This window comes from Cnephaeus nilssonii (assembly GCF_951640355.1).
Source record: "Cnephaeus nilssonii genome assembly, chromosome: 16".
NCBI lineage: Eukaryota > Metazoa > Chordata > Mammalia > Chiroptera > Vespertilionidae > Cnephaeus > Cnephaeus nilssonii.
This window is the reverse complement of record NC_137087.1, coordinates 42485725-43639157: the sequence shown is the minus strand read 5'-3', so window position 1 is coordinate 43639157 and position 1153433 is coordinate 42485725. Positions and strand designations below refer to the sequence as shown.

Genomic DNA, 1153433 nt, shown 5'->3' with positions numbered 1-1153433 from the left:
GTGTGAAGTATTGGACCAACAGTGAACAAAATAGGGAATAAGACAGATACCATCTCTGCTCCAAGAGTGAACAGTAATGTCAGCTATGGACTTAGCTGTGGGTTCATGGGTTGTAACAAATAACCACTCTGGTGCAGGATTTTGATGGTGGGGGTTGGGATATATGGGAACTCTATCTTCCACTCAGTTTTGCTGTGAATCTAAAACTATTCTAAAAACATAAGGTGTTAATAATAAAAGAAACAGTTTATTTTTTAATAAGTCCTTTCAAGATTTTTAAGCAAGGGAATGATATGTCTACGTTGTTTTAAATCTGCCCTTTCCCAACGTGTTTCCAGCATCTCACTGTATTTCTTCACCTGCTTTCGACATCCAAAGCGACATTAAAGTCCTAACTGTGTAAGCATTTCCAAGTCAATAATTTACCTCACTGTGAAATGTCTGCAGATGAATATCTGGAAACAACTTAGCAAAAGTATCAGTGGACAGGTTCCACAGAAGGTGCTGGAAGGAATACAGAAACGTTTCAGAGGCCCTTAAACTAATGACCTTTGCCTGAGTTCTTCCTGTTTAAACGCATCAGGGGCTGTGCTCCATACCAGCTCACAGCCCCAAAGCTAATGGATCCACTAATGCAGGCTAATAAGCAATTTTGTTCAACAGGAATAGTCTGTTATGAGAAATACAGAGATGGCTCTGAAATAAGTGGAACACAATAAAGTTTAAAAAACCATTTAATGAATTTTTGTGCTTAGTACATATTTAATGTTTGTAATAATAAGTAATAGAAAACCACAGTAGACTTCTTAGATTTTAGAAAAAGGTTTATTATAGTAAAAATTCCCCATAAAATAATGTATAAACATTATTGTTAATAGTAAGATTTACCTCAAAGAATAAATCAATAAGAGGATTAATGATCTTAAATGTAAATACAAATGAGATAACATTTTTCAAAAACCACCTTAGTGAATGTTTTTTTTTCTTTATTGTGATAAAATATACATGAAATTTACAATTTTAACAGTTTTAAGATGTACATGTCAGTGGTATTAAGAGCATTCACAATTTTTAACATATATTTTTATTGATTTCAGAGAGGAAGGAAGAGGGAGAGAGAGATAGAAACATCAATGATGAGAGAGAATAATTGATTGGCTGCCTCCTGCATGCCACACTGGGGATCAAGCCCGAAATCCAGGCATGTGCCCTTGACCAGAATCAAACCCGGGACCCTTCAGCCCAAAGGCTGATGCTCTATCCACTGAGCCAAACCTGCTAGGGCCATTCACAATTTTTTTTTAACCTTTATTATTTTTTTAAAATGTATTGATTTTAGAGAGGAAGGGAGAGAGAGAGAGAGAGAGAGAGAGAGAGAGAGAGAGAGAGAGAGAGAGAGAGAGAAAGAGAGAGATAGAAACATCAATAATGAGAGAGAATCATTGATTGGCTGCCTCCTGCACGTCCCCTACTGGGGATCAAGCTTGCAACCTAGGCATGTGCCCTTGGCCGGAATTGAACCTGGGACCCCTCAGTCCGCAGGCTGATGCTCTATCCATTGAGCCAAACCAGCTAGGGCCATTCACAATTTTTTATGAGAGCATCGTTGATCAGCTGCCTCCTGCGTGCCTCCTACTGGGGATTGAGCCCACAACCCAGGTATGTGAACTGGTTCATAGGTCAACGCTCAACCTTTGAGACACACTGGCCAGGCTCCAAAACTTTTTTAATCATTCCAAACAAACTCTGTACCCATTAAACACTGACACCCCATTTATTCCTCTCCTAGGCCCTAGCAACTTCTAGTCTACTTTCCATGTCCATGAACTTAATTTCTCTAAGTACTCCATATAAGTGTAATCATAAAATACTTGTACTTTGTGTCTGGCTTATTTCACTTAGTATCATGTCTTCAAGGTTCATTCATGCTGTAGCAAATATTAGAATTTCATCCCTTTTTATTTTTTTAAAATATATTTTTATTGATTTCAGAGAGGAAGGGAGAAGGGGAGAGAGAGAAACGTCAATGATGAGAGAGAATCATTGATCAGCTGTCTCCTATACACCCCCTACTGGGGATTGAGCCCACAACCCAGGCATGTGCCCCTGACTGGAATTGAACCTGGGACCCTTCAGTCCACAGGCCGAAGCTCTATCCACTGAGCCAAACCGGCTATGGGTCTTCATCCCTTTTTAAAAGTGACTAATATTTTATCGTATGTATATGTACTACCTTCTTTTTATTCATTCATCTGTTGATGGACGTAGTAGACTCTTAACTGATGAGAAACCTGATAAAAAAAGATGTTTGAGGAAGACGACTCTGACAGCTCTGTTTTTCCAAATCGGATCTCAGGATACATGATCTTTTTTTTTTTTCTTTTCAAATTTATCAATTTAATTATTTGAACAGTTTCAGAAAATTATAAAAAAATAAATGCAACTTTATAGTTAATAAACCATTCGTGCTGTAAGAAGAAACGTACATGCAATGAAGATGCTTAGAAAATCCAAAGTTGCAGATTTTGTTAATGAGAGGGAGAGGTCATGAGTCTTTCTTGATCTCAAGCTTCAGCAAAGTATATAAAGCCAAAATCAATTTCCAGGGGTTTTTTTGTTTGTTTGTTTGCTTGGTGTATTTTTTTCCAAATCCAAGAACTGCCAAGTCACACCCCTGCACAAGACTTTGCTTCCTAACAAGCATCGAACAGTTCCTCACGTCGAGTAGCTGAGATGGAGCTGCTGGGAATCACTACTCCTGTTTTTATTATTTTTGTCATTTGCCTGGTTTTCCTTTGGGTGTGGAAAGAAGGTCGCAAATGGGGACGGCTACCACCGGGCCCAACTCCCCTTCCCATCATTGGGAATCTGATGCAGCTAAACCTGAAGGACATCCCTGCATCTCTCTGCAAGGTAAGGGGGTTTCATTCTGGGGCGGCCATCTTCAGGAAAGGGGGTCATCTTCATCTTCCAGCTCTGCCCCTGAGACCACTGCAGGCAGGCTGGCTCTCCCACCTCAGTCTTTCTTAGTTTGACTCACCACCGAGGCACTTTGGGGGGTCTGCTTCGTATCACAAGACATACATCCTCTTTCTTTCTGGACTGGACACTTTCAAGCAGGGAGTGAGGTATGTTGACCAGAAATATAGGTTGGATTTTAGTGTATAAGAAAATTCTGCAATCAGAACTTACTTTAATTGAAAGGCTTCCAATCCCTTCAACATATAACACCGAAAGGCAAGCCCAGCAAATGTAAAAATGTGTCAAATGTCCTATATGATTATTATTGTTGCGTCTATTTTACACTAAATGATCTATAGGAGGTGTCGTGATCCTCACTCCCCTCCCCAAAATCTCGCTCTGATACAGCCCAGCTCTGCTACCCTGACTGACATTCATTCCTTGGCAAATATGAGAAAAGATTTTATCACCAGCAGTTCATTGTGCAAGAATATATTCTCCTGAACGGCCTAAATGTCTATTAATGGATAAATAAAGAAAATGTGGGGTATCTGTCATCTATCTTCTATCACCTATTCTGTCTCACACACATGGAATATTATTTAGCCTTAAAAGAAGGAAATTCTGCTATTTACAACATGGATGAACCTAGAAGACATTATCCTAAGTAATATATAAGACACAGAAAGACAAATACAGCATGATCTCACGCATGGGATCTAAAATAGTCAAACTTAGGGAAGTAGAGAGCAGAATGGTGTTTGAAAACCATACTCCCAATTTTTGTCTGGTTGTTTTTTGTTTTTTTAATTGTTTAAAGTATTACAAATAGTATTACATATGTCTCCTCCCGGCCTCTCCCACCCTCCGACTCATTCCCCTCCTCCCCCCGCCCCCCAGTGTCTGTGTCCATTGGTTATGCTCATTTGCATGCATACAAGTCCTTTGGTTGATCTCTTACCCCCCTTCCCCCTCCCATCCGCCAACCCTCCCCTGCCTTCCTACTGAAGTTTGATACTCTCTTTTTCTTCTTGGAAGGGGGGTAAGCAAGGGTAACCTAATGCTATCGTAAATATATAGGTTTCTTCCTTTTTCATACCTGCTTAGTGAGCTCCCCACAACTTCGTGTCCTGGCTGCTTCCTTCTCATCTTTAGTTGAACCTTAAATCTTACCTCCTCATAGATTCCTAACCTCTCTGTTTTATTAAGTTTTCCCATTATCATCCAACATAGTACACTCTATCACTTGCACAGAATTATGCTCAGTTTGTATTGCAAATATCGTTTGACAGTTTGCTGCCTGTCACTTTCACTAGACTCGAAATTCAGTGGGGACTCCTGGGCTGTACACAGTGTCTGACACAGCACAGGTGCTTAGTAAATATTTGCTTAATGGTTGCATATTATAAATGAAGGGAAGGGTGAATCCATGACTATACCCTGGGTTAAATTTCTAAAATGCAGTGGATGGGGCAAAGTCTAAGCTACATATAAATTATTACTTAATTTCTACCCAAGTCTCCTGTGGAGAGCTTTTGCAATAGTGTTTACACAACTGCTTGAATCTTTTTCCAGCTAGCCAAAGAGTACGGCCCTGTTTACACGTTGTATGTTGGATCCACGCCCACTGTGGTCTTACATGGATATGAGGCGGTGAAGGAAGCTCTCATCGATCAGGGTGATGAATTCCTTGGCAGAGGACCTATTCCAATTATTTCAGATTTCCAAAAAGGACATGGTATGTTTCAAATCCAAATGTGGGTTCATTTTCTTTAGCAAAAAATGACTAACAATAAGTGTCTGAACTACACCAAGCAACTGATTAGATACTACAATACTGCAGTGTAATTTTGAGTTAGTGCAAACTCCATAGGTTAAGGGCGTTATCCCCAAAAACACCAAGCTCACTTCAGCTGCTAGCCCCAAGTTCAGGGGTTCCCAGGTCATCCATACTTCTGACCAACTGGTGAAAAATTCAGGGGTTCCCATGACCACCTCCAGTTTGATAATCCTACCTAATAATAGACAAATATGCAAATTGACCACACCTTCGCTACGCCCACCAGCCAAGGCACGCCCACCAACCAATCATGACGAGTATGCAAATTACCCCAACAAAGATGGTGGCTAATTTGCATATCAAGACCGTGTAGAAAGAAGCCAAGAGCTGCAGAAGGGAGCAAAGCTGCGGAGAAGCAAGCAAGTCGGCGGGGGGGGGGGGGGGGGGGAGAAAAAGGGAGGAGCGGAGGCGGGGCCGGGGGAGAAGGGAAAAGCAGGAGTGCTGGCGGAGAAGGCGGGGCGGGGGACAAGGGAGGAGAGCAGGCAGGGCGGGGTAGAGTGCAGCAGGAAACCCTATTGCAGGATTTTTCCTGCAACGGGAACACTAGTTGGTAAAATAATTCACAGAACTCAGGAAGGTGCTAACTTGTAATTACAGTTTTATCATATGAAGGATGCACATGAAGAGACACAGAGGGCAAGGTCTGAGAGGGTCCCAAATGCAGAGCTTCTGTTTCTGTGTCCTCTCCCTAGAAATCAGAATGTTACCCATTGATGTGTTCACCAACCAGGAAGCTCACCTGAGCTTTGGTGTCCAGAGTTATTACATGGCCATGATGGATTGAGTCATTGATTACATGAGTGAACTCAATCTCTAGTTCTACTCCCTGAAAGTTGAGAGATCAGTTGATATCCTTTGGTTCAAAACCCCAACCTTCTAAATCCATCGTTGGTATTTCTGGCATAGCCAGCTTCATCTTTGTTTTTATTTTTATTGTGTAATACTTGATATATGTAAAGAAATATAGGTAATATATACCTCAAAACCACTTAAAATTATAAAATTGCAAGTCCCAGAGAAATGTAAACTTAATTCCATTAAAGAACAAAATTCAACTGAGTAAAGTTGAAGCTCTAATTGGTTTTATGAAGCTATTCATGTATTGGACAACATCCCATATATCAATGAGGAAGACCTCTGAGAGGTTGTACAAAATGGAAGGTTTTAATAGATGAGTGTAGGAGGGGAGTTAATAGCAAAAGGAAAGAAATAACTCTTTTTAGGACAGGTCGCCTATTTTTTTGGAGAAAGGGAATGGCAGGAGTTTTATCATGCAGATTACCTTACTGGAATAGATCAGGAAATTCTGTGCTGATTGGTTTAAAATTCCTCTCCTGGGAGAGGCTGAAACTGCAATCAGGTTATTAAGTTTTGGTTTAGTGACTGGCTTAGCAAAAGTGACTCCATTTCGGCCTGTATTTCTTTTATTAACAGTTCCCCCCTTTTGATCAAACTTCAGTCTGAGAGATACAGTCAAATTGTCAGTCATTAAGTGCCACTCTCCACTCCTGCTCTGTGGTTATGCGAGCTTTTATTGATCCTCTGTGTGATATTCACAGGTCATGAAGTTTTTGTTTAACCCGTGTGATACTCATAGGTCACATCTTCGGATTCATAATCCTTAAATAGGTGTTGGTGTGTGTTTTGATGTTCCAGTCTTAGTAGATCATTTGCTTAGATCAGTTAGCAGCAGCAAACGTGCATTGACTTTTGAGAGGACACAACATGCCGATGAAACTGATGGCACATTAGGAGAAATATGAAATTCAGACTAAGTAACAGGTTTTGAACAGAGGAAGAAATTAAAAAGCATTGGTATGGGACATACTGGGTTCCTTTGCTCCTTTCTTTCTTCTTATTCAGATGAGGCTAACATTCACTGTAGTAAATTCACTGAAGAATATGATCTTAAATCCCATATTGCTTTGCTTTGCTTATCCTCTCATAGAGAAAATCACAGCTAGAACTAAACCACAAGTTGGAGGAATATGAAGTATAAAAACAGACACTCAGGAAAGGAGTTTGTGAGAACACATGCCACTTTTGACCATTTTTAAGAAAACCAGACAGAGGGCTCTCCCACATTTGGGAATGTTTTCCACTGGCCAATGAGTCCCCTGCCCCATTCCATCATCTCTGCCCCCTGTTGACCAGAGCATGGGTTCTCTTTTCTTTGTGACCAATATTTCACCCAAACCCCGAATAGGTTGTGCTTTTCAACTGCCATTTGCTGAATCCCTGCTAAGGGCACTGGAAAGAGATCAGCTTTAAGGAAAATCCCACTCTGTGACACCCACGTTCCTGCCCCTTGCTTTTCCTAGGAATCCTTTTCAGTAATGGAGAGACGTGGAAGCAAATGCGACGCTTCTCCCTCATGACCCTGAGGAACTTCGGGATGGGGAAGAGGAGCATCGAGGAGAGGGTCCAGGAGGAAGCCCAGTACCTGGTGGAGGAGCTCAGAAAAACAGAGGGTGAATTCCACTGATCAACCCTTCGGGGGCAAGAGGACTTCCTGCACACACTGCCCCCAGGCAGAGCTCCTCCTTTGGGAATCACTCCGTGGTCCACAGCCTGCTCTATTTAATAGGGAGCTGGCTAGGAAAAAGGGGTGGGAAGAAGGTGATACAGAGCTTTTAGTTAGGACTCTCACGACCTTTAGTTTGGACTCATTTCCCAACTTCAGCACTTACTGGATATGTAAATTTGGACAAGTTTCTTAACTTTTCTAAGATGCACTTTCCACATCTGAAAAATGGAGCTAAAAAAGTCAAACCTCCAAATGAGACTTAAATAATGTAGTTTGCAGGACAATTACACAGTATCCAGCATGTAAATGCTCCATAATATCACTTGTTGCTCTTATGATTATTAAAGTACTGTATTTATCTACCTAATAAAAAAGTAACATGCTAATTGACCGTACCTTTGTGATGCCCACCAGCCAATCAGGAGTGAGTATGCAAATTAACCCAACAAAGATGGCAGGTTAATTTGCATACACAGGCACCAAGCAGCTGGGGGCGGGATGCTTGCATCGTTGCCATGGTGACAACACAGGCATTCTGCACCACCCCAGCTGCTCTGGGCCTCTAGGCAGCATGGGAATGCGGAAAGGCAGCTCCGGACCAGAGCAGAAAGGCGGCTCCGGCCAGAGTGAAAGCTGTGCCAGCAGCCAAGGGAAGGAAGGCCCATTCTTACACAAATCTTCGTGCATCGGGCCTCTAGTATAATAATATAATCGATAGTATTAGTAGCCTAGTGTAATACTATCTAGTATCAGCATTATTAGAAGGTGTTTACATCCTAATTTGGGGAAGTTTAGAGGAAATACATCCTGTGTATAAATCTGAGCAGGAAGAAGGTACTGTTCTTGATGAAAATCCTAACGTTAAGAGTTGTTTGTTTCTTATGTCAGCTCAGCCCTTTGACCCTACTTTCATCCTTTCACTTGCTCCCTGCAATGTCATCTGCTCCACCCTCTTCAACGAGCGTTTCCAGTATGACGATGAGAAGTTACTTTACCTGATGAGTTTGTTAAATGAAAATTCTAAGAAATTAAGCTCTCCATGGATCCAGGTAAGGCTGAGGCTGCATCTGTACTTGTGGTTGACCTCATTGGTCCAGGCTATGAGCTCACCTATTCCAGGAACAAGTGTTGATGTCAGCATTCATTGTCACCTTCCCTCCACGTATGTCAAGTGAATGAGTGCGATGGCAGTTAACCCAGCACCATTGGACGTTTGCCCTCTGCTTGCCTCTATGGCTTTACCCACACAAAAGGGGACAGATAAAACATCCTCAGTTGCCTGTGTTTCTTTTAAGGGCCTTGTGCCCATTTTCTCCTGTATGAGTCAGGGGTTGGCCAAAGCTGGGATGAGCAAGGAGATGGGCAGGGGCCGCTCTCCTGTATGTAGTGATTGTCCTCCCTTCTCTTCTGCTTGGAAGTTGGAGGAAGGGATTCCGTCTGGCCAGACCACAGAGAGGGTTAGGCAGTCCATTCAGGAGCTCTGCTTCCTCTTAACAAACTGAATTTCCAGTGTATTTCCCCCTTCCCCCATTTTCAGATGTACAATCTGTGGCCAAAACTCATAAAGCATCTCCCTGGAGAGCACAGATCATTTTCCAAAAGGATGACAAATGTTAAAAATTTCATTCTGAAAAAAGTGAAGGAGCATCAGGAGTCCCTGGATCAGAATAACCCTCGAGACTACATCGATTGTTTCCTCAGCAAGATGGAGCAGGTACTGTATGCGCTGTCTCTCTCCAACACCGTATCTTACCCTCCCATGGGAGTGCATGAGAACACGGTCACACCATGGAGGTAATTCTTGATTTTTATGGCAATGTGGCACACTATTATCAGTACTAATAGAACTTCTTCTCCACGTCTATTTTCCTGTAAGATAACTATCAATAGAAGTTTTTTTGAAGTGTTTCTGCTTTCCTATAAGTTTTGTTTCATTCTGTTTTAAATTAAGTTAATATTAAATTTCTATAATCTTATTGCATAATAGATTTGGCTTATGCTAAGAATTAAATAAAACAGTGGAATTCATCCTAGTTAGTGAAATTATAGTTAGAACATAAATAAAATGTATGTTAACATTTCCATTTTCTCCCTAACTCTCTTCATCAGCAAAGACTTTTAAAAACCAATTGAACTGTCCTGGCTGGTATTGCTCAGTTGATTGAACAGTGTCCCATGCACTGAAGGGTTGCTGGTTGGATTCCTGGCGCATGCCCAGGTTTCAGGCTCGATCCCTGGTCAGGCTCAATGTTTTGCTCTCATGTCAATGTTTTCCTCTCTCTCCCCCTTCCTCTCTCTCTAAAAATCATTAAAAATGTTTAAAACAACAATAACAACAAAAATGAACTGAACTTTCTCTTGTGAGGGACTTTTACATACTCAATATTCTTGATTCCAGGTAAAGACACCAAGGACTATAGGTAGGAAACGACAATGTACCTAAAATTTTAGATTTCCACATGCAGAAATAATTCCATTTTGAAATGAATAGAAGGGATGTAGTATAAAGAAACTGAGTGAAGAAAAACTTGACTCAGAGTTTTAAAAATAAAGCGAATTTAAAAACAAGTACTCTAGTACTTTCCTCAAATTTAAAAACCAATGGTATTAAAATCATCAGCAATGAAAATAATTTAAATATATAGGAATACAGAAATTTTATTAACTAGTGTAACAGCATTAAACATTCAAATGTTCAGTGCCCGTTTTTATGCCAGGTGTGCGGGATACATCCACGAAGACTTAATCCCTATTATTTTTACTAGAATCATTTTAAAATAGGAAGCTCACTCACTATTTTTAAGTTCTGGATCAATTTATTGTCTATACACTTTGTAGACCCCATGTAAAAAATTACAAGTAAAAATGTCTTACAAGTACAGTCTTCATATTAGAAATGCCATTATAATGATGAATGACATATGGGAGAAGGTGGAGCTGAGAGCATCTAAGTCAGTGTAAGTGAAGGAAACAGACCAGTTATAAATCAGTGCTTTCTCTACATTGTGTTTGCATAGAGTGTATCATCTGGTCTTTTTCATTAAATATAATAAAAGAAGATACCGTTCACTGAGTATTTGTATATATGAGGCTTCCACCCATTAATTAACTCTTTTCATCTTTATAATAAGCCTATGGAGCATGTTCTATTTTATTTTTTAATCTCTATTTCACAGATGATGAAACTGCGTAGAGAGTAAAGTAACTTGCCCAAGGCGCACATCTGTTCATTGACTAAGCTGGGATTGAACCTTGGAGTTTTGATCCACAACTGACTTTTTTCTTTTTCTATCCACTACATGACAGTGCACAAAGTGAAGCCTATTACTAGTAAAGGGGTGTGATTATGGAGCTCTGATAAGTCATTGCCTTCTTTTTAACTCCTATAACCATTAACTCTACCATCTACAGGAGAAACACAACCCCATGTCTGAATTTGACTTGGAGAACTTGGCAATCTGTGGATCCAACTTGTTTGTGGCAGGAACAGAGACCACCAGTTCCACCATGAGATACGGGCTCCTGCTCCTCATGAAACATCCAGAGGTGGAAGGTACAGCCAACATTTCAGGGATCAGGGCACTGGGCGGGGGTGGGAAGATACTGCTGACAGCGACTGCTTCACTTTCTCTGGGCTGCCTTTAGAGCACCATGCAAATGGCCATGTATGTGGTTTTGCTTTTGTAGATTAGAACTCTGCTGATAAGAAAGAAGCACCTTTAAGAACTGAAAGGCTGTTGTTTAAATTGGAAGCAGAGGAACTTCTGAATCCTGAGTCTTATATATGAGGTGCAATGCCGAAGAGTAAGCCCTGTTTAGATGAGGGACCAATGCCGATGCTCTTCCTAGGCCTGTCAATACCTGGCTGTGTGACCTCAAACAAGTCATTTAATCTTTCAGGCCCCTGTCTTCCAACTTGAAAATGGACCCTATTTCAAAAGGGTTTTTTTTAGCTGTGCTATAACAACATTCAAAAATGAGATTTTGGTAGGTTCGTTTTCTCAAGCGCATTTCAGAGCACAGGCCTTATGAGCCAGTGTTTATACTGCTCAACAAAATGGTATTTACCACCCCCCAGAACTTGAAGGAGACTGGATGAAGGTGGCAAAGGAGAAGCTCCCACTAGAGTGAGGATCAAACATTTCCCCCTACAGCTGCTTTGCCAGGAAACATGGGCTAAGCCATAATCCCTGCTACAAAGGTCCTTGCCTCACCTGTACATAAGAGCAAACCAATGAAGCCAGGAGGCTGAGGACCTAGTGAATCCGGCCTTTATGTTTCCTTCAGCAAGTCTCTGGCATTTACAGCAAAATAGAAAAGAGAAATTCCACCAGGAGCAGAGCAATGGGCTGTGTAACAACAAGTCTTTGACATTGGGAACCTTTTCTAGGCCATGTTCTGTTGCACATGGCAAGCATTTCGGGTAATTTCCAGGTACCCAGGGAACACATCGCTTGAGTGGCATTCATGATTCATGTCTCTGCAGCCAAAGTTCATGAAGAAATTGACAGTGTGATTGGACGAAACCAGAAGCCCTCCTTGAAGGACAAGATGAAGATGCCTTACACAGAGGCTGTGTTGAATGAGATACAAAGATACATCTCCCTCCTTCCTTCTAATTTACCACATGCCGTGACTAAGGACACGAAATTCAGACAATATGTCATCCCCAAGGTTAGATGTGTCTGGGAGAACGGACCGGGACAGAAGGGGTGGTCCGGTCCCTCAGTGGGCCTGTGAGAGGCTCTCAGTTCCATTGCAGGAAGAGAGGCAGTCGTGTGTAATGGAAAACACACAAGTCCGAGTCAGATGGCCTTGGTTTGAAACCTGTCACTGCCACGCAGTACGCCCTCAGGTCCGTCTGCAGCTCGGTGCCCTGTCTCTGCCTCCTAGGACGGGGGAGGCTGACCTGGGCTTCCACGGCCCCCCCCTCCTGCTCTCATATAGAATGCATTCTGGGAGCAGTGATTTCCATTAGCGAGAATCTTACGGGAACTGAAACCTGATTTTTCAGGGTAGATTATAAACAGGGGGAAGTGGAAAATGTGTCTGTAGCTCTAAGGTAATTAAGCCAGTGTCCATCTTCTTTCACCCAAATGTTCTCTTCCCAGAACTTTATGTATAGGACATTGGAGATATTGCTGCTCTTGACGGTTAACATTTGTAGAACACTTAGCACTTACCAAAACGTACATGCTCACTAGGGATGTAGTCAGTCTCCTGTAAGTGATTAGGGGCTTAGGTTTTACATTTAAATAGTTCCAGAGCATAGAAGAGGAAGAAAAGGTGCCAACCTGATCAAGATATTGCAAAACAGAATAAAAATACTACAAAACAGCCACCAATCTTACTTAAAAGTATCAATGCAAAAGTATATTAGTACATTAAGTCTAGCATCACGTTACAAACCCCACATCACCAACAAATTGAGATCCTTAAGCACACAGGAATGGTCTAACACCAGGAAATCTAGTTTAATAAAATTCACCATATAAATAAAATTTAGGTGAAAAATCATACGATAATCTCATTTGTACAGAAAATGCTTTTGGTAATATTCAATGGCCATTTTAATTAAAAATTATTTTCAAATTACAATTGACAATATTATATTAGTTTCAGTCATTAGTGTAGTGGTTAGACATTTGTATAACTTACAGAGTGGCCCCTCTGATAAGTCTAGTACCCACCTGGGACCATACATAGTTATTACAATTTTATTGACTATATCCCCTATGCTATACTTTACATCCCTGTGACTATTTTATAACTGCCTATTTGTACTTCATTTTTGTTTTTTAACCCTTAATAAAGTAGGAATAGATGAACATCTCTTTAGCCAGAAAAAAACCTATTTCCCAATCATGCTTATTGATGAAAGATGAAAAGCATTCCTAAGTAGGAATAAAGCAAGGCTATTTACCATTACTAATATTATGCAAGTAGAATTAGAAAAAAATAGTGAGATAAAACATTTAAAAGAAAGAAGCAACTTAGTAAATGATATAATTATACCTGGAAATAAAAAAAAATTAGCCAAAGCACAATTGCAAAAACAGAATTATTCAGTGGTTAGGTACAAATTTATTATTTAAAAAATCAATTTCCACCTATATAAGATAAAAGTGATTTTAAAAATATAATGAAGATAAGTTTTCATTAATAAAAACAATGATAAAATATTTAGGAATAAACTGAACAAAAAAATTCAAGATCTATAAAAATAAAACTGAAATGTTAATGAGAGATATAAAATGTTTGAATAAATTACAAGATTTATTCTGTATTTGGGTAAAAAAATAGCAGTTATCCCTAAATAAAAAAATCTATACATTTATGAGATCTCAATGAAAATATCAACCAGATTTTCTTGGAACTAAGCTAGCAGATCCTAAATTTGATATGGAAGATAAAAAAATAAAACATAATCAGGGATAGGTCCTACCAAATGTTAGAATGTAATACAATGTCACAGTTATTAAAGCAGTGTAATATACCTTCTTGAAAAGACAGATCAAATGAATACTAGTAAAGTCTAGAAATAAACTTAAGTATACATGAAAACTTTGTACTTGATAAAGGTGTCTTCCCCTTAGAGAGAAAATATGGAATATTCAACAGAGGTTGGAAAACTCTTGGGGGAGTTGGAAAATAATAATAACAGATCCCTGCCTCATATCTTACATGAAACTTTATTCTTGGTGGCTCAAATATACACACTTAGAATATTAAACTGTAGAAGTACTAGGAATAAAAGCAATGACTTTTTTTTGAGAATTTCAGAGTTCTGAAAGACTTCAAACATTGACTCCCAACACCCAAAAGGAGAGGAATAAGAGGGCCCTGTATTTAAAAATCGGTAAATTTGGCTATATGCAAATAAGAAAAATCTGCCTGGAAAAATAAACTAAGTTAAAGGGTAAATGACAAACTGAGAGGAAATTTTGCATGGTTCATAAGAGGAAAGGACTAATTACTGGAAAATAAAATGAATTCCTACAGTCAGTTTGAACAAACCCAAAAACCAACAGATGCAGAACAAGAAAAACAAAATTAAAATTTGAGTAAAAATAGTTACAAATGATTTTTAAATGTGTAAAAATATGCTCACACAATGAAATATAATAAAAATAATAATTCTAAAGAAAATTCTTTTAACTTATCATAATATGTTGGCAGGGTGTAAAAGAGCATATAGTTTTGCTAGTGGTATAAATTGGTATAACCTCTATGGAAGACAATGTGGTAATATCTATTAAAATTCAAAACATACATACAACTTGAAGAGTAGTTCCACTTCTAGGAAATTATCCTTTGTGTATTTTCTATAAAATAAGAATATTTACTACAGCAATATTTGTGATATTTGAAGATTGGAAAACCCCCAAATGTTCATTTACAAAGGACTTTAAAACTTCCTTTATTTCTATAAAGTACTAAGCAAGCTGCAGCACACTATAGGATACTACTATTTGTGTGAAAATAGTGGAGGATATATGTATATGAGTGTCCTTTTTTTTTTAAATCCATAAGATATCTCCCAAAGGATATATCATAAAATGGTAACAGTAATTACACCAAGAAGAAAACCAGGGGACTTGAGTATAAGAAGAGAGACTTATTTTTACTTTATACCCTTTTGTACATATTTTGGGGGTATTCTATTCCATGTGCATGTACTAGTATTGCCTCTCCAATAACCCTAAAATTATGTTTAAGGATATAGAAAATAAAGTGAAAATGGAAAAAAGGCAGCGTTCACTTAAACAGGTGCTTATGATCAGATAGAACTTGGACAAATTCTAAGTATGCCACTTGCTAAAAGTGTAACCTTAAGGAAGTTATTTTTCCTCTCTGAATCTCGATTTCCTCACTTATACACTGGGAACAAGAGGAGAGCCTGCTGGATACAGTTGCAGTGAGAATTAAATACACTTTATAAACAGCTAGCTAAGCACAGTGGTAGCTTTTAATATTATTTTGTCATGTAAGCCTCACAGAAATCTGTAGACGAGGAGGGAAGCCTGTGTTTTCGTTACCTCACCCCATTTTTCAAATGAGGGACGTGGAGTCTGACTCAGTAGATTCAAGTTTTCATATCCCACTTTCTTCCATTCACACCTGAGTTCAGAAAGGAACAAATTGTAGAAAAGTAGACTCTTGGGATTTGAGGCAGCAATTCCAGTAAATGTCATGTCTAGACAATGTGGGTGTCAAACCCCCATTTACCAACAATAACGGGTTATCTCACATTGATCACAGCATCACGCTTCCCAAAGAGAATTATCTTATTACTCAATAAGTATTGTATGATAACAGCATGTATAAAATAACAATAACTCAAGACAGTCACTCACCAGGCAAGCTTAAGAGTGCTCAGTCCTATTCAATCCACTAATTAAGAGTGTTAGCCTTTCTGATGAATCAAGGATAGGCACGATAAAGTACAACTCCTCTCTCTTTTCTTGGTTCCAGGGCACCACGGTATTGCCATTATTGTCTTCCGTCTTGTTGGACTGCAAGGAGTTCCCCAATCCAGAGAAGTTTGACCCAGGCCATTTTTTGGATAAAAATGGCAGGCTCAGGAAAACAGATTACTTCATACCCTTTTCCCTTGGTAAATACAAATAAATCCATCCAAACCATACACATGCACATTTTGGACAACTTTTTAGCTTCACTGAGATTTGGGCATAACTAAGTAATCCCTGGATGATAGCAAGATTGATCATGTGAAACCGTTACAGTTTCTGATGTAACTGTATGGAGCCACTTTAGTCTGTACACCGGGAGGATTAGGGAAGTCACCCAGGGACTGTTTTGTTGTTGGGTGACTGAGTATAATGCCAGTTTTTAAAGAAACCAAAGTCAGTCGAGCCAATTCAAATGTCACATGTTACCAGGTGACAAAGGGACCTGCTTTTGCAGACTCTTATCTGTTGGTTTCCCCTTTGTAATATTGACTTTTCCAAAACAAATGTACAAGTTTTTTTCTTCTTTTAAAATTATTAATGATTATTAACTTTCTGATTCTTAGAGCCAGAGGCCATCAAAGAGACTTGGCGACTTCATATTTTTTCTTCCCCTCTGAAACCTGAGCCCCACATTACCCTTGCCTCTTTTCAAGAGCTGGTTGGCTCCCAGTTACTATTTCCCATAAGGTTATAAAGACAATTCAGGATTGGTCAGCACATATTTTTTTTCCTTATCTTATTCAATCATTTGCTAAGTATTTAAAAGATAACAGTGAAGATGTTTTGTTTCTAATTACAGTGATAAAAAGTGTTCAACATAAAAGATGGAAAATGCAGAAAAGCAAAAAAAGATAAGGAAATAAAAATTATTTGCCATTTCACTCTACAGAGATAACCACTGTTGTCTAAATATACATAATAGATGTATATTTAAAAAATAAAATTTGGTTCATTCTGTACAATCTTTGATCATTTATTTTCACTTAGTTTGTTGTGATAAAAGACAGACTGTGGTGTTAAATAATCTTCCACATCAACATACTTAGGTCTCATTGTGTGAAATGCAGAAGGATTTATTCCATTAGTTCGTATAGGTGGATATACAGTTTTCATCTGACTCATCTATATCATAAATACCAATGCAAGTGACATCCTAATAGATGCATCTCTCATTCCTATGGCTAAATACCCAGAAGGAGGACCACCCAACTAAAGAGGGAACATTTCTTGAGAGAATTTTGATATATACTGACAAAGAATTGGCTTTCAGCAGTTGATAAAGTTCCCTTTTCTGACCAGTGTTTTCCATGGCTCTTAGGGGCATGTTGTATTTGAATATGCGCTATTGGATTTGAATCTGGGTGAACTAATGGGAATGTTTCCTCCTTCCAGGAAAACGGGCCTGTGTTGGCGAGGGCCTGGCCCGCGTGGAGCTGTTCCTCTTCCTCACCACCATTCTGCAAAACTTTTCCCTGAAGCCCCTGGTGGAGCCCAGGGAACTAGAGACCAAACCCCTGGTTACTGGGCTTCTCAACGTTCCCCCACCTTTCAAGCTGCGCCTTCTTCCTAGATGAACGAACTTCTCTCTCTTAACAATTTGACTCAAAGTAATTGCTTTTCCTCTCACTCCCCAATAGTCTTTCTCTTCGTTTTAAATTCTGTGTAGGACAGAAACACTACTCACTAAAATCCTGATGGACATTTGTTTAAATCTACAAATCCCTTGACAAAAAGGAGCTGGGTCCTAAAAACTCCAAGGGCACAAACGCGGTGTTCATACCCTGTACAGTTCTTGGCAAACCACGCTTCAGCAGAACCAAGACCAGGCCCACACAAGGCCTTCGTCGGGGATAATTAGCAATATAGTAGAGCCTTCACTCTTTCTGTGGCTTTGGACATATGCTGATTTTCTGTTGTTTTTCAAAACAGGGACATTAATATAATAGCCTATGTGTGTGATTTCTATTTCCAATTGAAAGCATGTGTAGGATTTGTACCACATTCACAAAATAAATCCTTACTTCCACAATATATTTTCTCTGTATGTTTGGCTTTATTTCAAGTCTCAAAAATTTCTTTCCGTGAGTGATGGCTCTCCACAGTTAGGATAAGATAAATAGATGAAATTAAACGATAACCTATCACAAATCTCTCCCTGCCCCACCCTCATCTATTTGATGGGACTCAAAGAGTCTTCTTTCATTTTTTTAGAAATATTTTTATTGATTTCAGAGAGGAAGGGAGAGGGATAGAAACATCAATGATGAGAGAGAATCATTGATCGGCTGCCTCCTGCACGCCCCCTACTGGGGATTGAGCCTTCAACCCAGACATGTGCCCTGACTAGCAATCAAACTGTGATTTCTTGGTTCAGAGGTTGATGCTTAACCACTGAGCCACACTGGCCAGGATCAAAGAGCCTTCTTGCATAAGAAGTCAAATTATGCATAGCCATCCTATTCAGAAAGGGGTGAGAGGTGGATTTGGGGGTTGAAGAGCAAGAGGAGCTGCAAGGAAAGACTGAGCATTCCCAAGAGAGCAGTGACCCAGAAAACAGCTGCACCTACCCCAGCAGCTGCCACAAAAGGATGGTTCAAAAACCAGCAGGCAGCCCCACCTCTGGGGGCCCTGGGAGGGAAAGGAGCTTTAAAAGTAGAGCTGAGCTTCTGGGTAAATACCCCAAAGGACTGAAAGCAGGGACTTGACCTGACATTTGTACACCCATGTTCCTACGAGCATAATTCACAAGAGCCAAAAGGTAGAAACAACCCAAATATCCATTGACAGGTGAATGGATAAGCAAAATGTGACTATACATCTATGTACAATGGAATACTATTCAGCCTCAACAAGGAAGGATATATATTCTGATACATGCTACAACATGAATGAACCTTGAAAACATTATAAACAGTGAAAGAAGCCAGATATAAAAGACCACATATCATATGATTCCTTTATATGAAATATCAGAATAGGGAAATCCACAGAGACAGAAAGTGGATTAGTGGTTGCTTAGGGCTAGAAAGTGACTACAAATGAGCACAGGATTTTCTTGGGGGGTGATGAAAGTATTCTAAAATTAGGCTGTAGAGCCTGCAGACTGAGGGGTTCCAGGTTTGATTCTGGTCAAGGGCACGTGCCTGGGTTGCGGGCTCGATCCCCAGTAGGGGGCGTGTAGGAGGCAGCTGATCAATGATTCTTTTATCATTGATGTTTCTATCTCTCTCTCCCACTCCCTTCCTCTCTGAAATAAGGCTGTAGTGATGATTGCACAACTTCGTATATTCTAAAAACTACTGAACTGTATCCTTAAACAGGTGAATTTTATAGGATGTAAATTATATCTCAATAAAGTTGTCTTTTCAAAAAGTACATATGCACAAGCACAAAATCATTAATAATTAGCACAATTGTCCTGATAAGTAGAAGCTTAATAACTAGTAAGTACTCTATGGCTAATGGGTATCTTTTAAACCCTGCCTCAGGGCACACAGCAGTCAAAATTTAGGTTCAAGACAGCATCATCCCAGCTCAAGGCAATCGGGAACATCAGTATGGAATTGGAACAGGCCAGTAAGGGAAAGGGGAAGATCCCAGCACCAGGCATGACCATAACTAGAGGGAAATGGCCCACTTATGGGAAGTGAACAATTCAATCTAGAGTTTCCTAGGGGGGTGGGGAAACTCAGGCTAGATTGAGGCTGACGTTGAGATGGAAGAGAAAGACAAGTGAGATGAATTGAAAGTTATGCATAGGTCCTATCTGGTAAATAGTAAGTATTTCTACAAATTTGCAATCACAGCAAGACAGGTTTAGAACAAAATACCTTTGATTTTAGTGATGTCAAATATTAAGTCTCAAAGACCTTACTTAACATAACCCAGTACAAAAAGTTATAGTATATTCAGAGTGGTCAGTTCTAGCTCTGAATTTTCGGTGAACTTGCATTCAACTTCATATTTATGGTCATTTAGGATGAAAACCCTCCGTAAATTTCCAGTTCTCAGGGCTCTCATAGACCAAATCCAAGAAGCTTGCTTAGGCTCCTCTTTCCTAAGTATCTTCTCTGTTAGCTTCTAACACGTAAGAATATGTCTGATCTTCAACGATGACCCAGTTGCTCAAACTGAAAAAAAAAAAATGGTCTTAGCTAATTATTTTTATCTTCAGGTCAGTCAGTGCTTGCTTCAGGAGGGACATAGAACAGAATAAAGCTAATAGGTTTTGAAAGCTGATTGTGCCTGACATTTTCTAGCTGTGTGGCCTTAGGCAGCTCCAAACTTTCTCTGATCTTCATCTAAAAAAAATGAAATTAGCAACACCTACCTTATAGGTTAGGGAGTTGAGGATGTATGTATTTTCCCTGGCAATTAGCAGGGGCTCATAAATGATGGCTTTTTTGTTATCAAGTCATTGAAAATTCTACCATAGTCAGTGCAAATTCAAATTTTAACTTTTAAGCCAGCCCTGCTTTTTTTCCGGTCTGTTTCAGGGTTTAATGTGAAAATTCCAGGCTTAGTCACTATTCAATCAATTCATATTTGTCATATTTCTCTGATATAATATTGACATGTTGGATTCTTTTATCCTTCTTATTATAATATTGAATTTCTCTAAATCTAAGATGCCATCTGTTTTAAAATATATCCCAGTTTCAGAGACTATAACATGTGAAATAAACAGCACCTTAGAATTAATGAAATGTAGTTGCCACCTAGTATGTTTGGACTTATAATCCATCACTGGTCTGCTTAATGGCTGTTCAAAGTCTAAATTATGTTAGTCCTTTCTTTTCAGTGACCAGATTACTTTGAGCCAGACTCTTCCAGTTAACCTCTGCCAGATACCCTGATACCCAATATGATGTCATATCAGAACACACATTGCATTCATTTTTCAAACTCAGAAAGAACCTCGTTACTTCCAGGAAGGAAGATTATACAGGTACAGGCTATTTACAAATTAGGCAACACTGGTACACAGAATGGATTCAGAGTCCATGCCACTCATGCTTTCCATTGGCTACAGGGCAGTCTGAACCAACATGTCACTGAACCAATGATGGCCCTGTTGGAAGCAGGGTTAGTGGGGGCATGTGGAGGAGCCGGGGTTACTGAAATCCCATTTAATCATTTCCTGCCCTGTTCTAAAGTCAACAAAATGTCAATGCAGAGGAGGTAGTTCATTATTTGTTACAGCTTTTCAACATGTATTTAATACATGTTATATATCAAGTATAGGGGGAACTTGGAGTCTGGAAAGAAATACAATATTGTCTCTGGTCTTAAGGGCCTTATATTTTAATCAAGGAAGATAACACACACCCCAAAAAGTAGAGGAAGCCCCAGACAGATTTCCCTTCTTGGAAACCCCTGGAGGGCTGCATTTAGAGAAAGCATATTCAAGAATATTTGTTCTGGTTGAAGACAGTGGGAGTGGAACATTGTGAATTGACTTCCAACTTTTGAAACCAACTGAAAGCAAAATAAAAGGTCAAAAAAGAAAAAAGGAACTTCCACCTCCAATAAATAAGGAAGAAGTTATAAACACAAAACTATGAAGAATGACTGACAACTGAAGAGAATTCTGACCTTAATCTGTGAGAACACAGAGCCAACACATCCCTGCACAGACTGGGAAAGAGATCAATTTAACTAAAAGCAGGTGTCAGATTACTGAGCATGGATTGAAAAATTACCATTGAAAAGTGAAATCTGTGGTTGAAAACCATAGGAGCACACAATCACCACCCCGTAATGAATTTTGTGCTGTTTTACTAGGGCCATTATTTGGGTTTCCAAGAAGGTAAACCCTTCTGTGGTTTCCTCTACTTTTTGAATCCAGCTCACCCTCTCCTGTTGGATTTCCAATGCTCTCCATGAACAGGCTGCTCCTCCTGTCCAGATAAACGCCCCTGGGGCCCCATCCCCCTCATTGTCTTCTTCTTCTTCCTTTTTTTTAAAAAAAATATTTTATTGATTTTTTACAGAGAGGAAGGGAAAGAGATAGAGAGTCAGAAACATCGATCAGCTGCCTCCTGCACACCTCTCACTGGGGATGTGCCCGCAACCAAGGTACATGCCCTTGGCCGGAATCGAACCTGGGACCTTTCAGTCTGCAGGCCAACACTCTATCCACTGAGCCAAGCCGGTTAGGCCCCCCTCATTGTCTTCACTAAGCATGCCTCACTTTTCAGTAACAGTTTTGGATACGCTGTACAGTGCTATGTATATAGTAGTCATACTTATTGTTTTCTTACTGCCTTGACTAGGATGCTTTCCCCTCTGTCTATTCCTCAGGGACCTCAAATGCAATCTGTTTGAATCTAAATGCAGCATCTCTTCCCCCAGCAGCTCTTCTTGGGAAATGGCACCACCTGTTGCCCAAGTCAAGAACATGGGAGCCATTCTAAATTCTTCCTTGTCACTCATTTCCCAAATGCACTTGACCTCTAAGCCTCCAAGCCCGCTCAGTTTCCACTCTTGCGGATCCTCATAACTAACTGCCCCTTGTTCTTCACCTCCACTGCCAGAGCCTCAGTCCTGCTCTCATTCATCCTTACCTGGATCTGACTTCCTGCCTGGGTTCAACCCCCTCCCTCTGCACAGGTCACACTGTAGCCAGCGTGGTCTTCCTTCAACACCAGCCACAGCCAATCACATCATGTCAACTTGCCCCTTGCTTCCACTCTTCAGATTCTTTATTGGTTCTCCATTCTCCTTAGTTAAGTCCAAACTTCTCTCCCTCACCCAGGCCCTCATGACCTACGTTTATGATCTTTCCAACATCAGGTCGCCTCTCTTCCCCAACAGCCTCCTTTCTCCCCACCACACCAAACCATTTGCTATCTTTCTAAAGCCTCTGTAAATGTTTTTGCCAATTCAAAAAAAAGTATGGTAAAGTACACCAACAGAGAAGAGGTTTTGATCATATATATCCTCTCCCTCCATTTGGCTAACTCTTATTTGTGTTTCCAAACGAAGTCCAGGCATCATTTTCTCTAAACTTTTCCTATCACTTACCCCTGACCTGATTTCAGTGTCACTACCTTGTGTTTCAAAAAAACTCTGTGCATACTTCTCTTCAAACATGGCATCCTATATAATAAAGAGCTAATATGCTAATTAGAACGAACAGCAGAATGACCCTCCGGACGACCTTCCTGACGAAGCTGGGGCTGCGAGAGCCGAGCCCCTTGCACGAATTTCGTGCATCGGGCCTCTAGTTATGCTATAACTGTGTTGTTGTTGTTGTTGTTGTTGTTGTATGTGAGTGTGTGTGTTTTAACTTCCTTGATTAAAATATAAGGTCCTTCAGGCCAGAGAAAATATCTTATTTCTTTCTGGACTCCCAGTCCCTCCTACACCTGATATATAACATGTATTAAATACATGTTGAAAAGCTGTAACAAATAATGAACTATCTTTGTTCTCTTGGATAAGGTACTCAGGAGTGAAATTGTTGGGTTGTACAATAAATTTGTAGTTAACTTTTAGGGGCTGTACTTAATTATTTAAAGCTCTTTTGAGATGTAATTTGTATACCATAAAATTCACCTGCTCTAAATATACAATTCAATGAATCTTTATATATTGAAGAGTTGTACAATCACCATGACCTAATTTAAAAACACATCTCTCATCCTGAGAAGAAACCTTGTGCTCATTTATAGTTGCTCTACATTTCTACTCCCAGCCCCAGGCAACCTTTAAGTTACTTTCCGTCTCTATATTCTAAGCATTTCATATAAATTGGGTCATGTAATATGTGGTCTTTTGTGTGTGACTTCTTTCACTGAGCATAATATTTTTAAGATTCATTCATATTGCACAATATATCAGTACTTCACTCCTTTTCATGTCAATGATATTCCATTGTCTGGCTAGGCCATACTTTGTTTACCCATTCACCAATCAATGATTATTTGGATTGTTTCCACTGTTTTCCACTGTTGTTCATAATACTGCTATGAACATGCATGAGCACGTTTTTGTGTAGACATATGTTCATTTCTTTCAGGTAGATACCTAGAAGTGAAATTGCTGAGTTATATAGTAAGGGCATATTCAATATTTCAAGAAACTGCAAAACCGTTTTTCCAAAGTAGCGGCACCATTTACATTCCCATTGGCAATATACAGGGCAGGCAAAGGTAGGTGTGCAGTTGTAACACATACAAATAATAAAATAATTAACAAATAAAAGTACAAGAATGAACTCTGTTTTGTGTACTCACGACTACATGTGGATTCTAGTGTCTTCCTATTCTCACCAACACTTGTTAGTGTGTCTTTTTTTACTATAGCCGTTCTAGTGGATATGAAGTGGTTTTAACTTGCATTTTCTTTTTCTTTTTTAATATATTTTATTCATTTTTTACAGAGAGGAAGGGAGAGGGATAGAGAGTTAGAAACATCGATGAGAGAGAAACATCAATCAGCTGCCTCCTGCACACTCCCCACTGGGGATGTGCCCGCAACCAAGGTACATGCCCTTGGCTGGAATCGAACCCGGGACCCTTCAGTCCACAGGCCGACGCTCTATCCACGGGCAACTTGCATTTTTCTTAATGATCAGTGATGTTGAACATCTTTAAATGTGCTTATTAGCCATTCATATCTCTACTTTAATAAAATGTCTATTCAAATCTTGTACTCGTTTTTAACTTGGGTTGTTTGTTCTAGTATTGTGTTGCAAGAGTTCTTGATGTAAAAAAAAAAAAAAGAGTTCTTGATGTATTCTGAATATATTACCAGATACCTGGTTTAGAATTGTTTACTTCCACCCTGTGGCTTATCTCTTCATTTTTTCAGTGGTATCTGTTAAAAGATTTTGGGGGAGGAAAGGGACAAGGCAGAGCCGGGCTTCAGAAAGGTGGCCTGGCAGCCGTGTGTGCGGCGGATGGACAGGGACAGAGCCTCTCTTTGATTGCTCTTCTTTAAATTACAGCACAGGTGGCAGTTGAGCGGCAACCTATGAACCAGGAGGTCACCGTTGGCTTCCCAGTCAGGGCACATGCCCAGACTGCAGGCTCCGTCTCCCCGGAGGGGCGTGCAGGAGGCAGCTCATCAGTGATGTGTCTCTCGCCATGGATGTTTCTCTCTCTCTCTCCCTCTCCCTCTCCCTTCCTCTCTGAAATCAATTTTAAAAAATACATTACATTATAACATAGGGAACAAGCCTCGCCCAAGATTTTCAAAACTCTCTGGGAATCAAAGGGTTATAAGCAGCTATTTATTGAAGCCCGTTTCCAGTGCAGTTAATCAGTAAACTACCGAATCTGGGGACGTGCAAAACCCTTCAAAGGGTTCTCCTGCTCGGAGAGGCAGAGACATGGGGGAGGAGAGGGGATGATTCCAGAGCCACAGGAATAATTCCCAGCTGCGGCCCGCGCGGCCCCACACCTCCTCCCAGGTGCGGGCACCCTGCGCTCACTGCCGGGAGAGCTGGTGCCCGGCCCTGGGATTCTGACGGAAGAAGGCAGGTTTGGGGGTTCCCTCGGAAGAAGCCCGGCGAGATGTCAGGCCTGCTCTCAGTCTCCCTCCACCTCGTCCTTCTCTTCCCGTGGGCCGCCCCGGTGACCTTCCGCCACCGCCGCTATGATGACCTGGTGCGGACGCTGTACAAGGTGCACAACGAATGCCCCTACATCACGCGTGTCTACAGCGTGGGGCGCAGCGTGAAGGGGAGACACCTCTACGTGCTGGAATTCAGCGACTACCCTGGGATCCACGAGCCCTGTAAGCCCCCAGCAGTCCTTGGAGGGTCGAGGGCAGGACCCTTCCTTACAAATCCAGTCATGGGGGTGGTTGGGGGGGGGGGGGGGGTCCTGGACCCCTCCCTCTGTCAAACAGCACCTCCCCCTCAGCCTGTGCTGAGTACTTCCCTGCTTCAGCCCTCAGATGGCCTCCGCCCCTGGGGAGCTGCTATCTCAGTTCAGGCTCCAGGTGGTTCCTCTTTTTTAGGTTCTAGTTGCTCAGGACCTTCTTCCCTGCTCCCATCCCCCCTCCTGCCCATCTCCTTTCCTCCCATTGCCCCTCCCTCCCCCCTTATTACTCTGTCATCCTCTATCTAATGCCTCAGGAGACAGAAGCAGGAACAATTAGCCCTTCTAATTCTGCCAGGAAACTGAGGAGGGTTGAGGGATATTTCTTTGGGGAAGGATGGTGAGAGAGAGCATGGTATCCTGGGGTCTGGGGTATTAGTTTTATTCATTGCATTATGTGTTGTTGTTGTTTAGTTTGTTTCTATTATAAAAGCAAGTGATGTTTGGATTAACATTAGAAATTAGAGAAGGGGAAAAAACTCAGTCATAACCCCACCACTCACAGATAACATTGCTAACATACTGAAGTATCTCCTTCCAGACTTTTTCTGTGCATAGTTAAAACCCCCTCACACGGTTTGTTTTATAAAATTGGACTCATACTGCAACTGCCTTTCTCATTGCACAGCCTTTTATGAATGGCATCCATGTCTGTAAATGTAGATCTACACCATCACGTTTGGCTGTATAACCTTCCATTGCATGGTTGTATCTAACTGTTCATTTATTGATGGGCGTTTGAGTGTTTTTCTAATTTCTCACTGCTTTACTTCTAACAACTGTGACATCCAAGTTATGTCGGTTCCTCCTTCAGACTGCCCCCCTCAAACCTCTCTTCTGCTTCCCTTCCACACCCTCCACCCTAGCCCAAACTTCATCCCAACTTGCCTAAGCCAGTGGTCGGCAAACCGCGGCTCACGAGCCACATGCAGCTCTTTGGCCCCTTGAGTTTTTAGCAAAGGCCAGCTTAGGAGTACCCTAATTAAGTTAATAACAATGTACCTACCTATATAGTTTAAGTTTAAAAAATTTGGCTCTCAAAAGAAATTTCAATCGTTGTACTGTTGATATTTGGCTCTGTTGACTAATGAGTTTGCCGACCACTGGCCTAAGCAATTATACTAGGCTCCTTACGGACCCCCTAACTCCTAACGGCCACCACTCTCTGAGCCTTCCGTTTAGCACCGAGATGCCAGAATAATTTCCCTAAATGCTGATACAATCATCTCACCCCCCTGCTTAAAGACCTTCAATGACAGCCGCATACCTGGTGGATTCTGTCCGTGAATGGGTAGGGGGGAGGAGTGGGGAGGTGGCTAAAGGAAGACCAGAGTGAATGATTAAGTGCGGATAAGGGCCTTGCTTTGAAGCCTCGCTTACATAGCAAGCACCTGCTTTTACTCGTGTTGTGTGTTCATTGTGGAAGCCTGTGGGTGCTAAGGGACATTGCAGAGTTAGCCCCTCCTTACTCCATGCCCTCTTCTGGATGCCCCCTCTACTTTCTAGCCTTCAGGCCTTCCTTCAGGCTTTTTCATTTCGGTCCTTCTTTTCTCTGAGACCTGTAACTTAGCTTTTCATCCACCTGTTCCTTTCATTTATTTGTTCTTCATTCTGCAAATATTACTGATTACTATTATATGCAAGCACGTTTGTAAATTCTGAATATACAACAGAGAATAAAACGAAGACACTGCCCTCAGGGCCTTAATTCTAGCTGGGTAAGACTGGCAATAGATGGGTAACTACATATATATATATATATATATTGTATTGGATAAAAATAAGTGCTGTAGAAAAAAAATAAACCAGGAAAGAGAGATAGAGAATGTTATTCAGTACTACGGATAGAGTAGGGGAGAGGTCAGTGCTATGTAGAACAAGCTTCGTTGTCAAGGTGATATTTCAGTCGAACTGAATGACTTGATATGTCCTCAAACTGATATTGGGAAGGAAAACACTGCAGGCAGAGGAGAGAGCAGGAGCTTGGCACGTGTGAAGAACAGCGAGGAGGCCCCGCAGCTGCAGCAGAGTGAACGTTGGGAGAGCAAGAGACAGGTCGGAGCAGGAAGGTCAGGGAAGCGGAACAGGAGGAGCCTGGGGAGGGCCTTACCGGCTTTTGTAAAGATGTTGGCTTTTCCTTTTCCTTTGAGCGAAGCCAGAAGCCACTGGGGGGTTTTAAGCAGAAGAGTGACATGGTCTGACTTAAAAAACGTAAAGATCACTCAGAGCAGTTGCCTGTTTGGGTAAATAAAGTTTCTTTGAAACACGGCCTCGCCTGTTTGTTTTTGTATTGTCTAGGACTGCAAGAGTTGAGTAGCTGTGACGTAGACTATATAGCTCACAAATCCAAAGTATTTACTATCTGGCTCTTTATAATAAAAGTTTGCAGAGCTTTGACTCAGGAGAATGCACTTTAATGGGGCTGGGCAGAGGCAAGGAGTCCAGGTAGGAGATTTCGTGTAATAATCCAGGTGTGAGAGTGTAGGGGCTTAAACCAAAATGACAGCAGTGGTTGTTGTAAGTGGTCGGATTCCGCATACGGGATTGAAAGTAGAGACAAAAGAATTTGACAGTGAGCACCTACTAAGTGCAAAGCACTCTGCTAGTTTCTATAGGGCAGTAGTTGCCCACTTTTAGATTTCAAAGAAGTTAAAAATATTTTTAAATAAATAAGAGAGATTAGAGGAGACTAAAATATATTTTCCAAATTTTATTTTACTGAACAAGGATGTTGAAGATACTACCTGCCATCGGCTATCACCATCCTTTCTTAAAAGAAGGGATATTTTAACACTAAGAAAAGTAAGAAAGACATAATCTAAGATGAAAGAAATGCACTAAGGTTCAAGACTACACATTATGGAAAATTTACTACATGATCCTTGGGGGTTATAGACATTTTGGGGGGAAAGACTGCTGTAGGTACACAAGATAAATGCCCTAAAATATTTGTTTAAATGTATATATTGGAAAGGCCAGGTCCAGTAAAAATAAAAATAGGACCTACGCAAAATTAGGTAAAACTCAAGAGTAGTAAGTGGTAAGTACCATAAAAGGGAACTTCAGCAGTGAGCTCGCTCACAGCAGAGAGAGCCCAAGATGACTTCCCAGAGCCTACAAGGATGTTGAGGGGGATTTGGAAATATAGAGATGAAGAGGTCCAGAATCAGAAAAATCACAGAGACAGGAAGATGGGTGGGAGGGAAATCGTAGAGGGAGGAAGATAAATCACTTGGCCAGAGCTTTTCTCCTTCCTTTAAAACGGGGCAAGAGTTACTTTCTTTAAGTGGTTCTAGAGCAGTGGTTCTCAACCTTTCTAATGCCACGACCCTTTAACCTTTTGCACTCGGATGTCGAGTGTGACTCGACACGGTTAGCATTAGAATAAAGGAATCGAGAAAAAAGCAAGCGAGTGCAAAGGGTTAATACAGTTCCTCATGTTGTGGTGACCCCCAACCATAAAATTATTTTCGTTGCTACTTCATAACTGTAATTTTGCTACTATTATTGAATCGTAATGTAAATATCTGTGTTTTCCGATGGTCTTAGGCTCTACAGCAGCGGTTCTCAACCTGTGGGTCACCACCCACAGGTTGAGAACCACTAGCAGGGTCCTAGAGCATTTTACGTGAGCAGGTCTTGGGAAAACAGACTTCTCCTAAAAGACTTTATCCTAAAAGACTTGTCTCTGAGAAGCAGCGAGCTGCTGTAAGTGGTCCCTGGGCTTTGGCCTCTATCAGACTAACTAGCTAGGTGACTTCAGACAAGTGACTTAACCTCACGCCTCCCCAGGGCCCTCATCCTGAGGCTAACCATGACCCCTCTACAAGGTTTCTGTGAAGATGAGTAGTGGTGAGCACAAAGGCCTAGTACACAGTAGGGAGTCAATACATGGTAGTCATTATTATCCCTGGCGTGGGTTCCTGTAGCGCTTGGGATTGCCATTTGTTGGAAAGGGGCTTGGGGATTCCTGGGAAAGAGCCAACCGAAGCATGAGCTTTTCTCTGATTCGCTGATGAAAGAGAGGGAAGAGGTCCCTTGGCAAAGTTAGGCATCCACGGCACTTGCAAACGTCCCCCATCTTTGATCGTCCCGCGTGTCTTTCTCGCGCTTGCAGTGGAACCTGAAGTCAAGTACGTGGGGAACATGCACGGCAACGAGGTGCTGGGCCGCGAGCTGCTGCTGCAGCTGTCGGAGTTCCTGTGCGAGGAGTTCCGGAACGCCAACCCGCGCATCCTGCGGCTGGTCCAGGACACGCGCATCCACATCATGCCGTCCATGAACCCTGATGGCTACGAGGTGGCGGCCGCCCAGGTACCGCGCTGTGCAGAGAATAAAGCCATCGTAAGGGATAGAGTAAAAGCCAGCAACAATGTGTCCTCTCGGTGCGACAGTCAGTGTCACTAGGTAACAGAGAGAGGAAAGAAATATAAGAAAGTATGAAGATTTGGGTTCAGGGCTTATAAAACCCTATGCAATGATGTGGGCTCTCTGAATTTCAGTTCCCTCAACACCTTTCCAGTTGACCTCCTGTGTTTTTTCTTTTATATTTTTATATTTTAAGAGGGAGAGAGAGATAAACATCAACGATGAGAGAGAATCATTGATTGGCTGCCTCCTGCACGCCCCACATTGGGGATTGAGCCTGCAACCCGGGCATGTGCCCTGACCGTGACCTCTTGGTTCATAGATCGATGCTCAACCACTGAGCCACGCAGACCAAGCTGACCTCCTGGTTTTATGGGGAAGGTCAATGAGGCAATATTTGTGAGGACACTTTGTAAACTGGACAATACTCTGCAGGCATGAAGGGATATTGCAAAATAGACCTCCTTCCCTGAACTTCTAGCTTCGAACCCTAAATGCTCTGCTTCCTCCTTCAAGACACATTTGCATTGGGATTGGGGGAGGGAGGGGGGAGGGAGGGGGGAGGATAGCAGAGATCAAGCTTTTCCCAGAACTGTGAAGTGAGGAGTTAATTTTAGATTCTTCATACTTTATTTCTGTAGGTTTTTTCCCCTCTACTACTGTAGTATTCAGTTTTTTAATTCTTTATTTTAGAGTTTCATTTGCAGGGGAGAGAGAAGAAAAAAAATGTCTATGGGTTTTTACTTTATGAACATAAATTCAAAATGTCAGTGTGCCTAACTTTAAAGCAGCAATTCTTTTGTGGCTATACATTACAGTCATAAGTGAATATTTTGAAATACAGAGTCCACCCACTTCCCGCAACTGAATTGGAATATTCAAGGGTGAAGCCAGACACCTGCCTTACACAATGAATACGTTCCTTTAAAAGCTATGTTTAAACCTGCTTTGTTTTTGGGAGGGGAGGGGCGGTGAAGGTGTAAAGTTTTTTTTTAAATTAAAAAATATGTTTATTTGGCCGAAACCGGTTTGGTTCAGTGGATAGAGCGTCGGCCTGTGGACTCAAGGGTCCCAGGTTCGATTCCGGTCAAGGGCATGTACCTTGGTTTCGGGCACATCCCTGGTGGGGGGTGTGCAGGAGGCGGCTGATCGATGTTTCTCTCTCATCGATGTTTCTAACTCTCTATCCCTCTCTCTTCCTCTCTGTAAAAAATCAATAAAATATACAAAAAAATAGAGTTTAAAAAAATATGTTTATTTGGGGCAGGCTTGAATTATTTTAAAAACTAGAATTCACTGCTTTATTAAATTTTTTATTTTATTTTAGTGTGGTAAAAACACTCAAGATGAGATCTACCCTTTTAACAAAAGTTTAGGTGTACAAGACAGTACTGTTAACTACAGGAACAATGCTGTACAGCAGACCCCCAGCACTTCTCCCTCCGCTCAACCCAAATATAATGTCCGTTGTTGAGCAGTGCCCACTTCCCCTCCCCACAGCCCCTGGCAGCCACCTTCCACTCTGACTCCATGAACCTGACCACGCTGAGCCATACAAGTAGAACCCCACGGTACCTGTCCTTTCATGAGCAAGAATATTTTAAGCAGGGTAGGGCTGGAGGGTGAGCAGAGACAGGATGGGGAATGGAGCCAAGATAGCGAACTCAACACACATTTGACCTTTGCAATCTCACAGCTTCCTGCTGGTGTGATATAACAAATGAAGAAGCAAAACTTTTTCCCTCCCCTGGCAATCAGAGCGGTGCCTCGAGACTTGAGTTCCCAAAAGAGCAGAAAAATTTGAAAGAGTTGGGGAGGGGTGGCACCCCAGGCCTGCCTGCTCTCCTTCTCTTGACCTTTCATTGCCCACATCTTTTGTGAGATGAAGTGGGGGTGGGAGGAAGTGGGGAAAACCCCCGCCAGCTCTCTAAATCCTATGGGTATCATTAAGGAACCAATCTCTTTTGCTTGCCTGCTGTGCACTTGTTCAGAAGGAGCAGAGCTTGAACCTGAATCCCAAGAGGACCCATTAGGTTATCTAACTCTCAGAGTTACCTCCATACCCAGAAGAAACCTGTCTGCATGGGAGACCAGCCTGGCCACCAAACGTTAAAGCTAGCTTTGGCCCTAGCCGATTTGGCTCAGTGGATAGAGCATCGGCCTGCGGACTGAAGGGTCCTGGGTTCAATTCCAGTCCAGGGCACATGCCTGGGTTTCAGGCTCGATCCCCAGTAGGGGGCATGCAGGAAGCAGCCAATCAATGGTTCTCTCTCATCATTGATGTTTCTATCTCTCTCTCCCTCTCCCTTCCTCTCTAAAATCAATAAAATATATTTTAAATAATAATAATAAAAATAAAAGCCAGCTTTGAGTAAGGCAGAATAATGCCCCCCCCCCCCACACTCCCTCAAAGATGCCCAAGTCCTAATCCCAGGAACCTGTGAATATGGTATGTTACATGGCAAGGGGGGATAAAGTTGCAGATGGAATAAAGGTTGCTAAACAAGTGACCTTCATATCCTGGGTCATTTGGGTGGGCCCCGTGTCATCAACCACAAGTCCTTTGGGTGTGGAAGAAGGAGGCAGAAGGTCAGAGTCAGAGATTGAAGATGTCATGCTGCTGCCTTTGAAGGTGAAAGGAGGGATCAGGAGCCCAGGAATGTGGGTGGCCTCGGGATGCTGGGACAGATGCCCCTAGCGCCTGCGGAGGAAACAGCCCTGGTTTTAGTCCTGTAAGACCCATTTCAGTCTTCTCTCCAAAACTCCAAATGTAATGAACTTGTGCTATTGGAAGCCACTGAATCGGTGACAAGTTGTTACAGCAATAACAGGAAACTAATATACCTCCAGCCCTGCTTATGGGAACCTTCAGTTAAGGGGATTCCTTACCTGCCTGCTTAGCCAATGGCCCCGTGTGAGCAGTAATACTGAGAGGTACATTAACATAGCTGTTAATAGGAACAGGTAAGAGCTAGTTGATACTAATAGAAAAGTAGTGAGAAACCCCTAGAGCAGTGGTCGGCAAACCACGGCTCGCGAGCCACATGCGGCTCTTTGGCCCCTTGAGTGTGGCTCTTTCACAAAATAACCAAGTGGCGTTAGAAGAAGTTTAAGTTTAAAAAATTTGGCTCTCAAAAGAAATTTCAATTGTTGTACTGTTGATATTTGGCTCTGTTGACTAATGAGTTTGCCGACCACTGCCCTAGAAGCATAAGAAAAAAATCATTATTTCATGAAGTGAAAAATCAAACTCCAAACTGAAAAAATCAGATAAGAGTTTTTCACTGGATAAAATTGATGTAGGAAATGTAAGAGAACTTCAAAAAACATTATGTTCTCAATGATATCTAAGAATAAAATATAAGCAGGATGCCATGAAAATGAAGAAATCTGTGAAAAAAAGATTTCTTGGAAAGATAGGAGACTGGTAGTACCTTTGTGTGTTTTTAGCTGCCCAGCACTGAACCATTCACCTTACTTCTAGGAATAGTCACCACATGGGGCTCTACTCTCTCAGTCAGCAGGGCTCAGTGGACACTATTCCCCTTCTCCAAGGCCACCCAAAACATTACATGGAATTTATTTTAGTTATTTGTATAAACATCTGACTCCCCACATATACTGTGAATTCTTAGAATGGTAAAATAATGTCTCATTATCTTTCCCCAGTGTCTATCAGAGATGGACTTAAGTAAGTGTTGGTTAACTAGATGGATGGATGAATGAATGAATGAATACACGACCAAATAAGTGATAAAATCTGAAGTGTAAGCATGAGGTTGATATTACTCAGAAGAAAGATAAGCAAGTATACTAACTTTTAAAAGTGATGGTGGGGTTTTCATGGCACAGCCAGTTTAAAAAACAGTTTAGCTATTTCTGCAAAGTTAAATATAGACTTACCTTATGACCCAGCAGTTCCACTAGTATCTGCCCAAGATAAATGAAAACATAGATCCACACAAAGAATTGTACATGAGTGTTCATACCAGCATTATTCATGATAGCTCCAAAGTGGAAACAATCCACATGTCCATGTACTGGCTGAAAAAGTATCCCCCCAAATTCATGTCTACCTGGAACCTGTAAACATGATCTTATTTGAAAACTAGAGGCCCGGTGCATGAAATTTGTGCATGGGTGGGGTCCCTAGGCCTGGCCGGCGATCAGGGCCTATCGGGGCCATCTCGCCCAGTCCCGATTGAGGCTGGGCTGGCTGCCGGATGGGGCCTGCTGGATGGGGAGAGGGACCGTGGGAGGTTTGCTGGCCAGGGGAGGAACCGGGGGAAGTTGGCTGGCCGTGGGAGATTGGCTGTGGGAGCACACTAACCATCAGGGGGCAGCTCCTGCATTAAGCGTCTGCTCCCTGGTGGTCAGTGCATGTCATAGCGACTGGCTGACCGGTCATTCAGTCGTAACAGTTGCTTAGGCTTTTATATAAATAGATAAGGATTTTGCATATGTAATCATGTTAACATAAAGTCATACTGGATTAGGGTGGACCCTAAATCAAATATGCCCGTTGTTCTTATAAGAAGAAAGAAATTTACCTGGCTGGTGTTGCTCAGTGGTTGAGCATTGATACATGCACCCCATGCTCCAAGAGGTCACCTGGATTCCAGGTCAGAGCACATGCCCTGTTTCGGGCTCGATCCCCAGTAGGGGAGGTACAGGAGGCGGCCAATCCATGTTTTTCTCTCTCATCAATGTTTCTATCTCTCTCTCCCTTCTCTCTCTCCACTCCTCTCTCTTTCTCTCTCTAAAAAAAAAAAAAAAAAAAATCAATAAAAACATTAAAAAAAAAAAGAAGAAATTTATACAGAGACACAAACAGATGGGGGAGAAAGCTATATGAAGATGGAAGCAGGAATTGGAGTGATTCATCTACAAGCTAGGGAACAGCAAGGGTTGCTAGCAGCCACCAGAAGCTAGAAGAGACAAAGAAGGATCGTCCACTGAACCTTTAGCAAGCATGGCTAGATTTCAAATTTCTAGCCTCCAGAATTGTGGGAGAACAAATTTCTGTTGTTATAAGTCACCTAATTTGTGGTAATTTGTTATGGCAGCCCCAGACAACTAATACAGTCTATTAGTTGGTGAATGGGTAAACAAAATGTGTTAAATATAATGGAGCTATCCTATATAATAAAATCATAGTATGCAAATTGTCCCCTCAACTGGGAGTTTGTCTGGGAGTTCGACCAGGGGGCGGGGCTGTCCGGGGGAAGGAAGGGAGGCCCCGGCCGGCAGCCAGCAGCCACTAGGGACCCTACCAGTGCAGAATTTCATGCACCGGACCTCTAGTTCACCAATAAAAAGGAGTGAAGTACTAATACATGCTACAACATGAAGGAACCTGAAAAACATTGTCTAGTGAAAAAAGCCAAACACATATGTATGATCTCACATATGTGAAAATGTCCAGAAAAGGCAAATCTACAAGGGTTGGAGTAAACATGCAGAGTGACTGTAAAAGGGCATGAGGTGTTTTTTTTAGGGTAATAAGAATGTTCTCAAATTAGATTGCAGTGATGGTTGTACACTCTGTCAACATCCTAAAATTAATTGAATTGTATATTTCAAATGGGTGACTTTTATGGTACATAAGTTTTATCTCAGTAAAGCTGATTTTTTGTTTTGTTTTGTTTTGTTTTTAAGTAGGGGTTCTTCAAATATAGGATTCAGTCTGAAACCTTCACTTTCCCTCTCTCCATTTTCCCTCTAGGGCCCGGAGGCTTCTGGATATCTGCTTGGCAGAAACAATGCAAATGGAGTGGACCTGAACCGAAACTTCCCCGACCTCAATACCTACATCTATTACAATGAGAAGTACGGAGGCCCCAACCACCACTTGCCCCTTCCAGACAACTGGAAAAGCCAGGTATGGGAAGAAATTTACATACAGAAGCAGGTAAATCAACATCTGGAATTTCTTCTGGAAATCTTCACGTCAACTAAAGAGGCAAGAATTAGGCATCAACTCAACTCCATGTTAGTATGCCCAGAGTAGTAATAACTGCCTCTTTGTATTTATTCCCTCCCCCAGCATAGGGACCTCCAAGGGGCACCTGCTCACAAAGTGTTTGATGGTAGTGGCCATGGTAGTGAGGGAAGTGAAAGCACTATCACACAGTTGCACAGTATTTTATAAAATTATTTCAGTTGATCATTGCAACACTGTGTGGCGAGTGCTTCCATCCGTGTTATCCATCTCTGTTTTATAGATGTTATGCTTATAGAAAAAAATAATTTAAATTCACGCAGCTATAATTGATGGAATCAGGTTTAAAACCCAGGTCTCCCCACTCCTCATCCAACATTCTTTCTACTGCACGGTACTGTTGACACAGAACTCTAGCTTCCTATAGAGAAATCTCTCTTACATGTGGACTGTATGCTCACCAACACTGAGCTATAGAAAGAAATTCAGAGGCTTGCCCTTATGCATAGTTTTCCTCTTTCCTTTCTATATGAGCATTGACTACTTTACCGCACTCTCATTTCCCTGCTCTTCAGTCAGAGGATCCCATTCAGTCAGATGGTCCCAACCTTTCTCCCCAGGAGGCCTGTCACGTCACCCCTGGTAATGTGAATGGTTTCATCCTGCTGGCGGGCCTGCTCCTGAGACACATTAACACCACATAACCCTAAGCACATCAACCCTGAGAGGAGGAAAAACAGTGCAGATGGAAATGATTTACTTGTACTACAAGTCCAGTGGCTTTCCTTGGAATACCATCCCTCATTAGCATTACAATATGCAATCAGTAGGGTGGGATTTTACTTCTTAGCCAAGCCTGGCCCATATTACACTATTCTAATCCAGAAATTGGGGTATGACCATGTCAACATCACAGTAGATGTGTTAGGCAAAGGAGGAGGTTGGAAACCATTACTGTAAACCAGCGTTTTCCACATTTATTTACCAGAGCCCTAAATTTCTACAAAGGTGCCTCAGAAGCCACTGAAGCAGTGGGTAAATTGGAGGACACTTCCCTAGGGGGCAGAGAGAGGTCAAGCTTGATGCATTTATTACAAGTGATGAGCCTACTTTGACTCATCGTTATTACACAAAGTCCATAATTTACATTAGTGTTCACTCTTCATGTGCTACATTCTATGGGTTTGGCCACACGTATCCTGACATGTATCATACAGAATGATTTCACTGCCCTAAATGCTCTCTTTTTATCTGTTTTATATATTAGGATTCCATATAAGATTTCATTTTCAAAAAGGTTTCCATCAATTAATTTTTTAAGATAATCTTCTTTTAATTATTGTTATTTAGAGAGGGGTGAGAGAGAGAGAAACATTGATTTGTTGTCCACTTACTTATACATTTATTGGTTGCTTCTTATGTGTGCCCTGATCAGAGATTGAACCTGCAATCTTGGTGTATGAGACAACGCTTTAACCAACTGATTTACCTGACTAGGGCCATCCACTTAATTTTTTAAAACCATCATGCAAAAGATCAAAATTTCCCCACCTATACTTCTCACACCTGGTAGGACCTGTCTTATTTGGACATGCTATCTCCTCAGGCCGCTTACTGACAAACTTATTCAAATGTCTCTCTTCTCTCCTCAGGTGGAACCTGAGACTCGGGCTGTAATCCAGTGGATACGCTCCCTCAACTTTGTCCTTTCAGCCAATCTCCATGGAGGGGCAGTGGTGGCCAATTACCCGTATGACAAGTCCCTGGAGCATCGGTTCCGGGGTTACCGCCGCACTGCCAATACCCCCACGCCTGATGACAAGCTTTTCCAGAAGGTATGCAGAACGGTGGCTTGTCCAGCTGGGAACTTGGGACTCAGGAGAGTAACCCAGGTCAAGTCAGTAACACAGGACCCTGTTAGGTACAGACCACAGAAAATAACTGACAGCACTGCTTGCTCATTAGGAACCTACAGTCTAGAAAACTGCATTTTGTTTTGAGTGATAAGCCAAAGTGTCATGAAAAAAATAAGTATATAGGAAAGCTTTATAGTACAATTACCACAGTGTAAAAAAAGTACTTAAGCTAATGACAAGCGAGAAATATGCCCAAAGACTAATAGTGCTGGTGGTAAGCGAGTGGCATTAAGTGTGAATTTTGGAGGCTCTAATTTGCAATTTCATGATAGTAGGGCTATATTAATGAGAAATAGACTATGCACATAGTTAAAAAATAGCAGTAGAATAAAATTAAGATTATTTTATAGTTAATATATTATTAATAACAATTTATATAACTCAGTAATATTTATCATTACAATTATAACATTAATTATTAATTCATCAATTAATGAAATACATAGAGAATAATACCAGTTTTTGCTTTGCAAAGCAAGTATATCTCATTTTTTTCACTGATAGAATATAGTAATGAAAGGGAATTAATAGAGATTCTAAATATATTCCTTTCTTAACATACAATTCACCTTCAAAACAGTTTTTTTCTGACGAAGTCCTATCTTACTTGCTTCTTTCTTTTACAAAACTCAGCTAGAAAATGGAACACCTAGAAATAAATTAAGGAGTACAAACTGTCAGTTATAAAAATAGTCACAGGGATTTAAAGTACAGCATAGGGAATATAGTCAGTAATCCTATATAATAAAAGCCTAACATGCAAATCGATCAAACGGTGGAATGACCAGTCGCTATGATGCGCACTGACCACCAGGGGGCAGACACTCAACACAGGAGTTGCCCCAGCCCGCAGGCCCCAACCAGTGGCAACGGCCAGCCAAGGTGGGTGCCAATGGGGGCCCCCTGATCGCCCTGCCGGTCACCCCAAAATTGGCCCTGATCACCAGCCGTGCCTAGGGACCCTACCCATGCATGAATTCCGTGCACCAGGCCTCTAGTATTGTAATAACTATGTATGTGTCAGATGGGTACTAGACTTCCCAGGGTGATCACTTCAGAAGGTATAGAAATGCCTAATCATTATGTTGTACATCTGAAATATAATATTGTATGTCAACTGTAATTGAAAAATAAATTTTAAGATATAAAAATAAATAATTAAAAAAAAGAAATTGTACACCTAGAAGTGAACTTATATATCATCTAGTGCCACCCCTCACTTTACACTTGGAGAAATTTAGTCCCAAGATAGTGGGAAAATCAGATTTCAGGTTGCTTAACTATAATCCACTGCACACACATACCATCTCTATCTTGGCTGGTATTTTCTTTCACTAAAGCAAATAATCAGTAGTTTATACCTAGTGGGGTTTCTTGGCTTTACGCAACTTCTAAGTATGAACATCGCAATGTGAGTGGGGAACACTCAAGGTCCTTTCTGCCCACTTTCCCTACAGCTGGCCAAGGTCTACTCCTACGCACATGGATGGATGCACCATGGTTGGAACTGTGGGGATTACTTCCCAGACGGCATCACCAATGGGGCTTCCTGGTATTCTCTCAGCAAGGGTAAGGGGAGGCCTGGTTACAGCAGTGCTTCAAGCTGAGGTAGGGTGGGGCTCATTTCTCCTTCTGAATTACCTTTTTTATAAAATCCTCACCTGAGGATATTTTTTCCATTGATCTTTAGGGAGAGTGGAGGGGAGAGGGAGAGGGAAAGGGGGGGGGGGGGGGAGAGAGAGAGAGAGAGAGAGAGAGAGAGAGAGAGAGAGAGAGAGAGAGAAACATCGATGTGTGAGAGACACATCAACTGGTTGCCTCCTGCATGCACCCCAACTGGGGCCTGGGATCAAACCTGCAGTGGAGGTATGTGCCCTTGACTGGGAATCGAACCTGAGACCCTTGATCCTTAGGCCGACGCTCTAACCACTGAGAAAACTGGCCAGGGCTATCTTTTTTTTCCCTCAGAGAAGTGACAGCAATACTATAGAATTTTGCATTGGGGGTACAGATCTAAAAATGGCAACGTCGTAAGTTAGCATTTAATGGCATTTTGTGGTTTATTAAAATGAAGGCAGGGGCACCTTGTGGCCTTTTAAAAACTGGTGGTTTACACAGAATATTGGGGCATAGGAGGGAAATAACATAGTCAAGTGGTTAAAGTGTGGGCTTCAACAGCACATTGGGTTGAAGCCCAGCTTGCCCATTTACCAGTTATGTGGCTTCAGGCTAATTACTTAACCTCTCTGAGCTTTGGCTTCCTTATCTGTACATTAAAAATAACAATATTTGCCCCATAATTTTGATATGAGTATTAGATAAAGTAATGCACATAAAGCATTTGGAAATAGCTGGCTTACAAATGTTGGGCTTTTTCTAACTCGCATAGAGTTATGCCTCACATAGCAACAGGTGAGGAGAGGAGCTGGCCTGGACACAAACTTTTCCTCTGGTATATGCTCGGTACCCTCCCTGCCCATCTCCCAGGATCAGGAGTTTGCCTGGACATTGGTCATTGATAATGCAGCAGACACTTCCAGCAAGCGGCTTCCGTCTCTACACCCTGGGCCTTCTCCATCACAGGGAGCTGAGACAGAACCTCTGTTGATGAACCTTCGGTAGATAAGGGACCTAAGGATCGGGAAGAGGCTGAAGCAAGGACCTTTTAGGAATCACGTGTCAGCAGTTGTCTTTCCCTGTCCTCTCAAATCTGGCCTGGTTGGAGCCTAGGTAGCAGAATGCTCACTAGTGAGGACTAAGCTGATAGTTGGTCCTGTAGAGAGTGGGGAGGAGGAAGGTTAGGGAGTCACCATGTACTGGGAAAGTGGCTGAAAACTCACTTGAATACAAAGCAAGAAGATTTTGTTGAACTTTACTTTCTTTAGTTTGCATTAGGAAAGCAATAGATTATTTCCCCCAAAAAAATAAAATATCAAGTATAAATTTACAAATTATACTCGTTCTTCCCTTCCTATCCTTTGGGAAAGCATTGAGAATCATGGCCCCAAAGTAAGCTGGCACCACTTCAAGATGATCAATTTCATTAAAACAATTGTTCCAACAGTGTGGTTTCTGGACCAGCCTCATCAGCATCCCTTGGTACTTGTTAGAAATGCAAATTTGGGGGCCCCACCCCATACCTACTGAATCAGAAACTCTGGGCTAAGGCCCAGCAATCCGTATTCGGCTGGAAGCCTTCTTATTCTAATTCTGAGAGAGAAGTGATGGAACAGGCTATAGTTGTTCTCCAGCTTCCTATAGCGCTGCTTGCACACATTAGCTCAGAGAGTAGGTGAAAGTTACTATCATTTTATTAGGGAGAATAAATATACACTGAAAACAATTACAGAACAAATAAAGTACAAGATAATGTCAAATACTATGAATATGTGGTGAGTCACTAAATAATCAGAGTTTTCTGTATAGGCTTCTATCAGTTACCAGAATTTTAAAACTAAAATTTAGGATTTCCATCTTAAATTGGCAAATGAGATGTAGGAGTTTTCTTATGTCCCCACACAGTAGGGGGCCTGTTTTCCAGCAGAGTATAAATGGGTAATTTTTAACTCAAAGAAATTTGTGGTATAAACACCATTCTAATCATCAGAAACCTATTTTAAAATAATCCGATTGAATAATATTGAAGGTAGGAACAAGCCAGCTTTGATGGAGGAAAAATACAGCTGCTTCTGCTTTTTCAGGGTTGTTTTCCTTGGTAACTATTTTCCAGGTTCAGGCTGTGATCTTAGGTAGGAAGAGGAATGTGAAAGCAAGGTATTTGTCTCATTTCTAACCTCCCAGGTTTGGAGGACATCGTAGTCCAAAGAGGAAACCTGTCACCAGAAAGCTATATATGTGCCTAGTCTAATGTTAAGGCACAGCCAATAAGCAGACTTTGGACATGCTAAGAGGGGCAAGAAATGAATTTAAGTCATTAAATGCAAAAGTAGTTGAGGGTAGAGATGGCAAATGGGCACTTATGAAGAGAGAAAACTGGAACAAGAGAAAGGCATGTGAACTGGGAAACTGGGGAAAGGTTTTACGGAGGAGGAAGTGAATAGCAAGAGGTAGAATAGAAAGTAACAAGGTGTGTGGAGAGATTGGGATTAAAGAGAGTTGGAATTGCCCGTCCGGTGGGAAACTGGTTGTTTAAATCTGCCCCTGCTCTTTCCCCTAGGAATGCAAGACTTTAACTATCTCCATACCAACTGTTTCGAGATCACGCTGGAACTGAGTTGTGACAAATTTCCCCGCCAAGAGGAATTGCAGCGCGAGTGGCTGGGTAATCGGGAAGCCCTAATCCAATTCTTGGAGCAGGTAACATTGAATTCTTTAACGTTTATGGTTATGGGAGAAGAAGGTTTTTCCAATGGCAGGCAAGGTTTTCTGTGTGGCTCAAGTCTCACTTTTGCTCTGACTCATCAATATATCTGGGCTTCTTCTACCAATGAAATGTATCCATTCAACATTACTGAGCAAAACTGTCTGTCAGAAACTGTACTCTGTGCTGGGGATTGTGCATATAAAGCAACAAATACCCCTGTCCATATGGAGTTTGTATTCTAGTGAGAAGAGATAGACAGACAATAAACAAAGGAATCAGATAAATCTTATAGCATGCCGAATGCTATGAAGAGGCCTTACCGAGGAGGTGGCCTTTAAACAGACTTAAAGGGGGTGAGGGAGAGAGCCATGCCCATGTCTGGAGAAAAGGGGGCCCCTCAGTGAGGACACAAAAGTAACTGCAAGGCCAACAACAAGCACCGAACGATGTGCAGCATCACCAGTCACTAGGGAAATGCACATCAAACCCTCAGTGAGATACCACCTCACACCCATTAGGACGGCTGCTTTAGAAAACAAACCAACGATGACAGAAAATAGCAAATGGCGGCAAGGATGTGGAGAAATTGGAACCCTTGTACATGGTTGGTGGGGATGTAAAATGGTGCAGCCGCTATGCAAAACAGTACTACAGTTCCTCAAAACAATTAAAAATAGAACTATCATATGAGCCAACAATCTGCTTCGGGGTAGATACCAAAAAACAAACAAACAAACAAACAAAAAAACACAAAACAAAACAAAAAACTGGAAGCAGGATCTTAAAGAGATATTTGTTCATAGCAGCAGTCTTCGTGAGAGCCAAGAGGTGGAAACAATCCAAGTGTTCAATGAGAGATAAATGGATAAACAAAATATGGTATATGCATAAAATGGAATATTATCCTGCCTTAAAAAGAAGGAAATTCTGGCTGTAGCCAAGTTTGGCTCAGTGAAGGGTCCTGGGTTGGATTCCTGTCAAGGGCACATACCTTGGTTGCAGGCTCCATCCTGGCCCTGGTTGGGCTGCATGCAGGAGGCAACCAATCGATGTGTCTCTCTCACATTGATGTTTCTCTCTCTCTGTCTCTCCCTCTCCCTTCGACTCTCTCTAAAACTCAATGGAAAAATATTGTCAGGTGAGGATTAACCAAAAAAAAAAAAAAAAGAAAAGAAGGGAATTCTGCCACATGCTACAACATAAATAAACCCTGTGGACATTACCCCAAGTGAAATAAGCCAATCACAAAAAGAGAAATACCTTATAATTTCACTTATATGACATATCAAGAGTAGTCAGCCCTAGCTGGTTTGGCTCAGTGGGTAGAGAATCGGCCTGAGCGCTGAAGGGTCCTGGGTTCGATTCTGCTCAAGGGCACATGCCTGGGTTGCAACCCGATCCCCATAGAGGGTATGCAGGAGGCAGCTGATCAATGATTCTCTCTCATCATTGATGTTTCTTTCTCTCTCTCCCTCTCCCTTCCACTCTGAAATTAATAAAAATATATGTTTTTTAAAAAAAGAGTAGTCAAATTCATAGACAGAAAGTAGAATGGTAGTTGCCTAGGTCTGGAGAGAGGAGATGGGATTTGTTTAGTGGGTATAGAGTTTCAGTTTTACAGGATGAAAAAGTTCTGGAGATTGCTTGCACAACAATGTGAATACATTTAACACTACTGAACTCTATACTTAAAATAGTTAAAATAAGAAATTGTATGTTGCGTGCATTTTATCACAATCTAAATTTCTATTAATTTAAAAAAATACGAAGCCAGAACACTATTGTGGTTGGAATAATCACAGTAGGGGAGAAGGTAGCAGGATATGGAGAAATTGGAGATCAGTCAGCTAACTGAGGCTGTGGCTTAGAGACCATCGTAAGAACTTTAGCTGTTGCTCTGAGTTGGGTTTGAGTATGACACAATTTGACTTACATTTTAATGGAATCCTTCTGAATGCTCTATTTAAAAGACATTATTTGGTATAAGGAGAGGGGACAGAGAGCCCAGTTAAGGGGTTATTAGGCTAATCTTTGTGAGGTTAAATGCAAAAGTATATGAGACAGGGCTGTGGAGACTTTAAAACACCGTACAATGTTTTATGATCATAGTTATACCGTAAGTTGTTGTTTTTTTGACAGGTACACCAAGGCATCAAGGGAATGGTGCTTGATGAGAATAACAATTATCTCCCTAAGGCTGTCATTTCTGTCAGTGGGATTAACCATGATGTCACCTCAGGTAGGTAGCCACTCCCTAGTAGGGTGAGAAGGAAGCTTTCACTCCCTCTTCTTCAGCATAATCAGGAGGCCACACTGTAAGCCAGTGAGACTCACAGGGACATCAAAGCCATTGGGGGTGGGGGACTGGAGGAGGCAAAGGTAATAGACATGGGAACAGTGAATTAAGAGGCAAGGACCAGGAAAATGCAAATGTCACATCTCTCTCAGCATCAGGAGCCACTTTCTCATATCACTTTGTTAGGGGTGTTTTCTGGGTTTGCAGCTATTAATAGCTCTCATACTGGTGTGAAAGGGGTAGAAAAAGAAAGGACTGTAAACCGGCTGCTTAGTCTTGTCCCTGACCCAAGCAGGTCACTACACCTCCATTCAGGACAAAGCTAGCAAGATGCATCCTATAAACCTGTTGCAGGGCAAGATTGACAGAACCTCCTACATGGTACAGAACATCTCATGCACGATGGTGTTGCAAACTGCACCAGCCCCATTGGATCATGCACAGCTTGTAGGGTTTATTATTATTATTATTATTATTGTTGTTGTTGTTTTGTTTTGTTTTTAAAGCAACACAGTGGCTACCAATGGTTAAGGGCAAGTGAGACCTGCCTGCCTCTCACAGCCTCGATACCAGCAAGGCTCAGCCACATTCTACCACACCAAGCAGACACCTTACAGCTCAGACAGTCTGTTGAAACTGGATGAAATCTCAGCTTTAAGGAGATCACTCATGTTCTCTAAGATGATCCCAACACACCTTACCTGAAAGGCTCATTCAAGACAAAGGCAGTGTGATACTCCAAAGGCGAGATTCTGTAGCCTCATAGGGAAGCGTCAGACTGGGACCAGGGCTGTTTAGAGATCAAACCTCAGGCATCCCTAAGAGCTTCAGGGCTTGCTAGACTCATACCTTACTCACGCCAAGGGTGGGGAATGCCTCTGAAACATTCTAGCCAATGGACAGATATTGAATACCTCTGATTTCACCAGTAAGGTCCCATTTCCAGGACACATTAGGCTGAACTAATACCTTGCTCATTTTACCTCTGGGGAAAATAACAACTCATTGCTAGCATTCATTATCCTACCTAGCAAAGCATCTAGTGTTGAGTAGAGATAAAGAGAGCTGAAGCCCTCATAATAGCTGCATCTGGAATTGGGCCTTTCTTTTTTCCCCTTTTTTCTTTTTAAGTAAAATGAGGAAGGATTTCTTGACCGATGTTGTGGTAGTGCGTAGCAGGGAAAGAGCAGGATAGCTGGATCAACTGGAAAGGAAGAAAACAAGGTTGATTTTGGTGCTCCCAGCAGTAGGGCCCGTGGACTTACTTTTGGACGAAGTCTATCAAATTATCTGTGGTGGAGGATATCTTTATCTGTGGGTTTTTAATTCAGTATTCTTTTTAATTTTTTTAAATAATCATGTTGGTTCTGCGTGTCTGACTGTTTATATGCAAACACCGTTTAATTTTTATTGGAATTGGGCCTTTCTGATACAGTCCTAGCCACCACACCTGGATGTGAGCCCTTGGTTAAGAAAATGATAGCCCTGGGGTATGACTTAAACTGTCTAACGTAAAAGCATAATAAGATACTGCTTTTACTAAAGCATTGTAAAGTAAATTACAGACATTTAACAGGGGGCAGAAAAGAGACTTTCTCACTGTTTATGGACTGTCTCATTCGTAATTGCCTTTATTTCAGTTATTCATTGCTGTACACTTAAAAAAGAAATCTAAAGGCATGCTCACAATTGGTTCAAAAGAGATGTGAGGTCATTAGCCAAATTGCTACATCCCTGCCATAGAAAGACAGGCCTTCTTTTTGAATTTTATTTTTCTCTCTTAGAGGTGATGGAAGATAGATTGAAAATAGGATTCTCAAAGTCAGACCTTCAGTGGCCATTCAGTCCAGCCCTCCCACTCCATGTAAGATTGTACATGTACAACACCACGGAGGCAGCTGGTTGTCCAACCCAGGCCACCACGCCCCTTAGGGCAGGTTGTGCACCGCACAGCTGTGGTGCTTCTCCCGCGCCCTCCTCCGCGTCTGCCTCAGTCCTCACAACTTCACAACGCAGCTCATTTCCTTTGTGGAAGCTCTGTGTGTCCCAGGAGTCTTTGCAAAATCTTCCTCCCAGCAACTTAACCCCAAAGTTCCCATGCTTATTTCTTCAGGCACACATTTCTTCACGGTGGCTTTTCAGATAGTGAAACAGAGGTCTCGTGCATGCTCTTTACCAAGCAAAAACATTTACAGATATTCCACCTTTCTCCCAGTGACCCTTTCCTGGACGTGAGTTTTTAAAAACACAGGGTCTAGAGTTAAACACCGTATTCACAGGGCGGAGCACTGGGAAACTCCCATTTCTAGAAGCTGAGGCCCATCCTCCTATGAGGTAAGCCAGCCTATGATTGTAGATCTTAACCAGCTTCGTTAACGCTATTAAGAAAAATCAAGCTTATGGTCGGCTAAAACCCTCAGATGGTTTTTTCATTTAAAGACTATCTACCTGGGGCAGTTTCTAATCAGCAGACTGAGTTCTATCCTTGTAACTTTTAGGTGATCACGGCGATTACTTCCGGCTGCTGCTCCCAGGCACCTACACTGTCACCGCCACAGCACCTGGGTTCGACCCACAGACTGTGACCGTGACCGTGGGTCCCGGGGAACCAAAACTGGTGAGTTAGGCTGACTTTTACAGAGCGGGTAAAGGTCACTTATCCAGAGTCACACACAACCAGTTGCATAGTTCTACTCTTTGCCAACCTTTCCTCTTTCCCCATAAAAAAAAAATCTCATTGCTCTCATATGCTAATTTTTCTTCCATCACTTTGCTATAATATCCTTCCCCGCTTCCTTTTGACTTTTCCTTTCCCTCTGTGTAACATCGCACACTGGTGGAAAGCACTGTCTGCTTCTAAATCCAGCTCATTTGTCCACAGACTGTAGAGAGATCAGCCAATCGCTCTCACCCTCAGCTTCTTCGTCCGTAAACTGGTGACAATAGCACCGCCTTCACAAGAGATTGAAATGAGAACCCGCATGTAAAGCATGCAGTACAGTGACTGACACAGAGAAAGCGCCCGGCAAATGTTAGTTCGCAAGGTCCCGGAGACCTCGCCCAGATACACGGGTTCCCAGGGGTTGCATTCTTCTGTGCCATCAGCAAGGACTACCACCAGATGGCACTCTGCCCCCTTGTGGTGCCCCGTGTGCCCAGACCCCCTTCCTTCCCACGCGCCTCAGCAAGAAAAGAAACAGCTGGCATTCAACTTTCCATGGCATGTTTTACATGAGAAGCAAAGAATTTTCATCTGTAAGCCTAAATCTTTTGAGCTCTAGTCATATTAGATTAGGATCTTAAAGATAAAGAGGCTCAGTGATCACTCCCATCTCCTGCATATTGTAAATGACTTCCATGCAGAGGCAGGAAACAGAGTACCTCTTCCATTGTAGCCTGTTCCCCGTCCCAATTTCCCTTTTTTTCTTATACCCTCTGCTCCTCATCTACCCTAAAATCAAATGACAGTTAGGCAGCTGTACGCATGTGTCTTGCATTAAAGCAAGTCTATTAGTTATGTTTATATGCATGCATTCAAGTCCTTTGGTTGATCTCTTAACTGCCCCCCTCCCACTGCAACCCTCCCCGCTGCAACCCTTCCCTAACCAGTGGACACAAGACACTGAGGGACGGGGAGGGGCATGTGCGGGGATGGGGGGAGGGGAGGCCGCAGGGAGGTCAATGGGGGGAAAAAGGAGACATATATATTACTATTTGTAATACTTTAAACAATAAAATAAAATTTTTAAAAAATAATAAAAAAATAAAGCAAGTCTATTCAGGGCCAAATACAACCAAGTAAAAATCTTGAGTGCCATGCTCTGCTTCAAAATATTTCAACTCCGGTGCCACATAGCCTTTAAATAAATTAACATAACCCATTAATATATTGTCTTTTGAATACAATTCCCAGATACCGTAACAACTAAGAGTCCATTTATTGATCACAGTAGAGTCTTCCCATTCTAAAGCGGAGAACCACTTGGCTGGGGGGAAAGAAAAAGATCCGTAACTGGATGGTTTTCATGTTACCATTAAGGCCCGCTCAGGTACCTCCCAGCGTCCAGGGTTCTCCCCTCTGCTTTCCCACGGCCTTCTAGATGTCATGTTGCTTTCATTTCCCTCTTCCTTTCCTCATTTCGTTGTTTGTTGTTTCTTTTCTAAATTCCTGTATTACCGTAGTGCCCTTGGTTCTGGCTTCCCTGACTTTGGGGAAGTAGCAGAAAAGCTGACTGTAGATTTTTGTGGAAGGGGCGAGAAATGATCCCCTGGAGAGCCCTCTTAGTCACAAGTGTTTCAACTGCCTGCTGGCTTCAGCAGCTCCAACTGTTCCCCGGAAGCTGAGGATGCCTCGGGGAAGGGTGGTGAGAACCCTGAGCCACTCCCTCTCCCTGTGCTTCCTGGGATGGTTCTGCAGCTCCTGCACAGCCAGGATATCCCAGCTTGTTGGTCAATACCATCGTGATATTTGTGTACACAGCCAGATGCAAGTTTCCAGGTATTACTGGAAATGATGCATTAATGCGCATGGCAATTTGGAGTTTAAGAATCCATACTAACAATCTATCTCATTTCTCCTCTCTGTGTTTGTCAACGATGACGGCGGAAAGTTTAGTTCTAAGGATCTGAAGCAAGTGCGTGCCTGAGCACGCCGCCTGTGACTCACACAGTCCACGGGAAGGGGGTTATGATGACACCATCAATCTTAGTCCTTGTCCTAGGCGACAGTATTGGCAAAATCGTGGTTTGAGTTGCAGGTGTGGTTTTTTTCAAATACATATAAAGTGAATGAATATTGAGTTCATCCAGATACACCTGATGTGTCACCTTAGGAGGCACTTTGGGGGGAATATTAGCCAAGCCTATGTGACGCCACCAGTGCTGCTTTGGGTCGTGGCTGTGATAATTCTCCTGAGTCCCCTGCACTCAGAACCTGCACCTGCGGTGAAACCGGGTCCAGACAGGTCTCCCCCCAATTTCCATTTCAGGAAGTCGAAAACCGCCTCCTCACCTCTCTTGGCGTCCTCTTCTTTTCTTCCAGGTTGACTTCCAACTCACGAGAAGCATCCCTCCAGCAACCGAGTCCCCCGCACAGCACCTGGAGGCAGACTCGTCCCAAAGCAAGTCCAGCCCCGGGTAGCCCAGTGGAAAGAGACAGAGGTGGCGGCGGCCGCGTCCCTGCCGGAAATCTGCAGCCATTCACAGCGGCCCAGGGAACACTTCACAAAGGCTTGGGTCCTGCTCTCTGATCGCATGAAGCATTCTTTCTATTTTATTATCGGAGACATATTTAAATACAAACATATTCAGAACAATTTAGAATGATCTCCGTCTATGCCAGGTGTAAGCCCTCTCTGATGCAGTCCTACATAGATTCAGCGGTGTTCAGCACGATTTTCCGATTGTGAGTGAATGGGGTAGGTCCCGAAGGCTCCGTGCCAGTCCATACTGCATCCAGACACTGTTTCCGGCTGGCTGGCCCTTCTGTCAGCATAGTCTCTCAACGTCATAGGTACTCAAGGAAGATTTCTGAATGAAATGCTGAGATGAACGAACCATCATTGATATTGTTCCCATAGCAAGACCAGGGGAGCAGATCTGAAATCCCAGAGTACCCTTTCAGCAATAGCCAGTAGTTTCTTTATTTCTTTTTTTTTAAAAATATATTTTATTGATTTTTTACAGAGAGGAAGGGAGAGAGATAGAGATTTAGAAACATCAATGTGAGAGAAACATCGATCAGCTGCCTCCTGCACACTTCCTACTGGGGATATGCCCGCAACCCAGGTACATGCCCTTGACTGGAATCGAACCTGGGACCTTTCAGTCCACAGGCCGACGCTCCATTCACTGAGCCAAATCAGTTAGGGCTAGCCAGTAGTTTCTTGATAAGAAAAGGATTTCACATACAAACACAGCGTCCCACTGCTACCCATTTTTGTACATGGACATGTTAAACAATGTGCATTTTTTAAAAATCCTCACCAGAGGATATTTTTTCCCCATTGATTTCTAGAGGGAGTAGAAGGGAAGGGGAGGGGGGGAGAAAAACACAAATGAGAGAGAGACACAATGATTGGTTGCCTCCCACATGCATCCCTACTGAGTCTGGGGAACCTGCAACCAAGGTACGTGCCCTTGACTGGGAATCGAACCCTCCACCCTTCGATCCACTGGCCCATACTCTAACCACTGAGGAGAACTGTGCACCTTTTACTCATTTTCTGGGTACGCAACTGGAATGCAGATGTTCCTGTGCAATGGCTCTGCCCTGCCCGTGTCAGCAATACAGAGCACTCTTGCTCATTTCCCAGAATGGACTCATGTGTTCTAAAAGTGCTACTGAGCACAGCAGATGTTACTCAAGATTGTGAAGGGATGTGTACTCTTTCATCACACACCATACAGCACACAAGTTCATAACCCCCCACTGGGCATGATGGGGTTCCAACCCCTTGGCCCCAGAGCTTGGTAGGATTTTTTTTTTTTTGCCATGCACCCCATTTCAGGGCTCAGCCTCAGTTCGATAGGGCAGGTTCCAGTTTCTCCTACTTGCTTCACCACCCCCACCTCTCAGCCTCCCCACTCCCCAGCCCTAGCCTCTAACTAACCCAGCCCTTGCTTAACATTGAGCAAGTTAGCGCCTCTCAACTAGTAGCCCTGCCCATCAGAAAACAGAGGTGCTCTGGCTGAGACCGCCCGCCCCCTGCCGGAGGCCATTCAAGATGAGGATTAACACATGACTTACTTTTCTGTTACTCAAGCAGTCTCTCCATCTCTGGTGAAAAGGGAAGCAGATGAAGATGTATCTTTCCCCATGAAGATGTATCTTTCCCCATTTGGAAACCGTATTCTCTCCTCAGGCCATTAACCCTTTCTCTACATTTTTTTTCTTCCTTCCTTGTGGACATGCACCACAGGCACAAATACTAAAACAAGAGAAGGTGTAAAGCATATCCAGAGACGAGGGCTCTTTTCTCTTTTCCAAAGGATCAAAATCAATAAACAAGAACACCCACCCTCTTCTATCCACCTTCAGGACACTGGGAAGGAAAAGCAGGAGCAGAAACCCTCGTACATAAGCAAACATCGTCTCCCACAGGTTGAAATGTGATTTATTGTACAACAATGAGACCCCAGTACAGCACTGTCAGGTTTTTATCCGTTAAAGACCCAGGGTATGAATTCACAGGGATACGGGGATTTGGGGCTGGAACCCACGCAGCGTTCCCCTGGGCAGGATGGTTTTTCCTGGGCTCTTTGTCCCTCGGAGTCGAAGAATGAAACCACAGACAGAAGATGGTATAGAAAAGGTGGAAATTTATTGACCAGCAAGTACAGACTCCCATGTGGGAAGGGGGAAGGCAGCCGAGTCCTTTTTCCTGCAGTTTATAAAGGCTGCAGATCTTTGTGCCTTGACATCCCCTCTGATTGGTCACTATCCCTTCTGATTTGGTCACTATAGCAAGCCCTGAGCTCAAAGGTCGAACCTCACGTGGGACATGTGAGGCTTTCCTCTCCTCCTTCCTTATTGTTTCCCGATTCCCTCTGGGCTTTCTTCTTCTCTCTTTGAATGAGGGGCTTCCTTCCCTTTATTCTGTAAATGCACACCCTTCTGCAGCTCCCAGCCCCTTTATTCTATGGAAATGTGCCTTCTGCAGCTCTGTAGCCCTGTACTTTTTCCAGGGACCCCTTAGTTCCTAAAATTTCCTAAACCTGCTTATTTCACCCCTAAAAACTTCTATTTTACCTCTAAAAACTTTCAACAGCAGCTCCTGGACTGATTCATTCATTTGACAAACAGTTGAGTCCTATTTCTGAATCACACACTGTGTTAAGAGCAGGGGAGAGCCCTAACCGGTTTGGCTCAGTGGATAGAGCATCAGCCTGCAGACTCAAGGGTCCCAGGTTCAATTCCGGTCAAGGGCATGTACTTGGTTGTGGGCCCATCCCCAGTAGGGAGTGTACAGGAGGCAGCTGATGGATGTTTCTCTGTCATCGATGTTTGTAACTCTCTATCCCTCTCCCTTCCTCTCTGTAAAAAATCAATAAAATATATATATTTTTAAAAAGCAGGGGAGATAGCAGTAAACCAGAGAAACATGGTCTCTTCCTCTTTGGAAGGGGAGAGATATGGAGGGAGAGACAAAAATAAAACAAGTTAATCAACAAATACATAACACTAATTAGTATCTGAGAAGTGGTGTTGAGAGAGGAAATATCAGGGAATCTATTTGAGATAGGATGGTTAAGAAAGATCTCTCTGAAGAGGTGATATTCTGACTGAGATGTAAAGGATAAGAAAAAGGAAGACTGGCAAAGAATAGGAATAAAAGTTCCAGGCATTCCTGGCCAGGCAGCCGAGAGCAAAGGAGGCCAAGAAGGCTGAGAATCCAGGGAGTGGGTTCCGGGACCCCCAAGCTCACCCAGCAGATTTCCTGGGCCTGGGCTGCATCGCCCTCCCACAGTTCCCAGACCAGGCGGGCTCTTTCCTGCCTCCCTGCCTTCGCACATGCAGTTCCCTCCATCTGGAATGCCCTTCCTCAGCCTTCAAATCCCAGATCGGCTTTAACTCCACTGGAGAATCTTCCCCGAGTCCCTTGGGGCTCGCCCTGCATCCTGCGGCCACCGCGGTCACAGCTGTTTTCTGGATGATGCTCTCACGGGGCGGTGAGGTCTTGGGGATGCTGGCTGTGCCTTTGTACCCCAGCGCCTGGCTCAGACAGGTGCTCAGTAAAGCCAGAAGGAAGGGAAGGAGGGAGGGAGGGAAGAAACACCTCTCCTAGGATTGGAGAGGATCTGGACCGGGAGCACCTGGCACAGGCCTGGGCACGGAGCAAAGCCCGCTCCCTTCCTGCCGCCTCCACCTGAGCCTGGGCTCCAGCACCTGCTGCCTCATCTGATTTGGAGCGGGCTCAGGGATGTCTCATCTCCATACCCGCAGGCTTGTCTGCTGCCCATTTGGATGCAATGTAATCACACCAGGATGAAGACTTGCACTTGACTTCATAAGGAGCTAGTGTTTTGGGGAGAAAGGCCTCCATTCTCGGAAATCCAGGACTGTGCAAACCTGCCAGGGCCTGAGGGCTGACCTTGAGCAGGGGTTTTCAATTGGTTGCCACACTGAATACTTTAGGCAGACAAAGCCTTACCTGATGGCCCTGACATAAAACAGGTAAAAACTAAGCTGCTTGGGGCAAAGTGGTGCATGCTGAAGGCACCTGGGAGACAGGACCAGAGTCCCCTTTCCCCTGTAGCTCTGGGTCCTGGGGAGATGGGGTTGGGGTTGGGGTTGGGGTTGGCCCTGGCGGTGGGATGGGGCAGCCAGGAGAGAGGGAGAGCCCTGGGGAGAGTCCAGCGGCTGGTATCTACTAACTGGTACAGAAGGCTTCAATCTTTTCAGAACAGCGTGTTCATGCCGGTGTGGCTGGGCCAACGAACTCATCTTTCACAGCAAGAAGTCAGTCTATACAAACAAAAATGAAAATATGTCCTTGGAAAAAATCATAATGACTTCAACCTTTAATGTTCTCACAGTTTCTTTTTTTTCTTTTTCTTTTTTCCCTTTATCTTGAAGCGATATTTTAAGGGAAGTATCTCTTGTCTAGAGAAAATATTTATGTGAGGTCAGCAATTCCATCAACTTCTCTTTCTTTTGTGAAACTCAAGTAAAATTAAAATTGTATCTGAAATATGATTGTTATGGTTTTATAAAAGTATCTCTACCCATCTGTTCATTACCCATGCTTCTCTTTTTGTATTTGCATATTAAGTTGTCCAGAATGATGTTCACCTAATGTGATTGGTTATGCTGGTGAGATCTGGGTTGTTTTTTTACTTCCATCATTGAGATTTCAGCATGTTTTACTGAATTTTATATAATGAACAAATGCAAGTTTTTATTTTAGTGTGATTTTTTTTTCTTAAAAAGAAATACAGGAAGAAAACATAGCAATGACATAGTCATTCAACAAATATTGAACAACTTGATGCCAGGTTGCCATGTTTACTGATAACTTTAGATTTTTGGTTACTACACCTTATAAATCTTTTCTCCTAGGTTTCCCTGCAATTGTTGTAGGCTGCCACTAGATGGCAGTAGGCACAGCAGTATTTTAGGAGGTGCCTTCCCTCCCCCCCCCCCTCCCCCCCCCCCCAGGTCTCAGATAAGACTTTGGATTCCAGATTTGTAAGTTCTCAGTGACAACTTTTGTTGTGGTTGTTAATTATGTCTATTGTATATATGTTTTAAATCCCACAAGATATTATTTAAAACAGTCAATATTTATTTAGTCTTATCTACCTTTTACTCTGGCACCCTTTATTCTTACTATATTTACTCCCTTCCATCTGGGATAGTTTTCCCTCTGCCTAGTGAACTTATAATGTTTATTTTGCGTGTGGGTGAGCAGGTTAGATATCCTCACACCTGTTAGTGATCCAAAAACATCTTTATTTCGTGTTCCCTTCTGAAGGGTCTGCTAGCCCAGTGCAGAACTGCAGCGCTTCGGATATCGTCTCGGGCTCCCATCATTTTTTGAGAAGTCATCTTTAATTTAGTCCCGCCTTGCTACATTTAACATAATTGTGTGTTTTCTCCAGGCTACTTTTAAAATTTTCTCGTTAACTTCACTTTTCCACAGTTTGGTAGTGAGCGATCAGGGGGTTCTTAGAGCTTCTTGAATCTGTGGCCCCATGTCTTTTGGAAACACTCAGCCATTATTTCTTCAAGTATCACTTCTGCTTCATCCTATCATTTCCTCCAAAGACCGTAATCTCACATATGTTACACCTTTACACAGTGCCTCACATTTCTCTAATGTTCTTTCTCTGAAGCATGTCCTTTCCGTGTTTCAGTCTGTGTATTGCCTACAAAGCTAAATTCTAGCTCATGAAGACTTTCCAGCTCAGACAGGTAGCAGCTTATTTCTGAGAGGGGCGCCTGGCAGGGTGTCCCTGCAGCGCGTGGGGGACAGAGCAGAGGACTCCGATCCTAGAGGCTGCGTACAGGTCCCGGCCACCAGGTCCCGGCCACCAGGTCCCAGCTTGTGCCCCGCAGGGATCTCTGGTAAACAATGACAGTTACAGATGCACAGAGGGCCCTGGAGCCTCCAGGTTCCTGAAAATGGGGACCACACACATCCGCGGCAGAGACCGTCCCGATTCCCAATGCAGCTCTGCTCCGTCCCAGCTGAGGGAATCGCCCAGGCCTGGTTCTGACCTGGGACATGGGGATGATGTGTCTGTAGGGCTGGCTCCCAGTGGGCAGGGGCTGGGTGGCGGGGTGCCTCCTACTCTCCGCAGTAACAGGAACTGGCCAGCAGAGGGCGACAGCCCCTGCCGCCTCCCAAGGCAGGCAGCTGGGCTGGGCGGAAAGCACAGCTGGTTCCCCTTCAGGAGGGCTCAGGGGGAGGCTGAAGGATGGCTTTGGAGCCAGCTGGGCGTCCAGCTGCCCCGGGAGGCCTGTTCTGCCTAACCACCCCGCAGACGGGTCCCCTCTGGTGGCAGCAGTGCTCAGGCTGAGCCCTCCAGGAGCTGGGTCAGCCTCCCCCCCAGCCCCACCCCCAGTCTGGTCTGAGGACCCTGGGGCTGCAGGCAGGACCTGGGGAACTGGTGCCCGGCTGAGGCCCGGGCCCAGCAGGCCCCTGGAGCCACAGGGGAGCGCTGAGGGTGCCGTGTGCTGACTGGGGCCCAGGGGATGCGAGATGCTGCCACGGAGGTGGGGTGGCATCGGGGACTTGGACCAGGAGGCGCCGGGGCAGAGCCACGTCTCACTGAGCGAATGCGGGAAGTCTGCTGGTTTGCGGACCCCGAATCCAGTTCATTTCGAGGTAAAACGAAATCTGCCAGGAGAGGCGGGCGGCGAAAGCCAGGCGGGGTGGGGGGAAAGAACGGCACTTGGTAGTCGAGGCCACAGGCGGCGAGGGGAGGCGGGACGCCCTCCACGCAAGGCCCCCCTCGCCCCCATGCAGCGGGACTCCGCCGAAGTTCCCAGCTGGGAGGGACCATGGGGCGAGAGAGAGCAGCCGCCGCCCGGAGGCACTGGTGCCATGACAGGACCCCTGTCTGCTGCGGTGGAGGAGGGGGGTGAGGGGAAGGGTGAAGCCCATCCGAGCAAATGGCCACTGGGTGAAGGGGCGCTTCCCCAGAGGTCACAGGTCAAGGGGACAGAGGCTCTGGGCAGCCGAGGCTTCCATTTTCCTCTCTGTCCTTTTACTGCTGTGTACCCCTCGCCCTCTCGGTGCTGCCATAGCTTCACCTGTGGGCAGGTGCACAGGGGGAGCGGGGCCACGTGATTGGCCGGAGGTGTGCACGTGATTGGGGGCGGGGCCACGTGGACAGTTGGATGTGTGCACGTGATCAGGGGTGGGGCCACGTGATTGGCCAGGAGGTGTGCACGTGACCAGGGGCGGGGCCACATAGACAGCCATATGTGTCACGTGATCAGGGAGCGGGGCCACGTGATTGACCCGAGGTGCGCACTGATCAGGGGGCAGGTCCACTTGATTGGCTGGAGGTGCATTCGGGGAACACAGTGTGGCTTCTGTGAGGACCCAGGAGGGGGCGCCTGGAGTTGGAGGCGGAGTCAGGTGAGGATGGCGGGAGAGGCCAAGCGAAGAGGAGGGGATGTTGAAGGGAAGGGGCCAGGAGCAAAGGAGCCCCAGGAGCCCCTAGAACAGTGATGGCGAACCTATGACACGCGTGTCAGCACTGACACACGCAGCCATTTCTGATGACACGCGGCTGCATGCCGAGGATGAAACATTTGCTGCTCCTGAGGATGAAACATTTGCAACTAGAGTCTTGGAGTTAGTTTTTTCCTTAAGGTGACACACTACCCGAGTTATGCTCAGTTTTTTGGCGAAGTTTGACACACCAAGCTCAAAAGGTTGCCCATCACTGCCCTAGAAGCTGACAGGCAGGAAGGACCCTGCGCTGGAGCCCTCCGAGGGAGCACAGCCCCAGACGCCCTGATTGCAGATTCTGGCCCCAGATGGGGAGAGCGCTTGTTCCTGTGGGTTTAGGCTGGTCTGCAGCCATCGGAGCAGCAGCCTCAGGAAATAGTCCCTCCTTTTGGGGCTTTGACCCTGTTCTGGGACAGCTGAGCCCTGTGCTCCCTGGCTGGGTAGCCTCCCCACCCCCGTCCCTGCCCCCTGCCCTGTAGACCTCTCACTGCATGTGGTGTGTGTGGAGGGCGCCTGGGAGAGGGCACCTGAGTCTCCTATTCCCTGTGGCTCTGGGTCCCCGGGAGATGTGTTTGGGGTTTGGGTTGGTCCTGTAGGTGTGATGGGGCAGCCAGAATGAGGGAGAGCCTTGGGGAGAGTTCAGTGTCTTAGATTTACTAACTGGTACAGAAGGGCTTCAATATTTTCAGAACTGTGTGTTCATTCCAGTGTGGCTGGGCCAGTGAACTCATCTCTCACAACAAGAAGTCAGTCTACTAGCATACAAGCAAAAATGAAAATATGTCCTTGGAAAAAATCATAATGACTTCAACCTTTAATGTTCTCACTGTTGTTGTCTTGTTTTTGTTTTTTATCTTAAAGGGATATTTTAGGGGAAATATTTCTTGTTTAGTGGAAATCATTATATGAATTCAGGAATTTCATCAACTTCTCTTTCTTTTTCTTTTGTGAAATCCAAGTAAAGTTAAATTTAAAATTGTATCCAAAATATGACTATTTTGGCTTTATAAAAGTGTGTCTACCCTACTGTTCATTAATAAATAAATTAGTTTCTGGCCGAAGGAATAGCAAGCTCACGTATCCTATGGCAGGAAAGATCCCAGCTGGTGCTAGCCACAGCATATCTTGGGTTTAAGTGTGTGTGTGTGTGTGTGTGTGTGTGTTCAGCTACCTGATAGGTCTAAGAAACAGGATAACATCCAAACTCATTACGTCTAGTTATACGTGAGCCAAAGAGATTCACTTTTTCCAGGCCCATAGAAAATGCCTCTAATCTGATTAGCCATTTCAAATACAAGTATTGAGAAAGTGGGACAGTCTGGCCTGGGACAACTCTGCCATCAGAATGGGAGAGTTCAAACTCAGGTGTCTGGAGTATCCTCTTCGCTTATGTTGTACTGTGATTTGCCTAATACACACCCTCCCAACTCATCCTGCACTGACAGTCCATCATGCCCACCTCCTGCCTGAAATATTTCCTCGTTAATACTAACTCCGTTCTTGTTCAACCAGGAGTAAACATTCCCCCTGCACAAGTGCCTAAATAAGTATCAATCGTCTTCCTCCTCCAAAAAGTTAGTTTCCACTATTTATAAAGGCTTTTTTCCGCTCTTACTTTCCCCAATTCCTTCCCTCACCATTTAATGTTCCTCCCTACACTCCCTCCCCTCAGGACCTTTCCTTCTCTTACTTTCTTTCCAATTTCCACATGCTCCCCGTGCCCCTTACCCTCCCCGCACGAAGGCCCTGCACCTGTGGGATGAAGCGTCACCCAGGAGCAGGGAGCTTGGTTCATCACTGGGTAGATGGCCAGCGCTGGGGGAGAGCCTCTCGGGGCTGGTGCTTATTTCTGGAGACCCACTGCTTCCTATTGCGCAGTCCCAGGGAGGAGGCAAGTACAGTGATCACTTGGATCCATGTCTGCTCCCCAGGAGGAGGGAGGAAAGGCCTCCTTGACCTCCTTTTAGATCGTCCCATGTGAGGCCTCTGGAATGAAGAGCGCATCCTGGGCTTCAGCTCAAAGGAGTCGAGTGAGTTTCTTTAAATCCCTTCTGGAATCAGATGAGGTATAAGTAAACTAAGAAATAAAAAGATCACCATTTTATCATTTTTGTTTGTATATCCAACTAAAGTCTTTTTCACACACACACTGTACATTATAGAAAACTCATTTCAGACTGGTAACAAAGTTTTAATAGAGGATGCTATGGACTGAATATTTTTGTGCCCCCAAAGTTTATATGCTGAAGTCCTGCTGCGATGATATGTGGAGGTGGAGACTCTGGGAGGTAATTAGGTAAGGGCAGTGGAGGAGCCCCCACGATGGCATTTATGTCCTTCTAAGACGAGGAAGACCCCTTTCCCCCTGCCATGTGAGGCTACAACAAGAAGAAGGCCACCCACAGGCCAGGAAGCAGGTCCTCACCAGAATCCGCCCATGCTGGCATCCTGATCCCCGGTTACAGTCTCCGGTGCTATGAACAATCCGTGTTCACTATTTAAACTACCTTACGGCGATTTGTTATAGCAGCTGCAGCAGACAGAGGGTTAGATACAGGGTTCACTAACTTTCTATTTTGGACTTTCTAATTTTCTATTAAGGACAATTAGAAAAATACAATTACTATCTTACTATCACCATCAACTCATAAGCACTCTATTGGTAAAAATTAGGAAAGATGTAATCTAAAAGAAGTTCTCATTTTGCTGGAACAGTCAATATTTCCACCTCAGACTGGCATTTGTGAATGAGTAGTTTAAAAATGGGGACTTTAGTGGCTCAAATAAATACAAATGGATACGAGGGGTTTCCGACACAGTTGGATCTACTCTAGGTGCCCTAGTTATGTAGTCTAGAATCTCCATTTCTGGATTTCATTGTCTTTGGTGGTGACGTCAGCCTCACTCTGGCTCTCCCCATGCGGGGACTAGTTGAGCAATAGCAGCATCTACCTTGTATTCTACCAGCCTAGCAACAAACTATTGATTCTTAGACCTGACTCAATAGCACAAGTTGGGTAATATGCCTGTCCCTGAAACTATCATATTGACTATGATTGACCAGTCGGGGGTTATAGGCCCCCTCCTGGGAGGCAGGTGTGAGTATGGGAGACTTATTGTACAGGAGAGTTGGTTCCCATTTAAAGAAAAACAAACAAAAAATAAAACAAAATGAAACAAAACACGAACTAAATAAAGGAGAATGGGTGGTTATGGACAAAAACAACAAAAGGGCATTGCCATTTTATTAAATTTAAATACCATTTCAATGTTACTGTGACTCTTAACTCAAGCAAACTCAATCATTCAACATTTATTAGGCCCACCTATGTGCCAGGCTCTTTGCTAGGCAATAGGGACACAAAGATAAATTCACTCGTCCCTGAGAGGTAGACAACTTTCTACAATAGTGTGTGAAGCAATTGAGATCAGCCTGGTCACAGGCCCAAGAATCCTAATCCATATTATCATTCAGTTCCCTTCTTTGTCTGGCTAATGTAGACTTGACTTAGTATGTGAATTCCCCATGCTCATGTATTAAAAATTTGATTTTATCCTGTTGTGCTTTTTTTTTTTTTTTTTTTTTTTTTTTTTTTTTTTTTAGCAAAGGAGGAAAACAGCAATTCCTCAAAAAATGAAATATAGAATTACCATGTGGTCTGGCCATTCCATTTCTGGGTACATACACTGTGGGCAAAAGGGGCCACGTGCTAACCTGACAAGCTCAGGGGAGGCCTGCATGGCGGTCTTGCACACTCAAAGACCTAAAGTTACCACCAAGGATGGTCTGAAATGAAACTTTAACTAAAAGCAGTTATGGTGGGTAGTTACATCCTAGGCTGGTATCTTCACTGACAAGGTCAACCTTTACCTTAAGTGAGCCTATCTGTCTTTTTGCATCTATAATAACATACCCTTTGAAATGTCTGGGTAACATGTAACTTCCCTTTTTCTGGACCCCTTGGGGCACAACCTAATGTGCTGGGCGCCAGGACAGATACCACAGATTCCTTCATTATCACGTTAATTGTTCCTGATGTGCCTATCATTTTACTTTTTGTCCAGTCCCAGGGGTTTCCCTGCTTTGCTTTCTCCCGCCTCTCTAGTCTATCACCAATGGATTTCATGTAACCCACCTACGTCCCTTTCCTTTGATTGCAATGTATAAATACAGATGCAACCCGCCATTCTCCGGAGCATTATCTCAATTCCTTGAGGTTCTGCTTCCCTGCGTATGTCGACAGTTTGGCTCAAATAAACTCACAAAAATTCTTTACAGGTTTCAATGGTTTTTTACGATAACAACACAAAACAACTGAAAGCAGAGATTCAAACATATCAGTAGCACCCACGCACATAGCAGCATTATTCATAATAGCTAAAAGGTGAAAGCAGATGTGGGATAAACAAGATGTGGAATATTATTCCAACTTAAAAAGAAAGGATATTCTGACACATGTTACAACATGGATGAAACTTGAGGACATTATGCCAAGGGAAATAAGCCAGTCACAAAAGGACAAATACTGTATGATTTCACTTATATGAGGGATCTGACAGTAAGTAGCATGATGGTGTCAGGAACTGGGGGAGGGAGGAATGAGGAGTTAGTGTTTAATGAGGAGTCAGTTTAGGAAGATGAAAAAGTTCTGGAGATGGATGGTGGTAATGGTTGTACAACAATGTGAACATACATGATGCCACAGAACCATACGCCTAAAATGATAACGTTTATGGTATATATATTTTATCACAATTAGCCAAGTAAAGTAGGGCACTGAATGATCATGTGGATTATGAATCTTTGGCCTGTGACAGGGTTGATCTCAATTGTAAAAAGTTGTCTATCTCTCAGGGACAAGTGAATTTATCTTTGTGTCCCTACTGCCTAACAAGGGAAAGGAGAGATGATAAGCCGGTGAGATTTTTGAAAAAAGAGGTTTATCTCTGTTATGCATGCACAGTAATAGACTTCTTGCATGCCTAAGAATCTCCTGTGTAGATAGCAGAAACTTAAGGCACAGGCATTCAAGCAAGCGTGCCTTCGTGGCCATTGAATACACAGAGGAATTCACCCGTTCTCGCATTCTGTTCTTCCCTGCTTTTAGGTTCTCAGCGACGTCCTGGGAGACTTCCCTCAGGGGATAATGGAACAGACAGAAGCGAACGCCACGTGTGGGGTCGGTGATAAAGGAAGCTGCCCCGGGGCATCACAGCGGATGGCGCCGCCGACGAGGATGGAATTGGCCTTCTCCCGACAGAACTGTGACTTTTTTAGGTCGGAGGTGGGTGTGGGGTGCAGGAACTAACTGCACGGGGGAGGACCTTGCCATTAACCGGAGCTGCGCGCAGGACCGCCGGCCCGCGAGCAGAGGGCGCCCGGGTCGCACTGGCCGGGTCAGCCGCCCGGGTGGAGGTCCCCGGAGCGCCGCCCCCTGACGTCACCGGTGGGCGGGGCCTGGAGGTGGGCCCGGGCGAAGTGTGTTGCCTCGGGCCCCACGAGGCGGAAGCCTGGGCGGGGGGCGGGGGCGGAGGCGGGGCGGCCGCTCTGAGTCACATTGGATGACCCGCCCGCCGCTTCCAGGGGCGGAGGTGACAGCGGCCCGGGACGGGCGGCCGCAATAGCCGGCGGCACCGAGGGATCGCCGACCGGCGGAGAGCAGGTCAGGGGCCGGGCGGGGCTGGGCGGGAAGCCCTGGTCCTTGTCTGGGGGGCCGCGGGCACCGGGCACCCGCGCCCCGAGGGACCGCCGCGCCGCGCGGCCCGGCCTGCGCCGCCCCTTCCCCGCGGCGGCCGCTGCCGGGGCCAGCGCGCCCTTGGGCGGTGGGGCTCCGGGCCCTCCTGGGCGCCCTCAGGTCCACGATCGGCCCGGGTCCCGTGAGGTCCCGGGGAGCTGGAGGGGCTGGGTGGCCTGCAGCGAGGAGGATGCGGACGTGGGCTTTCTAAATGGTGTCTAGCCAGCCCAGCGCTCCTTTCCCTGCACCGCCCTGCCTCTCCGGCGATGAGGCGGAATTTGAAAGCTGGAAAAGAATCCAGCCTTCGCCCAGCCTCCTGACTTTACAGACGGAGACATGCTTCTGGCATGCCCGGAGTCACATCCAGTCCGCATAGGAGTTAATGCATCTGGGTCAGGGAGGCTGGGAGGGGTGATTTCTAAAGCAAGAGGAAGACCTGTTGGGCTAGAGATGCTAGTTCGATCGTGGGAGGGTTTGCAGTTACCAGCAGACACCTGCGTGCCTGCCACAGGCACTGATGTCCACCAGGCATCAGTTTCTCAGAGCACATGACCCTGAAAAGGGTGACGATGCTGGCAGCTGAATGAAAGAATATTGGGGTTGCGAACAGGGTAGATCTACTGCAAATTAGGCGCTGTGGAGAGCACTTGGGGTATAGAGTTAAATTTTAAATGCAAGGGAGACCCACTCCACTTTAAAAGCAATCTCATGATCTTTGGTATGCAATAATGTAGGATACATTAATCTGTAATGCTGGTCACTTGTCTTTCGGTGTGTTTTACAGTAAGAAGGGCATTGTGTATTGAAACTTTTCTTTTCGTGATTGTATATGGCAAGCCATGGGCAGCACTAATATTTAGAGTTGGAGCATACTTTAGCTGTAACTGTTAGCGTAGCTGAGTTACAGGGGGAGAGTAGGACTGATTAATCCATAACTGTATTTTGCAAGGCTGAAGTACCTGTCAGCACACAGGCATGATTTCTCTGAGTTAGTGCTGTGTTTATTACTGTCAACATTAATAGACTCCATGTGGTGGGCAAGTTAATCTCCTAGTACCCATTTTTCTCTAAATTTTTGAATTAAAGCATCTCTAAGCCCCCCCTTCCATCTCTAACGCTCCCTGATTTTACGTGTTAATTTGAAACGTGTCCCTCATTGTGACAACAAAAAGTTTCAAGAAAACAGGTTTATTATTTTTCTCAACCCTCCCAGTTACTTTATCAGTGTTGGGCTGACATAAGCGAAAAGTGATTTTTCCAATTACAGATCCTGCAGTGTTAAATTGACTTAAACTCGGAGCGAGAACGGAGTGCTTGTGTCTGGTAGAGAACAGCTGAAGTCTGACCTGAGCGTGGGGCCTGTGCGTGCGCAGGTATCTTCTGCAGTAGGATGAGAACGTTCTGCCTCAGAAAGTGTGATAAGATGCCTTTTCCACAGTGTTCACATTATGTGTGTTTTCCGCTGAGATGTAACAATAATCTTTGTAGACAGTCTGTCCAAATATGTACACGTTACTGACTTTGTCTTGCAGCTCCAAAGCCCAGCCTTCCCTGCCTGCTGTTTCTTCTTTTCTGAATCCTTTCTTCTGAGTCCCCCTCTCACCTGCAGAGACCCTTGTCCCTTTCCTTTCACCCGCATGGCAGTACTCACAGCCCCCTTCAAGCACTGATTGAGTTACATTACGTTTTCTCCACTCAAAGGATGGAAGTCGTCGTTCTTGAGTCACCACTTAAGATGCCCTAAAAGCGAGTGGTGGTTGTTCATTTTTAGAACAGAGTGCAGGGCACCAGGAGGCTCTGGCTCAGGTAGGCAGTGTTTAGATTTTTATCTTCCCTCTGCCAGGAACAGTTATTTATTTCTGCCTCCGAGGGAAATCCTTTCTGCAGAATGCGCAGTGAATCTTCAAAGCCCTTATTACTCTCAACCTTCCCAGGCACTTCATCTGTTTTGGGCTAAAATAATCGAAAAGTGATTTTTTAAAAAAGTACAGATACTTCCATGTTAAATTTTTTATGGAAACTTTAAAAAAATGATAAACACAATTAAAACAGAATGCAAATGAAGGCTTGCATACCTATTGTCAAGTATAAGGCTTGATTTTTTAGGTTTATTATTCTGTCATTTCCTGAAGTCATTTAATTACTGACAACACAGCATTATTACAAGATTATCTGCTCTGAAATTTTCAAGTGTGCTTGGTCTTCAGCTAAAGCATCCTTAAAATTCATTCAGAATACTTTCAAAAAGTTTCACATCAATTAATATTAAATATTTTTATTATTATTCTTAGCTCAGGAAGACATTTGAATAGACTCATTTTCAAGATTGGATAACTTAGTCTTGTTGATCAGCAGTTAATTATGAGATAATTAACTCTCTCCCCTGGAAAGGTAAAAAGGTCTAAAATTGCAGCCATAAAATCAGATTGTACAACAGCTCTATAATGAAAGAGCCAGTAAATAAACCAAGGTCTTAACTTTTGGTTGTATGCTTTATCCTCGCTGCTATAAAAGTCAGCCATAGGAGGAGGTAAAATAGACAGAGGGTAATGAAAGTGTATTATTTCACTTTTAGATTTGTAGGGTTTTCTAACATGAAGGATATGACCAAGAACCCAGGCAGCACAGTGGGGCATACAGGGCACGTGCCAGGAAGTTCGAAGGCATGGGTTTTGCTCCTGATTTGTTCATTCATTCACCGAATAGTCACCGAGCACCTGTATGTGCCAGGCAGTGTTCTAGGTGCGAGGGATACAGCTGTGAATGAAACAGACAAAGCCCTGCCCTCATGCAATAGACATTCTAGTGGAGTGGAGGCAGACTGTAAACAACTATGTGGGCAGATAGAAGGTCACATAATTACAAGTGTAATAGAGAACTTTAAAGAGGTCTAAGTGCGAAAGGGTGTGTGTGTGTGGGGGGGGGGGCAGGGTTACTTTTTATACAAAGAGGTTAGAGAAGGCCTCTACTAAGATCATTTTTGATCTATGACTTGAAGGTAAACCAGGGAGAGAGCAGGGGGCAGAGGGATGAGCAAGTTCCACGCTCCGGATGCAGGCGCCTGTTTGGCACGTGTGAGACACTGTGAGGTTATGGAGGCCAGGCAGTGTCCGTGTGGGTGAGGGGTGAGTGGCAGCAGAGGAGAGGCGGTGGGAGTGGAAGGGGCACGTCATTGTAGGCCATTGAAGGACTTTGGCTTTTCCTCTGAGTGAGGGGGAAGCAAGCCATTCGAGGGATCTGAACAAAGGCGCTCAGGATGACTTCAGTTTTAACAGGATCACTCCAGCTGCTGGGCAAGAATAGACAGAAGGGGGTCAAGGGACTACCCTTTCATACTAGCTGTGTGACCCTGAACCAGACTCCATTTTTATGGTTCTTAGTAGTACGGAACATTTCCACGGGGAGCCAGAGGATTGTATGCGAAGAGGTTCTAAAGTTAAAGAGCTTCAGGTGACCTGACAACGTGACGCTGCTGACACACCTGCAGCTGAATCACTGCAAACCGAGAGGTAATCAGGTCTTCCCAGTCAGGTTGTCAGGCCAGGAGAACAAAAAGCACTCTTTCGTGAATATTCTCTGCTGATCCCGTTAGCACCCTGCTGATCCCTGAATTTTCCCTTCCTGCTTGAAAAAGGATGAAAAGCTGTTACTCATCAACAGAGCTGGCAACCAGAGTAGCTTTTGTTGTTGGGAAAGTTGGAAACTTTGGGGAAGGAAACAATTCAAATTTTCTGTTTATCATCGGTCCTTTGAATTGTTTTTTAACATGCAAGGAGTCCAAAAGATTTCTTTTGTTTTTAATTCATCTTAACCTCTTCCCATGCACCTTGTGCTTCATAGATACTTATGCTAATGAATTTAATGTGATGTTTTTTTGTCTGTATAGGATCCTGCAAAGTGGGGATATTTGTTTTCTAAATGTGTATCTTACTTTCTAATGCTCTGTTTTATTTTGCTTTTTTTTTCTTTCTAAGACTGTTTATAAGATCCATCCATGTTTCTATGGGTACATCTAATGCTTTGTTTCTGATGCTCCCTGCTGTGAGCACACAATAACTGTACTTATCTGCTCTCTTGGTGATAGATACTCAGATTGCCCCTGCTCTCCAACATCAAAAATGTTGCTGCAGTGAGCATCCTCATAACGCTGTATAATTTATCTGTGGGATGTACACTTAGGAGGGAGTTGCTGGATTATAGGTTGGCATGTACAGAATTTGAGTAAATAGTGCCAGATTCCTCTCCACAAGTGTTGCACCAGTTTTTCTCCCACTAGAAGAGTTCGAGGGCTCCTTATCGTCATGTCCCACCAACACTCAGCTCTATCCAGCTCTTTACCTTGTCTAATCTCATAGGTGCAAAGTGCTATCTTGTCCTTTTGAGTTGTATTTTTTCATTACTAATGATTTTAAGGATCTCTTATGCATTTAGATATAGCTGCTTCTTGTATCTTCGCTCATTTTCTATTGGAGTTGCTATCTGTGTTGTTGCCTTGACTTGTAGAAGTAATTTTATAGTATAGATCAGTGGTCGGCAAACTCATTAGTCAACAGAGCCAAATATTAACAGTAAACGATTGAAATTTCTTTTGAGAGTCAAATTTTTTAAACTTAAACTTCTTCTAACGCCACTTCTTCAAAATAGACTCGCCCAGGCCATGGTATTTTGTGGAAGAGCCACACTCAAGGGGCCAAAGAGCTGCATGTGGCTCGCGAGCCACAGTTTGCTGACCACGGGTATAGATAATCACTCTGTCACATATAGACTTTGCAGATACCTTCTCATTGGTCACCTATTAATTTTGCCTTTGTTATGCTTTGATCAAGAAAAATTTCTTAATTTTGATATCATATAAATAAATTCTTTGACTGTTTTATGCTTGTCGACTTTTGTTTAAGAAGCTCCTCCCAACCCCTAGGTGACAGCTATATCTTTAATTCATCTAGAGCCCACCTTGCATGTGGTGTTAGATAGTGATCCAGCCTCTATTTAATGAACCTTTCCTCCCCGCCCCCAATAACATCTCCAAAAAGTCCACGCTTTCCTGCATTGAATTGTGGTACCCTCTTTCTCATATGGTGTCCATGGATATACTGGCCTGTCTCTAGGGCTCTGTTCTGTTCCATGAATCTGTCAGGTTTTGCTCCATATTTTTTATTGTTCTGTTTTTATTACAGTGATTTAGTAATATGTCCTCATGACTAGCACAGCAAGTGCCCTGTTTCATATTTAAGTTTACTTAGCTCTCCTGGAATAAGTGATTTGTTTCATATAATTATTTTCCCGTATAACACTTGGAATAAGTTTATCAGGTTCTTCCAAAATTATATTTTTAAGGATTTTTTTATTGGGATTACATTGAATTTATAAATTATTTAAGAGAGGCTTGACATCTTTCTGATATTAACATATTTCCTCCAAGAGCATGTAATGTGTGTCTCTCTTTTTTTCAGGTCAACTTTTAAAAATAATTTTTGTTTTATTTGGAAAAGACTTAAAACTAACAGCAGAGTTCTAAGATTAGTACAAAGAGCTTCTGTATATTCCTCATCTAGACTCGCCCATGCTAGCGTTTTGCCATATTTGCTTTATTACTCCCTTTCCACATTTCTATGCTTTTTTTTTTCTTGACCCATTTGAGCTAGTTGCAGACATGGTCCTTTATCCCTAAATACTTCATCAGCTCATTTTTAAGTTCTTTATTAGAACTTTAAGGTTTTCACTCTAAAGGTCTAGAAGGATATTCTTGGTTAAGTTAATTTCTAAACAATTCTTAATTTTGTTGCCATTTTGAATCATGTCTCAGAGGGTGCATGCCAAAATCCTAAGCCTATGCGAAGGTTAAGTTTCAAGCAAGAGACAATTAATAAGTCTTCAGTATTTCTGAACCTTATATATAAGTTTATGGTAAACATCTCATGATTCCAGTATAAGTTTATTTCACCACTAAATCAGCTTTTCTTCCTGCTGTTAAGAGTCAAAATTTAAATAGCTGGTGTGAAGAATGAGAGAGAGCGAGCCATATTCAGCATCATAACTATAGTCGTCATCATGATTTAAATATAAGATATGTAAGATTATAGTTTTCTTCCTCTGTGCATCAGTCTCTACTCTGGGTATAAATCTAACCTAACTATATTTCACAAAATATTGAATAGTTCAACAGGTAGTTCTTCAGCAACCATAACTGTTAGGGTGTTGAGCAATTGATTCTCATGGCCATCTTTCGGTCATCTCTCAAGTATCTCTATATGGTTGGGTTGTTTTTTCCTAATTGTGAAAATTATACATTTTCATTATAGAAATTTGCAAAATATAGAGAAGCAAATCTTTACTCTTGCCTTTTAGCACCAATCCCCATTTAAACATTGTTTTTTTCTCTCTCTCTGGTTCCTTTGTGTGTGTGTGTGTGTGTATGTGTGTGTGTGCTGGGAGGGAATGTTTGTGGAAGGGGAGAATGCACTTAAAATTGGGCTACATAATTTGTATCACCCCTCCTTTTTCAGGGTTAGGCCATCAACTCTTGTTTGTCTTGCTTTGAGTGATCCTCTGGAAAAACATACACAAAACAATAAGAAAGATAGCATTAGTTTATAGGAGTTGGGTAATAGCTTGCTAATTACTTGGCAGTTCCCAACAGGCTATGCCTGAGGGAGCCACTGTGCATAAAGGCTCCAGGCTCATCGTGACAGCATGGACCAGTCATGACATAAATGCCAACAAACCACAGACTATGGTAGGGGAGGAGATGGGGAGGAGAAATCTATTTGGTATCACTTTGCTTCAGTTCAGTTAGTGCCTTCCTTCTTTAGACCACATTTGCTTTCATTTTTCAGAAAAAGAGTATGGAGAAAAGAGTTGAATTTATTTATTTATTTATTTTACTCTGAAATAAACCCAATAATTGTCTTGTTTCCCTGATCACCTTTGCTAGTGTGATGAGTGGTGAGGGAGAGTGGTGATAGAGGACAGTGGCAGAATTCCAAAGTTAATAATTCCATCAGCTGGTAGATTCAATATCAACCTGCCCTCCCCTCTGTACTCTCCACCCTTCACCTCGTTAGGTTTCATTCATTTTGCAGGAACACCTGTCAATTTCCAAAACGCACTTGTCTGCCTGCCCCTCCGCTCAAGAGAAAAATTCTTCAGGGGCAGGAATCTTTATTTTATTCCCTGATGGCTCTTAAGCACCATGAGCTGTGCCTGGCACATAATGTGCCCTCCACAAATGGATCCATAAAACAGATCAACCATTACAGAGGCAGCACTATGATACAGAGAAGGGAAATCTAAGGGAGGGGTTGGAAAGAAAGTTCTCGTAGCCGCCTTGAAATACATGGGTTCAATAAGCTAAGTAGAATCCTCATTTCCACATTGACCTTGTAAGCATAACTGTCAACCCAGCCACAGGCCTCATTTCTCTACATCTGTTTTAGCCGCTCAGTCTATGGTTTCTGAAAGTGGTGTGCGAGTGTATGTTGCTGACAAGCACGTGGTGGGAGTAGGGCCCAGGAGAATAATCGGTGCTGACGTTTTGGCCATGGGTTCTAGGCCCAGCACACACTGCATTGCTCTGACGAGGTGATTCTCTTAGGATAAATGATGTGCCCCATCAGCAGAAAAAGTCGCAATGGATGTGCCGAGTTGTGCTGAACTCCCTAGCCTCACGCCCCATGTCCTCCCCCTTTCTGGTTTATTCTTTCCTCCCATTCCCAGCAGTGCAGAAACCTTTTGACTTTTCTATCATTTCTGGATCTGGTTCAGGATTGTCATGATGAACAGTCATGCCATGTGTACCTGGTCACTTGATTACAAAGCAAGGCCTCAGGTCATCCATTGCACTGTATAGGGCGCTAAAAAAAATAAGGCTGCCACAAATACACCATAATGCTATCCCATGTAGACTATTATTGGATTGCTTTAATTTCTTACTCTTTGGCTGGACACTTGTTACCCAACAGCTCCCCCAACAAATCTTAAACTCTGCTGCCTGGCCCTTAACTCTGATCCAAATCTACCATATATTCAAATTTACTTCCCTGTCTCCACTTTTTACTCTAATGAGGTGGATCTCTTTTTCTTTCCTACAACAATAATGATAGCAATAAGTATATTATGAATTATAATTACGAGTATTTCTTTTTTCCATTTTACTGGGTTTCATTCAAAAATTGATCAAAAATAATAAGACAAATATCCATGTACCCAACACTCAACTTAAGATCTGTAAAACTGAGTTGGTTTCTGTAATCTACTCCCATTCCCCTTTTGTAGACTCTGGTTCTAATGACTTAAAAAAAAAAAAAAGATTCCCTTTTATTTACATACGACAACAAAACCATGATTGTCACCAAAATAAGGGAGCAATCATTAATGTAATCAAGAATCTAGTTAATGTTCAAAATTTCCCCATTCATCTCAATTTTTTAAAAACAATTTAATTGTTTGAATTGGGATCCAAGAAACGTGCACACCTTGCATTTAGTTCATGTGTTTCTTCAGTAGCTTTTAATTGATAAGTTCCCTTTCCTTCCTTTTTAATTTGAATGTTTTGATTACAAAACATTTGTTGAAGAAACTGGGCTTGTGTTCCCACATTCTGGAATTTTTACATCGGCTTTTGACAAAGCTTTATTGACCTATGGTGAGTTAACTGTCGATCATTATAGGAGGTTCCAAGTTATTCAGCTTCCATAAATAGAAAGGATGTGCTGACCCACATAGCTTGGTCTGGCTCAGAGGTCATTGCTGAGGAGTCTTCCAGAATGTCCTAGGTGTTAGGCATGAGATCAACGGCAGACCATCTCTATTTACAAACATTTTGCCTCTGGAGAAATTTTATAACTTTTATTTGGCAAGGCATTCTTTATTCCCTGGTGTTAGGGCAGAGAGTTGAGGAGTGAGTGGGTAGTCTGGTTTTCTTCTGTTAGACAGCGTTTGTTGCTTTAAGGATTGCAGGGCTCAGGGCCAGAACCTCCTTGGGATATTATTGTCTTACAGTTAGATCTGCTTATCAGGAAACAGAATCCCTGGAGGGTCAGGTAAGAGGAGAATGAGTTTACATTAAAACCAGACTTTTGTTAGTGCTTGTTGGGGTCCTGTATAATTCAGCAGCTAGCTGGACTGTGGAGCATAATACTAATACATATGTTCTTTAAACCCATAATTTGTATTAACTGTTCTTTTTGCTGCCTCTATGTATATGTTGTTCAGTCATTATAATATTTGGACCACTGTAGACATGAAGAGAATCAGTTTTCTTTTCTTTTTTTTCTTTTTTAAAAAAATATATTTTATTGATTTTTACAGAGAGGAAAGGAGAGGGATAGAGAGTTAGAAACATCGATGAAAGAGAAACATCGATCGAAACAGCCGCCTCCTGCACACCCCCTACTGGGGATGTGCCCACAACCAAGGTACATGCCCTTGACCGGAATCGAACCTGGGACCCTTCAGTCCACAGGCCGACGCTCTATGCACTGAGCCAAACCCGTTAGGGCTTTTTTTTTTTTCTTCTTAGTCTTGTTGCCTTGACCTGTTAGTCAAATATGATAGTTCTGCAGGGTAGTGACTCAATATTAAAGTAAAAAGAAAAAAAAATTGTTGAAGTGTGAACCTATGCTTGGATTTACTTATTTAGTGATTTACAAATTAAAATATTATTCTTATTCACAATAAAAGTATTAACCAGAGGTGATTTGCTGGTATATTATTCTTCCTTGCAGTGATCCGTTAATAATAAAAATAGGCACTTCTTATTCATACCCAATCACAGGTAGCAACAACACACACACGAGATAATATGTTTGAAAAGCAATCTGTAGATATAATTGTGTTGTATTATAAAGCTGTGCCCGCAGAGAACGCCCAGGGTTTGGGGGAGGCTAGAGCTTCAGGTGTGTGGTAGGTGGAGAGTGTTCAGGAATGAGGCAGGGACCAGGTCATGATGAGCTTTGCATGGTCTGCGAAGGTTATGAGACTTTGTATGTAAAAAGGGATCCTAGTTGCAGCGTGGAGCAGAGGGAGATGAGACTGGTAGGTAACTTGCCATTTAGGAAGCTATCACAGTAGTCCCAAAGAAAAGATGGCTAGAGTCTCAAGTAGAACACTGCCAATCTCAAATTTGTAATTTTCAAGCCCCAAAGAACAATTTTTAAAAGACCAGTGCACTGAAGGGATATGACAGTAGTGCCACTAGTTTTCCCAGAAGTACGGGATAATTTTTTTTAGAAGAGTACATCAGTTAATTTCGTATCCCTCTTCTATCCCTGGAAGGCATTTGGCAAAGGTTTTCTTGGACCCAAATGCCGGGATCCCATTTGTAAACTGCTGCCAAATCCTTGTGGACACGCAGCTCATTCAGGGCTTTGAGTAGAGGGGGATGTCAATTGCTTTGTCCTTGTGTCCAGTAACCACAGAATTACTTTACTCCCCCTTCTTCTCAAGAAGACAATGCCAGTTTTGAGCAGTTTGCCCCACCCAGAAGTTGCTGCCTCATCTGTACTATTTTATGTTATAATCAGTCTGGGTGATGATGACAGTCTTCCTCCTCCTCCTCCTCCTCTTACATTGTCATCAGACCTTTCTCGTAACCAACCTTTACTGAGTGCTTACTGTTTGCCAGGAACTGTATTAAATGTTTCACTGACATTATCTAATTTAACCCTCATAACTGCCCATGAAGTAAATTACTATCATTTTCTTCCGTTTACAGATGAAGAAAAGAAGGTTCAGAGGGTTTAAGTAACTTGCCCAAGGTCACTTAGCTTGAGAAAAGGCAGACAGCAACTGTACCTAATTCTCTCTGACTTTAGAGTCTGAGCTCTTAACTCTTATGAATATAGTTATTACTTAGTATAACTTAATAGCAAATATGATTTCTCTTTTTAAGTTTGCCCTTTATGTATTCCTGCTCAGTGAAAGTCCATGTAATCAAACACTGTGCTATCTTCCCCCTATGCCCAGCTTATAGCCAGTACAAAACACAAGTGTAGAACATTTTTAAAAACATGAAGTATAGAAAAACTTCATGGGGGGCAGGGGGGGGGAATAGAATAGATAAGCTATTTAGATTTCTAGTTTTTTTCCCCAAGGCAATATATTTATGTATACCTTCACTGTTTTGCTTGAAGTATAGCAATTTCTGAAACAGATAGTCATTTAAAAATTTTGATATAATTCCAATAACATAAAAGTTACCCTTTTAAAGTATATGATTGAGGGGTTTTTTAATATATTCACAAAGTTATGCAACCATCACCACTGATTCTAGAACATTTGCATTCCCCTGAAAGGAAACCCATACTCATTAGCAGTCATTTCCCCTTTCCCCATCCTGAGATGTTCATTTTCAAACCTATTATATACCAAAACCCATCCCAAAGCTATGAAAAATATTTTGAGACTATCTATCCACAATCCCCCTCTCTTTAATACAACACCTGTGAATAGTTTAGTATGGGTAAGGTACTGTTCTTTTTTTTCTTTTTCTTTTTTAATTCCAAACCAGGGATATTTTTTCATTGATTTCTTTCAGAGAGAGTGGAAAGGAGGGAGGAAGGCGGAGAGAGAGATTGGTTGCCTCACACATGAGTCCCGACCTTGCAACCTAGGTATGTGCCCTTGACAGGGATTCTAACCTGAGACCACTTGGTGAGTAAGCCGACGCTCTAACCACACTAGTCAGGGTGGTGTAAGGTACTATTCTAAGTGCTTTACATGTATTTACTCACTTAAATTTTACTATGACCGTATGAGGCAGGTTCTGTTATTAAACCTATTTCACAAGTGAGGAAATGAAGGTGTAGAGAAGTAAAATAAGTTGCCTCAAATCATTTAACTCTAATAAGGGATGGAGCCAGCATATAAATCGGAGCAGTCTGGCTTTGTAATGTGTGCTCTGAATGATTACATACTAGAGGCCCAGTGCACAAAATTCCTGCACAGGGGCAGTCCCTAGGCCTGGCTGGTGATCGAAACGTGAGCATCTGGTGTGGAAGGGCAGGTCCCAGCTGACCTCTGGGCCCTGGGTAGCACCTGGGCTCTCGGGCCCCCACACGCCCCTCTCCACCTGCGTCCTTGGGTCCCTGTCCGGCTCCCTCAGCACCTGGAAGCCAGGAGGCGGCCCCGCTTCCTGCCGCCACCGCTGGTCACTGTCTGTGGGGGCGATCGGGCCCCGCTTGCACCTGCCTTGGCCTGGTGCTGCCTGCTTACCTGCTCCACCAACCCTCTGCAGTCCTGCTCTCATCAGGGCCCACTGGGGCCAGCAGCACCTCCAGCGCCCGTGTCCCTAATGCCCGCCATGTTCCGCGCCACCCCCTGGTCATAGCGAGCGGTCGAACTCTGTCGAACTCCTGGTTGAGGGGACAATTTCCATATTAGGCTTTTATTATATAGGATGTTTTAAGCTGATCATATTCATATTTCAAAATGGTATGAGGGCCTTCAAAACATGCCAAATGAAAGTAGCCAGTCACAAAAGACCCACATAGTGTACGATTTCATTTATATGAAATGTCCTGAAATGGCAGATGTATAGAGACAGAAAGTAGATTACTGGTTGCCTAGGCCTGGAGGTGGGTGGGGGACTACTGCAGGAAATAGGAGCCGCCTGCTAATGGAAATGGAGTTTATTTGCAAGATGATCAACATGTTCTAAAATGGACAGTGCTGGCCCTAGCTGATTTGGCTCAGTAGATGGAGCATTGGCCTGTGACTGAACGGTCCCAGGTTCAATTCTGGTCAAGGGCATGTGCCCAGGTTGTGGGCTTGATCCCCAGGTGGGGGTGTGCAGAAGGCAGCCTATCAATGATTCTCTCTCATCATTGATGTCTCTATCTCTCTCTCCTCCTTCCTCTCTGAAATCAATAAGAATATATTTTAAAAAATAGAATAAAATTGATAGTGCTGAAGGTTGTGAATATACTAAAACCCTATGATTTGTACACTTTAAATGAATTGTACAATATGTGAATTATAACTCAAGAAACCTGTTTTTAAAATATGAAGAGAAGCTATCAGAATGATATTTTTCAGACTACCTTTATCTTCACCTGAAAAAAAAAATTAGATGTGTATATATCCATCTAAACACACTTTTTTTTTTCCTCCTTTTTATTTAGGGGGCTCAGTCACTTGCAAGCAGTTCTGCTTCTAACCATTATACTTTCCTACTCAAACATTTTGGGTGCTTCCACATGCCTAAAAACCAAAGCCCAACATTCCTCACCTGGAAGTTAGGCCTATGAGACCCTAAACAGCTCTGTGGGAAAGAGTAGCATGATCACTGGGAATGTGAATACATATTTTTATATATAACTTAAAGTAGTTCAGTGTGTTAAATCATTCGTTCTGCAAATGTTTATAGAGGACCTTCTATGTACCCGGCAGTGCGTTAGGTCCTTGATATACATCAGTGAATAAACTAGGCAAAACAAATCCCTGCCCTGTAGGGCATACAGGGGATAAGGACTAACCTTACAGGCTTCATAGAGGAAGTGTCATTTGAATTGGATCTTAACAGATAATAGAAGTTTATCCAGATGATGACTTATGTGTATATTTTAAAGGGTTATACACATGTTTTTTTTTAATTGATTTTTAGAAAGAGAGAAAGGGAGAAAGAGAAAGAGAGAAACATTGATGTGAGAGGGGGACATGGATCGGCTGCCTCCTGTAGGAGACAGAGTCTGCAACCTGGGCATGTGCCCTGACCAGAATTAAACCAGCAACCATTGGGTGCACAGGGTGATGCCCAACCAACTGAGCCACACTAGCCAGGGAGACTTACTAGTATGTGTATTTGATGGAAGAGTGAGGTGTTCAGCTATTCCAGTCAAAACATCCAACATCTATATTGCTCTCTCTCTCTCTCTTTTTCTCTTTTTGGTTGTAAACAAATAACTACAAAATCTCAATGGCTTATCACAACAGTCATTTTCGTTCATTTTTATAGGTCTGAAGAACAGCTGTAGTTTGGTTGCTCTAGTCTGGGCCAGGCAGAACTTCATAGTCTTTCCCCCTTGCCTTCAGACTGGGGGCGCAGACTGAAGGGGCAGTGGCTTCCAAGGCATGCCCTTCTTATGATAGGTTATAGGAACACAAGGGGACAGGCTAAACCATAAAATGTGGTTTAAAGCTCCTGCTCATGTCATCTCCACTGACACTTCATTTCTCAAGTCACATGGCCAAGTCCAACCAAAGTGTTCCAGGGAAGTTCACTCTGCCCACAGTGGAAGGCACTACACAATTATACAGCAAAGGGTATAGATACATAATTATATTACAAGAAGATGAAGATTTTGAATAGCAATTTGATCTACAGAGTGTATATTATAAGCACAAGAAGTAGCTGAACCTCACAGGAACACGGATGTGAATGGACATGGGTATAGGAATGATTAAAAATTGTCAGGGGATGTCAAAGATGTTAGACGACTGGGGAAAATTTGTGAATTATGGTGATTTACTGATTCTTGGCTTATTTTAATTCAAAATTGAAGTCCCCCTAGCAAGACTAAGAAAAAAGGAGAGAAAATACAAATTTCCATATCTATTATTCTAGATCATACAGATACTAAAGGGTTAATAAAGGATTATTGTGAACAACTTTATGTGAGCAAGTTTAAGCTGGGGTTAAATGGACAAGTTCCTTGAAAAATACAACTTATCAAAACTGAGACAAGAAGAAATGGAAAAGTTGACTAGCCCCATTACCTGATATCCACATAGATTTATTGTCTTTACATCATACTGTTGCCCCTTCTCTTCTGTCAGAGATTTTCTTTTTATATCAGTGAACCACTGTTGTTGAATTTAGGTTTGGACATCCTGATTTAGGACTTAAATTCTTCTCATGACACTATCCAAGGAATCTGCCATTCAGTGGGTTTGCTGTGTCTTCACATAACTCTCTGGTTCATTTGAATAGTAACTGGAAGATTCTGTATATACATTTTCCTTCCACGTTCCTTTTCTAGTTTCTATAAATGACAAGTTTTAGTTTTTGCCATTTGTTTGTATAAAGTAACTGGTCCCTGTTTTCCATAGTGCTTGGATGTTGGTGCTCCTTAAAATGATCTATATCACCCACCCTTTTTCTCAGTTTTGTTGTTGTTGTTCCCTAGTTTTCTGAATTGCTTTCTTGACTCTTCTAAAATACCCAGAATACTTTAATACTGTAAGATAGGCCAAAGTTTAGGGAAACTCGTGTCTTTTTTAATCTTTTTCTTTAGCAGAAAAACTAGTTTGTACTTCAAACAGATAAGGAAAAGAAACAAGATGCCTATCTCGCAGATCTCTGTAACATTTATCCTCATAGCGTGGAACACTGGGTTAGTAAGTGTGCTTGGCCTTTTCTGGAAGCTGTCCTAAACACTGCCTGTTTTCACATGTTTGCTGAGCTCCTTGCTATAGGCAGCCTCACCCTAAAGTTTCATTTTAATTTCACCTTAATCTGCACTTCTGCAACTGCTATCGTCTGTATTATCTGGGCATTTATTACATACACAGCATCGGGGAGCTGTTCATTTTAATGTGCCACTAAGTTACTTAGCTCAGACATGTCCAATGTATTTACTTAGGACTCAGTGATTCTTAAATTTCCTCCCATATTTGAGATTCAAGAAATCTCATTCAAATGTAGGAAATGTGAATCTGAGAGGATACTTAAGTAATTCTTAGGTTGGTCCATTTGAAAATGTTTTTGTTTTTTTTAATGTAAATTTCCTCAAATTTGGTAGGTCTTGGGACCTTCCTCCACTAGTGCAGTTTTGCCAAGAAACCCACAAAATTGATGTAGAGATTTATAAGCAAAATTTTAAAAAGTAGCTTAAAAACGTCAGCTTACTGTGGGGGTGGGAGGTGAAGGTGGGATCCTGAAGTTGGTTAAAACAGCTATCCCATAAGAGCTGATCCTGAAACTTCCTTAATTTACATGTATATGTATTGGGTGTTTTAGGTAAGAGTTGTCCAGCTTAAATCCTGAAAAGGACTGAAGGACTCTTCCATGATTGACAGAAACTCTGATGTATATCTTGTTCTATCTGCTGACGTTATTGCCTTCCAACTTGGGATGTTTGAAAGAAGCATAATATAATATAAATTGTAAGAGAGTTTCTGAGAGCAGATTCCTTTCTTTTCCTTCCCATGTTTCGCTAACCATCCCACCTAAGTCAGAACAGGCTTTCCATTTTTCTTCCAGTCCTACATTCCAAAGCCTGTTTAGCCAAAGCCCATGTGAGTCAGCGCTGCTGTCATCGGGAGAGTGAATGAGGAGGCAGAGGAGCCTGAAGGAGGACATGTGGGCCCAGGCCACACTCAGCCTCATGGGGGGAGGAAGGGCACGATCAAGATGGCTTCCACGTTTCCTCTTCACCCGGTGCTAGTTCTCTGAGTGATCACCTGTCAGTGACTGCTGACCTTCTGTCCAAAATGAACTCCAGCAACATAAACCAGAGAAGGAAATGCTGTTTTTCTAGCCTTTCCCATTTCCTTCCTGAAACAGATTTAGACTTCATTTTCTGACACCTCTTATCCTTTCACACAAAAGAAAGAGACTGTTCTTTTTTAGCCTTGTATTGCCAACAATAAGAAAACTATGCTGTTGCTTTTGAGTTTAAATAGTCTTATTGCTAAGATTTATAATTTAAAAACTGAATTCCACCCAGCTGGTGTGCTCAGTGGTTGAGCATCGACCTGTGAACCAGGAAGTCATGGTTGATTCCCGGTCAGGGCACATGCTTGGGTTGCGGGCTCCATCTCCAGTGGGAGGCATGTAAGAGGCAGCCAATCAATGATTATCTCTCATCACTGACGTTTCTATCTCTCTCTCCTGCTCCCTTCTTCTCAGAAATCAATTTAAAATAATTTTTTTAAATGGATTCCCATTCCCAAAAGATAATGTTTTCTGGAGATTTTAATTACAAGACATAGAAATTTCCAGTTGCCCATGAACGCATATTCCTCTGAAGGAACCAATACTGGGGTCCCCACAAGGAGCACCTTCTCCCCCTGCCCTTCTCAGGTAGGCAGAGATGCGCTGTGCTTCTCCAGCACCCTCTGTAGGAGCAAACGAGGAGAAACCACAGTCTATCGTCTTTCAGTTAGGACAGTGGTCGGCAAACTCATTAGTCAACAGAGCCAAATATCAACAGTACAACGATTGAAATTTCTTTTGAGAGCCAAATTTTTTAAACTTAAACTTCTTCTAACGTCACTTCTTCAAAATAGACTCGCCCAGGCCGTGGTATTTTGTGGAAGAGCCACACTCAAGGGGCTCAAGAGCTGCATGTGGCTCGCAAGCCGCAGTTTGCCGACCACGGAGTTAGGGAAACCCCTTCAGATATTTTCTTCTGGAAGTCTAGAATTTAGACTTATGCTATGGATTGGGCAGCATTAGAATGTTTGATAGAATATAGTAAATTTTCAAAACTCTCACACTTTTGTGCCATACTTTTCTACTAGAAAAATAGATTGCTCAGAATTTCAAAATAAGAATTTAAGTCTGGGTCCTATTCACCCAATTCATCAAAAGTGGGGCTAATTTGGGGGTTGGTGGGGATAGAGGCATCAATATCTTTCTAAATATTTTTAAAGCCTTCAAAATTTATATCTCTAGCTCTTACCGCTCACCTGGATTTAGAATGATAGAGTTAGGGAACTAATTTTGTAGTTTTCTATGTTCTCCCCATGTTTTTCATGCATAGGTCTCATGAATCCTAAAAACCCTTTTAGGCATGTATCCCTCAGGGGCCCAGCAGAATGTAGAAGGCACACCAAAATTGGGTAATTTGAGGAGCTCTTACTTACAATGGAATGGGCAGGTTTAGGAAAAATAACAGAGAACCATACTGTACCCCATGGTTAGCAAGAGAGTCACCCCAGGCCTGAGGGGCAGGGAGCTAACTCAACAGAAGGAGCTATTTTGTGGGGTCCTTCTGATGTAGCTGTGGCCTTTAGTAGCCAATTTACAGCCCTGCAGGGAGGGAGCCAGGGGAATACATAGCCCAAACTCACTGTCCTCTACCTTCAGATCTCCTGCTGGTGTTACCCATTGGCTGAACCCAACTGGAAGCCAGAGGCAAGGGCGCCTGGATGCAGTTCTTTTAGGTCAGCCTCATGGAGCACAGAGCAGGGTGAAGGGTGGAGGACAGACCTGGGAGGGGATGTGCAAGACAGCACATGCTTATCATCCAGTCCTCAGTGGTCCCAGGTTCAGATCTTTTCTCAAAAGGCTGAACTGGAAATTCCTTATGTTGTTTGATATCAGTATCAATCAAAGTAAATATTTATAGTTTGTGATCTCAGAAGATTTTTTTAGTAAAGCATTTCCAGACTTGTAGATATGCTGCTTATTAAAATTACTGAAGTTTCCCAGGCCTCCTTTCACACTCTCTCACATTTTATGACATGCATTTTTAAAAATCTTTTTATTGTGGTAAATGTATATAGCATAGAATTTACCATTTTCTCATTTTAAGGGTACATTTCTGTGGCATTAAGTACACTCACATTGTTGTGCAGCTATCACCACCATCCATCTTTTTTTTTTTTTTTTTTAATATATCTTTATTGATTTCAGAGAGGAAGGGAGAAGGGAGAGAGAGAGAATCATGATTGGCTGCCTCCTGCATGTCACCCCCTGGGGATCAAGCCCGCAACCCGGGCATGTGCCCTGACCAGAATCAAACCCAGGACCCTTCCGTCCGCAGGTTGACGCTCTATCCACTGAGCCAAACCAGCTAGGCACCACCATCCATCTTAAGAACTTTTTCATCTTCTCAAACTGAAACCTATTTTCCCCTCCCACGTCCCCTGGTAACCACCATTCTACTTTTTGTTTCTATGAGCTTGACTCCTCTTGATATCTCATGTTAGTGAAGATATACAGTATTTGTCTTTTTGTGACTTAGCATAATGTCCTCAGAGTTCATTCATATCGTAGCATGAATCAGATTGTCCTTCCTTTTAAAGGCTGAATAATATTCCATTGTATGCACACACCACATCTTGTGTATAATATTCCATTGTATGTATGCACCACATCTTGTTTATCCATTAATCTGTCAAAGGTTGCATGATACACGTTTTTAAATGTTATTTTATTTATGCATATGAATGCATTCACTCTCATGGTATTACCTTTTACATGTCCAGCCCGATGTTTCACAAATCTACAGGATGATGTAAGAAAGAGCACGGCTGTAGGAGCTGACACATGAAAGGTGAGGTGGGCTAGAGCAGGCGAGGTGGGCATCATTCGGAGGAAGTAAAGAGTGGGGAGTATTTAAATGTGTGGAAAGACAGGAGAACCCACCATGGATAAAAGAAACAGCATAAAAACAAAGGAACACTTTCTGGACAGAAAGAGCTTTATGGGAGTAGAGAGTATTTTGCTTGGATAGGCCTGAACTGAGAAGACTACTTATGAATAAGTGGGGTGAGATAGTTACATATTTTTGAAGTTTTACCTAAAAAAAGTACACTGTGCTAGACAAGTTTAGAAAAGCTGGATTAAAAAGGGTTCTTGGCACGATTGTCTCAGTCTTTCATATACTGGCATGTTTTATGTCCCTCCAAGGCAGACTCTGCTTGATAGCCTTCCTCAAGTCAGTCTCTCTCTCTGTCTCTCTAAATTAAGCCTGAGAATCTCTTTTTAAGATTAGAGGTCAATGGTCAGGTTATCTGCAGGGTTTTATTTTTTCTTGTAGATTTGGGGTTGATACTTTGGGATAGGACTCCAGTTGCTTAGGACAAAAGAGAAGTGCCTAAATGCTCTTGTCAGCCACCAACAGGATTAGAGAATAAACATTTAAAGAATTCCGGGTTAAATGTCATCAGATGATTAGCTCATCCAGTAGAACCAAATTTTTAGCCTGCATGGGAATTTGACTCCATTAGCTTGATAAACATTTGTTGACTGTGTGAAAATAGGAAGACCTTGTAAATTCCTAAGCAACTGAGTAAAAATCGACAGTTTAAAAGATTAACTGGTTCACTGACAGATTAATGGGGAGAAAAGAATTATGTCTTTGGCCAAGAAGAGAGGAAAATGGTACTTCCAAAAAAACCTCTATAAACAAATAATAAGCTCCAGTTAAGATAAATATGCTGACATACTGGGGGAAATATCTGTGGTTTATTTTTAAATGCATCAAAAATAAAATAAAAAGCATTTTAAATGCATCAAAAATAAAATGGATTGATAAATGGATAAAGTGATAGATGATAAGTGATCAAGCGACCACAGTAAGATATTGGTAGAATCTAGGAGGTGGATGTAAAAATTTTTTTAACTTCATTATTTGAAACTTCTATATACAGTATATAAAGAGCCAGGGTCTGTAACGACCAAGGCTTGACCAAACACCGGAAGTCAGTGCTGGGTTGCTGTGGTGACCCAGCACTGACTGGAGCCGGTGCTGGTGTAGCGACCCAGCGCTGACCACGAGGGGCCTGTAGATCAGGCCCAGAGAGAGGCCTGCAGAGAGGCAGGATCTGATCCCCAGCCTCCGTAGCAGCTGTTGATCAGCGGTTGCCTCTCTCTTTCTCTCCTGGCTTTGCCAGCAGCCGAGCCTTCCGGGCCTCCTTGGGGACTGCTGATCAGCCCCGCCTCTTTGATCAGGCCCAGAGATAGGTCTGGAGACGATGACTGGCATAGAAACCGACCAATCAGAACCAAATCTGGCTGAAGTGCCAGGAGCCAATAGCTGCCTAGGAGGCAGAGCTTTTGATGCTGACTGGCATAGAAACCGACCAATCAGAACCTAATCTGGGTGAAGTGCTAGGAGTCAATGGCTGCCTAGGAGGCAGAGCTTTTTTATTTTTATTTTTTTTATTTTTATTGATATTTTACAGAGAGGAAGGAAGAGGGAGAGAGAGTTAGAAACATCGATGAGAGAGAAACAGATCAGCTGTCTCCTGCACACCTCCTACTGAGGATATGCCCACAACCAAGGTACATGCCCTTGACCGGAATCGAACCTGGGACCTTTCAGTCCACAGGCTGATGCTCTATCCACTGAGCTAAACCAGTTAGGCGGAGGTGGAGCTTTTGACACTGACTGGCATAGAAATCGACCAATCAGAACCAAATCTGCGTGAAGTGCGAGTTGCCTAGGAGGTGGAGCTTTTGATGCTGACTGGCATAGAAACCGACCAATCAGAACCTAATCTGGATGAAGTGTGAGGAGCCAATGGCTGCCTAGGTGGCAGAGCTTTTACGCTGACTGGCATAGAAACTGACCAATCAGAACCTAATTTCGGTGAACTGCGAAGGCAGAACCTAAGGTGGGGGCTAAGGAGGGGTTTTAAGGGCAACAGCTATTTGGTGTAAGGTGTAAGAAAGCAGTTCAATTTTTTCATGACCGGTTTGATAGTATAGTGCATATGGCTGGCTATCAGTCCAGATATAGGAATTATGTGTTTTTGTTTGCCAAGAGCATCTCCTCCTGCTGAAAAAGGCTTTTCCCCCCATTTAAGCAATCCTATCCTGTATAATCTATCTATACTACTAAAAGGGTAATATGCTAATTAGACCGGGTCGACCGGCCATCTTCCGGACGTCTGACTTCCTTCCAGACAAAGCCATGGTGGTGGGGGACGAGGCAGAGGCAATTAGGGGCGATCAGGCTGGCAGGGGAGGGCAGTTGGGGGTGAGATCAGGCCAGCAGGGGAGTGCAGTTAGGGGCAATGAGGCAGGCAGAGGACAGTTAGGGGTGATGAGGCAGGCAGAGGGATTGGGCCTAAACCAATGGTCGGACATCCCTCAAGGGGTCCCCGATTGGAGCGGGTGCAGGCTGGGCTGAGGGGAAAGCCCCCCCACCCCCCACCCTTGTACGAATTTCGTGCACCGGGCCCCTCTTTTCATAATAAAATGTCAGAGAACCAAAGAGGAAAATGGAAGTCTAAAAGATTTTGAAGGAAGAATCATTGAGATTTAAGAGAAGCAATGTTTATAGTAAAAAGAACATGGGCATTGGAGTCAAGCAGGCCTGAGGTCTGGTTCTGGCTTAGCTATTCTCTAGAGAGTTAAGTATATTGCTTAGTGGTGGCACTGGTATTTGAACCCATGCACCCTGGCTCTAGTGCTTTGGTCTCTTTCTATTTGCAGTGCTGCAAGCTCCTTGTCAGTGTCTGGCACGTGATAGAGTCTCAAATGATAGCTGTTGCCATTCATTAGTGTACTGTCTGTGGGCTGCAGAGGATGAAGTGAAGTCTAAGATTTGAATGTTTGATCTGGAAGATTTATATGCAAACCGGAAGGTAAAACTATTTGTGAAGAAGAGATGGTTTAGTGTTAGATAAGTGGAAGTAGAGATTTTTATATGAACAGTCTCACGTATTTTCCGAAAGTTCAGTAAGTCATTTGCTCATCAAATATTTGAGAGTGTTGTTTGTGCCGAGTACTGCTCTAGACCGGTGAACAAAACCGACAAAAATCTCTTTCCTTATAGAGTCTTACCATGCAACAAGGGTCTGAAGAATTAAGGAATTTTATATCTCCAATGCGGAATGAGTGCAGAAGTGGAACTGCAGGCATTCTCCAGCAGGAGAAGGTGTTGTTTTCCCAGCAGACTTCAGATGCCCCTGACACCACGCCACGAAGGCAGTCATTTCCTCTGCTTTCTCTCAAGCCCATCTGTGTCCTGATGTCCTCTGCAGCTCTTTTGCCTTCCATCTGGAATCGGTGGAACCACTTATATAAGCTTTTTGTGATTGTTTTAAAACTATACGTTCAGGCTTCTAAAATGGGCCAGATAGGAACAATGACGGTTGCTTTTCATAGCGTCTTCCATGGGCAGAGAAGACTGAGAGGAAATTCATGAAACTCCACATAAAACAGAGGACACCGAGGTCTCCTTTCCTGTCTCATGCATGAATCCTGTAATTTAGCCAGGCTCTGACTTCAGCGCCCTTCCAGGGTGTGTATCCCTCGGCGATTGCGCACTCATTCCAATAGGGTAGGAGGTCAGTCAGTAAAAGTATTTATTGAGCCAGACCCTCCTCCTCTGCGTCTGAGTCATTTTCGGGTAGAGCAAAGACGTTCTCAGGGAGAAGCTTTAACTCTTTCAGATGACAAAGGTCACTCCGTGTGATGGGTAGCTCTCTAAGTCATCCTCGGGGCTTATACTTATTCTTTACTTGGTATTTTAGATAATGAGGTATGTATTTAGTCAGATAGTGAGATGGAATTTGTAGTGAGAAAATGTAGTAGAAGGAAAGTAATATCCACCTTGTCCCAATCTTGGGGAGTGGTTTTAATAATGTATAGATGGCTAAGAGGCTTGCAAAATACTATGTTCATTTTAGAAAAAAACATATTTATGACACACCCTTCTGTGGAAATCTGACATCTGGCAACTTTAGCTCCTTGGAAGACGGCCAGAAACTAAGAACAGGGCCTCAGAGCACATAAAAAATAACTGTTGAAAAACTCTAGCAGTAACACATGTATTTTACCACCACAGGAGAGTTTGTTAGCCTCTCATTTGGAGCTTGTTTACTTTTTATTTATCTGGGAACTTTGAACAATGTTGGCGGTGTATGTGTGGTCCCCCTTCCCCAGGAGATTATAAACAACCATCTAGGAAGAGGTTGGGAAAGTTGACAGAGGAGATAAACTGATAGCAGAGGGAAGGCTGACATCAAAAGACAAAGACTTAGAAGCTATACAGTACTGGTATGATGTGTTACAACACAGTATAGCAATGTATGGTCTTCATAATGCACTTGTATCCATCAGCCAAAGAATTAAGTCATGTGCAGTGTCTTTTGAAGAAGGCAGAGAGATACATAGTGTGTCCTTTTAAACATGGTCCAAGTTTTGACATGTTGAAATGGTAAATTCTGTAGTGTTTATAAACTTGAAACAGCACACTGTCTAGAGATGCCATATCAGTGACACAGATTTGAGCTTGTAGCTGATTATGGAAAAGATGTGTAGTAATAATTGCTAACATTTACACAGCACCTACTGTGCCAGCCCTGTCCTAGATTTTGGAGACAGGCAGATCTGGGTTCCCGATTCCACCTCTAACTTATTGTGTGACTTTGGACCAATGACATCACCTCTTTGAGCCTGTGTCCTCGCATGTGAAATTGGGAACCAATAATATATGACACCATATCCATGCAAGGATACTACACAAGGTTGGCACATAGGTGTCTTTGAACCGAAAATACATTCTGGAGCTGGTGTAGTGTACAAAGTTTTGTCTGGAGGTGCCATCTACATAGCCCGTCTTTGTTCTTTTTAATGAATTTTTACTTTTTTATATGTTTAAAACCTCAGCCACTTGTCTGCTGCTGTTATTTACTCCACGTTACTTTTTTTTTTGCAGACACAGTTTCAGTAGGTAGGAGTCGAATGCCTTCAGTCTGAATTCTGGCCCTGCTGCTATGAACTAGTTTCCTAACTTGCCGAGCCTCAGTATCCTAATTTTTAAGATGGTTATGGGAAGTAAATGAAATGCCACATGTGAAATCCCTATGTAAATAACATATTTTTTAAAAATACTCTGTAGCCTTGTACTTGAAAAATGTTAATTTCCTTATTGCCCTCTGCAGGCATATTGAAAAGTCTGTGTTTCCCAACTTGTATCTTTTCTATCACAGGTATAGGTCACATTTTTTTTTTTTCGGTTCCAGAATGACTTTGAGAATCAAATGAAAAATGTCTAAGGAAAATGTATGAGGAAATTATTATTTTATAAGAAATAAATGAGACTACTTTGATAAATTTACGTATAAACTTTTTATTTGCTTAGCTTTGACTTTATTATAAGTATCATTATATCTTAACCTATGTCATTCTCAAGATACCTATCTATATTACAGTGTCTTAAGTATTTATGCTTACCCATTTCTTTTGACCTTTCTGTCCAGGTTATAAAACATGGAGGCTGGATCAGTGGTTCGAGCCATCTTTGACTTCTGCCCTAGTGTATCAGAAGAACTGCCACTCTTCGTGGGGGATGTGATTGAGGTGTTGGCAGTGGTGGATGAATTTTGGCTTCTAGGAAAGAAAGAGGATGTTACAGGTAAGAGGCACCTACCTCCTGTTTTCCATGCATCTGGTTTCCTTTCTTTTGTTTTTTACAACATAAGTTACCACTAATTTCTTTCATTAATTAGCTTAGGGAAGGATGGCAGTTTGCCCCCCACACTATGCCCCTATGTTAAATCCCATCCTAACTTACATGTGTTTATGCAAATCTGGTTTGGAATATGTTATACAGTCCTTAGAACAGACCCTGTTGACACTTAGCCCACATTTGTTAGATAATCGGTTATCTCCCAGTAGAAATGATATCTCAACTGAGACGAAATGATGAGTAGGAGTTAGCAAGGCAAAGGGGATAGGCAGAGAGAATTGCTTATTCAAAGGCCCTGGAATGAGAGAGAACACGGAGGGACTGAGAAAAGTTCAGTATGGCATGAAGTGTGAATGGTGGAGGAGGGGGATAGTGCTTGGGAGTTGAGATCATGAGAAGTTAGATCATGGAGGACAGACTATGCCTTGGTAAGGAGTCACAGAAATGAGAAACCATTACTGCGCTTTAAGATATTTATCAGAATTTTAGGAAGCTCTCGGCTGCCAATTGGAAGATGGTAGGAAGGGGCAAAACCAGAGGCAGGGAGGCGGGATGGGAGGTTGGTGCAGTAATCTAGGTGAGAGATGCTGATGGCTTGGACCAGCGTGGGGGCTCTGGAGGTAAGTGGACAGGTACCAGAGACAGTTAGAAGGTGGAATCAATTAAACCTTCTGATGCTTTCCAATTGACAGGCTCTGTCTCTCGTCTACCTCTACCTATTAAAACCTACCCATCTTTAGACTCAAATGCTATCTTTTTCATATTCTTCCTGACCCATTCTCTCCCTTCTCTGAAATCCCATAGTAATTTGTGTACCTGTATTGTGACACTGGATTTTAGAATTGAATTTTATTTATGTCTGAACTAGATTTTGTCTGAATTAGATTTTCAGATCTTTGATGGCCAAGACTGTCTTATTCCTTTCCCCCTCTGCAATGCACCTTGCATAAGTGACACCCAATAAATATTCATTGGCTGGAATTGCATTTTCTCACTGAGTTTTTAACTGGGCCCTATTAATGGGCTCAGAAAAACAATTTTTGTCCTGGTACATAGGCATAAATATATTTTTCAAAATATTTGCTTTTATTTTCAGGACAGTTCCCCAGTAGTTTTGTGGAAATTGTGACCATTCCCAGCCTAAAAGAAGGAGAGAGGCTGTTTGTGTGTATCTGTGAATTTACATCCCAGGAACTGAACAGCCTTTCCCTCTATCGAGGTAAGTTGATCAAGAGTAGACTGTTTAAAATTAGATCAGGGGAGCCCTAGCTGGTTTGGCTTAGTGGATAGAACATCGGCCTGCAGACTGAGGGGTCCCAGGTTCAATTCCGGCCAAGGGCACATGCCCGGGTTGCAGGCTCGATCCCCAGTGGGGGGTGTGCAGGAGGCAGCTGATCAGTGGTTCTCTCTCATCATTGATGTTTCTGTCTCTCTCTCCCTCTCCCTTCCTCTCTGAAATCAGTAAAGAAATATATTTTTAAAAATAATTAGATCAGTAAAGTTGGTCCATTTTGACAAATAGATCTTTTTTGGACTTTTTATAAGTGGCTAACTTCTGGAAGGTCTCCAGCAATACTAAGACAGTGCTGACAATGCCAATGCCTTCTGTTTTAGCAGCATTTTATAATTTCCACAGTATTTTCTCACAACTTCATTCTCATTTGATCCTCAACACAGACCTGGGAGGTAGCAAAGTGGGTATTATGAACTGCATTTAATAAATGATGAAAATGAGATTCAAACAATGTTACCTGCAGATGAGAAGTTTTAGCTTCAGAATGTGAAGTCCTTTCAGTGGATTACAAGTCCAGCATTGTTTTTCCATTGCCCCATGCTATGGCCACACTTGACTACATATATCTTTTTTTTCTCATAAAAACCGATATGGTTTTACTAACCTCATTACTATTTATTAATGCATAATAGTAGGGCAGCAGTCGTGGTATGGAAATTAAGAGGCAGATGTAAAATAGGCCTATTTTGCTACTCTACATTTGGAATGTTATTAAAGTTCTCATCAGAACCAGTTTGAAAGGAAGCAGTTTAAAATGGATAGTCATAGCCAGGTCTCAAATGATATTCCAAGTATTTCCCACTTTTGTACTCTAATACAGCGGTCGCCAACCTTTCGGACCTCACGGACCACGAGTGGTCCACGGACCACCGGTTGGCGATCACTGCTCTAATAGACATGTGACCTTCTAAAGATGGACTGTTAACCATTTCAACAAGTATACTTGATGTAGCCCGTGCATTTCTGCATAAGCATAGACACATATCAATGCAATTTTGTGATGATTCAGAAAATGGTCTCAAAATGGTAGAATTTACTGATATGTTATTAATATTGTTACTTGCTCTTTTGAGTATGGCTTAATTTTTTAAGCCCTGCATATGAGACAGAGAGCGAGAGCGAGAGTGAGAGAGAGAGAGAGAGAGAGAGAGAGAGAGAAGGTGGGGAGAGGGAGAAACCTCACAAACCTCCTTAATCCTTGGTCAATAAAAAGAAAGGAATATTGCATTTTGATCTTAATCTCAAAACCAAATTTGAAAGTTTCTTTACACTTCACTTTACACTGAGACTCTGCTTGCGTTCTGTGTACTTCCTTGCTAATGAGTGTGGGGAGGCAGGCAGAAATAGGTCAAGATGTTATGGCAGGGAACCATCTGTCCCTACTCACCTCCCACTGGAGGGCTGTGACCCAAGGCAGGCCAGTCAGAGGGTGTGGAGAAAGGGCTTCCTCCATGCTCCCTGACTGGGCATGGGGACAAACACCCAACCCAGGTACGTGCCCTTGACCGAGAATCAAAACCAAGACTCTGGTGCAGAGTCCAATGCTCTAATCACTGAGAAACACCAGGGCAAAGATGAGCTATTTTTATTATTCTTTTTTAAAAAAATATTTTTATCAGTTTCATAGAGGAACAGAGAGATAGAAACATCAATGATGAGAGAGAATCATTGATCAGGTGCCTTCTCCACACCTCCTACTGGGGATCGAGCCCTACACCCACAGGCATGTGCCATGACAGGGAATCGAACCGTGACTTCCTGGTTCATAGGTTGATGCTCAACCACTGAGCCACAATGGCCGGGCTATGTTTATTATTCTTAACCTGGGATTCCTAGAGTTCACAGAGGTGCTTTGGGGGACCTTGTTTCCCAATAATTAGGTGAAGTTTTGTGTGCATGTACATTTTTCCGGGGAGATTCTAACTAGAACCCCAGAGATTCTTCCAGCAGATGTCACCCTTTCTCCTTTTCCCAAAGCTGTCTTATTGTTTTGGACTGTTCCCTGTATGTGGAGTTATATTTAAACTCAGCAACAAGTCTATCCATTAGAAGGATCAGTGCAGCCAGGGCCACTGACTATACCAAAAAATAAAGAGAGGGAGGAAAAAAAGAGAGCCCCCCCCCCCGCCCCCGACACACACACACACAAATGAGAGTATTACAAAGAAAAGAGAAAAAAAAATAGTGGGAGGTGAATATCACTAATCATTGCCCTACCTAACACAATGCTTATCCCTTGCCAATAACTTTATGTTTCTAGACCACTTCCTCATCCCCCCAAAAGGACCAATAAAAAATAAACTGAACAACTTATTTACAAATATTTATCAGTCAAATCTGTGATGTGAGATATCAGGATTAAGGTTCTGATATAGCTCATATGTAAACGTAAGTAAAATATATGGTTGTTCTGCATAAAGCACACAGTGCCCTGGGCATTAGGATTCAATGAGGTATCTAATACTCAGAGTCAGGTTACTTGTATTCAGATTCTAAGAGGACTTGCATTCATTCTTATTTATTCCTAATGCAGTTCTTGTTTAAATAAAACAACCTAACCAGAAGAAACAAGCAGTGTGGCCTCTGGGATTAATTGTGCATGAGTGAAAGGCTCAGGCTAAGAGTCACCACACTTCTTATTTTTCAGTTCTCGAAATCTGGCCACGGTACTCCAGGAGTTCCTCACATTGGTGTCTCAGAAGTCTAGAAATGACCACTCGGTAGCCTCCATTCCTAAGGGATCACCTAGGGTGCCAGGGGAATAGCTGCATGGCTCTTTCAGATGAAAATGAGAGACTCATGCAAAAAATTCAGCAAACAGGATTATAAAATAAGGGTGTTGAACAATGAGCTCTAAAGTGCTTTTCAGGATGCTAAATGGTGATTTTAAAAAAATCATCTTTATTATATAGAAATAACCAACAGAATGACAGTCTATCTATATCTATAAAGCCTAAGCGATGTTAGGACTGGTCAACCGAATGACCAGTTGACTGGTCACTATGATGCACACTGACCACCAGGGGGCGGATGCTCAATGCAGGAGCTGCCCCTGGTGGTCAGTGCACTCCCACAGCCAACCTCCCACGGCCCCTTCCCCCACGGCCAGCCAGCCAACCTCCTGAGGTCCCTTCCCCCGGCCAGCTGGCCCTGATCAGCCCTGATTGCTGGCCAGGCTGAGGGACCTCACCTATGCACGAATTCGTGCACCGGGCCTCTAGTCAGGTAATAAAGCTTAGTAAGATCATCACCCAGCTGAAAATAGGAAAACAAGGCTTCTTATAAGAGTTTCATGGAGATCTGGCAAAACAAGGAAAATATTATAATTCTACAGCTTTAAGAAGTCCAGTTTATTTCAAAGCCAGTAGAGTAGGAGGTATGGCATGCTTTTATTCTCCTTATTCACCAACAGGCCTATTCACCAAAAGGCCTATTGTGTGTGAACAGTAGCCGTCTCCAGTGAGCTCCCTTGTGGTCCTGATGGAATGGCCTTAGAGCTGGTGAGGGGAAATCACTTGTAGTTATCTGGACCACAAGCTCTGTCCAATGGGTATTGAATCATAAATTAAAGGAATATAGAAATATAGGACCAAGACCTTATTTCTCAGGAATACAGTATCAAATCAGTGAAAATGTATTGGGTGCCTACCACTAAGTGCAAAATTTTACATTAGGGGCTGTGTAGTATATACAAATACAAGTGTCAAAATTGGTAATATGGATCACTTACTATGATCATTTACGTAAGATGAATGTGGGCTTCTAGTTTCTTTAAAGTGGCAAGCTAAGGCTTCAGATGAAGAGGCTTGTATAGGAGACAATGAGAGTCCCTTCGTGTGAAATAGGGTCTTATAGGTGACATATATTGGATAGCTGGGGGTGGGAGCAGGGGATATTATGACTGGATATGAATGCCAAGTTACATGGAGGTGAAAACATGTAGCTTAGTAACTAAACCTTTTTGGAGAGTATCCAGAGCAAACTTATTTTTTATATATTTCAGGTAGTAAGAATAGGATTATTAGAGAAGAAGCCTTTGACAGAAGGAAGAAGCCTTCATGCTTCGGGGTAAATGTTTGAGCAGGGGAAGGATATGATAAAATTGATATAGTTATAATCTTAGGCATGAATCACTTGGTAGACTGGAAGAGACAGTGTCTAAGGTCAAGGTTTATAAGAGTGAGATAATGTGAGTTGGACTAAGATGGAAGCAAAGCGCAAGTAATGAATGGAATAAATATTCTGAAAGAAGAAATTAGAGGAAAAAAGGAAGTTGGCAGCATGGAGCTCGTTTTGGAGGGAAGGTATAATTCGTTTATTTGATAGTTAGAATTGAAGAATCACTAGCAAATGGACAACAAGAGCTTTGCTTATGTGAGTCTATTGATATTTTACCATATTAGCTATAAAAACTGATAAATTTTTAAAGTGTTTATTCATTTTTTAAAAGCCATGACATACTAACATAAGTAGTATATTTTTAGCAAAAATAACTAGTTTTCTAAGCAATGAACATTTGATTCTTACAACATTGTTTTATATATTTGCAGATCTCTTTAATATTTAATTTAATAAAAGAAAGCTGGATTCTCAAATTTGTATCTGTTTTCATTCTTCAATATGTTGTTTTGAGTGAAGTATATGAAGGCAATATGATAGTTTTGACCTTCTCAGACCCTCTGAAAGGAACTTGGGAACCCCTTGCCCCAGATCCCATGGACTACACTTTGAAAATCACTGCTTTACAGGAGTTTTCAGTATATTGTCATTAAATTGTCAAAATTCACTAAGTTGTCAAAAGTGTTCATTGCTTAAAACTCTTGGTGTATATTTCCTTGAATTCAGTAAATGTTTAAAATGATGGTTTATAGAATTAGTTATAGTAATGCTAGAGGCCCGGTGCACAACATTTGTGCACTGGTGGGGAGAGGGTTCCCTCAGCCCAGTCTGTGCCCTCTCACAGTCTGGGACCCCTCGGGGATGTCTGCCTACTGGCTTAGGCCAGATCCCCCCTGGCAGTCAGACATCCCTCTCGAAGTCTGGGGCTCTCGCAGTCCAGGACTCCTCTCTCCTTACTGCCCGCCTGCAGCGGAGGTGGGAGAGGCTCCCACCACCAACTCTGCGCTCGCCAGCCGTGAGCCCTGCTTCTGGCTGATCGGCGCTCCCCCTGTAGGAGCACACTGACCACCAGGGGGCAGCTCCTTAGGTGAACATCTGCCCCCTAGTGGTCAGTGTGCGTCATAGCGACTGGTCGTTCCACCATTCGGTCGATTTGCATATTAGGGTTTTATTATATAGGATTCTCTGGGGTGATGACTGGGACCATTATCTTTGCTTCTCTTTTTTAGGTGACCTCGTGATTCTCGATGGCGCTCCCACTGCCGGCTGGCTGCAAGGCCGAAGCTGCTGGGGTGCCCGGGGCTTCTTCCCGTCCTCGTGTGTTCGGGAGCTCTGCCTGTCCTCGCGAAGCCGGCAGTGGCACTCGCAGAGCGCCCTGCTGCAGATTCCCGACTACTCAATGGGACAAGCCCGGGCGCTGATGGGGCTCTCTGCCCAGCTGGATGAGGAGCTGGACTTCAGAGAAGGGGATGTGATTACCATTATCGGAGTTCCTGAGCCAGGCTGGTTTGAAGGGGAACTAGAGGGTCGAAGAGGCATTTTCCCCGAAGGTTTTGTAGAACTTTTGGGGCCCCTGAGGACTGTGGATGAGTCGGTGAGGTCTGGAAATCACGATGACTGCATGGAAAATGGTGAAGTAGATACCCCTGCAGAAGAGGAGAGAGGGCCGGAAGAGGAGGACGAGCAGCCAGGGACCTACGGAATCGCCCTGTACAGGTTCCAAGCCCTGGAGCCGAATGAGTTGGATTTTGAGGTAGGCGATAAGATCCGAATTCTGGGGACCCTGGAAGATGGCTGGCTGGAAGGATCACTGAAGGGCAGGACAGGCATCTTTCCTTACCGGTTTGTAAATTTATGTCCTAAAACAAAGGTGGAGGAAACCGTGGTCCTGCCACAGGAAAGCAGCCTTCCCAGGGTCCCTGAAACGTCTTTGGGTTGCTCAGAGAACTTAGTACTGGGAGAAAAAGGACATGAATCTCATGAGTATGAAGAAGAGAAGTCCAACTGTATTATTTCTGAAACATCTGCTTCTCCCCCAGGTCATCTGACCTCTGAATATGAACTAAACAAAATCTCTCATTGGGATGAGGGCACCTCGAGGGGGCCGCCGAGAAGCCCAGGCCCAGGGCATGAACAGCCTCTTGCCAGAGACTCCGCCACAAAGGATTCTTCAGACGTAGTCAATGGTGTCTCCTCCCAACCTCATGTACCTTTTCACCCCCAACTGCAGAAAAACCAGTATTATTCTAGAGCAGGAGGGAGCCATCCAAGCTCAGGGCAGTTCTCTGACCCTTTTCCTCTAGAAGCAAGGACTAGAGACTATTCCAGCCTCCCTTCCAGAAAAACATCCTCCCAGGCGAAGAAGCTAGCGTCTCCTTTTCATGAAGGCTCCTCTCTTTCAGCCTCCAGGGTGGTCAGGCCTCGCCAGTTGAGCCCTCAACTCCAGGGCAAGGCCGGGTGTCCCCAAAAGGACCACACACCCGAAGGAAAAAACGCTGCCCGCTTTTGTTCCGAGATGAAGCCTGGTCTGCGAGCCGTGGCGCCCGCTGTGGAAGCATTGGCCCTTCCCCAGGGAGACGGCCACGTTGACCTGGACTCGAAGCTGACACAACAGCTGATAGAGTTTGAGCAGAGCCTGTCGGGGTCTGGCTCTGAACCAGATAAAATTTTGCGCCACTTTTCAATCATGGACTTTAGCTCCGAGAAGGATATTGTCCGAGGTTCCTCAAAGCGAATCCCCCAGCAGGAGCTGCCTGGGCGGAGAAAGGCCCTGAGGCCACCGCCACCCCGTCCGGCATCCACTCCTCCCCATGTGCTGCTGGACCAGAGCCTGAAACCCGAGCCGCCCTTGGCCGTGCGGCCCTCTCGCCCAGCTCCCCTGCCCCCCTCAGCACAGCAGAAAATGAATGCCGTACCCCCCAAACTCCTCACCGGTAACCGTCCTACCTGTGGGACCCTAGGAAAGGAGGCCCCTGAGAATATGGAAAAGACTTTGGACCAAACTTCCCAGTGTCCGTTAGTACTGGTGAGAATGCAGGAAATGGAACAGGACTTGGATATGTATAGCAGGGCTCACGAAGAGCTCAACTTAATGCTGGAGAAGCAAGAGGAATCCTTAAGGGCAGAGACCCTGGAGAATCTTGCATTCTACGAGAGCAACATTGAAAATTTGAATATGGAACTCCAGCAACTTAGAGGTAAGTGATGAAGAAATAATATATACTTATTTCTTGACACCCATAAGTCCAAGTAGTAGCCTACCCATATTTTTTAAGGATATGTTACCATCTTGGATTGACAAAGAATGACTTGCTTTTTCATTACCTAATTTCTTCTCGCACCACAATTAGACTGCTCTGTGTTGATGTATCCTATGACCATTGTGGCCTCCTGGCTTTATTTGCAGCTCAGTGACATTTATACCTCCTATACTGCTGTGACATCCATAGCAGTCATGTAGATGGGAAGTCCCCAAATATAGCTTTCTTTAACCTGGCCCTACTAAAGGACTGAAGATGTCTAGGCTACGACTCATGAGAAAACTGCATCTTGTATCTTTGTGGCCTATAGACTAAGATTTCAACAATAATAATAATAACTAACATTTATTAGCTTGTTAATAAGCATTTGTTACCATTTACTTACACAGAGAATCTTCACAGCCACCCTGAAGGTACCGGGGATAATCCTTATGGCTACTTTATAGATGGTGAAACTACAAGTTGTAGAGATTAAGTCACTAGCCCAGGGAGCAAGGATTTGAGCCCATGATTTTAACTACTCCAGTTTACTGCTTCCCACCTTGCACATTCAGAAGTTTACATGCTGTTCCTTAATTTGGGGGTGACCAACCCCTGGAGATTTCATTCATGTTCACCAGGCTACCAGGAGAAATAATTTGCAAAGTAGGAAGAGTAAGAGAATGAGACACCGGCAGTTGTTCTAAGACCCAAGGAGAACCTGACCTCAGGGCACTTTGGCATGTGCCCGAGGGCTCTGCACCTGCACGTCTTCAGCAAAGTGAATAATAAAAGTATTCTGTGGGTCTAGACATTGCAGGATACTAATAAGAGATAGAAGCAGGAGAATGGTGACCCAGGGAGACTGGGCCAAGATGGCAGACCAAGTACACATACCTACTCCCTTGTCCTTCAGATTTCTAAAAGTGAATGAAAAAACATAATTAAAAATCCCAAGAAGAGTATTATCACAAGGCTGGAAATCGAGTGATTTTCTGAAAGGATTCTTGGGTAAGAATTAAAAAAAAGAAAAAAGAAAGAGAACACTTCTACATGTCATTGAAATATATAATCTTGTCACAATATTTTGGTTCATAATAATAATAAACTGCATTTATTTTATATATATTTCTCATCTATATACAGATATAAAAATCTCTAAAACTTTAGTACAATCCTAAACTAACACAGGAAAATTATTGTTGATTATTAAGGTCACTACTATTATCATTTAAGAACATGTGAATAAAGAGTTTTTAAAAATACAGGATAATTTATCATTTTAGGAATTACCAGGAATTCCAGTTTTTGTTCCTGAACCCCAAAGATTACTATCCTTGCGGAATTTATTTTATTTTTTAAAATATATTTTTATTGATTTTAGAGAGCAAGGGAGAGGGAGAGAGAGATGGAAACATCAGTGATGACAGAGAATCATTGATCGGCTGCCTCCTGCACGTCCCCTCCTGGGGATCGAGCCTGCAACCCAGGCATGTGCCCTTGACTGGAATAAAACTCGTGACCCTTCAGTCTGCAGGTTGACGCTCTGTCCACTGAGCCATACTGGCTAGGGCTATCCTTGCAGAATTTAGAAACTGCTGACCAACAACTGAAAGAAACAAGTGCCAATTCTCTCTCTGGAATGAGGTGCCTTCCTCTCAGGTCTTAAAGTTTTCCAAACACTTGGACTAGCACACAGTAAAAGACAGACACACAGGGCGTGTAGACCACACTAATGAGAACCAGGTGGCATCACAAACAGTCCCACTAAGACTTAATATCATACACAGACTACATATTACCTTATGTAAAGAAAAGAAAAAACTGTCCTAGCTGGTTTGGGTCAGTGGCTAGAGCGTCGGACTATGGACTGAAAGGTCCCGGGTTCGATTCTGGTCAAGGGCACACGCCTGGGTTGCGGGCTCGTTCCCCAGTAGGGGGCATGCAGGAGGCAGCCAGTCAATGATTCTCTCTCATCATTGATGTTTCCATCTCTCTCTTTCCCTCTCCCTTCCTCCCTGAAATAAATAAAAATATATATATTAAAAGAAAAGGAAAGAAAAAAAACAAGCTGAAAGGTATTTGCAGCAAACAGGAAACTATAAAAAGTAACATATCAGATTTGAAAATATAAAATAAAACTTCTAGGAAATGAATCCTCATGACTTCATATTTATTCCATAGTCTTTAGAAGGAGCAATATGAACAAAGGTGTAAGTGCTATATAGATTTAGGTGTGAACTATTACGAAAATCTGTATATCACGCCATACTTAAATTAATTCATTCAATGTATTTATTTCCTGTTGATCTAACTAGATTCATACTTATACTTAAGTCTTTAAATTAGAAGTGCTTCTTAATAATATTTTCTTCTAATTCTCAAACTCCTATTTAATGCCTACCATGTGATAAGCATAGTAAGGCATTTGCCCATACATTTTCTTATTTGAAGGAGGAGGAGGAGAAGCAGAAATAGCTACAATAAAGAACTTCATTTTGGGTCTGGCACAGAACTGGACTATTTTGCTACCCAGTAACTTTGTCTCACTGACGTTTCTGCTCCGACAGTCTCCAGCCCCCTGGTAGTCCAAGTTCAAAGTTAACAATAAAGGTAGGAAATCTTTTAAAGCTCTGGAGGTAGAACAAGCAACTTCAATTCAATTTCATCCAGTTAAACTAAATTCAACTCATCAAGTATTTAATGAGTCTACTGCCTGCAGAACCCTATGCCGAGTGTGTGGGAAATGACACACTGCCTAATACACAGTATCTGTCTTCTCAGTAGGCTTAACATTTTCATTGAGAGGCACAGAAACACTAAAAATAATACCAACCAGAATTAAGTAAATATTGTACCAAAAATTCTTTAAATCTTAGGCCTTAAATGTCACGATTAGAGATTGTACGAGACTGGATTCAGAGAATAAAGCCTGGTGTTTAAACTGATTAATTTCCTCCTCTTTCAAGGGACTAATTTTATTGTTGGATAGGTTTTTTTTATGAAAATAGAAAAAGATGACCTTAAGAGGCTCTGTCAGTGATTGCAAGAAATAAGTAATTTAATCATATTAGCAATTGATATAAAAAAGAAAATCAAGTCAACATTAATACACTGAATGCAGTATTTAGTGGATTCAAATAAAGAAAAGTCTTTCTGATTAAGACTCTACCCATCTACTGTAGATCTTTTACAGTATTAAACTTTTAGAATTAAAAAACACATAGTAAGAACACTGACCGAATATTCAATTAGTCCTGAAAAGATCAGTTGAATAAAGAAGAATACCAATTTCATCACTTAGTACCAGTCCATTAATCCACATATCCATTGAACACTGCATGGTATTTTTAAGGCTAGAAGACATAACATTTCTGTGAAACACTATTAATTCTCAAAAGTATCGTTATTGAGAAATTCTTGCTGGCTGGAATGTGGGAGACTTTTGTTCTGCCACCTGTATGTTTCACGCAGGAATAGTTTAGAAGTATATCTCAAAACTTGTAGTTATGGAAGACAATGGAGAATCCTAGGGCTTGCCATGGCTTTGGGGATGTAGTGATGTGTCAGAACTGCCAATGTAAGGCCTTATTTTGCTTCTAAAACTTGACATTCTTTGACCATTGCTTATAAGATTTGTGCAAAATATACTCTGCACATAACCTTGTTAATATTTACCTTATTTGCAAGAATGACTCACTGTTAGCACACACATGTAACGTAGCAACAGCTACAAGCAAAACAATCTGGTTAGATTTTGATTATTTTCTCTCCTCAGTACTCTTGTCCCGGTGAACCTTAATCTTTTACTCTGTATTGGTATTTTCTGCTCTTTCTTTCAACTTAACATCTGTGGATTCCTTCAAACCAGAAACATCTCTACACTAATTGTTAAGCTTTATTCTCACAGGAGTAATAGCATATTTTCTCTGGGTTTCCAGATTTCTCAGCTGATTCTTCTTAGGATTCAAAAAGACACATTTCCCGAGAAGGAATTCCCACATGGAAACACTAGTCACTCTCAGTCCAGTTCCACCTTAAACTGACTTCAAGACTTAAAGCACCTTGGATGACCAGGGACCCAGCTGTAATTTTGCAAGAGGGCTGGTCAATTCTGATTTACTCTCAGGAATCCCTTGGAATCTTAGCTTATTACATTAAAGGTCTCCTTCTAGACTCCTCCCCTTGCAACTCTGGCATTGAGTTTTGGGCCCCTTCTTCCCAGAGAGCCATTGAACCAAAAGTTCCATTTTCTGGGACTGGCAAGCACCCTGGGGCAATGCAGTTTCTGTGGTTTTGGCCTGTGCAGTACCATCTTGTCGATGTGTTGATAGTTTTAGGTTTGTTTGTTTTTATATTTCCTCTAATTTTTTAAGCTGTTTTTTCTGTGAGAGGGTGGGTTCAAGTAACCTAAACTTCCTTTATTGGCAATAGAAAGCCCAGTATTAGTAGTTTCAGATGAGCCAGTGCTTGGCTCTGAGAATTATGAGTTTTAAATTTGGAATCATAATGTAGAGTCAGCGTAGACTATTAGGAGGCATTTCTGATTGTGTGTTGGGGAATGAACTGTCATATTGTTGGCTTCAGGATGGTACTGAATTCAACCTCGTATTCATCCAGCAACTGTTCATTGAGTTTTTACCATGTGCCAGGCACTCTGCAGGGTATATACCACAGTAAGAAACATGGATGAGCTCTCTGCTCTCAAGGAGCTTCAGATCAAATGAATTGCTGATTAATTAATTAAGGCACATATCTAAAACATAATACCCTCAAATCTGATAAACAGGTTGCTTTCTGGAGCAGTGGAAACATTCCGGGTTAGTACACATACTCCGATTTCCCAGCACAAGTTACTTTGGGAAGCTCTGACTAGGACTACACACTGCACTGAGGATCTCATGGTAGCATATCACAGTTCTTTCTGTCTGTACGAGAGGTTCATCTGCCTGAATCTGATAAACAGAGTTGTGCATTCATTTCTTTACTCAGCAAACGTTTCTTGAGTACATACTATGAGCCAGCCACTAGTTGTGCATTTATTAATAAAAAAGGCACAGTCATAGTATCATTCATATTTGTATATCTTTGAAACGCTAGTGATCTTACTGATATTCTCCTCTACACGTACTCGCTATCTGTCTTGCTGCCTTTGAATCATGGTAGTTACTTTTGGTGTGGGCCAGACCCCGTGGTTCCAAACGGTGGATGGTAAACTGTAGAGTGAGTCAGCCTCTTTGGCATCAGGAACCTGGCCCCTAAACTTGTCTCTTCCCTTTAAGGTAATGCCAAGAGGAAGGATGACCAGAGACTCTTGGGGTCATTTTTAATTTTAATTAAAATTAAATGTTGCAAAGCAAATCAGAATATGTTTTTCAGGAAATTAGCATTTTCAGCAAGATATTGGGTGGAACCTAAGGCCCATTAAAGAGAGCCATTAGATTAACAAGTTGGAGAATTACTGATATGGAACAATGACATCTTTACATTAAAGTGATACATAATATTCCAAACACATCTTTAAACTTCGAAAGTATGGTTTTTCTACGTACAGAAGCAAGTTGTTATTCTGAAGACTCCTTGGGATGCTTCGGGTATAAAAATCCTTTCTTGAATTAGTAAAAGATAATAGATTTAAATAGCCAAATAATTTTCTGATCTTTCAAAATAAAAGCTTATGTAAAAGGAATAACAACCTTTCTTTCTAGTTTGTCAATACATAAGAAAAAGCAAGCAAGTATCCTCGACTGTATAACATCTGGTTTGGGGTGTTGCCTCGGTAAAACTTAGCTCAGTTACTTCCAATGGACTTTATCTTGGTATAAAACAGCAATCATAGTCAGAAGCCTGACGGTTAGTAGACTGTTACTTCAGGACAGAAACTAGTTATGTGTTTTTTTAGGACAGATGTTTTAATGTATGCCAAGAGTGTAGCTTAGAATAGTTAGCTTAGTTATGATTAACCTGTGAATCACTATTCTTTGTAGTTTGTAGCGTGGCTTCAGAGCATTTTCTTACCCTCAGCTCCAGGCCCAGAGGTGGAGACCCTGGAAAAGATCCAGGGACTTCAGTATCGGTTTCAGATTTCACTGGGGTTTTGCAGTGCCTAGGGCAAGGACCCCTCAGCCACAAGCATTCATGCCACCAGGCCCATGTCTGAGCGTGCTGCCTCCTTCTACCAGATGTAGCGAGACCCAAAGACTAAAAACTCTGGGGCAGTCATTTAGTCAACAAATATTGTTATGCTCCTGCTATATTCCAGACAGTGTTCTGAAGTTACAGCAGCGATCTTTGCCCTCATGGGGAGAGAGAAACAAGAAGTAAAAATGTGTATGTATAGTATTAGAAGGCAAAATAATCTATGTAACCAGGGGAGACCTCACTGAGAAGTGACATTTTAGGGAAGATCTGAATGACTAGGGGAGCCAGCCAAGCCATTTTTTTTGGGCGGGCGGTATGTGTGTTTGTGTGTGTGTGGCGGGGGGGGGGGGGGGGACGGGGGGGGGAGCGGGGAAGGGATTGTTCCAGGCAGATGGGACAGGATAAGTACAAGAGCGTGTCTGGTGTTGGAGGAATAGCAAGGAGGCCAATTCAGCTAGAGCAAGGGCATGGGCTTTGTAGCACACCATTCAGGTAAAACAAGAATCCTTGGGAAGGCTTGGAGCAGTGGAGTGATACAATCTGACTTACAACTTTACAGAGTTACTCTGGCTGCAGTGTTGCTAATAGACAGAGAGACCAGTTAGACAGAGAGAGACCAGGCTACTGCAGTGATCCAGGCAAGAGATGATGGCAGAGGAGAGATGATGAGAAGTGCTCAGCTCTAGGTCTATTTTAAGTTAGTCAGTAGGGCTTGCTGGTGGATTAGACATGAGGTATCAGAGGGAAAAAAGAGTCAAGAATGACCCTGAGGGCTGGTTGTCATGGCTTAGTGGTTGAGCGTCGACTTATGAACCAGGAGGTCGAGCTTCGATTCCCGGGCGTATGCCCAGGTTGCAGGCTCGATCCCAGTGTGGAGCTTGTGGAAGGCAGCCGATCAATGATTCTCTCTCACTGATGTTTCTGTCTCTCTCTCCTTCTCCCCTCCTCTCTGAAATCAATTTTATATATATACTGGAAGCCTGGTGCACGAAATTTGTGTACTGGGGGCGGGGGTCCCTCAGCCCGGCCTGTGCCCTCTCGGAGTCCGGGACCCCTCGCTCCTTACCGTTCGGCTCGCTGCTCCTTAGCTCTGCCACGGAGGCAGGAGAGGCTCCCACCACTGCCGCTGCGCTCGCCAGCCATGAGCCCGGCTTCTGGCTGAGTGGCGCTCCCCCTGTGGGAGCACACTGACCACCAGGGGGCAGCTCCTGTGTTGAACGTCTGCCCCCTGGTGGTCGGTGCGCAGCATAGTGACTGGTCATTATGGTCGTTCTGCCTTAACAGTTGCTTAGACTTTTATTATATACTAGAGGCCCGATGCATGAAGATTCGTGCAAAAAAAGGCCTTCCTTCCCCTGGCTGCCGGCACCGGCTTCCCTCTGGCACCCGGGACCTGGGCCTTCGCTCTGGCTGCCGCCTTCTGCCTTTGCTCTGGCCCTGCAGCTCTCCTGTAGCTCCTGCCGCCCCCCTCATAGCAGGCATCCCACCCCGCCCCAGCTGCTCCGTGCCTGCACGCACATGTGCTGCCCAGAGGCCCGGAGCGGCCGGGGCGGGGTGGAATGCCTGTGTCCCAGCCCGGCTGCCACCATCTTTGTCATGGAGTGACGGTCAATTTGCATATTCTGTCTTTATTAGATAGGACTGGGGCCCAGTGCAGAGGAGATTACTGGGGCCGTGTGAGCGGGGCCGTTGCCAGCAGTGGGTGCAAGAGGCGACTGCTGGCCCTGATCTCCCCTCAGGAGCAGGGGGAGGTGGAGAAGCCCTGAGGGGCGATTGGGGCTGGCAGCCACCACTCGCACCTCCTGACAGTGCTGAGCGCTGGCAGTGGGTACAAGCAGTGGCTCTGGCGCCGGCAGTGGGTGCAGGCGGGGCCGGTGCCGGCAGCAGGTGCAAGCACCAGGTGGGACTGTATGCACGGGAGCAAAGAATTTTCAGTAACTACCAGAGGCTCACCCCGATGACAGCGACCGGTGCCCCGCCTTTGTCTGGCACCTCTGCTCACCTGCTCCACCATCCCACGGTGGCCAACGCCCGCCATATTCCGCACACACCCCCTGGTGGGCAGCGCACGTCATAGCAACCGGTTGTTCGGTTGTTTGGTTGTTCCGGTTGTTCCGCCGTTCGGGCTATTTGCATAGCCTTTTATTATATATCCTATTTGCATAGCCTTTTATTATATATGAATGACCCTGAGGATCATTGGAGTTTCCAATAATTTCTCAATTAATATCAAGAAATGTAGGAGATATTGGTTGGTGGGGGAGGTGGAACAGCTCAGTTTTGATTATATTGAGTTGCCCATAAGACAGCCAGGTAGCCAAAACCGGTTTGGCTCAGTGGATAGAGCGTCGGCCTGCGGACTCAAGGGTCCCGGGTTCGATTCCGGTCAAGGGCATGTACCTTGGTGGCGGGCACATCCCCACTGGGGGGTGTGCAGGAGGCAGCTGATTGATGTTTCTCTCTCATCGATGTTTCTAACTCTCTATCCCTCTCTCTTCCTCTCTGTAAAAAATCAATAAAATATATTAAAAAAAAAAAAAAAAGACAGCCAGGTAGAAGTATTGATTAGACAGTTTTATATATAGGCCCAGAATTCAGGGGAAAGGTTAGGGCTGGAGACATAAATTTGGGACAAATAAATTTTGACAGCACATAGACATTATTTAAAACCGTGACTTTTAGTAAGATTACTAAAAAAAAGTATAGAGGCTGGCCGGTGTGGCTCAGTGGTTGAGCATCAACCCATGTACCAAGAGGTCACTGGTTCAATTTCTGATCAGAGTACATGCCCTGGGTGCATACCAGTGAGTACACAGAGAGGTGGAGGCGAGAGAGAAAGTTGGCCTAGGGGTCTGCTTTTATTGGGTTGGGGAGGCAGCGGGGGCGGGGAGGGGGTGGTCTTAGGGCTCTGCAGGATCACTCTCTATTGGTGAGAATTTAAAGTGCAGGAAGAGAAAACAAGTGGTATTAGTTATCAAATCAACCAAGATCTGTAAAACAAAGGGGTCTCGGTGGGAGAGGCGGCCTGGGTCTTGATCTCCTCTGTGGCTGGCGCAGTGTTTAGAAGGTGAGGAGATGGATCATCAGATTGGAGGAAGGTCATGGGCCTGTGAGGGAGGAGAAACTGCCCTCAAGGTTCTTTCCTCTGGCCTAATGATCAAATACGTAGATATGTGACAGATTGGCAAGAGAAAGTAACCAAATGTAATGCTCACAACTGTAAACCTACTTTCACCCCACCCGGTATGTGTGGGAACCCCACATCCATGAGACAGTCAGAGACCCCATTTGCAGGAGAGGTTCAGAGACAGAAAGGGAACATGGGTACATTGTGAGCTAGGGGTGGGGTGAGGTGCCTTGAGGGCCCCAAAGGGTCACTGCAGAATGATAAGAACAATTGTTAAGTGAATAGGAGTGTGTCCTTCTCTAGGGTCAAAAGAGGTTGCCTCTGATGCGGAAGTTTTTCCTGAGCCCTCAGCTACAGTTGCCTTTAGTTCAAAACAATCCGCACCCCACAGAAGCGCATCTTGGGGTGACTAACTTTAAACCCCCACAGGCAGTTACAGAGACATTAACAAGAATTTAGGGAATTACCTGTCCTTGATGGTTGACTACCTTCTCCCTTTTCTTCCTTTAACCTTTCCTCTCCCTTCTCCCTCTTTTCTCTCTCCCTCTAAATCCTGCTGCTTCTAGCACTATTTACAGCAGGGTTTCTGTCCACTCTGGGCGTCTCATAGATAGTCATTACCCACACCTACCCTCCAGTAACAAGCAGCAAACATCAGGGTGGAGTGCTGCTTTGGGGCTTTTGAAAAGGGGGCGGGGGGAGGGGGTGTCGGGAAAGCTGAAGGTCTACAAGGTTGAATGTCATCAGTAGTCCTGGGATTGAGAAAAGTAGGAAAGTTATTCTCTCCCTTCTCTCAGGCCACATTGCTTTGCACACAGATTTATCACATGAAAATATCAATCCATTCACAGCTTTTGATTAGTTCTGGGTTTTAGTAATGTGGTGGTAAAGCAGAGGCACTTTACATCTTTATGCAACTCTGGCAACAGGATTTAGAAAGGAAAGGGGGCGGGGGCGGTATTCCGTATTGTAACCAGCTATTCACTCCCCACTTAACCAAAGATCATTTCTTTTAGCTTCATGTAATTTCTTCTACTTGGTCATTTTATAACTACCATCCTTCCTTACCTACAATTTGTCCTCTCTTTTTATCTCTTCTCATTGTTGATTTACTAGGTGTGTTTCTTATCATGTTAGCTTTATCAAAGATACTAAATTGCTAAAGGGAACTTTGTTTTCCATAACAGGGAAGAATTAATCTTTACTTGTACTCTTTATCCAGAAATAAGTAAGACCATAGAATTTTAGATTTAAAATGGCAGAGAAACTGTTAGCTTTCTCATTTCACGTGTAAGAAAACTGATAGCCAGAGAAGTGAAACGTAGCCACAAGTTGATTATTGGCAGAAATTGAGCTTGTACTGTTACTTTGTATAACTCATGGCAAAAGCTGCGCTCTCAAATGATGTTGCCATCCTATTGGTTTGGTGAACCAAATAAAAATCCTTATTGGGTTTAGGCAATAGGTTTTAGATGATGAGTCTTTCTGTTACTGTGTAGGTCCAGGTGCTCCTTGTGGTTGGCTGATGAGGAATCAAGAGAGGCAGGGGTGTGGCAAACTTGCCTCAGAAATAATGGTCCATTATAGAGTTTATTTGTTTACTTGGCTTGAGGGAAATTAAAGTTTTACTATATTTCGAGATAGTCTAGGGCAAGCATGTCAAACTTGTGGCCCACAGGCCACATGCCTCGTTTATTTGGCCCGTGTTAGCCTTTGAGTTTGAATATTCGGCCTAGGACCATGAAGTCAAAACAGATCTGGGTTCAAATTGTGGCCTACCTCGTGTTAGATTTTATGATCTTGGGCAGGTTTTTCAAACTCCCAAAGATTCTTTGTCTGAGGTAAAATAAGGATAATATGAGACCCTTTGTGCAGGGTAGTGAATATCAAAGAAAATTCATGTCAACTTCCAAGTTCTATCCCTGGCCTTAGCACATAATATGCACTCACAGCATGGAAGCTGTTGCTGCTACTGCTGTTGGTTTGAAAGGTGTAAGGGAACAGAACAAATGAACAAAAAGACTTTGAAAGAAAATCAGAAGATTTGACAATCTACAGGTTCATTCAGTAACTGTTAGTAGAGAATCCAAAAAGTGTGACGAATAGCACAGTAGGTATTTGAGGAAAGTACAAGGAAGTTGTGAGGAACATGAACCATAGATTTTTAAAACTGAAGGAATGAGGAGCATCATTGATGCCACTGCTCATTTTACAGATGGGTGATTGAGTCCCAGAGAGAATGAATGGTTTACCCAAGGGTAAACATCTAATTATTGACAGAGCATATAACCCTGGTCTCCTCAGCATTCTTTATATTATTTTACAAATAGGGATTAGATAAAAGTTCAAGGAATCATTCCTAGACATGACCAGATAGCTAAAAGAATAATCTTATTAACGACGACTGTCTCTTAGCATGTTACTCTCCTACTCAGAAACCTTCCATGACTCTTCATTATCCATGGAATGAAACAAACGGCATTCAGGTCCCTTGGGATCGATCGTAGCCTCCCCCTCCGTCCTTATCTCCTACTACTTCTTCCACATACGGCCTTCAAACTGTTTCCCATTTCCTAGTTCTCCGTTTGTAGAAAGTCTGTGGAAATCATGCTTTGATAGAAGGCACTGTTCAAAGGCCACCACTTCCACGAACCCTCCAGCTGGCCCATCAGGGACTTTGCTTTGTTGCCTTTGCCGCTGGTGTTTCTTATAGCACTTACCACATTCAGTCTTACTTTATAGTGTGTTGCTCCTGCATTGTAAGAGGCAAGGACTAACTAGGTCATCTTTTTCTCTTCCGCACTGCCTCACACATATTAGGTATCTCTCTAATGTTGATTAAAGTCAAATAGGTATTTTTGTACCCCACTTTCTGACTTCTCGTCTCATTCTTCATCCGGGCCGTAAATATGTTGTATGAATTAGTTAGAAAAGAGATTTGGGAAATGTGTGCTTTATGATGCTTCTCTAGCATGACAAGTATCAAGGAAAGTGTGAGCATACATAACTGTATTCTTCTGGCAAAGAGTTTCACACTATAAAATTGCCCAAACCACAGATCAGAGTAAAAGGGAGTGCTTGTTCTTCCTTCAGTGGGATGGCCAGTGTGTTGGCAGGCAGGAGCTTCAACAGCTTGTGATTTGCGTGTAAACTAACTGGTTGGTAACTTGAATCCCATAAAGCAGAGCTCTCAAAGGAGGAAGGGTTCTGCCCCTAGTTAAAGGGAAGGGAGTCCCAGAGTTTCAGATGTCCCAGGATTAGAAAGCTGAACTGGGAGGACAGAGGTTGAGGTCCAGTTTGAGCTGCACATGAAAGCATGTATTCATACCCCTGGTTGATTACTAAAGGATTAAAGAGGCAGATGAGACTGATATATGACCTTACCTGGGGCTCTTAAAGGGGGCTGTTTCTCTTTCCCACTGCTTTTTCTGCAAAACCTTTAGAGCAGGAGAATGCTTCCAGTTCATAAAGCAGCCAGGCCAGTTTGACCAGCTTGAGGGAAACACCAAACAAGGCTGCCAACTCCAATCACATGAACACTAGTTACTAATTATCCCCTGGTCTCCGCGGGGAAAGATACAGCCGCTCACTGATTGGATCCCGAGGTTGAAATAACTCCACATGTCTCCGTGCTCCAACTGGAGCAGCAAGAAGAGTGACTCTTAAAGCTTTGGGAGACATTTTGAGAAGGACAGATACAGCCTTAGGCTACACACCTGTCCACATTTCAGCCCAACCCAGGCCCATGGAAGAGAGAAGTGAAACTTGTGTCTTTAAGCACACTGAACATGTGTGAAACCCATGAGATTAGGAAAGAAAGAGAAACTGAGAAGAAAGGGCCCTGGGGCTCCAGCTGGGAGTACGAAGATTGCAGGAGTCTACAGAAAAGGGACCTTACAGTGCTGGATGGGCGTCACAGAGAAGATGACTTGGATTCCAGGGACCAGACCACCAGGCGGAATCGGCCCTACAGAAAAAGGCATTGTGGGTACTGGGATTTTGAGCAGAGTGAAGCAAGCTATATGGACTACGAGGAAGCAAAAGAAAATGGAAAGAACTATATGCACCACACAAGTGGAACTCAAGGTTGTGATGGTTACTGGAAATCAGAAAATGTAGGTTATGGAAACCCGAGCCCTGGAACTGGAAGCCCAGAGGTAACCTGGAAAGCTGGGGGACATGGGGAGACAAACGGCTACGTACATTGTAAGAATCTGGATTGTAATCCCAAGGACTCTAAAGAAACTGAACCATGGACTGGCCACAGGGGTTTGGATGGCTCTTTGGGGAATTTTGGTCAATCTCCAAACTGGTATAAGGACCACAGGAATTTTAATTATAATCTTGAGGATTGTAAAGAAACTAATATTTATTACAGAGACCTCAACGGTTTATATCATGTTCCTGGGAATTATACGAATGCTCAGTCTGTGGATTTGAATGGTGTCAATGAAGGTAAGGGATTTGTCAAATATTCTGAAGGGGACAGGAATGTTTATCAAAATGATAAAATCTATCCCAAAGCAAAGACTCATGCCCTGGATCAGAGTAATTTTGAGACAGAAAATAAAGTCTATGATCCTTTATTTGAAAACTGTGAGCATGAACTTCGGAATTACAGGGGAGCAGATCCTCTCCATCAGATGAAGAATTTGGAGTATAATGGCATTGACGCACCAGGAATGGTGGCATTTGGGAGCAGAAGGATCACCCCGGATATCCTGTGGAATCAACGGACTAAGGGAAGCCAAGGAGAACATCACTGGGGCATTCCTCAGGGCTCCCCATTAGAGAATAATACCCAGCACTTAGAGGAAGAGAGAAAATTAAATGGCCCAGAAACTTGGAAAAGGAATAGTTGCTTCCGTCGCACAGCACCCAGCACTCTGAGACGCTCAGAATTTGTGCAAAACAGGAAGAGAACCCAAGGTAAGAACGCAGTCTTCTTAGAAGTATACAAAGCATGGAAATAGAGAAAAAGGAGTGGTTCTAGCAAGGACACTTGTGTGCTTAAGGAACCTGGGCTCCGAGGGTTCTTATTAAGTGTATCTTGAGTGGGAGCAACCTTCGAGATTTAATTCCTTTGGGAGGCACTTTTATTTATTTTTCTCTCTTTATTGATTAAGGTATTATATATGTGTCCTTATCCCCCCCTATTGCCCCCTCACCGCTCCCCCTCCCCCTACTCATGCCCTCACCTCCCTGGTGTCTGTGTCCATTGGTTAGGTTTATATGCATGCATACAAGTCCTTTGGTTGATCTCTTCCCCTTACCCCGACCCTCCCCTCTAGAGCAAGAATTCATGTAATGCTATAGACACGTAACATGGCTTTAAATCAGACAGTGCTCTCATAGGAGCTTTCCTTTACGCTACTTGGTGTTGTCAGTTCACCTCTAACCCCAAATATCTTTCCATTCTTACTTTACGATTTTTGTCTCATGGGGATGGCAAATGCATTAACAGGCACCAAGCAAAACTTTACTCTTCTGGCATGTTCTTTCTCTGAATCTCTATACTTCTTTAGACATTGGTGGAAAAGACTTAACTTTGTTTTATAGATTATTCGTTCCTTGACATTCAGGAATCTTAAGTGAATGATGAGCACTAAAACTCCTGTGGAATTCAGACGATTATTTATATTCTTCTTTGCTTTGTACAAGTTAGGTATTCAAATTATTTCATCTCACTGAGCCTTAAACTTACAGATACTTAAGGTATCTGTAAAATGGGGGCATTAAGAGTCTTAGTATGTAGAGGTTATTTCTTTCTTGCCAGTTGGTCTTCTTTCTTCCAGTTCTCTGAAATGAACTATGTTAATTTTTATTTATTTATTTTTGCTGTTGTTGGTTTTGCAATTACTGGACTCCCTCATAAACCTTCTTTGATGATGTATGTTACCCTCATGCTAAGCAGACTTTCTGGCCAATTTGGGGTAGTCCTGGTAATGACCAGGGGATAAGGGTTAGAGTCAGAAAATGTGAACCATCTGAAAAATCCATCTCATACCTTTCTCCTCAGTGGAGAGTTTCTCTTCTAAGTTTCCTGCAAAATAGGCTCACTGGTTAGACTAGTGGTAGGGGCCATCGAAGACTGAAAAGCTAGGCCCCTGGTGTGATCCTGGAACTGCCAGTGGTTTATCCCATGGTCTTCTAACACAGGCTTGACTTCACTTGAATTTCCAGGGCACCATTGTGGACAAAGCAGGCTCTCTGTCTTTATTTATACAGATAAAAGTGAAACCAAACCAGGCCTTAGTTGGGAGGGCAGGTATTTAGCCATTTTTTTCTAGGTGCATTTTTGCTCTGAAATGATAGGGATTGGAAGACTTCCAAATTACTTCCAGCTCAAAAGAAAGTCTGATTGTATGATTCCTGGTGTTGGTTTCTGTGTCTTTCCCATTCCCTTCCCCCACAGCTGTTTCTTAGATGAACTTTGTTTCCCATCTTTAGTTCCTTATTGTATTAAGCCTCCTAACTGTAATCAAAGTGTATTTATTGTTTAACTTAGGAGTCAAGCCCTCCTCTCGAGTGTTGCAAAGTGGCCTATGATCTCTCCGAAACCAGTTCAGTTCCACCTCTATCATTTCTGTTTTTGAAATGGTCTCTCTTTATATTTGAGGACTTAACTTTTGATAGTATGTTCATATTTAGCTCAATTGACACCCATATATGTATTTATTGATTTCAGAGAGGAAGGGAGAGGGAGAAATAGAAACATCAATGATGAGAGAGAATCATTGATCGACTGCCTCCTGCACACCCCCTACTGGGCATTGAGCCTGCAACCCAGGCATTTGCCCTTGACCAGAATCAAACCTGGGACCCTTCATTCCGCAGGCCGACACTCTATCCACTGAGTCAAACCAGCTAGGGCGACACCCCTTTTTATACCTCTATCTTCTTTAACCTACAACAGATTCTTGTTTTTTTGCCAGAATCTGTGTGCTCTCTATCATTCTCTGCTAGTTGTCTTACAGCACATGCGCCACTGCCCTGCCTGACCTTACACAGTCACAACACGTAATTACGGAGAGGAAGCCAGTGTTGGAGTCGGTTGTCTACCTGGTGTTCAAATCCTAGCTCTGCCATTTGCTAATAGTGTAAGGTTAGATGGGAACTACTGAACCTCCCTGAGCTTTGGATTCTTTATTTGTAAAATAAGGAAATAGTACAGTCTCATGATGAGATCATCTGAAAAAACTCTTAATCATATGTCTGGAACATAGCAGGTACTCACAAATTATGACTTCGTTGTCTTTCATGACCCTCCTTCCTTTCCACTTAAAGTTGCCCCATTGGACTGTCCTTGCATGGTCCCCTCCCAAGTTCCTCATTGAGCCCCCAATGGGCACCTACCTGCCCTCCAACCCTGTTTGCAGGTTTAATTATCCCAGTGGAATGCCCTGTCCCTTCCTCCTCTCTCTCTTCCCCTTACTCCATCTGAGAAACCAAGAGCTGTTTTGTGGCTGACCCCAGCCTGCCTCCAGGCTAGAAACCAGGTCTGTTCTACCAGGGTTTGTCTTTTCCTTCACCTGTCCTATCAGTTCAGTTCATTCTTCCCTAGAGGCCTCCATTTTGACAGTTAGCGCATGTCTGTTAGGGTTTTGTCCTTAGTCCTAGGGTGTGACCCCTGGCCCTGGGCAGTGATACTTACTCACAGGTGCACCTCTTCTGTGGTCTTGGTGGAAAATTGGAAGTATTTATTGAACCTCCTAACTTGGGGATCTCGAATTTCAAACTCTGTCTTCCCAGCCCCAGACAGTTGTGAACACCTGCCAGGCTTCTCTGGCCTCCAGCTGTGACTGCTTTCTGCTGAGTTCCCCTTCCCCGCAGTCTCATATTTTCCACTCCCATTTCACTCCCATTACACATAACCATCATTGTCCCAATACTCTGTTGGGGCATTCTTGCAGTTTCTGCTTCTCTTCCTGTCTGATCTGCCTGATAGTTCCTAATTCAAATTCCCAGGAGAGCAAGTGTAATGGACTCAGCTTGAATTTCTTAGTTAGGCCTTGCCATAATAATTAACCATTCATTGATTAGGTACATATCCCTGGTCCAACGGCAGTCGTGAAGTCCGGGATGGGGTCATCTAGTTTAAAACATAGCTACAGGGACTACTGATGGTTCCAGTTGGTATGTAGTAGGCTCGTGTGTGTGTGTGTGTGTGTGTGTGTGTGTGTGTGTGTGTGTGTTGGGGGTGGGGGGGGGGACGGAACCAGACATTCTGACATTTGTCTAGCCCAGACCAGCCCTGGCATTTTGAAGTGGGTGAAGGTATCTTTTGGTTTTCATAATGGCAGGGTGCAGGGGACTACTTGTGTTTAGAAGGATAAGACCTGGGACACTAAATGTCTTAGGTGTTTAGGACCATCCTACACCTGTTTAAATTATTTCATCTTTCTGTGCTGCAGTTTCCTCATCAATAAAACCAGATAATATACCTCCATGATAGTATTATGAAGCTTAAGTGAGTTTATAGAAAAACAAGTAATTGGAATAGTGCAATAGGGTCTTGCACATAGTAAATGCTAAATAAACATGAACTGCTATCATCATCATCATCATCATCATCATCATCATCATCATCAGATCTGCACATAGATCCCACATCCCCTCTGAATTCAGTTCAATAGGCATTCATTAACTTATTATTGTACTTAGCACTGTACCAAGCACTGGGGGTATCCTAAAAAGGATACCTAACCCCCTCCCCCCTCCACACATACACATACACATACACATACACATACACATACACATACACATACACATATACATACACATAGGCATTTACAGATTATTAAAGAGACAAAAGGTAAAAATATGAATAATTAAATAAAGTACACAAGTATATAACATAGATAGTAACTGCCATGGGCAATCATAAGTGGGGGGTGGGGGGGGGGCGGGGGGAGCTCAGTTTTACCTGAGTTATTGGAAAAGACTTTAGGAAGATGTTTGAACTTGAGCTAAAGCTTAAAGGAGTAATGGGGGTTGAAATAGGCAGAGAGAAACAAGGAGACCATTCCTGGTTAGGGAAACTATTTAAGCAAAGATACAGAGTTGTGATGACAAAGAACACAGTTGGGTGAAGAACTAAAGTATTGAAATGTTAGAAACCAGGAGGGAGCCTGCGGAATAAGTCAGAGCTGGGCCTGCACATGGTGAGTCATCCTCTTAGATGTAGTCACTGAAACTGAACAGATGACTTCTCCGAGGAGAGGAACAACTAGGGAGAGAGCGTGGGTCTAAGAACTGAGCCTAGGAGTTACCTACTGCTTGGGGGCAGGTGGAGGAGGGAGGCCAGTAAGAGAGCAAGATTATTTGAGGGTGTCAGGAGAAAAACAGAACTGAAAGTAAGAGAATGGCCAACACTTTCAAATGCCAAAGATAACACCATTGGATTTGTTGAGGAGATTATTAATTGACTAAAAAGACAATATTACTGAAATAGTGATGATACAGAATTAATCGCAAAGGATGGGGGATGAGGTCATAGAGGGAGGGCATGAAGACCAATCTTTTAAGACCTTTTCACAAAAAGAATCAAAGAGATTTAACTATAGCTGAGGGTGAGACAGAATTGAACAAAGTTTTCATGTGTTTACTCTTTTGTAATTAAAATTTTTTGTTGTTTTTCAATTATAGTTGACATTCAATATTGTACTAGTTTCAGCTGTATAGCATAGTGGTTAGACATTTATATAACTTACAAAGTGATTCCCCCAGTAAGTCTTGTACCCACACAACACCATATATACCATATTTTCCGGCGTATAAGACGACTGGGCCTATAGAAGATTTTCCTGGGTTAAAAAGTCGTCTTATACGCCGGAAAATACGGTAGTTATTACAATATTATCGACTGTATTTCCTAGGCTGTATTTTATAGCCTCATAACTATTTTGTAACTGCCAGTTTGTACTTTTTAATCCCTTTACCTTTTTCATAGCCCCCCAATCTCCTACCATCTGGCAACCATCAAAATGTTCTTCGCATCTATGAATCTGTTTCTGGCTTGTTTGCTCATTTATATTGTTCTTTAGATTCCATATGTAAGTGAAATCATATGGTATTTGTCTTTCTCTGACTAACTTATTTCACTTAGCATAGTACCCTCTAGGTCCATACATGTTGTTACAAATGGTAAGACTTCATTCTTTTTTATGGCCGAGTAATATTCCATTATATATATGTCCATTTGTCTTGACTGGAGCATTTGATCCATTTAAATTTAAAGTAATTATTGATAGGTATGTAGTTATTGCCATTTTATTAATTTTTTTCTGATTATTTTTATAGTTCTCTATTCCTTTCTTATTTTCTTTCTCTCTTCTCTTGTATGTTGTTGATTCTCTGTTGTGTTGTGTTGTGTTGTGTTTGGATTCCTTTCATTTTATTTCTTGTATATGTCTTATATATTTTTGGTTTGTGGTTACCATGGGCTTCATATATACCAAGCTATGTTTATAACTGTCTGTTTTAAGTTGATGGTCGCTTAACTCTCCCTCTCCATCTTTATGTTTTTGTCATTGTTTCTTTACTTCTTTTGTGTGTTTGTGTGGATCCCTTAATTTGCTGTTATATTTACACATGATGATCCTACTTTTGCCTTTTACCCTTTGTACTAAATTTAGTGTTGGTTGATCCACTGCTTTTATTATGTATTTGTCTTTGTCAATAAGAATTTTTTTCTTTGGATATTTTAATATTCATATTTTTATCTCTCCTTTATTTTTCTCTTTCTCCTCCTCCTCCTTTTCTTTCTCTTCCTCCTCCTTTTTTTTCCTTGCTTTTCTGCTTGAGGTACCTGTATGATGCAAATGTTGTCCCTGAGGTCCCTTAAACTATCCTCAGTTTTTAAAATTCTTTTTTCTTTTTGCTGTTCCATTTGGGTGTTTTTCTCTATCTTGTCTTCCAAATCACTGATGTGAGCCTCTGCTTCCTATAGTCTGCTATTGATTCCATCTTATGTATTGTTCATTTCCATTATTGTATTCTTCATTTCTGACATTTTAAAATGTTTTCTATCTCCTTTTTTAAAATATATTTTTATTGATTTCAGAGAGGAAGGGAGAGGGAGAGAGAGATAGAAACATCAATGAGAGAGAATCATTGATTGGCTGCCTCCTACATGCCCCACACTGGAGATTGAGCCTGCAACCCAGGCATATGCCCTGACCGGGAATCTAACTGTGCTCCCCTGGTTCATAGGCTGACACCGGCTGGGCTCTATCTTCTTTTTAATGTTTTCTGTCTTTATTGAAGTTCTCATGTAGACAGTCTATTTTCCCCTAACTTAATTGAGCATCCTTATAACCAACTTTTTGAACTCTGCATCTGATAGACTGCTTTCCTCCATTTTATATGCTTCTTTTGGAGTTTTGTTCTGTTCTTTCACTTGGGGTGTTTCTTTGTTTCCTCATTTTGGCCGCCTCTCTATTTGTTTTTCTGTATTAGGGTCCCTTTTGTGGGTTGTGTGTGTCCTCCTGCTGTCGTTGAGCCTTTATATGCTGTTGGCATGTCAGTGGTGGGCTTGGCCCTCAGGCTGCCTGATTGTGAGGACTGGCTGTGACTTTAGCAGACAAACTGTTCTGTAAGGGTAACCCCACAGGACACTATTTGTTTTAGCAGGTCTCGGGTGCTTGCTGAGTTCACCCTTTGGGTGTGTCATTTGTAGCACTAATCAGGTGGTGTTCTGGTGTGGTCTGAAGCTGGCCACTGGGTGTGTTCGTTCTGGGACCTCTTCACTAGAGGTTTCTGGTGCAGGCCAAGGTCAGCCACTGCCTGTGTCTGGCAGGGCATTAATTATGGTAGGAGCTACAAAGTGATCTTTGGTGTTGGTAGCTGCCTGTGCTGGGCTTGGAGGCATCTAGGAGTGGTTATGCTGTGAACTGAGGCTGGCCTCCACTAGTGCTGGACTCGGGGCCACTTAGTATGAGTTACAGCCAGTTGCTGCTTGTTTTGGCTTTGTGAACCTTTGAGAGATTTTAAGAAAGTTCAAAGCACTGGCCCAGGCTGTCTTCTTGTGTAGGTTAGCCTCTGAAAGAGCTTCCACATGAATTGGGTGGGGCAGGGAGTCACCAGGGTGGGGTGAGAGTGGTGTTATCAGGTTAACAGAGACTCAGACTGGGTGCCTGCCTGTGCCTGCAATCTGTGCTGTCCCTTCACTGCAGCTTAGGGCAAGTGTTTGTGAGTGAGTGAGTCTGTGCTCAGGACCTTTAGGAGGATGGGTCTACAGCAGCCCTTCGTCTCACCAGGACTAAGTCCCTGCTGATTTTCACAGCCAGCTCTTGTGGGGACTTCTCGGCACTGATGCTCTGGGGGCTGGGACCCCTTTCTTTCTTTCTTTCTTTCTTTCTTTCTTTCTTTCTTTCTTTCTTTCTTTCTTTCTTTCTTTCTTTCTTTCTTTTTTGTATAGCAAAGATGGAGATTTATTGAAGAACAAGTACAGACTCCCACGTAGGGAGGGGGGAGAGTCCCACAGAATGGACTCCCAAGTAGGGAGGGGGAGAAGGGGGAGACCCATTTCTTTAGTGGGGACCTGCACAGCGAAGATTTCCCTCCCAATTCTCAACAGCCACTTGTGGGTGTAGGGCCAGTTCATTTGTGTCTCTACCCCTCCTACCAGTCTCGATGTGGCTTCTTTATCTCCTTAGTTATAGGCGTTCTGTTTGGCTAGTCTTTATATGGCTTTTAAGGGTGGTTGTTCCATAATCTGGTTGTAATTTGGATGTAGTCATAGGGGGAGGTAAGCACAATGTTTATGTACTTCGCCATCTTGGCCGGAAGCCTCATGTGCTTACTTTTTAAAATCAGGGTGTCAGTCCTTATTTGAAGATAGATGGGTGGGTAGGAGGCAAAGGAGAGGGAAAGAGTAAATATGTGGAAGCAAAAGGAAATATGTTGTAGGGCCATATTTCTTCAAGAATTGGGAAATAATTGAAGCTTTAGAGAAAATAAGGCACTCCTTTTCTGAGGTTAGAATGATCCAATCTGGCAGGCTCCATCCAACTCGAAGACTTTGCCTATTGGGGTCACGAGTTGTAGTCTCAAGAAGCTAGGTTGCCTGTTTTCTCTACAAGCCATTACCTAAATTACTTTTATGTTATGTTTCATCAATAACAAAGGAATATTGGCCTGGGAGGAACCCAGGTCTCACTAAAAGCAAGAGATATTCAAGACAGGGAAGAAATGGAGGTAGGATAGGAAGAGGCAATCTTCTAGGGCAGTGGTCGGCAAACGGCGGCTCTGTTGACTAATCAGTTTGCCGACTGTTCTAGGGCATCTTCTTTCATGTGGACCTGAGGATGTTAACAGGTGTAGAGGAGGAGGGGTGAGTCAAAGCAGCGAACTTGCAGTGCCAAGGCAGGCTTAGTCTTCAATGGACGTCAGGGTGGCAGCTCAGGAACTTGACACACCCACCCCGAAGCCACGACGTGTATCATATTGACATTTCCTGAGAAACCAGAAGTGCCCGCACTGTGCATAAACATCAGGCTGTCAAGTCACAAGGGTGTGACAGTGCTGATACAGTCATTTCTAATGGCAAGGTACTCATTTGTGTCCATGGCTGCACAGCTGACCTTATTCCACGGTATCAAGAAACCCCTTTCTTCTAATCATAAATGGGGAGGGGACAGACAGATGAAATCTATTGCATTTCATTAAATCTAAAGCACTACCCATTGCAAGACATTGAATGATTTTATATATCATTAAAAAGAAAGAGGACTTCTAATTAAGCTAGAATACTTTTATTAAATTGCTATTTGGAAAACACATCTTGCTCTCAGATATGTTAGAATGTGGAAAAAATGTGCATCTGAGCATCTATTGAAATACGGAGATACTTCCACTCACTGCTGACCTCACGGCAGTACTTAGAAGAAGAAAAAGTGTACCGTAGAATTCCTCTAGTTCCCTCCCCAGTGATTTGAAGGTCGGGAATTCCGTTTCCTCCGCTCTCCAGCTCTCCCCTTCCCCCCATTCCCTGTTCCCCTGAGAGGAAGACTGAAACCTGATTTACTCCAGTGCTGTAGGTTCTAAATCCTGACCGGTTGTGGCAGCTATGTAGCTAAGGCAAACAAAAGTTAGGGTATTTAATGACTTACAAAAATCTTTGGGTGGTGTTTTTCATCACAACCACGCTCGGGGCACTCTAAGTCTTAATAACAGCTGTCACTTAAGTGCCAGTTGCTGCGCTAAGTACTGTAGATTAGATGCACATCAGGTGTGCAGAAAAGTCCATAGACTAAGCTCCAGACCCTTACATGGTACTTGGCATGTAGTAGGCGCTCAATGAATATTTGTCGTCAAGTGAAATATTTTGTTTTGGGGCAGAGACCATGTACATCAAAAGATAAATAGTAATATCATTTTGCATTGTTCCTTGAGAACTGAAGGTTAGAGAACAGAGTCATCCAGGGATTTCGTCTAGTGGGCATGTCATGTCCAAGAAATAGTAAGGAAACAGTATTTAAAGTGCATTGTGCTAGCTTCCATAACAGCAGCAAGTGCCCAGTCCTCTGGGCTCACTGAAAGGAAGTGACTAACTGCCTAGATGAGTCCAAAGAGGCCTCACATGCTAGTGACACTCCTGTGGAACCAGTTAGAGGCTAGTGTGGTGATACCAAACTGAGAGGAGTATGTGACGTAACAGAGTGGGAAGTCACGTAAGATTTCAGAGCCTGGACGTGAACAAAGAGGCACACACACATGGAAACAAGGGCCCAGAAAGGTTGTGAACCACACAGATAGGAGCGGAAGCTGGGCTAGATCCCAGTTCTAGATCCCTGATGCCCTCTCAAGATCTAGAAGCAGCTCCACGTACCGTGTATCCTGAGAAATGGGAGCCAGGGAGACGTAGGGGAGTAGAGTGACTGTTAGGATGCTAGAGCGCATTTAAACCTATACAGCATGTATGACTGACTTCCTGGGGAAAACCCAACTTACGTTTTCTTGTACTGAGATTTTATTTTTTTCCATGTTTCATCTAGAAAATAAGATAGTACTGACCTATATCCTAGGTTTTATAAGATTTTACCATAAAAATATTCGATTACACTTGGAAATAATCCTTATATTGAGAGACCGGGTTTACCCGTTTAAGTAAATATATGCAAAACACTTAATGCTTAAAGATCATTCCATTTTATATTTTTTCTTTTTTATTGAAGTTATTGGGGTTACATTGGTTAATAAAAAGTTAAGTCTCCTTCCTTTACCATTTATCCCCCTATACTCTTTTCTATCTCCCCTTACCCTTTTCTCTCTGGTAATTACCATACTGTTGTTGTGTATTATTCTTTTGTTTTATGAATTTATGTCTTGCTTGTTCACATAGATTTATTAAGCCAAATGGAAATAACTTTAAAGCCATCTAGTTTAATGCCACTCACTTTGCTGTTCTTGAACTCCGAACGGATAGCATGACTTGCCTGAGACTAAAGAAAGCTTGGCAGGCATTTCCACATTGTAGATCTCTGCCCCATCTGTTGGTAGCTCTCTCTTCATTATTTATACATTTTTGTAATTAAAACTTGGAACAGGATTATAATTCAGATCAAACTAATTATTTTGGTGCACAGTTATAAAAGATACATTAAATATTATGAGGGCAAATGGAAGTAATAAAAGTAAACCACCTAATAGAAGCTGAAGAAAGTCCAGTTTTATAGAGTAGGCTAGAAAAATAGCCAGAGGGCCATATAGACAAGCACATTTCGAGAATCACTGTAGTATTATTAAATATGAAAATTTAATACTGGGAATGGTCATGCAAACATGGAGAAGACATATAACCTAGAATAGGACTTGGCATTTAATGGAAAGCACTGGCTGGTTTTTAATATGCAGCGTTATTAGCTGAGTAGTCTCAGGCAAGTCATTTCATTGTTTTATGCCCGTTTCCTCATTTGTAAAATGAGAATAATAATAATAATAGCTTTCCTCAAGAGACTTGTTCAATATAGTTTCAGGTGTGTGTGTGTATAGAAAATAAAGCATTTTATTGGTTGATTATAATCAAATTTGGCTTTTTTAAGCAGTGATAATTTATTTTTAATTATTTTATAAAAAGTGTCTTTGCCTTCTTGATAACTTCACTTCTGCTGTCTAAAGATGAAATAAACCTAGCCGGTGTGGCTCAGTGGTTGAGTGTGGGCCTTATGAACCAGGCGTTCACTGTTCAATTCCCAGTCAGGGCACATGCCCAGGAGGGGATTTGTAGGAGACAACCGATCAAGATCAGATTCTCTCTCATCATTGATGTTTCTATCTCTCTCCCTCTCCCTTTCTCTTTCTGAAAAAGAAAACATTGAAAAAATACCTATACTGTAGTTCACTTAAAAAAAAAAAAGATGAAATAATAATAACCTCACAGTTTTAAGCTCACAAACAGCACACCTCTCTGGGATTTATGTGTATTTGGTGAGTATTCAAAATGGTGTTTCAGTGGATCCTGGTTTTAAACTCGCTATCCTGGCAGCATTAGAAATTGCACTCTTGTTTGCTCTCTGGCTAGCGCCTGGAAGAGGAAGAGGGAAACGAGGCTTTGAGGTAGGTTTCCCGAGGTGGACACCCTCCCAGCAGGGATTATACTGCAGGCCACTTGCCAAAAGAGGCAGGGCGGATACTGAACAGAAACCACAGGGAAAGTTTTGTCAGTTGTTGCTGAGATTCAGGACCTGAAGTTTGGTGATCCTGGGAAAGTGGTTTGTGAGCCAGGCAGGAGCACCAGGGACCACAGTGCAGGAAGTTTTACCTTGAGCAAACTTTCTCCAGTGGAAGCTGTGTGGGTGCTAAAGGAGAAGAGGTGGTGGGGGCAGGGTGGGCTGGCCGGAGTGATGTGGTAATATGGAAAACCAGGATTTATGAGTCCTGCAGGTGGGTTCGGGGAGAAGAGGAGCAGATTTACAGATTGCTTCCTCTCAGGGTTTGCTAGACAGATTGTTAAGCAGGCAAGTTGTGTTTGGCTTTCCTCATAAGACTAGCAAATTGTCATTTCAACAGCATTTTATTACTCATTCTCTTCAGCATTGTAAAGGGATTAGCTCAGGAAAGAAACCTCAGATTATTAAAAAGTGAAGACAGAATTTGAAATGAATTAACAGGGTAATTGTGAGCTGTTAGTATTACAACATTCTCATTTACAGCAAATGTTCTGTTTTTACTTTATTATTCTTTGTTTTGTCAATATTACATATTTACTATAGAAAGACTAGAAAATGTAGTAAGTGAAAAGAAAGAAAAAAATATCAGAATTTCTATCACCTTTAAGACTTTTTCATTTTCAGATATTTGCATTTTCCCCTTTTTAACAAAATTGCATTTCTTTCATAAACTACGTTGTAATCTGCTTTTTAAATAAATCTTCATTGTTGAAAGTATTACATACGCCCCTTCCCCTCCCTCCATTGCCCTCTCCCACTCCCCTCCCCCCAAAGCCTTCCCTATTGTCTGTGGGTAATCTGCTTTTTAATTAATAACACACAGTGTTCCATATTAATAAATAAAAACCTGTATCTCAATGGTTATTATCATATTCCATTACACAGATATGCCATAATTTATTTAACCAGGACCTTTTGGGGAGAAACTTTGGCTGTTTCTGTTTAGGTTGTTTCTACATTTTTTAATACAATGAAGAACATTCCCATATGTACATCTTTGTACTCGTACCCAATTACTTACATAGAATCAATTCCTAAAAGTAGACTCCTCAGTTAAAAAGCTTACCTTTTCTTTTTAAAGAAGTCAAGCCGGTTCTAAAGGTTTTTACTTCCTGCCCTATCCTTTTGGGCGCCAGGTTCCTCATGGTTCCCAAGGAGGAGCTGAGGCTTCCTGAAGGGGGCTCTCCTGTCCCTGAGGAACATGCTCAGTGTGGCAGTAAGAAAGACCTATCAAAGGACATGATACAAAAAAGGCCTTTCCCTTCATTTCACATAATTTCTGCCATAAATTATCTGGGATACTATTCAATATTTACAGTGATGGCACTTACACAGATTCAATTATGCTAAGGGCTTATTTACATTACACTGAGTGGGGTTTTATAGCTACAGTCATATGAACATATGCACAGATGTTTAAATACATAGTTGTTCACAGTCTTAATGGTGGGAGAACTGTAGCTCTATGGAGGTGAAGTTGTGCTTTGAAATCGTCCTGTTTTATCATTGGCTACCAGGTGGCCACCCACACCCACAAACAAGTAGAAGTCCAGGTCACAACGCCCATGATTTGCCTGGAGGCAGAACAGCTATTGGTCGGGAGCCCAGCATGAGCTCGAATCCCAGTCTTCCTCTTCCTGGTCCAGTTACTGAATTTCTCTTCATCCCTCATCAGTAAAATGGGTTTGTTTGTAGGGTCGTTGTGAGAATTAAATAAACTAATATTTGTAAAGTGCTTAGAACAGTACTTGGTACATGGTAGGTGCCATGTAAATACTTACTTTTTTAAACTAAAATTTAAAGCTAGAAGGATGGAAGGAAGCAACAACACAGGGGCTCGCCACTCAGGAAAGCCCTCTCTCGGATTGCTTAGAATTCCACCAACAGAAATGGATCTTTGCCCTGGCTGGCTTGGCTCCGTGGATAGAGCGTCAGCCTGCGGACTGAGGGGTCCCCGGTTGATTCCCGCCAAGGGCACATGCCTGGGTTGCGGGCTCGATCCCCAGTGGGGGGTGTGCAGGAGGCAGCCGGTCAATGATTCTCTCTCATGATTGATGTTTCTATTTCTCTCTCCTTCTTCCTTCCTCTCTGAAATCAATAAAGAAATATATATATTTTAAAAAAGAAACAGAAATGGATCTTAATTAGGGGCAGTTTGTTTTAAATCACTGGCAATGCAGTAGTAAATTCTTGTGAGGTTAAAAAGTACTGATTCAGCTCAAGTCCCCATTGATCCTTCAACCCCAAATCCCAGTCCCCTCCCTGAGGCACACTGATGAGTTTGGAGTGTTCTCCCTCCAGACCTTTTTCTGTACACTTACACATCATAGCCTATGTACGGGGTAGGCAAACGTAGGTTTACAGTTGTGAAGATGTGAAACAGAGTTTATTACTTTTATTAATTATTGTATTATCTATTTGTATTACAACTGTAAACCTACCTTTGCCCACCCCTATATATATAGAAATATGTAGGGGGTTTATGCAGGTTTTCTTTTTTTCTTTCTTTTCCGTTCTCTTTCTCTCTCTTTCTGTTTCTGTCTCCAAAAATGGCATATTCTTCTGCAACATTTTCCCGCGGTTTCTTTTAAAATCGAAGTGTGAGCTGTGAGCAGGGCTTCCAGTCCCTGTGAATTCCTCTGTGCTCTTCCTGCTGCCCTGGGACCAGCCAGATGAGAGATCTGCATTCTGATGGCTTTAGGATAAGGTTCCTAACGTAGGGGGTCCGGTTCCCTTGGCAGAGTGAGGCTGAGCCTGGCCTGGGAGAGGGACTGCAGGGAGGTCCTGGTGCCGACGGAGGAGACAACCGCTGCCCGCTTTCCACCTTTGCCTCCTGTGTATCAGGAGAGAGAGATGGGCCTTCCGCAGTCTTCCCAAGAGAGAGCACCCCGCACAGCCTCGCTTAGCCGGGAAAGGAAAAGGAAGGGAATACTCTTGGATTAACAGCCCCTGAAGGGGAGTAGTGACTATTCAGCACGTGGAAAGGAGAGCCAGAAGGAAAAGGTGTTTGTTGAGCCTGAGCAAAGGCAAGGCCCCTCTTCTGCTTCTCAGTCCAGTTAGCGGAGGATTCCAGCTCCATCCTTTAGAACTGGCCCTGCTCTGATAGCCTGGGGGACTGGGGCAATTCATATGTAAATATGGGAAAGCCTTGGGGGATTTAGGGGCTCTAGGAGCATTCCACAGCTCTGGGAAGATTCTGCTTGGCCTGCCTGCTAACATGTTGATGCACCCGTACCCCCACCGCGTCACCGAGTCAGACCTTTGGGCGCTGCAGGTACCTCCCGGGGTTGCTGGAGTCCACACAAAAGAAGGTAGAATAGTCAGCCTCCTTCTCGCTCAAGTGCAGGTTGCGAGCAGGCTGGAAATTCCAAGATTTTCTTTATCAAAGACAGAGCCAACTTTCAGAGCAGGGGAAGAAGTGAGTAGCTTTTCTCTTTAACTCTAGTGTGGTTGGGAGAGCTGTGGGAAGCTGTGGGGTAACCAAATCCCTTCCTAACACACTGAGGAATGAGCCTGGTGACAAAGGACTAACCTGAGAAGGTGGGGTATCTTAAGGAGTGGAGTTGGGACTGGGAGGGAGTGCACAGGGGGCTGGAAAGGGGAACAAAAGACAAAAACCATCACAAATTGTTCTGTCGCCGCAAGTAAATTTGTGCCGTCCGCCCCAGCCCTTAACAAGGGCCAGGCCACCCCAGGAGGAAAGTGGCTCTGGGCTGCACGTTCTATTGATTGGCTGCTGCTGGGCCACAGCTTCCTCCTGTGCTTCCTCAACCCCAGGTTTCATTGTTCTTAAAGAAAAGTGGAATTTATGGTTCCGAACAGGGCTTTTCCACTTGGTGCATTTTACCTTAACCTGCTGCTGTCGGTGTTCTCTGTCCCATCGTGGGAAAAGGGCTAATTTGGTGTTGAGTTATTACCTTGTTCGGTGCCCTCAACAATTCTACAAAGCAGGTGCTATCATCCTCCCTTTACCGAGGAGGAAACTATGGCCCCGAGGTAAAAACGGGCTTCCCCAGGGCCTCCCCGGCTGAAGAGTGAGGAAGTGCAAGGTTCAAAGCCTCCCGTCTCCACCGCAGCTGGCTGAGGGTGTGCTGCCCTCTCGCACTTGGTTGTCCTGGATACTAAAATTGTACGTTAAGCTTTTTTCTTAGGATATAGTTGGAATAATGGGAAAACAGTCTTAAATTTGGAGTCTTTTCAAGCCAGGTATTTCTAGTTTGACTTAATCTTTAAGTATTAATTAGCCTGTGTGGAGCCTTCAGGTCATCTGCGTCTTCAGAAACATCTAGGATTTTGTTAAAATTGCGGATGCCCGGGTCCCACCCAGATTTGCTGAATCAGAATCTCAGGAGTGGTGCCCGGGAAACTGCAATTGAACAAAAAACATCCCACAGGGGGTTTTAATCACGCTAAAGTGTGTCTGGTTTTGTTTTTTTAAAAGCTGTACAAGCGTTTATAAATTCACCTGCAAATAAAGACATGCGGGTAGTTTAAAAGAAGTGTTAACATTTTTTTTTCTTTCTTTTGATACAAATAAAAATCTGGTTGAGTCTCTATGTAAGTTGTTGACTTCTGACTGATGAGTACTTGCTGGTGTTTCATGCTTTCAACTACTCTAATTTATAGAACTTTGATTTCTGGGAGATAATAGTTCCCAGGGAATTTTTTTTTTCAATTTTTTTATTAAGGTATTATATGTGTACATATCTTACCATTGCCCCCCCCCCCACACCCCACTCCCATATATGCCCCCACCCCCCAGAGTTTTGCATCCATTGGTTATGCTTATATGCTCCCAGGGAATTTTTAAGATTTGAAGCAAATAAGTTCCTGGCCTTTTCTAGTTGAGGTACCAGGCTAGGGAGGCAAAATGGTGCAGAATTAAGTATGTAGCATTTTGATTTAAATATATTTAGATTCAAATTCCAGACTGCTTACTCACTACATAACCTGGGACAAGTTGGTCAGCTTCTCAAAGCCGAGCTTTTCTTATCTATTAAATGGGAGTAGTAATACTACTTCAGAGTATTGGTGTGAATATTAAATGAGTTCAGGAACATAATATGTAAAGCGCATGGCACTTGGTAGGAATTCAAAAAGTGTTCTTCCTTTCCAATCCTGTATAAATAGGAGTTTCTTTTACAAATACCGAATCATTATGTTTTACACCTGAAATGAACACAATGTTTTATGTCATTATACCTCAGAAAAATTATATAAACAAAAATAATTTTCTCAACTTGTCACTTAAGAAACTACTAGAGGCCCGGTGCATGAAATTCTTGCACGGGTAGGGTTCCTAGGCCTGCCCCGCAATCAGGGCCAATCGGGGCCTTCCAGCTGCTGGCCAGGGGCTTCCTTTGCAGCCCGGATCTTCCTTCATTCCGCGTTGCCCCCTGGTGGTCAGCGGCACATCATAGCGAGTGATCAAACTCCCTGGTCTCTCAGTCGAACTCCCGAGGGGACACTTTGCATATTAGCCTTTTATATATATAGATATTTGGGACTGAGATTCTATTGCTTTGAAATTGCACAAAAAAAATTTAAAACGAGCCTATTGAAAATAAATTTTTAGAAATATATTTTTTTTATTGATTTCAGAGAGGAACGGAGAGAGAAAGATAGAAACATCAATGATGAGAGAGAATCATTGATCACATGCCTCCTGCATGCCCCCTCCACTGGGGATTGAGCACACAACCCTGGCATGTGCCCTGGCTGGAATCTAACTGTGACCTTCTGGTTCATAGATCAGTGTTCAACCACTGAGCAACACCTGCTGGGCTGAAAATAAGTTTTATATACACTACAATTAATTTAGAACTATAGTTTAGCACTCTGATGAAATAAGATATGTTTTAAATTTTGTCATTCATTCTACCAAATATAAGTTCAAGAAAAATATTTTATCTTTCTAAACTTTATTTTGAATAATATTAAATTTACAGAAAATTACAACAGTACAAAGAACCTGTATATTCTTTATTCAAATATATATATTCTTTATTCAAATCTACCAGTGTTTAACATTTTGCCATGTTTTTGTTTTTATTTTCTATCCAAGTGTGGACACACACACACACACACACACACACAGGTTTTTTTCACTGAACTATTTGAGAGTAGGTTGCATATATCATGTTCCTTACTAATAGCTTCAGTGTTTATTTTGTGTGAACATGGATAGTCTCATATGTGACCACATAGATTTGCCATTTAAGGACATTTTGAATTGATTTAATAATTACTATAATCTATAGTTTGTATTACAATTTCAGTTGACCTATAATGTCCTTTGTAGCAATCCCCCTTCCCCCCCCCCAGGGCAGGATCCAGTTCAGAATCACATTACATCTGTTTGTCTTTAGTTGTCTTGATTGTGAACGGTCCCTCAGGCCTTCTTTGTCTTTCCTGATGTGACATTTAGAAGAATACAAATCATCAATTTGGGTTTGTCTGATGTTTCCTCAAAGTTCCTTTCAGATTGCATTTTTAATTGGGATGCTTCATCAGAGATATACTAGTAGTGTTGTTTCCAGATATGACATATGCAAATATATGATGTTTATTTGTCCCTTATTAGTGATTTGAATTTTGATTATATTATTCATTTCTCTACCATATAGTCACTATTTTTCATTTTTGTAATTACTAAGTAATTTTTAATAACTTATTCAAAACTATGCAAATACCCTGATCATCTTCAAACCCTACCATTTTTTTCTACCATAGAGCTTTCTCATTGAGCTTCTCTCTCATTTATGTACTTACATATTGTCAATATGAACTCATAGATTCTTATTTCATTCAATGGATTATAATCCAGTGCTGTGTTTATTTGTTTTGATTCTCAAATTGTACCAGTTTGGCCAGCAGGAGCCCCTTTGGACACGAACCCCTTATTTTCCTGAGCAGTTCCTTACTTTCTGCCATAAGATGTTTCAGGCTCATCTATACTTTCCCTGCCCCAACCCTGGACTTAGCCATTTCTCCATAGAACTCTGGTTCCTTTGAATGGGGAATGGTTTTTAGAAATCCGAATCTGGCTTGCACTTTTTCACCATAGAAGTTCCTAAATTCTTAGAGAAGAGGCAGTGAGGGAGAATTTTGGAGACTGAAATCTGCTGTGAAAGCCGAGTTTTCATAAGTCGTTTGAATACTTGTATTTTGTATCTTAAGCCTGGGAAAAAAATTTGTAATTACACTGAAACTTACTAATACTTACCACATCCGTAGTTGTTTTAAGTTGATCTAAAGGAATTTGAAATACACAGCAGAGATTGCTTCACTGTTGAAATTTTTTTAATTGTTTATTTTAGTATTTAATGTTCATTTTAATGAACAAATGTCCTCTCATATAAATAATTCTCATCTTGTGTATCCAAGTAACAGGTAAATGAAAAAGCTACAAGATCATATTTGTTTTCATTTTTAGATCATGCAGTGTGGGTCTATAAAGATTCATTTAATTAAAAATACCATTAAAGAACTTCATGTTTACAGTACATTTGTATCTTCTAGGACACTTGAAGTAACAAAACCTGCTTGTGATACTTCATTAATATTTTGATAAGGAGAATCTAAATAATTTTTGCATATTTCACCATATATTAATGTTTGTTTTTTAAAATATATTTTATTGATTTTTTACAGATAGGAAGGGAGAGGGATAGAGAGCTAGAAACATCGATGAGAGAGAAACATTGATCAGCTGCCTCCTGCACGCCCCCCACTGGGGATGTACCCACAACCAAGGTATATGCCCTTGACTGGAATCGAACCTGGGACCCTTGAGTCCGCAGGCTGACGCTCTATCCACTGAGCCAAACCGGTTAGGGCCATATATTAATGTTAATCCATCATCACAAGACTGGAAGATAGTGGATCCTGCAGTCACCCTGATCTCCGACGAATCATTTCTGCCTAATTCTTGTCTTGCCCTTATTTGGCATTATTATGTTCCCCATAATATTGTTTTTAATGTGCATATCAATGTTTTTAACCTCCAGCTGGGTACTTCTGCTGAGATCATGGGATGGATTTTATACCTAATTAAATGAAAGCAGTCCTTCATGTGAACAGCAGCTCTTTCGACCTCTTTGCCAAGGAAGTTGTGGACACTGATTTGTCCTCATAAAATGCGCCAGCTACTCTTTAAGGGCAGATTCTAAAAATGGTATCACACAGAGGGGAGACGTTCTCTCTGCAGGAATGGCCTCCTAAGCTCTTCATCTGTTCATGATCAGAACTGGCGTGTGGGGTCAGATGTCCTGATTGTTGACAATTGTGCGGCCTTTGATTCTCAAGGACTGTGCTCATTTCTAATTAAGTTGTTGAAGAGTCCTGCTTTAGCACACAGAGAGATGCTGACCAGTTCTCTTTTCCCTCCTAGAAATGACGCTCCTCTCCTCCCAGTCTTCATCTTCGGTGGCCGCTTCTGGGTCTGTGTCCACTGAAAACCCAGAGCAGAGGATGCTGGAGAAGAGAGCCAAGGTGGTAGAAGAACTTCATCAGACGGAACGAGACTACGTTCGGGATCTGGAAATGTGTATTGAGCGGATCATGCTACCCCTGCAGCAGGCACAGGTGGGAACTGTGGGAGCAAGTTAGCTTTACCTTGAATATGATTCTCCAAGCCTAAAGTATCAGGATAGGGGAGCTTTCACCACAGAGATTTATTGGGTTGGGGGTAAAGTCTGTGGCTGCTTAATTCAAGGGTCCCAACATACATGGGTCAACTTAAGCCATCAGTATCCTGTCACTTATCAAGTCCACTGTTAACTAATCGGACTTACTGCAGTAACACCCAGCGCCTTTCTGTTTATTTGGCTCCTGGAAACAGTACCAGGGAGTCTGGATTGTCACTTTCCTGGAAAGGTTGTATAATAACATAATGAAGTCTGGAAATGATTGGGTTCCTGGCTCTAGCAACTGATTTGATTGCACAAGATTTGTTCAGGAAACTCGTTAACTGTCATGTGCATATTATGTTAGGTACTTTTCTGGATGCTGGAGATAGAAAAAGAGGTTCACAGTTTCTGGGGATTTGTAGTCCTTATTGCTTGTTACTTGACCACCTGGACGGGGTTTGGGTTTGTCTTCCTGGAGCAGTCACTTCCAAGAACTTCTACAGGAAGTAGGCAGTGCCATCAGGCTTTGGGTACCGGGTGGGAATGTGAATCCCAGTATAATTATAGACCAAATTGATTCCACAGTCATTTTACTAAGGTAGTGGGGGAGGAGGATGGGGAGAATAGTTGAATCAGGGACTAAGGGTAACACTAAAGCTAATGCTGGATGTTTCTGTTCTGGAAACTTTGTGAGAGTGAGAGAAAATGACCTTCAATGGTTTTTTAAAAATATGTTTTTATTGAGAGAGAGAGGAAGGGAGAGGGAGAGAGAGAGGGAGAGAAACTTCAATGAGAGAGAAACATTGATAGAAAGAGATAGAAACATCAATGAGAAAGAAACATTGATCGGCTGCCTCCTGCACGACCCCCCTCCTTCCCTGCACCTCCCCCCCCCCCCCCCCCCCCACTGGGATAGAGCTCAAAACCCTGACATGTGCCCTGACTGGGAATCAAACCAGTGACCTTTTGGTTCATAGGTTGACGCTCAACCACTGAGCCACACTGGCCAAGCTGACCTTGAACAATTTTTGTATCATACTTGAAGAGGTGTTTCTAATGTGAATGATATGCTATTAATTTCATTTTTGTGAATCTTTATGTTTGTTTCCCTTTCTCAGATACCAAACATTGATTTTGAGGGACTTTTTGGAAATATGCAGATGGTGATAAAGGTCTCAAAACAATTATTGGCCGATCTGGAAATCAGCGATGCTGTAGGTATGAGCTCCAGAAGCAACTTATTTTTTTTTTTTAACTTCATGGGTAGAAGGCAGGAGGAGAAGGGCCTTGCTAAGAAACGAAGTTTTAGTTACTTAGTTCAGAGGTTGTTTGGCCCTCAGCTTCTCCTTTTATCTGCAGCCTACTTTGAGGTGATATAGGATCTTAGCAATAGAATAAATTTTAGTTATTACTGAGTAGGATGTTTTTTAGACTGATGGTTGCAACCTGATAGTGGATCATGAGGACAATTTAGTGGGTTGCACTAATAAAATAGAAAATATCAGAATGTATTTTTCTCCTAATTTATTTTACTACCTGTATATTATGACAACAATGAAACAGGAAATTAAAACAAAATATCCATAATCTCACCCCTATAAGATATCAACTGTGTTTATTTTTCCTTCTTCCCTTCCACTTCTTTCCCCAAGACAAGCAGGAATTGGGTAGCAGAGTGTGATGCGCTGTAGGTACACAGAGGATAGTGGAGGAGAGGGCCTCGGAACGCAATGGTTCAAGACCTTGGCAGGAGTTTTAGCTTTACAAGTGAGGGACAACCTGCAGTGGCCATGTGCATGAGGTGGAGCGAGACTACATGAGAGCACCATGCTGAGGGGCTTCAGTCTTGGTCAACCAGAAGGCCAGGCAGTGCCTTCACTGGGGAATTAATAAAGGATTAGATTTGGAACATCTGACGAGGGACTGTTCTGAGAAGTCAGCGAAAGGGAAATTAAGTCTTTGTTGAGCCACTAGCAAATGGCAGATTGACATGAATTGCATAAGCAAATTTTTATTGTGCTTAAATTTGATTTATTTTAACATTTTAAATTTAACTTATTTTAATTACATTCACATCGCACACAGTCGGAAAGGTACAAAGAACTAATGAAAAGTATCCTACCTGTCCCCAGTACCCAGCTCTTTTCAAACTGAAGCAACGAGTGTCACTAGTTATCTTATATCTCCTTCCAGAGATAGTTTATCATATATCAGCAATTACATATATATTTTTCTACCTTGGTTCACCATCCCTGTTTTTTAAAATTATACCAGTGGCAGCATACAATGCAAACTGCCTTACACTAAGTCTTTTTCCCTCTCAACACTGTACCTTCCAAGCAGTCTAAATGACTAGGAAAGAGGGGTAGCTCAGCAAAAATCAAGGTGATCTAGGGTGCTGGAGAAAGCAGCACCAAATTAATTTGCTAATCCTGATTGGAGAAGGATTCCAGTACAACCAGGACAGCATCTAGCGGAAAAGGAAAGAATGATAGGTGTTCAGAGCTTGGATGAGTTAGAAGATGAGGAGGTTGAGAAAAGAAGGAAGTACCAGGAGACTGTGTATGTATTAATATGTAAAGGGACTGGCTTTTAAAGTATTTTTAACATGTCCCACAGAAAGAAATATTTTACATAAGGCCCCAGGATACGTGTACTAGTATGTGTGTGTATGCCTGTGCTTACTTTTACTATGTCCAATGTTATCTGATTTTTTTTTCTGTTCTATTTTCCCAAATGAGTGCTGATCATTACCTGTGAAGTCAATTTCATGACCCACTTATGGGTTGTGACCCACAGTTTGAACGACTCTGGAAAGTACTTGCAAACCCCTTACTCTGCCTCATTGAAAGGGGCTGGAGACTGTCTCAGGGACCAGCTGTGTGTGTGTGTGTGTGTGTGTGTGTGTGTGTGTGTGTGTGTGTGCTGAAAAGTAAATACACGGGTAACATGTCTCTTAAATTTTGCTTTAAATAAGAGTATTTTAAGCTATTACATGGAAATTTCTTATTAATTTTATGGGTAGCCTTACCATCATTTCTTGTGGTAGGGTTTAACTGACAAAGTTTTCCTATACACCTTACATTTAGGAGACTGAGAAGAAATTTACTAAAAACACTGTATGTGTATATTTTAAAGGACCCGTGTTTCTTGATCACCGGGATGAGCTTGAGGGAACATACAAGGTTTACTGCCAGAATCACGACGAGGCCACCTCACTGCTGGAAATCTATGAGAAGGATGAGAGGATCCAGAAGCATCTTCAGGACGCCGTGGCAGAGCTTAAGTAGGAATTTTGACCATTTCACTTCCATCATAGCTCTTTAGTTCTGCCTTTTGAACATCACTCCCATGTATATGTCTATACTGCTTATGATATCCATCGTCCATCTTGTTTTAAACATAAATGATATATTATTATAGGACCTATTAGGTAACTTGCCTTTTTCCATCATATATCATGAAAATCATAAGTGGCATCCTGCTTGTACGTTTACCCATTTCAGGCACTTCTATCGATACATACAAAGTATTAAGTTGGCATTTTGAGGTAAGAAGTAGCCAGGAAGGTAGTTTGGTCCAAATAGACAAGAGTGTAGATAAGAAGAGCATATTCAATTACTCCCCCCTGCCACCCCTACCCTCCCTGCCACTGATCTTTAGAGAGAGTGGAATGGAGAGAGGAGGGGGAGAGAGAGAGAAACATGGATGTGAGAGAGACACATTGATCAGTTGCCTCCTGCACATGCCCCAACCCAGGCTGGATTGGGCCTACAACCCAGGTACCTGCCCTTGACTGGGAATCACACCCAGACCCTTTGGTCCTTGGGCCGACACTAACCACTGGACCAAACTGGCCAGGGCAAATTCAGTTAATCTTGATATCGGGAGATTCTCCTGGTCCTAGGGAGGCATGTTAATGTATTTATCTAAGTAGATCAAAGTGAAATTAGGGGCTTACTAACTTTTTAAAATATATTAGGTATGCTACCATAGACATTCATAATTTCTCTTTTATCCCATGTGATTTTTGTTCGCTCAACTAATAGGTATTAACGTTGAATTGATATGTTCTGAGAAAAATATGAAAATCAGCATTATCTCTAATCAGCTGTCTCTTTTCTTTTCATGCTCACTGCCCTATAGGAGCCTGTACAACGAATGGTAAGTTCCCTCGCCACTTGCACAAACTCATTTTTAAATTTTCTTCCTTTATAGACAGAAAACTAGAAGTAGATTTACCTTGTTATATTTTTCTCCATAGCACTTACCACCCAATGACACTTTATATGATATTTGTTTGTTTATTGCCAGTCTCATTCCATCAGGGCAGGGACTTTTTATGGTCATTGCTAAATCCCCGGCACCTGGAACAGTACCTACCTGGTATTTATTAGGTGTCCAGTAAACATGAATGGATGAAAGTAGAAAGTAGGAAGAAAGAACAGAGCTCTACTTAGGAATAAAGGATACTACCTGTGAGTCCTGTATTATTTATTGACAGTGGACTAAAGGCTCTGTTTTTCCTTCTCTTATAGGGGATGCACAAATTACATTAACCTGGGCTCCTTCCTCATCAAACCAGTACAGAGAGTAATGCGTTACCCACTGCTGCTAATGGAGTTGCTGAATTCCACCCCAGAATCCCACCCAGATAAAATGCCTTTAACCAACGCAGTCCTTGCAGTCAAGGAAATCAACGTTAACATTAATGAATATAAACGTCGAAAGGATCTGGGTAAGAACGGCATAGTTGCTACAAAGGAGCTATGCCTTTGAGAATGTTCTTCTTCTCAAAAGAATTATTTCATCAGAAGTGGACAAGGCAGATGGTAGGTTATAGGGTTGTGATGAAGGAACAGTAGTAGAATTTGGGGGAAATGTGATCTGAAGAAAGAGCAGTAATGATGAAAGCACAACCATGGCATATTGGAAGTACACATCTCTGATAAAGCTTATAGCAGCAAGAGTCTTTCCCAAGAGGCATGAAGACTGATTAGAAAATGGCTGCTCCAGAGTTCCTCCAAGCATGAGTGATTGCCTTCTCAACTCATTGACAGCAATCCTTTTCGATCCGTGCTTGCATTTGTTTGCTCTGCACGTCTGGTTAGGTGTTTCACTGTCTCCATTTAAGTTAGGACTTGCAGTCTTCTTCCAGAAAAGCCCCATGTGCCCCCATCTCTGGGTCCCATCAGTCTGCCTATGCTCAGAAACCTGCCTCTCCCGTCCTTCCTCCCCCGCACCTCCCCGCAACACTGCAGTCAGTTACCAAACCACCCACTCACTCTTCCTTTATAGTGTAGAATGAATTAAACCATTTCTTTTCCCTTCTTCCCCCTCCTCCTCCTCTCCTCCTCCTCCTCCTCCTCCTCCTCCTCCTCCTCTTCTTCTTCTTTCTTCTTTCTTCTTTCTTCTTTCTTCTTTCTTCTTTCTTCTTTCTTCTTTCTTCTTCTTCTTCTTCTTCATCAAATGTCTTGTTAAGGCTCTAATTTGAACATTCGAGTAGTATGGTGACCATGCTGAACTGATACATTATTGATATCCTCAAAGAATCTATAATGCAGTGCAATCCCTTTTCCTGTTCTCCACTCTTCTCCTCACTTTACCTAAACCATTTCCTCTGCCTCCTACTTCAACCATTCACCCACATTCATATGTCATGTTGCTCATGGCTGAAAAGCTTTCTGGCCACCTAGCCATCATGGTTCATATCTCCTGATGTAATGTCCTCTTCATCTTCCATAGTGATAAGTGTGTCTTTTTGCTGCCCCCCATCCTTCCCTTTATGACGCTGCTACTGTGAGCTCCAGTCTTTTCTGCAGATTGTGCCTAATGTTTGACACAGTGATTAAAAATAAATAACTCCTGTATAGCATTTTACTGTGAGATAATTGGATATAAATATCTCATTTGCATGTGTATGAGACCATTTAAGATGGTCTTATAAGGCAAATACTGTTACTTTCTACATCTTATTGGAGAGGAATGAGTCTCAGAGAAGTTAAGTGACTTGTTTAAGGCCAGACTTTGATGAAATGACAGATCCTGACATTGAACTCTGATGTTTCCATGAGTTCAAATCTTTAGGCTCTTTTCCTTAGACCTGCTACCTCTCCCCCTTGTCGCTAACCTTCTCCAGTCCTTGCAGTGTCTCTCTGCTCTTGAGTATTCTCTCTGTCCATAAATGGTGATTTCGATTAATAATTTGTCTACACTCATTCTAAGCTCATTGAAATCGAGCACTAGCTCTACTTTGGGTTGTTAATCTTGCTTTGTAGCTTATTTTATAGTCTATCTATGCTCAGGAAAGAGCTTTCTAACTCACCAATTTGACTCACTCCCTAGTCCTCAAGTACCGGAAGGGCGATGAAGATAGCCTCATGGAGAAAATTTCTAAACTGAACATCCACTCCATCATCAAGAAATCCAACCGAGTGAGCAGCCACCTGAAGCACCTCACTGGCTTTGCTCCCCAGGTGAGGGTCCTGCACGTCAAGGTTCAGCATGTCTTTGGCAGCTTTTCCAGGCTCCGGGGGGCAGGCTGTGTGGTGTCAGCTGGCATGACTCCCCTCTTGGTACCTCCCCTGGTGTTTGCTGGCTGGTGGATACAGGACCCAGCAGCTACTGGTGATGTCAGTCCGTCCACCCACCCAGCCCTCTGTCCATGCTGTGGTGAGCTGCCTGGGTGTACAAAGGCAAAGCAGAAGGCCAATAATTGTGGCTTTAGACACTCATAAAAGCCTTATAATTTATTTAGGGAGATAAAATTAAAATTGCAGACCAATTAAGCTAGAAGGGATTTAAAAGCTCATCTAAATTCAACACCATATGCTGCACAGAAGGAAACGTAAAGTCTGAGGGATTGAATGATGGACAGTGCTGAGGGAAGATCCGAAGTCTCCCGTCTTCATTCACTATAAATACACGGTACCAGTAAGGGAAAATACAAGTGAAAAAAAAGTCAGTTGCTAAGCTTTGCAGTTTGTTCTCTAAATGCTGTAGTACTCAAGAAAACAGGAGCTCCATGAGCGTGAGCTTCATGTTGGCCAGAGATTTTATCTGAGCCTTAAAGGGGGAGGGAGGGCAGGTGGGTATAGGCAGAGAGGAGAGGGCACACCAGGCAAAGCAACAACACAGGGTTAAAGGCAGAGAGTCAACCGATGTGGCAGGTGCCAGGGAAAATGGTGGACAGAGCAGCCTCACCAGACCACAGGGTCTTTATCAGGCCGGAGGAGGTAAGGTGTGACCGTAGGGGGCCCTCTCTCAAAGCCATGCAGAGGGGTTTAAATTCAGTTTAGTATGATTCAGGGAAACATCAAAGGTTTAAAATGTAAACAAAAGGTGTTTTTAAGAAAGATACTTTTGCCAATAAGGTAGATTGAGGGAGAGTTCACATCAGCTAACAGCACTTGTTTATTTTGAACAGATAAGAGATGAAGCATTTGAAGAAACAGAAAAGAACTTCCGAATGCAGGAAAGACTGATCAAATCTTTTATACGAGACCTGTCTCTCTACCTCCAGCACATCCGGGTGAGTGAGGACATTGCTCTGGTTAGGATCCCATAGGCACCATTCTGTCCACTTTCCCCTTCATCCAGCATGTTGTTGAATGTTGAACAGTCTGGATTCAAATGACCATTATGCCATGACATGCTTTTTATCGGGATTCCTAAGGCTTATTTAAAAGTTAAGTAACCTTTAGAAGATCAGCATTGTTGTATTAATTTTAAAGTGTCCAGCCCTTCCTCCCTCTCAATCTTCCCACCACCTTTTTACTGTCTCCTGTTCCCAGTTATGTAAGAAGCACTTATCACAGTTCATTTTGTCTAAACAATTTTAAAGATAGAAGAGTTCCTGTAGAGGTCTTTCTAATAATAATATTCATTTCCAACTTACTTAGTTGCCCTTCAGAAGGCCTCTAAAGCTGTTCAAACCAAGCCCGGAGCAGCTAGATCAGGCCCAGGGCATCCTCGCCTCGTCCCAGGACAGCGTCTCCTTCACGAAGTCACACCAGGACTAGAATCCTTTCTATTCATATTTCTAATCTGTCTATGGATTTTATAGAACGTGTTTATATATATGACACACGCTTGTCCCTCGCACATGAAAATCTCATCCTATGAAACAATTTTCTTAAAAAGAAGTCCTTTGCTTTAAAAAAAAAAAAATTTTTTTAAACTAAGTAAAATGGTATGAAATTCAAAAGGTACCAAAGGGTTAAGTAAAAAATAAAAATAATGATTCCCCCTGTCCCTGTCTCCTAGTCATCTTCTATAGAGACAGGCGCCATTTATTAGACTCTTCTCGCCTGGTGTGTGTGTGTGTGTGTGTGTGTGTGTGTATGTGACACATTGTTCAGCATCTTAGGTTTACACTTAATAGCATCATTTTGGAAGTCAGTCCATACCTGTACACACACAGAGCTTCTTGCTCTTTTTCTTTTTTTACAACTGCATAACGTTTAATTGTATAGACATGCCATAATATATTTAACGAATCTCTTGTTGATAGTTATTTAAATTGTAGTTGCAGAAGATTAGAAACATTGGCACAGGAATATCCTTGTAGATACATAATTTTCAGATCTATGAGTATATTTAAAAACCAACAGTACTAGATTTTCTGAGCCAAATCAAATCATGACAGTGTAAATTTTGCTAGATGTTGTTAATGTGTGGAAAATATATATTAATGTATGAAACGATTTCCCCATCCCTTGCTAACACACAGTGTTAACAAAATTAAAATGTCTTTAAAAGATAGATAAAAACGTTTAAATTTTGATTTCTTTGAATGATGTTGAGGATATTTTTATGTTTAAGTCATCATTTTTTCAGTGATTTGTTTATATTGGGGGGGGGGCACTTATTTATTAACTTATTAGTCTTTTTCTTACTGATTTGTAGACATTCGAGAAAATAGCCCTATGTCTGAGATAATGGTGTAGAAATATTTCCCCCCAGTTTGTTGACTTTTGAGTTTGCTTAAAGTGCTTTCTTTGTGTAGAAGTTTTTTTTTGTAGTTTAAGTAGATGTTTCTTTCATGGTTTCTTAGTTCTATGTCACCCTTCAAAAGACCTTTACTATTCTGAGATAATAAAAAACAAATATCTCCCCTGTACCAGTACATTTATAATTTCATTTTTTTAAAAAAATATATTTTATTGATTTTTTTTACAGAGAGGAAAGGAGAGGGACAGAGAGCTAGAAACATCGATGAGAGAGAAACATCGACCAGCTGCCTCTTGCACACCCCCTACCGGGGATGTGCCCGCAACCAATGTACATGCCCTTGACCGGAATCGAACCTGGGACCTTTCAGTCCGCAGGCCGACGCTCTATCCACTGAGCCAAACCGGTTTCGGCTATAATTTCATTTTTCAATGTTAAAGTTACTGACTGAGCTGGAATTTACCTTAGTATATAAAAGTTTGAGGTAGGGATTCAACTTTATTTTTCTTTTACAACTGGTTATCCAGTTGTGATCCTCATTTATTATTTATTTATTTGTTTGTTTGTTTGTTTATTTATTTTGATCTTTATTGTTCAGATTATTACAGTTGTTCCTCTTTTTTTCTCCCCATAGCTCCCCTCCGGTTCCCACCCCACCCCACCCCATGCCCTTACCCCCCCTCCCCCCACTGTCCTCATCCATAGGTGTATGATTTTTGTCCAGTCTCTTCCCGCACCCCGCACACCCCTTTCCCCCCGAGGATTGTCAGTCCACTCCCTTTCTATGCCCCTGATTCTATTATATTCACCAGATTATTCTGTTCATTAGATTTTTTATTCACTTGATTTTTATTTATTTATTTATTTTATTATTTTTTTAAAAATATATTTTATTGATTTTTCACAGAGAGGAAGAGAGAGGGATAGAGAGTTAGAAACATCGATGATAGAGAAACATCGATCAGCTGCCTCTTGCACAACCCCCACTGGGGATGTGCCCCGCAACCAAGGTGCATACCCTTGACCAGAATTGAACCTGGGACCTTTCAGTCCGAAGGCCGACGCTCTATCCACTGAGCCAAACCGGTTTCGGCTATTCACTTGATTTTTAGATTCACTTGTTGATAGATATGTATTTGTTGTTCATAATTTTTATCTTTACCTTTTTCTTCTTCTTCCTCTTCTTAAAGAATACCTTTCAGCATTTCATATAATACTGGTTTGGTGGTGATGAACTCCTTTATCTTTTTCTTATCTGTGAAGCTCTTTATCTGACCTTCAATTCTAAATGATAGCTTTACTGGGTAGAGTAATCTTGGTTGTAGGTTCTTGCTATTCATCACTTTGAATATTTCTTGCCACTCCCATCTGGCCTGCATAGTTTCTGTTGAGAAATCAGCTGACAATTGTATGGGTGCTCCCTTGTAGGTAAGTTACTGTTTTTCTCTTGCTGCTTTTAATATTCTCTCTTTGTCTTTTGCCCTTGGCATTTTAATTATGATGTGTCTTGGTGTGGTCCTCTTTGGATTCTTTTTGTTTGGGGTTCTTTGTGCTTCCTGGACTTGTAAGTCTATTTCTTTCACCAGGTTGGGGAAGTTTTTGGTCATTATTTCTTCAAATAGGTTTTCAGCATCTTGCTCTCTCTCTTCTTCTGGCACTCCCATAATTCGAATGTTGGTATGCTTGAAGTTGTCCCAGAGGCTCCTTACACTATCTTCATATTTTTTGATTCTTTTGCTTTTTGCCTTTCTGGTTGGGTGTTTTTTGTTTCTTTGTATTTCAAATCTTTGACTTGATTCTTGCGATCCTCTAGTCTGCAGTTGGATCTCTGTATATTATTTTTTATTTCAGTCAGTGTATGCTTAACCCTTTGCACTTGCTTGCTTTTTTCTCGATTCCTTTATTCTAATGCTAACTGTGTCGAGTCACACTCGACATCCGAGTGCAAAAGGTTAATTTCTAGTTGGTCCTTTTTCATATCCTCGAGGGTCTCACTAAATTTATTGGCCTTTTCTAGAAAATTCTTGAAAAACCTTATAATTGTGGTTTTGAACTCTGTATCCAGTAGTTTGCTTTCCTCCATTTCTTTCATTTGTGATCTGTTTCTTTGTCTCCACATTTTGGCTGCTTCCCTGAATTGATAGAGTGGCTTTGTGTGCTAGGTGTCCTATAGGGCCCAGTGGCTCTGCCTCCCCAGTTACCTGAGGTGGACACTCTTGGTGCACTCCTTTGTGGGCTGTGTGCACAGTCTTGTTGTAGTTAAGCCATGGTTGTTGTTGGTATCACTGGGAGGAATTGACCTCCAGGTCAATTGGCTGTGAGAATCAGCTGTGTTTACGATGGGGGAACTTCTGTGCTGGAGACACCCTTATGAGGCAAGACTTGCTTCAGTGGGGCTTTGGTGCTCACTGAGTCTTCCCCCTGAGTGTGTCCTTTATAGATCTGAGGAGTTGTAATCTGGATGGTCCTACTCTGACCCCTGGGTACACTGGCTCTTGGATCTCCAAGGAGGTGCTAATTTAGCCTCTGCCTGAGGCTACCCAGCAGGAGCTATGGAGAGATCTGCAGATTCCTCTTCTTTGTTTGGGTTTTGGAGGTGCCCAGATGAGGCCCAGCTGTGAAGTAATGCAAGCTGCTGTGGGGCCTTGGGCCTTCTTTTGGATGTTCTGGGTCTCTCTGACTCAGCTGCAGTTTGATAGGTAAGTTTAGAATTGAAGGGACCAGGCCATTCATATGCAAAATCCTCTGTGCACAGCTGGGGTGGGGTGGAGTCTCAGGGTGGAGCAAATAGCAATGGCTTCCCATCATCCCTGCCCTAAGAGACCCTGGGTCTCAGTGTCCCTTGGTAATCGCTGCAAGCACCTCTGAGAGAAAGCCGCCCTCAAGTTCCACCCGCTGCCAGACAGTCTAGTTTCTCCCCGTATGAGTCTGGGTCCCCAGAGTCTCGCCCGGAACTGGAGTTCAGAGCAATCGGGAGCTTGTGTCTCCCTGTGGATTGAAAAAGCCAGCCGCGTACTCAGTTGCCAGCCCTCTCCGTACCTCTGCCTTTACTTCCGCAGCTCCTCTGAGTCTCAGTGTGCTTTTCTCTTCCCTTCTAGTTGTAGAATTTCCACTCAGCCAGTCTTCCGGTGGTTCTGGATGATGTCCGTTTTGTCTTTTAGTTGTAGTTTTGAAGTTGTTGTGCAAGGCGGCAATGCAAGCTGCTGTGGAGCCTTGGGCCTTCTGTTGGATGTTCTGGGTCTCTCTGAACAATGCAAGCTGCTGTGGGGCCTTGGGCCTTCTTTTGGATGTTCAGGTGTTTACCTATGCCACCATCTTGGTTTCGTGTCATCCTCATTTATTGAGTAGTCCCCACTGATTTGAAATGCCCCCTACATTTCCTTTAAATATCAAACTCTCCCTCTTCATATTTTAAAAATGTAATTAGATAAAACTTTTAAGGAGTGCATTGGCTTCAAATGAGAGATTTGACCAAAATATATTGGGACAACTACTAAGTATATATTCCCTTGTCTGAGGACTTTACCCTACAGTTCCTCTATTTGCTACCCCAGTTTGGCTGTTCTCTCTTCATGTTTTCTAAATGTATAGCAAGTATACTAGAGCCCCCAACTCTTAAAAGACTTATCTCCATAGCAACGGGTGGAAGCATTTTGGGGTGGGACACATGTAACATTGACAGCCATTTGATGGGCAGATGGCTGCTAATAGAGGAAATTAAGGGAGAAAATGTTGAAGTTGTGTCGCTGACATAAAACGGAAAAGCCCTGCTAGCAGTAACGTTAGCTAATAGATTGGCGGTTAGAGAGGGCCAGCAAGAACGTAAGCTGAGGGACGTTGACTGTATAATTTGGTCTCCACATTGGCATATGGACTGATATTTTGCAACTTGACAACATCACTTTAAAAGAATAGAAGAGGACATCATATGTCACATTAGTTCCCCCACTCGGGTGGAATTAGAAAGATTCCCCACTTTATCTTTCCAACTAAACCCTGGCTTTATTTATATGTACAGATAAAGGACGTAAAAACAAGAGGTCAAAAATGTAGTAAAATAAAACATCAAATCAATGTATGAGGCACTGAATAGTTTTGGCTTAGGGACTTCATTTACCCTTGAAATATATAAATGGGGTTTTAGATTTTATTTAATTAACATTAAAATAATATGCTTTCCTCAAACTTAAATAAAGAAGGCAAATGCCCATCATTTGTTTTAAATAGCCAAAGAAAACCAACTTGGTATTTAAAAATGGTCGGGATCAGTCAGGAGGCGTTTACTCTGCATTCATTTATTTTTTCATATTTTTGGCATTATTACAGATGGATGCTGCCTTCACATTAATAAGTTACATTGTGTGTAAGGGGGTATTTTTGTAAGGAAAAATCAGCAAGAACCATCAGGAGTGCCAAGTTTGGGTGAAGGAAGCAAGGTTGCATTACCCAGAGGGCATTGGGCAGTTGTTTTTGAGAAGGTGACATCATGAGCCAAGATGCGAAGAGGAGAGATGATTGTTCATTATCACAGTCTTGCAGGAATCATCTTGACTTCAATGTAATTGACTTTTTGATGCATTAAGAAACCCTTAAATTAGGGACATAAGGAAATACAAAAGAGATGATAAAAGCCCTCACCAATTTTCCCATAATTAAAAGTCTTAGGCTTTTCCCTGTGCCCATAAGTCATAGTTTATGAAAATATGCTTGTTTCAAAGCTAAAATGCTACACCACAGAGAAAAAATTTAATTTCGGAACCCTTTTTCCCCCCGACTGCTACCAAGCAATGAATGATGAAGGCTAGCCAGTTCTGTTTGACCTTACTTGCCTTTGTTCCTCACTGGCTCCAGGAATCGGCCTGTGTGAAAGTGGTGGCTGCGGCGAGCATGTGGGATGTGTGCATGGAGAAGGGACACAAGGACTTGGAACAGTTCGAGAAGGTGCATCGCTACATCAGCGACCAGCTCTTCACCAACTTTGTAAGTGACGTCTTCAACACACTACTCACGGCTGGCCCCCTTCCTGGGGCTCTCTCTACCTCCAGCTGACGGAAAGTTACCCACAGAGACACGCTCTGTGCTTTAGGAGTCCTGGCCATCCTCTGGGATATTGGCAGCAGGATTTTATATCCCAAGGATATAAGTTAAAGGCCAGGTAGGACCTATACGTATTCACACAAATGTTTTCGGAGCTTGTGATCAGCCTGTTTCAGCAGACAAAGGAAAACTAGGAAATGTAATCATGGGTCACAATTGATAACGCTGATCAAAAGAAAACAACGATTGGAATGGTAACTTAAAAAGGAATATTTAGGAATTGTTAAGAGGTTAACAAATAGATCTTTGAGATTGTACAAACTACAAAGAAAGTACTAAAGTCCACGTTGCTTCTGAATTCTAAATAGATATCCAGTTTAACCCTAGAACAAAACTGGTTTGAACTGCATGGGTCCACTTATACACAGACTTTTTTCAATGTATACTCTAAACATATTTTCTTTTTCTTATGATTTTATATATATATATATATATATATATATATATATATATATATATAATTGATTTTTTTACAGAGAGAAAGGGAGAGAGATAGAATTAGAAACATCGATGAGAGAGAAACATCGATCAGTTGCCTCCTGCACAACCCCCACTGGGGATGTGCCCGCAACCAAGATACATGCCCTTGACCGGAATCGAACCCCGGGACCGTTCAGTCCGCAGGCCGACGCTCTATCCACTGAGCCAAACCGGCTTCGGCATGATTTTCTTTCTTTTTTAAAATACTTTTTATTTCTTTTTATTGATTTCAGAGAGGAAGGGAGAGGGAGAGAGAGATAGAAACATCAATGATGAGAGAAAATCATTGATCGGCTGCCTCCTTCACGCCCCCTACTGGGGATCAAGCCCACAACCAGGGCATGTGCCCTTGACCAGAATCGAACACAGGACCCTTCAGTCCTTAGGCCTACGCTCTATTCATGAGCCAAACTAGCTAGGGCTCTTATGATTTTCTTAACAGTTTCTTTTCTCTAGCTTACTTTATTGTAAGAATACAGATTATAATTCATATAATATATAAAATATGTGTTAATCGACTATTTGTAAGGCTTCCGGTCAATATTAGGCTTTTGGTAGTATAGTTTTTGAGGAATCCAAAGTTATATGTGGATTTTCAATTGTGCAGAAAGCCGGTACCCCTAACTCCTGCATTGTCCAAGAATCAACTGTATGTGGTATTTGTTTGGTCCAAAGTAGAAAGAAATTGGTAGGGGTTGATAGTGTCTTGGAGATGTCCAGATGGCATGGAGCTGAGGAAAATGTGCACACTCAGAGAACCTACAGGTGTTCTAACATTAGCATTTAAAAAAGTAACGTAGTAAGTACCTATTTTTGTTTTTTATGTGTCAATGCTTTGCGTTCAATGTCTGTCCCGCTGGAATGAATTAAAGAGAAAAGTCCTTTGAAAAATGAGGACATATATTACCAACTAGTTATGATGGAAAAGGGTATTATGGGTGTGAGAAAGTTTTTCTATCCCAGATTTATGTAACAACTAAATCTTAAGTTAAATTCAAGCTACATAGGCATCTGCACATAAGAATTGGTACCAGACAGACTGTCATATCTGGGTTGTAATGCAACCATCATATTAACGTATGTAGTTTAGCATTTGTTATCAACTGAGGAGCTAAGGAGGGATCAGCATATTTTGCACTCTTTGGTGTGTGCACGCTGTTGGGTGCAGAGTTATAAATTAAGAAGTTTTAAAAATATATTTTTTATTGATTTTAGAGAAGAAGGTAGAGGGAGAGAAAGAGAAACATCAGTGATAAGAGAGAATCATCAATCAGCTGCCTCCTACACATCCCCTACTGGGGATCGAACCTGCAATCCGGGCAAGTGCCCTGACTGGGAATCGAACCCTTGACCTCCTGGTTCATAGGTCGATACTTAACCACGCCTGCTAGGCATAAATTGAGAAGTTTTGTGGCGTATGTATATTCATCTGGGATTGGGTAAGCAGGACACTTTGATCTGCATGGGGGTAGCTTGTGCACTAGGAATACAGCAGATGGTCTAGGACATAACAAATACTGAGCAACGTGCCTTTCTTGTCCCTACAGAAGGAGAGGACAGAGCGGCTGGTCATCTCCCCCCTCAATCAGTTACTAAGCATGTTCACAGGGCCCCACAAACTGGTGCAGAAGCGCTTTGACAAGCTGCTGGACTTCTACAACTGCACGGAGCGGGCGGAGAAGCTGAAGGACAAGAAGACTCTGGAGGAGCTGCAGTCGGCCCGGAACAACTACGAGGCCCTGAATGCGCAGCTGCTGGATGAGCTGCCCAAGTTCCACCAGTTCGCCCAGGGCCTCTTCACCAACTGCATCCACGGCTACGCCGAGGCCCACTGCGACTTCGTGCGCCAGGCCCTGGAGCAGTTGAAGCCCCTGCTTTCAGTGAGTCCCTCATTCCTCCACCCCCACCCCCACCCTTACCCCCAGTCCTCCATCCCCACCCCCACCATGGAGAGTTCATCTCTGAAGTTCTCCTGGTGATTTTCTGGACGTGCACAGTAGGGTTGTTTGAGATATTCTGCAAAATAGATAGATTAAATATGTTATTAGGTCAAGCCCATTAGGAATTGGAATTCTTTAACCCTTGATGGTGCCTGTGAAGCCCATGGCTTTTTTAAAAATTATGTTTTTATTGATTTTAGAGAAAGGAAGGGTGAGGGAGAGAGAGAAACATTGATGAGAGAGAAACTGCAATTGGCTTCCTCTGCACGCCCCCTACTGGGGATCAAACCTGCAACTGGGGCATGTGCCCTGACGGGGAATCAAACTCATGACCTCTTGGTTCATGGGTCAACACTCAACCACTGAGGCACACTGGCCAGGCCCGTAGCTTTTAATTTTTATTTTTTGTTGATTCTCAGATGATTTTTTGTTTTGTTTTGTTTTCCTCATTACTTTTTAGAGAAAGAGAGAGTGGAAAGCAGGAAGGGAATGGGGAGGGGGTAAAGAGAGAGAGACATCGATGTGAGAGACACATAAATTGGTTGCCTCCCACATGCACCCAGACCAGGGCCGGGGATTAAACCTGCAACCCAGATACTTTCCCTTAACTGGGAATTGAACCTGAGATGTTTGGGTGCGTGGGCCAAAACTAACCACCGAGCAACACCAGCCGGGCTAAACCCTTGGCTTTTAAATGGTTCTCTTCCCACCCTGCACAGTCCCCAGCAGAGCCAGCCAACGTGCCCGCTGGCAGCCCAGTCCCTGGCGTCGGCTGCCGTGTCAGTAGCTTACACAGAGTGAACTGCCGCTGAACTGCAGCTTCCAGTTGGTTTTACCGAGACTGTCAGCCCGGCATCTTTCATCCGTGTTCTCTCCTTTCCTCTATCTCGCTCTCCCCACCGTCTCCAGTTACTTAAAGCCGCCGGCAGAGAGGGAAACCTTATTGCCGTCTTCCACGAGGAGCACAGCAGGGTTCTGCAGCAGCTCCAGGTTTTCACCTTCTTCCCAGAGGCTCTCCCAGCTACCAAGAGGCCGTTTGAGAGGAAGACCGTGGACCGCCAGTCCGCTCGAAAGCCACTGCTGGGCCTGGTGAGTCGGGAATGAGAGGCGGATGCCCAGCCTAGCTGATAGGAATGCGAACTCTGGAGCTCGACCCCCTGGGTTCAGATCCCGGTACCGACACTTAACTCACTGTACGTCCTTGAGCAAGTACCTTAACCCCTGTGCCTTGGTTTCTTCTTCCCTAAAATGCAGATAATAATTACACTGCATCTTAGAGTTATTATGAGGTTTACGTGAGTTAATATATGTAAAGCACTCAGAAACTTTCTGGCAGTTAGTAAGCACTATATAAGTAAGCTGTTATTGTTATGTTTAGCATCGATGGACTCAGCTCTGTCTCTACAGATTAGCAATTTAATAGGCGTTTAAATACTTTATAATAAATTAAAAAAAGGTTATCGAGTTCTTACCTATGATGTAAGAACTCATTCATTCATGTACTCACTTTTATCGAGCATCACCAGGTGCCTGACAGTAAGCACCTGTAGTTTTCTTATACTTGGTATGAACTTCCAAATGCCCTCTGAAAAGCATACTTGGATTTTTGTCTATACAGTGAAAGGAGTTAGTAGTCTTAGTACTTTGATCAGTTAATGAAGGGGACTGATTTAAGGGTATGTTCATTCTGCCAGGCCTCCCTATTTTTTATCATATATTAGAAGAGGTAATTATTTGATTTACTGCCAAACAGTTCATGGCTAACTGCTTTATTACCTGGAGATATCCTATATAATAAAACCCTAATATGTAAATCGACCAAACAGTGGAACGACCGGTCACTATGACGTGCACTGACCATCAGGGAGCAGACGCTCAACGCCGGAGCTGCCCCTAGTAGTCAGTGCGCTCCCACAGGGGGTGCTGCTCAGCCAGAAGCTGGGCTCACTGCAGCGCTAAAGAGTAGCGAGCCTGGCTAAGGAGCAGAAGCTGGGCTCACGGCTGGCATGAGCAGCGCTAAGGACCCCTCTGGGGATATCTGACTGCTGGCTTAGGTCCACGCGCTCCTCTCCCCCCCCTCCCCCCCCCCCCCCCCCCCGCCGCCGCCAAACCCCCGGGGAGTTGGCAGTCAGACATCCCCCAAGGGGTTCTGGACTGCGAGAGGGTGCAGGCCGGGCTGAGGGGACAACACCCCCCCCATCCTCCCAGTGCACGAATGTCGTGCACCGGTCCTCTAGTGTGTGTGTGTGTGTGTATATATATATATATATGTATGTATATATATTTAAATATATTTTTATTGATTTCAGAGAGGGAGAGAGAGAGATAGAAACATCAATGATGAGAGAGAATCATTGATCAGCTGCCTCCTGCACACCCCACCCTGAGGATTGAGCCCACAACCCAGGCATGTGCCCTGACCAGGAATTGAACTATTCAACCACTGAGCGATGCCCAGCTGGGCAATATATATATATATATATATATATATATATATATATATATATATATATATAATTATATTTATTTGGGTGACATTGGCAGTTATATTTTTTTAAAACTCAATTCTTCCATATTTTGAAAACTTTGGTAAGCTATGCCAGATTACATCAGGTCATGATCTAAAAGACTGAAGACATCTATGTTTAAAGTATTTTTGCCCATACAATCTCATAGACATTAATTTAGATTAGCTTAAAAGGGGGAATCAAATTTATTATTATTTTATCTTATTTTTAAAATTTTATCTTTATTGTTGAAAGTATTACTTATGTCCGCATTTTCCCCCTGATTGACCCCCGAGTTATGCATATATGCATAGAAGTTCTTATGAATATTATTTGTTTATATCGATGGGGAAGTCAGCATGAGGAAAGTCTCGGTTGTTTAGCTTCATACAAAGACGCAGTAATATTAAGTAATATTAGGTATTTTGAGTCTTTGGGTGGCACTTTAGTCTTTTTTTTTTGTCTCAAGATAATAGTAAAACTGTGAGTTAAATTTTCTTAATAGCTGCAAAGGCACCAAGCAAGGCCTAAGGGATCAAGACTTTTACCCGCCCCGTGGACGGACTCCGGCACAGGGGCACAGGCACGCTGACAGGCGCAGGAGCAGCTGGCTGTTGTCGTCCCCGCTCTGAGACTGACAGTGTCGGGATGAAACCCAGCTGCTGGGATAATGGCCGGGAGGCCTTCTGCTGATGGTGTTTCTCATGCTGCCTTTCAGCCAACTTACATGCTGCAGTCGGAAGAACTCCGGGCCTCTCTTCTGGCGAGGTACCCCCCAGAAAAACTCTTCCAAGCAGATCGGAACTTCAATGCTGCTCAAGACCTGGACGTCTCCCTTCTGGAAGGTGACCTGGTGGGCGTGATCAAGAAAAAGGACCCCATGGGCAGTCAGAACCGCTGGCTGATTGACAATGGAGGTGAGAATGTTGGACACCAGATTACTGTAACTCTCAGTGAGGAAGGGCTTTGGGCTGTAGCTGAACCCTGTCTGGGCCGGGAAAAAATACGAGTCTTTGATTAAAAGGGAAAATAACCTTGAAAGTTCTGTCCACCTCTGGAGAGTATAATGCCCAAGTGATTACTGGAACAAACCCCGTCTTCAGTTTTGGTTTTGGTTTTTACAAATTCCAGAGGAGATTCCATTCCTTCCCTTGCAAGGTCTGGCCCTGCTTCACAGCCCCGAGGGCAGTGGGCGCTGCCGGATGGGGCCTGTGCCCTCGCAGCCAGTTCCGAGCAAACCACAACATGAGCGGCCTTCTTCCGAGCTCTGGGAATGTGCCTTAGGAGTGTGTGCGTTTAAAACCTGTGAGACGGAGGTTTTCGTTTGCTTTTTGAGGTTTTCCTCCCATAACAATCTTACCTCATGCCTATTCATGGATGACTTTAAAAATAGCCCATAGCTTTTTTTGTGATGGGGGGCATGGGAAAGGGGTACAGAATTTAAAGAAAAGCACAAAAATTAATACTGATCCATGATTCTTTCCCCCAATATCAAAATCTGAAAAGCTGTGAAAAAGCAAAGGTTTGTTTTTTCCCCTCCCAGAATTCATTTGCCAAAACCTGCCTAATCTGAACTCATTTGGTGGCAAAACCTGATCAAAGTGATGTGAGGCTGTTTATAATCATTACCTGTCCCTTTTGGTGTGAAGAGCCATATATTTTGCTACAGAAACATTAGTGGATTTGAATATGGGATATTAACCCAGACCCTGCTGGGGATATTATGAAATATACTAGAGGCCCAGTGCATGGATTCGTGCACCAGTAGGGTCCCTCGGAGTGGCCTGCGGGGATTGGGCTGAAACCGGTAGTCCAACCTGTAGCCGCCTGCCGCTCCTGCCTGCCACTCCTGCTTATCCTGGCCCCGCTGTGCCTACCGCTGCTGCCGCTCTGCTGCGGTCTCCAGGCTGTGGCGGCCAGCTGTGAGCCCTGCGTCTGGCACCCATCAGTCAGCTGAGTGGCGCTCCGCTGTAGGAGTGCACTGATCACCAGGGGGCAGCTCCTGCGTTGAGCATCTTCCCCCTGGTGGTCAGTGCGTGTCATAGCAACCAGTCGACCGGTCACTTAGGCTTTTATATACATAGATTGTATATGTGCTGTATTACCTTCCCCAAATTAAAAAATCTAAATTCTAAAGCACATCTGGTTCTGAGCACTTCAGATATGGATTGTGGGCATATATAATAAGTATCTATGTTCACATTGCCAGAAGTGAAAATGTTAACATTTCTCAGTTTCTTTACTTTCCCCTCCCCCTACTCCTCCTTAACCAAAGAATAGAGATTGAAATGGGAAAGAAAGGACAGAGGCTGGGGCCTTCCAGGGGGTGAGCAGGTGAGTGCTCCTGCTGGATCCATGGACAGATGAACTCCTTGTAAAGATCCAAGCTGTTCACAAGGCTCCCTCGTCCTTGGGGTTGTATGGACTCAATCCTGAGAAGTAAAGTGGTAACAAGAAGCCCACAGTATCCGGATCAGCCTTTACCCTCTACCCCTCCCCATCTGCCCAGGGGGCCCCTCCCCATCACTCAGCAGATAAAACAAATGTGTGCCAGCATTGCTTTAGCTCCAGGAAACACGCGGAAGATGGAGACAGAGGGGGTTCCCACGGGGGTCCCTGCCTGGACAGATAGTTGTTTCTTAATATCATAAAGCATTTTCCTGTCGATTCAGGATTTCAATTCCCAATTTATACTTCACAGTTTTAGCTGAAGGCCCTCTTTGTCATCATCTTAGGCAACTTGTTAACGTGAACATGTGCTGTGCATGTGTTGTTTGTGTGTTCTAACCAATAGAAACAGCTTCCCACTTGGACTATGCTCACTATTCCCACCACATTCCTGAACCAGAGACGGGGATTCAAGTGGATGGAAAGAGGGCAAGGAGGCATCTCTGAAGGGCTCTGCCCATGAGGATGGTTATTCAGATCCCTCTTACCACACGCTGTATTTGAACACATCCCTTAAGTCGTCCCTTAGACCTTTCCTCCATGATCTAGGTATCCTGTGGAACTGTCTTCATGTGCTCCTTCTCCAGCTTGTCCTTTTCATTACTGCCCCCTCGACTCTCCACGAGGCCTCCTTATGGCTCGTCTGTTCTGAGGTTGTAACAAGAATGAACTGGCAGGCAGTCACCGCGATTCATCTCTACCCACCCGCATTGTACCCTGGGATTGAATGTCTAATCTGTTTTCTCACTGGGCATCTTACTTTGTGTCTCTCACTATGGAAACTTGTGAACCATAGTTTCTTCTCTGCTGATGACCCCTCCGTCCCTCCTCCCTCCTCCTCCTGCTAAAAGCTTTTCATGTCTATTTTCCTCCCCATAGTCACCAAAGGCTTTGTGTACAGCTCCTTCCTGAAGCCCTACAACGCCCGCCGCAGCCACTCCGATGTCTCTGTGGGCAGCCACTCCTCCACCGAGTCCGAGCACAGCAGCTCTTCCCCCAGGTTCCCTCGGCAGAACAGTAACAGCACCTTGACCTTCAACCCCAGCAGCATGGCTATGGCCTTCACGTCGGGGCCTTGCCAGAAACAGCCTCAAGATGCATCTTCATTGAAGGAACTTGACCAAGCCACTCTCAATGCTTCCTTCAACGTGGGCAGTTCAGAGAGCAGTCCTTCCAGCTGCCCTTCAGACCCGCACTCCGCCTCCCAGCCCAGGCCCTGGGACGCCGCCGAGGTGGCCCACGTCGTGGACCAGCCTGCACCTACCCTGAGGAGCTACCGAAACTCCCGGCATCCGGAGATGGCTGGCTGCTCCGTCCCAGGGCGAAACGGGCAGGATAAAGACCTCATGAAAGGATGTGTAGGGACAGCCCAGAATGTGGAAGATAAAAACGAAGAGCCGGAGAGCAGTGAGGCGTTAGGCAACCAGGTGAGTGCTCCCTGCTCACCTTGCGGGACAGGTGGCAGGTGCGTTGTGGGTGCAGATAATGCTTTTCTAGGGCGGGGCGAGGCAGAGGCTTGCCAGGGCCTGGGGTGTGATCTGGAGATGAGCTCATAGACAAATACGCATGCTGTTGAGTGAGCAACTCACCACCACCCAGGCCCTTTCTGTGGCCGGCTCTTCACAGCTGTTTCTGAGCCCCTTTTCTGTCATTGGGCATTTACAAGGTGTTACGATGAAAACCTTTCCCACTCTTCTGATTTACTAATTCCTTAGTTGTATAAAGCCTGTTGTTTAACCCATTAGTGAGTTTTTTATTCAAATACTATATTTCTAGTTCTAGAATTTAGAAATAAAATTCTGGCTCTGTTTCGTTTTTTCCTGTTCCTTTTGAAATGGCCTGTTGTCTTGGGGACCTGAATGTAGCCTTTGTATCTTGAACATTTAAACCTGCACATTTTAAAGCCACGTCTAGATTCACAGCCCTCTGCTTATTGCCTTTGCTCCGTCTCGCAGCAGTGAGTGGCCGTGTCTGTTTTACAACGTTTGTCTGTGAGCTCATCTCCGTGGGGTTGCCTTTGCTGAGAGTCTCGGTCGTGCCCTGGGTTGTGGAAGTGTTTGTCTTTGCCAAGCCCTGGATTCCGAAACACCAGGTTTCCCACTCGTTTCTCAGCTCAGTCCGTCAGATGAGCACAGTGCATGCCTGTTTCTCTCTGGCCCAGAATGGACATCCCAGTTCTGGACCCACTAGTGGGCAGTTTCTCTAGACATGTTGAAGGAGACATGTTTTTCTAAATATATCGACCCTGATATGAATTTTGGTTTTCTTTGACTTTGTCTTGTCCATTGTGGCAGCCACCAGCTCTATGCAGCTTAAAATTATATAGTTAGTTAAAATGAAGTAAAATTTTAAAAATGAAGTTCCTGTGTCTTTCTGGCCGTGTTTCAAGTGCCCAAGAGCCACTTGTGGCTACGGGCTGCCTTATTGCCGGTGCAGATACAGACCCTCCGCATCACTGCAGGAGGTTCCGATGGACAGCCAACGCTCCTCCGGGTAGTTTCCCATGGCCTAACCCAGTTTTCCCCCCCCACACACAGGTCTATTTTGCTGTCTATACCTTCAAGGCACGGAACCCAAATGAGCTGAGTGTGTCAGCCAATCAGAGACTCAAGATCCTGGACTTTAAAGATGTTACCGGAAATACAGAATGGTGGTTGGCCGAAGTTAATGGGAAGAAGGGCTATGTTCCATCCAATTATATTCGCAAAGCTGAGTACACCTGAACCTGTTCTGCTTCCCACTCGCCTTGCTACCCTCGCTTCCTTCTGCTGGAGGTTCTGGTGGTCCCCTGAGAGGGCACCGCTCGGGAGGCACAGGCCCTGTCCCCCATGCTCAACCGTGCCACAGGGGGCGCAAGATACGACTTGTTCTCCTCCATTGGGTTTGCAACCTTGATGCTCACTAGAATTTCTAGAATTTGCAATGAACCCTGGAGCTTGAAAACAATTCCATGACCACAAGAAGAGCGGCAAGTGCTGGGTCAGCCTATGGAACTGAGGAATTTCCAAGCAGAAGACAGATCTTGTGTCTGCTGGGAGCTATGCAATCGCATTAGAAGATGTTGGCATTGGTTGTACTATGCTCCACCGTCACCTGACAGAGATCGACTTGGATGAAAAGAATTCTCTGGAAGCTCTTTTAGGCTGTGCCTCTGCCTATGGCAAGGGGTTTGCTGAGATTGTATCAATTCTGGTGTTTCAAAGCTTCAGTGTCTAGCACATGTTCACACCTCTGTGCCCACCCCAATTTCTAAAAGTCCTTAAAACACTAGCATGTGTAATCTTTTTCTTAGTTCACTGATTGGTTATGCAACATTCGACGGCTTTCTTTCTCCTTTTGAAGAGCGTTTAGCGTCTTTATTTTCCTTCGACCTCTTTCTGAAGGTTCTCATTTCTTATAGGTGCAGTCATCTACACCGTTCTGAGAGGTATACTTTATACAATCAGTGTGTGATAATCTCCCCAGGCTCTCACTTCTGCAACCCATAACTGATAGATTTTTCCAAGGAGAATAGGATCAGAGTTCCAGCCATTTCGTTAAAAGGATTCACTCTGCAATGAGCCAAAACCAGCCCAGCCTGGTGAAGACGGGATACCTTTCTTCTTCATCCTTCAAGGCAGTGCTATCCACAGATGCAGAAAACTAACATGTGTCTTCTTTTTTAAAATATGTTTTTATTGATTTCAGGGGGGAAGGAAGAGGGAAAGAGAGAGAGAAACATCAATGATGAGAAAGAATCATTGATTGGCTGCCTCCTGCACACCCCCTACTCGGGATCCAACTCACAACCTGGACATGTATCCCAATGGGAATAGAACCGTGACCTGATTCATGGGTGGACACTCAACCCCTGAGCAACACCTCCTGGTCTAACACGTGCCTTATTTGAATTAGGATACTCAGTCCTGAAAGTAGCTTATCAGAGACTTGGAAATAGCATTTTCTGTTTTACTCTAACCTCCATGTTTCAGAGATCACAGTCTAAGCCAAAAAGACTCTAAAGTGCCTGATTGTCCCTTTCTCCGGCCTCAGGAAGATGTTCGCTAATCCTCACCTGAAGACTCTCCCCTGAACGTTCTATTTGAGCAGGGCTCTTATTTAAGGTCTGCCCCCATGTGAAGCCTACCTTGGAACAGAAAACTATGAATTTGTCTTAAGAAGGGAATGAAGAACAGTCTTACAGCCCCTGCTCCACTAAGTGCACCTTCGGCCGAACCATCCTGATGAATTGGGAGACACTGGGCTCCTGAGCCCGGGTGCATGCGGGTCGGTCAGAAGGCAGCAGCGTGAGCCTCTTGTGAATAGTTTATATTTAGAGATGTTTCTATTGGAGTAGTTATTTTATAAATAAAAGCGTTTCTAAGGACCAAGAGTATGTTTTCTTGATTTCCCTCCACTTTTAGCCTGAACTTTCCTCTTGGATTTCTGACAATTAAGTGATGCCCAAATTCCAGGAGATGGGCAGGACTAACAAGAAATTCAAATCAAAATGTATTTGTCAAATGCAATATCAACAGAATTACTGTATACTCAAGAGATGTCCATGCTGCAGGTGATTGTTTCTTTATTTTAAGGCATTTTATTATAAAACTAGAGGCCCGGTGCAAGGATTTGTGCACCGGTGGGGTCCCTTGGCTTCGCCTGCAGGGATCGGGCTGAAACCAGCTCTCCAACATCCCCCAAGGGGTCCCAGATTTGCAAGAGGATGCAGGCCAGGCTGAGGGACCCCACCGGTGCACGACTGGGGCCGGGGAGGGACCACGGGAGGGCTCCAGGGTGTGTCCGGCCAGTCTTGCTCAGTCCTGATGAGCCGGACCCCAGTAGCAAGCTAACTTACAGGTCGGAGTGTCTGCCCCCTGGTGGTCAGTGCACGTCATAGCGACTGGTCGAACGGTCGGACACTTGGCATATTAGGTTTTTATTATATAGGATCCTGGCAGAACAGAGGAGCTGAATTCTCTAAGCTGGAATTCCTAAGAGGTTAGTATTTTTCTGATATTATGGATGTGGAAACTAATGCATTCGAGCTTACCCAGGCCATACCGCAGTAGGTTGGGCAAGATTGGGGGTGGGGGGGCAGACGCAGCAGGGGCACCGGCAGAGGCGGGATTGAGGACGTGTGGGTGACTGAAGCAATCGCATGATATTGTTAAGGACAGAAATCATAGTTGAGTAGGGAGTCTCCGTGGGAGAGAAACGTATAGGTCAACACTTTTTTTAAAAAAAAAAATATTTTATTGATTTTTTTACAGAGAGGAAGGGAGAGGGATAGAGAGTTAGAAACATCGATGAGAGAGAAACATCGATCAGCTGCCTCCTGCACACCCACTACTGGGGATGTGCCGCAACCAAGGTACATGCCCTTGACTGGAATCGAACCTGGGACCTTTCAGTCCGCAGGCTGACGCTCTATCCACTGAGCCAAAGCAGTTTCAGCAATAGGTCAATACTTTCATTTTATGGATTAGGAAAATGGGGTCCGTCGATATTGTGACATGCTCACAAGTTTCCGATGGATCCTGAATTTAAAGTTGGGCCTCAGGCTCTCAAGCTGAGTCTTTACACCTTATTCTGGAGCCAGACTGTCTGACTTCAGACACTCAAGAGCTTTGTGACCTTGGCAACTTTCTAACCCCTGCTTCAGTTTCCTCATCTAAAGTAACGGTAGTAGCCCAACTCAGTGGAATGAGTGTTGTTCCATGCACCAAGAGGTTGCTGGTTCGATTCCCGGTCAGGGCACATGCCAGGGTTGCGGGCTTGATCCCCAGTAGGAGGCATGCAGGAGGCAACCAATCGATGTTTCTCTATCATCAATGTTCTCTCCCTCTCCCTTCCTCTCTCTCTAAAAAAATCCATAAAAATATTTTAAAATATAAAAACTAAAGTAATGATAGTAATACTATCCATCTCACGAAGTTGTTGGAAAGATGGAATGAATTAGTGCATGGAAAATGTTAGAACATCACCTGACAGGTAGTAAACAAATTGGAGAGCCTTGAGGTCCGAGTCCAGGAATTTAGATTTGATGAGTGGTAATACACTCCTGTTGCTTCTTCGGTGGCTTGACTGTTTTAGGAAAGCTAAATGGCAGCAGGATGATTTGGAGGGTGGAAGATCAAAGGCAAGAAAATCTAATAATCTATGTAGATAACTGATTTGAGCAGAAAATGGCTTGAGAATGGAAAAAAGCAACCTCCTTTAAAGAAAATGAAATTGAAGAAATGATGGACTCACTGGCAAAAGGGAGGTCATTGGGATGGAAGCAAGTGTATGAGGAAATGAGTTTTGTTTTAAAGCAGCATCACAGTGAGCTGGGGGCTTTCAGGAATGTAGGCCCCACCTACTGAGCGAGGTCCCAGGTGGTTTGTGTGTATTAAAGTTTGAGAAGCATCTATTCAGGCAATGTTTTTAAAAATGGAACTTTCTATCAGAAAAGTAGGAGTTAGCGAAAACCAAGGAAGGAAAGGGGTGTCAGATGTTTCAGATACAACAGAAGGAAATGTTATTGAAGCAGATTTCCAAATCCGGTTTGCCTGCTTACTTCCTCTCATGAATTTTCACCCTTTCCTGTCTGGGAGTAGCTCTTCAGATGTGTTTTCATTCAAGAGTCCTAGGGGAACAGGGTGGGGGCAGGGGAAACCTATGGTCATCTGTAAAGTGTAGATTTCTGGCCTCTCGAGATTATTGCAAGACTGAAACAAGATGATGTCTGCACATTTTTGTGCACCGTGAGCTCTAGAATGCATGGTTTCAATAAGGATTGAGTTTTGTGTCACCCTGTTTCAATTAATTGCGAAGCCGAGACTGTTTATATGGGTTTTGTTTCAGGGTTGGGAATATACACAAGCCCCGGAAGAGCAGCACTGTGCTCCAAATTCTGTTTCACTTGCAGAACTTTAGGTTTGAGGATCCAGAAACTTTGAGATCTACATATAACATTCTAACTCCTCTAGTCACCAAACACTACTCAGGCTTTTAATTCTCTCATCTATTAGTATGTAGTATTGATGGTTTTTAAATATATATATATTTTTATTTATTTTAGGGAGAGAGAGAGAGAGAGAGAGAGAGAGAGAGAGAGAGAGAGAGAGAGAGAGAAACGTCAATGATGAGAGAGAATCATTGATCTGTTGCCTCCTGCACTCCCCACACTGGGGATTGAGCCTGTAACCCAGCATGTGCCCTGACCGGGAATCGAACCATGACCTCCTGGTTCATAGGATAATCTCTAATCTGTGCCTTGGTTTATTTCACTGAGCCCCTGGATATTTCTTGCAATTGTTAATGAAGATCAATATTAGTGATCTGCATGCATCAAGAAGGGAGTTTTCTACAACAAACTGCAGACTTTGCAAGCTACATTGGGCTGTCCATTTCTTACCACCACTCAGAGGTGAGCCTCAGGAGAAAGGGAGGACTTAGTGCTTCCCCAGAGGTAAGTTCTGCTGGTGTGGTGGTGGGAGGTGGGGAGCACTCTGATGAGGGCAGCAGCAGGGTGTTCATTCAGGAAAAAGTCATCGGAAGCAGCAGGCACACTGCGACCTGCAGCTGCCTCAGCAGGACCACCCACGAAGCACAGCCTGTGCGCCACCAGGCATCCCAGGACACCAAGGAAGCTGAGAGAGACTCCTGGCCTGTCACAGCCTCCTCCAGTCATAGGTATCACCATGACTCATTTAACCGGGGGCCTTCCTACAGCCTCTCAGATGAGACTAAAAAACGATCACCTGCAAATCTGACCACGCTGAGTAAGACCTTTGCAATGTGACAGAGGCGACAGAAGTCAGCACTGAAACTCACTTTAGCTGGGCTTAAAAGATGGTGTAACCCTCTCCAGAGTCACACGACAGTGGGATTCAGTGAAGATCAGTCAATTGTCATACTGACTTCAGTAGGAGAATATTAGCAATTTTACCAGAGCTATTTGGGCTTATGGTATTGTATTAGTTTCCTATTGCTGCTGTAACAAGTTACCACAAAGTTGTGGCCTAAAACAACACAAGTGTATTATCTTACAGTTCTGGAGGTCAGAAGTTCAAAGTCTGTTTCACTGGGCAAAGGTCAAGGTGTCAGCAGGGCTGGCTCCTTCTGCCGCCTCCAGGGGAGAATGGCTCCTTTTCCAGCTTCTAGAAGCTGCCTGCATGCCTCGGCTTATGGCCTCTCCCTCCATCTTCAAAACCAGCAGCATAGCACCTTCAAATCTCTTCCGCATCACATTGTCTGCATCCTAACTCTGACCCCCTGACTCGTAAGGATCCTGGTGACCACGTGGGGCCCCGCTGGATAATCTCCCCATCACAATACCCTCCATCACATCTGCAAAGCGCCTTTGCCAGGGTTTTGAGGATTATGACGTGGACATCTTTGGGGGCCATTTTCTTTACCACAGGAATGAAGTCATGACATTTTTTTAAGGCCCCTTGTCTTTTTGAGAATGGAAACAACCCACTCTGTACTATACCCGTTTTCTGTAAGAGGCCAGATGATACGGTACATATTTTAGGCTTTGCAGGCCATTCAGTCTGTCACCACTCCTCAGCGCTGCCATTGTAACAATAAAGCAGGCATAGATAATACAGAAACAAGTGAGCATGACTGTGTTCCAAAAAACTTTATTGACCAAAACAGTAGATTTGGCCCTTGAGCCGTATCCTTACTCCAGGTCCAGCTAAAACGTAAGGATTCTGGTCAACCATTAACACTAAGGTCAAATATGCAGAAAGATTAAACCTTTTGACGAAGGAAAATGAAAAGCCTGCCAAGGTATAATTGGTTTAAGATAAATGTAAATAAAAATAAATGTATAATTGGTTAACTAATATATGTATCAGGCAAATACTTATAGGACTAGGAGGTATCTTTACGATGCAAACCCTGGCAAACCAGATCACAAGTTAGCAGCACGTGGGGGCTAACTAACAAAGGAGCCAGCAGGCGAGGGTGTTAGCACCACGTCCAGGGAGAGACGTCTGGGTCCAGAGGTACAACCAGTGCATTTGACAATCTCTACAGAGGGATACCAACAGGGTTGTTGCCCAGAGAGAACAAGTAGCTATGGGCGTAAGCAGCAGGTAAATGTCCCAAAGGCTGCTGCTGCCACAGAGCCTGTCCTTCCCAGTGGGCGCTCAGGAGCAGAATGGCCAGCGGCAAGGACCAAGGTGACTGTCCAATCAATATGGCGACCAAAGGCCTTGATTGTTAGAGTTGAGAAAGGGGCTCTGTATTAGTCCATTTTTAAAATTCAGTAAACTAGTCTTACATCCTTTTTCTTTTCTTCCTGCAACTCTTACATTTATGCTTATTTTACCTACAGGAAACACTGCCTTACATGTACTCACTTAAATTTTTTTTCTATTTTTCTAATTAGTTGCTTTTCACACTGTAACAGTTAAATTCTACAGCATAACCAATTACTTGCATATAAAGTTAAAAAGGAATCCTATGAAAATGGAGTGCTTCTAGTGCTTTTATGCATTTTTACAATCGTTTACTTGTACCTTCAAACAGTATGAAGCCTGTTACAAAGCAGTTTAGTGCCTAATCTATGTAGAAGACTAAATTCATGCTTATAGTTGAATGTGGTCTTGGCTAACTAAATCTTAATTGCAGAAGCTTAGAGATTTAAATGCCGATGTTTGTACAATGTTGTTTGCTAATTTTTAATAAAGACATCAGTGTGCGTTTGTGATTAAATGTATTCTCCTATTGCCCACAAGAAGCAAATTTCTTCAGAGGGTATTTCGAAAGGCACTTATAGGAAACTAACCTGCAAAAACATTGAGGTCTGATTGGCACATTTATTCTCTCTGTTCGTACCAACGTGGCACTGTGGAGCTACTTTATTTTGTTCAACTCTATTGCTGCATTCTTGGCATACATTTTCCCCATTGAATTTTAAAAAGGCTTTTTGGAACATTCAAAAATATGTGTGTACTTGCTATATTCGAGCCACTGAAGATAGAAAAAATGAGTAAGAAAATATTCCTACTGTCAAGAGGCTCACAGCTGAGTGAGGGAGACCCAAACAGAGAATTATCAGACAAAGTAATAAGTACAGTAACAGCAAGTTAGCTGGGGAACGTGAGCAGAAAGGACGTTTTCAAATGAGAGCAGGCAGCTCACTGATTCCGGGAGAGTAACAGCCAGCTGTGATGCCCAGCATCACACTACCGTATCACTGGGCCCTGCTGCTGGGACCACCACCTGCTAGCCCTGGGCAGTAGCTCTGCCGGTCACAACTGCCATCACCTTTCCCAGAACACATTTCCCTGCCTCCGTGTCACCAGCATCTGAACCAAAACTGGCTCTGGCATATCTGACTGATGGAACCTCGTCACATGGCTGCACCCTGGTCTCCCACCAAGAATCTTTAGTTGGGGAAGTTCCCAAGCATAGAACTGAGGTTCAGATGCTGAGCTGCCCCAAAGATTGAAAATCTACTACAGCACTGACGCTGGCTTGGAGGTGTAAGAGGAGAGAGTGAGGGAAGGCTCTTTGGAGAAGATGACCTCTTCGTTGAGTCTTAAGTAAAGGTAACCAGGGTATTCCAAGCAGAAGGGGTAGATAAACAAAAAGCTAGACTCAAAAGGTGAGTGTGTGGCCCAGCCAGCGTGGCTCCGTGGTTGAGCATCAGCCTATGGACCAGAGATCATGGTTTGATTCCCAGCCAGGGAATCGAACCCCAGTGTGGGTCGTGCAGGTGGCAGCCAGTCAATGATTCTCTCTCATCGTTGATGTTTCTATCTCTCTCTCCCTCTCCCTTCCTCTCTGAAATAAGTTTTGTTAAAGGTGTGTGTGTGTGTGTATCTAAAACCATTTTAATGTTGCTAGAGCTTAACGTGAGGTATGAGAGTTAGAAGAAATGAGATTGGATCAGATGTTAGGGAGCTTCATTATAGCATAATAAGGAATTTTAATTTTACTCTGGATTGCCATTGAATGTAGGGATCAGCTTTGCATGTTTGATCACTGGTAGCCATGGGTGGATATGTTTGAGAAAAACAATACAGGAAGTAGGGATACCTATGCCATCAGTCCAGGTTAGATGTGAAGAGAACCTGAATGAGGGTGAAAGTGATGGGGATAGAGAAATAAAACTGGGAAGGCCTGTGTCTGATGTGATTGGAAAAGGAAAAATTAAGAGTGATGGGACTAAACCCCACCATGAAGGTCAAAGGGAGGAGTTGCCCTTGGAAATTTGTAAACCACAACTGGCTCTTGTACAGGATGGTGGTCTGAAGTCACACTAACGAGGCTCCTTAGGGGAGAATTTAATTCAAAGAAGTTCTGGGAAATGCCCCCAGGTGACAGCTCAGACCTCAAAGGATGTCCACAGATAAAATGCTAGAGAGTGAGCAGCTCATTGTAAAAATTCACAAGGCAGACAAGGAAATAAAGCACCTCGGATGAGAACCAGCAGAGACCTCACATTGAAACCTCAGTACTAACCAGGGAAATATAAATTAAAACCTCACCGAGGTACCAATTCATTCTCATCAGGTTGACAAAATGTCTTAAATCGGCATTGCCAGTTTGGCATTACCTAATATATGCATGTAAGCATGTGTATACCCCCCATTCCTACATTATACCCTAAAAAGTCTTGCACCTGTATGTCAGGAATTATATATCAGAATGTTCATAATAGTAGCATTTATCACAGGAAAAACACACACACACAACCACCCTAGAAATAACCCTACTGCTGACGAACATTAAAATGGATAAACTGTGGTAGTGAGAATGAACTAACCCCACGTGGGCACCAACGTGGCTAAATCTCAAAAGTAATATTGAAGAAAAGTCATAGAAGAATGCATGCGGTATGAGTCAGGCCATTTGCATACGTTTCTTAAAAGGCATATACACATTGTTTAAAGATACATACAAAGTGATAAAACTAAAATGGAAAACGAGGGGATAATTATGAGACTCAGGATAGTGGTACCGCTGGGGGTGGGTAGCAGGCTAGCAGGGCGGATTCTGATGAGGCTGGTGATACTCACTTCCTTCACCTGGGGAGTGAGTCCACGGTGTGCCCTTCTGATCCTTCTTTAAAACGTACGTTTTACACACACTCCTCAATGTGTGATACAGTTCCCCAAAATAAAATTAAATAAGGAATGTTCCCTCTAGTCCTTCTCCAAGCCACGGGACCTGCTGTCAGAGGGCGGTGCTGTTCGCATTCTCAATGCCAGCTTCTTTGGCCATGAAATAAAAGGGGCCAGGTTTTGCCAGCAGCTCTTCGGGGCTTCCAAACTCGACAATCTTCCCGTTGTCTAGGACCATTACCCTGAAACAAAGAAGAAGGAAATGCAAGCCTCAGCAAGCAGCATCTCAAATCTTGGCGTTGGTAAGAAGAACCAGCACTAAGTCTCGGTAAAATCATTCAGACCAGGCTACAGAGCAGAGGGGATGAAGGGACCCCAGCACCTGCAGCAACACGGATGAATTCCATACGTAGTGCTGAACTAGAAGAATATGCTTAGTCTGAGTCCACTTCCATCCGCTTTTTTTTTTTTTTTTTAAAAGACACACATTGTTTAAGGGAGCCTGTCCTCCCACGGTCTAAAAGGACTGACATTATCCCCGTTTTGAATGTAATCCGTCAGAGGAACAAAAAGCCGTTTGCAGGGGTAGCCCTCGAGACCTTCAGTTGGAAGGTCTGTGGTCAGTGTCAGCCACTCATGGCTTGAGCCTCCACCTCCCTATACTCGCTCATGGTTGTACACAGTTTTCCATTTCTCCTCAAGGCACTTTCCTTAACCCTGTCGGCTTTTTCATTAGCTTGATGTATAATTTTGGGCAAATTGCTTGAAATCTCTCAGCCTCTGTTTCTTCATCAGTAAAATGATGGTAGTTAATCCTTCTGCTATAAGAAATCTCACAGCTGATGCTATTACTTTTAAAAATATATATATATACTAGAGGCCTGGTGCACAAAATTCATGTATGGGGGAGATGGGGGTCCCTCAGCCCGGCCTGCACCCTCTCCAATCCGGGACCCCTCGGGGTATGTCTGACTGCTGGTTTAGGCAGTCGGACATCCCTCTTGTAATCAGGGATCGCTGGCTCCTAGCCGCTCACCTGCCTGACTGCCTGAACACCCCAAACCATTCTGCCTGCCTGCCTAATATCCCCTAACCCCTCTGCCTGCCTGCCTGATAGCCCCTAACCCCTCTGCCTGCCTGCCTGATTGCCCCTAACTGTCTCTGCCTGCCAGCCTGATCACCCCTAACTGCTCTCCCCTGCCGGCCTGATTGCCCCTAATCACTCTCCCCTGCCGGCCTGTTTGCCCCTAACCACCTCTACCTCGGCCCCTGCCACCATGGCTTTGTCCGGAAGATATCCGGTCTATCCAGTCTAATTAGCATATTACTCTTTTATTAGTATAGATGTGTTTTTATTGATTTTAGAGAGGAAGGGAGACAGAGATAGAAACATCAATGATGATAGAGTATCATTGATCGGCTACCTCCCACAGGACCCACACGGGATTGAGCCAGCAACCTGAGTATGTGCCCTGATGGGGAATCAAAGCATGACCTCCTGGTTCCTAGGTCAGTGCTCAACCACTGAGCCACGCCAGCTGGGCTGATGCTATTACTGTTGACAAAGGGTTAAGTCGGGTCTATCAAACTCTGCCCCCCTGCCCCTCCTCCACACACACTCACTTGTCGCTGTCCATGATGGTGTGCAGCCTGTGGGCGATGGTGATCGCCGTGCAATGGGAGAACTCCTTTCGGATGGTTATCTGGATGAGCTGATCTGTCTCTAGATCTACTGCAGCGGTGGCCTCATCCATGATCAGAATCTTGGATTTCCGAAGCAGAGCCCGAGCCAGGCACAGTAGCTGCTTCTGCCCAGTGCTGCAGCCAATGGTAGAAATCAAGCATTAGCCCAAGGACCAAGGAATAACCTGGGAAGGGATGTGGGGGCCAATCAGACTTTACATACCCACACTCCTAAATGCCCCCAGCATGCCTCAGCCAAACTTCCCCAATTAATTAGAAGGCCCACCACACATACTTAATTAAAATGTCACGTTTGTGGGCCCCACACCTCTCAATCAGAACGGGGAGGAGCCAGGGAACGTGTATTTTTAATAAGCACCCCAGGTGATGTCCATGTTTGACAAGTTTGGGAAATACTAGCCCAGGAATAGTGCTTTGCCTTTGGCTACAGGGATGTCCCAGTACACCAACAACAATTCCAAAAAAGAGATGGGTGCCCCAAGTTCATTTCAGCAGTATGTGACCTGACGCCATTTAGATAAGGTGACATCTCGCCAGAATGCCCCAGTGGCATTTCTCAGTGGCCTTAGCAAATCCATTCGTTATTTTAATGTGTAATTCTAGTCTCAAAGCTAATTATTTGTTCAAGGCCTTCTGCCTTGATTAGAGACGTAGCTATCTAATGAACATGATGTCTTGGTGTGAGATGCAATGTATGTGGAACTCGAATATGCTTGTAAAATGCAAATCGCTTTAATTTGCGAAGAGCCGGTAATGAAGACTGGACCTCTTAGTCGCATAAAGAAGCTTTGGGAAATGATGTGAAGGAAATATTCAGTAGTTCGCTAATTGCTCTTTCCTGCTGTGGCCATTAGGGAGCATATTAAGCAGAGGGTGGCTAGACTAAAAGCTCTGTAATTCTCTGTGAGGAAATTTCCTGCAGGAGATGAGAAGTCACCCAAGATGAACTTTCAGTTTTTTTCTGTAAAAACAGAGGCAACTGCAATTTCCTTAACTTGTACCAAACCCCCGCCTGGTACAGCTGGGCTTCACATCACGGGCCCAGGCACCACTCCGGCTCCAAGCTGATGGATCTCCGATCTCTGATCACTCATCAAAGGAATTTAAGTTTCAATACCTCCAAAGCAAGTCTGAAATCAAGGCACTGGTACCGAAAGTATGAAGCTCCCCCCTCCCCATCCTGCCAGAGGGTCCCACATGGCCCCAGGTGTCTGCAGCATTCACTGTCTGGCCTTTACGCGAACAGGTCTGTCTTCTCCATGACGCTGTAAGCACTAGGAGGCCAGGGCTTGTGTCTGTGTCATCTCCCTCTGTGTCTGCCGTGCCTGTCTGTCCTAGATGCTCAATGTATATTTGTTGACTGAATGTTTGAATGGTCTATTTCACAGGCATAAAGGCCCACTTAAGTCCTGCTAGTTCCCAGCTCTGTTGCTGAGGACACGCTAACATGATGCCTTCTACATCAAAGCTTACAGGTGTCACCTGGGCCCCTGATTCAGCTGGTCTGGGCTGAAATCTAGGCATTGAGATTTTTAAAAAATATATATTTTTTATTGATTTTTACAGAGAGGAAGGGAGAGGGATAGAGAGTTAAAACAATCGATGAGAGAGAAACATCGATCAGCTGCTATCTGCATGCTCCCTACTGGGGATCAAGCCTGCAACCAAGGTACATGCCCTAGACCGGAATCAAACCCGGGACTCTTCAGTCCAAGGGCTGACGCTCTATCCACTGAGTCAAACCAGTTAGGGCTTTAAAAAAAAAATTATTAAGTGATTCTATTATGCAGCATGGTTAAGAATCAATGCTGTTGCCCTGGTTTGGCTCCGTGGATAGACCATCAGCCTGTGGACTGAAGAGTCCTGGGTTTGATTCTGGCCAAGGACGTGTGTCTTGGTTGCAGGCTCGATCCTCAGCCCCAGTCCGGGCACAGGAGGGAGGCAACCATCGATGTGTCTCTCTCACATCGATGTTCTCTCTGTCTCTCCTCCTCCCTTCCTCTCTCTCTCTCTCTCTCTCTCTCTCTCTCTCTCACACACACACACAAAAAAAAAAAAAAAGAAAAAAAAAGAAAAAAGAAAAAGAAAAAGAAAGAAAATCAATGGAAAAATATCCTCAGGTGAGGATTATCAACAACAACAAAAAGAATTAATGCCCTTGCCCTGGCCAGTGTGGCTCGACTGCTTGGGCATCATCCAGTGCACCAAAAGGTTACTGGTTGAATTTCCAGTCAGGGCACATGCCCAGGTTCCAGGCTCTATTCCCAGTAGTGGGTGTGCAGGAGGCAGCCGATTGATGCTTCTCACATCGATGTTTCTCCCTCTCCCTCTCCCATCTTCTCTTTCTAATATTCAATAAAATGTTTTAAAAATCAATGCTCTAGCCCGTGGTCAGCAAACTGTGGCTCTGTTGACTAATGAGTTTGCCGACCACTGACCTGGACTTTCGATTCCAATAATTACAGGCTGTTGTTGTTCCTTGTGATTAAGCCCCTCTAGGCATTGTTTCTCAAACTGTAATATACACACAAATCACCTGGGGATCTTACTAAACTGCAGACTCGGGTCAACAGCCTGCTTTTCTAACAAGTTCACAGGCGAAGCCAGAGCTGCTGATCCACTAATTGAGTTACTGAGCATCCCTTCTCTTATGAGCTACACCTGCTCATGGTCCATGCCCAACCCAGCATTCTGAAGGCGCCTGGGACTGCAGCAAGGCGTGCCCCTGAGCAGCAGGCTGTGGCTGGGGGCTGAACTTCAGTGTGTGTGGGGGGGAAACCCAACTTTCATAGGGAAAATGCCAGGACAGCTTCTTAAAGACATAGTGAAGGCCAGAAGTATGAAGTGTCAACATATACAGACGAGAGGTGACGAGAACTGGGAAGCTGAGAGTCTCTATGCTGGTTTAAGGTGTTTCAGGTGTCCCCCCAAACTCTGCAGACACCAGTCCCTGTCATCGCATGCCCTTTCAACCAGTGCTGCTCAAACTGGGATGCTCACAGCAACCCCCAGGGATCCTTTGGAACTACCACGTCCAGTTTACACCTCGTACCAATGAAATCAGACTTCCTGGGTTGGACCAGGCGTCAGGACTGTTTTCATCCTGATTTCAGTGAGCAGCTGAGAGGAAACCCTCCCCGTAGGCTCACTTTGTGAACTGTCTCGTGAGGGCACACATTCCAACCAAGGTTTTCAAGAGTTTCAGTGCACATCCACACCTATTCTCTCACGTCATTTTCACAACCGGTTCGCTTTACACATTCGGGATTAGACCTGGAGAGCGCCCGTCCAGGATGCCAGGCACCCTCTGGCTCCAGGAACAACAGAGTCGTTCCCCACGGCTCCTCTCAATGCCTGTGGACGTGGGTAGGAAACGTTACCTAAGGTTGTCACCAGCCTCTGCCAGCTCGTGGTACAGGCCACGCTGCAGGCTGGCCACAAAGGATTTGAGGTGAACCAGCTCCAGGGCCTTCCAAACCTCCTCATCTGAGTAGTTGTTGAAAGGGTCCAGATTCACCCTCAGGCTTCCAGAGAACAGGATGGGATCCTGCAAGTGAAGGGATGAAGGGGCTGTTGGGGCTGATGACAGGGAAGGACTAGCCGTCCTCTGTGGCCAGGAGAGCGGATAGGACGGACTGGGAGGGAAAGCTGGTTAGTGGCCAGGCTTTTGTAAGGGTCCCCCTGAAGGTTTAGAGCGGCTGCCAGCGGGGGCTAAGCGCAGGAGTAAGAGGAGTCCTTCGTTTGTTATTTGTTGTTTTGCTTTTCATTCTGAGATTCATTTATGAATTTCCCAAATTGCCTCAGCACCTCTTTAAAAAGTAAAAGGAACATCTCACACTCCCAAATACAAACTCATGGTGTGGAGGCGGAGGGATCGAGCGCGGTGCAGTCCCGGGGGAAGAATTGATGATTCCTTTGGAGAGGCTGGAGGAGAGAGTGCGTGAAACTGAGCAAACACCGGACACACCAAACCCACCCGCAGAGGCCTGGCTGCAGTGAGCAGAGGACCGGCTCTAACAAGGACCGCCCCCCCCCCCCCCCCCGCCCCCGAGAGGCCTCCGGGGCAGTCGTTTTTGGTGGGGTCCAGAGAGGAAGCCCAGGGGAGGGAAGCCTTTCTTGCTGATGCACCGAGTGTCGGCTTGCGGACAGAGATCTGCAGCAAACGCCCTACCCTATCTGCTAACCATATCAAATGGGGAATATAAAGCTTAATGGCTTCAAGCTTCAGTGGCAAAACTGCTAATGCTGATTGCAAAGGGTCTTGCAAACCGTGATGGGCTATAGAAAAGCGAAATAATCATCTGCTTTCTTTGACTCCTGTTGTATTGCTGCCACCTACTGACTGGATACTGGCAGTCACACAAGCACATGAGCAAAAACACGCAGAACTTATTTTTGTAAGTTCTGGAAAGAGTGTGTGTTAGGGAACTAGCTCAGATGCCCTGGGTACACTGCAGAAATGGCACTGCTGATTGAATCTACATCAAGAAGAAGATGCACAGCCCGGCCGGTGTGGCTCAGTGGTTGACCGTCGACCTATGCACCAGAAGGTCACGGTTCAATTCCAGATCAGGGCACATGCCTGGGTTGTGGGCTGGATCTCCAGTAGGGGGCGTGCAGGAGGTAGCCAATCAATTACTATCTCTCATCATTGATGTTTCTCTCTCTCTCTCTCCCTCTCCCTCCCTCTCTGAAGCACGTTTTCTGCACCCCCCGCCCCAAGTGGGGCAGAGTAAGTTCTAGAGCTCACCTGGGGGATGATGGTCAGTTTCTCTCGGAGGTCGTGGAGCCCAATGGAAGCGATATCTACCCCATCAATGATGATCTGGCCACCGGAAGCCTCTAGGATTCTGAAGAGGCTGTTGGTCAGGGACGACTTCCCAGCTCCTGTCCTGCCCACCACACCAATCTGTAAAGAGTTCCTTGGCAGGTTAGTTCACCGTGTCATTCATGGTGGACAAGCATTTAGCCCGGGGCAGGTGGAGAGAGGAGGGAAAGATGGCTGTTCCATCCCACCTCCTACGCGTGTTTGCTGAGAACTACGGTGATCGTTGGAAATGGACACATCAGCAGCTGTTACTACAATTATTATTGGAAGGACTGGGCCTGCCATCAGCTGAGAACCAGACCCTGACCTGGACCTCAGCATTCGTCCCCGGATATTTTTTGGCCCTACATCAGACCCCAGGTCCTCAGAGAACAAGGACACCAAACGAGGGTGCAGGACTTCGCAAACCAGGAGAACTAGGCCGTTCTCTCTACAGGGAGAACCTCCACAGGTTGTTCTTCCCAGTTCTTCCCGCAAGCCACGTGCTTCCTGACCTCCTCTGCATGCCCAGCCCTTTCAGGAAATGAGCCCTCCTCAGCTACTGGAGAAGCAATGCTGGCAAGGGGGCAGGGAGGGGCTGAGCAGAAAGCCCTTACAGCCCCGTAAGCCTATTTGATCCCATGTGGCTATCCTGACCTCTGGTGGTGGCACTGTGTCCTTCCATTTCCCCAGGAGAAAGGGCCCCCATCCTGTCACTCCACCAAAGGATGACAGCCCAGAGTCCGGCTGCTCACCACCTCTGTGTCCAACAGTCCTCTCATCACAAGGACTCACATCCGGGCCTTTCTTCAGCTCCACCTACCTTCTCCTGGCTCCTGATGTCACAAGTGATCCCTTTCAGTACCAGATCCAGCTCAGGCCGGTACCGTACTTGGTAGTTGTTAAACTGAATCTCCCCTTTGCTGGGCCAACCGGCTGGGGGCCTCTTCTCAGTCACCCAGGGTGCCTGGCAGGGAGACAGGAGGAGAAGTGCTTTACATGGAGTCAGCTCGCTGAACCGTGCGCATGGGACTCAAGTCGCAGAGCAGTAGAAAGGTAGCAGAGTCCCAGCCACGGGGGCATCTGCATTCAATAGACTGAACTAGACTGGGACTTCCAGAGGTTCCTACCTTACTCAATCAAAGAAACCCACAGGTTTGCTCTGTGGACCTCCAGAGGAAAGCCACCATTTAACTTGGTGTGTTCCAAGACCTGACTTCCCCCAAACCATTTCCTATTCTAAGTTTCAGGAAATTGGGCCATTTGAGTTAGAGCAAGGGAAACTTTTAGGAGGACCTTTGTAGACACACATATAATCTCTAGGCTGGGAGAAGATGCTCTCTCGAGGGATCCACACCTTTTTCTTTGCTTTGTACTTGGGTTCCCCTAATGCCATCTTACCTCATTTTCCACATTTATGTACTCATTTATTCGCTCAACAGCCACAATGTTGGTCTCGATTTCTGACGTCATCCTCACTAGCCAGTTTAAGGTTTGTGTGATCTACAGAAAAACCAGATCACTTCAGGCTCAGAAACCAACAGAACTCGTCAAACCACAAGGTCAATCCAGTACCTACTTTGCACCCAGCTCTATGAGAGAGCAAGCATCATGTAAATAGCAATGTTCACCTCTTTGGGGAGGAATGGAGACCAGTGTATCAAATGACTGGAGGACAACTGTGTGGTGCTCACATGAAAGGGTGTCTGAGCTTGGGCTGACTTTGGGCTGCAACTGGGGCTAGAGAAGCTGGCAGTTGGTGGAGTGGGACCAACACTTGGCTCTCTTGTCTGTAAGCCTGCTGTTCTTTGTGGAAAGGGTGGTGGGGCTTCTATAAACGGGGAAGCAGAAGAAAAGAAACAAGGGCCCGATCAGCGTCGCTCAGTGGTTGAGAGTTGACTTATGAATCAGAAGGTCATGGTTCAATTCCTAGTCAGGGCACATGTTCAGGTTGCAGGCTTGAACCCCAGTGTGGGGTGTTCAGGAGGCAGCCAATTGATAATTCTCTCTCATCATTGATATTTCTATCTCTCCCTTCCTCTCTGAAATCAATAAAAATATGTGTGTTTTTTTTAAAAGACAAAGGTAGGAAAAGGCCTTCCAAAAAGCTGCTGCTCTCAGTTAACAACAGCTCCATTGAGAACCCATCCTTCAAGGTGGGACATCCACATGGGTCCTCATCCTCCTTTACCAGAGTGAACTCCAGGTGCCTTCCTGCCATTACGAAAACTCATCTAACCACCAATAAGAGGGTTGTCATGACCCAGGCCAGGCTAGAGGCTGGGGAATCAGTAGATTCCTCATATGCAGGCTTCTTTCAGGCAAAGACTCAAACCAGGGAGTTTCTGTTGAGTGAATGGTGGTTAGAGAGGGGGAGAGCACGGGGTCGTGGGGACTGAGAGTAACGACTTTGTGTAGGCTGAACCACATGAAGCTATTGGTATTGAATGCTTATGCTTTGGTTCAGAAAAAATTCTCTAATTCTTTGCCCCATCTCTCCTGGGTTATTAAGCCTAGAAATGGGTGGAGGAAGAAGCACAACCCGAGTGGCATTCTGGTGAACTTTCGGGTGCCCGCCGTGACTGCCTTGGACCTCATTGCCTTCTACTGAAGACAGAACCATGTAGAGTGTGCTGGTAGCTATGCAAACCTCCGGTATATTAGTTCAAAAAGATACCATGAAAGATGGCCAAATGACTCATTAAATGGGTATCACTTATTGAACATTTAATATAGTGCCAACCACTGTCTTAGGTGCTAGGAAATAATATCTTAACATTTATCCCCTAGCCACACTGGGCATGCAATATATAGTTTTATTGGACTCTCTGTTCTTTATTAGAATTACCTCCAATTATTCTGTGATCTAAGAAAAACAAACATAGAAGTTATTTGTTCAAAAGACTTTCTGGTTACTGCTATATTATGTAAAAGAAACTAAGTTACTCTCTCTTTTGACTAGAATCAAGCAAAGAGGCAAAGAGACAAGGAACTATTCGATTGAATCATATGAAATTGCTTTCTTAACTCCCAAGGGCAACAACATTTATGTCCAGATGACACTGAAACCTATTTAGGAAGCGTGAAGAGCATGTCCATGGGTGACACAGTAAGAGATGGAGCCAGGGTTTAAACCTCAGTCTCCCCAAGTGCCTCTGGATCTAGAAAAGAATCAGAGCATGGACCTCATGGCATACTCTAGACACAACTTAAGAATAAGTGCACTAATTTAACCAAACCCCCAACCTTCAGACTCACATTGAGTGCATTGGACAGAACAAAGCCCACAATGTCCCCACTTAGGTTCATTTTGTAAATAACTATCATCAAGGATGAAAAGAAGACAATCATGTTCCCAACCAGCTCCAGACGAACTGCAAGCCACCTGTGGGACAATAGAACCAGAGAGGTGTTACTGAGAGGTATCCACTTTCTTACCTTAACCAGCAGCATAGGTGTTTCTAGAACATTCTCAGGGGGCTCAAGTTGGTAGAATGGTATTCTTAGCAGGTACTTCGACTTGACTATACCAGGTGTTCCCAAAGTCTTTCAAGTTGGATTTTAGAAAATAAATTGCATTTTAAAGATACTAGAGGAGTTTCCTAAACTAAGGGAATCCTATGGTTTTCAGTGTCTCCCAAATTTGCCAAATCCTAAGAATCATCTAGGGCAATTGTGAAAAATATACAAAACCACGCAAAAAAAATGTTTGGACTCTTCCCCAGGAGATTCTGACTCAAGGGGCATAGAATGGGGGTCAGGAACCTGCATTTTAAACAAATGTTTCAAGTGCTTTCTTCTGATTAGGCAAGGGAAATAATGCCATAGATAATCCACATGTAGCATCACAGCAGGGCTCAGTGTATCCTGTCTGATTTCATGATTTAAAAAGGTAGAGAAGAAGATGGGGGTCGGGTGGGGAGAGGTTAGGTGCAACTTGATCATAGGGTGATCAACTGCAGAGAACCGAATAGGACAGAGATAGACATAATTTATAAAAATTGACTTTCCTGCCCAGCCGGCATGGCTCAGTAGTTGAGCATTGACCTGTGAACCAGGAGGTCACGTTTTGATTCCCGGTCAAGGTGCATGCCTGGGTTGCGGGCCCAATCCCCAGCGGGGGCGTGCAGGAGGCAGCTGATCAACAATTCTCTCTTATCATTAATGTGTCTATCTCTCTCTCCCCCTCTCCCTTCCTCTCTGAAATCAATAGAAATATATTTTCTAAAATATTGACTTTGCCAAATAAAACGTATTTAAAGAAATTTGAACCAGTAAATCTAGCAGTGTACAAATAAACATGATGCGTGTTTACAATGAGCATCCAACAGGATTGATCTATATGCCCGTTTCCTTCTTGAAACGTACCTAAGAAATCAAATATCTTTACAATCAAATTCCTGACCTCTCCATGTTCCAAATAATACTGAGATCATGAGCCTGCCCTTCAGACCTCAAGACAATGTGGAAGGCACTCAAGAATTTTCACTTCCCCTACAAAACCTTCTTCCTTCAAGGACCTACCACTTGTTGCCAGGGTCTCGTGGTGCCGGAGAAGTGAAGAATGCTCACCTTTCTCGGGAATTCACCTCACAGGGTGTGAACTTGCCATTGGCTTTCCCTGAAAATCCCCAGTCCTCCTCTCTCCAGCTTCTTCTTTTTTCACCACCCTACCAAGAGCTGCCCTGCCTGTGGAGAATCTCACATTCACTCCCAGGGAAGCAAACAGAGAACACCCAGGTCACCCAACACCTGTGTGGAGCCTGGGTCACACAGTGCTCACAGAGGTCGTCTGACTTGCACCAAAGCCCGTGAGACAGGCTGTGTTCGAGCCGTTGTGAAAACACAGAAAATGAGGCTTCCCTTAGGGAGGCGGAGGCAATTCACCTCGCTTGGTGAATGGCAGAGCAGGCACAGGGACCCAGGCTCGGACTCCAAAGCTCATGCTGTCTTCTCTCTGCTTACATAACAGGCGGGCTTGGCTAGAGTGACTTCCATAACATTGGCCATGTCTGTTCCCCCACAGCTAATGTCAAATGGGCAGAACCCCAAAGCACACATTTGGGCAAATACCCAGGGAAGCCTCACCTGTTGGAGATAATCCAGGAATAGACACATTTCTGGTTAGTGTCAATCAACACCTCACTGTGTTTTAGAAATCGCTGCTGGTGCTGAAATGCACGGATGACAGGCAAACCCGACACAGTCTCACTGAAGAAAGAGTAGATTGGGGACCTGGTGACAGAGTCCAAACGTCTCAGCTGGCGGGAAGTGGCCACATAAAATATCTGGACCCCAAAAGTAAGGAGGGAGTTAGTCACACAATCATGTCACATATGCCGCACCGCTTCCCTTGTGACCGTGACCCAATATTCTTCACCCTTTTTAAAAATTTACCTTTATTGTTAAAAGTATTACAGAGGTCCCCTTTCCCCCCCCCACTGACTCCCTCCACCCTGCACTCACCCCCTCCCCAGGCCTTCACTACACTATTGTCTGTCCATGAATTATGCATCCTATATAATAAAGAGCTAACATGCAAATGGTCGTCACGCCCTCATACCGTCATGCCGTAATGGCTCAGACACTCAACACTGGGGAGAGAGGAATGGGGACCAGCCAGGCACAAATGAGCTCACGAGAGAGGAATGGGGACCAGCCAGGCTGCAGCCTGGGAGAGGGACAAGCCGCCAGCCCCGTGGTCCTGGGCATCAGTGGCTGTGCCTGCGGCCCGGGAAAGGGACAAGCCTCATGCCTTGCAGTCCCGGGAGCCAGTGCCTGAGCCTGCACCTGTGGCCTGGCCCGGGAGAGCGACAAGCCGCCCACCCCGCAGTCCCAGGTGCCTGCAGCTGTGGCCCGGGCGAAGCCGCCCACCCATGGTTCCCTGCGGCTCCAGCCAGCCCAGGCGAAGCTGACCCCGGTCCTGGGTGCCTGCGGCTGGCCAGAGGGAGGGAAGCACGGGTCCCAGGTGCCTGCGACTGGCCAGAGGAGGGAATCCTGGGTTCTGGGTGCAGGGCAAGGCAGAGGCAGTTATGGGCGATCAGGCCAGCAGGGGAGCAGTTAGGGATGATCAGGTCGGTAGGGGAGCAGTTAGGGGTGATCAGGCAGGCAGGCAGAGGTGGTTAGGGGTGATCAGGCAGGCAGGCGAGCGGTTAGGAGCCAGCGGTCCTGGATTGTGAGAGGCAGTCAGACATCCCCCGAGGGGTCCTGGATTGGAGAGGGTGCAGGCTGGGCTGAGGGAACCCACCCCTCTGCGTGTACAAATTTTGTGCACCAGGCCTCTAGTATATACATATAAGTTCTTTGGTTAATATCTTCTCACTCATCTACTTCCTTCTGAAATTTGTCATCTGTTGCATGTTTTAATGTCTCTGGATCTATTTTGTTCATCAGTTTATTTTGTTCATTAGATTCCACATATGAGTGAGATCATATGATGTCTGTCTTTCTCTGACTGTCTTATTTTGCTTAGCATAATGCTCTCCAGGCCCCTACATGCTGTCTTTTTTATTTTTTTTAAATATATTTTTATTGATTTCAGAGAGAAAGGGAGAGGGAGAGATAGAAACCTCAATGATGATAGAGAATCGTTGATTGGCTGCCTCCTGCACACCCCCTACAGGGGATGATCGAGCCCGCAACCTGCACATGTGCCCTTGACTGGAATCAAACCTGGGACCCTTCAGTCCACAGGCTGATGCTCTGTCCACTGAGCCAAACCAGCTAGGGCCCTACATGCTGTCTTAAAGGGTAAGGGACCCTTCTTTTTTACAGCTGCATAGTATTCCATGGTAAAAATGTACCACTTCTTTTTTATACACTCACCTACGGATGGGCACTTGGCCATTGTGCTGCTATGAACATAGGGGTGCATATATTTTTATGATTGGTGTTTCAGGATTCTTAGCAGTTCTTCACCTTGATGGCCACAGCCTACATCTGAATAGGACAGAAGCCTCCAGTCTCCCCTCTGGCTAGAGGGATGATGAGAGGGGCCCAGAGGAAGAGGATGGTGGAAAGGTCTGACGTTGGTGAGGAACAGAGCCAACCTCACAGTGGTCTTGGACCTAAACATAAATATGCCCCAGTGGGACTGCTGTTAAGGTGAGCTCTGCTGTGAACCATACACTAATTGGTGCCGATACTTCAGCTTCAGACAGTGGGCTGTGGGCTCCTGGGGATATCCATACAGGAGTAAATGACAAAGATGCTGGAGAGGAGTGAGTGACTAGCAATAAACAAAAGATAAGGTTCGCAGGAAGGAGCCTGGGCTTTTATATGTAGAGAGGAAAGGAGACCCAGCCATTTCCAAACCTACCTGAACAGACACATAAATTATGCCGAGAGGAATGATGATGATGATGAAGACTGGAGTGGCCAAGCAGATCATGAACAGGGTGCTCACGATCCCCAGGAAGCACAGAATCCAGCTGCGCAAGGACGTGGGGAGTGTGTCATCCACGGTGGAAATATCCTGGGGACACGTAATTAGGCGAGATGGTGTGTTAGTGAGTTCCTATGTCATTTTAGATTTTCCTGATTCCAGCAGGAAACTTGCTCAATTCTGAGGTCTCAGTGGCTCCTTCATTTAATCGTTTCATATTCATTTGCAATAGACTGTTCTGCTCACGCTAATAACCAATCTTATTTCTATAATTTCTTTATCGTCCTAAATCCTTCCAAACAGATATGGTAGTCATTCTTTAATAGGTTTGTCAAAGGTTTTTACTCTTTTCACTGAAATTCCCATTTGTCAAATTTATGAAACCATTCATAACCACCCTAAGTTAATAGAGCCTCACAAGGTAAGCCCCCCTATAACCAAATCAATTCAATTATTCTAACTTTACACAGGGCCTAATTCTGTTGAGTACCTAGAACAGAGCCTGGCATATAACAACCTGGCATTCAATAAACATTTGTTTGGAGGTTCCAGTCAAGAAGCCCTGTCATCTCCCCCCGCCCTCCGCCCCCGCCCCAATGAGGAATGGAAAGTTGTTTCCTCTGTAAAGCATAGAGCTTCAAAGGGATAAGAAGCTGGAGATTGAATATGATCCCTGCCCGGTTAGTGTTCTAACTAGAGATAATGAATGGGTCTTACTACCACATCGCCTTTATGTCATGTTGGATATAAATGAGTGAATGAGTGGGTGGGTGGATGGATGGGTGGATGGGTGATTTAATATGCACAGGAATGGATTATATTTTTGGGTTTCCCTTGCCTGTGTTTCTTAGATTGTGTTGATTCTAGGATTAGTAATATGTGAGTATCAAATTATCGAGTCTATATTATCTCTGAAGTGTGCCAAACTGGATAAGGGATAACAGTTTTCTAAGAGAATCCTGAAGAATGGATGACTCTTGAGTCTAATTTACCATTCCCAAAGTCACATCAGAATGCAAGTAACAATATGTCCAGTAATAAAGGACTAATTCTTCTCATCCTGCTTCTACTGCCACCCAGCTATCTCCTGTCCCCACCATCTCCCTAGATAACTTCTATAACTAAACTCAAGTCTCACCTTTTCTCACATTTGCCACCCTCAATCACCCAAACTGAGCTAGTACTTCTTTTCTCTGTCACTCTTTTATACTCTCAGAACACCATTGTTCACATTGTTGTTATTTGGGTTTTATCACATTTTATTACAATCCTTTATTTCCTTGGTTGTCTTACTTACTAGATGGTGAGCTACTTACTCAGTCCTTTATTCATAGGATCTTTGAGACCTCACACAAGGTACTCAAGAAATAATTTGCATGCTGATGGACAAAAGAACTGGAACTACACAGTGTTGCCCAGGGGACATGAGCAGTCTTTCCCTGTCAGAATAGAAAGATTCTCAGCATACAAATGCATAATCTTACAGCCCTTGACATACTTACTCCAGCAAACCTGTTCACAATCCGGCCTATGGGTGTTGTGTCAAAAAAACTCATGGGTGCTCGAAGGATATTGTTCAGCAGTTGCTTGTGCAGGATGTTTGATGCATGGGTGAAACCATAGACACTCAAGATATTTGCTATGAGCACAGCTATACCTAGAAATGGAACCAGTTTAGTCAGCGCTGTGCACATGGATCCCTGAAGTCTTGTGCCTAGGACATCATGGCAATTTTCCCCCCGAGTCCAGGCAAAGTACATTGATCAGAGAAATCATGTAAGAAATGGCTATCATAGCCATCAGTCGTACCTTGTACTAACCCCAGAGCTCCATAGACGCCAATTCTCATGTCCCTCTGAGAGGCAGGATAGTTGGAGGCATTGAAGGTTTTAGAGTCACTGGTCCAAACACTGAGCCAGAGATTGGATCCAATCAAAGCCACAAAACTGGTTACATAGGCAAAGACGATGAAGAAAATTGAACACCATCCTACTGCTTGTAGGTATTTCAGGTAGATGGAGAACTTGACCTGCAAAGCCCCCATCTCAATGTTAGTAGAATTCCTAATGGCTTTTGGTGGAGAATTACCTAGAATACCAATCACAGGGGGTGGTGAAGAGCCTGGAAAAATGGATTGTGGGTAGCAGAATTTGGTGTCTGTGCTTATCATTTCTGCATTGGGCCAGGATAATAATCAATGCTCAAATACAATGCAAAGTAAATAATCATGCAATTAAGAGGGGAAGATAGAAAAATGGAGTGAGACAAATGGAGTTATACTGCAGAGCCTGGAATTTGTTTTAGGAATTTGGATTTAGGTTAAGACCTTAAATTTAAGACCTTACTTTTAACTTTTATTAATTTGAATTGTATACTGAGGTCGATGTATTAGTGTTCTCTGGCTCCCAGAATTGCATCTCAAAGCAGTTTTGTTGTTTGCTCCACATATCAGAATGGAATCAAACACTCATGAAATGTGCTATGAAGATATTCACAGGAACCATGTCATTCTTCATGGAAATATGATTTGATAGAAAGCTCTGCCAACATTTCAATGATGAATTTAAAGATTTGCAAAGCAAGCATAAGACATAGCCCTTTTGTAGATATGTATTCAAGTCATCCAACTTGAAAATGTTGGGATCCCAAGCCTTATATCACATCTAATGGTACTTTTTACTGTTGTATTCACCTTTCCAGTTTGTATGAATTCCTTCTCAATTAATTTTTGTCCTTTCACTAGTTCTTTCTCCTCCTTCGGGGTATTCACAGTCTGAGTTCTCAAGGAGTTTTTCAGGGTCTTCAGACGCCTGCTACTAGACCTAGATCTGAGAAATTGAAAAGGGGGAAGCTTTCCTGAGCATGTAGCTGCATCCCGAGGGTCTTCTTAAAAGCAGATGTCAGTCACTCTGATTGCATCAAAATTCATTTCAGAGCAGGTGGCCTTGGAGAATCACACAGCCCTAACCCTCTTCCCCAGACAAGGAAACAAAGGAAGAGTTGGGAGTGTTCATGGTGTCCACTATCCACATAGAAAAAGAGAATAATCAAGTGGAAATACAGAAGGGATGATGGGTGCCAGCTGAATAGATGACCAACCTGTGGCTAAGTGTTCGATGAAGGCTGTTTTCTCTGTTCATGGTCAAGGGGGCTACATCCTGAGGGACTTCCTCCACACTAGCCATCAGCCCATAGTCATCTTCTTCTCCACTGTCCTCATTGACTAGGAGACACATAAAAGGTTAGAGCGAGTGTGCATAGAGCTCTCACAGCCACATGAACAAGGAGAGAGATGTCTTTTCTGATATTGCTGGGCTCAGCAAGAAATCCCAGATGTACACATAGGCTGGAAATTTTTACTCAAGAAATACTATTTTTGGTACATTTACTCATTGAGAAATACCAGGATGAAGAAGAAATGAGTTAATATTCCACTGGAGAGTAAAATGGTCAAAAGGAGAAAAATATTCCCAGAAGCTTCTAAGTTCCTTTGGAGCAGGAAGGAAGTTTCAAGGGTTATAGTAGACAAACACAGGAATTATAATCTCCAGAACTGACTAAAGAGGTAAGCATAAATTTAAAAATGTTCTTGAAATTCAAATAATTTGACAAACTTTTATAAATTTAAAGCATTTAAAAATCCCTGAAAATAAAATAAAATAAAATGTAAACATAACCTGGGCATCATAATGGTACAGTAAGGATCTCCAGAAATTGTTACCTCCATAACATCAATGAGAATACTGGCAAAAAATTGTCCAAATCAACTTTTTTGTGACTCTAAAATTAGCCAAGAGCTTGCAACAATCCAAGGAACATTTATTTAATAAAAACAACTAAATCTTAGTAAGACTATTAAGTTTTGTGATTATTTAATTTACTACATTCCCATCCCTCTCTCTTCAGATCTGTTGTAGCCTAGAAAACCAACAACCTCATAACCATGGTAACCATGAAAACCAGTAGCCTAGCAGCTGCTGGAGAGAACAGACTGGTTTGGAACTCCCCCAAACACCTCATCACCGGAAAATAATTATTTGACCTGTCTGACAATTCCCTGGAAAACCCCATTCACAGGGCTGGTCTTTATTGGACCTGACTTGGAGCTACCTTAAACAATCAGCAGCAATTGCTTAACATCACAGCTTACTTGTGGTTGTCATAAAAGTTGGGGTAAGAGAGAACCAAGATGGCGACGTAGGTAAATGCCTGTACTTGCTGCCTCCCACAACCACATCAAAATTACAACTAAAATTTAGAACAACTATTATCCAGAACTGCTGGTAAGCTGGCTGAGTGGAAGTACTACAATTAGAGAGGTAAAGAAGAAAGCACCTTGAGACTGGTAGGAGGTGCGGAGGTGTGGAATGGGCTGGGCTGGCACCCGGGTGTGGCACTTTTTTAATCGGGAGGGAGATCGCCTCTGTGGAGGCCGCCTGGAGGAGTGAGGGGTCCCAGCCCCCCAGCCCAGGGTCCCAGAGCTGGGGAAAGAAGTCCCTATGGGCAGTAAGAACTACGGGCTGTAAAAACCAGTGTGGATTGGGGCTGAGTGACACACAGGCTGCTGGAGACCCAGCTGCCCCTCTTAAAAGGCCGGCACCATGAACTGAATTTACAAGCTCCCGCTTCCTCTGAGCTCCAGCTCCGGGAGAGGTTCTGGGGGACCCAGACACATACAGGGAGAAACTGGACTGTCTGGCATTGGGGCAGGAACTCGGGGGCAGCTTTCTTCCAGATGGAGGTGCTCACAGCCATCATTGTTCCCCTGCTGGGACCTCCTGGTGCAGGGCTGACTGGCAGCCATTTCTGTTTGCTTTGCCCTGGTGATTCCCTGAGACCCCGCCCCACCCAATTTACAACCCACCCAAGCTGTGCGCAGCAGTTTTCACATATGAATGGTCTGTCCTTTCTCAAGCTAAAATTTGTCAAACAAGCTGCAGCTGGGTCAGGGAGCCCCAAACCTATCAATAAAAGGCCCAAGACCCAGCACCAGCACCAGCCTGCCTTGCTTCACAGCTGGGCCTTGTCTGGGCACTTCCAAACCCGATACAAAGAAATTTGGAGATCTCTCTGTAGCTCCTATTGGGTGGCCCCAGGCAGTGGCTTACTTTACACCTCCCTGGAGACCCAAGAGCCAGTATACCCAGTGGTCAGTGTGAGACCATACCAGATTACAAATCTTCACATCCATAGCGACACAGTCAAGGGGCAGACTCAGTGAGCACCAAAGCCCCACTGAAGCAAGTCCTGCTCCATAAGGGTATCTCCTGTGCAAAAGATCTCCCACTGTAGTTGCAGCTGGTTCCCACAGTCAATTCCTCCCAGTGACACCAACAGCAATCAAGGTTCAACTACAACAAAACTGTGCACACAGCCCACAAAGAGGTGCATCAAGAATGTCCACCTCAGGTGATTGGGGAGGCTGAGCCACTGGGCCCTGTAGGACACCTACTACACAAGGCCACTCTATCAACTCAAGGAGACTTAGCAGCTACCCAATACATAGACACAAACACTGTGAAGCAGCCAAAATGCGGAGACAAAGAAACATGTCACAAATGAAAAGAAATGGAAGAAAGCAAACTACTGGATATAGAGTTCAAAACCACAGTTATAAGGTTACTCAAGAATCTTCTAGAAACCTCCAAGGAACTTAGTGAGACCTTCAAGAATCTTAGTGAGAATGCCAAAAAAAAATGGAAAAGGACCAGTCAGAAATTAAGCATACACTGGCTGAAATAAAGAATAATATACTGGGATTCAACAGTAGACTAGAGGATCCCAAGAATCAAGTCAAAGATACAAGGAAGCAAAAAACACCCAACCAGAAGAGCAAACAGAAAAAAGAATCCAAAAATATGAAGATAGTGTAAGGAGCCTCTGGTACAACTTCAAGCATACCAACATCCAAATTATGGGGGTGCCAGAAGAAGAGTGAGAGCAAGATATTGAAAATCTATTTGAATAAATAATGACAGAAAACTTCCCCTACCTGGTGAAAGAAATAGACTTACAAGTCCAGGAAGCACAGACTACCCCAAACAAGAGGAATCCAAAGAGGACCACACCAAGACACATCATAATTAAAATGCCAAGGGCAAAAGACAAAGAGAGAATCTTAAAAGCAGAAAAAAAAACAACAAAAAACAAACTAACAAAAAAACCACACACACACACACACACACACACACACACACACACACACACACATAAAACAACAGTTACCTACCAGGAATTGACCATATGATTGTCAGCTGATTTCTCAACAGAAACTATGCAGGCCAGAAGGGAGTGGAGTGGCAAGACATATTCAAAGTGATGAATAGCAAGAACCTACAACCAAGATTACTCTACTCAGCAAAGCTATAATTTAGAATTGAAGGTCAGATAAAGAGTTTCACAGGCAAGAAAAAAGCTAAATGAGTTCATCACCACCAAACCAGTATTATATGAAATGCTAAAGAATATTCTTTAAGAAGAGGAAGAAGAAAAAGGTAAATATAAAAAGTATGAACAACAAAGTGACAACAAATACATATCTATGAACAATTGAATCTAAAAATCAAATGAATAAAAAATCTGATGAACAGAATAAACTGATGAATGGAATAGAATCAGGGGCATGAAAATGGAGTGGACTGAGGATTCTCAGAGGGAAGAGGCTGTGGGGGGGGCGGTGCAGGAGGAGATTAGACAAAGATCTTATATGCATGTATGCATTACCTATGGACACAGACAATAGGGTGGTGAGAGCCTGGGGTGGGGTGGGAACTGGGTGGAGGGGAACTATGGGGGGGAGGGGAGAGGGAAGGGACATCTGTAATAATCTCAACAAGAAAGACTAATTTTAAAAAAAGTTGGGGTAAAAAAGAAGCTGACCAAAACCTTGAAAGAAAAAGCTGGAGAATAAAGTATTCATAAGGAGCTTTGATATCTTCAATATATTTCTGACAATCTAGAATTAGGGCTGTGCACATGCCCAAGGAAAATTTGACAAGACCTTACTCTCTTACCTCTGGCTAACCTTCAGGCTCTGTGCAAGCAGAAAGGCAGAGTTGTGAATTGTTTGCTGGAGTGATAAAGACATGCCCCCACCCTCTACCCCCAGTCTCTCAGAAAAGGCAGAATGATTTATTGGTTTCCAGGACTTAAGGAAATCATGTTCCATCATTAACTGACCCCTCAGCCAACCAAGGATAGACTTCAGTTGCCACATGTGACAAAGGATACAGACTTAACAGAATTAGTTCGGAAAAACTAAACAGGTGGAACAATACAACAAACTCTGGCAGTGGAGGGTGGAGAGAGAAATCTTATTTTCAGAGTGGTTATGTTATTTTAAATGGCCAGTTTTCAACAAAAAATTATGAGACATCCAAAAAAGCAGGAAATTATGGGGCCATACACAGGAAAAAAAAACAGTCAACTGAAACTGTTCATGAGGAAGCACAACATTGGACTTACCAAACAAAGATTTTAAATCAGCTATTATAAACATGTTAAAAAAACAAAAGAAAATAATATCTAAAAATCTACTGGAAAGTATGACAATAAGTTCTCACCAAATAGAGAACATCAATAAAGACTAGAGTTGAAAAGTCCAATAGCTAAAACAAAAAATTTACTAGAAAAGCTCAACAGCAGATTTGCTAAAGAAATTAGGCATGTGACTTGATCCAATCAACCATCTTAAAGTGCTCCAAGCTTGGACTGTAGGGGATAGAAATAAGACAAAATGAAGAAACGCAGTCAGAATTCTAGGATTCGATAGGGTCGATAGAGCTATCTAGCCATGAACATGTATTATCCTTCAAGAAAAGGGGAAAAATGTCCCTGAAGGCTGATTCTCGGTTTCAGAGATTGGGGCCATTTTGTAAGGCTGGAGGGGGTGGGACCGCCACCTGGTCATCCCAGAAAATAGAGCCAGATGCGTATTAAACCTTAAAATTGAATGGAACTTGTCCTGCTAGGTTTTGGACTTGCTTGAAATCCATGACTCTCTTTTTCCTTCTGATTTCTCCCTTTTGGAATGGGAATGCCTATCTTGTGCCTGTCTCACCATTGTATTTTATTTTATTAAAAAAAAGTTTTTATTGATTTCAAAGAGGAAGGGAGAAGGAGAGAGGAATAGAAACATCAATGATGAGAGAGAACCATTGATTGTCTTCATTCTGCATGCACCCTACTGGGGATCGAGCCCGCAACCCCAGGCATGTACCCTGACCAGGAATCCAACTGTGACCTCCTGGTTCATAGGTTGATGCTGAACCACTGAGCCACACTGGCCGGGCATCACCATTGTATTTTAGAAGCAGATAACTTGTTTGATTTTACAGGTTCACAGATGAAGAGGAATTCTGCCCCAGAACTTCCAGTCTCAACTATAATGGATTTGTGTGAGTTAGAGATGAAATCAGGATTTTGAGATGGCATTTAGATAAAATTTTGGACTTAGAACTGATAATGGAATAATTAAGACTTTTGGGGATGTTGGGATGGGGAAGCACATAAATTTTGCTACAACAGAGGACAGATGTTATAGATTGAGTTGTGACCGCCCCGCAAAAAAATTCATATTTGGAAATCCTAATCCACATTTCCTCAGAATGTGGTTCACTGTAGATGGAATTAGTTGTTAAGATGAGGTCAGACTGGAGTAGGATGGGCCCCTAATCCGACATATGTGATGTCCTTATAAAAAATGGGGAAATTTGGACGCAGAAATGTACATAAAGGAGAATACCATGCGAAGATGAAGGCAGATAGCGAGGGAATGTGTCTACTAGCCAAGAATGCCACGGATTGCCAACAAACCACCAGAAGCTGGGAGAGAGGCCTGGAGCAGGTCCTTCCCTCAGAGACCTCAGAGGGACCTCACTCTGCCAACACCTTGATTTTGGACTTCTAGGCTCCAGAACTGCGAGACAACAAATTTCTGTTGATTGAGCCAACCAGTTTGTAGTGCTTTGTTACAATAGCTAGTTAGGAAGCTAACAGACAGAGCCAATGTTAATACAGATCACATTGTCCTCCCGCCCTTCCCCTCATTCTACCATTTTGTGGTCTGTGCCTCAAGTTCTAGAACCAGCACTACAGCTTGCCAGGCACCGGGGCTTACATAACTGCTCAGCATTAGCCTACGAATGTTTACCAGGACATGAGCTTAATGAGATGTTTTGCAAAATATTCTTTGTACATCAAAGATATAATTCTTCAAAGAGGTCATCCACCCATGGGGGTTTATAACAGAATACAAAACTCAGATTCAAGCAAATAGAAAAACTATAATTGGCATAGTAAAACTGTCCAGGTTAGGGTGATTGGTTATCGGAACAGTAACTCAGAGGGCATCAGACACTGACCTTTGCTTGGACCTTAACTCCCAGGCATGTGCTTTTTGTTTTCTCCAGGCCAGTCCGTGGATTACATAAAGGTTGATGGAAAGCTTTGGCCCCTTCCTTTCTGCTGGTTCCTAGTATCCCTGCCTCACTCTCCTGGGCTGGCTCTGGATCCCCACCACCCACACCATCCCGTTCTTTGTTCCTGCCTTGTCTCTCCAAGGCGTACAGTCTTCCTGGTCTTCTCTTTTTCCTTCTCTTGTGCCCCCAGGATGGTTTTAAACCATCATTTGTCTTGACCTTGAAGCCTAAATATGCTCCCACTTGCAGGCTCTGTAGCTCTTTCTACTGACTGACTTCTGGAGTGGCCCAGCACCCTCCAGATCTTGCTTTCTCAATCTTGACCTTCTGCTGATAACTGCTACCTGAAGGGAATTCCCAGAACTATGCATAAGACTACCCAAGGTTCTTGGGAACAGGGCTCCATTACTGATGGAAGCTAACTGGTGACCCCAATGGTGGTGGTATTAGGGGCTATTTCTGTGGTCATACTGTGAGTTATACTATGCAACTACCATGATTTTTTCTGGTTCAAAACACCCAATGGTTTTTGATGTATTCGTCATATTCCTTTGTTAGGGCTTATCAAGAATTTAGCAGTACGCTTATCAAGGATTTAGTATTAGCCTATGAAGCTGTCCAGGAAATTGTTTTAATGGATTTGGTGGAGGGTGGTGTGGGATGTGTGACTTAGAGCAGTTAAAGCAAGGCATCACTAAAAGTGGGCCCTTTGTGCCACTGATGTTTCTTCCACAAGGGCTAATCACCCCAAACCTCCAGTCGCACACTTCCAAAGTGTGCCCTTTGATTACATGTCAAAGACCAGATAAGCAGGATGAACCTCCAGTTCGGCTCAGGCATAGAGTTTCTATGTCCATGCTTCTTTACAGAGACACAAAACACAGAAAGAACAGATTTTGGATCCCTGGGTAATTCTCATTCAAACCTAGTTCACTGGATACTGAGCAGTTCAGGAGGTAGATATTGGGTCACTACTTCCATTCCTTGCCATACCCAAATTCTATCCCCGTTCCAGTTGTCCTTACGTACCTGTGGCTTCTCCTTCAGGACCCGCCTGCTTTACAAATGTCTTCAGGTTCTTGGCGAACAGTCCTTTCTTGGCTAGCAGAGCACGGTAGGACCCCTTCTCGGAGATGGTGCCATTCTCCAGAACCACAATCTCATCCACTTGGGGAAGAAAGTGAATGCTATGTGTAACCAAGAATCGAGTCTGTAAAAATAACAGTAAGTTGTGCTGATAACCTCGTGTCCACCACCTTCCTTGTCCTACTCTAAAGAAGGAAAAACAGATGACTCAATTCACTATGGGGCTTTGCTTCAAAATGTGGCCCTGACCACCTGGCCTCTGTTACTTCCTCTTTTTTTCCTAGCACCTCATCCTAAAACCTGACCCTTGTGTAAGATGAAACTCCTGAAAAAAAAAAAAAAAAGAGAGAGAGAGAGAGAGATTTCTGTCATCATTGTGGATATAAGTGGAGATTTTTTTTATAGTGACAATGAGGTGTGCATTACACACATTCTCTCTCAGCTTCTTGGGTAGCCAGGAGTTTGGCTTAGGAATGTCACGGGACATAACTAACTGAATAACTAGTTAACCAATTGCCCCTTTTGCTAACCAGCTAAGGAACTGAGCTAATAAGAACTGCCCAGCCCAGCCAGTGTGGCTCAATGAGTTAGCATCAACTTATGAACCAGACGGTCAGAGTTTGATTCACAGTCAGGGCACATGCCCGGGTTGCGGGCTAGATGCCCTGTGGAGTGCGTGCAGGAGGCAGCCGATCAATGATTCTCTCTCATCATAGATGTTTCTATCTCTCTCTCCCTCCCCCTTCCTCTCTGAAATCAATAAAGATACCTTTAAAAACAAACAAACGAACTTCCCAGACTCAGCATGTTAGTGACATTGTGTAACAAGAAACTTTGTCTTTGGCCCAGGTCCTCCCTGGTGTGGGATATGACACTCCTTGTATTGCTGTCTATTGACAAATCACATGACTACTGAAACAGAGGTTCCATTCAAAAGAAGACAAACACTCATGGATCATTAATGAAGCTCAGATAGGGGCCATCGGGTTGACAAGAGCCTCCGGAGAGAAAACCCAAGCCCACTGTCTCTGTCTGCAACACAGACCTGCAGACACCAGGTCCCTCTTATCTGGAAGACCCAGGATATACTCATTCTTCAAGTCTCAGCTCAAAGCCAGCTCTTCTGGGCGCCTTTCCTGGGTCCCCAGGCAAAATTTGGGTATTACTCCAACGTTTCCACTGTCATTTATGTAGAACACCATCAAAATAATTCTTGTATTATAATACTATTGTTTGTTTTTCTGCATGTCTTGCCATTAGATTGTAAATTCCTTGAGAGCAGGGACCTATGCATGCCCAGGCTTTGAAACAAACCAGGTACAGGGCAGGTATTCAGTTCATTAATGAACGGAGACAAGAGACCTTAAGGACCAAAGTCAGAACCAGGAACAGGAGGGAGAGTGAGCTCCTGTGACTCACTGATCCAACAGAGAAGCAAAAATCTCAGTAGGACAGCAGCCCCTGCCATCCTGACTGGTGGCATTCCAGAAATCTTCAAGGGAACAGGTCTTACTGCTTAGTGCTGAGGGAGATGTTATTGACAGCCCCGAATCTACACTTGCTGCTGCTGAGGAGCACATGCAAACCCTCGAGGGCTCTGCCAGCTCCTCTTCCATTCCATCCACTGTGTCTGGACAAATGTGCTAACTTGCCCCTGGTAACAAAAGCCTGATCTTCATCTATGACCAGCTCTAGTGACTTGCTCTGGCCACTTTATCTGTACTATCTCACAGTGGTACCTTGAGGATCAAATGAAACAATGCAACCAAAGCACTTAGCACAGGCCTGGGACATAATAATAACTCAAAAAATGTCAGCTTTATTTCCATGTTTAGGTTGAGTCATCTTTCCAGGCATAGTGTCCTACATCCTACAAGGGTTCCAGGAAAGTGCCTTCTTAGAGCATAGCTTTGATACCTGAAGGATAACCTGGGTCCCTTCGGAAGGTGAGTGGTTAAGTCCTCTGGGGTGTTTTCTGACGCCAACTAATTCTCTGACTCTAGCTGGGTGGTCAACAATTCAGTTCAATTCTGGCACTAACTACCTGGAATTAGCACCAACTCCACGGTTTAAGAGGTCAGTCCCACAACCTGCCCTGACTTGAGATGCTAGTCACAAGTCTTGAGCCACCCATCCTTCTGACTAACTAGCTATAAGTCAGGGATCCCACAGACCTCTCCTCAGGTTCAACAATTTGCTAGAAAAACACTTTACTTATGTTTATCAGTTTATTATAAATGATTATAAATGATACAGCTAAGAGCAGTCAATGGCAGAGATGCATCGGGTGAGGTCTGAGGGGGTGGCATGTGAAGCTTCCAGTTCTCACCAGGGGCACCGCCCTCCCAGCACCTTAATGTGCCACCAACCCAGAGCTCTCTGAACCTCCTTTTTAAGAATTTTTATAACCCAATCGCCAGGTCTGCCTCCCCCACCCCAGAGTCTGGTGGGTGGGGCTAAAAGTTCCAACCCTCCCATCACTTGGTTTTTCTGGTGAACAGCCTGGTCCTGTTGGGATGGGGGAGCTTATTAGCATAGACTTATCAGATTTATAGACTAAGTCACTTATTAGCATAGATAGACTCTGTGTTATCTAAAGGGGCTCACTATGAATAACAAAAGACACTCCGGAAATTCCAAGGTTAGGAGCTCTGTGCCAGGAACTGGAACCAAAAACCTGCTATTTCTTACTATACCTCAGGTCTCATAGTGCTTTCTATCATAATCAATCATCCCAATGGGCTCAATGCCCAAGCCACAGAATAAGCTAGAATTTGCCGTGACCTCAAGATGGGAGCCCGTATGGGCTTAGCTCCTGGAAGAGCAGTCTGACGCTGTCTCCTCAGCAGCCCAGGGGGACGGGTAAATAAGGAAATCTGCCTCAGGACTGCAGCTGACCTAGATGTGTGCCCCCGAAACACATGCCTCATGGCTCTGTCACTTTAAATGATGTCTCACCTTGCTTTTCAATAGGCCATTGGGACCCAAGACCTTATCGAAAATGTGTTTTCCCACGTGAGCATCCACGGCCGACAGGGGGTCATCCAGAATATAGATATCTGCATTTTGATAGGTAGCTCTGGCCAGGCTGATGCGCTGCTTCTGACCCCCACTGAGATTTATACCCTGAAGAAGAAAAGCATTTCTATTAAGCACTGTGCCCTAGTCCTGCCTTCACGGAGGCTTCTGAGGAGGGGTAAGAAAGAGATGTTTCTCAATAAGATATTAAGGGCTTGCAAATCTTCAACTTCCTTTATTCAAAAAGTAACTTTAATTCAAATGAAACCCTTTTGGCCCAATAATTAAAGGCAGGCCCAACTTACCATTTTCTACTGTATAATTTCTCTGGCACATAGGTGCTCAGTAAATGTGTGTGGAATTAATGAACAAAATCACTCTAGAGCTGTGTCTTCACAGGTCTTCTAACGTGTCAAGATCCTTGTCCCCAAAGACTGCTATGGGCAGTGTTAGTAATGGGGATTGTTCAGGCCCAAATGGTGTCACTTGTGCTAAAGCCCAGAACACCAAACCTCGATGTAATACTTCAGCTAATTTCTGTTTCAACCTCTCCCAGAAACACGTAGTCAACCAGTGTGACATTTTCTAGGCAATGCCAATGAGGTAATCTGTCATGCGGGCCTTCTCCACCCCCAACCCCCCCTCCCCACCCCAACCCCCCCCCCCACACACACACCCCTCCCCACCACACACACCCCTGCCCCAGAAAGAAAAGGCTTTCTGCATAACAAAACCCTTCCCTGGTCTCTTCCTCTAAAAACAAAACAAAAAACACACACAGATGTCTAGGTGCCCCAAATAATTTATTTCTTTTCTTTTTTTTCTAATAGCTTTCTTTCCTCACCCCCCCCCCCTTTTTTTTTCTTCTATTTTTGTATAATACTTGGAGTGACTTGGAGTTGCTAGATGGGATTCTGTCCCATTCATAAACAATCAAGTCAATCAGACCTTCAAATTCACTTGGTTTAATTTTGTTTTTAACAGGAGGGAGGATGAAAACATCCTAAATATGTAATAATCAGGGATTTCTAAACAAATTATGCTCTATCTAGCCCTGACCGGTTTGGCTCAGTGGATAGAGCATCAGCCTGCGGACTGAAGGGTCCCAGGTTCGATTCCAGTCAGGGGCATGTACCTTGGTTGCAGGCACATCCCCAGTGGGGGGGTGTGCAGGAGGCAGCTGATCAATGTTTCTAACTCTCTGGCCCTCTCCCTTCCTCTCAGTAAAAAATCAAAATATATTTTTAAAAATTTTAAAAAATTATGCTCTATCTATATAATGTATAAAATATGCAGTCCTCATTAAAAATCCATTTTTAAGAAAGGCATTTAATAACATCAGGAAATAATTCACACTAAATATCTGTCTGTTTGAAGCAGGTTGCTGATGTACAGAAGTAGAGGAGGCAGGGCACCTAGGCTCTGGTCCTGCTGCTGTCCCTCCGCCATGACATCAACCTGGGGCCAGTCACTGGTTACTTAACCTCTCCGGTCCCAGCCTCCTCTTCCCTTCAGAGTACATGATCCCTGTATTTGCTTCCAGGTACAAAACTTAAAATTCCTGGATTACTATATTTGTATAAAATATTGTACAAACTCGTGTTTTCTGGTGTTTATTCCCAACATGACCATTGAAATTGGTCAACTATTTTACTCCTATGTACTTCTTTGCCATCCTCACATTTTTTCTTTGATATTTGATAAATGTATTTGAATTTTTGCACAAACCATGAAGAAAGAATTCAAAGTCCTACTCATCATGTAAAGTCCCCTTTTTTAGACTCTCACTTTAAGGTTCTAAGTACCTTCTCTCCAATCTCAGCCAGGTCTCCCCCGGGCAGCACTTCCAAGTCTTGGAGGAGGGCACAGGCCTCTAGAACTTGCTGGTATCTCTTTTCATCTAATTCTGATCCAAAAAGGATGTTGTCCTTTATGGTGCCATTCTGGATCCAGGACTGCTGTGGGACGTAGGCTATCATGCCCTAGATGGGAAATATAAGACCACCTGACAGTTGTACCTCCAGAAATGCAGGGTTGAAGGACAGGGTGGCAGGAGCCAGAAGGAACAAACAGATGGGAACTTAGACTTGAAGAAACGTATGCCAAATTGACTGAACATCTGATATTTATAAATGTATTTGAATTTATGCACAAACCATGGAGAAAGAATTCAAAGTCCTACTCGTCATGTAAAGTCCCATTTTTTAGACTCTCACGTTCTAGCCATGATCCTGAAAATGGGAGGATGAATGCATGTGCTGGCTCTAGAACAGGGTTCTAGTCAGACCCCAGTGAGTTTACTAGGAGCAACCGAGGGCTGACACTGCCAGGGGCCTGGTATAGATGACATCTGAGGAAGCAGGAACTAAGAGACTGGAATTAGGGTGCAGGCTGATGCATGAAGCAGATCATGTCCAAAGAAAGATGAGTCTGACAAAAGCCCGTGTTTGAGGAAAAACTCAGTTATGAGGTAGCAAGAAAACACTTCCTAAAAGGAGTTAAGAAACAGAATTAGATCTGTAGATGCTGCACAGATACAGAGATCAGACTAATGGTTACCAAAAGGGAGGGGGGGCTGAGTGAAAAGGTGAAGAGATTAAGAACTACACATTGGTAGACACAAAATAGTCACAGGGATGTAAAGTACAGCATAGGAAATAGAGTCAATAATATATATATATATATATATATATATATATATATATATATATATATATATATATATATATATATAAAACCCTAATATGCAAATAGACCGAACTGCCAAATAACTAAGCAACCGAACAACAGGTCACTATGACGTGCGCTGACCACCAGGGGGCGTGCACAGAACATGGTGGGTGTTGGCAGCAGGTGGCAGAGTGCGGAACATGGCGGGCATCAGCTGTGGTGGGATGGAGGAGCAGGTGAGCGGGGGCACCAGACCAAGGTGGGGCGCTGGTTGCTGTGATCAAGGTGAGCCTCTAGTGATTACTGAAAATTCTTTGCTCCTGCACACTGCGGTCCCACCAGGCACTCGCACCTGCTGCTGGCTCCCGCACCTGCTGCCGGCGCCAGAGCCACCACTCACATCCACTGCTGGCACCCGGCGCCAGCCCCAATCGCTCAGCGCTATCAGCGGGTGCAAGTGATGGCTGCCGGCCCCGATCACCCCTGAGGGCTCCTCCACCTCCCCCTGCTCCTGAGGGGTGATGGGGGCAGCAGCCACCACTTGCACCTGCTGAGGGCATTGGTCCCACTCAAAGTATAGGCAGTTTTGCTATACCTATATGTGTTTCCTATATGTATACCTATATGTGCAACCCACAGGTTGTGAACCACTAGCAGGGTCGCTTAAGACCATCGGAAAACACAGATATTTACATTACGATTCATAACAGTAGCAAAATTACAGTTGTGAAGTAGCAACAAAAATAATTTTATGGTTGGGGGGTCACCACAAAATGAGGAACTGTATTAAAGGGTCGCGGCATTAGAAAGGTTGAGAACCATTGGTCTAACCCCTTTGCTGTACATCTAAAACTAATACAAAATAATACCGAATGTAAACTGTAATTGAAAAAAAAATCTGTAGAGTGTGCTCTGCTACACTGTATGTGGATTAATGCAAATTAGCTCATTAGTTATTGGTAAATCAGGGGGAAATGTCAGTATATAGTAGAAGTTCTTAATAAGGTCCAAACATGTCAATGTAAAGCAATCAGGGGTGAGCTTTCTCATAATTAAAAAGAAGGCTTAGCAATATATAAAGATCTTAAGGAAAACAGCTAAAGATCTATAGATGTGCCTCCTTTTGGTGTAAGTAATGGCTGGTTAAATGATTCAAAGTACCTATAGTTTCCCCTAAATGTAGCTCTCTGAGGAAGCTGAGAGTGCTGATGAGGATGCCATGAAAACATTTTCTCTCTGTTAAAAACATCATAATTGCCTGGCCAGGTAGCTCAGTTGGTTGAGTGTGGTCCCGTACACCAAAAGGGCTGCGGGTTCCATCCCCAGTTGGGATGTATACGGGAGGCAGCCGATCTCTCTCTCTCTCTCTCTCTCTCTCTCTCTCTCTCTCTCTCTCCCTTCCTCTCTCTCTAAAATCAGTGAAAAATATCCTCAGGTGAGGTTTACAAAACAAACATAATTGAAAAATATGCCTATATCTTACATCAAATTTTTGTATTGGAAGCAAGTGCCCCCAAAGGAGGAAAGGGAGGCCCTGAACTAATTGTGATGCTGGGAACAATTGCCAGCAGAGATTTTGCAGTGCTGCTGTTCTTACTGCCATTGCTTATCATCTTTACTGTTACAGAGTTATACACGTTTCATAATCTGTTTCAACTCTTTCCCCTAAGTCTTGTTATTTTTATTGCACAATGTTGTGGAACTTGAAGTTTTCAGAAACACATATAGGTATAGCAGAACTGCCTATACTTTGAAGGGAAAGATCTCTATGCAATAGTTTTCAAACTTTAGTATTCGTATGAGAATCACCTGGGTAGCTCATTAAAAATGCAGATTCTTACCCCTAGTCGGTTTGGCTCAGTGGTTAGAGCATTGGCCTATGGACCTAAGGGTCCCGGGTTCGATTCCGGTCAAGGGCATGTATCTCGGTTGCAGGCTCCTCTCCCAGTCCGGGTGCAGGCAGGAGGCAACCAATAGATGAGTTTCTCTCACACTGATATTTCTGTCCGTCTTCCCTCTCTCTTTCACTCTCTCTATAAATCAATGAAAAATATCCTCCAGTGAGGATTAAAAAAAAAAAAAAAAGCAGATTCTTAGAATCTACCTTGAGCCTGGCTATGTATGTAAGGTGAGGCAAAGAATCTACAGTTTACAAGTGGACCAGGTGTCTCCCAGACCTTTTACGTAGACAGCAACATGATAGCGGTGGTGGTCAGATTCTAGTCCGCAGTGCATTCGTCCAGCACGAAGTGGCCCACATTTGAGTCAGAGTCTTCCCCTTGGCATTCCCTCTCACCTTGATGGTGATGTGCCCATGGACATTTTCCATTTCTCCCAGCATGGCTGACATCAAGGAGGATTTGCCAGAGCCCACAGTGCCCACCACAGCCACCAATTGGCCCGGCATGACGTCCAGGTTCACACTGAAAGAGAGAAGTAGATTTGAAGGAGATGAGGGGACTTATTCAAGAGAAGTTCAGGCCACTTCTCAGACTCTCTATGGGAAGTCTGGTATTTGGAGATTTTCTCTCAAGACTGGAAAATTTGTCTTGGGTGTACAAGATTCCATAGTGCTTCTTTAATTATTTATTTTTAAGCTCTAAGAGCCTAGAGAGTGAATCCTAATGTGTTCAACTCGTCTATGAGCTGTTTGTGCCAAACGTGGGTTTCCATTGGAAAAATTCTCTTAGAACCAACATGGTACCATTGAGCAAAACCCCAGTGGGCGCCTGGAGACCTGAGTTCAAGTTCCAACTTTGTCTCTGCCCAGCTGTGTGATCTCGGAATGTCATATCCTCTGAACTCTCATGTCTAAACTAGTGGTCTTGGACTAGATTATTGTTGCCCAAACTTCGCTCTTCAGTGAGACTAGCCATTCAATGGAACACTTGCTGAAAGCACAGACTACTGCCCCCTCCCCTGGAGACATGGCTGTGTCCGGCTGGGAGGCATCCACACTGGGTAGACTCCTAGAAACTCGGTGTGCTGGCCCTGAGATTTGAGTTCCTAGAATATTAGGACCTCAGAAACGTGTTCATAGTCTTTCCGAAGCTGCCCATCAAGCTGAACTTGTTCTAGACTTCCATTAGCAAAGGGGGAGCTATGTCCAGTCTTCTCTCTGCAGAGAGAGGCTTTCAGGCTGGGAGGGTTCAGGGGAGGAGTTTCTGGCCTGGCACATCCTGGGGCAAACTCCAGAGTCCATGTTCAAGGCTGTGGAATAGTAAAGAAGGGTGGGAAGGCCTAACTGTAGCAGGAAGATGAAAAGGGGTGCCCGGTTGTGAAGAAAAAAAGAACGGCCGGCTCAGGCTCCCGGTGTATTCTGTGTGTGCTGTGCTGGTGGACGGCTGGGTGTTCTGTTACATGTAGTGCTTAAGAAACACATTACATGCAACACTGTGCCAAGAAGGGGTTGGCTCAGGGCAGAGAAGACGGCTGCAGCGTGGAATGTAGGGATGGGTTGTTTAGATGTAAAACTCCAGACCTGAAATGGAATCTTATAGAAAAAGCTCCCATTGTCCACTCTGGGGAAGGAACTCCAATGTTCTTAATTACATTCTTAAATGAATGAATTAACTTAAATCGAGTTCATGTGCTTGTGAATATCCTCAACCACACCCGGAGACCTGGGCCACCTGCCCGCCGTGCACTACCTTCCGCCACAATCTGCAGAACAAACGCCTTCAGGGTTCTCAGCTAGACGTGTGTGGTCCCACAGCAGGAGAGCAGGGTGGCAGGTGCATTCAAGAGCAAAGAGGCCCAGGATCTTTGCTGTCAGCTCATCCTTGCAGCGGCCGAGCCTGCACTGCTATCTAACTGAACATGTGCACACAGCTCGACTTCCCATGTGTTCTGTTATATGGAATTTTTCAGTCACAGGACAGGTAAGGAGAATCCTAAAGAACAGCAGATGGTAAGGAGGCAACTCACTCTCGAATTGTGGGTTCCGTCTCCTGGTCCCAGGTAAAGGAGGCCTCAGAAAACTGCACGACTTTGTCTGTTGAGAAGAAGGCCCCGCTTTTAGTCAGATGTAGGTCCCACCTGCCTGTCTGCCTTTCAGCCCTCACGTGTCCCTCTCCGCTTCCTCCAGCAGATCCCCAGATCTCTGTCCTGTGCGGGCTCCTACACTAGCGGAAGCTCCTGGGATAGACCAGAAGTTGCCTGTATACAAAGTCCTTTCCGATTCAGGAGTCCCAGGCCTGTTTTGAGCCTGGATTTCGAACCTACAGACTCTCTGGGAACATTCCCAGGCCCTGTCGCCTCATCTCCTGGTACAAATTCCACCTACATATATACATATCCAGCTACTCCCTACCCTGGATTCCACTCCGACTGCTAGCTCTGGCCAAGAATGCCTCCAACCGTTAAACCTGCATTTTCCTTCGCTCCAGCCTACCTTACCCCTCCACAGACTCAGCTCCATGCTGACTTCTGCTCTCTAGATCCTTTGCAGGATTCCCTGCTTATCCTCAGAACAGCTGGCTTAGCTTTGTTTAGCAATCTGGCCAAGCCAGCTGTTCTAAGTGAAAACACAATTAAGTAAAAACAGAACACTTATATGCAAATGTAGGTTCAAGATAAGTCCCCTCACTCTCCCTTTCAATCGATTTGCTACTGCTGAGCCCATTGTATTTCAGAGTTCTGGTGCCAGCACTGTGAATAAGTTTGGGAAACAACTTCCAAGTTCATTTACCAAAATTACAGTCATGTCGAATGGCAGATGTGTCCAAGTCATCCCCTCCCAAGTACTTCTCCAGCCGTTCCTTGGAAACACTGGCCTGGGGAAGAACACAGTGCATCTCAAGAATAAAACATCCAACGACAAACACAAGTGGGGAGAGGATTTTGACTGTCATCATCCCTGGTGGTGGGAGGAGACAGGCAATCTGCCAGGCTTCTTGCCCATAATTTGCCACTTGCCCCTGGAACCTACTGAGCCGCACTACAGACTCGGCCTCACCTCAACCCTGGGAGCCAGCCCGTCCTTCTGGACAGATATAAATTAAGATGCTCTATTTCAATCCTTTAGAAAACTGAGCCGGCGGGGAGGGGGGCAACTCTACTGCTCTCTCTCCAATTTGTACCTAGTTCCAGAAACTGTCTTGCCTTTCTCTAAGATAAAACGCTAACTTCTATCTGGTTCTGGCAACTAGGCCCCTGGCGTGCTCTTCTTTAACTGAGTCCATGCCTCAGTGACCCATTCAGTGACCTAATGGAGCCACTACGGACGGGGACTCTGTAGAGCAACTGGCCAGGGCGCACTGCGACACGGGCCACATAGGTCGAGCTGAAATTGCAACTGATGTGTGTGCTGGCAGGACACCCTATGGCCCCCCTGGAACATGAGAACTCGGGGAGATTTCCGGGAGCTTCGCAAGGAGGTTTCTCACCTGCCTCCCCGTCTCCCAGGGAGGCTGTCGGGAGATGGTTTCTCGTCACCACCTGGGTTCTGACGAAGTGAGGCTTTCTGCTTTGCCCTCTCCTTAGGGTGCAACCACAGACTATAAAACTGCTGAACTGCTGCAGGGACCAGCTCCTCAGAAACAGAGCCCCCCCTCCCAACCCCCCTCCCCACCCAGGCGCATTGTCCTCTGGCCCTTTTGTCTCAGTGCCATCTTGTGGGACAGGGACTGTAGGGAGCTGGCACCTTTGTTCTCGCTACCCACGGAATAAACTCAATCCAAAAAGAGCATGCTGTTTCTTTATCGGCCATACCTGTCAGCTTTCCTTAACGCCATCTAGGACGGGGTGGCCTTCTCTAAACCCCAGGCTTTTATGGCCTGAGCCGTCTGAAGTCAGCCCCCTCTGAGATGAACACAGATCACGGCACTCTGTCAGCCCGGCTGCCCCCCCAGTCCTCCACCTGCCCTGTGGTCTTCCCTCTGAGGTCTGGTCCATCCCAGTGACCAGGCTCCGTTTTCAGGACCCACATGCTCCCTCCTGAACTCCAAACTCGTTTTCTGACAGCTTAAGGCTCCCAAATTGCCTTTGGTCTTACCATTCGATGGCTCATAGAAAGAGGGGGTCTTTCTTCTTCCTTCATTCCATAGTTCCCTAATGCTATATAAACACGTCAGGGGCCTTGGGAAAATGTGTGGAAAACTAATTTGGGAAAAGGGCTCAGAAATGTTCCAGGTACACAGGGTTAATCACATGCACTGCCTCCCTGTGAGGCAGATGAGAATCCTCACTTTATAGTCAGGTAAATGGGCTCGGAGAGCTTGTGATTTTACTAAGATCAAACCATCCTTCTTCAGAGATCAAACACATCTGTCTAGTTGAAAGTTTGCCAGCAGAAGCTAGAAATGAGATATGATAGACTAGTCATTCTAGAATCTAAGGCTTTTCCTCAGGGACCGTCAGTTAGCAGTGGAAGTTCCTACCTGGAGCAGGGAGGAGATCATCATGGGAAACATACTCAGGGGGAAGCGTAGGATATTGAAGAGGGTGATGGAGGTGAAGGCCTTTTTTGCATCCAAAACATTATTGCTATCCACCAGGACGTAAACTGAAAATGTGATGACGGATACCTGGAAAAGCAAGGTCATGAGCAATTTATTCCTAAACAGGCTCAGGAACACAGTAGATCAGAGTTGAAGGAATCTTAAGGATCATCTCAACCATCCCATGTTACACATGAGAAAGCTGAGCCCAGAAGAGAAGGAAATACCTTTTAAAAAAATATATGGAACGCTTCATGAATTTGCATGTCATCCTTGTGCAGGGGCCATGCTAATCTTCTCTGTATCGTTCCAATTTTAGTATATGTGCTGCTGAAGTGAGCACAAGGAGGAATTATCTTGCCCGAGTCATAAAGTCAATCAATGGCATTGCTGGGACTAGAGCTCGGGTCTCCTGGCTCCTATATCAGTGTTTCTTCCACTATTGACCCACATGGCCTCCCCAAGAAGACAAGAAGCCCTTCTTTGCAAACCATTCCTGGACACCCTGACAACTTGCTCTGGGCCCCCAGACCACCAAACTATACACAAGGGTGAAACTAGAGTTGGGGGCATGAGGTAGTATAGGGAGTTGAGCAGGGTGGGGGTGGGGGAGGCGGGGGGCAGAGTTCCCTGGATTTCCTGGACCGACCTAAGGTTCTGGGAAGTCTATCTAGGACAGACTTTCTTCTTCAGGAAGCTGACCCGCCCACAGACTGTCACTCACCAGGACTGGAGTTAAGTATAAGAGGAACACTATCATAGACTGCATCTGCCCAAAGGTGAGCAGATTCTTGAGCTCTTTCTTCCGAATGTCACTGACTTGGTTTTTGAATGAAGGTTCCCAGGCAAAATATTTCAGGATCTAATAGGATAGAAAAGAACACAGCTCACACTGTTGCCCCAAAGGACACCAGTATCTCATCTACCCAGGTTTTGGGACATGGTCCCCGAAATTTGGGGAGGGGGCAGAAATCCAGATTATAAAGTTTGATTACAGAAACATAGCTTGTATTTGTTGACAACCTACTATGTACAAACATTTTATAGGCATTATTTTACTTAATCTTTGTAACAATCGAAGGGTGAGCAACTGTCCCAGTTTGCCCGGGACTAAGGGCTGCCCAGTACACAGGCTTTTGGTGCTAATCCTGGAAAATCCTGGGCAAACTAGGAAGAGTTAGTTTTGTAGAATTATTTTATTCATTTTTTTACCTTAAGGAAACAAGCTGAGAGAGGCTAAGTAACTTGCTCACCCTCACCAAGTAGCTGGTAATAGAGGTAAAACTCAAAAAACAGCTGTTCATTTTGCCACATTAGCAGGAAGGCATATCAGAGCCCTTTGTGGAAACATATCAGGGCATTCAAAGGGGCCTCCATTGCACTTTCAAGAACTTTGGGTGTAAAATCCATGAATTCAAAACAACATATACATTTAAAAAAACCTCATTGGTCACCTTTGGAAGATGAAATGCATTATTTTGAAAGCTGGTAAATAGAGGAAAGAAAAAAAAGCATTTATCCTTCTCATCCTATACAAATTTTAAAATAATGTCTCTTTATAGAATTTCAGCTAACCAATGCCAAAGGAATAATAGAATTAAAATATCACCCCTTTGTAACTCCTAATGAAATAATAAATCAAGGCAATGACAATGGGTTTTCAACCTTAGCTGCATATTAGAATCACTTAGGGAGCTTTTGAAATATAATATGTGCCTGGGGCTTACCCCGAGAGAGTCCAATTTAAATAGTTTCAAGTAGGGCCCAAACCTCAGTGAGTTTTAAAAACTTACTGAGGGATCAAAACATGCTGTCTGGGCCACAGATCAGTGCTCCCGGTGCAAGGAAGGCAGGACATTTAGTAAGGGATGAATGTAGACGGACAGGGGTTACTGTTGTAGATTAAACGCACTACCAACTAAATGCCCTGTGTGGATATTCTTTGGATCCTTATTCAAACTAACCAACAGTTGCCCTAGCCCCAGGGTCGGCAAACTGCGGCTCGCGAGCCACATGCGGCTCTTTGGCCCCTTGAGTGTGGCTCTTCTACAAAATACCACGGCCTGGGCGAGTCTATTTTTGAAGAAGTGGCATTAGAAGAAGTTTAAGTTTAAAAAATTTGGCTCTCAAAAGAAATTTCAATCGTTGTACTGTTGATATTTGGCTCTGTTGACTAATGAGTTTGCCGACCACTGCCCTAGCTGGTTTGGTTCAGTGGATAGACTGTCGGCCTGTGGGCTGAAGGGTCCTGGGTTCGATTCTGGTCCAGGGCACATTCCCAGGTTGCAGGCTTGATCCTCAGTAGGGGGCATGCAGGAGGAAGCCAATCAATGATTCTCTTTCATCACTGATGTTTCTATCTCTCTCTCCCTCTCCCTTCCTTTCTGAAATCAATAAAAATACAATTTTTTAAAAAACAAGTCTTTCTTTTAGAAATATATAGAAAGTATTTACTAATGAAATGACAAGATAACCTGAGATTTGCCTTAAAATAATTCAGCAGGGCATGAAGTGGAGAATGGGGGTATAGAGGAAGCTAGTTAGGTCATGTTAATTATTGCTGGAGCTGGCTGATGCCCATGGGATTGATTACATCATTCTGTCACTTTTGTGCACATTCAACAATTTGCAAGGTAATGTAAAACAAAACAAACCATTTATGGTAAATAAATAGAAATCAAGGTACAAATGAGGCCCTGAGAGGGGTAGTCGTAGAAGAAACAGGAGACTTGTGGGTGGATGAATCAGGAATCACGTGACACCCCCAGGCCTAGAAGCAGGAGTCCACAGCCTCTACCAGGTTTGTTAAGACCAAGACCCCAGAGCTACCATCATTGCACACAGAGAAGGGCAAGCTATACTCTCAGCTTCTCACCTTCATTCCATTGAGAATTTCATTCATGATCTTCAAACGTTTGTCTTTCTGATTCATATTTTTTACCTGCCAGGAAAAAAATAAAACACACTTCCATGTGAAAGGGTCCAGATTTGCTGTAGATGCAGATGGTAGGTTTTGGTGGCACTTGTGGCTGGCAAGAATTTGAGGTGCCAAGTGATGGAATATGTCTCTCCCACTCTCCTCTTTGCCCACTCTGCCCCTGCCACACCCACCTTCTTTCTGATCCTTAAACGTCCCAAGCTCATGTCTGCCCCCACAGCATTGTCCTGACTATTCTCTCTTCCCAGGTTATTTGTCTCAAGATTTGCTCCTTCATGGTCAGGCTTGTGTTGTTCAGAGCTCAGCTCAAATATCCCCTCCTCACAGAGGCCTTTCCTGACCCCGTAATCTAAAACAACTACCCACTCACTTGTTATCACATCACCCTGTTTAATTCTCTGCATAGTACTTGTCATGACCTGATATTTTTTTTCTTTGCTTTCGTATGTTTATGACTTGACTCTCCACCCTACGTAGAATGTAAACTCTACTAGAACAAGAGACTGTCTATTTGCTGTTGTGTTCCCAGAAAAGCATTATGTACAATAAATATTCTCCAAATAATTTGTAACTAAATGAATGCAAAACGAATGAATAAATCATGTACACCATGGAGTTCACACATTCAACCTATGATTTCTGGCAGCACTAAGGACCGTCCACCTAGTGATAGTAAGGTTGGTTGCTAGGATTTAGGATTAAAGTTTGAGTCACTCGTGTGAATGCTCTGTGTGGTTGGTGTGCATTGCTATGATGAAGAGACAGGGCCAATAATCACTGTTCTAAGAAGAGCCCAGTGGAGCAGGGGAGAAGAGTTATGTTCAGGGTCCCTGGGCATCTCCTCTCTATCCAATCCAGCTTGTCCCTCTAATAATGAATGAAGATAGAGTATATAAACCCTAAGAGTGGTTAGAACATAAAAAGGGGAGATAGAGAAAGCCAAGTTCATTTGGGATGGTGGAAAGTCTTCCACCAGCTTTGCTCTGCCCACACTCCCACCAAGAGTTAGAATAAAATAAGCAAAGGACTTTAGATGTCAAAGTAAGTGTATGTATCCATAGGGTGCTCTGCTTGCTTACCTGAATAGCCTTATTCTTGGTGGCGATTATCCCGTTAACTGGGATTAGGAGCAACATCACCCCAACACCCGCTAATACTGAGGGTCCCAACTCTATCCATAGGAAGTAGATGGATAAGACAATCTGTAGAACATTTGACCACAGCAGGTGGATGAAGCTGGTCACATCCATGAGCTTCTGGGCATCCACAGACATCAGGTTCACTGTTTCTCCAACGGTGTACAGCTTCCTCGCCCGGTTGGAAAGGTTCAGTGCCTAAAGATAAAGATTGAGATTGGGACCCATAGACAAGGCCAAGGATACTGGGAAGTAAAAGGGGGAACCCAGGAAGTGATAATACAGCAAAAGGATGGGCTCCATACAGACACAACATTTTTCAAGGGGCTGTGCCTTCTTGCCTCCAAATTACACACACAGTGTTCTCTCATTCTTGACTATTCTTTCCTGCTATTCTCACCTTCTCCAAACCCACACCTCCCCACACTTTTTTTTCTCAGAATATTCCTATTTATTCTTTAGGGTCAGCTTAGATAGAACATATTCTGAGAAGACTTCACTGACTTTCAAGCTTGGGTTCGATACGCCTCTGTGTACTCCTATAACATCTTGTGCTTACCTCTGCCATTCTATTCATCACCCCGAGCTGTAATTGTCTTGTTTTTCTATTTCCCCGTCAGATATAAACTCTGTGAGGACAAGGACCACATCTGTCCATTTCACTACTATATCACATGGCACACGGTAGGGAATCAAATATTGAAAGATGGATTGAATGGAGGGGTGAAGAGAGGCAGCATGTATTGATTCTGGCCTTGCAGACTTTTTATGTGGCAATGTCATTTGGAGCCATACTCTAATGAGGAGGTTGCAAACATTCCAAAGAAGGACAGAGATCTTAGAATGGAGAGGAAAGTTGTGGGGTTCACACATTTGAAGCAAAATGATTAGTTTCTTGTCAGAAATTTGCAGATAATGTCCAGATCCCTGAATCTTATAGTATGGGCCTCTTGTTTGTTCTCATGTTAAAGAGATCAGAAGGCTGATCCCCACAGTTCTATCACTCACAAGGATGCCTGGCACATTAGAGTTAGAGGTGGGTTCTGAAACCAGCTTGCACTATGCTCACCAGTCACCATCTTCCTGGAAGAAGGAAATCTTTCTTCTAATTCCCACAAAGATAGTGTATGGGCTACAAGTGGCACTAGATTTTCACCTCAATATTTCTCCTAGAAGTTCTACTGTCATCTTAATCCAACAATGCACTCTACTTTGGAACATACCAGGACTCTTGGTTGTACAGTAAAAAAGAGGGGAAATTTCCTAAAATGTTAGGCTACCAAGGTTCTAGAGAAATCAGTCCACTTCTATGCCTCTCCTTTGGTATGGAGAAGTAACATCTAGTTACCCTTCAAGATAATCACTGTACTTTTCTTTTCTCAGTAAATCTCAATGAAGTGGAAAAGTCATTGATTTAGTCTCAATAGCCCTTGTCTGGGGGCAGGTCTTGGCTATGTGACTGTAGGCATTGCATAGCACTAAGCCTTGCTTATCGGTAAAATAAGGATAATGCAATTATTTCACAGGGCTATAGATTGATAATGGATGTGAAAAAATGTCTCTTGACATTTCATAAATGAAGCTTTGGCTAAACATAGGAAATTAGTCTATTTTAAATTATATTTTATTAGCAATATTTATTTATCTCACTAAGAGCTCTATTTTATAAATTCCTTTTAGATTGTAACAGTTACAAAACCTGGAATATATTAAGATTAATAGTGGGAATGAATTATCACAATTGTAAAAGTGTATGTTCGTAGAAATGGCTGAGACAGCCTAGTTAGTGACCTTATATCCTGCAAACCAGCAGAAATGTAGTATCTTCAGAGGAAATAAGGTGATTAAAACACTGATTTGTGAGGAGGCAAGTGCCAGTGTGAGGGTTTCTGGGAGTTCCAAGGACTTGATCAGACTTTTGACCCAAAGACATTTGGATTACTTGTCTGGGTGTCCTGATGAGTCCACAACTACTGAGGGAAGAAAAAGACACATTGGTGTTGTAAGAGGGGAAAGCAAAGGAGAAACCCAGGGACTACCATGGAGAAATCAATGATGGAACACTCTAGTGGTGAACGAATACCAGGAAGAAAAGGCAACTGTTTGATGTTCTGACCTACAAAAATTCCTGTCTCCTTATGTATGAATTTTCTCCTGAGGCTTATAGTCACTGATCGTAACTATTATAGTTCAATTTCTTTCTTTTTATTTATTTCTTCTTTATTGAGATACTATGGACTCTATTTTCATTTCTTAAGGGACAAAATGAGACTTCACCTTAGTATCTAGGATATAAGAAAAATACAGTTGCCCTGAGAAAGTTTAAATGTTAAAAGCAACACATCAGAGGGAAGATGAGCAAAACCATCATAAGGGGATGGAAAAGCTCCCAGGTCTGCAGAACTCAGAAGGCAGAGTGAACATATTTTTTAAAAAGTCAGGCAGAGAAGGGGTTAGTCAGCCACTAAAGATTCAGAAAAAGAAGTCTCTATGCAAAAGTGGTCTAGAGGGATGGAACCCTGGTCCATAGAGAATTCTAGCCTATGGCAAAATTGCAGTCTGAGATGGATGCCCAGGCCTTATGAATGCTGTTTCATGTAGTATTGCATTTATATGTTGGTGTTTTTAAGAGTCTATCTTTGGCCAGCTTCTTTCTGACTTTAAATTCTTCCCCAAGACGTTTTCACCTTGCTGAGAAAGGTAGGAAGAAGGAGAGGTATGCAAGGCTGAAAAGGCAGATCCTGGGCAGAGAACAGCTTGCCAATTTTTCCCTGGATTGTATCTCCTCCTCTTCCACAGATACCTATATCTATGTACACACTTTTCATATTTTAATTTCCAAAGAAACATTAAATATGGCTAGTCAAAATCCAGAGTTAAGGTCAGTTATCATTTTCACCTAATTTTCCTCAATCTTGGAATAAGTGCTCACGTTTACTAAGGGGGTTTTATTTGGTGATGCCCAACACAGTCCACTTACCTTTTTATAGACGGAAGCCATGATGGTTGTCCGCACATTTACGCCCAGCGTGAAGCACAACTGAAAGTAGTACTGAAGGCAGAAAGACTGGAGGAGGGCCACCACGAAGAAGAGGATTGAATAGAGATACCCAGTCCACACATAGGAGTCACGCTCATTTGCGAAGGAGATCAGCAATCTGCCGGAGCAAAACCGAGTAAGTGATGGCCGCCAAGCCTCCGAGGGCTCCACACTCCTTGCGCACAGCCAGACACCCTCCCCTCCCCTGCAGGTGACAAAGCGACCAGAGTCGCCCCATGCTCTTGGAAGACTGAGTGCCACAATCATGCTAGTGCTCTTGCTTCGGTTTGAAGATGAGCAGAGAGAGCTTAGGTTGGATGACCCATGGCTATGAGACGGGATTATGGATGATCTACAGAGCTTTGTCCCTGTCTCCCTCCGGCCCTTGGTATAAATTGATTTGTGGGACAAATCGATTCTTTCCTAGACAATGCAAACCTGAAAGGAATTAGGACATGTATCCAGAATGAGTTAGACGGGCTTCCCCTGGAGGATAGCTCATTCATAGATCCGAGCAGATTGTTGGGTCTTGTCATGATTACCCTTAACCTCCCACTGAAGGCTCAGACTTTGGAGCAATGAGGTTACAAGGCTCTCCTGCTGCCCACCTCTTGGATGTGGCTCAGCCCATAGCAGTTTTGCTTAACAAGAAAGATCACCTAACAAGTATCTGGCTCCCAGGGGGACAAGTGGAGGGAAGGGAGAGTTGGGGTGGAGGGAAACATGGAAAAGAGGGAGGCTAAAGGACGTATCTTAGGTTTGGAAAGCTACCTTGCGCCTTTCCTGAACACAACACTGTACACTGGAAGAAAATTGTGAGCATTTTTTTTAAAATGAAAATTTAATGGCCTGGCCGGCGCGGCTCAGTTTGAGCATCGACCTATAAACCAGGAGTCCACAGTTTGATTCCCAGTCAGGGCACATGCCTGGGTTGCAAGGTCGATCTCCTGTTGGGGGAGTGCAGGAGGCAGCCGATCAATGATTCTCTCTCATCATTGATGTTTCTCTCTCTCTCCCTCTCTCTTCCTCTCTGAAATCAATAAAAAAATATACTTTTAAATGATAATTTAATGACAAGCTCCTACCTGCAGACACAGAGGGCAAAAAGGAGAGTGGCAGAGGAGGCCCCGAGATAGCACCGGGCTGAGACTCACTTCAGCAGCTGAGGGTTCAGAAACATGAGTATGTCGTGCACCAGCTTCAGCAGGAAGGACTTCAGGAGTATGATATAGAAAGTTTTGAAGAGGGTCTTGACCAACCAAGACTTAGGAAAGTCTTCTGCGGTCCCAGACTTCTTTTTTTTCTTTTTAGCTTCTTCCTAGGTACAACACCAAACAGCAACAGTGTCCCCAGAGGTGCTGGTGTCGGTTCTGTCCTGCAGGGCAGAGCCCCTGAGCCCTGTCGCCTTCTTGTACAGGTTTGGTGAGGCACAGTGACTCTCAATAAGTATTTTCAAGTGAAAAAAAGTCAGTGAATTAACTGCCAATGCTGAGTTCCACCAAGGTACAAATTCTAGAACACTAAGGTATTATTTTATCTTTCTATTTTAAAAAACATTTTATTAGCCCTAGACAGATTGGCTCAGTGGATAGAGTGTTGGCCTGCAGACCGAAGTGTCCTGGGTTCGATTCTGGTCAAGGGCATGTACTTTGGTTGCAGGCTCCTCCTTGGGCCCTAGTCAGGGGCGTGCAGGAGGCAACCAATCGATGTGCTTCTCTCACTTCGATGTTTCCGGCTATCTTTCCCTCTCTCTTCTACTCTCTCTAAAATCAATGGAAAAATGTCCTCAGGTGAGGATTAAAAAAAAAACACATTTTATTATAGAAAATTTCAAGTATACCTTAAAGGAAAGCAAATAGAACATTATACCTCTATGTTTCCAACACTAAGGTATTCTTAGTGTTGTGAATACAAATCCTATCTAATAAAGAGGGAATATGCTAATTGACCCTCATGCCATTGCAAAGATGGCAGCGCCCCACAGCCAATAAGGAAGGAATACGCTAATTGACTACCCTGCCCTCAAAGATGGCGGTGCCCACAGCCACAAGATGGTGGTGCCCAGTCCCCTCAGCCCCGCCAGGATGGCAGGCACGCGGCAAGGCCGGGCCCGCCCCCAGGCAGGCCCAGCCGCTCTGCGAACCTGCCTCCAGAGTCCCCCAGTCCTCTCAGCCCCCCGGCCACCCAGGGCTGCCCAAGGCTCACGTAACCAGGGCTGGCCAAGGCTTGCGCTGCCAGCAGTGGCAGCAGCAGAGGTGTGATGGGGACATCACCTTCCCCTGATCGCTGGGTCGCCTCCCACTCCTGAGGGCTCCCAGACTGTGAGAGGGGCCAGGCGGGGCTGAGGGATCCCCCCTCCAGTGCATGAATTTTCATGCTCCGGGCCTCTAGTAATAATATAAAATACACTGCAAAGTATGTGAGGATAGAATCACCATGACACTGATGTCCTCTTGCCTGAGACTACAACACATTCACACAGACCCTCATGGAAAAGTTACCAGAACAAGGACATCTTGGCTTTGGCTCTGGTTCTTGTTCAGCCCATGCAGCCTGGTTCCAGAGTTCCTCTGGGCTTTCTGCTGCCGTCTCTGCAGTGCCCGCCTGGCCTTCAGCAGCTCCCCGGCCATGTGTGTTTCAAATTTGCTGACTAGCATCCTGGTTTTACTCTGTTCATCCACATCCCAGACATCTTCGAGCGTCAGAGGCTGCTTGTAGCCTTTCAGAACAATGCTAGAATGAGATGAGCCGGAGGCTGAGACCTTCCAGGCTGGATCAGAGGCTGTCTCCTGGATGCCTCTATCAAAACCCACATCCCACTTCTGGGATGGAGGGACAGAAGAATGAGACTTCTCCCTTGCTCCACTACTCCATCTCCTGACCCTTTAATCTTGACATAAGAGTGAAGAGAACAGGAGAGGGACCCGTGTGGGTAACAGAAGGTGGGAGAAGACAAGAGAAGAGAAGGGGAGGGGCGTTACTGAATTAAGAGCCAAAAGGGCATCACCTCCCCCTGCTCCTGCTCCTTCCTCCTCAACACTGGCTACCTCTTTGCTGCTCTGGCATCTCCTGGAGGGGCCTCCACATGCTCTTAAGGAATTGAGCAGATCTGGAGGCCACCTCCATATTGTCTCCCTAGGTCAGAGCTCCTCAACCTAGGATTTGAGAAAAGGGATAGAAAATAAATCATGTCTTTATTTTTAATAGCTTATAACTGATATTTAGCCTTTCCTTCTAATATGAGTAAAGGCAGCCAACCAGAGTTGTAAAAAGGAGTACCTGTGCCTTTGTCCCTGGGAGAAATCACAGACGTTTTCATGGCTCATTTACACTCATTACTATTGTGAAACTATGGTCATTGTTAGACCCGTCACTAGATCGTTATGTAATGCATTAATCAAGAAGCACTTGATTTCCACATCACATATTTGGTCTTTAAAAGAATATTTAGGTAACCATATTTCAATATATTTGTTTTCCTTAATAACCTTTGTCTTTTGTTTTATGCATTGAAAACATTACCTGGGTGTTACCAGACAAAAGGGTCTGTGGAACTACAAAGGACAAGAATGCCTGCTCCAGATCCTCTGGGAGCCCAGGACAACTAATTCATCCCTTGCCCTCCGAATCTGTGCCTCACTGCCTGCCCCCACATTCCCCTGTTCCTATTCTACTGCCTCCTTTTCTTATAGCCTTTCCTTTTCTCCAGGGAACCTCAGGCTACCAAGAGCAAATATCCTTCCAACTTTTCCTCATCATCTCAATCTGCCCAATGAAGGCAATTAACTAAATCGATCTGTCAGAACATCCTCAGACTCTAAGAAGAGGAGATATGGAGGCCACAGGAGGCATTTTGAAAAATTAAGATTTCCATCACTTTCCAATGATTGAGGAGGTGGGGATAGAGACAACCCATTCTCCAGGCATTTCCTACCTGTCATACCAACTAAAGGTAATTTTACTCAGAAATGAAGCCGTGAGTGATGGATTCTGAAAAACACACAAAAAATCAGAAAATAAATCAATTGAAAACAGGAACTCCATGGGACTCTAAAATCAGAAACTGACATATGTTCTAGAAACTACATATGATACCAAAATAGGCTGGTCAACATATATTTATTTGGAGACCCTAAGGTCACCAATTTAGCAACAATCAGACCTTCTGGCATAGATGTATGGATTAACTGTCTATGCTAAAGACTGGTAGGTCAATATCAAAGTCAATATATCCATATTCTAGTCACCTTCCATTGCCTTATGTCACAAAATGGTCTTATACTACTGTATTCTGGGCTCGGGGGACCTCCAAGAGACATAGACATCTCAGGGGACCTGTGTAAGACCTAGACACCTAGACCTTGATGCCTTATATATTTATCAAGGGGCCATCCAATTAAGTAATCTATGAGGTGGGTCTATTTCAAGTCTCACATCTGATGAGCCTTTTTCTGAAAATGCTGAAAGGACCAGGATCAGGATCTGGAATGCATAGCAGATGAAGAACAGGCAGGAGTAGGCTAGACTGGAATTGTTGCCCTATGGGAAAAAGAAAAACAAAACAAAGAGAAAATGAACCTGTTACCCAAATGAAGTCTACACAGCCCACATATGTGAATATTTGTGATTAAAGCCTCTATCAAATCCCCTAAATACGATTCTATCCTGGAGCTCAACTTACTGTAAGCCATTGGCTCCAACTGAGAAGTTGCCTAGCAGTTTCTCCTCGGGTCACCCTCTCTTCCCTCCTTACCTTTAAAAGCATTCGGATCAGAGTCTGAAACTGGAAAGTGCCACAGAGTATTGAGAGAATCCAGAAGAGGGACAGGAACCAAGAGTCCTTCTGCACACACCAGCGCCTGCTGTGTTGGATCAGCAAAACCAGGAGCTAGAGAGACAGTCACATCAAGTTCTGAAATATATTGTCACTAGCCAAGGAAAAGAGGCAAAAGGGATGTCAGAAAACAAAGGAAGAAAGGAGGACTACGGGAAGAGACTGTTGTACTTAATCTGGCCGGGCAGAAAGCACACAAATGCCAAATTGTAGATTTCCTCCCTGACACCATCCAACTTTCTCTTTTCAGGGCCTCCATGCTCTCCCTGGGACCCCTGTCCCCACCCCATCTCTATTCACCACACTTGGGTGGGGAGTTAGCAAAGAAGGCAGAAGGTCACCATCTGCATTTTAATGTAGTTACTCTGGGAGCCAGAAAAATCTTTTCAAGACCCAAGGAAATTAACGTCAGGCACTGCAGTAGTCGGGTGATGGAGGCATATTCTGCCGGATAGGTGCAAAGTGTCTGTATCATGATTTTCTAATAGTATCACAGATTAAGCAGTCAATAAAAACACTTCCCTTGTAACATCTCACTTATTAGTAGATGTAATTAATTAAATGTTGGTTTCCTAAATTCAGTAAACCAATATTCTGGGGGAAGGGGGAGAAGCCATGATTTATAGCAGTTGCCAATTTCCGTGGTATAAATACTCCCACTGTTGCGGGTTTCAAGTTCCAGTATGATGTCACCAGATGCAGGATTGGGAAGAGATGCACAGAATCAGCTCTGTGAGCTGGCTGCAGCACACCACCTCTTAAACCCTTCTTTGTTTGTTCTAAGCAGGGTTAACAAACAATATGCCTGCAGGGGTCAGGCAGACCATGTTACTGAGTGAAGTGTGGGAGACTGTACCTGGCATATGACTGGTCTAATGGGGACAACTGCTACTCAATCCTAGTTGACCATTGCCCTGAGGGAATGGAGGCCCATCATTGCCAGACATTCTGATTTTTCAAGAGAGACTGGAAATCCAAATAATTATGAGGGATAATAAAAATGATGGCATCAATTCAATTGCTTTTAAAACAACTAGATAGGCAGCCCCCCAAAATCATGCCTGCAGAAGAAACATCAACTTCTGTCATCAAGTTTATACAAACAACGCTATACACAGTGATCCATTGATTATAGTCTACAGTCAATCAATTTAAAAGTAATATTTACAACATTTAAGGAAATTATTTCGTCTCAATAAACCTGAATTTCACATATGATCCTTAGGTGGAAAAATATAAATACATAAGATACATATCTTAGTCATTAAATGTAGTACTTGCCCTAAGGAGAAGGCTCTATAAACTAGAGTTCAAAAGAAGATGAAAAGCTAAAATTTGTTTTGCCCCATTATAATCAAGCTTTGCCTCATCACAGGTCCCTTGAAAAAGGTAGATGACATTGGACTGTATTTCGTTCCAAAAGAGTCAATTTCAGCGACATGACTTTGAATAGAGATAAGATAAACAGGGCAGAAGTGGTGACGGGACTTACCCATGTGCCCAGGTAGAGGCTTGGATTGGTATATCGAACGGCAGGGACCGTGCCTTGTCCAGAGTCTTCTATGAGTACAAAGGCCAGCTCTATGGCTGCTAGAATAAGAAGAAACCCAACAAGCACCTGGAAAGGCAAAAAGACCACTGTTAGGAGGATATCATTCTTTAAAATAAAATGGTTCCAGTAATTGATGGTTAAAATGGTATGCAGTGATTCAGATAACACACCAATAAATATTTCTGGCGTGAACGGATACATGTGTTCAAGCAATGGAATAAAGTTCGAAGTATGCTAAGTGTTTTTGAGGAATGTTGAGTGTGATGGTTTTAAACTAAGTCCACAAATTCTTTGATAGGCCTCTCTTCCATAAAGCTCCTTGAGTGTGAGCTAACTTAGTGATTTGTTTCTAATGAGTAGAATAAGGTGGAAGGGACAGTGTGTGACTTCCAAGACTAGCTGGCTTCCTCCTTGTTCTTTCTCTTAGATCACTCACTGACCCCTCATGAGGACATTCTAGCTCTATGGGGAGGTTCGCTTGGTAAGGAACTGAGACCTGCCAACATGTGAGTGAGTTATTCTAGAATCAGATCCTCTAGCCACAATCAAAACTTCAGATGACCTTAGTCCCAGCATAGTAACTATCAGCTCAGGAGAGACCCTGAAGCAGAACCCAGATAAGCTGCTACCAAATCCCTGACGCAGAGAAACTGTGAGATAAAAACTGTTTACTTTTAAGCTGCTAAATTTTGATGTAATCAGTTACACAGCAATAGATACCTGAGGCAATAGATTTAAAAGGAGGATCCCCGACTCTAGTTGGAATGGCACTATTACCTTTCTTTGGTCTTTTTTATTTTTATTTTTTGCATTTTAATTTATTGATTGATTAAGGTATTACATATTTGTCCTCATCCCCCCATTACCTTCCCACCCCCACCCCCCCACTCAGGCCCTCACCCCCCATTGTCTGTGTCCACTGGTTAGGCTTATATGGTCTTAGTCCCAGCCGTTTCCCCATATAACCTTTGAAGTTAACATTGCAAACAATTGCAACTCTGTCACCCTAAAATGACTACAAGCCAATCAATATTTGTCCTATGAGCTAATGGGACATGATACACATTGTATGGTTCTAAAGGACCACGTACCCTTATCAGGATGGAAAATTACTACCTCTGCTGAGGAGGTCCACCAGCATCTTGACTGTCAAAATAAAGATCCTTAGTACTGTCTTGCCTACCCTTCTTACTCCCATCTATCTATCCCTACTCATTCCCATGCCTCATTCATCCAGAATGACTCAGGCAAATATACTGGGCCCTTTGTAATGAAAACCAGCCAAGGAGGGAAACGAATCAATTTAACCATAGAAACAGTGCTATTATTTAACAAGGCTAGAGTGAAAACATGTTAATAAGGGGAATGCATGTTTCTGGAGTATATAATATGCTGCACATTATTGTGCTTTCCTCACATGAGACTGTGAATTGTTTTTTGGGAAAAAATAATTGCTTTTGCAGTGCTAATTTATGTTTGCCTTTAGGTAAATTAGGAAGTAAAATAGAGCAACTTGGAGCTAAAGCACCCACCCTTGAGGTAAAGAGAATAGCAACCAGCACACCACTCCCCAGGCCAAGGAAAAGGAGGAGGCCTTGTCATGGGCTTACATATATTAAACTCATACAAATTTATTAAAAATACGTGAAGTAATCCATATCAAAAAGGACCAATTTACACTACAAAGAACTCTTACAAAGCAATTTTTAAAAACCAACAAACCAATAACCAATGCAAAATACCTATATAAAAAATATCTATAAATGCCTAAGCGACTGAACAACCAGTCGACTGGTCGCTATGACATGCACTGACCACCAGGGGGCAGACGCTCACGCACAGGATCGGGCCTGTGTGAATCAGGCTCCCTCCTGTCTGGATTGGACCTGCGGGGATCGGGCCAAAACCCTGCTCTCTGACATCCTGAGCGGTCCGGGATTGAGAGAGGGCACAGGCCAGGCCAAGGGACCCCACCGGTGCATGAATCCGTGCATCGGGCCTCTAGTAAAATATAAATGGTTAATTTAAAGAAAAAGAAACACAAAAGCCTTTTAAACATAAGAAAAGTTGTTTAATCTCATTAATAAAAAAAGAGTGCAATTTCAAATTATGACATACCACTTTTCACTTATCTAATTAGCAAATATCAAAAAGTTTGATAATAAAAAGTTGGTTAGAAGAAAAACCTCAATGCAGGGAACTTTATACTATCTATAAAGATTTTGAGTCCATATACCATTAGCCCCGTAATTTCATTTCCAGGAGTTCATCCTACAGACACACTCATATCTATGAAGCTATTTATTACAGCATTGCTTATGATAGTAGAAGATTGGAAACCACCTAGATTTCTATCATTAGGGCACATGAATAATGGTACACTCAAATAACAGCATCTCAAGTTGCCAATAAAAAGAAGCAGATCTTTATGTGCCAAATGGAAAAACCTTCAAGACACAGAAGAGTATATATGTGACATTAACATTTGTGTGAAAAAAATATATGTAGGTAGTTATTTGTACAAGTATGAATTATCTCTGGAACTGGTATTGATGGTTGCCAGCTCAAACAGGAATGAGTAACTGGAGTACCATGTACTTCTTTGTACCTTTTAAATTTTGTAACCCTCTGTAAATTATCTATTAAAAAGATAAAAAGTTAAATACACTACCCCCCATTTAAAAAAATGAGCAAGTGATGTGAATAGACAATTCACAAATGAAAAATAATCTTAACAAAAAATTTTAAAACATATTTTTATTGATTTCAGAAAGGAAGGAAGAGGGAGAGAGAGAGAGATAGAAACATCTATAATGAGATAATAATAAATCGGCTGCCTCCTGCACACCCCATACTGGGAATTGAGCCTGCAACCCAGGCATATGCCCTGACCAGGAATTGAACTGAGACCTCCTGCTTCATAGGTCGATGCTCAACCACTGAGCCACTCCGGCCAGGCAATCTTAACAAATTTCAAAAAATCAATTGTATTAGTAAAACAATATGATGCCATTTTGCATGTAAAGTTAAAAATAGATTACATAATGCTGGCAAGGGAGCTGAGAAATGAATTTTAATGCACTTTTAAGACTATAAGTTGACAAAAATCTTCCTAGAGTATAAAAAGTTTCCATTATGTTTTAAAAGACTTAAACTGATAATATACTTTGATATAGTAATTTTACTTCTAAGAATCTATTCTGAGGAAATATTCTGAATTGTAGGCAAATATTTATGCACAAGAATGTTAACTGGAGCCTTATATTTTTAAAATATTTTTTTAAATCAAATTCAGAGAGGAAGAAAGAGTGAGAGAGAGATAGAAATATCAATGCTGAGAGATATTGGCTGCCTCCTACATTCCTCCTACTGGGGACCAAGCCCACAACCTGGGCATGTGCCCTGACTGGGAATCAAATTGTGACCTCCTGGTTCATAGGTCAATGCGCAACTATTGAGCCACACCCAGCGAGGCCTGGAGCCTCATTTTTAATAGTGAAGCACTTATAAAAGAAAAATTACCCAAAAACAGTTGTGGAGAGATTTGTTGGGAGGAGCTAATGCTGCAAGAGTTGTTAAAATAACTTATGGTATACTCATGTGATGAACGATGTTAGTGATCAGAATTATGTTTAAGAATAATTTTAGCCCTGGATGAGTTGGTTAGAGCATCGTCTCGATATACTAAGGTTGTGGGTTTGATCTTCTGTCAGGGCATATACAGGAATCAACCAATGAATGCATATATAAGTGGAACAACAAATCTATCCATCTCTCTCTCAAAATCAATCAATAAAATTTTTAGAAGAATAATATTAACTCGGGGAAATGCTTTTTATATCATCTGAAGTGAAAAAAAAGTAGACTACAAAATTGCATATACAATGAGTTCAATTATGTTTTAAAAACATGCATAGAAAAAGGCAAGAGTTTCCTGTCCAAGAAGCAGGTTTAGTACTTTATCTCCCATCCTTCCCCAACCCACTGAAATGGTAGTAAAGTACCAAGAAATAAATTCATAATAGCACTGAGAATATGAATGAAAAAGGGTAAGCTCAGTAGATCAGATAAGTTTTAGAAGACAAAAAGCATACGTGTCAATGGTGACAGGTAAAAGCAGAGAAAACCATCGCCCAAAACACACAAGAAAAGACAACAGTGAAGGGAGGTTGAGTTGACATTACTAGTTGCTGTGCTTGTATCTTCTATCTGCCCCACCAGATTCACTCTCCACTCTTGTTCCTTCAAGCCTAGAGTGGTAAGTTTGCTGCTTAAGCTCCAGGTCCCTCTGTAAATACAACTTCCTCATATTATCCTGTTTTGTTTCAGACACCGGTTTCCTGTTGGGACCCTGACTGGTAGATTTGCCTCCTCACAGCCATTCTCCTCTTCCTAACAGAACTCTTCTATTGTAAAATACCTATGCTACTCAGCTCAGCCATATGTTTGGGTAGAAGTTGGACCCATTTCCAACCCCATGAGGTGAATTAAAACCAGCGATATGGTTCCATTCCAATGGCCTGTGACTGCTTTAGCCATGGACATATGACACAATTCTGGCCAAAGAGAAGTGGGGACAGCTTGTGGGAACTAGCTTGTGGGGGCTTCTGGGAAAAGTTTTCTTAACTGTTCAAAGTGATACATAAATCCAGAAGATAAAGAACTCTACAACTCAACAATAGAAAGACACAAATAACCTAATTAAAAGTAGGCAAAGGGTTTATTCAAATAAAACATTTTTCCAAAGAAGGTATTCAAGTGGCCAAAAGAATATGAAAAGATGCTCAACATTATCAGTCATTAGGAAAATGTAAATCAAAACCCTAATGAGATACCACTTCACGTCTAGGATAGTGACAATAAAAAAAAGTGACAGTAACACGTATTGGTGAGGATGAGTATAGAAGTCCCCCCTTATCTTCAGGGGGATATGTTCCAAGACCCACCGTGGATGCCTAAAACTGCAGATAGTATTGAACACTATATACACTATGTTTTTTCATATATATACATAAACTTGATGGCTTTTCTTTGGCAGATCTGAACTGCCAGCATCACTATTCCTGCACTTGGTGCCTTTGTTAAGTAAAACAAGGGTTCCTTTACACAGCGCTCCAATACTGAGACAATCAATCTGATCACCCAGACGGCTACTAAGTGATTAACGGGCGGGTAGTGTATACAGCATGGAGACAAAGGAGTGATTCCCATCCCAGGGGACACAGAGCTGGATGGTAAGAGGTTTCACCACACTACTCAGAACAGCATACAATTTAAAACTTATGAATTGTTTATTTCTGAAACTTTGTATTTACTGTTTTCAGACTGGTTGACCATATGTAACTGAGCACATGGAACGCAAAGGATAAGGAAGAACTACTGTGTTAAAAACTCACACATTGCTGGCAGGAATATAACACGGTGCAGGCACTTTGGAAAACAGTTTGTCGGTTCCTCAAAATATAGAGTTTCCATAAACTTACCAAATGAGTAAGTAATTCTATCCCTACATATATACCCAAGAAAACTGAAAACCTATGTCCACCCAAAAACTTGTACACAAATGTTCCTAGCATCATTAGTCAAAATAGGCACACAAAAAAGAAACAATGCAAATATCCATCAACCACAGATTAGATAAATAAAATATGGTATACCCATACAATGATATATTATTCAGCCATAAAAAGGAATGGAATACTGATACAAGCTACAACCTGGATGAACTTTGAAAACATAATGCTAAATGAAAGAAGACAGACACAAAGGCCACATACTGTATGATTGCATTTATATATGAAATATCCAAACTGGACATTTAGAGAGACCAAAAGCCGATTTGTGGTTGCTGGGGGAGAGGGGGAGTAGAGGATGAGAAATAACTGTTTAATGGGTGAAAGATTCCCATTTCAGGTGATGAAAACGTCCTGGAACTAGATAGTGGTGATGACTATACAACATTATGAATGTATTTAATGCTACTGAATTGTATACTTTAAAATGATTAAAATGGTTAATTTTATCTTATGTACACTCTACTACAATAAAAAAAAAACTTTCAAAAGTATTGCACAATTCCAAGTATAAGAAATGTACTGGATAGACAAATTCATAGAGACAGAAAGTAGATTTAGAGTTGCCAGGGACTGGAGGAGAGGGGGAATACAGGATGTTACCGCTGAATAGGTACAGGGTTTCATTTTGGAGCGATGAAAATATTCTGGAATTTTAGACAGTGGTGATGGTGACTATACTAAAAAACCTATGAATTATACACTTTAAAGAGGTGTCTTCTATGGTATGTGGATTATATCTCAATAAAGCTACTTGTTGAAGTGACACATAGGGGCACCTGACCTCTTTATCTGCCTCTGGACACTGACATGGGTGTGATACCTGAAGCAGCTGCAACCATCCTGCAATCATGTGCTAGCTTGGTAATTGGCTTGATATGCTGAAGTAAGCAGAAGAATGATAAAAACAATCAGCTACCTGTTGATGTTGTTGAGCTGCTATGTTAACAAATTCTGGAGTTACACTACCTCTGGACTGTTTGTTTTATAAGAAAAATTCTTGACTGTTTAAACCAGCAGGTATGACTTCCAGGAGAGAGAGTCTTAACCAATATAAATCGATTCTCTGTAGTCAGCCCTGACAGTGAGTAAGAATGGGAAACAGAACAGAAGTCAGTCTTAATTAAAATTCTGTGTACAGAACTAGTATAGTTCCACCAGTCACTTTCTTCTCTTCCTGACCCCCACCCCATCACTGCAAATCCACTGACAACAATTATATTTACCACCCGTACCCCCAAACAGTCTAAAACAAAAGTACTCTCTAAAGAAACTGAATCCTTTCCCTGAAAGATGCCCAGTGGGTAGAGGGGGTATTGCTGCCCCATAGTAACTTCATCCAGAGTAAATTCACTGGGCACGCAGTAGGGGTAGAAAGGTACCACCCGAGATCCTGCTCTTGGGGGAAGCCCGTAGTCCAAATAGTCATGCAAGTCTCAGAGCTCACAGGCAGTCCTCCCATCAGGGAGAGGCCAGATGGGGAAGCAGACATATATAATGGCAGAGGAACCTACTCCAGCCACATATGTTCATTAACATATAAACGTATTTAAAAAAAACAGAACACTAATAACCACCAGAAAGTCGAGAAAAAACAGTACTATTAAAGCAGATAACCAATATAATTAATCAGAAAAACTGATTCTTGCATGAAACAAACAGAAATAATTAATTGAACAGAAAATAATGTTTATTTTAAAATTAATGTCCTACAAGAGATTTGAGAAGACATTGCATCCATTAATAGTTTGTTGGTTTATGCTATTGTTTTTTTAAGAGGTATACTCAAAAAGTAAGAATAATTCTTAGAAGTCAAATCTGTGATTACTAAAACAAAAACTCTTTAGGATGACAGGAAGAAAATTTGGAGAAATCTTTCAGAACATAAAAAGAGAAAAATAAATTTTAAAAAGAGAGAAGTTGAGAAGGATGATCAATTCAGAGTCCAACAGCCATCTAAAAGAAGTCCTGGAGAAATAAGATTTCAAAACTGGAGGGGGAAAATGGAAAGAGTAATAGATGAAAATTTCACATGAGTCCTCACATAAGAAAACCATGAGTCCTCAGGTTGAGAGTGGGAGAATGAAAGCCCTATTTCAGACCCAAGTTTGGGGAGATGAGCGATGATGGCTGGATTGCCTGAATCGAGAGGACAGAGGACACATCATATAGTTTATTTTCACCTCATTGTAGGTGCCAACTGAATTACAGTCCCCTGATATAGAACAGCTTAACGATAGGAAATCCCACGTTCCCTTCTCAAATACTAAAAAGACAACAACTACATATTTTATTGATTTGGTACCCATTATTGGTGTTGAGGGTGTCTGCTCCCCAGAAGATTTCCAAGTCACTATTCTTTTGCAAAATTCAAAGTCATCTTAACTAAGTAATATAGCAAGGGACCAGGGAGGCATAAGGCAGGTGGAGAGAGGGACACTCACAGAACAAGTCTCTACCTGAATCAACAGCACCTGGGAAGGCTGGTTAAAGACAGGGAAGAAGACACTTACCATAAACCACCAAGAAAATGTCTCTATGGTGCACCAAGGAATTAGTTAGAAAATACTTGGGTTCCATACCTGCTTAGCAAGGTAGAGTTTGGTTATAGAAGATCTCTTGGTCCTGGATCTATACACATGGAGAAGTTGCCAAGGGGCCAGGAGCCAAAGGAAGCCCAAGGGAATCCATATCAGAACAGTTTGTTCAAAGCAAAGTGGCAGGTCCGCCTCCGGGCTATCCAGCAATGAGGAATTCTGGGAGACCAAAATGTAAGGATTGTTAGTTACATGATTTTGAAGACAGAAGACCAGCCCTAGCCCACACCCTCCGCCCCAACCCGTTTCCAAACAATTTTAACTAAGTTGTATATCTACATCCAGCCCTACCCTTCTGCTGTCTTTTTCTATTCATCTCCATTGACACAAATTCACAATTTAATGACATTTAGTGACTTTTTTGGGCCAATGCAACCATTAAAGACCTTTCTTCCTGTGATTCTAAGTGAATTTCCCCACCAGTCATTGACTAAACTTCGCCAAGTTGTGGGAAGAAGAGGGACTTTTCTCCAATCCAAATGGAGAGAATAGTTCCTTGGGATATAAAAACTTTTTCTTATTCTAGTCTTTAGCACCAAATGAACTCACTGGCAGACACTCAAATATGCAGGCAGGTAGAATGCTTAGTCATGCTATGACATTTAGACTCCAGAGAGCTTATGTCAGAGCCCAAGGGCTTATGTGAGAAACCCAGGGGGCCTCAGCATAGAAGCACAATGAAACTGTTGAACAGAAGGCTTATTCCCAGCAAGTTCTGTACTGGTCTTTGCATTCTGCAATAATGAGAAGTGTCTTGTGAATTGAGGGTGGGGGGCACTAGTTCTTATATTTGAGTCATGTGAGAATAGATTTTTCTCTCCCAATAAATATTTTTGAATTGTTTTGTATGGCTGTTTGAACAGATTCTCTAAAGAAAAGGTTAAGGTGCCCTGATCAAGATGATCTGCCAGATAACTCTTAGAGAGAATTCTCAAGGGTTGGCCTATTAAGCCCCACTTCCTGAGGTATATGTTTTCTGGTCTCGGGACCCAGGTTTTTTCTAAGACTGGGAAGTGCTGCCCGGGTGCTCTGCTATCTCACTTCTGCTCTTCTTATCTCTCCATAAGGTTACCTAACTTTAGAATCAAGAAGACTTATCTAAGATATTTAAACTACTTTAACATTCTAGGTAATTCTGATGATGATGCTAGGAGTTTGTAGACCACACTTTCTTAATATCACTAAATCCAAGGTCCCTTCTCATTCTCTCTTCCATTAAACCACTTGTTTTTGTTGCTCACACTGTTTATCTCAAAATTCTCTGCTCTAATGTTTCAAAAAATTGTCTCAGTGCTCATGATGTCCAGATTTGTATCCCTATCCTCAACTTCCAGTCCACATCACTAATCGCCAGTTACTCTAGTTCAGAGCATTATTGTTTCATCATTGACATTATTCAACAGGACTCAGTCATGAGCCTTCTCTTCTTCCTCCTACCCCACAAATTATACAATTCCTACTCTTAACATAGATGAAATTAGAAGCCATTTTCCTATTTCACTTTAGAGAGGCAATTTTGTAGATAGCTTGTCCAAGAAAAGAGTCTGGGATACAATAAACATATGTTATAAAATAAATATATTACTGCCCAAATGGTGTGGCTCAGTGGTTGAGCATCGACCTATGAATCAGGAGGTCACAGTTTGATTCCCGATCAGGGCACATGCCTGGGTTGTGGGCTCTGTCCCCAGCGTGGGGCGTGCAGGAGGCAGCCGATCAATGATTCTCTCTCATCATTGATGTTTCTATCTCTCTCTCCCTCTCCCTTCCTCTCTGAAATCAATTTTTAAAAAGTATTTTTTTAAATTTAAAACTAAATAAGTAAATATATTACTTCTCCCACATAGAATATCCTCTGGAGATATTCTGACATTCTTTTATTTAAAAAAAATACCCTGAGCTTTAGACCAACTGCATATCTACCTTTTCTGGTTCTGCTTTGTGGCCACTCTAGGCTAATCTATTCTTTGTTCTGGTTTGAGAAGAGAATAAGTGTAATTTCTTACCCAAAAAGTAGAGTTGCAGAACTTCTCCAGCATGATTCCTGGAGCTCTTTTGAAATGAAGACTCCCGTATCACTGTTGTTTCTTATTCACTCTTTTCCTCAGAGAAGGTGGAAGGTGAGTAGTGATGTGTCATCTCCCATTCTGATGTTACAACTCAAGGCAATTCTCCTGACCTTTCATCCCAACAATTTAATCGTTAACCTTGCTTGAAGGTGTGTTTACATGATCCCAGTGGACAGCCATGTGACCGAGGAGACCCGGGGACAGATTCACCAGTTCACACAAGCACGAGAAGCCTCTGTAGGTGTGAGCATATCTAAAAGGAGCTACTGCCCAGCCGGCGGGACTCGGTGGTTGAGCGTCGACCTATGAACCAGGGGGTCACGGTTCCATTTCTGATCAGGACACATGCCTGGGTTGCTGGCTCAACCCCCAGTGTGGGGTGTGCAGGATGCAGCTGATCAATGATTCTCTCTCATCATTGATGCTTCTATTTCTCTCTCCCTCTCTCTTCCTCTCTAAAATCAATAAAAAATACATTGAAAAATAAAAGGAACTACTGAAAGATGTTAGCAGAGCTGACTGACAGGTCAGGAGTGGAGAAGCCTTTACTTCTCCGGCGGACACATGATGTAAAGAGAGAAGCATCAAAGGAGGGGTATGCACCCCTAAACGTGCAGTTTCACTTCTGTTTAAGGCCTTAGAGTTCATAGAAGTGTGAAATAGCCATTCCTTCGGATTTTAAATTAAGAACATAGAACTTAACAGATGGTTAAACGTTGGAAAAGGTTACAAAATAGCATATTCAATGTGAACCTACACATATGGAATTTATGCATTTATGCAACAAAATGTTAACATTAACTGTAGAATCGTGGGTGATTTTTATTATTTTTGCTTGTCTGTATTTTCTGATTTCTCCATAATTATAAGGTATTATTTATGTAATAATATTTTTAAATCAAATTTTTGTATTGTGGTAAAAAAACACACAGCACATGACATAAAATTTACCATCCTAACCATTTGTAAGTATACAGTTCAGTAGTACTAAATATAGTCACATTGCTGTGCAACCAATCTCCAGAACTTGTTCATCTTGCAAAACTGAAATTCAATACCCATTAGACAATAGCTCCTCTTTGCCCTCTTCCCCTAGTAAAGCAAGTATTCTTTTAAAATCAGGACATCCTAAATTAGCAGCTCGCTTGCCAACATATTAAAGGGCAAACACCATCATTTGGAAGATCATGTGGAACCATTTTTGTTGTCAACACACACACAAAAAAGCCACTTCTGTGTTCTGTGGGTATATACAGACTGTATCTACAGAGATTAGCAAGAAAATAATATATATTTTAATGTACACATACATACATACATATTCTAATGTATACTTAATACCTGGCCTAAGTATTAAGTAATGTATATGTAATACCTCTGGTTATCTTAAATTCACAAATAATAAAAATATTTACCACTAGTACCAGTGGATATGTTCTGGGTTATTAATATTGAAAGGTATGTAAATGTTATTAGGACATTTATTCAGTTATTGTCTCATAGATGGACTTCCACACTTTTCTGTGTGCCTATAGCAGGGTTAAAATGATTTAGGATAAAGGCATGATCAGAGTTCACTGGCTTTGATACAGACCTCTGATCATACCAACAGAAGCAAGCTGGAGAGATGACAATTATAAACATTTAAAAATTCATCAGTGAAGACAGACTCCTAATTAAAGCAAAGCAGGGGTTAATTTGTCCCATAGGCCAAGTCCAGTGGACTCTTTTTTCATCTGACCCTTGTTTTTACATTTTTTAACTATAAAACTCAATATTAACAGTCTTTCCATAAGGACTCTTCAATTTGCCTCTTGGCCCACGAAGCCCCAAATATTTACTATTTGACCTTTAAAGGAAAAGTTTGCTAACCCCTAAACTGAACTCCAGAAATGACAAGACCTTCTAAATAGCAGAGAGCCATAGCAGCTTTCATCTCTGCCTGAAACAGAGCAGGAGGAGAAGCCTACCACAAATCCTTCAGGAGAAACCAGCCTAACTTCTAATGAATCTCTCAGGGCCATGTGTGGGGCTGGCATCTAAAAGAGCCCCAGAAATACTCGCACTGCACTGTCCCCAACTCTTTGTCACACTGGTCTTCACCAACTGCTGAGACTCATATTACAAAATGGGAAGGAACAGTTAGGAGAACTGAGAGAAAACTCCCTACGCACTCTAAGCTTTCACCTCTGGAAGACTTACAAAGAGCTAACAGAAACCCCTCCAATGCAATTCCACCTTCACAGAGAGGAAGGCAGCCCCAATCATTCTTTGAATGGCTATGGGAAGCAGCGGACAGAAGGGGTTAATTTTCCCACCTAAGACTTACCATCCAAGTATGCAGCTTGAAGGTGCACCTTGTCCCAGCTTAGATCCCGCAGGTCCACAGCTCACCTTCCCTGGCTCATCTGGTACGTGGTACAGATAGTGATTAAGTGTTTTTGGCTCTTACAAGCCAAGTCATTTTTCAGATTTGCATTTATTCAATAGTCTTCCCCTCTGGTGTCAGTGATGTAGGATTTTGTTTATCTGACCATTGGTGGTGATTTCTGCCAGGTGGCTTTCAATAGGAATCCATTCTTTGGCAGGTGGCAGATACCAGGAAAAACTAGTTTGTTAACCTTGTTTGTTTGTTTTTGTCTGTTTGTCTTGAAGATTCTGGTATTTCCTGGTATTTATAATTGCAAGTTTGAGAAGTTAATATCATGTGCTTCTGATCAGAGATAGAATGCACTGTGTACATTTGCTTTGTATGTGCACCCATATGGGTTCCTGTAATTCTTTTTTTTTTTTTAATATATTTTATTGATTTTTTACAGAGAGGAAGAGAGAGGGATAGAGAGTTAGAAACATCAATGAGAGAGAAACATTGATCAGCTGCCTCTTGCACACCCCCTACTGGGGATGTGCTTGCAACCAAGGTACATGCCCTTGACCGGAATCAAACCTGGGACCCTTGAGTCCGCAGGCCGACACTCTATCCACTGAGCCAAACCGGTTTCGGCGGGTTCCTGTAATTCTAAGTATCAGAGCCTGCTTCCTCCCTCTAAACCTCTGGATTTTTTTTCATGTTTACCCATTTGTTGTAAATATCTGAAAAAATGGAATTCTTATGCCAGGGAATGATGAAAATATACAGTAGGTCTCTGTAGGCACTTTTGACTTTAATAAAGGAGAGGATCTTAGGGGAGCCTTAAAACAGACAGGAACAAAATCTGTAACAGACAGAGGTCAGCTTTTTTGATTAGCATACTAAAGTCTCTAAATGAACCCAATGAACATTAAGAAAGACAAAAGCATACAGCAAGCAGTGGTCCAATTACTTTCTCATATGTTTATGTTTTTGGGACTTTTGTTTATTTGTTTTTTAAGATTTTAACATTGAATTTTAGAGATACAGGAAAGGAGAGGGAGAGAGAGAAACATCGATGTGAGAGCAAAACATCAATCTGCTGCCTCCTGCATGCCTCCTACTGGAGTTCGAGCCCACAACTCAGGCAATGTCCCCTAACCTGGAATCAAATCAGCAACCTTTCAGTGCATGGAATGACACCCAACCAACTGAACCACACTGGCCAGGGCTTATATGATCATGTTTTATGATTTATCTACTCCCAGTGTATTTGTCCTCCATAATTAGGTCAACTAAATTTTGACAGAAATTTGTAATGTTTACCTTCTAGTTCCTCAATATGTACATTCTAAACTACTCATATAATCAAATGGTCTTCTCATACTTATCACATAAATGTATGAAAGCATGAATAAAACCTGGATAAAAATAGGGTGCCAAATGTTTGTTAGAGATTGTGATTATTCTCATACTTGTAGCCTTCTTCCACTGTTAAATATCTGAATGATTAAATGTTATATGGCCATTATCACAAGTCAACATCCAACTGATGACATTTTTTTCAAAAAGGGAATGAAATCCTCATGTCTGAATCCATTCCTTTAGGAGCTAATTTTGACCAAAGAGGGGAAATGAGAAATTCTGATGAGTGGAATTATTGGTACTAACCTGGCTTCCTAAAGTAGTGATACTAATGGCACATGGGTAGACATTAGACAGCTCTGTCATGCTTGCTTCAAAGCCAAACTCCGATGACCCAGCCAGCCTACTCAATATTGGCCTTCCCATACTTTGCCCCCAGCTAATCAGCTTAATCAAGAAAAACCCTTATTGGAGAGGAAGCAAGATGGAGGCATAGGTAGACACCTGAACTTGCTGCCTCGCACAACCACTTCAAAACTACAACTAAAAGACAAAACGAATATCTTCCAGAACCACGGGAAGGCTGGCTGAGTGGAATTTATACAACTAGAAGGAAAGAGAAAAGCACACCAAGACTGGGAGGAGGTGCGGAGGTGCAGAAGTGAAGTGCAGAGGTATGGAGGCGTGCGCGAAAAAGGGCTCGCAACTGAGTATGCTGTTGTCTTTTTCAATTGGGAGGGAGATACAAGCTCCCAACTGCTCTGAACTCCAGTTCCGGGTCAGACTCTGGAGACCCAGACTCATACAGGGAGAAACTGGATTGTTTGGCATCGGGCTGGAACACGAGGGCGGCTTTCTCTCAGAAGTGCTTGCAGCGATCATTGTTCCTGCACGGTCCGAGGGACACAGAGACCTGGGGACCTCTTTGGGGCAGGGCTGACAGTCAGCCATTGCTGTTTGCTCTGCCCTGGTGATTCCCTGAGACCCTGCCTCACCCAATTTACAACCCCACCCAAGCTGTGCACAGAAGCTTTTGCATATGAATGGCCTGGCCTTTTGCAATCTAAAACCTAACAAATTGCAGCTGGGTCAGAGAGCCCCAGAGCCTCCAAAAGAAGGCCCCAGGCTGGACAGCAGCTGGCAGTGCTTCACAGCTGGGCCTCATCTGGCACCTCCAAACCCTAAACAAAGAGTAGGAATCTTCAGATCTCTCTGTAGTTCCTGCTAGGTGGCCTCAGGCAGTGAGGCTACTTGCACCTACTTGGAGATCCAAGAGCCAGTGTACCCTGTGGTCAGAGTGAGACCATCCAGATTACAACTCTTCACATCCATAAGAGACACACTCAGGGGGCAGACTCAGTGAGCACCAAAGCCCCACTGAAGTAAGTCTTGCCCCATAAGGGTGTCTCCAGCACAGAAGTTCTCCCATTGTAGACACAACTGATCCTCACAGCCCATTGGCCTGGAGGTCAATTCCTTCCAGTGATACCAACAGCAATCAAGGCTCAACTACAACAAGACTATACACACAACCCACAAAGGGGTGCACCAAGAGTGTCCACCTCTGGTAACTGGGGAGGCTGAGCCACTGAGCCCTATAGGACACCTAGCACACAAAGCCACTCTATCAACACAGGGAAGCAGCCAAAATGCGGAGACAAAGAAACAGGTCACAAATGAAAGAAATGGAGGAAAGCAAACTACTGGATATAGAGTTCAAAACCACGGTTATAAGTTTACTCAAGAATCTTCTAGAAACCTCTGAGAAATTTAGTGAGACCCTCAAGAATATGAAAAAGGACCAACTAGAAGTTAAGCATACACTGACTAAAATAAATAATAATATACAGAGATCCAACAGTAGACTAGAGGATTGCAAGAATCAAGTCAAAGATTTGAAATACGAAGAAGCAAAAAACACCCAACTGAAAAAGCAAAAAGAAAAAAGAATCCCAAAATTTGAAGATAGTGTAAGAAGCCTCTGGGACAACTTCAAGCATACCAACATCCAAATTATGGGGGTGCCAGAAGAAGAGAGAGAGCAATATATTGAAAACCTATTTGAAGAAATCATGACAGAAAACTTCCCCTACCTGGTGAAAGAAATAGACTTACAAGTCCAGGAAGCACAGAGAACCCCAAACAAAAGGAATCCAAAGAGGACCACACCAAGACACATCATAATTAAAATGCCAAGAGCAAAAGACAAAGAGAGAATATTAAAAGCAGCAAGAGAAAAACAGTTAGTTATCTACAAGGGAGTACCCATACGACTGTCAGCTGATTTCTCAACAGAAACTATGCAGGCCAGAAGGGAGTGGCAAGAAATATACAGTGATGAATAGCAAGAACCTACAACCAAGATTACTCTACGCTGCAAAGCTATCATTCAGAATTGAAGGTCAGATAAAAAGCTTCACAGACAAGAAAAAACTAAAGGAGTTCATCACCACCAAACCAGTATTATATGAAATGCTGAAGGGTACTCTCTAAGAAGAGGAAGAAAAAGGTAAAGGTAAAAATTATGAACAACAAAGTGACAACAAATACACATCTATCAACAAGTGAATCTAAAAATCAAGTGAATAAAACACCTGAAGAACAGAATAAACTGTTGAATATAATAGAATCAGGGGCATAGAAAGGGAGTGGACTGACAATTCTCAGGGGGAAGGAGGTGTGGGGGGTGCGGGAAGAGGTTGGACAAAAATCTTACACCTATGGATGAGAACAGTGGGAGGGGTAAGGGCAAGGGATGGGGTGGGAACCGGGTGGAGGGAAGCTATGGGGGGGGGGGAAAAGAGGAACAACTGTAATAATCTGAACAATAAAGATTTATTTTAAAAAATACACAAGAAAAGGAAAACCCTTACTTTTCCTAATCTGTATACTTCCCTTCCTCCCATCTCTTTTATAAATCTGATTTTGCCTTTGTGTATTGACAACAGAGTAATAACAATTTCCCTCATGTATAAAAGCACTTGCATACAGACATCTAACTAAATATCTGAACTGTTCTTTGACAATGATGTCAGTCTTCTACCTCTCTACTTAACAGATGGAAGAGGATCTATTGCCTGGGTTTATCTAGAAAGTTGTTGGAAGAGCAAATTGGCCATGCTTGGAAATGTTCATTGGGACTAAAGAGACCTCGTGAGTAGTATGGTATGAGTGGGATCATTTTCTAAAAATAATATGTAAGTCCCCTGTGATGTCTACTGCAAATAGGAGGAACAAAAGTAATTGATAGGAATTATAATAATGTGTGGGCACAGGTACATGTAAGAAATCTCTATGTTCAATTTTGCTGTGAACCTAAAACTGTCCTAAAATATAGTCTATTTTAAAAAAAAAGCAAAAAATTAAAAAGCAACTGGCAGAACAGTATGTGTGACTCCATTTTGATATAAATTTTTATACTTAGATGTATATATTCAAATAATATGTATTAATTCAAGCGAACTGTCAATATTGATTATTCCATGAGCAAGGGAGAGCAAGATCTTTGGACACTTTACTGTTTACATTATATATTGGCAAGGGTGGCATAAATGTCAGAGAAGTTTCTGCAAACCAAAACAGGTTCTGAAAGAACTAGTGGAGGTAATTACAGAACCATTATCTGAAATCTTTTAAATCACTGAGAATAGGAAAAGTATTATAAGATTGAATGAGCAAATGCCTTGATTTTTTAAATATAAAGGTGCTAAAAATCAGACAAAATCTGACATTAACTACTGGAAAGATCTGGAAAGGTTTGCTAAATGAAGAAAAATTTTGGAGGTTTGAAAGGAAGATAATCATTAAGAACCAGAATGAGTACTTTAAGAACAAACCAGGCAACCTAATTGAATTATCTTTTTTGATGTGATTATTACACTGGCAACCGGTATAAGTGTATCCTGAATTCAGCAAGGCCTTTAGTTGTTTGAAGAAATTATATATATATATATATATATATATATATATATATATATATATATATATATATATATTAACCTGAAGATCTCTACACGCATTCCAAAAGTGTCAGCGGTAGCTTCAGCACCTTCAACATTTTTATCAATGGCTGATAGGCATTAAGAGAACTCACATTTACTGGATATCTATTACATGTTAACCTCACATAGGTTTCTTAGATAAAGAATATATTCATATGTTTGGCACTCTAAAATTTTTGTCTCATTTAATCTTACCCAAATCCTTAGAGGTATGTATTTTTATTCCAATTTTACCAATTAGGAAACTGAGGTTCAGAAAGTTTAAGAAAACTGAACACCGAAAAAAGAATATATGCTCTGGGGAGAAAGTCTGATGAGACGATCTTAAAGATTTTACGATTTAATGAACATAATATTTACACAAAAGACAAACTACTGTAATGATTCCCATTACCTAAGGATACACCATAGGACTTCTTTAAATCACAAGCTCTCCTAGGGTCCTGAAAATGCAATCTGAATATGTCAAAAAATAAGCAAGTTTTCTATAGGATGAGGTGCTCTGTGAATCCCCCCCTTTTATGTTATGGATATTTAAAGACTGCACTAAGAAAGACCATAAGATCTACAGGAGTCAGAAAGCCTGGATTCTGGCCTTAGCTCTGCTGGTCTTTATGTAAAATGATTTCTCCTAAATCTCTTCTTAATGGTTCAATGTGTGTGTGCTATAAGTAATTGATCACATAGAAATAACTCAATAGGAAGAAATGTTTGATCACAATGACTCAGGGGAAAATATGCTGTATCATTTCTACTTAGTAAGCAAATGTTAATAAGTGAATTTCAATAACTTTGAAAAATCTACAAAAGTTCAATGTTCAAGATAACCACAGAGTTGTATACTTTTAGTTAATGATTACAAATAGACTTAAAAAGAGTTTATTTTCTTGTGCAAGATCTTAGAGTAGATATCCAGATTTAAGTGGTAACAATAAAAAGATTATTTTTTCCTTTACATTTTTTCTCATTTAACTTTGTTTTAGTAGGTCTCAAAATTCTATTAAAATGTACTGATTTTAAATTTAAAAATTTTTTAATTAGAAAAAAAATAAAAACTATCTATTACTGTTTGCCATGTGGTGGACAATTTACATTAAAAAAAACCCAAAATGGTTCACAAACATTCTTCTTTCCTTCTGAAGGTTTTACGATGCATTGTTATCATTAACTAGCCATTTACTATTAAAATTAAATGGTCAACTGAGACAAATGGTTTGGACACCGTTCTTCCATCACTGATTAAGACTCGGGTGGCAGGTATTGGGGATAATATTCATTGAGCCTCTGAGCTTTCTGGGAGCACTTGGTGACTCTGCCAGCTCCAGCTGCCTTCTTGTCCACTGCTTTGATGACACCCACAGCAACTGTCTGTCTCGTCACAAATAGCAAAATGGCCCAGAGGAGAGTAGTCAGAGAAGCTCTCAACACACATGGCTTTCCAGAAACCATATCAACGATGGCAGAATCACTAGATTTCAAAAACTTCAGGCCATCTTCCAGCTTCTTCACAGAATAACGATCGATCTTCTTCAGCTCAGCAAACTTTAAGCAATATGAGCTGGGAGACAAGCTAGCACACGTGCACATCTGGCATTGATTTGACCTGGATGGTTCAGGATAATTACACGAGCTGTGAAGCCAGCTGCTTCCATTGGTGGGTCATTTTTGCTGTCACCAAACACATTGTCATGATGAATACCTTTGACTGACACTGAAGTCCACATTGTCCTCAGGAAGAGCTTCCCTCAAAGCTTTATAGTGCATTTCAGCAGACTTTACTTCAGCTGTAACACTGAAGCTAAGGTGACCTCCATGCCAGATTTGAGAACACCAGTCTACATTGGCTCGCGGGGACAGTACCAGTACCATCAATTTTGTGGACATCCTAGAGCAGTGGTTCTCAACCTTTCTAATGCCGCGACCCTTTAATACAGTTCCTCATGTTGTGGTGACCCCCAACCATAAAATTATTTTCGTTGCTACTTCATAACTGTAATTTTGCTACTGTTAATGAATCGTAATGTAAATATCTGTGTTTTCCGATGACCCACAGGTTGAGAACCACTGCTGTAGAGCCTAAGACCATCAGAAAACAGATATTTACATTACGATTCATTAACAGTAGCAAAATTACAGTTATGAAGTAGCAACGAAAATAATTTTATGGTTGGGGGTCACCACAACATGAGGAACTGTATTAAAGGAACAAATGCAAGGGCGTATTCCTAGAGGAACAAATGCAAGGGCGTGTCAGTTGGACGAGTTAGTGGCAGGAAGCAATCCTGAGATTCAAGTAGCGTGGGGCCACTGGCATTGCTGTCTTTACAGGTGACTTTTCATCCCTTGAACCAATGTTGTTGCCATTCCAACCAGAAATTGGTATAAATGCTACTGTGTCAAAGTTGTAGCCAATTTTCTTGATGTAGGTGCTAACATCCTTAACAATTTTCTCCTCTCTCTTCTGGCTGTGGGGTGGCTCAGTGGAATCCATTTTGTTAACACCAACAATTAGTTGTTTCACATCCAGTGTGAAATCCAGAAGGGCATGCTCATGGCACTCCTTGGAGGCCATGTGGACCCTAAGGTCCACCACCCTGTTGCTATAGCCAAATGAACTGTCATACCAGGAAATGAGTTTGACAGAGTGGTCATTGAGGGCAATGCCAGCCCGAGGGTCGAAGGTGGAGGATGGGTGTCACCGCTGAAGTTGCAGGAGACAGCCTCGTCCTCAGTGGAGCCCAGGGTGCCCGTGAGGGGGCCCTCAGACACCTGCTTCACAACCTGCTTGATGGCATCGTATTTGGCAGCTTCCTCCAGGTGGTAGGTCAGATTCACAACCAGCACATTGGGGGTGGGGATACAGAAGGCCATGCCAGTGAGCTTCCCATTCAGCTCCTCTAGCTCCTCAATAGCACACTTGTATAAATATTTTATACGACTGTTTTCTGTTACATCTCCAATATAGACTAATGGCATAATGCCAATGTGGTTTGATTTTTTTAAAAGCACTGCAATACAAACATAAAGCTATTGTATTTGTGATTTTATCCAAGGATAATACTTGGCATCTATACAGGGCGAGGCCAAAGTAGGTTTACAGTTGTCCATATGGAAAATAATATAATAATTAATAAATAATAATACAAGAATAAACTGTACTCCCAACAATAAAAACTACTTTTGCCCCACCTTGTACGGGAATAGAAGGAATGAATAGTCTTCAAGTGTCCTCGTCACAATTCTTGGTTGCAGGGAACAGAAATCCACTCAAACTACTGTAGCCAATTTATTAAAAGATGTAAACTAAATAGAAAACAAACAAGAAATATTTTGCTTCCACCATTGTCTTCAACCATGCTATATCAAACCTCTTTCCCTGCCACTGACCATATCTCAGGCAGATCCTATAACTTTTTGGTCTCTTTCAGATATTAAAAGGTCCAAGCTCATCTAATATAATTTAAAACACTTACATTTATATATTTTTTAAAAACAGCTTTATTGAGATATGAATTCCATACAATTCACCCACTTAAAGTATATAATTAAATGTCTTAGCATATTCATAGAATTGTGCAATTTTGGGACATTTTTATCACCCACAAAACACATCTAATTTAAACCCCCTCCCCTTTCTTATCTCAGGGACCAGCTACTGCCAGGGAGAGCAGTGTCATTCCTGTAATCATTTTCCTTGTTATTCTATCCCCCTCCCTCCAATCCCTAATTTCAAGATTAGGGCAGGGAGAAGAGGACTAAGAAAAAAGGCAAAGATAACTTCACTGAGCTGGTAGGGTAACCAAAATTTTCCAGTTCATCTGGCACTGAGGAGTTTCCCAGGATATGGGACTTTCAATGCTAAAATCAGAAAAGTTCCAAACAAACTGGGATGGTTGGCCACCCTATGAGCTGGTGCTGTTTATAGTTCACTATTGCTTAATCAGTGGCCAACCATCGCACTGTTACAGCCGCTTCCCACGAGGTCCAACTCAGCTCTTCTAACATTGGAGACCTCCAACCTGCAATTTCCCAACACAGGTCATACACTCAAGATGACCTCTTCCCCTTTCAAATCCTGTCCTTCAGCAATATAGTCTTTGCTGCTAGTAATATTTATTACTGGGTTAAGGTGGTAACAACCAGATAGCTCTATTACAAGGGTAAGTTTCAACTTTTATGACTAGCAAATAATCTATAGGGGGATGTTTTTTGTTTCTTTTTAAAAATATATATATTTTTATTGATTTCAGAAAAGAAGGGAGCACGAGAGAGAGATGGAAATATCAATGATGAGAGAGAATCATTGATTGGTTGCCTCCTGCCCACCCCCACACTGGGGATCGAGCTTGCAATCCGGGTATGTGCCCTGACTGGGAATTGAACTGTGACCTCCTGTTTCATAGGTTGACGCTCAACCACTGAGCCCCGGCCGGCCGGGCAGGTCTGGAAACTTTTATATCCTGCTTCCCATGTCCAGGAACTTTCATGCTGTACCACTGTACTCAGTATCCCTAGCATCTTGCCCAGGGCAACATACCTAATTAATACATAATAAAAAGAGAAAATGAAGGTAAAACAAAACAAAAATCTTCTCTTTCAGATTTTGCCAGACTCTAGTCAGGGTACAAATAAGAGACTGCTGTAACAGTATGGACATTTTTATTTTATAAAAGAAAATGCAAAATACTGCTATGAAACTGTACCTAAAGTCACACTCTAAATTCATATCTTGCAGTTGAATTTTCTCAGTTCATCAATTAACTCCAATGAAAACAGACTAAACTTCTGTCCACGGAAGAAAAAGACCAGATTTAAACATGACAATGAGGATGGCTGGCAAGATTAGGCAAAGGGAGTGATTTTAGCTCTTTTTCAAGTTTTCTTCTTGGAAACATTCTCCATGGCCATGTGCGACTTAAAGCAAACACCGTGACTGTCCTGGCCAGAGAAGAAGGTTAAAGCAGTGTTACAGAGAACTGTAAACTATTCTTCTGCCTTCATCCTGTGATATCCATGTCTCTCAGAGAGGTCTGGCTAAACCAGACTATTCTTGGCAATAGCATTCAAAGTCCTTACTTGGGTCACATCTGTTACCTTTAGAGAATATTCTGAGGTACAAAGAGAGGCTCCCATGGCAACAGAGGGATTTCTGCAATAGAAACAATAAAGGAACAGATAATTACATGAGTTGTTAAATGAGCCCTCCTATACTGGCACTTCATTTTATAGGCCATTTCATGGCCTAGAACAAAGGTAAGTCAAGGACCTTAGACTACTGTATTTCATAATTTTTATTAATTAATTACTTGAAATATCTAGTAGCCAAATCTACCAAAGCAATATAACTGATTTTGCATCTAAAATGTAAGTTGTAAGGCTCTTGTTTCTTTTATTTCTCACTTTTCCCAACTTATAAATGATCAATTGCTAACTATTAAATTATAGGAGTACTCTCAAGTATAATAAAAACACACACAATAGTTTCAATTCCTTAATGTGATAAAATTTCAAAATAACTGAAAATAGAGAGCAAAGGTAAAGGAAGACTAAGTATTAAAGGTAGGAGAGATAAAAATAACTATGATTCTTCCAACCTTACACCATAGTTATTGTTTGCTAAAGGAAAGCACGGGTGAATGAGCATACATACTTATCTGACTGATTTGAAGCTGAGATACTAAATTAGTTTATTATTAACTTTTAGCAATGACTTAATGATATAATGGTTCACCTATGTTCAGAAGAGCCTGCTTTTTTAAAGCAAGATAAGAACCGTTTTGCATTGTTTTGTGTGTGTTTTTAAAGAGACTGCCACATGCCGCACCTCATTTGGATGTGTCTGGAGTCTTGGAAACTTGACTACCATGCATTCTCCTACAAATGGACCCTGAGAGCTTATTTGGAGGGTCTAGCAGGGGAGCGTAGCTGTGCGTATACCCGTGTCCGAAGAACGGTCCTCTCCTCTATCAGGGAGGGTCATCCTCTTTGACCTCCCACACATAGCTTTGGCAGGGATGCACAGGGAACAGTGAGGGAGGAAGGGGCCACCCGCCTAGTCAGCTAGATCAGTGGAATCAATCCCGGCGATCAATGGGGTGACAGATGTTGCAGCCAGATCACCCTCACATCAATACTTATATACTAATCACAACATTCCATTCATTCATCAAGCCATTAACTAAGGTTTTCCTATGGGGGGGAAATAAAGATCAATCTCATCTCTTTTTGTATGAATCAAATAATACACTTTTACCGAAACTTCATTCCTGAATCTCTAGCAGACCGAGCAGAACAGTGGAATTCTGTAGCACCAGAACCCTCAAGGATTCTTTGTAGATTTCTGTCTGTTATGCCACCCCCTATTGGAAAAAATAAGTAATACATTAAAGTAGAATAGAACTTTGCATAAAATTTAATAAATAATAAATTTCCATACTGAAGTTACAGACTTTAAATCTAAAAAGATTATTCTAGGGCAAGGAAAATCATCGAGCGCTCTATCCCTGTTCCCCCTCAATTAAAGAAAAGTCAAATTAAAACAAAAGGAGGCCAGGCTAGAAGACAAAGCTACAAAAGCACAGCCTTAGAAATGTGTCTGAAAGGGAACCTCCAAGATTTTCTCTCTGGATCAGCATTTGAAGACCATGATGTCATTGGAAATGGGAATAATGCCAGGTATTATATAGTTTATTCATTATAATACCAAATTCTTGTTTCATTTCACAGAAGAATCTGAATCTACTTTATAAAAACTGCACAGTCAAGTACTTTATGATGACTCATTTGTTTTGATGAACAATATCTTAAAGTTTGTATAAAAGAATATTCTCAACTGATACCATATTATAAATATAAAATTATTGATCTTTATATCCTTGTCTCCTAATATATAGGAGTATTAAATAAATATTTTTAATGACTGATAAAATATGTACTTTGTATCTCAAGTTGCTGAAATAACTTGACTTCACACACTCTTTTGGACTCATTAACTTTTTTTTTCTTAGAGGCACAGTAACATCACTGAGCCCTAAGAAGTAAAAAGAATACAGACTGAGAAGTTAGATTTGGATTGGAATTCTGGCTTCACCACTGTAACTCCTCAGTTATGTGATCTTAGATAAATTACTTTAAACCATTGAGCCTCAACTTTTTTAACCAAAAGAGAGATTTCCTCAGAGCTTGTTATAAGGATTAAAAGGCAAATATGTTATTTCCTTCTGACACATAACAAGATGTCTGGCCACTGAAACCATGTTGTTCCAGTTATCAGCAACTTTAGGACATAGATAATACATTTTTGAAACACAGAGTAACACATCTTTACAGTTGGAACCAAAGAGGACAATTGGTTTAATATCCTCTCTTTACAGGTGAGAAAACGAACCTATGTTGTAAGCTTCATTATGAAAATCCCTAAAGAGAAACCACTATGTTCTATTTATCTTTAGATTTCTCCATGATGAATATTCATCAGACATTCAGTTTGACTTATCTAGGAATTTTTCCTTTTTGGTACTTATTTTCATGAAATTTTAATAATTTCTTTATAGATCTATTCTGTGAGCTCCTCAAGTAAAATGATTACTTCATATTCATTTCTGTTTTCATATCCACCACAAAGCTTAGCATATAACTAGAGGCCTGGTGCACGAAATTCGTGCATGGTGTGTGTGTGTGTGTGTGTGTGTGTGTGTGTGTGTGTGTGTCCCTTAGCCCAGCCTGCACCCTCTCCAATTTGGGACCCCTCGAGGGATGTCCAACTGGCAGTATAGGCCCGATCCCAGGGATCGGGCCTATACGGGCAGTCGAACATCCCTCTCGCAATCCAGGACTGCTGGCTCCCAAACACTCGCCTGCCTGACTGCCCCTAACTGCTTCTGCCTGCTAGCCTGATCACCCCCTAACCACTCCCCTGCAGGCCTGGTCGCTCCCAAATGCCCTCCCCTGCAGGCCTGGTTGCCCCTAACTGCCCTCCCCTGCCAGCCCGATTGCCCCTAACTGCCCTCCCCTGCTGGCCCAGTCGCCCCCAACTGCCCTCCCCTGCAGGCCTGGTTCCCCCCAACTGTCCTCCCCCCCTGCAGGCCTGGGTCCCCCCCAACTGTCCTCCCCTGCAGGCCTGGTTGCCCCCAACTGCCCTCCTCTGCCAGCCTGGTCACCCCTAACTATCCTCCCCTGCCGGCCTGATTGTCCCTAACTGCTTTCCCCTGCTGGCCTGGTCGCCCCCAACTGCCCTCCCCTGCAGGCCTGGTCCCTCCCAACAGCCCTCCCCTGCTGGCCATCTTGTGGCGGCCATCTTGTGTCCACATGGGGGCGGCCATCTTGTGTGTTGGAGTGATGGGTAATTTGCATATTACGTCTTTCTTATATAGGACTAGAGACCCAGTGCATGATTGAATCATGCACATGTAGGGTCCCCTACACGCTTTCACTTTCGATCGCGGTGGAGCTGGGTGCCTGTCCGCTGGTGCACCAGGCCTTTCGGAAGCCTCCAGCTCGGCGGAGGCTTCCAAAAGGCCTGGTGCTGGAGCAGACAGGCATCCAGCTCCCCCACTTTTGATGGTCCCCGGCGGGACGTGAGCTCGCTGCCCCAGAGGCCCATTCTGTTCCGCAGCACAGCCATGGCGCAGACACTGAGCTCGCGTCGCCAGCTCAGCGTCCCGCCAGCCCAATTGGCTACCCCAGCCACCCCAAGTCCCACCCCCTGCGCCTCCCTCTGGCCCAATCCTGGGCGTAGCGGAGTGATGGTAATTTACATATTACCATTTTATTAGGTAGGATAGAGGCCTGGTACAGGGGTGGGGGCCAGCTGGTTTGCCCTGAAGGGTGTCCCTGATCAGGGTGGGGTTCCCTTGGGGCATGGGGCGGCCTGAGCGAGAGGCCTGTGGTGGTTTGCAGGCCGGCCACGCCTCCTGGCAACCCAAGTGGAGGCCCTGGTATCTGGAATTTATTTTCCTTCTACAATTGAAACTTTGTAGCCTGGAGCGGAGCCAAGCCTGGGGCTCCCTCCGAGGCCTGCAGCCATTTCTGTTGGGGTTATAATCGAAACTTTGTAGCCTTAAGCGGGTGGGCCCGGCCAGGGTGTGCGGAAAGCTTTGCTTCCCCTGTTGCCGGTGGCAACCCTGGCCTGCTCTCTCAAGCTCCATTCTGCCGCCATTTCTGTTTGAATTTGTTTACCTTCTATAATTGAAACTTTGTAGCTTGAGTGGAGGCTTAGGCCTGCAACGGCTGGCAGAAAGCTTATTTCCCTCTGTTGCCTGGGAAACCTTGCTCTCTGTGGCTGTAGCCATCTTGGATGGGTTAATTTGCATACTCGCTCGGATTGGATGGTGGGTGTGGCTTGTGGGCATGGCTTGTGGGTGTGTTGGAGGTATGGTCAATTTGCATATTTGTCTATTATTAGGTAGGATTCTCACTTGCTTGGTAAGGGTTGTTAAATAATCACAAATATTTTTCTATACAACTTCTTCTCACCTCAAGAGTAAGCCTTTTGAGGAAGTAGTTCCTTGTGTAACTCTGCATGCCTTGCACATAGTAGATAACTTAAAAATTACATAATCAGCAAAGGCAACCTTAATATTAACAATTATCTAAGCCCGGCTATTAACTGTCAAAACTTAATACATTTATTTTTAAATGGAAATACATTAAAAACAGTTAAGTCTCTTTAATAAACGGTCTCAATTTGACAGATAGCATATGCTTTCTATCTGTTCACATTTCAAGGACTTGCTACAGGTCAAAACTTTCCTAAATTTCTGATACTATCCCTTTGTATGGCCTCTTTTTAAAAGTTGGCCTTTATTTGGCTATCACCATTTTGACCCCTAGTTAGTCTTGGCATCACTGGTAGTGAGACAACCAGAAACTCTATGCCTTCTGATGTGATATAATATGATATATACAGAATCACCCATAAAGTACACTACCAAAAATATTTAAACAGAATCTAATCAAGCCTTATGATCTAGCTACCAGTTTATAGGCAGTGCAGTAGCTAGGAAATACACACTAAACAATATCAAAAGGAAGCAATTTGATAAATCCAGAAAGTAGGACATTTTACAGGTAAGTGGCCCAAACTTTTTAAATTTCATTTTTTTTAAAGCAAGAAAAAAGAAAAGAAAAACTTCTATATTAAAAAATATTAAGGTAACAACCAAGTGCAATACTTATTCTTTGATGGGATCCTGATTTGAACATATCAGCTATAAAAAACATTCTGGGGGCAACTAGGGAAAAGAGGGTATTGATTATTAAATGGCATTAAAGAATTAGTGTTTATTTTGATAAATATAATAATGGTATTGTGATTACAATAAAATGCCCGTATTTTTAAAAGATGCATAAAGATAAAATGTCATGATGCCTTTAATTGAACTTTAAAATACCTCAGGATAAGAGACAAATGTTACAAAATGTTAAATCTATAAAATGAGTATATACCTTTTTCTACTCCTTCATATGTTTGAGAAATTTAATAATAAGAAAAAATTAAGATAATCTTTATATTTGTCTCCCTCTGATTCTAGGTCACCTTATCCAATTCTTTAGAAATTATTCTTTTCTAATGATCTGTAATGTACTTAATCTTATAGTTATCATCAGGAGCACATGATCCAACTGTGCTGACTACAAAGAAGAATTTGGTGATCAGATTTTCAGGAACTGAGTATTATATCTATCCAGGGATATTATGTTTGCTTACACTTTGTTTACAACTTATACATTTGGCCCTAACACAGAGTAGCAGCAAACTTGGTGTGCCTCACTATAGATGACCATCTTCACTCATAAAATTCTACACTACAGGAGAGCAAACATGGGGAAAGCCCAATTCTAATCTACTTCTTTTTTTTGCTCTTCTCTGAGCTTATCCCTGCTAAAATATTCTCTTCCTTATCTAAAGTTTTAAATTCCAGCAGAGATCTGCCATCTTAAACAATTTAATCAAATGATATATTCTTTCTGAACACCGTGTACTAAAACTTTCTCCCATACTGCCCTGCCTCCTTTGCTCTTCCTTCATCACAGTTCAGTGTTATACTAGTGAATTGATAGATAAATAAATACCTGGCATTACCACAATCCTGCCTTTTGCCTGAAAAAAGAAAAAAAAATAAACAAGTAAATTTTAATATCTTTCTCTAAATGAAATAGTAAGGCAGTGAGAACAGAAACATAAGTATATTAAATTTTAAAAATTACTATTAATGTTTACTTTTCAGTAGATCTTTCGTTTCTCTGGGACCTTAGGTAAGTAAGATATTCAGCAAAATAACTCTTTCTATCCAGTTATTTATTGTATTACTTTAAAAACTTTGTTTAAGTTTTTAAAGTATTCTTTATTAAACACAAAGAATAGAAGGATACAATATAAATACAGAATAATCACATCACTTTAAGAAAAGTCATTACTGAAAAATAACACTAATCTGAGCTCTTGGTATGTTATGGGATGGAAGTAGTTGAATTTAAGATTTCAGCAGGAAAGAAAGAGCATAGGATAACTGTAAATTATTAGGGGGGAGGGGGAGAAGGCAAGAAATATACTCAAATTTTGCATCCTCAACTAAATTCCCTAGCTTATCATACCAATTAAATAAAACCATATGTCCATTTAACTGGGTTTTAAGTAATAAAACTAAACTATATGAATTGCTTTAATTTATGATAATTCTAGAAGCTAGGTGTTGAAATGTCCTTACTTTTATTCTAATTTCCATCACATTTCTTAAATAAATTTTGGTGATATATCACTGAAAGTCAAAAGAAAATCACCCCATTAAAAATGCATACTTAGTGGAACTGCTAGTAGCAGCTAGGTAACAAGGACAGAATAAAAATTACATATTATGTCAAGCTCAACTAATTTGCAGAATAAAACCTTTACATTATATATAAATTGGATTTCTTCACATGTGGATTCCCTGAGAGGGGTTTTTAATACTGGGCCAGCCAATCCTGTCAACCCAACACAATTCTAAGTGATTTGCCTCAACTGTTCAGCTTATGTATTCACTCAGTCTACACTCTACCCAACTCAGGGGTAGGTAGACAATCTTTCTTCTATTGAGTGTTGCTGAACAACAGAAAAAAATTCAACCAAGAACCACCTTTAACTTAGTTTCTTTTTCCATAAATCAATGAAACATTCAACTAATGTATTCAATAAATACAACTAATATTGAAAAATAATTAATTCTATATCATGTCCAGTTAGGACAAATGAGAAAACTGAAAGATGGACTTAATGTGTGGAGCAGAAATGGGAAGAAGAGAAAAAGAGGTATCATGTCCAATGTGAGAAGAGGGGCAGAAGGATCAAGAAAAAAGAGGATACAAAAGGAGAGAAGAGAACAGAAACCAAAATAAGGGAATAAAGTAAAAACTAACACCAGAAATAAATGCAAAAAAAAAAAAAAAAAAAGGAAGAGAAGCAGAAAATCTCAAAAGCAGTAATAGCTAAGCAGTGAAAAAGAAAGGTAATAAACAGGGAAGAGAATATAGATAGTCATGAACAGAGGGAGAAACAACCTTTCTCCTTACGATTAAGACAAGTTATAGATATTTTAATGAGCTCTAAGTAACTATCAGTGTAAAATTAAGGTGAATATTCAATATGATTGTCTTTTGAGACATTTTATGGAGCAAAGCCACAAATTCTAATGCATTTCCAAAGAGCTAGATATATTGGAGAAGTCATCTATGAAAAGGGTTCCAAATTTTTTTAGTTTCAAGAAAGTGAGGGTAAGAAATGATATACTGGTGCAAAAAGGGAAACAGAGACCGACAAATGACTTGGAAAGAATGGTCATAGAAAAAATGATGGATTGCTATAAAATTGTTTTAGTGTAAGTCAACAACAAATTGTATTCTACACTGTGCAAAATTAGAACCCCCAGACTAGTATTTAAGTAATAGGGACTCAGTAAAATAATCAAGTGACCTCAAACCCTAAGTTGTGGCACAATTTTTCATAATAGCTGGGTTATATGTCATTATGGAAAATAGCTCCAAAATTACCAAAAAAATATATATGTGTACATTCTGTGAAAATCTATAGATTTTATAAATTTTTCAGAGGATCCCCTTCTGAACAATTCTCTTTAACCATGATTAAATTGATCAATCATGATAGTATTTATCAAATGTCATTACTCACCTGCCTATCCATCCAACAAATATTTATTAAGTGCCCAATATATATCAGATACTGTTCTAAGTATGAGAAATACTGTGGTTGAAGGGATCAAGAATATGCCACTGTGGAAAAAAAATTATTTTGAGCTGAAGACATTTGTTCTTGAAATTCCTTATCTGCCTAAAAGTAGAGCCTCCCAAAAGGACTAAAAAATAATTAAATCGCCATAAATCCCCTCCCTGTACCACATCTAAATAGACATCAGTCATAAAACTATCATATCTCCCATCTATTCTCGTAAGGGTCCATCTACCGTTCCAAAAAGCCATTTGTTTTCTCATAAATACCCTTTCTACTTCTAATTTCCCAAGTGCCATTTTCCCCTTCCTCTTAGATGGTATATAAGCCCCAAATTTTAAGCACTTCTTTGAGTCACATTTCTTTGTGAACTTTCAAACATAAATACATATGTGATCAAAATCTGTTTGTTTGGTTTTTTTCTTGCTAATTTGTCTATGGTCAGTTGAATTTGTGGGCCCTCTAATACAGAACCTGAGAGGACAAAGAAAAAGTATTTTGCCCAGTGTTTGGCTCAGTGGTTGAGCATCGACCTATGAGGAGGTCACGGTTTGATTCCCGGTCAGGGCACATGCCTGGGTTGCAGGCTCCATCCCCACTGGGGGGCGTGCAGGAGGCAGCTGATCAATGATTCTCATCATTGATGTTTCTATCTCTCTCTCCTTCTCTCTTCCTCTCTGAAATCAATAAAAATACTTTTTTTTTTTAAAGAAAAAATGTTTCGCCCTGGGCAGTGTGGCTCAGTTGGTTGGGCGTCTCTCGTGTACTGAAAGACTGCTGGTTCAATTCTGGGTCGGGGTACATGCTTGGGTTGTGGGCTTGATCCCAATTGGGGGAAATAAGGGAGTGCAGAAGGCAGCCTATCCATGTTTCACTCTCACATGAATGTTTCTCTCTCTCCCTCTCCCTCTTGCTCTAAAAATCAATTAAAAATGTTTGTGTTGTTTTTTTTTTTAGTGTTTCTTTCCTGACATGGTGAACAAGAGCAAGTTCCTACTCTCATGGAGTTTACATGTTCAAGGAAGACAGGTATATTTATATAATAAAATTTCAGGTAGCAATAAGTACAATGGGGGAAAATTAAGCAAGGTAATAGAGAGTAAAAGGGGAGGGGATATTTCATAAAATTTAATAACTGTTAGAGAAATAAGTGGAATAAGACTGTTTAGTATTTTCAAATGTACTGAAGGAAGCATCTATAAAACATTTATTATCTAGAAAGCTGAAATGATTTTAAGAAGGAAAGGAAAACGTATTATTTAACTGTTTCTTCTAAGTGAAAACTTTCTAAGACAGAAAAATGATACCTTTAAGAGATGAATTTTATCACTTTTTTGGGATTATTTATAGCTATATGCTTGCCTAAGGTTATAAAGTGATTTAACAATATAAAGCACACTTTTTGTTATTATCTGAAGTAATCCACAACTATTCTAGGAGGTAGGTACCATTATTATGCTATCTTTGTAGGGGAGGAAACTGAAGTTTAGGTTAGCGCAAGATCACTATAAATAAGAGGCAAAGCCAGGATTTAAACACAGACCTTTCTAAGCCCAAGGCCTAGGTAGGTTTTAACCAGTACATGTATAATATATCTTAAAGGTTATTGTTTCAAGAAGTAAAGTTAGCATGATACCACTTACACATGAAATCTGAAAAAGTCGAATACATAGAAGCGGAGAGTAGAATGGTGGATACCAGGGGCAGGGAGCTGGAGGAAACAGGGAGATGTTGGTCAAAGGGCACAGAGTTGCAGTTATTAGGATGAATAGGTCTAGAGATCTAATGTGGGGGTTCAGAACAAGCCATTCCAAGATGTGACTCAGTAGTATGCTGATTAATTTGAGCTTTACTTTGAATTTTAGCATCAGGCTTAAGAGAAACTTCTGCCCCTCCCTCCCCTCTAACTAATTAGAAGAACATAGAGGTCTTGCCCATAACAAGCTATTATCAGAGATAACTTTTTTTGACCTATCCATAGGGTAGGGCAAACTTCAATTTACTAAACCTCTGTTCTTATCATCCTGCAATGACCCTTGGAAGCCCCCATCATGCATCCCTAACTTAGGATGTCTTATATACTCATGCTTCCTTTATTCCTCTGAATTTATAGGGTTCCCATACATATGTATGTATTAAATTTGGTTATTTTCTCTTGTTAATCTGTCTTATATTTATGATTATTAGACCAGCCAGAACCTTGAGGGTAGAGGAGATTTTGTTTCTTCCCCACAATATTATAACTATAGTTAATAATGCTGTATTTAAAATTTGCTAAGAATAGATTTCAGGTGCTCTCACCACACACACACACACACACACACACACACACACACACATGCAAGCACGCCCCTTGGTCATTACCATAATACAAATGCCCTGTACTTACTATATACTTAATAAATATTTGTAAAATCAGTAAGTTCCAGACTAGCAAAGCCACATCAGGTCATTATGTGAAATGTCTAAAAATTATTTACATGACTATACAAAAGATATATACCCAGGAACACTAAATATTATTATTAAAAATAGCAGTAGTAGTAATAATAGAAACTAACATGTATTAAAATGTATTATATGCCATGTCCTGTGCTAAGGCTCTTAGATATCTTATCTCTACCAACCCTCAGAGCAATCCTATAAAAGAAGTATTAAACTTATCTCAACTCCACAATTGAGGAAACAGGTTTAAAGGTTAGTGATCTACTCCATATTACACAGCAAATAAATTTCAAACCTAAGTCTCAAATCCAGAACACTTTCTTCTCAAAGTCCATACTCATTATTTAGAATGCTTCTATACTGAAGTCAGAAAAATATAGGCATTCCCCCAATTACAAAGCCATCTTCTGACTGCTCTAAAAATGTTGCTAATTAACACACCAGGGCATACAAGAGAAAAATATTGTATTTCCTCCTATCCTATATAGTAAAAGGCTAATATGCAAATCGACCGAACTGCGGAATGACCAGTCGCTATGATGCGCACTGACCACCAGGGGGCAGATGCTCAATGCAGAAGCTGTTCCCTGGTGGCCAGTGTGCTCCCACAGGGGTACGCCTCTCATCCAGAAGCTGGGCTCATGGCTGGCAAGTGCAGCGGCAATGGCAGGAGCCTCTCCTGCCTCCACAGCAGCGCTAAGGATGTCGGCAATGCTAAGGATGTCCGACTACCAGCTTAAGGGGACAGGGCCTAAGCCAGCAGTCGGACATCCCCTGAGGGCTCCTGGACTGCAAGAGGGCGCAGACCAGGTTGAGGGACCCTCCGAGTCACGAATCTCGTGCACTGGATCTCTAGTCTTGATATAAAGAAAGAAATGAGAGAAGAATATAGTTTTAGTGTTAGAATTCACCTAAAATGATAATTACCTCAAATTTTATATGGGATCTCCTGAGTCTATACATAGATAGTCAGTGAGAAGATATGGCTTAAAACTATGCAATAAGATGGCAGAGAAAAAGTAAAATTTGCTCTGGTTACCCAAATTAGGTAAGATCTGTCTATAATCTGATTTTAAGAGCCTTGATTACTAAAAGAGCTCATGTGAAAGAAGTAAGAATTATATAAATATATTATAGCATACTTGTTTTTTTTCCTATAGAGTAAACTTGAAGTCAGTAATATTTAGTTTCACAACCCATCCGAACAGCAGAATATCGGGAGTACCACAACATTCTTAGGAAGAAAAGAAATTGCGTGTACCTGATCTATGAGTCGCTTTATTAGAGGTAGCCCTTCTAGCGCTGAACTGTCACAGCCACTGGTCAACACACGTTCAAATCCCAAGGCTAACAGAGTCTCTAACGCTGCCATTGGATCGTGAACCATGTCAAAGGCTGAAATAAATAAAATTGATTTGAATTTTGAACAGATATCAGTAACACAGTGATGATTAAAATGTAGTATATACACAGTGGTGTGCTGGACCTGGCTGGTACTGGCTTGTAGGAGTCCATTGTTAAATATTCAGAAATTTTGTAAGCATGATTGTTAATCCACTGGCAGTTTGAAATCACTTAAGGTGGGAGTATTTTTTTTAAATCCTCAACCGAGTTTATGTTATTATCAATTTTAGAGAGAGAGAAAGGGGAGAGGTGGAGGGAAACATCAATCGGTTCCTTCCAGTACAATCCGCAGTCTGGGTCTATGCTCTGACTGGGAATTGAACCCTAGACCTTTTGGTATACAGGATGATGCTTCAACAAACTGAGCCACACCGGCCAGAGCAAGGTGGGAGTATTTAAACCACAGAAATCAACAAATACTACATATCAGGGTTTTTCCCCTAAGAGCCAGTTTACCAGCACACCACAGTCTGCATACAACTGTCGGTATGCATGATCATTTAGGTGGTACACATCTGAATAGATGCATTTACTTAAATACAGATCAGAGTGAAAATTTTACATTTCTCGTTACTTATAAAATTTTCTCTTTAAAATAAATTTATTTAGGATTTATTTTAAGAAAATTATTAAATAAATTTGCACAGGAAGCATTCAGGTATGGTAAATGTGATAGGCAAGTGACTCAAATTTGGGAAAGTCTGCCTGAGGCTTCAGACAAACTGAATAAGTAGGATGAAACATTACTCACCAGTTCTAAAAAAGACCTTGGTTCACATTCTCATTATTGACTAATAGCTTGTTCTAATCTATTTACCCTGCATACCCAGGCTCATTGTACCAAGACAGTTGTTTACAACAGATTGCATGAGGTTGATTTCCCATCTTACTTTCTGAAAGACATCTCTCCTCCTCAAAGAGTAAAGAGGCACTAGAAACCTCAAACAGAAAAATTACTTGTGGTTTGGTTTTCAGCACTGCTATATGATATGGAAGTTCTAATATATGAGGAATTAGGTATTAGGTCCCTTCCTTTCACCATTAAGTGTATGGAGGCAGCTAAATCTATTATTTTCTTTTTTTGGTGGCCGCATCTTCTCATCAGTGATACTATCTCATTAAATATATGAGTGAAAAAAATGTGGAGCCCAGGCCTATATAAAAATTTGAGAACATGAAAATATTTTAAAACTTACTGAATAGTTTAATAAACTTATATAAAATAGGTTAGTATAAGTGCCTACAGGTATGACTCAAAAGTCAGTTTTGTGATGCAAAGGAAAAGAACAGAAATTTGAAATGATTTTCTTTTTTTTTTAATAGAGAATTGCATTTTATTTATTTATTTATGTATTTATTTATTATTTTACATATATATTTTTTATTTCAGAGAGGAAGGGTGAGGGAGAGAGATAGAAACATCAATGATAAGAGAGAATCATTGATTGGCAACCTCCTGCATGCTCCCTATACTGGGGATCAAGCCCACAAATTGGGCATGTGCCCTTGACCAGAATTGAACCCGGGACCCTTCAGTCCACAGGCTAACGCTCTACCCACTGAGCCAAACCTGCCAGGGCTAAAATGATTTTCTTAGTTTAAGAACAAAAAAACATATTCAATATGATAAATTTATTTTGAATTATTTACAATATCAAATTTAAACTATATGTTTTTCAGATAAATGCTTACTAATTAAAATTACTTGTCATATTCAAACACTTTTTTTGACTAGCCTCAAGGTTCTGACTTTTAAGCAATCTGACAACTTTTAGTTATTGCTAGTTAATGAAAAGCACTGCTAAATAGCATGTCAAAAAAAACCAGTTTTCTGGTGGTATTATCCATTTAAAGAAAAACAAGGTAATAACTGCTTTATTTCTAGTTTATATAAATGGATGCAAGTGCTGGTATCTACTCTTATCCTAATCTCTGAATGCCTACAAAAGGTCAGAAAAACATTCAACCATTTCTCAAACATACTACCAAGTCAAAAAAAGAGTAACTGAAGACTTCCTTCTTTTCTTGTACAATAGCAGCGCCCTCTGAAGGCAAAATGAATTGTTCCTTCATTTTACCAATGTTTAGAAAAAGTGTATAGAAATTATAACTGATTTATAGGTAGGAAGTACTTTTATATGAAATTAGATACATTTTAGAAATTATTCTGATGTAGATAAGGTATTAATAATGTAAAGCAATTTTGTGCACTGTAGTGAACATCTATCTCTTCTTGACAATCCAGCATCTATTTCTTCTTTCCTCCTTCCTAACAGAGTCCAGTTCTTTTTCAGATATCCACCCTCTCTCTGCCCATGAATCAAATGTTCTTCTAGAGAAGCTGACCTCACTCCTAGATACAGAAATAATCTTGTCAACCTTAACAAGCAGTAAATTTCATTTCACTGGTCACAGTAATTTATTCTTTTGGGGGTTGCATAAGACCTAAGCCAATCTAATAAAAATGAATCTCAGGATTCTTGCTTGGAATGCTGTGACAAGTATATATACTCGTAGGCAATGCTTATTCTCTCCCTCTGTTATAGCCTCCCACCATCTATATCTATCTATCTATCTATCTATCTATCTATCTATCTATCTATCTATCTATCTTGATTTCCGAGAGGAGGAGAGAGGGAGAGATAGAAACATCAATGATGAGAGAGAATCAGTGATTGGCTGCTTCCTGCACACCCCCTACTGGGGATCAAGCCTGTAATCCGGGCACGTGCCCCTGACCGGAATTGAACCTGGGACTCTTCAGTCTGCAGGCTGATGCTCTATCCACTGAGCCAAACCAGCTAGGGCCCCATCATCTTTTCTTTTTTTTTCACCACCATCTATTTTTAACAACTTTTCACAACTAAGGCTCATATATTCTAGAAATTGTGCATTTCTAAATTTACAATAGTTAGTCCCAAGATCAGCATAAAGAAACCAATTGGGCCCTGGCTGGTGTGGCTCAGTTGATTGAGAGTCATCCCATGAGCACCGAAAGGTTGCAGGTTCAATTCCTGGTCATGGTCAGGGCACATACCCAGGTTACTGGTTCGATCCCCAGTAGAAGTGGGTGTGGGAGGCAGCCGATTGTTGTTTCTCTCTCACGTTGATATTTCTCTCTCTCTCTCCCTCTCTCTCTCCTTCCCTCTTACTTCCACTCTCTCTAAAATAAAAATAAAAAGAAGAAGAAACCAATTGGTAACACTGTAATACTACAGAATTGTGTTCCAAACAAAGGTTGTGGCATTTGGTGAAATTAGAAAGCTGACAATATTCAATAGAATTTCTAAAATGGAAATGACTCACCTCGGTGGAAAGTGACTGGCAGAGGACGGCACATAGCTATAAAAGAAAGTCACAAAACAACATGAATGATGAGATCATCATTGATTACTATATATAGAATTCTCCATGTTAGATGAGACTTTTACATATCTTCCTCTCCTAAGTGAACTGAAATAATAATAAAATGGCAGCCTTTCAAATTCATAAGTCCTATGTTTCCATTAATCTCTGATTTTTATATTTAAAAAATAATCATCCACTTCTTAGAGGCACCAAATAAAAATTATATAATCTAGCTACTACAAGGGCAGCATTTTATCTATTACTCACTCCTCTGAGAATCTTTAAGAATACTTGGCCTAGTAATATAGTTTACTTCTGTCCTCTCCACATTTCCCCATCCTCACCAAATGCAAAAGCTTTTGTAGTTTTTGGTGCAATAGTTGAAAGAATCAAGGTAAACTTTCCTTTAATTCTTCAGGAACGTGGAAAAACCTGATCTATAGAAGAGAGTCAGGAAGACTATGCCACACATACCCCATGCCCAAACATCTAAAAAATCGACTGCTTATTATAGTTAGTATAAGTGCCTGAAAAGTCAGTTTTGTGATTGTGGTTTTCTATATTGGGAATATTAAATGCATGCATCATTAGAGGCTTTTTGGTCTCAGATACAAATTCTTACCCACAAGCGACATGCACAGCTCTTTGTCAATGTGTCCATCTTCAGTCAATGCCCCAAATACCAAACCATCAGCACCATAAAGCTTGGCAAGACGAATGTCAGCCTTCATCACCTCAACTTCACGATCTGAATATAAAAAATCACCTCCGCGTGGCCGAATCATCACAAAAACTGGGATCTGGACACATTGCTTCACTACTTGAAGGACACCTATAAGAATAGGAATCAGACTAATTAAAATACAAATGTGAGCTAGAAGCTCAAGGAAGTCAATAAAATATTATTGGTCTTTTACATACACTCTTATGATAGTATCACTTCTACAAGAAATGGAAGAGTTGACTGAGGAAACCAGAGAAAAGTGGACCTAAAAGGAAAAAAGGATACTGAGAAGAAAAAAAATAGCCCCATTAGTTAAGTAATAAGAAAATCAAAGATAAAAGAGAACAACTTAGAAAACAGAAGGAAGTTAATGCATTTTAAAAGCTCTTGTCAGTTCCCAGAACCAGGAAGTCGAAGTTCAATTCCCCATCCGGGCACAGGTCCCGGTTGCAGACTCCATCCCCAGTAGGGGGCATGCAGGAGGCAGTAGATCAGTGATTCTCATCATTGATTTTTCTATTTCTCTCTCCCTCTCTTTCCTCTCTCTGAAATCAATAAAAATACATTTTTTAAAAAAGAACATTTATAAATAAATAAATACACTTGTCAGTTGAAAAAAAATTCTCTTACTGGTATGTAACATTTGAAAGTATAATAACTACCAGGCTCCATGTTCTGCCACTGTATTCCTAAGATCAGGGTTCTCCTTTCTAATTGATTACAGCTCTACTGAACACCTACTATAGAGATGGTTGCACAGTGCTAAAGTTTATGATCCTTTAATGGGCAAAGTCATTTAGCAAAGATCTTTTTCTGAAACAGATATGTAAAAGGAAGCAAAGTTCTACTTATTTGTGATTTCATACAGAGATCCATTAATAAAAAGTACCTAAAAATTACACAATTCATGACTAGCTCAGAACTCAATAGTTTATGATCTGTGGCAAGCACCATTAGTGTTTATCCAATATGAATTTACTTCTTTTTCCTTGCTGAAAGAACCCCAATTTTCATGGGCTAGCAATATGCCTAATACCAAGCAATGAATCATGATTGCTGTTGCAAAAAAACCAGATTGCAGTCAAATTTACAAATATGTTCTAGAGATGTCATAGGATGTCTAGGGAATGCCCTTCTTTAGTGAGAATATTTCAAAAGACTATTGCATGTATATACCTTTTATACTAAACAATGCCATCATCAACCTCAAAATAATATATGCCTTACATTCAATAAAAAAATGATCAGACAGGCCCTAGCCGGTTTGGCTCAGTGGATAGAGCATCGGCCTGTGGACTAAAGGGTCCCGGGTTTGATTCCGGTTAAGGGCACATACCCGGGTTGCAAGCTCGATCTCCAGTAGGGGGCATGAAGGAGGTGGCCAATCAACGATTCTCTCATCATTGATGTTTCTATCTCTCTCTCCCTCTCTGAAATCAATAAAAAAATATTTTTAAAAAATTATCAGGCAGGAAAAAAAGATGCATCATGAGGCAATAAATCAATCAAACAAAACCAACCTAGAACTCATACAGATGTTAGAATTAGCAGCCAGATCATTAAAATAGCTATTATAACTTTAATCCATATATTCAAAATGTTAAGAAGCTGCATGGGAGATATTACAGACTCAAATTTCTAGAGATGAAAATTAAAATGTGTAAGATGAAAAGCACAGTAGGTGGGATTAACAGTGATAAGACATTGCAGAGAAAAGATTAGTAAACTTGAAAACAAAGCAACAGGATCTATACAAAATGAAACAGAAAAAGAAGACAAGAGCAGTTCATTAGTGAATTGTAGAACAGATATAATCAATTATAATCAATTGAAAATATTCAATTATAAGTATAACTAAAGTCTCTAAAAGAGGGAGTGAAGGACAGTGAAAGCTGAAAATTTTCCAAATGTGATAAAAAGTATAAATGTACAGATCTAAGAAACATGAAGAAAATTACACTCAGGTACATCATAATCAAATTGCTCCAAACCAAAAATATCTTAAAAGCAACCAGAGCTTGTGTGGAGGTTCTAGCAGGGGAGCACAGCTACTCCTACACCCTTGACTGAAGACCAGTCCTCTCCTTTTCGTTCAAGCACGCACACAGCTTCGGGAAGGACACACATGGATCAGTGAGGGAGGAAGGGGACACCCACCTAGCCAGCCAGATCAGCCATGTCAACCGAGGTGATCAATGGGGTAACAGATGTCGCAGCCAGATTGCCCTCACATCCTAAAAGACTAACTCTTTAAAAAATATCAGAGTTGTGAAAATTGCTGTGAACCTTTTGGGTAGGTTAAACAAGTGTGGAGTGATCAACCCCAGATTTGATGTGTAACTCAAGATCTAGAAAATTGCAGACCAACCTGCTTCTGGCATATCAGTTTGGTTTCATTGTACTGACAACATCAGTGGGCATCACGGATGATGAAGAAGCAAGACCAAAATACACGGGAGGGAAAATCCTGGGATTCTTTTTCTAGGGATGTACTACATGTGTGCAAATAAAATGCCTCAGTGAAAATAATAACAAGTAGTGTGCAATTTTTAACATATATAGAAGTAAAACGTATGTCAACAACACAAAGACCAGAAGGGGAGAAATGAAAACAAGACTCAATAGACTAAGGATGCCAAAATGGAAAGATAAAAGAAAACTCTGGTTGTTGATATTACTGCACAGCAACTGAACCAATATTAAGAACAACTACCTATATCTCAACTTTTTAATGTCTAAAAAATCTACTTGATCACATCTTTGATAGACAAGTTTATTTACAACCATAAGCATATCTAACTGATACAATATCCATAGCATAGTTAACATGTTAGTAACATTGTAAAGGATTCCAATGAAACAAATTCTCAATTGTCTCCAGGAATCCAAAAAATGGACATTTACCCATGCTTGGTGTGATTCCTCCTTCCAATAAGCCAGAACATAATTCAATCCGACCAGCACCTGTAATTTAAAAAAAAAAAAAAGCATTGCTCAGCACAAAAAATTTTTGAAAATTAAAAAATATTTTTAAAGGCACCAAAGGTCTTATATGCATGCATATAAGCATAACTAATAGAAACAGATACTAGAGGGGTAAGGGCATGGGGGGGGGGGGGGTGGAACAGGAGAGGTCAATGGGAGAAAAAGGAGACATATGTAATACTTTAAACAATAAAGAATTTTTTTAAAAAGCATTGCTCAAAAATTACTGCTCCAAATAAACTCCTATTAAATAACAAACTTAATATTTTTCCAAATATAGAACAAAAAGTGTTAGAAATAGAGAAATCAAATTATAAAACTAACGTAAAAGTCAATTTTTAATTCCACCTACACTCTCCAACTCACATTATGCTATTGGTAGTCAAATTTAAGTGTTAACTCAAGTTAAACTAGGTCTCTTAAAATTTTGTATTACAGTGTTGTCTCTCCATGTACAAGGAAAGGACTTAGAATAAAGAAGTTTCTAGCCTTAGCTGGTTTGGCTCAGTGGACACAGCATCAGCCTGGGGACTGAAGGGTCCTGGGCTCAATTCTGGTCAAGGGCACATGCCCGGGTTTCGGGCTAAATCCCCAGTAGGGGGTCTGCAGGAGGCAGCCAATCAATGACTCTCATCATTGATGTTTCTATCTCTCGCTCTCCTTTCTCCCTTCCTCTCTGAAATCAATAAAAAAAATATATATATTTTTTTTAAAAAGAAGAAGTTTCTAGATTGACCATAGTGGAACTCTGGACTCTTCACTAATAAGAAAATAACAATGTTTTCCAAGAGAGTCTTTATTATTCTAAGCTTTAAAAAAAGCATAGTTATTTTAAACAGCTTAATTCAAGGTAATTTCAAGAATAGGAAAATACTGACAGCTAAAGAACTATCAGACTATGTCAAAAGGTCTCAGGAACTAGTTTGAAAAGGCTACTCCCTACCCATCAAAGATGGGACATTTTGAGCATCAATAAGAAGAATAACTACAGTGTGTTAAGATATATCAAATATGTCTAAATCTAGGTTTATAATGATAAAAAAAATTCACTGGAGAATAGAGAACAAACTCATTATCTCAAAAATCAGTAATTAAGGGAAAAGAAGCAAGTATTTATTCTGCCTTTCTTGTATACCCAAATAGATGACGAGGGAAAATCTTCTTTACAGAAGTACACCGCTAATAAAATGTAAACAAATGCTAAACTTAATACTGTACCATTTTGCAAACCCTAGTAAAATATGCATTGCTAAAATTATTAGATGAAAGTTAACAAGCAACCTTATAAAGAATCGATTAAGCTGACAATATCTGAATCCATTGATCAATCTTAATATCACAAAAATAGAAGAAACTAAGATGTTATCTTCCTAATGTGATGCAACAGAGAGTAGAACAACAATGTTATCTGTAAAGTACTTATAAGAAACTCAGATCTGAACCTGATTTAGCCTTTGGGTTAACCATAATTTTATAGGAAACATAAGAGTCTGAGGAACATATTAAATGATACTAAATATACAGTCAGCAAAATTGAGAATGTAGAATATTCTAAGAGATGAAAATCACAGTTTCATTAACAAACTACAAGGAAAAGAAAGAAATAATTAAAGAAGAGAAACATTGAAATAGTCAAAAGACATAACAAATAAAATGTCTGGATCTTGAGTCAAAGAACTGTAAAACAAAATAAAACTGTATGAGCTAATAGGAGAAATCTGAAAACTAACTGGGTATTTTTGATGATATTAAGAAACAAAGTTTTAAGACATGTTAGTGATATTAAGGTTTTTTTTTTTAAATTGTCCTTTTAAAGATACATACTAAATTATGTGAGGATGACATGACATGATGTCTGAGATTTACTCCAGAACAATCTAAGGGTAGAGGCGGGAAGGTAATTATATAGATCAGAGGTCAGCAAACTACCATGGCTCACAGGCAAAGGTCCACAGTTTATTTTTGTTATGGCCTACAAGTTGAAAAAAGTTTTTTTTTTAAATAACATCTTTATTGACATATAATTCACATACCATACAATGCACCCATTTAAAATGTGTAATTCAATGGTTTTTAGCATACTCATGGTTTTGCAACCATTACCATAATCAATCTTTCATTGCTAACCACCCCCCTCAACAAAAAACTCCCACCCTTTAGCAGTCACTTTCCTCTCCCTCCATGTTCTTCAGCCTTAGGCAACCACTAATCTACTTTCTGTCTCCATAAATTTGCTTATTCTGGACATTTCATATAAGTAGAATCATACACTACATGGTATTATTTTTACTATTTGTTTTCCCACTTATAATAATCTTTTAAAATTCATCTATGCTGCAGCATGTACCAGTACTTCATTGTTTTTTATTGCCAAATTAAGAATGGTTTTTACATTTTCAAAGGATTTTTTAAAAATATATTTTTATTGATTTCAGAGGGGAAAGGAGAGGGAGAGAGAGATAGACACATCAATGATCAGAGAGATAATTACTGATTGGCTGCCTCCTGCATGCCCTGCACTGGGGATTGAGCCCGGAACCCAGACATGTGCCCTGACTGAGAATCAAACTGTGACCTCCTAATTCATAGGTCGATGCTCAACCACTGAGCCACCCAGGTTAAACTCAAAGAATTATTTTTAAAAACAAAGATGATGAAGCCCTGGTCTGGTAAGTCAGTTGGTTAGAGCATCATCTGGGTATGCCAAGTTGTAGGTTGGATCCCTACTCAGGGTACATACAAAAATCAACTAATGAATGCATAAATAAGTGAAACAACAAATTGATCTCTCTCTAGAAAACACACACAAATAAATAAATAAATAAAATATCTTTCAAAAAAACCACAAAGATGCAACAAAGACCAAATGTGGCAAGCAAGGTTGAAAATATATACTATGTTGCTCTTTACAAAAAAGTTTGTAGACACACACCCCCGCCCCTCCCGCCCCCCCCCTCCCCCCCCCCCCGTACCACCACCCTCCAACACTCAAAAGAGATGAAAGATTGGTCATGTACTAAAAATGAGTGAAGCTAAGTAATGGGTACATGGGGATTCATTATACTATTTTCTCTATTTTTATATATGCTTGAAATTTTCCATAATAAAAAACTAAAAAAATTTCCTGATCCTGAAATTTCCTATTAAAGCAGTTCACAGTGCAAAAGAAACCTTAAGGTAAAAATAATGTAAAAAAAAAAAAAAGATTAGGTAGAAGTCCTAATAATGAAAATGATAACAAATCTCTAAAATCATCTTTAAATCAATTAATTTGAAAAAATTAAATCTTTGCTAAGTTAAAAAGTTGATGAGTAAGCAATATTGATGAGTATACAATTGTGGACACTAACTCAAAATGTAAACTACTAGGGAGTAAGACTATAAAATCGTAATTTTCCAGTAGGTTTTTTAGTTGTTTTCAAAAGAATTAATAGAATCCTTCCTAATCACAAAGGCTCCCAAGGTCAGTTCACAGGATTCATTTTCAGTCTCTTAAAAGGACTGTAGCCCGGCCAGTGTGGCTCAGTGGTTGAGTGTCGACACATGATTCAAGAGGTCACTGGTTCAATTCCCGATCAGGGCACATGACCAGGTTGCAGGTTCAATCCCCAGTTGGGCACATGCAGGAGGCAGCCAATTGATGATGTTTTTCCTGCATTGATGTTTCTATCTCTCTATTCCTCTCCCTTCCTCTCTCTCTAAAAATCAATTAAAAAACATATTTTTTTAAAAAGGACTGGAAACTATCACTCATTCTCCAATTTTTCTTACCTCCTCTTTCTGCATTTACAGCCGACTCCACTGAATCAACACACACTTCCATGAGAAATCCACTTGCTGTCCCTAAAATACATGAAAAACAATGCAATACCATGATGGGACTATTTATCCAGACCAATCTACCACTATCATTTTATATTTTGCTGCCAAAATTCAAATGTCCAATATAGGAAAGTGTATAAGTATATAAGGGCCCATGAATGCAATAAAATATGTTAATTACAAAACTGATGTCTTTGGACTATGAAATAAGAACACTAACATACAAAAAACTATACTGGAAACAATATTTACTGAATGCCAAATTAATCTTCCTAAAACACAGACCTCATCATCACATTCCAGGTCAAGATTCTTTCAATGCTTCTCAATGAGTGCCTGCAGAATACGTTTAAACTTCTTTACAAGGAATATATGTTTAAGTGCTAGGATGGACTTCAAATCCTGCCCCCCTCCATACTTGTATGATTTTAGACAAATTACTTAGCCTAAGTTGTCTATACAACTTAGTAGGTTGTAGTACCTACCCCAGAGTAGTGAAGATAAATCATGTAAAGTGATACTATCAACTAAATGTGCAAAAATACTAGTTTCATTAACTACAAGGTATTTTCTCTATATGCCTCCAGTTGTCCCTAATCCTCATTCCTGCTCTTGCTTATGCCATCTCCTCAATCCACGAAGTCCTTCCAGTTCCATCTTTGACTGCTAAACTCTTCCAAGACTCATGTCAAATCATATTTCCATGACACTTCCTCTCTCCCAAAGTAGGAAATTGTATCTCCCTTTTTTGAACTCATATAACTCTTTATATGTTCTTCTTTAAAACTTATTTTCTATCTGTTATTATTATTTATGTAGATAAGTGTCTGATCACTCTTACTTGATTTAAAGTTTGTAAATAAGGTCTTTTTCCCCACAAAGTTTATTTTTTAACTTACTGATTTTAGACAGGGAGGAGGGGGGAGGGGAGAGAGGGAAAGAAAGAGAAACATCAATCTGTTGTTCCACTTATTCATGCATTCATTGGTTGATTCTTGTATGTGCCCTGACCAGGGATCGAACCCACAACCTTGGCATATTGTGAAGATGCTCTAATGAGCTAAGCCACCCGGCCAAGGCATAATAAGGTCTTTATGTGAGAAATCTTTATTACCACCCACAGTAAGCACAGTGTCTACCATGGCCCACAATAGTCAAGCAAACATTTACTAAAGGCTGAATAATTACAAATTCATAAAAAGTCACATATCTGCACTAAAAAGTATGGTGAAAATAGTTTTGCACTTTTTCTGTAAGCTAAACACACAATTTTTAAAAATTAAGAATTCTGAAAAAAAAAAAGAATTCTGAATGCATACTTCATGCAATATCTGAAAGAACGGTTACCACATACTGATAATGATTACAACTAGGTGCTGGGATTTGGAATGCATTTACTATCTTTTTACTTTCCTATATTGCTTGATTTTTCTTCTACCCAATACTGCTTTTATCATTTTTTAAAAAGCAATTTTTAATTTAAAAAACAAAAATCTAGCCTGGCTGGAGTGGCTCAGTAGTTGAGCATCGACCTCTGAACCAGGAGGTCACGGTTCGATTCCTGGTCAGGGCACATGCCTGGCTTACAGTCCCCAGTGGGGGACATGCGGGAGGCAGCCCAACATGATTCTCTCTCCTCATTGATGCTCCTATCTCTCTCTCCCTCCCTGAAATCAATAAAGAAACAAAAACAAACATATTTAAAAAAGAAAAACATAAATCTATCATTGGCTAAGATCAAGCTGCAACTGTTTCATTTACTGAAAAGAAGACTATCAGTCTCAAGCTGTGAAAGAGTTAAGCACCACCCTTATGCTCTTAACCCACAGTGCTGCATTAATTCCGAGTTTCCTGATAGCCACCCATACCAGCCGTCAGGTCAGTCTAACGACAATGCTGCAGGGTACCATGTGCCTCATGCCAGAAAGGGCCTTGGAGAGGAGAGGGTGGGAATGCACACAAAAGGCTATGACAGAAGGCGGAGTAAGGCAAAGCAAAGATATTATGGGGATCGAAGAAAAAGGTATTTGTTCGGAGCAGTTCTCAAAGTGTAGTAGGTCAGTTAGCTCCGGGGGCCTTAGGGATCTTAGACTCTTAGATGGTCCTTTCAGGGTCTGTACAGTGAAAAATTTCATGGTATTAAAATGTTATTTGCCTTTTGCACTTTGATTATTTCACAAGTGGAGTTTTGGGCAGGCTACCTGACATGTCAGACCGAATGCAGAAGCAGGTATAAGAACACAGGCATGAGAATTCCATTAAGCCAGGTAGTAAAGAGGTCAGCAAAAATACAAAACATTGGCACTACTCCATTTTGTGTGTTTGTTGAGGGAAACAGTTCTTCTTCAGAAAAAAGAAATGTTATTTTCGTTAACATGTAATAGGTTTATTATGGTTATTTTCTAGTTAATAACTATTTTAAAACTTTGTTTTAATTTTAAATACAGTCAGTATCAATAGACTTAACTATATATATATATATATATATATATATATATATATATATATATATATATATATATATATATATATAAAGATCTTTGAGGTCCTCAATAATTTTTAGGAGGGAAAGGGGATCCTGAGATCAAAAACTTTTGAGGACCGCTGGTTGGGAGGGACCCAGAATTCACGGAGGGATCTGCCAAATCCCTAGCACCTGCCATGCCGTCCTACCCTGGCGCGACAGGAGGGACTCGGGGCTTGTGGCCGCCGCCAGCTCCGCCACTGGTGGCCGTGTGGCCCTGGAGACAACCCCACGGCCGCTGTGGCGGCTACAGGTTACGGGGCGGTCCCCACAGGTTGGGCACGGAGCTCCGCACTCGCCATCTAAGCATCACAGCGATGCTCGAGTGGCGACGGGAAACGGGAGGCTCAGAGAAGTGAACCAACTTGAATACAATCGCACGACGATACGTGGGGGCACCGGGATTCGAACCCGCACATCCGGCTCCAGAGCCGGGCCGCTCTCACTACACGCCCCTTCTCAGGCGCCCCTTTCCACGTGTTTAAAGCCGGGATGACAGGACCTGTCGCGCAGGGGACCCCGAGGGAAACCGCGATCAATCCACTGGCCGATCAGAAACCCCGGCGGCCCCGCCCGCTCCGGGCAGCCGGGTGGGCCGTCCCCGCCCCGCCCCTTTCCGCACCGGCCTTCCCGGACGGTATCCGCGCCCGCGTCCGCTCCGAGGAGGACCCCTGCCTCTTCATCCTCCGCGCGTTCCTCCCTCGCGAGGCTGCGGTTTCCACTCAGATCCGGGTGGTGGTGCGCGCGACCGGAGGAGCTCGTCCCCACCGCTGCGCGCGCCCGTGCGCGCCCCCGACGCCCACGCCCCAGCAGCCCCCGCGAGGGCCTAGTCGCCGGCGCAGGCGCAGTCACTGCTCGCCCCGCTGTCTCAGGAGGCGGAGCTTGCTTAGTGTGACTCGGAAGTGCTTCTTTCCGAAGCCGAGCGGCGAGACCTCGGAGCGCTGGGGTGTGGAGGTGGCGGCCGGGCACCGTCCCCAGTATGCAGCGATTACTCTTTCCGCCCTTGAGGGCCTGGATGGGGAGCCCGTGTCTCCGACTCCTGGGTCCCAGCGCGGCGCCTAGAACGCAGGTACCGCGCCGCAGCCGAGCGGACACGGGGAGAGAGACCGTAGATAACCCCGCAGCACGTTTCCGTGGCGCCGTGGAGTTCAGGACGCGTGTCCTTGTTTCCAGAGCCCCTGAGTTCTGAACGGGACCTACCTACCACTTACTAGCTGCGTGTTGTTAGCCCAGTTAGGTAACCTTTCTGTGCCTCAATTTCCTCATCTGTAAAGATGGGGATAACAGCAATACTTAACTCATAAGATTTCTGGAGGGATTCAATTTGATATTCTTAAGCACTTAGCACAAAGTAAAAGCTCAGTAAATGTTATCCAGATGTTTGATTTTTTTTGCTAAAAGTACCCAGGTAACCAGGTTAAGGAATGTATAACTCCCTTCTGCAAAGAAGGAAATGGAGGCCTAATGTAAGTTGTCTAAAGTTACTTAATTAGAAGCAGGAAGCCAAATATGGTCTTTTGGACCTCAGGCATGGTCAGAAGAGGACATGTATCCACTCAACTAACACCTACTGTATTGAGTGACTGTTAGGTGTTAGGAACTGGGAAGCAAATATAACTATCAAAAGGCCACTACACAGTTTAGTTATTTATAATTCATTTATTAAATCTATTCAGGTTTTGTTAGGTAAGGGAACTGTGTTTGAACAAAGGAAGCAGGAGAGAAAGGACCAGACACTTGTCCCACAGCTCATAGTTCAGTGGGAGATGGGGAGGAACCTAAAGTGTGTTGAAATAAAGGGTGCTGAGAGGGACCTGCTGCAGACCTGGGATAGTCTGGGAACACTTCCCAGAGGAAAGAGGTGAAAATATCAACCAGAGGAGGTGACTTCTAAACTGAGGTCTGCAGTAGGTATTACAGGCATTCCTCGGAGATAATGCAGGTTCAGTTCCAGACCCTTGAAATAAAGCCAGTGTCACATAAGCGAGTTACCTGAATTTTTGGGTTTCCCAGTGCATATAAAAGTTCTATTTTCATTATACTATCGTCTATTAAGTGTGCACTAACATTATGTCTAAAATTTAATGCACATACCTTAATTTAAAAATACCTTACTGCTAAAAACTGGTGACCATCATCTGAGCCTTCAGTGAGTCGTCATCTTTTTGTTTGTGGAGGGACTTGCCTTGGTACTTACTGATGGCAGCTGATCGATCAGGGTGAAGGTTGGGGTGGCTGTAGCAATTATTTAAAATAAGATAACAATGAAGTTTACCACATTGATTGACTTCCTTTCATGAGAATGATTTCTCTATAGCATGGGACACTGTGTGATAGCATTTTATCCACAGTGGAACTTCTTTCAAAATTGGAATCAATCCACTCAAACTCTGCCACTGCTTTAGCACTAAGTTTATGTCATATTCTAAATCCGTTGTTGCCATTTCAACAACCTTCACAGTATCTTCACCAAGAGTAGATTCCATCTCAAGAAACCACTTTTTCTCCTTCTCCAAAAGAAGCAATTCCTCATTTGTTCAAGTTTTATCATAAGATTACAGCAATTGAGTCACACTTCAGGCTCCAGTTCTAATCCTCATTCTCTTGCTATTTCCACATCTGTAGTTATTTCTTCCACTGAAGACTTGAGCCCCTCAATGTCATCCATGAGGGTTGGAGTCAACTTCCAAACTCCTGTTAATATTGATATTTTCACTTCTTTCTGTGAATCACAAATGTTCTAAATGGCATCTAGAATGGTGACTCCTTTCCGGGAAGTTTTCAATTTGTTCAATGCAGGGTTGCCACAGACCTTCAATTTGTAAAATAAACACAATATCTGTAAAGTGCAAAGATTGAAGCACAATAAAACGAGGTATGCCTGTATTAATTGATTGCAGAGGGGAAGGGAGGTAGAAACATCAATGATGAGAATCATTGATCTGCCGCCTCCTATACGCCCCCTGCTGGGGATCAAGCCCACATTCCGGGCATGTTCGCCAACCGGGAAATCCTGGTTCATAGGTTGATGCTCAGCGACTGAGCCACACCGGCTGCCTATATTTGCTATCAGGGAATAAGTGGTGTCCCAGAAACCTTATTTAAAGATCCACAGAAGAAATAAAATAACCCACGTCTGGTGTAGAGTTAAGTCTGGGGGAAGTATGCAGAGATCAGAAGGTTCATGTCGTGTGGCAACGGATTCGAATGAGGCCAAGACTACAGGCAGGAAAACTAGTGGGAAGGTGGAGACAGTAACCCAGTGAAGAGATGATTTACCGGGGCAGCAGCAGTGGAGATGTTGCACAGCACAGTGGGACTGAGGGTGGGTAGCAGTGAAGCGAGGTCTTTCCCTCTTTCTCCAGTTGTCATTTATCTGTCTTGATCCTTAGTGTGGTTGCCGCTGTGGGATCAGGATCCCCTGGAGGCCAGGGCAATACAGCACCATCTCTGAAGTAGCTTTACAATCTGGAAGGGGTCCCGTGTCCCTTCCTTCAAAGGCTGCTGAGCAGGTGGTGGGCCGATGGCTCCTGGTCTGCAGTGGAGCGGTGGCTGGAGCAGTTATTCTTGGTGGAGTAACTAGGTGAGTAATTTGCTCATAGCAGTTGTCAGCTGTTTGGGTCATCAGTAGAGGTACAGGATGACCACGGGGGAAAGGACCCTAGGAATCATGTAGTCTAGTTCCTTCGTTTGGCAAATGCAGAAACTGAGGCCTAAAGAGGGACTATGTCTGATAGCTTGCCCTGACATAGAACAGTTTGGGGTTTATTTAATAGGAGCACTTCATGAAGACTGGTTTAGATCTTAATTGTTAGCTGTACATAGTTTGTGTATATTTCCCCCTATAATTAGAATTCAAATTTGTCTCAAAATTTTGTGTACAATTAGTCTGAATTAAACCATAATAAGTTCCATACATCACAATTAGTTCATATGCCTCTTAGGTCTCTTTATACCTCCCCTTTGCTCCTCATCACCCTCCCCACCCCCCATTTGCAATTTTTATTGAAGAAACCCATATCGTTTGTCCTATAGAGTTTCCCAGTTTGGATTTTTCTGATTGCATACAATGGTGGCGGTGGTTAACAAGTCCCATTGTCCCCTGTATTTCCTGTAAACTGGTTATTGCTTGATCAGCTTCAGATTGGGACAGGGGGCAAAATACTTCATCGGTGATTATAACGTTTATAAATAGTGTCTATTAGAGATGCCAACCACCATTGGTGATCATTGCCTAGATCCATTATTTCATTAGAGTTTAAAATTGTAATATTCTAGTAGCTCTAAACTAAAGAGAAACTTTGCCTCATCAACAATTGGGTTATCCTAAGGTACATTGTATATAGGAAAAGTAGGGTAAATACTTGATTCTTTCCCTTTATTTACCAATTTTCAAAATAATAAATTGGTTCCCACGTACCCTCCAAAGGTAAACAATGAAGTGTGCGTTTTTAAGTATCATTATGAGCTCATAGGTTTAAACATACTTGGTGTGTTTCATTCCATTGCAGTGATGTTTTGCTCAAATTCTCCCATCCTTAGTCAGTGAGAACCTCTCAAATTGGCTCCAGAGTCGTTTTGACAGGACCCTGGTAACCTTTGAGTCCTTGCTTTCTGGATGATAAAATATTCCAGGCTCTTGTATATTTCCCGCCTCAAGCCTAAAATCAGCCTTTTACTTACGGAACACTAACTCCTTTTGGTGAAAATACCTTTGGTTTTAATTAAGTATGTGCTCTCAAATTCTCTCCACATTCCCTGTGCCCTCATTTCAAATACTGTATGTGTTATGTAGGCTATTATGGGCACTGACAAATTTGAATTTTACTGTCTTTAAATTTACTCAAGAACCTAAAGTGTGTTATCCCTATATCAAATCTCTTTTCCTTGGTTATGCATTTAGGGCAAATTTCCTTGGTCTAAGGGTTGATTTTGCTGTTTCTGTCAAAATTCTAAGCAGTAAGAGAAGAGAAAGGTGTCAGAGAGGAAACAATGAAATGTTTACCTTTAGATCCACTTGTTGCCATAACTATTTATGAGTCATCCAGCATTTCTCTCCCTCTCTCTCTCTCTCTCTCTTTCTCTCTCTCAAATTTCTTTCCTTTCCTAAGATTGACAGAGTCTGGCCTCTCAATGGTAGACTGGCATTTAATAAAGGAGATGAAGCCACCTACAAGCCAAGAGGAATGGGAAGCAGAATTCCAAAAATATCAGCAATTTCCAGAATTTAAAATGTAAGTATTATAAAAAAATCAGGTAAATGTCCCATGAGACCCACTCAGTCTTTTGCTCATTTAAACATGTCAGAAGATTAGATCCCATTATTTCTTGATATTTGGCTCTGTTAGGTTTCGTGAGCTTCCTACGCTAAACCTCCAATTCCAAAGTGATCCTGAGGTCACATGAGGAAGAGGGTAGACCGATCAAGCTTCAAGACTGAGAAAGTTCCTGCATTCCATTGGGAAATAAAATTGAGATGGATGTTTCCTCTTGCTTATTTTTTTATTTCCCTTTTCACCCAGCTTAAATCATGACATGACACTGGCAGAATTCAAGTTCATCTGGTACATGGAGTACTCTCACCGAATGTGGGGTCGCCTTGTAGGCCTCGCATACATCCTGCCTGCTGCCTACTTTTGGAGAAAGGGCTGGCTCAGCCACAACATGAAAGGACGTGTTCTTGCCCTCTGTGGTTTAGTTTGCTTCCAGGTGAGACTTACACAAGTTTGGGAAACAAGAGATGCTCCCAAGAGCTTCCTAGTTGGCATTGTTTAACAGAATAGGTGAGCATGTGGATTTTAGTGTAGCATGCCTGGCTTTAAGGCCCAGCTTGACCACGTAGTAGGCAAGTCCTAACCTCTGTAGGCTATGCTTCCCTTGCCTGTAATAAGGATAATAATAGTACCTACTGTTTAGGGTGCATGAATATTAAATGAGATCATGCATATAAAGAACTTAGGTTAGTGCCTGGAATCAGTAAGCACTCAAATATACTTTTGTGTCACAAGAATTAGAGTTTCTTTCCCACCATGGCTCTCCTGGATTCTCATCTCTTCCCTTTTTCTATCTTTCCAGTTCTGTGAGGATCTGGGATCCCTATGGTAGGATGGCTATAGAAGCAAATAAGAAAATTCCAAAAGAGAAACAGTTTGTGGGATGAGGAATTTTAAAATATAGATGTAGCTGAGAGGTATTAAAGTACTATATACTATAAATGGTAGGAAAAGATCATTGAGTGACTCTGAGGCTGAGAGCCAAGAAAAGGGTTATTAGTAAAGACATGAATATTTAGGTCAGAGTATACAGGCCCTAAGGGAGAGTATCAAAACATCAAAAAAATATCAAAATTTGATCAGGAGGAAGTGAATTGGTTAATTTAACGTGGAAATGATGAAATTTATGAACCAAATGGAAGGAAATGAGGGAGTTGGAAGAGATGTAATATAGGCAATAGAAGCAAATAATAAGGAATTAGACATTAATAAAAGTCTAATAGAAACTAGGGGAGAGGGGAATGCCTGGCTGGCTTGGCTCTGCGGTTGAGCATCAACCTGTGAACCAGGAAGTCATGGTTCAATTCCCAGTCATGGCACATGCCTGGATTGTGGGCTTGATCCCCAATGCGGGACGTGCAGAAGGCAGCCAATCAATGATTCTCTCTCATCATTGATGTTTCTATCTCACTCCCTCTCCCTTACTCTCTGAAATCAATAAAAATATATATTAGAAAGAAAGAAACTAGGGGAGGGAGAATAAAACAAAATGAAAATTTGTTTTAAAATGAAAAAAAAAATGCCACTAAGGACAGACTCTTAAGAGAAGCAGAAAACTGAAGATGGCAAATAGGGTATGGAAAAAAGAGAGGGCTAGCAAATCACACTCTATACTCCTACATCTTCCAATGTCCTATGCAAATGAAATCAAGATAAGACATCCAGGGTAATCATAAAGCGGGAAGAAATGCCCAAAAAAAGATTTCCCGAGGAGCATATATTTAGAAGAGGTGGGAGAATTCTACCTTTTGACATGATTCTATTGTCCTGGCAGGGCAGGGGCTGACAGGGCTATCCTATATAATAAAAGCGTCATATGCAAATCGACTGAACGGCTGAACAGTGGTACGACCATCTGGACGACCATCCAGGACCATGCTATGATACCCACTGGTGCCAGGTCAGCCAAGGCGGGTGCCATGCAATTGGTTGGGGCCCAGCCATCGTTCCATGATCGCCCTGCAGAGGAAGGCCCAGGCCACCAGCTGGCGGGGCAATCAATCGAGGGGCTCCACGATTGCCCCAAAGAGGGAGGCTCAGGCCACTGACCGGCAGGCTGCAGCGGGTGGGCGGGACCTCCCTCTGCAAGGGAGGCCCAGGTGCCGGCAGCCAGAGGGAAGGAAGGCCTACTCTTGTATGAATTTCATGCATCGGGCCTCTAGTATCTTATATGATTGGAACTGACACTTGTTTGAGTTACTTGAAAGTTAGTAAAAGCAGGGAATCATAGAATAATAATACATACCTTAACTTTTAAACATGTATTTTCATTACCTTTATTTTAAAACTAGAGGCCCGGTGCACGAATTAGTGCACAGATGGGGTCTGGCTGGCCTGCCCCAATGGGGGCCCATTGGGCGGGGCCAGCCGTGGGGTCTAATGCTGGAAGCTATAGCTTTCCCCCAGCTGGATCTATTTATACTTGAAGGATGGCCAAAAGAAAACCCACAACAGAACTGTTTTGCATTTCACGTGCCATGAGATGAAGTTGTTTATGTGTTGTTTGCAAACGTATAGCAAGATGGATGATGGCCCTTTAATGATTTTTGCGTTCTTCCTGGGGGTCTGCCCTCAGTTTCCCAATATGATCTTCATGTCTGTTTAAAGGTTTTTCTGTCTTTGAATGTGCCTATCCTTTGCTCCTGGCAGCCTGTGGGTCCTCTTCGCCATCCCTTTTAAAGAGAGATTGAAAGCTCACCTAATCTGCAATTTCACAAAATCTCCACCCAGCCTCTCTACATTCCTCAGCAAAGGGCCGCCATCCCGTTAATGCTTAGGTCACCTTTTTGGCTAATTTGGAAGGTCTCCTGGGGCTGCGGGCTGTGGAGGGAGAATTCCACACCTTGGCTGCAGTATTAGCACAACCCTCTGGTTGGGGACAGAAGGGACTGATAATTATTTTCTTGTGCTTGTACTAAATGTACATGCACCAGGGAGCCAGGCAGTGATTTAGGGGTGTTGGGGGCTGGCCGGGGTGAGGGGCCGCAGGTGGTTTGCCGGCGGGCCCTGCCCCCATTGGGGTGGGGGGGCCCACTCGGGCGGGGCTGGCCAGGTGAGGGGCTGCGGTCATCCAGTTGGTCTGCCATTCGGTCTCTGGGCTTTTATTATATAGGATGAAGAGCCAAAGCCTGTGTTTTAGTCCTCTGATTGGAGTTCAAGCTCAGATCTCTTACACCAGGGGTCCTCAAATTTTTTAAACAGGGGGCCAGTTTGCCCTAACCGGTTTGGCTCAGTGAATAGAGCATCGGCCTGCAGACTCAAGGGTCCCAGGTTCGATTCCGGTCAAGGGCATGTACCTTGGTTGCGGGCACATCCCCAGTAGGAGGTGTGCAGGAGGCAGCTGGTCGATGTTTCTCTCTCATTGATGTTTCTAACTCTCTATCCCTCTCCCTTCCTCTCTGTAAAAAATCAATAAAATACATTTTAAAAAATAAATAAATAAATAAATAAATAAATAAATAAACGGGGCCAGTTCACTGTCCCTCAGACCGTTGGTGGGCCGGACTATAGTTTAAAAAAAACTATGAACAAATTCCTATGCACACTGCACATATCTTATTTTGAAGTAAAAAAACAAAACGGCAAAAACACCCGCATGTAGCCCGCGGGCCGTAGTTTGAGGATGCCTGTCTTACACCCCCATAAACTGTCATTTTATTTCATTTCCCTTAAGAGAAGTGAAAATTTAGATACTTGCAACGCAATCTGACTGCAAAGCCTTACAGATTTTTACCCCCACAAAGCTTTTTTAATTTTCTATTCCCACCTAACTTGACAGTAGTTGTTTTTAAGATTTCTCAAGCTTTCCAAAACATTCAGTCTGGTTTTTATAGAAACAGCTCTTTTTTTTTTTTAATATATTTTATTGATTTTTTACAGAGAGGAAGAGAGAGGGATAGAGAGTTAGAAACATCGATGAGAGAGAAACATCGATCAGCTGCCTCTTGCACACCCCCAACTGGGGATGTGCCCGCAACCAAGGTACATGCCCTTGACCGGAATCGAACCTGGGACCCTTGAGTCCGCAGGCCGACGCTCTATCCACTGAGCCAAACCGGTTTTGGCGAAACAGCTCTTTTTATTCTCATATTTCACTGGTTCACATAATGTTAAATCATATCAAGTATATGTAAGGTTTTGCCCACAGATAAGCTTTTGTATGCTTTTCTATATTTGACTTATACTCCAATAAAAAGATAATCTAATCAGAGTTAAATATTTATGGTGCTGTATGTGGAAATGTGGCTAAGTCAGGATTCCTAAGATACAGAGGATATGGGAAGGGCATAGAAAGGAAGTGTCAGGTAGGGAGGATGCCTGATAATCGATAACTCACTTTCTCCGAGAGTAAAGTTGAATAGACAGTTCCAACTTTGTTTTCTTTGCTTCTTCTCTTTTCGGTTCTAGGGCCTGTTGGGATGGTATATGGTGAAAAGTGGGTTAGAAGAAAAACCGGATTCTCATGACATCCCTCGGGTCAGTCAGTACCGCCTGGCTGCCCACCTGGGATCAGCCCTGGTTCTTTATTGCGCCAGCCTGTGGACTTCGCTCTCACTGCTGCTTCCTCAGCACAAGGTAACAGTCAGTCTGTATTGTTACACGTCTACACAGTGCTGACAGGTAATTCCGGTTCTACTAGGAAGTTAGGTCAAAATGTGCATATTCCCAAACCTACCAATTTACCAGCAACCAGATAAAACCAAAGCTTAGAGGAACATTAAACTTTGGGACTGGATAGCTTTGAGATTGCAGAGTAAAACATGCAGTTATTTTGAGCTGGAGAAACTCATTCAAAGGAGAAATAGTATAAGAGATGAATATTTTGTCAGCATTGCCTATTGGAAAAGTTGAAAACATGAATTTTAGAAAAATTGGGACAGAGTACCAACAATAAGAGATATCCCAACCACTCTATGGAGGGATGGGAATGGCGAGGCAAGGAGGGCAGAACAAGAGCGATTTCTGGCCCTGTGGTGGTGCACAAGGGCCATATTGGGTTGTTTGTTCTTTAGATGGAGACCTGCCATTCATCAAGCCAAACAGTACAGTAAACCTTAGTGATCTTGCCACAAGTATTTTCTCAGTAGGCTGATTAAAGTTTTTTCTAGTTGTTTTATTTTTTTTTAATGAACAATATTTTAGGTATTGAAGACATGGTTGACCTGGATAACCTGTTCATGGAGTAGACTTTGAGTAGAATCATCCAATAGGTACTTGGAGCCAGTGACCTGGATCCCAACAAGGACAGGAGATGTTGACTTGTCAGTCATCCCACAGGGAAGCCAGGTGGAGTTGAAACATTGGTATAGTAGACAAATCCACATCTGAAAAATTCCTGTTCTCCTGGCTTTCAAAGCCAATTTTCTAAAATGATTGCCTATATTGATGGCTGTACATCCTGACAACCCAATCTTTCCTTCCATTTCTTGTCATCTGGCTTCCCAACCCACCTCTATACATATACACCACACACTCACATATACACCCTCATTCCCAAACAGTCTCTACTGACTTTTTAATTATCAATGAATTGTTTTTCTCTTTTTAAAATTTATTTATATTCCACTAATTACAGAAAGGATTTGACATAGTCAAACATATAGTTGGAGATGCTGTCCAACACAGTAGCTCACTAGCTACATGTGGCTATTTAAATTTTAATTAATTAATATTAAATAAAATTAACTTTAAACAAACGTGTTATTTACTTCAACTTTAAATAAAACTAACTTTTTATTTAATTTTAAGTTGCTCTAGCCTCGGTTTAAGTTCTCATTATCCACTTATTGGGGGCAGCACAGATACTAGAACATGTCCGTCATTGCAGAAGTTCTATTTGACAGCCCTGACATTGTGCTACAAAATCTCAGTAATGATACCTCATTCTTCACGTACTAGATTGCAAAGCATTTGAGGGCAGCACTCTGATTTCACCTTTCTGTATCTTACGGTTACCTGTTTATAAAGTTCTTCATAAATATTTGCTGACTCACTGATTAGTATCAAAAGTTGGCTATAGCAAAAAATAAATTTTGACTTTACCAAAAACACAAGAATCTTCACTATAGGCATTAAATGCCAGAATCTCCACTCTAGGCATTTTATGCAGTTTTGATTCTGATTATATTTGGTAAGCATTAAATATCACACACAGGATGAAAATCCAGTCCTATATTTTAAGCCACATCATTTTAACCATAGTAAAGCACCCCCCCAACCCCACTGAACAATGCAAATCATGCAGTTATGAAATAGATTCGTATTGAGTCTCTAATGCCAAGTCTTGGGCTAGGGCTACTGTGATAAGACAGATGGCAGTTCCCTGCCTTCACAAAACTTACAGGATAGCAGAGAAGATAGGTGGTAAATGTATACATTTAATAAAATATGATGTGTATCAGAACAGAATATCTGCTGGGAGTACCTAACCTCGTTTAGGGGTCAGAATATCTGACTTCCAATTGTCACTTGGGTTTAGCCATGGAGATCTTTGCTGCCTCTTGTAGTTCCTGCAGTACTGCTAACTTGAGTGATTTTTTTATTTAGTTGCCTGAAACCCGTCAGCTCCTGCGGTTGAGACGATTTGCTCACGGAACAACAGGCCTAGTGTTCCTTACAGCTCTCTCAGGTAGGACTCTTCAAGATGGCCCATTTTCATTCCACTCTCAGGTCTCTTCCCTAATGCTTTTCCCTTTCTTCCTATAACTTCATATTTCCTTTTCACATCTGCCTTTCTCATACCCACCGTCTTTACCCTCTGTTTCTATTCTTTCCTCCCTTCCAAAAATCCTGTGTAAGTCAGTTAAACAAAATTATTGAGCAGCTGCCTGGATCGACATGCCTAGACTCAAATCCTGGCTTTACCACCTGTGAACTCAGTGACCTTGGGTGAGCTTTGGAACCTCTCTGGTACTCAGTGACCTCATCTGTAAAATGGGGATGATGATAACAGTATGAGTAGAATATGTGAAGTGCTTACAACAGTAGCTGGCATGTAGCAAAAACTATGTAAGTATTAGCTGTTATTATTATGTAAACATTATTGTTATTATTACACATATAACTAGATGGGTCAGACAAAAGACCTTCCCTCAAAGATGGTCTAAGGTAGGGAGTTCATTGGGGCAAAGAGGCCAACGCAGATCTTTCTCATTCTTTAAATCACACCTCTACCTCTCTCATTGTCGAACTGTGTTATCCAATACAATAACTTCTAGTCTCATGTGACTATTTAAATTTAAGTTGTTTAAAATTAAATAAAATTTAAGGTTTAGTTCCTCAGTCACACTATCCACATTTCAAGAGCTCAATAGCCACATGTGGCTTACACTGGATAGCAGATACAGCACATTTTCATCATCCCATAAACTTCTATTAGACAGCACTGCTTTAAAATAAAACCATCAAACCAGTGATCTACCCAACCCTCCACTCCCTCTTTTCTTGGTGGAAGAAAATGAATTTTGAATTGATAAATGGCATTTACAAAATCAAGAATATGATCTAAACATCCCTGAATCCTCTTTGATCACAAATAATGGAATGAAAATAATAATTTGATCATAATAATAATTCACGAATACCCTGTTTATGTGCTTAGTAGCCAGTAACATATCAGGATTTAGTTTATAAGCATTTATTTCCATTTCTTTGTTCATTTAATAAACATTTTTTTGAGCACTTGGGGAAGAGATAAAAACAGTATGTCAGATAGTGTTCAGTGCTGTGGAAAAATAAAGCGCTTTATGGAATAGCGGTAGGGTGGGGAGTGCCGTCTTATTTAGGATCATTGGGGAGATCTTTTTTATAAGGTGAGTAAATTATGCAGGTATCTGGGGGAAGAACTCTTCCAGAATAGATCAGTAGTTCTCAGTGGGGGGAAATCACTAAGGGAATTTTTTCAAACTAGCATGTCTCTCTAGAGCTTCTAGTTCATTCCTCCAGGGGAGGCATGCCAGAATCTTGGGATGGGAGCAAGTGAGAATATAATTGTTTTTCTTTTCAGTTTTCATGGTGATTGTGATGTATATTCCCTGTTTGAGAATCCCTACTATAAACACTTTATATAAGGCACTTCCTTTTATCTAACTCTGGGATAATAAACTTTTTTTTCTTAATCTTTATTATTGAAAGTATTACATATGTACCTTTTTTCCCCCATTACCCCCTCCAGATAAACTTTTTCTGTGTCAGAATAGTATTTTGGCCTCCTCTTTCTCTCATTTTAATAAATGCCATTTACCTTGGCATACAGGGGCTTTTGTGGCAGGACTGGATGCTGGGCTTGTTTACAACTCCTTCCCCAAGATGGGAGAATCGTGGATCCCAGAAGACCTTTTCACCTTCTCTCCCGTCCTGAGGAATGTTTTTGAGAACCCCACTATGGTGCAGTTTGATCACCGGATCCTGGTGAGTCTGGCTGGTGGTTACTGGCTACTAAGCACAGGGAGCCTCTCACAGGCTTGGGGGATCGAAGCACCGATTACAACAGTGAGAGGGCAGAGGGGCACTACATTTCCTTTGTTTTTTAAGAGGAAATTGAGTAGCAGTTTTCTAATGTGATTTTTTCTCCTGATTACCCACACACCCTTCCAGCCGATTTCTGGCTTTCAGGATACTGCCAGCTTCTTAAAGTTGAATCTGCTTTTTACCACCTAGCAAGTGATAACCTCCCTGAATCCTGCACACACATAGGAGAGTCGTTGTAGCAGATAAAATGCTGATAGAGAAGAGAGTGCGCAGACAGTGGGTGCTGAGCACAGCTGTCAGAGCTGAACCAGAACCCCCCAAGGAGCCAAGAGCATCAGATGTACTTTTTGTTTATTCAAGTAATATTTACTAAGGGCCTGCTATGGGTCATGGTAAGATCGGTCTGGTACTCTGGCATGATAAATTGAAGATTGGCAACAAGGAGACCGGTGAGAAGCAGCAGTGCTATTGCAGGAATGCAGGTGAGAGTGAGAGTGATGGGGTTCAAGGCTTTATGGTGGGAGGGGGTTTAAGAAGAATGATGAAACAGAGAGGTTGTAAGGAATAGAATATTGCTGTAGAAATGAAGGTGAGGAAAGATGAAGGAAGATCCCAAAGTTTCTTTTGGGGGCATGCTTAAAACATGACCAACAAAAATGAGGCTATTGGAATGAGTGCTGAGCTAGACATAGGCTATGTCAACAGATGGAGGTATGTTGAGTGTGAGAGGATACAATACATCCACACGGAGAAGTCCAGAGGACTCAGATGTCCACAGGGAATGCTAGGGCTACGCAAGTCATTGCGTGTGGGCACAGTCCCTCTGCCACACATTCTAGAATAAGCAAAGTCTGAAATTGTCATCGTGGACAGCTCTGAAAAGGAGAAGTGAGATAGATGTACAGATTTGATAGAAAAACATTCTCTTTGCCATCATGGAAGGGGAATACAGACCTATTGCCAGTCCCAGTCCCTCGTTCTGAAGGGGCAGGAATGAAAATGAGACTTCAGATCTTTCTAACAATAGCTGGCAACACACCACCTCCTCTACTCACCGCTCAGGATAATAATAACCCTCATGGGCTGGGGTCAGCCCTGCTTTAAAAATACAAGATTACTGTAGGTATAAAATTAGGGATAAGAGTGCAAAGAATGGTTTAAAATGTGAGGGCCATGCCTGGGGGCACCCACAGTGGAAGGTGGGTAAGATCACCGAGAGAGTGTGTATAAAGTGATAGGCGCAGAAACTTTAGGTGGCACCTGGGGCACACCTGCATTTAAGTGGCCAGCAGAAGAGTGGGAAGGAGACTGAGGAGCAGAAACCAGAGGTGGAACTGCAGGGACTCCCTGCCTGGGGCAGGGAGGTGCCTCATGGTTACTCACTGGTTCTGGAGGAGATACATGGAAGGTGAGTGGAAATCAGGAGGGTGGGACACTTCCTGCTGGCACTTGATGAGACTCTTTCCCCCTCACAGGGAATCACTTCAGTTACTGCCATTACAGCGCTCTACTTCCTGTCCCGGAGAATTCCCCTTCCTCGCAGGACCAAGATGGCAGCAGCGACTCTGCTGGCTTTGGCATATACACAGGTATAAACCACTTCTTTTTGGCCTGATGGCGTCCCCAAAACAAGATTAAAAAGGAAAGGTAACAGGCTAAGAGAAAATGTTTTCAATACTTAAAATAGACTAGAAGATTAAAAATCAGAAGATAAAATAAGGATATCAGTACATAATTCTCATAAGAGGAATGATGAATGGCCAATAAATACCATACACAAAGCTGTTTAGTCTCACTCATGATCACAGAGGAGCAAATTAAAACAATGCCTGCCATTTTGTGCTTGTCAGATTGGGGGGGGGAAAGAAAGAAAAAGATAATCAGGTAATGCACAGGTATAAGAAAATAGATACCTTCATATATTCTTAGAGCATGAGTTTATATGGTATTTTTCAGAGGGCAGTTTGGCAATATCTTTTAAGATGTTAACTATATAATTCCTTGGACCAGCAAATTGACTTATTAGTGCCTGCCCTAGAGATATTCTAATGCACAAAGAGCTGTATCTGTAAGGAAATTCATTATAGAATTGCTGCAATGGTGAAAAATTGGAAACCAACCTAAGCAGTTAAATAGATAACTATGGTAAATGTATACTGTGGAATATTATATAACAGTTTAAAATAGTAAGCTCTTAAGACATATATTAAGTGAAAAAAAGCAAAGGACAGAACAATGTACTTTTTTAAAGTACAAAACTCTGTTTTTCTAAACAACATTTATATAAAAGTACAAGTGTGTAGAAACTGGTAACAGTGACTACCTTTGGTGAGGGGAACTGGGATAGGGTGAAGGATACTTAAGGGAAATTCTAGGGTTTTTGGTTTTGTTTGAATTTACTTCATTGTAAATATCCTTACTTATGAAATTAAAAATGTATTTTTAATGCTTTGATGGGAGAAGTGAGGTTTGTGTACGTGGCTGTCGATGCTGTCGTTTCGGCTCTGAATTTGTGGTTGCTGCTTTACTTACTGCCTGGTTTCCTCTGTCACAGGTGGGCTTGGGCATCAGCACTCTGCTAATGTACGTTCCAACTCCTTTGGCTGCTACTCACCAGTCGGGCTCCTTGGCTCTGCTCAGTGTTGCCCTTTGGCTCATGAACGAACTCCGAAGAGTCCCAAAATAATTCTAAAAGGATCAGCTGCGTAGGACTGAAACTGCTTTTGAGAGCTCATTAGAGCACAGAACTTGGGTTTAGCTAAGAGAATGACCTTGGCATATCAAATGGTTTCCAGATTGGTCAAGTTTTAAAAAATTCTTTGCCTGTTTCTGGAAGTCACTGGATCAAGAATGTCATTAGGTATGATTACAGTAACGGTTCCTTTTTAAATCTGTTATTTTTTCACATTGATCCTATTAATGGGATATCACCTCTTCTAGACAGAATTATTTTAAAAAGGGAACTAGAGTCACTGGGGTAGGTTCCCATACCATTTCTCCTGATCCCCAACTAAAGTTGTCCTTAGTTAATAATAGTCACCAGAGGGCATTATGATCCAATCCGAAGAACCATATGCTAAAGCTTGTACAGTTCCCTCCCACAAAGGAGCAACGAATGAATTAAGTTCAAGGTTCAGATACTTTACTTCATTTTAATTTTATTAAAGATGAGTAAGTTTGGGAAAACAGATCTGGTTGCATTAAGCTATATAACTATTATGCCTATTGGCAATCCTGGTGAATGGAGATTATCTGAATTATTTTTAGGTTTGCATTATTCCCAGCATCGGACACATACCAAATATTGCATGAATGAATGGAAAATAATTAGAGATTGATGTCCCAGGCACCTCTTCCAAAATAAGTCATCACATACCTACAAGATTAAATGAATTTATCATAATGTTTTCAAAGGTCCCTCAACAATTCTGTCAGTTGTTTTTAAAACATCAAAGGAATTAAAACACCTGCTTTTCTTAACCCAGAATATTTCTGTCCTTAACAGTGACAAGTGCTATCCATATGATAGAGATAACGATTAGCTACTGCCTTAAAGTGATGCTGGTTGCAAAGACAAACACCGATGATCAGAATATTAGGATAACCAGTTTATCTGCAGTAATCCTTCCTTCTAGTCCTGGAATGAATGGTGGGTTTATATTGGCATAGGTAACACATATACCCATGTCCCAGCATAAAGGAGAATGCCCTCCCCTCTAATAGGCATTGCACAGTTTGTTCAACAATGATTTAACAGTATTTACTAGCGAGTATTTTAAGAACTGTTCAGCAAAATTATTACTTAATGTAAAGCATTAGAAAAACATACAATCTTAGTAACCCCCAAAATTGATGCAATACAGGCAGCCTTTGGTCTTTTAAAGGGAGAAGGGAGCATCTGTTGTGGATCATAAAAAAAAAAAAATATGCCTTTCAACACTGCAGAGTCCATCGCTCAAGGCAGAAACAATGAAGAAGATAAGGCTTATACTTCATGGTGTTAACTAACGAGGAACTATAGAATAAAAATTTCAATCACAACATAATAACAGAAATCAAAGTATTTGGGATCCTGTTTGCAGAGCAAGACTCTTACGAAGGTAATAAAAGGCAGAGCCTTCAGCACCAGTAGTCTTCACAGGCCAAACCCTGGCAGGTGCTCTGCAAGAGAGGCTGCTTAGGAGGGTGGAGTGGAGTGGTGGAGGAGTGGCAGGCGACCAGGGGTGTCCGAGCGGCTGCACTAAAACAGAAGAGGCTCAGGAGCAGACATGACTTCAGGCTGGTCTCAATCACACACTTGGCTACAAACATTCTGTGGTTCAGAAATTTTTTCAACTTTGCTGAAAACTCAGAGAGAAGGTAGGGGAGGGTGGGGGTAAGGAAGAAGAGATCAACCAAAAGACTTGTATGCATGTATATAAGCATAACCAATGAACACAGACACCAGGGGGGTGGGGAGGGGGACAAAGGGGAGATAAGGACACATATGTAATACCTTAATCAATAAAAAAAAATTTCAAGCAATGATTGAATACATTTTAAAAGTAGGAAGTCCTTATAGTATGAGTAATAATTCACTTTTACAAATAAAAGGATTTCTATTGCTCAGACTTCCAGAGAAACAAAATGGTCAATAGATACATTTCTCCTCTGTCCTTCCAATAAAAGTACTGAGAAATAGTAAATATTAGAACAAAGGAAAACTTGAGTAATAATACAAGGGAAGTTTATTAGGATATTTTTAAAAGGCCTTATTTTTTAACAAATACTTTATAACACCAACAAAATCCTCACAAGTTTGGAGAACATATGGCCTAGTGGCAGGACTCTGAAACTAGCATAACTGAAGAACTACTTTGGGAGAATATGAAACATCCACTGCTACTTCTACCTTATTGAAAAGAAGCTTAAAGACAGCAAAGAGAAACAGCACTGTTTCTGTAAGGGATCTGGAAACTGCCCAAGAAATACAACCAAGTTCCTTAGTGAGGTAGATCTAATAGGCATTTATACCTTAAATAATTTAGATTGTAACCATCACATGAATTGCTTGGATGCTATGCTTAAGAAAACTGCACAAGCCCTAGCTGGTTTGGCTCAGTGGATAGGGTGTCTGCCTGTGGACTGAAGGGTCCTGGGTTCCATTCCAGTCAAGAGCTTGTACCTTGGTTGCAGTATTGATCCCTGGCCCTGGTCGGGACTTGTGTAGCAGGCAACCAATTGATGTCTCACATTGATGTTTCTCTCTATCTCTCCCCTTTCCTTCCCCTCTCTCTAAAATCAATGGAAAATCTCCTCGGATGAGGATTAACAAAAGAAAATTGTACAAAATTAAGCACATTGTTTAAAAGGTATCTAAAATTTTAAAGTATTAAATACAGAAGCTAGAGTAGATGTAGTGAAAACTTGTACTGTCCCTAGCAAAGCATTTCTTTTCATGTTTTATTCCTAAGTATGAGCAAAACAATCACAAGTGAATATCAGAAGCAGTTACAAAGATGGGGCATGTTTATAATAATAGTTGCAGTCAGCTATTATTATAAAGAATAGACTCTATTGAAATACACAGTCTTGCAGGAAGATTCTGAGCATCTCATGGCAGCTGTCACTAGTAGTAGTAACAGCACATATTACTACTGCTCTGGGATTCAATTTCATCATCTATAAAATCAAGGGGGTTGACCAGAAGACCTCTAAAATCCCTTTTAAAATCTCATGCCCTGAAATGGATGTATAATGATAGCTGTTGGATACTCCATTCGCACCAGGGAATGTCAGGGGTAATGAATAAAGTAGACGACCATTGGCTCCTTTAGTCTTCAAAACCAAAGACCAAAATCCTCTTCCTGAAACCATATTACTTTTCTACCTTCTCACCTGCATTTAATGTCTTAGGCCAATGGTTCTCCCTTTGGAACTAACCTCAGATCATCTTGTCTAGCCACCCTGTTTTACAGATGAGAAATGAACCAGAGAGGGCAAGTGACTTGCCTGGAGTAACAGAGCTAGTTAATGACAAAGCCAGGACTAGAATCCAAGTCTGCTGTTCATGAAGTCTGATGTTCTTTTCCACCCACGTTTTTCACTCCTGACAAAAAGCAAAACACAAAACTATGAGAAATAGGGCTGTGGGGTGGGGAGGAGCTTCTATTTAGGAATCTCTTAGGCTGAGGAGAGAACAGTCAAAATATTTTGGATGACATCAGAAGAATAAATAAAAAGGCTAGTGGAAAGTGATTAAAATTTCCTTGACCAAGGAAAATCAATTCAAGGAGCTAAGGTACGAAGAGAAAGATAGTATAATTTCCCTTAGAATTAACTGCAACTTAAGTGAATATAATGCCATATAATTGGATGTTACTCATATTTTCCTTATACTGTAGTGATAAGAATTCAGAGAAGAGCGATGGGTTGTGCCATTGTAAGGCTAATAGAACATCACCCCTTTAAGCCACCGACTCTGGTTCTGACATTTGTGACCTGTCTCAGTGATAATAAAAGTACTAAAACAGTTCAGGTTCATTGTTGCTATTATCAGAAACACTACTTTGTAGGATTCAAAGGAACTACTGAAATGTGAATTTTATGAAACCATAATTTGCCTTTTGAGTAGTTTATGAACTACTCAAAAGGCAAAAATGCAAAAGGAAAAGAAACCTTTTAAAAATATTTTGAAACAGAGCTAAAAAGCAAGACAGGCTGTCTGACTCTATAGGTAAAAATATTTCATGAAAAGAAAGCAATATATATAGTTGCCCCTCTGCAATAAATAAATGGCTACTGTTTCTAGCTAATGAAATGTAATTTAAGATCATTAATTGGGAGCAATAGAAGTACAGGAACCAATACTAAGAGCATCTATTCAGTTTTTCTGCAGGGCGTGATAAAAATGTGTCCTTCATTTTATACTATGGAACTCTGACACGTTTTACTCAGGGCAATAAAGACAAGCCGAGATTATAATATTAAAATAATATACAGGATATAGCACACTAATTAAAGACTAATTAAAATAAATTAAGAATATGAAATACATTTACAGTGAAAAAATTATAAACATAAGTATCCTGAGTTTCTCAACTGTAAAAAAAAAAAGGTAATATCAATCTGAAAGAATGCCATAATGATTGAATAATATATATAAAAATCTTAACAATGTCTGGTACACAATAAGGGTTTAACAAATGATAGCTATTATTATTATAACCAGGAAGAATAACTTCCTAAGAGCTTTCTATCTGGAGTAATCACCACCTCCTCCCTGCTTCAACTTCACTTTGAGACATGAAAGGGATCACTGTTAACCTATTAGGTAGCTTTTGACTAGATCACTGACTAAAATCTACAAGAAAAATACAAATAGTATTTGGAAACCAAGGTGAGAGGAAAAGAGTTACCTGAGTAGGCAAGGGCTAAGAAAAACATTTTGACATTATTTATAAGCAGCATTCATAAGGCGAGGGCTCACTCACAGTGACAGATAAGTCAAAGAAAATCAAGGTAATTTAGAAGTCTTAGAAATTAATGGAAATTACTGTGATATAAGTCATAAAAATATATTCCCAAAGGAAACTATAAGATACTTTGCTAGATCCATTATTATCCAATTTGAAAACAGTTCAAGACTTGTCATCTATTTACCTTGATTTTCCTGTTTTATGAAGCATTTAATTCCCTTCTGCTCCCAGTATGAAATTTACATTTTAAGAATTTCACTTCTGCCCTGGCCAGGTGGCTCAGTTGCTTGGAGTATTGTCTGTGCCCTGGGGGTGGGGGTGGGGTACAAGTTTCCCAGTCAGAGCACATACCTAAATAGCTAGAATTGCCCATGCAGAAGGCAGCTGATCAATGTCTCTCACACTGATGTTTCTCTGTCTCTCCTGTCCTCTCTAAAAGTATATCCTTGGGTGAGGATTAAAGGGAGAAAAAATAAAAAATCTTTTTCACTTATTTCCCTTGAAAGTCAAGGTCCATTTCCCCTAGTTATCTAATTTTAGAAATTAAGGTGACAAAAAAAGACAAGAAAGCTACTTCAACTCTGGGAGCACTTTCTTGGGCAGGACATTCAAGGGTCCATACAGGAAAGGATAAAGTATAAAGAACATACCATGGGGGAAGGTGGAAGTTCAGGAATGAATCCTGCAACGGAAAGGACAGGAGCAAAGCTCCTGGAGGGTCACGGATGAAAATGCAGTAACTATGGCTTTTCCTCTCTCCTCATTAATGGAAATGCTGTTTGTGACTGAGCAATCTTTTAACAAAGGGTCTGAAAGTTTCCATGCGGTTTAATAACAGATTTATCTATTTATTCCAAAGTTTAGAATTTGCTTCTTTTCAGACATTCCCAGAGTCAAATTGAGAAAATTTCGATTTCTCAGAAAAAATAAAAAAGAGCTTGGATTTTATTGCCTTTGCCAACTATTCTAATATTGTTCTTTCCTTCTTTAAAAACAACCCAAATATATCCCTTCCCAAACTATTGATTTTATTGATCTTAGCAGTGAAATAAAGGAACTCTTTTGAATCTTCCTGAATACGAACACATAAAAATAGGCCTGGAGACTTGGGTGGTGAACACACAATATAATATACAGCTGATGTATTACAGAATTGTACACCTGAAACCTAACTAATTTTATTAACCAATGTCAGCCCAATAAAATCAGTAAAAAAAAATTTTTTTTTAAATAGGCCTATAGGACAGTGACCTGAAACCAAACCCAGGTCTCCAATACCCATCACAGTTTCTCCATCCTATAAGCATATTTAAGACTCAAAAAGAAAAATTAATGCCCAAACAGCCTCTGAGGCACATAGACATGGAAAATTTTTCTGTCCTGGTCATACAAGACATCAGATAAGACTTAGTCAAAATCTTTGATGATCCATTCATTTAGAAGGGGTTCTAACCTTTTAAAATCACATACTAACATCAGCAACACTGTCAGGGACCTTGGTCCACACTCAATGGCTTCTTTGTCGAAGAAGCAAGGAAGTTGTGTTATTTTGGTTGCCTGGAAATTCATATCTGTTCCACTGAACTGCAATTTATCTTGGACCCCTATTAAGGGTTGTGGATCTCCACATAAATGGTATCTCTGTTACAGAGAAAGAAGGGGCTGCTGCGCTTGCTAGAATGTCTTCGGCTTTGTATCAGAAGCTCCAAATTTGGTTTCACCTCAGCTTCCAGTATGCCCAATGCCAAACTTCATGCTTTAGCAAGGGGAGAAAAGTCTAGATCCCTGGAACACACCAGATCTCTCAGTTAAAGGAGAAGCGTGCTTCAATTGGACTAAGGCTGGTCACCTTTGTTAGCACCAATCTCTCATTACTTAGTTCTTCACAGACTAAGTTACAGCTTCTCTCAGATAAGAGGACCTGGAGATTGAGAGGAATTAAAGAAGATAATAAAGTGGAAATTCCAATGCCAAATATCCACAAGATCAGGCAAAGCAGCATCTGAAGCCATTACAAGAAAGTGGTGGAATTCAATGAGCAGCAACTCTGGAGTACTTGAGTTTCCACAGTCCTTGCCCAGCCTCATGGCCCCACCTGTACCCCAATCATGGGCACCACCTCTTCAATCCACAGCAAGTTCAATGGAGCTGAGGCTCGAGTTTGTCGGTGGTGAATTCGGCGTAGCCGCAGAAGGTACAGGATGATGGCCAATAGCACCACCAGGATACAGGCGAAGAAGAGATAGTGGTTGTAGACAAAGGAGAGACGGAACCAGCTACTATGGGTCTGTCGGACACCTTCCTGCCGGAGATCCCTAGGGAACAGTTTGAAGGTGAAAAGAAATGTTAGTTTCAGAGAGAAACATTGATGCTGATTTAAAAGGCCCAGTGATGTTAGCCCATTTATTCTATACACACAAACATTCTATGATACCAGTTCCATTGAGCAAGCAAAGCTGAAGCATGCCCCCAACCCCAGGGCTGCTATGTGATTCTTTCTATATCTTCCTTTCCAAGCCTAAAGAGGACACCTCACAAGCCTAAATCTTCCAGAATCTGGGAACAAAATCAGAAGGCAAAAAAGTGAACAATAAGACAAGACTGGTCATCTGTAACATTAGTTTTAACTGTGGCCCCTTAACACTCTGACCTAACAGTTTGTAAATGTAGTGCTAATAAGAAGAGGGTGGTCCCTGAATCCAATCAAGAAATCAGCCCTAGCTGGTTTGGCTCAGTGAATAGAGCGTCGGCCTGTGGACTGAAGGGTCCCGGGTTCAATTCCGGTCAATGGCACATGCCCGGTTTGTGGCTCGATCCCCAGTGTGGGGCATGGAGGAGGCAACCAATCAATGATTCTCTCTCATCATTTATGTTTCTTTCTCTCTCTCCATCTCCCTTCCTCTCTGAAAAAAAAAAACCAACAAACCTACCTAGTAATAGACAAATATGCAAATTGACCGCACCTTCGCTACGCCCAAGCCATGCCCACCAACCAATCAGGATGAGTATGCAAATTACCCAACCAAGATGGCGGCTAATTTGCATATCAAGACAGCGTAAAAAGAAGCCAAGAGCTGCAGAAGGGAGCAAAGCTGCGGAGAAGCAAGCAAGCCGGGGGGAGGAGAAGCGAGGAGCAGACGCGGGGCCGGGGGAGAAGGAAGGAGAGCAGGCGGGGCCGGGGGAGAAGGGAGGAGCGGAGGCGGGGCCGGGGGAGAAGGGAAAAGCAGGCTGGCTGGCGGAGAAGGTGGGGCCGGGGGAGAAGGGAGGAGTGGAGGCGGGGCTGGGGGAGAAGGGAAAAGCAGGTTGGCTGGCGGAGAAGGCGGGGCGGGGGAGAAGGGAGGAGCGCAGGCGGGGCCGGGGGAGAAGGGAAAAGCAGGCTGGCTGGCGGAGAAGGCGGGGCAGGGTAGAGTGCAGCAGGAAACCCTATTGCAGGATTTTTCCTGCAATGGGAACGCTAGTATGTATGTATGTGTGTGTGTGTGTGTGTGTGTGTGTGTGTGTGTATATATATATACACACACACACACACAAAACACGCACACACACACATATATATGAAATCAGAGTATGTCTCAATCTTTTTTAAAAGTTACTATGCTTTCTGAAAATTTAGGTTATGGCTAAAGAAAGCTGTCATCTGATCAATTCTATTGTAATCTGGACAAACATTAAGAGACACGGAAAGCTAAGTGCAGGGGTCTGCCTGCCTGTGTGGAACAGAAGCCCTTCTCTGGTGGTTCAGATAAAAGATCGGTTTTTGTTTTGTTTGAACTGCAGCGTAGTTGTTTTTAAATGTGGCTCTCAAAACTGAAAGACTGCATATAAAATCTGGACTTCTGGCTTCTCTAGCCAAATGAGAAGTGGCAAATGCTGGGCCATCACCTCTGCATGACAGTGGCCAGCCCTTCAGGGAGGGCACACACTCTCCCACTCCCCACTTCTCTGACTTCTATCACCTGCAAGGCTTCTGACAATAGTGAGTTTAGTAAAACAGGCATCAAAAATAAGAATTCAGCCCTAGCTGGTTTGTCTCAGTGGACAGAGCATCGGCCTGCGGACTGAGAGGTCCCGAGTTTGATTCCGGTCAAGGGCACATGCCTGGGTTTCAGGCTTGATCCCCAGTGGGGGACGTGCAGGAGGCAGCCAATCAATGATTCTCTATCATCATTGATGTTTCCATCTCTCTCCTTCTCCTTTTCTCTCTGAAATTAATTTAAAAAATATTTTTAAAAATTCATTTTAGTTTTGAAATAATCCAGGGAGAGAGTACCTAAAGATTATCCCAAATACCTTCTGGTTCACAACAGCAAGACATCAGGCCATGATCATGTGATGAAAATTTCCCCCCTCACCTTCTGCTCGAATTCAGGCCCACCAAAAGCCTTCAAGGCAATGGCACCATCTCTAGCCAGGTGTTGGTCATTAGGAGAGATGGCTCTGGACAGACAGCCTTCCCCAGTTCTCTGGTCAGATATGTTTTCCAGGGTAATTTAAGAATGCCATTTTAGTTTCTCAATCAGTATCTTGGAAGTGGTTAATGAGAGCTCAATCCTAAGGATTGATTTGTGGTGGATCAACAAATAAAACTGAATTTCTGAAAGTGCAAAGCTGAGGAATAGACTTCAGACCCATAATGCTCAACCTTCTTTCTGTTTCAACATAGTAAGAGCAGTCCACCTGGTAGTAATAAAGGGAGTTTGTTTGTTTGTTTGTTTGTGGGAGGTGTCGCTTAAGAAACCTATTCTGAGGCACTAACTAACATATTCTGAGCTCAAGATGCCAGCTTGGTTAGTCCACCTTACCTGAGTGGTAGGAATCGTGTTTTATACAGAATGGCTCCCAGTGTCCACTGAACCTCCCGGTCATATACCAGCTGGGCTGTCCGTAGGTTTGGGTAGTCATAGGGAAAGTGGAATCCTTCATGAAGGACTTGGTACATCCAAGCCGATTTAAAACACTGATATCTGTGTGACAAAAATAACTAATCAAAAAAATTTTAAAGAAGTAAAACAATTCTAATGCTTTCCTTTGCATACTCCCACTGGATGTCAAAAATCTCTCTCTCCCAGCTTCACCTTCCTCACCGCTAGGTGGAGCCAAATTTGAGTCTAACTTAACATTTACCACAAATGTGAAGAACACCTTTATGGCAGTAATGATATTATGGCTATGTTTTTCTTTTTTTTCTTTTTTTAAGAGTTCTTATCTTCAGAGAACATGCTGAAATATCTACATATGTAATTATGAAGTCTGGGATTTGCTTCAAAATAACCCAATTATGACAAAAAGGGAGTGTGGGTGGGAAAATAGATGAGACAGATTGGCCAGTAGAGAAGCTGAGTGATAGGGAGGTACACAGAATTTCACTGTATTATTTTTGTTCATGTGTTTAAAAATTTAAACTAAAATATTTACAAAATGGGAGGACCACTGAACCAAACTGACATTTGTTGAAGCTGGGTGATAGTTACATGAGGGTTTATGTTAGTTATGTCTACTTTTCTGCATATTTGGTATTTAATAAAGTTTTTTTTTTTTTAAAGGCCATCACTTTTTATTTCCAACCACTTGGTGAACTCTGGTAACCACTGGTTTCCCTTGGCCTTGCTAAAATAGGCTCATTAATTGGCCCTTCTCACTCAGAAAATAAAAATCTGATATATTCGCCCTGGCTGGTTTGGCTCAGTGGATGGAGTGTTGGCCTACGGACTGGGGGGGGGGGGGGGGGGGGGGGGTCGGGTTCAATTCCAGTCAGGGGCAAATGCTGGGGTTGTGGGCTCCATCCCCAGTGGGGGGCCTGCAGGAGGCAACAGATCAATGATTCTCTCTCATCATTGATGTTTCTATCTCTCTCTTCCTCTCCCTTCCTCTCTGAAATCAATAAAAATATATATTTTTAAAAAATCTGATATATTCAAATTCTCCTTCAACATAAAATCCAATCTAGTATTGCTCGATCACTCTCCTTCATTACACTTTATCTACATTTTAAGGCCACATCTAAGGGAGAAAAGGAAATTACTTACTTGAGTCGATGTTCATCTGCATGTGATGAATAAAGGCCATTCTTGAATCTCTGAGTTAGTACTGACCAAGCCATGCCACAGTAGTCCTGGAATGACCACAGAGAAATTGTGCAACATGAACTTGGAGGCAAACTCTATAAACTTCCCCCACAGTCACAGCTGTTCCATTTCTGAAGTGGCTTGTGGGCTACTAGTTGACAAAGGAAATCATAAATGGCATTTTCATTCACTGAACACTGTGCCAGGTCCTGTGCAACACAAGTCCCAGGACTCGGGCTAGAAATACTCCTTTTTATCCCTAGCACCTCCAAGTCCAGTACAAAGCCAGCCTGAGATGACTCCTAAGCCTCGTAGGCCTCAGAGAAGGGTAAGGTAAGGACCAGAAATATCAACGTCAGAACCCGAAGAGAGAGTCATTCTACTCTACAAAGGACTGACACAAGCAGGTAAAGCAGATGAAACAGAATCGTCAAACACCTAGCACTGCCTCCATGCGATAATTCTCACCAAAGGAATCATTCCTTTTGCTTTGTTCAGTAAACTAACATTTCCTGAATGTCCACTATGTGTCAGGTGCTATTCTAGGTATCAGGGGATCTGCAGCAAATACAACAGACAAAATTTCTGTTGAATTTCTTCATTTCTCAGAAGCTTACATTCTAGTGGTGGTAGACAGACAATCTATAATAATAAAAGCGTAATATGCTAATTAGGCTGGACAGCCAAATGACCTTCCAGATGTCATTCCGGACTTCCTTCTGGATGAAGCCCCAGCAGCGGGGCTGAGGCAGAAGCGGTTAGGGGCGATCAGGCAGGCGAGCAGTTAAGGGCAATCAGGCAGGCAGGCAGAGTGGTTGGGGGCAATGAGGCAGGCGGGCAGAGTGGTTAGGGGCGATCAGGCAGGCAGACAGAGTGGTTAGGGGCGATCAGGTAGGCAGGCAGAGGGGTTAGGGGTGATCAGGCAGGCAAGCAGTTAGGGGCGATCAGGCAGGTGAGTGGTTAGGGGCGATCAGGCAGTCAGGCAGAGGGGTTAGGGGCAATAAGGCAGGCAGGCAGTGGTTAGAGGCAATCAGGCAGGCAGGCAGGCGAGCAGTTAGGAGCGAGCAGTCCCGGATTGGGAGAGGGATGTCCGACTACTGGTTTAGGCCCGATCCTGCAGGATCGGGCCTAAACTGACAGTTAGACATCCCCCAAGGGATCCCGGATTGTGAGAGAGTGCAGGCAAGAATTTCATGCACCAGGCCTCTAGTAACTAAACATACATACATATGTACACATGTACACGTACAGAATGTGTTAAATGACATAAATGCTCACAGAAAAAATAAAGCAGGAAAAGGAAATAGGTAATATTGGGGAGGGCTGCAATTATGGCTGTGGTGCCAGGGAAAGTATCATCGGGAAGATAAAATAAGAGTCAAAGTGAAAAAGAATAAGGGAATAAAAATAAAATCATCTCTTTTACCTGGGAAAGAGAACATACTAAGCCACTACCAACTTGGGCAAGCAGTGATCACGAGAAAAAAATTTGAAGTTTTAAAATGAGAGAAAGATTCAGGCTATGGACAATTAGGGAGCCCTTGAACGCTGAGAAAGGAAAAGGAACAGGAGGGTTATCCTGGAGACTGGAGGGGACAAAGCAAACACGAACCAGGTTTTCCTCAATATTTCTTAAGGACTGCCTTTGGGGAACAGAATAGTACACATACTACAAATATTCTTCCATTGGAAGTCTTCCACCAAGAGAGCCCTAGAGAACTGTAAGAAAACAGGAAGGAAAAGATAAAAAATATAAGCGAGAACGGATTCTTCCCTTAAATTTCTCTGATAAAAGAGAGATCAGAGAACTGTACACAAAAATTCAAAGTGATGAATCTAAATTAAAGCAGGAACTATAGAAAGCTAGTTGAACTTTCACCTGTCCAGGTAACTAATGATTTAAGCCTACAGCATGCTTGAATCTTATATATGCTCCAAGTGAATTTAAATTTAAAGAATACTTCCCCCATCACTGCACATTTTCACATCTTTCTAATATTCTCAGTGACCGTAAACCAGTTCAACTTTTTAATAGCTCAAACCAAGAAAGTGAAAATGGACGTGTCCCCTTGAGTGACATCATCTCCAAAAGCACATTACAACTGGAAACACCCAATAGGGGAAAATACCTAAAGATGACACTACTTGGCCACAAACATTAAACAAGACCATTGGTGAGTTAAAGGAAAACGATTAGCTGCCACAACAATTTTGGAGCTGGGTGATACTCTGGCTGAGAGGACACTCTGGGAAGCTAAGCTTAATTAATTGAAGGTAGTATAGCATAGCAAATTCCTTAATTCCTCTAAATACTATACTTCCTCATCTGAAAATGAGAGTTCCTGTAAGAGTCAAGTGAAACCATGCATGCAAAGCTCTTTGCATAGCACCTGGAGCAAAATTAGACTTCCAATAAACAGCCACTGGTGGCATGAGTCATCTTTCTTATTAATAATTTACCTGAGCAGCCTTGGCAAATGTTGGCCCATGGTAGCGGCCACCAATGCGCAACACATCCTCCGTACAGTAAAAAAACTCAGAGAAACCGTAGAACTCGCTGTTGTTGAAGTCAATTGGTGATTGGTAGATGCCATTCAGGGAGGCCTGGCTGGTGTTAGAGCGAGCCAGCAGGGGGCTCAGCATTGCCCCACAAGTGGACCAGTCTCCTTTTCCTCGGACATGCAGCACCTGGCTGTTCCTCTCCACCACATCTGTGAGTCCCACGGGCAGGCAAGGATCCAGATATGGACTGTCAGGACTCAGACCTGTCTTCTGGCCCAACAACCTATTGCAGTGACAAGAACAAAACACATCACTACTGTACTCAATCTACTCTAAGAAACGCCTAGTTGAAGGAACCTGGCTTAAGAATGTGCTTCATGGATACCTTGTTGTTCTTTTGTATGACCTCCCCAGAAATGAGGATGGAGTATTACCATGTAGTTGAGTCACATGAACATTTAATTTAAGCAAATTCAATTTAGAAAAAAAAACAAAAAGGAAAAAGAGAGAAATATGGCAGTGATCAATTTTGTTCAACCTTTTAGTAAACGTCTATTTCCCAGTGTAAAGCAAATCTGCTATTCTCCATCCGGTCTTCATTCCCACTTGCCTCTTAAAAATGCAAAGATCTCACCCTGCCTAGTGTGGTTCTAATGTTTAAAATAACTACTGGGAGTGGGAGGGGCTGGGGAGTTTCCTCAGGAGAGGACCATGGCAGTGGTGCAGTGTCAAAGGCTAGCAATAGTGCCCTGGCCGGTGTGGCTCCGTTGGTTGGAGCATCATCCCATACTCTGAAGGGACGTGTACAGGAGGCAGCCAATTGGTGTTGCTCTTGCATCAATGTTTCTCTCTCTCTTCCTCTCTCTAAAATCAATGAAAAACATATTTTCAAGTGAGAATATTTTTTTAAATGGCTGGCAATAGTGAGGTACACATGCCTGGCTGTGACTGGATAGGGAAGGGCCATCACACAGTTCTGGTTAAAGTCTATACTTGCCGAGAGCGACAGTATTCTCATTCCTGACGAGATTAATATGCAGATCTTGCCTGGATCAGTGGTTGAGCATGAACCAGAAAGTCATGGTTCGATTCCCGTCAGGGCACATGCCTAGGTTGTGGGCTCCTTCCCCAGTAGAGGGCGTGCAGGAGGCAGCTGATCAATGATTCTCTCTCATCATTGATGTTTCTATCTCTCTCTCCCTTTCCCTCCTCCTCTGAAATCAATAAAAAAATATATTTTTTTAATGTAGATCTTGGCAGGAATGAAAATTAAGTGGAGACCAAGTAACTGCCAACTGTGGTTAACTACGCATCAGTTCCTAAACAGACAGACACTGAAGAGTGGACTTCTGGAGGTGAGGATGCACACACAAGTATAAAGACTGAAAAAGAGAATGGGAATGTGGCAATACAACAAAATGCTTGGGCAACTGGAACCTATTTTAAGGATGTGGCACTAACTATAAGGAAAACTTAGAAAATCGTTTTAAGAAGATAGAAGAACCAGGAAGTTTTGACATCTCAGGAAGCACAGGTTTCTCTGGTAGATTAGCAGCTACACGAGATGAATAACGGTTTTCTGAATTAGATGACTTAAATACATGGCAAGAAAATGCCAATGTGTGGGAAGACAATGCAGCCTGGCTAAGTCTGAGGTAGGAAACAGCAGACGCAGAAAAAAAGAGCAGCAGAACAACAAAGGAAGAAAATGGAAAAGGAAGCACAGTGACTAATGAAGAAGGAACAAAGCAAAATTGGTGTGAAACTTTCATAATAATTGTTCAGATGTCAGCAGGAGTGAAACGAGCTCCATAACCCAAGTAACGTTTATATGGATTTAAGAGTATTTTCAGTATACAAACACACTGCTTGATTTCAATGCATTTATCAATTATCAAGAATAACAGGATTCTCCCAAAACTTCTTGAACTCTTACTTACAAAAACTTTAAAGATCTATGAGACAATATTTTTTAACATGCTCCCAACGTAATTTAGAACTGTAGAAACTAACATATACCATATATCAAACCTTTTCAAACTAGTGTTTCTAGCTAAACAAATGGGGGTAAATAATTGTATGGTGAAAAGAACTGCCATCTATTATGCTTTCCTTCAATGTGCAGAATGGTAAAATAATTTTAAATGTTTTATTTATTTATTTATTTATTTATTATTTTTGTTGTTGTTGTTAATCCTCACCTGAGGATATTTTGCCATTGATTTTTAGGGAAAGTGGAAGAGAGAGGGAAAGACAGAAACATCGATGTGAGAGAAACACACTGATTGGTTGCCTCCTGAATGAGCCCTGACCAGGGCCTGGGCCAGGAAGGAGCCTGCAACCAAGGTACGTGCCCTTGACCAGAATCAAACCCAGGGCCCTTTGGTCCGCAGGCTGATCCTCTATCCACTGAGCCAAACGAGCTAGGACTATAAGATAATTTTAAATGCTAAAGAAACCCACAATTGTTTGTACATTATGGCCTAACTACTTAATCTGGTACTCAAATAAAAAAATCAGTGATCTGGTCCATGCTGAAGGAAAAACTGCCATTCTGGAAATAACAAGAGAATAACTTAAAGGTTAATTTTGACTAAACGTGCTTTTTATCTTTTAAGCGCACTATAGAACCTAACTCCCGCAGAACATGCAACTACACTATAATTCAACAAACATGTCTTGAGCATTTCCACATAGAAGGAACTGCTAGAATCTATAGTATACTGCACATTTAAAATTAACACCTTAATCTCAATCCCACGATGTCTGAAGTGAGACACAGCAAGAGGTCACCACAATAAGCTGCTGTACTTTTTATGAATCCTATTAACAAAGATTAGAATGCACTCTCACCCAGATCATCTACCGGAGGTCTCTAAGAGATGCCCCATTGGGAGGGCTGGTCAGGAAGGAGAAAGTAAGGACGTACCTAAGTAGGATATGAATATTTCTAATATCGGCAATCTGACAACATTCTATTTCGGAGCACAGTTCCCATGTCAAACGTACCTGTTTTTGTTAAGAGTTTCATTCAGCACAAGGTCTTCATAGCGCTGTCGGGCAAAGTTGCCCCCAAAACCCAAAAAGGTGGTGACGTAAACCCTATACACATGTTCAGTGTGATGCACATCACAGCCCAGGTTAAATTCAGCCAGCAGGATCTTCGCAGCCTCTTCCTGTAATACAATGAAAAGAGAAAAAAGGGAATTTTAGTTTAGGAAGATTTCTAGAAAGCTATGACATTGCTAATACATCAGGCTTCATTTGATATGACTACTCTTTAAAATATCTTGTAACATTCTTTCATCCTCAGAGCATTATTTTAAACAAAAACATAAAGTGACAAGACTGTATAAAAAAGGACAAATCAGGGAGGCTAATAACCAAGTTAGAGACTAAAACACAATTTGTAGTTATATAGAAGGTAGAATTACTAGAGATGCCATTTTCTTGCATGTACTTTTCCCATTTTCCAATTCTCTAAAATGGGAATGTATTGTTTTCATAATTAGAAAAAAAATCCTTTAAAAAATAAATGTAAGGAATTTGGGAAATCATCATGAGATGTATTCTATGGCCTTTTCTGAAACTATTCAAGAAGTCCTAATGTTCCCTGTGAGATTTGGAATTGGGAAAGTTCAATTTTATTGTACCTCCATTGAAAAGGTGCTCTATCTATCTATTTATGACTAATAATGAATATGAAGTTTCATTTGGTTGCATGGTTTTGTGAATGTGCACAATTTTGTGAATTGTATAAAAATAGGCATTTAAGATTAACATTTTATTTTTATTTCATTTTTATATTTTCATTGATTTCAGAGAGGAAGGGAGAGGGAAAGAGAGATAGAAACATTAATGATGAGAGAGAATCATTGAACAGCTGCCTCCTGCATGCCCCCTACTGGGGTTCGAGTCCACAACCCAGGCATATGCCCTAACTGGGAATCGAACCAGTGACCTCTTGGTGCATGGGACGACGCTCAACCACTGACCCACATTGGCCAGGGCTCAAAGTACATTCTTTACATTCTAGTCAGGTAAGAAATATAAGAATGAAATCATTGGTAATAAATGATCATTTGGTAATCATGTAATGAACAAGGGAATAAATTTAATGAACAAGTATGTATCACACTGTGCTCTGGGATGTATATGCATTATCATGTTTAACTCTAAGGCAACTTTAGGTGACAGGCAGTATACTTATAATTGCTAAAATGTATTAAACATTTATTATATGGTTTTTTACATTTATTATTGTGTTAAACATTTATTATATGGTTGGCAGCTGCTTAGTGCTTTACACTCGTGGATGTATTTCATCCTCACAACTTTGTGAAGTAATACTATTGTTGTTCCCTTCCTACATATTAGGAAACTAAGGCTCAGAGAAAGAACACAAGCTCGCAGGTCTCTGAACAAATATTTGTACCCAGGCAAGTTGGTCTAAATCCAAAGACAGTCAGTCCTCTTCTTTTTTAAATACTGACATTCCCAGTGACTTTCCCTAAAAGGTAAAATACCTGTTTTGGAGGAAGGACTGAGGTTGAGGTAGGAACTTCATAAGCAATTTGAAGAGAGGCTCCTCCCATATCCAATATTCCTACTGTCCTTCTGCGTCCTGCTGTCAATTCCTGGGGAGCTTCAGCATCTGATTCTAAAATAAACAAGGGAACAGAAAGGGTCTAGTAATTTAAAACCAAAATTAAGTCAAAAAGGGGGGAAAAAAGCAATCCCTTAAAAAATTGAAAGTAAACTGAAAGAAATTAATCTAACTGTATCATTTCAAATGACTTAAAACATGGTATTTTGATAATATATCCCTTGTAGAACGTATTTTAATGACAAAAGAAACAAATAAATATCTTAAACCACATTCTAATAGTCTTATTGGTAATACTAGAGGCCTGGTGCACAAAATTCGTGCATGTGGGGGGGAGGGGTTCCCTCAGCCCAACCTGCACCCTCTCCAATCCGGGCCCTCGCTCCTAACCACTCACCTGCCTGCCTGCCTGATCCCCCTAACTGCCCTCCCCTGCCAGCCATGTCACCCCTATTAACTTTTTTTTTAAATCTTATCCCCTACACACACAATTGTATTTGACTTCCTTATTGGCTTCTCCCTCTCACATAATTGTTCTCTCTCCTTTATGTAACACTTTTTCCTACTGACTCATCATTTATAAACTTTTCTTTCCTCCTTATTTCCTACTTCTTTTCCATCATCCTTCTTCCCATCTTTCTCCTACCCTCCCTCACTCCCCACATTTCTTCTTTATCTTTACCTTCCCCTCCCTCCCCTTTTCCTTCCTTCCCACCTTAATTTTTTTCTTCACTTCCTCCCTCGGATCTGCTTTGCTCCCTCCCCCATTTCTTCCTTCTTCCCATTCTCCTTTTAAGCTCTACTGGCTCCCCTTTAAAACCTTTCTTCCCTCCCTTTCTCTCTCATCCTACCTTTCCCATACATTCTTCTCTACTTACTTCCACTGTTTTAAAATCTATCTACCTGCCTAATTATTCACTATCATTTATCTTTTTTTCTTTTCTGACTCCTACTTTTAAAATCTGTCCCCAGTACACAACTATACTTGATTTTCATTATAGCTCCTACAGTTCACTCATACATCCTCTTTCCTTCTTTAACTCTGCTCTCTACTGACTCCCTCCATCCCTCCCTTCTTAAAGCTTCCACTGCGGGGGGGGGGCATTAACCCCCAGCCCAGGGCTCATTCCCGGCCAGGTGTTCGCTGCCCCCCGCTTCCCCAGCCTCCTTGCCGCTGTCCTGCTCCCATTCCCTGTCCAGGATGCCCTGCCCAGCGAGGGTGGCCAAGGCCCATGCCCTCCTCCCACATCTGGGCGGAGCTCCCGCCCGCCCCTCACCAGGCGCACCTGCTCCCCCCAACCCCACAGTCTCCACCCTCTCCCACGTGCAGCCCCGCGTTTCCTTCCCTTTTCCATTCCTGCGTCTTTATCTTGTTCCCTTTCTGTATTTCTGTTTCTCCTCTCAGCCTGTCTGCATGCAAGCCTGCCTTCCTCTCCCTCTCCTTTCTTATCCCCTCCTATCGCATCCTATCCTACCCCGGGCCTTGCAGCTGCCTGAGTAGAAGGCAGGGATGCAGCCTGCTGATCGGGTCGTGACGTGATGCTGTAATGGATAATTTGAATATTCCTCTATTATTAGTATAGATTATTGACATTATTTTAAAACCATTAAACGTGTATTATGGAATAAAATAAATATTATGTTAACATCTTTAGGAACAAATATTTATCATAAGAGAAAAGGAATAAAAGCATAAAATCAGCCGAAACCGGTTTGGCTCAGTGGATAGAGCGTCGGTCTGCAGACTGAAAGGTGCCAGGTTTGATTCCGGTCAAGGGCATGTACATTGGTTGCGGGCGCATCCCCGGTGGGGGGTGTGCAGGAGGCAGCTGGTCGATGTTTCTCTCTCATCGATGTTTCTAGCTCTCTATCCCTCTCCCTTCCTCTCTGTAAAAAATCAATAAAATATATTTAAAAAAAATAATAATAAAAATAAAGGCATAAAATCAAAGAAATTAAATAATAATCTTATAACCTTAAATATGAATTGAAGATATCACTATGAACTCATGAATTATTTTTCTATTTTTAAAAAGCACATTCTTCCTAGGCCTGGAAGCAATGTTAACCCAGGAGCTTAATAAGCACTCTGGTATTTAGACTACAGCCTCTAAATACCATTTTCCACAAAAAGAAAACAGGGGTCCTGTTTAAAAAATGGTTGATATCAGGTCTAGGATAAAAAACATATAAGATGAACATGGAATACCCGGTGTGCCAAAGGGTATCAGAAATATAAAACTACTAGAGGTCTGGTGCACGGATTCATGCACTGGTGGGATCCCTCAGCCTGGCCTGTGGGGATCGGGCCAAAACCAGCTCTCCGACATCCCCCAAGAGGTCCCAGATTGTGAGAGGGTGCAGGCCAGGCTGAGGAACCCTACCAGTGCATGATCAGGGCCAGGGAGGGACCATGGGATGGCTCCAGGGTATGTCTGGCCCATCTAGCCCAGTCCCAATCGGCCGGACCCAGCAGCAAACTAACCTACCGGTCAGAGCATCTGCCTCCTAATGGTCAGTGCGTGTCATAGCGACTGATTGAACAGTCAGACACTTAGCATATTAGGCTTTTATTATATAGGATTGCAATTGTATTATTAAAAGGATACTAGAGCCAACCTAAAGATGCTCCTATTAATCAATGATGGTATAATTTGAGCATCCCAAAAAATAGTGATGTGATGGACTATAGTGCATCAACTACATTCAAATTCCTAAGTTCATAATAATACTGAATAAATAAAACTTCACTGATTACCTTTGGAAGCTGCTAGGACACCAACTCATTACTCAAAAATGTGATAAATAAAGAGAAAGAACCAAGGATTTATTCTGTCTTTCCCATAAGAACTGTATTTCAGGATAACCAAATAGTTGATGAAGAAGATTTCATTTTATAAAAATTCCAGCTGTTAAATGCAGAAGGAATGACAGAATTTTCAAAACCATCATTTTGCAACTTCCAGTTAAAAAACAGATCTAAGCAACAGGTCATAACTGGCTATTAAACCATTAGGTGAAAAGTGAATGGGAAATTTTTATAACAGATTAGGTCAGGCTGACAATACCTGAACCATGAATACCTGATAGGTCTTAACATGGCTAAAAGTGCGTCAACCGGACATCACAACCAGACTCCTGATGTGATGTAGTAAGAAACATTTAAGCACCATCTATGCTTAATTCTTGTGGGAAGAATTGAATCTGAGTCTAATAAGGCTTCTATATCTAATCTCCAGGTTAGAAGATATATATAAGGGGATGAGAAACATGTTAAAGACCCCACAAAGATGCAGTCAAAAAAATTTAGAACATGGCAAATTCATTCTATCAAGCAACTAGTTTTTTGTTTTGTTTTGCTTTTAATGAATGATTTGAAAAAAGAGAGGTGGAAAAGGTTAACTGTTACAAATCAAAGAAGACATATCAATGAAACAAAGTCTGTGATTTTTGTTCAGATTCTGATTTGAAGAAGATACAAATAAATATTCTTGAGACAATCATGGAAGTCTCTACCCGGGTATCAGATGGGTATTACATACTAGGAATTGCTAATTTTGTTAAACTTAAAAGTGGTATTATGGATATGTTTTTGTTTTGTTTTAGCACCTCCTTATCTGTTAGAGATATATACTAAAGAACATGAAGGTATAAAGATATATCTGGAGTTTGCTTTTAAAAATCCAATAGGACAGTTCTTTCCAGCAGGCATGAAGCCGCGAGTATCTCTCGGAACAACTGGCACAAGTGCCACAAGACGGGGGGCAAGAGGAAGCCTACCACAAAAGAGCAAAAAAAAAAAGAGCTGGGATGCCCTGCTGCCCACACTGAGACTGGCCCCGCCGCACTCACACAGTCCACAGGCAGGGAGGCTACAGAAGTCCTGAGCCTGGAGGCTGGACGTGGACAACTTCTCCTGGGGCTCAGAGTGTGGTACATGCCAAACAAGGATTACTGATATTGTCTACAATGCATCCAACAATAAACTGGTCCCCACCAAGCCCCAAGTAAAGAATGGCATCATGCTCACTGACAGCACACCGTACTGACAGTGGTACACCGCCCCTGGGCTGCAAGAAGGAAGCCAAACAGACTGAGGAGGAAGAAATTTTAAACAAAAAATAAAGAAAATTCAGAAGAATTCTGCGTGCATCGCTTCAAGACCAGGCCAGTGTGGCCAAGCAGATGACTGTGTGCTGCAGGGCAGGGAGTTGGAGTTCTGAGAAAAATCCAGGCCCAGAAAGGCAGCCCTGGCCGGGTGGCTCATTGTTGGAGCATCGTCCCGTAGACCAAAAAGCTTGCGAGTTTGATCCCCATCAGGGCATATACCTAGGTTGCAGGTTCAATCCCCAGTCGGGGCGCATATGAGAGGTAGCCGATCCATATTGTTTCTTTCTCTCTCTCTCTCTCTCTCTCTCTCTCTCTCCCCATTCCTTTCTCTCTCAAAATCAATAAAAAACATAACCTCAGATGAGGCCCACAAAGGCAAATATATACTCCTCCCTCCTATCTTAACTCATGTAATAAAGGTGTTTATTGTTCTAAAAAAATCCAATAGAAAAAAATACTGTATTGTTTGGAGGGAGTGTGGGGACTAAAAATGGCAAAATGTTAGTAAGTGTTGAGTCTGGGTAACAGATTCATAGAGGTTCATTTTATTATTTACTCTACTTTTGTGATAGTTTGAAACTTTCCATATTAAAAAGTTAAAAGAAATAAAAGAAAGCAAATTAGGCTGGGAAATGAAGCAATTTAAGTTTTTGGGTGTTTTTGTATATATTTGTGTGTTTTTTTGCAACTTAAGTTTTAAAAAAACAAAAACAACTCAACATTAGTGCTTATATGCTACTGATAGGGTATGAATTAAACCTTCAGCCCTACTTAAAGAACTTCATAAGAAAACATTACTCACCATCCACATGGTCGAATCTTCCCAAAACAAAGTTGATTCCAATCCATGCATAAACCCCTAGGAGAGACACAGAAAAGCCCTCGCTTAGTTCTCTACTGCTACAGCATGCATGCACCTCTCTCTCGCAGGGCTGCTCTATTCTCCTTTTCCTGGGAAAAAAGTGCTAATAGTATTTTACTCTACATTCTCAGTGTATTAATTTAAAATCTTTTATCTTGTGATGTCTTTCCCTTTAAAACTATTTGCATTTTCTCATTTTCTCCTATTCATAATTCCTACAATGAATAGGAATTATTGTGTAGAAACACGCATTAAACAAAGTAAATCTTGGAGTTCTGGTTCTGGACAAGATAGAGTAAGCACATTCCACCAGCCTCCCCACTGAATACAAATATAAACTCTGGAGAGAATGTCGGGGCAGCTTTCTGAGAAGTCTGAAAGAAATGCCAGTAGACACACTGGAACAGAAATCAGAATTTAAAGAAGCAGCAAACCAGTCATGAGCGTCCCATTTTTTCTCTTACATTGCCTGGCCTGGACTCAAAGGCAGCTTGATTGAAACACGAAGTACACACCAGTGTGGACAAAAAGGACTTTAAGTCCTTGCTTTCTGTTCTGAGGAGCAGGAGAGGGGACTCCAAAGGTTTAGGAAGAGTGGGGAAAATCCCTTGCTTTTTTTCCTTAATTTTGTTCTCTCCCACCAGGCAATCATTTGGCAGCAGAGGTGAACGTTGGGCAGGTTCCTAAAACTCCGAAGGATGTGAGTCCTTCTCTTTGATCAAAGGAACTGTAGCCTTAAGAGTTACAGCAAATCGCTATAGCTTATTTCTTCCCCTCTGTCCTCCACCACTCGGCCCTGGATACAGACACATCATGGGAATGCATGGCAGAGTGGACGAATTAAAGCTCTAGCTTTCTAACCGGAGGACCATGATAGTGAGCCCTGGGGAACCGGAAAGTGTTGGGGAGATCGTGGAGAGAAGAAATAAAGTGGTGTGTGAACTCCTGGACTCACCTCCAACCTACACATGCATGGATTTGACTCTAAACAATATATCAAAGGTATTGAGAACTGAGGTAGGAGCTAGACAACCAATTTGTATGGGCTATGCCCAGGTTCCAGATTGGCCAACAGCCTGGCACACGCATGGGACAAATTCAATAACAGTGCCATGGCTTTGAAAATGAACCAACAGAATCACAGCCCACAGAAGGCAGGTCAGAACTTGAGGCCAGAACCAGCTAGGTAAACTGTCTGCTCAAACAAACAAACAAACAAACAAACATCAATATTCTTCTTATGAGTGAAACAAGACCCAGAGTCTCATAATGTAATATTCAAAATGTCCAGGATACAATATGAAATTACTTGGCATACAAAGAACTAGGAAAAGCTCAACTCAATAAGGGAAAAGATGCCAACCCTGATATGACAGAAGCGTTAGAATGATCACAGATATTAAAACAGCTACATAATGAAGAAATAAAATCAGTCTTATAGTTAATGGAAAGGCAGAAAGTCTCAACAAAGAAATATAAAAAGAGCCAAATGAAAATTTTAGGGCTGAAAAATGCAATGTTGAAATTGAAAATGGTAAATCTTTTTCCTTATATAGACTGCAACTAGAAGTCTTTTCCAAGAAATGACATGTAATTCATCATAGAGGCCATAATGAGAACACACATTCAACTCCACCTCAAAACTACAAAGCCAATAGTGTGGGTTTTTAGGAAAGCATCTATACTGCATTGTAAGTGTAAAAAAGAGAGAGCCCATAACAAAAAAGTAACTCATATTGATCAGTGCCTGATATTAAAGTTTCCCCTTACTTTTAAACTCATAATTTGCTTTATATTTGAACTAGAGGCCCGGTGCACAAATTTGTGCACAGGCGGGGTCCCTTGGCCTGGCCGGCAATTGGAGCCAATTGGGGCCATCTCACCCAGTCCCAATCGGGGCTGATCGGGCCGGCCAGTAGGGGGGAGGGACCTTGGAAGGTTGGCTATGGGAGCGCACTGACCACCAGGGGGCAGCTCCTGTGTTGAGTGTCTTCTTCCTGGTGGTCAGTGCATGTCATAGCGACCAGTTGACCAGTTGTAACGGTTGCTTAGGCTTTTATATATATAGATTTAGCAAACTCAGTACAACCCCTAGATGTATGAAGGTTTTCAAAACTACTAATAGGTAACCAAAGATCCATTTGGAATCACCATTAAATATTAAGACATTCTTATAAACATAGTCCTTAGCGTAAAATTAAAAACAGATACAAATTTATGACTTCTAGAGGGCAGCATTCTAAAGCAAATACCAATGCATAGTATGCAAATAAACTAGATAGCATAATCAAGAAAATTTTTGTCAGAAAAATAAAAATCAGATATATAAAATAATCCTAAACACCAGTTAGAGAGATTAGGTCATGGTTGGCCGGGAGGTGAACTAGTGCACCCCTCAAGGCCCAGTACCTTCTTGCTTCCCAGAGATCACTTCTGCTTGAGACTGTGAAAAGAGGAAGTCAAACTCCAGCGGTAAATCTTTCACTAGGTCAGCCAAGATAGCCAACTGCTTCCTGTAAGAGAGAACAAAAAATCCAAAAAGCAATTGTTACATTCTCTTCTCACAAACAGCCTCAACTTGACCTTCCTCACTGTTCACCTACCCCATCTCCTGTCAGGCCTGCTTTTCTTTGGTAGCTCCTTTGATTCCAAAGGTTTAAACTGCCTCCAAAATATAACCTCCGACTTAAAAGGCATTAATAATACATTTTCTTTATGTAATGTTACAAGTCAGAGTTAAGATGAGACTATGGTTCTATGCCTCTCACAGGCTACATAGTTGAAGTACAGTTTTGCAATCTATAAAATAGCTATAACTACATTACTCCTAACTACTGTGAAAGAAAGCTGCTACACTGAGGAGCACAATCTCAGAAACAATGCCTCACTTCTCCACATAAGAAGCACTGTCAGTCCACAGGTTTTTACATAATCCTTTACATAAGCTTACAATAAACTTTTTAATCTCCTTTTTTATATTTCATGGTTGAATTATTTTTCTTTATAAAATCTTATCACTTGAGAATCCCAAATCAGGATCAAAATCCAAAGATTATAACAATTTGGGATTAACATTTGAAGCCTAGTATCCACAGAATTGTTTTTTCCTCTGCAGTGTTATGTTATCATGTTATCAGACAAAGAGCAAAGAAACAAAGCTAGAATAATAAGAATCGAGAGAAAAATGTTGGTTAAAAATAAGACCAATTATTTTGTATTTTTAAAATTACTCATTACAAAAATATTCTATTGGCTCAGATAGTTGTCAGCATGACTTAGTGAAATATGTTGTTAGCTCTTCAAAGCGAAGAATTTAATGTAGTAATCTTTCAATATAATGTCAAGTATAGTTTCCCAAAAAATCCTCATTGTTATACATACAAAACTCATGCGACATGGATTTCACATAAGGAACAGGAGGAGCCATTTCACTCTCCCTATTGCATATGCTTCTTAACTACCCAAAGAAGAGGGCTTGCTTGTTTCAGTCATGATATGGAAGAAGGGGCACCAACATACACTGCTGTTTGGAATGTAAATTACTGGTACAACCTTTCCACTGGGCAATCCAGAACTACTTATTAAAAATTTTAATGCCCCACCTATTACACTTTTGGAATTTTACTGCAAGGACATCATCAAATAAAAATACAAAGAGAAAGAATACTGCAGCATTATTTATAACAATGAAAAATTAGAAGTAGCCTAAATTACATCAATAGAAATTGGTTAAATAATTTACAGTACATCCACACAACATAAACTATACAGATTTTAAAAGAAATTAGGTCAATTTATATTTACATGTTTTGACATGAAAATTTGTCCAATATATTTTGAGTTGTAATGGGTTACAAAACACCATATGCTATGATTCCAATTTATATTAAAAAACAAAACACTAACTTTCATTTTCTAAGTTTTTTTTTAAAAAAAAAACGTTTAATGGCTAAATATTAACAACTGTTGAAGCTGGTTAAATGGGGATTCATTACACTGTTCTCTCTACTTTTATATATATGTTTGAATTTCCCATAATAAAAAGGTTTCCCCCCCCTTAAATATCACCTTGTATTATCTTTGTAATTTTAAAAGGTTTTTCATTACAAAATAAAAGGGTGGTGAAACAGTCTACTAGTCCAGGCCTTTGTCAAAGAAATAAAACCTAGTGCCAATAAATTAAAAATACAGTCTAGCTGATTTAAATCCATTTGAATACAGCTTACAAATGCTAACAAATTAGTACAACATTGTTTATACAAAACAGGTTTTTGCAGTGATAGTTACACTTATGTCAATTGCTACAGTTGCCTTAGAAATAGCAATCCTATCTAATAAAGACGGACTATGCAAATTGAGTCATTTCACGACAAAATGGTGGCGCCCACAGCCAATAAGGAGGGAATATGCAAATTGATGCAACAAAGATGGCGGCAACCGGGCCGGGACCCAGGTGTTCCACCCTGCCCCGGCCGCTCCGGGCCTCTGGGCAACGCGCAAAGGCGGAAGGCGGCAGCCAGAGTGAAGGCCCGGGTCAGCAGCCAGGGGAAGGAAGGCCTATTCTTGCACAAATCTTCATGCATCGGGCCTCTAGTGATTTCATAAGCCCAGGATACAGTTAGGCATTATTAAAAGAGGTGATCAGAAAAAAAGTTAAAAGAAAAGGCAAGTTCTTTAAAAATTCGTAAGATACAATAGATATTAATGTTCAGAGCTTCCACGCTGACAGTTAACATTTAGACAAATGAGGTAGAACAACATAGTGGGTTTTGTTTGGACAGAATTTTTTTGACAAAGTGCCAGGAGATGAGGCATCCCTCTCCTTTGCTCCAGGCACACAAAATGTGGCCAAACCATCGCCCTGCCGGTTGACTAATGTTTTACTTCCAAGTCAGTTTTTCCTCTGGCCCTCCTACCACCTCCTTCGTGTGAGACATAATTAAGGCTATTCACAGACTTGTGATGTGGCACTATGGTGTTATCTATACCAGCGGTCACCAACCAGTGGTCCGCGGGCCACTGGTGGTCTGTGAGGTCCGAAAGATTGGCGACCGCTGATCTATACTTTTCCCTGGGTTTCTAAAAGTTTGAACAATGTAAATATTACTTACATCAAAAACAAAAATTCTAAATTGCATACACAGTATTATTGCAACTTTGTAGAAATTACATACAGAGAGAAAGGAAATGTGACAAAATCAAACAGTTTGATAGAGTAGTAGGATTATAAGTGTTTTGTTTTTTGTTTTTGTTTTTACTTTTAAGATTTCCTTTAATGATGTATGATTGCAGGTATAATACTTAAAGTTTGGTTTTAAAAATAAGTTTAAAAAAATTTTTTAAAAGACCACGATATATGGGAAAATAAGGAGCTAGAAGGCCTCTCAAGTTGATGAATGGCTGTATAAAATTATCTGCTTCTCAACAGCAAACCAGTAGCTGCATGTCTCAACAGAAGGAAATAGTCCACTGAAAGAAGCGCTGACATATGTTATATTGTCTGGCATGTCTGGCATAAGCAGCATGCAGCCTTAAATGTATAGCTGATGTTTTATTGTTGGCCAAGTATACAAAATGAAACTGTGAAAAAGGGAACTGCTATTTACCAAGAAAAATGCCTGATGCCTGTGAGATGATGAACATTCCAGAAGGATGAATTCTAAGTTAAGGGAGCTCACTCCCATCCCATGATCATGTATCTGTGTAGGGGCCAGGGAGGTGGTCAAAGAGGAGACATCACAAAGAGAGATCTGGCCCAAGCACAGCCACTGCCTTTTCCTCTTCCTCCTCCTCTTCCAGTAAGGGAAGAGGGACCAGATAGCAAGATGCCAGGCCTAACTGCCAAGGTCAAGTGGAAAAGACTTGTCTGGCTGGGCTTGAAAAGACTGGTGTAGCAATGAAGCCTGAGCTTTGCATGGAGCACCAACCATCACCAAGGAGCCAGGCAAAGTTACAGATAAAGCAGCATTCCTACCTGAGCCGTCCTACCAGCCCCCAGGTACCCGGTCCCTCAGGAGACCTTCCTACTACCGTTCTGTTATTATGCTCCCCTTCTGGGTGCCTTATGATCCAAATTTAACACCACCACCACTGCTTCAAACCCTCAGTCAAAACTAAGAATCATTACAGCCATCTCAGATAGATATGGATCCCAAAGAAGCAAATGACATGAAGGTGTGAACAACTTACTGTGAAATCATTGCGTGCAGGGGTAGATCTGCCCTATTTTTGAGCAAGGAGTCTTTTAGTGCCACCTGTCAACTCTGTGGTGGATCCACATCCCACCTTCAGACCAGGAAACCACAGGGACACGCATGGAATCAGCCTTTCCTCTCTTCTGCCACCCATTTCCCATGTTTCTCAGCCCCTGCATCTCACCTCTCAGGAAGAAGCCTCATGCCTGCGGTGCACAGAATGTAGAGGGGGGTCTCCTTGTGCTTCTTCACAGGCACATGAGCAGCAGCAAAGCTCAGCAGAGGACGAAGGTAATCACTGGCATGTTCAGGAGTGTCTGCCATTGTAGAGATTCCTTCAGAAATACAAAATACTTTCTTTAAAAAGCAGGTCACATGCACTCAGAAACTGATTCCCCACAAGGTTCTGCTTAAGGTCCTAGACTTTTATTTATTTGAAGGAGGGAGGCAATGAATGAGATATACCTCCCACTATCCAGAATCCCAAGAGAAAAGGGTATCTCTTCTCTCCTCTCCCAAGCCTGTAACAGATAAAAGAGACTGACAACCAATATATTCCGGTTAGTACCTGGCTTGATTTTTTTAACCACTGGTTGGCTGTTGCGGTCTCTCATCTGTTTGATGTCCAGCAAATCATGGGGGTTCCCATTATGTCTTGGCCAAAAATAAACAAAAATCCGGGAGCCACTGCTGCCACAGTCCACAACAAGGCCATAATTTAGATTTGAGTCTTCAGTATCAGTAGCTTCAAGCTCCCCTACTCGAGCCAAATACCTAAGCCGGGCAAAAAAGAAAGCTCAGTGTGAAAAAGCCAGGTCCACAAAAGGCACCACCATTTAATTCATTGTTCATGAATCTTCATCAAATGTCTACATGTGCCAGGTACATGGGACTATGAGTCCTAACAAAGGAGTAAAGCAATACTGACCATAGGTCCTGATGTATATTCGGCAACTGCTGGCCTGTTTGCCTAGAGACCAACGAAGTTAGATAACTAAAGACTCCTCCATATTCGGGGGCAGTTCTGAAACTGGCTGCGGCAAGCTCTACAAAGCATTGAAGAGCTTCTAGGCCCAGGTAACTATCTGGTTTTTGTTGTTATAAGCCACTAACTTCTGCACTGGTTTGTTATACACACAAAATAACTAAAGTAATTCTAATAATTTCTTTTCTGTCTATCCTTTCTGTATATAAACATAAAAACACTATGGAATGATGTATCACTTGACATGACATGTGTTTTCTGATTTTTATTTTTATTTACTTTTAGAGAGAGAGGAAGGGAAAGAGAGAAAGAGAGAGAGAAACATCAATGTGAGAGCAAAACATCAATTGGCTGCCTCCTGCACACCCAGTACCGGGGATTGAGCCTACAACCCAGGCATGTGCCCTGACCGGGAATTGAACCAGCAAACTTTTGGTGCCTGGGACAATGCCCAATCAACTGAGCTACACTAGCCAGGGCAGGGTGGTGATATTTTTTATGGGACTTGTTGCTTTGCATTTTAAATTGCTACAATTAAAAAATAAATAAATAAATTGCTACAATTACATGAATAAAAAATGTATTTCATAAAAATAATAATTGTTCTTTTCTACAATCTCTTAAAAGTTTTGTAGCTACAAAAAGAATGTTCATAAAATATGTAGCATAGGATGTAAAGATGAAGAAAATAATGCCTGCGTACCTAACACCCAGATTAAAAATAAAACATTACACTGTAAAACAATAAAAGATTCTAGGCCCTAAGACAGTACTTTGTGTTGAGATTTTCTTAGATTCTCATCCCAAGACATCTGACTGAGAGCAGGAAGATGAAACAAGCAAGAGATATTACCAGCAACACCCAGGTTTGAGTCTCAGCTATAGCACTTGCCATGCTGTGTGACCTCAGCAGGTTAATTCACTTCTCTCAGACTGTCTCCTCATCGCAAAATACGGATCGGGGAGTCTCTGCCCTCAGAGAGGCAGGCATGTGGAGCAGTGAGCACAGTGCTGTGCTGCCGCCGCCACTGCTCTCATCACAGGACATTGGGAGAGCAAAGAACAGAAGACTCTGGGGCAAGGGGCTGAAACATCCAGAAAGAAAAGACAGTTAAGAGTTGGTGAATACTTATGAGCACTGAGGCTAAAAAATATAAAGTTCCCTTAGAGCCTGAGGGTCTGAAAAGGACAAATATTGCCACCTCCTCAAAAGTTTCACTTGAAATGGAGCCCCATGAGAATAGCTTTTAGCTTATTATTCAGTAAAAGATTATTATTCTTGGTGCTAAGAATATATACTGTGTGGTAGAAAAAAATTTTGTCTTCTGAATCCTTTTAAATTTGAATGGGCACCTTTTTAAAAAAAAAAAGATTCAACATTACAAATATAAAAGGGGCCTATGCAAATGAGCAACCTTAAAATGGAGGTATAATTAGCTTCATAGAAGTGTAGGTATCATTAGCTTTGTAGTAAATCCACCTATGATCAGAACACTAAGCCACATGTCATGCCCCTCAGAACAATCTAGACTGCGTTTACTAGTGATTTCATATTTCTATACAGACCACAAATCCGTACTTTGGACAAAAAAAGAAAACTTGTTAAAAGAAGAACATGTAGCCCTGGCTGGTGCTGCTCAATTGGTTGGGTGTCATACCATACACTGAAAGGTTGCCGGTTCGGTTCCTGGTCAGGGCACATATCTAGGTTGCGGGTTTGATCCCCGGTCCTGGTGCACAAGAGGTAACTGATCAATATTTCTCTCTCACATCAATGTCTCTTCCTCTCTCTTTTTCTCTCTCTCCCTTCCTCTCTCTCTAAAATAAATTTTTAAAAAATATCCTTGGGTGAGGATTAAAAAAGAAGAACATGTAGAAAACCGTTCTAAAACCAAAAAGTAGAGCTGAGTACCTTTCCTATTCTACAATGCAAAATGCGGTTTTTTTTAAAAAGAGAAGAGCCCTAGACGACTTGCTCAATGGATAGAGCATGGAGTGTCAGCCAGTGGACCAAAGGGTCCCAGGTTCGATTCCGGTCAAGGGCACGTACCTTGGTTGCAGGCTCCTCCCTGGCTCGGGCCCTGGTCGGGCTCGTGCAGGAGGCAACCAATCGATGTCTCTCACATCGATGTTTCTCTCTGTCTTTCCCTCTCTTTCTTCCACTCTCCCTAAAAATCAATGGAAAAACATCCACGGGTGAGGATTAACAAAAAAAGAGAGAGAAGAAGATACAGTTAAGCTTCAATATAATGCTGTAAATTATTGCATGGTATAGGGTCAGATAGAACTTGTTTCTGGATTTGATATGACAGCAAGTTGTGGGAAATGAAACAGGTGGTAAAAATCTGTTACACACTAGAAAGTTCACAGTCCTAAAGATTCCATTTCACCACATTCTTTCCCATGCTAATCAAATTACTGGGCTGAACTGGGCTCACAATCTACCAATAAACTCGGAACAGCTCACGCCTCTCACATGAAAGCTGGGCAGAGGTCTGGGTTTATTACAGAACTCTTGCCAATACTGACCTCGAAAGATACCACAGATAGAAAATAGGAAAGATAATTCATCTTCCATCATAGCAGCCCTTGTTGCTCCTGGCTGCTATTTTGCAACCGACCTTTATGTTAGCTGCAATGAGGAATCTAAACGTTCCTTATCTAGGAACTTTTTATACTCCATAACATTAAAATCCATTGGTTATCTAGCACTTTGAATGACTTTTACCCATGCATAATTTTGTCTCAGAGACTTCAAAGGGTTAGTAAACACTTTGAGCACCAATGCTCTAATGTGACCTCTTTTTTTCTTTCTTAACATCCATCTGCTTCTCTACCCGTTCATTCCCCTTTCTCTTCTTGACAGAAGCTTCCCAGTTCTTAAGAAGCCTCCATTCCACAGTGGCTGATGCTTGTAGTAGCCACATGATCTGAAAAGGCCTCCATCTTCTGCTGTAAAACGTGGAGTGTCATCATTCCCCTTGAGGACTTATACTGCAGTATGAACCCCTAAGACTTCTTTCACACATGTTTGCTCTACCTCTCCATTTCGGCTATCAGTGCTCAAGAGTAGTTATCTTATACGCAGCACCTTGATATTATCACAGTGTCTCTCGAATTTCTCTGATATGTATCAATCAATGCTGATTAGTCTTGTCCGAGAGCTCACGATATAGAGCTATAGCTCTGTTACTAACTCCTGATGTCTTTGTATCACTATACTCAAAATCAATTGGTCTCCTTTTTAGAAAGTTTCAATGGCTCCCCAAAGCATCCTGTCATCCTCTTTGGTTTCTGTCAAGATAAACAACTTTAAGCTCTAATTTGGGTGCAATTCAGCTTTTCTTTCTCTTCCCTTAGGAGTCTACCTGTATGCAGAAAAATGTCCACGATATTAGAACACAAGGAAGAAAGATAGGACCAGAGGCATTTAGGTTACCCTTCCCATCTGAGTCTTTGATCAATGCTTCAGGCAACAGAAAACCTCCATTTTTCTCATCTTGCATACAAATAAGTAACTGAAGAACAATTTTCCTTTCTGGGAAGTAATATCACCTCTTTATGGAACTCTGGCATCTTATGACCTATAAGGCTTCTTACGCTTATCAAACACCTGAAGGCCTTCCTCTGGCTAGGCTCCTAACATGGGTGGATGGCTGGCTGGTCCTTTTTGTGATTTGCAGTCCTGGACTTAGCCGTCATGGTCAATTACTTGCAATGGTGGACCCTCCTGCTTTGCTGATGCTGCACGAAGTTAATCCCTGAAGGGAAACCAAAGCCCAAGAGAAAAGTTCTAAAAGCCGCGGAATCCCTCACATCCACCTTCCCAGAGATCTGCTTGACTATCACACACTTACCCCTCTCCCCCTCACACACTTATTTTCTCTCTGTTTGAGACACATGATTTTCCTCTGGTCCTTGCTGAGTCAGTGAAAAGAAAGCTACCCACATATACATCACCCAAGGTAGAATTGGAAGACAGTGGCTTTTCACTTCCATTAGCCTGAAAACATTAACAGCATTAGAGCACTAACTGACCAAACCAATACCTAACTTACAAAATCAAAACTAATTATACCACTCCTAGAGTTCAAATAGAACTCAGTAATGCACCAAAGGTCAATCAAAGTGGCCCTCATCAGCATGGGGCAACCAGCTCTTTGCTGAATGTAACATACTCTTTAATTCTGTTCAAGGTTCAGAACCAAATATAATGACATTATAGCCAAAGTAGCTGTGCATGACTGATGTTAGTAACACATGCCCAGAAAAGCATCTTTTAAGGTTACTCTTTATCTCCTAACAAGATTTAATCAGGGAAGCCAGGAACATTTATATGTTAAAGCTCTGCTTATAAATACCACAAAGTACAAGCAAGAGAATAAATAAATAAATGTGAATAAGTGCCTTCAATCTCTGAATTGTTCTATTGCACATAAGAACACAGCTTCTCTGAATATCCTAAAGTTAATAAATTTTTTTTCTAACCAAAAATAATGCCTCTTTTAACTTGCTTTAAGCAGAATTGAAACTCCTGAGGAAGGCTCAATTTAGCTGTGAACCTAAAACTGCTCTAAAAAAATTAACATGTACTAACAAAACAAAACAGCTCTGGATTCTATCCCTACTGACATCCCATTACTCTCTAAATTTACCTTTCCCTAACTTCTAGTTCTAATGCGAACCTCCTCCTTTCTCCTTTCAAAAGCACTGTGGGTGGGTACATAATAAAGAAAAAAAATGCAACTCCTCAGTTTTGAAACTACTGAGGGGGAAATCCATACCCAGGCTTATAAAGTTCTGGGATTTTATCACCCAGAAGTGATATGTAAAGTTCCATGAATGGCTGAAAATTTTTTGAATTAAAACATTTTTTCAATACAAAAATAAACTAAGAATTTTAAACATTAGCTACTTTCAGACATATTAAAATACAAAGATGCAATGTTACTTGAGGACCTGCTATTCACTCTGTGGAATATCACAAAATACTGATAGAGCCCTAACTGGTTTGGCTCAGTGGATAGAGTGTCGACCTGTGGACTGAAGGGTCCTGGATTCAATTCCAGTCAAGGGCACATGCCCAGCTTGCGGGCTCGATCCCCAGTAGGGGGCATGAAGGAGGCAACCAATCAATGATTCTCTCTCATCATTGATGTTTCCGTCTCTCTCTCTCTCTCTCCCCCTTCCTCTCTGAAATCAATAAATATATATATATATACACATATATACTAGAGGCCCAGTGCACGAAATTCATGCACGGGTAGGGTCCCAAGGTCTGGCTGGTGATCAGGACCAATCAGGGCCTTCTGGCTGCTGGTGAGGGCCTTCCTTCCAGCTACTGGCAGGGGCCTTCCTTCATTCCATGTCGCCCCCTGGTGGTCAGCACACATCATAGCGAGCAATCGAACTCCTGGTCTCCTGGTCAAACTCCCAAGGGGTCACTTTGCATATTAGCCATACATACACACACACACACACACTAATATAGTTCACTGTGTAAATTAGGAACATTTTAAGTAGGAAAAAATAAGACTATATATATGTAATAAAAAAATCACAACCACAAACACTAGCTTAAAATTTTTTTATAAGCTATTGAACTAAAGTGATATGTGTTGCCATCAATTCTTAGTTATTTGCTTAATGATTTTATCATCAGCTAGAGGTCACTGGTGCTTAAGCAGTAGCTGCTGCCATAAAAAAAAAGAAATTCTAGAAGAAAAATTTTAAAGATTTTTAAAATTTTTTTTATTAATTTCAGAGAAGAAGGGAAGAGGGTGAGAGAGATAGAAACATCAATGATGAGAATGCCCCCTATTGGGGATTGAGCCACAACACAGGCATGTGCCCTGCCTGGGAATCAAACCATAACCACCTGGTTCATATATTTTTTGCCAATGTGACAAAAATAGGTATAATTTTGATTCATTCACACTAGACAGTTATTGTTGTATTAGCTATTGTCATTTTTTTTTCATTTTAACAATCTAAGGGAAAAGAGATCAGTGCCCTTAAAAATTCTTACAGTGCCCGAGTAGGTGGGGCTCAGTTGGAGCACTGTCCCAGGCACTGAAGAGTTTGATTCCCAGTCAGGGCACATACCCAGGTTGCAGGTTCGATCCCAGTTGGAGCGTGTAAGGGAGGTAACTGATCAATGTTTCTCTCTCTCTCCCTCTCCCTTCCTCTCTCTCTAAAAATCAATGAAAACATATCCACAGATGAGGATTTAAAAAAGAAAAGAAAATTCTTGCAGCACACCAGTTGAAAATCACCACCTTAGAACAATGGTTCTCAACTCCAGCTGCACATTAGAGTCACCTTGAATATTTAAAATAAAAACAATACATGGTGGCACTTATATGAAGTGAAATGTATGGCAACAATAGCACAAAGGGCAAGGGCAAAAGGGCAGATTCTTATATATATATATATATATATATATATATATATATATATATTATTGATTTTTTACAGAGAGGAAGGGAGAGGGATAGAGTTAGAAACATTGATGAGAGAGAAACATAGATCAGCTGCCTCCTGCACAACCCCTACTGGGGATGTGCCCGCAACCAAGGTACATGCCCTTGAGAATCGAACCTGGGACCCTTCAGTCCGCAGGCCAACGCTCTATCCACTGAGCCAAACCGGTTTAGGGTAAAAGAGCAGATTCTTACAATATATGTAAAGTGGTGTATTACTTGAAGGTAGACCATGATAAGTTAAAAATGTATACTATAAAAAAATAAAAAGAAAAAAAATGTATACTATAAAGGTTAAATCCTAAAGTAATCACTAAAAAAGTAAAAACAGAGTTATATCTAATAAGCCAACAAGAGACAAAACATTATATGCATAGCCCATAGACACAGACAATAGTGTGGTGAAGGCCTGGAGTGGGGCAGGGGCTGGGTAGAAAGGGCGTAGGAGGGAAAATGAGGGACATGAGTAATACTGTCAACAATAAAAATAAATTTTAAAAAGAGAGACAAAATGGAATAATTCATATTCAAGTCAAAAGAAGGGAGAAAAAGAAGAAAAACAAACATAGAACAGATATGACAAGCAGAAAATAGCAAGATAGATTCAAACTTAAACATAATTTATAATCACATTAAATGTAAATGGCTTAAACACCCCAAACAAAAAGCAGACACTGTCAGGTAGGATAAAAAGCAAGACTCAGCTAAATGCTGCTACAAGAAACCCACTTTATTTTATTTTATTTTATTTTATTTTATTTTATTAAAATATTTTATTGATTTTTTACAGAGAAGAAGGGAGAAGGATAGTCAGAAACATCGATGAGAGAGAAACATCGATCAGCTGTCTCCTGCACACCTCCTACTAGGGATGTGCCCACAACCAAGGTACATGCCCTTGACCGGAATCAAACCTGGGACCCCTCAGTCCACAGGCCGATGCTCTATCCACTGAGCCAAACATGTCAGTCAGGGCAAAAAACCCACTTTAAATATAAAGACTGAAATAGGCTAAAACTAAAAGGATGGAAAACCACCTGTCATTCTAACTCTAATTAAAAGAAAGCTTAAGTACATTAATACCAGACCAGTAGATTTCATAGCAAAGAATATAATCAAGGATAAAGAGAGTCATTCAATAATGATAAAAAGGGTCAATTCATCAAGAGTACATAATAATCGTAAACATATATGCACTAATAAGTTAGCCCACAAAAACAAGAAAATAGGAAAGATGCCTTTCAAGGTTAAAACACGGCATCATCATTCCTGAATCATAACTGAAAATTGTCAAGATTATTATGCAATAAGTGTCATGCAATTTTACTAACAAAAGTACAGTTTTCCCCAAAAGGGTCAAAGGTAGTAATGTGTTAAACAGCTTATCAAAATATGTCTGACTTCAATGCAAAGCTGATGAAAGTGATCTAAAGCTGACTCACCTTTCATATTGCCTATCTCGTGGCAATGAAGCACCCCAATGTCGAAAGTCCATGATTAACATAAGGAGAAGGAGGCAGGATATGAAGAAGAGTCCTAGGAATGCCACCCGCTGACGGGGAAACGGGCTCACTGTGGGCACAGTAAAGTACCAGGAGGCTGGGCAGAGGTAGGAAAAACTGATCCTGAAAGGAGACAAACGTTAGTAAGAAGAGTCTCTACAACTGAGTACTAAAATACAGTTCTTATACTGGATTAAAGCCCTTCCTAATAAATGCAAAAATTCATGCCACCAGAAACTTAAATGTTCTTAGAGTCTCACATTTTAGAAAAGGACCCATATGGTTCATGGTGCTTCTACCATGTAAGTCAGAAAAGCTGTATCTGATCTTTTTCCAAGTCTGCCCTTTGGGGTGAAATTCAAAGAATTAGTCTTATTTTAATGAAAAGGTCACCAGTCTCCCTGAGCAACTTCTTAACATTGAAGAATCAGAGCACTACGACATTACCACCAAAAATGCTGTCAAAAAATTGGATAGTCAGGAAATTTATCCAACTGATTTAAAAAATGTTTTAATAGGTAATATATGCACACAGTAAAAAAAAATCAAACAATTAAAAAATATATATATATATATGTGTGTGTGTGTGTATATATATATATATATATATATATATATATATATATATATATATATAAAATGGAAAGTGAGTCTTTTGCCCTAATCCAACCATTTCCCTCTCAAGGCAACCATTACTACCCAGTTTCTGTGTATTTTTCCAGGGATATCCTATGTATACACAAGCACAGGTATACATTATATATGGTAACATATCCAGGTGTGTGTATGCATCTCCATTTTGTTTTGTTTTACGCCTTATATACTGTCCTGCATCTTTCCCCACTTACTCTGTTTGACAACTGTCCCATATCCACAGATCCACATTAATCTTTTCTGAAAGCTTCAGAGTATTATTACAATGGTTGGACAAGTGTATTCAACTGTGAAGTTCATTTTCTATATTGATTCAAAAGGATCTCAGTCTGTTTTCAAGGTTCATTACCAAGTAAAAATAAAAATCTTTTTTTTTTAACCTAGTCTCACTCAAATGGAAATCTGAAAGAATAATACAGTCTAACCCTTTCTGAGCTGAGCAAGCACTAACCTGAGCTGAGGGTTAGGGGCTGGAAACTATTGTTGTATCTGCCTTCAAAAGAATGAAACTTTGATCTTTGCAACCATGTGTCCAGATGCAAAGTCCAGATGCAGACCTAGGACAATCTTCACTTGTAACCACCGCCCAGGACCCCTCAACCTGCCTGCCACCCCGCACCGAGCCCCTAGCTGAGAAGGAAGTGAGCAAGCAGCCTTACCTAGCCATGGGCTCCCTTCAGTGGTCCCAACGCGTCACCTCCTTTTCCTTTTGCCCTGAGAAGGTGGTCTCCTGGTCCCAGGCATCTCCTAAGCCTGCAGCCTGGAAAGAGTCGGCTGGGTTTCAGGCTTCCCTCCAGCAGCGCCCACAAGACCAGACCTCCAGGAGGAGGCCACGGCGCCCACCCCCTCCCCGAGCTCCCATTCCAGGCACGTCCGCTCGCGTTCTGGGGCCCAGCGGACCCTACCCCGGCTCCCTGGGAGTGGGGCGTTCTCGAGGGCCAGCGATGTCCTCGAGGAACCGGCGGTCCCCGGGTGGCGGGGTGGGGGTTCCCGCTTCGCTTCCCGTCCCTCTCGGCCTTGCCGCCCTCCAGCGCTTACACTCGCGGGACCAGAGGCCCGCCGGCTCCTTCCGCGCCTCTCCGCTCGGTCCCGGGCGAATGCCCACGGTCCCCTGCCCAGCCGGAAGGAGGCCTGCGCCGGCGGCGGCGCCACGTCCCCAAGGAAACCGCAGGGAGCCAATGACTGACAGGGGACCCGCGGAAAGAGACCCGCCCTCCACCCAGCCCGAGCCGCCGGCGAACCAGCTCCGTGGGCCGCACGTCCGTCCGTCGGAATAGCCAATCCCCAAGAGCGTTCGGCCCCTAATGCCCGCCCCCAGGATCTCGAGTGCGTCCAATCCGGAAGGGTATCGTGCCGCGGCTCCGCCTGGAGGGGCCGGCGGAGGGCGCACAGGTGAGCGGGGCGGTCCGGCACCGGGATACCCCGCTCCACCCGCCTTCTGAGCGGCGGAAATTCTCCGCCGGCTGCCTTCTCCGCGGCTGCTCCCTGGGCAGAGCGGCCTCGGTGGGTGGGTGGCTCTCGGGGTGTCTGCGACAGTGGTGCATTCCTTGCCCACAACCTATTGGAGGTTTTGGGTCCCCCAACCCTGCCCGGCAGAATGGCATTTCCTCGACCTCAAACCTTTCCTACAGCCCCCCAAACTGATGCCTGGGCTTCGTTGTTTTGTCCCGTGAGAAAAACATATAAATTGGGGACAATGACGTCTACACCGAGGCACTTATACCCATTCATTCAACGTTAATTGATTGCTGAGTGCCAGACAGGAGCAAAAACGTAATGTTTCCTTAATGCGGTTTTTTCTTTCTTGTGTACACAGCCGGTTCATTTCCTGGAGGGAGCCGCTTGGAAAGGATAAAGTCCAAGTCCTTACAAACGTGGCACAGGCACGGCCGTCCACGCACGACCCGCCCGTGCAGCATCTTTCGCTGCTCCTGACCTCCCTTAATAGGCTCCTGCAACGCGCCTCTGGTTTCTGCCCTCTCTCTGGCATTGCTCCTTCTGCCTCTCCCCACCCCTGCACCTGCCTGGAATACCCTTCCCTGACTTTAGCAGGCTAACTAGCCTCACCTCTTCTAAAAGCCTTATTTGACCTACACCCCGTTTATGTATGCCTATTGTTTCGCTTGCTACATTGAATTGCAATTATATTTATGTGTCTGTCTGTCCAAATGGACAGAGTATCCTTGAGGGCAGGGAATGTTTGCTTCCACTTCAATGTTGGGCACTGCCTGGCATATAAAATACACTTCATATACAATATATAAGTGAACGAATAACTGGAATTAAGTGAAGACAACCCAAATGAGAACAAAAAGAGGCTATTTATTCCATGTCTGCTATAACAAGGCAATCAGCCACCATCATTTGTGTCTGGCAGAGACTCAAAGGGTGTCAGGGGAGTAGGAAGCTAAAAGTAAAAGAAAAATGAGGGTAGGGGTTTAGGTTTCATGTATGCTCTGATTTGAGAGTATTAAAATAAGGAAGCTGGAGGCAAACTAACCAGAAGCAGGGCACCTTATGTAATGGTGTTTGGGGGGGGAGGGAAGAGGGGGGAGGGGTGGGGAGGGAAGGAGCATATTTGGCTTTCTCTAATTGCTCCTGAATTGAAGGGAGAGGGGCAAAAAATAGGGAAGCAGACAGTCATTGATCAGTCAACAGTTCTGGGCTGATTGCAGCAGAGGTTGTGGGTTCAGAGTTCTAATTGTGATACATAGTCTGGCGATTGTCCAGTTTGTTTATTCAGTATCATGATTATAGTTGACCCTTGAACAACATGGGTTTGACCTACACAGGTCCACTTATACATAGATTTTTTTCCCATAAATATATACAGTGCTATAAATGTATTTTCCTTATGGTTTGTTAAGTAACATTTTCTTTCCTCTAGCTACTTTACTGTAAGAATACAGTATATAATACACATATAAAAATGTATTAATGGACTATTTACATTATCTGTAAGGCTTCTGGTCAACAGTAAGCTATTAGTAGGTAAGTTTTGAGGGAGTCAAAAGTTATATGCGAATTTTCAACTGCGCGGTGTTGGCACCCTTAAGCCCATGTTGTTCAAGGACCAACTGTTTTGTTTTGTTTTTTCCCCCTCTGTTACCCTCCCAACCTAATTGGCTTCCTAACTTACCTTTCTCCCTCAATTCTCAGTTTCAGTGTTCTTCTCTGTCCCTCAATCCCTACTCTTTTTCAAGTATTATAGCTTATCTGGGCCCCCAGAAACCACATTGAGTAAAATAGTTGCATAAAGTTAAGATTAACCACAAAATTATACAAGTATCAGGTATTTTTTTTATTTAGAGCCCAGTTCAGTGCCTGGAACAAGATAGACATGGAAAAAAAAACTCAACAAATGTTTTGGATTTTTTTTATTATTGAAGTTGCCTTCCAACTGTGCAGTTCTAAGTCTAACATGTATATTTCAAACTCTAGTGTTCCACCAACTCTAGTGTTTTTGAATGGAAACAGAATTTCTATTTATGCTTGAAACAGTACTTAATTCATATGGTTTATGAGCTACATTAACTTAGAACTTGAAGTTGCATTGAAACAGCTTCTAATTTACATTTCACATCTACTATCATAAAACAGAAAACAAACCTGCATTTTAAGTATTTATTCATTTTTAATTAGTTTATTTATTTACTTTTGTTAATCTTCACCTAAGGATATTTTTCTATTGATCTTTTAGAGAGAGTGGAAGAGAGGAAAAGACAGAGAGAAACAGCTATGTGAGAGAAACACATGGAGTGGTTGCCTTCTGCGCATGTCAGAACCAGGGTCTGGGCGGGGGGAGGAGCCTTTGGTCCCCAGGCCGACACTCTATCCACTGAGCCAAATCGGCCAGGGCCAAACCTGCATTTCAATCCCAACTCGTTCTCCTCTTACTTTCTTAGTCTGGTTGGTTTGGACAGGACTTCCTTCAATAAGTCCATATGCCCTCAAGCATTTGTAAAGCATGACTCTTTACACAAACCTGCAATGTTTATCTGATTAACAGCTCACTGAGCTGAGTTCTGAGGTTTCCAGTTAGCCAAAACAAGAAGAAGAAGAAAAAAAAAAGCGTTGAGATAATTTCTTCATCTCATTTGCTGTAAGTCAAGTCAACATGTTGAAACAAATTACAGAAATCCATATTTCAAAACACGTTTTTAACTGCTTTTTAAAGGCTTGTCTACAATTACATTTGCAATTTTCTCAGGAAGTTCTTGACTCTACCCAGTCCTGAGCAAAATCAGCCAAACCAGTCCCACACTCGGTGCCAGTTGTCTGCATTGCTTTATTTCTCTAATCAATTTTCTTTCATTCCACACTCCATCCTTCCATAATCTCTTAAGTAATGTGGTCTCCACTCTTCCTTCCATGTTTACTCATCCATCTTCAAATGTCTTGAAGTCACCTCATTATCCAAGACCAAGCTCATTGTCTCTTTACTCTCACCTTATCTACCCAAACCTCCTCTGTTCATATTTAACCAACTTTGATTAAATACCCTATGATTCACCCAAGCACAAATTTGCAAGTCATTCTAGAATCTCTACTCCCTTTCACCATTCTATCCAGTTAGTCTCTAGGTGTTCTTAATTAAAATGTCTAATATCCTCTCCAATATCTTTCAATGAAACCTGCTAACTTGTGGCCCTGCCTCCAGATCCATGCTCCTCCTGAGTATCCCTCCATTCTGATACACTAGTGAAATATAATCATATTACTTCCTGTTTTAAAATCTTTCCATGTTTTCCCATCCCAATGGGATATAGTCCAAATTCCTTTGGCATGTTGTGGCAGATTCTGCTGACTGCCTACCCAAAAAAGCCAACAATCTCTCTTTCACCTTGTTAGCAGAATCCAAATTTCATTTGAGTAACTACAATACTATACTTAGTTATGTGATTAAAGAGGGCTAAGCTCCAACCCCACCCCCAGGGAATAAGTTATGGTTGGTCTAAGTCAATCATGATGGCCCATTCTATCAGCAAATATTGAACCTGGACATCTGATGCAGTTCTAACCAATGACACTGAAGGGGAGTCAGCTGTTGGAAGGAATGAGAGGAGAAGAGAAGACATTTCTAAGTCAATAAAAAGTTTACAACTATGGTGGGGGACAGGCCTGGGAGTAACAAGAAAAACTTGGGTCCTTGATAACAGCATAAAGCTGCTAAGTTAACCAGTGTGGGAGCAGCCCTATATATGGACATATTATTGGAGATGCTAAATTCATTATTGTTCTTATTTTTAAGTCACATGAATCGGGGGATTCTTACCTGTAGACTCCTAACTAATACGTGTGGCTTATAATGCCTAATATGATCTAGCTCCCAATATCTTCCAAGCACCCCAATAAATATTCATACCCACAACCCTGCCATATTTACAGTTCTCAGAATTATGCCCTTTTCACCTCTGAGCCTTTATAATTGCTGTTACTTCTGCCTAAAAACGACTTTCATTTCTCTACCAAATGAACTCGTACTGATCCTTCAAAACTCAGCTCAAATATCACCTATTCTGTGAGCTCCCCCGGTCAGCTCAGGTGCTTCTCCTTTGCTCATGTATTCTTCTCTTACTTCTTTTAAGATATATATATTTTTATTGATTTCAGTGAAGAAAGGAGAGGGAGAGAGAGATAGAAACATCAATGATGAGAGAGAATCATTGATCAGCTGCCTCCTGCATGCCCCCTACTGGGGATCGAGTCCACAATCTGGGCATGTGCCCTTGACTGGAATAGAACCTGGGACCCTTCAGTTTGCAGGCAGAGGCTCTATCCACTGAGCCAAACTGGCTAGGGCCGGGGTCGGCAAACTGCTGCTCGCGAGCCACATGCGGCTCTTTGGCCCCTTGAGTGTGGCTCTTCCACAAAATACCACGGCCTGGGCGAGTCTATTTTGAAGAAGTGGCATTAGAAGAAGTTTAAATTTACAAAATTTGGCTCTCAAAAGAAATTTCAATCGTTGTACTGTTGATATTTGGCTCTGTTGACTAATGAGTTTGCCGACCACTGGGCTAGGGCCATGTATACTTCTTTAGGGCAAGACTAATTATTTTAAAAGCTGGCAGCTGTTTGAGTGGACCTGCTACCAGTTGGCCTAGTAGGAAGACAGAATATCTAGGTTTTAGAACTCAATGAATATATTTGGTCAGAGAAAGTGGGATCCCCTGGGCTTAGCCTAAATGGGAGAGTTTTAGACCAAGATAACTTAAATTACTCTGCATAATAAAATACAGGAATTTTGAGCATTCCCTCTAGATACTGGGTTAGGGTAGCTCTGGTAAGGAAAAAAGAAAGATGAAAGAAAAGAGAAGGGACCCATGCAAGGTAGTGGCAGACAGAACTAAAGAGAAGGGCCTATGAGAGAGTCCCTGTATTATTTGTCTATAGTTGCATAACAAATCACCCCAAAACTTGGTGGCCTAAAACAACAAGCATTATTGTCTCTCACAGTTATCATGGGTCAGGAATTTGGGAACAGCTGGCTCAAAGTCTCTCATAATACTGCAATCGATGTCAGCTGAGGTTATAGTCATATGAAGTCTTAACTGGGACTCAAAGATATACTTCTAAGATGGCATATTGTGTGGCTGGCAAGTAGATGCTGGGTGTAGGTGGGAGGCCTCAGTTCCTTTTCATATGGGATTCTCCCAGGAATGCTTGAGGTCTTTATGACAAGACAGCTGGCTTCTCCCAGAGCAATCTGAAAGAGGGGGGAGGGAGGGAGGGAAGGAGGAAGAGAGAGAGAGAGAAGAGAAACACTAAGTGAAAGCGCTATGCTTTTTCTGAATTAGCCTCAGAAGTCACATATCAATCTTTGGCCATCTTTCCGTGCCACCATAATGGTGCATGTGAAAGTCCTGGCTGATGCTCTCAAGGGCATCAACAATATGGAAAGAGAGGCAAATACCAGGGTCTTACTAGGCCATGCTCCAAAGTCATTGTCCGTTTTCTAACTGTGATGATGAAGCATGGCTACATTGGTGGATTTGAAGACATAGATGATCACAGAGCTGGGAGAATTGTGAACGTCATAGGCCAGTTAAATGACCATGGAGCGAACAGGCCCAGATTTCAGGTACAACTCAAAGATCTAGAAAAATGACAGAATAACCCGTTCCCATTCCATCAGTTTGGTTTCATTGTACTGACAACCTAAGTGGGCATCATGGACCACGAAAAGACAACACACAGGAGGGAAAATCCTGGGGTTCCTTTTCTAGGGGGTGTAAGCCATATGTGCAAATAAAATGCCTCAATGGAAATAAAAAGTCACATAGCTTTACTTCTGCCACATAATATTTATTAAAAGCAAGTCACTAACTCCCAGCCAGCATTTAAGGGGAAGGCAATTAGGCTCTACCTTTTGAAGGGAGAAGTATCCAACAATATGTAGATATTTTAAAATACCCACAGTCCCCAAGACAATGTGGTCAAAGAAATCTCAAATAATAGTGTAGACATCTAGGGTTCAATTTTGAGTTCTGTGTTATGGTATAATCCTCTCCAGGACCCCAAAACTTTAATAAAAGCTGATAACACTACAGCCATGCGTTAGAGTACTTTGAGGAATGAAGGCATAGCAGTGCAAAAAGATGACAACAACTGTGGGAGGTGACTTAACAAGTAGGATAAGTGAAAATTTGAAAAAAAAAAGTTTAAACTTAAACTAGCCCTAATATTTGGTACAATAAGAAATACTTGATATATGAAAAAAAAGAAAGCCAGGAAGAAAGAAAACTTGACGATCACAGGAAATAATAGTCATTCAGAGAAGTGAAAGGCCGTACTTTAGAGGCACCAGCAGGGGAGGCAGGGTGCAGTATTGCAAACTCTAAAATGTCCCTAGTAGTTGGGAGCCAGGCATGAAGAGAAAGCTATTGATCCCCTCCTCTGGGTATCCATTCTAATTTTATTTGGGTGTGAGGAAGGTGCCTTGAGCATTTGAGGATCCTGACTCCACCCCTGCTTCTAGGAGTGGAACATGTAATCCAGGCCTAATATATGAGGCAAAATTCCATCCCTTGGACACAATTATTTTTTTTAAGAGTGGGCATATAGCTCAATTCCAGATAAAGAGACATTTAAAAAATTGTTTTATTATTTATGTTTTTTCAACATTTTTTTTTTAAATCCTCACCCAAGGTATTTTTCCATTGAGTCCCATAGAGAGTGGAAGAGAGAGGGAAAGACAGAGAGAAATATCAATGTGAGAGAAACATCGATTGGTTGCTTCCTACACTCACCCTGGAGCCTGCAACCCAGGGACAGGCCCCTGACCAGAATCGAACCCGGGACCCTTCAGTCTGCAGGCTGATGCGCTATCCACTGAGCCAAACTGGCCAGGGCAGAGACATTTACTACGGCAAATAAAAAGTTTATTTTTCTTAGAGAGTGTCTGAGGGAGCAATTCCCCCTCTCTCCTCACCTTCCACTCCCTAGATTCTTAATGACATGCACGGTTAAACCACTGAGTCCAACCAAACCTGCATTTCATTTTATGTCTGGACATCCAACTATTTGAGCTAATATCTTTTATTAAGTCAATATGAAATGAGTACTAGTCTTTCAACTTTTTGTATGTTTGACAATTTTCACAATTGAACGTGGGGGAGGGGGAACTACATTTAATACTATCTCTCAACTACCAGGCTGGAAAAGATTAAACTGTTTGATATGCATTATGTTAGTAAAGGGGTAAAACAAACAAACAAACAAACAAACAAACAAACAACCCACTCTATTCTTCCAGATGCTCGGGTCCAAAATGTTGGGAGTTATTCTTAATCCCTCTCTTGCTCCCAACCCCACATCCAGCCCATGAGTAAAGCCTGTTGACACTGAAAGGTTAAAGTCTGCGATGTGAGGGCAAGCTAAATAGCCTTCTCAGATGGTAAAGGAAACTGAATTTAAGGAAAGGGGGTTGGAGGATGGGGATATCCAAAGGGAAGGGCTACACAGCAACCACTGAGCCAAAGGGTATTGGGTCCATGATGGCAGCAAAAATATCCTTAGGACCGTGAAACAAGGAAGGGCGTAGAAGAAGCAACAGGAAAGACTAGGCTGGCTGCTTTGGCTCACTGAAAAGTCAGAAAAAAGGGGGCCTTGGAGACAGGTTCAAGAGGTTAGCTCCGATGGGCCCTCACTGCCCATGGTTCCCCTGGTTGCAAATCTCATGGGGTCTCTTAGAAGTTAGGGGGTACATGCCTGTGGGGGAAGGAGAGGGAGAAGGGAATGGGAGATTACGGGACCCTTGAGGGTCCACAAGTCACTTTCAGAGAATCTGCAAACTCAGAAGTTACAAGCAAAATTTTGTGCGCGCATGACAGGTGGGAGATGTTGGGGGCGGGGGGGGGGGGAGGAGGCGGGAAGACGAGGATTTGTAGCTTCATTATTGCCCAAAAGGTCGAGACTCAAAAGTTAATAACCACTGCTTAAGAGGAAGATAATAGATCAGTTAAAAAAAATTTTTTTTTGTAAACAAAACAAAAACCCGGAGGCCCAGAGAAGGGTTACGTGTAGAGAGAAAAAGGAAAACCCCTTCCTTATCTAAGAAGAGCTATACAATTACATCATCAGCCCGGTAAAATAGGGAGTGAAGACAGCGGGAAGCAGTGTGGACGGAGGCTTGTGCACGGAGACTGACGATGTGGGAGAGAGGAGTGGGGGAAATGCCCGTGTTACTCAACAGAGCCTGTACAGGTTCGGTGCAAAGTCACGGCCCAGGCGGTGGTGCTCAAGGCTGGGACGGCTGGCACTGTTCTTTAGCCGACCCTGCAGGAGGAGGGAGCGGTCTTTTCACCAAAGACCAGCATCCCCAGGCGGTGGAGGTCACCTCGGGACGTCAGCTCGGGAACCAACGAGCTTCCCACGGTGGCTGTCCTTTCCCCGCTGCGTTAGAGCCGCTGCCTCCAGTCCAGCCTCTCCACCTGCTGACATTTCAGAGTCATCCCGCCCCATTTCGACATCTCTCTTCCCGGCCTCCAGTTCTCCGCCGGGCGCTGGGCCCCTGGCCAGCGGGCACCCGGAGAGCTCATTCATTCAACAGCGGTGGGGTTTCCGGGGCTCCTTCGGGTGCAAGCTCAGCGCGGGGTGCTGGGTGGGGCCTGAGGAGCGCCGTGCCCTCCGGAGGGAGCTCCCGCGCGGCCAGCCGGGCCGGCACTCCAGCCCCGACCGGCGTCTAAAGGGCCGCCGCCCGCCCGCATGTCGCAACAGGTTCCCGAACAGATCCGCGAGCCCTGCCAGCGGATGCCCGGCTCGGGCCGGCTCCGCCTCGCTAGTCGGAGATCCCGCGGGAACAGAGCTCTCGGCCTGGACGCCGCACGCCTCGGGATTTGGGGCGGGCGCTCGAGCGCGGGTCGTAACGGCAGCAGTCAGCGGTTTGACCTTGGGGCCTGGCACCGCTCCCCAAGGCGATCCGACCCGCAGCGCCGAGCGCTCCGCGGGCGCCGGTCCGAGGCCGAAACCCGGCCTCTTAGGGTCCCTGGGCGCTTCGCTCTCTTCTGTGTAGCCAATCGGAGCCCGACGTGGTGCGGCCAAGTATCAAGGGTGGTTGAGCTTCTCAAAGTTCAGCCTTAAGTTTCACATGTCAGCCAATCAGCGGCCAATAAACAAGAAGCTTCCAAGATCAAAGGGAAAGGGGTGGGAGCCACGCCTGCGGACGGAAGAATGACAGGCCCCTGCACTAATACCGCAGACATAGTTTTCTACGTAACCAAAGGGGCGGGGCTAGTTTGGCCGCCGCACCAATGACGGGTGGGGGGCGTGTCCACGGGGCTACGCGGGAGCGGGAGGACCGGGGCTCGCTGGGCCGCGCCTGAGGCCGACGCAACGGGGCCGGGGGGCGGCGGCGGCAGCGGCGGCAGCGGCGGCGAGGGTGGGCGCCGTGGCTGCCCCGGGTGGATGGAGCTAGAGGGGAGGGGTGCTGGCGGTGTGGCGGGGGGGCCGGCGGCTGCGCCGGGGCGGAGCCCCGGGGAGTCGGCGCTGCTGGACGGGTGGTTGCAGCGGGGCGTGGGCCGGGGGGCCGGCGGCGGGGAGGCCGGGGCCTGCAGGCCCCCGGTGCGGCAGGATCCGGACTCCGGCCCGGACTACGAGGCGCTGCCGGCTGGAGCCACTGTCACCACGCACATGGTGGCGGGCGCCGTGGCAGGGATTCTGGAGCACTGCGTGATGTACCCTGTCGACTGCGTCAAGGTGAGACTCGGACCGGCTCCGAACCCCACCTAGGGCTGACCCGACCCCTCGGTCCAGTCCGGAGCCAGGATCCAGGCCCAGAGCCGGAGCTGACATGAGTTCTTTCCTGGCTCTGCCACCAGCACACAATTCGACCGATACTCCATGCAAGCAAGGTCCCGGCTGGGACTTGACCCCAGCCAGGAACCAGGACCCATTTGTAACCGTCAGTGAGCTCTGAATCGGGACTCTGGAACGAAAATCTGTCAGCCCAAGCCCTGGATCTCAGCTGGGATGGCACAGGAATGGGGTGGGATGGGATGAGCACAGGTAAGTGCTACTAACTTGATTACGGTGAAGCCAACTGGCATGAACCAGACCCTTAGTGGCTGGCGAGGTTCTCTGGCCAGCGCTTTTACAAGCTCCTTGCTGTGTCTCCCCTCCAAAGTGACGGGGCAGGAATCAGAACCTGGGATCTCTCAGCTAGATAAAAGGTTTACTTAATAAATCTAACCAATGAGCGATGGGAAGTTATTGTGCAGTCGTAATTCAGAGTACCAGACTGGAAATAACGTGGGGAAGAGGTTTCGGTTTCTCTGTGCCGCAAGCGTGCCGCCCCACCTATTTCCTGAACATGAGAACGGAGCTGGGACCAGGGTTGTGTACAATATGCCGGGAGCACATCAGCTCCCAGCTGAGAGTGGGAACTGACAGTGTATTTCGTGAGCCCCCTGGAGTTGACAAAAAGGGGAGAGTGGCCTAGAAGGGAAGCATTACGATATCAGAAAGAGGATGTACGTGTGAAGAAGATTATATGGGCTCAATTCGAGGGCATGATTTGGGGGAAAATACGCAGGCTGATTAGTGAATACAGAAGTCGGGTCCTTCTGAAGAAAGCTGGGTGGAGAGGGGAAACGGGTTATTCTTTACAGTTCTTGTTATGCATGAGCTAAGGTACCAACCACTAAAAACACTGGGAACTAAATTGAGAAGTACTGGTAAACCTGAGGGGGGTCTCTTGAAATAAATATGACAGAGACTGGTGCCTCCTTTCTGTGTGAAGGATGTAGTCAAACAATGTCCTGTCAGCTCTTTGATGCATGCTTTTGCCTCAAATAAGGAAAGTGTTATATATTCGAAAGGAGAGTATCAATTTGAGAAATGCATTCTGTCTCTTCTGCTTTTCCCTGGTTCCAGAACCGTTTCATGTTTTCATTAGTAATGTGGATGAGGAAATGGGGAAAGGGCTTACCAGCTTTGTGGATGACATTGAGTTGGTAGTAGGATTCTAGTACATTGCAAAGGTAACTCCTAACAGAGGCCATACCCAGTTGAAAGGGTGACTGCCCTTGGCTTAAAGTGGACATTAGAATTTTAAATGCCCTTGTCAATGGGGAGGAATAGAAATAAACAGTAAAATCCATCAGAGAGGAGTAAGAAGATGGTTATTGCTCTATCAATATTGAAATGTAAATTGGATAACTACAAATGAAAAAGATTCAGACATTTATGTAATAGAGGCTAGGTTGAATGACTGACTTGTCAATGCTGTATATCCAAAAGTTAATATGATCTAACTGCAAAATAACGTCACTATACTTAGACTGTGAGTGAAGAGCAGGGTCTACGGTGCCCTGTTTCAGGATAGGTATCAAATGAAAACTAGATCAAGGAACGCAATGAAAATTATTTAATGACTTGAAAAATACAATGCATTGTAACTGACTTAGAAATATTACAAGTTACTCCATGTATTTACATAATGCTATTGTTGCTGTAAACGTTTTACAAATTCCTCTGTTAGAAATGCCTCTAGAATATTTGGGGCAGGCAAATCTAATGGGGCAAATCTTTGTCCTGTGACAAAATGGAATTGAATTTTTAGTAACCAAGACCATTCAGAATCAAGTATGTCAGATAAGGTGGGAGGTCAAAATGTGTAATACTGATTAGGGTCAAAGATAAGGTGGAACCAAAAAGCAAGGAGACCTATAAACTCCTAGACTGAGAAATCCATTGAGGGAACCACTTCTGAAGAAGAGTTCCAGAAATGTTTTGCATAACCACAGCATTGCCAGGAGTCACTTCTCGCCTTCCAAGGTAACTACAGTTATTTTTGAAGAACAGTTCTTACTCATTTACATAAGTTTTAGAATTTTTTTAACTTAGTCATACAACATTATAGTCACGCCTCAATGCCCTACATTAAAAGAAATATTTTTTTAATCTGGAAGAAAAATGCTCAAGAGTCTTCAAAAACACAAAAACTACTTTAGAAGAATCATTTTCATTTGCCATTAATGCTGGGACTTAAATGACTAGAGGGAAGAACTAGGTGAGATCAGTAGGATTTGGTGTCAGTAAGTACGTTAAACACTTGTGCAGACATGAAAGTAAAATTCAAACCTCTTCAGAAAAGGCTTCACAGTTCTCGTGTCCCTGGCAGCTCTTCTTCCTCTTTACCATAAATGAGTGGCAGTGAAGAAGAGCCACCCAACCGTACCCTGAGGCTAGAGGCAGTTATCTGTGTTGGAGCCTCTGGTGCAACCACAGTATTAGCAAATGAAAGCTGACATTGCTCCTTGCCTTGCAAGCCTGTGTACCCCCAGCCATTTATCTGGGTCAAGTCAACGTAACATATCCTTGGGAGGAACCATGGGAAGTCAGCTAAGCCTTGCTAGGCCTTGTAATTATTCAGCCACCTATTTCCATAGTCATAGGGTAGTTTGAGAACCCAAATAAATCCCAGTTTTCCTTTTCTGGGAGGCAAGTACCAGACTTTATCTATAGGGATGGGCTCTGCAACTCAAAGCAGACAGAACTTCTCAAAACCATCTGCAAAGTCCCCACCAGTCCCCAAGGGGCCGCTTTTTGGCTCTGTAAGCAGTGAGGCAAATAATCTACCCCCATAAGTGAGAGGGGCACTTTTTCTAAACTCTAGATGTAAATGGATATCAATACACATTTGATGAGAGATTAAGAAATGGAAACATTGGCATATTTGATTTTCTTCTAATAATAAATATTCAATAAATGGCAGCTGTTCTTATTTGCCAAGCACTATCTGACATGCCTTATATTCATTTATTTATTTAATCGTTGAAACAACTTCCTGAAATAGACACCATTTTCAATATTTTACAGATGAAGAAAAGGAGGCAAGTGAAGTAACTTGTCCAAGGTCATATAATTTAAGCGGTAGAGTCATGATTTGAACCCAGTGTGACTCCCAAGCCTTCCATACAGGCTCTCAAAAGCAGATTTCCAGAACCAAGTAAAGCACAGAATTTCACAGTAGTGCTGGTTCCTAAACATGACCTACGGATTAAAAGCTGGACATATAATTATAGCCACAGAGAAACTAATCCTCACCTGAGGACATTTTCATTGATTTTTAGAGACAGGGGAAAGGAGGGAGGGAGGGAAAGAGAGAGAGAGAGAAAGAAGGATCAATGTGAGAGAGAAATATCAATCAGTTGCCTTCCACATGCTCTCTGACCTGGGACAGGCCGGGGGTCAAACTTGCAACCTAGATCTGTGCCCTGACTGGGAATCAAACCCAAGATCTTTCAGCATATGGCATGACACTCCTACCAACTGAGCCACATCAGCCAGGGCACAGAGAAGCTTTAAAATGAAAAACAAAACAAAAACAAAAAACAACTAAATTAAACCTGATTTATTAGTGGTTAAGGACCAGTTAGTTGCCCATGCATATTTGTGGAATGATATACAATTTACAACACTGCCATGATCTGCAAATTCTAAGATATGAACTAATACTTCTGAGAACCATATTTGAATATAATAAAAAGCCTATTTCTAATACCTTATAAATTACCAATGGCTTTTACATACCTTAAGTCTTTGAATCCTCACAACAGCTCCATGAGCCAGCCATTCTTAGTCTTACGCTATAGACTGTGCAATATTATGTTTAATATTGAAGCTCAGAGAGGTTGACATATCCAAGACCACACATTTTAGCTAAGCTAGGGCTTAAACTCAGGCTTTCTGACTCAAATGTGGCTTGTCTTACCAAACCACTTGTCTCCCTACTAGTTCGTTTGGCTTTTCTTCAAAGCCGGGATTTTTATATTGAAGGCTATTAATTCTTAGAGATTTCATCTTTTCCCAAAATAGAGATTTATTGGCCCACACATTTGGGAAACTATATTCATTTTTCTAATTGGCAAGCTTATGCCTGGGTCCTCTTTACAAGGGCTTACTTTCATTGAATTAGAATTGTGTGTTAGGTTTAGATGTGTTTAAAATATTCAGAGTAACTTACCTCCAGGTTTCTTGGGGGTGAAGGGTTCTAGGTCTCTGAGGCCAGACCTTTCAAAACTGCCTAGGGCACCAGTGTGGCTTGGTTGAGCATTGACCTATGAACCAGGAGTTCATGGTTCAGTTCCTGGTCAGGGCGCATGCCTGCGTTGCAGGCTTGATCCCTAGTGCGGGGTGTGCAGGAGACAGCCAATCAATGATTCTCTCATCATCATTAATGTTTCTATCTTTCCCTCTGAAATCAATAAAAAATATTTTTTTAAAAGTAACTGGTTACCTAAATATGCTATTGACTCCAGTAAAGCAGTACAATTTCTGAACATTCTCCCTATACAAGATCAGTTTCAAATAAATTTATGGAAACACATAATTGTTAAGCCACTGGGCCCAATTTATCTATTAGTAGCCATAGCCAACAAAGAATTACAGTCTCTCTGAATAATTCACCTGATAGGTTTAATGCCCCTGGGTGATGGTGAAAGATCAGTAAGCACACCCTATATTGGATCAGAGTTCCTTTTTTTTTTTGAGAAGTGGAAACAAATGTGTTAAGTTATACTGTGTATTTTTATTAAACTTCCAGTAATTAACCTTTCAAGCTTCCAGTTCTTTGTTGGTAGCAGGCAGGAAAATAGAGGAATGTGAAAATAGAGGAATAATATAGAGGAATGTGGATTGTTTGTGGCTAACTAGAACCTGTTAATCTGGATTCTGTTAATTCAGTTAGTTTCTTTTCTCCCATGCTCTTGAGAAAAGGCATTACTGTTGGGTTCCAGATGGCCAACAGGAAGGTTCAAGCTTTTAAATGCAGATTCAATCAGTGATTAGAATGAAGTAGGAATTTAAGCTGTACTTGGGCTTTAGTTATCCCTACTGGCTCACTAGTGGCTGATGTACTACTTTTTGAACTGGTGCAGACATAGCTAAGATTCTTTAAGTCTTTCATTTATTCATTCAACAAACACACTTTGGGTGCCTACTGTGTTCCAGGCACTAGATACTGATTTTATATTTTGTGAGTCCCTGTGCCATCTTAATCTTGAAATGGATTAATAGAAAAGAGATCTTCATTGAGAGACACAACTTTCAGAGAAACTTCCTCTTTGGGAAGTGTTTCAAATAAGATTAATTTCCCAAATTTTAATAAAACTTTGCCAAGGAATGTCATACAAAGTGACTACTGGGAACATTTGAGATCTTGCTCCCTTCCCTGGCATATGTTGTCAGTTTGGCTCAAATAAACTCTTATAAAAATTCTCTACAAGCTCGGGCATTTTTTACTGGTACATTGACACTCATATACTGGTAAATGGAATCATACAGTATACACTCTTGTGTCTGACTTATTTCATTTAACATTATGCTTGTTGGATTCATTCATGGTATTACATGTAACGGAAGTTAAAAAAAAAATAAAGTATCTACCATAAACTTTCATTCCAATCTTTGAACCCTCTAGAGCAGTGGTTCTCAACCTTTCTAATGCCGCGACCCTTTAATACAGTTCCTCATGTTGTGGTGACCCCCAACCATAAAATTACTTTTGTTTCTACTTCATAACTATAATTTTGCTACTGTTATGAATCGTAATGTAAATATCTGTGTTTTCCGATGGTCTTAGGCTTAGGCGACCCTGCTAGCGGTTCTCAACCTGTGGGTCGACCCACAAGTTGAGAACTGTTGCTGTAGAGCCTAAGACCATCGGAAAACACAGATATTTACATTATGATTCATTAACAGTTGCAAAATTACAGTTATGAAGTAGCAAGGAAAATAATTTTATGGTCGGGGGTCACCACAACATGAGGAACTGTATTAAAGGGTCGCGGCATTAGAAAGGTTGAGAACCACTGCTCTAGAGGTTCCAAAGATTATATTTTACGGAGACTGATTTTATTCACTGATGTCAGTTTGGGGATTTGGTCAATTTAGATTAGAATTCTAGAAGCCTCTTCAATTTTAGAGACTAGGTTGATTTCCAACTTCATAGTTTCAGGGTAAACTTTCTTCCCAGGAAATTAGAGCAGTATCTATTAGGAATGCTACTTTTGCCAAGACTTGATCTTACAGACCCAGCTGCCAATGCCAAATACTGTGAAAAAGTCAGATTATCAAATCCCAGTTTTATCAAAAGATGAGCCACCATCATCTCATTAGTCAGTGTAGTATTTGGTCAGGAAGGAGGCCTACGATCCATCTTCAGAAATGCATCAAGTATGTGTAGACAATAAATAATTGACTTTAGAATCAATTTGTAAAGAGTTCTTAGCCTGAGTTATTAAGGCACAAAAGCACCTTCTGAAACACAGGCTTGATATTTGTTGCTGGGGCTGTGAATCATTTTGGAGTTCCAGGACACTTACCAAGGGGTGATATTCTCGGGGAAAATAATGTTATTCTGTTCTTAGGGTCATAAATGACTAGAGAAAGAAAGGTCCAACGGTTAGAAAGATCGGATATTAAATTTGGAAGCAAGCAAAACTGGATGCCAGGTATCACTCCTGCCCGCTGGCCTGATGCTACAAAGAAGGTCTGCATAATGCCTAAAGCCTGAAAGTTGAGGTTGAGCGAGAACTTGGCATGACTGACATTGCACTTCTTCTTTCTGTAATTTCAGACCCGAATGCAGAGCCTACAGCCTGACCCAGCAGCCCGCTATCGCAATGTGTTGGAGGCTCTCTGGAGGATTATAAGAACCGAGGGCCTGTGGAGGCCCATGCGGGGGCTGAATGTCACAGCAACAGGCGCAGGGCCTGCCCATGCCCTCTATTTTGCCTGCTACGAAAAATTAAAAAAGACATTGAGTGATGTAATCCATCCTGGGGGCAATAGCCATATTGCCAATGGTATTGAGCCTTCCTGTGCTGGTTCCCCCATTTTCCCAACTCTGTGGGCTTTGCTGCTATCAATGCTTTCCAGTCTCAGCATGGTTTGGAGCTGAAGCTTTGGGCTGGGGTAGGCCAGATTATAGGGGAGGGACTTCCAAACCTGATGTTCTCAGACAACCGGCCGCTTCAACCCCACCCCTCCTTTGGGGCACCTCAACAAAGGGTTACAATATCCTCCCTTACCTACCAGCTTGACTCTTTCCTCTCATCATCTCCCTGGCATCAACTTCTAATGCCCTGGTAATATGGAGACACACACTGAACTACCCCGTTGTATATTTCTTGATAGTCGGGTGGTGTCCTGCTCCTCAGCAGGATCGGAGGTGACCCAGCCACCCAAGGAAGACACTAATGGAGCCCCAGCTCTTCGCTTCACCTTTTCAGGATCCCAACTGACTAGTGGCAGTTTTTGTCATTGATGACATGACAAGACCTCAACAAGGGAATGGGGGTGGGACCAAGGGACTTCTGTATGGAGAAACCAGAGGGTTGGAGTTATGGAAGTAAGGGAATCTCCAGTAGCAGCCTGGAGATTGAGGATTGTCCAAAAAACCAAATTGAGTGTAGAGAGCAGAGGGCAAGGAATATGGTAGTTCAGGACTTGAAGAAAGGTAGATGGACAGATGTTAAGATTTGGAGGCAAGTTGGGCTGCATAGGGGCATAAGGATAGAAGGTCAGATTCTTTGGTGAAGATCTGGCCACCTGCCCCTCATGTGCTCCCCCCATTGAAGGCAGTTGATGTGCTGGCATTCCTTGGCAGCAGTGTATTTGCTTCCTATTTGGGGCAGGAAGTGAATTTATTCTTGGAACCATAACTTTTTAAGAAAGTTTAAAAACTGACTTTAGAGAGAGAGAAAAATCAATTTGATGTTCCACTTATTAATGCAGTCATTGGTTGATTCTTGTATGTGCCCTGATCGGGGATTGAGCACCCACCCTTGGCGTATCGGGACAGTGCTCTAACCAACTGAGCTACCTGGCTAGGGCCTATTCTTGGAATCTTTATTGATAAAATCTGGGCTGTTTTCTTTTGATTCTTCCTGCCCTTAGTATTCTAGATGTGGAATGTACATTGGTGACCTTACTAAGTTGGTGGGAACAAATACCTTCATTTCTCAGAACAGGAATTTAGGAGCAGTAGGTTCCCATCTTTTGAACTGGCTCTTAGCATTCCCTCACCCCACTGTGGTTTAGCACAGCCACTTCCCGTAACTCTGAGCCTCAGTAAATCAGTCGCCCTCTCCAGACCTTACATGTGGCAGTTGTTTTCTCCTTTGCAGGTGCAGCCGGGTGTGTAGCTACATTACTTCATGATGCAGCCATGAATCCAGCTGAAGGTAATAATTTCTCAAACTTTCCCTCTGTGAGCACCTGCATCTGCATCTATTTCTGATTTGTAGAAGAAAGCTGAGAAACACCTGAGTTTTGGTGGGAAATCCTGCCGTGTTACCTTGTCTTACCACTAGAGGACGCTCCATCCATGTCCGAATTTAGGAAGAGCCCCTTGGACTGGTAGCATATTCATTGAGATTTAATTCATCTTTAGGGCTTCCTTGGCAAAAAAGATATGGCTCTACTTGGCCTGTTTCTGGGCCTTCTTGGAAGTCCCCTTTGTAGTGGAATTGATCTCATCTGAAATATTAGCAGGTTATTTCACTTTTCTTCAAAGAGATCAAGATAGATTTTGACATTTGAAAATACTGCCTTGTTGGAATAAAGATCATTGAGATAGGAATGAAAGGGTGAATTGTAGAGTTCAGTCCCTGCACTGTGGCTTGGATCTTGGCATTTTAGTTGGATGATGAGGTACTCAAACAAATATGAAGGGATAGCATAATTGCCATGTTCCTTAACTTGTAGTTCTTTGCCTGTCTGGGCAAGGCCATGGTGTGCAAAGGGCCAAAACTAAAGTGAAGATCCACAGAGCTCACACCATGTAGTCTACCTGAGGGAGTAGAAGATACATATTTGGAAACTGAAGCCACACTCTTGGCTAGGAATTTTGTTTTCTTTTTGGTAGTACTCTCCTCCTGTGGGAGGTATAACCATCCTCATGTGGTAGGAGTTAGGTGCTCTTAGTACCTGAGGATTCACTGTGTTCACTGCCACCAAGTCATTTCTTGTTTCGGGAATTACAAAAAAGTAACATCATGATATAATGACAGGTAAGTACCTATTTCAAGGAAACCCTCTATATTAGGTGTTATTTAGCTGGTTTTAAAGAAATCCTCCTGAAAGTGGATCCATTATTTTTGGGCTTTTTGCAAACCCTCTCAGATCCGCTTCTCTCAAAGAAGGAAACCTATCAGGCTGACAGCTCACTCATATTTTTTTCTGTCTCCATTCCATTGGCTGATCTCCCTTGGGACTCGGAATCTGGACACTTGCTCACCGGTTGGTTGGTGTCGCCGTTTCTTCCTTCTCGTTGATGGCATTGCCAGTGGTCAAGCAAAGGATGCAGATGTACAACTCACCTTACCACCGGGTGACAGACTGTGTACGGGCAGTGTGGCAAAATGAAGGGGCCGGAGCCTTTTACCGCAGCTACACCACCCAGCTGACCATGAACGTTCCCTTCCAAGCCATTCACTTCATGACCTATGAATTCCTGCAGGAGCACTTTAACCCTCAGAGACGATACAACCCCAGCTCCCATGTTGTCTCCGGAGCCTGTGCAGGAGCTGTAGCTGCCGCTGTCACAACCCCACTGGACGTTTGCAAAACACTGCTCAACACCCAGGAATCCCTGGCTTTGAACTCAAACTTCACAGGACATGTTACAGGCATGGCTAGTGCCTTCAGGACGGTATATCAAGTAGGTGGGGTGACCGCCTACTTCCGAGGGGTGCAAGCTAGAGTAATTTACCAGATTCCCTCAACAGCCATTGCATGGTCTGTGTATGAGTTCTTCAAATACCTGATCACTAAACGGCAGGAAGAGTGGAGGGCAGGCAAGCGAAGTAGCACTGAATGAAGCCAGGGGTTCAGACAACACTGCTGTGCCCTACTCACTCCAGCCACATTCTCTGTCTCCTGGCATTCTCCAGCCTTGAGTGGAGTTGGAAGGAAAGTAGAAGGCTCTCCCCAGGCTGTTGGTGTTTTGGCTAACACCAGTTACTGCCAACCTCCGATGCGCCGCCTTTCCTTCCAGGCCCTAAGCAAGTGCAACAAAGCACACCACAGCACCTTGGACACCTCTCCATCCTGGGCCTGATGACCTGCTCTCGACTGTTAGAGAGGGATAAGCAGCTCAATCCCGATTCCTAATAAAAAACGTTTAAGTTAAATGGTTTCATTGGGTTTGTCTTGCCAAAGGGGAGGTGAAATGCGTCAACTATTCTTGACGCATGAATGAAGGGGCCCAGAGGGAAGGTCTATTACATATGTCTATAGTTTGGTTTCTGCTGATTTTCACGGCGATTTAAAACATTGGGGTCCTACTCGCCTTGTTTTAGTAATTAGGCTCTAAAGAATCTCCCTGATGGCAGGAACAATGGGCCTTTGACAGATTCTAGCTAAATAGGCCCTTTATTTATTTACTTGTTTGTTTGTTTATTTTATATAGCTTTAATGGATTTCCTATTTTGTTTTTTAAATACTTTTTTTTAATTTTTTTATTTCAGAGAGGGAGTGAGAGATAGAAACATCAATGATGCGAGAGAATCATTGATTGGCTACCGAGCCCACAACCCGGGCATGTGCCCTGACCAGGACTCAAACTGTGACCTCCTGGTTCATAGGTCTGTGCTCAATCACTGAACCATGCCGGCCAGACTAAATAGGTGCTCTTGATCCCACTATTGCCTTTTCCTGAGTGCAGTGTTATGATACAGGAAAGGTAGATCTCTCTGTTCCCATTCTCAGCTCTGTCAAACTTGCAGCAGTCAAACTTCCCATGTGGCACTTTGTTTTCTAATGCAGTTGCAAAATTAAAATTATTTAGCAAGCTGCAAGTCGAAGATTAGATGATAAAGAATATATTTCATTTTAATGCTTTTACAAGTACTTTAACATTCATGATCTCATCTTGCTGAGAAGTAGGTAGTGCAGGTATCTATTTTATACGTAAGCAAAGCTCGTAGAGGCTGACTTGCTCAAGGTCTCACAGTAAGTGCAGAATTGGGACCCCAGCCTAGATCTTCTGTTCAAGAAGTAAAGCTAATTGTGCCATTCTGCAGACAGGACATGAGCAGAGGGCCTGTTCTCCAACCTGCCATCTAAGGAAGCTCCCTGCCTGGCGAACACTTAGGCTGTTGGGAGGCTTTCAGGCATGGGGCTTTCACTGTGCTTTGTGAGTCAGTCTATTACTTTTGGGGGATATCAGCAGTTATTAGCAACTTCTTCAGTACATAGAGTAGAAACCTAAAGCCATGAAACTTCCATCTGTCATCCTTGTTTGTCATTCATTTATTCAGTAACAATTGAGTGTCTATGGCAGGCAGCGGTGTTAGGGGTATGATAAAACCATCCCAGTCCACAAGGAGCTTATCATCTAAAGAGGAAAAGAGATGTAAACGGGCAATTATAGGATAAAATGACAAGAAATATGGTAGGATAAACCTAGAATACTCATTTGGAGGACATAAGAATACCCAGCCTGGCCTTGGGCGACTGGGGGTAGGCTTTTGGAGGAAGTGACATCAGTGTGACACCTGGAAGACAAATAAGCTAACTATGTGAAGAGGGGAGGGGAAATGTTCTCAGCAAAATCTGGAGGTAAGAGAACAAGAAGTTTTCGGGGTTTGGTGTGCAAGTGGTTTGGTAAAGCTGACAATCTGGGAGGCGTGATGCTAGCGAGCTAAGCAGGGGCTGGGTTTTAAAAGCAATGCTAAGGAATTTAGAGTTTATCCCGAAGGCAACGCAGAAGCATTACAGGATTTGAAGCAGAGGTGTGGTGTGATCAGATTTACAATTTAAACAGATTATTGAGGCTCCCTGAGAAAGGATTAGAGGGGCAAGACTGGACAGGCTGGCAGACGGGTTAGGAGGCTATCACAGTCATCCCGGCAAGGCTGCAAAGTGGTCTGGACCAGGACCGAGGCAAGGGAGATGGAGGAAGTGCAAAATTGTAGCAACGTTAGGGTTGTAGAATCAATAGGATTTGGTTACAGAACAAATCTGGTCCTCCTCCTACCTGACAGCCCTTCAAGTATCTATGGAGAATCATGTCTGAATGCACTTGAAATAAAACTGTCACGAAAACAGCAGGGTCTCCTGTTCCAAGCCTTGTTTAAGTAAACCATGTCACCCCTCTGATTTAGCGATGGAAAAGAGAGATGTTAACAGTGTTAAGCGGTGGTCACTGGAGTCTGACTTCCTTATGAAGTAAAAAGCATTGCGGAGGTCGATTCAGAAGGCCTGCTGGTAAGAACAGCGGCTTCCCAGCACGGACTAAGCATGAGAACAAAGGGACGCCTCTCCGGACCGTTCCCTGCAATCAGTCACCTTTGCCGAGCTACGGCCTGGCCGAGGAGCCGGACCACCGTAGGCACGACGGCAATCGGCCCATTTTTCCAGAATGGATATGGGGTAATTTCTGAAAGAATGGCAGTCACTAAAAACCCCCTCAGCTCTAATACAGTTCACAAATAATGAGGAAAAAAATGCAAAGGGGACCATCCAATCCTGCTTGTACTCTAGCTACTGGAGAACAGTCGGTTTGGATTTTGGACAGGGCATTAGCCCAATCACTAGAGAAGATAGAGGCAGGACAGACTATAAGGTCGAGCAATCTGGAATGGCGGGGACTAGACACCTGGGTCAGGAATAAGTAAGCCTCACTTCCATGGGGCGCACCATCCCCATGAGAGCTGTGAGTTATGTGGAGCCTTGAGGACCCAGGACCAAGTGGCCAATTAGTGTATAGTGCTATGTGATGGGGAAAGTAAACAATAAGTCACAATTGGACCAGAGAAAACTTTTCTTCATTGAAGGTACAAGATAAACAGGAATGAAAGAATCTTGTAATAATACAAGACATTATAGCTTTGTACTGGATTATACAGAACCAATAATGAGATTTAGGGACAGAAAAGAATGAGATAAGTGCAGGTCAGAGTGAACAGAAAAGAGGTGGCTTTGCTGAATAGTAGGGAAAAAAATCTTTCATAAAAGCCAATAAAAGTCGAGTAATGCTAATTTTATACAATTTAGAAATCACACTTAACAAGAAAATACCTCTAGTCCCATTACCCAGAGAATATGACAACATTTTGAGGTACATATCATCTAGTATTTTCATGCATATTTTTTAAATTTTCCAAAAGCAGATCACTTTGTAACCAACTTCTTAATAGGTGCCTGTCTTTCCACATTATTAAGTTTTCTTCCATCACCTCAAAATGAATAACCACACAATGTTCCATTGTAAAAAGATACAAAAGCTTATTCAGTCAGTCCTTGCTGCACCTTTATAGTAATGTATTATCAGGAGCATTGCTGAACGACTAAGAGGAGAGTAGGTAAGGGTAGGTGTGGAGACGGTCACAATGAGGAGACAGTTTGGTGCCACCTCTCAGCAGGTGCTGAAGAGATCCTGGCTGGAGACTAGGGTACAGGATGGAAGGGATGAGGCTGGCCAGCAGGAATGTCAGAGGTAGGATGATTTCTTAGAAGTCATCTTGCTTCACATTACTGCTTAGCCTAACCTCACTCTAAAGCATGCTGGACAGAGAGGTTCCCCACCCCCACTCCATATTTGGGAGCCCTCTGCTGCTCAAGACCACCCATGTCTTTAGCAGTTCAGCATGGCTGGTATGGCTCAATGGTTAAGTGTTGACCTATGAGCCAGGAGGTCACAGTTTGATTCTGGGTTGCAGGCTCAATCCCCACTGTGGGGTGTGCAGGAGGCAGCCCATCAATTCTCTCTCATCATTGATGTTTCTATCTCCCTCTCCCTCTCCCTTCCTCTTGAAATCAATAAAAAAAATTTAAAAAATAAAAATGTAAGAATGGACTTGCTGGGTCATAGGGATTTATATGTTTAGCCTTAATAGATATTACCAGAGTTCCACAAGTGCTCATATCAATTTGTGCTCCTGCCAGCAATGTATGATAGTTCCAATTTAGTGCAAATATTCTTCTACTTTTAATTTGTATATAATTTCATGATTATAAAAATGTCCTCTAAACATTTATTGCTATTCTCTAATTGCTAAAATTTTGCCCCAGGTGGTTTACCATTTTATCCATATATATCTGCGCGCGTGTGCGCGCGCACACACGAACACACACACATACACACACACACACCTTTTCCTGAACTATTTATGCCCTTTTTATTGCTAAATACTTCAGTGTGTACTTTCTAAGGACTTTTTCTTCTATACCCACAATTATCAAAATCAGGAAATGTAGCATTGATACAAAATTATCTGATCCACAATTCATATTCAAATTTCACCAACTGTTCCAATAATGCCCTATTTTGTAGCTATTTTCCCTGCTAATCCATCATCCAGTGCAGATCAAACATTGCTCTTACATCTCTCTTTATTCTAGACCAGGTCCTCAGCCTTCCTTTATCTTTCATGAACTTAATTTTTTTTTTAGATTACAGGCCAGTTATTTAGTAGAATGTCCTTCAATTTGGTTTGCTTCATGTTCTTTAAAATTAGATTCAGGTTATGCAGTTTGTGTAGATGCACCATAGAAATGATGTTGAATCCTTCTCAGAACATCACATCAGGTGGCACATGAGGTCAGTTTGTCTCTTTATTGGTATTGTTAGTTTTGATCAGCTGTTTATGGTTGTGTTCACCAGGTTAGCCCACTTTAGAATTACTAATTTTCCTTTTGTAGTTAATAAGTAATTTGTAAGGAGGAACTTTCAGTTTATATAAATATCCTATTCTTCATCAAACTTCCAAGTTTTGACATCCATTGATAATTCTTGTCTATATCATTTATTCCTATAACAGTTGCACAATGATGATATTCTAACTTCATTATTCCTTCTATATTTACTAGTTGATAATCTGCTATAAGGAAAAGCTCTCCATTTTTCTTTCTTTATTTACATTGGTATGAGGGCATAGATTCTTATTTTATTCTATGACTACTCTATGGTAATATTACCATTGTTACAGATTGCATCAGATTTGACCAACAGGAGCCCCTTCTGATTCCTCCGTTCTTTTGACATATCACCATTATCTTTTTAGCACTTCCTTGCTTTCTGGTACAACAGGATATTCTAGGCTCATTTTCTACTTTCCCTCTCTCAGCCCTGGAACCAGCCATTTCTCCAAGGAGCCCTGGTTCCTTTTAGTGGAGAATAGTACAGTGTTTAGAAACCAAGATCTGGATGCCAGGTGTGCTCAGTATGACTGAGTGTCTACTTCTAAGCCTGTTAGCAAACAAAACTAAGAAATATAAATAAGTATGTATATCTTAATTCATGTCAATATCTATACACACACACACACACAAAACCATGAACTCCTATAGAAACCTCCATTCCAATTCAATACAAGATTCATTTTAGTCTTCCCTTTCTTTATATTTATTTATTTTCTAGAGAAAGTGCTTTTTAAAAAAATATATATTTTATTGATTATTTTTACAGAGAGGAAGGGAGAGGGACAGAGAGTTAGAAACATCGATGAGAGAGAAACATTGATCAGCTGCCTCCTGAACACCCCCCACTGGGGATGTGCCCGCAACTAAGGTACATGCCCTTGACCTGAATCAAACCTGGGACCCCTCAGTCTGCAGGCTGATGCTCTATCCACTGAGCCAAACCAGTTAGGGTAAGAAAGTACTTTTTAAAAAATCCTCACCCAAGGATATTTTTCCATTGATTTTTAGAGAAAGTGAAAAATAGAGGGAAAGACAGAGAGAAACATCCATGTGAGAGAAACACATCGATTGGTTGCCTCCTGCCGGTGTCCCAACCAGGGCCCGGGCCGGGGAGGAACTTGCAACTGAGGTACATGCCCTTGACTGGAATTGAATCCAGGACCCTTCGGTCCACAGGCCAAAGCTCTATCCACTGAGTCAACCCAGCTAGGGCCCTTTCTTTATATTTATAACTCTTTTCTCCACCAGTAAGAACTGGCTCCCATTATCCCCAGTATATTTACTTATTTGCTCAATTCAACAGCACACAAAAAGTATTTCAGGATTGCTAACCCATACCACTGTAGCAAAAACTCTTTCTAACTAGAATTCAATATTCATTAGCTTTAGTTTGTTGGTTTGCTTACTCTCCCTTCAATGTGGTAACGTTATTTATTTGAAATAGAATTAGTTGCTTTTGTTTCTGTTTGCATTCTATTTTTAGGTGTTCTCCGCCCCCCCCCCCCCCCCTCTCCTCATCCTTGTTGACTTTTTTTTTAAGAGCACGAGTGTTCCTTACCTAGGGCTTATGGGGTTTGTGGATGGGCTTCATGGGGTCTGTAAACTTCCTGGAGTTTTAGCAGACTATTGGATATGTGTGCCTTTTTTTTTGGGGGGGGGGGGGGGGAAGAATCCATAACTTTCAAAATATTCTCAAATTGGTATTGAACTTTAAAAGTTTATGGGAAAGGAGAAACCAAGATGGCAGCATAGGTAAACACCTGAAATTGCTGCCTCGCACAACCACTTCAAAACTACAACTAAAAGACAGAACAGACATCATCCAGAACCACAGGAAGGCTTGCTGAGTGGAAATTCTACAACTAGAAGGAAAGAGAAAAGCACACTGAGACTCAGAGGAGGTGCGGAAGTAAAGTGCAGAGGTACGGAGGCGCGCGCATGGAAATGGCTGGCAACTGAGGACGCGGGTGTCTTTCTCAATCAGGAGGGAAACACAAGGTCCAGACTGCTCTGAACTCCAGTTCCGGGTGAGACTCTGGGGACCCAGACCCATACGGGGAGAAACTGGACTGTCTGGCATCGGGCGGAACTTGAGGGCAGCTTTCTCTCAGCGGTGCCTGCAGCAATTACCAAGGGACACTGAAACCCTGGGGCCTCTTAGGGCAGGGCTGAGGATCATCCATAGCTGTTTGCTCCACTTTGTTGATTCCCTGAGACCCCGCCCCACCCAGGCTGTGGGCAGAGGCTTTTGCATCTGAATGGCCTGGCCCTTTGCAATCTAATATTACCTAACAAACTGCAGCTGGGTCAGAGAGACCCAGAACATCAAAAGAAGGCCCAAGGCCCCACAGCAGCTTGCATTGACTCACCTCCAAACCCCAAACAAAGAAGAGGAATCTGCAGATCTCTCTGTAGCTCCTGCTGGGTCGCCTCAGGCAGAGGCTAAATTAGCACCTCCTTAGAGATCCAAGAGCCAGTGTACCCATTGGTCAGAGTGGGACCATCCAGATTACAACTCTTCACATCCATAAGGGACACACTCAGGGGGCAGACTCAGTGAGCACCAAAGCCCCACTGAAGCAAGTCTTGCCCCATAAGGGTGTCTCTAGCACAGAAGTTCTCCCATCGTAGACACAGCTGATTCTCACAGCCAATTGGCCTGGAGGTCAATTCCTCCTAGTGATACCAACAACAATCAAGGCTTAACTACAACAAGACTGTGCACACAGCCCACAAAGGGGTACACCAAGAGTGTCCACCTCTGGTAACTGGGGAGGCTGAGCCACTGGGCCCTATAGGACACCTAGCACACAAAGCCACTCTATCAACACAGGGAAGCAGCCAAAATGCAGAGACAAAGAAACAGGTCACAAATGAAAGAAATGGAGGAAAGCAAACTACTGGATATAGAGTACAAAACCACGGTTATAAGGTTTTTCAAGAATTTTCTAGAAACTGCTGATAAATTTAGTGAGACCCTTGAGGATATGAAAAAGGACCAACTAGAAATTAAGCATACACTGACTGAAATAAAGAATAATATACAGAGATCCAACAGCAGACTAGAGGATTGCAAGAATCAAGTCAAAGATTTGAAATACGAAGAAGCAAAAAACACCCAACTGGAAAAGAAAAAAGAATCCAAAAATATGAAGATAGTGTAAGGAGCCTCTGGGACAACTTCAAGCGTACAAACATCCGAATTATGGGGGTCCCAGAAGAAGAGAGAGAGCAAGATATTGAAAACCTATTTGAAGAAATAATGACAGAAAACTTCCCCTACCTGGTGAAAGAACTAGACTTACAAGTCCAGGAAGCACAGAGAACCCCAAACAAAAGGAATCCAAAGAGGACCACACCAAGACACATCATAATTAAAATGCCAAGAGCAAAAGACAAAGAGAGAATATTAAAAGCAGCAAGAGAAAAACAGTTAGTTACCTACAAGGGAGCACCCATATGATTGTCAGCTGATATCTCAACAGAAACTATGCAGGCCAGAAGGGAGTGGCAAGAAATATTCAAAGTGATGAATAGCAAGAACCTACAACCAAGATTACTTTACCCAGCAAAGCTATCATTCAGAATTGAAGGTCAGACAAAGAGCTTCACAGATAAGAAAAAGCTAAAGGAGTTCATCACCGCCAAACCAGTATTACCGTATTTTCGGGGGTATAAGACAACTGGGCATATAGAAGATTTTCCTGGGTTAAAAAGTAGTCTTATACGCCACAAAATACAGTATATGAAATGCTGAAAGGTATTCTTTAACCCTTTGCACTCGCTTGCTTTTTTCTCGATTCCTTTATTCTACTGGGGATTTAATTTTTTAAATACCCCAGATTTTACAAAGCGCGGCAATAGAATAAAAAACTGGAGATTCTTTTCATACAAACTTATTTATTTGGATTTTTTATATTTCAAATTATTGATACATTCAATACAATTCGACATACAAGCTGCTACCGATGCTAACCGTGTCGAGTCACACTCGACATCCAAGTGCAAAAGGTTAAGAAGAGGAAGAAGAAGAAAAAGATAAAGATAAAAATTATGAACAACAAATACATATCTATCAACAAGTGAATCTAAAAATCAAGTGAATAAAAAATCTGGTGAACAGAATAAACTGGTGAATATAATAGAATCAGGGGCATAGAAAGGGAGTGGACTGACAATTCCTGGGGGGAAAAGGGTGTGGGAGTGCGGGAGAGACTGGACAAAAATCGTATACCTATGGATGAGGACAGTGGGGGGTGGTAAGGGCAGAGGGTGGGGTGGGAATCGGGTGAAGGGGAGCTATGGGGGAAAAAAGAGGGACAACAATCTGAACAATAAAGATTTATTTTTAAAAAAAGTTTATGGGAGAGAGAAGAGCAGGAATTCAGGGGCCTTCATAGAGGCCTCCCACCAGTGAGCTAGGAAGTTCCATCAGATGGTGAGACTCTCCAGGGCAGACAGGATCTTATTATCTTACTAGAAGCCCGGTGCACGAAATCCGTGCACGGCGGGGGGTTGTCCCTCAGCCCAGCCTGTACCCGCTCCAATCTGGGACTCCTGGAGGGATGTCCGACTGCCCGTTTAGGCCCGATCCTGGTGGGATTGGGCCTAAACGGGCAGTCGGACATCCCTCTCACAATCCAGGACTGCTGGCTCCCAACTGCTTGCCTGCCTGCCTTCCTGATTGCCCCTAACCGCTTCTGCCTGCCAGCCTGATCACCCCCTAACCACTCTGCTGCCAGCCTGGTTGATGCTTAACTGCTCCCCTGCCAGCCTGTTTGCCCCCAACTTCCCTCCTCTGCCAGCCTGGTCACCCCTAACTGCCCTGTCCTGCAGGGTTGATCACCTCCAGCTGCCCTCCCTTGCAAGCCTGGTCCCTCTCAACTGCCCTCCCTTGCAGGCCTGGTCCCTCACAACTGCCCTCCCTTGCAGGCCGGGTACCTCCCAACTGCCCTCTCCTGCTGGCCATCTTGTGGTGGCCATCTTGTGTCCACATGGGGGCAGGATCTTTGACCACATGGGGGCAGCTATATTGTGTGTTGCAGTGATGATCAATCTGTATATTACTCTTTTATTAGATAGGATAGAGGCCTGGTGCACGGGTGGGGGCCAGCTGGTTTGCCCTGAAGGGTGTCACAGATAAGGGTGGGGGTTCCCTTGGAGTGTGGGGCGGCCTGAGCGAGGGGCCTGTGGTGGTTTGCAGGCTGGCCTCGCCCCCTGGCAACCCAAGGGGAGGCCCTGGTATCTGGAATGTATTTTCCTTCTACAATTGAAACTTTGTAGCCTGGGGCGGCAGCCATTTCTGGGGCGGCAGCCATTTCTGTGGCAGTTAATTCACCTTCTACAATTGAAACTTTGCTGCCTTAAGCGGGTGAGCCCGGCCAGGGTGTGCAGAAAGCTTTGCTTCCCCTGTTGCCGCCGGCAACCCTAGCCTGCTCTCTCAAGCTCCATTCTGCCGCCATTTGTTTGAATTTGTTTACCTTCTATAATTGAAACTTTGTAGCTTGAGTGGAGGCTTAGGCCTGCAACGGCTATGGAAAGCTTGGCTTGCTCTGTTACCTGGGAAACCTTGCTCTCTCTGGCTGTAGCCATCTTGGATTGGGGTTAATTTGCATACTCGTCCTGATTGGCTGGCGGGCGTGGCTTGGCTGGTGGGTGTGGCTTATGTAGTGGAGTGATGGTTAATTTGCATATTACCGTTTTATTAGAGAGGATAGCTCCACTGCCAAACACACACACACAAATGCCAAGTGAAAAGAAACCAAAGGAGAGAAGAGAAACTTGGGAGCAAATCTGCACACTGAAGCAAGCTCAGGATTGCACTTTCTTCCTAAGCGCCTCCCCACCAATGACATCATGGCATCAGATGTTTTAGATTCTTGGCCTCCCAGGGAGGCCTGGAACCAAACCAGAGGTGTCTGGGGGAGATACAACCTGGCATTTACCCACAGATATACACAGAAAAATGAACTAGGAGAGGAAAAAAAAAATCTCAGTTTGCTGCAGAAACACTGATCCACAGCCCCAATGTACTCCTTGCATGGGTTTCTTTTGGCTGCAAGGTTTCTGTCAAACTGGAGAACTGGAACCATTATACCTGAGTAGGGAAACCGTGAGTCATGCAGGGTTTGCCCTCTGCAAGCATCAGCTGAAAGCTTTCCCTGGGTGGGGCGAGAGGTAGGGACCCACCCTGGCATCTGACAAGGATATTTCATTAAAGGGCGGCACCTTTCCTCAAGGAACTTCTGCTGAGAAAGAGGAGTGTAGGCATGTAGATCATGAGGTGAGGGCCTCCTGGTCAAGGACAGTCTCTGCAGAATGCCTCCAACTACAGCACATCCCACGAAGTGCTGGTCAGGAATCCAAAGAAACAGAAGACCTGGTCCCTGCCACATGGCTCAAAGAATATTTAGAAAGTCACGTTCAGGCAAAAGCAAAATCACAGAATACAAACAGAGCCAACACAAGCTGGGTGATCGGTGGACTGGTTAAGTCAGAGGAAGTTCCCCAAAAGAAGGCGTTGATATGGATTTTGAAGTAGGGTTGAGTCTGAAGAAGGGAGAAGAGACCAGTGTTCCATCTGTCAGTGATGACTCAAGGAAGAGCAGTGGTATGGAGGATAAAGGACTGCTGCGGAGAGTGGAGAAGGGAGGTTGCTTCAAAGACCAAACTGGAGGGTGCTGAGGTTGATGCCCATAAAAGACATTGTGCTTCAAGAGGGACAGTGCGATGGGAGTGATGTTTAAGGAAGAGATTGTGTATAAGGCTGAAATGGGGAGTTGCCAAATGCAAGGAGGATGGCAGGGGGGGTTACTAAAGTCACCTAGATGGAGAAATTTGCTTGGGCTGGGACCCATGGCCATGTGATCCTACTAGAAGCACAATAAAAGATAAAAATAAGAATTTACATTTTATATGGCTCTGTGGTCTAAGATCACACTTGCATATCTAGAATTCTTACTAGTATAAGCAACAATGAGATTTACTTATAATAATTTACTGAGTGTCTATTATGTGCTAGTCATTGAGTTAACTGCTTGGGTGACTTTCACAACCACTGTCTGAGAGAAATATATGGAGAGCTGTGTACTTTCTACCACTGTATATATTGAGTGGCCAGGTTATTATGACCACCTGACGTTTGTAGGCAAATTAGCCGTACACTGCATCATATGGGATATGGAAGCCGAAGGCCTGTTCGAACACCTTTGCTGTCTGCAGTTACCAAGATAAAACGTCTCCAATTCGCACAGCAACACAAGGATTGGACAGTTGAGCACTGGAAAAAAGTCATGTGGTCCGATGAATCACGTTTCCAGTTGCATCATGCAGATGGCAGAGGGAGAATTTTGCGGAAACAGCATGAAAGCATGAACACTACATGCATGAGTACAACCCTTCAAGCTGGTGGGGGCAGTGTTCTAGTTTGGGGCATGTTTTCCTGGCATGATTTGGGCCTTTTAATTTGTGTGGAACAGCATCTGAATAGCACAACATACCTAAGTATCGTTCCTGATCAAGTTCATCCTATCATGTTGATGGCATATCCCAATGGAAATGGCTTCTTCCAACAAGACAATGCGCCATGCCACGGTGCTCGTATTGTGCAGGAGTGGTTTCAAGAACATGAGGGAGACTTTACCTTGCTTAGGTGGCCCCCCCAATCACCAGATCTCAATCCAATGGAGCATTTGTGGGATGAAGTTAAAAGAGCCATCAGGCAGCTGGTTCCACAACCATCAAATCTCACAGAACTGGACAGTGCTAGTCATCAGGCATGGTGTCAGATTCCTCGCATCACCTTTCAACATCTCGTGGAGTCAATGCCAAGAAGAATCGCTGCAGTATTGAAGGCAAAAGGTGGCCCAACGAAGTACTGACAGGGTGGCCATAATAATCTGGCCACTCAGTGTATAAAGTGGTGTAAATCTGCTCAACTGGGAGTCTCACAAAAATCCTGTGTGTTAGGTGTGGCAGGAATTATTATCTGCATTTTACAGATGAGAAATCAGATGCCGAGGAAGGTTAAGGCACTGCTAACAGCCATACAGTCACGGACCCTCAGCCAGCTCTTTGAACCCTTGGTCTGGGCATCCTTACTCTTTACTGTCACTCTGATTTCATGTACCCAGTGTTAATAGAGCCCTGCAGTGTAAAACACCGCTTTGACCCAGATCTGCTGACCACTTCAGCCAAACACATCAAATTCCTGGCGTTGGTTTGCCAAAGGTTAGACATTGAGCTGGTTCAGGGTCACTCAGCTGAGTCTGGCCCACCTGGACAAAGTATCCAAGGAACAGAAGTAGAGGTGAGGGCAAGGGAACCAGCCCTCCCAGTCACCTCCCCGTCCTTTTTACAAGACATAAACACCCTCCACGTACCCCGCTCCTGACTCAGAGGGGCTTCAGAATGTGGACGACACATTCGATCTGCATTGCATCAGGTTGCACAAGACACAGGCAGACAGAGGGCAGGGAGGTCTCAAGGTCGCCATTATTTCTTCATGCCAGGATTGGGTCTTGGGAGAGCAAACAAAAGGCTGCCTGTTGTTTGGAATTGGAGCAAGCAAGGAGGAGATCCGTAGGCCTTGTCCAGCACATACTCCTGCCAGCTACTCAGAATCCACTCCCCACCCACCCACAGCCTCGCAAGCACCAAGTTCTTCCGTTTGTGGTATTCTTCCCTTTCCCCCCTCAAATCCTCTATTTTCCAGGACCATGAGCTGCTTGTTTCAAATTTAATAACCCACACAATTCCATGGATAATTGCGTACCAAGATGGTTCTTGCTCATCACACCTTTGGAACATATGAACTTAAGGTATAGGTTGTATTTGGCTAAATCCTGAGATCTCTGCTTTAACTTCTACCTGGCTCACCCGCTTCTCAGACTGCTTTCCACAAATCGCAGAGACAGGTACAATGAAGCGCTGGGTAGGAGGGACGGGGAGTGAGTACAAACCCCACACGAGGCACCAGGGAGGGCTTGGGAGAGGCCCCACGTGCAGGAGCTAGAAGACAGCCGAGGTCTAGGTGGGAAGCAAATGGGCTGCTTCTTAGCTTCAGGCGGAGATCAGGCACTGTATCTGTTCTTATCAAGCTCATGGCTTGACAGGTTTTTCACCTGAGAACAAGACGTCGAAACAGGCCCTGACTGGTGTGTCTCAGTTGGTTGGAGCATCATCACATGCACCAAGAGGTCTCAGGTTCCATTCCCAGTCAGGTCCCTCCCATTCCCGCACCACCCTCTTAACCCAACATTGCCCTCCTCTCCTACTTTCACTCAAACCACAGTTCTGTGGTGCAGGGACCATAGGCAGGTTGTAGGAAGGAAAGAAACCAACAACTCCCAGAGGGCCGTTTATAGTCCCTGGCAGCACAGAAGCACAACACAGCATCGGCACCACGACCTCCCTTCCAGGTGCCACCTCGCATCCAGCTCATGCGGTGGGTGGTGCCCGGATCACCCTCTAGCAGCAAGAGTGGCTCAACCTCGCCCGTGTTGCCAGGGACACTTGCCTCTCTCCCTCCTGGCCTCTCACCTGGAGCCCTGCAGCAGGGCACCTGTGCTTCTGCCTCAACAGGCCCACTTGAGGGAAAGAATCCGACCCACCAGCCTGAGGACATCTGGCCCTCCGAGGGCCTCAGGCTTCTCCCAGCACCGGGAGGATGGAGACCCGGGGAAAGACCCACTTTGGGGTTCCTCGCACTAGGCAGAGGCCACCCAGAGGGAGGGGGAGGAGGGCAGGACTGAAGGAGTGTGTGAGGGCCCAGGTGCTTCAGAGCTCATCACTCTGTCAAACGCAGGGATCAGAGGGGGGAGAAGTGTTCAGCGCAGCTGGGAGATCCGGTTTGTGTCCCAGTCCACCTCCTACATCTGTGTGGTCTGACACTAGTGTTTTTCCCCCACTTGAGAGCTATTAAAATAAATGCTTAGGGAAGTCACTTCCTTTGTCAAATGGAGATAATAAAATGATACCCGCTGACAGTTCTTCTTACAAAATGGTCATAACATTAAATAACAAATATGTGAAAGCATCTCAGAAACTCCGAAGTATCTATACACAGAGATAGGTTACCTGTATATTTTTTTCGGATTAAACAAGGAAAAATGACTCATTATGGAGACTATCATGAATAAAATCAATATATAAAAAGTATAAAGGAGAAAGTAAAAACCACCTATGATGCTACTACTCATGGTTAGTCACTGCTACCATTTGTATATCCCTTTCAATCTCTTATCCAAAGCACAAGTATGCAAATATAGATTACATACACGTATGCCCCATCACCATGAGACTGGATTGCATGAACTGTTCCCCCAGGATTTCTTAGGATTTTTATCATTGATTTCATCAGAGTAGTCATCTCAACCTACACTGGAACTTTATCATTGGTCTAAGTAAAAAGTTTCAGAAACATACTGTTAACATTCCTCAGTCCTTTAGTTTAGTAAATAAGCAGTTATCTGCAACATGGTACACTGGAAAAACCATTACACTAGGAATCAGGAGATCTGAGCTCTTTCCCTGTGTCTGCCAATTAAGAGCGCTGTGTAATCTGGCAGGAAGCCTCTGTGTCTCTGTTTTCCTATCTGTGAAATGGGAGTGATAGTCTATGCCCTCAGGGGCAGATGATATCACAGGGGAAAGTGCTTAGAAAATGCACAAGACATCCCCTGATGGGAATGATTGTACCCATCTCCACGGGTAACTATAGTCCGTGTCTGTTAATCCGGATCCCATTTAACAAGTCCTAACAAGGAAAGGCAAAGGCTACCCTAAAAGAGTCTGCTCATTTCTAAGATGCTAATGTACCATTCCCTTCGCCTCCAGCATTTACTAATGAGTCATTCCCATCTAAACTAGAGTTAAAGCAAGTTCCAAAGTGGTTGACTATTACCCCAAGAGATGAGGAATACTGGTTCACCTCCCAGTTCCAGAGTCTTATCCTTGGAGTCAGCCACAGTCTCTCTGAGATCATCAAATCCTGTTTTCCCAACATGACTCTGTGACAACTGCAGCTGGGCTTGTTAAACATGAACGTGCTCGGGCCCCCAGCCCAGAGCCAAAGTCGTTGGCGATGGGGCTCAGGGACCTGCGTGATTCTGCTCCCTGCACGAGATTCTGATGCACTCACTGTCTAAAAACTGATCCAGTCCAAACTCTCATTTTACAGATAGAAAAACTGAGGCCCAAATTACAATGCCATGAGTGGCTGAGTCAGGGCCACAGGACCAGAACTCAAATTTATTTCTCAATCTTTCTCTGCTTCTTTCTTTCTTCCCTCTCTCCCTTCCCTCCTTCCTTCTTCCATTTTTCTCTTTATTTCAAAAACATAGATTTTTTTCCCCCCTAACCACATACAGTTCACCAGGCAGTTCTGCTCCATGTGGTAACAATTCAGATTTCCTGTTTGCATTTAAATAACATTATATATTTTTTCTTTTAAAGCCATAATTCTTTTAAAAATCAGTAACAAGAAAAGATGGCTTGGAACATAGCAGTGAGTAGCCATAACATCCATCTGCCAGTGGAAGCTAAGACCTGGGAAGAGGACAACAGGGAGGTTGGAAGTGAATGGAAAGCAGTGTTACTAATTTATTCATCAAACTGTCAGCAAATAGCCAGCAGGTGGCTGGTGCTGGGAATTCAACAGCTCCTAAGCCAGGATCCCTGCCTTTGTTCAGTCAGCTCACGTCACAGCATCTCTCTGATTAAAAAATGAAACTGATGAGCGAGTGAGCAAGGGCTTGGGCAAAAGGAGTCAGGGGCAGCAGCGAGCGATGAGAACACAGCCCGGCCCAGCTTTGTCCTCTCCTGTGACCCGTCCCCTTGGCTTTCTTCTCCTCGGAGGGGGAAGAATCTGTGGTCCAAGGGTCAGACACAGTGTTTTTATTCCCAGGCTGGCCACATGCTTGGTTCAAGACCAGAATCTGGGATGGGGGTTGGGGAGAAGGATGCTCCCAAAGCACCAGTGCCCCGTGTGCTGGGGACAGACACCCGAGAGGCAATGAGCTGCATTCCCTGACAGACCACAGACTTAGCTGACCATGCAGAGCCAATAAACATCATCTCCCTGGACTTTAATAGGTCCCCACCTATTCTGAATGGGTCCCCACTTAAGCAGTCCTTGAGAAACTTGGGAAATGGCTGAGTATGAAAGTTTTAGTAAGCAGGATGTTGCAGACATTAGTGGTACCATTCAGCTCCTCCCCCAAAATCTTTTTTGGCTTGAATTTGCTTTGCCCTAGGTGATTTCCAACCATTCTTGTCTTCTTCCTCATCTGTCTCCTAATCGCAGTGACCCTTTGAAATCATATAACATCCTCCAAAGGGACATGTGCAGCTTTGAGCAGGATTGTCAACTGGGACTTACATAAAATCTAGGGTCAAGGGAGACATAAAATGATTTCTGCAAAGGCCACTTTATGTTCCAACCTAAATGTTGTAAACATACTAGTAAAACCATTCTTAAATACATGCCGACTGATTATCTGGAAAAATAAAACTGCCTTATGAAAATAAACTCTGTCTTCCACAGGCAGTTCATTGTACCCCTCAAGTGCGGTCCAGGCAGAGGGGGAAGCATTGCGAAGGCAAGATGGAGGAGCAGAAACTGCCCAGTGGGCTCAGAGTGGGAAAAGTCCTGTGGCTGCAGCAGGGACGTGAGGCGGCTGAGGACACTGCTCAGGGGTTCTGTCTCCGTCCCCAGACAGTCACCTCGGAAAACCCCACTGCTCCCCACCTGCAAGAGGCAGAAGACAGAAAAGAGAAAACCATAGCTGTTGATATTTACTGTGTACTTCCTAATTGCTAAGAAATTTCCTTACATTCATTCTCTCACTGCATTTCCACAATGATTACACAAGGAAGGCATTATTCCCTGCTTCACAAATGAGCTAGCTAAGGTGGGATTTAAACTCACCCCACCACACACACACCCAGGGATATAAAGTACAGCATAGGGATTATAGTCAATAATCCTATATAATAAAGAGGCAATATGCAAATTGACCATCATGCCCTTGCATAAAATGGCCGCCCCCATGTGGTCACAAGATGGCCGGCAGGGGAGGGCAGTTGTGGGCAAACAGGCCAGCAGGGGAGGGCAGTTAGGGGCAACCAGGCCAGCAGGGGAGGGTAGTTGGGGGTGACTGGGCTGGCTGGGGAGGGCAGTTGGGGGCGACCGGGCCTGCAAGGGAGGGCAGTTGGGGGCAACTGGGCCAGCAGGGGAGCAGTTGGGTGTCGAACAGGCTGGTAGGGGAGTGGTTAGGGGGTGATCAGGCTGGCGGGCAGAAGCAGTTAGGGGCAATCAGGCAGGCAGGCAGTCAAGCGGTTGGGAGCCAGCAGTCCTGGATTGTGAGAGGTATGTCCAACTGCCGGTTTAGGCCCGATCCCTAAACTGGCAGTCGGACATCCCCCGAGGGTCCCAGATTGGAGAGGGTGCAGGCTGGGCTGAGGGGGGACCCCCCCCCCAGTGCACGATTTTCATGCACCAGGCCTCTAGTTCTCTAATAACTAACTATGTATGGTGTTAGGTGGGTGCTAGACTTATTGGTGGGAGCACCTTGTAAGTTTTATATAAATGTCTAACCACTATGCTGTACACCTGAAACTAATAGTAAATGTCAACTACAATTACAAATTATTTTTAAAATAAATAAATAAACTCAGACTCACCCAAACTCCAAAGCCTATACCTTTAAAACACACACACATCATAGAGAGAAGATGAATATAAGTATTTGTGCCTGTGAAGACAAGAGATTGGCTCATGGTTTCCCATGTGTATCCATCTATCTTTGTTTTGAAAATCATTTATTTTTTAAAAACATATAAGTGCCCTAGCTGGTTTGGCTCAGTAGATAGAGTATTGGCCCAGGGACTGAAGGATCCTGGGATCAATTCCAGTCAAGGGTACATACCCCAGTGGGGGGCTCGGTGCCCGGCCCTATTAGGGGCGTGTGCTGCAATCAATGTGTCTCTCTCACTCTGTCTCTCACTCTGTCTCTCCCCCTCCTTTCCACTCTCTCTAAAAATCAATGGGAAAATATCCTCAGGTGAAGATTAACAACAAAAAAAGTAAAAAACATACAAGCCATACATACTTAATACATTCTTATAAAAGCCAAACAATTCAGAGTGAATGGAATGAAAAGTAAGACTTCTCCTTGATATTGTCTATATTCAAAAATATAGATGTAACAAAAGCATATTGGAGAAAAAATTTGAAGAAAAAATAAACAATTATCCCTCCACCTCAATGACACAACTGGGAGTAAGTTAGAATATTACTTTTCAGTCTGGTTTTGTCTGCACTTGGGGTGTTTGTTGTGTGATATACACTGGATGTATTTTGCAGCCTGCTTTCCTCTAATAAAGTCAGGGGCATTTTCTATGTCATCTGCCTGGTCTTATCCCTCGGAGTTAATGGCTGGGTGACAGTTGAGTCAGAGCCATAGTTTGCTTAACCATCCCCTGACTGCTGAGCATTTAGATTGTTTCTAATTATTTGCTGCGATTAAGATCTCCACGCATTTTTTTCCTTTCTATGGTTTGGATTATTTCCCTAGCATTCCCAGAAGTTGAATTACTGGGTCAAAGGGTGTGAACATTCATAAGGCTCTTGATCCATAGTGCCAAATTGTTTTCTAAAAGGACTGAACCGGTTTTCTCCATTTGGAAGTTTGCTACTTTCTCTGTGTGAGTAGTTCTGGGGAAAGACTTTGTTTAAGGCTTCTTACTCTGTTTCACTGAAATCACTATATCATACTTTAATTTTGCTGTCTCCTACAGCCCCTTTCAAAGTCTGTTGACAATGTTTGACCATTTGATTACTGGGTGGAAGATTTATACTGGTCTCCCTGTCTCCAGGCTCTTCCTGCCTTCAATCTGTTTTGCACACTTCAGCCAGATTAATTCTTTTGCAAACATCACTTGCCTTCTGTCACTGCCTTGCTCAGTAACTTGAATTGACTTTTTATTTCCTCCAGGACCAAGTCCAAACTCTTCTATTGGGCCTTGAAGACCCTCCATAATCGGGTCCTACCCCCCTTCCCAATTCCTACCACCCTCAGCAGGAAACCCTCAGTCACTTTCCTTCTAGTCCCCAAATTACTCTCCACGTGCTTTCTCCTTTTGATAATGTTTTCTCCCACCTGGAATTCTCCCACCTCTTTTCTATCTAGTCCAAATCCTCCACTTTCAGGGTGGTTCAGTCCCACCCACTCAGTGGAGAATTCTGAAAGAAGAGCCATGGAGGGAATGTGGTAGGAATGCCATGCATGCCAGCGGGGGCCAGGGAAGACAAGGCACCCCCACATTACATGGGCCAATGGGTTGGCAGCAGATACTAGAACCAAGGCAAAATTCTTTGTATATGTAGGCTGTTTCCAAAGGCCTAAAGAGGGGATCTGTGAGCGAGCAGGATTGTGAGCTAGGGCTAATAAAATAATGATGACAATAATAATTATCGTATATTAGTTAGGATTAGCTTCACTTTGAGAAACTAAGACCTGAAAAATAAAGGTTTAATATGAGAACAATTAATTTATATTTTATGAAAAGAAATCTTCAGGGGAAAAAAAAAAGAAATCTTCAGGAAGTCCAGACCTAGAAATGGCAGCTCCTGCTCATCAAGGACCCAAGATCTTTAATTTAGCGCTCTGTAATGCCATCACCAGGGCGTGGCCCCCACAGGCTCCAAAAAAGCAGTTGGGGCACCAGCCATGACATTTAGAGTCCAGACCAATAACAGGCAGAAGGATGCAGAAGAGTATCTCCTCACATGGATCGGCTGCCTCCTGCACATCCGTGCCCAGGATGGAGCCTGAAATCTGGGCATGTGCCCTGACCAGGAATCAAACCGGCAACCTTTAAGTGCACGGGACGATGCCCAACCAACTGAGCCACACTGGCCAGGGCAAGAGTGTTTTCTCTATTTAGGAAGACTTCCTGGAAGTCCCAGGCAATGCTTGTGCTCAGAATTCATTGGCTTAGTCTCAGGGTTGCAAGGAAGTCTGTAGGCTCAGATAAAAATCAGGGTTATGTCACTAAAGAAAGAAGGGAATAGATTTCCAGGCACAAAGCTAGCAGTCTGTGCCACTATTTGTTGAGGTACTGTGTAATCAGTTTACATATATTATCTCTTTTAATTTTTATACCAATTCAACAAGCAAATACATCCTAGAAAGGAGAGTAAAACCTGGACTGTGTCTGAGTCCAGAGCCTCAGCTCTTTAAAAATTTTTTTTTTATTTTTAGGCTTCATGGAGACTTAATGATATAAAAATCACAAAATAATTGGAAAATATCTTTTTTCCCCTTGATCAAACACACCCACACACAATCTTATAGTTTCTGAAATTGCATCTCATCATACAGAACTCATTGGAGTCTCTCCTTTAGAATGTATTTACTTATATATTTTTGGCATATGGTAGGTCTTATTTGTGAAGAATATGTAAGACTTTATAGGTTGTAAAATACAGGCAGTTCTCAATAAATAATATTAAAATGATGTTTGAAAGGGAAAAATAATTTTTTGAGAACATTCAATATAAACCGTTTTCACAAATGAGAGGTTTACTGAAATAATTGTGATTGTGAAAAGGGGTAAAAAAGATGAAATTCTTCCTCCTTCAATTTTTATTGTGTTTCGGATTATTACTCCAGTTTTCCTGTAAAACAAATGAATGGAAAAATTGCCACATAGAGAGGCTGGGCAGGTTTGCTAATGCTCATGTTGTGACCAATCTGTAACTATGGGGCTAGGAAGCATGAACTCTTGGTGGAGTTGGTTGGAGAGGCAGGGCGAGGGTGAGACAGGATGGGGGTGTGGGTGAGTGGAGAGCATATTTGATTACAAAAGGAAAGCTGTTTGGAAAAAGGATTTCAGACAGTTAGAGATTGCAGACAGAGAAGGAAGAGAGGGACTAGGTTAAAAAAGTACAGTGGGCATGGAATGGGGGTGATGGGGAGGCCAACTGGAATTGAAGTATTTGTAGATAAGGCAGTCTTATCTACAGATTTGCCTTACTGGCTAACTTGCTCCTCCCAAACTCCCAAGGTGAGTTACACCCAAGCACTGCAGCTAAAGAATGATCAGGCCCAGTAACTGCCAACATCTCTTGGTGTGCCCTGCCTTCTGTGGCTGTGTGTGCCTGGCTTGTCTGCTGCAGTAAAGCAGTCTTGCATTCTGGAGGAGTGACTAAGGCTGGGTGTTGCTGAGGAACAGAGCCAGAGAAAACGACAGGGAAAGGCTAGTTCCTGGAACGTAAGCAGCTTGAGGGCAAGGAATAAGTTTCATTCCATGCTATATCCCCATGCAAAACACAGTGCTTGGTTCATGGTTCCCCGCACTCTTACCCACTGAAGTTTTTATTAAATGAATGAATGGATGGCCCTGACTGGTTTGGCTCAGTGGATAGAGCGTCGGCCTGCGGACTGAAGGGTCCTGGGTTCAATTCCAGTCAAGGGCATGTGCCTTGGTTGTGGGTGCATCCCCAGTGCGGGGGGGGGGGGGGGGAGGTGTGTGTGCAAGAGGCAGCTGATCGATGTTTCTCTCTCATCGATGTTTCTAGCTCTCTATCCCTCTCCCTTCCTCTCTGTAAAAAATCAATAAAATATATTAAAAAAAAAATAAAAACGAATGAATGGATGAATGAATGAATGAGGCCACAAGCTAAGAAGGATCCATAAGCACCTTCCTGCTGGCCTTTAAGACGACCCATTGGGAATGTTAGGAAACATTCTACGGGAAGCAAATCCTGCCTATTTCATCACATGACCAACTGCAGGTTGAAGCCAGTGGCTGGTTATGACAATGTGGTCTCTGGTGTGAGGTTCAGAGCCTTAAATGGCAGAGACTGAGAAATCATTGAGATTGGATAAGGGAAGGACTTTGTTCTTTCTCTGTCTCTTTTTGCCTTCCATACAATTTTTTGACCACTTACTAAGTCTCAGGCATGGTCCTAAATGCTATCCATGCATGATCTCATTTAACCTGATATTTCAGGGAGGGAGACATTAACATCTCTAATCTCCAGATGAAGAAACTAGAACTTGAAGAGGTTAAGTAACCCATTCAAGGTATAATAGCTAAACAGGAAAGCAAGATGCCAACCCAACTCCCCCTTATCTTCACCACTCCATTCCCTGCCTCTACCTGCTCCACACTGTCCCCATGTTCTTACTCACTTACTCAACATGGTCACAAAACATATTTTATCTCTCTAAAATGTTATTATGAGATTGGGGCCCAGTGTATGAAATTCATGCACGGGTGGGGTCCCTAGGCCTGGCCAGGGATCAGGGTTGATCGGGGCCAGGCTGATCAGGGCCAGGCCAGAGAGGAGGCGACAGTCGCTGGGCCGGGCATGGAAGGAATGCATGGTGGACACTGCCACTGCCATTGTCAGCGCTCCACCACCGCGCGGTTCCCCTCCTTCCCCCTCCTCCTTCCCTCGCTGCCGCAGGCAGGTGGTGGGCCAATCGGGGCCTGCTGGCCAGGGGGAGGGACAGGACATGGGAGGTTGGCCACTGGCCCCGAGGAGAGAGCCGGCCCATGGCCCCCCTGGGAAAGGGGCTGAGTCTACCACCACCCACCTCCGTTTTCCCGTCCCAGCCCAGAGGCTAGCCCCAATCAGGCAATCAGGCCTGCCCGGCTGGGGGGAGGGACCGCGGCAGGATGGCTGTGGAGCACACTGACCACCAGGGGGAAGCTCCTGCATTGAGCATCTGCCCCCTGGTGGTCAGTGCGTGTCATAGCGACCAGTCGTTCAGGTCGTTCTGGTTACTTAGGCTTTTATATGTGTGTGTGTGTGTGTGTGTATATCCTATCTAATAATAGACAAATATGCAAATTGACCACACCTCCAACACACCCACAAGCCACGCCCACCATCCAATCAGAGCGAGCATGCAAATTAACCCAAACCAAGATGGCTACAGCCACAGAGAGCAAGGTTTCCTAGGTAACAGAGGAAGCCAAGCTTTCCGTCTGCCCTTGCCAGGCCTAAGCCTCCACTCAAACTACAAAGTTTCAATTACAGAAGGTAAACAAATTCAAACAAATGGCGGCAGGATGGAGCTTGAGAGAGCAGGCCAGGGTTGCCGCTGGCAACAGGGGAAGCAAAGCTTTCCACACACCCTGGCCGGGCCCACCCGCTTAAGGCAACAAAGTTTCAATTATAACCCCAACACAAATGGCTACGGGCCTTGGAGGGAGCCCCAGGCTTGGCTCCGCTCCAGGCTACAAAGTTTCAATTGTAGAAGGAAAATAAATTCCAGATACCAGGGCCTCCGCTTAGGTTGCCAGGGGGCGTGGCCGGCCTGCAAACCACCATAGGTCCCTCGCTCAGGCCGCCCCACACCCCATGGGAACCCCCACCTGATCCGGGACGCCCTTCAGGGCAAACCAGCTGGCCCCCACCCCTGTACCAGGCCTCTATCCTATCTAATAAAAGAGTACTATGCAGATTGATCATCACTGCAACACACAATATAGCTGCCCCCATGTGGTCAAAGATCCTGCCCCCATGTGGACACAAGATGGCCACCACAAGATGGCCAGCAGGAGAGGGCAGTTGGGAGGCACTCGGCCTGCAAGGGAGGGCAGTTGAGAGGGACCAAGCCTGCAAGGGAGGGCAGTTGGAGGTGATCAACCCTGTAGGAGAGGGCAGTTAGGGGTGACCAGGCTGGCAGCAGAGTGGTTAGGGGGTGATTAGGCTGGCAGGCAGAAGCAGTTAGGGGCAATCAGGAAGGCAGGCAGGCAAGCAGTTGGGAGCCAGCAGTCCTGGATTGTGAGAGGGATGTCTGACTGCCTGTTTAGGGATCCGACTGCCCACCGGGATCGGGCCTAAACGGGCAGTCGGACATCCCTCGAGGGGTCCCATATTGGAGAGGGTACAGGCTGGGCTGAGGGACAACCCCCCTCCGTGCACAAATTTCGTGCACCAGGCCTCTAGTGTGTGTGTGTGTGTGTGTGTGTGTGTATATATATATATATATATATATATATATATATATATATATATGTTTTCAGATGAACATAAGTTTTCACCAAAACAGTACAAACTATCTCCATGTATCTATCCCTCATCTACATGCCCCAAATGTTGGCCTTTTACTGCAAGGAGTTAATACTGGTTAGATTTCCTGACTATATTTTTATAGTCCCTTGGACTTAAATTTTCATTTGTAGTTTGGGAACCATAGACCCCTACTGAGGGCAAGGAGAAGAAGTGATGTGGCAGCTGGCCGGTGGGCACAGGCTCCACTGACCATGTGGGAGCCCTGAGTCCCTGGAACAGATGTGCTGACTCCCAGCATTCCTGCGGAGGACAAGAGGGTCATCCAGTGACGGTCCTAATGAGGAGGCTTCTGAGGAATGTCCCAGACACCAGGCTTGAGAAACTCATTAGCTACAAAAGATGTCTAAACAAGGGAAACACTAGCAATGACAGCCCCTCAGAATAATTCCACTTCTTACTCCCTGGAGCTGTCAGTTCAGAACAGAAAGACTTACCGTGAACCTACTATGCTTAGGGACTGAACTGAGTATGGGGGCGAATGGTAAGGTTGTCAACGATGCTGCTTCTACCAACAGAAAAACCAAGATGGTTGACTAGAAAAGATAAGGGAGGCGTGGTAGGAATTTCCCCACTAGTAGCCAGATCAGGAACCTCAGCTGGGGAAAAACTCACAATTATTTTGGAAACAAAATTAGGAGGCTGGGAGGTGGGTGGAAAGCGGCAGGACAAGATGGGACAAGTTCTTGTGTAAAAACAGGGCAAGCCAGCTCTGTTTCCTGCCTAATGCTGGTGGTCTTTGGAAGCGGGGCCGCTCGGGGGGAAGGGATCCCTGTTAGGTGTGGCCGGAGAAGCAGAGGGCCAGAACCCTGAAGTGCTAAGAGGGGAGCCTACCCATCACACAGGTGGGGCCTCCGTTCAGCCTCCACGCAAATCTACGGACTGTAAAAAGAAGAGGGAATTTGTCTAATGCTTCTGGGACACTTTCCATACAGAGGAGAGGAGAGCCTTGGAGAAGAAGAGTCTCTCTCCACTCCATCCCCCCATCCCTGAAAGGTTCACTGATTATACAACTAAGCCTTCCTGGTCCTGTTAACTTGCATGTTCTCTGTGCCTCTCTCATGACCAGTTTCATCCTGCAGACTTTCACTGACACCTCCCCCCCCCCCCGACCCCGAATCCCAGTGGGGACCTGCTGAGGCTCTCAAGTTGGACAGATCTGGATTTAAGTCTAACTCTGTTAACACTAACCAACTGGGTGGCCACTTAACCTCTCTGAGCCTCAGTTCCTCGATTGTACTGTCAGGTGGAGGTAATACCCCTTTCATGAACTTAATGAGATGACTGAAGGAGATGGTGCATGTAAAGTGCCCAGCATGGCTCCAGGCAAGCAATCTCACACCTGCCTGCCTTTGATCTGACAACACTGCTGACCAACATGCTGCTTTCTCCTGGTCCATTTGTTCCAGGTTTTGGTGGAAACAGACCAAGGAGTCCGAATCTGGGTTTGACTCCTGGTTCTGTCACTTAACAGCCAGCTGTGTGATCTTGGACAAGTCACCGAACCTCTCTGAGCCGCAGCTTCCCCCTTGCAAAATGGAAATAGTACCTGCCTTGAAGGAGATGACGTAGGGAAGTGCTTTGTAAATGTTGAAGCACTTTATGCGAGTCAGCTGCTGTTTTGCTGCCCTTCCCACCTCCCTCCAAAATTCCCCTCACCCCCTTAATTCCCACCCCCTCCAAAAGCCCAACGTGGGTGGAAATAACACTGGACAGGGAGTTAGGAGCTCTGAGGTTGGGTTCCGGCCCCATCATTGATTTTGGGTCCTTTGGTAAATCACAATCCTCCCAGGGCCTCAGTTTCCTCACATGTAAACTAAAGTGTCTGAACAGGATCTCTTTCATGGCCTCTCCTACTGCGAGATTCCACACATTTGCTGTGGGGTCAGGAGTTTATTTTCTGACAGGAATACATTTGGGCTTCAAGGATGTCACTACTTCTGGGCACAGGTCTGCTCTCACTGCATTCTTCTATTAATATGGCAGGGATCATGCACTTCAGGGTCATGTGTGAATCTGAGGGTGTCTCCAATGCTCAGTTTAGGTAATTAATCTTTTTGACCCCTAGCAGGGGAAATGTCTCTAGTTGGGGGGAAATGAAGTTGTCAAACATAGTCCTTAAGGAGAGGAAGATTTATAGGGGATCACATACAAAAGCACAGGAATTAAACAAACAAACAGGGAAAGAGCACTTAAAAGCTCAGACCAAACAATATATACCGCACGCTATGCTCAGGCAGGTCAACCAGCGGCCCGAGGTCTCCCCAAGCACCACCCAGGCATAACAGCCCGGACAATTGTTCATCTTCCAAGAAGCCCTTCCCAGAAACCATAGGGTTGCAGGAAGGTAAAGCCAATGACTTCATCGAGGGGAAGAAACAGCGGCGGTCAGTACAGTCCTTCATGACCATTTTGTTGTTTAAAACTTGCCTTTGTGTAGTCCCAGCTTTGGGCCCTGCTCTCTCCCCGACCCTGCCCCATGGTGCCCTGTTCCCTGACTACCCACCCAGCCACCCTGCTCCTCCCGTGCTCCTCCGGCTTGGCTCCCCGTCCTGGTCCTCTTTCAGCTAAGGTCTCCATAAAACACAGGGTGTCCAGTTACATTCAAATTTCAGGTAAACTGCGAAACTTTGATTAGTATAAGTATGTCCCATGTGATATTTAGGATATACTAAAAAGTATTGGTTTAATTGAAGTTTAAATGAACATTCTGTATTTTTACTTGCAAAATCTGGCAACCTACTTTAAATATATTTTCAGTGGCTGTTATTTCTGTCCAGAATACACCGCCCCCATGTCTTCTCTTGGCCAGTTCCTTAACATTCAGGCTCCACTCAAATATCTCTTCCTTACACAGATGCTCTCTGACCCTCCCTCACCCCAATTTAGAGCAGTTACCCTGTCCCCAGAGTAACTCTCTAGCACAGTGGTTCTCAACCTTTCTAATGCCGCGACCCTTTAGTACAGTTCCTCATGTTGTGGTGAGCCCCAACCATAAAATTATTTTCGTTGCTACTTCATAACTGTAATTTTGCTACTATTATGAATCGTAATGTAAATATCTGTGTTTTCCGATGGTTTCAGGCGACCCTGCTATCGGTTCTCAACCTGTGGGTCACGACCCACAGGTTGAGAACCGCTGCTGTAGAGCCTAACAAACATAGATATTTACATTACGATTCATTAACAGTAGCAAAATTACAGTTATGAAGTAGCAAGGAAAATAATTTTATGGTTGGGGGTCACCACAACATGAGGAACTGTATTAAAGGGTCGCGGCATTAGAAAGGTTGAGAACCACTGCCTAGCATATTCCCTTGGATTACTTTTTTTACTCTGAAATAAGTTTGCTTCTGAGTTTGGTTTTCTTGCTTAATGTCTGTTTCCTCCTGCTAAGATGGTAGACATTGCTGTCTTTTCCCCTAATCACTCTTCATCACTTGAATATACTTGGCGTATACCAAGCATTAAATAAATATTTGTTGAAAGGACAAATGAGTGGAATGTATGCTTTAGAACAGTGTCTGACAAAATGTAACAAAAACTCTAGAGATTTTTGTTTAATTTCATTAAAATCCAGATTCTGATTTGGTAGGTTGGGCACGGGCCTAAGATTGTGCATTTCTAACAAGCTCTCAGTGATGCTGACGCTGCGGGCCATGGACCACCCTTTCAGAGGCAATAGAGTTCCCTGTAATGATAGACATGTCCTATAGCTGCACTGTCCAACATAGCGGCCACTAGCCACATGTGGCTTTTGAGTAACTGAAGTGTGGCTAGTGTGACTGGGAAATCAAATTTTAAATTTTATTTAATTCTAATTCATTTACATTTAAATAGTCACATGTGGCTACTGGCAACTATATTGGATGACACAGCTCTGGGGAAGTGGTTCTTATACTGGCTGCACATCAGAATCACCAGGAGCATATTTACAGATGCCCGAGACCCACTCCACACCAATTAAATCAGAATCCCTTGATTTGGGTCTTGGAGCATTGTTATTGCTTTTTGTTCTGTTTTTAAGTTTCCCAGGTTATTCCAAAGCGCATCCATAGATGAGGACCCTGCCTTCGAGTTTGCAGAGCAGTCATGCTTTCCTTTGCTCATTCAGTCCTTACCACAGCCTGGACAGCAGGTCAGACAAGTGTGACTAAATGTCACCAGACCCATTTTACTGGAAGTAAAGGGAGGTTCTGGGAGGTGAAGGGATTCGCCGAAGGCTATACAGCTGGTAACTGATGGAGCAAGAACCCACATGCCCTTGTGCTTCCACATCCATTCTCTGCCTCAAATTCTTTGTGAGAAAGAGGCAAATGTTTATCCATCACTTACTTTTGCGAAAAGAGGCAAATATATTTTCTCCAATCAGACAATTGGGCATGTCTATCCTCTCTCTGTAGCTGCCACCAACCTCCGTTTGCCCCTTTTTAAAAAAATATATTTTATTGATTTTTTACAGAGAGGAAGGGAGAAAGATAGAGAGTTAGAAACATCCATCAGCTGCCTCCTGCACACCCCCCACTGGGGATGGGCCCGCAACCAAGGTACATGCCCTTGACTGGAATCGAACCTGGGACCTTTCAGTCCATAGGCCAACGCTCTATCCACTGAGCCAAACTGGTTTCGGCTCAGTTTTCCTCTAATGCTCCCCTTTCCAGGGCCTTGTCTGGCCACATCATTCCCTAGGGAGGTGAACCAATTAGGATCCTCACCCTGTTTTCATCAGTGATCAATAAAAGAATGGCTCTTTCTCCATCTGAAAAGAAGGAGATCCCAGTTTGCGTGGAAGAAGCACCACTTGCAGAGTGGAACAGACCCGCTCCTTCCTGCTGCGTCTGCCCACAGGGCACAGGCGAGGGGTCTTCGGAAGACAAGTCAAACTGGGTGACTAGGAAGGGTCCCCCGAAGAGTGTACAAACCTTGGCAGGGTTTCCCTGGGCAGAGTAGGGATACCACTGGTGAGGGCCACACCGCGAGGATGATTTTAGGTGGTCCATGGGAAAACTTTAAAAATGTTTAATACTTATGTATTTAGCTTAATGTATATTAAGAAAAGTGCAGCTCATTAAATCTGTAATTTTATAGGTATTTCTGATATAAAGTTCCTGGCAAATTAATTTATTTGAGAAAAAAAGGAGTACATTTAAAGCAAAATGTTAAGGCAATAATAGTACAAGTGGAACTTGGATCTGGCCAACATGGTGACGACGGCCTGGGTGTACCCTGAGGGTGCAGTGGGAGGGTGGACACATACTTTGCGAGAAGGTGGAGATGGAAGGGAAGGTTTTCATGCAAACATTCTTGTCAGCGGCTGTCTTTCAATAATAAAGAATTACTGTTGCTGAGGAGAAATCCATTGTCTTGGAATAATGGCCAGGAATGAAAACAGCACAGCCTCCAGCTTCCTGGGCCTGCAGTGAGGTCCAGCTGAGGGAAGAGCTAGCCGCTTCACCAGCCCCTTCAAGCCCCAACAGGCCCGTGTGAGACCTCACTCAGCCCAACACCTGAGCCCTGCTGCAGGCACATTGCAAGAACTGTGCTCATCCGAGTCCGGTGTCCAAGCACAGGTCCCAGTGCAGGCCCCAGAGCCTGGTCCCAGCCGGGCAAGGACAGGATTTCCTCAGTCTCACAGCTCCTGCCTGGAGCCTGGATGGACAAGCTCAGAGTGGTTACTGCCTAAAAGAACATATCCATATATGTGGGGCCAACCCATGTATATTCAGTTCACACCTTTATTTGTGCACTAAAGGCCCGGTGCATGAAAATTTGTGCACTCGGGTGGGGGTCGGGGGGTGGGCAGAGAGTCCCTCATGTGGATGCATCAATAGTAACAAAAGTACCAGTCTGATAGGGGATGTTGAAAATGATGCAGTCCAGGATGCATCGGGGGATGTCCAGCTAACGGCTTAGGCCCGCTCCCCAGAGTACCAGGCCTAAGCTGGCAGTCAGACATCCCTCTGACAGTCCAGGAGCCCTGTGGGGAGCAGGCCTAAGCCATTAGGCGGGCATCCTTAGCTCTGCCGCGGAGGTGGGAGAGGCTCCTGCCACCACTGCTGCACTGGCCAGCCATGAGCAGGCTTCTGGCTGAGTGGTGCTCCCCCTGTGGAAGTGCACTGACCACCAGGGGGCAGTTCCCGTGTTGAGCGCCTGCCCCCTGGTGGTCAGTGTGTGTCATAGTGACTGGTTGTTCCCAGTCGTTCTGCCATTAGGGTCAATTTGCATATTACTCTTTTATTATATAGGATGGGCCTCAGAGTTCCCTGGGGAATGGATGATCTGATACCCTGGGATGAGAAAAGGATGTGTGTTCAGTTTAATGGAGAGAATAAAAAGGAATTAGATCCAGTTTTTAGGAACGAGAGTGGCTATATTTAGAATGTCCCAGGAAGGGGGGAGGTATAGATAGGTGATGGACAGAGGATTTTTAGGGCAGTAAAAATACTCTGTATCATACTATAATGGTGGATACATGCCATTCATTACATATTTGTCAAATCTGTAGAATGCACAAAATCAAGAGTGAACCCTAATGCGAGCTATGGACTGTGGGTGATTATAATGTGTCAATGTGGATGCATCAATAGTAACAAAAGTACCAGTCTGATAGGGGATGTTGAAAATGATGGAGGCTATGGATACATGGGGGCAGTATGAGGGCAGGTATAAAATGGGTTAGCTCTATATCTTTTTCTTAGTTTTGCTATGAACCTAAAAGTGCTCTAAAAAAAAAAGTAAAGTCTGAGAGAATTTGTGAACACCCAAAATCCAATCAAATTACCTTGGGGGGTAGGAGGTGGAAACTTCAGGAAGACCCAACTTGATTGTTGATGTAACTGAAGAAGCTTAAACTGTATCTTATGGCTAAATAAAATATATATTCTAGCTAAAAAAAGAATATGTCAGGAACTAGTTATTATATCTTCAGTGTGAAGTAGGGGACGAAATACCCAGACCCACAACTGGGCACTTTGCTCAGTCCTGGAGGTAGATAACATTCACAACCACAAACACAATCACATCAACAGCTAACATTAACCGAATACTTGCTATGTACCAATCACCATTTTAAAGGCATTTAATCCTTACCACAACCCTAGGAAGTAGACACTAATATTATCCTCATTCTACACATGAGGAAACTGAGGCACGGAGACGTTACGTGATCCACTGAGAGCCACAGCCGGATAGTGGATATGGAGGTAACTGGCACTACAGCTACATGATACTGCCATTCAGATCATCCAGATGGCACCCATGATCCAAGCTCATGCTCACCAAGTCATCCTCAAAGGCAATGCTGGCTGAGTCAGCAGAGTGAGGTCAAATCTTGGTTCTGTCACAGTTCAGTTTCTCAACTGTTTTATGCCCAGTCCCCCATCTGAAAAATGGGAATAACAGCTGAGGGTGTGTGAACATGAAATGAGGGTACACACTCAAAGTCCTTAGCAGCATACATGGCACGAGGGAAGTAAACCTCCACAGTTACTTATGGTCACTGACCAGCTTAACCTTCCTTCAGATAACTCTGGGGAAACCTCCTAATAACAATTGCGTTCTTTTACTGAGGGCTTCCCCCGTGCCATGCACTCTGCTAAGAGCTTTGAGTACATCCTCTTGTTCAGTTGTCATACACTCTGCTAGGCAGGCGTTACCATTCTAATTTAAAACATTTGAATTCTGGTTTATCCATTTGCTCCTTGTAAATTTAATCATTTCTCCAGAAACAAACTATTTTCTGGGTACAAAACCATATAGTACCTTCCAGTCTGCAAAGCTGAGGCTCAGGCCGTAAAGGGCTCTGTGGGGGTGTCAGTGGGCCCCTCCCAGGCACCAGCCACCGGACGCATGGAGCCACCTCTATGGGCTGCCACAGGATATACCCGGGACACCCTGAAGCTGCTAATCCTAGCGTCAACACTGTGCTTTTCCTTAGAGGATTTCCTTTCCTTGAACAAAACTGGTATTGGCTAATATCACCACAGCATCGTAGACTGTGAACACCGACGCTTGTTTGATGTGTGGCCTCCTAGACATTTTCATATGTGTATATACATCCTCTTTTAAAAAACAAAAATGGGATCCCATTTTATGAATTGTTCTTGCTTTTTCACTTAATATACAATAGGAATCTTCCCAGGTCAGAGCATGTAGCTCTAGATCTTTTTAAAAAAAATTCTATGTATGCATTTTTAAAAATGCAGCATTTAACTTTTTTTTTTTTAACTGGTTAAGGAAGACTGAACATTTTTCCTTTTTATATAACTGAATTTTGTAATTTTTCAACAATGAAGATATATTACTTTGGTAAAAAAAAAAGAGATCATACAGGCTTTTTTTTTTTTAAAGTAGTATTGAGATAACACTTTAAAAGTAAACATAGCTAGTTTCATTTTTCTTAATTATTTTCCACATACAAGAGCTAGAACAAATATTTTTACCAAGCTGCAGCCACGCTGAAATACTCCTTTATCACAGCATCTGAAACACTGGTCCACGTGTCCACAGAGCTGCCTTAGAGCGTCTCCGAAGGGCCGGAGGGCCCGGCTGAGGAGGAAGACGCTGGGCTATTCCGCAGGGCAGCGTCAGAGCAGAGCTCCAGGGACAGAGCCCTTAGCAACCTGGTGAAACTGCCGGACCCCTTCTCAGAATAATACTTTCAAATGTACAAAATAAAATACAGAGGGCCACAAAAGAAACTGATAACTTCGAAATACAATAATCAAGATGAAAATATGCAATATAGTAGTAATATATGTACTTCCTGTGCATTCAGAAAAAAGGTTAGCGGTGAGTCTAATTTCTATCATAATTTCAAAGTAGTGATAAACACAAATATTTCTACAACATAAGAATGTGATTTGAAAACGTCTGTGATTTCCACTGGTGACAAGCCTCAGGTTCACTAACACTGCAGCAATCGGTTGCACACATTTGTAAGGGAAGGAAATGCTACATTTTATGTTATGTTAGCAAAAACAAAGATCTCTCTTTCCCCCACCCAAGTTCATAGATCTCCTGAATTCTATACAGGGTAATGGGTTCTAGGTCAACAGATATCTATTCCACAGAATTTCTATACTGATTAGCCTGAGAAAGGTTTTCATCTTTTCTATCCCTTTTACCGAAACTAACAACATCGACAGCCCCCATGACCATGAGATATTCAGAATTAATTTTGGGGTTTCTCTCATCTCTAGGCATCTGCCCGGCCCCCAACCCCTTTCACTCCTGGCCAGCCTCGACACATATGTAGAAAGAAGCTCATCTTGCCATCTTCCAACTCAACACAGTTCATATTTACACTAGATTTAACATGCACATCCCTCCTTCTTCCTTCCTGATAGTTACGAAGTCGTCTAACAAGTCCAGTCAGTTCTGAACGAAGGAAGCTGGATAATCCGCCTACTTACTGGAGGCTGCCTTATCCAAATAGATGTTTTTCATCACCAAAGGTATTTTCCAGGACTCTGCAAATCCAGAGGATCAGTCTCCTTCCTTCACACAAGCACCGGCACTGGATTCATTTCTGAAATCACCGGCACCCACCAGGCTCTGGCTCCTGGCTGAGGTTTCAGAAATTATCTGCAATTGTACTCTTTTCCTTCCACCAATAATTATAATACACTGCATTTGTGTGGCACCTCATGCTTCTCAGAAGTAATGTTCACATACAAAATGCTGTTGTCCCGGAGCCAGGATGTGGACCCAGAACTCCGGATTCCTAACCCCATGTTCATTCATGATGTCATGCTTCAATTAGTACTATTTCCATTATAACAGAATCCCTTAAACAAAGTAGACTTGTGTCCCCTTTAACTAAATCATGTGCTCTCCTTGAACATTACTTGAAAATTTAAAATTCTTAAAATATTGTGGCTAGAAACAAAGTAAAGCAATGAGAATTTTTTAAAGTACTCTTTATTTTTAAAATACTACCCTTGTTTTGATTTTTTTAAAAAACAACACATATTTAACATCCATCATACAATATCTTAGAGTGATCAAATTGTCCTGGTTTTGCCTGGGACTGTTTTTAGATGGAAAGTCCTGCAATCCACAAACCTCTTAGTCCCAGGAAACCCCTCAGTCTTGGACAAATGCTGTCCTGGGTAAACGGGAATAGTGGTCATACTAGATGGCACTGTGACTTTGATGTGGATTTCTTAAAATCTTGCATGAGGTTAAAGAGCACAGCAGGTCATTGACATCGCCACAAGGTGCTGCTCCACAGGGATGTGGCTCATCTCCCATCGGTTCTACACTAAATGGCCACACTTAGCCAGACAGAAAAGTCAAATCCAATACTAATTTCTCTAAGTAATTTTAAAAATTAAAAACATTTAAATCCCCCAAAGTTTAGGCTTCCTTGGTTGTGACATCAGGAACCAATTCACTCTAACTTAAGCAAAAAATGAATTTCTCAGAAAAATGAGGAGTAACTCACAGAATCCAAGGAAACCCTGGAGACCCAGGCTTTGGAGTGGGAAGGAGCCAGGGTCGCTCCTGGGATCTCTGGAGCCGCATTCCTGGCCAATCCCTTTAGACAGACATTAGCAAACATTTTCTTTAAAGGTCCTGATAGTAAGCATTTTAGGCTTTCTGGGGCAGTCTTTCTCATAACTACTCAATTTTGTCTTTGTGGCATGAAAGCAGCCATAGACAATACATGATGGTGTCTATGTCCCAATAAAACTTTATTTACAAAAATTGCTGGAGGGCCAGATTTGGTACACGGCCATAGTTTGTTGATTCTTGCTTTAGGGGTATATCCTTTGGCATGGATCTGCTCTAACTAGTTTTAATATTCACACCATTGGCCCAAGATTTAGATTCAAAGGAGACAGCATCCTATTGGCAGAACTTGGGTCACTTGTTCATTCTTTGGCGAGGGGAGGGTGGGGTGCCTGGACTGGCTAGACTTTATCCAGTTATAAGGGGGCGGTTCCACAAAGCAAAATTAAGTTCACCAAGAGAAAGGGGCATGGAAGCAGATGAGGCTGAAACAATAGATCAGGCGTCCTCAAACTACGGCCCGAGGGCCACATGCGGGTGTTTTTGCCGTTTTGTTTTTTTACTTCAAAATAAGATATGTGCAGTGTGCATAGGAATTTGTTCATAGTTTTTTTTTAACTATAGTCCGGCCCTCCAACGGTCTGAGGGACAGTGAACTGGCCCCCTGTTTAAGAAGTTTGAGGACCCCTGCAATAGATGTTCAACGCATCATCTTGTGACTTTCTTTTCTCTTCTTGTTAGTTTCTACAGCTTTGCACTCTAGGGAAGGAGTAAAAAAAGCGCAGTTGGTACTAGCATCAGATTACAGTATTTTTTTCAACTGACACTTAAATCCCATTTCTCCCAGTTTGGTGATTAGAATGGAACCATAAAGAAAGTCAACTGAATGATAAAGACTATCATCAAATTTAACCCTTCATTTTATAGAGGGAGAAATAGGGGACCGGAGAGGCTACGAGGCCTCCTGCATTGCCAGCTCCAAGGGGCATATTCATGTGCCTCTGGGAATGACACACACCCCCTGGAGTTGTACAGGGCTCTGGGAGAAGTGTGCGGCTTGGGGATGTTAGTTCATAAAAGGCCATTCCCGTCCCCTTCTCTTTCCCCCACAGGCACGTATTCCCCCAACCTCTAAGGGACCCCAGGAATGAGACTTGCAACCAGGGGAGCAATGGGCAGAGGCAGCTTGCCTTAGTCTTACCCCTAAACCCGTCTCCAAGGCCCCCTTTGAGCCAAAGCAGCCCAGCCTGGGAGGAGAACCGTTAGACAGACATGAGCAGAGCCAAGTCAATGGGCCAGGCACTGGGACTCACAAGGGAAGGAAGCCCTGGGTGCCTAACAAGGGGCAAAAGAACCTTGCCCCCAGGGTAACCTCCCCTCCCCTAGCATAGCACCCTGGTCATGTGGTCTGAACCCAGGATCTTTCCTCCCTAAAGATAACATCTAGGCCTCAGCTGTATTTCATCTCTAGGTACAGAGAAGCAGCAAAACCAGACAAGTGACCCTTGGCTGCCTGAAGAACAGCTGCATTGACGAATGACCTCCTGTCCTGGCCCCGACCAATCAGTGGAGACCAGGACCCTGAAAGAGCACACCTGGAAAGCTAATGACTATTCTATTATGATCCTCCCCTGAGACCTCCCCTAGATTTCCACCTGCAAGAAAGAGATAAATGTGCTCAGGACAAAGAACCCAGTGTGTGCTCTCCCTCCAAGGAGCACACTGTGCCACTGCAGACACCCCTTTCTTCCCCCACAGGCACGTATCTCCCAACCTCTAAGGGGCCCCACGAGACTTGCAACCAGGGGAGCAATGGGCAGGGGCAGCTCGTCCCGGGCTCACTCCCTAAATTTGTCTCCAAGGCCCCCTTTGAGCCAAAGCAGCCCAGCCTAGGCTCTCCCGTTGCTTCTTCTATGCCTCTCCTCGTTTCACTGTTTTAAGTACATTTTTGCTGCCATCATGAACCCAATACCTTTTGGCCCAGTGCTGTGTAGCCCTTCCATTTGGATATCCCCAATCTCCATCCCCCTTTCCTTAAATAAATTCTTTTTTTTTTAAATTCACTGTCTGAGATGGCTATTTAGCCTGCCTGCACATCACCACTGACTTTAACCTTTCAAGAACTTTGTTTTCTGACTTTCAGTCCAGGCCTCTCTCTGTTGCACCATTAAATTAAGTCTAATTAAGCCCAAGGCTTGATTTCCCCAACACAAATAACCCTCTCTTCTCTCCTCCAACCAACCAGGACCCAGCACCTTTGTCCTTTAGATTCAAAGCCTTCTACACACCTTTGCAGAGTTGGCGCGTCTTCAGGGGCAGGATTTGAGAAATACCTACTGTACCACCTCCCCTGTGATATACTTGGCCCTAATCTATTATTAGAGCTGAAGTTAGAGTGACCAGTGAGTGAGGGAGACAACTGCTCTTTTACATTCTGGCAGCTCAGTCCCAGGAAGAGTGCTGTTCCTTTATTCCATGAGCTCCAATGCCCTGGAGTCATTCTGCCTCTGTTGTCGCCTCGCCCTATTTTGACCCCCCCCCCCCATCTTTTCTCCCCATACCTTCTCCTTCTTGGAGGTGGGGGTGCTCTTTGATCTTGGTTCAGGTGAAAACCAGAGGAAATCCTAGATTAAGCTCTGATGGCCAAAGAATGTCTACCAGCCTCGGGGCGGGGCAGTCGGAATAAGATAAGAGCATGGGTTTTATGTTTATGAAAAAAAAATTGCACTTTGTGATACTTCTGTAAAAGTTGAGCTAATCAACAGAGTGGTTTTGACAGGGGGAAAACACCACATTGCACATGGCAATAGGGTTAAGGGTGTCCAACTGTCCCAGTTTTCTCAGTACTAAGGGATTTCCCAGGACTTGGGACTCTCAGTGGTGAAGTCAGGAAAGTCTCAAACAAGAATGAGTTGGGTCACATAGTAAATAATAATAATAATTTACTATGTGTTAGGCACTGTTCTAAGCACTTTACACTCATTTACTTCTAGACAGACTCAATGAGAGAAGTACTATATTTGTTTCTGTTTTCAAAATGAGGAAATTGAGGATCAGATAAGGCAGTTTCAGAAAAGGATGCTTATTCACAAGTGAATGATCTATAAATACATTTTACAGGACTGGAATAAGTGCCAGAAACACTACAGCAAAATGAACCAAAGACAACACTCAACACGTAAGGCGGGAGAGTCATCTTAGACAGCCATTACATATGCTTAGTGTGCATTTAGCTTCTCAGCTGTTAAATGGGTAAAATATTTCTTACTTCACTAAACCATGCCATGGATGAAATGAGATAATGGATGTGAACATGCTTTGTAAATTGTTGATGATTCAGGTATCATCATCCATAGTATTATATAAGGATATTATTTTGAGTATTTGTGTTTTTACTGCCAGTGCAGTTTTGAATAAGAGAGGGCAGCCACATTTAATACTTACAACACTAAGAAAACCTTTTTTTTTTCCTAAGTACAAAAGTATACAGGGCCTCACAATGTAAAATAAATAAACAACCCAGAAGTAAATAGGGTGAAAAGTAAAAGTTCTCCTGTACCTTCTGCCACAAATCCCATTCCTCTGATTTTTTAAATGTTTCTGAATAACTTAAAACCACTAGAACTTAATGGGATGTCTCATGTCCCCCTCCTCCACCTTAGAGAATGCCATTCCTTCTCATGGGATAAGATGCTCACCACTAACCCCTTAGCAGAAGCAGACATGCCTCTAACGCCTAGCCCTGCTTCATTAGAAGAATTGCCCAAATGCAACTGCTTCCTGGCCATTGAGAATATTCAGAGTCATTTAAAAAGTAGATCCTGCCATTAGTGTTAAAAAAAATTTTCAAAGCATTTTGCATGTATTGCCTGTTCGGTTTTTACAAAGACCCTATTAGGTAGGTAGGTTTCGTAAGTAGTCCTACTTCAGAGATGAAGAATCTGAGGCGCAGAGAGGTCTAATGCTTGTCACTCACTGCTAAGGGGCGGTTCTGTATTTTAAAGCCCCAGTGGTGGATAATCCTCATGCAGGGCTTTGGGAAGCATGCACACAGCCACAACGACAGAATGCCAATGTTTCCCCAAGGCCACTTCCCTTAAACACACACACACACACACACACACACACAAACACACACACGCACGCACGCACGCACGCACGCACACGCACACGCGCGCGCGCGCACACACACACACAAACAGCAGCTTCAAAAAGACAGATTCCTGGGCTCCAGTCTAGACCTATGGAATCAGGAGTGTGTGACTCTGGAACCTGCACTTTAAAAAATTATCTTGAACTTATGTCCTAGTGCTAAGATATACATTACAGCAATTTGCCATTTTGATCATTTCCAAGTGGACCATTCAGTGACAATAACTACATTCACGTTGTCATACTTAACTATCACTACCATCCATCTCCAGAACATTTTCATCACCAAAACCAAAACTCTGTACTCATTAAACAACAGCGCCCTTTTCTACATCCTGCCTCTATGCATTTGACGATTCTAGGTCCCTCATATAAGTGGAATCATAAAATACTTGCCCTTTTGTGGCTGGCTTATTTCACTTAGCATAATGTCCTCAAGGTTCATCCATGTTGTAGCATATGTCAGAATTGCCTTCTTTTCTAAAGCTGAATAATATTCCATTGTAGATGCCACATTTTGTTTATCCATTCATCCACCAATGGATATTTGTTTTTTTTCTACCTTTTGGCTAGTGTGAACAATGCTGCTGTCAACATAGAAGTGAAAATATCTGTTCAAGTCCCTGCTTTCAATTCTTTTGGGTATATACCTAGAAGTGAAATTGTTGATCAAATGGTAATTCTATGTTGTTGCTTTTTTTTGAGGAATCACCATACTGTTTTTCTCAGTAGCATTATTTTACATTCCCAACAGAATGCACAAGGGTTCCAATTTGTCCACATTCTCTCAGTTTCTGTTTATTTTTGTAAAATTTCTTTCTTTTTTTTAAAATCCTCACCGGAGGATATAGAGAGAGGAAGGGAGAGGGAGAGAGAGAGAACATTGATGTGAGAGAGAAACATCTATCGGTTGCCTCTGCTATCTGGGTATGTGCCCTGACTGGGAACAGAACTTGAGACCCTTCGGTGCACAGGAAGACGTTCCAACCAGCTGAGCCACACTGGCCAGGGCTGATTTTCACTTTTATAATAGCTGTCCTAATGGGTGTGAAGTGGTAGAATCTGCACTTTAAACATGATTCTCCACTTGATTCTTTTTCACACCAAAGGTTGAGAATTGCTCCTCTTTAGAAATCTTAGCAGCAGAAAGAGAAGGGACCTTGAGCTTTGTGAGAAGCAAAGCAGAGATTTGGCTACAGTGTCATCATCAATAGTAAAGAGAAGGGCAAAGTTTGATGACGCCCCGCCCAAATGAAAAAACGTTTAAAGGAATGATCTTAAACCACCTAGTAAGAAGTCAGAAAGTTGAAGAGAAATAGGGAGACTGTTTCTGAACTTGATAGCCGCCCTGAACTGGCTTAAAGCGAAGAAAAAAGTCCTTCAAACCAAAGAATGCCCCACAGCAGCCTCGAGCAGTGCTTTATAATAACAAATAACATTTAACCGCACAGTCCACAAGGGAGAAACGTTCCTGGCAATTCTGGCTGAGTAGGCACAGCGAGACCCTGCCACCACAGGCCAGGGGAACTGGTGCCAGATATGACTGACAGGAGGGACGCAGGCCGGGGAGAGGAGACCCAGAGAAGGGTGGAACTGTGAGCCTGGGACCTTGAGTTTCCCTTCACCTGAAAGCTTCCTTACTGCTTAAAATGCACCGGCAAGAAACTGGGCGGGGAAATGGGACCCAGGCTTTCAAGTGATGAAACTGTGCCCCCTAGTGGTCCCTCCTAGGATATTTAAGTTAAGAGTGGGAGAAGAAGGTGAAGAATGGACTGATGGAGGGGGTCAGTGACAGGCTTAATTCATTACAGTTGGCTGGGTTGGGGAGAATTTTGAAACTATTCCTCTCAATCCTATTTCCTGTGGTAATCTGTACACAGCAGTATTTTCTGTAATGAAGAGTGACATCAGTTGTATTTCTTGAGTGCTTCCACATTCCCCTGCATCATACAGAAATACGTTATTGTTATTGCCGAAACCGGTTTGGCTGTGGATAGAGCGTCGGCCTGCGGACTCAAGGGTCCCAGGTTCGATTCCGGTCAAGGGCATGTACCTTGGTTGCGGGCACATCCCCAGTAGGGGGTGTGCAAGAGGCAGCTGATCGATGTTTCTCTCTCATCGATGTTTCTAACTCTCTATCCCTCTCTCTTCCTCTCTGTAAAAAATCAATAAAATAAGAAAAAAGAATACTCACTTAAAAGGCTTGTTAATAAGATTAAATATGTACATGTAAAAAAAAAAGAAATACTTTATTGTTATTACTATTCTTATATAATGGGTGAGGGAACAGAAGCTCAGAGGGATTAGGTGACTTTTCCAAGGTCACCAGCTCCTCTCTACATGTAAACACATCCTATACAATCTTATATAATCCAAGTGTAATATGCAAATCGACCGAATGGCTGAACAGCGGAATGACCATCTGAACGACCATCTGGACAACCATTCGGACGACCATCCAGGACCACACTATGACACCCACTGGCACCAGGCCAGCCAAGGTGGGTGTGATGCGATTGGTTGGGGGCCCGCCATCACCCCATGAATGCCCCGCACAGGGAGGCCCAGGCCACCGGCTGCAGGGCGATCAATCAGGGGGCTCCACAATCACCCCAAAGAGGGAGGCCCAGGCCACCAACCAGCGGGCTGCGGCGGGTGGGTGCCAGCGGCCAGAGGGAAGCCGGTGCCAGCAGCTGGGGGAAGGAAGGCCTGCTCTTGCACGAATTTCATGCATCGGGCCTCTAGTAGAACATAATGGAAAAGAAACAGTAAGATCATCGAAAGGAAAATCTGTGCCTCGAGTTCTCTGTTGTGGCAAGGGGGAATCAGATATACACGCAAAAACAATTTTATGGAATTTTTGTACCATACAAATAACAAAATTAAAAGTCTTTGTAGAAACATTAGAAGACAGAGATGAGCAAGGAAAACAAAATTATTCATCATTCCACCACGCAGAGCTATTCACTCTTTGCATTTTGTTGAAGATTATGCAAGACTTTTTACTATGTATACATAATAGTATACATCATTGTTTTCTTAAGATAGAAATTATAGTCCTCCTGTTGTTCATTGAGACATTGTATTTATATGTATGTATTACATCCTAAAAAAAGAATCCCAAGATTCTCCCTCCTGTGAGTTTTTTTATCTTGCTTTCTCCTGGTCCATGATCCCAGCTAAGGTCATTAGTACAGTGAAACCGAACTGATGGATAGGAGCAAATAGTTCTGTTATTTTTCTAGATTATTGAATTGTGCACCAAATATGGTGCTGATCACTCCACACTTGTAAACCTGCTTGTAAAATTCCCAACAATTTCCCCAGTTCTGTGATCATTAATAGTCATTATCAGTCATTAGAAACCAGAGGATGGCTTTGGAACAGGATGGCTCTCTCAACCTGATGTTGATGTCCCGAGAGACTTGGCCATTATGACACCACAGAAAGATGCTAAAAAGGGCGTGAGAGTCTTTCATAACCTACGTTCCCCTTACTACATCACAACATTCTAAACTCTGCCTTTGACTTTTTTTTTTAGTGGTTTTATTCACAATAGTCAAATACTGGTAAGAAACCATAACCGTTACATAACATACAATTTACCACTGTAACTATTTCAAGTGTACAATCCAGTCAGGTCAGCAATAAATACATTCACATTGTTGTGCAATCATCACCACTATCCATCTCTAGAATTTTTTCACCATCCCAAACTGTAATTCTGTACCCATTAAACAATATCTCTCCATTAGCTCCTGCCCTTAGCCCTTGGTAATCTCTATTCTATTTTCTTTTCCTATGAATTTGAGTATTCTAGGTACCTCACATAAGTAGAATCATGTAAAATTTGTCCTTATTTCAATTAGCATGTCTTCAAGGTTCATCCATGTTGTAGCATGTATTAGAATTTCATTCCTTTTTATATTACGTAATATTCATTGTATGGATATGCTTCCTTTTGTTTAACCATTCATCCATTGATAGACATTTGTGTTGGGACTTGAACTTTCCAAGTTTTTTTTTTCTTGCTACTTGTACAATTAAAAAGCCATTAGGACATCAAGGGGTGATATGTGTCTTATTTGTGAGCCCAACAAACAGTAGTAAAAAGAGTCAATGAAGTGACTGTTTTGAAGAAGTTTACCTTGAGTTCTTAAATATTTACCAAAGGCCATGTTAGAAGGTGTCTGCTGGGCACTGTTGGAGAAAGCACTCAGGTAAACCAGCGAGTATTTTGTTGATTTTTAGGGGAACATGATGCATTTTGCATGTGGTTTTGACCTTGAGACCTCAGCCAAAACATAAATGAATTGAAACAGTCCCGAGAGGGAGACTACTGGAAGACCAAAGCTGCAGGAAGGCATGAGCATTAGGCAGGGAGTAGCAGGCATGAGTACTAGGAAGGAGGCCTACGGAATAGCTTTTGGAGTTAGAGTGATTTAGGATAAACAAAAGTAAATAATAGGTAATAAAAAATGTTGTGTAGCTACTTTAAGAGGCAGTTAACTTTAAACTATAAGTAAGAACTCATCGCCCTGACCAGCTTGGCTCAGTGGATAGAGCGTCAGCCTGCGGACTGAAAGGTCCCAGGTTCGATTCCGGTCAAGGGCATGTACCTTGGTTGCGGGCACATCCCCAGTGGGGGGTGTGCAGGAGGCAGCTGTGATCGATGTTTCTCTCTCATCGATGTTTCTAACTCTCTATCCCTCTCTCTTCCTCTCTGTAAAAAAATCAATAAAATATATATTAAAAAAATAACTCATTAATATCTGTGGCATGAATAGAGGAATGAGTTTAAATGAACCAGGCCCATAATAAGTCATCACCCACCATGCCCCAATTGGGGCGGGCCGGCCAGACCCCACCCATGCATGAATTTGTGCACCGGGCCTCTAGTATAAATAATAATAAGGGGGAGAGGGCTCTAGCAGCTTCCCCTCGGACCCTGGAGGGCTGTTCAGGAAGCACTCTTTGCCCAGAGGACAGCACAAATCCCTGGAGGGCCAGAGCCTTCCAGGTGCCAAAGCCTCTGGTGGGAGACAGGCAGGGACTGGAGAGAGCCCACGGCATCTCCAGGCTCTGTCACCCCTAGACCTTCCAAAGGGAGCACACTCAGCGACACATGACTCCATCCTGACACGCCTAAAGGGCTGTCATGTGACACAGGCAGTGACTCCCCTGGGCAGAATCAGGACCAGTGGATGAAGTGACAAGAAGGCACGGTCTGGTCAATAGGAATAAAGACTCCTGAGGAGTCGGAGCCGCCGAACATGGCATAAGGGCCCACCTGGCTGCATTTAAGCAAGGCCAGAGAGCCAGCTCCTGGACCTTGAGTGTTTACATATTCTCTAGCAGGGGTCTCTATGTTCCAACTCCGAGCTCCTAAGTGTCTGTATCAGGGAGGAAAATAGGAAAATAAATAAGCCTGTGAGAAGGAGGGTCAAGAGGGCGACGTGGCCAGAACCTGTGACAGAGGCGTCAGTGTGGGGCGGCTCCCTCTCCGTTTGAAGGTGGCTGCTTCTGGGCAAGTGGGCATCGGAAGGCATGCTGTTAGCAGAGCCAGACTACAGACTGAGCCTATTTGAGGGGGAAAGTTGTTCGAACTCAAACCCCCAAGTGCTACCGGAAAGTCTCACGCAGTGATTCCTAGTCAACGTAGGCTCTGGGTTCACTGATCCTGGATTCAAATCCTGATCTGCTACTTAGTAGCTGTGTGACCTTGGGCAATGCATTAAGATCTCTGGGCCACCTTTTTCCTGATGAAAAATATTGGAATAGCTCTGGCCGGTGTGGCTCAGTTAATTGGAGCATTCCCCCCATATACCAAAAGGTTGTGGCTTTGATTCCTAGTCAGGGCACCTGCCTGGGTTACGGGCTCAATCCCCGGTTGGGGCATGTATGAAGGGCAAACAATCAATGTTCTTTCTCACGCTGATGTTTCTCTCTCTCTTCTCCTTCCCCTGTCTCTAAAAATCGATGGGCATATTTTCCGGTGAGGATTTAAAAAAATATAAAAATATACTGGAATAAAAATAGGACTTGCCTCACAGATTTGTTCTAAGGATTACATGAAGTGAGGTAAATAAAGTCCTTAGCTCTCACATATATTAAAAGGAGCTGTTGCAAACTGACCTAAAGAAATTTAATTATGCACAAACTATTAGGTAGTTTGGGTAGATATAGGTAGTTCCCAAATATGAGCTGTTGAAGGCTAGCAGCTCCCTGCCCTCCCCTCATCCCCCCACGACTTGGCTTCACACAAGTTTCCGGTCAAATTCTGCCACATCTTGGACACTTATTAGACACTTTTACCAGCGAATAGACACAAACTCTGTTCTGAAAGCTGATCACGGCTCAGTCCTTTCAGATGTTCTAACCAAGCCTTGTGTGAAAGGTTTGCTTGAGGGAAATCCACAGTCTAGAAACAGGATTAGATCAACCTGAAGGCCTGGAGCAAATCAAATTCTTTGACACTGTGGCTGGACACAGGACCGTGTGAGAATCTGGCCTCAGGTACCATTCAGAAAGGCAAAATAGACAGAGCACAGCAGGCTCTTTTTCTGTCTTGCATGGGTGAGGAACAACTGTAATGTGTATCTTCCCTATTCCCGATTTTAATGATGAAAACTCATTTCCAACTGGGTTTATTAACAAGCCACATTTCCCCCAGTGAAAACGGATCTAACACACTATTATACTAATTAAAATGTGCTGATGCGAATGGGAGAAAACAATGGCCTAATAAGCCCTCAGAATAACAGTGAATGTTTTATTAAACACCAGCGGATCGCGCCTGTATGCTCTTGATTAAGGCACTGACCTTCCCTAGAGCACAGTGTAAATGGACACTTATTTACCATCACACTGTAAACCACAGCCATCTGAGGGCAGACTGCATTTCTCCACTGCCCTGCTACTTCTGAAATAGAGGCTTGCTTTCAGTCGGAGCTAGCCTCCTCGGTTAGGGAATGTCTCGATGAGCCAGCCATTCTTTTAATTCCTTTAGCTCTTTTAGGTTCTCACAACAACCCTTGGAGGGGAGGGCTATGGTACCCCACGTTATCAGTGAGGAAACTGAGGTTCAAAGCTGCAGAACTGTAGGATATTTGGTAGCAATTAAGTGAAGAAAAAAGAAATGAGAATCTTCCTGTACATGTGGTATCTCACCTTAAGTGCAGAGCAAGAAAGAGATTAAGTGGGGGCCCCTGATCCTGCCACCCCATCTCTTGCAGAGAGCCTCCCCTTAGTGAACAGAATTACCCATCCTCTCACACAAGCCAGTGTATCTTCTTCAGCTCCATCCGAGTGTTAATTTCACATTTTTAATTGACCACAGGGAGATGCACTCTCTTCCCACTGCCCGGCTGCGAACCTCTGGGGTCTGTGCGTGCTGCCCTGTCCACACCCAGTCCCAGACCACCTCCATCTAGAATTACAACAAGCCAGGGCTAGGGTTACCGCACTTAGCACTGAAAGGCCACCTCATTCCAGCCTTTCAGAGCGAGGCAGCTCATCAGTCATCACTTGCCAGTTGGCTGGTGTATTTCGGGCTTGCTTTGTTTCTGCCAGGGCTGAAAACAAGCAAAGGGCGAGGGGCCATCAGGAATGGAACGGGCTGAGCAGGGCGGGAGGGTATGAGTGACATGGGCATTTGAAGAACCAACATCCCCAGGGTGTTAGGGTAGGTGTGGGGGTCTCCACGACTGACATTGTGCATGTGACCAAGGCCTGCATACACTGTCCCCAACTGGGATTACTGAGGGCCAACTATGTGCAAGCCATTTTTTAAAATGGGAACTTCAACACGGTCACCGTCTTTAAGGGGAGCCGTGTACGTGCCCTTTTATAACAAGAGGAGAATAGGACACAGATGCACCCCCCCCCCATGTGAAGATACAGGGAGAAGACGGCCACCTATAAGCCTCAGGACCCTGTGGACACCATAATCTTAGACTCCCAGTCTCCAGGATTGTGAGAAAATAAGTTTCTATTGTTTAAGCCACCTGGTCTGTGGTACTTTGTTGGTAGCTTAAGTAGACGAATACAACTGGGATATCTACGAAAGAGGCCATTGAAGAAGCCAGGCTGGGAGAAAGATGAAGTTGGCTCATTCCAGAGGGGAGGAAAAGGAGATGGAACGAATTGGATGAATACAATCTATAGAACTAGGTGATGGTCTAATGTGGGGTGAGGGAGACGGAGGGAACTAGGGTGATCAGGCAGGCTGGTCTGAGCAGGGTGATGGTGGTGCTTTTACTAAGAAGAGGAAGCACTGAGGAGAAAAGGGGGTGATGAGAGAAGCAAGGCTCCTTGTCATGACGTCCATGGAGGTCCATGTTCTCATTGACAATGAAGACAACATTGGCTGTGCCCTCAATAAATAAATTAAATTAAAACACAACATAAGGGTTTTTAAAATTAATATACTTTTAGATTTACAGAAAAATTGAGCAGATAATACAATAGTTCCCACATCTATCTCTCCTCTGCACACAATTCCTTCTATGAATCCAACGTAAGTTTTAAAGCCCAAGGAAATTGTTCTTAGAGTCAAAACAAAATCTATGCATGCCTACCTGTTTCTTCCCAACACAGAGAGATGTTTTTTTAAAAATATATATATTTTTTATTGATTATAGAGAAAGAGGAAGGGAGAAAGAGAGAGAGAAACATTGATCGGTTGCCTTCTGTACGTACCCCGACTGGGAACCAAACCCCAAACCTGGATATGTGCCCTGACCTGGAATTGAACGGGCGACCTTTCAGTGCATGGGACAACACACAACTAACTGTGCTACACTGGGCAGAGTGAGAGATGGTTTTAACATGAGAAAACTTCCCCCTCCCCCATGACATTGGCTTATTGTATCTGTTCTTAGTGCCCAGCACAGTGCTTGGTGATTAGTAAAACTACATATATATATGAAGTAGTTTTACTAAACAGAAAGTGATCAGTGCCATTCAAAAAAGGAGAAGAAAGTGTTTTGGGATTCAGGACTCAATAAGCTCAATGCCAGTCAGCAAGACGGCCTGCCAATGCAGATCACAACCTACCCTGGAAGAGGAACCACATGGCTATTGCGGAAGGTACTTAGAGGGTGCAGAAGGGCGGACAGTAATGGGAGCAGCTGCTTGCGGCGAGCTGTTGTCTAACATGTCATTGCGGCGTGTGTGCTGAGTGCTGAAAGGAAAACAGATCATCTTCTGTGTGCCATATCCCTGACCCCGCCATTAGAGTGACCTATTGTGCGTGGATGTGAATTTGACATGTAATCTATAGACTGGGGTTGAATCCGATTTTGCCCGCCCGGTAAATGAGTACGCATTTGTTGGTTAAATGATCCATCTTCTCCCTGGAGGTCATTATTCCATTAAGTGGTAACTGGGTCTTATTAAGCTGTTCGAACTCTTGTAGCTCCTATAATGTTCTCAAATTATATACTCCATGTTATATATTTGTTGTGTTCAACAAATACAAATGGGTCCTATGCAAGGTCTGGCCATGAAGTAGCTGGCTGTGTGACTTTGGAGAAATCATGTGACTTCTCTGGCACTCCGTGTTCTGTCTGGGGCACTGAAATGATCTATGTGCCTTCTCCAGAAAAACTCTGGAGTGGGGAGCCTGGAAATGAAGCAGGGAGCGTGGAGTAGAAGATCCACCTTCCACATTCCATGATCTTACACCTTCCTCGCTGCTGGTATCCTGAGGATTTCCCCTTGACGCTAATCAGATGAGTGCCTTCTTGCTGGCTTCCCTCCCCTCCCTGTTCTTGTATAAACTCCGTGTGCTGGGGGAGGACTTTTCTTTAATCAAAGGTCACTGATGCACAGAAAAACAATATGGCTTATACACAAATAGAACACAATTTGATATAGTTGCTCTTTCATGAGGGAATTATGATGGGCTCATGATGTCTTATTTTTAAATATAAATACTAGAATATATAAAGCTATCAGATATTCTTTAAGTTCATAATATAAGTCAGTTAGTGGATAAAAGAGAAGTGAGGAAAGAAAGAAGGATGGGGAAAGGAGAGAAGGGAAGATAGAATGACAAGTGGAGGTTTCAAGAGGAAGAGACAGAGAAGGGAGCAAGTCAGAAGAGAAGAGAAGGAGGAAAGATGGAGAGGAGAGAAGAGGTGAGGAGAGGAGAGAAGGGGAGAGAGAAGAGAGCATCAGGGGAAACAGAAGAAATGCCCTTGATCAGCCCTGCTACTCACCAGGGGGGTTGTCTTTCATCACATGGCTTTCTGTTCACACCTGCCCTCAAAGTGTAAGTCTCTAATTCACCACTGTCTATAACCCGTCTTCATCTGTACTTTTAGTGACTTAAGGATTAATTCTGCAGTGGGAATTGCAGGCAGTTAAGGGAGGAATTCTTCTTTGGGCTGTAGGGGCAGTGGCAAGAGCAACGTTTGTCCCAGTGCCAAGGAAATCAAGCAAACCCAGGCAGAAGGCTGGACTTTCCCTCTGAATTTCCCCCCAAACAGTGATTGTGTTGGTGTCCTGTGAAGGTGATTGGCATATCCATGTAGCATCATGTTATTACAGGAGTACAGAGAGGGAATCATAGATGCTTGTGGCACCAAAGCCACCACGTTTGGTTGTGAGAGTTGTTCACTGAATAAGGGTGGCCAGCCCAAGGGACACTCATATCCATCCACCAAGCCAAGTACCTGGCAAAGCCATGTCCACTTGGAGGAAGCAATGCCTTTTTCTAATCTTCCCCAAAGGGCAGTGGTCCTATGTGACCCAGACTCCGTTCAGAGCAGGTTTGCTTACTTAGCTGAAGGGAGGCTGCGAGACTGTGGGCAGCTCTGGAGGCTGGGTCTGCACATGGGATACTCAGGGAGATTAAGAGATCTACTCAAGAGCACGTAAGGTAAGTAAATTTGGGGACTTAGCACAATACCAGGCAGAGGTGTATCAATGAACAAAAAACTATGGAAGCTAAGAATAGACATCAGTTATACAGACTCCAAGTCAGATGCTCTTGCTGACTCTCTGAGGAGGAATTTGGGGTTGTTGCCAAGTCCCTCTCGTATCTTAATTTGGTTACTGACAGGCATGGATGGGTCTTCCTTAAAGGACTGGTAGGGATGTGGGACCCAGAAAATCCAGGTCCTTCTTCAGCCCAGGGAAGCCTGAGAGACCAATGCATCTCCGAAGCCTGAATCTACCTGCCCCTGGGTCCCCGTCCAATGCCAGAGGATGCTGACAGAGGTCCTCAGAGACAGCCGCAGAAAGAGCTGTGCATCTCCCTGTGACCACCAGAGGGCGCAGGCAGGGCACGCCTCTGGCTCCAGAAATGCTAAACAGATGGGATCGGCGATAGAGCCAAGGTATGGAGGCAGTTCTTAGAGGAGAGACCTCACCAAGAGCAGCCAGAGAAGAGAAAGTGAGCATCCAACTGAAGTGGCTGACAGTCAGTCAGTGGGTCTCAAGAAGTTTTCTGGAGAAGGCAAATAGATCAGTTCAATCCCCTGCTGTGACACTAGCTAGCTGAGTGACCTTAAGCAAGTTGTTTTACTTCTCTGAGCCCTCAGTTTATTCATCTGTAAAATGGAGCTACTATGACTTGGGACTTGCAGAGTTGCCATGAGCCTTCTAGAAGTCCAGTACACTGCCTGACACTTTAAGCATCTGGACTACAGTTTACTGTTATAAAAATCCCACTATGTTTAAGGAAATTCTGAAAGGGTATTTGAGCCCAGGAGAGAACCCATGAGGAGGTTCTGAATTGTAACTTTCTGGTGGAGGTTGTGTCCCTCCCAAATAGTCATCGTTACAACCTTGGAGGTATTTTTTTGTTTACATTCCCAAGAGCACTGTGTACAACATTAAACACAAATTGGGGGCATGCAGAGTGCAGAGCTGGGAGAGGGGGTGTGGGAAAGGAGACTTCCCAAAGAGGAAGAGGGCTGGGGAGAGGTGCAGGGACAGGCCATGAAAAAGAGGGAGTTAGTGAAACACAGTGGGGGAAAACACTGGACTGGATGGGACGTCAGAAAGCCATTAACAGGAGGGGTGACCTGGGGACGGACACTGTTCCCTCTGGGACCACTTCCTCATTTTTAAAATGGGAGGTTGGGCTGATCCCTTCTAGCTCTGACATGTTCTCATTTCACCTGCAGAGGCAGGAAGGGAATCCCAAAGGAAGTAGAAATGTAGGACAACACCAACATCTGCTCCAAGTCATATTTCCAGTTGTTCATCTTTTTGTTAAACATGCATCAAACACCAAGCATGTTCTGGGCACTATACTAAGGTGCTGGGCGGGGGAGGGGAAACTGGATGGACAGATAAGCGATCCTTGTCCTTAAGAAGCCTGTCATCTAGTGGGCAAGGTAGGTGCCTCTCCTTTGACACATTTAGTCTGAGAGGGCAGGAAGATATTGGTAAGGATTAAATAGGAGGAGGAGGAGGAGGAACTCTGGGTCTGACTGATTTATCGAATCCCTCAAGTTTCTGCTGATTGTTTGCTGATCCTGTGCCCAAGAGCAACGAGGCAATACACTTCGGCAATGTTCATAATATTAGTAATTTTAAGAATAATATACTTCATTTATATTGCACTTTACTGGTATACTTTTCTAAGCATTTTTCCTAAATGATTTCATTTATATCTATCTCTATAGGCAATAGAAAAGAAGCATAAAATATGATCCTTACCCTCAAGGAACTTATTTTCTAATTGAGGATGGAGATAATAAGATAATCAATAAAGCTACTTGGATCAAGAGCTAAATTTTGCAGACGAGGTCATTTCATTTACATTAAGAGAACATGACATGCCATCATTGTGAATGTGGTGGCCGGAAAAGACTTCATATGGGGTAGTAAGGAGATTGTGTAGGTCATTTTAAAATAATGAGAAATTTGGTTGATTAGGTACAGTAACGAGGGGTCACTAGTGGTCTTGAGAGTATTTTGATCCTTGCACAATGAGGAGCCATAGTATGATTGAGAAAATGTAGGTACCTTTGATTAAGAGGCATCTGGGGAAAATGAATCTGGTGCTGGTATGAGAATGGAGTTTATCAGCAATCTGCCAAGCCAAGGTGACAAGTTAGGAGGCCATTTTAGTAAAGTGCTTAGGCTTGGAATCAGACTCCCTAGAGTCTGTCACTTAAGAGCTGAATGTCCTTGAGCAAGATATTTATATTCTCACATTTTGATTTCTTAACCTCTAAAATGGAGATGATGGCACTTACTTTTCAGATGGTTCAGTATTAAACTGGTCAGGCAATGCAGAGTCCAGTGCCTGAAATGTGTTAGGTGTTCAGTCCATGTTAGTTCTCTCCTTCCTTCTGCTCTAGGTGAAGAGGGACTCTCCGGGAAATCCTCTGTTAACTGACTGGTTCCACCCAAAGGGAAGATAAAAAGGAAAGGTGATACCATTGGCAGAAGTTGAGAGGTGAGTAGTTTGGGGAAATGGTGATGAACTTGAAATGACAGTGGTATAGGTAGAAGCAGAATTATCCCCTAGGTATTTGAAAACAGGACATTAGAAGGAGACCAAGCTAAATCTGTAGATTCTGGCCTCTTAGTATAAAAGTGATAGCTGACACTGTGTGTGTGATGACAAACCCTAGGACAGCAAGAGTGTAAAAAAGTCACTGAGACTTGGAGGGTTGTATTAAATGGGGCAGGAGAAGGAAGAGGAGTAACTACTCTTTAAGAAAGGAAATGAACTCTAGCCGGTTTGGCTCAGTGGATAGAGCATCAGTCCAGGGACTGAAGGGTCCCGGGTTAGATTTGGTTAAGGGCACATGCCCAGATTGCAGGCTCCATCCCCAGTAGGGGGCATGCAGGAGGCAGCTAATCAATGATTCTCATCATTGATGTTTCTATCCCTCTTCCTTCCTCTCTGAAATAAATAAAAATGTATTTAAAAGAAAGAAAATGATTGGGATAGTACAGGGTGTCAAAACTGCAATAAGACTTTCCAGGAAAAAAGGCTTCGTGCCAAATACTGAAGAGAACAGGAGCCTGAAGAGAAGCCATCTGATCTCAAAGATAGCATCTCAGATAATTCGGGGAAGCAGCAGGACTGTAACCCCTCAGGAATGATGGAGAATCCAATCAGGCGTCAGGGAAAGAGTTGAACTAGCTGACCTCAAAGGTAGCTTCCAACTGGCATCAATATTCACCACTTGGGAGGTAAGCATCATTCCAGCTGAGGGAAAGGAAAGTCAATGGTGAAGACAAATATTCAAAAGTCTGATCCCAAAAATAATATGGAGAGATTGCTACATGTTTGAGGGTGAAAAGAAGAAAGGTAGAGAATATTAAATTGTAGAGTGTGTGTGTGTCTGTGGGGGGGGGGGGGCCTCAGAACTCAAAATAAGAAGCATTGTTTTTAGAAGAAAATAATTTTATCTAGACTTTAAGGGGAGGTGTTACTTTGAGAGAGAATGGATATTTATTCCTCTGAAAATAAGAATAAAAACATAATTTGAGGAGCATGGGATCCATGAGGGAGAGCCTCCCAGGGGCCTCAGCTTTCTTAGAGGAGTACTTAAAGATGGAAGTGTTCAAATGTTTAGGAAGAGGGGGCCTCCTGTGGGGCGTACACCGGAACAGCCCAGGCACAGAAGAAATGGGGAGGCAGAGAACACCCACTAAAGAAGGGGCAGGAGGCTGAGGACAAAGAACTGAGGCTGTTTCACCTGGAGAAGGGAAGATCTACATAGGAATCAATGGCTGGCTTCAAATATTTAAAGAACTAAACAGCTGTGGGAATAGGAGGAGCAGCTGGTGGAAGTTACAGGAGGCAGTTTCCACATGAACATAAGGGAAAAACTTGCTCACACGGTGGAGCGGAGAGGCGAGTGGTTCTCCCAGAGGTGGTGTCCGGAAGATATGGGACAGACAGTCACTTGCCTAGGGTGCTGCAGAAAGGATTTAGTATCAGAAAAGAGTTAAACTCCAGTGATTTCTAAGGCCCTTCCCTCCAGCACAGATGAAATCTATAGGCACGGAGCCAATTTAATGTAAGGAACACCACGGCTGGAACAGACCTTAAAGTTCCTCTAATCTAATAACCCATTTGATTCTTGAGCCCCTTCCACAACATGCTCATCAAGTGATCAGGGACGTTAAAATGCACTCAAGCTAATCCATAGGCAGCCACAACCCAGTTTGTACTTACTTATCATTTGGACAGAGAACTAATTCGTGGATCTCCCAGAGAACTCACTGTCAAGATGGTCTAGGTCAGTGGTCAGCAAACTGCGGCTCACGAGCCGCGGTTTGCCACTCTGTTAACTAATGAGTTTGCCGACCACTGCTGTAAGGCATTACCCTTACCCAGAAGTTTTGACTTCAGGTTAAAGACATTAGTACATTATTAAAATGTTTTTTAAGTGTTTTTCCCTAAGGCAGTGGTCAGCAAACTCATTAGTCAACAGAGTGGCAGTTTGCCGACCACTGGTCTAGGTGAAACTTACCTGAGAACCCTTCTCAATGAGAGAAAAAGTATTGATAAATCTTGTATATAATTTTCAGTTGCTCTTCACCCTTGTTTATTACATAAAACCCCAAACTTACAAAACAAATGCTGGTTATATATTTTAAAAGGATCCCCCATTTTACTAAATAATTCACTTTGTGATACTTAAAGCCACAAATTTCAGGAATGAACTTAAAAGGTACTCAATTTTCTCCTTCCCCACAAACAAAAAGTTCTTTACACACAACTTTCCAAGAACTTGTATGTCACACAAAGTAAATTTCAGTAGTATTACAACATAAAAAACACTTCCCGCTTAACTGGCCACACACAAGTGATCGAAGATCAGTTTGGGTCCAAAGGGAGGCTTAGCAGAGGACATCTCATTTGATCCAGAATTTCAAGATCTACACTAGCCAGGGCTCTGTTTACCCAGAGAAGGGCGGTAGAAAACGTCAGAAATGTTCTCAGTGGCATTGGGTGGAAAGCCCTTATTGGGCTTACTGCAACTGTTTGCTAGCCATGTGGCTCTGAGGGGAGTGACTTAATCTCTCAGCCTCAGTTTCTACAGGTGTAAACAAGGATTACCTAACACACATGGTTAATTATGAGGATTAGAGGGAATGTCTACAAAGCAACACACACACACACACACACACACACACACACACACACACGGCCTGACACATGGTAGGCAGGCCCTCTGCTGCCTTTACTTTGCTCCTCAACAAGCCAGTGAGGTTGCACACCTAAAGGCTGTTAATGCCATTTCATACAAACCAGAGCTAAGTTACAGACTAAAATTACACCAGCACAAAACCTGGCTTCTCTGCCATGGCGGCAGCCTGCCAGGCCATCTCACCATCTCCTCAGGCAGGAGATTCCAGTAAGTGACAGTAAAGAGGAGCGTTCCTTATTTTCAGAAGACATAAAGTAACAGGAGCTGTGGGAGATGGCCTCTAAATACATGGCCCCTTCCTATGCCCTGCTAACCCTAACCCAGTTCCTAGGGGAGCAGGCGGATGGGATGGGAGACAGGGCTGCAGGGGGGGGGGGGTATAAATGGTGAACTTTAGAGCCCCATCACATCTCTCAGTCCCCAAGAATCTCTCCAACCATCACCAGCATCATCTCTACTATGGTTAAGTGGCAATTTTCATAATTATACTTAAAAGTGAACAAAGGCTTCTTCTAATTACATGCTCCACAGAATGGCTAAAATGAAAATGAAATAAAATAAAAATACTAAGCATTGTGGAGCACGTGGTTCTACTGCTGGTGGGAGTGTAACTGACAGGGCCAATGTTAGAAAACTGCTTGGCAGAATCTACTAAAGCTGATATGGGTGCCCTATGGCATAGCAATCGCAGGAAAATAGAAATGTTTATTTACTACAACCACCAAAAGACAGACCAGGACTGTGCTGTCCAATACATGGGGCTCTTTAGATTTGAATTACTTAACGTCACGCAGCAATATGGATAAATCTCACGGGGCCCAAAGCCAGGCACAGAAGGGCACACACTCTATGATTCCGTGTACGTGATGTTCTAAACCGGGCAAAGCCCTTCCATCCCGGCTGCTGTTAGAAACCAGGACCGTGGCCGCCAGGATAGCGGTGGGTAGTGACACGAGGGAGCGCGAGGGGACTGTGTGGGCTGGGAGCGTCCTGTTTCTTCATGGGGACCTGGTCTCGGGAGTGTTTACGTTATGAAGGTTCAGCGAGCTGTGCTCTCTCGTCTTTTCTGTATTCGCTTCTTCAATACATTTCGAAAAGCTCCTTTAGAAACTGTCCTGTTATTAACGTTACCTGCAGCCTGGGTTTGCAAAAGCACGCCCTCTCCGTAAAGCGCCTGTGGGTCTGAGGCCAGGGCGGCCTCCCCAGCCCCTCCTCCGGGCTTCCAGCGAGGCCCCTGGACTCACCGACACTCCCGGGGCGTCCCGCCTCCTCGCCGCGCGCCGGGCCTGGCTCTGCGCCCAGGTTGCGACCGTCAGGGCGGCAGGCCCTTCCAGCCGGGGCTCCCATCCCGGGGCGCGCCGTGCGCTCCCCGCCCCGCGGGCTCTGACCGCCCCGGGCCCGTCTGGGAGGCGGCGCCCGGCCCCGCGTCCCCTGCGCCGCTCCCGACGGCTCCGGGGTCCTCCCCGTCCCCGAAGCCGGGCTCCGGCCCCGCACCGAACCCTCTCTGGTCGCGGGGAATCCGCCGTCCTTCCGGGGCTCCGTTCGACTTGGAGAAGGCGCCCGGAAAGGTCCCTCCTGGGGCCCTGAACTCTCCGGTGAAGGGGGGGCAGGCTGTGACTGCGGCTTTGGACCCAGCCGCCTCCTGCGGGAGCCTTTCGCCCGGCGAGACCCGCCCACCGGGCCCCACCCGGCCCCACCCCGGCGGGGAGCGCGGCCGCAGTTGGTTGTGGCGGCGCCGTGGAACGCCGAGAGCCGAGAGCCGGACCGGGAGAGCCCTGCGGAGAAGGGGGCGGGGGGGGGGGGGGGGGCGCAGGGTTTCCCCTCCGCACCTTTCCTGCTGCTGAGACGCGGTAGAGGGGCCCGAGGTTCCCGAGGTTCCGCCTGAAGCCTTTCCCCTGGCCCTTCCGTCGGCTCCACAGCCCCGGCGAGGGCCCCCACCCGTGGGAAGCACCTGCCCCCGGCTTGCCAGCGGTGACTCGGACCCGCCTCTCCCGTGACGCGCGCCTCCAGTGTTGGGGTTCTGAATCCTCCCGCCTGCCTGCCGTCCCCCAAACCCCGGCCTGGCGGTGCCTCCAGGGCAGAATAGATTTCTCAGTACCACAGGCCGGGCCTAGAACACGGATGCAATGCCTGATGCGTACCAGACAGCTTGATACGCTGCTTTTACACGGATCGTCTCATTTGATTTTCAAAGCCAAGGTGGTTTGTACACGAGTGTTTACTTATAGAAGCGTTCATTGAGCTGTATGCTTAATATGTGTGTATTTTGCTGTCGTTTAAGAAACCCATGAGAGAGGTGCTATAAGCATACCCATTTTATGGAGGAGGAAACTGAGGTCCGGAGTGCGCCTAACTTACCAAGGTCTCTGCCGCTGTTTGTGGTGCTGCTGAGGTTAGAATGGAGGCAGCCTCACTCCAGAGTCCAGCCTCTTCACCCCTCGAGATTGGGCCCTGAAGGAAATTTTCTTTTTTTTTAAAAGCTGGCCTTCTAGAATCTATGCCACCTCCTCCACCCGTGGCGTTGATTCAGTTCTTAAGCTTGGTGTGGCACCAGTCACTGGGTGGGGAGGGATTAGCCACCCATTCAGGGAAGCAAGGAAGGCCTGAGCCCAAAGTAATCTCTGAAATCATATCATCCATCCTTTTCTCTATCGGAGAGCTCAGAAACCAGAGCCCAAAGGGACGATTTACTTCGCCTGTTCAGAATCTCACGGCTCGTTAGAAGGCCTGCCTGGGTTTTGCAATCCATCCTGGCTTACAGGACAATCCAGTGAAGCAGCACTTTGGGCCTGGGAGAGTCTTTCCTTGCAGAGGGAGCTTAAGGGAGGAGCAGCTGTATTGGTCAAGGGTTCTCGCCCTCCAATGGCCAGGGCCCTGGGACCCCAGCAAGGAGCAGCACAGAAGTCTTTGGGCAAAGAGGTGGGAGCTATTGATACTGGGAGACTGCAGTCTCCGGGGAGGGGCATGCAGTGGGGAAGGGCTGGTCCGGGCTGGCTTTAAGACATGCAAACTGCAGGGAAGCCAACCCATAGAACGGCTGTTTCCTCTGTGAGGGTCACGCACCTCCTTTCCAGAACAGGAGGCGATACAGAATGAAGGAAGAGAAAGGTGGGCCAGAAGGAAGGGAGACCAGGAAGGTGGGCATCTGGGGTTGGGAGCCCTGAGAGGCCGCAGCCAGCAGAATACGGACTGGGTTGGGGGAAAGTTGCTTACTTAGGAAACACCCAGCGGAACCAGGGCGTCTGCTCTCAGAGCTGGGGTGCAGGCATTGAAATCCCACCTTAGAAGATGATGCCCCGGGTGCAGGCATCATCTCCAACACCTACCATACTCCTCGCCTAGAGAATGAAGGGGAAGTCAAACTGGGTCCCAAATGTAGGGCCAGGGGTTTATTCTATACGTCCCCGCTTTCCACCCCCTCTGCTGCCCCCACCCTCCTTCTGCCTTATCCCGAACTCCTCCCCATCACCGAAAGTTTGTGAACTGGTGTCAAGGTCATTGTCAGGTTCTAAGCTGTAGAGCAAAGGACAACAACCTCCTAGAGAAGCCGTGTCCCCAGGCAGCATGGGGGGGGGGGGGGGTAAGGGGTGGTGAAGGCGGGATCTTCCTCCGGGATCGGTTGGGTTGCATGTCTTCTACCGGGATTTCAGCTGTCCTGGCTCTGCCCAAGGGAGCGAAGAGTCCGCCCCGCTTCTCCCTGGCAGCCAGCACCCACTGCCCCGCAGCTCTGCCAGCCTGAGGCTATCCTCATGGCCCTGAAGCCTGGCCCCACGATCTCCTACTGTGCTATCTGTCCCAAAGGAAAGAGATGCCAACCTGCCCGCCCACACCTCACTGGGAACTCACGTGTTGGGAGAGAGACAAATAACGCTGTGTTGTGATAGTGGAAAGTACCTAAGACTCTGGTGGCACATAGACCTCCACTTGGGTGGTTCAGGAAAGAAGCCTGGCCTGGACGGAGAAGCAAAAGTTCACCAGACAGACGGGGTGCAGGGCATTCCAGATGGAGGAGGGCCTCGGAATAGCAGAGGCGTGGAGGCTGCGACAGCAGCGCACAGCTTGGATTGGCTTCCTTGCTGCCATCCAGGCATCCGCTGAAAAGGCTTTCTTGACCACCTGCTCCGAAAGAACCCTCTCTCCAGCACCTGGTTCTGGTTCCTTTTTAGAACGTATCCACTATTTTTACATTTTTTTGTTGTCGTCTACCTCCCTGACACACGCCCCTGAAAATAAACTCTATATGCCCCCAGGCACTTTTTTCTCTCTCTCACCGTCCTCAGCATCCAGAACAGTGCAAGTGAATATACTTTAATAGTACATGCTCAGTAAATGCTGTTGGATGGATGGATGGGTGGATGGATGGATGGATGGGTCGTTTGCAGCTGCAGGCAGTGAGAAATGTGTTAGGAAGCGAGAATTCCCTCCTAAGCAACTCCTGGAAGACAACAGCTCCAGAAGAGAGGGCTTCTAGGAAAGAGGTTTGGGGCGTCGCGGTGGTGGGAGGCGGCGTCCCAGCTCCAGGACGGCTTTTCAGAGAGCAGGGATCTGGCCGCCAGGAGCGGAGTGACCGGCAGTCCGGTGCAGTAACTCACGCCGCGTTCCGGGGTCTTTCGGCCTCGGGAACAGCGAGGGAGGGAGGGTCTTCGCTCCCCAGGCACCGCCTCTCCAGCCTCCCGCTAGGCCCTGCTGGTTGCCTCCCAGCCTCCTCCTGGGCGGTCAGCCGCGGGTTTGGGAGGGTTCCCTCGCCTGCCTCCCCTTTCCTTCTCCCCACCTTTTTTTTTTTCTTCTTCTTCTTCTTTCTCTCCGTGGTCTTTGCCGCGCCCTAGCCCAGCGGCCCCGCCGCGGCCCAGCGGCCCCCGCCCCCTCCTGTAAGGGCGAAATTGCTAAACTTGTAGCAATAATGACCCTGCATTCAGGCCGCCGACTCCCGCTGAACGTCTCTGCGCCCCGGCCAGCCGGGCCTAATCAGTGCGGCCCTCCCTGCTGCCCGCCCAGCCGCCGTCCCCCCCACGCCGCCCCCTCCCCCAGCGCACAAAAGTGGGGAACAAAACCCCCCGCGCATTTCTCCGTCCCTCTGCTGAGCAGGCCGCTGCACAAAGCCCCCGCTCTGAGAAGCAATGGGGCGTTGGGGAGGGGGGGACGTCAATCCCGACGCCGGGGTTTTTGTTCGCGCGGGGGACTTCGCCTTCCTACCACACCTTTTGTTCGGGACTCCAATAGAAAGCCATTCTTTCCGCACCTTCCCGGCCCGGAGCCGCCTTTCAGCGAGGCCCGGCCCCACAATGGCGCGGCGCTCTGAGGCCTCCCCATTCACCCGCCTTGGCACGCTCACAATCGGCCGTGTGGCAGCGCCGGCCTCGCGCAGGCATTCTCCGCAAGTGACAAGGGGCGGCATAAAGCCGCGGCCGCCGGGGGAGAAGGGAGGGCGGCCGCGGGGGAGCAGGCGGCCGCGGCGGGGCGCAGCGCTCCCGGGCGCGCTGGAAGCCCCGGCGGCGGCCCGAGAAGGAGCCACCTTCGCGCCGCCTCCGGCTGGGCCTGGGGGAAGTTTCCTCTCCCCCGGCGACCCTCCAGGTGGGGCAGAGTCTAAGCCTGGATCTAAAGCAGACTCGGGCACTAGCCCAAACATCTGGGTAAAAATTGGGGCGGGGGGGGGGGGAATTACAAAGCCCCGGACCTCAACAGGCCATGATGCCCCGACCTATTCTCGCCACCAGAGTAAAAAGAAATCGATGAACAAAGCCACGAGGAGCCCAGGCTTGCAGCCTGGGGACTGGCGCGGGGCCGAGCGGGCTGCGATCGCCCAAGGAACCCCGCCTTCCCGAGCTCACCTGGTCCGGCCCGGCCCGCCCCGCGGGAGGGGTCCCTCCCCACGGCGGTGGGGGGAGGCGGCTAAACACAGTCTGCAGCCGGCGACCGGTCTGGAAATATTGCACCTTGTTTATTGACTCCTGTAGTGTGTGGCAGCGGGTGTGTGTGTACACGGCATGTGGATATAGTTATATTTATATAGATATATATTATATGTGCTGAATACAGAATACGGAACAGACAGGAACCCGGTAACACCTTCCACGAGCCACCAGGTCCCGGATTTGTTCAGCCCCCAGATTTTTTACTTTTTATTTTTTAATCTCGCTTCGCTGTTTTTTCTCGAAGAGTTCTACCCGCCCCGGCAATCCGGAGATCCAGGCCGAGGAATCTGCTGCGGAGGGCGGGCGGTTGGAAAAAGGAAAATCGAGTGGCGTTCCGGGCCCGCCAAGGGGGCTAAAGGTCCGTGGGGCTTGGGGATTTCTCCAGCCACGACGCCCATTTTTTCTCTCCTTCATGCTATGGTGTGTGTGTGTCTTTGGTTCTCCGCCAACGCTCCGAGGAGGCCTCGGGAAGGCCGAGGGAGAGCAGCCTTCTCGCTCCGGGAGAACCAAGCGGCAGCCAGAGTCCCAGCCTCTCGCACTCCGTTCGGGGCCAGGTCGGGGCCATGTCCTCCCCGGCACCCAGCCGGCCTTCCTGCCCCGGAGACCGTCTCCGCTCCGGTCCTGGGCCTCCTCCTCGCCCCTGAGACCCCTTCCTCAGGCCTGACGTGAGCTGCGCTCGGGGCTCTCCGGAGAGTGAGACGAGTTTTGTTTTGTTTTTGTTTTTTTAACAAGGGGAGTTGGCCCTTGGATCCAGCCTTTCTCGCATCAGTCCCGTGGCGCCCGGCTGTGGTGGGGCGCCCGCCGCCGCCTCGACCCTACCAGGCCCGGATGCCCTGCAAGGTGCCCTGCGCGCAAGCCGCCCCGGCCGCCGCCCCCTGATGCAGCGGCTGAGCGCCGCCGCCGCCGCCGCCGAAGCCGCCCAGGTTGCTCACGTTCACAAAGGGGCCGCCTCCGGCCGCGCTGCAGGCGGGCTGCAAGGCCGCGGCCGCCGCAGGGGCCCCGCCGCCCCCGCCGCCGCCGCCGCCGCCCGCGGGGTACGCACAGCCGTAGCTCCCGCTGTAGGCCGCGGCGGCGGCGGCGGCGGCAGCGGCGGCGGCGGCGGCCGCGGCCGAATTTCCGTAGCCGTAGGCGGGGAAGCCGTTGTAGGAGTAGGCGCCCGCGCTCACGCTGTAGGGCGCCCCGTAGGCTGGGGCGCCGGGCGTGACGCACGGCTTACCGTCCCGCACCAGCACCGGCACGGCCACGCGGCGCGGCGGCGGCGGGGGCGCGTGCGCGCCCAGCTCCAGGGACTTGTCCTGCCGCTGCCTCTTGCACTTGTACCTGCGGTTCTGGAACCAGATCTTCACCTGCGTGGACGTGAGCTTCAGGCTGCTGGCGAGGTGCTCGCGCTCCGGCGCCGACAGGTACCGCTGCTGCTTGAACCTGCGCTCCAGCTCGAAGACCTGGGCTTGCGAGAAGAGGACCCGGGGCTTCCGGCGGCTGCGCGGCTTCGGCCTCTCGCCGTCCTCGGCCGCCTTACAGTCTCCCGCCGCCTCCAGAGGCTTCTTCAGCGGGCAGCTCTCTGCGGAAGAAGCAACACATCAGCGTCCCTTAGATGTGCCAGACCCCGCCGCGGCTCCGACCCCGACCCCGGAGCGCGGTGGCCTTTTGGTAGCTGCACGGAGAGTGCGGTAGCAAATGTCTAGAGTTTTCGGAAAGTTTGTGGCTCCGTCCCAGTACAGTTAGGACGCCCCTGAGGCACGTCCCACCGGGAGGGGTAGTTAGGGGTAGTGCGCGTTTATTTAGAACTTGAGCATCTTCGAGAGAGGAGATTACCCCGTATTACATGTGCGCGGCTCAGCGCGCTAATGACTATTTTCAGGATGCAAGTTTGCAACTACGTAACAACTACAGTATTTGCAAACTCGCTTGCCTTCCACTCCGTCACAGAGAGCTGAAGGTGTGAGGCATGCTGGCATTTGGGAGCCGGTAAGCTAGAGCTGCACGGACATCTTTCCGATGGAAAGTGTAACGCTCGTGCATTGCCCAGGGACTAATGTGTGCCCTTCAAGCACTACATGCTCACAGCTACATGTCCGTGTGATGATGTCCTGGGCTACCTTAGAGAGAAAGGAAATTTGACTGATATCGACAGTGTCACGTCGATGTGAGGCCCTGGGGGAGCTGTCAGAGGGTAGGCCTTGGCTTTGGCCGGATCAAATGTCCTCTTGGGGAAAGAGATTCCACGGTGTCCCCTCCGAAACAAACACTTCCTTGGAGGTTTTATTCAGTTGTCTGATTTCCCTACCCAAGTCGCCTCCCATCCGATGGGAGCGCCGGGAATCTTAGACTAAAGTCTGGCGCGGTTTTCCTTCGGCCGGAAGCTGCACTGCCTGGGACACAAAGCAAAACGTTAAGAATTCTTTTTTAAAAAAGGCCGGCGCCTCAGGGGTGTGAGTGCTCTGCGGAACGGACTGTGTTCCCACGCAGTCTCTCTCTGCCGGGTGCTGTGGGTTCGAGGACGCTGAGCTCCAAGTAAAGAGATGAGGAAATCACTCAGCTGGTCTCTAGCAAACTTCCTGTGCCCCGTGGATGCTGGACACAACCTCATCTTTTTTTTTTTTTTTTTTTTCTGAAAAGAGGGACCACTGCTCTGGCATCAGAGAACTAGCCTCATGCTAGAGGGGATGCGGAAAAGATCCAAGCTCTTGCCCCTTTCGCTCTTGGAAAGAGCAGAAATACAGTGAGTTTGCCCGGACTGGGCGGCCGAGCCCCTGTTGCCCATCTACATTAGGGCAGCAATACCGACCTTCCCTTCCCGTGGGGGCTGCGTGGACCCCTCCCTGGGAGGAGGAGTTGTCAGGGTCACCTGGTCCTTCCCCCTCCACCCCAGGCACCTGCTCTTGGCGGGGTTGTCGTTGGCCAGGGCGAGGCATGACCCCAGCCAAGGGCTAAAGGGGCAGACAACCATGCTGGCCGGTTTTGGGGGGCGCTCCGCCATTGCTCCAGATGTGCGGGTGCGTTTCCTCCCCCCACCCCCTCTACTCACTTTGGCTCCGGTCCCTCACGACCTCGGACTCCTCTTCGTGTTCCTGAGGCCCGCTGCACGCGTCTCGCAGGACGGCGTGGACATAGCTCTGCGGACAGAGCCCAGAATCCCCGTGGCCGTCGGCCGTGGCTAGTGAGTTCAAATAGGACAATTTCTCCCCTTCTTCTTCCTCGTCGTCTTCCCCGCCGTCAGAAAACTGCGTCCCGTCGGCGGCGGCCAGCATGCAGGGCGCCGAGTGGAAGTGGCGCTCCAGGTCCGCTTGCAGATGAGCGCCGTGGAAGTGCTGCTGCTGCTGCTGCTGCTGCTGCTCCAGGTTCAGAATGTCTTTGACGGAGAAAGGGGTGGAAGTGACCGGGCTTGGTAACATCATCAGGGCCACTTAATTCCCCAGCCCAAATACTCAATAAATCCCGGCGGGGGCGGGGAGGCCGCGCGGCGCTCCAGCTCTCCTTCTGGAACCCCACCGCTGCCGCCGAGTGGGGCTTTTGACAGACGCGGTCCCGCTCCAGTCTAAATCGGCTCCATTGGCCCGGACCTGGGAGTCTGGGTTTTGTTACAGCCCCGGCAGGGTCTGGGCCCTCGGTGGTGAAGCCTGTGTCTGAGGCTCGTGCGTCATGTCAGGGGCGGGGCTCTCGCCGCAGCCTCCGTCCCCATTGGTTCCAGCTCTTGCGGACCACGCCCCCCACTTCCCCTGCGTGGGGGGGGGGAGCAGTGACCCTACCAGAAATAGACAAGGACTCCTACAGAGGCTCCGAGTCTGAGTCGCTGCTGGTGAGTCTGCACCGCCTCGGGTGCCCGATCACCACCTCCCGCCCCTTCTGGCCGCCCCTTCCCGGCCAGCGCCCGTTCTGGGAGGCTTCCTGTCCGCACACCGGCTCTAGGAAGGAGGGATGGCCCAGGAGCATGATTTTTCCGGCTGCGGCGGCGGGGCAGGAGAGCCTCCTTGCCTGTAAATACCGGGCACTAGATCCCCAAGGAGGCAGAATGTTTTATATATCTGTAGATGAGCGACGGGTCCGTTCCCGCCTCATTGACTTTTTGCTCAAGCTGTTCCCTCCCATTGGAACGCCTTCCGCACGCTTGTCTCCATGAGTCAAAAGCTGTTCTCCAAGGTTCTGCTCAAATACCACCTCCTCCAAGAAAGCGTGCCCCCTGGTCGCCTAGCCGGAGCTCATCTCTCTCGAACCTGAACTTGCAGCGTGTGCTAGTCAAGGGCATTCGGTCACTTATTACTTCCCGCTTAGTACTATCGCTCTATTGCCTACTTGCTCCACCCAGGTAGAGTATGAGCCCCCCCCCCCCCAAGGCAGGGTCCCGGTTGCATTTGCCCTTGTATTTGTCTTGCAGCAACTGCACTGAGCAGGTTTGTGAGAGGCAGTACGATGGAGTCACTGCTGAACTTTGTAGTCCTACAACTCCTGGTTTGAATCCTAGCCTAGTCTGTGTGGCCTTGGGCGTTTCTAAGCCTCAGTTTCTTTGTCTACAAAAAGGAGACAATAATACCTTCTTCAGGGTGGTTGCCAGGGATAAATGAGGCAAAACATGCCCGGAGCCAGGGGAAGGCCCCACACATGTTACGTGCTCCGATACATGTCAATTACTGCTGTTCCGCAGTAGAGGTCAAACAGTGTCTGTTGACTGCACTGGTGAGACCAAGCTGGAGCGCCGCGCACACGGTGGCTTCATACAGTCTTGATGAAGAAGCTGTCCTCAGAAGGGAGGTGAAAAAAAAAAAAAAACCAAAAAACCCGCCATGGAGACTGTCTTTTCCGCCTATTGAAATTGGGGGCCAGTTTCTAGACCTTGACCCTTGGAGGCCTCTCATTTTCCCAACCCACACACCTTCTGGCGCCCTCGTGCGGCCCCCTTCGTGTATTCTAGGCGAATCTGTGGGGTCTCCTGAGATACAGGAAACTCCACGCTGGTAGGGATCATCTTCCCGCACAATAGGCGCTTGCCTGCCATTACTCCTAACCCAATGAGAAACGGCGCGCAGAAAGACCCTGCCTAGCGCTGGCCTTGAAAAAACAGAGATCTGTTCCCGACCAACCTTGATGCTCCATCCGGCCTTAGCTGCCCCAAGCTTTTTTTTTTTTTTTTTTTTTTTGGCAGTCGAGATGGTGGAATTGGGGGAGACCGGCCTCAGCTGGAAGGAGCGGGGTGGACCGCGCAGGGACCGTGGACAAAGTCCCTGAGCGGTGGCAGGCATGGAATGGGAGTGGGGAATGAGGGTGGAGAGCTGCCATGCACCCCCCCCCCCTCGCCCCATTCCCCCGCAACAGCAGGAGGAGTGGGTGTCCAAGACTGGGGAGAGAAAGAACAGCCGGTTGGGAGGTGGGGAGAGGCGGGGCGGTTCAAGAGGGAGCGGAAATGGTGGGGGAGTCAGCTCCTGGGGAGCTCGGGGAGCTGGGACGCGGCAGCGCGGGCCACGTGCGCTGGGGAGTTCTTAGGTGCCAGTGGCCGGTGGGCTGTGGGGGGACCCTTTGTGGGCAGGGCCTTGGGCCAGGAAGACCGCTCCTCAGCTTCTGGGGCACCCCGCGCCTTTCAGCTTTGAATTCTCAGACCATTGACGCCCCAGGCGGGCCGGCGTCTCCCAACCAGGCCGTGGTGTTGCTGAAAGGAGGATGCGCCCGGCTTTGCGGCAGATCGAGAATGCTTGGGCGCAAAGATGGAGAAAGAGGTGGGGGTGAGTGCGCGGCACTGCCGGCTGGGAGCCCTGGAGTGTGTGCGTTGTGGTGTCAGGCAAATGTAAGGGAAGGAAGCTGCGCTCCAGCTTCGCTCCTCCGCCCCCATCTCCAGGGCTAGACGTCTCGCGGGGGAATGTTTGGCTCCCCTCTGTCCTCATTTTTTTTTTTACGCTTCTCTGGGTGCTTTCCTTACGCGATTTCAAGATTTAGAAAACAGAAAAAGGCAAAAGCTACCGACACTCTCTCTCGCATTTCCAACCGAAGCCTGCATTTTCCCTTGCTACGTTCTCTTGCTTCTCGCGGCAGCACTTCGCTCCGAAGCTTTCCCTAAGTCCATCTCTAAGCTCCCCCATCTTAGATCCCGCGGCTGGGCACGGGGAACTACAAGGTATGCCCACCCACCCTCTGGAGTCTATCCGGCTGCCTCCTCCCTGAGCGCGCAGAAGGCTGCCTCCTCCCCACCCGCAGGCCCACTCGGTCCGTTCTCCTCCCAGCCCGCTGCCTCCAATACCCACCCAGACACCCTGGGACCAGGCCTGAGTGGGTTGTCTCCTGCGTCCCCTGACCGCGTGGCTCCTCAGCGGGCCGCCTGGGGACCAGTTCAGAGTCGATGGGCTGAAGGCTGGTGAGGATCCGGAGCGGGGAGCCCGGGTGCTGGGGCTTAGCGGGCGGTTTCTGCGCCCGGTTCCCTTTTGCTCTTCTCGTACCCAGCCCTGCGCAGGGCTGATCTGTGGCGGCGAGGGCGGGGGTGGGATGGGGAGAGGAACGGGAGGCGGGGGAGTCTTCCACCTGATATCTTGGTCTTAAGCAGGGGCCCCAGTCACCTCTGGCTGCCCTCCCCTGCTTTTGGTGCGTCTGGTTCCCTGGACATTGAATTCCCCAGCTGGGATCCTCACCCGGCCAATCTCATCTAAATAAGTGGCCTGCCTTTTCGTACCAGCCTGCAGCCAGCCCGCCCCAAGACTGGAGAGAGCGCACCCCTGCCGAGGAGGAAAACCCCAGAGCGGTAGTTACCTTACAGCCACGATGGGTTCCCCGGAGTCACTTATCAGAATGTGGAATCTGGTTCCAAGGAGTATCCAGTTACGCTTGTGTTCTGGGGCATTTGCATTCTCTTGTCTGAACCGGGGATCTTTAAAATCCTGGGGCTGTGCGCAGCTAATAATAGGTTTTTCGTTCCAGACAGTTTAGCTAACTACTGTCAGATAAAGTAAATATCATTGCATCCATGGAAGCGTTTGATTTTACTTTAATCGAGTGTAGTGTAGGGTAGTGTCTGCCTGTGTGTGTAAGCCTGTCCCATTATACAGTTATGCAAGTCCCCTTCCTCCCATATGTGATTAAAGATCACAGTAAAACGATGGCAAATTCTATGAGGGGGAAGTGCTATATAGGTTCATAAAGAGATAAATAAAATTATACCTTTTTTGGAGAAAAGTCATGTGCTAACCATTACAATAAATATATTCTCAAATAAAAATGTGATGCTTCTTTGAAAACTTTCAAGTGTTCCCATAAGTTATTATTGTCTACACAAAAATTGCCTCATTAATATCCATATAAATATAGGCAGATAATTGATCATTTTAGTTATATATGCCACTGTTTTTGTTGTTACCTTTGAGCTATTCAAATAACCAGTTAATTCTGTAACCAAATCCACAAAAAGGTTGAAAGTTATTGTGGCTTTCTAATCTAAATGTAGCACCAAAGTCAGAAGTGATTTTTCTATTAAAGCGTGAAAAACCGTCCTGTGATGAACTCACAGCTAACCAAAACCACATAACATTTCAGAAGAATTTTTTTCATAGAATTTTAAATTTTTTTACTGCTCTCCTAGAAATTTTATTTTTAATGGCTCATAAATAAATAAATAAATAAAAGGAAAAAGTTTCCTCTTTAGCGGCAGCGCTAAATAGGTTTTTGTTATTTTGTTGGTGGTGTGAATGGGTGCATGCATTTTGGTTTGATTTTTAGTAGAGGGATGTTAGGAAGCTATTCAAAATTTTTTGATCAATCTAGAGGCAATAGTGTTTTGTGAGAAGGTTGAATACATTTTCTACTTTTCAAGAAACATCGGCTTGGTAGGTCAGTCCCAGAAAGCACCGAACTGCTCTAATTCTGTCAGAGGACATTTTTCCTCATTTTGGCAATTTTGTAAGCGATTTTGAGATGGCATTTTGGCTTGTTGTGCATGTATTTGTATAAATGCCATATTTTTCCATTTTGTGTCTGGAATTGACTTTTCTAAATGAGCCACCACTTCCCTTCCCCGGGAGAAAACCAGCCCAGGTTCAGTAATCCTGTAAATCTTCGTAAATTACAGGCCCTTGCTGAGGAAGTGAGTTTCGATTTCTCGGGGAGAGGACCGTCCACATCTCCGTGTATCTGCTCCACTCCAAAATATTTTATGATAACAATGTAAATACAGCTTTTGTCACCCAAACAAAATTCTATTCTGCCAGTAAAACACACCAGTTAGAAAGGCTAACGTTGTCGAATGAAAATCAATGCATATTTTTTTCGAACAAAAAAAACGCCTACCTAAAGGATGCCTAAACACAGACGTTTTATTTGCACTATTTGGGAGTGCAGTGAAGTTTTAACTTGGGGATTAAATTGGAATTCTGGATGCATTCCTTAACTTCTTTTTAGTGTGCGTTTAACTTCCTGTAGCAAAACTTCAATGTCTAGAGACTTTTTCAAATAGAGTCTGACTTGGGAACTGCAGCTGCAGTCTTTGGCGAATAAATTCACGCAAAACCAGAGCTCTCTGCGGCTCCCTGCAGATCTCTGAGCTGTGAGGGCGGGAGGTGGGGGAATGTGCTCATCACGTCCCGAGAAGCAGAGATTCTTTGTGACTCTTCCTACAGCGGATCTTCTCAACCCCGTCTGCTTCCCACCGCAAGCCCTGGGACCTCGGCCACTGGCGCAGAAATCTTTTCTCAAATCTCCGGGAGAGTCAAGTTAGAGCAAATAACTTCAAAGCGTGTGAGAACGAAATAGACCGTTCGCACTGGGAAAGCAACTGTTGCCGCAGCATTCTCATCTCTTGAAAGCAACACCCTGTCTCATTTTCGCCGCGTTCAGCCTGGAAGTCCTGGCCTTTGGTCCCCGACGGGGAAGAGCGGTTCCCAAGGTGCAGCGGGACCTTTGCTGGTCCCCGGGCGACCACCGGGTCTTGGGACCCAGCCGTCAATTTGCCCTCGATTCTCTGGGGCTCCGGGGGGCACCCAACGATGACCACTGCCTTGGCGTCAGCCCCAGCTTGCCCGATCCTGCGGGGGATGTTTTGGGGGTGGGAGGTGCTATGGATTGCTGGCCTTGGTCGGCACAGGCTGGGCACCTGACTTGGGAAGATCAAGGCCCCGGGGCGCCGCGGGGCACCAGGGCGCACAGCTCCTGGGGCAGAAGGCGGGACAAGCCTGGGGAGCCAGGTCCAGGCCAGCACTGGGAGCGTCCACCTCGCGCAGAGACGCCGTGGTGTCAGGTCGGAGATCGAGGATGGGCGCCTTGAGGCGGCGGGACTGTGCGGTTGCCAGGGTTCGCTCCGCCGCGTCAGCCACGGGCGCGAGTCTCCAAGCCCCTGCACTTGGTCCGCGCCGGGGCCTCTCCCGGGCGCGTCTCTCTCCAGCTGCCGCCGAGAGCCGGACCCTAGCAAGGAGCCCAAGAAGATGCCGCCGGGCTTCTGTCCTTGAACCTGCCTGAAGGTTGTCCAACTCCACTCGACCTCTCCGGACTCCCCCTACCTGGGAGGAAGACCTTACCTTTGGCGGCTCCCGGTGCTCAGAGGCCCCAGAGAACCTCGGACAGTCCGGGACCCCAAACAGTCCCTCGGACAGTGCCTCCTCTTCCCCTCGCAGCCAGTCTCTTTCCCCTGTGCCCCCTTCCTCTTTCACTGGGCCCATCTCTGGCTCCCCCACCTCATCTCTTCCTCACTCCCCCCTTTTCCTCACCGCCCCCCCGCCCCCAGCTCCCTCTCCTTCACCACCTCCTCCTCCTCTCCCTGGCCTCCTTTCTCACCAGGTCTCCGTTCCTCCCCACCTGTTTCACTCTTCCTTATTTTTTCACTCCCGCCTCTCTTCTCCCACCTTACTGTATTTCTTCCCCCTCCTCTCTCACTCCTCCACTCTGAAGCTCTCTAATGTTTTGTCCCTGGGCCCTGCTGGTGTTTGGAATGGGGGGAATCCCCCCTCCCTTGCACTGGAGGTGGGATCTCCCTAGTACAACCCAGCCCCACTCCTGAGCCCCAGACCCCTCTCCCCCACATCACCCCAGGGCTTACGCTGCCTTGGGAGCTGCTCATAAAAATGTCTAAGCACCTTGGGTGTGTGACAGGGACGCTCCTCTGCACCCTGCTCCAGCCTGTGGGTCCTCTCCCACCTCCCTGGCCCCCAACCCCCAGCAGCCTCAGCTGTGGACCCTGACGGACCTGGGGGCTCCAGGTGGCAGACTTGGCCACCCTCCCTGTGGAAATCCCCGCTCCAGGCAGATCCTGCGGAGCCTCCGCTTCCTTCTATTGTGGCCGTCCCCAGAGGATCACGGAGGAGCCGGAGGGGACCACAGAGCCCTGGGCATCCCTTGAGGACACAGATGGGGGCTCCCCGGCCAGGGCCAGCCCTTCCCCCACTACACACACAGGCAAGAGCAGGCTGAACTGGCCTTCCCTTCTCTTTCTTGCCTGCCAGTCCCACTTTAAATGAGGGGGCTGTTTAGTCTTGAGATCACTCCGACTGGGGAGGTGTTTCTCAGACTGCCTTCAAATGCAGGGGCCAAATCTGGGAGAGGCGAGTGAAGTCCCCAGCTCTCACACCAGCCAGCGGGGACAAGGACCCAGCGCTCCAGCTGTTCCCGCGCCACCTATCATCTCTTACCTCTTCCTAGCTGCTGGGTGGGGGGCCAGAGAGGACACTGAGTGACTGGCCTCTGGAGAGGAGGCAGGGTCTGGCCTTCTCCCCTGTGAGTCAGGCTCTCCAGCTACATAGTAGGCTGCCAGCCAACCTCTATTCCTTTACCTCCTCTCTGCAACCACGTGTCTGAGGTTGATGGCAATTGTCACCTTCTGATAAATACGGGTTCCCAACAGAGGCATGCAGACCTGGCACGTATGTTTCTATGGACTTACTTTCTCCTTGAATGAAAAGACAGGTGCTTGCTATCCTGTGTGAACACATCAGAGTGCACATGCAGACAGGCATGGGAAGAAGGCACTCAGGGCTTCCCTTAAACACAGACTCCCATTGGGGCTCTGCTCTTTTCAGAGAGTGGGGCCAAACCCGGAGGGGCTTCCCTACTCTGAAGCCCCTCCCTCCCCTCTTTCCCCGCAAAAATGTGAATTACTGGTAGTTACATGAGATTTGGAGAGAAATGTTTATATGATCCAAGATGAAAACTAGCTTTCATGAGAATCAGATGCACTATACCCATAGAGGCAATTTATGGGATCATTACAATTAGTCTTGTCCAAAGTGGCCCCATAAGGACCTGTCTAAGCTGCAGTCAGAGAAGAGGGAATAGATTTTTATTACCAGCCTTGTAATGACTGTGTGTGTTCTTGAAAGTAATAAAACCACATTGAAATGATTCTGCAATTTATTTTAAAAACTCCACATGCTCCTCTTCCCATTACTACAGTAGGGAGGGTGGTCTGTGTGTATGTGTGTGCACGTATTGTAACACTCCCCCCCCCCCACACACACCGAGTGAGCACAGATGTGGGCACATATGAGTGTTTTACACTTCCCACAACCAGCAACCAGGAAGCTTGTCTGTGAATGGATGTACACAAACCTCAGGAGCATGCATGTGTAAGAGCTGGCACCTGTGACACCCTCCTCTGCAGGGAGAGCCCACAGAGTGAGGAGTGAGGAGGCTGGGTTTGGGGTGAGGGCCTGGGAAGGCGTGGCTTTCTCTAAATTATAACCACACCTCCTGCCTCCTGCCACAGCATTAACTCAGGGCCACTTTTGTAGACTTGTAACCTGGAGCCAGTCTTTTGGCCTCAGGAAGCAGCAGTTTTCTCACCTATAAACGGAGATAATAATGGTGCAGACTTTAAGGGCCTGCAGAAAGGATTAGAGAAATGATGGAAGGAAAGGGCTTACAGAGCCCTCAGCACAGAGGGGCGTGCTGGGCCTGGGGGTGGGTACGAGGGGTGGTTATTAAGCACAATGAGGAAGGCTCTGAACCTCTCCTCCACTGAGCAGAGACCAGGGAGCAGGATTCCCAGGTGCCTCTTTTTCTCACTTGGCGGGGAGAAAACCAAGCATTATTTAACCATCTATCAATTTTCGGAAAAAAATTTGGTACCCACACAAGACTAGTTCTCTTAATCATTGGAGTTTGACGATATTCTCTTGGAACCACCAAGAGCCTCCTCCTCACTCTCCCCTACCCCCCACACACAGCCGTAGCAAACAAATCCTGTACCCTGACCCAGCTTTCCGCTCCCACAAATGCATCATTTTTAGCGGCAGTAAACAAATCCCCGAAGTCTCACGTCATTGTTATCATGTTTAGATAAAGATCTGGCCAATTAGTGTACACACTGGAATGTAAATAAATCAGCTGCCCAGGCCTACCCCTGCCAGCGGTGGGTGTCCCTCTCCCGCCCTGCCTTGGTGCAATGCCCCACACTCTTCATTTCCTCCCTTTTCTCCTGGTGTGGGTGAGAATGTCTGGCCTTTGGGTTTGCATGGTTTCTAATCTCTTCACTCTGTCCCAGATCCACTGTATGACTCCAGGCAAGTCTCTCTCCCTCTCTGAGCCTGTTTCCTCTTCCTTCAAGAAAAGTTATTGATGACTACCTCTCAGGGAGGTGTGAGCAGCAATAATAATAGAAGAATACTGCTGATAACAATAACAACAATAATACTCCCACCAGGAGTGGTCACATAGATAACATTGGCTACCTTTTACGGCTTTCCTACAAGCACATGGATGAGCTCAGAGTGAAAGCCTCCTCCCTCCCAACTCCCACGACTGTCAGACCGCTGGCAAGGACCTCAGTAGGACTGGGGACCGGGAAACTCCCTGCTATGGCGATGAAGATCAGAGAACAGTGCCAGGAGTGTTGTAAACCCTCCCGAAGTGTCCACCATTGTTACTATTTCTGCTTCTTGAAACAGCTCTCGTCTATGGCCCTATTCATGTGAGCATTTTGCAGAGGAGGAAACAGGCTCAGAGAGGTGAGATAACTCGCCTAAGTTTAAGTTCCTTATGGTCCGCATTCAGCTCCCTCTTTTCACGCCCGTCTCTTCCCTGCACAGCCCAGCGTTAGCAGGCTGAGCGCCACGCAGGGACTATCTGCCCAGGCACTGTTCTCTCTGCTCTTGCAAATTCCAGCTCGGCCGCCCTCCCCCACCGTAAACCTTCCTGCAGGGCCCAGGTGGCAGTCCACAGCCCTGGAGAAGAATGTTAGAATGTGCCCAGGTGATGGGATTGACTGGACGCTGCCTTGAAGATAAACACTGCTGGGAGGTGGGGTGGAGCCATGTAGAGCCCCCCCCTACCCACTAAAGGACATTTGCTCAGAGCTGCTTCCTTTCTCCCCATCTGCATCCTTTTCAGCTTTCTCTTTAAAAAGAAGAGGGTATTGCCACACGCTAGGTTCTGCCTTCTGAGGTGCCTGCCATGGAGATAAAATTAAGCATGATAATAAGCTTCCCGTGGGTGAACAAAACGTTTCACCTGCACAACGGTTACATCCCTGAGACAGATATTGCTCTTCCCCTCTCAAATTAGAGCCATGGAAGTTGAGGCCCACAAGGTGAAATGACTTGTCCAAGGTCATAAAGCAGGTAAGGGATGGATGCAACACGTCCAGACGCTTGAGCTATACCCCGCCCTCCACCTTCTGGGTGGGCTGGAGAAAATGCCCTGGGCCAGCCGATTCCAGGAAACAGGACTCCAAGGCCACTGCCCCCAGGGAGACCTTTCTCTAGCCACAAGCCAGCTAATGTTCAGCTTCGAGTGTCTGAGCCCAGAGGTCTAGCGCTGGGAGCGCCGTGGGCCCCCACTCCTGGTCCCGGGGCACAGGCTCCAGACCTTGGAAACCAGGCCAGTGGGAATCTAAGCCAGTGCCTGCACCTCGGACGTGCCCAGTGCGCTGCTTGGTTCAGAGTCATGGGTTCAAATCCTCTCTCCACTACATCTCGGGGCAAATTCCTCTATTCTGAGCCCTACTTTTCTGGTTTGTAGAACTGGCAATACTAAAAGTACCTGCCTCATAGGTCGCTCTGAGGATTAAAGATGACCTCTGTGAAGCACTTAGTGTGGTGACTGGCACAACAACCTACTAAATATTTATTAGTATTAACCCCGGGACTCGTGGAGGCTGGCTTTTCCCGTTTCTGGGTATGAGCTCTGGGTCTCCGTGCGCAGGGAGGCAGCGGATGGTGCCCGGTGGCTCATAGGTGCGCGAATTTTTGGAGAAGAGCCCGCTGACTCAGGTTCTGCTGTGTTTGGGGCTGGGCTTAGGCCATTACGTAAACTCCAACAGCGGTGGGGTGGCGGCGTGTGCGTCTGTCCCAAGCCACGTGCGCGTCAGGGTCCCTGTTGACGCGCCTGCGGGGACCTCACCTGCGCGGGATTTATGTTTTGGCCCCGCAAGAACCTCCGGTTTACCTGACGAATACGTGGTGTCCACGCTGTGTACACAAACTCGAGCGAAACTGAAGTCCCCAGTGCTCGGCCTCCCTCGGGCTCATCGAATAATTTGCGCTATTAATGGTTATTTTATTTATATCGTTAGAATTGTCCCCCTGGGTCTGTTTACACCAACGTCTGGCTGCCCCAGCCGCAGTGTTTGGACAGGGGATTACACTAATGGATGGGGAGCTGGGAGGGGGGAAGGAGGCGCGGCTGGAATCGGGGCTCCGGGCCACCACGCGGGGTGGGCCTGGAGGGAAGATGGAGCAGGCCTCTCCCGGGCTTGACCTCTGACCCTAGGAGGGAAGGAAACGTGTCTGCCCGCGATAGGAAGCTCGGAGGGAGGGGCCTCCGGTGGGGTGGAGGCTGGAGGTGCCTCTCCCGGGAGGCCCCTACGCCTCCCCTTTCAAGGCTGATTCCAAACTCGAGGTCGTCCCGCTCGGGTGCGCACACGTCAACAAGTAAACAAGACCTGCAGCTCCCGGGACGGCGGCCGCTTTGATTCTCCCAGTCGGTGGCGGCCAGTTTAGTGCTGCGGCCCCCAAATCCGGATTTGGGCTGAGCCCCGGGCGCCTGGCGGTCGGCGGGTTAGAGCTGCCTTCAAAGGGTGGCGGCCCAGCTATCGCGATGCTCCCCGAAGTGGGGAGCCCCCCCAGCGCCCGCCCCACCAGCGTGCCCACTGCGCGCTCTGGAGCAAAACGCGACCTGTGCGCCCACCGCGCGCCGGGGAGAGGCCGCCACCTGCCCGCGGGCCGGCGGCTCACCCGCTGGCGCCCGGGGCCCACGAGGGCTCCTGCGGTCTCGGCAGCCTGCAGCTCGGACAGACTAGCCACGCGTCTTTGCCGCAGCGCTAGGGCCGATGCGTAAAAATAACACTTAGTTCGCTTTTACTAGTGCCAGACACCGTGCTAAGCGTTTTCACTCCCCACAACAATCCTAGGAACTATTATCTCATCTGCAGAAGAGGAAACAGGAGGCTTAAGTCGTGGCGAGGTCTCACAGCTAGTGAGAGCCAGAACTGTAACCCTGCGGTCCCACTGCAGATCAGCGTGGGGGTTCTGGCCGTTCTGGGGTGGGAGCAACTGTTTGGAACACCGACGTAAGCGATGAGCCCGCTGCTCCCGGGGGAACGCGCACGGGCTCGTGCAACCCTCTGTCGGCAATGCCAGGGCCCTAGGCCCATCCACTGGCTAACAACTTTGCCTTTACAGTTGATACAAATCGCATTTGACTTAATTTGTCCATTTTGAACATAGACGAGGAAGACCGTGCTTTTTACATCCGTTTTCTAACGGAAGATTCGTGTCACTTGCTGGAGACCACAGGGCCGGTAAAATGTGGGATCGGGCTCTGGAGTCTTCGCGGACACCATGTCTCCAGTCTCCCCAGACCTTGAAGTTCTTTTCTTTCCCTCCTGGTTCCCACTCTCCATGGGCGGCAGTTCATGGAGCCAGGACTTCGGAGTATCTGGGTTTTTCTTTGGGGGCCTCTCCCGGGTGCTTGGCCGGCGGGAGGGGGGAGGGAGAGGGGGACGTAGCGCCAGGACCCCGCTGCCCTGTGCTCTGTGGGCCGGGCAGCCGAGACCCGCGCTCCGTAAACGGTTTATCTAAAGACAACTTCTGTTTCTCGTTCGCTGTCGGGGGAGTTGCCCTGCAGCCAGCAATGAAAAATGCGCCTTTTCCCGAGACTCTGGCGCTGGTGATTTATGTGGGAACCGTCCTTACCCGCGAGGCCTGGGCTGCGCAGGCCGGCTTACGGGTGGAGGGCGGGGGGCCTGCCTGGAGGAGAACCTGGTGCCCCGGGTGTTGCAGCGCCCGCTTTAAGGGCGCCCTTCTGCACCCCTACCTCCAGGACCTTCCACAGCGGCTTCCCAGGAAGCCGAGCTCTTTATCGCGGTAAAGTAAACACCATTATCCCAGGTCCATTAACACGGAGATTTTGGAGTTGTAAATAGATCTGGAGAGGGAGAGGGGCGGCCTCGCGAACTCCCTTGTAAAATGGTGAAGGTCCTCCAAGATTTATGGCCGCTGATTGGCCCCCAACCTCCTAAGAAATCCCTGTCCTGACCCAAGCCAGAAGGTGGGGCATTCCCTCAGCCTAGAAATCCCGCCCTGGGTGTTAAGGCTTCGAGGGTAGGGAGTCCCCAGAGCCCGTCTAGTCTAGTCATTAATTTTCTTCAAACCAGGAGCCCAGGAATGCTGACTTCTTTCCGGCTGTGGATATACAGATAAACTCTGAGCCGAGAGCCGTGTAGACGGTGCCAGGGGCCAGGATGCCGGTGTTTCAGGCTCCTTCCCCATTTGTAAACTGGATAGTGCTTTCAGCAGCTACTTGGGAGTTTATAAAGCGCAGGAGCTGTGTAATTGCTGGGCACTGCCCACACACCCTGTAACCCAGGGCGGTCATTGGGCCAGCCCGTGTGGCCAGCCTCTCTATGGAATCAAATAAGGACGATGGTGCTGGCACGCCCAGGTTAGGTGGTCCTTGGCTCCACCTCTCTGAGTTTCTATTCCAGATGCGCCTCTAGTGACCCGTTCCAGGAAGTGTCTGCTCATCTGGAGTGTGGTTTTCTTACCCTTGAAGGTCAATATTTATCGTGATAAGACAGTGGCTTTTGAACTAGGAAAAGTGGCTCAGATGGAGCAGAAAACAAAAGGACGTGTTCTCCAAGCCAAGGGAAGCCTCAGGAGGAGCCAGCCTCTCCTAACCTTGGCCAAGGTCACGGTCAGAAAAGTCCATGCTGGGAAGCTGCTCCTTCTTTAGCCCAGAGAATTTAGTAACTTATGTGTGGGCCTCCACCCGGCCGGCCGAAGGGTTGGCTTTGGGGGAGGGACAATAGGATAAAAACAGGGAGCAGGAGGGTGCCAGAAATTGTTTTTGGTCCTTTGGCATAACTGGCTCTATCGAGAGCAAGGATTTTTAACTTTTTTTCCCCTCTGCCATGACCTCTTCTCTGAATAATATTTTTAAATGCATTAAAATACACACAATGATGTTGAAATGCAGTTATTGAAATCTTAAAAAGAATAGTAATATAGTCCTGGACAGTGTTGTTCAGTGGTTACAGCGTCGGCCCACACACTGAAGGGTCTTGGGTTCGATTCCCAGTCAAGGGCATCTGCCTGGGTTGCAGGTGACCAATCAATGTGTTTCTCTCAAATAGGTGTTTCTCTCTCTCCTCCTCCTTCCCTTCTACTCTAATAATCAATGGAAAAAATATCCTTGAATGAGGATTAACAACAAATTTAAAAAATAAAAATAGTAGTATAGTAATATAGGTACTTCTTTTTATTATTTTACTTTTTAATTACTTTATTTTAATATGGTTTAATTTATTTTTTTTAGAGAGAGGAAGGGTGAGGGATAGAGAGATAGAAACATTGATGAGAGAGAAACATCATGGATCAGCTGTCTCCTGCACACTCCCCCCCTGTGGACCAAGCCCAAAACCCTGGCATGTGCCTGACCAGAAATCGAACCAGGACCTCTTAGTTCACGGGTCAACACTCAATCATTGATCATACCAGTCAGGCTATGTGTTTATTTTTAATTAAATAACGAAATCTAATGGTAAATCTAACAACAACCATCATTTTAAAGTAGTGATGAATGCAAATGGGATTTTAAAGTACCTGTGGGAGCAGAAATGGACTTTCTGTAATTCCAGTTGGCAACAAAATCACAAGTACTGGGCTTGTTGTCTACATTCATTTATTTTTATTTAAAAATATGTTTTTATTGAATTTTTTTTAGAGAGAGAGGAAGGGAGAGGGATAGAGAGATAGAAACATCATGGGATTGAACCCACAACCAACCCAGGCATGTGCCCTGACTGAGAATCCAACCAGTGTCCTCTTGGTTTCTGGGTCGATGCTCAACCACTAAGCTAAACTGGCTGGGCTGTTGTTTGCATTTAAAAGCGAATGAAATGCTAAATTACAGTTAGAACTAATCAAAATAAAGATGTCCTTTTCCCTTTCAAATTTATGGACCCCTGGATTCCATCCTCAGCTCCCTTGGAAATCCATAAACTGCAGGTTAAGAACCACTGGTCTAGGATCAAATTCTAGATCACTTCATCTCAAAGAATGGTCTTTAGATCACCTATATCAGAATTATCTAGGAGTGTTTGTTAGAAAATTCTAGGACCCCTTCTAAGATCTACTCTATAGGTGGACACTGAAAACTGCATTTTAACTGAATTATCTGAGGATTGTTTTCACGCAAAGTGTGGGACTCCCTGCATCTGGACTTTACTGATTAGCATCATCATTTTGCTTGGCTGCTTGAATGATTTGGAGATGTGAGAGGTGGGATGGAGAGGAGGAACTCTGGGCAGAAGCTCTTCCATGGAGACTACTTTGAGATGGTGCACATGAACTTGGTGGGCACGGCAGGCTGGGGCCTGGGAGAACACCTTGGAAGGAAGCTGGCATGGGACATTTAAATATATATATATATATCTTTATTGATTTCAGAGAGAAAAGTAGAGGGAAGAGAGATAGAAACATTAATGATGAGAGAGAATCATTGATTGGCTGCCTCCTGCACATCCCCTACTGGGGATCAAGCACTCAACGTAGGCATGTGCCCTTGACCAGAATCGAACCTGGGACCCTTCAGTCTGCAGGCTGATGCTCTATCCACTGAGCCAAACCAGCTAGGGCTGGCATAGGACATTTTTATGGAGGATTCCAACATGCTGGCAGAGTCTCTGGAAAAACTTCAGAAATTAACTCCCCCACCTTAATCCTGTATTTTATATATAAAAAGAGAAACTTGCCAAAAGCCATATTGCTAGTGGCAGAGGTAGGTCTATAGTCCATCACACTAAAATGCCAAGTTTAATCCTCACACTTGCTGGTGATGAGGTCAGGGCACAACTCATGGTCAGTGGCAAGCCATGTCACTGTAGTCCTATGTCAACTTCTCCGTCAGCTTTCTGCACTGGCTTCCTTTTTGCTTTCAGGTGCTCCCGAGTGATGAGCACCCGGGAAAATGTATAGAGTTTTTCCATGTTGGCACCTTTAGAACTTTCATTCATTTACTCACTCACTCACTCACTCACTCATTCACTCATTCACTCAGTGAATACCATGGATCACATCTTATGCTAGATGCTCTGAAAGATACAAATGAGTAAAGGGCTGATTACTACCCGTAAGTAATTTTCAGTTACCTTCTCTCATCACTATCAACCTTTCGTAACCTTGATAAGCATCAAGCCTCTTTTTTAAAAAAACAAAACATTTTATTGATTTTTTTACAGAGAGGAAGGGAGAGGGAGAGAGAGGCAGAAACATTGATGAGAGAGAAACACCAATCAGCTGCCCCCTGCATACCCCCTACTGGGATGTGCCTGCAACCAAGGTACATGCCCTTGACCGGAATTGAACCTGGGACCCTTGAGTCTTCAGGCCGATGCTCTATCCACTGAGCCAAGCTGGTTAGGGCATCAAGCCTCTTTTTGACCAGGCCTGATTTGATGCTTGTACAATCACCAAAGGCTAAAGAAGTCTTGTTGGAAGGGAGGAAAGCTTGTAGCATGTTGATTGGTTGGGTACCTGTCTTTTCTATTATAAAAGGTAAGTAATTAGTTAGACCATGAGCCTTGATCAACTCCATTGTAATATTAAAGTGTTGAACAAAGTGGGGCTTTTCCAAATGTAAGAAATGTGCAGGATACACCCAACATGACAGGTAGGATGATTATGAAAGTGCTGGCCCCAGATCAAGCAAGTGATTATAATCAACTGCACAGTCAACACAGCTCTAACTAACACATTTTCACCTGGCATGAGCTTCAACTCCAGCAGTACTATTTGTCTCACTTTGTATTCATCAAAACTTGTGCCTCGGGCAAATAACTGAGTTTGAATGTTCTCTTTAGTAAAATGAGTACAGAAATGCCTATTTCATACACCTGTTGGAGGGAGTAAGTAAAATCATGTGTGATAAAAGTGCTTTGTAAACTGTAAGTTACTATGCAACGTGAGGAGTTCTTATATGCTTTTGGAGCCAGATGGAGCCGGATTCCAAGCCTGACAATGAACCACTGACTTGCCATTTGTATGTTAGGCTCAGTTTTCTCATCCATAAAGTGAGACTAATAATACCCAATTCTCTGGAACATTGTTCTAAGATTTACATGAAATCATTGTATGCAAAAGAGTGTCCACCACATTGCATTGTAAGGCAGCCAACAGCCATTCCTAGGTTGTCGATTTTGGAATGGCAATGATGTGCTCTATTTATCTTAGTGTCTTTAGAACATGGCCAAGAGTCCTGCACACATTAAGTAGATTCTTAATTTTGGTTGAATGAATGATTAAGGAAGCTTTGTATATATGTCACAAAGCCTGGCATAAGATTTATTTACACAAAGTCCTCATTGGCCAAGCACAGCCACTCCTATGTTAAGTTCAACCTCAGTTTTACTCCAGTGGCCCACTGCATTCACCCCTCTTCCTGCAGAAAGATGGGGTCATGTTGAGACTCAGAGAGTCAGTAGCAGCATATGGCAACAACACATGGCTTAGGAAAAAGATACAAGCTTCTAAATTACCATCCATCCATCTACCCAGCCAGCCAATCAGCCAGCCAGCAACAAATCTTTATTGAGCTAGTACTGTGTACCAAGCACTGTTCTAGGTGTTGGGGACTCAGTAATAACAAGACAGACAAGATTTCAGTCATCAGTCCCTTTAGCCAGTGCAAAGAGTGACACCTACAGTTTCTGTTTCTTTTCTTGTTTTCTTTTTGAGATGAGTGGATCTGACAATCTGGAGCAAGTCCAGGAACTTGCTGCAGTGGCTGAGCCTGGATTGGAAAATCAAGCACAGCATAGTCACATACACTCATTAACAAGGACACAATTGACAGAGGGAGAAAGAGGAAGAGAGAGAGGACAAGGGAGAAATAAAAAAATTTTGTTTTCTATTGTTGCTGTAACAAATCCCATAAATTTAGTGATTTGAAACAAGACAAATTTATCATCTTAGAGTTCTATAGGTCAGAAATCTGACATGGGTCTCACTGTGCTAAATCAAAGTGTTAGCCTTTCTAGAAGTCTAGAGGCAAATCCACTTCATTGCCTTTTCCAGCTTCTAGAGGCTGCCCACATCGCTTGGCTGATAGTCCCCGCCCTCCGTCTTCAAAGCTAGCAATGACAGGCTCAGTCCTTCTCAGCTGCTGTCTTGCTGGTTCTCTCGCTGACCCTCCTTCTGTAGTCAAGTCTCTCTGACCACAGCTTGGAAATGAAGGATTCATATGACTAGGTTGGTTCACCTGGGTAATCCAGACTAATCTTCTCATGTCAAGGTCTGTACCCTTAATCACAGTGCAAATTTGCCATGTAAGGTAACAATTTCACAGGTTCCCGGGATTAGGGGATAGGCAATCGTTGGAGATGATCATTCTGCCTATGAGAGAAACATCTGTCTGGTGTCTTTCCCAGAAAAATGGACTTCCATAATTGAACAATTAAGAATGCAGCTATAGCCCTAACCGGTTTGGCTCAGTGGATAGAGCGTCGGCCTGCGGACTCAAGGGTCCCAGGTTCGATTCTGGTCAAGGGCATGTGCTTTGGTTGCGGGCACATCCCCGGTAGAGGGTGTGCAGGAGGCAGCTGATTGATGTTTCTCTCTCATCGATGTTTCTGGATCTCTGTCCCTCTCCCTTCCTCTCTGTAAAAAAAAAAAAAAAAAAAAAAAAAAAAAAAAAAAAAAAAAAAAAATCAATAAAATATATAAAAAAAGAATGCAGCTATAAAGTTCAACATTTTCTAGTAAGTTACATTTTACTTTTTGCTGCACATTCAGCAGCTGCAGACATAACAGATGATACTCAGAGCACAAACCAGTGCTATTAACGTCCACCCCCTCTTCTCATCCAGGAGCCCCCTCTGCACACAAGCTCTGTTTGAGTGTGTAGGAAATCAACTCCTTGTTAATTACACTTTATCTTTGTCATATTTCCCGGTTTCCATCTGATGCAAGATAAGCCCCAGGCAAAGCTGCGGGAGAGCGGACGTTTGTCATTGGTGCCACTGTTGTCTTTACCACTAAACAGACTCTTCTGCTTAAAAGCACATACACACTGTCTGAGGATTCTTTTTATACACATACGGAAAAGGACTGGAAGACAGTACTACAAAATGACAGTATTTATTAGGTGGTAAAATTATGGATTTCTTTCTTATCTCTTATTTTATTTTATTACATTTTTTAATCCTCGCCCGAGGATATGTTTTTTATTGATTCTTTTTCTTTTTTTTTTTTTAGAGAGAGGGAAAGAGAGAGAGACATTGATTGGTTGCCTTCCCTAGGTGCCCACACTGGCTAGGGCTTTTATCTCTCTTTTAAACATTATCTACTGTTCTTTTGTATTTATCAATAAATATATATTCACAAGTGTTAGCCATTTGATGGACAGCTAGTTTTGTGATATGAAGCTGAGAGTTGGAGATCAAGATTTAGATTTTATATTTTATCTCTTCTGCGAAGGCAGCCTTGCCTGGAAGTGAGGAATACGAGACTCAGGTAGATCTGGGTTGGAGTCCTAGTTCCTCCGTTTACAGCCTGGTTGACTCTGGGGCAAGTGGCTCAATTTCTTCAGGTGTAAAATGAACAAATTAAACAGTTTTTCTCTCATAGTGTTTCTGTGAGAATGGAATCACAGATGCATGCAACTGCTCAAGCTGGTGTCTGGCACTTGATAGGCCCCCGATAAACATGAATTGTTGTTTTTAGAGCACAAACATTCCTTAATCCAGCCCTCAGAGCACATATCAAATCTATTAACGGGGACAGCAGGGGTGGTCATGTTACCAATTTCTGGATGTGGCAATTATGGACAAACAGAATGTGTTTCCATTTGAGAACCTTCAATTTGGGCGAAAGCCCATAAGTGACTTAATTATATAGACAAACACTACTGGTAATGCAGGATATGGAAGCGAAGAATAAAAAAACAGTCTTTCAAATTTATTTACTTATTACTTATGGAGCACTTAGTATTTTCCGGGGCCTCTAGACACAGGTCTCTGTCCCCCACAATTTATAGTGTACCGGGGGAGAAAGGAAACGAGCACAAATAGCTATAAAAAGAGGCAGACTGGCTAGCAAGTACCTTTCAGGTTAAAGAAGGAGGCTTCCCTGGATGGTGGTCAGGCTTCCTGGAGGTGGTGGGATTTGAGCGGGGCCTTGGAGGAGGGGGGAATTTTGACAGGGTGAATGGTGGTGGGAGGAAATTCTGGATTAACCTGAAAGTATTTTCAGATACGAGCTTCCACCAGCACAAAGATTCAATCTGTCATTACCACGAGCTATATGCTCTTTGAAACAGGGAAGGGTTTCCATGCACTATTACAATGATTCTTAAAGTGATAAACAGGCAAAATATTTAAGAACACAAGGTGCTTATGCTAAATAGGCTCTCAAGAAAGGTATATGTCAAAAATGCACTCACAGTATATTCTCAATGATGTAAAACATAATTCCACCCAGCAATGACCAAGTTACAATTTGAGGGGCATTTGCTACTCATGGTATAATTTATATTCTTTTTCTCCTTTTTGGGGGTATAAATATGGTAACATATTACATATATTGTCCCTTAACTCACTTTTCAAAATTAATAAATATGATGAACATTTCCTATGTTATTAATTACTTTTCTGTCTATAACATATTAAAATCCTTAAAAATTTGAAACACGTCAAAGTAGATAATGGACATTTATATACACACAACTTAAATTTAAAAATTAACATTTTCTCACTTACTTCCTCGATTCCTTTTTCTTTGTTGGGTAATTTAACATAATGATATTTTACCCTATATACATTTTTCCAGATTTTAGTAAAACCACTCTTTCTCAATTCTCTCCTTAATCTGATATTATTACAAGTGATTATATATATAAAATAATATGGTGCTATATGTATAATTATGTACAAAACGACATGATAGACTTATAGGGCATCCCAGAGGCAAAATAATAGAAACAAGCTAGCTCCTTGTTCTTTTTCTAGGGACCCAACAAAACCATTTACATGAAGTTGTCGGGAATCTTTAAAAATGATAAATATTGAAGATAATGTAAGTCTTTAAAGCAATGTTAGCTATGAGGTAGCTAGGGAAGACATAAATATTCTATTTTACAACCAGAAAAACAAGGTCCTATGAAGTTAAGAACTTGCTGTAGGCCACACTCCAATGAACAGAGGTGGGATTCTAACTCATCTTCTTACTTCACAACCAAATATTATTCCTCCCAGGAGTTTTGCATCTTAAAAGAGGGCTGCAGGAGAGGATGATATTTTACACACAGTGATGAATTGGTGGTGTGGGATTCTGGGCTTTTGAGAAAGATATTTGGGAAAGAATTATCTTTCCATAGACCAGTCTCTGCTTGCTTCACCTGGAATTGTAGGTGAGCGCACAAGGGCCCGCTTTAGTGGAGGAAGCATTTGGGGAGGTTTTACAAAGGGATAACGAAAAGGATTTGCGAATTTTCTGATTTCTGTATCTTAGTTTCCTCATCTGTAAAATGGGGCAGATGGTAGCTACTTGATAGGACGATGGAGGAAATTAAGTGAGGTGCTGAGAATAGTGCCTGGCACATGGTACACAGTAAGTACCCAATAAGTGGCATCTCCTTTAAAGCCACTGATGGGCATTCCAGGTGCACCACCAGAGGCAATGGAGCATATATTTGGGGGTGGGTCATGATGACCCTTCAATCCCACCCTTAGCCATTTCCACTTTGTTTACAAGGAACCAGGACTTTTCACTACATCTCCCCTGGCTCCTCATAGGGTCTCTGTTCTAGCCTATTCCTGAGCACTGCACACTCCGAGCCTAGCCCCGGGGACGACCTTATCAAGAATTTCCATCACACCCGCTGGGTCATCGGAAAGGCTTGCTCACTGTGCAGGCCAGCCAGTTTCCAGGGACCTTATCAGTGGGCTGGAACTGGGGTGTGTGTGTGTGACCCTCAGCTGCTCCCAGGGCTTTCCCCTTCCTTCTCCCCACCCTGGGTTCACCTCTGGAATCGGACCAGCTCGCCACAATCGCAGCCAGGGTGACAGCAAGGTGTGATGGATGGACAGGGAGCTGCGGAGTGGCAGGGCGCTTGGTCGGGAACCCAAGGCTGTGTTTATGAGAAGGAAGAGGCTGTTTCCTGGAGCAAGCATAATGCAGCTCTAAAAAAGGCAGGGGAAATACATCATGCGAGGGAGCGTAACCCTGGGAGGGCCACTGGGAATCCGAGTACCAGAGCAGCCCTGGCAGGTCAAGGTGCCTCTGACAAGGCCTTTTTTTATAGGCCATTTGCGTGAGGGTTTGCTGCTGTTCCCTGCAGAGCTGACAGCCTCTCAAGGTCTCGGTGGGGAGGTTGGAAGCTAATCTTAGCTGCTGCTTTCCAGACCTTCTCCACTGGCCCTGCTGATGCGTTTAGAAAAGAAATAACAAACTCCATTGTTTTAAAAACTGCAAAAATGACAATTTTAGCTGTTGATTCTTGCGTGACTGTAAATAGATTGGGAGTGTCAGCTCTTTGCCTCCTTCCAGACCCAAGGCAAAGGAAAGCTTAACTGGATTCCCCCAGTCAAGACGGCTCCAAAAATGTGTTTTTCCCAAAGCGGGTGAATATCTCTGCTTATCCCCAAGGATTCTTGTTCCTCTAACTTCCATGAAGACCCTGCTGGGCTCTAAAGGAGACTCATGATATCATGAGTTCTCTGTATTAGTTCCCTACAGCTAATGTAACAAACTACAAACTTTAGTGGCTTTAAACAACAGAAACGTGTTCTCTGAGCTTTTCTGGAAACCAGAAGTCCGAACTGAGTCTTACAGGGTTTAAATCAAGATTCCGTAGGGCTGGTTCCTCCTGCAGGTTCTAGAAGAGAATCTGTTCCTTGCCTCTTCCCGTTCTGATGGTTCACAGCATTTCTTGGCTTGTGGCCCCCACCCCCACCCCCTGGTGATCACCATTCTGCTTTCTGTCTCTATGATTTTAGCCAAAATCATATAATACCGTATAATACCTTTGGGTGAATAGGTTTACTGGGTAGTTTTTATAATAGAAAGAAATCCATGAACTTGAAGGGTTAGGAAGGATAAAGTTGAGATACAAGGGTCAGAAATCATGGAGGGGATGGGGAATGAGGAATAAAATGACCTAGCTCTGTCCTGAGAATACAAGGTCATGGAGGGAGAGAGGAAGGGAGGTAGGCAGAGAGAGACAGAGATGACAAATGAGAACTGGAGTGTTTTGAGCCCACTGAGTCAAGTTTGCTTCAAGGTTGCCAAGCTGGAAGTGTGAAAATAGATGAACAGTCAGGCATTAGAACTGAGACTTTACTGGAAAGTAAGGTGGAGAGAAGAGATGATAAAAGGGACTCACTCCATCAGATTTTTCAGCCCAATAAAATCCCAGACCTTCACCACAATCTATTAATTGAAAAAGCATTTATTAAGATCTTACTGTGGGCTCAGGGCTTTTCAAAGAGCTGCCACTGGAGGGGCTCCTGCCATCATGAATACAATCATGAAGTAACGCCTGGATTACAAACCTGATTACAAACCCAGGGGCCTAATTCTAGAAGCAGTATTTTCCCCAGCAAACCATTTAAAAATTCAATTCAATTCAATTTTTTTTTTAAGCTTAAGCATGCCTTGTCCAGTTCACCACACTTCTCACATTTTATTTTTGGCATATTCTCAACTTCCTTCATTACTTATCCAGCTCTTAAAGGTCTCGAAGTCTGCAACCTTTGGGACAGGCCTTTTGCCATGTGATAGAGGTTGCCAGATTTTCAGAATGAAAGCTGGCTAGCCAAGGAAAGCTATGATTACAACCATCTTGGTAACTCTAGAAGGTCACACACCTGATCTTTCAGCCTCATTTGTCCACTAAGTGTACCACATTAGAAGTCCCATATGTCATGAATTTTACTGCCACAAATTATAGGGTCAGATCATTTCCCCATCTGTCTTCCACCGTTGGCTCTTCTGGGGGATTGGAGGCTGTTTCTCCTTCATAATTGGAAATGTTTACCTCTATGGCTTGTAATGGGTGAGCAAGATTAACCTTTAGCCTCCTCGGGTACATAGTTGTGTGGCAGAAAGAGTAGTTTGGGCCAAGAATCATTGGGGGCTAGCAGGACCTGAGGAACCAACATTATGACAGGTGATTCTAACGAAAGTGATACTATGTCAGAGCTACAAGAGACCTTAGATTACTCATTCATTCAACAAATATTTACTGGGTGCTAGCATTTTCCTAGGTGCTGGGGTCACAGCAATACATACAAAGTCCCTGCCCTCATGAAACTTATTTATAATAAATGCAGCTACTCGGAAATCATGTCTGTAGTCCAGTTATTATATAGATACCAGTGGGGTCCCTCGGCCTGGCCTGCGGGATCGGTCCGAAACGGGCTCTTCGACATCCTCCAAGGGGTTCCAGATTGCAAGAGGGCTCAGGCCAGGCCAAGGGACCCCACCAGTGCATGATCGGGGCCAGGGAAGGATGTGGGAGGTTGGACAGTCAGGGAGGGACCATGAGAGGGCTCCAGGGCGTGTCTGGCCCATCTCGCTCAGTCCTGATTGGCCTGACCCCAGCAGCAAGGTAACCCCACCAGTCAGAGCGTCTGTCCCCTGGTGGTCAGTGCACATCATAGCAAATGGTCAACTAGTCAACTGTCTGTCCCCTGGTGGTCAGTGCATGTCATAGTGAGCGGTTGAGCAGCCTTAGCATATCATTAGCATATTACGCTTTGATTGGTTGAACCGACAACTGGATGACTGGACACTTAGCCTATTAGGCTTTTATTATATAGGAAGGATGAAATCAGGATCAGAGCAAGCATATGAATTGTCTAAGGTTTGTTAGTGGCAAATAAGGTTTGACACTCATTCCCAGACTTTTTCTACTTCCTACCTCCACACCTTTCTAAATGGTTTTTATCTGCCTTCATCTTCCAGAATGATCTTTCCCAGCCATCCTTTTACTGAAGTTGGCCTTACTGAGGTCCTCTGAGCTTATCAATTGATTCTTCTATCCTACAGGATTGAGCAAATTGTCCCATATTTATAGAGCAACTTCCCTTCTTTATTGCCACACTATGTTCTTTCTCCCCTGTAAGTTACATTCAAAGGCTTCACCCCCTAATGTAATTATTATTTTTATTTTTAAAATATGTTTTTTATTGATTTTTTAGAGAGAGATGGAAAGGGATAGAGAGATAGAAACATCAATGAGAGAGAAACATCAATGATTGGCTATCTCCTGCACGCCCCCTACTGGAGATCGAGACTGAAACCTAGGCATGTGCCCTGACCAGAATCAAACCAGTGACCTCTTAGTTCATGGGTGGACACTCAACCACAGAGCCAAACCAAATGGGCTAATTATTATATTTCTACAAATGGGTTAAACCCTTTTTAAATGGGTCATTCCCACAGAAGAGTCCATACTATATGATTCCACATATATGAAATTCTAGGAAAAGGAAATTTTATTTATATGGAGTTCTAGAAAGTTGTAGAAAAGAGAAGCATTCAATAGGTACCTAGTGTTAGGGGTAGGAATGTACTGCAAAGCAGTACAACAGAACTTTTTGTGGTGATGATTATGTTCTATCCCTTTAATGTGGTGGTGATTACATGGGTGTATACATTTATCAGACTCATCAAACCGTATATTTAAGATAATATGTGTTTTATTGTTTGTAGATTACATATCAATAAAGACAATTTTTTTTGAAAGAGGGACTTTTTGAAAGAGGCTTGCCTCTTTACAAAGAGGCAGATAAACTCTGCCTCGGTAGAGAGTTGGGGCTTACAATGCAATAACTGAACTAGCATGGGTGATTCTACCCAGAGAGGAAGTGAGACTAGAGAGGTGAATCGGCTCTTCACTCATTTGGTCTCATTTGCTGTGTGCCTGTCGCAATGTAAGCATTTTGCTGCAGTGAGGGTGAGCCTAGTGTTTAAAGATACAGTAACTGACTACACTGAATTATGGAGATGTATTTAGAGGGGCACATGAGAGTATAGGCACATCATTCTACTTTATGGCCAACTTAAGGACTTTCAGGCATAATTTTTTAAGCATACATGATTTTCACCATATCAGCTCAGTTTAAAACTTAACTATCTGCTTGGTTTCTTCTGGCCAGAACTGCCATCTTCCAGTAACTCACCCAATGACCAACATAAGGAATAGAGAAGAAGCATCCATTACATGTTCTCAAAGCCTTTTAGAAACATGGAGTTGTTTTTTTTGGCCACATACATGCAAATCTACAAGAAAGGTGATATTGTCCAAATCAAGGGAATGGACACTCTTGAAGGAGGAATGCCCCACAAATGTTCTCATGGTAAAACTGGAGGGGTCTACAGTTACCCGGCATGTTGTTGGCATTGTTGTAAACAAACAAGTGAAGGGCAAGATTCCTTTTTCTTTTATTTTCCCCCCATTAAGTTAAGGACAAGATTGTAGCCAGGAGAATTAATGTACTTACTGAACATATTAATCATTCTAAGAGCCGAAATAGCTTCCTAAAACGTGTGAAGGAAAATGATCAGAAAGAGAAGAATACTAAAAAGAGGGGTGCCTAGCCCTAACCGGTTTGGCTCAGTGGATAGTGTCGGCCTGCGGACTGAAAGGTCCCAAGTTCGATTCCAGTCAAGGGCATGTACCTTGGTTGCGGGCACATCCCCAGTAGGGGGTGTGCAGGAGGCAGCTGATCGATGTTTCTCTCTCATCGATGTTTCTAACTCTCTATCCCTCTCCCTTCCTCTCTGTAAAAAATCAATAAAATATATTTAAAAAAAAAGAGGGGTGCCTAGATTCACTGAAACACCAGCCTGCTCCACCCAGAGAAGCACACTCTGTGAGAATCGGTGGAAGGAGCCTGAGCTGCTGGAACCTATTCTCTATGGATTCATTGCATAAGAGGTATTAAAAAGAAACCAAATACACCCTGGCTGGTGTGGCTCAGTTGGTTGGGAGTCATCCCATGCACGGAAAGGTCACTGGTTCAATTCCCAGTCAGGCACATGCCTGGATTTCAGGCTCAGTCATGGGTAGGGGGCATGCAGGAGATGGCTGATGGATGTTTCCCTCTCACATCAATATTTCTCTCTCTCCCTTCCTCTCTCTAAAAAAAAGTAATAAAATATAATTTTTAAAAAACAAATAAAAGACCTCTGTACTGTAAAAAAACAACAACAACAAAACACCACCACACACACCCAGCAAGAAAACAAAACAAAACAAAAAACCCCTTAACTATCCCATAAAAAAAATAAACTCCATTACTTGTTCTCAGCATGTTTGGGGGAAGAGAACAGAAGCTGAATTCTAGCCTTGGCCGGGTTGCTCAGTTGGTTAGAATGACATCCCAATATGCCAAGATTTCAGTCCGATCCCTGGTCAGGCCACATACAAGAATCAACCAATGAACGCATAAATAAGTGGAATAACAAAATTGATGTTTCTCTTCCTCTCACTGTCCCTCCCTCTCTCAAAAACAAATGAAAAACAAAAACTGAGTTCTAGGTTCATAGCAGTCGAATCCCCCTCCCCCTGGGGAATTTGACAGAATGTTTTCCTGGGGTCTTGAATCAGTTTATCAATCTGCAAATAAGCCTGGCCTTTCCTGTGTCTCTGGATATGGATGTCTGTGTGTGTGTGTGTGTGTGTGTGTGTGTGCACTTACTGTTGGTGGCCTTGTCTTTTCTATTAATTTGGAATCACCTCCAAACTCCTGGGAGTGAGAGGTTATGTTAATTTTACAGTAATATGAGTATGTACCATGGTCTCAGTGGTTACTTGATAATACTGTGGATCATTTGATTCCCTCGGCTTTTCTAAACTCAAATTGTAATTGCAATTTAATATTTGAAGATCTCAGTTAAACATCCTTGGTGTGCAAGTCTCTCCACAGAAGCACCACAGAGCTGGTGCTACAATCCCAGAGGATACGTGCAATAATTCATTCACCAAAGTTATCTAGTCTTTCTCCAGCCTCACCCTACCTTTGGATGATGGACATACTATTTTTGGGAGTGACACATATAGTCCTAATTCTAATTATACCTTAGATACATTTCATGGTTCTTTGATACATTTCATGGTTCTTTCACATATACTATCCTCATAAGCCTGGGAGGTGTGTTGAAGAGATATTATCATCCCCATTTCATCCATGAAAAGCCCAGTCTCTGAGAAGACATGAGATTTGCCTGAGGTCATATGGTGAATTAGCAGCAGAATTGGAACAATGGCCAGGGACAATTAACAAGACGAAAAGGATTCATCAGACAAATATCTGAAGAAGACAACCACTATTTATTGAGTACCTACTATGTGCCAGGTACTGTGGGAGGTGCTTTATGTATATTACCACATCCAAGGTCATAGAAAATGTATGGGATTGTGGTTACATGGGGGAATTATTTTTTAGCTTCTTTTACAGAAAAGGAAATCAGGAGCCCAAAAGGATAAATAATTTGCTCAAAGTACTGGAAGGAAATCCATTCACTACCCCTTTTATAAGAATATCCCAGAATGTATAGACGACCAAGCCCCAGTCTTTCCTTAACCTCAGCTTCAGTCTCTACTCCCATCTCTTTAGCCTCTACCCTCATTATCCATCTTCATTTTCACTTTATCCTCAACTTTATCCTCAATCTCAACCTTATTCTCAGTCAGAACTTCATCTTCTTCTCCCCATGATCAGGGAGAATCAGTTTCAATAAACAGTAGTTGATGATAAGGAATTTCGTGTTTCCTGAGTAACTCCACCTAGTCTCCGACTTGCCAGCACAATTTCTGACATACCATCTTTCTCACGCTAGCCTGTGGATAATTGTTTTCAAATATTTCTGTTGAATAAGTTCATGTATTGTTCTCTCCAATAATTTGTAAGCTCCCTCAGGATAGGAATTATGGCTACACTTTGCTCTTTAGACTAAGGAGCTAGCATAGTTATCTTTGGATTGTGGAAAGTTAATAGATGTTTGTTCCCAGTGATGACATGATTACACTCACATTGGATACACACGACTTCTTTACTAACCATTTTCATTTTCTTTTTGTGTTGGGGCCAGAAGTTCATCACCTTTTCTTATTTTTATGATACATTATTTACTATTATCATTAGATTTTACTCAGTGTATTAATTTAACAAACATTTATTGAGCTAGGTAACAGGAATATAAAGAACAAGACACGATCTCTGACTTTAGGTCTTGAGGCATCAACTAAGTTTTTTTCATTTTGAAAGCATTTTATTCATTTGGCTTTGCAGTTGTTTTGCAAGTAGTAATTTGACTAGAAAGAATAGCCATAATTTTTGTGAAAAACTGTCAAATTATTTTTGTAGGACCAGAATAAAGCAACTTTGGAGGTCTTCCTATATGATTCTTTTTTTAAAAAATTTCTTTATTGATTATGGTATCACATAATTGTCCTCATCCCCCTATTCCCATCCCAAACCCCTCCCCACATATGTCCCCACCCCCGTTGTCCATGACCACTGGTTAGGCTTATATGCATGCATACAAGTCCTTTGGTTGATCTCTCCCCCTTCCCCCCACCCTCCCTTGCCTTCCCTCTGAGGTTTGACAGTCTGATCAATGCTTCCCTGTCACCGGGTCTGTTTTTGTTCTTCAGTTTATGTTGTTCATTATTTCCCCTAGATGCGTGAGATCATGTGATACAAGAAATACACTTATCAGAACCGAAAATGAGACAAGCCATAATGGTTATGCTGAGAGGCAAATGAATCAGTCTGTAGTGAATTTCTTTCTGGGCCAACAGTTCTTTTTGTCCCAATTTCAATGTCGAACAGTTCCTTATGTGTACATGTCAGCACTGACATTTCAGTTCTGGGTGGTGGACAAATGGTAGTGATGCAGGTCCGACCATCTCTGGTTTGGTCCTGGGCATCCTTCAGCGAGGCACAGCTGCTGTCTGCTAGTCCTATATGATTCTTTTTAAAAAAATTGACGAGAGAGAGAGAGAGAAAGAGAGAGAGAGACATCGATCGGTTGCCTCCTGCACGTGCCCAACCAGGGATCAAACTCACAACCTAGGTATGTGTCCTGACCAGGAATGGAACCGAGACTGGTGCAAGGGACAATGTTCCAACCAACTGAGCCACACCGGCCAGGGCACATAATTCTTTTCAAATGGTCTTTAGTCACAATGTGGTGGAATTTACTCTTACATTTGTTATGCCCGCATTTCTCTAGCATTCAACCAGACTCTTCTGGAGATTTTCTTTTCATGAGGAGGAAGCTTAGGCTAAATAAAAGGACACCCCTCTCCCAATTAGTAAGATGCCAAAGGAACTTTAGGAACAACTGTACAAGAAAGATCCTTTCACGATTCATGGTCCTTACCCTGCAAGGGGATTTATTTACTATTGTGGAATACCCCCATCTAAAAATAGTTCATGACCAGGGAAAATGACAGACTGGAGCTGTGGGATTCTAGCCAGATGGAATCTTGGTGCAGGACTATCTAGAGACACATGCTGCCCTGTATTCTCAGTGTGCTGATTTAGCACTAGGGTAGATCACTGTAAGAACAAAAGAGAGGTACAGGGTTCCCTTCCTAGAACCTTCTAATTAGGATGATGCTTGGTTGCATCTTTTTGAAGACATCCAACTGGATAAATATCAGTTTGTTTCTGAGAGCATAAAGAATACATGTCAAAGTGTCCCTTTCCCTATATAGCATTTGCCAATGTAACTCATTAAATTATTATTATTATCATAATTTCCATTGCCCAATGTAGTTCACTATGATGGCTTTGCAGTATAGACCTGAACAATCAGTATTTCAGAGGATGAAATTGGATACATTTTGTGGTATAGTGCAGAAGTTGATAATTATCCTTCCCCCAGTATCTTCACCTTTTCCTACATCTTTATTTTTCGTAGATCCTTCAAAATTAGAGGCTCCCTTATCTCCCTACATTTATTTTCCATGTGGTTCCTCAATCAAAATCTCTTTCACAGGTTAGGTCAAATTGCCTTGCTTTTATCCCTCCCCCACAGGATACAAATCTCTCCCTCCGATCCCCTCGGGAGGAACGACTTTTCTGCCTTTCCCAATCCTTTCCTTCCTCCAAGGTCCACTTTAGACCAATGTCCTCCATCAAGTCCTCCCTGACAGCTCCTGCCCAGTTCCCTCTTCCTTCTCTGACCTCTTACTACACAATGGTATGTGATAATAATAGCCTTCATTGGCTCAGTGGTTGACAAAGCACTCACTTGTGATTTTTGTAAGCTCCTGAGGTGGGTAAGGAGAATTTTCTTGTCCCCTCAGAGAGAACAAAAACTATCCCAAGGCCATATTGCAAATGGCAACACTGGGATGTCAACCCAGGACCTGGAAGTCAATAGCTTTTCTGCTAGTCTTTTGTCTTTACTTTCTCATATTACTCTATGAGAAAACGTAGAGACTCCAATATTTGTAGATTGCTCTATTGACCTTGTCAGACCTTAATTTTTCTTTCTGTATATCACCTTCACCCAACTCAAAGTGTCTGCTTCCACTTGTCATGCCCCAGAGGTGGAAAATCTGCTCTTCCCAGACACCCTCTGTGATGGAAGTTGAATCTGGGGAGGAGGGCTGAGGTCTGTTCTCAGGGGATGCCGTCCTTGAGGGGCATGGTCTCCCTGAAGAGCAAGAGAGGAGAAATAGCTCTACAGCACAGTAGAATGAGGACATGATTTCACTTGTTTGTTATGAGATTTTTTTTTATAACCAAAGAAAAGGGGTATTTAAAAAAACACTAGTAGAGAAAATCTCTCTCCTTTGGCTGAGTGATATTTCATGCCTGTTCATATCGTTATGTCAGTCTTTGAAAAGTGAAGAACTAAAGCAGTCTCTTTTCTCACTAGACAAAAAGAAGAGCTGGGTGTTTCCCTGGTAGGAGACCCACATGTGATGAGTGAAGCATTGGGACAGAGGCTGAGTCACTGGGAGGTGGGGAATCACAGCCTTCCCCTGAGCTTTCAAGCCAGCAAATGTGCTTAGGGGTGTGGTTACACACACCTGTTGGCAGCAGCCAGTGGAGGTATTGTCAGCATCTGGGACATGGCTCAGGAAAAATCTCCAGCTGTCTTTAGTTCTTTCAAAATGAATCTTCTCCAGATCGGGGTGAGGGTGGGTGGGGGGGGTGTTAGTGTTTTATTTTTTAATAACAAAAAAAAAATAATTTGGAATTCACAATTAGTTGTAAAATAGTACATATAGTTCCTGTGTACCCATCACCCAGCTTCCCCCAATGATGATTTCTTACCTAACCATAGTTTTTTGTTTTTAATGTAGCATCTAAGAACAAATACTTTATTATTATCTATGGTGGTTCTAGACATTGATGAACTCTGTTGGTTTTCTTTCTTTTTTAAAAAAAAAATATTTATTTCAGAGAGAAAGGGAGGGGAAGAGAGAGAGAGAGATCGAAACATCAATGATGAGAGAGAATCGTTGATCGGCTGCCTCCTGTACGCCCCACACTGGGGATCAAGCCAACAACCCAGGCGTGTGCCCTGACCGGAATCGAACTGTGACCTCTTGGTTCAGAGGTCAATGCTCAACCACTGAGACATGCTGGCCAGGCTCTGTTGGTTTTCTTGTGGTGTCTTTCAATCAGTTGCTATCAGATGACAATTGAGGCTACAGTCATTCGAAGGTTTCTTCGTTCATGTGAAGCTGGGCTAGTAAGCCATCTCTCTCCACGTGCCTTTCTTTCCCAGCTCCAGCTTCCTGATAGCAGGGAGGTCTCAGGGTAATCAGATTTCTTATGTGGTAGCTGGCTTACTCCACAGCAACTGTTCCAAAGGGTCTGGTGGAAGATGCAAGGCTTCTAATGATCTAGTCTTGAAAGTCTCGGAACATTGCTTCCATCACATTCTATTGGTCAAGCAAGTCATTCAGGCCAGCCAGATACAAGGAAAGGGGAACTAGATTCCACATGAAGACAAGAGGAGCAAAAAAAATGGACAGTTATTTTTTAATCCACCACAACTGCCCTGTAGTTGGGTGATCCCCAACTGCGTGGATAGGCATCTTAAGGAAGAGCTCATTAGAAGAGTCATTTATGCCCTACCCGGTTTGGCTCAGTGGATAGCGCGTCGGCCTGTGGACTGAAGGGTCCCAGGTTTGATTCCAGTCAAGGGCATGTACCTTGGTTGTGGGCACATCCCCAGTAGGGGGTGTGCAGGAGGCAGCTGATGGATGTTTCTCTCCCATCGATGTTTCTAACTCTCTATCCCTCTCCCTTCCTCTCTGTAAAAAATCAGTAAAATATATATATTTTTAAAAAGAAGAGTCATTTAAGTCATTAGCAGGGTAAGTCCTTATGTCTAATTGGCCCTATGGGAATTTTCCTCTAGTTCAGTGTCATAGCACCATTAGGCAGCATATGCTCAATTAAGGTTGTCTGACAGAGCAATTAAATCACCTTCTCAACCCATACATAGTAAGCGGAAATCAACTGGAAGCAGTGAATATCCTTGTGGACTTTAGGGGAAGGGTTGGCATTGGCCTTGTACTGCTGCAGCTTCCATTCTCCAAACAGGCTGGAATCCATCCTATACTTTTTGCTATATTGTGTCTGTTGCAAATGAATCTGTCTGGACTAGCTGGATAAGGCACTGTGCTAGGTGCTCTGTGGAACGCCAGTGTGACTTCCTGTGGCTCCTGCTCTCAGGAACGTAGGTAACAATCGCTCCCTACCTTTTTGCTGCCTTCGATTTTCCATTCTGGGTGTTAGTATGACTGGAAAAATGGAGAAGCCCCGGGGGGAGGGGAGGGGGAATGGTCAGGGGAAGCAATCAGCATGGTTGTTGTGATGGTTAAAATAGGTTCAAGTGGTTATTCCGTGAGGGAGTGTGCTGCTTGCTCCTCAGCAGCAGCCTCTATGTGAGGGAAATATCCTTCTGGTTCTCTCCCAGGCAGAGAGCAGGGGAAGAGAGTTGGCATGTTGGATCTTAAATCCCCCCAACCCCCCTAGAAAATTTATCCTCTTTGGTGCCCGGATGTCAAATTATCTGGGGAGCAATTCTTTGCACATGCATTGCCTGGGTGGAAAGAAATCTTCATCGAGGGGTGGGGAACGTCCATCTCATGGTGGGTGGAGTTGGGGAAGTCTTAGGTAGGAGCACAATAGGCTTCAGCGGAAGCTGGTGAAGTGCGGAGAGAACTAAGAATGAACCCTGCGCTGCTTGAAGGAAGGGAAAGGCGCACACTGAACAACTCAGCTGGTCTGTGTACTGAACCTGCTTCCTGTGGTCCTCTTCCTCAGGTTCAAGATGGCTCTGGTTCCAGGCCTGGGGCTGTGGGAGGAAGTTCAGTGGAGAGTAAATTAGGTGGGAACCGATGTGAGAGAAAGGGCTCCCCCTGGAGGCCTTTTCTGGTGGTGGTAGCAGGAGAGAGGCTGGGGTGCGTCTGGGCAGTGGTCTGAAGAGAGCAGGAGGGTTCTTGCCTAAGACTCCCTCACACACAGTGTCAGGATTGTAGAGTTCTGAGCTGATCGAATGGGCTGGTAGAAAGCTGTGCATGTGTAGCCCCTGAAGAATGTTACTGAGTGCCAGGAGGGGAGGCTGCCTCAAGCATGGCGTGGAGGGAGGGAGAAGCTGTTGGATTCCAAAGGCTGGGCTTATGGGAAGCCCCCTTCGCAATGGTATTGCCAGTTCTCTGGATGTGTTCCTTCATGCCTCTGTGCCTTTGCCATGCTGTTCTCTCTGCCTGGAGTGCACTCCCCTTTTCTCAGGCCTGAATGATATGAGATTGTACGATTCCAGGGAAGATTCAGGACCTCAGGTGGGCCTTTCTTGATTATGCTCAATTTGGATTGGGGCCCCTCTTCTGTGTCCCATGTGACTTGGGGTTCCCATTACACATGAATTCCATGAAGGTAGGGGTTGTGTCTGTCTTGCTCATTGTAATATTCCTAGTGCCTAAAGTGTGCATCAGAATTACCTAAAGGGTTTGTTATTCTCAGATTCCCAATCCAAAGGGAAACTGGTGAACCTATAAACCACCTCATCTAGTAGGTCTGGGGTGAGGTATGAGAATTTGCATTTTTTTAAAAAAATTATTCTATTGTTGAATTACAGATATCCCCACAACCCCCCTCCTTTGCCCCCTTCCATCCATCTCCCACCCAATCCCAGGTCTTCACCTGTTATTGTCTGTGTCCATGGGCTATGACTAATTTGTACTTCTAAATCCCTTCACCTTTTTTAAGAATTTGCATTTCTAGCCGAAACCGGTTTGGCTCAGTGGATAGAGCGTCGGTCTGTGGACTGAAGGGTCCCAGGTTCGATTCTGGTCAAGGGCATGTACCTTGGTTGCGGGCACATCCCCGGTGGGGGGTGTGCAGGAGGCAGCTGGTCGATGTTTCTCTCTCATCGATGTTTCTGGCTCTCTGTCCCTCTCCTTTCCTCTCTGTAAAAAATCAATAAAATATATTTTTTTAAAAAAGAATTTGCATTTCTAACAAGTTTCCAAGTGATGTTGATAGTGCTGGTTCAGGGACCACACTTTTTGGCTGTTATAAATAAGGCTGTCATGACCATTCGTGTACAAATCTTTGTATGGACATATACCTTTATTTCTTTGGGCTAAATATCTAGGAGTGGAATTGCTGTGTCATGTGAAAGTTATATGTTTAATTTTTAAAGATATTGCCAATTTTTTTCCAAATTGGTTGGACCATTTTACATTTCATTGACAGTGAATGATAATTCTAGTTTCTCCACATCTTCATCAACCCTTGGTATGATCTGTATTTTAATTTTAGCCAATCTGGTAGGTACGTGGTATTATTTCATTGTGGTTTTAATTTGTATTTCTTTAATGTCTAATGAAGTTGAGCATCTTTTCATGTACTTATTTGCCATCTGTATGTCCTTGTTTGATAAAATACCCATTCAAATCTCTTGCCATTTTCTTATTGCATGGGTTAATTGCTTATTATTGAGGGTGTTTTTTTTCTATTATTAAGTTTTGAGACTTCTTTACTCTCAATAAAAGACTTTTGTTTCTTATATGATTTGAAAATATTTCCTTTCAATCATCCGTGGCTTGTCTTTTCATTCTCTTAGCAGAGTCTTTCAAAGAGCAGAAGATTCTTTCATAGTTTTTTGTTAGGGTTATACTTACACATTTTATATATTTTGATGCTCTTGTGTACTAGTAAATGGCATTGTTCATTTAATTTTTATTTCTGATTGTCCATTACCAATATATAGAAATTTCATTACAGTAATTTTTGCATATTGATCTTGTATCAGCTTTATATTCTCAACTGATTGGATTTGCCCAGATCTGCGTGGGTCCCCCCTTTCTGGATGATAGCCTAGAGATTACCTCAAGGCAGGAATCTGAGACAGTTGAAGTGCTTACCTCTCAGGGATCACTATCCTTCTTTGCCTAATACCCAGTGCCTTTCAAACTGTTGTTTCAGATATTTTGTCAATTTTGGGGGATTATTTCAGGTGGGGGAGTAGACCAATCCTCCATTTTGGTCAGAAGTGCAAGTCTACATTTAAAATTTAAAGCATGCTTTTATCCCAAAAGTCCGTTTTATGGAATTACAAATAATTGATTTATGTATTTCCCAATGAAAACTCTTAGTTTTCTTCACCTGAAAACTCTTCCTGGCCAAGCAAATTGCTCTTTGTTTTAATAGCAACCCCATTGCTTACTCCAAGATGTTAGAGCAGAGCTGCATCTGACTATAAAGTGCAGTTTGGTTTAATGCATTCAATCACTGTGTGTGCACTTCACAGTGACTGGCAAAACACAACGGTAGTTCTAGGTATAGCCACTTGAACTAGAGCAGCAGCATTAAATCTTCACCTCACTCAAGTATGGCCATTCTGTGGTTTGCTTTACAGCTGACATGTCAAAGACATTATGAGGAAGAAGATGAAACTCAAAGGTAAGATTTATAAACATGTGCTCCCTGCTCTTAGATTAAGTGTCCTTGAAGACTTCAGCCTAAAGTGGATCTCTGCAAGTCAAAATCCTGATCACGCGCATGCTGATGTCTTCTATGTGGATACCAGTGGGAAATGGTAAGTGACTATGTAAATCTGACGACAGTGAAGAACAAGCATTTATTCCACAGTGTTGAATGGGGAAGGTACAAAATTCGAAGTCATAACAAATGAACACTGCCGGTGGACAGAGAGGAATGACAAAAGGATATTCCAGGCATGCATCGAAGTATTAAAGTGTAAGTGCTCTATAGAAATAATGCAGACTCCAGGGCCTGGATTCAAATCGTATCTGTGGCAATTATAGCTGTGTAACCTCGGGGAAATCACTTACTCTTCATTAGTTAGTCCCCTCAACATTACCTCAGTAGGGTTGTTGTAAGAATTAAATAAAATAATATCTGCAAAGCACCTAGAAAGTGCCTGGACATAATGAGCTCAATATAATGTTAGTTATCAGTATCATCATCATTATTACTGTTGCTTTGGGGAATTACATGTGCAAGGACAAGAAGGAATGTGGAATGTGTAGAGTCCATCAACAGGGAAAGTCTCCTTAAGAAGGCACAGTCTGAGCTGGGCTTTGAAGCTCAGAAAGAACTTAGAACAATGGCAATGAGCAGTGATTCTGGGGGTAGGAAACAGAATGAGCCAAAGTCCAAAGGAAAGAAGTTTAAGATATGAGGAAATCTAGCTGGCGTGTATGGTGCTGCTGGGCAGGAGAGAGTGATAAGGCTGGAAGGGAAAGAAATCATAGGGCTTGGCAACTGTTTAGATGTGACAAATGAGGGAAAACGTGGTGTCATGTATGACCCAAATAGAAGCTCCACATTGGTCCAGTCTCGAAGCAGTGATGAACTATTAAAAAGAAAATAGTCTAGCAATCCAAACTATTTTAAAATTAGTTCAAAATGTTGCTTGCCATTCTCCAAGAACATTAAAAAGCATGCAATTCATAGCTTTAGAGACAATTCCTAAACTTCCTTTTCCTCTCCTCAGTAGTTCTTATATCTCATCAGCACTGGAGCTTCTTGTTTTTCTGACTCCTCACTTTCCTTTTTTTCTCTCTCCTGACACTGTTAACAACCTCAGCCTACGAGAGCCTGGTCTTTAGCTCCCCTCCCCCTTTCCTTCTGCCTCTTTAGTCTGGTCTCTGTATATCCACTCTCCTGGTTTTGGGTCACGAAACCTCAGAACCACCCTGAAAAAGGCAGAACGCTCCTTGGAGGGGAGGTTCCCCAAAGCTATCAAAGACAATGTTCTCTTCCCAGGGGGGTGGCAGAGAAGTATTAAACCAAGTGCAGTTTAATACTTAAACTGCAGAGAGGTTTGTGTTACAGCAGAGAGGTTATGTACTAACACTTTCATGTTAACCTTTTGCACTCGGATGTCGAGATTAAAATTACTCTTTGAATGTATCAATAATTTGAAATATAAAAAAATCCAAATAAATAAGTTTGTATGAAAAGAAACTCCAGTTTTTTATTCTACTGCCGCGCTTTGTAAAATCTGGGGTATTTAAAAAATTAAATCCCGAGTAGAATAAAGGAATCGAGAAAAAAGCAAGCGAATGCAAAGGGTTAATATACTTTTTACATCATCGGAGGTAGCACTAGGGTTTGAGCCTTGGTGATAGGAGAATGGGGAGTACACCATTACAGACATAGGAAAACCAAGGGATGCAAGAACACTGAGGTTAAGATGTTGAGTTCGGAACGAGGCATGTTTGGAGTCACAGCATCATTCCAGGTGTAGATAGACAAAAGAAAGCCGGAAAATAGATGAGGGACTGAGACGGATTTGACCATCATCCCCAAAGAAGGATAGTTAACCCTTTGCACTCGCTTGCTTTTTCTCGATTCCTGCTACCGATGCTAACCGTGTCGAGTCACACTCGACATCCGAGTGCAAAAGGTTAAAGACGTGGGAATGAATTAGAAGAGACATATAGAGAAAGATAAGAGTTAAGGACAGTTTAGAAAATACTTGCATTTCAGGGTAGACAAGAGGACTCAGGGAAGGAGAGAGAAATCCTTGTCCAGGCCTCAGCCAGACCAAGTCCACCAGAACCTCTGGAGGTGAGATTCCAGCATGAACATTGCCGACAGCCTCCCCAGCGGTTCCATGTGCAGCCGAGGTTGAAAACCATTGTTCTGATGGCTTATGTGATGCTTGATGGTTTTCAGGATTGGGTGGGAAAACAATTGTTAAGGAACAAAGTCCTAGTTCATTGGACTTAAATACCAGAAATCCCAACATCCTCATTTTGCTGAGGAACCCAGGGCTCCAAGATGTTCATTTTGTGACCTTAAAGAAGGAATGTCATGAGTTTTCAACCTCCTACTGACCTCTCACTGTCATAGACACAAACTTCTCTCCCTCAACGTCGCTCATCCTGCTCTTCCTCGCCCCACCCAAGGCTTCTGCCACCCCGGCCCTGAGACTTCCTGCCTCTTGTTCCAAGGCTGTGCCATCCTTCCCAAGGCTCTCAGGTCAGATTTGAATGCCGTATGTCTGCTAGGCCAGTGGGCGGCAAACTCATTAGTCAACCGAGCCCAATATCAACAGTACAACGATTGAAATTTCTTTGGAGAGCCAAATTTTTTAACTTAAACTTCTTCTAACGCCACTTCTTCAAAATAGACTCGCCCAGGCCGTGGTATTTTGTGGAAGAGCCACACTCAAGGGGCCAAAGAGCTGCATGTGGCTTGCAAGCCACAGTTTGCCGACCACATTGTCAAAGCAAACCCCTTTAAGGGGCTCCCTCATGCTTCTGTGAGCCTGGAGGGGGGTCCTGTATGTCCAGGTGCTGGAGGTGGAGCTGCCCTGACCACTAGCACAGCCCTTTCCTCAGAGACTCCAGCAGCTCCCTGCCCGCTGTTTATGAACTGGCGTCGAAGTCAGGGGCTGGGGTGGTGAGTCCTGCCAGAGCTGATGAGGACACAGCCTTTGTGGGAATTCTGTGACTCCAGAAGGCGAAAGGTCAGTTTCTTTTCATTGACAGTGTTCTTGCTGCCTGAGGGTTTATCTCTGGGAATCTTGACTGGTTTCCAGGGTCAGGCTTCACCTCCATTGTTATCTGGAAACACAGGAACAGTCCTTTTGTCATGCCAGACTGGGTTAGACATTGGACCCCACTCGCCACAGGCTGTAGCCACACCCTTTCCCCCACGAGTGAAGTTCTACATTCTTCTCAACGGCTGGAAGAGAGTTTTTAAAAGTATACAAACCTGCTCATGTTCCTCTCCTAGGCATCCATTTGAGCTTGGTTTCTGCTCCCCTCTGGGTTTCATTTTCTCTCTGGGATCTGCAGAACCACTCATGAATGTGATCGAACGTTGGAATGTACCCTGGAGCTTGAGGACACGCCTGAAATCCCCTGCAAACACTTGTCTTTCACTCACCCTCATCCACAGAGAGGATGTGCACATATAACCCCTGAACTCATACATGATTCTACCCGCCCACAGTCACACTAAAAGTGGGCTCGAGTTACACATGTGCCTGCGCACACCTCGGCTCCCGCACTCCCACCTGGAGGTGTGTGTACACAGGGCCTGTTCATTCCTAGCAGAGCCAACATCTGTGTTCACAGCCACACCGAAAACACACCTTTACGTTTCCGAGAAACAAATGGCAACAGAGAAGGGAAGTGAGGCAGCTGAAGGAACGGCCTGCTCCTGGAGCAAAGCAACCAGGATCTTTTCGGCGAACTTGGTGTTGCTGGGCTGCAGTGTAGACTCCTACAACAGGCCCTGCTCCGGCTCCAAGGCCAAGAGCAACAATCTCCTCCCCAGCCACGTCTGCTGGGTTCCTCCAGCTGTCTCCAAGGCAATTTTCCCTAAATGCAAACTATTAGCATTTCCTGTTAGAACATTTCTAATAAATAAATGAATACATCATCTTCCCAACCCGAAGCAGGTCTGAAAGCAGCCTAGGAGCTCCTCTGGGCTCAGGATGGACATGGACCACCCAGCACCAGCCCGCTGGCCTGGCGCCAATGCTGCTTTTGTTTGAATTCCTGTATGAGTAACTGTTCGAGCTGACGCCAGCCAAACTCAGGGAAATATTATTTTTAATATTAAATAAATAGATGGTGGGGTGTGTTGATCCCCCCCCCACCCCCAGTAAATTGCGGCATCACAACATAGAAACCAGTTCTTGTATCCAGATTCCCTCAGATCGCAGAAGGAAGGTTGACATTCTCGTTGACCTTCCTCATGAAGCACTTACCCCCCAGGAAACGGAAAAGTCCCAGTTGGTGTTGACAGGACCCTATTGGGAACAATCTGGGGGTTCCATTGGTAACAAAGCTTGTATAGGATTGCCAACCACTTTTGTTAAATTTTCTAACGTATTGTTTCCTTTCGATATACAAAAAGCACATGCTCTTTATATAACAACCAGAAAGCACAAATCAATAAGGAAACTCTGAAATTCCACTACCCAGTAAGAGATAATTACTGCAAAATTTTGGTGAATACTCTTTCTAGCTTTTACATATTTATATGTATATATTACACTCCGTGAATGTTGATTTTGAAAAAAAAAAAGTTCACACTGTACATATGTATATTTTTTGCACGGAATTAATTTTGGGCATCTATTTTATATTCTTCTAAAACTCTATTTACAGGGGCTGCATAACACCCCATCGTATGAATATGCCACAGTATGCTTAAACAGTTTCCCACTGTTGGACATTCAGGTTGTTTCCAAGTTTTTGCAATTATAAACAACACTCCATTAAAAAACCCTTGTAGCTAAATCTTTGCTTACATCCTTAATTATTTTCTTAGGCTAAAGTTCCAAATTTAGAATTGTAAGACTTTGGCTACATATTGTCAAATTGCCCAAATCCTCTCCTCCCTCCACGCTCCCCCCACCTCCCCCCCCCCCCCCCACCCCAGCCCACCAAATGATTACACCAACTTACATTGCCACCAGCAGGGAATCAAAACAGTCCCCTGCTTGTACCTCTGCCATGCTGCATATTCTTCCTCAAAAATGGTCTTCGGCAATTTGTTAGGAAAAAGGAAAAAGAGCAACCAATCCTACACCTTTAACACTAGAGGAGAGCGGTGTGGAACTTGTGCCAATCTGAGTGGTGGGTGGCTGCAGCCGTGGCCTGTGAAGGGGATGGACAGAAAAGGAGGCACAGCTGTGATGGGTTGAGAAAAGCTCAGGCAAGTGAGGCGACACCTTGACTCCAGGTGCTGCTGGATGCAGTCTGTGCTCTGCAGCTCCAAGGTGAGCCAAGACAGGAGGCTCCACCGTGGGGGTTTTCAAATATATTCTCAATGAGATTCATTTATTTGGAGGAAAAAGACCCAGAGGTCAAGGAGGTTTGGGAAGAGTGGGATAAGCCAGGTTAGACCAGTCTGTCACAGTAGGATTTCTCAGAAACTGTCAAATGCTAATGGAGGACACTCCAAGGGGGCGGGGCGGGGGGGGAGGGGGAAGAGCGTGGTTGTGCACTGTTTTATCAGCTCACTTAACCACAGATCTAGCTTGCTGCCCCGCCCCCCATCTTTTAAAAATTTTTCCTTAATGCATCTCAGGGATCTAGCACTTGATAGAACACACTTTAGGGAACAGTCTGATGCCTTAAGTGGAAAATGGTTTTTATAGAAAGGGAAGAGCATAGGAGTTAACACAGAAAAAAAGGATTGGGGGAGAGAGAAAGAAGGGGACAAGAAACAGCAGGAGAATGGAAGGGAAATGATCAGTAAGGGAACGGAGAGGAACACAAAGGGGAAAGGAAAGGAGAAAGGGATGCAGAGAGGGAAGAGAAATTAAAGAGAATGAGGAAAAGTGAATGGGGAGCAGGAAGGCACCGATGGAGAGACTCATTTCTAGAACCCCTCCCCCTTGCTTGTAGGAGAGCCACCAGTTGCCTATAATGTCCTTCATGCTCATTTCCCACTATAGGCCTCCCTAGCCCCCCATGTCACTCTCCAAGGGGGTTTTCTGTAAAATGTTACCATCTCAGAGCCCTGTCTTCAATGGCTGTTACTTAAAATGCAAGAATTCATTTGCTAGGGAAGCTCAGAACATAGAAACAAAAGCAGGCCCCAAAGATACCCAGAAAAAATAAGTAATTCCAAAATTATTTTATTAGTATGCCTTTTGTTGTTGTTGCGTGGCTTCTTGCAGCACAATAGGACATGACTAAAACTAAACAAACACTCTGCACAGCCAGGAAGTCTAGTGGCCTAAAGAGCAGATGAAGGCAAATTGACAGCTTTTAAACACCAACCGGACCTTTCACCCAGGAGGGCCTGCTTTCAAGCAAACTGAAAGCACTAAAGTGGTAAAATGAATTCCTAAAAGCTTAAATTCCGTGCATGTACACAGTGCTAAACCCTTCAGAATTCCACAACAAGAAGGCATTTAATTATTTAATGGCAGTTATTTGTTATTTTTCAAAAAGTCTCAAGTAACACATGCTAAAACAGAAATAAACTTGTAGAGCGTTCATCCAAACCTGAAACTCCTAGAGTTCTCAGAAATATGAGGTTGGATTTGAAGCGGTTGCATTAATATTGACACTGGAGTTCATTAAAACAGTGATTTTCAACCTCTTAATCAGCAAATGTTCTCTGTGAGCAGTTGCTTATCTTAGGTCTTTGCTCTGTATTCATGTCCACAGCTGCTCATGCGTTCAATGGTGGACTGTCAGATTGGCCAATAACATTCCAAAACTTTCTGTGATTTCAACAAATGTAAGTCATAGTGACTACTTGATACACTCAAGGTTAAGTGAATGGAGTTGATACTGTTCTATCTAAAAGGAAAGGAACTTGACATTTAGTTAACCTCGTCAACCTTATCACAGATAAGGAGTTGGACTTCCATATTATTAAAAATAGACATAGCCATTAATTCTGACTTCATAAATGTCCCAGGGGTCTAAGACCCCAGGATGAAAACTCCCACATTTGAGATTTTTCTGAAAACTTTTGAGGTTTCAGTATTTGTTGCATTTTTTAGAGTTGACTCATCTTGAGCCTCTGAACCAGGGGTAGTCAGTTCTCACTCCCTGTGCCTGTGGCAGACATCTCAAATCGATCTCTGCAATCTTTCCTATTGAGTAGCTTTTACTTCCTTAATACAGTGCTCCAAGCAAGCAATGAATCAGAGCTTGTGCTGAAGATGAAACCAACTTGTCTTTTTTGCTCTATCCTATATTGTAGGTGATTTGTTCACAAGGCAAGTACAAAAGGTACAAGCTTGACATTCCTCTCAATAGAGAATCTTGAGGTTTCATAATAAAGATGGAAGATGTAGAAATAAGGGAAACCAAGAGATGTAGAGGCACATAAGAATAAGATCTTACTTCTCTCTCACCTACATTGAGAGCTGATTATAAACAGCCCCTCCTCCTCCTAGTACAGGTGCAAGGATTGGACAGAAAGGTATCAGGATGAATAGATAGAAAAGGCTGGTCCTAGAATCAATTAATCTGGGCTGGGAAACTTCCAAAACTGTCTTGGAATAATATTGATACCACCTTACAGGGCTCAGGAGTCAGAATGTCCTGGTCTCCAAGTCCTTTCTCTCACATAAACTCCTTGGAGACTGAGCGCCCTCTAAGAATGGTAGAAAAGATGTCATTTTCCCTTTTACGCATGAGGAACGAGAAACTTAAAGAAGGCAAGTGATCTTGTGAGGTCATATGGCTAGGAACAAATGGAATCAGAAAAAGAACCTGGATTTAAAAACAACCAGTCCAGCCCGGCTGGCGTGGCTCAGAAGTTGAGTGTTGACCTATGAACCAGGAGGTCACAGTTCAATTCGCAGTCAGGGCATATGCCCAGGGTTGCAGGCTTGATCCCCAGTGTGGGGTGTGCAGGAGGCAGCTGATCAATGATTCTCTCATCATTGATGTTTCTATCTCTCTCTTCCTCTCTGAAGTCAATAAATATCTATGTATATAAAACCCTAATATGCAAATAGACCGAATGGCAGAACTGAACCAGTCGCTATGACATGTGCTGACCACCAGGGGGTGCACATGGAACATGGCAGGCATCTGCCGCAGCGGGATGGTGGAGCAGGTGAGCAGGGGCGCCAGACCAAGGCAGGGCGCGGGTCGCTGTCATCAGGGTGAGCCTCTGGTGGTTACTGTAAACTCTTTGCTCCTGCTCGTTGCGGTCCCGCCCCAGGCTCACACCTGCTGCCGGTGCCCGGCCACGGCCCTGATCGCTCAGCGCCTTCAGTGGGTGTGAGTGGCCACTGCCGGCCCTGATCGCCCCTCAGGGCTTCTCCACCTTCCCCTGCTCCTCCCCCTTGCACCCACTGCTGCCACTGGCCCCACTTGCACCCGAAGCCAGCGCTGAGCTGCTGCTCCCACCCTCTGCTGGAGCATAGAGCACAGTGATCAGGATCACTCAGCGCTATCAGAGGGTGCGAGCAGGCGGCTGCCGGCCCCTATATGCCCCTGAGGGCCTCTCCACCTCCACCTGCTCCTGAGGGACAATCATTGGGGCAGCAGCCACTGCTCACACCCACTGAAGGCTCTGGCCCCACTTGCACCTGCTGCTGGCACTGGCCCCAATCGCTCTGCACCATCAGAAGGTGTAAGTAGAGCCAGTGTCATCAGTGCGTGGGAGCTGGGGCAGCAGCAGTGGTGGGAGCGGGGCGGCCGGCAGAGAGGGGACGGGGGTGGGGGGACCACGGCAGGGGCATGGAGGATGGGCCGAGATCCACCCCTGTGCCCACCGCAGCAGCCTACAGTTCCTTTCAAGGTGCACGAATTCATGCACTGGGCCCCTAGTATGTATATATGTGTATATATATGTGTGTATGTGTGTGTATATATATATATATATATATATATATATATATATATATATATATGTATATTTGAACAACAAAAACCAACAACCAGTCCAGTGCTTTTTCCGATGCAATTGTTCTGGGGTAAAGCATGCCAGGATGAACTGGTGGGCAGGAGATTATTTCAAAGATTTGGGATAAAATGGCACTTCTCAAAGATTTTTAGGGAAACATTTTGATATAAAAATATAAAGGCATGTTATAATGTAAGGTGCAAAATTTGTATGACTTTTTATGATAAAATACAAGATTTTAAAGCTGTCTGTTGGTACTAATATGGACCCTCTCTGGCCATGCCCCCAAGCTTTCTGATGGTGTGCTTCATTGTTCTCTGCTGTTCTGGTGGAAATGAGTGAGAAGTACTGCTCTTTACCACGCTGCCTCTCACCTCTCCTTTCCTCCTCCTCCTCCTCCTCCTCCTCCTCCGACTTTTTCCTCATCTTCATTTATTTAGGTGATGATAGCACTCTCAGAGTCCCTCAAAGGCAGTTGGCTTGTGAGACCATTTCAGAGCCATGGGCTGCCATGGTCAGGTTCTGGTGAGAACTCTCTTTCTGGCTTAGAGACAGCCTCCTTCTCACCATGTCCTCACATGGCAGAGAGGAGAGGAGAGGAGAGAAGAGGGGAGGGGAGGGGAGAGGAGGGGAGAAGAGGAAAGCTTCTCTGGTGTCCCTTCTTATGAAGCTACTAAGGGAACCCCCGTGACCTCATCTAAACCCCCCAAAATACTCTGGTTTCTCTTCAGATCGCATAAATCTTTCGCCTTTTACTAAACCTCCCAAAGACCCCATATTCAGATACCATCACATTGAGGTAGGGGGACACAGTTCAGTACCAGTTAGAGTGATTTCAGTTTTAAGTAACAGAAGACCCTTTGGGACTAAAACAATAAAGGGCATTTGTTGGTCTAGATAACTAGAGGCAAATTAGGGTGGGCCAGCCTGAACCATCACATCAAGGGCTCTGATGCCCAGGGCATTGCCTTATATGAGGCTGCTTACTCTCTCAGTGTAGGATGTCTGAGACTCTGTGCTTCCAAGTTCACCTCCAGTGAACATGTCTCATTCGTTGGAATTATAGCATGGATCCATTCCCAAAACCAATCACTGTGGCCAGTGTGATGGGCTTTACTGATCCACTTAAACCAATCCAAGATAATTCTGAGCACTGAAGGAAGCTTCAACCCACCCAGATTCCACAGCTGCTTCATAATCTGGGAAAGAAAAGAGTAGAGATGGTGGGAGGTGATCATGTTGCCCACTATAACTCCCTCTTTAAAACAATCCACTTTAAATTGTTGACTATGTCTGGCATGTGGCAAGTTCTAAATAACTGTGAGTTGTCTAACTGACCTTGTGCCTGTTCTTTATGAACTATATGAACATCCAGGGAGGGGGTGATATAAAGGGAAATGCTGTCAATCCTAAGGTCAACACCCTCTGAACTCTTATGTGTGTCAACACAAAGGAATTCAAGAAAGGGAAAGGAGTCCCTGGCCCCAAAAGCTGTATTTGGGGTTTCATTGAGACCACATTTCATCTGTATCAACTCCCTCCTCCAGGTCTGGGAAGAACCATCTTCACTCATCTTCCATATGGATATTGGCATTGCATCGCGCTAGCCTGGGAGGATCTGAATTTTCACTTTATTTAAAACATTTACTGTGATTCATATCCATAGTCACTTTTCAAATGACTTTGGGATATACCTAGTTTAAAAGTTGGGAGTCCATTATGCTAAGTGAAATAAGCCATTCACAAAAGGACAAATACTGTATGATTCCAGTCATTAGAGGTAACAGGAGTAGTCAAATTCTTAGAGACAGAAAATGGGACGGTAGTTGCCAGGGGGCTTTGTAATGTCTTTCTGTGCTTTGCTGCCTCCACCCAGTCTTTCCCTTTTACTCCAGGGCGTTCCGGTATCTCCATTTCTGACCTGGAGCGTTGACTGCCTTTTGTGGGGGACTGAAAAAACCCACAGGGAAGAGCTGGTGGTGGGATCCCCTGCACTGAGAGACAACTCACCTCCCACTTTCTCCCCTCTCCTCTGCCCAGTTCCTCAGTTCCCACACTTCTCCCGCTACTATCACCTCACCTAACCCAAAGGACACTTCCATCCTCTCCTTGAGCCAACCTGGGTGGAGACAAGTGCCCTCTTCCCTTTTTTGAACAGAAACAAGAAGAGCACTTTTCAAAAGTAAAGGAACATTTACTGTGAATGTAAGATGAGATCAAACCAAACTGCAAGCAGGAGAGCTAAACGCATCAGAGCCGATGTAGGGACAGAAGGAGAAGCCTCTTTGTAATTTAACTGCTGTCCTTCCAGAGTGGCTGCGGCAGGTTGATCTGGCTGCAGTCCCATTCCCCATCTGCACCCCTGAACACCTTAGAGGGAAGGAAGCAGAATCCAACAATGGGTCTGGGGACCAAATGAACCATTGACCTCAGAGGAAGCACCTTCACATCTCTCCAGCGTTAAAGTAACATGACGGATTTCCATACCTGGAACCTAGCATCCTTCTCTCCTGACAACTGTGAGAGGAAACGGACACATTGAACACACAGTATGAAAGGACCCACAGGAGTTTAACTCTCAAGGCCACTCCCACAAACCAGGTATTGTCAGGAAGAGTTGAGTGTGTTCAAATTCCAGCAGTGCCCCCACGAGCTCTAAGGCCTTGGGCTGGGCAAATACTTGTGCCCCTCCAAGTGCCATGTCCCGCTTATGTAGGACATCAGGGAGGACTGAAGAGGTAAGTGAACACAGCACTCAACAACCTCCCAAAATGTTCGCTGTTTTCAACGACCCTGTGAGCCAGGTGTCGCTACTCCAGTTTCACAGATGAGGCAGCCTTTGAACCCAGGTCTTCTGTGGCCAAGGCCTATGTTCTTTTCATTTGCCCTCTGCTGCAGCCCTCATGTGGGCACTTGTTCTCATACCATCTTGTACCGTTCCCAGGCTGTGCGTTTGTGGAGGCCACAGCAGCCCCAAGTAAATGGCTGTTTGGATTGAATGCATGAATGCCCATGTTAGTAAAAGGAGAGGAAGTGATCTGAATTTGAGAGACAGAGAAAGCACTTATATCAGAGGCTAATAGATTAATTCATTTAGACAGTCAGTTAGTTAATATTTACTGAGTATTCATAAGATACCTGGCTCTATTCATATACATTGTCTCATTTAGGATGCCTGGAGGGAGTGGAGAAGACAGGGTAGAATGGGGAGATGGGTCTAAAAAAAATAAAAAGTCTGAATTATAATTTTAAATATTATTTTATAATTTTCAGATAAAAGTAATCCTCAAACTAGGCTAAGAAAAAGTATTGTTGGAGAAAGTAAAAAGTGATGATATGATGTGTAATAGCCATATTGTTTGTTGTCATGTGGAAACATTTCTGTCCTCTTCTATCCCCAAATCCTGGTTACATGAATACTTAGCATAATCTCCCAAACTAGTGATTTTAAATCCCAAAATAGCATAGAGTCCAAGCAAAGGTTTTTATTGGATTGTTGCTATGGGCAGAAAGCACTTGAAAAGAAGACACCATACCTTGGATTGGAGGACAAGATTCCAGAGAGCAGGACTTCGTGTCTTGAAGGTTTACGTTGCTTGATTTAGTCATTCATTTGGTTTAGGAAGGGAACAAACAGCCCAGGTAGAAACCCCGAGGTCAGAAGCATGTCCAGGTAGTTGGAGGGAAACCGCTATTGCCGGGCAGGTTTGATGCAGTTAGGGTTGTGGGTGGTTTGGTGGAGAGGGTGGGAGCAGGGGGAGGGAGAAGGAGAAACCCAGGGCCAAGGATCCCTCAGGGTGAGCATCTGCAGGTTCTGACAGGTAAGAGAACAGACAGGTTAAAGCAGGTTGGATCACAGGTGACAGTGAGAAGGGGCTCATGGGAGTGGCTTCCAAGCATGAATCCTCAAAACGAGTGTTGACATAGGAGTGAGATGAATGTGGGGACCTCACTCCTCTCGCAGTCAGTCTTGAGCCATTAAATGGACTCTGACTGATGCAGAATGTGGACTCTGGAAGGTAGTCTGGTAAGGTGCCTCCAAGCATATTTGAGTTCCAATCTGTCACAGGTTGAACGATCTTGGTAAATCATTTAACCTTTCGGCTTCCACTTCTTCATCTGTAAAGTGGGGATGGCAGCAACAGTACCGGCCTCACTGGGATGTTATGAGGATGAATGTCACATGCTCAGCATTGTACCAGACAGTGATGAACTGGAGGGACCTGGGGCTACCACCTTGGGTTTGTGAGCTCGTCAAGGGCAGATTCTATGGTTACTATTCGTCACTTACTTCATTATCATTATTGTTGTTAATAAATTAACATTCAGCCATTTTAAAACATACCTTCTGCTTCCAATGATGTCTAAAACGGATTACTAAGCAACTTCTCTGTGGGCCTGAAACCAACCTTTCTGTTTTTTTTTTGTTTTGTTTTGTTTTTGGTTATTGTTGTTTTTAACCAGAAAAAGAGATAGCTGAGCCAAAGCAATACCGTTAGACTGTTCTGTGAGTTGTCCCTGCTCCCATTGCACATCCTTGCATTATTCCCTGAACCTCAGATCCCAGTAAAGGAGACAGCATAGAAAGAAAGAAGAAAGAGATATGAAAGCAGAAGTAGAGAATTGTTGACTTGGAGAATTGGAAGGCATTGAAGGTTCTCCTGAACAACCATCCCACAGTCAATTGAGTGGTAGGTAACAGTGATGTCAAGAAGGGACTGGAAAGAAGCAAAAGGAGGAAAGACAGGGGAAAGGCTGCAGTGGAAGCTTTGCTTCTATTTACAGTGTTAAGAACTGATCAGTGTTATATTGGACTAGAGGCCCGGTGCACAAAATTCGTGCACTTGGGGGATCCCTCAGCTCGGCCTGCACCCTCTTGTAGTCCAGGAGCCCTCGGGGGATGTCTGACTGATGGCTTAGGCCCTCTCCCCGTGGGCCTAAGCACTCGGACATCCTTAGTGCTGCCGCGGAGGCGAGAGAGGCTCCCGCCACCACCGCTGCGCTCGCCAGCCGTGAGCCCAGCTCAGGGCTTCTGGCTGAGTGGTGCTCCCCCTGTGGGAGTGCACTGACCACCAGGGGGCAGCTCCTTCATTGAGCGTCTGCCCCCTGGTGGTCAGTGCACATCATAATGACCGGTCATTCCACCATTTGGTTGGCTTGCATATTGGCTGAGATCCCTAGGGAGTAGACAGGAGGTCTCTTCTCCAGATCCTGGAATCTCTGGCTGAGAATCTCTTTTGCAAAGAGGCAGCTACCATCTCCTGTAGATAACTTAGGTTACAATAGACTTTTTAACCCTAATTACTTTCTCCCACTTACCTTCCTTAGTATTTGATGCAGGTTACCATCTTTCTTCCTTTGCAATCCCTGTCCTTTTTAAATGTCTCTTCATTTTTTTATTCAGAGTATAAACTTTTAAAAAAGTCCCTTCATTTCCTTATTTTCTCTTCCTCTGCCTCTCTAATCCTCCATCTCCTGCCCTTTTGACCTTCTGTTCTTATTTATTATTTTTTTTCCTTTTCTGTCTTAGTTGCCATTCATATTGTTCTAATAGTGTATATGAGGTTCTACTCGTATTCAGGACTATATTTTCAGCCCACAATAACACCATCTCTTCATAAGTAGAAAAAGCTAGAAAAAACAAAACAAAACAAAACAAACAAACAAAAATCTCCAAAGCTCTGGGTTCTGGCCCTTCCCTAATTATCTGGCTCTTTTTTCCCCTAAGTACTTTCATTTTTAGGGTCGGTATTGAAGAGAGAGAATGAACTAGGATACTGCTCAGACATATGCTCCATGAATCACCTTTCGACTAAAGGTTAGAAGACGCAACTTCACCATTTAAGGTGCAAGATGTTTCAGGCTGATATTCTGCTCTTACAGGACCAAGTATTCTGGCGGAAGCCCAGCCTCTGCTCCTGTATGGCCCACAGGCACTGGGACACCTAGTAATCCTGAGTAGGCTTCTTTTGGAATTACAGAGACTTTGGCAGAAAGGCCCTTCAACGTCAATGCAGTCTATCCAGCTACCTGACATCCCTGACTCCAGGGGAGGAAAACTCACTACTTCCCAAGGCAGCCCAATTCATTCCATGGCCAAATAAGAAAGCTGAATTTTCAAAGAAAACATTCCTATGTTTGGTCATGGTGGCTGTTTGCTTAGCAAACTATCTTTCCACGAATGATAGTTATTCTTAATTTTCAGTAGCCACCGGTCATTCCCCTCCTATCAAGGTCTTTGCTAGAGAAAGGCCTTTTAAATGATCAGAATACTGGGCTACTTGTCTTTTTAAAATTTACAGATGTGGAGGTAAAAATGTGTTTGTAGTGCATGAATCCTTCCTCATCAGCCTCATTGCCATGTATAATAATAATAGCTAACATTTCTATGGAATTACTATGTGCTGGCATTGTTCCAAGCATTTTGCATATATTAAATCAAGAAAACATGATTTCTCAAAACAACTTTTACTATTTTCTTCTCTACAGGGTTCCAGAATATGATGGCACACCAATTAAAGATTGAATCTAGTCCTCTAGTCCAATCCCCAACTTTTCAGATAAGTCCCAGAGAGGGTATATGCCTTACCTTAGGTCACACAGTTAGTAGGGTGGGAATTAAAATGTCTTAATAACAACAGGATCATTATTCATAGCCAGGATCAAGTAAGTTATTTCAGGAACTTGAAATTTTTTTGTAAGAATCTGCTTCGTTTTGCTCTATAGGTGGTTAATGCTCTGCCACAAGTTGCCAAAATCATCTTTCTATTTCTTCTCCTTCTCCTCCTCCTCCTCCTCCTCCTCCTCCTCCTCCTCCTCCTCCTCCTCCTTCTCCTCCTTCTTCTTCTTTTTCTCGGTAGATAGAAAAGACTTTTATCCTCTCAGAACACAGGAATATTCTATCTCAGGAGCTGTTTTTTGTCCCCTGCCCCCAAGTATCAGTGTGGGGGCTACATAGAATATTTTAAAGTCATATTTGCCTTCAAGCTATGACAGCTTTACAAATAGTATGGACATGGACATGAAATAGTCCAATTCAATTTATAACTAATGCTAAGGCAATTCTTAAACTATTTTATTGTATATTAGAGGCCTGGTGCACAAAATTCATGCACTCGGGTGCGGGGGCAGGGGGGTGTCCCTCAGCCCGGCCTACGCCCTCTTGCAGTCCAGGAGCCCTCGGGAGATGTCCGACTGATGGGGAGCAGGCTTAAGCAGGCAGTCGAACATCCTTAGCACTGCCATGGAGGCGGGAGAGGCTCCTGCCACCGCCACTGCACTCACCAGCTGTGAGCCTGGATTCTGGCTGAGCAGTGCTCTCCCTGTGGGAGCACACTGACCACCAGGGGACAGCTCTTGCATTGAATGGGATCAGGCAGAAACCGGCTCTCCAACATCCCCCAAGGTGTCCCAGATTGTGAGAGGGTGCAGGCCATGCCAAGGGACCCCACCAGTGCATGATTGGGGCTGGGGAGGGACATGGGAGGTTGGCCAGCCAGGGAGGGACTGTAGGAGGGCTCCAGAGCCTGTCCGGCCCGTCTCACTCAGTCCTGATCAGCTGGACCCCAGCAGCAAGCTAACCTACAGGTTTGAGTGTCTGCCCCCTGGTGGTCAGTGCACGTCATAGCTACTGGTTGACCGGTCAACTGTCTGCCCCCTGGTGGTCAATGCTCATTATAGCGAGCAGTTGAGCGGCCTTAGCATATCATTAGCATATTACGCTTTGATTGATTGAAAAGACGACCGGACACACAGCATATTAGACTTTTATTATATAGGATAATATTGTTCAAAATTTGTTTGTTGGGTTTCAGCTGCTTTAAAAAAACAAACAAACAACCATAGATATTATAGATGAATTGGTTGGGGAAAAACTACTGAAGAGACACTGGTTGAATATTAGTTAGATTTTCGGCAAAAGGGTATTTTCCCTAATTGTTTGAACGTTTCTCCTCTTCAGTAACTAGAAAGATGAAATTTGTTTGGATTTTAGGGTCACACACACCTGGGGCTCAATCTTCATTCACCACTTAGAATCCTGAAAACTTGTGTATGTGACTTAACCCTGGGTCTCCACTTCCTTTCATGGGATAACACTTATCTCACAAGCCAATGTGGATTTCAAACAAGGTATTTGCAAAGCACATGAAATATGTTTGCATAGTGCTAGGTATATAGCCCCTCAGTAAATGTTAGTTTCTGTGTGTTTATATGTCTATAAGTGTGTGTGTTTGGAGTGAAGAGGAAGGACTTAATTGATGAGTATGAATTGGAGGACCATTCCAGAAATAAAGAATCTGTAAACAAACAAACAAAAATCAAACACAAAACAGGAAGAAACAAAGGTGAGAAATGGAAAACAAGAAGCTTAGAAAAGTGCTATTAACAAGTATTTAATAAGCACCTCTTATTTAAATGTTTAGGTCCTCCACCAGGTAACCAATGAATGGGATTCATGCATAGTTCTTCTCCTCAAAGAGCCTACAATACTTTTGAGGAGACCCCACCGGTGCACGAGAAGAGCTACTCATTTGTAAAAGAGATCATTCAAAGGCAAAGGAGTTGTTATTCTTGGAGTTGAGAGAAGAAAGCTATCTCTGCATTTATGGTTCTTTAGAGACCAGACAGAAGTTCAGTGTTGCCATGGGAGAAAGGCAAGGATAGATGAGAAAATCTTCAAATGACCAGCCATTTGATCTGATGACTAAGGTTTGGGAATGGCTTAACAAGGGGAGACTGCTGGGTTTTTGTTTTTTTAACAGCAGCGGTGAAAACTGATTTTCATATTCTTTGGAACAACAGAAATTCCCAAAACAAACCTAAATGGGGCCTGATAGTCTCCTAGCATTTATGCTAAGAAGGAGGGGTTGAGGGACAAACTGAAACCTCCTGTGCATACTCCTGGTTTCCTTATTTGGCTTGGGAGACACCCATATCCTTTGTTGAGTTACTTATCCAGATCCTCTTGAAGCTCCATTTCTTTCTTTTTCCAGCGGATCCCTGGAGAGATGCCCTTTCAACCCTCCCTCTCTGCTAAATGCCTTTTGGATCCCAGCAGTGGAGACCACTGGATGGTTGGATGGACTCAGAGCAGACTGTTAACTGAGGCCTGGTAGGATTGGTACAAAGGATTCCAGCCAAATCTTCCAGGTTAGGAGAGAAATGGCAGCTCCTCCCCGCTGTGTGCCCATGACAAAGCACAGCCACCATCTTTAAAAGGGTTAATACTCCCTCCCACTCCTGCCCCCCAACTTGCTGCCAGAGATCAGCTAATCTGATAATTATGGCAACAAACACAGTTTAGACAAACAAGACCTGACCCTGAGGGTTTGGAATGAAAACATTTACTCTCTCCCTCCCCGGAGAGTCGGAGAGTCGGTGCCTGGAGCGTACACACAGAGAGACTGGGAAAATACCCTTGTGCTGGAGCGACAGGGTGAAAACATCTGTGTTCCTGAGCTGCTTAAGAAGATAAAGTTAATGGGGAGAGGGGATGGGGTGGGGGAGGCAGGAGGAGCGGGGAATGGTGCTGTCGAAGGGTGTGCGTGTTTGAAGCAGATGGAAAATGTACCCATAACTGGAGATGTAAGTCAATTGTAATTGATTTTCCAACAGACGCAGAGTGAGAGGAGAGGTGCAAAGGGGACTCAACGATGCAGAATTCCCGTGAAAAGCCTGGAGAGTAGCTAGAGGAGGAGGAACATCTTGAAACACCGAAGTGGGGTTTACTCCTGAGAGCTAGAGCGGAAGGATATTTATTCATAGTAGCCCATGGTTCTAAGTGAATTTGATATCTGCCAGGGAGTGGGGTTCACAGACTAGGTTGGCTGGTCACCCTTTTCTCACCTCCAGTTTTGCTTGTAAACTGAGCAACTTGCCCCTTTCCCCTCCTTGCCTGCCTCCAAACCTGTCAAGCTACTTCCCTCTCTTTCAGTTCTAAAATGCTGCTTCCTAGAAGAAATCTTTCTGGGTTGCTTAAACTGGAGGTTCTGACCTTGGCTTGCTTCAACCTGGAATTCCAACAGTTTCTCCTTTTTCAACTCTACCCTTAAGTTTTGCACTACATATCCAAGACCTGGTGCCAAACATCATTTCTTTTTTGTACATGGCTGGTGGTGTATCGGCTGGTAAACATCCTTGCCCTTTGGAACTCTCCAAATCATCTCTAGGCATCCAAATCCCTGGAGGATTGCAGATCATATATATGGTTGACACCAAGCTAAGAGGAATAACTGCTGTGATTGATGATAGGATCGAGGTTTAAAATGAATTCCATGAGGTGAAAGATGGCCTAAAATCAATAAGATAGGATGCACCAGGAATGTGAAGCACTGCGTTTAGGTCCAATAATCAATTGTACAAGCATAGGATGGAAAGATCTACAAAACAACAGTTTATGTAGAAAAACCAAATCAAACCATACCAAACATTTTTCAGTCAGCAACTGATTCAATGGGAGACAATAATGAACCCATCTGCTTAAATAATAAATACAAGTATAGTAGGTATTAATAAAAGTATTGTGATAACACTAACATTTTACTATGTTCTTTTTTTATTTTTTGTCCTCACCCAATTACACACACACACACACACACATATATATATATATATATATATATATATATATATATATATATATATATATAGAGAGAGAGAGAGAGAGAGAGAGAGAGACATCAGAAATATAGATCAGTTGCCTTTGGTACACGCTCCAACAGGTGATTGAACCCATAACCAGGTATGTGCCTTGATCGTTGATCAAACTGGCAACCAACTGAGCCACTCCGGCCGGGCTTTGTTCTTAACAAAGAAAGGACAAGGCTGAATCAATCTTCTTTATTTTATTTTAATATAACTATTTGCTGACCAAGCACAGAGTCCCGACGGCTGTACATAACAATTCTGTCTTACTTGTTTGGGCTTTAGTTTATATTGCACTCCATACAGGGTCCACCTTGGCAATTGTCAGGGGCTCCCATTCCCTATTCAGCTGGTTCTACCTGCCCCTGTGTTTTGAATTTCACAAAGGCCCAATTAGCTGCCCCTCTGGTAGTCTGTTGGAGAGTCCCCCATTTCTCGAGGAGAGACACTTCTTTTCAAAGAGGCCAGTCTTCTCACAATTCCTCCCACACCCCATGATCATTTGTTCATGGATTCATTCATATATCCACTGACCACTGACTATGTATGTACCAGGAACTGGGGAGTCCGTAGTGAACAAGCCCTCATCAAGCTTATGTTCTCATGGGGTTAGGCAGACCCTAAATAAAAACTAAAAATGTTAGATAATAAAAAGGCCTGAAAAGTTACCAGGTACTTGAAAAACCTTCCACCTTCTGCCTACCTGGTAGACTTTTCAAAATGTTACCTCCTGCTTCCTAACCCAGCTCAAGTTCCACCTTCTCCTTGGAGGCACAGACTGCCTCCAAGGTCTCTCTGCCCTGAACTCCTGGTGCCCAGGGCTTGTAACACATAATTTAGCACTCAACTGCTCTCTAATTGTTTCCCTAATGCTAATTTTGCCTCCCACCAGACTGTAGGAGACAGTAAACTTTGAAGTTATAGGACATGCCTTCTACTTAAATATATTCAGTCAATCTCTAGCTAGGATGCTCTTTAAAAGGAGATGAAAAACACAGCTCAAACATGGTGAGGTTTTTAAGCTGATTCCCAGATAACAAGGGAACTTCTTCCAGTGCCTCTGAAATCCTCTAGAATAAGAATGTAAAGTTAGGACAATAGTTTGTTTATTTGTTGAACTTACCTCCTCCAAAGAATCCTAGACTCTGTAAGGAGATCTTAAAAGCAACAAACATACCTTAAACTGACTAGTGGCAAGATTAGAGCAAACAGCAGGAAGAAACATCCAATGATCTCAAAAAGGGAGGAAAGGTAAGGGCTGACAATGGCGAATTCAGAAAAAGGCTCAGTCCAAAACTGAGTCCAAGCAACATTCTTCTGAATCCCTTACACTCTGTAGACTAAGAGTGCCCCCCTCCCAAAAAAGCCCAGAAACAATACCAATGGACTGGTTAGAGGACTGTTAAAGAAATAAACATAACTTCATATGGTGAACTGGCATGTGGAAAGAATAACACAGGTAAAACTATACACTGACATAAAGAGATGGCCACTACATAGTTTAAGAAGTGAGTCTCATAATAGTACAGATAATATGATCCTTTTCATTAAAAATCTATATTTATATGTGTATAGAAAAATGCATGTAAGGGTATATACCAAATTGTATATATCTATTACGATTTGGAAAATACTATTTGGGGTTATGGGCAATAGGGTGGGGGAGACAGAAGAATTTAATAATTTATTTTCACTTGATAACTTCCAAACTGTTATATATCCTGCACTTAATTATATACATATACATACCGGTATATATTTACAACAAGCATTTCTTGCTTTAATAAAACAACAAATAGGTAACAAAAGCAGCCATAGTTTTCACTCATCTGTCTTTTGGAAAAGACACACATGTTATAGGGGAAAAGATCATTACTAATGTTTGGTTTGCTTCTTGGAGAATTATGGATACACAGAGTGGTTCCTGGGTTTGTATAAGTGCCCTTGGGCCACATGGGAGGACTTCTGAAGAGAAATCCCACGAATTTTCCAATGGACTGTGTATGGGGACAGCTCTGCCTTAGGAGACACTCTTCAGTAGAACAAAAGCATATTTAAACCAAACATATGGCAGGATGCACAAGGAAAGAGATGAGGAGGCAGCTAGAAGCATGTTTCATGAGCTTGCTTCCTTAATGCAACTCAAGGATGCATTGAACAAATTCCTTGACAAAATTTTGTTGCATAAATGAACTCCTGAAAAAAAAATCTTTAAATACAATTTTTATATCAACCATAATTTTAGGCAGTAAGGGAAAACAATATTTAAGAGCTGTTGAAGTTAAGAATGTGACTTTGGAATGATAGAGACATTTTGAATTCAAAGTTTGTCACTTACTAGGTCTGCAATCTCTAGCAAATTACAGCAGATCCTCAAATAATGTGGCTTCATTCAGAAAAAAAAAAAAAAAGGAACAACTCTTTTTTATATCAACTAGCCTATGGTAAAATCAGTTTCATTACATGTTGTTTTACTTAAAGTCGTGGAACCTATCAAAAACCTCAAGTAAGGACTTACTATATGTCACCTTTAATTTTTCCTCCTACCTCTTGTGAGTCTCTTTTGGGGGCTCCTCTTTCTCTTTCCAACCCTGAAATGCTGATGTTCCCAAGGCTGCTGTCTGAGGGCCCTCTTCTCCCTTCCTTGGGTAATATTTTCCTTTCATGGCTTCAGTTACCATCAATGCCCATGACATACAAGTCAATGGATCAGGCCAATCTCTCTCCTCAGCTACGCGCTCTGCCTAATGTCTTTTGATGGATCCCCATTTCCCAAATGCTAAAACCCTATAACATGTTTTACATGGTTCTTTAAATCTGGTTGCAGTTCATCTTTCTGATCTCATCACTCACACATTTCCTCTTCTCTTTCTGCTCCAGGCTACCAAACCATTTTCCATTTCTTTAACTGTGTTATGTGCTCTCTGAACTCTGGGCCTTTACAGCTGCCATCTCCTTAGCCTTCAACTCCTTTCTCCTTCTCAGACTTCTTGGTTAACTCACACACATCCTTAGAACTCATCTTACACCTCACTTTTTCTGAGAAACCCTCCTTGCTCCTCCTGGTTTGGTACTGCACTCCTCACTTCATTGCATGACTTGTTTACCCATTTGGATTGCTCACTAGATCACGAGCCCTATGAAAGCAGGGAGCCTATTTGTCCTGTTTGTCACTGTATACTTAGGACAGAATCCCCAATACTGGCACTTAATAGCCTTAGATATTTGTTGAATAAAGCACTATTGTTTGTTATTAATATGAGTGAGGTGACATAATGGTTAAGAATTGGACTCTACTGCTTAACATTCATGCAACTTTTGGCAAGTAAATTAACTTATTTATGCCTCAGTTTCCTTATCTTACATAATAAAAAGGTAATATTTAAATTACCATCACTCCGCTACGCCCATGATTGGGCCAGCGGGTGACACAGGGGGCAGGACTCGGGGTGGCTGGGGTGGTGATTGGGCCGGCAGGACACTGAGCTCGCGAGCTCAGCGGCTGCGCCATGGCTGTGCTGCGGCACAGACAGGCCTCTGGGGCAGCGAGCCGAGCCGGCGTTTTGGAGGTTTGGAGGCGGCGGGCGCTGGGCGGGCAGCGCGGCTCCCCGGGGAGGAGTCTGGCGGCAGTTGGGCCGCAGGAGCACGTGGCGGCGGCCCCAGCCTTCCTGGGCGGGAGGCAAAGGCAAGACCCTGGCCTGGGCTCCGGCCACAGGAGGACCACACCCCCGCCCCGCCTCGCCCTAGGGGCCCAGGGACTTCGGAGCTGCCGACCAGCGGACATATAGCTTACATGTGCATGATTAAATCATGCACTGGGCTTCTAGTCCTATATAATAAAAGCCTAATATGCTAAGTGTCTGGTCATCCAGTTAGCCATTCAACCAATCAAAGTGTAATATGCTAATGATATGCAAAGGCCTCTCAACTGCTTGCTATGACATGCACTGACCATCAAGGGGGCAGATACTCCGACCAGTAGGTTAGCTTGCTGCTGGGGTCCAGCTGATCAGGACTGAGTAAGATGGGCCGGACACATCCTGGAGCCCTCCTGTGGCCCCTCCACGGCTGGCCAACCTCCCACATCCCTCCCGGGCCCCAATCATGCATTGATGGGGTCATGGCTGGTGAGCGCAGCGGCAGTGGTGGGAGCTAAAGATGTCCTACTGCCGGCTTAGGCCTGCTTCCTGTGGGGAGCGGGCCTAAGCCGGCAGTCGGACATCCCCTGAGGGCTCGTGGACTGTGAGAGGGAGCAGGCTGGGCTGAGAGACCCCCCTGAGTGCACGAATTTCGTGCACTGGGCCTCTAGTCTATTATAACATCTAAAATGCTTAGAGGAAATGAAGGACTAACTGAAATAATCTTTTTCATTACAAAGCAAGTGCTCAATAAATATCAACGATTTTAACACAAAAATGCTTAGAGCAGTACCTGGCACATACTAGTAATGAGAACATAGTAAATATTTATTATTGCTTTCATTTTTTTGCACTGATAAAAAAACTCTAATTTTAAAAGTTTAGACTTCTGAATATAGATTTTCTTAAACCACAGAATATTTGTACTTAGTAAGTCAGCTAGTCTAGTAGCTTTTCCCTCTAGGAACGTATTTGAGCACTTGGGTGGAGACTTATTAGGGACAGTAAGATTTCAGTTTTTGCAATACTGTAATTGGACTTTAAACATAGTGTTTCTATGATCGTTGCTTTTGTTCTAGATGGTAGTTCTCAAACTTTGGTGTGCATCGGCATCGTCTGGTAGCTTGTTAAACTACTGATCAACTTGCCTCTATATCTAGGTGGTTCTGGGATGGGGCCTGGGTCCATGGACTTTACCAAGCTCCCCTGGTGATCCTGATGCATACCAAGGTTTAAGAACCTGTGATCTAATAAAAAGAAAGGGGTTAAAATCAACAGCTACTATGACCATGTAGCAGCCTTGGGCTCAGCAGGACTATGTTGGAGTTGCCTTCTAGAAAGGGCTCTGAGATATTGATCTCTGGGAGATGCCTCTGCTGCAGCAAGTAGCCTCTGGGACTGTTGTGACCTCCAGGACAATCCTAGAGACTCTAACAGGAACAGCTGCTGAGAACTGGTCCTGGGCTTGTTGAGGGAACTCTTGCTAAGGGATATGCTGTAAATGCCAGTAAGAGTCTTTGCTGGAGGCCTGCCCCAAGCAGCAGCAGGTAGCAGCAGTGCTTCTCAAAGTGGGATCACCTACTTCCAAAATCACGTAGAGTTTGTTAAAATGCAGAGTCCTGGCTCCTACTCCAGACCTACTGAATCAGAATCTGCATTCTGAACAAGCTTCACAGACTTTGCTGCGGTATGCTGAAATCAGAGAGCCATGGACAGACTGTTGAGATACCAGTGTCCCAGCTGCCATCGGGGGTGGAGAGGTGCTTTTATGTTGTTTTGTCACACTCCCCTTCCTAGCACTCTGGTCAGGTTGGGGGCCCAGACATTCTGCATGGAACCTCAGACTGGTCTCTCAGATCTTAGATGGTCACCAGCTCTCAAAGACCAGGTGGACACTAGAACCCAAAAAAGACTTTTGTAAATCAAAGCGTAACTTTGAGTTATTAGGTGTTATGCACTTTTCTGAGGACAACTACAGTGGGCATTTGGCTTTCAGATTGTCCGCTTAAAATGATTTTCTTTTGAGAGCTATCTTAATTGTGGTTGGTGGGCCTTGTCTGGATTCCTCTTGTAAGGTCCTGTAGGCGACAGGGCTGGCCTGGTACACTTGGCTCAGGTAAGTGAAGCATTTTGTAGGTGACATCTACTCTTCTTATCTGTCAAACAAAGATAGATGAGCAGGGCCTTGGTTGCCTCGGGGGATGTTACTGCCTTGGTTCTCCCATCAAACTCTGTCAGGCTTTGTAACTTGAAGAAATGAAAGGAGGAGCAGGAGAGGGACAGTTTCTAACAAGCTGTCAGCAGGGCCCCACCACGGGTTGGAAGCCTCCCTCTTTGTCGGCCCGCCTCAGCCGACTTTGTTCCAATGCTATTAGGGTAAAATCCTTGAGTTTCTCTCAGAGAAAGAGAAGTGGCCTGGGGCTGAGAGGCACAGATTCATAAGTAATTTATCTCATTATACACTTCCAGTGCTTAACCACCATTTCAGAGGAAGAGCCAACAAAGCAGACTTTGAGAATTTTGCCCTGGAAAGGACGCACATCCCTCATACTACAGCTTAATCAGTGTGCTTTTCTTAATTGCTTAAAATGCGGGAGACCTGGCTCTCAGCAAGGCTGAGTTGTAGGAGGCCTTCTGTTCCAAGTGATTTTTAGGGTTGGAACAAGGGAGAACTTACAAAGTGCTAATGTAGAGATCCTTCTAGAGGTGGGATCTGCTTGCAAGGGTGAATTATCAGAGGAACTAGAGAAGATGTTAAGAGTCGATGCCAAGTATAATCTCTAGGTGGGAGAGTATCTGGAGATGTCAGGGCAACTCAATTTCAGTAATCCCAGCATTGAGAAGTGACAGGTTTAATAAAGAAAACCCTGGGTGTCTTAGCAGTTTTTGTTTTGTGTAGGTATTATAGATTTGTTTTATTTTTGTCAGTCACTATACTATTTATCATAAAATTATTCATTCAAGATTATAATATTAAAATAATAATTAGTTTAAATAGTCTATAATCCAGGATTACAGATGGTATGACAGCCAACAGTCCTGGAATGTGTTTTGGATAGTTATACAAATAGTGCGTGGATACATTCTTGGTGTAAAATATTTAGAAATTTATACAGCAAAAAAGTCCCTCTCTCATTTCTTTTTCCAGAGGTAACCATTGTCAATAGTTTGATGAATATTCTTCAGTCATCTTTCTAAATATATATATATTTATTAGAGGCCCAGTGCATGACATTTGTGCACTGCAGGGAGAAGGGATCCCTCAGCCCGGCCTGTGCCCTCTCGCAGTCCTGGACCCCTTGCTCCTGACCGCCTGCCTGCTTGCTGCTCCTTACTGCTCAGTGCCCTGCTCCTTAGCACTGCCACGGAGGTGGAGGTGGGAGAGGCTCCCGCCACCTCCACTGCTTTTATCTTTTAGAAAAAAAAAGAGCTAGAAGCAATAATACAATAATAAATTGAAGGCATTATTTTTAACTAGAGGCCCGGTGTACGAATTCGTGCACTTGGCGGCTGAGGGTTGGGGGGGTGGGGGTCCCTCAGCCTGGCCTGCAGTCCGGGAGCCCCGTGATCGATCACCCCGCAGAGGGAGGCCCCACCCACCTGCCGATCAGTGGCCTGAGCTTCCCTCTTTGGGGCAATCGCGGAGCCCCCGATTGGTTGCCCTGCCAGCCGGTGGCCTGGGCTTCCCTCTTTGGGGTGATGGTGGGGCCCCCTGACCAATCACATCGCACCTGCCTTGGCTGGCCTGGCACCAGTGCCTGTCATAGCATGGTCCTCTGGACGGTCTTTCTGCTGTTTGGTTGATTTGCATATTATGCTTTTATTATTATAGAAGATGGGCTGTTTTCTCTTGAAAACATTGGTTGCCAATATGGATTCCAGAAATTGAAAAATATGTGCAAGGTGTAGGATCCAAGACGTGCTGCTGGAGTAGGAATTAGATGTGAAAGATATGGAGCACTTACCATGGCTGTAATTTTAGTAATTTTGTTTATTCAATGCTCTTATTGTCATCCTCCTTAATCGTGAGGATAAGGACTTTTTCATTTTGTTCACCATGTTATCTTTAACTCCTAGTGCAATGCCTGGCACATGGTAGATTGTCAATAAATATTAATCAAATGAATGAATAAATCATGAAGAAAAAGAAACACTAGTTTTTTGTTATAAGATGAAGTTAAACTAAGGTTAGAACTAAAATTAAAACAAAAACTAAAAAATAACTCTCAAGAAGTCTACAAAGCTTAGCTTACAGAAGAAAGATTCCTGATTGGGAAAGTTAGAGATCCACTGCTTTAGTCATGTGGAAGATTAAAACTCATACACAATACCTTACCCCATTCAATAATTCTGACATTGTTTTGTAATTCCCTGTAAGCCCTTATGCCTCTTCCACTTCTAGAGCAGGATGTTTCTCTATTCAGAACTTGGAACTGTTGTATGGAAATTAATATGATGTCAGAAAGCAAATACAGTGACTTTATCACAGGAACAAGGACCTCTCTTGATTTTTTTTAAAAAACATGATTAACGAACTAGTAATACATTTAAAATGTTTTAAAAAAATATGCCCTACCCCAAAAGGAAAGTTGTGATTTTTAGCTATGATTTACAAGAAAATATTCTGAGTTCTCTGGTGGGAAAAAAGCATAATATGAAAACAGTAAAATCTCATCCATTCTTTCATTCAATAAGTTTTTGTCACACTAGAGGCAACATGGCACAGTGGAGCAAGGACCGCCATTGTCCAGCTGTGCCATCTCAGACAACTTGCTTTTGCCTCAATTGCCTCATCTGTTAGGTGGGATAAGAAGACCATGTACTTCTGTGGTGATTATAATTTGAACGATTTGCTGTTTATAAAGCACTTAGAACAGTACCTGGCATGTAATAAGCACTATGTACATGGTTTTAAATAAACCAACTCCTATAATATGGTAGACAGGCCCCCAGGAAAGTAGTGAACTATTGAACATTTGCTATGCATCAAGTGCTAATATTCAGGCAGTTTTGCATCAATTTTTGTAATAAACCAGATCAAGATATCATCTTCATTAATTTTTTCAGCCAATATCTATTGAGATTTACTAGATATCAGAAGCTGTTTTAGATTCTGGATACAGTGTCTTAGAATTTATATATTTTTAAAAATCACTATTTTATTATCAAGTAATTTTCAAAAGGTCCCTCAATTTTGAGATCTGTTCTAAACTGTAGCACACTACATTATTCTTTATCAAAAGTTTCTCATGACTTCTGAAATTTTAAAGTACTACATCTGTAGCGTTTTGAAGAACTACTTTCCCCCTCTACTCCACATAATTATAACTGTGAGAATATCTCAATTTTGTATTCTTATGAAGGCTCTTTCAAATCTGTTATTTTTCAATAAAAACTTGATTTTAGGTTACAAATAACACATTTGTTAGAAAGTATTGTTTATTATTTTTCTACTAAAGCAATGCTACAAAGTATAACTACTAACTCTATATCTATCTGTTTCTGTAAACTTGTATAAATTTCTTTAGGATAAATCCCTAGAGGAAAGATTGGCTGGTATCTGCACTTTTGGGCTGATATTGCCAAAATGTGCTCTGAAAAGGTTTTATCAATTGACATCTCACCAACAGTGCATAAAACTGCCTTCCCCCCTGTATTCTCAACATTAATTTATCAATATTTTAAATTTTTGTCAGTCTTATAAGCAAAATGGATAAATTAACGTGGATTTAATTTAATAATGAGGATAAATTTTAATGTTTATTGACCATTTGTATTTATTCTTTCCTGATTTCTTTATATTCTTAGATAATTCTATCAATACAATGAAGCTCTGAATATATAATAGACTAGAGGTCCAGTGCACGGAATTCATGCACTTGGTGGGGTGAACCCCTTAGCCCGGCCTGTGCCCTCTCGCAGTCCGGGAGCCCTCGGGAGATGTCTGTCTGCAGTGGAGGCGGGAGAGGTTTCCGCCACGGCCGTTGCGTTTGCCAGCCGTGAGCCCAGCTTCTCACTGAGCAGTGCTCCCCCTGTGGGAGCACACTGACAACCAGGGGGCAGCTCCTGCGTTAAGTGTCTGCCCCCTGGTGTTCAGTGCGTGTCTCAACCCCTCCTCCATTGACGGGCAACCCTAGCCTCCCCACTCTTTCCAGCTCCGTGGCTGCAACCATTTCTGTTTGGATTTGTTTACCTTCTATAATTGAAACTTTGTAGCCTTGAGTGGAGGCCTAGGCCGGCAAGGGCAGGAAGAAAGCTTGGCTTCCTACATTGCCTGGGAAACCCAAGCCTTTCTCCTGCTCTCTGTGGCTGTAGACATTTTGGTTGGGTTTATTTGAATATTCGCTCCTGATTGGCTGGTGGGCGTGGCTTTGTGGGCGTAGCTTATGGGTGTAGCGGAGTGATGGTTAATTTGCATATTACTCTTTTATTAGATAGAGAATATTTAGAGTACTTATCTTCAGTAATTAACAAAATTCTGAAAAATAATTGGCAAGTGAGTTTATATTTTAACATGACAGTTTCCTTCATATAAATGTTTAATTATATGCTAGACATAAATAATTCATTGAAAGCACTTTACGGAGGCACCTTCTTTTCTGGTATATATTCCAAGATTTATAGAAAATGGCTGATTTACAGGTTACAGAGAGACAAGGGCAGAATCTCTATGAGAGGAGGGGAGAATTTAGAACAGAATGGAATTCTTTGATGACCTTGTTCCAGACAACCCTAGCTATAGAGTGAAAGTCCTATATCTTTTTCCTGTTTGTGCCCAATCAATACAATAAATGCTTTGGAAATGGTGATGCAGAAGATAGTTAAGAATTAATTATGGCCCTAACCAATTTGGCTCAGTGGACAGAGTGTCAGCCTGCGGACTCAAGGGTCCCAGGTTTGATTCTGGTCAAGGGCATGTACCTTGGTTGCAGGCACATCCCCAGTAGGGGGTGTGTAGGAGGCAGCTGATTGATGTTTCTCTCTCATCGATGTTTCTAACTCTCTCTCCCTCTCCCTTCCTCTCTGTAAAAAAATCAATAAAATATATTAAAAAAAGAATTAATTATGTATGAAAAAGTTCTAGAGATCATTGCACAACAATGTTCATATAGTTACTACTACTGTACTATACACTTTATAATAGTTATGATAGCAATTTTTTATTTTTTACCATAATTAAATAAAAAAGTTAATTCTGCATGGGAATATTTTGTTGCTCTGAAAGATACCAGGAAATATAATTGATGGTTTCAGTTCACAAGGAACAAACAATCAAGTTCATGGCAAAAGTTCAGAACACATGGAAAGGAACAATCTTAGGCAATGTAATGATACTAAATGAGAAGAAGAAACACAAAGTCTTATGGGTTAGGCAGGCATCTCTGAGCTACAGTGATAGACATATGTTAGGTACTTACATGGCTTTTAAAGCATTTTAATATATATTTTCCAAATTGACGCTTTTTTCTAGATGTAGGAGGCGTTATCTATGTTTAGGAGAGAGAAAACAAAGGCTCAGAGGTTGTAATTTTTCCAAGTTCACAAGGCAGAGCTGGGAACTAGACTCAGTGTCTTCTAGCTCTTACTCCAGGTGGGATTTATTTAGAAGAAGTGTTGCCAAAAACATTTTGAGGGTTAGAGCAGAGTCCAATGTAGGGATACTGTGTGCTAGATAGGATTATTCCCTCTTCTCAGTCATCCTGCTCAAGAGCATCTTGTAACTTTTAGTACAAAATAACAGATTTGTTCTTGCTACTTACTGGATAGAGAAATCATACAGCAATAGCATGAGGATTAGCATACAAGGTTTCAATTTCATCTGTATATATATATACACACACACACACACACACAGCCATTCAGCCAACTGCAATCCCATGAAAGACATTCCTACCCATCATGTCTGACATTATTCTTAAAGTAATAAGACATATGGTATCATGAAGATAGGTCTGATCTGACTCAGGTGTTGAGAGGAAGGCTAACACAGACAACACAATAGTCAGTGAATTTTAATTTAAAAGCAGTTATCAGGGCTCACACCATATGAGTTATACACATTTTAAACCACATCCTGCTAGTTCAGTAGACTGACTCCCACCCAGAAAGCGCAGGAGCATTCGGTCTGTTCATAACAATGACCCTATCTGATTGTCCAGGGTCAAGCTACTGTTTATCTTTGCCAGACGGAACCCATATCCTGAGCGGAGAACCTAAAATCTTCTGCATTTTCCACCAGTTACTTCAAGGCTATACAGGTTCTGACATTCTTTCTATGTAATCACCTAAACAATAAGAAAAATACTTTGGCCCTGGCCGAGTAGCTCAGTTGGTTAGAGTGTCATCCTGATATGCCAAGGTTTCGAGTTCAGTCACATACAGGAATCAACCAATGAATGCATAAATAAGTGCAACAACAAACCTCTCGCTCTCTCCTCCCTTTCTCTCTCTCTAAAATCAATAAATTAATAAAAAAGAAAAGTACTTTTTGAAAAGTATTAGGTAAAAGTAAACACAGATACAATGACCAGAGCTTTGCTTTTCTTTTCCTTCTCATGAGCACTCAATACATGTTGAGGCAAAAGTAGGCTTACAAAACACAGAATTTACTCTTGTATTATTATTTATTAATTCATTACATTATTTTCCAAAGAACTGTAAAGTTACTTTTGCCAGACCCTGTATTTTGCAAAAGATGGGCAGTGCTGCCCTCTACTGTTGGATGTTGAAATGTTAACAATGCACTTCTATTTTCCTGCTAGCTATGTGGAATAGATTAAGACAATCTATTACAGTATCTTGCTTTAGTCTAAAATAAACATGTTCTTAGCAAACACATTGAATTTATTTCCTTCATTATCTTTTCATCTACTTTCATCTCGTATCAAAGCATATCTTATATAATAAAAGGCTAATATGCAAATCAACCAAACGGTGGAACAACCAGTCGTTATGATGCACACTGACCACCAGGGGACAGATGCTCACTGCAGGAACTGCCCCTGGTGGTCAGTGTACTCCCACAGAGGGCGTGCCACTCAGCCAGAAGCCCTGAGTTGGGCTCATGGCTGGCGAGCACAGCAGCGGTGGCGGGAGCCTTTCCCGCCTTTGCAGCAGCGCTAAGGATGTCTGACTGCTGGCTTAGGCCCGCTCCCAGACTGCGACAGGGCACAGGCCGGGCTGAGGGACCCCCACAAGTGCACAAATTTTGTGCACTGGGCCTCTAGTGGCTCAATAAAAAGGACATCACAATTTGGGGAAAAATGCTAACACATTACTCTAGAACAGTGGTTCTCAACCTTTTTAATGCCGCGACCCTTTAATACAGTTCCTCATGTTGTGGTGACCCCCAACCATAAAATTATTTTCATTGCTACTTCATAACTGTAATTTTGCTACCGTTAATGAATCATAATGTAAATATCTGTGTTTTCCGATGGTCTTAGGCTCTACAGCAGTGGTTCGCGACCCACAGGTTGAGAACTGCTAGCAGGGTCGCCTAAGACCATCAGAAAACACAGATATTTACATTATGATTCATAACAGTAGCAAAATTACAGTTATGAAGTAGCAACGAAAATAATTTTATGGTTGGGGGTCACCACAACATGAGGAACTGTATTAAAGGGTCGCAGCATTAAAAAGGTTGAGAAACACTGCTCTAGAAGTAAGAGGCTGTATTAGTGATGCATTTAGGGAGAAACAGGACAAGGAGAGGAAATTTTCCTCTGACTTTAATTAAGGTTTGTAGCTTTGCAGTTCTTCTGTCATTTGAGTGTCTTCATTTGCTGTTAAGTCAATCCAGTTTCTTTTTGTTTCAACTGCACATAATGACAGTCACCTAGGGATGTTGAAAGAATAGAGGAATAGTGTTTCTAAAATACTTTCTATCCTTCAAAAAAGATAATATAGAAATACAAAGAGCTATTATTAACATTTCTTAAACTTATTAAAAATGTTGTCTTGCTACCTTTAAATTGCTTTGAGATTTTTACTGCACACTACAAGACTTCTGGAGAACTCAACATATTTTTAAAATTGTGTTTCCTGCTTTTTTATTTTTAAAAAATTTCAGAGAATATGCCTTCAAGAGAGAGGCCAAAGCAAAGAGACTTCAAAGAGAGTTAGCCAAATCATTATCCTACAGCTATTCAGGGACTAAAGTGTATCATATGGCAATGATAATTTCTAAAACTGTGTTAAAGGCGTGTGTACATCAACACTAAGCAAAATCTTTTTGCCCCAATTTACAGTTACAAATATTAAAATTCAGACACATTAAGTAATTGACTCAAAACTTCAAAAATAGTAAGAGGCAAAACAAGAATTTGATTGCATTGTTCTGCTATGCAGCTCATCATTCAATGAACTAAGTAAATAAATCTCAAAGGCAAATGCCACCCTATGGGATCTTGGGCTTGACCTCCTTGGGGTTGGTGAAAGAATTAACAGCCTTGGCACATGCATTCATGGTCTTGGCATTGTTGGCCTGCATCTTCTTCAGGATCTTCTTATTGTGCTTCTGGTGAAGCACATGTTCCTCAGGAACTTGGGGTCTACCCCCTCAAGAGATTCCTATATTTGTGATTGGGGTTTCTTTTATTATTATTATTATTTATTTATTTATTTATTTTTAAAAATATATTTTATTGATTTTTTACAGAGAGGAAGGGAGAGGGATAGAGAGTTAGAAACATCGATGAGGGAGAAACATCAATCAGCTGCCTCCTGCACAGTGATTGGGGTTTCTTGATGGCATTTCTGTGCCATTTTGGGGACTAGTTGTGTGTGGTGTGGTTCTTGGACTTGGCCATATCTGCATGGAAGCCTGTAGCTCCCGAAGTGCCTGGGACCGGAAGCTACAGTTTTGGTTTGTAAAGAAATATGCGTTCAGCACACAGATCAGCTGCTAAATAATACCCCCCTCTTAGTGACAGCATATACCCAAATATAACCATTTCAAACCATTTTGTAACTGAATGTACAGTGTGAATAACTCCTTCTTCCCCTGACTTGTTTCTAAATTTAGACCTCTGGGTATCAGGGGCAAGGTTGGATACAAAAGCAGGTGTGGCGTTTGCCTAGAGGTGCATACTCCCTGCTGCCCTGGCCTGGCCTGCCTCTTATGCTCTGGGCCCAGCAGCACAGCCCTGAAGGCTCCAGATTTCCAAGAGAGTGTATTCTAAAGGGATTCATTCCAGATGAAGCTGTTCCCAGATCCTCTCTTACAATTTTGAAGAAACTACGGGGTGGGGAGACAGAAAGGGATACTAGGGAGGATATCTAAATGCTTAACACGTTAAGCGCCCAGTCAGTCACCGGTGACTGACACTATACTTTCCGTCCGGAAGACAAAACAGGCTGGGCGCTTAACGTGTTAAGAATGACTGATTTAGAGGTATGATATTCACAGTGTTGACCAACAACATGGTCATTCCTTAGATCATTCCTTGTGGGAAGAACAACCTCAGGTTGTCTAAACATCTTTCTTTTGACCTTTATTGCCCTTTCCCTGGACACTCACTTTACCTGGCTGCCTACTTGTCTGGGCAGTGTTGGCCTCAAGAGTCTTTTACTTGAATTATCCATTCAGCAGCCAGGCAGTGTTGCATCAATTCTAAGTCAAAGTGTTAAAATTAGCAATGGCCTGGAAAGCATTTTGTTTATTCCAAGATTGGCATTTTACGTAGAGGGGCAGCCTGCAGGGCTCAAGACAGAAGGGTACTGAACTTAAAGTAATGTCCAAGAACCTCATATTCCTAAGGAAAAATGTTTGAGACTTGGATCCCACATATGTTGTCTCCAGCCCCTCTCCCCGCACCCACCCACCTAGTAACTGTTTGCCCTTTCTGAAAATTCACAACCAGAGATCATGCAGACATGAGAAAAATTGCATGCATATGGCACTTTCTTTGCCCCTATCAGCACTGACTTGGTTACAGAGCTGCTTAGGTTATCAATAAATATTTATTTGGACTTAGCTAAGTTGATAGTGGTTAGCTAACCTCAGGTTGTTTTTCCCCTAGGGAATGACGTACGGAGTGACCATGTTGTTGGCCAACACCGTGAAGATCATGCCTCTAATCAAACTCTGGGGAGGCTGGGCTATAAAACACGCCTCTCAGCCGTTGCCTTCTGCCAGTGCTTTGGAAGCACCGAAAGTTCATTGTCTTTTCACCTTTAAACTTGCAATCTTGGAGGAAAGTGCTGTTAATGAAACACTGTGGGCAGTTACCTTTAAAACCACAGGCAATATTTCTGAAAAGAAGCAGGTGACCGAAGGTTGGCAAGTGTTGCTCAAAGTTCTTTTGGCTTGTGTTCATTACTGTGAGTGGAAAATGCATTTGGAGATCTGTTGTATCATTCAATGAACAGAGGCTGAGGTCTGGTTTTCTTCTGACACACCAAGAGAACTAACGCCCCCTTCCACCATTTACTGAATACTGACGAAGGGCAAGAACCGGAGGGAGACTTATGCAGGATAAGCTCTCTACCACCTACAAGGGGTGTGGCAGATGAGCAACGGTAACCAAAGCTAACATTTAAGGAGTGCTTACTAGATGCAAAAACAAACAAACAAAACAAAAAAACAACAAACCCCACCCACTTTATAAGTATTAACTCACATATTCCCCTGAGGGAAATACTATTATCTCCACTTTACCCAGCAAGAACAGAGAGGTCATGTAACTTGTCTAAACCTGCACACGTTAGTAAGTGGCAGAACCAGAATCTAAACTAGGACATGGGTTCTTAACTAGGGCATTTTCTAAAATGGTAGTATTGCTAACAAGGTACGTCAGACGCAAAGGAAAGAGACGGATTTGGACTAGAGTGAGGATTAAGGGAAGATTTTATGGAGGAGGCATTTACTCTGGGTCTTGAAGGTCACCAGGTTTGGGGGGAGGGAGGGCGGAGAAGAAGGAATACTCAGGGGAAGGAACAGCCTGACTGAAAGAAGAGTCAGCCTGGGGACCGGCCAGCTGAGGACAGCAAGATCTGGCTGAGTACGTGCCCGGGAGGAAAGCAGGATGGGAGCCGGCGCCCAGATCCTGAAGGTCCTTTAGGGACCAGGCCTTCTCTGTAAGGAAAGGGAAACAACGATCTCAAACTGTAAGAGCGGCAGACAGGAATTCCTGGTCTCTCTCTCCCTTTTAGTAGGATGTCCCGGGTCTGAGACCACGGCGCGCGGCCCACCCACATTTCCCTCTGGAGCTAACAGCTGGCGCAGGTCAAGGTCGCCCGCGCGGGTTCTGGAGCTGCACGTCCTGGCCCGAGGACTAGCGTCCCGAGCGCAGACCCGGGGACTTGGCTCCCAGTCGGGGCCAGGTCAGGCCAGGTCAGGAACATGCGCGTCCCGGTACCGGAAGGCCCCTCCGCCGTAATTCCCGCCGGCCACCTCTCCTTCGCCTGGTGATCCCTAGAAGGTCGATGACGAAGCCTCCGGCACACTCTGGTCGCTCGGCTCCGCCCCACAGGCCTCGGACGCCCGGAACAATGGCCTCAGCGATAGGACCACGCTCTGCCAATCAATACACGCCACGCCCCCAGCTCAGACGTAGTCCCTGGCATTGGCTGTATTATTCCTCTGGTCCCTGTGCGTCAGAAGCCGGCGATTGGCTAACCGCGTTGCCAAGCTCCGGACGCGGCTCAACCATTGGAGGTCGCGGGCCCGCCCCGCCGGCTAGTTGAAGGTGACAGTCTCCTCCAGCCGGCGCGACTGAACCCGACCGAGCGGCTCCAGCCCCACGGACCCCAGCTCTCTCACTATGGCGCCTCCGTCAATGTTTGCCGAAGTCCCGCAGGCCCCGCCGGTCCTTGTCTTTAAGCTCACCGCCGACTTCCGGGAGGACCCGGATCCCCGCAAGGTCAACCTGGGAGTGGGAGGTAAAGATGCGGTGCCCGGGCACGTGAGCTGCCCGGGGAGCGGAGCGGACCTCACTCGGGCTCTGGGGACTGTGGGAGAGGCGGAGGCCAGCTGGGCCCTGGGGTAGGGATCGGGGAGGAGGCAGGATCATGGATGGAGGCTTAGTTCAACCTGCTTATTTTACAAATGGGTATGTGAGCCCCCGGCAAAGGGAGATGTGTCCAAGGTCACACAGAACAGATGTGGCGGCCAGGACACCAGCTCAGTTTTCCCCGATCCCCATTCTGTGTTCTTTATACTGCATTCTCAACTTGGTAAGACATGGGCGGCCAGAGGTTGTAGGGAGAGAGGGTAAGATAGGAAGCCTGATAGGCTTGGAGTCCTGCTGATGGGAAATGGACAAGGGAGAACTCAGCCCGAGGGAGCTTTGTTCTGAGTCGGAAAATATGTGAGTGACTACCAGATATCAGTCAGGTACTTTCCCAAGCTGTGTGTGTGTGTGTGTGTGTGTGTGTGTGTGTGTGTGTGTAGGGGGTGTTGAAGACTGACTGAGGCTTTGCTTTGACTTCAAGAAGTAGGTGTTAAGTGAGATAAAAGAGATGGAAAATGCTTCTGTGGCAGGTTAACGCTCCCTGGGGGGACCTGGGAAGAATGTTCTAGCCTTTTAGAAGTGGTAGGAACGAGTAGAGATGGTGGAAAGGAGTCGAAAGACATTAGAAACTCATTTTCTGCACATCCGTGTCTTCCTTTCTTGCTTGTATTTCTTGGACCTTGAACAGTTCGCAGCCTGGGCCTCCGTTTTCTTCTTCTGCCAAGAAAAAGATTTGGACTTTAAGTGCCTCTTACATGCCTTTAACTTTAATCTTCTCTGGTGAAATTTTTATTTATATCACCATCGTTTGAAACTCCACACATTTTCTGGACCACATACAGAGTCCAGCCAGGAAGAAGAAAATGAATAGGGTGATGTTCTATGCTAGGGAACAGACTTTGACTAAAAGGAGTAAAACTATTAAAATATGTGTGTGTGTGTGTGTGTGTGTGTGTGTGTGTGTGTGTATTTAATTGATTTCAGAGAGGAAGGGAGAGGCAGAGAGAGATGGAAACATCAAAGATGAGAGAGAATCATTGATCAGCTGCCTCCAGCAGGCCCCACTCTGGGGATGGAGCCCAACAACCTGGGCATGTGCTCTGACTGTTAGGTCGCCGAAGGAGGAATGCAGGAGACCAGAGTGGTGAGGGATTCTTATTCTATCATCTGCACACCAGGTGGCTGAGCCTGGATGGCTCCAGCACCCAGTGACACAGGAGTCATTGGCTTTTAAAGGACTTTTGTCGGGCTTTTTTCTGGGTAGAGACTTCTTTATGCATAGCTGGAGGGGAGAGAATGGAATGTGGTCACCACAAGTGAAATGTGGTCTTCAGCAAAGGGAATGTCCATAGTGAAATGACCTGAAAAGCCAGTTCTCAAGGGAAGGGATATCAATTCAATTGCTCGATCAAACCTAACACTGACCATGCCTGGGGATCGAACCGTGACTTCCTGGTTCATAGGTTGATACCCAACCACTGAGCAGCACTGGCTGGGCAAAGGAGTAAAACTTTTAAAAACAGGCATTTGGACTGTTTTGTAGCAGAGGGTGGCAGGAAGGCGGTTCAGAATCAGGCTTCCCACTGTGACTGTTTATGTCTGTGCATGTGATCTGTTAAAAAGACTTCACCAAAGATTAAGGGGGAGGGATAAGAAAAAACCATTAAAAGGTGAGGGTTTGTTGAAGCTGGGAAATGGGTACATAGGCATCCGTTATGTTATTCTTGAAATTTTGTATATGTTTGACATTTTTCATAAGAAAGCATTTTAAAATCAATACTATGTAGTTTCATCCACAGAGGGAAAGTGATATTTCTGGCAGGCAGCAGAGTGGGAGAAACATCGAAAGATTGCCTTGAATTGAATTAAAGTAGGTACCATTCAACCTCTTATTTAAATCCAATCCAAACTTCCAAGTATTTCTTAGGGCCAGATATATGGTGAAGAACTAATATTGATGTTGATCTAAATATATTTTTTAAAACCTCAGATTTTATTGACTCAGTTACCTTTGAATTGTCTTACTGGGTTTTTATGAGGATTACATACATCTAAAGTACACAGAACAGTTTCTGGCACATAAGTAGGAGTTATGTAAGGATTAGCTATTGCTGTTTTCATTTTGGCATTTCTTTGGGTGGGTCACATAAAAAATGTTGAATAAAAATTTTCAGTTCAAGAACTGCAAAGTGGAAGTTTCTGGCATTGGTTCAGAAGTAAAGTGCTCCTGCAGAGAAAAAGCACCCTGCCAGCCCAGCCCCGTTGTGATTGGCTCAGATGCATAGCCTGCAGCTCAGACGTTCACGTCAACTGTGACAGTGCCTTTGTCATGTTTTCCAGGAACCCAGGAACTTCACCTCCTTATTATGAGCAAAGTAGAGGCTCAATGCATGAAATCGTGCGCGGGTAGGGTCCCTAGGCCTAGCCTGTGATCAGAGCCATCTTCTGCCCACTCGCCAGTCCCCAGTCCCACCCCGCCGCCACCACCCACCCAGTTGCCCTCGCCAGTCCAGCCCTGCCCCGTCGCTGCCACCCACCCAGTTCCCTCACCAGTTCCCAGTCCCACCCTGCTGCTGCCACCCACTCTGGTTCCCCGTTCGCCATCCGGTGATTGGAGCCTGCAGGCTGGGGGTGTGGGCGGGGAGGAAGGACCGAGAGGTGGTCAGTGCACCTCATAGCAACTGGTCGAGCGGTCATTCTGGGGTTATGCCGTTATGGTCACTGGGCTTTTATTATATAGGATGATTATGCATTTAATCTCATTTCATGCTTACAATGACTCTGGAGGGTTGTCACTATTGCTGATGAAGCAGGCAAGTTATGTGGCCATTGGTGGTGTGGAGCTGGGATTCTAGGCCAAGTCTCTCACACTCCTGGGTCTCTGCTCCCTCCTCTGTTTTGGGTACTTGCAGGTGCTCCAGAGGCAGTCAGTGCACTGTAGTGGGAAGAGCCAGGAGACCTGGGTACAGATTCAGTGACATGACCTTGGATGGGTTATTTAACAGACTCAAGTTGTTGAAATGAGGAGGCAGGGCAGAATGCCCTTTCTCTAAAATGCTACTCTAAGATTCACTAGCACATTACCTGACTATAGGGTAGGATAATAATGTTACTGGCCTCTTCTGTTGACTGAGGATTAAATAACTATGTGAAATGTGATATGTAAATAAAGTGTTATATAAATGTTATTTTTGATGATTACTGTGACCTGTCTTTTTTGTGGATGACAGGTGCGCAGATAAGGGTCTAAATAAAGAAAGTAGAATAAGAAGTCTCTTTTCAGCCTTTGTATGTCCTAGCTGTATACTCATCCCACAATATCTTCTTTGTGACTGAAATGTCATTAGTCACTGATTTTGAGTCACTTAACTCCTTTTCCTCCAAGTTAAGCTAAAGCCCAATGGTGGTTATCCAGCTCAAGTTCTAGTGATGTTGGACATGTTTCGAATAAATTGTAACCATAATCTTATTAGCTAGTTGCTACTTGCAGATTATTTCTCCAGAGAGTTTCTTTTTGCTATGACTATTTGTATACTTTCCTTATAGTTAGAGCAGAGCATCACATTTTCCACTGTTCAGTGTGATGTTCTCTGAGTTGACAGTTTTAGTGCTTCTCAAAGTTTCAGACAAATGGCTTTAGGCTGGGGAGACATGGGTCCAGCCTGAAGCAAGACATTTCTTCATGGACTCCAGTCCATTTGTCATGTAAACGTAGCTTTCTTTTGTCCCAAACTGTACTTACTTTAATATTTGTTGTTATTTTTAATGTGGGTTCTGGCATCTTCAGATAAAATTATTGGAGAGATGTGCTATATTAGGTGTTTCTGAGTACCCCTGGCCCTTTCCGCAGAACCTTTGTTGGAGAAGGGCCTTGGAGTGGGAATGGGTAAAGGAAGTGGAAATCTTAGGAGGATGGAGGGTGATAGTTTCATTTTTAGTTCTCTATTTTGTTCCTTTTCATCTGGAAAGCAAGACTGCTGGACTCACCTGAAACCTGTGTGACTCCTCTAAAAGGGTTTCTACCCAGGGATAACGGCAATGCTACATGGAGGTGGGAGCATGCTGATAAAAAGGCCGCTCACACAGTCCTCTGGGACCTGCTTGATTTGGGCTTTTTCTATTCATCTGTTACTCTTAAAAAAGACACATGGATTAAGTATGACAGTCTGGTTCTTATAGACCTTGTGATCTTGGAAAATTTATTTAGCTTTTCTGGTCTCAGTTTCTAGATCCCTAAAATAGGGATCACAGTATCTATATTGTGAGTTGTTAAAAGAATTGAGAGTAAAAAAAGTAAAGGATTTAGCATGGTCCCTCATATGTGCTGAGTATTCAGTAGGTCCTTGTTATGACAATGGCTTTGGCTTCTTTACATCCTGAACTTCCCTGAAAACCGGACCCACATTTGCTATAGTTTGCTGAGTCTATCCTACAACCACCTCAAATGCAACATGTTTAAAACACAACTCATCATTTTCACCTTCCCCTCAACCTTTTCTTTTTTCCTTCGCCATATGTTCTATGTCTTGGTCAACTCCACCACCACCAGTCATTATCCAAACTAGAGAGAGACTTTCAAGTCATCAGGGACCCTTTCCTGGATCCCATATCTATTTACTTGGTTACTACCTTCTGTCTTTTTTACCTCATAAATCTTTTTTTAATTATCTCTCCGTTTCTTTATCCCTTTTGCTGCTCCTTAATTCAAGACCTCATTATTTTCCTTTGGGATTATTGCAGTAACCTCCTGACTTAATGATCTGCCTCTGTCCTCTTCTCCAGTTATTTTCTATCGTGTCAGTCAAATGATCCTATTACAGCTGTCCATGTCACTCTCTCTCTGTCTCTCTCTTTTTTAAAATATATTTTTATTGATTTCAGAGAGGAAGGGAGAGGGAGAGAGAGAGAGAAACATCAATGGTGAGAGAGAATCATTGATTGGCTGCCTCCTGCATGTCCCACAGCGGGGACCAAGCCCGCAACCTGGGCATGTGCCCTTGACCGGAATCGAACCTGGGACCCCTCAGTCCGCAGGCTGACGTTATATCCACTGAGCCAAACCAGCTAGGGCTCCATATCACTCTCTTGCTTAAATGCTTTCAGTGGTTTGCCCAGTGAAATGAAGTTCCAAGACTCTTTGAGCCACTCGTTGGTATTCCTCCATGGATCCTACATTCCAACCATGAAAATGCAGATCCTCCAAAACCTCATCTCTCCAAGCCTTTGGACTTTGCCAGGTGTTCTCTCTGTTTGGAATGCTTGTCTTTCTTTGTTTACCTTTTACACCCTTTCATACCTCATTGTCTGCAAAATCTCCCCTGACCCCTCACAGGAGAATTAATGGCTCTATTCTCTATGTTTTCTGGAGGACAGTGTCTTATTTTATCTTATCCATCTTTGTGTAGCTACTTCTAGCCAGTGCCTGGTTCATGATGGATTCAGTAAATCCTTGTGAGATGAATGAGAGAATAAAAAAATGGGTGAGAAACGTATTAGTCCAGAAACAGGAATAAAATCCCTTGGGCAGCAGGAACAGTGGTTGTTGATAATGCTCCAACCACCCAAGAGGAATCTGCAGTTCTGTCTCATTAGGCCATTTAGGTGAAGTATTGGGAATACATCTGGAACTGAACCTGGGAAAATGGCAGTGAAGAAGGAAAGGGAGGTTTAAATTGGCCAATTTCTCTTTTGTCACAATATAGACACACTGCCTCCCTGACACCAGTTGCGATAAGTATTTCTTAGAGTTGCACAGAGTATACATTACTGGTAAGAGCAATAGTATTGTGGCTTTTTCTTTATCTCATATTTTATTTATTTAAAACATACAATTTACAAATATTGTCTAGCCACTAAAATTGTGCTCTGAATTGCTCGTATATATTTGAAAAATGCCCAATTGCCTTTATAATAAGAGATATGCAAATTAAACTACTCTGAGATTCTATTTGCACTCTCACATTGGCAAAAAACACACAAAAACAAAAATAAAACACACACACAAAAACACCACTCAGTGGGTGAGGCTGAGTGGGGAAGCAGAAAGTCTTGTATGTTGATGGTAGGAATGCAAACTGATAACATTCAATTTGGACATGTCTGTCAAAAACCACAAATGCACATATTTCTCAGCCCACTCTACCATTTCAACCTTACATGTAACAGATATATTTGCACACGTGTAAGATGATGTATGTACAAGGTTGTTCACTGAAGTTTTGTAATAGCCAAAGATTGGGAATAGCTCAAATGTTCATCAACAAGAGACTGGCAAAACCAATTATGGTACACTCATCAGTTTTGTGCTGTAGAAAAGAACAAAAGCATTGTATGCACAGATATAAAAAGATCTTCAAGTGGAAAAAGCAAGGAACAAAACAGTGTATATTATGGTATATGTTACCTTTTGTGTGAAAAGAGAGGGGACATAGCTGTATTTCCTTGTGTATGATTAGGAAGTTCTGGAAAAAGAAACTTTTTTTTCCTTTTCTACAAAAAGATATTAAGAACAGTTTATTCATGGAGTGAGAGTATTTGGAGCTAGGTTAAATGGAGGATAAAGATGGCATGAGGGCATGTGAATATGTCACCTATTAGAAGAATAGTTAATGACAATTAGTTATTTGGTAAGTGGAAAAAAGCACATTGAAAATTCTATATAAAATCTGATCCATATTTTATAAAAGAATATAATCATGTAAAATAAAGCTTATAAGGTTGTATACCAAAATTTTCAAACTCCTTATCTTTGAGTGCTGGGATTACATGTTAATCATAATGTTTATTATTTACTTTCTGGGCTTTTCTAAATTTTCTACAATCAACATGTGTTGTTCAGTAAATAATATCAACCACCCCACAAAGTGATTTTTTAAAAAAAGTTAGGGATTAATATTGGGCAGAAATCAACCAAGTTAATCAGAACTACTCTAAAATTTGCAGTTTCAAAATCACTTGCAAAAGTATAGGCTTGTTGGAGATCTAAACATTCAAGCAGAGAGGCAAATGGACCCTGTCAGGAATCCTACTCAGAGAGATCTCTGGCTTGGGTGCAAGCCAGGACAGCTGCCCTCTAAAGCTATAATCCCCAAGTAAGCATAGGGTAGTATAAAAGGGGGAAAAATCAGTTAATAGGATAACTCAAAGTGGACAAAAAATACTTTTAGTGTTTAGAAGTGCTTAGAAATTTGATTGTAAGCAAGATTAAATGTTATGAAATAGATGCATTTAGATCAATAAAAGTGTGAAGCACATGAAGTGGGAGGAACAGTTGAAATGGTAAACACTGAATGATGTCAGAACACAGAGAGAGGACACAGATGTGTTTCAGTGGGCTGCTGAGTGATTGTGTAACCAGTTGCTGGAATCTTCAGTCACAGGGCATTTGCTTGTCATTTGTCCCATTTCTAAAGGGACAAGAGGAGGAGGTGGGCCTCCTTTCACACCCCTCTCTCTGCATGTTTACGTCTGAAGGTGCAGCCTTCATCCGAAGTAGCACTAGCCCTTTTCTGGAAATACAGAAGGAAGCAGATTGCTGGGCCAATGGCTCTAGAGACCTCAGTGCACTAGTAATACTGACATAGCTTTTGTAAGATATGTCATTTTAGTTCGCTGAGTGCTTTCACATGCGTTCTCTCACTCCATCAGGCTCTGATGTCCCAGTTTTATTTTAACATTCTATTTTTTGGTGATCATATATTTAAGAACAATAAGTTCTGTAAGGATAGGAACCATGTCTGTCTTTCTACTTGCCTAGCACCTAGCCCAGTGCTTGGCCCAAGGCGGGCAGTCACTTCCTGAACTTGAGTTTGTTTTGATCAGATGGCGATAGAACTTTCCCTGTTCATAGTTCCAAACTCTTATTTGGACAAAGCCTTATACAATTCCCTTATGTAACTCTTTCCCTTGTTCTAGCTTATCGCACGGATGACTCCCAGCCCTGGGTTTTGCCTGTAGTGAGGAAGGTGGAGCAGAAGATTGCTAACGACAGTAACCTAAACCACGAGTATCTGCCAATCTTGGGCCTATCGGAGTTCCGGACCCATGCTTCCTGCCTTGCCCTGGGGGATGACAGCCCAGCAATCCGGGAGAAGCGGGTGAGTTCTGGGATGAGGATGTATATTTTCTCTTTAGGAACTGTGAAAGTGAAAAAGAGGTTGAAAATTCAAGTTGTTTTAAAATGTTAGGTGTTATGTCTATTGACCTGTCGATGAATCAGGGTTTAAGTAGTGTGACCTCAGGAACCTGAATGTGCAAATAACGTGCTTTTGTATAAAGCACAGCTTCTTCAGTTGTTTACTTTTGCCCAATTGATTATCAGATTTCAGCTACTGGGTTTGAAGCAGTCAGAGGAAATGCCAAGCTAAGGGAATTTAATGGATTGATCAAAAGACTAGGGTCTGGACCAGCTCTGCCACTATTTTTGACCATAGGCAAATCACTGACCCCGCTGGCCCCTATGACTCATTTACGTGTTACCGAAAGACTCGTTTGTGGCTTATAAGGCTTTTATCCGATTTTCGAAAGTAGTCTGTGGCCCCCAAAAGTTCAAGAGCCACTAGACTGGATGCTCTCTGAAGTTCCTGTCAGTTTTACTAGTACTGTATCCTTCATTCTTCTAGCCTTGGTCTCGGCTTCTCTCATTTCAGTGCTTCCTGGTACACAGTCTGTGTAGAACTAGAGACCTTTGGAAGAGGAGCACATTTGGAAGCAGCCAGTGAGAGAGGCTCTGTGCAGCAGGAAGTGGTTTGGTGGAGATTCTCAGTGTTGTAGGGATTCAGAGAAGAGGGAGGCTGGTGATGGCTGAAGATGAGACTTCCGCTGAACCTTGGGAAATGAGACTAGAGCACTGGTTTTCAACACTGGCTACATTAGTATAACCTGAGGAGTTTTTAAAAATATACTGATGGCTGGACCCAACACCAGACCAGTTAAATCAGAATCTTGGAGGTACCACCCTATCCTGCCCTTTTACTACCTTCCCTTCATGGACATTTTTTTTTTAAGTTTTTTTTTTTTATTCAATATATTTTTATTGATTTCAGACAGGAGAGGGAGAGAGAGATAGAAATATCAATGATAAGAGAGAATCATCGATCAACTGCCTCCTGCACACCCCACACTGGGGATCGATCCTGCAACCCAAGCATATGCCCTGACCAGGAATTGAACCGTGACCTCCTGGTTCATAGGTTGATGCTCAACTACTGAGTCATGCCAGCCAGGCAACGGGCATATTTTTAATAGCCCTCCAGGTGATTCCAAAGTACAGCAGGGTTGAGAACCACAAGATACAGAGGGAAGGTATCTTTCTGAAGTAGTGGGAGTTCAGGGCTAGAGGTAAGAGGTAAGCAGGCCTATGTGTAAAGAGACCTATCTGATCAGGCAGGCTGGTTTTAGCAGCGGGGCAGGGGAAGCCACCTGAAGGTTTGAGCAGAGGAGTTACCCAATACAAGTGTTGGAAGAAGATTAACTTGGCTGGATGAGTAGGAAGGGAAAGAGTTCAGGTTTTTGCAAAAGTTCAGTCAGATATAATGCAATTTAAACCAGCGGCCCTTATCACTCCCCTGGGCCATTGTCTGGTGCGCCCTCATGAGTGCAAGGGACCACATCTTGGAGACACCTGATTTATCCCCACATGCTGTTACCCACATGCTCTGATAAACAGGACTGCAGGGTCTAGTGAAGGTTACACTGGGGCACGTTATTATGTGTATCAGAAGGCAGTGAGGCTCCAGGTCGGTGATTAGGCAAGTAATTAACTTAATTAGGGTCACTTACTTCAAGGAACTGAAAGGGAATGCAGGTAGAAATGGAAGAGTTGAGAGATTATGGGTGGCACTGGGACATTGCTCTGACAATCCAGTGTTTCCATAGAGGGAGAGGAGTGTCTTGACAAAGTTTGAAAGTGGGGAATTTTGGCAACTGGGGATTCTTTTCTGAGGTGCTGCTGATAGTTGGAATTCTGTTGACAAATGAAAACAGAGATTGTGTGTTGGGGAGTGTCTTCCCCTAAGACTGTACATTCTTACACGTTTATTAACTGTGTTGGGCAGACACTTGTTCCTTTGCCCAACACTCCCCAGTATTGATCACTTAATGCTGTAAGACTTGGGGCTGTTACTTGTGGAACATAGCCCTCCCTCTTAATCTAGTGTATTTCATATTTTCTTTTTAAAAAATATATTTTTATTGATTTCCGAGAGGAAGGGAGAGGAAGAGAGATAGAAATATCAGTGATGAGAGAGAATCATTGATCGGCTACCTCCTGCACACCCTCTACTGGGGATCGAGCCCACAACCTGGGCATGTGCCCTGACCAGGAATCAAACCATCACCTCCTGGTTCATAGGTTGATGCTCAACCACTGAGCCACACCAGCTGGGCTTTTAAAACCATTTTATTGTAGAAAATTTCAAATATCTACAACAATAGATAAAACAGTGTAATGAACAAACCTCCATGCATCCATCACCTAGCTTCAACAATGATCTGTATTTGGTCAATCTTGTATACCTCCCACTGCCCTGCCAAAGCTGAATTATTTTACAGCAGATCCTAGACATCACCATATATTTTAAAAAAATTATTTTAAAATTTCACAAATAATACATGAATACATTTTTATTTTTAAAAGACAACTTACAGGTTAGGCCACAGTCCCTTTGACCACTATTCTCCATAGCTGAGGCCCCTCCGCAGAGGTTGCCACTGTTTTTAGGTTGATATGTGCCCTTTTATTTAGATAGGTTTTTCCATGTGCTCTTTTCCGTTCTTTCTCCTTAATCCTATAGACATAGTAAGCAACATGTAATTTAAAACATTTCCCTGCTGAAAGAGTTATGCCAAAACCTCGTTTAAATCATGAAAGGGCAAAATCAAAGGTATAGAGGCAGAACAATAATGGCATAGTGACTAGAGTGAGAAGACCTGGGTTGATGTCCAACTCTGCTACTCAGCACCTGTGTCTCCTTTGGCAAGCCGCTTCTCTGAATCAGTTTCCTCATGTAAATTCTGGATCTAGGACTTATTTCATGGGATTGTATGAGGATCAAATAAGAATGTATGTGAAGGTATTTGGTAAATGGTAAAACTTAGGACTTTTCTTATTGCCCCTGTGAGGTCATTTTAAGATGAGATGATGCTCAAGGAGAGAAAGTAGTACTCACATGTCATCTTTGTTTCATTAGAATATATGTCTAAGGATTCCTAAGCCTGCATTATGGAAGGAGAAAGCAGTATTCCAGATTGATGTCAATGGCAAGCTGGAAACATTCTTTTCAGGCTTCTGCTGGAGGGCAGTTTTGATCTTGGGTTGGGTATCAAAGGGATTGGGGGTCTGCCCTCCAGGGCACACTCTGATGTGGCCTAGGTATGACCTCTACCTCTGTATCCAGAAGGGAAGCTCCCCTTAGAGTCAGACTTCAGACTTCCCTAATGCCCATAGTTGGTAACTTTGAGCAATGTTCTTCAGTTCTCAGCCTCCATTCCTCATATGTGAACATGGGCAAGTAACAGTATCTTCTTTATGTAGTTGTGAGGTGTGATGAGACAGTACATGTAAGGGCTTAGCATAGAGCAGTCACAAAGTAAATGCTCATCATTACTGTATTTTCCACGATATTTTCTGACTTCCCCATTATCAACCAGTGACCCTGCTTCTTCTCTTTCAGGTAGGAGGTGTGCAGTCTTTGGGGGGAACAGGTGCGCTTCGAATCGGAGCTGAGTTCCTAGTGCGATGGTACAATGGAACAAACAACAAGGACACGCCTATCTATGTATCCTCACCAACCTGGGGTGAGTTCTTTAAGTGTATTAAGAGGAGAAACAAAGAAACTAGGGGCAAATATCCTCATGATTCTCACTGTTTACCCAGAAAATGTAATCCAGCCCTGGATCAAATGACATTTAGGAATGGCTTCAGCAGTGGATTTTGGCAGGACACGCGTAATACGATGCTTAAATTCACATTAGGATACTTTTTCCCAAGACTCTTGGTAGACTTACGTTTTCACGTGTGTCAAAACTTCCCAGAGGAGGCATAGAATGTAGATATAGGGACCATTAGGATATAAGTTTAGCACGAAGAAACCTGGTTGGATTTGTTTTTGGTTACAACCATTCTTCTGAATCTTAACTCCTCACCTCGATGTCGCCCGGTGGAAATTCCAGGGCCCTGGAAGTTGACTTGTGTCCTTTACAATTACACCTCCTTGTGATTATGAAACCATTTACATTTTTACCCCTTTGCCTGCAGAGAATCATAATGCTGTGTTTACTGCCGCTGGATTTAAAGACATTCGGACCTATCACTATTGGGATGCAGCGAAGAGAGGACTTGACCTCCAGGGTTTCCTGAATGATCTGGAGGTGGGTGATGAGATGAAAAAGTAAGCAGAACCATAGGGAGCAGGGAAAAGTTTTTCGATCAGTTGATAAGCAGGAGAGTCCTGCTCGTGTCCAAGCTGACGTAGCTTCCCTTTCCTCAGAATGCTCCTGAGTTCTCCATCTTTGTCCTCCATGCCTGTGCACACAACCCAACTGGAACTGACCCAACTCCAGAGCAGTGGAAGGAGATCGCCTCCGTCATGAAGGTAACTAACTGCCTTTCCAGACCATCTCTTAACAAGTACTCTGTATTAACATTTAATGTGTTCAGAAGCCATACCTATTTACTGGAGAATATGTAAGTGGAGAAAAGCCTGAAGAAAAGAAATATTAACTGTAAATCCTGTTATCCAAAGAAAACCACTGTCAATATTTTGGTGCAGAATGTAAGTTGTTTTTTTTTAGTGTAGTTATACATATAAACATCTGTTTTACAAAGGTGGGATCATTTTGTCTAGACCATTTTATAACATACTTTGTCTTTGATTTGAACTCCCTTATATGTTATTAAATGTTTTGTAGCATTGTTTTCCATGCATGGACATGTCACATTGGGATTGACTAAATCGGTTGATGGACATTAAGATTTCAGGTTTCTTGCTCCTATGAACAATTATGTAATAAAACTCCATTGTGTTATTTCTTTGGGGTAACTTTCTAGATTGGAATTCTAGTTTAAAGTGTACATATGTTCTTTATTAAGGTGTTTAAAAAATACTCACTGAGAAACTTATATGACTGGCAGCATGGGATAGACCAGTGCACACAGCTGCCCTCAAAGAGCATACACAGCCTGTTTGGGGAAACAGTCATGTGAGACAGTTTTGTTGGTGGAGTTACAGAGAGGCACATAGACCGGACTTTGGGAAGTGTGTGTGTGTGTGTGTGTGTGTGTGTGTGTGTGTGTGTGTGTCTCGGGAGGGGTGGTATGGCGGAAGAAGCCTTCCTGGAAGAAGAGGTTTCCATGTTGAAATTTGAGGGATGAGGACAGGTGGGGGCTGGAGGGGCAGGAATGTTCCCTGTAAGGGGAAGAGCATGGCCAAAACCCAAGGTGTAGAGGTCACGGCCTGTTTAAGGAAGTGAAAGTAATTCCTGGCCTAGATTCCAAGGGTGCTGGGGGAATGTGAGTCATGAGGTTAGAGAGGTATATGGGGACCAGAGCCTGTGCTGAGGCACTGACTTCATTCTGAGGGCAATGAGGAGCCATGAAAACCGTTGATGTCATGAAGTGACATGATCAGACGTGCATTGTCTTCAAGTCACCATGGCAGGAAATGGATCAGAGGGAGTCCAGACTAGACAGGCTGGGAGAGTAGTTAGGGGGCTATTGTTATAATCCAGGTAGGAGCTGATGGGGACCTGAGTGAAGTAGGTGGCAGTGACAGATGTGAAAGGATTCTAGAGCTCCCAGGAGACAGGAGTGATAGGACTTGGAGAGTGATTGGATGTGAGGGATGAGCTGCAGAGGCGGCACAGGAGGATGCCACCCTGGCCTCTGGGTGACGGTTGGGATCAGGGAGGTGGTGCCCACATAGAGAGTGAGCCCAGAGGAGGAGCAAGTTCAGTGTGGGGAGCCCTTTGAGGAGACCGGAGGGGTAAGAATAGAGAGCATGCAGTGTCCTTGTCCAGTAGAATAGCCTGAGGTTGTGAAGAGGCCCTGGGGATACCATGCTGACATTTGACTAAGCTTATCACACCAGGAATCCAGGGGAAAGAATCTGCCAACGTAGGACAGACACTGCCTCCGTACGTAAGCCCTGTTGGCAAGGCGGCATCTTGATGCTCTGGGGTGATACACTTAAAAAAACCAGGTTTACCAAAATTGTTAGATTTAGGGGTTGGTGTTTAGCTGAACAGAGAAATAGAGATGTAAAGTGGTGATTGGATGCAGAAAAGAGAAATGGACAGTTTTAGAAATTCCTTCCAGAAACAGTTGGGGAAGGAAAGCCAGTGTCTGAGGTTGGTTCCAGAAGGATGCCCTGCCTGACTCACTTTCCTTCCTCGCAGCGCCGGTTTCTGTTTCCCTTCTTTGACTCAGCCTATCAGGGCTTCGCATCTGGAAACCTAGAGAAAGATGCCTGGGCCATTCGCTATTTTGTGTCTGAAGGATTCGAGCTCTTCTGTGCCCAGTCCTTCTCCAAAAACTTTGGGCTCTACAGTGAGTGCTCTCCTGAGTTGCAGCCCCACCCTCCACCCCCGCCCCCATCGGGGCCACCAAGGCTAATTCTCGTCTCTGTCTCCAGATGAGCGTGTGGGGAATCTGACCGTGGTTGCAAAAGAACCTGATAGCATGCAGCGGGTCCTTTCCCAGATGGAGAAGATTGTGCGAATCACTTGGTCCAATCCCCCTGCTCAGGGAGCGCGGATCGTGGCCACTACCCTCTCTAACCCTGAGCTCTTTAAGGAATGGTAAGGGACTCACAGCCTGATGGGCGAGGGGTGGGAATGCAGAACAGTAAGTGCCCATTACATTTAACTGTCTCTTCCTCTTATTTTAGCGGAGGCAAGACAAAATTACTTCAGCCTCTTTGAGTCTCAGATATTTCTATAAAGTAGGGCTGCCACCTACTCTCACATGCATAACACAACACACATGCCTCACAAGCACTGGGAACATAGAAAGGGACACTCGGATAAATGCGCATTTCCCCCACTCTCCCACCACCCAGGCTTCATCCCCTTACAGTGGGGAAACAGGAAGGAATCCTGATAGGATAGAATATCCAACTTCAAGTTAGTGTGACAATTTGGGGGCTCTTCATTCTTAACTTTACATATATTTTATCTTATTTGAAACAGTGACTTTTACATAGTAGCTAAATATGCAATCTCTATTTAATGAGTCCTGATAAAATATATCATTCTGTCTAGATCAGCACCTAGGTGAAGTCTGAGTTAAAACATAGGTGGTATTACAGCTAGTACACCCAAGACTAGAACTGAGCTCCATCGGTGAATATAGTCCTTTCCTTCTGCCTGGTAACCGTATTTCTCTGGCCTGTATATCCCCCATCCAGGCACCCACATACCATAATGAGCAGGTGGTAGTCCCATTTTCAGCTTATAGATTGAATTGTGGTTTTTAAACCTCTGTGTTTTCATGTATTATCTCTCCGATCTATATTTATGTTACTGTCCACTCAGGACAGGTAATGTGAAGACAATGGCTGACCGGATTCTGACCATGAGATCTGAACTCAGGGCACGATTAGAAGCCCTCAAGACCCCTGGAACCTGGAACCACATCACTGAGCAAATTGGAATGTTCAGCTTCACAGGGTTGAACAGTAAGTGCCCCCACCCAATGCTCACTATTGGAACCAGCACTCCTCTCAGTCAGTGTCCTTGGACTCAGCTCCATTAGCTGTTGCCTAATTGGTCAGCGAGAACTTTGGACCAGAACAAGTTAGGTTTTCTCAGTGTGTCCCATCCATCTCCTGAACTCCCTGGGTCTCAGAGGAGCATAATTGTGGTCTGTCCTGCGTCCCATAACGAAGATATTTTCATTTTTGTGGTCTGGGAAGTGGCTCAGAGCCAGCTGGGACGTAACAGGGTTTATGGCTTGGAGCCTTGATTTATGAAAGGTCTGTCCTAAATGCTTAGGTACCCTTTGGCTCTTCCTTAATCCTAAATGTGAATATTACATGTTACTCAGGGACCTAATTATTTTTATTGACTTTTTTTAGAGAGAGAGGAAGGGAGTGAGAGAGGTAGAGAGAAACATTGATGTGAGAAACATCAGTCAGTTGCCTCCCGTAGGCGCCTTGACTGGGGATTGAACCTGCAATCCTTTTGGTGCAGACTGACCCCCACAACCAACGGAGCCACCTGGCTGGGCAGGGACCTAATTTCTTAATGGGTCTTTCCTAGTCTCTTAAGCATTGCCCTCAAAAAAGAGGTTACAAAGTTACCTTTCCATGTCATAAATATAAACTTAGATTGGTAGTTGGAATTAAAAGATGATTGAATGTCCAGTGGGTAGCCTTGAATGATCTTGGTCAGCCATCAGTAGGGCCTATTTGCAATTGTCTGTCCCTTCCAATGACAGAGGGATCATTCATTTAATAAGTTATTCCCGAGCACCCACTGGCCAGGCCACATGGTGCAGATATGGCCACTCACCTGCATGTGGAGCTTGTGTGCCTGGCTTGGTAGTAAGTGGGACATCAGAGGTCCTGGAAGGTACTATAAACCAGGGCCACCAGAATGCCATCTCTCTCTCTCCCTCTGGCTGGCACAGTGTTTGCTCCTTTGATTATTAGGATTTTGTTATCATCTTAGTTTGGGCTGCTATAACAAAATACAGACTGGGTGGCTTAAACAACAGAAAGGTATTTCTCACAGTTCTGGAGGCTGGGAAGTCAGTCAGGGTGCCAGCATGGTCAGGGCCTGGTAGGGGTTCTCTGCCTGGCCTGCTGGTGGCTGTGTTCTTGCTTCATCCTCACATAATGGTGAGAGAGCACGCTCTCTTTAGTGTCTTATGAGGGCACTACTCCCATCATGGGGCTCCACCCTCATGACCTCATCTAACCTAATTACCTGCCAAAGGCTCCACCTCCCAATACCATCACATTGGGGTTAGGTTTCCACATGAATTTTGGAGTGACACAAGCATTCAGTCCATAACAACTATTATCCCATTCCCTCCAATGAAGGCGTCTTAAGGGTACAAACTAGACAAAAATCAGTTGAAATTCTCTCATGGCTTTGCAACAAAGCAAACAAGCTCTGGAGATTGTGGCACAAAGGAAGTACAGGCAGTCCCTTCCCGCTCCATCCTTGAGAATTTCAGCCAGCTCCTCTCATGCATGGGGCCTTGTACAAAGTGCTGTGAAAATGAAATGTCCAAGGGAGGTTGCTTCCAGGTGCTCAGGGATAAGCAAATTCAGGTTAAGGAAGAGATGAAGGAAGCACTTCATAACCAGTTTTTCGTATCAATGGAGTGTTCTGAAGTCTGAGGGTTGTTTCAGTTGACAGCGTGCCCTGTGAATGGGATGTGCAAGGTTTGGTTGGGAGGTAGACCCAGATTAAAATTCCCATGAGGAGGAGCGCTGTTAAACTTCCTGGGGATTAGAAAGTCAGCTAATACGACTAGTTTTCAGAATCGATTGAGGATATTTCCCTGTGTACAATTGGACAAAATAGCTCCTGTGGTTTTTCTTTTCTGTATTACGAGGCAAAGAAGGAAAACTGTAATTGTCATGGAGTCGCTGAGGCTTAAAGGATTCCAACTACTCTGATTATCTCTCTTTTTGTTTTCAACAGCCAAGCAGGTTGAATATCTGGTCAGTGAAAAGCACATCTATCTGCTGCCAAGTGGTCGGATCAACATGTGTGGCTTAACCACCAAAAACCTAGATTATGTGGCCACCTCCATCCATGAAGCAGTCACCAAAATCCAGTAAAGAGGTACCACCGAAACCAGCACCACCAAAGCGGCCCTCTGTCGTGTGTGTTCCCTGCCTGCACAGCCTAGTTGTCTACATCGTGGATGAGACTATTGCAAGACGGAAAGGCTGCTCTGGGAGGTTGGGCCCACATGAAGAGAACATCCCTTGAAAAGAGATGCGGGCCTGGATTAGAGCCCTTCTGAAGGCCAGAGCAAATTAAGCTTTCTGTTTAAGAAGAATAAAACGGTACTTTGATCATGAGTTGTAGATAGCTTGCTCCCTTGCTAGAAGCAAGAGTCTTGCCAGTGTCACTTGTACGCTTCTATGTGTTGCTTGACTCTGTACAAAGTCTAGTCCCAAAGATCAAGTTGTCTGAAGAGCCATGTGTAATTGTGGGTGTTGGCTGCCAGTAAAACTCATCTTTACCCAGAGTGTCTGTGTCCCTGCTCTTTCTGCATGGTTGTGTCCCTAGCCCTAAGCTTTAGTTCTTTAGGGCAGCCAAGGCACAAAATATATTTACATCACATGCACACAGTTAACTGAAACAAAAGTTTCACAAAACAGTATATACTCTTGCTACGTGCAGTGCATTCTGATATTTTCTAGTCCGTTCTATTGTTATGTTCCATTTCACTAAGATATAAAAGCGATTGAGACTCTTATGTAATTGATTTTGTGACCCATTAATAGGTTGTAACCCATGGCTTAAAATGAAAGCTATAAGCCCTAGCCGGTTTGGCTCAGTGGATAGAGGGTTGGCTTGCGGTCTGAAGAGTCCTGGGTTTGATTCTGGTCACGGGCATATACCCGGTTGTGGGCTCGATCCCCAGTAGAAGGCGTGCAGGAGGTAGTCAATTAATGATTCTCACTCATCATTGATGTTTCTCTCCCTTCCTCTCTGAAATCAATAAAATATATATATATATATATATATATATATATATATATATATATATAGAATGCTATGGAGGGATGTACTAGTTGCTAAATAAAAACTAACGTGTTCTTGCAACAGGCTTCCCATTAGTGAACGCTTTGCACACTAGCTCTTTGCCCATTTTCTGGACTTGTCCTTCAGAGGCCAGCTGTCTTATATCACTTAAGACCCTGGGCTTCATGGATTCCGTCACTCAGGGTGATTCTAGAACACAGCCCCACCCAGTGCAGTGGCGCACCTCCCGGTCAGTTATAGCCACTTGGACATAGCTCACATTTCCCAGAGTCCAAGGAACTCTCCCCATGACAGTTCTGTGGAATTTGAGTCTTGAGTTTGAATATATTGAAAGATAATTCTAGTTATTTTAACAGGATCTTCCCCTTTCTAATGTGCCTTTCAGTTGATATAAAATCCTACAGTCTTGAGGGCTGAATGGGGTCTTAGAAGTCATTAACTCTAGCCTCTCTCTCAGAGCTATAGTCTCTGCCATATTGTCCCTGACCTGTTCATTTTTAACTGGGGGGAGGGTGGATTCTTTCACTACTTGGTGAAGCATCCCATTCTATTGATGGAGTACCTTAATTAAAGAGATCACTTACCTTGATCCAGAATTTGGTCTCCGTCTGTCGTCCTCTCCTGGTCCCCTTCCTCGCTGCCTTTAAACCACAGACACCAAGTCCACTGGCTCTTGTAATTGATGACCTGACAAATATTTGAAGTCGCCGTTGTTATTCCTAGTTTTTGCTTTTCCATGTGAAACTCCTCCCTTCCCCCCACCCCAACTCTTCATGTTCCTCCCAAGACCTTGAGCTTGGAAGGCACCCACCAGTGCCTCACGCACCACATGGGTTCCACAAGTAATTATTGTCTTAGTGCTTCTTTCTTGTTCCCATTCACACTCTGGCTTCTCATTCGAGTTTTACTTTCCATTTCTGGCCTTTGTTTCTGCCAAGTCTTACCTATCTGTCTTCCCAAAGTACAGCCCCGGAGCCTTCCTGTAACCTTGACTGCAGCCTCACACCTGGCCTCAGAGCCGAGCCTCTTCAGGCAGGTGGGCCCCGTGAGGTAATCACAGGTGAGCTCCACCCAACCTGCATCTCAAATGAAACCACTTCAGAACTCCCAGATTCAGGACAAGGAAACCAGTCACGTTCCAGGAAAGCATTTTCATTTTATTGAAAAATTATTTACAATTCATTAAGTCTTCATAAATGCTTTATTTTAAAATTAAAGTCCTTTTTTTTGTTTAACTTTTTGTAACCTGAAGAAAATTGGGGGTGGGGAACAGGGATGAGAGTGGTGACAGGCTCCTTAGGGATTCTGCAAAGGGATGGATGTAACACACAGCAGTGGCCTGAGCCCTGTGGCCTAAGTGGTAATGCAAGAAGACTGCATAACAGTTCTTACTTGAAACTCAGTCCCCTGGTTTGGGTCTGAGGCACCCAGCCCAGGGCGGGGTGAGGGGGTGACACTTTGCTATTCCTACCAGGCAAGAGTAGGTGTTGGGGGCAGGTGGTAGCCTTGGAACTATCTATAAGTCATGCACTACTGAGCCTCAGGCAGAGCCAGGCAAGGGATGTGAAGTCAGTAATACATCGCTAATATGCTGCCGGAAAAGGCATCGCCAGCTGCAAAGTCTTTGCTTCCACACGCCTTGGCCCTCCTGTCTGCAACACCTGCTCCAGTTCGGAGGGGAAGAGGGGATGAGATTATGTGGGGTGTAGGGTGTGCCAAGAATTTCTGAGGACTTCCACTTCTCGGTGGGTGCCAGCTCTCCCCATCAGTTTCAAGGACACTTGTGAAGACCACTTACAATTAAAAATCGGTCTCAAACTGCCAGTGCTCACTTCACTCTGCATTGCAGAAACTTCGGGCTGAAAGCTCCACTTTCAGTTAAAATAGTTTTTAACTTTTTGTGGGTCCGGGACCTTTGAGGATCTATGAAAGCTTTAGCCCTCTGGAAAACAGGCATAAGAACACAGACACTAAATTCCTAGTGTTAGGGGTTTCATAGACCCTATGAAGTCCAACAATGGACCCTCTGGGGTGATGGACCCCAAGTTAACCCCTGAGTTAAAGGTTCCTATGGGTAAGCTGCAAATAACCCAGAGGAATCATCATATGATTATTGATTGAATGGGGCAATAGGAGTAATGGTTGTGGAGGAAGGGGAGGTAAGCCTGGTGGCCCACTCCAGGGAAAAGTTAGGGAATGGTTTGGAGATTCAGCAGGCAGCACTGGATCAGGGCGATAGATCAGAAAGGGACTTGGGGTCCCAAAGACATTCACTTCCACATTTTCCCTAAGGCTGGCTCTGTGTCCTGATCAGAACTTTTTTATTCAAGTAGGTACGTGCAGTCATCCTGCCATCTGATGGTTATGCTTGGAATTGCATCTGCCCCCACATCCAAGTGAAATGGCAGAAATCTAGTATGTTCTTGGAATAAAGTACACATGGCTAACTTGCTGGGGTGCAGTAAGGGGTAGGGGTGGGGGGAGTGGATGAGAAAGTGACTCTTCAATGTTCCTGTACAATGCACACTGAAGTCCCATGAGACCTTGCATCCTTCTTGGCTGACGTGGGCACTCTTTGGTTTGTCATGGCTAAACTTGCTTCAACAGCTTAGAATTTTTCCATACACACACACACATATATATGGGTAAAGATATATTTGCTCTGATTTGAACTTAAAACCTGAAGCTCCATCTCTGGCTCCCAATTGGATCTCTCTGTTCCTGGTTCCTCCTCTTTCAGAGCAGATTGATGGGTCGGTAACTGCCGACTGGGAGCCAAAGCAGATGTGTCCCTGGGAAAATCAGAGACTTGAGGTTCCATCTTGCATTCTTTCCACTCCAGCTGAGACCCAGTTCCCAGGCTGCTGGAGCCCTGATCTAACAGGAAACCGGTCACCAACAGTTCTCTGTATTGTAACGTCATGCCCACATGGCTGAGTCCCGCTGCCCTGAAGTTCCGGAGGAATTCTTGGTGCATCTTCTGAACAACCGTCATGCTTGCTGCTCCAGCCTCCGCTGTGCCTGTCAGCGGCACCTTCTGAGCTAAGCTACGCATGAAATATGGCATCAGGGGGTCACAAAGAACAAAAAGGGCATTAGGGGTCCCAGAGGGGCATTGTCAACTTTGAGCCATGTTTTCTCCAGTCCCAGACTGTGCTGTGGACAAGGCCATTTCTAGCATGTTCCACTCGAGGCACCTCCTTCCATCTTGGCCACCGCAAGGCTCCGAGTCCAGCTGGAGGCGACGAGGGAAAGTCTGCCAAACTGACAGGGGTGAAGAGGTGGCGAGGGAAGCGGAATGCTCTGTCACCTGTGGGAGGCCTCGGGGAGAAGCAGATGACGGGAGGGTGGGTTCTCCCCCAAAGCTCTGGAATGTCACACACCCAGCAAAAGTCGTCTGCCCATCATGTGATCAGAGGTGTTAAATTGGCGTTCTCCTCAGAGGCTCTCTCTCCATCGGGTGACCTCTTCCTTTTTCGACCGCCTGGAAAACAGTTTGTAAGGATCAATCTGTAAGACTGACTCGGAGGGCATTCATACTCTCTTGGTGGTCCAAGCCCTCTTCAAAATAGAAGCAGACATGGAGACAGTTTGGCAGGAAGCAATCTGCATTGTACCCTGCTACTGATATCAACATGTTTACATTTAAAAATATATCTATTTTTATTGATTTCAGAGATGATGGGAGAGAGAGAGATAGAAACATCAATGATGAGAGAAACATTGACTGGCTGCCTCCTGCAAGCCACTCACTGGGGATTGAGCCCACAACCCAGGCATATGCCCTGACCAGGAATCGAACTGTGACCTCCTGGTTCATAGGTTGATGCTCAACCATTGAGCCACACCAGCCAGGCAGCATATTTACATCTTGAAGGACTAGGATGCACCTTTCACCTGAGATGACAGCCACAAACCCAGGCTAGTGCCAATGGAATGGAGATTTCCTGGAGAGAACTGAGTAAGGCCCATGTGATGCCTTGGGATCATGCCTTTCCCATCCTCTGATCCCCAGTGATCAAGGATGCAACAGCCCAGGGCCTATGATGGATTCCCACGACTGTACCTCACTAGGGTTCCCAAAAGGAGCCAATGGTTCCTCCTCCATGAGGAAGAGCCTAACATGCTTTTTCTACTACCCAGCGGGTAGGTGGCTTTCGTGTGGGTGAGGAGATACTCACTCAAGGTTCTCAGCAGCCTCTTGCCCATGGTTTCCTCAAAGTCACTACTGCAGGGACTGGTCTCTGTATCCAGGTTGATATTACAACATTCACTATCTGAGGCTGAAAGGAAAGAAGAAAGAACACAAGTGTTTTCACGTGCACACCCAGGGATCTCGGTGGGAGGATTCTGGCTGACATTTCTTAGCAGGTGAGAGTGCAGCACCAGTGCTAATGCAGCAGTGGCTCCAACAAGGGAGGAGTGCCCAGGAAGCCTTTAGCAAGGGGCACTTTAGTGCCACAAATGGAACAGAGAGAGAACAAGAGTAGGAATTAACTACTCAAACCCTGTTTGGCAGGAAAGAGAAGGGAACAAGATGTTCTCTCCTCAGCATTTTTTGCCAGACAAAAAGCACATTTGAGGACAGATGGTGATGTCTCCTTCCTCTATTTGTACAGATCCTGGAAAACCACAGGGCACAACAACCATTAAGCACATGCCAGGTCTTCTCCCACTGAACCCGGTGAGAATGCAGAAAGCCCTAGAATCTCAGAGCCAGGAAGAAGCCCAGCCCTTAGTGCCAATGCAGGAAGAACCTAACCCGGGAGGCAAAATGTTGTGCTGGACACAGCACTACAGCCTGAGCCAGGAGGCTGAGCCCTCTTCTAATGCAGCATACCGATGGGCCAAGTCATTTCCCTTCTCCAGGTCTCAGGGTCCTCACGTGCCACAGAGGAGGATGGATTAGATAAGCTCCAAAGACTATCCCGTCTCCTCCATTCTTATTCTTTTGATACAATGTCTTGGTACATGTTTTAGCTACTGAATTCAGTGTGGGTGGGAGAAAAAGAGCATCAGTTCTAAATTTAGGTCCTGGAACAGTAATTATGTTATGTCCCAGATTTTCTGCGTTAGCTACAAGTTCAAACATATCTTAGGCAAGCATATCTTAGGCAAGAACAGAAGGACCTCAGGACTGCTGGGACGCTGGGAGCTCGGAGCAACACCACCATCAAGACAAGAGGCCTCCAGTTCTCAGAGGAGGTGATACAGTCTCAGACTTCAGGACAAGTCCTACAGATTACTTCTGGTCCCTGGGCCTCAAAGGAAGGGAAGAGCCCTGCCAGTGAGAGTGATGGCTGACTTCAATGTCCTAATCTGCAAAGCAGGCCTAACAATAACTATGCACTAGAGAGCATGGCACCAAGCACTGGAATGTACCTTCTGTGTGTGTTATCTCATCGATGCTCAAAGCTACTTTATGAGCTAGTTACTGCAATTTGTATCTATTAACATAAGGAAATGTACCTATTAAGACAAGAAAACCGAATCTGCAGTTAAAGTAACTTGCCCCAAATTGCATAGCTCCTAAGTGAAGGAGCCAGGCTCTGAACCCAGGTGGAAGCCTAGTTCCTAACACACTGTCTTCCAGGGTCTGGTGCACAGGAGCTGCTCAGTAGATGTTAGGAGGCATAGGGAGGTGGGACATTTTACATGGGGGCTGGGATCCCAGGCTCCCCTATCCTAGTGCCCTATGGTGGTGACCCCCTTGGCTCCTGGGGCCCAGTTTCCCTCCCGGACCTGTTCTTGCGGGAATGGCTGCAGGAGACCCCGAGAGCTGCTGTGTGCTGTGCTCCTGGAAGTCTGTCACATCCTCCTGGGCGAAGGCCATCTCCTCCATCCTCAAGTACACGACCTCGCCAGGGCTTCTCAGCCCATCGGAGCGGCTGCCTGGGGAGAACAGCACGCGTGTCACCTCTCTGCTTTGGAGAAGACCCGGGCTCCACGAGGACAAGAGGGCGGCTCGGGACAGCCGTGAGGAGGAAGGCAGGGCTGTCCTCACCTCAAGGCAGCCCGGCCCATCCGCCTGACTGACTTACATGGCAGGCTGCTCCTGTTGTTTAGGAGGATGACAGCAGGGTCATCCTTGGGGGTCTGGGGTGTGCCCCGGGTCGTGGGGGCCTTGGTGGAGTCTCCATCAGTGAAGGCCTCCATGTCGGGGGACTGGGGTGAATTGTCCATGTGGCAGGCGGTGAGCGCATTCTGGTACTGCTGCCGTGTGATCTGGAAGGAAGAGGCAGAGAGGGGCAGAAGCTCAGGAGAAGCTGAGCAGAGCCTTCCCTAGATGGTGACGCAGCCCCACCTGGGTGCTTTGGAACCCAGGCCTCCGTGACCTGGGATCCATGAACTAGGGGCCTTACTCAAGCTGTACCAGGCAAGGGGTTGAAGATAAGGAGAGGACCCTGTTTGTTTGCCACCAGAGTTCCCACTGTCATTTTTATTTGCTCTGGACTCTTTGTTTTTTGTTTTGTTTTATTTTTAAAACTTTAAATTCTTTATTGTTTAAAGTATTACATATGTCTCCTTTCCCCCCCCCCCCATTGAGCTCTCCCCAGCCATTCCCACCCCCCAGCACATGCCCTCATCCCCCTACTGTCTGTGTCCATTGGTTATGCTTCTATCTTTGTTTTTTTCTAAAAAGATTTTTTTATTGACTTTTAGAGAGGAAGGAAAAAGGAAAGAGAGAGAGAGAGAAACATCGATGTGAGAGTGAAACATCAACCGGCTTCTCCTTACATGCCCCCAAGTGGGGATTAAGCCAAGCAACGTAGGCATGTGCCCTGACTGGGAATTGAACCGGCAACCTTTCAGTGCATGGGACAACGCCCAAACAATTTGAGTACTGGCTCTGGACTCTTAAAGTGCACCTGGAGGAGCTAAGTCTTTACCTGAGACCCTGGAGAGGAAAGAGGGCATCTTCAGTTAGCAGGGTGGTTGCCCACAGAGAAGTTTAAAACACAGGCTTATACTATTGCCAAGAGCCCTCTTCCTAAGGGTCAGTCAGTGGGGGCTTGGCAAGAATGAGACCCCCAGCTTGTGTCGAAGGCTGAAATAAGAAACCTCCATATGAAGAACATGAACTCTGGCAAAACTGCAGATGAAGCCAATATGTGTGTGTGTGTTTGAAGCCTTCCATAGTTATATCCTTCAAGAAATTATTGCCAGAAAGAAGCTCCTTTCTCTAGGTGAATTATATACTTCCTTATATCGAATGGGAACTTAAAGATCCACTGTTTCTGCTTTTTGCTTTTATGACCAGGGAGCTCACAGACAAATTTACTATTTACTTTCAGTATCAAACTCATTCCTGATCGCTTTTTTTGTTTTTTGTTTTTACCAAATTGGTTTACAATCTCTTTTCAGCTTCTAACTTAAAACATAATTGAAGTATTTACTTATTGAAATAATATATATATATTATTATTATATATATATATATATACACACACACACTACTGGAAGTACTATAAGTATCCTAAAGAGATGGAACTAGAGATTATGTTTTCAGACGTTGGTGAAAGCTCTGGTGCTAGTGTTACCCAAAGGGCTTGCTTTTGCAGGTAGAGGTTGGGATATGAGGACGGACCTTCCATCTATATAGTGCATAACGGCTTACAGAGCACGTAGGTATGTGCTGTCACCTTTGCTGGACATAATGACTGTATGGGGTGGGCGCGAGAGGTCTCCTATGGCCTATATTCCGAGTAAGGAAGTGAGGTCTAGGAAGGTTGAAGCACTTGCCTAAGGTTTGAGAGGTTGCAGGCCTTCAGCGTCCTAGCCAGAAGTTCACCTTTAACCTATGTGACGTCTCCTATCATTTTATAACTTTCATCCCTCAAAACACGATCCTGCAATTTAGGGATTCTGCCACCAGATGGTGATGAGACATCTTGCTTGCAGTCACACAAGCCAGATTATGTCATTAGCCAAATATCCTTAGTTTAATAATGACATTTACAAAACACTTTTTTAAAAAAAAGTATAAGGATTCTTTGATATCTTCATAGCTTATTAACCACTATTCATCACAGCTTTAATATCTTAATCACTAGGCATACTTTTCTATCTAATTTTGTAACATTGTGAAGTCAGTTTACTCCTGGACCTTATAACCAGTTCTGGAACTTCATTCTATCTGGACATGGAAAGCCCTCACAAACTGTCTGCAGCTAGCCACAGAGGCGTCCACCAACAAAAACACCGCTTTTGTACAAGTTTCTCTCTAGGTTCCTCAAAAACTGTTAAAAAAAAGCGGGGTGGAGGTGGGAGAGGCCAGTAAAAGAGAGCCTACATCATGGCCCTAACTAGTCCATTAAATCAGGAGGAGGGAATTTTTAACTTTAGTCTAAAGCATCTCTTAACTGACACTAAAAAAACAAAACTAAAGAGAAACCAACAAACACCAAAATAAAGCAAAAGCTGTGTTAAGTTTGAATTTTCAAATTCCCTTATATAGAACCACCCATTCCAATCAGAGGTTTTCATTTGCTAACCCGGAAGGGGGCTCTCACCAGCCACCGGATCTGACCACACCCAGAACATGGACGCCTAGCCTCCAGAACTGTGAGAAATAAGTGTTTGTTGTTTAAGCCACCCAGTCTGTGGTAATTTGTTAGAGCACCCCGAATGAACTAAGACAAATGGAAAGACCTGAGAAACAAACCTATCAAAAATTCCCAGTTCAAAGAGAATCCAAAGGCCGTACTCTGGCCTAAAATGCCAGGTGACATTGCTGCTAACGCTCCAGTCTCATCTTACAGCAGCCTCTGCCCTTGTGCTCAGACCCTTGAATCCCCAGCTCCTTCCTGCCTGCTGTTTGTCTTGAACATTCTCCCCACCTTCCCTTTCAGGTCTCAGCAAAAATGTCCCTTTGCTTGGCCTGCTGTGACAACCATTTCTAAAGCAGCCTCCGTTTATCCCACCACCCTGTACATTTCCTTCATCGTCGTTATCACCACCTGAAATGACCTAGGTCAGTGATGGGCAACCTTTTGAGCTTGGTGTGTCAAACTTCGCCAAAAAACTGAGCATAACTCGGGTTGTGTGTCACTTTGAGGAAAAACTAACTCCAAGACTCTAGTCGCAAATGTTTCATCCTCAGGAGCAGCAAATGTTTCATCCTCGGCATGCGGCCGCGTGTCATCAGAAATGGCTACGCGTGTCAGTGCTGACACGCGTGTCATAGGTTCGCCATCACTGACCTAGGTTTTATCTATGTGGTTATCTGTTAATCATCTTTCTCCCCCTAGTAGGTACAGAAAGGCAGGAGCTTGCTGTCTTGTTCACTCCAGCAACTCACCAATGCCTGGACAGAGCCAAGCGCAGTGCAGGCATTCAGTAAATATTTGAACCACTTACTCTATTGTGACTTCCCATTTCTTTTCCCACAAGTCATGTGGCCAGTACGACAAACTGTAAGAGCTAGCATATTAGAATCTCTCTTCTCCCATTTTTTCCTACCTCCACTTCTGAGGAAGGTCTGCAATGAGAGGGCTTCAGGGCTGGAAGCAACAGGGACAAGAGCCACGGGCTCTGGCTTTCTGAGGTTTAACCTCATCGTCACATTATCTTGGATCATAGGGGGATGGGATGCACATCCTGACCCGCTTCCCCCGCCACCTCTGAGGCCAGGATGGAGGGGACGGTCCACCCGGGGGTGTGTGTGGGGGGGTTACCTTCACAAACTGCACGTCGCTGAGGATGTGGACGGAGTAGTCAGGAGTGTAGAGGTTGTTGCTACTGCACAGCTGGGTGTTGCTGCCCCCAAAGTCACTGCGCTCACGGTTGGGAGACTCGGAGCGGTTCAACCCGCTACAGCGTGAAGGGGAGCGGTTTACTGCAGATGTTGAGGGAGAGAGGAGGGAGAAAAGGCAAGGAGGGGTGGGAGTGGAGAAAGGAGAGGGGACCAGAAAGAGGGAGAGGAAGAGAGCGAGGTGCTGTTATTGAGGTCCTGCAGGACTTTAAGACAATGGTTACACTGGGTGGTGAAACCAGGTCCTCCCCGCTCCCATCAGAGTCCAGAAAAATGCCCAGCTGTCCCACTGATGTTTATTCCTTCCAGGAGCAAACACCTAGGACAGGAACTCATGGCTCCACTCTGCTCAGGCTCCTCCTGCTCCCCACAACCTCAGCCAGGGTTAAGTGCCATGGAGGAAAAAGGGGCTCTGAAAGAAAGCTAATGGAAAGTAACCTCACGGGTGGATCTGATCATAAATTTCTAACTGGGCAGTCATGCTCCAGGCCTACAAAAAGGTTTAAGCAAGCCCTGTCCATTGCTCTTGTGCATCGAGGTTCACACACCTTTGAAATGCCAGGGGAACCCTCTTTATCAGACCCTTTTGGGAGGTAACCACCCTCAAGGGAGCACATACTCTTGTTAACTATCCTCTGTGCCTTGCTTTCTCCCACCTTCAGGTAACTGACCTTACATTCCCTCCTTAATTCCAAATGTATATGAGTAACAGCAAAGCTGTCATTCTCTGGGGCAGTGGTCGGCAAACTGCGGCTCGCGAGCCACATGCGGCTCTTTGGCCCCTTGAGTGTGGCTCTTCCACAAAATACCATGGCCTGGGCGAGTCTATTTTGAAGAAGTGGCGTTAGAAGAAGTTTAAGTTTAAAAAATTTGGCTCTCAAAAGAAATTTCAATTGTTGTACTGTTGATATTTGGCTCTGTTGACTAATGAGTTTGCCGACCACTGCTCTGGGGCATTGTGAGATCCTGCTCCCTGGCATGTTGTCAGTCTGGCTCAAATAAACTCTCATAAAAATGCCTACCGGTTTGGAGGTTCTTACATTGACAGTGCAGATGAGGCCCAATTGTGAGCGTGGTTAGCTACCCCAGCCCACGAGACCTTCTACTAGAGTGAGTTACTTTATATAAACTCCATTCACAAACCTTATTGTAGAAAGGCCAAGATTTGCCCTCAAAACCATCTGCCACAGCACGGATAACCAATCCTCCCTGCACCGATGCACTGCAGTGGGGATAACTCAGGTCTGCCCCAACAATGGCTGGGCCCGGGACAAGTGGAGGCCCACACACCATAGGGCATCTACTTAAATCACACTAATAAACTATTAAAATAGGTTCTATCCTTGTCCTCGACAACCTGGAAGGCCAGGTCCAACTCCTTCGAGTTTGGTGCCAGAAAATGGGTTGTATTCTCCAGCTCCCTTTTGGAATGGGGAATTCTGGGATTTTGGTATCTGAAATGTGGTCTAGAAGGAAGAACACAGATTCTGGGTGGGCACATCTCTTGCAAATTCCTCACCCCACAGAGAGGGCCAGGACTTAGGAGGGCCAAAGTGGGGCCCTCTAGTGTGGGGCTAGGTCAGGGCACCCTCTAGGCCTAATGAGGGTAGGGAAGGAATAAGGCCTCCTGAATATTCAGTCCGTTTTTTTTCTTTTCTATTTTCAAGAACTGCTTCTTGGGAAAATTCAATTAAGACTCTGTTACTTGGTTTCAAAATGAACTATGTGAATTACCCTCCCCAGGACTAACATAAGAGAGGTTCTGAAGGTGACGCTAGCTTTATCTTAACCTGGGCATAAGACCCTCCCACCCCTCTGCGTCCCAACTGATGCTACAATGCACTTCTTCTCAAAAAAAGAGGAATTGGAGATCTCAGCTTCTCATAGCACAGATTTAGTGCAGGGGTTCAAATGAAGAGTCCAATCATTCAGAGGTTCTCCTCCTTGTTCTTTCAGGGTAGAACTTCAGGAATTTAACTCGGTCTCTTGAGATAATGTTGCTATCAATCAAAATATCCTATTAGCATCTATTTGGAGTGAGTCCTGAAGCACTGATGATCTGGTCAGCTGCCAAGCTATTATTGTTGTCTGGCAAACTGTGTTTCAGAAAGATTAAACCAACAATAGGTTGAGTAATTTTCTCATTGGAACCATAATAATCACTGCCTTGATAGGATTATAGAATTAAGGATTTCACTTGTCTTCCCCACTTCAGTAAATGTCATTCACATAAACTGTTATTTAAATCAGAAACCTGGGAGTCAGCCTGACTCCTGCCACTCTATCAGCCCCACATCAAGTCCTCTTATCTCCACCTCCGACATAATAAGCCCATCTGCCTCTCTGACTCTACTCAAGTCGGAGTTATCATCACTCTCATCTGGCCCACACTTATAATCTCCCCACTTATAATCTTATTTATAATCAGTTCTCACCTCAGCGGCCAGAAGCACATTTTAAAGACACAAATCAGTTTCCTATTGAATCTGAATAAAATCCACTCTCTTCGCTGTGATCCTTAAGCCCCACCATGACCTGGCCTCTGCTCTTCTGTTGGATCTCATCTTGCAATTCCCTTCCCCTCCCCTGCATGCTCTGCTCTACTGGCCGCTTTGGGGATCCTCAATCATGCAAACATCTCCCACCTCAGTAGATACTATTTCCCCTGCTCCCCCTTCTCCTCTTATCCCACCTCCTACCCACCCAGCCTTCAGCTCCCCAGCCCCACATTCCCATACTCACCCCTTCCCCCAACCACTCTCACTTCTCAGTCATTAGGTTTCAGTTGAAACACCACCTTCTCTGAAGACCTGGTCTGGCTACCCCAAGAAAATTCCTCTGTTTTCCTCTATCACTGCCCTCTGTTCAGTCCTTCAAGGCATTTTCACAAGTTTTAATTGTCTACTCAATTTAACAAAATTCCATGTGGGCAGTGACCTTGTCTTTTCTGGTCATCATTGTACACCCAGTACCTAGCACAGTGCATGGCCTAGAGTAGGTGCTCAATAAAAATGTGTAGAATGAATAAATTCAGCACGTATGAGTCCCTTAAGACATTTTTAAATTTAAAATCTAAACTTTATTTTAGAAAAGGTTTCAGAGATCTCAAGTCATCCTGGAATCAGAAAACCTTTCCTCTGCACCTTAAAGTCATTCTGAGAAAGCTAATATCTCTAAGAAGCTAGGAGTGGGCAGCCGAAGAGTGAGATCATGGGCAATGAGAATCAAAGGGCACCGAGAAGCCTCAGGCGCTGGCCTGGTATCTTGAGGAAGAGGCAACAGGAAGCATTAAAACTTCCTGTTTGTTTGTTTGCTTGTCTGTCTAATAAGCTTGTGAAACAGGCTCCTTTGAGTCAGAGCCTCCTCCAGAGTAACCAAGGACTGAGAGGGACAGTGATGGTGCCACGGAGAACTGAGCGAAGCACCAAGGTGATTGTAAAGGGCAGTAGAATTGGGCAGAAAAGTATGTATTTCATTTCTGGTCCCGGTCCCTTGAAAACAAACTGATGAGTTCTGGCTTGGCTAGATCCATCACTGTTGGTGGGGGCTGACTAAGTCAGTTGATGGTGCTTCCTTGGGCACATTGTTCTGGCAATGGTAGGGAGTCCTGCAGGAGAGCGGCTTCTTTGGCATGTGAGTGGAATCCAGAAACCGTACCTTGACCTGGTGGGTCTTGTCCTCAATTCAGTTTAGAACAAGGGGAGAGAGTGTGAGCAGGGCCTGTGGCTTCAGTTTCACTCCTTGAGCACCCTCCCTTTGCCTGGTTGGACATGTGCTTCACATACCCTACATGTGCTGTTCCACATTCTCATCCCTGCGGTCTCAACTCAAGGTACATTCAAGGGAGATGACAGGGAAACACAGCCCCGTCTTATCTACTAAACAACTTCCATTCACAGAAGGTTCTGCCTGAATCACTTCTACTCCCTGTTGGAAACAGAGGCAACAGCTACTACATCCTGGTTCCCCCCAAAGCTCTCCTCACTGAACCCAGCACAGGACCTGCATGTTGCCACTCACAAGGACCTGCATATCAAACACAAGCAACATCACTGTTGTGCTGGGATGAGAAACTTTTTTTTTTAAAGTAAAAACAATGTTATTGAAGGTTTAGTCATAAAACCCTAAAGGATTCCAAACACAAAAAGTTCTAACCATCTTACAGAGTTCTGGTCTATAAAAGTAATTTTTAAAAGGGAAAGAAGCCCTCATTTCATGACAAAGTCTCAGCTAATCGAGTGTTGTGCAAGATCAATGTTTTCATGTCCCAGAGCCTGACATTCCTCAATAGGTGGGATGCGATGACTCGGCATTTTGGTAATTGTGCCCATACACGCAGAGGTTTCTGAGCAAGGGACATGGACATGCTTTTAATAAAAAGAAGAAGAAATCAGTAACAGACGAGTGTCCCAGCAGCATGGCAAACTAGTTCAAGTTGTATAATTCTCCCTGGCATTTCCTAAGAGCACAGAGGCACAGCTTGGGGAAGCAAAGCGAGGAGGGAAATCCTAACTGTAGTGCAAAGAGGCCTAAGGGGGAACAGACCAAACCGTGATGCATAAATCTGACCACAGGACCCCTCAACAGGGGTGAGGCCAAGCAGCCGGTATGTCACTTGTCGACTCTTGATCATCATAGCCCTGGAAAGATAGGGTGGTAGGGGGCCAGGGTTTTCTACTTTAGACCTCCAGGTGCCATGGAGAAGTGTGGCAGAACTCATTCTGCAGTCTTTGCCTAGTCCCGTGGTCGGCAAACTGCGGCTCGCGAGCCACATGGGGCTCTTTGGCCCCTTGAGTGTGGCTCTTTCACAAAACACCACGGCTTGGGCGAGTCTATTTTGAAGAAGTGGCGTTAGAAGAAGTTTAAGTTTAAAAAATTTGGCTCTCAAAAGAAATTTCAATCGTTGTACTGTTGGTATTTGGCTCTGTTGACTAATGAGTTTGCCGACCACTGGCCTAGTCAGTCTGCAAGACAGATCTGTCCTAGGTGGCAAATTGGAGTTACTGAGGTTGGGTGGAGAAAACACTGTGGTAAAATTGGGGGTGGGTGGAAGAGGATTTGCCACTGCAGTTGGGGCTGGATGGAATATCCTTTCACTCTTCATTGATAGGCAGGGGCTGGGGAAGCCTATACACGGCTCTGGAACTCTTGCTTCACTTGTGACACTTGTATCAGGAGCGTGATCACAACTCTATCCCGGGAGAAGGACCCACAATACAGAAGAATCCCCACTCCCCTGTTCAGTCTGAGGATCTGAGGGGAAAGTGGGCTTCAGTGGCTGCCTGGTTACATCTTTTGGAGCATTCAACGAGGCACAAGGGGGAACAGTCCACATTGGTCATGGTCACTGTGCCATGCGCCATCTGTGTTCTCCACACTGCACGGGGAGTTTAATTACATAGGCTTATAAGAGTACAAACGAGGGTTATAAAAATGCATCATTCTGGGGTAATATTCAACATCAGACAACCAAATGTCAAAAGCACTCCGTCAAAGCTACAATGTGAACTCTGCAAATCAGCCCAAGTTAGGAGCCCAGATGAACTCGCTCACGTTACATGAAGCTTTAATGATTCCCAAATGTTTACGACGCAAGAGCCAACCCAAAGGAATATTTCCACTTACCACATTTCACAAAGTAAAACGATTATTTTTAGGGACTCCTCATATATTCTGGGAGAAAACTCTAACCTCATTGATCTCAAAGCACATTATAGATGGACAATCAAGCATCGAAAAAGAACCCTTGCTCCCGACCTCTCTCCTGCCTCTGTGCTTTTGTGGGTTCGGAAGGATTGTGAAATCATCTCTGCTGGGAGAAGAAGGAAGGAATGAATCTGGGGAGCGGGAATGATAACTGCAGCGGGCCTCATACTCTCGGCGGGTGGATCAGAAGTTTTGCGTTTAACTGGAGACACTTGCAAAGCTGGCTAATTACACCCTACTCTGGAGTTAATCCACAGACCACTTTGCTCTCCTCATTTCAAACTGAGGCTCAAACAGAAGGAAACTCATTATGGGTAATGGTTGATATTTGGTGCAGGGACCACTGGCCTCAATCCAGTGTGAGCACCATATTCATTAGCACATCTGCTTTCAAAATGCAAACAAATCACAACCTTCTGAGGGGCACAAAACGCCTACTTTCAGAGGGGCAGCAAAGTCTTGGGCTATGGGAGAGCAGGACCTAAGAGTCTTGGATTCTAGTCCTCATCCCTCTACCTGCTTACTACACCCATGACACCGATCCAATGACTTAATTTCTCAGACCTATTGCCTCCCAACAATAATTCCTGCCCATCTCCTAAGGTGGCTGTGAGGATCAAATAAAATGACGGTTCCTTTTAAACTTAAAGGCCCTATTAATTTCCAGTATTTATATTCTTGCCTGTGTAAGATGGGGGTAAGACATACTATACATAATATGTATCTGGATTGCAAATCAAGTATAGTGGCCAGAAGGTGGCCAGAAGGTGCCCAGGACTGCTTTCCACAACACTCCTATGACTCCTATTGCTGCTGCTGATATGGAGCAGAAGCAAGAGTGACAGTGGCAATACCATAATATAGGTATGAAGATGTCACCCAATTGCTGGGAAGGCTTGGTGGTTGGCTATAGACAGAGACCAGACAAAAGAAGGTATGGAGGAACCAGCCAAAGGAGAAGCAAGGCATCCCCACTTCTCATTCTCTTGCACTGTGCTGGTCAAACCAAGGGTTGGAATAAGCTGGCCTTGCTCTCACCTCCTTGTCATTCACCTATTTACTACTGGGTTGAAAATGGGGTGGTGGTGGTTAAAAGAGCTTCCAGGAGCACATGGCACCAGCCAATTGGATGTGAAGTCTCAGTACCTGCTAGGGGATCTGCCCTGAAAAAATTAGACACCTAAATCTCTGTGGTTACCATGAAGGTTTTCATAATAAACACTGATGAACTAGAATTAACATTTACTTTAACTGGAAGTTACAATTAACTAGGCTGTCTGGTTAACTGAGGGTTAATTAAAAAGGAAAATATATCCCGACTTTCCTCTTTCTTTTTTCTTTTTTTTTTTAATGCTTTGATCCTTTTGGTTGAAAATCTTTTAGAAATGGGCATCTTCCTTTTTGCTGAAACTCATAGCACATTCTTCACTCACCAAGATTCCCCATATGTAAAGGATTGTGAAGGTCCATGATGTGGTCATTTCTAATTTTGCTGGCATGTGGGAGTAGACCAGTTAGCTGGCAGAGGCACCAGTTTGGCATCTCATATTGAACATACTGTCCTTTGGTCATTGTGAAGGCATGGGCTCTCACAAAGTGAGAAAAATTTTATTTCTTGGTGGAAAATCACCATCAAGTGAGAGAGAAAATTTGAGAATGTGGTTGATGTATCTTGTACAGATAAACATGGGAACCAGATGGTTTTTGATGGGAAAATGTGATTTGGGAGAAAGGAGAAGTCAACATAAATACTTTTGAAGTTGCAAACTTGGGGGTTTGAGGTCTCACATAGCCTTTTTTGAATATTGAGGGTTTACTCTGCAGATAGCAAAACACAACTGGATTTTTGATGACTGAGAATATGGTGGGGCCTCAGAATCATTACCATAGCACTGGGATAAGAGAGACAGATGTAGAGGGTGTGGGAAATTGTGTTCCGACTTCAGAGCAATTGAACAAATAAATTCTTGGTTTGGTCATTATTTATTCCCTGAGCCTAAGAGATTAACCTCTAGAGATGAAAACAATACAAACACTTAATTGATTGCTCAGATTTTTTACATTCTACTTAATCTTTGAGTTACTGTGTAGCTCTATGAGGAGCTGCTTTACCCAATTAAAAAGAACTGGTAACTTGTATTTAATTAATGAGAGGTTAAATCTAATGAAAAGTTGTTTTGAAATTTTACATAGAGCATCCTTTGTGTGAACAGAGCCAGAGGGAATATGGTCACCACATGGTAACATTACTAGGAAGATAATGAGGATGGGTTAGTGGTTAGCTAGAGGCAGAGACCACACTGAAAGAAAGGTGGAGGAAAAATAGGAATAAGGCATAATATTCTATTGTTTCTTCCTATTTTTCTCCTGCTGCACTCTTCACCTCTCCATTCTACAGTCAGATAAATGTTGAGGAAGAACTCACATCATCTCTCATCCCATTATTTCTCTATTTACCTACACAGATACAACCCTGAGAGCTAAATTCACAAGTGACACCACTGAACTAGCAATGCCTGGGCTGTATGTGCAAATGAGTGTTATCTGTTCACCAGTGACCCGGTGCATGAAATTCGTGCACATTAAAAGGGGATTAATTAGAGGAAATAATTTAATATTGCTATTTGCCCTTTCTCTATAATAGAAGTGTCAGAGATGAAAGAAAATTAGTAAAATGTATATGAAAACCTTCCTCCTGTCAGAGTCTCGGTCTCACCACAGGACCCAGAGAGTCAAGTCCCTGCCCACCCACATGCACCTCAAAATTGCGTGAGACCCAGACCCGGCTGCCCCTCCCCCCATTGGGCTAGATCCAGACCTGGCCAGTCCCACCCTTGTCAAGCCCTGCTGTGTAGCCTCAGGTCCCCTGGCTCGGTGCCAGGATGGGGGCATGGCCTGAGATCCCCTGTCAAGCCCTGCCGGGTGGGGGGCATGGCCTGAGGTCATCCGTCAAGCCCCGCCAGGCAGGGAGGCGCAGCCTCAGGTCCCCCGGCCCAGCACTGGGAGGGGGACACAGCCTCAGGTCCCCCATCAAGCCCCCCTAGGTGGGGGCGCAGCCTGAGTTCCCCTGTCAAGCCCAGCCAGGCGGGGGGGGGCGCAGTCTCAGGTCCCCTGGCCCGGTGCTGGGGCGGGGGACGTGGCCTGAGAACCCCTGTCAAGCCCCATGGGGACGGGGGAGGGTGTAGCCTCAGGTCCCTGCTGATTGCTCATTAAGGCTCCTTATGGGAACTTGGCCTTAGCTGTGGGTGCAGCCATCTTTGTGATGGAGTGATGGTCAATTTTCATATTACTCTTTTATTAGATAGGATTAGATAGGATTGTGCTGTGCCTTAGGCACCAGAATGCCTTCTGGGAGAGACTGTTCTCATGTGGGACAGTGAAGTGACAGAGACCAAAGGCCTCTTGCAAACCTCACTGGATCTACGGGGACCCAAGACACCCATGCATGTTTACCTGGCGAGCCTGCCAGAGAGTCCCCTCTGCTGAAGGCGAAGGTACGAGACACAGACACGGGCACTAAAGAGTCAAGGGCCAAGGGTTTGTGAATTGTGAAGGGAAAGATAAACACAAAAGGAGAGAGACAAAGAGTGGTGAGACAGTCTGTTCCTGGATCTTCAAAGCATCACATTTCTCTGCAAAAGGAAATCGTGCCTCTGAAAACATGGAGATTGCACCCTCTTACAAAGTCACTCTCCAGAAAGAGGGAAAGGAAATACTTTTCTGAAGGTCTTCCAAAAAGATGTATAATACTTTTAGAGGGAAGCAGACCTGCCAAGGACAAGAACAGCAGTGCCCCAGTGGGGAGTGTGCATCCGCAGCAGCATTCTCTCTGAGCCAGCAAATCTGCTGGGAGCCCAGCACTGCATTCCCACCAGGCTCTCCCAGCTGCCACATGTATCTGTTCACCAACCAGAGGGCTGAAAGCAAAATGCATGCTCCTGCTAGGGGCATCCTTGAGGAGGCTGTATCCTGCCTGGGACTCCTAGGAGCTCCCTCCGTGGAGGAACTATGTGCTGCTAGAGGCTTGGGAAACAAGAATGGCAGGCAGCATTTCCAACAATCTTAATGTGAATCAACTTGGTGAATGAACGCATTGTCACTTCTTAGCAATTACAGGTGCTCCAGAGCACCTCTCTCACTGTCCCCTTTTCCTTCTCTCTTTCCCCACAGGGTCTGAAATGGTGCTGGCCATCACTTGGGACCTCGGTGTGGTATGGTGTGTAGCAGTATTTAGTCCTTCCCTACTCTTGACCCTGATCAAGTGGTGTTTCTGCATGGGAATCTGTCTTCACCTCTCTTAAATGGTCATTCCAAGTCCCTTCCAAGGAGCTAAATGAAGCCAGTCTGCAGGTGATGGCACATCAAAGTCGGCAGCTTCTGCAGCATCAGATGATTTTACTGAAAGGACCCATAGGTGCAGGGGAGTGTGTGTGTGTGGAGCCCTATACCTGATAATCATTTACTCTGATACGAGATATCAAAGAATACTGGAACAGGCCCTTAATGTCGTGAGATACACTGGGGTTTCCATCATCTCAAGAAGAATCGTAACACTTCTGGGCTGCAAATTAAATGCATACCCTGGCCAAGCAATCAAAGACGCATTCTTTCCACCTGCCCAGTCCTGTGGGCTGCTTTCCTGGCTACCCTGAGCTCAGGCCCAGTTCCTCCAGAGTGCCAGGCTCAACATGGTCCTCCTGGTCTCCCTGGCCATCGGCACCAAGATAAAGGAGACAGTGCAGGCTCTGTTCCCTTTACTCTGCACAGGAAAGCCGGAGTGACTTACTTGTAACCTCGAGTTCAGCTCTGAGGCCTTGGTCACGGGCAGTGTTCTGGCAAACTCATCATCCCATTAATCACCTTCAAAGGCTGATAGAACTACAGGCTGGCTTCTAGGGCAGGAACAATTTGCTAAGGTGAGATCCTAAAAGAGTTTACTGCCTTGTGGCTCAGCCTTTAGCTCTCCCTTGACCTACATGCCAAGGTTCTTGGCCAGTGAAAGATGCTGGGTGGCTGGACCCATGGCTGAAAGTCCAGCAGGGACAACTGTAGGGTGTGGCCCAAGCATGTCAAACTCATAGTATGCGGCCTACGATGAATATTTTTGCAGCCCAGTCAATATAACGGCATGTAAGAAACATTTTAAGAAAAGTTTCATACCTTAATTTTTACAGTATCCTGTTATACGTAATTATTAATAACAAACTACAATGTTTGCTAATGACTGAGTACTATAATCGTGTTGCATTCATTGCCCTTACGGGCATCACGCACAGGTGCACCATTTCTCTCCACTAATACTAGCAGTGCATATTTTAGCAGCCGACTGCTACGCCATTAGTTTTGGACTGACTTGTTTGGTGTGCACAACAGGAAATATTTCACTTTCGGAGAACAAGAAAAATAGGTTTATTTGTGTTACGCTTATTAATTTGTGCAGTTATTCAGTGTCTGGTAAGTTAATGTTCAAGAAAAAAAATACTCATTTTTATTAAAATGTTCTATTATTTTATGTTAATGATTACTCATTTATTTCAGCCCTTTGTATTCAGCATGCCTCTATCAAAATAAACCTACGTTCCTATGAAAATTGAAGCTTTTGTTTTTTTGTGGCCCACATAAATTTAAACCTTGTTTATTTGGCCCATGTTAGCCTTTGAGTTTGACATGCTTGGTGTGGCCAGTCTTTGGACTTATTTCACACTCCACTCCACTAAGTGGAGAGGGCTTGAGGGGAGGATGGAAAATGTCTCGACTAGTATACCCCTTACAGACTAACTCGATTTTTTTCCTCCTGAAGATTTCTAAAGTGGGGAGAGGGAAAGAGTGTAATGCTTCCTTTTAGTTAACCAGTTCTGAAGGAGAGACCTGTGTTGCAAGTGTACTCCCATCTCATTGATAAAACGGAAGGATTTTGATACAAAAAACTAGAGACAGAAATGAAGGAAAGGAGAAAACCAGATAACATCTTCCTACTACTTTAAACAATATGTGCTTTTAAAAATGTCTAAATTAGGTGGGCTGGGGAGTCGTAATTATCCTCTTCCCCCAGAGTTCCCACCTCTTTTGGTCTTCTGGAAGAGCCAGAACAGGGCCAACAAGTCTAGGTAAAATTTAGAATCCCAGAAGTTGCTCTACATTGAGTAATGTGATGGGTGGACATCTCCTTTAGAGAACCAAGTCCGGTCCTGGAGCACATCCCTCCCCCACCCAGAGTTCTCATTTTGAGTACTGAGGCTTCCTCCATCAACCTTACTTGAGATTCATTGGCTTATATAAGTATACTAACGAACCAGGGTTTTTATTTTACAGATCTCCTTCAACTCATGCTGGGCCACCCCTTGGGTGTGGGTAGCTACTCTAATTTCATTTCAGCCCTCTGCTGGGCTAGGATGTGAAATTATACCATAAATGGTTCCAATATTCCCACATATAGATTGCATTCTGGAACGTGATGGATCTCAAATCTGTATTTCATTGTGCTGTGTGCAATAGTCAGGGCACCGGAATGCATCTATGTAAGTCACCAACTTGCTGGGTGATTTGGAGCAAGTCACTTCTTTAGTTTCTCCATGTTAAAACGGTATCTATCTTTCATGTGCCAGGGATTGATATCCAGCATTGGGACCCTCTGAGAAATCCAATATAAAACACTACGTAAAACGCTTTTTATGATAAGAGAAAACACTCCATTTGGCATTGAAATAGCCACTTTAAACAATAACAGCTGAAAGCAATGCAAAAGTCAGACCAGTGAGTCAAAAAAAAAATTCTAGAGAAATCATTCTTTCAGCATCACACTTACATCACAATAAATGCCATGCCTTCTAAACACAAGCACAACAATTCTATGTAGGAAACAGCAAGTAGGTAAAGCGGTAGAAGGGGCAGAGCAAACCAGCCAGCAGCCCCGTGCCAGCCCGCACCGTCAGCATGCACGACCAGCTGGCAGACACTTCTCCTCCAGCTGAGATGTGGCGAAGGGGGGAAGAGAAGCAGATAAGCAACATATCGCACCAGCCTGGGATTTCTATCCCAAGATCTTGCAGCCACTTCCTATTAACCCCACAGACACAATACGGCATATTACGTTTTCAAGCAAAGGCCAGTGGGTGAGTTATCACCGCAGAGAAGGAAAGGCCGAACCTCCACCAGAGCACACCAATGTGTGACAATAAATGGCGCCCCCCCTCACAACCTCCCTCCCTGCCATTCATCACTGTACATGAGCAGAGCAGCAGCAGAAAACATTCCAGACACAGAGACGAAGCCCCTGTGGTCTGTGAGTACCTGGCAAGAAGCAGTGTTCCTGGCAGAGCATTAGAGAGAGGCTGCCAGCATTTGTGTTAGCCCCAGCCCAGGCTCAGAGTGCTGGGTCCGGGTCCCCAGAGGGGGCTGAGGCAGGACTACGATGGGGAGCATGAGGGAGGGGTTTGAGAAATACATACGAAAGGCAGAGGATCCAGCCAGACTTCCCACCTTCCGCACATCATTATCTAAGGACAGAAAGATGCAACGTGTTTCAGAGGCAGTTCAGAAAGTATACCTTCTTGTGGAGGGTCTCCCTCTTCCACCCCACCCCCAGCGTCAATGAACTCGGAAAAACAACAACACAACGCACCAGACAATAAAAACAAACTTGTCTTTTCACACTAAAAAAGACCACTATCCATCCCTAACATTTGATAACATTACTGTCTACCGTGTACGTCCACAAACAAACTCTCTGAATGAAAAATGAGTCTTATTCCCACTTCATGGAGGAGGACACCAACGCCCAGGAAGTTACAGGGCTTGCCCAGGGTCCCTAATAGGAGCAAAGACTTGAACCCAGCTGCTTTTTCCTACAATATCCCATTGCTTCCCCAATAAGCTATGGCTTGGGAACTGGAATACCTGAGCAAGAAGTGGTCATGATGGCCGGGACACCATAGTAGGTGAAGGCTCCATTCTCGAAGCGAAGGCCTTCCTTACCAACCTCCACCTCCACTTTCCCCTGGAGAAAGAAGGCAGTGTGCTGAGGGTGTGTGCACGCACTTCCAGTTCTCTTACTGACCACAGCCCTGAGCTTCTGTCTGGATAACAAGTGGACTTAAGAGCTGATCACAGGGAAAGGGGAATTCTGTCCAGATTTACGTTTCAGAAATGGCACTGCCAGCTTCAGCAGCCCTTTGCAGTGAATTAACTGCCTCATTCATAAAGCTGCATCCAGTCACGAATAACCCCGAGCTCTCCTTGCATACTGCGATGGCCCTTCCATGATGCAGGTCCAGGCATCCGCTGGCCCCGGGCCCTATAAACGGGCTCAATGGCTTGTTCTGAGATGAGACCATCTCTAAATCTCGTTGAAATAAAATCTAATTCTGATTCTGTGTGAAGCTTGTTTAACCCATCACCACTAATGACAGCAGCTTACGTGTAGCATACAGTGTGTGTCTATGGGGCTGACATTGTGTTATGTGCTCGGCATGGTTTCTTATTCAATCGGTCCCTCAGCCCTATGAGGCCCATCCTGCCTTCACCTCCAGTTCATAGATGAATCAATTTTGAGGCTCAGAAAGGTTAAACCACTTGGTCAAGGTGAGTTAGGAAGCGGCAATATTGGAATTTTAAAGCCAGATCTTTCCAATATTTGAATTTACACTCTTGCCACTACATTTTACTTCCTCCAACTTTGATTTAAAAACAGTTAAGTTTATATTAAGCATAAAACAGTAAATTGTATGGGTCATTACGTTATTTAAAAAATGTGACAGAACCCTTCTTGATTTCCAACAGTGAAGAATGTGACTTCATTTTTGGAGAAGGTCATTTTATTGAGGTTATCTGGAAGAATGGGCATGCGGCACACTATCGTGTCAGAGCAGATGGAGTGCAGGTGGAGACAAAATAGAGCCCACTTGTAAGTTACTGTAAGTTTAATTAAGATTTTAAGCCAATCACTGTATTTAGGGTTCAGATGATATTGTTGGGAAGAGACGGGACAGTGACAGAGCTAATGGTGGAGCCAGGCCAGGGCGCCAGCAGGATCCAGTGCTGGAACCACGCCTGGCACGTATTTACAGGCCTATCCAGGCACAAGGGCAGAGGTGAGGACTGGGAAGATGCTGCACCGCTCTCACTCAGTCATTGGTTTCCTTCCGTATCCTCTTAAAGAGGAGGCATCCAGGGACCGCAGAAACTGAGAAGTTTCCGAGAGAGTGGATGTGTTCTGTGCACCTCCAGGTGGAAGTCAGAGATGATGAAATTTCAGACAGAGGGAAAAGCTTTAAGTAAGAAGTGTTTGAAGTTTGAGAGAAGGCATGGGACAGGTTCACTTCTGGGCATGTCCAAGCAGAGACAAGAAGGGGCCAGGGGTCAGGACAGCAGTTTTGAAAGTTCAGTCACAGAACCCCTCTGCTGGAGAGGTACCTGCCGCACCCCACCACAAACATCCCTGAGTGGTCAGACTAAACGCCATCACGGTCCCCCCACTCCTAGGACACCAACCAGTCAAACTTGGCCCCTTCTGTGGGTCACTGACAAACACCCACCCCACCTGGCCTTGCTCCTGGGACGTCCCGCTGAGTGTTGGAACCCAGCAGCGGGGAGGCATGGCCATTCCTCTCCAGCCTGGGGAGGCCCCTGTCGTGTCCTCAGAGGGACCCGAATGTTCCCACGCACCTGGAGCAGCAGCACGAAGTAGTCTACCGGGCGGCTGCGCTGGTAGAGGTAGTGTTCCGGAGCTTTCTTGTTCTTGTCATCAAACTTCAGCTCCTGGATCACGTTGGGATGTTTCAAGAGCCGGAGTAGGATCTTCTCCGAGAGGTACAGAGACTTAAAGGGCTCCACTTCTAGGGGAGAGTGGGAGGCAGGAAGAATCGGCAGCTGGCAGGAGTCAGGGTGGGCACAACCAGGCCACGTGTCTAGAGCCACCTCCATTCGCGCTCTAGGCACGAGGCTGGAAGGGCTCTTGTGACTCTCTCAGGGGTGTGTGTGTGTGTGTGTGTGTGTGTGTGTGTGTGTGTGTGTGTGTCTCAGGCCTTCCCCTGCTCCCTGGGGATGTGTGTCCCTGTATGGCACCTCAGGAGAAACAGGTCACCATTTTGGAAACGTCAGTTTTGTTATTAATTTTCTACTTGACTTTATTTAAAGCTGCATGTGAACTTAAAAAAGAAGGCACTTTTGCCCTACCGGCATGGCTCAGTGGTTGAGTGTTGACCCATGCACCAGTAGGTCGCTAGTTTGATTCCTGGTTAGGGCACATGCCAGGTTTGTGAGCTCAGCCCCTGGTGGGGGACGTGCAGGGGGCAGTCAGTCAATGTTTTTCTGTCATCGATGTTTTTGTCTCTCGCTCCCTCTCCTTTCCTCTCTCTCTAAAAAATCAATACAAATATAGTAAAAAAAAAAAAGAAGACAATTTTGCCATTTGTGACAACATGGATGAACCTGGAGGACACTATGCTAAGTGAGATAAGCCAGACACAGAAGGACAAGCATTGCATGATATCACTTATATGATGAATTTAAAATAAAGTCATAGAAGCAGAGGACAAAAAGGTGGTTGCCTGGGGTAGTGGGAGGGAGACGGAAGGGAGGGATTAGTCAAAGGGTACAGAGTTTCAGTTATGCCAGATGAATAAATCCTAGAGATCTACCACATAGCACAGTGCCCACAGTGAACAATACTGTATTGTATACTTAAAAGTTTACTCAGAGGGTAGATCTTATATTAACAGAGAAAAATAACAATACAGTGGGAGGAAAACTTTTGGAGGGGATGGACATATTTATGGCATAGGTGGTTTAACTTATTTCCAAGCACATCAAATGGTATTCATTAAGTATGTACCATTTTTTGTATGTCAATCATACCTCAATAAAGTGGTTAAGAAAACAGAGTTGGGCATGGCTAAGTAAGCATGTAAACAGCAAAACCTTTACTGCAATGATCAAGTGAAATACAGAGAATTTAATCTGACTTGTGACATATATCTGTTGAATGAAATGAAATTCCAAGTTAAGAGAAATGGTAATTATTTAAGTGATATGTTCTTAATAATGTGTAGCATCCTTGCATCAAATAACAGATATTATATTATATTATATTATATCATACTATAACATTAGAAGATACAGCTGCTTTGCTCTAGGAAATCCGTCAGTAGTTAAAAGAAATCTGTATTCAGAACTAGATAACATTTTGAAAACTCTACTTTTAAGAATTGCAACATAAACTTTTCTTTTTTTTTTAACACCTCGAACAGTACTAGTATTCATCATATAGTCAATAATCATATGCTGGATCAACTAAATATTGAACTTTGTATTGGGTGTGCATCTGAGGTCTGCACATTAATTAGGCCTGGGTGAGAAGATCAGAGGGTTCAAAGACCAACTTTACCTTCTTCACAATTTCATCTTTGGATCCTCTCATTTTTTTTTTTTCTTTCTAAAGATCCCAAGATTCACAATCCACTTCCATATTTTAAGAACTCCTATCTCTATATGGTCTCTGGAGGGTACTGGACCCCAGGGCCTTGTTGCTGGATAGGACAATGCCTTTCCCTCCCTCACAGATTGTTTGGGGTACCCCAAATCCAACTGGATGGAGGTCGGCCTCTGTCTCCCACCAAGAAGCGAGTGGAGGAAGGGAAAAGTGTAGCAGTGGTTTCTTTAGCTTTTTTTCTTGAGTAGAAGATCAACAAGCAGAGTTGGGTTGTATTCACTCCCTCCCTAGAAGGTCAGGCGGGGGCTGGCACTGACAGTATGTGGCATCCTGTCACCCTTGCCTGAGGCAATCTCCTCTCCTGGAACAGTGGCTCTCAGTCTGACACTGGAATTAGGTCACAAAGTATTCAAGATGATTGGTGCTTGGGTCCCACCCTCCAGATCCCGCTGGGGGTGGAGACACGGTGGGCAGAGTCCTACCTGTGGCCATGAAGCGGTGCGTGGCCAGCAGAAGCTGTGGGGAGACCTTCACTCTCATCTCCGAGTCAGAAAGCTTAAACAAGGAGAAGTCATGCCGCTTCCTCTCCCGGTGCGGGACCCTCTGCTTTTTCCGATTGTCGGCTGTGGATCACAGGGGACAGAATGCAGCTATCTCAGAATCACTGTTGGTTTTTGGAGGTTTACTGTAGATGACATTACTATACCTCTCCAAGGGAGTGAAAGGATGTTGATCAGGGACAGAAGGTGAGAGATGCTATAATTGTCTCAGTGTTATTTACCCTTAGGTGGTGCATGGTGGAAAAGGGGAAAGGGTGGCCTGGGACTCCCAAGGTCAGGGTTCTTGAGCTGGTCCCCCTATTTATGAGCTGTGCAACCTCTTTAAGCATCAGAATGTCTGTTTGTTTTAATGTATCCAACGAGGTTAATAATGAATAACTCTTCTACTCATCTCGAGAGTAATTATGAGACTTGAACCAGAAACTATCTGTGAAGTACTTACAGAAAGGCATTCAAACATCAGGGACTTCATTCTCAGCATCTAGGGACTTGGGAGTCCCAGAGGGTTTGTGCCTCCGCCCCTCTTCTGCCCCCAGAGCTGGGCTCACCTGGTCTCTTCCTGATGATTTTAACCACGCTCTGAGCAGAACCGGAGGCATGCCACCCAAAGGGGGCAAGGGTCACCTCCTCTTCCCACTCACAGTTCTCCTGCTTCAACCTTGACCCCTCTAGGGGAAGAGAATTGGGGAGGAGAAGGGATTGCTGTCCCATGAGCTGAAATTCGGAGAAAACACTTCCTGGTTTAGGGATTCCCATGGATGTAGATAACACTCCCATTCTAGGGACAAAGCACTGCCTTTGTCACATTTGCAAGGAAAGCTTTGACAGACTGGGTGACCAAAAGCAGTCACTATCTGCATGGAGGAGTCCATATTGTTCCTGTGGGAGAGTGGGTAGGAAGGTGAGGAGACCAGAAAGGAGGGAGCAGGGACAGAAGCGGGACAGGAGCCAGGGGTGGGGAAGAGAGAAGAAACCAGCTGGAAGGGCTGAAAAAGCACAAGGGAGAAGAGCAGTGCGTAAGAAGGGACATTTAAGGTTTGGCTTGGGTTTCGGTACGAAATCTCAGGACAGTCTCCACTGTGCATGAAGTTTTGGTGTAAGTAGATTGTTGAGTGGAACCCCAGGCTATGCTGGGGTCTGTATCTGGATGGTTAAAGAGACAAAACAGGAACAACACAGGACAGAATCAAGGACAGAGTGGCCACCTCAGGTATACTTTGTTTCCTTTAGTTCCTTTGTCATGCAAAGGCCAGGAGGTCTCCTTTTCATAGTCTTGGTTCCTGAAGGTTCTGTCCTCATAAACATTTAGCGAGCACAGCAATTTTCAACCAGTGCGCTGCAAGAATTGTTAAAACATGCAATGCCTGACTACTTAGTCAGGGACACTGACCTCTTTTCCCTTGGATTATAAAATTTAAAAAATGACAATAGCCAATACAACAATAGTTGTCTGGTGTGAATGAATCAAAATTATACCTATTTTTTCCATCAGCTCGGCCCAAAATATAATTAGTTTATGTGTGCCACGAGATGAAAAAGGGTGAAAATCATTGAGCTAGCATGTTCTCAAGGACTCAGGTAATTCAAGCCAGGGTACCTTTCCATGCCTGCACCGGGCATTAGGGGGTTGACACACAGAATGCATGGGCTTGATATACACTCTTTCACACTGTGTATCACCCTAAGCCAGCTCCGAGAGCCACAGAGGAAAAGAAGATGACCTTGGACCACAGCCAATGCCACGCACTTACTGTAGAGGTCAGTCTCGTCCAGTATCTCTGACTTGATGATCTCCTCTATGATGTCCTCCAGTGTGACAATGCCCATCACCTCGTAGAAGGGGTCCCCTTCTCCCTCATTATTCACCCGCTGGACAATGGCCAGGTGAGATTTTCCTGGAGAACAAATGAAATCACAGTTATGCATCTGGGATGTTTTCAGAGACCCTTCCTTAGGAGAAAGTTATACAACGTTGCTTTCTGACTCATCTCAGGACTGAGCCACCCCAGGACCTCCTTTAAATACGAAGTTTGTATACAAGCCTATATAAATGCAAACTATACTTTTACAACTCTTGTTTCTTTTTAGGAAAGTTACCTAATATAAGGGGTTGGCAAAAGTAGGTTTACAGTTTCTCATATGGAAAAAGACATGCAGGTTATGATGATTACAATAGCTTTATTAACTCAGTGTTTTGCGCTCTCACAAGTGTAAACCTACTTTTGTCCACCTTGTACACAAAGTCAGTTAAATTTTTCTTCTTTTTTTTTTAACTTTCACAAATTAGCAAGCACAGCTGACCTTTGGACAATATGGGGGTTAGGGGCACTGATGCCTGCACAGTTAAAAATCCACAAATAACTTTTGACTCTACAGTCAGCCCTTTGCATCGTGGATTCAACCAACTGCTGATTGAAACAGTATTGGGAATGGGAAAATACTGTTTTTGAGCTGTAGTTGGTTGAATCTGCAGATGCAAAAACCATGGATATGAAGGGCCAAATATATTTATTGAAAAAAATCTGCATGTAAGTGGACCCATGAAGTTCAAACCAATGTTATTCAGGGGTTAACTGTATATCTAAGCTAAAGGAGGATGAATAGTCTTATTGAAAGACCAAGAACTTGGAGTCAAAGAATTAGGTTAGAAGCCTTTTCCTCTTCCAACTTCCCCTATCCCCTACCCCTTAACTATCCCAGTTACTATTTGTGCAACTGATCCTCATCTAACTATTTGACCTCTGTGAGTCTTGATCTTCTCATCTAGAATCAGGGGAAAATACCAGTATGGTGACTTTAAAACATGCCTCCAAATTCTTTGATAGGCTTCCCATCAAGAAGTGTGGTCTCTATGCCCTTCCCTTGAGTCTGAGCAGGTTGTGTCTGCTTTAACCAGCAGAGAACAGGGAAGTGTTTGCTAGGAGACTTCTGAGGCTAAGTCATAAAGGTCATGCGGTGCAGAAACACTCTAAGAAGTATAATTACTACCATGGTGGAGAAACCACATGTTCCAGCTGAGCCCGGCCTTCCAGCCATCCCATCAAAGTGCCAGCCAGATTTTAGCAAAGAAGCCATCATGGCAGTGGATTCTGCAATCTTAGTTGATCCAGCTCTGCTTTCAAGTCATCTCCAGCTGCTGGCTTAGACATTGCAAAGCTGAGGTAAGCAATTCCCACTATACCTTGTCCAAATTCCTGATTCACAGAATCAAATGTACCCATAAGGCATTTTGGAGCTCAAATCACCTAGTGGATATGTGAAAACACTTTGTAAAGTGTAATGTGTCACAGGAAGTTCATTTTTGTTGTCCAACAACTGAATAATAATAGTTAACATTTATTGAGCTCTAACTACATACCAGGCATTGTTCAGAGAACTTTCTATATATTGATTCATTTGATCCTCATAACAACCCTCAAGATGAATACTATTATTATCCCCTTTTTACAGAGGAAAGAAATGAGGCACAGAATGGTTACGTAAGATGCCTAAAGGTACACAGCCACTCATAAATGGCAGAACTGGATTGCAAATCCAGGTAACTGGGTTCAATCCTAACCTAGGGACTGAGTCTTACGTACAGTCTTCCTTCACCTTGGTTTGTTTTCATCTGCTGATAAACACATTTCCTTGTCCTGTTTCTAAAATGAAAATCTGGGTGGTTCTTTTCCTTGTCTAAGAGACATTTCAGGAGAAAATCTAGGGTACTGACTAGGATGTTATTCTTGAAAAAAAAAAAAAGGAAGTTCATGCTTTATCAGTGTTACTTTTTATAAGCTTTTGCTAGGTCATTGCTATCAGATAAGAGGAGGAGTCAGGTTGCTGGAGGCATAATTAACCACTACAATTTAAATACATGAACTTCTGTGTCAAATACTTCTAATCACAAGAAAGCTACCTATTGGAATTTTTAATGGAAAAGATGGCATTTCTTTCAATAATGGTTTATAATTTCTTCTCCACCTTTAACCTATCCTTTGGCTTACTCCCAAACTGATCTGATCATGCCTCTGCCCTGCTCAAAAACCCTCCATGGCTCCCTAGTGTGCAGAGCATCAAAGCTAGACTCATGAGTTTGGTATTATCAAGAGTGTAAAATGTGGCTCTTCCCTATCTTTCTATATTCCAGGTTACCTCTACTTCCTCACCTTCCTCCATCTCCACTTTCTAAGTCTTCACTCACAGTTTCCTCCTCCCATTCCAGCTCCACTGGTTTTTCAAGTTCCAGCTCACATGCCAGCTCCTCAAGAAAGCTCTCCCGGATCTTCCTCATTCTGAATCTGAACCAACCTCTCCTTGCTCGTGTTTCTAAGCCCCTGATAACTCCATTAGAGCATCTGTCATACACGTCGCTCCTTCTTATAACTAGCAATGTGTGTGTACTGGACTATTTCTTTTCCTCAGATTATCAGCTCCTTCAGGACATTAGACTTAGCTAGATTACCTCCCATATAACAGGCAGCCAACACATTTCTGATGACCCGAGCTAAGATAGAATAAAAATCCATAGTGGATATAATGTATGATGTTAAGACAAGACACTAAAACCTTTACTTTTTGATAAAATATAATGTGTTTAAATTAAAATTTAAACTCTGACTCAGTGGTTCTAAAATTATCCTTCTTTGAAACAATTATCCTATCCAACTGGACTGAAGGGTTTTGTAGTTTAACTTAGGTTATACTGATTATTAGAATGTGCTCAATTTAAAGTTTTTCCCCCCACAACACAGTGTTCTTACACTTATGGCACCCGTTCACACTTTTCTGCTAACATATACTAGTAGATGACAAAACAAATAACTACTATAATGGAAAGACTTGAAAAAGTGATTTCTTAAAATTACTTTCTATAATTGGATAACTTTTTATTGTGGAGCCCAAAATATATATAACACAGCCATACTTCCTGTCACTAAGAGATCAATTCATATGATGGGATTAAATAAAATAACATTTTATGATGTTTCACACAAAATACCATAACTTCCATGTGAAAAATCTCCCATTGGTCTATACTTTAGAAGATAAATGTGAGGGTACACTATATGATTACCAGGGAATAGAGAGTTTAAATCCTAATTATGTAATATCAAGACAATGTACTTATATAATCTATTTAGAAACATTTTATAATCCATGATCAGCCTTCATGATTCCCTTAAGTGCCTGCAGAGATCTACAAACACATGAAGAAGTCATTCTTTCTTGGGTACAGACTGGAACAGGAATCAGCAATCACATAAACACTCACAGGGACAAGAAAACCAGATGTTCCCATAACACCTGTACCTGAGGTCCTTCCTTTCTCAAAAAGGTTGGCTTTTGAGAGACTTATCTCCCTGTACCGCTCCTCTTCCTGGGCCCGAGAAGTGATGGGGATGGCCCAAAGTGAAGCCAGTCTTGAGAGATGGAAAAGTTAGTCACTCCCTCCTGCCACCACACTTTGAACATACCTCTTTATTGAAATTTGTAAGTACATTAATATATATTATAATTATAGTAGCAGCTACTATTTGCTATACATACTTTAGGGGCCAGACACAGTGCTAAGCATCATACACATATTATTTCACCATGTTGCTGTTCTCTACTTATGCATGATCCCCCCACTCCGAGGCAACAGCTATGCTCTACTTATCTCTGTTTTCCCAGAATCTAGAATAGCACCTGGCATAGAGAGATAACTCCATAAATAATGGATGATAACTGGGTATCTACATGCAAAAGAATAAAGTTGGATGCCTATGCCACACTACACACAAACATTAATTTGAAGTGGACCAAATGCCTAAATGTAAGAGTGAAAACTATAAAACTCTTAGAGAAGAACATAGGAGTAAGTCTTTGTGACCTTGGAGTAGGAAATGTTTTTTTAGATAAGACACCGAAAGTGTAAGTAACCAAAGGAAAAAATATATATACAAACAGGACTTCATCACAATTAAAAAGGGACACCATCAAAAGAAAGTGAAAGACAACTTACAGAATGGGAGAAAATATTTGCAAATCATATATCTGATAGGGAGCTTGTGTCCAGAATATACTAAAGAAAATGTACAACTAATAAAAATACAACTCAATAAAAAAGTGAGTAAATGATGCAAATAAACATTTATCCAAGAAGATATACAACTGGCCAATAAGCAATAAATATTGATGAGGATGTGGCTTAAATTTTTACTATTCCCCTCCTCTGTCCTTCTATGGGAACCGTGCTCTTTCCGGTTGAGCTATCCCTCTGTAAATTAGCAGAATTTTTCAAGTGCCTTCTCACAACTATTAGTTCAGTAACTTCAGTTTCCTCCCAACTTACTAGAAAAGCAGGATGCCTGGTAATTAATTTAGGCTAAAAATGGTGAAATCATTAATATTTATACAGAACTTCACAATTTGTCAAGCATCTCTCGAGAACTTAGAAATGCAAATTCTCAGGCCCCACCCCAGACCTAGTAAATCAGAATCTCAGAGGGTTCCGTTCATTAATAAGCTTTGCTGCAGGCTAAAGTTTGAAAACCACTGGTGTATGGGTAGGTTCTGTGGTACTCTGGTTATGTGTCAGATGACCTATTAATGAGGAAGAGAAACAAGCACCGAGCTGTCTAGTTAAATTCTGGTCCTTTTGGTAACCTTGGTGTAAGTCACAAGATGCTGAGTACTCCTGAAAAGTCAGAAAAGAACCTCCTCAAAGAGTAGTTGTAGGGCAAGCTGATGAATGCTCTCTCTCATATGATGTGGTGGTGAAGGTATTTCGTGGACATGGGGAAGAGAATGGTGGTTGACTGCTTAATACTGAGCTTGGGAAAGGGTTTCTTGTAGTTTTTGTATCAATCACCTCTACAAGCTTGAGGTACTACACTATCTAAAAGGCTCTTGCTGTGTCTGAGGTCAATTTCCCATTGCTGAAAGTCAAACCAGTCTTTCCTGTTGCCCCAAGAATCCAAAGGGTGCTCTATCTCACCACCCAAACTGCAGGTCAGATTTCTTAGAATGGCGACTAGGTTTGCAGATGCTTTTAAAGCAGTGGTTTTCAACTGGGGCTGACTCTGTCCCCCAAGGATATTTGGCAATGTCTGGAGACAATTTGGGTTGTAAAACGTGGGGTGGGGGATGTTACTGATATCTAGTGAGTGGAGGCCAGGGCAGCCTCATAACAAGGAATGCCAATAGTGCTGAGGTTGGAAACCTTGCTTTAAAGAGACAGAAAGTTAGAGAGTGGCAGAAACATCACAACTGCATTTGGGGATTTAAAGAAATATCTTCTGAAGTGTCTTTAATAAATATAGCCTCTAAGTGGCTTAGGCACGTCCACGGAGAAGAGCGTCCAAGGACCCTATTAGTATACTTCCTATGCTTTGAACAAAAAAAGCAAATAATTGATTTGCTTCCTCTCTCTTTCAAAAATAGCTACAGTACTTTGGTAAGGCAAAGTGTTCCCAAGATAAAATACAGAAGCTTGGAAGTAAACACATTGCTTAGAAACAGGGAATTAAGGAAAGCATTTTACGGTTTCTGCTTCACTTATGACCTTCACCTTGTAAAATACAGTGGTTTTTTATTCTCCCTGGTGTCCCTGCAGCATCTTTTATTCATTTGGTAGGAAGTATTGAACGCCTATTCTTTTGTACCTTGGTCTTGGTGACCTTCTACCACTCGAAGAGTGTTCCTTGGAGGAGCAGCATTGAATATCACCTGGGCCTCTGTTCAACATGCAGATTCTTGGGTCCACCCCTGACATACAGAATCAGGATCTTGGGTGGTGAGGTGGGGCCCAGATAGCTTTTTTAATGATATCCCAAGTGATTCGTAGACACGCTAAAGTTTGAGAGGCACTACTCTTGACACTTGCTACCAGAGGAACTGGGATCACCTGGGAGTTTGTGACAGATGCAGAAGTTCGGCCTCAATCCCAGCACAGTCCAGGCATTGGGATGTTTAAAAATTCTTCAGGAGACTCCAGTGGGCAGTTGTAGTTAAGAACCTCTGCTCCAGCCCGGTCAGCCTGAGTGAGCATCGACCTATGAAGCAGGAGGTCACGGTTTGATTCCTAGTCAGGGCACATGCCTGAGTTGTGGGCTCAATCCCCAGTGTGGAGCGTGCGGCAGGCAGCCAATCAATGATTTTCTCTCATCACTGATGTTTCTAGCTCTCTCTCCTTCTCCCTTCCTCTCTGAAATCAATAAAAATATATTAAAAAAAGAGCCTCTACTCCAGACCTTGACTCTCTGTTCTTCTTTCCTCTCTCCGTTAACGATACCAGCAAAGCCCATCACTTTAAGTATCACCATTACCTCTTTCCTGAGAACTAAATTGATATCTTAATATCAGTGTCTATTTTGAACTCTCATCCTGTTTTAGACATTTTTGCCTGAGCTGTCCCCTGGTCTCACCAAAATCACTTATCCAAACAGGAACACATGATCTTCAAGCCCCTTCATTCCAGCTCTTCCTCCCTCTTTGCTATAATAAGTGGCACCATCAACTTTCTAGTCACCCAGAGTCAAAACCTAGGAGTCATTTTTAACCTTCTTTTCATTTGCTTCTATTTAGAAGAAATCCTCACATTCTTCCAATTTGTATTCTCTTCATTCTTTCAACAGAACTTATTGAATGCCTACTATGTGCCAAACACTTTTCTAGGCACTAGAAATAGAGCAATGAACACAATCCTATCTAATAAAAGAGTAATATGCAAATTGACCATATCTCTGCTATACCCACAAGTCATGCCCACCAGCCAATCAGGAGCAAGTATGCAAATTAACCAAACCAAGATGGCTGTGACCACGGAGAGAGCAGGAGGCTTGGGTTTCCCTGGCAATGGAGGAAGCCAAGCTTTCCGCCTGCCCTGGCCTGCCTTAGCCTCTGCTTAAGGCTACAAAGTTTCAATTATAGAAGATAAGTAAATTCCAACAAAAATGGCTGCAGCCACAGAGCAAACAGGAGGCTTGGCTCTGCTCAAGGCTACAAAGTTTCAATTATAGAAGATAAATAACTCCCAGATACCAGGGCCTCCACTTGGATCACCGGAGAGGGGTGTGTGTGTGGCCGGCCTGCAAATCACCACAGGCCCCTCACCCAGGCCATCCCATGCCCCAAGGGAACCCCCACCCTGATCCAGGACACCCTTCAGGGCAAACCAGCCGGCCCCCACCCAATGCACCAGGCCTCTATCCTATCTAATCCTCCTATCTAATAAAAGAACAATATGCAAATTGACCGTCACTCCAACACACAAGATGGCTGCCCCCAGTGGTCAAAGATGACTGACCCCATGTGGACACAAGATGGCCACCACAAGGTGGCCAGCAGGGGAGGGTAATTGGGAGGGACCAGGTCTGCAAGGGAGGGCAGTTGTGGGCGATCAGGCCAGCAGGGGAGGGCAGTTGGGAGAGACCAGGCCTGTAAGGGGGGGCAGTTGGGGGCGATCAAGCCTGCAGGGGAGGGCAGTTAGGGGTGACCAGGCCGGCAGAGGAGGGAAGTTGGGGGTGACCGGGCCTGCAGGGAAGGGCAGATGGGGGGGGACCCAGGCCTGCAGGGGAGAGCAGTGGGGGGGACCAGGCCTGCAGGGGAGGGCAGTTAGGAGTGACCAGGCCTGCAGGGGAGGGCAGTTAGGGGCAAAAAGGCTGGCAGGGGAGCAGTTAGGCATCAATCAGGCTGGCAGGGGAGTGGTTAGGGGGTGATCAGGCTGGCAAGCAGAAGCGGTTAGGGGCAGTCAGGAAGGCAGGCAGGTGAGCAGTTGAGGGCCAGTAGTCCTGGATTGTGAGAGGGATGTCCAACTGCCCGTTTAGGCCCGATCCTACTTGGATTGGGCCTAAACAAGCACTCGGACATCCCTCGAGGGGTCCCAGATTGGAGAGGGTGCAGGCTGCGCTGAGGGACACCCCCCTCCCCCGCTCTCCCCCCCGCCGCCCCCGTGCATGAATCGTGCACCGGGCCTCTGGTGGACAAAGTAATGTTCCTCTGCAGCTTACATTCTAGTAAATGGGGGGTGAGAGAGAATAAGCCAGATAAAAATCTATTGCACAGTGCTAAGAGGAAAAGCAAAGCAGGGAAGGGGGATGAGGGAGTGTGTGGGAGTGAGCTAGTAGGTGTTACAATTTTAGGTAGGGGAGGCCAGAGATGAACTCCCTGAGAAGGTGATATTTGAATAAAGATCTGAAGGCAGTGAGGTAGGGAGCCCTGTGGATATCTGGGGGATATCTTTGCAGTAGAACAAAATGCAAAGGCCGTGAGAGTTGGAATTGTAACTGATGTGCTTAAGGAATGGCAACTGGGTGATTGCAGAGCGTGGGAGAATACAGTGGTAAGAGCCAAGGTCAGGCATGTAAGGGGTGGGGTATGTGCAGCTATGATCAACCTTGTATGGGCTTTGTAAGGACGTTGGCTCTCACTCTGAGTGAAATAAAGCCATTATAGAGTTTTGTGCCTTTTTAAGTTTATTTGTTTTTTGGCAAAAATGGTGACATGATCTGACTTATGTTTTAAAAGGACCCCTCTAGCAATTATGTTAAGAATGGACACAAAGTGGGCAAAGGTGGAAGCAGAGAGACCTCGTAGGAAACTCTGGCACACATCCAAGTGAGAGATGGTGGCGGCGGGCCTGGGATGGCGGCAGAGAGGTGGTCAGTGTAGACAGATTCTCTGCATGTGCTGAAAGCAGAGCCTATGTGAGGGACTGACTGTGGGGAAAGAAAGAGAACTTTGGGCCTGAACAACTGCAAGAATGGAACTGCAATTGACAGAACTTGGGACTATTGTGTGAGAAGCAGGTTTGGCCAAGAGAGCAGAGGCTCAGTTTTGGACAGGCTTAAGACTGAGATGCTTTTTAGACCTCCAAGTGGAGGTATCAGGTAGCAGCTGGACATACAAGTCTCAAGTTGGCAATATCTTTGGTAGAATGAATGAAATAACCAAGGGAGTGAGAATAGACAAAGAGATCCTTTTATGAGTCCTGGGGAATTCCAACATTTAGAGGTCAGAGAAATGCAACGTAATGCAACAAATATTTGAGCATCTGATATAGAGAGGCCCTGCTCCAAGTGCTGAGGACATACGTATCTATGAATATGATGTAGGAGGAACTAACAAAGGAGACTTAGGAGGAGCATCCACAAGGTAATGAAGTCTCAGATTTTTACCCTCTTCCAATTGCAAGTTCATATAGTCTTTACTTTCTACTTCCTCACTGCATCCTGGCTGACTGTTCTGATATCCTAAGCAATCCTCCTTTTTGTTTTTTTCTTCCCAGCTCTAATCCATCCTAGTCATGTATGAGGTTATTCCCCCATCTCAGTAACATCTTCCAGTTACTAGGGAGGATCATTTCTGAAGTCTTCTTGTTGCCATTAAAGGCCTCCGTGGTTTTGGTATACATCTTGCGTTCTTTCCAATACTCTTATCAAAATGTACTGTGCTCATTTGCCGTTCAAAAAATAACTGGTTTAAGGATACTTAGCTAATAAATGGTAGAGTCAATATCTGAATTCAGGGAATTAAGTAGGACCCATCCTAGCTGGGGTTTGTGGAAAGCTCCAAGACATACCGACCAAAAATGGGTACTTTAACCCCAGGCCTCTCAGACTCAGACCTGGTCTTACAGGCTGCCCGTGAGGCCAGTTTGTCTCTCTCCAGCTTCAGCTAACCATAACCAGGATCCCCTGCTTCAGAATCACCATGACGACCCCAGCATCTGGTTAAGTTTTGGCTGATGGAGACATTCTCAGGCCATAAACCAACCTCAGAATGAGAACGATACATGGAAAGGTAAATAGGGTTGGTCTTAGTTGTCCACAGATTACTTACTTCTGGGACAGCCGAGGGGGTGTGGTCAAACTAGGCTGGTCCCTGAGAGAAGAGGGAGACATGGCTCTACTTGAAGTAAGCCAGACAAAACCCACTCAAAGGTTCTCATTTACGTGAAGACCACCTACAGCTTCTCCAGTGATCTCCATACTGTTTCTGATCTAACCCAAGCTGACCTGAGAGCACAGGTTAGCATCCACCCCATTTTACAGTGTTTGCCATAGTGGTGATTGCCATAGTGCTCACTGGGTGCATATATTCATCATATCTTTGCAAAACGGGGATTGCTACTACTGATCTGTGAACAAGAAAACTGGGACTCAGAAAAATAAAGTGACTTGCCCCAGGCCCAGAGTTATTAAGTGGCAAAACCGGGAAACACACCCAAGTGTGTCTGACTCCACAGCCTTGCTCTTCCCAACGCACCTTGCAGACTCCACATTTCAGGCCAAACCTCAGGTTTCCTATCTTGGATGCATTTAAAAGCAATGAAACTTATTTTGTAAAGGGCCTGAGCCTGGAGGAAAGTATACAGAGCTATTGCCCAGCACCTCACGAGGGAGGAGGAGGGCTTTGAACGGGGAAGGGGAAAGGAGTCACAGTCCCACCTCCCCACCATACTTTTGCCTTCTGGTCCAACCCTTCCAGAGTTTTGCCTGGCATTTCATTTTAGAGGATTGCTTTGAGGGCTTTCATTGATCTGATTTTTATTTTTTATTTATTTTTTGTTTTTTATTTGCCTGGGATGCCTGCGGAAGGGCAGAGTGATGGATGAAGAAACCTAATGCTAACTGATGACAGGATCAAAGAAATGTAAGGATATTGCCAGAACTCAATTTTGGTTCCTGGGCCCTATCCAAAGTAGACAGCTCTCAGTTTTGTTTATTCTATACAGTGACTTGTACCTGGGCTGGATCAGCACTGGTTATACAAAATGTCTAACTAGATACTATTCATGTCACTAGATCAGTGAGGTAAGAAGCAAATGGTGGAGTGACCTGAGGGCTCTACAGGCAGTATCTTTAGCCTTCGCCGTAAACTTACAATGTAGTACCTTTATTCTCATTTTAAGAAGAAGGAAGATAAGCCTCATTTGAAGTGGTACAGGGACCTGCCCCAATCGTACTGCTAGTAAAAGGAGGAGCTGGGATCTGAGCCCAGGTGTCGACAATTCTCTGTGCCTGTGGCTCCACGGTCTGAGGCAGCAAGTCACAGATGTGGCTTCTGGTTCTGCCTCAGTCACTACCATCGAGCAGGACACTCATGTCTCCAGATCCCAGGTATCTCATATACAAAACGGGACAAATTCTACTGACTTCACATGCATGGTTAGCAAACGAGTTACTGTTTTGGAAAGATCTTTGCCAGTGTAAAGGCTTTGCAACTACAAGGGCTTACCATTGCTATTTTTATTTGTCTTTTCTGGGCCTCAGTTTTCTCCACCTTAAAATGAAAGGATGGGACCAGATGTTCCCCAAGGTACCATTTCTGGCTCTATACTAGTAATTCTATCTCTATATATAAAAGCCTAAGCAACCGCTATGACCAAATGACCAGAACGACCGGTCGCTATGATGCGCACTGACCACCTGGGGGCAGATATTCAACACAGGAGCTGCCCCCTGGTGGTCAGTGCACTCCCATAGCCAACCTCCCCTGGCTGGCCAACCTCCTGTGGTCCCTCCCCCTGGCTGGCAGGCCCCAATTGCCTGATTGGGGTTGGGCCCCGGGCTGGGACAGGGAACCAGGGGTGGGTGGAGGCAGATGTGGCCCCTTTCCCAGGGGGACGAGGGCCGGCGGCCAACCTCCCATGCCCCGTCCCGCCCCCCAGCTGGCAGGCCCCAATCAGTGCCCTCCCACCACAGTGGTGGCGCAGTGGTGAGGGAAGGAGGAAAGGGAGAGGTGGGGAACCGTGACAGCGGCATTGGCCGTTCCTTCCACGTCTGGCCTGGCGACCATCGCCTCTTCTCCCGACCCCGCTGAGGCCGGCTCCCTCCTGGGGCTGGCAGCCAACCTCCCGCAGTCCCTCCCCCCATCCCTCCCCGTGGCTGGCAGGCCCCGATCAGCCTGGCCCTGATTGCCAGCCAGGCCTACGGACCCCACCCATGCACGAATTTCATGCACAGGGCCTCTAGTACTTTAATAAGTTGAAAAAGTCCTGGACTGCAAAAACAATTTGGCTTTTTAGAGGATGCTTCTCTGTGATGATATATGATATGTCAGAATTTTAACAGTGCCAACAATTACAGCTTCTGTGTTTACAAAGGTCTGTGAAGTCCTAACGTTTACATTTTAATATTGAAGAATTCCACTGGAATCAGATGAGAAAAAGCTACCTTAACACATGCTGGTATTTTAGAAAAATATGTACAATCAAATAAAATCATTCTCTATCAAATCAGAAAGAGAAAGACAAAAATGTTACCTTACCAGTCATACAGCAACCACCTTGATTTGGAAAAACAAAAGTCCCTTTCTCTAGTTACTAGTTTAAAAATAAAGAGTGAGAGAGGCTGTCCTGTGTAGTAATTATCCTGCTCCAATTCATTGGAAATAGAGTAATCAAGCCATTTATCACAAAAAAAAATTTCTTAAGCCACTGAAAGGCAATTATAAAAAAGCCAACTGTGTCACCCAGAGCACCATGGTAACCAGCATCACTGGCGCATGAAAAAATAGTTGTTAGTCACTAGAAACTAAGCCGATTGGCAGTTTGGCTTGCTAAGCAACACTATAAAAATAGCAGTGTAACGACCCATTATCTGGAGGTCTGACTTTGCACGGCTTTGACTCTGGTCCCAGAAGGAACTATCCCAGGTTTGTATACCAACTCTGTACCCCAAACTCCTAGTCAAAGCCGAATTAATCACTTAACCAACAAATATTTATTCAAGTGTATTGTATACCAGGCACACGATTCCCAACATGTGTATTTACTTGGTTTCTCAGTTAAATAGAGTTCTCAAATAGGCTCAGAAAGAGTGGTTTTGTGATGAGTGGGGCAGGGATTTGCTTGAGGCCGGCTCGAAGAGAACCAGCAGCTGATAGCCAGCGGACAGAAAAAAAAAAAAAGTAGACAGAGAACTGCTTTATGATACTGCACAAAATGACTACATTCTCATGACCATGCTCCTGTGTCATCAAGAAAAGATTAAGTTACATTTAGGATCCTTTGTTCCGAAAGGCAGAAATGGGTATAAAACATTTTAGAAATATCACCACCAAAAATGGTGAAAAGATACACTTTCAGCATTTGGAGGAAACAAATGATGTTTGACAAATCCCTCATTCTACCTGGTTCCCCATTTTACTGCAAGAAAAGCAGCGTATGACCATTGCTTTGCCAGCACTCAAATGTAGCCTTGGCTCCCTCTCTGCCTTTATTTTTCCAGCTCAAGCTCCTGCCTCAGCTGGAATGCCCCTTTCCGTTAGAACTGCTTACCAAAGTCCCTCTCTTTCCACCTCCCAGGTCCTCCCAGGGAATTATTTCTCCCTTCTCCCACAGATGGAGTCTGGATGCCCTTGCCTGTCCTCCAGGGTGCTTTGTATCATTTCCATCAGGGCCCTTCCTCCTTTCTTGCTCCTGGAGGGCAGGGCCTTCTCCATGTTTGTATCCACATCCATCTCCCAGAGCCCTGGTAGCCTGGCCCTCAGTGAATCTTACTGCGTTCAAGTGCTCAGATAATGCTGGCCGTCACTAGAGGTCGAGGGAGGGTTGGTTGGAGAAGGTGGAGTTTTTCCTCATGGATGTTAAATGGCCCAGGAACCTCACATGGCACCCAGACTGGCTCTTGCTCTCAAGCCTTTGCAGGTCTGCTCCCTTCCCCTGGAGAGCTCTCTTCTGGCACACTCCTCACCATCCTGGAGGACTCAGCTCAAATAGCACTCGAGGAGTGAGGAGCGGGAATCCAACCTTACCCACAGAACCAGGGACCTTATAATACACTCTCATAGATCCCTATACTTTTTCTTTAAATCACCTGTCACTGTTTGTAATTATTTATTGGCTATTGTATATATCCCTGCTCAACTATAAGCACCAGGAGGGCAGGAGGCTTGACACAGAATGATGTCATATGAAAAAAGAAGGAAAGAAGGAAGAAAGGAAGGAAAAAGGGAAGGAAGGAAGAAATGAATTGAGAAAAATCTCAATCTGGAAAGGAACAGACAGCAGAAAATAAAAAGAGAACTGAGAGTTGTTACTGAAGGTCCAGGGGTCCCAAATGTGGGCCCAGAGGTAAACCAGTTTAAGAGAATTCGTACTAGGAGACTCCACAGACCGCCTCCTGTGAGACATCCAAATGCTTTAAGGGAGCTAGAAACATAACCAAATGTATCTGGTTGTTAAAAAATGGAATTGAGGTGAGGTACTATATTCTTCAAATAAAAGAGGACTCACAAAGGATGATAAAAAAGAGGAAATTGAATTGAACTGCAGCCTGTGGGATTTAGATTAGATAAAAAGAAAGTCTGACAATAAAGGCTATTATACCCTGGAAAAGATAACTAGATCTAAAAAAACGAGTGAATTAGATTTTCTCTCAGGTTTTTCAATGCCCCTTCCAGCTTAGATTCTATTGTTACCTAGTATTTCTTTTGTCAGGCTGAGAAAAAAATGATTGTGGAACAATATTATAATAATCATAATGAAAATTTTTAAAGAAATATATTATACCTTGTGTAATTAATTATTTTTACTTTTTCTAATGTCCTTTCTTCTTCCCTGTAAATGATGGACTAGACTTTGTTTACTGTTTGCTCTAATTATTGTTTAGAAGGTTAGCATCTCATCCTAAATATTACTAATTATTATTTAGCAACGTTTAACATATTTTAAAGCACATTACATCTAATTATACCAGTGAAATATAACTTTGAGTGAAAATAACTTTTGATTTTCTTTTATGAAAGACAAAAAATGCAGCACTAATGTTTTGGCAGCTTTTTAAAGAATTAAACAATGGGATGAATACTCTTCCTGATAAAATAGCTCACCTAAGAATTTGGAGTCATAAAAGCAAAACACTGACTTTTCAACCAGATTACTTCCGTGAAAATGTTACTGAGCACTTACTGTCTGTTTGGATGTTTCTCTCTCTCTCTCTCTCTCTCTCTCTCTCTCTCTCTCTCTCCCTCCCTCCCTCCCTCCCTCCCTCCTTCCTCCTTCCCTCCCTCCTTCCCTTCTTCTCTCTCTCGCTCAAATCAGTACATAAAAATTTTAAAAGTAAATAACATAAAATTTGACTTTGTCCTGCTGCATAGTCCCAGATGATGGGGCTGGGATAATTAATTCATTTACTATAGCTCTGTAGGTCTCTTCCATTATATTAAAGTTTAAGTCCTTCAATCATTCATTCAACAAACATTTATTGAAAACTTACTATGTGTCATATCCATTGTTAGGGTGCTACAGCTATAAAGACTCTTTGCTCTCTAGCTGCTCATTATATGTGTTGGTAGCACAAATAATAAAATTCGGACAATAGAGCCTGTTTGTTCAATACTAGCGATATGGGGTTTATAAGAGAAACTGCACAGAGGAGGAAGCCGGTGTGCTGAGTGTTACAGGAGGAACTGGAGTAGGGATCAGTCAGGCAATGCATATTACTGACAAAGAGCACAGCATGAGTAAAGGGGTAAAGGGGCAAAGGCAAGAAATAGCACAGTATGGCCACAAGTTTAATGGTGCTAGAGCATATAGCTGAGGCAGGGAGTGGTGAGTGATGAGGCCAGAGGGATGAGCAGGGAGCAGGTGATAAGGGCACAGCTTGGACTTCATCCTGCAGGCAGTGGGGAGTGCAGAAGAGTTTAAAGCAGGGGATGACATCACCGGAGACTATTTTAGTGGCACTGGAGAGGATACATTTGAGGGAGACAAAAACTGGAAGAAGCAAAACCTCTTAGGAGGCATTTGCATAAATGACTGGTAGATTTGTGTTTATATTGAATAATCATAGCTAACATTTAGTACACGAAAGTTACTAAATAAGCATTATAATGTGATATTGTCTTACTATTTCAAACAAGCCTACGAATAAACTAGAGGCCCAGTGCACGAAATTCATGTGCGGGGGTAGGGGGGGAGGGTCGTGTCCCTCAGCCCGACCTGCACCCTCTCGCAATCAGGGACTGCTGGCTCCTAACTGCTCTCCTGCCTGCTTGCCTGATCGCCCCTAATCACTCTGCCTGCCTGCCTGCCTCATTGCCCCTAACCACCTCTGCCTGCCTGCCTGCCTCATTGCCCCTAACCACCTCTGCCTGCCTGCCTGATTGCCCCTAACCATTCACCTGTCTGCCTGATCGCCTCTAACTGCCTGCCTGCCTGATCGCCCCTAACCACCTCTGCCTTGGCGCCCACTGCAGCGGCTTCGCCCCAAAGGTCGTTCGACTGTCCGGTCTAGTTAGCATATTGCACTTTTATTATTATAGATACTATTATTATCCTAATTATATAGCTAACAAAAGAGACAAACTGTTAAGAAACTTGTCCAAGGTTAGGATGCAACCTGGGCAGTTTGTCACCAAAGCTTATGCTCCTAACCACTGTCTCACTTATTTAATTTCTGTCTCTTGCATTAGAATGAAAACTCCATGCAGACAGGAACCATATTGCTGGTGTTTTCTACTGTGCCTACACAACAGGTACACGGTAACTATGTGTTGAATAAAATCAATGAATAACCCAAGTGACAGAAACAGTGGACTAAATTATGTATACATATAAGAAATAATTTGGGTGAAATATTGGCAAGCTTTTTGCAGACTTTGGTGATTGCTATGGACTAAATGTCCATAAATTCATATGTTGCTCCTCAAATTCACACCTTGAAGTCCTAAGACCCCAGTGCGGCCTCTAAGGAACTAAATAAGTTAAAGGGATCTTAAGTGGGGAGCCCTAATCCAACAGTTAGGTGTCCTTATAAGAAGAGGAGGAGAAACCAGAGTGTGTTTTCAGTTCTCTTTCTCTCTCTCTTTCCCTCCCTCTGTCTTTCTCTCTCTCCCTCTGTCTGAGCATGCACTCAGGAAAGGTCATGTGAGGACTAGTGAGAAGGTGGCCCTCTGAAAACAGGAAGAGGCTTTTTATCAGAAAACAAATCAGCTTGAACCTTGATCTTGGACTTCTAGCCTACAGAACTGTGAAAAAATAAATTCTGTTGTTTGAGCCACCCAGTGTATGATGATTTGTTATGGAAGCTGGAGCAGACAAGACAGTGATTAGTAGGATGAAGGTGGGTGGTGAAGGAGAGGTTTTTAAGCCTGGAAGAGTAGAGGGACAGTGGTGCCAGTAATTGGGGTAAAGAACCCAGCAAGAGGAAGAGGAAAGATTGGTTATGGTTAATGGAACAGACAACACTAATTTTTCTGAACTCAGGGTTTACCTCAAACACAGAAATACAGAAGTTAGCTATTTAAAACCACTTATTCAATAAATGTGTATTCATCCTCTAGCCATGGTGACTACTGTGCTTATCCTGAGAATACAAAGTAAATAAGATTCATTCTCTGCCTTCAAGGAACTCACAGTCCACTGGGGAGAAATATTGCTCCCTTTTGTAAAGCTGGCATGCTAGCTGGAAAGACCATTTTTCCTTTCTCCATTTTCTAAAGACCTGGGGATCATCAGAACTATAGAGGTAAAATCCCATACGAATAAGAAGAACTGGATTTGAATATGGGCCTTGGAGTATAAAAGCTGAGTGATGATCATAGGCAGTTTTAGGGTTCTCAGTTATAACTGCAGAGTTGTTTTAAGATCAGAGAAGAAAAGGTAGGTAGAAATGTTTTGTCAAATGCAATATGCATGTTAATAATAATAATTATTATAAAAGCGAGATTTCTCACCTGCAGAAACTAGAGGTGAGTCAGCCATAGGCAACAAGTCAGAGGTAAAAAGGCCAGCTTTGAACCCTGTGGGGGCAGGAGTTCGGGGATGGTAAGGGGGAGTCAGACTGAGGTAGTGGGACATAGAACAGGCTTTGGGGTCCTATAGACCTAGTTCAAATCACAGTCCAGTCAGTTATTAGCTATGGGAAATTGAACAAGTCATATAATTAATCCGAGCTTTAGTTTCTTCATCTGTAAAATGGAGTTAATAATACCTACCCTGGAGGGTTGTTCTGAGTATGTAAAGGGCTTGGCATGGTGCCTGGCAGAGTTGTCACTCAATTAATGGTAACTGTTGTTCCTATTAAAATATTATCATTTTCCTCTCCTATCTCCTAAGGGGTTTGTGTAGGTAGTGAAGTAACTTGAGATGTCAAGAAGTGAGGGAAATGGAAGGGCTTTTATAACTTAAAAAGTTATTTTTAAAAGTAAAAAAAAAAGAGTAGTCCAATTCGGCTTTCCTCTCCTAACCTATGGTGCAAACATAACTCTTGTAGAAATTAGCACTGTATTATATAGCTTGGAGCCACAGAACACCCACCTTGATAATTATTCCTTGTATTCAGTCTATCCTAAATAAATCTATCAATCACCCTCAATAAGGGTTCTCCAAAGGCAAGGCTTCTCAAACTTTAATGTACACATGAGCCAGCTGAGGGCTTGTTAAAATGCAGACTTTTATTCTGTGGATTTAGAGTGGGGCATGAAATTCTGACTTTCCAAAAGCTCCCAGGCAAGGCCCATGCTGCTGGTTCATGGACCACACTTTGAGGAAAGAGCAAGGCTCTGAAGGGATGTGGACATACCTTCCTTGGCGTGGTGTTCACTGTAACAGCCTGCTTCTCTTTTGTGATCTACCTAATTTGCAAACTAACTCCTAGAACACTAACAAGCCCTTTTCAGACCAGATGTAGAAATTCTGCAACAGGACGCATTTCAGATCAATAGCGACTTTTTTGAGTAGCCCACTCTGTGCAAGGCACTGTGCAAGGTGCCAGGGATACACAGGTTAGTAAGACACAGTTCCTGCTTCTGAAGACTGCCCTCATTCTAACACTGCATGCCCTTGTAGACTAACTTTCTGAGGGCAGTCTTACTGTCTCCCCTATTGCTTAACACTACGTAGATACTCAATAAATACTAAATGAACGAGTCAATGAGTTCACAGGAGTTTCATTAAAAATGTCTTTTCAAAGCACATGACAATGGGACACTCTTAAACTGCACTCTATCCTAAGTATCACATGTAAGAAGTAGCTAAGTTAAACTGAGGCTGATAGGCTGAGTACTAATACAATCTGCCTGGTATCCTTATAAAAAGAGATTAGAACACACAGAGACAGAGACTTCAGGGATAAGAACACAGTAAGAAGGTGGCCATCTGCAAGCCAAGCGGAGAGGCCTCAGAGGAAACCAAACCTTGATCTTAGATTACCAGCATCCAGAACTGTGAGAAAATAAATTTCTGTTGTTTAAGTCCCCCAATGTGCAGTATTTTGTTATGGCATCCTTAACAGATTTTCACAGCTTTTATGCCCAGATCCAGACTCCCTTTTGTAGGGCACACAAAATGGAAGAATAATTCTAAGAGTGGATGGATGAACCCGAGTGCAGTGGGAATGAGTTATGGAAAAACTGGGGGGAGACAGACAGAAGAAGGTGAGACAGTAACCTAACTTGGGCTAAAACAGCTGCCACACACACACACACACACACACACACACACACACACTTCCTCCCTTCTCATGATACCAACACAAAGTCTAGGGCTATTCTCTCACCAAATTATATACTGAAAACAGTTTTTTTTTACTTCTTTTCCCCTTGGTAGCAGAAGGAAGACCCCAGGTACCTCTCTGTATGCAAAGAGCTAGAGAGTACCTTTGATGATAAGGCAATGAAACTGAATTTTTGCCAAACCAATTAAAATATACACAGTCAAATGAGATTCCTGCTAGTCACAGGGAAGCTACATTTGAAGCCTGATTCTAAAGTCAGGGAATTATTATTTTTATTTAGCTTAGTTTGTAATAAACATGCCAACTCATATGTATAGATGAGTGCCTCCTTCAAAATAGTCATTCTAGAATCTAGAAGGTCCTACCTTTTTCTAACTATGCCACTGTTCTCAAATCATTTCTAGAATTGCTTTCAGGGTCTGTGAGATAATCTTCTGAGTGCTCTCAGTGGTGACTCTTGAAGGTGGATTTGATTTTGAAAAACAAGCAAGGGTCCTTCTGGGTCAACTCTCGCTAACTAGGTGAACCAGCAAAACTGTGGAATGCCAAGACGATGGACACCAAAGTACACAGGCTGATGTGTCTTGGGGAACTGTACTCACCCAAGACCAACTCCAGACATGTAGTGAACATGTTATAGGCATGACATCAAGGAGTGGGGGTCACTGCTCTGAAGTAAACACACACGTTTTCTTTTCATGTCGTTATGCAAGTTTTCTAGTGGTTCCCTTTACCGGAATATTTCCTCAGGTCCGGATCTATCCTACCTCATGGGACCACAGTTCCAAGGAGTACAAGGACCTCATTGCCTTACTCAATTTTTAATTTCCAATGTGGGTACTTGATATGCGGAGTGAATAGCTGATGGAAAATTCAATGGGGGGGAAGAATGTCTAAGGTGTCTGGGGTTTACTCTATGCGATTCAAAGGATATAACGAGGACCCAGAGAGAAGCTTAGGAGAAATAAGTTTCTACTCCAATGTAAGACATTGTCAGCAGCGGAGCTGTCCAGCAGTGGATTGAGTTTGTAGATACTCAACCGACTGGAAATAGTGAGCTTCCAGCCCTGGGAGTTAAAACAAAGGCTACTTGCTATGGGAACTTGTAAAGGTTCCTCGAGTCATGGGTGGGAAGCTATAAGCAATGACCTCCAAGGACTATTTCCAAAGTCCATCCTGCACAATGCCTGACAAGTGATAGGCCCTGAAAAAAATACTGGGATGAAATGAATGAGAAATATGGGGCATCTTGTGAGCCAAGTCAAGGAGAAGAGACTTGGAGCTCAGTCATCTGCAAGGCAGGTAGGGAGAAGTGAAATGGAAAGGGCCAGTGCGTCCTGAGGTGGGGTCTATCTTGAGTTTTTGGTACCACGGGAGAATTGCTTTGGGTGCCTGAAGCCTCACGTGTTTGTGAAAGGGTCGTACTTTTGAAGGTGGTAGGAGTTGAGAAAGGAGATAGACCACTGCTCACCCTTCTTAAACTCCTCCAGCACCGTGTCCAGCCGAGTATCATTGAAGACGCAGTGCAGGGGCCGGTTGTAGAAGCGGGTGACGGTGAGGAGTGGGGTGCAGTCATCGGGGTCCACGAAGGCCAAGTCCTTGACAAACAGAATGTCCACAATGTTGTGCCGCTGATCGCCCTCGTACACGGGGATGCGAGTGTAGCCACTGCGCAGGATCTCGGACACGGTGGAAAAGTCCAGCACGGCGTCGGAGCGCAGCATGAAGCAGTCTCCCAGAGGGGTCAGCACCTCCTCCACCACTTTGGTGCGCAGCTCCAGGGCGCCCTGAATGATGTTGAGCTCCTCTTTCACCAGGTCGTTGTAGGGGTCCGCGGCCCGCAGCGTCTCCAGCAGCTTTTCCCTCGTGTAGAAAGTGCTGATCTCCTGGCGCAGCGCCCAGTCCAGCAGGCGGCCCAGCGGGTAACACACGGGGAAAGCGGCCGCCATCAGGAGCCGGGTCAGGCACACGCTGTGCGAGGCGATGGCCAGCCCGTGCCGCGAGCACACAGAGTAGGGGCAGATCTCCGCGCCCAGGAACACGGCGCCGGTGCACACCAGCGCCGGCAGCCACGGGAAGTGAATCCCCGCCTCGCCGTAGTCTTCCCCCGGACCCCCGACGCCCGGCGGCAGCGAGGTGTACAGCCAGCCGGCCAGGACCGCGTTGGCTCCGGCTTGGCCCAGGAGCAGCGTGCAGAGCAGATGGGTCCCCCGGCCACGCACCGCCTGCACGCGGCGCGCCTGCTCCTGCTCGGTGGCCGAGCCGCTGTTCCGCAGCACCCGTAACTCCACGGGGTCCAGCGAGAGCAGGCTCAGGCGCAAACCGCTGAACAGGGCAGACAGCGCGAGCAGCAGGAGCGCCCCGAGCGCCCGCAGCCACGCGGGGGTCAGCAGGCCCTCGCCCGGGCCGTACAGCCGCGGGCGGACGCGCAGCAGGAAGCCGCCGGCGGCGCCGTGGTGGTGCCAGGCGCGTCCGTCCCAGGCGCACAGCGAAAAGAGTTTCCCGCCACCGCCCGCGCCGCCCCTCTCGGCCTCACCCTTGCGCAGCTCTCGCACTCGCACCTGGACTAGAGCCGATCCGGCCACGCCTCCGGGGCGCAGGGGCCCCAGGACCTCCACATCCGACGCCCAGTCGCTCTGCTCGCGGCAGCGCTGCGGACCCGGCGGACGCGTGGGGACAGCGCTGGGCGCCAAGCCGCTCCCGCCCGGCGGCTCCTCGATAAACACGAGCCGTGGAGCCAAGTCGCCCGTGCCGTTCTCCCCCGAGGAAAGGGTGGGTACGGGCACCAGCGCCGCGGGGGCTGCGGGCCCGGGCTGGAAATAGACACGCAGGAGGAAGCTGGTGCCTTCTGCCGCGCGTAGGGTGCCCCCCTCCAGGGACACGCGGCCTCCAGCGGTGTCCTCGGGCCTGAGGCCCAGCAGCCAGGCGGCGGCGGCCGGGGGCCGAGGGGACAGGGAGAAGAAGAGCAGGAGCACAGCGCCCCGGCTGCAGCAGTCTCGGAGTCTGACACCCACTGCAGCTGCCGCTGCCGCCATCCTGCACCCGGCGCGGCTGCACGTGATACTGCAGAAAGAAGAGCGAGAGCTGGAGGGAGGAGGAGCCAGCGCCTGGCACCGGTCCCAGGCAGGTCACCACGTGCACGCTCCCTGCGCGCGTGGGCTGGAGGCGGTGGGGGTTTGGACCCTGTCAGGGCAGGATGTCCCAGCAGGAGGCTGGAAATGGCCACGCATCACTGCGCGGTGCATAACCCTGATGCACTCTGGTATATCTGAACTGCAGCCGGCAAAGCTTGGCTTGGAGCAGGGCCTCCTACTTCAGCAGTAGGCAGCACCTTAGCGAACGCCTACCCGGCAGTAATTCCCTGCTGGCCCCTCTTATTCCCCATTGGCCAGGGAAACTTGCCATCATTTTGCTTCTCCTGCTGCTAGCATTCCCCCTTCTAGTAAAAATATATTCTGGAGGCAAGTCTTGAATCTGTAAAACTTTATGTTTGGTCTCAACTCCAGCTGATCGTTAATGCTTAAAATTTTCTAAATTACTCACATTCAATTCTTTCTTAAGACTGGAATGTCCATCAGTAAGAAACTGTTGAAATAAGTAATGATACTACTGTGTGATGGACTACTATGCAGCAGGAAAAAAGAATAACATGGATCCATGTGATTGTGATATGGAAAAGTCTCTAAAGTAAGAGTTAGTTGAAAAATGGCAAGGTGAAGAACGATGTGTATAATATGCTACTGTTTGTGTTAAAAGTATTTGTGTATAAACTTATATGCACACATAAACATATATATTAGATTTAATATACAGAGGGTATAAAAGAAATTTGTAATAATGTTCACCTCTGGGGAGTGGGGAACAGGACTAGAGTTTGGAAGGTTGGTTGAGAGATACTTAAAGTGCACACACACACACACACACACACACACACACACACACACAGCAAGTTGCAAAGATAAAGCAGAGATTCCAAGTACTCTTTACCTAGTTTCCCCCAAAGGTTATATCTTAACTATAGCATAACTAGAGGCACAGTGCACGAATTTGTACACGTGTGGGGTCCAGCAGCCCGCCCCAATGGGGGCCCATAGGGCCGGGCTGGCGGGGGGGAGGGGCCATGGGTGGTTGGCTGGCCAGCCCCACCCTCAGTCGGGGTGTTGGGGGCCTAACGGGCTCAGGGCCGGCCGGGGGTGGGGGTGTGGGTGCATTCGGGGCCGGATCAGGCTGGTTGGCTGCCACAGTGTGCGTCATAGCCACCAGTCATTCCAGTTGTTTTGGTCATTGCCCCGTTCGGTTGCTGGGCTTTTATACATATAGATACCAAAAGCAGGAAATTGATATAAGGTGTGTATAATTCTATGTCATTTTATCACACACATAGATTTATATAACCATCACTGCAATCAAAATACAGAACCATTATTCTATCACCACAAAGATCTGAGAGGAAGACTTTTTGCTTAATTCCTGTGTATTGTTTGAATGTACCATAGGCTTGTGACTTCATTTTTATGCATTTATTTTTAAGTTTTATGTAGTAAAATTCACTTTTTGGCTTATATTCTATACATTTTGACAAGCACATATTCATGTAACCATCATAATCAAGAATAGTGCCATAACCCCCCAATATTCCCTCTCACTGTCTCTTTGCAGTCAACTCTCCCTCATCCCATCTTCTGGCTACTACTGAGTTGTTCTCCACTATAGTTTTCCTTTTCCAGAATGTCATAGCTACCTAATAAAAGAGTAACATGCTAACTGTACCTTCGAGACACCCACCAGCCAATCTGGGTTGGGTATGAAAATTAACCCAACAAAGATGGTGGGTTAATTTGCATACGCAGGCACCGAGCAGCTGGGGATGGGGCGGGACACAGGCGTTCTGCACCACCCCAGCCGCTCTGGGCCTCTGGGCAGTGGGGGAAGGCAGAAAGGTGCGGAAAGGCTGCTCCGGCCAGGGCGAAGGCGGTGCCAGCAGCCAGGGGAACGAAGCCCCATTCTTGCATGAATCTTCATTCGTGCATCAGGCCACTAGTATTGGAACAATACAGTATGCAGCTTTTTGGATCTGGTTTCCCTAGTTAGCACAATGCATTTGAGAGTTATCTATGTTGTTGTGTTTATCAAGAGCTCATTCCTTTTTATAGCTGGGAAGTATCCCATTATATGGGTGTATCACAGGTTGTTTATCTACTTACCAGTAAAAGAACATTTATTTCCAGTTTTATGTATAAAGCACCACAAAGATCTATAAATGTTCATATGCAGGTTTTTGTGTGAACATACATTTTCATTTCTCTTATGTGAAATAACCATAGGTCTGTATTACTTTTTATTTTATTTTAAAAATATATTTTTATTGATTTCAGAGAGGAAGGGAGAGGGGGAGAGAGAGATAGAAACATCAATGATGAGAGAGAATCATTGGTCGGCTGCCTCCTGCACTGGGGATCAAGCCCGAAACCCAGATATGTGACCTGACCGGGAATCGTACCATGACCTCCTGGTTCATAGGTTGACGCTTAACCACTGAGCCACGCCAGCTGGGCTGGTACCCCTTAATAATTTAAAAAATCATTGCTTTGTTTGAAATGTTATTTTCCATAGAATGTGTGAGACCCTGAAATATTGAGTAAGAAAGCTTTGCAGAGGATAAAGCTCAATACAAATGATCCCACTTAAAAGTTATCTTTTCTTTTCATAACAAACTAATCATCCAGAGTGGGAATAGCCCCTTTCTGCTTTGGGACTAGCCAGGCCTTACTAGGCTGTTGGTCACATTCCTACATAGGTTTTCTTGTCACTCTGCAGGGAATGTGAAACAAACCTGCCATTGCCTTAAAGTGCACTAGATCCTGTCCATGCACTACAAGCTGCCTCTGGCATGGGCTGCTTAAGAGATAGCTGGATGATTTAATCTGAAGGGGGAACTTAGAGGCATTTGTTGGGTATATAGGGGAACAGGAGAAGTGGGGTCAGGCATGTGATTGTTTCCCTTAAGTACTGGGGGAATAAAAGCTCTCACTTTTCTCTTGACAGTTTGATCTCTCTCCTCTCTCAACCTAAAGCTTCTCAGTACAAAGGTATGTTATCCTAAGCAGGCGTCCTCAAACTACGGCCCGCGGGCCACATGCGGGTGTTTTTGCCGTTTTGTGTTTTTACTTCAAAATAAGATATGTGCAATGTGCATCGGAATTTGTTCATAGTTTTTTTTAAACTAGAGTCTGGCCCTCCAACGGTCTGAGAGACAGTGAACTGGCCCCCTGTTTAAAAAGTTTGAGGACCCCTGTAAGGGTTCTCCCACCTCTTTTAGGCCATAGGACTTTATCATCATTATAATAGCTCCTAACACCTTTATCAAGATTTAGAGTTACAAAGGAATTTTGTATTTGTATTTTTTATTTCATTCACACAATAGCCCTGTGAAGTAGATATAATTATCCCCATTTTACAGATTAGATTAAATGAGCAGTAAAACATCTTTGGACTCTAGTTTGATGCTCCCTCACCTTGCAGTCCTGACTAATGTCAAAATAAAACCTTTCAAAAATATTAGGTCAGGAATTTAAAACCTAAATTTCTGATGATAAAGAATTACATGCTCATTGAAGATAGATTTTTAATGTAAAAAAAACATGAGTATAAAGAAACTCTAGCCCTAGCTAGTTTGGCTCAGTGGATAGAGCGTCAGCCTGCAAACTGAAAGGTCCCAGGTTCGATTCCAGTCAAGGGTACATGCCCGGGTTGTGGGCTCTATCCCCAGTGGGGTACTTGCAGGAGGCAGCCGATCCATGATTCTCTCTCATCGTGGATGTTTCTATCTCTCTCTCCCTCTTCCTTCCTCTCTGACATCAATAAAAATATATTAAAAAAAAAAAGAAACTATAACACCACCAACCTGAAATATACACTGTTAATATTATAGCACACTTTAAAATTTTTCTCTATAGACAGATAATTGAGAAATACACACACATACTTAAATATTTTACATCTAGATACATATTATACATACAATTCTAGTCTGCTTTTGTCACTTAATATATTAAGAGCATTTTCCATAATGTAATAAAACTTATTTCATTAAGTTAGTTTTTAATGAGTGATACTATTACATATAATATTGAGAGAGAGAACTGTAAGAATGATTCTATTTCCAATTGCACCAGCTCGATTATTAGCAAGTGTTAAGCTTTGGAAAGTCAATCCACCTTTCTGGGCCCATTTCCTCATCTATGAAATGAAAGACCATTTTAGGTTCCCTCCCCTTTCATGAGTCAGTGTCTGAGGGCTAATGTACACTGGGTGAGGATAATCCAGAGAGACTGAGTACTTTTCCTTTACCGAACAGGAGGGTCTGGAAAAGTACTGGGTTTCCAGTGTGCTACTATAACTGGAAGGATTCCTGAAACAGGTTCAGGCAGTGTGATTCTCGTAAGGAAGAGCTGTCAAAATAGCTCCTCAGAATCTGAATGTTGACTGTCTTCCTAGCTTACAAAATGGGCAACTCATCATTTCTCAGACAGATGGAAGAAATGATACTTGCCTCTAATCCCATGGCTATGCTATTTTAGAATGCATATGTTAAAATGTATTTTTATTTTATTTTATTACTTGTTTACTGATTCAACAAGTATTTGTTAGGCACAAAGTACTAGGCCCTGTGCTAAATATTGGGTATAGACAGATACCATCCTTGCCTTCATGGAGCCTAGATTCTACTGCGGATGACAGAGATGAACTAGAAGTTGCTTACCTACCTAATTAATTAATTAATTACTCCTATGAAGGAGCTGTTCAAAGTGTCATTCATCTAGAGAGGAAGGTCTGGGAAGACTATAACCCCAAATTAAATTTAATAAAAATGGAAGAATTTATATGTTAGGAAGAAGATGAAAAATTTAATATTTTGTTCCTTCTATTCCTTTTGTACTACTTTTAAAATTATGACAATGTATTAATAATATTCCTACTAATATAACCCATTAGCATTTATTGCATGCTTACTTTGTGCCAAATACTAGTACATTATCTCTTTTAATCCTCACAATAGATGAGAAAACTGTGGCTGTAACTGGGTAAGCCTGTGGAAGTCACATCACTAATGGGTAGTGGGGCCTAATCATATAGACAGTCTGAGTCCAGAGTCTACGTTTAAAAAGTTAGAAAAATAAGAATACCAGATAACCCTTAGATCAGGCATAAATTAACTCATTTAATTCTCATAGGCACCTTTGGAAGTAGGTATTGTTAACATTTCCATTTTAATTGAGGAAGCTAAGCTACAGAGAAATTAAGCACCTTGGTGGATTATACAATCAGTGGCAGAAACACTGCCACTGCACTGCACTACATTACAGCTATCTGTCAAACTTTTATATATATGGTCCTATATAGTTGCACTATATATATGGTCCTATATAGTTGCACTTCTAACATTTCTACAATTGTAATATTGCTTCCTTTCATTCCTCACTATAGTGTAATTATTTCCCCTTATTAAAACTATAAACATTTTTTCCTTTCCTCTCTTTACACTAAATTGGGTGGAATAGGGTTGAAGTTTTGGGCTAGCATCTAAAGTACATCTGCTCTTTTATGGGACATATATTCAAGCATGCTTCATATCTGAAAACACTAATATTGTTATTATTGTTTGTTGGTTTTACCACAGGCACAGAGGATTGAGTTAATCATCTTCCTCAGTTCATGGGCTATGAAAAGGCCCCCTTCCCATCCTAATCCCCTCCCTTCCTCTTTCAGGCAGCCACTCCAATATCTTGATATGTTCTTTTACAGGTAAGTATCCCTGTAAAATATACACTGTTGGTTTGTGTGTTTTTATTTTATTGAGATATGATTCACATACCTTAAGATTCACCCTCTGAACTATAAAATTCAGTGTTTTTTTTTTTTTAGTATATTCATTAAGTTGTGCAACTATCATCACTATCTACTTCCAGAACATTTTTATCACCCCCAAAAGAAAGCCCATCCCCTGTCCCACTGATATACTTTCTGCCTATGTGTATGCTTTTAATTGTCATAAAATGTACTATAAAACTTGTTCTGTTTCTTACATTTTCATTGAACCCCATGTCTATAAAATCTGTCCATGTTGCTGAACATATGCTTAGTTTGATGTTTCTAAATGCTAGGTGGTCTTCCACATTGGATAGCCACAACTTTATTTTCATCTATTCCTTTAGGGACACAGATTGCCATCAACTTTCCACTACCAAAAGCCACAGTGAAATACTTGACCATTCCCTACCGGACCTGTGGGAGACTCCTCTGGGATGTACCCACGGTGAGACTGTTGGGTCACAGTGTATACATACACTTAATCTCACTTAGTATAGCCAGAATACTCTCCACCAGTAGTGCCTGAATTTTCCTGTTTTCCCATACCCTAGCCTGCAATTAGTATTCACTTTTCAAATCTGGCCAAGCTGATGAGCATGAAGTGCTATCTCATTTTTAAAAACTTGAATGTCTCTGATTCCTAACAACTTTGAGAATCTCGTTATTATTTGTTAGCCTTTCAGGTGTGAAATTGGGTGGAATAGGGTTAAAATTTTGGGCTGGCATCTAAACTACATCTGCTCTCTTATGGGATGCGTATTCAAGCATGCTTTATATCTGAAACCGCTAACGCACACTTTACTCTGCTTGAAGCCCTGGACCCTATTCATACAGAAGCATGGAGATGGAGGTCCCCAGTAGAGGCAGGGTAAGGCAGTCTGGACTTGTTAATGTCTACAATAAACCATTAATTGTGTGCACAATATTTCTGAGGTACAGGTGTTTCTATCAGTTAATAAGTGAAACTCTTACCTAGGGCAGAGACGTCCTCCCCTCACCCCCCCAAAGGTCAATAATTTTCTTTGTTCATGATTAATACCCAGCATCTGGGTAGTCAAAATGTCAATCCCACTTTGATCACCAGCTAATCAGTGTATTAAACACCTGAATCCAATGTGGGGTACCAGACGGGGGCACAAAATGCTGGAAGCAGAGGTGGTAACTTCCAGCCAAACAATGAAAAATATTGAAGATGTTTTCTTTACGGAGAGGAGATGGGAAAAATTCAGTTATTCATATAATATTGTCTTGAGTGTTGTTTTTCATGATAATCCGGTTCTTAGATGGGCAGGGGGCAGTCAATCTGAGAGAGTCTTTAATGCAGGCAAATATTCATTTTTGTCTTTATAAAGCCATGATTATCAAATTTTATTATGCATAAAAATCACATGGGAGGTTTGATTTTTTTTTTTTAGCAGATTCTAAAAGAATACACAGGAAACTGGTAACAGTGGTTGCCTCTCTGAAGAGAAACTCTTAGCCAAGAAACAAGGATAGGAGAAAAACTTTTCCCTTTTGATCTTTATATTTTATATAATTAACATACATTTTCTATACAAAAATAATTTACATTTAATTTAAACATGCATGCTCCTGGGGCCTTAAAAATGAAGGCCTGGAGTGGGGGGTCATGTGTGGGCTAGAAGGGGGCCAATGAGGGGGGGGAGGGGACATCTGTAATACTTTCAACAATAAAGATAAATTTAAAAACAAAAGAATAAAAACTACTTAAGGCCCTGGCTGGGTAGCTCAGTTGGTTAGAACGTTGTCTGGATACACCAAGGTTGTGGGTTTGATCCCCGGTCAGGGCACATCAACCAATTATTGAAAAAAAGAAAAAGGAAATGCACGTTCCTATCTCCATTTTGAGTCTGTGGGTCTGGAATAGGACCCAAGAATCTGCATTTTAATAAGTGTCTCCTGTGATTTCAATACAGTTGACTGTTGACTCACTTTTTGAGAAACAATGATATAAAACAGTAGTTCTTAATCTTTTTTAGATTTATGCACTCCTGGAAATTTCCAATAAAAGCTATGGGCTTTCCCTCTAGAAAACTGCACATGTACTCAAGGACATGATAATGTGAATATAATTGCAGATGTTCATGGGAACCCCAGTGGCATCATATTCATGATCCCTATGTTACAGATCCCTGACATAATAGGTTTTGTTCTATATTAGGCAAGGAGTTGTTTTTGTTTTTGCTTTTAATCCTCACTTGAGGATACTTCTTCCATTAATGTGATAAAGACATATCGATTGGTTGCCTCCTACACATGCTACGAATGGCGCTGGGGATTGAACCTGCAACCCAGGTACATGCCGTTGACCAGGAATTGAACCAGTGACACTCTTAACTACTGGGAAACACTGGCCAGGGCAGGAGTTTTTTGTTTTTGTTTTTGTTTTTTAAGAGAGAAGTTGAGATAATTGAGAGCATTTAAAAGGATGTATATGTGCATGTGTGCACATATGTGTGTGTATAAGAAAAGTGCAGAGGTGATTTCTACTTTTGATGAAGGGGTTTCTTCTCCATTTCTAGAACCAGCTCCTAATAAAGGAACAGAAATAAGATGGATCCCTCAATAATTCCCTTCCAGCTACATTCTGTTCACAAACACGTTAATGAAATTTGCAGATGACCCCAAAAGAGGATATGCAGCAAACACCAGGAAAGCCAAAGAAATTATATAAAATATAAACAATATGGCAAAGAGAATGACACTCAGCTTGGAAAACTTTCAAGGAGAGGCATCTGGGGAAAAGTAATTGGAAAGAAAATTTTTCATGGGGAGGGCAACACCTGGAAAATAGTAATGGCTGTAAGAGGCCCAAGGGTGATGCTAAATGGCAAATTAGATATATGTCTGTTGAGATATTATGAGAAAAATATGACACTGGCCTCTTGTCACAAAGCAGGAAGATAATGGCTCTTTCTGTTTGGCCCTAGCGAGGTAGCACCTGGGATGCTGGTTTTAGTTTTGGACACTTCATTAGTGGGAAAGTGTTGATTAGTATTTGGGAATTTGGAGGAAAGAAGCAAGAACAATTAAAAGCATTTATTTGACACAACCATTCAAAACCAATAGCACAGAGGGAGAGAGGAGTAATGAAACTATTTATTTTGATTGTGTTACTAAGAAATTAAAGAAATCAAAGATCTCTTCTTTCAATTTCAGCATAGAACCACTGATTGTTGGAGCTGGGAGGGACTTTGGAGATGAATTTTGATGACCTTTAAGTTCCTGGGCAGCGTTAAAATTCTGTAAGCTAGGTAGGTTGCCCTTGGGCTGTGCATTCCACAGAGATCTAGCAAGGGTCCCCTTAAACATAGATCTCATATTATTCTCCTGATTAAAATACCCCAATGAATTTCCATGGTATTTAGAATAAATTTAGCCTTTCATCAGGGCCCATATCATTAGGCCTTTACCTAAATCTTGTTTTCTACCACTCCTCTGAGCTCACCATTCAGCCACATCTCCCTTCTCTCTATTTCTATGTTTTTAAAATTTTTATTTATTGATATGAGAGAGAGAGAGAGAGAGAGAGAGAGAGAGAGAGAGAGAGAGAGAGAGAGAGAGAGAGAGATTTGTTGTGCCACTTATTTGTGCATTCACTGGTTGATTCTTGTATGTGCCTGACTGGGGCTCGAACCTGAAAACTTAGCATATCAGGACCATGTTCTAACCAACTGAGCTCCCCAGCCAGGCCCTTCTCCTTATTCCTAGAACTCTGCAAACTCTCCAGCCTCATGGTCTTTGTATTTGCTGTTTATTTCTCTAGCTCCTTGAATTATTGATTCCTTCTCATCTTTCTTCCTTACATAACCATGTTATCTAAAGTCTCCATTGCCACTCCATCATCCTGTTTAGAGCATGATCACAATCTGTAATTAACTCTATTTACTTGTGTACTATCTTTTCCCCTCTTAGGATGTAAAGTCCAGGACCTTTTCTATCTCACTGAGTCCTATAGTTCCAGTGCCTTTCATGAAGTAATAGCTAACATATTTTACCATATTCTTGATTCTGTTGAGTGTTTTACATGTATCAACTCATTTAATCCTCACAGCAACCTTATCAGATAGGACTATGATTATCTACACCTTAAAAATGGGGAAACCAAAATACAAAGAGGCTAAATTTAACTTGCCCAAGTTTAAACAGCAAGTAAGTGGTAGAGCCAGGATTTGAATCTCAGCAGTGTGAGACTTACCCAGGGCCTGAGATGTTAACAGAAGAGTCAAAGCTAGCATCCAGGGCTTCTAGCTGCTTGTTGTTCATCTGCATAAAGAACAGGCAGTGGATTAATTGCTTGGATAGTTATGCACTATTATCTTCCCCTTATGAGAAATTCTAGTTAATGAAGATTTGTTTCCATATTTGGGAATGTGTAGTCTTGAGTCATTCCTTTTGGGAGTAATGAGGAAAAGAGTCAAATTGGAAAGGGCACAGGAATAAAAACAGGAGGTAAAACATAGTGGAACAAGATTTGAGCTGTTTGTAATATAGTGTTGGGAGAGGCAAAGGAAGCTAAGAGGAAATAAAGCAAGGACTCGTTTTCTGGACCACTACAAAGCAGGGAATTGGTCTGATATAAGAGGAGTTGGGGGCATGTGCCTTGGTATGAACGTATTTATCACTAGAGGCCTGGTGCACATAATTCGTGCACTCGGGGGGAGGGTGGTCCTCAGCCCAGCCTGCGCCCTCTAGCAGCCTGGGAGCCCTTGGGGGATGTCTGACTGATGGCTTAGGCCCGCTCCCTTTGGACATCCTTAGCGCTGCCACGGAGGCGGGAGAGGCTCCTGCCACCACCACTGCACTCACCAGCTGTGAGCCTGGCTTCTGGCTGAGTGGTGCTCCCCTTGTGGGAGTGCACTGACCACCAGGGGCGGGCAGCTCCTGTGTTGAGCATCTGCCCCCTGGTGGTCAGTGCATATCACAGTGACTGGTTGTTCCGCCGTTCAGTCGATTTGCATATTAGCCTTTTGTGATATGGGATGGGCTGAAATAAGACTTATATAGCCCTGTATTTTGGAGAGAAGATAGAGAAATACCTGTTCTGCTAGGCCAAACAGACTAAACAAAGTATGTCCTAAGGCCTTTTAGTATTGAGCATCCAAGTGATTCAGTCTCTGTGAGCCTGTGTGACCAAGGATGTGGGAGTCAATGACAACCCTGTGTCATAAAATCAGAAAGACATATTTGGATGGAGGAACCAACAGGGATATTTTCTTAGTTTGCAGATTTTCTGCAACCAAGCAAAACAAATTTCCAAGCATCTTGTCAAAACTGAAAGGCTCTTAGTAAACATGGGATGATATAGTAAAAGTAACTGTTTTATTAGCAGGAATGAAAACATATCCATAAGGGATTGGTTTATTCATGATGGCCTTAGCTTCTTCAACTCTATTTTCCCTGACTCCAGTCTTATTTTGTTTCTCTATTCTTTACAACACAGAGATGGATCTTGGTTAAAATTTCATTTTTTAAAATTGACTTTATTTTTTAGAGCAGTTTTAGGTTCACAGTAAAACTGATGAAGGTACAGAGATTTCCCATATAACCCTGACTCACATATGCAGATTTCTCCAATATCAACTCCCCTTCCCCACCAAAGTGTTACATTTGTTACAGTTGATGAACCTACATTGACACATCATAATCATCCAAAGTTCAGAGTTTATATTAGGATTCACTCTTGACGTTGTACATTCTATGGGTTTGGCTATTATTGTATTGGTTTCTGTTTCTGTCTTCAAATCTCTTAATAGTTAATTGCATAACATATTTAGCTACTCTGATGGTAGGTGCATATATTTTTATAATTATTAGATCTCATGGTGAATTGATTAATTATATCATTATAATGATTGAGTCTTGTTTTTTTAAACCCGTTCAACTTCTCTATGTGTTTTGATTGAGCAATTTAATCAATTTACATGTAGAATAATTATTGGTAGATAAGGACTTATTATTGCCATTTTGTTAATTGTTTTCGGTTTGTTTTTAGTTCCTTTGTTCCTTTCTTCCTCTAGTTGTCTTCCTTTGTGAATTAATGATTATTTGTCATATTATGCTTTGATTCTTTCCTCTTTATCTTTAGTGTATCTACTATAGGGTTTGTTTTGTGGTTACTGTGAGGCTTTCATAATACATGAAAAATAGTCTGTTTTAAGCTGATAACAGCATAACTTCAATTGCATGACAAAGCTCTACATATATACTTGTTTCCCCACCTGCATATTTTATGTTGTTAACGTCATATTTTACATTGCTTTATATTGGGTATCATTTAAAATCATATTTAGTTATAGTTTTTAACACTTTTGTCTTTTAGCCTTTACACTAGACTTCAAAGTGATTTATACACCATCATTATAGGATTAGGGTTTTGCAAATTTGACTATGTATTTACCTTTACCAATGATTTTATATTTTCATATGCTTTCTAGTTACTAATTAGTGTCCTTTGTTTCAGCTTGAAGAACTCCCTTTAGCAATTCCTGTAAGAAAGGTCTTGGGGTGATGAATTCTCTCAGCTTTTGTTTGGAAAGAGATCAATACTTATAAAATAGAAATCTGACTACATCAATCACTTGCTTCCAATGGGTCTCTTGCTTGTAGGATAAAGTACAAATCCCTTAACATGGCTTATCAAAATCCTTCATGAGCTGCCTTCTTTCTGTATCCCATCACTTTGTTTTTCAAGGGTGTTAAGTGGCAGGGCTAGCATTTGAACCCAGATGATCAACTTTCAGAGACAATATTCTAATCCTCACCTAAAGATATTTTTTCCATTTTTTTTTTAGAGAGTAGAAGGGAGGGTGGGTGAGAGGAAGAGGAATAGAAGGAGGAGAGAGAGAGAGAGAGAGAGAGAGAGAGAGAGAGAGAGAGAGAGAGAGAGAGAGAGAGGAGAGAGAGAGAGAGCGCCATTGATGTGAGAGAGACATGTTGACATTGATTGGCTGCCTCTCACTGCAGCTGTGACCCAGGTGGGACTCAAACCCAAGACCCTTCAGTACTCTGGCCGATGCTCTAACCACTGGCCAGGGCCAATATCCTAAATTGCTTCCTTGCATTGCCCAGCAGTAAGCTATATTGAATTTCTTTCATTATCTTCCATGAACTGTGCTTTGTTTTTCTTTAGGCTTTTCTCCATGCTATAGACTCTGTCTGGAATTTTCTCTGGCCACTCTCTAGGCATGGAAAACCCCTCCCTATTTATCCTTCAGAGCTCAGCTTAGAAATTTCTCTAAGAAGCTTTACGTGATTTCCCAAGTCTGGGTCAGAAGTCCCTGACCGATATTCCTATAAATTCTTTTTCTTCCCCTGACATATAACTTATTCATTATAATTGCCAGTTTACCTCAACAATAATTTGGATTCTGTGATTTTAGGGGCTGTGATGATCTTAAATGCATCATTAATCCCCAGTAGGCACCAGGAACTTACTTGTTGCATAAACGAACGGAAGATTTAAAATTCCTTAATAGGATCGTCTCCTATAGTGTAAGTTTTTAGAAACTTAATACTGGGGGTTGGGAAGGGAAAACTAGTGTTATTTTGTTGTTTGGATCTCTTGTGGGGGTGATTCAAAGCACAGCTGAGAGAACTCAGAGGCAGCTGAGACACCCAGAGACAGAGACGGCGGAAAAGAGCGGCTGGGACAGGCGGAAGCTGGTGCCGCTTCGCTGATAGGATGGCCCCTCAATGGCCCTTCTTTGCAGGTGTCAGCGTTTTCTGGGTGGTTTGGGCCACGTGGTCTCTCTGGATGCCCTGGGAAAGCATCGCAGCTGGATCCTCCTCACAGCCCGTAATATCGCGAGGCTTCAGAGCCTCCACACCGGCCCAGAACCTTCCTGGACGGGAATTTCGCTTCAGCACGTGTCCCAGCACGTGTCCCAGCACGTGTCCCACCACGTGTCCCACCACGTGCTGCGCATGTCTTTTTCTGCGGCCTGGACACCAGACTGGAAGCGACAGAACCTGTGGAGGAATGGTGGCCGCTGACGGGGGCCCGGACAGGAAAGTCTCCGCTAGTGGCTGGGAGTCCAGCCCCCAGGCCGGACAGGGGCCTGCCCCCTCCGAGGGGCCCAGCGCAGGGTACAAGTGAAAACCAGCACCAGGAAGCGCAGGAACGCTCTCCTTCCAAAACAAGCGGGACCAGGCGGGGATTATTTCTCGCAGTCGCAATGGCGAGCCCCAGGGTCGGTGGACGGAGGAGAGCAGCCGAGCGGTGGCGGCTCCGACGGCAGGTGAGCACCACCCCGTTTGGGGGGCTTTTAGAGGGGCTAGTAGAGGAGGGGGTATCCCAAGAACGTGGGGCAGGGGTGGGGATTGAGAACACAAGATTTGGGGTGTGGCCCGCAGGGATCAGGTTGACACTGTTCCGGAAGGCCGCGGGCAGGACGCCGGTATGTGGTCTCGCCGTTGCTGCATCTGGAACTGGGGAAGAGACTAGCGGATAGGTCTCCGCTGAAGAACCTACTTGTAAAATACGGATGTAAAGTCATTTGGAAAGAAAGAGCCGTGGCACTGGCGGTGAACCTCTGAGCTTATTGCTTAGCCTTAGTCCAGAGATTTAGATTTTACTTATTTCTTGCTTGCCCTCATTCCATCCCTCCTTCCTTTCTCCCCTTCCTCACTTTTCACTCCTCCCCTAGCTCCTCTCCTCCTCACCATCTCCCCCTTCCTCCCGTTAAACCTGTTCTTAACCCTAGAATTCCCGTGGGCTGTGAGCTAAGATGGGAAGAAAATTACATCTTTATTTTCTTTAACATCTAAGTAAAAGTTTTGCATCTTCATCAGTTATGAAAGTAATTGTGAACCAGAGTAGTATTAGCAGTCGGTGTGACTATGTTCTCAATAGAAACCACATACGAGTATTAACAATAACCTGTACCTTTGTGACCATAGAAATAACAGATGTTGACATTCCCATGTGGTATTTAGAAATATTTTTGCTCAGTACTGAGAAATTATGAGCTATTTGACTCAGTGCATTAACATTGAAACATTTAATACTGTGTCACTAACTTAAAAAGTATTTTGATAATTATAGTTCTCATCCATTTCTAATCTTATTATGGTACATAGAAGGAAAATTGGTACTGATCTTGAGAAAGTGAATGACCCAAACCATTGGGCCACAAATCTTTTTTCAGTGCAGATGGTTTCCAGTTCTTTCAACAAAATTGAAGGAGGACCTAAAGTAATTGTTAATTGATAATTAAAAGTGATTTTAAATAATAGATCACTGTGGATATTTTGGTGTATAACTCTGGAGGAGGTAAAAGAATTATGTGGTTTTGTCATATTAAAATGGTTGCTATTTCTACTTATTTATGTAAACAAACTTTCTCAGAGTTTATATTTAAACATAAAACAAAAAGGAAAGGGATTGATTTTGTACGTTGACTAATACTATCAGTAGATCCATAAAATAAAAGCCACATTAATCTCACTAAGAGATACGAGTCTAAGAAAATATTCTTATATGTAATATCTATATAAACTTTATTATATTTATGCTGACTTTGTTCAATTGATTAATTCAGAAGAAATTTTTTAATACTCTGAGCCTTATGGCCACATAAGGCTTGATTTTGGATTTCTGGCCTCTAGAACTATGAAAGAATATATTTCAGTTGTTTTAAGCCATCAAGGTTATGGTAATTTGTTATAGCAGCTAATAAATAGGATATATAGCATGTGCAAATGCTCAGTTTTAGTAGATACTACCCAATAGTTTTCCAGAGTGATTGTACCTATTTACACTCCCAGTAGTAGTGTATGAGAGTTCTAGTTGTTTTACATCAAGGGTTGGGGGCCAGGTAAGTTAAGAGCCTGAGAGTAAATATTTTAGGCTTTATAGGCCATATGGACTTGTGGCAGATACTCAGCCCTGTCATTGTAGCATGGAAGAAGCCACAGACAATACATAAATGAATGGCTGCACTCCAGTAAAACTTTATTTACAAAAATAAGTGGTGGGTCTTAGTTTGCTGGCTCTTGCTCTGTATTTTCATCATCATTTAGTATTTTTTGTCCTTTTCATTTTAGCCACTCTGGTCCACGTGTAGTGGTCTCATTACACTTTTAAATCACATATCCCTGATGATTAATGAGGTTGAATATATTTTCGGGTGTTGACCATTTAAATATATATATTTTTAATCCTCACCCAAGGATATGTTTTTATTGATTTTTAGAGAGAGAAGAAAGGAGAGAGAGGGAGGGAAGGAGTTGTTCAAGGTCACAGAGCTATTAATTGTAGGAGTGTGGATTTGAATCCAGAGCTGGAATTTTAAGAACTGCCTAGCTTGCAGCATGAGATGAGATGGGTATGCCACAGTTAACAATAACACAGGGTGGCAGAAAGTGAGGGCTGTGTTACATATCTAGATTAGGTCTTGATGATAGGGAATTGTTCCTGAAATTGGCCAGAGGTTCTTTGCTTTTATACTTCAAATTGTGGCTATTTCACTGTTCCCAAAAGTCTGGGAAAGGGAAGAAGAAATATTGTCATTGCTCTGATGAAAGGTATAAATTATTAGATAGTTGAGATTTGGGGGATGCTTATGAATCTCAAATTTCACTTTGTTTCTTTTCTCTATAACTTGGGACATAGACTGCTGATGTTAAATAAATATAGGTGTATGTTAAAAGATGGGGCCAGACTTTCCTTTTTGACTTTTTCTCCTATTACTTTTTATACTGAATCCTTCTGTAGATGATCTGATTCATTCACTGCCCATCTAATAGACTTTTCACTTTCCCTTCCCTGAGGTTTGGCCTAATGAGGCCTATAATTTCTCTTGTGATAAACCTGGAATGTTCACAAACTTGCTATTTTGAAGTTGGAAGGGACTTGAAAAATATTCTGATCCAGAAGGCTTAGCTTAAGAGACTTGTCCAAGGTGACACAACAGTTAATGGCAAAGCTAGTAAAGAACCCAGTTCTTCTAATCTTGTAGTCACAGGCTCTATGCACAGCCTCACTCTGCCTCAATTTTGGGTTGCTAGGAGCAGTCTCTAAAGGATATGCTGAGAGGGCCTCTGAGTCTCCTCTGACGTCAACTTTAAAATATGTGCCAGTGTGAATTTTCATATATAGAGTATGGGATTTTTCAAGAAAGTCACGTCTGTTTTATTTACCCAGTGTAGTCCCTGACAGCGATATGCAAATATAGAATTTATTTAGTCTGTCTCCCCTGGTGACTTGCCAGTCTCCAAGGGGGGTGGAAAACATTTTGTTTCCCATGGGTTTTGTTTGTCATAGCTTGATTTCCCATAATGAAAACAGCTCTGGATAGCTTCATATGGGACAAAGCTGGAAATTATTAAATGTTTCTGAGTTATGTACATTGGGCATCCATAATTTACTTATGAAGTTCCTCCATGCATTGCATTTAGAACTTGCCAAAATCTATCACTTGGATATTGGTTTCTTGGGTATTCTGAGGAACTACAGTATTTGACAAAGGAGAGCTAGTCTTTTAGTGTAAAAAATTGGAACCCGAGTTTTATTTACAATTTAAGAATCTCTCTTCACTAAGTGTATCCCCTTAGGTAAAGAATAAAAGCTTTGAGTCTTATTGAGAACTATACATTCTTTCACCTCTGTGCTAATATGTTCTTTATCAGAATGGATGTTCTTGACCCCCAAATCCAGCAGCATCCTGCTTTTCTGTATGTAATTTGCTTGTAGCATTTATCTGAAATAGCTCATTTATGTGCTATCACTTTCTGTGGTATCAGTAAAGAACAAGACAATATTTTTTTTTCTTCATGAAAAGAAACCATTTTTTCCTCTTTTCCTAATTGGTTCTGTCATCTATAAAAAAGAACAATTGCAACTCTTGTTCAGAAATGAGATTTCTTTTTTTCTGATGATAAATGAAGATCCATGGAATATGTACAAGCTCAATGAGTAGGAGAGAAATAATGGTTTTTGTAGATTGTGATTTTGATGACTTAATCAGTTCAGTTATCTTTGGTATTTTGAAGTCTAGAAACTAAGCAGTCATTTTTAAAGGGAAAATATGCCTACGACATAGTCTCTTTTTTTTATTAAAACATTTTTAATTTTAATGAAGAAATGGAAGGTCAGAAAGTCCAAGTAATTCGCTTAAGGTCACACAGTTAGTGTGATAGAGCCAGGATTTAAACCCAGATTTATTGACTTCTGTGGTGGTGAATGCCAATTGCCTATTCAATATTCATTCATTCCTCTTTCTTATAAACTGCACCCCAATTAAAAAAATATTTTTATTGATTTCAGAGAGGAAGAGAGAGGGAAAGAGAGATAGAAACATCAATGATGAGAGAGAATCATTGATTGGCTGCCTCTTGCACAACCCACACTGGGGATCGAGCCTGCAACCTTGGCATATGCCCTGATGGGGAATTGAACCGTGACCTCCTGGTTCATAGGTCCACACTCAACCACTGAGCCATGCCAGCTGAGCTGAACCCATTTTTTAAGGCAGCAAAATACTGTATTTTTCAACCTCCTTTTCACCTAGGAGAAGCCATGAGATATAAATGGAAATTGTTGGATAGGATTTCCAGGAATGACTCAACTGGGAATCATCTTTTACTCTTCTCTTTCTGTTCCAGTCTTGATAGTAGATGTAATGGCTGGCATTCTAGCATCTGTCTTGTGAACATAAGGAAAACTTGAGAATGCAAGCTACATGCCAGTGCTAAGGATTGCAGAGTAGAAAAATAGGAATCTAAGACCCTGAAGATGATGTGATGACATCATAACAGTCCTGGACAGCCTACCTTCAAACTTTATGTTAGTGAGAGGGTGGGGTGGGTAAACTTCATTTGTTAGATCTGTGTAACAAGCAGCTGAATGCAGTTCCTAATTAAGACAGACTTTAAGAACCATACTACATTTACTACTGCTAGCCTGCCTGCTATATTTTTAATAGCTGAGTGACTAACGTTTTACATTCAATATAATTCCATGTCTTATTATTCAAAGTATAGTGGCTGGGCCAGCAGCATCAACATTACCTGGGAGTTGTAAGACACTACTAAGAAAGAAAATTATAGGCCAATATGCCTGATAAATGTAGATGCTAAAATCCTTGCCTATAATTTGTTAAGCATTTACCTTTAACCTACTTTACAGTCATTATGTTTGGGCTAAAGGCAGAGGGAGAAGGAAAATTCTCAGGCTATAATTTTGTTTTTCACTTAAAAAAACAACCCTTTTATTATGGAAAATTTCTGAAAGACCTGCAAAATAGAATTATATAATGAACCCCTATATATCTATCACCTAGATTCAATAAAGACAACATTTTGAAAAAAAATGTCAACTCTCTTTTCTCTCTTTTTCTAAAAAATATTCTTTATTGTTGAAAGTATTACATATATCTCCTTTTTCCCCTATTGACCTCTCCCCACCCTCTTCCGCCCCTCAGCACAGGCCCTCACCCCCTTACTGTCTGTGTCCATCAGTTATGCTTATGTGCATGCATACAAGTCCTTAGGTTGATCTTTAACCTTCCTCCCTCCTCCCTTGCCTTCCTTCTGAGGTTTGATGGTCTGTTTGATGCTTCTATGTTTCTGGATCTATTTTTGTTCATCAGTTTATGTTGATCATTATATTCCACAAATGAGTGAGATAATGTGATATTTATCTTTTTCTGCCTGGCTTATTTTGCTTAGCATGATGTTCTCCAGGTCCATCCATGCTGTTGCAAATGGTAAGAGTTCTTTCTTTTTTATAGCAGCGTAGTATTCCATTGTGTAGATGTACCACAGTTTTCTAATCCACTCATCTGCTGATGGGCACTTAGGCTGTTTCCAAATCTTAGCTATTGTAAATTGTGCTGCTATGAACATAAGGGTGCATATATTCTTTCTGTTTGTTGTTTCTGATTTCTAGGGATATATTCCTAGAAGTGGGATTACTGGGTCAAATGGCAGTTCCATTTTAAATTTTTTGAGGAAACTCCATACTGTTATCCATAGTGGATGCACCAGTCTGCATTCCCACCAGCAGTGTATGAGGATTTCTTTTTTTCCACATCCTCGCCAGCACTTGTCATTTGTTGATTTGCTGATGATAGCCATTCTGACAGGTGTGAGATGGTACCTCATTGTCGTTTTGACTTGCATCTCTCAGATGATTAGTGACAGCCTTTTTGTATATGTCTCTTGGCCTTCTTTATGTCCCCTTTCGAAAAGTGTCTATTTAGGTCTTTTGCCCATCTTTTGATTGGATTGTTTATCTTCCTTTTGTTAAGATTAAACCCTTATCGGATGTAACATTGGCAAATATGTTCTCCCATGCAGTGGGCTCTCTTGTTTTGTTGATGGTTTCTTTTGTTGTGAAGCTTTTTATTTTGATGTAGTCCCATTTGTTTATTTTCTCCTTGGTTTCCATTGTCCCAGGAGATGTATCAGTAAAGATTTTGCTATGAGATATATCTTATATTTTGCTGCCTATGGATTCTTCTAAGATTTTGATGGTTTCCTGTCTTACATTTAAGTCTTTTACCCATTTTGAGTTTATTTTTGTGTATGGTGTAAATTGGTGGTCTAGTTCCATTTCTTCTCTCTCTCTTCCCCCCCTAGAGTATTTTAAAGCAAATCCCAAAAGCTAATTTCATTTATAAATACTTCAGGATGCATCATTAACTCTGAGGATTTTTTCTTTTCTTTTTTAAATATTACCATGACAGCCTGAGTTTTTTCCATCTTTGTTGTTCTAGTTTTTGCTTAAAGGGAACTTTGATAATGGGAAGAGTATAAGGAATGAATGAAGGGGAAGTTAGGGTATATACATGGGGGTGTAAGAACCTTGTGAAGGTCAGAGTTGTTAAAGGGAATTTTAATCCCTCTTTTAAAATTAGATACTGGTGAACAGATGATTCAGACCCTACTTGGTTACTCCTGATATTGCCATGTTACAGTTATTTAATCTCACTTGTAAGCACATGCTTTTCTAGGGCTTCCCAACACAGGTTCAAAGCTTGAGGGCATTTTCATAAATACTCCATTATGTACCTCTAAAAGAAAAGGGCTTTTTAAAAACAGGACTATAACCATATAGTTATCACCTATAGAACTGTATCACATACAAGAATTAACAGTAAATCCTTAATACATTAAATAACCAAATTTCTAATTCCTCATAAATACTCTGAGTTTATTTTAATTTTATTTTAAGAATATGGTTTTACAATCTCTTTTAATCTGAAATACCTACCCTCCAACCCCTGCTGTTTTTGTGTGAAAAAAACGAGGTCATTTGTCCTGTAGAATTTTCCTAAGTCTGGATTTTCCTGTAAACTAGTTGAGTTTAGAGAGTCAGGTTCTTCTCTCCCCTCCACCTCCACAAGACTTCTTTATAGATAATCCTGTGTTCTTTTACCATCATATCTGATAGTGTCTCTTTTTGTAGTGTCATTTTCCCAAGGATTCGTGATTCCTGTTGGTAGGGAAATCTGTGCATTAAGGGTGTTCATTGCTACTGGGTTTATCACTGATTTTAGGCTGTTTCAGTGGATAGAACTAGAAAATATTATTTTAAAAGATAAATTACATCTGAATAATAATAATAATAATACCAATACTTCTACTAACAATTATTATGATGTATAAAGATATGTAAAGTACTGGGCTTTACTAGTAAAGATGTATTAGAGATGTATAAAATACTGGGCTTTAAAGTCACTTGAACTAGTTACTCTATATGTAGTTAAACGCCCCCCCTCCCACTTGGATATATATTTAGGTTGCTGTATTTCATTTGATTTTTAGTTTTTAAGGGCTGTTTTAAGTTAAAAATGTTAAAAGACATGTTATATTGATTTAAGTGTTTATTAACTAATTAAGTATAATATAGAGTCTACTTAATATGTTACACAGACTGGTTCAGAATATCCCATTGGTTAAGAGGTAGCTTCTGGAATGACAGACCTAAATTTGAATCCCCAAGCTGCTACTTATTAGCAAGTTACTTAATCTTTCTTACAGTTTTTCCTCCTTTAAAATTAAGTTATGAGAACTTGTCTATTAGAGTTATTGTAAAGATTTAATGAGGTAATGCATTAAAATGCTTTACACAATGGTTGGTACTTAATATGTGCTCAAGAAAGCTGGTTATTTTAAATATTCTTTGTCAATTTGGGTGGATAGGTAGATTTCATACTTGAGATGATGAAGGAAGGGCTTATAGTGACATCAGCTTTATTTTTTATTTTTTTTATCAGCTTTATTTTTATATTGTGTCTCTCCCTGGCAAGAACAGTTTTTGCCTGCTTGCCTGCCTGTTCTGTATTGTGTGCTTATACTTTCTTTGTAATAGTGACTTTGTTTTGATTTCATGATGTCTTGCACACAGTGGGTATCCCATATAATAAAAGGGTAATATGCAAATCGACCGAACAGTGGAACGACTGGTCACTATAAGGTGCACCGACCACCAGGGGGCAGATGCTCAATGGCACCTCTACAGGTGGAGCACTGCTCAGCCAGAAGCCCTGAGCCGGGCTCACGGCTGGCAAGCACAGCGGTGGTGGCAGGAGCCTCTCCTGCCTCTGACTGACGGCTTAGGCCCGCTCCTGGGTCTAAGCCATCAGTGGGACATCCCCCGAGGGCTCCTGGACTGCTAGAGGGTGCAGAATGGGCTGAGGGACCGCCACTCCCCCCACCCCCAAGTGTACGAATGTCGTGCACCGGGCCTCTAGTTAAATAAATAAGTGATAACTGTTCTTGTCTTCTTGGAATACAAGTAGCACATTACTTGTTTATAGATAATCTGTAAGGTTCAGGTGGGCAATCCCCAATTTTATCTTCATGTAGCTCATCCTTTTTCACCACCTGTACTTTCAAACTTCCCAGCAACTGGGGATTATTTCTCTAGCTAGTGGTGGTTGTTGCTAGGTTTGCGATTGCTGCTTCATCTATCATTACACTCACAAAGATACATAGACACATCTGTGGGCATTAATTTTCATGATATTTTTGACTGACCTATTCCATATTTTACAATTGCTTATTCACTGTCAGCAGCAGAAACCCTGTGACTGTGTATTCCTTGTAGTGTTTACCCAATTTCTGTCTTCTTTGGCTTTGGAGCATCATTTTATCAGTGACATATAGCATTTTTCTTTCCCTTTTTTCCATGGGTTGTATGTTAAGTGTCATGTGGACTGCAAATATGAGTTTCACTAAAAATTTAAAGAACTATAGAAGTTTCAGTACTTACTTGCTAAAACTTAGGTAAATTTAGCCAAGAGGAAACCTCTTCTAAAAAAATAGAGCTCAGGCTGTATTTGCTGTCCCCTACAGTAATGCTTCTCAGATTTTAAATCTGAATTTTACTCATTTGGGGATATTTGTTAAAATGTAGATTCTAATTAGGTTTGAGTTCTCAGGTTATACTGATGCTGCTAGATCTGTGGACCACACTTCGAATAGTAAGGCCTTAGAGGAGAAGTATGATCTGACAAGATATACAACAAATTATTAACACATTTTGTCTTTAATTTACATTTTATGGGAAATATTTTTGGAGCTGGCAAGTTATTTATATTAAATGTTAATATCAAAGATAAATGCAAGGAAGACCTATTTACAGTTTTTAGCTTCATTGGGGATGGATTAGGAAGCATATTTAAATAATTATTAGTGGTTTAGTTTAGCCATTAAATTTATTCTGACATTACTGGGTCTTTTCTTACATGTACCTCAATGAATTGTTACAACCCTGAAAATTAGATTACTATTCTTATTTTACATATAAAGAAATTGATATTCAGCAATGTTAAACAACTTCCTTAAGGTTTCTTAGAAAATAGTAAAGCTGGGATGAACTTAGGTCTGACTTCAAAACTTATTCATTTGGCATTGCAGTAAGCTGCCTTCCTAAGATTGTTTTTATGGGAAATTGGCTTTATATAAATGTTTAAAATATCTATGGAACCCTCTAGAGGAGTTTGTATCTTTATCTATCTGGGAAATTTTAGATAGTTTAGACTTGTGATTCTAGGATGCTTATAGTGGTGATGGAAGGTGTGTGTGTGTATACATTTTCCTTAAATGAGATGCATTTTTAAGTAGATATTTCCTCCTCTCTAAAGCCAGAGGCCTGAAATAGATTTCTTCAAACCCAAATATCCTATGATAGGTGTGATATTTTTATTTTTGAAAATGGATTGGCAGATAAATGGGGGGGTGGGGGGGAGGACAGACTTGAAACACTTTCACCAGCAGATGGCACTCTAACATTTCTTAGCAGGCAACCCTTAAGTAGTCTCAAGTAGAGTCTAGGCAAAACTGGAGACAAAAACCAAAACAAACAACCACCCCCTAACTTATTAAAATATGAAATATTTCTATTATAATTGAAATGTAAAATGACATATCTATCAAGTAATAGAACCCTATATATACAAATTATTATGAAGTCATAATCCTTTTCAGTGTTCCATGGTACTTTTCTCCATACTCTATTGCAACACTTTTAACTTGGTCATTTTCGAAGTTAGACTGTGAGGTTTCCAAGGGCAAGATTATTCTTTGGATCCCAAGGTGAGTGGGTGAGTAGGCATACACACCTCCTAGCCCATAGTCAGCACTCAATAAATATTTCTCCCTTTCATTCCCTCCAAAATCAGTTAAAGCCTTGAATTCAGGAAAATGTTTATGAACATTAGTCCTTGCAAGGCCTTTTAAAATTTTTTTCCCTTTCAAAAATTATTTTATAGGTATTGACTCTAATATGTTTGATGTATGTCCTTTGATATATTTGTATTCTTGTAAAATATAGTTTTGTTGTGTTTTATTTTCACTAATGTTATTATACTATAGATTTCATTCTGTTTGTTTCATGTTTCTCACATATGTAAAAGACCATCCATGTTGTTGTATGTTCATTTAGTTCATTGCTTCTAAATATCTTCTAACTGCTCCCCTCCTCATTTTACCAGTCCATTTGCCTTGTGATGGACAGCTAGGTGCTTCCAGTTCCTCAGTATTAAAATGAATGCTTTACTCACCATCCTCGTTCAAGTCCTTTTATGAGCCTTTTGTGAGTTGCTTGGGAGTTTATGCCCATAATGGGATTTCTGGGTCTTAGGGAATACACATATATAATGTCACTAAATATTGCCAGATCACTTTTCAGAATGGCCCAACCAATTTACACTCCCATCAGCATGCAGAAAGGTTACCATCTCTCCACATCCACAATTAGTGTTATCAAATATTCAAATTTTGCCAATTAGATGGTGTAAAGTGAAAACATTTCTTGAATGAAGGAATAATCAGTTGATAATCTATTAAAGCTAATAGGCTCTATGGTATTTACTTGCACAGTTTACCCCCTTTGAGGATGGTCCCTCACTATCTGAACTTTCATTGTCTAAACTTAGGAACAGAATAGATTCTAATTTTTTTTTTTGAAATACCACTTAGTATTTGAACTCTTGCTCCTCATTACCTGAAACCTAGGAATTAAATAGATTCAAATAACATGGTATCCCTTGTCATCTAAATCTGTTCTGTGAAACTATAAACCAAATAGAGGTTTTATAGCGTGGGATCCAGGATATGCTGAGGTGCCATTACAAATCAATTATCAGAGTATCTGGGAGATGGCCCTGGGCATGATTATCTTTAAAAAGCTCCTCAGGTGTTAATGTGCCCCCAGGACTGAGAATCACTGACCCAGACTCTCAAACTATTTTTATTTCTTCCTGAAAGGAGAAAACATTTTAAAGTATTTAAACACAATATTGTGCTGTCTAGGCTTCAGAAAAATCAAGAGAAATTTGAAATTTAACTGTCTGATTAAAATGAAACATACTTTCTAAGAGTCATAGCATATCAATCCCTCTAGGTTACCAAAAGAAATTGAAAAATCTGATGAGAGTTAAGGCTGGTAAGGTTTAGTACAATGGCCATTGAACTAAAGGAGGACTTGGATCTGCTTATGTGGGGACAACACCATTCCACAGAATTAGGGATCTAGATGTTAATTCTGGCAGAGGTAAAATATTCAATTGAATATGTACATGTAGAATATATCAGCAGATTTCGATTATTGAGGAGTGGACTCGACCTGGGGTAGGCTTTCTATTGTCATTATTTGTTCAACTCCCATTATTATAAACTAAGAACATTAGGGTATTTTAAAAGGTCAAAGTGTACCATTAGCCTAGGGAACAAAAGAAAATGCAATCACAGCTAGTCATTTTTGGAGGGTGAACAAACACACTTGTGTTCCAGGTAGATGTTTTATTATAGGTCTGAGTTCTCAATGTTGAGACTAAAATAGGTATATTGAGATAAATATATATGACATATATTTCACTTAGAAATTATCTTTAATAATAATTAAGGTTTAGAATTGACTGACTAGGAAAGTGATATACTGAAAACTATAAACAACCTATAGTTATTTGAAGGTATACACTATTTATAATTAATGAAGCTGTAAAACATGTGAAAAGCAATCTGAATTTTTGTCCTAGGACATAGAATATATACATATAACTTTTATCTGTAAAAGTTCTCGGGTATTTTCAATAACAAACATGCCAAAGCAGTCTATCTAGTTTTCAGTTAGCAGAGCTGGCTTTAGTTTCAGGTTCTTCAAGAAATTAGCATTTTGATCGTTTTAACTCGATTTCCTTACCTGAATTAGAGGATAAAGTTTGTCCTGTCTATGCCAGCAATTTTCAACCTTTTTCATCTCATGGCACACATAAACTACTTACTAAAATTCTGCTGCACACCAAAAATATATTTTTTTCCAATCTGACAAAAAATAGGTATAATTTTGATTCATTGACACTGGATGGCTATTGTTGTGTTGGCTATTGACATTTTTTAAATTTGCCAATCTAAAGCAAAAGAGTGCCTCTGACTAAATAGTCAAGAGTGCATGTTTTAAAAATTCTTGCAGCCTACCGGTTGAAAATCACTGATCTATATGCTATGACCATGAAATGGAATCATATACATAGATGTAGGTAGTTATTATACTATTTCAAAAACCTTAGGTTTCAGATGTATACATTTCTTCCTACCTTATCTATGCAAATTACATTTACTTTCACCATAAAATCCAACAGTGAAAATGATAGTTTAGTAACTATGTGCTAGGAACTAAAGACATTACCTCATTTAATTCTTGGAACACATGTGGAGGGAAGTATACTTATGCCTATTTTATAGATGGGAAAAATGACTTGTTCAACAAAGGTCACATGAGAAGATAGTAGATTATGAACTAGATTTTAAACAAAGTCTATTGAACCCATGCAATTTGAAGTATAACCTGATGCTTTTCAGGACTTATCTGAATGTACAAAAGGCAAAATGGGCTAGGATGGTAAAGTGACCTCTCAATGAATGTGACTAAGGACATAAAAACTTTTTAAAAATTTATCTTTATTTTTGAAAGTATTACAGATGTCCCCATTCTCCTTATTGCCCCCTTCAGTCTGCACCTGTCCTCCCACCCTAGGCCTTCACCACACCAGGACACGAATCCTTTTATTTTACTTTTACTTGTTTTTCCACCTATAGTAGTTGCCCACATAACTGTCATACCTACCCTGAAACATGCTAAGGGATTTCAAACTGGATTGAAGAGAGTCAACTACATTTATATGGTTATGATCTTCCCAACATGCATTTACTGTTTGATGGCAAAAATCCAGCTAGAATTTTCTTATATAATGAGGTAAAACAATTTGTAGAGTTATAAATTTCTTTCCCATTCAACTTCCCATATGGAGAAAGTGTCACCATCCCTTGCTTCTCTTAGGACAGACACAGTCTTTCTTATTCCTCAGCACTGTCCTTTGCCCACTCTGTCTCCCCTCTCCTAGTGGAAAATTGAAGGAGGCATATAAAACCTACTTAACTTTTCTTCTTTCTTCAGATGCTAATTATAGACAGAAGAGCCTGCATGGTTGAAATATGTGGTATATTCTTTCATTATAATTTATTACTACATTTATTGATATATAATATTAGAGTTGACCTTTTGTTTCAAGATTATCACAAAGTTGATTATTTAATATTAGTTTAATTCTTGTCTCAGTAATTAATTGACAGGATGTATTTATGGCAAGTGTGGGAGAGAGGGAATTAGAAATAACATGAATTAGCAAAATCGGCATAATATTTTAGAAGTTATAAAGTAAATACATTAATATTTTAGAATTTATAAAGTTATTAGTTCTACATAATAACATTAATTATTCAGTTATTATTTGACTCTAGGATATTATATTAATTTTACAGAGTAGGCAGCTGAGGTTTAGAACAGTTTAAAAGTTCACCCAAGGTGACAAAGCTTGGATCTGGCAAACACAGGTCTTTCAACCCCTAGTCAAAACTTTTTTCCTACGTTGACAAGTTGTTTGAGCATATACATTATTTTAGTCACTTATAGTCGAATGTGGTGGAGTCAGGCATCCCTGGGTTTCCATCCTTGCTGCCACTTATTAGTTGTGTACCTTGAGAAAGTTGCTTAATATCTCTGAGTCTCAATTTTCTTACTAGTATATGTCAACTAGGTATAATAATTAATTATATACATCTCAGACTTATTCAAGATTAAAGATAACATAGGTATATGCATGGACCATAAGATCTCAATCAATAGTAGTCATCATGGACATGAATGTTTAATAGAAGAAAAGGAGGTGGTATATAGAATCAATGAGTTTGTGACGGGCTAAAAGTGAGAAAAAGGCATAGGAAAACTGGAAAGAAATTATTGTAGTGAAGATGACTATCATTTAAAAAGTATGCACTTATTGCAGCCACACTATAGGCTACAAACTAGAATTTGGCCATACACACGGATACATCATTAGTCCCAATCACCAGTCCTAGTGCTAATGTTGGTCACTGGCATATTCCCACTAGTATAAAATGAAATGATAAAAATATAGCAATTTTTCATGAAACTAAATTTATTCAGTATAAACACTTGCTCATTATTTTCACATATAATTTCAGCTTTTTTTGGCTATTAGAATGTTCTTTTGGGAAGTAATAGTGATAAATAGTTGATTTTTTAATGTCCTTATTAGACAAAATAAAAAGTTGGCAAATATATGTCAGCTTTCCTCCACTAATATTTATTTTGAAATTCCATAGTCTAGAAATCATTGAATCAGCTAATCTTCAAGATTTCTTATAGGTCTGGGAACCTAGATTCCTAGATATCAAAGGAATTTATCTGTAAGGACCATTCAGTAATACCAGGCAGTGAATATCCAAGGAGACTTCAATGTATCTAGTTTCCAATAATTAATATTTTATACAGAGGCCCAATTTTTGTTCCCTAGGAAATTACAATCTAAGACAGCAGAAATGCAAATTGTTGTCCCCCAACAGCACACAGAAAGTAGGATAGAAATATCAACCTAATATACAGATTAATAATGAGCTACTTACAGCATATAAGAAGGGGGTTAGATAGGAGGCAAGACAAAAATCATCATATGGGCAGTGGGTGCTATTTGGAAGGAGTAGCCCTGTGCAGATCTATACCCAAACTAAATAATCAGGTCATCTTGGAGTCAACCAGGAATATCTGGAACTCCCTAAAAGTTATAGAATTGCTTGCTTTACCTTGATTTCCTGAGCCTGGACATGACTATAGAATTTCAATGGCTATACCAGAGAGATGGTTTTAATAAGGAATTAAGAAAAAAGCGTTTTGGTTTGTTGGCTTTTATTTTTATACTACATACAGGTTCTGATGAAAACATTAAATACTGGTTAAAGTAAATAGGCCACTAAAAAATTACAGAATAGTTGGGCCAGTAAGCAAAAATTGTGGTTAAAATTCATGATTAAGCAGATTCTCATTATACCTAAGTTCATCCTTAGTCACAAGAGTAGGTATTTTTGAAAGGTACGTTACTTACAGAGATCTAGTGTAGTGGGTGAAATGATGTTTTTTTCTTTTTTTTTTTTAATCCTCACTCAAAGATATGTTTTTAAAATGATTTTGGAGAGAGAGGATAGGAGAAAGAGGGAGAGAAAGGAACACTGATGTGAGAGAGAAATATCAATTGGTTGCCTCCCCCACACACTCTGAGTAGCGATTGAACCTGCAGCCTAGGTTTGTGCCCTGACCAGGAATCGAACCTGCAATCTAGGTATGTGCCCTGACTGGGAATCAAACTACTAAGTGCCTAAGTCTGAATAAAATTAGGCCTCTGTATAAAATATTAATTATTGGGAACTAGATACATTGAAGTCTCCTTGGATATTCTCTGCCTGGTATTACTGAATGGTCCTTACAGATAAATTCCTTTGATATCTAGGAGTCTAGGTTCCCAGAAATCTTGAAGATTAACTGAATCAGTGATTTCTAGTGAATCAAACCCACTACCAATTAACTGAGCCACCCAGCCAGGGCTGAAATGATTTATTTCATTCAAGTGGTCTTCTTTTGACCTCATTTTATGCAGTCCTACTTCCAGAAAGAGGTCTTCATGGCACTTCCCAGTCTAACCCAACCTAACCTCTGGACTTCCTGGTTGCTTGGTTTAGTAAAAGCTCCTCAGGAAACCTCATTTGAAGGCTATCTATGCTAGCTCTTTCCAAATTCCTTAATCCCATTGGTGGGGAGGGAAAGGGAGACAGGTTGCAATTTCAGTGTTTGTGGATTCTGAGACTACCCTTGGGGAAAACCTTTGATCTGCATTTTAGAGATTTGCCTGTTTGATATCTGGAGGCCTTGCAACACTCATGTATACCTCTGCTGCACAAAGTTGTTCATCTGCCAAGTAGAAGGCCCATTTTGTTCCAGAAATAAGCCAAAAGTGGGGACTAATGGTCTGACTGCACAAACTGGGCCTGGCTTTTCTTCTGCACTTTGGTTTGAGACCTAAGGTTGGAGAGGTGCTGTGGGTCTCCACTTGAGGAGCCAGAGCAGGTGGTGCACTGTGTGGGTTCAAGACTGTTCTTGTACATCTAGGGGGATATTTGTGGGTGGACTCTAGGTGACTTCAGGTTGAGTTTGCAAACCCATCGGTGTCATTCTGTTCCTCTCTAGCACCATAAAGGCTCACTTCCCCACAGCAGAGGTAAGCCCAAGGTTGACCGTGAGGAAGGGCTGGAGGGGCAGCTCTGTTTGTGCATTGGAGTAGAGTGGCAAGCAGTGGTTCAGATGGGATGGGTGCATTGCTGCTCAGACTATCCAAACACAGACCAGGTTGCTTTGACTTGGCCTATGTCAGCGTAAATTGAAGCCTCTAAGACATTTCACTTTGGCTGCAGGCAGAACGGAGCCACATGCAGCCTAGATCCCGGTGCCCCTACACACAGATAAGCTCTTTGACCTGGTCACTCTGTATATTACTTCTGGCCACTCTTTGCCCTATCGAGGTCAGAGGATGCTTCTGGGTGGATACCCAGTGTGTTGCAGAGGTCCTGACTTGTGTCCATGGAGTCTTCGTCTGCACTCTGCTTTGGCAGGAATCAGTCGCTGCAGGAATCAGGACTGCTCTGCTACTTAACTAACATCCTTGCTCTCCTGCTTCAATCCAAAGGGAAGGGCACAGAGTAGGCCAAATAGCTGATGCTGTGAGGACCAACAGGCGCAGGCTGGGGTGGACCTTTTACTCCACTGTGCCCTGGGCTGGCGCTGGGCTGTCCTGTTGGGGTTGTAGCTAGACCAGCCTTCCCCAGAACCTCACAGGGAGGGAAGTAAAAAAAAGACATCCCACCCTGTACTCAAAACTTAAAACAGTACTGCTTGGATCCCTTCCTCCACTTCCTGACCCTAGAGGGTTAAATCTGGAGGGTACAACGCCACCCCTTCCTCCTACTTCCCGCCTCTCCCCCAACCACCCCCTTACCTTTAAAAAGTTAAAAAATGTCTGCAGTCGAAATCTCTTAAAGGGGCGGTGCTGGTGAACGAGTACTCTTGGCACGAGTTGCTGAGAAGGCTGGCTAGGGGCGTGAGTTCGCTCCACCAAGCACCAAAACACAGAAGAAAAAAAAAAGGAAAAAAAAAAAAGAGAGCGAGAAAGAGAGAGAGCAAGGGGGGTGGGGGGAGGAAGGGAAAAAAGGGGGGAAAAGCAGACAGACACACACTTTAGATAAGGACAATTAGTCACCAGCGAGACCCTGTAGGAAGAGAGGTTTAAATCAGAGGGATTTAATGAGGGTGCTCTGTGCCTTCCCTGAAGCCATGCCCTCCAGCAACTCCCGCCCCCCCTGGTGCCTAGCCCCGGTGGCTCTCTTCTTGGCTCTGTTGCTCCATCTCTTCCTTTCCTCCCAAGCTGGAGACAGGAGACCCTTGCCTGTAGGCAGAACTCCAGGTTTGAAGGAAAAGACCCTGATTCTACTTGATGTGAGCACCAAGAACCCAATCAGGACAGTCAATGAGAACTTCCTCTCTCTGCAGCTGGATCCGTCCATCATTCATGATGGCTGGCTCGATTTCTTAAGGTAAGGCAGGGGCTTCCATGGATCATTTTTTTTAAAGTAACAACCCCTACCCCTCCTATCTCCCATTCCAAGGGGGAAGAAGAAAATAAGCCAAGCGGATCTCTCAAAGAGAAGAAAGGAGGTTTTCCTCCTCCTGGAATATTTGCTGTGAGGCTGTAACTGGTGATTGAGAAAAGCAATGTTTTCTATTAAGATGCACATGTTTGCAATGCAGAAGGCATTTCAGAAACTTATCAGTTATGACTGAAGAAATGTTGTGCTTACATATATCTGCAATTAGTCTACCCGTCTCCTTTTGAAAAAGAGACGAGCTTCAGGACAGTTACAAAAGTGAAGAAAAGGTCTCCAGCAACAAAGACCCGAGAGGAATGTATGTATGTATGTGTGTGAGAGTGCGTGTCTGCGTGTGTGTCTGTGAGTGTTCAAGCGGGGAATAGCACGAAAATGGAATTTTCCACGGAAAGATAGTTTTGTCAGTTCTCTCCAACTCCCAGACAGAAAATGAATTTAAGCAGAGGCTTGGAGCGATAGACAAGTGGGTCAGATTTTTAAATTTTTATTTTACACCCTCCACTGTCATCTCGACTGGAGGACTTTGTAGGATGCTTTACATAGACCGAAGACTCCCCCCCCCCCCCCCCAGTCCCTCCTCCTTAAATCTCCTGCGGTAACTGCATAGTTTAGTTTTTCTTTAAAGAAAAAAAATCCTCGTTCTGATCATAGCGTATATAAGGATAGCGGAAAGGGTTCTAGAAATACTCCGGGGATGTTTCAGAAGTCTGAACCCGGCACTGGCGGATTAGCAAACCCGGAGGCTTGGGTTCACAGACCCCCTCACTCTAGGGCTTGGAATCCCTCTCGCCAGTTGTTCATGTTCAGCAGTTAGGCAACCACGATCCCTTCCCATCAGGGACAGAGTCGCAGTGTAAAAAAAGAAAAAAAATAAAACAAATCATCTGTAGTGCTGAATCCAAGTGCTGAGTTTTTAAAAATCCCTCCAAATTGGAGCCTCAGCTGTGGGCTCACCCAAAGAGTCTTGAGCGCTCTTAGTCTCCTTTCTCCGCCCTGAGGCCGCGACCGCTGCGCTTCTTTCGTGAGTATCTTTGACTCCTCGCGAAATTCGAGTTTTGCTTCTCGTGTGCGCCCGCCCCTCACTCAGCCCTCTGGGTCTCCTCAGGACTCTGCCGGGTCAGCGGACTCGGCAGGTAGCGGAGGCGCAACATGGGGCTCCTTCCACGTGGAGCAAACCTTGTGTGAGGACTGAGTGGCTGTCGCCGCCGCCTCCGAGGCCGCTTCAGTTGCTGCCCGCGTCTCCGCTGGGAGGGCGGGAACAGCTCCGCGCCGCCTGGCGTCCTCCTTGGAAGCTCTTCCCCGCAGCAGAACTGCTGCAGAAACGTGTCTCTGAGCTTGTCCCCAGGTGGGGGGCAACCGGGGTTTGCCGACTTACACACCCCACTTGCATTGCACTTATCCAGCTGCGCAGACTCCTTCAGGATTCTTTTTTAAAAAAACATCCTGTTTGTGCCAAATGCTTGCCACAGAAAAGATTCTGGAAGGCGGCATTGGGGGAAGAAGCCGTGGCGGGGCGTATTTGCATTGGCTGTGCAGGCTTCCGGACGGACCGTTGCTGGAAACGCCGATTCCGCAGGTCGGACTTCTCTGTCCGCGGAGGGCCACGCGCTTTCCTGGAACGCAGTCCTAGAGTTCGCCGCCGCCAGACTGCCCCGGCGGCCAAGACTTCTCAGAAAGTCCCTAAGCGGAATCTCCGTCCCCTCTCTCATATCTGTCCCCTTTATGATACTCTTTAGTTTCTCCATTTGGGTTTGGATTTTCAGAACCTGAACCAGCAAAGTGTTAAAAATAACGTATAGTAAGAGCATCTACAATTGCTATTTTCCCACCTCTTTCCGAAGTAGCAGCGCTTGTATTAAAAAACACACAAAACCAAACCAAAAACTAGGGAAATCCTGAACCTAAATAGCGGTAAATGCTATTGTTCTGGTGCTCCTCCGACGCGCAGGTTCCAACTTTCGGCAAACTTCACTTTCCCCATCGCTTCTAAACGGCTCCAAGTGGGAAGGAAAAAAGATGGAGCCCCACTGGGAGGAGGGGAGAAGAATGATACCTTTCTGAGATCACTCTGAATTACTGTAGGGGGTCAAAGAAATATTGCCTTTCCTGTGCAAAGCAGGGGTGGAGGTATTCACAGAAAAGCAAGGATTTACCCCGGGAATCTCCCTCGACCTGGTCTCTGGGAGGTGGATGCGGTTGCTCTAAAGTAGTGGAAAAGCAAAATCAATTTAGGCATTAAAAAACAAAGTTAGAATCAATTTGACCTCAGGTGCCTGGTCTGAGAGGAAGAAAGAAAGAAAGAAGATGGATTTAACTTTCTCTACTGAAGTTGCGGTGCCCTTGGGGCCGAGGAGGCAGATCCTGGGGTTCAGCAGAAGTTTGGCAAAAAACGGAGCCCCGCGGCACGCGCGCTGCGCATCTCCTTCAGGAGCGCTTTCCCGGCAGCAGCAAAGCCGGGCAACTGCGCCTAAACCCCGTGTTCTCAGAGGTGCCCCCCCTACCCCCTTACACACTCTTAAGGAACACAATCTAGCCCTTTGGAAATTACTACCTTTGGCGAGCAGCGTCGGGGTGTCCGAGGGAGGGGTCCGTGGCCAGCTGGGCGCAAAAGGCAGGGTTGGGCCAAGGGCAGGGGCTACAGGCGCACGCTAAAGGCCGCGGAGCGGCCAGGAGCCCGTGCAGTCCGCGGGCTGTGGCGGACACCGAGCCTCTGAGCCTGGGCCAGGTCGCTTGCAGAGAGTGGAAAGAGGGCCCTGCTGGGTGCTCGCGGCCTCCCGCCTTCCCTCGGGATCCTTTCCTCTCTCTTTCTCTACTCCGCAGCTCCAAGCGTCTGGTGACCCTGGCCCGGGGACTTTCGCCGGCCTTTCTGCGCTTCGGGGGCAAAAGGACTGACTTCCTGCAGTTCCAGAACCTGAGGAACCCGGCGAAAAGCCGCGGGGGCCCCGGCCCTGATTACTATCTCAAAAACTATGAGGATGGTGAGAAACTTGCTTCCCATTCTTGCGGGGTGGGGGAAGTTTGGAAAGTGGGAGCGAGCTGTGTGTGGATCGGGTGGGTGGAGGTAGATTTGGAGGAGAGCCTGGTAGAAGCTCCCCTGAAAAGCTGGTAGTAGCTGCAGGTGAGGGCACGCCGGAGTGTGGGACTCCTGACATGATTACGCAAAAGGTAGTCCAGGTCCCAGCTGCTTGCCTTCCGCTGGGCTGCTAAATCCCAAGGCCATGTGTAGCCCAAACTTCTGGAAGGCTAGTCCAGTGGGGAGAAGATGCAGTGGGTTTCTTGAGAAAATACAGGCGGGTTTATAGGCTATTAAAGGTCAGGTTCACATTTCATTGCTAAAATTCTAGAAAAAAGTGGCTATTTTTATTTCTTGCTTTCCTGAGGTGAGAATCCAGCCCTTTTTTGAAACCTACCCTAAAGTTTTCTGAAATAATCCCTTTTAGATTGGTCCCTTGTTAGGGAAGGTTTGAAAATCTCCACAGTCGGTTCTCCTTTAGACTGCCTAATCTCATAGTCACATTAAAAAAGAAAATTAAAATGGGATTATAAATGCCAGCCTTCTTTCCTGCCAGGATCAGATGAGCTAAGTGTTTGGCTTTGAAAATTCCAGATCCTGTTCCAGTGTGAGGTGGACCAATCTTTTTAGGTTTGAATAGTTGCATTTTCAGTAGGGAAAAATGGTATTTAAAAAATTTGTTTAGGGGGTTTGGTGTTAATATCTATGAACTTCCTGTGTGGGTAAAGGGACATACTTTTTTTCATACAGGCAAGATGGGAATTGGTGGGTCCTCAGCCACTGAGGCTGTTTAGATTAGATAGAAGAGGCATTAGTGTCCATTTTTGGAGGGATATCTCTGTCCTGCTGTTCCTTCTCCTAAGTGAGTTACAGTTTTATTTTTAAAGGGTTCAGGGACAGTTTCTCATAGCTCCCTGGATTTTGTTACACCTTGTCCTTATAAATCAGCAAAACGAGAAAATGCTGTTGTATTTTCTGGGGCTTTCACTGGATGGGAATTCTGGAGAGGTACTGGGATTTATTTCAAGGGTGGCTGAGAAACTTTTTTTTAAAATGCCAGAATGGAGAAAGAGAACAAGGCTGAGACTTCTTGAGTTTGAAGTGTGAATAGAACTTCTTTTATAATATCTGCCAAAGTGTGTAGGTATTTAAGGCTATATCTTTTCAAAGGTAAATGTCATTGCCATAAAGATTAGATTGCAAGTAGATTTTGCTGTCATTCAGCATAAAATCCTGAACAGCAGCTCTGTTGGTAATTTGACCCAGGGCCTTATAGCTCCCAGGGTCACTGTCAGCTCTTGTGATCAGACACAAGAAGGGAAAATATTAATGCTTTCCTGATGAAATAGCTCTTCTTAGAATCCATTTGAAATATTTCCTCTTTAGTTTGTAGGAAAACTTGTAAGAGCCCCAGGAACCACTGGGGGGAAATGACCATTTATAAGTTATAGGAATTGGCCTTTTTCTCCAAAACTTGTACCTAGAATTATATTACTGATTCATTGAGAACATGAGATCATCTTCAAATGAAGGATACAATTTGTTTCCCTTTGTAAAAGGAGAAAGTGGGCACCATGGGGAGAAAATAAATTGGCAAAAGACTGTGCCCCATAAAACTTCATAGAATTTTAAAAAGTCAGAATTGGAAAAGACCTAAGAGATCATCTTCAATCCTCCCACCATTTCAGGGGCCAGCCAGTACAGGATCATTCCATATGGAATCCTTTTCTTGTTTTGTCCAACCTGGCATTAAATATCTCTAGGAATATAGTTTTCACCACTTCTATGGTAGAGAGTTCTTCTGTCTCATAGGTTTTTGCCAGCAAATTTATCCTGAGATTTTCCTTTATACATATTCCCTATATAGTTATAATTACTCATTTTGTATTTTTTAGATGTCTACCTTGAAAATAATTTCTGTCCTTGGCATATCACCTTCAAAAGAAGAGGTTTTGTCATAGCTGTTTTTTATCTAGACTACCTGGATTTAATTCTTTTAAAAACTTTCTTTAAAGTCAGTTCTTCCAGACACTGATCTATTTTATTGCTCCTAGCTGAACTTCTTTGATTTATGTCTCTTGGTAATAAGATGCTCTGAACTATATCAGTATTTGAGTCCTTAGCAGAGTTAAAGAGAGTGGGAATGCCCTATTTCTGCCCTTTGATGCTTACATATCCTTAAGTCACCATGTTGTCTTTGTTGTTGCATATTGCATTGCAGAATTCAAGGCAAAATTGTTTTAGGTATAGTCTCAGCAATTTTGAAAATTATACTTCAGTTATTTTTCATTCAGTGACAATTTTCATCTTAAAATAATTAGGTCTTCTTAGTAAATGGCTCTATAATAGGCACTTAGGCATAAGTACCTTATTTAAAAAAATATGTACTGACTTAAACATATTGTATAATAACAGAGTCATGTGGCTTCTATTTTCCAAATAATTTTTAAGTACTTTAATGCACTACGTTTTCTCTTTCTACAGCCATTGTTTATCACTTTTGGAACTTCTTTGGTTACTCCTTTAATATACTCTATGCTTAGGCAACTTAAATTTTATAGAAACATGGTGATGATGGAGAAAATAAAAATTGGGTTGTTCTTCATACCTTGGAATCTTACCCTTTGCCTAACTTCCTCTCTGTCCTGTGATGTTATGCTTTTCTTGCTCTCAACAAAGAAATTTGGGTTAATCTTTTGTTCATAAGTTTGTTTTGCTCCAATCTGTCCTTCTTTGTTACATATTCTATGTGCTTTCTTTATATACCTGCCTCTTTGCTGCCATAACCATACCTTTAATCAAGTTGTACACCATTTATTATGCACATCAAAAACCAGCTTAATATTTCTAAAATATCACATTCATCATATCATCCTTTAAAAACATTTTTTTCCAATTACAGTTGACATAACAATATTATATTAGTTTCAGGTATAGCATGTCACTCTTTTGCTAAAAAAATGATTATTTTTGGATTGCTTACAGAAATGTTTAAACTCCTCAACTTGGCATTCAAGGCCTTTTACATTTAAATCTCAGCTTACCTTCTGTAACTTGTGTTTTGATATACCTTTTAATACAACCCTACTTAATTTCACTATCTTAAAGCACTGTCTAAACCCCATACCTATGTTCAGCTGGTATATCTCTGCTTTGAATCCCTTTCTCTTGGCTTTATTCAAATCTCACCCCCTACCCTGCCCAATTCCTGAAGGCCTGTTGCAAATGCCCCTTATTTCCACAAAGCCTTTCCTGAATAAGGCATTCCATAACCATCTCTTCTTTCTCTGGACCGTTGTAGCTTTTACTCTTTATGCTGTTCTTTTGGCCCTCTCTACTTTCTTTTGCTTTTTCACTTTTCACACAGGTATTTGTTTGTTTTAACTTTCCAAGTGGCTCCGTTGGCTGAAGCAACATCCCGTACATACACAAAAAAAGGTGGTGCGTTCGTTCCTGGTTGGGGCACACGCCTAGGTTGCGGGTTTGATCCACAGTCGGGGCGTGTGTGGGAGGTGACTGATCGATATTTCTCACATTGATGTCTCTCTCTCTCTCTCTCTCTCTCTCTCTCTCTCTCTCTCAAACAATCAATAAAAACATATCTTTGGGTGAGGATTAAAAAAAAGAATGCACATTCTTTATAGGAAGGGATCATATTTAATTATTGTGTATCCCCAAATATCTAGCATAATGTATGACACATAGTAAAACTTCAGCAAATATTTTTGGATACATAAAAGGTTAAGAGCACTGTTAAAGGCACTGGGAAAATGGAGGTGACCAGTGAAGAAAAGAATGACTACAAACATGAAGATTCTATTCATTTTTCATCTTCAGTGCATGTTCCCATGAAGTCCGCTTTTAAGGCTTAGTTTAATGACATTCTTCATTTTCGTAGCCATGTACTCTTTATCTTTGGTAGTCTAAGTTGTCTTGGTTTCATGCGCTATATTAAATCAACCTTACCACTTGGTTTAAAGCCTTGCACTGGACTCCACTATTTTTTTTTATTGTATCTGTTTCTTCTGTGCTTTTACTTTTGCTTTTTCTTGTTAGTCTTATGTAGTTGCTATGTCTAACTTTTCAATTCCTGATTAAACAGTGCCTTTCACAAGTTTATTATTTTTGTCTCTATTTCCTGAAGATTTTCTCTTCAGAGAGCTTTTGAAATCCTAAATGATCAGTGTGAGTACACTTTGTAAACTCTAAGGCACTATACAACTATTATTATTGTTCTTTTCTCCAGGAACTTTTCCTAGTTTTAGTAGAGGTGAGGTAATTAATTCTTTTTCTTTCTATCCCCATTCCATTAATGAAGACATATGACATAAGAATAGTACAACTGCCAAAATACATATTTACCTTGAACATATCCACCTTCCATTATCTCATTTTACTTCACCTAAATGTTTCTTGAAATTCAATTATACTTAACAAGTATTTATTTATTTAAAAAGAACAAATATTTATTGATTATCTACTTTGTGTTTAGTTTCATGCTGAAAAAAGAATGGCAGAATATCAAATAAAAAATACTGTCCTAAATCACCATTAGAACACAACAGTAAAAAACTGCTATAGGTAAGATTTATAATCAGTGTTAAGAAAAGGAGTCCAGCTGGTGTGGCTCAGTGGTTGCGCGTGGACCCAGGAACCAAGAGATTGCCAGTTTGATTCCCAGTCACACGGCTCAATCCCCAGTAGGGGGCATGCAGGAGGCAGCTGATTGATGATGTTCCTCCCTCATCGATGTTTCTATCTCTCTATCCCTATCCCTTCCCCTCTCTCTCTGAAAGAAAAAAATCAATTAAAAATAATTTTTTATTGTGGTGGTTTTAGAATATGTTCTTAAATTCTTTGATACTTTACATCTAGGATATGATGATTGACTTCTCTTGAGTGTACACTGGATTTAATGACTTGCTTCTAAAGAAGAGAGTCTTAAAGGGGAAAATAATAACTTTATGGTGGAGAAAATGATAGACATTATTTCAGCAAAGTGATCAAGGTTAACATCAGCAGATAAGTCATGTTGATATCAGGTATTTCCTGATATGATGTGATCAGAAGGGCACTTCACCTTTGTGATATTCTTTTCCCACATCCACAACTCTCTATAAATCTGAGAAAACAGATTGAAGGACACTATAAAATATCTCACCTGACCCTTCAAAATACATTGTTCTTGCTGTCAGTGAACTAATAATTTAGTGAGATAATAATTTATACTGATAAAACTGAAGAGTAACACAAAGACAATATATAATAAAGTGCAAAGTAGAACATAATAGTTTTTCAGGGTATAACAGGAAAAGTGGAGATGAATACTTGCCAGACTTAGATGGGAGTTAGGTTGGGCCTTTTCAAAGATGGGTAGATTTTGGAGGAAGAGACAAGGAGAGAGGACATTTAACTAAAAGGAAAGAGCATGAACCAAAGCCTAAGTATGTGTTTGAGCACATACCTTAACCCTAACCCTAACCCTAACCCTAACCCTAAACCTTGGCTTCATTGTAGGTACATTGTTAGAAATTATCTTAATTCATGTTGCTAGAACCATGTCAAATTTTTTATAGACACTCATTTGCACATTTTTGTTAATTCAGAAATGTTTATATTTTTAAAAAGCTGTAAAAATAAAGTGCATGTTAGAAATTACACTAAGAAAAGCTCATATTGCTAGAATTATGTCCAAATTGAGTTTTAAGAAGTTCTTATATTTCTGTTAGCTCCAAAATATGTAATTAAAAAAAAGAGAAGAAAGTACCTATTTGAGAGGAAGGTTTGGTTGGGTAAATCCAAATTAGATTATGAGAACCTTGCATTTTAGGTGTAGTAAAATGGAATTGGCCCTATAGGAAAATAGAGGCCATTATAAATTATTTTACTCCATTGGAGAAGGGGAGGACATTTTCAGCCTGAGCAGTGACCCTTGCCCTCTCCCATTCTCCTTTTCCAAATCATTGCACACATTTAAGTACTCTAGTATGTTATACCTGCACTTGATGAGGTTTGAGTTATGAAGCATGTTTGAAAGGTAATTAAAATTGAATTATTAATTTGATTCTTACATTACAGGGCATATAAAAATTTTTTTTTAGAATTTGCTTGATAATTTTTGTGTTACCCTTCCTTTTTTTTTTTTTTTAACTCTTCCTTCTTTTACAGGGTAAAAATAGCCCTGTATTTTATTATATTCATTCACTCATGAACTTGATCATTGAATAAACAGCTAGTTCCAGACTCTAGTTTGACACTGAGGCTGGGAAGATGAATGAAGCCCAGGTACTATTGTCACATTACATACTACTGATCTCTTGTCACTTAGCAACGTAAGCCAAAAGTAGTTTCTGGAGATTTTTAAACCCAAGAAAAGCTTCCATTCCAGCTTCATCATTTGGTATTTATGATTTGTCTGCCAGTAACTTTAGGGTTTGATACAATTTAATATTATATTAAAGGATTTATTTTCTGTAATATTTGAAATTTGGTAACTAGGTCTTGAGTGCTAGCTGCAGCTCACTGTACCCCTGTGAATTTGAATGTGTCTCACAAAGATATAGTCATCATGTCAAAATTTAGTCATTGTGGCCATCTGTATAGTGCTTGAAGTAATAAAGATCAGGATACTCTGATCTATTGCTTGTAGAAGTGGCTTAATTAATTTGAGTGAATAAAAAAGTCCAGTAAATAAACCTTCCAGTCTCAACCACATTTGTATAATTATCACCTGGTCATTGAGGCCAAAGTTAATTCATACAGTTGTGTGTACCTGTACAACACAGATTGTGCTACTGTTGTCAGTACAAAATATCATTATTTTTCTTGCCAAAGTTATTTAAATTCTCTCTCCTGTTCTCCCAAACACTCTTGTTGAGATGGGTACTTCATGAAGAAAAGAAGTTTCTTTCAAAATTTCCTGGGCCTACCAGTTACATGGTCTGGGCTCCTGGAGTCAGGAGCCTCTTCTGAGAATCCTTCATCAAAATGGATTAGATGTTAGGGAATCTTAACTTCAGTGCTTCTTAGTATCTCAATCAAGTTTTCATTTATCTTAGTGTATGAGGCAATGGATTGGAACTCTGAGAAGTGTGTGTGTATGTTTATGAGGGAGGGGTAAAGGAAGGAGGAGGGTACAGGGGGAGAGAGGAGAGAGGAATACCTAAGAGAGACAGAGTCAGGGAATATGAATATACTAGAGGCCCGGTGCATGAATTTGTGCACGGGTGGGGTCCCTCGTCCTAGCCGGTGATCGAGGCCTATTGGGGGATACCTATCAAGGGTGGGGGGGCTGGCTGGCTGGGGGGAAGGAGGGGCCACAGGAGGCCAGTGGGCGGGGAGGGTTCACGGGAGGTTGGCCGGGTGGAGGGGAAGGAGTCGTGGGAGGTTGGCTGGCTGTGGGGGAGGGGCCATGGGAGGTTGGCTGTGGGAGCACACTGACCACCAGGGGGCAGCTCCTGTGTTGAGTGTCTGACCCCTGGTGGTCAGTGCACATCATAGTGACTGGTTGACTGGTTGTTCTGGTCATTCGGTCATACCGGTCATTTGGTCATAATGGTCGCTTAGGCTTTTATATATATAGACTAGTGGCCTGGTGAACGAAATTCGTGCACAGTAAAAGGGGATTAATTAGAGGAAATATTTTAATATTGCTATTTGCCCGTTCTCTATAATAGAAGTGTCAGAGATGAAAGCAAATTAATAAAATATATATGAAAATCTTCCTCCTGTCAGAGTCTGGGGCACGCCGCAGGACCCAGAGTCAAGTCCCCACCCACCCGTGGCGCCTCAAAATCTTGGGAGACCCACACCCGGCTGGCCCCACCCCCCTGGGCAAGATCCAGACCCAGCCGTCCCCACCCTTGTCAAGGCCCTCCGGGCGGGGGGTGGGCAGCCTCAGGTCCCCTGTCAAGCTCTGCTGGGTGCGGGGCACAGCCTCAGGGCCCCCGTCAACCCCACTGGGCGGGGGGCGCAGCCAGAGGTCCCCTGGCCCAGGGCGGTAGGAGCAGCCTGAGGTCCCCTGGCCCAGCACCAGGGCAGCGGGTGCACCTTGAGGTCCCCTGTCAAGCCCCGCTGGGCAGGGGGTGTGCCCTCAGGTCCCCCGTCAAGCCCTGCCAGGCAGGGGACGCGGCCTGCGGTCCCCTGGCCTGGCGCCAGGGCAGGGGGTGCAGCCTGAGGTCCCCTGTCAAGCCCTATTGGGTGGGGGGGCGCAGCCCCAGGTCCCCTGCCCCGGCTCAGTGCCACACAGCCTCAGGTCCCTGCTGATTGCTCGTTAAGGCTCGTACGGGAACTCAACCTCCGCTGTGGGCGCAGCCATCTTGTGTTACAGAAAACCTGCCTCTACTGTGGGTGCTGCCAGCTTTGTGATGGTGTGATGGTCAATTTGCATATTCCCTGTTTATTAGATAGGATGAGCATGAGAGAATTTGGTGTGTTAATTTCTTGTCCATGGTGATGTAGGCAAAGTAAAAACATTTCTAGACTAGTGGTTAGTGCTGTAGAAGGTATAGATACTTGTTGAACTCCTTTATCCTTTGATTTCATGATCCAATTGAGTTGGATTCAATTCTGACCCATTTTCTTCACTATAGTAAAGTGAAAAATGTTATTTTGTTTAATTCAGTAAACATTTTTGATTATCAACTGTATCTAAACTTAGTGCTAGATATTGGGGCTGCCAAGAGAAAACATGAACTGTAATATCAAAATGCTCTGGTCTTACATATTCAACAGAATTTCACAGTGGTTTCTAGTGTCACCACTCTAGTTAGACTAATCTGTCTAGTTCCTCTACTTTGAACACTCATCTTCCATCTTGTATTAAAATTTTTTTCTTGTCCTTCAAGCTCTACCCAAGTCCTTTCTTTCATTAAGCCTTTTGCTAAGCCAATCTCCAGTAATCACCCCCCCCTCATTTTCTGAATTTTTCCGAAATTCTTCTCTGAATACTCAATTCAGTTTAACCCAAGTGCCCCAGAATTTGTTTTATTGACTTAAAAAGTTAATTTTTGTCTCTAGGAATTGACAATAAAAACACAGGCATTGACATGCACATAAAATCCATATAGAGATAATCATCATCACACTGTATAGAACAGACACATTAAGTCAAACAAAGTATGTTATTTACAAGCTTTAATGCATGTATTTTACTTTTTGTGTGGCAAAGAGTGAAGAATCTATACTAATAAAAGGGTAATATGCTAATTAGACCAGGTCGACCCCAGACATCTTTTGGTCATCTGGTCCTCCTTCCAAACAAAGCCATGGTGGTGGGGACTGAGGCAGAGGCGGTTAGGGGCAATCAGGCTGGCAGGGGAGCAGTTAGGGGTGATCAGGTCAGCAAGGGGAGGGTGATTACGGGTGATCAGACTGGCAGGGGAGGGCGGTTAGGAGCAATTAGGCCGGCAGGCAGAGGTGGTTAGAGGTGATCAGGCTGGCAGGCAGAGGTGGTTAGGGGCGATCAGGCAGGCAATAAGGTGAGCAGTTAGAAGCCAGCAGTCCCAGATTGCGAGAGGGATGCTGGCAGTCGGACATCCCCCAAGGGGTCCCGGATTGGAGAGGATGCAGGCCGGGCTGAGGGACACCCCCCCCCCCCATGTACGAATTTTGTGCACCAGGCCTCTAGTGAAAAATATAAGCTGCATATTTAGAAAAGATATAGGTACATATTTGTATCTATATGTTTATAACGAAGGAGTTGAGCGTTAAAACAGTACCTTATTGTCACTTACTCTGGAAAGGCAACAACACCTTGAAGGTTGGAAGGTGAGACTGGAAAGCTGGGAAAAGGTAAATTGCCCAGACTTGGGACATTATTTTGAAACACTATGAAAGAATGGATGCTTTTTTGCAGCTTAATAATAGTAATAATATAACCTAACATTATAGAGTGCTTATTATTTGCTAAATACTATTTTAATCAGTTTACACATTTAATCCTCTTAGGAACCCTCTGAGTAAAGTACTGTTTTCTTCATTTGACAAATGGGGAAATGGAGACACAGAGTGATTAAGTAGCTTGCCCTGCTAATGTAGTGTGAAAGAGGGACTCAGTGATGTAATTCATTAAACCTGCTATGAGCTTCATAAGGAGACTTTGGCATTAGTCTCAATCCTTTTCCTAACTAACCATGTGCAATTGGGGAAACTGTTCACCCTCCTGAAGCCTTCCTTATCTATAAAATGAAGAGAATTTACTACATTGTCCACATGTAGCATCTATTTTTAAAATTCTGTGAATTAAAGATTTTCTCAGATACACATGCAGGAAATAATAGCAATGAAAACAAGATAGGATATTTTCAAAGGTTAAAGGATGTACAAGCAGTAAGAGCTATAGGAGTTCAGAGTAGGGGCATTAAATGAGAGCTAGAGTAGTCAGGATAGGTGTCTAGGAGAAGGAGTCTTGACCTGACCTTAAGGCTGAATACTACTACTACTAACAGCTATTGTTTGTTGAGCAATTGTTATGTTTGACTTATGTTTCCCCCTTTAATTCATAAATCTATCTGATGAGAAGTGTGTGTGTGTGTGTGTGTGTGTGTTTTTGAAGAAACTGAGACTCAGAAAAGACAAGTGACTTACTCAAGGTCAGACCAGGATTAGAATCCAATCTTCTCTTCTCTTTTTACAATGTTTAGATAAGAGAGGGATCCAGTCTTTGATTCATTCATTATTTCATTTATTCATTTATTAGGCACTCAAAAGGCCTATGTTAAGCATAGGCTTCCTATGAGGATATTCAAAGGACTTGTAAGTCAGGTCACAAAATAGTTATGTACAACAATGAAATAATAATCACAGAGGGGAGAACCAAGATGGTGGAGTAGGTAAACCCCTGTACTCGCCACCTCCCACAACCACAAAAGAATTACAACTAAAATACAGAACAACCATCAAACAGAACCACCTGAAAGCTGGATGAATGGAAGTCCTACAACTAGAGAAGTAAATAAGAAAGCACATTGAGACCAGTAGGAGGGGCGGAGGCGTTGAATGGGCTGATCCGACACCCACATGTACTATTTTTTTAATTGGGAGGGAGATAATCTCTGTGGAGGCTGCTTGTGAGCAGCAAGGAGTCCTAGCCCCACACCAGACCCCCAGCCCAGGGTCCCAGAGCTGGAAAGAGAAGTCCCCATAGCTACAGGATGTAAAAACCAGCGGGGATTGGGCTGAGTAATGGAGGCTGCTGGAGACTCGGGTTCCTTTGAAAGGACTGGCGCACAAACTTACAAGGTCATGCTTCCTCTGAGCTCCAGTGCTGGCCACTAGGTGGCGGTTCTGGGAGACCCAGACACATACTGTGATGAACTGGATTGTCTGGAATCCGGACAGGAACTCTGGGGCAGCTTTCTCCCCGAAAGGGGTACTTGAGAGGACATTATTCCTGGGCTGGGACATCCCCAGTTGCAAGGCTGACTGGCAGCCATATCTGTTTGCTCCGCCCTGGTGATTCCCTGAGATCCCCCACCCCATTCAATTTGCAGCCCCATCCAACCTGTTTGCAGTGGCTTTTTCATATGAATGGCTTGTCTTGTTCAAGCTCCAGACTTTGCTAAAATCTCTCAAACAAGCTGCAGCTGCTGACAGCATGCTCCAAACCTATCAATAAAAGGCCCAAGACCTGGCACTAGCACCAGCCTATTTTGCTTCACAGCTGGGCCTTCCCTGGGGCACCTCTAAGCCCAATACAAATAGCTCCTGCAGGTTGTCCCCAGGCAGTGGCTGACTGCATCTCCCTGGAGGCCCTAGAGTCAGTGTACCTGGTGGACAGCTTCAGACCATAGCAGATTACAACTCTACACATCCAAAAGTGACACGCTCCAAGAGGCAGACTCAGTGAGCACCAAAGCCCCACTGAAGTAAGTCCTGCTCCATAGGGGTATTTTCTGCATAACTGCTTTTTCACTGTAGTCACAGCTGGTCCTCACAGCCAATTGGCCTGGAGGTCAATTCCTCTCAGAGATGCCAATAGCAATCAAAGCTCAACTATAAGACTGTGCACACAGCCCACACAGGGGCACACCTAGAGTGCCCAGCTCAGGTGACTGGGGAGGCTGAGTCACTGGGCCCTATAGGACACCTACTACACAAGGCCATTCTACAAATTCCAAGACACATAGCAGCTCTATCTAATATGTAGAAACAAACACAGGGAAGCCAAAATGTGGAGACAAACATATCACAAATGAAAGAAATGGGACTAAGCAAACTACTAGACACAGAATTCAAAACCATGGTTATAAGGTTACTCAGGGATCTTCATGAGAGCTTCAAGGGACTTTGTGAGACTTTCAAGGATCTTAGAACGTCAAAGACATGGAAAAAGACCAGTCAGAAATTAAGCATACACTAACTGAAATAAAGAATAATTTACAGGGATTCAAACGTAGAGTAGAGGATTACAAATATTAAATCAATGATTTGGAATATGAGGAAGCAAAAAACACCCAACCAGAAGAGCAAAAAGAAGAGCAAAAAGAAAAAGGAATCCAAAAATATGAAGATAGTGTAAGGAGCCTCTGGGACAACTTCAAGCATACCAACATTCACATTTTGGGTGTGCCAGAAGAAGAGAGAGAGAGCAAGATACTGAAAACTTATTTGAAGAAATAATGACAGAAAACTTCCACTACCTGGTGAAAAAAAAAAAGGACTTACAAGTTCAGGAAGCACAGAGAGTCCCAAACGAGGAACCCAAAGAGGCCCACACCAAGACACATGAAAATTAAAATATCAAGGGTTAACGACAAAGAGAGACTCTTAAAAGCAGAAAGAGAAAAGCAGTAGTTACCTACAAGGGAGCACCCATACGACTGTCAGCTGATTTCTTAACAGAAACTTTGCAGGCCAAAAGGGAGTGGCAAGAAGTATTCAAAGTGATGAATATCAAGAACTTACAACCAAGATTACTCTTCCCAGCAAAGCTATCATTCAGAATTGAGGGTCAGATAAAGAGCTTCACAAACAAGAAAAAGCTAAAGGAGTTCATCACCACCAAACCAGTATTACATGAAATGCTGAAGGGTATTCTTTAAGAAGAGGAAGAAGAAGAAGAAAAAAAAAATATGAACAATAAAATGGCAATAAATACATATCTATCAACAATTGTACCTAAAAATCAAAGTAACACTAAAACCATTTTGACTTTTTGTTCAAATAGTATATCACTGTGTGATTTGAAAGAAATCTTAGCTGAGGATTTCTTAAGTCTCTTTGAATGCCATTCATCTTAATAAAGCTGCTTTGTGAATTTGAATGCTAGTCAGCCGAAGAAGAGATTTATAAAAAGACCTGGTTTATTATTTATTAGAAACAGACTAAAGAAGGCACAAGGTAGTCATTTTTGAATATCTCCTTAGTTGTTTCCAGGAGAAAAATAATTACATTTTATATTTGTAATGTTCTTTAAAGATTATAAAAACTCTCTATTCTGTACAGAAACTATGTATAGTTTTATTTTAAATTTTGAAATTTCTGTTTTATAAATGAGAAAAACTCAGAGAAGTTGCTCAGAGTAACATGGCTTTTAAGTGGCAGAGCTGGCATTAGAACTCATTACTTCTGCCTTTAAAAGCCTGACACTTTTAAATGAGGTATCGTAGTTAATAATCCTTTCACTCCACTGCATTGAACCAGATAGTACTCTTTTTTTAAAAAAAATGTTATTGTTTAAAGTATTACAAATAGTAGTACACATGTCTCCTTTTTTTCCCCATTGACCTTCCCCTGGCCTCCCCTATCCCGCGCCCCCCCCCCGGGGGGGCACATTAACACCGCCCCCCACATCTTGTGTCCATTGGTTATGCTTATATGCATGCATACAAGTCCTTCGGTTGATCTCTTACCTCCCCCGCCAACCCTCTCCAGCCTTCCTGCTGTAGTTTGACAGTCTGTTCGATGCTTCTTTGCCTCTGTATCTATTTTTGTTCATCAGTTTATAATGTTCTTTTTATTCCACAAATGAGTGAGATCATGTGGTACTTTTCTTTCACTGACTGGCTTATTTCACTTAGCAAAATGCTCTCCAGTTCCATCCATGCTGTTGCAAATGGTAGGAATTCCTTCTTTTTTACAGCAGCATAGTATTCCATTGTGTAGATGTACCACAGTTTTCTAATCCACTCATTCTGCTGATGAGCATTTAGGCTGTTTTCAAATCTTAGCTATTGTAAATTGTGCTGCTGTGAACATAGGGGTGCATATATCCTTTCTGATTGGTGTTTCTGTTTTCTTGGGATATATTCCTAGAAGTGGTATTACTGGGTCAAATGGCAGTTCCATTTTTAATTTTTTGAGGAAACGCCATACTGTTTTCCACAGTGGCTGCACCAATCTGCATTCCCACCAGCAGCAAAGGAGGGTTCCTTGTTCTCCACATCCTCTCCAGCACTTGTTGCTTGTTGATTTGTTGATGATAGCCATTCTGACAGGTGTGAGATGGTACCTCATTGTCATTTTGATTTGCATCTCTTGGATGATTAGTGACTTTGAGCATGTTTTCATATGTCTCTTGGCTTTCTGAATGTCCTCTTTCGAAAAGTGTCTATTTAGGTCCTTTGCCCATTTTTTGATTGGATTGTTTATCTTCCTTTTGTTAAGTTGTATGAGTTCCCTGTAAATTTTGGAGATTAAACCCTTATTGGAGATAACATTGGCAAATATGTTCTCCCATGCAGTGGGCTTTCTTGTTGTTTTGTTGATGGTTTCTTTTGCTGTGCAGAAGCTTTTTATTTTGATGTAGTCCCATTTGTTTATTTTCTCCTTAGTTTCCATTGCCCTAGGAGCTGTATCGGTAAAGACATTGCTACGACAAATGTCTGCTATTTTGCTGCCTATGGCTTCTTCTAAGATTTTTATGGTTTCCCATCTTACGTTAAAGTCCTTTATCCATTTTGAGTTTATTTTTGTGTATGGTGTTAGTTGGTGGTCTAGTTTCATTTTTTTGCAAGTATCTGTTTAGTTTTCCCAACTTCATTTATTGAAGAAATTGTCTTGACTCCATTGTATGCTCTTGCCTCCTTTGCAAATATTAATTGAGCATAATGGCTTGTGTCGATTTCTGGGTTCTCTGTTCTGTTCCACTGGTCTATATGTCTGTACTTGTGCCAGTACCAGGCAGTTTTGAGAACTTCTAGCCAGGCTCACCAGATAGTACTCTTGCTCTGTGGTAGTTGGCCAATCTGAAATGGGCTCTGTGGGAAGCTAGAATGGGTTTTTGTGAGAGGCCATTTTGTTTGTAGGTGTGCTGGGGTCCAGTTTAGTCCCAGATTCTTGTATCTTTTACTGTTCTTCATTGACAAACTCTTGCACAGGCCACAGAATGCCATTCTTGGACATCTATAACCTGAGTCCCAGACAGCCTTGAGCCTGGGCTCCATTCCCAGGGTAAGGCTAGAACCAGTCCAGAGAAGGGATGGAGGGGACTTTGAGAGCACTGGGTGGGAGAGCACTATCACTGAAGAGATTTCCAACAAAGAATTTCAAAGCCTTTTTAAAATTTATTTTATTATTATTATTTATCATTATTGTTGAGGATATTACAAATATCCCCCCTTTTAAGAATTTCAAAGCCTTTTAAACACAGACATTCATTAGCTGTCACAGTGCATCCTGTGGGAGGGAGGAGGAGTCTGTTCATCTTCCACAGAGGAGGCCCATTGTGAATAAGCAGAGAAGCTAGAAATAGAACATGAGCTTTTTGGTGACATAGTCACTGAGCCATGCACACTTAAAAAAAAAAAGTTTGTAATCACCAGTGAGACAAATCTTTGCATACCAATTAGTGCCCTAATAGGTATATTATTTTCATCTGGGTGTTTATTTCCTTGCAGTTGTTGAAAACCAGGTTGTAGACTTATTTGCTTGGCCATTATGAATCCCCTTGGAAGAGTAGACTCAGGTTAAATCCATTGAGGTGTAGATTCAAAAGGAGCTACATACAGGCCATGCTTAGCCAAGTTAAAATCCATAGGTGAAACTAAACCTGTAACCTAACACCATTAGAAAAATAAGTGCTATTGTTTCATAGAACATTTGTAGAAGTAAATGAATGGCACCCCAGCCCAAAGGTCAGGATTTTCAACATCTTGTAGCAGAAAACTTACACTTATTAAATGTCTTCACTAGGGGTTTTTGTGTTAGTGGATGACTGAGGTCTTTTGTTTCTTCTGTTTTCCTCATGGCAATAAAGTTGAAATTTAGCAAGCTTTCAAAATGAAATTTCTCATAGAAGTTATAACCACAGGTTTTAAGTTTTCATCACCTAAATGTGGAACAGAACGATTCGAAACTTGGGGGGAGGGGAAAAGAGAGTTGAGGACACATGTGGTGTGTATAAAAAATCAGTGTAAATCAGGAAGGTGTGGTAAGGGGGATTTCCTGTGTTACAGAACTGCTGAAATAGTGCTCCCCCACCCTCCATCAACACATTCCAAATGAAGGTACTGGCTTTTTCTGACACCTTGCAGAGATGGTTTGCCCCTCAACTGACAGTATCGTTTCCTTGAAGCTTCAATCAACAGTTTGTAGCTAGGAAAAACTAATCATTGGGATAATGTGTTCTTTGATTGTGTCCTTTCTTTTGTTCCTCTTGAGTTTGGCAGGTATCTTACCTGTAGGATGGGACCAGACTAGTACATCTTAGCCTGCTGTTGTTGTTTTTTTTCACCCCTGCTGTAGGATAATTCATGTCTAGGTTTCTAGATATGAAAATAATAACTACCAAATTACTGAGCACTTATACTGGGCCCAAGTACTGGGCCAAAAGTTTTTCAAAGGTGATCAGATTTTCTCCTCACAACCTCATGAGACTGGTACTATTAATTATTCCATTTGAGAGGAGTTAGTGGGGAAGCTTTAACAAATATTGGGTGCTATACCAATTAAATAAATCTCTGGGGTTGAGCTAAGGCATTGAGATAAAAAAAAAATCTCCCCAGGTGTTTCTAAAATGCACACCAAGGTAAGAACCTCTGGGTGAAGTGATTTGTGTAAGGTACCTCTGCTGGTCTGTTGTGGAGTTAAGGTCTAGATAGAATCTAGAGCCTGAACTTTAATGTGTATGTGAATCACCTGGGGATCTAGTTAAAAATGAGATTCTGCATTTCTAACAAACTTCTACGTCTTGCCCATACTCCTGGTCTGGGGACCATACTTGGAGTAGCAGGCTTTTGTAGTTGATACTAATATTAGTACCCGGAAGGGAAAAATGTTTACTGAAAGGCAGTAAGCAGCAAGATGGGGAGTTGGGAGGGACTCATACATTTTACTTTAGTGATGATGGCAGGGGTCATGGATTGGCTATGTACATTTCTCAGTGTTTTCCTAGGACTAAATAACCTTTTTCAGATTATTGTCCCATTCCTGAGAACTCTTGGAACTTTAAGGCTGGCAAAACTAGTATAACTTCACTTGTTGAGATGTTTTCATCTGTTAGTCAGGTAGAGATGTGGGTTGTAATTTGCTAAATTGGTCAGCTTTCTAAAACTTTTTCTCCTTTTCTTCAAGGAGGCTGAAACAGGAGTTCAGATAGATGAGAAATTATAAGAAAAACATAGGTTTTCAGTTAAATATTTCAATAAACATTTGTTAAGCACCGGCTATATAACATAGTATTTTAAAAAATATATTTTTATTTATTTCAGAGAGAAAGGGAGAGGGAAAGAGATAGAAACATCAATGATGAGAGAGAATCATTGATTGGCTGTATCCACTGGGGATTGACCCAGCAACCCGAGCATATGCCCTTGACTGGAATTGAACCAGGGACCCTTCAGTCCACAGGCCAATGCTCTAATCCACTGAGCCAAACCAGCTAGGGCTAACATAATATTTTGTTAACATTGCAATATCTTCTCTCTTTAGGATACAAAAACAAATGGAATATAGTCTTTGCTTTAATAGAACTCACACTTTAGTGGGGAAACATTGACATAAAATAGATAATGATATGGTAGAAATATGAATAGATAGATTACAGAGAAAGAAATATGAATAGACAGAAGTAGCTGAGGAGACTTTATAGGTGTCACCAGACAAATTTACTGTTGTTATTATTTCCTCTGTATTAAGAATGATTTTATAATTTTGAGATTAAGGGTACAGGTGATTCTCATCAATTACATGCATGAAAAAAAGTGAGATTAAATGTTCTTCTAGAAACAACAATATCAGTACAATCATGGTGCTAGAAGCATTGTCTCAATCTTTTTTAAATGGCTTATTGAGCTATAATTTACATTCCATACAATTTATATACCATTTAAAGTATACACGTCAGTGGCTTTTAGTATATTCACAGATTTGTGCAATCATCACCACTATCCAATTTAGAACATTTTCATCACTCCAAAAGGAAACCTTGCACCTCTTAGTTATCTCCCCCAAACTATCCTCTACCCCTGACCTGGCAACTGTTAATATACCATCTGTCTCTCTGGGTTTGCCTATTCTGGATATTTCATATGAATGGAAAGAGGAAATTAAGGCTAAGAGAGATTAAATCTGTTAGTAATACAATAAAGCTAATAAGTAGCCGAGTCAAGATTTTATATCTAATGAATGGTCCTCACCCCACCCGTGGAAGGCAGTTTGACTGTAGCACTTGATTCCTAATGCTTCCTTCAGATTACTTTTTCTAAAAAAGTGAACCCAGAGTAATAAGCAAACAAACAAACCTTCTAAGCCTCTTTTATTGGCTCTGCCTATTGACAGTGACATTGTGTAAGGTATTCTCTCAAACCCAAGTTGTGTTTTAGGGGTACCTCCAAGAAAGCAGTCCGAGAGAGCAGGGGTTGACCAGATGTCCGGGCCCGGACTTGGTCTCTGGCAGGGGTGGCGGGGGTCCGCGAGAGAGGGGGTTGACCAGAAAACTCAGTGAAATAGGATACTTTCTTTTGGTTATGGGACACCATGGTCTTGGCCTAGAGAGGGATGGAGCCCTTGGCTAAAGTGGTCTATTTAATGGTATAATTCTATTTTTTCTTTTTTAAAATATATTTTTATTGATTTCAGAGAGCAAGGGAGAGGGAGAGAGAGATAGAAACATCAATGATGAGAGAGAATCATTAATTGGCTGCCTCATGCATGCTCCCTACTGGGGATGGAGCCCACAACCCGGGCATGTGCCCTGACTGGGCATGTGACCTCTTGATTCATAGGTTGATGCTCAGCCACTGAGCCACATCAGCTGGGCTATTGTATGATTCTTTAAAAAAAATATTTTTTTAAATTAAATTTATTGGGGTAGCATTGGTCAACATGAACATATAGGTTTCAGGTATGAGTTTTTATGTTACAAGACTTGTACATTGCACCACCCGAAGTCAGATCTTCTTCTGTCACCATATATTTGGGCTCACTTCTCTCCCTACCCCCCGTACTTTTCTTTATAAAAGATTGTTTATAAAGCAATTCATTACTGTTTACCTCTTTATTTTTAAAAAATTTCCATTTAAATTTTTATTAAATTTATTGGGGTGACATTGGTTAATAAAATTATGTAGGTTTCAAGTGTACAATTCTATAATACATCTTCTGTATGTTGCATTGTGTTTACCATCCAAAATCAAATCTTCTTCTGTCACCATATATAAGACCCCTTTTATTCTTTGCTAATTCGCCTAGACTGCTTTTTTCTTCTTTAGATAATTTTTTTCTTCTTACTTAAGTGTAATGACCTATAATATTTTATCTCAAGGATATCTTTTCCTTTTCTCTGCTTTTTGGATTTTGCCTAGAAGTGTAGTTTTTCTTAAGATAGAATAAGTTAAAAAAAAAGATAGAATAAGTTCACCCTTATTTTGAGACCTAACCTTTTCCCTACAAGTACATTTCTCTTGAGTTCATGAGTATAATGAAATCTTTTCAATGCAGTGCCAACTCTCTTTTTTGCCTTGTTAACTGCCTTTGATATTTCTCATTTGCAATTTGGTTTTACTGTTACTGTCCTATCCCAGGCCTTCTACAAAAATAGTAACCTCCTGATTGGTGCCAGTGGCCCTGATTTCTTTGAATGAAGGAAATAAATGATTACTGAGCACCTACTCTTTGAAAGGCACTTCATAGTACATCTATTTTAATCCTCAAAGCAACCCAACCAGGCAGGTTTTCCAAATACCACCATTTAAAGATGAGGAAACTGAAGTTTAAGGAGGTTGAATAATTTGTCCCAGCTTTACAACTAAGACTTAGCAGTCAGAGCTGATGATTTTAAAATCTGTTTTTCAACAATAGTCCATTTTATAATCTCATCACATATAGAGTACATAGTAGGTGGTCAAAAATGCTTACTTATTTGTAATGGATTCCTATTTTAACACACAGAACAACATTTAAAAGCCAGAGAGGACTAATGATCATCTTACTGTGGGAATCCCTTTCACACATCCCGCGTGGTCCAGGGTTCCGGTTCAGGGTTCGAGTACTGGAGAAGGGCTGCACACAAATGAAGAGACTTGAAGATATTTAATTTGGCGATATGGGGGGCCAGGCGGTAGTCCAACTCTAGTGGGAGAACTACTACTCTGCTCTGGCCCTGCCATCCCTTTTATTGAGGCTATGGGAAAAACACCTTAGGCAGGAAATAACAGAAATTTACACATAGCCCTTAGGCAGGAAATAACAGAAATTTACATAGGACAAACAGAGGTAGAGGCTGCTTCAGCTAACAATGTCTCAACTAAAGGGTGAGTGGTTAGAGCAATTAATGTTGTTGACCAGCCTTCCTGGCTTCCTGTCAACATCTCTCTTTTAGTGAAATTGATTGGTTTCCGGCATCTCCCCCGTTTTCTTTCCTTAAAAAAATCTTGCATATACAGACTAGAAATAAACATATAAGAACAAAAAAATGAGACAAGCAACAATGGCTATGCTGAGAGTCAAATGAATCAGTCTGCAGTAAGTTTCTTTCTGGGCAAACAGTTTTTTTGAGTCCCAGTTTCAATGTCCAACAGTTTTTTGAGAACATGTCAGCAATGGTATCTGGATGGTGGACAAATGGTGGCAATGCAGGTCCAACCTCTGGTTTGGTCCTGGGCAACCTGCAGCGACGCACAGCTGCTGACTGCTAGTATGGCAGAGCGTCGTCAGCGTCTTCCATCTCTGAACTGTTCTTCCTTTTGTCTTCATGGCTGGAGCATTCCTGTTAATTCCTCTCTGTTGCAGGAATCCACATGGTCTTGGAGTTGTTTTCTGAAAATATACAAACATATTCTCGACCAAAAGTTAATAAAGGAATCTTTTCTATAAATTTTATTTGGGATCTTTATTTTTTGCCCAAATGATTTTCCTTTGGCTTATTTTGATACCATGTGTGTTTTTCATGGGTGTCCTGCTGTTAGCATTACAAATGAAAATTAATTTTCAAAGAAAACATATTTTCTGGATATTTTTCCTTACATAATATTTTTCCACTCTCCCCCCCTTTTTTGATTTAATTATTAGGAGGCTTTTGGAAAATTTTTATAATGCAGTCTTTAAATTTTAATTTTTCGCACAAAAATATGACTGCTTTAAGGTTCATTACATGTTAAGCAATGTTACCATGAAATGAACTACCAAAAGAAATTTTAGTTAATACTGTAGAAACAGCTTTTTGTCCAGTATAATTTTTCTTGAATATTTACTTATTTCAATTAGCCAATTTAAATTAATCTGAAAACTTGACTACTATTTTACTGTCAAATTTAATACTCTAACAACAATCTTAGTTTACCCTGTAAATATTAGTGGAAAGGATTATTTGCATCCTTGAGAAAGCCCTGATCATTCCTGGTGTTAGGCTGGATTTAGACATAGGGCAGCTGCTGTCAGCCAAGTCTCTGTTGCCTGGGTCTCGATCTGAGCTGGGCATGGGAAGCGTGAAGCAGCCATGGGGCAGGAGACCTCCCTCAGAAGGGGCTAGGGTTCAGGCCCCTGCAATGTTGGGGGGGTGAGGGTCTGTGCCCCACCTCTGTTGACCCCCAAGTTCTCTCCTGATGGCCCCTCTGCGACTGTGCCTGTCTTAGGTTGTTCCTCCCCTGAGGAATCTTACCTGTCTCTGGCTAACCAGCCATCCTCCGGGGCCAAGCAGGGTGATGTGAGGTTCAGTTTTGTCTCCTTGGTAGCCTATGCCCCTATGGCCTCCATGCCCAGTACCTGCCTTGGGATCCCCTCGCTTGCTGGCGGGGCCCTGGCATTGATCACATATCTCGGGGAACCCAGGTTTCTTCTCCAGGGAGGACCCAGCTCACGCCATTGTGCGAGAGACAGATCCATGGTACCAGCCACCACGAGGCTTCAACCTCAGCAGGAACAGAGAGCTCAGGCAACAGCTGTGGGCAATTGGATTGTAAGAAGAGGGTCCCTCTTGGCAAAATGAGCAAGAAGGGCCAATATAGAATGCTCAAGTGCCTTCCCAGGGGGTCTTCCACACAGTGGAAGGGATTAAATCCTTTCATGTGCTTTTAAATTGCTGCCAAACATTCAAAGAATTAGTTTGTAAGTTTGTTTGGTATATGCTGTTGTAAAATATCAAAAATTATAATGACATTGTAGAATAATATCATGTAAGGTTATTCTTTGCTCTAGGCCATGGCAATTCAATTTTAAACTAGAAGAACTATTTAGAAATATTTAGTTACTTCGTTTTGCCCTTCTTAGAGGCCTAAAACCTTCATAACATTTAAAGTATATTTATTAATTTTTATTTGGTAAGGCTTTCCATGCAATTTCAAGTATATTAGATCTGTTAAATTTAAAAAGATTTCCTTTAAGAAGAGAGAATAAATTTCTTGTATTACTCCGGGCCCTTGGAGCTTTCCAAGAATCATCTCTGTTAAGGCCTTGAAATTTTTAACATGGAAAAAAACCATCAAATATATATATATATCCATATATGATTTAAAAATTATAATATTTTTTATAATTATCTTAAGATATCAAATTTAAACTTTTAGAGCTGGACAGTCAAATATTTAGCATTTTGTCATTTCAAAATATCTAAACCTTTAACTTTATTATTTATATAATTAAGCAAACTTCCAAAAAAAAATGTTTTGCTGCCAAACGAGTTTGGAGGAAGTTTATAACCATTCAAATGCAAATTACCACATTCCTTAGCATACTGGGAGAGTGGGCTTCCATATTGGATCTCCACGTGTCTCCCTTTCCCCACATCCTGCTTACTTTGGGGGAAGCATCAGCAACAGATCTGGCCACACATTTTTTCATGCTTAATAGATAAAGACAAATCTCAAATTTTTTCTTTCTTTTTCGCTTTCCAAAGTAATAACTAGCACCCAATTTGGCCAAGATTTGAATTTCTCTGCGAGTTCTTTTATAATTTTTAAACAAGACCTTAAGTAATCTCATTGCAGGAGAGCAGATAGCCTTGCCCTCTCCTGCCACCTTTGAATTTCTCCGCACCAGAGGCCGTTTCAGCAGTGGAGTTTCACTTCTTATTACAGATTTTAAATTCCACATACAAACTAAGATTTTAATTTGAACAAGAAACCACATTTCTTTAAGCATGCAAACCAAAACTCTATAATAAAGTTTTCTTTATATTTATAACCTAATTCTTCCCCATTAGCCTGGCTGAAAAAGATGTTCCCACCCTACTTACAGTTCGCAACTCTGCAGCTGGCCGTGGGCTTTTGCGTGCGGTGAACTTCCCTCACCTTTTTCCGGTGAATTTTCTACACCTTTTCTCGGTGTAATTTTTTCCTTCCTTCACTCTTAGGCGAAAAATACCTTCTCCTCCAGAAGTCCCTGTTCGGGCACCAGATGTGGGAATCCCTTTCACACGTCACGTGTGGTCCAGGGTTCCAGTTCAGGGTTCGAGTTCTGGAGAAGGGCCGCACACAAATGAAAAGAAACTTGAAGATATTTAATTTGGCGATATGGGGGGCCAGGCGGTAGTCCAACTCTAGTGGGAGAACTACTACTCTGCTCTGGCCCTGCCATCCCTTTTATTGAGGCTATGGGAAAAACACCTTAGGCAGGAAATAACAGAAATTTACACATAGCCCTTAGGCAGGAAATAACAGAAATTTACATAGGACAAACAGAGGTGGAGGCTGCTTCAGCTAACAATGTCTCAACTAAAGGGTGAGTGGTTAGAGCAATTAATGTTGTTGACCAGCCTTCCTGGCTTCCTGTCAACATCTCTCTTTTAGTGAAACTGATTGGTTTTCGGCATCTTACTATAAAATAATGATGCTTAAGGCCTTACTGCACTTTCATCTTAGAGTAGACCTCTGTCTCTAGTATCTCTACACTTGAGTGTGTGGTGCTATTTTTTTTTTAAATTAAAATAAAGTTTTTTTATTGTTTAAAGTATTACATGTCTCCTATTTCCCCTGATAGACCCCCACCAGCCACTCCCACCCCCGAGAGCAAGCCTCCACCACCCCGGTGTCTGTGTCCATTGGTTATGCTAATATGCATCCATACAAGCCCTTTGGTTGATTTCTAACCCCCCACTTCCCTGCCTTCTCTCTGAGGTTGGATGGTCTGTTCAGTGCTACCTTGTCTCTGGATCTATTTTTGTTCATCAGTTTATGTTGATCATTATATCCCAAATACAAGTTAGATTATATGATATTTATCTTTCTCTGACTGGCTTATTTCATTTAGCATAATGCTCTCCAGTTCCATCCATGCTGTTGCAAATGGTAAAAGTTCCTTCTTTGTTTATAGCAGCATAGTATTCTATTGTGTACATGTACCACAGTTTTTTAATCCACTCATCTGCTGATGGGCACTTAGGCTGTTTCCAAATCTTAGCTATTGTAAATTGTGCTGCTATGAACATAGGGGTGAATATATCTTTTCTTTTTTTTTTTCTTTTTTTTTTTAATATATCTTTTCTGATTGGTGTTTCTGATTTCTTGGGATATATTCCTAGAAGTGGGATTACTGGGTCAAATGGGAGTTCCATTTTTAATTTTTTGAGGAAACTCCATACCGTTTTCCACAGTGGCTGTACCAGTCTGCATTCCCACCAGCAGTGCACGAGGGTTCCTTGTTCTCCACATCCTCGCCAGCACTTGCCATTTGTTGATTTGTTGATGATAGCCATCTGACAGGTGTGAGATGGTACTTCATTGTCATTTTGACTTGCATCTCTTGGATGATTAGTGACTTTGAGCATGTTTTCATATGTCTCTCGGCCTTCTGTATGTCTTCTTCCGAAAAGTGTCTATTTAGGTCCTTTGCCCATTTTTTGATTAGATTGTTTATCTTCCTTTTGTTAAGTTGTATGAGTTCCCTGTAAATTTTGGAGATTAAATCCTTATCTGAAATAGCATTGGCAAATATGTTCTCCCATGCAGTGGGCTTTCTTGTTTTGTTGATGGTTTCTTTTGCTGTGCAGAAGGTTTTTATTTTGATGTAGTCCCATTTGTTTATTTTCTCCTTAGTTTCCATTGCCCTAGGAGCTGTATTGGTAAAGGTATTGCTACGGCATATGTCTTATATTTTGCTGCCTATGGAGTCTTGTAGGATTTTTATGGTTTCCTGCCTTACATTTAAGTCCTTTAACAATTTTGAGTTTGTTTTTGTGTATGGTGTAATTTGGTGATCTAGTTTCATTTTTTTGCATGTATCTGACCAAATTTCCCAGCACCATTTATTGAAGAGACTGTCATGACTCAACTTTATGCTCTTGCCTCCTTTGTCAAATACTAATTGAGCATAATGGCTTAGGTCTATTTCTGGGTTCTCTGTTCTGTTCCATTGGTCTATATGTCTGTTCCAGGCAGTACCAGGCAGTTTTGAGAACGGTGCCTTTGATATCTGGTACTGTGATCCCTCCAACTTTGGTCTTTTTTCTCAGGATTGCTGAGGCTATTCGGGGGTCTTTTTTTATTCCCAATGAATTTTTGGAGAGTTTGTTCTAGGTCTGTAAAATTTGCAATTGATATTTTAATGGGGATTGCATTGAATCTATAAATTGCTTTGGGTAGTATGGACATTTTAATGATGTTGATTCTACCAATCCACGAACACGGTATGTTCTTCCATTTGTTTATGTCTTCCTCATTCTCTTTTTTTCAATGTCCTGTAGTTTTCAGGTCTATTACCTCCTTAGTTGTTTATTCCTAGGTATCTTAATTTTTTGTTGTTGGAATGGTGAATGGGATTTTTTTTTTTAGTTTCTCTTTCTGTGAGTTCATTATTGGTGTATAAAAAAGCCATAGATTTCTGGGTGTTAATTTTGTATCCTGCTACATTGCTGAACTAATTTATTAAGTCTAATAGTTTTTTGATGGAGTCTTTGTTTTTTTTTATGTACAGTATCATGTCGTCTGTGAATAATGACAGTTTTACTTCTTCTTTTCCAATTTGGATGCCTTTTATTTCTTCTTCTTGTCTGATAGCTATGGCTAGCACTTCCAGTACTGTACTGAGCAGGAGTGGTGAAAGTGGGCATCCCTGTCTTGTTCCTGTTCTTAGGGGAAATGAGTTTTAGTTTTTGCCCATTGAGTATGATGTTAGCTGCAGGGTTGTCATATAAAGCTTTTGTTATGTTGAAGTATGATCCCTCTATTCCCACTTTGCCGAGAATTTTTATCAAGAAAGGGTGTTGGATTTTGTCAGATGCTTTTTCTGCATCAATTGATATGATTATGGGATTTTTGTCTCTCAATTTGTTCATGTGATGTATCACATTTATTGATTTGCGGATATTGTACCATCCTTGCATTCCCGGAATAAATCCCACTTGGTCATGGTGTACGATCTTTCTAATGTAATGCTGGATCTGATTTGCTAGAATTTTGTTGAGGATTTTAGTATCTATGTTCATCAAGGATATTGGCCTGTAGCTCTCTTTCTTTGTGAGGTCTTTTTCTGGTTTTTGAATTAGGGTGATGCTGGCTTCATAGAAAGAGTTTGGAAGTGTGCCTTGCTCTTGAATTTTTTGGAAGAGTCTGAGGAGGATAGGTTTTAGTTCTTCTTTGAATGCTTGGTAGAACGCCCCTGTAAAGCCGTCCGGACCAGGGCTTTTGTTTGCTGGAAGATTTTTGATTACTGCTTCAATTTCTTCAGTAGTTATCAGCCTATTCAGGTTCATTGATTCTTCCTGATTGAGTTTTGGAAGCTTGTATTTTTCTAAGAATATGTCCATTTCATTTAGGTTGTCCAGTTTGTTGGAATAGAGTTGTTCATAGTATTTTTTTCATAATCCTTTGTTTTTCTGTGGGGTCGGTTGTTACTCCATCTCTTTCATTTCTGATTTTGTCTATTTGGGTCCTCGCTCTCTACTTCTTGGTGAGCCTGGCTAGAGGTTCATCAATCTTGTTTATCCTTTCAAAGAACCCGCTCTTGGTTTTATTGATCTTTTGTATTGTTTTTTTTCCGTCTCTATGTCATTTATTTCTGCTCTGATCTTTATTATTTCCTTTCTGTCTGCTTACTCTGGGCTTTTCTTATTGTTGTCTAATTCTTTGAGGTGTAGGGTTAGATAATTTATTACCATTTTTTTCTTGTTTTTTTGAGGTAGGCCTGTAGAGCTATGAACTTCCCTCTCAAGACTGCTTTCACTGTGTCCCATAGATTTTGGATTGTTGTATTTTCATTGTCATTTGTTACCAGGATGCTTTTTATTCTTTCATCTCTTTGATAACCCAATTATTGTTTAATAGCATGCCATTTAGCCTCCAAGTATTTGATTTTTTTCATTGTTTTTATTGTAATTGATTTCTAATTTTATGCCATTGTGATCTGAGAAGATGCTTGATATGATTTCTATCTTCTTGAATTTGAAGAGACTTTGCTTGTGTCCCAATATGTGGTCTATCTTTGAAAATGTCTTGTGTGCACTTGAGAAGAATGTATATTCTGTAGCTTTGGGATGAAATGTCCTGAAGATGTCAATTAATTCAATCTGATCTAGTGAGTCAATTAGGATTGATGTTTCTTTGCTGATTTTTTGTTTAGAGGATTTATCCAGTGGTGTCAATGGGGTATTAACATCCCCTACTATGACTGTATTGCTGTTGATCTCTCCCTTTATATCTTCCAGAAGTTTTTTAAAAATATATTTCAGTGCTCCTGTATTGGGTGCATATATGTTTACCAGAGTTATATCCTCTTGTTGAATTGCTCCCTTTAGTATTATGAAGTGGCCTTCCTTATCTCTTATTATGGCTTTGACTTTGAGGTCTAATTTGTCAGATATAAGTATTGCTATCCCAGCTTTTTTTTTCATTTCCCTTTGCCTGAAAATTTTTTCTCCATCCTTTCATTATCAGTCTGTGTGAGTCCTTTGTTCTGAGGTGGGTCTCTTGTAGACAGCAGATATATGGGCCATGTTTTCTTATTCATTCAGCTACTCTATGTCTTTTGATTGGAGCATTTAATCCACTTACATGTAATGTTATTATTGATAGGTACTTGTTTGTCAGCATTTTTATTCTTTATGCCTGTGTTCCTTCTTCCTTTCCTATTTCTTCTTTTTACAGCAGTCCCTTTAGCATTTCTTGCATTGCTTGTTTGGTGGTAATAAACTCCCTTAACCCTTTTTTATCTGTAAAGCTTCTGATTTCACCTTCAATTTTGAATGATAGCCTTTCTGGGTACAGTATTCTTGGATTCAATCCCTTGCTTTGCATCACTTTGTATATTTCATTCCATTCCCTTCTGGCCTGATATGCTTCTGTTGAGAAATCAGTTGATAGTCTGATGGGAGATCCCTTGTAGGTAACTTTCTGTCTCTCTTTGGCAGCCTTTAAGATTCTTACTTTGTTGTTGGCTTTGGCCAATTTAATTATGATGTGTCTTGGTGTCGGTCTTTTTGGTTTCATCTTGTTTGGGGCTCTGTGAGTTTCTTGGACTTGGATGGGCTTTTTCTTCCCAATATCAGGTAAGTTTTCTGTCATTATTTCTTCAAACAGGTTTTTTGTTCCTTGCTCAGTTTCCTCTCCTTTTGGCACCCCTATTATGTGGATGTTGTTTCGTTTCGTGTTGTTCCAAAGCCCCCTTAGTCTCTCCTCTTGTTTTTTAACCCTTTGCACTTGCTTGCTTTTTTTCTCAATTCCTTTATTCTAATGCTAACCGTGTGGAGTCACACTCGAAATCCGAGTGCAAAAGGTTAAGTATTTTTTTCCCTCTAGTTGCTGCTCTGCTTGGGTGTTTTTTCCTACCTTGTCTTCTAGTTCACTGATGCGGTCCTCAGCTTCTTCTAGTCTACTGTTGATGCTTTCTATTGTGTTCTTTATTGCAGCTATGTCATTCTTCATTTTCTTGGTTCTTACACATGTTGTTGAAAGTGTCTTCCATCCTTTTCAGCATCCTTATGCCCATTGCTTTGAATTCTTTCTCTGACAAATTGCTTGCCTCCATTTCGTTTACTTTTCCCCCTGGTTATTCCTCCTTTTCTTTTGTATGGGGGCTGTTTCTTTTTCTTCCCATTTTTGCTCCTCTCAGGCTGCTATGGCTCACTCTACCACATTGACCAAAAGCTACAAAACACACCTCAATAAGCCATGACAGACAGGGGACAAAACATGAGTGTATTCATGACACTGATAACCCCAAATAAAGGTGACCACCAAAGAAAAGAGACTTAGGTGAGAGAAAAGAGTGCAAAAATGTTATGGAGAAAAGGTAAGAGAGAAAAGAAAAAGAAGAAAAGAAGGGGAAAAATATATACATAAAAGGGGAGGGAACTCCACAAAACCCACAACTAAACCAAAAAATGCAAGCACCGAACACCCAGAAAAAAAGGAGGGGAGCTGAATCTGAAGAAGCAGAGCTTATTTCCAGAAGATAAGGTAAAGAAATTGAATGAATGGGGGAATGCCCACGTTTCCGTATAGAGGAGGTAGAAAGAGAATGAGTGTATAAGAAGAAAAGTAAAAAACAAAATACTCAATAAAAATAAAAGATTTCCCCTTTCTTTAATCCATCTATCTATATATTCATCTATTTTTCGAAAAGGAGAATAGTGTAGGGAGTAGATAGGCCTGAGTTTGGTGAGTGAATCTAATTAAGCTATTAGTAGAAGAGGAGAACAAGTGATAGGAAAAACAAAAGCATAAAATAAAAAACAAAAACAAAAAAATAAACTAAAAAATAAACAAATAAACAACAACAAGAAAAATATTGGCCAGTGAAGAAAGAGAAAAGAGAAGGGTGCATGGACTTGGAACAGGGGAGAGGAAATTAGATTTATGAGTAAGCCAACAGAGACTACTATAATGGTAACTAGAGGCCCGGTGCATGACATTTGTGCACTGATGGCGGGAGGGGGGGAGGGTAGTGGGGAAGTGTCCCTCAGCCCATCCTGCGCCTTTTTACAGTCCGGAACCCCTCAGACTGCAGGGGCGGGAGAGGCTCCCGCCACTGCTGCTGCGCTCATCAGCCATGATCCTGGCTACTGGCTAAGCAGCGCTCCCCCTGTGGGAGCTCATTGACCCTTGGTGGTCAGTGTGCATCATAGTGACCAATTGTTCTGCTGTTCAGTCAATTTGCATATTAGGTGTTTATTATATAGGATGTGTCAATAGAGTAGATAAAGAAGATAAATTTTTATCAAGGAGTAAAAAGAAAGGAGAGAGAAAAATTAAAGTAGGAACAGGAGAAGAGAAACAGGATGAAAAAGGGGGAAGTGAGGAAGAAAGGGTTGGCATAAAGGAAAAAATGAGATAGAGTAAAATAATGATAAAAAATAAAAAAAAATAAAAATAGAATGTAGGACACTAATCCAAAATAATCAAAAAAATCTACAATAATAAGTGTAATATGCTAATTAGACCAGACAGCCGAATGACCTTCCAGATGAAGCTGGGGCTGTGAGGGCGAGGCAAGCTGCTGTGGCTGCGAGAGCTGAGCCCCTTGCACAAATTTCGTGCATCAGGCCTCTAGTTATATATATAAAAGCCTACCAGCTGACCAGCCAGTAGCTATGATGTGCACCGACCACCAGGGGGCAGACGCTCAATGCAGGAGCTGCCAAGCAACAACTTTGTAGAGTGACCTCTTGCACTCTGGGACCCCTCGGGGGATGTTGGACTGTCGGCCTCGGCCTGATCCCCACAGGCCAGGCTGAGGGACCCCACCAGTGCATGAATCTGTGCACTGGGCCTCTAGCAATAATACTAATAATAAAAAATAAAAATAATCATAAAAAATAAAATATTTTAGTTTCTTAAGTAAAAGATTTTAAAAAAAAGTGAAGAAGTAAAGTTTTTTCCCTTCAGCTGAGTATTTAATATCCCATGGGGGCTGGTCTAAGACCCCTCTCCACTGTTCTGTCTTCCACGTCTCAGCTTCCTGCTAGATAGTCAGCACTGTGTTGAAGCTCCCAGCAATCCACCGCTCCTCTGTGTCAGATGCCACTGCCTTGGTTTCAGTCAGGCGGGATCAATCTGCCTGCTTGTGTGGTGGTATTTTTTAAAACACTATATATTCTGTGCCATGCATAGGGCCTGGCACATAGTAGGTGTTTGATAAATATTTGTTGAAAGAATAATGAATGGGTTAGGTTGTTGTGGTCTGATATCCATCCAAATTGAAAACAAAGATCTTTAATTCACTTAACTTGAGGGTAGTTGTCCTTCCAATGGCTGTTACTGGATCTTTGTTTACAACCACCATTAACCAGAAAAGCCCTAGTATCTATAGAGAACCTATGAGTCTAACGTTATAAAATATTCTCTTGTGGAAAATAGAGGTCTTCAGAAGCAGTGATTTGCATGTGAAGAGGGAGCTCTCATATCTTGAGAGTCTTGCTGTCTTTAAGATAGTTTGTTTTTTCAGAAGGAAAAAACGCAGGGAAAAACTAAAAACAGACAAAAACTAAATGGACAACTCTTAGTAATTGGGTATGAGGAGGGAGTAGAATTCTTGAATTTTGTTCCCAGCCTGGCAGCTGATTTATTCCTCCATTTCCAGTCCTTGCTTTGCTCCTCTAGAAGCCTCATTTGCAATACTAGTATAGGAGAGGGCTATGGTGACTATATAGAAGTGAGCATTGTGAAAACTTGATGACATTGTTAGGCTGATGAGTTACCATCATGGAGACCGATATTATGCTCATCTTCTGGAAGTCCTGGTTTCTTAAAAGTTGGAAGGCCTTTGGAAATAACTGAGAGCCTAGGCTGAGAAGTAAACTTTCCTTGGGAATTAAGGAATATAGAGTGGTTTTTTAATTTTATGCATATTAAACTTTGATCCCTTTTTTGGGGGTTTTTAGTCATCATCAAGGATATTTGGAAATGAAGGGATGTTCTTTTTTCTTTTTTTCCCCACAAACTGCTTAATATTTGGGAATTAATGAGCTAAAGATAATGATCATGTACCATTGGGTCAGTCACATTTACAATATGCCAAGGCCACTTGGGAACTAATTGTGAAAGGCTTTTCTTGAGAGATGAAAATGGATTGGGATTGGAATTAGACTGTGGAAGACTCTCTGAAAGTTAACTTGAGGGTTAAGTTAAAGGGTTTGTATTTTATTCTTTAGACAATAGAGAGCCAAGGAAGGGTTGTAACTAAGAAAATTGTATGTGATATTTTAGAAAGATTTTTCTTATGGCTCATAGGACAGAATAGAACAATGGTAGATTCCTGGCTGCAGAGGGACCAAAGAGAGGCTAGTGAAGATATCCAGGAGTGAGATGAGGAGGATAGGCTACATTAGTGCATCAGTAGTGGGAAAGGAAAGGACAGAGAGTTATTACAAATGAAAAGTTGACAGGACATGTAATTGATTTGATATGGATAAGTATCCTTTACAATTAATTTGTGCTCCAGTTATAACATGAAAGGGAGACCTTTTTTTTTAGAGAATTCACTGGGACCAAAAAATCCTTATAAACTGAGGGATTAATAGCATCAGCATGAGTCAAACTTAATTAAAAAATTTTAGTTAGTGCAGAGCAGGTTTTTGGCTCTGTCATTTCCATTAGAAACAATCCCCTTTTCTACTGTTTTTTTTTTTTTTTAATTTTTTTTTTTTTTTTACTGACTCCTCTCCCCAAAGGCAAAATAAAGTCAGACAATTTAGTAGTTGAGTATGGGGTTAAAATGTTTTCAAATTATTATTACCTGGGAAGGAAACACTTTTGTATTTGAGACTTCCCCAGATATATATGGTATATCTATATGACAGATAGGTATGAATCTAGTTAACATATACTGGTAGAGGAAAAAAATCTTTCCTGTAGCTAATACTGCACTCTTAAACCTGCTCTGTTATCCTACAGTTATATGTTCTTGTTTATAAATAGGGATTAGGTGAGTGAATAGATGGCCCAGGTAATCATCATCATCGGTGTTGTTATCATCATATGGCTATTTTTATTATTAATGACATTTATTAAACTTTTCATATGAGCTAGACATTGTACCCACATTATACCTGCTATTTAATTAATTCTCACAAACAACTTATGAGATAGGTACCATTTTTATTATTGCACAGGCTCAGAGCTATTATATAACTCGTTCAAGATCATATAGCTAGTATTTGGCAGAGCTAGGACAGAACTCAGATCACTTTGACTACAAAGCACTATTTTATCTGGTAAAATACTTCCAAGTACATTTCTAATAGACACATGGGGAGCATCAGTTTTAGAGCTAAAAATCAGCAGCACAATATTGTACCTCCTAAAGATAAATCTGGTTATAGGGGCTTGGAATTATTTATAAAATATTTGATACCATGTTTCTAGGCACCTATCATTTTGCTATACTAGTATATGGAAAACATTTCAACAAGTCAATGACTAATAGTAATGAGTCACTATCTGCCCATGTAGTTTTTTTTTTAATTGTGGCAAAAACATATAACAATTTACTATCTTAGAACTAATATATAAATTCAGTAGTGTTGTAGGACACAGAATCAACATAAGAAATGATTTGCATTTCTATACACTAACGATGGGCTACCGGAAAAAGGAAATTAGAAAACAATCTCATTTATTATAATATCAAAAAGAACAAAATGCTCAGAAATAAATTTAACTAGGTGAAAGAGGAGTGCACTGAAAACTATAAAATGAAAGAAGCTAAAGAAGACACAAATAAATGAAAAGACATCCTGTATTCATGGATTAGAGTATTTAACATTTTAAAATAGTCATAATACCCAAAGCAGTCTACAAATTAAATGCAACACCTACTGAAATCCCAGTGGCATCTGGCATTTATTTTTATAGAGAAATAGAAAAACAGTCCTAAAATTAATTTGGAACCACAAGTGACCTCAAATAGCCAAAATCATTCTGAGAAAGAATAACAAAGCTGGGAACACCTCACTTTCTGATTTCAAAATATATTTCAAAGCTACCATAATAAGAGAGTATGACACTAGCATAAAACAGACATATAGATCAATGGCACAGAATAGCCCAGAAATAAATCCATGCATATACAGTCAACTGATTTTCACCAACGGTGCCAAAAATATACAATGGCAAAAGGATAGCCTCTTCAACATATGGTGTTGGAAAAAGTGTATATTCATTATCCATAGGCAAAGAAATTAAATTGGACCTTTATTTTATACTATGCAAAAAGCCAAGTGAAAATAAATTAAGAGTTAAACATGAGATCTGAAAGTGTAAAACTCCTACAAGAAAACAGGGGAAAAGCTTCACGATCTTGGTCTTATAAATTATTTCTTGGATATGATAGCAAAAGCATAGGCAACAAAAGCAAAAAAGACAAGTGAGACTATATCAAACTAAAAAGTTACTGCACAGCAAAGGAAAGAATAGTAAAGAGGCAACCTGTGGAATGGGCGAAAATATTTGCAAATCATATATTTGATAAGGGGTTAATAGCCAAAATATAAGGAACTCCTTCAACTTAATTGCAGAAAAACCACAAATAACCCAATTAAAAACTTGGTAAAGGACTTGAATAGACATATCTCCACATTAGACATATAAATGGGCAAGGGTATGTGAAAAGATGCTCAATATTACTAATCATCTGAGAAATACAAATCAAAACCACAATGAGATATTACTCATACCTTTTAAGATGGCTATTATCAAAGAAATAAAAGATAAGTGTTGGCGAGGAATTAAACGTTGTACAATGTTGATGGGAATGTAAAATGCTGTAGCCACTATGGAAAACAATATAGAGCTTTCTCAAAAAAATTAATCTAAATACCATAAAATCCAGCAACACCTCTTCTGGATATTTATCCAAAAGAATTGAAATCAGGATATCGAGATATGTGCACACCCATGTTCTGTGCTGCGCCAGCACAGCCAAGGGTTCAGCAAGCCTGAGGGAGGGTGGCGAAAGGTGTAGAAAAGACAGACAAAGAGAATAAGCTGGGTCTAGGTGGATCTCCTGTGCCTGGCTGAGGCCACAGAGAAAAGATCCAGACTGCAAGCAGAGCCTTTATTTTATAGTCATAGGTAAACAAGGTAGTGGTCACCATAGTTACAATGTTCTTGTGAGTTTCACTTGTTTTGGCAGCACTTACTGCAGCTCCCACAGCCCATTAGCTACCCAGGAAGGATCTAGGGAGAGTCATAAGGTCAAGCTTAATTATGCTAAGAGGGCTATGCCCTCTAAGCTGGGACTTGTTTGTGGCTTTGCCAGCAGGTCAGTCCAAGGCTTAACCCTATAGCTGCTCCCTACAATGTTCATTGCCACATTATTCACATTAGCTAAGATATGGAAACAACCTAAATGTCTATCAATGGATGAGTAGATAAAGAAAATGTGGCATACTAGTATACATACAATGGCATATTTTTCAGCCTTAAAAAGAAAGAAGTCCTGATCTATGCAACAACATGGATGACTCTTGAAGATGTTATACTAAGTTTTAGAGATATGTGGTGTACAACATTGTGTAACATCTGCTGTAATAACACTGTATTGTATACTTCACATTTTAAGAGATTTGATCTCATGTTAAGTGTTTTTGCTACAATAAAGATTTCTAAAACTCTAAAGCTTATTATATGAGTAAAATAGGATTTTAAAGTGTTCACTGTGACTCTTTTTGGCATCTTAACTCAATTGTAAGATCTTTGAATGTGGAGTTCATTTTATTTCTTCCATACCCATGCTTTTAAAATGGTGGAGAACCACACAGTAGATAAAGCTTTGATTAATGGATATATTTACTAATTATGAGGAAAGTAAGGACATTCAAACAGATGGAAACTGATATCTTTGAACATTTACTATGTGCCAGATACTGTGCTAAATGTTTACTATATTTTGTTTTATTTAAATATTTATAAAACCCTGTGAGAAAAGTATTACTACTCATCTTTTAGAATGAGGTGTCTGAGATTCAGAAACATAGTTGAGTTGTGTGAGAGATTATGGTTAGTAAGATTTGAAACTAGGTCTTTGTTTTGTGTTGTTGTTTTTGAACATTTATTTATTTTTCTTAGTCCAGAAACATCTCTTTGGCGACTAATAACTTATTGTGACCTTGGGAAAAAATTTATCATCTTAACCATTTTAAGTGTACATTTTAGTAGTGTTATGCCCAGGTAGTTTTGAGTCTATGTAAAGCTATCTCCTCTCTATCTCCTTCACTTTTGTCAGATTTATGTTTTACATTAGTAATTCTATAGTACATTTGCATGGTATATTATTGAGTCATCACATGATTGGCCCATAAAGCGATCTGTGGCAGGAAGGACTTTGTACTGAATGAAGTTAGAAAAACTCCATTGGGAGGGTTCATTCATCTGGGTAGATTCATGTAGGGTAACAAAAGATCTACAGAGGCTAGTTCTCAGAGAGTTGGAGGTACTCTGTCTGCTTCCTAAGCTGGCCAGAGCATCTCTTGGACCCCCTGTTACTAAGAGAACAGTAAGAACTCCCCATCAGGCAGTGTGGTTGATTAATTCAAAGGAAGGCAAGATATTCTCGGATATTTCAAAGGTTTCCCTCTATCTCCAAAAGGACCCATGTAAGATGCACTGCTCCATTCAGAGCCACAGTCAGAGATCATTCAGAAGATTATGTTCTATGTAAATAAAAATAAACAGTCAAACAAAACAACAGAAAAAAAAACAGGCTTGGCATGGACCATTTAATTGAGTTCTTTCAGGACACTAACTTTGGCACTTCTTAATTTAGGGTTAAGCTTCAGTCTTCATGTGGGTCTGATGTCATTTTGTGTACAACCCCCCACTCAATCTTTGCATCAGAAAGCACTTTATTAGAATTTCCACAAATGACAAAACCTTCTAAGTAAGTTTTTTTAACGAGGCCCTCTCCTCTTCTCCCAAACATGGGGTCTTTTTCTCCTCAGTTGTCTACTCTGACATTTCAAAAAGAAGAGAAAGATAGGTGTCTCTGCCTTTTGGGGAACTGTGGGATCTTCCATTTAAACTTGTGTGTTTTGCTTTCTTGGCCTGTTTATATAAATATAAGAAACCAGAAGCCAGTAAAAATAAAAAATCATGAAGTTATCCATGAAACATGCAGAAGCAGCCTCCTTGAATGATAAACAAGCTCAGCTGCAGGAAGATCTGTGGTCTGATATTCATTACTGAAAAACTTCCACTGGATGGACAGTTTGTCCGGATGAGTTAATTAATTTTAAGAGCTCTCTGTCCTCTTAGAAATATACCATTCCAGATTGGCTGAAAACATGTTTACTTTGAACATTCATCAGTAATTCTGGGTCAGCCACCCCACAGCTTGGTTTGCTTTGGTGCCAGCTGCATGTGGCAGAAAAGTTAATTTGTGAGATGTCTCTTGTGTTAAAAGGGGGAAAGTCATGTGGGGGAAATAGGACTCTTGCAGAGAGAAGGGAGTGTGGAATTTCCAGTTCTCAGAATTAGGAAGCCTTGAGCACAGAAACTAGTTCATATGAATCTGTATGGAAATCAGGGGCTTTTCCCAAGGATAACTTCTCATCTCTGCAAATGAATTTCCATTTCGATATTCTAAAAATATTTAAACAAATTATTTCACGTGTCCAAAGACTTGCTTTTTTTTTTTTTTAAAACCCAGATTTACCCTGCCTTCCAAGTCCTGTTTGAATCTTACTTTACTCCCAAACTTCCTTTTATTGCAATGGCTTTATTAAACCTTCTCTTTCTAAAGTTCTAAAGCACTGGGAGATAATAACTGTGCTCTTTTCCAATGTACTTTGATGATGTTTCAAGTGTATTTAGTAGGTCTCAATTAGACTTAGATGAGGAATTACCTTGTGAGTGGATAGAACAAGTAACAGCCTTTGCAATTGGTTTTGTAAAAAATCTTCTATTTCTCCACTTCCTCCCCATCCTTTTCTTAAAAATTTATCTTTATTGTTGAAAGTATTACAGATGTCCCCCTGCCTTTTTTTCCCATTGACTGCCTCCACCCCACATAGGCCTTCACCACACTATTGTCTGTGTCCATGGGCTATAAATATATGCATGTAAATGCCCTGGTTAATCTCTCCCTAATCCCTAACCCCACCTTCCCTCTGAGATTCATTAGTCTGTTCCATACTTCTATGTCTCTCGATCTATTTTTTTCATCAGTTTATTTTGTTCATTAGATTCCACATATGAGTGAGATCATGTGATATTTATCTTTCTCTGACTAGCTTATTTCGCTTAGCATAATACTCTCTAGGTCCCTCCATGCTGTCTCAAAGGGTAAGAGATGCTCCTTTTTCACAGCTGCATAGTATTTCATGGTGTACTAGTAAATGTACCACAGCTTTTTTATCTACTTGTCTACGGATGGGCCTGCAGATATATGTATCTATACCAATAAAAGAAAAACATGTAAATTGACCGTACCTCGGCTATGCCCACAAGCCATGCCCACCAGCCAATCAGGAGCAAGTATGCAAATTAACCCAACCAAGATGGCTGCAGCCATGGAGCGAGCAGGAGGCTTGGATTTCCCCAGCAATGGAGGAAGCCAAGCTTCCTGCCTGCTCTGGCTGGCCCTGGCCTCTGCTCAAGGCTACAAAGTTTCAATTATAGAAGATAAATAAATCCCAACAAAAATGTCGGCAGCCATGGAGCTGGAGAGAGCAGGAGGCTTGGGTTATCCCCGGTGATGGGGGAAGCCAAGCTTCCTGGCCGGCCCTGGCCTCTGCTCAAGGCTACAAAGTTTCAATTATAGATAAATAAATTCCATATACCAGGGCCTCCACTTGGGTCGCCGGGGGGTGTGTCCAGCCTGCAAACCACCACAGGCCCCTCGCCCAGGCCACCCCACGCCCCAAGGGAACCCCCACCCTGATCTGGGACACCCTTCAGGGCAAACCAGCTGGCCCCCACCTGTGCACCAGACCTCTATCCTATCTAATAAAAGAGTAATATGCAAATTGACCATCACTCCAACACACAAGATGGCTGCCCCCATGTGGTCAAAGATGGTTGCCCCCATGTGGACACAAGATGGCTGCCACAAGATGGCCAGCAGGGGAGGGCAGTTGGGAGGGACCAGGCCTGCAAGGGAGGGCAGTTGGGGGCAATCAAACCTGCAGGGGAGGGCAGTTAGGGGTGACCAGGTTGGTAGAGGAGGGAAGTTGGAGGCGACTGGGCCTGCAGGGAAGGGCAGTTGAGGGGGACCCAGGCCTGCAGGGGAGGGCAGTTAGGGGTGACCAGGCCTGCAGGGGAGGGCAGTTAGGGGCAATCAGGCTGGCAGGGGAGCAGTTAGGCATCAATCAGGCTGGCAGGGGAGTGGTTAGGGAGTGATCAGGCTGGCAGGCAGAAGCAGTTAGGGGCAATCAGGAAGGCAGGCAGGTGAGCAGTTGGGAGCCAGCAGTCCTGGATTGTGAGAGGGATGTCCGACTGCCCGTTTAGGCTCGATCCTACCGGGATTGGGCCTAAATGGGCAGTCGGACATCCCTCGAGGGGTCCCAGATTGGAGAGGGTGCAGGCTGGGCTGAGGGATACATCCCCCCCCCGACCCCTCTGTGCACTGGTCTATAATAATAAAAGCTTAATATGCGAATTAGACCAGACTTCCTTCTGGACATCCTTCCTTTTGGACAAAGCTGCAGCGGGCAGGAGCCGAGGCAGAAGCGGCAGAGGCCCCCGCCGCGGCAGCAGCAGGCAGTGGGCAGGGGCATATACATACATATATATGGTATATTTTCCCCCCTCTATCTAACATGTCTTTTTGTTCTACTTTTAAGATTTTCTCTTCATGTATGGTTTTCAATAATTTGATTATGATGTGCTTTGATGATGTGTTGTGGTGTACTTCCTGTGTTTTTTTTTTCTTGGGGTTCTCTGGGTTTATAGTTTTAATCTATAGTCATGCACCATTTAACAATGGTTCTGAGAAATGCATCATTAGGCAATTTTGTCACTGTGCACACACCATAGAGTGCACTTTAAAAATGTAGTTGGTATGGTGTTATTTAAGAAACATCCAAACCTGTAGAGAATTTTTAAAAAATTCTAAACCAGTCTTAATCTAAACATTATTTGGCAACTGTTTCCTCCTAACATGATAGAATTGAAAGGTAACATGTGCAATTCCCCATTTTAATGCTCCTATATTATATACACAGTATACATACACTTAAAATGTGAGAGACATACGGGTCTCTTACATACAGTCAGTCACGAGTAGTTTGAACTACGCATACATCTTGCACAGATATTGGGCAAAAAAATCTGTGAATATTTTTTATAGTTTTAACAAATACGCATAAATATAAGAACATAAATGACAGTTAAGAATTTTATAAGAGTTTATTTGAGCCAAACTGATGACATATGCCAGGGGGCAAGATCTCAAATGCTCTGGACTCTCTGGAGAATAACAGTTTTGAAGCTTCTTTTATGCATTTAAAATTAAGGAGGGAAATTAAGGAAGATTACATAGAGATGGGAGAAAGCAAGGCAGGGATTTGGATTACGGTATAGTTAACAATATTATATGCTCTCTTGAGGATTGTTATTTCAAAGGGGTGTTAAACATAGAAGTACAGAAACAAAGCCTTGCTTAAGACAAAGAGAAACCTTTTACTAAAAAGTTATATGGCTGGGACATGATTACCCACCATGACCTGCCCTATTTGAAATTTATGATCAGATTGCTCTGTGAGGTTACTTTCCATAGAACCTTTTTTTTTTTTTTCATCCACAATGGTATGGCCTGTTGGTCTGTAGTGGGGGGGGGGGAGGGGAGTAATTTTATGTCTACTCTTCTAGGTTCTTGGCTGACACATCTTGTAATAAAAGACAGATTAGCAGGAGAAAAACAAAGTTTAATAACATGTATACCTCCTGTTGATACAAGAAACATTCAAACCTGTAGTGAAATTTTATGAGTTTATTTGAGCCAAACTGATGACAGTTGCTGGGGATCAAGATTTCAAGTGTTCCTGAGAATGGCAGTTTACAGTTTCTTTCTTTCTTTCTTTTTATAAAAAAAATGCATTTTTATTTATTTCAGAGAGGAAGGGAGAGGGAGAGAGAGATAGAAACATCAATGATGAAAGAGAACCATTGATTGGCTGCCTCCTGCATGCCCCCTACCGGGGATCAAGCTGCAACCCAGGCATGTGCCCCTGATCAGAATCGAACTCAGGACCCTTCAGTCCACAGGCTGACGCTCTATCCACTGAGCCAAACTGGCTAGGGCTTACAGTTTCTTTTATGCATTTGGAATTAAGGAGGGAATGTAAGGATGGTGCAAGACAGAATAATTATATGTTTTCTTGGGGGTGGTATGCTTCTGGGGGTCTGAAAAAAGGGATTATTCTGACATTTCAAAGGTGTGTTAACCTAGATGTACAAGAACAATGGAAAGGCTTGTTTAAGGCAAAAATAAACCTTTTACTAAAGAAGTTATATGCCTGGGGCATGACTACCTACCATGACCTTCCCAATTAGGAATTTATGATCAGATCACCCTGTGAGGTTACTTGCAGTCATTGGACTTGTCAAGTTTATTACAGTACCCATTTTTCATCCATGCTCCTCTTCCATTATAATCGTACTAGTGGCCCGGTGCACGGATTTGTGCACATTGTAAGGAAATTAATTAGAAGGTGGCCATCGGGGTGGGACTGGGCGAGATGGGCTGGATAAGCCCTGGAGCCAACCTCCTGCAGTCCCTCGCTGGCTAAGCCGCACCTGGGGTGCTGCCGCGGTTTGAAGGGTGTCTGCGGTCACTGCAGCTCAGCAGTAAACCAGATTCGGGCTGACAGCGCCTCAGCAACAACATAACCCATGACTGAAGGTGGAATCGCACACCCTGTGAGAAATTGGGTTCCCCCCTCTCTGGTTCCGGGGTGCGTCACCGCAGCTCAGCATCTCCTGCATTGAGAGTCTGCCCCCTGGTGGTCAGTGTACGTCATGCCTATAGACGGTTGGATGGTCGCTTAGCCTTTTATATATATAGATGGAACCACTGCTGTATATGTACTCTATTGTTAAACGTGGTTATGTAGCACGTGACTAATTTAAAAGTTTTGACGATTATTTTCTCAAGTATTTTTTTCTTTTCTTCTCTTATCCCTTTTGGCACCAATTACTATGGTATGCTGCTTAATATTGTCTGATAGCTCAGTGATGCTCTGTTAAAAATTTTCAGTCTTCTTTCTTCTCCATATTTGTCATTTTGGATAATTTCTATTGCTGTCTTTAATTCCATTAATCTTTTTTTGTGCAGTGTCTAAATTATTGTTAATCCAATCTAGTGTACTTTCATTTTAGTTATATATTTTTTCTAGAAATTCATTTTTTTTTAATATTTCTAATTTTCATTCTTGTGCTTTCTTTTATCTTTAACATATAGAATATATTTGTAATTGTTTTTTTCATATGTTTGGTTACTACTTTCATCATCTATAATTTCTGTGTCTGTTTATATTTATTGGTTTTTCTCTTTAATGGGTCATATTTTCTTGCTTCTTTGTATGCTTGGTAATTTTTAATTGGATGTCAGACATTTTGAATTTTACATTGTTGGATGCTAGATATTTTGATATTTTAAAAAAAATTTTGTCTTTTTGGGGATGAAGTTAAATTTCTTGGAGTCAGTTTGATTTTTAAGCTTTGTAAGGGTGATCAAAAACAGTCGTTTTTCTATGGCTAATTTGGCTTCTCTATTGAAGCAATACCTTTCTGAGGCAGTACCATTCGACATCCATACCCTTCTTGCTTCATGCCTTGTGTATAATGAGGTCTTTTTAGTCTGGGTGCCCAGAACATGAACTATTTCTGATCCTATGTAAACTGTGGTGATTTTTTCACTTACTCCTTCCTGGTCATTCTTTTTTTTTTTTGTCTTGGTAATTTTTTTTCACATAAGGTAGGTCATTACCCAGATTTGTCAGGTGCCTCCTCTGCAGATCTCTGGATCTCCTGCTTTTTGTGTAGATCTACCTCTTCTGTCCTCTGTTCTGTAACTTCTAGTTGTTTTGGCCTCTCCTAATTCTGAACTCTGCCTCCTCAATTCAGCAAGACTGCTGAGTTCTATTTGGGTTCCCCGTTCTGTACTAAAGCTTGAAAGCTCTTTCCAGGTAGTGAGAGAGGGCATCACAGGGCTCACCTTCTTTGTTTTTCCTTCCTCAGGGATCAGTGTCCTGCGCTTTCTGTCTTCCTATGCCTGGAACCATTGTTTCACATATATTGATTCTCTTTTAAGCTATTTAAGGTAGGAGAGTTAATCTAATTTCTCTTATTTCATCATGACTGGATGCTAAAATTTGTGATATGATTTTAAGTTTCCCAGAATATCTCACTGTCCTCAAATATCTTCCTTATTGCCTTCCAAGGTGCTTATAATTCCACCATTAAATAATCATTAATTTGAGTCTTTTGGCATTTGAATATACTATTGAGATGCAAAAGTGCTCCATAGGAAGGGAAGCATAATAGTACAAGCTCACTAAATACTTATGGGACATCTGAAAGCATAGAAATATTATAGAAGTAGAACTCTGGGTATCTGGTTTCATTCTGAGATCTACTACAAGTTTGTGTGAACCCTGGCCAAGTTATTTGACTTGTATGGGCCCAGTTTTATCATTTGTGAAATGTAAAGGAGGAGGAGTAAATGATTAGTTGGCCTCTGGCTGAGGGTAGTAGGTCCATGTCTTACTACTTAAGGAACTTAAATATAGTTAGAGAAACAACTAAATTTCATTAATACTTCAGCAAATCATAAAGGACAATATAGTAGAATATTATCCATGCTAAGTGCTCTGAGAGTTCAGATATGTTAACCTAATAGATAAAGTTTTGTGCAAAGATGGAAATCAGCCTGGCTGGTGTGGCTCAGTGGTTGAGCATCGACCTATGAACCAGGAAGTCACGGTTTGATTCCCGGTCAGGGCACATGCCCCGGTTGGGGGCTTGATCCCCAGTGTGGGCCTGTAGAAGGCAGCTGATCAATGATTCTCTCTCATCATTGATATTTCTATCTCTATCTTTCTCTCCCTTCCTTTCTGAAATTAAAAAAATATATATTAAAAAGTATGGAAATCAAGGTATTCCTGAAGGATTAGTATTTTTGGATAAAACAAAGGGACAAAAGTAAGGGGAATAAGATGTTCACGTTTGTTAGAAAATTTTCATTGTTTAATGAGAGTTTAGTTTGCTGATACTGGATTAATTTGAAGTTGTTATCTAAAAAAATGGAAGTAATTGTTCTTTTTCCAATATCAATAAGAAATAATATTTCAATAGTGGTTATAACTCTTGTGATTATTTTGAGATGGTTATAATATAATTTTTTTCAGATTTTTGAAGTTTGCAGATACTTCTAATGCTTTTTTTAAAAACAAGTCCCATATCTAATATGTACCCCAAATAAAACTTACTAAGGTTTTTCATTATTACTTATCCCCTCAACTTCTCCTGTGTCCCCTACCATGGTTAATGGCATCACTTTCTATCTTGTGTCTTAAGGAAAGCTTTGTATTATTTTTTATTCTTTTCTGAGTCTAATCTCACATATTTATTTGGCTGTCAGGTATAGCCATCCTTAATTCTGGAATACTCTTTCTTGCTATTGCTGTATTGCCAACCCATCTCTTACCTCTCTCCTGGACCATTAATGATATTTTAACGGGTCTCTCTGCTTCTCAGCTCTCTTAACATATTCCTCATACTGATATTAGTCTCATGTATAGTTTTCAGTAGATCACTTCTCTGGATACACAGCCTCTGACATCTCTTCAGAGCCTGGAAATAAAGTTCAAACCATAAAGACACTCATTTGTTTGTTCCCAGCTTGTTTCTCCAGGTTTCTTGCCACCCTACTATACTCTAGTCTTAGTATTCTAATTATGGTATGTGGAAGAGGGTATTTCAAACAGAAAGCAAAATTAGCAAAGGCATGAAAATATATAATGTACTTGGAGTCTCCATCAGATAGACTTCTACTTATCCTTCAATAAAGATTTGGTTGCAAACTCACCCCTTTTTTACACACTTCTGACTTCATCTCTTTTCCCTAGGTATACAGATTATAAGTGCTTATTACATTGTTTTAGAATTATTTCTGTTCTTATTTGTTATTATTACAGGCTGTGAGCTCCATAAGGGTAGGGACCAATATTTATTAACCTTTGAATTCCTAGTGTCCAATATAGTGTGTTGAGCACATTGTAGGAGCTGATGTGTTTGTTTGAATTATTACCAGCATATAACTAACACTCCCTTGAAAGCCTGGTCCTTTCTAGAACTAGTTCTGTGGGTCCCCTGAGGCTGCCACTAGGAGGCTCCAAAGCCATCCACATAAGGAAATTTGGTTTGCTTCCAAGATAGGCAAGAAAATGATGATGCTGGACAAGTCCTTATTAAAAGTTCAGATGTCTAAACTTTTGTTTTAATTTCTTCAGAATTCTGTTTTGTTTTTGGTTGATTTTGATATTTAGCATCTTTGTATTACACATTATCCTTTGGAGAACTGATAGTATACTTAAATGATATATACATTTTAGTCCTAGCCAGTCTACAGATACAATGGGGGAAAACCAACTCTCAAAGAAGCTTTTAGTTTTTCAGGCACAGAATGAACTTCAGTGTGACTGACTCTAATCCAGTGCTTAAGTATTTTTTTTCTTATCAGAAAGCATGAATTAAGTGTAATTGTTGGCTTCCTGTTCTTGCCTATTATTTAATTAACTCCAAAAGATTTGAATACATCAGATTCTAATGGCAGTTGCCATCTAAAATTATTGCTGCACAATGACCAAATATGTCAGGCTGTCGGCTCTCATTGGCATTCATGATTGCTGCTTGGGGAAGTAAATTCTAAACCATTTCTTACAAGGTTGTCTCTTTAGGAGCCACTTGATAATGGGATGATCCTAGAGTTTCTGAGTGATTTTTACTATTTGGATGTGAGGAGGAAGAGAGGAGCCCATTGGTACAGATCTACCTTTTTTTCTTTATCTGTCTTCTCTTTCCATAATCTGAATTCTGTCTGTTCTTCATGCCGAATTCATCTTCTATGAGGATTTCTACAGGATGTAGCATTCTCTTTCTTTTTTCTTCCGAATTAAGCCGAACTAAATTTTGGAGTTGGAAGACATTTCATTAATCTAGTCTGGTCTTTTACCAGTGTGTGAAAAATGGCCCCAAATGTGGGTAAAAATGGCCCCAGAGACACTTAGTAAACCAGCAAACATCTTGCTTTGGCCAAGGTTGGTTATGTAACAGTTCTTATCTGATCCTAAGAACTAATGCTTTACTTCATGCTATGTGTATACCCACTAACAGCTACTTATGATTACACAGTCCTTCCATGAGATAAATTATTTAGCACTTTTATGAAGAATCAATCAGTACAAAAATGTATTTGTTGATAGAATTTCAGCAATTGCAGATGAAAGAAAAGAAGTAGTTATGATACATTCTGCTACTTTGTGTAGATTAAATCCAATTCTGCAGGAACTCTCACTTGAAAATAGACTTCAAGTTGGTTATGAGTCATGGTGTACAGATGAAAAATCAGGGCTGTGGTCAATACTGTAAGGACAGCCTTAGGAATATTTAGCTGATGAATGATTTATGCTGAGTTATTGTGGGAAGTCTTTGCTTCTGGTTTCAGCCTCCAACTCAATTGTATTGCTTGTTTTTATGAACATTCTTGTGATGGAACAATGGTGTCTTCATCTGGGAATGATGTAAAAGTAGAGAAATCCTGCAGACCTCAGAGGAGGGAACTGGAACAGAGACTTGAATATTCATGGACATCTGCCAAGTATCCATATATATTTGCATACATTTAGTAGAAATGGATAAAAATACTTGCAGAGGCATATTCTGCCAGGGTGTCACTTATTCTGCTGGGTGATGTGGGAAGAGCACCAGCAGTTAGGAGGCCAGGGTTATAATCTTTGTTTAGTACAAAATACCGTGCAAACAGAATGCTGAGCAAATCACTTTATCTCTGTCTCTAGTTTCCTTATCTGTGAAATTTGAGGGTATTCTACTCTTTACTCATTCCTCTAGAGCAGGAGTTGGCAAAGTATATAGCCTGCAAGGCAAATCTCTCCACCACCTGTTTTTATAAAGTTTTATTGGAACACAGCCGTGTCCATTTATTTATGTATTGTCTTTGGCTGCTTTTGCATTACAACAGCAGAGTTGAGTAGTTGCATCAGAGGCTGTATGCACAAAACTAAAATATTTACCATCTGATTCTTTATAGAAAAAGTCTGCAACCCATGCTCTAGAGAACATTTTTAAAACTTGGGGGAGGGGTTCATAAACATTGACACTAGTGATGGCACTGATCTCTGGTTGATTGGGGCCAAGAATGTCAAATGTCCTGCAGGGCAGGACATAATGAATACCTGTTTTACCTGAAATTCCAGTAACTCCATCCTAGGGATTGTTCCTTATTTTTGATTCTAAGGAGATCCATTCTTGAAAGCTATATCAATTCTTTAGGCTAAGGCAACAATTTCCCAAGTTAAATGAGTTAGGACTTTTTAAAATTTTTTTAAAAAATTGATTTTTAGAGAGAGGAAGGGAGAGGAGTAGAGAGAAACATCGCTGAGAGAGAAACTTCATCAATTGGCTGCCTCCTGCATGCCCCCTACTGGGGATTGAGTCCACAACCTGGGCATGTGCCCTGACCAGAAATCAAACTGTGAACTCTTGGTTCATGGGTCAGTGCTCAACTACTGAGCCACACCAGCTGGCGAGTTAGAAATTTTTAACCACTCCCCATAACCTGAAAAAGAGTATCCACCAAGATATCTACCAAGAATCTAAATCAATTATTATGCTTATGGTGAAATGTTAGAAGCATTCCTTTTAAAGTCAAGAAGAAGCCAATAATGCCCTCAGCTCACCTTTGTACTGGAGGTACTAGTGGGCACAATATTATCAAGAATTGTGAAAGGTGTCTGAGGTTTTACCCTACATGCAAACTAACAAGGTAGCCTGCCAGAGTTGCATGGATGCTGGCAGAAGATAGGAAGACTCCTGTGTCAGACACAAAACAGTTTATTTTTCACAGCAATATCTGTGGCTAGAGTATCAGCACATTTTTAAACTGTTTTGCTGAGTCTCAGTTCTCACAGGACAATAGGAAGAATGCTAAGTGATACTTGCATGTGCAATGGATTGTATGACAGGAGGGGAACCCTGAGATTAGGGAATCCTGAATCTTTTATAATGAGAAATAAACAGGCCTGCCCTGTATTCTAGAGAAAACGCTGTATTTATTATATAGGATACTAAACATGCCTGCTTTTTGCTCTGGAGGGGAGTACTATCTCCATCTTCTAAGACTGTTTAATATACAAACATCTTTGAAAAGGTAATCTAGAAAAAAGGCAGCCATTGTCTCTGATTGTAAGATTGTTAGAAATGCAAGAGTCCTATGTATTCCAACAAATAAGAAAAGTAAATAAAATATATAAGAATTAAGAAGGAGAAACACATTTTTAAAAGAATAATTTTGATTTTTAGAGAGAGAGGAAGGGAGAAGAGAAAAACATCTTTGTGAGAGCACAGCATCGAACGACTGCCTCCTGCATGCACCCTACCAGGGATCAAGCCCACAACCCGGGCATGTGCCCTGATTAGGAATTGAACCGGTAACCTTTCTGTGTACTGGAAAATGCCCAAGCAACTGAGCCACACTAGCCAAAGCAACAAATTTGTTTTTAGTAGCAGATGTATAATTGGTTACATAATGAATTCATAAACATCTAGTCAAAAATGGTTAGAAATGCCCTAACCGGCTTGGCTCAGTGGATAGAGCATTGGCCTGCGGACTGAAAGGTCCCGGGTTTGATTCCGGTCGAGGGCATGTACCTTGGTTGCGGGCACATCCCCAGTAGGGGGTGTGCAGGAGGCATTGATCAATGTTTCTCTCTCATCCATGTTTCTCTTTATCCCCTCTCCCTTTCTCTCTGTAAAAAAATCAATAAAATATATTTTAAAAAATGGTTAGAAATAATAAGAGAGTTTGCCAAGATCGCTAAAGTCAAGCTATAGATAGCAAATCCAGGCTCATTTTTTACAAACTATGGACAACAACTTAGAACACATTATTAAAAATTATACCAGCAAAAACCATAGTATCTTTGAATAACTCTAAGAAATATACCAAATTTTAATAGAAGACACTGTAAAACTTTATTGAAAAACATTAAAGAAGACCTACATAGAAATGTATAATGTCATAAAAAGGAAGATTAAATATCTTGAAATTGTCTCCAAATTAATGTATAAATTCAGTGCAGTTAAAACTCCTATAAGCTCTCTCTCTGTGTGTGTGTCTGACTTAACAGGCTGATTATAAAATGTTATAAAAGGCTATAGCTGAGAGAGGGTACATGGTGTGGATGGGTATTCTTTGTACATTTCTCTGTTTGAAACATTATATAATGAAAACAAAGTGAAAATGAAGGCTTTTTTTTTTTTTCTCTAAAAGTGATATGCTGCATGTCTTGGAGATCCATGAGTCTGGAGTTGTGGATGCTGGCTTGCACTGTCTTAATTATCCAGATAAGAGGTATATAGTATTAACTGGAATGGAAAAGAAGGGTGTAATTCTAAGAGACATTTTAAAGCCAAAGTGGATAAATTTGGTGACTTAAAGGGAAAGGAAGAGAGAGAGAGGAATAAAAGATTACAGGGGTCAGAAACTAGAGGATTAGGGAAATGACATGGTTGATTAAATCAGGGAAATTAAAGGGCAAGACAATTGGAGGGAGGAGAGAGTAGATTATGAGTACTTTGGTTTGGAGTGATAGGTTCTCATCACAGAGGTCTTCTAGCATCTGTGAATCTCTTTCAAAGGACTATGATGTTGTGCATCTTTTCATGTGCTTATTAGCAATTTGTATATCTTCTTTGGTGAAATGTCTATTCAGATATTTTATTCATTTTTAAATTGGGTTATTAGTCTTTTAAGTTATAAAAATTTTCTTTATATTTCTATTGTATATATTATTTTCAAATAATTTGTTTGTGTCATCTTTTCACTTTTTAAATGATGTATCTGTTTGTATTCTATCTATTATATTGCCTCACATAATGTCAGAGAAAGCCTGTATTTGGCAGGCTTTGATGACTATATTAAAATCATTTTATTGTGCTTGTGTCATCTAGTCTTAGCTTGAATATTTATTTCTAGGAATAGGAAACTCACTCCATCCTCAAGTAGCTCTTTTCCTTATATGACAGCTTCTGTTATCATAATATCCTCATGTGGAACTGTAGAGTATGTTTTTTGGTTATTCCCATGATGTTTGACTTTTGAGATTTACATGGAGTAAGTCAGTTATCTCTTCTATATGAAAGCAAGTTTTCTTTGCCAAGCTTACCACTCTCAGTCTTTTATGTCTCTTTACAATAATAGTAGATGAAAAAATTGAGGCTTACAGAGGTTCTTTCACTGTCACTTCTGCAACTAATAAGTAAACACCAAATCAGATTAAAAAAAAAATCTTGATTGTTGAGATTATTGCAGATGTCCTCCTTATTCCCCCCGTAGCTCCCTCCACCTGGTTCCCACCCCACCCCAGGCTCTCGCCACCCTATTGTCTGTGTCCATAGGTAATGCATACATGCATATAAGATTTTTGTCTAATCTCTTCCCCCACCCCTTACACCTCCTTCCCTCTGAGAATCATCAGTCTGTTCCATTTCCATGCCCCTGATTCTATTCCATTCACCAATTTATTCTGTTCATCAGATTTTTTTATTCATTTGATTTTTAGATTCAATTGTTGATAGATATGTATTTGTTGCCACTTTGTTGTTCATATTTTTTATCTTTACCTTTTTCTTCTTCTTCTTTTTAAAGAATACCCTTCAGCATTTCATATAATACTGGTTTGGTGGTGATGAACTCCTTTAGTTTTTTCTTGTCTGTGAAGCTCTTTATCTGACCTTCAATTTAAATAACTTTGCTGGGTAGAGTAATCTTGGTTGTAGGTCCTTGCTATTCATCACTTTGAATATTTCTTGCCACTCTCTTCTGGCCTGCATAGTTTTTGTTGAGAAATCAGCTGACAGTTGTATGGGCACCCCCTTGTAGGTAACTGCTTTTCTCTTTCTGCTTTTAAGATTCTCTGTCTTTTGCCCTTGGCATTTTAATTATGATGTGTCTTGGTTTGGTCCTCTTTGGGTTCCTCTTGTTTGGGGTTCTCTGTGCTTCCTAGACTTGTAAGTCTATGTCTTTCACCAGGTAGGGGACGTTTTCTGTCATTATTTCTTCAAATAGGTTTTCAGTATCTTGCTCTGTCTCTTCTTCTGGCACACCCATAATTCGGATGTTGGTATGTTTGAAGTTGTCCCAGAGGTTCCTTACACTGTCTTCATATTTTTGGATTCTTTTTTCTTTTTGCTCTTTTGGTTGTGTATTTTTTGCTTCCTCATATTTCAAATCGTTGATTTGATTCTTGGGATCCTCTAGTCTACTGTTGAATCCCTGTATATTATTCTTTATTTCAGTCAGTGTATGCTTAATTTCTGACTGGTCCTTTTCCATTTTTTTTTGACATTCTCACTAAGATCCTTGAAAGTCTCACTAAGTCCCTTGGAGGTTTCTAGAAGATTCTTGAGTGACCTTATACCTATAGGTTTGAATTCTATATCCAGTAGTTTGCTTCTTCCATTTGTGACATGTTTCTTTGTCTCCACATTTTTGGCTGCTTCCTTGTGTTTGTTTCTATGTATTGGGTAGAGCTGCTATGTCTCCTTGAGTTGATAGAGTGGTCTTGTGTAGTAGGTGTCCTATAGGGCCCAGTGGCTCAGCCTCCCCAGTCACCTAAGGTGCACACTCTAGGTGCGCCCCTTTGTGGGATGTGTGTATAGTTTTGTTGTAGTTGAGCCTTGATTGCTGTTGGTGTCACGGGGAGGAATTGACCTCCTGGCCAATTGGCTGTGGAGACCAGCTGCGACTACAGTGGAAGAGCTGCTGTGCAGGAGACACCCTTATGCAGCAGGTCTTGCTTCAGTGGGGCTTTGGTGCTCACTGAGTCTTCCCCTTGAGTGTGTCATTTATGGATGTGAAGGGTTGTAATCCGGTATGGTCTGGCACTGACCACTGGGTACACTGGCTCTTGGGTCTCCAGGGAGGTGCAAAGTCAGCCACTGCCTGGGGCCACCCAGCAGGAGCTACAGAGAGATCTGAAGATTCCTGCTCTTTGTATCAGGTTTAGAGGTGCCCAGATGAGGCCCAGCTGTAAAGCAAGGGAGGCTGGTGCTGGTGCTGGGTCTTGGGCCTTTTATTGATAGGTTTGGTACTCCCTGACCCAGCTGCAGCTTGTTTGACAGGTTTTCAGCCTGAGCAAGGACAGGCCATTCATATGCAAAAGCCACTGCTCACATCTTGGATGGGGTGTAAATTGGTGGGGTGGGTTCTCAGGGAATCACCAAGGCTGAGCAAACAGAAATAGCTGCCAGTCAGCCCTTCAACTGGGGAGGTTCCAGCAGGGGAACAATGATCCCTGTGAGCACCTCCATCTGGAAGAAAGCTGCCCCTAAGTTTCTGCTCGGATGCTAGACAGTCCAGTTTCTCCTCGTATGTGTCTGGGTCCCCCAGAGCTTCGCCTGGCACTGAGCTCAGAGGATGCAGGAGCTTGTAAGTGCAGTTCGTGGTGCCGGCCTTTTAAGAGGAGCAGCTGGGTCTCCAGCAGCCTGTGTTTCACTCAGCCCCAATCCGCACTGGTTTTTAAAGCCCGTAGTTCTTTTTGCCCATAGGGACTTCTTTTCCCAGCTCTGGGACCCTGGGCTGGGCATCTGGTGTGGGCCTGGGACTCCTTGCTCCTCCGGGCAGCCTCTGCAGAGACAATCTCCCTCCCAGTTAAAAAAGTGGCACACATGGGTGCCGGACCAGCCTGTTCCGCACCTTCGCACCTCCTACCAGTCGCATTGTGCTTTCTTCTTTATTTCTCTAGTTGCAAGACTTCCATTCAGCCACTTTTCTAGTGGTTCTGGATGATGGTTGTTCTGTATTTTAGTTGTAATTTTGATGTGGTTGTGGGAGGCCGTGAGTACAGGCATTTGCCTATGCCACCATCTTGGTTCTCCCTGCCAAATCAGAATTTAAACTGAAGCCTGCTTAACTCCAACTCTTCACTCTGCTGCCCTTGACTGGCATGGAATGCAGTGTGGGTATGTAATCTTTTGTATTCTGGGTGTTCTGGTTCCATTAATGTAGTCTAAGACTTAATTAATTTTTTTGGTGGCAATATTATATTTGGCAGTTTATCACTGGCTTATGTTAAGCTTGTATTTAACTAAAATTTACAAATCTTAATAAGATCTTAAATATCTGAACTTCTGTCTGGTATGGCCTTTCCATATTATCTTATGTAATTAATTTTCAGTATAAATGCAGGACTTTGTGTTCATGTCTTTACCTACATGTTGGGGATCTCATCCTAAATTTCTGGGTTGCCAAGATAATTTTGAATGTTGAGCCTATCATTTATGATGCTTACTCTTCCTTCAGACATATGACCATGTGCATTTTTGATAAGTATTCTCACTTTGTGTTTATCTAGTCTTTGATAATGTTGAACAGATTAAGTATAGATAAAAATCCATATGGAATATCTGTTTCCCCCAAACATTGTCATAATGCACTTTTCTAAAGACTAGAAAGTATGTTTGGCCATGCCCATTATTTTCTTTTCTTAGTATTATTAATATTAAGATAATATGGTCACTTTATTTCAAGGTTTTGGTTGAATGATGTTGAGCACTGCTTAAAGAACCAAATATTTCTACTGGTACCATCAACATGGGCATTCTTTTTTTTTTTTTTTTTCGTTCCAAAGCCATTGGTGTCTGCAGTGAGCAGTGGCAGAGCAGCTTTTTAATTTTTTTTTATTTTAGCATTTTCTCCTAAAATTTTTTAGTTTGCTATGTAAAACTTGAAAGTTTGTAGAGTTGTCATCCAAATTGCTATTGATAATATAATTTGTTTCTATGGTAATCAGCTGAATTATATTTTAACTTATAAAAGTAAAACAAATAACTTTAGGTCATGAAAGCTTCCTGGTAATTGTGACACATTCTAGAAGAATGTTTATTTTTGAGGAAGGCTGTTTTCTGGAGAATACTTTTACTTTGAGTGTAAATCATACTGTATAAAAAGCAACCTATCACTAATGGGAAAATAACTGGGAGAGAGAAAGATCTGAAAAGTTACTCTAGCCCTGCTCTTGCTTTTTTTAGTGACTCACAAAATACTTCTAAATTGAAAGGACAATTACTGAGTCAGAATGTATCCAGAGGTATATGAAAAAAGTATCAGGAGAAATTCTGAGTAGCTGACCCACAGAATGGCAGCTCTAGTTTGAACTGAGTAGGTTGGCTGGGAGGTAAACTTGAAAACAGGCCAATTATCCTGAATACACATGCTGGAGCTATCACTTGGTCTATGGCATGAGATAGAGGAAATGACCTTCATAGTCACTAGTATTCAGACAAAGTTGTATTATTTTTTCCCATGGAGAGTGCTAAAAGATGTTAAGAAAAGGCCCTAGGAGGTAAATAAGTACTAGAGGTGAGCTTAGAAGAGGAATGGAGGAGTGAGAATCTTAAGTGAGGTTAGAGAGAGATAAGAAACAAAAAAATCTTCCAAGAATTTGGAAATGACCAGAGAAACTTGCAGGATGTATCATGAAGTTGGAGACCCTCAGGTTTGTTAATTTTGAATTTCTCAATTCTGATGAAAATACTGGTAGTTTATAAATTGTCATTTTGGGATAAAACAGGACTGTAATATGTGTATGGTTTTTGTTTTATTGGTTTGTTTATTTATTTATTTTTTAAAAAATATTTTTATTGATTTCAGAGAGGAAGGGAGAGGAAGATAGAAACATCAATGATGAGAGAGAATCATTGATTGGTTGCCTTCTGCACACCCTCTACTGGGGATCGAGCCCGCAACCCGGGCATGTACTCTTGACAGGAATCAAACCTGGGACCCTTTAGTCCACAGGCCGACGCTCTATCCACTGAGCCAAGCCAGCCAGGGCTGTTGGTTTATTTTAAATTTTAATTTTTTTGTTTTTCATTTGTGCTGCCTGCCCCCCCTTTTTTTCTTTTTGTAGACATTGTTCGGAGTGATGTTGCCTTGGATAAACAGAAAGGCTGCAAGATTGCCCAGCACCCTGATGTTATGCTAGAGCTCCAACGGGAGAAGGCAGCTCAGATGCATCTGGTTCTTCTAAAGGAGCAATTCTCCAACACTTACAGTAATCTCATATTAACAGGTAAGGCTATTGGAGCCGGCTGGAATCTTAGAGCATTGTAGATTGATGGCCTCCATCAGTTAGTAACTTGATGCTTGGGAGACACTAAAGTGGGATCCAGATGAGCCCACATCTGTCTGTCTTTACTCACTATATCCCTTTTTAAATTGTGATGACTCTTGTCTTCCTATAAAAAACATTTCTTGTACTTGGCAGATGTATTTTGGCTTGAGGTTATGGGCGATTCAGCATGTGTGTTCTTAAAAGACAGAACCAATGAAAACCTAATGAAGCCTTATAAAAATATTACTTTTTAGATGTGTGCCAGTAGATTTGAGAGAATTACTAAATTTGGTGTCTAAGAAGCAGCTATTTTCCTTTTTCTGTGTATGTCCTTTCTATGAACCCAGTGAATATAAAGATGAAATGCAAAAGAGATAATGATGCACATGCAGAGCTGAGAATGTTCTGTTCGTGGTGGAGTTTGAAAATATCTGGGGAATTTGATTTCTTTTTAAGAGCAAAGAGGCTATGAGACTGAGCGATACTCCCTTACATCCTTGGTTCTAGGGGGGAAGTGAATATGTGTGAAAGCTCAAAGGAGAAACAACTTTTTGCAGGGTTGCCTACAAACTTTGCTGGTAAAGAGCATGAGAATTGCACGTCTTTGTCAAACTTTGGAAAAGATTCTAATAGCAGGCCCTGCCCTGGTAGCTCAGTTGGTTAGAGTGTTGTCCCAATACACCAAGGTTGTCGGTTCAATTCCCAGTCAGGGCACAGACAAGAATCAAACCAATAAAAGCGTAAATAAATGAAACAACAAATTGATGTTTCTCTATCTCTTTTTCTAAAAATAAATTCAATAATAAAAAGATTATAATAGCATTCACTAATGTGAGAATCATGAAGGACTTGAGATGAACTATTAAGAGCAGCTCAAGTTACCTCCATTTTCTTGAGGGCATTCAAGGCAGATAGATCTGTATTATGTTTATTCAAATAAAATTTAACAAATCAAAGGTGTATTTTCCCTTGCTTATTAATATTAAAAAAATAAAAAGATGGGTTGGATTGTCTGACAGGCTATGAACATCTCACATTTATTTTTGTAAAGTCTAAGTTAGGAAAATTTTAACTTTTTTTACAGACTTCCTGGAATTTTACCAGGAATTGCCGAGTGGCAACCAAATTGTTTTGCTTTGTCAAAAGTACAAGTCTTTTTCAACTTACCATTTTGTACCTGGTGGAAAACTCAATAGTATGAGATAAAAGCCAGATTTAAATGTGGCTTTGGTGAGCAGAGAAGAGGATTATGGATTTCATAATATAGGCCCTGTTTTTTGCTCTTTGATAGGTCATTAAAGAAGGAAAACTTAAAAGTGATTTATAGCCAATGATGCATTTCCCTAAATTGGTTAGTGAAACTGTGTTTAGATGTTTGGGAAGAACATAGATTTCTCTAGATTTATTCATTCTACCTCAAATGTACAAATGTGCATGTATTTAATGTTTTCCAATTCTGTTATTGGAAATGAAATGTTTTTATTCTATCCTTATTCTAATATTTTAAGCACATATTAGAGAGGTCAGACCCCATGTTCTTTTAATGTGGCATAGAGAGGGCTTAGGGTAATTCTAACCCTAAACTGTGGATCCAGAATGTGACTCAAAGGCATATTATCTTTGAACACACACAAGTGTTCTATTGAGTTCAATGGAATCTTTTCTAATTCTCAGTAACATAATCCCTTTCGATGTTTATTCGCAGTTCAAACTGTTGGAATCAACATTGTCAACTTTTACCCTGACAACTTGCTTACTTTCCACTAAACAAACTTACCCTAGTGAAGAGCCTCTTTCCTGCTCTCACTTCTCCCAAGCTACTTCAAAGAGTCCTCAGGCATTTTCCACATTTTTCACCCAATGTCTGTGTAGAGGTGGTACCTTGCTACAGACAGAGCATTTGGTGTGCCCTGGTATGTTTACATGAAAGTTTAAAAGGTTTTGGTTCCAGGTGTTGGGAAGAGATGGAGTCATTTCAATTTAGCACCAATGGTAAAACTATTTTAGTGTCCTTTAACTAAGTCTTTGATTTTACACAGCATGGTTTTCTAATTGTTATGAAGTTTAATCCTTGATTTCTTGTATAAATTTTGAGAACATGGTCTCCAGACAGCTAAACATAATATTTAAACATAACTAAACTAACTTTTGTAAATATTTCCCTTTTCAGTGATGAATGTATATTGGTAAGGAGGGTGAGGTTGAAGGGGCAGAGACCTCTCAGATGAAGTGACTTTCTTACCAACATGTTCAGAACACCTACTCTTGGAGCTCTGCTTGGTGATGTCCACTTATTTTGTGTAACTCTGACATAATGTTTGAGTATTTACGTGGGAACAGGATAAGGAAGCTGGGCCTCCAAAATCTCAGAAAGAGATAACTTTTTCATACCTCTGCCCTCCCCTCAATACCTCTCCCAGTTATTTAAAGAATTTCATGTATATGGGTAGCAGTGTATCATAATTGTTTCCTGGTAAGTTAATGGTATATTATTTATTTTTAAATTGAAGAACAAAGATCACAGTATAAGAAAAAAATTAATAAAGTGATTGAAATGTCACTATGGTAAGAAATTAATGAAGTTATTGAAATGTCAGATAAAAGCATGTTAAAAATGTTAGTTGTTGCCCTCTGCATCACAAGCAAGCCCTCATTCTTAGATGTTTTGTCTTTATTTGATATGACTAATAGCATTGAGGTGAGAGGTATGCTTTCATATTCTTCATTTCAACTCATGATTTCCCTTAAGCAGACACCCCTCAGATGAGGGTAAATGATATTTTAGCTTTGATGATATTTTGACCATTTAATAAAAGGAAACAACTCTACAGTTCCAGTAACTATCCAGTTAATGGAAACTAATAATAATTCTTTAATGCATACATCTTACTGAAGTATTCCTCATTATATCATAATTTTAGAAAAGTAGATATTTTTACATGATACTAAGCATGTCTTAATATTTTAATGTAAATTATTTACACGGTATTGGAAATAATGTTAGCCTCACCTAACATAGAGGGTTTGAAGTAAACTTTAAGGTTACAGGAAGGTGAAGAAGTACTTTCAATAGAACATCTGTGATAGAAATATTTTAAATGGTGATGAGTCATATACTACACTTATTACACTAACTCACCAACACCTGATTGTGTGCTCATCTTGTGCTTCTTGAGTCTGAGAGTGTTTAATGTCACTCTTTAAAGAAGAACAGGGATCATGTCTTTCATTTGTTTGTGCTCGCATGATTCTTTTTTTTTTTTTATCCTCACCAGAGGACATGCTCATTGATTTTAGAGAGAGAGGAAGGGGGAGGGAGGGAGAGAAACATTGATGTGAGAGAAGCATCAGTTGGTTGCCTCCTGTATGCACCCTGACCAGGATCAAAACTGCAATATTTTGGTGTATGAGATGATGCTCCAACCAACTGAGCCACACCAGCCAGGGCTCTCATGATTTTTTTATTGTATGTGCATGCTCTCATGATTCTTAATCTAATAATAATGCTCTATAAATTTGTTTAAAATGTTCTGCTGTCTACATAATGGGTGAATTCACTTGAAGACTCTCTTTAAGGGATAATTTTGACATCAATTAAATAGCTTTTATAGGTTTAGATTCAGTTATTTGTCTTTCCTCACCTCACCCCCCTTTTGAAGTGTAAATTGAACTTTTGTGGAGGATCCCTATACTATAATCAAATGAAAAACAGAAAATAAAAGTTGAAAGTCAGCCTTTAAGGGCAATACATTTTCTAGGATTTTGTTTAGGACATAAACTCCTTGAAGACAAGGAGTTTATGCAGCCCAAAACCATGGCCATTATAAATGGATGGCGTTACTCAAGATGCACATAGTACCCTGTTGTGGTCCAGTCTTCTAACTTCAACTAAGAAAAAGGGCCCAAATCAGTGGAGTGAAAACTGTTCTTTCAGTTCCCACAAACCATAATGCTCAAAGGACTATTTCCAGATCTTTTAAATTATTTACATTATATTCTACAGTATTGAATAGAACATAATTTTATTTAATCATTTTCTTATTAAGGTCCATAAACTTCTATATATATTAACACATTTATTTCTGTGGAGTACACATTTCAAAGTGGATGTCTGAATCAAAAGATAAGTATTTTTAAATTTTATAAATTCAGGTTTATTGAGGTATAATTTACATGCAGAAAAAACAAATTTTGACAAATGTATAGACTATATAGTCACATAACCATGACCACCATCAAGATATACAAGATTCTGTCACTCTGAAAAGTTCTCTAAGGGTTCTGTAAAACATAGAAGGAACCCTTACCTTTTGCAACAGCATGGATGGACCTGGAGGTTATTATACAAAGTGAAATAAGCCAGTCACAGAAAGACGAATACCATGTGATCTCACTTATGTATGGAATCTAATGAACAAAATAAACTGACAAACAGAATAGAAACAGCGGCATGAATACATAGAACAGACTGACAGCTGTCAGAGGGGATAGGAGAGGGGGGACTGGATGAAAGAAGATGAAGGGATTAGGCAAAGGACATATATGCATAACCCATAGACACAGACAGCAGTGTGGTGATGAACAGAGGGAAGTGGGGGTGGGGGACTAGGTGGAGGTGGGTAAAGGCGGGGGCAGAAATGAAACAGGGTCACCAAGAGAAAGAAAAAGAAAAAAAGTTCTCTTATTTTCCTGTTCAGTTAATCTCCTTTTCCTACCTCCAGTCCTTTAGGTGTGTGTGATCTGATCTCTGACCCTAAATGTAATATAAAAAAGTAGTTGTGTGTGTATGATTTCTTTCACTTAACTTATTTTTTTAAGATTCATTCATCTTGTTGCATATATCAATCAGCATTTCATTCCTTTTCATCGCTGAGTAATATTTTATGTTATGAATATCTTACAATTTATTTATTCATATGTTGATGGACATTTGGTTTATTCCTAGTTTTAGTGATTATGAATAAACCCAGTGTAAATATTTGTTCTCAGATCTTTGTGTTGACATGGATTTTCATTTCTTTTGATTTTATGGTATCTTTTAACTTTATAAGAAACTATCAGACTATTTTCCAAAGTGACTGTACTATCTTACATCCCACCAACAGTATGTGAGGAGTTCTAGCTCCTCCACATTCTTGTCAACAATTAGTATCATCTGTCTTTTAAATTTTAGCTATTCTAGTGAATATGTAGTAGTATCTCATGGTTTTAATTTGCAGTTTATCTTTTGACTAATGATATTGAGCATCTCTCTTCATGTAATTATTTGTCATCTATAGATCTTTGGTGAAGTGTCTGTTCAAGCCTTTTACCCATTTTAAAAATATTAATGAGTTGTTTTCTTGCTATTGATTTTTGAGAGTTTGTATATATTTTGGGCTATAAGTTCTCTATTAGATATGTGATTTGCAAATACTTTTTCCTCTGTGACTTTTAAAAAAATTTCTAACAGTTTCTTATGAAAAGCAGAAACAATTTTGATGAATTCCAATCTATTATTTTTTTCTTTTATGATTTCCATTTCAATTTTAATGAATCTTGTCAGGTAATTTTCAGAAAAGTTTGTAGCAATTCCCATTCCCACTAGCAGTGTACAATAGCCGTTATTTCCTAGCATTCACGTTAGCACTGGGTATTAGTGCTCTTTTTAATCTTTTTCAGTATGACAAGTGAGAACTATTATCTCATTGTAATTTTCTGGCTATAGCCAGAGTGACTATGTTTTCACATATTTGTTGGTGATTTGCATTTTCTGTTTTGTGAATTACCTACTCATATATTTTGCTTTAAAAACAACAACACTTGAGTGTTGATCTGTTTCTTATCAGTTTGTAAGTACTCTGTGAATTAGGAATGTTAATCCTTTGTCATGTGTATTGAAAAACATTTTCCTCCCTGGATATCATTTATTTTTTTTTTGCTCTGTTTTTAATTAAGAGCTTTAATCTTTAACTATGACTGGAATTTATGTTTATATATAGTACCATGTAAGTATATAGCATTGTTTTCTTCCAAGTAACTAGCCAGCTTTGCATACACTGTTTTTAAAATAAAACATTCTTTTGTCACTAAATTGAAACATCATATATGTTATATATTATGCTCTCACATATCTTTGTACCTATTTCTAAACTCTATTTTCTGTAATTTTTCTAGTCTTTATTTCTGTGCCAATGCTATACTGATTTGAAATCTGGTAAGGCTTATTAACCACTTCCTCATTTTTCTTTCCAAGGTTCCCATGACTGTTCTCATATAATTACTTTTTGAAATGTATTTTTAATTTTCCCAGTTCAAGAAAATTCATTACTGAATTATAAATGTAATTGCGATAAATTTATATCCTAATTTGAGAAGGATTGATATTTTCTTTTTCATAGTTAAATTTAATATCGGCAGATTTTTTAAAAAAATCTTTATTGTTGAGATTATTACAGATGTCCCTCCCCCCCCACCCCCCCACCCCCATTCCCCTTCCATCCGGTTCATGCCCCACCCCAGGCCTTCACAACCCTACTGTCTGTCCATAGGTAATGCATATATGCATATAAGATCTTTGTTTAATCTCTTGCCATCCCTCACCCCCCTTCCCTCTGAGAATTGTCAGTCTGTTCCATTTCCATGCCTCTGATTCTATTTTATTCACCAGTTTATTCTGTTAATTAGATTTTTTATTCATTTATTTTTATTTTTAGATTCAATTGTTGATAGGTATATACTTGTTGCCATTTTATTTTTCATATTTTTGATCTTTTTCTTCTTTTTCCTCTTCTTAAAGAATACCCTTCAACATTTCATATAATACTAGTTTGGTGGTGATGAACTCCTTTACCTTTTTCTCATCTGTGAAGCTCTTTATCTGACCTTCAATTTTAAGTTATAGCTTTGCTGGGTAGAATAATCTTGGTTGAGGTTCTTAATATTCATCACTTTGAATATTTCTTGCCACTCCCGTCTGGCCTGCATAGTTTTTGTTGAGAAATCAGCTGGCAGTTGTATGGGCATTCCCTTGTAGGTAACTAATTGCTTTTCTCTTGCTGTTTTTAAGACTCTCTCTTTGTCTTTTGCCCTTGGCATTTTAATTATGATGTATCTTTGCGTGTCCTCTTTGGGTTCCTCCTTTTTGGGGTTCTCTGTGTTTCCTGGACATGTAAGTCTATTTCTTTCACCAGGCAGGGGAAGTTTTCAGTCATTATTTATTCAAATAGGTTTTCAATATCTTGCTCTCTTTCTTCTTCTGACACCTCCATAATGCAAATGTTGGGATGCTTGATGTTGTCCCAGAGGCTCCATAAACTATCTTCATGTTTTTGGATTTTTTTTTTATTTTTGCTCTTCTGGTTGGGTGTTTTTTTGCTTTCTCATAATTTTTTGATCAAGCATTTTGAGTTCCTTGAAGACATGATTCTAACTAGAGGACTATAAGTATTAGAGTTCTTCCTGATTACCCTAAAATGAAGCTCTGAGGTTGAGCAGAAAAGGAATTAGATGCTATTTTACATGCTTAAAATGAGACTAATGCTATAATCAACACAATGAAGTGTTTTTGTATATGTCAGTGGCCATACACAAATGCACAGTCATGAAGTTAAATAACACATGACTACAAGTTCTCAATTTCTCCAGCTGTTTTATGGTTTTAAGTAGAATATACTCTGTTGCTTGTAAGTCCTCTTATGAACCATAATATAAGTGAAGAATTTTTTTTACAACTCAATTTCTTATAAGATTCAACAGACATAAAATCACATTTCAATAAATATGACCAGAAGAAAGGTAACATAGGAGAGAAGGATATAATTACAAAAACATACATTTTATACATGAAAAGCATTGTATTGGCAATTAGTAAAAGAGTCACCAAAGGATGTTTTTTTAAAAAAGTGCTCATGTTCTGCTTCTCTCAGAAGTAGACTTGGGAGCATTGATTGATTAATTACCAAGTTGATGTATGCTTTGTGAATCACCAAATGAACTTCCTTGTTTTCAAGAGTATTTTTGTTAGGAGACCTGGAAAGATGATGATTACTTGTTGCTTTTCACCCATGCTCTGTAAGATGATGTAGGAAGGAGTCTACTGAATTCATTTTAACTTTATTTATTTATTTTTTAAAATATATTTTATTGATTTTTTACAGAGAGGAAGAGAGAGGGAGAGAGAGTTAGAAACATCGATGAGAGAGAAACATCGATCAGCTGCCTCCTGCACACCCCCTACTGGGGATGTGCCCGCAACCAAGGTACATGCCCTTGACCGGAATCGAACCTGGGACCCTTGAGTCCGCAGGCCGACGCTCTATCCACTGAGCCAAACCGGTTTCGGTGAATTCATTTTAACTTTAGTTCTCTCTTGTTTTCTCACCATGAGAAGCATTTTCTCATCAGTTCCTTCATTTAGGATGATGGCATCACCTCAGAACATAATAGAATAAAAGCAATTTTTTTTGACAGTTAATTAAATACAGATAGCCCTCTCTGTAGTCTGGTTGAAGTCAATGGTGGATTTTAGAGTAATAGGACAGTGATCTTCAAGATCCAGGCAGGTGTGGGAGAGGGTAGGTAGGCATTCCAAGAGCTGTGCAAGGAAATCCATTGAGTGGGGGAGTCTTATTAATAATTAATTATGCAGTCATCTTGTCAGAGGAGTATTAGTTTTTTATATTTTTAATTTACCTTCAGAATAGAATGAGAATTTTCATAACTAAGAGGAATTGACAATGTACCATTATTCATTAGTTTATTTTCAGTGTATGTCAACATATTGCATGCAGTTCACATGTGTCCAGTTAAGTGGATTTAAAGGGATTTTTGAAAAGAAACTGGATTAAAGCCAGCAAGGAACAACAAAAAATTGCAAAACCAGTGGTTTTCTTTCAGTATGAAATATATATTTGCCACATAATGTGGTAAAAATAATTTGACAAGAAGTTGTCCAAAAAAAGTCTCTGACTTATTAAGAAAACTATTTTAAAATTTACATGTATTTTTAATAACATGTCTAATGGAACAGTGATATAATGCCCAGATATTATTAATATTTTAAAAATAGGAGCAAAAAAGGTTTTGAATCATAATCAAAATAAGACACACATTGAAAATATTGCTTACTTAATTTTTAGCTGATAATTAAAAATTTTTATTTTGACATGTTTTAGAATGTAACTAAAATTTTACTGCAGCAAGAGGTGCATGTGATATACATATATTACATATATCCTAATATATAAAATCCCAGGGTCCGTAATGACTGACTGAAGGCTTGACCGAATACTGGAAGTCAGACTGCTGCGGGTGTGGATACAGTGACCGAGCACTGACTGCCAAGGGGGCTGTGGATCAGGCCTGGAGAGAGGCCCGAAGAGGAGGCAGGGTCTGATCCACAGCCTCCGTGGCAGCTGTTGATCAGCCATTGCCTCTCTCTCTCTCTCTCCAGGCTTCGCCAGCAGCCGCACCTCTGTTTCTCTCCGGGCCTCCGTGGAGGCTGCTGATCAGCCCCACCTCTCTGATCAGGCCTGGAGATAGGCCCGGAGATGCTGACTGGCATAGAAACCGACCAATCAGAACCAAATCTGGGTGAACTGTGAGGAGCCAAGAAGTCCTTTGTTCCTCAGAGAAGTATAGGGCAGTAGATATGAACAGGAACTTTAGGGTTAAACAGACACGGGTTTTGATCCTGTACTTAAACTGTACTAGTTTTGGGGGCCTTGGGCAAACTATTTAATTTCATTCCCATTTGTACAATAGGGAAAATAATGTCTTAAGTGGTTTGTGAGGATTAGATGAACTGTTTTGAAGTACTTAACACAGGGCCATATACTCAATGAATGTTAGCTATTGTTGTTTTTATAATTATTATCTTAATAATAAAGAGATTGTCTGTCCTTTAGAGAATCTTTCATAAATCAGTTCATGTCTTAGATACTACTAACACAATGCAAAGTGGAAAAGAGCTAAGTAGATTTCAAAAGAAGCAAGTTCTTAAGTTTCATAATTGTTGTCAGCACTAAAATTTTCCCTACATGTTTTGTGTGTGTGTATGTGTGTTTAAGGGTCTAGGCTTTGGAGTAACTAGAGTTTATTATAGATACTAGAAGCCCGGTGCACGAAATTCGTGCACGGCGGGGGTTGTCCCTCAACCCAGCCTGTACCCTCTCCAATCTGGGACTCCTGGAGGGATGTCCGACGGCCCGTTTAGGCCCGATCCTGGTGGGATCGGGCCTAAACGGGCCGTCGGACATCCCTCTCACAATCCAGGACTGCTGGCTCCCAACTGCTTGCCTGCCTGCCTTCCTGATTTCCCCTAACTGCTTCTGCCTGCCAGCCTGATCACCCCCTAACCACTCCGCTGCCAGCCTGGTTGATGCTTAACTGCTCCCCTGCCAGCCTGTTTGCCCCCAACTTCCCTCCTCTGCCAGCCTGGTCACCCCTAACTGCCCTCTCCTGCAGGGTTGATCATCTCCAATTGCCCTCCCTTGCAAGCCTGGTCCCTCTCAACTGCCCTCCCTTGCAGGCCGGGTGCCTCCCAACTGCCCTCCCCTGCTGGCCATCTTATAGTGGCCATCTTGTGTCCACATGGGGGCAGTATCTTTGACCACATGGGGGCAGCTATATTGTGTGTTGCAGTGATGATCAATCTGTATATTACTCTTGTATTAGATAGGATAGAGGCCTGGTGCACCGGTGGGGGCCAGCTGGTTTGCCCTGAAGGGTGTCCCAGATCAGGGTGGGGTTCCCTTGGAGTGTGGGGTGGCCTGAGCGAGGGGCCTGTGGTGGTTTGCAGGCGGGCCACGCCCCCTGGCAACCCAAGCGGAGGCCCTGGTATCTGGGATTTATTTTCCTTCTACAATTGAAACTTTGTAGCCTGGAGCAGAGCCAAGCCTGCTGTTCCCTCAGGGGCGGCAGCCATCTCTGTGGCAGTTAATTCACCTTCTACAGTTGAAACTTTGTTGCCTTAAGCGGGTGGGCCCGGCCAGGGTGTGCTTTAAAGCTTTGCTTCCCCTGTTGCCACCGGCAACCCTGGCCTGCTCTCTCAAGCTCCATTCTGTTGCCATTTGTTTGAATTTGTTTACCTTCTATAATTGAAACTTTGTAGCTTGAGTGGAGGCTTAGGCTTGCAACGGCTATGGAAAGCTTGGCTTGCTCTGTTACCTGGGAAACCTTGCTCACTGTGGCTGTAGCCATCTTGGTTTGGGTTAATTTGCATACTCGCCCTGATTGGCTGGTGGGCGTGGCTTGGCTGGTGGGTGTGGCTTATGTAGCGGAGTGATGGTTAATTTGCATATTACCATTTTATTAGAGAAGATTATAGGGGCACGGGTACATGAACATCCTTGCTACACTTCTCTAGTCTCTGTTAGGGTTCTGAAGAAGAGAAATGCAACCATCCTACAATTTCTTTAGTCTTTGGCCTGTCTTTCCTTTGACTCTAATGGCTTCAGCAGTTATAGGTTACCTGTTCCTTTTTTTAGTATGAAGAAAATTATAGTTATGCAGATAAAGATCTGGAATCTCACACATAATCAGGATGAATGTGGAAGTATGGTAGGTGTAGGAAGTGATAAATTGTACTATACAGCAAGGAAAAATAACATTTTGTTCACTTGGAATAGCCATTTTATTCTCCTGTGGCTTATGTTGTAAAATCTATTATTGTTACAGTGATTGATGATTAATGTATTAGGGAGAAATTTTCAGAGTTGAGAAACCTAGATTTCAGCTTTTCCATTTACTTTACATGCATCCTGGAGCAAGACTTAGCTTTCTCAGTTCATAAATTTGGAATTATAGTATCTGCCTTTTGTCAGCACATTCTGAACACCTGTCATGTGCTAGCACTGTGCTATTCACTAGGGATATGTAGATGATAAGACAGGATCTGATTCCTGCCCTCCCTGAAAATACTAGTATAGTCCAGTAAGGAGATACACATGCAACCAATTATAGCTTACTGTGATTAGGGCTGTATTAGAGAGATAGGAGTCTGAGTTGGCCTAGGGGAGTTAGAGGGGCCTTCATGAAGGAAGTGGTGCTAATGATCTCTAAGTTTGCTACTCTTACATTAAAATTCTGGTTAGCACTCATTTTAGAAATTAAGGACTATTTGGCAAAGAGATAGGCACAGAAGCAGTTTTCTTCAAACTTGTTGGTAGCTTGTGATGCCTTCAAATAAAAAAAATAGTTTACAAGTAACATACCTTTATTTGTACACTAGGACTAGAGATACTATATACAGTATTGGTACCTGCATATGTGATTTGGAATTAGAATTGTTGAGCACCTTGGAAGATCTCAACTGTTACTCTTTCTTCTTATTCTTTTTCCTCATTTGTCTTTTGCTTGTATGAGAATATACTTTAGGGCCTTACCCTCTGCTTTCCCCCTTCAGTTTTTAATCCATACTTATGGCTAGAACTGTCACATAGAGGTGGGTCCTAATTTTTGTGGGATACGTAGCTCACAAAATTTTATTTTCTGTCTTTAAAATAATGGATACAGGTCTTTAAGATGATTAGTACAAAATTATGAATTAAAAACTTCACACAAAAGTTTATATAGAAAGGCAAAAGACCCAGAATAGCCAACACAATACTGAGGAAAAACAAAATCAGAGGACTGACACTACCTGACTTCAGACTTACTGTAATGATACAGTAATCAAGATAATGTGGTATTGGTGAAAGAATAGACAAATAGATAATGGGTTAGAATAGATAGCTGAGAAATAGACCTAGACAAATGTAGTCAATGGATCTTTGACAAAGGAGGAAAGATAATTCAATGGAGAAAAGTTAGTTTTTTCAACATATTGTGCTGGAACATATACATACAGAAAAAATAAGACTCTAGAAACATATTTCACCTTTCACAAAAATTAACTCAAAATGGCCCTGGCTGGCGTTGCTCAGTTGTTTGGTCATTGTCCTGTGCACTGAAAGGTTGTTGGTTTGATTTCCAATCAGGGCACATGCCCAGGTTGTGGGCTTGATAACTAGTAGAGGGCATGCAGGAGGCAGCCGATTGATGTTACACTCTCACTTCACCGTTTCTCTCTCTCCCTCTCCCTTTCTCTCTCAAAAATCAATAAAAGTATTTTAAAAATTAATTCAAAATGAACCATAGACCTAAGATAAAACACTAAACTATAAAACTTCTAGAAGATTACATAGAAGCAAATCTAGGTGACCTCAAGTTTGGTGATGAGTGATGAGTTTTTAGATATAATACCAAAGCATGCTCCATGAAAGAGAAAATGGAAAAGTTGGTCTTTATTAAAATTAAAAATTTCTGCTCTTTGAAAGACACTCTTAAGAGAATGACTAAGTAGGTCCAGAAATACTCTGAATTCTTAATTTGGAATAATATAAAATGATATTTTATGTTTGAGTTGTCAAAGAATTATCTTCCATTTCTCTTCACATACACTATGGTATGTATTTCAAAAGTAAAGTTGCTGATCCTCTACATATTTATTAGAAAAGAGCAAAAATGAAGAAAAAAAGAGAAAATATATAAGTGTGGTGATTGCTAGAAGAAGGGAGCTTAGTGGGAGGTAGAGAAGGATATGGAGGATAAGTGGTGATGGATGGAGACTGATTTGGGGTGATGAACACACAATAGAGTGTAAATATGATGTGTTGTGGAATGGTTCACCTGAAACCTGTATAATATTATTAACCAGTGTCATGCCAATAAATTTAATAAAAAGGAAAAAAAAAGAAATTTGTTTTATGAAAATGACTAACAATGAAGGTTTGAATTTTGCTTTTATGAAATTTTGGGTAATTTTAATAGAATTTTTTGGTTTCCCAGTCCATTAATAAAAGAGAGATGGAATAAAAATATTTTTCTTCTTTCATCAGGATTTAAGTAAAATGTTTGTTTTATCCAGTAAAAGCCCTATTTTCAGTTGTCAATTTCCATGTACTCTGAACATATTTTTCCAGGATTACTATTTTCTCATTACATTTTGTAAAAATAGGACTCTATATATTTTCTCATAATATAGATAAATCTTCCCCTTCCCAATGCATTGAAGTAATACTTTAAATTGGAAGGTAAGTGGATGATTATTATTTATGCTTCTAAAGCAAGGAGGACACATGCATGGTATACTTGTCAATTGTGGAGCTTCTGCATTCACCTTAAGGAGCAGTTTCCATATTTGTGCTGTGACTCTCTTCTCTTCAAAGAGGACTTCAGACTGAAGAGTTGACCAGAAGCTGAGAATGCAATCTCCTTTTCAAGTGGGCCTAGTCAAAAGAAGAGTGTGTGCTAATGCTAGGGAACATGCCTTTTTCTTTTATTTATTTACTTTAAATTTTTTTATTAATGTATATATTTTTTTATTGTTGATGTATTACAGATGTCTCCCATTTTCTCCCTGTTTCCCCCCCCTCCTCCCAGCCTCTACTCACCCGCCAGGTCTTCACCACCCTATTGCCAGTGCCCATGGACTATGCATATCTATATATATAAAACCCTAATATGCAAATAGACTGAACAACTGAACAACCGAACAGCTGGTTGCTATGATGTGTGCTGACCACCAGGGGGCATGCGTGGAACATGGCGGGCGTCGGCAGCAGGTGGCAGAGTGTGGAACATGGCGGGCATCGGCCACAGCAGGATGGTGGAGCAGGTGAACGGGGGTGCCAGATCAAGTTGGGGCACTGGTCGCTGTCATTGGGGTGAGCCTCTGATGGTTACTGAAAATTCTTTGCTCCCACACACTACGGTCCTGTCCGGTGCTCGCACCTGCTGCCAGCACCAGCCCCACTCGCACCTGCTGCCAGCGCTGGAGTCACTGCTCATACCTGCTGCCAGCACCCGGTGCCGGCCCCGATCGCTTGGTGCCATCAGCGGGTGTGAGTGGTGGCTGCCAGCCCCGATCGCCTCTCAGGGCTTCTCTACCTACCCCTGCTCCTGAGAGGTGATTGGGGCTGGCAGCCACTGCTCGCACCCACTGCCGGTGATGGCCCCACTTGCACCTGCTGCTGGCACCCGGCTGCAGTCCCAATCGCTCGGCACCGTCAATGGGTACAAGTGGCGGCTGCAGGCCCTGATCACCCCTGAGGGCTTCTCTACTTCCCCCTGCTCCTGAGGAGTGATTGGGGCAGCAGCCGCTGCTCACACCCGCTGCTGGCACCAGCCCCAGTCGCTCCATACCATTGGCAGGTGCGAGCAGAGCTGGCGCCATCAGTGCAGTGGGGGCCGTGGTGGGAGGGGCTGGGCGGGGACGCGGAGGATGGGTCAAGACCCGCCCACTGCAGCCTCGCGGCCCACAGTTCCTTTCAAGGTGCACGAATTTGTGCACTGGGCCCCTAGTAAGTATATAAGTTCTTTGGTTTATCTTTTCAAGATTGTAATTTTTAGAAGAAGAAACCCTCAAACTAATACCCTCTGTCTTTGAGTTGGAGAATTCTCTTTACGATGTTTAAGAGATGGCTGGAAAGCAAATTGGTCTGCCTTTCTTAAAGATTATTTTTTAAGTTTATACTGTTCCCATCCCGATCACATCGTTCTCTACAGACCTATATTTGTAGATTCACAGAACCCAATTTTCATGGAACCTGCCATATTCAAGAGTGATGTGTACTACTTTTATTTCTTCCACCTTAATTGTTGTATCTGCGATGACTCCATTTTTTTTTTTTCATATGCTGGCAGTACCCAACTCAGTGTATGGAAAATTTTTCTTTATGTCATTTAAAAAAATTTTAACATCTTTGTAGAAGAGGCAAATAGGAGAGAAGAACAGAGCCCACATTTGTTAGCAGCCAAAACACATTCTGTAGTGTTTGGGGGTATTGAATGCTGCCACTTCTATTCTGGTTATTTTGTTGTTGTTGTTTTGAGAAGAAGAGAGAGTAAAGAGCCAGCCCTATACAGCACAAGAGCTTCCTGTTTAGCATTATTATTCTACTAGGAGCCCAGTGCACGAATTTGTGCACCTTGAAAGGAACTGTTGGCCATGAGGCTGCAGTGGGCATAGGGGCGGGTCTCAGCCCATCCTCTGCACCCCCTTCCACCCCCTCCCCCCGGTCCCCTGTCTGCCAGCAGCCCTGCTCCTACCGCCGCTGCTCCAACATGCTGGCACCGGCCCCTCTTGCACCTGTTGATGTCACGGAGTGATTGGGGCCAGCGCCAGTAGCAGGTGCAAGTGGGGCCGGTGGCACTGTTAGCGGATGTGAGCAGGGGGAGGTGGAGAAGCCCTCAGGAGCGATCAGGGCCAGCAGCCGCCACTCGCACCTGCTGATGGCACTGAGCGATCGGGACTGGCACTGGGCTGCAGGTGCAAGCGGGGCTGGTGCTGGCAGCAGGTGCGAGCACCGGGCAGGACCGCGGCGCATGAGAGCAGAGACTTTTCAGTAACCACCAGAGGCTCGTCCCTATGTCAGCAACCGGTGCCACGCCTTGGTCTGGCATCCCACTCATCTCCACCATCCCACTGAGGCTGACACCTGCCATGTTCTGCACACGCCTCCTGGTGGTCAGCACACATCATAGCAACTGATTGTTCTGTTGTTCGGTTGTTCTGCCATTCGGTCTATTTGCATATTAGCCTTTTATCATATAGGATTCTTGGAGTCACCCAATTTTTGGCTGGAAAATAATCTATTTCACCCTTTGCCAGTTGGGAATAACTTTTGTTTGCTGGATTGAAGTCGTCATTTCAGCATTTAGTACTCTAAGAAGTCCAAGAAACGCATGCAAAGATAACCAGATAAAAACTTTTCCATATTAAATATAAATTTATAGCTGGGAGTGTTATTAGGAATCAAATCCAACCCCACTACACTGTAGGCTACTTGTTCAAGGTCACACAGTTGGCTAGGTGGGACTAAAATCCAGGCTTTGGATTCTTGAGTTCACTGTTCTTTCCACTACACTATAAAATGTTTTCCCTCCTGGAAATGAGATAACTTCTGTCCAATTGAAAAATAATTATACAATTTAAAAATTCTTATATATACTCCGCCAAGTTCTATTAATGGGTTATCTTGTCTCATGCAGAGGTAGGCACTTGTAATATGGAGGTGATATGTCAGTGTTTTAGCACCAGATGAGCCTACCGTCTGTTGGTGTGATTGACAGACAGATGCACACCATCACAAGGAGGGTAAATGCTCTACTCTCAGATGTGGGGACCCAGAGTATCTCCACTTTGGGAATAGGGAGTGCACATTTTACCTGAATCTTGAAAGAAGAATATTAATTATAAAATGTGTGAAGTGATACAGTTTAATTTTGTTGAAAATGGAACATATCACTTGACCCTTTTATGGCTTGCAGAGACTTCCAAGTCCTTGTGGTAAAGGAGTCACTTAGAAGAGCATCCAATTTAAGAAACTACTTCAATCCAAGAAGATTAAGGCCATAGGGACTTTTTAATTCTCTTTAGGTTTTTTATTTTTATTTTTGATGGCTGAGTGGTAGTTGCTAATATGGTCTCTGTTTAGGGTAATGATTAGATTTTAGGTATAGGTAATGGAGAAAAAGGACATCCCTTTGTTATATACTTACTAGTGGTCCGGTGCATGAAATTCATGCACGGGGGCGGGGGAGGGTGTCCCTCAGCCTGGTCTGCACCCTCTCCAATCTGGGACCCCTCAAGGGATAACCGGCAGTCGGACATCCCTCTCACAATCCAGAACTGCTGGCTCCTAACCGCTCGCCTGCCTGCCTGATTGCCCCTAACTTCTTCTGCCTGCCAGCCTGATTGTCCCTAACTGCTTCCCTGCTGGCTTGATTGCCCCTTACCACCTCTGCCTCGGCCCCGCATCTGGGACCCAGGATTCCCTCCTCCAGCCAACCACAGACACCCGGGATCTGGGCTTTTCTCCCTCTGGTCAGCCATAGGCACCCAGGCTGGCTGCAGCTACAGGGTATGGTGGGCAGGTGGCTTCGCCTGGGCTGCAGCCACAAGTGCTGGCGCCCGGGATCGCAGGGTGGGCGGCTTCTCCATCTTGGGCTACAGCCAGCAGCAGGTACTGGTGCCCAGGACTGCGGGTGGGCGGCTTCTCCACCTACCAGGCTGTAGTCAGCCGCAGGTGCTGGCGCCTGGACCGCAGGCGGGCGGCTTCTCCGTCTTCCCTGGAGTGCAGTGTGGGCGACTTCTCTGGCTGGCTGCGGCCTGGAATCATGGGGCAAGCGGCTTCTTTGTCTCCCTGGCCGTACACAGCCTCAGGCACTGGGGCCCGGTTTCTCCATCTCCCCTAGGACGTGGGGCAGGCAGATGTGAGGCTTCTGCTGCTGGCTGCGGCCTGGGATCACGGGGCAGGTGGCTTATTGGTCTCCCTGGCTGCAGCCAGCCTCAGGCGCTGGCCCCCAACTTCTCCGACCCCCACAGGCCCAGAGCGGCGGGGGGCGGAGGGGAGGCGCGCAGGGCTGCCACCATGTTTTCAGGTTAATTTTCATACTCACTCTGATTGGCTGGTAGCATAGCGGAGTGACGGTAATTTGCATGTTTCTCTTTTATTAGTGTAGATATTTTTAATAGAATTCTAATTGGCTACCTATAATTAGCCATGAAATATTATCTTTAGAGAAATGGGAAGAAACAGATTTCTAAATATGAGGGGAAAACTGTTACTAAAGTAAACTATGATTTTTTTTCTCTAAATAGTTTCTTCTCTTTCTCTTGTAGGTTGCCATAGATTACTTTCAGTATGTCTTCTCTTTTTAAAATGTATGCCTATTAGTCTGAAGTTATGAAATACCTGGTCAGTACTCTTCTGCTAATTTTTCTGAACAAATAAACTTTTAACAGACTCTCAAATCCTCTCAGCACAAGTCTGTTTTCCAGTTGCCTAGTTTTGTGTCTCTGTATTTCTTTGTTAAAGGTTGTTTCTGTTTTGTAGCTCAAAATAACAGCATCTTCCTTTAACTCGCCAATAGCTCTGAACTATCTCTTAATGAGGAGACATGAAATGCCATTGTCAGCCTCAGCTACTTATAATTCCTTAATTTAGAGAGGAATATAGCCTGTTTTATTTTATAGGAGTTAGGTCATCTATATTTTTATGTCTTGTTTGAAAAAGCAAAACATTTAAGTTGCTAATGAGGTCTTCTTACAGTTAGTCCTATCTTGCTTCTCAGTGTAATATTAATATTTGCAGAAGATGAGTGGGATGCCATCTTAAAAAGATGAGTCCAGCCCTAGCCGGTTTGGCTCAGTGGATAGAGCGTCGGCCTGCAGACTGAAGGGTGCCAGGTTCCATTCCGGTCAAGGGCACATACCTCGGTTGCAGACTCCCAGCCCTGATTGGGGGGCAGGGGGAGAGGGCATGCGGGAGGCAACTAATCGTCGTATCTCTCTCACATCGGTGTTTCTCTCTGACTCTCCCTCTCCCTTTCACTCTCTCTAAAAATCAATGGAAAAAATATTCTTGGGTGAGGATTAAAAAAAAAAAATGACAAGTCCAAGGAGATACTTAGTGTTCATTTTGTTCCCCTTTTTATCCCAAGAAAATCAAATATGCTCAGTGTGCAAGTCTCTGGGAGATACACGTTGAGCGTTCATCCAGCAGTTCCTAATATGTTGTTGGGATTTTGAGTAGTCTTTTATCAATTAATCACTTATTAAGTGAAAATTAATTATATATAAGGCACAATGCCAGGAGCCATGGAGAAAAAGAAGTTGAATCTATGTTCTTATTTCCAGGGCTAAAACAAACAAAGTCTTAAATACTGATCTAAGAATAAATGTTAATATAAAAGTCTCATTTAAAATTATAAAGTTAGCAAATATGAAATTAAATTGTTATAATTTATTCATAGTGTTGGTGGAAGTAGAGGAAGGCATGGGTCTTGGGAAATTAGTTCATTTTCTAAATTAGGTGAGAAATGATAAAAGGCTAGAAACCAATGACAATTTTAAAAAAATCACAGTGTCAGCATAGAAACTGAGCAGTATATAAAGGTATAGTTAACCTTGCAGAACTAACATTTATTTAAATATTGTGTTTCAAAAGATGCCTCAACTATCATCAGATTAATGTCAGAGTTCAGTCCTAGTTCTTCTACTTACTAGGATTTTGATTTAGGACATGCCACTTAATTCCTGTGAACCCATTTTCTTATCTGTAAAATGAAGATAATGATTTCTATCTATATACCTCATAACATTGTTTTCAAGATTAAATTAAATAATGTACATAGAAGTACTTTGCAAATTATAAAACCAAAAAAAAAAAGTACTTAATTATGAGGCAGGATTATAATATAGGGATGTTCCTAGGTGTTAACTATATTGTGCTTAAGGAAATAGTTTACAAGGTCTATTATTGCAAAGTACTTATCACTATAAAAAGAAGTTTGTAAACTTGCAGCAAAATAAAACTTTTTGACCTCTTTTTTATTTTAATAGAGACAATTAGATTATGAGAAGTCAATGCTAGAGTTTACTGTAAAAAAGAAAGCTATAGAACTAATTGGAATGGATCAGTTATTTTCCAGATTTTTAAGAGAAACCTAAAAACATATAAGGCATGGAATTTTCTAACATTACCAGAATAACCAAATGCCTCTTACAGTTGTAAAAGAGGCTTTGCTTATTAGCTTTGTAGGGATTGAGGAGATATAAAAGTTTTTTAATGAAAATAAGAATCCCCCCTCTCACCCCCCTTCGTGGGAAATAAAAATGGTTTATTTCAGTTTCTACATTTTAGGGAAAACAAAATTCTTGGAAAATATATGTGTTCCACAGTATGGATTGTCCCCAAATGCAAAAGTTTGATCAATCAACTCAGAAGAGATACAGGAAATATTTTTCTCTAATTTTCCATTGGCAATAGTAAACTGACATTATTTCCAAGAGTCAGTGGAGGTGCTGTATAGTGAGCACATTAGGATCATAGCTTGCCATCTTTAGAGTGATGGACTAGATGAGTCATGATATTTATTGACCTGCTCATTAATGGTAAAAACAAAAATAGCTATATTTATTGAGCACTTATTATTTAGTAGGCATTATACATTTATTGGATATTTTGTTTACCATGTAGCAAATATTATGGGATGTTATTAGGTGTGGAGTAGGGAGAGGGGAAGATTGCATGGTTAGGCAGGTTTGGGAAATATTGAGTTAAAACCTTTTTTTCACTGAAAAAATTATCACAGCCTTTAATATCCTGATATACTTATGAATTTCAGTGAGGGGGATATAGAATGTGGTTTTCCTTAACATTATTGACCAGAAACTCTTTCTTTCCCCTCTACTTCCCCACTTCCTCTGCATGTCTTGAGACTTAGATCATCTGAAGAATATACTTCTGAAAACACCATCTTTTAAAAAGGATTTGTTTGGAAACTCAGGATTTTTAGCATTTCAGTTCAGGCATGTAACAAAGATAAGAATAATTTTTTTCGTTAATTCAAAGAACCTTTGAAAGGAAAGCTCATAGAGAATTAAAAACCCATAGTGAGTTTAGTTTTAAGTTAATGAACAAAGTAACATGTCCTTTATTAAAAGAAAACATGGTAAAGGGCCAAAAAAGAAAAAAAAAGATATAGCAGAACTGCAACATCAGGAACATTTGAATTAGGGGACATAGTAATGACATTCATGCCCCATAAAAAGGTAAATTAAGAGCAGCTGGGGCAGAAGAATATGCTGGCAGAACTATCAAGAAACACCACAATAGGGAATGGAGCACAGAATATCAAATGTAACATGTGTGGGAGAATTTGTGCCCTTTTATTTTTTTAAATCAGAGCAATTCTACTTTTTAAGGAAACAGAGAATTGGGCCAAAATCATAGCAAGTAGTAGCCATGACTTCAAAGAACTTTTATTTATCAATTGATAAAACTGTGAGTATCTTACCTTATAATAGAGAAACATGCAAATTGACCGCACCTCCGCTATGCCCACGATTGGGCAGGGGGAGGCTGGGGGCGGGACTCCGGGTGGCATATCCGCCGTTGAGAAGAACAAGATGGCGGTGCCCAGTGGCCGGACCCATGCCGCTGCTCCCAGGGGTGCCTGGGGCCATCGGCACCCAGGGGGGGCGTGGCCGGGCCCATCGGCACCCCGGGGGGCGTGGCCGGAGCCATGCTGCCGCTCCCCGGGGTGCCTGGGGCGATCGGCACCCCGGGGGGGCGTGGCCGGGCCCATGCCACAGCTCCCGGGGGTGCCTGAGGCGATCGGCACCCCGGGGGGGCGTGGCTGGGCCCATGCCACAGCTCCGGGGGGTGCCTGAGGCGATCGGCACCCCAGGGGGGCGTGGCCAGGCCCATCGGCACCCCGGGGGGCGTGGCCGGACCCATGCCGCCACTCCCGGGGGTGCCTGGGGCCATCGGCACCCCGGGGGGGCGTGGCCGGGTCCATGCCGCCACTCCCCGGGGTGCCTGGGGCGATCGGCACCCCGGGGGGCGTGGCCGGGCCCATGCCACAGCTCCCAGGGGTGCCTGAGGCGATCGGCACCCCGGGGGGGCGTGGCCGGGCCCATCGGCACCCCGGGGGGGCGTGGCCGGACCCATGCCGCCGCTCTGGGGGTGCCTGGGGCGATCGGCCAACTAGGGGGGCGTGTCCGGGCCCCTCCCGCCCCTCCCGGGGGTCCCAGGGGCCGAGACTTTCCGGGCCTTGGGCACCAGCGGGGAGCCTGCACCGATTGCAGGAAACCACTGGGGGTCGGCTCCTGTGATCGGTAGCAGGGACGCTGGGTGCGGCGAGCCCAAGGCCAGGAAAGCCTGGGGTGGAGGCTTTTCCGGCCTTGGGCACCAGTGGGCAGCCTGCAGGGATCGCAGGAAACCACTGGGGGTCGGCTCCTGCGATCCTTAGCAAGGATGTTGGGTGCCAACGAGCCCAAGGCCACCGCCTGGGGCCAAGCCCCGATCCTGAAAAAGGCAGAAGGCGGTGGCCACAGCCAAGGCCTGGGTCCCTGGTGCCTGCACAAAACTGGTGCAGGCAGCCAGGTGAATGAAGGTCTATTGCACGAATCTTCGTGCAAACGGGCTACTAGTTCTAGAAATAATTATGGACTTTAGAGTCTGAAGTCCTGGGTTCAGTTTTTGTTCTTCAGGTACCAGCTAAGTGGCTCTGGACAAATAACAAAATATTTTTTACCCTATTTCACAAGATTCAGGTTACAATGAGGTAGTGAATGTGCTACATAGTAGGAGCTTAATAAACTTAGTTGTCGCTCTGACTCTTTGAGTACATAAATGAAGGTTAGTGTATTTTAGAACTTCTATTTCATTTTCTAATTTTGTGGATGCTATTACAAGAAGTTGCTAAGGACTAATAGTTTGAAAGGAATACTTTTGTTACTGATGGAAATGATGATCTGTAAATCACATCTCTGATGACTTATTACCACCAAAAGAAGAGAATATAATTTTTAAAAAATATCTAGTTAAGATAAAATCCAAGTGATTGAATTAAAAGATTATCTGGACTCAGGGAGATAATCCTATATAATAAAAGGCTAATATGCAAATCGACCAAACAGCAGAACGACTGGTCGCTATGATGCGCACTGACCACCAGGGAGCAGATGCTCAATGCAGGAGCTGCCCCCTGGTGGTCAGTGAGCTCCCACAGGGAGAGCGCCGCTCAGCCAGAAGCCGGACTCATGGCTGGTGAGCGCAGTGGCGGTGGCAGGAGCCTCTCCCACCTCTGTGGCAGCGCTAAGGATGTCTGACTGCCGGCTTAGGCCCGCTCCCCTAAGCCATCAGTCGGACATCCCCAAAGGGCTCCTGGACTGCAAGAGGGTGCAGGCTGGGCTGAGGGACCCCCCCCCCCAAGTGCACGATTTTCATGCACCGGGCCTCTAGTCCTTGATAATGTGGAAAGTAGGCTTAGACAGATATGGCTGGAGTGGGTTTTGAGAACTGATGAACTAAAGAAATAGTTCTCAAACTTAAGTAAGCATAAAAATTTTCAGGGGAACTTGTTAGAAAAAAATGCAGATTTATAGGCCACGACTCCATAGCTCTTGAGTGGAGACAGAAAATTCCATTTTTACCAATCAGCAACTCAGATGTTTTTGATGCAGATAAATCTTTGATCACAATTTCAAAAAAATTGAGCTGCAACCTATATAAAACTATCATAATAGTATTGGAATAAGATATATTAATAACATACAGATAAAAGAATGACTTTGAAAATTTATTAATGTTTTTAGACATTTGATCTGTTAAATTCTTTGAAAAATGTCTTATCCTACTCATCTATTTATTGGTTTATGTATTTCTCATGTAAGCATGTATACTTAAATTTTATTTAGCATTTATAGATATTTAAATTTATACTTGTGAAAGGAGAATATTTCTTTTTGAGACCTTATTCTTTTTATTGAACATTTGTTGAGCATCTACCATATCCTCTAGGCATTACGGAGAATACAAAGGAGAGTATTTTTTATTTTTTATTTTTATTGATCAGCTGCCTCCTGCACACCCCCTACTGGTGATGTGCCTGCAACCAAGGTACATGCCCTTGACCGGAATTGAACCTGGGACCATTCAGTCCGCAGGCCGACGCTCTATCCACTGAGCCAAACTGGTTAGGACTTGTGTGTTTTTTTGTTTTTTCTTTTTTAAAAAAATATTTTTTAAAATAAATCTTTATTGTTCAGATTATTACAGTTGTTCCCCCCCCCCCCCAGCTCCCCTTCACCCAGTTCCCACCCCAGCCCATGCCCTTACCCCCCCATTTTCCTCGTCCATAGGTGTAAGATTTTTGTCCAATCTCTTCCTGCACCCCCAACACCCCCTCGCCCCCAGGAGTTGTCAGTCTACTCCCTTTCTATGCCCCTGATTCTATTATTTTCACCAGTTTATTCTGTTCTTCATATTTTTTTATTCACTTGATTTTTAGATTCACATGTTGATAGATATGTATTTGTTGTCACTTTGTTGTTCATAATTTTTATCTTTACCTTTTTCTTCCTCTTGTTAGAGAATACCCTTCAGCATTTCATATAATACTGGTTTGGTGGTGATGAACTCCTTTAGTTTTTTCTTGTCTGTGAAGCTCTTTATCTGACCTTCAATTTTGAATGATAGCTTTGCTGGGTAGAGTAATCTTGGTTGTAGGTCCTTGCTATTCATCACTTTGTATATATCTTGCCACTCCCTTCTGGCCTGCATAGTTTCTGTTGAGAAATCAGCTGACAGTCATATGGGTACTCCCTTATAGGTAACTAACTGTTTTTCTCTTTCTTCTTTTAAGATTCTCTCTTTGTCTTTTGCCCTTGGCATTTTAATTATGATGTGTCTTGGTATGGTCCTCTTTAGATTCCTCTTGTTTGGGGTTCTCTGTGCTTCCTAGACTTGTAAGTCTATGTCTTTCACCAGGTAGGGGAAGTTTTCTGTCATTATTTCTTCAAATAGGTTTTCAATATCTTGCTCTGTCTCTTCTTCTGGCACCCCCATAATTCAGATGTTGGTATGCTTGGAGTTGTCCCAGAGGCTCCTTACACTATCTTCATATTTTTGGATTCTTTTTTCTTTTTGCTCTTTTGGTTGGGTGTTTTTTGCTTCTTCGTATTTCAAATCTTTGACTTTATTCTTGGGATCCTCTAGTCTGCTGTTGGATCTCTGTATATTATTCTTTATTTCAGTCAGTATATGCTTAATTTCTGATTGGTCCTTTTTCATATCCTTGAGGGTCTCACTAAATTTCTCAGAGGTTTCAAGAAGATTCTTGAGTAACCTTATAACCGTGGTTTTGAACTCTATATCCAGTATTTTGCTTTCATCCATTTCTTTCATTTGTGACTTGTTTTTTTGTCTCCACATTTTGGCTGCTTCCCTGTGTTTGTTTCTATGTACTGGGTAGCTGCTAAGTCTCCTTGAGTTGATAGAGTGGCCTTGTGTGGTTGGTGTCCTATAGGGTCCAGTGTCTCCGCCTCCCAAATCACCTGAGGTGGACTCTCTTGTTGCGCCCGTTTGTGGGCTGTGTGCACAGTCTTGTTGTAGTTAACCCTTGATTGCTGTTGGTGTCACTGGGAGGAATTGACCTCCAGGCCAGTAGGCTGTGGTGACCAGCTGTGTCTATACTGGAAGATCTGTTGCGCAGGAGACACCCTTATGGGGCAGGACTTGCTTCAGTAGGGCTTTGGTGCTCACTGAGTCTGCCCCTTGAGTGTGTCTCTTATGGATGTGAAGATTTGTAATTCAGTATGGTCTCACTCTGACCACTGGGTACAGTGGCTCTTGGATCTCCAAGGAGGTGCAAGGTCAGCCACTGTCTGGGGCTGCTCAGGAGGAGCTACAGAGACATCTGCAGACTCCTTCTCTTTGTATGGGTTTGGAAGTGCCCAGACGAGGCCCAGCTGTGAAACAAAGCCGCTGCTGCTGCCAGGTAGTGGGCCTTCTTTTGGAATCTCTGGGGCTCTCTGACCCAGCTGCAGTTCCTTTTAGGCGGAAAAAAAAAAAAAAGGCCATTTATATGCAAAAGCCGATGTGCACAGCTTGGGTGGGGTTGTAAATTGGGTGGGGTGGGGTCTCTGGGAATCACCAGGGCTGAGCAAACAGCAATGGGTGCCCTGAACCGGAGAAGTCCCTGGTTCTCCGCGTCCTGTGCCCTCACACAGGACCAATGATCACTGCGAGAACCTCTAAGAGTAAGCCGCCCTTGCGTTCCTGTCTCGATGCCAGACAGTCCAGTTTATCCCCATATGTGCCTGGGTCCCCCAGAGTCTGGCCCCAAACTGGAATTCAGAGCAAGCAGGAGTTTGTATCACCCTTCCGGTTTAAAGAGCAGCACATCCAGGTGCCAGCACTTTCTGCACCTCCGCACCTTTTATGAGTCTCAATGAGCTTTCTTCACCTCTCTATTTGTGGAACTTCCTCTCAGCCAGCTTTCCTGTGGTTCTGGGTGGTAGTTGTCCTGCCGTTTAGTTGTAGATTTGGTGTGGTTGTGAGAGGCAGTAAGTACCGGTGATTACCTATGCCGCCATCTTGGTTTCTCCGAGAGTATTCTAATAATGACTTATTGCTTTGGGGGTCTTGTTGCAGTAGAACTCCCAATGCTCCAGGTTCTTCTGGAGCAAATTCCCTCATTCATTCAGAACATATTTATTGGAGATTCAGCATGTGCCAGGCACTGTTTTAATTGCTGTAGAATATAACAATGGTCATTTTAGAAAATATATGAGTAAAATGCATACTTTGCTAGATGGTGAAAAGTGCTATGGAGAAGAAAAAAAATCAGAAAAGGGAGGTAGGATTGCTGGGATAGGTATTCCTTTTAAGTAGGATGTTGAGGGGAGAACTCACTGGGAAACAACATTTGAGGAAGACCTAAAGTAGTTGGGGAGCAAGTTATACAGGTAATAGGGAAAGAGTGTTCTATGGAGTATCATGGGTAAAGACCCAGAGCCATGAGCATGTCTGCTGTTCCTGAGACAGCCAAGAGCCCCATGTGGCTGGAGAGGTGTGAGCAAGAAGAGCGTAATAGGGAAATGTGTTCAGAGAACTTATGAGAAGAGAGTTTTGGGAACTATGGTATGGTAGGGTACAGATGATTTATGGTCTTCGGAATTTTTCAAGTTAGAATAATGCTCCTAAAATAACCAGAAAGTATCACAGCATTCTGAGTTGGGTTTCAGTAATCTGGTTAAGAATTACCACATACGATAATATAATTTTTGAGAGCAGGAAAATGTCTTATTCCTAACTGAAAATCTGGTGCCTGCCAAGTAAACATTTAATAAATATTGAAATGAATGGTCAAAAATGGGACTGGGATTGAGATCCCCACATTAAGAATTTTTACAAGAAATTATTTACAAGTCTATTTTGATAATAAATGCCAAAGTTCAGTCAAGCTATGATAATCAGTTCTTCATGTGAACTCCTGGTCCTCAGATGAATTCAAAGCCTACACAATCATGAAAACATCCCTTTTGGATATAAAATATGTCTTTCCCTTAGTTATATTTTAAACTGAGATAAATTGTGTATATTTTAATTTTTTTAAAATTATGCATTGCACCTATTCTACCAAATGACATGTTTATTATCATCAGGATTTGTGAGGTTTTTTTTGTGTGTGTGTTTGGGTCTTAAGAATTATAAAGAAATCAGAGCTTAAGTCTGAGTTTCTAAATCTTATTGAACTTGATTGATGGGTTGCTACAGGGATCTAGGAAACTTATCTGAATTTGCAGTTTTGGGACAGTTTAGAGAATAGGCTGTTTGTATTGTCTTAAGCCAATGGAAAGCCATTGGATTATATTAATGAGAGTATCATTTTTAGATTTGGAGTTTGAAGGATCATTTTGCTACCTTTGTGGAAAATGGATAGTATTCAAGACAGGGGGACGGGACCAGAACAATGAGACTATTGCAATTCTCTGGGGAAAAATGAGCAGGGCTATATATAATGGAGATGAAGAAGAAGGGAGCGACTCAAGAGTTATTAAGGAGGCATAATTGAGAGGTCTTGGTGACTGAATGTATCTTTGTGTGTGTGTGCTCATGGCAAGGTGGGGTAGAGATCAGATGCAGAAGAATAAGTGAGTGTAGGATGAGTCCTGTGTTTCCAGGTAGTTCTAGATTGCTACTTTATCAGTTTGTCTATACTTGTATACAAGATCATAAGTGTTTAGAATTATTAGAGTTTATAGCTCAATTCAGTGAAAAACAACAAATAAAAAATATATAACAATTTAGTGGCTAAAGACAGTCAAGTTGTTTTGGAATTGCATGCAGCTCCCCCCCCCCCCCCCTTAACAGCTGTTTCTTAAATTATAGGCATTAATTAAAATCTCAGTTTTATTTTCTCTCTAACTAGGAAATGTATCTGGAAATGAAAAATCTTGCTCTGGGCTGGTCAACAGGGCAATAACAGACCAGGGAACATAAATTATTTAAAATCTAGCTCTTTCTTTAGGTCAAAAAGCTTCACAGGATCCCACCCAGCTGTGAAGCTCTTCATTTGATCAAGGCCTTCATTTATCACTTCTGGAATTGAGTGCACTTTTAAGATAAAGGGAGCCAAATTAAATCAGTTTTAACAAAGAAAATTTCAGCAGTTGCATTAGGAATATGCAGAGGACCACAGTCTGCCCTCATATGCACCCCCAGAATTTCCATTGACGTCAATACTTACTGCTTACACATATCCAAGGGCAGGATCTGGCCCTTGGAAATTAAATTAAATAATTCCCTGTGTGGAATGCCAGAAAGTATCACAGATCTGCTGAGAGGGACAAGCTACTAACCATGAAAGGGAAGATTTTCTGTGGTAATGTCAATACTGATGGATTAAGATGTCCCAGGGATGCAAAATACGGTTCTTCCCATTACTGTTTAAATTTACAAACATTTATGATCTGCAAATGTGTTTTCAAGAGTACACATGATTTTTTCAAACAAGCAGGAGATGACTCTAGTGAAGTTTTAATCCTTTGCCAGTTGTATACTTTTAAATGCAGTGGAATTAAAATTCTAAACCCTAACATTCCAAAATAACTTTCATTCTATAATTTTTGAGTTGGAATAATACAATGAAAACCAAACATTCTCCAAAGTAGTTACATTTCATCCATTGGTGGATGCATTTTCCACAATGAAGGTGTCTAGAGTTTGAGAATTGCTAGGAATCTTTTGAATTTAACAAATGGGAAAATGACCCTCTGCATGATCTTCTGGCTTGGTGGTTGGATGGAGGTCAAGTGCTTGTAAATCCGCAGAAGGAGAGAATTTTTTTTTTTAATGCATACTAGTAATACAAGAGAGTCTTCATTTGATGACACAGTCACGAAAACACTTTTGTCCTTTGAATGAAAGGTGAGATTAGGAAAATCTGTTCTATAAGAAATCCAATTCAAATATATAGAGAGGTCATCATTTAAACTCTTCAGATGGGAGTACTCTTGTGTATTTAGGTTGTTTAATGCGACATAATAATATTAAGACTTCCTTTCCCCCAAACTTTAATTCAATTGAAAAACATTTACTGTGTGACCTCTTTAGGATAGTCTCAGGGCTGGCACTCTGGGCTGAAAACTCAGTCCTGAGTATCCAGGTGCTTAGCATCTATTGATGGGAGTATACATCAATAAGCACAGAGGACAGGGTGTGATAAATTATAAATAGACATATAAACAAAATTCTGAGAGAGAATAAAATGGGAGAGAAAATGTTTAAATTTGCATGCTATTCTGCAAAGGTCCCAGTCAGCCCTGATCAACCGTGATGCACTTTGAAAATGAGTGTGGTTTTGACTGGTGACAGGGGTGTAGGTAGGATAATAAGAACAGTATTCCAGGTGGAGTGATAAGCCTGAAAAAAAAAAAAAGAATGAGATGAGTGCTTGATATGGATATTGGGAAGCAGTGAGGTGTCTGGTGTGGTTAGAATATAGGGTGTATTGAGTAGTAATAGTGGAGATAAAATAGTTAAGACCAACCTTTGGCCCTGGAATGCCAGGCTGAGGAATTTGGATTTTGCTCTAAAAGCACTTCACATTTCTTAGTGATTTTGTCCAATCTCAGTCCATATCAGGATAAAATTACAGTCATTTCTCTTAATAAAAGCAATTTCACAGATATTATCTCTAAGCCTCTTATGCTCACATGTAGTTTTTATTTTTTCACTATTTTCAATGAATATGTTGCTCTACCCATTCAGGGAAGGGTTAATGTTGAATAAACAGGTTTATGGACCAATATGATGGGTTATCATAAAAAGGATTCCAGGAGAAAAAGGGTGGCGTGAAATCTTTGGATGAGAAAGAGATACAGGAAGCTTTCAGCTCTTGTAGTTTTCTCTTGCTTATAGATGATGAATGTTATTAGCACAGGCATGCAGCTAGTCCCATCCTGGCAAACTGTGGTCCTGGGAAATAATGTTCTGCCTCTTTATTAGCCCCAGGACACAGACTTGGACAAATTGCTCTACTTCTCTGGACTTCACATTGCTTATTTTGAAAATGAGGAGTTGGTCTAAATAAGCTCCCAGTTCCCTTCCTCTTCCATGTTTCAATATTGAGAGGTCACAGCTGCACCTAGCAAGAGAGACATCCTCTTGGATTTTCTTGGTTGCTGCTGGCCAGTACCGAGGCACCTAGGATCTCACTCTGGATGTATTCCCAGATTCCTGCATCTGTCTTGCTCTGCTCCCTCACCTTGCCTTAAACCTACAGCCTCAGTAAAGGGTGGTGGAGGAGGTGGTAATGAGAGGTGCTAGAGATAGGAAAGTTAGCGTTCAAGGTATACTTTGAGTGGGAAGTGTGAAGGATATGGAGCAAGAGAGGCAAAACTAAAAAATAGGTGAAGCTGATCTTTCTGCTGAATGTGTTACTTTTATATGTGTGTCAGGTGGTATTGATTGGCCCATTGGTCCATTGGTTTGTTTTTTCAGGTTCTTCTTTGTTAAAACTTCTTCAGATTTAATCACTCTGCTGACAACCAGACGCATGCATATACAAGAAGTGCTATTCCTAGTCTTACCAGGTTATTTTGTTTTTGTTTCTACTTTTTAGAATTATGTCCGCTGAAGGATAAAATAAAAATCATTGGCCTCATTCAAATCAATTTCTAACTAGTGGAGCCAACCTGCCCATCAAAAGTAGTTCTCCAGGGAGACTCAGTGCTGGTTTGTTTGCAGAAATGTCTAACTTTTAAAAATAACCCCCTGAGTGTAAGGGAAAATGCATTCCCTGAGAATATTTGTATCCCTCTTCTGTGAGGACCATTGACCTACCTGTGAACTAATATGCATCAAGTGGTTTGTTAGGAAAAGGAACCAGTGCTTATTTGCAAAGAAAAATGGCCACTTTACATCTTAATTTCCTCCAGCGTTTTCCTTAGAAAAAAGCTTGAAGTTATTGTCATTGTCCTTAGTTCTCTGGAATTGAAAATATGGACTTCAGTGCCCTTAAATACACTGGTTACCAAGAAAAGCAAATGTTTCTCTGTGGCATTCTGTTGACATTATGGAAACATTACTCTGCCTAGCATTTATTTCAAGCTGGGGAGGAATTGAGTTTTATGGTTTTCTCTGAAAAAGGGCACAAGCCAAACAAATCTCAGACTTCTGACCTGGCTCTGACCTTTTTCCAATAGCCATAACTTTTGTTTCAAATTGAAAATGGGGTAACAGTTTTCCCTTGGGAGAGAACCCTGAGCAGTCACTTAATAAAAGGCCTTTTCCCAGATTCCTAAGTAGCTTTGTAGGCCTTTAGGTCAGATTTTCAGATGGACAGTGCCTTCTGGCTCAGGATTTTTCAGCCTTTTGCAAAATTCTCATTGTATTCTCTGACATTTGTCATTTTCTTCAAGACATTTTCTTTTCTGTTATTGACCCCAAAAACATTTGTTGGAGGAAAAGAAACTCAAGGGTTTCTCTCAACAAACACATCTTTCTAAGAAAATTGAATGACAAGATAGTTGAGAAGGATGGAGGACTTTTCACTGCTCTCTGGATTGCCTACAGTGCACCCAGGAACAGTCTGTCTAGATCGAGGAAGAAAAGACGTTTACTTCTGGTTAGTGTTCTCTGTGCCTTGGGCCTATCTATCTTTGCAGTCTTCTCCCTTTATTCTTCTTATACTGTGTGAAACCACACTGTTCATCATGTCTGAGGCCTTTGTGAGTATCTGAGTCTATCTGTATTTAAAACCAAGACTTCTGATCTGTTCTTTTGCCTCCTTTATCCTTCAAACTTAGGTAGGAAAACTGGGGTACCATATCATAAAAATAAAGAGGTGAAATGTATGAAAGCTCACTATAAATTGTGTAATGCCATTTAAATATAAGATGTTATAAAAATGAAAGGGAGGATTTTAAAAAACTCCTAGATATTATGTGATTTACTTTAGGTACTTGGAAATGTCCTATTTTTAACAGTTGCTTTTGAAGATTCTTATTATTTTATTTTTTGTTAATCCTCACTTGAGTATATTTTTTTCATTGATTTTTTTTAAGAGAGAGTGAAAGGGAGAGGGAGAGACAGAGAAACGGCAATGTGAGAGAGACACATCAATTGGTTGCCTCCTGCATGTGCCCCGACCAGCACCAGAGAGCCTGTAACCGAGGTATGTGCCCTTGATTGGAATCAAACCCAGAACACTTCAATCCAAGAGCCGACGATCTAACCACTTAGCAACCCAGTAGGGCAACAGTTGCTTTTGATTAAAAAATTTTTAGAAAAGTGACCTTGAAGTTATCTAGCTCACACTTTCTTTTGGGCCTAAATCCACTTAAATAATCTTAGAAAGATGAATACTCTTCTCATCAAAGTCTAGAGAGGAGAATCCATCTTTTTTGGCAGTCTTTTCCAGTGTTTCACATCCCAGCAATGTGAATTCTGATTTTCAATCTAAGGATCTCCTGCTACAAGTAAAAGCTGTTCCTTTTGTTCCATTATAATGGAAACAGGACAGCTGTTCACTATTATTAATGTGATATATTTTTAAATTCTTGAAAGCTCAGTTTCTCTGGGTGAAATATGTCTGGTTCCTTTAGATTTTCTATATAGTGACTATTTTCAAAAACTTTATTGTTCAAACATCTTCTCAATTCCCCAAATGTTGTTTTAGTTGTAGAGTCCCTAAGTAGAGATCTCTAATTAAAGGCATGCTCAGTGCTGCAAGATTAATTTGTCTCTTTGCTTTTCTTTTTAAGTATTTCTACATATAGCAATCAACTGGCATAATGTAGTTTTTGACCTTCAAATATTTTTCTGTTTTGCATGAGAAGGCCTTAATTTAGATTCTGGGAAAATATGAACTTTGAGGTTCCTTGTAAATAGGGTGAAAGTAATGGCATAATTAATGGTGTTTATACTTCCTGTGAATTCATTTTTTCACTCATTCAGCAAATAACATGTATCTAGTATGTGCCAAGCACTAGACATTTAGCAGTAAACAAAGATGGCAAAATCTCTGTCCTCCTGGAAACAACATTCTAGTCAAGAATTTCTCTCCCCTCCAACTTTTTCACTGGAATTTTATAAGGCCTAAGAATGTAGCAGCAGAAAGGCTATATAGGAAAGAGGTGGCAAGCGAGATAGCACAGTTGTGGAGGTGGGGAGTATATACATATTTTGCGTGTAGCCTCTACTCATGCCCATGCTGAATTGCCCTATGGACTTAACTTACAAAACACTTATGAGCACAGGGCTTTGAGCATAAGGTATGCTATGGAAGCTGTATAGTGAGCATCACAAAAGTTCTAAGTTAATGGAACAGCAAGATTCTGTGGAGGACATGAATATTGTGTGCATTCCCTCTGTTCACACTCATGTCCACTGTCCCATTGAATTTCACTTACAAAATGTAAGTTCAAAGATAAAATTATTAAGAATTTTAAATGGCAATGATAGATTAAACCAAGTATAAGGTCCTTCTGAGTGTGAGCCCCAGTGTGACTGTACAGGTTGGACGCCTATAAAGCTGGTCCTGACTTCCTCATTCACATTTCTGATGCTTGGGATGGGATGACTCAAAGGTTGAACTCAGGTGGGCCTATTAACAAAACACTTACATATGGCTTCTTGATATGAATTGGGTTTCTCCCAATGTGGTGGTTAGGTACCAAGCAGTAGAGTCCTTAGAAAGACCTTTCAGAGGGCAAATAGTCCAAAAGAACTAGGTAGAAGCTGTTTGTCTTTAATGACCAAATCCTGGATAGCACATAATGTCACTTCTGCCATCCTTTATTGGTAGAAGCAGTCAAAGACTTCTTTGATTCAAGGGGAAGTGACAAAATGCTCTCTTATTGATGGAGCATATTTTAAAACTGTTTCAGTAATTAAAATTTATCAGATGCTCATATGTTTTCATACTATTTTTTTCTTTTCTCTCCTCTCCATTTCCTTTTCTTCCCATCTAGTTCTTTCTTTCTCATATAGGCTCCTCTTCCTTCTCCGCCTCTTCCTTTTTTTAAAAAAACCTCTCATTGCATCACACTTTTCTCATTATTGAATAGAGAAAAACATTTAGAGTTGGAGAAAAATATGAAAGTAGGTAAGACAGAGGAAGAGAAAAAATGGAATTAGCACTTACCTCTCGATTTAGTTGTGTGAATTTATTGCAATATTTTAAAATTTCAGTCATCTAGGTTATCTCCATTTACTCCCATCTTCATTTTAAGAAATTATCTGTGATTATACATATTTCCATTTCTTTCTATTTATTTATCATCTATTTGCTTTTGAATATGAGTACTTCAATTAGCCTTGGTCTCATGTTCTCTGCATTTGTCAACTCTACTGCATTTCTTGACTCTTCTAGAATTCAAGCAACATGTATTCAAATATTCTACAATCAGCCTTATATAAAAGAGATAGAAACTTATTCCAAATAAACTGAAGCAAGATGTGGCTGCAAGAGGAATTTTGGCCTATAAATGTGAAAAAAAATCTCATTGTATATTCTAAGAGAATGCATTTGGCAAGAGGATGGACTTCAGTGGAAATTGATAGAGCTGGTTTGCATAAAGCATCTTTAACCCATCTGCCACTTGAGTGATGGCTTCTGACTTAGTTTCCTTATTTCAAAGGATAGCATTTGAGTATTGCCTTAAATCTCAAACAGCATTCATAAAGCAGCACTTTGATTTGGTAAGTGGAACTAAATCAGAAACATGTAGACTTGGCATCACTCAGATTTATATAATGATGGATCAGTGTCAGGATAATGCCAAGTAAAACAATGTGATGAACTCTAAACATTATTTTCTTACATACCTTAGAGTACTTTGGTTCCAGGCTCTCTAGAGTCAATGCCAAAGATACTCCCACCCTAAGAGAGTTTATGGCTTTAAGAAGGAAATGTATCATGGTGTTTGTCCTCAAAGCCATTATTTCCCACATGCCATAGTCCTGGTTTATACTGTTTACTAGATAATTAAGACGCAGCAAAAGCCTTTTATATTGCTACTAGAGGCCCCGTGCACGAATTCGTGCATGGGTGAAGTCCTGAGAGGAGTGGGGGCAGGCTGGGATGCGGTAGGTCTTCTGGGGGGCCGGTGGGACGCCCTTGCAGGCCCAGGATCCAGATCCGTCCTGCTGACATTCGTGTCCATTGTCATGAGCCACCTGGCGGCCACTTTTATATTGTTTCTTCCTTGCAGAGCATCTAGGGAGGGGAGTTCTCCGGAGATTGGACCTGCAGTACTACTGAGGGAGTGAGTGGCTGCTGCTGGGCTGGTGGGCCACCGGGAGGGATGGGTCAGCTGAGTGGCGCTCCTGCTGTGGGAGTGCACTGACCACCAGGGGGCAGCTTCTGCATTTAGCATCTGCCCCCTGGTGGTCAGTGCGTGTCATAGCGACAGGTTGTTCTGGTCAGTCGGTCGTTTAGACTTTTATATATATAGATTATTGGATTTTTGGCCAAAATAGTTTAAACTAGGTACATTAAAAATAATATCACACAAGGAACATTAGGCTAATGACTTAAAACACAAATGAAATCTTTTTACAATAAGAAATTATCTTGTATCTTGACAGCCTAAAACAAGTATTTTCATTTTTGCCCTTTTTAGATAATTAAAATGTCGTGTCCATACCATTTTGTTTTTCACTTTTCCCACAGATTATAACAATGTGAAGAACATGGGCTTTGGAGCCAGACAGATCTGTATTCAAATCTTGCCTCTATCATCTACAGTGTCAATGGGTTTGGTCAAGTTGTTTATCCATTTTGGTCTTCAGTTTGTTTATCTGTAAAATGAGGATGACAGTTGGCATCCAAATATAACTTGGGTTGCACATGACTAATCTTTGTGTAGTATCTTATTCAAAGAAACAGCAATTTAGCAGAAAAATATAACTTAGAGAATTATGATATTTAGTCTTTAAAATACAAACTAAAAAATTTAACAGCTTTATTAATGTATAATGATATATAATAAACTGCATGTACTTAAAGCATAACATTTAATAAACTTTAATATTTACATATACCCATGAAATCTTCACCACAATCAAGATAATGAACACATCTATGTTCCTCAAAAGTTTCCTCATGCCCCTTTGTAGTACCTTCTTTCCACCCCGCCCTGGCTCCCCCATCTGCAGGCAACCACTGATCTGTTTTCTGACATTATACTTCAGATTGCATTTAAAAAATTATGTAAATGGGTAATATAATATGTACTGTTTTTTATTTGTTTGTTTTTAAATTTAAATTCTTTATTGTTTAAAGTATTACATAAATCTCCTTTTTCCCCCCATTGACCACTTCCCGGGCACCCCCCTCCCAGTATATGCCCTCACCCCATCTGTGTCCATTGGTTATGCTCATATGCATGCATACAAGTCCTTTGGTTGATCTCTTACCCCTCCACACCCCTCCCGCCCGCCCCGCCTTCCCTCATAGGTTGGACAGTCTATTCAATGCTTCTATGACTCTGGTTCTATTTTTGTTCGTCAGTTTATGTTGTTCATTATATTCCACAAATGAGTGAGATCATGTGATGTTTATCTTTCTCTGACTGGCTTATTTCGCTTAGCATAATGCTCTCCGGTTCCATCCATTCTGTTGCAAATGGTAAGAATTCCTTCTTTTATACAGTAGTATTCCATTGTGTAGATGTACCACAGTTTTCTAATCCACTCATCTGCTAGTGGGCACTTAGGCTGTTTCCAAATCTTAGCTTTTGTATATTGTGCTGCTATGAACATAGGGGTGCATTGTACTGTGTTTTTTGTTGTTGTTGCTGTTGGTTTCTTTTACTCAGTATATTTATTTTGAGATTTATCCATGTTATTGAACATATTAACAGTTCATTCCTTTTTATTACTGAATAAAAATCTGTTATATCAGTTTACCATGGTTTGGTTATCCATTTACCTGTTGATGGACATCTTTTTTTTTTTTCTTCTGGTTTTGTTTTTGGCAATCACAAATAAAACTGCTATGAATATTCTTGTATAAGTCTTTGTATGGATATATTTTATTTCTCTGGTTGTAGTTATTTTACTTTCCACTAGTACTGTATGGAAGTTCTAGTTGTTTCACATTCTTTTTTTTTTTTTAATATATTTTATTGATTTTTTACAGAGAGGAAGGGAGAAGGAGAGGGATAGAGAATTAGAAACATCGATGAGAGAGAAACATCGATTCAGTTGCCTCCTGCACACTTCCTACTGGGGATGTGCCTGCAACCAAGGTACATGTCCTTGACTGGAATCAAACCTGGGACTCTTCAGTCCACAGGCCGATGCTCTATCCACTGAGCCAAACTGGTCAGGGCTGTTTCACATTCTTGCTAACACTTGGTATTATCAGTCTTTGTAATTTTAGCGTTCTAGTAGATAGTGGTATTGAATTGTGGTTTTAATTTACATTTTCCAAATGGAAAATGGGTTGAACATTATTTCATGAGCTTATTTGTCATCATTATATCATGTTTGGGGAAATGTATGTTCAAATATTTTGCCCATTTAAAAAAATGGGTTGTTTATTGAGTTTTGAGAGTTCTTCATATCCTACATAATAAAAAGGCAATATGCAAATTGCATCACTCCGCTACGCCCACGATTGGGCCGGCTGGAGGCGCGGGGCGGGACTCAGGGTGGCTGATTGGCTGGCGGTAGGAGCGGGGGGCGGGGACTCGCGAGTCCCCGACTCCTGCTCCTCCCACCGGCCATTAGGCCAACGCTGCGGAAGGACCCATGGGGCCGGCGGAAGATGCTGGTGGTGGCTGATTGCGTGGCTGCTGGCAGCAGTTTTCCGCCAGCACCAGTTTTCCTCTGGCCACCCGCCGATCAGAGCGCCTCCCGGATTGGAGTTCCTCTCGGGGTAGCCGATCGCGCTGGTGGGAGGCGCTCTGATCGGTGGGTGGTCAGAGGAAAACTGGTGCTGGCGGAAAACTGCTGCCGGCAGCCAGGTGAAAGTCTATTGCACGAAACTTCGTGCAACGGGTTTCTAGTATTTTAAATAAAATCCTTTACCAGATATGTTATTTCCAAATATTTTTTCCTGGTCTGTGGCTTGTCTTTTTATTCTCTGACTGTATCTTTCAAAGAGCAGAAATTTTTACTTTCGATTAATTTATCATTTTGTTTTTCTTTTATGGGTTATGCTTTTGGCGGTATTACACTTTTTCTCTCTTTATTGATTAAGGTATTACATATGTGTCCTTATCCTCCCCATTGCCCCACCCCCCACTCATGCCCTCACCCCCCTGATGTCTGTGTCCATTGGTTAGGCTTATATGCATGCATACAAGTCCTTTTTTAATGCACTGAAAAACTTAAAAAAAAAATTCTCTAGACATCTCTCTCTAAATTGCTCTGGATAAGAGTACTGAAAGAATTTGCTCTATACTTTCCCTGAATCTGCTCAGTACCTAGATATGTAGATTCTTTTTTATAAACTTTATTTTTATTGTTGATACTATTACATATGTCCCCATATCCCCTCACTTTGCCCACCTCTACCAAGCCTAAGTTCCTTTTCCTTCTGGCTATCCCCACTGGGCATCAAGCCCCAAACCAAGGTATATATGCCCTGACTGGGAATCGAACCGTGACCTCCTAGTGGAAATACTTTTATATATAAGTTTTATTTAACTGGAAAAAAATCACTTGTTTTCCACAGATATAGATATCACCAAAACCATTAAGGATGTCTAAAATCTATAGATTTGACAACTGAGAGGCCTAGCTCTAATGACCTGATCCCAGTATTGCCCTACAAACCAAAATAGTTGTTACTAACTTTTCTAGGCAGAGATAGGAAAATGAAAAGTTCCCTAATGAGCTTTTTAGGTAGCTGTTCTCAATTTCCCTATGAGATAGCCTTAAATATTTAAAGGACTTTTGAGATACAGGTTGGTTCTAGAGCTTTCTTAAACTGTACTTGGACAACATTTCTAGCTTCCTAGCTGTCCCTAAGAAACCATCTGGAACCCAGAGGTATCAGAACTGAGTTATGTGATCCAGGTTTAAGAAGGAAGGGGAGGGTGGGGGTAAGGGAGAGAGATCAACCAAAGGGTTTGTATGCATGCATATAAGCCTAACCAATGGACACAGACACCAGGGGGGTGAGGGCATGAGTGGGGTGAGGGAGAATGGGGGGATAAGGACACATAAGTAATACCTTAATCAATAAAGAAAAGAGAGAGAGGAGAGTGAGAGAGGAGAGAGGAGAGAGAGAGGAGAGAGAGAGAGAGAGAGAGAGAGAGAGAGAGAGAGAGAGAGAGAGAGAGAGAGAGAATGAGAATGAGAATGAGAATGAATGAGAATTACCAGGGGAACACTGGCCCCTCATAGAATGAGTTGGGAAGTATTCCCTCCTCTATTTTCTGAAAGAGTTTATGAAGGATTGGTATTATTTCTTCCTAAATGTTTCATAGAATTCACCAATAAAGCCATCTGGCTATGGTATTCTCTTTGAGTAAAGATTTTTTTTAAATTACTAATTCAGTGTTTTTACTTATTATAGGTCTATTCAAATTTTCTATTCTTGAGCCAATTTTGGTCTTTGTGTCTTTCTAGGAATATGTTCATTTCATATGAATATCCTTGACTTTGATATTCATTCATTTTAATGCATATGTCTAATTTGATACATATGTCTAATTTGCTGACATAAAATTGTTCATAATACACCCTATAATTCTTTTAATTTCTGTAGGATAAGATGTATTCTTTTTCATTCCTGATTTTGGTGATCTGTCTTCACAGTGTTTTTCTTAGTCTTGCTAAAAGTTTGACATCGTGTTTTTGTTTTTGTTGTTGTTTTTTACCTGTTCTGAGAAGCATTTCTTTGTTTTTATTTATTTTCTGTATTGCTTTTTAATTTTTTATTTCATTTTATTTGCAGTTTAATCTTTATTATTTCCTGTCTTCTTTACTTTGGGTTGAGTCCACTCTTCATTTTTTCTAGGTTTCTAAGGTGAAAGCTTAGATTATTGATTTGAGATATTTTTTTTCTAGCAGAGTCATTTAAAGTTATAAATTCCCCTCTAAGTATTGCTTAGCTGAAAGTGGATAAATTTATTGCCAGCTATTTTTTACTTCAGAAGACATAGTAGTGGTTTTTAATCTTGGTTTGGCAGAAACTATCCAGATATTTGTTCTGTTTGGACATTGGGGCTGAATATTTACTGCCCTGCTAAAGCTACAATCTTTAGGGGCATCTACAATGTTGCTGGGAATTCTGTTTTATCCCAAACATTTGTTCTCCAGAGAAAGTCTTACAGAACCATTTCCCCAGCTGTCTGCCTATACCTATTCACTTTCTGCCTTGCATTTGTGATTTTGATGACTTCTTATTTTACTATTTCAGTTGTCCATAATCACTTGAAGCTTAAGAGAAGGGAGGAAGTGAGGGAAATAGTGTTCCAAATTGATGAAAAGAACTGGAAGTTAGAAAGCCTGAATTTTGTTCCCAGCTTCACTGCTTGTCAGGGTCAGACATACTTTGGGTGATTGGGGTAATGTGATTTTAGAGATGTAAGAAAGGCATTTTTCTTGTCTTTATTCCTTCTTCCTACCTACCAATGTCTAGTTGATGTCCACTCACTCTTTAATCCTTGACTTTGATATTCATTCTTCTAGAATTCTCTGATCCTTTTCACTTGCTTTAACCTCTTCTCTCATCACTCCCATGTCTTAACACTATCTTAGCAATTACCACACTTTAATGTAACTGCTTGTTTATTTATCTGTTCTCCATGTTCTCAGGATTTTGGTTCACATAATATACAGTCCCTGGCAATAATGGATACTCATGTGGAATTTAATAAATGGATTTTTGAAATCTAGCAGTTACAGCTTTTGATATTTAGGTCCTTTCCTGAAAGCAGGCTTTGTTGGGAGGGAGCTTGAGGTAGGTTGGATGGCAGCACCAAAGAAGACCTGGGCACAGAAAGGGGCAAAGGGCACACTAAAGTCTCAATTTACCTCTAAGTTTAACATGGTTTATTGGAATTTTTGTTTCTTTTTTATAAATTTGTATCATTTTTATATTACCTTGAGTGATGAAATGGAAAGAATGTATGTTTAATTTGGTTATCTCACAAAACAGCCGGTGATGTACCTGAGAGGAATATGTTCAAATTTAAAATGATCTGACAAACTGAGAAAAGGGGATGATATAAAAAGGACATTTAAATTTGGTGTAATTGCTTTAGAAAAGGTCAGAAATAGTCATTTTCTAGGAATAATATTAATGTCTTAATATGCTTTAAGCATGAGAATAATAGTAAAGAAGGTAAGAATTTCTAAAGTTTACAAGGAAATTTTCTTTGATCATAATCTTTCTAAAGAGAGCTAATGTCTAATACTTTAAACCTAGAATTACCTTATTTTAATGCATATGGAAGGCTTAACACAACTTTTTTTTGTGTTTTTTTTTCTTGACTCAAAAATAATTTTAAGTAATAAATTTTGGTGAAGAATAATTACCCTTTACATTTCCATATCACCTTAATTTTTTGGGGGGATAACAAGAACAATAACACCTGTATTTTGCTTTATAATCTGAAAAGCATTTTTTATTTAAAAATTATGAAATACTAGTTATTCCATCAGATGATCAGTTAGTAGGGCATATAAATGTCTAATAACCATGTTGTACATCTGAAACTAATAAAATATTGTATATCAACTATAATTGAAAAATAAATTAAAAAATAAAATAAAAATTATGAAAGAAATTTATTTGGTTAGAAAAAATTATAGGATATACTGTATATCCTATCTAATAAAGATGGAATATGCTAATTGACTGTCACACCCTCACAAAGATGGTGGCGCCCACGGCCAATAAGGAAGGAATATGCTAATTGACTGCCACGCCCTCAAAGATGGTGGCACCCATAGCCACAAGATGGTGGCACCCAGTCCCCTCAGCCCTGCAGGGGCGGCAGGTGCGTGGCACTGCCGGGCCTGCTCCCAGGCAGGCCCGGCCGCTCCGCACGCCTGCCTCTGGAGTCCCCCAGTCCCCTCAGCCCTCCACCCCTGCAGCCACCCAGGGTCACCCGAGGCTCAGGTAACCAGGGCCGGCCGAGGCTTGCGCTGCCGGCAGTAGCAGCAGCAGAGGTGTGATGGGGGCGTCACCTTCCCCTGATTGCCGGGTCACCTCCTGCCCCTGAGGACTGTGAGAAGGGGCAGGCCAGGCTGAAGGACCCCCCCCCCCTCCAGTGCATGAATTTTCATGCACTGGGCCTCTAGTATCTATATGTTTAATATATGTTCTTCAATCCTACTTATAGGAATTGATACCATTAACAGTTATGTAAACTTTCAGATCTTTTTCTATTCACATATAAACATATTTTTGGGTGTATATATAATATATATAGCAAAGGTATAAGTATAATATTTATATATGGATACATATATAATTAATTTAGTTCCTTTACTGTACATCCTACAGATGTATTTTTATGAATTATTATAATATTTCTGATTGGTTGTTTATGAGCAGTAGAATTGATGGAATAAAAGTTATTCACATTTTAAATGTTATAGGCAGATTGCCTACCTAACAGTTTTATACTCCATCCAACTATTTATGTGAGTATTCTTTTTCCCACACTCTTGCCAACATGGGTATTATCAACCTCTCTAATTCTTGCCAAGCTGAAAAGCAGTATCTCCCTGTTTAGTTTGCAATTTCCTGATCTCTGGTGAGGTTGTACATCTTGTATTTCTTCTGTGAATTGCCTGTGCATGCCTTGCCATTTTTTATGTGCGTGTGTTATTTGTATTTTTATATTTATTTGTAGAAGTTTTTGAATTATTAGGGATATTAACATTTTTGTTAAGTATTTGTTATATTTTCTCTGAGTTTAACAGTTATATTTTAACTTTGTTTTTAGAGTGTCATACAAAATATTTATTTTTATTTCATAAAATCTTCAATATTTTACATGTATTCTTAGACAATCCTTAAATCCATTAATGTAGGAATTACTATCATCATTGTACAGATGAACTAGCTGAGGTTCATAGAGCTTAAAGGAATGGCCCAAGGAGGAAGGGACTCATATCTAAGCCTACCTTGCTAGAAATGCACACCATGACAAGGGAAACTAGAAAAATAAGTGAGTTGGCTAAAGAGCCACAGAACAAATCAGGAGCCACAGAACAAAGCATGTTCCCTTCCAAACTGACTGTTCCTCAGTACCCAGCCCCATTGGTCAACAGTCTTTAAGTAGGCTGTACCTAAAGCAGCAGTAATAGTTTTGCAATGGCCTCTTGGTAGTTCTGGTGATATGAGGTGTTTGTAACTCCTTTGGCTTAGATTTGACACCCATTTCCCTTTCTCGCTGCTCCTGGCCAACTTTGTTTTATGGCTCTTGGCTCAGATCTTAGATATTAACTTTGTTTACTTCGTGACTTCTGGCTCTGACCATTGGCTGTGCCTATGGACAGATTATTGGCTGCAATCTCAGTGGGTTCCCTGGATCTATGATTTTGGCCCTGTTTGAAGGTCATGGTGCTGATACTGGGCTCTTAGGCCCTTGTATTGGTGAATGACAGAGGGATGGATAGTTGGAGAAAATGCAACAAAAATTTTATTTCAAAATACTCTCAAAATGTTTATTGAGAAAATTCAGCTACTGGATACCAAATATTTGTGAGAAAATAAGGGTGGGTTGGAAGAGTGGTACATTTGACTCCTCTTTCTAACTGGAAAGAATTAGTTATGTGCAATTTACTTTCTCAGCATGGATTGAGGTCATATAAATTCTCTTTAGTCACTCTGTAACCTGGGGTATGAAAGGAGCAGGGAGACTGGAAGTAACTGGCATTCACCTTCTAGCTGATCTGAAATCTAGAAAGTAGAGTAAATTATTGTCAAATAAAAAAGCAAAGTACAGAACATTGTGCATAATATAATCCTATTATCTGTATATATAAAAGCCCAGGGACCGGACCGGCAGAACAGCCAGAATGACCAGAACGTCCAGTGGCTATGACCTGTGGCAACCAACCAGCCTGATCCCGGCCCCGATTGGCCCCCCCTCTCTAACCCCGCCCCCAATCATCCCCCCTACCCTGATCAGGGGCAGGGTGGGTTGGCCAACCTCCCACGGCCCCGCCCCACCACCATCCCGGCTGATGGGCTCCCATTGGGGTGGGCCAGCCGGACTCCACCCATGCACGAATTTGTGCACCAGGTCTCTAGTTATAAAATAAAGCACTACCATAGAATATTGGTTAGGATTTTAATTCATAATCAGTATAATCTAATTCTGGCTCTAATTGATGCAGAAAACCTCTTGATAAGGATTTTGGTGGTAAATTGGTAGAAGTATTGGAGCAGTTTCTACCCATTCCCCCACCACCTCCTACTCTATAAGTATAGGGGGAAAGCCAAAATTTTCTCTAATACTTCTCAGCAGATTGAAATTTTTATACATTAGTTTTTATTAACAAATACTTCTATTTTGGAGCATTTCTATTTTTTTAAGATAAATATCTCATTTAATCTTTACAACAACCCTATTTACAGAGAGGGTTGTGAGATACAGAGGGCTTCAGTAATTTGCCCCAGCTCACACAGCTAGCAGGTGATAGAGGAGGGCCTCCAGAGATTATACTCTACCATTTTATACTATGTTATACTATGCTGCCCCTCATGGGCAAAAATATGAAAAAGGGTGAATGTTTTCTTTAATAATAGCTAGTATTCATTATAGTTAACATTTATGAAGTGTTTATTATATTTCAGGACATGTACCACATACTTTACATGTAAAATGTTACTTAATCTTCATGATAGTCATTTGTAGGAGGCACTTTATTATCTCTATTTTGTAGATGTAAAAACTAAGGTTAGAGAGGTAAAATAACTTACTTAAGGCTATGCAGTCAGTAATGGCAATGCTAGAATTTAAGTGTAGAGCTATCTGATGCCAGGGCCGATGATGATAACTTTTTTCTATACTGATAAACAACAAAACCCAGCTACGTTTAGTTTTCTAAGTATTGAACTTACAAACTTAAAATTATAAGTTCCGATACTGAAAGGCAGTTTTTAGAAATTTCTGTGAGAGTAATATGAATGGACAAACATCACTTGAGAGGACTTAGTGTAAAGGCAGTGTGGTGCAATGGACAGCATACTAGACCATCTGGGAAATAGGGTTATTAGGGTTGGAGTCCTAGACCCTGCCACCAACTCATTATGTGACTTTGTGTAAGTTAACCTATATTGATAGAAGATCTATCTATAAAATTAATGCATAGGATTAGATCATCTCAAGAGAAATTTCTTATTCTAATGTTCATTGATTATTGCCACAGATAGATTATAAATAAATAAATGTTAGACTGTTGGACATTATACTGTCTGGATCTTTTTTAGATTATTTTCTAACTAATAGGCTCCCTTTGCCATGGGCAGAAAGATTTCCTTCATGCTCTAATTCTTTCTCATCATCACCCTGTCTCTCAACATCTTTTCTCTCACTCCTTCCTCTCAACATCTGGGTTTTTGGTGTTGTTTTGTTTTCTGCAGGGTCTCTGTGTAGGACTACATTCTTCAGTAAACCATTACCTCAGTCCTCAGCCTTCTCTGAGTTCCTGGATTATTTGGGATGTTTTGCTTCCTGGACTTGTGTGTCTTTTTTCTCCACTAGGTTAGGGAAGTTTTTGGTCATTATTTCTTCATATAGGTTCTTGATCCCTCGCTCTCTCTCATCTCCTTCTGGTATCCTTATGATTTGGATGTTTTTATGCTATCCCAGAGTTTTCTTACACTGCCCTCATTTTTAAAAAATTCTTTTTTTCCTTTCTGCTGCTCTGATTGGGTGTTTTTTTTTTTCTATTTTGTTTTCCAAATCACTGATTCAAGCCTCTGCTTATCCAAACTACTGTTTATTCCTTCCAGTGTATTCTTCATTTCAGATGCTGTATTATTCATTTCTGGCTGGTTTTTCTTATGGTTTCTATATCCTTTTTTCATGCTGTTGAGCATCCTTATATCTATTACTTTGAACTCTATATTTGATAACTTTCTTGCCTTCATTTCATTTACCTCTTCTCTAAGGTTTTTCCTGTTGTTTCATTTGGGGCCTGTTTTTTTGTCTTCCTATTTTGGCTGCCTCTTTGTGTTTGTTTCTATGTATTAGATAGATCTTCTTTGACTCCCAGTCTTTGTGCAGTGGCCTTATGGAGTAGGTATCCTGTAGGGTCCAGTGGTGCAGTCTCCTTGGTCAACTGAGCTGGGTGCTCCAGAATGTCCCTGTGTGGGTTTGTAAGCCTTCCTGTTGTAATTGTGTCTATTGCTGTTAGCCTGTTTGTGGGTGGGATTGGCTGTCAGGCTGGCTGATTGTGAGGCTCAACCCCAACCATGGTGTGTGAGTTGCTGTGCATGTGCTGATTCCACAAAGCAGAATTCACCTCAGCAGGGTTTGGTGCCTGCTGAGATCTTCCTTTGGGTATGCTGCCTGTGAAGCTTATTGGAACTTGCTCTGTTGTTGTTTGAAGCTGGCCACTGGGTCTGTTGGTTCTGGGCCTCTTGGGAAGGACTCTGGTGCAGTTCAATGTCTGATACTGCCTGTGACTGGCCCAGGGCAGCTGATTTGGAGCTACCAGTGATCCACAATTTATGGCTCTGCTGGGCCTGGGTATGCATGGGAAAGACCAGCTGTACACCAAGGTCAGCTCTTATCAGCATTGGGCCTGGGGGCAAGTCAGCAAAAGTCTCAAGGCACCTTGGTGAGATTTGCCTCCTGAGCCAGCCAGCTAGCTGCCTGTTAGGCCTAATCACTGAAAGAGCCTTTGGCTATACACCTCAGCAGGGCATAGTTCCACAGGGTGGTGTGAGAGGATACCTAGAGGGTGGGATTATTGCTATCCCCCAGGCTGATGCTTCATAGAAGGGAGTGCTTCACCCAAGAAAGATGGCAACTACAGTATTGGAGAATGACTTAGCACAGGGATCCTGGTGTCTGTACCTACAGCTTCCTCCTCAGAGCCACAAACCCCAGAATCTCCTCATGCAACACAAATCTGCTTGGCACTTCCTTTGCCAGAGACCAAGGTGAGTGGCTGCAAATGAAATTTGAAATTTTGTGCATTGGCCCTTTAAGAGGTTGCCTGTGTCTCTAGCTGTCTCTCCCTGGTGGACAGAAATCCTGCTCCTTTTCACAGACAGATATTATATGGGCACCTCTTCCTGGTTCTGGTGGTCTGGGCAGGGGTCATGGGGAAGGGAGCTTAACTTGGGATTTAGACACCATGCTTCTCAGGGGTAATATCCCCCTGCCCTCCCTGGGGCAGCTGAGATAGCCCTCCAGAACCTCAGCCACCCATGGGAGCAGGGTCAGCCCTTTTCACATCTCCACTCTTCCCACCAGTCTTGATATGGCTTCTTCTGTAAATCCTTGCTCATAAAGCTTGCATTCAACTAGTCTTCAGTTGTAATTTCATTTTGGTCCTGGGAGGAGGTGGGTGTAACTTCCATTTACTCTACCTCCATCTTGATTCTTTCCTATTATTTTATTTTGTACCCAGCTCTTTTTTCCCTCTTCCTAGCAAAGAAGCCTCCATAGTAGAGATGCTTATTTAGGTGGACATGTTAGTGTTTTCAGAGAGAGAGAGAGAGAAAGAGAGAAAGAGAGAGAGAGAGAGAGAGAGAGAGAGAGAGAGAGAGCATACATGGAGAGAAAGCGAGAGCGAGAGCGAGAGAGAGAGGAGGAGGAGGAAGAGAAGGAAGAGGAGAGATGAGAAGAGAAAAAGAAATGTGTTGGTATCTATATTAACCTTTATAATCACCGAAGTAAAGCTTGAGTAGATACTTGAAAATGTTTGTGATCATTAAGCGATTACCCTTTCTTAATGCCAACAAGAATGAAATAAGATACATTTAAAAATGAAAGAAGGTAAAGGGATTAATCTAAAAAGTATATACATAACATATAGACACAGACAATAGTGTGATAATAGCAAGAGGGAGAGAGAGGTAGGGGTAGGTGGAGGTGGACAAAGGGGGAGTGAAATGGGGATAGAAAGAGACTTTGCTTGGGGCAATGGACATAAGATGCAGTGTGCAGATTTTTATTGAGCAGTACACTTGAAGCCTGTATGGTTTTGTGAACCAATGTCATGCAAATAAATTCAATAAAAAATAAGCAAAGTAGAACATTTTTAAAATTTTAAAAGTGAAGAAGGAATTTATTTATTTAATTATTTTTTTAAGGATGCAGATATGAGTTTATTGGTGATACACATCATTTCAACATTAAAGATCAAATAATCTTGAAACATAGTACCTAAGAGTAAAAATTAAGAGTAAGTTCCATATATATTTTAAAAAATAATAAGCGTTCCAAAACTGCACACTTTTTTTTTCTAAATGAAAAGTAGTATTAGTGGTATGTTTCTTAAAAGATTATAAAAATTATAGCCATTTAATCTGTCCCTTTCAGGTAAAGATGATGTCTGACAATAAATTAGAAAGTAAATGCTGTCCAAAAGAAACCAGAGTAAGCAATGTGAAAATTGATGTTTATATGCACATTTATTTAGACCTTTGGCATCTGTTGATCTGAGAATGAAATGTTTACCAGAGTTTTTCTCAGTAAGATGGAACACTTCAATTCTTTAAAAACCTACTCTGAGTAAGGAATCATGTGAGATTTTTGCTGTAACCATTGCACAGCTCTGGAACTGAATCTTGAGTAGTGATATTTATCAGGATGAATAATGGTCTTTATTGGTATTAAACAGGAATTGGCAAACTATGGCTTATGAGCCAAATCTGGCCTGTTGACTGCTTTTGTATGGTTTGCAAGCTAAGAAAGGTTTTCAAATTTTTAAATGGTTGAAAAATACCAAAAGAATATTTCATGACATATGAAAAGTATATGAAATCCAAATGTCAGTTTCCATAATTAGAACAAAGCCATATTCATTCATGTATATATTGTCTATGGTTGGTTTTAGTTACAATGGCAGAATTCAGTAGTTGGAACAGAACCCACATGGCACACAACACCTATAATAGTTGCTATCTGACCTGTTACAGAAAAAGTTTGTTTTTATACTTCTGGTATTATGTAATACTAGAGGCCGGGTGCATGAAATTCGTGCACGGGGGTGTGTGTCCCTCAGCCCAGCCTGCACTCTCTCCAATCTGGGACCCCTCGAGGGATGTCCGACTGCCCTCTCACAATCCAGGACTGCTGGCTCCCAACTGCTCACCTGCCTGCCTTCCTGATTGCCCCTAACCGCTTCTGCCTGCCAGCCTGATCACCCCTAACCACTCCCCTGCCAGCCTGATTGATGCCTAACTACCCCCCTGCCAGCCTGTTTGCCCCTAACTGTCCTCCCCTGCAGGCCTGGTCACCCCTAACTGCCCTCCCCTGCAGGCCTGATCCCTCTCAACTGCCTTCCTCTGCTGGCCATCTTGTGGTAGCCATCTTGTGTCCACATGGGGGAAGCCATCTTTGACCACATGGGAGCAGCCATCTTGTGTATTGGAGTGATGGTCAATTTGCATATTACTCTTTTATTAGATAGGAGGATAGAGGTCTGGTGCATGGGTGGGGGCCAGCTGGTTTGCCCTGAAGGGTGTCCTGGATCAGGGTGGGGGTTCCCTTGGGGCATGGGGCGGCCTGGGCGAGGGGCCTGTGGTGGTTTGCAGGCCGGCCACGCCCCCTGGCGACCCAAGTGGAGGCCCTGGTATCTGGGATTTATTTATCTTCTATAATTGAAACTTGGTAGCCTTGAGTGGATACCAAGGCAGGCCAGGGCTGTGGAAGCTTGGCTTCCTCCATCACCAGGGGCAACTCAAGCCTCCTGCTCTCTCCAGCTCCGTGACTGCCTCCATTTTTGTTGGGATTTATTTATCTTCTATAATTGAAACTTTGTAGCCTTGAGTGGAGGCCTGGGCTGGCCAGGGTGTGCGGAAAGCTTGGCTTCCTCCATTGCCGGGGAAACCCAAGCCTCCTGCTCGCTCCTTGGCCGCAGCCATCTTGGTTGGGTTAATTTGCATACTTGCTCCTGATTGGCTGGTGGGCGTGGCTTGTGGTGTAGTGGAGTGATGGTTAATTTGCATATTACTCTTTTATTAGATAGGATGAGATGGGAGACTCCCTAAAACAAGTGGGTTGGGGCAGAAATGAGGACATAAGATAAAGACAGACACCCTTTCCTGCTACTTTTTATTTCCTCCAGCAAGCTCTATCACTTCTCTTTCACACTCCCACCCTTTGGTGTATCCTAGTTCTGTATTTACAGACACATATATGTTATGAAAGAAAGAAAACCAGTCTTTCATTTTCATGAAGGTTTGTAGTCATGCTTTGAAAAAATAATTGTATTTTCCTTTATTGTTTTAAATCTGGAGCTTGGACCCTATGGGAAAGAAAACTGGGGACCTCAGTATGTAGACTCTCCATTTGGCAACAACTAAAAGTAGTGCTAAGACTAGTCAAGAGGAGTGAGACTGAAAATGAAGCTTTGTTGGCCTGTATTGGGAAATTTGGACCTGATCCAACAGTTTGAACATCATTTTTGACCACCACGCTGGGAATCCTGTTTTGTTCCACTGCACAGAAAAACCTTTAGGGGTTAACTCCTACCATTCCATTCTTTGTGGAGAAACAATAACACAAAAGTAGGGTCTCAATTTGGATAAGCTGAAACTGATTCAAATAAGATTTTATTAACTAATTTGGGGAGCATTTGGAGCTATTCTGAGCTATACAATTACTCCTTTCTCATCTCCACTGACACTCTGAGAATCAGATCACCTGGGGAAAGCAGATTTAAAAAATTCCAGATGGTGTGTGCGATGCTCCAGCTGTGGAGAATCTCTTCCAGTCAGGCAATCTGCCTTTCTGCCGGAACCCTCTAAAACTGTGCTGCCCATTTGTCATGCTTCTCCAATTGCAGCCTTCTGGATAGCTTCTCTTTGCCTTGTCTGTGTCTTCCTTTCCAGTTTTTATCATCCCCCTTCATGAGTTAATGTAGTAACATCTCTCCATTGGCTGTAAATCCATAGAATAACCCAATATAAAATATGGATTTACAAAGGAAAATTGCAAAACATCTGTTTTTTTACCCATAAGATTCAGTGTTCACTTGTCCCATATGACGACGTGACTGTTCGTGCATGTGTGAAAAAGAAAAGAAACAGGAAGAGGTAAAGGCTAGCATGAAGGTGAGCAAGAAGGAATTCATACATGTGTTTTTGTAGCCAGCTAGATGAAAAAGTTTGTCTCCACCTCAACTTGCTTGGAATCCTGAGTTAATGTTGGTTAAGGTCAGTCTCACTAACTTGAGTGACTTTGATGGGTTACCAAAGAAGTGATTGCTTCTGAATTGTGCTTGGCTATTGTCTTGATGATAACTTTTATATAGCATATGGTGGCAAGACCTGAAAGTTTATGGACATCTTTTGGTTTCCAGAGAGTTTAGATGGGTTGTCCTTGGAAGTTGATCACACTGGGAGGTAAAGGGAAGAAGCAGATGGAAAAGTAAGCCCCATGCTGTTGGCTACCTACTGCCCTTGTTGTATCTTTCTATAATGACTATACCTTTCCTAATTTGTAGAATATTAAATGGATGCATTTTGTAACCTTCCATTTTAGGTATGTTATAGTCCCTAATTGATTTCAAGTAAGGTGCATGGCATGTGTCACTTGAGTTTAATTTTACTTGATACTTTGTATCTTCTGAAATCTAGATGAAAAATTACATAAATTGACAGAAACTGAAATTTCTTTTTCCATGTTGTCACATTAAAAAGTTGAAGTAAAATTTATATATCATAAAATGTAAAGATCTGAAGTGTACAACTTGATTAGTTTTACTAAAAGTATACACCTATGTAACTACTACCTCAGATAAGATCTAGAAATTTCTGTCATCCAGAAAGTCTCTTGCTGTCCCTTGATAGTCAGTCCCAATCTCCCAAAGGCTATCAGTGTTCTGACTTCTATCATCATAGAATATTTTGCTTGTTCTTAAACTTCATATGTATTCTTCGGTGTCCGGTCCTTTTTAAAAAAAATTTAAAATTATAGTTGACATACAATATTATATTAGTTTCAAGTGTACAACATAGTGATTTAATATTTATATACCTTACAAAGTGAGGCCCAATTCAGAAGCAATCACTTCTTTGTCCCATGTAGGATCACCATAATAAGTCTACTCATCATCTGTCACTGTACATCATAACTATATTATTGACTATATTTCTAATGCTGTATATTACATCCCCATGACTTATTATATAGCTGAAAGTTTGTACTTTTTAATCCCCTTCCCCTTTTCCACCCATCTTCACACCTTCCTTCCCTCTGAAAACCATCAGTTTGTTCTCTGAATCTATGAGTTTGTTTCTGTTCATTTTGTTTGCTCGTTTGTTTTTGTTTTTAGATTCCACATGTAAATGAAATCATGCAGTATTTGTTTTTCTCTGTCCATCTTATTTTATTCAACATTGTACTCTCTAGGTACATCAGTGTTGTCACAAATGGCAAGATTTCATCATTTTTTATGGCTGTCTGGCTTTTTAAGCTTAACATAATGTTTCTAATACTCATCCATGTTGTATTTCTGTGGTTCATTAAAAAAATTTCTTGAGTTGTTTTTCATTGTATGAGTATCCCACAATTGGTATGTTTTCTCCTACTAATGAACTTCTAACTTATAGAGCAGAAAGTTTTACTTATGATAAGTCCAGTTTATAAAATTAAAATTTATGTTTAATGTTCTCTTTGTTCCATATATGAAATCCTTGTCTGCTCCCAAGGCCACAAGTTTTTTTCATGTTTCCTTCTAGACATTTTTTAGCTTTAGGTTTTGCACTGAAGTCTATGATCCATTTCCTATTGATTTTGTCAGGGAGAGATTAATGTTCATTTTTTTCATATGTTTATCCAGCAGCATTTGTTAAAAGTGCTATCCTTCCCCCCACTTAATTATACAGTTGAGGATTTGGTCTATTGAACTGTAACTTTTTTTTAGTAATGTCCTTGTCTGATTTTGGTATCAGGGTTAAGCTGGCTCATAAAATAAGGTAAAAGCATTCTTTTCTATTCTTCTGAAAGAGTATGTGTAATATTAATATTGTCTTCCTTGAAGGTTGACAGAATATACCAGAGAACTCAGTTTTGCATCGAGTTTTCTTTGTGTGAAATTTTTATTACATATTTAGTTTCTTTAATATATATAGGGCTATTCAGATGTTCTGTTTCTTCTTGAGTTATTTTTAAGTAGTATTTTTGTTTGTTTTGTTGTTGTTTTTTAGTGAAGAGAGAGAGAGAGAGGAAGGAAGAAAAAAAAAGAAAAAGAAAGAGAGAGAGAAACATTGATTTGTTGTTCCACTTATTCACTCATTCATTGGTTGATTCTTGTATGTGCCCTGACTAGGGATTTTTGAATTGCAACCTTAGCTTATCAGGACAGTGCACTAACGAATTGAGCTACCCAGCCAGGGCCTTATGTTGTGTGTGTGTGTGTGTGTGTGTGTGTGTGTGTGTGTGTGTGTGTATGTGTGTGTGTGTGTATGTGTGTGTTAAGGAATTTGCCCATTTTATTTAAGTTTTCAAATATATGGATATAAAGTTGTTCATTGTATTACTTTATTTTCCTTTTAAGGTCTGTAGGATCTGCAGTGATGCTTCTCTTTTATTCCTGATATTGTTAATTTGTGTTTTTCTCCTAATTATTCTTGGTAGGTGCTTATTACTTTTATTAATTATTTAAAAGAAGAAAGAAACCTGCTCGGCAGTGTGGCTCAGTGCTTGAACATTGACCTATGAAACAGGAGGTCATGGTTTGATTATTGGTCAGGGCACGTGCTGGGTTTGGGACTTGATCCCCAGTAGGGGGCATGCAGGAGGCAGCCAATCTATGATGCTCTTTCATCATTGATGTTTCTATCTCTCTCCCCCTCTCCCTTCCTCTCTAAAATAAATAAAAATATATTTAAAAAAGAAAAGAAAAAATACTTTCGGCATTGTTAATTTTCTCTATTTTGTGCTGATTTCTAATTTGATCTTTATCATTCCTTTCCCACTACTTAATTTGGATTTAATTTGCTGCCCCACTAGCTTTGTAAGGTGAAAACTTAATTTATTTTAAATATTTCTCTTTTTTCTAATATAATAATTTAATACTATAGATTCCTCTAAAGTACTGTTTTGGCTGCATTTCGTAAATTTTGATATATTGTTATAATTCAGTTTGAAGTATTTTCTAATTTCTCTGTGATTTCTTCCTTGGCCAATGGATAATATAGAAATGTGTTATTTTATTTAATTTACAAATACTAGGAGATTTCCTAGATATCTCATTTTTTCCTTAATTTAATTTCTTGTCAGAGAACACATTGTGTAAGTTTTTAATCTTTTGGGTTTTAATTGTACATTTGGTGTTTCTCATCACCAGTTTTGGCCATTATTTCTTCAGATATTTTATCTGTCCCAGGCTCCTTCAGGACTTAGTTATATGTATGTTAGGTCATATCATATTGCCCCAAAGATCCATGAGAGTCTATTAAATTTTTTCATTAGTTTTTTTTTCTTCAAATTGGATTATTTTTATTAATCTGTATTCAAGCTCACTGCTTTTTCTTCTATAGTTTGCTCTTAAGCCCATCTTGTAAATTTTTTAAGGTGATTGATTTTTAAAGAGAGAGAAAGGGGAAGGGAGAGAGAGAGAAACATTGATGTGAAAGGAAATGACGATCAGCTGCCACCTGCATGCTCCATACCAGGGACTGAACTCAGGGACATACCAGGCAGGCATGTGTCCCAAGCAGGAATCAAACTGGCAACCAAATAATTAAGTGCTTTTATAAAGTAGCCCCTATGCTAGGGGCTTTCATTATGTTACCTGGAATCATCATCATAAAAACGTGTGTGTGTGTGTGTGTGTGTGTGTGTGTGTGTGTGTGTGTGTGTTAATTAGTCTTCCTTATTTTATAGAGAGGAATTTGGCAAACAATAAGAATTGAAAATGAACATTATGACTTCTGGTTTCTGGTCTAGCATGCAAAGAGCTTGGACATCTCCACTCTATCCTAACAAGAAATAAAAAGATGAACAAAGTAAAAAATAACAACTCTTTTTAGATCCCATTAGGGAAGTGAAGCCACAAGGCAAACTGCTGCCCTTATTTCTTATGGGTCATCTAATATGGAATACACTAAAAATCTAACCTAAAGAAATCTAATATCCAAAAAATGAGTAACATATGAAAGTTGCGCCCTTAGAAGCAAACTTTTTAACAAATACCAGAACAATAAATAACTCAATTTGCCTATTCACCATAAAAATTTCAGTGATTCTAGGAAGATATATAATAAAATCATTTAATGCTCTTATTCCTGAGTAAGACTCAAAGGCCTCTCTGTGGGAAATGGCTTGCCAGCCACTCAGTGGAATAAAATGCTCTAATTACTCTGTTTTCCATCTCACTTTAAATCCTACTGCACAGGTTGTGTTAAGGGTAAATTTGAAATTCATTTCTCACATCAGACTTTGCTAGTCCTTTTTATGAATCTTTAAAACATGATTTTTGAAAAAAAAATGATACTAAGTCTAGTTTTAAAAATGCACTTTTTGGGTGATTCTGAAGTGTTTGGCAACAACCATGTTATTAGACAAAACTGAAATAATCATCAAGCTGAGAAAGAGCTTATTTTATACAAGAAAGTTAAATAGTTCTCCCATATCCCAACATTGGTTGGTGTCCTGACCGTTCCAAATATTTAACATGTAAAGACATTTGAGAAGCCTAGGACTTGCTCTCTTTCTGTCTTCAAAATGATAGATTTACTTCAAAATTTATAAGTGGAGCCACAACTGCATATAGATACAAAGGAGCATCTATCTTAGCAGGTTCAGAACATGAGAAAACCCTTTCTAGAGAGCTCTGGAAAGTTTGTAAGGTCTTGAAATTTGTGAAAAAATGAAAGTTTTATTTATTCATTTTTAAATGAAGAATCTATGTCATGATAATTGGCTGCATGTGTTTGGAAGCAGCCATTCCCCACTTTTCATTTAGCATGCTGTAGCACGGATTAGCTTAATTCCTCCCAGAAATGTGAGTGTCATCAAATAAGAAATGTATGAAGTTACCATTTAAAAATAAAGAAGCAATTAGCATTTTTAGGAGAACCATTTCCATGAAATTCCAAATTTTATGAACAAATGCTAAGCATTTTCAAATCAGTTGTTTCAAGGATTTGAAGAAATTTGTTACTATTAAATCTTGGTTGATGAACAATGATAGAAGTTTATATAATTTCAAAATTTTTGTTTTGGATCATTAGGGATTAAGCACAATGGAATATTTTCTGTGATAATAAAGTGGGGCCAGGGCAAAGAGTTCTCAGAGTTTGTGTTTTAGTAGGTTCTCATCAGAAATGGTAAGGAGAGTATCGAATGCTACCAACAAAGGCATGGGGCATAGTAGTTCCAAATACCAACACTAGGATTCTGCCTCACTTATAACTAGATCTATTACCAAGTGAATTCTGGTCAACTAGCCTTTTGGGGATTAGTGAAAATGTTTAAAGGAAGAGCCAAAATAGCCCAAGAACTAGTTTACATCCTCTTATAATTGTGCTGGTTGAATAGAGGCCCAGGCCAGTGGACTCTTGGAATTATATGGAAATTAAATTATACCTTATACATTACAATAGCAGCATGTTAAATTGGAAGTTTCTACTAAGGTATCAGTATCTAATAGATGTCACATACAAAGTGCCAGTCCAAGATGCAGAAGGATATACCTAGAAACTGGTCACATAATCTTAAAAACTCTTCACCCATATGAGGGTGTTAAAGTATGGATTGTTAGATATTCGAGGAAGGTTTTTAAAGGAAGCTTTATTTCGAGAAAGTAGTACTGTGCATCTTTTTCTCCACACCTCTCTACCAGGAAAAGGGGAAAGTGCTTCCCTCTTCACCTAAGGTCAAGAGAGAAGAGCTATGTAAGACACTTATATACATTTTCTACCACTGGTATGGGAGACTGCCATGAACTGACTTCTCTCCAGGAAATCTAGAGAATAAAAGATAGATGGCCTAGTTACTTTTGTGATGGGACAAAGGAGATTTGCTACTGCATTGGAATAGGCCTGCACTTCTCACAATATGTTTTGGGGAAAGAATCCATTAATGTTTTTAGTAGGTCAGATGTGGGGTCATACGAACAAGGGCCATTATGGGGAACATCTTAGATCCACTTAAATAGAAGTTCATAGAAAGACAGATAGGCCTCAGCATAGGTGGACTACTGTGTCCCTAGCCTTTGAAAGGAATAAATTACTGCCAGAACAGAGTAAATTCCTCTAAGTCAGTGATTTTCATCCAGTGTACTGTGGAACACTGTAGTATCACGAGAATTTTTATTTATTTTATTTTTTATTTTTTTATTTTTTTACAGAGAGGAAGGGAGAGGGATAGAGAGTTAGAAACATCAATGACAGAGAAACATCAATCAGCTGCCTCCTGCACACTCCCCACTGGGGATGTGCCCGCAACCAAGGTACATGCCCTTGACCGGAATCGAACCTGGGACCCTTGAGTCCACAGGCCGACGCTCTATCCACTGAGCCAAACCGGTTAGGGCTCACGAGAATTTTTAAAACATACAATACTTAATTAATATTTAATTAAATAAGGGGGTTCTTGCTTTTCTTAACATTTCCCTTACCTTTTGTGAACCCTTGAGCAGGAAGTAGATGTAATTTTGAATTAAGTATAAAGGTTTGATTATAACCTAGGATTAGAGATTTTGTGAAGATTGAGACTATAGTTGAGTCTTAAGGTGACCATAAAACATTTACTACCCGAGAGTGAGAGTTAAAAGCCATGGAAAAACCTAAATTTTCATCTAGAGCAGTGGTTCTCAACCTTCCTAATGCCGCGACCTTTAATACAGTTCCTCATGTTGTGGTGACCCCCAACCATAAAATTATTTTCGTTGCTACTTCATAACTGTAATTTTGCTACTGTTATGAATCGTAATGTAAATATCTGTGTTTTCCGATGGTCTTAGGCTCTACAGCAACAGTTCTCAACCTGTGGGTCACGACCCACAGATTGAGAACAGCTAGCAGGGTCGCCTAAGACCATCGGAAAACACAGATATTTATATTACAATTCATTAACAGTAGCAAAATTACAGTTATGAAGTAGCAATGAAAATAATTTTATGGTTGGGGGTCACCACAACATGAGAAACTGTATTAAATGTCGCGGCATTAGGAAGGTTGAGAACCACTGCTCTACACCTTTCAATTCCTAGTGCAGGACATTGTTAAAGGCTGTTTCTGACTAATTAGATCAGGCAAAGACTCAAAGCCTCCAGAGATGCCTCTGCCTACAGACTGATAGGATTCAGACTTGAATTGCCCCTCCCCCCCAGGCAATCATCCTCAGGTGTGGCAAAAGTATTTTTCAACAGGGTGGAGCAGTTGCTTCTGCCTGGATGCTAATTGTTACTTATTTATTTTTTTAAAATATATTTTATTGATTTTTTTACAGAGAGGAAGGGAAAAGGATAGAGAGTTTGAAACATCGATGAGAGAGAAACATCAATCAGCTGCCTCCTGCACACCCCCTACTGGGGATGTGCCCGCAACTAAGGTACATGCCCTTGACCGGAATCGAACCTGGGACCCCCCAGTCCGAAGGCCAACGCTCTATCCACTGAGCCAAACTGGTTAGGGCTAATTGTTATTTTTAATCTCTTAAGTGGCCTCAGGGCAAGGTGTTTTCCAATAGGGGTGTCAACTGTCTTCCCCCCAGGAAAGGCACATGTCTATGTGGGAAAGATGTCTTCCTCTGCGTGAGGGAATGACTCAGGCCAGGAAACTTGGGGTGTCTGCCTTCTGAGCTCTATCCCCAGTCCTGGATTCTGCTCTCACAATGCCAGTCCACTTCACTCTCCCGCTGCTGGAGCACAAATTGGGTGGCTCCACAGGGAATTTTTTGCATTGGCCCTTTAAGAATGTGCCTGAATTTTCAGCTGTCACTCCCTGGCAGACAGCACCTCACTGCTTTTCACAGCCAGATGTCATGTGGGTACCCTTCTCAGTTTTGGTGCTCTCTGCTGGGGGCCCAGATTGGGGATTAGATCCCAGAGTTCTCAGTGGCAAACTCCCACAGCTGAGCTATCTCTCTGGGACTTCAGTTGTTGTCTGTGGGCACCCAGTCAGCCCTTTCATGCCTCTACCTCTCCTACCAGTTTCTAAGTGGTATCTACTTTTGGTCCTTGGGTATCAGGGTTCTCTCCTGTTAGTTTTCCATTCAAAGTATTATTTTCTTAAGCCTTGGGAGGCTAAGGAGGTAAAGTGTGAAGATTCTTTCAAGAGTTCTTATCCTATTATGGGCAAATTCCTTCTTGCTGAAAACATTATTTCTCCCTCCACCTGTTCAAATTAACCAAAAGCGAGCTTTTACATGAAACCACATAGGTCTTCTGCAAATAACTCTCATTTCCCCATTTCCATTTATCAAGGGAAGAGGATGAAGGGTCAGCCTCAACTGTATTTATTCAACGAATACTCATTCAACATAAATGTTTATTGAGCACCTAGGACAGTGTCTACCCCACTCATCAGTGACTAAGGCAAAGTCCCTGCCCTCATACAACAATCATTGGAACCTTTTCCAGATAATTAATCCATCATTTTCTCATTGAAAGTCTATGTTCTTTTATCTTTCTATTCTTCTCAAATCTTTACTGATCTCAGATATCATATTGGACTTACTTCTACCTTCCTTTGTGACTTCACCTTATTTTTGCTATTTATTGCACTTTAAAACTCATGTTATCTGGATGCCCAGTACTCTGTCCTCAATTCATTGTCATTCTTGATCTTCATCTAAATATTACTGTTCTTCATGGTCAGAACCTGGAGCTCACGATCAAAAGAGATTGGGAACCTCTATTTTTGACCAAGAAGGAGTAATAGGTACTGGACTTACATTGTAATCAGTAACATCTACAATACAAGGCAAAATATATGAAATAAAAGCTTTAAGACATAGCATATCAGGAAGCTCTACAGCAGAGGTGGGGAACCTTTTTTTCCACCAAGGGCCGTGTGTGTGTGTGTGTGTGTGTGTGTGTGTGTGTGTGTGTGTATGTATGTGTGTGTGTATATATATATAACATCATTCACTTAATATAAATTTATGCTGCTATGGAAAAAGCTCCTAGATATACTGAATTTCGAGTCCTGCCTACGGTTGCCTCGGTAGGGCCAGTCCAAATGATTTTGGGGACCTTATATGGCTCATGGGCTGGATGTTCCCTACCCTTGCTCTACAGTTGTACCAGCTTAATGCTTATAGAGAGTTTCTAGACTTCAGTGGAAGGAGCAGGAAACCAAGGTTGAGCCCACTGGTTTCCCTGGGATGAGGAGATTGAACTGGGTGTCCAGGATGGCCAAAGTGGCTAGAGTTACCATCTGTACATACAGAGAGCTTCAGAAATATTCCTAGTGCCCCACTGGGTTTTCAGTTGACTACTAACCAGCATATGTGTTTATGGAAACAGTCAGAGGCCAGGGAATCACTACTCCAACAAGCAGAAGAAAAATCTGTAGGGTTTACAAAAGTCTGGGAATAGGTCATAGTCTCAAAAGCTATAGTGAAAAACCTTATAATTAATGGGACATTAGATAAATTACTTGAAGGGTTTTCCCTCATGGTGGGCAAAATCAGTATTAGATCAAAGGTTGCTCTGGTACTGCTTAACACAACTAAAAATTAGACAGCAAAAGAATCAAATTGGTTCTAAGAGGGAGGGGTTTGGGAGAGTTACTGAGCTATTTATGCATACCAAGGCTCATCCCTGAGTTGGGCATGCATAAATCTGGTCCTAAATACCATATTTAAAACTCTGAGAATGGAACTAAGATAAGGTGACCAGACATCCCGCTTTTGGCGGGACAGTCCCGATTTTTAACTATTTGTCCCACGTCCCGCGGCGTTTTAAGAAAGTCCCGATTTTTGGAAAGTATGCACGACAAGCTAGGGAACGGCGGGAGAACGGGAAGGGAATATTCGGTTTTCAGCGGCCATGTGGCTATTTAGCCAGGATATGAGTTTTATATTATTTTTGTTAATTTTATAATGTTAAACTTTAATAATAACAAATAATTGTTGAGAACTGATTATCGAGAACTGCTTATCAAAGTTCGCATTGTTGATCAGTTGTTAGAATTCGACCACCATTGTTAGGACTTAATGAACAATGGCATTTTTTGGGATTGGCAACGACGAAAACATTTTGTAACTGTCTCTCAGACGATACACATCGTACTGCATGCTAGTAAGCTAGTTAAACAAGTGGTGTCATTACAAATCAGCTATTCAGATAATTTAGGTAAGTAATTTATTTATTTATTTCATAAGTACATAAATTTTCTTGAATTTAGCAGACAGTACTTGTATTATTATATTTTATAGTGGCGGCAAAAAGTCTAGCGCCGGCCTTGAAAGTGACACTTACGACTTATGTTACAGCAAATTCAGAGGAAAAATAATACAAGTTAGTATTGTTATTATTTAGAAAGAAATATAGGATTAAAATAATTTTTAAAATATAGTGACTTTATAACAATCAAATTAATTTAATTTATAAACTAACAATAAAATAGGTTCATGTAATTATGTACCTACTTACTGTGCTTTTAAGCAATATGTATATAATATTTTATAATATAATTTTAAATTATTGTTTTTAGATTTTTAACATAATGAGTAAGAAAAGAGGATGCAAATTCAACGATGATCTAAGAAGTGAATTTCCTTTTATTAAAAAAACCAAAAGCGATTACAATATAGACCAAATTTTTAATCAAGGAACACCCCCCCCCCCCCCCCCCCCCCCCGGCCGAAACTGGTTTGGCTCAGTGGATAGAGCGTCGGCCTGCGGACTCAAGGGTCCCAGGTTCGATTCCAGTCAAGGGCATGTACCTTGGTTGCGGTCACATCCCCAGTAGGGGGTGTGCAAGAGGCAGCCGATCAATGTTTCTCTCTCATGGATGTTTCTAACTCTTTATCCCTCTCTCTTCCTCTCTGTAAAAAAATCAATAAAATATATTAAAAAAATAAAAAAAAGACTCCCCCCCCCCCCCCCCGTCAATGGTGTCCCGCTTTACCAATGTTAAAATCTGGTCACCTTAAACTAAGAGTTACACTGTGAGTGTACCCACCACGTCCCGTGTGGTTCAGGGTTCAGGTTCAGGGTTCGGGCTCTGGAGGAGGCTGCATACCAATGAAAGAGACAAGACAAGAAAATACTAATTTGGGAAAATACTAATTTTGGAATTGGTAGAGAGGACTCCGCTTTGCTCTGGCCTTGCGATCCCTTTTATTCAGGTTTGGGATCCACCTATAGCCCTTAGGCAGGCAATTTCCAGTAACAGGCAAACTATCTCATCAGTAAGGATTTACATGAGACTAAAAGGTGCTTCAGCTACCTTTGTCTCCGCCAGACAGTAGTGTATGGCTCTGACCCTTGCCAGAGCCTCAAGGTTGACCAGCCTTCCGGGTTCCTTGTCCACACCTCTCTGCTAGTGAAGGCAATTGGCAGCTTCCAACACTAGACCACTGATCCAGTGTCATACTGGCCACTGAGGGTGGACACAAAGTAGAATACAGTCAAACTTTGCCTCCCATCTCAAACAATTCGGTTCTCTACCAAGTTGTTCATGGGGAAACAATGTCTTGGTTGTGGAACAAAACTTCAGTTCTTGACCTAACAACCCTTGCATGCTGATACATCAGCATGACAAAAAGCTCAGGCACAAACAAAGGAGAGAATCCACCAATATGCATCAGTTTATAGCTAAACCTCACCTGGTTAACATCTCAGGAAGTTGTGCTGTGAATATTTTTGTGTTTTTTTTCTTTGCTTTTGTTGCTGGCAAAATGAACAATTAGCACATTTTTTAAAACATAAAGAGGCTATTAAGAATATTAACATTGTTAAGGGTGTGAAAGAAACAATGATCACAGGCAATTGAAGAGTTAGAAAAACTGTTGTTTATTTGGATTAATGAAAAGCAGTTAGCCAGTGACAGCATTTTGGAAGCAATGACATATGAAAAAGAGAAGACGTTGCATACTGAGCTCCTGAAAGACATCCCTGGAATGAGTGCTAAAAGTGATTCATTTAAGGCTAGCAGAGGATGGTTCAATAAACTTAAGAAAGTAAGTGTTTGTTTATAGATTAAATAGTACATTAGACATGTACTGTATATAAGAAAGGTTAAAACAGGGAATCATTTGGGGGGTCTGGAATGAATTAATTCAATTTACATTATTTCTAATGAGAAAAAATTATTCGGTTTTTGAACAAATTGCTTCTCAGGCAGCATTCCAGAATGAATTAAGTTCAAGAACCAAGGTTCCACTGTATATTAAAATAGCACTGTAAAGTCTTTGAAAGCAGGACTCTCATTGAAATCATAACCCAAGGAGGACTAGTTTGAACTTGAATAAGACCCAGAGTCTTACTATTCAAAATCTTTAGGATGTATACAATATTACATGTCATACAAAACCCAGAAAAATCTCAGCTTACATTGAAAAAAATAATAAACATGCAAATGACAATATGACACAAATGTTGGAATTATCTGACAAAGACTCTAAGCTATCATAGTTATGTGCCAACAAATAAATGTGTACACTCTTAAAACAAATGGAAAGAAAGACTGTCTCAGTAAATAAATAGAAAATATAAAGCAGAAGCAAATGGAATTTTAGAACTGAAAATATGATAACTAAAATAAAGTCACTGTAGAGCCTTAATAGCAGCATAGAGATAACAGATGAAAGTGTCAGTGAACGTGAAGATAGATCAAGAGAAACTAGTCAATCTTAACAAAAAGAAAGGTAGAAAGATAATTTAACAGATCCTCAGGGATCTGAGAGTCAAAACTAAAATGTCTAACATGCATGTCATTTGAATCTTAGAGGGAGAGGAGAAGAACTGCATTGCAGAAAAAAAAATGTCATAAACTTATCAAATTTGTTGAAAGATATAATCCTGCAGATACATGAAGCTCAGAGAATCTCTAACAGCATAAACCCAAATACATATGTACAGACACGCCATAATCGATCAGCTGAAACTTAAAGCAAAGAAAAAATAATATACTGAAAGCAGCCAGAAAAAAATTATGTATTATTTATAGCTACAATTTAAAACATTGCAGATTTCTCATCAGAAACCATGGTGGCCAGAAAGAAAGTGGAATAAGAATTTTTAAAGTGCTGAAAGAAAAGAACCATCAGCTGCAAATTCTGTATAGTTGAAAATACCCTTCAGAAAGAAGGTGAAATAAAGACATCTCAGACTAATTAAAATAACTAATTTCTAGGAAACCAATTCTAAAAGAATTTCTAAAGTAAATTCTTCAGATGGAAGGGAAATGGTGCCAGAGGAAACTTGGAAAATTAGAAATGAAGGAAGAGCAAATGAAATGGTAATTTTTTGTTATGTGTATTTTACCACAATAAAAAAGTAAAATGATGGAAAAAGTTATATTGTGAAAACACTAATAAAAAGAAAGTTGGAGAGGTTACATTAATATCAGACAAGGTAGACTTCAGAGAAAAGAAAATGACCATGAACAAAGAAGGATATTACATAATGATAAAAGAATCAGTTCACCAAGAAAAAACAATCCTACATTTGTATGTACCTAACAACAAAGCTTTGAAATACATGGTGCAAAAAGTTACCAGGATAAATTATTTAGATGTCCCATTTAAAATGATTATATTTATGTAAGTTGTATAAAATGTATTCTAAACTACAGCATCAAAAATCAGATCAATGGTTACCTGGGTACAAGAAGGTAGAATTACCAAGGGGCATAAAGAAACATTTAGGAGTGATGGCTATGTGCACTATCTTGAGTGTAGTGATGGTTTTTTATGTATATACACACACTTTTAAATGTATTAAGTTGTATACTTTAAATATATGTTATTTAATGTACACTGGTTATGCCTCAATAAAGGTATACAGAAAGTTAAAAGAGATAGACTGGAACACATCTAATCTTCCACAATTGTCTTACTTCATAGGTTCCATATTTCTCTCTATTCCTACTTTTTCCCACCAAATATGCTGTTTACCTTTTTTGAATAGCCCCTTTTTGTTCATACATCAAGGAAAGTCAAAGGAGTGAGGGAAGTTTTGGAATGTCTTTATCTTACCATTTTAGCTGAGAAAAAGAGAAGTTAATCTAAAGGGAGAGGGTATGGGAAGGACAGATTTTTAAAAAATTGTTTCTTTTAAGATCTTGAATCTTGAAGTCATAAAACTAACAGTTATTGACAAACTTGGTCTAGTGGAAGGAAAACAATAAAGAAAAAAACACCCCATAAAACAAAGAACAAGTTCAATATCATTATTCATTAGGACATGCAAATAAAAATCCCAGTGAAATATTATTTCACACTCACTAGGATGTCCATAATAATACTTTTTAAATGGAAAATGTGTTTGCAAGGATATGGAGGAATTGGAATCCTTATACAATGCTGGTGAATTGTAAATTTATGGTCTGCATGTGTGATGTGATATCTCTCAGTAGTGATCTCTGGATTGTTTGCATTGATATCATGTGTACTCATATTTGTGTTCATTAAATGATTGTAGAAGGGCTTTGTAAATAAGTCTTCATGACATTGTAAATTTGGGGATAATGTAAAACAGAGAGCCCAGTTAGTGTTAGGACTCCAGAAGAGTCATAGAAAGGAAACAGTTTTCACTTAGGAAGGTTATTATTAATTGAGAGAGTAACTAGTTATTATAATAACTAAGGTTATTTCATAGAATATTGTAACTAAATAACGTGTGAAATTCTTATAAAATCTCAGTAAAACAATTTTTTTTTTTTTTTGCTGGGTTAAAGTTCACTTAACACTCCCACATCAATGAGAGATGATACTTTTCTTTCTGAATTTTCTCCATTCCTCTTTGAAGGGTAAAGTCTCTTCCAAGTCTCTGGGAGCTTTTGCAATTCAAGGCAAAAAATTGTTCCTACTCTCAAAATGCTTCTGGGATGAAAAAGCAATTGGAAAATAAATATTGGTTTGAAGACTAATATCGCAGGAAACAATAATGAACCAGACACTTTGGGGCTCAGGGAGTGAGCTTTTCAGGAAAGGGTATGTGGAGTTATTGGACAGTCCATGGCGTGTCCATCATGAAGTGTATTATGTCAGGTATAGAGACTTAGAAAAAGGCTGCTAGGAAATGTGAACTTGTTGATATGGATGACTTGATTGTAATCTTCATTCTCTGTGTAAGCCTTGGATATGCTATTCTAAGTGGATGTTTTCCCATCTATAAAATAAAGATGATAATCTGCCTCAAAGTGCTTCTCTTAAGTATGAAAGAAGATTGTGCTTATAAATCAGCTAATATCATACCTGATGGGGACTAAGCAATATGTTAATATTAATAAATTGTCATGGATGAAGACAAAGTCTATATACTCTAGTAGCAGCAAACATGTTAGAAAATAATTGGACCTGGGGGGAGACAGTCATAGAGAACACCTTTAGGTAGACAGAAAAGACTTGGGGAAAGAGAGACTCATCCAGTGAAATTACCATGGATAACCAGCAGTAGTAGTCCTAATGAAAATCATTTAGTCTAGATCATCAGACACTATAATTAAATGGAATAAAATTTTAATTAAACATACATTATTGAGCACCTCTTACATGTTATGCAATGTCTTATGTAAGTTTGTTAATCTTGATATGTTTAGTATAAGACAAAACCCATGTTCTTCAGGAGCTTACTTAAATGAGCAAATGAGTATGCAATGCACATGGCCAGTTTTAGAGGGTATTGAGAAAATTAATGGGGAAAGAATACCTTCTCCTGGCAGCATGGTATAAAGAAGAAAAAAAATTGCGATCACTCTTGAGTGTGTTGGTAGTAGAAAGTAATTGGGACAAAATGCTTGGGGACTTGTTTTGGGAGACTGTCCAATTTGTTTAATTCATATGTTTTCCTTGCTGAATATGGTTACACTTGAGTACTGTATTGGCTTGCTATTGTTATTTAAGAATTGACCCTAAAATTTAATGACTTTAAGCAACAAATATGTATTATTATTCATAGTCTGAGGGCCAGCTGACTGGGAATTAGGTTATCTAGACTGGGTTTAGTTTAGGCATTTCTGCTTGCACAGAAAATTAAATGTCACAAAGAACTTTTACATGTTATTTCAGTAATGTTTATTAATATAAACAGAGATTATCATCCCTAAATTAACGGTAAGAGACATGAAATAGCAATCCCCAGTTAACAATTTCAAGGTATGAATAGACAGGAATGGCTTTCCCCTGATTTAATATAGAAGAAATTCTGCAGCAATGGTAAATGCTCAGGAGCCATTGTGGGTCCTTGTCTTTGTACTTTGTCTTCCCTTCAAGGGCAGGGAGATCAGAAGAATGGCTTCTACATACTTCATTCTCTTTTTTTTTCCAGAGTCTGGACTCTAGACTCAGCAAGAAACCACTGATTTCTTTCTTTGGCATCAGATGGGTGGAAAGCTGATTCTTTTGGTTGCTTCTACATCTTTCTCTCATTCTCAAAGCCTAGAAGATTGGAATTGATTGCTACTTTGCCTTTTAACGTAACTGGATTTGAAAGCATTTGTCAACTAATATTTGGAAGTGGTTAGAAAATGCCTCAGTTGATAGAGCTTCTAGTTTCGCTTATGATTTGGTTTGGGTATGTGGCAGTTACTATTAGTTTCTTACCAGACAGCCATTCCTGCCCTTCCTTTCTAAAAGAGCCTCACTTTTGTTCAGAAACAGGCAGCTATATGCTTTGGGGGAAACTGATTTCTTCCCAACCTTAGATATGTGGATCTCCATTTCTTTAAGTCAGTCATGGTAGTTCTATTCTTCTTGCATTATTGGTTTAAGAATTGCCAATTAAATAAAATTGGAAGTCTACTGGGAAGCTACTAGGAAAAATTTCCTCACTTTAAAAGAAATGTGCTTAGCAAAACAATAGTGTGAGGAGGTAAGGCCTGCAGCTGCTGCAGCCATCTTGCTACTATTAAGGGACATGCTTGAGGACAAAGCCAATGCTCTGAGAACAGCAGAGCAGAAATTGGAAAGGGTTTAGTTACATCAATAAAGTTATCGCTGAGCTACTGAATTAATCAGCCCTAAAAACACCTTATTTTAAGTCTAGTCTTTTTATGTGAGATATTACATTTATGTATTGTTAAATTACTTTTTTCTTGTTCTTTGCTGCTGAAAGTACCCTAATTAATTGAAAGTAGGATCCTGTAGTGAGACGGATCTACATCTTGCCCTGCCTTTACCCTCAAAGAGGCAATATATAAGGTGATCAGGAGCATGGACTTTGAAGTGTACCAGACTTATATATTTAAATCCTAGCTTTTATCTTTTATTAGTTTATTAATCTTGGAGAAGTTATTTAACCTCCTTAAACTTCCTTTGTTTTCTCATCTGTGAAATGGAAGATATTAGCTATTTTACAGGATTATTAGGATTTAGTAAGATAATGCATTCACAGCCTTTACACAGAAACTGTCACAACAACTAGTGCTCAATAAATTCTTCGTATCCTATATAATAAAAGGCTAATATGAAAATCGACTGAATGGTGGAATGGCCGGTCACTATGATGCACACTGACCACCAGGGGGCAGACGCTTAACGCAGGAGCTGCCCCCTGGTGGTCAGTGCGCTCCCACAGGGGGAGTGCCGCTCAGCCAGAAGCTGGGCTCACAGATGCCGGCAGTTAGACATCCCCCAAGGGGTCCCAGACTGCAAGAGGGCCCAGGCTGGGCTGAGGGACTCTCCCCGGCCCCCCCCCCCCCCGCCCCTCCAGTGCACAAATGTCATGCACCAGGCCTCTAGTTTATTAATGTTTGCAAATTCAGATTAATACCACTGCCCACACCATTTGCACATTCAACAAGTATTGATTAGGCACATAGTTTGTAGGCTAAGCTGTAAGAGGAGTTATAATTTTGGGAAATGGATTACCCAATTCTGCTACCCTGAATTTTGAGAAAATGCTTCATAGAACCCTGGTTTCACTCTCCTGGCAAAGAAGTACCCTCCTGTGCCATAGCCAGTTTTTTTTTCTTCTCATTTTTTTATTAAGGTATTATATGTGTACATATCTTACCATTGCCCCCCCACCCCACTCCCATACATGCCCTTACCCCCCAGAGTTTTGCATCCATTGGTTATGCTTATATGCACGCATACAAGTCCTTTGGTTGATCTCTTATCTCCCCCCCTCTCCCTAACCTTCCCGCTGTAATTTGACATTCTGTTTGATGCTTTACTGTCTCTGTATCTATCTTTTTGTTCAACAGTTTATAATGTTCTTTGTTATCCATAAATGAGTGAGATCATGTGGTATTTTTCTTTCATTGACTGGCTTATTTCACTTAGCATAATGTTCTCCAATTCCATCCAGGTTGCTGCAAATGGTAAGAATTCCTTCTTTTTTATGGCAGCATAGTATTCCATTGTGTAGATGTACCATAGTTTTCTGATCCAGTCATCTGCTGATGGGCACCTAGGCTGTTTCCAGATCTTAGCTATTGTAAATTGTGCTGCTATGAACATAGGGGTGCATAACCAGTTGTTTTATTTGGCCAAGTCGTGTCCATGGCCTCCGTGTTCCTGGCCTTTTAAATTGAGCTGAGTCACCATTTCCAGCCAGTATTTAAGACAGATACTGGTGATTATTCTATAACATTACTTAGAATGCTTCTCTTTACCTCTCTCAGGTATATCTCTTTTACTTTAGAAGCAGGTTATCCATGCCCTTTAAAGAACAGCCATGAAGGCACTGCTGTCTTCTACTTTCAATAGAGTAATCTTGTGTGTTCTTCATAAAACCTTAGGATGTCCATCACAGTGTTACTTCTAGGTGCACTGCCCTCCCCTCAAAACATCAATATACACCTACCCTCCTCTTCCCCCAGATATGCCTCTGCAAAGAACAAAGCATTTTATAGTTGTAGTAGGAGGTAAAAAGCTTGGAAAGCTCTGTTCTAGAGAGGCTGCTGTGAGATTGCCTTGGAAATAGAATGTCAGATAATCTTTCAGTCCAGTGGAAGCACACTAAAATGTATTGGGATACAGAGTGAAAGAGAACTGGGCTGGAAGCCAGGAGATCAGTATGGTATTCTGTAACAGACTTACTGTGGGGCCTTCGAAAGTCACTTTACCTTTCAATGTCTATTTACTCATCCCCAGTTAATTATTATACATTCATTGAACATTTAATAAATATGAACATTTAATTTATGATTTATGCATTCATTTGAATAATTACTTATGTTTTATTAATTATCTCTAAGAGATCAGGAACTATGTCTGGCTCTATTGGTTATTGTAATGGTTAGCACAATTCCTGACTTAGAATAGTGCTCAAAAATAATTATGATTGAAGAAATGAATCTATAATATGAATAAGCTCTGGGAGAAGTCCTTTCTTTTTCTATAAGCAAAGGGAAAATATCCTTATGTCTTCTTTAGTATAAAACTGAATAAGTAGTGCTTCTTTGGGAGGAAATACAAATGCCATTGTGTTTGAGGAGGGAAATCATCTCGGTCTCTGAAGCATCAAGATAATGGGGGCACTAGAAAGAACTTTTGAGGAAAATATGGCTATTTTAACTTGACCAGAGGGTATTTGGCAAAGCTTGAAAGTATATATGTATGCATGTACTTATCTTAAAGGTTAAGGTAGGATCATATAAGGTAGGATCATTACCTTGGACTATTTGATCTCAATCAGGAATAAGAAAGAGAAAGTCCGATTCTTCATGTGTTGAAATAAATTTGAGAGCTTCCACAGAAGTTATGAGGAAACTGAAGAATTATATAGGAGAAATCACCTCCTATATGTGAGATGCCTCTGATGCAGAGGGCATCTTGAAGTAATATGCAACTCTTGATGACACCTCTTCAACACTTAGTAAATCTGACCTTTCCTTTCATCTGTCATTTTGCTGAATCACATGGCCCAGCAAGCAGCTAACACATTGCAACCAAACTTCACAATTGCAGGCTGGGAACATGTGCTTCTTCAAATTGGTTAGTGATATTACCAGTGTTTAAACCCATTTCCTGTCACCTTGGAAATGGAGGTTACTTAGCAGGAAGTCATTCTGCTGTCATCCAGCAGGGCTGCCAATGCAATTCTTTAAACTTGTTGGTGAATAGAGAGGCAAGCCTGCTTTACTCTGGTCTAAAGCTTTTGCACATGTTGAGTAATGCAGGCATTTAGCATATCATGGAAGCACCTAGATTTGATACTAATGGAATGTGCATTAAGGAAAGGATTTCTAAGTTCTCAAAGGTTTTGGCAAATGCTGACATGGAAACTGTTTTAGTTAAAAATGAGCTTATTTTGTGTTTAAAGGGTCATTTTGCATTAACTGTGACTTCAAGTCGATTTTGAAAAATCACCTCTTTGAGGAGTGGGCAAATAGAAGTCCCAAGAGGCAGCACATTTCCTCTAATAAATTCAAGCAACTTTTTCTTTGTATTGAAGATATTATTTGTCATACATTTTCCTTGTCATACTGAGCATTCCCAGACCATCATTTAAAACAGATTGGTAATTTGGCCCTTAATTTTGGCACCTGTACATCTTTTAAAGCTCTGGTCTGTGTTTGGAGACTTAACTACTCTGTAAGTTAATACCCTTTTAGGGCCTAAACACCACCATTAGCAGCAAATTGGCCTCTCAGGATGCTGGATAGAACCATTTTTTATATTTATTTGTTTAATCTTTATTAGCCAAACGTTGTCTAACAGCTCAGAGGGAGTGAATTGCCCATGAGGCTTGGAGGCATGTTTAAATATTTCCTTATAACATCAGGGTTAGTAGAGGGTTTGATCATTGTAAGTACTTTGGACTGCTTATGATTCCAACCTCCATTTCTAGGCAGCCTTGAAAACACAGTCATGAGCTGCTCACATTCTCTGGTTTGCAGACCTAGTAAGTCCTAGATTTCCATATCTGGAGTTGTCCACAGAGATCATTTGGTCAGAACTACTCATTTTACAGGTAAGAAACTGAAGTCAAAAGATGGGAAGTGAGTTTTAAGTTATTTGTCTTTTTAGGGGGCATTTGCCTTTTTTTCTTTTTAAATTTTTACTTTTCAGTTGCAGTTGACATACATATTATATTTCAGGTGTACAACATAGTAATCAGATATTTATATAGCTTACAAAGTGATCACCCCAATAAGTTTAGTACCCATTTGGCACCATACATAGTTATTACAATATTATGGACTATATTCCCTATGCTGTACTTTACATCTGAGGGAATACTGGTGTTGATGGAAATGTTCTATCTTGATGGTATCAGTATCAATGTCATGGTTGTGATATCATACTGTAGTTTTGCAAGATGTTAGCATTGGGAATATTATAAGAGAAATCTTCAAACACAAAATCTTTAAGAACCAAGGGAAAACATTCCTATTGATGGAGTTTTATGAACTTTCAGGTGGTAGAAAACTATTCCAGAATAGAGAAGCTCTTCAAGTAGGTACCTATTCCTTCTCTCCCCCACCCCCTCTCCTTATTACTACTAACCCCTCTGCTATGGAGTAGAACTCTTTAAAATGAAAGAGGCTTCATTCTGTGTAATATCTGAGTGTGTTTATTTTAGGACAACACCTAGGTATAGTGCCTGACATGAAGTAGGTGCTTAAAAATGTGTATTAAAAGCATATACCAAAATGGATTTAAAGATTCTGATCTAATGAAAAGTAACATTCTAAAGAGGGAAGAGCATCTTTCTTAAGAGTTCAGATCCCAGCACTAATAGTAGCTCATCAGATGACTGCTGAGTGGTTGATATTCTGAAATTGTGCAATTAACATTTATCCTCCTGAGAGTTCTTTGTCTATTCTGAAGTATTTGGCTAAACTTTTGCTGATTCTTGGCTGGTAGGGGTTGAGATGAGAAAGGAATTCTAGATTTTAGAGTTTGATGGCTTCTTGGAGGTCATCTGGGCCAATAATACTATCTAAGCCTTGCTTGATTTCCCTTTGCAATAAACCTGCCAAATTATTAAACAGGTTTTGCCTAAAACAGTTGTATGGTAGGGCAGCTCCTCTTACCATGAGGTGAATAGACTTAGAAAGTTATGTCTTTAAAAATAAGTTCTTATTTTTAGCAATAACCAGCATCCATTAAAATTTCTACTTATTGGTGGTAGTTCTGATCTCTGTAATCATAGGAGTCAAGTCTAATTCTTCTTCCAAAACACGGCAATTCATGAGTCTGTTTTCCCTCCCAAGCTTGGAGGTTATATTGTTAACATTATTCCTGCTTCTAAGGAAAGATGCGATTCCTAAATCTGCTGATTCCATAATAATTTTTCTTCCCAAGTAAGCCTTATTTACCTTTTGTAATATTTTTTGCTTAAAGATTTTCAAAGAAGTAGTTAATAAACACATTTAGTTTCCTTCCTAGTCTTTTAGATTTCTAAAATGATGATGGTTTTAAGTTTTTGTTTGTTACGTTCAATTGTAGACACATTCCATTTGATGTCTCCTTAAGCAGAAAAGAATCTCATTCCTCCAAAAATCTCACTGAGTTTTGGATTATATCTTTATGGGAAAACAGCTGTGTTCACAAGAGAAGATTGTAAAGGTCTGCCATTAATAATTGGTCTTTGGGTAATTCCATTTTTCAGTACAAGATAAGTGAATATATAGATAATAATAGAGCACATCACTCCTCTGCTCTAAATGTTTAATGTTACTCACAGTGTGACCCACAAATGGGCTGCATCAATATAACATAGGAACTTATTGGAAATGAATTCCCAAGCCCCACTCAAACCTATTGAATCAGAATCTCTGGTCCCAAAAATCTGTGTTCTAATAACTTTTCAGGGGAATCTCATGCACACGAAAGTTTGAGATGCATGGGTGTAAACGTCATAGACTTACATTCAACATCTACTGAAATGCCCTAACAACCTTTCTTTTTCTTTCCTTTATCTACTATTAAGCTTTGTCCAAATTTAAATACTTGATATTCTATCATAGTTTCCTACTAAATCTACTCACACTATTCACTCCACTACGAATGTCCTTACTGCCTTTTTCTCTTTAAGATCCAGGTCAAATATGGCCTCTTCTATAAAGACATCAGGAAGTCATCACCTGTAAGTGGCTCCTCCTTTTTCTAAAACTGTCATAGTTAATATACAGCTCTCTGCATGATACATTCTTTTCTAAATTAGAGTTGTTACTTATCTTTTCTCCAAACTTCTATCTACCTCCTTATTCCACCTTGACCATAAATTCTTTTTTTAAAATCCTCATCCAAGGATATGTTTATTGATTTTTGAGAGAGAGAGATAGGTTGCGTGCCCCTCCCCCCCACCCCCCCTGCCCACACACATACACACTCTGACTGTGGATCAAACCCACAACCTTTTGGTGCACAGAATGATGTTCCAACCAACTGAGCCACCCAGCTAAAGCCATAAATTCTTAAGAAGAGCACTCTCTCTTTCTCTCTCTTTAACTTTTCCATAAGCGAGTAGTAAGGGATCAGGAAATGTTTGTTGAGCAAATGAAATAATCTGCTATCAAAGGAAAAGCAACATACTCAGAACTTAGAGATCTGGGTTCTGGTGTATCTCAGCCACTAGTAAATTTGATTTTTTTTGAACAAGTCTCTATCTCTCAGGAAGTCAGTGTTCTCATCAGTAAAGTAAAAGGGTTAGACTAGCTGATTATTTCCCAAACAATGGTCTATAGATGAATGCCAGTCTATGATGAAGTTTTCAACAACTAAGGATGAAATTAGAAAATAAGAACAATGTGGTGAGTTTTTTAATGATGCTAAATTTATCTAATGTTTAAGTTCCAAGTTAATCTTCCCACATTTTTGTTATTAAAATTTTTATAACATTATGAAATGGTGCTGATAATTGATGATAGTTCCTTTTTAAATGTCTTTATTTTGCTAAAGCAAATGACTTTGAGAAAATGAGCAACCCTAGTTTGATACTCTCAACATTTATTTTTTTGGAAGTGTTGCTGGTCTATGAAATCTATAAGTATGTGAATCACTGGCTTAGATGTTCTCTAAGTCTCCTCCCAGAGTTAACATTCTATACTCTGTCAAATGTAGTTGGATTAGGTGTGGACACAAAACCCCTATGGAAAATCCAGATGATACAGGAACTGAAGTTTGGAATTCTGCATGAGACTGGCTGCCTTCTCCTTGGGGTCCACTGCTGAATCAGTACTTCAGGATGGTGGTAAACTCATGTGGTTGCCAGTAACCCTGCTCTGGGGCGGGGGGGGGGAAATGAAAGTTGGAGCTTGTGCTGGGTCTTCTTTCAAGATCCTTCAGAAGAGCTCTAAAAGCTTTTGCACTGAGTAACTGCATAATTGAACCAAAATGGAGATTTTCATAATTACCCCCAACTCTCAAAAAGTTTTTGGTTCACATTTGACAGGGCAATAGGAACTTTCAGGCATAAGTTAAGGAAGTGGTGTCATTAATAGTCAATGGCAGTTCTTTTAAAATGATGCATGTTTTCAGATATAGGATTTAATTCTATTCCAATAATAAAAGGACTATATAAGAAAGCTTACCAACTGTTCTTTTTAAATTGAATTTATTGGGGTGGCATTGGTTAAAAAATTATATAGGTTTAAGGTATACAGTCCTACAATACATCATCTGCATATATATTATTTATTCATCACCCCAAGTCAAGTCTTCTTCCATCACCATTTATCCCCCCTTTACCCTCTTCTACCTCCCCGCACTGCCTCTTCCCTCTGGTAATCACCATACTGTCAAACTGCTCTTGATGTTTCTTCCTTCTATTTCCATTTCAGTCCCCATATCCATTCCACCCTCAAGCACTGAGACTGACTGTATTAGTATTAAAGCAGACTGACTCAAGAGGCTTTCTGTATCTAATTTTACAGTAGCATATCTCTCGATTATTAACACATTAAGGCAATATACTTCTAACTTAGAAATTTGATACTAATTAGCTTTGGGATATTTGATTTAAAAAACATTTTTCAAATGGAGCTGTGAATTGTTCAGTTTCTTTATTCAGGACTAAAGAAAACATTAATTTTGCCAGGAAAAGTTGGTTGAGCAGGGCAGAAATATTAGAGTCTTGGAGTTTACCTGTCAATCTTGTATTTTCATGTCCTTTGCCTAGAAACAAGCCTATAAGCTAATTGACTTCTGTTCCTTTCCTCTTGGCCTCTCATTTTTCTGAACATGGAGACTCAAATTAAAACAAAGATAAAATTCCAGGGGAAGCTGGCATTGATCAAGTTTTGGATTAAATTAAATTAAGTGCTTTTTATTGAACTCAGCAGTATTAGTTATTAAAACCAGAAGGCTTTTACCCTGGCTAGTGTAAAAAAAGAAAACAATGACTCATACTGGAGCACAGATTTTATTGGGAAATTAAAGCACTCGTTTTCTCTTATTCCATTAAAAATTTTGCAGACAAACACATGTAAACAAGATCAGGGAATGGAAAGCAGTGAAGAGTCAGTCTTTCTGGGCTCTGGTGCTTCGTGGGTTCTAGCTTTCAGTTGTAGGAACATAGGGGAAATGTTTTATCTGGAAAGAAAACAGGAAAGGATACATAGTAGGATTTTCTTTTTTGGAGGGCATGTTAGACAAGTTGCCAAAGTGCTCTTTTTTTTTTTTTTCCTATACTGACTTGGAATTATGTACATAGGAGAAAGGGAGAGGACAGCAGCATAGTGTAGCATACAGAGAATTAGCCAGAAAGTTAGACCCCCAAATCTCAGCTTTAAATTTATCAGATATAGACTGGTTGGCCTTGGGTAAAACAACCTCTCTGCTCCTGTTTGCTCAGCTGTAAAATTAAGGGGCTAGAGTGGATAGTCTCTAAAGCCCTTGCTCTCATTCTGTCATATATATCTGTGTTTTGTTTAGTGCTGTGGGAGACCACCATGGCCTATAGTGAATATAACAATTAACCCAGATTGGCCCGGGCTAAATCTGTTCTGCCATCTATTATTCTTATTTTTAAAATTAACTAAAAAAGCCCACACTTTATTCAGATTTTCTTAGTTTTTGCATATGTTCTTTTTTCTGTTCAGGATCATCATCCAGGATACCATATTATACTTGGTTGTCACACATTTGTTAGGCTTCAGTTGATTGTGACAGTTTCTCAAACTTCCTATGTTTTTGATGACTTTGATAGTTTTGAGGAGTATTGGTCAGATATTTTTTAGAATGTCTCTCTCTTGGGGTTTGGCTAATGTTTTTCTATGATTAGACTGGGCCTACAGGTTTGGGGAAGAAAAACCTGTAATAACTCTGCAAAGAGGTGAAGTGCCATTCTCATTGCATTATATCAAGGGTATGTATTGTCAACATGACTTATAACTGTTGATGTCAACCTGGCTGAGGTAGTATTTGTCAGATTTCTCCACTATAAAGTTAATCCTTTCCTCCGCTTTCCATACTGTACTTTTGGGAAGAAAGTCCTTATGCATAGCCTACACTTAAGGAGTGGGAAGATTCACATCCTTGAAGATGGGGTATCTACATAAATTATTTGTCTTCTTCTGCATGAGAGATTTATCTCTTCTTCCCCATTTATTTATTTATTCATTTATTAATATCAGCATGGACTCATAGATATTTATTTTATTCTTTTGGTTATAATCCAGTATTACTTTATTTCATTGTTCAAATTGTTCCAGCTTTGGCCATTGGCAGTTCTTTCAGTTGGTTCCCATGTCCCTTTGACATACTCCATCACTGGGTTTTGTTGTTTTTGGGTGCTTCCTTTGCCACCTGTTTTTTGTTGTTGTTATTGTTTGTTTGTTTTTAAATAAAGTCTTATTGTAACACAGGTATACCACCCATTCTTTACATATTCTTTTTGGCGGCTTTTGTACTACAAAGGCAGAGCTAAGTCCCTGTAACAGAGACCATATGACCTGCAAAGCCTAAAATATTTACTCTCTGATCCTTTACAGAAAAAAAGTTTGCCGACTCTTGATTTAGACCATTCTATGTGTTTTTTTTAAATGTATTTATCTTAGTGGGAGAGAGGAAAGGGGAGAGAAAGAGAAACATCAATTTGTTGTTCCACTTATTTATGCATTCATTGGTTACCTCTTGTATGTGTCCTGACCAGGGATCAAACTTGAAACGTTAGTTCATTGGGACCCATTCGCTTAGGTTTTCTAGTAGCTGTAACTTGATAGAGTATAATTTCTAGGATTTCCAGATTTAACTTTATTACATTTTCCCCACTCTCAGAATATGATCTTGACCCTGAAGTTTCATCACCAATGGTGCCATCAACAAGCCTTTGTTTAACACTTGTGGGTTTGGGTGGCTATGTTTCTTTGGCTATGACTGCTTCCTTGCCCAGGTATTTGACTAGTTGTAAAATACCTTTTCTATTAGTAGTTGTGTGTGTGTGTGTGTGTGTGTGTGTGTGTGTGTGTGTGTGTATTATGGAAGGAAAAATTCAGTAACTTTTTACTAAGTTTTTAGTAAAAATTTTACTAGCTTGGACTAAAAGAATTTATAATAGCCCTAGCTGGTTCAGCTCAGTGGATAGAGCGTTGGCCCACAGACTGAAAGGTCCCAGATTCGATTCTGGCCTAGAGCACGTACCTTGGTTGCAGATTTCTTAGCCCTGGTCGGGGTGCATGCAGGAGGCAAGCAATCAATGTGTTTCTCTCATATCACTGTTTCTCTCTACCTCTCCCTCTCCCTTCCCCTCTCTCTAAAAATCAATGGAAAAATATCCCTGGGTGAGGATTAATAAAACAAAAAAACAACAACAGAATTTATATAACTAAGGTCTGAGTTGTTTAATGGCTTGTACTTGAGAAATTCCTTGTTGATAGCACTGGATCTGCCTCATGGAAGCAGATAGGTGGAGAATTTGATGTGAAGTAAAGAATGCTGACTAGAGTTTTGTGCAAGTCCATCAAGCCTACTTCATTAGTGAATATACTCAAATTAGAACCAAAGGTTCTAATAGTGAAATAGGAGTGCTTTAGACCACTTCTCTTAAGTGTTCTCTAAGCCATGTGTTCTGACCAGTACTGAGAGAAAATAAATCATCAGGCTCCATGGTGGTTTAATATGTCTAAACATCTGTATTTAGACATAAATCTTATTTTAGTATGGTTTTCACACTCCAATATCATCATCTCACCAAATTAGTAAAGTTGTCAATAGAAGGCGAGTAGAGAAATGAGGTGATTTATTTTAAACAACAAGTGTATTTATTTAAGTCCCAGTGAAGCAACATTAGTGTTATAAAATCAAATTACAGTTCAACTCACAATAACATAGATAGGAGTAGAATGGACAAGGATAATACTCATATGCTCTCTGTGGTGTGTTGAGACTGATATATGTACTAATAAAAGCCTAGGTGGTCCTCGCACCCTTGCGCGAGATGTCGTCACAAGAGGGTCACCATAAGATGGCCGCCACAAAGATGGCCGCCACAAGATGGCCACGCACACAGCGGAGGCGGGGTCAGGCGGCCGCTCCGCACAGTAAGACCTGAGGGTCCCGTGGTTCCACATGGCATGAGGAGGCCAGTCCCGGCATCTCTGCTGCCTTGTGCGGAGGAGGCGGGTCCTGGAGGAGGAGGCGGGTCGTGGTAGGGTAGGGCAGTTGTGGGCAATCAGGCCGGCAGGGGAGGGCGGTTGTGGGTGATCGGGCCGGCAGGGGAGGGTGGTTGTGGGTGATTGGGCTGGCAGGGGAGAGGTTAGGCATCAATCAGGCCGGCAGGGGAGTGGTTAGGGGATGATCAGGCTGGCAGGCAGAAGCAGTTAGGGGCAATAAAGCAGGCAGGCAGGCAGGCGAGCGGTTAGGAGCCAGCAGTCCTAGATTGTGAGAGGGATGTCTGACTGCCAGGATCAGGCCTAAACTGGCAGTCGGAGATCCCCCAAGGGGTCCCAGATTGGAGAGGATGCAGGCCGGGCTGAGGGACCCCCCCCCATGCACGAATTTCGTGCATTGGGCCTCTAGTCTATATATATAAAAGCCTAAGTGACTGAATGACTGGTTTTGTAATGTGCACTGACCACCAGGGGGCAGACACTAAACACAGGAGCTGTCCCCTGATGGTCAGTGTGCTCCCATAGCAGGAGCATCGCTCAGCTGAGACCCATCCTGGCGGCCCACCAGCCTGCCGGCAGCCACTCACTTCCTCAGTAGTCCTGCAGGTGCAATCTCTGGAGAATAGGACAGGCACTGACAGACCAGCGCTGTTGGCACGATCCTGAAGTGCCACTGGCCTCCTGGAAGTCAGCCTCAGGCACTGCAGCTGCTCCCTGTCCCTAGACACTCCGCAAGAAAGAAACAATATAAAAGTGGCCTCCAGGTGGCTACTGACAACCGGCGCGAATGTCAGTGGGATGGATCTGGAACCCGGGCTGGCAAGGGCGTCCCACTGCCTTCCCAGAGGGCCGATCGTGTCCTGGCCCCTTCCTCACACCTCCTTCGGGACCCCACCCATGCACAAATTCGTGCACCGGGCCTCTAGTCCTATATAACACTATGGACACAGGGGACAAGATTTGATCCATAGTATGGCCAGATTATAGCATGGTGGTACCTATCTTAGAATTTTACTATTAAAATAATGGACTGAGAAAGTTAAAGTTCTCCTAGGTACCTTAAGCTTAGCACATAAAATAAAGGCTTGTTTCTCTCTTCTTTCACTGCCAATCTTTTCAAATATATAGTCGTCCCACAGCCTCCACTTTGAATCCACACTTACATTAGTTCTCTGAAATCTGCCTTTTCCTCTGATTACTTGCCTGTATAAGAACTCTTGAAGGTCACCATGACCTCCTAATTGCTAAATCCAATTGTCTTTTCCCAGCCTTAATTTCGTTGATTTGCTTGCAACATTTAATACTATTTTGCACCTTTGTGCATGTGTGTGTATGTGTGTTTTAAATCTAGTTTTTAGCTCCTAGCTTTTGTCATTCTATGCAGTTTTCCTTGGTGACTTTGTTCCTTACTTTGGTTCCAACTCTATATAGCTGATGGTCAAATCTAAATCTATAGTCTCATCTCTCTCCTGGGTAATTATCTCCAGGAAACATGTTCATGTGGTGTCTTGGGTCATGTTAAATGCAGTGTATTTTAACCTGTCATTTTTCTTTCTTAAATTTGGTTCCTTTCTTATATTTCTACTAGAGGCCCAATGCACGAAATTCGTGCAAAAATAGGCCCTCCTTCCCCCAGCTGCCGGTACTGGCTTCCCTCTGGCATCTGGGACCTGGGCTTCCCTCGCAGCCCCGGCTTCACCCGGAAGGTCATCTGGAACAGTGGTCGGCAAACTGCGGCTCGCGAGCCACATGCAGCTCTTTGGCCCCTTGAGTGTGGTTCTTCCACAAAATACCACGTGCGGGCACGCACGTACAGTGTGATTGAAACTTTGTGGCCCATGAGCAGAAGTCAGTTTTTGGCCTGGGTGAGTCTATTTTGAAGAAGTGGTTCTAACGCCAAGCCACACTCATTGGGCCAAAGAGCCCCATGTGGCTCTCGAGCCGCAGTTTGCCGACCACTGATCTGGAAGGATGTTCCGTCTAATTAGCATATTACGTTTTTATTATTATCCTATCTAATAAAGAGGGAATATGTTAATTGACCATCACTCCATCACAAAGATGGCTGCACCCACAGCTGAGGCCAAGTTCCCATAAGGAGCCTTAATGAGCAATCAGCAGGGACCTGAGGCTACGCCCTCCCCCGCCACAGTGGGGCTTGATGGGGGACCTGAGGCTGTGCCCCCCTCCCGGTGTCCGGGGACCTGAGGCTGCGCGCCCCCCCGCCTGGTGGAGCTTGACGGGGGACCTCAGGCCGTGCTCCCCACCCACTGGGGCTTGATGGGGGGCCTCAGGGTGCATCCCAAGTGCTGGGTTGGGGAACTCAGGCCGTGGCCCCCGCCCAGTGGGGCTTGACGGGGGACCTGAGGCTGTGCCCCCCTGCCAGTGGGGCTTGACGGGGGACCTCAGGCCATGCCCCCCACCCAGCGGGGCTTGACAGGGGGTCTCAGGCTGTGTCCCACACCTGACGGGGCTTGACAGGGGACCTCAAGGCACGCCCCCCCGCCCCATCTGGGGGACCTCAGGCCACGCCCCCGTCCAGGCACCAGGCCAGGGGACCTGAGACTACGCCCCCTGCCTAGCGGGGCTTGACAAGGGTGGGACTGGCCGTGTCTGGATCTAGCCCAATGGGGGGCGGGCAGCCGGTTCTGGGTCTCACGCGATTTTGAGGCACATGTGGGTTGCCGGGGACTTGACTCTGGGTCCCTCTTTTAATGTGCAAGAATTTCGTGTACCGGGCCACTAGTAGATTAATAATTTCACCATTCTCAGGGTTGCCTGGGCCTGACATTAAAGTGACATTTATACACCTGTTCTCTTGTTCTCCATAGCCACTGAGTCAACAAGTTCTAATGACTTTCTCCTTGCACTGCCTTTTCCCCCCTGCTTTGTTTTTTTGGTAAATATTTACTGAGTATTGTTCACCATGTGCCAGGGGTTTTTTTCATTTTACTCTTCCTGTCCATTTTATTCTAATTTACCTCTATATATCTGAACCACCTCAGATTGACTTCTCTTTTTTCTTTCTCCCCTAATCCATCTATCCAGATGACAGTTCTTTAATTAAAAAAAAATTGATTGATTTGAGAGAGAGAGGAAGGCAGAGAAAAATTGATTTGTTGTTCCACTCATGTATGAATTCATTGGTTGATTCTTACCTAGTATATGTGCCCTGACTGGGGAAGGAACCCGCAACCTTAATGTGTCAGGATGACGCTCCAACCAACTGAGCCACACCATCCAGGGAACAGATGACAGTTTTTACAAGTGAATTTTATAATGTCATTCAAAGAACTAGAGTGGTTCCCCACTCTAAAGAGAATAAGGTAAAACTTCTAAGCTTAATGGTAAAATCCTTCCACAACTCTTGGCCCATGCTTATCTTTGGAGTGTCAGTTCCTTCTTTTCTATATAACACTCTTTCCTCCAAAGCAAGTTTCTTCATAATCCACTGAACTCACCTTTTATTTGGACTTTTTCTTTTAAAAATCATGGTAGTAATAGTCTGGCTGGTGTTGCTCAGTGGTTAAGCGTCGACCTATGAACCAGGAGGTCATGGGTCGATTCCCAGTTAGGGCCCATGCCCGGATTGCGGGTTTGATCCCCAATAGGGGGCATGCAGGAGGCAGCCGATTGATGATTCTCTCGCATCATTGATGTTTCTGTCTCTCTCTCTCCCTCTCTCTTTCTCTCTGAAATCAATAGAAATATTTTTTTAAAAAAATCCTGGTAGTAGCAGTCTGCTTATCTAAGATGCCTTCCCTATTCCATTCCACAGTGAAATCTGTACATCATTTAAGTCCCAGGTCACAGCTGACGTGTAATGTGAGTAGAATGGCAGCATGAAAAGGTAGCATGGTGGATAGAAGGAGAAACAAGAGATTGGAGCTGAGAGGACTTCACCATTTGGGTGGTTTTGAACAAATCCTTTTGTCTGTCCAACTTTCGTTTCCTAACTGTAAAAGTTAGAGTATACCATTATCTTTACAAGGATGTTGGGCGGATTAAATAAATAGACACATGTAAACTTGCCAGGCATAGTATCTGGCACCTAGTAATTGCCCACAACTGTTTGTTTCATCTGAGTCTCCAAACTTAAATTATAGTAGAATTTCTTACACAGTTTATCTTCCCCTCTATATGTTTACTGCCTTACTATGATCATGTTATCTCTTTGTAATCTTCCTCTTCCTTCCCCTCCCCTCCCTTCTCCTCTCCTCCCCTCTCCCCATAGCATGGGGCCAGTGAATATTGACATGTATTATTTTACCTGATGGCATAGAATTTAAGTGTAACTATCTCTTTCCTTTTCTCCCAACCTCAGTCATCCCCAGATACCACTCCCATCCACATACATACCTACACATTTACTTGGAACCAAGCAATAATAGATTAATCTAGTTCCAGTCTCAATTAGAATTCTCTGATCTGCCTTGCTCTTTGGGAAGAATGGAAGAGGAATAAGAACTTTCCTTTTAATAAGATGGGTGAGATTACAAGGTTGGAGTCTCTTTAGTATCCTCTGGTATCCAGGAGGTGTCACTACAACCTTATATGCATTGTGAAAAGGTAGACCACACCTTTTGCTTAAGTGTACCTCTTACTGTAGTATGCAACTCTGGATACTGAGTTTTCTTCATCTGGCCTTTTAAATTGTGCATGCATGACTATCAAGGGGGAAACATGAAATTCAAGGCACAAATCCTTATGTTATCCTGAGAAGTGATTGGGAGTTGCTGGAAGACTGAGTGATCTGGTTCAATTGTTGTGTATGGAACAAATGATTTGAGGTCTAGCATCCAAAACAGTTTGGAGCTAAACAAAGGATAATATATGTTTCCAGGGAGCTGAGGCCAAGGTGTGATGATTATTTACAGGCCTGTTCATACCCTTCTTACAAGAAGCTTTCATAGGCAGATATTACTGGCCAAAAGCATGTGAAGAAATCAGTGGTCTTCTTTTATCTCTTCTATATCTAGAATTCATCTCTAGACGCAACAGAAACTAGCTGAGCTTTCCATCAGGGAGATACTTGAAGGCTATCACAAAGGGAAAAAAGCACTCAAAAATTTGTCATTTAATTTGGTAAAACTAAACAAATAAAACAAAACATCATAAAATACCTAAAAGCACTGTCTTTCAATGGTAATGTGCTTGCCTATACTCCCTCAACCCAAATGACAGCTTTCTCTGTTCTATTTGCCTCTGATGAAATATGTCAAAATAAGGATTGGCTTGACCTTCTGACATCAGGATAAAGACCTTGTCAACTTTCAGCACAGGTAAGTTTGTGTGCAGTGTAATACCTGGAAAGGAGACCTGAGAGAGGAATGGTTTGGGCATGACTAGTAGGAGCATTTTTCCTGTTGTATTAGAAATAAACCAGTGTTCCTGATGGAAGGAAAAGGTCACTGTGCTGTGGGACACGCCTTCTGTGAGATGAGGCTCTGACCACTAATGACACTTGTGCTTTTCATTACAACAGAGGTGTTAACCACATCGTGCTGGCTGTGTTCCAGCCCAAGCCATTGCAGCCTTCTGCTTCTGCAGCCTTCCTCCTCTTTGCCTTGGTTGGCTGTAGAATTCTTCACTTCCTGTCCTAAACTTTTGTGAGGTGTCATGGCTGTTAAACAGCTGCCATGTTGCAGGCCAGATGTCGCTGCACATTAGTGTGCATGAAATGTTCCTCCTATAAAATATTAGATAGTTTAAAAATCTGTTTTGAAGGTTTGTAAAACACTTAGGATTCCTTCAGATAAGAGGGCTATTTGTATATTCTTAAATTGTGTGTGAAAAATGTGCCAAAGTATACAATGCAAAGGATATAAATACTATAGTGCCTCTGTCTCCTGATTGTGAAGATAAGTTGCCAGCTATTTTGAGGGGAACATGTGGATATAATCCAATTAGATTTTCAAAAATCTATACTAAGGCTTCTAATCAAAGGTCTTTAAAATGTAGTCATTGCATTGGTTTTGTAGTGGGAGTGGTCTCATTTTAACTGAAGTAAGGACTTTAGGAATAGGAAACAAAAGGAGGAATAATGCATACTTACGTTATTTTAAAGGTTGTTTTATTAAGGTATAATTTACATAGAGTGAAGTCAAAAGATTGTAAGTGAACAGTTTGATCAGTTTTCACAAATGCATACTCTTGTATTACCCCATTACTATCAACACTCAGCACATTTTCATCACCCTCAGAAAGCTTCCTTATACTCTTTCACAGTCAGTGCTCACCCTCTCTCACCCTTAAACAACCACTGGTCTGATTTCTGTCATCATAGATCGAGTTAAGCTATTCTAGAACTTCATATACTAGTAAATAGAATTATGTGGCATGTACTTGTTTTGTATCTGGCTGCTTTCATTCAGCATAACATTTTTGAGATTCACCCATGTTTTTCTTTGTATCAGTAATTTGTCCCTTTTTGTTGCTGAGTACTAATCTCTTATATCAATATCACAGTTTGTTTATCCATTATCCTGCTAATGGATATCTGGATTGTTTCCAGTTTTTGGTTATTATGAATAAAGTTTCTAGAAGTTCTTACGCAAGCATTTATTTAGACATAGATTTTCATTTTTTGCATATAAATACCTGAATCATAAGGTAGAAAGATATATGTTTAATGTTTTAAGAAACTGCCAAACTATTTTCCAGTGGTTCTATTATTTTATACTTCCACCAACAAGGTATGAGAGTTCTGGTTATTACAAATACACTCCAACATTAATTCTTTTTCATTTTACCATTTCTAGTGGATGTGGAATGGTACCTCATTATTCCTAAGTTTTTATTTTAAATTTTGCCTTTATAGAAGTTTTATAAATTTGGATTCAGAAGTTCCTATAAACTCTTCTCCTAGCTTCCCTTAATGTTAACATCTTACATCATCATGGTACATTGGTCAAAACTAAGATATTAACATTGTTATAATGCTGTTAACTAATCTACAGCTTTTATTTGGATTTCCTCGAATTTTTCCACTAATACCCTTTTTTTGTTGTTGTTGTTCCAGGATCAAATCCAGGATACCACATTGTAGTTAATCTCATGGTTTTAATTTGCACTTCTCTGGTGACTAATGATAATAATTTTTCATGTGTTCATTGACCATTATAGATTTTTTTTTTGTAAAGTGCCATTTTTGTTTTTTTTTGGGAGGGGGGGGTCTTTATTTGCCTTTTTGTCAAAAAATTTTGAGAACTCTTTATTTATTCTGGATATGGATCCATTGTCAGATATATAAATCAATATATATATATATATATATATAAAGTATAATTAATGATAGAGTTCCAATGAATAATAAGGAGGACTCAGATTTAATATTTTGAAATTAATCTGGAGAGAATATACTAGGACTTCTTCATAGAGGTAGGTTGAACTAAGTTTGGACTCTGAAATATAAACCTGAAGGTGAATATATCAGGAATGGGCCTAATAATAATAGTAGCAATAGTAATTGCTTATACTTGTTGGGTGCTTGGTATATAGCAAACCCTTTGCTCATTGCTTTATAAACATCATTTCATTTTATTCTCACAGCAATCCTATGAGGTAGGATTACTATTATCCACATTTAAAGGTAAGAAAACAAGGCTTAAAGCAGTTAAAGAATTTGTTCAAAATGGTGACTTCAGGGTTTGAATCCAGGCAGTTTGACTCCAGAGTCTGCAGGTTTAATTTCTGCGCCATTCTAACAGAAAAAAAATCAGTGAACTTCAGTGTGTGTGACTACGGACATGGAAACCAAGAACTATGGAACACTGTTTCTGATGTCATTGTTGTGGCAAAAGTTATTGATAACTTTCTGGAAAACTATTTTATCTTTGGATAAAACAGTGCCCTTGTACCTAGAGTATCATGTGTAATTTTTTTTTTTGTCACCATACTTCAAAATGATGGAATCAGAAGGTCAACTAAAATAATAAAGAAAGAAAAGTGTGTGTGTGTGGGGGTAATGGTAAGATATGTACACATATAATACCTCAATAAAAAAAATGTCATTGAAAAAATAAAATAAAATAAAATAAAATAAAAATCTAAAAAAAAAAAAAGAAAGAAAGAAAAGGCGGAGTAGTGGTGATGGAGGTGTTCAGGAACAAATTTTACAGATTGGAGCTCTAGCATAAGAGAACCATCATTGAAGTTTCTTTAGTTTATAGAAGCTTAAGTAAAATAAAAGGAAGAATTCGTTTATATAACTTATGGAACTTATTAACTAAAGAGAAATAGTGAAGGGTAAAAAGGGTAGAAATATATTCAGAAGAAAGCTTGAAAGGTTTATAAAATGACAGCTAGGGAACAGGGATACTCCTAAGGTCTGAATTTGTTGTCCAAGAGGACAAATATATTCAATTTTAAAAAATTGCATTGCAAAACTTTAGGACATTTTATATCTGAACAACTTGCCTTTTCCAGAATATGACATTGTATTCTTATGTTATCATATATGCAGCTCTCTCTGACTCATATATCCTAGCCCTCTTCATCCTTTAAGACTCAGCTCAAAAGGCAACTCTTCTGTGCAGCCTTATCCAACATTTGTAGGCAGTTAGTTGCTCCCTGCTCTATTCTCCTTGTAATTTCTTCTATTTTAGCACCAATTACAGTGTTTAGGCAATCTTACAATCTAAATTTTCACTGGTGAATAACTGGATGGCACCTCTTGAGGTCAAAGAGATAAAAAAGGGGACAAGAATGTATCATCTTCCTATGTGCCCAGAACTAGAAAACTGGATCCTGGTTAACTGCAGTTATTCCCACCATAACCATTATCCCCATTGTGAACTAAGGCTCAGAGGCATTAAATAATTTGTCCCAGGTCAAATAGCTGCAAGAAAGTATAACCAGGATTGGAACCCAATGGTGTCTAACTTCAAATGCGTGCTTTGAACCAGTATAATATGAATACTTTTTGACTCCTATATCACATTTTAGTTTACTCCATACCTGGCTACCACTGAGAATGCCTGTAGGAAAGAGGGATGTTACTCCTTTCCTTAAGCTATTTGATCTCCCTACAGGCCTTGTATAAATAAGCTTATCGATTGCAAGGCTTTTCTTATACTTTATTATTTCCACCAGAGATCTAGCACAGTGTCTTGCACATAGTAGGTGCTCAATGAAAATTTATTGAATTGAATTATATCTTACTGTACTCCAATGATTCAATATAAAAGCTGGGCTGTGGCTGGGGAATTAAGCCGTCATTGCCTCAACTTTCTTATAGATCTTTCAGTAAATGATTGGCAGCAACATAATCTCATGTCTGTTCTGGAATGTATTAACACTTTCTACTTCAAAATGTCTTATTTTTGTCTTTTTAGGGAGTTATTACCAAAGACGTTCTATTAAAAAACACCCAGTTACTATGAAAAAACAACTATTTAAATTATAGCATCAGTCCTAAAGAAGTCAGAAAGCTAAAAGGCAAAGGGGCTATTCTAGTTTCCTAAAGCCCAAGGGAACAATAAAGTATTTTCTACAGTAAAAAAATATATTTTTGTCATGTTGAACATTTATTTATAAAAATTAACCTTGCTTACATAATGAGTTTATCCTATATTAGGAATATGCAGTAATAAATTGTCTCTGTATTTAAGGAAATTAAAATCTAGGTGGGAAACAAGATAAAGTTGAAAGATGCAATTGATAAAGATGCATTTGGTTTATTTTTCTACATTAGTGGAAAGAAGTCGGTGCCTTATGGCTTTAGAGAAATATTTGTGGAACTGATGAAATAGAAGAGGTGGTTGAAACCTGGAATGCTTAGAGTTAGGGTTAGGGAGACAGTGGAGTTAACTGGGTGCAGCCTGCTTTGAATTGCTCCCAAGTAGTTTTATGTGGCTAGAAAAAAACAACTAGTCTCACTTCAATTTCATGAATTTCAATAACCTGGAATAGGCCATGGTGATGCTCAGCGATTTTACTGTTGTACTTGTCCATTTACTCTCCTATTTTTTCATTTTATCTTCTCTCCTCAAAATTTACAATCCCACTCCCCCGCCCCCGTATCCTTTACTTTTATTGGCATACAAACATGGGTCCTTTTAAATCTACATCAGACCACTTGACTCTTCTGCTCTAAACCTTCCATTGGAATCTCATGTCTCTCAGATTAAAGCCACAGTTCTTACAGTGGCCTAAAAGGCCCTGTGGTCTGTCATTCACCCTCTATCCCACCCCAACTGACTGCCTACTCTCTGATCTTTCTCCTATTACTCTCTTCCATTTGTACCTTTACTGGCTTCCTTGTTCTTCCTAGAAAATATAGAGTGCACTCTTATGTAAGGACTTTTGCATTAGCTATTCTGCTTGGAAATTTCCCTCAGATGCTTATGTGGCTTGTCTCTGACTTCCTTCAGGTTTCTGTTCAAATGACAGGGAGGCTTTTCCTAACCACCTATATAGAATGTTAATCCCGTCTGACCTCAGGACTCTCTAGCACCCTTATTCTTTTTTATTTCTCTTTGAATTATATATTTATTTATCTGTTTAGTGTTTGTCACTTCTCATTTGAATGTAAGGAACTTTGTTTTGTTCTGAGTTATATTCTCAGAGCCTACCTGTTGTAAATACTCATTAAATTTTGAATGAATGAATGAATGAATGAATGAAGTAGACATTTGAAAAATGGGTAAAAATTTCAGAGATGAAGGCTAGAAAAGTCATTCCATGTTAGGAAAATAGTTTAAGGAAATAAGGAGAGGTGGGAATATGATCAATTTTAGAGACAGTTGTCTAATATGACTGGGACATTGGGTTTGAGTTGAAAAATGATAGGACAAAATTTGTAAAGTTATGTTGGGGTATATTGTAAAAAATTCTGAAGAACAAGCTAAGATATTTTATTTGTATAGTGTAGATAACGAGAAGTGATTGCAGGTTTTAGAAGAATGGTTTGTGTATTTCCTTTACCAGGAAAGAATACATGAAGCACATCCATGGAAGCTTACAATCTCTCCAGTGTCTCTGTTGCTAAAGCTCCAGAAGCTTCCCTTATTTTGGAATATATGAACATATTTTAATTAGTTTTCATTTTTGAGCTGGAAGACACATTTGACATATTTTTTAAACTACTACCATGATGTTGTGCTTTCATGACAAGAACCATTGTTTAACACATTTGGCATTTAGGAGTCAGTAAATATTGATTTTATGAACAATATTTGTTGAATGGAAACAAGTCCCAAAGAATTTGAGTGACTTACCTTAAAATCATTTCAGCAGAATGGTTCCCAACTCAACTGTTCTTTGTGGTTCCTTTACAGCAAGTAATTCAAGAGATTAACTACACAATCCAGACTCTAGACTTAGATTTTTTCCTCCTTAAATGATTATTAAAAGATAACATTTTTATTATAAGTAAATAATGAAATGAAATATACTTTGGATTAAAATACAATGGACTAGAACTATAGGTAGAACTAACCCTAGTTGATTGCTTAATTAGGATTATGATCTTATCTAGAATGCATGGTGAATTTTATTTACCATAACTTTATCTTGGCCTCTGGTTGGTTGGTTATTGGCAACTCTGACATTAGAGAGCCATATCTGTTTTTAGTTGCTTGATAGCTCTTTTCTCCTGATTCTTGATTGTGTTTTATTCCTATTTATCAAGAAGAAACCAATTTTTTTCCTTTGCTTTCAGATATTATATGTTTAGTGACTTTACCTAGAAACTGAGCCAGGAATTCATTTGTCTATATGAGAGTCTTGTTAAGTGTTAGGGAATCTATTGAGTTCATAGATAAATTTTCTCCATGGGGTATCCTTTTGCCCCCAGCTCTTTCATTTGTTTTTATTCTTGTTTTGTTATTAACATAAACATCTTATAACTTGGCAACTTTACATCCATCTCTTCTCACTTCCGCAGATTCCTCACAAGAAAGCATTTTTTTTTTTTGGTATAACCTAGAACGCTTTAGATGACACTATTCAGATCATTCAGAGCCAGGGTTAAACTAGTATTTTGTTTCTAAAGTCCATGTCTTCCTATTTACATCACACTGATTCTTCCACCCAGGAAGGGGAAAACAGGAAGGAAACTTTGTGGATAGGGATTAAGAAATACATAAATAATTTGGAAATGAGAGGGCAATTTTACAGCATGAAATAACTGTCTAAGAATGAAACGAGAGAGTAGCTTAGGCAGCGTGAGAATCTGATTGTATTTTATCCAAACCCAGGTTATATAAATGTGGGGTTGATTCTATTTTAGATCTTTTTTCAATTGTCTGGTGACTTTTCTCTCAATACTTTATATACTGAATACATTGGAATGTTGCCACCAAACATAAACATATTCCCAACTTTGGCTAAAGATTTCATGAGGGATAGCTACTGAAATTGTCAGAATTTGGAAAGGTTCTAATTATAATATCCCATCATACTCCATGTTAGCAGCCAAACCACAGCAGACATTGAGCCTTAGAGGAAAGACATTTTCACTTGTCAGCCAGAATATATAGCTACTAGACAAAAATATTGTCTTAACTGTTTATTTAACATTAAACATTGGGCTGTGCCATAATATTAGGTTCAGCCATGTGAAATTGTCAATATTCTATCATTTTTTAACAACAGGAGTAACAAACTAATAAGAGCAATAATTTATTGACATTATTAAATCTTTATGATGTGCTAAATGCTTACCATTATTATCTTATTTAATTTTCAGAGCAAAACATGTGATAGATACTATTGCCTCCTTTTAGAGATGAGGCTAAGAAATGTTATGAGTTGTCCATGGGCAGATAGGTTGGAAGGTAGCAGAGTTTATATTTGAGGTATCTCTTACAGTAAATGCCCTGCCTTTCAGTATACTAGGTTGATTCTTTATAGAGATCTAGAAAAATGAAGACACTGTAGTAATAATAGCTGTCTGTAGTATTCATCTCACATGGAATGTTTTATTTACATTTTAATTAAGCCATACAAAAATGGATATCTTTCCTCTGTAGCTGCAGGTACCTTCTTAATGTGGCTTTAAGTTTAGAATAACTTTATTCTGAGGCCAACCAATGTGGCTTTCCTCTTTTCTTCTTCTTCTTCTTCTTCTTTTTTTTCATTTGCCTTGCAAACTCCTTCTCTAGACATTTCTGCTTTTGTTGCTTAAATATCTTTTTGGAAAACAGGGAGAATGTTCAAAAAAGCCTATCAATAACAAAGGATTTCTTTCATTCTATTCATTGTTTCTTTTTTAATGAACTACTGTAGTAGTTATGTTTTATAAAGTTGCCAAAAACACTGAATTAGGGAATACTGAGTCATGTTCTTGGAGGAAATCAAAATTAGGTTCCTGTGAGCTTCAGGCCACACTTTCATCAACCAGTCAATATATAGCTTTGTTTTATATGTGTTTCTGTTTAAGGATACTTTATTTAACATAGTGTGGGGCAAAAGTAGTTCATATGGAAAATAATACAATAATTAATAAATAATAATACAAGAATAAACTTTGTATTTCACATATTCAAAAGTATAAACCTATTTTTGTCCAACCCTATATGTACTTCATACAAATAATTAATTTTATGCAGTGTTTCTTTATAATAAAACACAACCTGAGAAGGTTGTAACAGTTTCCTGACTCATAACAATGTTTTTTCTCTGCTTTTAAAAAAAATTGGTCATTATCTCAAGAATCCAGAAATTAAGCTCTTTTTCATCTTTTCCATAACTTTAGCACATACTATAGATATCTTAGTGCTATTATGAGTAACCTCCTTTTTCTGGAGGAACTGTATTATTGTTTCATTATCATTTAACTCCAGGCCCACAAGTGGGCAATTTAAGGGCAAAAGGCCAGTTAAGGAGGTGTTGGTTAATCCACTAGAACTGTATTTGCTTTGTAAGGCACATCACATCATTCTTGCACTTAGGATCACTACAGAGCACTTCAGCACAATATTTGTGGCCACTTTAAATAGCAAAATCATCAACAAAAAGCACCAAAATGCAGAAATGTGGCATGAAATAGGGAGGGGAAAAGCACACTTGTTTTCAGTTTAAAAGCTGAAACAAGAAGTCACCTATTTTGACCTCAGTTGGGAACATTTGAATTGGATGTCAAATTTTCTGCGAATGACTATTGAGAGCACCACAAATATTGATTTCGGAGGTTACAAATACATTTTAGCAAGTGGACAAATTTGCAAATACAGAATTAATGAAAGAAAGGATCAATTGTAATTGGGTTTATTACAAACCACAGTTTTTATGTATAACAATTTTCTTTCTTTAATTTTATTTATTTAAATTGTTATTTATTTATTTATCTTTATTTTTGAAAATACTACGTATGTCCCCCTCCCTCACCCTCCCATTGGTCCCCTCCTCCTCACTCCTGCCCCCTTCCCAGGCCTTTACCACACTATTGTCTGTGTTCATGGGTTATGCATACATGCATATAAATTCTTTGGTTAATCTCTTCCCACCTCCACCCCCCTTCCCTCTGAGAATCATCAGTCTGTTGCATGCTTCCATGTCTCTGGATCTATATTGTTTGTCAGTGTATTTTGTTCATTAGATTCCACATGTAAGTGAGATCATGTGATATTTGTCTTTCTTTGACTGGCTTATTTCGCTTAGCATAATACTCTCCAGGTTATGCATGACAATTTTCGAGACTTTCATGATACTGAATGAATTTAGAAGAACAAGGTAACATTTTAAAAGTTACCACATACTTTATTACTGTATATTTCTCAGAGTAACCCCCAAAAGAAAAAATTTTGAATTTATTATGAGGTTACTATTAGACAAACAAGTTGAAGTAAATAGAGTGATTATTTTCAAATCATGGGATAAGCCACTGGTTAGTCAAAATACAACTGTGACAAAAAAGGACCAGATTGGCAGGTTATTTTTGCCACTTCTGTTGGTACTACCCTCCACCTACTCTTTTTTTTTGAAATTTTTAACATTTGCATAACAAGTATGATGTAGTGGTTAAAACTGCAGGCTGTGGAATAAGCCTAGTTCGAATGCTGGCTCTACCTTTTATTAGGTATGCAAATTTGGGCATGATGTTTATTGTCCCTAAATCTGTTTTTCTGTAAAACTGAAATAATAGTGTATTATTTTATATATGCTATAAATATATAAAATAGTCACATAAATAAAAATTTATGATATCTATATTCAAATGTACTGTATATAATTAATATGTAATTCATATGTAAATAATTATTAGTTTGTTGTGAGAGTAAAATAATATAAGTTGTATAAAATACATAGCACAACCTAGGTACATATAAGCATTTTATAAGAAGTATGTATTATCATTACAAAGAACTTATTTTAAATGAGAACACAATTCTCTAAGGCAAGCAGTGTTTATATCACTTCTATTATTTATTGTGTTGTATAATGAAGTCTCAGAGAAGTTAAGTTATTTTCTTGCCAGACTCCACTACCTTTAAGTCTGTCCCTCCTGGGAATTTACAATGAATCCTGTTCTTATGATTAGAGTATTAATTATAAGATAATGTCATCTGCAAATAATGACAGTTTTTCTTCTTTTTTTTTTCCTATTTGGATGCCTTTTACTTTTTCTTGTCTGATTGCTGTGGCTAGGACTTCCAGTACTACATTAATATGAGTGGTGAAAGTAGACAACTCTGTCTTGTTCTTGATCTTAAGGGAAACACTTTTAATTTATGTCCATTTAGAATGATCTTGGCCATAGTTTTGTCATATATAGTTTTTATTATGCTGAGGTATGATCCCTCTATTCCCACTTTGCTGAGAGTTTTTATAATAAATGGATGCTGGATTTTATGAAATTGCACATGGAAAACCCTAAAGACTTCACCAAAAACTACTAGATCTAATAAATGCATTTTCCAAAGTAGCAGGATATAAAATTAATATCCAGAAACAGTATTAATTTTATACACAAATAATGAACTGTCTGAAAGGGAAACTAAGAAAGCAAACTAATTTACAATTGCATCAAAAATAAAATAATATAAAATACCTAGAAATAAATTTAATCGAAGACGTAAAATATTTGTACTTGGAGAGGAACCAAGATGGCGGTGTAGGTAAATACCATCTCCCACAACCACATCAAAATTACCACTGAAATACAGAACAACCATCATTCAGAACTGCCTGAAATTTGGCTGAATGGAAGTCCTACAACTAGAGAATTAAAGAGGAAAGCACACTGAGACTGGTAGGAGGGGTGGCAGTGCAGAAAGGGCTGGTTCAACATCCACATGTGGAATGTTTTTAATTGGGAGGGATAGCTTGGCTGAAGAGGCCTCCCATGAGGAGCAAGAGGTCCCTGCCCCACACCAGGCCACTCAGCCCAGGGTTCCAGTGCTGGGAAGAGAAGTCCCCATAACGTCAGGCTGTAACAGCAATGGGGATTATGGCTGAGTGACATTGTGGCAGCTGGAGACCCATGCAGTTCCTCTTAAAGGGCCAACACATGGTGGTGATGTGGAGAAAAAGAACCCTCGCACACTGCTGGTGGGAATGCAGACTGATGCAGCAAATGTGGAAAACAGTATGGAGTTTCCTCAAAAAATTAAAAATGGAACTCCCATTTGACCCAATAATCCCACTTTTAGGAATATATCCCAAGAAATCAGAAACAGCAATCAGAAAGGATATATGCACCCCTATGTTCATAGCAGCAAAATTTACAATAGCTGAGATTTGGAAACAGCCTAAGTGTCCATCAGCAGATGAGTGGATTAAAAAACAGTGGTATATCTACACAATGGAATACTATGCTGCTGTAAAAAAGAAGAAGCTCTTACCATTTGCAACAGCATGGATGGAACTGGAGAGCATTATGCTACGTGAAATAAGTCAGTCAGAGAAAGATAAATATTACATGATCTCACTCATCTGTGGAATATAATGAACAACATAAACCGATGAACAAAAATATAACCATAGAGAAGCATCAAACATACTGTCAAACTTCAGAGGGAAGGCGGGGGAGGGGAAGGGGGTAAGAGATCAACCAAAGGACTTGTATGCATGCATATAAGCATAACCAATTGACACAGACAATAGGGGGGTGAGGGCATGTACTTGGGGGTGGGGGTGGCTGGGGAGAGATCAATGGAGGGAAAAGGAGACATATGTAATACTATATGTAATACTATAAACAATAAAAATTTAAAAAAAGATAATGTAATAAGTCACTTGAAATGACATATGGGCAAGGACCATTTTTGTCTTTCTTCATGGTTGACTTCCTGGTTGCCCAGCTCATTGACTGGCACATAGTAGGTCCTCAGTGTATGCTTACTGAATGAATACATTAAATGCCGAGGTCATAAGTTTTGTGTAGTAAATCAGCCCTCTTGTTTTCCATTTTCACTCTTATTTCTCAATATTATTGCCATTATACCCATGCTTCTTAGGTACTACACTAGACAGAAAGAGGGAACACTACGAAGATAGTTCCGGTTCTAGGAGTGTACAGTCCATTACAGATAGCAGATGATAGTGTAGCAGTTTCTTGTGGCTCCAGTAACAAACTTCCACAAACATGGTGGCATAAAACAATAGAAATTTATTCTCTCACAGTTCTAGGAGTCAGAAGTCCAAAATCTAGGTTGCAGGGCCGGCTTCATTTGAAAGCTCCCAGGGAGGTCTGTTCCTTGCAACTTTCAGTTTCTGCTGGCTCCAGGCATTTCTTGGCTTGCAGACTGCATTACTCCAATCTCTGCCTCTGTGACCACATTGCCTTTTTCTTTTCTGTTCCTTGTGTATCTTCTCTGAGGACACTTGTCATTGGATTTTAGAACCTACCCAGATACTTCAAGATGACCTTATTTCGAATCCTTAACTTAATTATATCTGCAAAGACCCTTTTTTCACAGGCTCCAGAGTTGGGTGTTTTTTTTTAATCCTACCCCAGGACATTTTTTTTTAATTGATTTTCAGAGAGAGAAGAAAGTAGGGAGGGAGAAAAAGAGAGGTCTGGGGGAGAGAAAGATGGCGATGTGTGAGAGAGAAACATCGATCTCAGAATTGGTTGCCTCCCACCCCAGCGGGGCATCAAATCCACAACTTAGTTGTGTGCCCTGACTAGGAATCAAACCTCCAACCAAGTCAGTCACCTGGTCAGGTCCAGGCTCTGGAGTTTTGACATGGGTATTTTGAGTGGCCTAGTTCCAACCTCTACCACATATAGCAACCACTGTCAAGTCTGTTTTTATGAGGGTACAAACAGTTTCTTACTTCAGGTGTGAGAAATGATTATATTGACAACTATAAACAGTGAGATGGCAGTATGTATAAAACACAGCTCAGCCATGCTTAAGGATTTTCTTTTTAAAGTGTATTAAGTTCTGAATATCTTCCCAGCCACTCATGCTAAGTTCTTACTGAGAAATTTAATATGAAGTCCCCCTTTCCCTGAGAAGATAGTGTAACACAGGCTCTGGAACCAGATTGCTTGGCTATAAATCCCTCACCATACCCTCATTTGGCCTTGGTAAGTCTTGCCTGCATAGTGGAAATTATAATAGTACTTATCTCATTAGGTTGTTGTAAGAATTAAATGAGTTAATATATATCAAACATTTAGAACAGTGCCTGGCACATAGTAAGCATTTAATTAGTTAATGCATATGAATTATTGTTAGCTATTGTATGTGCCTTCATTGGGGACACAGGAGAAATAAAATATATGGTTCCTTTCCTTAAGGGAAATACAAAAAATTGTATTGAGGGAAAATCTTGTGGCAAATACAGGACTAACGTAGCTGAGTTCTGATTGAGAAATCAAAGTCAAGAAGTCTAAGAGATTGTTATGGAAAATCTCATATGAGATAAGGGGGCCTGGAGTGGAGCTGAAGAATAGAGTAGAAAGGTTGGATAAGTGGAGAGTTTTAAAGAAAAGTGGACCAATACTTGGCAACTTTATTCTACCTTGTTTTGGGAGGGAAACAGTCTTTTTCTTATTTCCATTCAATTTCTAAAACCAGCATTAGTTAGACTTTTTCTCTAAGGTGAATTAATAAGATTCCTTCCAGAGCTCAAGTTTTATTAATATTAACTCTTCTGATTTTTGAAGGAATCCCCTAGGTCCAACAGTTTGTTCAGGATAACCGAATGCCAGAAGCCTAACTAACTTAGTTCCAACCTCTACTGTTGTCTTAATTATTCTCTGTTGAATTATGTACCCTTATACTCACTCTTATAGTTATTGAAACACATGAGCTGGGTCTCAAATATCTCTATATGAGAGAGGAGTTCATGAATAAATTATATATACTTATGTTTTTCTTTAACTACTTATTATTTTTTCACTTCCTTCCTCTGATGAAAATGCAGAGAAATAGTTGAGAAGAAAGAAGAGCAAAAGTCTTGAAAAAGAGGTGGCTGTTGTTTCTTTTCTTTGAACAGTTTAGTTTGATCTCACAGTAGTTCTTTGTAAGTATGCAGCAGAGTATAAACTGATTCTGCCAGATATATTAACATTATAATTTCAACAACTGTTACAGTTCCTCTGTTAAACCTAATAAAGTTTAATGAAAAGCAGTCACCAAACAAAAATGAAAAAGGAATTCACTTAGGAGATTAAGTTGAAGAAGATAAAATTAAAACCAAATTAGAAGAACATTATTACTTTAGTTTTATAGTTCAGCCTTCATATAGTTGTTATTTATTTAAAGAAGGTAAATCTGCCCAGCCAGCGTGGTTCAGTGGTTGAGCATCGACCTATAAACCAGGAGGTCATGGTTCAATTCTGGTCAGGGCACATGCCCGGGTTATGGGCTGAATCCCCAGTGGGTAGCATGCAGGAGATTTTCTCTCTCAAGATTTTCTCTCTCATCATTGATGTTTCTTTCTTTCTCTCTCTCCCCCCGCCCCTCTCTCAAATAAAAATGTATTTTTAAATCTAAGTTTATCTGCTATATTGAACACCAGAATAACAACACTACTACACTAAATACCAGAATAAGAAAACTAATAGCATTAAGTTTTCACACTAATAAAGGTTTTATGTTACCTTTATTAAGTATCAATTTTCTCCTTCTAAAAATAGTACATCTATAGTCAATCTTCAGTTAGTGGTTATAGCTGGAGCAATATTTATTAACAGTAAAAGGTAACAAGGCAATAAGGTTTGTAGTTACTTCATATTGAATATATTAGTGCCTAAAGTTGAATTACCATGCCTAACATATAACTCAACTTTTCACAATCTCTTTCTGTGATCAGCAGGTAATTATCATCTCAATAAAATTGCTACAGTCTTTTAAAACCCCACATTAAATATATTTTATTTGGCATTACAAATCATTTGTTTTGCTCACTCAAGCTCCCCTCTATTTTGAACCTCTCTTTGTCACTGTGTATGTGTGTAGTGGTGGTAGTAGTAGGGATATGGGGTATGATGAGGATTAATATAGTTTTTAAAAAGAAATTAGTTCATTTTTGCCTATTTTACTCATCATAGAAAATTTGCACAATATAGACTAGTAAAAAGGAATGTTAAAAACATATACTTCTGGAAAATTCCAATGAAAAACATGACCATGTTTTTATCAAGTGAAAAAAAAAAAAGCTGTTTTCTTGTTAGAAGTTGTTCACATTTGGTAAAACATGTTTGAAATGTACCTTTTGTTATAACTAAGATGTGATCATCAAGGCCATCTAGTTCAGAATTACTGTTGACACAGCAAATGCTGTTTTAAGTTTTGTAGGTCTGTGTGTTTTACTTTGCAGATAGCATTTTCATATCCTATATAATAAAAGGCTAATATGCAAATTGTCCCCACGACTGGGAGTTCAACCTGGGGGTGGGGTTGGCCAGCCAACCGCCCGTGGCCCCTCCTCCCAGCCAGCCCACCCTGATCGGCCTGATCAGGGCGGGCTGGCCGGACCCCACCTCTGCACGAATTCTTGCACGTGGCCTCTAAAACTTACATGAAAATTTACATTCAGAAACAAAAGTGTTTGTGGTTAGGAAATTCTCTGAACATTCTCAGATTGTGATATAATGTAGATACGTATTCTGAAATTAACGAGTCAGCTTGCTGATTTTACTTGGGTAACAGTTCTGCAAAGTTTTTCTTTGTGTCAAAGTTATGACTTTTAGACAGAATATTGCTTATTTATTCAGGTAATTTTGACATACTTGTAATCATGGTTATATAACTCAAACACAAACTTGCAAACACTGTCAATTTTGTGTTACTACTTTGCTGAGGGTTTTCTTGGTGAGGATTACTATAGCCTCTGATTGATGGAAGAAGGTACCTAAGCCTTAATGTTACAGTTTATTAGTGTAGTTTATTATCATTCTCACTTGTTTTACACAAATCATTGCAAAATTATATTGTACACTGGAAGCCACTATAGTCCTTATAAAAAAAAAAAACTCACAGATTTTTTTTTTTTTGGTTGTGTAGTGAAATCTAGAATAATACACATAGTTCAACATAATGGTGTTACTATTACATGACATGTAAAGGGAATCAATATATACAATTTATCATCTTTAAAAAAAAGATCACCTGTATCAAAAGTGTTTTTATCTTTAAACAAGGAACATGCCCACATGGAGTTGTCCCCCAAAATACATATCTTATAAATACATTGAGAGATAACTGCACCAAATGAGACTATATTTATGGGAACTAAAATGTTTTCTGCATTGCTGATTTGGAGTAGGACTTGATGTAAAGAAAATAGGACTAGGATGGTTGTCTTTCTTCTGTTGAAAATTAAGCTTTTGGGGATGGGGTTGATGGGATGTTTTAAGCTAGATAACAGAAGATAGAAAGAAGGAAAGACAGCATAGTTGTTTTATTTATTGCATAAATAATCCTCTCTAATAAAATGGCAATATGCAAATTAACCATCACTCCGCTACATAAGCCTCGCCCACCAGCCAAGCCACGCCCACCAACCAATCAGGGCGAGTATGCAAATTAACCCCAATCCAAGATGGCTACAGCCACAGAGAGCAAGGTTTCCCAGGTAACAGAGGAAGCCAAGCTTTCCATAGCCGTTGCAGGCCTAAGCCTCCACTCAAGCTACAAAGTTTCAATTATAGAAGGTAAACAAATTCAAACAAATGGCAGCAGAATGGAGCTTGAGAGAGCAGGCCAGGGTTGCCGGCGGCAACAGGGGAAGCAAAGCTTCTCGCACACCCTGGCCGGGCCCACCCGCTTAAGGCAACAAAGTTTCAATTGTAGAAGGTGAATTAACTGCCACAGAAATGGCTGCCAGAGCCCCAGACTTGGCTCCGCTCCAGGCTACAAAGTTTCAATTGTAGAAGGAAAATAAATTCCAGATACCAGGGCCTCCCCTTGGGTTGCCAGGGGGCGTGGCCGGCCTGCAAACCACCACAGGCCCCTCGCTCAGGCTGCCCCACGCCCCATGGAAACCCCCACCCTTATCTGTGACACCCTTCAGGGCAAACAGCTGGCCCCCACCCGTGCACCAGGCCTCTATCCTATCTAATAAAAGAGTAATATACAGATTGATCATCACTGCAACACACAATATAGCTGCCCCCATGTGGTCAAAGATCCTGCCCCCATGTGGACACAAGATGGCCAGAAGGAGAGGGCAGTTGGGAGGCACGCGGCCTGCAAGGGAGGGCAGTTGTGAGGGACCAGGCCTGCAAGGGAGGGCAGTTGGAGGTGATCAACCCTGCAGGAGAGGGCAGTTAGGGGTGACCAGGCTGGCAGAGGAGGGAAGTTGGGGGCAAACAGGCTGGCAAGGGAGCAGTTAAGCATCAACCAGGCTGGCAGCAGAGTGGTTAGGGGGTGATCAGGCTGGCAGGCAGAAGCGGTTAGGGGCAATCAGGAAGGCAGGCAGGCAAGCAGTTGGGAGCCAGCAGTCCTGGATTGTGAGAGGGATGTCCGACGGCCCGTTTAGGCCCGATCCCACCAGGATCGGGCCTAAACGGGCAGTCAGAAATCCCTCCAGGAGTCCCAGAGTGGAGAGGGTACAGGCTGGGCTGAGGGACAACCCCCCGCCGTGCACGAATTTCGTGCACCGGGCTTCTAGTGAATAATAATGTCAGATAAACAACCCCATGGAGAATAGAGATCCCAAAGAAATATCCATGTATGTGTGTCACTTACACATCATAATTTGATACCACAAATCAACAAATCTATAAGTGAAGTATAAGTCCATAAAATTAATAGAAGAAAATGTAAGTGAATATGTGTGTGGACTATAAGAGCTCAATATGACTTCTCAACAAAATTTTAAAGCACAACCATAGGCAAACACTGATAAATTAAAATTAAGGATTTTTGTACAATGAAGCCTTTAGGGCCAAAATTAAAGACAGATAACAGAAGGAGAGAATATATTGGTTATGTCTACATTCCTCTACAAATTCTATATTGTTTGAAAGAATGAATTTTGTTGTTGTTCTTGTTAGTCTTTGTAACTCTGGTGCCTGGCACAGAGTAGTCAGTTCATGTTAAGCAAATTTTTGTTAAGTAAATGAGTAAAAGGAATGGATGAATGAATACAACTAATTATTTTTTAGTAATCCTGTTTCCTTACTGTTGTTATCTACAAGTTTTAAACAGCTCTGAATCAGGGAAATAAATATAGCCTCATCATGTTGGTGGCTCTGTGCACATATTACATACTGTTTTAATTAAATCAGAGGCATCTTTATAAAATACAAATTTGATGACTTCCATGATCAAATGCTTTATGGCTGCATTTAAATGTTTTTGGGTAAAATTACTTCAAAAACTTAACATGCACATAACTTGGCTTCTGACTACACCTTTTTGCTTTTTTCTTTAAGCACCCTGAACTCTGTGATATAAGGAACTTCTTTCATTTCACAAATGTGACATGTTGTTTGATGACTGTTTGCTTCTATGCATTCTGATCCTAGAATAAGTCACTTTTACCCAGAAATTTACAAGGTGGTTTCATATACTTGGGGCATTCAAAAAGTCTGTTTTAGGCTGGTTATTTATGTGAAACACTGTCCTGGAATCAAGGGCTGCAATGATAAGGGAAAAGGGTACATTTCTTAAGTTAGTATGCTTTTTAGTATTAGCTAACTTTGAGCAGGGTTGCTAAATCATTAATTTTCCACTAATTCAACCCTATCTTTGCCTTTACTGAACCAGGGGAAGTTCCATAATTATAAAATGTCAGGGTTGCAAAGAGCCTTTAACATTACTCTAGTGCAAACACTCAGGTCAGTGGTTAGGAACTGAAGGCAGTAGGGAGAAATGATTGCCTTAAAGCCACAACACATTTTGTCTTCAGTTGAGGGTACTTTCTAGAACACCAACTCATGTTGCATCTTCGTTTATCTCAAATGAGGACTCAACATGAAAAATAAAATCAGAAACATAAAGAAGAGAAGGTTAAAGTACAGACTTGTCCATTTCCACCTTTCAGGCTTGTGGGATTTTCTTTTTCCTATAAGATAGGGGAAGTCTGAGCAAAAATCTTTGGTATTGGGCGTCAGACCAATGCAAGTATTAACTACCTGAACTAAAAATCAACATTGAACATTTCCTTTCTGATACTGAAGAGTAGTGGAAAAAGGAAGGATTTGTATTGTAAACTTGGGTTGCTAACACTTGACTTACATGAACTTTACATAGTTTTCCACAAGCCAAAATACATTGTTCATGGTGCATAAGCATGTTATGCTCAGCCTTGAGTAGTGTGTTATGTGAGTCTCATTGTGTAGTCATATTCTCTCTTCCTTGTTCTTTTATTACAGAAAGTCATTTAATTATCTAGTAATGTGAAGGGACTTTGATTTAGGTAAAAAAAGAGAAAAGTACTTACATAAGACTTCCCACAATAGTAACTTTATAGAAATGGGGAAATCTATACTAATAATAGCCTAGGGCCATCAGGGCGGGGGAGGGGGGGTCGGGCACTGCGAGGTCATTAGCCTCTGGCCTGGGCCAGGAGGAGGTCTAACGACCTCGCCTCTCGCCTCTGCCTCCGAGGTTGACTCCAGCAGTACCTGGGCCCTCCCCTCTGTGGACCAGAGGCCCTTTTCCTGATACCATGTTCCCAGGATCTCTCAGACCCTTTTGTGGAAGTCAGAAAACACTGCGTGTGGTCATCCCGCCCTGGGGACTCCTAGGGCTGACAGCAAGGGTGGGCTTCTGTGGGGTCCCCTCTGTTATGCGATCCAGGGTTGCTTCATCCTAATGTTGACTCTGGCAGGACTTGGGACGGTCCTCTGCGTATCTGAGGTCCCGCTCCCTATACCAAACCCCCGAGTCTCTGAGACCCGGATGCATAAATTGCTTGTCGTCATCCGAGGGCTTACAGCGGGGGAGGGCCTTGGTGGGGTCCCCTCTGTTGTGGCGTCCAGAGTCCCATTAGTGTTTCCTCGGGGTCCTCACCTTGACTCTGGCAGGACTTGGGCCGGTCCTCTGCATATCTGAGGTCCCGCTCCCTGTATCAAAGCCCCCGAGTCTCTGAGACCCAGATGCAGAAATCGCCTGTTGTTGATTCCCTAACTCCCCTGCACCCACCTCACCTCTCCACTGCTCAGGAGGCTGAAGCCATGGAAGCGCATCCATCCACCTTGGAAGACCCATCTTGGATGTGGTGTGTGTGACCTGAGCCCACCTTGCCCCCGGGCCTGAACCGCGAACAGTCCACAGAGGGACGTGGGCTCCTGGCGCCCGCACCAGCGCCGAGCACCCAGGCTGCACCCCAGGAAGCGGACAGAAGGCGGCCAACCTGCTCCAGGAGCTCGCAGCCCTGGGGAGACCGTGACTGCCCTGTAGGCAGCCCTGCTGCTGCTTTCTCTCCTGAGGGATGCACAGACTTTCCTGGGACAAATCCCTCCCCAAGTGCAGTCAATAACATGCTAAGGTACTGACTTGACTTTTGCATCTACTTCTCTCTCTGTCCTGTTCTGAAACTGATGGACTGCGATTAAACCACAGACCGAGAGAGAGAGAGAGAGAGAGAGAGAGAGAGAGAGAGAGAAGAAAGAAAAAGAAAAGAAGAAAGAAAGAAATTGCCTGTTGTCGTCATCCTGCCCTGGGTTGGATGATTCTGTTCTAGGGTCCAGGGTTCCTCCCTCCTCCCTCATGTTCCTCACCTTGAGCCCTGGCAGGTTCTGGGATCCTCCCTCTGTTGACCCAAGGCCGGACTCCTCAGATCAAGGCCTCACTCCTCAGATCAAGGCCTCACTGCCCTGAGTCCTCTGCAGGAAGTCAGTGTACGTCACATCCGGTACCAAGCCCAGCAATTCCAAAGCCTGATGGCAGGGGCTGAGATGGATTCCGTAGGATCCTTTAGCCCTGCCTCTGATCCATACTTTGACAGGGCCTGGGCCTCCTGTCCTCTATGAACCTGAGTCTGCAATCCTCAAGGGTCTGACTACCCGGGTTCCCCGTGGAGGTGGGGCGGGGGGAGGGGGGGGGCGGGGGGAGGTGCAGTTTTCAACATATAAACAGAAAGCCCAATTTCTGGAATTTAAATTCCTGCCTCATTCACCTTATACTGTTAAACCCCAAATCTAGATACTATACCTACTATGATCACCCCCCAAGATTTTAAACAAAGCTAAGATAACCAGTTGAGCAACTCTATTCATTAAAGACAGCAATGATTTCAACCTTGAAAACAGCTGGGGAGACCCACATGGACAGTGGAAAAAGGGGGGTGAGATGGAAAATTTCTCTGGTAGTAGCCAAGAAGTGAATGGTTTTCAAGGTGCATAGAGCAACCTGTACTAGGGAAGCAGGATGATTCACATCTCCACAGAGACAGTCACATTACCTTGAAAAGATTTTAGGTAAATCTTATGAAAACTAGCTAATGGTGAAGGATGAGAAAGAACAATGAACCACTGAAATGGGTGGCCTAGGGAAACGTTTTGAGGAAGCATCATCTCCCTACCATGTGACCCATCAGAATTGAACATGGAGTCAATAAGTTTGAGAAGGCTTAGGAGTGCTAAAGAAATGCCCCTTTTCTCTTACCAAAGCATCTCGGCCTCCTCACCCCTCCCCCTGGAAGTGTCAGGATGGTGCTTTATGATGTCTAAGTTTCTCTCCCAGAGCTACCATTAGCTGGAGGAGAGGCTTCCTGATTAATTAAAGCCTGGGGGCGGGGGGTGGCCCCTCATTGTCCTAGAGAAAAGCATATGTTCAGGAGGCTTGGGGTAGGGCCCTGGGAATTTTTGACATGGTGAAGATGACCAGGTAACTACAAACTCCTAGCACAGTTATGTAACAACCAACAACATTCACCAAAAGAAGGTAAAAGAGGGAGAAGCCCTGTTAACCCAGGTCCAGTGTCCAGGATAAAAGGACCACACCCAAACTTCTCCTCCTCTTCTTTAGTGGCATATCCCCAAGACTCCCTGGTCTTGCCTGGCAGATTTCATCCTCAACCCATACTTTTTCTCATGAAGACTTTTTCCCCTTTCATCCCATCCATTTCCCCACAAACCAATGTCCTTCTGCACTCACTCTGTTGTCCTTCCAGGTACTAAAGACATCCATGGGGGTGAAAAGATGTCTTTAAGGGAGTTCAAGGAAAGGAGCCTTTCCAAAAATTCCTACCCCTTCAAGAAAACCTAAGAAAGCTATAAAGCCAACAATATGTGGCCATTATCACAGGCCAAATGAGGAACTGGATAAAAATGATCCAGAAAAAGACCAAGACAATGTAGAAAACTTTACCACCTTGAGTGATAACTTGGGCAGCCAGTAACTTCATAGCAAGGCCAAAGACCTCAGAACTATCTATGAAGTCTCTGAAGTCTGGCCCCCAAGAAATGTTGACAGTGTGGAAGCCAAATTTTACACCTACAGGGTATACCAATAGTGATGACTGAAATAAAATTGATAAGTGGTTCACTTCCAGTGTAAGCATAATTTGCAGACAAATTTTATTAAATTTATTGGGATAACATCTACATTATAAAAAACTAGGGGCCATCACATCCTAAATGACCAGACGGATGACCGGTCACCAGGTGAGGGGGAGATGGCAGAGGGGTCACCAGGTGAGGGGGGGATGGCTCCCCAGGGCTGCGAGCTCCTGGGCAGCAGGGGGGTGTGGGGTAGGGCGATCCGGGTGCGGTGAAGTTGTTAGCCTCTGGCCCGGGCCGGGCGGAGGCCTAACGACCTCGCCGCTGCCTCGGCACCTGAGGATCAGGCCTGGAGAGAGGCCTGGAGAGAGAGGCAGGGCCTAATCAGCAGCCACTGCAGCTGCTGGCGAGGCCAGAAGAGAGAGAGAAGCAAGGGCTGATCAGCAGCTGCCACAGAGGCTGCGGATCAGGCCCGGAGAGAGGCCTGGAGGAAGAGGCAGGCAGAGGGGTTAGGGGCAATCAAATAGGCAAAGCAGAGGCAGTTAGGGGTGATCAGGCAGGCAGGCAGGCGAACGGTTAGGAGCCAGCAGTCTCAGATTGCAAGAAGGATGTCCTACTGCCGGTTTAGGCCCAATCCCCCAAGGTGTCCCTGATTGGAGAGGGTGTAGGCTGGGCTGAGAGAACCCCCCTTCGTGCACAAATTTCGTGCACCGGGCCTCTAGTCCATCTATATAAAAAGCCAGTGACCGGAATGCTGGAATGACTGGAATGACCGGTCACTATGATGCCCACTGAGGCCAGCGAACCAGCTGGATCAGGGGGTGGGGCCGGCCAGCCAACCTCCTGCAGCCCCTCCCCCTGGCCGACTCCGCCCCCGATGGGCCCCCACCACCCTGATCGGGCCACAGACCCTCCCCCTGACCGGCTCCGCTCCTGATGGGCCCCCAGCACCCCGATTGGCCTGAAGCTCCTCCCTGTGGCCAGCCCCACCCCTGATCGACCCCCCTACCCCAATTGGGGGGCAGGGCCCGCCGGCCAGTTGCCCTTGGCCCCTTCCCCCAGCCGGCCCAGCCCCTATTGGTGCGGGCTGACCAGCCAACCTCCCCCTATCTCCTCCTCCCAACAGGCCTGGCCCTGATCCATCCCGATTGGGGCTGGGCCAGCTGGACCCCACCCATGCATGAATTCATGCACTGGGCCTCTAGTGTTAATTATAAGAAACCCAAATAATATAGTTATGGATGGGGATCCATACAGGCAAATCAAGCGTATGCTTAGAGTGCTAGCAAAATAAGATGCACCAGATTTTTCTAAACGAATTATGTCTTTTTTTAAAAAAGGCATGAAAGTGGCCACCGTGGAGAAAATCAAATTTATTGGGCTTTTTTACACTTTTTTTAGTATTATTTTTATTTTGAATTACATAATGGGAGATGTGTAGGGAGGGGGAAGTCCCTAATTTTTCAGTCCTGTAAAGGTGTCTTTAATCTGAAAAAAAAAAAAAAAATCTTTATTCAAGCCAGGAGTGAGTCATGTGTGTGATAGACTTGTTTCCAGTATTTTCTAAAGTCTCAGAATGTCAATCTTGAATAGATCAGACACTCCCTCTCCTCTTGCTTCTAGCCCCTGGTCAATTTGGAAAGACAAAAGCATAATTGGTTGTTTCTGAACTCTCCCAAGTTAAAATCTTACGTGGCATCTATCCGAAACAAGTGGCAGTTTTGGGTCACTAGTGATTACTCAACTGAATCATCATCCAAATATTTTACTTTAGTTGCTTTACCAGTTCATTATTTAAATTATTTTTTCCCAAACTTAGCTTAGAGTCTGTCTGAGGCTTGACCACATGTGAAGTTTGACATTTTAAAGGTCAGCTGGTTTGAGTTATTTGTAATTTAGAGTCAACAGATTTGTTTTTTCTTTTGAACAGGGAAATGTCTTATTGTTTTTTCTACTTGAAAAACTAAATAAAACATACAAATATTTCATGAGCTTTCCTCAGACTTTCCCAGAAAGAGTCTGTATTTGTATTGAAACAAAGCACAGGGAAGTTGCAACCTCAGATGGTTTGGAAACAGTTCATATTGCAATAGTTGAAAAGTTAGATAAGGGGAAGGAAGACTTCCACTGGTTTAAGTGGAGAGAATAAAATATAGCTTCTTAATGTCTGTACTGATAATAGAGGAATATGCAAATTAGCCAGGACACTGTAACATCACAGCTGAACAGCAGGGACCTGAGGCTGCATGGCGCCTGGCCGGGGCAAGGGACCTCAGGCTGCACTCCCCGCTTGGCTGGGCTTGATGGGGACCTCAGACCACACCCCCCACCCAGCAGGGCTTGACAGGGACCTCAGGCTGTGCCCCCTGCCTCAGCGCTGGGCTGGGGGACCTGACACTGCGCCCCCCACCTGGCGCTGGGCCAGGGAACCTGAGGCTCTGCCCCCCACCCGGTGCTGGGCTGGGGGACCTGAGGCTGCGCCCCCCCGCCCCCCCCCCCCCCCCCGGAGAGGTTTGATAGGGTTGGGGCCGGCTGGGTCTGGGTCTCACCCAACGGGGGTGGGGCCGGCCGGGTCTAGGTGTCCTGTGTTTACGAAGCACGTGTAGATGGTGGGCAGGGACTTGACTCTAGGTCCCATGGCGTGCCCCAGACTCTAACAGGAGGGAAATTTTCATATACATTTTACTAATTTTCTTTCATCTCTGACACTTCTATTATAGAGAAAGGGCAAATAGCAATATTAAAATATTTCCTCTAATCCCCTTTTAACGTGCACGAATTTCATGCACCGGGCCACTAGTATATCATAAACTGTAATACAGACCCACATTTGGGACATGGCTGGGATGGGGCTAATATAGTAATATGTGCTAAGCTATTTCTGGGATATACTATTGCTTCTGAGTTTAGACCAGCTTCAATATTCATATCATCTTTTTGAGCTTATGCCCCCATGGAAACGGCTAGCTAAAAGCTCAGAAGAAAACATTTGGCATCTACCACCTTCTCCTAACTGCTCTCTCCTTTAAAGCATGGTTTACAAGGCAGAGGATGGTCTTCTTAGAATGCAAACCAGATCATACACTCCCTTGCCTAAAACCCTGACTTTTCTCTCCATGGCCTGGAAGAACCCTGCATGATCTGAACCTCACCCTGGAAGGATATAAGTATCTGAGGAGTTGAAGAGGGATGGCCAAAGAAGGAGTGGACCAAGAGAGGCTGGTAGAAAAACTAAAATTTAAAAGAAACTCACCACTTTTTAACTATCTTCGCTTTTTATTACCCTGGCAGCTTTCTTAATGCTACTTCTGAAGTCTTTTCATTATAGCATTAACAGCTGTAATTCAATATATTACTGGTATCCAAAATGCGGCACTTTGGTAGAATATGCTCAGGGGAGGGAACTAGTCCCCTTTCTCTTCCACTTAGCTATGCTTCAGCCTGATGCCTTTCTGTTTTCTCAACTTCATCTCCTTTTTCAGTTACTTTAATTTGCCAAGCTATTTCTGGTTTCAGGACCTTCACACAAGCTGTTCCTTCTGTCAGGAAGCGCTTCCTCCCTCCTTTTGCCCAGCCAACTCTGCTAATCCTCTAGAACTCCGTGTAATTCAGTCCCCATCAAAGAGAATGCCCCATGTATCATTGAATGAAGGAGGGATACAAAGAGGAATGAATGCAGAGTAGTTGCCCTGAAGGAGCATGTGATACTGCTGGGATGATGCATTCTGAATATATGAAAATTTCATAATAGAAGACAAGTAAGAGACCTGAGTGCTTAGAAGAGACAGCAGTCATTTTCAGCTGAGATTTCTCTTGTAAACTTCACAGAATAGAGTAGGTTTTGAAGAGAAATTGAAGGCTGATAATATTTGTGTAGATGTAAAGGAGGGCACAAGAAAATGAAAGAATATTTTTGTTTGGAAGAAATGAATATGGGAATTGGATTGGAGTGGATAGACTAGGTTCTGTTGAGAAACAACCATTGAAATTTAGAGGTGGAAGAGACCTTATATTCATATTCAAATGACTTCAATTGCATGCCTATCAAGAGTCAAGTATGTCAATATTTTAAAAATTAATATATATTTACCACACTATATGAAAACATTATTACTTACCTTTGTATTCTAGATAAGGAGACAGATTCATAGAGATTAAATAACTTGCCCAAGATTGCACAGTTAGCCAGTAGCAGAAACTGGTGTTTTAACCCCTATCTTCTTACTTGGAATCTAGTACTCTTTTTACTTTTCCATGCTGCTTCTTACACATAGTCCCAAAATAAGAATCTTGGGTTTGAAACAGATTGTAGAGAAATCTAAAAAATTTGAACTTTGGTTTTTAGGAAACAGTACTTATTAAAGATATTTTGATCAGGGGAATTACATGATGAAAGTAATATTTTAGGAAGATTATTCTGGTAGGCGTGTGCAGAATAGGTGAGAAGTGGGAGAGTCTGCTGACAGACTAGTAAGGAAGGTATTGTGGTAGTCGACACATGAGATAACAAGTGGCCCTATCTGGAAATTGGAAACATAGGAAGCAAGTTGTGAGTATTAGGAAGAGGATCAAGAAAGCATCAACAGTACTTGGTGAGGAAAGAGAAGCCAAGGGTGATTTCAAGGTGTTGCGTCATCCAGAAGAATGGTTTACCTCCCTTAAGAGTGAAAGGAAAACACAGTACAGATAGTGTGTTAGAGGGTAGGAGAAACCGACTAGAGGAATACTATGGAAAGGAAGGAAGGTACTTTAAGAAATTAAGTGTAATTAACATTGTGACAGTTTCAGATGTTTGATACTTTGTGGACGAAAAAGGGTCTGTATGCTGACCTGACAAGCTCATGGGGAGGCCTGCATGGGGTTTTACAAACTCAAAGACCTAAAGTAACCACAAAGGATGATCTGAAATTAAAACTTTAACTAAAAGCAGTTATGGTGGTAGTCAAGTCCTTGGCCAGTATCTTCCCTGACAAAGGTCAATCTTTACCTTAACTGAGCCTATTGTCTTTTTGTATCTACAATAACATATCATTGGAATGTCAAAGTAATTTTCCTTTTTCCAGACCCCTCAAAGAACAGGCACCACTCTGCTGAGACCACAAATCCCCTCATTGTTATTGAGTTAATTGTTGACTGTTAACTATCCTGCACCCACCACAGTAAAAGAAGTATGTGTCTATCATTTTACTTTTTATCCAACCTCAGAGGTTTCCCCGCTTTGCCTTACCTCCCTAATCTATCACCTGGAGTTCATGTAACCCACTTACATCTCCTCTTTTGATTGTAATGTGTAAAACAAGGTAAAAACTGCCATTCTCTGGAGCATTATCCCAATATATTGAGATTCTGCTTCCTGGCAATTGTTGACAGTTTGGCTCAAATAAGCTCACAAAAAGTCTTTACAGGTTTGAATTTTTTATTTATTTATTTTTTACACACTAACAACTTGCAGGTGATATGGTTTCTAAGTTATTATTAAAACAACTAGAGGCCCGGTGCACAAAATTTATGCACCAGGGGGGCGGTCCCCTCAGCCCAGCATGCACCCTCTCCAACCCGGGACCCCTCGGGGGATGTCCAACTGCCTGTGGGATCAGGCCTAAACCGGCAGTCGGACATCCCTCTCACAATCCTGGACCGCTGGCTCCTAACTGCTCGCCTGCCTGCCTGCCTGATCGCCCCTAACCACCTCTGCTTGCCAGTCTGATGCCCCTAACTGCTCTCCTGCCTGCCAGATCGCCCCTAACCACCTCTGCCTGCTGGCCTGGTCGCCCCTAACTGCCCTCCCCTGCTGGCCTGATCACCCCTAACCACCTCTGCCTCAGCCCCCGCCACCGTGGTTTTGTCCAGAAGATGTCCAGTCTAATTAGCATATTACCCTTTTATTAGTATAGATAATCAAGTTATTAGCTAGAAAAAGGGGCAAAATGAAAGGAATGCCAAATAGCTCAATATAATTACACTTCCACTAAAATTGTGTGCTGTAGATAAATTATGTTGTGTGGGTCCTGATAATTCTTAAAGTGACTACCAGTATTCTTCTACAGGTGTGATGGAGCTGAATCAGTTTCCCAGTTCAACATTCACAGAGAATTTACCTTGTATAATAAAAAGGGGATCTACAAAAATGAGCAAGACTTCCAGGAGCGAACACACCATTTAGGAAAATGAGAAATGCACATAGCTAAATGCAATTTAAAGAGGATGAATTCCTCTGTATTAGAGATACAAACAGAGCTATGGGGCTACAAATGAGGGAGAGAGTAGCTCTTCCTTTGGATAGTAGAGGGGCACATTTTAAATATTCTCTTTTCAGATTGTAGAATAACTAGAATCTTCCAAATTTACTCACTTTCAGCCTACCTTCATAATTTCCCCCTTATCTGTATACCATTTTACACTTGATCCATCTTTTTAACTTTAATAATTCAAATAAATGAATTAAGAAAGTAAACTTTATCTTAGTACTATAAATGGAAAACCAGTTCACTTACCATAAAAAGATAGTAACTAAAAATAAAGACGGTATAAACAAAATAGTGTTATTAGATTCTATCTAGGTAGTGTTGCCTGTTCCTTGGCTCTGAGACTGAATCCTTGTTAAAAAAAAAAAAAACTTAGCAGGTGTTGGAGAGATGCTAATGACATATTAGCATGACACTGAGACTTACTTTTTAACAAATCAGAAATTCAGAAACAATTGAAAATGGAATAACTTTCTCACTAAGTGATTCAGTGCTTTAGGATAACTTCTGTTACCACTCATGGTACTTATTAGGAAGTATTTTGGTGAATCAGTAGTACAGATTTTAGGTTTGATGGACATGATCTCAGCAGAACAGAGGCAGATTTCATGGAAGAAATGGTGTCTGAGGCTTTTGCTTAGCAGAATCTGAAGCAAGGATATTCCCATGGAAAGGCTGTTTATAGAAGCATACTGATTTCTATGGTAGAAAGAAGAGGAGGAGGAAGACTTACTCCTATTTTACAGGCATATTTTTCTGCCCCCAGACCTCATTTTGGGTCTAGACATAAGGATGAGCCTAATACTAGGTTTCTTGTATATCTAATGCCTTCTTTATAGTTGCCTCTATCTTAGATGAAGGCCTCCACCCCAGTCATCTGTGAGTCTGCTTTAGACTATAAATGCCTCTGCAGATGAGAATAATGGGTGCCTTTTCAAATGCAGATGACGTTTATATACTGAAAATGGACTTTGCTAGTGAGGTTTGCTGGAGTTTATCAGCTTCAGAAATACAATCTCTCAAATATAGATAATTGAACACATTAGTATCATTTCACAAAACATCTTGGGCTCCAACAGTTCTTTGATGCTTTGAAATCCAAGATAAATGCTGTCAGTCAAGACAGAAAGTGATTATTTCTTTATGGGCTAGACCTTTGAAGAGATATGGGTGTTGGACTTGGCAGCACATCAGCAGCCACTGCGACTTCTTTCCCACTGACCTTTTTTTTTTTCAGAGATAATTTTGACAAGAAACTGGAGAGAATCCCTCTCAGTTCTCTGGGGAATGTGAAAATACAAGATTTACAATATCTATCTTATTTGCCTCAGAAGAGCCCAACTTTAACCTTGCTAAGAATTATAATTTGTTGCAGAATGCAAAGTAATAATGAAACCACTCCCTTAGAAAGTATAAACTCACATCTCATGCTAATGTTTATAATAACATGATCAATATCCTAATCACCCTCCTCTTGGAAAAATAAATACATTGGATGCCTTGTTTTTAGTGCCTCCTCTGCTTACTATATTTCAGACACTCTTTTTTCACTTCACACACATTATCCCTAATCTTCACATCAACTTTGTAAAGTAGATATTTTTCCCACTTTCAGATGGAGAAATTGAGGTTCTTAGGGAACTAATCAAGGTCATATAGGTGGAAGTGATAGGAACTGGTATCTCCTAACTCTGCAAGTCTGTGTCTTTAAATTAGATTCTAAATTTGACATGATACTCCAGGTGAGGTGTGATAGGAATATAATCTAGTAGAAATAGTATAAACTTTTAATATTAATGAAGTTTAAGTTTGCATTTTCCTCTCTCCTCCTCCTTAACCCCTGTGGCATATGAGCACCACATAAGCTTAAGAAGCTGTTAGAGCACAGGGTTTAGAGTGAGACAGATCTGGTTTGAGTTCAGCTCCATCACTTACTAATTCTCAGATTTGGCAAGAGATTTAATCTCTCTAGTACTCAGTTTCTTTAACTATAAATCAGGCTTAATAATAATGCCTGTTTCTTGAGGTTTTTATTATTAAATGGTATAAGGTAATTTGCACATTTCCTAGCATGTAATAAATGTTCAATAACCAATAGCATGATTAATAAACATTAACATTACTCATTTTTTTAAAATCAAAGTTTGACTTTTTTTATTGCATTAGCTCCTCTTTTGTTTCATAGTTCTCTGTGTGACCTCTTCTTCCTTGCATATTTTTTACAACTCCATTATCTATTTGACTAATCCTTGATTTTAACTTGTTCTGTACAATGCCCAGCAAGGCTCTACAAATGTGTTAAAAATATGTCATATGCAAATTTCTTGGTCTGGTTTAGCTATTGTATATGTATCTAAGTATATATGAATACATGTGTGTTGAGTATGTGAGTGGGTGACATATATAGAGACAATGAAAGACCTCTGAGACACTAGCCTTATAGGGCAATGTTTTGTTAGCAACCTTACTGAGCTCCTTTTAGGAATCCAGATCAGTCTTTAAACAGCTAAACTTTTTGGAAGATCTGTGGCTTAGATTGTCAAAGCTTACCAAGAGCACATGCTGGAAGAAGAGGCAGCCCTTCCAGCTGTTCCCTTTCTTCTCTCTGCAGATGTGAACACTTCCCACAAACCCCTTTATGAAATCTGGGAGAAGCAGAAGGGAAACTGTTGAGCTGTTTATTTTATTGCAAACAAAGGTTAAGAGAGTCTTTTCTGAATATTTTTCTTGGAAGCCAAGAATGAAATCTTATATTACTTGACCAATATGTTTATTTTGAGGCAATTTAAGATTTAACTATCTTGAATTATATCTGTTCATGGCATGCCTACATGATCTTCTTAAAGCTCAAGTACTCCAATGCAACAATTGTGAAAAGCTGCTAAGGAAGTGGGAGGTGGGAAGAGGAGTGAGATGCAAGAGTCAGAAGTCATATTATTGATGGAGCATGTAGAATTAGAAAATCATATTCATGACAAGAGAACATTGATAAATCAAATGTTTGATGGTGTCAGGAAAGGTTGACCTGTTCATCATTATCACAATGAGGATGGTCCTTTCAAGAGGACTGAAAATGCTCCAATCTGAACTTACTACTGTGGCCAGTTACAAGGTCTAACATGCGAATCCAATCTCATGCTGTTACACTTTTTCTCATTCACTTTTTGCCAGTGCCCTAGCATTCTTTTTATTCCAAAAACACACAGAGTTCATTACCATTTCATCGAATTTGCACTTGTCCTTTCCTCTGATTGAAATGTTCTATCTCCATATCTTTTCATAGTTGCTCCTCCTCATTGAGACTTCAGGCCAAATGTTAGCTACCCAGAGAGGGCTCCCCTGACCACCTTTGGCTAAAAAATGCTGTTTGTTTCCCAATATCCCTTCTCCCTTTTATACCTTGTTAGGCACATTGGCACACAGCCAAGCAACTATATTACCCAAGCTCCCTTGCAGATGCATGTTGTCCTGTAACTAAGTTCTGGCCAATGAAATGTAAACAGAAGAGTAATGTGGTGCTTTGAGACAATTCCTAAGAGGAAGGAAATGGTTCTTTTTTCTCCCCTGTTCTGCCCTGTTCCCTGGAATACCAAGTGGTTACTGTGTCCTAGCAGCTATCTTGAATAATGGGAAAGGGGCATTCACTAGGTATGGTGGAGCAAAAATCTGGAAAGCCCGAGTCCCTGATGAATTTGTGACTCTCTAAAGCAGTACTGGGTTGTCTACTTCCTGGCTTCTTTTAAATGAGAGAGAGATAAACTTTATCTCATTTAAGCCACCATTATTTCTTTCCTTTTCTGTCTGTCTTTAGGATAACTTTAGGATAGTTAATTCAAGATAGTTAAAACTTTCTTTCTTTCTTTCTTTCTTTCTTTCTTTCTTTCTTTCTTTCTTTCTTTCTTCCTCTCTCTCTCTCTCTCTCTCTCTCTCTCTCTCTCTCTCTCTCTCTCTCTTTCTTTCTTTTTTTTGTATATTCAGCCAAACCTATGCCAAATTAATTTAAAGTGTTCTCTCTTGCCTGCACATACCATACTTTATGATACCACTAGAGGCCCGGTGCATGAAAATTCATGCACTGAAGGGGGGTCCCTCAGCCCGGCCTGCCCCCTCTCACAGTCTGGGAGCCCTCAGGGGTGGGAGGGTGACCCGATGATCAGGGCAAGGCAATGCCCCATCACACCTCTGCTGCTGCCACTGCCGGCAGCACAAGCCTCAGACGGCCCTGGTTAACTGAGCCTCAGGCGGCCCTGGGCACCTGGGCAGCCACCATCCGAGGCTTGCCTGTGCCTCGGGCCAGCCCTGGGCAGCTGGGGGGCTGAGGGAACTGGGGGACTCGGGAGGCAGGCATGCAGGGCGGGCCCGGCCTTGCCATGCGCCTGCTGCCCTGGAGGGGCTGAGGGAACTGGGCGCTACCATCTTTGAGGGTGTGGCAGTCAATTAGCATATTCCCTCCTTATTGGCTGTGGGTGCCGCCATTTTTGTGACAGCGTGAGGATCAATTACCATATTCCCTCTTTATTAGATAGGATTATTCTCTGGTTTGTCTTCATGGCACTTTTAGCAATTGGAAATTCTCATTTTTAAATTTTTTTATTGTTTGTCTCTTCCATCTAGAATGTAACCTTAGTGGGAGAGGGTCCTTATCTTCTTTGTTCAGTTTGGTGTCCTCAGAGCTAAAACAATGTCTAGTAGGTACTCAGTAAACCATTTGTTGAGTTAATGAAATCTGTAGGCTAAAATTCCTCCTACTCATATCAGCATTTTTCTTTGTGATTCTGTTTCTGTGGATGACCAGTCTCCTTGTGAACCATACCTTATTTCTTTGGATATAGTAATGTGTTTAAGTAGGTCTTTCTAGCTTTGGCCCATCGAGTATTTAATAGTTAATTTAACCTTCATTTCTAATTATGTTTTGGGAAGGGGGCATCTATTGTCATCTGTAGGTACTTAAAAAGATCAAATTTGAGTTATTGTTAGCTTCCCTACAATGTAAATTATACATTCATTTTAAAGAAGGTGGAAAATGCTAGGTTTATGTTGTACTCACCTCATAACTGTTGCCTCAAATAGAACAAAAGTTTTTTTTATTTCATTTTTGGAACAAGGTTGGTACTTTGTAGAGTTATGCTCCCAGGATCCCAGCAGCTACATGTTGCTGACTGGTATTCAGCTTGCTGTCTCTTTTGACTTCATGCATAAAAACCCAACATTAAATCTCCCAAAAGTGAGTAAAAACCAACCACTGGTGGTATGAAAAAATGTTCAGAATATTTTGCAAGTAGTTGGAAACCAAGGGACACTTACTAACTTGGAAATATTTCTAATTTTTAAGGGAGAATAATGAATACCCAGGATGAAATGGTATTAGTATATATAGGGAATCTCTGAGAAGAGGTGATAACATATGATGCCCTGTGCTCACAGAGATGAGAATGAGACCTCTGTACCCATCAGGGTGAAGGTAGATTTTGAAAGATAAAGAGGTTTCATGGCTTTGTTGCAGAGAAAGAGATGGCAAGTAGGATTATGAGAGTAGAAGGAAATGTAGGGAGAGTGTAAGAAGATATTACTCCAAGTAGAGAGCTGGAGAACAAAGCTTTCCCTCAAACATTACTCAGCATTCACACAGGGCTTGCATTTAGGGATACTCAGTAAATGGTGAATTGGGTAGAAAAAGTGGAGCCTGTCTCTTCTGTGTGGGCACCATCAACACTTACCTCATCTTATGTTTCAAAATGAAGGAAGCAGTTTATTTTATTATGTTCTTTCATATGAATCAATAAACTTCTTAAACCAAAGTTACAAAAGCTATAGGAAAAATATTAAATATTAAAATCAATCTGAAGATTTCCTTTCTATTACAGAAAAGTGAAAGCTTAGGAAATAAAGAACCTTCAGAAATGTCAGAAAGTAATTTCAATGGATTGGTGATGGTAAAGCTTAAAAGTCATTGTATTCTCCCTAATATTGCTTGAATTGTCATACTTTTAGGATACCTTGGTATCTAGCTATCACTGGTGTTTAGTCAAGGTGATTTTTAGTAACATATGTGGTGTCAGTAGGGCTCTCAATAGAATGGAAAAAGGAATGAAAATTATAGGCCTTCCTACTTTACTTCCTGTGGCCTTTTGTAAACTATTACTATCCTTTTCCTCCAACTCTATGTTCTTTCTTACTAATAATAACTACTATTTGTTGAATGCTTAGTATAGATTTGATACCATACCCAGCACTTAGCTTATATTATCTTTTTAATCCTGGCAAAACCATGTGAATTTAGGAATTTTATTCCCAGTTTAGAGATGAAAAACCTGAAGCTTAGAGAAATTAAGTAAAGTTTTTAATGTTGCATTGTGACCAATTGGCAGATCTGAGATGAGGACCCCGGTATATAGGACTCCAAAGCTTGTTTTCTTAACCAGTCATTCTATCATATGGCATGTTATACTGCCTCTTTGATGCCTGTTATTTTCCTCCCTAGTTATGCTCCAGATAAGTATGAGTCAGCTGTCTTACCCATCTGCCCCAATTCCTCAAGCTCCAAAATAGGCTATCCTTTCCACTACATCAATATGGAGGCTGTGGCCTTTTCCTCTTAAGCATGTGGGCCCACCAGCATCAAGCAGGGCTAGGTAGATAATACAAGATACCACAGCGCACAGACGTGGGTTTGGGGTAGAATAGGCCAGACCCAGGTAGTGTGAACACAGCTTGGTGCAGTGAGATGTGAGTCTGCCCAGGTCCCTGTTGTGTTAGACAGAAGCATGGAGAGGTAAGCAGGCATTGATAAGGCCAAAAGATCACAGTCATAGCAGCAGAATTGGGTTAGACATGCCCATGTGGGATAAGGCCAAGACAGCAAGGTTCCAGTCATGTGGAAAGACTCAAGGGAGCACCAAATGAATTCTAACTCCCACTGAAGCCTTCCAATTGAAGCCTTTTATTGGGCATCTCAGAGCTGCCAGGTCAGCCCTGCTACCAGAAGGAAGCCGAGCTCTCTTGTTTAAGAAATATTACCCTTGTCCATCAGGAGCCTTTGGCACCTTTTTTCAGCTATACCAGTGCCTTGGACTTATTTGGGGCTCTGGCAGAAGTGGGTGGGAGGGGGCGCAGAAAGGGTGGGTTAGGTGTCATTATTCTTTGTCAGAGCTTACTACCACTACTGCTTTGGACTGAATTGTGTTCCCTGCAAAGTCATATGTTGAAGCTCTAAATTCCAATCTAACTGTATTTGATAGGGCTTTTAAGAGGTAATTAGGGTTAAATGAAATCATAAGGGTGGGATCCTAATCCTATAGAATTGGTGGCCTTATAAGAAGAAGAAATGTCTCTCTTTCTCTCCATGCACACATACCGAGTAAAAGCTATGTGAGGACACAAAGAGAAGGAGGCTATCTGCAAGCCAGCATGAGAGTTCTCACAAGAACCTGACAGTCCTGGCACTCTGATCTTGGACTTCCAGCCTCCAGAACTGTGAGAAAAGAAGTTTCTGTGTGTAAGCCACCTAGTCTTTGGTATTTTGTTATTCTGAGCTGATGAATACAACTACTTGATTGTCAGAGCCTTTGCCCTCAGTGGCTGGTCGTTTTCTTTGGCAAGAGTGGCAGGAATTTTTTCAGTCCCTAAAAGGAAGGCAAACTGATCAAAGTATTTCACACTGAGTTGTGAATGAGTGACAAGTTTACCCTGAGGGCATAGGGATTTTCCAGTTTAAAGTGACATTTATTGGAGCCCATCTACCACTCTTCTCCACCCTCTATCCCCAGTCCTGGCCCATTTTCCCCAACTACACACACACACACACACACACACACACACACACACACACATTTGAGCAAGGAATCCTTCCTTAATGGTCCTTGGCTTTCTTGACCTCCCTCTTTTCATATACATGGCGTTGTTGGGGTATGAGAAAAAGAAGTGACCTTCTTAGTACCTCACTTGTGAAAGGGAGCCCACCTCTGATAATAGATTATTATTTTCTGTGCATGACTTGTGAAAAATAGAATCCTGTAAAACAGAATCAGGAAGATCAATCATCCCTCTCTGTAACTAAGAGCAGCAATTGAAGTCAACAGTCATTTGGTGTAGGGTTAAGAGTGGCTAAGGCTTTGGAATCAGCTACCTAGGCTTAAATCTTGACTCTACAGATTATAGCTATATGAATTTGAGCAAGTTACTTGATCTCCAAGCCTTCATTGTCTCATTTGTAAGGTGGGGTTTATGATGATAATTATTCAAAGGGATGTAGAGATTTAGTTGGATAATTTATGTTAAGCTTGTAGCAGAGAATCTGTTTATATACTGGTAAGTAGACAATAAATATAATTTACAATAATATAACTTACTAGGCACCTCCTGTAAAGGACACTATATTTGGAAATACACAGAGAAATAATGCTCTGTTTCTGCCCTTGGGGATCTTACAAGTATGAAAAACAGCATGCAGAATTCCTATGAGATTAAGAGACCCTCATAGACACCAAGTCTTTTAAAACATCTTCAAAATCCCTGTTTTCCAGTAAACCTACTGTCAGGTTTTCTGCACACTCAGTTTATCTGTCTTCTTAAGCTGTTTGAAGTCAGCTACATTTGGCTTTTTTGAATCTTTCCTCCTAGCCCTGTGCACAATGTGGCCAAATATTATACCTCATGTATTATTTTTTTTGTCACTTCCCTGGTGCTTCTCCAAAGCAGACCCTTTCCTTGCATACAAAGGAGGGAGACTTTCTTGGAAGAACATCTAGTCCAAAGGCTCCACGTATCACATATGCTTACTTTGTCATTTCTTCACAAAGACAGTACGTTTTCTTGAAAAACAAACAAACAAAACAACTCTATAAGAATGATCAGCATATCTTTTTTAAAAAAATATTTCTTTATTGATTTCAGAGAGGAAGGGAGAAGGAGAGAGATAGAAATATCAATGATGAGAGAGAATCATTGATTGGCTGCCGCCTGCATGCCCCCTAATGGGGTTCAAGCCCACAATCCAGGCATGTGCCCTTAGCCGGAATCAAACCTGGGACCCTTCAGTCCGCAGGCTGACACTCTATACACTGAGCCAAGCTGGCTGGGGCTGATCAGCATATCTTAATGTTACCAATTAAGATGAAAATACTTTGCTTCTCTTCTTCAATAGAGCCAGGGCTGTGGTATTTCTGTAGTCAAACTATTGCTGTTCAGACAAGGTTATTGCAGTGTGCTTTGGTTTGAAAAAGAAAAGGAGTTAGTATTTGTCTCCTAATGCTTATAAAATAGCTGTCTCACCTTCTTCATTTTAAACCCTTCTTCCTTCTCTAGTTAAATTAGTAGAATGCAAAAGGGGCTAACTACTACTTCTTGTCACTTGTATAGACAGGCCTGGCTTAGATTGCCTTCACATGAACTTTCCTTTATTACAGCCCTTATATAAGACCTCTGGCGCAGAAAGCTAGACAGAGGTCAGTGCATGTGTAAACAGTGATGTCAATAGTAGAACAAGTAAAGGGGAAAAAAGTCTTACCACTTCTCAGTGGGCTGAAAATCACAGTGGTCTTTGTGAAGAGGGAGCATATTGTCAGCTCATGACTAATCATTTGAATTGCTTATCCTCTTGAATGAGTTATTTGAGATGGGAATGTTGATTTGCTTATTGGGTTAGCACATGTTAATATTGCACTAAAAAAGGTGCTGGTACATTCTGCTAGCAGATGTAAAACAATTATATTGTTTCTGTGATTGTGTTTCTAGGAAACCAATTTGAAGGAAGTTGGTATAGTCACAGTGACAGTCAGAAACACTTGGAAATATTGATAACACAGCAGGAAAATTATCATTGATTATGTGAGAAAGGACAGTATTATTTTATCTTTTTCATTCATTTTAACCATTCAAGAAATATTTACTGAGTTCCTCCTACTGTATTTCAGTGAATCTAAGACTTTGTCCATTATAAGATGCAGCATCATTTCAGCTACCACTTGAGTGGCAGGTAGCTTCTGAGATGATTCCCAATGATCCCCCACTTCTAATATTCATGCCCTTGGATAATTATTAAATGTGGGCCGGGCCTAGTGACTTGCTTCTGAAGAATAGGATATGAGAAGTCACTTTATGTCTAGGTTACAAAAGATCATGAATTTACTCTTGCTAAGACTCTCTCTGGCACTGTTCTTTGCTTTCTTATTATATATTTTATGCTCTGTGGAGAGACTCATGTAGGAGACCCTGAGGCAAAAGACCCAGTTAAGCTGTTTCAGGATATCTATATATGTAAAAGCCTAAGCGACCATTGCAACCTAATGGACAACTGAAAAGGCTGCATGGGGCGACAAGGCCGGGAGGGGGGTCAGTGAGGGGTGACCAAACAACCAAGCAGCAGGTTGCGTGGGGCGACCAGGCCCACAGGGGGGTCAGTGAGGGGTGACCAAACGACCAAGCAGCAGGCTGCGTGGGGTGACCAGGCCCGCTGGGGGGGAGGGCAGTTGGGGGTGACCTGGCCATTGGGGGGGGGAAGTTAGGGGCGACCAGGCCAGCAGGGTGGCAGTTAGGGGCAATCAGGCAGGCAGGCAGGTGAGCAATTAGGAGCCAGTGGTCCTGGATGTAAAAGGGATGTCCAACTGCCTGTTTAGGCCCTAAATCCGAGGGGTCCTGGATTGGAGAGGGTGCAGGCTGGGCTGAGGGGACCTCCCCATCCCCCGTGCACGAATTTCATGCACTGGGCCTCTAGTAATATAGATAAAAAGTAAAAAGGAAAAACTAAGATGGAATTAGCTGTTACTAAAATTTTTCAGTTGTTCGGTTTTCCTAACTTAATATTAGAAATACTTGATCTTTTCTCAGTTCCAACTGGGCATAAATTCTGTGTGTGTACTATGTGTACCGGTTAATGGCAGATTTTGTAATCAAAGAAAACACGATAATTTCAAGAGAAACATCAAAAGTGCTTTATTCAAAGTAATGTCCATCGCTAGCTACACATTTCCCCCATCTTTCACGTAATTTGTGGATACCGTCCCAATAGAACTTTTTTTGTTTTGAGGCAAACCATTCAGAGACCCAGTTTTCCACTTCTTCGTATGTTTTGAAGTGCTGCTCAGAAAGTGTGTGTGCCATCGAACAGAACAAGTGGTAATCTGAAGGAGAAAGGTCTGGTGAATACAGCGGGTGTGTTAATACTTCCCACGAAAGATCTTCTAATGTGTCTTTAACTGGTTTTGAAGTGTGTGATGGTGTGTTATCATGAAGCAAAATTACTTTGCCCTGTCTTCTGGCCCATTCCTTTGGTTGTTTTACAATCAAAGCATGGTTCAAATTGATTATTTGTTGTTGGTAGCGATCAGTATTAATGGTTTCACCTGGTTTTAAAAGCTCATAATACACCACACCTTCCTGATCCCACCAAACGCAGAGCAGTGTCTTCTTTCTGAAGCGATTTGGCCTTGCAGTCGATGTTGATGGTTCACCTGGATCAACCCATGATTTTGTGCGTTTGGGATTCTCAAAATAAATCCACTTTCATCGCCAGTCACAATTTGATGCAAAAAAGACTTTCTTTTGTGCCGTTGAAGCAACATTTTACTGATGACTTTTCGGTTTTCCATTTGTCTTTGTTCAGTTGATGTGGCACCCATTTTTCTTCCTTTAAAATCTTTCCCATTGCGTGTAAACGATCGGAAATTGTTTGCTGAGCAACGTTTAATCTTTCTGCAAGATGTTTTTGAATTTGACACACATCTTCATCAATAATGCTTGTAATTGTTGCTCTTCAGACTTTTTCGGCTGACCTGGACGTTCTTTGTCTTTCACATAGAAATCATCACTTTTAAAGTGTTTAAACCAGTGTTCACAAGTATCTTGAGTTGGAGCATGTTCACCATAAGCTTCCTGAAGTATACGATAACTTTTTCTTCAAAATAATGAATTAAAACTTACCGCAAATGCTTTTTTTTGGCATGAAATTCGACATTTTTAAGCGTAAAAATATCTATGATGTTAACACTTTTAGAAAATTTGACATATGAAGTCTTGAAGCTTGCTGTCAATACAACAAAATAGCATACATATCAAATCGCATATATATCAACGTATGTGTAACTCCATCTATTGAAAAAAATCCACGTTATTAACTGGTCCACCTAGTATGTATACAGTTTTTTTAAAAAACTTGTATTTTTCTCCATTTGACGTACTTATGCCTTTCTATCTATGTTTTCCCTTTTTGTATCTTTTTCCTTTGGTTGCCTTTTTTTCTTCCATGAATGCAACTTGTCTTTATAGAAAAAGTAGTGTTTCAAAGCCAAAGCTTACTAACTTTGTAATCTTACTTAATTTTTCTGAATTTTAGATTTCCTATGTGTAAAACGGGAATAATAATATCTGCTATATTAGGCATGACCTTTTTATTTCAAATGACAGAAACCCATCTAAGCATAATTTAGGCAAGCATGAAAAATAGAAAATTTTTGCATGAGATAACTCTAGAAAGGGGTGCAATTGAGGCTTAGGGATTACTGACGCCAATGTCATAAGAACTGTTTGTCCCTTTCTATCTCTGAGCTACTACTTTCTGGTCAGCTTCATTTTCTCAGTATGGTTTCTTTCATATGGTTATAAACTTGGTTACCAGACGCTCCTATTTCTTTCATCTCTGACACAGTTTAGCCACCAAAGAGGGACTGGATTTCTTTCCCAAGGTCTAATTTAATAAATGCCAAGGAAAGACTGATTGGCTCACTTTGGGTTTCATTGGTTGTGGGACAAGGCAGAGGCCTACTTTTGGCAATACTCAACAAAACTACCTGGTTAGAATGTGTGTGTGTTTGTGGGGGGCATCACACATTTTTTGAAGAATTATTATGAGAGTTAGTACTAAAATTCTTCTAACATACTTGGTTTATATTGCTATTTTTTCTATGAATGTGAACTGTTACAATGTTTGGTAAACGTGAATGGTAAATGTAAGTAAAACAAGAGGTTAGTATTATCTAATTGTCTCTATTAAGGTACCATTAAATTTTATCTAAAAAGCGTTTGGACATTGACAACAATCAATATAAAATTAAAGAAAAATTTTGAGGAGGAAAACAAATTTCCCACAATCTCATTTACTGAGTGTATTTTTGCATATTCCCTGCCAAGCCTAAAACATCTACAGAGTTATCATTGTATTTACCTGTACTTTGTATCCTGCTTTTAATACTTATGTAATAAACATTTTCTATCTTTCTAGGTAACAATCAGAATAACATAATGGCTATATATTATTCCATTATGTTGATGGATCGTAATTTATATTGTACTTCCCCCTTTATTGGTTGGATTTTACAGTTTAATATAAAATTATTTTTGGCTGTTATTGATAATGTTGTATTGTAGATTAAAGATAGGTTGTACTAGCAAAAAAATTGTTCACAAATAGGCAATTACTAGACTCAATAAATTACTAGTGTTCAATAAATACTTTTTAACATGGGAGGATTTGGCTGAGGGTAAAAGGAGAAGGGAAGTTTCAAATGCACTTGAAATTGTGATGAGGGTGAGATGTTGTATTGCAATGTGAGACGCTTTCAGTATCAAGAACTTTGACCTCCTTATCTGCCCAGCACTATGACCTTGGACAAACCCCTTTACTCTCCAGAGCCTCCGTTTCTAGAGGATTTCTAATGTTCCTTTCAAATAAAAATATTATTTAATTATCTAACATTGACTGTGTACAGATACTAGTAGTCTGACCAGAGAAAGGATGTGAAAAATGCTTTCTAATATAGATTACAAAGCTGAACAAAGCAAATTATAGTAATTGTGACAACTCAACTATTTTGATGGCTACTATAAGCTAGTGTCTGTGAAAGGCAGTGCATCTTATGTTTTCTTTTCTTTTTTATTGTTCAAAGTATTACATATGTCTCCTTTTCCACAACTGACCCCACACACACACTCCCACTCACGAGGGTAGGCCCCCACTGCCTCAGTGTCTGTGTCAATTGGTTATGCTAATATGCATGCATATAAGTCCTTTGGTTGATCTTTAAACCCCCCTCCCCTGCCCCTTGTCTCTGGATCTATTTTTGCTCATCAGTTTATGTTCATCATTACATCCCACATATGAGTGAGATCATGTGATATTTTCTTTCTTCAACTGGCTTATTTCGCTTAGCATAATGCTCTCCAGTTCTATCCATGCTGTTGCAAAGGGTAAAAGTTCCTTCTTTTTTATAGTGGCGTAGTATTCCATTGTGTAGATGTACCACTGTTTTTTAATCCACTCAGCTGCTGATGGGCATTTAGGCTGTTTCCAAATCTTAGCTATGGTGAATTGTGCTGCTATGAACATAGGGGTGCATATATCCTTTCTGATTGGTGTTTCTGGTTTCTTGGAATATATTCCTAGAAGTAGGATTACTGGATCAAATGGCAGTTCCATTTTTAACTTTTTGAGGAAACTCCATACCGTTTTCCACAGTGGCTGCACCAGTCTGCATTCCCACCAGCAGTGCACGAGGGTTCCTTGTTCTCCTCATCCTCGCCAGCACTTGTTGTTTGTTGATTTGTTGATGGTAGCCATTCTTACAGGTGTGAGATGGTACCTCATTGTTGTTTTGATTTGCATCTCTTGGATGATTAGTGACTTTGAGCATGTTTTCATATGTCTCTCGGCCTTCTGTATGTCTTCTTTCGAAAAGTGTCTCTTTAGGTCCTTTGCCCATTTTTTGATTGGATTGTTTATCTTCCTTTGGTTAAGTTGTATGAGTTCTCTGTAAATTTTGGACATTAAGCCCTTATCTGAAATAGCATTGGCAAATATGTTCTCCCATGCAGTGGGCTTTCTTGTTGTTTTGTTGATGGTTTCGTTTGCTGTGCAGAAGGTTTTTATTTGATATAGTCGCATTTGTTTATTTTCTCCTTAGTTTCCATTGCCCTTGGAGCTGTATCGGTAAAGATATTGCTATGACATATTTCCAATATTTTGTTGCCTATGGAGTCTTGTAGGATTTTTATGGTTTCCTGCCTTACATTTAAGTCCTTTGACTATTTTGAGTTTGTTTTTGTGTATGGTGTAAGTTGGTGATCTAGTTTCATTTTTTTGCATGTATCCTACCAAATTTCCCAGCACCATTTATTAAAGAGACTGTCTTGACTCCATTGTATGCTCTCGCCTCCATTGTCAAATATTAATTGAGCAAAATGGTTTGGGTCTATTTCTGGGTTCTTTGTTCTGTTTCATCGATCTATATGTCTGTTCTTGTGCCAGTACCAGGCAGTTTTGAGAACTGTGGCTTTAAAGAAAAAAAAGAAGAAGAAGAAGAAGGAGAAGGCGGAGGAGGAGGAGGGAAAGGAAGAAGAGGAGAAGAAGGAGGGGGAGGGGCGAGGAAGGAGGAGGAAAGAGCCATGGCTTTGTAATATAGCTTGATATCTCGTATTGTGATCCCTCCAACTTTGTTCTTCTTTCACAGGTTTGCTGCAGCTATTCGGGGTCTTTTTAATTCCATCTGAATTTTTGGAGAGTTTGTTTTAGATCTGTGAAATATGCCTTTGGTATCTTAATGGGCATTGCATTGAATCTATAGATTGCTTTGGGTAGTATAGACATTTTAATGATGTTGATTCTACCAATCCATGAACACGGTATGTTTTTCCATTTGTTTATGTCTTCCTCTATCTCTTTTTTAAATGTCCTGTAGTTTTCCAAATACAGGTCTTTTACTGCCTTAGTTAAGTTTATTCCTAGGTATATTAATTTTTTTGGTGCAATGGTAAATGGGATTGTATTTTTAGTTTCTTTTTCTGTCAGTTTATTATTGGTGTATTAAAAAAAACATAGATTTTTGGATGTCAATTTTGTATTTTGCTACATTGCCAAACTCATTTATTAAATCTAATAGTTTTTTTATGGAGTTTTTGGGGGTTTTCTATGTACAGTATCATGTCATCTATGAATAAGGACAGTTTTATGTCTTCTATTCCAATTTGGATGCCTTTTATTTCTTCTTTTTGTCTGATCACTATGGCTAGCGCTTCCAGTACTATATTGAACAGGAGTGGTGAAAGTGGGCATGCTTGCCTTGTTCCTGTTCTTAGGGGAAATGAATTTAGTTTTTGCCCATTGGGTATCATTGCCTGTAGGTTTGTCATATAAGGCTTTTAATATGTTGATGTATGATCCCTCTATTCCCACTTTGCGGAGAGTTTTTATCAAGGAAGGGTGTTGGATTTTGTCAAATGCTTTTTCTGCATCAATTGATATGATTATGGGATTTTTGTCTCTCAATTTGTTTATGTGATGTATCACATTTATTAATTTGCAGATATTTTACCATCCTTGCATCCCCAGAATAAATCCCATTTGGTCATGGTTTATGATGTTTCTAAAGTAATGCTGGATCCGATTTGTTAGAATTTTGTTGAGGATTTTGGCATCTATATTCATCTAGAATATTGGCTTGTAGTTCTCTTTCTTTGTGGTGTCTTTATCTAGTTTTGGAATTAGGGTAATGCTGGCTTCACAGAAAGAGTTTGGAAGTGTGCCTTGCTCTTGAATTTTTTGGAAGAGTCTGAGGAGGATAGGTTTTAGTTCTTCTTTGAATGCTTGGTAGAACGCCCCTGTAAAGCCGTCCGGACCAGGGCTTTCGTTTGCTGGAAGATTTTTAATTACTGCTTCAATTTCTTCAGTAGTTATTGGCCTATTCAGGTTCTTTGATTCTTCCTGATTGAGTTTGGAAGCTTGTATTTTTCTAAGAACATGTCCATTTCATTTAGGTTGTCCAGTTTGTTGGAATAGAGTTGTTCATAGTATTTTTTCATAATCCTTGTTTTTCTGTGGGATCGGTTGTTACTCCATCTCTTTTATTTCTGATTTTGTTTATTTGGGTCTGCTCTCTTTGATTCCTGGTGAGCCTGGCTAGAAGTACATCAATCTTGTTTATCCTTTCAAAGAACCAGCTCTTGGTTTTATTGATCTTTTGTATTGTTTTTTTGGTCTCTATGTCATTTATTTCTGCTCTGATCTTTATTATTTCCTTCCATCTGCTTACTCTGGGCTTTTCTTGTTGTTTTCTTTCAAATTCTTTTTTTTCTTAATTTAATAAATCTTTATTATTCAGATTATTACAATTGTTTCTCCTTTATCTCCCCATAGCTCCCCTCCACCCGGTTCCCACCCCACCCTCTGCCCTTACCTCCCCCTCACTGTCCTCATCCATAGGTGTACGATTTTTGTCCAGTCTCTTCCTGCACCCCCTATACCCGTTTCCCCCTGAGAATTATCAGTCCACTCCCTTTCTATGCCCCTGATTCTATTGTTCACCAGTTTATTCTGTTCCTCAGATTTTTAATTCACTTGATTTTTAGGTTCACTTGTTGATAGATATGTATTTGTTGTTCATAATTTTTATCTTTTTTCTTCCTCTTCTAGTCTACTGTTGATGCTTTCTATTGTGTTCTTTATTGCAGCTATGTCATTCTTCATTTCTTCTTGGTTCTTCTTCATTTCCTTGTGGTTCTTACACATGTTGAATTTGTCTTCCTCCTTTTCAGCGTCCTTATGACCATTGCTCTGAATTCTTTCTCTGACAAATTGCTTGCCTTCGTTTACTTCCTTTTCCAGTGATTCCTCCTTTTCTTTCATATGGGGGCTGTTTCTTTTTCTCCTCATTTTTGCTCATCTATACTGCATTGACCAAAAGGCACAAAATACTACTCCACAAGACATGACACCGAGGGAACAAAAGACAAATGTATTCATGATACCAATAAACCCAAATAAAAGTGACCATCAGAGAAAAGAGACTTAGGGGAGAGAAGAGTGCAAAAGTGATATTGAGAAAGGGGGAAAGGTAAGAGAGAAAAGGAAAAGAAGACAAAAAGGAGGGGAAAGAAATATACATATATGGGGAGAAAACTCCACAAAACCAACAGCTAATCCAAAAAATGCAAACAACAACCACCCAGAAAAAAAGGAGGGGAGCTGAATCTGAAGAGGCAGAGCTTATTTCTGGAAGGTAAGGTAAAGGCATTGAATGAATGGGGGAATGGCCACGATTCAGTATAGAGGAGGTAGAAAGAGAATCCTATATAATAAAAGGCTAATATGCAAATTATCCCCTTGACCGGGAGTTCGACTCGGAGTTCGACCAGGGGGCAGGGCCAGTTGGACAACCTTCTGCATCCCCTCCACCCGGCTGGCCCAGCCTGATGGGCCCTGATTGAGGTGGGCCAGCTGGACCACACCCGTACTCGAATTTGTGCACCAGGCCTGTAGTGAGTGTATAAGAATAAAAGTAAAAAACAAAATACTCAAAAAATAAATAATAATTAAAAAATAATAAAAATATATATTAAAAATATATAAAAGAAAATTTATATATATATAAAAAATTTCCCCTTCTTTATCTATATATTCATCTATTTTTGGAAAAGGAGACTAGAGAGCAGATAGTCCTGAGTTTGGTGAGTGAAACTAATTAAGCTATTAGAAGAAGAAGAGAACAAGCGAGGAGAGGAAAAAACAAAAGCATAAAATAAAAAAACAAAAACAAAAAAATACAAACTAACAAGCAAACAAACAACAACAATAAGAAAAAAATTTAGCTAGCGACGAAAGAGAAAAGAAAAGGGTGCATGAATTGAAGCAGGCGAGAGGAAATTAGATATATGAGTAAGCCAACAGAGACTATTAAAATAGTAATGCATCGATAAGGCAGACAAAGAATATCAATTTTTAACAAGGAGTAAAAAGAAAGGAGAGAGAAAAAAACTAAAGCAGGAACAGGAGAAGAGAAACAGGATGAAAAAGGGAGAAGTCAGGAAGAAAGGGTTGGCATAAAGGAAAATATGAGATAGAGTAAAATAATGATAAAAAAGAATAAAAATAGGATGTAATACACTAATCCCAAAAAAAATTAAAAAAAAAGAAAGGTTGCGGATAGGAACCGTGTCCTCATGGCTGACGTGAAGGTGAAGTTGAAGGCGCCCGATGTGGATCCAGTAGAAATAGAAAACAGGATTATAGAATTATGTCACCAGTTCCCTCATGGAATCACAGACCAAGTAATTCAAAATGAAATGCCTCATATAGAAGCTCAGCAGCGGACAGTGGCAATCAATAGACTATTGTCTATGGGTCAGTTGGATCTCTTAGGAGCAATACAAGCCTTCTGTTTAGAATAAAGGATTCTCAGAATGCTGGTAAAATGAAAGGACCAGATAACCAAAAAAACAAACAAACAATCTGAATTTGTAGAAGTGCTTAACCAACAGTGTTTTAAGTTCCTACAGACCAAGGTAGAAACAGCCCGAGAAAGCAAACAGAATCCAATGATACAAAGAAATAGTTCATTTGCTTCATCACACGAAGTGTGGAAATACACTGAGTGGCCAGATTATTATGATCTCTGAACGCATAATAATCTGGCCACTCAGTGTGTGTGTGTGTGTGTGTGTGTGTGTGTGTGTGTGTGTGTGTGTATATTAGAGGCCCAGTGCATGAATTCGTGCATGGGTGGGGTCCGGCCAGCCTGGCCAGTGGGAGGGGACATGGGCAGTTGCCGGCCTGCCTGCTGGTCGAACTCCTGGTCGAGGGGACAATTTGCATATTAGCCTTTTATTATATAGGATATACACTGAGTGGCCAGATTATTATGCGTTCAGAGATCATAATAATCTGGCCACTCAGTGTATATCTGTGAATTGGGGATCAGTAAGGTAGAGTTGTCCATGGAGGACATTGAAACCATTTTGAATACACTCATATATGATGGGAAAGTGGAGATGACTATCGTCGCAGCAAAGGAAGGCACAGTTGGCAGTGTAGATGGACACATGAAACTGTACAGAGCAGTTAATCCAATCATCCCACATATGGGCTTGGTCTGGGCCCCCTGTGGACTCTGCCCGGTTTTTTATTGCCCTGAAGGTGGTGAGATTTCACCATCTAACTGTATTTACATGACAGAATGGCTTGAATTTTAATAGAGAACTAGGAACATCATGACATCTTTCAAATGAAGTTGCTTTGGGAGCAAATAATTTAACTCATGATGTAACATCAAATTCCCTTGAAAGCAAAGTTCACAATAATGGATACAGACTTACTGCTATGAAAATATATTTTTTATTTATTTTTATTTTTAAATTTTTTAATTACTTTATTCATTAAGGTATCACATATTTGTCTTCATCCCCCCCATTCCCATCCCAAACCCCTCCCCATGCATACTCCCACCCCCCTGTTGTCTGTGATCACTGGTTAGGCTCATATGCAAGCACACAAGTCCTTTGGTTGATCTATCTCCCTTATCCCCACCCTCCCCTACCTTCCCTCTGAGGTCTGACAGTCTGATCGATGCTGTTCTTGTTCATCCGTCTATGTTGTTCATCATTTCCCCTAGATGAGTGAGCTCATGTGATACTAGAAATACACTTATAAGAACCGAAAATGAGACAAGCAATAATAGCTATGCTGAGAGGCAAATGAATCAGTCTATAGCAGTGATGGGCAACCTTTTGAGCTTGGTGTGTCAAACTTCACCAAAAAACTGAGCATAACTCGGGTAGTGTGTCACTTTGAGGAAAAAACATTATTTCGCAAATGTTTCATCCTCAGGAGCAGCAAATGTTTCATCCTCGACATGTGGCTGCCTCAGCGGCCGCGTGTTATCAGGAATGGATACGCGTGTCATAGGTTCGCCATCACTGGTCTATAGTGAGTTTCTTTCTGGGCCAACAGTTCTTTTGAGTCCCAATTTCTATGTCAAACAGTTCCTTATGTGTACATGTCAGCAATGATATTTCAGTTCTGGATGGTGGAAAATATATTTTTTAAATTTATGAAGACTAAATTTGTATTGGTAGAGTAGCCACCAGAATATGAAGCAGCTAAGTGAAATCCATTCTTTAATAAATAAAATACTCTGAAGTTCTGGAGAACAACAACTGAAGCTTTCAAAACTTGACTGTCCAAGAAAAAAGAAGCCAACAAATGCATACTTACCAAAAAATAATGGCTAGAGCCTAAAAATCTTGTTTTGAAGATATTTATTGAAGTCTTCAATTGGAAATTGTTTATATCTGGTTCAGTATCACCATTTCTGTTTTCTCAATGGTTCCACTGAGAAGAAATTAAAACAAGAAAGGCAGGAATAGCAGAGCTGTCTGTGCAAAATTGGGGCGTGAATGGAGGAGATAGTTGGAACATCCTTTTCCACATTCTGTTCCTTTTTATGTCAGAAATATTCTTTTGGAGGATTATGCCACCACCGCATTTACCTCAAACCTATATGATGACTGTTGTCAAGGATGTTTTCAGTTCATAAATATTAATTATTATTCTCATCCAAAAGGATTTTTTTCTCTAGACCTTCTTTGTTAAAGTCTTACAAATTCACTTTGTGGCTCAATTGTATTATTCAGTAGAATTTTTCCTAAGTTCTTATTATTTAACATTAAAACAAAATAATCCGTTGCAAAAAAAATGAAAGGTTAAAAAACGAATAAGTCAAAATAATAAAATAAAGAAAAGAGAAAAAATTAGTTTCCTAAGTAAAAAATAAAAAAGTGAAGTAGTGAAGTTTGTTCGCTTCAGCTTGGTTTTAATGTCCCACAGGGGCTGGTTTAAGACCCCTCTCTACTGTTCTGCCTGCCACATCTCAGTTTCCTGTTAGGTAGTCAGCACCATTTTGAAGTACCCAGTGATCCACCGCTCCTCTGTGTCAGATGCCACAACCTTAGTTTCAGGCAGGTGGGATCAATCTGCCCACTTTGTTTTTTCTGCCTGCTTTCAGTCATATTTACACAAGCGTCTATTTCTGACACGGCCTCTAGGTGGCGGTGTTTCTGTATTAGTTTCCAGGATCCAGTGGCCCCTCAATCCAGTCCCCAATTGCTCCCTGAGGGTATTTAGAATCTTTGTTTCCCTGCTGAGCTCAAGGCTGGGTGTGGCTGCGCTGTTAAGGAGGGGTCTGGTCTTCAGGAGAAAAATGTCTGTTCAGGGTTGGAGGGATTGGACTGTCACAGAGCTGTCTTCCTGATCGTCTCTTCCTATTTTGCTTCCCAGCTTCCACAAAACCACCTTCCCCTGCATTGTAGCCTTGGTGAGTGTTTGTAATTAAAAGATCCTATGCACTGGGTTTAGCAAATAAAAGCAAGGAAATTATAAAGACAGAGCAACTGCGCCGATGCGCGTCTCCCCCACTGGCACTTTGTGGTCCACGAAGAACTTCAGGCTGCCTTTCTGGGCATAGCCTCCCACAGCTGTGGGCTTAGATCTAGAGTCCCTGCTGCCAGCAGCACTGTGGACCCCTTTCCACAGTCCAGTGCTACACTTTCCCCAAGGGATGTGGATTTGATGAAATGCAGTCTCCCTCTGAGACTCTAGTCCCGGCTGTGCATGTTTCTCCAGCCCAGATCCCCAAACCCACCTCTCTCCAGGCAACCTCTGACCTTTCCATTCAGTCTCGCCAGCTGTGTTTAATTCGACAATTCCGATGGATGTTATTCGATTCACCTGTTTCTTCTATCTGCTCTGAGGAGGCACAGGAACCATCTGTCTATTCGGCCACCATTTTTGTCTCCCCCTGGACAAACTTTTTAGGAGCCTGCAGCCGGGGAGGCTGGAGTATTGGTGTTCGTGGGTTCGCAGCTGAGGTAGCTGGTCCATGGCCGGTGTGGCTGTGGGGTCCCAGGTGGTGTTTGAGGTCTCCCGGGGTGGAGGTGAGGCTGGGCTCCCAGTCACAGCTGCTCTCCCCTTCAAGATGGTGCGGTCTCTGCAGCAGAGCTGGCTGCCCCAAGAGAGATTTAAGTGGTAGCAGAAGCTGCCCGGCTAGGGGAGCCTGGTTCGCCAGTACCGGACAGTCCTGTGGAATATAACTGTCCCTCACTCATACATACACACACGCCCCACACATCCACGCATTCCCCTTTCACTCTTTCACTCACATTCTTTGCCTCCCTGCCGTCCTGTCAGCCGCCATCTTGGATCCTTCTAAAAGCTGAATTCTTTTCTTGTTTTATTGACAGTTTTATGTCTAAGAGATAAAGCAAGAGGCCAATGAGAGGATCTTTCTGTCATCTACAAATGTGATAACTAGAGAAAGCTATCAGAGGATCAAATGTGAACAAAAGGTTTTGTTTTTTTTTAAGGGAAAAGGAGTGAATTTTTGAAACAAAGTCATTTATATGTTTTAATAATGTAAAAGCAATGTAGATAATTATAAAGCTTGTGCTTTGTGAACATTTAGGAGACATAGTGGTGGTCAGTAAGAACCAATTATGTTCACTAAGAAACACTACCAAAGTAAACTTGCTTCTTTTTGGGGTGTGTTTAGTGGCTTGATGTATTGGAGAATTCCTTATACAAAGGGTGTATTGATTTCAGCAAATCAATTTACAAAGGCTTCAGTGTCATACAGTCTTGTAGCTAAAATGATGAATGTGTGTCTAAGTAAATTTGCAATTGATTGAGCAACCATTGTGGTGTGACAGCAATTATGCAATCTTAAAGCTCCATTAAAAGATGTGTAATGTTTATTAAAAGGGAAATAATGTTCTCCATAGTTATTAAAATGAATAGAACTCAGGAAAGTCCTTGGCTTACCAGATGCCCTTTCTTCCAAAGCCAGTACTGTGGAGAAGATAAAAGAATAGATGCTCAAGCTTAAAAGTCCCAGGGATGAAGAAATTTGAAGCTAAGGATCTCAGAAATAGATAAAAGAAAGAGGAACCTTTCTATTTAAGCCAAAAAACAGATGTTGGGTTAGTATCAGATCAGGTAGAATGAGTGTCATTGGTTTCCTGAGGAATGGTATTCTGTCTCATTGACCTTTTAAGTACATTTTCACTCCTAAAGCCTAGTACATTATGTCTGGAACAGAGGAAATACTCAGTAAACAATTATTGAGTAAATGATACATGCCAAAGCATGAACGGGGTTGCCTTCCAACCTAAGAAGATGCCCTGCCAATACCTCTGTCCCTCAAGACCACTGAAACAGTATAAATTATAATTTGCCCAAGGCAGTGCTACTGTCTCTAGCATTGTGCAAAGAGAATACTCTAATGGCAGAATTTATAGACATCTTATCCAACTCCTTTTTAGATAAGGAAACTGAATCCCCAGAGAGATCAAGAAGCTAGTCCAGGATCCCATAGCTAATTAGAAGCACAGTAGATTTATGAAATGCTAGCCTCTTGGACCCTAGTCCAGCAAAGCTTTTCCTGCTGCCTTCCTGTTCTGCTGTTCTCTGCCTCAGCTGCTCAATGCAGGAGCTGCTCCCTGGTGGTCAGTGCGCTCCCACAGCGGGAGTGCTGCTCAGCTGGCATACGGGCACCAGATGCCAGGCTCATGGCTGGCGAGCGCAGCTGCAGCGGTGCCAGCCTCTTCTGCAGACACTCCCCCTGTGCGCCCCAGCAGCAGTGACGGTGGCAGGCTCAGCGGGGCCGGGAGGAGTGGAAGCGGCGCAGCGCCCAGCCCGGGCTTGGGCTCCTCCCTAGCCGCCTGCCGCTTCCTACACTACTTTGTACTGTGCGGGATTGACATGGACACGGGTCTGGAGCCCCACGAGCTGGCAGATAAGGCTGGGCTGCGGTGGCATGGAGGTCCACTGATCTCCCCAGGTCAGGCCGAGAGACCCCACCAGTGCACGAATCCATGTACAAGGCCTCTAGTAAGATTATAATAGAGCTGCAAAATTCCTATTGCCTAGTGTTGTAGCTGTCCTAAAAACATAGCACCATATATAACTGTTTTGTGCTGGTCTTGTTTTAGTAATGCTATTGCTATCTGCTAGAAATGCCTGGGGGCACTCACCTGGCCCCTGGTGAGCTTCCCATAGACATCTCCCCTTCCTAACCAGTATTACAAGTGGATCTATCCTTATGGTTCTTATTATAATTGCAAGACACTACCCTTCAGCAATAACCTTTAGAACCTATGAAGAAAAAAAGAGATTACTTATAGGTCCTAGGGTATACAAGGCATGGGTGGGGTGGGGGTCATGTGAAAATGGGCCTAGGGTGAATTTAAAACATAAGAGGGGGAATTTAAAATGCAGCAAGAGAAAACAAAACAAGTGGCCCAAATGGTCAGTTATTGAAATCAACCAAGATCTCTAAAACAAAGGAACCTCATGGTGGGGAAATGGCCTGGATCTTTACCTAGTCTAGTGGCTGGCCATGTGTTTCTTCCCCGTAGCTTTCCTTGAGGGATGCCTCTTTGAAGTGAATGCCTGGACAATCAAAGCTTAAGTCAGGCACTTGTGTTACAAAAAGAAACCTACTGTCAAGGTTTACACTACTATTATTCATGTGTTTGTGGTGACCCTGGTGCAAACAAATCTACTGTGCTGCCAATCATATAAAAGTATTGTGCGTACAATTACAGTAATAGGCTATACCAGTGATGGCGAACCTATGACACGTGTGTCAGCACTGACACGTAGCCATTTCTGATGACACGCGGCCGCTGAGGCGGCTGCATGTCGAGGATGAAACATTTGCTGCTCCTGAGGATGAAACATTTGCGAAATAATGTTTTTTCCTCAAAGTGACACACTACCCGAGTTATGCTCAGTTTTTTGGCGAAGTTTGACACACCAAGCTCAAAAGGTTGCCCATCACTGGGCTATACCATTTAGGTTTGTGTAAGTGCAGTCTATGATCACAGGACAAAATTGTCTACTGACAGATCTCTCAGAATTTATTCCTGTCGTTAAGGCACACATGACCTTAATATAAAAGATATTTAATACAAGTCTCTTATTCTTGCCCTCATCCTTCCCCCTTCTCATAGTAACCATTTTAAAAAGTTTCTTATATGTTAATTTAGAATAGAGTTTGGAAACATTTTTTAAATAAAAGGTCAGATAGTAAATGTTTTAGACTTTATGGGCCATACAGTTCCTGTTGCAACTACTTAACTCTGTTGTTGTAGCATGAAAGCACCCATAGACAATAGTAAACAAGAGGACATGGCCATTGTCAATAAAACTTTATTTATGGACACTGAAATTTGAATTTTTTAAAACATTTTCTGTCATGAAATATTCTTATATTGATTTTTTTTCAGCTGTTAAAAAAGCAAAACAAAAAAATCCTTAGCTTGTGGATTATATTAAAGCAGGCTGGTTTTGCCCACTGGTAGTAGTTTGCCAACCTCTAATCGAGACTTCCTTTATGCAAATGTAAGCAAATACATCTTATTTTTTTCTCCATTAAGGGTATGAAATATTTCTGGGTTATTTCCTCTAGAGCAAGCTTCTCATTTGTAGTATCAGTTTTTGGTTGTTGGAAATTCTTCTTGCAACCACCCTAGATCTTCAGTAACTATTCAACATTCATACTCCTTTACAAAGCTGGGCTTCTCTTTCCCTTGTTCAGAATGAGTAAACTTTAGTGTGTAGTATCCTGGATCAGTAGAGCCAGAGGAGACCTTGGATATTATCTTGTCCACCTCCTTACTCCTTTTTCCAATTTATAAACAAGTAATCTGAAGTATAGAGCTTTTTTTAACTTTTATTTTATCAGAGGTAGAGCTGGTACTATAGCCCTAGTCAAGAAAAGCCTTAGTTTGATATAGGTCATAAAGAATGGGAAAATGGATGAGTATAGGAGCTGCGGTGTCCACTGTCAATGAAGCTTCCAATTTCCTTGTTCCTTTGCCTGGCTTGAATACAGTGGTGTAGTTTCTGTAACTTTTGTCTGCCATGTGTGCTTGCAAGGGAATGTTCAGTGCACCATGGAATAGTAATGTGGCAGGATGTCAATCGCTGCTAGGAACAATCTGAGGGCAGAGAGGACTCAAAAAAAGGGTGGGTTTGTGGTGGAAATATGAGATTTGTTGGTTAAATGGATAGATAAATAAGCTTGTTTGTATGTCTAGTTGGATTTTTTTGTTAATTTAGTTTGGGGCCAGGGTTTCAATGTCATGGAAAAAATAAGGATGAGTAAGGGAAATGATGTATTATAACTTACATTTAATGTGTCCTAATAACTGCCTTTTTTGTTCTTTTTTCACCTTGTGGGTTTGGTGGAAAAAGCTTGTCTCAGATTTAATAGTGCCTTGAAGACATGTTGGTATTTTATTGTTATAACCATTGTTGTCAATGCTGGGAACACTGACTGATTAGAAGGACAGGCAATGAGAAGGTATTTGGGCAAATAGGTTGGTGACAATTTAAATAGAGCAAACTTTTCCATTACCTAAGTAGCTAATATGAAGCATGCTTCCTTTTACTCATGCAGTGCTTGCTGATCATAGGTACACTAAATCAGCATCTGTCTCCATGAGTGGATAATCCTAGCTGTATATACGATCTCTTTCCCTCAGTTCAGCTCTGTATACTCTGTGTTTCACTGTTCTTTGGTCATACTTTATTTTAAACTAGAGGCCCGGTGCACGAAATTTGTGCATGGAGGGGGGTTGTCCCTTAGCCCAGTCTGTACCCTTGCCAATATGGGACCCCTCAAGGGATATCCGACTGCCCATTTAGGCCTGATCCCACCAAACGGGCAGTCGGACATCCCTCTCACAATCCAGGACTGCTGGCTCCCAACTGCTTGCCTGCCTGCCTTCCTGATTGCCTCTAACCGCTTCTGCCTGCCTGCCTGATCACCCCCTAACCACTCTGCTGCCAGCCTGTTTGCCCCCAACTTCCCTCCTCTGCTGGCCTGGTCACCCCTAACTGCCCTCTCCTGCAGGGTTGATCACCTCCAACTGCCCTCCCTTGCAGGCTTGGTCCCTCTCAACTGCCCTCCCTTGCAGGCCGGTGCCTCCCAACTGCCCTCTCCTGCTGGCCATCTTGTAGTGGCCATCTTGTGTCCACATGGGTGCAGGATCTTTGACCACATGGGGGCAGCGATATTGTGTGTTGCAATGATGATCAATCTGCATATTACTCTTTTATTAGATAGGATAGAGGCCTGGTACAGGGGTGGGGGCCAGCTGGTTTGCCCTGAAGGGTATCCTGGATCAGGTGGGGGTTCCCTTGGGGTGTGGGGTGGCCTGAGCTAGGGGCCTGTGGTGGTTTGCAGGCCAGCCACGCCCCCTGGCAACCCAAGCGGAGGCCCTGGTATCTGGAATTTATTTTCCTTCTACAATTGAAACTTTGTAGCCTGGAGCGGAGCCAAGCCTGGGGCTCCCTCAGAGGCCGGCAGCCATTTGTGTTGGGGTTATAATTGAAACTTTGTTGCCTTAAGCGGGTGGGCCCAGCCAGGGTGTGCGGAAAGCTTTGCTTCCCCTGTTGCCGGCGGCAACCCTGGCCTGCTCTCTCAAGCTCCATTCTGCTGCCATTTGTTTGAATTTGTTTACCTTCTATAATTGAAACTTTGTAGCTTGAGTGGAGGCTTAGGCCTGGCCAGGGCAGTGGGAAAGCTTGGCTTCCTCTGTTACCTAGGAAACCTTGTTCTCTGTGGCTGTAGCCATCTTGGTTTGGGTTAATTTGCATACTTGCTCTGATTGGATGGTGGGCGTGGCTTTTGGGCATGGCTTGTGGGTGTGTCGGAGGTATGGTCAATTTGCATATTTGTCTATTATTAGATAGCATTTGTTTCCTACTTTTAATTCATATTTAGACATTTTCTTTATTCTTCCTATTCACCTTCAAACCTCCCAATTAAAAAATCAGAACTCTTTTTTAAAAATATATTTTTATTGATTTCAGAGAGGGAGAGAGAGATAGAAACATCAATGATGAGAGAGAATCATTGATTGGCTGCATCCTGCATGCCCCCTACTGGGGACCAACCCCTCAACCTTGGCATATGCCCTTGACCGGAATTGAACCTGGGACCCTTCAGTCCATAGGCCAACGCTCTATCCACTGAGCCAAACCGGCTAGGGTATGTCTTTTTTTTTTTTTTTCTGAGAGCAGTCATTTTATAGCTTCATAAATTCATTTATCAAGCCGAAACCGGTTTGGCTCAGTGGATAGAGCGTCGGCCTGCGGACTCAAGGGTCCCAGGTTCGATTCTGGTCAGGGGCATGTACCTTGGTTGCGGGCACATCCCCAGTGGGGGGTGTGCAGGAGGCAGCTGATTGATGTTTCTCTCTCATCGATGTTTCTGGCTCTCTATCCCTCTCCCTTCCTCTCTGTAAAAAATCAATAAAATATATTTTAAAAAAAAATTCATTTATCAAGATACTATTGCCAGTCAAAAGCCTGCCTTTTTGAAACTTGCTTTCTAGCAGGGAAGATAGACAATAAATTATAAATATTATTACTGAGTATTTTAAAAAATACTGTATTATTATAGTATTTTAAAAGGTCATGTAGCTTAACTCCACTTCCAGGCAGATAGGGTAGATGTACTTTTCCCTATTCTTCTTGCTAAGTGCAACTAAAATCCATGGATATTATGTGTATAAAGACTCTGAAAGGTAGTGTTTTGGAAGCTGCCCATTGCCTTCACTAGCAGAAAGGCATGGACAAGGAACTCGGAAGGCTGGTCAACCTTGAGGCTGTGGCAAGGGTCAGAGCCATACACCCAATGTTTAGTTGAGACAATGGTAGCTGAAGCAACTTCCACCTTTAGTCTCATGTAAATCCTTGCTGATGGGCTACCATCGAGCTATTACTGGAATTGCCTGCCTAAGGGCTATGGGTGTATCCCAAAACCTGAATAAAAGGGATCACAAGGCCAGAGCAAAGCGGAGTCCTCTCTTGGGCTTCCGCCTGGCCCCCAATTCCCAAATTAGTATTTTCTTGTCTTGTCTCTTTCATTTGCGTGCGGCCTCCTCTAGAGCCCGAACCCTGAACCTGAACCCTGAACCCCACGTGGGATGTGGGGGTGGGGGACACTCGCAACTGGCAGCCCAACATGGGGCACTCGCAATAGTGAGAAGAAGTCAGACTAGGACTCAAGGAATGACATAATAGTGAGTTCCCTGAGTTTTCTTTTTGTTTCACATATCACAGACTTAGAGATAAAAAGGCCAGCAACCTATAAATGCCAATGAAAGCAGACCATAAAAGCCAGTTCTCTGTAGCCAAAGGACCAGTAAAGGAGCAACGTAGCAACACAGAAAACTTTTACACAACAACTGCTCTATTCCAGCAAAACACCACAAAAAAAATGTGTCCCCACTCCATCATGCTACCAAAGGATAAGTGGCCAGTCTATACTCTACCCCTATAAAGCTCTAGGGTTGTTCTCTAATACTCTTGTCAGAGTGATGTCAGATAAATACAGTAGAGAACCTGGACTTGCATCCCTACTGACTGCCAATGAGGTGCTCCTTTCCTCCTTTACTGTGATGTCAGTGGAGACTACTGGGAGCTGAAACGTCCACCAAGCAATGACAAAGAGCTGCCCTTAGGTGTCAGTGGAGGCTGAATGGGTAACATGGACTTTTATTTCCAGCTGGCAGTACTAAAGCAGGGCCCTCACATCCTCAACAAGAATAGTACAAAAAAAAAAAAAAAGCCAGTTAAAAGGGAAGGTTTAAAGAAGACTCAGAGTCTCATAACAAAATATGGACATGTCCAGCTTTCAATAGAAAATTGCTTGTCCTACCAAGAGCCAGATCTTGAATGAAAAAAGACAATCAATAGATGCTATCATAGTTTTTAAAATTTATTATGTACTAGAGGCCCGGTGCACGAAATTCGTGCACTCGGTGGGGGGTGTGTCCCTCAGCCTGACCTGTGCCCTCTTGCAGTCAGGGAGCCCTCGGGGAATGTCTGACTGACGGCTTAGGTCTGCTCCTCCTGGGGAGCGGGCCTAAGCCTGCAGTCGGACACCCTTAGCGCTGCCGCGGAGGTGGGAGAGGCTCCCACCACCGCCGCTGTGCTTGCCAGCCATGAGCCCGACTTCTGGCTGAGCAGCGCTCCCCCTGTGGGAGTGCACTGACCACCAGGGGGCAGCTCCTGTGTTGAGCATATGCCCCCTGGTGGTCAGTGCACATCATAGTGACCGGTCATTCCGCTGTTTGGTCAATTTGCATATTAGCCTTTTATTATATAGGATTGGTTTATGGTATACAGCTTAGTTGTTAGACAATCATATACTTTACATAGTGTTCCCCTTGATATTTTCAGTACATAGTTATCACATTATTGACTACATTTCCTATGCTTTACTTATTTCATGTGACTATTTTCTAACTACCAATTTGTGTTTCTTAGTGCCTTCACCACTTTTACCCAGTGCACCAATCCCACCTCCCTTCTGGCAATCAACAGTTCTCTCTCTGTATCTATTAGTCTGTTTTAGTTTTGTTAGTTTATTTTGTTCTTTAGGTTCTACATGTAAGTGAAATCATATAATGTTTATCTTTCTCTGACTAGCTTATTTCACTGAGCATTATACCCTCCAGGTCCATCCATGCTATCTCGAATGGTAAGATTTTATTCTTTTTTGTTGTTGTTTGTTAATCCTCACCTGAGGATTTTTTTCCATCGATTTCTAGAGAGAGTGGAAGTGAGGGGTAGAGACAGAGAGAGAAACATTGATGTGAGAGAGATTGGTTGCCTCCTGCACGCGCACCCTAACCTGGGCCAGGGATCGAGCCTGCAACTGAGGTACATGCCTTTGACTAGAATCAAACCTGTGACCTATCAGTCCAAGGGCCAATGCTCCAACCACTGAGCAAAACTGGCTAGGGCAATATTTCATTATTTTTTATGGCTAAGTAGTATTCCACTGTGTAAATGTACCATAGCTTTTTTATCCACTCGTCTGTTGATGGGCACTTGAGTTGCTTCCATAGTCATAGTATGTTTAATTGAAACTGACATTGACTATTGTAAATAACACTGCAGTGAACATAGGGGTGCATATATTCTTTCAAATTAGTATTTTGGTGTTTTTTTTATAAATCCCCAGGAGTGGAATCACTGGTTCGTAAGGCAGGTCCATTCTTAATCTTTTGAGGAAACTCTACTGTTTTCTATAGTGACTGCACCAATCTGCATTCCCACCAACAGTGTCCTTTGGGTTCCCTTTTCTCCACATCCTTACTAACACTTGGCCTTTGTGGATTTATTGATGATAGCCATTCTGTCAGGTATGAGGTGATATCTCATTGTGGTTTTAATTTGCATTTCTCTGACAATTAGTGATGTTGAGCATCTTTTCATATGTCCGTTGGCCTTCTGTATGTCATCTTTGGGGAAGTGTCTATTCAGATCTTTTGCCTATTTAAAAAAAAAAAATCTTTATTGTTCAGATTATTACAGATGTTCCTCTTTTTCCCCTCCATAGCTCCCCTCCACCCGGTTCCCACCCCACTCCAGGCCTTCCCCCCCCCCCACACTGACCTCGTCCATAGGTGTAAGCTCTTTGTCTAATCTCTTCCTGCACCCCCTACAACCCCTTCCCCCCAAGAATTGACAGTCTGCTCCCTTTCCATGCCCCTGATTCTATTACATTCACCAGTCTGTTCTGTTCATCAGGTTTTTTATTCATTTGATTTTTAGGTTCACTTGTTGATAGATATGTATTTGTTGTCACTTTTTTTGTTCATAATTTTTTATCTTTACCTTTTTCTTCTTCTTCCTCTTCTTAGAGAATACCCTTCAGCATTTCATATAATACTGGTTTGGTGGTAATGAACTCCTTTAACTTTTTCTTGTCTGCGAAGCTCTTTATCTGACCTTCTGCCTATTTTTTAATTGGATGGTTTGTTTTTGGTGTTGAGTAGCATCAGTTCTTTATAAATTTTGGATATTAACCTCTTATCAGCGGTATCATTGGCAAATATGTTCTCCTATTCATTAGGTTTTCTCTTTGTTTTGTTGGTGCAGATCACATATCTGACAAAATGGAATATACAGTCATCCCTCTGTATCTGTGGGTTTCTCATCTACAGATTCAACCAAGTGCAGATTAAAAATATTCTAGAAAAAAAAATCCGAGAAAGGTCTAAAAAGCAAAACTTGAATTTGCCACTCACTGAGCACTATGTGAATCCATACAAATAAAGTGATGTGTAGGCATACTTGCTGTAGCCTATATTCAAATACTATCTATATTTATAAAAGCTCAGCGACCGCATCGGCGGAACAACTAGAACGACTGGAACGACTGGTGGCTATGATGCACACTGTGGCAGCCAACCAACCTGATCCGGGCCCCAATTGGCCCCCAACACCCAGATCAGGGGCGGGGTTGGCTGCCAACCACCTGTGGCCCCTCCCCTCGGCCAGCCCTGCCCCCGATAGGCCCCTAACACCCTGATTGGGGGTGGGGCCATTTGGCCAACTTCCTGTGGCCTCTCGCCCCAGCCGGCCTGGTCCTAATTGGCCCCGATCGGGGCGGGGCCAGCCAGACCCCACCCGTGCATGAATTCATGCACCAGGCCTCTAGTTTTATATAAGGGACTTGAGCATTCTTGGATTTTGGTATCCACAGGGGCTCCGGAATCAATTCCCTGTGGATATTGAAGAATGACTGTATACAAAGAACTCTCAAAACTGAACAATAAAACCCAAACAATCTAAATCCAGTTAGAAAATTAACAAGAAAACATTACTGGTACTTCACATGAAGAGGATATACAGATGGCAAATCAATGTATGAAAAGATGTTCAATACCATTAATCAGTGGGGAAATACAAATTGAAATTACAATGAGGCACTACTACACACCTGTCAGATTGAATGATTCCATTTATGTAACACTAGAGGCCCAGTGCATGAATTCATGCACTGGTGGGATCCCTTGGCCTGGCCTGCGGGGATCAGCCAAAACTGGCAGTTCTATATCCCCTGAGGGATGTAGTAGTGCATGAGTGACAAGCAACCGGGAAGGAGCCTGGGCCGGGCGCCGTACCACTCTTGTTCATCCTGGCCCCGCTGTGTCTGCCGCCACCACTGCTCAGTAAGCTCGCTGCTGCTCCGTTGTGGTCTCCACACACCCTTCCTAGGGTCATACTGGCATGTCCATGACTGAGAAGTGGTCCCGGTCCAGTCCCAGTCTGGATGGGGGAGGGGTGCACAGGGGGAGTGTCTGCGGGAGAGACTCACGCTGCCGCAGCAGTGCTCGCCAGCCATGAGCATGGCATCTGGCACCTGTTGGTCAGCTGAGCAACGCTCCCTCTGTGGGAGCGCACTGACCACCAGGGGGCAGCTCCTGCATTGAGCATCTGCCCCCTGGTTGTCAGTGTGTGTCACAGCTACCGGTTGACCTGTTGAGCAGTCAAACGGTCAACCGCTTGCTTAGGCTTTTATATATATAGATTCTTGAAGTTACAAAATCACAGAAACAGAGAATAGATTAGTGGTTGCCATGGATAAACTTGGAAGAGGGGAAATGGCAAAGAAGGAGAATGTGAAGGATCCTTGTGATGATGAAAATGTTTTGTAACTTGACTATATCAATGTCCATATCCTACTTGTGATATTGTACTTAGTTTCAAAAGATGTTACCTTTGGAGGAAACTGGGTAAAGGGTACATGGGATCTCTTTGTATTATTTCTCTACACTGCACACGAATCTACAATGATCTCAATGAAAATTTTAATTAAAACTAATTAATGCTATAGAAAAACAAAGTAGAGCAGTGTAAAGGGGGTTGGGGATTCTAGATTTGTAGGTAGGATATATGATTTTAGAGTAGTCATAATATATTTAATTGAAACTGACATTTAAACAATGATTTGAAGAGGTCAGGGAGTTAACCATGTGCTTATCTAGGAGAAAAATCATTCAGCTAGAGGAGCAGCCAGTGTAATCAGTAGCTTGACTGTAGAACTTAAACAATTAGCTGCTTACATATTATCTGACCCTAGAATCTGAGTTTCCTGAAGACAAAGTCAATGTCTTATTTATAATTTGCATCTATATTTTCAGTGCTTATCTAGGCACATAGACATCGAGTTAAGTTCCTAATTCTGTTCATAAATTCAACCTTGTTTTGCATTATATTGACCCAACTCTCCCACTCTTCTTCCTAGTGTAATATGCTAAATGTCCAACTGATCGGTCGACCGGTCAAACGCTCGGCTAGTCGCTATGATGTGCACTGATCACCAGGGGGCAGACGCTCCGACCGGCAGGTTAGCTTGCTGCTGGGGTTTGGCCCATCAGGACTGGGTGAGAGGGCTGGACATGCCCTGGAACCCTCTCGCAGTCCCTCTCCGGCCGGCCAACCTCCTGCGGTCCCTCCCTGGCCATCCGGCCCCCATCAGCCACATCGGGACTAGGCAAGTTGGCCCTGATCGGCCCTGGTCAGCGGCCAGGCCGAGGGACCCTACCTGTGCACGAATTCACGCACTGGGCCTCTAGTTTGTAATATAACAAGTAGGATTACAATGTACCCTTATTGTTGTACAGGCATATTCCATCACCAGAAATAATGTTACACTTTGTCAATCATGGATGCACTAAGAGCCCTGAGGAGGGGGCAAACCATTTCTGTTCCCTTTAGTTTTCCTTATATTTCATAGAATATGATTCAGATAGGTGCTTCATCTTTCATTTGTTCTCCATTGTGCCCCTTTTATCTTCCCTGTCCCCTTCTCATAGTATGTCAGTTTCATGTTGTTGCCATGTTTGTGAGCAATGATTGTGAAATCCTCTTCTTTTCTGTTCATTCATCCTGTGTTTTAGAGTGGAATACCCCTAAAGCAAAGGCAAACACACCTCTTCTGCTTAGCCTGATGGTGTTTTGTAGCTTAACTTCAATTTATTAGGCTCTTGGACACCCCACTTTTCACTAGGAAGTAAGGATGAGTTACAAAGAAGCAGAATACCCTATCTTGTCAAGTCTGATAATCATAATAGTTGAGCACTTTTTATGAGCACAAACTATATATTAAGCCCTGTGCTATAAACATGATATACGTTATCTCTATTACTCCTCAACTACTCTGTAAGGAAGATAGTATTGTTGTTTCCTCATGTACTGATGAGGAAATGAGATCTAGAGAGACTGAATGGCTTGTTTAGAATAACAGGATGAAAGGCAGAGCTGGGACTTGAATCCTTGTCTTTATATCAAAATCTAGATAATGTCTTATCTAGACATTATCAGTTTGGATTCATAGTTGAAACTACATAACCCAGTATAGCTAGTTTAAGCATAAAGGGAATTAATTAAAGGATATTAGGTAGTTCACAGAATCTCTAGGAATGCCATAGAGGTCCTGGATTTAGGGCTTTCCTTACAGCTGATTACTTGTATCTAGCACACAAATCTTTCTTTCCAAATTGTCACCTACTAATTTATAGTTATTAACCCTTACCTTAAAAGAGGAGCATAAGGATAGGTGACAGAACATCATGGAAATTATTCCCTTAATAAGATTCCCCTGCACCCATGGGAGGAGGTCTGTGACTGCACTGATTTTTAGAACATTTCCTCACAGGATTCTGGATCCCACTGCTAGAGAATAGACTTTGAAAAGACAAGGTTGTGCTGATAAGTGATGTCACAGTTGGGCAAAAGAGCATGTGCTAATGAACCATGCAAAGCCCCAGTCACTAAAGTTGGGGTTTTACACATGTGTTTTTATGGATCTTTATTTACCATGAACATTTAGATGGTAATTGGAGCACAAATTGTCTGTTAAAATAGTTATTTCAGCTTTCCCCTGACCATTGTAATCTTTTGGTAATCCCTCTTTTGGCCCTCTCCAGCTGTCTGCCCTTTATGCAGAGAGGGGCCAGCTTCCCCTTTACTGCTGTGAGTGAAGGCTGAGCCTTAATGTGTGGCCACTTACATAGCTTCTCAGCTTTCTAGTAAAAAAAGAGGCTGATCACTTTATACGGTAACTGGCTTCTCCAATGTGGAGAGCAACTCTGTTCACTCCCAGAGCAGATGTTCACATTGATGAAAATGACATAAATAATAGCATTTTTCAGTTACTGAGTACTCAATATATACAAGGAACTGTACTAAATGCTCTATCTGCCTTGGCCCATTTAATTCTCACAATAAGCACACAAGTAAGTTCTATTATTATAATCAGTTTACAAATGAAGTTAATTGAGGATCAGAGAGGAAAAAAATTTGTGCCTAAGGTTACCCAGTTAGAGCACCTAGTGGACCCAAGTGTGTAGGAGTACAGAGTCTGTACACTTAACTATCATGCCAGACTGCCTCCCTTGACTAGAATTCTTGTGTGTTGACTTTGAGGCAATGTCATCCAAATATTCTCCTGACAGCTGGATGAAGCTGCTTACAGCAGGAAAGGCAAATTCTCCTGAGAAGCGGATGAACGTTGTACTCCAGAGAACTCTGTTGTATGCCTGAATTGCTTGTGCCCTTGGGGCTCAAAGAGAAGACTGTGATTATTTAAGTTGAGAATTCACTTGATTCAAGACAAAATTCTTATGCATAGAGTTTTCACTATTTTTAGTTATCCATTTTTTTATGGGAAGTTTAATTTAATTCAATTATATGAAATGTTAGTAAAAGATGTTCTGGAACTTAGAATGAAACATACAACCCAAGGGAGGTGGGTAAGTCATTAAGAATAAAATGTCTGACTGTGAGGGCTGTTAAACATTGGGTCATTGTGTAATGTCTTGAAAATCCTGAGGACCAGCTACATTTCTGTCTCCCAGAGATGATTCTGTGAGATTCTCAGCAGAGGACCTCAGGATTCCTTGTGATTCTTATTCTTCATAAATTTAACTTAAACTACTGTGTCAGTTTAGGTCCTCTGAGAAGCAGAAACCAAGACAGGAATTAGACATGTACAAGTTTTATTTGGAGAAACACCCATTAAGGGTAAAGAGGAAAGGATCAGGAGTAGGCAGGGAGAACCTTCAGAGAGTGATGCAGGTCTGACAGTTGTGAAAGGTGCAGAAGGAGAGAAAATTGGGCAGGAAGAGCTTCAGTCCACAAAGCAGTTCTGAGAAAGTCTTGGCCAGGCTGATGGGAGTCTTTAGGAAAACATTCCCCATTAAATAAATTTGTGTTGGGGGGATGGCCTAGCTCTCTTCACCGTCTGTACTTAGTCATTGCCTGGGAGCAGTATGGGTTCAGAGGGTGAAGGGTAGGGTGGGGAGCATGACCTCAGAGTGAACACTGCAGTAGATCTAAAAATACAACAGCTGGAGGCTGTCAGATAACTATGCTTCAAGCAGCAGGTTCTCTTGAAGGGATGAGAGCTGAGTGGACCATATCCATGTCTGCTACAGTTACATACTGCATTGCTAAACTGGGGTATTTTCCTAAAATTTACTGCTTGTGTCAAATGAACCAAGAAGTAGACTATTTTTCCCTAAAAATAAATCCCCTGACATCAAAGTGCATTGTCTAATAAAACTCCTTCCTCCCTTTCTTTCTATACACCATACCTGTGGCCTTTTATTTTTACTTTATTTCTGGAATCTGCTATAGCTTTGCCATTTTGGTATCTAATAATTTTTTTAAATGCTTCAAATTTATGTTCTGATGTGCGTAGGAAGAACACTTTTGTACTTACTTTTCACTTTCACTTTTCCATAAATATTAATTAATCTAAAATGATAATTTTGTCTCTTGAATATATTTAAAATGTGTTCTTTCTCTCCATTTCCCTGTGCTATTAGATTAGGGCAGTTCTCTCATCCTTACTTCCTTGGATTATTTTAGTAGCTTTCCATCTGTTCTCTCTGCCTCTGTCTTGTCGATGTTTGATTCACATTCTGTACAGTACAAAACACAAATGTGATCTGCATTTAGAGGGGGGAAACCCCAAGCTCCTGCTCACCTTGCTAACCTTTTCTCCTTCACTTCTTCTCCTTGTGCTCTCTCTTCTAGTACTATGGAACCAATCATAGTTCTGCTTATTGCCTGCCTGTGTATATACACCTTTCTTTGTCTAAACTGTACTCTTTTGTATCCACTTGACACACTGCTACTAAATATTTGGTCAGGTATCATATTCTCTTTGAAGCTTTTCTGGATTTCTGTTCAGAACTGACCCTTCATCTGTAATTGGAAGCTCCATGTTTTGTATTATAATTATTTGTACCCTTTCCATAATGGGCCAGGTTGTGTTTTATTTATATTTATAATCCTTGCCCCTAGCACAGTGGTTGGCCCATGAAAGGTGCTCAATAAATATTGGTGAACTGAACCAAAATTGAGTTACGTTCCTTGTATTGCCCACAATGTCTATCACAGAGTCTCCTTGAACAAATATTTGTGAAATGGGATGTAAATGAATGAAATGAAAATGTATTTAAGGAACATTAAGAAAACTCAGTTTCAGTATTCATTAACTGGACTTGTTACTATTTACATCTTACCGATTTTCATTATTTGAGAGCAGTTGCCTTACTTGTCTTATTATGTGTATCACATTCATATGTATATCACATATATTTATATAAATATGATGATGCAATAGGCAAGATTTGAGGATTTGAGTTACCTGGCAAGCATGGCCCTGACATATCATTTTCACTTTCATCTAACTTGCACCTGGATAATTATATTGGGTTATATCTTCAGAATAATGCCACTAGTGATGTATGACTGCTCTTCATTAAAATTCCCGGTGGGTATTATCACTAGAAAGCGGAACAAAAAAGAAATTAAACTTTATTGCTAGATGCCTACCAGAGTCCCTCTTTTACAAGTATTGCTACATATTTATTTTTTTTGTTTCATTTATCATTTCACTTACTCATTCACTCATTCATTTATCTTTTAGCTTATAGTGGTAGGTAAAAACAGTCCACAAGGAAAGAAAGTAAAGAGCAGATGCCAGTTATTGAGTGCTCATTCAGGTGACATAATCTCAGAACAGCTCTATGAGGTAGTAGAAAATATTAGTTTCATTTTAAACATGAAGAATTGGATGTTCAGAGATGTTAACTAGAGGAGCTAGGATTTGAAGGTAGGAGTTAGTGCTCTGAAATAGCTTTATTTCAGGATTGATTTCAGAATTATTCCCATCTAAACCCCTGAAGATTGCTTCTGTAATTTATATTGCTGAGTTGTTTTCCACTCAATCTAGGAATCTGATGATACCAACTTCCATAATAGATGGCATACAGAATTAAGTTCTGAATCACTGTCATATTTATTGAATATCTAATGTATATAGTTAGAATTTTATTGATTAGTTCTTAATTTGCCTAAAAGAATTATTTCTATTGAAAATGCTAATGGGTTCTTTCTCAAATTCAACCAGCTAAAAGTGAATGGGGTGGTGGGGAGGATGTCTACATTTAAACAGACCATGATAAAATTGGGATCTGTATTTTGTACATTTATAAATGGCTTCCTCCAAGCATGAGGGAGGAATTCCATTTGGAAGCATGTTTTGAGTTCTCTGAGTAGACATCATTAGCAAAGCTTACCCTCCTGAGTTAAAAACACATATGGACAAGAAATTATCACTGAAATTAAATGGTGGCAGACATGTCCAAGGACTAATATAGGGATTTGATCCCTTTATGAATCTTGTGATAGATGAATGTGTGGAGATGGCAACTAGTGGGCAACAGAACAAGATTGGAATGGTGATAATACGAGGAAATAATATAATCATATTAGAAGCCTTGGAATGAGTTTAAAGAATGGCTGTGTTTCCCAGAGAAATCAACTGCTTCCACATGTCTACTCTCCACAGCACCTGTTTTACAATATGAAAATTTGGTCATGTACATTTTCATACTGAACATTTTTGTTAAATAAACTTTTGGAGTAGAAAAAAAAAGGCCTCATCCTTCTCTACATTCCCCACCAAAAAAATAAATAAGAATAAAAAAACCTGGCACAATCTGACATAGTTGCCAACTCCCCATGTGAGACCTATATTTTGTTTTTAATAAAGACAGGCCACGGTATAGCCCAAGATGAACTCCAGTCAGACCTATAGCAGCCTCATTTCCTCCTAGTAGGAGGCCTGGTGAAGATAGATGCTCTAGAGATACAGCACTGCTAATGTGGAAAGGGTTGACTGAGGAGGGGAGCAGGGGTGAGCCCAGTGTAAAGGCAGGGGCCAGGCCTATGTGTTAAGGCTAATCAGAATAGATGATCTGATTATCTCCCAGAATATAAACACTTCCAAAAGTTAATGATTCTATTTATGTTGAAAGAAATCAAGAAACAAACTTGGTTATGTTATTTGGAATAAATCTGTGCAGATGGTAAGCAGAGCCAGAAACTATTTGAAGTTTTCGTGACAAGTTAGGGCATACATGAATATGATAACTTTTTCTTTTTGAAAGCGCTTGATTTTATCAGCTTGTTTACCTATCTGTCATAATAGAGCATAAAACCAAGAAGTGTTTGCATAGACTGATATCTGAGAAACATGTTCCTGGTAGCTGAGAAGCAGCAAGAAAGGCATATATCAGTTTTCTGCTCTTTATTAAATGCAGTAATAAACTAGTTCTTCAAAAATCACCTAACTGGGTGTCAAATAGAGTGTGACAGTGGGCAGATTTATAGCAAGGGGTAGACATTGTCTATGTAACAAATTGCTCTCTTGCATCAGTATTTCATGCCCTGTGTAGATAAATCAAAAGCAATTTGTCACATTCTCAAAATTCACTCCCATTAAGTTGTTAAACAAAGCAAGTAATTGTTACAGAATTTTCTCTTTTTTAATCTTCAAGTAAAGGACACCATTTAGGTCTCTGACAAACCTGGCTGTTTATTGCAGCCCGAACAGAACTGGTTAAGTCTTATTCTGCCTTCCAAGAGGGAGCTAAAAGTAATTGCAAAATATTTTTTCCCCCTTGGCTCTGTGCGTAGATTTAAAATTAAATTGGTTCTGGTTAGTAAGCTAGAACAGGGCAACTAAATTGAATTTTCTGAGGAATGTTGTGAATCCTATGTGAAAAAAACACACCATACAAGTTTGTATGTTTCCTGCTATTCTTTTTGTACTATACTCTCTCGTCTATTGTAATCTTTTCATACTTTCCTCCCCGTTGATAAGGCCAGCCTCAGTTGTATCTCATTTGGAGTTTTATATGCATTTTGTCCTGTGACTATTTCTCTGGAAATTTCAGACATTCCTTGTATAAAAAAGTTAACTTTTCCAAACACTCTTCCTCTCACAAGTGCAAGTTACTCTCTTTTCTTCTCACACACACTTTTCATGGAATGAGATTATTGTTAGCATTTTATGGAGTTTGCACAAAGGAAAAGCAAACATAAGAAGACCAGAGACTGGGGCATGTGAAGTGTTAGTCTGTTGGTTATGTTTTTAAATCATGATCACAGATTTTAGTGCTAACTGTGACATTCTAGAGAAGATTCTAGAATTATCCCCTTAGAATTAAGCCTTTCCCTGCTTCTCATTTAAAAAAATATTTTAACATTTATTTTCTTGGTGTAAAACTAATGCTTGCTCATTGTAGAAAATATTAAAAATTTAGGGGTGTATAAAGAAAAATATAAAAACTGTTTCAAAGCTTAGTGAGGTATAATAGGAGAAAAAATAATTTTATCATCAAAATATAAAAATAATATCATATTTCCTTCCAATTTTTTTAGTGCATAAAATTTTCTGTATTGTTGAGATTATATTGTGTATACACTTTTGAATTTTTTTTTTAAATCTTGGGAAGTTTTAGAATGTGTTTTTTTGTTGTTGTTTTTTTAAATTTAATAAATCTTTATTGTTCAGATTATTCCAATTGTTCCTCTTTTTTACCCCCATAGCTCCCCTCCACCCGGTCCCCACCTCACCCTCTGCCCTTACCTCCCCCGCACTGTCCTCATCCATAGGTATACGATTTTTGTCCAGTCTCTTCCTGCACCTTCCATATCCCTTTCCCCCTGAGAATTTTCAGTCCACTCCCTTTCTATGCCCCTGATTCTATTATATTCACCAGTTTATTCTGTTCATCAGATTTTTTATTCACTTGATTTTTAGATTCACTTGTTGATAGATATGTATTTGTTGTTCATAATTTTTATCTTTACCTTTTTCTTCTTCTTCCTCTTCAAAAAGAATACCTTTCAGCATTTCATATAATACTGGTTTGGTGGTGATGAACTCCTTTAGCTTTTTCTTATCTGTGAAGCTCTTTATCTGACCTTCAATTCTGAATGATAGCTTTGCTGGGTAGAGTAATCTTGGTTGTAGGTTCTTGCTATTCATCACTTTGAATATTTATTGCCACTCCTGTCTGGCCTGCATAGTTTCTGTTGAGAAATCAGCTGACAATCATATGGGTGCTCCCTTGTAGGTAATTAACTATTTTTCTCTTGCTGCTTTTAATATTCTCTCTTTGTCTTTTGCTCTTGGCATTTTAATTATGATGTGTCTTGGTGTGGTCCTCTTTGGATTTCTTTTGTTTGAGGTTCTCTGTGCTTCTTGGACTTGCAAGTCTATTTCTTTCACCAGGTGGGGGAAGTTTTTGGTCATTATTTCTTCATATAGGTTTTCAGTATCTAGTTCTCTCTCTTCTTCTGGCACCCCCCATAATTCTGATGTTGGTACGCTTGAAGTTGTCCCAGAGGCTTCTTACACTATCTTCATATTTTTGGATTCTTTTTTCTTTTTGCTTTTCTGGTCAAGTGTTTTTTGCTTCTTTGTATTTCAAATCTTTGACTTGATTCTTACAATCCTCTAGTCTGCCGTTAGATCTCTGTATAATATTTTTTATTTCAGTCAGTGTATGCTTAATTTCTAGTTGGTCCTTTTGCATATCCTCGAGGGTCTTGCTAAATTTATCGGCCTTTTCTAGAAAACTCTTGAAAAACCTTATAACCGTGGTTTTGAACTCTATATCCAGTCGTTTGTTTTCCTCCATTTCTTTCGTTTGTGATCTATTTCTTTGTCTCCGCATTTTTGCTGCTTCCCTGAGTTGGTAGGGTAGCTTTGTGTGCTAGGTGTCCTATATGGCCCAGTGGCTCGGCCTCCCCAGTTACCTGAGGTGGACACTCTTGGTGCACCCCTTTGTGGACTGTGTGTACAGCCTTGTTGTAGTTAAGTCTTGATTGTTGTTGGTATCACTGGGAGGAATTGACCTCCAGGACAATTGTCTGTGAGGATCAGCTGTGTCTATGCCGGGAGAACTTCTGTGCTGGAGACAGCCTTATGAGACAAGACTTGCAAAATTGCAAAAGCCTCTGTGCTCAGCTTGGATAGGGCGGAGTCTCAGGGCTGAGAGACAGTCTTGGCTTCCCATCAGCCCTGCCCCTGGGTCTCAGTGTCCCTCGGTAATCGCTGCAAGCACCTCTAAGAGAAAGCCACCCTCGAGTTTTGCCCACTGCCAGACAGTCCAGTTTCTCCACCATGAATCTGGATTCCCAGATTCTCGCCCGGAACTGGAGTTCAGTGTAGTGGGGGATCTTCCGTTTCCCACCTGCTAGGGAAAACCAGTGGCACTCAGCAGTCAGTCCTCTCTGCGCGCACTCGCGCATGCGTCTCCAGACCTCTGCCTTTTGCAGCTCCCCTGAGTTTCCACCTGACAGTCCAGATTCCCCCTGTATAAGCCTGGGTCCCTAGGGTCTCGCCCGGAACTGGGGTTCAGTGCAGTTGGAAGTGGGGTTCAGTGCAGTTGGGAGCTTTTGTCTCCTTCCCACTAGAGAAAGCCAGCCAGGCACTCAGCCGCCCATGCGCGTGTCTCCGTACCTCAGTCCTTTGCAGCTCCTCTGATTCTCCATTTGCTTTCCTCTTTCCTTCTAGTTGTAGAATTTCCACTCAGCCAGCTTTCCTGTGGTTCTGGATGATGTTCGTTTTGTCTTTTAGTTGTAGTTTTGAAATTGTTGTGCGAGGCAGCAGTTTAGATGTTTACCTATGCCGCCATCTTGGTTTCTCTGTTTTTGTTTTTGTTTTTCTTAAATTGATCTTTGCTGTAGGGGCCTGGCCTTGGGGTATGGTCTATCACATAGCTCTCTTCCATTATTCTTTAAATGTTTAGGTAGCAGAGCATCTGAAATGTGATAAAATTAGCTTCAGTTTGATGGAAGATGGATGTCCATCTTCTAAGCACTTCTCCCTTTGCTCTTGAATGTAGAGGGCAGGTATCTTAGTGCTGCCACAGCTCAGATTTCTCAGCTTCCATTAGGTTGATTTCTTAATAAACATTCATTCTCTATGTAAGAAGATCAGACATAGATCTGATGTTACAGCAAGTTACTAAATGTGGCTGGCCTGGATTAAGAAGTGTTTGCTATTTGGCGTTTAAGCAACATATTGGAGCAATCTTAATTTTTATTTTATGGTTTCTTCTAGGAAGATTAAGGCTTCAACTGACACTAAATTGTGTGGGTTTGAGAAATTATAGTGCTTTCTGTTTTGTTTTGCCTTTTATTTTTGTTGAATAGCACTAGGCCTCATAATGCTTAAGTACTCCATTTTCACCTACTAAAATTTCACTTCTCTCACTGATATTATGAGAAACAAACAAACAAAATTAACTGCTTACTTTATTCCCCTCAATTATTTGTGGATTTAAGGTTCCACCAGTCATTCAGTATGGTACTCTGCTCACTTTTATTAAGGAAGCACCCCTTCTTTTTAATTTCTTAAATTGTTTCCTTTCAAGAGATTGGTTTAAAAAATTTTGAAGATTCATCTTACAGACAGGCTCCCAATGAAAGTTTTAATTTCACTTTATTTGCTCTAATTCAGGCATTTGAAAGCTATGGTGGGCACTCAGTGGTTCACATCCACGGGCTCTGTCAGTGGCATTTGGGCTGCTCATTTGGGAAAATTTTAGACCAGTTTTTCTCACAAATAAAGTGTTTTTATGATGGTATTTTCTGATAAAATTTCAGTCTTCTCTGAGGCCAATTATTTTTCAAAGCATTTCTGGGCCCTGCTTTGCCTCTACTATGCACTAGATACCATAAGAGGTTATGGAGATTTACACAAAATATACTTCATTACATGAAGATAGATTACAAATGATTTCTGTCCTACAGCTCATTTCAACAGTTCTACCATTAAAGGAGATAAATAATTTAAAGTGTTGATTGACTTCCAATGTGTACAATATGCAAGCTTTAGGGGCAGTGACTTGAGTCATCTCAATTTGATTACAGGACCTCTATAGGCTACTCAAGGTTTCAGTATAAAGAGATGGGGTTCTTTTTTAACATTTTGCAATGTTGTTGCTTAATTAGATTATAACTCTACTTTGACTATAAATTATTTAATATAATTCTTCATTACATTTCTTTTGAATGTCTGAAATCTTTGAATAGAGCTTCTTTAGCTAAGATATAAGAAAGAAAAGGGAGATGTAAGAAAGAAGAGAAACTTAAACTCATACCAAATGGCATTGCTAGAGAATTATGTTCTATGGAGCATGGTGTCTAGCTGAGGCACATGTTAACAATTCACTGGGTTGATATTAGAGACATTTATTGCAGAGAACAAAGTCAGTTGCTAAGTATAGGACTTTTCCCTCTTTTTGCATCTTCCTTAAATTCCATATCCACTCAGTCCCCAAGTCTTATTCTTGGTAATCTCTCTTCTTATCTTCAGTGCCACTGCATTATCAATGTATTTGTTATAAACATTTATTACATAACTAGAGGCCTAGTGCACAAATTAGTGCACGGGTGGGATCTGGCCAGCCCACCCTGATTGGGGCCCAATCGGGCTGGGTGGGGGGAGGGGACTCAGGTGGTTGGCCAGCCTGCCCCACCCCCTGGTCAAACTCCAGGTCGAACTCCTGGTCAAGGGGATAATTTGCATATTAGCCTTTTATTATATAGGATTATATAGGATATGTTCTGGATACTACATTATCATATTTAAACACATACCATATTAATAATTCTGCAAAGGTAGGTATTATTGTCTGTATTTTACAGAAAAAGGAAAAAGAGATTTGGGTAGATTATGTCATTTCACAAGGTTAAACAATGTGTAAGTTTTTAAACCCATTTCCATCTGGCCCCAAAACAAATTCATCCAATGCTTGTTCTGTTTGTGAAAGCCTTCTAATTTTCCTGCCTTCACCTCCATCTAATTTCTAACTCCTTTCTTTCCTTTTTTTGGAGCAAAACTATGTTAATCCTCTCTAATAAAATGGTAATATGCAAATTAACCATCACTCCGATACATAAGCCATGTCCACCAGCCAAGCCACGCCCACCAGCCAATCAGGGCGATTATGCAGGTTAACCCCATCCAAGATGGCTACAGCCACAGAGAGCAAGATTTCCCAGGTAACAGAGCAAGCCAAGCTTTCCGATAGCCGTTGCAGGCCTAAGCCTCCACTCAAGCTACCAAGTTTCAATTATAGAAGGTAAACAAATTCAAACAAATGGCGGCAGAATGGATCTTGAGAAAGCAGGCCAGGGTTGCCGGCGGCAACAGTGGAAGCAAAGCTTTCCGCACACCCTGGCCGGGCTCACCCGCTTAAGGCTACAAAGTTTCAATTGTAGAAGGTGAATTAACTGCCACAGAAATGGCTGCCGCCCCAGAGGGCGCAGCAGGCTTGGCTCCGCTCCAGGCTACAAAGTTTCAATTGTAGAAGGAAAATAAATTCCAGATACCAGGGCCTCCACATGGGTTGCCAGGGGGCGTGGCCGGCCTCAAACCACCACAGGCCCCTCGCTCAGGCCACCCCACGCCCCAAGGGCACCCCACCCTGATCCGGCACACCCTTCAAGGCAAACCAGCTGGCCCCCACCCCTGTACCAGGCCTCTATCCTTTCTAATAAAAGAGTAATATGCAGATTGATCATCATTGCAACACACAATATATCTGCCCCCATGTGGTCAAAGATCCTGCCCCCATGTGGACACAAGATGGCCACTACAAGATGGCCAGCAGGAGAGGGCAGTTGGGAGGCACCCGGCCTGCAAGGGAGGGCAGTTGTGAGGGACCAGGCCTGCAAGGGAGGGCAGTTGGAGGTGATCAACCCTGCAGGAGAGGGCAGTTAGGGGTGACCGGGCTGGCAGAGGAGGGAAGTTGGGGGCAAACAGGCTGGCAGAGGAGCAGTTAAGCATCAACCAGGCTGGCAGCAGGGTGGTTAGGGGATGATCAGGCTGGCAGGCAGAAGCGGTTAGGGGCAATCAGGAAGGCAGGCAGGCAAGCAGTTGGGAGCCAGCAGTCCTGGATTGTGAGAGGGATGTCCGACTGCCCGTTTAGGCCCGATCCCGGTGGGACATCCCTCCAGGAGTCCCAGATTGGAGAGGGTACAGGCTGGGCTGAGGGACAACCCTCCGCCATGCACGAATTTCATGCACCGGGCTTCTAGTATTAAAATATGCAAACATCACTGCCCTCAATTGCTTAAACAATGAAGTCTAAACCTCTAGGCTTGTTTCAATTCAATCCTAGCTGGATCCCTCTCTCATCTCTGACTACTCTTTTACCCATTTCCTATTTTTCTACCTCCTGGCTCCCTGTGCTTCAGCTGTTTATGGTTCAGATTTGTTGGCATTATCTAGTGTTTCCTACTCTTTAGAACACACTCTGCCTGACTCTTCTTAGTTTGTGAACTCCTACTCATCTTTCTAGACCAATCCCAGTGTTATTTGAGGGAGATAAGTCATTCAAAAAGAAGAATAACTCATCTATATGGAAAAGCTTATCAACATCTTTTTATGAAGGCTGGGGAATAGTTCAGCTCAGTGCTTCCCAAAGTTTTTCATTTTGAGGCACAAGTGCAAATTTTCCACTTGCCATGGCACACACCTCTAGGGTTAAGAGACCACTGTGCTGCCATTTTAAAAAAACAAAAAATATTTTATGCACTGACAAATTAGGATATTTACAATGTATTGTGAGTTGGAAAAAATTGTAAACATACATTTATATGTATACTAGCGTTCCCGTTGCAGGAAAAATCCTGCAATAGGGTTTCCTGCTGCACTCTACCCCACCCTGCCTGCTCTCCTCCCTTGTCCCCCACCCCGCGATCTCCGCCAGCCCCCCAGCTTTTCTAACTTCTCCGCCAGCCCGCTCTCCTTACTTCTTCCCTGGCCCCGCCTCCGCTCCTCCCTTCTGCCCCGGCCCGCCTTCTCTGCCAGCCTGCCTACTTTTCCCTTCTCCCCTGGCCCCGCCTTCGCTCCTTCCTTCTCCCCCGGCCCCGCCTCCGCTCCTCCCTTCTCCCCCGGCCCCACCTCCGCTCCTCCCTTCTCCCCTGGCCCTGCCTCCGCTCCTCCCTTCTCCCCCGGCCCCGCCTCCGCTCCTTCCTTCTCCTCCCCCCCCCCACCGGCTTGCTTGCTTCTCTGCAGCTTTGCTCCCTTCTGCAGCTCTTGGCTTCTTTCTACGCTGTCACGATATGCAAATTAGCCGTCATCTTTGTTGGGATAATTTGCATATTTGTCCTGATTGGTTGGTGGGCGTGGCTTGGCTGGTGGGCGTGACTTGGGCGTAGCGAAGGTGCAGTCAATTTGCATATTTGTCTATTATTAGATTAGATATGTATGTGTATGCATATTTGTGTGTGTAAAAGGCTTAAAAACTTTCATCTAGACACTTTTAAAGATACATACACAGAAACAAGTATCTACATATATATTCTACAGTTGACTTTTGAGCAAATGAGTTTGAACTGCACGGGTCCACTTATTCGTAGATTTTTTCAATAAATACTGTAAATGTATTTTTCTCATTATTTTTATTATTTCCTCATTTTCTTTTCTCCAGCTTACTTTATTATAAGAATAAAGATTATAATACATATAACATACAAAATAATGTTAATTGACTATGTTATTAGTAAGACTTCTAGTCAAAAGTAGGCTATTAATAGTTAAGTTTTGGGGGAGTCAAAAACTATTTGTGAATTTTTTACTCTATGGAGATTGGTGTCCTACCCCTGGCATTGTTCAAGGGTCAACTTTATATTACTTTAAACATTTCTCATACATATGAATTATTCATATAATTTTTTAAATTCAAAAACACACACCAATGTTAGAATGTAAAAACAGGACGAACTTAAAGATCATTATCATTTCACTTCCCTTTCTAAATGCAGAAAGAGACAGAGGAAGGTTAGTCTGGAACTAAAAGCCAAGGCTCCATAGTCCAGGACTAGTGTTCATTCCATTATGTTATACTAGAGGCCTGTGTGTGAAAATTCATGCACTCTGGGGTGGGGGGGGGATCCCTCAGCCTGGCCTGTTCCCTCTCCCAATCTGAGACCCCTCGGGGGATGTCCAACCTCCGGCTTAGACCCATTCTCTGGGGGATCAGGCTTAAGATGACAGTCAGACATCCCTGTGGCAGCCCGGGAGCCCTTGGGGGATGTCTGACTAAGCCGTTAGTCCGACATCCTTAGCATTGCCGCCACTGCTGTGCTGGCCAGCCATGAGACAGCTTCTGGCTGAGTGGAACTCCCCCTGTGGAAGTGCACTGACCACTGGGGGCAGCTCGTGCGTTGAGTGTCTGCCCCCTGGTGGTCAATGTGCATCATAGCGACTGGTCGTTCCCGTTTGTTTCCCCGTTAGGGTTAATTTGCATATTACCCTTGTATTATATAGGATACCTCTATTGTCTTTTCCATAGATTGATTTGTCAGAGATAATCTAGATCAAATGTCAGCAAACTTTTTTTCTGTAAAGAAAAAAAAGTGAATATTTTTGGCTGGGATCTATCATGTCTTCTCCCTCCCCTCCCCTCTCCCCCAACTCTTTAAAAATGTAAAAACTGTTCTTAACTCTCAGGACAAAAACAGGTCACAGACTGACCTAGGTGAAATAGGAGAAAGAAAAAACAGCAGAGGCAAGGAGACCTTTTAGAAGGCTATTACAGCACTCCATAGTAAGGATGTAGAGATCCCAGCTAGGGTGAATGAGTGTAACTGGTAGGAGAACTGACAAGACTGGGTGTGGGAAAAAAGCTTAAATAATTGTGCTCAAACCTCCCCAAGTTTCTGTACCAATCCAGACTGGGTTTTAAATGTGCAACAAGCATCACATGATCTCACTTATATGTGGAATCTAATGAACAAAATAAGCTGACGAACAAAATAGATCCAGAGATATGGAATAAATAATATTGTATTTATTATACAATAAATATTAATAGATATTTGTTGAGCAGTTATTTTATGCTAGATACTACTTTAAACTTTCTACCTGCACAAAGTTGTTAAATATTCACAACAACCATATAAGGTTGGTAGATGTTAACCAAAAGAGGTTAAACAAGACATGAAACAATAAAGAACCACGTAAGTCACTTTAACACAGTGCTGGTGTCACATTTTTGAACAACAATTTGTTGTTATACATCAAGAGCTTCAAAAATATTCAAAGCTAGAATATTTAATAACATAAAAATGTTCCTAAGATGTTATGTAGTAAATAATGGATATAAGATACATACACAATATAATTATGACTTTATGTAATATTCAGTATATTAACATAAAGAGATTAAAAGAAAACATATTACCATACTCTCTTAGTCCATTCAGGCTGCTATAAAAAATATAAACTGGGTGGCTTATAAACAACAGAAATTTATTTCTCACAGTTCTGGAGGCTAAATGTCTAAGATAAGGTATCAGCCTGGTTGGGTTCTGGTGAAGACCCTCTTCCAGGTTACAAACTGCTGACTTCTCTTTGTATCCTCACATGGTGGAAGGGATGAGGGATCTCTCTAGAGTCTCTTTTATAAGGGCACTAATTCCATTTCTGAGGGCTCTGCCTTCATGACCTACCCACTTCCTAAAAGCCCATATCTGAATGCTTTTATATTGGGCATTAGGTTTTCAACATATGAATTGTGGAGTGGGGATGCACAATGAGACCATAGTACACACTAACACTGGTTACTTCTAGGAGACAGAATTGTGGGTGATTTGCTAGAAATAATGCCCCCAAGTTTTCCAAAATCACTCACAGCAGCTTCCTATCTATATATATATAAGGCTAAGCGACCATTGCATCTGAAACAACCGAACGGATGACCAAACAGGCTGTGTGGGGCGACCAGGTTGGCAGGGGGGTTAGTGAGGGGCGACCAAATGACTGAGCAGCAGGCTGCGTGGGGCGACCAGGCCTGCAGGGGGGGCAGTTGGGAGCGACCAGACTGGTGGGGGGGGGCAGTGAGGGGCGACCAGGCCGGCGGGGGGTGGGCAGTTGGGGGCGACCAGGCTGGCGGGGGGGCAGTTAGGTGCGATCAGGCAGGCAGGTAGGTGAGCAGTTAGGAGTCAGTGGTCCCGGATTGTGAGAGGGTGGAGACTGGGCTGAGAGGACCCCCACCCCTGTGCACGAATTTTATGCACTGGGCCTCTAGTAAGTGAATAATACAGTTAATTTCTTAAAGGCATATAACATTCAGAAAATTATTATATTCTACAAAAATTATAGAATCCTAGATTTTATTGATAAGAGGAGTCTCAGGCAATCATTTGTTTTTCTGAATGCAAAAAGGCATCATTATCTCTATTTGGCACAGATGAAAACAGGCTGCAAATGATTCTATGATTTGTCAAAATCTCTGTAAAGTAGTCATTCTTCTCCCTGGGTGGAAAATTAAGCAGGTCGTTTCATCTTCTCAGATTCTAACGCAGTATACAGTATGTATACACAAACAAAGGGGCAATAGTTTAGATCATGAGTTTTAGAGTGAGAAAGAACTGGCTTTGAGTCCTTACTTCATCATTTCCTGGCTGTGTAATTCTAGACAAGTTACTTTATCTTTGAAAGCCTTAGTTTCTTTATCTGTAAAACTGGCATAATAATAGTACTTCCTCATAGCATTGTTGTGAGAATAAAATATTTAAATAAGGTATTGACTTGCTTAACCAAATACATTGAAATTATTGTTGTTATAAATATTAAATGAATAAACTACCTTCATTGTTGAGTTGTTATAATATGCTAGCACTTTTAGTTATTGGCAAATGTTTAACCAACTCTGCCTTTATACTAAAACTAGGGCCCAGTGCATGAATTCGTGCACCTTGAAAGGAGCTGTGGGCTGTGAAGATGTGGTGGGCACAGGGGCGGGTCTCAGCCCATCCTCTGTGCCCCTGCCCAGCCCCTCCCGCCGTGACCCCCTGGTCCCCTGTCTGCCGGCAGCCCTGCTCCCACCGCCGCTGCTCCCACGTGCTGACAGCACTGGCCCCGCTCACACCCGCTGACAGCGTGGAGCGATTGGGGCCAGCGCCAGCAGTGGGTGCGAGCAGGGCCATCACCAGCAGCGGGTGCGAGAGGCAGTTGCCGGCCCCAGTCGCCCTTCAGGAACAGGGGGAGGTGGAGAAGCCCTGAGGGGCAATTGGGGCTGGCAGCTGCCGCTCACACCCACTGATGGCGCCGAGCTATCAGGGCCGGCACCGGGTGCCAGCAGTGGGTACAAGCAGGGCCGGCGCCGGCAGCAGGTGTGAGCACCTGGTGGGACCGTGGCGCACGGGCGCAAAGAATTTTCAGTAACCACCAGAGGCTCGCCTTGATGACAGCGACTGGCGCCCCGCTTTGGTCTGGCACCCCCGTTCACCTGTTCTACCATCCCACCGCGGCCAACTCCCACCATGTTCCCCGCGTGCCCCCTAGTGGTCAGCGCATGTCATAGCGACCGGTTGTTCGGTTGTTCAGTTGTTCCGCCATTCGGTCTATTTGCATATTAGCCTTTTATTATATAGGATTTTCCCCCTTTTGCTTGTCCCTGAAATAATTCCAGTTCTTTCCCTATTCCTCTGATGATCCTTGGGCACCTCTGACTCTGATTCTCTAAGTTTTCTGTGGCTTATTCAGTTGTCAATTACTGAGTTGAACAGCATAACTGAACAAGAACCTGATCAACTGTTTAGTGTCCTGGGTTACTTAGAGACCCTATCACGTTCCTAATATCATAATTTCTTCACAGTGAAACTTCATGGCAGTGTTTTGTATCTTTTTGGCTTGTGGTTTGGTTGCCCAGAAAGTGATTCTGAGGTAGAGATTAGCATAGAGGGAGTTTTTTGGGGAGTACTTTCAGGATCAACACTTTTGGGGAAAGGAAAAGAGGCGGAACTGGGCAGAGGGAGAAGTTGATTTGTGATACATTCCAAACAATGGCTCAGGAAATTCGGTCAAAGCTCTGGAGCTGGGATGGCCTTTCAGAGTGGAGATGAGGGGATCAAACATTCAGACCTGACATCAGTCGATCATTGGATGGAGGCTGCATGGCTTTGGAAGAAGCAGCCATTTTCAGCCAGTGGCAATTCCTGGTGAGGGGTGTAAACTGGCAGCACTCCCAGAAGTTGAAGTGAGTCATTTAATCCCCAAGAGAGATCTTGTGGGTGCAACATAGCATTCACTATCGCTTGTTTTGTGCAATTATTTCCCCTAATTCTGGAGGGCATTGTCTTCCATTTTCTCTGTTGCATATCACTCATTCAGTTTTCAATTGTATCCTTCTGGTCTTGTCTCAGAACTTAGAGCATCTAAATACAACAAAGGGCTTTTCAATCATGATCAGTAACTCTTAACCTATTCCTTTCCAGTGGTTATGTTGGTGCTATTTATAGCAACTCATTGAAAAAAATCTTTATGACCAGTTGTTTCTAATGCTGATCTGGAAGGGAGGGCCACCAAAATGCAATGGGTAATAATTGCTCCCTCTATACCTATATGCTGGCTGAACAGGAGTCATTGGAACCTGAATATTTAAGTATTTCTTTTAAAATGCCTTCATTTTTCCTAAGTTTAGTTTATTTTTTGGTTCCCCTTTCATCTATCACTTTCTGGACTCCAATAAGAAATAGGTACTAGTAACCATGACAAGTATTATATAGGAATAAATGCAAACCTTTAGCCCATATATGATGGATGTTATTTGTGGTCTCTGTATTATTCCTTCCTGTTTTTTATTATGCTTAGATAAGTGAGAACTGGCAATAATGCATTAAATGTTAATTTTTTTTCATTAAGATTGAAAAAATATGTATACCCGAGTTGGAAATTAAAATATTAAATGTCAAATAGTACTATTAACTCTTCTATAATATACTGAGTATTATTTGAGAGTATAATTTAAATTGTTGGCCTATCTTTAATATAGGCATCAGTCCGTAGAGGCACCTTTTACTATTTTTTTTAATTTCTTGACTTTATATAGCTTTATTGATGAACTTGTTCTTTAGCTTATAATTTCCTTGACGGTTTTTTAAGATAGGAAGGGATAGGAAATAGGCAGAGAGTTGACAGTTTTTACTAAAAACCATTATTGTACAGTTAAGCAAATATTAAACCAACTAGAAAGCATGCTGTGTTTATGCCTATGAATGTAACTGCTTAGGTCCTCATTTGTGAGAGATTTGAACTACAGTAGAACTTGTTGTTTAAATTATTCTGGGAGAGAATATTGTCCTCACTGAGATAACTTCACTTTCACTTTTTAAAGGAAAATGCATATGATCAATAAGGGTATGTATGTCAAGCTCATAGCTCTCACTAAAATTCCTTCTAACCTTCAAAGCTCTGCCTTCAATACCATTTTTTTTTACTACACCTATGTTCTATTCAAGCTTACTATCCAGTTGGTCTTTGTCTCTTCCAACCATGATCTAACCCTTCTTCCATGTTATTCTCCATCTCCTCAGTCAGTCTTGAAATCATTACATTTCTGCTGTTTCATTTTCTTCCAGAAATGATTAAAATTCCATCTGTTACTCTCAGTTACAAGAAAAAATATTGTATTTATTATTTTTCTCAGATCTTAGAGCACATTACTAATTTGATTCTCACTAATTTACAAAGAAAGTCGATAAAGCAACAATTGTTTGTAAAAAATATTGATATATCACAGTGTACTATAGCATATAGTTTACAAAATAGTTTCATATCATGTTTACATTTAATTATTACAGTAACCTAGTGGGCAGTACTTACTCTATTTTACGGTTTAAAAACTGGGACTCAAGGTAATTAAATAAGTTATTTAAGATCACAAAGCTATTAAGCCTACTTTATTTAATCCATATTTTCTGACTCTAAGTCTAATGGCAAAGTCTGTGCTCCCTTAGCACTTTTACATACTTTAATTATGGTACATGTTCATTTATACCTATAATAATAAAAACATAATATGCTAATTAGGCCAGATGACCTTCCAGACCAAGTTGGGGCTGTGAGGGAAGCCCGGGTCCCAGGTGCGGGAGGGAAGCCTGGGTCCCGGGTGCCAGAGGGAAGCTGGTGCCAGCAGCCGTAGGAAGGAAGGCCTATCCTTGCACGAATTTCGTGCATCGTGTCTCTAGTTTTAATTATGTATTTCCATATCTGCCTCCCTTACTAGACTGTAAACTTTTTTAGGGCAGGCACCAAGTCTTATTTGACTTCATACCTTCTTTGATTTCTTTTACTTTCTTGTCAGCTCAGTAATTTTACAAGATATTTTTATATTTTATTCAGAATTTAATTTTTATGCAAGTGAAGTTATGTTCAGGTTATCTAATTTGCTGTCTGATTAGAAATGCGATCCAGGTATTTTCTTTTAATATTTGGTATTCTAGTTCATGACTTTCTTGTAATTTGACTTTGTAAGTACAGATGTTTGCATGGAATGCATACCCTTTTATGTTCAGCTTTGTGACTGTGTGACAGTTACTTAATTTTTTAAAGCCTGATTCTAAAAATGAGGGTGCTAGTGATACCTACCTCATAGTATTATTTGCAGGAATTAAGTAGGATGTGCATAAGGCACTTAGACCAGTATATGGCATTTGGTAAATACTCAAGTTAGCTACTCACTTCCTCCCTGCTCCAGGAGAGAGGACAGTTCTACAAAGATTTAACAACAAAATTAAAGTGTTAATGTCTTTTCAACAATGTACTTCTCACTTCTGTCACAGAAGTTAGCCACAGTTCTTGGCTTTAGGAATAATTAAAATCATTCATTGGGAACAAGAGACTTGTCATAAGGCAATTTATTTTCGTTGTCAGTTAACTGGTTGATGAATTAGTTTGTGGTTTTTGGAAGTTGGGACTGAAACTCAACTCAGTTGTAAATATCTTGTTTGTTCCTATATTTTTCTACAAAAGATAGTAGAAGGTTCTTTTGCTCAGGAAACATCTGAGAGTTCATAAATTTGCGACAGTAGAAGAAAGGTTCATATTTGTTTATTTCTGATAGATTTCCCATATTTACTCTCATGCCTTGATCATGATAAGCACTTAGTAAATATTTGCTGAATTAAGCAAAAGATGGATTTGGTGGTGTTAGAACATATTGAATAATTTTATTCCAAATTTATTCCAAAGTTCAGTTAGGATCTTTGGGATTGTGATGGGGCCTTGGTTGTCATTTTAGGGGATGATCTTTGACAGTCAAGGATTTGAATAAAACAACAGAGATGTAGTGCACCTAATCCCAGTGTGCCTCTTGTTTTCTGATAACATTTATTTTACTTAAGTTTTTCTTTTTTTCTATTCCTCTCACTTAATTTTGAGAATATTTTTCAACTTTATACTCATCTTTATTTTATGTTCCCAATTCCTAATATTATGTCTGAAAGATTTGTGACAAAATGCTAGAAGTATAAATAATTCTCTCACACTCTCAATTTAAGAATGTAACAATTATTAATTTTATTACTTACATTCCAGGAATCAGTTAGAAATAAATGTTCTACATTTATGGGTTTCAAATGCACTGGTTTTTATGGTTTGAATTATTTATTCCATTTATTCTTTTTCTTGCTTATGGGGTTATTTTGAAATTTTTATGACCTGCTGTTTAAAATAGTTTCCATTGGCTATTGGGGCTAATTTGGATATGGTTCTCTTTTGTTTGTTTCTTTCTGAGTTCAATTGATATTTAGAGTGAATACTTTGATGGAGTGACCAGAGAAGTTTAAAATGTAGTCCTATCAGTAAAATAGCCATGTCAAAAGTATACTCTCTAGTCACTGTGCACACACCATAAAGATGTTCTAGTTATCAAGATGGCTGGGCTTAGTGCCCTTTTACAACACAACAGAACCGTCATTGATTAAAATATTTTTTACCTGGAAGGTTTTGTTTGTTTTGTTTTATTTGTTTGTTTTTCTATACTGAATCAATTTTTAATTGCATTACATAATAGTACCATATTAATATTAAAAAAGTATTTAAAAAGAAAAAACAGAATAACTCAATTTATCCAAATATATCAACTAATTTCATTTTTCCCTGTTCTTTTCTAACGCTTATGTAAATGTATGCACATTTTGCATAGTTGAAATCATAGAACACAAGCAATTTGGGTCATGCTTCTTCACTTAGCATTATGTCATACATATTTTCCCATAATATCAAATATCATCTACCCCTTATAATAATGTTAATGGCTTCTCAATTATTGATTAGGTTTTAGCTTGTTGGTTTTTACCACTTTTCATTGTTGAATATTTAGATTTTTTTTTTTTACTATACTCAGTGTATCTACAAATTATCTCCTCAAATACCTTGTTTCTTTTTTACAATTATTTCTTAAGGATGAATTCTCAGAAGTGAGGTTATTGGGTCAAAACTATCCTATATAATAAAAGGCTAATATGCAAGTAGACCGAACAATGGAACAACTGGAACAACTAGAACAACCGGTTGTTATGACATGTGCTGACCGTCAGGGGGCGTGCACAGAACATGGTGGGTGTCGGCCGTGGCGGGGTGGTGGAGCAGGTGAACGGAGGTGCCAGACCAAGGCAGGGTGCCGGTCGAACTCATCAGGACAAGCCTCTGGTGGTTACTGAAAATTCTTTGCTCTCGCACGACATGGTCCTGCCTGGCACTTGCACCCACTGCCAGTGCCGGCCCCGCTTGCACCCACAGTCGGTGCTGGAGCTACCGCTCGCACTTGCTGTGGGTGCCCGGCACTGGTCCCAATTGCTCGGCGCCATCAGCGGGTGTGAGCAGCGGCTCCCGGCCCTGATCGCCCCTGAGGGCTTCTCCACCTCCCCCTGCTCCTGAGGGGCGATTGGGCAGCAGCCACTGCTCACGCCTGCTGATGGCGCTGGCCCCAATCACTCTGTGCCATCAGCAGGTACAAGTGGGGCTGGCATCATCAGTGTGGGAGCGGGAGCTGGGCTGCCGGCAGACAAGGGACCAGGGGCCGCAGTGGGGATAGGCCAGGCAGGGGTGCGGAGGATGGGCTAAGTCCTGCCCCTGTGCCTACTACAGCCTTGTGGCCCACAGTTCCTCTCAAGGTGCACGAATTTGTACACTGGGCCCCTAGCATTAAAATAATAATTTATACGTCTTCAGTGCTTCCCATGTGCCAGGTTATGAGTGGTGTAGGGTGGAGCAGGTCTTTATCTGAATTTAATGTAATCTTTACAATAACCCCACAGAGAGTTGCATTATTATTTTTATTTTATCATTAAACAACGTAACTAAATGGACATTGAAACCCTGTCAATCTGAAACTAGAGACTGCAATTTTGAACCACTATGTGAGTCTCATGTTCTGGATGTATTTTATCAAATTACTCATCTAACGAGTTATATTAATTTGTAAATGATTCTCCACCCTCTCCTTTCCACCCAAGCTGTGAACTTTAGGAAAGTTAATGCATTCCTCTCCCACTCCTCGCACTGCACCCTCCTCTCAGTTTTGTTAATTTAATAAAAGCAAAAGATACCCCATAGTTAGTCTAGAATTTTGGAGTTTGACAGGAACTCTTGGAATATTATTTTATTGATTATCAAAGAGAAGTTTAGAGGAGTGAAGCAATTTGTCCAAGATTAACTTGGGATACTTGATTCCCTGGGCTAGTGCCTTTTGCAGTCTACTTTGCTGTCATCCAGCTGTTTGTGTCTTCTTTCTGTGTTCTCTTTCTTTTTCTTACTTGGTCCTTGCCCACAGATACCAACTATTAATGTTGCAGAGCAAGCCCAAGGATCAAAATTTAAGAATCAAAATAAATTCAGCTATATGACTGAATCAATCTCATTTTCAGTTCATTTTTATTGGTGATTGGGCAAGAGAAAAAAATCTAAAACAAAAAGCCTCGTTTCAGAAGGGAAAATGACACTGGTATCACTGGTGAGATTGCTAATTCTGAGGATGTGGCTCCAAATGACTAGTTTTCACATATCTTTTAAGCAATTCCAGATTGAAAGAAGTACCAAACTTAATTGGCTTCCCACAATTCCTTGGTTTTGTTGAAGAAATGCCTTGTTCATAGTTAACAGGAGGTTTACTAAGGCTTTATGGATTGTAGAGAAACAATATAGATATATAAATGAATTATGTATTTCAGCATGTTAATGCTAATGAGTTTTGGAGGAGAAAAGGAGAGGTTAACTGAGCACTTAATATGTGCCAGATTTGTATTTAACATACCTTCTCTTACATAATCCTCAAACAGAGGATATTATTCCCATTTTACTGATGAGAAAACTGAAGCTCAGAGAATTTCACTGCTTACTCAAGGTCATAACAGATAAATTAAGAGGTGAGATGGGATCTATCTGATTCCACTATGGTTTCTTCTGTCATTGAAGCTCACATATTTTTCCTTAACTTCCTAATAAAAAAAAATGGGATAGTCAATTATCATCCTATAGAATAAAAGGCTAATATGCAAACCGACTAAATGGGTGAATGACCGGTCTCTATGACATGCACTGACCACCAGGGGGCAGACACTCAATGCAGGAGATGTCCCTGGTGGTCATTGCGCTCCCACAGGGGGAGCGCCGCTCAGCCAGAAGCCGGGCTCATGGCTGGTGAGTGCAGTGGCGGTGGCAGTAGCCTCTCTTGCCTTCGAGGGGTTCTGGACTGCGAGAAGGCTTGGCTTGGCTGAGGGACCCCCTCCCCCAGTGCATGAATGTCATGCACTGGGCCTCTAGTTTTAAAATAAGTATACAAAATTTTTGTCCATTTCTGACTTTAGAAAAGGTGATTTCTGAATAGTGACTTTGACTAAAAGTTATTCTGAAGCAATTTCCTTAACAATGAGAATGTAAGTGACCAGACTCCACTAACAGACTCCAATGGAAAATAAATGTAGAGATAATGGAAAGATAGATCTATTTACTAAATTCAGCAGGGCTGATTACCGTGTACTGCTGGGCTTTCTTTGGAACTTATCTTCATGTCTTGTGTTTTGTCTGCTTGTGTACATGTGTTTAAAGGCCTGTCTGTCTATTTATTAATTTTGCAGCTGGTCTTTTTGTGTTCCCACTTTTCTTTTTAAATTGCTTTAATTGTATTTTCTGGACATCATATTTTTTTTTACCAAGGCTTACATTTCCTGTTTTCCTGAGGGTACCTTTGCACCAAGTTTGACAAATGCTTGTTTTTTATCTCTCTTCCATGCAGCTTCTCATACTCCTCCTTTGGTCGATTCTCCCTTTAACTCTTCAAGATTGTATAATTTCTGCCCCTCCTCCTTTTTCTTTTTCTTTTTTTTGTTGTTGTTGTTGTTCATTTCTGGTCTGCCAAATTGTTTTTCTTGAAAGCTTATCCCTGTGAATATTTCTTGGATTAATCCTAATTTACTTTTGAACTCTTGCCACACCTCAGACGCTTTCATTCCTGACCCCATGGCTTTCATAATGCCTCTGTGTCTATTCTTGCTTCCCATTTGCTAGACTCACTAATCCTATGTTGTCCACATGGTTCACATTTTTAAATCAGAAACATCTGCATGGGGAGGAGATGCTAATAATAAATAATTAAATTTAGCACTTTTCATGTCTTAGACCTCTTTACCCATGTTATTTAGTTATTTCACACAACAGAGCTAGTGGATAATATAAATTTTTTTCTCCCACTGCAGAAACAGAGGGTGCTAATAACTTGAAGAAATTGAGATCCAATCCTGGTATTCATGCAATATTAAAGCTGATATTATGATTCCTGCTTTGGCCTTATAAAAATTAACTTATACTGCATGTTTGTGTTCTATAGAGCATTATCAGAGGTAATTTTGTAGATTTTGTTATACAGGAAATCTCGTTGTTTAGCATTGTAATCATTTGAAATTTGTGACTTTTTTGATAGTCAGCACCGAGGCATTCCTTTATGCTATTACTAGAAATTTACAGAGAACTCCAAGCCATCGTTTTTGCTTTGCCTTCTTTGGAAAACAGAAGGTTGAGAAGGATTTGGCTGTATTGTATTTTTTACATGAATCTGACTAATTTCAAATTAAACCCATTGAGATTTGGAAACTGTTTTTAAGCAACTAGTTATACTAATATATCTTCCAAATTAATGATTAAGTCTATCACTACCCTGCTTAAAATATGTATATATATATATATATATATATATTCTGGAGTTCCATTCCCTGCTGCTGAGTTAAAGAAATACTCTAGGAGCCATACCTGGCTGTCTCTTCATTAAATACATCCATCTTTTCTTGTGCTTTTCCAATCCTCTCAACCCTTTCCTTACTCCCTAATCTCCATGCCTGGTAAATGTGCTCATTGGGCCATTCCAGTATCCAGCACTAAGCTTGGATTATGTTAGGAGCTCATGTTCATTTAACTCTTTGTTGAATGGATGAATCTCAAAAGCCATTCGAATGAATCTTTTTATCTCTCTCCTTTGAACCTTCATAACTCTGCAGGAGTTTCCTATGGTGCTCTTCTCTTAGTAGGCTTTGTATCTGAGTCATTAGCATATATCTCTTCTGTCCCCTGGTAGACCTTTCACTCCCTCTGGCTAGAAATTATGTATTTCTCTGTGTTAAGGCATTATACATAATAGATGCTCTATAAATATATATGGAGTTGGGCATATGTGAAAGTAAAAATCTTTATTAAATATATTCTACTATATCAGATTGTCAAGCCTTTTATTTAGTCTAAGCAAATAAGGTTTTACCTTATGAGTTTTGGATGTATCTGTGCACATAATTCATGTATAGATTATACAAATATTTACAATATTTCTTCTTCAATCTTGTTTTTGAAAAACCATGTGGCAGATTTATGATAGATAAATATAAAAGCTCATGGCAAAAATAGTCTTAGAAGGACTAAACTAGTCTATAAATGTCTTTATAAAATTTTTTATTTTGTATATCTTAATATTGATAACCTCAAAAAAAACTTTTCAGATATTTTTCATCCTAAAGTTTTAACAGGATAAATTGATTATGTTTTTGTTTTTTTTTCGCAGATAATATGGACACTAATGGTATTTATTTTTCTGTAGCTGGTTTTTCGTCTAAACTTTCAGCAACTTTCAGGTTGTATGCTCTGTCTTCAGGTTTTACTATGATCCCAGAGATTAAGATATTAATTTTGATATTTTGAGTGGAAACACAAAAACAAAACCCAAAAGAAAAAATACAGATAGGTTTATTTAATATACTCTATGGAACTAAGTAGGCATTTCCCAATTCTCGTAGGCCTTAGCTCTGTTCATACCAGAGTATATTTTTTAGCCTCTACTCTACATAATTTATCTTCTTTTTCCCTAACAAATTAAGAAAACAATTTCTAAATCCTGGATTTACCTTCTAGTGTTTCCTTTATGTACTTTGAGGCATCATGGCAAATATGTCTACTCCTGCTCTGCCAGCATTTTTACTTTTTAAAAATTTCCAGTACTACCCTTCTTTTTCTGGAGCACCCCCAAATCAGCTGTTTAACATTTGCATCTCTGAACAGTTATGAATATAAAATTTAGCACCTATTGGAACCTTTTCATCAACTCTCCTAAATTCACTCACTTTAAAGCACCAGCAAACAATGTACTTTGTTGCAGATTTCCTGAAAAGGCAGAGGAGTTTATATCATTTATTCCATAGTAACACCTCCAAAACCCTTATCAGATATTTCTACTCTTCAAAATCTCTCCATAGCCTTGCAGCTATCAACAATTTTCTTTCCTTGTTTTTTTCTCCAGGCACATGTCAGCTTTCTTGGCTCCTTTCTCTACCAGGTTTCCTATGAGAAGTTCTCAGTTTCTTATCACTTACTATGAAGATTTATTGAGGTTAGTTCTAGCTCCTACTTGCAAATTATATGTCTAAATCCATCACAGGGCTCAATAAAAACAACAACAAAAAAAACAAATCCAAAGGACCCTTAGTAGTAGGATCTATGTTGCTTAGGAGGCATGATCTTCTTTTATTTGAGGGGTCTTACTCCAAACTCTAAGCATATAAAATATTTATTTCAATTAAGTCCTGTGCTCTACCCCAAAGAATCTGTCTTATCAGTTTCTAAGAGAATAAACAATTCTCTATATTATTGTTATGTCTAATCTCTCCAATCAGAGTGGCTTAAATTGAACATATTTTGGAATTTGGAAAAGGAAAAATACACAAAAATCTGCTAGAATTTTGTCCAAAGTACTAGGTGTTGTGAAGGAATTACTGTTGGGGATATTAAATAAGACAGTTAATAGATGCAGTATCTGGCTTTACTTATTGTTATTTATTATTCTTGTTTATTATTTACTAGTGGCCTGGTGCACAAAATTCCTGCATGGAAGGGGGGGTTACCTCAGCCCAGCCTGCACCCTCTCCACTCGGGGACCTCTTGGTGGATGTCCAACGGCCGGTTTAGGCCTGATCTCACTTTTTTTATTTTTAAATATATTTTTATTGATTTCAGAGAGGAAGGGAGTGAGAGAGATAGATAGAAACATCAATGATGAGAGAGCATCACTGATCGGCTGCCTCCTGCACGCCCCCCACTGGGATCGAGCCTGCAACCCGGGCACGTGCCCCCTGACTGGAATCGAACCTGGGACCCTTCAGTCCACAGGCTGACGTTCTATCCACTGAGCCAAACCAACTAGGGCGTGATCTCACTTCTTTCAACCATAGCTTCCATATCCATGTGATTAGAATAATTCTACCTACTTTGTGTTGTTGTTGTCATGATAAAGCATATGCAAAGCATAGAACCTCAATAAATGGGGTTTTATGTTTTTGGGTTATTCTTCAGGGCTCATGGAAATGTAATTCTAATCTATACAACCCCAGTAGTGGTTAAGGATAGGTAAAACATAACCCTCTTGGCTACACCCTGGCATTGTTGTTATGGAAAGCAGTTAGGAGCTGCACCCAAATGAGGTCCTTACCTTCTCACAGTGAGATTAGACATAACCACATTTGTTAGTATCACTGAGTCTTGGTCTTCAGAAAAAAAGGAAAACTGTGTACTTTTTACCTAAAATAGCTTAGATTCTTAGATATGTTGGAATAATTTAATAGTATATAATATTATTTATAATTTAATGACATTTAATAGCAAATATTTTAAAGTTAAGATAATATGCTATGTAATTGTATTCTTATTTAAGATCATTTATTGATTAAACAAATATTTATTAAATTCATGCAGAAAACATGATACTATAGCATTTTTTTTTAAAGGATCCATTAAGAGCTTTTTATTTTATTTTATTTTGATCAGTACCTTGAAGGAAGGATTTAGACATGCAGATTTAGTAAGGCAGGTGATTCTAAGCAGAAAAGGAGCCTGAGCAGAGGATTTCAGAAAACTGGCTTCTGTCTATAAGGAGGTAAAATATTGCCCATCTTTGGTAGAATAGATACCTTTTTGAGCAGTAATCTACTGTGCCTTATTAGTAAAATTGGAGACTATTTCTATTCTGAAAATAATCTCAGCTATAGAAGTTAAAAACCTAGCAATTAGGTAGGAATTCATTGAAGATGCAAAATGACAAATGCAAAAAAACAAAAAATAATAAAAATCATTGCCACTTTGGGGACATGAGTTTTACATTATGGTTGCTTGACTTTCTGTACATGACTACCTTCAGCCTTTCTCTTATTAAATTATTCATTTATTAATTCAACAAATGTTGAGTATATATAATATGCATTCATTTTTCTAGGTGCTAAGGTGACAGGGCTGAACAAGACAGGCAATGTAGGCAAATGGCTCTCACGGACTTTATTTCCTGGTGGATGAATAAGAGATAAGCAGAACAAGGTGGTTAAGAGTGCTGGAATGTTCCAGACTGAAGAAAGAGAAGGCTCAATGACCCAGAAGTGAAAGAGATACTAGTATGTCCAATAGATTAAACATTTAGTTTGATTAAAATGAAAATAGAGGGACTTGGCATGTGAAGAGCTATGATGAAGCCACAGAATGATGCAGAGATCAAAAAATGGCAGAGGGTGATTATGATGCTTCATCCCAGTGACAGTGGGAAACCTCTGATGTTTTTTAAGCAAATAATACATTGAATCAATTTTGTATTATAAAAAGATCATTCTGACTCCAAGTCAGGAATGAACTGGAATGGGCAAGAGGCAGGGAGATAAGTTAGGAGACAAATGCAGATGTCCCAGTGGGTGATTGTAGAGCCTGGATTGCAGTATGACAGTGGAACAGAAAGAAGTAAGATGAGTGAGATAGATTAGGTGATAAGATTATGTGTCTGGGAGGGAGGAAAGAAAGAAATAGATGTGAGGGATGACCTCTCTATTTTTGTGTTCAGCAAATGGGAGAATGTTGTCCTTTATTGAAGAGACAGTTCTGAAAATGGAATATATTTTGGGGAGGACAAGATAAGTTTGACTTGGAACATATTGTATTTGAGATGCCAGTGAAATACCCATGTGAAGTTGTCAAGGTAGTGAGTACACAGTCTAGAGCACAGGTGAGAGTGCCAGTCAGATTTGGGAGGCTTCAGCATGTAGATGGTAATAGAAACTATGGATGTTGGTAAAAGTATCCCAGCCCTGTTGTCCAACCATTTTTTTTTTTTTACTTCTCTGTATGTCTAGTAGTTATTTTAAGGTATTTCACACATCTATATTCTGTAAGAGATGCTTTTAGTCTTTAAATTTCCTTAGAGTACTTCTGTTTCTTCTAAGCTTTTGATTTAAACTTCTATGGTGCATGCACCATAAACATTTTTGATAGAGAAATCAGGAAGCATTATTCTGGGGACTGGTAAGGACCCACTTTTCTCTCTAACAGGTATATCATTCCATATTTGAGGAAATGGATTTCTTAGGAATTACAGGAATTTTGAAGGATTTTTCTTCTACCATGATGTATATCCCGGCAAAATAAATATGCATTCCCTTATTGGATTAGGCAGCCAGGAATGTGGAGCTCTGGGAAATCCCTGAAGTAATGAGCTCTGCAATGTATAGACCCATGTGAATCATTTTCAGGCACAAATTGATTGAGCTTGTCCCCAAAGTGGCAATAGTTTTATGGAGCACACATCTGTGGCCTTGGTGAACCTCAAGAAAATAGACTTACAGTTGATAGTTTTTGAATTAATACTGGGGAACAAATGTTACTGGGGAACAACTGTAGTTCGTTCTCTCTCTCTCTCTCTCTCTCTCTCTCTCTCTCTCTCTCTCTCTCTCTTTCTTTCTCTCTCTCTCTTTCTGATGCACTTCTGCAGAATTCTATTCCAGCAGGGAACATGAGTTTTACATTATGGTTGTTTGCCTTTCTGTACATGACTGCCTTCAGCCTTTCTCTTGCTAAGCTGCAGTGCTGGTCTACTCTGATGTTTCCTCAGTGCAGCTGGAGGCATGTCTTTTGGCAAGGTTCTGTGTTTATTATAATCTCTGTGATGTGCAAAAGTAAATTTCTCCTTTAACTTACTTTTTAAATACTTAGAATTATGAATGTGGTTTTAATTAAAGATTTCAAATTGAAACATTTCCTTTTTCTTAGGACAGTTTTCGGTTAAAATATTTTAGGGTTTTGAGAAATACCAGATCCCCAACTCACAAAGTGCAAAAAAAGAAATCATCAGTCACCCTTTTAAGCTGCTATGGTGTGGCTAAAGTTGTAGGGCATGGATTTGGGTCACAGTCACAACCAAACAACTATTTTTTGCTCCTTTAAATGACTACCACCTATTTGCAGATTTGGAAAATCTCCCCAAAATAGTATGGTGGCTGTTTTTCCTTTATGTAAACTCACGCCTGTTATGCTTAGGTCTTACTCCAGGTCTTGCTTTCAGATCAGATACTGACTTTTCCTCTTAATAGACTTAAGACTTTGACAAATCAATTAGCCTTTGTGAACCTTGGGAACTTCATATGTGTAACTCAGATGTTCTGCTCTTGCTGGGCACAAAATGAATATTCAAAAGTAAATGAGTCTAAATGCTCTGCTTCCTTTTGATTATTAAATAGTATATGTATAAATATGCTTGTAATTACATGGAAATAATGCTGCAGAACTATGACACAGCCTGAGTAATGATTGTTGCCTCAAGAGGTTGGCCAGAGGGAAGAGGGAAACATTTTCCAGTATATATCCTTTTGTATCATCGAATTTTTTCCCATGTTCAAGTATTACTTTTTAAAAACCAGCAAAGCAAAATCAATATGAATACAAACCCCTATCTTGTAAATTATGAGAAATATTTTCTATTCTTAAAGTTTGTCTTTTCAGATATTCCGAAGTTGCCTTACCAGTCTAAGGGGTCAGTCTTGACTGTCAGTGGAAAGTCTGCCATTCCAGCAAAGGATTTGTACCCCACTGCTGTGGCTGCTCTCTCTACCCCATAGTGTTGCTCCTTTATTTGAGGACAGCTTGCAGGACCCATTTATTCCTGCCCAGAAGCAAGCTTTCTTTGCTTCCAGATTTGACCCTTTACCCTTCTATCCCCAAAGACTCATGGCCTCAGCACAGGCTGCAAACAGCTGCTCAGGAAGAACACAGAAAGAATAATAAACTCATAGAATTGTCAGCGTTTTCAGGAGGTCTACTCTTGCGGAAGCTGTCAGCTCTGTTTTTATGGGTAGGAATTCCACAGCTTCTCTGAGTAGATCTGGTCCAGTTGAGTCCTTCCATTCTATGTTGTCAGTGAAACATTTTTATCAATTACTTGGATAAAGATAGAGAGTACCTATATGACATGAAAGTGACAAAATCAGGTCCCCAAAATATATGAATAGGCTGCAACTACATTTAACATAACAAGATGGACTTAATTATACATATAGCTAAGTGATCTATCACTTAATGGGAAGCCATGTTTAAGCATCAGTCTGTATGAAAGAGAACTATGATTTTAGGTGAGTGATGGATTATCAATAACTTTAATGCATAGGTCATATAAATATATAAAAGCCTAATATGCAAAGTGTCCCCTAGGGAGTTCGACCGACCGGGAGTTCGATCGCTAGCTATGACATGCACTGACCACCAGGGGTGGTCAGTGCATGTCATATGGGCAGCATGGAATGAAGGAAGGCCCTGGCTGGCAGCTGGCAGCTGGGGAAGGGAGGCTCCAGCCAGCAGCTGCAGCCGCTAGTGACCCTACCTGTGCACGAATTTCATGCACTGGGCCTCTAGTTTTAAAATAAGAAAAATACCTAGAACGAGAAGTACTGCTTCCTGTATCAATGCCTTATTTTTTAGAAGAATAATAACAAACTGCATTTATAGGAGAGTAACAAAAATAGAGAAGAACCTGAGTTATTATGATGATATTTAATTATGATATCTAGAATTTGTTTACCAGTTTCTATGTACCAAACATTCTGTTAAGAGCTTGTATTAGTTTTTGCTGTGTAACTGTTGGATTAGATTATCATTTAGTCAAATATTCACTCCTCCTTCTCCCCAAATCCATTAGAAGAGTAAACTTTCCACCCCATTAATGCTGAGCATGACTGTGTGATTGCTTTGGACTAAAGGTCCACAGAGTTTATTTCCCCTCCTATGGACTTCGGACTTGGGTACATTATTTTCTTTGACCAGTGGTAAGCTAGTTGATATGACAGGCAAAAGCACTGCTTTTATTCTTTTAGTTTTTTTTAGTTGGCTTTGCCCTCTTACACTTTCTATTCACCATAAAATGAACAGGTCTTGATAGTTTCTAGTCTGGGAAGGACAGGGCATATTTGGAGCAGACCCAGACCCAATCTGCAGCTTTTGGAGCGAATCACAGCCAAGACCAGCATAAATCAGCTGAACTCCAGTCAACCTGGCAAGAGAACTAGAAATAAATGCTATTGTTGTACACTGAGTTTGGGGGTAGTTATGCAGCATTATTGTGACAATAGTTGACTAGTGTTATAACAGACAATATTAAAGTTTCAATGGCTTTCAACAGAAAACTTTTTTTCCTCAAAAGTCTATGAATCATATGTAGCTCTGCCAGACTTGGTTATAATAGGCTAAGCTTGGATTCAGAATGCAGGTTTGGTTTATGTCTTCTTTGTGTGTTTTCTTATTTTCCTTCGAGTGGTGAATCCCTGAGGGCATATTCTTATGGAATATCATCATAGCGTAAGAGAGCAAGCAAACCATGCAAGCATGTTTCAAGTTTCTGATTATATCACTTCTGCTAACATTACATTGGCTGAAGCAAGTCATTTGTCTAAACCCAGCATCCCTGGGATATAGAAGTATGGTCCACCCATAGTGACTCTGCATACATGGCAAAAAGCATGAATGCATATACTTCTAATACAGGGAGAATATGAAAGGTTGGGAATAGTAATCACCCAATCTACCCCAGTGCTTCACACAACATTCATTTTATTCTTTGAAACAATACTATGGGATCAATACCATTACTATTTTTCTTTTATAAATGGGGGAAACTGAGATACAGAGAGGATAGTCAGTATCCAAATGTAACACAGTCAGCAGGTTGTGGTTATGGGATTGAACCTTCAGAGTGTGACGCCCTTTACCGCTATGATTTCCTTCTCCAAGGCATGTCATATGAGCAATGTCTAAAGGAAACAGAGCTGCTTTGCTTGAAGAGGAGAAGCCATATGTTCACCATCCTCTTAGCTCTGAAAAGCGATCATATGGAAGAGAGAGATAAGATACATTTTATGTGTTGTCAAAATGTAGTATCCTTGGTACGGGTAGTGGATAGAGAGATCAAAGGAATGTAAGTTTGGATAAAATTAAAGAAAATCCTTTTAACAGTCAAAAGTTCTCAAAGATGGAATGCATCCAAACAGACACCTAAGTGACCACTGGGCATGGATGTTATAGAGAAGAGTCCAATATAATATATAGAATCAGGTTAGTTTGAAAGAGGACTGAAATTTTAAGAATCCTTCCAGCCAAAAAAGTCGATAATTATATGAAAATGTAAATTGTTCTGAAAGTGGATATTCATTCTCAGTTAATAAAAACATTACCAGCAGTAATAAATCAGAGTTTTCCAATGTTTAAAATGACTAGAAATTTTAATGCTAGCTAATAATTAAGAATCTTATGTCATGCTCTGAGTCAGCTGTGCCCCATTCCAGATGTGTGCAATAGATAACTTGGACATGGGTTATTTATGGCAGTGATGTCTAAAGACAATTCATTGAACTTCAATGTATTAAAATCACTAATGTACATCCTTGTTCTGCTCTGGAGTTTAGTTTTCCTTCCATGTAAAATGGGTGGTTTTAGGTTAGATACTCTCTAAAGACTTTCAACTTGGCTCTGATAGTCTGTGATTCTATATATTAAAAATGAAGGATGTAGAGATTCATTGTTTGATTATTTAAAAAATAAAAATAATTTTGTGCATTCAAAATGCACACTATTGTTCTTTTTCTAAAAACCATCTATACCTAGGCATCTAGGAGAGTATCAAGTGTGCTTGTGTGTCTTTCTAGGTAATACATAGGAATCTGCCTGTCTCTTTTCTCTTTCTCTGCTCATTTATCTTCTCTATGGGATTTTGTGACAAACTTTTAAGTTTAAAGTTTAAAATTAAAAAACTCATAATGAAAGTAGCATTCATAGTTTCTACTACCTGCTTCAAGTTCTAAAGAATACTTTTTAATAAGAAAACATGCTAAAATATGTGTTTGATAGCAAATTGCAAATTCTCATAGAATTTTTTCTTATCCAGCAGAATGTTCTGTGATATGATAAACTGAAATTTGTTGACAGGGTCACATGCTAAAGTCCTCCTGCATTGATGCCACTTAACCTTTCCACCATCGCAATCTTTTACATAACACAGGCTGTCAGCTGAAAGTCAGAGAATGTCACAAGACAGAAAAAAAAATGCTGGGTGGTAACAAAAGCTCCCTCCTACACTTTATATTTTCCAGGAGAGAGTCAAGAGACTAGCCAGTATAATGATATTTGAACCTTCTGTTTCTGCTGAATGTGCTGGTTAGAGTAAAAATATCACTTTCTTTGAGCAGACGTGTTTTGCTGTGCTTAAGTAGCTTGGTCCATCACAAAACTGTATTTTTTACAACAAATTATGAGAGGGATAGCTTCCTGAAATCTTTATGTATTAAAATCACATAATTAATGGTATATATTCTCATAGAAGTAAGTGTGAAGCCTTGTAATTATAGAAAAGTTTTTACTTTAATAATGATTTTGTTTTCCTAACTTTATCATAACACAATGGAAGTAACTCAGGAGAAACTGCACTTTCCTAAATTATCAGCATGACATACTATGGTGGCTGTCTAGCATTCTTCATGGCATTTTATCAGATCTAATTTTCCTGAGTATAGTTATAAACATGAGTTTCACTACTGAGTGGTGATGGGATAGCACTGTTATAAGTAGAAATTATTTTAAATTGAAAGATGCCTACTGTTAAAATAACTGCACAATAGTTACCAAAATATTGTGTCAAATTTTAATATACATGAACAGTATAGTTCTTACCTTACTGCTGTCAATGTCTGGTCAATCAGCTCAAATGGCACCATTAATAGGCAAATATAAACTGTTTATAATTCACTTGGCCTGCCTGGTGTGAAATTGTGTTTTCTGGCCTTTTTTCCCCCAAAATTTTGCACATAAACTGGAGCTTTATTTCTTATTTCTTATCTTTTATTTTTAGACTAGAGGCCCAGTGCATGATTGAATCATGCAGGTGTAGGGTCCCCTACACGCTTTCGCTTTCGATCGCGGTGGAGCTGGGTGCCTGTCCGCTGGTGCACCAGGCCTTTTGGAAGCCTCTGGCGCGGCGGAGGCTTCTGAAAGGCCTGGTGCTGGAGCAGACAGGCACCCAGCTCCCCCGCTTTTGATGGTCCTCGGCAGGACGTGAGCTCGCTGCCCCAGAGGCCCCTTCTGTTCCGCAGCACAGCCATGGTGCAGACGCTGAGCTCACGCCGCCACTGGCGACGTGAGCTCAGCGTCCTGCCGGCCCAATCGGCCACCCCGGCCACCCCGAGTCCCGCCCCCTGCGCCTCCCTCTGGCCCAATCGTGGGCGCAGCGGAGTGATGGTAATTTACATATTACCATTTTATTAGGTAGGATTACAGTGACGTACAATATTATATTAGTTTCAGGTGTACAAACCCATGATTAGATAATTATATAACTTACAAAGTGATCACCCTGATAAATCTAGTACTCATCTGACACCATATGTAGCTATTACAATATTACAATATTATTGACTATATTCCAATTACAGTGACTATTCTGTAATTGCCAATTTGTACTTCTAAATCATTTTACCTTTTTTTGCCCCTGTCTCCCAACCTTTCTCCCATATGGCAACCTTCAAAATATTTTCTGTATTTATGAGTCTGTTTTTGTTCTACTTGTTCATTTATTTTATTTTTAATATTCCACATATAAGTGAAATTACATGGCATTTTTCTTTCTCTGTCTGACTTATTTCACTTAGCATAATACCCTCTGGGTCCATCTATGTTGTCACAGATGGCAAGATTTCATTCTTTTTTATGGTTAAGTCATATTCCATTGTACAGTATATATGCACCACTTCTTTTTCATCCATTCATCTATTGATGGACTCTTAGGTTGCTTCTATATCTTGGCTACTGTAAATAATGCTGCAATAAACATTTGGAAGTATATGTCTTTTCAATTTAGTGTTTTGGGTTTCTTCAAATAAATACCCAGAAGTGGAGTTGCTGGGTCCTTCTTTGTCTCTTGTTATAGCCTTTGTTTTAAAGTCTATTTTGTTTGGTACAAGTATTGCTACCATAGCTTTTTTTGTTGTTTCCATTTTTATGGATATACTTTTCCTTCCCTTTACTTTCAGTCTGTGTGTTTCTTTTGATCTGCAGTGAATCTCTTATAGACAACATATGTAAAGGTCTTGTTTTGTTATCTGTTCAGTCACAATATGTCTTTTATAAAAATAATTTTGTTTTAATCCTCACCCAAGGATATGTTTTTATTTATTTTAGAGGGAGAGGAAGGAAGAGAGAGAGAGAAACATCAATGTGAGAGAGAAACATTGATCAGTTGTCTCCCAAACATGCCCTGACTAAGGATTTAACTTGTAAACTTTTCGTGTATGGGATGACACACCAACCAACTGAGCCACCAGGCCAGGGAAGTCTCTGTATGTTTTTTGATTGGAACATTTAATCCATTTGAGTTTAAAGTAATTGTTGATAGATATGCATTTCTTACCATTTTATTATTCATATTTTAGATCTTTTTTTTTCTTTTTCTTAAATAAGTGCCTTTAATATTTCTTGTAGTACTGGTATGGTGGTGATGAACTTCTTTAGCTTTTTCTTGTTTGGGAAGCTTTATATATGTCCTTCAAATCTAAATGATAACTTTAGTGGGTTGAATAATCTTGGTTGTGTGTCCTTACTTTTTATCACTTTGAGTAGTTCTTGCCACTCCCTTTTAACCTGCAAAGTTTCTGTTGAGAAATCAGCTGACAGTCTTATGGAAGCTCCTTGTAGGTGCACTAAAAACTACAATGTATTGCTGAGAGAAATTAAGAAAGACCTAAATAAATGGAGAGATATTTATTGAGTCAGAAGACTCAATATTGTTAAACTACCAGTACTACACAAAATAATCTATATACTCAATCCTATCCCAATCAAAATCCCAACCAGTGTTGTGTAGAAATAGACAAGTTGCTACAACATATATCTGATATTTTGCTGCCTATGGATTCTTCTAAGATTTTTATGGTTTTCTCATCTTACGTTTAAGTCCTTTATTCATTTTGAGTTTATTTTTGTGTATGGTGTAACTTGGTGGTCTATTTTCATTTTTTTACATGTATCTGTCCAATTTTCTCAACACCATTTATTGAAGAGACTGTCTTGACTCCATTGTATGCTCTTGCCTCCTTTGTCAAATATTAACTGAGCATAATGGCTTGGGTTTATTTCTGGGTTCTCTGTTCTGTTCCATTGGTCTATATATCTATTCTTGTGCCAGTACCAGGCAGTTTTGAGAATAGTGGCTTTGAAATATAGCTCGATATCTGGTATTGTGACCCCTCCAACTTTGTTCTTTCTCAAGATTTCTGCGGCTATTCAGGGTCTTTTTTTATTCCATATGAAATTTTGGAGAGTTTGTTTTAGGTCTGTGAAATGTGCCATTGGTATCTTAATGGGGATTGCATTGAATCTATAGATTGCTTTGGGTAGTATGAACATTTTTTTCTTTATTGATTAAGGTATTACATATGTGTCCTTATCCCCCCATTGCCCCCGCCCCCAAACCCCCTACTCATATCCTCACCCCCCTGGTGTCTGTGTCCATTAATTAGGCTTATATGCATGCACACAAGTCCTTTGGTTGATCTCTCCCCCTTACTGCCACCCTCCCCTACCTTCCCTCTGAGGTTTGATGGTCTGATCGATACTTCTCTGTCTCTGGATCTATTTTTGTTCATCAGTTTATGTTGTTCATTATATTCAATAAATGAGTGAGATCATGTGATATTTATTTTTCTTTGACTGGCCAAGAAGGATGGTACAATATCCACAAATCAATAAACGTGATGCATCACATAAACAAATTGAGAGATAAAAATCACATAAACATATCAATTGATGCAGAAAAAGCATTTGACAAAATCCAACACCCTTTCTTGATAAAAACTCTCAACAAAGTGGGAATAGAAGGATCATACATCAACATAATAAAAGCCATATATGATAAACCCACAGCTAACATCATACTCAATGGGCAAAAACTAAAACCATTTCCCCTAAGAACAGGAACAAGACAGGGATGCCCACTCTCACCACTCCTGTTTGACATAGTACTGGAAGTATTAGCCATTGCAATTAGACAAGAAGAAGAAATAAAAGACATCCAAATTAGAAAAGAAGAAGTAAAGCTGTCCTTATTTGCAGATGACATGATATTGTACATAAAAAACCCGAAAGATTTCATCAAAAAATTAATAGACTTAATAAATGAATTCGGCAACGTAGCAGGATACAAAATTAACGTCAAGAAATCTATGGCATTTCTATACACCAATAGTGAACTTACAGAAAGAGAGACTAAAAAAGCAATCCCATTTACCATCGCACCAAAAAAATTAAGATACCTAGGAATAAACTTAACTAAGGAGGTAAAAGACCTGCATGTGGAAAACTACAGGACACTGAAAAAAGAGATAGAGGAAGACATAAACAGATGGAAGAACATACCATGTTCATGGATTGGTAGAATCAACATCATTAAAATGTCCATACTACCCAAAGCCATCTATAGATTCAATGCACTCCCCATTAAAATACCAACGGCATATTTCACAGACCTAGAAAGAACTCTCCAAAAATTCATCTGGAATAAAAAGAGACCCCGAATAGCCACAGCAATCCTGAGAAAGAAGAACAAAGTAGGTGAGACCTCAATACCAGATTTCAAGCTGTATTACAAAGCCACTGTTCTCAACACAGCCTGGTACTGGCACAAGAACAGACATATAGACCAATGGAATAGAATAGAGAATCCAGATATCGACCCAAACCACTATGCTCAATTAATATTTGACAAAGGAGCCATGAATATACAATGGAGTCAAGACAAGTCTCTTCAATAAACGGTGTTGGGAAAATTGGACAGATACATGCAAAAAAATGAAACTAGACCACCAACTTACACCGTACACAAAAATTAACTCAAAATGGATAAAGGACTTAAACATAAGACGGGAAACCATAAAAATACTAGAGAAATCCACAGGCAGAGAAATCTCAGACATATGCTGAAGCAATTTCTTCACTGATACCGCTCCTAGGGCAATGGAAGCTAAAGAGAAAATAAACAAATGGGATTACATAAAAATAAAAAGCTTATGCACAGCAAAAGAAACCATCAACAAAACAAGAAGAAAGCCCACTCTATGGGAGAACATATTTGCAAATGTTATCACTAATAAAGGTTTAATCTTCAACATCTACAGGGAACTTATATAACTTAATAAAAGGAAGATAAATGATCCAATACAAAAATGGGCAACGGACCTAAATAGAATCTTTTCGAAAGAAGACATAGGAAGGCCAAGAGACATATGAAAACATGCTCAAAGTCACTAATTATCCAAGAGATGCAAATCAAAACGACATTGCGGTACCATCTCACACCTGTAAGAATGGCAAACATCAACAAATCAACAAACGACAAGTGCTGGCAAGGATGAGGAGAAAAAGGAACCCTCGTGCACTGCTGGTGGGAATGCAGACTGGTGCAGCCACTGTGGAGAACAGTATGGAGTTTCCTCAAATAACTAAAAATGGAGCTCCCATTTGACCCAGTAATCCCACTTCTAGTAATATATCCCAAGAAACTAGAAACACCAATCAGAAAGGATATATGCACCATTATGTTCATAGCAGCACAATTCACCATAGCTAAGATTTGGAAACAGCCTAAATGCCCATCAGCAGATGAGTGGATTAGAAAACTATGGTACATCTACACAATGAAATACTATGCTGCTATAAAAAAGAAGGAATTCTTACCATTTGCAGCAGCATGGATGAACCTGGAGAGCATTATGTTAAGTGAAATAAGTCAGGCAATGAAAGAAAAATACCATATGATCTCACTCATTTATGGAAAATAAAGAACATTATAACCTGATGAATAAAAAGATAGATACAGAGTCACTCCCCAGCCTTCCCAAACAGACTGTCAAATTACAGCGGGAAGGCTGGGGAGTGTTGGGGAAGGAGGGAAATAGATCAACCAAAGGACTTGTATGTATGCATATAAGCACACCAATGGACACAAGACACTGGGGGGGTGGGATGAGGGCATGCGACAGGGGGTAGGGGAGGCTGGGGGAAGGTCAATGGGGAAAAAAAGGAGATATATATACTAATACATGCAATATTTTAAACAATAAAAATATTTTTAAAAAGGAAAAAAAGTTGAAAGGGCTTTCAAAAGTTGAAAAAAGAAATATAGGTTTGTGGTCAGTGGATAATAGCACAATATCCAAGATTGTTCTAGATTGCCAGGGTTTATATCCTGGCTCTAGCACCTACTAGAAGTGTTATTTGGAACAAGTTTTTAATTTCTTTTGGTCTCAGTTTTCCCATCTGTAAATGGGCATATTAATAGCAACTGTTTCACTTAGTTGTTGTGAGAATTAAATAGAACAATGAGTGTAAAATACTTTAAAAATGCTCAATTTTGTTAGTTCCTAAAGGTTAACTTTTTATTTTTGTTTTGTTGGGGGAAGGGTATTCCAAATTGACTGGACAGAATAAGCAAAGGTAAAAAAATTATGACTCTGAAAGCTTTGATATTCACTGCTTCCACAGTTGGAATGCCACTGGAGTTCTGAAAAAGCTTCAGGCGTAGACTTGGGGATGCTATTAGCACCACAGTACAAGCATATTTGAAATTAGAGGCCTGGTGCATGAAATTCGTGCACGGGGAGGGGGGAGTGGGCAGGGTGTCCCTCAGCCCAGCCTGCACCCTCTCCAATCTGGGTCCCCTCGGGGCCTAAACGGGCAATCGGACATCCCTCTCACAATCCATGACTGCTGGCTCCTAACCACTTGCCTGCCTGCCTGCCTGCCTGCCTGATTGCCCCTAACCACTCTGCCTGCCAGACTGATTGATGCCTAACTGCTCCCCTGCCGGCATGATTGTCCCCAACTGCCCTCCCCTGCCAGCCTGATCGCTTCCAACTGTTCTCCCCTGCGGGACTGAGGGGACTGGGGGACTCCAGCTGGATGAGTTGGGGCTGAGGGGACTGGGGGACTGAGGCTGGATGAGGCTAGATGCTGTGGGGACTGGGTAAGGGAGGGCTGAGGGGACTGGGGGACTGAGGCTGGATGAGGTGGGGCTAAGGGCATTGGGGGACTGAGGCTGGATGAGGTGGGGCTGAGGGGACTGGGCACCTCATCTTGTGGCTGTGGGTGCCGCCATCTTGTGAGGGTGTGGCCGTCAATTAGTATATTCCCTCTTTATTAGATAGGATAACACCTTTTTTTTACTAGCCAACCCAGGAATGCAATAATTAATTAGAATGAAGACTGGCAAATTTCTTCTGTAGAGGGCCACATAGTGTGTGAGTGCAAGTGTTTTAGGCTTTGTGAGCCATATGGTCTCTGCCTTAACTCTGCTGTTACATATGAAAGTGGCCATGAGTGTGGCTGTATTCCAATAAAACTTTATCTATGGACACTGAAAATTGAATCTCATGTAATTTTCATGTGTTGCAGAATATTAGTCAACCTTTAAATTTTTCAATCTTTTAAAAATGTGAAAACCATTCTTAGTTTGTGGGCCATACAAAAACAGGTGTTGGGCTGGATTTGGCTTGAGGGCCATAGTGCTGATCCCAGATTTGGAACATTGTTCCCTTGGTGAAATGAATTCTGCCTTCTAAACAATTGACTTAGAAACAGACTTTTGTAATATAAACTGTGGCTAAGTAGCCTGTACTGTATATTCTTTTAGCAGCCCCCTCTGCTGGTTGATTTTATTCACAAATACATTATCATGAACAGATTTCTCAGGAATTCATTTCCCTTACAAATAATTTGTAATACCAACTCACATTTACTAGTAACATTGAGTTTGGCATCCTTCCCTACAATTCTAAAGAGGCTTTTTCAGCAACTTTCCTTCTCCACCTTTCAGTTTCTGGTACAGACCACTATTCCTTCTCCAAACTTTTATCTAACTTCCTGTTGTTGGTTGTGGCCTTAAGATAATGGAAATCAACCTACCAAGTACAGGGATGAAATTCCTATTGCCAAATATGGTTTTCTATTAGTTGCCCTAAAATATTTTAGATATTTAAAGTTGCAAGGAAACAAAGCTTAATAATCATGTATCAGGTTTGTTTTTTTTACAGGCCACATTCATTATAATCATTGTTGTAGCACTGAGCAAATTACTTAAATGTTCCAACCCTCAGTTAGCTTGTTTGTAAAATAGGAAGAATAACTATTGTGAAGATTGTTAAGGATTGAGGGGATGTATATGATACTTGATAACTACTAATAGCTATGATTATTATTTGATAGCTATTATTATTATTTTTATTTAAACCCAATATTGTGTTTTTATTTTTTTCAATATTGTGTTTTTATAAACTATCTCTTATTCAAATAGTTTAGTCTCCACAATTTTTTCTATTCACAGTGTTTTATGAAATCATATTATGTTGTTTTTTTCACATTTCTTTGACATCTTATAATCTAGAAGAGATTCTGTACTCCACAAATGTAAAGTTTCCACTCTGCATTCCCTGTTTCAGATAATTCATAAAAATGTTAAATAAAACTACCCTAGGTCAGGTTCCCAGGTAACTTCATTATTAATACATCTTTACTAAAAGTCAAATGCATTTAACTCTCCTCTTTGCTTCTGGTCATTAATATAATTTCTTTCTAGTGTAAGACATAAATCCATTGAGATCTATGCTATAGATTTTTTTTGTCTTTGGAACTTGATTTGGGGTGTGTGTGTGTCTGTTTGTGTGTGTATGTATGTATGTTTAGTATTCTGTATTTCAAAACATCCTTTTCTGTTGTAAATATTGTACTTGTATTAATATACTTTGGGGAATGACTTAAAACTTATGGTGTTCAGTGTTCTTAACCAATCTTCTCTATATATTATACACACACACACACACACACACACACACACACACACACACATATGCCTAATATGCAAATTGTCCCCTTGGGAGTTCGACCAGGAGACTGGGAGTTCAACCACTCGCTATGATGTGCACTGACTACCAGGGGCAGCACGGAATGAAGAAAGCCCCCCCCCCCCCCCCCCCGCAGCCAGCAGCCGGAAGGAAGGAGGGGGCCCCGATCGGCCCTGATCGCCGGCCAGGGCTAGGGACCCTACCCATGCACAAATTTCGTGCACTGGGCCTCTAGTAAAGAAATATTTGTTGCTCCAAAAGGATCATACTGTTCCTACTCCAACTAGCAATTGGAGGGCTGTATTGCCTTTACATTGTAGTGAGCTATTTTCTAGCCTACACAAACATATAAGCATGTTTTATTTTTCTATTACATATATGTCTGGCTATAAAATATAGATATGAAATTCTCTGTACAAGTAAGCTGAGTCATTGAGTCTTGGCCATACTTGGCTTCCTTGAGTAGCAAGTGTTCTCCTGTGGAAATAATACTAAAGTAGTTTCTATTACAATGTTTCGGATTTTTACGGGGATAATGGATAGCTACATGTGGGATGACTGTGTGCTTGATAGTTTAGTTGGGAAAAACAAGGGTCAAGGGGATCATTCTATGTTGTCCTGGTTCAGCCTTAGTCTTAGATAGGTACTGTGTCCCTGGATCTCAGAGGTGGGGCTTTCTCATCAGTGATTCTACCTCATCCTGGATGATAGAGAATCGCTGATGATCTGAGCCCAGGACTGTTTCCTGCCCCACCCACAGAGGTAGTAGGTTTTTTCCCCTTCATCTCATCCCTCAATTGTAGTTGGTTTTCAACTGTGCCCTGAGAGTGATAGGGTGTGCTTCCAATCTTTTAGCAGTTAGAGCTTTTGTATCTTAGAGAAAATAGGGAAGAAGGACCTGGACAGGCTTTGTGAGGAGTGATTGTTATTCCCCTCATCCCTCCTCACTTCTTCCAGGCCTGAACCACCAAGTAGAATGCTCCTTAGTCTCCTGCCCCACCCTCCCTGCCACCCCGCCCAATCATTTTAATGCATGCCCATTGAGATCCATAAAGAAGAGCCTGCAAGTAGATGCAGAACTCCCTTTGTATTTTTGTATCTAAGACTCCCAAGAGTTCTATGCTTTTGTGCTAGCCCACACTCTGCATTTTGCAATTTGTTGAACATTTTAGTTGAGTACTTCTTACCAGCTTATGTTATCTGGCATCTCCTACTCCCATGCTCTGCACAAGGTAAGCAAGTACAGCCATCCTGTCTGTCCTTGAAAGTGCTTGTCTTTCCTTAGAATTCAGGCTAGTTTGTTGCCCTGAGATTTTTTAAATTGTCTCTGATAGCTTCAAGAAATAATTTTGTAGATTATCTGTTGTTGTTTTTCTTATCACTAGGGTAGAGTGAAACTTCCTGCATTATAAGAAGACATCAAAAGTCTAGTGAGTTGAAACCAGAATTTTTAATGTTAAATAGATTAATTTCTTCTTTTTGCCTTTATTGGATATAATAGGTGAATAGTATCTACTAGAGGCCCGGTGCATGAATTTGTGTACAAGTGTGGTCCCTCTGGGTGCCCTGCAGGGATCAGGCCGAAACCTGTAGTCCAACGCTGCCTGCAGCTCCTACCTGCCGCTCTCGCTCATCCCGGCCCCACTGTGCCTGCTGTGGGCTTGTGCCCAATCAATCCCAATCAGGAGAGGCTTGTGCTGCTGCAGTAGCACTCGCCAGTCATGAGCCCTGCGGCTGGCGCCCTCCCAAGGGGAGTGGCCTGCGGGATCGGGCTGACACCAGCTCTCCAACATCCCCCAAGGGGTCCCAGATTGCAAGAGGGCAGAGGCCATGCGGAGGGACCCCACCAGTGCACGATCAGGCCGGGGAGGGACCACAGGAGGTCTCTAGGGTATGTCTGGCCCATCTCGCTCAGTCCCAATTGGCCGGACCCCAGCAGCAATCTAACCTACCGGTTGGAGCATCTGCCCCCTGGTGTTCAGTGCATGTCATAGCCACTGGTTGACCAGTCGACTGTCTGCCCCCTGGTGGTCAGTGCATGTCATAGCGAGCAGTTGAGCAACCTTAGCATATCATTAGCATATTACGCTTTGATTGGTTGTTCAGTTGTTCTGCCATTCAGTCTATTTGCATATTACCCTTTTCTTATATAGGATAAGGAACTTTAGTGGTTTAGAAAGAAGCTTGGTTTTCTTGCCCATCACCAGTAGTGTCTCCCCTCTTTAGTGCCCTTAATTCTGATTTTCATATGTTCCCCTGTATGCTCCTTACATGTTGTATGTCCTTCCCTCTTCTGCCTACTGGAATTTTATATCCTTAAGGCCTAGTTATATCTATTATTCATATTTGTCTTTCCATACTTCCCCCTAGCATACTGCCTGTGTGTAGCAGTAGGTTCATACATGTTTGCTAAACTCCAATTAAGGGAAGTTATTTAAGCCTTTCAGCCAGAACTGCCACCTTCCAGTAGTTCACCAAAATGACTAACACAAAGGGAAAGAGGAGAGGCACCTGCTATATGTTCCCTAGGCCTTTTAGAAAACGTGGAGTCGTTCCTTTGGCCACATACATGTGAATCTACAAGAAAGGTGACATTGTGGACATCAAGGGAATGGGCATTGTTCAAAAAGGAATGCCCACAAATGTTATTGTGGCAGAACTGGAAGAGTCTACACTGTCACCCAGCATGCAATGAGCATTCTTGTGAACAAGCAAGTTAAGGGCAAGATTCTTGTCAAGAGAATTAATGTACATATTGAGCATATTAAGCACTCTAAGAGCCGAGATAGCTTCTTGAAACATGTGAAGGAAAATGATTGGAAAAATAAGGAAGCCAAAAAGAAAGGTACCTGGGTTCAACTGAAGCATCAGCCTGCTCCACCCAGAGAAGCACACTTTGTGAGAACCAATGGAAAGGAGCCTGAGCTCTGGAACCCATTCTCTATGAATTCATGGCATGATAAGTGGGAAAAAATTAAAAAAGACTTCTGTGCTGATGAAAATGTTTCTCTTAATTGAGTGGAAGTGTGGCGTCCCTTCCCCCCAAAGTGTAAAGAAAACTTTGTGTCAAAAAAAGTTATTTAATCTAGTGACCTCAATTATAGATTATTAGACTACTGGGTCTTTAGAGTCATTTCATTCCCTTGGAGTTGAAATGTCATGAGTTGGCCTTGACAAGCAAAGAAATGCTGACATTAATACCTAATGATACATTGAAACAAAACAAAACAAACAAAAAAAAACAAGTTTCAGTCTTCTCTGTGTGAGCCGTACATTTAGCAATTCACAATTGAATTTTTTGTAAGTGAACCTTGAGACAATTCTCTCTCTGCTTGACTACACAGAAAACCATTTCTCATAAAAGAATCATCAACCCATAAAATAGTCATTATGATGCAAAGTGTGCATGAAATGTGCAATATAAGGAAATCAATCTAGAGGAAATTAAGAGAAAGAGCAGAGGACATCAAGAAACCTTCACTTTTGCATTCTCATTTTTTTGCCTTTAAGCTCTCAATTCCCAGAGTAAAGGACAAGGGGAAACTTTTCTTGTTATATTATTCCAGTTGGCTTTTCTTAATATAATTTTTAAAAATTATTGAGATACACAAGTCTTGCTTATTGTCTTGATTTTTTTTATTAGCCTACTTAGAATTAGAGAAAAGGCCAGAGAGAAGAGAATACTATTCCCTTTCACTTGTCTAGCCCTTTACAGTTTACAAAACAATTTCACATACATTATGTGTGAGATGTTTAGGACCTTTAGTTCCATTTTATACATAAAGCAACTGAAGCTCAGAACAGATACATGAGTGGCCCGAAGACATGCAGTTAGTGAGAAGTAGAGAGTCAGGTCATGTCTTCTAGCTTAACATTATAAATTGTGTCTTTGTAACTGCTCTGTTTTTGTTAGGAATCATATATATATACTAGAGGCCCAGTGCATGATTGAATCATGCACGTGTAGGGTCCCCTACACGCTTTCGCTTTTCGCGGTGGACCTGGGTGCCTGTCCGCTGGTGCACCAGGCCTTTCAGAAGCCTCCGGCTCGGCGGAGGCTTCTGAAAGGCCTGGTGCCGGAGCAGACAGGCACCCAGCTCCCCCACTTTTGATGGTCCGCGGCCGCTGAGGGGGGCTACCCTGCTGTTGAGAGGCTCAGGGGGTGGGACTCCCGCCCCCTGCGCCTCTCAACGGCCGCTGAGGGGGGCTGCTGCGGACACCTGGCTACCCTGCCGTTGAGAGGCACAGCTGGGTGTCCACGGCAGGCCCCCTCAGCGGCCGCGGATCTGGCCGTTGAGAGGCACAGGGGGCGGGAGTCCCGCCCCCTGCGCCTCTCAACAGCAGGGTAGCCCCCCTCAGTGGCAGCGGATCCGTGCCTCTCAATGGCCGGATAGGCCACCCCAAGTCCCGCCCCCCAGCCTCCCGCCGCCCAATCGTGGGCGTAGCGGAGTGATGGTAATTTACATGTTACTCTATTATTAGATAGGATATATATTAGAGGCCCGGTGCATGAAATTCGTGCATGGAGGGGGGCGGTGTCCCTCAGCCCAGCCTGTACCCTCTCCAATCTGGGACCCCTCTAGGGATGTCTGACTGCCCGGTGGGATTGGGCCTAAACGGGCAGTCGGACACCCCTCTCACAATCCAGGACTGCTGGCTCCCAACTGCTCGCCTGCCTTCCTTCCTGATTGCCCCTAAATCGCTTCTGCCTGCCAGCCTGATCACCCCCTAACCACTCCCATGCCAGCCTGATTGATGTCTAACTGCTCCCCTGCCAGCCTGTTTGCCCCCAACTTCCCTCCTCTGCCAGCCTGGTCACCCCTAACTGCCATCCCCTGCAGGGTTGATTGCCTCCAACTGCCCTCCCTTGCAGGCCTGGTGCCTCCCAACTGCCCTCCCCTGCTGGCCATCTTGTGGTGGCAATCCTGTGTCCACATGGGGGCAGGATCTTTGACCACATGGGGGCAGCCATATTGTGTGTTGGATTGATGGTCAATCTGCATATTACTCTTTTATTAGATAGGAGGATAGAGGCCTGGTGCACGGGTGGGGGCCAGCAGGTTTGCCCTGAAGGGTGTCCTGGATCAGGGTGGGGTTCCCTTGGGGCGTGGAGAGGCCTGAGCAAGGGGCCTGTGGTGGTTTGCAGGCCAGCCAAGCCCCTGGCGACCCAAGCAGAGGCCCTGGTATCTGGAATTTATTTACCTTCTACAATTGAAACTTTGTAGCCTGGAGCGGAGCCAAGCCTCCTGCTGGATCTGTGGCTGCCGCTTGGATTTGTTTACCTTCTATAATTGAAACTTTGTATCCTTGAGTGGAGGCCTGGGCCCGCCAGAGTGTGTGGACAGCTTGGCTTCTTTTGTTGCCGGGGAAACCCAATGGTAGCCATCTTGGTTGGGGTTAATTTGCATACTCGCCCTGATTGGCTAGTGGGCGTGGCTTATGTAGTGGAGTGATGTTTAATTTGCATATTACCCTTTTATTAGAGAGGATATGTATATATATATATTTTTTTTCAAGTTCTAAATGTATGAAATAGTTGGTGCCAAGGAAGAGATTATTGTGGGTAGGTAGGGTTAATGGGAGTATAGCACTTTTACTTTTTCTTGGCCATTTTACTCTAAACCATGCCAACTCACTATACCAAACCATTTTTCCTAATGATATGTATGGAAAGGAGAGGAGATAAAAAGAAGAAGAGATAATAAGGAGATGAGATTTTTTAAAAAAGAGAGAGAGAAAAGGGAATGAGAAACAGATAAAGATAGGAAACTCTATTTTTCTGTCTACTGTCAATATCAAGGCAATGACATTGACTGAGAGAACTTGGATTAGAACTCAAATCTTGGGGAGCTTTGTTTACTGAAGCACCTTGCTTCTTACCTCAATGCATTATTTAGTTTATGGAAAACATAAGCATCTCTTCTGTGTGTGTGTGTGTGTGTGTGTGTGTGTGTGTGTGTGTGTGTGTGTTGGTCAAAAGCCCTCTATAAATGCTCAGAACTTTTAGGGGAAGTTTTGCTGTTCCTCCTCATTTAGCTGTGAAAATAAAATGGTTTGGCCTTCTATAACTTGCTTAACAGTCCAGAGGTATAGATGGTGAGGACGCCTTGCCATGCTAGCAGTCAGCAGCTATGCATCGCTACAGGTTGCCCAGAACCAAGCCAAAGAAGGTCGGACCTGCATTGCTATTTGTCCACCATCCAGAACTGGAATATCATTGCTGGCATGTACACATAAAAAACTGTTGGACATTGAAAAAAGGACTCAAAGAACTGTTGGCCCAGAAAGAAACTTACTGTCGACTGATTCCTTTGATGCCTGGCAGTAATTTAAAGGGACATGATAGAACTCTATTCATTCCATTGAATTTAAAAATCTTAAAACATACATTCTTGTTAAATTTATAAAATCAAAAAGGGTGATATGCTGGAGGCTAATTCCAGCAGGTCATAAATGCAAGAAGTTTCATCAAAAGGTTGATGGAATCTTGAGGCTTCAGTAGGGCTGAAGATACATATTATTGCCTACTGGAATAGCCAAAGGCATTCCCCAAAACCTGAATTTACATAAATGATTTGATGCCAGGGTCTTTCTCCAGCATGTAGAAGGGTTCAGGAATCTGGAGGAGGCGCTGCGTGTAAATTAATAAAGAGACTAGAAATATAAATTTGTAATCCATGGGGGAGTCAGAGGAAGCTTAGCTGTAGTAGCTAAGTTCTCTCTATTTCCGGACCCATGGCTCTTTTTATTCCCACATTTTTCCCTATAGCAAAGTAGATATACATATCAAAGGTAAGGTTTAGTATACAGTAGGCATTGTCAGGCTGGGGGAACTGCCTTTGGCTGTTCAGGTCTTTGGCCAGCAGGAGGCAATAATATGTAGATTAAAATGCCCTCAGCTGTCTGGGAACAGGCAATAATATATGCAGATCTTCAGGTTTGGGGAAATGCCTTCAGCCATTCCAGTAGGCAACAATATGTATTTAGCCCTGCTGAATATAGAAGCCCATCAACTTTTTGAGGACTTCTTGCATTTATTATGACATACTGGAATTAGCCTCCAGCAGTGTGAGTTGTTCAAAAGCCCTCTATAAATGCTCAGAACTTTTAGGGGAAGTTTTGCTGTTCCTCCTCATTTAGCTGTAAGAATAAAATGGTTTGGCCTTCTATAACTTGCTTATTGCATAGTAACTTTTCAAAGAAGATTAACAACAAGGATATTTATGAAAATGTCTCTGTGACTTTCATTTGTAACTATTCAGATATATGGCTTTTGCCATTTGTATTTATTTTAATTTTAATTTAATAAATCTTTATTGTTCAGATTATTATAATTGTTCCTCTTTTTTCCCCCATAGCTCCCCTCCACCTGGTTCCCACCCCACCCTCTGCCCTTACCCCCGCCCCCCGCCACTGTCCTCATCCATAGGTGTACAATTTTTGTCCAGTCTCTTTCCGCACCCTCCACACCTCTTTCCCCCCAAGAATTGTCACTCTACTCCCTTTCTATGCCCCTGATTCTATTATATTCACTAGTTTATTCTGTTCATCAGATTTTTTTATTCACTTGATGTTTAGATTCACTTGTTGATAGATATGTATTTGTTGTTCATAATTTTTATCTTTACCTTTTTCTTCTTCCTCTTCTTAAAGAATACCTTTCAGCATTTCATATAATACTGGTTTGGTGGTGATGAACTCCTTTAGCTTTTTCTTATCTGTGAAGCTCTTTATCTGACCTTCAATTCTGAATGATAGCTTTGCTGGGTAGAGTAATCTTGGTTGTAGGTTCTTGCTATTCATCACTTTGAGTATTTCTTGCCACTCCCTTCTGGCCTGCATAGTTTCTGTTGAGAAATCCGCTGACAGTCGTATGGGTACTCCCTTGTAGGTAACTAACTGTTTTTCTCTTGCTGCTTTTAATATTCTCTCTTTGTCTTTTGCCCTTGGCATTTTAATTATGATGTGTCTTGGTGTGGTCCTCTTTGGATTCCTTTTGTTTGAGGTTCTCTGCGCTTCCTGGACTTGTAAGTCTATTTCTTTCACCAGGTGGGGGAAGTTTTCAGTCATTATTTCTTCAAATAGGTTTTCAGTATCTAGTTCTCTCTCTTCTTCTGGCACCCCCATAATTCTGATGTTGGTACGCTTGAAGTTGTCCCAGAGGCTCCTTACACTATCTTCATATTTTTGGATTCTTTTTTCTTTTTGCTTTTCTGGTCAAGTGTTTTTTGCTTCTTTGTATTTCAAATCTTTGACTTGATTCTTACAATCCTCTAGTCTGCCGTTAGATCTCTGTATAATATTTTTAATTTCAGTCAGTGTATGCTTAATTTCTAGTTGGTCCTTTTGCATATCCTCGAGGGTCTTGCTAAATTTATCGGCCTTTTCTAGAAAACTCTTGAAAAACCTTATAACCGTGGTTTTGAACTCTATATCCAGTCATTTGCTTTCCTCCATTTCTTTCATTTGTGATCTATTTCTTTGTCTCCGCATTTTGGCTGCTTACCTGAGTTGATAGAGTGGCTTTGTGTGCTAGGTGTCTTATATGGCCCAGTGGCTTGGCCTCCCCAGTTACCTGAGGTGGACACTCTTGGTGCACCCCTTTGTGGGCTCTGTGCACAGTCTTGTTGTAGTTAAGCCTTGATTGTTGTTGGTATCACTGTGAGGAATTGACCTCCAGGCCAATTGGCTGTGAGGAATCAACTGTGTTTATGCTGGGAGAACTTCTGTGTTGGAGACACCCTTATGAGACAAGACTTGCAAAAGCCTCTGTCCTCAGTGTGGATGGGGCGGAGTCTCAGGGCAGAGCAGACAGCATTGGTTTCCCATCAGTCCTACCCTAATAGGCCCCTGTGTCTCAGTGTCCCGTGGTAATCGCTGCAAGCACCTCTGGGAGAAAGCCACCCTCGAGTTCTGCCCATTGCCACAGTCCAGTTTCTCCCCGAATGATTCTGGGTCCCCATAGTCTTGCCCGGAACTGGAGTTCAGTGCAGTTGGGAGCTTTTGTCTCCCTCCCGCTTGAGAAAGCCAGCCGCGTACTCAGTTGCCTGCTCTCTCCACGCACGCGTCTCGGTACCTCTGCCTACCGCAGTTCCTCTGAGTCTCAGTGTGCTTTTCTCTTTCCTGACAGTCCAGTTTCACCTCGTATGAGTCTGGGTCCCCAGAGTCTTGCCCAGAACTGGAGTTCAGCGCAGTCGGGAGCTTTTGTCTCCCTCCCGCTTGAGAAAGCCAGCTGCACACTCAGTTGCTAGTCCTCTCCGCGCGTGTACCTCAGTACCTCTGCCTCCTGCAGCTCCTCTGAGTCTCAGTGTGCTTTTATCTTTCCTTCTAGTTGTAGAATTTTCACTCAGCCAGCCTGCCTGTGGTTCTGGATGATGTCCATTTTGTCTTTTAGTTGTAGTTTTGAAATTGTTGTGCGAGGCAGCAGTTTAGGTATTTACCTATGCCACCATCTTGGTTTCTCCTTGCCATTTGTATTTAATTTACATTTTAAAACTTTTGTTTTAGAGCTCAGCCAGACTACATATAACCCAGCAGAAGGCCTTGAAACTGTGTAAACAAATAAATAAGTGGTCCAATGAATGTTATATGCATAGTAGGGGGCCAGTGCATGAATTTGTGCACCTTTAAAGGAACTGTGGGCCTCAAGGCTGAGGTGGGCACAGGGCACGTCTCGGCCCATCCTCCATGCCCCCTCCTGGCCCTTCCTATTGAGGCCCCCAGTCCCCTGTCTGCTGGCAGCCACACTCCCACCACCGCTGCTCCCATGCGCTGCCGGCACCAGCCCAGCTCGCACCTGCTGACAGTGTGGAATGATTGGGGCCGGCGCCAGCAGTGGGTGCGAGCAGGGCTGGCACCGTCAGCGGGTGCGAGTGGTGGCTGCTGCCCTGATTGCCCCTCAGGAGCAGGGGGATGTGGAGAAGCCCTGAGGGGCGATCAGGGCCGGCAGCCACTCAGACCTGCTGATGGCGCTGAGTGATTGGGGCCGGTGCCAGCAGCGGGTGTGAGCAGTAGCAGGGGGTGTGAGCGGGGCTGGCACTGGCGCCAGCAGCAGGTGTGAGCGCCGGGCAGGACCGCGGTGCACGGGAGCATAGAATATTCAGTAACCACCAGAGGCTCACCCCGATGACAGCGACCATTGCCCCGCTTTGGTCTGGTGCCTCCCACTCACCTGCTCCACCATCCCGCTGTGGCCAACACCCGCCATGTTCTACGCTGTGCTGCCTGCTGCTGACATCCACCATGTTCCGTGTGTGCACCCTGGTGGTCAGTGCATGTCACAGTGACTGTTTGGTTGGTTGTTCAGTTGTTCCGCCGTTTGGTCTATTTGCATATTAGGGTTTTATATATATAGATAGGAAACTTCTCAGCCCTTGTTCAAGGAAGTCAGCAGCTCTCTAGTGTCAAGTAGGGAGAAAAGCCTATCTTGCTGTCCCAACTTCTTTCTTCAGTTTCTTTCTTCAGTTGTACATTGTTAGAAAAGATAGTCATAGTGCCAATTCAGTCTTCCAGTGTAAATGAAAGAGGATTAGTTCTTCCAGTTTTTAATGTGGAGGCTACTATAGTTGGACACCAGTCTTGCTGACATGGTATGTTCATGATAAACCATAAATTTTGAGTCATTTTAATCTCCCTTTTTGGTTTACCTCCTAATAACAGCATCTATTTCTCCCAGCTTTCTTAGAAGATAAGGTAAAGTAAAAGCATTACCAATCTGGCTTTATCTAGGCGATTCTAATTACTTAGAACACATGGTTGTAGAGACAAGATCTCCAGAAATAATTGATCTGATCCCATATATAAACTTTCTTGGAAGTAGAAGTGAACTTATTTGCAGCACGATTAAATTAAAAATAAGTTTATTCTTCATCTTGGTAACCTCAAGATGCCAACATTCTAGCTTGATTTTAAGTAAGGTGAGTATAAGATTAGAGAACGTTTTAAAGAAAGAATCCCTCAAAATGTGAATGAATCTGGGAAAGAAAACCCAACTTGCAGAAAGCCAGGGAGAAACTACAGAGAAAGGATTGTTCCATATCAGAGAAGCTTGCTCTTTTCAGAAAGAGGAAGAGCAGAAGGATCTGGGAAGAGTCATGATTTTGTTATGTGACATATTTTCTTGAGGAATACCTTCCTGGCTTTATGCCAAACAAAAATAAAACCTTTTCACTTTGTAAAAACCTGTGCAGTAGAAGTTTAAGGACAAGTGAAAAGAGGGGGGACTTTGAGGTATTCCAGAGAAAAATAGCAACTATAGCATCACTAAAATTCCAGGCTTCCTCTGTTACACCAGGCTCCCTAAGGCTTAGGTAACTTCCCGTCTCTGTCATCAAAACCTTTTGGGGTTTCACTTCCAAAGATTTTATAAGGTACAGATTATATACTAGTAATATTTCTACTGGTGTACCTCTGCCCTTCCAAGCTCAACATATATGGTTGACTGTTTGTCATATTGTTACCGTGTAGATCAGTCTCAAAATCTAGACTATGTTAGTTCCAAATGTTTAATTTTAGTCATATTGCTAATTCAGTTGACATAGATTCACAATAAAGCCTATGTTTTAGAGTAATTTCTAATGTTCTTTTCTGGTTCATCTGCTAATTAAACAGCTATTTCTCTCAGTTCTCTTGTAAGACAAGATAGAGGAAAAGAAGTATCTACCTGGTTTTGTCTAGGAAGGTTATTTAACTTCTCTGAGATTTCTCACCTATAAAATGACAGTAAGATATTCATTTTGCAGGCTTTTCAAGAGGATTAAAGTAATAACTCTAACTCATATAGCATAATACCTAGATCCTAGTAAGCACTGGAGTCCACCAATTTGTTTCAGATAGTTACTTCTTCTAAAGTTGCTAGAACTGTTTTTATTCTTTCCTCATCACATCTAAACTGTATTTCTCAGTTATGTAAGGGCTTGGGACATCTGGTGAACAGTGCAAAATAGACATGGAATGTGCTGTCCACTGCCATATGGGATAATTTGTGCGGTACAGAAAGGCTTTTCTATCAGGAAACTTCTCTACCATTAGGTGTATAAAATGAATTCTTCTTACAAAACTGATCTCATTGGTATATTTGAATTCATATGTCATATAAGAACAAATATTTTTGAATTCAGTTTTCTTACTTTTTACTTTTTAAATCTAACTCATAGCTAATTATAATTTCTTATATATATTTACTCATATATTGAGAAAGAAGAATGAGTCTTCCCAATTTTCAAGTTCTCATATTTCCTCTCTCTTTAGAATATCAAATGGCTATATTAAAGCCTTGACTTTCATTTCCAAAGCCTTTGGTGAATCTGTTCCTTAACTTCCTGGTGATGAATCCAGTACTTTTCTACCTTGGTAGATTTATGAATTAATTTATATTTTTGACCTATTCAGCCAGCTAGGTTTCTTTCTTTCTTTTTTTTTTTTTACATATTTTTTTCTTTATTGATTAAGGTATTACATTTGTGTCCTTACCCCCCCCCCCATTGCCCCCCACACACACTCATGCCCTCACCCCCCTGTTGTCTGTGTCCATTGGTTAGGCTTATATGCATGCATACAAGTCCTTTGATTGATCTCTCCCCGTTACCCCCACCCTCCCCTACCTTCCCTCTGAGGTTTGACAGTCTGATCGATGCTTCTCTGTCTCTGGATCTATTTTTGTTCATCAGTTTATGTTGTTCATTATATTCCATAAATGAGTGAGATCATGTGATATTTATCTTTCTCTGACTGACCTATTTCGCTTAGCATAATGCTATCCACTTCCATCCATGCTGTTGCAAATGATAAGAATTCCTTCTTTTTTATCGCAACATAGTATTCCATTGTGTAGATGTACCACCGTTTTTTAATCTACTCATCTGCTGATGGGCACTTAGGCTGTTTCTAAATCTTAGCTATGATGAATTGTGCTGCTATGAACATAGGGGTGCATATATCCTTTCTAATTGGTGTTTCTAGTTTCTTGGGATATATCCTTAGAAGTTGGATCACTGGGTCAAATGGGAGTTCCATTCCAGAAATCTATGGCATTTCTATACACCAATAGTGAACTTACAGAAAGAGAGACTAAAAAAGCAATCCCATTTACCATCGCACCAAAAAAATTAAGATACCTAGGAATAAACTTAACTAAGGAGGTAAAAGACCTGCACGTGGAAAACTACAGGATACTGAAAAAAGAGATAGAGGAAGACATAAACAGATGGAAGAACATACCATGTTCATGGATTGGTAGAATCAACATCATTAAAATGTCCATACTACCCAAAGCCATCTATAGATTCAATGCACTCCCCATTAAAATACCAACGGCATATTTCACAGACCTAGAACGAACTCTCCAAAAATTCATGTGGAATAAAAAAGACCCTGAATAGTCGCAACAATCCTGAGAAAGAAGAACAAAGTAGGTGAGATCTCAATACCAGATATCAAGCTGTATTACAAAGCCACTGTTCTCAAAACTGCCTGGTACTGGCACAAAAACAGACATATAGATCAATGGAATAGAATTGAGAACCCAGAAATCGACCCAAACCACTATGCTCAATTAATATTTGACAAAGGAGCCATGAACATACAATGGAGTCAAGACAGTCTCTTCAATAAATTGTGTTGGGAAAATTGGACCAATACATGCAAAAAAAATGAAACTATACCACCAACTTACACCGTACACAAAAATTAACTCAAAATGGATAAAGGACTTAAACATAAGACGGGAAACCATAAAAATACTAGAGGAATCCAAAGGCAGCAAAATCTCAGACATATGCCAAAGCAATTTCTTCACCGATACCGCTCCTAGGACAATGGAAACTAAAGAGAAAATAAACAAATTGGGACTACATCAAAATAAAAAGCTTCTGTACAGCGAAAGAAACCATCAAAAAAACAACAAGAAAGCCCACTGCATGGGAGAACATATTTACCAATGTTATCACCAATAAGGGTTTAATCTCCAACATTTACAGGGAACTCATACAACTTAACTAAAGGAAGATAAACAACCCAATTAAAAAATGGGCAACGGACCTAAATAGATACTTTTCGAAAGAAGACATAAGGAAGGCCAAGAGACATATGAAAACATGCTCAAAGTCATAATCATCCGAGAGATGCCAGCTAGGTTTCTTGAATGGTTCATCCTGAACTTTTAAATATATTGCCTTATGCAAGCAGAAGAATTGTTGTCAGATATTTCAAATCTTAGCTTACTATTTTGCTCATTTACTCTTGATTCTGTGTAATAATGGTGCTAACTTATACTTGCTTAGGTACAGAGTACTTTCATATATATCTAGTATTATCCTGTATACATGTGTGAGTATATGTATTTATGTATATGTGTGTATATAAAGTATATGAATATTAATTATGCAGCCCATCGTGAAACTTAATTAACAGGGAGAGAAACCCACATTATATACTATAGTGTTGATATTGGACAGTTCACTTCACCTCTTTGGGCTTCAGTTTCATCATTTATAAATGTAGATAATAATTCCTTGCCCTGTGTGAGATTTTCTTTATAAAGTGCTATAAAATTATAATGGATTATTTTTTGTCTTTCCCATTGGATTGTGAGCCTTGAAATGGCAGAGAGCGAATCTGATTCACTTGTGTAAACCCAATGTACTTGGAATATAGCAGGCCCTCAACAATGTCTTCTGAGAGGAAGGAAAGGAGAGAGTAAAGAGGGGAGGGAAGGTCAATAAAGGGAAGGACAGAAGGAAACACAGTTAAGAGGAAAGGAGGAAGGTGGAGGAAAAATCTTCAATGCATTTGGTACTTTCTCATTTTAGTTGAGTTTAACAGGAGAGATTGTGTTGCAGCTAAAGGAATGCTAACAGCTTCACTTTCCTGCCGTTGTCTAGGGACACTCTCCTATTTCTTTGGCCTCTGAAATGTATGTTCCATTCCTTCTATCCATAAGACTAATTCTGGCCCATCTGTTTTGATTCAGTGATAAAAAATTACCAGAACATAGGCAGTAAGTAAATAATCCTGTTTTTACAGTGGACCTGGCTTTTATGAGTTTCTAGCTTTGATCTGATTCTCTTTTTTCTCTAACTTTGCTGCTCTTTGGCCTTTCTTAGTTTTTAATCTCTCTGCTCACCTCCTGCTAAGTCTAATTTCTTTTTTACTCTCAAATCCTGAATTAGCTTCATTGGCTATGGACAAGACTGCTTCATCTTAGCTTTAATCTTTTTAAGACTACTTCTCACCTGAATTATTTTATGAATGATATGCACAGAAAACATCTAGCTAGTGTATACAGGCTTGTTAACATTTCAAAAACTGATATGCCAATTATTATTTTTCTCTCACCCCAGTTGAGCCATCAAATTGTTATGGAAAACTCAAGGCTGGTCCCTGTTAGCCACCAATAGTGCAGTGACCATACAGAATGGATATTAGAATAAAATACTAATTAAGGAAATTCTGTTAAGTAGACAGACCTAGTATTCTGATATTAGTCTGGCAAAATATGGTCACATAGACGTGACATAAACTGGTCTATAGAATAGATTACACATCATATGTAGAGAGAGTAATACTTCATTCCCTACAGCAGAGTTGGCAAAGACTTGATGTGTATGTCACTGCTACCACTTTTCATCCCTTACACATAACAGACATCAATAAATTATCACAATTCTTTTTCCCACTGAAGTTACAGTTTGCCTAAGAATTCAGGAATATAGTCCCAATCCAAGGACATTTGCATATGTAGTGAAATCCAATAGCCATGCTTGGAGTAGTGGTTAAAACCACAGGCTTTAGTGCTTAGCCAATTGGGTTCAATCTCAACTCAGCATTTGCTAGATGGGTAACCTCTTTTGGCCTCAATTACCTCAATATGGATAATAAAAATGCCTCCTGGTGTTGTTATAAGTATTAAATGAGAATTATGAGGTATTTCACAAACGCTGAACACATAACAAGTGTTCAATAAATGGTAGCTGCCGTTACAATTAGAATTTGAAGAGTTATCAAATACATTTTGGTTGGTAGTATGACCCATCTTTAACTGAAAGATAAGGGAAGACCGATTTTACTCTTAATACAACTTCTACATAGCTCTGGGAAACCTCTTAATAATTTGGAGTTCGTGTTTCCTGTCAGATATTGTTATTGAACTTGAACGTGGATGGTGAATTGAAGATATGACTGTACCAGACTGGCAAGAATATGCTTGAGCTAACCACAGCGATTAGTATTCTTCCTCTGTATTTTATACTTACTTGAAATTTCTCTAGGCTGCTTTGTGCCTGTAGATACACATTCTCTAACTTGCGTATAATATTATGGAATTCATTTCTCTCACACATCATTGTGAACTCTATCATTAATAACAATGTGCCATTACAGTAGTTTGGCAGCTGCATGAGGGAAGCTCATTTTAAAACGGCACTTATTTGTTGTTTTAATCTGTTTCTTTGCTTGTTGGCTTGAGCTTTAGTAACTTTTTGATTTCCCAGATTTTACTGAAAGTTTTTTTCTTAATGAAGATGTTCGGAATTGTGCATCAGTTATTCCAGAGATATCTCCAACAGATGCTGCCCCATTCATGGGTTTCTTAGACAACAAGGAAAAAATGTGTGTGGGAGATATGTAGCAAGGCATGTCTCCAGGCTCAGCATTTTCACATATAGCCTTATGCTGTATTTCTAGGTTCCTTTTCATCTAATCACAACTTTCAAAACCAAGATCATAATAAAAAAGAAATATAATCAACTGTAGGAAGTAGCAAAGCATACCTAAAATATCTAGAAGCCTTGGATCCTGGTCCCAGATCTGATCCTAACTAGATGTCTGACCTTTCTTGTTTGAAAATTAATCACACTGGGCCCTAATATCTTTGTCTCTTATACGAAAACTAGAGGCCTGGTGCACGAAATTTGTGCACTTGGTGGGGGGGGGGGGGAGGGTCCCTCAGCCTGTCCTGCAACCTCTCGCAGTCCAGGAGCCTTCAGGGGATGTCCGACTGCCATGGAGGTGGGAGAGGCTACTGCCACTGCCACTGTGCTCACCAGCCGTGTGCCTGGCTCAGGGCTTCTGGCTGAGTGGTGCTCCCACTGTGGGAGCGCACTGACCACCAGGGGTCAGCTCCTGCGTTGAGCGTCTGCCCCCTGGTGGTCAGTGCATGTCATAGCAACCAGTCGTTCCACCATTTGGTTGATTTGCATATTAGCCTTTTATTATATAGGATATAGGCCCACATTACTGATTCTTGGTGACTTGGGGTAGCCTCTGGGGCATTTGAGAATGCAATGGAAGGCCATAAGAAAAAATATATTCTCCTTGGTTGGTAGAACATGTATTAAAAAAATTCAAAAGCAAAACTTTTCAGGTGTCTCACACCTCTTCTACATTTATTTGCCATGTAAGGGATGCAAGAATCTGTTGAAATTGGCATGTTTAATACCCTATGACCTCACTTATATGTGGAATCTAATGAACAAAATGAACTGAAGAACAAAATAGAAATAGAGGCATGAATACATGGAACAGACTGACAGCTGTCAGAGGGGAGGCAAGCGAAGGGGGAATGGATGAAAGAAGATGAAGGGATTAGCCAAAGAACATATAGGCATAACTCATAGAAACAGACAACAGTATGGTGATGACTAGAGGGGGAACAGGGGCTGGGTGGAGGTGGGCAAAGGAGGGGGAACAATAGGGACATATGTAATAGTGTCAACAATAAAAAAATGTTATCTTTGTCTTGAAAATATTGGCATGTTCAAATATGAATATAACACAATTTCTGGTCTCTAGGAGCTAGTTAATAGACAGTAATAACCTTTTATCCTTACTTTCTAGTCTCTGCTCCTTGAACTCTTAAATTTTTAAAATTATTTCTTGTTAATTTTAAGTTATCATTTTTAGGTAAAATACTGCTGCCATTTCAAAGTTTTTCAAGAACATCCCTTAAAACTATGCTTTATGTTTTCTATTTCAAAACTCCAAAACATGAATCTGAAAATAAAATAGCAGTCACACCTTTAAATTTCTAACTAATGACAAAGAATGTTATATTTAAAAGGGGTGGAAAGGGTTAATTCAATATTTCTTAGTATAACTATGAAAAGAAAATTTAAAGTGACTCATGTGACCATGGTCAACAAAGTCATTAGATTTACTTTTCTTCATAGTCAAATAATTGTGTTGGATTAAAATAAAACATTTTTTCTTTTTAAAATACTTGCAAATAAATAGATTTGTATAGTCATCCTAAGAGGTTGGCATCCAGGGATTATCCAAGGCCACCCATAACTTTAACTTTTACTCACTTCTTTTTTTAAAAAAAATAAATTTTTATTGATTTCAGAGAGGAAGGGAGAAGGAGAGAGAAATAGAAATATCAATGATGAGAGAGAATCATTGATCAGCTGCCTCCTGCACACCCCACATTGAGGATCGAGCCCACAACCTGGGCATGTACCTTGACTGGGATTCGAACCATGACCTCCTGGTTCATAGGTCGATGCTCAACCATTGAGCCACACTAGCTGGGCTGATTTGCTTCTTTTTAAAAATTCTCAGAAGATAATACAGGCTTTTTAACCCAGCTTGTTTTCTTGTTAAGCTGTGTAAAGACAAAATACAAAATTCTACTAATAAGTTTATAATGATATATTTCTCTGCAGAATCAGCCATAACAACACCCCATGCTATAAAAGGAATCTGTAAAGTTATCTTGCTTGATAGGAAACAGAAATATCATACACATGCCAGGCCCAAGGCCCCTTATTTTGCATCTGTTCAAGGGGGAAATACTTGGAATGGAAAGGCATTCTTATTGGTTGGGATACACAACTACTGGTAATTAAAATCTCTGATTCCTTTACTGAGCAGTCCCATGACAATCAGTAGGAGCTTATGCACTAAAGAAAGACTTCAGCTGCCTTCAGCCTGAAAATGACCCATTTCCCAACCTTATGTTAGTCCACAACACACCTGTGCACTGGCCAGGACACACTGGAGAGTATACGGGAAGTCCCTTGTCCAGCCTGCTTGCAGCCACATCAGAGACACACACCAGGTGTGACCGGAAAGTAATGAGGCTCACTCAGAAACAAAACATGACAACTGGACCAAGAACAGGATTTATGCATCCATTTGAGGATTGTTCCTCAAAGTGGTCACCATGGAAAACATAAAATGTTGCCATTGCTCATAAGACTTTTAGAATATCTCCTTGAGAAAGGCCTTTAGAGACTATGATCTTCTCAAGAAATTTATTCATTTCTTTATACTCACGTGTTGGTCTTTTAAACCAAAACTTTGTGATTTGCTATATAGATCTGATGCTCAGAAGAGAGGCCTACACAGGTAGTAAATACCACCAGAGATACCATCATTGCCAACAAACACCCATAAGAAGCAGGAAAAGATGAGAAACTGATGGTGAAAGTCATCTTTAAGCTACTTAGTCATTCTGCAGCACTGTGGTGTTGATTTGAGTGCAGTGAGAGGAGTAAAGTAATGAGCTCTCCTGCCCTGACCCCATGCTCCTAACTTTGACAAATTACTTTTTATTTCCCTTTCTCCAAGTCTTCCTCATTCCTGCCTAGCTCTGAGGCAGCTCTCTTGTTAGCTCTCCTAACCCTCCTTTACCACCTTTTTCCCTTCCAGCTACAACTTTAGGAGTTACCTTTATTTCATTTGTGCCACACTTGGCCATGTCTTCACCCAGGAAATTAAAATCTTAAATGGCATTTATAAACTGCCTTACCTTGCATTAATATAAATGTTCTTGATTGGATATAAATTTAACTTGCTAATGGTATAGGAGTGCACTGGAAGGAGGTTGGGTTTTTCTGTCGGAAGGCCAGGTTAGAATCTTGGTGTTCTCACGTTACGTTATCACTCTGACTTCTCATCAGTACCATGGGAATATTAATACCTATTTTTCAGGATTTTTTGTTCAGATTAAATATTAGAAATATATATGTGTAGCCGAAACCGGTTTGGCTCAGTGGATAGAGCGTCGGCCTGCGGACTGAAAGGTCCCAGGTTCAATTCCGGTCAAGGGCATGTACCTTGGTTGTGGGCACATCCCCAGTAGGGGGTGTGCAGGAGGCAGCTGATCGATGTTTCTCTCTCATCGATGTTTCTAACTCTCTATCCCTCTCCCTTCCTCTCTGTAAAAACTCAATAAAATATATTAACAAAAAAGAAATATATATGTAACATAAACATACATAATGACTAGAACATATTATATATATAATATGTTCTAGCTATTATTTAAAGTAAATGCTGAAGTTCTCAAAGGCTAAGTGACTTTCCCAAGGTCACGTGGCTGATTGATGTCTTGGTTTGTTGAATCTGTGATTATAGCTAATCCATAATATTTCTCTTTGCTTCTGAAACTTTCCTGTGTACAGGGAGAAAAACTTGAAAAAGGTCTAAATTCTTTAATCTACTGTCTAGTTCTACATCAATTATTGTTGAATATATTGATACCATTTAAATAATTATCAAACCACATCAGACTATGAATAGCTTAATATCATAAATTCAGTTGTAGCCCATGGTTCCGAAAGATAAGCAGTTCTAAATACAGATTCTTACAGTCTGGAGACTGATCACTTCAGACACACTCATTTGTTGTTTTTAAAAAATATATTTTATTGACTTCAGAGAGGAAGGGAGAGGGAGAGAGAGATAGAAACATCGATGAGAGAGAATCATTAATCAGCTGCCTCCTGCACGCCCCCTACTAGGGATCAAGCTCACAACCCGGGCCTGTGCCCTGACTGGGAATTGAACCGTGACCTCCTGGTTCATAGGTCAGTGCTCAACCATTAGGCCACACTGGCTGGGCATAGTTGACTTTTCTTTTTCCCAACCATTTTTTCCTCTGCATTTTATGACTCAGTTGATGATGTTATCCTTCTCTGAGCTACTTGAGCTTACAAATTTGGAGTAATCTCTGAAACCTATTTTTCTTTTGCCTCCTCCCCAATCCAATCCGTTTTCAAGCCTCGTAGAGTCTCTCTATTCTCTCTATTGCCACTGTCATCACCTTTTCCCAAGCTCATATTATCTTTCTCTTATAATATTGAAGAAGCTACCAACTGCTGTCTCTGTTTTTAGTCTATCAACTCTCCCATCTATTTCCAATATGCTGTCAGATTTATTCTCCCTTCATACTTTCATACTTCATGGCACACCTCTGCTCAGAACTTTTTAGCATCTAAGGATAAAGTTCTAAGTCAATAGTTTGCTCTTTTAGACCTCCCATCTGCTCCTGCCTATTTCAACCATATTTTTAACTTTTATTCTTTACTCATTATATAATTCAGCCAGCTGAACTCACTTTTCCTTGTAAATGGTTTTCTGCCCTATCCCAATAGTCAGGAAGTTATCTTAATTAAAGAATAATTTGTTTACTGGAATAAACAATGGCATGAAAAAGTCAACTTGAGTTTAAGTTCACAAGCCGTAGGATCTTGGACACGTCACTGAATTTCTCCAAGTTTCAGTGTCTTCATGTGCAAAAAAATGAAATCCAAATGAAGACTGTCATAATATTTAAATGAGAATATGTTTTTTAAATGTGACAGTATATTTTTAAGATGCTTTGTGAAGTATTTTTAAATGTTATTAGTTCCTCCCATATCTGATTCTCAGAGATGACCTTAAATGCCATGCTTGGAAATTTTAATTTAACATCATCACCTTTTCTTCCAACTGAAAATAAATCCTCCCTTTTTTTTGAACCAAGTAGCACTTTTACTATAATTTACTTGGGTTACTTTTAATGTATACCTTTTATTATAATTAGTTATGTGTATGTTCTATCTCTTCTACTAAATTATAAGGATCTGGAGGACTGGGTTCCAGATCATTTCATCTTGGTATGCACCTTCTAGGACCTAGGATGATATCTTGAACATTGTGGATGTTCTGTTATACTTAATAGATGAATTTGAATTAATGATTATAAAAGTATTACTCACTTGTTTATAATCCATTTCTTTTTCTAATCTTCATCTCATCTTTCAAGAATAGAGTGATGGTGATCTTTTCGGAAGGGTTTTATTCTGATAAGAGTTTAGAGCCTCATAACTGATATCAAATGCAGCAGCAGTGCTATGTGAGTTGACTTGCCAGACATCAATAACATGAGAAAATGATCTTTCCTAACTCCTGCATTCAAATTGTCAGTCTTAATGTTGCATGGCTTTGGTTTGGCCTTTAATTTACAAAGTTTCTGTATTTTAATTACATCTATATGAATGAAATGAGTGTTCTTTATATGGCTCATTACCTACATTAGTAAAGACATATTCTAGTAAAATGTGAATAATTTTTTCTTGCCTATTTCTAGAACTAATCTATTATAGTTTTATTAACTTGTCTAGATAGTTTATGAATTTTAAATGTATACTAGATCATAAATTTCCAAACTCTTATAGTTGGGTGAAGACTGTATATAGGATCCACAGATATGCCCCTTTGGCATTGTTAGGAGATCTCTGCCTCATAGGAAGTCAGCTAAGGGCTTAGGAAGCCAGTAAGGAATGTACACCTTCCCACAGTTTTAATAATTATTTGAACACCTAGATCTGTGCTAGTTGCTATGAGAAAATAAAAATGCATCAGACAGACTACATATATAATGCTGGTTTCATAAGATTATGGTGGAACTGAAAAATTCCTGTTGCCTAGTGACATCATTGTCCTTGCAATGTCATAGCATAATGCATTACACATGTGTTTGTGGTGATGCTAGTCTAAAATCTACTGCACTGCCAGACATATAAAAGTACATATAATTATGTATACTATATAATACTTGATAATTATAATAAATGACTGTTACTGGTTTATGTATTTACTAGACTATACTTTTTGTTATTATTTTAGAGTGTACTCATAAAAATATTTGCTGTAAAACAGTATGTTGTGTTACTCCAGCAGCAGCCTCACACATATCCTGTTTACCATGTCTCTTAATTGCATCATTTTCTCTTGAGCTTAATTTAATGGTGTCGTTTTATAAATTTAGTCTAGCCTAAGTGTAAAGTGTCTGTAAAGTCTACAGTAATGTCTTAGGCCTTCACATTCACTCACAACTCACTGATTCACACAGAGAAACTTCCAGTCCTGAAAACTCCATCCATGGTAGATACCTTTTACAGGTATATCATTTAAAAAAATCTTTTACACTGTATTTTACTGTACCTTTTCTATGTTTAAATATACAAATATCTACCATTGTGTTACAATTGCTTACAATTGTATTCAGTACAGTAACATGTTGTACAGGATTTTAGCCTAGCAGCAATAGACTATATCAGTGATGGCGAACCTATGACACGTGTGTCAACACTGACACGCGTAGCCATTTCTGATGACACGCGGCCGCTGAGGTGGCCGCATGCCGAGGATGAAACATTTGCTGCTCCTGAGGATGAAACATTTGCGAAATAATGTTTTTTCCTCAAAGTGACACACTACCCGAGTTATGCTCAGTTTTTTGGCGAAGTTTGACACACCAAGCTCAAAAGGTTGCCCATCACTGGACTATATCATATAGGCTATACCATCTAGGTTTGTGTAAGTACATTCTATGATGCTTGTACAATGACAAAGTCACCTAACAACACATTTCTCAGAATGTATCCTCATTGTTAAGTGGTGCTTGACTGTACCCCATTTTCAAAAATGGTTTTATTTATTTTTTAAATCTATCTTTGTTGTTGAAAGTATGACAGATGTCCCCTTTGTTTTTTTTTCTCATTGACCCCCTTCACTCCCCACTGCACCCATCTCTCCCAAGCCTTTGACCACTATTGTCTGTGTCCATGTACTATGCATATATGCATATAAGCTCCCCGGTTAATGTTCTCCCCCTACCCCCTCACCCCCACCTTCCCTCTGAAATTCATCAGTCTGTTCCATGGTTATATGTCTCTGGATATATTTTGTCCATCATTTTATTTTGTTCATTAGATTCCACATATGAGTGAAATCATGTAATACTTGCCTTTCTCTGAATGGCTTATTTTGCTTAGCACCGTGGTCGGCAAACTGCAGCTCGCGAGCCACATGTGGCTCTTTGGCCCCTTGAATGCGGCTCTTCCACAAAATAACATGGCTTGGGTGAGTCTATTTTGAAGAAGTGGCATTAGAAGAAGTTTAAGTTTAAAAAATTTGGCTCTCAAAAGAAATTTCAATCGTTGTACTATTGCTATTTGGCTCTGTTGATTAATGAGTTTGCCGACCACTGGCTTAGCATAACACTCTCCAGGTCCATCCATGCAAAAATGGCTTTAGATTCTAAAAAAAAGTATGAGAATCCATTATTAGAGAGTTACAGATACAAGAACTCGAGAGGCAGATAGCTAGCATCTAATCTTCTTTTAAATATGTAGTTTAAAAGTGATCATTTCAAGTTATAACACATCCATCAGTATACATTATGGGTAAGCAGATATACTTTCCACTCATGCCTGCACTGGAAAGGCAGTGTCATGGAAACTTACCATTATTGATTCTAATTATTAATTCTAATATGGACTCTTTAAGACTTGATATCCTACCTAATAAAAGAGTAATATGCAAATTGACCCTAACTCCACTACACCCACAAGCCATGCCCACAAGCCACGCCCACCAGCCAATCAGGAGCAAATATGCAAATAAACCCAACCAAGATGGCTACAGCCACAGAGAGCAGGAGGGAGGCTTGGGTTTCCCTTGCAACAGAGGAAGCTAAGCTTTCCGCCTGCCCTTGCTGACCTAAGCCTCCACTCAAGGCTACAAAGTTTCAATTATAGAAGGTAAACAAATCCAAATAGAAATGGCGGCAGCTACGGAGCTGGAAAGAGCAGGAGGCAAGGGTTGCCCCCGGCAATGGAGGAAGCAAAGCTTCTGCAGCCCTGGCTGGCCTAGGCCTCCGCTCCAGGCTACAAAGTTTCAATTATAGAAGATACACAAACCCCAAAAGAAATGGCTGCTGGCCAGAGAGTGAGCAGGAGGCTTGGCTCTGCTCCAGGCTACAAAGTTTCAATTGTAGAAGATACACAAATCCCAGATACCAGGGCCTCTGCTTGGGTTGCCAGGGGGCATGGCCGGCCTGCAAATCACCACAGGCCCTTCACCCAGGCCGCCCCACACCCCAAGGGAACCCCCACCCTGATCTAGGACACCCTTCAGGGCAAACCAGCTGGCCCCCACCCATGCACCAGGCCTCTATCCTAACTAATAAAAGAGTAATATGCAGATTGACCATCACTCCAACTCATAAGATAGCTGCCCCCATGTGGTCAAAGATCCTGCCCCCATGTGGACACAAGATGGACACCACAAGATGGCCAGCAGGGGAGGGCAGTTGGGAGGGACCAGGCCTGCAAGAGAGGGCAGTTGGGGGCAATCAAGCCCGCAGGGCAGGGCAGTTAGAGTTGACCAGGCCAGCAGAGGAGGGAAGTTGGGGGTGACTGGTCCTGCAGGGAAGGGCAGTTGGGTGGGACCCAGGCCTGCAGGGGAGAGCAGTTGGGGGGGACCAGGCCTGCAGGGGAGGGCAGTTAGGGGTGACCAGGCCTAAAGGGGAGGGCAGTTAGGGGCAAACATTCTGGCAGGGGAGCAGTTAGGCACCAATCAGGCTGACAGGGTAGTGGTTAGGGGGTGATCAAGCTGGCAGGCAGAAGCGGTTAGGGGCAATCAGGAAGGCAGGCAGGCGAGCAGTTGGGAGCCAGCAGTCCTGGATTGTGACAGGGATGTCCGACTGCCCGGTTAGGCCCCACCAGGATCGGGCCTAAATGGGCAGTCGGATATCCCTTGAGGGGTCCCAGATTGGAGAGGGTGCAGGCTGGCCTGAGGGACACCCCCCTGCCTCTAGTGTTATTATAAAGTAAAAGCATTTATAAACCACCACTGAGGTCAAGACTTAAAATTTAGCTACCCCAAATCCCTCCAGTGTGCTTCATTCCAATTAACCCCATCCTTCTCTCTGAAGTAACCAATATAGCAATCAATTTCTTGTGTTTCTGTATATTTTTATTACTCAATTGTGTATCCTGAACACTATAGTTTAGTCTTTCCCATTAAAAAAAATTTCATGTTTTTGAAGTCTCTTTATTAAGTTCTTTCTTCGTTCTTTTCTTTTCCTTATAGTTTGCATGTCTAAGAATCCAGGGCATTTGATCTGTAGAGTTTCCCACAGTCTCAGTTGTGCTGATTACATACTTATGTCTCAGTTCAACATGTTACTCTGTCCTCAGTATTTTCTGAAAATTGACAACTGAATCCAAGGTTTGATCAGACTCAGGTTCCATCTCTTTGGCAAGACCAACAGTTCTCAAACATTTTAATTTTTAAAAAAATTTTTAAGGCCCCCCCCAAAAGCTTTTGTCTATTTGAATCATGTTTGTCAATATTTTTCATATTAGAAATTAAAACTGAGAAATTTAAAAATATTTATGTAATAATTTATTAAAAGTAAACATTAATAAACCCATTACATATTACCATAAATAACATTTTAAATCATAAATACCTATATTTTACAAAATGAAAAAATGTCTACTGAGAAGAATGACATTGTTTTACATTTTTTGCACATTCCTTTAATGTCTGGCTTAATAGAAGACAGCTGGATTATCATATCTGCTTTTTCATTCAATCTGTTGCATTATGTTGTTTTATTTGAAGTGCATGAAGAAAACCTGGCCTTACACACATTTGTAGTTGGAAATATAAGGACCTCACAGATGTCCTGAGAGGATTCCAGGGTCGTTAGATTACACTATAAGAATCTCTAGGCAAATCTATAGGCAGTTTTGAGCTTTTTCATCAAGAGGGACATGATGTCTGGTGATAGCAGATATTGTTGTTCAGTGCCCAAAACCATTAAATCATTGGAAGTTACAAAAATGGTGATATTCTATGTTTTATTTTTAATTTATTGGTTGGAGTCCTATATAATAAAACCCTAATATGCAAATCGACCAAATGGAGGAATGAACAGTCACTATGATGCACACTGACCACCAGGGGGCAGAAACTCAACGCAGGAGCTGCCCCCTGGTGGTCAGGGGAAGAGTCACTCAGCCAGAAGCAGAGCACAGCGGCGGTGGTTGGAGCGGGCCTAAGCCAGCAGGCAGACATCCCCTGAGGAATCCCGAGCTGCGAGAGGGCACATGCTGGCCTGAGGTACCCCACTCCCCCAGTGCACAAATGTTGTGCACCGGGCCTCTAGTACTTTTATAAAAATCTGCTTCCCACACTTACTGGTTACTCAGGGGTACAGTTAATATAGAAAAGGTAGGGTAAGTGACTCTTTTCCCTTATTTACCATTTTTAAGATAATTAAATACTTGATCATCCTTCAAAGGTGGCCAGTTGGTTTTCAAAATCTCATTATAAATGACAAGTGCTAGCGAGGATGTGGAGAAAAGGGAACCCTAGTACATTGCTGGTGAGAATCCAGACTGGTGCAGCCATTATGGAAAACAGTATGGAGTTTCCTCAAAATATTAAATATGGGACTGTCATTTGACCCAGTGATCCCACTTCTAGGAATATATCCTAAGAAACCTGAAACACCAATCAGAAAGAATATATGCATCCCTATGTTCCTAGCAGCACAATTTACAATAGCTAAGACCTGGAAACAGCCCAAGTGCTCATCAGTAGATGAGTGGATAAAATAAGCTGTGGTAGCTTTTTATGAAGATGACGCCGAAAGCTAATAAGGAAGTCCCTGCCTCTCCCAAAGCCAAAGCCAAAGCCAAAGCCAAAGCAAAGGCTTTGAAAGCAAAGAAAGCAGTGTTGAAAGGCGTCCATAGCCACACAAAAAAAGATCAGCATGTCACCCATCTTCCAATGGCCAAATACAGTAAGGTTCCAAAGGCAGCCTAAATATTCTCGAAAGAGCACACCCAGGAGAAACAAGCTTGACCACTATGCCATCATCAAGCTTGACCACTATGCCAAATTACCCCTGACTACCGAGTCAGATGTGAAGAAGATAGAAGACAACAATACACTTGTGTTCATTGTGGATGTCAAGGCCAACAAGCACCAGATCAAACAGGCTGTGAAGAAGCTCTATGACATTGATATGTCCAAGGTCAACACCCTAATCAGGCCTGATGGAGAGAAGAAAACATATGTTTGACTGGCTCCTGACTATGATGCTTTGGATGTTGCCAACAAAATTGGGATCATCTAAGCTGATTCCAGCTGCCTAATTATAAATATAAAAATTTTACACTGAGAAAAAAAAAAAAGCTATGGTACATTTATACCATGGAATATTATGCAGCAGTGACAAAAAGGATCTTTTGCCCTTAGAGACAGCATGGAGGGACCTGGAGAGTATTATGCTAAGTTAAATAAGCCAGTCAAAGAAAGACAAGTATCACATGATCTCACTCATATGTGGAATCTAATGAACAAAATAAACTGATGAACAAAATAGATCCAGAGACATAGAAGCATGTAACAGACTGTGGAATCTCAGAGGGAAGATGGGGGAGGGTGGTGGGTGGGTGGGAAGAGATCAAACAAATAACTTGAATGCATAAACGCATAATCCATGGACACAGATAATGGGATGGTGAAGGCCTGGGGTTGGGGGCAGGGGTGGGCAAGAAGAGGTCAATGGTGGAAAAAAGGGGATATATGTAATATTTTCAACAATAAAGATTTAAAAATATATCACTATAGATTAATGACATAAATATATTTTGTGTGTTCCAATCAATTGTAATTGTTATCCATTTTGAAGCTTATATTGCTCCATCTTAATTAGTTGGAGTCTCTTGAAACTGCCTCCTAAATACTGATCATGAGGAAGCTAAGACCGGTCATTTTTTCATAATCAGCATCTCTGAAATAAGTGTTCCCTACAGTTTATTGGATGTCATTATTTATTAGCAACTTTTTTCTTTCATATATATATATATATATATATATATATATATATATATATATATATAATTGGATAATATAATCAATAGCATCTTAGATTTGTTGGAAGTACCTTAACACAATTAAGGTTAATTTCTTGCTTAAAGTCTGATTGAGGCATGTGAAGCAGTCCTTATCCATCTTGTTATATTATCTGAAGCACTGGCCTCTAAGCTTATTGTGGCAGGGTTATCTGAGGATTGTACCAGGTGCTTTAAAAATTTAGGCCCCAAAGAAGCTATCATTTCTACTCACATTCCTCATTGGCTGAATTTAATCACATAGTTGCAACTTAATTGCAAGGGGTACTGGGAAATGTAGTCTTTCTTTTTGCCTAGGAAAAAGTGATATGATAAACACAGCAGTGCCTCTGTAACATTAGGTAACTTGCTTAACATCTGGGTCTCAGTTTTCTTATCTATAAAATGAGGATAATAACAAGACCTTCTTTATAGGGTTATGTTAAGGATTAAATAGTACATATAAAATAAAATATTTCATATAGTACCTGACATATAATAAATGCTCAATAAATGTTACCTATTAATACCAATATTTTTCAATAGCAATGTCTTAAAACTAATGCCTAATATGTTCCAGAAGTCTGAAGCATGATTATTCCTTAAAAGGTATTCTTCAGAATATGCTCAGATTCAAGAAGCAGAGAAAGTTTTGACAGATATATCCATGCTCTAAACCAGTCCCCTAATGAAGCCATTTTTTAAAAAATTCACCTTGAATTGTCAGGTCAAAGAATAAAGATCATCAAGAAGAAAACTAGTTAGTAGTCATGGCTTGATTTTTGCTTCTTCCCTAAGGGATCTGGTTCCATTTTTGTCTCTCTGACAGTCTCATGGATTGTTAGGTGTTTGGAGAACTGTCTGTCTCTTAACTATTTGAGTATGCTTTTAAAAGGTTCCAGAAAGTGCTGTTTGTTGATATATCTGAATAATCAGAAAGAAGAGTATTAGTGAAACTGTAAAAGTAGGAACAAGATTTTATGCAATGGTGCCAGCTGTCATCCCACTTAGGAACACACATCATAGATTTCAGTGCTTTTCAGACATCTGCTCTCTTAGTCATATAAAACAGTCATTCTTTCAGCAAAAGTCCTGGCAAAAGAGCTCCATTATTTCAGGATTACATTCCCAAGCCTGGTTCCTGCGTCTCCATAGTTATGGGTATAGAGAGGTCCCATAATATTTCCTTGCAAAGTTAGCCTATGACTTAGTACTTGTACATACATTTTCTTACTCCATAGCTGAAATGCAAGCTTCTTTCTACATTAGCTAAATGTGAAGCCCTAGATCAGTGGTATCTGGGCACCCTCTCTTCCAGTAATCTAAAAAGAGTAGCCACTATCTAAATCCTTCCCCACATGGATCATGACCACAAGTTTTCTCTAATCATCTGGTCAGATTCTTAGCTACCTCACCTAGACTTATAGAATCCTCCAAGCTGAACTCATTCCTCATGACAATTATCTAAACTCTTAACATTTTGAGATTGAACCCAGATCTTGCAGTTTATTTCAAGCTGTTTGTCAGCTTTCACTTGAACCTAGAAACCATTGTTGTCATTTGAACTCTTTACCATCTGACGATTGAAACCAGACCCCAAGCTGGTCTTCCAAGCTTTTTAATGACAAGAGATTGAATGCAGACCTCATTTCTGACATCCAAAACTCTTACCATTTGAGGATTAAATTCATTCCTAAATATTGTCCTCAGTCCATGCCATTTGGGGACCAAACTTTAGGTCTTAGGACTTTTATCTAAGTTCTTTACAGTTTCTGGATTTAACCCATGCTGTTCATATGTTATCAAAGCATTATATCAATTGAAAACTGACTGCACACCACAAGGCGGACAGCCAAGCTCTTTAGCAGTTAGATATTGAACCCAGACCTCACTGAGGATTGTCTTCCAAGTTTTATGCCAGTTGGATTCCAAGCCCAGTCTGTGGCCACCTTCCAACCCCTTATTGTTGGGGGAGAAACAGAGCTCCCCAAACCACTTTAAGCATTCCATCCCGAGGGATCAAACCTATCTATGGTCATTATCCAACCTATTTACCAGCAGTGGATAGGACTTGGCTGTCAAAAAAACAAACAGAAAGATTGGTTGAAAGCTCTATTTATCTTTTTCAGCTGCTAAAGATCTTAAATGATGATATTAGTAGCTCTGAGGAGCAGTACTTCTCAAAATCTGGTTTCCCACCACCTGCATGAGAACCACCTGACGCTGCTTATTGAAAAGGCACATATCTGGGCTCTATCCAAGTTCTGGCTCAGAATTCTTAGGCCTGTGACCATGGAATCTGCATTTTTAGAAAGCACTCTAGCTGATTTTCATGCACATTAAAAGTTGAGAACCACTGCCCTTGAGCAAGGTCTGCGTTATCTGTTGGAGAATAATCCCAGATCTCCCAGCTGCCATCCAGCTGCTCAGCAGCTGGGTCTACAATGCAGGTTCTTATTAATATATTCTATCAGTACATTACTTTATTAGCTTGGATGTATAAGCCAATTTTCTCCTAACTGTTATTCAGTTGTGCTGGTTTATAGGACGGGACTCATTCCCTTGGTTCAATAAATATGGGAGGAGGGGAGTAAGTTGAGTTGTGGTATAGCACAGCCAACTCTGCCACAGGGATTTCATTTCCCACTCAAACAGGACCACCAATATAGTACCTTGCCTTGGGGAAGCATACCATCAGCTCTGAATGCATGTTCCTTAACACCACACCATCTTGCAAATATAGAAAGGCCAGTATAGCTTCTGTGAAGGTAAAAACTGGTCCTCCCCCAGCTTCTCTGCAGCATTTAAGCTGGTCAAATTGGCATAACAGGTGAGACTAAAACTTCTTGCCTACCTTGCTTGTCCCTGCTTTCTCAAAACACCCCCCACTCCACACACACACACATTTCCCATATAAAAATCAGAGTATTTACAAATGTACTGTTTTATAAAGAAATGCTGAGGGGTGGAGAATGAAAAACAAACAATCTAGATGTTAACATCTGGAGCAGACCAAATTAAGACATAAGAACTCATTACTGCAGCAATTACTTACTAAGTCTGGGAAACTTAAACCTAATCTGGGTTGAAATTTTTTAAGCATGCCTTAATATAAAAATAAGTTGGGAAAAATCTGCATGGACTATTGTGACTCAAATTGAATTTTATGTCCACTATTGAAAATGCATGGCCCTGATTTCCCATTGATTCTGAGGGGAGAATCATGCTCTCTAGGGCTAAAATGTGTGTTTGCTTTTAACCAAGGGATGTTAAACTAAAGAATATTTTAAACCATCAAGTCTTATGGCTGTTTATTTTTTAAATTTCTTGGTTAAAGTGAAAAAATTTTCATAATGTTAGAAGTTTTGTTAATAAGCCTTGTTTGTGTCTACATGAGCATTTTTACTATAGTGTTAGATTTAGGAAGTATCAAGGATAATTTTTGTAAATCCTTCTACCTTTTCTTTTTCCTTTATCCTGGAGGTTCAGGGTTGTCATTGAACTTACTATTTTCAGACTGAAGCCTTTTGTTTCTAAGTCATAGGTGTCTTTTGCCTATTAAGTAGAGGAAAGCATGCTCTTGAGAATAGTGAGAGGTAAAAATAGTCTCTTCATTAAGTCCTATTCCTTACCCTGATTTTTTTCTTTTTCTTCATCTTCCCCCTCCTCCTCTTAATCCCCCCTTTCCTCCTCCCCTTCTCCATTACACTTATTATTGTTTTCTGTCCTCCACCACTAGAATGTAATTTCTATTAGGAGGGGAATTGAATCTACCTCATTCACTGTAGTTTCCTCTATACCTGGAACATAGTGGATAATATTTATTGACTAGCTGAAAGACTGCCTAATTAAATAAATGAATGAATGAGAACAGCCAGAAACAAATAACTTAAAATTCCCAGTGATATTGGAGAATACTGGAGTGGTAAAATTTTCACAATTCAAGGTAGTATCGAAAATCACTTTGAAAATGCAATCCAAGCCCTTATGAGAATATGTCAAAGTTCGAAAAGAGGATAGGATGATATAGCATCAATAATCTGTACCAAGAATCTGATGATTATGAGTTCTAGTTCAGGTTCTAACACTTAGCAGCTTTGTTACTTTATTCCAAATTATTTATTCTTTCCAAGCTTCAGCATCCTTGAAAATTCACTCTTTCTACCTTTCATGATTGTGGTCATCCAATAAGAAAATACATATGAATATTTTTGAAAACTACAAAGCTTTATGCAAAGAGAAAGCAGTGTATATTAATATATATACATAAGTATATATAAATATATACATATATGTTTAGAGAGAGAAAGGGGGGGAGAGAAAAAGAGAGAGAGAATTTTAAGAAATTGGTTCTCACCGTTGTAGAAGTTGGCAAGTAACTTGTAGGATAGGCTGGCAGGCTAAAGACCTATGGAAGAGTTCCAGTTCAAGTCCAAAGGCAACTACTGGCAGAATCTCTTTTCCTTTAGGGAGGTCAGTCTTTTTTTTTTTCCTTTTAAGGCCTTCAACTGATTGGATGAGGCCCACCTACATTATAGAGGTAATCTGTTTTACTCAAAGTCTACTGATTTAAATGTCAATCTCATCTAAAAAAATATTTTCAGAGAAACATCTAGAATAATGTTTGACTTAATATCTGGGTACCATAACCTAGCAAAGTTGACACATAAAATTAATCATTACAGGGGGGAGATAGAGTCCTTGGTGGCACCACATCCCCAACAGTCTTAAAGAAGCATTTAATTATTAACTTTTGCCACATAATAAAATATGTAATTCATTCAACCTTTCATTTCTCTGTCTTTCAACTACCATACTTATAACTACCATTATTGTTTTACCTTGGTAACCACATAAAAGCTGCTCTTATCTAAGCATCTTTTTTTTCTGTTGAAGGCTATTATAGTTACCTATTGCTGTATAATAATAGACCATTCCCAAAACTAGTGGTTTACTACAATAATTATTTATTTCAAGTTTTCAATTTGGCCAGTGCTTGGCAGGGAATGCTCATCTCTGCTGCATGTGGTATCAGCCAATTGGGCAGCTTATCCTGGGGGCTGGTGGATCCACTTCCAATACTGCTGACTCACATAGCCAGTAGTTGGAGCTAGTACAATGCCTGCTGGAGCCGAGGGCGAGGGGTCTCAGTTCCTCTCCACATGGATCTTTCCATGGACTGTCTGTCTTTCTAATGGCATGATGGCTGGTATCAAGAGTGAGCATTTTAAAAGAGAGGAAGTTTCCTAAGAGGCCTGGTCCTAAAAACTGATGCATACAGAGTCCAGATTCAAGGACAGAAGACATGGATTCTATCTTTCAATGGGAGAAGTGTCAAAGAACTTGGTGGCCAACTTTTAAATCTGCCACAAAGATACTTCCATAAATCTCATTGTTAGGTCTTATCTTTACTCTCTTTTCAGAGTTGCTATTTTAAATTAAAGAAAATTTAAAGTGTAGTAAATGAATATTAAAAATAGGGTCAGTTTTTTTGTTGTTGGGTTTTTTTTTCTCCTACACAATACAGACACTTAATATCCTTCAGAGTTTTCTCATGTACTCATTCAACAGATATTTACTGAGCATCTACTATGTATTTGGCACTATTCTAAACACTTGGAACACAATGCTGTACAACAGAGACAAGGTCTTTTCATCCTTTAGCACATACATTTTAGTGGGGAAACAAATACATGATAATCTAATGATTTTAGATACTATTCACAGAATCGAACTGCAATTATGCAATGAAATAACTAAAAAAATTAAACTTTCAACTGTAAGTAACAGCTGCAATTAATTAAGAGTAATTTAAATAATGAGTCTGGAAGTAGGGTGGTTCTGTCTGGTTAATTTAGTGGTCAGAGACATCATCAAGAACCCAGGTGCTTTCCATCTGCAGCTGTTCTGACATCACATGCATTTATGACTATGCCCCATGACAAAGAGATAAAAAGAAGGGATATGTATGTATATAGAATTTCTCTCTTTTCCATTCTCATAAGTAAGGGACATTTTCCCAGAAGTAGGTTTCCTTCATGTCTTATTGGCCAGAGTTGTGTCACATGCTCATGCTTAAACAAATCTGTAATGAGACCACCAAAACTGACTTAGACAATAGGATTCATCTCCTGGGGATGGCATCTATCTCCCCACAAGCACTGTCTGCTTAAGGGAAGAGTAAATAAAATTGGGAGTTTTGTTAACAAAAAAGAAGAGGGAACAGGCTTTAACGTCAGTGACTAAATTTTAATCTAGGAAGTTAGCAAAGACCTTTTTGAATAGATGACATTGAAGCTGAAATCTGAATGACAGGAAGGAGCCAGCCTTGCTTGAGGAAAAGGAAACTCTTAAGGAACTATGTAATTGGCCTTTTAGTAATTCTCCAGCCTTTTCTCAAATAATTACGTACATACCCATTTCAGCCTTTACTTATGACCTTCCTAGTGGCTGTATGTTCTCCTCTCTTTCGTCATAGTAGCACCTATTTTTTTCTTTAGGAAAGTTCAGCTCAGACATTGCTAAAGGTTTCAAGAAGACCTTCTTTGCCTCTCCCACCTCACATACATCCAAACACTGGATCAAACCTTCTTTGATTGATAAACTGTAAAGAAACATGCATTTTTTTTGTAAGATATGTATATCTCTACTCTGTTGTAATTATTATAGCAGAGATTTTCAGTATGATAACTTGAGTAGTATACATAGTAGGTGTTCCATAATGTTTGTTGAATGAATAAAAGGGAGGGAGGTATGGAGAAAATTCCTAACCTTAAGAAATATATATGCTACTAAGGAATATAGAGAAATAAGCCAATAATTCAATGCAGCTGCTAAGGGCTGTACTAGAAGTAAAATAATAAAAGGATTTTAAGAGCAAAGCCAGCAACAACTAACTCAATAAAGTACCCTTCTTTCATGCATCTGCCCCTTAGGTCCTGACTATCTTGGTAACTCTCCATTGTCTTCTAACCGATTTTTAAAATTCAGTTTTTCTAGCAACAGGAAGGTGATCTTACATAGCATGAGTCTTCATAACCAAGAATGGACATCTCAGAGTTATTTTAAAACTTATCGGCCACAAATGTATAACATAATAAAAAGTTATGTCGGTGATAAACAGGAAGGGGCAGAGACAACATTAAGAAACAATAAATTATGGCTATTTTACTGTCTGGCTTTCCTATTGCTAAAGAAAATTGTTTATCATAGTTAAATAAATTTTTGCTGCTTCTCACAACGGAGCATCATAACACATAGAGTTGCCCAAATGAAAAGCAGGCTATACATTTCAGTTTGGTATATCTGCCATTAATGTGTTCCTTAATTGGTTGTTTTCTCTGTTTCTGGTAATTTAATAAGTGTGGCCTTTCCCTTTGGTCATTCTTAAATAGACTGTTAGCATAATCAAAAGTCATGGCTTCTAAATTTGATGAAAATCCATATGGTTATTTTTACTTGACATGGAACAAAGTAATAAACAGACAATTATGTTTATATGGATTGGATCTGTACAAAAATATTGATAGGACTAATAAGTGCACTTAGCAAATTTGTAGGCTACAAAGTCAATTATATTTCTACATACTGGCCACAAACCACTGGAAAATAAAAAAATTTTAAATGCTATTTTTAACAGCATCAAAAACAAAAAAGTACTTAGTGATAAATTTGATAAATGAAGCTGTGGAAATTTACATAAAACACGTCATTTAACATGCGCGAGGCCTTTCGGGTTACACAAACTCAAATCCTGGCTTCACTAATTACTAGCAGGGAAAACGTAGACAAGAATTTAGACTCTAAACTTCTGTTTCCTCTTTTTTGAAATTAGGATAGTAAAATTTACCTTAAGGGTTGAAATGAGTTCATATACATAATACCTAGCAGGTGCTCTTTCTCTTTGCATAACAATGTAATTTCTCTACCTCTGAATTTAAAATTTCATTTCCAACATGGACAACTTGGTTATTTTTACTTCTTGATTGATTAAAAAACATATTAAAATAAAAATACCATTACAATGAACATAACCATTTATTATCAATTAATTCACAAAACAAAGGCCAGGAAACTGACCTATGGAAAGTACAACCTTACAAATGCTGATAACAACAAATAATGTTATTTATGGGGAGATAATAGTTGGAACTCACAAGATAAAGGATTTTCTACTTTAATAACAATGTATAATACAATTAATTTATTTTAGGGCATCTATTACTCCTTGGGAGAAATGATACTTTTTTATATTTTTAATTCTGTTGACTCATAGAGCTTAATGCAAAAGCATATTATTGTATCATTATATCCCAAAATGCCAGCTTAATGCAAAAGCATATTATTGTATCATTATATCCCAAAATGCCTAATGTATTTTTAGTTAGCAGTCATTTTTCAGGAAAGCTGATTATGGGGTCTACCAAAAAACATTTTTTAAAAATTGATTTCAGAGAGGAAGGTAGAAGGAGAGAGAGAGAGAAACAACAATGATGAGAGAGAATAATTGACTGGCTGACTCTTGCACGCCCACACTGGAATTGAGCTAGAAACCCAGGCATATGTCCTGACTGGGAATTGAACCCATGACCTCCTGGTTCATAGGTCAACACTCAACCACTGAACCACACCAGCTGGGCTACCAAAAAACATTTTAAATTATATATATGGCTTGTATGACATTTGCTTTTCTGGAAAATGCTGCATTATAGAGCACAGAATAGACTAGTATTTCTCAACTATGGTTCATGGACAACCTGCATCAGACTCACCTGGAGTGCTTGTTAAAATGGCAGATTCCTGATACTAGCACATGAATCTCAGAGGGTGGGTCTCAGATATCTGTATTTTTAATATGTGTTCCACAGGTGATTCCTGTGCACAGTAAAGTTTGAGAATTCCTGGAGAAGTCCTTTATTCCCATCTTTTCCATTTCCAAATCATAGGAATTAGGACAACTCATGTCAATTGGAAATATTGCCAGATAATCTCCTATGGGTAACCATATCCTCCCTGAATTATCACAATAATTGATAAGATAAGCAGACAGGTATGAAAGACCTGACAACAGATTCACACAACAGAAATTGTAAAATATTTTAAATAGACTAAATATGAAAATACACTACATTAAATAAACACACTATGACCCCTACCTTCAGGAAATTTTCATTCCAGCAGCAAAATAGATATTAAATTGCTTTTTATGAAACTTTGTAATTACAGTTGTGAAAAGTGTTTTGAAGAAGTAGGGCATACTGTGGGGGATGACTGGGAGATTTAACCAAGGCTAGAAGTCTTCCTTGACAAAATAGGATCAGAACTGAGGTAAGAGGATATAAAAAGAGAGGTCTTGACAGAGGGAACTGCCTATGGGCAGGTCCTGGAGGTGGTGAGAGGCCAATGTATATTAAGTAAAGAAGCAAGAAATTCAAAAGCTAGTAGAGAGGAAGGCCAGGACTAGATTATGCAGTAGACTTTCATCTTAAGAGTAATGGGAAGCCATTGAAGGGTTTATAACAGAGTTGGTAAAAGGAGGATTAATCCATCCATCTTTGCTTTCATGCATCACAGCTATATTTTGAAGACCTAATATGAATACTATACTAAGCTGATTGCTGAGAATTCAACAACAAAGAAGTCAGACATAGATTTATGATGAAGCTAATGAAGTTTAGACTTTAGGACTTGCCATATGAGTGCTAGTATGGGAAAGGAAAGCCAGGTTGCAATCAGTACACATTTCTAGTAAATTGTCTAAAGAAGTTTCAGAAGAGAGGAATCTTAATTTTTAAAGCTTCATTAATCTGTTGTGATTTCTTTTTTCTTTATAAATAAGCATAATGTTTATACACAATTTTGTATTTATACTTTATACTAGAGGCCTGGTGCATGAATTCGTGCACCAGTGGGGTCCCTCAGCCTGGCCTGCGGGATTGGGCCCAAACCAGCTCTCTGACATCCCCCAAGGGGTCCCAGATTGTGAGAGGGTGCAGGCGAGGCTAAGGGACTCCACCGCTGCACTATCGGGGCTGGTAAGGAAGGGACCGTGGGAGGGCTCCAGGGTGTGTCTAGCCCATCTTGCTCAGTCCCGATCTGCCAGACCCTAGCAGCAAGCTAACCTACCGGTCAGAGCGTCTGCTCCTTGGTGGTCAGTGCATGTCATAGCAACTGTTCGACTTGTTGACTGTCTGCCTCATGGTGATCAGTGCACGTCATAGCAAGCGGTTGAGCGGCGTTAGCATATTATGCTTTGATTGGTTGAACAGTCGACTGGTCACCGGACGACCAGACATTTAGCATATTAGGCTTTTATTATATAGGATTATTTTCTTAAAGAAGGCTCCCTAAGTTGTATTAGTTTCAGGTCTCACAAAATCTAGATCCACCCCTGGTTGCAGCCCTCTTACAGTCTTATAGGATAGGCAGATAGGTAAACATTTTCAGCATAATATGACAAGTGCTATGATAGAGGAAGGCACCAGACCCAGACATGGTGGGAGGTAGTGAAAGGCAGGGAAACTAGTACCTGAAGGTTATAGAAATTAGTAGGTAAAAAAGCAAGGAAAGGTGCAGATCCCGTAGTACAAATAGGGGACTAGTAGGAATGTCTTTGGGTCAAGCAGAAAATTAGTGGCTACTGGTTGCCATGGAAACACAAATTGACTCTGATCACGCTTTTGAAGAAAATCATGAATTTGGACCAGACTAAAGGGCAAGAAAATCTTTTATGGTTTTCTTCCATCTGTTCTGCCTATTACAAGGAAAGATCAAAGAATTACCTAAAATATTGCCAGGATGTAACAGAAGGCAGCCCCAGATAAGGTAGGAAAAGCAGTTAATTAAAGTTAATGCCTTGAGAGAGTAGTAGGTCAGATAAATGGATTTTACTTTTCATATGCTTTGAAATATAGATGTATCCCTTTAGGATTCCTTAGTATTTAATACTCACAAGAATACAGCCTCCAGATCATTGTAGCACTACAGATTTTTATTGTTAATGTTATTATTCTCTTTATTTTTTAAATTTACAAGAGATGCTATAAAAATTCAAACCTTATTGAAGAGTAAGACATGATCATCCACTCTTATCCATTCTAAGGTTAGCTGTCAATTTGGTGGGTCTCTGTCCAGCCCTTTATTTGTGGATGCAACATATATAATTATAAACCCATAAAGCTTTCAAAACCCCCAAATGGAGCCATACTATTCTTATTTTTATGTTGACTAACTTGTTTTTCTTTTCACTTAACAGCATATCGCAGCCCCATTCTGTGAGAACAGATAGATCAATATTAATTGTTTCTGTTGTAACATTAGATCAATATTAATTGTTTCTGGTGTATAGATGGGCAAAAGTAGATTTACAGTTGTGAGTACACAAAACAGTTTATTCTTGTATTATTTTTCAAGTGAACAACTGTAAACCTATTTTTTGCTCCACCCTGTATTCAGAGTAGGTATGTACCTTAATTTTAAAAAATATGGAGAAAAGGTTAAACATATGAAAAAAGAAGAGTTGTATAATGAACCATTGCTCGATTTCAAGAATTAACAACTCATGGCAGTTGTGTTTCATCTATATACTCACCCACTATGCTACCCACTTATGAATAGACACTGAGGTTATATTTAAGATTCTGTTAAACAAGTGTAACTGTAGTGAACGTATTTGTAAATGTATCTGTGTCTGCTTATTATCAACACTTTGAGCACCAGAGTGAGTGACTGTCAATGGAGTATTCTCTGGTGGAAGATTCACATAGGAAGGTAGATGTCTGGACTATATACTACACTGAGTGGCTAAATTATTATGATCTCTGAACGCATAATAATCTGGCCACTCAGTGTATATCCTATATAATAAAAGGCTAATATGCAAATTGTCCCCTTGACCAGGAGTTCGACCAGCAGGCAGGCCGGCCAACCACCCATGTCCCTTCCCCCTGGCCAGGCTGGCCGGACACCACCCATGCACGAATTTATGCACTGGGCCTCTAAGTGGCCAGATTATTATGCATTCAGAGATCATAATAATCTGGTCACTCAGTGTAGATTGCAAGAGAAAAACTAAAAACTAAAATCTGGAAGTTAGCTGTTTTGTATAGTTGGGGACTTAGAAGGGAAACCAGTCATTAGAGATAAATGTTCTCAGTTAAGATAAGCTCTAGCTTGCATGTTAAGCTAGTAAACTGGAACTTCAGAGCTATGTAGCTAGGGCACTAATTGGAGGCTATCAAGACTGAAACTTTATGGCACCTTTGAAGACCTCTCTAAATGTAATAATGGAAGTATAAGTTTTTATATACAGACTGTAAAATTAGGGAAATGTGAGCTGTATTTGAGAGGGCCCAGATTGTACTCAGATTTGGTTTGGTATGATTTCTCTGAAGATTATCAGATGTTTGCATTATTCAGACCTAGTTATAAACTAACATGCTTTACCAATAAAGAACACTTTGCTTTTTCTGTCTCAGAAAAAGATTTATGTCTTTTTAAACTCTCCTAAGTGTTAGTTGAAGGAATGCTGAGGCATGACTCTTTCTGGTTTCTGCATTAAGTATTATGTGTTAGAAATTATATTTGATTGACCACATGAACTATTGCATTAATTAGGCTGTGAAATTGTAATGTCCCCAATCAGTGGAGCTGGGAAAAGAGTGGAGCAAATAAGAGATGTTTCTAAGAGGAATCACTTTTTTTTGGCATTGAATTGAGTATAGGAGATAGGGATTTTAAAAATGTAAGGATGAGGCTGTAGTGTAAGATAGGACGACCAGGGAGGTGATGATACCATCAATAGAAACAGAGGATTTCTGGGAGGGGAAGAAAGTTTGGGGGGGATGATGATGAGTTTAGAAGATTATTGGAGTCAGAGAATTATGGGCTGGAGATACTGATTTTAGAGCAGCTCATGTAGAGATGTAGGCTGAGGTCATATAAATGAGTCATCTATTAAAGCTTGTAAAAGAACTCAAGCTGAGGAGTAGGTCTTAGAATATATTCCCATTTAGTGCAGAAGGGTAAAATGAGGCTGAGAATAATCTGTCAGAGAGATGAGAGAGCATAGTCAAAGCAGTGACACAGAAGAGAGTAGTCAGTGCTTTCCTATGTCCTTTACAGTGACTCAGGAGTCAAAACTGTTTTTGATTTTCCCAGCAATACACTTGAATGAGTGGCTGCAACAAGCTGAGAAACTCCTCACTTAGGCTACTAGAGCTTATTTTATTACTTTTATAATTGAACTAGAGGCCCGGTGCATGAATTCGTGCACAGATGGGGTCCCTTGGCGTGGCCTACGGGGATTGGGCCGAAACCGGCAGTCCAAAGCTGCCTGCCGCTCCTGCCTGCTGCTCCCATTCATCCCGGCCCTGCTGCACCTGCCGCAGGCTTGCACCCAGTCAGTCCTGATCAGGAGAGGCTTGCACTGCCATAGCGACGCTCACCAGCCATGAGCCCTGTGTCTGGTGCCCATCCCGAGGGGGGTGGTCCGGGACACAATCGGCCCTCCTGGCAGGTGGTGGGACACCCTTGCCGGCCTGGGATCCAGATCCGTCCCGCTGATGTTCGCGCCAGTTGTTGAGAGCCACCTGGCAGCTGCTTTTATATCATTTCTTTCTTGCATAGTGTCTAGGGAGAGGAAGTGGCCGCAGTGCCCAAGGCCGACTTCCAGGAAGCAGGCAGCGCTGTCGGGATGGTGCCGCCAGCACTGGTCTATCAGTGCCTGGCCCGTTCTCTGGAGATTGGACCTGCAGTACTACTGAGGGAGTGAGTGGCTGCCGCCAGGCTGGTGGGCTGCCAGAACGGGTCGGTCAGCTGAATGGCACTCCCGCTGTGGGAGCACACTGACCACCAGGGGGAAGCTCCTGCATTGAGCTCCTGCCTCCGGTGGTCAGTGTGCGTCATAGTGACTGGTCTATGGGTCATTCAGTCATTCGGTCACTTAGGCTTTTATATATATAGGTACTATCACCAAGATATAGAGAACTTCTTTATTACTTTTCTACAAAGACCGTTATGATATTGGAAACCTAATTAGATCTATATGTCCCACCTAGATAAGGTACAAGAGAACAATGAAAAAATGTCAAGAAAATACTCCAAATAAAACTTGGAAGTCAGTGAAATAGAATTCATTGTGTTACCAGCACAGCTTCTCTGGGAACAGTCAGACCACATGAATGATGTTGTCAATGAGCTAACAGTTATTGAGTCCCCTTTAAAGAATGAGAGAGAGAGATACTATGATTCTCGTGAAAGAGGAGTTGAGGATTTAGAGCAAAAAAGATGCATGTGAATTTGGATGAAAATTGAAGTGTTAGATGTCTGATTTAAAAAGTGAGATTCTCATAATCATGGAGTGGGTAGAGATGTAGATGATATAAGAATGGCAGACACAAAATGTGAATGTACTTAATGCCACTGAACTGTACACCTAAGAATGGTTAAAATTATTAACTAAAAACCTTATTCAACTCCATGAATCAGTTTACTTTATAATAGAAAGTACCCATGACTCCAAAAGGGTTAACACCCAAGTGCTGTCTGCCAAGGCCTGAAGAGATAGGGCATGGATTAAAGATTGCAAAGAATAGAGTTTCCAAACTTAGCTGGTATGACAATTAGGGGAGAACATCTGAGATCCAAACTATCCTGGACTGTTCATAGAGCAGTAGATATGTAGAGAATGTCTACCATGCTGGTGGAAAAGGGCACTCACACATTTTAAGAATAACCCATTGTTCTGAGGGCTCATCTTAATGAAAAATTTCATGTTCCAAGTTATATTTTTGTCTGTGAATGGACATGGGCATGCTATTTGCCACATTTTGAGGCATGCTGGAGAAGAGCTAAGGCAAGCATCTGTATATATAAAGAGCCAGGGTCCGTAATTTCCAAAACGACCGAACGGATGACCGAACACCGAAAGTCCTGCAGTCGCGGCGACCCAGCACTGACTGCCAAGGGGGTTGTGGATCAGGCCTGGAGAGAGGCCTGGAGAGAGAAGCAGGGTCTGATCCGCAGCCTCTGTCGCAGCTGTTGATCAGCCCTTGCCTCTCTTTCTCTCCAGGCCTTGCCAGCAGCCGCGGAGGCTGCTGATCAGCCCCGCCTCTCTGATCAGGCCTGGAGATAGGCCCGGAGATGCTGACTGGCATAGAAACTGACCAATCAGAACCAAATCTGGGTGAACTGTGAGGAGCCAATGGCTGCCTAGGAGGCGGAGCTTTTGACGCTGACTGGCATAGAAACTGACCAGAACCAAATCTAGGTGAACTGCAAAGGCAGAACCTAAGGTGGGGGCTGAGGAGGGGTTTTAAGGGCAACAGCTGTTTGGTGTAAGGTGTAAGAAAGCGGTTCAATTTTTTAATGACCTGTTTGGCAGTATAGTGCATATGGCTGGCTATCAGTCCAGATATAGGGGTTATGTATTTTTGTCTGCCAAGAGCATCTCCTCCTGCTGAAAAAGGCCCCCCCCCCATTTAAGCAATCCTATCCTATATAATCCTACCTAATAATAGACAAATATGCAAATTGACCATACCTCCGACACACCCACAAGCCACGCCCACCATCCAATCAAAGCGAGTGTGCAAATTAACCCAACCAAGATGGCTACAGCCACAGAGAGCAAGGTTTCCTAGGTAACAGAGGAAGCCAAGCTTTCCGCCTGCCCTTGCCAGGCCTAAGCCTCCACTCAAGCTACAAAGTTTCAATTATAGAAGGTAAACAAATTCAAACAGAAATGGCAGCAGAATGGTGCTTGAGAGAGCAGGCCAGGGTTGCTCCCGGCAACAGGGGAAGCAAAGCTTTCCACACACCCCTGGCCGGGCCCACCCGCTTAAGGCTACAAAGTTTCAATTATAACCCCAACACAAATGGCTGCCGGCCGCGGAGGGAGCCCCAGGCTTGGCTCCGCTCCAGGCTACAAAGTTTCAATTGTAGAAGGAAAATAAATTCCAGATACCAGGGCCTCTGCTTGGGTTGCCAGGGGGCATGGCCGGCCTTCAAACCACCACAGGCCCTTTGCTCAGGCTGCCCCGTGCCCCAAGGGAACCCCACCCTGATCAGGGACACCCTTCAGGGCAAACCAGCTGGCCCCCACCCATGCACCAGGCCTCTATCCTATCTAATAAAAGAGTAATATACAGATTGATCATCACTGCAACACACAATATAGCTGCCCCCATGTGGTCAAAGATCCTGCCCCTATGTGGACACAAGATGGCCACCACAATATGGCCAGCAGGAGAGGGCAGTTGGGAGGCACCCGACCTGCAAGGGAGGGCAGTTGGAGGTGATCAACCCTGCAGGAGAGGGCAGTTAGGAGTGACCAGGCCGGCAGAGGAGGGAAGTTGGGGGCAAACAGGCTGGCAGCGGAGTGGTTAGGGTGTGATCAGGCTGGCAGGCAGAAGCGGTTAGGGGCAATCAGGCAAGCAGTTGAGAGCCAGCAGTCCTGGATTGTGAGAGGGATGTCCGACTGCCCGTTTAGGCACTGGGATCGGGCCTAAACGGGCAGTCGGACATCCCTCGAGGGTTTCCAGATTGGAGAGGGTACAGGCTGGACTGAGGGACAACCCCCCTCCGTGCATGAATTTCATGCACTGGGCCTCTAGTCTATACTAATAAACAGGTAAGCCGAAACCGGTTTGGCTCAGTGGATAGAGCATTGGCCTGCGGACTCAAGGGTCCCAGGTTCGATTCCGGTCAAGGGCATGTACCTTGGTTGCGGGCACATCCCTAGTAGGGGGTGTGCAAGAGGCAGCTGATCGATGTTTCTCTCTCATCGATGTTTCTAACTCTCTATCCCTCTCTCTTCCTCTCTGTAAAAAATCAATAAAATATATTTAAAAAAAAGGTAATATGCTAATTAGACCAGGTTGACCAGCCATCTTCTGGATGTCCAACTTCCTTCTGGACAAAGCCATGGTAGTGGGGGCCGAGGCAGAGGCAGTTAGGGGCGAGATCAGGCCGGCAGGGGAGGGCAGTTGGGGGCGAGATCAGGCCAGCAGAGGAGGGCAGTTGGGGGCAAGATCGGGCCGACAGGGGAAAGCAGTTAGTGGCGATCAGGTAGGCAGGCAGAGGGGTTAGGGACAATCAGGCAGGCAGGCAGGTGAGCGGTTAGGAGCCAGCAGTCCCAGATTGCGAGAGGGATGTCTGACTGCTAAACTGGCAGTCTGACTGCTAAACTGGCAGTCGGACATCCCCCAAGGGATTCCCAATTGGAGAGGGTGCAGGCTGGGCTGAGGAACCCACCTCCCACCCCCCGTGCATGAATTTCGTGCACCAGGCCACTAGTTTGTTTATTAAAAGCACTAAGTAACAACATTCCTCATTTCATCTTCTTCCAACCTTTTCAAAGCCCATCTTCAAAGCTGTTCTCTTTGAGCCTCTATTTACTCCATATTAAATGTCTCTCTGAGTAAATTCTTTGGGTAAGGACCAGGCTTTGTGGTGTTCTTGCTAATGCAATCTCTAAATTACAGGTCTCCTTTGGAGTTATCTCTAAATGACAGGTCTCCTTTGTACAATTAGTTAGAGCAATAACCACTACTCTGACCCCTGGGTGGCAGGAACCATTTCCCATTCTTCATTTTTTGTAGGAATTTGTAAGGAGCTGGGCTTCATTAGACTCTTTAAAATGCATACAAATACCAACCGCACTTTGCAGACCTGATTTTTTCAGGCACTTGTAAGTTCAAAAATACCCTTTATTCTTTCCAACTCAGTAAGAAGGCTGTTCCCCATTGAGGCCTAGCCACAAAGCAAGTTTGAAGTTTTCTTTTGTTTGGCTTATATGGAGTTATATATATATAGAACTAGCTATAGAAGCCCCTCTGTCCTTTTTTTCAATGTTTGGAGTGGGAGAGAAACAAAGTTAAAGTTGTCTTAATTTTGTTCTTTTTTGTGTCTAAAGAGATAAAAAAATATTTTTACACAAAGTATACACCAATACTGTTTCCACCTTGATAAAGAAAGATAAAAATAAATGGCTAAAGATTGGACTTATCGGTTGAAAAGAAAACTTTTTGATTGTGTGGTGAGACCATATTCTAGCAGAAGTACCTATACACCTGAAACAGTAGGTACAGGATTTTGCCTTTTCAGTAGTACATTAATATATAAGTTCTTCTTTTAAGTTCATCTCACAGTTATATTTGGTTTTATAAGAAGCAGAAATGATAATGAACATATTTTCTCATTCTAATCTAGAGACAGGTAATTTTTAACTGTTTCATACCTGATATAGCATGGAAAATATTCATAACAGTGTAATTTCAAAGAGCCACTGTTGTTTTATGCATGCCAGAAAAATAAAATTAGATATGTGGAAAACTTGAACTAGAAATTAAGTGACGGGAAGAATAACTCAGTAGAAAGGGTATAGAATTAAGCATCAGAAAACTTTGGCCCAAGGCTCTGTTTCTGTCTATCTGTGTAATGTTAGGCACATCTTGTCATCTCTCTAGACCTCAATTCAAACATTCAGTCTATAGGCAATATAATATGAGAAATAGGTATGAAATTATTTTGAAAAGAAATAAGTGTTATATTATTGGGGAGCTAAAGGGGTTATTTAATTAAGTAGAAGTATCTCTGACACAATTGCATTTGTTTTGTAGAGATATTTTTATGTGAGGCCAACTTCATTTAATAGGCATTTTGGTCAAATATTTGAAACTTGTGAATAAGGCACACAAATCTTTATTTGGGAAGGGATTCCTTATAAGGGAAAAATCCACCTGGTAACACTTCTATCTTTCACAGTACGTGTGCCAAACACATAGTCTGTGTACATTCTTATCATGGTATCAGTCCTCAACACCAGGCAGTCTGGCTTCCATTTCCAACAGTATTAAATTTCTTGAAGCTCATCAGTCATCATCTGATGGACAAATTCAATGGATTCTTGTTAGAGCTTTGTACCTAGTATCTGCAATAGCATTACATTTGCTCCCTCCTTCAGGTTCTAATGCCTTCCCCCACGCCACAATCAATTCCAACATCCATTATATCTTCATATTCTAAGAAGAAATCAGTCATAAGCTGTGGGAAAATAATAAAACATGGAGCACAATGCTATCCTCTCTAATAAAATGGTAATATGCAAATTAACCATCACTCTGCTACATAAGCCACGCCCACCAGTCAAGCCACGCCCACCAGCCGATCAGGGCGAGTATGCAAATTAACCCCAATCCAAGATGGCTACAGCCACAGAGAGCAAGGTTTCCCAGGTAACAGAGCAAGCCAAGCTTTCCATAGCCGTTGCAGGCCTAAGCCTCCACTCAAGCTACAAAGTTTCAATTATAGAAGGTAAACAAATTCAAACAAATGGCGGCAGAATGGAGCTTGAGAGAGCAGGCCAGGGTTGCCGGCGGCAACAGGGGAAGCAAAGCTTTCCGCACACCCTGGCCGGGCCCACCCGCTTAAGGCTACAGAGTTTCAATTGTAGAAGGTGAATTAACTGCCGCCCCCGAGGGAGCAGCAGGCTTGGCTCCGCTCCAGGCTACAAAGTTTCAATTGTAGAAGGAAAATAAATTCCAGATACCAGGGCCCCCCCTTGGGTTGCCAGGGGGCGTGGCCAGCCTACAAACCACCACAGGCCCCTCGCTCAGGCCGCCCCACGCCCCAAGGGAACCCCACCCTGATCCGGAACACCCTTCAGGGCAAACCAGCTGGCCCCCACCCATGCACCAGGCCTCTATCCTATCTAATAAAAGAGTAATATACAGATTGATCATCACTGCAACACACAATATAGCTGCCCCCATGTGGTCAAAGATCCTGCCCCCATGTGGACACAAGATGGCCACTACAAGATGGCCAGCAGGAGAGGGCAGTTGGGAGGCACCCGACCTGCAAGGGAGGGCAGTTGTGAGGGACCAGGCCTGCAAGGGAGGGCAGTTGGAGGTGATCAACCCTGCAGGAGAGGGCAGTTAGGGGTGACCAGGCTGGCAGAGGAGGGAAGTTGGGGGCAAACAGGCTGGCAGGGGAGCAGTTAAGCATCAACCAGGCTGGCAGCGGAGTGGTTAGGGGGTGATCAGGCTGGCAGGCAGAAGCGGTTAGGGGCAATCAGGAAGGCAGGCAGGCAAGCAGTTGGGAACCAGCAGTCCTGGATTGTGAGAGGGATGTCCGACTGCCCGTTTAGGCCCGATCCCACCAGGATCGGGCCTAAACAGGCAGTCGGACGTCCCTCCAGGAGTCCCAGATTGGAGAGGGTACAGGCTGGGCTGAGGGACAACCCCCCGCCATGCACGAATTTCGTGCACCGGGCTTCTAGTATGTAATATAAGAACATAAGATACTCTTCTTTGTTCTATGACAATAAAAAATGTGTAAGATATTTATTGATAGAAACTCAGAAAAAGAGAAACTATGAGTGCCATCTTAATTTGACATACCTCACTATCATCTCCCCAACTTCCCACCCTCAATATTTTAGCTGTGCTCTCTGCTTCTCTGTGCCATTTGACACTGGAGTCCATTCCTTTTTGAAGCCATGTTATCCCTAGTCTCTGAGTCACTGCAGTAATTCTGTCTTTATCTTTCAAGGATCAGTTATATCACCTTATTTTAAAAATCACATCCTTCATTGGCTGTCATTGCTATTATTGCAGGTGATCATTTTATGACTTCCTCTTATCTCTTCTTGGCAGTTCAACTTACTTCTTTCCCAACAACAGTTGCCAGGTAAAACACAATACACCCATTTAAATTTGAATTTCAAATAAGCAACAAATAATTTTTTAGCCTAAGTATGTCCCAAATATTACATGGTACATGCTTATGTTGTTAAATAGCATTATTTGTATTTGTTAAATCTAGCCATTAGCCTTCTCTTTTCTCCTCATTTGTGGTTGATATGGAGATGCATTACTCAGATTTCCCTTCAAAAAAGGGAGTGTCCAGAAGTGTTGATTGAGGTAAGCAGACAGCCTCCAGCTTACCTCAGGTATTTTGTCACCCAAGGTCACTCCTTCTTTGGGTAGCCCACATCAATGACTAAATGAAGTTGAGGTACAAGGCACAACAATTTTGGTCTGATGCAGGGCAACTCTGTCAGGCAGTATTTGCTTCAGAGCTCGCCATCAGATTGACCAAGGCATTTTCAGCCTGCATTGCAGTTTGACTTCTTCCTCTGTCCGATCAACTTCCTTCCCTTTTAAAAAAAATTTATATTTTATTGTTTAAAGTATTACAAATAGTAGTACATATATCTCCTTTTCACTTCCTTTCCTTTCTTTCAAAGGCATTGGTCCTTAGTAAGCATCCAGACTTTGTCTCAGCTTCTGCCTTTGAAGAACATCCTCTGAAGGAACTTATTTCTATGACTTCAACTATGACCCCTCCAACTATGTTAATGTGTCCCAAACATATGTCTATGTGTCTCACTTGCATTCACAGCTGCTCATAGTACCTCTCCACTTGAAGGTTTGAATGTTTTCCAGACAGATCTAAAATTATATTTTTTATTCATTCATCCCACAAATATCTCTTGAGTGCCCACCATGTTTCAAGCACTGTATCACTGGGGTTATAGCAATGAACAAAACACACACAAATCCCTGGTCATATGGAGGGGAGTCTACTGGGGAAGGCAGATAATAAACAAGATAAATAGATGAAATGCATTATAAGTTGTAGAGTACAAGCACTAAAGAAAATAAAAGAGCAAGAAATAAGTATAGGAAGTGTATATATGTGTGTGTTTTTGTGTGGGGGAATAGGGCCGAGGAAATTTTTGATATAGTGGTCAGGGAAAGTTTATTAATCAAAATCGGCTATGCTATATTATAGTAATAAATCTAGACATCAATGGTTTAGCCCAACAAAATTTTAGTTTTGTTCATAAGAAGTCTGATGTAGATGGTTCATTGCTCCATCCAGCAATTCAGGACTCTAGGCTTCCTCCAAGTTGTGATGGTGCCACATTGATATATAGTTTCTAAGGGCAGAGAGAGTTGTAGACAGATTAGTAGCCAATAGGTGACTTGGTCTGGAAGTGATACATCACTCCTATCTATATTCTCATTTGGCAAAACTAAGTGACGTGCTCCCACACTTGACTACAAGGAAAGCCAGGAAATGCCCTCCTGTCTGCCTATGAAAAGGAAATGGTGCGGTGATCATACCATATTCTTTTCTGGCATAAAAGCTTCACTGAAAAAGTGACACCTGAATACGATCTGAAGGAATTTTCTTGGAATTTTTGCTCTATTTTAAGATCTATATGCTTCAAATACATTATCACTCACCACCCCTTTCCTATTGAAAATGTGTGGTTATCTTGTGTTCTTTTATCTTCTCTCTCTAACCAATCAAATGTCTATAGTATTGCAATAATCTCATATATTCTAATTCTATATATAGCCCTTCCCCACTCTCCAGCCCCCAATCCATCTTCTATGCCACAGCTGAAGTGAAAATTCTAAAACAAAAATCATGTTGACATATACTTTTCTCTTAAAAGTATCCTATCTAATAATAGAGTAATATGCAAATTAGGCATCACTTCGTGACAAAAATGGCGGCCCCCATACCCACAAGATGGCGGTGCCCAGTCCCCTCAGCCCCGCTGCTGGAGTGTCTGGCCTGTCCCACCAGCAAACAGAGCACTGAGAGCAGGGCATGGTTGCTTCCTTAGTGCTGCGGCAGCGGGAAGCCGCCAGGCCCTGAGCCCACGGAGCTGGCGGAGGAGCAGGGCCTGTCGCCGCGGCAATCGGGAAGCTGCCAGGAGCCAGCGGAGGAGCAGGGCCTGTCGCCGCAGCGATGGGGAAGCCGCCAGGCCCTGCACCCACAGAGCCGGAGAAGGAGCAGGGCCTGTCACCGCAGCGATCAGGAAGCCGCCAGGCCCTGCAAAGCCGGGCATGGCGGCTTCCTTAGTGGGGCAGTGGCAGGGAAGTCCCCAGACATGGCAGACAGAGCCCAGACAGCAGGGCTTGGGGGCTTCCTTAGTGGGCAGTGGTGGTGGGAACACCCCCAGGCCCTGCAGACAGAGCCTGGACAACAGGGCATGGGGGCTTCCTTCACATGGCACATGGCGGCAGCAGGCAGAGAGCAACAGCAGGGCATGGGGGCTTCATCCCCATGGCTGCAGGGAAACCTCCAGGCCCTGCAGAGAGCAGAGAACCATGGGAGTGGGCCTAAGCCATCAGTAGGATATCCTCTGAGAGCCCTGGATTGTAGAGGGTGCAGGTTGGGCTGAGGGACCCCCGTGCACAAATTTCGTGCACTGGGCCTCTAGTTTTAATGATATAAGAAATCCAATTGTAACCATGCATCTGTGATTTTCCCACTAATTACTATTATTTACATGTCTTAAAAGTTACAACAAAGAACAAGATTGTGGGAAAAACCCCACTTAAATACAAATGAAATACCTTCTTAATAAAAAATCTAGCTAGTTATTAATCACTAGAGGCCCAGTGCATGAAATTCGTGCATTGGGGGGTTGGGGAGGTCCCTCAGCCTGGCCTGCGCCCTCTCATAGTCTAGGAGCCCTCAGAGGATGTCCAATTGATGGCTTAGGGGGGCGGGCCTGAGCCATCAGTCGGACATCCCTAGGGCTGCCACGGAGGTGGGAGAGGCTCCCAGCTGAGCAGCGCTCCCCCTGTGGGAGCACACTGACCACCAAGGGGCAGCTCCTGTGTTGAGCATCTGCCCCCTGGTGGTCAGTGTGCGTCATAGCAACCAGTCGTTCCGCTGTTCGGTCGATTTGCATATTAGCCCTTTATTATATAGGATTATCAATTAGATTTTTTTTCTAGGAATTAGAGATATTCTATGTTTTGTGTTTGGCTATGGTTTCATTTTTATATCAGCACTTTGCAAGCTTTCCTCGGCTCTTACTATCTGCCTATAATTTATCAGAAAGATGACACTTTGTAAATAGCTATCAGAACCTTCTCTCTAATTCTGCCTTCCTGCACATACTGTTTATCCCTCTTTCACTCTCCATTCTTTTCCCACTTTTGTTCTTATAGAGGAAACATTTTTTTCTATATTGATATGAATTATTTAATTAGTAAGTAACTGGGGTTGAATAGACAAATCTCCCATGAATAACTCTCCACAAGAGGAAACAATTTTAATAAAATGTAATTTTTTTTAAATTTGCTCAGAGAACTCCAGCTTGAAGGAGAAAAATATGCATTATAGAGACTCTCAAATTTGTAACCAATGTTTGGCTCTCCTTGCGTGCCTCTTCCAAATCAAGCAACTCCCTACCCTTTGATGTCAGCTTCTTGATAAAAACCATCTATGTTAACTCCAATAGTTTGGACTTGAAGATAATATCCAAAGACATTGGCAGTTTTAGGACTGGTTTCTAGTTTGTGAGGTTTTCAAGATTAGGGACTCTGTCTTATTTATTTTGTATTCTCTTAACTTCACTCAGTGTATGCTATGCTAGGTAGTCAATAAATGTTGAATGTTGAGTGAATTAATGAATGAATATTAGAATAATCTTAAAAGAGTCTTGCTAGTTTGCTTCTGAACCTAAAAACACATTTTAAAATACAAGTTTTTGAAAAATACATAGTTTAACATGTTTAATCTTTGCAAACTTCTAATATCACATAATAATGTGCTTTATTGGTTTGACAGTTATAAAAATTCTAGGACATAATTCAGTTTGGTTTTCCCTTGTTTTCCTCATCTTTAAAATGAAGCTAAATATCTCATTTAGTTACTATGAGGATTTAAAGAGAGTTTGCTTGTAATTGTTTTTATATTCTTTTGTGTAAAAGAAAATGGCTGGCAAAATTCAATTTCTCTGTTGAATGGCTTAGCCACTTCTATGTATAGTTTTATGTTATACATAGAAGACTATGTATAGTCTTGTGTTAACTTGTATTGGAAATTAAACCTGCCCAAGGTGCTGGGGGTGAGAGTAAATGGCTTTGGTATTTTAACCTTAATGACCTCCCTTCCATTTTTTTTTAAATCTCCAAGAAATTCAAGTATTTTTGTAACATAAAAGATGTTTCCTGGAAGAACACTTTAGCAGTGGTAACTGGCTGTTCTGCCTCTTTTTTAACTCCACAACTTTTTATTTTGAAAAGTTTAAAACTCGAAGGAAAGTTGAAAGTTTAGATTCATTAATTGTTTACATTTTGCCACATTTTGCTTTCTTTTTATGAGGTATATATCTACCTATGTAAGTTTTGACTGAATCATTTGAGAGTAAGTTGCATACATCATGACATTTCACCCCTTCATACCTTAGCCTGCACCTCCTAGGCACAAGAGCTTTCTCCTGCATAACCAGAACACCATTACAATACCTAAGAAATTTGACATTTATTGATTCGATATCATCTAATATACAGTTCATGTAACTTTTCCTAATTATACCAGCAATGTCCACAGTAGCTATTTTCACCTCCTCTGCCTCAATCCTGGATCCAAACAAAGATCTTATTTACATTTAGTTTCTTACACTTTAATTTTTTAAAATCTAGGACAGTTCCCCAATTATATTTTGTCTCTTGTGACATTGACACTTTTGAAGAGTCCAGGCTAGATTTCTTATAAATGCACCAAAATTTGGATTTGTCTGATTGTTCCCGTACGGTCAGATTCTGTTTAAATATGTTTGGCAAGAATACTACATGGATGATATAGATATGTCCTTTTAAGAAAGCTCTCTGAATTGTAGTATGGAGACATGATTGAAGGGTGCTAAATGGGGAAGCTGTAGCAGTTATTTGGGTGAATGATATGGTGGCCTGAATTAGGGTGGAGGTGGTTGGGACCGAGGAAGGGAGAATCTGGCAAAGGTTTAGAAGATGGACTTGATTAGCTTTGGATGTGATAGATGATAGAGGGAGGAAACTAAGATAATTCTCAGGTTTACTGAAAAATGACTATGTCAGTTCAGGGAATAGAAGAAAAGAAATGTTTATTGGGGTGGCTGATGAGTTTATTTTTCTCATGTACCATTTGAAATGTTCGTGCATCATTTAGGTAGAGATGATTGACATGACCAGTCTGCAGTTCAGGAGACAAGCCCTGGATTGGAGATTTAAATTTGGACTGAAATATTAGCATATAGTTTGGGATGAATCCATAGGCCTGGGTCAGATTATCTAGAGCCATGGTCAGCAAACTGCGGCTCGCGAGCCACATGCGGCTCTTTGGCCTCTTGAGTGTGGCTCTTCCACAAAATACCATGGCCTGGGCGAGTCTATCTTGAAGAAGTGGCGTTAGAAGAAGTTTAAGTTTAAAAAATTTGGCTCTCAAAAGAAATTTCAATCGTTGTACTGTTGATATTTGGCTCTGTTGACTAATGAGTTTGCCAACCACTGATAGAGGATTAGGTGAAGAGTGGTGGAGTGGTAGAGTATTCTTTAGTGAAGATTTAGCCATAGCTCTTAGTCCAGTCCTCTTTCCCTGGAGTCCTTGTTTAGTTTTTCAGAATTTTAAGTTTTGAGGTTGTTCCACTGATTTGGTGTTTAGTTAGCAACTAAATTCAGAATTGTTGGCCCTCATCACAGATTGCATTTGTCCCTAGACTAGAGAACCACTGGCACTGGCACTGACACCATACTCATAATGATCCATGTTTCATCCTGATACTCTGGGTAAGTGTGGGGCTGTCTCTCCCAAAGGAGCCACATCCTATCTAAGATGGGACTGTAGTATGGAGATGGGATTGAAGAGTGCTAAATGGGGAGGCTCCCTAACCCAAGTAACAGTGTGCTGAGGCACATTATGCAGGTCAACCGAACACTATAAAGACGATTGTACATCAGCTGTGTGTGAGCACATGCGTGTTTCTTGCAATCTGGATTGAAATTTTATGGTGAGGTAGTTCCAGACTGAACTAGCAGTAGAAGAAGAAAAGAAACCCCAAGAATGTTTTCTCAGCCCATGTAATGCTTTGACTTTATTGAACTTGTGTGCTGTGTTTCTGCCTGTAGCTCGCAGCATATGGAGTCATTCATTCCTCCCCACTCCTCCAAGAAATCTTTTATACTTCCTCCACAGGTAGAAGCCTGAATCACCAACAACACTAGACAGTGCTTTACTTACACTGTGATATTCTATTACCAAAAACCTTTCCATTCCCAACATGCTTAGTCTCATGTTATGTGAATATCTACAAAATGGAAATTCTTATACAATGGCCTCTAAAGAGGAATTTGGCAATGTAAGAGGAAAAGAGAAAGCCTAAATAGTACTTCTTGCAGGAAAAGGGAAGACTGAGCCCAGTGGGGAAGGCTGAGTATTCAGTTGCCAATGCCAGTTACTTAAGTACTGAGATTTTCCAGATCTCACGTCAGAGAAGGCAACACCTGATTTCACTTAAAACTGCAGCATCTGCCCTACTTTTTTCCCCTGACCAGGCCCACGCCTCACCAGCCAGACCCATGAAGGCTAAAGAAAGGAGGATGCAATTAGTGGTGAGTGGGGGTTGGGATGAGTGGGAAGCTCTTGAGAGTTCTGATCTGATTGTGCAGCTGACTTAGGTTTCTCCCACACACTAACACATTAGAAATATAGTCAAGTACCAGGAAGCAAGAGAGACAGTTGATCCAATCATTTAAACCTAATGCTATATTTTGTTTTGGTTGTTGTTGATGCTGCTGGTTTAATAGTTGTTTTACTGGTTTCATAGTGGTTCTTTAGCTTCTGCTTTCTTGAATCATCAACATTGCTCAATATGTGGAGCAGGGAGTAATTTTTCTTTCAAATATTATATTAGCCTTGCCAAGGGGAACTATAAAAGTTGATCATTGTACTCCTGTTTAATTATTTTTTTATTTTGGTACTTAATATCTTCTCTGCCTTCACTGTAATTTTTTGTGTACATAGATACATCCATATATATGTGTATACCCAAATAGATACAGCAATGGCAGAGAAGACATTAAGGATCAGAATAGAATATGTGTGTATATATTTACAGGGGTGGTAAAAAAGAGGTTTATAGTTGTATGTAAAATAATACAATAATTAATAAATATTACAAGAATAAACTCTGCATTTCACATACTCAAAACTATAAACCTACATTTGCCCACTCCTGTATGTGTATACATATGTATATAGATATATATTTATCCAAAAGATTATCCAGATTTTCTAAGGTTAATTTTAATCTGAACGATCTCCATTAAGGCTGGAAAGAAACAAGAAGGTCAAAATTATAGCCAATGCAACCCAAGTACGTGCCCTTGACCAGGAATTGAACCTGCCAGGGCTATTTGCTTAGTGGTTTTTAAACAACAAAGGTTATATATATTTGCTATTTTTCACTTAGTACTATATTAATATTTTCCATGTAAAAAATATTTTTCTGTAGTGCACTTATTAAATCCATTCTATGGATGTATTTATTCACTCCCCCATTGTTGGAAATTTAGTCTCTCTGTCTCTCTCTCTGTCTCTCTCTCTTTGCCATTACATAAAGCTATGATGAACATTCTTATCCAATTATGTATATTCCCTCAGAGAAAATTTTTAGAAGTGGAGTTTTTTAGTCCAAGGGTACATGCACTTTTAAAGTTTTTAATATATTTTGCCAAAATGTTTTTTTTTCCAGAGGAGCTTCTAAAGTTTTATAAGGATTATATAATCTGAAATTTTCATAAACAGATTGGGGTTTAGAGCAGGGATTATACATTACAAGGGAGGTCATACTGTATATCCTAAAAGCATCTCATCCAAAATAATTGGGATAGTTGTCACTGAAGATTGTGCAAGAATAAGTCCCTAACCCCTCTGGATGGGCTCAGAGAAAGGCAGCTAATTTGGGAATTAGATCTCTGATTCTTTATTGACGCAGATGTAGTACTTATGTCTAAATGAATTTATAGTGTCTGAATATTAAAATACTAAAAGCCTAGAGTCTCATAAAAATCGAAAAATATATGAGATAATATTATAGTAGAAAAATAATTAAACTGTAAAAGAATCAATTCTTGCTATGTCCACTGAATTAAATCATTCTTATTTATTTAATTTATTAATACAGAATACCCTTGACTGCCAGGTATATATTCATATACCTCTGGCTAGGATCTTGGAAATAGGCCACCATAAGTAAGCTTTAATATGGAGAACAGGCAAAGTAGAAGTTAAGGGCCTTCACAAGAAGGGGAGATAGATCTTTCCTAGTCATAATTCTTTGTTGGCTTCATTAGCTTACTGAAGCCTAAAGGAAGAACTAGTCTTGAAATTCTCATCTTTCCTAGAAACCTTTATTGTTCAATAAATTTCTATTCGGAGTTCCAATCTCTGAGCAGTAATTCTCATACTCAACACTTTTTGCTGATGATACTTTTGTTTCTAGAATTCATACTTGGAAGATTACTTTCTGTACTATGTCCTAGGGGTAGAACCATTTTTCTTATTTTCTATGCCCATTCTTGTACTAAATCAAATCAGTCAATAAATAGTAGACACTTAATTTGCATTAGGTACAATTCTGGGACTCTACTTATTATCTGACCTTCACAATCTCCACTCTAATATGAAGGTCATACTGACACTTTGGGTCTCAAGGTATAATTTTCCCCTAGTCCCAGTGCTAAATATTCCTCAAAATATCTGGGTATTCCCTTTTCCTCAGTCTATAGTCCCTGAGTAAATGACAGTAGGTCCCTTTGGGGAATGAGAATTATTATAATACTAGAGGCCCAGTGCATGAAAATTCATGCACTGGAGGGGGGGTGGTCCCTCAGCCCGGCCTGCCCCCTCTCACAGTCTGGGAACCTTCAGGGGTGGGAGGCAACCCGGCAATCAGGGGAAGGCGATGCCCCCATCACACCTCTGCTGCTGCCACTGCTGGCAGCACAAGCCTTGGCCGGCCCTGGTTACCTGAGCCTCGGGTGGCCCTGGGCGGCTGGGAAGCCGCCATCCAAGGCTTGCCTGCGCCTCAGGCCGGCCCTGGGCGGCTTGGGGGCTGAAGGCGGATCCGGCCGCACCATGCGCCTGCTGCCGCCCCCAGCTGGGCTGAAAGGACTGGGGGACCCTGGCGGGGCTGAGGGGACTGGGCGCTGCCATCTTGTGGCTATGGGCGCCATCATCTTTGTGACAGCGTGACAGTCAATTTGCATATTCCCTCTTTATTAGATTGGATACTAGTGTCCTAGTGCAGATTCGTGCACATTGAAAGGAAATTAATTAGTCCCTCTGGTGCAGGGACTAATGTAGGCGGTCCAGGGTGGTGGCCGGTGGGGAGGGACTGGGAGAGACAGGCTGAACACGCCCTGGAGCCAACCTCCCACGGTCCCTCCTGTGCCAGCCGCACATGGGCCAGCACTGCAGCTTGAAGGGCGTCTGCAGAGTGAGCAGGGTCCCTCTGGTAAGTGGGGCCCCTTGGCCTGGCCTGCGGGGATCAGGCTGAAACTGGCTCTTCGACATCCCGAGATCCAAGGGGTCCCGGAGTGTGACAGGAATCATGAGGAATCGGGCTCTTTCCTCTCTGGCTCTAGGTTGCATCACCTGAGAACCGCTGCTGCAAAGTGACCACAGCTCAGCAGCTCCTGCGTTGAGCGTCTGCCCCCTGGTCATCAGTGTGCATCATAGCTACTTGCCGATCAGACGGTCAGACAGTCGCTTAGCCTTTTATATATATAGATTATGTTACAGTGTTATTCCTAAAGATCTGGCCATGCCTTCAGTTAATGGGTTCTAGATCTGAAAACTGGCTCAGGACCAAGAACTAGCAAGGGATTAGGACTTTTCATTGGAAAGACTATTCTCAGCCTCCTGCTCATTCATTTTTATCTTTCTGTGGTTGTAGATTTTGAGTAACACTCCTGTGGCTACCCATCTATTTGCCCTAGGAGGTCATGCTCCATTACATTAACCATCTCTACAACTCCCTGCTGATCAAGCCCGTTGGCTGCCCCTCTAATCTTGCTGGCCATTATGGGAATTGCAGCCTTTTGGCTTATTGCATTTAAGCATCACCACTGAGCTCTGTTGCTTTGGCCCTTATCATCCCATCTTCTTGGTTACTGACAAGCCCAAACCTGGCTGCATATGAGCCACTACTGAACTTCTTACTGATTCTGTGCCTCTCTTGCCAGCACATTTCTACTGGCCTTGGCGGAATTGTATCATTTGGGTTCTGCCCTGGACCACAGCCCTCGGATGAGTTTTTTGGCCTTATAAATATATCCATCTTAGCATGGCCACTTCCCTCAGTCTCTTTTATTCCTCCCTGTACCATCTGCCAGGGCAACTGAAGCATTTCTACTTTGCTCAGCATGGCCATTACTTTTTCTAGTATTCTAAATGTTATCTTGGCAGTGGATTTGCCCCAGCCCTGGGATCCTTGCTAGGATGTCAAATCCCATGTCCCAAGAAAGCAACCCCACACCAATGAATTCTTGATTAATCGATCTTACATCCCGGGTTCCTTGATCAGGCATCTTCAAAGTCTGATTCCAGGAGTACATCCCTGGCTCCTATAGTTACATGCTAGCTAATTCTCACAACTCGTTGACTATATAGTCTATTCGTTTCTTTAACTGGGTAATGCTAGAGAAGATGTGCCAGGAGAGGAGGTGCAGCAGTTCCTGGGGGGGGGGGGGGGAACCTGTTGTCTTGCAGAGAGGCTTCTGTACTGTTTTCTAACACAGGGAAAATGCTACCTCTTCCTAGGGTAGCACTGTATGTGCACTGTAAGCCATTGGGGCTCAGGGAGGCTCTTCAGCTCCAACATCTGTGGCATCCATCCAGATGTCCCCATTCCATTTTTCGGGTTACTAGGTTTTTCCAACCAGAGCCTTGATAGTACCATAACAAACCTTTTGTGATTGACCATTCAAATGTCCCTGAAGCCCGGGAACTGTCAGATCTGTCTTCTGCTTAGCTGTGTGTATTCTTCCACTACAAGATATAAGGGCACCTTTATAAATAATCAGAGAAGTCCTCTGGCTGTCACACTTAGCTTTAGTTACTTATTAACCATCCTTAATTTCTCATTTTTTCCAGGGCCTCAATATACAGTATTTTTGCAATAATCTGCAACCCTGCTGGCTTTTTGGAATGCCCCATACCCATATCTTTTAAATTATTGCGGCTGCATCCTTCTACCTGGCTATATTTTCAAGTTACCACCAGTGAAATCTTTAGCAACCTCCTACCACACTCAAGATGGTGTTTGTGTGTTTTTTTTCTTATTGGGTGGTGAGTAAGCCAGTCCCAGATCTGCATTTTACTGCCTGCTTCCTTGAACCATTGTTGCTATATGCCAACAAGCAGACACAAAGATAGGATTAAATGTGCCAGAGATTGATTGGGGATGGGGAAGTTGGCAAAGGTAAAGAAAGCCTTCAGACTAGTCTAATGTCTGTGAGAGACATAATAATTTTAGCATCCATCAATGGTCTTGACTGCAACAATTTCTGCTGAGGCATTGCCTAATGCCAGTTTTCTACATTTATGAATTAGTATTCTGTGAGGAACAGCTGTTCCTTTTCTCCCTTTGACTTATGTAAGCAATTATTTATTTATACAAGATGACTTTTGGGTATTTATATTGTTCTGTGTTTTATAATCCAATGTTATTTGTGTTGTTCAAATTGTCTCAGCTTTAGCCATTGGGAGCTCCTTTAAGTTGGCTCCTAAGTCTCCTTGACATGCCTCTATCATTTTTTGAGCACTTGCTTACTTTCTGGTATCAAATGTTCAAGGCCTATTTCTGTATTCTCTGACCTATTTCTGGTAACCAGCCATTTCTCCAAGGAGTCCTGGTTCCTTTAATTAGAGAATGGTATTTAGAAACCAAAATTTTGGGTGCTAGGATTTGCTCATTGATATTGGGATGTCATTACTTCCAGGCTTGCTCAGTAGACAGTATTATATCTATATCTATCTATAATAATAATCTATAATAATAAAAGGGTAATATGCTAATTAGACTGAACGTCTTCTGGACATCATTTCAGACGTCCTTCCTGACAAAGCCGAGCTGGAGGGAAGCCAGCTGGGTCCCAGGTGCCTATGGGTGGCCGGAGGGAAGCCAGCCCGGGTCCTGGGTGCCAGAGGGAAGCCGGTGCCAGCAGCCGGGGGAAGAAAGGCCTACTCTTGCACGAATTTTCATGCATCGGGCCTCTAGTATATCCATAGATGTATGTATCACCTATATATACATCTATATTTCTATATCTGTCCATCTATATATATGTTAAAAACCATGAGTTATATTGATACCTCCAAATCTAATCCAATTCCACAGGGTTTATTCTAGCCTTCTCCCCTTTTTTATTGGAATGTCTTTTTATAACATAGATTCTTTATAATTTGTTTAACCAGTAACCATTTGATAGGCATTTGGATTGCTTTTAGTTATTGGCTGTTAAAAAGAGTATTGCAGTGATAATATTTGTACATATATCTTGGAGAGATTTTTCAAATATATATACATATGGAAAATGCCTAGCAGTGGGCTTTCTTGATCTATGGAAATGAACATTTAAAAATTTTATAGAAATTTCCAAATTAGCCTCTAAAAATACTGTTTGCATCTTTTAAAATAATTGTCTTAAGGGCACATTTCTTGAAAACAATCCTGGACTGTTTGCTAATGTCAGTGTCTCTTTTACCCTTTTCCTGTTACCATTTAGATAGACTTCTGATGGGATCCAGAGGTCTCAAGATTCACTGGCATTTAGTTTTCCCTTAACCTAGTAACATTGATTAATGCAGTCATTTAGTCTCTAGCCCAGTCTTCTGATAGTGATGCAATTTTTATTCATAGACATTTCTCAAGTCTCATTATCCTTCAGTAGCTTCAGTCAAATTATAGACATTTATGCTGATTTCTTTATAACCTAGTTAAAGTTTCATTGCCCTGTCTAAACCAGAGATATTTCTCTTTATATTAAAATTCACTCTTAGCTTAGAGATATTTTCACTCTTTGCCAAGTGGCTGTGTTTTCCTCCTAGGCAGTTTTCAAACTGTTCTCTGTTAATAGCTGCAATTAAAATGCCCCCTCCCTTATTGATTGTACTCAGTAATTCAAATGGTTTCCCATTAACTGATGATTTCTTTCTGAATTACAAAAGGCAGAGTTGGTTCAGAGTTCACCTTATTCTATTTCACTCTTATATTTCTTTTCTAGCTTCCACTAGAAATTCCTCTGTTATTCCAATCTCTATTGGTTAATAACCTATTCCTCCTCTGTATTATTCATTCTAAACCGAACACTAAAAGCAATGTGGATGTTATTTGAATGTATGTAACAACAGAGTAACAGACATAATCTAGAGGGAATTTGCTACAATAAATAATGATAATTGAGGTTGAATGTTTAGGGTACAGACAGATTGTCCCTAAGTGGCATTGAATGTGCCTAAAGAACAACTGTGTGAGTTACATTTGTCAAAGCTTGTTATGCATCAGACACTGAAATGGATGCTAAAAGGGCAGACATGGTACCTGCTCATTGGCAATTGCTCCAGTCTGCCATTAGAGCAGAAGACAGAGCTAAACAATGATAGCATGGTTAGCTCTTGCTGATACAGGAGTTGATTAATAGCTGGGAGAGATCAGAGGAGATGAAGTCCCAGTGTCTCTACTTTAAGGAGTCAGGGAAGACCTCACAGATGAGACCATTGATCTAGGCTATGAAGAATGAAGAAAAGAGAAAGAAGGATATTCCAGGAAATGATTAAAAGCTTAGGACAGCAGGGAGCCAAGGAATAATGTTTGTGGAGGAATGATGGGGAGTTCTAATGTGGTCCAAAGTTGATCAAACTAGTGTTTGAGAAACTCTTCACCAAGGAAAAGCAGGTATCACAGAGAAAACATGGTGTATTTGTTTTATTCATTTCTAAAATGGAAAAAAAGGCAACCCCCCTTTGTGATTTTTTAAAAAATAAAAAGTGTTGTTGTTTTTTATGTGGCTAAGGACTTGGACACATAATCCTGCCCCTTAGCTCTTAGAGAACACTGCCAGTGACTCCAAAAGGGGAAATTGATGCTGAGTACAATAGAGAAGTATCAGTTTATTCCAATTGTGAGCACATGAGAATATGAACAGATTATAAAATCACATGAACAACAAAATGTAGAGATCAGTCATACTTGAGCAGAACTTAGTTAATACTTTGAAGTCATTCCTCTGAGACAGTTGCCCCAACCCCACTCTCAACCCAAGTGAGCAAAATATAGTGGAAATGGGCCTGTTTAGGGGTTGGGGGTTAATACTGGAATGACTTCCTGGGTAGTAAGTTCTTAAGTTTTAATGACTTATCTTGATAGAACTCTAGGGAAGCCCAAGTAGAAGCCAAACTTACTCAATGCATCATTATACAATGCTCCTTAGAATAATCCTATATAATAAAAGCCTAATACGCTAAGTGTCCCGTCATCTGGTCGGCTGTTCAACCAATCAAAGCGTACTATGCTAATGACATGCTAAGGCTGCTCAACCGCTTGCTATGACGTGCACTGACCACCAGGGGGCAGACAGTCGACCGGTTGACCAGTCATTATGACATGCACTGACTACCAGGGGGCAGACGCTTCGACCAGTAGGTGAGCTTGCTGCTGGAGTCCGGATGCTTCCCTCCCTGGCCCTGATCGTGCACTGGTGGGGTCCCTCGGCCTGGCCTGCACCCCCTCTCAATCCAGGATCCCTTGGGGGATGTCGGGGGGGATGTTTCGGCCCAATGGTGGAACGACCAGTTGCTATGACGTGCACTGACCACCAGGGGGAAGATGCTCAATGCAGGAGCTGCCCCCTGGTGGTCAGTGTGCTTCTACAGGGGGAGTGCTGCTCAGCCAGAAGCCAGGCTCATGGTGGCGGTGGCGGGAGCCTCTCCTGCCTCCATGGCAGCGCTAAACCATCAGTCGGACATCCTCCAAGGGATGAGGGACCATTCTCCCCCAAGTGCATGAATTTTGTGCACCAGGCCTCTAGTATTCATATGAGAAGACAGGAAACCTGACTATAGGACATAGAGGAATTGGCACCCTCTGGTGGAGAGAGTAGAAACTCATCTTTAAGCATGGGCTTGCTTAAATATGGGACCTTACAGCAGATGTTGCAACAAAGATTAGCATCTACTAAATGCTCTCCATTCAAACATGTAATTTTCTAATAAACTCTAGATATATCTCTTGAGCTAGCAATAACACTTATTAGATCTCTCTTTGGGACCTTTCAATTTCTTACTAGACTTGTTACTTGCAACTAAAAGGATTTGGGTTGTGAGAACTCTTCAGCATAATTTTGAGGCAGGAAATTGCTCTCTGATAGATGCTGTGAAGGATATAAGGAGATACAGAATCAGCCTTAAGGAACTTAACAGTGTAACTGGGAAACAAGCCATTAATTCTGGGGAAATGAGAAAATCAAGAGGCAAATCCCAAGGTAAGACAATATCACTGGGCACTCAGATGCCAATAAATGGTATAAATCCTGAGTTTAGAGAAGGCTGAAGTCACTGTAGGGAGGTTGGTGTGTTCAGGAATGACTTCATGAAGGAGGGTGGACTTCAGTTTATCCTTAGCAAATTTCCAAAATTTCTAGAACTCTAGTTCTCAATTTTGGCATGTTAAGGAAAACATCTATATTGTTATTTCTTCACACTTTTTTTTTTTTTGTAAATACCTTCTGCCTTGTCTTAAACCATCAAATCCATGAAATTACAGGTTTGATATGCTTTTGTGTTTGCTATATATTTGTTTTGCTAATATACATGAAATAAACACAGGAAATCCTCATTATATGGAGATAATTACAGTAAGTCCTCACTTAGTCACTGATAGGGTCTGTGTCTTTAAGCGAAACTACATATAACAAAACCAGTTTTACCATAGGCTTATTTATATAAACAAGAGTTAAGTTTCTATGGCATCTCATCAATGTTATAACAAAACAACATCAAATAAAATGATGTTCTTGATGACCTGCTGTAATTCTACAAAAATACCATTTAAAGGGAATCAATCTACCGAAAAAGGGTATCAGTCATTTATATTAATTTTTGATGCAAAAGTTAGATTGGGGTTTTAGTTTATAAATGAAACAAAAATTATGAAAATAAGTATTTCATTGTTTACCTAACAAAGTATAAGCTGTGTTGCAACTATGGACAATTTGAATGAACAAAATATTATTAAATTGAATGGTATTTTTCTGACTAAATAATTTAACTTTTGTGTCACAATCATAAATATTAAAAGACTTAAAAATAGACCTCTCTTTACCTTTTAATGTTCAAATTATTTTATGAGCAACCTACTTATCATCCTTGTGAGTTTTATCTTGTTCAGCTACTGATCTAATTGTTCTAAATCCTTATTAGTTGGTGGATTTTTATGTGATCTGAGCAGACTTTTTTAAAAATCTCATGCAATTCTACTTCTTTTGCTTCAATTTGTAACTTGGATTTCCAATAGATATGTATTGGGTTTGAATTATATTGGAGAAATTGAAAACATCATTGATTTTTATTAGTGAGGAGAGGGTATGAGTAGAGGATTATTTAAGTCAGTTCTCAATTCAACAATGAATATTTTGGTGTTAGGATGACTTTTATTTTTCTATGCATCCTTCCAGAGTCTCAGGGAATCTCTGGAATTGCCCAAGGACAGAGAAGGTCAGAGTCCTCTGCTCAGAGCTGGGCTAAACCCCAAGGCCCACTGAGCATAGTATCGGTCCTACTTCCTGTCATACCCTTTCACAATATCCTTGGGTGTTATTTCTTCTTTTCATGGTATCTACAATTGTGTATGCTGCTTTCTAAAATCACCTTGAAATGTATACTGAACCAAAAGGTAATAGTCGCTTTTAGAAGCCTCTCTGTGTAATTCCTATTAGGAAACTCATAGAAAGGCTTTTTGTAGTAGCTAATCTTTTCCTTTTGTTGGAATGATGATTTGAAAGTTACAAGCCCTTCTCTGCTTTTTCCCAGCCAGGTCTCTAGACAAACTTTATAACTTTGCTGATTGCTCTGGACTCCACCTGATATTTGCTCTAAACGCACTGCGTCGTAATCCCAATAACTCCTGGAACAGTTCTAGTGCCCTGAGCCTATTAAAGTACAGCGCCAGCAAAAAGTACAACATTTCTTGGGAACTGGGTAATGGTAAGTAAGGTTGTTATTTGCTCTAATTGACAAGATGAAGGGTAAAAAATAAGTTGGCCTGAGATATGATTTCAATTAGACCATCTCTAGTGTATGGGCCTGAAAACACTTGAGATTTTTGGCCACTGCGTTGACCTTCTAAATAGTAAAAGACCAAATAGTGAAGGGCAGTAGATTTAGTGAATCCATACCATTTACATATAGTTATCGCTAGTTAACTCATTCCACATATGGAGAAAATATCATCTGTGATTCATAACCAACCAATTGAAGCTAAGTCAGATACAACCTGTCTGCACAGTCTGAGTTGAATTTTATAGTGTGTGTTCTATGGAACACTGGTCCTGCAAGATAACCTTTATAGCAATTCAAATACATTTGGGGACTACTCTATAGTATATGCACCTCTCAAAGGTGTGGAGGGTGCCAATGGGGGGGAAAAGGGGACATCTGTAATACTTTTAACAATAAACATAAATTTCAAAAAAGGCTCTGAGAAGCCTGCTGCAACTATTATAAATTAGTTCTTTGAACATATTTATAATACAGGTTTGAAGTTCTTATCTGCTAAGTCTAACATTTGGGCCCCCAAGAAAGAGTTCCTATTTGCTGCTATTTTTTTCTTGATATGTTCATACTTTCCTATATCTTTGCATGTCATAATTTTGTTGTTGTTGTTGAAATTATACTTACAGGTAGGTTAAAGCAACCCTGAATTCCAAATCCTCCATCCCAGAGGTTATTTTTGTTTTTGCTTTTTGTTTGTTTGGACTAGTTCTGTAGAATCTGTCTCCCTTGCATTATGTAACTGCTAATATCTCTTAATTTTTTTATTTTTAAATTATTTTTTATTTTTAAGGCCAGCTTCCTAGAAGTTTCCCTTAGTCAACATAGGCTAATGGTGAGACTATAATTGATCAGAGGTTATGCTTAATTGAGCCAGTAAGGCTTCCACCCTTTGCCAGTGGATCTGTATGTGTGTTGGGGAACATAATAAAAATTTAGGCAATTTAGAAGTCTGACTGACTTTTACTTTCTAACATGCCTTCTCATGTCTCCTTTATGAGTGTACTAGGTTTCACACTCTTCTGGGAATGCATAGATAGCTAGTGCCCTCTCCAGTCTCTCCTGAGCATGCACAGCCTTCCAGACTACGAGGAGTATCTATCTGTGAGCTTATCAAGACCCACTTTGACTGTCTTATTCCCCAAATCTCCTATTAAATTTCTTGCAAGTGTGCTGGTTCATATCTTTCCCCTATCAGTATCAAAACCTCAAGTTAGTCTTCTTGGAGCATGTACTTCATTCCAAATCAAATTAGCTCCCTCTGGCAGTGGAGCTGCTGGATTTAGAACTTTTCTTGCCCTTTAGAACTACCAAGTTAAGAAAAACTGGGAGAGGGGGTTTTGCCCTAAATTATTTCATTCAGCTATCTTGTTATTATTAAACATTACATTTTTCTAACTTTTTGGTACAATAACCATATTTATGAACTTTCCTTTTTTATCATTTTTATTCATTTCCTAAGCCTGTCATAACAAAATATAATGAGCTTCATGGTATGAAACAACCGAATTTATTCTCTCTCAGTTCAAGAGACCAGAAGTTTGAAATCAAAGAATTGCCAGGATTAATTCCCTCTGGGGGCTCTGAGGAAGAATCTATTCCATTCCTCTCTCCTAGCTCCTGGTAGCTGCCAGCAAGCCTTGGCACAGCAGCCTCTCTCCAATCTTTGCTTCCATTGATCTGTGGCCTTCTTCCCTGTGTGTTTGTGTACCTGAATCTCCCTCTCCTTTCTTTTATAAAGATATTGGTTATTGGATTTAAGACATACCCTAATCCCATATTACTTCATCTTAACTAATTACATCTTCTAAGATCCTATTTCCAAATAAGATCACATTCTGAAGTTTCAGGTAGACATAAATTTTGTGGAATGCTGTTCAACCCAGTATATCACTCATTATAAAATATCACCTGAAAATCAGTATGATCTTTCTGTTGTGGATTAGGTGATCTTTTGTGAAGATTAGTTTGAAAATGAATAGAATAGTAAGATGGCATTTGACTTTTTGTTGCAGGGGTTCCTCAAGTTAAGCTAGCTCACACCCTCTTTGGTTATTTAATTCACAGTGTTAAGAAAAAGGAAGAGAGATCTGTGGACAGGAAAGGGTTGGCAGAGCTTTACCTTTTTCAACCCTGACTTGCATGTCTTCTTTTAATCTAGAGCCAAATAACTATCGGACTATGCATGGCCGGGCAGTAAATGGCAGCCAGTTGGGAAAGGATTACATCCAGCTGAAAAGCCTGTTGCAACCCATCCGGATTTACTCAAGAGCCAGCTTGTATGGCCCTAATATTGGGCGGCCCAGGAAGAATGTCATCGCCCTTCTAGATGGGTACGTCAGATTATTTAGCAATTCTTATAACATTATTTATTAAATGTAATTAATTAATGTGTTTGTATTTTTCCTAGTTATTTTGTTCTTAAGAAGGACAGAGAGATTTTTTCCATGATTTCCCCCACTTGAAATCAGGGATTCTCCATCAAACAGTGCAATAACTTTTCATGTCTCCAGACCTTCCACAGTCAACAGAAGGTGGTAGGATTGGGGAGGAATTACATAATCAAACAAAAGCCAATAACTCTGTCATTTATGTCCATGTATTTATGCTTTTGGATTATCTTTTTTAATGATTTGATTAATGTATTTCCATGGGGATGACAGTGTCCTCTCAGTAGCATAACCCTGTATTAATTATTCATTTATTCTGGAAATGTTTCCTGAGTAAATGATATGTGCCTAGTACCATGCTAGGAGCTGGGTATGTAATAATAAACAAAAACAGATACTTTCTTTACCTTCACAGAGTATATAATATGGTAGGAGAAACGTAGACATTAATCAACTGATCTTAAAATTAAGACAATACCAAGTAAAGGTACATGGTATAATGAATGACTCTAAGGGCTGGGATTTGATTGAGCAGGAGGTCATGGAAGGAGTTCCTTAATGAAGCCACACATAAGAGGAAGAGAGATATTAGTGTAATTTAAATGATAGGTAGGTGTTAACTAGACAAAGTTTAAACTGAACAGTATCTGTGTTCTTGGGGAAAAGAAAAGCATATGCAAAGACCCTGAGGATGAAAAAAGGGCCAGGTTGGCTAAAGAAAGGCATAGCTAGAGAAGTGATTAGGTGTCATATTATATAGATAGAAACTTATAGGCATAGTGAAGGACTTAGAATTTCTTCTAAGTACAATGGGAAAGATGCTGAATGTTATTAAGCTGGGGAGAGAAATAATTTGACTTGTTATGCAAAAAGTATGCTATGTTTACCCTATAGTAAATTGGTTGGAGAGGAAGCAGTGAGAAGGCCACTGTAGTAAAGAAAGAAAGAATGATGGGAACCTGGACTAAGATGGTGGCAAGGGAATATATTATTGGAGGTAGAATCCAAAAGTCTTGATATATTGGATAAATGTATGGTGATATGACATAAGAATATTCAAGCAACTGGGTGTGTGGTATTGTCATTTACAGAGATGGGAAGACTGGAGGACTAGTCTAGGAAGAAAATAATGAATTTAGTTTTCATGTTACATTTATTATGTTTGAATCTAAATAAGATGTTAAATACATCATTGAATGAGTCAAGGGATCAAGATCTCTGCTAGCAATATTAATTCTGGGGGTCATTAAAATGCAAATAGGATATAAGGCTGTGGGAATAGAGGAGATCAGTTAGAGAGAATGTGGAAAGAGAAGAGACAGAGGGTTAGGAGAGGCCAGAGGAACTCTCATATTTAGAGGGAGAAAAGAGGACTGACCTCAGAAGTAAGAAAAAAGGGAGAGATTAATATGTCACAGGAACCAAGAAAAGAGAGTTTTAAATAGAAAGTGCTGCTAGGAGGCCAGGAGGTCAAGTAACAGGAAGATAGAAAAGTACCAATGGCTTGGGCAACATGCAGGTTGTTGGTGACTTTGGATAACAAAGTTCAGTGGAGTGGTGAGAACAAGAGACAGATCACAATAGTTTGAAGAGTGAATGGGGTGTGTGTATGAAAGATTGGAAACAATAATACGGACAGTAATCCTTAACAGATTTTTTACTATAAAGGAGAACAGAAAAACTAAGGGAGATGTGGGAGTCAAGAAAAGTGATGGCATTTTTCTTCTGGGAGACAGTAGAACAGGTTTGTGTGTTGATGAGACTCATGCAGGAGAGAAGAGATAGATTGAAGATATAAAACAAAGTGAGAAGTCCTTCAAGGTTAGAAGAAATGGAGGCCAGAAAAATTGGCCTTCATTAAATGGAGGGGTAATTCCATCAGAGTAACAGAAGGTAAGAAACAAATATTTCTCCATGCCAGAGGTTAAAAAGTCATACTGAGGAGACACTTCTACCCAGTACATAGGTGTAGTTAGGGCATCCTAGTTTGTGTACATGCTGTAAATGTGAGCACATAGCTAGATGCTGGTTTGTTATGAATAAGTCGAGAAATTTGGATACAATAGTAAGTGACAGATAAAAGAAATGAGCATGTTACTGGATGCTGTGGTAGCAAGTGGTGGGGTTCATTTCCCTATACATCTAAAAACTAACAGGACTCAGGAGATAGAGAAAATCACTTAGGGCAAGGAAAGGTCCCGGTGCTTTATATGCCAGGGAAAAAATGGAGATTTGTCTTTCTTAATGTATATGTACTAAATATACAGTGAAATATAACTTGAAATACATAAACATTTTTGGCAACTCAACCAACAATAACAAAAATGTCACCACTCTAAATTATTAGCTCTGTAGTCTTTTCCAGTTCTCCTGGTTATACAGATATAATTTTACATAGTTGTGATCATTGTATATGTATCATTTTGAGTTCTGCATGTTTTACTCATTGCTTTATATTGCCTTTTCTTTATTTCTACATAGTTCTCATATTTGTCATTCTTAATAGCAATAAAATATTCTGTTGCATTAATGTACCAAAGCTTTCCCTCACTGTTGGGCATTTGGACTGTTTCCAGTTTTTGTCTGTAATATATAGCACAGCTATAAACATCTTTATACAAATAGGTTTTTTATTTCTTTTGAATTACATCCTTGGGCTGTATTCCAAAAAGTTGGGTGTCTGGATCGAAGTATGTATATGATAATTTTTATGGTTCTTATATTTGTTGCCAGATTTTATTTTTTAGAACAATTTTACCAGATTGCAGGGCAGCAGTGTATTAGTGAATCTTTTTCCCCAATACCCCACAGCAATAAATATTGTCTTTTTATTAATTTACTTTATCTTAATTGATACAAGACTCCTCATGGTTGTTTAAACTTGAATTCTGTTAACTATAAAAACAACTGGGAGATTAAAAATGGCGGCAGAGTAAATGGATACTGCACGGACATGCTCCCAGAAACAAACTGGTATTACAACTAAAATACAGAAAAACTTCCTGAATAATCAACGGAAAACTCACAGGAGAGAACCCTGACACCCGAGGACTGCAAGTGGAGACCGCATAGAAACTGGTAGGAGGGGCGGAGGCGCTAAAGTGCTGGCCTGGCGCCCACAGACAGCAACTGAGTCCCGGAGAGATATCTCAGCTGTGGGGGGTTGCCACTGAGAACTCTGGGATCTAATCCCCAAGCTGGGCCCCCCAACAGAGAGCACCAAAAATGGAGGAGGGTACCCATATAACATCTGGCTATGAAAAGCTGCGGGGCAGGGTACTATCTGCCAGAGAATAACAGCTGAAAATTCAGGCACCCTCTTAAAGGGCCAATGAACAAAATTCCCTGTGGAGCCATCTACCTTGTGCTCCGGCAGAAGGAGGCTTAAGTGGACTGGAGCTGTGAGGGCAGAAGCCAGGACTGGGGACTCGGGGGATAGAGCTTAGAAGGCAGACACCCAAGTTTCCTGGGCTGAGTTATTCTCCCATGCAGTGGAGAACATCTTTCCCACATAGACATCTACCTTGACTGAGGGAAAGACAGTTGACACACCCTATTGAAAACACCTTGCCCTAAGGCTATTTAAGAGATTAAAAATAACAATTAGCCTCCAGGCAGTAGCAACTGCCCCACCCTATTGAAAAAACACACACAAACTCTTGCCATACCTGAGGACGATTACCTGGGGGGCAATTCAAGTCAGAATCCTATCAGTCTGTAGGCCAAAGCGGTCTCTGGAGGCTTTGATTCTCTGCCTGATCTAGTCAAAAATAGCCTTTAACACTGTCCTGCATTAGAGATTGAGAGGTGTAGCAGCCTAAAACGTAGACACAAACCCAAACAGAAAGCCAAAATGAGGAGACAAAGGAACAACCCCCAAATGAGAGAACCAGAGAATTCTCCAGAAGAGATAAATGAAGCAGAGATAAGAAATTTATCTGAAACAGAGTTCAGAGTATTGATGGTAAAGTTGCTCAGCAGCATGAAAAAAGGATATAGTAACTATGAAAAAGTAACAGTCTGAGATAAAGAATGACATAACACAAATAAAGAACACATTGGAAGAAATACACAGTAGATTAGGGGAAGCTGAGGATCAAATCAGTGAATTAGAAGACAGAGTTGAAAATATCACTCAATCAGAGAACCAAAAAGAAAATATAATTAAAAAACAGGATGACAGTTTAAGGGAGGTGTGGGACAACGTGAAACATAACAATATTAGAATAGCAGGTGTGCCAGAAGAGGCAGAAAGGGAGAAAGGTATAGAGAAGGTGTTTGAAGAAATAATGGCAGAAAATTTCCCTAACCTGGTAATGGAAAAAGTCACACAAGTTCAGGAGGTACAGAGAACCTCAAACAAGAAGAACCCAAACAGGCCCATGCCCAGACACATCATAATTAAAACGCCCAAAATTAAAGACAAAGAATCTTAAAGGCAGCAAGAGAAAAGAAAACTGTTACCTACAAAGGAGTTCCCTAAAGGCTGACACTTGATTTCTCATCAGAAACTCTACAGGCCAGAAGGGATTGGTGTGAAGTTCTCAAGGTAATGGAAAGCAAGGATCTGAGACCAAGATTACTATATTCAGCAAGGCTATCATTCAAAATAGATGGTCAAATAAAGAGCTTCCCAGAAAAAAAAAAAAAAAGGCTAAAGGAATACATCACCACAAAGCCAGCATTATAAAGAAATGCTAAAGGGATTGCTGTAATGAGAAGAAGAAACAGAGAGAGAAACCTAGCCATACAGAAATATAATGGCAATAAATAAGTACCTATCAGTAATAACCCTAAATGTAAATGAACTAAATGCTCCAATCAAAAGGCGTAGGGTAGCAGATTGGATACAAAAACGTGAGTAAACTATATGCTGTCTACAAGAGATCCACCTGAAAACAAAAGACACACACAGGACGAGAGTGAAGGGATGGAAAAAAATTTTCCATGCAAATGGAAAAGAAAAAAAAGCTGGAGTAGCAATACTCATATCTGACAAAATAGACTTTAAAATGAAGGCCATTACAAGAGACAACAAAGGTCACTACATAATACTAAAGGGATTGATCCAACAAGAGGATACAACCTGGTAAACATATATGCACCCAACATAGCAGCACCTAAATATATATATAAAACTTCTAGAGGACTTTAAGGAGAGATTGACAACAATACAGTCATAGTAGGGGACTTTAACACCCCTCTGACTGTGCTGGATAGATCTTCCAGACAAAAACTTAACAAAGAAACAGACTCTAAAGGACACACTGGATCAGATGGATTTAATTGACATTTATAGAACATTTCACCCCAATGCAGCAGAATATACATTCTTCTCAAGTGCACATGGATCATTCACAAAGATAGACCACATGTTAGGACAAAAAACAAGTCTCTACAAGTTCAAGAAGATTGAAATCACATCAAGCATCTTTTCAGATCACAGTGGAATGAAATTAGAAATCAACTACAGTAAAAACACCCAAAAATATTTAACCACATGGAGGATAAATAGCATGTTATTAAAAATGAATGGGTTACTAATGAGATCAAAAAAGAAATAAAAAACTTCCTGGAAACAAATGAAAATGAACACACAACAACCAAAAATCTCTGGAACACAGCCAAACCAGTCCTGAGAGGGAAGTTCACAGCACTAAAGGTATACCTCAAAAAAACAAGAAAAATCAGCAATAAACTATTTAACCCTACAACTTAAAGAACTAGAAAGAGAACAACAAGAAAAGCCCAGAGTAAGTAGAAGGAAAGAAATAATAAAGATTAGAGCAGAAATAAATAACACAGAGACTAAAACAAACAAACAAACAAAAAACCAAAAAAAAATCAATGAAAGCAAGAGCTGGTTCTTTGAAAGGATGAACAAAATTGATAAGCAATTAGCCAGACTCATCAAGAAACAAGGAGAGAGGACCCAAATTACTAAAATCAGAAACAAAAGTGGAGGAGTAACCACTGACACCACAGAAATACAAAGGATTGTAAGAAAATACTATGAACAACTATATGCCAACAAGCTGGACAATGTGGATGAAATAGACAAATTCCTAGAAAAATACATTCTCCCAAAACTGAATCAGGAAGAATCAAAAGACCTGAATAGGCCAATAACAACTGATGAAATAGAAGCAGTAATAAAAAAACTCACACCTAGAAACCAGAAACACCAATCAGGAAGGATATATGCACCCCCATGTTCATAGCAACACAGTTTACAATAGCTAAGATTTGGAAACAGCCTAAGTGCCCATCACCAGATGAGTGGATTAAAAAAATGTGGTACATCTACACAATGGAATACTTTTACCATTTGCAACAGCATGGATGGAAATGGAGAGCATTATGCTAAGTGAAATAAACCAGTCAGAGAAATATAAATATCACATGATCTCACTCAAATGTGGTATATAATGATCAACATAAACTGATGAACAAAAATAGGTACAGAGACAAATGGCAGGGGAGGGGAGGGAGGTTAGAGATCAACCAAAGGAATTGTATACATGGATATTAGCATAACAAGTGGACACAGACACTGGGGCCGTGGGGGCTTGCCCTCGGAGGTGGGAGTGGTGAGGGGTGGGGTCAATTGGGAAAAAGGAGACATATGTACAGGCAGTCCTTGGGTTACGTTGGACTCGACTTACGTCGTTTCATGGTTACATCGCCATCTCCCATTTACAGTATTTATAAAAAAGTAAAAGTTCCGTCATTTCGATGTATGTACATATATGCTGTATGTTTTTTATTATTTATTTACCACAAGTAAAGGTCAGGAATTGTTATTGTTCTTTAAATTTTTTTTTACTGTTTCATTTCATTACTGCTGTGTATGTGCTCCATGTGAGTGACGCAGGTGCTTATGTAGGTGGGTTCCAACTTATGGTGAAAATAGAGTTACATCGTGCCATAGGAACGGATCTCTGACGTAATCCGAGGACTGCCTGTAAAACTTTAAACAATAAAAAAAAATATATTGAGTATCAGTGAAGAAAACACCAAAAAACAAACAAACAAAAAAACTCCCACCAAACAAAAGCCCAGGTTCTGACTGCTTCACAGAGGAGTTTTACCAAACATTCAAAGAAGAACTAACAACTATACTCCTCAAACTATTTCAGGAAATCCAAGAGGAAGGAACACTTCCAAACTCTTTGTATGAGGCCAGTATTATCCTAATTCCAAAACCAGATAAAGACACTACAAAGAAAAATAATTATAGGCCAATATCCCTGATGAACATGGATGCTAAAATCGTCAACAAAATATTAGCAAATCTCATCCAGCAATATATTAAAAAGATCATACACCATGATCAAGTGGGATTTATTCCAAGAATGCAAGGCTGGTACAATATTAGCAAATCAATAAACGTGATACATCACATAAAAAAATTGAAATACAAAAATCACATGATCATATTGGTATATGCAGAAAAAGCATTCAACAAAATCAAACACCCATTTTTGATAAAAACTCTCAGCAAAGTGGGAATAGAGGGAGCATATCTCAACATGATAAAGGCCATATACGACAAACCTACAGCCAACATCATACTCAATGGGCAAAAACTAAAACCATTTCCCATAAGAACAGGAACAAGACAGGGATGCCCACTTTCACCACTCCTGTTTGACATAGTACTGGAAGTGCGAGCCATAGCAATCAGACAAGAAGAAGAAATAAAAGGCATCCGAACTGGAAAAAAAGAAGTACAGCCGTCATTATTCACAGATGACATGATATTGTACATAGAAAACCCCAAAGACTCCATCAGAAAACTAGTAGAGTTAATAAATGAATTCGGCAATATAGCAGGATACAAAATTAACACCCAGAAATCTATGGCTTTTTTATATACCAATAATGAACTCACAGAAAGAGAAACTAAAAAAACAACCCCATTTACCATTATTCCTAGGTATCTTTAAAAAAAAATTAAGATACCTAGGAATAAATTTAGGGAAATAAAAGACCTGTACTCAGAAAACTATAGGACATTGAAAAAAGAGATAGAGGAAGACATAAGCAAATGGAAGAATATACCATGTTCATGGATTGGTAGAATCAACATCATTAAAATGTCCATATTACCCAAAGCAATCTATAGATTTAATGCAATCCCTCTTAAGATACCAACGGAATACTTCACAGACCTAAAACAAACTCTCCAAAAATGCATATGGAATAAAAAAAGACCCCGAATAGCTGCAGCAATCCTGAGAAGAAAGAACAAAGTTGGAGGGATCACAATACCAGCAGTGAAGCTATATTACAAAGCCACTGTTCTCAAAACTGCCTGGTATTGGCACAAGAACAGACACATAGACGAATGGAAGAGAACAGAGAACCCAGAAGTCCACCCAAGCCATTTTGCTCAATTAATATTTGACAAAGGAGGCAAGAGCATACAATGGAGTCAAGATAGTCTCTTCAATAAATGGTGTTGGGAAAATTGGACAGATACATGCAAAAAAAAAAAAAAAAAGAAAAGAAAGAAACTAGACCACCAACTTACACCATACACAAAATAAACTCAAAATGGATAAACGACTTAAATGTAAGATGGGAAACCATAAAAATCTTAGAAGAATCCATAGGCAGCAAAATATCAGACATATGTCGTAGCAATATCTTTAATGATACAGCTCCTAAGGCAATGGAAACTAAGGAGAAAATAAACAAATGGGACTACATCAAAATAAAAAGCTTCTGCACAGCAAAAGAAACCATCAACAAAACAACAAGAAAGCCCACTGCATGGGAGAACATACTTGCCAATGTTATCTCTGATAAGGGATTAATCTCCAAAATTTACAGGGAACTCATACAACTTAACAAAAGGAAGATATACAATCCAATAAAAAAATGGGCAAAGGACCTAAATAGACACTTTTCGAAAAAGGACCTATAGAAGGCCGAGAGACATATGAAAATATGCTCAAAGTCACTAATCATCGTAGAGATGTAAATCAAAATGACAATGAGGTACCATCTCACACCTGTCAGAATAGCTGTCATCAACAAATCAACAAAGACAAGTGATGGTGAGGATGCAGTGAAAAAGGAACCCTTTTGCACTGCTGGTGGGAATGCAGACTGGTGCAGCCACTGTGGAAAACAGTATGGAGTTTCCTCAAAAAATTAAAAATGGAGCTCCCATTTGACCCAGTAATCCCACTTCTAGGAATATGTCCCAAGAAATCAGAAACACCAATCAGAAAGGATATATGCACTCCTATGTTCATAGCAGCACAATTTACAATAGCTAAGATTTTGAAATGGCCTAAGTGCCCATCAGCAGATGAGTGGATTAAAAAATTATGGTACATCTAAAAAAGAAAGAACTCTTACCATTTGCAGCAGCCTGGATGGAACTGGAGAGCATTATGCTAAGCAAAATAAGCCAGTCGGAGAAAGATAAATATCACAAGATCTCACTCATTTGTGGAATATAATGAACAGCATAAACTGATGATCCAAAATAGAACCAGAGGAAAAAAAGTATTTAGAATATAATACAAGTAATCCTGTTATTTGCAGATTTTTAATATTTTCTACAACTTTTATGATATACTATGTTAATATAGTTTTGGTAATATTATTTTTTTAAATCTTTTTTTCTTGAAATATTAATTTTTATTGCATATAATATTATACTTAAAATCATTTTTTGAAATATTAATGTTTATTGCATGTAACATTATTATACTTAAAATCATTTTTCTTGAAATAAAAAAAATATCCTATATAATAAAACCCTAATATACAAATCTACCAAACAGCAGAATGACCTGTCACTATGATGCACACTGACCACCAGGGGGTAGATGCTCAATGCAGGAGCTGCCCCCTGATGGTCAGTGCGCTCCCACAGGGGGAGTGCCACTCAGCCAGAAGGCGGGCTCATGGCTGGCGAGTGCAGTGGTGGTGGCAGGAGACTCTCTCGCATATGTGGCAGTTCTAAGGACCCCTTGAGGGATGTCCACCTGCCGGCTTAGGCCCGCTCCCGGACTGCGAGAGGGCGCAGGAACCCCTCCCCTCCAGTGCACGAATGTCATGCACCGGGCCTCTAGTATATATATAAAAATATATATAAAAATAAAAACAACTGAACATTTTCCAAATCCTTCTGTCGTCTCCTTTCTCCTGTCCCAGATTTGGTTAATGACACAGTACCATTTTGCCTCAGGCACAGACTGGGAGGCCATTTCAGATTCATTCCTCTCCTTTGTTCATATACTCCATCAATTACTTATTAAGTTCTATTATTTCTAACATCTTAGTATCACTCATATTCTGTCTTTCCATTTTTATTTTAAGTCTTATCATTTTTCCTCCTGAATGGTTTCTATATATCTAGTCCCAGACTCTAATCATTGTTTCACATCGATTTCTCAGTGGTTTTTCAAAAACATGCAACATGTGATCAAATCACTCTTGCTTGAAATCCAAGCCCTTTCACATGACCTCCCCCCCACCCCCCAGGGCTTCAGGGTCAGGTGCCTGCCTCATTTTGCAGCCAGTGTACAGCTCCATCCCCTTTGCACAATGTGCCCATAGCCATCAAAATATATGTAAATTTTGACAGATGCCATATACCTTTCCCCTTTGTACCTTTTTATCTTGTGACATTTTCTTTAGAGTAACACCCTGTCCCCTAATTTTTAATCTTTCCAATAGATCTTCTCTGACATTTTTAGGCAGGATTTTTTTATCACCTCCTCTGTCCTTATGAGGTACTTTGTTTATTTTCCTGCTGTAGCACTTATCAAATTGATGATAACTTATTTATTTATATGTCTGCCTCCCCTACTAGATTGTGGACTAGGATCAGGACCCAGCCTATATTTTATTCATTTTGTAGCCTCAGAACCTATGAATACAATAGGTGTATTATAAGTGCTTGTTGAATAAATTCTGTCTTATTCAACAACTGTTTCTATATTCATATGACCCAAAAGCAGTATGCATAAATGTGATTGTGAAGCATTTTAAATCATTGTATATTATGGTGGTTTATAAAATCATAGTGGTTTAGCTTTAATTTTATAGAGCCAAATTAATTTTTAAATTTTTTCACTTAGATAGTTATAGGACTAAACAGGATTGTCTTTCTAGTTAGGATACAAACTCCACTAGGACAGATATAGAATCTTCACATTTATATCTTCAGGGACTAACGTGTTGCCTGGAATATGGAACATACTTAATAAAATGCTTGTTTTATTATTTTCATTTCCTCATTCGGGAAACGGCACTTCCTAGTAATTGATTTTTATCTAAAGGCATGAATAATTATTCTTTAGGGTTATATCAATTTCCTCTGCTTTTCTTTTATAAACTTTTATGCATCATCTATATAATGACAATTTTATCTTAACTATTGCTTTTTTATTACTTTGAAACATGTTTTTATTGTTTCAGAAGTTTATTTTTATTGTAACTATTCTTGTCTATTTTCTTATTGATAGTCTTTTCTGTTTCTTTCCTTACACTTTTAGGATAAAGTTACTATTTCCTTTTCATATGGACATTTTAAATGTTTTAATTGTTAATGTTAAGCTCTTTTAATTTACTTGGAGTTTATTGCTATGTCTGCTATAGAGTAGGGACCTAATCTATTTTTTGGTGATGCAATAGTATCAAGAAGCAGACATTCATTGAAAGCATTTTAACTAAGACAGTTAAACAGATGGAAGACTGTCAACAGATTAAGCAGAGTAAGGAAATGGCAACCCAGAGAATGTGGACTCTGAATAAAGATAGCTAATCTGCCTAGCACAGTGGTTGGCAAACTCATTAGTCAACAGAGCCAAATATCAACAGTACAACGATTGAAATTTCTTTTGAGAGCCAAATTTTTTAAACTTAAACTTCTTCTAACGCCACTTCTTCAAAATAGACTCACCCAGGCCGTGGTATTTTGTGAAAGAGCCACACTCAAGGGGCCAAAGAACCGCATGTGGCTCATGAGCCGCAGTTTGCCAACCACGGGCCTAACAGATAGGCTCTGAGTCAGGAGGGGGTTAATGAGAAAGGGGGACCAAGTCAAGGGGTTTATATGAAAGTCTGTCTGCAGAGTGACTACAACCAGAGCTCATCTCTTCCTCCATCATTTTAAGTGCCCTACCCTGCCCATATAGAGCAAAAACAGCTCAGTATATTATCTCCAAGCAAATGCCAAACCAAAGCTTAAGAACCCTCACCAAAGAAACTGAAGGAATCGCCAGGGGATGAACCTAGTATGTTAAGATGGAGTTGCTCTTGCATAATAAATAAAACAGTTAATAAAGCATTGTGGGATACCCATGCCAAAGCCTGTCTGTGCATTCCCCCTCCTTCCTCTCTAAAGTGAAATGGATGGGTCAACAGACTCTGCCTTAAAAACAGACATCCCAGTGAAAAGAGAGGCTTATCTAAAAGCCCACATACTCAATAGCTGAGAAAAATCTGTACCTGCTACTAAGAAGAGTCTACTTAGTCCCAATTTTTAAATATGAATTGATAGCCAAAGATCACAAGGAAACTGGTAACATGGAAGAGAAAAACCAAGATAAATAAATTTAAAAATTGACACAAGAAGATTATAACTCAGGATCAGAACTTTAAAAATAAAAACTGGAATTAGTATTCTTGTAAAGATATAATAAGATATTGTACTTCTAGAGTAAAAACTTATTTCTATGAAAAAAGGTACAATTAGAACAATAAGAAATTTTAAAAACTAAGTATGTAATTGCTGAAATTATGTCCAATAAAGGTTAGACAATGGTTTATTAGATACAACACTGAAAGTATCTATACTAATAAAAGGGTAATATGCTAATTAGACCGGGAGACCTTCTGGACGTCCCTCCGGACAAAGCCATGGTGGCGGGGCTGAGGCAGAGGCAGTTAGGGGCGATCAGGCCAGGAGGGGAGGGCAGTTGGGGGTAATCAGGCTGGCGGGGGGTGGGGAGGCAGTTGGAGGCAAGCAGGCCGGCAGGGGGGGCCAATTGGGGGCGAGCAAGTCGGCAGGGGGGCAGTTGGGGGCGAGCAGGCCGGCAGTGGGGGGCAGTTGGGGGTGATCAGGCCGGCGGGGGGGGGCAGTTAGGGGCAAGCAGGCTGGCGGGGAGGCAGTTGGGGGTGATCAGGCCAGTGCGGGGGGGCAGTTGGGGGTGAGAAGGCCAGCAGGGGGGCAGTTGGGGGCGAGAAGGCCGGCGGGGGGGGGGGGGAGGGAGGGCAGTTGGGGGCGAGGAGGCCGCCAGGCAGAGTGGTTAGGGGCGATTAGGCAGGCAGGCAGGTAAGTGGTTAGGAGCCAGCAGTCCCGGATTTTGAGAGGGATGTCCGACTGTGGGTATGGGATCGGGCCTAAACCGGCAGTCAGACATCCCCCGAGGGGTCCCAGATTGGAGAGGGTGCAGGCCAGGCTAAGGGACACTCCCCCCACCCCCCTGTGTACAAATTTTGTGCACTGGGCCACTAGTAAATGATAAAAGAAAATATTGATTCATTGGACTTTTATAGAATTAATAACTTTTGTGCATTGAATGACATCATCAAGAATGTGAACTGGCACACAGAATGGGAGAAAATATTTTCAATTCATGTAAGTGATAAGGGATTTGTATACAGAATATATATAAAGAACTCTTTGAATGGGCAGGCTGGGAGAGGTCAATGGGGGGAAAGGGGACATATGTAATACTTTCAACAATAAAGATTTTTTAAAAATGAACTCTTACTACTCAACAATAAAAAAGATAACCTATTTTTTAAAATGAGCAAAAGGGAATTGAGTAGACATTTCTCCAAAGAATATAAACGTATGGCTATTAAGCACATGAATAGATGTCCAATATCATTAGTTATTAGGGAAACATAAATAAAAATAATGAGATTTCACTTCCCATTCACTAGGACGGCTAAAATAAAAAGACATACAAGAACAAATATTGGAGAGGATGTGAAGAAATTGGAACCCTCATACACTGCTGGTGGGAATATAATATGGTGCAACAGCTTTAGAAAACTCTGGCAATTACTCAAAAAATTAAACATCGAGTTACCATATGATTCAGCAATTCCACTTCTAGGTATATACCCACGGTAAATAAAAAAATCCACATAAAACCTGTATATAAATATTCATAGTGACATTTTCGTAATTGCCAAAAAGTAGAAACAGCCCAAATGTCCAAACAGCCCAAATGTCCATTAACTGATGAATGGATATATAAAATGTGGTATATTCATACAGTGGATATACATATACATTCATTGTCTTTTTAATTGACAATAAAAAGAAATGAAACACCAATACATGTTACAACATGGATGAACCTTGAAAACATAATGCTAACTGAAAGAAGGCTAAATATTGCATGATTCCCTTTATATGAAATGTCCAGAATAGGCAAATCTATAGAGACAAAAAGTAGATTAGTAGTTGCTTAGGGCTGATGGAGAGTGACTGCTCATGGATAGGGATTTCTTTTTGAAATTAAACATTCTAGAGTTAGATTATATTGATAGTTGCACACCTCTTCAAATATGATTAAAAAACTGTTCAATTTTACACTTAAATTGGTTGATTATATGGTATTAAATTATATCTCCCAAACGCTTTTAAAAGAAAAAAAGTCTACTAAAATATTGGAAGATAAAAATAAAGGAAATCACCCATACACAGAGCTTAGATAGAGTTAGAAAATTTGAAATAAAATATTACAGATATAGAGGATTAATTCAGGACACCCAACAGCTGGCTCATAGGAGATCCAGACCCAGAAACAAGGAAAAAAATTATGGCTACAGAAAGGAATAAAAACTTTATCGCCCTTTATAATGTAGAGGAACAGTTGACAGAAAATAGATGGTAGAAATGAAGAGAAGAAAGACATATAAAGCTGATGTCCTCATGTAATATATGTGGAGTCAGAAAATACTGTCTAAATCATTGAAATAATAGAGAGATAAAGAGGAGGCCCAAGAAACCAAGCACATGGAGTTAACTCTTGGTTAGAATGACTTATGGTAGCATTTCCTTAAATGTGCTCTGGAGAACATCAGTTCTGCAGGTTATTAACATTATGTGGAGGTGGGGAAAATAAAAGGTTCCATGGTCAAGTAAGTTTGAGAAATAGTGGGATACACAGATTTACCGAAACACTTTCCAGAACCTTTAATACATTAGTTTACATTATGAATCTCCAAGACGGGGATGTAGCATGCAGAATTTCTTAAGTTTATTTGACCAGAGTCTTATTTTCAGAGACCATCTTGAAGAACTGGTGTTTCACTAACATGTTTGGACCACATTGAGTTGGAATGTGCGCCCTGCTTTAAGTGAGGGATGGCAGTAGAGCAGATAACAACAAAAGAATTACAGTTTGGAGAACTCAGACCTGGGCCACGTCAATAGCCTAGTTACTGTTTCGTTTTTTTTCCTTCCACTCTTGTCCTCTCCAATCTATTCACCACTCAGTTGTGAGAAAATCTTTTATAAACATAATTCACATGATATTAGTCACTGCTAAAGACTCTATTGACTTTTTATTGCTCTTATAACAAAATTAAATCTCCTTACCATGTCTGACAAGGCTCTACAATGAATGCTTTGCTGCTGTTCAGTTCTTTACTCTTATCTTCTCCAGCTTTCCCTTTTCCTTACTTCATTCAGGCCTCACTGGCCCTGTTTGTGCTAAGCTTCTCTTTATTTGGCGGGCCTTCAAATATGCTCTTTTGGGAAATATTCTTCCTCACTTACTTTCTCCCATTTTTCCCTCTCTTTACTTTTCTTCAAAACCCTATTTTCTCCTCCAAGAACGGCCTATTCTAACAGATGCTGCTAATACCAGATCCTGTCAAAGGTGTGGTCATGATCCCCCTGCATTAAAAGCACCTAGAGAGCTTCTTAAAAATACAGCATGATTCTTAGACTTCAGCCCAGACCTACCAAAACAGACTGTATGGACATAGGGCATAGATATTGGCATTTTGAACATGGCCCCCAAGAGATTCTTTGTACATCAAAGTTTGAGAACCATTGTCCTCTAATAGAGGCAGATCAGGTTTTATTATCTTTATTTTACAGATCAAAGAATGGAGGTGCTTGCATTTATTGAGTGCCAACAGTATACCAGGCAGTACCCCTGTTCCTTCATGTTTGTTATCTTGTTAATCTTCACAAAATCTTTGGGAAGTAGTTGCTGTTCTCTCTATTTGAAATGGTTCAGGGAGGTTAAACAACGTACCCAAGGTCACATGGCAAATAAGCTGTGGAGCCAGGTCTTAAATTAGGTATCTGACTCCTGAGCCCATGTGGTGCTGTGTTCCTGAATGAAGATCCTTGAACAAAGCCACACAGCTTAGCATGCTAGAAAAATAAAATCCTTCTTTATCTTAGTTCCACAGTGTTCACTCTCTTAGATGCAGCTTTATTCCAGGACTTGAGCTTTTGGAAAGTTTGCTTTTTGGTGTGAAATTCATCATAACATCTTGATGCATTTTTCCTCTTCCTATCAGTCTCCACTGCCAGGGCAAATCATATCAGGTCAGTTATCCTTCTTTGCTTGCATCCAAGTCTTTAAGATTTCCTCAGCAGTATTTTACACTGTCAAGACATGTCTGTCAAAATATTCCCCTAACCAGCACCTTCCAGCTCCAGCTATAGCCTTCCAGTTCCATTTCGGCATCTTCTCTCATCATCCCCCACATCCCTGCTATTTGTCTTCCTCCTAATCAAACCTATTTTGTCCTTTATGCATTATTGTCTCATATATGCCTCCATTTAATTCCTGACACTGTCCTATGTAGCCTTTCTCCCAAACTCCACCGCCCATTAGCAGCAAATAGATTTCATCTTGGGGGCCAGTTCCAGGTAAAAGTGGCTGGAACCCTGACTTGAGAAGGATTCTTAGGCCAATTCTGAGATTAACGAGAGAGTATTGAAATCTATTATTAATATCTACCGTGGGCTCAGGAAAAGGGAGCAGCGCCACACATATCACAAATTTGCCATCTCTGTATGATTTAAACAAGTGCTTTAGAATCAGAACTGCATTTGAATTATGGCTTTGCAACTTATTACCTGGGTGATCTTGAGCAGTTTTTTCATCTATGAAGCAAAAGTGATAATATCAATCTTATAGGGTTTTACATTACATAAACTACTTACCAAGTGTTTGTCAATCAGTAATTTTAGCTAACTTATTTTTTCCTTTCTTCATTCAGGAGCCTCCTTAAATTAAACCTGATGGGTATAACTTATTGGCAAGAGAGACTGATTAAAGAGTTTCAACCCATCTCTAGTCTCTGTATATTTACAGCTCTATAAATCTATACATTTAATGGAATTCTTATCTAGAAGGGAAGTCTATCAGCCTACTGCCAGTATACAACCTATAATAATAAAAGCATAATATGGTAATTAGACCAGACGTCCTTCCGGACGACCTTCCGGATGAAGCCAGGGCTGTGGGGGCCGAGGCAGAGGAGGTGGCTGCTACGGCAGCAGGGGCCAAGGCAGAAGCCCCTTGCACGAATTTCATGCATTGGGCCTCTAGTTATATATAAATAGAGGTAGAGAGAGAAAAGGAAGGGGGGAGCCAGGGAAAAGGAAGGGAGGCTTGAAAGAAGGGAAAGAGAAAAAAAGAAAGTTGTCAATATCTTATTTGTTCAATGCAGTACCTAGTATAGCTCAATATATAATTAGCCATGGAAAAGTAACTGGCTTTGGACCAAATGGAAGATGCCTGTTTTGCTGTAACTCAAAATGAATAATTTTCTCACATGTTTTTCCTAGTTTTATGTATGGAATGGCTGTTAAATCATATTCATGTTAGGTATATAACCAAAGATTTTCTTTTTAGACAAGGGAAGAAAGATCAGGCTGCCCAGTCTCACTGAAGTTTGTACTCTAAATTTAGACATTCAGTTTTCTGTGAAGGATTTATCTTCCTTCCTGGGAGAAAAATTTAGAATCCAGTTTTTAGGGTTGCACTTGTGGTCCAGAAGTAGAAATCAAAACCCCAAAGACCATGAATAAAGATGTGCCTTATTATAAGAGAGAGCTGTGATATGCCCTGGGAGAGAAGGCTCAACAATATTTCAGATACGTCATATGTGCAGGTGGATAACAAAGGAAAGAAATTCTCCCAGATTTGAGGTCTCTTGGGAGAGAAAAGGAACTCTCACAATGAAAGGGGATATATATATATATATATATATATATATGTATATATATATATATATATATATATATATATTTTTTTTTTTTCCCTATAGCAGCACATTGGTTCCAATGGGAAAGACTCCCCAATACTGAAAGGTCTGCCTGGCACTGGCCAATTTCCTTTCATACAGGTTCCTGCCCCTTCTGTCTCTTATCCTTTTTTTGCACAATTTGATGTCAGCATGAGCATAGACAGCTTCTGTTCCCTGAATTAATCATCCAGAATTTCTGTCTTCATAATTCAGGTATGGAGACATCCAACCTTGGAAAACCAAGATCTTTCTCTCTTGTCGTTATTCACATCCTGGGTCATCTTTTACTTGTACATTCATAGACCTAAATCTAGGGATTAGAATGGAAGTAGATGGTGGAAAATCCTTGGATAATACTGACCCTAAATGAAATTTCACTTTCCCAGTGGTATTTTACTTCTGACAGCACTAGTCTGTGTGCATGTTATTCCACCTCTAATATTACTGTGGCTGAACATTCTGCAGCTGTGTTGAAGTTATTCATTTATGTGGTTTGGGCCAGTTTCTGAGAAACAGGCAGAACTAGAGAGCAGAAGAATCCATCAATGCTAGATTTGAACAATGAAAATTATCTTTTTGGACTTGTCATCCACATTGCCAGCATAGATCTAAAAACACCAGAAACTGATACAATATTGTATGCCAACCATACTTTAACAAAATGGTCCACAGACATGGGAGCATGGGACAGACTGACAGATCTCAGAGGGAAGGGGAGCAGGAAGAGATTAACCAAAGAATTTATATGCATAGCCCATGGACACAGACAATAGTGTCCTGAAGGCCTGGGGTGGAGTGGGAACAGGTGGAGAGGAGCAAAGGAGGGAAAATGGGGGACATCTCTAATACTCTCAACAATGAAAATAATTTTTTTAAAAAAAAGCAGAGTATAGAAACAATATAATTGCAGGGTAGATAGAAAGCCATAATTCTAAGGGAAGGAGAATGGGGATGGGGAGAATTCTTCAAAACCCTTTGACTATAATATTCATTCCTTGAAGTTTTGTCTAATCAGTTATCTTTATGTGTTATTTCTGTGGTTGATTTTTGTATTTCTAGAGTTTTTAAAATAACATTTGAGGATGTCTGAAAACAAAACATTTGCTCCATTTGAGATGAGTTTTTTACAAACATTTCAAAAAACAAGGGTATGTTTGGTCATTCTGGTAGTATTTGGAAGTGCATATTTTGCTTGACGTTATTTGAAAATTAGATTTTTTTTCTCCTTGAAATAAGTGCAGAAATGCTTCCATATGTTTGAAGTTGGTCTATTATTTTGCTGTGATGGAAAAAAGAAAAGATATAGTTTATAGCAATTTTCATGTGAACACATATCATAATGATGTTTTCTCAAAGTTAGCAAAACAGCTTTTCTATTACTTCAGTATACTACTAAAGTGAAGAAAATAATATCATTTGTTTTAAAATGTTAAGCTGTGATTGAAGTATTTAAAAAATATAATGAAACTAAACTACATTTTTACTATTTTGATTTCTTATACAAAATAAGATATTAAATGAGTATCTGACATTAATTTTTTAAAATAGCCACACATTCCTATTAAAATGCTTTGGCTTTTTCATATACTTATTTTTTTCTTGTAATAAATTCTTATATGCAAATTAAAAATGTTCTTTTTCTGGTCCATAGATCTACTTACTAATTTCTGAGCTAGGAATGTTTTAATCATTGCAACTTTTATGGTGTATTTTAATAAATGGTACATCAAATAAATGTCCCTTCATTATTCCAATTTTTTAGGATTTTCTTTGCTTCTTCAGATGAATGTTAGAATGATTTTATAAAGTTTCAAAAGTATCTGCTGGCATTTTTTATTAGAATTTTATTAAACCCATAAATTAGTTTAAGAATAATAATTGATTTTCCTGTCCAGGATCATGGTAGGTCTTTTTCTATATTCAATTTTAAAATATTGCTCTGTAAACTATATAATATTCTATATATGGGTCCATTAATTTATAATTTTTGATCTTATAGATTTTCTTTGAGCAGTGTGGGGAAAAAACATTAGCATCACTTTAAATGTTCCTAACTCTAGTTTACTCATTCTTTTTATAATGCTGCATTTGGAAGGGTATTTAAGGACTTAATGATCAAGCTATAGTAGAACAAATTATCCAATGCATACGAGTATCTTCATATTATAGTACCATAAAGAACCATTTTCTAACTTCCAAAATGCCAAATTAGATGTATTCTTTATTGTCTGTCCAAAGCCTTTTAGCCAAACAAAGCATTGATAATTAATTTTTTCCTCCTAATTTTCTGTGAATGCATAACTTACCATCTATAACTATTTACTTTAAGTTCTCTGAGACAGAGCCAGAAGGATTGTAATGTGTTCACCAATATCAGCCTCAAAAGTCTGTTCCTTGGTTGCCCATATGAGCAAAAACATTACTGCAATTAAAAGTTCAGGGTCCAGCCCTAGCCGGTTTGGCTCAGTGTTAGAGCATCAGCCTGGGGATTGAAGGGTACTGGGTTCAATTTCAGTCAAGGGCACATGCCCGGGTTGCGGGCTCAGCCCCCTGGTGTGCAAGAGGCAGCCAACCAATGATTCTCTCTCATCATTGATGTTTCTATCTCTCTATCTCTCTCCCTTCCTCTTTGAAATCAATAAAAATACGTTTTTAAAAAAATGTTCAGGGTCCAGTTACCAGCGATTAGAGTGGTTGGGGGCCTGGCTGAAAAAGGTGAAGGATTAAGAAGTACAAATTAATAGTTACAAAATAGTCAAGAGGATGTGAAGTACAGCATAGGGAATATAGTCAATAATATCATAACTATGTATGGTACCAGATGGGTACTAGAAATGTCAGAGGAACATTTTATAAAGTGTATTATTATATGACTACTATGCTGTACACCTGAAACTAATATAAAATCATATTGAGGCCCTGGCCAGGAGCTCAGTTGATTAAAGTGTCATGCCATACACCAAGGTCTCAGGTTCAGTCCCGGTCAAGGCACATATAAGAATCAACCAATGAATGCATAAATAAGTGGAACAACAAATAAGTGTTCCTGTGTGTGTGTGTGTGTGTGTGTGTGTGTGTGTGTGTGTGTTTGTGTGTGTGTGTGCCTCTCTCCCCCTCAAATCAGTTTAAAAAAATCACACTGAATGTTATTGAAAAATAATAAAAAAATTTTAAACTTTGAGGTACTCTCTCTCCCCCACTTAAACACACCTGTCAGGTCCTCTTAGATGCTCTACCAGTGTTTCTCAATTGTGTCTTTTCTTCATTCTCACGTTTCAAAGTGTCCCAACTCCTACATTCATCTCCTGTCAATTCGTCCACACCTATACCTATAACCTTTACCATAAGCAAAGTGAGCTTCCTAAAACTCATATCTGATCCTGACACTCCCTCTCTTGTTTAAACACAGGGTAAATCCAACAAATATATATGAAAATTGAGCTAGCTGTATTTTATGATTAATATGTTGAGTACTAGTGATACAAAGATAAATAGGACATAGAAGTGTACCTAGTTGTTACATGATAAAGGCCAGACACACTAGCATCACAGGCTTGTCTGACCTCCTGCCACTCCCTTACCTGACATCCGGCCACACTGGACTCCTGAGAACACACTCACCTTGACTCTTCCTTGCTTTTTGCTCAAGCTGTTCTATGCCTCCCTCTTCATGGCAAAATCCTACCCTTTTTTCAATGCCAGATGCTATGTCATGTGTGATGTGAAGCTTTTCTCAATGCTTATCCCTCTTCTAACACCATAGAAGGTAGAGCTAACTGCTCCCTTGACTGCTGTCTCATAACAGTTAGTTTGTACCACTAGTGCACACACAGAGACTCTGATAGCTAATTATCTCAGTGTCTGTCTTCTTGACTTTATTGAGGTTGTCTTATAGCAGAGGCCATGAGTCAGTCACTTTTTGATACCTGCTTTAGCGCCTTGTCTTACAAACAGGCATGGAAATGCTAAAGTCTGTGAGAGGAAGCCAGCAGGCAAAGAAAATACTCAGGGCTTTTTGCCTTTTCTGATAAATATAGTAGTATTTTCTCAAGGCAAAATTTAACTTATCTTTTTGCATCTAAAAGTTATACTGCACTTCTTGGCCTCAGTGAAAACAGCTTGGAGGCAGCATAGGATCCTAGAAAGAAGGTAGGATTTGAAATGAGAGAACCTGGGTTTAGTAATGAGCTCTATGAGTTTGAGCAAGTACATAACCTCTATGAGACTCAGCCACCTCCACTATAAATTAGGAATATCTGCCTACTCAGGTTGTTTTCAGGGTTATGAGAAGTTATGCACATACAAAGCTGAAAAAAATTTTACAGTGAGAAAGCACTATAAATGTCAGTGTTATTTTCATTATGGTTATTTTTATATGTAAATGGAGACAGCTTTATATAAAATAGTATTTCTATTTCAGAGATTTTAGAAATTATTTTGGAGGAGTAAAGCTCATATAAATATATTTTATTTATTTTTAAAAAATGATACTTAGCCCTAGCCAGTTTGGCTCACTGGATAGAGCATCTGCCTGTGGACCGAAAGGTCCTGGGTTCGATTCTGGTCAAGGGCATGGTACCTGGGTTGCAGACTCCTCCCTGGCCCAGGGCCCTGGGAGGGGTTCATGCAGGAGGCAACCAATTGATGTATTTCTCTCACATCGATATTTCTCTCTGTCTTTCCCTCTCTCTAAAAATCAAAGGAAGAATATCCTTGGGTGAGGATTTAAAAAAAAAAAAAGATACTTATATCTAAGTTTGTCTACGTTTTCTAATTTTTAAAATATCCTTGGGAGGGGTATAAAATTTTATCTCCCCCTCTTTATTTTTGGATGATCCTACTTATAAGATTATTTATTATCAGGTCTCCACTGCTTAGAATTTGTATGTGGCAGGGATAGTATTTGATATGCTAATCTGTTTTTATTCTCCCTGTATTTTTTCCAGTTTTCCCTGCTCTATTCAAGCAGGTCGCTGATTCTATGCATATTAATTTAGAAAGAGCACTTGGCAGAGTGGAACAGAGAATTCTCCACCCCTCTTCTCCTCCCGCTTCTCTCCTCCCCTCCCCTCTCCTCTCCCTATCCCAGTCCCTGTCTCCTTCCTCTCATTCCTCTTCATCTTCTTTTATAAACTTCACTCTAATGCTAAGTAGTAGTCCTGGTATCCTCTCTCTACCTCTCTTCTAGACCTATAGAAACCCAGTCCTCTTCTACCATCATGGCAAAGCAGAAGCTCTATTTGGACAAAGCACAACCCCTTTGCTTACTTATGTGTATACCTGGCAGGGTTATGCTGGGGTAGAGCAGGAATAGGGCCTTCCCGAAAAACACCATCTCCCTTCCTAGTAGAAGAGTTCTTTAGTTATGAAGTCCTGATTGAAAATAGTTTCTGTCTGAAGAAAAGTTCTTCAGGGTCTCAGAATTGAAAGGCATATCTCCCAGCCCATCATGGGAGTATATTAGATAGTGCTTTATACTTGTACTAGAGGCCTAATGCATGAAATTCATGCACGGTGGGGGGGGGGGGGGGTCCCTCAGCCCGGCCTGCACCCTCTCCAATCTGGGACCCCTTGGGGGATGTCCGACTGCCTAAAGTGGCAGTCGGACATCCCTCTCAAAATCCGGGACCGCTGGCTCCTAACCGCTTACCTGCCTGCCTGCCTGATCGCCCCTAACCACTCTGCCTGCCGGCCTGCTCATCCCCAACTGCCCTCCCCTGCCGGCCTGATTGCCCACAACTGCCCTTCCCTGCCAGGACCTGATGCCCCAAACTGCCCTCCCCTGCCGGCCTGATGGCCCCCACCTGCCCTCCCCTGCCGGCCTGATGGCCCCCACCTGCCCTCCCCTGCCGGCCTGATGGCCCCCAACTGCCCTCCCCTACTGGCCTGATGGCCCCCAACTGCCCTCTCCTGCCGGCCTGATGGCTCCCAACTACCCTCCACTGCTGGCCTGCTCACCCCCAACTGGCCCTCCCTGCCAGCCTGATCACCCCCAAATGCCCTTCCCTGCCAGGCTGATTGCCCCCAACTGCCCTCCCCTGTTGGCCTGATCGCCCACAACTGCCCTCCCCTGCTGCGACCCGCCTCCTCCGCGTGAGGCAGCGGAGACACTTGGACCAGCCTCCACCGCGCCATGTCCAGCCACGGGACCCTCAGGCCTCACCGCGCAGAGCGGCCGGCCGCTGGGCCCCACCTCCGCTGTGAGCGTGGCCATCTTATGATGGCCATCTTGTAACGATGTGAGGGCATGACGCCACCTAGGCTATTATTAGTATAGATAAGTAAATTGGGTTTCCCTATGCTCCCTTCAAAAGGAGAGGTCTGAGGTTTTTCAGAGGCATTGATTGTGTTCTGATTCTGGGGAAATGTCATCCTTTATTTATTTTCTAGCAAATCTCAGAGTCTTTAGAGAATACAAAATGGGGCAGATAAGTTTTGATCATCGTGAGAGTGATGTGGGAGCTGTCAGGCATGGGCTTGGGAAGACAGACATAGGCATAATGTCCTAATTGGGTCTTGAGTTCCAGATGGTAAGGATGTGTGGAAAGCTGAAAGTAGAGTTACCTTTACCTTCTGTACAGTTTAACTTCACTAGCTGTTGGATAGGCCGTGTTTATAAAAGGGCTGTGGACACACTCAGAAAGCATAGCTGCCCAGGCATTGGCCTAATTTATGTATGTCTCAGCTTATTTCATTTTAACTCTGTAGATATGGTTTGCTTCAAGTTGAAATATCTTTGTTATTTTTCTTCCTTACAGATTCATGAAGGTGGCAGGAAGCACAGTGGATGCAGTTACCTGGCAACAGTAGGTATTCACCATTTTTGCTCTTATTATCAGCTGCTGTGAAATGAAAGATACTAGTTGTCATGAAGTTTATATCTAACATTTAATAAACTATTCTTCATCCTCCAAGAAAAAAAGTTAAAACTAACCCCAAAGCTGTTCTTATGACACATACTATCTCATAATAATACAATTTTACAAAAAACAGCAACACTGACACATTTGGGAAAGCTCGGCTATTATGCACACCTTTAAATCAATCTGTCATCAGTGAGCAGGTGATGGAAATTTGAACATGCCAACATTTCCCCATAAGCTTTTCCTTAGGAATAAATTTCCTTAACAGAGGAAATATTGTTAATTACTCGATATATCATATGAAAATAGAAATGCTTCATTACATTAATGGCAGTGGTCTTAATTAGTGCCAAGAGAGTCACTAATATGAAGCAAATAAAAAAAAAAAGAATATGAAGGGAATGAAGCAGCTTCAAGAGAGAATAACCCCTCCAACATTCCAGGAAGAAGCTTACAATGGCAAAACTATGTTACCCTAAGGGGAGATTGACTTGTAACAATAATTATCTGAAATATAAATTTACATTTTCTATAAGTCTCCTTATACCATTTATTCCAGAATGTCCAACATCTTACAATGTCTCACAGTTTTATACTGGAATCCTGCACTTCCTTTTTGTAAGAAATCTATCCCACAGCATCCTCCAAATCATCTCTCATCTAATGTGGTTTTCATAGCTCAGCTACATGCTCCCATTCCGTGCCCTCAGAGCTATCAACTATGGCCATCTTTCTCAGTTACTCTAACCCTTGCTCCCTAGCTCATTAACTCTTGTCTTCCTCTGTTTTAAGTGGGTCACAGTAGTCCTTGCATATTCATAACAGGTGTGAAAGAAAGTGGATGAAATCTTTATTAGGTATCCCAAAAGGATTTTTGGTTTGTTGGCAATCAATCACTTCAATTATAATGGAAAATATTGTATTCTACCTATATGCTCTAAGTTTCTCTAAACAACAAGTTCCAAATATTTTCAGAAATTCTTATCCTCCTCCAAATTGTTTTTGTGAGTCACGGATAGAGTAAGTCTGAAAATCTTATCATTCTTTTGCTTAAAACCCTTCAGTGTCTTCCTTTTGCACTTAGACCAAAAGCCAAACTTTCTGCTCTTTGTGATTGCATCTGGTGCTACTCCACCCTTACTCACTCTGTCCCGACACACTCGTGGTCTTCTGGTTCGTAGAAAGTTCACAGACATGTCTGCCTCAGGACCTTTGTACATGTTATTCTTCTGCCTGGAATACTGTTCTCCCCATTTTTTTGTGTGACTTGCTACTTCTCATCTCTTAAGACACAACTTACATGTTATCTCCTTCAAGTGGCCTTCCCTATAAAATAGGTTCCTCACCGATTCACATTCTTAGATCTTTTTTTTCATAGAATTTATTTTAACTTACAATTATTATTTTTATAACTTGTTTTTGTAATTTGTGAGTTTTTCTCTTCCACCAAAATAGCATTATTTCATTCAACAAGTGCTGATTTAGGCAATTGTTTTTCTTTTAAGCAACACTTTCATTTTATTAATTGCTAAAAAGTGGCATATTCAAACTACAACAAAGAAAGAATAATAGAACCAGACACCCATATGGTTGAGTGGTTGAGCACATGGGCATTGATATTAGAAGACTTGTGTTTGAACCACAGTTCTTTTAATTGTTATCTCTGTTACCTTTGCAAATTTTTATGAGACTCAGTTTTCTTTTTTTTTCCAATTAAGTTAACATTCAATATTATTTTGTATTAGTTTCTGGTGTGCAGCATAGTAGTTAGACAACCATGTAATTTATAAAGTAATCCCATCGATATTTCAAGTACCCACCTGGCACCATACCTAATTATTACATTATCATTTACTATATTCCCTACCCTGTATTTTACATCCTCATGACTATTTTGTAACTGCCAATTTGTAATTTTTAATCTCTTCACCTTTTTCACCCAGCCCTCCAATTAGGCAATTGTTTATTGGGCATTTACTGTGGAGGGAAATAACAACAATGATAATAACAATAGGGCAGGAATTGTCACAAACTTTTATGTGCCTTACCATATCTCCTCACAACAACCAAATGAGGTAGGGAATCTTTTTATCTCTATTTATGTACAACTTAGAGAAAGTTGTAGAAAATCCAAAGATTGCATAGAAAGTGGCAGAGTTTGGGCTTGAAGTTTGGATCTTACTTTAAGGAATAATCTATTAACTATTACTGCTTTGATAGCAATATATGATCCTTTACTGAAAGTATACATTCCAGTGTGGGAATTTAAATCCTGTTCACTGTCCTCACAAAAGGCTATCTGGATAATGTAGGATAGAGGTTGAACTTGAAGAATTTGTAGTATTTGTAGGGAGAACTAATGAAATAAGTATACAAATATAAATGGGTAAGGCTTGATCAATTATCATAGCTGACTGGTAGGGATCAGAGAAAGCTCTTCTTCCCTAGTGAAGCACACTTTATCATGCAAATGGAATGAAATGAGTGCAGTATTTTTTATATCGGAGAAATAGATTGTTTTATAAATACATTTTGTTTATTGGCTACTTTAAAAATACTGGCCATCTCTCAAGATATAGATCATATGTTTGCAACTACTCTAAAAATACCCCCAAAGTTTTTATCTCACTTGAGGACAACAAGTAGCACCTGAAATCTGCCATTTATTCCTTCCAGCTATAGTGTTCAGTCAAGATTTGGAACAATTCCAGAAAATCCTGGCCAGGAGGACTCAGTAAAAATTAAAACCAAATGCCATGTTTCTCTAACCCTGAGAAATGCTGAGGTGAAAATTTCTTAATAATGTAAAGGAAATCAAGAATGTGTGGTAGAGGATGTATGTAGTAAAGCATTAATTGTAGAACCATTTCATTGCTAGGTATTTACCCAAAAGAAATGAAAACATACCTATGCAGCACAAAAACTTTATCTGGGGGTGGGGGTGGGATGAGGGCATGCGACAGGGGGTAGGGGAGGCTGGGGGAAGGTCAATGGGGGAAAAATAGATATATGTACTACTATATGTAATACTTTAAACAATAAAAAAAGAAAAAGAAATGTTCATAACAGTTTTATTAAAAATAGGCAAAAACTAGAAACAGACCAAGTGCCATTAACAAGAGAATAGATTAAACAAACTGTTGTATATTTGTATAAAGGAATGCTACTCAGCAAGATAAAAGAACAAACTAATGATACACTCCACAAATGAATGAATCTCAACATTATGCTAAATGCAAAAAGTCATATAAAAATACATTTGTATCATTCCAATTACATGAAATTTTGGAATAGATTTTAAAAATTGGGACATTGACTGCCTCTGTCGATGTAGGGGGTAGGGATATGGATTGAGAGGGAAAGGTACATGAGGGAATTGTCTGGGGTGAGTATAATGTAATCTACATCTTGATAGCAATTTAGTTTTCACAAGATTATGCATTTGTTGAAATTCATCAAATGATATACTTAATATTTATGCATATCATTGTATGTAAAACTTAAGAAAAATAACCATGAGCAGATACTGAACTCTAACCAATGGTATGCCTGATGAAGTGTTTAGGATGAAGTTTACCAAAGCCTGCATTTTACTTTGAAATGCCTCAACAGATAAAATAAATCAATGAATGGATAGAGAGATAGATTGATAAATGTGTGGTAGAGGATGTATATAGCAAAGCATTAATTGTAATACCATGGTGATGGATATATGGTTTTCACTAAATAATTCTTTCACCTGTCTCTGAAATTTTTCAAAATAAAATATTAGGAAAATAGGCCTACATTGTTACACCCAAATACATAATATTATTTATTACAAAATAATATATTGCTGTGAAAATATGTATGAGAACATAATAAATGGGAAAATGCTTTTGTCAAGTGAATAAAGTAAAATATAAAATATACAAGTCATACCCCAATAATATAAAATGCACATAAACTCAAAGAAAATGCACTAATAGATTTATAGTGTTAATCTTTAGGTAGATGGCATATAGGGACTTTTTTATTCTCATATTTACTTTTTTGTAGTTTCCAGTCTTTCTGTAATCAGCATGTAGTGCATCTTTCTTTATAATAGAAACCAGCAGTACCCAGCTCCACTCTTTCCACCTCTTATTGCCCCTCTCTAGAAGCATCATCATAATTTTAGCCACTTTTGATACTTGTTTCCATATTTCTAAGTGACAGTCTGATCCTGCTGTTTCTTGATTTTTTCCCAATTCAAATATTGTCTATTAATTTCCTACTATGGAAAATGAGAATTTAGCTCTCTTACCTCCCTAACTCCTTGCACACTGAAACATACTTACCTTTGTCCCCTCCAACATTTTACTTCTTAAGTATTGGTGAGATCAGAACTCAGTGCTCACATTTTTATTACTAATAAATATGATTCACAGCAGAGAATGTGATGTTGCATTTTCTTTCCTTCACAACTTTTTGCTTTCCCTGGAATTAATTACTGTCTTTTTCATTTGCCTAGTTTCCTATTAATCTATCCCTAACTCTGTGTCAGAGGGTCAGTCTCTCTCAGTGCAAACACCCCAGGTAGCCATCAGTTTCTTCTTGTCCTTGGAGAAGCCCTCCTGGAGCAGGCCCGCCTCTGGTCCCATCTGGACTGGTTGATCTCTGTGCTTCCTGCACAGCTGTTGTCCTGGGATCTTCCTTCACCATCATCCTGGAGATTCCTTTGACTCTCTTATTTGCTGGATCCATGCCTTTTTTTTTTTTTTTTTGAGGTTTACTCCCTATTTTGGGGGAACATTTTCCCCCAGGAAATGCCTGAGAAAAGATAAATGAGAAGTAAACATGTTGAGACCTTGTATTAGAATTTGATTTATATTTTGGATGCATAAAGATTTCCCTAAGATTTTGATGCTTTGGCTCCATTTTGTTCTAGCTTTCCTTGTAACTATTGAGAAATCCAATGCCTTTTTAATTTCCAATCCTTTTATTTGCCCTGTTTTTTTCAATCTTGGTACTTTTAAGATCTTTTTGTCCCAAGCGATCCTTTACATGGTTCTTTTTTTTTCCTGTTCAGTAGGTATGTGGTGGACCCTGTCAATCTGAAATTCTTACCCTTCAGTTTAGAATTTCTTTATGAATTTTTTTCTTGGATAATTTTTCTATGCTCTCTCTTTATGGAAATTCCACTAGTCAGATATCAGAAGTCCTCAAACAATACTCTAATTTTTATATATTTTTCTCTTCCTTGTTTTTTTCTTTCATTTTCTGATAAATCTCCTTAATCATCTAAATTTTCTGTTGACATTTTCATTTCTGTTATATTTCTAATTTCCAAAAGCTCTTTTTAGTCCTCAAAACTTTCTTTTTTTATGGCTTCATATAGTTTATTTCCTTGTTTCTCTGAGGATATTAATTTTAGTTGTTTATTTAGTTTTTGTTCTTTTCTCTCCCCTTCCTCTTTTCCTCTATTCTTGTTCTCTCTCTCTCTCTCCCTCTCCCTCTCTCTCTCTCTCTCTCTCCCTCTCCCTCTCCCTCTCTCTCTCTCTCTCCCTCTCTCTTTTCTTACAGTTTCTGAATTAAACATTTTGTCCTCTATGTCCTTCCTTCCTTCCCCATTTCTTTATTTTGGTTTTCATCTCTCACATGAATTTTCCTAAATGTCAAATGATCCTTGGATCTCCACTAATATTTAAGAGAGAGGCATGAAAGCTGGTTGGACTTTTTGTTGTTGTTGTTCATGGACATTTCTTCTCAACTAGTGGATGTTTATATAGGGTGATCTGGCTGGGATATTACATCATGAAAATCCCAATTGTCCATAGCTGTTTCTCAACTGAAGATATGTGGATTCTCACATCATTTGCTATATTCTGTGGCAATATGTTGTTTTGGTTTAAGAATATAAAGAAAATTTGCTCTCACAGAGATATACAGCTAGAAAACAGAGGAATATTTGAATAGCCTTTTTCAGGTTTTTGTGGCTATTCTTCTCAAATACTACATTGAAATTCTACAAGTGATAATTTCCTAAAGATTTGTCGCAATGTGAAATATGAAGCCATATCAATAGACTTTTTATACTCTGATGCATTAAAATCTATTGGTCTTGTATTTTGAATGTATCTTTTACCCATGTATGATGTTGTAACACCATGCATTGATCATTTGGAAAATATTGTTTTGCTGAGTTGTGAATTGTTATGCAGATATTCCAAATGTTGGCACATTTCATTATAATGCATCAAGCACATTCATTATCACTGCTGACCTAATCAAAAAAGTATTTACGTTTTGGGAAGCAGACAAGCTCATAGTACAGATACAAATATCCTAAAATCCTAACTTTTATTCAACAGTTCAAAATTTATAATCAGCAGCAGGTTTTGTCAATTGTTTTCCTTGAAGTAACAGGCTTACTTTGTTCATTTTTGTGAAAAACTATCTTTTAAATACCCAAGTCTGAATAATCACAATTTGTCTGTCAGTCATTGTTTCAAGTAAAAATGTTCCATGAAAAAATTACCAATTCAGTTTACAACTTGAATAATCATATAAGTGTTTGTCCTTGAGACAGACATCATACTTTGCTGTGGAGATGAAGTCTTTTATGTATATTTTTCATTTAATCATACAGATTATTTTTTCAATATGTACTCAGGGGTTAAAATTTAATAAAATTAATAACTTTTATTACTTTATCAGGGGAAGTATTTTTGTTTTATTGCAACTATATGACAATGATCACTAGGACAGTTTGATGCTCCTGACTTGACCTGTGGTAAACTGCCAGAAGTTTTACCCATTGTTGCTTTTGTATCATCAGTCCAACTGTTGTTCCATGAAAAAAAATTACCAATTCAGTTTACAGCATAATTTTCCAGTACAAACTTGAGAGTCAAATCAGTTATTTTACACTTTATATATTGCTATATATTGCTTCACCATTTGTATTTAGTGCCAAGCATTATATTTAGTGCCAATAAACCAAGTTATTTTAGTGCCATTCACATAAAAGATTTTTATTAATGCTTAATTGGGTGGATACAAGAGAAAAAGCTGTCTGGAGATTTATCCAAATATTAATATCCTGAAATATTAACTTTGTCTTCATGCTTGTAGCTAAATCTTTAATTTAACAAATTACTGTATTATTGGGAAGTGACACTGGGGTGATTCCTTTTCCTAACTTTATTGAGTTTTCACCCAGCAGTCATTCAACACTGTCAACTGCAGAAGGCTCTATCAGTCTTTCAGCTACCTCATGCACCTTTCTAGCCAATGTAATAAAATAACCTACTCTTTTAAGTACAATAAACTTCAAAATAATTTTTAAATGTTATTGCAAAATAAGACAACAAAATTTTTTAATTTTCATATAGGCATAAGAAAAACGTTAGAATTTCAAAAGAACTTATTGGATGGTTATGGAGTTATACAGATTATAGCAGGTATAATAGAAAAAAAAGCTTATTGAGAACAGTAGATATACTGAGGACAAACTGAGTTAACCATTGAAAACATACACACTTATACTCCAAAATCATACTTTAGAAGTCTAGAAAACAAGAATATACAAGCATATATTCCATTAATTGTCTGAGCAATGCCATTATCACATGTCATATAGGCTCTGGAAAACTCAATATACACTTGTGAGAGAATAAGAGTGAAATGGCAAGTAAGTGTCTTAGTGTTATAATGAAAAGTTTTTATCTCATGAATCCCTGAAAGGATCTTGGGGACCCTTTCAACAATTGGTGACCTCCCTCCAGTTGATTCTAGTGTACTCCAAAGCTTGAGAACCACAGCCATAGACGATGACTGCCTGGATTTGATTATAAGAATACATTCATCACTGTATTTTCCGGTATAAATCTTTGTTCAGTAGCTTCTTTATTGACATGTGGATAGGAGAAAAGATTTAAGAAAAATTGTCCTTGGAATTGGCCTTTAGAAAATTCCTTGACCCTGGTAATTAGAGTCAAAGCTTCAAGTCATTTAATTTTCAATAAGATTTTCCTCAGATGAAAGTCAGCACTTTTCTCTATTTGGTCTTAGTCTGCACTTATACTAGTATACACCATTCCTCACTTCTATTGTTGCAGAAAATGAAATATGGTGATATACTATAGCTATAGTCTTAACCTTTTGCACTCGGATGTCGAGTGTGACTCGACACGGTTAGCATTAGAATAAAGGAATCGAGAAAAAAGCAAGCGAGTGCAAAGGGTTAAAGAGATCAATTTTATAATTTAAAATTCTAGCTACATTTAAAATATAAAATGAACATTTTAAAATATGTTTTTATTGATTTTAGAAAGAGAAGAAGGAGAGGGAGAGAGAAAAAAAATTAGTGAGAGAGAGAAAAACATTGATGAGAGATATAAACATCAATTGGCTGCCTCCTGCATGCCCTCCTACTAGAGATTGAGCCCTATACCTGGGCATGTTCCCTAACTGGGAATGGAACCAGTGACCTCTCAGTGCTTAGGATGATGCTCAACCAAGGCAAAAACGAACATTTTTAAAAAGTCCTTGCAAGAGCAACCATGGATTTGCCTGCAATATAAGTAAATGTGAGAAAATGACTCTGAGAAGAGCATCTATTGGAAATTTGTGAACATTGCCAGGGCCAATGGGACATTAGAGTGACTTGTTAAGCAGAAATTCTGCTTAAAAGGAAAAACTGAAGGAATCCATCACAAAAATATTAAATTTTAGAGAAAAGAGTTCAAGCAAAATGTAGACCCTATTTATAAAAAATTGGAAACATGATTCAACAATGTAAGTAATTCACAAGAGTACTTAAACATATTTAAAACACTGTTTTAGAAGCAAAGAATCTATAGAGCACTGCATTATGGTTTGGTAGAAAGAAAACAGGCTTTGAAGTCAAGCAGGCCTAGACAGATCCCTCTGATCCTTAGTAGATTTGGGGCCTAGGGGAGAAAGTAAATCCTTCAGAGCTCAGTTTTCCCACCTATAAAGTAGAGTTAATGCCCAAAACTGTTGTGAAGATTAAATGAGGTAATGCACAAAAAGCACTTTGCACAGTACATATATACAATACTAGAGGCCTGGTGCACAGGTTCATGCACTGGTGGTGTCCCTTGGCCTGGCCTGCGGGGATCAGGCCCGAAAACGGCAGTCCGACATCCCAGAGTGTGAGAGGGCACTCTGCAAAGTTGCCATCTCTCGGCAGCTCCTGCGTTGAGCGTATGTTCCCTGGTGGTCAGTGCGGTTCATAGTTACTGGCCAGTCAGCTGGTCAGCCAGTCACTTAGCCTTTTATATATATATAGATATGGACCTTCACAAAATATGTTTTCTTCTTCCTTCCCCTTCAGTCTTTCTGTGACCCTTCCCAATCTCTCTGTTTATGAAAGTGTCTCACTATGGAATATACAGATGTTTAGCACATATTCCATTACTGAGCATTTTTATAGCACTCTGCCGATGCTTCAAGGCTTTTGCTTACGGTCTTTTCAGCCAAGGGGGAAATTGAGCAGTTCTTTGGGGTAACCCTGTTATGTTTTATTTATTAATTCATTAAAATGGTATTTATTGAGTACCAATAAATATGTTCAGGCACTGTACTAGGTGTTATAGATCAGCGATTTTCAACTGGTATGCTACAGCGTACTGGTGTACTACAAGAAATTTTAAAACATGCAATTCCTGACTATTTAGTCAGGGGAACTGACCTCCTTTCCCTTAGATTGTTAAATTAAAAAAAATTACAACACCAACACAATAATAGTCTGGTGTGAATGTATTAAAAATTATACCTATTTTTTTGTCAGATTGGCAAAAAATATATTTTTGGTATACCGCAGAATTTTAGTCATTAAATTATGTGTGCCATGGTGAAAAAGATTGAAAATCGCTGTTACAGATAGACTAGATAGAAAAAAGAGACAAGATCCTTCCTGGGGAACTTAATGGGCTTCTGGTTAGCAAGGAGTTTATCCCTCTAGCGATCAGATCTGCACACCACGCTTATTCTCCTTCCTTAAGAGAAAGTGGAAAAGGATAGGTGCTCCTGGTAAAGATCACAATAAGAAGAAAATCACTGTGGGTTCCAGTGAGAGCTATGGCTCAACATATATGTGCTACAGAGGAGTTAAAAAGGAAAGGATAAGGAGGGAATGGAGTCATAAATGACATATGGGGAGAGGGAGAGAGAGAGAGAGAGAGAGAGAGAGAGAGAGAGAGAGAGAGAGAGAGACTGACTTTCTGAACACAAGTAGAGCCCTAGGTGGTTAGGCTCAGTGGCTAGAGCGTCAGCCTGCGGACTGAAGGGTCCTGGGCTCAATTCCGGTAAAGGGCACATGCCTGGGTTGGAAGCTCAGTCCCCAGTAAGGGGTGTGCTGGAGGCAGCCAATCAATAATTCTTTCTCATCATTGATGTTTCTATCTCTCTCTCCCTCTCCCTTCCTCTCTCTGAAATCAATAAAAAAAATATTAAAAGCGAATAGAACAATAGAATAGCTCTTTGTTTTCAGAAAGAGAAGACTATTCACACACACCTATATGTGTATATATGTATTATACATATTTTAATTTCTCATTTTCTGGGATCAAGCTCTGTGCTAAGTTCTTTATAGAAGTGATCCAGAGCATGGATTTTGCATTCTAACAAACTGAGTTCAAGTCTTCAATACCTACTGTCTATGTGACCTTAGGCCAGTTGCTCAGCACCTCATTGAGCCTCATTCAATGCCTTCTTTTGTGACCAAGTGGTAGGCTTCTTAGCTTACCATTGGCCCAAGAAGTGCTTGCAGCTTACCTCTCACTTTGATTATTCTGGAAGGCTGCATAGTCTCCATTAGTAGCTCCCTTTTCCTCCATCATTCCCATGGAAGCTGTCCATCTCCTATTGATTTGGGCAAGAGAGAGTGAGCAAGTCTCTTCCTAGTTCACTGTATATACACACACAAAACCCCAAAGATGTCTCCATCTGGAATTATCTTCAGGTTCCCACAGGTGTCTCCCCTGCCTAAGGAAGGAAAGTTTGAGAAACACTGGTGCAGTGTCTTGCACATAGCTAATAACATCTGCCATTAATTAAAGTTGCTCAAGCACATTATATGCATTATATCAAGGGCATCTGCTAAATGTATGGATATTAAAGAGGCAGCTTTTAGAGACTTGTTAGACTTGAAATCCCAAGATCATGCTTTCTGTCTTCATGCCAGATCCCAATTGTCCTTGTTTTAATTATTTTGGAGCCCACTCTGGAGAAGTGTTGTTGATTATATCTGTCCATATTGTTATTCATGGGAAATCAAAGGGTCTGGATGCCAGCTTAGACTTAGAAATTCCTGATCTTCACTTTCTTTATTGCTCTGTTAAACAAGTATTGCACTAATCTGGAGTCAGACTATCTGTTTTTTAATTCTGGCACTAATGCTTATTACTTTGTACAAGTCATTTAACTTCACTGAGTGTCAGTTTTTGTATCTGTAAAATAGGTATTCATTCATTCAAAAATATTTATGGAGTTTCTACTCTGTGACAAGCACTGTTCCAGGTGCTTGGGATAGATAAGTGAACAAAACAGATAAAAATCCCTGCCTTTATGGAACTTACATTCTGGGAGAGTGTGGGTGGGGTTTGGTGGGAAGGAGAAGGGTGGATAAAGACAATAAACAATCCTATATAATAAGAGGGTAATATGCTAATTAGACCGGGTTGATGACATATTCTGGACGTCTGACTTCCTTCTGGACAAAGCCACTGTGGCGGGGGCCAAGGCAGAGGCAGTTAGGGGCGATCAGGCTGGCAAGCAGAGGAAGTTTGGGGGCAACCAGGCCAGCAGGGGGGCAGTTAGGGATTGATCAGGCCGGCAGGGGGGGGCAATTAGGGGACAACTCAGTCGGCAGGGGGCCAGTTAGGGGGTGACCAGGCCAGCAGGGGGGCAGTTAGGGGGCAACCAGGCTGGCAGATGGGCAGTTAGGGGGTGACCCGGTCAGCAGGATGGCAGTTAGGGGGTGACCAGGCCGGCAGGGGGGGGGGGCAGTTAAGGGGCGACCAGACTAGCAGGGGACCAGTTAGGGGGCGATCAGGCCGACAAGCAGAGGCGGTTTGGGGCAATCAGGCAGGCAGCTAGAGTGGTTAGGGGCAATCAGGCAGGCAGGCAGGCAGGCAGGTAAGCCGTTAGGAGCCAGCGGTCCCAGATTGTGAGAGGGATGTCCGACTGTTGGTTTAGGCCCCATCTCACAGGGGTCCCAGATTGGAGAGGGTGCAGGCCGGGCTGAGGGACCTTCCCCCTGTGCATGAATTTCATGCACTGGGCCTCTAGTAAATATAATAAGAAAATTATATGGTATGTTAGAAGGTCAAAAGTTGGAATAAAGGAAATGTTGGATGGATGAGGGCAGACTGCACTATTAAATGGAGTTATCTTTGAAAAGGTGAAATTTGAGCAAGATGTAAATAGGAGGTGAGGGCCTTAGCTAAGCACATACCTGGAGCAAGTGTATTACAGGCGGAGGGAGCAGCTAGATCAAAGGCTCCCAGACCAGAGTGGGCCTTAGGTGTCATGTTAGTTCCCACCGCATAGGATTGTGAAGATAAAGGAGATGACACATGTAAAGCACTGAGCCTAGTACTTAACTTTGATGAGTATTTAGTAAGTTTTGGTTACGATTATTATCATCTTTACGGAAGTCACATTTCTAAATGTTATAGACTCTTTCAAGATGATCCATATAGCACATAGAGTAGTGCCTTTTTGAAATTGCTGCTTTTCTTCATAGATATTCTTGACTTTTATACACTTGACTTTTGACTACTTTGAGGTGAAAAATACATTTATTATCTCTGAATACTTTTTTTCCCTTGGCAAGAGTCATGAAAAAGGTGTAAACTGTGTTATATTAAAAATGTTTTTAAGTTAAATTGGATATGTGATCACTGTTCCCAGGTCTTCAGTTGCTGTATCAATCTCTTGGTGGTTATTATCTAAAAGGCTGCTATAGTTAAAAGCACAGCTACCTCCAGGGAAGTCTTTCCAATATTCCCAGACAGTGTACCAATTTTTCTTTCCATGTTTCTTTTCAATTTTGAAGAAAAGAATGGGAGAGTTTATGTTATTAAAATTCTATTTTGGCTATCTCTAACTGCAAATTCTTGGAGAAATTGAAGCTCTGTATACATAGTTAGTGTTTAATGTAATGTATTGTGTGAAACCTTTATATCTATCAAATATTGTAGCTACTTTATATAAAAGTAAAACCTTGAAAGACCTGACTGCCTTGCTACTCAAAGTGTGGGCCAGGCCTGGAGTGTCAGCACTGCCTTGGAAGGTTTAGAAATGCAGACACTTGTGCCTCACCCTAGACCAGTTACTGAGTCAGAATCTGCAATCTAGTAACATCCCCAAATGCACATTAAAGTCTGAGAAGTACTGCCCTGACAAAACAAGTATCATTAATACCATCTTCCTCAGATTAGGGCAGTAAGCTGCAGCGAGAGCAGGTTATTTGTATAATGAATGGCGATTCCAGATTTAACTGAGGTCTGTTCACAGAGATGAGTGCATACTTTTTCCACTACACTATTTCCCTCACAGTTCTTTTAATAGACATCCTACATAATAAAATGGTAATATGTAAATTACCATCACTCCGCTACGCCCACGATTGGGCCAGCAGGAGGCGCAGGGGGCGGGACTCAGGGTGGCCGGGGTAGCTGATTGGGCCAGAAGGACGCTGAGCTCGCGGTGCCTCTGGCGCCGCGAGCTCAGCGTCTGTACCATGGCTGCCGGAGGCTTTCGGAAGGCCTGGGGCGCCTGCGGACAGCCAGCCGGACAGGTCCCCCGCGATCAAAGGCCAAAGCGGGGGACCTGGCCGCCTGTCTGCTCCGGCGCAAGGCCTTTCGAAAGCCTCCGCAGCGCCGGAGGCTTTCGGAAGGCCTGGGGCGCCGGTGGACAGCCAGCCGGACAGGTCCCCCGCGATCAAAGGCCAAAACGGGGGACCTGGCCGCCTGTCTGCTCCGGCGCAAGGCCTTTCGAAAGCCTCCGCAGCGCCGGAGGCTTTCGGAAGGCCTGGGGCGCCGGCAGACAGCCAGCCGGACAGGTCCCCCGCGATCAAAGGCCAAAACGGGGGACCTGGCCGCCTGTCTGCTCCGGCGCAAGGCCTTTCGAAAGCCTCCGCAGCGCCGGAGGCTTTCGGAAGGCCTGGGGCGCCGGCGGACAGCCAGCCGGACAGGTCCCCCGCGATCAAAGGCCAAAGCGGGGGACCTGGCCGCCTGTCTGCTCCGGCGCAAGGCCTTTCGAAAGCCTCCGCAGCGCCGGAGGCTTTCGGAAGGCCTGGGGCGCCGGCGGACAGCCAGCCGGACAGGTCCCCCGCGATCAAAGGCCAAAGCGGGGGACCTGGCCGCCTCTCTGCTCCGGCGCAAGGCCTTTCGAAAGCCTCCGCAGCGCCGGAGGCTTTCGGAAGGCCTGGGGCGCCGGCGGACAGCCAGCCGGCCAGGACCCCACGATCAAAGGCCAAAGCGGGGGACCTGGCCGCCTCTCTGCTCCGGCGCAAGGCCTTTCGAAAGCCTCCGCAGCGCCGGAGGCTTTCGGAAGGCCTGGGGCGCCGGCGGACAGCCAGCCGGCCAGGACCCCACGATCAAAGGCCAAAGCGGGGGACCTGGCCGCCTGTCTGCTCCGGCGCAAGGCCTTTCGAAAGCCTCCGCAGCGCCGGAGGCTTTCGGAAGGCCTGGGGTGCCTGCGGACAGCCGGACAGGTCCCCCGCGATCAAAGGCCAAAGCGGGGGACCTGGCCGCCTGTCTGCTCCGGCGCAAGGCCTTTCGAAAGCCTCCGCAGCGCCGGAGGCTTTCGGAAGGCCTGGGGCACCGGCGGACAGCCCGCTGGTGCACCAGGTGCATGATTAAATCATGCACTGGGCCTCTAGTATTTCATAATCTATTTTATAGAGGGAAAAAAGAAATAGCTCAGCTTCCACTTGAATGCATTTTGAAAGCATTTGACCAATAGACTGAGTGTAAACACTTGGTCCAAAGATGCGGGCCTAGATGATGATACTTGAATTTGTGTGTAGCTCAGGGTGGATGAGTCATATGCTCCCTTGTTCTGCCGAGATAACCTTCCTTTCAGTTGGATTAGGGAATCCAAGTGTAGTTGTTGGCAGGATTCTCCCCAAATCCTACTTTGATGAGAAGAACACAGGAGGGAATGGGTAACAACAGACTATGGCCTGAGGAGATGAACAGTCTGGCCTACTAGTCAGGGAATGTCTATTTTTATGAGTAACAGGTATTTTTATGGTTTGCCTTAAGTGAATCACCTCTGATGTTGGGAAAACAGACTGGGAACAGCTGGACCACGCTTTGGATCAGTTGCAAAACAACTTGATCTATTTGTCTCTGGTGTCATTTGATCCCTTGGAGAGCTGTATTATCTCAATGTGGATGTTTGACTTTCAGGCTTGCTTTGTGCCGTGAGCACTCTATTTGATTGTGTTCCTCAGATTACATGGAATGTTGATTATATTCATTTAAGAGTTTGAATTCTAGGATTACCGAACATGGAACCTCATAAGTGACTGGATCCCAGTATCTTATAGACCCATCATTATATTTACCACTATGGGAACTCTGATTCCCAGGGGTAAACCATACTTGATAGCATCTGGGAAAATCATACAGATATTCAAAGTCATTTCCAATTTTCAATCTCTGGTAATATATTCCATATTATCACCTTAGGTGGCCTTTGTGAACAACACTTTTGAAAGTGATCTCAGTTATTATTTAGTATTAATATTTTTTTCTTAGAAAAATTAAGCAAGAGACACTCACCATTTATAGGTTTGCAAAGTAAAATTGAATACACTTGTGTGATTTCAATAGCAGCTAAATATTTTCTCTTAAGAAGTTTAGAAATGGATGGGGGGGGTGGCAATGGGGTGATAAGGACACATATGTAATACCTTAATCAATAAAGAAAAAAAAGTTTAGAAATGACTTGTCTTTTGATGACAAATTGAGATTGAGCCCAGCTTCTGTCACAGGAGAAAGGACTGAATGCTCTGAGTGAATCATTTAACCTGGCAGACATTTGTTCTCCTTAAGAAAACTGGCAGCTTTCTTCTCTCTGATAAGAAATGGTCAACCAAATTTATGGCAGTGGAAACTGGAGGTCATGATAAAATTATATTACCACATCTATAACCACCATCATTACCACCACAACCACCTTTTCTGAAAGTCATAGTTAGGCTCCTTTCAAAGGAACAAAATCTCAGCGATTCAAGAAAGCAAAAAAACAAAACAAAACAAACAAAAAAAGTATGTTGTTAGAAGCTATGGAGGATGGTTTTGAGCATGTGCAGGATGTAATTTCATTATTGTCTAGAGTTACATGGCTGTTTCTGGGATCAGGAAGTTTCTTAAACAGAATATATTGTTGTTACATGGCAGTGTAACTGTGGTTTTTGCTGATATTTGGTGTGGAGGTGGGTAGCTGTTTCCTGCCATTTCCCCCCTTTTTTCTCTCTTCCCACTTCATTTCATATAAATAAAAGGATACAAAGCTAAGGGTAACAAAGAACCACTATCCACAAACACTTAAATTCTACACTTGGCCTATAGAAATCAAGGAATTCAAATTTTCTATAATTTTAAAAAATTTGTTTACATTGTGTGTAATTAGTAGAGTTTTTTCAATGCTTATTCAACTTTTACATAAGATGCTTTAATGTGAATCACATGAAAAATGTGGTTGAACATTATGAGCCCTTTAACAGTTGCATGTCCTTTTCTGTGTGATTAGATTTGTAAATTTGGTGTAAATTTGGGCAGAGGGAGTTGGAAAATGCCCTTCCTTTTTGGATACTTGGTATGCCCTGAGTGAAGGGATGGTGATTTCCCTGTGGCATAGGTGACATTTTTATTTCATCAAGAGCTGAGTTTTGCCATAAGGAGAGCAGAAAGCTTTTGTTCCAGACAGGGAAAAAAGTGGTAGCATAACCAGCAGTACCAATCTTTCAGTGCTTAAGAAAACCAGCCTAGTGAGTAGGCAGACTATGGGCTGGTGGGACTCAAAATCCATGAAAGACTTCCAGGTCCTAAGAGATTTCCCAGATCCTTAACTACTTACCACAGGAGCCAAAATCACTGCAAGTTCTTTGGGTTTAAGGCACTTTTTAAGGTCATCAATTCTTTTACAATTCAGATAAAAATGATTGATTTTCTTAGAAAAACACATGTGTATATGCAGAATACACACACACACACACACATAAGAGTTCAAGGTTTTCATGGGTCCACTAGCGCCCATCCATGGACCTCATAAGGAATCCTAAGTCCCTATGTTAAGAATTAGGTTTGAGCATTGCTTCCTCCTGCCCTCATACCGCACTAACTCCTGTGCCCCCAAGTCCTCCTTTAAAATGCCTTTGAAGTAGATTATATAAAGACCCAAAAATTTTAATGTAAATTAAATTATTCTTGTGTAACAAGAGACAGGGGTTGTGGGTAACAGGAGCAGGAAGTCTTTCTTAGGCTCCCCTCCATTACTGCCCTCAAAGTTTTATATATGATTGGTGTTCATTAAATCACTGTAGAGGAAATGGAGATGACACACAGAAAAGACACATATGACTATCTGAAGACACTTTATCATATTTTATTTTTCTTAGACTGATATTTGCCAGAGCTTTTGTGTAAGAGAAATAAGTGAAATGTTTGTATGATCCATACAGTTTTTATGAATTCCTCCTTCATAGATTCATGGAATATTGTCGACTGGCATATTCTTCCCAGCACTTCTGGAAACATCTATAAGGACAAGCATTTTTACTACAATTGTACTAAAAATTTTAATAAACAGAAAATAATCCACACCTTATATATCAGATATTAGTGAACAGATTGCAAAAAGCTGCTGATTATTCAAGCACAGCATCATTTTCTGGAATCTATTCAATTAACAATTGCTTTCTGCTCACTTGCTTCTGTGTTCAACTTCAGCTTTTCAAAAGTAACACCATGTGTGAGTTTAGCAGATCCAGAGGAAAATCATCTTGACTCTACACCCATCTCATCACTCTCTCTCCTCTCGGTGCTATCTCTACTTCCATTTACTCAGATTACAATCACTTGCTGCCTCCTGGGAACCCTCAAGTCACATGGTAGCTGTCGCTTGCCTCCTTTGCTCTCTGCCCAACTCATATACATTATTGAAGCTATAAATATTTATTGAATACCCATGCATGCTAATATTTTTAAAGAAAATATAGTTGTTATTAGCATTTAGTTATTTAAATTCTATTCAATTAAGTTCCTGTTGATTATAATAAAGACCATTGTATGTCTGACCTACTTATTCTCTTCTAGAATGTCAATAATCAGCTACCTGAGGTCTCCCTGCTTCTTATATCACTTCCCAGTCCCTTCTCATCACTATGACCAGTTATTTTTCTAAAACATGCATCTGATTATATCAATCTCCTGTTTAAAAACAGTGATTCATTCAGTGGCAATTTATTGAACCCCTACTATGTGCCAGGCATATAGAAGACACTAGGAATACATGAAGAACAAGATAGTCATAAGGACTTGCTGTCATGGTGATTACATTCTAAGAATAACTTCCCATTTTTCCTTTTACACATTAGAACAACATGTAAGACTTACCATAAGCTTGATAGCACTTATTATTCCACTTCTATCCTTGTTTATTCTTCTCCCTCACCCCTGGGCATGCTGTGCTCCCATTGAGGCAATGGTTATTTTTCCACAGCATGCACTTTCAGGCTAGTGCTATTTCTTCTCCCTGAAATGCATTTCTTTCCCTTCTCTGTCTTGAAAAATCTTGCTTCTTCTTTAAATTGAGCTCCCATGTCAAACTTTCAACTTCTTTTCTAAATCTTCCTTAACTAGCCTCTTTATCTCAGCATAGTATCTATTGAATTGGAATTTCCTTCCTCTTTCCCTCCCCTTTCTTGCTCTTTGAAACTGGGGTTCTTAAGCACTAAATTTAAAAAATTACAAGAAAAGTAAAAGTAGTAGTGGTGGATGAAGAATTGCAAAATCCCGCCTAGTCGGCATGGCTCAGTGGTTGAGTGTTGACCTATGAACCAGGAGGTCATGGTTCGATTCCTTGTCAGAGAATATGCCCGGGTTTCAGGCTCAATCCTCTATCCCCTGAAATCCTCTATTTCAGGCTCAATCCTCTATCCCCGGGTTTCAGGCTCAATCCTCTATCCCCAAATCTATAGAGGATTTGGCCCCAGGTTTCAGGCTCAATCCTCTATCCTCAGGCATATTTATATTTTTAGCATGCAAGAGGCAGCTGATCAATGATTATCTCTCATGTTGATGTTTCTATTTCTTTCTCTCCCTCCCTTCCTCTCTGAAATCAATAAAAAAATATATTTTAAAAAAATTTGCAAAATCCATTAGTAAATTGAATACAACATTATAATTCAACTAGGGGTTATTATTTGAAGATTGTTTATTTTCAGTCAATTGACAAAATACTGGATGATACCCTATATAATAAAAGCCTAATATGCAAATAGACTGAATGGCAGAATGACTGGTCAGTGGGGGGCAGGGCCGGCAAGTGGGTGGTGCCAGTCCAGCCAAGGTGGGTGCCAGTGGACAGAGGGAGGGGAAAGCAATCAGGGGGCAGTGGTGACTGGTGGCAGTGGAAGGGTGATCTGGGGGCAGGGCTGGCAGCTCGCTGGCCGATGCTGTCCCAGATCAGCCTGCCTGTCGCCTCCCACAGAGGGAGGCCAGACTGCGGCTTAGCCCGCAGGGAGTGGGCCTAAGCTGTCAGTCTGACATCCCTCAAGGGCTCCCAGACTGCGAGAGGGCGCAGGCCAGGCTGAGGGACCCTCCCTGCCCCCTGAGTGCATGAATTTTTGTGCACCAGGCCTCTAGTGTAGGGATAATATCCCTAATAGACAAGGTCCCAGCACCAAGGAATTTACAATGTAGCGGGGAAGATACAGTTCTTTACATAAAACTACAGTGAGGAATACAAGACAGTGGATAATGGGTGCTATTTTTGAGGCATAGGTCAAGCGAAGGCACTTAATGAGACCATTTGACTTGCTATCTCCAAGAAAGAAGTTAATGACCCCATTTTATAGGTGGGTAAATAAGGCCCAAGGGGTTACATGGCTTGCTCAAAGTCACATAATTAAATAGTAGCAAAAGAAACTGGAACCCAGGATTTTTCTTGTGCAGAACTCTGTCCTACAATACTATCAGGCAAATCCTGTTAGTTTTACCTTCAAAATATATCCAGATTCCAAATACTTCTAACCATTTCCACTACCGCCCTCAAAATTCAAAACAATTTTCATTTCTTCCCCAGACTTTAGCAATGTCCTCCTAACTGATCTTCTTGCTCCCTCCTACAGCCTATTTTTAACAAACAACTAGACTGATCCTGTCATTCCTATGCTCAAAATCCTTCAATATCTCTTTATCTGATCCTATCTAATAATAGACAAATATGCAAATTGACCATACCTCCGACACACTCACAAGCCACGCCCACAAGCCACATCCACCATCCAATCAGAGTGAGTATGCAAATTAACCCAAACCAAGATGGCTACAGCCACAGAGAGCAAGGTTTCCTAGGTAACAGAGGAAGCAAAGCTTTCTGCCAGCCATTGCAGGCCTAAGCCTCCACTCAAGCTACAAAGTTTCAATTATAGAAGGTAAGCAAATTCAAACAAATGGCGGCAGAATGGAGCTTGAGAGAGCAGGCCAGGGTTGCCCCCGGCAACAGGGGAAGCAAAGCTTTCCACACACCCTGGCCAGGCCCACCCGCTTAAGGCAACAAAGTTTCAATTATAACCCCAACACAAATGGCTTCGGGCCTCGGAGGGAGCCCCAGGCTTGGCTCTGCTCCAGGCTACAAAGTTTCAATTGTAGAAGGAAAATAAATTCCAGATACCAGGGCCTCCCCTTGGGTTGCCAGGGGGCGTGGCCGGCCTGCAAACCACCACAGGCCCCTCGCTCAGGCCGCCCCATGCCCCAAGGGTACCCCACCCTGATCCGGCACACCCTTCAGGGCAAACCAGCTGGCCCCCACCCCTGTACCAGGCCTCTATCCTATCTAATAAAAGAGAACTATGCAGATTGATCATCACTGCAATACACAATATAGCTGCCCCCATGTGGTCAAAGATCCTGCCCCCATGTGGACACAGGATGGCCACCACAAGATGGCCAGCAGGAGAGAGCAGTTGGGAGGCACCTGGCCTGCAAGGGAGGGCAGTTGAGAGGGACCAGGCCTGCAAGGGAGGGCAGTTAGAGGTGATCAACCCTACAGGAGAGGGCAGTTAGGGGTGACCAGGCTGGCAGAGGAGGGAAGTTGGGGGCAAACAGGCTGGCAGCAGAGTGGTTAGGGGGTGATCAGGCTGGCAGGCAGAAGCGGTTAGGGGCAATCAGGAAGGCAGGCAGGCAAGCAGTTGGGAGCCAGCAGTCCTGGATTGTGAGAGGGATGTCCGACTGCCCGTTTAGGCCCAATCCCAGGGATCGGGCCTAAACAGGCAGTCGGACATCCCTTGAGGGGTCCCAGATTGGAGAGGGTACAGGCTGGGCTGAGGGGCAACCCCCCTCCGTGCACGAATTTCATGCACCGGGCCTCTAGTTTAAAATAAGAACCTAAGCCCTCAAGTTGGCCTATGAGGCCCTACATTGACTCCGACTTTATCTCCTGCTACCACCCTGGTGCCTCTTGTCCAACTCTACTTCTCGCCTGTTTACTGTTTCTTGGACATGACCCTTGCATTTGCTTTTCCCTTTGCCTAGAATATTCCTCCTCCAGAAATCTGCATGACTCTCATTTCTTTTAGGACTCTGCTCTAATGTCACCTAATCAAAGTGATATTTCATGGTCACCTTTTGTAAAAGAGTGATTTCCCTCAGCCTTATAACCCCTTCATCCTGCTTTATTTTTTCTTCATAGCATTTCCCACCAATCTGACACATTTATTAGTTTACTTTTATTTTTTCTCCCACTTCTGGAATATAAGGTCCAGAGGCATAGTCAGTCTTATTCACTGCTGTATTCCCAGTAACTAAAATGATACCTGGTACATAATAGGTACTCAATAATGAATTGTTGAGTGAGAGGACAAGAGAAATTTTGGTAAAGACTAGAAGGCCTAATCAGACTGGTTTCCATTATACCTGGAACATGCCTTATGTTTTCATGATTCTTGAAATGTGTAACCCTCACATCTCTGCCGTTGAACCTATTTGTGTTTGTGACCCATATTAAATCTCACTTCCTCTTTAAATTTAAAGTGTTCTAAGGAACATTAATTCTATAGCATGTGAACAGTTGGTTCTTGTAATAATCAGGGTTCCCCAGAGAAACAGAACCAATAAGAACTGTATATGTATAGAAAATAGGTATATTATAATGAATTGGTTCATGTGGTTGTGGAGACTGGAATGTCCCAATCTGCCATGTGATCCAGCAGGCTCAAGAGCCAGGAGAGTCAATGGTGCAGATGAAGTCCAAAGGCATCTGCTGGACTGCCTCCTGTCCTGTCTCACTAGGGAAAGCCAGTCTTTTTGTTTTATTCATGCTTTCAGCTGATTGGTTGAGGCCCACCCACATTATGGAGGGCAGTCTGCTTACTCAGAGTTCACAGATTTAAATATTTATCTCATCTAAAAATACTCTCCAAAAAATTAACCATCATAGTCTCTCTGAAAAAATGAGCCCATTATTAGCCCGGCTGGTGTGGCACAGTGGTTGAGCATCAACCCATGAACCAGGAGGTCACCTGTGTGATTCCTGGTCAGGGAACATGCCCAAGTTGTGGGCTCGATCCCTGGTAAAAGGCGTGCAGAAGGCAGCTGATGGATGTTTCTCTCTTACTGATGTTTCTCTCTCTCTAATCCTTTCCCTTTCTCTCTTAATCATTTAAAAAAACACTTTTTAAATGATTCCATTATTAAAATAAATTTGTGAAACCCTTGATTAATTAATATTTGTTCACTCTGGTTTTCTCAAAGTCTTAGATGTACTATCAATTTCCAGGGTGTGCACCCTTTGGGACTAGTGTTCCATGCACATGGCTTTGGGAAATCCTGGACCAGTGATTTTCAACCTTTTTCATCTCATGGCACACATAAACTAATTACTAAAATTCAGTGGCACACCAAAAAACTATATTTTTGCTGATCTGACCAAAAAATAGGTATACCTTTGATTCATTTACAGCAGACAGCAATTGTTGTGTTGGCTGTTGTCATTTTTTAATTTGACAATCTAAGGGGAAAAAGTCAGTGCCCCTGACTAAATAGTCAGGTATTTCATGTTTTAAAAATTCTTTCCACACACCAGTGTGCCTCTTGTGGCAACTGGTTAAAAATTGCTATGCTAGACCAAAAGGTCATTAAGATTCTTTCCATTTCTAAAAGGTCAAAATCCTAACTGACTTGCCCAAGGGTACATGGCTACATTCATTACATTAGAACTTAAACTAAAACTCAGTTTTCTTACATATCCATTGTATCAAGTTATTTATTTCAGCTTTGTAATAGCAAAAGATTGAAAACAACCTACTAGTTTATTAAGAGGGAATCTTACCTAATAATAGACAAACATGTAAATTGACCGCACCTCCGCTACACCACCAGCCAATCAGGAGTGATATGCAAATTAATCCAACAAAGATGAAGGTTAATTTGCATACACAGGCGCTGAGTGACAGGGGCAGGACGCCCCGGCCCCAGTCTCTCAGGGCCTCTGGGCAGCGTGGGAAGGCAGGGCTGGAGCAGAAAGAAGCGGCTCCCCGGGCCTGAGCGGAAAGGGGCTGGGCTGGAGTGGAAAGGTGGTGCCGGCAGACAAGGAAAGGAAAGCCCATTCTAGCATGGATCTTTGTGTATGGATCTTTGTGCATCTGGCTTCTAGTTGGTTAAATAAAATTCATGGTATATGCACATAAAATACTATGCAGTTTAAAAAGAAAAGAGGAAGCTCTTCGTGTACTATATATGATATAATCTCCAAAATGTATTATTTAGGTGAAAAAAAGAAAGTCAAGAACAATGTGTATAGTATGTTAACTTTTATGTAGAAATGTGTGTTGAGGGGGAATATATGCTTTGCTTATATGTGCTTAAAGTCATTGATACCTTTTTTTGCCTCCAAGGAGTAGAATAGAGTCACTATGACATAGAAGTTGGAGGAAGACTTTCCATCAGATACCATTTGTTTCTTTTGATTCCTGAACCTTGAAAGTCTATTACCTATTCAAAAACAAAATTTAAAGAAATAAAAAGTTATCTAAGGTAATTCTAATGAATCAATGAGTTGGAAAGCACTAGACTATATGTTGTTCTCCTAGACCAGAATCCTGTGAAACATTTTTGGTCCAAGTTTTGTCCCATGTCCTTCCAGTGACTTTCCTTATGCATCCTTTGAAAGAGATAATCATGCCCTTCTTCTTCTCCTGCCTCTCCTACTTCTCAGCCCTAATATAGGCTTGTGATTCCAAGGAGGGCACCAGTTATGGTTATTCTGTGTCTGTCAAGCTTAATACCTGGGAGGAAAGCTGTGTCAGGGCAGGAGGGGCCAAGGGATGGCTAGCAGCCCAGATTCAAAATAGATATCCTGAGATGAGCCCTGGCCTGTGGTGCCAATTTAGCATACTCCCTCCTTGCATTTCACTTCTCTCCTCTAGAAAATTGGAATAATTTACTTGTATCAGGGAGGTTTTAGGGCTCACATGAGATAATAGATGAAAATGTGCTTGGCAAATGCAATGGGTTCCATATATGTGGGAGAGAGGGATTTGTTGTTGGAAAGTAAATTGGTCCAGGTGCATCCACTAAATATGACAGTGAAGCAGCATTTTCCTGGTGGTTGCACCATCATTCGCTCATAAAGGAAGCAGGAACTGGCCATATCTTCTCCAAGCTCTGGAACCTCACCCCAAGTGTGTAAGGGACATTATGGGGAAGCTGACGTCCAGAGACACAGTCAGGAATTACCTCCCATGTTCAAATGGGCTCACTTGGCAGCCCTTTGCCCAGGTCTTTGCTGTGGCCAAGAGCAGTTATGGTGTGTGAAGAATGCCTTTTAAAAGCTGCCTTTTTTATTTGGAGTTGAAATAATTTTAGAAGTAGAACATGGAATTATTTTCAGAGACATTGGAAAGAGGCCAGGAATGAGTTGCATGACCTTGGATCAATGATTTCACCTCTTTGGGTCTCAGTTTCCAAGTCTACAAATGAGAAGGTCCTTAGGACCACTTCTAAAGTAAGAAAACTACCCAGCACAACTGGAAAAAGGAAAACAGAAACCCCAGGCATTTGTGCAATTCTGCATTCAAACTGTCGTCAAATTTAGACAATAAATTTGCAGTGAGAACTACTCCAGGATCAGCTCTCTTGTTCATTAACACATGACCACTTCCTCCTCATGTGCACTTCAGTTTGATCTGCCCTACCAGCAGCATTTCCTCTCTTCATTCAGACAAATAAATAACCAGCCTAGTAGCCAAGAATGAAATTAGTAGCAGGTGGAACAGCTTAGTTTTAATGATGCTGCAACCAAATTTTAATTGAATAAAGATTCATAACTTTTCTGTTCTTATCCCATTAATGCTTCACAAGTACTCAATGAAGTCAGCCACACCTAGTTCCCATGGAGAAAAATGCTAACACTCTTGGCATCTATTGTCAGTTCTCCTTTTCACCTCCAGAACCAGACCCATTTCCCTATAAAATTTCAGTTTCATTTAAGCCTGAGTTTTGTTTGTTTTATCTTTTAAAGTGTTTTGCTAGTAAATATGTTTAGAGGATAATCTTTACTCTTTTCCTGAGGTGAAAGGGTGATTTGTAAAGCACCATCGATAGGACCTGTTACTTAAGAGGTCAGAAATGGCAGCAGAAAGAATTACATGAAAACATTAATGCATCCAACTCATAATTAATAAGTGTTAATGTTTTAAGTTTTGCTTATGATATTTTATATAAAACAAAACATCATTGATATAAAATTGAAGTCTACCTGTCCTTCCACCTAGCCCCATTATTTTTCAGAGATAACCACTTATATAATTTTAGATTGCATACTTCCAGTCCATATTTATTTTTATATTTTTACTAAAGCCATGAGAATCTATAAACTAGCTATTGTATTGCTTTGTATGCTTTAAAAATTTACATAAATTACATAATTGAAAATTATATAAAATTATATGGAGTTATAGCATTCATATTCTACAAAATGCTTTCTTTACTCAACATGTTTCTAAAATCTACATACTAGTATATATTGTCACATATAAATTTATTTCATTTATTTTTCTGCTATATAGTATAATGAAAAACATTTCTTCTTTTTTCTTAGAGTTTTAAAGGGTTTTTTAAATACTCAAGTCTAATCCCATCTGGAATATATTTTTGTTTATGGATGTGAATTAGAAATCTGATTTTCTAATTTTCTTCATATAGTTCCTGCACATTTGGATAGATTTATTCCCAAGAATCTTATAGGTTTGTTAAATGTCATATGTTTAATACAGTTTCTAACTAGGTGTTTTTAGTATTTGGGAACACTACAGATTTTATATGTTCATCTTTTAAGTAATTACCATGATACATTTTCTCACCAGTTCCAAAATTGTTCTATAGTTACTTTAGCTTTTCTATAGATCGTTATATTGCTTGCAAAAAATGATAAATTCATTTCTTTCTTTCTAATAGTTATGTGTCTTCAAAAAATTTTTATTTTTGAACTAGTTAGGATCTTCAGTACAGTGTTAAATGCTAAGGGTGATGGAAGTCATCCTTGTCTGTTCTTGACTTGAATAGGAATGACAATTTTCACCATAAGGTATGATGTTTTCTCTGGGTTATTGGTAGATAAGCCCTTATCAGGTTAAGAAGATCTTATCTTCGTGGTTTTTTAAAAAGTTATTTTATTATTTTTTTTAAGTAATGGAAAGTATCAAATTTTACCCAACTTTCTTCTGTATCTATTGAAATGATCATGTGTTTTTTTTCCTTTAATACTAAGATAGTATATTTCACAGACAGACTTTTTAATATTGAACAATCCTTCCATTTATGGCTGAATGCTATCTAGACTGGATATTTTTAATACATTTCTGGATGATATTTGCTAACATTTTATTTTAAGATTTTTGTTTTCATATTTATAGGTGAGATAATTCTATAATTTTGTTTTCTTGTACTATACTGCCTTTAGAATTGTCGTTCATGTGCCCTTGACTGGAATCGAACCTGGGACCCTTCAGTCCGCAGGCCAACGCTCTATCCACTGAACCAAACCGTCTAGGGCATGATGGAGAAGTTTTATTGGACTGACCCTCCTACCAAAAACAACTTTAAAAGCTGACCAAATAATGAAGTAACCTTTCTAAGGCACTGGGGTATAACCAACAAAGGGTGACTTGAGGAGCTAAGACCCTTGAAAGAAGGGAAATTTAGGAAGTGAATCACATATTAACATCATCCCTAGATTTTTTTTTCCTAAGGACATTTTCTAGACTATAGTGTAGGGGAAGAGTTTAAGCAGAAATAGCATTCTTATTGGACTAGGGTGACAGAGTCAGAATTTAAGGTTACCAAAGTGGCTATTATAAAGGGTAAAATCCTAGAGAAAAGCAAACACAGAGAAGGAGTCCAAAAGTATGAATGCAACTTTCCCACAAGTCGTTGGCCAACACCTCAGCTTCATGCACAAGTGATGAGACCTCTAGAAACTAAGCAGAAAAAAGCAGCCAAGAGGCTAAAGTGCAGAGGTTCACATCCAGAATATATAAAATATTCCTGCTAGTAAATAAGAAAAGACAGGGACAAAAGATACGAAGATGTGCTTCACAAAATGCCCTCTTTCATGTATGGAGCAGCCCTCTGAGATTTGCGATGTAAGTTGTAGCTTGCAGTTCCCACCCTTGAGGTCTTTGCTTAATTCAGGTTCTCTTGATTCTATTCACTTACCATTCTGATTTTGAGTTCCTATTTATTTCTATTATTTGGAGCTTTTCCTTCATTTCAAGTTTACTTAATATTCTTTCTTTTATCTGTGCAGCATTTCTACATATTTAAGATTGGATGGAGGATTCCTAGCATCCACTCAGTCATGTGTGTTTACTTAAGTCCAAATTCCATTTTCATGAAGTCAGTTTAGATTAGAGTGGGTGCTATGACCCTGTATTGTTTCTGGATTCATGACTTTATATTACTATAAATCATTGCGTGCACAGTAGATTAGGAGTTCACAGAGAAGGAAGCTATTTAGACTAGGAAGAGTGAAATAGAGGGATCTGGAGGTTTATATAACTGTTGGAAACCAATGTTGGAAGATCAAGTGTACATTTAGCACCGTCTTTTCTGTTGAACTTATTTTGAGCACTTGCTTTTTGGCACTAGGGACCTGGTGGGTTTTAGTTTGTTTTGTGTAAGCCAAGGATCTAATAATGTGTAATAATTCAACGATTCTCAAAGTTTGGATCTACTTTACTCACAAATCATATTACCTGAGATACTGATTAAAAATGTAGATTCAAGGGCCCATCTGGTGTTGCTCATTGGTTGAGTGTTGACCTATGAACCTGAAGGTCACGGTTCAATTCCCAGTCGGGCACATGCCCGGGTTTCAGGCTCGATCCCCAGAGTGGGGCATGCAGGAGGCAGCCAATCAGCGATTCTCTTTCATCATTGATGTTTCTCTCTCTCTCTCCCTCTCTCTCTCCCTTACTCTCTAAAATCAATGAAAATATATTTTTTTAAATGTACATTCAAGAACTCTACCCAGGCCCAAGGAACCTACATATAATGTACTTTCTAATGGTGCTTTGTATTCTAAGGTGTGAAATCTTTATAGATAAACTAGCGTTCCCGTTGCAGGAAAAATCCTGCAATAGGGTTTCCTGCTGCACTCTACCCCGCCCTGCCTGCTCTCCTCCCTTGTCCTCCCGCCCGCCTTCTCCGCCAGCCCACCTGCTTTTCCCTTCTCCCCCGGCCCCGCCTCCGCTCCTCCCTTCTCTCCCAGCCTGCCTTCTCCGCCAGCCCGCCTGCTTTTCCCTTCTCCCCCGGCCCCACCTCCACTCCTCCCTTCTCCCCCGGCCCCGCCTGCTCAACTTCCTTCTCCCCCGGCCCCGCCTCCGCTCCTCCCTTCTCCTCCCCCTGGCTTGCTTGCTTCTGCGCAGCTTTGCTCCCTTCTGCAGCTCTTGGCTTCTTTCTATGCTGCCTTGATATGCAAATTAGCCGCCATCTTTGTTGGGGTAATTTGCATATTCGTCCTGATTGGTTGATGGGCGTGGCTTGGCTGGTGGGTGTGGCTTGGGCGTAGCGAAGGTGTGGTCAATTTGCATATTTGTCTATTATTAGATAGGATACCAGAGATAGATATATTAACCCTACCAGTGGTGGTCGTATATCAACTGTGGGAAATCTTGCAGATGATGCTTAATTCCGAGGATAGCTTTTATTTTTCTAGCTGTAGAGAATTTTGATTGTTTAGTGTGGCAGGTACTAGCAATCTATGGCCCACAGGCCAAATCCAGCCCATCATGTGTTTTTGTGTGTCCAGCAAACCTTACAGAATGTTATCTGTGTTTGTAAATGGTTGAAAAAAGTAAAAAGAATGGTACTTTATAATGTGAAAATTCTATGAAATTAAAATTTTAGTGTTCATAAATAAAGATTTATTGGAACATAACTGTGCTTATCAATATACTAGTGGCCCAGTGCACAAATTCATGCACATTGGAAGGAAATTAATTAGAAGGAATATTTAAATATCGCTATTCGCCCTTTCTCTATAATAGAAGTGTCAATCAAATTCACGATCAACAATGACAGATCGAAACGCACGCGTGCAATTGGTGCCAGCGAGAGTTTTATATGTATCAGGCATGCGCACATCAACTTAGCCTTTTATATATATAGAATAAACTTGCTTAATTAGACCTGCTTTCTGATTTAGCTGAACTTTTTGCAGCCCAGTGAAGCACCCCAACTTCTCTTTCAGGTAATTGTCAGCAACACAGCAGTAAATATGAACATGAAGCAGATTATTACTGTAGATCACACAGGGCAAACAAAGGGTAAAATATTTAACTGTATTTTAAGTGTTTGACTATATTCTGCACAGTGAGAAAACCTGAAGTCATTTTTCAAGTTCCACCATGTCTTACTTCTTTTCAGTTGGGTCAAGTTTCTAAACTTTCTAACTCTCCATTTTCCGGCTAATGAAAAGAAAATAGGATTCTACCGAGTCTCCTATCTACCTACTGTAGGACTTCTTTGAGGATTAAATGAGATGCACAGGAAAATGCTTCACAGACATTTGGTTAATGTGTAAAATGTTTCCACCTGTGTTCCTGGGCTGAAGAAACTCCAAGGAGGCTAGTCACTAGGGAGAGAAAGCCGGGCATTGCTACGTGACGTCATTACCAGGAGCCCACAGAGACCATTTCCAGGCTGGGCTGGGCTGTGGGCTGCATTTTGCGCCATGGGTCTTGTCAGTGTTGGCTGCGATTTGGTGTGGGGTTGCTCCAGGGTGGTGGCAGGACCTGTGTCCCACTTGGGGGAAGCTGAGTGTTGGTTTGTAGGCACCAGGTCTATGGTGCCAGCCAGTGCGTGTCATGGCAGCTCCTGTATTGAGTGTCTGCCCCCTGGTGGTCAGTGTGCATCATAGCAACCAGCCAGATAGTCGGACACTTAGCATATTAGCCTTTTATATATATACAGATTGTCTATTGCTGTTTTTATATTACAATAGCAGAGTTAAGAAGGCTCAACAGAGACCACATAGCCTCCCTTCCCCACCCCCACCCCCATCCACTCAGGCCTAAACCTTTGCAGAACCCTGGGCAAGGCAATAGGCCTTTACCTTAGTGCAGGTCTATCAATCTCCCCATAACCCCAAGGCTCCCTCCACTTCTTTACCTCCCCCTCACACACAACACTACACACACACACACACACACACACACACACACACACACTCTGACTAAATGTCCTGTAGTGAAAGACAAAAGCAAAATTGCTCTGTTCTTATTCAGAAAGATCCTTTAAATTTATCTGTGATACTTCTGTGATCTTTGAGGAAATATATTCTGGAAATATCAGGTAGCTCTGATTATATTAATTCAGTCCTTACCAACTCTTGGTGCCAGTTAGGAGGACCAATTTTGGCCCCAGGAAAATATAAAAATGTCTAAAAATTTTTAGAAGGGGAAATCCATTTATGACAAACTAAAGGTTAATAGATTCATGATTTAACCTCAAACTATATTGTATCAAATAAAACATTTGATCTGACAAAAGAAAAGAGAATTTTTAAACTTGATAAAAGAATATGATTTCCTGAAGCTTTCCCAAATGTTTAATAAGATAAAAGATTGATTTTGGAGAAATGAAAATAAGGCAGGAAATAAGACTAATAGGGCCTTGCGTTGCTTTGTGTACAGGGTATCCTACCAAAAATATATACACACTTTAACAGTGGATAGCTCAATTTTGAAAATGAAATTATTTTAATAAACACTGCCTTTATAATTATTCAAAGTGTGTATATACATTTTTTGCACACCCTACATATAGAAGGCTAAATATATAGTTTGTGAATTATTGAATGTCTTTTTTCTTTTCACAGTTTCTCTGAACCTTCCTTTTGGCCACTTTTCTGTCCAATAGCAAAATGATCAAAATAAATGAGGAAGAAAGAGTAAATGGAAAATAGACTTAGAAGAACATTAAAGTAGTGTGAAAGATTAACACTCTAAAGCCGTGGTCGGCAAATTGCGGCTCGCGAGCCACATGCGGCTCTTTGGCCCCTTGAGTGTGGCTCTTCCACAAAATACCATGGCCTGGGCGAGTCTGTTTTGAATAAGTGGCATTAGAAGAAGCTTAAGTTTAAAAAATGTGGCTCTCAAAAGAAATTTCAATCGTTGTACTGTTGATATTTGGCTCTGTTGACTAATGAGTTTGGCGACCACTGCTCTAAAGTGTTTATCAGTTTATTTTATTCTCTTGTTAGAAATGGGCTACAAATTTGATTTTGTTTCTAACTAGCAAAAGCAAAATTGAAAACAAGTCTAGTGTCCACAAGTAAAAAACAAAACTAATTTTTATGAGAAACATCATTTTCCTGATAATAAGCCTTGAGATAAATTTTTCTGGTAGGTCTTCTAGAAAATCTACTATATGATGACATGGGTGTCGTTTTACACACACATATGTGTAATATAGACAGTTTTTGCTTATCCTATTCTTTCAAATACATGGATGCAAAATCTGCATTAAGGAAAAGGCATGACATAGGGACTGAAGAAGTGTAAAACAGAAGTAATTTCTCAATCTCATATATAAATGACAGTGTAGAAAATCAAACTCAAATAGGAAACTTAAACGAAACCTTTGGGCAAGTCATTTTGTTTTGCTTTTCTCTTAGTATATATTCCTGTGTGCATTTATTGGACAATATCATATGAAAATGCAATTTCATTAATACCAACTGAAATATAAAATTCTCATATGTGTTGAGGGGACACCTAATGATATCATTTGACTGTGTGTCAAAAAGGAGACCTTGAGCCTTAGGTTTGGAAAGGGCCTTAAAAATCATCTCGATCAAAAATGACAAATATGTGGCAGATGTGCCTTCATTTCTTATTCTCATTACCCTGGCAGACATTACTAATAGACCACATTAATACACTAATTGACAATGCACAGTGGAGATAAGGCTATTTCTCAACACAACCCTTAATGCAAAAGATCAATGCTAGCATGCATGATAAGAATTCTTTTAGTGGACTTCTGATTTTAGCCCCAACATGTAAAGAGCTTACAAGTTGTTACTCTTATTCATTCAATAAGAACAAAATAAAAAGGTTGAAAATGAACAACTTTTCTTGGATGTATCAGAGAATTATGATTGCGGGGCACACCAACACTCTGAAATCTGGAAAGACAGGTGAATCCAGAGTCACTACCAAAATTTGCTTACTTGAAACAGAAAATACTGAAGCCATAAACTGGTAGGAACACATAAGTAGTAATTCTGATGAATTGCTAGGGACTTAGTGTGGACTAGCTTGAGAGTAAGGAACTCCTGGAGGCTTCAGACTTATCCCCTTAGCCCCTACTTTTGTGGAATCCAAGAAAAATCCCCTAGTAGCTCAGACCAGGGGAGAGTAAGAGTTATCATTGTGCAATTTAAAACCAGAGCACTCTCTATAACAATGACCAACTCTCCAAGGGAAAAGTTATAACCAGAGCCTTATCCCTTTGGGGGAAAGCATTTTTCTCATTGAAACCCCTCTAGCCTTCCTGTCTCAGCTAAGGGGAAATAGCTATACCACTGGGGAGGAGGGAGTGACATTTATAGCCCAGAGATACAGACCCACGAAAAGACAGATTGAATCATAAAGTTAAGGAACACTTTCCTTCTTCTATACCTAACCACATACCAACAGGGTGCTAATATAATAACTGAATTATAGCTGAAAGAGCTGAAAGACACAGTCTCTCCCTGAGGAGGAGTAATTAGGGAAGCCTAAAGTCAAAAGATAACTCACAAACAAATACATTAGAGGGATTTGAAGCCTCTGGTAGGTATAACTGCAACAAACATACAACATAATCCAACTCAACCCAAACCCTCACAGTAAAGTCTGTTTATCTCAGTTTCTTTTTTTTTTTTTAATATATTTTATTGATTTTTTACAGAGAGGAAGAGAGAGGGATAGAGAGTTAGAAACATCGATGAGAGAGAAACATTGATCAGCTGCCTCTTGCACACCCCCTACTGGGGATGTGCCCGCAACCAAGGTACATGCCCTTGACCGGAATCGAACCCGGGACCCTTGAGTCCGCAGGCCGACGCTCTATCCACTGAGCCAAACCGGTTTCGGCTCAGTTTCTATTATACAATTCAGCATGTTGGCTTTCAACCAAAAATTACAAGGTATACTAAAAGGCAAGGAAAAACATAGTCTTAACAAACAAACCAAGCATCAGAACTATAGTCAGATATGACACAGATGTTGGAATTATTAGACAGGGTTTTAAAAATAACTCATGTTAAGGGATCTAACAGAAAATACATGATATATAAGAATAGATGGATAATGTAAGAAGAGAGATGGAAATGCTACAAAATAATCAAAAGTAAGTACTAGAAATAAAAAACACTGTAACAGAAATGAAGAATGCCTTTAATAAGCTCGTCAGGAGACTGGCCACATCCAAGAAATCAGTGAGCTTGAAAATAGGACAATAGAAATCTTTCAAACTGAAATGAAGAATGAAAAAAAGCAGAACAGAACATCCATGAACCGTGGGACATTTTAAAAGTGTGTGATATGCCCTAGCCGGTTTGGTTCAGTGGGTAGAACTTCGACCTGCAGACTGAGGATCCAGGTTCGATTCTGGTCAGGGGCACGTACCTCGGTTGCAGGCTCCATCCCTGGCCCTGGGTTGGGGGTGCGAAAGGCAACCAATTAATGTGTCTCTCTCACATCGATGTTTCTCTCTGTCTTTCCCCCTCCCTTATACTCTTTCTAAAAAAAAATCAATGGAAAATTCTCCTCAGGTGAGGCTTAACAATAACAACAACAAAGTGTGTGACATACATAACTTGAATACAAAGGAGAAGAAAGAGAGACCAGAGCAGAAGAACAATGAAGCAATAATGGCTTGAAGTAATTCAAGTATTTAAGTAATGATGGCTGAAAAGTTTCCAAAATTAATAACAGACAAAAAAACCATAGACCAGGAAGCTCATAGCACCAAGTAGGATAAATACTATGAAAGCTATGCCTAGAAATATCTTCAAACTGCAGAAAACCAAAGAAAAATAGAAAACCTTGAAAGAAGTCAAGGGGAAAACAACACTTTACCTATAGGGGACAAGGATATGAAGTACTATCATGCACCACTTAACAGGGATATGTTCTGAGAAATGTGTCATTAGGCGATTTCATAATTATGTGAACATCACAGAGTGCACTTACACAAACCTAGATGGCATAGCCCACTACACACCTAAGTTATATGGTACATCCTATTGCTCCTAGGTTACAGGTCCACACAGCATGATACTGTACAAAACAACACAAGATTAAATCAAGCACAAGAGAAAATGATGTAATCAAGAGACTCAGTAAAAGCCCTGGCCAGTTAGCTCAGTTGGTTGAAGAGTTGTCTCTATATGCCAAGGTTGCAGGTTTGATTCCCAGTCAGGGCACATACAAGAAGCAACCAATTAATACATAAATGAGTGGAACAACAAATCTATGTCTGTCTGTCTGTCTGTCTCTCTCACTCCCTTCCTCTCTCTCAAATCAAATTTTTTTAAAAGAGAGAGAGACTTAGTAAACATGAGATGTGAGAGACTATTGCCAGAGTAACATAGCATACTGTTTTACAGAAAACTTTTTTTAATAATTAGAAAGATTATACTCTAAAATAATAAAGTAGAATAGCAAATGCATAGATCAGTAACATAGTCATTTATTATCATTAAGTATTATGTACTGTACATAATGTGCTATACTTTTAGAAGACTGGTAGAGCAATAGGTTTGTTTATATCAGCATCACCAACAGGTGAGTGCCATAATGTGCTATAACTTTACAACTTGCTACGATGTCACTAAATGATAGGAATTTTTCAGCTCCATTAGTAATCTTATGTGACTACTATCAATATGCATTCCATTGACCAAAATGTCATTATGTGGAGGATGACTGTATTTACTCATATTTTGGCCCTTTCTGAGAATCATAATGGAACCAGAAAGTATCCCTTGAGATTACTAACAGGGGTAGATTTATTTTTTGGACATTTGCCTCATTTTGGAACCTGGATACTCTAGCTAGGTGGTAAGGGGTTAGCGGCTGGTTGTATCAGGAAGCATTGTTCTGTAAGCATTTCTGGTAAATTGCCAGAAGAGGTCAGAAACAAAAAAGATGTGTGTGAGGCGAATGTGGGGGCATGCAAGAGGCAACCAATTAATGATGTTTGATCATTGATGTTTCTATCTCTCTGTCCCTCTCCGTTCCTCTCTGAAATCAATAAAACATATATTTTTTTAAAAAAGGTTTGTGTGTATGTGCGGGAGGGGGGTGGGGCTGGAGGAACTTGATTCTCTAAGTTTCTGGGAGTTTGTTGTGATTTATTGTATCATTCTAAATAAATATTTACTTTTGTACCTAATTTTGTGTTTTGTACTTTTGATTCCTTTTTCTTAAAGAGGGTCCCACAATTTATTTAAGTTTCAGCCCCAAAACACATGGATCCACTCCTGCCCCCACTTTAGGTACCATCACCTGGTACTACTCTGAGATGCCCCCCTCAGAGCCCACTCCGGTGGCTGGAGCTGCAGATGGCTTTTCCACCCCTGTCCTTCTGTGCTTCCCGTAGAGCTGTCCTCAGCACTGCAAGCATCAAGGAAGGGCCAGCTGTTTAAGCCTCTGCCAAAAGACAGTGTTTCTCCACATACACTTATAGGGTTCATGAGGAAGAACGACCTGGACTCAGGACCAAAAGTATGCAAGGCATTAGGAGAGAGAAAAGATCAAGAAAATGCGGCCCTTAGAACAGCCCTTAAGCTTCAAGACCAACCTTTTGGCTCATTGTGGGTTGGATTATACAAGCAGTCATGATTTCATTAAATGTGTGTGGTTTTTTTTTTTAACTTACTGATTTGAGAGAGAAACATCAATTTGTTGTTCCACTTATTTATGCATTCATTGGTTGATTCTTGTATGTGTCCTGACTGAGGATTGAACCCACAGCAATGGTGTATCAGGACAGTGCTCTAGCCAACTGAGCTAGCTACCTGGCCAGGGCCTCATTTAATGTCTTTTTTGAGCACCCATTATGTGCCTGTGAGATTGCCCACAATACTGACCTTTACTTGCACCATTTTTCAATGATAACGTCTTTCAGAGTACCAACTCTTAGAAGTTCTTGAACCACAACCCTTTAATCAGCTGTGTGGATTTTATAGGAACTGGTTTAAAAAAGTCAAAGAAACATCTATATTCTGTATGATCTTTTTTCTTCTTCTTTTTTTGTAACAGTGTTCATTTTATATAAGCTTTACTTGCCCAAAGTAGTTCTGAACACAAGAGAGGAGGGTTGACCCATTGCAAAGAGGATCAAGAATAATGGAGCCTCAGAAAGAAAACCTAATGGCAAGTGTGAAGAATGTACTCAGCAGGAAACCAGAGTGAGGGCCTTTGGAGGAGGGGCAAAGACAATTTATAAAGCTTTAGAGAGACTCAAGTCAGCCTCTCCAGTGTTTGGCTTCAAGTGTCAGAATAGGTTTTATAGGTCAACAGGGTTGTTCTAATGATTATCCAAGCTTTTCCCCTTCAATGGGGAAGGCCCCCGTCTTATGGAATTACCTGCCCAGTCAGCAGGCTGGGTGTTAGAATTCGGAGTAGACTGCCCCTCCTCCCTAAAAGCAGCAGGCGGCAAAATAGGTCCGGAAATTCCTGAGCATTGAGAAGCCAGCACTAATGCAATTACCTGAAATAAAAGAAGGGGTCAGATAGTAAGGGGCAAAGGTTTTTCCTTTTAAAGTAAAGAGCCAGGTAAACAAAACCAGCTGCTACTGGAGCCAAGGAACTCTCCTCATTAAATTTTTTAAGAGGCTAATGGATATAAGTGGCTAATTGTAGTACAATGCTGAAGACTGAATCTAGGGTCCTGGAGAAGGGGGAAGGGGAACCAGGGTTAAAACCTGGCTAGCAGAGACAGAAAGGAGATGAGACCTGCCTCTGGTAGAGGCTCCCTAAATGAACAGAATGGAATTAGAGGAAGAGTAAGATGATTTGATGCCGGGAGTCTCTAATGTTTCTGTCAGTATCCCAATGAGATGGGCTTGGGAGTCTAGTCGGGGACAGTTTTAACTTTATATGCCATAGAATAGCATCTGGAATAAGTTTTTTAAAATAACTAATTATGGGAAATGTTATGTGTTTACTATGAAAAACTATGAAAGGCTATACAGCAAAGTATTAACAATGGATCTCTCTAGGTGTTGGGCTTATCAGTGATTTTTCATTATTATATTTTAATGTTGTTTGTGTGTATTTTCGAACTTGTCTATAATGAACCTTATTTCTTTTGCAAAAACAAATACAGGGCAAACTTTAAATAAGATGAAAGGTATTAAACTGGAAATAAAATTTAAAATTGAGGGCAAGAGAGTTGGTAAGTGGTTCCATTTACTTTGTATATTCTGCCATCTTTGCTACCTCCCTAGATGTGTGCTTGATGTGAACTGCTAATCTACAGGCCAGCAGAAGAAGGGGGGATGGTTGCTGGTATTGAGCGAGACAGACTATTTGTCCACACAGAAAGGTTTCAACCTCATTGCATTTGGAATACTTCACAGAGAGGTTGTTCCCATACAGTCTCTCTTGGCTTCAACTTTAGTAGAACAGCTCAGTCACTATGGAGGGAACCTAAGAGATGCTGAAATTTCAAGATGGCTTGGAGGAGGGGTATGACTTGCCTAAAAGTATCAGTCTTAGTATTTCTAGAACCAACCATTTTGCCAGGATTTATGTAGAAGATGTCAAATTACCTCTAATTGATGGATTTTCTTTCTCTTTCCCTTCTTTCCTTCCCTCTATTCTTCCTTTCCTCTCTGATTTATTTAGTCTTCTGACACCTTTGTAGCCATTACTAAATTAATTAACTCTTGTAGAGAGACTGATTGGTAGCTAAGAGTTATATTTATCATCATAGTGAGATAAGCAGAGAAAACAGGGAGAGTTGCCCCAGCACTGGACAGTCAGTTGGAATTCAGTTCTACTTTTACCTAATCTTATTGAGAAATCACCATCTTCATCATTTTTAATAATTAACTCTTACCAAATTGTTACCACAGGCTATCCCACCTCCTTCATATCCAAATATAAATGATATCCTGGGCCCATTACTACAGGCAGCCACTATCAGAGAACCAAAAGCTCTGTAACAGGCAGGGATTTTTAAATAACCAATGATTATTGGCATTGAATGCTTTGTTAGCAGTTTCTGAGGGGTTAAGTACAAAAGCTAAATGTTCAAGGGTTCCCAAAAAAAAGGGCTTAGGTATTTATCAGATTCATACATATAGTTAAATTATCCCCTCTTGAAAGTGATACTAAATTCTGGGGGACCAAAGTTCCTGTTTCCACAGTACAATATAAACGTGGGTTTAAGTTTGCAAATGAAAGTTGCTGAAACTTCTCAGCATACTATGGGGCTTCCTCTGACATCCAAATGTGGATTTGATTCAGACCGAGGTTATTAAAAAGACACCATGTTGGTCAGGTTGGGGACGGAAGGGATTCTTAGTGGAGTCAGAGGTAGAGGCAATGCCCAGGGTCATATTTAAGAAGCATTTTAGAGGGTGACTTACATCTGTTAACTTATTTTGTTCTCTTGAAGAGCTCATCTACATCCATGGCTCCATTTATTACTTATAAACTGAAAAAGACACCCAGGTTATCATCACCTGTCATAACTCTTCTCTGTACCTCCTCTTTATTTCTCCAACTACCTGTTGCATATTCCCTCTTTGATATTCTCTGCATCCTTGATATTTCAAACAGAATTGTTCATCTCCTTTGACAAACCTAAAACCTAGTCTGACTGGCCTGCATGTCCTTGGCAACAGTATTCTCCAAAATATTCTCTCTCATAAGTTTGTGGTCATCACTGGCTCCCTTCCTCTTTTTCTTACACTCCACAGAAGTTTTATTTTATTAGTTCTTCCTTTACAGGCTCTCACTTTTACATCTTTCCATGAACTCCCTTACTTAGACCCAGATCCCTTCTTAGCTGCACTATTGAGATAAGATAACCTTGTCACACGCATTTCCTGCTTGCAGCTCTCCCCTGCCCCAATATAATTCACAGCCCCAGAAAAGCCTGAGACCAACTGAGAATGATTGAATCCAGCTTGTTAGGTTAAATGTGGGGCCAACAACAGGCTCTAAAAAGCTCAAGTCAACGTTTTTATGGGAATTCCCCCCCCCCCCTACATGTTAAATGAAGGAGGAATTAGACTATTTCTTGGGTCTAAGAAAATAGCTATTGAGTGAACAATAACAGGAAGCAAATTTTAGACCCATGTTAGAAGAGCCTTTCATGGATTCAAGCTGTAGTATGGTGGAACAGTACTCATAAGTATATGAAAGTGGATTCCCTGTCCTACATAATCACTTTTCCGGGATGATGTAGCAAGCTAACATGCTTTATACCACATGACCATAAAGGTCTTTTCAAGCTCCATAGTTTTAAAACATAATCACAACCCTCTCCATCCCTCCCTCTGCCTCCCACCTACTGGGATTGTCTGTTCTTGCTGCTCCATACTTCCCCCATTCCAAATCCTAGAGTGAATGAACATGCTCTCCTTCCCCAGACGGATGCTGCCCTGCTCACCCCATCCCATGGTGTTACAGTCTAGCTTACTGCCACCTTGGGCTCTTAAGTAACCTGGAGGCTAGATTTGCATATTGAGTTCCTTTTATGTGCTAGATTCTGTGCCCAGCATTTTGATTTCTGATTTGATAGATACAGTAGCCCTGTAAAAATACTATAGTTTCTTGTTAAATCAATTTTAAATTAGGGGAAACACAGTAATCATATAAGTAGTAAGTTGCAAAGCTGGGATTGAACTAAGGTTATCTAACTCCAAGTTCTGTGTACTTGAGAAAAGAAACAAAAGGAAGGAGGGAGAGAGTGAAGAGCCCCTCAACCCTGGACCATGGGTTGTGTGGGATAGGAGGGTGTACATTGAAAAAGTACATCTGGCATTTTTTATCTCAATCAGTATTTAACTGTACGTGTTGCCAGCAACATTTATAAACTTTGATGTTTAAAATAGATACTGGAGCTAACAAAGAGAAAGGAGGAAACTATAATATATTTGATTAAAACATAAAAGAACATTTATTACAGTGCATTTTTATTATATGCCTAGACATAATGTAAAATAGCAACAACTATTCATGTTCTTTAGTATGTGTTAGATTAACATTGCATGAATTATATTTTTAAATTTCTTTATTGATTAAGTTATTACATATGTGTCCTTATCCTCCCATTACGCGTCCCCCCCGCCCCCCCCCCCCCCCCCCCCCCCCCCCGCCACACTCATGCCCTCACTCCCCTGTTGTCTGTGTCCATTGGTTAGGCCTATATGCATGCATACAAGTCCTTTGATTGATCTCTCCCACTTACCCACCTCCCCACCTTCCCTCTGAGGTTTGACGGTCTGATCGATGTTTCTCTGTCTCTGGATTTGTTTTTGTTCATCAGTTTATGTTGTTCATTATATTCCATAAATGAGTGAGATCATGTGATATTTATCTTTCTCTGACTGGCTTATTTCACTTAGCATAATGCTCTCCAGTTCCATCCATGCTGTTGCAAATGTTATATGCTGTCTAATCACAACTTTTCAAAAAAAATCAGGGGTGCTAATAGTGAAGTACTAATAGGAGGTAATGGACATGCCTAGCACTATGTATTGCACATAATAAATGTTTATTGCACCTGAGTATAGCATCTGTACCAGGAATGAGGTGAAAGGTCATGCCATTGTTTTCCTTTTATTCCCTAAAATAAGTAACCACAAAAATTTTCAAAAGCATGTACCCTGATACAATTCTATTTTTAGAATTCTATACTCACACTAATTTAATCAGTCCCATATTGTTTATGACCCCATCTTTGTGAGCTGAAAATTAGAGAAATTAGGGAAAAAAAAAAAAACACCTAAGAGTTGTTGAGTTCCTACTGTGTGCAGACACTAGGTTTATGTACTTAATCTTTAGTTAATACTGAGAAGTAGATATGTTACCTCTCTTTTAAGAATAAGAAAACTAAGTCTGATAGAGGCCAACTGTCTTGTGCAATATCACTTAGATAGGAAATACCTGATTTGGAATCTGAACTTGGATATCTCTGGCTCCCAAACCCATACTCTTTCCAACATGCCAATGTTGGATTCTGTGGAAATGTCTGAGGGGGGCTGAATGGGTGGAGTTCATCTCCCACCTTCACTTCAACCAGAGCACCTGCTTTATAATTAAAAAAGAATTAACCATTCTACTACATCATACATTGGTATGGGAATTTATAATTAAAAAAGAATTTTCACATAGTTCAATAACGTGTACTGATAGGTTGGTGTCTTATTAAAAATGAAATAATCTATCATTAGTCATCAGCCAAGAAGACCCGAGTGGGTTGGAAAAGGCACCCGAGAGTCATAAGCATTGATTTAAATGGATTTAATTTGGAATTTTTTAAAGATAGGGGTGGGGAGGTTTGAGATAATGAAAGTCACTTAATCCTGGGCCAGTCTCAGCTTCGACTTTGAATAAGAATTCACAAAGAGCTTACTCACAAAGCTGGATGCAACTGTTGGAGTCAAATGTTCACAGTGTAGTATCAGCACAACTTAATGTTTCACTGAAGCTACCTAACAAAACCTGGACACACCCATGAGTGCCTTCTCACTATTTTAGGAGAGGGCTCCTGGACTTTAATCTATCTGACTCATTTATTTGTTTATTCATTCATTCACTATTCATTTACTTTGAAGATGGTAAGAGAAGGTTGACCACAAGATATTTTGCCCAGGGAGGTGAACTGGAGATGAAACCTTGAAGACTCACTCACTACACTAAATCACATTATTGTGGTTGATGTTTGTTTTCTTATTTATAAGTGTGGAAACCTATAAAAATGTTTGAGTATTCTTTCAAACCTCTCACATACTTTTATTACTTTAAGGTATGGGTAGGGATGATATGGAATGAGTGTTAAATTACATTCCCTGGGGGCCGGGGGGGGATGTAACCTTTTCTCCATTAACCTTTTCTCCATTTCTCCATTCTCCATTGTTTTATGGATTCCTGTCTATTTCTATAGAGTAAGCAATGAAGTTTCATGTGATAAAGGTTGAAAAAAAATCACAATATTAGCCCACAAATGGAGGCGAAAGGAGACTAGACTTTGGGTGGTAAACACTGAATGCAATATACAGATGATGTATTATAGAATTGTACACTCGAAACCTATCAAATTTTATTAACCAATGACACCCCAATGAATTTAATACAATTTAAAAAGAAGAAAAAGTAAAAAGTATATTATTTATTTGAAAAGTACCCGGGATCAAACTTTCTAGGATATAAGAATCCAAGTGAACCCTGGTCGGTTTCTTCAGGCAATAGACACCTCTGACTAGAGAAGTATATGTAGTCTTCTGCTCAAGATTTTATCTGATTCTTATTTTATTTTTATTCCAGTTGCTACATTGATGGCCGAGTTGTCAAGGTGATGGACTTCCTGAAAACTCGCCTGTTAGATACACTCTCTGACCAGATTAGGAAAATTCAGAAAGTGAGTAAAAGTCCCCTGGGAAGAAGAGGAGTCAATTTGGGGATGAGGCAAGGAAAGGTCAATGGGGCCCAGCTGAATGGCAGCACTGTGGGAACCAGGGTAGAAAAATAGTTAGTCCAGGTTTGCATGGTCCAGAGCTCCCCCTCACAGTTGACGATTGTTTATTGTTTTTCAAATGGAGAAGGGTTTAAATGTGATATACCAAGGTTCAATAACAAATATTTTGTAATAGTTTGCTTCTAAATTGTGAGTTTCTTAAGGATAGGTTTACTTTATTTTCTTTTTTAAATGCAGGGGTTTATTTGGGGTTAGGTAAAGAAGAGGATGATTACATTTATTAAGTGAAATTTTGATCTGGGGAACTGGCAATTTTGAGCCATATTTACACTATTTCTAAATGTCTTAAAACCAGCCAAGTAACATCTTACTTTTGTAGAGATGTGAGGAAAGCCATATTATATTCAGCAATTGCATATAGGTCCTATTAACAAGACACCTTGTTTGGTTAATAGTTCTCAAACTTGAGTACAGTCAAATCACCAGAACTTGCTCAGGAAGTTATTCTGACTTAGTATGTGTGGAGTGGATCCCAGACATCTCTGTATTTAATAGTCTCCCTTTAAGTGATTTTACCCAATGCAGATCACATTTTGAAATATACTGGATTAGTTAATTCTGAACCATGGAGATTTTATGTCTACAATTTCCATCTGTCTCTACAAAATGGTGATTTCACATCTTTTGTTGCTTAGGTCCTTTTCCAGGGAATGGGGACCTTTTGAACACTTAACTATCTCTTGATCAGATTAAACAAATCTTTGCAGAATAATAGCAACAGATAGGCCCCTATTAATATAGGACAAGTAAATAAGTGAATGTACAAGTGAATGAAATGGTTTGTGTATAAAATTAGCTGTGAAATAAAATCCCATGTAGAACAATTATAGAAAAGTACTTTTGATTCACTAAAGTGGAAGTCTATACCCTTCTTTGCATTCATACCAATGTCATACATAGAATTACAAATATCCTTTTGAGTCCCCTTGTTATCAAAGGCTGAGAAGCCTCAGGACTTCTGGACTTTTGCACCCAAGTCTGTTCTGTCTGAGGATCAGGTGCATTGGCCAGCACTTATCTGTCACTGCCTTCTACTAGGCAAAGCCTGGGAGAAATAAATGACTTGAAATATCTCTGTCAGTATTTGACATTCATTTAGTTTTTAATATTGAAATTTTTAATATTTGCTGAGCACTTAGCAAGTACCAAGCAAAGTACCAGGTGCTGGAATACAAAATGGAATAAGACATGGTGTCTACCCTTGAGGAACTCACACTTCACACTTCTAAGGTTTAATACTTACTTTAAGCAGGTTTAGAAACATATTACTTAATATGTACAATGTCAACCTATTCTTTTTTTTTTTTTAAGGATTTCACCCCCCCCCCACCAGGGTAACCTTTCCTCCCCTAGCAGATTGCAGGTCTTGTGGTTTAGACCCCCCTCACCTTTCATATCGATGATTATGACCTCCTCTGACCTTTGCTCCTCTGGCTTTTGCTTTGGCCCTGCTGAAGACATGGTTGGATTTTTTCCATGGTGGGACGGTGGGAGATGGGACATTGGAAACCCAAGAAGAGAACCTGCATCACAAATAAACTTTGCCACACCACAATCTCTAGTGCATCGATCCTCGGAATGCTTTCCTTACAATCCTGTGGAAGAGCCTAATTTCCACCAACAACATTTGTCTTTGCTCAAGTCAAAATATAAATGGAAAGCCCCACATGAATCTGACCCCTGGAGCTTTGAACATAAAAACCCAGCTGATAGTACAATGTCAACCTATTGAATACTACAGTTTTCTAAGCATATTGTGCTTATGTGGAGGGGAGAATTTTATCTCATTTATTTCTTTGTTCTTCCATTCAGTAGATAGTTATTGAGTGCTTACTGTGTTCCAGGCACTATTCCAAGTGTTTGTATTACAGCAGTGTACAGGATAGATAACTCCCTATATTTTTTACTTTTTGGTTTGACCTGATCACAGTGGAAGTAAAATGATTCAATGATATCACAATATTGACTGTGAAGGTTTTAACTGTGCCCATATAATTTTTAAAGTAGAACAAAAAGTTCTAAGTCAGAACTAAGACAAAGGTGTTGGGATTTTTTCCATGGTGGGAAGATCTCTTTACAGCTCAAAGTAACATTGTACTCTGTTTGCTAATGCTGGATATTTTTCCTTTCTCCTCACAACCCATTACTCTCCACCACTGCATACTCCTTAACCATCATGGAATGTTCAAAGACTGAAATTAATAAGCTAAGCTCACCTCCTGATTTGTGAAGGCAAGGCCAGAGAAACTTAAGGAAAAAGGCGCAAACTGCACATTTGAGATTCAGACCTTTGAAAACATGTCTGATGGACTTGGATGGGGAGGGCAAAGTACAGTGTCAGAGAGAAATAGTGGAGCCTCTAAGAGAAATGACCTACATGCGGAAGAGATGGCTCGTCTTTGCTGCACGTTGCCTGAAGCTCCCACTGAAAGACTCAAAGGCTGGGATGACTCAAAGGCTCTCAACTAGAAGCATCAGAAGGGCTTGTTGATTCCTGAGTGTGGCAGTTAGTTGACGCCAGCTGCTGACCAGCACCTTTGTGGGACTCCTAACAGGAATACCTTCATATGAACTCTTGATGTAGCCTGGGCTTCCTCCCAAGGTTCTAAAGTCCAATAGATGCCCAAGAGAGAGCCAGGTGGAAATGGTATCACCTTTTCTAATCTACCCTGAGAAGTCACTAAGACTGATGGAAATTCAAGGGCAAAGGAAATAAACTCCTCTTGATGGGAAAGTGGCAAGATTCTGGAAGAGCATCTAGGACCAGAAATATTTTTGCAGTTATTTTTGAAAATACTGTCAGCCAAAGTTCCATCTTCCCTGTTTCATTTAGTAGCCTTCAGTCATTTCCCTCATTAGTTTTCTCTTTACAACTCTCTCTTACAAAACTCCTGCTAGATATTGCCTTAAATGGGTATCTGCTGGGGGTGTGACTGGATCACAGATTCTCTGAGACTTGACTCACAGGACGGACTCTTCATTGGCTCTAATGTTAGGGCCTTCAGGACGAGTCTCTCTCAGCACAGCCCAGGATGTGCTAGATACTGGCCTGCCCTGGGGAGATGAGAGCTGGGAGAAGATCAGAAAAGGGTCACCAAGCTTTGCCAGTTGAAATGTTGTTTTTCAGTTCCTGAAGTCCCCTGTGGGTAGGAAGGGGTATGGGAAGTTAGAGACCAAAGTGAAGACCAGAGCAGAGTGGCCAACTTCTTTCTTGTAAGCCCCAAAACCAGTTCTTCGGAGATGAGCCAAGTAGGATTTTAATATGTATATACCTGAAGCCCTCACCCAAAAGCTAGAAATGATATCTTTGTGTGTGTTTTTCTGTACTTCGGGAACTTCAGAGAAGTCCTAATAACACCTCCCCCCACACTGATATCCCTAAGCCCACAGTGATAGAAAAGGGCATATTTCTGACTAAAGCACAAAGTGGAATTGGTAAGGTAAATCAGTGGTGAGGCTGTTTGAATAAGAGATAGGATACAGGATTTGAAGTCTCGTGGCTTGGGTTGGAGCTTAGGCTTAGTTGTGTGACGTCGGGACATTAACTTAATTTCTCTGATTCTGTTTCTTTAAGAGCACTATCTTCCTTCCCTCTCAGGAAGGTTAGGAAGGTCATGTGAAGTCCTGTTCTGTTAATTGCTATTGAAACTTAGTTCTTAATGCTATTACTATTGTGGTTTTAGTTACTGTAGTTATTTTTAATAATTTATGAAACTGGAGAAGCTTCATGCTACCTTTATCCTCAACTTGTTTTTTGTTTTGCCTTTTTCCCTCTTTCCTCTTTCTTTGAACCCTGGAGAATATGATAGGTGATATTTTTGGCACCTGAAAGACAGTAACTCAATTGCTAAAAACAGCTGTGATTTCCAAATTTAGACACCACTTATAAGAATTGTCAGTTTTCTGAGCAGTGGGTGAATTGTTGTGATATGAACATCTGTATGATACTTTTGAAAGCTAAACAGAGTGTTTGGACACCAACTTCTTTGGATGATCCCTACTCTCTCTCCCTTCCATTAGAATGAGGATAATCATCTATCTGTACTTTGGGAGATGCGTCAAGGGAAAAGGGTTGAGAATCTAACAATACAGGCAAGAGTCAGATGGAAAAGTGAGAGATGTTTAGGATATAGTACAGATGGTATAGTGTGGATAACTGGGCTGACTCCAAAACAATGATATAAGAACCAAGAAGAACCACTTTGGCTTAAGTAATTTGGACTCAATGATTTGTGTCATCTCCTAGAGGAATCAGAGGAGGAAATAACACTTTTTGATATTATTTTCAGCCGTTCAACAAGCACAGGAAGGAGTTGGTGAAATCACAGTCATAAGGGAAGTATTTCCAAAAGTCTATCCATATGATTGCATTTTAAATACTAAATAAACCAAACAATTGGCTTCCCTAATAGTTTCTCCTTCCTTCCTTCCTTCCTTCCTTCCTTCCTTCCTTCCTTCCTTCCTTCCTTCCTTCCTTCCTTCCTTTCTCTTTTCTTCCCTTTCTTCCTTGACTTATCAGTTGGTTATAATATTCTTAGTATTTTTCAGACCCCTGAGGATAAAATGGTAAATAAGACTGATGTGGTGGTTGTCTTCATAGATCTTATGGTCTAGTGGAAAAATAGTTAATGAAGCAAGCAACAATAATAAGGTGTGATATATCCTATATAGGGACATATCAGGTGCTATGGGTACCCATAGAGGGAAATATTTACTTTCTAAGGGAAGAGAAATATAAGAAGTCCTTCTAGGAGGAGTAACATTTAGGCTAACACCTGAAGTATAGACAACTTCATATTTATACAGTTTGTCTTACAGCATGATCAGAGGACTCCTGGTTGTAGATGTGTATGGTGGAAGGAATGGTTTATATGGTTCATAATATAACTATGATCATTCTTTTGTTAATATCATCATTGCTTATGATTGCTTATTCTATTTAATAAAGATTAACTCCTTTGAAGTCTCAATAAATGCAATAACATTGTGCCACTTTTTCCAGTGTATCTTAGTTGCAGGATCATGGAAGTAGGTAAGGCAAAAGAATATTTAATCCTTTTAAAGTAATTAATAGATCAAAAAAGAAACTTTGTTCTCAACCAACTTTCTGATTTACCTAATTATTTGAGCCTGTTAGTATATCCAGGGGGAAGAAGGTAAAGAATAATAGTTATTCTTCAGGATTATAAAATAACTGAGCTCACAAGGGAAAATGAGGACAATGGTATTGTTAACCTTCTCTAATGAGCAAACTGCAAAATGAAAAGATATAGGGCAAGAACAGTAGTATCACCACAAAAATTAATATTTGATTGATTGATTCATTAATTCACTCATTCATTTATTAATGTTGAATGCTCACATCAATGTTCCAGTGCCTACCCTAGTGTTTCTCACTCAGCAAGTGCTCAATAAATGTTAGAGGGAGGAAGGCAAGCAGAGAGGGGAAGGTGAATGAGCAGAGTCAAATAATGGAAGAAGTGTAACGGAAGTAATGTCTTTGTCTCATTCACATTTGGATCTAATAATGGAAGAATGTAATCTACTACTGACTTTATAGCATAATGTCAAATAGATAGAAATAGATTTAGGCAGCCATAAATGGGCTCTGCCTACATGTAGGCACAGCAGGAGATTGTCTTCTGAATATGTGTGTAGGAGTGAAGCAAAGATCTCTTTACAGCTCAAGGTAACATTGTACTCTGTTTGCTAATGCTGGATATTTCATTTTAGAAAAATAATGTTTCATTCTATAGTACAATGAGGATATAAAATGTAAATAACCCAAGAAGAGGTAAACTACACAGGTTTAAGGGCCTACTATGGTGCTAATCTATATATATAAAAGCCTAAGCTACTGAACGACTGATTGACCAATCGCTATGATGCACACTGACCACCAGGGGGCAGATGATCAGCAGCTGCCTCCTGGTGGTCAGTGCACTCCCACAGCCAACCTCCTGTGGCCAGCCAACCTCCCGCAGTCCCTCCCCCCAGCCAGAAGGCCCCGATCGGCCTGATCGCCGGCCAGGCTGAGGGACCTTACCCATGCACAAATTCATGCACTGGGCCTCTAGTCTATATATATAAAAGGCTAATATGCAAAGTGTCCCCTTGGGAGTTCAACTGGGAGTTCGATTGCTCGCTATGATGTGTGCTTACCACTAGGCGGCGGCATGGAACGGAGGAAGGCCCTGGCTGGCAGCTGGAAGGCCTGGATCAGCCCTGATGGCCGGCCAGGCCTAGGGACCCTACGCATGCAAGGATTTCGTGCATTGGGCCTGTAGTACCAAATAGAAGGCCCTTTCCCAAGAGTAGGTTTTGATTGAGGGGAAGAGAAACAGGCTAAAGAAGTATTCAGGAGAGGCAGAGGATCCTAAATACAAACTGTGTATTTTGTTTGTATGTCACTTTAATACTTTAGGTGATATTCCTGGGTGATTCTGATTTTCATATAGCCAGAGCTTATACACTGGGGACATCTTTTAGAAAAAGAAACAAACAAATCTGCACATTTTAGAAGTATATCTGACAAGTGAACACATTCCTAGAGCCTGCCTAAGAGGTTAGTAGAGAGCTGTGAAAGTGGAGAGCCGGAAGTTGAAGCTTCATGAGCTTCCCAGTAAATTAGCCTCTGTGACTCCTCTTGGCTGTGCATCTGCAAATGGGAGAATATGAAGCAAGGGAAACTTTGGCTCTGCTCTTTCATATATTAGATACTAATGATAAATCAGGGACTCTGGCTGGAAAGGTATCTTTACCACAAAAGTGCTCCAAAGTTGAAGACATTTTCATTCCATGAGCCATATTTTCTTGATTATTAAACACAAATAATTATTAAATATACCATCAATTTAATAACAGCTGGAAGAGAGAGTAAACAGCTGACAAGTTTCTTTTGATATTGATCATGAAAAACATTTTGATTCCAAAATCATTAAAGTGTGAAATATGCATCATTAACTTCCAGCAATATAATTGTATTACTTTTTAGGTTACAAATGCCTCTTATTGAGTGCATCATATATTACTAACCCATTGAAGAAACCAGTGATTTGCTCAAGGTCACACTTGCTAAGTAGTAAAATTAGAATTCACACCCAGGCCCGTCTAACTCCAGAGCTCACACCACTATCCAATACACTATCTGCATTGCCTATACTTGTTAACCATTATTTCATAACCCATATAATATTTATATTCTTAACTACCCAGGATTAGGAAGGCTTTTAAAGAAGAATACTGGCTGGCCAGCGTGGCTCAGTGGTTGAGCATCAACCTATGAACCAAGAGGTCAGGGTTCGATTCCAGGTCAGGGCACATGCTTGGGTTGCGGGCTCGATCCCCAGTGGTTGGCATGCAGGAGGCAACCGATCAGTGATTCTCTCTCATCATTGTTTCTATCTATCTTTCCCTATCCCTTCCTCTATGAAATCAATAAAAATATATTTTTTTAAAAAGAAGAATACTGAATGTTCCTGGTGAAAGAACATTAATTTAATCTCCAAATCAGTTCATGTAATTTGGGGTTCATCTCTTAGAAATCAGGACTGAATGAGAGTTGGAAGCACAATATTAGATAATATCTAATGTTACCACAAAATTAGTGGAAGATAACAAGGCCTTTCAGGGAGTTATTTGCATTCATTCAGTGGACTTCATTAATATGTTTCATGTGCACAGGCTTTTGGTCCTGATATGTGCAAGGCATGACATTGTGGAGCTATATGCTGCCCATGGACATTGGAGGAATGGCCCTGGGAACAAATGGCTGTTTGGGCAAGAAGCTTCTTCAGAAGGGAGAGGCAACTTGGGGTGATATACCAATGTTTACACATGGAAGTGGGGAGATGTCCTCAGCGAGAGGAAATTACCTGTGAGGCTGGTGGAACCTATCACTTGTCTGTGGGTAGACTGTTCAGTAAGACTGAGGGAAGGACAGAAAAGGACTGGGGAAGGAAGGAAGGAAGATTGCTTTATATGCAAGTAGCTGTTGCCTAGTCTCTTCCTCCACCAGAATTTACCCTTGAACAAGTCATGGCTTTGGGATTCTGTGACCTTTCTTCTTTATTGTTCTGCATATGCTCATAATTTCCTTGCCTCCCTGGTGACTTTATATTTTCTGTGTATGTCTTATTTTAATTTTATGTTTTTTTTGCAATTACATTCAATTGCTTTTCTGTGGTTTGAGATAATAAGAGCAGAGAATGCAATTTTAAATCCTAAAAATGACACAGAAGCCACAAATTAAAAATTGATCTAATACCGAAAGAAAATGGGCAAAATGTAGCACTCCGGAACAGGGAGATGATAAAAAGAAATTATACAGAAAAAAATTAATGAAACTGACAGGAAGTGCATTAGACAGAAGAAATAAATCAAGAGAATGTGTTGAGAATGGCTGAGCTCAGAATAGCTCGGCTTGTCTAACTTAAGGACATATTAAATATGGAAGCAGTTTAGTCAGTAGAAGCCTCTAGGTCTCAAACAGGAAAACTCAACTAGAAAGTGGACAGAGTCCTAAACTGCAACTATAAGTATTTGATATTTGCTGTTACGGTTTTGAGGCTGTTAATTTTCTTCTATGAAATTTGACCTTTTCATCAGTAAATATCTCAAGTTATTTCATTATCTCATTTATTTCACAAGTACTTAAAAAATGTTCTATAGGGTATGCAAAAAAGGAAAAAATGCTTATAGTATAGGAAGGAAAACAAATAGGCAAACAGAAAATTATAACTTGGTATAATAAGGTTAAGGTCAGAGACGGGTTCAAAGAACTTGGGGGCCCAAAAGAGAAAAGTAACTTTCTGAAGGTTTGACTAAAGTTTCACACAGGAGGTAACATAAATTAACCCATGAAAAAAAAAAATCAGATAATCTGGGTGAGGAATGGATATGGGGAGAAGGTAATCAGTGAACACCTAAAATAAGATTGTGTAGTTGGAAATGATGAGTCCATTTTGTGTAGTAAACCAGAGGTGTTGTGGTGAGGGAGGGCAGAAGAGGTCACTAAGGGGTTTATGAAGTATCTTAGATACCAAGTTAATTAAAGTAGTTGGCATCGGATTCCAATGGCTCAGTGGTTCTCACTGTTATTTCACGATGTCTAACATACTCCCATGGACAAATGTATAAAATTGACCATGGGTTGTGTGCAGTTAATGGCTCTGTAGTTTTTCTCCCAGTTAAGGAATCCTAATATATAAAAACCCTGGGTACTAACAACCAGAGGCTGATCAACCAGAAGTCTTTGCTGGCCCCGCTCCCAAGCAAGTGGATAGGGGCAATCAGGCAGGCAGGCAGAGTGATTAGGGGTGATCAGGTAGGCAGGCAAGCAGTTAGGGGAGATCAGGTAGGCAGATGGCCCCTCGCCGGGCTGGCCCCGCCCCCAAGCAAGCATTAGGGGCAATCAGGCAGGCAGGCAGAGTGGTTAGGGGTGATCAGGTAGGTAGACCAGTGGTTAGGGGTGATCAGGTAGGTGGGTGAGCAGTTAAGGGTGATCAGGTAGGCAGACGGCCCCTCGCAGGGCTGGCCCCGCCCCCCAGCAAGAAAGAGGGAGGCCCAGGCCAGCCAAGCCATTGCACCCCAACCTGTCACCTGCAGAGGGAGGCCACCAGTGGCAGGGAAGGGGGGGCACCGCTGCACAGATGGCAAGCAGTGGCAGCGGCGGGGGTGGGGCCAGCTGACTACATCCTGGGGAAGGAAAGCCCCGATAGGCCCTGATCTCAGGCCAAGCCTAGGGACCCTACCCAAGGGGTCCCGGATTGTGAGAGGGTGCAGGCCGGGCTGAGGGACACCCCCCCCCCCCCCCCCGTGCGCCCCAAGTGCATGAATTTTCATGCACTGGGCCTCTAGTCATCTTATAATTCTGGTAAATGAAAAGAATGTTACTGTGACAACTTAGAATCTTTTTTTTTTTTTAAATCATTCCCCAGATCACTGCTCTCAAATTTATTACAAACAAGTTACTCTTAGTACATCCCCTAACTAATTACACAGACCTCTGTGATCACACACAGCAGTGTGGAGGGTGGACTTGTCAGGAGGACTGAGGAAGAAGTGGTGAGATCTAGCACCCAGAACAGGGCAGTGAGGAAGGAGAGGGCAGAATGAAATGATCCCCTCCTCTTCCAATAGGAGGTAGTTTAAAGTCAAAAATACACAAGAAGAATGTAAGGAAACATCGGGACATTACTGAACTCTAACCAGAACCTTTTGTAAATATAATACGGGACAAAGAGGCAGAGGCACCCCCCAGAGGAGCTCTGTGCACAGGAAAGGTTTAAGAAGCTTCCTGAAGCTTTGAACTGATGATACAGGAGATAAGTTCTGGTTTCTTAAAGAGCTACTGCTCTTCCTGATGTCCTGGGGAAGGTTGATTTCTGAGTAGATGAGAGGCTGGAATTAATGGACTCCAGCTTCTTTTGGAGGGTGGGCCTCCTGCCAGGCTGATTAGCCAGCTGGCCTGTCCACTGTTCCTGTTTTATTGCTTCCTTTCTCATTAAGGAAGGTGTTGGGTTTGGATAACCATAAACAACATGTCTGCTGCTACAAGGCTACCATCTCTTGCACAGTCAGTGGCTGAGACCAGGCTCTCAGGAGTCATTTTTTTAAAAAAACACTTAGGTCACAGTTTTTGAGAAACAGGAAAAGGAAGTCCAGGTTTGAAACTATGCCACATAAATGGTTATTTTTCTATTTTTACTGTTTTTCCTTAAAAAAAATTTCAAAGTGGTAGAGAAAATAAAACTTTTTAAAAATTGGTGCTGTTTTTCCTAACCTCTTCTTTCTCTCTCACCTCACTTCCTTCAGTATAGCCACACAAATAGTCCTGAGGCCTTCAAGCCCGAAATATGAGGGAAGAGAACTGGGTTTCCCTTCACCCTGCCCCCAGTCTCGCCCAAGGATTCTGATCAGCCTCTAGTCACTTGTGAGCTCTTCTGTGGGTACCTCCAAACTCCCTTGTCTACATGGGCCCAATGGCTGAAGTCTATTTAGAACAAAGAGCTTCTGAAAGGGAGCGAACCACTTCACTCCCTCTACCTTCACATCAGTAATCTCAGCATTTGTACTTCCCCCTCCCCAGTCAGTGTGTTTCTTAAAATAACCTTCATTGGCACATCATTTCTCACCAGGAACATACCTTTCTTTATTCCAGTCCTGCAATTTTCTCTCTTCCAGCACAGGGAGAATCATATTTACGCAGAAAACCGCAGTGTTGAACTAGAGCCCTCCGTTTCTTAGAGTTTCACTTTCTAAGGGAATTTTGCAGGTGGTTCCATCTGGTTTTCCTGAATTTTTTCATTCCTAGTCTGCCCTTACCGATTTCCTCCCTAGTCCCAACCAGCACCCAGCCTCAGTACCTCCCTACCACCTCACCACAATGGTCTCCTCTGCTCATGATAGTCATACAGTTCATCAAGCTTCTCACCATGTTCCAAACGGTAAATGCTCAGAAAATCCTTGTTGATCTGTACCAACTACTCCCAAAACCTTTAATATGAATACTTTCAAGGAATCTCTTTTCCACGGAACATTTCATATAACTTGTTTAGATTTTGTATCAAAGTTCTACCTCACTGTGTTTTTTGTTCATGTGGCTTCTCTAGAAAAAGACAGGAATTCCTTCTGTGTTGAGAGTGGATAAATGAACTACTCTGAATGGGAATTATGTTAATGTAAATGAACCCTGTGCATTTTTAATTTTAAACAGGCCTTTCTCTGCTACTTAGCATACATCTGGCCCATTATCACCACGACAAGCATTGTGTCCAAAAGAAAAGTAACCAGCTCTAATGTTAGATTAATCCAAACATAATCATATGTACTTTGGACAAGAAGAGTGATTTAGGTAATTTTGATTTATGCTTTAAGAGCTTACCATATACCAGACTCTTCTCCAAATGCTTTATAATTATTAGGTAATTTAAATATAAAAAAGGCACATATACCACTTTATTGGTATATAATTCACATACCATAAGAGTCACCCTTAAAAAGTGTGTAATTCAGTGACTTTTAATATATTCACAGAATTGTAAAACCACTGTTTAATTTTAGAACATGTTCATCATCCCCCAAAGAAACCCCATACCTATTTGTAGTCACTCCCCATCCCCTCTCCTCTTCTCCCTCTCCTTCTCCAACCCTAAGAAAACCACTAATTTGCTTTCTGTCTTTATGGACTTCTCTATTCTGGATATTTCATATAAATGGAATCATATAATATGTGGCCTTTTGTGTCTGGATTCTTTCAGTTTAATGATTTCAAGGTTCATCATACTGTAGTATTTACCTTTTTGTTTTGTGTTGTTTAACCAAACCGCTTTTCTCTAATTGTCTCATTTCAATATCTGTCTTTGAGCAAAAATTAAATCCTGAATATCCTAGAAGTCAAAGACAAAAAGAAAAGCACCATTATTTGACTCAGTTTTAGTTAGTCACAAAAGAAGTACAAAGTTTATCAAAAGCACAGGTATCTTTAAGGGGAATCATTGGTGTAGTCCTTTAGTGTCACTATATGGCTCTGTCTTTTGATCATTTAAGGTGTTTTCCTGGCTTTCTTAGTTATAAAGTATTGCCCTGGCTACGTGGATTCGGCACTTTGAGTCGTTTGAGAAGGGGGAGAGACCTGTCTGTGGCATCCTCAATAACTCTTCTTTTTTTGGGTGCAAGGGGGATTCTTATTTAATCTTTAATAGCATTCCAATTTGATCTCCACTATTAATTCCCAGGGTTTTTCTTCCATTTTTGATTACTATCTTACTTTCATCTGAAATTTTTGAAGTATTTTTATTTTTACAATTTTATTACTTAAAGGATCAAGCACTTTGCCATCTCTGATTTGAAAATAGGTCTCAAATAATATAAATTATCTAGTAGTTGGTGGTCGCGGGGGGGGTGGGGAGGGGTGTTGTGGAAAGGCAGGGAACTATACCCAGGAAGAGATTTTAAAAAAAGAAATATTTGCTGATGTCTGCCCATGAATTTGGAAAGAGGAAAGTTCTGACATACATGTCTCTCTCTCTCTCTCTCTCTCTCTCTCTCTCTCTCTCTCTCTCTCTTCTCTCTCTCTCTCTCTCTCGTTGATATTTTTTAACTTACCACTAACCCTTTAAAACCTGTTCATATTGCTGGATTTACATTGAATTTATTGCTCTAACTTGTGCATAATATTTTATGATATGTATCCACCACATTTTACTTTCCTATTCCTCTAGCAACAGACACCTGCCACAAACATAGTAAACAGTATCATACTTGTCTCCTTAGAAACCTGAGGGAAAATAGAGTTGGTCTAAATGTACAGGAGAGTAATTGGTGGGCCATAGGACCTTACTAAATGCACTATCATATTTATCCAGTGCCTCTTATGCATAACCAGCATCTTCTCAGTCCCACCTCCTGCTCTGGTTATCTCTGCAGAGATCAGAGATAGGCAGGTGCACAGGCTGCAACCAGTGTAGTGCTGGTATGGTGCAGTAGAGCCTCACCCCTCAGTGAAACGGGGTAATGGCGGGAGGTGATAAATAGTCACAAGGCTACTCTTGACCTTTGGAGGATACGAGCCAAAGGACAGTTCTGAGACCCAGCTCTTAGCAAGATCCCTGTGGGATTGAGTACAAGTTGCCAGCACTGGTTGCCAACTTGAAAATGCTTCCTTGTACTGGTCTCCCCTTCTTCCCTATTTCAGTCCCCCAGTTCCTCATTTCTGCTGATATTACTTCCCAAATGATCCACCTATAGACAAGCCTTTGTGTCAGCTCTGCTTTCAGAGGCTAAGCAGTGTACAGCGTTATCCCTAAGTACTGCCTGACTGCTTTCCAAAGATCTGAGCTGATTGGGATAGTTTGGCCAATCTCCAACTTATGGATCAGACCCTAGGGCCTAGGCCATTTCAAAACGTCAGACGGCCACCTTTTGACAAGAGATTTTGCCTTTGCTTAGAAGACTGTAGGATCTTTCACCTGTGGGTCAGTGATTTTTCTTTTTATCCTTACTGCAGTTACCTCAGAAATGTGGTTATAATATGTACACGTGCCCTGGTAATTGTAAAATATTTTTCCCAGACATTGATCTCTGTGGTCTCTTATGATTCATGACTTTTGATGCATGGACAATGCACTCATCCATGGATTTGCTGTAACAGAGTATTAAGAAAATTTGCTTTTCACCCTAGCTGGTTTGGCACAGTGGATAGAGCATTGACCTGCAGACTGAAGGGTCCCAGGTTTGATTCCGATCAAGGGCACATGTTCAGGTTGCTGGCTCGATCCCCAGTAGGGGGTGTGCAGGAGGCAGCTGATCAATGATTCTCTCTCATTGATGTCTCTATCTCTCTCTCCCTTCCTCTCTTAAATCAATAAAATTTATTTAAAAAGAAAAAGAAAAAGAAAATTTGCCTCTCAGTGCTTGTTAATAAGGAAATATTATAGATTTATATCTTTCAGTGCAGGGTGTTGCAGTCAGTTTATGTCCTGGAATCACACTTGTTCTCTTGTCACATTGAAGTAACTTAGGAAAAAGTGATCATTTCTTTGAGTGGACATGTATCAATATTAATGTTTGTGTGTGTGTGTGTGTGTGTGTGTGTGTGTGTACACGCATGCGTGTGCCGGGTCACTGTATGTGGTGCATCAAAATAAAAAAAGCACAGGTTATTACCACCTGGGAGTAAGGGATTGCAGGAATTTCCTTAAGGGATGTGTGTTTCTTCTCATTGGGGAACAGCTTTTAATAATATCACTGTCCCCTTCTGCTTTGTTGTGTGAACAGGTGGTTAATACATATACTCCAGGAAAGAAGATTTGGCTTGAAGGTGTGGTAACTACCTCAGCTGGAGGCACAAACAACCTATCAGATTCCTATGCTGCAGGATTCTTGTGAGTAACACTTTCAATTTTACTCCCAGGGACTTTGAGGAAGGAAGGATAGTGAGACTGCCATAGTTGCTCAGTATTCTGCCCTTGAGAGGGAGAGTTCATGTTGAAAATTCTTCATCCATTTATTTGTGAATATGTTTAGCCATTCAATAAAGCAAGATTAGAGACTTCTCTAGATATGAAAATGCCAGGCACAGGCATCAGAACAAGAGAGTAGCAGCAGTAGTCATAAAAGTAATAAAAATTTTATTTAATGTCTCCAGTGCAAAACATAGTGCTGACATTTTCTCATCTAATTTTCACCATAGTCCCGGAAGATGGGTAAGGGTAACACTGGGTTTTTGCCCTCCAGGATCTTAACATTGGAGGAAGGGAGACGAGATAAGTAAAGTCATAAAGATAAGTGCCATAACAATAATAATTTTAATTCTGTCGTGCTTACTGTGTGCCAAGCACTGTCTAAAATGCTTTATACATGGTTAATAATTTAACAGCCAGTGAAGTAGGAACTATTACTTTATAATAAAAGCCTAATATGCAAATGGAACGACAGGCGGAAAGACCGGTCTCTATGATGCGTACTGACCACCAGGAGGCAGATGCTCAACACAGGAGCTGCCCCCAGCCCGCAGGCCCCAGGCCAGCCAAGGCAGGTGCCAGCAAGGGGCCCCCCGGTCTCCCTGCTGGTCACCCTGCAGATTGGCCCTAATTACCGGCCAGGCCTAGGGAACCTACCGGTATGAATTTCATGCACCGGGCCTCTAGTTACTTTATAACAACCCAGTGAGATAAATACTATTGTTAGTAGCAGAGATTGGACTCACACCCAGGCAGCATGTGTGACCACCTACATCAGTCCACCTTTCACAGAGTCTGTTTATAAAAGGAAAGGGATAGACATGCAAAGGAATCAAAGATTTCTCTGACTGGGAGGATCAGGAAGGGCTTAATGGGAAAAGTAGCATTTGAATGGGACAAAGAGAGATTACTCTAATTTCTGTTGGTGGAGAATGGTGGTGACGGGACAGGGAACATTCTCAGCTAAAGGAACAGGGGAGGGGAAATGTGTGTGACAAAAGCCTTGGCATCTGAGGGAATGTAGGAAGGCTGAGACTAAGGAGGGAGTTTACCATCAAATCATGAAAGGCCTTGATGCATGGACAATGCACTCATCCATGGATTTGCTGTAACAGAGTATTAAGAAAATTTGCTTTTCACCCTAGCTGGTTTGGCACAGTGGCTAGAGCATTGACCTGCAGACTGAAGGGTCCCAGGTTTGATTCCGATCAAGGGCACATGTTCAGGTTGCTGGCTCGATCCCCAGTAGGGGGTGTGCAGGAGGCAGAGATTATGTCTCTCTCCTCCAAAACCTTCACTGGCTTGCCACTGAATATGGAACGGGCAGATGAAATGAAGCCTGTTCCATATTCAGTGGCAAGCCAGTGAAGGTTTTGGAGGAGAGAGACATAATCTGACCTATGTTTTGAAACATTGGCTTTGGCAATAGTACACTCAAAGTCTGGAGAGGCAAGGGATGGGAAAATGAACTTGAAGGTTATTGAAGTTTTCTGGAGAACAGTTTAAGCCAGAAGAATAAGAGCCTCTGACTGGCCTGCCAGTGTTACATAGCAGGGACAAACCCCTCAGGACCACGGGCTAACCTGTCCTGTCTAGTCTTATGGTCCTGGCCTTTGGCTAAGCAAGGTCTTCCTAAGAAGCTTCTTTGATACATTTGTGAAGGAATAATCATGTCAGTCAGGTAGATTTGCCTTTACAGGTAGAATCCTGCAAGTGCAGATGAAGATAATGAGTCAATGTAATATACTGTAATATCCTGGGTCTTCCATCTATGTGTCCTCAGCACTTAACACTGAGTGGCACAGAACAGTTGTTCAATGAACATGGCTCAGATGAATGACATGGAGTGAATCAGCATTTGATAGTGTTGCTGATAGTCTTCTTTCAAAAATATACTCCACACCAGGTTTCACTGTGAGCCTGGGGGCCAGGGTAAGAAGCCAAACTAGCAGTCAGTACTACAGGGGACCTCTTGGCATCAGCAGTGGACTAGCTTTTGCTCAGCTGTTGCAAAAGAACTCTGCTGCAGAGCCCAGCAAACAGCCCCAGTGCACTGAGTGTTTTCATGAGCATTCTTCTCTTTAGGGGATGATGTGAAATGAAAAGTACCACAGACCTTCATGGAGGGAGCTGGAGAGAGACCTATCTTTTTATGAGCATCAGCCAAATATCTGTAGATATCTGCATTTTGCAGAACACAGATAAACATGGTTGTTTAGATTCTAGTCATAGTTCAGACACCCATTGCTTAGTTGGCACAGACCATATGAAAACTAGCTCATTCTGCTCCTGATCTTCCTTCTTACCTCTTTATCACACATTTGCTCACAGCTCCACTGGTAGCTATCCAGCATTGTGCCCTTTGAGTTCAGTTCTCTTCAAGGGGCATAAATTGCTTCTTAGAAAAAAAAAGTAAAGCATTATAGGAAGTTCCAGAAAGTTAGCAGGAAATAGGAAAAAAAGGCATTTTTTATCCTTTTTCCCCCAATATATGGTATAACTGTGAGCTTACTAGTACACATACCCATGCAATCATGAATCAGAATTCTTCACTGTCAAGTATTCAAGGGTACTTTTTCCCATCAGGGCTTTGAGATTCTTTGATGCACTACAATATACCCTTGGCATACTACTATGTCTCCAGTTTCTAGTAGTGTCTGGCACATATTAGATATTCAATACACTTATGTGGAATGAAAAATACTGGCTGCAGTAGCATCTTTGGTGAAATATTTCAGTCAGCTTACCACCTTTCTCTATTTGAGCATAAAAGGGAGACTTAGAACATCATGTATCTCTTCCTCTCAGGGCTTATTATTACTGGAAGAAGATGAAGATAACTTCAGTACTAACCACCCACTCTGAAAATCCAGGGGGAAGCAGGAGTTCTGGCCATAGTCAATTTTGAATCCTGTGGGGATGTGCATATTGGATGTGGGTTTGGAGAAGAGGATGCATATTCTTCCCTTTTGTGTTACAGTTCCTTCAAAACCTCCCCATATACTAGCAAAAAATCAGATTTACTAGTTAACATTTATTTGTTAAAAATATATATATATAAAATCTTTGCAGGTGACTGTGCTAGGCTCTGTAGAGGTCACAAGTTGGAATTTGATACTATCCCTGTAAATGTGTATGTACAGGTATTTACATACCCAGTGCTTCACAAATGACTTACATAGTCACAGCACTTTTTAAATCTATCCTCAATGCTGAAAATAAGGCCTGGCATTTACAATTGATTAATTAATGTCCTTGAATGAATAATGAATGAACAAGTGGGAACTTTTCACATATAAAAATACCAAAATATGGTCTTGTGTTGACATCCAGATGCTGGTAGATATAGGGGCTCACATATACATGGTGACATATTTACTCATCACTCTGTTTCTTCATTCACTCAACAAGGACAGGGCTATAAATGAGAATAACACACATGTGTTTTTATAGATAAATACTTGTTAGATGTAGGCCCTATTGTATTTGTTCTATTTTCATATTGAAAGAACACTGAGTTAGGAGGCGTCCACCCAGAATTCATGTTATAATTCTACTATAAGATATTTAGTACTGTGTCTCAAAGAAAAAGCCAAAGCTGTTATCCTAATTTCATAGGGTTGCCAAATTAATAAAAATAATAAAGGCAAGTAGCTTAGGCATGATATTCCAAAAGAATTTTTAATTCCCTGGGTTACAATGTCCCAATTAAAACAGCAACAAAAAGGGTTCTATTATATTATTGTTAAATTTTCTTTTATATTTAAAACTTTTGTTTTTGTGTTTTGCTTTGTATTTGTAACTCTAATTATCAGTAAATATTTGTTAGTTTTTATGAGAATAACATAATTGTCAATGTGAAAATTTTTTTAAAATATCAATGATATTCATTCATAATATAAAAATTAGCAATGCTCTTCATTTCATTAAGGGAAAACTTCCATTCTATAAGTCACTGGTTTGGAGCTCCATATGGTTTCAGATTTGGGAAATCACAACTATGCATAATATGTCTCTAGTATGCTGAATGGTGATTTTTAAAGTTCCTAGAATCTAATTTGATCCAGATCATTTCAACACAATAAACCTACACTGTACTAGGAACAGTGATGGGTGTTTTGGGTACAAAACTAAAACGTATGATTGTTCTTGATGAGTTTATAACCAACTGGGAGACAGCAGAGTACTGAGCAAGTGATTGTCATTCAATGGGCTGGCAAAGGTTATGAATAAGAGTTTTGGAAGTACAGAGGAGGAAGGTACTACTTTGACTGGCGACAGAAGTTAGAAGGAGGTGACACTTGACTAGGAGATTAACAGGTGGAATGAAATTTGCCAGATGAGATGGGTTAGAGGAAGAGAATACTGAGAAGAAGTTAAAACATGTATAAAGGCTCAGGTAAGCATTGAAAGCATTGTGTATTTGGGCAGCCAAGAGTAGTTTTATGTAGCTTAGACCCTGGGAAATGGGGGTTAGGGTGAGAGAAAAGGAAAGAAGAGGTGACAGATGAAGCTAGACACATATGCTGAGAAAATATTATGAAATGCCTCAATATTATACTGAGAAGACTGAAGCTCTCAGTCATATTTCTTACACTTATATTATTACAATTAGAAGTTTCCCTAAGTTGTAGAAGTAGAAAGAGAAAGAGAAAAGAATGAACTGAATTTGTCAATAATGAAGGCAGAGTTAGCATGGGTGTTGGAAGAACCTAGAGAACAGTGTTTTTGAAGGAAAACATGCCCTGGAAAGTGGGTGTTTGGCATAGTGGGGTATGCAGTAGGTGTTTGAGCAATGCAGGTCCTTCACTGTGATATGCATGTGATGGTAGCATACTTGAATCCCTGTATAAGTTATAGTGTGAATACAATTATTATTGCATCGACTGCTGATGGTAATATATGAGGGATACAAATGACTGTCCCACTCTTGCACAGATCATACGAGTATTTGAATTAGAGACACATGAAAGCCACATGCACAGTCATAGGGTGAAAGCAGGAGCGTTCAAGTGATGAAAAGTATAGTGTGTGTGCTCCTGTGATTGTGTATCCTGTGGCCAGGGGGTAATAATGATGTTTACAAGTGCCTAGGGTGTTCATTTAAATATTGAATATTACAGGAATAAAAGGTAAGTCATTAGCAACAAGCTATTTATAACCAAGGGCAATTCATTTTACTCTCCTGTATCTCTGTTTCTTTTCCTATAAAGTGAGAGGTAAACTTAGATAATCTCTAAAATCTCTTCCAGCTGGGTATTCAGTGCTTAAAATAATCTCCTTTAAAGCATGAGGTAAATTTGGTGGTGAGTGTGGTTAGTGTATATATGTGTGTGTTAGCCAGACTCTGTAGAGTTTGTTATATGCTATTTAAAAATGTATTGATGTAGCTTTTCCCTCCTTCTTTTTAGATGGTTGAACACTTTAGGAATGCTGGCCAATCAGGGCATTGATGTTGTGATACGGCACTCATTTTTTGACCATGGATACAATCACCTCGTGGACCAGAATTTTAACCCATTACCAGTAAGTGTGAGATAAAGATTCCCAGCTCCTTCTCCATGTCATTCGGTTCTTTTGATCATGTCTTGTTCCACTCTGGGAGAATTTTTCTTCTGTTACCAGTTAATCTCATGAATTGGACAGAAGCATTCTTGACCCATTTCACAGACTTTTGGCTTCACCCCCAACCATCCACACCTCTACATGTGCATGTATGCACACACACACACACACACACATACGCACACACATGCACACATTTATATATAACATGTTTATACATTTATTTACTACTATAATTTTAAGAAATCTTGTGCAGTTGAGATTCCACATCTACTTGTGGCCTGTTTGAACTCTGCTTGAGAGTGAATTTTTCCAGATTGTTTTCTTTAATGCTAATAGGAGACATTAGTTAATGTCAGATACAACATGTTGAAAGCAGATGGGAGCGTGCTGGCCAAAATCAGATACAGTAGGAGCCCATCCCTTGGAGAGTGGCTGAATGAAGTGCACTTACAGTTAGATGTTGATCCCTATGTGACAATGAGGGGATTTTTCCAGAGCATAACTTCTCTAGCAAAGCAAAGGAAATGGAAAGAAAGCTAAGGAAGAATGGCAAAAGCAGAGATCTGGGTTTGTCCAGTGACTAACAGTCAAAAAAATCCCACTTAGTCCAGAAAATCTGTGCTTACCAGAAATATTACCTGGGCCATCCTTTTGACAGATGTCTTGGTCATGATGCAAGGTCAGACTCCTCTCATTAACCCATAGAATGTCAGAGCTAGGATCCCCCTTCTAGATGATCTAGTTCCACCTCGTATAACAGAGGGACTGATAACCTGGGGTGGGGGGAAGGGCAGGTAGAGCCAGGTCTAGGACCTGTCCCTGTTCTCTGGTCCAGTGCTCTTTCTACAGAATTTCTGCTCCCCCAAGGTCCACAGTAAACAAATCCAGTGGAACCAGTGAGTGTTCCTGCCATTTGCTTCCCTCTGCCTAAGTCCAGGCCTGAGCCAGGAGGCCTCCAAACCTGGAACAGAGAACAACTTGGCCTCCAACAGCACCATTTCCATGTCTCAAAACAATCCCTCTAGTCAGAGTTCTGAACATTTATTGCATCACTTATTGCACATCACTCCCAATTCAATCACAGTACTGGCACAGTTGCTTTTATTCACAGAGCCACGATGCCTATCTCTAAGTGGGGGGAGTGGGGAAAGGAGGTGGTGCTGGGTACAGAGGGGTGGAGAGGGAAATTTTAGTTTGGAACAATAGGGTTTTGTGCTTGCTTTGAGCTCATAAACTTATAGAGATAAACAAAATAATAATTAGAAAAGTACATTAAACCAATATAATGTCATACGAAAATACTTACTGATCATCAGATAGTGAGGAGACTAATAATAGGTAAGTGAATATATAAATAATAGAGTGCTATAACAAGAAGTCAGTGGAGGCTCCTTGAAAGTGTGTAGAAGGAAGCCTTCTCTGAGAAGGTGACATTGAAGCTAAGAGCCCAGTGAAAAGAAGGAGTCAGTCATACGGATTTTGCAGAAGAGCTTTCTGGAAGAGGAAGAGCTAGCATGAAGTCCTCACAGCAGACATGTTTGAGGAAACACAAGAATAGCTGAGTGACGGGGCCTGGCAGGGAAGGGGAGACTGGGTGGACATGAAGCCCCGCTGGAGTCAGATCACATGGGGCTTTTTAAGCTAATAGGAGTTTGAATTTTCCTGTAAGTAGTATGAAAAGCCATAGGACGGTTTTATGGAGGGAAGTAACATTTTTAAAAATCACCTTCATGTAATTAATACATCAAATGTGAGTTATAATTTCTTTAATATTGTGGACAATATTTAATTTATATACCACTTTCATATACATACATCAATAATGCTCTGAACACTGTCTTCCCTTCCCTCTGTCCTTCCTTTTTTCTTTCTTTCCTTCTTGCTTTATTCCTTCTTTCATTCATTCAAATCTTATTCACTCTTCTTGATCATGTGCAATGGGGCCATTGTGATGAACTAAAGAGATAAGGAACTGTTGGAGCTTATAATCTAATGAGGCATACTGAGAAATGGAAAATAAATAAACATGCAAATAAAAGAATTACACTTGGCCTAATTACTCTGCAGAGAGTCTGATAGTATGGCTATTTATACTTATTTTGCTGAAGAAAAACTAAGATTATTAAGTGACTGATCCAAGATCAGACAAGTAGTAAGAACTGGAACTCTAAGAGTTTCTCAGCTCCAAATCCTATTTTCTTTTCACTGTGCTGCACTGTTTCTTGCAGTACTCTCTGTTGTATCTATGCTATGGTCTGAGGCCAATGTTTGCCTCAGAATTGGGTCCAGAGATAGAAATAGGCATTTTAAGGAATTGAAGAGAAGAAAACCTAGACTAGAAAAAGATGGTATTTGGGTAACTAGACAGGCTTGATTTCTAGAACTGGACAATCCTGAATTCCAAAGCATGGCTATGTGTAGGTTAAAGATGCAAGTCTTCATGGATTTTTCCCCCAAGTGAGAGTTGCTGCAGGTGGCTTCCCTAGAAAGCATGGCACAGAAGACCTCAGTTGGTATGTAGTAGTAGCAGAGCTCACAGAAGCTCATAGGAAGCTGAAACAAATCCCACTGATTTAGCACAAATGAGCTGGGCAGCTGTATTTCTGGAAACACCAAGCTCTAATAAAGAAACCATATGTAAAATGAACTTAAAAAGGTAGCAGTCTTTCTTCTTGTCTTTCTTTACACTAATAAATTCTGCACCTTATGAGTAGAGAACTTGGAAGCTGGGAGAGTGTGTCCTAAATCCCCTGGAGAAAGTTTACTAGGCTAGACCATGGCACCAACATGACAGGTCCTGCCAGCAGCCCCGGGAATGTGTAACAGAGACAGACCTGGGAATTGTATAGGAGGCACTTCAGAGAGTTGTGCAGTTGATAACCAAACACTGCCAATAAAAATGTGTGGGTTTTATATTGCAACTAAATCTTCAAGAGAATTTGTAAAAAGCTTAGGGGATTACTGAGTTGTTTTGATTGCCTCCCAGAAAAATCAGTATTTTCTATTCCAGCTCCTTCAAATCTAGCTCAGTATATTTCAGGAAAGGTTTTTACTAGAAAACTGGAGGCCCGGTGCATGAAATTTCATGCACTGGTGGTGGGGGGGGGTCCCTCAGCCCGGCCTGCACCCTCTTGCAGTCCCCCCTCGCTCCTTAGTGCCCTCCTGCAGCGGAGGCGGGAGAGGCTCCTGCTACCACCGCTGTGCTCGCCAGCCATGAGCCCAGCTTCTGGCTGAGTGGCGCTCCCCCTGTGGGAGCACACTGACTACCAGGGGTCAGCTCCTGTGTTGAGTGTCTGCCCCCTGGTGGTCAGTGCGCACCATAGCAACCGGTCATTCCACCGTTCGGTCGATTTGCATATTAGGGCTTTATTATATAGGATAGCATTTTGTTTTTGTTAATGTTCTAGGATACATTTTTAAAAAGTGAGGATCATGGCCTAAAGGCTCCTATATCCCATATTACCCTTCCACTGACTCAGTCAACTTTGACCCCAGTTTGTAGTATTCCAGCTCAGCTCTGACAAGGCCATTCCAATAGTACCAGTCCAGTCTAAGGTAAGAGATAATATGTGAGTGGCCCTTCAAAAATACACCAAAAACTTGTCTTCAAAAAAAAGATCATTTTCAACTTCTTTGTGTTCTTCATGGTTCCTCCTCCAGAAAAGTACCCACTCTCCTCCTGTTGTGAGATTTCCCTTCTCTGAGGAAGAGCAGAACATTAAGTTTAGCAGTGCTTCATTACTCAGCTCCCACCCTTTCCCCTGACCCCGTGCCATTGGGAAAGAGGGAACGTGTGAGTCTCCACAGCCAGTCAGCCAGTCATGGGCTCCCTTGGGAGTAAATGATGTTTGTGCAGAAGAGATTTGCACATCCAGTGGACATAGTCCAGACCCCACCAGTTGTGGGCATTCTCCTAAGAGAGGGTTTTGGAATTTAGCTTGCTGCTTTTTTTAAGAGCTTGATTTACAGAGCTCTCAGGGAAAGGAACAGTGAATTACTAGTCAACATCTTCTTAACTCCCACGCCAGCCTAGCAAATATAATTCAATTAAAAAAACATTGACACTGCAAATGTGTCTAGTTCGGTGCTAGTATGCAGATAAATAAGATATAGTTCCCTCATCTGCAGAGTTAACAATCTGGTCTGTGTTTGCATTTGAGGGATTACAATTTAGTCTTCTATTTAGAATAAAATAGAAAGCTAGTTCACATTGGGTTGCCTTTTCTATACTGAGCGTAGTGATGGAATATTTATATTTGCTGTCTGTTTTGCTGACTGTTCTGCTGAATGATAATAAACATTCAATTCACCCCAGTACAACCTTATTGAACACTTGTTGTTCTGGAATACAGTCAATGGTTGTGGATTGTACTGCAACTCACTAGTCTATGGTAGGATTAAACCTATGTCTGTGGTTATCATAGCAACAGGATTTAAGCCAAGCCAACACTGTTCAGATGTCTTTTGGACATTGGAAAGAAATTGAATCTTAATGATGCCTGCCTAGCTTCGCTAGTTAGCTTTTTATAGGACTAAGATCCTAGGTGCGCCATTCTTGTTTCCCTTTGAAATGTTAAATTATGCACAGCCATGATATGGACACAGGATCAGCTTAAATCTGTGCCTTACCTGAGGAAGAACATCCAATTACAAACTCATGTCCTATTGATGCTGGATTGATGCACAGTTTATTCTTGTGTGAAGAACACCACTTAATTAGAAGCCTCACGGGGAACAGCAGGATCCTGGTATAATGAAAAGATTCGCGATTCTAGCCCTAGCTCTGCTATTAATTAGATGTGTATCTTTGGGTTCCAATTTTCTTGTCATTTAAATTGTAATAAAAATGTCTCCTCTGTCTACCTCCAAAAGATACTGTTACAATCCTTGAGAAAATGAGACATGATAATAAGATTCTGATTTTTAAGTATACATGACGTACATGTATACATAGATAATTACGGGAAGAGATTACATCTAAATGTTAAAAGTGATTTCTTTGTGTAGTAAGGATTACAGATAGTTTTTATTCTTTTTCTTTGTAGATTTTTTATGTAAAATTGCTACAACAAGCATTACTGCTTCTATAACCTGAAAAATAGATTTTAAAAAATAGACTATTTTGAAAAGATTGTGTTTTCAATAGTTAAGTAAACATTATTCCAGCCTAATTCACTTATCATAAACTAGGGACCCAGTGCATGAATTCGTGCACCTTGAAAAGAACGTGGGCCGCGAGGCTGTGGTGGGCACAGGGGAGGGATCTCAGTCCATCCTCTGCGCCCCTGCCCAGCCCCTCCCATCGTGGCCCCCAGTCCCCTGTCTGCCAGCAGCCCCGCTCCTGCCACCGCCACTCCCACATGCTGACAGCGCTGGCCCCACTCCACCTGCTGATGGTGCGGAGCGATTTGGGCTGGCACCAGCAGCGGGTGCAAGTGGCAGCTGCTGCCCCGATCACCCCTTAGGAGCAGGGGGAGGTGGAGAAGTCCTGAGGGGCAATTGGGGCCAGCAGCTACCTCTTGCACCCACTGCCAGTGCCCCAGTGCCAGCCCTGATCATTCAGCGCCGTCAGCGGGTGTGAGCGGTGGCTCTGGCACCAGCAGCGGGACTGTGGCACACTGGAGTAAAGAATTTTCAGTAATTAACAGAGGCTTGCCCCGATGACAGCGACCGGCCGATGCCTGCCAAGTTCCGCACGCGCCCCATGGTGGTCAGCACACGTCTTAGCGACCGGTTGTTTGGTTGTTTGGTTGTTAGGTTGTTCCGCCATTCGGTCTATTTGCATATTAGGGTTTTATATATATAGAATATATATAGATTGATTCGTTCACTTATAAACACTTATTACACTCATGCTACATGCCAGATAGATACTGTGCTAGACACTGGAGGCACTCACTGTCTTGCCCTCAAGGAGCTTAGGAGTGGATGGAAGACAGATGAGTCAGCAGGAACTGGCAGAAGCACTTTGTCAGGACAGAAGAGGAACAGAGGCCAGCCCGTGTCAGCCAGGCATCAGGCATCAAGAAAGTCTTTCTGGAGGAGACACCACCAGAGCTGGATCTTGAAGGGGAAGAGCAAGTTAACCTTAGGAAGATTAGTTTAGGATCTGGGGAAGAACTTCCACACAGAGGCAGGAGCATGTGCAGTTACAGGGGTGTTAATTTTTCCAGGGAGTCGTGGTGGATGAATTATGAAAAATTACTTAGCAAGCTTTTCCCATTGCTGTCCAGTGGCCACACAGGCTGAGTGAAATGTAAAGAATTTTCAAGCTGGAGGTGGTGAGGCAGAGGAGGTACAAAACCCAGCCAAACCAGCCTGGGACCTGTTTCTTGGTGTAGCTTCCTTTCTCTTTCTTTTCTTTCCCGTGGGAGCCATTAGGAAGATGAAAGAAGCAGAGTGTACCTGTTTAGGGGTAGCTGTGATGTGAAATCCAATCCTCTCATTAGAGGCCCTGACAAAACTTCTCCATGCACAGCCTTCCTTTGTGGAGATCTGCAGCTGCTGAGAGAAGGGTGTCCTCAGCTGCAGGATCAATCACTGTGCTGGCTCTGTGGCAGTGGCTGGAACGCCTGGGCTGCATGCCCAGTGGGCATAGCTTGCTTCTTTCCTCCTCTGTGCCTCCAGACCCTGACTTCTCAGATCAGGGCCTGTGCCTGCATTGTCTAACTAGGCAGGCAACTCTTTTGCTCCTAATGCTTTAAATAGAAGCCCCTCTGATTTTTTTTACTACAGTCCTCATCCTTTGCTTATTTATCAACCTGAATGTTGTGCATGGGATGTCAGCATAGACCTTAGCAGTTGTAACAGCTCACCCTGATGGAAGCTGCCTCAGGAAGTTATAAGAGCTCTGCACCTGAAATCAGCAGATGCAGGCTCAAAGTGCAGCCCCACAAGGTTCCAGTTGCTTGTATCTTAATTTCCACCTCTGTAAAATGGAACTAACTATGCTGGGGGGTGGGCGTGGGGAGTATTTTAATGAAGTGCTTTAGACTGACCTGAGTTTCAAATCCAGCTCTACCAATTACAAGCTCTGTGCCCTTAGACAGATTGCTTTTACCACATAGTAAGTACTCAATAAATGTTAGCTGCTATTATTACTTATGTCACATTAAAAAATACAAAATTCTATAGTCACAGGAATAATTATTATTAGTAACTTGAACATGACTATGGCGAGATTATATATATTTGAATATCTGTACAGATATCTGGAAATCAATTCAAGTTATGAAAAGTAGGTATTTTTTGTAAAAATTCTATTAGTAGTTCATTAGAAGAACAAAAAGGAAAGCTGTAATTCCTGCACTTGAGAGGAATTGACTGCAAATGGTTAAAGACAAGCTAAAAATTACATTTTATTTTCCTCCAGAGAAAACACTGCCACCTTTTCTCAGTGAAGGCAATTAAGGCAGAACCGCACTGCAATACTCGCTCTAACACCTTCATTTGGTATTTATAAATGGCCCAATAAGCCCTGGAAACCATGATATGTCACATCAGAATGCTAATGACAGCACATTATGTGAATCACTGAGAGGCAACAATTGAAAATCTCACTCTGCCATCAACCATTTATATTGTTCCCAGATTGCAGTACTGAAGGATTACAGCTACAGCAAATTGTGTAGCAACCTAAATAAATTAAGGAGGAGAAGCAATTACAGCCTCTCTGCATTTGACTTAAGAGCACAGTGTGCCATCCTTGAAGCCACTTACAGATGATGGAGGAGCAAGGCCAGCGCTGGAAATAAGAACTTCATCTGCACTAACCCCATCAGCTCACCTAAAACTATAAAAAATAACCTAAAAGTAATCTGAAAGGAAAGAGAGGAAGGGTGGGGCTAGGGAGTAAGAAAAAGTAGGGAGAAAAAAATGGAATGCTCTGTGGTGGGTTGGAAAGATCTTTTGTAAGTGCCACAATATGACAAACTTAAGATTATTTCTTTTTAAATATTATATTTACAAATACTAAGGGCACAGTGATATCTGGTTATAATGGTTAGGAATTAACAAATAGGCCTGTGATAGAAGTGAACGTGAGAGCCAAATAAAATACATTATGCTTTTTCTAAATTGTTTTTGTTGTTTTTTAAAATAAAAAGTATTTTAAAATAGAAATAGAAAAAAAGTTATTTTGTTTTTATTTTTAAAATATGTTTTTATTGATTTATATAGAGAGAGGAAGGTAGAGAGAGAGGGAGAGAGAAACATTGATAAGAAAGAGAAACATTGATTGGCTGCCTCCTGCACACCCTCTACTAGGGATCAAGCCCACAACCCAGGCATGTGCTCTGACTAGGAATTGAATCAGCAACCTCTTGGTTCATAGGTCGACGCTCAACTGCTGAACCACAAATAAAATGTAATTTTTAGCTTGTCTTTAACCATTTGCAGTCAATTCCTCTCAAGTGCAGGAATTACAGCTTTCCTTTTTGTTCTTCTAATGAACTACTAATAGAATTTTTACAAAAAATACCTACTTTTCATAACTTGAATTGATTTCCAGATATCTGTACAGGGATCAAGCCCACAACCCAGGCATGTGCTCTGACTAGGAATAGAACCAGCAACCTCTTGGTTCATAGGTCGACGCTCAACTGCTGAACCACACAGGCCAGACTGTTTTTTAATTCTTATTTCAATGCACTACACTATAAAAATTTTAAAAATCTATCAGTTATTAGGTAACTTATTTTCTAATTTTCAACTGTCAGTCTTTGCTTATTTTACCTCTGATTTGGTTTGAAGCATTGGAAGGACTGAATAGAACACACCATTTTAACTCACTCTCAACTTGAATTGAGAGTGAACAGACCTGTCTTCTACTCTAAAATTCACTGCCCTTACCTTGGTGTCAAAATCCTTATAACTTTTATTCGTTAAAGCAGTGATTCTCAAACCTGGCTGCATATTATAGTCACATTGGGGCTATTAACAAATACTTATGCTGACCCCCACCCCCTCCTCCCACCCCCGCAGAGTCTGATTCAGATGGTCTGTAGAGGAGCCAGGTGTTGGTATTTTTTAAAGTTCCCCAAGTGTTTGATTATACAGCCAGAATTCAGAACCATTGGGTTAGAGACTTTCACTTGCCCCAATTAGATTAGAAATTACCTTTTTCTACCTCTACTGTTCTCAACTCTTGCTTCAACGATCAAGATATTAACAAAATATTTAGTACTGTCTATCATTAAGTTATTTGAAAGCTCATTGATTCCATGCTGAGCTGCTGGTAGGAAGGAGTGCCTTAGGATAGAAGGAAGATCAGGAGTTCTAGATCTGATTCCAGGTTCTCCCACCAACTCACTCATCCTGAAACAATGGGCACTCTAGGTCCACCTCAAATGTGGGGGTGAACTTGAGGATCTGAGGTCCCCTTCAACTCTGACATTTTCTGATTCATCTTCAAGATTTCCATACCAGTATCTTCAGACAGACTTCTTAGCTGAAGCTTACATTAATAAAACCTATTAAATATAATCAAACTGCACGATTGCACTTTTAAATGATTCAGGGAGCAATCCCTCTTTTCTCAAGGCTCTTGTAGCATGTTACAGCAGTAATAACTTTCTTTTATTATTAGAGTTGTTCGGGTACATCTATTTCCTCTCTCTGAGTGTAAGCTCCTTAAAAATAGAACCATCTCTCCTATCTTTATATTCCCCATAATGCCCTGTTCATAGTCAATGCTTCCTGAATACTAAAGATGCTTAGTGACTGGGATTCTGGATATTGCAGTACATGCTCAGTAATGGAAATATGGAAGGCAGGCTTTTAGTGTCAGTTTCTGTGTGCCCACTGAGTACAGGCAGGTAGTATAGCTAGGTGCTTAAGAGATTGGGCTCTAGAGTCAGACAGATATGGATTCTTGCTGTGTCACATTTGGCAGATTCCCTCATCTTCTACCATCTGTATAATGGGGATGCTAACACTCCATACCTTATAGTTTCTTTTGAGTGCTTAAGACAGTAACCATTATTATCTATTGAACTGGTCCAAAGGGCTGTCATCCACAAGGTCACTTTTGATTTATTTTTTCTACTGGGAATCTTGTCCAAACCTTATTAGTTGAATTCAGGAGGCCTCCTCCCCAGCAAACTAGTGAAATGGTGACTTGATCATCTGTATCCAATAGAGCCATAAAAGTTTGAGTTACTTTTTCCCTGAAGTTTTTTTTTAGCATACTTGTATGGATGCATATGGCCTTTGATCCCTCATAGAGAAGGAGATCTCGGCCATACATCTAGTCATCTTTTTCCTTAAAATAGCTCAGGTTGGGCCATATCCAGCCTGGCTCAGTGTACAGAGCATTGGCCTGTGAACCGAAGGGTCCCCAATTCAGTTCTGGTCAAGGGCACATGCCTGAGGGCCTGCTAGAGGCAGCCTATCAATGATTCTCTCTCATCATTGATGTTTCTATCTCTCTCCCTCTACCTTCCTCTCTGAAATCAATAAAAATATATTTTTAAATAAAACACCTCAGCTTGGGGTAGAGGGCAAGGGAAGGATCAGGGATGGTGAAGGAGAGAATAACTCCATGCCAGTAAGCAAGATTTTGCATTTACATTAAATTCACTCTTTAAAAGTGTACAGTTCAATTGTTTTTAGTCTATTCATAAAGTTGTGCAACCATCATCACAATTTATTTTAGAATATCATCTGAAGAAAAACCCATACCTATTAGCAGATACTTCCCATTCTCCTTTTCCTCAGCCCCTGGCAACCACTAATCTACTTAACATCTCTATAGATTTCCCTATTCTAAATATTTCCTAATATGGAATCATATAATATGTGGTCCTTTGTGACTGGCTTCTTTCATTTAGCATGTTTTCAAGATTCATCCATATTGTAATATGTATTAATACTTCATTCCCTTCTATTGCTAAATAATAGTCCATCATGTGGATATATTGTACTTTTTTATCTATTTATAAGTTGACAGATATTACAGCTGTTTCTACTTTTTGGCTATTATGAAAAATGCCACTATTAAACATTCCTGTACAAGTTTTTATGTGGCATATGTTTTTATTTCTCTTGGGTATATACCTTGGAAAGGAATTGCTGGGCCATGTGCTTAACTTTCTGAAGAATTTCCACACTGTTTTCCATAGTGACTTCACCATTTTATATTTCCACCAGCAATGTATGAAGGTTCCAATTTCTCATCAACTTGTTATTATCTGTCTTTTAATTTTAGCCATCCTAGTGGGTGTGAAATGGTATCTCATTGTGGTTTTGATTTGAATTTCCCTAATGCCTAATGATGTTGAGCATCTTTTCATGTGCTTATTGGCTATTTGTGAATCTTTGGAGAAATGTCTATTTGAGTTCTTTGCCATGTTTAAAGTGGAGCTAATTGTCTTTTTATTGTTGAGTTGTAAGAATTCTTTATAATACAGTCCCTTATCAGATATGTGGTTTGCAAATATATTCCCAAATTCTGTGTGTTGTCTTTGCATTCTCTTGATGATGTCTTTTAAACACAAAAGTTTTAAATTTTGATAAAATCCAATTTATTTATTTATTTGTCACTTGTGCTTTTGATATCTAATCCAAGACCACAAAGATTTACTCCTATGTTTTCTTCTAAGAGTTTTATAGTTAGCTCTTACATGTAGATCTCTGATCCACTTTGAGTTAATATTGTATATGGTGTGAGAAAGAGATCCAGTTTTATTCTTTTTACATGTAGATACAGTTGTTCCAGCATCATCTGTTGAAAAGACTATTTTTCCCCATTAAATTGTTTTTGTACCCTTGTTGAAAATCAATTGACCATAATTGTAAGGGTTTATTTCTGGACTCTCAATCCTATTTCATTGATCTATATGTTTATCTTTATGCCAGTATCATACTGTCTTGACTACTCTATCTAGCTTTGTTTTAAATTTTGAAGTTGGGAAGTGTAAGTCCAAAAAAAAAATGTTCTTTCTTTTTTTAAGATTGCCTTAGCTATTATTATCAGTCTTGGATGGTGTGGCAGCTTAGCTAAATAAATTTCCAATGTTTGTAGTTACTCAAAATTCCTTTTCAGGTGGCAAGGCCATTATGACTCATTTATTTCAAGGCCATTATGACTCATTTAGGAATTCATTGCCTCAGTAACAACAGACACATTGATTTTAGGTGGGGGTCGCAGGGTTTGCTGCCCCATTGTCACGATAATATCCTTTCTCTCACCCACCTGGATAGTGTGAACAATAGTCAAGGTACTATTTTTTTATTTGTACAATCCTGCCTCTCACTGCTCAGCCTTTAAATATTAATTCAACTTTTGTTCATTAATAGGCAGTACATTGGGGGACACTTATTAGCTAACCTCACCTACTATTTGGGTGAGAGCACTTACTGCCTGATCCTGGGAAATCTTTGTTTATCCCTAAACCTGGCCTGCAAATCCCTTGTTCTTCGTTATTCAGAAAGTCATGTCATTGTCACCTTCCCATCCTCATCACCAAAGTGATCAAGAATTGTGAAGGGCCTGAGATTTTACCCTACTTACAAGCTAATATGTTACCTTTTGCTGCTTCATAGATGTAGGCCGAAGACACAAGACTCCTGAGTCAGAAACAAAAGACTTTATTTCTCATGCACAGCAAGCAGCATGAGCATTCTCATATTTCCATTGGTTCTTCTGGAGGCCAAGTCACACTGGGGCAATGTAATGGGCTCAAATGAATGCTACACAGACAATTGGTTTAAGTTACAGCTGATGAATTCAGGAGCAAGGACCCAGCACTTTTTGAGCAAGTAGCAAACATTATAGCAAGCAGTCTGTCTCCCCGCTTCATCTCCCCCACCCCCCAGGGGTAAGCAGTGATATGGTAGTCACACTGTAGTCAGTTTGGCCTACTTAGTTGCCTGAGTGAGTAACTACTTTTTATCAGAAGACAGATAAGCCTTGAAGTTTGGCATACTCATCAAAAACATACAAGAACAATCAAGACTGGTGACCAACTGCCTCTCCCAACAATCTACCCCTTAGCCCTGTATGTTCTTCACTGAACTCCTATTTGTACCTAAGTGGACCAGTGTGCCGCTCTGTCAACCACTCGGATGAATCTGACTCACAGAGTCTGGGACCAAATTTGTTGCATTTGTCTCATACAGCATAATAGTTAATTTTATGTGTCAACTTAGGTAGGCCATGGTACCTAAATACCTAATTAAACATTATTTTTGACATTTAAACTTTTTTAGGTGAGATTAACATGTAAATCAGTAGACTTTTAGTAAAGCAGATTATCCTTCATAATATTGGTGGACCTCATCCAGCTGAAGGTTTAATAGAAACAAGACTGACCCCCAATCAAGAGGGAATTCTGCCAGCAGATTGCCTTTGGACTCTCACTACAGCATAACTCTTCCCTGGGTCTCTAGCATGCTGGTCTACCTTGCTGATTTGGAGTTGCTAGCTTCCATAATCCATAATCGTGTGAGCCAATTACTTAAGAGCAATCAGATAGATATATAGATAGATATAGATAAAGATAGAGATATAGGTATAAACACACATAGCCTATTGTGTGACTAATACAACATTTAATTAAGGCTGCTATCCACAGGACCTTTATAAAATACTGACCATATTATATTGCAATTCATCTCTTCATCTCTCTTTCTCTTCCTCTCTCACGAGGGGGAGAAACACTTGAGTTGAAAGTGACTGTGAAACCTTGGGTGCTGAGACTTTATTTTAATAAACTCTGTCTTCCTCAAACATAGTAAGCACTCAGTAAAGGTTTGTTGAATGAGAGGGGGACTGAGTGTGTGAGTTTATGATTGAATTTCCTCAGCCCCCTATAGTTGCCTTCCCTTATATCTCCATTCAACAACAACAACAACAGAAAAAGCCTAAGCTATCGTTCAGGGTCCATCTCACAGACTGAGTATTTCTTGTAGTTTTTCTTAAATTTTCCTAAGAGAATGTTTTTTCTCCAGCTTTCAAATATTGTTAACATTGAATCTATATCCTTTTATGCATTCAGTATGCATGGTGTTACCTATAAATATTTGTAGTCTTTGCAAACTGGTCATATTTCCTTTCTTAGATTATAAGTTCCTTGAATGTAGGGACTTGGTATATTGATCCCTGTATTTCCTGTAGTACCAAGTGCACAGTTAGTACCTAACAGACACTAAAATATTGCTTGATGAATTGGGCTGTCTCAAGGCAGGATAAGAAATCTCTGGTGCAAATGTGCTAATTACCCACAGTTGGTCTTAGGTGTTTCTGATTATTAGTTACCAGTTCAGATTCCCTTTAGGAAGCATGGCCTTTTTGTTAATGACCACTTTAACTACCACACATCTCTGTAATGATTGGTTGCCTTTAAAATGAGCCAATAACTACATGTTTATAGAGAGCATAAATGAGACCTGTGAGTAGAATAACAAAACACTCAGAGACCCAAATAGCATGGGTCTAGAAATCCTAGTTCATATACCTCAGTATCATCTTCATCTTTTGAGCAACCAGGAAATGAGAGCCTGCTATATGCCAGGAACTAGGTCATTTCATACCACATTTTTTAATCCTTAAGACAACTGGAGATATTATGTTTAAACTACTGTTGAGGAAGTGGAGGCCCAGAGAGTTTAGAAAATTTACCCAAAGATCACTCACAACCTACCTAATCTTCATACCTTGCTCATCTCTAAGCCCTTTTTGAAGTCCACCTCAGCAATTGTCTTGTCTAAAATCCAAGCCATTTACTGTCATTAGTCTAATCTCTATAATCACTCAGAGCCTCTTTAGCTTTTGTCTGAATCATCATAACAACCTCTTTATGTTTCTACTTCCAATAAACCTTCCACAGTATCAGTCAGATACATGGTCATGTCATTTCCCTTCTTCAAAAACCTTCATTGGGTCCCCATTGCCTACATAATTCCCCTGACTCCTAAGCATTGCATTCAAGGACTTCCACAAGTCCTTGGACTTGCTCTGCCTTTTAGTTCTTTTTCCAACCAGTCACTCCCAGATTACATGTCTTCCACTGGAATGACCAACCCATACTTTGCTTCAAAGCCCATCTCCAGTGCCACCTTCTCTAATGTCCCCAATAGAAATCTCTCACTCTGGTTATCTTGCAGCACTTTGATGATGTGTTACACTTGGTTTTCATTATACAATGCTGTCTATCATATTTATAAATACATAGGTCAGTCTCTCCTTTTATAAAATGATCAAATTGAAGACAGGGATTATTATGACTTATGCCTAGCACATAATAGGTGCATAATGAAAGCTTATGGAGTGTCTAGAATTAATTTGAAATGAATGTGAATTTTGGGTGAATGAGACAGTAAAAGCCATACTCCATTCTGAGGAACAGTTACAGCTGCTGCCTAAAGGGACACTGATTATATATTCTTTAATCATTCTCTATACTGTAACACACTCACCATTCAGGCAGTTGTGTATCAACTGCAACATGCATAGATAGAATGAAATTTCAGCTATATTCAGGACTATTTTTCTAAATGCTTTGCCAGCTCTGAAAAGCACCTGGCTCAGTGGTTCCATACCAACTCAAATAAGACTTGAGACGGGATTTGAAGGGTGAGAGAGAGGTAGCTTGCCAAATGAAATGTCTTAGAAACACCAATTTAATGACTTACATATAAATTAATCATAAACATGTGGATTAAATTTCCCCAGAAAAGGCATGTTTGGGCTCTCTGTGGACCACAAATGATTGAAAAATGATTGGAGATATTTCCTGAGCCCAAAGACTAAGAAGGAGCAGGTTTATACTTCTTTAACTGCAAATATTAGTGCAATAGATAAATTATCCAAGGGGTCTTGGGGAGGCTAGAAATATGGACAGGAAATAAGAAAATGAGATTCAGCTTGAAAGTATGCTCCAGGTACATCTGGGGCAAAATAATCAGAAACAGAGAGATTTGGTTTGAGGGAAAACCCAATAAAGTTATGGAGACTACAAGACATTAAGGGTGATTTCTAGTTGGCATGGTCCATGAGATAGAACGATGGCCATTTTTATTCCTGAAGATGCAAGAGAAAAGACCCTGGACTGTTGAATATGTAATGGTACTCATTGTCCACAGAATATAAACAAAGCCTTTGCTTTTGGTTATGTCAAGGTTTACCTGGTGGAAGAATAGTTTGGCTAAAATTAAACTAACTTTTCCAGAAAACTCAAGAAAGTAAATGACCAGTAAAGACTGTATGTAGTCTTTTAGCATAGAGTCCAGAGGCAAACTGGAGTCAGAATTCCAAAGCAAGAGAAACTGATGCTGAAGCTCAAATGAATACCTTCACTAGGGAAGAACACAAACTGTGTTTGAAGTCTTGAGTGCATTATGGGCCATCCACAGGAGGCCTTTCTAGAAGTGTTTTATCCTTCTTTGTCATTTGAAAATATTTTTTGAAGAGGTCAGACATCCAGCTGAATAGGCCAAGCTAAAGTACAGTCATTATAGGCAGCTTCTGACCTTGGGAATCGGGCCTTGTTTTGCAGAGTTATCAAGTATGTTAGCATGAAGACCAGATGTTCTAATGCCAAGGAAATAAAAAGATGTTTCCTTAGAATCTAAAAACTAGAGTTGAAGAAAGTAATCTATTACTCTCTGGGAGGTAGGATATCCTGATATTATAAAAATTTGGATGTCTATTGAAGTATAAGAAAAATAATAATGATCAATGATAATAACAATCTTTTATTTGTACAATGTTTTGCCATTTACATGGTACTCTATATAAATTGTCCCATAATCTTTCCAGTAACTACCAGGCAATATTATTATCTCATTTTTACAGATGAAGAAACTGAAGCACAGAGATGACAAATAATTTGGAACAAGTGGCAGTGTCAGAGACTCAAATCATGTTCTTTTGACTAAGTGATTTCATAGCTTATAGATATGTCTATAGGGAAGAAGATTACTATGGATTGTTGAAAGTCTCTTTATATAGTTCAGATCCCTTGTGATTGGATTGATTGACATGATGTCAAACTCAAAGGCTAATATGGGCCAAATAAACAAGGTTTAAGTTTATGTGGGCCACAAAAAACAAAAGCTTCTATTTTCATATAGACCTGCTGAATACAAAGGGCTGAAATAAATGAGTAATCATTAACATAAAATAATAGAACATTTTAATAAAAATTAATATTTTTTCTTGAACATTAACTTACTAGACACTGAATAACTGCACAAATTAATAAGTGTAATGCAAATAAACCTATTTTTCTTATTCTCCGAAAGAGAACATCTGTAAAAATGAGATAATAATATTGCCTGGTAGTTACTGGAAAGAGTTCATCTGTAAAAATGAGATAATAATATTGCCTGGTAGTTACTGGAAAGATTATGGGACAATTTATATAGAGTACCATGTAAATGGCAAAACATTGTATAAATAAAAGATTGTTATTATCATTGATCATTATTATTTTTCTTGTTCTCCTGTTGGGCACACCAAACAAGTCAGTCCAAGACTAATGATGTGGCAATTGGCTGCTAAAATATTCACTAGTATTAGTGGAGAGAAATGGTGCACCTGCACGTAAGGCGCATAAGGGATATGAATGCAATATGATTATAGTAATCAGTCATTAGCGAACATTGTAGTTCATTATTAATAATTATGTATAACAGGATATTGTAAAAATTAAGTTACAAAATTTTTATTAAAATGTTTCTTATATATTTTGGCTGCTGCAAAAATATTCGTTGTGGGCCGCATGCGGCCCTTGGGCCACAAGTTTGACATGCTTGATCTAAGGACTTTACTATATCCACACTATGACGTAGACTAATTATTACCTCATTTTAAAGACAAAGAAACAGATTCAGATGGATTAAATGACTTGTCTACTGGCTTCTAAGTGGAACAGCTGGAATTCAAACCCAGGCAGTCTGTCTCTTCATTCACTCTCTAGCCACTACATTGTACTCTTATTTAGAAACAACATTATCATACACATCATTTCCCCTGGTGAGAGTAAAGCTATATCAGAATAAAGCTGGCATCTAATTCTGAGTATATCTAAACTCTGAGTACAGATTTCAATTAACCTGATGTTTCTATACTGGAAAAGAGCTGAGGTGACATGTCTATCAGCAGGCACACTGTGACACCAGCCTAGATATGTAACTCTTCTCAGCCACTTGTGACTGCTGAATTGTGAATAGAAAGGAGAATTCCAAAGAGAAAGAATAAGGAGCGATATTTAAATAGTACAATTTTTAAATAGTATAACCCTTAGAAGCATAACTGGAGATTCCCATTGGCAGGATGGCTGCTTCTTCTTAATGAGGAATGTAGAGAATGAAAAATTATCTTTTTTTTTATTAGAAATAAAAGACAATAGGCTTTAGGTTGGTACATGCAGACATGTCTGCCTAATTTTTTTCTCTTATTGCTTCATAGAGAAGTAGTGACTAGGGGACTTGTACTCAGGAGTCAAATTTTAATTCAGCTCATCTCTTTGTTTCATTTACTAGCTTAATGGAGACAAGACAGAGAAAATCATGAATAACCAGATAGTTGAGTCCCAGTTGCCAAAAGGCCTTTACCTGACAGACTGACTAAATTCTGTAGTAATTCCATGGGGAGTTAAAGTCAAAAATGAGGAGTCAAAGGGAATGAAAAGAACCATTCCGATCAAGGCTGAGGATAAAAGTGAAGTCATCAAGCAGTGATGTACAACAGTGTGGAATGAGTGTGAAGAGAAGTAGACAACTTACAAATGCTTCTAAGGAGAGCAATCTGGATGGTGACAGGGCTAAATCAAAGACATGAGTATGGGTTGAAAGTCCTGGGGAATTTAAGCTAAAGAAGGACAAACTCATCAGTGATGTGAAAGTTGTCTTCCAATATGTGAAAGGCTATAGTTTATAAGAGAGTTTAGATTTCTTCTAGAGGGCATAGATGTCTTATAAGACACAGAACTGCACCCCTTGCTGGAAACTAAAAGGAAGAGAATTTTAACTCCTGCTAAAAGTGATGAGCCAGGATTCAAAGCCCGAGTCTGACCTGAGAGCACTTCATTTTAACAGGAGGCTTGAATTTGTACTCTACAACTCGAATCTTTAAAAAAAACAAAGGTTATTTCACTAACTGATCGCTTCTGAGCCCCTAACCCTGCTTGATAATAACAAAACACAACCAAAAAATCAAAATTAACTCAATCTTTTCTTCCTGATAATTTTTCAAAGTTTTCATCTCTTTCTCCTTCTTTTCTTCCTCCTAGATGGCATCTGGGCACATGGGGATGCTGATCTCAAGTTGCTGGTGATGGGGAGGGACAACATGTTCTGTTATCTGGGTACTCATTGACCTTCACTCAATCACCCCCCCCCAATTACTTGGTGCACCACCCTGGTATTTACTGAGGGGTAGTGGGTACTGCCAGGTCTTTTGGCTCCATGTTGGCACCTGCTATTGAGCATGGGAATTACTATTGCTCCATGTTAAGCACCCCATATGCTGGGGATTGAGCATGCAACCCAGTCATATGCCTCGACCAGGAATTGAACCGTGACCTCCTGGTTCATAGATCAACCCCTGAGCCACACTGGCCAGGTGAGGGCAGTTTTTAATAGGACTTTAGCAGGAGAGGTTAGCTGAAGTTCAGCTAGCATTGGGAATAGTCGGATCAAGATAGTTCTCAGAAGAAGGAGGAATTGTACTTGTGAGTTAGCAGCCATTGTTTGGGCAATTTGGATTTCATTAAGAGTAGAGAGGAACAGCTGTGGAAGTAAGGACATGCTAGGGCCATAATGGAAAATTCTCTGGCCTTAAGAGTCTCTTAATTTATAAAGTGGAAAAATGCACCAGTGTCTCCGTTCAGCTTGTTATATAGCCTCTTTTCTGAGCAGCTGTTCTAATGATGTGGCTATAAACCACCTTAAGTACTCTTTCTCTTGATAACTAAATTTGCAATTTTTTTCCAAATAATGATATGGCTCAACACAGTAGGCTTTCAATCAATGTCTGCTTTGCTGGGCTGAAAAGAGGCCCTGCCTTTGAAAAACTCACCAAACAACAAGTGAGACAGACATAAATTATTCTATCAAAATGAAAGTATGATGGAAGTACTGTGAAATTCAGGGGGGAAAGTGGCATTTTTTCAGAGAGAATGACATTTGATTTACACATTGAAGATGGTGATGATACTGATGATAATGTCAATATAAGCTACTCTTTATTAAGATGTACCATGTGCTAGCCACTTTATATATACACTAGAAACCCGGTGCACGAAATTCGTGCATGGAGGGGGGTTGTCCCTCAGCCCAGCCTGTACCCTCTCCAATCTGGGACCCCTTGAGGGATGTCCGACTGCCCGTTTAGGCCCAATCCCAGTGGGATCGGGCCTAAACGGGCAGTCGGACATCCCTCTCACAATCCAGCACTGCTGGCTCCCAACTGCTTGCCTGCCTGCCTTCCTGATTGCCCCTAACCGCTTCTGCCTGCCAGCCTGATCACCCCCTAACCACTCCGCTGCCAGCCTGGTTGATGCTTAACTGCTCCCCTGCCAGCCGGTTTGCCCCCAACTTCCCTCCTCTGCCGGCCTGGTCACCCCTAACTGCCCTCTCGTGCAGGGTTTATCACCTCCAACTGCCCTCCCTTGCAGGCCTGGTCCCTCTCAACTGCCCTCCCTTGCAGGCCTGGTCCCTCTCAACTGCCCTCCTTTGCAGGCCGGGTGCCTCCCAACTGCCCTCTCCTGCTGGCCATCTTATGGTGGCCATCTTGTGTCCACAAGGGGGTAGGATCTTTGACCACATGGGGGCAGACATATTGTGTGTTGGAGTGATGGTCAATCTGCATATTACTCTTTTATTAGATAGGATTATCTTCAATCCTCAAAATATCCCACTTGGACCATTTGGCCTTCTGTAACAAAAATACTGTAGATTGGGTGGTTTATAAACAACAGAAATTTGTTTCTCACAGTTCTGGAAGCTGGGAGGTCTAAGATCAAGTTGCTAGCAAATTCAGTTTCTAATGAGGGCCCTCTCTCTGGTTCATAGCTGGCTGTCTTTCCTGTGTCTTCACATGCTGGAAGGATTGAGGGATTTCTCTGGGGACCCTTATAAGGGACCTGATTCCGCTCAGGAGGGCTTCAATCAACTTCTGAAAGGCCCCACTTCCTACTGCTGTCACTTTGGGGATTAGGTTTCAGCATATAGATTTTCAGACACAAACATTCCATCTACAGCATCTGAGGAGATAGATCTTTTTTAAGAAGAAGTAAAAAGCGAAGCTCACAGAGGTCCAGTGACCTGTCCAAAGCCACATGTATAAATGACGGAGCTCAGATTTGAGCCTCAAACAACCTGGCTCCAAACCCCTCCACCATTTCCCTGAACCAGTGTTTCCCAGGGGTGGAACAGGCACCACTTCCACACGCCACAGGGAGATTAGGAGAAGCGTGGTGTAGCATCACACAGTATTGCATCCACAGTGGTGGAATTACTGCCATTCCATTTTTCTGTTAAAGTACGGGAGGAGGTTTCAGTTTGATGGCCTGTGTTCTTACACATCTTCAGTCTTGCCAGCCTCCCATTTTACAGAGAGCCTCAGGCGCAGAGTATTTGGTAGCATTCTCACTGGAATTTAATAATGCATTTTTCACAGTACTTATTCTTATGGTCACTTTCTAACTATGGAAAATGGCGCTTTTAAAAATTTTACATAAGTTGATATGCACTTGCAATTATACACTTACTAGAGGCCCAGTGCACAAAATTCGTGCACTCGGGGGGGGGGGGGATCCCTCAGCCCAAACTGCACCCTCTAGCAGTACTGCAGCCCATAGGGAGTGGGCCTAAGCCATCTGTCAGACATCCTTAGCACTGCCACAGAGGCAGGAGAGGCTCCTACCACCATTGCTGCGCTAGCTAGCCATGAGCCCGGCTTTAGGCTGAGCGGCGGTCCCCCTGTGGGAGCACACTGACCACCAGGGAACAGCTCCTGCATTGAGCATCTGCCCCCTGGTGGTCAGTGTGTGTCATAGCGACTGGTTGTTCTGCTGTTCAGTCGATTTGCATATTAGCATTTTATTATAAAGGATTTAAATTAAAAAGTAAGTATTTTGTAAAGGTCTTTCCCCCCTCCTCCCATACCAGGAAAAGGAAAAACAATGGTTATCAATGGAAACAGAAAGTCAGCACCGAGATGGGTGTGCATCAACAAACCTTACTAAAATAAGCCTTATCTATAATTAGATACATTAGTTTCCCCTGTATGTTTACCTTCCCACAGCATGGCTCCTAGAAGCCCAATATTATTTTCCTTAATCTTCTTCACAAATGTATCACCCTTTGTCAAAATAGTATAAAACCTCCAAGTCTAACTGCTTCTTTGCATCTTTTCTATGAAGACCTCTATGCATGTAAAAATTAAAATGTTAATCATATAAAACTAGAGGCCCGATGCATGAAATTCATGCACGGAGGGGGGTTGTCCCTCAGCCCAGCCTGTACCCTCTCCAATCCAGGACTGCTGGCTCCCAACTGCTTGCCTGCCTGCCTTCCTGATTGCCCCTAACCACTTCTACCTGCCAGCCTGATCACCCCCTAACCACTCCGCTGCCAGCCTGTTTGCCCCCAATTTCCCTCCTCTGCCGGCCTGGTCACCCCTAACTGCCCTCTCCTGCAGGGTTGATCACCTCCAACTGCCCTCCCTTGCAGGCCTGGTCCCTCTCAACTGCCCTCCCTTGCAGGCCAGGTGCCTCCCAACTGCCCTCTCCTGCTGGCCATCTTGTGGTGGCCATCTTGTGTCCACATGGGGGCAGGATCTTTGATCACATGGGGGCAGCTATATTGTGTGTTGCAGTGATGATCAATCTGCATATTACTCTTTTATTAGATAGGATAGAGGCCTGGTACAGGGTTGGGGGCCAGCTGGTTTGCCCTGAAGGGTATCCCTGATCAGGGTGGGGTTCCCCTGGGGCGTGGGGCAGCCTGAGCGAGGGGCCTGTGGTGGTTTGCAGGCTGGCCATGTCCCCTGGCAACCCAAGCGGAGGCCCTGGTATCTGGAATTTATTTTCCTTCTACAATTGAAACTTTGTAGCCTGGAGCGGAGCCAAGCCTGCTGCTCCCTCCGTGGCTGGCAGCCATTTCTGTTGCAGTTAATCACCTTCTATAATTGAAACTTTGTTACCTTAAGCGGGTGGGCCCGGCCAGGGTGTGTGGAAAGCTTTGCTTCCCCTGTTGCCGGGGGCAACCCTGGCCTGCTCTCTCAAGCTCCATTCTGCTGCCATTTCTGTTTGAATTTGTTTACCTTCTATAATTGAAACTTTGTAGCTTGAGTGGAGGCTTAGGCCTGGCAAGGGCAGGCGGAAAGCTTGGCTTCCTCTGTTACCTAGGAAACCTTGCTCTCTGTGGCTGTAGCCATCTTGGTTGGGTTAATTTGCACACTCGCTCTGATTGGATGGTGGGCGTGGCTTGTGAGTGTGTCGGATGTATGGTCAATTTGCATATTTGTCTATTATTAGGTAGGATGTGTATGTCTTTCTCCTGTTAATCTGTCTTTTGTCAGTCTAATTTGCATATCCCAGATGCTGAACCTAAGAGGGTAAAGTTTTCCTCCCCTACAAATGCTTGTTAAGCAAATGAGGTCTATCATAAATTTCTCAGACTGAAATGTGGGCAAAGAATGAGGCTATTTTTATCTTGAAAAATAAGCTCCCATAAATGCGGTTTGCCCATCCCCTTGAAGAAATGTATTTTTAGGAAATTTTCTGACTTTTTTGAACCTTCTATCTTCAGTTATTTTAAGTAAAATAATAGTAAAAGAATATGTGAGAAGTTATATGCAAAGTAAGTTATACTAATTTCTAAGTAAATAAATAATTTTTAGAAAGACAAAAAAAAAAAGAGTTTGGTGACAGTTAAAGCTTCTTATGTAGAAAGTGAAGCCTGAGAGACCACTGTGCTCCCTGAAGCAGACTGCCTGCCTCTTTCACTTTCCCTCTCATCTCTGACTTGTGCAGAAAAGAATGAAGATTTTTGAGAGTGGAGAGGTAGGAAAAAAGAATTGAGGTTTTCTTATGACTTAATTCAAACACCTTAGGTAAGGTGAATAAAGAAATATAGCAATAGCCATGAATAATGATACTCCTACACGCTGTTACTGAGCCAACCTTAAAGATGTGGACAAAAAAAGAAATAAAGCTCAATACAGAAATGCGTCTTTATTCCAGAGTGGTGGCAACTTCTGCCATCCTCATTTAATCATTCACAAATTGTCATTTATGGAAATATACCTCTTTCATATAAAATATTCACTATCAAATAAAAAATAAAATTCAAGTAATTGTTCCTTTTAAAAGATACTGCTTTAGAGTAACTTTGAAAACAAAGAAGTGCCTGCAGTATAATCTGACACCTTTCTTGGTGATGGTTACTTTCTATGTAACAACCACAATTCAGGGCAAACCATATGATGTAAGGCATTCTGGTCACGGTTTTGTCACATGACCATCACCTGGTAGAACCAGACCAAACAGCAAGGGGTTTTTTTGAGCTTTTGAGTCATTAAATTATTGGAAACCTCTAAGAGAAATTGTATTCTTCTTGTAAAAGATTTAAATTTTGTTTTCTGTCTTTGCTTTTCTTATTTTACTACCACAGTATTTTTGTGACATATTTTACACTCTTTCATAGTCATTCCAAGGCAGGTCTGGCCTCCTGGCTACATATATTCTTAGGGTTTCTGGCTTCCTATCCACTGTTGCATGCTAGCTTCCCACAATATCTACAAAGCCAGGTGAGGATTTTGAGGTGAGGGGTTCACTGGAGTCTTGGGGTGTAAACTGTTGTTTGCTGTTTTCAGTTGACGGGTTGATGAGTCCTCCAGGCCTGGAATGCACAATTAAATTATTTCCAACTTCTGTCATTTCTGGGCAAGAATTTCTTGGATTAGTAAAGTTATATTGTTAAAGATATTGGAATGGTATTGGGTTACTATAGATAATAAGCTGTGTAGGTATCAATAGTTTCAGTTCTTACTACCCAGTTATTTCTGCCCTTACATGCTAAAGATTCATTCTAGTGAAGGCTTTTTTACTTTCAGGGTAGCACAATGAAAACTGCCCAGGTTTTGGAGTGGATATATTTTGGATAGCATGGTGCTATCCAAGTGTTCATTCCCTTCACCTTCCTTTTCCTCTCCATGCTTTTAAAGGCGTCTGTTAAGATGTGGAGAAATCGGAACCTTTATATATTGCTGATGGGAATGTAAAATGGTGCAGTCACTTTGGAAAACAGTTTTACAGCTTTGCAAAATGTTAAGCATAGAGTTACCATATGCCCCAGCATTTTCAGTCCTAGTTATCTACTCAAGAGAATTAAAAACATGTCCACACAAAAGCTTGTTCATGGATGTTCATAGCAGTACTATTCACAATAGCTAAAAAGTGGAAATAATGCAAATCTACACAAACTGCAGAATGGATAAATAAAATGTGATATATTCATGAAATGTAATATTTGGCAATAAAATGAACAAATTATTATACATGTTACAACATGGATAAAATTGAAAACATGATGCTAAATAAAATAAGCCAGTCACAAAAGACCATATATTGTATGATTGCAATAATATGAAATACCCAGAATAGGCAAATCCATAGAGACAGAAAGTAGATTACTGATTATTTGGAGTGGAGAGTGGGAAGAAGAGAATGAGTTGGGGGAATGAGGAGTGGCTACTAATCATTACAGGGTGTAGAAAATGTTCTAGAATTGATTGTGATGATGGTTAAATAACTCTGTGATTGTACACTTTAAATGGGTGGATTGTATGATGTTTGAATTATAACTCAATAAAGCTTTTTTTAAAGCTTCCTATAAAATATAAATATTCTTTAGCGAGAGACAAGCTATAAAAGAATCCATTAACTGATTGCTGAGAACAAAACTTGAGAAAAGGAATCTTGGGTTGGTGAACAATGGGATGGGGACTGGGAAGAACAGGCCCTGAAAGAGGAAGTGTATGTGGAGCTGATGAGCTGGCACAACTGGCCTTCCCTGGCCAGGGACTGCCCGGGCTTACCTCAAGGCATGCTCAGTGCATTTGACACGCAGAGGGAGATCGTTTTTACGTCCCCATTCTTCAGTATGACAGTTATTTGTAGTGATAATCAGTAATGAAATCATTTTCTTGATTCCTTTTTTTAGTAATAAACAGTTGAAAATTTAAAAAATACATTTCTATTTTAAAGATATTTCTATTTAAAGAGATTGTCCAAATTCTGTAAAAGATTTAGTATAAACTAAAATTTACATTTGTCAGATAAGAATAGTATACCTCATAGCTCTGCTTTACTTCTAAATTTTAAACATAAAATCTTTAAGTGGTCACATAAAAAGACAGAACTGAAATAAACCTAGTTCTGTTTTTTCATCTTTAAGATCACTGAGCAGTCACTGTTTCTTTAGAGGCTCCGGTGTGAATTTAGGAATATGTGGTACTACAGGCATTGAAGATGGACGGGTTGGCTGGAAAAGAGCTTACATAATCCCACACAGCACACACTGTTACAAACTTATTCTCAAAAGGAACACGTGTTGCCAACTCCATGTGGTAGGGAGCTCACTGAATAAGGAGTTCTCAGAATTAACTTCCATGTAGAATACTATATTTACTAACACAAAAACTATTAAAATGTGCTAATTTGAGGCTTACATATATATTATTAAAACTCAACAGTAACCATTGCAGTTTGTTTCAAGTTAGACCAACAAAAGACTTTTTCAGGGAGGAGTATTTTATCACTGGCAATGTTTAGAATTGTTGGCACATGGTGATAATAAAAAACAGACTGATTTTTAGTCGGTTTCATTCTTGTTTTTTAAATCTCTACACATAATGCACCACCCTCGATGCCTGTACCCAGGGCAGCTCCCCCACTGCCCTACAAGTGGAACACCTCTGATGTTACGTTGCATAACCATGGCAAATGATGGCTTATATATTCTAATAACTATAGTTACTGTGAATAAAATCTGGTAACCTAAGAGTAAAAAATTGTGTCATTTAAATCTAAATTTGCTTTAAAAAAATAAAATAAAAAGCTTGGCCGGCATGGCTCAGTAGTTGAATGCGGACCTATGAACCAGGAGGTCACAGTTTGATTCTGGTCAGGGCACATGTTGTGGGCTTGATCCCCAATGTAGGTAGGGCATGCAGGAGGCAGCCAATCAATGATTCTCTCTCATCATTGAAGTTTCTATCTCTTTCTCTCTCTCCTTTCCTCTCTGAAAGCAGTAAAAATATATATATTTTAATCTAAATTTGCTATAAGTCTGTTATATAATCCTAGAACTAGAATAAAAGGTTAATTTTTATAAAACCTCTGATTTCATGGAGGCTCTAAAACCCACACTAAGTTGTAATAAGTTAAGATGAGTTTCTAAAGAGAAAAATTTATTTTCTTCATTAAGAAGAAAAGACTGTCTTTTACAAATTCTTATAGCCAGATGTTATGTTCTTGGGGCACTCAACACACACTTCATTTTTAAATATTGAAACTTTTAGTATAAAAAAGTAGAACATGAAAAGAGGAAGAATAATAAGCGAATAATTGCAACAGTATTCTAGAAAAGCATTTGAAACTACAACTTGTAATGGCATATTATCTGGGGTTTTTTACCCCTTTTTCACAGAAAGGTGGTATGAAATATAAGAAATATATATATAGGGAAAACAAGGCCAATTGACCCTATAACCTGAATCATTAAGAATTCTAGAGACTCTATTTATAATCTACTCAGATGTTTGAGATCTAAAGTCTGTTCGGAGAACTAAAATACACCATCAACCTATCCATCCATTCTCTTTCTTCCTGCCTGTCTGGCTCTCTTTCCTCTTTACTTCCCATTGTTTCCATTCTTCATTCATTCAGTTCCTCTTCTAACCCCGGCACTGTGTAATTTGTAATTTGTGGATTGCAAAGATGAATATTATCATTTCTGCCCTCAGAAATCTCTCAGTCTGATGGCAAAGACAAAAACATAAACAACTTATTATAATTCAGTGTGGTTGGTGCTGCAATGTAAAAATGTACAGAGAGCTGCAGGAGCATCAAGGAAGAGGCCATGAGCTCTGTGTAGACAGAGAGAAACTGTCCAGGAGGTGGCATGAATCTGAGTTTCATGGGCGGAGAAGGAGTTCTCCAGGGTGATGTACATGTGTAGGGTGGGCAGTGATGGTGCAGCAGAGGGAAGACATTCTATAGTCAGACTCTAAGATTTGTTTCACTTTTTTCTTCTAGTATTCCTCAATTTTAGATGGAAGTAATTTATAAACTGATTCTCAAAGTCTTACTGAGCACTTCATATGTGCAACATTCAACTAACAGGAAACTCCTGGATTATTGACAGCTTGCAAATCATTAATTGCTTTTATAGACCAGGTTGCCAAGCTCATTTAAGTAGAATCTTCACAAATTTGAATTCTTACCCTAAAATCTCCTTTTATTTCTGTTAGCTGTATACACAAAAATGAGTTTTGGGCAAGCAGTACTTTAAATTTTTTCCCCATCTCCGTCTTCCAGGTTTAAGGCGTCCTATTAACTCTAATAGCTCATAACTTGGTGTATAAAACCTGCTTACCCTGATTGTTTGCCTCGAGAACAGGGTTAGGGAAACCTACGCCCACTATATCCCCTATGCTGCACATCCGGACACTTTTCCTTTCTTCTGAAAGCTGTTTTGGGGTGAGAGGTCTGCTCATTCCCATTAGAAGAAGCACTTTCAGGCCCATCCAAAGGCTACCTTGCCAGCCCCTGAAGTTCCGGATGACAGCAAAATCAGACCATTGAGAAAAGGAGAGCTGCTGCTTCTCAGAAACAGAGCTGCCCCCACATGGATTGAGATCAATGAAAAGTCACTCAGCCGAAGTCCTAGGGGCATGCTTGTGCCTCGTCTTCTAAACCTCCATAACCATATGTTCCATCCCACATGCTCTTCTTACACTGTGACCTGACGCTCCTTCCACAGAGTAGAAAGTGCTGTGGTCCCTCTCCTTGAATCTGGGCCTAGCACTGTGCCTGCCTCCACTAACAGAATCCAGTAGAAGGTACACTATTTGACTTCCAAGGCTAGTTCATTAAATAATAGGCACCGTGCCTTGTTCTCTCAGGAAACTTATTCTTGTGCCCCAGCCTCCATACGGTGAGGAAGCAGCACAGACCAGCCTATAGAGCAGTGGTTCTCAACCTTTCTAATGCCGCGACCCTTTAATACAGTTCCTCATGTTGTGGTGACCCCCAACCATAAAATTATTTTCGTTGCTACTTCATAACTGTAATTTTGCTACTATTAATGAATCGTAATGTAAATATCTGTGTTTTCCGATGGTCTTAGGCTCTACAGCAGCGGTTCTCAACCTGTGGGTCGCGACATTAGAAAGGTTGAGAACCACAGGTTGAGAACCGCTAGCAGGGTCGCCTAAGACCATCGGAAAACACAGATATTTACATTACGATTCATAACAGTAGCAAAATTACAGTTATGAAGTAGCAACAAAAATAATTTTATGGTTGGGGGTCTCCACAACATGAGGAACTGTATTAAAGGGTCGCGGCATTAGAAAGGTTGAGAACCACTAGAGAAACCACATGGAGAGCTTTCATGTAAGCTTTTCAACCAATAGACCATCAGAGGTCCCAGGCAACAACTAACATCAGCCACCAGATACTTGAGTAAAAATGCCTCCAGATGGTTCTAGTCCTTAGCTGTTGAGTTTCTCTAATGATTTCATTAATATTTTATTTTCTAAATTAACTTGATACTATTAATTTATAAATCTATATAACCTAGAATGCTAACCTAGAATGTGGATCTGTCATGACAAATATTGTATTTCTAGGTTTGTTTGGTTAGTTTAAGTAGGATACACTATAATGGGAAATGTCACCTAAATTCTTTTCTTCATGGCTTCCCTGTTCACATCTGAGGAGGGTGGGGGGTGGGGGGGGGGGGAATAGCTAGTCTCACTATTCTTCTCCCTCCTGAGATTATAATACTTTCATCATGGCTGGGAGTCTTAGAGCTGCAAATGGAATCTAATGTGGATAATTTAAGGTAACCCTGCCTGTCAGACTATCATCCTAGGATTTGAATTGGACACTCTTTTCCACCTCCCATTTCCTGACTCGACTCAGAAATACATGTGTTCCATTACCCTGGCTTCAACATAACCTCACAGTCTCCTGACATTCTATTTTTCCTATTGGTCAACCTAGAAAAATGGCTCAATATATAGAAATTTCAAGAGCTTAGAAGAGAAAGAAAAGATAGGAGAACTAAAGACCTTTTATAAAGTGGAGTTGAGTGTTCTGAAAATACTACCCAAATAGCCTTTAATATGCCAAAGATGAGTGTTATCACTTACTGCAGTAATGGAGAGCACACCCTTGGCAATCTTATTTTCTTTTGTTCTCAGACTCTCTTTAAATATACAGTTAGAGCCAGACCCAATGCAGAGCTTATAAACTTCAGTGTCAATGTCAGAGAGATCCCAGCAGGAGACTGAGGAACTCTGGGTCGGGGGGAGGGGGGCAGTTTTTGAATGGAAAACTTTGGGTCCTGATGATGAAGAGGTTTCAGTTGAATCTCAGTGGGACTGCCAAAACTGTTGAATGATGGCTCCAAAATACCACCAAAGTAACCATTTGATAAAGCAAAACTGAGTTTATTGCTTACTGTAGTAAGAGAATAATATCTTTACAAAGTCTTGGTAGCGTCTCAGAATGGCAAGGACGAAGTCAGGATATTTATGAGGCTTTTATGAAGTCTGATATAAAGTAGGTCTTTCAGTGTGCCAGTGTAGTATAGGCTTGATTAGGATTGGGTAAGTATCATAACATAATAGTTTAAGACTGGTGGACACAGCAAAGCAAGAGTTTTGAGGTGAGGGTTTTGTTGGCCACAAACAAAATGTTGGTCAGGTATTCCTTGCAGTCTATATATGCAGCCATGGTGAGCCACGTGCAAGCTTGGCAAAACAAAGGCATTCTTTTGTAGACAGGAAGAGGAAATGTGTGGGGGTTATAACCATAGAATTCTTCCTGTAAGGCTTTCCACCAATAGAGGACATGAGAGCTCTGCCTACAGGCTCTCCTGATTCCTGTCTTGGTTAAAGTCTCAGTCATTAATTTTGACCATTTCAAGGAGTCTTAGAGAATGAACAGTCATTTGATACTATCTATAGAAAACTTGAGCAATTTTATGTCATTTAAATGGGTTTTCATGAAGTTCCTGAAACAAACAAATTTATTTTCAAGTTGTATCTTCCTGGTCAAGAGCTTCCTGGAATAGAAAAATCATATTGATGGAGACAGTGAAATAATAAAGACAGTAGCTAGTTTCCTTTCCAGTGGGATATCACTAAATAACTTGTGTAGTTGCTAATAAAAGAATTATCATCTTAAATACATTGTTGGAAATTACAGAGGTGAACAGAAGAGGTAGTTGGAATATAATTTAATCCTATTGAGAGAAGGAAGGAAAGAAGGAAGGAAGGAAGGAAGGAAGGAAGGAAGGAAGGAAGGAAGGAAGGAAGGAAGGAAGGAAGGAAGAGAAAGTCAAGGCTTTTAGCATCACCCTAATACCAAAACCAGATAAAGACAACACAATAAAGAGCTAAAATCTTCATCTTACATATCAGAAAATCAGGGATAATTCTAAAATTGATCATTAAGAAATAGTAATATATTTAGTGGGAGAGGCAGCACTCTTTATTAGAAGCCTTTTGGTCTTATTTTAAATCATGTGAATATATATTATTTTGGTATTTAAAAAAAAAAGAATAAAGAACAGAAGGGCTTATTACCCATTGAAAGCTTGGTTTAGCCCTGGCTGGTTTGGCTCAGTGGATAAAGCGTTGGCCTGCGGACTGAAAGGTCCCTGGTTTGATTCCAGTCAAGGGCACATGGCTGGGTTGCAGGCTTGATCCCCAGTAGGGGGCGTGCAGGAGGCAACCAATCAATGGTTCTCTCTCATCATTGATGTTTCTATCTCTTCTTCTCCTTATTTTTAAATATATATATTTGGTAGAAAGACTATAAAGAGTAAGGGCTTTCTTAGAGAAGGGGTCATTGATCATCTCCAAGTTTTCTCTAAGTGGTGATGGGAGGGTTAGGGAGAACATGGAGGAGGGAGAGAAATCGGAAGCTAAGGGAGTGTTCTAGAAATGTAGGCATCAAGAAAACAGAAATAGGATAGTCCTGAGGAGGGCACTCTGGGAGAGGGAAGGAGGTCTGGCAGTGACGAAGAAGTGGCTGGGACCCTGCTGAGTGTCCTCTTTTTTCTCCCCTACACTCCCTCCTTCTCTTCTGCTCCTTTTCCTCTTTCACTAGCTGTAACATAGGCCTGGAGTAGTTTTTATTACAATTTTTGGTGTATTTACTGACTATAGTTTTATGTTTCCTGTTCATAATTGAAAAAGCAGATGAGTTAAACATTTTCTGTTTCTCATGAAAAAAATATTAAACCAAATTGAGTTGCTTTTTATTTCTCTGTGGTCTTCAGTTGATTTTGTTCTGTGGGTGAGTGGTCTTAAAAGACTCAACCCTCCCCCTCCTCTCAGCCTACACTGTTCCCTTGGGTCAATGTAATCCACCTTCTCATATGCCAGAATTCGTATTGTTTCCCTCGTGATTTGTGCTCTTCTATGACACCTTTGATTATTCTAACCTGCTATAGGTTTTATCTGTGATATTATAGGTTAGTTACTTTGTAGCTTAAAGTATAATACCCAAATTATTCTGAACTCATTTTTGATCTTCACATATATTACTTCCACTAAAAAGTGAAGCAGGGATTTCATTTCACTTAGAAACTCAAGAGTTTACTTCAATTTTTAAGTAAACAGTGACAATAAAGACTTAGATTATAAGTATCAGTATATGATAATATTAACTGGGGGTTCACACGGGATTAGCAAAATCCTAGTGAATTATTATTTACTAAAATAATCTCTTGCTTTTATCAAATGAATTTAGCTCAAATATACAATTTAAAATGATAAGAAAGGTTTAAGTAGCTTGTCTTAAATTTGGAGGCTGTAGAAAATTAAAGATTTTGGTGATTGTAGGAGGCCTAGGGCAAGAAAGTAAAGAATTGGCATCATGGTAGTCAGTAATATTGGACCAGAATCAGAAGATGAAGTGTAATTCTAGCCTCTGACTAGCTGTTTGACCTTAAGCAAATGTCATAATCTCTCTAAGATCCTATTTTTTATCCATAAAATAGGATAATGATAACATCTACATCATAAGGCTATTGTGAGGATTAATTGAAATAGTAAATATGAAATGCTTAGCATAGTGTTTGTCACATATAAATATTAACTATTTTATCTTCAATGTTTCTAGGACTTTTGCTAATACAAATTCACCATTGGGAAGTGACTTTACCTATTTGGGCATGTCAGAATAGATAAGTTCTATCTTACCTCTGTTTTTGTGACACTCCAGTTCGGTTTTTTTCCATCTAAGTTCCACCATGGACCACCACAGCTGTGTGGTGACCTGTATTCTTTCCCTAGATAGTAGGTAGCTGACATCCCCTCTAAGGTTATTATATAAGCAAATTCAATTATAGTTAGATCTAAAGAAATGTCAGAGTCTGGAGCTGGGTGTTTTTCTTCCCCAGGTCAGTTGGGCTCTGATAAAACCCCAACAGGTTAGGCTGTGGTGAACTAGTTTCCTCTGAGGGCAGGCCTTGTTAAAGAAGAACAGAGTGCTCTGGTGCCTTTTCCTTGCCCCTTGGCAGAAGCTCAAGGAGATTTTTATCTTATATCTACTGTGGGAACCTGATCAAGATGCTGGAGGTAAATTATGGGAGACCCCCATGAATGGATCCCCTAGAGTTTTTAACTCTGAATTGCAGTTCAGGTTTCCCTACCTGGGCATTGGTTCCCATGGCAGTGTCTGCTCCCAAGGTTTTGCTCCTGTTAATGGTGATGACCTGTATTCACCTGTCTGACTCTCCAATCTTGGGTCCAGTGGTTTGCACTGTGTCCTTTCCTCTTTTATGGATTCAAGAAGAGTTGTTGATTTTTCAAGTCTGTTCAGGTTTTTACTTATTGTTGGGATGTAGTGGCCACTTCCAAGCTTTTTATATGTAGAATTGGAAACCAGAAGTCTCAGGTTCTCTTTTTAATTAATTTTTAAAATTTAAGTAGTACATGAATAAATTATCCTTGAAATTTTTTAATATATTCCAAATAAGGAGAATCTTCTTTGTATTCTGTCTACAGTCTTCTTCTTCTCTCCCCCTAACTGGAGGTCTCCAGATCTCCACCTTTATTATTTTGCTGTGTATTCTTACAGATTTCATATGTGCATGCATACATTAGAGACCTTTATTAATATATGTGCATCTACCTAATTTTTTAAGTGATGCAGTAATCCACAGTTTGCACTCTGCTCTATTTTAGCAACTCCCCTCTGACAAACATTGAAGTTACCTCTGTCTTCAATAAATATAATAATCCTAAATGAAAGAAGCCAGTCACAAAGGACCATGTATTGTATGATTTCATTTCTGTGAAATGTCCAGAATTGGAAAATGTATGGAGATAGAAGGTAGATTAGTGGTTTTCTGACCTGGGGGGTGGGAGAGAATAGTGTTGGGGGTAATGACTGAAGGATACAGGGTTTCTTTTTAGGGTAAGGAAATATTCTAAAATTGATTGTGGTTATGGATGCACAACTCTGTGTAAGTACTAAAAACCATTGAATTGTATACATAATGGATGAATTGTATGGTATGTGAACTATATCTCAATAAAGTTGCATAAAAGAAAAAATAGTAGTAATCTCATTAGGTTTGCTTCATGGGGACTAATTAAATTTGGGGTCATCTCTAGGGGCTGATTAATAGCACTGGTGGTTTTTAACCTCAGCTCCTAATCTACACAGGTAGCATGTTCTGTGACAAGCCTCGTTTCCTTAGCAGCTGAAGTGTTTTAAGGTTTGAGCTATGACCTATGTGACCTGTGACCTTTGTGAAAAAAGTAAGGAGAAAGGTGGATAGGGGCTGAGCATTGCAGAATTCTTGGTGGTTTCCATCATCTATCCTGAGAGCAGGAGTCAAGCAAGAAACTTGCTCCCACCCCATTTCATTGTGATTCTAGAATGGGGGAGGGGGACAGCAAACTCAATGTCCTCCTTTTCATCTGTGGGCCTGAACAATAAACAACACTTCTCAGGGTAGGGTCTTCAGAGTCCTTCTCCAGTGGCCTCGTGGTGGAAAATGGGCCCTTTTCTTGGGAGTGGAAAGATGTTCCTTATGCTGGCCTCAAGTGGCAGGCTCACCAATGAGCTGGAACAATTCCTTTCTTCTCTGAACTAAAGGCATCTCTGAAGGCTTTTCTGCAATAGAGGTTAGCTTCAGATTTTGTATTTTTGGCTCAAGGGCCCTAATAGTAAATGCTGCTATTATATTACAAAATAGTAACAACAAATAATTAATCACCATTTGTTGAATGAATGCCTAGCCACTTGCACTAATAAATCCTCACCAGAACCCCCATGAGAAGGCTGTCATCTCCTTTTATAATTGAGGAAAATAAGGTTAAGTAACTAGCCCAAGGTCATGCAGATCTGTTGCTTCAAGCCAATGCCCTTTCTACTGCATCATGCTGTCTTCTATGTATTTTAGCCTTGAATATCACACTGAGGACTTGAGGGCTCTTTGAGGTCAGAGGCCTTACTCATTAATCTCTGTCTTGTTCGCCACACCTAGCAGGGTGCTCAGCACACAGTTGTTTCCTAGTACGTGTAGGTAGAAATGCATTCTTAGAACCCACTGCTTTAGTTCATCTGTGCAGGTCTTGCCTGGGTTCTAAGAATGCCTGAGCATGGCCATGTACCAGCTGAGGCATCTGAGTTCCTTGTGGCAGGTTCACATGGGAGGCCATGTGGAGCCTCTGACTAACTCCAGCGGGGAATTTTATTTTTTAAAATGGGATGTTAGGAAGAGTCTAAGGGAAAAGTTAGGACATTAAAATCTGTGGGATCTGCATAAAGGCTGCTTACATATTGCATTAGTCATGGAAGGTGAATTCACTCTCAAGAAAGCAGAGAAATGGAGAGATGGAGAGAATGAAGTTGGAAGGATACAAATGACAGGTACAAGAGTTCACATGGTGCCCTCAGAAGCAAGAAACCCAATTCCAGTCATCCCTAAAGCACATGAGAATGTGTGGATCAGATCAGGAAGGAGAGAAAACTAGAGCAGTAGCCAAAGCAGAGAGATGCACATTGAGATAAGGTTACATGTTCATAGAAACATGTGAGCACACAGATGCTATCTCAAGACAAAAACAAACAAACAAACCATAATCAATTATAGTATTTTACCTCAATGGAAGTGAGATACTATATTTGGAAAGCAATTTTGTTTTGAAATTAGAGGTAAGAATGGAAAGGAAACAGAGGAATTATCTTCCTCTGGATTAGAGCTCCAAGACTTGGAGCCCAGGGTAGATAAAGAAAAGTCCTCGTGAGATGAACAACTGTGAAAATGAGCCTGGCCCAACTGACAGTGCCTAACATGGATCAGACGAGGCCTAAAGATCCTCCCTTGCCCAACAATTACTTTGTGTGTGATTTATATGGAATTTTGTTTTGGAGGCATCCTTGAATGCACTTTATACTGCTCACTACTTCTTCATCTCATGAAATAAGTTAGCAGTCCATGAACATTGCAAAATCCAGTCTCTGGAGTAGGTCAGTCCTAGGTCTACTATAGACATGTTAGAAGACATGAGTCAGTTACTTCATTTTTCTGTTCCTCAATTTTTCCTTTTGTAATGGAGATAATGTAATTTTATTGGTCAGTTACCTCACCTCAGGATAATACTTTTTTTAAATGTAAAATTATTTTACTCCTTTAAAGTCCATTCAACAATCATTCATTAAGTATGGGTCGCCTCTGTGTAAGGTATAGGGCTGGAGTCTGTGCAACATGATCCCCATGCTTAATCCACAGGATTATTGTACCAGGCAGCAAATGGACACAGCACTGACATGCATTATGTCTTTTCTACTTTCTTTTCTAGAAATATCTCTCCTGGAATCCGACTCTGAAATAGCTAACTTCTCCAAGTTTAGAGAATAAACCTTCCATTGCAATAGTATAATTTAATACCTTTACTTGCCTGAATTATATTTTAAAAAGAAAGTTATGCAGCCCCACTGCCCTCAGCCACAATAAGCATATTTCATTAAATTTATACACTTGTGATTTTTACACTGTACAGTACTAGAACTGTAAACATACAATAACTAACACTATGCAGCTAAAACCAGAATCTGGGAAGGAATGTCATTTTAAAAATTGGACACGATAGCCCTAGCCAGTTTGGGTCAGTGGATAGAGCATCAGCCTGCAGACTGAAGGGTCCCAGGTTCGATTCCGGCCAAAGGCACATGCCTGGGTTGCCAGCTTGATCCCAGTGGGGGGCATGCAGGAGGCAGCCAATCAATGATTTTCTCTCATCATTGATGTTTCTATCTCTCTCTCCCTCTCCCTTCATCTCTAAAATCAATAAAAGAAATATGTTTTTAAAAAATTGGACACGATAGATTATGTCAAGCCTAATTTAGAGTCAGAAGATTCAGGGTGCAGTATGAAAGAAGGGACTCTAGTTGATTGATCCTAGTTAGTTGTCCACCCCTGGACCCCTCATCTGTGGCCACAGATTGTACAAAGGGATGCTTTGGTAACCATATGATGGCTCTGCTTTACATGAAAAAGTTAAGGGAATCGGTAAATAGGGGATGAGCAGACAGAACAATGATGCCAACTAATTGCTGGTTCACCACTAATTGCTAGTTTTCCTATTCTAATGACCAGGTCAAAAAAAGGAAAGAAATAGTTCCCACAGTGCCTAATACATGGACAATTAGTAGTTAGTTAATTAATTAATTAATAGTTCATAAAACAGACTTCCTCATAGCCCAGAGGAAGAGCTCTGAAGCAGTCAGGAGGTTCTTTTAAAGAAGAAAAGTCAGCAAATGAATTCATTTTAGCACTTACTGGGTACAGTGTATCGTATTGTGCAATGAGGGCATAAAAGTTACAGAGGCCATGACAGTAGATGTTACCAGTAAGGGCAAAAGAATGGACCATAAGGTGAACAAAGAAAGATCAGGTAGCTGTGGAACAGGCTCCTTAGGGGAGGACTGTCTTCAAGAAGGACGGTTCAGATCTGGTTTGGGGAGAGGATTCCACCTGCCAGGAAGAACCCTAGCAGAGAGAGCAAGTGGTCATGTTGGCAAGGGGCAGGAGATGCCAGTGAGATATGGAACAGCTGATCTGGAGAAGGCCTTTTAGCCCTTAGATGGACAGACTCAATGAGCAAGTGGGATCATGCTGGGTTCTTCATTAAGAGAGAAAAGTAAATGGAACTGGTATATGAGGAAGTTTCTTTTGTGGCAACCCTTTGGGAGTCAGTGGAATGGGAGGAAGCAGGAGGCAGGAAGGTCTTTTGGGCATCAGTCCTGGTGTGAGTCAGAGATTGGGGAGCTCCCCATCAGCGGTCCTGCCAGTATCCTCCTTCACCTCTTCATTTCTGCATCTTGGGGCTGGTTCCATGAAAGATGGACAAGAGTAACTAAGCACAGGTTTGATAATGATTAGAGAGTGGAGACTTGCTGGTAGGGACCAGGAAAGGCTTCATGGGATAAATATGGAAAGAATAATTGAATTTTGACAGGTACAATAGTACTTGAAGAGGAGAGAGAGAGAATGGGAAAGAATATAGATTTTCAGTAGAGGTAGTATTTAATCTTGATTCATAATGCTATATGGTATGTTATGGCTCTTTATAGTTTAACTTAATTTATATTTTACAATTTAAATTTGTAATTTAAATTTATAATTAAATTATTTGTATTTCAATTAAAACTAGAGAAGGCAGAAGAATGGAAAGCTAACTAGTCTAACCTATTTTATATATAACAGCTTTAAGAGATAACTCACATACTACAAAATTCACCTATTTAAAGTATACAATTCAGTGGTTTTTAGTATAGTCACAGGGTTGTGCAACCACCACCACTCTCTAATTTTAGAACATTTTCATCACCCACCCCCCCAAAAAAAACAACCCTATTTTTAATTTTGAACTCACAAGTACAATGAGAATGGAGGCTCTGGTTTCCAGGAATTCTTTGTCTTAGCTGGGTAGAAACCTTGAACTGACTCTCATTAATCTTCAAGTCCCATGTCACTTGCTCTACAGAAAAACATCCTGATGTGGCTAGGCTACAGGGAGTAGGGGGCCACGGGGAGGGGAAGTCCTGGGTCCCAAAAAAGAAGGATTTATAAGAAAACCTCTAGGGAGAGAAAGGGAGCTGTGGGGCCCTGAGGAAACGAGGAGGCCACCAGGGTCAGGTTGTGGAGCAGAGAAGAAGGCAGCCCTTCCCCCAGGATCCCTAGTAACCCAAGAATCTTACAGGACAATTGTGCAACTGCTCTGTCCCCACAGACCTGCTGAGGCCGACTGGAGCTCTTTCCCTTTCTCTCACCATCCTCTCTGGAGCAGTTGCCACACCCTGAGCTAGGGCTGTTCTCCGTGTTATCTCACAGAGATGATTTAATCTCTACCACAGCCCTGCAAGGAATGGCTATCACCTTTTTTTTAAAAAACATTGGTTGCAAATTTATTAAAAACACTTCCAAATATTTAACAAAAATGACAAGCCTAATATATGAGTTCTAAAAATGTCTTAACATCTTAGGAAAGACACACACAATGTGAGAATCACTAAAGCTGATTCTAAAAGCACGGTTTTTAGGTTCTCTCTAGATTGTTTCTCATTCTTTCTTAGGTGTGTTCTTGGCACCTACAGGGCTCAACCTGCTGATCAGGTCATTGGAAACTCAGCTCTGGGTCAGGAACCTCAGGAGGGCCTGGTGCCGCCTTTGAGTGAGGCTGGCTCTCCCTGGCCTAGAGAGTAACAAACTAAAGCTCATAGAGTTAAAGTAACTTCCTCAGGGTCATATACCTGGTAAGTGCCCACATTGATTTCACACCCAAGACTCCAACCCGGATTCATTTAGCTTTTAGATCTTTACTATCACTGCCTCAGTGGGATCAACATCCTTCTGCATCCTTCTTGACACCCCAGGACAGAGACCCAAAGCATAAGAAAGTCACTACCCAAGCCTGATAAAAGCACTATGGTGAGTCAGGTTATAAAAATCTTTGAATCCTTCACAAATATTTTTGAGAGCAATGTGGTCTTCCCAGCAGTGTCTTTTCTGTATTAGCCCTTTGCACATCTGGCACACTAGATCCCAGATGTGTGATTTTCATCCGATGCAGTGGGGCCACAGTACTGGGGATCCTGCTGGTTCAGCTGTGCTCGAGAAGTTCTGTTTCTTTGACAGGGCCTGCAGGAGGTGGCTAGTGGTGGTTCTGTAGCCCCTGATTTATTACTGTCTCTAGCCAGAGACAAGTGCTACACAACTTGGTATACACAAGTACACACACACACACACACACACACACACACACACACAACCACACACCATCCATTTGAAGAGGAACACGAAGAAGGAAACATTCACAAGGCATCACTATTGATTTCTCTTTTCTCCCAGATCAACTGGTCTAAGTTCTCCCTGTTGCCTCCTTTGCCTGTGGTCTGTCAGCTGGAGGTGATGACAAGGAATATTTCAGACTCCTTCCCCATCTGCTCCAAACACCAGGAAGCTGCAGGCTTGCTTCCCTCCAGGCCAGCTTAGAAATCCTGGTGTCAGGATAGAGCAGGCTTCCAAAAGCCAACCACAGAACATTTAATACCTGTGCAAACCCCACATAGAATTCATATGCCATAGGGTCATGGCTTTATGAGTGTTTCCATGACATGGTATTATTACACCCCAGATCTCTCACCTCATATGTCACTCAAGCATTCTCTGTCAGGAAACCAAGGAATAAACATCCAAAAAGAAGATTAATATTAGAGAGACTAAAAGAGTAAAGTTCATGCAAACCATATGGTTCAGCTCAAAAGGGATGTGTCTATCCCTTTAACCTGCCTTCCACCTCATCTCCTCTCACACTCCTAACAGGAATCCCTTTATAGCAGTGTTGCTTGGGCTACCTGGGTCAGAGTCAGCATTGTTAAAATGCAGATTCCTAGGATCAGCATTATGGGAACATGACCCAGGAATCTTCATATCACAAGCTCACCAATAGGTGTTTCTGAACAGCAGACTCCTTTGTGACTGCCCCAAGAAACAAAACATATACCGTATTTTCCGGCGTATAAGACGACTGGGCGTATAGAAGATTTTCCTGGGTTAAAAAGTCGTCTTATACGCCGCAAAATACGGTACCCCTGTTTGAGTACATGTTTTTATATGGAACCCACTACTTCCTTGGGCAGCTAAGTCTAGTGTAATATGATTGCAACGAGGGGAAAGATCTCTTTTGTTGACCTTCTATAATTCTCATCTTATTTTATTCCCATTTTTCCTCATCCCTCTGGAGCCAAGGGACTAAGTCACCTCCCTTCCATTGTACATCCTCTAGCGCAGACCCTGAGTGTCCTACCTTAGAAAGCAGAGAACTGAATCCAACCACTGGACTGGTAAAGCTAGTCAGGGCGGGGCACTAAAGTAAAAGGTTTTAAACTGCCAAGGTCTTGCAGAAGGCCTGCTATTGTGCATCTTGTTTAAAAGCCCAGCCTCTGGACACCAACTCTGGCTGTATACCCCTAGGCAAGATGCTCCCTCTCCCTGTGACCCAGTTCTTCATTGGCAAAACAAGGGTGATAATGATGACATTGGCAGTATAACTTTTTATGAAGATTAAATAAAATCATACATATAAAGCACTCACAAGAGTGCCTGGTATGTGTTAAATTCTCTCAAAGTATTATTATCAACATCAAATGGGAAGAGGACAAGGAAAAAAATTCTTCAAATTTGCCTTCAAGTTTTAGCCTTCTGCTCCTTTTGTTTCTATTCCACAAATTAACAAACAAGTAAAAGCTTAATAATATAAGGTTGTTACAGAGGCCATTGAGAGCCAGTTGTTCTCCTAAGTACCACGGAGAATTACATGGGCAGCACTCATAACAGGAAGGCTTGCCATTAGTGGGGTGACAATATGTCCCAGCAGTTTGCCCAGAATTGCCCCACTTTGTTCCTGTGGTAATTATTAATACTCTTAAAAATGTCCCAGTTTGGATAGTAAATTGTTGAGTTGCCCCAGGCATTAGATTTTCAGAAGACTTTCAATGTGGGTTGGAAGCATTAAGACAGGTTTCTAAGAGAACTTGTGAAATCTCTTTGGAAATATTTAAAACATGTCCATCTGGCTGGGATGATTTAGAACAACTGCAAGTGAGTACTTATTTACAAGCCCCTAAATGCTTTGTTTGGTTTGGTTTAACTAAACTGCCTTGCCCTGCCTCCAGGAGATACGTAGGTAGTAAAATTAATAGAAGCAACATTCTTTACTACTCAGTTTGCCAAAAAAGAAATTGCTTTGTGCTGTGGGCTAGTGGATATGGATGAGCAACCATTATGAATTTAGAACCAGTACATTGTACCTCAGATTATAGAAAAGAGATTGTAGATTTGGAAGTTAACAAATTATTGGGCAACTAAAGTTTGAAATAAGAATGTAAACTACTACTTGGCTAAGAATATTGTAATAACTAGAGGCCCGGTGCATGAAATTCATGCACAGGAAGGGGGTCCCCTCAGCTCGGCCTGCACTCTCTCCAATCTGGGACCCCTCAGGACCTCTGGCTCCTAACCGCTCACCTGCCTGCCAGCCTGATCCTCCTAACTGCTCTCCCCTGCTGGCCTGATCCCCCTAACTGCTCTCCCCTGACAGCCTGTTCACCCTAACTGCTCTCCCTTGCCTGCCTGATTGCCTCTAACCTCTTCTGCCTTGGCCCCGCCAACATGGCTTTGTAGGGAAGGACATCCAGAAGGACATCTGGAAGGTCGTCCGGAAGATGTTCAGTCTAATTAGCATATTACCCTTTTATTAGTATAGATGCCACCTTGTCCTAAAAATGCAGGTTGTTCCCAGGTTTTCCTATCCTGGAAGGGGAGCCTGCAGTAGCATCTTGGTTTCTGACCAGGGCTTATGCGCTTGTGCTTTATCTCAGCAGATGCAATTCCTAGTAGAAGACTCTTGGATGTACCTTGAACATTTCTATTGAATTTGCCAAATCATCCTCCAAAAATGTTGAACCACTTTAAACTCCCACCAGCAACCATGCGTGTGCCCTCTGTCCCACTTTGATGCCAATATCATTGATTTCTCCCTAGAAGCTTCCCTCCCGTCAGCCAAGACAGTTTGGTACTTGAGCCAACCTCATTGTTCAGCTGGGGACTTGATTTCCCGAGATAGAATTATGGAGGAGAAAAATAGTTTTCCTCTACCTTTCTGAGTTGTTAGTGGATGCCCTTGTAATGAAAGACAGATCACCAAGAGAAAAACAAAAGTTCATTAACATGTGTACCTCGTGTATATGTGGGAGATCCCAGGGAAAAATGAGTAACTCCCCAAGGTGGCTTAGAATGCAGATTTAAATACCTTCTTCCTAGGGAAAGGGGACGGGAGATGTAGGCCTCTTAGAGGAGAGTAAATGATATTTAGGAAAGATGAATGGGGGTGGGGGGAAATAGATTGTAACAAAGTTTGGGTGTGATGTCAACTTCTACTCTCCTGTCCTGTGACAGGAGTCAGTCTTCTCTGCCTGATGACACTTCTCCCGTTAAGGAGACCTGTGACATTTAAACTCCTTTTGGGGGGTCCGATTTTAGGCAGATCAGGAGACTTCAGTGAAAGCCTCTGCATGCATTTGTTGTTTTTCAAGCATCTGCAGCTCAAGATCATCAATATAACAACACAGCATATGTTGGGGTGGCATGTTCTCTGACCTTCAGAATAAACCCAACAAAAGCTTGTTTCCTCTCTTAGATGATTTGTCACAGTAGCGTTATTCCCTGGAGACGGTATTCTGACCAGACCTTCCTGGGAGTGGTCATAACATACCCTGTGCTTGTAGAAAGGTGTGGGCCACATCACTAAATAAACCAGGAGCAGTTTTCTCATCTTGTGGAAAGGGAGATAAAGTTATGATAGTTTATCTCCCTTTCCACAGGTTTCTTGTGGGTTTGTGTCTCCACCCCCCCAGCAGCCCCAGCGCCTCAGCTGCAGGCCTTGGGGCTGCTGGGTGCCGGCCTCCCTGCGGGTTTGTGTCTTCCATCTGGCACCCCGCCGCCTGGCCGCTATGGGCGTCGCCATCTTTGTTGGGTTAATTTGCATACTCACTCTTATTGGCTGGTAGCATAGCAGAGTTATGGTCAATTTGCATGTTTCTCTTTTATTAGTGTAGTTAACAATGTGCCAGGTACTGTATAGATAATATCAGATTTTGTCCTCAAAAAACCCTATGAATTTAGTACTGTTATACATATTTACAGATGAGAAAACTGAGTCACAGAGAGTTGAGAAGCTTGCTCAAGATTTGTCTAGGCTGTTTGGATCCAGAACCCATACTTCCCACTTCTGTGGCAAAGCTCCACAGAAAAGAAGGACATTTTAGTTTAAATGAACTGGGGACAATTGCACTACCTGGTTTCTTGTGTATCTGAGCTGTCTGCTGGTGAGAGCAGACTGCCTTGCAACTGAGGGAAACAAACTGATCCTCACTGAGGGGAAAAAATGAAGAAATATAATTATAGAATTTTCTGTTTAATCCTTGTGACATTCATGGAAGGTAGGTATCATCAGCATTTTCATTTCACAGTTAAGGCAAGTGAGGGCTTAGAGAGGTTAAGAAGTTTGCCCAGGGATCGTGGCAAAATTCCGACTCAGGAATCCTATCTGACCCTGGAACCCCTGACCTTACCATCTGTGGAGAATGCCTGTGATGGCCATTAAGTAAAACATGCAGGCTATAAGCTTGAATTTAGAAAATGACTCTTGGTGTGTGTGTGTGTGTGTGTGTGTGTGTGTGTGTGTGTGTGTGTGAAAAGCATAAGAAGGAAGTATAGCAAAAAGTCAATAGCTGTTATCTCTAAGTAGTCTATGAATGGGTAATTTGCTTCTTCTGTATATATTTCTATATTTTCTAAGTTTTGTTTAATGAACACCTTTGTTATAGAAGTTTTATTGAGATATACTTTACATGCCATATACTTCACCCATTTAAGTATACAATTCATTGTTTTAGTATCTTCACAGTTGTGTAACCATCCATCACCACAGTTTTAGTACATTTTCATCACCTGAAAAAGAAACCCCATAATTATTAGCAGTCACTCCCCTGTTTGTCCCCAGTCCTCTCAGCCTAAGTGACCACTAATCTGCTTTCTGTCTCTAGAGAATTACCTATTATGCACATTTCATGTAAATTGAATTATACAATATAAGGTCTTTTATTAATTGCTTCTTCACTTAGCATAATGTTTTCAAGGCTCATTGATGTTGTAACATGTATTTGTACCTTATTTCTTTTTGCCAAATAAAATTTTATTACATAGATATACCACATTTTATTTATCCACCCATAGTTGAATGTTTGAGTGGGACTATTTTTTTGGCTATTATGAATATTCATGTACAGTTTTTGTGTGCACATATGTTTTCATTTCTCTTAGGTATATACCTAGGAGTGGAAATGCTTGGTCATATGATAATTCTGTGTAACCTTTTTTGGAACACATGTATCTTTTATTGATTTTTTTTAAAAGCCAGGGCCCCAGGAACCATTTATATGATAGTTGGAACAGAGAAGATTATCTTAAAATTTGATGTTCCTCTTCAAGTCTCTAATAACATCAAATCATCAATATAAGAAAGAGAATAGAAAAAATAATAAACTAATCCTCAAGAGAAAATGATACGTACATTGAATCATTTGTCTGTTCATACTACAAATATTTTTGAGTATCTATTATATAGATGAAAGGACCAGTGAATTTGAAGTCAGAAGACCTAATCATTGCATTTCTAGGCTCTCTTGAAGGGTGTTCATGAGGTTCTAATGGAATCAAGTGTTTTTATACACTGTATTTGGCTATTCAATTATGAGTGTGTGTAGTAGGAGTGATATCAGAGAGGCAAGGTCCTCCTGAGATGAACCAATACACTAAGTAGAGAAGAAAAGGCCTGAGAAGCAAAGAGGAAGGGGGGCACCTATAAGGGGATAGGACCAGGCTTTGGTCTCAGGCTGCTCAAGGTTCATCAGTAAACCATAGAGGGAGGGGGCAGGGCCCAGGACCATTCTGGAGGTGCACCTCAAGGCAGAGGCAAATTCTGTATGGCCCCTTCCTCCACTTGCTGTTTGTCTCCATAAAATCTGGTTGGGAGAAGCAGATCGCACATGCAGTCACACTTTAGGAATTAGGGAGAAAGAAGTAGGTTGTGACTATCATTTCTAGTACCTAGGATTGCTGTGGTAGTTGGAGGAGGAGATTTTTCAAGGAGATTTGGGGATGTGATTAGCAGTAATGAAAGGTAGAGCTTAAGGAAGAGGCCAGGGGATTTAGAGAAAGTGGGAGAGGTAAGAATGGAAACACCAAGCAGATTATTTATAAACCCAGCTCTGCACTCCATTTTTCAAAACCGTTCGATAGCCTGTACTGCCAATAAAATGAAGTCCATAGTGAGGCATCCATGTCCCTCCATGGTCGGACCCCATCTTCATTTTCCGGCCTTACTTCCCACTGCTCCACTTCATTACATCCAGCCACACGGCAGTATTTACTGTCTCCCAAATGAAACCAGAATTCAGCCCTTGTCTGGACTTACCTTCTTTACTCTCTGTGTATCTAAATAACTGCCAGTCCCTCAAAGCCCAACTCACAACCCACTTCTTCCACAAGGATTCTCCAGAACCCCTACGCAGTCCTTCCCAGACAGAATTAATCTCAGACTTGCCAGAACATATATAATTCTTTACCTGTATAGTGACTCTTACAGGTTATCCTTACTTCTCTCAGAGTGTACACTTCTCAGGGGCAAGACTGTCCCTTAACTTACCTGCCTCTGACATAGAGTCTGGTACATAATAGGTATTCAGTAAATGTTTGTTGAATCAGTGGGTGGATGAATTCATGGAATAGAGATGTGGAAAAGGGAAGAGAGTTGGCGGACTAGGGGATGTGAGGATAGACATATCAGATAAGTGCCAGTGCAGGCCAGAAGAAAAGGCTTCAAGGTGAGATGACTAATGACGTGCTGAGGTACAATCAAATGGGAGTAGAGATTAGCAGTGGGGAGCAAGAGTGGGCAGAGGGAAAGGGGGGATACAAGGCAAACAGTGAGCTCTATCCTGGGACTCAGGCTTGAGCTAAAGAATCAATAGACAGATTCCTATAGGGGCTAGATCTTCCAATAGGGAGGATCAGTGAGTGAAGTGAGTAGGAAGAAATTCAGATCTTCGGAAGGCTAGGGCCTCTTCTCAGCTCCAGTTGATTCTTGGACATGAACTACCATGGACTGATCTTGAAATGTTTTCCAAAAACTCCAGAAATATGCATTTTTAGTGAAATCTTCTATTTGTGAAATTTTATAAACTAATTGGGTTTTTTAAACTTTTTTTGAAACTTAATATATATACAGAAATGTACACATATCCTAAGTGAATTTCACAAGCTGAACACATCATGCAACCAGTACCTTGATCAAGTATCAGAATATTATCAATTCAGAAGCACCCTCCATATGCTCCCTTCCAGTTCTGTCTCAGTAGTAACCGCTCTCTTGACTTCTAATATCATAAAATAATTTTGCCAGTTTAATAGTCTATATAAATGGAACCACATAGTGTTTAATTTTTTTGTGTGTCTGAGTTTTTTTATTCAACACTAGTGTCCCAGTGCACGGATTCGTGCACATTGAAAGAAAATTAATTAGTTCCTCCAGTACAGGAACTAATGCAGGTGGTCCTGGGTGGTGGCTGGTGGGGTGGGACTGGGTGAGATAGGCTGGACTCCCTGGAGCCAACCTCCCATGGTCCCTCCCCACTGGCCGCACCTGGGGCAGCGCTGCAGCTCGAAGGGCATCCGCAGAGTAAGTGGGGTCCCTCCAGCAGGTGGGGTCCCTCAGCCTGGCCTGCAGGGATCAGGCCAAAACCAGCTCTCTGACATCCCCTGAGGGGTCCTGGAGTGCGAGAGGAATCATGAGGAATCTGGCTCCCTCCTCTCTGTTTCCGGAGTGCATCGCCCAAGAACCACCGCTGCCAAGAGACCACAGCTTGGCAGCTTCTGCATTGAGCATCTGCCTCCTGGTGGTCAGTGCGCATCTTAGCTACTGGCCGGTCAGACGGTTGGACGGTTGCTTAGCTTTTTATATACATAGATTATACTTGTGAGAAACATCCATATTTTTGGATGTAGTTGTGGATTGCTTATTCTCTTTAGTGTATATATCCATTGTGTGAATATACCATAATTTATATGTCCATTCTATTGCTGAAGGACATTTAGTTTCAAGGTTTTATCTAGTACATATAGTGCTTCTAGGAACATTTTTTGGTGAACATATGTGCACATTTCTACTGAGCATATACCTTGCAATAAAGAAGCAGGATCATAATATGATATTCTCAGCTTTAACAGATACTGCCAATGTGTTTGTACAGATTTACACTCCCACCAGCAGTGTATGGAAGTTCCAGTTTCTCCACAGCCTTGTCAACACTGTTTTGTTTTGTTTTCCATTTTAGCCATCCTCATGGATATGTATGGGTTTTGCATTGTGGTTTTGATTTATATTGCCCAGATAAATAATGTTGTTCATTGGTTTACACTGAGTGGCCAGATTATTATGACCACCTGACATTTGTAGGCAAATTAGCCGTACACTGCATCGTATGGGATATGGAAGCCGAAGGCCTGTTCAAACACCTTTGCTATCTGCAGTTACCAAGATAAAACGTCTCCAATTCGCACAGGAACACAAGGATTGGACAGTCGAGCATTGGAAAAAAGCCATGTGGTCCAATAATCATGTTTCCAGTTGCATCATGCAGATGGCAGAGTGAGAATTTCGCGGAAACAGCATAAAAGCATGCACCCCACATGCATGAGTACAACCATTCATGCTGGTGGGGGCAGTGTTATGGTTTGGGGCATGTTTTCCTGGCATAATTTGGGCCCTTTAGTTCGTGTGGAACAACATCTGAATAGCACAACATACCTAAGTATCGTTGCTGATCAAGTTCATCCTTTCATGTTGATGGCGTATCCCAATGGAGATGCCTTCTTCCAACAAGACAATGCGCCATGCCACAGCGCTCGTATTGTGCAGGAGTGGTTTCAAGAACATGAGGGAGACTTTACCTTGCTTAGGTGGCCCCTGCAATCACCAGATCTCAATCCAATTGAGCATTTGTGGGATGAAGTTTAAAGAGCCATCAGGCAGCTGGTTCCACAACTATCAAATCTCACAGAACTGGACAGTGCTATTCATCAGGCATGGTGTCAGATTCCTCGCATCACCTTTCAGCATCTTGTGGAGTCAATGCCAAGAAGAATCGCCACAGTATTGAAGGCAAAAAGTGGCCCAACGAAGTACTGATGGGGTGGCCATAATAATCTGGCCACTCAGTGTATATTCATTGGCCATTTAGATAGCTTCTTTTATGAAGTGACTGAGTTATTTTCTCATTTTTCTATTGAGTTGCCTATATTTTCTTTATATATTTTGAATCTTAATTCATTGACAGATACATGAATTATGAATGTTTTCTTCCACACAATTACCTGCTTTTTCACTCTTTTAATCGTGTCTTTTGATAAACACAAGTTCTTAACTTTAACATTGATTTATCAATTTTTTCTTTATGATCAGTGCTCTTTGTGTCCTGTTTAAGAAACATTTGCATATTCCACTGTCACAAAGATGTTCTCCTATATTTCCTCTAAAAGCTTATTGCTTTACCTTTCATATTTAGCTCTGCAGTCCATCTGGAATTGTTTTTATTGTATGTTAGAAGGCAGGGTCAATAAAAATTTTTCCATATGGATATTCAGTTGTAGCAACACCATTTATTGAAAAGGATTATCCTTTCCCAAATGCTCTGCAATGTTGTCTTTATCATAAATCAAGTTATATATGCAAGGATCTGTTTGTGGACTCTGTATTACATTTTATTTCTTAGTTTGTCTATTCTTGCACCAAACTCTGAGTGTCTTAATTACTATAACTTTATAATAAGTCTAATATCTGGTGGTATGTCTCTTCCAGCTTTGTTTTTCTTCTTCAAGATTACATTGGATATTTTTGGCCTTTTGTATTTCCATATGAATTTTAGAACCAGCTTGCTAATTTCTGCAAAAGAACCTGCTGAAATTTTGATAGAGATTACATTAAATCTGTACTTTAAGTTAGGGAGAATTAACATCTTTACAACAGTGAGTTTTCCATTCCATAAATATGGTAAATCTCTTCATTTATTTAGATTATTTTAGATTTCCTACTTACACATAATATTGTCAGCCAGTAATAAAAGTTCTATTTTCCAATTTTGATTATTACTCATCTTTGATTGGGGCCATTTATTTGCTGAAGAAGTATGTTTATCCGAGTGATCTATTTGTAGTGGGATTTATTGTTTGTATCTCCTTCCACTAAGTTCGTATTTCCTTTGCTCTGGAAGTATGCTCCTTCCTGTTCTCTGCATCCAGGGAGAGACTGTTACCATCTGGTGAGCTTACCACTCCCTTTATTACCACCAGTCTCTTTTGGCTACAGTGCATGTGGTAAACAATAAAAGTGGGAAATCAAGCTGGTTTCTTATTCAACTCAATCTTTTCTGTGATAGGCAACTAAGTCTCTAGTAGGAACAACCTCCACTTCTCTGGTATCCCAACTATGCCCTTAGATGTCTTAGTGCTAGTACAAGTAGCTTTCAAAAATCTGACTCTTTATTCTACCTCAAGTAAGCCTAACACTTTGTAAGGGTGCTACTTATGTATGGTGCTAATTATGGTGTATTGTGGTTGTTTCCTTATTTCATTGATAATGGGCATCCTTTTTATTCATTTCATTTTTGTCAATTGGTTTTGAAGGAAGGGAATGAAGTTAAAGTGCCTTTATTACATCATCTGCAATCAGATGTCCTCTTTACATTTTTTAAAACAACAATTTTTGTTTTTTATTACCAACATTATACATGCTCATTGTAAAAAGTGTAGAAAATAAGTAGAAATACACAGAATAATCGTGAATAGAATAGTGTGGACTTATTTGCTTGAGGCAAGAGCAGCAAAGACTGATATAACTGCAAGACAAGAAGTGTTAATGGACAAAAGAATCCCTTAGAGAGCCAGACTGTGCCAAAATATACAGCCCGCAAAGGGGAGTTTTTGTTAGACAAGTCCACAAGACAAGCCGAGTGTGCAAACATAAACAGCCCTCAGAGGGGAGATCTGGGCAGACAAACACAGACAAAGCCCTGCAGGAAAGCAGAGGCTGCATAAAAGGCAGAATGTGCAAACAGCACCACTCAAAAGGGAGGCATAAAGATAGTGGAATCCCAGGCATTAGAGGTGCTGGAAGGCTTATTTAGTTACACTCCATTCCCTGGGGCTAATGCTGAATCATCCCCAGTTAAAGATTCATTTAATATATTTTGCTAAATAGCTCAAGAGAGGACAAGACTTCCCCAGAGAAGATGGAGCTGTTATAGCTGGAAGGGACCTTGGGGAGAGTCTAGGCCAATACCTCCCAAAGCATGGTCCATGTGCTACTACTAGCACAAGAAGTTATCTTAATGATACATAGATTTTTTACTGTAATAGTTATATTTATTTTATTTTGTGTTCCCAATATAACTTTCAAATATCCCCAGGAATGCCAGCAATATGCTTTCTTGAAATAGTTCATGTAATCAATTCCACATGAATTCATGTACAATTGATTACACGAATTCATGTCACATGGAATTCATGTGATAGATGATGCTTTGAATCAGGTGATGTGAGTAATCTGAAAACAAGTGTGTATTTTTCATGTCAAATTAACTATAGGATGGGAACACTGATGAGACTAATTGTAAAGTATCAGAAATTCTAAAAATAATTAATATCCTGCTTGGAATCCAATTTAATTCAAGCAATTTTTATTGCTGTCCTTCTGCAAGCAGAACTGTTTAGTGTGTTCGTAGAGAAACAAAAAAGAGACTCAGGAGCTTTCTTGACCCTTGGGGACTTGGCAATGTAGTATTTAACAGACATCACTAATACAGGCAGAGTAAAATAAATGTTACAGAGGAAGCTTATGTAGGGTGTCTTAGAGGTTCAGAAGAAAAGAGATCACACTTTTCATATCTCATAAAATCTAAGATGCTGTCAACTGAAAGACATCTTTATTTTATGCACCACTAGAAAAAAAGAGCTGATAATTAAATTATGACGTGTCATCAATTGTAAGAGGTATCCATGATCTATTCTAGAGACATTTAAAACGTGAAAAAAAAAATCATCTAAACTTGATGAAATGTGGTAATTGAAGAATTTTGATAGGTTGAAATAAGAGAAAAAGCCCACCAAGCAGGGGTCCTTCTGGTTTTTATATACTGCATACTTTCTTTGGTCATTCACATGACTTCAATCATTCCTTCTAGGATCATACTCATATATCATCATCTCCTGCCAGAATTTCTCCCTTTAAATGTAGACCCTTATATCCACCTTCATTTATTTAACTTTATTTCATTTATCTATTTAATACTTCTGTCACTATCTTGTGCCAGGCAGCATTCTGTTATATATTAAGTATCATGAAAACCCTATGAATAATTATCGACATCATCATCATCATCATCTTTACCATTATATATAGCAGTTAAATAAATCACCCAAGGACATATAACTAGTAAGAGGCAAAACTAGAGAAGATGGGCATGAGACATTGCAAAACTACACTTCTTGAATCTACAATACTTGTCAACTAAGTGGGGATGGAAACTGAAAGAAAAGGAAGGTTTTAAAAAACAGGAAGAATCATTGTTTTAGTGTAGGCTGCTATAACAAAATGCCACAGACTGGTTGGCTTAAATAGCAGAAGTTTATTTCTCATAGCTCTGTAGGCTGAGAGGCCCAATATCAAGGTTCCAGCCCTCTTCCTGGCTTATAGATGCCTGCCTTTTCACTGTATCCTCACATGATAGAGAGAGGGAGACCTCTGGTCTCTCTTCCTCTTCCTATAAAGACACTAATCTCATCACGGGGCCGCATCCTCATGACCTCATCTAAACCTAATTACCTATAAAGGGCCTCACATTCAAATATCACATTGGGGAATTAGAGTTTCAATATATTAATTTGAGGGGGACACAAACATTCAGTTTATAACAAACACCAACAGGGATTTAAAAAGTAAAAGCCCAGCCAGTGTGGCTCAGTGATTGAGTGTTGACCTGGGAACCAGGAGGTCACGTTTCGATTACCAATCAGGGCACATGCCCAGGGTATGGGCTCGATCCCCAGTGTGGGGCATGTGGGAGGCAGCCAATCAATGATTCTATTATCATTGATGTTTCTATCTCCCTCTCCCTTCCTCTCTGAAATCAATAAAAATATATTTAAAAAGTAAAGAAAGAAAATGTCCTTTGGAAGGAAAATATTTAAACTGGGACCAGTTGAGTTATTATGTGCCACAAGAAATGCAGGTGCAGATATCCTGAACTCAGTTGGAAACACCAGTCTATTGATCTGGTCAGATATTGGGCCAGGGATATTGATTTGGGAGTCAGATACAGATCTGAACTGTGGGAGTAGATGATATTGCTGAGAAAGAGATTTAGTAGAAACAAGTTAAGGACCACTTGAGAAAACCCCACATCTAGGAGAGGTAAAAGAGAAGGCTCAGTCTGAGGTAGGAAGACTCAAACTGTGGAGGGTCACAAAAAGCAAAGAAGGTAGCTTCAAAAACAAGGTTGTTGGTCAATGTTAATGTTAAATACAGGGGTAGAAAAGAATAATGACTAAGTAAATCCCTCACACTGGGTAGTGAGACGCTCACTGGTTATGAGAAAGAACACTTCCATCAGATTGATTAGAAGGAAACTAGTAGGTAGGTGATTTTAAAAGAAAGCAGAAGTTGCAGATGCTTTTTTAAGATGAACTAAAACGGCAGTAAAATAGAATTTGAGCTCATCTGTGATCAGTGGGCAAAAGAAGGTGAGATTGGGGACTCTATAGAAACAGGGATGATTTGGGAATCTATTGTAAGAAATTCAATAGGGATCTAGTAAGAAGTGAATCAAAAGACCCATATCCATCTTACCTGCCACAATGAGAGAAATATGAGTATCACAATAAGATTACTTTTGTGCTTATTTTTCTTACCCCTTCCAAGATGGATCTAGATGCTGAAATACTTGATTGTAGAATTATGGGTGGCCTAACAGCTCAGCTTCTCAGTGTGCTAAACAGGATTCCTACAATCATATGCCTGCATCAGTGTTCAAAGGAGCTCTGTACCCCCTCAACGGAAGTTAAAAATAGTAAGCATCCATCTCTGAATCTCTGAAATCATACAGGAAGATAGAGGAGAAAGGGAATTTGCCTACCTATTATCAACAATATATTTTTTGTCAGCACCACTTACTAAGTCACCAGAGAATCAAGATTATTGCCAACGGTTTATAAGAATTATTAGGCATGAGTGATACATCTTCTATGTGGCCTTTATGCTTTGTCCTCTTATGAAATACTAGAGGCCCAGTACACGAAATTTGTGCACTCGAGGGGAGGGAGGGTACCTCAGCCCGGATTGTGAGAGGGGCACAAGCCAGGCCAAGGGTCCCCACCAGTGCACATTCGGGGCTGGGGAGAGATGCAGAAGGTTGGCCAGCAGGAGAAGGGACCACAGGAGGGCTCCAGAGCATGTCCATCTCGCTCTGTCCCGATCCGCTGGACCCAGAAGCAAGCTAACCTACCAGTCAGAGCGTCTGCCCCCTGGTGGTCAGTGCACATCATAGTGAGCAGTTAAGCAGCCTTAGCATATCATTAGCATATTACACTTTGATTGGTTGAATGGACGACCAGATGACTGGATATTAGGCTTTTATTATATAGGATATAAATTTCATTATGTTATAGTTATTTGTAGGCATTTTTTGTTCCATATAGTCTACCAGCTTGGAAGACAGGGACTATGTGTTCGTATCTGTACTTCCAGAACCTAGAATCTCATAAGTGCATAATAACTCCTTAAATTTAATTATTATAGGAGAGAAAGACCTTTTGTTCAACTTAGAAATTATGTCTATTTCAAATAATTTCTAATTTAATTTAAATGAATCACATGGACAAGTCAGTTCCAATATCCTCTCTAGTTTTTAAGTAATTTGTGAAGACTACCACAGTGTTCTGATAAATATAATGCTCCTGTAAGGTTCAGAATTTGATGTATACAGCCAATTTAAGGGAAGTAAAGTTTAACTTTGAAAAATTAAATTTCAAAAATTAAACTCTGATGTAGCAGTATGAGGATATCCTAACGCTTAAAGCCTCTTTAAATTATCATTGAAAAGTAGAAAACTGTTCTTCTGACTACAATGACTCTAAACATTTATTCTATAGTAAATTATTATATTAAAACCCTGTTTTTTAAGTTACATAAAGGGAATTGATTTTTAAAAATTCTCTATCTAATGAGTCATCTGAGTCCTAAATAAAGATTATTCCTAAAAGAACAGCTATTCCTCTGCTTCACATTGTTCTTGCTTCTCCTTTATAATCTGATACAGTTTATATTATAGTTCTTAAGTCTATACAGCTTAAATTTAATTATCCTTATATTTCCTTTTTACATCATGGTGTATGCATTTTAAATGGCTATGCATTTCAAACTTGCTGTTTCCTAACTAGATTATAAGTCTTAATGTGCTATGATTTAGTTGCTTTTGCTTATTTAATTTTCTTGCTGTTTAACTTTCCCTCAATCTTGCAAACTATATTTACAGAGAGCATTATCTTTTTAAGTTACTTAGGTGCTTTTGAAGGGTTTTATGTTTTATGTCCTGTGGACTCTGTTCTCTATTCATGTAGCCTATTTTTTTTTTTTTTTTTGCGGGGGGTGGGGGGGTGTGGTTAAATTTTTTTCTTTTTTAAAATTATTTTATTATTATTACTAGAGGCCCGGTGCACGAAATTCGTGCATGCGGGGGTGGGGGGAAGGTGTCCCTCAGCCCATCCTGAACCCTCTCCAATCTGGGACCCCTCGAGGGATGTCCAACTGCCTGTTTAGGCCCAATCCCAGTGGGTTTGGGCCTAAATGGGCAGTCGGACATCCCTCTCACAGTCCAGGATTGCTGACTCCCAACTGCTCACCTGCCTGCCAGCCTGATCACCCCCTAACCACCTCTGCCTGCCAGCCTGATCACCCCCTAACCACTCCCCTGCCAGCCTGATCGACGCCTAACTGCTCCCATGCAGGCCTGGTCCCCCACAACTGCCCTCCCCTGCAGGCCTGGTCACCCCCAACTGCCCTCCTCTGCCAGCTCGGTTGCCACCAACTGCCCTCCCCTGCAGGCCTGGTTGCCCCTAACTGTCCTCCCCTGCAGGCCTGGTCACCCCCAACTTCCCTCCCCTGCTGGCCTGATCACCCACAACTGCCCTCCTCTGCTGGCCCAGTCACCCCTAACTGCCCTCCCCTGCAGGCCTGGTCTCCCCTAACTGCCCTCCCCTGCTGGCCATCTTGTGGTGGCCATCTTGTGTCCACATGGGGCGGCCATCTTTGACCACATGGGGGCAGCCATCTTGTGTTTTGGAGTGACAGTCAATTTGCATATTACCTCTTTATTATATAGGATTGTTTAAAGTATTACAAATAGTAGTACATATGTCTCCTTTTTTTCCCCAGTTAACCTTCCCCCAGCCTCCCCTACCCCCCGGCACATGCCTTCATCCCCCTCCCAGTGTCTTGCTTCCATTGGTTATGCTTATATGCATGCATACAAGTACTTCGGTTTATCTCTTACCTCCCCCCACCAAACCTTCCCAGCCTTCCCGCTGTAGTTTGACAGTCTGTTCAATGCTTCTCTGCCTCTGGATCTATTTTTGTTCCTCAGTTTATAATGTTTTTATTATCCATAAATGAGTGAGATCATGTGGTATTTTTCTTTCACTGACTGGCTTATTTCACTTAGCATAATGCTCTCCAGTTCCATCCATGCAATGGTAAGAATTCCTTTTTTACAGCAGCATAGTATTCCATTGTGTAGATGTACCACAGTTTTCTAATCCACTCATCTGCTGATGAGCATTTAGGCTGTTTCTAAATCTTAGCTATTGTAAATCGTGCTGCTGTGAACATAGGGGAGCATATATCCTTTCTGATTGGTGTTTCTGTTTTCTTAGGATATATTCCTAGAAGTGGTATTACTGGGTCAAATGGCAGTTCCATTTTTAATTTTTTGAGGAAACGCCTTACTGTTTTCCACAGTGGCTGCACCAATCTGCATTCCCACCAGCAGTGAAGGAGGGTTCCTTTTTCCCCGCATCCTCTTCAGCACTTGTCGTTTGTTGATTTGTTAATGATAGCCATTCTGACAGGTGTGAGGTGGTACCTCATTGTTGTTTCGATTTGCATCTCTCAGATGATTAGTGACTTTGAGCATTTTTCATATGTCTCTTGGCTTTCTGAATGTCCTCTTTCGAAAAGTATCTATTTAGGTCCTTTGCCCATTTTTTGATTGGGTTGTTTATCTTCCTTTTGTTAAGTTCCCTGTAAATGTTGGAGGTTAAACCCTTATCAGAGATAACATTGGCAAATATGTTCTCCCATGCAGTGGGCTTTCTTGTTGTTTTGTTGATGGTTTCTTTTGCTGTGCAGAAGCTTTTTATTTTGATGTAGTCCCATTTGTTTATTTTCTCCTTAGTTTCCATTGCCCTAGGAGCCGTATCAGTAAAGATATTGCTACAACAAATGTCTGCTATTTTGCTGCCTATGGCTTCTTCTAAGATTTTTATGGTTTCCCATCTTATGTTTAAGTCCTTTATCCATTTTGAGTTTTTTTTGTGTGTATGGTGTAAGTTGGTGGTCTAGTTTCATTTTTTTGCAAGTATCTGTCCAGTTTTCCCAACAACATTTATTGAAGAGACTGTCTTGACTCCATTGTATGGTCTTGCCTCCTTTGTCAAATATCACTTGAGCATAATGGCTTGTGTTGATTTCTGGGTTCTCTGTTCTGTTGCACTGGTCTATATGTCTGTTCTTGTGCCAGTACCAGGCAGTTTTGAGAACAATGGCTTTGTAGTATAGCTTGATATCTGGTATTGTGATCCCTCCAACATTGTTCTTCTTTCTCAAGATTGCTGCAGCTATTCGGAGTCTTTTTTTATTCCAGATGAATTTTGGGAGAATTTGTTCTAGGTCTTTGAAGTATGCCGTTGGTATTTTCATGGGGATTGCATTGAATTTATAGATTGCTTTGAGTAGTATGGACATTTTAATTATGTTGATTCTACTAATCCATGAACATGGTATATTCTTCCATTTGTTCATGTCTTCCTCTATCTCTTTTTTCAGCATTCTGAAATTTTCTGAGTACAGGTTCTTTATCTCCTTGGTTGTTTATTCCTAGGTATCTTTATTTTTTTGTTGCAATGGTAAATGGGATTGTTTTTTTAATTTCTCTCTGTGTGAGTTCATTATTGGTGTATAGAAAAGCCATAGACTTTTGGGTGTTAATTTTCTATGCTTCTACATTGCCGAATTCGTTTATTAAGTCTAGTAGTTTTTTGATGGAGTCTTTGGGGCTTTCTATGTACAATATCATGTCATCTGCCAATAAGCACAGTTTTACTTCTTCTTTTCCATTTTGGATGCCTTTTATTTCTTTTTGTCTGATCGCAGTAGCTAATACTTCCAGTACTATGTCGAACAGAAGTGGTGAGAGTGGGCATCCCTGTCTTATTCCTGTTCTTAGTGCAAATAATTTTAGTTTTTGCCCATTGAGTATGATGTTGGCTGTGGGTTTGTCATATATGGCTTTTATTATGTTGAGGTATGATCCTCTATTCCCACCTTGCTGAGGGTTTTTACCAAGAAAGTGTGTTGGATTTTGTCAAATGCTTTTTCTGCATCAATGGATATGATTATATGGTTTTTATCTCTCAGTTTGTTTATATGGTGTATCACACTCATTGATTTGCAGATATTGTACCATCCTCGCATCCCCGGAATAAATCCTACTTAGTCATGGTGTATGATCTTTCTAATGTAATGCTGGATTTGATTTGCTAGAATTTTGTGAGGATTTTGGCATCTATGTTCATGAGGGATATTGGCCTGTAATTCCCTTTCTTTGTATTGTCTTTATCTGGTTTTGGGATTAGGGTAATGCTGGCTTCGTAGAAAGAGCTTGGAAGTGCTCTTTCCTCTTGAATTTTTTGGAATAGTTTGAGGAAGATAGGTTTTATTTCTTCTTTGAATGCTTTATAAAACTCCCCTGTGAAGCCATCTGGTCCAGAGCTTTTGTTTGTTGGAAGTTTTCTGATTACTGCTTCAATTTCCTCCATAGTTATCAGCCTATTCAGATTTTTTGTTTCCTCCTGGTTGACTTTTGGAAGGTTGTATTTTTTAAGGAATATGTCCATTTCTTCTAGGTTGACCAGTTTGTTGGAGTAGAGTTGCTCATAGTATTTTTTTATGATTCTTTGTATTTCTGTGGGGTCTGTTGTTATTTCATCTCTTTCGTTTCTGATTTGGTTTATTTGGGTCCACTCTCTTTGCTTTTTGGTGAGCCTGACTAGAGATTCATCAATCTTGCTTATCCTTTCAAAGAACCAGCTCTTGATTTCATTGATCTTTCATGTTTTGTTTTTGTTTTGGGTTTTTTTGGTGTCTATGTCATTTATTTCCACTCTGATCTTTATTATTTCCTTCCTTCTGCTCACTCTGGGCTTTTCTTGTTGCTCTCTTTCTAATTTTTCAAGTTGCAGAGTTAGATGGTTTATTATCAGTTTTTCTTGTTTTTTGAGGTAGGCCTGTAATGTTATGAACTTCCCTCTCAGGACTGCTTTCATTGTGTCCCAGAGATTTTGGATTGTTGTGTTTTCACTGTCATTTGTTTCCAGAATGTGTTTTATTTCTTCTTTGATCTATTTGGTAACCCACTCATTGTTTAATAGTATGCTATTCAGCCTCCAAGTGTTTGAATTTTTGTGGTTGTTTTTACTGTAGTTGATTTCTATTTTTATGCCATTGTGATCTGAGAAGATGCTTGATATGATTTCAATCCTCTTGAATTTCGAGAGACTTTGCCTGTGTCCCAGTATGTGGTCTATCTTTAAAAATGCCCTATGTGTGCTTGAGAAGAATGTATATTCTGTAGTTTTTGGGTGGAATGTTCTAAAGATGTATATTAAGTCCATCTGATCTAGTGAGTTGTTTAGGATTGATGTTTCTTTGCTAATTTTTTGTCTAGATGATTTATCCAGTGATGTTAATGGGGTATTGAAGTCTCCTACTATGCTTGTGTTGCTGTCAATCTCCCCCCTGATAGCTTCCAGTTTTTTTATGTATTTGGGTGCTTCTGCATTGGGTGCATAAATGTTTACCAGAGTTATATCCTTTTGTTGTATTGATCCCTTTAGAATTATGAAGTGGCCTTTCTTGTCTCTTGTTATGGTCTTCACTTTGAGGTCTATTTTGTCAGATATAAGTATTGCTACCCCAGCTTTTTTTTTCATTTCTATTTGCCTGGTAGATATTTTTCCATTCATTCACTTTCAGTCTGCGTGAGTCCCTTGTTCTGAGGTGGGTCTCCTGTAGACAGCATATATATGGGTCATGTTTTCTTATCCATTCATTCACTCGATGTATTTTGATTGGAGCATTTAATCCATTTACATTTAATGTTATTATTGATAGGTACTTGTTTGTAGCCATTTCTGTATTTTATGCCTCTGTTCCTTCCTCCCTTTCTATTTCTTCTTTTTACAGCATTCCCTTTAGCTTTTCTTGCATTGCTGGCTTGGTAGTGATAAATTCCCTTAGCCTTTTTTTGTCTACGAAGCTCCTGATTTCCCCTTCAATTTTGATTGATAGTCTTGCTGGATAGAGTATTCTTGGGTTCAGTCCTTTGCTTTGCATCACTTTGTATACCTCCTTCCATTTCCTTCTAGCTTGATGTGTTTCTGTTGAGAAATCATTTGATAATCTGATGGGGGATCCTTTGTCGGTAACTCTCTGTCTCTCTCTTGCAGCCTTTAAGATTCTCTCTTTGTCATTAACATTTGCCATTGTAATTATGACGTGTCTTGGTGTGGGTCTTTTGGAATTCATTTTGCTTGGGACTCTCTGTACTTGTGTAAATTTTTTTCTTCCCCATATCAGGGAAGTTTTCTGTCATTATTTCTTCAAATAGATTTTCTAATCCTTGCTGCTCTTCTTGTCCTTCTGGCAGCCCTATTACACGTATGTTACTTCATTTTGCTTTGTCCCAAAACTCTCTTAGGCTCTCCTCCTGTTTTTTTATTTTTTTCTCCAGTTGCTGTTCAGATTGGGCTTGTTTCTGTACCTTATCTTCTAACTCACTAATTCGGTCACTGAAGAGCTCCGACACCAAGACATGTGGCTGCCGTGGGTTGGTGGGAGCCACGCTCACCCAGAATCAGAGTCACTGGCACTGCGCTGAAACAGAGACCCTGCTGGCGTGTGCCGAAAATCAGAGTCCCCTAGCACGTGTCAGGAGTCAGAGACCTCCTGTGCCCGTGCTGAGAATCAAGTATCAGAGTCTCTGTTGCTTGGTGTGGCCTCACGCTGAGAATCAGTGTCCCTGTGTGCGCATGCACCAAGAATTGGAGTCGCTAGCTCTTAGTGTGAATGCATTGGGAATCAAGGATCCCAGGTACACGCAATGAGAAACAGAGTCAAATCACTGGTGCTCAGTGCTGCTTCTTGCGCGGAGAATCAGGGTCCCCCGTCTGCTTGGGGGATTGGATTGCACAGTCGCTCTGTGTTGGCAGGAGGTCCACTCCTGCCCTGCGGAAAACAGCCTTCCGTGTGTGCTTGCCCTGAGTCAAAGTCAGGTGGCACTGCCCCCCTGTGTGGGAGTGGGGTCTGGTCACGGGAAACAAACTCCCCGAGTTCGCACACCCAGGTTCAAATTCAGCGCAGCCTCCCTGGGTGGGTGTGGGTTCTGGTCACGCTGGTGTGCACTACGGGAAACAAACTCCCCATGTCCATGCACCCTGGCTCAAATTCAGTGCAGCCTCCCTGTGTGGGCGCGGGGTCTGGTCACAGGAAACAAACTCCCCGAGTTCGCACACCCAGGCTCAAATTCAGGTAGAGCCGCCGCTGCTGTGTGTAGGCAGGAGGCCTGTTTGCGTGGAGAGGGTCTTACAATTCCTATGCCACTTCCACGGGCTGGCGGGGAGGGGGATTGGGACTCACAGAAATCTGCGGCCGGGGTGCCTGGGGTCTTGGTGTCCATGGGTCTGCAGTTATGGTCGCAGGTCTTTTACCCGAGTGGCTGTAGGGGCCAAGTTTGCAACTGAGACCAGATTGGGTAGTGGTGAGGCTAGGATCCTAGTCTCAAGCAGTTCTGTTCTTCAAGATGGTGTGGTCTCTGTTTGGCAGCCCCTTGGAAGACCTGCAGGATCTAACTGTCCCTAGCTCTCACACACACACGTCCACATACTCTTCTATCGCTTCCTCACTCTCTCATACACCCTCCCTCCCTACCTTCTTGCTGGTCACCATCTTGTCCCCCTGTAGCCTATTCTTTTAATGTTTCTTTTTCTTCACAATTTTTTGTTATTGTTTTTAATCCTCACCTGAGGATATTTTTCCATTGATTTTTAGAGAGAGCAGAAGGGAAAGAGAGAGACAGAGAGAGAGAAACATCAATGTGGGAGAGGAGAGACTGGTTGCCTCCTGCATGTGCCCTGGCGGGGCTGGGTATTGAACCTACAACCAAGGTACATGCCTTTGACCGGAACTGAACCCAGGACCCTTCAGTCCACAGACCCATGCTCTATCCATTGAACAAAACCGGCTAGGGAATTTCTTCACACTTATAAATGGTTTTAGAGAAAGGCAAACCAACCATAATTACATTTGGCCACTACATCTTCATCGTCCAACAATGGTAAAGGTTATAATCCTTCTACTCTCTGGGTCACTTTATTTTGCATCATTTATAGATCACAGGCTTTGCTCATAACCTTGTTCAAAATTCACACAAATGTATATTTTAGGCACAAGAGAAACTAGGGGAAAACGTATAAATAAATTCAAATCCAACCCCACTGCTAACATTTATTCATTTATTCAAGCAACATTTATTAATTTATTTAACAAAAAATTATTGGCTTCTTCCTGTGTTCCAAGTACTCTTTTAGTTACTGGAGATACGACTATTTTAGCCCTCATGGAATTTTCATTATTATAGACCCTCATCCCAACTTTTGCTAATAAACATGATAACTGAGTAAAATATGTTACATAGAGATAAATGCCAAGGACTTTTTTTTTTAAAGGAAGTAAGGTAGTTAGGAAGTGTTAGAGAGAAAGGTAAAATTTTAAATAGAGTGATATCTCTGCGTAAATATGGTGAAAAGGAAGATAGTTCCTGCCCTCAGGGAGCTCACAGTCCACTGAGTAAGACAGATATTGAACAGGCAATTATAAGTCTGATCAGTATCCTAAAATCTCCTTGAAGAAATGGCATTTAAAATGAGATATAGTGGATGAGTAAATTGTCTAGGTGACAAGGAGGAGCAAAATTTCAGGTGAATTAGTAGGATCACATTGAGAGGCCCAGTCTAAGTTTATAAAATTATAGAATTAAAGGAGGCCCTTAGACATTACTCTTTCCAAGGTCTCCATTTCACTTGTGGGAAAACTAAGCTCTAGGAAGATCAAGTGATATACCCAAGTTACACAATGAGTTAGGGACAGGATTGTCCCTAGAACCCAGAATGAAAGCTCCACAAGAAAGAGAGTTTCATCTGTTTTCTTCACCAATGTATTCCCAATGCCTAGAGCAGTAAACATTTGTTAAATCAAAGAATGAATGAATTGCCTGACTGGCTCTTTAGTTATTGTTGTTTTTTTCTACTCTATCATAAATCTCATACATAATACTGTACTAGGCCCCTAGGGCCGAGTGTGATGTGTGAAGTAAAACAGACACGTTCCCTGTCCTCCAATAGCTTGTCATATTAGGCCAGCGGATCTCAAACTTATGGTCTCAGATTCCCTGTACACTCTTAAAAATTACTAAAGAACCCAAGGCTATATGGATTATATCTATCAACATTCACCTTATAGAAATTAAAACTGAGAACATTTTTTAAATATAATTAATTCATTCAAGAATAACAATAAATCCTATTACATGTTAATATAATGACAAATAGCTCTATTTTCCAAAACAAGGGAGTAATTGAGAAGAGTAGCATTGTTGTACAATTTTGCAAATCTCATTTTGTCTTGTTTAACAGAAGAGAGCTGTATTTTCATGTTTCTGCATTCAATTTGTTGCAATATATTGTTTTGGTTGAACTATCTGAGTAAAATCTGCACTTATACAGACATGTAGTTGGAAAAAGAAGAAAAAAATTGAAATCTGCTGAATTAGACAATCCTAGCAGTTCTTCCAGGGCCACTGTATCAATCCTATATAATAAAAGGCTAATGTGCAAATTGACTGAACTGCAGAATGACCAGTCGCTATGACGCACACTGACCACTAGGGGGCAGGCGCTCAACTCAGGAGCTGCCCCCTGGTGGTCAGTGCGCTCCCACAGGGGGAGGAGTGCCGCTCAGTCAGAAGCCAGGCTCATGGCTAGTGAGCGCAGCAGCAGTGGCGGGAGCCTCTCCCGCCTCCGTGGCAGTGCTAAGGTTGTACAACTGTCGTCAGTCGGACATCCCCCAAGGGCTCCCGGACTGCAAGAGGGTGCAGGCCCGGCTGAAGACCACCCCCCCACCCCCCACCAAGTGTATGAATTTCGTGCATCAGGCTTCTAGTAATTATATAAAACTGAAATTCTTGGTTTTACTTAACATTTTAATCTTTTTTATTCATGTTAACATTTGTGGTTGGCATTTACCTTCTCTCACTGAGATTTCCCATGCACAAATCCATACTCCTTACTGTGTGACATTTGCCTCACACAAGTCATTATCGATGTGATTGAATTAAATGTGACCTCCAGCCAGTCCTTTCAGATTCCTTTTGAACTGCAACCTTAGTGCTATTTGCTCATTCCCATTTGTTTTAACTCAGCCTTAAAAACCTAGGACCTTGGAACTATGGACGTAGAAAGATTTTCCAAAGCAGAGCTAGACAGGATACAGGCAAAAGAAGATGGGACAGAATTTTGGAGGAGAGAGCAATCTCCTGATACCCGCCATTGGCAGAGAAAGTGGACCTGGCAACAGCTCCCTCAACACATTCTGGTTTCTTTGGTTGGAATTGGATCCTGACATTGGACGTTTTTTAAAAAAACCTTTCCAGATGATTCTACTCTATTCAGTCAAGGCTGAAAACCACTGATCCACACCAACTTCATTTTCAGATGAGGAAACTGAGGCTTTCAGAGTTTAATGCAGAGGCTTCCAGATAATGCAATCATAAAGGTGGAGCCCGAAGTCCAGGTTTCATACAAGGGCTTTTCTCCCATAACACCTTCTCTTAAAGATGTAGGAAGACTGATCAAGGGTACAGGAAGCATTGTGGGAGATAGAACTAAGAAAGGGGTGCTTAACAGTGGGTAAAATCAGGAATGAATATGGATGTTAAAAGAGAAAAAGAGTCAAAGAGCTTAGGGCAGGTTGCCAAGAAACTGAAAGAGGCAGCTGTGTGGGAGACAGAGAAGGAAAGAGAATGAAGTGGAGGGCAAGAGCAAAGAAGGGAGGTATGGGGACAGAGAGAGCCAGCAACAGAGAAAGAAGGAGATGCAGAGTGTCAAGAAAGAAGTAGGTGGAGAACTGTAGAAGTAGAATGTCACCAACACGCTTCTAAAAATATGAGTAAAAAGTTTAAAATAGGACCACAAACAGCTTTCTTAACATGCCTTTTAAGTTACCAGGCTGTTAAATATTGTGGAGTTGATTTGTTGATTAATGGTTTGATAAGGAGAGGACCCAAAACAGATTTCAACCTCTTCACCACTATCCTGAGCCTAACATTAAGCAGTCATCTATTGCTTTCCCGATGCAATGGGTCAGTAATTCTGGAGAAGTTTTCTGGTTCTTTATTTGATGCTACTATAGAGAGTTAGCCTATGTCGCTGACCAGCTATAAACAAGACTTGTCAAGGCACTAGGTAAGAAACCATCTGCTGCAGCCCCACCAATGTCTTCACTAGCCTCACAAATGGGAATGCTAACTCTATCATTTGCATTTCTTAAGAGCCTGCTCAAACTTTTCACTTCTTCCATTAAGTCAAGCCAAGCACTTCTCTAGAGATGAATGGTATGTCCTTTTTTAGGAAATACTGATGCAAGATCAGAAGCCATCTTAATTAAGGCAGTTGTTCTCAATCTTGGCTATACATTTAGGATCACTTGGGGAGCTTTTAAAAATTCCAATTCTTAGGCAACATTCTAGACCAATTAAATCAGAGTTTTGGTGGGATATGACCCATTTATCAGTATTTTTAAAACTCCCCAGATGATTCCAGTGTACAGCCAAGGTTCAGAACAATTGACCTGGGCCTTCTTAATGAGATATACTGGGGGACATTACAGAGTCCTAGAGAATAAATAACCTGCCTTGTTCTCTCCAAGCTGCCCTAAGAAGCTAATGTAAATCAATAAGAAATAAATACATTACCAAATCTACTGGTATATTAGGTAAACCAAGTTTCAGGAAGGTTCATAACTGTCAGGACCACAAGAAGATGAAGAAATCCCAATGGAGGGAAGAGGGTGATAGATGCTTGACTTAGAGACACCGTTCTTCATTTGAGACACTTAATTTCCCTTTGTAAGCTTTTCTTCCTCTGCCCATCCTATAAATATCAATATTTTTTAGGGTTCTGTCCTAGGCTTACTTCTTTTCTTATTCTACACATACCCTATGTAAGCTCATCCACCCACACAGCTCCAGTTATCATCGGCCATTCATAAATGCATACATCTAGCCCATTTCTCTCTCCTGAGTTTGAGCTTCTTCCTGGATATATCTGACTGGGTGCTTCATGGACATGCCTAAATGTAAACTCAACATCTCAGTTCCCATACCCTTCCACTTCCTTGCCATAAGTATGATGTCTTTCTGTGCCATATCTAAATGAATGGCACCACCATTCGTTTTTCCAAAGTGATTTTCTAAAATACAATGCCTGTTAACACCTGCTTAAAACCCTTCATTGCCTTAAAATTCATTGCCTCTAGAATAAAATTCAAATTCATTAAAACGGTGCACAGGGTGCATAATTTGGTCTCTACCTACATCTACAGCCCCATCTCCTGCCACCCTTCTTGCACTCTGTGCTCCAGCCAAATTGAATTTCTTTTAGCTCCTTGAAGGTGGTTTCCTTCTCATCTCTGAGTAAACTCTGTTGTGTTCATTACTGCAATCCTAGTCCCTGCCACAGTACCTGGTACAGAGTAAGAACCCAAGCAGCATTTGTGGTATGTGACCATGTGTGCATGAGGGACTGAATATGTTTTCAGGTACTTAAAGCCTTAGATGTTCTCCTTTCTCCTAATGAGCTATTGACCAGCACTGATCTATTCATTCAGAATTATAATTCTTCTCTTGCCCTACCTGACTCTGATCTCTGTTTTTCTTGACCTTGGCTTAGCACACCTGGCTCTTGCCTCTTAGGCTCTTGACCTTACTTCCTGATATTTCATCATTAACCCTGAACTTCTCCTTTCTTCTCCCTCTCTTGTAACCAGATCTATCTCTACTTACCATATTTTCTGGCGTATAAGACGACTGGGTGTATAGAAGATTTTCCTGGGTTAAAAAGTCATCTTATACGCCGGAAAATACAGTAACTCTGCCTTAATAGTTCAGTATGAAGGGCATCAATATTCACTCTTCACTTTAGAAGCACTCTCTCTTTCCAGCATCACCTCAATGATTTCAAACAAACCTGCTTCTTTAGCAATTTTGTTTGGGTTCTCCTCCAACCCAAAATAATGCAATAAATACTTATGTATGAAATGGTTTGTTTAATGATTGAGAATATCCTTCATCTCTGCCTTGGCTTCAATTTACATTGAGCCTTTGCTTTTATAACAAATTGGACTTTTCTATGTCCATTTCAACTGAGGCCCCAAAGCTAAAGAAATTAGAGCTATACCATCCACGCAGAACTTACCAAAACAGTTCTGGACCCAAACCAAATGGGATCTTTTGCCAATTTTCTATCTACATATAAGAGGGCACTGGGAGGTGGATGAAGGAAAGATTGTGTTTGTGTCAGAAGAGCAGTAGGGACAGGAAAAAGGGTTTTCCTCTCTACCACAAATTGTTTTGCAAATTTACTGATGCTTAAAACTCAGAGCCTGGGAGCCACAGCCTAGGTAAAGGCCTACCTTCTATGTTGCATATTTTACCATATTGAATAATTTCTTGGCTATTTCCCCCAAACAAGTTATGTAGGATAAAAGTGAATCTTAATTTATATTAAGCCAGAACAAAAATGGCTTTCTTTCAAGCACTGAAGAAATATATTTTCAATCAACACCATGATTATATCATCTTTTATTAAAACTATACCAATACCTATAAGATACTGATTTAAAAGTGTAATGCCATTTCTCTGATATCATTATTGTTCTTGTAGTATCCTGCTGTCACATATGTGAGCAGTATTGGTGCAGTGCAGAAATAAAGAAGGCTGGGTCCAAGCAGACCCCTTTTCTGAGTCAGTTTTAATGGCACCATAGGCTGCCCATCTCATTGTACATTTTAGCCCATTTACCTTTATAAATCATACCATAGAGCTTTCAATGGTTACATACACTTAAACTGAGAATAAATATGCATTAGAGGAAAGCATATTTAGTGGGCTTCGTGTGTTAAAAAATGGCTCCATATTTCATAATTATTTTTACATCAAAGGCTAGCAGTCTTTGAGAAAGGAAGTTTCCATATAAATGTACAAATTGGGACATACTTTTAGGAAACATTAAAGAGAACTATGCAAATTTCAGTTTGTCCCATAAGTGAATCAATTAATCTTCGCTCCCTAGAAGTGTTAAAAAAAAAAAAAAAGAGTAGCTGGCCATGACTTTTTAAAGTATGTTTTAGAGAAAATACAAAAATCACCATTATTGGTATTTTGTACTAAATTGAATAGTTGAGCATTATGTCTGACTCTGTCATTCTGTGATTAGCTATAATTGGGTTCCTTTCTATTAAGCTGCTCTTACTAATGTTAATTCCATGTTCACTTGATACGAGCATTTATATTAAACTTCAAAATAACTCCTGGTAGCATCCAAAATATATGTCAGAAACACCTGAAAGCAATGTCTGCTTTCCTCCCAATTATGACAACATTTAGCTTTATTAGTAACTATTAAAATGACAACTGAAGATTTTGGAGATGGGTGGTAACTTGCAGTGAACACGCATAGGCTGGAGCCTCTGGCCAAGTTACTCAGTGCAGTTATCAATGCTTAGTTCTTCTTGGCTTTCTTTACATAGTGAGCTTGCATGGACTTGTCTAAATTCATGATCATTTCAAAAAACACCCAGGAAGACAGGATTGGGTTCATAAGAGAATGGAGCAGGTAACCATTAGTTTGGGATTGCAAACCCACTGTTTTGTTTTGTTTTGTTTTTCTAATATATATTTTTATTGATTTCAGAGAGGAGGGAGAGGGAGAGAGCGATAGAAACATCAATGATGAGAGAGAATCATTGATAGGCTGTCTCCTGCATGCCCCCTACTAGGGATTGAGCCAGCAACCTGGGCATGTGCCCTTGACTGGAATTAAATCCTGGACCTTTCAGTCCACAGGCCAACACTCTATCTACTGAGCCAAACCAGGTAGGATGCAAACCCACTGTTTTAATTGCTGACTTCACAAACATCTCTGGCTCCTCGTCTCCAGATGTGTTACTGGAGGAGTATGAGAGTTCTTGTGAAGACTTGGCATGTGTCCTGCAAGAGAAGGGTCCATGATTTGGGCATCTCCCTCAGAGGGTGCACCAAAGCCAGATTACAACACCACCAGTCAGTAAGGCATTTTTTCCCCCATTTACCTTCCTTCTTTCCCTCTTAGCCTTCAGGAATTGGTGGAGAAGATGATTAAATAAAAACAAACCAAACAAACAAAAAATGTATCCCCTTCTTTCACTAGTTTTCTTTGATTTGAATGTCAAGCCTAAACTGGTCAATATGTGAATGGAATTAGATGAAAAACTGAAGTTTTTATATTCAACTAGAGGCCCGTTGCACAAAGAGATTTGTGCAATAAGCCTTCCTTCCCTTGGCTTCCATCACCGGTTTTCCTCCGGCACCCGGGACCCAGGCCTTTGCTCCAGCTGGAGTCTGCCGCCTTTGCTGCACACTCCGGCCAGAGTTTGCTGCCTTCGTCTTCACTGCGGCCAGAGTGCCACTCCTGTAGATCCCTTCGCCCCCCGCCCTCCCTCTCATAGCAGGTGTCCTGCCCTGCCGGGCCACTCCACACCTGGAGCAACTGGGCGGCCGCCATCTTTGTCCTTCTAATTTGCATATTCCCTCCTGATTGGCTGGTGGGCATAGCGGAGTGATGGTCAATTTGCATGTTTCTCTTTTATTAGTGTAGATTGGTCTGGACTTTTTATTACCTGACAATGAAAACTTTCATTAATATCCAAAAGCTAAGAAATCAGCTTTGAGATGACATTCAGGAAAGTGGGTTTGTGAGGCAGTGCTTAAAAAAAAAAAAGCATAGCCCGCCCTGGCCGGTTTGGCTCAGTGGATAGAGCGTCAGCCTGTGGACTGGGGGGTCGCAGGTTCGATTCCGGTCAAGGGCATGTACCTTGGTTGGCACATCCCCAGTAGGGGGTGTGCAAGAGGCAGCTGATCAATGTTTCTCTCTCATTGATGTTTCTAACTCTCTATCCCTCTCTCTTCCACTCTGTAAAAAACGCAATAAAAATTTTTTTAAAAAATCATCAAGTTTTCTGTGGGTACCACACGAGGTTGAACCCTTTAAGTAAACAATAAACTTTTATTCTTAACATCTAATGTGGTGGGAAGGGAGCAAGTGTTACCTGGAAACTCCCAGTTGGGCTCGGGCTGTCTGTCACTGTGTCTAATAAGGAAGGCAGGGTTGAATCATATAAGGTGTTTATTGAGAAGGCTAGCCAACCAAGAAGACAGGGCACTTACAAGCATTTAAATCCTATCTTACAGCAAGGTGTAGGGGACAGGATTATAAAGGGGAAGGGGCTAGGGTGAGGCTGCGAACAGAATGCAGCCACATGCAGTCCTGGGGGTCCACAGACGTCAGCTATTGTCTTTAGTCATTATGAGATGATGTTGATGAGATGATGTTTTGACTCCTGGTGGGTCGGTCTGACCCTGCTTATTGGTTCTGCTTGCTGGATTCACAGCTGAGTCACCTTCTCAATTGCTTTGCACAGGCCTTGAGAAGGAAACTTAAGAAAAAGTTAACCCCTATTCTCATATAAAGAACTTAACCCCCTATTCCCATAAGTATATGTGTTCTATTATTTAAAATCATGTGATTATTTTTTAAGATTAATTAGGAGCTCTGTCTATCAGATTATAGGCCCCCCCTATCACAAGGACCTACCTCACATATAAAGTAAGTTTAAGAGATAACAGACTAATTTTTTATCTAACCTTCCAGAACATATGTACCCAAATGAAGGGATTTCTCTTCAGAGACAGTCACTTCACAAGGCTCTGCAGTTCTTTTACTGATATTGTCTTTGCTCAAAATATCTGAAACATCTCTTTAGAAATTGCTTTCTGAATTGATGGCACATTGTTTGATATCTTATCCATGGCTAATCTTTGTCCTTTGGTAGTGGGTTGGATTTTCTGAAATAACTAATTATTATTTTGAGCTAAGACTAATGAATAATGGATAATTTAAATGAGAAATTTCACTTGGGGTGAAAAAAAATCCCAGGTTATAAATGTGAAGTAGACTTCTTCCATGACTTTTATTGGCTCAAAAGGTAATACAATTTAAATATCCAAATGGTTGTGAGTCATGCCAGTGTTATTTGAAGTGCCACATGATAAGTTGGTGTCCAGCTTTAAGAATCAAGTTGTCCTCAATCTCTCGGTAAGACAAAACAGGTGGTAGTTGTCAGATCTTCAGAGCAGATGTCACCCATCCCTTGGTATCATGGTTTTTGCCAGTTATTCTCATTGTGATGTCCTGGCATTTAAAGCCTTATGTCTAACTCTTATTTTTGTTACTTTTTAAACTATAAATTTCTTCTTGTCCTAAAAAGCTAAGTCATCTTCCAACCTCCTTTTCTTCAGACAAAACAATAAGCACAATTGTTGGACACCAACAAAAAATCTGGTTAATTGCTCTCTGAGGACCAAGTGAAACTGTTTCACATCATTAGAAAAATATGAAAATGGTCATTTTGAAATTCAGAATAACTATTAATGACCAACAAAATCAATATGTTATCCATCTGCATTTAAAGTCTCCATGAAAGGCTTCTCACATTGGCTTTCATTGTTCTCTCCAATTTTAAATTTCCAGATCCTACCAAAGTCTGCCGGGCCACTTCCTAATTCCCTCCATTCCTCAGAGTGAGCCATATTCACTGAGCTATCCCAGGCCCTTGGGCTTTGCTTCAGGAAGTACCTTTCCAATTCCTCTGCTAACCCTGTTGCTGGAATGATCCAATGATTTCTCCCCATCTTGAATACCAATCAGAACCACCTCTGAAAAATCAGACCCTAATTTCATCAAAGAGTTAACTGGTGTTTGGAATCACACAGGTCTATTTGATATAAAAAACATATGTTTAAAATTGACATTTGGACCAATTTTTGCATCCATTAGATCCCAGATTTGGAAGAATTGCATGTGATTAACATTACGAAACATAAACACTGTGTTCCAGTGAGTCAAAAGAAAGCCAGGAAATTTTTTATTAAGGCATTATTATATCTTCAAAATGTCCCATTGTGACTCCCATAAATACCTCTCAGAACCGTCTCCTATAAAAGTCTACTTTACACTGTTTGAGCCTCAAATTATTGCAATGCTTCTTGACATCACAGCTGCTTCATTTGCAATCTAACCCACAGACTGAAATCTTGGTTGCCTGTACTGCCCCTGAAAGCATTTAGCTTTGTAGCAGTCAGAGCCAAAAAAACATCACTGAAACAGGTAGTTAGAGTCTCATTGAATATGGGAATTAGAAGGGACCTTAGAGATCATCCAGTCCCTACAACTGAGAATATTGAGGCTCCACGAAAGGGACATTTCTGGTCCTAGGTCCTTGGAGGATATCAAGATACCACGGGATTCGAGAAAATCCAGAGCATCTGCAGAAATTAAAATGGACTCAGACCTGTGTAAGGGAAAGAACCAATTCAGCCTTTGTCCTTGAAAATCAATAAGGCCAGAAGCAATAAAGGTCAAAATAGACAAAGGGAAACTTTTCCAGGGTAGGCGAAAAGGCTATATTTCTAACCTCTGCAAGGTAAAATGATAGGCTAAAATCAGCTGATTAGACTTAGGAAGAATTTCTAAAATCAGAGACTGCTGGGAATTTGTCAAGCTGTGAAATCTAGGCTTTGGACTGAGCAATAACAACAGGGATGGGTGCTCTTCTGTATCAGTCTTGTCACGTGCCTCAAGATCCCAGTGCACAGAGAACGGTCACAGTACTCCACCAATGCTGTCGTTCTCAACAAAGACTCCCCAGACCATCAGCATCACCTGGGAACTTGTTAGAAATGCAAATTCTCAGGCCCACTCCAGCCTTAATGAATTAGAATTTCTGGGGCTGGGGCCCAGGAATCTGGATTCTCACAAGCCCTCCCGGTGTTTCTTTATGTGCTCTAATGTTTGACAACCACTGGAGAATTTAAAGGCCTCCAAGTGAGGGATGGAGCACACAAGTGAACGGAAATAAGTCTGGCTAGGCTTAGTACCTGTGAGCAGGAGAGAGCAAATACCTCACCCTACACTCCCTGCATTATGTCTGACTGTAAATACAAAGAAGTATCCAAAGGAGCTAGTGGGCACTAATGTTGTTTACAGGTTTTCAAATAAGACAAAGCCCAGGCAATCAGTGAGGATCAAGGAAATCTGACCCAGAGGAATAAGGGATGATTCTAAGCACTTTATCACTAAAGGCAACTATATCTTATTACTGTTAGCAGAGGAGCAATGGGAGTGTTACCTGGTTTATGGTCTTTAAATCATAAAATGTTATTAAGAGGTTAAATTTACTCTGGTAGATTAATCTTTTAGCTGCCCATATTGAATTTTTTAAAGCTTTAACTGGACAGGAACTTTTACAAATTCCTTATTCCTGTCCAGTTAAATGCAGAATACTTGCTCTGCATACAAAGTCCTCCCTAATCTGGTAACAAATTCACGTATTCTAACTGTCATATTGAACACAGTTATTTGTAGCCACCTTGAGTTAGTTCTTTGGAACAAAGCAGAGCAAGTCTCCATCAATTAATGAAAATGGTTACTTACACATGGGTTCTTTACCCCGGAACTTCTAGCAAGCAAGGCTTACTAGCCCTTGGAGCAGGAACACAATATTTGACTAAGTTTTTGTTACTATATGTTTGTATTTTTATTTTTAAAAGTTTTTAACTGTAAAAGTAACATAATTATGGTAGGAAATTCAAGCTGTATGGGATGACATAAAGGATTCCCTCTAAGCAGAAGTATGAGTTTCTCATATAATGGTTTCTCGTGTAAGTTTTAGAAATTTTGCATGCATATGTAATAATATATTTATATGTGGTATAAACATTTTTAAGTACCATGTTCTACAGTTTGTTTTTTTCACTTATTGTATCTTGGACAGATTTTCTATCGCTGTGCAAATTTTTCCACTTATTACTATTCTAAGGTTATGCCATCCTATCTAATAAAAGAGTAATATGCAAATTGACTGTATCTCTGCTACACCCACAAGCCACACCCACCAGCCAATCAGGAGTGAGTATGCAAATTAATCCAACCAAGATGGCTGAGGCCACAGAGAGAGCAGGAGGCTTGGGTTTCCTCGGCAATGGAGGAAGCCAAGCTTCCCACACACCCTGGCCGGCCCTGGACTCCACTCAAGGCTACAAAGTTTCAATTATAGAAGATAAATAAATCCCAACAAAAATGGCTGTGGCCACGGAGCGAGCAGGAGGCTTGGGTTTCCCCAGCAATGGAGGAAGCCAAGCTTTCCGCCCGCCCTGGCCTCCACTCAAGGCTACAAAGTTTCAATTGTAGAAGATAAATAAATCCCAACAAAAATGGTGGCAGCCACAGAGCTGGAGAGAGCAGGAGGCTTGGGTTTCCCCAGCGATGGAGGAAGCCAAGCTTTCCACCCGCCCTGGCCTGCCCTGGCCTCTGCTCAAAGCTACAAAGTTTCAATTATAGAAGATAAATAAATCCCAGATACCAGGGCCTCCGCTTGGGTTGCTGGGGGGCGTGACCGGCCTGCAAACCACCACAGGCCCCTTGCCCAGGCCACCCCATGCCCCAAGGGAACCCCCATCCTGATCCAGGACACCCTTCAGGGCAAACCAGCCAGCCCCCACCTGTGCACCAGGCCTCTATTCTATCTAATAAAAGAGTACTATGCAAATTAACTGTCACTCCAACAAACAATATGGCTGCCCCCATGTGGAAAAAAGATGGCCGCCACAGATGGCCAGCAGGGGAGGGCAGTTGGGAGGGACCAGGTCTGCAAGGGAGGGCAGTTGTGGGCAATCAGGCCTGCAGGGGAGGGCAATTGGGAGAGACCAGGCCTGCAAGGGAGGGCAGTTGGGGGCAATCAAGCCTGCAGGGGAGGGCAGTTAGGGGTGACCAGGCCAGCAGAGGAGGGAAATTGGGGGCGACTGGGCCTGCAGGGAAGGGCAGTTGGGGGGGATCCAGGCCTGCAGGGAAGGGCAGTTGTGGGGGATCCAGGCCTGCAGGGGAGAGCAGTTGGGGGGGACCAGGCCTGTAGGGAAGGGCAGTTAGGGGTGACCAGGCCTGCAGGGGAGGGCAGTTAGGGGCAATCAGGCTGGCAGGGGAGCAGTTAGGCATCAATCAGGCTGGCAGGGGAGTGGTTAGGGGATGATCAGGCTGGCAGGCAGAAGCGGTTAGGGGCAATCAGGAAGGCAGGCAGGCGAGCAGTTGGGAGCCAGCAGTCCTGGATTGTGAGAGGGATCCCAGATTGGAGAGGGTGCAGGCTGGGCTGAGGGACACAGCCTCTCCCATGCACGAAATTCATGCACTGGGCCTCTAGTCATTTATATAACCTTTCACTTATTAACAGACATTTAAGTTGTTTAATTTTTTTGCTATTATAATAATGCTATTACTAACATTCTTGCATTCACTCATTTACTTATTCATCAATATTTATTGACCTCTATGTGTGACATGCTGTGGGAAGGGCTAGGTATTCATATCTGCCTTGTGGAGCTTACAATCTAGCAGCAGGTATAATATAACTTCAAGCTCTGATAAACGCTATGAAGAAAATAAAGTGTGCTAATGTAAAGTTAACTGGAATCACTTACCTGAACAGCAGAGCCAGGAAGGACTTTTTGAGAAGTTGACATTTAAATTGGGATCCAAAAATGGTAGAACATTCCAGGCATAGGGAAGAGCATAACAAAGCCCTAGACAGAAAGGAACTTGGCATTTTCAAGAACTTGAAAAGAAGCCAATGTAGCTAATAGGTGATGGATGAGAGAGAGTGGCATGAAATAACATTGGAAAGGTAGGCAGAAACCAATCATGATGTATCTTTTAGGTGATGGTAAGAAGTTTGGGTGTTTTTTTAAATATATTTTTATTTATTTCAGAGAAGTAGGGAGAGGGAAGGAGAGATAGAAACATCAATGATGAGAGAGAATCATTGGTTGGCTGCCTCCTGCATGCCCCCACTGGAGATTGAGCCTGCAACACAGGCATGTGCCCTTGACCGGAATCAAACCCAGGACCCTTCATTCCACAGACTGACGCTCTATCCACTGAGCCAAACCAGCTGGGGCAGAAGTTTGGGTTGCAAATGTACAAGGTAGTTATCACTTGGGTTTTATCTGAATTGTTATGGGAAGCCACTAGAGAATTTCATTCAGGGGAGTAATATGATTAGATATAAATATAGATATATAGATATATAGATACAGCTATATAAAAGACTATTCAGATACTCTGTGGAGAATAGATTATAACTGGATAAGGATGAGACCAAGAAGGACACTACTTTTGTAGTATAGGCAACATGATGATGGGTGGTTTTGGCAGGCTAGTGGCTATAGCGATAGAGAAATTCAAGATATATTTCAAAGGTAGAATTGACATGAATAACAGGAATGGATGTGGGGATTGAAGAAGAAAAACCTGGACAGCTCATGAGTGGTGGAGCCATTTACTGCATTAGGAAGACTAGGGGAAAGATAAGTTTGTGGGGGATGGATGAATCGCGTGTACACTTTGAACATGTTAATTTTGAGATGTTGGGGAGACATCCAAGTGGAGTATCAAATATGCAGATTAATCACAAGTCTGGAGCTCAAAGGAGATGTTTGGACTGAAGATATAAATTTGTCGTATATTTGAAGCAAGTGTAAGTATGAGGACTGACGATGCAGGAGAGAAACAGGATGAAAGTTGACAGAGACTGACCTTCTCTAGGAGATACAGCATTTCCTACTTGCTCAGAAAGAAAGCATAGGCCACAGAGGCAACCATGCAGAGACAGGTGATGGGAAGAAAAGGAGCTCCCAAATCATGGTTTCTTGTATTGCTTGAGGCGTAAGACAGGGTCATTGACTGAGAGGAAAGGAAGTGCATGGAGAAGAGGACTTGAGCAGGACACAAATGTACAAGGTAGTTATCTCAGAGAATAGAAAGTCAAGCTAGGTGAAGAAACTAGAGAAACAGCATAGGAAACATTGAGAGCACATTTGAGGTATGGGGTCATATTTAAAGTGAAACCTGTCTTACTGTTGTGTGCTTTTCGACAACTATATTCAGCTGCTTGGGTACAAAAATGGAGAAAATGAATGGTTATAGATATCTACATATATTGTTATAAGTCTTTAGTAAACATACCTAGACATAAAATTACTAATTCAAGAGTATGAAATGTTGATAGATATCACTTTCAATCAATAGATTGCTGATTTTACTGGAAACTTTTAAAAATACAGTTTTTAACCCTGTTAGTCTCTTTTAACACAAGAAAAACAAAAGCACTAAATGAATAATAGTAATATTAAGACCAATAACTCAGAAGTTTCAAAAGAAACAGAAAAGTTTAATGCAATTTAAGGAAATAAACAAAATATTTACTTGCATAAGTCATCTTGTGTATATGAGGTGTGCTGCATGTGTGTTGGTTGAGTAATGGTTTGGTGTTCGTGTGTGTATGTGTCTGTCAGTGTGTGAGTAAAAAATGGAAGGTGACCTACCTTGCACTGAATGGACCCAAAGACATTAGAACTGAGCCCAGGGTGTATCATAAGAGGTTTGTGGTTATTATCATCTATTTTTCACACTGTCTTCCCACTGTTCAAGTCTCTGTCTGGAAAATAGAGTGGTTTGGCTGGAGATGATTGGGATTTGTTGAGTGGGGTGGAGCTGTCAGATTTATATGGCTTTTTCTCTTAGAAATATATAGCCTTCCTTTTTCATTTGCAGTAACTGTGAAGCTCATCTAGGGCTGCTGCTTCCCAATCACTTGGCTCCCCAAGTTCTAATGAATGCACAGCACCTCACTCAGAGGGACTGCACTTCCGGCCAACACATCAGATGGGAAACTCAGAGTGGTTTGGTCCCCAAATTCCTTCTGGGTGTCCATGTTTCCATAGTTCTCTCCTTTCACTTACCAGTCAAAGGTCATTATAACTAATTGGGTGTCTGTCCTCCGCTGGCTCTCAGGGTTTGATCTGCACACACTTCGGTCCACTGATGGAATCACCATGTGGCCTGGGGAATGAGTGTTGATCAAAGTACCGTTCATCCTCTTGCTCTCCCACTCTTTTTTTAAAATTCCAGCTGTGCCTCTGGAAATGCCCTTTAAAACTTGCATCATATGCTTTTTTGATAAAATGACATGACTCAGAGAATGTAAGTATCTGGAATTATATCTCATAAACTCAGCTTTCAAAACTTAAGTGTGTTGAATCGAAGCCAGTCAAATGAACTAAAGCTGGCTGGGGGAAGACAAACACAGAAGAGTGATGAGTGACTCTGGGCTGAACAGAGGAATGCCTGCTGTGAAGCTGTCAGGGATGAGGAACCGTTTAATAGTTGACTCTCTCATCATCCTTCTTGATCTAGAAGGCAGATGTTCAAACCACCTTAATGAGAATGTAGGTGATACTAAATTGGAGGAATTCTCCAAGGCATAGAAAATATAGGTGGAAAGTGCACAAAAGAAAAAAAAAGGTTTATCCCAAGCTACCATTGCTGTAATAGAAGATTCAGAGCTTCAAAGATCATATAACCATGCACAATACTCATCTATCTCATTCTGAAGGGCCTCAAGTTGGGAGCTGGAAAATATGGTTAATTTTACTGTCCAGGTACATTCCTCAGCTCTGTGGCTGCAGATACCTCCCCCAGGAATGACCATAGGATTCAGAGGTCCAGTTTTAAAATATGTTGGGCACAGCAGTGGCCTTGTGATAGGAGACAAGTTTAGTTACTTCATACATATTTATTGAGCACCAGCCCAACTTTATGCTAGGTTCTGGGAATATAGCTATAAGGAAACAGGAATGGCCTCTTGTTCTCAAGAAGCTCAGAGTCTTTATAAGGAAGAGACAAATAATATGTAGCCTGAAAAATAAGATAATTACTACAGAGTGTGAGAAATGCATTGAAGATTTGGAGAAATCTGGTAAAGGAGACCTGAAAGATGAGATGAAATCGCCTCCAGAAGAGCTGGGGGAAGAACTTCTGTGCAGGTGCTTTCGAAGGGAGAGGGTCTGTAGGATTCACAGGACAGAGAAGAAGGCTAGATGTAGTGAGCTAGGAGAAGCGTGTTGTGAAGTGGGGTTGGAGAGCTAAGCAGGAGCCAGATCATGCAGAGTGTGCAGATCACCACAAGAAGCTTGGATTTTAGTCTAAGAGCAATGGGCAGCCAGTGAAGGGCTTTAACAAGGAACAGATATGTTCTGATTTAAGTTTCAGGAGAATGACTGTAATTGCTCTGTGGAAAATGAATTATAAGAGTGAAGGCAGGGAGTCTAGACAGAAAGTTGCTGCAAAGAAGATGAGAAACAGTGATGGCTCAGAATAGGGTAATGGCTATGAAGAGGGCAGAGGGGATAGCTGAGAGATATAGTAGAGGTAGAAATGAAAGGACAAGTAGGTGTGTTGGGTGGGGAGGAGTAAGGATAAGAGAGAAACCATTTTTTACATTCTGCCTCCTTTTATACAATCCCTAGAATAGTAATTTCCTAAATTACATTAATACTATACGAACGCACAAGTGGATTTGAGCTCTCCACTCCTCTCCAAGCAAGGGTGGACTGGCTGAAAATCTTGGCAAGGGACTTGAATTGATATTAGCATAGTTAGATGCTGGGTCCTTTTCCAGAGTTCTGGACCCCAGAAATTTCTACCAGCTTCACCTCCCCTCTCCAATGAGCCCTGATCCTAATTTAGTCTTGACCACAGAAAGTCAGTCCTTCACCATCATTCACTTTTATGATTAAGATTTTTCTCTCCAGGCCTCTACCCTGAATTTATTCCTATTTGGAATTCCTAACCCACCCTTCTTCCCATTAGTGTCATCTGTAAACTTAATGATGACCATGTTCTGTATTTTAGCATCCAGGTCCTTCAGAAACAATGTTCTCTGTATTTATTGTTGAAGCTGTGAGCAGATGGCCAAGCTTCATGAGCACAGGCACTGAAATCTGAACCAAGGAAATGTGATTTTGGAATGAGACTGGTTCCCCATGACTAGTGCTAAACATCATACTATAGAGTTTAATTTAATATTGGAGTTAGTGTTGTAATCAAAATAAACACCACAGTTGATCTGATACATCTGATATATGTGATTGTTATTGTTATGAGAGAAATGACATTTGTATAAATGACTTATGCACATTTCTATTTCACAGCTACACCAAAGTTTTCTTTATAAGAATTGTCAATAATTTTCTCTATCGCCTATGCAAATAACTCACATTAAGGCAAAGATTCTATCTAGACCTTACTTCTAATAATTGTTCTCACAGAGCTGACATTTCCCCTGTTACACCCAGTTTTCTCCTATACCTTCCCCTCAGCCCCAGGTCCTTAAGTAGCACACATACTTGTCTTCCACATCTGACCATATCGAAGGCTAGAAAAAGCAGGAAGTCTCACTTCTGAGACGGTGGACTTTACACCTGAGATCTGATGGCAATCATCATATCCCCATTCTGGGGGGTGACTATGGGTGTGTAATGTTGGAAAATTACATCTTAGACAATGCATTCTTAGACAAGCCTCTTCATATAATTTTTCCCTGCACTCATGGGAGCATCTAACCTACAGTGTAGCTACTCTTACTAGAGAGTTACATAAAAAGTTTAACGTTGAGACATTATTCATGGTCAGTGTTAAAAGCTGCCAACACTATTTTCGTCATGCTGCCAAATACTCAAATTCCTTTATGGAGATAAAATAGTTCTACTAGCCTCGTCCTTCTGAGTTCACATGCTCCCAGACCACCCCACAACCACGTTTTACTTCCTGCCCTTCTGAGATCCAGATAACTAAGATGTTAGTCACTATAGCAGCCCACAGCCTGCTTTGCTTTCTCTGGGCTCTCCCCCATCAAAATCAATTTTCACCAAAGGAAAATCCTTCTATTCCCCTTAGTTAGCAACTGCCATCTTTTCTTCTCTTTCTCTGGCTTTTCCTTTTACAGTCAAAAGACACTTTGGATCTCATTTAGAACTGCCTTCCCATCAAGTCTCTCTTGTGTTTTCTGGACTCCCACCCTATTTTATGGTGTATGCATAACATACAACAAGAAGGGGATATTGCAATTCTATAGAGTTGATAAGGGAGGGCTGATCATGCCATCTACATAATTTGTAGGACCCCATACAAAATAAAAATGTGGAACCTCAACTTCAAAGAGGTGGCATTAAAGTTACTAAAATATAAAGCTTTTTTACCTTTTTGCCAGTCTCTTGACTTGTAGTATTTTTATTAGCTACTTCTTGTTGTTCTAAGTAAAGAAAAATTAAAATTTTAAATAATTAGCATGAATTTTGCCATCCATTCTTATATTGTGCATGTGACTTAAATGCTAATATAAGAGCACTTAAGTTGTATGCAAATTACCAAAGTACTAATTCAGAAGAATATATGCACCCCTATGTTCATTGCAGCATTTTTTTTGATAGCCAAGATTTGGAAGCAGCCCAAGTGCCCATCAGTAGATGAGTGGATAAAAAAGCTGTGGTACAATTACAAAATGGAATAGTATTCCACCATAAAAAAAGAAGGAAATCTTACCTTTTCCAACAGCATGGATGGACCTGGAAAGTATTATGCTAAGAGAAATAAGCCAGTCAGGCAAAGACAAGTACCATATGATTTCACTTATATGTAGAATCTAATGACAAAATAAACTAGCAAATAAAATAGAAACAGACTCATAGATACAGAGAACAAACTGACAACTGTTAGGGAGCTTGGTGAAAAAGGTGAAGGGATTAAGAAAAAACAACAACTCATAGACACAGACAAGAATATGGTGATTACCAGAGGGAAAAGGGGGTGGGGAAAGGTAGAAGAGGGTAAAGGACGGGGGGGGGGGGGGGGGGGGGGCGGGGGGGGGGAGTGGATCCGGGGAGGGGACGGGCGGGAGGATTAAATGGTTATAAAAAGAGACTTAACTTGGGGTGGTGAACACACAATACAATATACAGATAATGTATTATAGAATTGTACACCTAAAACCTATATAATTTTATTAACCAATGTCACCCCAATAAATTCAATAAAAAATAAAATAAAAAACCTCCAAAGCAGGAAAACATCTTTCTCTGACTGGTATTTTTTACATATTTGCTAATGAGTGTCTGCACAATAAAGACGTGGTCTGTAGCTTGTTTTCCAAGGAGAAATCCAATTTGGCTCTCATGGATGTTGCTGCTACTCAGATATAGTTTAATTCTTTAATTGAAACAGCTGCAAAATAGCTTGTGGGCAGTGCTGTGTAGGCAATGTTCCATAGGCTTTCCTGGAGCTGTCTGGGTGGAGACCACCTTCACTTTTGTGTTCTGAATCCCCTGAGCTCGTCAGAGAGGCTGTCAACAAAACGTCACCTCTGGTTGGCCCTTCTGTTGGCTGTTAAAGCTGTGGTTGTCTGTGGCTGATTTCACCGGCTCGATTCTACTCTTTGTAATCAGAAAGGTGCTAGCATTTTGCCTCCATGGATGAAGGAATAAATCAATTTCTCTCCAAATGCCCTTCCAGAAATCTCTCCACCAGCTTGGCTTCTGTAGCCTGCCCAGAAATGCATTATTATGAAGCCTCTTCTCCAAGTACCACATGCGCACTTAATTTTCACGACTTGCACAAATACTTTTATTACAGAAAAGCTATAAGGGGATAAGTTTGGGGAGAAAAAGGATCTGCTCAAACCTACAAGGGCTTACCTCCTTCTGCCTACCAACACACAAAGAATGAGTCAGTTAAGGAAGAAGAGGTGGGACCTCAGAGTTAGCTCAAAAACTCTACTGAGACACCATACTGGCTTTTGCCCAGCTAAACAATGAGCTCCCCAAGTGTGAGACTGTGTCTTAGTTCTTTCTATTTGCTTAGTGCATCACAGGTGCTCAGCAAATGATGACGCTCCTCTCTGGCTGCTCCACAGAGCCCCAACTGAGCCAATGCCCTCCACCCTTACTTAGGTCTTGGATTGATGGGGCTGAGTACAAAAAAAATTCTGTAGTTTTGTTTTGAGTAGATCATCTGAAGTCTATCTACAGATGCATAAGAAAAACAAGGGGCAGAGGGCCAGACCAAAAGGAAAATAGGTGTTGTGTTGGTCTCAGGGAATACAGCAGTGAGAAGACACAGTCCATCATCATGAAATTCATAGTCTAGAAGGGAAGAGACATGTGAATCAGAAATTCTATCAGTAAATGTGCAAAAGAAACTGAATCAAGTGTCGTAAGAAAAAGAAATGGTTCTCTGAGAACATGTAACACATAAATGTGATTTAGCTCAGGTGGGGGTTTGGGGCTGGTCCAGGAAGCCTTCCCTGAGAAAGTGACCCTAAAGCTAGCATCTGAGGTGTGTGTGTGTGTGTGTGTGTGTGTGTGTGTGTGTGTCCACGTGCGCGTGCACACATGTTGGGAAGAGGTGTGTGGGATGGGAGTGGAAGGTAATTAGAGAAACAGGAAGGCCCTGCCCATGGTGGGAAGGGAAAAAAATAAATGTCCTTGAGCATGAAAGGCAAGGTGAAAGGGCCCAGTTTGTATTAAAACCACTGGTCTCAGTCCCTTGCTTACACGCACTGGAAAACCATTGGATGTTTTCAGTAAGGTGGTCAAACAATGGGAATGGAGGGATTTCACTCCTTCTACAAAGAGCAGTATGGAAAAGTGTAGCTTTCAGTATTTCCAAAGGTGCTGTAGTCATAGGGAAACTTTCTGGATCTGTCCTGCAGTTCCCTCTCTGTGGAGAAGGTCAGAACAGTAGGATTCTCCCCCTTACATGTGAGCTCTGGCATACTGCCACATCTGGTGCAGAAAGCCATGGTGATGTTCTACTTCATTTCTTCTTGGCTCTCTAGGGTCAGATATCCAGATAAAGAGTGTCTACTGGTGCAGCATTTTGTACCCACTAGAGTTAGTTGGGTTTTTGTAACTTTGGATGTTAAAAAAGAGGCTCTATGAAGGAAAAATATTTGCTATTTGGCTGACACACTTCAGTACCTGTGTACTTCCCAGAAGCAGAAAAGGTTGGAATTAAACAGGTTTAAGCACCTGCAGTAAGGCCTACCAGTGCTCAAGAAAACCATGACCTTCAAACCTTGCAAAGCTATCTTTTCACTGTCATTCAGCCCCGGAAGACCTCCCATGCATCAGGAGGTTGAATCTTTATTTGATAACAACCCATAGGACACTTCTTGAATACCAACATTCTTGTTCACAGGTACTAGGGATGCAAAGATAAGCCCTGATCTCAGGGAGCTTCCTTCCAACCATCATCAAAGTTTCCAAAATATGCACACAAGTGCACACACAGACACACACACACACACACACACACACACACACACACACACGTTAAGTTTATGTTTTAGGGGAGCAACTTGAGACATAACTGTGTACATACTGTAAGATAACTATTTTCATGAGGCAAAAAAAATCAGAAATAAGAAAAATAAGCAACATTTATTAAATACTTTTATGTATCAGGCACTATAATAGATGTTTCCAGGTGTATCATCTCATTAAACCCCTATGAAGAAACTGAGGTTTGGATATAATAAATAACTTTTTAGGGTTTGAGTATATATCTTTCAACTGTAAGCAAATTATTTCTCCACATTTATTTCTGTGAAGCATTCTCCAAGTCCCTCATCATAATTAATTGCTTCCTCTTTTGAATTCCCAAAAACAAGTGGTTCCTGCTCATGTGGTGTTTACTTTAGTGAGTCTCATTTTAGAGAGTTGTTTACATGTATGTTGGCCACTAAGTTCCTTGAGGAGAGGAAGATGTCTTGTTCATCTTTGTATCACCCAAGCTGAACAGAGTATCTTGCATGCCACTAATATGTGCTCATAAAATGCTTGTAGAATGAAAGAATGTATTTGCAGCTCTCACTGGGTTGGTCAGAGCCCAAGGCCACAGCCCAGCACCCCTTCTCACACCTAGTTCTGTAGTGTATCGTCAAGGGTCTTATGGTCATGCAGTGTGGAAAACCTAGTTGGCAAGCCCAAGCCCTGCTCACATCTCCATAAGTAGCTTCCCCTTGTCACCTTTCTAGACCAGTGGTACAAACTCCAGAGCTATGGTCCACTCTCAGGAAGTCGGACTCCAGGTTGATGTCCATGCAAGCCCTGACAACAAGTGAGGGCCTATCTGAGCAGAGAATTCTGGGATCATGGGGATTCAGAACATGGTCTACAAAGAGGCATGAGTCCTTGGCTCTCTGAAGTTCTTACCCCATGGAGAGGGGGGCAGCTGAAGATGGGTCAGAGCTTGGCTCTCTAAAGCAAGGGCCCCCTTGCCCAGCTCTAGATTAATAGAAATAGCAAGTGTGAGAAATAATGAGTGAAGTGGATAAAGACAAAACATTTCAAAAATATGCACTGGGTTCATATGTACTAAAAATGATAAAACAAAACTTCAGAACTAAAGTTATGGGACACATTAGGAAAGATTTATCCAGTGCACATTTGTTAGACATTACTATTACACTGTTTGACTATTTTCTTTCAGGTATGTTCTTTACTTATCTCACTTATCCCTGGCAGAACTTGATCTCATGGAGATTTTGTGGGCTGGGATTGGGTTAGGAGGAGGTTGTGTTGAGGACTGAAGGGAAATACAGCCCTTGTTGCTGTGCTGCCAGGAGCCATCCCACCCTCTGGAATTAAGGATTTGAGCATTTAAAAAGCTGAGAATCCTGTTTAATACTCTTTCTCTATATCTAATCAATCATCAATTCCAATCAATTTTATCTCCTAAATATTCTCAACTCCCTCTAGTTTAATTTCCTCACCTTGATCAAATTACCATCATCTTTCTTCCAACTAACCTAAATGGTTTTCTTCAATCCATTTTCTGCACAGCTGTGAAAGTCAACTTGCTAAATGTAAATTGAATAATGTCACTTTATCTCTTAAAATTCTGCAGTGGTTCTAAAATCCTGAGGTCTATATCAACCTGGACCTACGATCCTCATCTTGTATTCACTTGCTGAGCTCCAAGCTAAATTAGTCTGCTTTCAGATTCTCAAACATTCCAATTCTTCCCCGGGTCAGACCTTTACATAAGCTCTTTCTCTTGCCCAAGACTCTCTCTATCCCCTCCTCTCTTTTTCTCAAATCTTAAATGTCACTCCATGAAAGTCTCATTCCCTGGCGGTCCCTGTCCCCAGACTGGGTCACATCTTCTATTATAAGGTATCATAGATTCCTCCATTACCATTAGTACTATTAAAATTAATTAGTCACCTAACTCATTGGCTTACGGACCTTCTCGCTAGATTATAAACTTCATGTCAAGAAATAATGTGCATTATTCATCCCTGTAACCCTACTGCCTATATAGAGCCTTAAATGTTGTCTGTATTCCGTAATTGAATTCTAGCACCTCCTATAGATAGGCCAGGCACTCTGCTAGGCATGGGCTGTAGGAATGGGTAAATAATCTTAGACCTCGAGGAGTACATGATTCAGCGATTAATCCAGTAAATTCTGCAACCCTCTGTCAGTTTCTTTCTCTTTTCCCATTTATTTTGGTTCAACTTACTCCTCCATATATTGCTTTGTCTAGCTTTCAGACAATTGACTTTTTGACAAATACTCAAGAAAAAGAAAAGATTTAAAACCTCTGTCATTTCAGTGTCATCTTCTATTAGTTTTCCCTCTCCAACTAATAAATGGACACTATTTTTCTTCAATCTCTTCTCATGTCTGATACATTTAAAGAATGTCTGTTTGTGTCTCTCTTTGTCCCTTGAAAATTGCAATGCATTCCTTGCTGTGGATTTTTTTTTTATTGACATAAAAAGCCATTATATTTGCTTTCCTTCTTGAGGACTTTTATTATCTGAAAACTTCTCATTATATTCCATCTTTTATACAATAACCTTTTCGTTGTTCTTTGTGTGTGCATTCTTTTTTTTTCTTTTCTATCTGTTCTATGCATAAAGACAATTTTTCTGCTTTTCATGTCATTTCCTTAAAAGATATTTAGAGATCATATTACTTGTTTAATTTTATTTACGATTATATAGGCACATATTCATAGTAAAATAAAAGAAAGAGTGAGAAAGGAGAGAGAGGGGGCAAAAGCAGGGAAGAAGGAAGAGAGGGAGGAAGGAAATACAATTTGAGTCAGCTAAGAGTTGGTTTACATTAGGGAGAGATAAGGACAGTGAAAGAGGGAGATTTTAAAGAGGAGAAGAAGGATAAGTAGGGAATTGGAGAAGAACACAGGTGAGAAAGGAGACTGTAAACGGTGCATGTAGCTAAATAAAGGTAAAAATTTCATATTCACCTTGAATGTGAAATAAGTGGATAAAGACAAAACATCAACCTACCATCAACTGACTTACCAACCAAAATCCTTCAGTCCCCTGAGGATAGAGATGATAAACTATGAGCAAGTCACCATAAACACATCTCCCTTTGGGTAAAACAGTTCAAAGAGATGTCAGCCTGTGGGTAGATCGATGATGTCATTATCAGACAGGAAGTTCTGATTAACAAATGTATACATAATTATTCTTTACTATCTTTTCAGTATATTATTTGGCACATTCAAAACAGTATCCATACATACATGCTACTTTTTAAGCAAAACAATACAATCAGCACCTGTGAATCCACCACCCAACCCCAAAACTAAAACATTGCTTTTTTGACAATGTTTTTGATAAGAATATAATTGGTAAGTTCTCTCATATCCTATTTTCATATTTCTCTTGCTCATCTTAAAGTAACTATTATCCCAAATTTTATGTTTATCAATCTATTGCTTATATGCCTATTCACACAATTTTATTAAAAATGTAGGTGTGCTTAAATAACATATATGACCTAGCTGTGAACAGATGTTTTTTAAAAACAAAAAGTAAACATTTACCTACACCATACAAGAGACACACAGCTATTGCCTAGAACATGCTTTACCTGGGCACATTATCCTTGAACTCTGAGAGGTGGTGGGGCGGTACGGGGGGGGAGAGGTAGGACCTGGGAAATGAAGGCTTTTTATCCACTTTTGGAAGTAGAAGTGAAGAGATTCATCACAAATAGTTTTCATACAATACCAAAGGATAGGCAGGGAGAAATGAAATGTATAAGCACTTTAAAAGCGCTTTATCTAGAAATAAAAAATCAGTGACTCTGCCAACAGAGCAAATTTGGGACTTAACATTGGATTCTCCTTATTGCTATGTTTACTACTAAATGGTGTATAGGAAAGTTCTAAAAATAAAATGTGTTCTGATTTCAGTCTCTGAATTGAAATGTTTTCCATGTTTTCTTCTTCTTTCAAGATCTAGGATATTTTTTTAATAGAAAAAAAAAGACATTATTATGAACTTTCACTTTCAAAGGAAGGAAGGAAGGAAAGGAAGGAGAGAAGAAAGATCCCTGAGTGGAAGAAGGTTGTTGTTGTTGTTTTTCAGTCTCTTTCATATTTATTGATAAGAAAATTCGATATCATAAAAATAAAGTTCTCTTCATTTGATCTATGAATTCAATGAAATTCCAAGGTCTCAGTAGATTTTGTTTAGCTACTTGGTAATCTGATTCTGAAATATCTATGACTGAGTAAAGGCCCAAGATTAGCAAAGCCATTACTGAAGAATAAGACAGGAGGACTTGCTCTACCAGATTTCATTACATATAAAACAATGGTAATTAAAACTGCATTCGTGGTGGCCAGCCAGCATGGCTCATTGGTTGAGCATCGACCTATGAGCCAGGAGGTCACGGTTCAATTCCTGGTCAGGGCAAATGCCTGGGTTGCGGGCTCGATCCGCAACCAGTGTGGGGTGTGCAGAAGGCAGCCAATCAATGATTCTCTCTCATCATTGATGTTTCTATCTCTCTCTCCCTATCCCTTCCTCTCTAAATAAAAAAATATATATTTTTAAATGCAGTAGTGGTACAGGACAGAAAAATGGGACAGAATAGAGAGCCCAGAAATAAACCCACGAGTATATGGAAGTTTGATGTATGATGCAGAGAGCGTTGCAGATCACTACAGAAAGGAGAGACCCATTTAACAAATGATGCTGATATAACTGACTATTCATATGGAAAAATATGAAATTAGATACACCATAATCTAGATCAATTTTAGATTGATTAAAGATGTAACTATGAAAAAACATTAAAAGTTTTAAAATAAAATATAAAATATCTTTATGAACTAGTCATGAGGAAGGACTATTTAACAAACAACAAGAGCTAGATGTTATGTGCCCACTAGATTGGCAAAAATTAAGAAGTATGAAAATAACAGATGTTGACAATGATGTGAATCAAAAGGAACTCAGACACTTCTTGAAGGAAGTATAAGTTGAAATAATTGGAATCACTTTGGAAAACAATTTGTCATCAGCCTATAGAGTTGAATATTTTTATATCTGTGCAGGACACAGCAACTCCACTCTTAGGTATTGCTCTCAACAGTTCTACAGTGCTTCTCTAACTTTAATGAGCAGCAGAATTCCCTGGAGAGCTATACAGTCTAGAGGCCCCGCCTCTGGAGACTCTGATCCAATAGGTCTGGGATAAAGTCTGTAAATCTGCAATTCTGCAAAGAACACAGTGATGAGGCTGCTGCTGGTTTCCATCATGATTGGAGCAATGCTTCTCCAGATTGCTTCACCTGCACCTTGGGAAACAGGAGCAAGAATGTTGAAGGCTACATTGATAGCAAAAATGACAGCAAAAATCTAGACACAACCCAAATATCAATCAGCAGAAGAATGGATAAATGCATTATAGTATTTTCACACAATGAAATATGCAACATTGAAAACGAATAAACTGTGGTAGGTGTAACAACCTGGATGAATTCTAGAAGCATAATGTGAAAAAGTAAGTTATAGAAATTACATATTGCATGACGCCAGATTTTAAAAGCTAACAAGCTAAATAATATATTGCTTAAGACAAAATTCAAATATTAGCCAAAGAAATGAAAAGCACAAAAATGGGAAAGGGAAGATTCACATAACTAGATGCAACAGTGTGGGTATTATTATAGCTTTTAAGGTGGATGATAGGTTATCATATGCCTCAGAACTATCATGTAAGGTACATATGTCCTCCTATATATGGGAAATATACATAGTATACACAAAATGGGGGGGGGAATTAAATGAGTTCCAATCAGGTAAACTAAATGAAACAAGAAAAGATTACAAGGGAAGTAAAACTGTAATAAATGACAGAAAATATCCTGGAGAAAATAAATATACAATGTGCAGGACAAACTTGAGACTTCTTCTTGCAGAGAGAAAACAGAAATGAGATTATACTTGTGCAGGATTGAGGATGGAAATCTAAGAGAACTGAAACAGAGACTGGAGCAAACAGAAAGAAATAAGATTAAGGTTTTATTTAAAGAACATTCTCACAGGTTGGAGAAAGTCCTTAGTCTTTCTTATCAAAAGCACTCCCAAATACCAGCAAATTAATGCAGAAACCTACACTGACACATTCCTGGTAAAAGTTCAAATATCAAGGATAAAATGTGATTCCTATAAGCATCCTGGCAGAACATATGAGATAGAAAATAAACAGGCTAACCAAACATAGAATAAAACTAATGCCTCAAGCTTCTCTAGAACCACAAACTCTATAAAAAGTTACTTGAGTTTATTTGGGAAAGTAAATGGATATGACTAATTAAGGAAAGTTTGAACAAAGAAAGAAAAATTATAATGAAATGGACTTAAACCTGTAGATATTAAAATGTAAATTTTAATCATTAAAATTATGTGAAACTGATAAAGAAATAGGGTTCAGCAGAAGAGAATAGAAAATCCAGATGCAGAATTATCTGTATATATAAAACCCTAATATGCAAATAGACCAGACAGCAGAACAACTGAACAACCAGTCACTATGATGTGTGCTGACCACCAGGGGCCACACGCAGAACATGGCAGGTGTCAGCAGCAGGCGGCAGAGCACAGAACATGGTGGGCATCAGCCACAGCGGGATGGTGGAGCAGGTGAGCGGGGGCACCAGACCAAGGCGGGGCGCTGGTCGCTGTCATCAGGGCAAGCCTCTGGTGGTTACTGAAAATTCTTTGCTCCCGCACACCACGGTCCCACTAGGCGCTCACACCTGCTGCTGGCACTGGAGCCATCACTCACACACCACTACCAGTGCTGGCCCAGCTTTCACTCGCAGTTGGTGCCGGAGCCGACACTTGCACCCGCTGCCAGTGCCCGGTGCTGGTCCCAATCGCTCGGCACCGTCAGTAGTTGTGAGCGGCGGCTGCCAGCACTGATCACCCCTGAGGGCTTCTCCACCTCTCCCTGCTCCTGATGGGCAATCGGAGCAGCAGCCACTGTTCATGCCCACTGACAGTGTCGGCCCTGCTCGCACCTGCTGCTGGCACCGGCCCCACTCGATCCATGCCGTCAGCGGGTGTGAGTGGAGCCAGCGCCATCAGCACATGGGAGTGGTGGCAGCTGGAGCGGCGCTGCAGGCAGACAGGGAACCGGAGGCCACAGCAGGAGAGGCTGGGCAGGGGCACAGAGGATGGCACAAGACCTGCCCCTGTGCCCACCGCAGCCTCACGGCCCATAGTTCCTTTCAAGGTGCACGAATTTGTGGACTGGGCCCCTAGTATACATATATTTACATATATTTAATCAGTATTATAGACTATATTATAATCCTACCTAATAATAGACAAACATGTAAATTGACCGTACCTCTGCTATGCCCACAGCCAATCAGAGTGAGTATGCAAATTAGAAGGCCAAAGATGGAGGCCACCCAGCTGCTCCAGGCGCGGAGTAGCCAGGCGGGGCAGGACGCCTGCTATGAGAGGGAGGGAGGGGGGGTGAAGGGATCTACAGGAGCAGAGTGCCACAGCGAAGACAAGACTGCAGACTCCAGAGTCTGCAACGAAGATGAAGACGGCAGACTCCGGCTGGAGTCTGCAGCGAAGCAGCGAAGACGAACCAGCCAGAGTCTACAGCGAAGACGAAGAAGGCAGACTCTGGCCGGAGCGAAGGCCTGGGTCCCGGGTGCCGGAGGAAAACCGGTGCTGGAAGCCAAGGGAAGGAAGGCCTATTGCACGAATCTCTTTGTGCAATGGGCCTCTAGTACATATATAATATATAAATACATATGTAAATGTAATATATTAAAATAAGATATATCGGCCCAGCTGGTGTGGCTCAGCGGTTGAGCATCGACCCAAGAACCAAGAGGTCGCAGGTTCAATTCCCGGTCAGGGCACATACCCAGGTTGCAGGCTCAATCCCCAGTAGGGATGTGTAGGAAGCAACCAACCCAAATATCAATCATTAAAATGATGTTCCTTTCTCTCATCGATGTTTCTATCTCTCTATCCCTCTCCCTTCCTCTTTCTAAAAATCAATAAAAACATTTTAAAAAATAAGATATATCATACATGATATACTATATTATATATAATTATATAATTACTAATATATTATGTAAAATAATTCTATATCATATAATATACTAGAGGCCCAGTGCACGAATTCATGCACCAGTGGAGTCCCTCAGCCTGGCCTGCAGGATCGGGCTGAAACTGCTCTCTGACATCCTCCAAGGGGTCCTGGATTGCAAGAGGGTGCAGGCTAGGCCAAGGGACCCCACCGCTGCACAATTGGGGCTGGGGAGGGACCACAGGAAGGCTCCAGGGTGTGTCTGGCCCATCTCACTCAGTCCCGATCAGCTGGACCCCAGTAGCAAGCTAACCTACCAGTTGGAATGTCTACCCCCTGGTGGTCAGTGCATGTCATAGTGACTGGTAGAGCGGCCTTAGCATATCATTAGCATATTACGCTTTGATTGGTTGAATAGCTGACCGGAAAACCAGACACTTAGCATATTAGGCTTTTATTATATAGGATAATACTATTTATATTTCTATATATTTACATGTATATAAAACTTAATATGTGATGCAGATGAACTTAGGGATAGATTATTCACTATATGATGTTACAACAACCAGTAAAGTAATCAGAAAATAATAAGGCTCATATTATACACCAAAATATTTTTCAATGAACTAAAAGATTAAATTTTAAAATAACAATAAGAACTAGAAAAATATAAGTGAAGCTTTATCTGAGCCTTGTGTGAGGAAGGACTTTCTAAGAATAAAAGAAAAGGAAGAAATTGAGAGAAAAAGATTGACATATTTTCCTGTAAAATTTTTTTAAATTCTTCATGTCAAAAAAGTCATAAAAAGTAATAAAAGGCAAACTACAAACTTGGACAGAACTTTTGCTCCACATACATTCTAAGGGATTCTTACCACTAATATTAAAAGATATGTTACAAATTGGTAAGAAAACGGTGGACATCTCATTAGGTTGACTGTGATAAACACATCACAGAGTAACAATAAAAAAACACAGAAATTGTAATCAAATGAGAGCAAATTAAACCAATGATATTTTGTATCTATTTGCCTAATGATGAAATATTTGCCATCTATACTAATAATAGAGGAATATGCAAATTTTCCAGGACGCCATCACAGTAACAACCAAACAGCAGGCTGTGTGGGTGACCAGGCCGGCAGGGGGGTTAGTGAAGGGCAACCAAACAGCTGAACAGCAAGCTGTGTGGGGCAACAAGGCCAGCGGGGGGGGGGGCAGTTGGGGGAGACCAGGCTGGCAGGTGGGGGTAGTTAGGGGAGACCAGGCTGGTGGGAGGGGCAGTTGGGGGCGACCAGGCCAGCAGGGAGGCCAGTTAGGGGCAATCAGGTCGATAGGCAGAGGCAGATAGGGGTGATCAGGCTGGGGGGGGGGGGCAGTTAGGGGCAATCAGGCAGGCAGGCAAGTGAGTAGTTCGGAGCCAGCGGGTTCCAGATTGTGAGAGAGATGTCCAACTGCCAGTTTAGGACCGATCCCCAGCAGTCAGACATCCCCCGAGGGGACCCGGATTGGAGAGGGTGCAGGCTTGGCTGAGGCCCCCCCCTCCATGCACAAATTTTGTGCACTGGGCCTCTAGTTTTAAATAATAGGAGACTATATGTAATAGTCATCCTAAGGCCACTTAAAGTTAATTAAGGTAAATGGTCTGGCAAGGTTTAGAGCCCACTACTCAGGGTAGATGTGGATCTATTCTGGTGGCAAAGGGGTTTTGAAACTTTCTTCTGATTTATGCAACTCACCAGACATTTTAAAGCAGCTGATGTTATAGATAGCTACACAGGAAAGATAAAAATATTATTCAGAGGCTTCTCCTGGAAAGATGAAGGCTGAGAAGACATGGTTGATGTCTTAAAGACCTTGAATTCACTGAATTCCAGAATTGCAGGAGGTGGGGGCGGGGGGAAAGGGGACCCCTTAGACAAATTAGGAAGCCCTGTGTTACATGACGAGTTACAAACACTGAAGTCATTACCCCATAACAGGTGATAAGTGCTTACACGATGCAAATGCAAATTTTATATTTGTATCAAATACAGAAACAAAATATGGTAATAGGGAATACAAATTAAGGTGTTGGTGAATAGGTTTTTGTAAATTCAAATACATGTGTGGGTTACAGATTGAATATTTATTAATCAGTTCCAAATGGACTATGGAATAGTTAAAAACATCACATTCTTTTTAGTTTATAATTGTTCTTTTTATTGTAGAATTATTGAAGGTGACCCGGAATTAGCACTAGGGTTTGCAAACATTATTCTGGAGTCTCTACCTGAAGCAGCTTCATTTCCCTCACACCTCACCAGGCGTCTTCAGTGACAATATTTGGAGAATAACATTTTGGGTTTGCATATTGGTAGCAATCCTAAAGATTGGAGATCTTCCATTCTGCAATTAAACAGAGCCATAAACCAGTACAAAAGTATAGTCATAGGGAAATAAAGTTGAAAATTTAAGGCTCCAACTAGTTGTTATTTCATATGAAACTTATTTCAAATGAAAATTTGATTCATTTGATTGTATGTGGCTCTGAGTCGTCCCCCACTCCTCCCACATACACACACACACACACACACACACACACACACACACACACACACACATACACACACACTCACATTCCCCCATTAGGAATGTGAAGGTCACTTTAGACAATGCTGGCTTCACTACCAACCCAGGGTGAACGTTTTGTCGGGTGACCATTTTGTCAGGTGACCGTGCGTAGAGGGTTAGTCGCTTTGGTCAGGCTTTACTCCTGCTAAGAAGTACTCTCTGGCCTATCAGGTCTAGGTGTACTCACAACACCTGAACTGCGTCTTCCCCTGACTCTCCCTGTCTCTGTTCTTCTCAGGACTACTGGCTCTCTCTCCTCTACAAGCGCTTGATCGGCCCCAAAGTCTTGGCCGTGCACGTGGCTGGGCTGCAGCGGAAGCCACGGCCAGGCCGAGTCATCCGGGACAAACTAAGGATTTATGCTCACTGCACAAACCACCACAAGTAAGTCTTCAGAGCGATGGCACAAGAAGCCACCCTAGGGGCTTCAGGCTTTGGGCCCCTCTTAGAATTCCATGCCACTTGGGACCCCTTCAAGACACTGAAAACTGCCTCTGGAATTACATTCTACCTGCTCTTTGTGTATTTCAAATGATCTCTGATAAATAGCTTTTCTGCAAGTAAACTCCTTTCTCACACTTACAGTATTTATTCATAAAGTATTTATAAAAATGCATGCCATTTATTCATTTACTTCTTCATCCAACAAATATTTACTGAGCTTTTCTTCTGTGCCAGTTGATGTAATGCCCAAGAGGCTTTTTTGTATGCTTCTGGCTAAACCACAGCAAGAAACAGAAACTCTGTTCCTACGATTCACCAGCAGAGCTAGAGACAGTAAGTCAACATTTCTAAGAGACATGCTGGAGAGCTATCCGATGAAAACTCAGCCCAGACCAGCACATCCCAAACCAGGGGTCCCCAGGATGAAGGGTGTGCCCAAAGTAGTCATGTCAGCTTCAGAGCCATTTTCAGTCTTTCAGAATCTTCTCAGCTATTTTAAGGGTTAAGAAGTTAAACAACATCTGATTTAGGGGCTGGACCTCCAACTACTCAGCGTGGTAGGTAATGTGTAGTTGTCCTCCTCCTTTTTATCTGAAGCACTGGCTGTCATTAGAATTGTCTTTCAAATCAGTAAATAAAGTTTGGCAGATAAAATGTTTTAAAACATGAGTATCATAAGGGTAAAAACTTAAAACTGAGCCTAATGCAAAGCCCTTCAGACCATAAATGGCTTTCTTACATCATTTCAGGTTTAAGGAGCAGAGCAGGCAGACCTGGAAAAGAGAATTCTTTCTCTTAACGCAGAGAAACAGGGTGGGGGCCGGGCACAAGTGTCTCCAGCCAGACCTTCATTCCAGCAAGCCCATCAGGGGCTGACGTGGGCTGTGGATAGCACAAAGAGCCCCAGCGGTCAGGTTACCACAGACGCTCCTTCTCCTTCCTTGATGAGAGAAGAGCCAAGCCAATTAATTTATCATGATAAGATTTTTCAAAAGAATCACTCTGAGCATAGGGGGCCTGGGGCCAGTTGTCTTGTCTTTAGATACAAGTCCCTATTGTGGATGAGAGGAGACTGGTTTGGGCAGAGGCCAGAGGTTTTCAACATCCCTTTTGCTCAACAGGAAGCTCAATCCAATACCTGACAGAGAGTGACTGCTCTATGGCCTTGGCCTGAAGTTATCTGATCACCACACAAGGAAACATTGTATTCCTTGTCTCCACCTTGGCCCTGGAGTAACCACCCAAAAGTGGACCCCCAGCTTCAACAGAGAAAAATTATTCTTGGCACCTTTTGTCTCTTTTGGGAAGCACATCAGTTTGTGGCTTTTATATTATAAGTCTGAGGACTCAGGGAAAAATGTCAATGGCATGAGTTTACCAGGACTTGAGCGTCTTTTGAAGAGGGCTCCTCATCTTGTCTCATCCAAGCGTTCATCCTGGTGTTCTTTTACGTTTTCATGGAAGTTGTCACCAACGTTCTGAGTATACATACCATGAACTCAGGGCCAGTGTCTCATTTATTTTTGTATTCTTGGTGTCTAATATAGTGACTGGCATAAAGAAGTTCTCAGTAAATATTTGATGAATGAATGAATGAATGAATGAATGCAGAAATAGGGCATTAAGGCATTACTTCTGACTTAGACTTTTAGCTCCCTTCCACTTTGATATCACCACATCAGCCAGAAGGAGAAGGTGTGGTGGCATGGTTAAGAATTCTACATTCACTAGCATGAGGACTCCAGCAAGTTACTCAAATCATCTAGATTCAATATTCTCTCTACATCGCCAGCTCTCCTCTTCTTTCTATGGGGAGTCACTCCAGAACCTCTCTGGGGAAATAGTACCACTGTGCTTTGGTCAGTAGTGTTCCTCCTCCCCATAGAAAGAGAGAGAGAAATGGGGGCAGGAGAGAGATAGGGGGAGGGAGGGAGGGAGGGAGGGAGGGAGGGAGGGAGGGAGGGAGGGAGGAAGACTTGACTAATCCATTCCACACATGACCCTAATGATAGTAATTGGGGTGAAGTTCTTTTTGTTCCCATTAGAAAAGAAAGTCCTCAATGGATGCACTGCACTGGCTGAGATTGCTGGTCTCCTCCTTGTCAGTGGGTGTCAGATACCCCACATAAGTAGGCACAAGCAAAGAAGTGTCTCTGCTCCCTCTCTGGGAAGCCAGGTGCCCTGTCTGTACCCCCTCATCCTCCAAACAGTCATGAGGAAACATTATTGACTCAATTTATTTGTGGCCAACAAGGCCAAGCTCACAAAAACATCCCAGAGTGGGCATGTTGGCTTCATACTGTTCAGTCTTGACCAGTAGTCTGAAAATATATATCCTTGGTCAAATCAGGGACTGGTGAGAAAGATTAAACTTACCAGTAGAATAACCCAAAGAAAGTGTCTATGGACACAACTCCTGCACTCCGGTGCGTATTGAACACTTGGTATGTGCCAAGCATCTTGCCAGTGATTTGCACATACATTAAATTCCACAGTTCTGTTGAATCACTCTTATATGCCAATAACACCATTAATAGTGAAACAGTTTTACATTTGGGAAGAACCCTTAGAGATATTTTGGCCCAGGATCCTATACAACACAGACATTCCTTTTATACTCTCTCTGGTGGTTATACAACCTCTACTTGAATGCCTCACTGTCTCTCACGGCAGTCTCTTGCATTGTGGGTCATTTCTGACCTAGGAGAGCATTGTCTTTTATGATAGTTTCGGGAGCAAAAGTTAGGTGCTCATAATACCACCACCAGCAGGTGCTTTTCTGCTTTCTGTTCTAGAGTTAACAAGTCAGGACACTGACAGCATGGCAGTTCTCACCTTAGGTCTTCTTGTTCAGAGAACAAATATGTTTTGACTGGGAGAAATCTTTTTCTGAACCATTCTGCTGAGACAATGTATGTTTCTAGGGAGGAGCTGCGGTCCTTCGCCAAGTTCAGAACCAATTGGAACCTGGTGAATATTGAAGCAAAATAGAGCCTTTTGGGGTTCAAGTTCATTTATTATTGGCAAAACATGACTTCCTGTTTTTCAGAAGAAGTTTTTTTAAAGACTCATAAAAAAAGGTTCCTGAGGCTTCTTGGACATCAAATGGCTCTTACAAAACAATATTTTGATGAGTTAAGTGTAAATGAATCAGAAACATGTGGATTAAATTTCCCTTAAAATACACATGGGCTTTGAAATTAGGGCAAAAAAAAATGTTTGGCAAAACATGGCCTGACTTTTACCAAACCCAAAAACTTTGAATTAGATTTGGAGACAATGGACCAACCCAGTTGTCAAGCGCATTGACTTTCCCTGAGAATGACCGTGATCCCAGAGCATCATCCACCCTTCCTTCCCTTTTGCAGTCCCCCAGCTCCACTGGAGACATTTCTAGAACAGTGACTATTTTTTATCTGGAAGGTCAAGATGCACCTCCCCATATGACATTCCCCACCTCTTACATCCAAGATATTCCAATTCCAGCTTCCCTTCCCTGACTCATTTCCTCCTCCTCCCATGGCAACACAGAGATGTCAGGCAATGAGAGAACAGCCAGAAAGATGAACTCCAGATTCACGGATTCTCTGCTGGTGGTAAAGTGTCACCATGAGTGAGACATGGAGCAAGACAGATGTTCTACCAGACAAAAGGGACATTTATTAAGAGAATCAAAAACCACCCGGACTAATTGCCTGCAGGCCACACCTTCAGTCAGACCCCATTTTTTTAGGGAAAGGGACTGTTTTCTGTAGGCAGAGAATATACATTCTTCAGGAACCTGGATTTTCAGCACAAATCCAGAAATATAGTACTTTCAGGTTGGTGCTGTACTCCCCAGCCAAAAGTGTGTCTTCACAGCCAGATGGTCTGCTTAATGCTCTTGCCCATCAGCCAAGCAGGGAAGGTCTGGCTGAGGCAGTCTTCAAGCCAGTTCCTACCTGAGGAGGCTGCAGGAGTTCTGAGAGCCTCTGCACAATAATCTCTGGGCAGGTTTTCAGTACTGGTTTGTTTCCCTCAGGGGAACTATGTGAATGGAAATTAGGCCATTGTCAAGCAGCTTGAAAAGATGGCTTTCCCTGGAGCAATGTGTGATTTCAGGTCTCCCCCCACCCCCACCCCACCCCCACTTCCCCACCTCCCACCCTTCTGCTCTCCAGTCTCTGAGGCCTCTTTACGCCCCGGCTCTGCAGAAGAGAAACTCATAAATGCAAGCGCAGGGCTCTCTCTCCTCCTCCACTGTTGGCCTTTGAGAAGGTTGTTTGATGATTGTTAACAAAAGGGATTACCATAGTCAGCAAAACTGGTATCCATGTATGCCTACTATCATTCACACTCTGAACCAGAGTAGCAGTAGCTAATGGTGTCTTCCTCAGTTCTGCACACAGCTAAGTTAAGCTTAAAGCCCACCAGGGGTGTTCTTTAATGATGGTAAATGCTGACACACTAGAGCACCTTTCTTCAGAGCTCTGGTGACACAAGCCTGCTCAAATAAATTGGCATTCTCTTCTGACCTAACTCGTTTGGTTCCAAAAGCTAATTCACACATTTCAGGGGCTTGAGAAGGACCAGAGGAGGAGGAACCAGATAGAAGAGACATTTTCATTTAATAATTTATCAGAATATCAATGTAGGTATACAAAAAGCTTTGAACATAATAATGTGCCCCCTTACACATGCAAGAAAAATCATGACAGAGAGCTGGTGGGGTATACTTTGGTTACTCTTCTCATAATCTGAATGGATTGCTCTGGGCAAATGGTCCCCAAACCCAACTCATCTGCCCAATATCCCAGAGAGATTAAAAATACAGATTCTCAGGCCCCAATCACAAATGAATGCAATAAAAAAATTCAGGGATGAGCCCTGGAAACTATATTATTAAAAAACCAATAAACAAGTTGTCATATTGACCTGCCCTTGGTCATTCAATTCTTTTTTTTTAATTTTTTTTTTTTATTTCAGAGAGGAAGGGAGAGGGAGAGAGATAGAAACATCAATGATGAGAGAGAATCATTGATCGGCTGCCTCCTGCATGCCCCACACTGGGGACCTAGCCCGCAACCCAGGCATGTGCCCTTGACCGTAATTGAACCCGGGACCCTTCAGTCCGCAGGCCGATTCTCTATCCACTGAACCAAGCCAGCTAGGGCTCAATTCTTAATTATCAGCCTTAGAAGCAGAGATGAGTGATCCAGAGGTGGAGGGGTGCTGTTTCTGCAAGGAATGATATTTTCCTCTGGGCAAAGTTGATGTAGAGTTTCTCTGAACTCCTCCTTTGAAGGCAGGACCAGGTCATTTTTTCTGTTTCCTCTCATTAACCCATCCAGATGGGGCCTTACGGGACCCCTTAAAAACAAAATATTTTTTCCTACAAGAGAGAAGGAAATCATTATAGTTTTGTTGATATACGCTGAAAGGCCACGTAGGCATATGGTTTTCCCAGGCTTCTGAACATCCTGTACTGGTTTAAAAGGATTCCAATATGGTGAAGAGTTTTATAATCTAGGAGTAGGTAAAACAGCTAGAGCAGAAATAATAAAGATCAATAAATTTGACTACATAAAAGTTTTAACTTTTATACATAAAATACAATGTAAACAAGCTGAATTAGTCAAAGAAAACTGGGGGACATTTTGTAACATACATGCAGGCAAAGGATCACTATCCTTAATAAATAAGTAGTTTTTATAAACCAATAGAAAATAGGCAAAGGACATGGTCAGTTTACAAAAGAAGAAATTAAATGCCAAATAGGCAAATTAAAAAAAAAAAATGCTGCACCTCAATATAAATTAAAAAAAAATACAAAGTAATACAACATTAAAATCCCATTATCACCTCTCAGGTTGAGACAGGTTACTATCCAGTGTTCTTAAGGGTATGAGGAAATGTGTGTTCTTATACATAGTCAACCAGAGCAAAAAGATACAAACTTTCTAGAGAGTTAATATCACTGCTATAAAAACATGTATATCAGTTAGGATCAGTGAGGTTATGCTGTGATAACAGAGGACCTTCAGCTATCCATGGCTTTCAATAAGAAAATGTATTCTCATTCACACTGCCTGTCTGTCACAGCTCAGCTGCAGCTCTGCTCCACATCATCTTCACTCCAGGATGCAGGTCAATAGGGCCCTTCTGCCAAGAACATTGCTGGTCTTCTGGTAGAGAGAAAAGGGGCATGGCAAAACATGGGTTGGCTCTTAAAACTTCTGCCCAGAGGCCTTATCCACCCATATTTCATTGAGCAAAGCCAATAACGTGAGCACTCTAGGGTTCAACAGAGCAGGGACAGAAAATATTCCACAGGGAGGGACACCACTGGGAATGAAGAGTTGGTGAGGAGTCATACAATGTGCATTCCCCTGGACCTAATGTTTCCAACTTTGAAGCCTTCATCCATCAGAAATAATCATGATGTGAAAAAGGTTTATGTGCAAAGTGCTTCATCACATAATTTGTAATGGCAAACAATTGAAAACAACCCTCATGCCCCAAAGTAGGACATTAGGTAAATAAATTATGTTGCATATCTATGATTGAAGAATTTAGCATTCTTTTATAAGCAGAATACATCACATAATAAGATGGGAACATGTTTACAATGCTCATGAGCTGAAAAAACTGTGTGAACAATGTGATCCCAGTTATGTAAAAACTGAGAAACATGTATGCATGTGCCACATACTCAATAAATATTTGTTGAATTAATAAACTAAAAACTACTGGAAGGATGTTTACCAAAATGTTATTATATTCCAAAATACTTGTATTATGGGAATTTTCTTTTTTCTTTTTTGTATTTTTGTATGTTTTTTCTATTTATTTATTTATCTATCTACTTATTTATTGCAGTTAGCATGTTTTGCTTTCATACTCAGAAAAAGATATTTTGTTTTTTTCAAATCATTGCAATGCATTTAAACAAAAACAAACGGAGTGTGGTGAGACGTGAGCATCTTCTTTGCAGAAAATCACAATAATAAGCCCTTCCTGTCTTTGAAGGTCTAGGGTGGCCAAGAACCATAAAATAAAGTGCCCTTTCCTAGGGTTGTCCTGTTTCATGCAGTCTGTAAGTTATTTAGAGGCATTTAACTGACCACTGTTTCCATCTTCTCTCTCTCTCTCTCTCTCTCTCTCTCTCTCTCTCTCTCTCTTTCTCTGAATCTCAGCCACAACTATGTTCGAGGGTCCATTACACTTTTTATCATCAACCTGCACAGATCAAGAAAGAAAATAAAACTGGCTGGGACTCTCAGGGACAAGCTTGTGCACCAGTATCTGCTGCAGCCCTATGGACAGGAGGGCCTGAAGTCCAAGTAAGTGCTGGCCTGGAAATAGCTTAGGTGCAAGGGCAACGGGAGCTGGTGGGAAAGGGTCTAGAGAGTCTCCCCTTTGCTGAAGGTACCAAGGGTGCTGCTAATTAACTCAGGGGCTCAGTAGGATGGAGTCAGGGGAATACTGACTCCCTTTGGGAACCTAGTCAATCATCTCCTGTCTCTAGGCTTGGATCACTCAACTATAATGTAAAATGGTGGACAAAATATTTCTCAACAAGGTGATTCTTGGTATCTGGGATTCTTCATTATGCAGGATGACCACATTTCAAGCTATTTAGCATCCTTGGGCCCTATGCCCCCCCTATAGTACCCCCTAGTCATGTGACAACCTACAACACTGGGAATTGAGAACAATGTCCCTTCCAGCCATAACATTCTCTAATGCTGTAACTCCCTATTTGGCATTATTTATAAACCTTGCGGGTCTTAGAGGAAGGAGCACTGAACAAAGGATCAGAAGTTCAGACATTAAGTCAGTGCTGCCCCTAACTTTGTAACTTTGGGGACATCACCTCTCTGGATCTCAATTTTCTTATCTGAACAACAGGAGAGAAGGTGTATTCTGGGGGCTTTGTGGTCTCTTAAAACTCTATAAATATATAATCCTGCAATACTCCCTACCTCCCTCAGTTTCTATTAGGGTCTATTGACAACACTGACCACTATCAATAGGAAGCAGCTCTAGGCCACAGTGAGAAGGGCTTGGTCAAGGGTAAAGCCACCCCAGCTCCCCAAGTAAGGCCTCCCAGAAAGGGCATGGGATGTTGTGCTGGGCGTGTTCCCACTCCATTTTTAATGCTTACCAAGTTAAACAAAGCTGTAAACTTGGAGCAGGTGGCTTGCACTCCCACAGCTGCCCACAACTATTTGTGCTTTAATTGTTCACTGTTGCGCTGCAACCTTGGTGGCTTGCATTTGGCTTCCAACTGTATGTGCAATGGGAACAAAACACAATCTGGGAAGTCACTTACTGAGGTTTTTAGCCCACCCTAGATCTTTATTTTCAGTCTTAGTTCACATTCTGGCTCTGTTTTCTGGCTACATGCACATTGCTTCTATTTTTTTTCCCCCTCTCAATCCTACCTGTATCAGAGGAACTCTTTTGACTGTTTTATCCCCTCTCTCTCAACTTCCCAGCAGTTCATGACTGGTGTGAAGAATTCCCGGTCTTCATCCTCAGCAGGACACTTGGTTCTGGTTTACTAAATAATTATGACTTGGGCAAATCCTTTAACCAGAATCCTTAGGCCTCAATTTCTTTATCTACAAAATTCAAGGGGTGTTATATATTTGGTAAGATTCCTTGCAGCTCTAAAATTCTCACCCTTGGCCTGACTTTCTGAGGACCCTGCGTTTGTTCAGGTCTCCCACTGCCATTCAGTAATGACCTAAAAGTCATGTGTGGCAGAGGGGCTGGCTCTTCAGCAGCAAATGTGACAGTTCAGGGTCCTCTAGAACCGGAGAGATTAGGAGCTGAGCCTGCCCAGTGTCAGGAAGACCATGTGTACCCCATGGAAGGAATTGACTTAATGTCTAGTCGTTCCACAGGGGTCCTGAAGAGGACTGGGTAATACCCACTGAGATCAAATATCAATGCCAAGCAATTGGAAGAAGAGGGAGCTGGAACCAGGCCTGGATGTGAATCCAGTTGCTACCATTTGCATGTGTGATCAAGCCTCAGCTCCCTTACTGTCAGAAGGGTTATTGTGAGAATCAAATTAGAGCATATGAGTGAAATGAAGCCTCCTACAAAGAAAATTTTACACACCCACGCATATAGATACATATGAATGTAAATACAGATGCCACATATAATTTTACATCTATGATATTAAAGAGAGTTTTGGATTGGAAGTCAACAGACCTGGCTTCTGAATGTAACCCTGCAACTGCTCTTCTGTGGAATTGTGGGCCCTTCACTCACATCTCTAACCCTGTTTCTCTCCTATAAACTACTGCTGTTTTACCACCTCTCCCATTCTAGACCTTGGTGGCTCTGACTTGTGCTGTGCCATCTTGGACTGTCAGCTATCAGACAGGGACTGCCATGTACAGGTTCAGTGCTACATCCCACACTCTGCTCAGTAACTACTAAGAGCAAGAGCCCTCAGCGGTTCTGGGATGGGGGTCTCACAGGAAGGGTGTGGTTTTGGTGCAGCAGAGTCCACAGGAAAGGATGAAAGCAAATGCTAGGAAATGATTTCAGCCTTTGGTGTCTCCTTCTCTCATTTATAAGCCTCTGGGGCCAGGTTCTCTGTTCTGTGTCTGCTAATTCCTAGCTGTGGCCTGAAGCCATATTAACTCTGGGAGCCAGGGATCCTGCAATTGCCTGTCTGGAGGAACCCAGAAGAAGATACAGAGCAAGTCAGTGCACCATTCAAACCACCAGCCAGGCATTCTGGTGTTCCCTCCTCAGATTTCAGGAGGAGTGAAACATTGGCAAACTTTTTTGATTAGTAGAGAACATGTGGTAATTTGCCTTCTCTTAAAACTGCCATTCAGGACTGGAAATATTTGAAATCTCTGAAAGGGTATCTCCATGTGAACTCAGGGCTCAGGTATGCCAGGTATTATTGCACAGAAAGTCCCTTTGGGGCCATTGATCAGGCATAACCCAAGCATCCAGGACCACAATGGAGGTTCCTGTTTCTCATCTCAGTGAGTGCACAAATTATCAGATCCACCTATATATGAGATGGGTCTCAACTCAAGTCTCAACTCTTTAAGTGAGATAGTTCTCATTCTAGGAACCAGATAAAAGGTGGGGGCTTTATAACTTCTAGGATAGGAAAAGGGAAACTTTCACAAAACTTCAGTGTGTATGAGAGAAAGGTATACTGTATCTGAAATATATGTTTTTCAAGAATGGCTGGAGGAAATGGCAGACTTAATTCAGAGAAGAAAAACAAGGTAAGTCATGAGGACTTCCTTCAGATAATGAAAGGACTGCTAACTGAAAGAAAAACAGAGTTGGCCTAGAATCCTCTGAAATGATAGAAAACCATGGAGTATAATTTAAAAGAGAAAGATTTCACCACAAAATGAGCTCATTTTCCCGTGGCTTGCCTCATCCAACCAAGGCCAGGGTAGGCTTTCTCAGGAGGTAGCCTATTAGTCAGAGACTGAGAAACCGTGGCCACCTCAGAGGTGCTCTGAGATTCCTCACTCGGTGGGAGGCTGAGGTAAAAGATTACTGCTTCCCATCAAATTCTAATATTCTGTTATTCTCTTCATTCCCCTTACACCCCACTCCCATTTCACTTGTGGAGCTGGTTGTCTCTGTGCTCACCAGCAAAGTGGCTTTTTTTTTTTTTTAATAAGTTACTGAGATGAGATTTTTTTTTAATATATTTTATTGATTTTTTACAGAGAGGAAGGGAGAGGGACAGAGAGCTAGAAACATCGATGAGAGAGAAACATCGACCAGCTGCCTCCTGCACACCCCCTACCGGGGATGTGCCCGCAACCAATGTACATGCCCTTGACCGGAATCGAACCTGGGACCTTTCAGTCCGCAGACCGACGCTCTATCCATTGAGCCAAACCGGTTTCGGCAAAGTGGCTTCTTTAAGCCACTAAAAGGCCACACAAAGAGACTATGCTACAGGAGGGAGTGGTGGTAATATCGGGCTAGGTTTTCTCCAAAAAAATCTCCACCTGTCAATCCCTCCCTGTCATGTTCCCTGGTTTCTCACCTCTCTGTGAGGAAGACTAACCATTTGCTCCCAAGACAATAATAGTTCCCCTTCTGGATAAGTCAAAGGGCACCTTTGGGGACATCTCTACCATCTACAAAGGAGAGAATCTGTCCAGTGCTTCATAAGTTCAAAAATCAATAAATATTGTCCTCTAGGGAATCAGTTCTACCCCAGACATAAATATGTCCAATGTCTTTCAACAGAGAAGCAACATGAAGTCAGACCAAACAAGTCAACTTATGGCAAAAAACAGGAGGACTCAGTTTATGGAGAGAAAATCCAACCCAGAGCAGGTGTTTGGTTAGATCCCAGTGTTCTTCCCTATGTGTCTTATTCAATTCCACTTGGATGGAAAACTATCCAAAAATTAGAAAAGAAGAAAACAACTTCTGTCACATTGGCTGCTCTATTCTGACACACTGGCCTGAGGGAATCAGCAGATGCTGAGAGTCCTGGAGTGGAATGACATTTCAAGGTGTTCTGGTTCATTCCCCTGCCTTCAGAAAGTCTGTGGCTAGAACATCTGGACCAGGAGATGCTCTGTGTTTAAAGACCTCTGGGGAAGGAGTGCCCACAGTTTCAATTCTGTCTGCATTTTATAAGAACACTTATATAACACTGGGGCCTGCTGTGCCTGTGGCTAGAACTTTATAGATAATAAAGAGCTTTAATAGCCATTATCTCCTTTAACCTTCCAAACAGCACCATGAAGTAAGTAGAACAATTCCTGCCTCTCTCCCATTTTAGAATGGAAAGAAACTGAGTTTTAGAGCATTAAGTGACTTTTCAAGAGTCATATGGCTATTAGGTGATAGAGCTAGAAAATACCTAGCATTCAGTTCTCCTGACCCCAAATTCAGTGTACTTGCTTCAACACTGTACTACCTCAACAGCCCAGTAATATGAAATTATAATGACCCAATGACAAATATACAGTATGGATAATGGAGCTCCGTCATGATACTCTCTGGTTTAATTTCATCTTGGGCTCATTACATAATGAATATATTTTCAAAGTATTAGGTTACTCAGCAATGTTCTCTCCTTTAGGCTAAACTCAACCCAGTTCCATTAAATTTTCTTCACAAATCCTAATTTCAAATTCTTCTTAAAAGTTCTACTCTGTACCACTTCTAAGATTCTGCTTCCCAGTCACAGAATTTCAGTAAAAGCAAAATTAGGTGATTCCCTTCTATTGCTTCTATGCTCTTCTCAAGCAAAGGGATTATTAAATACCAGGAGTGATTACGAATGAATTTAATCTGAGGTCTCTATAAATGAATCTCAAAATATTATATTTTGACCCCATACACAGACACTGCCAGTTGCCCTATACCTGCTGGAGCCCACTCTCAGAGGTCCATCTCTGGGGAAAGATGCTGGCAGGAAAGGTTTCCCAGGGAAACTGAAGAGTAAATATCTTCAACATTCATCAACTTTTATTGAGATTGTACTTGGTGCCAGACATAACTTTTTCCTCTTCAGCAGTCTAACATGCAGCGGCAATTAATCTGGCTAAAATTTTAAATGAATTGTGGTCCTATAACTATAAGAACTCAGGAATCCCAAGTAGACAAATTAGGGGAAAAGTCTAAACATAAAGTTTAATATGAATACTTCAGATCAGAATATCTCTTCATCAACCTAATGACAGGCCATGTCTGCACCTGGCCTTCTAAAGCTATTTAATGCGGGATGTTTAGAGAGGGAAGGGACAGTTCACAGGTCTCTGCCCTGAAATAGTTCATCTCTATCAGAGGTAAAGACGCAAACCATTAGCAGGAAGCAGCCTGTGGATGGTGCCATGAGAGGTGAAGGGTACGTCTGCTTTGGGGGTAATAGGTTCCATATTAAACATCTCAATTTCATACCTGCACGAGGCTCTCCTTCAGCTGCCATGATAGTACCTGAAAGAACCTCAAGGATTCTGTGAACCAAAAATTGTTTGCCTATTTTGGGAAGAAATGAATATCATTGTTTTTCCTAATCTACATATTGCTTTTTTTCCCATCTCTCTGGGCTACAACTTTTGCTTTGATTTTACCCTCATTAAATTCTAAATCAAAGAGAAACATTGGCATCTAACTGCATGCCTTTATAGAGTTGTCATTTAATGTTAGCCCAAAAGATTGGTTCTGAAAATACTCAAGTAACTCCCAGGTGCTAAGACTTTAAAAATAACTTCATGTCCGTGTTGGAGCAGACCACATTCTGATACTTCATTTCCAGATTCAGTGCTTGGCTAGTGTTAAAAGTCCTGAGGGCTGACCTGGGTACCACCTGACCCATTACAATCTCTCTCTGATGACAACTGGAAGCACCACATTTATTTTGGAATCTGGCAAAAGGAGCTTTGGGAAAAATCTTAACCCTAAAAATTCTATACCAAGACTTCTTATCCATACACTCAACAACAAAATCAGAAGACCTGTTTTCTGGACCAAAGGGCCATTACTCCATTTATCTCAGCGACTCAAGACATCTAAGTATTTAACTTCTATACTTAGTTGGTACCTGGAGCTTTTGAACTCTGGTCAACCAGATGTACTCCCTGTAGGTTTCCATTACTGTATCTTCATTAGTCTGGAATCATTTAAATTAGTTTATCTATAATAATAAAAGCATAACGTGCTAATTAGACCGGACAGCTGAACGACCTTCCGGACGAAGCCAGGACTGTGAGGACCGAGGCAAGCTGCCAGGGCTGCGAGGGCCAAGCTCCTTGCACGAATTTCATGTATCTGGCCTCTAGTCTTTAAAATAAACTACTCTATCTATGAAAGTTCTACACTTATTAAAAGACTAGAGGCCTAGCGTGCACGAAATCGTGTGCAGTTAAGGTCCCTAGGCCTAGCCTGGCCTCCATCACTGGCCTCTGCTGCCCTGTGACACTACGTGAAGCTCCCCATCTGGAATGCTCATGATGTTCATGGCCCCTCGACTGCTCCACGAGGCTCCCCCTGCCCCGCCACTGCTCCGGGAGGCTCCCTCCACCCCGCCATGCTCCTCGAAATTCCCCCCGCCCCACCACTGCTCCACGAGGCTCCTCCGCCACTGCTCCACGAAACAACCCCCCCCCCCCCCCCCCGCCCCGCGACTGCTTTGCGAGGCTCCCCCTGCCCCTCGACTGCTCTGCAAAACTCCCTCCACCCCACGACTACTCTGCGAGGCTCCCCCCACCCCTTGACTGCTTCGTGAAGCTTGCTGCCGCCCTGCAAAGCCCACCACTGGATGCTCCACGAAATTCCCCCCACTCCGCCACTGCTCCACGAGGCTCCCCCCACCCCAGGACTACTCCACGAAACTCCCCCCACCCCGCGACTGCTCTGCTAAGCTCGCTGCCACCCCGCGAAGCAGCCCCCAGTCCCACCCGCCACCACCCCCGCCTCATGGCGAGCGGCTCGGGGGAGGAGGGGGGCCAAGAGGTGCTCCATGCACTTTGTGGTGACCGGTCGTTCATTGGGTCATGAGGGCACCTGCCTCTTTATATATTAGGATGACTTTATAGAGGGGAAAAAATGGAAGTACTGTTAGAGATGAAGATGTTTCTTCTATAATATCCCTGACAGCTTCTGTTCGATGAGACTACTCATCTCATGAGTTGGCCCACTCCCAGACTAGATGGCTCTGATTATAGAAAAGATCCTCTTTATATGTGGATAGAAGGTGTTTTCTTCCCACTTCTTCCCTTGCTTTAGAAAAATAAAGCAGAATAAATCTATACCTTCTTTATAACAATTTTTCAATATGTCTCCCCTTAGAAATCTAGTTTCCAAGCTAAACACTCTCAGCTCATTCAACCATTCTTCAAATAGCCTGGTTTAGAGATTGCTCACTATCCTCTTTGCCTTAGAATTTACTGAGTTTTAGACCCTTATCTCATATGATTAACAGTTCAATTTTCTTACTTAGTTGTAGAAGTCAAGCTTAGTTGTAGAAGTCTGAGAAAAAGTAGAAAATGTGAACATTTTATTATAATTTATCTCATCCACACAGAATAGTAATAGTTTTAAATCTTTGCAATTTTATAATGAAAAATAGTATTCTTATTTAATTTATATTTTTTTAGTATTAGTGAGATTGAATATTTTTATGTCTATTAGTATTGTATTACTTTTATGCATTTTCTATGCCCTTTGCTTATTTTTCTACTGGGGTGTTATCTGTTTTATTAATGATTTGTAACTTTTTTTCTAATATAAGGCAATTTCCCTTTTGCTATCTATCATATGTGTTGAAATATTGTCTCTAATATTTTATTTGCTATTTTCCAGCTATTTCATTTTTAGGGTATTATCTTGACATACAGAAGTATTCCCTTTTATATAGTTAAATCTATTTATCTTTTGCTTTGTGACTTCTTTCATTCTACTTATATTTTTTTATGTATTCATATTTCTGAAATAAGATAAATAGGTATCTTTATTTTCTTCCTAGTTTCTTTGTGGTTTTGTTTTTATCTGTTTCTTTAATGCATTTGGAATTCATTTTGACGTCCCATAAGAAGTAAAGGGCATCAACAGTGATGCTGTCCAAACTGAGAGTATGTGAGGAAGCCTGCTCACTTGTGCAGGGCTTCAGGTGCTGATTCAAAATGCTATTTTTAAAAAGACCCCTTTTTTAAGAGTAAGGGTTAGAATAGAGGCCCCTTACCTGGAATAAAGGGTCCTACTAGTGCAGATACAGCCACATCATCTGCAGCCCCTCTGAAAGCCACTCAGAGCCCTGGGAGGGAAGGGAAGCTGTAGGGACTGGGAACAGTGATTGGCAGGAAAGGTACCTGTGAGGGCAAGACCTCAGAGCTGCTGTGAGGGAACAGGAAGTTAGTATTCTCAAGTAGACTGTAACAGAAGAAATATCTACACTAATAAAAGAGAAAGATGAAAATTGACCATACCTCCGCGACGCCCACCAGCCAATCAAGAGTGAGTATGCAAATTAACCCAACAAAGATGGTGGGTTAATTTGCATATGCAGGCACGGAACGAAGACTGAAGGCTCCGGCCCGAGCAAAGACTGAACTGAAGACTGAAGACTGAAGATGACTGAAGACCGAAGACCTGAAGACTGAAGACTCAAGACGACTAAAGACAACTGAAGACAACTGAAGACTGAAGACTGAAGAGGCTTGGCTTCTCCGCTGTGGCTGGAGTGGAGAAGCCAAGCCTCACTGTGGCTGGAGTGGAGAAGGCTAGCCTCAAGGCTTGGCTTCTCCGCTGCGGCTGGAGCGAAGGCCTGGGTCCCGGGTGCCAGAGGAAAACTGGTGCCGGCAGCCAGGGGAAGGAAGGCCTATCGCATGAATCTTCATGCAACGGGCCTCTACTAGGTATATATGAGACTATCTATTTATAAGAATGCTTATCCTATCTAATAAAGAGGGAATATGCTAGTTGACCCTCATACCATCGCAAAGATGGCGGTGCCCACAGCCAATAAGGAGGGAATATGCTAATTGACTACCCCGTCCTCAAAGATGGTGGCGCCCACAGCCAATAAGGCGGGAATATGCTAATTGACTGTCCCGCCCTCAAAGATGGCAACACCCACAGCCAATAAGGAGGGAATATGTTAATTGACTGCCATGCCCTTAAAGATGGTGGTGCCCACAGCCACAAGATGGTGGCACCCAGTCCCCTCAGCTCCGCCAGGGTGGCAGCAGGCAGCAAGGCCGGGCCTGCTTCCGGAGTCCCCCAGTCCCCTCACCCCCCACCCACCCAGGACTGGCCCGAGGCACAGGCAAGCCTTGGATGTCGGCTGCCCAGCTGATGCTCAAGGCGCAGGCAAGCCTTGAATGGCAGCTGCCTAGCCACCCAGGGCTGGCCCGAGGCGCAGGCAAGCCTCGGATGGCAGCTGCCCAGCCATCCAGGGCCTCCCGAGGCTCAGGTAACCAGGGCCAGCCAAAGCTTGCGCTGCCAGCAGTGGCAGCAGCAGAGATGTGATGGGGCGTCACCTTCCCCTGATCGCCGGGTTGCCTCCCGCCCCTTAGGGCTCCCAGACTGTGAGAGGGGGCAGGCCGGGCTGAGGGACCCTCCCCCCCCCCCCCCCCGCAATGCATGAATTTTCATGCACCGGGCCTCTAGTACATAAATAAGGCTCTAAGTCGGTCTATAGAAAAAAGAAAGAGAAGAAAATATACAAAGAAATGAGCCTTGCAAATCTTTAGTCAATATATGCTTCCTCACTAAAACTTAGAGGAGTCTGGGTTCTTTTAAACCTTGTGCTAGTTTGGGGGTGTTTGTGGCTAAGAAAGAGATGGTAGCTACACAAAATGTCTACAGCATTGTCTAAGTAAATAATTACCTATATATCTAGAAAATATAGTAAGGGCAACGGATGATAGAATTAATCCCCTTAGTTCCTCCTGCTTCAAGAGCTGGAAGCACTCTGTCTATAGGCATCTCTCTGTGACACAGCTTGAGAGAATCAAATGACTAGAACATGCACTTCAAGAAAAGGACAACGTTGTTCCTTTCGGTGCTAAAGAAACTCAAGTTCGTTATGTGTATAAATGCTTCATCTGGTTCAGTTCTGAATCCACCCTGCAAAGTACTACATACATCTCCCTGGTATGTGCTGAGGAGCATCTCACTGGTGTACATGATACAAGAGAAAATGAAATAAAGCATTTCCATTGAAATAGCAAAAATGCTCATTTCACACTAGTCAAAGAAAAGCATACCTTTTAAAAGTTCACATCTTCCTTTTAGATTGAAAAATGTGACCTCCTGACATGGTACTCTAAAAGAGTTTTAAAAGCTTATTTTATTCAAAATAAATTCAGAATGGAATAGTTAGAAAGCTGTCTGATTCCCCTCCACCCTCAGCTGCAAACATACTCCCACTCTTTCTTCTCAATCATGCCTGCACTTTGAATCACCCTGAGGAGTTTTACAAACCCTAATGCCCATGCCTCACCCCAGACCAATTAAACCAAAATCTCTGGGCTTGGACCCAGGCACCAGTATTGTTTAAAGCTCCCCAGGTGATTCAAATATGTGGCCAGGGTGGGAACCCTTGTCCCTCGAGAACAGGCTGGAACAAAAGCCCTGCTGATTTGCATCTTTGATTCCACCCAGATTCTGTTCTTCATTCAGGCACTGGGCCAATTTGCCAAAGGTGTGAACATGCCATGAGCCCCGAAGGAGTTCTTGTGCCTGAGTGTACACCTCTCTGAAGGTTTTCTTCTTGTTTTAACTCCCCGATTAGTGATGTAGTAATATACAGATCACTGGGCAGATTAGAGGATTATAAAATGCTTTTATATTTTACAGTGACCTGACATTTTAAACCAAGATGCTTAGGAATACAGGGTTTTCACTGTTGTTTTCTAAGAATTTTTCATTTGTTTTCGGTTACGGACTAGATTTTCTTCCAGCTCACTCCCAGCAGCTGGGATCTCTCTACATAGCTGTCCATCAAGTCTGTGGTCTCCCCTCCCCACCTCCTCTCACTTGGGGACCTTTGTTGCAGAGATTTCCATTCTGTTCCAGGTGACTTGTATGAAACACTGGTAAATGTGCAATTTGGTGTAAAGCTAACATGTTTCCCAACAGTTGATTCTAAACTGAGGGGCAGGGAGCAGAACATGTAGGCAGTTCTGGTACATTGAAAAGAAGAGGCCCTGGTCTTCGTTCTCCACAGCCTCCAGAGGCTGTGGTTTGGGTGATGGACCAGCGTAAGGCCCAGGGAATGGAAAAGGCCTAACCCACCTCATCCCTATAGCAGGGCTCTGAATTGGTATTTCTTTGGCTGCCAAGCATTGAGAGCCCACAGTAGGATGTGGTTCTTTCCAGACAAGGGGCTGAAGTACCAAACTGTGTACTAACTGCCAGTAGTCACTTAGCAGGCTACCTCTTTCCTGCTTATCTTTGCAAGAATGATTCAGAATGCAACACTCTTTGCAGTTTGACATCTGTGTACCCTGGAACAGAACCTGTACCACTGGAAACGTCTTATTTTTCCCTGTTGAGGGTACACCAGTGCACTTAATATTATAGGGAAGATTGTCAAAATCTGATCAAACTGAGATATTTATCCCTTTGATTTAACATGTTTTAATAGGTATCCAGGGAGCCATGTCTTTATAGTAATGTAACTAATTTGGGGCATGGCTTATGGACTCTATTTCATACTGTTACATATGGGAAAACCTGTCTGTGCACATGTGAGCGCGCATACGCACACACACTCACACTCACCGGCTCTCTTACCTGACTCTTCATCTCACCTGCAGACTATCTGTAAAGGGATGCTCCTGACCTACCCTCACCCCCCTGACTGCCTCTTCCAGCTTCCCACAATTAGGGATGGGGAAACCTGGTCCCTCCACACAGAGGATACAAACCACAAGAGGGTAAATACAGGAGAGTGGGAGTGTAAGGCAGGGAGAGATGCATTCTGACCTGGGAAATCCTCAGGGCGGAGGGCCATCAAGCAGGAACCAGAAGGATGAACCCTATGTCTAGGAAATGTTGGAAGGAAGGCGAGCTTACTAAAAGTTTGGGGGCACAAAAGTTCAAGGGTATGTGGGGGGGTATCACATCATCTCTCATGACTGGAATATAGAATGCTTTGTGGGGTGAAGAGAGAGGCTACAAAAATATATTAGTGCCAGAATTCAGAGGGCCTTGAAATTCAGGCCAAGAAGTTGATTTTCCTTCTGTCTCTCCTTGTATAAGTGTTAATTACAGTGTGTCTGACCACACATTTGCATGTTTTTGTGTTAGTGGGTGAGGGCTACATCTGTTGTAATCACATCTGTACAAGACAAAGAACAGTAGGAATATGAATAATGCCTTTACACACAACTTGTGAATGTCGGTGGCCATGGCATCAAATCTTTGCAATGCAAAGGGAACAGAGCTAACCACATATTCAAGTACTCATGAGTTTTATTGCTGGTTCCACTGTATCCTGTGGTGTGAGTGTAATATGGCTATGACATGGAGCTTTGAGATGTCACAGAATCAAATTTTCTTCCTAAACTGCCGCCAGATGATTCCCTCGTCTGTTGGGAGTTTTTATCAGTATACGTCCAGGTTCCTTAGCTGGGCTCTCATCTTGTCTGCCAAGTGTGCTAAGTTATTTTAAGCCAATCAGAAGCACATGGTAGACTCTCATTATGGCTTGGACAGCTGTTATATAGACTTGATTAGAACACATTAAATCAGGACCCCCAAACCTGACTGCAAATAGGAAAAGCCTATATTCCTAACAACTTGCCTATAAAATCCCCAGCTCTGCTTGCATAAAGGAGTCCCAGTGTTTTCTCTGTTCGGTGATAAGGAAGCTTGATTGATACTCCTCATTGTGTCAATATGCCCTCAAAGAGAAGGATGAAGGACGAATGATCTCATCAGCCTCCCAGTGTCTCAGTGGCCAGGAACTTCATATATGATGTGAGCTTTTGGAGGGGCGAGGGGAACAGGAAGCTTTTATCTTCATTTTTCTCTCTTGTTTGGTCTCCTCTCTCTAACAACAGAGGAGGGGAAAGGAGTGCCTAGTCAGCCACATGAGAACTCCTGGAGAGGTTGCCTGAGTAGAACTACTATCATAGGCAAGAAGGCACTGAACCACATGGTATGAAAATTAAGAAATGAAAACAAATATGTTTAGCAGGCAAAATGACTCCGCACATGGATAAAATAAAGCTGAGAGGGATGCATGCTCAAATGGAGGGCGCCTTGGATAAGGCCCCGTGGAGGAGGCCACATCCATGGGGCCTGGAGGGAAGAGTATGCCTTTTGACAGATGCTACCAGATTCCATGCAGAGCAAAAAGCACAGGGAGAAAAAGTGCAGGACACCCTTGGGAGGAAGTAATCCTCCCCATGACCCCAGAGAGGGTGGTGGACTTCCTACAGCCTATGCTCCAGCGGGGCATGTGGGACCAGGGACACTAGCTGCAGTGGCCGCTCAGAGCAGCCCTCTCAGTGGAGTAGCGATCACTCATGGCTGTTTCAAAAGAACTTCCTCTCTAACCGACCCCAGATGCACAGCCCCTCCCAGAGCAGGAAAGGGGAGCTAGGGCCCTCCTCAAACCGGGCCTGCTCCCTCCGGGCTCTAACCTGCCCCTGACCTGGAGAAGGGCAGGGCAGCTGCGCATACCAGCTTTCTAACTCAGCCAGGAGGCCTCGAGGGGGCAACTCGGCCTGGGGCCTGTAAAACACACAGGTGCGCGCTGGCGAGTGTGAGGGGGCGCCTGGGACTGGGGACCTGAGAGCCTGGCGCAGAGTTGCACAGGCATCGGCCAGCCTCGCACCTGCGCAGACCCCCTCTCCACACACTGCCTGGAATTCCGCACCCCAGGCAGGAGTCTCAGTCCGGCTTGCAAGTTTCCTTCATTTTAGCCCCATTTTCAAGTGGCCCGCCACAAAGTTTTGTTGGGATTTGATTGATCCTGTGGTTTGTTCCTCTGGAGACCAAGCACAGAACTCACCTCCAGGCCTTCCTGGGACTGAGAGAGGTCTGTGGGGACAGGCTGACCCTCTCTGGCTTCCTGGGAGCCCCAGCCCTGACATGCTCTCTGACACCGATGTGTAGAGCAAGAGTGACCTCTAGTGGCCCATGGGGAAGCACAATGGAACCATGTCAGAACTAGGAGGTGTTCGGGTTATGAGGAGCAAAGGGAGCTGATACCCCTGCCAACTGCCCCCCATATACCCACTCAGTCACACACACACTCAGACTCTTATTCATTCTCTTTTCTCTCCCTCTCTCCTAGTCCCTTCCTCTCCTTTCCCTCCCTCCCTCCCTTCCTCTCCCTCATCATTTAACAATCCAGAAGCTGAGACCAGAGAGGACTGATGACATACCTAGGCCTGCACATGTCATGCTCAGAGTGTGCACTAAAACTCCAGTCTCTGGCTTCCATTCCAGAGTCTTTTCTGCTACCCACATATTTATATCCAGTCCTTTTATCACAAATCTATTTTGTGAGTTGGTTGACAGGAGCATGCAGGATGAATAGGACAGAAGCATGGTCTTCCTGTTTAGTAGAGAGACCAACAAGCAGTCAGCAGTCCCAATACTGTGTGATGAGTGCTGAGTCCCAAGAAGTCCTGGGTAAAATAGGAGCACTTTGTAGGGGCACTGACCTAAAGGGCAAATAGGAGTTATCAAGGAAGAGGAAGCTGGAAGCGGGAAGAGAGTTGGAGAAGGTTTTAGGCAGAGGGAACATGTACAAAAACACTGAGGTTGAGAGATTGTGATTGGGGAAATTGCAGCACAGAAGAAAAGGTGGTGGTGGGTGGTGGGGAGCTGGAACGGGTAGGAGCTACAGTGAGCCTCTAAGGGGCTGAAGGAGTATGTAGAAGGCTTGCCTATGGGATCTTGTAATGACTTTGGACAATGTTCTACGATCAGCAGGGAGCCACTGGACAATTAGGTAGGTGAATGTCATGATCAGATTTCTATTTGTGTAAGATCACTCTGAATTTTACATTAAACTCTACCTCAGGCTAGCCGTTTTGCTGTGGGCCACCTGCCTGATAAATGTTCAAACCTGAAGGAATGTTAGAATTCATCCAGTCCATCTTACAGGTTGAGAAACCCACCCTCAGAGAAGGCCAATCACTTTCTCAAAGTGGCTGAGGCAAAACTGACCTCTAAGTCCCTTCACCTCCTACTCAAGGCCCCAAATATGCCAGCCTGAACCAGACACTAGGTCTCTAGGCTGCTCCCAATAATACACAGGCTTCCCTTGCCTGTGCCCCTACGAAAGTCCACCTGGGGCTGGGCCAGAGTCCAGCAAATTACCTTCAAGATGGTCAGAGGGCATTTTCACCAGACTTGCTTCTGAGACCTCAGAATGGTCAAAAGTTCGCTTCAGTGTCCACTGCTAGCAAGAACCATGGGAAGACATGAAAAGCAGAGATTGTAGACAGGTGGTGCAGGAGGGGAAGGAGGGTGACCAGGCCAAGAGGCTCCCTTAGAGACCTGGGGAGCAGAGGACTTGACTCCACATTGAGACACTGAATCCCATTTCAAATAGCATGCAAAATAAAACAACTTTAGGAATTGCAATGTAACTCAGACTTTGTAAAAACAGATGGTGATAAAACCCAGTTGTCCTAATATTTGGATAATTTAAATGGCCTCAACAGCTAGGGATTTAAGAGAAATAGTTCAACATAGACTGGATCACTTAGTGTTTGGTTTAAAAAGTCCTGGGCAGTAAGGAGGCCCCAGAATATGATGAAACTATGATAAGAAAGGTTTGTAAGAAAAGAAACATGATCCTGTTGAGTGCCATCTGGAATTGGAGAACATGAAATAGTAGAAAGGGGTGTCAGGAAGCCTGAAGTCGAGACCTAGCTTAGCTACCTATGAGCTATATGACCTTGTCCAGCGCTTAACCTCTCTGACCTCATCTCAATAGTAAAGTCACAATAATAATAATAGTCCTTGCCCTAAGTACTTCATGGGGCTCTTTAGCAATCACAGGGAAGGGCACACAGGACTATGGTGAAGGGCAGTGCAGTCTCAGCCCTGCCACTCCCTGGCTGTGAGACTTAGGAGAGTTTTAGAACCGGTAGGCTTTTACTTCCTCATCTGTACTATAGGGACGCTAACACCTGCCTCAGTTGGTAGTTGTAAGGACTAAATGCAGCAGTCCAAGTAAATCATGGCGTAGTGCCTTTTACATAGTGCTCAGTAATCAGTGACTTTTATAATTAACTTGATTATATTTACAAATTTGCAAATTGTTCAATGCATACAAATGAAACATTTAGCATGATATAATGTCACTGGATAACAATGAAAATGTTTTTAATGTAAGCAGGAAAAATAGAATGAAGGTGGTAAGCACATAGGCCATCTTTATATGAAGGGACTTTGTAGATAAGGACATAGGAGGACTCAAGGACTCACAAATAAATTCATGTTGGCTTAGCTAAGAGATGGTCCTATAGTATAGATCTTTTTTTAAGGATGAAAAACACTAGCAATGATCCTTGTTTCAGGTTGGGATAAGATCCTTGTTTCAGGTTGAGAATCAGTGATAATTCAGGACTTATCCAGAGCAATTGGTATGTTAATGTAGCAGTTTTTAACTGGTGTGCCACAACACAGTGGTGTGCAGCAAGAAGTTTTAAAACATGCAATTCCTGACTAGTCAGGAACACTAACCCCTTTTCTCTTAGATTGTCAAATAAAAAAATGACAACAGCCAACACAAGAATAGCCATCCAGTGTGCATGAATCAAAATTATACCTAAACTAGAGGCCCAGTGCATGAAATTTGTGCACGGGGGGGGGGGGGGGTGGGGGGCTGACCCTCAGCCCAGACTGCACCCTCTCCAATCTGGGACCCCTTGAGGGATGTCCGACTGCCCATTTAGGCCTGATCCGGATAGGATCGGGCCTAAACGGGCAGTCAGACATTGCTCTCACAATCCAGGACTGCTGGCTTCCAACTGCTTGCCTGCCTGCCTTCCTGATTGCCCCTAACCGCTTCTGCCTGCCAGCCTGATCACCCCCAACCACTCCCCTGCTAGCCAGATTGATGCCTAACCGCTCCCCTGCCAGCCTGATTGCCCCTAACTGCCCTCCCCTGCAGGCCTGGTCACCCCTAACTGCCCTCCCCTGCAGGCCTGGTTCCCCCCAACTGCCCTCCCCTGCAGGCCTGGTCCCCCCTAACTGCCCTTCCCTGCAGGCCCGGTCACCCCCAACTTCCCTCCTCTGCCGGCCTGGTCACCCCTAACTGCCCTCCCCTGCAGGCTTCATTGCCCACAACTGCCCTCCCTTGCAGGCCTGGTCCCTCCCAACTACCCTCCCTTGCTGGCCATCTTATGGTGGCCATCTTGTGTCCACATGGGGGCAGCCATCTTGTGTGTTGGAATGATGGTCAATTTGCATATTACCTTTTATTAGATAGGATTTTTTTGTCAGATCAGCAAAAAATATATTTTTTGGTGTACAGCAAAATTTTATCAGTTTATGTGTGCCATGAGATGAAAAAGGCTAATTAAATCTGTAAAGACACTCAGGGAGCCTCCCTGGAGAAACTGGAGAAACTCAACCCAAGACCAGAAATAATGCAAAAAAAAAAAAAAAAAAACAAACAAAAAAACTCAAAAATCCATTCACTTGTTTAGAAAATATTTTGTCCCTACTCTGTACCATACATCTTGTTTGGCACCAAGAATTTAAGGACAAAAGACACGTTCCCTTTCTGCAGCAAATTCACAGTCCAGTAAGAGAGCAAGTAAATCACTACAGTTCGGTGAGGTACTTACAGGTAAAGTTTGGGTACAAGAGAGCCCAGAGGTGGGGCTCCTAACTCAGGGGTTGGAGAAGGATCCCCAGAGGGAGCAACACCTGAGCAAGCCCTACAACTACCCAAGCAGTTAATCCAATAGAGAGCTCCTTTGCAACAACCCAGAAGCTGAATTGCAAGTCATTTAGTAATTGGGTCATGCTGAGGCAAGGCTGTGGGCCTGTGGAAAGCAGGAGGCTTCCTTGGTAGCGTCAACATTAGAGTCATTGTTCTTTTAGGAACTCCTATTTGAAAAAAAGCACACGATGCCCTCATCCTCCAAAAAATCATATTGGGAATTTTATTACAGTTTTAAATCAACTTGTGTCTTATTAATCCCAACCATTTCTACTGGCATTCACATTTCAGAAATGTATACTATACTTTTAAATGAGTTTGTGTATTTTAATCCCAACAGTATCTGACATTTTCATTTAAGAAATACTATCTCATGTATGAGCAAGACTTACTAGTTTTTCATTGTAAAGCAATCTTTGTTCATGCATATATTGATGAAATCCCTACAATAACAGCCAACTCATCCCCCCTCTCCCCCCCCCCCCCCAATGCACCCAGAGGTCTGTGATCCACAGTGAGTTAGCATTGCAGTGAGGACCCCGGCATGCTCTGAGCCTGGAGAGGGAGCTGGAGCTAGGCTTCAGTGTCCATGTACACTGTTAAGACCTGTCTGGGTTTTTGTTTTGTTTTGTTTGCAACAGAAATACCTCTCCTCACCCTGCCTCCCACACCAGTGACTAGACTGTCTTCACCAAATCCACTCAAATTTGGAGCAAAAGCTCCTGACATATTTGATGAGGTCAACTCCTATCTTCAGACCTCGATGTTCCCACCCCCACACCTTCCAGAGGCAGGCCTGGCTCTCTCTATACAAGAATCTCCTCCCCGCTCATTCACTCCTTAGCCATCCCAACCAGAAGAGGGGGGCCGCACCCTCTGGCCTGTCAGAGCTGGACTGGGCCCAAACTTACTCTTGCGGGGCGGCCTGGAGCTCCACGGGGAGCAATTCACAACACACTTATCTCGGGAATTCACTGCTCCATTGGGCAAGGGTCTGATTCTCTCTCTCTAAACCTGTCTATCATTCACAGCACAGAAGGAACACTAAACAAAGGCCTTTGTATCAAATTTCTAACACTTTATTCTCTTTACTGCTCAGATGATATCACTGCAGTGTTATCACAGTGAAGGTTGGACAAGGCCCAGAAACAGTCATCACTCAGCAATGTTGGTTTTCTGGGGGTAACTCACAGCCTTATTTGCAGCTCATGCCCTGGTTCTGGCCTTTTCTACTGACCCATAAAGCTGAGCTTCATCCTGGTACATGACTGTACAAGTTGCTCCCCAGTCGGGAACAGCTGGGAAGTTGTCTGGATTCTGTACCGCAGGCCAAGAATGGTTGATCTGTTCCCCTTTTCCTTTCTAAGTGCACTATGCATGTGGCCCCCTCTCAGCGTGAAGATGGCTGCTGCACAGGAAGAATAAAGCCAGGCAAGATAGGTGAATTTAATCACAAATGCCTACTTTTGTCACCTTATACTTCATTGTATTGCTAAAAGTGAAAACATCTGCTAAATGTTAGATATGAAAACTCATTCTTAAATTAGAAAAAGGGGAATTGTTAGCTATGTCTCTGCCCTTCTTCAGAACCCTATACAAGTAATATGATGTCAGTTCTCTAAGCTATCAAATTAATGAGAAATTCTAGTTAAATAGAAGATTTCTGAAATCATTTTAAGCCTGTGCATAAGTCCACAGGTCTAACTAAAGTGTTATTATGATTTTTTAAATTATAAGCATGAGCCCTGGCCAGTGTGGCTCAGTTGGTTGAGCATCATCTTGTGCATTGAAAGGTTGCCGGTTCAATTCCTGGTCAGGGCACATATTTCAGGTTCGGTCCCCGGTAGACGTTTCTCTCTCACATTGGTGTTTCTCTCTCTCTACCTCTCTCTCTCTCTCTCTCTCTCTCTCTCTATATATATATATATATATATATATATATATATATATATATGTAATATTTTATTGAGAGACAGACACTTTTCAACTTGTGCATCTCAGAGACTTGTCACTTGTCTAAATCAGCAGTCCCCAACCGGTGGTCCGTGAACCACTGGTGGTCCATGAGGTCTGAAAGGTTGGCGACCGCTGGTCTAAATGATGTGTCTGTGGAACTACTAGACATCCTGTATTCAAATCCTGGCTCCCAGACCTACAAGTTGTATGATCTTGGGCAAGTCACTTAACCACTGTCGGTAGAAAGGAAATAATGACAGTTTGTTTCTCAGAGTGTTGCTGATGTTTGAATGTGTTAATAAAATAAAGCCCCTAGGTGAAAGCCTGGGCCCAGCAAGTGTCAGTAAGTGATAGCTGTGCATGTATCAGACAGGCAGGCAGCAGTCTGGGGCTGCCCAGGCTTCGTGGCGATGGCCCCCTTATAATGCATTATTGAGTTCCGTGCTGTTTCTCTTCTCCACAGGACAGTGCAGCTGAACGGGCAGCCCTTAGTGATGGTGGACGATGGGACCCTCCCAGAGTTGAAGCCCCGCCCCCTACGGGCCGGCCGGACATTGGTCATCCCTCCAGTCACCATGGGCTTTTATGTGGTAAAGAATGTCAACGCTTTGGCCTGCCGCTACCGATAAGCCACCCTCACATTCCTGAAATGCCAGCAGGCCTGCTGGACTGCTTCCCGCCTTCCCGCCCCAATAGTATCCTTATTTTTCAGTCTTCTTAGCAACAAACCAGTCTCTGCTGCCCCATCCTGCTGGAAGTGACATAGACTTGCTCTCTCAAGGTAGCACGAGCTTAGCCTAGGTAGGTCACATCCACCCCAAAGGAAAATGTGGACATCACCTGTACCTTTATAAGGTTGAAGTTATGTGTGTAGAGCTGCATGTATCCTTGTATGTGTACCATGAAACCAAGCTGAAGCACACTCCCAGGACAAATGAAACAGCTGCCCAGGATCCTGGTCACACGGCAGTGTTACTATAGACCTTAGCCTGTGGCTGCTGCCCTCGGAAGAAGATGAGCAAGGAAAAAAGCCTGGTGGGCCTTGAGAGCCCTATCCTCCTCCACAGTCTCAGCACAGAGAGAGCACGCCGTCCCGCCAGCACACTCCTTTTCTCTGTCAGCTCCCTGCTGTTGCACTGGGTTTCCTCTGAGCTCTCTTCCCAGAGGGGAGCAGGTGGGTGAGTCAGCCCTGGCTGATGGGTGAGCTCTTGGTGTCCTTTCCCGGCTGATGTGTGAGTGTGTGCATCTGGGTTTCTGACAGGGGCATCAATCACTGGCTCTTCCTCTGGGAAGCCAGTGCTTCAAAGTAAAATTGCGATCCTGCTCCAGATTTTATAAGAAGGCTCTATTCCTCTGTGAATCCAGAGTCCCCCGGGGTTGGAATGGGAGTCGGGTAACAGTATTCACTGAGTGGAGAGCAATGTATTAGGCACCACGAAAAGCAATCATCATCCGTCATGTGGCTGTGAGGGAGAGTTTCAGTACAGAGAGAAAGTACACCACACCACCACGACACATGTCCACACACACACACACACACACACACACACACACACAGCTCACCACCACCACACATGTCCACACACACAAACACCACACCACCACCACACATGTCCACACACACACACACCACACCACACCACCACCACACATGTCCACACACACACACACCACACCACCACCACACATGTCCACACATACACACACACACACACCACACCACCACCACACATGTTCACACACACACACACACCACACCACCACCACACCACCACACATGTCCACACACACACACACCACACCACCACCACACATGTCCACACATACACACACACCACACCACCACCACACATGTACACACACACACACACCACCACCACACATGTACACACACATACACACCACACCACCACGACACATGTCCACACACACACACACACACACACACAGCTCACCACCACCACACATGTCCACACACACACACACCACACCACCACCACACACGTCCACACACACACACACACACAGCTCACCAACACGACACATGTACACACACACACACACAGCTCACCACCACCACACATGTCCACACACACACACACCACACCACCACCACACATGTCCACACATACACACACACACACCACACATGTCCACACATGTCCACACACACACACACCACACCACCACCACACATGTCCACACATACACACACACACACATACCACACCACCACCACACATGTCCACACACACACACACACACACACACACACACACCACACCACCACCACACATGTCCACACACACACATACCACACCACCACGACACATGTCCACACACACACACACACACACACACACAGCTCACCACCACCACACATGTCCACACACACACACCACACCACCACGACACATGTCCACACACACACACACACACACAGCTCACCACCACCACACATGTCCACACACACACACACCACACCACCACCACACATGTCCACACACACACACATCACCACCACACATGTACACACACACACACCACCAACACACATGTCCACACACACACCACCACCACACATGTCCACACACACACACACCATACCACCACCACACATGTCCACACACACCCACATACACACACACACCACACCACCACCACACATGTACACACACACAAACACACCACCACCAAACATGTACGTACACACACACCACCACCACACATGTACACACACACCACACCACACCACCACCACACATGTACACACACACACACCACACCACCACCACACATGTACATCCTCACACACACGCACACCAAACCACCACCACACATGTACTATATACCCTCACACACACACACACCAAACCACCACCACACATGTACACCCACACACACACACACACACACACACACAACAACAACAACAACAACAACAAATGAACAAAGCAAATGATTAGACTTGCCTCAAATTCTAAAGAATATTTACTAAGGATAAGCCCTAAAATTTAAAAAAGAGGTGTAAACCAAAGGTTCTCGCCGTAAGATACCACTGAATCTAATCTTCCTGCCTCTTCATTAGTAGCTGTGTGCCTCTCAGTGCATTTACTAGGCAGAAATCCAATCTGGTCACTAGGTCCCTCTTGTCCCAGACCAGCTATCTGAGCCATGAACACAGCTTTCGGTTAGCCATTCCGGGGAAGGCGGGATCCAGAGCAGGACTAATGGGGAAACTGGGATGGTCAGTGGGAAGCTCCCAAATGGACAGGAGCAAGTGGAGTGAGTTGAAGTTCATCATGGGGACCTTCTGTCTGGGCTGTGGGGTCTTTGCAAACAATCCACGAGTGAAATTACTTCCTTTTCTGTGGATGTGATTTTCTATCTCAGGATAAATGACATGAATGATGCTCTTTTAAAAGGAGGAGATATTTGTCAATGTCACAGGGTTCCAACTAGGGGAGTGAACTGTGAAAGGCTAGGAATGGAGGGGAGAAGCAGGGTCGCTGAGGCCAGAGGCCAGGGAAACTGCCCAAGATGCCAAGGAGTTAAGTAAGGACGATGGCCAAGTCTGCAGCGTGAGCGGTAGGTGAGAGACAGGAGGAGGCTGAACCTGGAGAGGGGGTGGAGGGTTCTCAGCTTGAAGAACTGGGAGTTGGGAGAGGGAAGCTGACAGGCTCATTTTCTGTGTAAGGAAGAGTGGGTGTGGTTTTGACAGGCTTATTATTAGGTACAGAAGGAACAGCACACAGGAGGTGCAACAAGAGGGGAGACAGGAATGAGCTGGGCCCAGTCAGCAGGGAGCTCAGCCTAGAAGCTGGGGAGAGGAAGGCTGGACCCTGACATGCAGCCTTGGGGTAACTCAGAGGATCCCTCTTCTCTGGAAACAGGTACCTCCCCCTGAAGCTTCAGCTCTGAGAGCGTGGAGAGAGAAAGGAGGGGAAAGAAGTGACAGACAGCCCCAAGTGAGGAAGAGAGCGAAAAAGAGAAATGAGAGACCAAACGGTTGTTCCCCCAAACTTAGAATTTTGTGCAGATCTCAGATTCCCTTCTATACACCGGGGTGCAGGCAGAGGGGCAGGGCCCTGATAACAACCAGAGCTCCCTGAGGCCCCTGCAGGCAGGCCCTGGGCTAGTTTGCTTTACAGACACAGTAGCCCCTGTTTTTCCTGTAAGTCATGCAGGGTCCAGAGCTTTCCCAGGTCACCCAGAGCAATGGTTTGCTGAGCTCAGAATAATCAAGTTTGTTCATTTAACCACCAAGCTCAGTGGCTGCCCAGTTCACAGACTCACCCCTTCACCTCTTCTAGGTTCTGTTAATTCAGCCCAGCTAGGACCCCCAAAGCTCCACTGAGTGCACTTCTATAAGTGCTGATTCTTCACTCAGCCTCTACATGTGGGGAATATAGGCAGTTCCTGCTTCTTCTGTCTTTCTCTGTGTATTTAATGTGGCTCCTAAGAGGTTTTGCTTTTCTAGTTAATTAAAAGAGAGAGAGGATCACTGAGATTTATTTCTGGAGTCCTGCAATTCTAACTTTGCAACTGTATCACAGAAGTATTTGCATTGTTCAAAGAAAACCAAGAAACTCAATATAAAATCACATCCCATAGAGATTTTAAAACACAGCATCTATCCTGGGTTTTTCATTTCAGTGTGGGGGTGATGACTAAATCAGGGGGGATGCCTCCTTCTAATGAATTCCCCTATCACACTTCCCACAAAAGACAGCCTGTGGCAGAATTCAGCACCACCATCCACATCATTGAACAGCTTGCCAGGCTGGGCCCCACGATAAAAGAGCTCACCCACCAGCCTCCCCGATCAGATATTTCCTCCTAAAACAAGACATGGCTGAGATAACCTGAGACTTAAGAACCATTTATTTTAAATCAAAGAATGGGCTTCCAAAGTGCTTATTTGAAAGCCTGATAATAGGTAATGAAAAGTCTGTCTTGTAGAGATTTTATGCTCCTTCTGCCTCTAGGAATGATTTTCTTTCTCCTTTCTTATCGCAAAGGCTCAGAACAAATTCTCATTGTTATTTGGAGAGAGTGTCCCAGTTCCTCTAGTGCCCTGAAAACGCTGCAGCTGCGGGATGTTGGCATTATCTCCAAATGGAGAAAAGCTTGAAAATACCAGACTGGGCAACAGTGAGGCACAGCCTGGGACTCCCGGAACCATAATTCTGAGGCCCACTTTCCCTTTGCAGCCCCAGCCTCTCCCCAGGCAGGTGGGCCAAGCCCTGCAGCTCTGGCAGGTCAGAGGTTGGTGGTAGAATCTGCAGCCTCCTGGGGTGAGGCAGTGGGAGGACCCCTGCACTCCAGGCCCATGTGTTTGGGATGGATGCAGCTGTACAATTCACCTTGGGAATCCACTCAGAGCTTTATTTCTGAAAACAAAAGGTCAGTGTTTAATCTCTGCAGAAGCAAAGGCCAACCAGGTGGATAAAAATGTTGTAACAGGGAAGGACTTTAAACATTTGAAATATCAATAGAGCAACCAAAAATAATAGAGATATGGCTTGGAAAAGGCAAGGGAAGAAAGTGCGTAAACATTTATGGAGCATGGCTTCCTCTACCTCCCCTTCTTCCCAACCTCACACCACTGCCCCAGCCTGGACACTGCCAATTGCTCACTTCTACTAACTTACTCTCCAGTCCCACAGCCTCACCTCTGCCAGCCACTCTGTCCTCAACTCGGAGCCCAGGAAAAGCTGCTGTACTGAGAGGGAATTCAGTTTTGCAATCTTTTCATAAGATGAACCAGAATTAAAAATAAGATAGTAAGGTTTCTCAAAGAGAAGCAGTCATTATAAGGCCCAAACAACTAGAACATTACAATCACTCCCTCTCAGTTCCACTAACAGGAACACAAAGGCTCCTGTAACTGCCTTTCTATCCCAGTCCTGGGCAGTGAGTATTTGGGGAAGACCAGGGAAGTAATCCATCCAAGGCCATCTAGATAAGCAGAGGGCAGGACTGGGACTTGAACCCAGATCTGTTGGATTCCAAAGCCTACTCTCATTGCATTGTACTTCCTTTCTCTCTTATTGGACTGGTTATGGCCAAATTTTTCTCATCTCTATTTTGCCCACAGCTAGCTTTCTTAACATCCTGTGTGTGTCTACAGGCAACTCTAGTAGTGCCTTCACCCAGGACAGTTGATCTCGGGTTTGGGGTAGCCAGCTAACAACTCTGATGAGTAGTGAGTCGGGCTATGACCAGCCTTGGCTATAGAATTTTGAATCCAGGCTCATCTTGGCCCACTAGTGGCCCTCCTGGTCTGCTCCCCTCCGCCTGTGTTTTTCTGTAGAATAACTTAAAAGGCCACTCCCACCACCACTACCCACCACAAGTGAGGAGTCTTGATATTCTAAGTCTTGAAGGTGAGTGGCAGAGCCAGTTAGCACCCAGGCATGCTGCCTCTACTAGCCCTGCTCCTCCTCCGTCCACCACCCAGAGGTTTGGAAGTTTCTCTTCGCCTTCCCAAACTAAATAAAAAGTCCATTAATCATTGTCCTATGGGTAGTGTTCATAAATATCACTCTGAAACAAGAAAGCCAAAATACCAAAAGAGAGCAAATCAAACACTTTGGCACCCACTTCCTTCCAAACACCAGAGCAGCCCCTGGGAGGTCTGGGAGCATTTGGGAGGAGCTGACAGGTCCCAAATGACCTGCTCGTGAATAAATCCCACCGTCTCACACACCCAGCAGAGACATCACTAACATTACTCTTCTAATTATTATTCATAAAAATCTTCTAGGATTCTTTTTTAAGTTGTAAATGTTATGTAATAAATTATATTTTTGGAAGAAGCAAAAAGAAACCTTAGTTCTATTGATCTGGAAGTTGGCAAAATGAGTGCAGGAACACCTCCCAGGGAAAGTTTCTTCCCTGTGCAGGGTCTTTTAACAGGTGTTAATATTTTCTTCCAGAAAACAGAATATATTAAGGTTTATATGAACCTGATGATTGCAGAGGCTTGGGTTCATGAGGTAGTTTATATATGGAGGTAATGTTCTGTAAGTAATAAAATGTGAATACTCTAACTTTCTGTTCTCAGGGTGTTCTGTGGGGAAAGGGAGGTCACTGTTGTCCTTGATCTTAAGACTGATTGCCTGATGAACTAACACATGCTGGGGATCTTTGATTTCATGGTGTGCTGCCCTACCCTTCTCCCCTCTCCCACACAAGCTTGCTTCAAGTAGTCTAAATGGAAATTAAATTGTGTTATTCAAGTTACATGTCATTGTCTCTCATAAATTAACTAATAGCTGCAATAACAGGTAAGCCTCAGACTCCCAATGGCTTAACACAATTGAAGTTTATTTCTTGCTCATAGGTCATGTAAAATTCAGTTGGTGGTAATGGGACTAAAGTGGGCAGCGGATCTGTTCCATGTAGTCCTTCAGGGATCTAGACTGCTGTGGGTTCTCTGCCATCTTCAGCACTTAACCTCTAAGATTGCTATGGGCATCTCCAAGATAGACCATATCCTAGGCCATCCGTAAATGTAAAAGGTTTCAAGTCATACAAAGCATATTCTCTGACCAGATGGACTTGAAATAGAAATCTATAGATATCCTGAAAACCTCCAAATATTTGAAAATTAATAATACATTTCTAAATAACCCATGGGTCAAAATATAAAAATATATATAAAGTATTTTGAACTAATTAAAATTTAAAATGTATCAAAAATTGTAGGTGCTGATAAAGCAGAACCTTGAGAGAATTTTATAGCAGTAAACTTCATTGTCAGAAAAGACAAAAGATCTCAAATCAGGTCAGTTTCTAGCTTAAGAAATATTTAAAAAGAAAAGCAAATTAAAACGAAAGTAAACAGAAGGAAGAAAATAGTAAATATCAGTAGAGAAATTAGGGAAATGAAAACCAATGAAAATTGATGAAACCAAAAGCTATTGAGAAAAATCAATAAAATCCTTAATGTGACCTGAATCCTTACAAATTTAATGAACAGAATAGACACTCCAGAAATAGATTCATGCATATATGGACAACTAATTTGAGATAAATGTGTCAAAATAATTCAGTGGAGAAAGGATATTTTTCAACAAATGGAACTAGAAAAAAATGGATATTTTTATGCAAAACAATGAACCCTTCTCTCACATTATCTACAAAAATCAACTTGAAATGGATCATAGACATAAAGGTAAAACCTAAAATTATAAAACTTCTAGAAGAAAACACAGGAGAAACTCTTTGTGACCCTGGCTTAAGCAACGATTTTTTATACAGTACACAAAAAAAGCACAAAGATTTCTATTCTTTGAAAGTCTCTGGGAAGAAAGTGAAAAAACAGAAACATAGACTGAAAAAAAAGTGCAAAATAGATATCTGTTAAAGGATTTGTATCCAAATATATAAAGAAATCATATAATTAATAAGAAGCAAGACAATCCAATTTAAAAAATGAGCAAATGATTTGAATACTTTACCAGAGAAGAGATATAGAAGGCATACAAGCACATGAAAAGAAGTTCAGCATCATCTGTCATTAGGAAAATGGAAATTAAAACCACAAGGAGATACATACATAAAAACTACATACCTACTAGAATGGCTAAAGTTAGAAAAAGGCAATATCAAATGCTAAGGAGACTACAAAGCAACTAAAACTCTCAGTATTGTAGAGGGAATATAAAATGGTGCATGCATTTTGGAAAACAGTTCAACAGCTTAATATAAACTTAAACATACACTTTACATACAGTCCCGCCATCCCACTCCTAGGTGTTTATCCAAGTGAAATAAAAACTTAAGTTGACACAAAAACCTGCACATAATTACAAATAGATAAATTGGATTACATAAAAATTGAAAACATTTGTGCTACAAGTGATAAGTAAAAAGACAAAGCACATAATGGTACACAGATCTAGAACAAATACTCCAAAAATTTATATGGAACCAAAAAAGACCCCAAATAGCTGCAGCAATCTTGAGAAAGAAGAACAAAGTTGGAGGGATCATAATACCAGATATCAAGTTATACTACAAACCCACTATAATCAAAACAGCCTGGTACTGGCACAAGAACAGGAATATAGATCAATGGAATAGAACAGAGACCCCATAAATCGACCCAAGCCATTACGCTCAATATTTGACAAATGAGGCAAGAGCATACAATGGGATCAAGGCAGTCTCTTTAATGATGTTGGGGAAATTGGACAGACACATGCAAAAAAATGAAATTAGACCGTCAACTTATACCATATATAAGAATAAATTCAAAATGGATAAAAGACTTAAATGTAAGTTGTGAAACCATAAAAATCCTAGAAGAAATCTAGGCAGCAAAATCTCAAACATCTCTCATAGCAATATGTGTGTGGATACATTTCCTAAGGCAGGCGTCCTCAAACTACGGCCCGCAGGCCACATGCGGGTGTTTTTGCCGTTTTGTTTTTTTACTTCAAAATAAGATATGTGCAGTGTGCATAGGAATTTGTTCATAGTTATTTTTAAACTATAGTCCGGCCCTCCAACGGTCTGAGGGACAGTGAACTGGCCCCCTGTTTAAAAAGTTTGAGGACCCCTGTCCTAAGGCAAAGGAAACTAAGGAGAAAAGAAACAAATGGGACTACATTAAAATAAAAAGCTCCTGCAAAGCAAAAGAAACCATCAACAAAATGAAAAAGGAGAACATATTTGGCAATGGTACATCTGATAAAGGGTTAATATCCAAAATATATAAGGAACTCATACAACTTAACAAAAGGAAGACAAACAATCCAATTAAAAAATAGGCAAAGGATTAAATAGACACTTCTCCAAAATGGACATACAGATGGCCAAGAGACATGAAAAAATGCTCAAAGTCACTGATCATCAGAGAGATGCAAATTGAAACAACAATGAGGTAGCACCTCTCATCTGTCAGAATTGCTACCATCAACAAATCAACAAATGACAAGTGTTGGCAAGGATGTGGAGAAAAGGGAATCCTAGTACACGGCAGGTGGGAATGCAGACTGGTACACCCATTATGGAAAACAGTATGGAGTTTCCTCAAAAAATTAAATATGGAACTGCCATTTGATCCCACTCCTAGGAATATATCCTAAGAAACCCCAAAATACCAATCAGAAAGAATTTATGCACCCCTATGCTCATAGCAGCACAATTTATAAAAGCTAAAATCTGGAAACAGCCCAAGTGCCCATCAGTAGATGAGTGGATAAAAAAGCTGTGGTACATATATACCATGGAATACTATGCAGCACTAAAAAAGAAGGATCTCTTACTCTTTGAGATAGCATGGAGAGACCAGGAGAGTATCATGCTAAGCGAAATAAGCCACTCATATGTGAAATCTAATGAACAAAATAAACTGATGAACAAAATAGATCCAGAGACATAGAAGCATGGAACAGACTGAAGAATCTCAGAGGGAAGGTGGGGATGGGTGAGTGGGTGGGAAGAGATCAACCAAAGAACTTGTATGCATATATTCATAGCCCATGGACAGAGACAATAGGGTGGTGAAGGCCTGGGGCAGGAGGTGGGGGCAGGTTAGAAGAGGTCAATGGGGGGGGGGATGGGTACATATGTAATACTTTCAACAATAAAGATTTAAAAAAAAAACACATAATGGGAGAAAATTTTTGCAAATCATATATCAAATAAAGGACTTGTATCCGGAATATATAAAGAACTCTTATAACTAATAATAAAAAGAGAATTAACCTAATTTTAAAATGAGCAACGGATTTGAATAGACATTTTTCCAAAGAAGACATATAAATTGCTGCAATGCACATGAATAGATGCTGAATGTCATTAGCCATTAGAGAAATACAAATAAAAATCATGAAATACCACTTCACACCCACGAGGATGGCTAAGTTAAAAACGACAACAAGCTTTGGCGAAAATGTAGAGAAATTGGAGCCCTCATACAAAGCAGATGGGAAATGGACTAGCAGGAGGGGGGCGGGGAATAAATAGCAGCATATCCACTTGGTGAAATGTATTCAATCACTGAAATTCATACTTAATGAAGAGTTTGACACAAAAGAGAAGCATGGTGAGTGGAAATAACAGAATAAAGAGTGCACAGCCCAAAGACCTCAGCTATGGACAGGAGACAGATGCCTGCGATGGGGCTCTGTGCTATATATAGATGGGGAGTTTGGGCCCTAAGGTGGGCCGCCAGGGATGGGCAGTGAAGGGAGGAAGGGGAGGAGGCATTAATTCTTGGCCCCTGCCTTTGGCGGGGAGGGGGAGAGGGGGTGTGCCCTATCTGCTGTATCCTACACAGTCCCTCAAAGTCACCCCCTAATGGTCTGCGCTCAAAGCTCCTCTGAGACTCCAGGGCACTGAGGGGCGACTTGGGTGGGGATGTAGCCCCTTCCATAACCTTCATCAGCTCTCCCCACCTTCAGCCACTACAAGTACACACACAACTTAAGGAAATCTTGCGAACTCGAACTCAGGTTCAAAACCAAGCCCCTCATGTGAAATCCCCTCCCCGCAATGGACTAAGAAATTCCGGGGTTGGCACTGTGCGGGCAGCTGGGCCCTCCTGCAGGCTGTCCCTGCCCTGGAGGCCGGGGAACCAGCGGCTCCTGCCCGGGAGCTGAAGCCAGCCCACAGGTAAAGCCAGTCAGTGGGGAAGGACCAGCCTGGAGCCAGGGGACCTGGTTCTCGCCCAAACTGGGCCCCTCGACACGCTGTTATCTTTAGGCCTCCGTTTCCGCTGGTGTGAAATGAAGCCAAAGGGGATGTCCCCAGGGCCTCCAGGGGGCCTCGCTGGGACTGGGGCCAGGGGGAGGGCTTAGCACAGAGCGGGACGCAGCACTGAGGGCTGTGGGCGAGGCCCCCAACCCCTGGAGCCTCGGCGCCCTGCTCAGCGACAACAGCAAGGTGGCCAGGCTCGGCCGGGGCCGGAGCTCCCGGCGCGGAGCAGCCCACCCGGGCCCACGGCACCGCCCACAGAGGCGCCGGGCAGGGCGGTCACGTGGGGAGTCACGTGGTCCCACCCGGAAGCGCGCCGGGGGCGGGACCGGCTGAGCGGCGCTCCCTCTCGTGGGGTTCCCTCCGACTGTCCCGGCGCGGCCCTCGGCTGCCCCCTCCGTGGGCGGCGGACCTGCCTCGGGAGCGCGCGGCCCCCCGGAGGAGGGGAGCGGGCCCCATCCCAGCCTCACCCGCCCGCCCGCGTGGCCGAGAGCCGGTCGCTTCACTTCTCGGAGCCCAAGTTTCTGCAGCTACGAAGTGGGGCGGGTTCCACCAGCCCGGCCTTCCTCCCAGGGTAGCTGTGAGGTGCGAGGGGCTTTGGGGGTGACACTGCTGCCTGAACTGGAGAGTGCGGGGCAAACGGAAGGCTGCGGGGTGCCCATTGCGCCCCGCGGGCTCTCCCTCCTGGCCCTCCGGCCCCGCGGGGGCAAGGCCGGACCCAGACCGAGCTGCTGGCGGGCGGTTTGCCGGGCTGGATGTGAAAATGGGCGCCGGGGGTGAGGGGCGCGGGCCAGAGCTCCACTGAGCCCCGTGTTCCCTCCTGAGCGCTGGATAGAGGGAACCGGGAGTGACACCGGTGAGGGCCTCTTATGAGCCTTTTGGAATAACAGAAGTAGAACCGAATGTTCACTAAGAAACAGTCCCGTTTTCCTGGGAATGTGGCATTAAGCCCAGTCATGCCGGTGATGTAGCAGGTCTAAGTTCTGTTGCAAAAAAAAATGCTGAGCCTCTAAAAGCCCTTTCTTGCCTCATCCTAATTAAGCTAAAGCTTTATGTTACTCCTGCCTTTTATCATCAAAATGTGAATGATCTACAAGTAGTTTAGTTCATCCTGTTGTTTGATGAAGGGCACCTGGGAAATAAGAATAAAGACACCCTCCCCACACACACCTCTTGGTAAGGGCCCCCTGCCAGGTGACTCCCTGACTCTCACTATATAACCTCATAGGGAAGTGCAGCAAGGGGTTTCTCCCTTTCACAGCGGAGTCTGAGGCTCAGGGAGGTGTAAGGGCCTTGGCAAAGCCAAAACTAGAACCAGGTGTCAGGTTCCTTTTTCCTGGGACTAGCGTGGGTTTGCTGACCACACCATGGCTCTGCATGATCCACAGTGAAATGAGAGTGCTTAGAAGGAAACAGTAGGTGGGAAGTAATGTTTGTGGGGCACCTGCTATGTCCTGTTTTAATTTTCAAGGGTAGAGGGGTGGAGGGGTACAGGGCACTCAGACACCGGGCTGTGGGGAAATGTTCTGAGCAGACTGCCGCAGCCAGAGCAAGAGCTGTGACCACACAGTCCTTCACCACCTGTCCACTCCCAGGGACTAGAACAGTCAGAACTGCTTGCCCTCATGACCCCTCTGTTTTAAGCATTTACAGGGCCCGGGACGTTATGCTGCTCTCCATGAGCTGGTCACAGAGTCTGTCCACCGCAGCCCTTTCGGAACCTCTGGCTGACTGGAAGCTCTGCCGTGCTCCTTACCAAGGTAGATAATTCTGCCATACCTGGGGCAGCCGGAGGCAGGCAGCACGCACTCTGAGGCTACGGGAGGTGGACAGAGCGAGGCAGGCAGTGACTGAGCTCTCCCAGGCTCTGCAGAGCCCTCTCCCCAGCCCCTGACGTCACCTTTGCCTACTCTCTCCATCCTCCCTTGCATCCAGGCAGTCATCAGGGTCTGCTGTGTCTCTAGGCTACACTTCTCCTGGCCTCCACCAAGGAGTGGGCCCTCATTACCCCACACCAGGTGACCTGCCTCCATAACCTGACCTCACCCATCGATGGCCAGCACGCCTTTCCCACAGCCTTACCAGCCTACAGGGGCTCTCTGCTGTGGACCACAGCCTTCATTCCATAGCACACCATACCCCAACCCCACATCAGGCTGGCCTGGGAGTCCCGGTTGCCTCTTCCAGGTCCAGCTGCCCTCATCCAGCAACCTCTTCACACTCCTTGTTCTCGCAGTCCCTGCCTGGTGCTTAGCAATTCCGCGGGGATGGGCTGGAGACACCTTGAGGCCAGGTGCTCTGCGTTAGAGTTGATAAACCAACTGGAAATTTGGAGGGAATTCAGTAAGTACCACTAAGCTGCTCAGATAGGGGATCCTAAATAGAGTAAGTCTGAGACCTCGAAATGCTATGATCCTATTAAGGAAGCTGGGCCTCCACTCATGGAAGACTCAGAGCTTCCTTCCGAATCCGTGTCATGTCTTAGCACACGTGCAACGTGATCATGTCCGTGTGGCACACTGCGGTACATGAGAAGGTTTGAAGTTCCTCTCGGGTTCTGAGCTGCACCCACCAGCCTGAGAGCTCTGGCCTTACCAGGCTTGGGTAGGCTTCTCCGGGGTTGAGAGGCTCGACGTCTTGCTGCACCCGGGGGGCCAAGACACAGTGCAGGGAGCTCTGAATTAACAATCGACCAGCTGGTGAATAAGAAAACACACCTAATATAAATAAGCCTTAAAATGTGTGGCATGGAGGGTACATGTGTGGGTGGTGGGGAAGGAGGTTCAGAAGGGCCAGAGATACTGGAGGATGTGGCTGCGGACTCAGCAGCTTAAGCAGGTGTGAGAATGAAGGTCAGGCAGCCTCTGTTTCCCCCTAGAGCAAAAACATGTGAAGGAAATTCCTGTCGTGCTGAATCCAATCCTGATGGGCTTCGAAGCTCGCCTTTTGTGGCTGTGTTTTGGTTTGGGGAGAAACACACCTCTGGACTGCCCAGAGGGAGGTGCAGCAGCCGCCCTCCGTTCCGGCACAGGCTCTGTCTGCCGTGAGCCCGGGGTCCGCCTGCCTCCCTGTGCAGCGGGCTCGTGTCCAGATCGAGAGCTGGGTCCTTCCTCACGATGGGTCCCAGTAGGCCCAGGGGTCAGAAGACACAGGAAAGAGCCCCAGCCGTGGCATCGGACAGGATCCCAGCTCTGCCGCTTGACGCTGTGCCACATGGTGCTCTATGAAACGGAAGGAACGGACGGTTTCTGTTTTATCAGGTGGTTGGGAGGGTGTGAAGAAAGAACGCCGGGAGGCCCCGGCCATGGTGCCTGGTACCCAGTAAGGGCTCAGTAGATGTTGGCTGGGGTCATGATCCTCTTCATCCCTCAGGCCAAGCTTAAGGATGTGGGGGCTGGGAGGCAACCTTGACCTTGCTTCTCCCTGCAGATGAAGTGCGTCTTGGTGGCCACAGAGGGAGCAGAGGTCCTCTTTTACTGGACAGATGAGGAGTTTGAAGAGAGTCTGCGGCTGAAGTTTGGGCAGTCGGCGTATGAGGGAGAAGAGGTGAGTGTGGGATGGACGGGCGGGGACAACACAGAACTACCAGGAGCAGAGAGCCTGTCCCCGCTCCAGGGCTGGGCCAGAGACTGTGTGTGGCCCCGCATCCTTCGCACCTCCCACCCCTCACCTCCCCCAGGCTGACTGGCTAAGTGAGGGCAGGAGGATGTAGAATTTTAATCACACAGCAGAGAAACTTCATCTCACCCGTTTCTTTACTTAAAAAGTTGAGCATAATCTTAACACATTACTTTTTATGACAGCTATATTAAGGTATAATTGACATACTATAACCTGAACGTACTCAAAATGTACAACATGATATACTTTAACATGCACATATCTGCAATTCCATCACAATCAATAAAATGGACATACCCACCATCCCCCAAATTTGTGAGCTTCCTTCGCCTCCCCCCACTTGGCCAACCACAGATCCGCTCTCTGACATAATAGCTGAGTTTGTATTTATAGACCTTTATGATGAAATCGTACAGTAGATACCAGGCTGGGTTTGGGTTTGGGTTTGGGTTTGGGTTTGGGTTTGGTTTTGGTTTGGTCTGGCTTCCTTCACGCGGCCTGACTGAGACTCGCCCCTCTTGTCCTGTGTGTCTCAGCAGTTCACCCCCTTCCACAGCTGAGCCGTGTCTGTTCTCACGGCGCCACAGTTGGTTCAGCCACTTACCTGCTGGTGGGAGCAACATGCGGGATGTTCCCAGTTTTTACTTACGCGTAAGGCAGCTTTCACTGGCTCGTCAGGGAAATCCCCAGGGGAGTGTGGCTGGATCATGTCAGTGTATGTTGAACTTTTTAAGAGACTGCCCAGCTTTCCTAAAGAGGTTGTGCCATTTAATAGTCCACTGGTAGTACGGGAGCCTTCCATGTCCTCAGTAGCCTGCTGGCCCCTGCTGTGGTCACTCTTTGTAAATGTACTTAGTCACTGATCGGTGTCTAATAGGAAGTGACTTTTCTATTAATATAATTTGTTCATGACAGAATTTCATTGTGTGTTAATTTTCATTTCCTTAATGACTAATGATTTTGAGTATCTTTTCATGTGCTTATTGGCCATTCTTATATCTTCTTTAATGAACTGTACAATCTATTGCAGTTTATTGGGTTGATTGTTTCTTATTTTTATTGAGTTTTGAGAGTTTCTTATGTATTTTGGATGTAAATCCAAGGAGATAGATGTTTTGTAGGTATTTTCTTCCAATTTGTGTCTTATCTTTGCATCCATCTAATAGTGTCATTCAAAGAGCAGAAGTTTTTAATTTTGATAACTTCAATTTATCCTTTTATTTTTTTTGCTTTTATGGATCATGCTTTTGATGCCATATCTAAGAAATCTTTGCCCAACCCAAGATCACAAAGAGTTCTCCTGGTATTTTCTTCCAGAAATTTTATAGTTTTAGGTTCTATATTAGGTCTAATGATCCATTTTGAATTTTTTAATATGGTGTCAGATATAGATTAAAGTATTTTTTTTTGCATATGAACATCCAATTTTATACTTTACTAGAGGCCTGGTGCACGAAATTTGTGCACGGGGGGGGGGGCAGTGTCCCTCAGCCCAGCTTGCACCTTCTCCAATCTGGGACCCCTCAAGGGATGTCCGACTGCCCGTTTAGGCCCAATCTCACTGGCAGTCGGACATCCCTCTCACAATCCAGGACTGCTGGCTCCCAACTGCTCACCTGCCTGCCTTCCTGATTTCCTCTAACCGCTTCTGCCTGCCAGCCTGATCACCCCCTAACCACTCCCATGCCAGCCTGATTGATGTCTAACTGCTCCCCTGCCAGCCTGTTTGCCCCCAACTTCCCTCCTCTGCTGGCCTGGTCACCCCTAACTGCCCTCCTCTGCAGGGTTGATCGCCTCCAACTGCCCTCCCTTGCAGGCCTGGTCCCTCTCAACTGCCTTCCCTTGCAGGCCTGGTCCCTCCCCTGCTGGCCATCTTGTGGTGGCCATCTTGTGTCCACATAGGGGCAGGATCTTTGACCACATGGGGCAGCTATCTTGATCTTGTGTGTTGGAGTGATGGTCAGTCTGCATATTACTCTTTTATTACATAGGATAGAGGCCTGGTGTACAGGTGGGGACCAGCTGGTTTGCCCTGAAGGGTGTCCTGGATCAGGGTGGGGTTCCCTTGGGGTGTGGAGAGGCCTGGGCGAGGGGCCTGTGGTGGTTTGCAGGCCAGCCACGCCCCTGACAACCCAAGCAGAGGCCTTGGTATCTGGAATTTATTTATCTTCTACAATTGAAACTTTGTAGCCTGGAGTGGAGCCAAGCCTCCTGCTCGCTCCCATGGCCGGCAGCCATTTCTCTTGGGATTGATGTATCTTCTATAATTGAAACTTTGTATCCTTAAGTGGAGGCTTGGGCCCGCCAGAGTGTGTGGAAAGCTTGGCTTCCTCTGTTACCGGGGAAACCCAAGCCTCCCTTCTGGTAGCCATCTTGGTTGATGTTAATTTGCATACTCGCCCTGATTGGTCGGTGGGCGTGGCTTGGCTGGTGGGTGTGGCTTGTGTAGCGGAGTGATGGTTAATTTGCATATTACTTCTTTATTAGAGAGGATTATTAAAACACAGATTATTATTTTCACTCATATTTTCCACTCTACATTTTATTTACTTTATTTATTTCAATATATTTTTATTGACCTCAGAGAGGAAAGGAGAGGGAGAGAGATATAGAAACATCAATGATGAAAGATCATCACTGATCGTCTGCCTCCTGCAGGCCCCAAACTGGGGATTGAGCCCGCAACCCGGGCATGTGCCCTGACTGGGAACTGAACCAGCAACTTGTTGGTGCGTAGGACAACGCTCAATCTACTGAACCGCAGCAGCCAGGCGGTGTGGCTCAGTAGATTTTATATATAGTTGGGATCATGCCACATTTACAGTTTTATTTTCTGTTTTTTTCACTTACCATCATATCTAAAGATAATTCCATTTTGTTAAATATTCTCAAAAGCATAAATGTTCATGGAAACATATTCCTGTGTATGAATAAATGCGTGCATTTATTTAACTATTTCCTCAATACTGGGCTTGCATAGCACTTCTAGTTTTCTGTAACTATTACTGTAGGGAACACTTGTGCTTGAATTTTACCCCACCTCTTACTATTTCCTTGGGATAGATTCCTAAGAACAGAAACATCGATTCAAAAGCCATTCAAAGAGATTGTACCACTCTATAATTCTACCAACTAGTATGAGAATGTCCCTTTACACTCTGCCTACACCAAAGATTTTTATCTCCCCCCACTAGAAAAAATTCTGGCTACACCTGCAGAGAAAACTACTATTTTTAACATGAGTTGCTGTACACACTCTAGATTTTTAAGTGACTTTTCTATTAATATAATTCATTCATGACAGTTCTAGAAAGTTATGGTATGTGAATAATTCAACATTTACCTATCTGGAAGGATATTCAGACAAATATTAATTGAGAACCTCTTATGTGCCGTCTCTGGGGGTAGAGCAGTGAATGTGACCTTGCTCTCATGGAATTAGAGGCCAAAAAGGGATGACATACAGTGAACCAAGTAAGCACCAGGAGTTCAGGGAGTGATGAATGGTCAGAAACACTTCAACCAGGTGTGAGATGGGGAGTGACTGGGGCAGGGTGGCCTGGGGGTGGTTAGGCGAGAGGCTGTCTGAGCTGGGACCTGAATGATGAGAAGCAGCCACTGTCTAAGCTTCACTGGCAGGATCTGCAGCCGCTGGGCACAGACCTTGGCTCCTGATGTTGAGAACGTTGGGAGAAAATCAGCCGCACTGCTGTGTCCAGCTCATATGTTAATGCTGCACACGGCCTCTGGCCAGTGGCCTGTTTCGCTTCTCCAGGCAAGGGCTTCCTCAGCTCCTTGTAGATCTCACCAGCTCCAGGTCAGGACTCTGCTTTCTCCATATTGCAGTCAGATCCCCCGGCATCAGCTGGGGCAGGCCAGCCATTTTCCTCCCTTCCTTGCATTCCAGTGTTGTGAATTTCGGCTGTGGCCATCCCACTGTCCTTATCCCATTTTATTCGCAGATTCTCAACTAATTTGTCTGTCTCTTTTTTGTTTTGTTCCTTAGTTGGGATTGCAGAGAGGATGGGTGGGGGAAGAGCTTATAAAAGTAAAAGTATGCTTGTTGTGGAAATAGGGGAAGTACAGAATTAGTACATAAAAAGTAGGAGGAAGAAGCACTCACAGGCCCCTCTGATCAGAAGTAATAAATTTAACAATGTTGACTTTTTAAAATATTTTAATGCTTTTAATACAGTTTAAAATACAGAACATTCACACCTTTTTTAAAAATATATGTTTTTATTGATTTCAGAGTGAGGAGGGGAGAGGGAGAGAGAGAAACATCAATAATGAGAGAGAATTATCGCTGCCTCCTGCACGTCCCCTACTAGGGATCTAGTCCACCACCCTGGCATGTGCCCTGACAGGGAATCGAACCGTGACCTCCCGTTTTATGGGTGGAAGCTCAACCACTGAGCCACACCCGTCGGGCCACACCTTTTTTTTAAAAAACATAACATTGCATCAGAGGAATGTTCCACATCGTTGAAACACTCCACTACTTTAAGTAGCTGTCTATTCTTCCATAATTTAGACGAGCTGTTACTTATTTAATGCCCCTCTGGTACTGGACACTCCCTGTCCCCCAGTTGCTGGCTACTATGAATGATGCTGTAGTGAACATCTTCGCACCTGGGTCTTTGCCCGCTCTCTGACCACTTTCCTAGGCTGCATTGCCCCCCAGCAGGCCTTCCGCTGCAGAGGGCACGGACTGTGCCCCCTGCAGCCCATGCTCTTCGAGTTGGCCCGCTCTCCATCAAACGCCCACGCATTGCACTGTGGAGACATGGCCTCCTCCCTTCGCGCTCCCTTCCACCTCCAGGGCCTCAACAGCACGGAGAGGTGGCCAGCCCTTCCCAGCCTTCCTAACTGCACCCAGGTTTGGAGGCAATGTCTTTCTGCTCCCTCGGGTCAGAACAGTGACTCCCTCCCCGGCAGATCTAAAGCTGTGGACACCCTTGGTGGCCAGGCCGGCTCTGTCCATTTCTTTGTCCCCCGTGTCTGGCACACTCGAGCAGGGTTTTCTCCCCCTCTTGCAGCTTCCTGCCCTGGAGGACCAGCTCAGCACCCTCCTGGCCCCAGTCATCATCTCCTCCATGACAATGTTGGAGAAGCTCTCAGACACGTACACCTGCTTCTCCACAGAAAATGGCAGCTCCCTCTATGTCCTTCACCTGGTGAGTGTGAGGTCCTGGGGCCCATGTTCCTCCTCCCTTGACTCCAGTCTTATCAGCCAGCCCCGGGGGGCTCCCCTCACCTGCCCTGATCCCTGGGACCTGATCGTCCCCTCACTATTCCCAGGGATCGGGGCAGGTGAGGGGTGCCCCCCGGGGCTGGCTGACATCAGCCCGCTGTGCCCTCAGTTCGGAGAATGCCTGTTCATCGCCATCAACGGCGACCGCACGGAGGCCGAGGGGGACCTGCGGCAGAAGCTGCGTGTGCTCAAGTTCCTGTTCGAGGTGCACTTCGGGCTGGTCACCGCGGACGGCCAGCTCATCCGGAAGGAGTGAGTCCTCGCGGCGGGTCCATCCAGGCATTGGCTCAGCACGCTCCTGAGGCCAGACAGTGTGTGCACACCGTGCCCCTGGCTCCTTCCTGCGCTTCCCTGGGCCTCTAGCTGGGGTCATGTCACATCTGCACATGAGAGCCGGAGAAGGGCAGCGATTTCCTCAGGGCCGGCCCCGGTTCCTGCCCAGCCACCCCGCTCCCCGCCGAGGGCATGGCCCCATCACGGCCCTCTGTGCTTCGCAGGCTCTGCCTGTTGCTTGGTCAGGTCACTTGAGCTCTGCCGGTCCTGCCCGGGATCTAGGACTGCGCCCCTTGGTTGAAGTGGGGGACAGCCAGCTTCCTCATGCCCTCCCGTGCTCTTCCCCAGGCTGCGGCCCCCCGACATGGAGCAGCGCGTCCAGGTGTGGGAGCACTTCCAGAGCCTGCTGTGGACCCACGGCCGCCTGCGCGAGCGGGAGCAGGGCTTCGCCGTGGAGGTGACCGTGGGTGCGCGGGCCCTCGGGCCCTGGAAGGGTCAGGTCAGAGGGGCCGTGCCGCTGTAAGACCAGGTTTCGATCCCTCTAACGAGTGAGGGGGCACAGGCCGACCCCCAAACTCGGGAGCTTCTAGTGAGGCAGGGTCCGTGCTGGTCTGGGCTCCCTGTTCTGTCCCCAAGTGTCTGTGCTCAGTGTGGCCTGAGGGAATGCACCCCTCAGCCAGGGCCTGGAGCAGGAGGGGGCGGCGGGTGACGTGGCTTCCTCTCCCGCCCCCGCGTGGCCAGGCTGTGGAGCGGCTCATTCACCCTCAGCTCTGTGAGCTGTGCATCGAAGCGCTGGAGCGGCACGTCATCCAGGCCGTGAACTCCAGCCCCGCGCGGGCCGGCGAGGAGGCCCTGCACGCCTTCCTGCTCGTGCACTCCAAGCTGCTGGCTTTCTACTCCAGGTGAGCGGAGGCCCTGGCCCCTCGCTCACCCCGTCTCACAGTCACCACTTCCCGGGCCAAGAAAACCAACCCGTCTCTCCCGTGAAGCTCAGATTCTTCGATTCCTCAGCCTCTCAGCTCAGTCTCTCTCTGAAGTACTTCTCCGGGAACACTGTCTCAGAGTCCGAATTTAGGACTTCCTGGTCCCTGGTGGTTCCCCATTGATAATTATTTTTAACACAACCACGTTTTAGTTTAAAAATTGATGAGCTAATTTTATCTACACAGCCTTTCTCCAAAAGGGGGGAAATCAGCTGGCGCAGTCGTAAACTCCTTGAGGGCAGGGACCATGCCCGGTCTCCATAGCCCGACCTGTCCTCGTCCACTGCCCCCAGGGCACTGGGCACGTGCCGACCAGCCGCCTGCTCTCTCTGCAGCCACAGTGCCAGCTCCCTGCGCCCAGCCGACCTGCTGGCCCTCATCCTGCTGGTCCAGGACCTCTACCCCAGCGAGAGCACCGCGGAGGAGGACGACGGTGACGACACTCAGGTCTCGGGCAGCCTCTGGGCAGCGGGAGGCCATCGGGGATGCGCGGAAAACCCGTCCGCGGGGTGCCGCCAGGCTGCTGGGGAGGCCGGGGTTCCTGAGTCACAGCTCTGGGCTTGGGGCTGGGCATGCCTTTCCTGCTGCTTTCAGATAGAAGGAGAGTTCTGGAATGCATGTGGTTAAAAGTGCAGCTTTCTGGAGTCAGATAGTCCCTGCTTCACCACTTAGCGATGTGGGCGGGCAGATACTTACCCCTTCTGAGCCTCAGTTGCCTTATCTGTGCAGTGGGACAGCGATGACATCTACCTCTCGGGGTGGTTTTGAGGAATAAAGGAGGCAGGTTCCTAGAGCCCAGCAATGCCTGGGGCGGGGGGAACTCTCAGTAAGTGTACCCCCCACCGTCGCCATCCTCCTGCTCTTCCGTGGTTTGGTGTCAGTGTGAGGGAATGTCAGTGGTTCTGGAGAAAGACTAGACCACCTAGACCTGAAACACGCCAGGGCCTCGCGGTGGAGCCGGTCGCACCTGTGCCTCTGCTCGTCGGCTGGGCTGTGAAGTGCTGGGAGGGGAGCGCCGTGGGGAGGAGCCCGTCAGACTTGCTCTAACCGCGGTCTCCTGTGCCTGTCGCAGCCTTCCCCACGGAGGCTGCCGAGCAGCCAGAACATTCCCGTGCAGCAGGCCTGGCGCCCTGGTTCCTCAGGCCCCTCCCGGAGTTCCACGGGGACTGTACGTGCTGTGTGCCTGCGGGGAGGGCGGGACCAGGGCTGAGCCCTCAGCCCCAGCTGCCCCTTCTCCCCCCAGGAGACAGACAGCTTCTCCCTCCCTGAGGAGTACTTCACCCCGGCTCCTTCCCCCGGGGAGCGGAGTTCAGGTTCAGGTGAGACCTGAGAGGGTGCTGGGGGGGGGGGAGGAGCGGGGGAGGGGGGAGACAGATGCCAGGTGGCAGCCCTGGGGAGTCTGTCTTGGGGTTCAGTGGACCCCTGCCTTGTAAGGGCCTAGGCACAGACACCCAGCTTTCTAGAGTATGGGACACTGTCTGCAGCAACCCCTCTGTCTGCCCTCCTGGCTCCAGCTTGAATTCAAGGGCTGTGAAGGCCACTCAAGTGATCACTAAACTGTTTATGACACATGGATTCCATTTAAAAATTCATCTCTCATGTGTATTCTCTGCTTTCTCTTTCTTTTTTGTAATTAATAAGTAATCAGGTAATTAAAATTAAGTAGTAATCATTTGATTTCAAGCACAGTGATTTAAAATATAAATATTCAGTCTCTATAGTTTATATCTGACCTGTTTTTAAAGCATGTGGGTAAACAACAGAAATAAATTAAAAATTTAGTTTATTAATTAAACTACTGCGCGGCCTAGGCATCAGGATTTTTAAAAGGTCTCACATGCATCCACAGTTAAAAACCACTGGGTTAGAAGTTCTTAACTTTAGGTCCCTGGATGGGCTGCAGGGAGCCTGGGGCCCCCGAGGGCGTGTCCCAGTTCACTTATGCTTGCACATTTCTCTGAGGCCAGGGTCCATAGCTGTCCTCTAAGCCTCTCCGTGAGCCCAAAACACAGTGGGAAGCACCCCTTGGGGTGACCACTGACATTCCCTTCCCTCACTCATCGCGATCCTCCTCCTCGCCCCTTTCTCTCGGCGGTTAGTGTTTTATGCCTCGGAGCTGTCAGTAATGCCATTCCACAGTGCACAGAACTTACAGCTTACAGATGGCTCCAGTTGCACTCATCCATTTGTCAATCAGGTGTGTGAGACACAGGAACAGACTTCCCCCAGAGAAACATGGTTATAAATGATAGTTGTTTGCAGTAAACTATGAGAGAACACTATTATTACAAACATATAACATTTCCAATATGTGGTAGGTTCCGTAGGCTTTTGTGAGCTGTCCTGGGAAGGGAAGTCTAGCTCAATACCCAGCACGCAGTAGGTGCTCAGTAAAAGTTTGCTGATTGACTAAACAGATGGGGAAATGTAGACTGTGTGCTGCCTCCTAGTGGCGAGGCACTGTTCCAGCCAGGAAGGGGCATGAAGGGGCAGAGGGCAGAAGCAAGGGGGAAGGAGGGAGCTGAGGAACGTGCCCCCGCATTGCCAGGTGCATCTTCCGGCACTTGCTCCAGCACCCGGCTCTGTGGGGAGCTTCTCTTCCCAGGCATTCCCCTGGTATTGCAGAGTTCCCCTGCGCTTGCCGGCTTGGGATAGGATGGGAGGGCAGTGCCGCTCCAGCCCATACTAAGTGCTTGCCCCAGCCAGGTGCTGTGTGTAGCTGGGGCGGGGGCATTCCTGCTCCACCCACCCCTTCTGATGTGCTGTTGCGCCATTATTCATGGTTTCCAGTTATTTATGTTATTTTATTGCCTGTGGCCTGCAGGTAGCACCATCTGGATGGACGGGGGAACCCCACCCACCGATGATTCCCTGATCCAAGTGAGTTTTTGGGGGGAGGGGATGGCCTGGGGTACAAGCTGATCTAGATGCTGCAGTGAGTGCTGGGGACTCTGAGGCTCCCCCTCTGAGTGACGCCTGCCACCTCTGGGCTGTCAGTGCCTGGACAGCTCAGCCCGAGGCCTGCGGGGGGCGGCGGGGGCGGGGAGTGGAGGGAGACCTCAACTCCTGAGAAATCCCCACTCCTCACTGGAGAGTGAAAGTCCAACTCAATTTGTAACATTTTTTTTAAGATGAAAATGTAAATATATTCATTGTAGAAAAACTGGGAAATACAAAAGTAAAGTGTGGAAAAGGACTACTCTCTCAGGACACACACACACACTTTCCTAATGTATTTCATTACACTTCTGCCTTAAGCGTTTTCCCCTTTGCTAGGCACTCCTCAGCAGTGCGGTCAGCACTGCGAGTCCATCGCGCGTGCCATCGCTCACTTAGCAAACCCCCAGCCGTCGTGTCCAGCATTTGCTGTCATAAGGCTGCAGTGCCGTCCTTACAGGGCGGTTTTGGTGGCATCTCTAACGAGTTCCTCACTTCTCTGCTTTTACCATAAAGGCTTTCTGAGAGCCTCAGTAAGCCTGGAGTCTCGCTCAGTTAGTCATTCAGTGCCTCAGTTTCCCCGGTGGGCACTCTGAGGTGGTTGAAATGACAGACTTATTTAACGTTCAACGCCTTCATCTCTGTGACGACATGGGGAGGCAGCCTCTTGCTCTCGCTCCACCCTTGTCTCTTTTTCCTGCCTTTTCCGTCTCTTCTCTCCCCACCGCCCTGCTCGGCATCCAGCCCTGCCTCTGGGCGGAGAGGCCAGAGAAGCTGAGAGGGGCAGACGTTGGAACGGGCTGCGGGGCTGTTTGAGCACAGAGCAGGGATGGGAGAGCGGGCACTTCTTGGAGCTGAAACGGCTCCTCGTGGCTCACAGTGAGGATGGCCAATGGGCCACTGTGGGTGGATGCAAGGCGGGGAGGAGGCCAGCCGGGTCCCCCGCCCCTCCCACCACAGCCCCTCTTCCTCCACAGATAGGAGAAGACACACTCCAGACGCTGATCCCCGGCTCCCCAGCGCCTTCCTGCCCCAGGCGGATTTTCCTGGATGCCACTGTGAAAGAGATGTACTGCCCCATGGTGCCCCACACCATGTACTGCCTGCCCCTGTGGCCGGGCATCAACATGGTGCTCCTGACCAAGGTAGGCGCACCCCCACCTGTCCCGCTGCCTGGGCCTGGGCACCGGCCCCGTGGCTGCCCGTCCCCCTGCCTGCTGCCTCTGCCCCTAGAGCCCCGGCGCGCCGCTGGCCCTGGTCCTGTACCAGCTGCTGGACGGGCTCTCCCTGCTGGAGAAGAAGCTGAAGGAGGGGCCGGAGGCCCGGAGCTCCCTGCGCTCCCACCCGCTCATCGGGGACCTGCGCCAGCGGATGGACAAGTTTGTCAAGAACCGCGGGAGGCAGGAGCTTCAGGTGAGGCCCGGACCTCCTATGCCGGCCTCCGGGGGAGGGGCAGGCCCGGCGGCAGGGCTGTCTGTCAGTCCGCCTCTGCCCCACCATGGGTCTGCCATCCTGGGTTCCCCGGGAGGAACTTGTAGGAAAAACTTACGGCACTTGACATTTTCAGAACATGTTTATGTAAGTTTGGCAGAGCACGGATTATCATTCCCATTTTTTTAGAGGAGGGAACTGCGGCTTGGAGACAGGGACAGTGACGGGGCACAGGGGAGGGGAGCCCAGCAGGAAGTGGGGTGGAGGCTGGGTCAGTGTGAGGAACTGCGCGTCACCGGCTGCGCACAATTGACCTGAAAACGGGCAGAAGGATTGGAAGAGGCCGAGCCCCTGAAGCCCAGACCCAGGCCCAGAGTCTCCGCCGGAGCCGCCGGAAGCTGCTCAGCGTCTCTCAGTGACGCCGGCATCGCAGTGGCACCGCCTCAGGTGCAGGGTCCTCTGTAGGGTGACGCCCAGGCTCCTCTCAGCATAGTGCCCCCTCCAGTCACTTGCCTGTCACTGGCAGCATTGGTTTGCGTGTCTGTGCCAGCAGGCAGTGGGCCCAGCACTTGGCACACGGAAAGTGCTTTTGAAATGAGCACCCGCCAAGAGTAGAACGTGGTGTACATCGGGTGCAGAGAGCTGGGGGACCTGCCGGGACCCCACATTGGCTGTGCGAGGGCACATGTGTGCAGGGCCTCAGCAGGCCTTCAGAGGATGCCCTCAGAGCCTGGGCCTCACTGTGGGAACACCACCAGGAAGCTGACCGGTGCCCTACCCCTGCCCTCCTGCAGAGCACCTGGCAGGAGTTCAAGACCAAGGCCTTCTCCAGAAGTGACCCCGCCTCATCGCAGGAGTGAGTTGTGGGGTCTGGGTGGGGGCGCAAGTTTGGACAGAGGGGCAAGTTGCCTCCAGGCCAAGAGGGAGAGAATGTTCAGGAAGGTGCCTTTGAGGGGACAGGGTCCTGGGAGAGCGGGGTCCAGCTGCAGCCGCTGGAGGGAGGTTTGGAAGCAGATCAGCTGGAGACTGGGTGCAGGCCCGTGAGGACCCAGCACCAGGGACACACTGCCTGGGTTCCGGCCCAGCTTCAGCTCTGCTTCAGTGCAGCCTCGCACCCGTCACTCCCCCATTTATGGGGAAATAAGCCGTGACGTTGGACGCGATTCCATGAACTGCGTCCACGTGCATGGAGCACCATGTTGGGAGACACTGGGAAGGAAGCTACCTCCGGGGTCATGAGGGTGAGGCGCGCTCCGTCAGCCGCGTCTGTCATCAGTGCAGGGGTGCCCGTGCAGGATGCGGTGCTGTCCCCGCTGTGTCTGCCAGTGCAGGGCCCGGTGGCCCCCACAGGGGCGGTGCCTGCTCCCAGGGCCCTGCCCGCTGTGACGCGCTCCTCTCCCGGCCCAGGCTGCTCCAGCTGTGCGGGAAGATGAAGCGGCAGCTCTGCGCCATCTACCGTCTGAGCTTCCTGAGCACAGCCCCGAGCCGCGGAGGCCCACAGCTGGCCCAGCACCTGCAGGACCAGGTCCAGATGCTCATGCAGTGAGTGTGGGCGTGGCCCGGGGTGGCCGGGGTGGGCGGGTGCCCACGTCCCCACGCCCCCGCTCCCTGCTTTCCCGCAGAGAAAAGCTGATGGACTGGAAGGACTTTCTGTTGGTGAAGAGCAGGAGGAACGTCACCATGGTGTCATATCCTCATGTCTGAGCCCCGCGCCCCCCGGGGGAGCCGCTCCTGTCCGCCTGTCCCTCCGCCTGCCCTCTCTGAAGGACTGTGGCTGTGGGATGGAGAAGATATATTCCATTACCTCAGTTTCTTTTCTCTGAAAAATAGGCAAGAGTGCCAGGTGCCTGTCTGCAGGAACGCTCCAAGGCTGAAATTTCAGCAGCCCCTGGTGTCCCACAGTGACTTCATAAGAGCCTTAGAATTCACTATTGTCGGTGGTGTCCCACCAGCAAAGTGGTGATGGGCATTCCTCGAGGGACAGAGGTCCTGGGGACGGGTCGGTGTGAGAGCCGTGTCCTCCTCCTTGGAGGTCACAGTTCACAGCAGAACAGGGAGGCTCTGAGAAGGCCTGCACCAAACGTGTTCACCCCTGTTTTAGAAACCGTGTCCAAGATCGATTAGACCCTTTTGTTACGGACCACTGGTTTTACTGAACAGTGATCCCCTGGAACTTTGTATAAAGCGCGTTGCCTATGTGAAAACCTCGAAAGGTCTGGTCTCCAGCCCCTGCAACGTCCGTCTCCGGGGTGCAGGTGAGAGGGATGGCAGAGCGCCAGCCACTGCCCTTCCGTGGGGTCGGTTCCCAGCCTTCCAGCCTCGAGGTGAGAGAGGTGAACAGTCACGGTGAGGTGTGTGGGTGGCGGTCAGCTAGGCTCACCCATCACCCATGCGGCTCTCCTCTCCGCCAGCCTCATCGTGTGTATAATTTAAATGCATCCCTCGTGGAAATCATAAAACATGAACACACCATGTTCCTGTTGCATCCAGAGCTCCCCATGTTAAATGTGCCAGCGTCAGGGATCCATTGTACTTGCATCTTAGAACTCTTTGGGGTTTGGGTTCGGAGGTAAAGGGAGGCCTGGGAGAGGGCGTCCTAGGGGTTGGCTGAAATGTGAACTGCGGGAGGGGCAGGCCTGGCAGGCCGCCTCTGACTCCGTGCTTAGCCCGGGGACCTGGGTCAGGGACAGAGAAGCACCGCCCTGGCTCCCGGCTTACAGCACCTTGACTCTGGCCTGCACCTACCTGGAGGACTTCCCGGGCCTGGTGCACTTCATCTACGTGGACCGCACGACCGGCCAGATGGTGGCCCCCTCTCTCAGCCACAGTGAAAGGACCTCGTCGGAGCTGGGCAAGGGGCCCCTGGCTGCCTTTGTCAGAACCAAGGTAACCGCTGCCCGGCCGGGCACTCGTCACTGCCCATCGCACAGGACGCGCTGGCCGCGGCCCTGCCTGGGAGGGATGGGCTCCCTGCTCCCAGGGCTCCCGAGGCTCTGGAGCTCGCCCCACCTTAACCCCTCCTCTTCCTCTGTCAGCGCCTCTGCCTAGCCCCGCAGGCACCTCATAGCAGCTTGTCTGTCACCCCAGGGCCCTGATCAGCCTTGATCAATGCAGGGCCACCTTCCTGGGAGTTGGCTAATGTCCTGGATCAGCAGAGACTGGGCAGGGAGGTCAGGGGAGGAAGTGGCCAGGGCCGGCCACAGCGCCTGGCATACATAAGTGCCCAGTAAGTACTGTTTGTTGAGTTAAACAAAACAAAGAACAAACACAGCTTAGCCAACTTGACTGTCAGAACTTAAAACTAGATGGTTTCTGCCAAGGAAACATTCTCTGGGGATTCTTTTATTCTCTTTAACTGACCCTTCTTCATGGCAAACTCGTACTTTGAGTCGGGAGAAGGGAGGACCTCGGCCACCTTCTACACTGTATGTGCACACAGACACACCCACTTTTTCACCCAAATGAAGTGTGGCATAAAGGCTCAGAGCGGATGGGCGTCAGGGGGCCTGTGCTGAAACCCAGTTCCCACTATGCGGCTGGGGTACTGCTTAGCCTAAGTTCAGTTTCCTCGTTTGTAAAAGAGGATAGTGGCACTATTGACAAATATTACAAATGCACGTACAGTACTGAGCACTGTCTGCAGCACAACAGAGAGAGAACTGACTGCGTATTTACTGGTACCATCATCACCACCATCATCACCATCTCCATCTCCATCCTCTTTCCAGAGATAGTTGGGCTCTCGTGGTACATTTATTTCCTTGTTTTCCTGTGCAGTTTGATGTAGTTGAGCGCTTTCTGTCTATGCAATTGTGTTTACCACATTTTCACTTTTATATCGGTGCATTTCCTCATGTCATTAATTCTTTATAAACATGATTTTTAACAGCTCCACAATAGTCCATCATGGGAATGTAGCATAATTTACTTAGCCATTTCCCCGATGTCGAACATGGAGATTGTTTCCAGCTTTCGCTGCTATAAATAATTCCGCAGCACGCACCTGTGTGCATCCGTCTTTGTCCTCACCTCTGATTACTTTCGCACCGTGGATTCCCAGAAATGGAATGACTAAGTCAAGTGGGAGGAATGTTTTTAAGGTTATTGATACATGTTGTCAAGTTGCTTTCCTGAAAACACAGCAAATCCATGCATTTGTTTGCAGATTTAATTAGACATTGCATTGTGGTCAGGTCCGGAGTGAATCCTCTGTGCCTTCCACTCAGCTTTTCAGTGAGAGGGCTCATCAGACCTTTCCCCAGCCCCAAGCTGTCCCTGCTGCCTCCCCTCAGCTCACAGCAGCGGCAGGAAGTCCTTGAATGAGGCCAGAGAACGTGGTGGGACCCAAGTTGCGTAGTCCGGGAAAACGTTCCCATCAGACCCCTTGGTGAGCCTCCTTAGGACCTCGCCCCTGGAGCAGAGGTGCTGGGTCAGGGTGCCCTGCGTGCTCAAACACCTTACTGACACCTCAGAGGCTCCCAGCCCGGGAGGGGACGCGGGAGGGGCCAGCCCTAGATGGCAGGAGGGGTTCCAGGAGGCCACCCCTTCCTCTCCTCCTGTGTTAACATTGTCTGTGGCTAGTTTCTGGCCTGAATGATGAGTTGACTCACTTATAGCTGGAGTGTCTGGTAACATTATATAAAGTGCTTTCACATCTATTTTATCGTCACGGGAACTGGAGGGGTAGCCCACCCAACAGGAGTCTGTTACTGAGCTCCTGCTCCGAGCCAGGGCTGTGCCTGGGCGCCAGGGAGAGAAGAGCAGGAGAGGCCTTCGAGGAGCTCCTCCGGGTACTTTCCTGCCCTGGGCGGCCAGAGCCGAGCTCTGCCCCTGCCGCGGGGAGAGGGCCGGTCGGCGAGGCTGCCGCTGTCAGGGTGGTGCGAGCGCGCTCCTCCTCTCCCCAGGTCTGGTCTCTGATCCGGCTGGCGCGCCGATACCTGCAGAAGGGCTACACCACGCTGCTGTTCCGGGAGGGGGACTTCTTCTGCTCCTACTTCCTGTGGTTCCAGAACGAGATGGTGGGTGCGGCGTTCCTCGCCTGGGACTCTCCTTCCTTTCTCGTGGACGGTGTGCAGGCGGTCTCTTCATCCTTCTTGTCCCCGGTGGAGCTGACAGATAAGCAGAGCTGGTTGGGACCCGGAACTCAGAGGTCCCTTTTCCCACCGGCTTTGTGACCCTCCACCCACCCAGCTGTTGTTCAAGGCAGCGTTTAGTAACGTCAGGTAACGTGTGAACAGAGGGACACATGCCCCGTGTGAGAAAGGCTGCTCAGATCATGTGCGTCCTCGGTGATGCCCCAGCATCACCCACTGCACTTAAACAGCACGGCACACTGTTGTTCCCATTGTACAGGTGGATAAACTGAGGCTCAAAGCAACTAACCAGCCTGCCCAAGGTACAGCTGACAGTATAGCTTGGGTCTCTTGCCTCTTGGCTGGTTCTCTAGACCTCGCTGTTACTGCAGTGTACGGACATGGCTGGAAAGTTGTCACTGCTGTCCCCATGTCTCCCTCTCCCTCCCCCTCTAGCTCTCCCTCCCTCCCCCACTCTTTCCTTTTCTGTTTCTCTTTGTTTTCTCCTCATTTGTCACCGTTAATCGTCATTCCAGCTTCTAAAGGTCATGTCTCTACCCCCACATGCCCTTGGTCCCCGTTCTGTCCCCCTGTCCCCATGCCCTGCTCTCTCTCTGCTCTTGGCGAGAGCTGACCCTGAGGTGGTGGCCCGTCCCTCTTCTCAGTGAAGTTGTTGGAGTCCCTCACCACCGTTCTCACAGCCGCACAGCCCTGTGCGCTGGTGGAGGCCGGTATCATGGACCCATTCTGCACACTGGAGATCAAACCCCACGGCTGGTCACTGAGGTCATAGGTGATGAAGCCGGAACCCAGGCTCAGCTCTTTTGACCCGTAGGCTCCCATCTTTGCTCTGTGGCTCAGAACTTCCAATGTGTGTGTGACCTTGCCCTTAGCTTCTAGAGCAAGGCACAGCCTCGTGTGCTTGGCTGGCCCCCAGGGTAATGGGCTAAGGTAAAGCCGCGGGTGGGGAGGCCCAGTGTGAAGTCCGGCCAAGCGTACTTCCTCAGTGCTGGGCAGGCCCCGTGACTGGGCCTGGCACACAGTGGGTGCCCAGTGGACCTTGATTCCCGTCCCCTCCCGATACGACCCTGAGAATCCCCGGTGCTTTCAGAGACGGCCTTTTGGTAATGCTTTGCTCTTCATGGCACCTCCCGGGTCACCCTCCCAGTGGCCCTCCTGAGCATGTGACCCAGGTCGTCCTGGATGGGAAGGAGAGCTACCACGTGCCAGGCACGATGCTCGGAACTTTATATCCATCATCTCTGCTGTGCGTTGGGGTTTTATTATCCCCGTTTCACAGATGAGCAAACAGCACAGAGAGGTCCCCGGTTTTCCCAGCACCAAGCACACGCCAGGCAGGGCTGAGCCAGGCCCTGAACCCGCTGTGTCTGTCCCACATGTTCTTCCCACCACGCCCACCACCTCTCTGAGCAAGACCTTCTTCTTCCTTCCCAGGGGCACAAACTCCAGATAATCGAGGTGCCTGTCCTTTCTGATGACGCGGCGCCCGTGGGCATGCTGGGAGGAGACTACTACAGGTGACAGATTTGTGCACCCTGTTGGGGCCGTGGGTGCACAGAGGTTGGGTGATAAGTAACAGTTCCCACATAGGGGAGCAGCTTCTACGTCAAGGTGCCCCCCAAGAACCTCTAAACCCTCGTTCGAGGCTCCTCACAGCCGGGGCCGGCATCCGGTGAGAAAGTGAGTGGGAAACATTTGGGTCTCTGCCCATCTTGCTGTTGTCACCCTCTTGGCAGCATTTGCAAACAACTGTGCTGGGGCCCCAGGACTTCCCTGCTGGCTCTGTGGCTCTTAACTAGGATGCTGCCGTCAGCAGGCCCCACACAGGACTGGGGACTGGAGGGATGGACCGAGGCAGGCTGGGGCTGAGCCTCACACTGTGAGGTCAGCAAGGGAAGGCCTTGCTGGCCTGGTGCTGGCACTGGTGAGGGGACTGTCTGCAAGGTGCCAAAGAGCCCCTGGCTCCGGGGGGGGGGGGGGGGTGCCGTGGCTGCGTCTGAATCCTGTCCTCCCTCTCCCCACCGTAGGAAGCTCCTGCGCTACTACAGCAAGGACCACCCGGCCGAGGTCGTCAAGTGTCATGAGCTGCTGGCCCTCCACCTGTCAGTCATCCCCATAGATGTGCTGGTGCAGCAGGCGGGCGAGCTGGCCCGACGCCTGTGGGAGTCCTCCCGGGTCCCCCTGCTCTAGGCAGTGGGCAGTGCACCTGGTTCTCCACCCCACCCCACCCCCACCCCCACCTGCAGACATCCCTACCACAGAGCCTCGTGTCTGTGTCCAGCAGCCACCTGAGGACGGACAGGCCCCAGGGCAGCTCCAGGATTTCTTTTCTTTATTTCTCTTGTTTGTTTTCTTCTGTTCCCTTCTCCCCACCCCCACCCACCCCAGGATTTCTTTAAAAACCCACCTAAAGCAGCCTCCAGGCCAGGCAGTGACCAAACCCCCAGAAGCTTCTGTCTGGAGGAAGAGGGAGGCCAGGAGGTTCCTTTGTCTCTACAACAGCAGTGGCTGCAGGTCAGAGCTGCCTCCGTGTATCCCAGGAGACAGCGTGTCTGAGGACGCCTGTCCTCGTGTCTGAGGACACCTATCCTCTGCCTTTGTCCCTTTGTCCGAGGCGGGGAGAGCTCCCTGGGGAAGCCCTTTCCCTCCACAGATGACAGGTGCTCTCTGGCTGGGTTCGAGTTCCAACTCTGCCACTTCCTCTGGCGGCTCTGAGCGGGCTCCCCACGTGTGGGCCGACAGCACTCCCTTTCAGGGTGTTTGTGAGGGCTGCTGGGCACGAGAGGGGCGCTCAATAAATGCTGGTCACGGTTATTGGTCCTGTCCAAGCTGAAGCGCCTGGGCCCCTGGGCCTTCTTGGTGCCTAGAAACCCTGGCAGGTCCTGGCCTCTGGGTGCCCACAGGGCTCCTGGCTCCTGCCCTAGCCCCACCCAGAGATCCAGGGACCCCAGGCTTGGAGGCTTGTCAGAGCTCCCAGGCCATCCTGGTGTGCCCAGGTTTGAGAACCAACGGCCCCGGGGGTGCAGCCTCCAACCCAGAAGCTCCCACCCCAGGGCGGGCCACGAGGACAGACCGGTGGAGCACTGGGCCTGGGGAGGAGCCGCAGAGGTCGGTGCCCAGCGCACAGCGCAGCGGGTTCCTGCAGGACGGGCAGACCGCAGCCCCCTCCTGAGTCTGCAGTCTGGAGCCATGACTCATGCCCAGGGCTGCTCTTTCCCGGCAGGGAGCAGCCTGAGGGCACAGAGGTGCTGAAGAACTAGAGCCACACCCGGGGCCAAGGTGCGCAGAAGGGGGCGGGGAGGGACCGAGCCGGGAATGGACTGCGGTCCTTACTGTGCCTTCGTGAGCCGACATTTAAAACTCCAATTGTGGAAAACACAGAAGAGCACCAAGGGGAAACAGTCTGGAAGCCCCCCCCCCCCATGACTTTAGGGCCCCCACTTTTGTCACCTAACATCCCCCTTAAATTTTAGCCGCTGCGTGCTGTGGCATAGTCTAACCGAACTCCCCCCACCAACCCCGTCATTAGCAGCAGGGAAGCCTCGCAGGGGGTGCAGGGGCTGTGCCTGTGAGGGGCTCGGCGAGGAGAAGGGTCCCCAGAAGACGCCCACCCCCTCGGAGCACTTTCCCACACATTCTCCCAGTTGTGCGGGGGGTTTCTGACATGGGGTTACTGGGCGATGTCAGAGCAGTACAGACACTCCCGGCTCCTGGGGTGGTGCTTCCTACAAGGGGCGCGGCCCACTAAGGGGCTCCCGATAAGGTCCACTAAGGGACCAAGGGGCTCCTAATTCAAGGCAGGCCGGAGGGTAGTAATAAGGCGCTTTAGCCAAAGGTATTTACAGATGTGGCCTTTAATCCCTGAGGATTCTTGGGAAAGGAGCCAAAAGACAGAAGGGAGATGTCCAGGCCTTCAAAAGGAAAAGGTGACCCCAAGAATCACAGACGAGTGAACTGGCCCCCAGGCCCCCGCCTCAGCCCGTTAAGCATTTAGAAGAGGGCGCCAGCGCAGGGGCGGCCCTCCCTGCAGCTTTGCCGAGGCCGCAAGCCAGGCC

At 42.2% G+C, this 1153433-nt stretch overlaps 14 protein-coding genes and 5 pseudogenes across 31 annotated transcripts in view; 14 read left to right on the top strand and 5 right to left on the bottom strand.

The window, feature by feature from the left end:
- Positions 1–2733: 2733 nt before the first annotated feature.
- Positions 2734–17376, top strand: LOC307112333 (cytochrome P450 2C44-like; the record flags this gene model as incomplete). The annotated part of the gene is made up of 9 exons (XM_079792934.1): positions 2734–2913; positions 4537–4699; positions 7123–7272; positions 8217–8377; positions 8866–9042; positions 10740–10881; positions 11815–12002; positions 15804–15945; positions 17195–17376. 9 exons carry the CDS (start codon positions 2734–2736, stop codon positions 17374–17376), a joined length of 1485 nt encoding a protein of 494 aa, XP_079649060.1.
- A 7773-nt stretch (positions 17377–25149) lies between these two features.
- On the top strand, positions 25150–49669 carry CPN1 (carboxypeptidase N subunit 1). Its single transcript, XM_079792928.1, has 9 exons — positions 25150–25546; positions 29750–29946; positions 35726–35881; positions 37594–37776; positions 39315–39426; positions 42035–42174; positions 44321–44420; positions 46976–47094; positions 49519–49669. The coding sequence occupies exons 1-9, from the start codon at positions 25324–25326 to the stop codon at positions 49615–49617; spliced, it is 1329 nt and encodes a 442-aa protein (XP_079649054.1). The 5' UTR covers positions 25150–25323; the 3' UTR covers positions 49618–49669.
- Positions 49670–62730: 13061 nt separating this feature from the next.
- DNMBP (dynamin binding protein) lies at positions 62731–157028 on the top strand. Of its 3 annotated transcripts, XM_079793385.1 has the most exons (18): positions 62753–62826; positions 66279–66407; positions 87784–87938; positions 89089–89211; positions 94635–96602; positions 130981–131174; positions 132337–132436; positions 134357–134504; positions 135365–135382; positions 135757–135956; positions 137564–137694; positions 138645–138749; positions 145022–145150; positions 147295–147627; positions 148597–148776; positions 150913–151111; positions 153522–154069; positions 155180–157028. In XM_079793385.1, the coding sequence occupies exons 3-18, from the start codon at positions 87794–87796 to the stop codon at positions 155363–155365; spliced, it is 4707 nt and encodes a 1568-aa protein (XP_079649511.1). In that variant the 5' UTR covers positions 62753–62826; positions 66279–66407; positions 87784–87793; the 3' UTR covers positions 155366–157028. The 3 variants fall into 3 exon arrangements, with proteins under 3 accessions (XP_079649510.1, XP_079649511.1, XP_079649512.1); XM_079793384.1 differs by lacking the exon at positions 66279–66407 and having other exon boundaries at positions 62731–62826; XM_079793386.1 differs by lacking the exons at positions 62753–62826; positions 66279–66407; positions 87784–87938; positions 89089–89211; positions 94635–96602 and adding an exon at positions 108985–110841.
- Positions 157029–159611: 2583 nt separating this feature from the next.
- On the bottom strand, positions 159612–225027 carry ABCC2 (ATP binding cassette subfamily C member 2). Its single transcript, XM_079793383.1, has 32 exons — positions 224897–225027; positions 222876–223049; positions 214661–214786; positions 213088–213222; positions 212769–212873; positions 212269–212324; positions 210836–211067; positions 209489–209652; positions 208275–208452; positions 205238–205492; positions 204096–204161; positions 201945–202082; positions 201161–201307; positions 199471–199555; positions 198708–198774; positions 197077–197203; positions 193916–194092; positions 192051–192218; positions 189036–189216; positions 181687–181810; positions 181280–181415; positions 180397–180616; positions 180090–180244; positions 178522–178677; positions 176292–176491; positions 174462–174588; positions 172605–172706; positions 172027–172170; positions 171147–171305; positions 169777–169943; positions 166316–166510; positions 159612–164934 (listed from the first exon to the last, which is right to left on the bottom strand). The coding sequence occupies exons 1-32, from the start codon at positions 224927–224929 to the stop codon at positions 164805–164807; spliced, it is 4629 nt and encodes a 1542-aa protein (XP_079649509.1). The 5' UTR covers positions 224930–225027; the 3' UTR covers positions 159612–164804.
- An 11098-nt stretch (positions 225028–236125) lies between these two features.
- On the bottom strand, positions 236126–263956 carry CUTC (cutC copper transporter). 3 transcript variants are annotated; one of them, XR_013814772.1, is made up of 10 exons: positions 263772–263956; positions 260575–260646; positions 256723–256782; positions 253717–253926; positions 253053–253088; positions 249604–249737; positions 247541–247608; positions 243749–243776; positions 238929–239034; positions 237791–237824 (listed from the first exon to the last, which is right to left on the bottom strand). XR_013814772.1 is itself a non-coding variant. In XM_079794146.1 (9 exons), exons 1-9 carry the CDS (start codon positions 263830–263832, stop codon positions 237710–237712), a joined length of 822 nt encoding a protein of 273 aa, XP_079650272.1. In that variant the 5' UTR covers positions 263833–263945; the 3' UTR covers positions 236126–237709. The 3 variants fall into 3 exon arrangements, 2 of the variants coding, with proteins under 2 accessions (XP_079650272.1, XP_079650273.1); XM_079794146.1 differs by lacking the exon at positions 247541–247608 and having other exon boundaries at positions 236126–237824; positions 263772–263945; XM_079794147.1 differs by lacking the exons at positions 247541–247608; positions 263772–263956 and adding an exon at positions 255155–255248 and having other exon boundaries at positions 236126–237824; positions 260575–260589.
- Positions 263957–264005: 49 nt separating this feature from the next.
- Positions 264006–280371, top strand: COX15 (cytochrome c oxidase assembly homolog COX15). Its single transcript, XM_079794145.1, has 9 exons — positions 264006–264218; positions 266542–266732; positions 268261–268383; positions 268672–268858; positions 272830–272997; positions 274969–275050; positions 276677–276831; positions 278367–278480; positions 279446–280371. Exons 1-9 carry the CDS (start codon positions 264129–264131, stop codon positions 279575–279577), a joined length of 1242 nt encoding a protein of 413 aa, XP_079650271.1. The 5' UTR covers positions 264006–264128; the 3' UTR covers positions 279578–280371.
- A 3124-nt stretch (positions 280372–283495) lies between these two features.
- ENTPD7 (ectonucleoside triphosphate diphosphohydrolase 7) lies at positions 283496–319471 on the bottom strand. 2 transcript variants are annotated; one of them, XM_079794143.1, is made up of 13 exons: positions 319349–319471; positions 318970–319070; positions 317597–317779; positions 309256–309461; positions 308872–309022; positions 304903–305006; positions 302434–302490; positions 297442–297575; positions 295925–296091; positions 292874–293198; positions 290375–290460; positions 289151–289312; positions 283496–286663 (listed from the first exon to the last, which is right to left on the bottom strand). In XM_079794143.1, the coding sequence occupies exons 2-13, from the start codon at positions 318975–318977 to the stop codon at positions 286432–286434; spliced, it is 1815 nt and encodes a 604-aa protein (XP_079650269.1). In that variant the 5' UTR covers positions 318978–319070; positions 319349–319471; the 3' UTR covers positions 283496–286431. The 2 variants fall into 2 exon arrangements, with proteins under 2 accessions (XP_079650269.1, XP_079650270.1); XM_079794144.1 differs by having other exon boundaries at positions 319216–319354.
- Positions 319472–325140: 5669 nt separating this feature from the next.
- Positions 325141–325536, top strand: LOC307112938 (small ribosomal subunit protein uS8-like; annotated as a pseudogene). Its single transcript has one exon. The product of its transcript is annotated as a small ribosomal subunit protein uS8-like (transcript).
- A 3664-nt stretch (positions 325537–329200) lies between these two features.
- Positions 329201–339923, top strand: SLC25A28 (solute carrier family 25 member 28). The gene is made up of 4 exons (XM_079793155.1): positions 329201–329506; positions 336390–336618; positions 337942–337998; positions 339103–339923. The coding sequence occupies exons 1-4, from the start codon at positions 329216–329218 to the stop codon at positions 339633–339635; spliced, it is 1110 nt and encodes a 369-aa protein (XP_079649281.1). The 5' UTR covers positions 329201–329215; the 3' UTR covers positions 339636–339923.
- A 61384-nt stretch (positions 339924–401307) lies between these two features.
- Positions 401308–404852, bottom strand: NKX2-3 (NK2 homeobox 3). The gene is made up of 2 exons (XM_079793704.1): positions 404297–404852; positions 401308–402829 (listed from the first exon to the last, which is right to left on the bottom strand). Exons 1-2 carry the CDS (start codon positions 404664–404666, stop codon positions 402084–402086), a joined length of 1116 nt encoding a protein of 371 aa, XP_079649830.1. The 5' UTR covers positions 404667–404852; the 3' UTR covers positions 401308–402083.
- Positions 404853–478543: 73691 nt separating this feature from the next.
- Positions 478544–497171, top strand: GOT1 (glutamic-oxaloacetic transaminase 1). Its single transcript, XM_079793154.1, has 9 exons — positions 478544–478695; positions 486681–486862; positions 490439–490562; positions 491023–491135; positions 491255–491359; positions 493161–493311; positions 493397–493562; positions 494298–494440; positions 496419–497171. Exons 1-9 carry the CDS (start codon positions 478578–478580, stop codon positions 496556–496558), a joined length of 1242 nt encoding a protein of 413 aa, XP_079649280.1. The 5' UTR covers positions 478544–478577; the 3' UTR covers positions 496559–497171.
- Positions 497172–497656: 485 nt separating this feature from the next.
- CNNM1 (cyclin and CBS domain divalent metal cation transport mediator 1) lies at positions 497657–549413 on the bottom strand. 2 transcript variants are annotated; one of them, XM_079794257.1, is made up of 11 exons: positions 547843–549413; positions 526695–526838; positions 524866–525006; positions 522619–522788; positions 520852–520951; positions 520404–520451; positions 507173–507333; positions 503537–503720; positions 503238–503387; positions 501677–501778; positions 497657–500979 (listed from the first exon to the last, which is right to left on the bottom strand). In XM_079794257.1, the coding sequence occupies exons 1-11, from the start codon at positions 549404–549406 to the stop codon at positions 500900–500902; spliced, it is 2844 nt and encodes a 947-aa protein (XP_079650383.1). In that variant the 5' UTR covers positions 549407–549413; the 3' UTR covers positions 497657–500899. The 2 variants fall into 2 exon arrangements, with proteins under 2 accessions (XP_079650383.1, XP_079650384.1); XM_079794258.1 differs by lacking the exon at positions 503238–503387.
- Positions 549414–581376: 31963 nt separating this feature from the next.
- On the top strand, positions 581377–1120115 carry HPSE2 (heparanase 2 (inactive)). 2 transcript variants are annotated; one of them, XM_079793867.1, is made up of 12 exons: positions 581377–581711; positions 584604–584761; positions 640253–640414; positions 902405–902578; positions 904806–904977; positions 930060–930107; positions 973453–973546; positions 988442–988548; positions 994038–994152; positions 1090535–1090680; positions 1097916–1098062; positions 1118538–1120115. In XM_079793867.1, exons 1-12 carry the CDS (start codon positions 581422–581424, stop codon positions 1118701–1118703), a joined length of 1779 nt encoding a protein of 592 aa, XP_079649993.1. In that variant the 5' UTR covers positions 581377–581421; the 3' UTR covers positions 1118704–1120115. The 2 variants fall into 2 exon arrangements, with proteins under 2 accessions (XP_079649993.1, XP_079649994.1); XM_079793868.1 differs by lacking the exon at positions 902405–902578.
- LOC307112820 (DNA-directed RNA polymerase III subunit RPC6-like) lies at positions 773970–775009 on the top strand (annotated as a pseudogene). Its single transcript has 2 exons — positions 773970–774401; positions 774714–775009. The product of its transcript is annotated as a DNA-directed RNA polymerase III subunit RPC6-like (transcript).
- On the top strand, positions 795269–795484 carry LOC307112823 (small nuclear ribonucleoprotein G-like; annotated as a pseudogene). Its single transcript has one exon. The product of its transcript is annotated as a small nuclear ribonucleoprotein G-like (transcript).
- LOC307112822 (large ribosomal subunit protein eL21-like) lies at positions 838036–838516 on the top strand (annotated as a pseudogene). Its single transcript has one exon. The product of its transcript is annotated as a large ribosomal subunit protein eL21-like (transcript).
- Positions 863253–863757, top strand: LOC307112821 (large ribosomal subunit protein uL23-like; annotated as a pseudogene). The gene has a single exon. The product of its transcript is annotated as a large ribosomal subunit protein uL23-like (transcript).
- A 9990-nt stretch (positions 1120116–1130105) lies between the features above and the next one.
- HPS1 (HPS1 biogenesis of lysosomal organelles complex 3 subunit 1) lies at positions 1130106–1152128 on the top strand. 4 transcript variants are annotated; one of them, XM_079793494.1, is made up of 20 exons: positions 1130106–1130371; positions 1131440–1131546; positions 1133216–1133332; positions 1138447–1138584; positions 1138771–1138913; positions 1139283–1139391; positions 1139676–1139836; positions 1140253–1140364; positions 1140990–1141085; positions 1141161–1141236; positions 1142742–1142797; positions 1143832–1143999; positions 1144088–1144267; positions 1145044–1145141; positions 1145693–1145827; positions 1145908–1145973; positions 1147027–1147171; positions 1149190–1149303; positions 1150813–1150895; positions 1151406–1152127. In XM_079793494.1, exons 3-20 carry the CDS (start codon positions 1133216–1133218, stop codon positions 1151566–1151568), a joined length of 2160 nt encoding a protein of 719 aa, XP_079649620.1. In that variant the 5' UTR covers positions 1130106–1130371; positions 1131440–1131546; the 3' UTR covers positions 1151569–1152127. The 4 variants fall into 4 exon arrangements, with proteins under 4 accessions (XP_079649620.1, XP_079649619.1, XP_079649622.1 ...); XM_079793493.1 differs by having other exon boundaries at positions 1131431–1131546; XM_079793496.1 differs by having other exon boundaries at positions 1131431–1131546; positions 1145080–1145141; positions 1151406–1152122.
- A 1051-nt stretch (positions 1152129–1153179) lies between these two features.
- Positions 1153180–1153433, top strand: part of PYROXD2 (pyridine nucleotide-disulphide oxidoreductase domain 2) — a 24597-nt gene continuing 24343 nt past the window's right edge. For 2 of the 3 annotated variants that reach the window (XR_013814735.1, XR_013814736.1), the window contains exon 1: positions 1153180–1153433. This exon is cut by the window's right edge and continues 643 nt beyond it. The gene's annotated coding sequence lies outside the window, so the exon portion shown is untranslated. The other variant, XM_079793497.1, reaches the window with a different exon arrangement.

Coding starts and splice junctions, on each gene's coding strand:
- CPN1 (XM_079792928.1), top strand. CDS start 25,324: ATGTCAGGCCTGCTCTCAGTCTCCCTCCACCTCGTCCTTCTCTTCCCG. Junction 35,882..37,593: donor CAGACAACTGGAAAAGCCAG/GTATGGGAAGAA, acceptor TTCTCTCCTCAG/GTGGAACCTGAGACTCGGGC. Junction 39,427..42,034: donor CTGGTATTCTCTCAGCAAGG/GTAAGGGGAGGC, acceptor TCTTTCCCCTAG/GAATGCAAGACTTTAACTAT.
- DNMBP (XM_079793384.1), top strand. CDS start 87,794: ATGGAGGCTGGATCAGTGGTTCGAGCCATCTTTGACTTCTGCCCTAGT. Junction 87,939..89,088: donor AAAGAAAGAGGATGTTACAG/GTAAGAGGCACC, acceptor TTTTATTTTCAG/GACAGTTCCCCAGTAGTTTT. Junction 151,112..153,521: donor CTGGCTGATTGACAATGGAG/GTGAGAATGTTG, acceptor TCCTCCCCATAG/TCACCAAAGGCTTTGTGTAC.
- ABCC2 (XM_079793383.1), bottom strand. CDS start 224,929: ATGCTGGAGAAGTTCTGCAACTCTACTTTTTGG. Junction 214,787..222,875: donor AACTCTACCTTGCTAAGCAG/GTATGGAACCCA, acceptor TTGCCTTTCCAG/GTGCTTGTTGGGTTTCTTCT. Junction 172,707..174,461: donor TTCTGTCCAATGCACTCAAT/GTGAGTCTGAAG, acceptor GTTTTTCTGTAG/ATCACACAAACCTTAAACTG.
- CUTC (XM_079794146.1), bottom strand. CDS start 263,832: ATGAAGAGGCAGGGGTCCTCCTCGGAGCGGACGCGGGCGCGGATACCG. Junction 256,783..260,574: donor TGTAAATGCAGAAAGAGGAG/GTAAGAAAAATT, acceptor TTTAAATTACAG/GTGCTGGTCGGATTGAATTA. Junction 253,927..256,722: donor AGGAATCACACCAAGCATGG/GTAAATGTCCAT, acceptor CTATTCTTATAG/GTGTCCTTCAAGTAGTGAAG.
- COX15 (XM_079794145.1), top strand. CDS start 264,129: ATGCAGCGATTACTCTTTCCGCCCTTGAGGGCCTGGATGGGGAGCCCG. Junction 264,219..266,541: donor GCGCGGCGCCTAGAACGCAG/GTACCGCGCCGC, acceptor CTTGATCCTTAG/TGTGGTTGCCGCTGTGGGAT. Junction 266,733..268,260: donor ATTCTTGGTGGAGTAACTAG/GTGAGTAATTTG, acceptor TCCTTTCCTAAG/ATTGACAGAGTCTGGCCTCT.
- ENTPD7 (XM_079794143.1), bottom strand. Junction 309,023..309,255: donor GGTTAAAAAAATCAAGCCAG/GTACTAACCGGA, acceptor GTATTTCTGAAG/GAATCTCTACAATGGCAGAC. Junction 293,199..295,924: donor GAAACTCTTAACAAAAACAG/GTACGTTTGACA, acceptor TCACTGCAATAG/GTTGTTGGGCCAGAAGACAG.
- SLC25A28 (XM_079793155.1), top strand. CDS start 329,216: ATGGAGCTAGAGGGGAGGGGTGCTGGCGGTGTGGCGGGGGGGCCGGCG. Junction 329,507..336,389: donor ACCCTGTCGACTGCGTCAAG/GTGAGACTCGGA, acceptor CTGTAATTTCAG/ACCCGAATGCAGAGCCTACA. Junction 336,619..337,941: donor CAATAGCCATATTGCCAATG/GTATTGAGCCTT, acceptor TCTCCTTTGCAG/GTGCAGCCGGGTGTGTAGCT.
- NKX2-3 (XM_079793704.1), bottom strand. CDS start 404,666: ATGATGTTACCAAGCCCGGTCACTTCCACCCCTTTCTCCGTCAAAGAC. Junction 402,830..404,296: donor CGTGAGGGACCGGAGCCAAA/GTGAGTAGAGGG, acceptor CTTCTTCCGCAG/AGAGCTGCCCGCTGAAGAAG.
- GOT1 (XM_079793154.1), top strand. CDS start 478,578: ATGGCGCCTCCGTCAATGTTTGCCGAAGTCCCGCAGGCCCCGCCGGTC. Junction 478,696..486,680: donor GGTCAACCTGGGAGTGGGAG/GTAAAGATGCGG, acceptor CCCTTGTTCTAG/CTTATCGCACGGATGACTCC. Junction 493,312..493,396: donor CAAAAACTTTGGGCTCTACA/GTGAGTGCTCTC, acceptor CTCTGTCTCCAG/ATGAGCGTGTGGGGAATCTG.
- CNNM1 (XM_079794257.1), bottom strand. CDS start 549,406: ATGGCGGCAGCGGCAGCTGCAGTGGGTGTCAGACTCCGAGACTGCTGC. Junction 525,007..526,694: donor GGACGAGACTGACCTCTACA/GTAAGTGCGTGG, acceptor TGTGATCCACAG/CCGACAATCGGAAAAAGCAG. Junction 503,721..507,172: donor GCGACGTGCAGTTTGTGAAG/GTAACCCCCCCA, acceptor TCTTCCTTCCAG/ATCACACGGCAGCAGTACCA.
- HPSE2 (XM_079793867.1), top strand. CDS start 581,422: ATGAGGGTGCTCTGTGCCTTCCCTGAAGCCATGCCCTCCAGCAACTCC. Junction 581,712..584,603: donor GGCTGGCTCGATTTCTTAAG/GTAAGGCAGGGG, acceptor TCTACTCCGCAG/CTCCAAGCGTCTGGTGACCC. Junction 902,579..904,805: donor TTCTTGGGAACTGGGTAATG/GTAAGTAAGGTT, acceptor CTTTTAATCTAG/AGCCAAATAACTATCGGACT.
- HPS1 (XM_079793495.1), top strand. CDS start 1,133,216: ATGAAGTGCGTCTTGGTGGCCACAGAGGGAGCAGAGGTCCTCTTTTAC. Junction 1,133,333..1,138,446: donor CGGCGTATGAGGGAGAAGAG/GTGAGTGTGGGA, acceptor CCCCTCTTGCAG/CTTCCTGCCCTGGAGGACCA. Junction 1,145,142..1,145,692: donor GACCCCGCCTCATCGCAGGA/GTGAGTTGTGGG, acceptor CTCCCGGCCCAG/GCTGCTCCAGCTGTGCGGGA.